General features: G+C 43.4%; 11 protein-coding genes, 1 long non-coding RNA gene and 6 pseudogenes across 36 annotated transcripts; 10 read left to right on the top strand and 8 right to left on the bottom strand.

Annotated features, from left to right (window-relative positions):
* Positions 1 to 9,376: 9,376 nt before the first annotated feature.
* On the bottom strand, positions 9,377 to 22,065 carry GRM2 (glutamate metabotropic receptor 2). Of its 3 annotated transcripts, XM_050780760.1 has the most exons (6): positions 21,919 to 22,065; positions 19,675 to 20,260; positions 14,859 to 15,696; positions 11,837 to 12,912; positions 10,172 to 10,352; positions 9,377 to 9,950 (listed from the first exon to the last, which is right to left on the bottom strand). In XM_050780760.1, the coding sequence occupies exons 2-6, from the start codon at positions 20,122 to 20,124 to the stop codon at positions 9,877 to 9,879; spliced, it is 2,619 nt and encodes an 872-aa protein (XP_050636717.1). In that variant the 5' UTR covers positions 20,125 to 20,260; positions 21,919 to 22,065; the 3' UTR covers positions 9,377 to 9,876. The 3 variants fall into 3 exon arrangements, with proteins under 3 accessions (XP_050636717.1, XP_050636715.1, XP_050636716.1); XM_050780758.1 differs by lacking the exon at positions 21,919 to 22,065 and having other exon boundaries at positions 19,675 to 20,685; XM_050780759.1 differs by lacking the exons at positions 9,377 to 9,950; positions 21,919 to 22,065 and having other exon boundaries at positions 10,271 to 11,198; positions 19,675 to 20,702.
* On the top strand, positions 21,790 to 32,216 carry LOC126948773 (uncharacterized). Its single transcript, XR_007723519.1, has 3 exons — positions 21,790 to 21,867; positions 29,539 to 29,656; positions 31,746 to 32,216. It is a non-coding gene; the product is annotated as an uncharacterized LOC126948773 (long non-coding RNA).
* Positions 24,752 to 57,704, bottom strand: TEX264 (testis expressed 264, ER-phagy receptor). 3 transcript variants are annotated; one of them, XM_050780971.1, is made up of 5 exons: positions 57,606 to 57,704; positions 54,319 to 54,610; positions 44,308 to 44,529; positions 29,467 to 29,635; positions 24,752 to 25,351 (listed from the first exon to the last, which is right to left on the bottom strand). In XM_050780971.1, the coding sequence occupies exons 2-5, from the start codon at positions 54,574 to 54,576 to the stop codon at positions 25,059 to 25,061; spliced, it is 942 nt and encodes a 313-aa protein (XP_050636928.1). In that variant the 5' UTR covers positions 54,577 to 54,610; positions 57,606 to 57,704; the 3' UTR covers positions 24,752 to 25,058. The 3 variants fall into 3 exon arrangements, with proteins under 3 accessions (XP_050636928.1, XP_050636929.1, XP_050636930.1); XM_050780972.1 differs by having other exon boundaries at positions 57,563 to 57,643; XM_050780973.1 differs by lacking the exon at positions 57,606 to 57,704 and adding an exon at positions 57,567 to 57,581.
* On the top strand, positions 34,426 to 34,540 carry LOC126949571 (uncharacterized; annotated as a pseudogene).
* A 2,859-nt stretch (positions 57,705 to 60,563) lies between the features above and the next one.
* RAD54L2 (RAD54 like 2) lies at positions 60,564 to 182,680 on the bottom strand. Of its 3 annotated transcripts, XM_050780669.1 has the most exons (23): positions 182,625 to 182,680; positions 179,884 to 180,036; positions 128,459 to 128,651; positions 95,764 to 95,965; positions 94,025 to 94,164; positions 93,101 to 93,217; positions 92,560 to 92,786; positions 89,979 to 90,161; positions 89,701 to 89,834; positions 87,947 to 88,143; positions 86,495 to 86,837; positions 85,681 to 85,858; positions 84,332 to 84,583; positions 84,003 to 84,121; positions 82,132 to 82,250; positions 80,048 to 80,147; positions 78,779 to 78,984; positions 78,224 to 78,396; positions 77,504 to 77,700; positions 72,620 to 72,819; positions 71,120 to 71,209; positions 68,683 to 68,775; positions 60,564 to 66,727 (listed from the first exon to the last, which is right to left on the bottom strand). In XM_050780669.1, the coding sequence occupies exons 3-23, from the start codon at positions 128,595 to 128,597 to the stop codon at positions 65,733 to 65,735; spliced, it is 4,404 nt and encodes a 1,467-aa protein (XP_050636626.1). In that variant the 5' UTR covers positions 128,598 to 128,651; positions 179,884 to 180,036; positions 182,625 to 182,680; the 3' UTR covers positions 60,564 to 65,732. The 3 variants fall into 3 exon arrangements, with proteins under 3 accessions (XP_050636626.1, XP_050636625.1, XP_050636627.1); XM_050780668.1 differs by lacking the exon at positions 182,625 to 182,680 and having other exon boundaries at positions 179,884 to 182,609; XM_050780670.1 differs by lacking the exons at positions 68,683 to 68,775; positions 182,625 to 182,680 and having other exon boundaries at positions 179,884 to 182,609.
* LOC126949533 (uncharacterized) lies at positions 112,732 to 112,837 on the top strand (annotated as a pseudogene).
* DCAF1 (DDB1 and CUL4 associated factor 1) lies at positions 118,527 to 323,373 on the top strand. Of its 2 annotated transcripts, XM_050780665.1 has the most exons (26): positions 118,527 to 118,537; positions 221,618 to 221,730; positions 237,255 to 237,372; positions 250,599 to 250,675; positions 254,407 to 254,480; positions 258,028 to 258,141; positions 271,378 to 271,515; positions 273,388 to 273,900; positions 274,214 to 274,315; positions 282,378 to 282,536; positions 284,690 to 284,869; positions 285,436 to 285,645; positions 287,374 to 287,543; positions 293,099 to 293,223; positions 294,513 to 295,776; positions 296,627 to 296,825; positions 297,306 to 297,388; positions 298,650 to 298,734; positions 304,660 to 304,893; positions 305,474 to 305,567; positions 306,131 to 306,235; positions 306,452 to 306,525; positions 307,024 to 307,125; positions 315,957 to 316,209; positions 320,435 to 320,527; positions 322,143 to 323,373. In XM_050780665.1, exons 3-25 carry the CDS (start codon positions 237,263 to 237,265, stop codon positions 320,491 to 320,493), a joined length of 4,524 nt encoding a protein of 1,507 aa, XP_050636622.1. In that variant the 5' UTR covers positions 118,527 to 118,537; positions 221,618 to 221,730; positions 237,255 to 237,262; the 3' UTR covers positions 320,494 to 320,527; positions 322,143 to 323,373. The 2 variants fall into 2 exon arrangements, with proteins under 2 accessions (XP_050636622.1, XP_050636623.1); XM_050780666.1 differs by lacking the exons at positions 118,527 to 118,537; positions 221,618 to 221,730; positions 254,407 to 254,480; positions 322,143 to 323,373 and having other exon boundaries at positions 320,435 to 321,421.
* On the top strand, positions 189,567 to 210,804 carry LOC126948972 (suppressyn-like; annotated as a pseudogene).
* A 1,379-nt stretch (positions 323,374 to 324,752) lies between the features above and the next one.
* RBM15B (RNA binding motif protein 15B) lies at positions 324,753 to 327,765 on the bottom strand. Its single transcript, XM_050780771.1, has one exon. It carries the CDS (start codon positions 327,763 to 327,765, stop codon positions 325,093 to 325,095), a length of 2,673 nt encoding a protein of 890 aa, XP_050636728.1. The 3' UTR covers positions 324,753 to 325,092.
* A 2,020-nt stretch (positions 327,766 to 329,785) lies between these two features.
* MANF (mesencephalic astrocyte derived neurotrophic factor) lies at positions 329,786 to 333,943 on the bottom strand. The gene is given in 5 exon segments (XM_050780996.1): positions 329,786 to 330,225; positions 331,270 to 331,411; positions 332,802 to 332,929; positions 333,713 to 333,910; positions 333,913 to 333,943. Coding segments are annotated over 5 exon segments (684 nt in total). The 3' UTR covers positions 329,786 to 330,040.
* A 978-nt stretch (positions 333,944 to 334,921) lies between these two features.
* DOCK3 (dedicator of cytokinesis 3) lies at positions 334,922 to 1,023,893 on the bottom strand. 6 transcript variants are annotated; one of them, XM_050780653.1, is made up of 54 exons: positions 1,023,520 to 1,023,878; positions 948,957 to 949,040; positions 883,261 to 883,301; positions 837,902 to 837,957; positions 795,742 to 795,838; positions 667,078 to 667,226; positions 656,636 to 656,720; positions 640,818 to 640,859; positions 639,717 to 639,871; positions 577,991 to 578,072; positions 561,609 to 561,669; positions 560,209 to 560,356; positions 513,554 to 513,642; positions 508,703 to 508,828; positions 496,576 to 496,700; positions 494,893 to 495,055; positions 494,244 to 494,350; positions 493,500 to 493,671; positions 492,411 to 492,508; positions 485,511 to 485,594; positions 484,364 to 484,464; positions 469,715 to 469,796; positions 453,237 to 453,407; positions 447,221 to 447,413; positions 443,019 to 443,146; positions 440,472 to 440,618; positions 438,033 to 438,131; positions 410,301 to 410,395; positions 408,560 to 408,635; positions 408,061 to 408,161; positions 407,737 to 407,795; positions 405,498 to 405,646; positions 389,719 to 389,804; positions 386,640 to 386,666; positions 386,414 to 386,509; positions 381,260 to 381,320; positions 380,650 to 380,743; positions 378,298 to 378,446; positions 370,773 to 370,859; positions 369,273 to 369,377; positions 364,691 to 364,832; positions 363,463 to 363,629; positions 363,227 to 363,313; positions 362,581 to 362,760; positions 361,542 to 361,625; positions 361,304 to 361,420; positions 358,783 to 358,904; positions 357,426 to 357,564; positions 356,752 to 356,899; positions 344,856 to 344,974; positions 343,610 to 343,697; positions 339,547 to 339,669; positions 338,912 to 338,994; positions 334,922 to 338,066 (listed from the first exon to the last, which is right to left on the bottom strand). In XM_050780653.1, exons 1-54 carry the CDS (start codon positions 1,023,554 to 1,023,556, stop codon positions 337,557 to 337,559), a joined length of 6,216 nt encoding a protein of 2,071 aa, XP_050636610.1. In that variant the 5' UTR covers positions 1,023,557 to 1,023,878; the 3' UTR covers positions 334,922 to 337,556. The 6 variants fall into 6 exon arrangements, with proteins under 6 accessions (XP_050636610.1, XP_050636611.1, XP_050636613.1 ...); XM_050780654.1 differs by having other exon boundaries at positions 344,856 to 344,956; XM_050780656.1 differs by having other exon boundaries at positions 440,514 to 440,618.
* Positions 846,255 to 848,016, top strand: LOC126948729 (hsc70-interacting protein-like; annotated as a pseudogene).
* On the top strand, positions 939,817 to 940,743 carry LOC126948724 (zinc finger protein 652-like; annotated as a pseudogene).
* Positions 1,023,894 to 1,051,178: 27,285 nt separating the features above from the next.
* On the bottom strand, positions 1,051,179 to 1,088,539 carry MAPKAPK3 (MAPK activated protein kinase 3). Of its 3 annotated transcripts, none has more exons than XM_050780953.1 (11): positions 1,088,439 to 1,088,539; positions 1,087,368 to 1,087,596; positions 1,060,281 to 1,060,420; positions 1,058,963 to 1,059,027; positions 1,058,394 to 1,058,473; positions 1,055,943 to 1,056,066; positions 1,054,701 to 1,054,776; positions 1,054,222 to 1,054,346; positions 1,053,660 to 1,053,745; positions 1,053,282 to 1,053,362; positions 1,051,179 to 1,052,587 (listed from the first exon to the last, which is right to left on the bottom strand). In XM_050780953.1, exons 2-11 carry the CDS (start codon positions 1,087,398 to 1,087,400, stop codon positions 1,052,435 to 1,052,437), a joined length of 963 nt encoding a protein of 320 aa, XP_050636910.1. In that variant the 5' UTR covers positions 1,087,401 to 1,087,596; positions 1,088,439 to 1,088,539; the 3' UTR covers positions 1,051,179 to 1,052,434. The 3 variants fall into 3 exon arrangements, with proteins under 3 accessions (XP_050636910.1, XP_050636909.1, XP_050636908.1); XM_050780952.1 differs by lacking the exons at positions 1,087,368 to 1,087,596; positions 1,088,439 to 1,088,539 and adding exons at positions 1,083,602 to 1,083,872; positions 1,084,144 to 1,084,306; XM_050780951.1 differs by lacking the exons at positions 1,087,368 to 1,087,596; positions 1,088,439 to 1,088,539 and adding exons at positions 1,083,602 to 1,083,872; positions 1,084,159 to 1,084,306.
* Positions 1,088,540 to 1,089,510: 971 nt separating this feature from the next.
* Positions 1,089,511 to 1,094,627, top strand: CISH (cytokine inducible SH2 containing protein). Of its 3 annotated transcripts, none has more exons than XM_050780988.1 (3): positions 1,089,511 to 1,089,707; positions 1,092,537 to 1,092,757; positions 1,092,988 to 1,094,627. In XM_050780988.1, exons 1-3 carry the CDS (start codon positions 1,089,688 to 1,089,690, stop codon positions 1,093,521 to 1,093,523), a joined length of 777 nt encoding a protein of 258 aa, XP_050636945.1. In that variant the 5' UTR covers positions 1,089,511 to 1,089,687; the 3' UTR covers positions 1,093,524 to 1,094,627. The 3 variants fall into 3 exon arrangements, with proteins under 3 accessions (XP_050636945.1, XP_050636947.1, XP_050636946.1); XM_050780990.1 differs by lacking the exon at positions 1,089,511 to 1,089,707 and adding an exon at positions 1,089,757 to 1,090,750; XM_050780989.1 differs by lacking the exon at positions 1,089,511 to 1,089,707 and adding an exon at positions 1,089,760 to 1,090,322.
* Positions 1,094,628 to 1,113,401: 18,774 nt separating this feature from the next.
* Positions 1,113,402 to 1,134,181, bottom strand: HEMK1 (HemK methyltransferase family member 1). Of its 8 annotated transcripts, XM_050780936.1 has the most exons (13): positions 1,133,760 to 1,134,181; positions 1,131,467 to 1,131,868; positions 1,130,998 to 1,131,089; positions 1,130,590 to 1,130,683; positions 1,129,006 to 1,129,138; positions 1,127,908 to 1,127,978; positions 1,125,848 to 1,125,982; positions 1,125,461 to 1,125,525; positions 1,124,821 to 1,124,870; positions 1,123,769 to 1,123,874; positions 1,122,765 to 1,122,860; positions 1,122,475 to 1,122,588; positions 1,122,015 to 1,122,323 (listed from the first exon to the last, which is right to left on the bottom strand). In XM_050780936.1, exons 2-13 carry the CDS (start codon positions 1,131,692 to 1,131,694, stop codon positions 1,122,287 to 1,122,289), a joined length of 1,221 nt encoding a protein of 406 aa, XP_050636893.1. In that variant the 5' UTR covers positions 1,131,695 to 1,131,868; positions 1,133,760 to 1,134,181; the 3' UTR covers positions 1,122,015 to 1,122,286. The 8 variants fall into 8 exon arrangements, with proteins under 8 accessions (XP_050636894.1, XP_050636893.1, XP_050636898.1 ...); XM_050780941.1 differs by lacking the exon at positions 1,133,760 to 1,134,181 and having other exon boundaries at positions 1,130,590 to 1,130,742; positions 1,131,505 to 1,131,601; XM_050780940.1 differs by lacking the exon at positions 1,133,760 to 1,134,181 and having other exon boundaries at positions 1,131,505 to 1,131,595.
* Positions 1,134,182 to 1,135,565: 1,384 nt separating this feature from the next.
* C2H3orf18 (chromosome 2 C3orf18 homolog) lies at positions 1,135,566 to 1,145,290 on the top strand. Its single transcript, XM_050781022.1, has 5 exons — positions 1,135,566 to 1,135,911; positions 1,137,470 to 1,137,865; positions 1,141,582 to 1,141,607; positions 1,142,265 to 1,142,412; positions 1,143,591 to 1,145,290. Exons 2-5 carry the CDS (start codon positions 1,137,632 to 1,137,634, stop codon positions 1,143,669 to 1,143,671), a joined length of 489 nt encoding a protein of 162 aa, XP_050636979.1. The 5' UTR covers positions 1,135,566 to 1,135,911; positions 1,137,470 to 1,137,631; the 3' UTR covers positions 1,143,672 to 1,145,290.
* Positions 1,143,808 to 1,145,290, top strand: LOC126948753 (uncharacterized; annotated as a pseudogene). Its single transcript, XR_007723512.1, has one exon. The product of XR_007723512.1 is annotated as an uncharacterized LOC126948753 (transcript).
* Positions 1,145,291 to 1,153,433: the final 8,143 nt, after the last annotated feature.

The following is a 1,153,433-nucleotide window of genomic DNA, read 5'->3' as shown; positions in this document are numbered from 1 at the left end:
AACGTCTTCAACAAAATACTAGCAAACCAATTTCAACAGCACATTAAAGAATCAAACACCATGACCAAGTGGGATTTATCCCTGGGATGTGAGAAGAGTTCAACATATACAAATCAATAAATGCAATACACCACATTAACAGAATGAAAGATAAAAATCATGATCATCTCAACAGATACAGAAAAGACATTTGACAAAATTCAACATCCCTTCGTGATAAAAACTCTCATCAAATTAGCTGTACAAGGCAGATACCTCAACATAATAAACGTCATGTATGACAAGACCACAGCTAACATCTACCCAATGATTAAAGCTGAAACCTTGTCCCCTAAGATCAAGAATAAGAAAATGATACCCAGTCTCACAGCTTCTATTAAACATACTAGATACTAAAGGTCCTAAACAGAGCAATCAGGCAAGAAGAAAAAATTGAAGGCATCTAAATTTAAAAGGAAGAAGTAAAATTGTCTCTGTTTGCAGATGACTTCATCTTATGTATAGAATCCCAAAAGACTCCACCAAAAAAACTGTTAGAGTTAATACACAAATGCAGTACAGCTGTAGGATACAATATCAACATACAGAAGTCAGTAGCACTTCTAATATACAGCCATGCATCACTTAACAATGGGGACACACTCTGAGAAATGTGTCATTAGACAATTTCATAATTATGTGAACATAATGGAGTGTTCTTACACAAACCTAGATGGTATAGCCTATGACACATCTAGGCTATACGGTATAGCCTATTGCTTCTAGGCTGCAAATTTGTACAGCATATTACTGTACTGATACTATAGGTGCTTGTAACACAATGGTTAGTATTTATGTGTCTAAACATGGAAAAGGTACAGTAAAATATGATTTTTTAAAAAAGATAAAAGATGGAACACCTGTGTGGGGCACTTACCATGAATGGAGCTTGACGGACTGGAAGTTGCTCTGGGTGAGTCAGTGTGAATGCTTAGGACATTATCATACACTGCTGTAGACTTTATAAACCCTGTACATTTAGGCTATGATAATGTATTTGGTAAATATTTTTATTCCTTTAATAATAAATTAACCTTAGCTTACTATAATTTTTCCTCTATAAGCTTGTTGATTTTTTTTTAACTTTTTGACTCTTTTGTAATAACAGTTAGCTCCAAACAAAAACACACACTGGGCATGGTAGTATGTGCCTGTAGTCCCAGCTACTCAGGAGGCTGTTGCTTGACCCAGGCGTTTGAATCTAGCCTGGGAAACATAGCAAGAGCTCATCTCTAAAGAAAGAAAAACACAAACACGTTGTATAGCTGTACAAAAATATTTCCTTTATGTCCTTATTCTATAAGCTTTTTTTCTATTTAAACTTTTTTGTTTTTAAGCCTTTTGTGAAACACACACACACATATATTAGCCTAGGCCTACACAGGGTCAGGATCATCAATATCACTGTCTTCCACCTCTACATCTTGTCCCACTGGAAGGTCTTCAGGGGCAATAACACACGTGGAGCTGTCATCTCCTATAATAGCAATGCTTTCTTCTGAAATACCTCCTCTTGAAGGACCTGCCTGAGGCTGTTTTACAATTAACTTTTTTAATAAGTAAAAGGAGTACACTTTAAAATAATGATTAAAAGTATATTATAGTAAATATATAAACCAGCAATAGTTGTTTATTATCATTATCAAGTAATATATTCTGTACATAATTGGATGTGTTATACTTTTATACAACTGGAAGCACAGTAGGTTTGTTTACACCAGCATCACCACAAACACGTGAGGAATGCATTGCACTATCACCTTGTAATGGCTACAATGTCACTAGGTGATAAGAATTTCTCAGTTCCATTAGAATCTGATGGGAACGCCCATGTATATGTAATCTGTCAAATGAAACATCATTATGAGGTTCACGACTGTACTAACAATGAACTACGCCAAAAAATTTAATCCTATGTGAAAAACAAAAATATTGAATAATTTAATCAAGGAAATGAAAGATCTGTACATTGAAAACTATAAAACATTAATGAAAGAAATTGAAGACAGAGATAAATGGAAAGACAATCCATGTTCATGGATTAGAATAATTAATATTGTTAAAAATTTCTATGCTACCCAAAGTGATCTACAAATTCAATGCAATCACAATTTCAGTGGCATTTTTGTCACAGAAATAGAAAAAAAAAATTCTCAAATTCACAGAAACCACAGAAGAACCCAAATAACCAAAGCAATCTTGAGTAAAAATAACAAAGCTGGAGGCCTCACACTACCTGATTTCAAATTATACAGCTGTCCCTTGATATCTATGAGGGATTGGTTCCAGGACTCCCCAAGGATACCAAACTCTGAGAATCCTCAAGTCCCTTATATAAAAAATGGCATGGTATTTGCATATAACCTATGTATATTCACCCGCAGACTTTAAGTCAAAACAAAGTTCCCAAGAACACACAATGGAGAAAGAACAGTTCGTCAATAAACGACGGTGGGAAAATTGGGTATCCACATGAAGAAGAATGAAATTGGACCCTATGTCACACTATGGGTCAACTCAAAGTGGCTTTAAAACTTTAACATAAGGCCTGAAACTGTAAAATGACTAGAAGAAAACACAGGGAAAGCTTCTTGACGTTGGTCTAGGCAAAGACTTCTTGAATATGACACCTAAAGCACAGGCAACAAGGGCAAAACTAGACGAATAGGGTTGCATCAAACTATAAAGCTCCTGTACAGCAAAGCACAAAATCAGAGTGAAGAGACAACCTGAGGAATCGGAGAAAAACTTTGCAAACCATATATGATAAGGAGTTCATATCCAAAATAGGTAATAAATTCATAAAACTTAATAACAAAAAAAACCTGATTTAAAAACGGGCAAAGAACATGAATAGACAGTTTTCTTTTTCTTTTTTCTTTTCTTTTTTTTCTTGAGACAGGGTCTTGCTCTGTTGCCCAGGCTAGAGTGCAGTGGCGTGATCTCGGCTCACTGCAACCTCCACCTCCCAAGTTCAAGCGATTCTCGTGCCTCAGCCTCTCCAGTAGCTAGGATTACAGGTGTGCGCCACCAGGCCCAGCGAATTTTTTATTTTTAGTAGAGACAGGGTTTCACCATGTTGGCCAGACTGGTCTCAAACTCCTGACCTCAAGTGATCCGCCCGCCTTGGCCTCCCAAAGTGCTGAGATTACAGGCATGAGCTGCACTGGGCCAAATAGACATTTTTCAAATGAAGGCATACAAATGACAAACGGGATATGAAAAGGTGTTCAACATCACGAATTATCAGGGGAATGCAAATGAACACCACTATGAGATACCGCCTTGCATCTGTTAGAATGGCTATTATTAAAAAAGATAAAAGACAGCAAGCATTGGCAAGGATGTAAGAAAAAGAGAACTCTTGACCAGGTGTGGTGCTTGCGTCTGTAATCCTAGCACTTTGGAAGGCTGAGGCAGGCGGGTCACCTGAGGTCAGGAGTTCTAGACCAGCCTGGCCAATATGGTGAAACCCCATCTCTACTAAAAATACAAAAATTAGCGGGGCATGGTGGCACACACCTGTAATCCCAGCCACCTGAGAAGCTGAGGCAGAAGAATCACTTGAACCCAGGAGACAGAGGCTGCAGTGAGCCGAGATCGAGCCACTGCACTCCAGCCTGGGTGACAGAGTGAGACTCCGTCTCAAAAAAAAAAAAAAAAAAAAAAAAAGAGAGAGAGAACCCTCATACACTGTTGGTAGGGCTGTAAACTGTGCAGCCATTATAGAAAACAGTACAGAGGTTCCTCAAAAACTTTAAAATAGAACTATTATATATAGAACCCAGCAATCCTACTCCTTCCTGTATAACCAAAGGAAATGAAGTCAGTATTTTCAAGAGATATCTGCACCTCCATGTTCATTGCAACATTATTTGCAATAGCAAAAATATGGAACCAACCCAAGTGTCTACTGACAAATAAATGAACTTTTTAAATGTAGTATATATATATATAATCAAATATTATTCGGTCTTAAAAAGGAAATAAATTCTGTCATTTGCCACAACATAAACGAACCTGGAGGACATTGTGCTCAGAGAAATAAGCCAGGCAGAAAAAGACAAATACTGCATGATCTCACATTTATGAGAAATCTAAAAAAGTCAAAACTCATAAAAACCAAGAGTAGAATAGTGGTTGCCAGGGTCTGGGGGGAATAAGGGAATGGGGGATGTCCATCAAAAGGTACAGAGTTTCAATCAGACAGAATTAGTTCTGGAGATCTACTGTATAGCATGGTGACTATAGTTAATAATGACATATACTTGAAAATTGCTAAGAGAGATCTTAAGTGTTCTCACTACCAAAAAAAAAAAATTCTAAACCTACATCAGGTAATTTTAAAAATAGTTAAAAAGGTAAATTTTATGTCATATATAATTTGACATAATTTTAAAAATCAATGGTATTTTTATACACTAGCAACAAACAACTGGAAAAAGAAAAGATACTTTAAAAAATTATTTCCAGGCCAGGTGCGGTGGCTCATGCCTGTAATCCCAGCACTTTGGGAGGCTGAAGCAGGAGAATCATGAGGTCGAGATCGAGACCACCCTGGCTAACACAATGAAACCCTGTCTCTACTAAAAATAGAAAAAATTAGCCGAGTGTGGTGGCAGGCATCTGTGGTCCCAGCTACCTGGGAGGCTGAATGGCGTGAACCTGGGAGGCAGAGGTTGCAGTGAGCCGAGATCGTGCCACTGCACTCCAGCCTACCCAACAGCAAGACTCTGTCTAAAAAAAAAAAAAAAAAAAACCGAAAAAAAAGAAAATCATTTCCAGAGGGCAAGGTGGGCAGATCACCTGAAGTCAGGAGACCAGCCTGGCCAACATGGTGAAACCCCATCTCTACTAAAAATACAAAAATTAGCCAGGTGTGGTGGCACATGCCTGTAATCCCAGCTACTCAGGAGGCTGAGGCAGGAGAATCGCTTGAACCCAAAAGGCAGAGGTTGCGGTGAGCCGAGATCACAGCACTGCACTCCAGCTTAGGCAACAGAGTGAGACTCCGTCTCAAAAAAAAAAAAAAAAAATTACCATAAAGCTATAGTAAGTCAGACAATGTAGTGTTTATTAGGATAAACAAGTAGATCAACAAAACACAACAGAATCCAGAAATAGACCCACCCACTTATGGTCCACCGATTTAAAGCAAGGGTTATTACCAGTATAATTCAGTATAGGAGGAAAGTCTTTTCAACAAACAATGCTGGAACAACTGAATATCTATATGGGTAAAAAATAATATTGACCCCTATCTCACCCACAAAAGTTATTTTGAGAAGGACCAAAGACCTAAATCTAAAAACTATAATGTTTCTAGAAAAAATCAGGGCCAGGCGAGGTGGCTCATGGCTGTAATATCAACACTTCAGGAGGCCAAGGTGGGAGGATCACTTGAGGCCAGGAGTTTGAGGCTGCGGTGAGCCATGATAGTGCCGCTGCATCCCCACCTGGGGGACAGAGCAAGACCCTGTCTCTATATTAAAAAAAAAGAAGAAGAAGAAAGAAAGAAAAGGGAAGGAGAGGGGAAGGGAGGGGAGGGGAGGAAGAAAGAATCAGGAAAGAAGTAACATCCATGACAGCGACAGAGTAGGTAGGTTCAAGGACCCATCCCTCCCCAGGCATGCTTCAGTATGGTGCCTGCCTCCTTCCCATTGTTGAGTGTGGCTGCTGTGCATGAATGACAGGCATTCAGTCCATAATCCCAGGACCAGGAGCAGTGTACATCGGACCCACTTGGGTCAGCAGACTCCCGCTTTCCCCAGGAGATGATTCCTTCCATTCACATTGCAAGGTTGACAACACAGGTCTAACTCTCCTCAGATCCCCTGAGACTGATGGAATGTTTACCTGTGAATGTCACTCCATCCCTTTTCTTAAACTTAGAAGGATCTTTCAAGGAGGAAAAATATCTCATGGTGCATAAATGTGGAGTTCAAGAATTTCTTGTTTTACTTCTGATTCATTTTCTTCAATTAGAGTCAAGTAAAATTAAATCTTTGCTAAAAAAAATAGACATATGGTATGATCCCATTTTTATGAAAGTATTTCTATCTCTCCTATCTGTAAAAATGCATAGAAATATGTTGAGGATGCTGTACCAGAAATGTTAATGACGGTTATATTTGAATGATAGAACTTGAGGTAATACTTTTTTCTTTTTGTACTTTTCTGCAACGCTTAAGCTGTTTGTAGGGAGCATATACTGTTTTCACAGAAAGAATAAAGTAATTTTTTTTAAAGAAAAAACTGACCCCCTGGCAGGAGGCCTTGGGGTTTAACACGTCCCTATTTTACTTTCCTCCTCCTGCTCCTCGCTTCCTGTCCCCTCACCCTCAGTCCCCTCCATTTCCCTCTTCCTGTTTTCTCACACACGTGCAGAGACACACATCCACACATGCGCACACACGTGCACATGCACCCTTTTCTCCTTCCCCCGCTTTCCCCACATCTAGTCTCTCTCCCACAGGCTGAGAAGTCTCATCTCTCAGTGCTGAACTCCCCGCTGGCTCATGGGGGTAGGAGCAGTGGTCTCCATTCCTTTTTCTGCTGGAACTTGAGGCAGAGACATCTTAAGGGGGTTTTGAGACCTTCAGTGGTCCCTCCTTTCCCCTCTGCCTCCCATGACCCCTCAGCCCAGGAGAGAAGGATGAGCAGCCAGGCTGGGCTGGGAGAACAAGGGAGAGCATTGGCCTGATGCAGCTCTAGGCAGTGTCCACCTTCAGGGCTCTGGGGTATGGCAGATTCTGAATCTCATTCCCAGCTCCATGTCATCCCTTGGCTCCACTTTTTGTTCCCAGTCCCTTTGTCCAATGTATCCACTTCCTCTTGGATTTTGGTGTGCTATCTCAAGGGTCTGCTGCTGGACAGGGCTCAAATGTGGGAAGCGGGCATCGTCAGAGCTGCCATTGTAACATGACTCTTCCCCTCCCCCTTTCCCATGTCAGGACTTGGGGAGCCAAGAGCAGCATGGCCCGAACCACCCTTTCCCAAGCTGCGGGAGCTTATGGTTCAGTAAGAGAGAGCCAGGCCCACCCAGACAGGGAGAGGGCTACTCTGCAGTCTTACAGGACCAATGCAAGGGACAGGGGAAAGGATAGAAGTGGATCTGGGAGAGCCTTCGAACACAGCCATGGGAGAAACACCTATGTCCCAGTGTAAGTTCTGGCTATCCAAGTAAAGCAACCTGGTAGTTACACTCACAGACAGTGAATTCACCATGATGGGTGCCTCCCTAGGGTGGAAGAGAACACAAAATGCTGGACACCTCTGGTCCTCAGTCTCCACAAGGGGAAGAGCTCTCCTTTGAGGACTCCAAGTCTAACGCAAGCAGATGGGTCAGTGTTTGTAGGACATGGACTATGGTATTGGAGAAGAGGAGATCCAGAGATGTAAAGCCAGGCCACTCCATATCCCAGGACTCCCAGCCTTGGAGCTCTGGCCTGGAGCTCCCACCAGGCCAGAGCTCCTCCGGGGACTGGAGAAAGCTGGCAGGTCTTAGTAATGTGTGCTAAGGACTGACAGCTGAGGTGTGAAGGCCAAGATTTGCTGCCCACAACACAATAAGGATGGGTGGGAGGGATCATGTAATACAGGTGTATGGGTCATGACTGAGGGGTGGAGCCATTGAGACAACAGGACAAAAAATAAGAAGGCCGCTCTCACAAATGCAGGAAGGGGAAATGAGAGGAGCAGGCGGAAGAAAAGAGGTGTGACAGGCAGATGTGAGGACTGGTCCTTAGGAATTCTTTCTGGACTTCTTCCCTGGCCCCCAGGCCTTTGGCTCTCCCTGCTAGATGGGTGGCAGGGATAGAAGGAGATTCCTCACTGGATACCCTTTGAACCTTTTTAGCTGCGAACCATGTTCGTAACTACTTGTTTTGTTGTTGCTGTTATTGTTTTACATTTTAAGGAAAATATTCCTGAGCCATATGAAGAAGGGTTGCTTTTTGGGTACAAGGGGTTCAGAGCCCCGTCTTCATTTGTCTGGGTGCTGGGCATGGTGGGCAAATGTCCTCAGAGTCCAGTTTGGCAGGAAGACCCAGAAAAGGCCATACTGGAAGTGGGGGCTGGGGCTGCGGGTACCGTGGGGCGCATTTCCCTGGTGACCAGCCACTGGGGAAAGCACCCAGGCCTGAGTTATTGGGGGATCTAGAATACAGACTGGCCCAAAAGTGTTGCCAAAATGAACAGATGAAAATACAGGATGTCCAGTTAAAGTTGAATGTCAGATAAATAACCAAAATTTTTAATATAAGTATGTCCCAAATATTGTGTGGGACATATTTATACTAAAAAAGAGTATTCGTTGTTTATGATATTCAAATTTAACTGCGCAGTCTGTATTTCATTTGTCATTCGTACATCCCAGATGTTGGCTGTTCCTGCAATTTTCTTTGTTTATTTTTGTTTTTGTTTTTTAAATTGTTTACCCAAATTTCCACAGCCTTGCCAGCCTGTGGATGCAAATGGGCTCACTTAAAAATAACAAATGCCCTGGGCTGCTGGCTAATGCAGGACTTTGTCCCTCTGCGCCACGCAGTCTGGGGACTCTCCAGAAGCTGCTGTGTTCCGGTTCGGTGCCCGCTGCCTTCTAGGCCACAGGAGGGCAGCGGTCGCCTGGCCACAGTCATGTACCTTAGCGCCCTCTGCTGGTGAACCCTGACAGCAAACTCCGAAGATGCCCAAAGGCTCTGGGCTCCTCAACCGGCCCACCAGGCCAGAGCTCCTCCGCGGACTGGAGAAAGGTTCCCTTTTCTGACTTCTCGCTGGGCCTGACAGCAGATGGTGTCTCCAGCTGCTCCGCCTCTGCCCTCCCTGCTTCACCCACCCCCTCTCCCCAAAAGCTCTTTCTGCCTTTGTAAGTGCCATGTGAACAGGCGACGTTCAGTCCATGCCTCCTCTCGGTTCCCCCTGCACCAAATGCTTGGTGTGGCTCCATACACTTGGAGGATCCAGTGCCAGGCTGGCCAGCTGTGGGGAAAGCCCACTATTCCCGGAGGTCACTCCTGCTCCATCACCCACACCATCGTGGAGGCCAGGACCCCAGGGAAACCCCTGGACTGCCAGATAAGCCTGTTCATTCATCTCTATCCATTTAAAGCCCCCATCCAACCCCAGGATGCCTGGGCCAGTCTGCAGTGGCTCCTTTTAAGGGAGCATGGCTCATTCATTTTCCATCTCCCCACCAGGCAGGGCTGGGTCTGTCTCGGTGGCAGACAGGTCCTAACATCAGGCGCAGAGCAGAGTCGATGTTTAAACACTAGCAGAATGATGGCTGGGAGGCTGTGGAGGGCATGAGGGGCCTTGCTGGGTCAAAGGCAAAGAGTGATTTTTTAAAATAAAGCCACTTTATTTACAGGTAATACAAAATAAACGACAGGACAAACTACTGTGTGGGGGAGGGGCAGCCCCCACAATAACCACCCTCCCCATCCCAGAGTAACTGATATAAAAAATAAAAAAGGCCCTAGATAGGGGGAGGGGCTGGGCTGGAAGCACCTTTGCTGGTTAGGACTGGGGCCTGCCGTCCTCCGCCACCCCGGTCCAGGACAGACTGGACCCTGGCTTGCTCCTCTCCGAGCCCTGGGCCTGGCCAGGATGAAACACAGCTACAACGGCAGTTCGTGGCCACTGCAGAGGCTCCCGGCCAAGGCTCCTGACTTCTGAGTCTGAAGAGTTGGGGTAAGGAGGTGGGTAAGTGACTTTGGGGGCAGACATGGGGTGGGTAATAAATTATTGCAGTGCTCCAGCCAACTTCCTCCTGGCCCTGGACGCGGGTCTGCACTAGGTTTCCAGGAGCAGCTGTGTCAGGGCGGGAGTATGGGGTCTTCAAAGTGATGATGTTGTCGAGTCTACCACCTCACGGCCATTGCAAACGGTGGGGACAAACTGGGAGCCAGACCCTAAGAAAAGGAAGCCAGAGGTTGGGGCCACCTCCGAGGTCCTCCATGGAGGGCAGGCAGCGGGGAAGCAGGGCTGTGAGGGAAGCCTCCCCTCCCTTCTCCCATCCTCTCCTGCCAGTGTCATTTGAGGGGCACCTCACCCCCAGACAAGAGATCTCAGCAACCCAAGGAGCTGGACAGGGAGAGGGGAACAGGCAGAGATGGCTGCTTACGACACTGACCTTGGCCAAGGCTGGAGCTGGCCCTGGCAGCAGCACTGCCAAAGCGGCTGGTGGGCGCCCGGTGGCTAACCACGTTCTTCTGCGGCTGGAAGAGGATGATGTGCAGCTTGGGCGCAAAGAGGCAGCCAAGCACCACGGAGCCGCTGAGGCTGACTGACACGCACATGGTGGTGGTCTGTACCTGCGGTGGGTGAGTGGGTGAACAGGCACAGGTCAAGACCTGGGCCTGACCCCAGGATCCCCTGCCCGGGCTGTGGGGGAGGGAGTGGGGGAGACTGAGCATCCAACACTGGGCTGTGGTCCATTTGCCAGGTCCCAAAGCATTGCTAGGAAAATTGGGCACAGTCCCAGCATCAGACCCAGACCATTTTCCCAGGGTGACAAGAGTTCCAGCTGAAGGGGAGAACATGCAGGGGTGCATGTATGCACAGGGGTGTGTGCATTTGAGGGGGTGCAGGTATGGAGTGCATGCATGTAGGTGTGTATATCTGTGTAAGTGCATGTATGTGGGGTGGTGAATTTCTGCAGGTGTCTGCATGAGTGTATGTGTGTGTGAGTGTAGGGTGCATGGATATGGATTCATTTGTTAGGAAGATATGTGTGTGTGTGCCAACGAGTGTGTGTATGTGGGATATGTGTGTGTGCATGCATGTGGCTATGTCTGTGTGTACAAGTGTGTGTGTGTGCATGCATGTATGGGTACAGTGTGTGTCCCAGGTGAGTCCTTAGCTGCCTGTGATTGGCATGCAAATGCAAATCATATGCAAATACAGGCTGAGTTAGAGCAGAATCCCTCCCCAGCCCTGGCCTCTACCACCCAAGCAGGTGGCCCAGCAGGTGCAAGCAGAGCAGCCAAGCCCAGCGGTCCCTGGCCCCCAGCACTGTGCCACCACACCTCTGTCCTGGGGAAGGGGCCTTTGCCGGGGCTTTCGCCTCAATTTTTCTGCAGTTCAGACCCTGCTCTGCACTGCCAAGCTGAGTGACCTTGGGCAAGGGATTGAACCTCCCTGAGTCTCTGTTTCTTCATCTGTAAAATGGGAGAGCCATGGAGCTTACTCAAGTCATGAAGATTAGCCAAGATGACCCTCTTATTCAGGACACAGCTCTTCTGTCACCTCCTCAGGGCTTCCCTGACCACCCTATCTGAAGCAGTCATTGCCCCTTGGAGCTGGGGAGACCATTGAGACACAGTGCCAGTTGGAACCAAATTTGCTCAGAAGCCACCAACTGGGGAACAATTTTCACCTGCTTTAGCTTTTCTCAACTCTATACCACAGATCTCCTCCCCTACCCACCTTGCTTCATCTTTCCTGCCTTCCCTGGCTTCATCTCGCAACCCCTTCTGCAGCTGACCCCTCAGTGGAGCAGGGCAGAACCCTGTTCATTTGAACATATTTCTGCACCCCTATTTCCTCCCAGGATAGGGGATTACATGCAAGTCCTGAAATCCCAGCTTTCTCTAACTCGAGTTCCCCACCTCCCTGGCCATTTCCCTAGGCCCTATTCAGCCCTCCCACCTTCCCCTTGGGATCCACACAAGCTGTGGTCCCCTAAGTGGGCATTTAACCTCTTGGAGCCCCAGAGCTACCAGTAGATTAAATAAGATACCAGGAAACAGAGGGTCTGGTGTCCCATCTCCCCTGACCTCCGTGGCAGGTAGCTCACCCGGTAGTCACTGGAGGTGACGTAGAAGATGGGCAGGAATGCCAGCCAGATGATGCAGGTGGTGTACATGGTGAAGCCAATGAACTTGGCCTCATTGAAGTTTTCAGGGCACTTGCGAGTCTTGAAGGCATAAAGCGTGCAGAGTGCGATGAGGAGCACGTTGTAGGCCAGCGAGCCCAACATACTTGCATCGCGGTGGTTGCAACGCAGTGTCACCACCTCCCGCCGTTCGGGGGCCGTCTCCTTGCCTGTGCCCGGTGCCTCCACCACCAGCCAGGCGATCACAATGAGCAGCTGGCCCGAGATAAGCGCCAGGCAGATGGCCACCTGTGAGGCAGGACTGATGAAGCGTGGCCGCTGGGCACCTTCCCGGGCCCCACCGAAGATGCGTGCAATGCGGTTGGTCTTGGTGAGCAGGGCTGAGTAGCAGACAGAGAAGGCAGTGCCCAAACCAAGACGCCGTAAGGTACACACTGCCGTGGATGGCTTGGCAATGAAGATGAAGGTCATGCAGTAGCAGAGGAAGACACCACCCAGCAGGATGTAGCAGAGCTCCCGACCCGAGGCCTTGACCACTGGTGTGGCATTGTGCCGCACAAAGACACCCAGCACAAAGAGGGTGGCCAGAGCACCCAGGCAGGCGATGGTGACAGGTCCCACGGCCCAGGCATCGCCCCAGCGGATGTACTCCTGGGGAAGTTCAAAGCAGCCAGTCAGGCTGGCATTGGGCCAGTAGCCCAGGCCACAGTCGGCACAGGTGAATTCGTCCAATCGGTACTCATAGGGCTGGCACGGGATGCAGAGCCAGCAGCAGACCTCGCCCGGCTGCACACTCTTCACCTCATTTCGGAGGCAGGGCTCACTGCAGCGAGAGGCAGGCAGGGGGCCGGCTGAGGGTGAGGCCCATGGGATGAGGCTGGTGTCCAGAGTCAAGCCTTCTGCCCAGTAGCCCACCTTCTGGTAGCGATAGCGCCCACTGCCTGCACGCAGATAGGTGAAGATGTTGTAGCGGCCAATACCATCACCAAAGCGGTCAAAGCGGACCTCATTGTGGGTGTCAGCTGGGCGAAAGGGGGCTAGGATGGGGAAGGGAAGGAAGAGAAGATTGGACTAGTGTGTTACCCTGATGTGACCTCAACATCCACCCTAACATGGAACCCAAACGCCAGAGCTAAGGCCACCATTAGCCCTTCCAATCCTTAACCCAATACTAAATCCTGTCTTGACCCCAGTCATTTTTCTAAATGAGAGATGACAACAGTCTTACTCCTAAACTCCAACATCAAACCCCAACCCTAAATGCCAAATGTAATCCCAGCCTTAAAGCCCAGACATCTCCAAAAACCTAATGCCCACATCAGTCCCCAACCATGACTCCCCAAATTCAACTTTAGTACTATCCAACACTTTCCAGCCCAGGCCCCAAATCCCAACTTCATCGAAACATACACTACAGCCCTCTCCCCAGACTCAATGCTAAGGCTAAACCCAGTCTCAGTTCCAATCCTGTCCCCACTAATCCCAACAACAACCCCACCTCCAGCACCCCCAGTCCTAATAGTCATCCTGGTGCAAACTGAATCCCAACCTCAGAGGTCACCTGCAACCATTGCCATTCGCCAGAATGTGCTCAGTGGCTGGAAAATCACTTCCTCTCTCCACTCCCACTTCATCCCTCACATCTCCCAGCCAGGCTCTAGCCAGAATTTACAGCCATCCCCAGCCCGTGAGAAATCAGGGTTCAAGAAAGCAAAAGACATGCTTAAGGCCCCATGAGTGAATAGTGCAGCCTAGATTCAAACCCAGGTCCCCTCAAGTACCTACTCTTTCTACTCAGCCTAAAAGTTCTCAAAATCCAACTCTAGCCCTACCATAAATGCCACTCAAGTCAAACATGCTGAATTTAGCCTTGCTCTAACATCAGCCCAATTGGACCCCAGACTCCAACCCTAACCCCTACGCTGATTGTAGCATAACTCTGAATGTCACTTCTATTGGAATTACTCTTCATCTTAACCCTGAGCCAGGGCTTCCAAGTTTTGTCTCCCACTGTTCCCATGGTGATTCTTCCTGAAGCATAGTGATGATCTGTAGCACTCACTTCTCTTAAAGCTGGCACTCTTGTTAAAATAACTTTTGATTTCAGGAGACTTTCAGGTCACCTTGAGTGGAAAATCAAGATTAGGAATAGAAATTTTCCCTGAAGCTAGGCGCAGTGCCACATGCCTGTCATCCTAGCTACTCTGGAGACTGAGGCAGAAGGATCACTTGAGCCCAGGAGTTGGAGGCTGTATTGTGCTTGTGAATAACCACTGCATTCCAGCCTGGACAATATAGTGAGACCCCATCTCTGAAAGAAAAAGAGAGAGAGAAAGAAAGAAAGAGAGAGAGAGAAAGAAAGGAAAGAAAGAAAGAGAGAGAGAGAGAGAGAGAGAAAGAAAGAAAGAAAGAAAGAAAGAAAGAAAGAAAGAAAGAAAGAAAGAAAGAAAGAAAGAAAGAAAGAAAGAAAGAAAGAAAAAGAAAGGAAGGAAGGAAGGAAGGAAGGAAGGAAAAAGAAAGAAAAAAGAGAGAAAGGAAAGAGAAAGAAAGAAGAAAGAAAGAAGAAAGAAAGAAGGAAAGAGAAAGAAAGAAAGAATATAGTGTCATCCTGATGCTCACCCTCAAGCCAGACTGATTCTAACTCTCACTGGTGCCTGAGAATGGGCTTGAGGTCTCCTGGTCTCCACCTTTGGCAAGATAAGGAGATAGAAGATAGAGGGCAGGGCCCAAGGAGGAGCCAGAGACCCTCAAAATGGCAGGACCAGGCCAGAGGTCTACTCTCTGGAAGAAAGTGGAACCTCAGCCCTGGCTTCAGTTGGAGTCCTCTCTGCCTAGCATCCTTGCCCTGGCTCTGATGCCACTCCTGGGTGAGTCCTTTACTTTCACTCTACTGTTTCCTTAGCAAAGGAATGGAAGCTGAAGGCCTGCTTCCCCTCATCCTCTGACAGCCAGCAGGCCAATGGACACTGGCCAACAACATTACCATCAAACTTGACGTTGAGCACAAAGTCCTTGTAGAGGCGGCGGCCATTGACTGGCCGCATTGCGTCACAGAGCCGGGTGGTGTTGGGGCAGAGGGCACGGTGCATGTTGTGGAGCGCGTGGGCCATGGCATACACTGCATTGACCACAAACATGATCTTAGACTCCTGCTCAAAGGGCACGGCCCGGAGAGAGTGGACTGCGCAGTCTCGCTGCCGGAAGCTGCAGCGGAACCTCTGCTCCCAGAATTCACGGAACCAGGGATTCCGGCTGTTGTTCCAAGGGTCCAGGCTCTGGAAGTAGGAGGCAAAGTCACTGATGGGGTAGGAGGCCAGCTCGATGGTGATGGCACCCTCAGCAGCCCCCTCACTGCCTGCCACCACACTCTCCAGGGCCCCCCAGCCATCACTGGCCACCCAGGTGAAGCTGGCATTAAGACGCTGGCTGGCAGCAAGCAGCTCCCGGGCATCCTCAGAACGGGTGAACAGGACAGCCACGCGGGCACTGGGCTTCTGCAGCAGGGCTCGCACCACACCCTCAAAGGCTGCACGGTTCATGGCACGGCCCACTTTCTCCGAGGTGGCCACACAGATGTTGCGGGCACGAGCCTCTAGCTCAAAGGCCTCAATGCCTGTCTCGCCATAGTCGCCCTCAGACGCCACAGTGGACACATAGGTCCAGTTGAAGAAGCGGAGAATCTCAGCCATGGCCTTGGCTTGGAAGAAGTCAGGGGGCACTGTGCGGGCAAAGTAGTCATAGCGGGACTTGTCACTCAGCTTGGCACTGGTGGAGGCATAGCTGATCTGCGGGATCTGAAATAGCCGCAAGAGGTTGGCCACCTGGGGGAGGATTAGAGAAGGCAAAGATCAGAGGTCAGATCAAACACTAGAGACAGGTGCATCCCCCACAGCTAGCAGGTCTTGGTGTCAAGTGTCCGCAAGGTCAGCCCTAAAGGCTCCCTCTCTAAAGCCCTGCCTCCCGACTTGACAGTCTTCCCTGTGGGGTAGGGAGTTTTTTAAATATCTTTCCAAGGGCTGAGGGAGAGAAGACCCAGGGCTGAGACACCAGGGTCGTGAGCCACACCTGATCCCCTCTGCCATCCCCTTTTAGACACATGGCAGGGGGGCCAAGGGAAGGCCTGGGTGGAGGGAGGTTGGCACCTGGCTACACTGGGGCAGAGGGAGGCATGAGATGGCATCTGGCTACTCAGAGCTCTTTGGCTCTCTACTTATTTGAGGGTAGGTAGCCCTTCCCCTGAATCAATCTGACAGAATGATACAGAAAGAAGGAAAGGTTCCCTCAGGAAGAAAGACACAGATCCCAGGGTCCCATGACCCTAATAGTCCAAGGCTTGGTCTCCATTGGATGCATGAGTCTTAAATAAACAAGGCTTCTGCTCTACCACTGGCTTCCTGGCACCCCATCTTCCACCCTCAGGTCCCACAGGAGTGGGATCCAGCCAAGGGCCAGGTAGAGGGTGGGTAGGTGAAAGCAGAGCACGGCTCAGATTCTACAGCAGAGGGTGAGTCTTGTGTTGCAACTGGATACAGCCTATGGCTCTGACAGTCTAGGGTTCAATGTCTCCTCCCCTCCCACACGTTCTACCTTTGGGCCCCTGGAGTTGGCAAATCTCCCTGAGCCTCAGTTTCATGTCCCTGCCCTACAAGGCTGCTGAGAGGATAAAAACGATAATGCATGGGAGGCCACAGTGCCTGGCAAAGGGAAGATGATAGGGACATGGGCAAGAGAGAAGGAGCAGCCATGAGGGGGGAATATCAACAGGTAGGTGCAGCCTACGGGTGACAGGCTAGCCTCATGTTGATCAGGACAAGGGAGAAGCAGACCACTGCTGAGGCATGGGTCCTGATCCAGGAGGCAGGCAGCTCGGGATGGCAAGCAGGTAACTGGACTTCTGGAGATAAATACATGGGCCCTAAGGAGAACTGTGGAGAAAACATCAGCAGAGGTCCTGGAAGACAGCAGCAGGTAGGAGGCCACCCACTCATCCCTGCCCCAACCCAGGGCTGCAGACGTAGATGCTAGCAAGCCACATTTCCCCAGGCTGCTGCCTAGCCACCTCCAGTGACTGGGACTAGCAGGACAGCTGCCTAGCCACCTCCAGTGACTGGGACTAGCAGGACAGATAATCCACTCCCAGCAGTGGACAGCGTGGCCAGGCCTCCCCGACTCCAGGCCAGTAACTGACTCCAGGGTTCTGATTGCTGCTTCTGCTCCATTTCTCCTGAACAACTGTTCCAGGATAGGGGGCCTGGCCCTCTCCATCACGACAATGCCCTCAGTCACTCTCCTATAGGAAGCTGAGGCCCAGCCAAGGCCTACCTTATGTCCCCCAGCCCTGATCCTAGCTCCAGCCACATCTTCCAGCAGCCTGTGCTGGGCACTTGGCAAGCGGGAATCTGGATGAGAGGTAGGACCCAGTCAGAGACAGGAGGATCACAGCTGGGCACAGCCCTGGGAGCAGCAGAGGGCTCAGCGGGGCCAGCAGCCTCTGCTGAAGCTGAACCACAGGGCACCCTCTGCTGGCCCCTGTGGGAAAGTAGGAGGCTAAGGGCAGGGGAGCTGGCTCCCCACCCTTCCCACCCCCTCAAATCCTGTGCCCCCTGAAGACTCTCTGGTGCCCTCCCCCGACACATTCTGTTTATCTTCCTCCTGACTCCTCTGTCCTGATTCTCTCCTCTGACCACTCCTGGATTCTATCTGGCCACCCCTCTCCAATCCAGGCAGAGATGATCTGACAAGTCAGGAGTCCCTTGTCCAAGAGCCGATTTCACAGCTCCCCTCCACCACTGCCTTGAATGTGGCCCACCTCTCTCTGAGCCTTGGTTTCCTCATCTATAAAATGGGTTAAAAATAATAGCAGCTACTATCAACTGTGCCCTTATGACTTGTCAGGCCCCCGATACATACTATGCATGTATCAACTCATTAAATTTCCATGGCAAACCTAAAAGTAGAAAGTACTGTGGGCTGGGCACAGTGGCTCATGCCTCTAATCCCAGCACTTCGGGAGGCCGAGGTGGGCGGATCACCTCAAGTCAGGAGTTTGAGACCAGCCTGACCAACATGGTGAGGTCAGGCTCGTCTCTACTAAAAATACAAAAATTAGCCGGGCATGGTGGCAGGCACCTGTAATCCCAGCTACTTGGGAGGCTGAGGCAGGAAAATCGCTTGAACTCGGGAGGCAGAGGTTGCAGTGGGCTGAGATCTCACCACTGCACTCCAGCCTGGGAGACAGAGCAATATCTTGTCTCAAAAAAGAAAACAAAAAAAAAGTGTTGTGAATCCAATTTTATAAGAAACTGTGACACAGAAAAGAGAAATAACGTGCCAGGGTCATGCAGTTAGTAAGTGGGGAGACCTGGCTATTAAGCCCCTCAGGGTTGTTTAACATCAAGGGTGAGGGTGTGTGTGTGTGAGAGAGGGTGTGTGTGGGTGTGTGTATGGGTGTGTGGGGGGTGTGTGGGTGTGTGGGGGGGTGTGTGGGGTGTGGGTGTGTGTGGGGGGTGTGGGTGTGTGGGGGGTATGTGAGGGGTGTGGGTGTGTGTGGGGGGTGTGAAAGTGTGGGTATGGGTGTGGGTGTGTGGGTGTGTATGGGGTGTGTGGGTGTGGGTGTGTGTGGGTGTGTGTGTGGTGGGTGTGGGGGGGGTGCATGTATGGGTGGGTGGGTGTGGGTGTGTAGGGGTGTGTATGGGGGTGTGGGTGTTTGGGGTGTGGGTGTGGGGGTGTGTGTGGGGGTGTGGGTGTTTGGGGTATGGGTGTGGGGGTGTGTGTGGGGGTGTGGGTGTTTGGGGTGTGGGTGTGGGGGTGTGTGTGGGTGGGTGTGTTGGGGGGGGTGTGTGGGTGGGGGTATGTGTGGGGATGGAGGTGGTGTGGTTGTGTATGGGGTGTGTGTGGGTGTGTGGGTGTGTGTATAGGTGTGTGGGGCTGTGGGTGGGGTGTGTGGGTGTGTGTGTGGGTGTGTATGGGGTGTGTGTTGGTGTGTGGGTGTGTGTGTAGGTGTGTGGGGGTGTGGGTGTGTGTGGGGGGTGTGAAAGTGTGGGTATGGGTGTGGGTGTGTATGGGGTGTGTGGGTGTGGGTGTGTGTGGGTGTGTGGGTGTGTGTGGGGGTGCATGTATGGGTGGGTGGGTGTGGGTGTGTAGGGGTGTGTATGGGGGTGTGGGTGGGGTGTGGGTGTGGGGGTGTGTGTGGGGGTGTGGGTGTTTGGGGTGTGGGTGTGGGGGGTGTGTGTGGGGGTGTGGGTGTTTGGGGTGTGGGTGTGGGGGTGTGTGTGGGTGGGTGTGTTGGGGATGTGTGGGTGGGGGTATGTGTGGGGATGGAGGTGTGGTTGTGTATGGGGTGTGTGTGGGTGTGTGTGTGTGTGTAGGTGTGTGGGGCTGTGGGTGGGGTGTGTGGGTGTGTGTGTGGGTGTGTATGGGGTGTGTGTTGGTGTGTGGGTGTGTGTGTAGGTGTGTGGGGGTGTGGGTGTGTGTGGGGTGTGTGGGTGTGTGTGGGGTGTAGGGGTGTGTGGGTGTGTGTGTGTGTGTGTAGGGTGTGTGTGTGTGAGGGTGTGTAGGGTGTGTGTGTGGGTGTGTGTGTGTGTGAGTGTGTGTGTAGGGTGTGTGTGGTGGGAGTAATAGGAGTAAGATGTTCTCCTGCACAGTCTCTAAAAATTGACCGCCATTATGTGACCAGGGCACTTTCTTAGCTTCTGTAAAAGCTACTGCAGGGAAGCTTCTAGTTTCCCTTTTCAGCAGGAATTCTGGGTCACCACCTCTGGCCTCCCTCCCTAGTCCCCATTTGGGTGGCCTCCACGTACCTGGATGGAGACATCACTGTAGGAACCGCCAATAACACCAGTGATGGCAGTGGGAGCATCACCATGGGTGGCGTAAGAGCCGTCGGGGCAGATGTGGCGTGAGCCATCAGCACCACGGCTGAGTGAGGCACGCACAAAGTCCAGTGCCTGCTCCAGCGCATGTGTGTCCTTGGAACAGCTGTCGAGGATGTGCGCACCCAGGCGCACGCCAGGCAGCAGGTGCGGGTCACGGTTGATGCGGTCCAGTGCAAAAAGCATGGCCTCCAGGCGCTGGATGCCACGGTGCTCATTGACAGGACCACAGTCCTCTGCTGGGCCGCCCTTCTGGTGCACTGGGAACAGCCCACCCAGCACCAAGTCTCCCTCCAGGGTCAGCACCTTCTTGGCTGGGCCCTCAGCCACAGCACCCCACAGCAGCAGCAGTGCCAGGAGCCCAAGCAGTGATCCCATGGCCCCAAAGGGGATGGATGGGTCCAGCAGACCTGGGTCTCCAGGGGATGAGATTAGAAGCAGCGAAGGCAAAGAGAGGAGGAAACAGGGACCAGGAAAGGACAGACAAGAAGAGAGATGCGAAGGGACCCAGCTCCTGCAGAGATACAGAAAGACAGAAAAACAGACCAGGAAAAGTGGAGCCTGAGAGCAGTTGCCCCTTCTGACTCTGCCTCCCCACAAGCCCCTTTCCTGGGTACTCAAGAACCAGGGACAGGATGGTGTCATTAGGTTGAGAAGCTCCTGGGACTCCCCTGGGCCTGTCTCTCAGCCCTGGCCTCAGCTGGGTGAGAGATGGGCCCTATTCACCTACCAAACTCAGCAGTGGGGAGGGATGCAAGCAGTGAAGTCCCAGGCAGAGGACAGGAGACCCTAGCCAATGCTGACCCCTCTGTAAATCAAAGGGTGTCCAAGAACAGTATAAACCTCCCAGGATCCTGAGGTCAATACCTTTGGAACAGACTATGTCAGAGTTACAAACTCAGAGGTCCCCATCCTGAGCCTTGAATTTCCAGAGAGAAGGAACTGCTGTCTAAGGACCCACCAGGGAAGAGGAAAAGACAGTCTCTAAGGGACAGTCTCCAACCCGTGGGGAGACTGGAGCCCATGTGAACACCCAAGGGTCCTAGCCTGTGGTTCTTAAAAAGCCATCCCCACAGTTTCCTGACTGAGGAAGAAATAGAGACACTAAGCCCTGGGAATGAGACAGCAAGGTAGAATGGCTGGCCTCAGGGAGGGTACCCAAGTGGCTCAAGGTCCTAAGTCAACAGGGCAAGCAGATGTTCATGTATGTGTGTGTCAAGGTTGGGGGCCAGAGTCTCCAAACAGTGCTGAGGGTGAGAGTGCGGGACTCTCTAGCTCTATGTAGAACGCTGTTTGAGACTTTGTGCCTCTGTTTTCTCTTCACTCCCAACCCAGCAGAGAAAGTCACCATTTCCAATCTCCCCATCCTCAGCTTCAGGGTCCTGCCCACCCTAGCCATGGCCCTCAGAGACCCCCTCCCTGTCTCTTCCTCACTGTGTCCTATCATTTGTACCCCAGTTGCCTTCCCAAACACACACCCCACAAGGCTCTCACAATCACACGGGCGTGGAAAGGCTGGGAGAGGGACATACCTCTTTCCTCAGAACAGGAAAGGAAACTGAGTTTGAAGAAGGGCAGCAACTAACTCAGGGACCCCATGTGCTGGCCACGGAGGCTGGGCCTCTCCATTTTGCCCCTCCCCAGGGCAGGGGCACTGGGCTCCTCTGGGGATCAGGAAAGAAGCAGCTCACCCAGGCAAGCGAGGGAGAAGCGGGGAGGAAGACCAGCACAGATGGGGACAGGGACCCAGATGGGGGCTGAGGCCAAAACTGGTCAAGTCGCAAGCCTCCCACAGGGGAGGCCCAGATAGAAGCTCAGAGGCAGGAAGGGGACAGAAACCCGGAGTCAGGCAGCCGGGGGCCTGGGCCACAAAATCTGGGCAGGGAGCGAGCAAGCCTGAGAGGTTGAGACAAAGACGGAGGCACAGACAGAAAGAAGGACCAGAGGACGTTGGAGCAGGAGGAATGGGAGAGCGCGATGCGGGGCTTGCGTTTTCTGGAGAAGAAAGGCGGGACGCCCGGGGCTGTCTTCCCGCCTCCCAGAGCTCGCAAGGAACGTTGTCTGGACACCCCAGTGCGGACGCCCCACAACTCGAGGGCCCGCGGGGCCCTGGGACATAAGGTAAGGGCCAAAACGATCGGCAGCGGCAGCGGCACCGCCGGCTCACCCTACCTGGCGCGCCCGGCTCTGGCGCGGAGAGAACCGGAGTGGAGCTGGGGGCGCGGGGTTCCGGCTCCCGCTCGCTCGCTTGCTCGCTGGCTCTGCGCTCTCCGCCCCTGCGCTCTCCTCCCGCCCGCTCACCCCGCCGCTTTCAATCGCGGCCCGCCCCGCCCCCGGCCCCGGCCCGCCCCCAGCCCCTCCTCCGTTCCTCCCAACTCCGGGTCTCCGGCTCCCAACCCGGCCTCCGCCTGCCTCTGGACCCTCCACGCTCTTGCTCTTCTTGGGACCTCAGGACCTGGAGCTGTCCGCCTCGTGGTGCTGAATCCCCGAGCGCTCTCGCTCTGCGCTGGAGCAGATGCTTGGTGGCCCACTCCGCTCCATAGTCAGACTACCACCTAGAAAGCACAGGTGCGGGGCGGGGGGATGCCACGGGGCACGGGGTGGGGAGGTCACTGCGCCCCGACAGGTTCACATAGTGCTACTGCAGAGTGGAGGAGTTGGCCCTGGAGGAGCTGGCCCTAGTGCAAGGGGTGCCTCTGGGGGATAGGTAAAGGGGCGCGTGGGAGACGGGTGGAGGCTATTCTCCCCACCCAGCCATTTCAGCTGGGTCCACATCCCAGGCCTGAGGTTGAGGCATATATCCTCAGTCCCTTGTGAGAGCTGGAGCCCGAGTCACTAAGAGGAAAAGATTGGGGGAAGGGAGAGGTCAGAGGAGAATGGGGCTTCCCCTTCCTTCCTGCAGATGCCCTTTAAACCTGCCACCCACTCCCATGTAAAAAGGGTATTTAAGCAAGGAGAGAGCAACCTGCAGGAAGGGTTGCAGAACCAAGTACTAGGGTCAACCCTGAGGGAGTGTTAGGGATGGCAGGGGGATCTGGGAGGGGAGGGGCCTGGGGAAAGGCTTCTGGAACTGGCTGCTGCGTAGGAGGGAGTGAGAGCTGGAGCCCAAGCAGAGGGAGGACAGCTCTGAGAAGATGCTCTTGACTCTTCCCTCCCACAGCAGGATGGGGAAGGATGCCCCTGGGTAGAGGGTAGTGGATAAGCTGTAGTGCCAGACTGTGCTGAAGGAATGGGGATTAGAGAGCCTGTGCTGTCTACCCCTAACATGTGCATACACTTAACAAGTGCCAAGGGGCATGGCATCCCCTACACACATTCCCCTGACACTGCCCTTTCTTCCACAAGTGTCAGTGGAAGAAAGCCCAGCTCAGATACATGCTAATGAACATGCCAAGCCCAGACCCCTCAGACACATACACCCACTTGTGCATGTGGCAGTTCGTAGGGGGGCGGGGGTGATCACCAAGGACGAGCTTTTTCCCTGGACACAGAAACCCGATGCCCTGCTGCTGTGGAAAGAACACAGCTTTGAAACAAAACAGACACATCAAACCCAAACAAACACAAGCCCCATCACTAACAGGAGACAAGGTGGCAGTGGGAGACAGACATGCTGTCTTCTACCTCCAACTCTGCCACCGGCTGCTCTCACCCTCTCTGGCTGTTGAAGAGCAACCGCTCCCTGGGGTAGGTGAGCAATGGGCCAGGCCTCTGTTGACAGCAGGAGGGTGCTGAGGTGAGGAGTCACACACTCCTTCTAGCCACACTCCCAACCAGCTCTACAAGTCAGCCTCACAAAAGGCACAGGGCTGTAAACACAGATATGGCTATGTACAGCACCAGCCAGAAAAGCCCATGATGTGGCCTGCAGCAAACAAGCTGCACAGTCACAGCTCATGGACACACAGTTACACACAGCTAGGCAGCCACTACTCCCAGCTGTGTGCACACAGATGAGGACATACACCTAGCCTTACACACAGTTGTACATGTGGACATGGCCACATACACAGTACATGTAAACATGCAACCACACACAGCTATACTTGTAGACAGCAATAATACACATGGGCACACCCCTGCCCCTAAGAACATGTGACCATGTCTACACACGGCTGCACATGTGGACACAGCCACATATATACAGCTGCTCACACAGACATGCCACAAATAGCTGTACACCAAAACATGTCCACACATACATCGCCATAATTATGGATACACGGCTGCACAGAGCCATAGCTTTTATATGTGGACACAGCAAAACACATAGCTTTATACATGAATGTCATGAACATCACCACACACAGTTACACACACAGCCACACACAGTTGTATATGAACAAAGACCCCATAGAGATGCTGTTAGATGGCCTCACATGCTCCTATAATACAACCATACACAGACACAAAGCACAGCAATACACACACACACACACACACACACAGGCACACAGCCATCCACACAGACTCAGCCACGCTCAGGTACAATCATACCCTGATGCTCACCTGGGCACAGCTTTACCCAAGCAGCCCCATCCGTGGTTATAGAGAGCCAAATGCATGAGCATGGGGGCACATGCACACACACAGGTACACAGACACTGGTAGGCACAGTGGGGCAGCCTCGCCTACTGGGGAAGTACCAGCGTGCAGGCACACTAGAGCTACAGACACAAAGGCATCCCTTGGAGGCAGACGAAGACAGGCTGTGAGCTCCCCACTCCTGAGCCCTGGAGGGTACCCCATGCTCAGCTCTCACCCAAGCCAGGCTCTGCTTGCTCTCTGGCAACTGCAGTGGGGGGGCAGCTGGCCACTGGGGTCACAGAGTAGGAGGTGGAGGATCTCTAACACCCCTCCTCCCCCGACCCCAGGGTACCTGCCATGTTCCCTCTGTTCTTTGTCCTGGGGAGGGGAGGCTCCTTCCCACTCCCAGCCTATCTGTACAGCCACTCCCCGCCACCCCCAACCAAGGCAGAACTAACAAACAAATACACAACCCAAATCCAGGTGAAACAAGTAAATCATTGGCTTTATTGTGGGTCCTGGAAGCTCCGATGTGAGTCTGAAAAAAAGACACAACAGGGGCGGCAGCCCTGGGTGCTGATGCAGAAAATAGTCCCTGGCTCCTTTGGCCCTGGGAGCCTAAAGGGCAGTGAGGAGAAGGCGTAGCAAGAGGCCTGGAGCAGGGGAAGTCAGGTCCCTCAGGAACCCCTCCTCCCCTAAAGGAAGGAGGAAGAAGGCTGGAGAGTCTGCTGGAGAGTCTGCTCAGTTCCTCAGCAACTGCACTGCAGGAGGGTGCAGGTCACGGGTTACTCCTTGCCCTTCTCAGGAGCACTGGGCTCCCAGGGCCACTTGGTAGTCCCCAGGGGCTCAGTCTCAGGTTCCAGCCGTGACTCCCCTAAGGGCCCCTCACCCTCCAGGTCCAGCTCCTCAAAAGAGGAGCCGCTGGCGCCTGACTCGCTGTAGCTGTGCTCGCTGCGGGTGTCACCATCATCCCAGCCACGGCTGCTCGCCCCAGGTGACAGTGTAGCAACTGAAGTCTCCCGGCTGCCAGGGCTCACCTCCAAGCTTACAGAACTCGTGTCACTCATTGTGTCAGCTCCTATGGCCAGGAAAAGGGAGCACAGGTTAGCCAGGACCACCCCTCCCTCTCCTCCAGGGAGAGGCAACTCAGCACACAGTGCACTCATGAATAATGTAGCCTCCTGGGCTCAGGGGGCTCGCTCCAGCTGCCCTCTGTCTTCTACCCTGACTGGGGCTGCACAGACAGGGCAGAGGGAAAGAGCGGGGAGGGAGGGAGGAGGTAGCTGTGCACTCCTCTCCCCACCCTGAATTAGCCTCAGCTCCCTGCACTTCCACACAGCCTGCTGCCCTTCCCCCTACATTTATTAAGGGCCACTCAGCCCTGAGGTGAGGAGCTGAGATAGAACAAAGAGACCCAAGTAGTGTCCCCTCCACCTTCCCCCAACCCCATTTCAAGCTTGGAGAGAGATGTATCCAGGGCCAGCTACAGAACATCACCCAAGGGCATGAGGACTGCAGAATTCAGCAGGAGGCCCCTCTGCAGCCCTCCCCCATGCAGGGCTCCCAGGAGCAGCATCCAGGGAGTCAGCAGGCCCCTGCCTCTGGCCCACACCAAGTCCCCACTTGAGGGGGGAGCTGAAGTATGAGCAGGATGGAGAAGGCCTGAGAAACACTCAACCAGCTGCAAGGAGGAGGGTGCTGGGATAAAACATGTTGGCTTTCTCTCCCTATGCCTGGGCCGACCCTGAGAAACCCTTACCCACCCCACCCCCAACGACTGGTGCTTCCTGAACCACAAGATAGCAAAAGCGGATGATGAGAGCACTCTGCTGGTGGTTGGGGTGCCCCAAACCAGTGCTGAGCCAGGCTGATGGCCCAAACCCCTTCTAACCTGCTCCTTCCACCCCCAATACATCCTCCAAACAAGCAGCCCCTTCATCTGCCCTGTCCAGGAACAACCCCTGGGTTCATCTCCCTGGATCAGAGGCACTGAATGCAGGCTGGGGTAGCAAGGAGGAACACAGGGCTCAGGCCTGCTGTGTGCAGGAATCCAGACTGGGAGAGAGTGGATCTGCTACCCTTCATGTGTGATGGGGAGAGGGTCAGCTGTCAAACATCACAGGTGAGGGGTGGGCCAGCTTCCCCAGTCGCTGTCTCCATGGTGCTGGAGCCAAGCTAGGTGCAGCTGGGGTCTGCCTGGCACCTGGACTCAGCCTGGGGCTTTTCTTGAGCCTCAGCTGGGGCCTAGGTTAGGGGTGGGAGAATTAGGAGGTGGGGGAATTTGGGGTCTCTCCCTACCCCTACCACCCACTCAGCCCCCAGAATATGCCCTCTGGGTGCTACTGGCAGAGGTGAGGTAAGTCCTAGAAGCCCAGGCTGCTGGCTCAGGGCTCCCCTCCTGCTGAGGCCCCAGGTGTGGCTCCCAGGACAGGGGCCTGTGAATGAGGCGGTAGGGGAGAAGTGGGGGAATGAGTTTTAGGTAGTTTCTTCTGACCAGGGGACAGGATGCCAGGCCCTCACTGCTCCTTAAATAATGATCAGTGCCCTAGGGGCTGCAGGCCTGAAAAGAGCAAAGGAGGGAGACAGTTTCTCCCTGGCCCTATTAAACTATATGTTCTGTCTGCCCACCCACTCAATGGCTCTCTTGGGACCCCAGGTACAGGAATGTGCCTGCTTCCCAGCATGCTACCTCCTACCACCCAATTCCTAGGCTAGGAGTGTTCAGAGGAAGGAGCCTAGGGGTGCCACCTTCAGGCCAGGACAGCCTGCTGAGATGAAGACAGCCCCTGGGGACATATATACACTTCAAGCAAAGGAATTCAGCTGGAGGCCAGGCACAGTGGCTAACGCCTGTAATCTCAGCACTTTGGGAGGCTGAGGTAGGGGGATCACATGAGGTCAGGAGTTCCAGACCAGCCTGCCCAATATGGCAAAACCCCATCTCTACTAAAAATACAAAAATTAGCCAGGCATGGTGGCAGGCACCTGTAATCCCAGTTACTCGGGAAGCTGAGGCAGGAGAATCGCTTGAACCCAGGAGGCGGAGGTTGCAGTGAGCCAAGATCATGCCACTTCACTCCAGCCTGTGCAAAAAAGGAAAACTCCATCTTTAGGGGGGAAAAAAAAAAAAAGGAATCCAGCTAGGCATGGTGGCTCATGCCTAGAATCCCAACACTTTGGGAGGCTGAGGCAGGATCACTTGAGCTAACAAGTTCAAGGCCAGCCTGGGCAATATGGCAAAACACCATCTCTATAAAAAATACAAAAATTAGCCAGGCGTGGTGGTGCACACCTGTTGTCCCAGATACTTAGAAGGTTGAGGTAGGAGGACAGCTTAAGCCCGGGAGGCAGAGGTTGCAGTGAGCTGAGATCTTGCCACTGCACCACTCCAGCATGGGCGATAGGGTCAGACCTTGCCTCAGAAGAAGAAGGAAAAAAAAAAAAAAAAAGCAATACAGGGAAGTAGCATCCCTATAGCCCCACTGAGATCTACACAGGAGGAGGTCCAAGAGTCCCATGCCTGCATCCCTGAGGAGAAGATACCAGGCAAGGCAGGGCCCTATCTAAATCCCCAGGGCTGCTGAGGCAGGGGATTTGAAGTCCACCCTCTTCACCCCAATCCCTCCCTCCCACTCTGCCCACAGCCAGTGCAAGATGATCAAATATTCATCGCCTCTCTGGAGCTAAATAATACATCAATGTAGTAACAGGCACAAGGCAGCTAATCACCCCCTTTCACCTCTCAGCCCAAGCTGGGGCCACAGCAGGGAGGTGGGCAGGGACAGGCCAAGCCTTGGGCAGTCAGACACCCTGCATGCACCCACCACCAACTGCTGTGTCAGTGGCATGCACCTGGCGGGCAAACACCGAGTCCCTCTGGGGTGTCAGGACAGGCCCTGTGAGAGGCGGGCAGACCCCTTGGTCCCAACACCAGGGAGTGGGTGGGCGGGCTGGAGGGGAGGAAAACAGGCTGAGGAGCTGGGGAATGTGGGAGCCGCTGCTGCAGCCAGCTGTAGCGGGTGCCAAGCAGTCCTTCAACGTCCCTGGCAGGCAGTGTTTGGGAGGGAAGGAAGCTGGGTGGGTGGGTCAAGGAGGGGGAGGCTGGCAGCAGAGGGAGGTCACAGGAAAGTGAAGGCACTCTGTCTTCCTGCCCTGGAGGCTGCCTGGGCCTGCTGACCTTGTGCCATGTCCTGTGCCCACAGTAGGGGAACTGAAGAGTGTCTGCTGGGCACTACCAGGCAGAAGGGAGCTGTACCCCATGGAGGTAATTAAGTGGCAGATGAAGTTAACTGTGTTGGACACAGGCCCCTAGGGAGTAGAGACTGCTCCCAGTACCCTCCTGTCCAGCCCTAGCTGACACACATCTCCCTAGGGTGACCTTGGCTGTTGACTGGATGGGCAGATCATCTGTTAAAGAAGGAGGGGAGGAGGGACAGTTCCTCTCCCCACAGCCCTGTACCACTCCTAGAAGTCACAAATTCCACCAGGTTGGCCAAGGATAAGGTCCCCTGGGACCATCTGGGATGTAACCCAGCAGATCCCCTTGTGCCTGAGACAGCCCAGGGTCACAGAGATCATTGCAGACAGGTGGGCAGGCAAGCAGCCTTCCAGCCTGGACCTGGGGCCTTGAGGCTGCCAGCAGGAGTGTGGACTGGCCCTGGAGGATGGCGCAGGGGACGGATCTCCTGGCTCCACTCTGCATGCTCCCTGGTTGTTCCCTGGCAGGGAGAAAGCAGCTGGCTCTGGGTGGGGCCCGTACTGAGGGACAGGAGAACACTTTGCTCCCTTCCTTACCTTCCAGATCTATGCCAATCTTACTTCCTGCTGAGCCCCACCCAAGGGACTCCTTTCCTGAGCAGCCTCAGCCCCTTCCCATGAACATCAAGTTGTCTGTGATCTTTGTTTCCAAGGGTACTCCTGCTGCATCTGGAGGGAATCCAGGCAGGGTCTTTGTATCTGTGTTGCCAGGAGGTAATGTGTGTGAATCCAGATCTATGTAGATCCATGTGTCTGGGAATAGGCAACTCCACATGTGGGTCCTCGGGTAGGTGGGTCTCCTTCCTCCCTCTGCCAAGCATAGCCTGACACCCACAGTGCCAACCCAGAGAGGGAGGAACCTCCTCAACCAAGCCCCTGGAGTCCAGAAGAGAGGAGCTCCAGGAGGGCCCCATCCTCATACCCCACCTTCTGTACCTGTGCCATCCACCTGGGTATCACTGGCCTCCACAAGCCCCCGCCATTTCCGCTCTGTCTCCTTCACCTCAGGCACATAGAAGTCTCCCTGCCGTGCCAGTGGGCACATGAAATGGATCTGGTCTTCCTGGTAGATCTCCAGCCGAGGATAGGCACACAGCTTCCGCGCCTAGTCAGAGAGTGGCAAAAGGTAAAATGAGCCCTACAGGGCCCCTGACTCACTTGTCCCTGGGTGGCCCCCAGAACTGTCTATTACCTATTCCGTCCCAGGGGCTGGTTCTGCCTCTCAACCTCTTCCAAGTTCCAAAGCCCTGCTGAGGGAGGCACACATAGATCACCCTAACAGCAGGGCCCCATAGTCCAGAGTGCAATAATAGTCTGAAGACCGAGGACGACACCCTAGGGCAAGCGGTAAAAGAACCCAGGAGCCTGGCACTGCTCTCTTATGTGTACATCTGAGACCAGAAATCTGTTCCAGGAGGCACTGGTCTCACAGAGCCATAAAGCTTGGCACCCCTGGATCACCCCAGGATAGGGACCCCATGTGCCCAAGCCAAAGTCTCACCTGCCAGACTTTCCATCCCAGGACCCCCTGGCCCTGACCTCCTCTCCACCCTGGACAACGCTGACTGACCCATAGATATCAGAAGACCAGTACCCTCAGTCCTTAGGCCTCCAGCCCTTGCTCTTGCAGACATGCTACTATAGACCCTGAACAAGGATCAAGGCCAGTTAAACACCACTTCCACTCCCATTAATTCCCCTGATCTATATCAACCTCTGAGACTATCAGGTGTGGTTCCCATACCTCCTCACGTATAAACCCAGGGTTTTAGCTGATGGGGAGGAGGGAGACCCTGGACTGGAAGGGCAGGTAAGACAAGTAGATCTAGCACAGGACATTACGCAATGGGCTGATGTACCACCTTTTGGGCCCCAAGTTCCAAAAGGCACTCCACCTCCCTCTGCCTAGACACAGAATCCAATGCTCTGATGTGTATGGAGGGGCACAGACATGCCAGAGCCACCCTGAGGTGGGCAATGACAGCCAGAACAGGGGGTCAAGTGCTTCTCACTCACGGTCTGCCCTCCAACCTTTCCTGCGACGGAGCACAAATACCCACTAAGATGATTGCAAGGCCCCTGCCCTGTCACTGCTCACCCGCCAACCTTCACAACATGACTATTTATAGCACTCGCCCCGCTCTCACCATGAGCTCTGAAATGAGCCTTCCACTTAGCAGTAATGAGAAACTTATTGCCTGGCAAGGAGAAGCCATTCCAGGACTCCACTTGTCCGCCTGCCTGGCCAACCCTAGGGTTGAGGAACCTCGTTCAACTAAAGCAAGCAAGCAAAGAACAGTTAAAAGCAAGCCCATGGATGATAAAGGGAAAGGGGAGTGAGCCTGAAAGGTTTATCTAGCTAGTACCCTCAGCAGCCAGCTGGAGGAAGGGTGCATCTAGGAGGCCACGTGGGAGGTGGATGGCCTGGCCCAGGTCTGGTTGTGGCTCAGCCTCTGACTCCACGGGTGATCCAGGCAAAGCCTTTCATCCTAAGTCTCCATGTGCTCAACGGCAAAGTAGAACACCCCAACCCTGATGCTTCCAAGGTCAGTGAAGGAAAGTCATTATTTTTTAATAGTTGGATTCAAATCTTCTTTGCCAACCTGGGTGCCCTTGGGGCTTCCTCCATCTCAAGAGTCCATGCCCCTGACACCTCCCATTTCTAAACACACAGATGGCTGTCTTTGCTTCTCTACCCACCCACATACCCACTCCAGCCTTGGTCTCCAGGAGGATGCTAAACAAGATCACAGTGTCAGGAAGCAGGAGCTGTCAGGCTCTGGGGCCCCTCCAATGCCAGCACTTAGAGGCAGGCATCTGCCAAACCTGAGCCCCACTCAGGAAACTGGGCCAGGTCACTGAGGCCAGGGGCAGGGAGGCCCCTGAAGAAGATCCAGGTCCTTCCCCAGTAGCTAGATGGAAGAAAAGGATCCCTGAATTTAGTCAGGGCATGGCCTTCACCAACATCCTCACACTCTGGACAAAGGGTCCAAAGGGTAGCAGCTGAGTGGCCATCACAAGAGCAGCAGACATTTGGCTTTTGGGGAAGATCCCAGAGGCCAGAGCCTGTGTCCACCCAGAGATACCAGGGACAACAAGGACCCTACCCCAACCCCTCTCAACACTCAAGCCACCTCCCTAGCTTCCCTTCTGGAGGAACTTGGCAGTAACAAGATGATAAGAGGGAGTACTGCTCTTTCCACCCTCTCCCCTAGGCTGGGCAGCACCAGGCTGCCACCCGGTGCCACCTGCTCTGCCAGCCCCCTTGTTGGCAGGCGGGAGGCAGTCTGCGGCTGTTCTGCGCATCTGCCTCCTCCGGAGAGCCCGGCTCTGAAGTTGCCTGGCTGTGGACAGCCCCGTTGCCATGGAAACTGCATCCTCCATCCTTGCCATCGCCTTCATCTCAAAGCCATCGGGGAGAATAGAGGAACAAGGGAGACAGCGGATGGAGAGAAAACCATGTCCCTGCCACACAGCCCTTCCTTCTCTGCCCAGCTCTCCCTCCTCACAGCATCCCACACAGGGAGCACCAGGTCCTACAGCCTGTTCCCAGACCCCTGGAGGGGCAGCCTCAGGCCCAAAACTAGCCTGGTCCTACCCACTGTTACCTGGGGGCCCTGCTCCTCCCTACTGGAGGGAGGCATGGAGCTAATTAAAGTGCCATTGACTGTTCAGCCCCAAATCATTGTAACACCAGGTCCTACCAAAATTCAGACTTGGGTAGAGAAGGGGCAGGAAGAAGGCAAAGGAGCAAACTTATAAGCCAGGCCCACAGGCAGAGAAGGGGCTTGTAGTTGGCCCTGGCCCTTCCTGGGAGACTGCTCTCCCTTCCATGCTCTGCCCACTGAGCAAAAACTAGTCTAGTGGGGGCTGGGGATAGAGGGTGAGGGGCAGGACGAGCTATATGCTCTGTCCCTGAGTGACTAGGCAGAGAGGACAAGCCCTTTCCCTCCCAGTCAGGTGCAACCTCAGAGGGAAGAGAGGGTGACCATGGGCTGGCTCTCAGGTCCTTGCTGCGCAGTAGGAGCCATGGCCAGGGCAATATGTCAATGAGCCAGTAAATATTGGAAAATCATTGGAGGAAGGCGAGGCCAGCTGCCTCTCCCTCAGCTAGCCCCAGGGAGCCCTTGGAGAGCAGATTGCCAACGGCCAAGGACACTAGCTCAAGGTCACACTGGGCTGGCCCCTCTGGTGAAGAGCCTGGGTGGGCCTGGGGTCCTCCTACCCCTGGCACACCCCCTTCCACAGCCCAGACAGCCAGAAGTGTGTGGAAGCATTGCCAGGACATGAGAACATGCTCTGCCACTGACACCACTGGCCATCTGACAAACCCACAGCCCAGAGCAGCTCACTCCCACACACAGACCCAAGGAGGCCATAAAGCCTCTTTCCAAGGTGGGAAAGTTGCAGATGTTCACATTCCTCTCCACCTAACAGGCAAAAGTCAGTGAATCATGCCAAGGTGCCGCCAATGACTGCCAGAAACTGGATTCAGAGTTCCGGTCCCTCAGACACACCTCTGGGCCTTCCCTCCCACCTGGGTCTTCCACATGCAGAAACAAGATGGGGACTTGTGACACCACCCATGATGCAGGAATTTCTAAGAGACCCCAAACACCAGCACTTCCCCACCACCACCCCACCCTGCACCAACACCTGCTCACCCACTCAGGAGAGCTGGTAAAAAAGGGAAGGAGCAGCTCACCCACCTCACACAGGCTGCCACAGTGCCACTGCCTCGGCTACCTTGGGGACACGCCACACACTCCCAACTCACCTCAGCCTCAGTTCGTCTCCTGGGTAGGGTGCAGGCATTTAGCCCATTCAGCTAAGGGCTCCCACAACAGGGCAAGACTGATACACCAGGCCAAGGTTTCCCCACAGGACCCACAGTGCCTCCCCAGCAGGTCTTTCTGAATTATGGGAGAGGAAGAAAAGAGATGAGAGAGGACCTGAACTATCCTCATTTAGTGCTTTGTACTCAGGACATCACCCTGTGCCCTGGCTTCATCTAGGTGTTGGGAGCAAATCAAAGACAGAAGAGGTCAGGCCCAGGATGGAGGCTGATGATGGGTCCCACTCCCAGGCTACCCAGAGGCTGAAGGTTTGCTTAGAATTAGGTGGCTGCAAATGCCCAAAAGAAGGAGGCAACGTGTGGGCCAAGGACTGGGTCACATTTCCTACCTAAGCTCTAGGCCCAGAAAGGCATGAGGTCTGGCTGAGGGGCCCTGGGCCTTGCCTTACTGTTCACCCTGAGCTACCCAATCCTATCTATCCTTCTGTGCCAGGCTGGACACCCAGGCAGCTGCACAGCCAGAAAGCAGCTGTTGCATCCCACCCGAGGTGGTGGCGTCTCCTTGCTGGGCGAAGTGATGCATGTTCGTTTTTAATTACAGACACCGACATGTACCTGCCTGCACACAGCAGTCCCTGCAAGTGGGGGCTCAGACCCTGGAGGCCCCTCAGGCAGCTGGTCTTCATGGCATGTGAATGCTTTGGGGAAGTATAGCAAGAGGCTGCAGCTAGAAGGTAGCAAGTTATTATTCTGCCCAGAAACTTTCCTCTCACCCCCACCAGGCTGCCTCAAAGCCTCTGGCCCAGAAGCTAGACCTGTCTGTTGGTGCTCTGGGGCCTTGCCACACCAACAGGGAGAGCCTGCAGAAGGGCTGGTGAGCACTTCCCCTCTCTCTACTCTCCTCTCACACCAGGAGAGCCCAAAGCTCTGAAAATGGCAGGCAAAGGAGATAGGGAGTAAGACAGGATTGCCAGGGAGGGGAGAGAGAGGAAGTAGGACGTGGCAGAGAGCACCCCAGGCAGGAGCCTAGGGCATTGGCTTGGCTAGACAAATGGGTAGCTTCCCTCTGGCCCTCAATTTGCCCAAGTATGAAATAAAGGGTCTACAGCCATACCACCCTGAATGCGCCTGATCTTGTCTGATCTCAGAAGCTAAGCAGGATCGGGTCTAGTTAGTACTTGGATGGGAGACTGGGAACACCAGGTGCTGTAGGCTTTTGGCCTATCACTCCCTCCCTCTTTCCCTCTTTGGCCAGGCGTGGTGGCTCACGCCTGTAATCCTAGCACTTTGGGAGGCCAAGGCGGGTGGATTACTTGAGGCCAGGAGTTTCAGACCAGCCTGGCTAACACGGTGAAACCTTAACTCTACTAAAAATACAAAAATTAGCCAGGTGTGGTGGCAGGTGCCTGTAATCCCAGCTACTTGGGAGGCTGATGCAGAATTGCTTGAACGCGGGAGACAGAGGTGCAGTGAGCTGAGATCGCACCACTGCACTCCAGCCTGGGCAACAGCAAAACTCTCTCAAAAAAGAAAAAGAAAAAGAAAAAAAAAGAAGAAGGGAGGGAGGGAAGAAAGGAAAGGAAGGGACGGAAGGAAAGGAAGGAAAGGGAAAGAAAGGAAGAGATTAGAATAGATGATCTCAAAAGAAGTGAGGAACTGGAAACGATGAATAAAAACACCATTATGTGAAGATAAGAAAACTGTATACTCAGAAAACCCAAAAAGACTCAATGGAGGGACTACTACGAACATTAAGTCACAAAGGTAACTCAAGCACAGCCCATTTTTCTGTGCAGCAGATCAGCCAATTAGAAAACATAATGGAGGCCGGGCATGGTGGCTCACACCTGTAATCCCAGCACTTTGGGAGGCCGAGGCGGGCAGATCACCTGGGGTCAGGAGTTTGAGACCAGTCTGGACAACATGGTGAAACGCTATCTCTACTAAAAATATAAAAATTAGCCGGGCATGGTGGTGGATGCTTGTAGTCCCAGCTACTTGGGAGGCTGAGGCAGGAGAATTGCTTGAACCCGGGAGGCAGAGGTTGCAGTGAGCCAAGATAGTGCCACCGCACTCCAACCTGTGTGACAGAATGCGACTCTATCTCAAAAAAAAAAAAAAAAGAAAACATAATGGAAACGAGATATAACAACCCTCTTGGGGTTAGGATGAACCCAGGGCCAGTCTGGGAGCCCCGTGTTGAAAGGCAGGGAATGGCAGAGGAGCCAGGCAGGCAGGTCCAGGCCTGGGGGGGAATCTGGGGAAGACTGCAGAAGGGGGAAGGTGTGAGGGAGAGTGGGGCGGGAGACGGTGTGCTGTGCCTGGCACCCCAGCCTGCTGCGCCTGCTGCTGCCACTGCCTGAAGACTTTTCATTTTCACCTCAGAGCCGGCAGCTTGCCACACAATTTACACCTCTGTTCATCTCCCTGGCACGACGCAGACCCTGGCTTCCTGGGCAGCCTGTGGAGGAGGGCCTAGGCAGCAGTCAAGCACCAGGGCAGTCTGGGGTATTGAGGGGTGGGGAAATAATGTTTCCTTCTAAGCAGGCACATGGGACACAGGCTCTGAAGCACCTCAGTGCCCAGATGGACTGGGAGGCCCCTAATCCTGCATCCATACCCAGTCTTACCTTTCTCTAGGCCCAGAGGGCCAAGATACAACCCTGGCTCAGCCCTGCTCTGGCCTTCTCGGGCCTGGGCCCTTGTGTGGCCGGACCAGAGCGTTGGAGAGTACGGGAGTGAGTACCCCAAGGAGAGCTCAGTTAGAGCACAGAGTGAGTCAGCCCTGAGATCCCATCGCTCTCCCTTGCAAATCTGGGAGGAGAGCTACAGCCTTCCAGATGATGGCCCTACCATCGCAGGCTCCACAGCCCACCCCCTCTCCAAGATCCAGCACTCTTAGCAGCTTGTCTGTGTAGTCAAGGACCTTGAGCCCTGTCCTGCTCACAAGCTGACAAACTGGTTGCTGATGATTATCCAGCAGCAGGAAGGCTGCTCGTACAGATGGAGCTGTGAAGCCAAGCACCTGAGAGCCAGAGGAGTCAGGAATTGCCAGAGGGGAAGGACAAGTGGGCAAGTGGGGATGCAGAGGAGACAGGGGACAGAAGAGAGGGAGAGGAAAAGGCCCTGAATTTCTCATCTCCAACTGGTACCTCTGACCTCTGCTCCACTCCTCAGGAAGTCCTTTCCTTCCCACCTGCATAACTAGACAGCTAGCCTCTCCTCATCTGAGGGCCCAGCTGAAGGAGAAGTTGTTCTGCTTGGGGGAGAGGGGGTACACTGCAAGTTCTTTCCTTGGAATCTCTTTCCTCTCCCTAATTCCAATCTTGAGCTTCCTGGAGAAGAGCAACAGAATTCTTCCTTGATAAGTAAATTCCATCTGCCTGGGGAAGAAGGCTCCCTCTGGATTGGTGACAGCCCAACCCCACAGCACCATCCAGACAAGCTTCAGCCCCCAGGGTCCTGCAGGGCTGCCAAGCTACAATATCCGAGCTGGTATTTTGAGAGTGGTGGCTCCCACGCCGCCCCAGCAAAGGCTGGCTTTGTGCTTTCATTCCTGGGGGAAGGGAGGGAGGTGGGGTAAAGCCAGAGAGGCTAAGGAGCAGGTTCCAGTGCCTAGGCCAACAAAAGGGAGAGGCCTGGCCCTCAACACCTCAACACCCAAGGGTAGCTCCCTAAGGGGGCCAGGGAAGCCAAGCCCTGATGTGGTGGGAGGATCGCCTCTTGGCTTGGGGACATCTGGGAATGAAAAGTCACTGCTACTTACTGCTAACTTGCATTATCCTTTTGCAGAATTTAGCTGTGGCCTCTGGCTCTTCCTCCTTATCTCCCAGGTACTCAAGAGACTTGATCTGAATCCCAGCTTGGATACTGTCACTCATCTGCTCAGACGCCATCAGTGTCTCCCTAGTGCCTGCAGGACCCAGCCTAATCTCTTAGGCCCAAACTCACTCCTCTCCTGTACTCCAGTCTCACTGGATACACAAGCCATGACTGCCACCAAGCCAGTACCTCTGCCTGACATGCCTTGCCACCTGGGGAACACTGCCCACCTTATAGGTGCAACCCAAATACCACCACCCTACAAGGGTTGTTTTGCCTTTCCCAGTGAATCTATCCCTCCCCTCCCCACCCCCAGTCATGGCTAGGCTCTGTGGCTGGAGGAGATGGAGGAGGAAAGAGTGCTGGAGGATTGTCACTCAGCTCCAGGTCCTGATGCTGTCAAAAGTGCCCTCCTCCCTGTGCCAGAACAGGCCACTTAGCAGGTGGCAGCACCAGCAGGTGAACCAGCCCTTGAGATCCAGGGAGGGAAGCCTGGGAATAGAACCGCCTCTGCCTCACTGAGGGTGTGGACATGAGGCCTGATAAGGTGCCTGCAGCAGCTGCTTCCTGTGCCCAGGGCACTAGTGAGTGCCTGCTGGGCAAGCAGGTACACAGCCTCTTCTTATGCTTAGACTCGGCTCTCCCAGCAGTCTCCTAGACCTGAAGCCTCAGCCCCCAACTGTGACTACCAGGGTTGGAGAAAGAAGATCAAGTGGATTTGGGATATGCTCGGGATGGTGCCCTGCCAAATTGACGACAAGTCCTCGGCCTCTTGGTTCCAGCCCCACTTATGTATAGGACGAGTGGCAAAAGGCATGTAGCCATCAGAACGATCCTCAGCCTAAGGGACCCAGTCTGGACTCAGCCACTGCTCCATCCCTTGACCTTGGGGCACCTTCCTTCCCTAGGCCTCAGCCTCCCCATCTGTAAAACAATGAGGATGCTGGCTTTGATTAGGACTCTATCATGCCTCCTAGCTGGTTCCTCCATGCACAGAACAATGACACACACAAGAGACCTCAGTAAATAACTGCTGAATAAGTGACTGAGCTGAGATGCCAAGAGGGCCTCCCTTGTTAAAAATAAAGTTTGGAAGCCTCCCACGTTAGCCTGGCAAAGGTGACAGTCAGGAAGAGGGAAATGACTGCAGATTTCACATTCCTGTTAGGGCTTCCTCACCTGCTTTTTTTTTTTTTGAGATGGAGTCTTGCTCTGTCACCCAGGCTGAAGGGCAGTGTCATGATCTCAGCTCACTGGGCAGTGTTGTGATCTCAGCTCACTGTAACCTTTGCCTCCCGGGTTCAAGCAATTCTCGTGCCTCAGCCTCCTGAGTAGCTGAGATTACAGGCGTGTGCCACCAAGTCCAGCTGATTTTTGTACTTTTAGTAAAGATGGGGTTTCACCGTGTTGGCCAGACTGGTCTCAAACTCCTGACCTCAGGTGATCCAGCCACCTCAGCCTCCCAAAGTGTTGGGATTACAGGCGTGAGCCACTGTGCGTGGCGTCCTCACCAGTATTTTCCCTGCCGTGGCCTTGTTGCTCTGCACTGGTGTTTTGACCCCAGCGTGGACTCAGACCCACCCACTGACTCCCTCAGGGTCACTGAGGCAGACTAAGGGGAAACAAACACAAGGGGTTCTGTTCCCACTGGACAGAACACAGGCTGTGGCCAGGCTATTTCGAGCTTCCTCACAGCCACGGCTCAACAGGCTGACCCACTTCCACAGGCACCCTGCTGGGGCCCATAGGCCTTAGTTCTAAGATGGCTGCCCCATAATGCTATCACCACTCAGGAGTTCAGTCACCACCACCCCAGGAGAACTCCAACCTGCAGCTCCCCAGGGTCCCTCCAGGTCCAGCTTCCAATCAGTCACACTCCCCTCAAGACAAGTGCGTCTCTTTGGAGCCCCTGCCCTACCTGCACAAGGGCTGGGCCCTGATGCCTCCCAGATCCACTCACACTGCAGTTACAGCATCCTCAGGATCGAGAACAGACATGCAGTGGGCGGGACTGGAGGTGGCATCTGCCCAGTATTGCACCTCTCTTAGGACAGGTTTTCAAACCAGTTGAGCCTCAGAAGCTCCCTTCCAAACAAAAGCTCAAGACACCTGGGTTGTAAAACGCACAGGCAGAACTACTTCAGGTGAAGCAGGTAAGGGTCTGAGTACAGCCTCCACCCTAGGCTAATAGCCACAGGGCACCTCAGCACAGTCAGAGCAGTCTGAGAACTATGGTCTGGGGTCCTTGCCTTACTTCCTTACTTTACTTCCTTCCTTTTCCTTGCTTCCTTCCTTTTCCTTCCTTCCTTCCTTCTTTTTTTTTTTTTTTTTTTTTAATGTTTTTACTTTTATTTTTTTGAGATGGGTTTCACTCCTGTTACCCAAGCTGATGTGCGATAGCGTGATCTTGGCTCACTGCAGCCTCTGCCTCCTGAGCTCAAGCAATTCTCCTGTCTCAGCCTCCCGACTAGCTGAGACCACAGGTCCATGCCACCATGCCCAGCTAATTTTTTTGTATTTTTTTTCTGTAGAGATGAGGTTTCACCATGTTGCCCAGGCTGGTCTCAAACTCCTGAGCTGGAGTAATCCACCTGCCTCAGCCTCCCAAAGTGCTAGGATTACAGGTGTGAGCCACCATGTCCCCTTCATTTATTTATTTTTGAGCAGAGTCTCACTCTGTCACCCAGGATAGAGTGCAGTGGCATAATCATGGCTCACTGCAGCCTTGACCTCCCAGGCTCAAGCAATCCTCCCACCTCAGCCTCCTGAGTAGCTGGGACTATAAGTGCCTGGCTAATTTTTTTTTTTCTGTTTTTTGTTTTTTAGAGGCAGGGTCTCACTTATGTTGCCCAGGCTGGTCTTGAACTCCTGGGCTCAAGTGATCCTCCCGCCTCAGGTTCCCAAAGTGTTGGGATTACAGGCATGAGCCACCACACCTGGCCTTATCCCCTTTAAGCCCCTGGTAAGACAGTCCCAGTCAACCCAGCTGTCCCAGAATTCAGCCACCAAGGTTCCCCTCAGAGGCTTACTACATCCCCTCGGTGACCCCTCCCCACACACTTTTCTCCAATTTGATGGTGGATGGTCAGACATTCTGACCTCCAGGGCCACCTGCACTCCCCAGCCAATCAGCCACTACATGAACAATGCCCTGTAACACCCTGAACTTGGGAGAAGAAGATCAAATCATTTTACAAAGACCCTCCCCTAAAAACTCCCTGAAATCAGAGACGACGGGGAAGGGCACTTATGAAAAGGATTTTGGACGGGTCTGGGAGAGAAGTCAGGTATGGGGGCTTGGCTATGCCAGTGGAGCACTCTCAATGGCCTGTCCCACCAAGTGCTACAGACATGAGCAAACTGCACTAGAGACCTTACACACACAATCCCACACATGGAATTCCCAGGCCCATCCCTCAGTCCTGGTCTGTTCCATGTGTCCGAAGCCTTCCCTGGACACTCATTAAGACTGTGGTGAATTTGGGGGCCTCTGCCCATTGCTCTGGGCTCACATCTGGGCCCCATCTCTCCTCTGCAGGTTTGCAATTTCAAACAAGTTCTGTTCCATCCTGCAGCTTCCAGAAGACACCCCCTTCCTGGGACTTGGGGAGTGGTCTCCTCCTGTACTAGAGGCCACCTCCTTGGACTCCAGGGGAGCAGCCTGATAAAGCTGAGGCATCTTCCATATGGAGTGATGGTCACACGGTACCCATGGATTCCTGGGGAATGAGTGTTCAGCCTGGGGGCCCTTAGCAGTTTATATGGAGAAAGGCAGAGTTCCAGCTCCTATAGCAGTTTGCCAGGCTGCCAAGCTGAGGAAGGCTAGCCAGAGAGCCAGAGGCTGCCATGCAAACCAGGAAAGCTGAGATCAGCCATCCCTTCCAGAATCCCGAGAGTCCTGACAAGTGCTTCTCCTTGGGCCTCTCACTGTGAACTTCAGGTTTGTTGGTCTCAGGTCCCTCTGTCCCATGAGACCAATCTGGTCCCAGGCTCAGGCACATCTGCAACTCCCAGGACAGCAGCTGCTCTCCACCTCTGAAACCCAAAGCTAAGATCCATTCACCTCTGCCCCTCACCCAGCCTCTAGAGAGCCTGACACATCCTCCCCCCGCAACTCCTGGCAGCAGGGCTCCTGGCCTCCCTCACCCCTGCCAAAACAGAAAGCTGATGGCTGCTGTCATTCCATTTGAAGAACCTTCACAGCAGTCCCAGATCCAGAGAGAAAAAAGAAGGGTGTACACACATGCACACACACACAGCTAAAGGCAGTCAGCTGTTGGTGCTACAGTCAGAAGCACCCAGTCTCATTAGTAATCTTTCTCTGACCCCAGGGCAGGGGACATGAAGGCAGGGATGGAAGGGAACCTTATATTCTCTCCTTGCTGTCTCCTGGGCTGAGAGAGGCACAGGGCCACCCCTGTCCACTGCAGGCTGTGACCAGCAAACAGAGCTAGCCCCTTCCTCATCTCTCCCCTGGCTTTGTTCCCCAAGACGCAAGGTCAGGCTAAACACAGGAGTAGAGGGAACCCCCACACCCTGCTGCCAATACAAGCTCAGGACCTTGGGCCATGCCTCTTCTGTGGGCAGCTGGTCTCTATCTTACTTTCCCTGCTGATGGCCAAGCCCACACAAGCATGCCTCACAGGGGAGAAGCCCCTTGCTCTCCCCCACATCCCTGGCTTTCTTGCCTCAACCCCCACTCTAGGAGCACAGCTGACAGGCTCCCATGGGAGCGGGGAGGAAGGAGGAAGGGCTTTCATCAAAGAGGTGACGTCAAAACCAGGCAACTTGTGAAACTGTCAGGGGCCGGGAAATTTGGACAAAGGTGTCTAAAAATAAACCCCTGAAGCCAGGAAAAGGCTTTGGTGGCTGAGTTGCTCGCCACCACACCACATGCCACACGTCCTGTTCTGAGGTCTGGAACCCAAGAAGTCTCTTCCCAGGGGTGCCCCTCCAGACGGGCCCATGAGGCTGAGGATGGCACCGACAGGACTGGAGAGGCCTTCCTTGAGTGAAATGGGGGAGGACTCCCCAGAGGTGGCACACTAAGCAGGCCTAGGGCACTGGTATCTTCCTTCCTGCCCACACCACCAGCCAGCCCACCCCCACCTCCAGTCCAACCGCAGCCAGGCAAGCACATCCTGCCCAGCACCCCTTCTGGCCACCACCCTCCAGCTCACAAAGGAAACTCCCCTCTATTTTCCCTGTGCCCCTGCCCTACCACTGTGACAGCCCTCCCCTTTCCAGGTCTTCTCACTCCTGATTCTTTAAACCCGTCCTTGACCACCAAGGACACAGCTGGTGACCCAGGGCCTCATTTATTCATTCCTCAGCCCCAACACCAGACTCCAGGGACATCTGAGCTCCCATTTCCATCATCAACACTCTGTCCCTTTCCCCAAGCTGCTTTGGTGAACAAAGTTGCAAGGATCCTCCAAGTGTACCAGGCTGTCACTCCCACTGACTCTCTTGTCCTGTTCCCTGACCCCTGCCACACTGGCCACACCCTCTGTGCAGCCTTTGCTGCCACAGGTTGTCTATCGCCTACCTGGCCCCACAGAGGCTGGGAGGCACAGGGCAGCCTCCCAGGTCAAATACTGCCAACAGGCTGATGTCCCCAAATATATCCACCAGCCCAGCCTTTTCTCAACTCCAGGCCACACATACCATTGCTGACTCCACACCCCCCAACTTAGATGTATCTCAGGCAGCTCCCCTGACATAGCCCAAATAGCTACCTTCCCCGCAAAACCAGGACCTCCCTCAGTTTCCCACATGTCAGTGAAAAGCATCACTACACGCTTGCCCACCTGCCCAGGCCAGAGGGGAGCAGAGCCCTCTGTGACTCCCTCATTGCCTCTCCTTCCCCAACAGCGAATCCACCCAAAGTCCATCAGTTCTATCCCAAAAGTGATTGTAAATCTCTATCCTTGTCCACATCTCTGTAGCCACTGGGCCTGCCCAAGCTGCCACCACTTACAATGGGATTCATGACAGCCTCCTAGGCTAATTCCTCAGCCCTAGGTCTAAGCATCTCCACCTGGTCCCAGGTCTATGGTCCAGTCCCACCCTGCCCAGATATGGGACAGCCCATCTTGTACAGACGTGGCTCCAACTGTGTTATTTTCCTGGCTAGAACACTGCAGTGACTTCCTGCTGCATGTAGATCAAAGCTCTGCCTAGAAGTTCTTATCTCCTCTCTAAAGGCTCTTGTAGGACTCTGCCTTGAGGTTGTCTCCTCTGAGAGGCTGTCCCTGATCATTCTGTCCAAGTTGGTTCCCTGACTTTTCTCACCCTCTCCTTCTCTAGCACATGTCCCATTTTTGTCTGACATTTATTACCTATCTTCACCACCTCACTGTGAATGTCTGTTTCATGCACCAATGTTTCATTCACATTGTGCCCATTATAGCACCTGGCACACAGACAATAAATACAAGTTAAATAAATGAACAAACAATCACGTCCAAACCCAACTGGGGTCATTTCCCTAGCACCCAAGTTTACAAAACGTTTAGGGGAGGAGGGATGTGTAACAGGGCATGTTTTTAAAAAATATATCTCTGTAGACACAGAAATTCCTGTCAGATGACCTGGTGGCTGGCTCTCCTTCCTCCAGGAAGGTTGGGCTGCCAGCATTGCCAGCGACCAAGCCAGGAAGTAAAGGAGACAGAGCCTGCCACTGCTGCCCCAGCCCTGGCCTCTGGGAGCAGGTATATAAGCCCATGCAGAGGCAGGGCCACGGGCAATACATGATTACCTGGGGCCTGCCCAGACACTGGGAGCCTCAGGTCCTTGCTGTGCAGGCCTCCAGCAGGATGAGAATAAAGTGGCCTGTCCATTCATCTGAGCCAGAGTGTGGGATAAGCACTAAGGATGTCTTTGGTCAAAGCCAGAGAGCCAAACTAACCAGACCAGGTTTATGAACAAGCTCTCCATGCTCTTGGGATATGCTCCGGCTCCCACAAGATCTTGGGCATCTGAAAGAGATGCCAACAACCTCTGCCCATCTTCCTAGCTCCACAGGTACCTGTTCCATGAGGGTCCCAGGGTGCTGCTCTGCCAAAACCACCTCTTCCTCCCATTCTAGGCAGGCCTCCTCAGCTCCACCCAAGGGGCCTGGCTGTCCCCAACACACACACCCCAGGCCTGTGCCTCACCTTGATGTAGGTGTCCAAGGCAGGATGGACACGGCGGGTAGCCAGCCAGATGGACAGGATGGTGGTGTAGGGGAAGGTGGCTGTCACCACGTGGCTGGGTGCTGGGAAGGAGAACACCTTGAAGCCAAATTTCTGGTAGAGGTCGATGAGTTCAGGGGAGGGCGATTCCTCACCTTCACTCAGGATGCTGCCCACAGCACATCGGCACTTATCAGGGGGCACCTGGGGAAGCAAAGCATGGGTGTGAGAGTTGGGCAAAGGGAGGAGGCCCTCAGACCTCCTTCCTCCTGGAGTTGTGCCAGATCAGGCCTAAAACAACCACCAGCTCTGACAAGCCATGAAGCCCCAGATACCAGGACAGAGCTAGCTGTTTTCTTACTGGAACCCACCTATGGCCCCTGCCTGTGGCATCGTACCGCAGGACTCTCATCTATTCCTTCAACAAACAGGCCACGCCCTGTGGAAACCCAGGGATCATGCTGAGGGGTTAGACTTGGTCTCTGCCCTCCCAGAGGCCAGGAGAGGGAAGGACAGAGAGGACCTCTGACCATCACCCTCCACATGCCTCCACTGAGGGGGCCATTCCACCCCACCATGAGACCCGCTGTCAGGCCCCACGCCCCAGGGCCACCAGCAGAACTGTACAGTGGCTGATCCTTCAGCCTGGGTCCAGCACAATCCTATTAGCTCATTTCCCTCCTATTTCCTGGAGAAGAGCAGGCTTCATGGGCAGAGAAATTATGGCAGGCAAGGGAGCAAAACTGAGGAGTAGGAATAAAGAGCTCAGAGCCCTCCAAGGTCATGCCCTAGGAAAGCAAGAATATGTGTGTGTGTGTGTGTGTGTGTGTGTTTACCCACATGCTTGCAGGGTCAGGACCTGGCAAGTGGCTGTGGAGGGGCTGCAGGAAGCACCTGTCAGGACACAGAATTGGGATCACTGGCCTCTGGGTTGCTGGTGAAATTCTGTGAAGAGATCATCCTCCCCATCCCTCTCGTAGGGCCAGCTACCATCACCAGAGCCTCTACACTTCTTCTCCAACCCATGGCCCATCCAGGGACCTATCCCACTTCCTAAGTCCCTTCCTGGCTAAAAGCCAAGACCACTGGGTTCCCCTTCAAGTCTCTATAGGTTGTTAGTGCCTGCACTTTCCACTCTGCTCCTCTCCCTACCTAACTTCCCTCCTCTGGCTCCCAGAAACCTTAGCCATGTAAGGCTCCCGTGTGAGCCTCCATCACTTCCTAGGACTGACCCAAGGCTGCAAGACCCAGTACTCATTTCTCCTCCTGGCATCAGGAGGCCTCACTTTGTCTCACCTACTGCTCCCTGTTTCCCATGTCAGCTTTCCAGGTGCCTAAGTCTGTACCAGCCTTCAGGCTGAGCCCTCAGAGGCATGTGATCTTAAATCCAAGAGATTCAGCACAGACCTTGTACCCTCAATCCTGGGTTTTGCTCAACTCTAAAGGCTCCTTTCTCCCCACCCACCACAAAAAAAATTTTTTTTTGCCAGCAGTTCACCTTCACAGGGATGACCCCTAAGTTTAAACAGGCTTCTCCCTCTACCTCCACTTACTCCTGTCCCTACCCCTCCTTCCCAGCACTGTGAAGTCATTATTACCTGTTCTCACCTCTCCCTCCCATTACAGCCCTTTCCAAGCCCTCTCTGAAATCCCCTGGGGGTTTCTCAGCCCTGAATGGCCTCCTCTGCTGAAGCCAACCCAGCCCTTCCTTTTAGTCACAGTTTGCCTGGGACTTGGACACCTATTCCAGGCTCTCACCTCTAAGCAGACCCTAACGGTAACCCTCAACTGCCTGTGGCTCTGGTCCCCTTACAGCCCCCTTGAATCCTATGGCATCCAAACCGGGCTCAGAGCTTTAGTAGCAGGCAACAGGGTATAGTGGTCAGAAACACAGCTTGAGAGAGGCAAGCCATGGTGTGAATCTGAGTCGTGTGACTCTAGACAAGTCCCTTGGGTTCTGGGAGCCCCAGTTCCTCAATACCTATTACAGAACTGCCATATTAAACAAGAAACTTCACGAGAGCTTAGCCTGGGCCCAGCATTCAGCAAGTGCTCCATAATTGTTGGTTATTAGTAGCTATGACACAGTCCAAACAACTGTCCATGGCCTAGAATGCCCAACGACCCAAACCTCTGAATATGCAGCTCCTCCCTGCCTGTCCTTCAGGTTCAAATGCCCTCTTGGAGAGCCTTTCAGAGTGGTTCAGTGGCACTCTCTTCTCCCCCAATAATTTGCTGTAAACTCTCTTGACCTCCACAAGTCTACCTTGCACACAGTCACTTCTCTTGGCCTAAAACTCCTCCCACCCCACCCAGAGGCACAGGAGACCACTGCAATACCACTTCTTGTCTCTAGATGGTGCAACTGCCCTACTCACACGCCAAGACTTGAGCATGACCAGATATAGGCAGGAAGTTACCTGGTGGACCTCCTGCTGACAAGCCAAGGGACACTGCCTGCCACAAAGCCTATCTTCATGTCCCTGACCTTACCAACCTGTGCTGTGCAAAAGAAACATCTACATAAGTCACATGGAGAAACAAGTGGAAGGTCACTTGATCTCTTCCTCTCTACTGCTGGCTTGCCTGGGTTTGAGTTCCAGGGTCTTTCCTGGGAACGCTTCAGCAGCCCTCATGGGACTCCCAGCTCAACATCCTCTTCAGTAGCCAAAAGGCAACAGAACACATGTGGTCATCTTGCTTAGAACCGCTCAATGGCTCCCAATTTACCTCTAGGATGAAACTAAATTCACAAGCCAAGTAGGCAAGGTTCTTTTGGAGTGGCCTACATAATACTGCATGAATTTGCCCACACACTCACCTTGCACTCCCCTTCTGCAGCCTCAGGCCCCAGCAGGGGCCACAGCTCAGATGGGCAGGCACCTACTGAGTGTCTGCATGGCAGAGGGAGGGATGGATCCAGGCTCTGGCCCAGCCCGCCTTGCCAGCCTCCTCACCCGCCACACCCCCACACACACCCACATGAAACTATTTGCAGCTCCCCAAACATGCCACGTCCTCCCATGCTTCCTGCCTTTGCGTAAGCTACTTCCTCTGTCTGAAATGTCCTTCTTCACTCTATTCCAGAGTCCCTTCTGCCTGGGAAACTCTTGCCCATCCTGCAAGACTCAGCTCAACTTTCTCCTTCAAAGCCTTCTGTTGCTCTCCACCAAGCAGCCCCTCCTCTCTGATCCCAAGTACCCACCAGGGAGAAGGTCTTGTGCTGCACTGTAACTGATGGCCTCCCCATCTCTCTCCATTACTCCAGGCCTCTAGGCAAAAAGGTCCAGGATCCTGCGCACACAGAAAGTTCTTGAGGCATGCTCAGTGACAGTACATGCATACACACACAAGCCCTGCACCGTAACAAACTTCCTCTCCCTCTACCTGGAGAAAAGGTGGAGCTCCTGTCACAGTGGAAGAAGGGAGCTAAGAAGGCAGGGCTCCTAGGATCCAGGAGGTGTGTGGGGCACAGCAGCTCCTTTCCTGGCTGAGCAACCCCCTAATTCTACAAGTAAGAACACTTCCTACCCCCTCCCCTGCCTTGGCCTAAGTGGGAGCCTAGAAAGTCCCTCAGCAAGCCTACCACCCACTAAGCAGCCCCATGCAAAGTTGAAGCTGGGAAGCAGCTGAACAAGGCACCAGCAAGAAGGAAATGGAACAGGCCCTAAAATAACCCAGAGAGTGGCAAGGCTGATCCAGTGGCAGAAGAAAGCTTTCCTGGCCTCCCAGTAAAGCCCAGACCCGCCTCCAGGGAAAAGGCCTACTAAGGCTGTCAAGCACCCAGAAGGCTGGGATGTCCCGACGGGCAAGAGACCCCATCCACCTTGGCTCAGTGCAGTATCTTTATTTGGGCCTAACCCTAGGACACAGGCCTGGGCCTCCCAGCTCTACCTGCCTGCTCCTCTTCCTCCCCAGATCAGCTATTTCTCTGGGTACCTCTGCCCAGAACAAGAATTGGATCAGAACTAGTACCTACAAGGAACCACACCCAGGAAACAGGGCAGTGGCCAGGCCCACCACCACTCGGGGTAAAGACAAGCCCATCCAGGATGTGTCCTCAAAGCAAGAGTACCAGGAAAACAATAGAGGCATGCCAGACCCCAGAGCATCTCCTTTGGGCAGAGAAGCCTCCTAAGTCCCATTACTGGGAGAAGAGGGCAATCTGCTTAGAACCTGAAGCTTTCAGGTCTGAACTAGTCCTAAGGCTGGCCCCACTGGCCCTTCCTGAGTGGTGTCACAGTGCCCTGCTGACCCTGTTGCGTGAGGCTATAGTGAAGATAGCCACTTCAGGGCCCCTGCCAAGCCAAGACTTTGATGAGTCTGGGAACTGGACAAGACTAATAATCTTTCAGGATGCAGGAATGAGAAATGGTGTCAGCGGCCCAGACCAAATGTAGCCGTTGGGTTCAGGGTTAATAGAAACAGCCAACCCCAGGCCCACAACCTACACAACCTGACAGGGACAGCAGCACCATCTCTCAAACCCAGGCACAGAGGGCTGCCCTTACTCTTCCCATGCCAGCCTACTGACCCAGAGCTACCCAAGTTAAGGGGGAAAGTAGAGGCAGGGCCCTTCGTTTGCACTGGTACTCCCAAGGGAATAGAGGAGCTGCACTGGCCCATGACTAGAGGGTTGATATGGGACCTCGTTTGCCCTCCTAGGTACTACAGGTCAACACGCCAACCCCCAACTTCCCTGGGAAGCTTACTCCCAAAGGCACATGGAGACAGGCACCAGTCAGGACACGAGATGATGCAGACAGCCAGGCCAGAGGACAGGACTCATTCTTCAGGCTCGGGAGGAAAGAGAGGAGTCAACAAGATACCAGCCCTCAAAGGTGAGTTTACTTAGAAACCTTTCAGGAACCTTCCTCTATACCCCTACACCTTCAAACAGAATCCTAAAAATAGCTGATATCTGACCAGGCACTCACCACTTTCCCCAGGTGCTGCCTTCCAAGCCTAAGCTCATTAAATCCAAACAGGCTTCTATGGTTGGTACTGTTTTCACCCCTGTTCCTGATTCAGCCAACATCACACAGCAAGGCAGTGCTGAAGTCAGGATTCAAACCCAAGCAGACCAGCTTCAGAGCTGCACTACACAACCCAGAGGCATCCAAGAGTCCGAGAAATTGGCCCTGGCAAGGAGCAGGCTTCACAATGGCTTTTCCCTGTACTTTGCCACATCACATTGCCCAGACAACCCGCAGGAGGCTGGGACTAAACCAGAAAGGCAGGCAGGGTCCCTAAAAGTACAAAGTCCCAGTGGCATGAGGTCCTCAGGCAGGACTGGATGTCAAGTGTGATACCCACCTATTAAGGGCTGGGTATTGGACCATATCCTTATCAATTAGCCCCCATAAAACAAAAACCCTGAGGTAGGGATTCTTTTATTCTCATGTGATAGATGAGGAGACAGACTCAGACAGGTCAAGTGAGTCACTTAAAGTCACACACTGGTTAGCAGTGGAGCCTTGATTCAAACCTATAAGGGCAAATCCAAAGCCCCTTCCTCTCACACCTCATCTCACCTCACCTCAAGGACAGTTCTAGTGGGCAGAGCTCGTGCCTCCAGACCTGTTTCACATAGTTAACCTGCTGCACAGCAAATGCCTGGACTCCACTTGGCAGAAAATAACCATGGAGTAACCAGGATAGGGGGCAGCCTGGGCCCTCAGGAAACATCCCAGCCCACATTCCCATTGCCCTTGTTGAGGAGGTCAGTCCTGGGAAATCTTGCTCCCTCACCCCTTCCCAGGCTCCATCCAAACTAAGTGCCTCCAGGGAGGGCAGGGAGCCTCCTCTCCACACATACTGAGGGAAGAGGGAGTGTGACACAGGCCTATGTCAGAACTCTCACCAGCCTCAGCCCCTGCAGACCTAGTGGCCCTGGGCCTTGGTTCTCACTGGACTAGGGGAAAGGGGGCTTTGATGGCAGTCTTGCTTACTAAAGGCAGAAGCAAGTACCACCAGTTCCCCAACCCACTCCATGCCTGGAGCAAACACCACCTCCTAGGTGGTAGGTGTAAGCAGCAAATACAGGTCCACATAAATTGAACTAGCTGCCACACTCCTCTTGCCCCAGCCAGGCTCCCCAAACAAGCAAGCAGGCAGGTTGCTTAAGTCCCAAACACAGCAGCGGAAGTGGTGGTGGCACGGAGTGGGGCAGGAGGTAAAGGGCCAGCCTGGCAGACAGGATGGGCCCACAGGCACAGTGACAGCAGCCCATCTACTAGGGCCTGTCCATGGGCCAGAGCAGGCCAGGATCAAGCGAGGCACTCAGGGTCCTCCCAGCTCCTTCCTTCCCCTCCAACACTGAAGGCTCCCAGAGGGACAAGGCCCAAAAAGGGAGCCTGAAGTCACTTTCCAAGCCCCCAGCACCCATCCCAGAAGCAGGGCTGAGGGCAGAGCAGTTTTTCTAGTCAGGACCCTTCTTCAGCCATGCAAGGGCAGTATGGACCAGTGTGTGTAAGGTAGCAGATCTGTGACTGATATCCACCTACACATGACCCTTATCTCTGAACTCATCCCCCTTCCCTTGCATACCTTGAAGAGGAATGGCCCACACTCCATGAATGCTGGGCTCTGAGGTGGGTGAGTACACCCATGAGCCCCTGCCAGGGTCTGTCCACTTCCCAAGAGACTTCTTCCCTATCTTCCCATCCCCAACCATGCCAAGGCTTTCAGGGATGGAGAATGGAATCCTTCCTCCTGCCTCACAGGAACCACTCACCCAACCCCATATAGGACTCCAGGGCTCAAGGCTAAGAGCTCCAGCAGCAGCTACTATGAACAGGTCCACAGCAACTGCCACTGTCCCACCTTAGTGGTACCCTTTCTTGTGCTACTTCCTGAGTCCACATCCAGCCTAGGTGGGACCAGCTTCCTCCCTGCCCAGCTGAGGACAGGAAGAGGCATGCCTAGGGAACTGTCCGTCACACCTCATGGGGGTGGGCAGCATCTAAAGGTGGCACCTCTCACCTGGTTACTCACCACCCCACTCACAGAGACTGACACAGCCTCACTGCCTCTCCACACTCACATAGAAGCAGATACTGGCACCTGTTGCTCTGGGCAAGGGAAGGACACAATGGGGGTGGGACACTCAACAGGTCAGCCTCTATTCTCTTTATCTGAGAACCAGAGCATGCCCCAGACTGCATACTGCTGGTGGAGGCAGCCTAGGGGGCAAAAAGCTTGGGTTCTCAGCCCACTCCAGGACCAGAATGGGGCCTTTCCTCTAGGCTCCTAACACCCACACACTGGCAGGTCCTGGTCCCCATGGTACCCTAGTGCCCAACACAGAGCCTCGTACAGAGCAGGTGCTCAGATATTTGTTAAATGAAAACAAAAACGTATGAGATCAGCACCTTACTCCTACTATCTGAACCTGTTTTCCCCTCCATAATAGGGACTGTGGACCAGGAGGCCTCAGGTCCTTCTGGACCAGTCTGTGATAGCCACGAGCACCTGAAGCCTGGGGGTCCATGGTTCCCTGAACCTGTTACAATCTCTGTCAGGCAGAGAATGCAATGACCAGCTCCCACAGTAGATGGGGACCCAAGTGTCCCTGAGCCATCCCACGTGCCAGAGTGTGATGTAGCTCTAAATGGGGACACAGGTGTCTTTCGGACTGACCCAGGACTGGGAGGGGCAGGGTCACAAGGGCCATCTTGACCTGTTCATCATCCTCTGTGCCAGCCAAATGACCACAGCCAGGCCAAGGGTCTAGGTTTGCTCAGTCTGACCTCTCAGCACATGTTAGCACAAGTGGTTTTCCCACCTGTCTTTGTTGTTGTTAAGCATCTGTTGAGGGCTAAGTGCTGGGATAAATGCCTCACCTATATCACTTAACTCTTCTCAGTCTACTATGAAGCAGGTATTTTATCATTACTCTGCAGACAAGGAAATACAGGCTCAGAAAGATTATGTGATATGCCTAAGATCACTCAGCAGGATAGTGATGGGACAGAATCAGAACTCGGGATTGCTAGCCTCAAGGCTGTGCTCTCAGGCCACAGTCCCCCAGACAAGCACCCAAGTCAGACTATGACCAACCAACCCTGGAGACCCAGGGCCCACCCCATGGGGTCCACCACATCTCTGGGAAAGCTGCAGGAGGCAGTGGCCAGGCCAGAATATCCCATGCCAGGTTTCTTCCATCTCACTCTTCCCTAGACCAGCCTCCAGCACTGACCCCAGAGTACCCTGCTGCCTTAGCCCTTTCCCATCCAGGAATTAGCACTTCCAACCCAAGAGGCAACATGTTGATTCCAGAACAGGCAGACATGCCAATGGGAAGAGAGCCAGATGCAAGGACTCTCCTTGCAGAAGGCTCTGACAGGGCCAGGTGTGGAAGGAGGAGCAGGGGCTTACACAACAGAGCCTTTGAAGGGGTGAGGGTCACACATCTGATCTAGGAGCTCCCCATAGCCCACTGTCTGTCCCATCTCACTCAGGCTCCAGTGCTCCCAACTTCAGTTAGTGCCATCTCCTGGCCATGTGACTGCAAAACCTCAACCAACCCATGTCACCTCTCACCTGGGCCCAGCCCAATCTCTTCTATGGCCTCCTGCCTCATCTCCTTCCCTCCTCCACTTGCCCTTCAGCTAACTTCCTAAAACAAAGGTGGCAAATTGTGCCACACCCTTCTCTTCAACCTGCTGTACTTCCCTACCACCTGGCTGAGCAAACCCTTCCACCTTTCTCCACCCACGACATGTCTACTAACCACAATTCTCCGGTCATCCCATGTCTTCAGGCTCTTGCTGTCGCAGTTTTCTTAGCCAAGTACCCCTTCCCAACAGAGCAAAAATTCTACTTACGTGAGAAGGCCCAGTTGACATCTACCCCTTCTCTGAGCCTCCCCAGCAGACTCATGGCAGCCTCCCTGAACCTACAGCTCAAAGTTCTGTGGACATCAAGCACAGTGTCTTGCTGGAGAATCACTTGTGTGTGGCTGACATGTCAGCCACACAGAGCTTCCTGAGGGCACAGCCAGGTCTGATTCATCTCCAGAGTGTAGGTATAGAGTAGAACCTGGCACAGACAGGGAGCCAGCACACCCTGTTTCAACTAGTGCCCCAGTGAGCCAGTCAGCAGGCATTGGGTAGGCTGCAGGGCTTGTCCACTTGAGCTCTCCAGGCAAAGAAATCAGAGCTGGGGATTCCAAATGCTTGGTTTGGCACAGCTTAGTATTAGAGGCTGAAGAACCCTTGACAGAGCTGCCAGCCCATCCAGCTGTGGGCAGCACCACCCCATAGCATAGCAGTAGGCTACACTGGCAAGCTCTGACTCACCATAGGTTGTAAGAACAGCCAGACACCCACAGGGTGCTAGTGATGCTGGATTAGTCTTTGACATCAGCATTCTGAACAATCTTAGTAGCTCATCTGGCTCCACTAGCCCCCTAGGCCATCTCCCAACTAGGCAGCTTGAGGTCTAAGGAAATGCCATATCACTGGGTTGGGGGGCATCAGAATGGCTGAAGAGGTAAGATTCCAAGCCCCATGCCCAGGGACTGCCCTCTCAGCCCTCAAGGGCCTACAACTATGGCAGGAGAGCTGAGGGATGGAAAGCACAGAAACAGCAAGATGTAACCCCAAAGAGTGGGCAGAATCTGAATGGCTTGGCCTTAGAGCACTGGCCCCAAATGGAGATGGAAGGAGGGATGACAAGAAGAGGAGGCAGGGGACCAAAGTCCTGGCAGAAGCTAGGGATTCATGGTGGTATAGTCCACTGCATTTGGAAATCCACAATTAGCCATGGGCAAGGGGAACCAGACCTGGGCAAACAGAAAGCCCACATATGGATGCTGGGAGCAGAAGTCCAGGCTAAATCTGGAAGGTGCTTCAAGCTCTTAGAGGAGGGGTGTAAAAGCCAGCTTGAAGATTCTCCCACCCTTTCCTCAGCAACCAAAAGTACCCTCCCCAAAGAAGCGCTGGCCCACCAGGTCCATCGATGGAGCAGAACCCCATGGAGGCTCCTTACCATGTGGGGGTTGTCATAGTAGACAGCGATGGAGCGGAGCTTGGGAGAGATGCTGCAGCTCTCGGTGAAAAGCCGCCCAGTCTCACCATAGGGCCCCATGTGGAACTTGTAGGCCACAGTGACGTTGCGGATGGGGGGTGACCCAGCACTCACTGCCACCCCAGCCAGCAGCCCTGAGTACCCGGCAAAGGCCAGCAGCGTCAGCAGCAGTAAGAGAGTCAGGCCCCCAATCAGGCCCAGTAGTAGCAGGTCCGACATGGCTCTGGACCCCCCACACTGCACCTCAAGGCAGCTGTAAAGGAGAAAGAAGGGAGAGGAGGCTGGTAGCCTGCTCTGACAATGTGCCCACCTGCCCGCCAAGCAGTTCTGGCCCAACCTCCTCAGTCCTGCCTTGGGTGCTCTGACCCAGAGAGGGGAGGGGCCAGAGGTGTTTACACACAGAGTGACCTAGAAGGGAGCTACAAAGGATGACTGAAGCCACAAGCCTCTTTATTTCTTAATCGCAGTTGGTGAGGATCTCAGAGCAGCTCTACCTGTGAGCTGGCAGCCCTGGTCATACCTGGGGAAACTGAGTCATAGAGGGGCACAGGAGTGAGTCAGCCAGAGACATACTCCTGGCCCTGAAAAGTCTCCCCCAAGATGCACCAGATACCAGCCAGCCTGCCTTTCCTCCACATTACCTCTTCCTCCCCACAGCTGAACCACGCCACCAGCCCAGCCTCCCCAAGCCTCAGGGAGGACTGCCAGAGGGAGGACTGGCAAATGCTAGGGTTCAAACACTTATTAATGAACAGGGAGACAAACCATACCGAACAAAAACCCGTGAGGGAAAATGTGCCTCAGGAAGAGAATTCCATAAGAAACTCTCCTTTTCTAAGTACATCTGGCCTTCAGGGACCTTGCAATCCAGCAAGCTCACCCATCCAGAACCAGAGGAAAGACCAGAGCAAAACGGCCTGAGCAGCTAGAACAAAGTCCAACACTAAGCTTCCCAGACTTGAACCACCAATGTTAACAAGCTTCATCCCAATTTTCCAGCCCATAGAAGAAACAGTGAGGAGTAAGAGGAAAAGGCTGCTAAAAGGGGAGTCGCATAGCAGGAAGAAGTAACAATTATCCATAAGAGGAAAAGAAGCTGTTCAACAGCAGGCCCAGGAACATAACACAGAGGCCAGTGTGTGAGCTATTCAAGGCAGGCTGCCTAGGTCTTCAGGCAGCTTGGGGTCAGAGGCCTAACCCTCTTACAAGGAGGGCTTGACCTGAGTTGCCCAGGCGGGGGGAATAAATCACAGCCCAGAGAAGACTGTTTAAAGAGGAAGGGAGCCATGTGACCCACTGGGGGGACATTCCCACCTCAATTATTTAAAAGTAATATTTAACATTTAAAAAGTTTTGAAGCTGAAAAGGCCACACTGCAGCTTTGTGGAAAACTTAGCTCTGTGTAATTATTTCTTCCCTGTGGGTGCTGGGTGTTGATTTTATGCAAAAACAAAACAAAACAAAACAAAAAAAAACCGTCTTTGGAGTCAATGAGCACACAGTATTTGCTCACAAAGAGGCAAAGTAAATTTCTAAACTTTTGGTGTCAGGAAATTGAGGTGTTGCCCACTAGTCTCACCCATCTGTGCTTCTACCCATCAGTATCTCTCTCTTTTCTGCCTGTCCTACTCATCTCATCTCCAGTTACTTTCATTCCAATTTTCTTTGATAATGATGAGAAATCTTCCACAGAACACTTACTATATGCCAGGCACTGTCTAAATGTTGAAACACAGCTACTTCATTACCTTAAAGCAATCAAGAGGTAGGTAAGGCTAAAGGTACAAGTGGTTAGAGGTTAAGAGACTTGCCTAAGGTAACACAGGTATTAAACAGAGCCACGTGGACCAAAATGCAGGCAACACAAGCCCAGACACTCTGACTCCAGGCCCCCATTTCCACTTTCTCTCTCTTCTCTGGTGACTGGCTTCCAGAAAGGCTCAAGCATTAAATCCTTGTTGGACATCTCTGAGCCCAAAGCTGGAAAACTCTCAGCATCTAGGCCCCCACTTGCCTTGGGAATGACAGACTCTCACCCTGATCTGCCATTTCAGCTGAACACTTCCTGTCTCCTCAAGGAAACTTGGTATCTACCTTTCTCTTCCTCTCACTTCCCAAACTGCTCAGAAAGGGGGGGGGGGAATGCACCTGTGCGTCTCAGAGGCTTGGTCGGCACGGGGAGGGGTAACATGAATTTCCCCTATATTCAAAAGTAAAGGAAGACGGTCTGGGAGTTCACCTGAAATGCCAGGCTCACTTTTAGTAACTGCTTGCATCCAGTGCGGCAGGAGCCGAGCGCTCCAGTGCTGGGAGCTGAAAGAACAGCCACCCCTGCCCAGGAAATAACCACTGAGCCGACCATCGTGCCCTGACTACCCTCCTCAGGGAAAGCCTACCGGGGCCTCTAAAGCACCGTCGTCCCATTCTCAAACCCTTTGGGGGAAATTAGAAGCTAAACCTAGCTTTACAAGGTCAGGGCCCTTCACTGGAGCTCTGGTCACGCCCCTCTTCCTGGAGGGCTCCAACCACACTTGGCGCTCAGAAACTGCCGCTGCCGCCGACCTTGGGCAGACTGCGCCCTCCCTCTAGCCTCGGTTTCCCCTCCGCTCGGAGGCCCGGCATGAACGCGTGCGGCCGGTGCCGGCGAGCGTCAGGGAAGGCTGCGCCCAGCCGGCTTCCTGGTGCCGCTCACGTGCGAGGCAGCGGAGGGCCGGGCCCTTAAACGGCCCCAGTCCTAGGCTAAACTTCGGTGCTAGCAGGCAGCGGGTGGACTATGGTGGGTCGGGGACCGCCGCCTCCCACTTTCGGATTCCAGCCCCTGCTCATCCCGGGCCTCGCCTATTTACTCAGAGCCTTTCTCTTCGCCCACCTCCTCACGGAGCCCCACGCACATCTGTAACTTAAGGGACGCTAAAGTTTGCAGCCCAGGCTGCGAGGCGCGGCCTTGGGGGACAGGGGCGGAGTTAAAACGCGACTCGCGCCTCTTTCCCCCACCTCCACGGCCCCGGGGCATGCCCTGCACCGGTGGCCGCCGCAGTGGGCTGCCCGTAAGAGTAGGGGCTGCCCCAACGTCGCATCCAGGCCCTCGGACCCGGCCGAGGCCATCTGTGGGCAAGACGATGCAAAGAGCGGCCCGGGCCGCGGGGGTCACGGAGGGGACACGGGGAGTCCTGAGGTCGCGCCAGGGCGGACAGGGGTCCCAGACCTACGCCCCAGCGGGTATGCCTCTTCTCTGGCCCGGCCCTCACCTCAGCAGCCGCCCGCTGCGGACGCCGATCCGCGCAGGCGGCTCAGGGCTCGGTTACGGAGCCTGCGCGCGCCCGCCGCGCACGCTCGCTCCGCCCCCTCTCGCGGCGGGACGTGGCCGTGGCCGTGGGCGCGTGCGCGCGGGAACCCGAGAGCGGAGCCTGCCCCGCCCCGTCTCCATGGCAACGGGCGTGCGCCTAGTCCCAGCGCCAGCTGCGGCGGAACCCACGGCGTACCTTTCCGCCTCCAACAAACTATCCGGTTGCTGAGGTTGATTTAGCAACACCCCCCGGCATCTGGGTTGCCAGGAGCACCATAATGACAGCCTGGCCCAGGCTTGGGTACGGGAGGCAGCCCAGTGGTCCGGAGTAGAGGGCCAGGCTGGGGACCAGGGAGCTGGGGCTGAGGAGAATTTGTACAGGCTAAGGAGGTGCAGCACAGCAGTATCAGCCTCTGGCATTTGTACCACCTTTAGTCCTGCCACTTTCTCTCACTGTGGCTTCACAACAGACTTGGGAACCAAGCAAGGCATACACAGCTGAGGAAGCTGAAGCCCAGTCTGGGCTCGCGGAAGAAACTGGTGGATCCAATCTCTGCGTAGTGCAAATATCTGCTTCCTGCCTCCGTCCACCCATTCCCACTTCCGTGAGTACATTCATCCATGCAACACTTATCACTCCTTGCCAGGACAGTTCTAGGGGCTGGGGATAGAGTGAACAAAACCAAGGCTCCGCCCTCCTGGAGTTCACGTTCCATGGGAATGCCCTTCTTCCAGGCTCCTCCCTCAGTGCCCGGGTTGTAGCTGGGGGAGGCTGGTCTACTTTTCTGGTTTAGCGATAACTTACGTGATTCCCACATCAAGTGTAAGCTCCTTGATGATTGGTTCAATCTTCGCCTCAAATTTCTGAGGACCTACAAACTACAAAGCACTCTTCTAGGGGCCCAAAGATAAAACGTTCCCCTAGTGAGAGTCCCGGACTTTTGGTGGGAGGTGGGGAACGTGACAACTATGCTTCTAAGCTTGGCTACAAGACCGGCGAGGCCAAGAGCTACTTTGGTATCCTGACAAGGACTGATGTTTGGGAGGGGATCCAGCAGATGGGAACACCACGAAGGTGGTGGTGGGAAAAGTCAGCAGTCACAGGGTGGTTCACCTTGTGGATCCCCACTACTGCACCAGCAAAGAGCAGGCTGGGCACACAGAGGCAGTCAGAATCCCAGCTTCCTTTCCCTGTGCTTCACATTCTTCCTTCTGCAGGCAGGGGAGATTGAACTTTATCCACAGGGCCAAGCCTGTCCCAGCTCTCTAGGCACACTGGCAGAACAGGCAGCTGGACCCTCACAGGCACTCCGGGCTGGGCCAGTGCAGGTCGCAGCAGTTGTTTTACCTATGAACATCAAGCACATGGTCAAACCCTCAGCTTAGGTGCCCCAGGCAGGCGGGCTACACACTTAGAAGCATTTCCTTTGACACAACGAGCGGCCATGGCCCAGGCTCAGAGACTAACAGCCTCTGCCTGCGGGGTCTGCGTGGTCATTTCTCCTGCTTCTCAGAAGGTGGTGAGCTTTTCCCAGGAAACCATTATAAGGAGGTGCCCATTCTTTATCTTGTTCTCTCTGCTCACTTCCTTTAGCCTGACTGGGGAACTCTAGAGCCCCACATCAGAGTTCAGCATGTGCCTCAGGAGCTTCAGCACCTCTTTTGTGGAAGGAGAGTCCGCTGGTGACTGGAGCTGCAGGCCATCACATCAGCCTGCCCAGCTTCACCTCAGGCTGCTTCCAACAGTGCCAAGTGAAGTCCCTTGGCAGGATCCCTGCAAGGCAGCGGCTGGCCACCAGGAGGCAGCAGCCTACTCTGCAAGGCACTTTCTTTACTCCAACCCCTTGTAACAAGTTGGAGGAAACAAGTTCGCCCAGCCACCTGCTACCACCCTCCACTCCCAATCTTTTTTTTTTTTTTTTTTTTGAGACAGAGTCTCGCTCTGTCGCCCAGGCTGGAGTGCAGTGGCGCGATCTCCACTCACTGCAAGCTCCGCCGCCTCCCAGGTTCACACCATTCTCCTGCCTCAGCCTCCCGAGAAGCTGGGACTACAGGCCCCCACCACCACACCCGGCTTATTTTTTTTTTTACATTTTTAGTAGAGACGGGGTTTCACCATGTTTTGCCAGGATGGTCTCAATCTCCTGACCTCGTGATCCGCCTGCCTCGGCCTCCCAAAGTGCTGGGATTACAGGCGTGAGCCACCACGCTCGGCCTCCACCCCCAATCTTATCTCCCAATAGCACAGATTCCCCTATCATGAGTCCAGACTTGGCCTTCATCTCCTCTTGCCTTCCTCTGTCCAAGGAATCACTACAGAGATTCTTTCTCTATCCTTCTTTGTACATTTCCAGAAAATTGTTTCCCCAGGGCCCCTCCCCTTGAAGAATTAAACAGGAAGCTGGAGTAGACTGTCCCTTCTTTCCCCCACCTCTCACAGTCCAAAGCTCTGGTTAACTCTGTGGGCCAGTGACTTAGATTCCCCAACACGGATGACAATCAGAGAATACACATGCAGTAAGAATGCTTTCGCTGCCACCAGCCACTCACAGACACACCATCTCCCACCCTCTGAAGGCACTGTGCCCAATCCCCAGCCACTCACTGGTCTAGTCAGGGCTGCCCCTTCACTGGTCTTGCCTTGGCTGAGGACTAGCTAGCTTCAAGCCACTCTGAAGTCAGCTTGCTGTTTCCCCTGGAGCCTGGTAATACATCCTTCTTCAGGTGAACAAAAGCAGAAAAAGCCCAGTGAACCCCACTGCAACAAAGAGCCTGCCAGCAGTCTTCCTTCTTCTGCTCCTGCCTATCTCACCACCCAAGGGCTATCCCAGAACCCACTATGTTCTAAGATCTATTCCTTTCACCACCACCCAGCCAAACAGCTATCCAGACAATTCCTTGATCAAGCAACACTGCCTTCTTGAGTTTAAATTTTATTTTACAAAAAGAGAAATAAAGAAAACTGATAGGCAGTTATACTGACTTACAATTGTTCTGTTTGCTTTTTTTTTTAAAAAAGTGACATGAAACACAAGTAAAAATAAATACGTCATAGAAACAGCCAGTTGCCCAGTCTCTGGCGCAGGAGCGCCTGCCCTGCTGAGAGGAGGGAAGCCCATGATCACACCAGCAGCTGGATCACCCAGCCACAGATGCTCCTCAAAGCCAGGCACAGGTCCCAGGCCTCAGGGGCGTCCTGAGGAAAGAAGACGGAAAACCAAAGCCAGATGCCAGGACCCTGGGGCCACCTCATTATCCCCCACTCCTCCTGGCAGCAGTCTGGTCTTAGTGGTTGTCCATAGCGACCCCCCTTAACCCACCTGGACCCTCTTCCCCTGACCTCTCTGAAGATGGTACAAGGGAAAAACCTGTCTTGGGCAGGCTGGGGGGGATTCTTCTGGTGAGTCCCCAGCCCACCCTGAGTAACACAACCAGATAACAGTCATTTTACACCCAGGTGCAGATGAGCACAGCACACACATACATACACACGCGCGCGCGCACACACACACACACACACACAGCTGGGCTGAGCTCTCTTCCAGGGAGGGTCCTGGGTCCGGTCACAGTATTAGGTCCTCTCTCTTCTGAATATCATCCCAGTAGTGGCAGCAGAGAGTACCCAAACCTCCCCAAGCCCTCTGCATTGCAGACACTGCAGCCTGCTTGGCTACCCCTCCCCAACGCACTAGATTACTATGTCAAATAGACCTGCAAAAGCGAAAGGTGCACACTCAGGTCCCTGAAGAGCAAAGAAGTTGGACACTGCCTGCTCAAGAAGTTCATCGTTATTAAGACTCAGATATTCATAAAAGGCCTAGGGCCAAGCTAGTAGCACAGAAAAGCCATTAAGGGGATCACAGCAAAATACACAGGGCAGAAGAGAAGAGCTGGCAGCAGGGGAACAGAGTCTGAAGGTGACCAATGGAGAGCACAGCATTCTCAAATAGTCCTTGAGATACTGATTCCTGGGAGTAGTCAGCAGAGGGCCAGAACATCTCCCCGGTGTCCTTTTGGGGAAGGATGACTTCACCTAGTTTTGGAGGTGAAGAGCCACTGAGCTGGGTGCACAGAAGGCCATGGCTCAGAAGGGAAAGACTGATCTTCTGAGAAAGCAAAAGGAAGTGGGGGCTGGGAGCAGTGGCTCATGCCTGTAATCCCAACATTTTGGGAGGCCAAAGCAGGCGGATCCACTTGAGGTCAGGAGTTCAAGGCCAGCCTGACCAACATGGTGAAACCCCGTCTCTACTAAAAAATACAAAAATTACTGGGCGTAGTGGTGTGCACCTGTAATCCCAGCTACTTGGGAGGCTGAGGCAGGAGGATTGCTTGAACCCGTGAGTGGAGGTTGCAGGGAGACAAGATCATGCCCCTGCACTCCAGCCTGGGCAACAAAGCAAGACTCCATCTCAAAAAAAAAAAAAAAAAAAGAAGTGGAAAGCAGAAGGTAATATCCAGAACACTAGTAACAAAGAATGTAAAGCCCCCAGAAGACCTTCTCCATGGGATAAGGACTTAATTTCAGAACAATACCAGGCTTGAACAGACTGACACAGAGGGCCCTTCTCTGCTGACAACTTTGGGAGTGATGGTCCTACCCAGGTCACTTAAGTTTGGCTAAGTGTTTCAACCAATCTGCAAAACTTTACCCCAGCACTTTGCTTCCTGCTCCTGAATTGAGAAATTTCATATTTAGTTGTGAATCACAAGCATATAGAGACTCCACACACTAATTCTTAGGGAAGAGAGCTCCAAGGACCAGACAGAATTATCCTTAAATCAGGAGATGATGAGATAGATGGCTAAGAAGCATAACTCAAAGTGTGGACTTCATAGATATCCAATCTAAATAAAATGATATGACCCAACATGGTTCACTTCCTTTCTTAAACAGCTACTTTGTCCCTGTTCAATTTTTATCTACAAATATATTAAGGAAATCAAGCATCACTATAAATGGTAAACCTGAATCATTAAGTAGTACTGTGTTCCCCAGGCTGAGAACTTGGCTAAACCAGATGAATGGGGCTTGAGAGGCCCTTGAAAACATTTCATGAAGACAATGGTAAGGGAAAACGCCTAGGCCTGATTTTCTGCCCTCCCTCTTATTACCAGCCACAACCCCCACTCAGGCCTGGATGGTGGGTGGAAGACACCACCAAGTGTTTATGATCAAAGAAACTGTAAAACATGGTTCTTAGGCTCTGAGATACTTCCCGCTTCCCTCACAAACATGCTTATGTTTGGTATGCATGCACATTTGCCTACCAGCACACATAAAGAGACAGCGGAAAAGTCAGAAGTGTTTTCAGGTTCTTTTCTTTAAAAAAAAAAAAAAAGCAAAAACCACGGACCTGGTAGCACTCCAATTTCCCATGATCCCACCCCCAACCCCTCTACACAATAGAAACTGCTCATATGAGAGAAAGTCTTCTCTAGTCAGGTCAGCCTCTCAGAATGATGGCCTCTGCTGAGTAGAAGCAAGACCCAGTCCCTGGAACACTGGGTAGAGAGTAAGCATGTGCTGCCTCTCAGAATACCCATTTACTTTCTGTCAACTTCAAAAGTCAAGCCCATCCCTCCAGGGAATGGTTTCAGTTCCCGGCTGGGAAGGTTTCCGGATTCTTGGAGGTTGGTACAGTGATTTCCTAGAAGTGAACACAGAAATACCCCCTTCTCCCGACAAAACACACACACACACACATACACACTTGCACACATGCGTCTCTGGGATCCCAGTGCTCCAGGGCCTGAGAGGCATCAGTGTAACCCAGGTTCTGAGTATGTCCTGTAAATTGGAGATTCAGTCTAGCTCACTCCTACTGCACCAGCCTCAACCTGAGAGCCCACTCCAACTGAGTCCCTTCACCATCCATTCTTGGGATGCATCTGAAAGAGAAAGCACTGGTTGGAACTGCTATTTTTAAATTATTAAAATAATTTGCATAGCTAAATTGTAGATCTAAGGCTTCCATGAGTAGAAGAGTTAAGTGTCTGGCAGGGTGCTTATGAAAACACAAAGCTTCTTAAGTTCCACTTTTGGTGTTATTGGACAGCAGACAAACACACATATACACATGCATCCCATCCATCATGTCCTTGTCTCTTCTCTGAGGACAATACCCCAGAGTCTGCTAAGGCCCTCCAAAGATGGAAATGGGCTGGTCAGAAGAACTACAGGAGCTACTACTGGGATAACCTGACTAAGCTGCCTTCTGGGCTGGGAAGAGGCAGGTACAGCACCTGCCCAGTAAGGAGGGAGCCATGGGTAAGTGGTAAAGCTCTAAAGCCAAAGTTTGTTCATCATAAAGAACCGTCTGGCAAAGTCTTGGGGTGGTGGATACAGAGGGGGCAGGGACACCAATAGGAAGACAGCCAGTGTTTATGCTTAAGGACTAGACGACCCTCCCCTGGCAATGGCAATAATGGGAGACCCAGAATGACTGGCGCGTTAAGGTAAAACCCAGACTTAGGGCTCCTACAGAGAAAGAGCTCCTCCATGTTCCTTCAAATATGGAGGCAGCAGACACCAGGCCTACATGGACTACCTGAAGACATTTCCTAACAAGAAATCAATAATCCCTCAACCCAGCAACCACCTATCCACAGCTTCACTATTTGGCATAGACAGCCAGCCTCTAAGGTCATCCCAGGAGGATATAGCTCCAAATCTGGGGTCTCTTGCTTTCCAGTTGCAAACTCTATGATCACAACTTTCAATTTCTGTGGAATGAGTCCCACCCTCCACTAACTATCCAGTCTCAGGATTCCCTGATCTTCCTGAAAAGCCATCTCTCAAAAATATAGTTGTTTAATCCAAACCTTGGTCAAACCTAACTCTTTCCCTGGTCAATTTACCATCCATCCAGGATTGTTTTTCACCAGTAGCTATAGGGTCTGGGATATCTTAAAACTTCCCTTTCTATCTCCTATCCTCCTTACCCCTAACCTCCCCCCACCCCACCCCCAAATAAACAAGACACATGAAAAGTCCAAGTAATAAATAATTGCCCATAAGAAATAAATTAACATGGAGCTCTCTAAAGGGGAAGGAAAGAAACAGGAAAGACTACCAGGATAGGCAGCTGGAGGCTCAGTTCCACCCTGGTGAAAAATGTCTTTTCCAGCCACAACTCTATGACCTTTCATTCACATACTGCAGTGCTTCTCCCTCCCAGCCTCTGCACACAGACAACCTTCCACGCTGGAAAGGGAGAGCTGCTCAGAGATAGCCACCGGGGTTAAGAGACATAGATTGGTAATGCCCATTTTCTCTCATGAATTTCCCCACATTCTCACACAAATGTGGCTCTGAAAACCAGACACTTGAGTTAGCTGGGCCTTCTCTTCACCCATCTAGAAGGAAACTTGTGATTTCCATGGCTCTTCTGGGCTCACCCTGATGTTCACACTAATAGGTGCCATGAACCACCAAACTGACTTCCATTTAAAGAAAGATAAATTTTTCAGTTTCCCTCTTAGTTCTTCCCTCCCTCCCCTCCCACCTTCACCCCTGCTCTGTTCCATACATATACATACATACATACATAAACATACACCCACACACTCACAAACACACATACCTGGTCAGCTTCCTTCCCAACCCCTAAAAAGACCCCACTTCACATGGGATCACAGTCTGCTCCTGCTACCCACCCTCCTTCTCTCACTCATTCTCCCTCCCTTCAATCCCCTCCCCAGGCCAAGCTAAGTCACCTAGTAAGGCAGCTCTCTTGGGAGAGAATGTTCCCAAAAACAGAAATGGGATGTGCGCTTCTACACTCAGATGGGCGAGTAAGCAAGCAGACAGCATAAGCAAGGCAGGAAGGAAAAGAGGCTGCACTGCCCCTCCATCCCTGTTTTGGGTCCCTGATTTCCCACTATTGCTGCTCTGTTGGACCTTTTTTTTTTTTTTGCCTCTTTTGTTAAACAGCAACAGAGCTCTGCCACTTTGGCCAACCACCCTCCTTTGTCCTCTTCCTTTTCCCTCCTGCCAAGTGTCCTATTCTCAAAAAGTCTAAATCACTGCCTTCCAGCTTGGTGGGCAACCTGCTGGGGGCCCCAAGTGAGGTGGGGAGGGGCTCCCCAGCTATTTCCCAGTGACCTCTATCACATCATCGTCCTTATCCTCATCATCATTGGAGCTGAACCCCACCTCGGCGACCTCATGAGAGTCAAATGGAGGCACCTGGGACCGTAGAAGGCCACCAGCTGGGTAGCCTGCATGTGGGGACATGTAGCCTGGATAGATAGACATGCCCCGCGAAAGGTTGCTGGGCAAGACAGGGGAAGGAAAAGGCGCAAACATCCTCGGCTCGGACAGGAGTGGCTGTGAGAATGGGAGTGAATAGCTGGGTAGTATCCCTGGCACAGAAGGGTTGAGCATGAAGGAGGGGTTGCTGGCAGTGACTGAGGTAGCCGTGGAAGAGGAACTGACGGGGCCTGCTGGCACCAGAGGGTCAGTAGTCACTGGAAACACCAGGCGGGCATCTGCCAGCAAATTGGACAGCTGGTAGTAGGAGGGGGTACTGCCCATAAACAGGGAGTTCTCCCCAGCCTGGGAGGTGAAGGGGGTGGTGAGGTTATGGTTTAAGGAGACGGGTGGCATGGCAAACCCGCCAGAGACTGGATACCCGTGTTCATACGGCTGCACGGGGACTGGCAGATGACCCTTCCTGGACCGCCGGCGGGATGACTCCTGGGCAGCAGGTGGTGTGGCCAACTTTCGCTTGTGGCCCCTTAAGTCCAGCACTGGGTGCCTATCACCACAGGGCTGGCCAGTCACCAAGAGGGAACTACTGAGGCAATGACCCCCTAGTCGAGGCTCAGTTCCGAGAGCTGTCCCAGGAACAGCACTGCTGTCCATGAGTTGGGCCGGGGGGCCAGGCAGGGCGGCACTGGCGCTTGGGGAGCTCTGATGGGATTCCCGGGCAGCAGCCACATCTGCATACTGCTGAAGCTCACTGATGATCTCTGGGCTGTCAGGAGAGACGGGCCTGGCCAGCCCCTCAGGATCAGGGGCTTTGGGTGATGAGGCACTGTGTCTGCCGTTGCTTGTGGACTCGCAAGAAGGTCCCTGGGAACCTGGGGACAAAATGTAGGTAACTGAGAACCAGAGTGGCCAGGGAGAGAAGAAGGGTGGAGGAGAAAACTCCATTAAAAAAAATCCTATCCTGTAGTCCCCAAAATTATAATAGTTTGATGTCTAAACAACATCACCCAGTCAACCTTTTCCAGTCACAATGAAAGAAATTCTTTGACCCCAGAAATAAGTCTATCTATGACAAGACATGTAACTTTTCTGCATCCCAGTTCCCCAAACTGTAAAAGTATACCAAAGTAAATCCTATGAGATAAGGGATATGAAACACTAAGAGATCATTCTTAAAACTAGTCAAACTTTTTCTGGCAGTAAGAGACAGTCAGTGATCAGTGTGGGAGAAAGAGGAAAATCAAGCTAAAAAGCACTTCATTCTGATTTGAAAACAAAACAAAATCCATAGCTATGAAAGATAACTGGGACAAATAGGAATCTCAATTTTGGAATACTAGGTAATTTTATGGAACTGTTAGCTTTCTTTAGTGTAATAATGATATTGTGGCTAGGAAGAGAATATCTTTAATCTTAGCAGATGTATGTTGAAATACTTAGAGATAAAATGACATGATGAAAAACATGACATGATATCTTCAACTTACAAATGACTCAAATAATAGAAAGGGAGGGAGAGAAAGAAGAAGGTTTATGAAAACCAACAATCATTAAATCTAGGTGCAGGATATATGGGTGCTCATGGTGCTATTTTTCAACTTTTCTGTATGTATGAAAATTTGAAATTTCCATAATACAAAGCAGGGAATAAGAGCATTCTAGCCCTCTAGAATTCTAGCTTGGGGTGGGAGGATTCAATGAGAACCACTCCCACTGAGGGGAACTTGGCAAGAGTTCTTAACACTGTTCATGTGCCACACATACGCCCTTTGACCTGGCAATCCCACTTTAAGGAACATATCCTATAGATATAACCACCTCTGAAAAAGCACTGTCAGTGATGGTGGAGTATAATAATCAAAATGTATGTTGACAGGGAACTAGTTAATACATTGTGTTATAGCTCATCCTGTGCGAACCTTCAAGGAGACATATCTAGAAGAAATGATAAGGAATAAACTATTACTGGTAAGTGAAAAAAGGAGTAAATAGTATTTTATGGTATGTTAGCATTTGTTTTAAAAATATAAAGGAAGTTGGCTGGGCAAGGTGGCTCACACCTTAACACCAGCAATTTGGAAGGCCGAGATGGGTGGATCACTTGAGGTCAGGAGTTAGAGACCAGCCTGGGCAACATGGTGAAACCCCATCTCTACAAAACATGCAAAAATTAGCTGGGTGTGGTGGCACGCACCTGTAATCCCAGCTAATTGGGAGGCTGAGTCAGAAGAATCGTTTGAACCCGGGAGGCGGAGGTTGCAGTGAGCTGAGATTGTGCTACTGCACTCCAGCCTGGGTGACAGAGCAAGACTGTGTCTCAAAAAAAAAAAAAGGAGGAGCAATGGATGGCTGCGACCATGGTGGAGGAAAAACTTATGGCCCGGCGTGGTGGCTCACGCCTGTAATCCCAGCACTTTGAGAGGCCGAGGCAGGCGGATCACGGGGTCAGGAGTTCAAGACCAGCCTGATCAACATGGTGAAATCCCATCTCTACTAAAAATACAAAAATTAGCTGGGTGTGGTGGCATGCTCCTGTAATCGCAGCTACGCAGGAAGCTGCGGCGGGAGAATCACTTGAACATGGGAGGCGGAGGTTGCAGTGAGCCGAGATTGCACCATTGTACTCCAGCCTAGGCAACAGAGCGAAACTCCATCTCAAAAAAAAAAAAAAAAAAAAAAAAAACCTTACTTTTCACTTTACCTCTTTGTGTACATTCTGAATTGTGAACCATGTACATATTATCTGTTCACATAATAAGTTAATACCTAACCAAAATAAAGCAAACGAATGTTTGAAAAGTAAAATGGAAAGTAAAAGCCATCACACCTGAGGCAGCCATCCGACCATCTTCAGGAACCTTTGGTTTGCCAGTTGCCCGGACAGCAAAGATCCGTCCATCACTGGTACGGATGTATGTCCCTAAGAATAGACATGAGGAAGACAGTTAGAAGCAGACATTCAATACAGCCAATCCTGGGAAACTCCAGGCTATGCGCCATGGGCTTGTAAATAGCTATGCAATTAGCTATACCATCTCCCAAGACCCCTGAAATAAGGAGTGGGGTGACTGAGCTATAGACTCATAATTATTCATTTATTTCACAAACATTGATTACATGACTACCATGTGCCAGGCACTGTTCTAGACACTAGAATGCACAAGGCAGAAAAAGTCCCTGTCTCATGGAGCTTAGTCTCTAGAGGGAGACAGAGACACCACAAAGTATCAGGAAGGGTTCAATGCAATGGAGAAATAAATAAGGTACTACAAAAGAGAGTAAGTTGGCATCCTATGTTCCCAGGCACTCTGGCCCAGGTCCTCCTCTTGATCTGGAAGGAAGGAACCTTATTGCTTCAATATCCTCTCTCCCCTAGTAGGAATAATTCAAGAAAGACCTGCATTCTATTCCCACAAGGCACTAATCTATCTTCTCTTCAGCCTTGGGTATGTCATTTGATCAACCTCCTTGAATGTCAGTGCTGCCTTTAGGCCGGGAGTTGGCAAACTTTTTTACAAGAGCCAGATAGTTTTTGGGCCAGGCAGGGTGGCTCACGTCTGTAATCTCAGCACTTTGGGAGGCCGAGGCAGGAGGATCACGAGGTCAGGAGATTGAGACCATCCTGGCTAACACGGTGAAACCCGGTCTCTACTAAAAATACAAAAAATTAGCTGGGCATGGTGGTGGGCGCCTGTAGTCCCAGCTACTCGAAAGGTTGAGGCAGGAGAATGGCATGAACCTGGGAGGCGGAGCATGCAGTGAGCCAAGATCACGCCACTGTACTCCAGCCTGGATGACAGAGCGAGACTCCGTCTCAAAAAACAAAACAAAACAAAACAAAACAAAAACAAGAGCCAGATAGTTTTATAAGAGCTTTATAAGTCATAAAGTCTTTATAAGTCATAAACTCCTCAATTCTGCTGCTGTAACACAAAAATAGCTTGGCATGACTGTTCTCCAATAAATTTTTATGGACACTGAAATGTGAAATTCATATAATTTCACATGTCACAAAATATTACTCTTTTGATTTTTTTTCAACCAATTAAAAATGTAAAACCCATTCTTATCTTGCAGATATTACAACAGGTAGCAGGCTAGATTTGGCCCATGGGGCATAGAGTTTGGTGACTCCTGCTATACACTAGGAAGAGAGCAGTAAAGGGGGCTGGGATCTAGACTAGGAAGAATCCAGTAAGGAGGCTGGGAATGGTGTTTTCTGTGAGTCCGGGTATTTCATGGCACTTTTTCCCTAACCTCAAAGGTATTCTAATCCAATAGAAGCTAGGGCAAAATCTCTTTACTGAACAAAAAGTCTCAAAGAGCCTCACACAATCATGGGGCTTAAAGGCTAATATGTAAAACAGGCTTGGTTAGGAGATGTGGGTGCAGAAAAGAGGGGGAAAAACAGGCTTAGATTGTGTCTCAACACTGTTCAGCCCAGCTTTTTTATTCCACCAATCTCATGTCCCTCTGTAAGGAAGACAGAGGCAGATGTGGACTTTTCAAATTACCACATGCAAAAATTCTATCATGCAACCCATGTGTAATTCATCCACATAATACATTTCCTATCAGGGGACTCCCACCCTGCTCCAAGCAAGTGGGTAAATATATGTAGGCTTATAACCCATTCCACCGCTCTTTCCCTCCAATTTTGGTCTCCTTGTGTCTACTTGTCCCATCCCAAGATTCTCATAAAAATGACAGTAAGGGCCGGGTATGGTGGCTCACGCCTGTAATCCCGGCACTTTGGGAAGCCAAGGTGGGCGGATCATGAGGTCAAGAAATTGAGACCATCCTGGCCAACATAATGAAACCCCGTCTCTACTAAACAAAAAAAAAAAGTACAAAAATTAGCTGGGCGTGGTGGCACGTGCCTGTAGTCCCAGCTACTTGGGAGGCTGAGGCTGAAGAATCGCTTGAACCTGGGAGGTGGAGGTTGCAGTGAGCCAAGATCGCGCCACTGCACTCCAGCCTGGCGACAGAGCGAGACTCCGTCTCAAAAAAAAAAAGGACAGCAAGATAGAGAAATGTAGGGACCTTAATTTCCTTCTTTTAAACCACTGACTAATAATCCTATGGGCTCAACACAACTCCCCTAAGCTCCTACAAATGCTATTTTCTCATTCAGTTCCCGAATGTGACATCCTAATGGGATGATTCCTATGCCCTGTCTAGCTCAAGTCATACATATTTATTATTCTTCCCAGCCCAGCACTTTCAACCAAAGGCAGGGCACAGGTCCTTGGTCAGGCTCTTACCTTTTGTCCCACGGATGATGTGGATGCTCTCACCAGCATTAATTCTTGCCTGTACATCTGTGGAGCTGTTCAGTCCAGGAATAACAATATCTAGGAAAAACACAGATCTTAAATTTAGATTGCACGGGGCCTGACTGAAGGAGGGGGGGAAATTGCAAAGTCCCACATCTACCCCAGTTCTTCATTGGTTTCCCTACAGCCTCTCAGTGGGGCATAGGTCCAAAACCAAGGAAGGTAAAGCAAGCAGGATCTTTCACAATTATCTAAACAAAGAATACTATGAAAACAGGAACCTCGCCAGAAATCTGAGCTGATTATCTTTGTAATCAATTTCCCTTGATTTAAATAGAAATTCATAGTTTTTGGTGTGAAAAATGTTTTAGTTCAGATGGTTGTTTCTGTGTATTTTTTTCCTCCTCCCTAAACTATTTGCACGTATCTGCTCCACATCACTTTAGGCTCCAAAAATGGCCTAATCTTCTTCCTTGCTGGCATTACCCCACACCTGGGAAACAGTATTTTCAAGAATTAGTAGATAATAGGATTACAAGGGGCTCTCTTTTTCACTCGTTTCAAATTTTTTACTTAGAAAAATCAGTTAAGATCTTTTCATTAAAATTTATATATTGGCCGGGTGCAGTGGCTCACACCTGTAATCACAGCACTTTGAGAGGCCACGGCGGGTGAACTGCTTGAGCTCAGGAGTTTGAAACCACCCTGGACAATATGGTGAAACCCCATCTCTACCAAAATACAAAAAAGTTCACTGGGCATGGTGGTGCATGCCTGTAATCCCAGCAACTCGGGAAGCTGAGGCAGAAGAATCACTTGAGCCTGGAAGTGCAGTGAGCCAAGATCGTGCACTCCAGCCTGAGCAACAGAGCAAGACTCCATCTTCAAAAAAGTAATAATAATAATAATTTATATATAACAAATATTTCCAAATAACAAGATAAAAAACAGGATCACAAAATGTTTTCCATCTTAATCATACTGAATTACAGAACAAGCTCCTGGAGTGGATGGGTTGGCTACCTCCCACCACTGCTGACTGGCCCACCATGCTCAATTTACCATGCTCAATCAGACTCGCAAAGGTAGAGCAAGTGACAATTCAGGTCTTCTAATTATGTACAAAGGTTGACAGCTGTCTTTTAAACCCAGATGGCTCTACAGTCAGGCAGGGTTCGGCATATTCACAGCTCTGTAAGAACCTGAGACCGACCCTGTGTTCCAGTGACATTTCCACAATTCCTGCAGCGCTCAGTCTATCTCACCCACCAAATCCAAGAAAACCCAGTTCTGTGTTGTTATTCTCAAGATATTTCACTAGAATCCAAATTCCTCAAGACCAGGGACTGTTGTCTTCCCTATTTTTTATCAACAGTGCCAAGTGTAGTAAGGTCAAAAATACAAAAGGTGTTTAATAGATACTTCCTAAATGAACAAAGTAATTTTAAAAGGGACAGCAGCTCTGCCACAGAACCCAGGAGTTCCCACCTGTTGTGGTGACCACCTTCTGCACAAGGACTCCTGCACGCTGCAAGTAGTTGATCGGAAAGTTCATGGATGGATTTGTGCTGGAGGCAGAGCTTACGCTGCCTCCCAGTGGGACATGCCGGGGCATCATGGGGATGGGGGTGGACTGTACAGGACGAACACTGGCCACAGGCTTTTCATCACCCTTCAAAGTTGGCTGCCTGTAAGAGAAAGACAAGGACACTAAAAGAGTTTGCCAGAACAACTCTTACCTTTCTCCAAAGGCTACAGAGCCTCTCTAGGCTGTCCCATTCTACACCATCAGTTGCTGCTCAGAGAAGGATCAGAAGAATCTGCAGGGTCTGGTTAATTCAAAAGGAGACTAGAAGGCAGGACTCAATTGTAGCAAAAGAGGCAGAGGGATAAAATCTGTCAAAGTCTAAGGATAATCAGATGTTGGTGGAATAATATTTTCTGGACACGCAAGACAGTATTTGCTCCTCTAGAACCTGGACTATCTACACTAGGAGTTAGTCCCTAAAGGGAAGCCAGGAAGCTGTCAAGATGCAATAAGGCAGGAAAAGTTCTCCTGACCACGGCGTATGTTAAGTTGAGATGGGCAGAATTTTCCCCATTCACCCATGGAAAATGGGCCATGTAATGACACATGTTTAGGTGATCCTAAAAAATAGTGTCCCAACTTTAAACATCTTTACTTTCTCTCTGAAACCTTGAGTCTCAATAAGTAATACAGACACCTCTCTCTCTCTTCTGCATTACTTTTCATTGAGTTCATCCTAGCTCCAGCCTGGACCAACCCTCAAAGTGCCCCTCCAGTCATGACAACAAAAGCAGCAGCTGCCAAAGCACTGTGTACAAAAGCCAGGCTTCTACTGATTTAAGATTTTTGAGAAGTCCCTGTCTACAAGCTTTCTTAAGTCTGCATCTTTTGTCTTTGGGCCTGGGGCGGAGGCAGGGGGGTGTGGAAACCCTTGGACTGATACATTCTTCCTCATCTGACTGAAGACTGGCACATAAAATAACACTTTTATACCACTCTGCTGTTGGAGCTGGTCTGCATGACTCCTCAATCACATTGCTCTTAGGTTTTTAAAGGCCCCTTTGGTCAGCCCTTTGTCCCTGTGGACCTCCAACTTCCCAGATGGGCCCCAGACCTGTACTATCTGGCCTGTTTCCCCAATGTCTTCCTAGGATGGTTTGGCAGGAGTTAGAGGCCCTGGTCAGGTATCAATGTAACAGAAACCCAGCCCAAGCCTCATACCCTGCAGGCACTAAGACTAAGAATTTGGGTAAGAAATGTTCCTCACATGTACCCATGTGGACAAAAAAAAACTCAGCAGGATCATGAACTCATCAAATGCTGTGAGAAGCTGGTGCCCCCATAGGGCCAGAACTAAGCCAGAAACAAAGGTGACATCTCCTTATAGCCAGCCTGGACTATTTGTCACATCTCTCCATGTGGCTTTTCTCACTGGGCTCAGATTTAGTCCACTCCTGATGTTACACAGAAAAGCCCAAAAAAGAGGGGGGGGGGAGAGGGGGACGCCGGTGGAGGAAAAGAGAAGAGACCATTCCTGAGCAATACTATCTTGGGAAATGACAGAAGTAAAGTCTGAAAGTTTTGAAAGAGAGTGACTTTCTCTTTTGAGATTGGGTCCCACTATGTTGCCAAGGCTGGTCTCCAATTACTGGAGTTTCTGCCAAGAGATCCACCGTTAGTCTGACGGGCTTCCCTTTATGGGTAACCCGACCTTTCTCTCCGGCTGCCCTTAACATTTTTTCCTTCCTTTCAACCTTGGTGAATCTGACAATTATGTGTCTTGGGGTTGCTCTTCTCGAAGAGTATCTTTGTGGTGTTCTCTGTATTTCCTGAATTTGAATGTTGGCCTGCTTTGCTAGGTTGGGGAAGTTCTACTAGATAATATCCTAAAGAGTGTTTTCCAGCTTGGTTCTATTCTCCCTGTCACTTTCAGGTACACCAATCAAGCGTAGATTTGGTCTTTTCACATAGTCCCATATTTCTTGGAGGCTTTGTTCGTTTCTTTTTACTCTTTTTTCTCTAAACTTTTCTCACTTCATTTCACTCATTTGATCTTCAATCACTGATGCCCTTTCTTCCAGTTGATCAAATCGGCTACTGAAGCTTGTGCATGCGTCACATAGTTCTCATGCCACAGTTTTCAGCTCCATCAGGTCATTTAAGGTCTTCTCTACACTGTTCATTCTAGTTAGCCATTTGTCTCATCTTTTTTCGAGGTTTTCAGCTTCCTTGCAATGCATTTGAACATCCTCCTTTAGCTCAGAGAAGTTTGTTATTACCGACCTTCAGAAGCCTGCTTCTGTCAACTTGTCAAAGTCATTCTCTGTCCAGCTTTGTTCTGTTGCTGGCAAGGAGCTGTGATCCTTTGGAGGAGAAGAGGTGCTCTGGTTTTTAGAATTTTCAGCTTTTCTGCTCTGGTTTCTTCCCATCTTTGTGGTTTTATCTACATTTGGTCTTTGATGCTGGTGACGTACAGATGGGGTTTTGGTGTAGATGACCTTTTTGTTCATGTTGATGCTATTCCTTTCTGTTTGTTAGTTTTCCTTCTAACAGTCAGGTCCCTCAGCTGCAGGTCTGTTAGAGTTTGCTGGAGGTCCACTGCGGACCCTGTGTGCCTCGGTATCACCAGCGGAGGCTGCAGAACAGCAAATATTGCTGCCTGAACCTTCCTCTGGAGGCTTCGTCTCAAAGGGGCACCTGGCTGTATGAGTGTCAGTCAGCCCCTACTGGGAAGTGTCTCCCAGTTAGGCTACACGGGGGTCAGGGACCCTCTTGAGGAGGCAGACTGTCCATTCTCAGAGCTCAAACATTGTGCTGGGAGAACCACTGCTCTCTTCAGAGCTGTCTGACAGGGACATTTAAGTCTGCAGAAGTTTCTGCTGCCTTTTATTCAGCTATGCCCTGCCCCCAGAGGTGAAATCTACAGAGGCAGGCAAGCCTGGTTGAGCTGTGGTGGGCTCCACCCAGCTGCAGCTTCCGGACTGCTTATTTACCCATTCAAGCCTCAGCAATGGTGGACATCCCTCCCCAAGCCAGGCTGCCACCTTGCAGTTCGATCTTGGAGTGCTGCACTAGCAGTGAGCAAGGCTCCATGGGCGTGGGACCCACTGAGCCATGCACGGGGTATAATCTCCTGGTGTGCCGTTTGCTAAGACCATTGGAAAAGCGCAGTATTTGGGTGGCAGTGTACCAATTTTCCAGGTACAGTCCATCACGGCTTCCCTTGGCTAGGAAAGGGAAATCCCCAGACCCCTTGTGCTTCCCAGGTGACGCGATGCCCTGCCCTGCTTTGGCTCACCCTCTGTGGGCTGCACCCACTGTCTAACCAGTTCCAATGAGACGAACCAGGTACCTCAGTTGGAAATGCAGAAATCACCTGACTTCTGCATCGATCATGCTGGGAGCTGCAGCTTATTTGTTTTTAACATGAGAATCTTAATAAGGAAAAAAAATTTTAGGCTGGGCATGGTGGCTCATGCCTGTAATTATGACATTTTGGGAGGCTGATATGGAAGGATCACTTGAGCCCAGGAGTTCTAGACCAGTCTGAGCAACACAGTGAGACCTCATCTCGACTAAAAGAAAAAAAAAATTTTTTTTTTTTTTTGAGACAGAGTTTCGCTCTTGTTGCCCAGGCCAAAGTGCAATGGCACGATCTTGGCTCACCACAACCTCTACCTCCCAGGTTCAAGCAATTCTCCTGCCTCAGCCTCCCAAGTAGCTGGGATTACAGGCACACGGTACCACACCCAGCTAATTTTTGTATTTTTAGTAGAGATGGGGGTTTCTCCGTGTTGGTCAAGCTGATCTTGAACTCCCGACCTCAGATGATCTGCCCGCCTCGGCCTCCCAAAGTGCTGAGATTATAGGCGTGAGCCACTGCGCCCAGCCAAAAAAATTTTTTTAATTAGCCAGGCATAGTGATGCATACCTGTAGTCCCAGCTACTTGGGAGGCTGAGGTGTTAGGATCACTTGAGCCCAGCAGGTCGAGGCTGCAGGGAGCTGTGATCGCACCCCTGCACTCCAGCCTAGCAACAGAGTAACACCCTGTCGCAAAAAAGAAAGAAAATTTAAATCTGTTCACATCAAATAATTATTTTTAATTCAAGATAATCAAATAATTAAAAATGCAAGCTACTGAATCAGGTAGCAGATCTGATCAGTAAGTGGAGGGTGAAAGCTGTGAGGCACTGTTTTGAAATTTAAAAAAAAAAATTAAACCTAGATAACTGTTCTGTAATATCTTACAAGGAGCCTCTCTCTCTGCTTAGCAGTTGGCTTCTATTCTGTTAATATTCTGAACAAGTCTAGATGTTGTACTCAAAAAAGAGATTTTTTGGTTCCAGATCATGGCACAGACATAGAATGAATCCCCTTAGGAGCAGCAGGATTCCCTGACTGTAATCTGAGAGAACAGATCCTTTATCCTTGAACATCACTGCTAAGTGAGGCCTAGAACTAAGGTGCTAGGGGTAAGATGCACCTGTGTGGAATGGCTGGGCCTCTTTTTGGGAAGTTTTATCCCCGACTCCTATCCAGGTGTCCAGAAGGACTCTCCTGGGTCATGGGCCAGCAGCTCACTTTTCCAGCTAGGGCAGTCAAAACCAGAACCATTCAAAACACCAGGGCTGCTGAACTACTTTCACACCTACCCTAGAGCAGAGCCTGTCAATTCACAGCAGTCAAGGAACAAGTTGTAGGCTCTGCTTTTGTTTAAAATATGAACAAGTTGAAAGGTGTTTGTGCCTGGCCCAGCAGGAGACCCTCCCCTTTCTGGCCATAACGGTATACCCAACATACCACCTGGGCATCATGGCAAGGGTTCCAGGAAGCATCAACTCACCAGTTTCTCTGGCTGAAGGCAGGGATGCTGGTCAGGCTCTGATCACTGGCAGGGTAATACTGCGCATACGATGGGCGGGTATAGGGGACTGACGTGCGTTTGTCTTCCTCATAGCTTTTCTTTGCTGCTTTTTTCTCAGCCTTGGTTAGCTTGTGATCCTTTCGGTTCAGGAGCAATGACTCATGCTCGAAAGGCTCCTGGGGACACAGGAGGATGTTGATTTAGTTACCAATATGGCTGATGGATAATGAGCCTCACTTTAAGACCAAGAAAAGAGCTGGCTGTCTCCAGCACTAGTGAAGAGACTGCTCATAGATACACAGGCTGGTTTACTGTCTTTCTGTCAAGAGTGTAATTTATAGCTCTAACCTAGGACCAGCTTTAGACATCAAAGCCTGCCTTCCCTATCAAAAGAATGGGGGAGTTCAGATAATTAACAAACTACATTTTTAGAAATTTCCCCTCTCTTTCTGCTAAGAAGACTCACACTGGCCAGATTATTATACATGGCTAACCTTAGCACTCCCAGGACCAGATTAGGGAAGGGGGTAAGTGGTTGGGGAAAGGGAGGGGGACTGAGTGGGGCAAGAAAAAGAAGCCCTTGAGTCCAAGTCACCTGCATGAAACATCACCTTGGATGAAGAAAACAAGCTTACAAGACAAGCCTCCCTTGACAGAGAGATTCCCACTCCGGGGACTGCATGCATACCAAGTTCTTACCTTGGTGATGAGGTGAGGGTACTTCAGACAAGCCAGTTGCAGGACTGACTCCTTGATCCCCTTTATGTTCAAGGAAACTTGGGGAGCTGGCTCCTTCTCAACAAAGTGCAGTAGGTTTTCTACCTCTTTCCGGGTAAAGTTCAGCATTGGATTTAGATCATCCACCACCCGATCTAGAAGGATAAAAACATGGAGAAAGTCAGCACACCGCATTAAAAACTGTAAAGGTCAACAGAGAGAAGTAGCATAACTGTCACTAATAATGAAAAGTCATCCCATATCTGAAAGTCAAAGACTAGGTCTGAGGTCCTGGTGACACTGGAAACATCATATAAGGGGAGAACTTGTATAACGAGCTTGGTTTGTTATCATTAAACTCACCTTCAACAAGTTGAGGTCAATTACCTTTTAAGCAATGTGAATCAGAATGAGATAGGAGGAAATGATGGCTTTCTCGAAGCCTGCCTGTGTTCCCATATCCTGCTCCTCCTCTCCCACCCTTGATACTAAAAGGCTGTATAGATGTGCCTCTCTGAAGTCTGGAAGATGGCCCACCTGACATGCCCTGCTTGGAAATCTGACGGTCATAGATCTTCTTTTCTAGAGTGTAATCAGCCACAAGGCGATAGATGTAACAGGGCTTTTTCTGGCCATAACGGTATACCCGACATACTGCCTGGGCGTCATGGCAAGGGTTCCAGGAAGCATCAAACACCACCACTCGGTTGGCACCAATCAGATTCACACCCAAGCATCCGGCCCTTTAAAAGACAAGCCAACAATCACAGAATCTTTAGTCTTAAAAAAGGTTTTCAAATCAGTTTTGCCTTCTGTGACTTCTACCCCAATATTACTCTGTCCTAAGCCCTAAGCACAACATACTCAAGGATTTTGCTGTCCTGCTGATAAACAGTACATTCCTCAAGCACTGAAAATTGTGCCCTGAAATCCAACATGAAAGTGTCTACCAGCTCAGAAAGAAAACTTACTCTCCTCTTCTCTGTACCAAGTAAGGCCCCCATATCCTGGCCTTGGAGTGATGTTCCTTGGTGAGGGGAAACTTCTGCACACAGATGTTTCCACTATTTTTAGTCCAACAGCTTAGAAGAGTGACTGGCTCACAGCCTGCCAAGGGCATTATGATGGCAGAAGGCAGCACAGCCTTCAAGCTGCTTGGCATGAGACAATGCCATCAGCCTTTTACAGTTACCTTGCACTTTCTCCTTTTTAAAGCACTTTCACATTCACCACATCATCTAAGCCTCATAACACTCCTGAGAGAAAAGCCAATTAAAACCCTTGGGTATTTTTTGTTGCTGTTGTTTGTTTTTTTCAAAAATGAGACGGGGTCTCACTCTGTCACTCAGGCTGGAGTGCAGTGACTCAATCAGAGCTCACTGCAGCTTCAACCTCTCAGATTCAAGCCATCCTCCTGCCTCTGCCTCCCAAGCAGCTGGGACCACAGGCGCATGCCACCACACTCAGCTAATTGTTTGATTTTTTGTAGAGACAAGGTCTTAGTACGTTGCCCAGGCTGGTCTTGAACCCCTGGGTTCAAGCAATCCTCCCACCTTGGCCTCCCAAAGTGCTGGGGTTACAGGCATGAGCCACAACCATTGTTAATGAAGGTCTCAAAAAATTTTATGATATCATCATGACTGCCCTGCTAACCTAATTTCCTTTTGAAGTCCCCTCTCTGACCCCAAAAACAATTACAAATCTAAGCTGATCTCTTCTGAGGGAACTTGGAGTTTTGGGGTACCAGCCCAGGTGGCCAACAGCCTGTACAGATTCCTTTGACCTCACCTCTTGGGATCCACTCACCTTGTAGAAAGAAGGAACAGCCAGGTGGTGAGGTTGCTGGGATCATTGAACTGATTAATGAGCCGCTCCCTCTCAAAGGCAGGGGTGCTACCATCTAGCCCTAGGAGGAAGGAAAACCATAAGAAGTGGATATATTAGAGCAAGGATACACAGCAAAATCACTGGGCAATGTCTTTTAAAGAGCAAAACAAACAGAAACACAACAGTGCTCAGATCTCACCCCTCGGACATATCATGGGCCTACAGTAAGTAAGGCCCAGGCATCTACAATTTGAAAATATCCCCAGGTGATTCTCAGGTGCACCATGGATTATAAACTACATTTCTCCCCTTTAGTTCTTAGGTCAATTCTAAAGCCAAGAATCCTAGACTTCAGAGTGTATAGTAATCACCTAGGGAATTTGGAAAATACTGGCTCAAGGTGACCTCTCTGCCTCAGTCTTGTGAGTCCTGGTGAGTGCAGAAGGACTAAGAGTTTGTGTTTTGATATGGATTATGTTCCTCCACTAGGAATCTGCATTTTTAACAAGCTCCTGAGGCTAAGAACTTGCTGTAAGGAGACATAAAGGAAATACATCTGGAACAGTAGGATGAAACACATGAATGAAAGGTGGGAAGCTCAAAAGAGGGAGAAAAAATAGCCTTTAGGGCCGGATGCAGTGGCTCATGCCTGTAATCCCAGCACTTTGGGAGGCCAAGGTGTGCAGATCACGAGACCATCCTGGCCAACATGGTGAAACCCCGTCTCTACTAAAAATACAAAAATTAGCTGGGCGTGGTGGCCTGCGCCTGTAGTCCCAGTACTTGGGAGGCTGAGGCAGGAGAGTCGCTTGAATCTGGGAGACGGAGGCTGCAATGAGCTGAGATCGTGCCACTGCACTCCAGCCTGGCAACAGAGTGAGACTTTGTCTCCCAAAAAAAAAAAAAAAAAAAAAAAAAAAAAAACTTCAGTTAAGAAACATAAATAGTAAGGGTAACACTTACCATCTTGAGTAAACAGCAAAACTAAGGGCATGAAATACCACCTGGAAAACTGAATTACTACTGTTGTAGGTAGCAACAGTTTAATTGCTTGGTACTGGGGTTCTATGTCAGGACCCAAACCTACCTTTCCAACCTGAGTTCCAACAGTTTCCAAGCACAGCTCACCACTGAGTTATAGGGCAAGCTCTGAGTCACACATTGTGCTGGGGGTCTTCCTGCTACTCCCTGAACTTCCAGCTCTCTAAATCCTTCCATTAGGGCAGTGGAATGAGGGCGATTTCTCCACACTCCCACTCCCCACAGGACATCTGGCAATGTCTGGAGATATTTTGGTTGTCACTACTGCCATCTAGTGAGTAGAAACCACGGATGCTACTAAATGTCCTATAATATACAGGACAGCCCCTTAAAACAAAGAATTATCTGGCCCAAATGTCAGCAGTGCTGAGGTCTGTATTTCTCAACTTTTTTTTCATTACCACCCCACTAAGGAATGATTTTTTTTCCCCAATGACACTATGTCCTCCATGAAATTTAATACCACAGATATACTGTATATCTGTTTATGTACTGTATGTATATCTGTGACTTACACATTTTAAAAGTTAAGATTTCCACCCTCTGCTCAAAAAAAAAAGTTCAGCCCTTTAAAGTATTACCTCCCCCACAGAGAATGCATGATCTAGGCTTGTGTTCACTCTGATCTTTCAGCCTGGAATGATCCTCAGGCAACAATAGCCCTGTATATTCAAATCCTCCCCATTTTTGAGACACCTTGGCCAATCATCCTCACCAGAGTGATTCTATCCTCCTTAGAACCCCAGTTAGGGCACTCAATTGTTCTTGAATTGTCATATCTCAGATGAAGAGAAGGCCTATGCCTTCTATTTCTCTATACTCTCCCATCTCTCTCAATCCCCCAGCCCCTAGTACAGTACCCTGTATGCAACGACTGGCTCTTATTATTCCCCTGCTCCTTGGCTAATCACAAATATTCCTATGCATTTGATGGAGTGGAGAAAAAGAAAAGAGAGAGAAGGAAAGGAAACCCTTAAGCAGACCTTGCCAAGGCTTCAAGAACAACGCAACAATGAACTCACGGAAGTAGCTAATGTTTCGAACCCACTTCTGTGCTCCTTGCCCCTCGGCACCAGGTGGACAGGGTACTTCTCGTTTTCCAAGGAATTCCTCGATGAGAGCCAAGGTGGAAAGGCTCTGGCTGAAATGGAAAACATTTTGTTCAGATGGCTCCCAGAATTGAGGGAACATTGTTCCCAATAGGTTCATACTCTTGTACAACTTTCTGACAATGGGAGCTCCAGAACCTAGCACTAGTAAGAGGTAACTCTAGGCTGGGCACAGTGGCTCAAGCTTATAATCCCAGCACTTTGGGAGGCCAAGGCAGGTGGATCACTTGAGGTCAGGAGTTCAAGACCAGCCTGGCCAACATGGCAAAACCCCATCTCTACTAAAAATACAAAAATTAGCTGGGTGTGGTGGCACACGCCTGTAATCCTAGCTATTTGGGAGGCTGAGGCAGGAGAATCACTTGAACCTGGGAGGCGGAGGTTGCAGTGCAGGATCACACCGTTGCACTCCAGCCTGGGCAACAAGAGTGAAACTCTGTCTCAGAAAAAAGGAAAAAAAAAAAAAGAGGTAACTCTAGGTTCAGCACAGTGGCTCACGCCTGTAATCCCAGCACTTGGGAGGCCAAGGTGGGCGGATTACCTGAGGTCAAGAGTTCAAGGCCAATCTGGCCAACATGATGAAACCCCATCTCTACTAAAAATCCAAAAATAATTAGCCTGGCATGGTGGCACGTGCCTGTAGTCCCAGTTACTTAGGAGGCTGAAGCAGGAGAATCGTATGAACCTGGGAGGTGGAAGATGCAGTGAGCCAAGATCGCGCTACTGCACTCCAGCCTGGGCAAGAAGAGTGAAACTCCATCTCAAAAAAAAAAAAAAAAAGAAAAAGAAAAAGAAAGAGGTAACTCTACCAAGAACAACCAAGGGTATCCTTCCTAGCACATAATGGGAGCAGAGTCATCCACATACTTATGACTACCACCACACTGAAAAAATACTCTCTTCATTCTTCACTTCCACAGTTGAAAGTTTCTGGGGTTTAGCTCAATGCAGAGTAACAAATAGCATTTAGCATTAAACACTACCACTGCATGAATATACATCAGATATGATTATGGGTTTTACTAGAGAGACAAAATCACTCAACTGCTTCCAAGATATCATGAGAGCCAGTGTCCTTAGAAGTGATCCATAAAATCAACACTAGGCTCTCCCCAAGCTAGAATCACTGCTGTCCTCTCAAAGTGTGTCACATGTGGAAGCCCTCACTCTGAGGCTCCTGAGCCAGGCTCCTGCCACTTGGTTCTTCTTGGAGCATAATCTGGTCAGATTATAAAGGAGGAGAAGCAATCAACTTCATTTTCCTGGGGAGTCAAGTCTTAATGAGACTCAAAGCTCTAGCCAGACTGAGAATATAACTTGGAGCAAACTACATCACTTATTTGGCTTTACAGACAAAGCTTAAAACCGAAAATAAAAGGTTAGGGAGGGACAGAAGATTAAACCAACGGTCAGCAAACATTTTCCGTAAAAGGACACACAGCAAATATTTTAGGCTTTCTTGGCCACATAGAGTCTCTGCTGCATATTCTTTGTACGTTTTTTATAACCCTTTAAAAATGTAAAAACTATCCTTAGCTCTCAAAGTAAACAAAAACAGGCCAGAATTTGAAAGATTAGACTCCAATGCTAACCTAGGGTTCTAAATTGTTCTCTGTGGAGAAATCAAATTGGGCAATGAAATAAACTCCAAGAGACAGACAACATGCAAGAAGGTCCTCACAATAAGCACTTGTTGGGGGGCGGTGGCCTTGGTCTTGTTCTGTGGTGGTTTTGTCATTCTTTACCACAGACACACAGCCTCAACTGGAAGTTTCTCATCCTACCTAAACACAAGGATCTTGTCCCCAAGCTTCACACTTTCCTCAATCAGGTGGAAAAGCAGTACCATCTTGGGAGAGTTTTCTAAGACTCCAGTCTGGTAATTAGTCAGAAGGTCCTTGGCCTGCAAGAGAGAAACAAGGCAGCTTGGAGCAGGTGCAAGGTCAGATCACTAGAAATAAAATTCTTTCCTTCCAAGGCAGCAGCTCATTGGCCACCTTTGTAATTCCATAAAGAGACCCTAGCCGTGCATCCCTACCCTTTCCCCACGCAGGACTTGCACCACCCCTTCTCAGCAATAGTTTATGGTTCCTGAAGGATCTGTCTGACTTACCCATTCATATGTGACGATGTTGTTGCCTCGCTCCTGGAAAGGGTTGAAGCCAACGCCCTGTAGGAACTTGCTATTGGTTGCCTCTCCCACTGAGGAAGCCAAGGGGCTATCCTCCCCCTTGCCTTTTGTTCCCTGTGGTGGACAGCGGGTACTGGTCCCCGCAGAGCCAAGTTCTTCCACATCTAGGTCCTGCTCATTGGCCAAGCTCTCCTTCTGAAGGGCTTCATACAGCACATCAGGGTGATTCCAGATCTGAGGTTCAAGGAAAGGGAGAGGGGACACAGGACAAAGAACAATGCAAGGGTGTCCCAGGAAGTCTGGAAACACATACTTACTCAAACACACACGTCCCACAGTAAACACTGTCACACCAAAAATTAAAGTCAGAGCCCTTCACAGCCAAAGAGCCTGCATATTTGTTTTCATTGCCAGTTCTGGTCACCATGACACATGAATGGGAGCATTCATACCAGGAGCCATACCAGTAAGTATGTTTGCTACATAATCAAAAAAGCTGTCACAAGCCTTTTTGACATTCTTATTCAAATAAGAGTAAGAATGTTCCAGTTTCACCGTGTGACTACAGTCTGCTACTGTATAAAACTATAGACAAAAATGTATCTGACTTATAGTAGATCAATCACATATCATTTCAGGGAGTATTCCTAGCAAGAGTTGAGAACTCCCAGGAGAAGAGAGGAAAGGAAGAAGGAAGGATGCAGTGACACCAAAGCATCATCACAGAACATGTTTGCCTTAGTTTCCTGGCCTTGACTCAGCACTGTGGCTATAAAAGAAATATTTGGAAACCCCTCCTAAGCTCAGACACATACCTTCTGCTGACTTATCAAAGCAGTGGCCAATTAAGAATAATACCTAACAGGTCTGCTAAAGAGTAACCAGAGGTAGAGGTACAAGGTCAATGAAACAGGTCCCTCAACAAAAGAATGAAAGCAATCTCAATATGATTAGTATGGAATCCAACGGAAGGTATCCCTAATAACTTGTCTAAGCTATATATCTCTTGAATTCTGATTATGCTAGCAGTCAAAAACACTGCCCCACAGTATTTTTCCATTATCCCCCTTGGTATAACAAGTTGTGCAGCTGAGTTGCACACTGCAGGAAGCATCAGTTATATTACACTGTGTGAATGGCACCCCCAGGAGTTATGTGGTACACAACCAGCACCTCTCTCCTTAGAGCCCCCAAACCTCCAGTGCAGTGAACTGAGGTGGCCCCTTCTCACTTTATTCTTCCTTTATTGAAGACTCTCAGTAGAAGTAACTCCCTTGGGACCATGTGTATCCTTAGTACCCATCTCAATCTTTCCTGAGGCCCCAATGCACCTTGCAACACACGCAGAATGCCTTAAGGGGGTTCAGCCCCAGCCAACCGCTGCTACCACAGTCCCGGAAGCGATCCATGAACTGCGTGTACAAATCTCGCTGGATCTTGGAGAGCCGCACAAGGATCACATTTTCTTCCTTGGCAGGGAGATGAATCTTCAGCACAGTGTGGCCTCTCCTACGGAGGCAAACAGATCAGAAATGGCAAGGTAGTGTGGCCAGGAGGGGTCAGAGCAAGATAAAAACAGAGCCTTTTGCACTCCTACCACACCTCCCTCTTGAGGATCTCAACATGCACTGCAGCCTTGCAATAATGCAGAGCGGTTCAACAAGCAAGAAGAAACTCACCTTAAGGATGAAAACTAACACTAAGAGGCAGAGTGACCTGTCCCAGGTCATGTCTGACTGCATGACAGAGACAGGGGAACCTGAGGTTCTTACTTTAATTTGGGCTGCCTCTCTGAGCTTTCGCTCCATATGCCATCTCAACAAGGAAAAATGAGGGATCTGCTTTAGACTAGCCTAAAGTAAGTCAGCAGAATGGTACCTTTTTCTTGCTTCTCTCAGCAAGAGAGGTGTCTCCAGTACCTTTAAAGATAACTTTTGAGAGAAGCACTTCTAGGCCAAACTTTCAGAGAATTGAAACAGTGGATATCCACCATCTGCTAGCTTGTCACAGGAAGCAAAGTTTTACTACTGCCTCAGGGAAGGGGCCCTCCTACTCCAACATCCTATCCTATATAACAGGCTTGGCATGCCCTTGGCAACAGGGCCCTCTGAAAATTCAGGAAGCAGGACCCTGAGGATGGCTCACCTCTGCACAAAGCCCTCCAGAAGGCTGTGCAAGACATGGCTCCGGTACCGCATGAGGCGGACGTCCTGAGGTGTGCTGTCAATACATTGCCCGTTCAGGATAGGGCGTTCAAACATGTTGCTGAACTCCTGCCGGGTGCCAAGGAAGTCTGGGCGCACAAAGTCCACCATGCACCAGTACTCAATGAGGTTGTTTTGCAGAGGGTACCCCGTCAGCACCACCCGGCGGCGAGAGCGGATATTCTTCAGAGCCTGTGAGGTGCTGGCCTGGCAGTTTTTGATGCGGTGTCCCTCATCACAGATTACTACATCAGGGCCAGGGCGGCATAAAGCCTTCTCAAACTCTAGGGAGGGAAGAGGATCCGGAGTCAGAGGGTGACAGGGCCTGCTCTTAGTCAATAATATGAGAAGTAGGGGTGCACCCTGGAGGAGACAGAAGAAATGAAGGAAGCAGGAAGCAAGAGTCAGCCCCCCTTGGTGAGAGGGTGCCAGCCATTCAAGCTCCTGGATATGACTGGTATAACTTGGTATGACGCTAATCTGGCAGTTGACTCTTGCAATAAATATCCCTTTCCCCTGTTCCTTTCCTTACTTTGTTTTTCTTTATGTGAAAAGTATAACTGACTTGCATTCCTAGGGCTTGGACCAACTGGGCAGCAGAGAGAGGGACCTTACAGAGTGCCAGCCTAGGATTAAAAATGCATCTGGATGAAACCAATGGGAATAATCCAGACACTTTAGTGGGCTCTCACCATTGCCAGCGTCTTGACTCCATCTGAAGGCTGGCTGGTAAGAGCTAGCTAAAGGACAGGGTCTTCCCGCAGTTATTCTCCAGTCATTGCTAAATGGCAAATTCATCCCAGCTCTACCATAGAAGCAAACCTAAAACAAACATAATCTCATAGATGAAGAGACTTATAAAGTGAAATGGCCTCTGAGCCCTTAAAAACTTTCTTTCGCAAATGAGCAAAGGCCCCTTAGAAGATGGAGTAGAATTAGAACTATGACAGGAATGGTTTTCACTAAAAGCAACTGGGATACATTCTTTTTTATAAATTCACAAACAATAGTATTACTACTTTGTCTTTATATTAGTGATTTAAACACTTTATATTTTCTTCATGCTTTCTCAGAACATCTCTAGAAAGTGGTAAAGGAAATGGTTACTATTCCAACTGTTGTGTGAGAGAAACAGGGACAGACGAACAGAGGAATAATCTCCCCCAAGCCAGTGTGTGGCCTGGCCTAACCATAACTGCACAGCTGGCAGAGAAAGCAGTACCTTCTAAGAGCCATTGGAAGTCATCCTACTCATCTTGGGAACCAGGATTTTTGATCCATGATAACAATTCACATCAATAATGCCCTTTACATCTGACTAGGTGCTATTAGTAGACATGATTTCTTTTTTCGTGAAACACCAACAAGAGTATTCCCGGGATAGGCTGCCCACCTCTCCGAAACTCCTGCTGCCGATCTTCCTCATCTAGATCAATGATGACTGGGTGAGAACGTTTCTTGGTTTTCTTCGGTCTACCTGTGGCAAATGATTTCTTCAGAGTGAGGAGTCTGTACATCTCGTACCCCATCAGTAGCACCCCACCCTCTGACACCCAATCAGCCATTACTTTAGCACGAGATGCCATCGTCCTGCAAGGTAAACAGAGAAAATTGTGTGAGATGTGAATTATATCTCAAGAATTATTGTTTCCACTGCTCCCAAGGAAGAATTGCTCACAATCAAAGCTGTGTTGATGTACATTCAGAACTTCTTATTACCAAAGATTTCATGTGGCAGCAAGCACAGGGCTAGCTAGCCTACCACCCAAGGACCTCCCATCATCTCAGAGAAACTAATTGCACTCAGGATGAAATGGATCATTGATGGTGGTTAAACAACAAGAAACATAGCAATTCAACTACATAAGGCAACAGAAAATGAAAATCCCCTTGGATATTCACGCATGACTACAACTCAACATTTGAAGGAGCATTTCAATCCCATGATAAATACAAGGTCACAGAAGGAAGGGCAACATTCTGCAGTTTACTTGCCTGGGCTCAAGTGAATAAAGAGCCACAAACAGTAAAGAGGAAAGAGAAGAGACCAGATGACCCTCAGTAAGTCACTCCACTTCCAAACACCAGAGCCCTCACTGTATTTCATTGATTGCATGTGGACTAAAAGTCCTGAAATCTAAGAAAGCAGAGCAACCACCTGAGGTCAACTCATCATCTCCTCATTTTTATGTGTGTGTCCAAACATCACAAAAGGCACCCTCTGCAAAAAATACAGTAAGTCTACCTTCTCAATTATCCATACCAATGAGGGGAAAGATTAGCATATAGAGCTGGTTTGTTGAACCAAGAAATAGCTTTAGACTTTTGGAAATCAGGTTGACTTTATGGCATACATAGATAGATAATTTTATTTAAATCTAAAACAAAGCAAGGCTTACACCTTTCAAAGCTTTGGGAGTTGTACCATTAAAGGTCAACTGCAGACCAGTGCCTAAAAGAAGTGACTAATGATTAGGTTTTTAAGAAAAGTGAAATGTAATAAGTAAAAAATTAGACAGTAGAGGCCAGGCACGGTGGCTTACGCCCGTAATCCCAATACTCTGGGAGGACAAGGTGCGTGGATCATCTGAGGTCAAGAGTTCGAGACCAGCCTGGCTAACATGGCAAAACCCTGTCTCTACTAAAAATACAAAAATTAGCCGGGCATGGTGGTGGGCGCCTGTAAACCCAGCTACTCGGGAGGCTGAGGCAGGAGAATCACTTGAACCCAGGAGGCGGAGGTTGCAGTGAACTGAGATCGCACCACTGCACTCCAGCCTGGGTGAAAGAGCAAGACTCCGTCTCAAAAAACAAACAAAAAAAATCTGACAATGGAAAGATCCATTGTTTCGTGCTGAATTTTACTACAATATGCATGGGGAAAATATGACCATCCCCACATATTTTTCAAGATATAAAAGCCTCCTAAAGCAGAACACAGGAAATTTCTCAGGCTACTTAACTCTGGCTTTCCTGAAAAGCTAGGTAGAGAAAAAAATGAGTAGCAAGAACAGAGAAAGTGACACATCAAGAAACCAAAACAAATCTGGATGCACAGGCTACATACTCAAAGAGACTGCCTTAACATCAGATCCCGGACAGAAGTCTAAAAGGAAAGGGGCAGAGAGGAAAGGGCAGGCCACCTACTTGTGCTCATCATTCAAGATGTGAACTTTAAAGAACCGAGGCTGGACTTCTTCAGGCTTGTTGTCAGCCGGGAGGGCTTCAGGAGGTGGAAGCCACATGTTGAACTCTGCCAGCCAATTCTGAAGAGTATTAACCTATTAGAAAGCCAAGTCCAAAAAGAGAGTTTTATGGAACAAACTCAGAGCTGAGCTCATCAAGCCTTTTGGTGCCCAGTAAAGGCATTAACGCAGAGCTCTTCAGAGGAGTGACTTAAGTGGTGCCTTCCCAAAAACTCTTACCGGCACAATGGCAAGGACTGTTTTGGCTGGCGTGTGGCGGAAGAGGACATCGACGAAAGAGATCACTTGCAAAGTTTTCCCCAGACCCATGCTGTGGGCCAGAATACAGCCAAAGCCACTGCTGGTCTTAAACCTCTCCAGGGATTCCACCAAGTTATCATAAAGGAACCGGATTCCGCCAATCTGACAAGGGACAAAGACAAATGTCAGAGGGGCTCAAAAAGATGAGGGCTCCAGTTTTTACTCACTTTGTAATTAGTAAGAATTAAGTAAATGAGAAGGCATTATAATAGATAGCAGGTGTGGATGGCCATAGATTCCCTGTACCTTGACTGGTCTATTTGCTGGTGACAGTCCTCTTGGAAAAAACAGAAAAGCATTCACTAGTACAGTGTAATGCCCCATGTAATGCATGAATCAGTAGTGTCAAATTCCTGACAGGATCTTTCAGTCAGTCTGGTTTCCCTCAGCGTTGGGAAGCTCACCCTCTTAAGGCAGCCCATTCCATAGGAGTAGTTTTTTTTGTTTTTGTTTTTGTTTTTGAGACAGAGTCTCGCTCTGTCACCCAGGTTGGAGTGCAATGGTGCGATCTCAGCTCACTGCGACCTCCCATCTCCCAGGTTCAAGCAATTCTCCTGCCTCAGCCTCCAGAGTAGCTGAGACTACAGGTATGCACCACCATGCCCACCTAATTTTTGTATTCTTAGTACAGACGGGGTTTCACCATGTTGGCCAGGATGGTCTCAATCTCCTGCCCTGGTGATCTGCCCACCTCGGCCTCCCAAAGTGCTGGGATTACAGGTGTGAGCCACCACGCCCGGCCTGTTAAAGAGTTCTTAAGGCTGGGCTCGATGGCTCATGTCTGTAATCCTAGACCTTTGGGAGGCCAAGGTGTGCAGATTACCTGAGGTTGGGAGTTCAAGACCATCCTGGCGAACATGGTGAAACCCCGTCTTTACTAAAAATACAAACGATTAGCCGGGTACAGTGGCACACAACTATAATCCCAGTTACTTGGGAGGCTGAGGCAGGAGAATCATTGAGCCTGGGAGGCAGAGATTGCAATGAGCCAAGATTGTGCCACTGCACTCCAGCCTGGGCTACACAGCGAGACTTCATCTCAAAAACAACAACAACAGCAGCAGAGTTTTTAAGCTGAGTTATGCACAATAGCCAAAATATGTAATCAACGCAAGTGTCCATCAGTGGAAGAAAGGATAAAGAAAATGTGGTGCCTATGCACAATGGAATATTATTCAGCCATGAAAAATGAAATCCTGTTATTTGCAGCAACATGGACGGAACTGGAGGTCATTATGTTAAATGAAACCCGCCAGGCACAGAAAGACAAGTATCACACATTCTCACTCATGTGGGAGAGCTAAAAAAGTCAATCTCATGGAAGTAGAAAATAGAATGGTAATTACCAGAGGCTGGGAAGGGAGAGGAGGGGAAGGAAGAGACGTTGGTTAATGGGTACAAAAATACAGTTACTAGGTCAGGCATGGTGGCTCATGCCTGTAATCCTAATGCTTTGGGAGGCCAAGGCAGGAGGATCACTTGAGCTCAGGAGTTCAAAAATAGACTAGGCAACACAGTGAGACCTCGTCTCTACAAAAAAATTAAAAATTAGCTGGGCTTGGTGTCATGAGGCTATAGTCCCAGTTATTCAGGTTGAGTTGGAGGATCACCTGAGCCCAGGAAGTGAAGGCTGCAGGGAGTCATAATCACTGCACTCCAGCCTGGGCAACAGTGCAAGAGTCTGTCTCAAAAACAAAACGTTCTCAGCCAGGCACAATGGCTTACGCCTGTTATCCCAGCACTTGGGGAGGCTGAGGCGGGTGGATCACTTGAGCTCAGGAATTCAAGATCAGCTTGAGCAACATGGTGAAACCTCATCTCTACAAAAAAAAAAAAAAATTAGCTGGGTGTGGTGGTATAGGCCTATAATCCCAGCTACCTGGGAGGCTGAGGAGGGAGGATCACTTAAGCCAGGGAGGTCAAGGCTGCAATGAGCAGACATTGTGCCACTGCACTCCAGCCTGAGCAACAGAGCAAGACCCTGTCTCAGAAAAAAAAAAAAAAAAAAAAAAAAGTTCTTAATTGTAAACTGAGTCAATGTCTGTCTTCATGGAACTTTTACTCACCAGTCCTGGTTCCAGGGTCTGGATCAACACAAACTACTCTACTCCCTCCTATCAGAAAGTCCCTCCATCTTCTGACTCTCACATCTCTTCTAGATACAGACCTTCCTAATCAAAGCACTGCTCGCCAGAGACCACCTCAGTCATGGGATCCCACAGAAAGAGGCTCAAATTATTAGGTCAAGAGATCCAGTGCTTTCTACGGGGTAGGGCAAACCTGAAGCTTGTCTCTTCCCTTTCCCCATCCCTTCCTATTCATCAGGAATCCTGAAGCATCAACTGCTGGAAGGAAGTAGCAGGTCTTTTCAATAGCTGAACAAGCTGCTCTTGGTACCAAACAAGTACTTCACAGGCTGTGACGCTAATAACCACCAGCAGGCAATGTTCATAACAAGGAAACAAAAAGGAAAAGGAGAAACAGTCAAGGTTTGCTGTACCTGATGAGGTTTCACAGCCCGTGCCAACTGTGGGGCAAGGAAGACATTTTCCTCCTCTGGAGGGTGGTTTAGGTTGACAAGGACCCGCCCAAGGGCATCACGCTGGTTTAAGACATCATTGACATGGGTGCCACCCTTCTCTTCTTCCTCATCGTCTTCACTGACAGACTCACTGCTGTCCACAATATGCAGAGTGTCCTCCTCTCCAGAGCTCAGTTCTATCACCTCTGAGACAGCAAAAAAAGCAAAACCAAAAATCCAGGGAGTGAAGATAATTTACTGCACACAGTCAGAGCAGAAGACTACAGAAACTTAAAGTTAGAACTTCTCATCACTTATTAAAATTTTGACTTTTACTATTTCTCTCTTTCAGCTCAAGTTAAGACAAGCAAAAAACTTATATTTACCAATGAGACACAGGGAAATTAGTCAAAGCCACATCCCAAACTGAATGAGGAAGGACTGGACTCTTTTCAAAGTACAGTCAATCTCAGCATGAACACCAGGTCGGGAGAAAGGGAGGCACCTGGTTTCATCTTACCATCTCGACTGCTTTTTTCATCCTCACTGCCACTGCTACTGTCCAAACAAATGACTTCCTGGGCCAAGACCCGAGGAGGCAGTTGGGGACCATCACTTGCTCTTAAAGCAATTTCCTCTAGGAAAAGCAAAATGGAAGGGAATGATGTCAAGACCACATTTGGCTCTAACATATTTCCCAAAACAATTCACCACCCCTTTTCTTTTATAGCTCTCTTGGGGAGTATCCACCAAGAAGAGAAACAGAGCCCATCTCAAAAACCTCAGCCCTCCTTCCAAATTCCCTTTCTCTACTGGTTTTTTCTTCCTGCTATCCACCTGACCACTAGAAAAGGTCCCAATCTTTTGGCAATTAAAATCCAAAGTTATGAGAAAAAATCTAGATAAAAACCTATTTAAAGAGTACATTTTTATTCATTTTAGCTTTTTAGATGATTTTCTTCTGATTGTGTGCTCTCAAGAAGCTGAATGACTTTACAGGATTCCTGAGAGGCCACAATCATTTTATTTTTATTTATTTATGTATTTATTTTTGAGATGGAGTCTCACTCTGTCGCCTAGGTTGAAGTACAGTGGCGCAATCTCAGCTCACTGCAACCTCCACCTCCCTGGTTCAAGCTATTCCCCCTGCCTCAGCCTATTAGTAGCTGGGATTACAGGTGCACGCCACCATACCTGGCGAATTTTTTTTTTTGTATTTTTAGTAGAGATGGGGTTTCACCATGTTGGCCAGACTGGTCTCAAACTCCTGACCTCAGGCAATCCGTCTGCCTCAGCCTCCCATAGTGCTGGGATTACAGGCGTGAGCCACAGCGCCCAGCCAAGAGGCCACAATCTTATTCCAGATCTGCTTTTGACCACTGTGTGCACCTAGGGCTTCTTCCTCCTGAAGCAAAGGGCCTTCCCTGCCATGTCCACTGCTTACCAGGGAGGAATTCCAGCGGAACAGTAGGAATAGGGGCTGCATAATCTTTCCTCTGCTGCTCCAGGCGCTTCCTTCTTTCCAACTCTTCTTGCTGTGCTGCTTTGGTAACAGGCTCCAATTGATCCTCCCGGAGTAGCTTTCTAAACATTCACATAAGAGACAGCACTTGGGTTCAATTAAGATTTGGGCAATGTAATGGCAAGCTAAAGAGAGAAATAGCCATTGCTGATCTCAGAGAGTTGAGGCAGGAGAAAGAGAAGCCACATCAGCCTCACCACACCCATGCAAGGAACAGCATTAAAAAAATAGGACATCAAGCTCAGATGGCTCTAGAAAAACATACTTTCCATATTATTTAACTCCCTGACAGATGCCCCTGCCAACTCATCTCTCCACATAACAGATCAAGAATAAACTAGAGTAATATTTGATTCACGAAGCTGAAAAGCAGTATTAAAAATAGTGTTGTTGGCCAGGCGCAGTGGTTCACGCCTATAATCCCAGCACTTTAGAGACTGAGGCAAGTGGATCACCTGAGGTCAGGAGTTCGAGCCCAGCCTGGTCAACATGGCAAAACCCCGTCTCTACTAAAAATACAAAAATTAGCCAGGTGTGGTGGTGCACACCTGTAGTCCCAGCTACTCAGGAGGCTGAGGCAGGAGAATCGCTTGAACCTGGGAGGCAGAGGTTGCAATGAGCCAAGATTACACCACTGCACTCCAGCCTGGGTGACAGAGTGAGACTTCATCTCAAGAAAAAAAATAATAATAATAGTATTGTCATGTAGAAAAGAAACTAGGATTGGCCGGGCACAGTGGCTCATGCCTGAAATCCCAGCACTTTGGGAGGCGAAGGTGGGCAGTTCACTTGAAGCCAGGTGTTCCAGACCAGTTGAACCAACATGGCAAAATCCTGTCTCTACTACAAATACAAAAATTAGCCAGGGGTGGTGGCGGACACCTGTGGTTCCAGCTACCCAGGAGGCTGAAGCACAAGAATTGCTAGAACACGGGAGGTGGGGGTTACAGTGAGCCGAGACTGCGCCACTGCACTCCAGCATGGGCAACAGAGAGAGACTTTATCTCAAAAAAATGAAAGAAAAGAAATTAAAAAAAAAGAAAAGAAACTAAGGTTACAGGGATTTTATATTATTTTCAAACTCAGAGTAATATTTCAAGTTGTCATTATTGTTATTCTTTTTTAAGTGGAGGCAGAAGGAGAAAAAGATATCACTCATTTCCTTTCAATGGCACATATTGTTATTTGATAGAAGGAAGAACTGTTGGGGATTTGGACAGTTAAAGAAGTTCACATTTTTGCTCTTAGAAGGAGCCTTGCTTTGGGTCAGACAGTCCTCTACCATTAGAATTTGACATCTAAGAAGATGAGAACTCAACTTGTAAAGTCTTGTTTTGAGACATAAGAAAAATAGAGGAAAAACCGGAAAGTCCAGCTGAGAGCACCTTATCATCTTTGGGCTGCCACCTGGGGTCTCCAGAGAGTAGAACACCCTCCCACAGTGGTCAAGGCCTTTCTCATTCTCCCTACAGTCCTCTGAAAGCCCAAGTCCAGTGATCCTGAGCTGCACCTTCACTATTAATGGAGACACACACTTGACACTTTTCTCCTTTGGAGAGAGAATTCTCCTTCCCAAATCAGTCTTTCTGCTATTGACAGCCTTAAGATGAAGGTAAAACCTCTATTCCCTTCCCTCTCCTCTTACACAGAGCACAGCTCACCGTATGTTTCTTCTCATGTGGGAGGGCTTCTGAGCTCTCTTCTTTTTGGGGTCCTCTGAGACTAGGTTCTTGCCTTGGTGGTGCCTAAGCTGCTCTGAAGGCTCAGACTGAGATGAGGTAGTTGAAGTGCACCGCGGTGGCTGCTGCCCATCTTCTCCCAACTGGGCATGCTCAGTGCCACACATGCCTTCCAGGGATGGGTCTGAAAAAACAAAGGGAAAGACATTGCTTTACAGGGGTGAGGGGGAATGAGTTTTGATGCCAGACACACCTGGGTTCAAAACTCAACTCAGCAACTTATTAGCTGGGAATCTAAGGCAAATTATTTATATCTCTCTGAACATCAGTGGATGTATCTACAAAATGAGGATAGTGAGGCCCATACCTCAGAGCTATTGTGAGGACTGAATAGTGTGCATGCCTAGAACCAAGCCTGGCCCAGAGTAAGCCCACAACAAATGATAGCCATCACTCTTACTATAGTTTAGTGCTATGATCAGAGTGAGGAAGTTTCATGGCCTCAGAATGCTCAGAAAGGGACAATCTGAGCAGCCGGGCTCCAAATACAGCTCATAATCAGTTGTATGACTTTAAGCAAGTCCATTCACCTCTCATCTGCCAACAGGGACAATATTACTCCTTTTAGTGTCATAAAGCATTCACTCATTCAAACTTGCCAGTCATTTCATGAGGGCTTATGGCAAGCACTATCCTAGATGCTTCAAGGGATATTTCTAAGACTCCTTCCCTTCAAGAAGTTTAGAAGGTTTTGTAAGACTCCTTCCCTTCAAGAAGTTTGTGTTCTGCTTAGGGAGACAGGGCATGTACACACACAGACTCAACATGGCAAGGTGTGCTAAATATCACAGGAAGGGCAGATCAACAGATATAAAGAACTTTAAGGTTGACGACATCACAGGAATTTGAAAGACACTAATACATGTGATGATCATGCAGGAACTATATGGGAGGTAAAATGTGAGTCAGGCCTTGAAAGATAAGCAGAATGTCTAAAGGTAATACCTTAAAAGATAGTTGGGGGCCGGGCGTGGTGGCTCATGCCTGTAATCCCAAAACTTTGAGAGGCTGAGGCGGGAGGATCACCTGAGGTCAGGAGTTCGAGACCAGCCTGGCAAACATGGCAAAACCCAGTCTCTACTAAAAATACAAAAATTAACCAGGCATGGTGGCAGGTGCCTGTAATCCCAGCTACTCGGGAGGCTGAGGCAGGAGAATCACTTGAACCCAGGAGGCGGAGGTTGCAGTGAGCCAAGATCACACCACTGCACTCCAGCCTGGGCGACAGAGTGAGACTCCGTCTATTAAAAAACACACACAAAAAAGGTTGGGGGTCCAGGGAAGATTCCTGATAGCGGGAATGTCATTTGTAACATCCAGTACCAGCAAGGATTGGGGTTGGAGTAGGCGGATCCATGTGCACACCCCTGTCCTCAGCCTGCTGAGTAGCATTCTGTTCAATGGGTAGACAGGCTTTGAGAGTCACATAGACCACAAGCCTGTCCCCAAATTCGTCAGAGCTTCCCAGACATAAGCACTACACAACCAAAAGGTCTTTCCCTAAGGTAACAGGAATTCAGAACTAGAATATAAATGCCAGAACTGAGGTGCTCTAGACAATGCCATTTGGATCTTAGGCAGGAAGGAACCAGGAGCTTTGTGGGGTTTTTCTGTTAGTTTTTTTTTTTTTTTTTTTTGAGGCGTGCAGTCAGGGGGCTGGTGGCTTATTGTTTGCTTTTAACTATAGACTTTATTTGGATTTCACCAGTTTTCCATTAATATCCTTTTTCTGTTACAGGATCCCATCCAGGATACCATGTTGCATTTAGCTGTCATATCACCTTAGTCTCCCCTAAACTATGGCAGCTTCTCAGTCTATTCTGGTCTCTCATGACTGTAACACTATTTTTTAGAGATAGGGTCTTGCTCTGATGCCCAGGCTGGGCATCAGTGGCCCAATCACAGCTCACTGTAGCCTCAAACTCCTGGGCTCAAGAGATCTCCCAGTCTTGGCCTCTCAGGTGGCTGGGACTACAGGTGCACGCCATCACACCCAGCTAATTTTTTTTTTTCTTTTTTGTAGAGACAAGGTCTCGATATGTTGGCCAGGCTCGTTTCAAACTCCTGGACTCAAGTGATCCTCCTGCCTCACATTTCCAATGTGCTTGGAGTATAGCCATGAGCCACTGCACCAAGCCTTACCCACTAATTTTAACGTTCATCAATGGGTCTTACCTAGAACTAATTATTATTGTAGTATGTTAATGGTGGTTTTCTATTTTCCTCTTTCCTTCTACATTTATTATTTGGAATTTTTCTGTAAGGAAGAATTGTCCTATTGATTGATTGATTGATTGATTGATTGGAGACGGAGTTTCGCTCTTGTTGCCCAGGCTGGAGTACAATGATGCGATCTCGGCTCACCTCAACCTCCACCTCCCAGGTTCAAGCGATTCTTCTGTCTCAGCCTCCCAAGTAGCTGGGATTACAGGCATGCACCACCACGCCCAGCTAATTTTGTATTTTTAGTAGAGACGGGGTGTCTCCATGTTGGTCAGGCTGGTCTCGAACTCCCAACCTGAAGTGATCCGTCTACCTCGGCCTCCCAAAGTGCTGGGATTACAGGCGTGAGCCACTGTGCCCGGCCTCCCATTTATTTATTTATTCAATTTTTTTTTTCTATGAGTATGCAGTCAAGGGTCTTTGGGGTAAGAAACATTCAACCTGAGAGCCTTTGGTAAAGAGACGTCGGGCTGTCATTAAGTCTTGATGAATGAACCTGTAGGCTGATGTCCCTAGGCCAAAAGAATGATGTACCATGGGTCATCATCATCCTATGCACTCAGTCACTACTAAGAAATAACATATGGGCTGTCTCACCACTCACTGGCTGAATCAGGCAATCATGAGTATCCATGTTACTGCTCACCTTCCATAGCTTGGTATGGCCTCCTCCTTGTCATATTACTACTCCAGCTTCCTTATGGTCCCTTTCAGATTGATGCCAGATTCTAGAACAGCATGAAGTTCAAAACTAATGTTTGCTAAGAGTTAACATGGCATAGGGGTGCAGTAAGGACACTGGAACCAGACCGATGGAGTGTGAACTCCAGCTATGCCCCTTATTATACCTTTCTGTTCATGTTTATAAAGGGACTGGAGGAGAACAATTGTAGTAACCTCTAAGGGTTGTGGTGATGATTTTATGAGATAGCCTAAATTAAGAACTAAAACAGGCCAAGTGTGGCTCACGTCTGTAATCCCAGCACTTTGGGAGGCCATGGTCGGGGAACAGCTTAAGCCCAGGAGTTTGAGACCAGCCTGGGCAACATAGCAAAACCCCATCTCTACAAAAAAAAAAAAAAAAAAAAAAGAAATTAAATTAAATTAAAATGAGCATGGTGGCATGCGCTTATAGTCCCAGCTACTCAAGAGGCTAAGACGGGAGGATTGCTTAAGCTTGGGAGGTGGAGGCTGCAGTGAGCCATGATCACACCACTCACTGTACTGCATGCAGCCTGGGCAACAGAGCAAGACCCTATCTTAAAAAAAAAAAAAAAAAAAAAAAAAGAAAGAAAGAACTAAAACAGTGCCTGCCACCTAGTAAACACTACATTTAAAAAACAAATAAACAAACAAAAAACAGCTGCTGCTTTTACTATGACTACTACTACTCCAGGTATGAGGTATGGATTTAGTTTTTTACATTGCCTCCTTTCTCCCTTATAATAACTCTACAAGAGTTTTGCTCCCCTAATTCTAAACATGAGAATTTTTGCTCCCCTCTTTTTTTTTTTTTTTTTTTTTTGAGATGGAGTCTCGCTGTGTCACCCAGGCTGGAGTGCTGTGTGGCGCAATCTCAGTTCACTGTAAGCTCTGCCTCCCGGGTTCACGCCATTCTCCTGCCTCAGCCTTCTGAGTAGCTGGGACTACAGGCACCAGCCAATACGCCCGGCTAATTTTTTAATATTTTTAGTAGAGATGGGGTTTCACCATGTTAGCCAGGATGGTCTTGATCTCCTGACCTCGTGATCCACCCGCCTTGGCCTCCCAAAGTGCTGGGATTACAGGCGTAAGCCACTACGCTTAGACTTTGCTCCCCTAATTCTAAATATAAGACACTGAAGCCCTGAAAAGTTAAAAATACTTGCCCATGGGAATATAAGAAATAAGCAGAAAAACAGGAGCAGGCAGTTAAAAGTATGAGCTTTGCATTCAGGCAGTGCTGCCTTTAAATCCTGTAGCTCTATGTTTACAGACGCAACTTCTCTGAGCCACAGTTTCCACATCTGCAAAATAGGGATGTCAACGGTTATCTTGTGGAAGATAGTATTCTTCAAACCCTTGTCTGCCTAACGCCGTGGAATTCCATACTCCCAACCACATTGAACGGTCTGGGAGCATGCAAAGCTCGGGGGCCTTGGTCAGACATGCTGACATTTGTGTGAGAATTCAAATCTCAACTATATATTCTAATCAAAGATCAGAAATAAGAAAGCAAAGGGGGAAGCAGAAATGACATGTGCAAACTGCATCTTGTCACAAAATCAATGTTTCTTATACACACACATACTGCCTCCATGAAATTGTAGACTACACTTTCACGTTAAACCTCTCCATGTGAGACTACTACAAACCAGCCACTGTTGCCTCTCCTGCTCCCTGCTTTCAATTTAGCCCAATACACATATGAGCATCTGCTAGGTACCAGGCCCTGTGCCAAGGCACAGTGGAACAGACCACATGGGGAAACACATATACTATATGGAAAGTGCCCAAGAGCAATAACACTTGAGGAAAAGACACCAAATCCAGGCTTACTGGCTGGGCATTGGGGCGCTTCCTTGGGAAGACCGAGACCTGGTCTTCAAAATGAAGGAAGTAAAGCAGCAACAGGAAGGACCTTCCAACCCAAGAACCACTTTCCTGTGCCTTTCCTAGAGCTCCGCATCCAAGGGAGACTTAGGTGAGGATCTAAGATCCTTCGCTGTATGCTGGTACAGAAGTCAACCCCAGTCCTGGGGAAGACTACTCCCAAACCTCTCCTTCCTGGCATTCTACTTTCCACTGTCCTAGTGTTTGGGTAGAGAGGGGAGGCTAATGTGATTAGAGTAAAAGTGGACAGATGGGTGGGTCTCACATGTGGATGCCCAGGATGATTCACTCCCCTGCAGCAGCACTGGCAGCAACTTCCTTGGCCCTCAACTGAGAGAAGGTTTCAGGTAGACAGCTTTTGCTTTTCGAAAAGCAGAGGGGACACGGTCAAGAAAGGCATCAGACAAGAAATGCTCATGATGGGACACTGCAATACCATTAACATAAGCAAGAGTTTAAAATGTCACACTCCCTTCTCCATTACCACCGGTCTGTAGTAGGCCTACCACAAAAAGCCTCCCAAAGAAAGCAGAGCCTAGGGTGGCAAGCAGCACTAGGAATGTACTGTGTGTGTAAGCCTTGGCTCACGGACATGTTCTACCTGCTGAGGAAACAAAGTGCCATTGCTTATGTGCCCAGCCAGACATGAGAACTAAAAGAGAAGTTTCAAAATAGAGCTCCAAGTCTGACTAGTTGCCCTCCCAAATTCACTAACCTCTTCAAACAGTGCTCTCCAATTTCCATCTGAAACATCATAGGAGAAAGTTCAGCAATTCCCTGTTTTCCTTTAAAAGAACTATCACTCTTTCAGGCCCCCTACCCCTCCAAAGACCTAACACTTCCACAGCATTTCACATAATACTGCTGTCAACTTCTTCCTACTTCACAGCCCTGAATTCTTCCCTCCTAAAAGGGGAGGCCATCAAATTCCTCCTCCCAAACAAACAGTTGGCTGGGCAGCAGACTCCCCAAGAGGGGATATCCACTGCTAAATGACTACTTCCACCAATACTGCAGCTTGGCCTACAACATACCAACTACACTTGGGGCGGGGTTGACACACTTCAACTTAGTGTTTTGCTAGGTCCTCTGGCCTGGTTCTGATAATGACCCCTGATGCTCTCCTGGTCTTTTTTGTTTTGTTTCTATTTCACAAGAAAATTTATTGGGCAATCACTTGGAGAAACAGTTGGAGGCAAGATTAGAGAGTAAGCAGATAGGACAGAGTCAGAGAATAGAGCGCAAGTCCAGAGGGGTTTGAAATTGATCTGCTGGGCAGGGGGAACCTTTTGCCAACTGCTATATTTCCTTGTTCTAGCTTCTGCCTTGCGGAATGGGCTGTTCCTGGGAGGATAAAGAATAGAACCTGCTGACCTTTCAATATCACCAACAGATTTATTATCAAACATTCATCCCAAGTTACAAGGCTTGTGACCCAACTGTGAACTCCTGTCTGACATGGGGCTGAACATGGCCAAGTGCAGTAACAATTTTAAAATCATCAGGCACAGTATATTTAATTCTCATGCCTTATACAGATGATACACGTCTAAACCAGCTCCTTACCACCCAGCATTCTTTGAGTGAATCCTCAGCTTCTGGGTTCATCAACTACTTTTAGCTTATTAAAGGAATTTAGTTTACAGATGTGCTAATATTTAAAGCTCATTGTCATGTAAATCAATGTCTTTCAAGTGCTTCATTTTTGCTGTTTCATGATGATTATGGTTTTTACATAATAACAGATGCTATACCTTTAATAAACTATTCTTAATAATAAATCTATTTCAAAAATTCTATAATTAAATTTCCTTCAGTCAAAATGTAACTTTTCACTATGTGTTCTTTTTTTACCTTCTGAACACTGAATCAAGCGAATTTACAACCTAAGCAAAATAATTTAACTTCCAAAAAATAGCCCTTCCCCAGATTCTAGACTATAATCCACCAACAGTTACTGAGAGAAAAGAAAAAAAGTTCAATAAGGAGGAAAAGAGACATGTGCTTTGACAGACAACAAATGTAAATTAAATTAGTATCTGCATAGCTTAAAAGTCAATGACTATTACCACCACAATTCAGGATTACAGAATCAGACCTAGTTGCAAATACCCCTGAACTTTCTCCTTCACGTGAGCCAGCTGTGAGCAGTAACCGCAAGAGTTATATAAACACCAAAGAACACTTATGTAAGTTTCTTGGGAATGAATTATGAACACCACCACTATAAATTTGACCAGGCAAATGAGTAGCTTTGAAAGAAAAATTCCTACATTACATTCAATGAAGGCACAAGGTACAAACACTTCCAGGACTCTTTTTCCAGTGGTTCCATCTCTTCTCTCTCCTATGGTATAAAAAAGACTAACTGAACTCCTGAGAGATGCAATTTACCTATATAACAAACCCACACATGTACCCCTGAACCTAAAAGTTAAAAAAAAAAAAAAGACCAGTAGGACCAGGCCCAGTGGCTCATGCCTGTAATCCCAGCATTCTGGGAGGCTGAGGTGGAAGGATCACTTGACCCCAGGAGTTCAAGACCAGCCTGGGCAACACAGGGAAACCGCCATCTCTACAAAAAATAAATAACAACAAAAAAAAATAGCTGAGCATAGTGTTGCAGGCCTGTAGCAACCCAGGAGGCTGAGATGGGAGGACCGCTCGAGCCCAGGAGGTTGAGGCTACAGTGAGCCAAGGTTATACCACTGCACCGCACTCTAATCTGGGCAACAGAGCAAGATCCCGTCTATTAAAATAAAATAAAAATAAAATAAAATAAAATAGACTCAAAGTCGCACCATATTTCTCCTGATGTGATGCAACTGGATGCACACACTATAACCTACGATGTATGTGTGCCAAAAACTCTGCACTGGAGCCTGAACACACCTTAAGATCTCACTCTTAGTTTACAAAAATACAGAGGACAACAGCAGAATGCAGTCTCTACAATGCATAATGCACAGAGACCATTGTTTAATCAAAATTCACTAGATATGCAAAGAACAGGAAAATATGATCCATAGCCCAGAAAATTCAGTCAAGAGCAATGTAGATAGACTAGCTGTTAGATTGCCAGCCAGGACCTTCCTGAATTGCTTACCTTCAGAAGCCAAGAGAAATAATAGTTTTAAGCCACTAAGTTTCAGGGTGATTTATGACACAACAGTAGTAATTGAAATAGAAATTTGGTACATGGGTCCTGCCACACAATAAAAAATTAAACCATGACATTGTATTTGAGATAAGGTGGTGAATGGAAAACTGGAAAGGCCATGAGGAGACCGGTAGTAAAAGCCTATAGGTCTTCAAGGATATTGTTGGTAAAGTGTAAAGGAAAACGTTAAAGGAAGCTGGAAAAAAAGACAGAGACACATTGCACTGTGTCAGAAACTTTAGCAACTTTTGTCACCTGCAATAATATGAAAAACAGAGATTGAATCCAGAGCAGGCCTATGAGACCTTTTGTTACAGTCTCAGAAATATTTAAGATAGTGCCTAGGCCAGGCGCAGTGGCTCACGCCTGTAATCCCAGCACTTTGGGAGGCCAAGGTGGGCAGATCACGGGGTCAGGAGTTCGAGACCGGCCTGACCAACATGGTGAACTCCTGCCTCTACTAAAAATACAAAAAATTAGCCACTCATGGTGGTGGGCACCTGTAATTCCAGCTACTCAGGAGGCTGAAGCAGGAGATTTGCTTGAACCCGGGAGGCGGAGGTTGCAGTAAGCTGAGATCGCGCCACTGCACTCCAGCCTGGGCAACAGAGTGAGACTCTGTCTAAAACAAACAAACAAAAAAGATAGGGCCTCATAGACCTTTTCCAACAGATAAGAGACCTCCTGAAGATCTTAAAGGCATACCTAGCAGACCTTCTCCATTAAACAGAGCTTAGAAAAATCTTAGAGTTATGCCACAGCAGCTCCAGGAACTCCTTTCCCACCCACATTCAAGGGAAATTAGAACCCACCTCTCAATTGGAGGAGTTATCAAGGTCAACTCTAGAAAAGCATGTGGGATAGAATATGTTGTTGTATTCATCTATGGAAAAAAGTCTGTCATATTCCACTCTCTGGCCACAGTAACTCACATTCTTCTCATATGCAAAATACACTTCCCTCTCTGAAGAACCCCTCCAAGTCATTACAGCATCAGCTCAAAGTCCAAGATCTTATTGTCTAACTCAAATTGATGTATGGATGTGGCTCTCCATTGTAGTTCCTTGGATACACTTTTTAAGTATAGTTTCTCTTTCCTTCTTTCTTTATTTTTTCAGACAGAGTCTTGGTCTGTCACCCAGTCTAGAGTATGATGGCACAATCAATGCTCACTGCAGCCACCACCTCCAGGATTCAAGCAATCGATCCTCCCACCTCAGGCCCCTGAGTAGCTGGACCACAGACACACACCATCACGTCTGGCTAATTTTGTAATAAAGATTTAATAAAGAAGGACACAAAAAGCTCAAATCACAAATAAAAAACCTGGTAAAATGTACTTCATCAAAATCTAAAACCTCTGCTCCTCAAAAGACACCGACAGAAAAAAGAAAATCAAGTCACAATCTGGCCGGTCGTGGTGGCTCACACCTGTAATCCCAGCACTTTGGGAGGCCAAGGCAGGCAGATCACGAGGTCAGAAGATTGAGACCATCCTGGCTAACACAGTGAAACCCCGTCTCTACTAAAAAAAAAAAAAATACAAAATATTAGCTGGGCATGGTGGCACGTGCCTGTAGTCCCAGCTACTCATGAAGATGAGGCAGGAGAAACGCTTGAACCCGGGAGGCTGAGGTTGCAGTGAGCCGAGATTCTGCCACTGCACTCCAGCCTGGGTGACAGAGTGAGACTCCGTCTCAAAAAAAAAAAAAAAAAAAAGACATATATCTAGAAACATGTATGTATTAAGTATACATTATTTATTATATATTTAAAATGTGGTGTATTTATATTTTAGAGACAGAATTTTGTTCTGTCATGAGAGTTGAAGTGCAGTGGCACAATCATGGCAGCCTGAAACTCCCAGGTTCAAGTGATCTTCCTGCTCAAGTAGTTCTCCTGAGTAGCTGGGACTACAGGCAAGCACTACCACACCTAGCTAATTTTTAAATTTTTTGAAGAGACAGGGTCTCACTATGTTGCCCAGGCTGATCTCAAACTCCTAGCCTCAAGTAATCCTCCCGCCTCAGCCTCCCAAAGCTCTGGCCTAGAGTCACCACACCTGGCCTAGAATATATTTTTAAAGCTCTTACAATTCAGTAAGACTACACAGAATCCAATAAAAAGGGGCAAATGAGGAGAAACATACTTTACAAAAAGAGACATACAAATAGCCAATGAACATGTGAAAAGATGCTCAATATCATTAGAAAAATGCAAATTTAAAATATGAGATGACATTTGACACTCACTAGAATGACTAAAACTAATAAGACTGACCATACCAAGTGCTAACAAAGATATGGGGCACGTGGAACTCTCATACACTGCTGGCAGGAGTAGAGTGGTATAATCATTCTGGGAAACACTTTGGCAGTTTCTTATCAAGTTAAACACATCTATTATATAACCCAGCGATTCACTTCTTGGAATTTTATCTAAGAGAAACGAAAACATATCTATAATTTTGAAAAAAAAACAGCAAACCATCTCTAGATGAATGTTCAGAGCAGCTTTATTCATAAGAGTCAAATGTCCATCAACAGGTGAATGGATAAACAAGTTTTAGTACACTGATACAATTGGAATACTACTCAACAATAAAAAGGAACAAACTATGGACACGTGCAACAATTGGAATACTACTCAACAATAAAAAGGAACAAACTATGGACACGTGCAACAACACAGATGAATCTCAGACATTACGCTGAGCAAAAGAGGCCATACACAGAAGAATATGTGTTGTATAATTTCATTTATATCAAATTCTAGAATAGGCAAAGCTAATCTATAATGACAGAAATCAGTTCATTGGTTGCCTGGAAAATTAAAGTTCCCAGAAAGAGGAATTTCTGGGACAATGGATATTTTCTTTTCTTTCTTTTTTTTTTTTTTTGAGACAGAGTCTCACTCTGTCACTCAGGCTGGAATGCAGTGGCACGATCCCCACTCACTGCAACCTCCGCCTCCTGGGTTCAAGCAATTTTCCTGCCTCAGCCTCCCAAGTAGCTGGGATTACAGGTGCCTACCACCAAGCCTGGCTAATTTTTCTATTTTTAGTAGAGACGGGGTTTCGCCACATTGGCCAGGTTGGTCTCGAACTCCTGACCTCAGATGATCCATCCACCTCAGCCTCCCAAAGTGCTGGGATTACAGGCTGAGCCATCACGCCCAGCCGACAGTGGATATTTTCTTTACCTTGATTATAGTGGTGATTACCTGGATGTATACAACCAATAGTCACATACATGTGAAATATGTGAGTTTTATTGTATTTAAATTATACAATAATGCTGATTTTTTTTAAAAAAACTTATGCCGGGCGCGGTGGCTCAAGCCTGTAATCCCAGCACTTTGGGAGGCCGAGACGGGCGGATCACGAGGTCAGGAGATAGAGACCATCCTGGCTAACACGGTGAAACCCCGTCTCTACTAAAAAAAAATACAAAAAACTAGCCGGGCGAGGTGGCGGGCGCCTGTAGTCCCAGCTACTCGGGAGGCTGAGGCAGGAGAATGGCGTAAACCCGGGAGGCGGAGCTTGCAGTGAGCTGAGATCCGGCCACTGCACTCCAGCCCGGGCTACAGAGCAAGACTCCGTCTCAAAAAAAAAAAAAAAAAAAAAAAAAAAAAAAAACTTATGATATTGCTACAGTTATGCTTAGGAGGAAATACATAGCCTTAAATGAACATGTTTAAAAAGAATAAAAGGTAAAAAGTCAATATCAATTTTCTTCTCAAGAAATTAGAGATACCAGAAGTTGGAAAGGTAGGGGAGAGAGGATGAAGAGAGATTGATTAATGGGTATAAATACACAGTATAATAGAAGAAATAAGACCTAGTCTTTGACAGATCAGTAGGATGAGTATATAATACTCTACTGTATATTTCAAAATAGCTAGAAGGGAATAATTTAAATGTTTCTAGCATAAAGAAAAGACAAATATTGAAGGTTATGGATATCCCAATTACACTGATTTGAACTTGAAACATATGAATGTACAAAATTATCACATGTGCCCCCCAAATATGTACATCTATTATGCATCAATTTTTAAAAACCTTTTTTTGAAAAAGAGAGAAAGAACTAGAAATAAAACCCCAGAAAAGTAGTAGGAAGAAACAAAAAGCAGATTAATAAAATAGAGAAATGAAAAATAATGTTAAGAACAAAAACATTGTAATCTTCTTTATAAAGCAGACATAAGTTTAAAAAAAGAACAAAACCACAACCAAATTGATTGTTTTGAAAAGACAAGTACAAATGCTGCCTCCTCAGAAGACTCCTGACCACTCTAGCTGAAATAGGCCCTTCCTCCCTACTGCTGGGGCTCACTCCTTTATTGTCTACATGGTTCTTACCAAGATCTTATCAATTTTAGTAATTTGATTAAAAACTTGTCATCACACACCGGGGCCTATCACGGGGAGGGGGAAGGGGGAGGGATTGCATTGGGAGTTATACCTGATGTAAATGACAAGTTGATGGGTGCTGATGAGTTGATGGGTGCAGCACACCAACATGGCACAAGTATACATATGTAACAAACCTGTACATTATGCACATGTACCCTAGAACTTAAAGTATAATTAAAAAAAACAAAAAAAAAAATTGTCATCTGTCTCCCCTTCTATAATGCAGCTCCTTGAGGGCAGGGATTATGTCCATCTCAATCACCATTGTATCATTATGCCTGACAAAAATGCCTGTCACATAACAAGCATTCAATAATTAATTTTAAATGAGTTTTTAAAATTTTTTAAATTTTAAAAATTTTGCCACTAGAGTAAAATATGTATGAATAAAAAATCCACTGACGTATATCAGTCCTTATTCAATATGTTTATTTATCATCTGCAATCACATGTTGATATTCTCTGTGGACCACACTTTCCCTAATTCTTCACGTTATACAAAGGCAATATATTTGCCAAGAGGCCTAAATAAATTAAAAACTCGGCCGGGCGCAGTGGCTCATGCCTATAATTCCAGTACTTTGGGAGACCAAGGTGGATGGATCACCTGAGGTCAGGAGTTCAAGATCAGCCTGGCCAACATGGTGAAACCCCATCTCTACTAAAAATACAAAAAATTAGCCAGGCATGGTCATGGGCACCTATAATCCCAGCTACTTGGGAGGCTGAGGCAGGAGAATTGCTTGAACCCAGGAGGTGCAATAAGCCAGTAAGCCAAGATCACGCCATTGCACTCCAGCCTGGGCAACAAGAGCAAAACTCCATCACAAAAAAATAAAATAAAATAGAATAAAATAAAATAAAAAACTAATTAAAAACTCATGCAAACCAAAATGTAATTCACCTTTGAAATAGTCATGAAGCCAGCTTTAGGGGAAAAAAAAAAAATTTCTCATCATAGTTACACCCTGGGACAAAAAAAAAAATCATTATAGCATTAATATTAAAGGCAGCTGGGGATTCTAAATAAATCTTTAAAAATGGGATTAGAGGCCAGGCGCTAGTGGCTCCCGCCTGTAATCCCAGAACTTTGGAAGGCCAAGAGAGGAAGACTGCTTGAGCCCAGTAGTTCAAGACCAGCCCAGACAACATAATGATACCTTGTCTCTACTAAAATATAAAAAATTAGCCCGATATGGTGGCACATGTCTATATTCCCAGCCACTAGAAGGCCAAGATGGGAGGTTCACTTAAGCCAAGGAGTTCAAGGTTGCAGTGAGTTATAATTGCACCACTGCACTCCAACTTGGGCAACAGAGCAAGATCTTGTCTAAAAAAAAGAGATCTGAGAGCAAGGGGACCAAGATCATTCTGACTGCTCAAGAAACAACCTAAGCCAGGTGTGGTGGCTCATGTTTTTAATCCCAGTGCTTTGGGAGGTTGAGGCAGAAGGATCGCTTGAGGTCAGGAGTTTGAGACCAGGCTGAGGAACACAGCAAAAGCCTGTATCTACAAAAAATATAACAAAATTAGCCGGGCATGGTGGCACATGCCTGTAGTCCTAGCTACTTGAGAGGCTGACATGAGAGGATTGCTGGAAGCCAAGACATCTAGGTTACAGGGAACTAAGATCATTCCACTGCCCTCCAGCTTGGGCAACAGAGCAAAACTCTTTTTCTAGAGAGAGAGAAAAAAAGAAAAAAAAAATGAAGAAATGAAATGGCCAGCCTTCCCACTCAGCTCTCACAAGGGATGGGAACAACTACAGACCATTTTTAAAAGATAGCAAGGCTACACAGGGTTTCTCAACCTTAGCACTACTAACATTTGAGATTAGATAACGCTGTGGTGGGAGAAGCTATCCTGTGTGCTGTAGGACGTTTAGCAGCATCCCTGACCTCTATCCACTAGATTCCAGTAGCAGCATCCTGATTGTAACAACCAAAAATATCTCCAGACATTGTCAAATGTCCCCTTCAGGGCCAAATCACTCCCCCAGTTGCGAATCACTGCTTTAGCAGAATTAAGGCTAAAACAGTAGCAACGAAACAATCATTCTTAAATACAACTACATGCCTTTTTTTTTTTTTTTTAGACAGAGTCTCACTCTATCGCCCAGGTTGGAGTGCAGTGGCATGATCTCAGCTCACTGCAACCTCCGCCTCCCAGGTTCAAGCAATTCTCCTGCCTCAGCGTCCAGTAGCTAGGACTACAGGTGCGCGTCACCACGCCCAGCTAATTTTTGTATTTCTACTAGAGACGGGGTTTCACCATGTTGGCCAGGCTGGTCTCGAACTCCCGATCTCATGATCTGCCTGCCTCGGCCTCCCAAAGTGCTGGGATTATAGGCGTGAGCCACCACGCCCAGCCTACATGCCTTTTTAACCATCTTAAATTCTATCCCTGTGCTGAAGACAGAATTAATTTTGACTCTGCTTAGCATCATGATGATTTTTGGCCACCACTGCAACCACAGGCAAGAATTACCATGTTCTCAGCAAACCAGCCACAAAGTGGGAACGTCTCAGCTAGAAGTAAAAGAAGAAAGACTACGTATGATAACGTGAAGGGTTCTAGTTTAATTTCTGAATAACACAGAGTTATGAAAACATATAAAGTATATGCCTGGGGCCAGGCTCACGCCTGTAATCCCAGCACTTTGGGAGGCCGAGGTGGGCGGATCATGGGGTCAGAAGATGGAGACCATCCTGGCTAACACGGTGAAACCCCATCTCTACTAAAAATATTTAAAAATTAGGCCGGGCGCGGTGGCTCAAGCCTGTAATCCCAGCACTTTGGGAGGCCGAGACGGGCGGATCACGAGGTCAGGAGATCGAGACCATCCTGGCTAACACGGTGAAACCCCGTCTCTATTAAGAAATACAAAAAACTAGCCAGGCGAGGTGGCGGGCGCCTGTAGTCCCAGCTACTCGGGAGGCTGAGGCAGGAGAATGGCGTAAACCCGGGAGGCGGAGCTTGCAGTGAGCTGAGATCCGGCCACTGCACTCCAGCCTGGGCGACAGAGCAAGACTCCGTCACAAAAAAAAAAAAAAAAAATATTTAAAAATTAGCCAGGCGTGGTGGCGGGCGCCTGTAGTCCCAGCTACTCGGGAGGCTGAGGCAGGAGAATGGCGTTGCGTGAACCCAGGAGGGAGGGCTTGCAGTGAGCCGAGATCGCACCACTGCACTCCAATCTGGGCAACAGAGCGAGACTCGTCTCAAAAATAATAATAATAAATAAATAAAATAAAGTACATGCCCGGTTCTACTAAAATCTTATAGACAGGGAAGTATCAAGAAAAATTTCAAAAAGTCCAAAATTTTAAAATCCAAATTAAAACTAAAGACACTGATGAAAATCATATTCCAATCTTTAAAGTATGCCTCTCCTATGTCCTTACTTTTTCACTCATGAAATAAATGACTATGAAACAAGGGAAAAGACTGCTTAAACTGACTACAATAAAATTAGTTTTTGTTTTTTTTTTTTACAACAAAGACCATCATGAACTAAGTTAAAAGATAAGCCACAGACTAGCTATTCCTAACAATATAAGTAACAAAGGATTAGTATATCTAGAATACAAAAAGAACACTTAAAAATATGTAAAACACTGTTATCTCACATATCCAAAGCTAACATCACTGCATCACTGCTTCAGAAATTTGAACTGATTCTATTTTTTTGTTTGTTTGGTTTGGTTTGGTTTTGAGACCGAATCTTGCTCTGTCACCCAGGCTGGAGTGCAGTGGTGCAATCTCGGCTCACCACAACCTCCGCCTTCTGGGTTCAAGTGATTCTCCTGCTCAGCTTCCCAAGTAGCTGGGATTACAAGCGTCCACCATGCCCGGCTAATTTTTGTTTTTTTAGTAGAGATGGGGTTTCGCCATGTTGGCCAGGCTGGTCTTAAACTTCTGACCTCAGGTGATCCGCCCGCCTCGGCCTCCAAAAGTGCTGCGATTATAGGCGTGAGCCACTGTACCCGGCCTTGAGCTGATTTTTAAAAGTACTCCCCCACTTTCTCCAATCACTCAACTTCATTATTCCATCAGCTATGAATAAAGATCCACTAATTTTATCTGTCTTTAACCAAAGTCCTTATGCCAAACATAAATGCTGAATCACATATTTAGTTCGATTTCCCTCATTCCTTCCATCTCCCAGAATTCCAGAAGCAATCTTATACATAGCCATCACCACACATTAAGGATGGGAAATAATATAAAAATTAGCCGGGCGTGGTGGCAGGCACCTGTAATCCCAGCTACTCGGGAGGCGGAGGCAGAGAACTGCTTAAACCCAGAGGCTGAGGTTGTAATGAACCGAGATTGCGCCACCGCACTCCAGCCTGGGCAACAGAGCAGGACTCCGACTCAATCAAATTAAAAAAAAAAAAAAAAAAGAGGAGAGGGGAGGAGAAGGAAGGGGAGGGGACGGGAACGGAGGGGAAAGGAGGCGAGGGGAGGAAAGGGCAGTGGAGGGGAGGGGAGACACAGCAAAGATTGCAATGTCCTTGACAAGGATGAAAGAGGCCCTCGGCCTGAAAATATACATACAGTTAAGGCATAGCCACCTACTTTGAAGCATCGAACTATAGCTTTTATAACTAAAAGAATATAATTGGATTGTTTGCAACATAAAGAATATAATTGGATTGTTTGCAACATAAACAGTAAATGCTTGAGGGGATGGATACCCTATCTTCCATAATGTGATTATTACACATTGTACGCATGTATCAAAACATCTCATGTACTCCATAAATATATACACCTGCTACGTACTCACAAAAATTTAAAAAAAAAAAAAAAAAGGCAACAGGCAACCTTGGTCCCTGTTACCCATCTGAACCCTTCCTTCCAGGCACTGCCAAAGGATTCAAGTGACAATAGGTTGACCACTTAAGAGCTCCTCTTACAATTTTACCTCCAAGGGTCTCTCATCTCTCTAAGGAAAAAAAAAAAAAAATCTATTAAAGGAATGGTATCTGAATAGGAGAACAGAGGTGATAAAATATTTTCTTTTCCTTTTTTTTTTTTTTTTTTTCTGAGACAGAGTTTTGCTCTGTCGCCCAGGCTGGAGTGCAGTGGCGCGACCTTGGCTCACTGCAAACTCCACTTCCCAGGTTCATGCCATTCTCCTGCCTCAGCCTCCCGAGTGGCTGGGACTAAAGGCGCCTGTCACCATGCCCAGCTAAGTTTTTGTATTTTTAGTAGAGATGGGATTTCACCGTGTTAGCCAGGATGGTCTCGATCTCCTGACCTTGTGATCCGCCCATCTTGGCCTCCCAAAGTGCTGGGATTACAGGCTTGAGCCACCAGGGACCCCTGGCCATCAGAATGATCTTTTAAAAGTCAGATTGTGTCACTCCTCTGCCCAAACTCTCCAACCTCTTGCTATTCCACTTGTCTACAATATTTTTTCCCTAGACAACCACCTGAGTAGCCCACTTACTTCCCTCAGGTGCAGTGGCTCATATCTGTAATCCCATCACTTGGAAGGCTGAGGTGGGAGTACTACTCAAGGCCAGGAGTTCAAGACTAGCCTGGACAATAGAGCAAGACCCCACCTCTACCCCCAAAATTATTTATTTATTTATTTATTCATTCATTCATTCATTTATTTTTCAGGCAGCCTTCCAAGCCACAGTAGGCTTGGAGACCCCCATTTACTTACTTATTTATTTATTTATTTAGAGGCAGAGTCTCATTCTGTCACCCAAGCTGGAGTGCAACAGCACAATCTTGGCTCACTGCAATCTCCACTCCCAGGTTCAAGCAGTTCTCCTGCCTCAGCCTCCCAAGTAGCTAGGATTACAGGTACCTACCACCATGTTCAGCTAATTTTTGTATTTTTTAGTAGAGACGGGGTTTCACCTTGTTGGCCAGGCTGGTCTCAAACTCCCAACTTCAAGTGATCTACCTGCCTCGGCCTCCCAAAGTGCTGGGATTATAGGCATGAGCCATTGTATCCAGCCTATTTATTTATTTTTTGAAACAAAGTCTCACTCTGTCACCCAGGCTGGAGTGCAGTGGCACAAAGTTGACTCACTACAGCCTCAACCTCTGGCTCAAGTGATCCTCCCACCTCAGCCTCCTAAGCAACTGGGACTACAAGTGCTTGACACCATGCCCGGCTTTTTTTTTTTTTTTTTTTTTTTTTTGTAGTAGTAGTAATGAGGTCTCACTCTGTTGCCTAGGCTGGTCTCAAACTCCTGACCTCAAGTGATCCTCCCGCCTCAGTGTCCCAAAGTGCTTGGATTACAGGCATAAGCCACTAGTCTCAGCCTCTCTACAATAAGTTTTTTAAAAATTGCTGGAGTGGTGGTATGCACCTGTAGTCCTAGCTACTTGGAGGCTAAGGCAGGTGGATCCTTTCAGCCCAGCAGTTCAAGGCTACAGTGAGCTCTGTCTCTAAAAAAGAAGCACCACCCCAGACTTTACCTACTCTCCCTTTCTTCATAACACTTATACCTTCTGATATATTGTTTATATACTTGTTTACCATCTATCTCTCCCTACTAAAATGAAAATCCCATGAGGACAGGCATTTTTGTTCCCCATTCCCAATGCCCACGACAATGCCTGGCAAAGAACAGGTGCTCAATAATTATTATTGAATGCCTGGATGAATGTATCTCTTTCCCCTGCTGCTGTCACACACTGTTACTGCTTTCCTAATGCCCACTGGTCTCTTTGATACTCATGGGGCTACACAGCTTTTCAAGCAACTTTCACTCCAAGCTGACTTTTAACTACCAGGTACATACCTAACAAGAAATTAATTTCAACTAACGCTTTTGACAAAGTCTATTCTGATAGTCCTATAGATCATATGGTGATCTGTGGGCTGGAGAGTAGTCACATAGATTCAGAGACAGATGAATAACCTTATTCACTGAATGATAATGGTTCAGCTAAAGGGAGATCTCTAGCAAAGTGCCACTAAGTTCTATTCTCAGTTTTAATCTATTCCATTTTTTCCCCATAATGTGGATAGTCAGTAGTGTGGCAGAATCCATTATCTAAGCAAAATTAAAGCACATGCCCCACAAAGACTTGTACCTGAATGTTCATAGTGGTCTTATTTGTAACTGAAAACAAAAACAAAAACAAAAAAGCAACGTCTTGGGCCAAAAAAAAAAAAAAAAAGAAAGAAAACGAAGCTGAATGCAGTGGCACAAGTGTGTAATCCCAGCATTTTGGGATGTGAAGGAAGGCAGATCACTTGAGGTCAGGAGTTCAAGACCAGCCTGGCCAACATGGTGAAACCCCATCTCTATTAAAAATACAAAAACTTAGCTGGGCATGGTGGCAGGCGCCTACAATCCCAGCTACTCAGGAGGTTGAGGCAGAGGTTGCAGTAAGCCGAGATCGCACCACTGCACTCCAGCCTGGGCGACAGAGCAAGACTCTTTCTCAAAAAAACAAAAAAAACAAAAAAAAAAAAACCCAAATGGATAAACAAATTGGGATATATATCCATAAAGTAGAATACTACTGAGTAATGAAAGGGAATGAGCTATTCAAATATACGAGAATGAATCTCTGGCCAGGCGTGGTGGCAAATGCCTGTAATCCTAGCACTTTGGGAGGCAGAGGTGGGCGGATCACGAGGTCATAAGTCTGAGACCAGTCTGACCAACATGGTGAAACCCCGTCTCTACTAAAAATACAAAAATTAGCAGGGCATGGTGGCACGCACCTGTAATCCCAGCTACTCAGGAGGCTGAGGCAGGAAAATTGCTTGAACCCCTGAGGCAGAGGTTGCAGTGAGCCAAGATCATGCTACTGCACTCCAGCCTAGGGGATATAGCAAGACTCCGTCTCAAAAAAAAAAAAAAAAAAAAAAAAGGTGGACACAGTGGCTCACGCCTGTAATCCTAGCACTTTGGGGGCTGAGGCGGGTGGATCACGAGGTCAGGAGTTCAAGACCAGCATGGCCAAAATGGTGAAACCTCATCTCTACTAAAAATACAAAAACATTAGCTGGGCATGGTGATTAGTTAGTTAGGAAATACATTTATTTTAAAAATCATGTGTTCATAACAATACTCTTAATTTCAGTTCTCCTATTCCATATCTGTATCTCTTCTGTCCCCCAGTGAGAACCTTGTTTCCAACAGCATCAATACATTTGCTTATTTGCCCAGTCCTACTCAAAATAGGTGGGTTTTGTTTTTGTTTTTTTGAGATGGGGTCTTGCTCTGTCACTGAGGCTGGAGTGCAGTGGTGCGATCTCGGCTCACGGCAACCTCTGCCTCCTGGGTTCAAGCGATTCTCCTGTCTCAGCCTCCCGAACTGCTGGAATTACAGGTGCATGCCACCACACCCGGCCAATTTTTGTATTTTTAGTAGAGACGGGGTTTCACGATATTGGTCAGGCTTGTCTCTTGATTCCTGACCTCATGTGATCTATGCGCCTTGGCCTCCCAAAGTACTGAGATTACAGTCGTGAGCTGCCACGCCCAGCCTCAAAATAGTTTCAAATAGTTTCATTACAAACAATAAATCTAAGTAAAGATCAAGGTTTTACTTTATTTTTTTGAGACAGAGTCTCACTCTGTCACCAAGGCTGGAGTGCAGTGGCATGATCACAGCTCACTGCAGTCTGGACCTCCTAGACTCAATGAGTCTTCCTGTCTCAGCCTCCTGAGTAGCTTGGACTACAGCTGCACACCACCACGCCTGGCTAATTTTTAAATTTTTTGTAGTGATGGAGTCTCATTATTTTGTTCAGGCTGGTCTTGAACTCCTGGGGGCTCAAGGGATCCTCCTGCCTTGGACTCCCAAAGGGCTGGGATTATTGGTGTAAACCATTGTGGCCAGCAATAAGATTTTTATTTTTTTACAGTTTTTTTCCCCATATAATATATTCCACTGAGTGGTATTGACAGAGTACTATATTAAAAGTTACTTGGGGCCAGGCATGGTGGCTCATGCCTGTAATCTCAGCACTTTGGGAGGCCGAGGCAGGCAGATCACAAGGTCAGGAGTTCAAGACCAGCCTGGCCGGCATGGTGAAACCCCATCTCTACTAAAAATATACTAAAAATACAAAAATGAGCCAGGCATGGTAGCAGGTGCCCGTAGTCAGTCCCAGCTACTGGGGAGGTTGAGGCAGGATAATTGCTGGAACCTGGGAGGCGGAGGTTGCAGTGAGCCAAGATCACACCACTGCACTACAGCCTGGGTGTCAGTGAGGCTCCGTCTGGAAAAAAAAAAAAAAGTTAACTTGGGGTGAGGCACAGTGGCTCATGCCTGTAATCCCATCACTTTGGGAGGCTGAGGCGGGTGGATCACTCGAGGCCAGGAGTTTGAGACGAGCCTGGTCAACATTGTGAAATCCTATCTCTACTATTTGATTGGTGCAAAAGTAATCGCGGTTTTTTGTTTTTTTTTTTTTGTAAAAAATACAAACACTAGCCGGGTGTGGTGGGGTACACCTACAATTTCAGCAATCTCAGCTATTCGGGAGGCTGAGGCAGGAGAATTGCTTGAACCTGGGAGATGGAGGTTGTAGTGAGCCAAGATTGCGTCACTGCATTCCAGCCTGGGTGACAGAGCATGAGACTCTGTCTCAAAAAAAAAAAAGATACTTGGATTTTTTTTAATTTTTTTTCACATTTTTCCCACCTTTATTCAGGTTTGATTGTATACTATTTATATAAAACTAATAAAAATCAAGATAATGATCATGTGTCACCCTGAAAGTTTTTATGCCCCTTTAAAGTCCTTCTCTCCTCTCTCTGCCCCTAATCCTATCCCTAGAGAAGCATTAAGCTGCTTTCTGTCATTAAGGATTGGTTCGTATTTTCTAGACTTTTAATACAAATGAAATCACATGATGTATTCTCTCTCTCTTGCTCTCTCACTCTCTTTTGGAAAAACTCTAAAACCATGGTTTTCCTCTGCTCTCACACCACTACAACAACAATCACCACCACAGAAGACTTCTAGTGACCAAATGTGTGGGGATTTCTCCCCACCACCAAGCGACCAATTAATTCTGCAGTAGATATCAGCTAGGTGCCCTCCAAATCAATTATAACACTATCTACCTGGAGATAATGTCAGATCCCACTATGTCAGATAGTATCAAATCCATTTAAGCGCTCAGTCCCAAGACTGCCCCCTGACACACACCAGCTGATAGGCTTCCTGTTGGGGTTCCCATGAACCCCTCCTTGGGTTCAATTAATTTGCCGGAACCACTCACAGAACTCAGAGAAACACGTTTACTGGTATTATAAAGGATATTACAAAGGACACAGATGAGGAGATGGTAGGGTAAGGTATGGGGGAAGGAGTGCAGAGCTTCCATGCCTTCCCTTTGTGTGACACCCTCCAGAAACCTCTACATGTTCAGCTATCCATAAGCTCTCCAAACTCAGTCCTCTAGGGTTTTTTGTTTGTTGGAGAGTCTCACTCTGTCACCCAGGCTATAGTGTAGTGGTGCAATCTTGGCTCACTGCAGTCTCTGCCTCCTGGGTTCAAGCAATTCTCCTGCCTCAGTCTCCCGAATAGTTGGGATTACAGGTGTGCACCACCACGCCCAGCTAATATTTGTATTTTTTAGTAGAGATGGGGTTTCAACATGTTGACCAGGCTGGTCTCGAACTCCTGGCCTCAGGTGATTCTCCTTCCTCGGCCTCCCAAAGTGATGGGATTACAGGCCTGAGTCACCACGCCCATCCCCTCTAGGGTTTTTATGGAAGCTTCACGTCAGTATTACTTCCCCAGTGTATAAGTGGGACCCTCTCTGGAATGAGGGTCTTATGAGCCATAATTAGAAAGGGGGGCTTGGAATTTTAGAGTCCTGCCTTGGGGCAGGTAAAAGGATGGCAAGAGTAGGTCAGAGAGATTCTGTTTCCTGAGATATCCCCCTGAGGCCTAACACATACACCATTATAACAAAAGACTGCAACAAAGACTATGGGAGTTAGAAGCCAAGAACTGTGGAAGAAAACTAATATATATGGCACTATATATATATGTGTATATATGTGTGTGTATGTATATAGCCATATATATATCGGTTTATATATATATATTTTTAGATATATATAACAGTGTATATATATACACACACACATATATATGTATATATACACACACACACATATATATGTATATATATACACACACACATATATATAGCCCCTAATCCTACCCCTAGAGAAGCACTAAGCTGCTTTCTGTCATTAAGGATTGGTTTGTATTTTCTAGGCATATCCATATATATGCCTAGAAATATATATATATATACACACACACACACACATATGGCTATCCATATATATATATATATATATAAAAAATGGCTATTTTAGGCTTAATACCACATTGTTCCTTATTCTCTCTCTCACTCTCTTGCTCTTTTTCTTTCTCTCTCAGGAGTTCTGGCTTTCACTCAGCATAATTATTTTGATATTCATTCTTTTTTTTTTTTTTTTTTTTTGAGACAAAGTTTCGCTCTGTAGCCCAGGCTGGAGTGCAGTGGCGTGATCTCGGCTCACTACAACCTCTGCCTCCCAGGTTTAAGCAATTCTCCTGCCTCAGCCTCCAGAGTGCTGGAATTACAGGCGAGCACCACTGTGCTCTGTCACCTAGGCTGAAGTGCAATGGCACAATCTTGGCTCGCTGCAACCACTGCCTCACGAGTTCAAGTGATTCTCGTTCTTCAACCTCCCAAGTAGCTGGGACTACAGACATGGGCCACCACACCCAGCTAAGTTTTGTATTTTTAGTAGAGATTGGGTTTCGCCATGTTGGCCAGGCTGGACTCTAACTCCTGACCTGAGGTGAACCACCCTCCTTGGCCTCCCAAGGTGCTGGAATTACAGGTATGAGCCACCGCGCTCGGCCAAAATATCTTACTTCATCTTAAAAAATATATGTGAATTTTTATTTCTATGTCATAATTTTCATTATAAAAAAAACATTTAAATTCTTTACCAGTTAAAGTACCAAACCTCCTAACCTTGACACCACTTCACCAATCTTCCGGTAAAACTGACGTTCCAACAAGTTTGTCAAGTTCATCCTAAAGCTCCATAAACTCCCAGTTATCCCCAACCACAAATGAAGGAACTAACTTTGGAAATAAAACCCTATGGCAAGCAGTCATTCTTAGAATAACCAGTAAGTTACTTATGTCTGTAGTTTCTGGTCTGGGCTTTGATTTGTTTTACAATAAAATTCTTGACAAAAGCCCTACTCTTTTTTTTTTTTGAGATGAAGTCTCGCTCTTGTACCCCAGGCTGGAGTGCAATGGCGCGATCTCAGCACACTGTAACCTCTGCCTCCCAGGTTCAAGCAATTCTCCTGCCTCAGTCACCTGAGTAGCTGGGATTACAGGTGTACCTGCCTCAGTACACCTGAGTAGCTGCCATCACGCCCGGCTAATTTTTGTATTTTTAGTAGAGACGGGGTTTCACCATATTGGCCGGGCTGGTCAAACTCCTGACCTCAAGTGATCCGCCCACCTCAGCCTCCCAAAGTGCTAGGATTACAGGCATGAGCCACTGCGCCTGGCCGAGAAAAGCCCTACTCTTGTCTTAGCTGAACATGGCTATCCACAATGTAGGCCAAACAGTTTTGATGAGCAGAGTGTTCTCAGAAGACAAGGATGGTGGTGGCTCAGGATACCTTCTTGGAGAACCAAAGACCAAAGAAACCAGCACAGGTAATAAAGTAAAAGCAATGGAGGAAAAGAACTGGGACATCTGGCTTTTCCTTGCAAATATTCACATGAGAAAAAGGGTAGCCTAAAAGAAATGCAAGTGGTACTGGGAAGGGGAATCTCATTATTAACTAAGATTTGACATATATCTGGAAAGTAGTTGAAATTCTGGAGTGAAACTAGGAACTGGATCCATAAGTCTGCATGAATAAGAAACATAAAATTCTTGTTAAACAAAGAAAACATATTAAATTCTAACAGTCTCCTTTACCCTCCAACCTTTAGTGCATATTCAAGCCCAGGTTTCTTCTTGTTATTTTTCTCCCATGTTTTTCTGCTGCAGGAGGGCAAGAAACTACTTTGGAGAAATAATATTAGGATTTTTGCCATTTGTACAGACTGACAGACCCTTGGACAACTCTCTTAGTCTGGGCTCCCTATCATGGACAGTTGACAGAGCTATCAACCATTAAGGAAGAGTCTACTGCAGGCTTAAAGAGTGATGTAAGGCCAGGAGCAGTGGCTCACGCCTGTAATTCCAGCACTTTGGGAGGCTGAGGTGGGTGGATCACTTGAGGTCAGGAGTTTGAGACCAGCTCAGCCAACATGGTGAAACATGTCTCTACTAAAAACACAAAAATTAGCCAGGTGTGGTGGTGTGTGCCTGTAATTCCAGCTACTCAGGAGGCTGAGGCAGGAGAATCGCTTGAACCTGGGAGGTGGAGGCTGGGAATCTGAGCCGAGATCCTGCAACTGTACCCCAGCCTGGACAACAGAGTGAGACTCTGTCTCAAAAAAAAAACAAAAACAAAACAAAACAAAAAAAAAAACAGTGAAGTGACATCAAGGAAATAAATAAACGTGCCAATGAACCAGCAATACACTGGAAAATCCCTTTACAAAGCCACGAAAACATAGGACTCTACCTGCGACATGTATCCAATCATTCCACACTTTCACATCCACTGGAACATACATTAAGCAGCAACTGGAAATAAACTTTTTAAAATAAAGGCTGGATTATTCCAGGAGTTCTTTTCATCTAAATATTCCAAAGTACCTCATGTGGGGCAATAGACTGGACCTGAAGCTAAGCTAGAAGAAAATATGGAGCCCCAAAACCATTACCAGGCCAAGTGCGGTGGCTCACGCTTGTTATCCCAGCACTTTGGGAGGCTGAGGCAGGCAGATTGCTTGAGTCCAGGAGTTTGAGACCAGCCTGGGCAACATGGCAAAACCCTGTCTCTGCAAAAAAAAAAAAAAATAGCCAGGCTGGGCGCAGTGGCTCATGCCTGTAATGCTAGCACCTTTGGGAGGCCAAGGCAGGAGGACTGCTTGAGGCCAGGAGTTCAAGAGCAGCCTGGCAACATAGAGAGACCCTGTCTCTATTTTTTAAAAAAATTTTAAAAGCCTGTAATCCCAGCACTTTGGGAGACTGGGGTGGGTGGATCATTTGAGGTCATAAGTTTGAGATCAGCCTGGCCAACATGGTGAAACCCCAGCTCTACTAAAAAAAACACACACACAAAAATTAGCCAGGCATGGTGGCACATGCCTGTAACCCCAACTACTTGGGAGGCTGAGGCAGCAGAATCGCTTGAACCTGGGAGGCGGAGGTTGCAGTGAGCTGAGATAGCTCCACTGCACTCCAGCCCAGGCAACACAGTGAGACTCCATCTCAAAATAAAATAATATATATTTTTTTAATTTTAAAAATTAGCTGGGCATGGTGACGCACGCCTGTAGTCTCAGCTACCTGGGAGGCTAAGGTGGGAGGACCACCTGACCCTGGGGGGGCTGCAGTGAGTCGTGATCATGCCACTGTACTCCAGCCTGAGTGATCCTGGGTGAGACCCTATCTCAAAAAAAAAAAAAAAAAAAAAAAGAATGAATGAATGAAAGAAAAACCATCACATAAGGAAAGCCAATCCCAGAGGTATCAAATTTTGAACCTCTACCTTTAATAACAACAGACCCTAAAGGTGTTAACACCCTACTTTCCCTACTATTCTGAAAGAATAGAGAAAGCTAAGGACAGATATCAGGAGAAAAGAAAAAGAGGGGGGTGAAAAACCAAATCTAAAATGTCTCACAACATGTCATGGGTCCTTTAACATGTTATAAACAAAAAGAACTATCTTCTCCTCACTTGAAGGTTGGTTTGAAGATAAAAGTCATGGTGCTATTCTCCAACAGCCAAACCTCTGTGTTCTATAATAACCAGTTCTTGCACTACTATCCCACTACTCAACATACAAAGGTCAGTATCAAGGAGGAAACAATGCCCCGACTTATTGTAGTAAAGCCAAAAATAGCTTTCACTCCCCCATCCACTCTCTATCCTGTTCATCCCACCTTTGTAAAAGATCTCATCATCTTCCTAGGCTTTTACCCATCCCTCTTCAATCTGCCCCACAAATCCAATAAGTCATCAAGTCCTATAAAATCCAATGCAACAAGTCTGACCATTTACTTCTCCTGTGTGATTGACTGACACAAACAGTTCTAATCCTCATTACCCTTTCCCATAGAGTTCTACTACAGACCTAATTGATCCTGCCTATCTACAATACAGTCCATGTCTTTGATGCAGTGCTAGAGTAACATTCCTGAAGTCAAAGGTCTGATGGATGCTCCTCAGTAAAAGTGCCCATCGGCCAGGCACAGTGGCTCACGTCTATAATCCCAGCACTTTGGGAGGCTGAGGCAGGTGGATTAATTGAGGTCAGGTATTTGAGACCAGCCTGGCCAATGTGGTGAAACCCTGTCTCTACTGAAAATACAAAAAATTAGCAGGGTGTGGTGGCGGTGCCTGTAGTCCCAGCTACTCAGGAGACTGAGGCAGGAAAATCGCTTGAACCTGGGAGGTGAACATTGCAGTGAGCCAAGATTGTGCCACTACACTCCAGCCTGGATGACAGAGTGAGACTCCATTCAAAAACAAAGAAAAGCACCCATCAATTCCATGTTGCCTATAAAGCAAATTCTAAACTACTCCATGATCTATCTGACCATAGGTCCTCTCTCCAGTCTCACTCCAGTGATCCCCGTCTTGTGTCCAGTGCATTAACAAATAAGACAGCTCATCATTCCTTAGCATTTGCCATACTTTGCCTTCTACTTTGCCTTATACCTGCAGTTACTTCTAACTGTCCTTCCACCTCTGCTCTACAATAATCAACAATCACCTTCTTCCCTCAAAGCAGAAACTAGGAAAGAAAGCAAAATTATCACAGGAAAGGGTATTGTAAGAATCTATGGTCTCAGAAGCAGCACTGGTTTGAAAAAAGAGCACTGCCTTCAAGATCAAAAGTCTAGCTTTGCCACTTTCTTGTTAAGTTATACTGAGTAAGCCACTCACCTTTCTGAGTCTCAGTTTCCCCATATGTAAAATGTATCTACCCTACTTAACACACAAGATTATCCAGACAATTAAGTATGGGCCGGGCGTGGTGGTTCACGCCTGTAATCCCAGCACTCTGGGAGGCAGAGGCAGGCGGATCACCTGAGGTCAGGAGTTTGAGACCAGCCTGGCCAACATGGTGAAACTATGTCTCTACTAAATACAAAAACTTAGCCAGGCATAGTGGTGCATGCCTGTAATTCTAGCTACTACTCGGGAGGCTGAGGTTGGAGAACTGCTTGAACTCAGGAGGCAGAGGTTGCAGCGAGCTGAGATCACGCCACTGCACTCCAGCCTGGGCGACAGAGCAAGACTCCATCTCAAAAGAAAAAAAAAAGGAAAAGAAAAAAGAAAGACAATTAAGTATGATAAAGTGTGTCAAAATGCTTATGGGGGAACGGAGCTAAAGCTTATAGGGAAAATTATACCTTTAAATGCTTATATAGAAAAAATCTAAAAATTAATGAGCTATGCACATTCTTAAGAAGTTTGAAAGCTTTAAATACTTATATAGAAAAACATCTGAAAATTAATGAGCTACACACATTCATAAGAAGTCTGAAAGAAAGGCAAAATAAACCCAAAAGAAATAGAAAAGAAAATAGTAAAGTAGAAATTAAAAAGAAAACAAACACAATATATCAAAGCCAAAAGACAGTTTTTTGAAAAGAATAAGATTGTTCACATGCTTGTGTAAACTATGACAAACAATATAAAAGTAAGCTATGGTTATCCATTAGAAATGAAACTTCAGGCTGGGCGCGGTGGCTCAAGCCTGTAATCCCAGCACTTTGGGAGGCCGAGGCGGGCGGATCACAAGGTCAGGAGATCGAGACCATCCTGGCTAACACGATAAAACCCCGTTCTCTACTAAAAATACAAAAAATTAGCCGGGCGTGGTGGCGGGCGCCTGTAGTCCCAGCTACTCAGAGGCTGAGGCAGGAGAATGGCATGAACCGAGGAGGCGGAGCTTGCAGTGAGCCAAGATTGCGCCACTGCACTCCAGCCTGGGCGACAAAGCGAGACTCCGTCTCAAAAAAAAAGAAAAAAAAAAAAGAAATGAAACTTCAAATAAAAAGGGCTGAAGTAAATTTCCTTTGTGAAATGGGTTTCTCAGATCTCAGTACTATTGACATTTGGGACAGATAATTTTTGAGGTGAGCTGGGGGCTCTCCTATGCATTATAGGATGTTTAATAGCATCCTCAGCCTCTATCCACAAGAAGACAGTAACATCCCTCCCTATCCCCAAGAATCCTGACAACCAATGTCTTCATACATTGTAAACTGTTCCCTAAGAAGCAAAATCATACCAGGATGAGAACCACTGCTCTAAGAAAACAAAAAGGCCACATCACACTACGCCAACTAAAACTAGATTATTCATAGCTATTCTTTTTTTTTTTTTTTGAAACAGAGTCTCGCTCTGTTGACCAGGCTGGAGTGCAGTGGCGTGATCTCGGCTCACCGCAAGCTCCGCCTCCCGGGTTCACGCCATTCTTCTGCCTCAGCCTCCCAAGTAGCTGCGACTACAGGCACCCGCCACCACGCCTGGCTTTTTTTTTTTTTTTTTTGTATTTTTAGTAGAGACAGGGTTTCACCGTGTTAGCCAGGATGGTCTCAATCTCCTGACCTTGTGATCCGCCCACCTTGGCCTCCCAAGGTGCTGGGATTACAGGTGTAAGCCACTGCACCCAGCCTATTCACAGATACTCTTAATGGTAGAATAGCTAGCTGCTCTACCCATGACTACGGGATGGCAGCAAGGACAAGACTAAAGACATAGGCAGGTCTTGGATTTTTCAGGAAAATTGCATAGAGTGCTCAACATGAGAGGAAAAGAAAAGCTTTAGGCCGGGCTTGGTGGCTAACACCTATAATTCCAGCACTTTGGGAGGCCGAGGGGGGGGGTGAATCACCTGAGGTCAAGAGTTCAAGACCAGCCTGGCCAAAATGGAGAAACCCCGTCTCTACTAAAAATACAAAAATTAGCTGGGCGTGGTGGCAGGCACCTGTAATCTCAGCTACTCAGGAGGCTGAGGCAGCAGAATTGCTAGCACCTGGCAGGCAGAGTCTGCAGTGAGCCAAGATTACACCATTGCACTCCAGCCAGGGCCGACCAAAAAAAAAAAAAAGAAGCTTTAAGAGGTAAAATAGGATAAAAGACACTACAAGTAACAGAAGTATCACTTTTACTTTTGTGGCTCTAACACTGTAGTGAAATATAAAAGATGGTCCATGAGTCAAATTCCAAGAAGTCAGTTAACCTAGCAGAGCACAGCAGGACATAGTGCCTAATGGGACGTTTGTTTATCACTCTGAACTTCAATAAAAATGAGTCATTTCAAAATTTGAAAAAAGTATTTAAGTCTGGGCACAGTGGCTCGCCCCTGTAATCTCAGCACTTTGGGAGGCCAAGGCAGGCAGATCACCTGAGGTCAGGAGATCGAGAACAGCCTGACCAACATGAAGAAATCCCATCTCTACTAAAAATCCAAAATTAGCCAGGAATGGTGGCAGGCACATGTAATCCCAGCTACTCAGGAGGCTGAGGCAGGAGAATCGCTTGAACCCGGGAGGTGAAGGCTGCAGTGAGCCGAGTTGGCACCATTCCACTCAGCCTGGGCAACGAGAGAAACTCTGTCTCAAAAAAAAAAAAAAAAAAATCGAATTACACAGCTACACTATTCTGAGACAAATCACAATTAAATTGTTGTCATTTCTAAATAATAGTAAAGTCCGCAGAAGCATATCATAATTTTTGAATAATTAACAATTTTACAAGGAAAAGAGAATTCCAAGAAGCCAACAGGGAAGACAGTGTGTATAAATCCATTACATTCACCAGAAGCATCTAAAATCCAATCTAAACCTGATGGGAGTTCTAAGGGTGTCTGTAAATAGTTATGAGAACCCAAATGATGAAAAGCAAAAAGTGATGTTGACACCTAGGGACTCTAACATCATCTCAGGAATAATAAGAACCAAGCAAACATTACTGTCTTCCATTGTTTCTATTCATTCTACTTTCTAGAAATAAGACTCCAACTGAATAAGCTAGCAATGGACAGCAAATGCTATTGGGGGGATAAAAGTGAAAGGTCATTTCCCTGCAGAAATGGAGAGAGGCTTCTAGACAGTATAAAGGAGGGCAAATGGATCCCAAGCCACATAACAGCTGTTAGGATGAATGAGAACTGAAGATAGTAAACATCAGCAAAGACGGAGGATCAGTGCTCATCCTCCTGGAATCTGGAGAATGGCAGGAGTGCATTTTCCTATGTTCCTTCAGATTCAAGTAAATAGATGATCTAATGCAAGGTTCAGTTCCACTAGGGGGTCTGCTATGAACAGACAAAAACCCTATTCCTCAGTCAGTAGGAAGCTTACAAACAACTAAATCCCATGCCATAAAAGGCTGGAATTAATTGAGAAGTCTTGTGGCTGGCCAAATGACCTAACATTAGACTGAACATTAAAAGTCCAATGCCATTTCAAGAAGCTGAGGGCAAAGAAAGGAGTGAGCTGAGCAAACCAATTAGAAGGCATCAAAAGGGGGCCTACCAGCTATGGAGATGCAGTGCCCTCCCAGTAGGAGCAATTTATAGTCACTGGAATGGCTAAGAGGTAGAGCAGCACTGCAGGAGATGCAGTGACCTTTCTGAAGTTGTGAAACTGTCTGAGAATCTCTGCCTGGGGAATTCTCTCATGTACACACAAGCAGAATTGTATGTATAATTTCAGAAAACTTACAGACCACTCACAGTTACCCTCACATCTACCTGAAGAGCCCATGGCCTCCAGACTGCAAAGTCTTACCATAGGGACTCTGCCATTGACTCCTCCATAACCTGGGCAAGTATGTAACACTCGAATCTCTGGACCTGAGTCCATAAATCTGTCAGAGACAAGCTAAAGGCTAAAGGTTCTTTCAGCAGTAAAACAAAGCTTATGTGGAGGAACAACAATCCACTTCCTAGGAAAGAGCAGCTGAGTTCACTGCATCTCAGTTCCTAGTCTGTGTCTTCTCACTATGGATGGCCTAAGAAATCCCACTGGAAACACCAAAGTCTCCCAGCAAAAATTCCATTGGAGGAAAATATAAGGCAATTTCTGCCACTCAGTAGAGCCCACTTACCATCCAGCAGGTCTTCTTCATCATCCCTGTCACACTCCTCCACTGCCACCTCCTCCTCCTCCTCCTCCTCTTCCGCATCCTCCAGCTCCACGTCCGGGTCCAGGTCTGGATCGCTCCCTGAGGCAGATTCGTCTGACATGGCTCCCAGAGGTCCTCAGTGGGCATTACCGACTCATGGTCCACTGCAGGGGTGCTAGGAGGAGGATAAGAGACATCAGAATCACCAAGGGTTTTGCTTAGAAGCACAAGTCTTTCAAAGAAAAAACTGCCAGCTGGGCACAGTGGCTCACGCCTGTAATTCCAGCACTTTGGGAGGCCAAGGTGGGTGGATCACTTGAGGTCAGGAGCTCGAGACCAGCCTGGCCAACATGGTGAAACCCCATCTCTACTAAAAATACAAAAGTTAGTAAGGCATGGTGGCACACACCTGTAATCCCAGCTATTCAGGTGGCTGAGGCATGAGAATTGCTTGAACCAGGGAGGTAGAGGTTGCAGTGAGCCAAATGGCGCCACTGCACTCCAGCCTGAGCGACGAGGTGAGACTCTGTCTCCAAAATAAAAACAAATAAAAAAATGCTGAACATGAATTCCCTGGAATTTCTCTAAGAAAGGAAAGCTGGCCGGGCGTGGTGGCTCAAGCCTGTAATCCCAGCACTTTGGGAGGCCGAGACGGGCGGATCACGAGGTCAGGAGGTCAAGACCATCCTGGCTAACACGGTGAAAACCCGTCTCTACTAAAAATACAAGAAAATTAGCCAGGCGAGGTGGCGGGCGCCTGTAGTCCCAGCTACTCGGGAGGCTGAGGCAGGAGAATGGTGTGAACCCAGGGGGGCGGAGCTTGCAGTGAGCCAAGATCGGGCTACTGCACTCCAGCCTGGGGCACAGAGCAAGACTCCGTCTCAAAAAAAAAAAAAAAGAAAAAAAAGAAAGGAAAGCTAACCGTACCCAAATCACAACATTCTCTATGAGTGTACTGGCTCTGAGTCATGTTTTGGTGACTCTGCATAGCTCAAACATCTCTTGGCTATTTTGACAAGAAAACACCTTAAAGTAACAATAACAACAAAACTATAAACCTTAAAATTCCCATTTGTTCATTCCTTCCTGCATCAACTGTTTCCTAAGCACCAACTCTCTATATTTCTTTATACATATACATATATGTGTGTGTGTATATATATATGTATGTGTGGGTGTGTATATATATATATGTACATATATATACACACAGAGTCCCCAACCTGCAATGGTTTACCTTACAATTGTGCGAAAATGACACACATTCAGTAGAAACTGTACTTCAAATTTTAAATTTTTCCCAGGCTAGTAACATATGAAACTATACTCTCTGGCAATGCTGAGTAGCAGCAACGAGCCGAAGCTTCCAATCCACCATGCTATCATAAAGTATGCAGTTTTCTGTGCTGCCAGATGATTTTGACTGTAAACAATGTAAGTGCTCTTTATTTTATTTATTTATTTTTAGACAAGGTCCAGCTCTGTTGGCCAGGCTGGAGTGTGGGTGGAGTACATTGGCGCAATCATAGATCACTGCAGTCTCAAATTCCTGGGTTCAAGCAATATTCCTGCTTAAGACCTCCTGAGTAGCTAGGATGACAGGCACATACAACCATGCCTGGCTAAGACAGTGTTAAGTGTTCTGAGCATCTTTAAGGTAGTCTAGGCCAAACTATGATGTTCAGTAAGGTAGGTGTATTAAACAGACTTTCAACTTACAATATTTTTAACTTACGATGCATTTACCAGGATGTAACCCCACTGTACGTGGAGGAACAGCTGTATATAATCGCAGGTGCTATTCTAGAGTTTGGGGACACAGAAGGAGGCAGAACAAAGCATGCAGGGAGTACTCAAGGCTGGTGTGTGGCAGGAGGAGCTGCTAGTTTATATAGGGGAGGTCAGTGAAGTTCTCACTGAGCAGAAACCAAAAGAAAGGAAGAAAGCCATACAGACATCTGGAGGGAGTGTGTTCCAGGTAGAGTGAGCACCAACGGCAGAGGAGGAGTGGCTGGGAGTACTCAGGAGCTAGAATTATGTTTTACCCAAGTTATTCATTCATTCACATTCAGTCCGTCATTTGTTAACCTGCTATATTATGTCCACCATGTGTCAGGTACTGTGCATGTCTGTTTGTCTCTCATCACTTTACCATTAGCTATAAAGGTCACTCCTTCTTGAGGGTTAAAAAAAAAAAAACCATGGTAAAGAGATGGCTAGTTGGGTAGCTCTGTGATAAAGTAAATATAGCAAAATGTTAACTAGTAAGTTCACTGGCCAATTCTTTCCATTTTTTCTGTATATTTCAATTTTTCTTTTCTTTTCTTTTTTTCTTTTTTTTTTTTTTTTTGAGATGCAGTTTCACTCTGTTGCCCAGACTGGCATGCAGTGGCACGATCTCGACTCACTGCAACCTCCACCTCCTAGGTTCAAGTGATTTTCCTGCCTCAGCCTCCCGAGTAGCTGGGACTACAGGTGTGTACCACCACACCCAGCTAATTTTTGTATTTTTAGTAGAGACGGGGTTTTAACATGTTGGCCAGGCTGGTCTCAAACTCCTGACCTTAGGTGATCCTCCCTCCTTGGCCTCCCAGAGTGCTGGGATTACAGGCATCAGCCACTGCACCCAGGCTCAAATTTTCATACTAAACTCAGAGAAGAGGTAAATCATCTTTTTTTTTTTTTTTTTTTTTTTTTTTTTTTGAGACGGAGTCTCACTCTGTCACCCAGGATGGAGTGCAGAGGTGCAATCTTGGCTCACCGCAAGCTCCGCCTCCCAGGTTCACGCCATTCTCCTGCCTCAGCCTCCCTCCCCCGTAGCTGGAACTACAGGCGCCCACCACCACACCCGGCTAATTTTTTGTATTTTTAGTAGAGATGGGGCTTCACCCTGTTAGCCGGGATGGTCTCCATCTCCTGACCTCGTGATCCGCCCGCCTTGGCTTCCCAAAGTGCTGGGACTACAGGCATAAGCCACCGAGCCCGGCCATAAATCATCTTTTTTTTTTTTTTTTTTTTGAGACAGAGTCTCTCGCTCTGTCGCCCAGGCTGGAGTGCAGTGGCCGGATCTCAGCTCACTGCAAGCTCTGCCTCCCGGGTTTACGCCATTCTCCTGCCTCAGCCTCCCAAGTAGCTGGGACTACAGGCGCCTGCCACCTCGCCCGGCTAGTTTTTTGTATTTTTTAGTAGAGACGGGGTTTCACCGTGTTAGCCAGGATGGTCTCGATCTCCTGACCTCGTGATCTGCCCGTCTCGGCCTCCCAAAGTGCTGGGACTACAGGCATAAGCCACCGAGCCCGGCCATAAATCATCTTTTATAAGACAAACTGCTGTAGATAAATACATCAACAATCAGATCATCCTCAAATTCCTATCTCCCAAAATAAAAACCGAAGTACAAGTCTCTAGTCATTTAACATAAAAAGTACTGCAGAACTGCAATCTCTTACTAAGCTTCAGATAATTTGAAACATAACATCTATCTTCTCGTGAACAGAGAAGAAGAAAAGAAAAGCAAACTAGATTATTTAGAGTTTTGGAAAACTAGAACTTTAGGATTGTTCAGAGTTAGAAATAACAGGAATTAAGAGTACGTGTGTCCAGATGGTTCATGTACTTAGCCTCTTAAGACAAAGTAAAAAACAGCTGTGAAAGGATCTAGTAATAAAATTTAAATTTTTGCATTAATAACTCACTTTCAAAAACATCTGCAAAGGGCATTAAGGGACAGGGGAGAAATGTGATCAACAAATACAAATTCATATAACTAATGCTGAGCTACCATTCACTTAGTGACCTGGCAGATTTTAAATCTCTGTAGAAATGACTATCCAGACGGGCGTGGTGGCTCACACCTGTAATCCTAGCACTTTGGGAGGCCGAGGCGGGCAGATCACGAGGTCAGGAGTTTGAGACCATCCTCACCAACATGGTGAAACCCCGTCTCTACTAAAAATACAAAAATTAGCTGAGCATGGTGGCACATGCCTGTAATCCCAGCTACTCGGGAGGCTGAGGGGAATTGCTTGAACCCCAGAGGCACAGGTTGCAGTGAGCCGAGATCATGCCACTGCACTCCAGCCTTGGCAACAGTGCGAGACTCCGTCTTATAAAAAAAAAAAAAAAAAAAAAGGGCCAGACAAGTTGGTTCATGCCTGTAATCCCAGCACTTTGGGAGGCCGAAGCGGGTGGATCACGAGGTCAGGAGATGGAGACCATCCTGGCTAACAGGGTGAAACCCCGTCTCTATTAAAAGACAAAAAATTAGCCAGGCGTGGTAGCAGGTACCCGTAGTCCCGGCTACTCCGGAGGCTGAGGCAGGAGAATGGCGTGAACCCAAGAGGCGGACCTTGCAGTGAGCCCAGATCGCGCCATTGCACTCCAGCCTGCGCGACACAGTGAGACTCCATCTCAAAAAAAAAAAAGAAAGAAAGAAAGAAAGTAATAACTAACTATCCTGTGTCACTGGTTCATAAAGGAAGTAGTAAATCAATTAGCTATCAACAACTTTGGAAGTAAAATTTACTTCTTAATATTTGCAGTGAAATTTATTTCTGAATGTTAGTATATTCATCAATAACTACTCTGTGTTTGGAAGTCAATAGTTGTAATCAGCATAACCCCTCTCTTTCATCCTAGACTCCTTGAGATAAGAGTGTTTTGGCCGGGCACGGTGACTCAAATCTGTAACCCCAGCACTTTGGGAGGCCGAAGTGGGCAGATCACCTGAGGTCAGGAGTTCAAGACTAGCGCAGCCAACATGGTGAAACCCCCATCTCTACTAAAAATACCAAATTAACCAGGCATAGTAGTGCATGCCTGTAATCCCAGCTACTCAGGAGGCTGACGCAGGAGAATCGCCTGAACCCGGGAGGCGGAGGTTCCAGTGAGCTGAGATCCCGCCACTGCACTCCAGCCTAGGCAACAAGAGTGAAACTCCATCTCAAAAAAAAAAAGAAAAAAAAAAAAGAGTGTTTTCTCTGCAGTGTGCTTGGCTGATTTTAGAGAACCATTTTTAATTAGCAAGTACTTTTAGGTAATCTGAATGCCTGTCATTCTAGGGAAGAAATTGTGTGGTGGCAACAGAGAGAGACTCCCAGGCCCCTGTCCAAAAAAAAAAAAAGGCAACAAAGAGCCTGGTGTGGTGGTTCGCGCCTGTAATCCCAGCACTTTGGGAGGCCACGGTGGGGGAACTGCTTGAGTCCAGGAGTTCAAGATCAGCCTGGGCAACACAGCGATGCCCATATCTACAAAATATACAAAAACTAGCTGGGCATGGTGGCGTGCACCTGTAGTCCCAGCTACTTAGGAGACTGAGGAGGGAGGATCACTTGAGCCCAGGCAACAAGTGAAAATGGCAGAGGAAAAGCTGGCCTTGGTGGGCAGCAGCAGTCAACTGTATTCTGTCTCTAAGGGGCTCCACCCTCACACACACATACCTCTATGGGGGCATAGCCTTTCAGAACACAAGGCAGCCTTGATTCAGTACTCAGCTCTTAGAACTGTTAGACAGACACGGTTGGTGGTGGGGGGGGGAGGGGGGTGATAAAGAAAATAATCCATCTCCCTCATTTGCTCCTCATTCCAGGGAAAACACTGCTTCAATCTCCAGTGACAAGGAGCTCTGCCTCTAATGCATAGAAACCATAAGAGCAATAATGGGTATGCTGCACCTTAATGAGGACCTGTGTTCCTACAAAGCAAATTCTGGGAATCAAATTATATTTTAATGAAACTGGAGAACTAGCTATTTAAAGGAATTCTAAAGAGGACCACTCTGAAAAGCAAATATTCAACCCCTAAGTGTTTTAATAAGTCTGCAGTTTAATATATTGGGTTTGTTAAAAAGAGGCTGTAATTATTAAGAAACCCACAGACAATCCTAACCTAGCACCTCATGGCAATCTTGAGAGTGAAGGAAAATGTTGTTCGGCTTTGCTAAGTTCAAAGACAAAAACACCTGTCAGTAGAGTGGTACCTGGCCAAGAATCAGCAGAATTAATCGTGCAGGCACAGCCCTTAGAGACATGAGGCATGGCAAGGTGGGGATATTAGGACATAAACAAGAGGAAACACACACACAAACAAAGCCTTTGTTCACAACGCAGACCACCAGACTTGCAGAGTTCACATTGAAATCATAAGACTCCGAGCATACACGCTGTCTCATCATTGTGAGGCAGCTCATGAAATTTCAAAGATGTCATTATGGTCCTTGATAGCATCATGATTGTTCCTTTTAAATAAAAGGATCCTTCCCAGACTGCCATGTCCTCATTAATTTTGGTGACCTTGAGTAGTACTAAATTCTGTCAAATGATCTCAAAGCAAGTCCACGGCAAGCGCAAATGACTTGTTTTTTTCTTGAAGAATATCTACACAAAACACTGGATTTGAGCTAATTTACAAGGGGAAGAAAGTCTTTTAAGAGTAGAAAAACAGGCCGGGCGAGGTGGCTCACGCCTGTAATCCCAGCACTTTGGGAGGCTGAGGCAGGTGGATGACGAGGTCAGGAGATTGCGACCATCCTGGCTAACACGGTAAAACCCCGTCTCTACTAAAAATACAAAAAATTAGCCATACTTGGTGGCGGGCGCCTGTAGTCCCAGCTACTCGGGAGGCTGAGGCAGGAGAATGGCGGGAATCCAGGAGGCGGAGATTGCAGTGAGCCGAGATCGCGCCACTGCACTCCAGCCTGGGCGACAGAGCGAGACTCCGTCTCAAAAAAAAAAAAAAAAAAAAAAAAAAAAAAAAAAAAAAAAATTAGACAAGGAATTTATATAATTTAAAGACAAAAGAAAGAGTTCAGTTACTCCATAGAGTATATATAGTATAGTATATATAGCACATATATATATATATAGTGTATGTAGTACTATATAGTACTCACCAAGTACCCACAGAATTCTTCCAGTCTGCTGAGAGATCCACCATGGATTGTTAAAGTTCTTTCCAAACACCTTCCTATGCAAAACAGACACTACTCCAATCACACCCAATGCATACTTCAAACCTCCAGTAGCCCAATGCCTTTTGAGTGTCTATCAGTTACTTAAAAAAAATTTAGATCACACAAAGCAGCCACAGAGCTAAACTGACATAACAGCTCAACATTTTACTTGGAAATATAAAGATGATTTTGGCAATTTGAAACTTAAGAGAAAATAAGAAACAAAAGGTGAACAAATGCATTCAAGACTTGGACCAGGGCCACAGGAGACAACTCTCTCCACAGGAGACAACTACCTCCAAAAGATAGCACAATGGAGCCTGGCCCCAGGGAATCAGAACCTCGCATAGCACTAGACACATATTTACAGAATCAGTCAAGAAACCTAAATCCAGCCACAGCTCTATGAATAACTAGCTGCATGACTTTGTGCAAGTCAGTCCTCCCTCAGCTTCAATCACTCCTCTTATTCCAACCCAGGGAGAAATGGGCCTGAGTTAATCTTCAAGATCTCTTCCAGATTCTAAAACAGCAATTCTCAAAGTATGGCCCGGGAACCCCTGGGAGTCCCCAAGACCCTTTCAATGGAACTACAATGTCAAAATTATAGTTTAAAGAGACATTCAGGGCATCTCTGAGCCCACTCTGGCTCAAGAGGCTACCCCAATTAAAAAACAACAACAAAAAAAGCCATTCAAAGCGCAAGATAAAAAATGGATTTTTATGTTAACAAAGTACAAAAAAATTTCTTCAGGTAATTTTTTCAAACTCTGTATTACAATTAACCTTTAAGAAGCTACCACTTGTCAGCCGGGCGCGGTGGCTTACGCCTGTAATCCCAGCACTTTGGGAGGCCGAGGTGAGCGGATCACGAGGTCAGGAGATCGAGACCACCCTGGCCAACATGGTGAAACCCCGTCTCTACTAAAAATACAAAAATTAGCTGGGCATGGTGGCACGTGCCTGTAATCCCAGCTACTTGGGAGGCTGAGGCAGGAGAATCGCTTGAACCCGGGAGGTGGAGGTTGCAGTGAGCAGAGATTGCTCCACCGCACTACAACCTGGAGATAAAGCAAGACTCCGTCTCAAAAAACAAAAACAAAACAAAACAAAACAAAAAACTTAGTCTTTGCTGTTCTAAGACTACAAAACTCTAAGATCTATGATCTCCTCCCTCAAATTTTCAGGTGTCACAAAGAAAAAAAATTTACTTTTTTTTTTTTTTTAAACAGAGTCTTGCTCTGTCACCCAGGCTATAGTCCAATGGCACAATCTTGGTTCACTGCAACCTCCCCCTCCCGAGTTCAAGCAATTCTCCTGCCTCAGCCTCTTGAGTAGCTAAGATTACAGGCACCTGCCACCATGCCCGGATAATTTTTTGCATTTTTAGTAGAGACAGGGTTTCGCCATGTTGATCAGGCTGGTCTCAAACTCCTGACCTCAGGTGATTCACCCACCTCAGCCTCCCAAAGTGCTAGGATTACGGGCATGAGCCACCGCGCCCAACCAAGAATTTTTACATTCTAAAAATCTAATATGCAGAGGACCAAATTACATGTGAACATCATAAAATATCTGAACTGTTCCATATTGTCTTCAAATAGGCCGGACATGGTAGCTCACACCTACAATCCCAGCACTTTAGGAGGCCAAGATGGGAGGAATGCTTAAGTCCAGAAGTTTAAGACCAGCCTGGGAAGCCCGTGGTTGAGACTGCAGTAAGCTGTGATCGTGCCACTGCCCTCCAGCCTGGGAAACAGTGAGACAAAATAGTGTTTTGTCTCAAAACAACAACAGGCTGGGCGCGATGACTCACACCTGTAATCCCAGCACTTTAGGAGGCCAAGGCGGGTGGATCACGAGGTCAGGAGATTGAGACCATTGTGGCTAACATGGTAAAACCCCATCTCTACTAAAAATAGAAAAAATTAGCCAGGCGTGGTGGCGGGCGCCTGTAGTCCCAGCTACTTGGGAGGCTGAGGACCCAGGAGGCGGAGGTTGCAGTGAGCCAAGATCACACCACTATACTCCAGCCTGGGCAACAGAGCAAGACTCCATCTCCAAAAAAAAACCAACAAAAACAACAACAACAAAATATAAGATTAATCTGATACATAAATGATATATGTATTTTACAAATGTGTTATTGATAGGTTATTTTATATACGTAAGTAGCCATCAAAGGCAAGCTTTCTCAATGACTGAAGTTAATGCTGTATTTGCAAAGTCAACTTTTTACCTTTACCACTGAATCTGCTATCCACAACTGGTTTAAAATGGACAAGAGCTGAGAGGTTCTCTGTGGCCCCCCTCAAGACTTCCCTGGCTTAGGCCCTTCAAGTAGGAAGTCATTGAATAGCACACCCCTACAGGATTATTCCCAGATATTTTGAGTAAATAGACGTAAAGTTCTAGAAGGCCATTCTGAGGGGAGCAAATGAAAGGTTCGTTTCCTTCTCCATGGAATCATGGCCAGCAGGAAAAAAAAAAAAAAAAAAAAAAAACAGCAGAGTTGTGGGGGGTGGAGGGTAGAGAACAATTAGGAAGAGATGAGCTAAAGCAGGGACGACAGTTTGAGCTATAAGAAGCCTGTGTGACAGACACCACTCCACCCTCTAGAAAGCTGAGCTCTGAAAAATTCACTCACAAACACACACACAAAACAAAAAACATCAGACCAGTGTAATATGAAGTGATAAAAAGAGGAAAAAAATAAGATCTCTGGATACAGGGGATGACGCAAGAATAAGAAAGAAATTCTTTGCATGTGAACAAAGGCTTTGTTTGTGTGTGTGTTTCCTCCTGTGTATGTAGTATGTTACCATTCGACCTGTGAGTCCTATGTCTTTCCACACAGCTCTAACTTCTTAAGATGGTGATTACTGGCCAGGCAGAGTGGCTCATGTCTATTATCTCAGAACTTTTGAGAAGCCAAGGTGGGAGGATCACTTGAGCCCAGGAGTTTGAGACCAGCCTGGGCAACATAGTGAGATCCCATCTCTACAAAAAAATTTAAAAATTAGCCAGCATGCTAGTGCCCACCTATAGTCCCAGCTACTTGGGAGGCTGAGGCCAGAGGATCACTTGAGCTCAGGTGTTCAAGGTTCCAGTGGGTCATGCTCATACCCCAGCACTTTAGCCTGGGTGACAGAGTAAGACCCTGACTCAAAAAAAGAAAGAAAAGAAAAGAAAAGAAAAGAGAGAGAGAGAGAGAGAGAGAGAGAGAGAGAGAGAGAGAGAGAGAGAAAGAAAGAAAGAAAGAAAGAAAGAAAGAAAGAAAGAAAGAAAGAAAGAAAGAAAGAAAGAAAGAAAGAAAGAAAGAAAGAAGGAAGGAAGGAAGGAAGGAAGGAAGGAAGGAAGGAAGGAAGGAAGGAAGGAAGGAAGGAAGGAAGGAAGGAAGGAAAAAAAAGAGGACAGAAGACTACAGAAACAAGAACCCACATGGCAGGGACATGGAGGGCCCACTTTCCTCAGAATTCCCTAAGCCTAAATCAGCCCTGAGTTCAGAACAGCTTAAAAGCAGATCAGGTTTATCTGCTAGACAATGAGACTAGCAAGGCACGCTCAGTGTCTCATCCTTCCAACTCCCCAATCACCACTGCCTCCATTCTCCCTTACCAGTCTCTTCTCAAATTTCAAGCCCTCTGAGGATCCTCCCTCTCCTGAGAGCTCTATCACAGAGCCACAGAGCTCAGTCTGGGTGCTTTCAAGTCCAGACCAATACAAGCTGTGCACAGAGGAAATGTTTTGCCCTTCATAGCCGCACGAACATTCAGTATGAAATCCGTGACAAAGATTATATCTAGTCAAACTACTCACCAGACATGATCCCAAAAAGCTCTGTGGAAATAGCATTTCAACAAATCAAAGCTTTTAAATAAGACTTGCAGGAATTCTACATGAATCCTTTTATAATGCAAATAGGCACAGTGCCTCATGCCTGTAATCCCTGCAATTTGGGAGGCTGAGGTGGGTGGATCACTTGAGGCCAGGAGTTCGAGACCAGTCTTGCCAACACAGTGAAACCCCGTTTCTACTAAAAATACAAAAATTAGCCGGGTGTGGTGGTGGGTGCCTGTAGTCCCAGCTACCTGGGAGGCTGAGGCAGGATAATCGCTTGAACCCAGGAGACAGAGGTTGCAGTGGACCCAGACTGCACCACTGCACTCCAGCCTAGGCGACAGAGTCAGACCCCGTCTCGATAAGAATAATAACAACCACCGCTGATTTTCTGAGCTGACACTGGTCACTTTAGCTTTTCAATTACTAATTCTTTTAAAATAGCTACACCTACATGGTATACAGGTTGTTTCTAGACTACAGTTTTTCCTTAATTGGTATCTACTACAAATAAAAGTTTTAATGGATGACTACTAAGTTGTGATACATACTTTTGTATTTTCAAAATATTCTACAGAAAATAATATACTAATATTATTGCATTTGTATAGTTATTAACGCTTCTCCACTGTGACTTTGCCAGTGACTTGGGCATTCTATGCACTTAGCTTCAAGACAGGAGTAAACTCTTTTGGCTCTGCTTCTCACAGTTTAAAATCAATGGTAATGTTAGCTGCAGGCCCTTTGTGGTGCTTTGGGTATAAGACAAAATATATTTGGTCTCTGTCCCAGGTTCCCAGCACAGAACTCCTAAAACCCTTGGAATTTCCTAAGTGATAGGAGTGTCTTTTGTTATTTATAATCAGCCCCTTTGGATCACACCAGAGTTTATGCTAATAAACTTAGGGGTGGGGCCCCTAGATAGCCTCAGGATGGGACTGGAAAGTCCTAGAAAGACCCTGTCCGTAGAATGACCAGGGACTACAGGATGGAACTTTCAGTCCCACCCACTGAACTCTAAGAAGTAGGGTTGTCAGGGCTGGAAATTGAGCTATATAAAAATTATTGAACAATGAGATTCAGAGCACTTCCAAGTTGGAGAACACATCAAAGTGCTGGGAGGGTGACACTCCAGGATAGGGCACAGAAGCTCTGCCCTCCACTCCCTCCATACCTTGTCCTTGGCATCTCTTCCACTTCGCTGTTCCTGAATTGTATCCTTTATGAGAAACAGGTAAACCTAAGTAAAGTGCGTTCCTGAGTTCCATGGGCCATTCAGGCAAATTATTAAACCTGAGGAGGGGTCTTGGGAATGCCCTATTCATAGCTGGTTGGTCAGAAGTTACTGGTGGGCCAAGACTTCAGACTAGTGTCTAAAGTGGGGGTGTTGTTGTAAGACTGAGCCCTTAGCCTGTGGTATCTGCTCCAACTCCCGGCAGTGTCAGAATTGAAGACTGTTGAACATCTAGTCGCTGTCCAGAGAATCGGACAATTGGTTGTTAATGCTGGAAACACCACGGTGCTGTTTGGAGAAGTGATTGTACAAGGATTTAAGTGGCAAATAAGGGTAAAAAGTTTCTATCTGCAAAGCGCAACAGAAAGTTTGAAGATTAATTTCTTGACTTCCCACATGTAAAAATAAACTATGGAACACAACAGGTAAACTGTACCTTTTTTTATCTATATACTACTTATTTAACTTTTTTGTTTGCCTGTGATACAGCCTCAGAGATCCTGACAACACATGCCCCTAAACTGTACCTTTAAACTACTAAATGTCACATTTCTAGTTATTAATTTAATGACTTAGTCATTAAATGGTACAGGGGTTTGTAAATAGAAATACGTAGTGAGTTTCACCCCCTCAATTCACAAAGGAGGACAAGAATCTCACATGAACCAAATTTGTTTCAGATGTACTGTTTTCCGTATTTTAAGTAATAATAAAACTGATGGCCAGGCGCTGTGGCTCATGCCTGTAATCCCAGCACTTTGGGAGGCTGAGGTGGGCAGATCACGAGGTCAGGAGATCGAGACCATCCTGGCTAATACAGGTGAAACCCTATCTCTACTAAAAATACAAAAAAAAATTAGTCAGGCGTGGTGGCGGGCGCCTGTAGTCCCAGCTACTCAGGGAGGCTGAGGCAGGAGAATGGAGTGAACCCCGGAGGTGGAGCTTGCAGTGAGCCAAGATTGCGCCACTGCACTCCAGCCTGGGCGACAGAGCGAGACTCCGTCTCAAAAATAATAATAATAATAATAATAATAAAACTGATAATGAGAATTAGGAGAAAACTGATGGAAACAGGAGGAAGGGAAATTCTGGGCAGAAGAGGGCAGGTCCCTGGCAAGGGCCCCACCCTCAAGCCTGGAACCATGGCCCAAAGTGAGAACTTACATCCGTTTTCCCAACCAAATGTCTGCTTTTCCAAAACCAACCAAGGCCTGCCCTGCCCCCAATCCTGCACCCATAAAAACCCCAGGCTCGAGGCGGAGTTGGCAGTGAGTCGAGATCATGCAGCTGCACTCCAGCCTGGGTGACAGAGCAAGACTCCGTCTCAAAAAAAAAAAAAAAAAAAAACAGGCTCAGCCAGCAGAGAGAGAAGCAGGTGTGCATCAGAGACTATGTTTGGATGTCACAGAAAAGCAGTTTGACTTCAGAGGGATAGCTTGATGGTGTAGCTTCGGAGAGGAGTCCAGCCAGGGAAGGCCTACGGGGAAAGATTACAGTCCCGCTCTGTCCCCTTTTCAGCTCCCCTTCTGGCTGAGAGCTACTTTCCTCAGCAATAAAAGCCCCCGCATTTACCACCTTCAATTCGTTCCTGCAACCTCATTCCTCCTGGACGCCGAACAAGAACTCAGGTGCTATGAGGGTGGGTGCAAGAGGCTGTCACACGGACCCTCCGCTGAGCTGTTAACACGTAAGCCATCCACAGATTACAAAGCTAAGAGAGTACTGCAACACTTCCTCAGCCTCACCCAGGAAGCACAAGGGGTCGGGGAATTCCCTTTCCTAGCCAAGGGAAGCTGTGACAGATGGTACCTGGAAAATAGGGACACTCCCACCCTAATACTGCACTTTTCCAGTGGTCTTAACAAACAGCACACCAGGAGATTATATCCTGCGCCTGGCTCAGCAGGTCCCACGCCCATGGAGCCTTCCACACTGCTAGCACAGCAGTCTGAGACTGAATTGCAAGGTGGCAGCAAGGCTGAGGGAGGGTGTCCGCCATTGCTGAGGCTTGAGTAGGTAAACAAAGCAGCCAGGAAGCTCGAACTTGGGGGAGCCCACCGCAGCTCAACGAGGTCTGCCTGCCTCTGTAGACTCCACCTCTGGGGGCAGAGCAGAGCTGAACAAAAGGCAGCAGAAACTTCTGTAGACTTAAACGTCCCTGTCTGGCAGCTGTGAAGAGAGTAGTGGCTCTCCCAGCACAGAGTCTGAGATCTGAGAATGGACAGACTGCCTCCTCAAATGGGTCCCAGAACCCCGAGTAGCCTAACTGGGAGATACCTCCCAGTAGGGGCCAACTGACACTTCATACAGCCAGGTGCCCCTCTAAGATGAAGCTTTCAGAGGAAAGATCAGGCAGCAACATTTGCTGTTCTGCAATATGTGCTGTTCTGCAGCCTGCATGGATGATACCCAGGCAAACAGGGTCTGGAGTGGACCTCCAGCAAACTCTAACAGACCTATAGCTGAGGGTCCTGACTGTTAGAAAGAAAATTAACAAACAGAAAGGACATCCACACCAAAACCCCATCTGTACATCATCATCATCAAAGCCCAAAGGTAGATAAAACCACAAAGATGGGGAGAAACCAGAGCAGAAAAGCTGAAAATTCTAAAAATCAGAGCACCTCTTCCCCTCCAAAGGAACACAACTCCTCGCCAGCAGTGGAACAAAACTGGACAGGGAATGACTTTGACAAGATGAGAGAAGGCGGCTTCAGACGATCGGCAATAACAAACTTCTCCGAGGTAAAGGAGGATGCTCGAATCCATTGCAAAGACGTTAAAAACCTTTAAAAAAAACAGTAGATGAATGGCTAACTAGAATAAACAGCGTAAAGAAGACCTTAAATGACCTGATGGAGCTGAAAACCATGGCACGAGAACTATGTGATGCATACAGGAGTTTCAGTAGCCAATTCAATTAAGTGGAAGAAAGGGTATCAGTGATTGAAGACCAAATGAATGAAATGAAGAAAGAAGAGAAGTTTAGAGAAAAAAGAGTAAAAAGAAATGAACAAAGCCTCCAAGAAATATGGGAATATGTGAGAAGACCAAATCTCCATCTGATTGGTGTACCTGAAAGTGATGGGGAAGATGGAACCAAGTTGGAAAACACTCTTCAGGATATTATCCAGAAGAACTTCCCCAACCTAGCAAGGCAGGACAACATTCAAATTCAGCAAATACAGACAACGCCACAAAGATACTCCTCGAGAAGAGCAACTCCAAGACACATAATTGTCAGATTCACCAAAGTTGAAATGAAGGAAAAAATGTTAAGGGCAGCCAGAGAGAAAGGTCAGGTTACACACAAAGGGAAGCCCATCAGACTAACAGCAGATCTCTTGGCAAAAACTCTACAAACCAGAAGACAGTGGGAGCCAATATTCAACATTCTTAAAGAATTTTCAACCCAGAATTTCATATCCAGCCAAACTAAGCTTCATAAGTGAAGGAGAAATAAAATCCTTTACAGACAAGCAAATGCTGAGAGATTTTTGTCACCACCAGGCCTACCTTACAAGAGCTCCTGAAGGAAGCACTAAACATGGAAAGGAACAACCGGTACCAACCACTGCAAAAACATGCCAAATTGTAAAGACCATCGATGCTAGGAAGAAACTGTATCAGCTAACGAGCAAAATAACCAGCTAACATCATAATAACAGGATCAAATTCACACATAACAATATTAACCTTAAATGTAAATGGGCTAAATGCTCCAATTAAAAGACACAGACTGGCAAATTGCATAAAGAGTCAAGACCCATCAGTATTCTGTATTCAGGAGACCCATCTCATGTGCAGAGAGAGACACACAGAGACTCAAAATAAAGGGATGGAGGATGATCTGTCAAGGAAACAAAACAAAAAAAAGCAGAGGTTGTAATCCTAGTCTCTGATAAAACAGATTTTAAACAAACAAAGATCAAAAGAGACAAAGAAGGCCATTACATAATAGTAAAGGGATCAATTCAACAAGAAGAACTAACTATCCTAAATACATAAACACCCAATACAGGAGCACCCAGATTCATAAAGCAAGTCCTTAGAGACCTACAAAGAGACTTAACTCCCACACAATAATAATGGGTGACTTTAACACCCCACTAGACAGATCAACGAGACAGAAAGTTAACAAGTATCTCCAGAATTTGAACTCAGCTCTGCACCAAGCGGACCTAACAGACATCTACAAAATTCTCCACCCCAAATCAACGGAATGTACATTCTTCTCAGCACCACATCACACTTATTCCAAAATTGACCACATAGTTGGAAGTAAAGCACTCCTCAACAAATGTAAACGAACAGAAATTATAAAACACTGTCTCTCAGACCACAGTGTAATCAAACTAGAACTCAGGATTAAGAAACTCACTCCCAACCGCCCAACTACATGGAAACTGAACAACCTGCTCCTGAATGACTACTGCATACATAACAAAATGAAGGCAGAAATAAAGATGTTCTTTGAAACCAATGAGAGCAAAGACACAACATACCAGAATCTCTGGTACACATTTAAAGCAGTGTGTAGAGGGAAATTTATAGCACTAAATGCCCACAAGAGAAAGCAGGAAAGATCTAAAACTGACACCCTAACATCACAATTAAAAGAACTAGAGAAGCAAGAGCAAACACATTCAAAAGCTAGCAGAAGGCAAGAAATAACTAAGATCAGAGCAGAACTGAAGGAGATAGAGACACAAAAAACCCTTCAAAAAAATCAATGAATCCAGGAGCTGGTTTTTTGAAAAGATTAACAAAATTGATAGACTACTAAGACTAATAAAGAAGAAAAGAGAGAAGAATCAAATAGACACGATAAAAAATGATAAAGGAGATATCACCACCAATCCCACAGAAATACAAACTACCATCAGAGAATACTGTAAACACCTCTACACAAACTAGAAAACCTAGAAGAAATGGATAAATTCTTGGACACATACACCCTCCCAAGACTAAACCAGGAAGACGTTGAATACCTGAATAGACCAATAACAGGCTCTGAAATTGAGGCAATAATTAATAGCCAACCAACTAAAAAAAGTCCAAGAGCAGACGGATTCACAGCCAAATTCTACCAGAGGTACAAAGAGGAGCTGGTACCATTCCTTCTGAAACTATTCCAATCAATAGAAAAAGAGGGAATCCTCCCTAACTCATTTTATGAGGCCAGCATCATCCTGATACCAAAGCCTGGCAGAGACACAACAAAAAAGGAGAATTTTAGACCAATATCTCTGATGGACATCGATGCAAAAATCCTCAATAAAATACTGGCAAACCGAATCCAGCAGCACATCAAAAAGTTTATCCACCACAATCAAGTTGGTTTAATCCCTGGGATGCAAGGCTGGTTCAACATATGCAAATCAACAAACGTAATCCATCATATAAACAGAACCAAAGACAAAAACCACATGATTATCTCAATAGATGCAGAAAAGGCCTTTGACAAAATTCAACAGCCCTTCATGCTAAAAACTCTCAATAAACTAGGTATTGATGGGATGCATCTCAAAATAATAAGGGCTATTTATGACAAACCCACAGCCAATATCATACTGAATGGGCAAAAACTGGAAGCATTCCCTTTGAAAACTGGCAAAAGACAGGGATGCCCTATCTCATCACTCCTATTCAACATAGTGTTAGAAGTTCTGGCCAGGGCAATCAGGCAGGAGAAAGAAATAAAGGGTATTCAATTAGGAAAAGAGGAAGTCAAATTGTCCCTGTTTGCAGATGACATGATTGTGTATTTAGAAAATCCCATCGTCTCAGCCCAAAATCTCATTAAGTTGATAAGCAACTTCAGCAAAGTCTCAGGATACAAAATCAATGTGCAAAAATCATAAGCATTCCTATATGCCAATAACAGACAAACAAAGAGCCAAATCATGAATGAACTCCCATTCACAATTGCTACAAACAGAATAAAATACCTAGATATCCAACTTACAAGGGATGTGAAGGACCTCTTCAAGAAAAACTACAAACCACTGCTGAATGAAATAAAGTGGAAGAACATTTCATGCTCATGGATAGGAAGAATCAATACTGTGAAAATGGCCATACTGCCAAAGGTAATTTATAGATTCAATGCCATCCCCATCGAGCTACCAATGATTTTCTTCACAGAATTGGAAAAAACTACTTTAAAGTTCATATGGAACCAAAAAAGAACCCACATTGCCAAGACAATCCTAAGCAAAAAGAACAAAGCTGGAGGCATCACGCTACCTGACTTCAAACTATACTACAAGGCTGCAGTAACCAAAACAGCATGCTACTGGTACCAAAACTGAGATATAGACCAATGGAACAGAACAGAGCCCTCAGAAATAATACCACACAACTACAACCATCTGATCTTTGACAAACCTGACAAAAACAAGCAATGGGGAAAGGATTCCCTATTTAATAAATGGTGCTGGGAAAACTGGCTAGCCATATGTAGAAAGCTGAAATGGATCCCTTCCTTACACCTTATACAAAAATGAATTCGAGATGGATTAAAGACTTAAATGTTAGATCTAAAACCATAAAAACCCTAGAAGAAAACCTAGGCAATACCATTCCGGACACAGGCATGGGCAAGGACTTCATGACTAAAACACCAAAAGCAATGGCAACAAAAGCCAAAATTGACAAATGGGATCTAATCAAACTAAAGAGCTTCTGCACAGTGAAAGAAATGACCATCAGAGTGAACAGGCAACCTACAGAATGGGAGAAAATTGTTACAATCTACCCATCTGACAAAGGGCTAATATCCAGAATCTACAAAGAACTTAAACAAATTTACAAGAAAAAATCAAACAACCCCATCAAAAAGTAGGCAAAGGATATGAACTGACACTTCTCAAAAGAAGACATTTAATTTATGCAGCCACCAGACACATGAAAAAATGATCATCATCACTGGCCATCAGAGAAATGCAAATCAAAACTACAATGAGATACCATCTCATACCAGTTAGAAAGATGATCATTAAAAAGTCAGGAAACAACAGGTGCTGGAGAGGATGTGGAGAAATAGGAACACTTTTACACTGTTGGTGGGACTGTAAACTAGTTCAACCATTGTGGAAAACAGTGTGGCGATTCCTCAAAGGTCTAGAACTAGAAATACCATTTGACCCAGCCATCCCATTCCTGGGTATATACCCAAAAGATTATAAATCATGCTGCTATAAAGCACATGCACACGTATGTTTATTGCAGCACTATTCACAATAGCAAAGACTTGGAACCAACCCAAATGTCCATCAATGATAGATTGGATTAAGAAAATGTGGCACATATACACCGTGGAATACTATGTAGCCATAAAAAAAGATGAGTTCATGTCCTTTGTAGGGACATAGATGAAGCTGGAAACCATCATTCTGAGCAAACTGTCACAAGGACAGAAAACCAAACACAGCATGTTCTCATAGGTGGGAATTGAACAATGTCCCCACTTGGACACAGGGTGGGGAACATCACACACCGGGGCCTGTCATGGGGTGGGGAAGGAGGGAGGGATAGCATTAGGAGATATACCTAATGTAAATGATGAGTTAATGGGTGCTGCACACCAACAAGGCACATGTATACACATGTAACAAACCTGCACGTTGTGCACATATACCCTAGAACTTAAAGTATAATTTTAAAAAATAAATAAAAAATAAATAACTTTCTAAAAGACAATTACAAGGAAGAAAATAAATATTTCTGTCCCTAGTTCTCCAAAGATTTAAACACTTAAAAAATCCCAAAACATCTCATTTCAAAGTACAGATTTGGGCCGGGCACAGTGGCTCACCTGAGGTTAGGAGTTCAAGACCAGCATGGCCAACATGGCAAAACCCCATCTCTACTAAAAATACAAAAATTAGCCAGGCGTGTTGGCACACCTATACTCCCAGCTACTCGGGTGTAGTGGTGCATGTCTGTAATCCCAGCTACTTGGAGGCTGAGACAGGAGAATCACTCGAACCCAGGAGGCGGAGGCTGCAGTGAGATTGTGCCACTGCACTCCAGTCTGGGCGACAGAGCAAGACTCCATCTCAAAAAAAAAAAGATAGATTTGAAATATAACCTAACTGACCATTCTCTATAGTTAGTTAATAACAAATTAGTAACAAACTTCCTTTCCTTTAAGACACAATGACTTAGGGTTAAAAAGGCTAATTAAGCCTACCTTCTAAAGGGGTGAGTCTCTTTCCTTCTTCCTCTGAGCACAGCAGGAACTAGAACCATCTCTGAGGAAAAAGTCTCACTTGGCCTGTCTTTGGAAGGCTCTAGGCATGATCAATGATGTAAATAAACAGCACCCCACATGCAGGTAGAAATTGTACTCACCAGCTTGCCCTCCCTCTGTGTATGGATGTGGCCCAGTTCTGAAGAATCTTGTAAAGAGACTTATGTATCCATCTAGATTACATATTTCACTATTACTTTATGGACAAAGTTATTCTAACCTGTGCCCACATTTTCTGTTTCTGTTTTAGGCTCCTACACACACACATACACACACACATACACAACTCAGCATTGTAGAAATAAGAGAGCTTAAGATTTACAGCACCTTTTGCCGGGCACAGCGGCTCACACCTGTAATCCCAGCACTTTGGGAGGCTGAGGCAGGCGATTCACAAGGTCAGGAGTTCGAGACCAACCTGGCCAACATGGTGAAAGGCCATCTCTACTAAAATTACAAAAAATTAGCTGGGCGTGGTGGCGGGCGCCTGTAATCCCAGTTACTTGGGAGGCTGAGGCAGGAGAATCACTTGAACCCGGAAGGCAGAGGTTGCAGTGAGCCGAGATGGCACCACTGCACTTCAGCCTGGGTGGCAGTGCGAGGCTCCATCTCAAAAAAAAAAAAGATTCATAGCATTTTTTTTTTTTTTTTTTTTTTTTGAGATGGAGTCTCACTCTGTCGCCCGGGCTGGAGTGCAGTGGCGCGATCTCAGCTCACAGCAAGCTCCACCTCCCAGGTGCACGCCATTCTCCTGCCTCAGTCTCCCGAGTAGCTGGGATTACAGGTGCCCGCCACCACACCCGGCTAATTTTTTGTAGTTGTAGTAGAGACGGGGTTTCACCATGTTAGCCAGGATAATATGGTGAAACCCTGTCTTTACTCAAATATAAAAATTAGCCAGGCACGATGGCGGGCGCCTGTAATCCCAGCTACTCAGGAGGCTGAGGCAGGAAAATCGCTTGAACCCCTGAGACAAAGATTGTAGTGGGCCAAGATCATGCTACTGCACTCCACCTGGGCAACAAGAACAAAACTCCATCTCAAAAATAAATAAATAAACAAAAGCCTATGCATTCTCTGTATAAAGACACCACACCAATGACAAAACATTGATTCTTAAAAATAAAAATTTCAGGCCGGGCGCGGTGGCTCAAGCCTGTAATCCCAGCACTTTGGGAGGCCGAGACGGGCGGATCACAAGGTCAGGAGATCGAGACCATCCTGGCTAACATGGTGAAACCCCGTCTCTACTAAAAATACAAAAAAACTAGCCGGGCGAGGTGGCGGGCGCCTGTAGTCCCAGCTACTTGGGAGGCTGAGGCAGGAGAATGGCGTAAACCCGGGAGGCGGAGCTTGCAGTGAGCTGAGATCCGGCCACTGCACTCCAGCCTGGGCGACAGAGCGAGACTCCGTCTCAAAAAAATAAATAAATAAATAAATAAATAAATAAAATAAAATAAATAAAAAAAAATAAAAATTTTAAAGATGGACAGGTGCGGTGGCTCACGCCAGTAATCCCAGCACTTTGGGAGGCTGAGGTGGGTGGATCGAGAGGTCAGGAGTTCAAGACCAGCCTGGCCAAGATGGTGAAACCTCGTCTCTACTAAAAATAAAAAAGCCAGGCATGGTGGTGGACGCCTGTAATCCCAGCTACTCAGGAGGCTGAGGCAGAAGAATTGCTTGAACCCAGGAGGCAGAGGCTGCAGTGAGCTGAGATCGCGCCACTGCACTCCAGCCTGGGTAAGAGTGAGACTCTGTCTTCAAAAAAAAAAAAAAAAAATTAAAAAGGCTGGGCACAGTGGCTCACGCCTGTAATCCCAACACTTTGGGAGGTCAAGGCAGGAGGATCACTTGAGGCCAGGAGTTTGAGAACAGACTGGGCAACATAGTGAGACCCTGTCTCTATAAAAAACTAAAAAATCAGCTGGGCATGGTGGTGCATGTCCGCAGACCCAGCTACTCAGGAAGGTGAAGTGGAAGTATTTTGAGCCTAGAGCGTCAAGGCTGCAGTGAATTGTGATTATATCACTGCACTCCAGCCAACAGAGCGAGACTGTGTCTTGAAAATACAATAAAATAAAACAAATGATGATAAATAAAATGCTAGCATATTATAAAAATATAAATTAAAAAGACACTGTGCCAGCCACTATGATGCACAAATATAAGCATCAAATAAAAGAACTCAGATAAGAACAAAAAGCAGTAAGACTATTTGACTCAAAAATAGAGAGAATTAGGCCAGGCACAGTGGCTCATGCCTGTAATCCCAGCACTTTGGGAGGCCAAGGCGGGTGGACCATGAGGTCAGGAGTTCAAGACCAGCCTGGCCAACATGGTAGAACCCAGTCTCTACTAAAAATACAAAAATTAGCTGGGCATGGTGGCAGGCGCCTGCAATCCCAGCTACTTGGGAGACTAAGGCAGAAGAATTGCTCAAACCCAGAAGGCAGAGGCTGCAGTGAGCTGAGATCGTGCCACTGCACTCCAGCCTGGGTGACAGAGCAAGACTCCATCTAGGAAAAAAAAAAAAAAAAAGAGAGAGAATCAACAAAAATACCCTATTTGGTCATCAAAGAAGTCTGTATCATTTCGTGAAAATAAATAATTCAAACTTAAAGCTGTCAGAATTTTAAATTATTCTGAGCCTTGAGAGGAATGTGGCTATGCTGTCTGAGTGACTTGGCATGCAGCTATAACTACTGTATTTTTTTCTATAAACAATTAGGAAGACCAGTGGCACTAGAGATAAGATCTCTCAGATCCCTGCCCCTACTTATTAAGTAATAAAGTAATCTTGCTTGAAATGTAGCAATCTATAACCAATCAAATGGCTGTAGATATGCATTGGTCTTCTGTGGAAAACGCTATAATCCTACTGGAACTTCTCTGTCTCTACCTACGTAAGTGAAACCTTAACTCTTCCACTTTGGAATGCTGACCCCATTTGTTTGGACTCAGTGTTTCCAGATGGCCATCCTCAAGCTTTGCACTCAAATAAACGCCATACTTAATCATATCCTCTGAAATGCATTATTTAAGGTTGACAATTTGAATAAACACCAAATTAAAACATATCATAATATAAAATTATATCCCTAATACAAAAATGAAAGATAGCACTACATTCCCCACCAGGAAATTTATAATCCTTTCTCTTCCCTAATTACACATCCTGCCTTGAACACTTCTACAGGCTCCAACCTGGTACCCTACTGCTCAAGGATACTCAGTTAAGAGTACCATGTAGGTCTGCATGATTTCTAACCATGGGGCCGCAGCCTGGAATTAAACCCCAAATCCCTGCCTCACCAGTGCTCACTGTGTCAACCTATAACAGTTGGCAACCAATCATTGTCTCAGACAATCTAGCTGACTAAGAATGAAAAATAAAAGTGGAACACCTAGAAAAAAACCGCCAAAACTCAAGGACAGAGACTTTAGGCCTGCATTTGAGTAGGAGGGTTCATGAAGTTACAATCTTCCGGTTATTCAGTCAACAAGTAGTTATTAAACATTCTTGTGACCTAGTCTCAAGTGAACATTTCCCCAGCACTGTAGCCAAAATAAAAATGTCTGTCCAAAAAAGGGAAGAGGAGTGAATGACAGAAAAAGGACAGGATGAGGAGCTAATCCTCCCTTCTGCTCACCACAGCATACAAGAATGAGGACTGCAACTCACTGTTACATAACAGTGAAGCTGAACAAAAGGCCCAGCTAAGTCAATGATGACAGCTGCAGAACATTATAAACCAGGGCTGGAGACTGCCACTCAGCCATACGAAGTAGTAAACTACCAAATGCCCCACACCACAGCCACTTCTATTTCTAGAATCTCATCATCTCTCCCACTAAAGCTAAAAAACATGAGCTACCATAACAATTCGAAAGGAGTGCACCTTCACATCCAAATATCCCCATTTTTAAGATATTCCTGTTCTTTTTTTTTTTTTTTTGAGACAGGGTCTTGCTCTGTCACCCAGGCTCAAGTGCTGTGGCACCAACATAGCTCACTGCAGCCTCAACCAACTGGGCTCAAGGGATTTTCCTGCCTTATTCCTGCACTAAATTATTTTTTGTGCTAGCTTGGATATGACATACTGAAAAGGCCTCTACTTAGATTTCTGACTACATATTAATACTATACCAACTGGAGTTTACTCTTTACAGTAATTAAAATATTAAAATTAAAAGAATAATTACGTATTTTGAGCTTGGATAGAATCTGAAAAACACCATTCACATAAAAGGATGAGAAGGACCCATGTCGTTTTACAAACACCTTTAGTGCTGCTGCTGTCTTGATCAATGAGTATGAAATACGCCCATTTCAAATTTCAGAATTAACACAAACCAAGATTAAGTATGTCATTTTATAGCTTCCCTACTGATTCCATTTTTGCAGCAAAAGCCTATAAAATTATTATCTGCAAAAACAAAAAAATTGCAAAAGTTAACAAAAAAAGTACTGAGAGGAAGTACTTGAATAACTGGTAGAAACCAACAAGATAACACAATGAAAAAGGTACATCTAACAAGTTGGACAAGAACTTCCTACTTGGTACCTTGGCAGTTAAAGAAAACATGCAACTTATCCCAATGCAAAACACCTAGAAATGTGGATAAAATTATAGTAACTGTCCTTTTTAAATGATTCACAGCTAGGCTTATAAAAAAGGTAATATAAACCCCCAAGGACCAAGAATGAAAAACAAACTGAAAACATAGACTAATACTCTTGAGAGCTGACACTGCAGCAGTTCTGGGAGAAGAGGTTGCCAATCTTGAGGAACAAATAAAAGGTAAGAGATAATGCCTTGGGCTCAAAAAAGCTAAAAAGGAGTAACTATGACCTCTACCTAAAGCCAGGACCTTAAGGAGTTAAAATCTCATGAAAGAATGAACTAGAAAAAAATCTGCCAGCCAATACAGAAGACAACATAAAAGCTGCGTCAACCTAGGTTGGAGGATGGAGACAAAATGGGAGCCTGTAATCATCAGTCGGCCCTCAAATCAGTTTGAGGTTTAAATACATACTTACCTACACTGTCCAAGAAATTAACCAAAACTAAAGTGGTCCTAGGCAAATGATACATCTTAGTTGCCTAGAAGCAAATGCAAAATAGCTCAGGCACATATCTCGACTCAGGCCATGTGAGATTCCCACAGATAAAGTCTTGCTCACAATCCAAACATACAAACACACGAGGAACAAATCAAACAGAAGAAAGAGCCAACAGGGTCAACAGACATAACTATCTCTAAAAATGCAGAAAAGATGGTGGTGCATGCCTATAGTCACAGCTATTCAAGAAAGCTTAAGCCTGGCAGTTCGAGGCTGCAGTGAGCTGTGATGGCACCACTACACTCCATCCTGGGTGACAGAGTGAGACTGCCATTTAAAAAAAAAAAAAAAAAAAAAAAAAAAACACAGAAAAGGCTGTGATAAAATTCAGAACCTATTCATGATTACAAAAGCAAACAAACCCTTAGCAAACATGAGGAAAACTTCCACTGGATAAAAGGAGTCTACTAGAAACAAGCCCCACACAGTATGACTGGGAGCGTACCCTTTAAATTCAGAACAAGATAAGGTTGCATGCAGTCAGTCAGAGTGTTTCTCTCAACATCAAACTGGAGTCTACAATACGTAAGATGAAAAAAAAAGGCAAAGGGACTGGAACAAAGAAAGAAAACTGTAAAGTGTCAAGGACTACATTATCTCAACATAGAAAATCCACAGTCAAACTACTAGACACAACAGGAGCTCAGTGCCGGGCGCAGGGGCTCACGCCTGCAATCCTAGCACTTTGGGAGGCCGAGGCAGGCAGATCACGAGGTCAGGAGATCGAGACCATCCTGGCTAACACAGTGAAACTCCATCTCTACTAAAAATACAAAAAATTAGCCGGGCGTGGTGGCGGGGGCCTATAGTCCCAGATACTTGGGAAGCTGAGGCAGGAGAATGGCGTGAACCCGGGAGGTGGGGCTTGCAGTCAGCCGAGATGGCACCACAGCACTCCAGCCTGGGTGACAGAACGAGATTCCGTCTTAAAAAAAAAAAAAAAGGAAGCTCAGTAAGGTGGCTACATGAAAGATCAATAAGGAAAAATCTATTTTAGGCTGGGCACAGTGGCTCACGCCTGTAATCCCAGCACTTGGGGAGGCTGAGGCGGTGGATCACCTGAGGTCAGGAGTTCAAGAACAGCCTGGCCAACACAGTGAAACCCCATCACTACTAAAAATATAAAAATTAGCCTGGCAAGGTGGCACGCACCTGTAATCCTAGCTACTCAGGAAGCTGAGGCAGAATTGCTTGAACTGGGGAGGCGGAGGCTGCAATGAGCCGAGACGGCGCCACTGCACTCCAGAGTGGGTGACAGAGCGAGACTCCATCTCAAAAAATAAAAATCTATTTTATTTCTATGTAGTCAATACCTACAAGTATAAACACACACACACACACACACACACACATATATACACACATATTTTTTTTGAGACAGAGTCTCACTCTCTCACCCAGGCTGGAGTGCAGTGGTGCCATCTTGGCTCACTGCAAGCTCGCCTCCTGGGTTGAGGCCATTCTCCTGCCTCAGCCTCCCAAGTAGCTGGGACTACAGGCGCCCACCATCACGCCCAGCTAATTTGTGTGTGTGTGTGTGTGTGTGTGTTTGAGATAGAGTCTTGCTCAGTCACCCAGGCTGGAGTGCGGTGGTGCAATCTCGGCTCATTGCAAGCTCCGCTTCCCGGGTTCCCGCCATTCTCCTGCCTCAGCCTCCCGAGTAGCTGGGACTACAGGCACCCGCCACTACGCCCGACTAATTTTTTTTGTATTTTTAGTAGAGACGGGTTTCACCGTGTTAGCCAGGATGGTCTCGATCTCCTGACCTCGTGATCCGCCCGTCTCGGCCTCCCAAAGTGCTGAGATTACAGGTGTGAGCCACCACGCCCGGCCTTTTTTGTGTTTTTAGTAGAGATGGGGTTTCACCGTGTTAGCCAGGATGGTCTCGATCTCCTGACCTCATGATCCGCCCGCCTTGGCCTCCCAAAGCGCTGGGATTACAGGCCTAAGCCACCGCACCCACCACATATATATTTTTTTTAAGACAGGGTCTCATTTTGTCACCCAGGCAGCTGGAGTACAGTGGTGAGATCTCAGCTCACTGCAGCCTGCAGCCTCTACCTCCCAGGCTCAAGCCATTCTTCCATCTTAGCAACCCCACCCCCAACCCCAGTAGTTAGGACTTACAGGCATGCGCCACCACACCAAGCTAACTTTTTTTTCACTTTTTGTAGAGACAGGGTCTATGTGGCCCAGGCTGGAAAGTATTTTTTTTAAAGCCTATTTACCTTTGCTACAATAATTATACAGTATGTTTTTGACATTCTAGCACCTCATGCAGGCTTCTCCAAGCACCTGAGGACTAGCAATTAGACTGAGTAGTGAGTAGTGTACAGGAGTGAAAAGGCCTCTTTGTTCTAATCTCAGGTCTAGACACTGACTTCAGAGTGTCATCAACAAAATGGGAAGAAATAAGGCTTCCCTCATTTGAACTTACAGAAAAGAATCAAACACGTGATCTTCAAATGAAAAGCTGTTTCTTACCAGCATTCTAACATATAAATAACATGTACTACATGCTCCTGCAAAGCTGTGACTGCTCTCTCTTAACTCTTTTTCCCCTATTATATTTGAGCCAGTTTTTTTTTTAATTTTAAAAACTTGGCCGGGCGCGGTGGCTCAAGCCTGTAATCCCAGCACTTTGGGAGGCCGAGGCGGGCGGATCACAAGGTCAGGAGAGCGAGACCACAGTGAAACCCCGTCTCTACTAAAAATACAAAAAATTAGCCGGGCGCGGTGGCGGGCGCCTGTAGTCCCAGCTACTCAGGAGGCTGAGGCAGGAGAATGGCGGGAACCCGGGAGGCGGAGCTTGCAGTGAGCCGAGATCGCGCCACTGCACTCCAGCCTGGGCAACAGCGTGAGACTCCGTCTCAAAACAAACAAACAAACAAACAAAAACTTAATAAACAGAAAATCAAAAAAAAAAAAAAAATAGAGATGAGGTTTCACCATGTGGCCCAAGCTGGTCTCGAACTCCTGGGCTCAAGCCATCCGCCCACCTCAGCCTCCCAAAGTGCTGGGATTACAGGTGTGAGCCACTGCGCCTGGCCTGAGCCAGTGTCTTCAACAGGCTAGTATAGTTAAGCCAAGAAGCCAATGTCTAAGTTTTGCTGAATCCTAATAATACTAATTTGCCTTATTTAGATGGCTAAAGGAAAGGGCAGACCCCAAGAGCTCCCCTTATACCTCCTCCTATCCAGTCTCTCCATTCCTAACTCCTGAGTCTATGTTTACATAGTAGTAGTAGATAACAAACCTCCTATCTGCAGTTATAGGACTCCAAATCTAATGTATTCTGTGGCCCAGAGTGAAGCATTCCCTGTTTTCCTGTGTAAGGCAGAGACATATTGCTTCATTGCAATTTAAGAGAAGAATAGAAAAGAAGCCTGGCCTGAGATTTCCTAAGGCTTTACCAGGCACTGGCAGCAGCCTCAAACCCTTCAGAAGGGTTTGTATCTATACAAGTCATTAACATCAGAATTAAAATACTATAGCCAGCAGACTCAAAACCTTGAAAAGCCCATTGATACCTAAATCAATTATTTAATTTTGCTTTCCATAAGTTGTCCCCCTCTGGGCTGCCTCTAAACTTGACAGGAAGTGGCATGTTTTAAGAAAGATTTACAAATAACCACAGGACATTTAGGGAATTATTTAAGAGAAACCTCCGTGAAAGAAAAGGGATCACGATCTGTGCAGAACAAGCTGATAGTCTACCACCTAATAACTAATCCTCCCACACCTGGGCCTTTTCCAGTGTCAGTGATAGTCAACACTTTCATTATCTGCAGGCTTAACAATCAGTTAAAACTCACTAAATGTATTACCAAATGCTTAAACACAGAAAAAAATAAAAAATAAACCCTTCTCTGCAAAATGATAAAGCAAATACTACGGTATTATTACTTTCTAACTATTGACCCTGATGATCTTTGATAAACACACCGGGGAGGGAACCGTGGCAAAAACCAGAAGGTCGTTCTACTAAAATGCACATTCTATGCACCCTGACATAAAGAGGCTCTCAAGGCATGGATCAGGCTGTTCTATGAAGCTTCAGAGAAAAAGTAAATGGGATGGATGAGAACCAATACTTGGAAAGCTCTTATACCATATGAAATGAAAGCCATTAAAATAAGGAACAATCTCCTAGGGTACTAGTCCAAAAATGAAGACTAAATAGTAATAGAAGTTTAAAAAGGAGGAAGAAGATGGTTCTACAAAGATAGTTCTAACACATCCAGGTGCCAAAATCTAAACATGCTCTTATTAATAGGTTTATATCCTTCAAGTCAGAAATTGACCCTTACCTACTCAGGTTTTTTAAATTTACAAAACAGCTTACCAATGTGGAAGCTTTGGTGGTCTCTGGAATGTCTGCTTCTAGAGAGTCACATCTCCAAAGATTCTGTTCAGCTCAACAAAGACTTATTAAACAACTACTATCTACTGGAGACACAAAGAAACACAGGTCAGGTCAGGAAAGGCTAAAAACACTAAGAGTGAGGCTCAAAGAGAGTTTTGAAGAAAGAATTGGACTGTTAGGTAATGTCCAGGGAATGGGGTAGGCAGAGGTACTGACTGGGAATGACTGGGAAGAACTTCAAAGACAAGAAATTTCTGGCCAGACTCAGTGGCTCATGCCTATAATCCCAGCATTTTGGGAAGCTGAGGTGGGAGAATGGCTTGAGTCCAAGAGTTTGAGATCAGCCTGGGCAACAAAGTGAGACCTCATCTCTACAAAATATCAAGCTGGGTGTGGTGGCTTTCACCTGTAATCCCAGAACTTTGGGAAGCCAAGGTGGAAAGATCGCTGAGCACAGACTTCGAGACCGGCCTAAGCAACATAGGGAGACCCCATCTCTACAAAAAAACAAACAAAAAAATGAGCTGGCCAGGCGTGGTGGCTCATAACTGTAATCCCAGCACTTTGGGAGGCCGAGGCAGGTGGATCATCTGAGGTCAGGAGTTCAAGACCAGCCTGGCCAACATGGTGAAACCTTGTCTCTACTAAAAACACAAAAATTGGCAGGGCACAGTGGCTCACGTCTATAATCCCAGCACTTTCAGAGGCCCAGGCAGGCAGATCACCTGAGGTCCAGAGTTCAAAACCAGCCTGGCCAACATGTATATTTAGTCTCTACTAAATATACAAAAATTAGCCAGATGTGGTAGCAGGCGCCTATAATCCCAGCTACTTGGGAGGCTGAGGCAGGAGAATTGCTTGAACCCAGGAGGTGGAGGTTGCAGTGAGCTAAGATCACGCCACTGCACTCCAGCCTGGGCAACAAGAGCGAGACTCCATCTCAAAAAAAATAAAATTTAAAAAATTTAAAGAATAAAAATACAAAAATTAATTGGGTGTGGTGGCTCACGCCTGTAGTCCCAGCTACTTGGGGGGCTGAGGGATGATAATCGCTTGAATCCAGGAGGCAGAGGTTGCAGTGAGCCGATATCACACCACTGCACTCTAGCCTGGGCAACAGAGTGAGACTCGGTCTTGGGACGAAAAAAAAGATTAACTGGGCAGGGTGCCACACACCTATAGTCCCAGTTACTTGGGAGGCTGAGGTGTGAGGATTGCTTGGGCCCAGGAAGTCAAAGCTGTAGTGAGCCACAATTGCATCACTGTACTCCAGCCTAGGCAACAAAGTGAGACCTTGTCTCAACAATAAATAAATAATCAAAGAATCAGCCAAGTCAGGCGTGATGACCCACACCTGCAATCCCAGCACTTTGGGAGGCTGAGGCAGGAGGACTGCTTAAGCATAGGAATTCAAGACCAGTCTGGGCAACATAGGGAACAAAAAATAAAATAAAATAATTAGCGAGGAATGGTGGCATGCTCCTGGGGTCCCAGCTCCTCAGGAGACTGAGGTGGGAGGATTGCTTAAGCCTGGGAGGTTGAGGCTGCAGTGAGCTGTGATTGCAATACTGCACTCCAGGCTGGGCAAAAGAGTGAGACTCCGTTTCAAAAAAAAAAGAAAAAGATAAAAGGGAATTTCGGCGGGGCGTGGTGGTGCATGCCTGTAATCCCAGCTAGTTGGGAGGCTGAGACAGGAGAATCACTTGAACCCATGAGGCGGAGGTTGCAGTGAGCCAAGATCACATTTCAGCCCTCCAGCCTGGGTGACAGAGCGAGACTGTCTCACCAAAAAAAAGGGGGGGGGAGGGGAATTTCATGAACAATGATTCAGAAACAAGAAAGCAGAATGTTTTCAAGGAAATCCAAGAAGTCTGTATTACTAAAGCATAAAGTAGGAAGTATGGGATTAGAGTAGGAAATGAGCCTGGAGAAGTAACAGGGTCAAGAACATAGAGCAACTGGAGACCTGCTAAGGAGATAGGATTTTAGCCTCCAAGCAAGAGCTGAATGGTATAAGTAGATCTGTCTTTTATAAAGGTCACTCTGTGGCACAGAATGTTAATGCTTAAAAGCAGTTTCAAACTGAAAACAAGTACCAGCTCATTTTGCTACATGAGCTTCAGCAAGCTACCTAAATTCTTTGGACCACAGTTTGTTTCCTCACTTGTAAAATGAAGATATTCCCTACCTTCAAATTTTCTTAAGAGGATCAAGTGGTGAATGAATATAAATTGTACAATAAAGATACCTGGCTCAGTATTTAGCACACTGTATTCAAAACATGGCCTAGAAGAAAAATTTGCTGGAAGAAATGTGGAAGGCGGAATAAAGGATTGAAAATAGAAGGCCAGTTAAAAAGCCAGAGGAAAGGCCAGATTTGAAAACTATTTGGGCGGCCAGGCGCGGTGGCTCACACATGTAATCCCAGCACTTTGGGAGGCTGAGGCGGGCAGATCACGAGGTCAGGAGATCGCTGGCTAACGCAGTGAAACCTCGTCTCTACTAAAAAATACAAAAAATTAGCCAGACGTGGTGGTGGGCACCTGTAGTCCCAGCTACTCAGGAGACTGAGGCAGAAGAATGGCGTGAACCCGGGAGGCAGAGCTTGTAGTGAGCTGAGATTGCACCACTGCACTCCAGCCTGGGTGACAGAGCGAGACTCCATCTCAAAAATAAATAAATAAATAAATAAAAGAAAACTACTTGGAAGGTAAAATAAACTACGCTAGTAAAGTACTGCTCTTCAAGCCTCAATAAAAGAGTAAAAGACATATGAGGTTTCTTTTCCAGGTTTCCCTAACCAGGGCCTACAGTGCTATTGTCACCTCCTCCTCAAACACCAGCCCAGGCTGAAGACCAGACGCCACACATATTTCAGCTTTTACTACCAACGCTGCTGAAGGGGCCATAGGTATATCACGGGGTGGGAGCTCTTTGGTGTCAGACACCTGGTTTAACAGCACCACTTAACTGGAGCAAATCACTTAGTTTCTCACCTGTACAACTGGCATAATGGCATCCACAGCTCTGTGCTGTGAGGATTCACACAGCATACAACATGGCAATCATTCAATAGCAGCACATCACAAACAAATCCTATATAGATGTGAAACATACTAAACAGTGTCTCTTATGAAAATACTACATAGCCTTATCATATCTGCAGTCCATTTGGAAGCTCCTGTAGCTGAAACTGCCCAGTACTCATCAGTATGTTGGCTCTCATACAGACAACCGGTGTTCCATTTAGAGCAAGATTGTTTTTATTTTCAATATAGGTATATCTTCCACCATAATATGTGCTATCTGGTTCCTAAACAAATAAAACTGATTTCAGAGAGTTCATCTCTAGAACAGCAGCTGGGATACAGTTTTACCCAAAAGTTAAGTAAAAATTTGGCCCCAAGCCCAGAAAACATGCATTCCTCACAGACAAAACTAGATAAACCAAATCTACAATGAGTGGATAAAACAGTAGGGAAGGGAAGAGCTCTAAGACAGCTAGAATAACCCAGATGGAAAGACCCACTCAGAATCAAGTGGAATCAAGTGAGGCAGTGGGATGAATCAGTTTGGATCTGATGAAGCACTCAGGGGAGGCACTGTGTTACCAAGTATAAGACACCAAACTTACTAAATTTAAGATATCTGGGACATAAATATTCTACATGTTATTTATGTAACATGAAAGATTTATGCAAGCACAAAAAGCCAACGTTCTATCCTCATTAAGATTCCAGATTCCTTATGAGAGGTTAGGAAGCTGGAGAGCATAACCTGGGGAGAATATCAGTGGAGATAAAATTTAGACACATTAAATGTGAAAGAGTAACCCTTTCCATTTCAGTGGGCTATTGTTGGCCGGGCATGGTGGTTCATGCCATTAATACACGCCTGTAATCCCAGCACTTTGGGAGGCCGAGGAGAGTGGATCACCTGAGGTCAGAAGTTCGAGACCAGCCTGGTCAACATGGTGAAACCCCCTCCCTACTAAAAATACAAAAAATCATCCGGGTGTGGTGATGTATGCCTGTAATCCCAGCTACTAGGGAGGCTATTGCAGGAGAATTGCTTGAACGTGGGAGGCAGAGGTTGCAGTAAGCCAAGATCATGCCACTGCACTCCAGCCTGGGCAAGAGTGAGACTCCGTCTCAAAAATAAATAGGCTATTTGTTAATGCTGCTATTGTTACACAGTTGATTTCTATTAAGGAATGTATTGACTGTATACTTCACAAGGCATTCTTTGCTATTCCACTTATAGGATAGTAAAAGAAATACCAGTATGGTGCCTCATGCCTGTAATCTCAGCACTTTGGGAGGCAGAGGTGGGGGGATTGCTTGAGCCCAGGAGTTCAACACCAGCCTGGGCAACATAGCAAGACCCCCATCTCTACAATAATTAAAGAATTAGTCGGGCATGGTGGTACATGTCTGTGGTCCCAGCTACTCTGGAGGCTAAGGTGGGGGGAGTCACTTGCACCCAGGCAGCTGAGGCTGCAGTGAACCATAATCATGCCACTGCACTCCAGCCTGAGCAACACAGCAAGCAAGACCCTGTCTCAAAAAAAAAAAAAAAGAGAGAGAGAGAGAGAGAGAAGTGGACCTTCAAGGGAAAAAAGCTTGCCAAAATCACTTTGAAATGAAATTGATCTTTAAGATGCTGATATGGCACATAATTTTGATTAGAAAAAAATAGTCTTCCTCTAAACATCTAAGTAATTTTTCAAACATTTAATCTAAGAAAAAATTTAAAACATTTAAAACAGGAGCCAACTGACAGATAAGACCAGGTCACACGTCTCTGGTGGAGAAACTGGCTCTGAAAGCACAGATTAGGTCAATCAGTAAATTCTACTTTGCCCTAATCAGCTTACAAGCCAGACTTCATAAGATTCATAAACAAATCGGCCAGGGGTGGTGGCTCACACCTGTAATCCCAGCACTTCGGGAGGCTGAGGCAGGTAGATTGGTTGAGTTTATAAATTTTAGACCAGCCTGGGCAACACAGTAAAAACCCTCTCTCTACAAAATATACAAAAATTAGCTGGGCATGATGGCACACGCCTGTGGTTTCAGCTACTCCTGGGGCTGAAGTAGGAGGATCACTTGAGCCTTGGGAGGTGAAGGTTGCAATGAGCAGAGATTGCGCCACTGCACTCCAGCCTGGGCAACAGAGCGAGACCTTGTCTCAAAAAAATAAAATAGAATGTTCTTTTTTTTTTTTTTTTTGAGATGGAGTTTCGTTCTTGTTACCCAGGCTGAAGAACAGTGGCACAATCTTGGCTCACTGCAACCTCCGCCTTCTGGTTTCAAGCGATTCTCCTCCCTCAGCCTTCTGAGTAGCTGGGATTACAGGTGCCCACCACCACGCCTGGCTAATTTCTGCATATTTAGTAGAGACGGTGTTTCACCATGTTGGTCAGGCTGGTCTCGAACTCCTGATCTCGTGATCTGCCCACCTCAGCCTCCCAAAGTGTTGGGATTACAGGCGTGAGCTGCCGTGCCCAGCCAGAATATTCTTATTAATTAAAGATAAACACTCAGTGTCAATGTCTAGGATCTAGCTTTAAAATATGCCAACAACAGCCTGGTGCAGTGGCTCACACCTGTAATCCCAGCACTTTGGGAGGCTGAGGCAGAAGGATAGCTTGAGCCCAAGAGTTTTGAGACCAGCCTGGGCAATGTGGTGAGACCCTATCTCTACAAAAATTTAAAAATTAGCTGGGCATGGTGGTGTGCACTTGTAGTCCCAACTACTCAGGAGGCTGAGGTTGGAGAATCCTTTGAGCTGCGAGGTCAAGGCTGCAGTAAGCCATGCCACTGCATGCCAGCCTGGGCAACAGAGTGAGACCCTGTCTCAAAAAAAAAAAAAGTCAACAACAACAAAAATTAGGGAATATATTGAAAAAGATGGGGAAGGATTGAAAATTGTTGAAACAGGGTGACAGGTACATGAGGCTTCACGATGCTATACTCTCCACAGCTGTACATGTATGCCACACATGTGCAACATCCCTCCCAGCAAGGATGATGGGAAAGGGGAAGTTAGTCAGAACAAGGGAGAATAAACATCAGGAAAAGAATCTTTGGTACAGGCAACTAGGAACTCACCTCAGAGATATTGCTCAGGAGGAATGTAGGACTAAGCCAGACAATAAAGGATTAAGATATATATAGGCCAGGTGTGGTGGCTCATGCCTGTAATCCCAGCACTTTGGGAGGCAGAGGTGGGCAGATCACCTGAAGTCAGGAGTTCGAGAACAGCCTGACCAACATGCAGAAACCCCGTCTATGCTAAAAATACAAAATTAGCCAGGCATAGTGGCGCATGCTTGTAATCCCAGCTACTCTGGAGGCTGAGGCAGGAGAATCACTTGAACCCAGGAGGCAGAAGTTGCAGTGAGCCAAGATCACACCACTGCACTCCAGCCTGGGCAACAACAGTGAAACTCTGTCTCAAAAAAAGAGAGGGAGAGAGAGAGATAAAGCTTCTGGTTGGCACTGAGCGAGGTGGCCCACACCTGTAATCCCAGCACTCTGGGAGGCTAAGGCAGGAGGATCACTTGAGGACAGGAGTTTGAGACCAGCCTGGGCAACATAGGGATACCCTGTCTCTACAAAATAAAAAATAAAAAGTGAAATCTAGCCAGCCATGGTGACACCCGCCTAAGAGGATAGCATGGGCCAGGGAGGTTGAGGCCACAGGGAGCAGACTGCACCACTGCACTACAGCCCGGGTAAAAGAGCAAAACCCTGTCTCAAAAACAAAACAAAACAAAAAAGCAGTTGGTAAGGAAATGGCAGTAAAACTTAATGAGAGGATGATAAAAAATAAACCAAAGGAGGACAGGAAGGAGAAGGCTAGGCTACCATGAGAGGCACAGAGCTAAGCAGTTACTGTGGTCCTACTGTTATGTAGGAAAAACAAAAGGGGAGGGGATCAAGGCTAGGAAAAACTATAGGAGGACCTTAGAAAGGATGTAACAGGTAAATCAAGGTTACAGAAAAAACAGGAATAGATAAAATTCAATTCAAGGGGTTAGACTGAAAAAACAATGAAGACCATCTCTTCTGGGAGGATGAATATAGAGAAAGGTAACATTCTGAAACTAGAATGCAAAAGGGGCCATGTAATACCACAGTTAAGGGAGGAGGCTCTGACATTCAACCATTTGACTTTGATCTCAGCTTGTCACCGTCACTGAAGTTGACATAAGTAAAGTACTTGTGTCTGGGGGTAAATACAGACATATGCTGTTTCATTACTGTCAATGAAATGAATCTAACTGTAAAATAATTAGAGATTTATTCTGAGCCAAAAATGAATGACCATGGCCCAAGGCACGGTTTCAACAGGTCCTGAAAACATGTGCCAAAGGTGGTTGAGTTACAGCTTGGTTTTATACTTTTTTTTTGAGATGGGGAGTCTCATTCTGTCACCCAGGCTGGAATGCACTGGTGCAATTTCAGCTCATTGCAACCTCCGCCTCCCTCGGGTTCAAGCAATTCTCCCGCCTCAGCCTCCGAGTAGCTGGGATTACAGGTGTGCAACACCATGCCTGGTTAATTTTTGTGTTTTTAGTGGAGACAGGGTTTCACCATATTGGCCATGCTGGTCTCCAACTCCTGACCTCAGGTGATCTGCTCCCTTTGGCCTCCCAAAGTGCTGGGATTACAGGTGTGAGCCACTGTGCCCGGCCAGTTTTATGTATTTGAGGGAAACATAAAACATCATCTCAGTATCTGTGAAGTATGTATCAGTTCTGTCCAGAAGGTAGCACAACTACAGTGGGGGAGGGGAGAGGCTTTACAGATCACAGATTAAAAGATTTTCTGATTGGCAATTGGCTGAAAGAGTTATCATCTAAAAACCTGGAATCAATAGAAAGGAGTGTCTGAGACCGCCACAATGGCTCACACCTGAAATCCCAGCATTTTGGGAGGCTGATGCGGGCGGGTCACTTGAGGCCAGGAGTTTGAGACCAGCCTGGCCAACATGGCTAAACCCTTTCTCTACAAAAAATACAAGAATTAGCCAGGTATGGTGGCACACACCTTTCATCCCAGCTACTCAGAAGGCTGCAGCAAGAGAATCGCTTGAACCTAGGAGGCAGAGGCTATAGTGAGCAGACGTCGTACCACTGCACTCTAGTCTGGTAGAGAGAGGGAGACCTTGTCTCAAAAAAAAAGAGAAAAGAAAAGAAACGAAATGAGTGTCTGAGTTAAGACAAGGGATGGTGGAGACCAAGGTTCTTATTATGTAGATGAAGTCTTAAAGGTGGTACCCTTAGAGGCAATAGATGGCAAATGTTTCCTAGTCAGACCTTTAAAAGGTACTAGACTCTCAGGTAATCTCTCCAGGACTGGGAGAACCTGGAAAGGAAAAGATCTAGTTGTGTTCATAGAGACTCTTTACAGATGCAAATTTTCCACCACAAATAATGGCTTTGCAGATGTCAAAATATAGCGAAGAAATATATTTTGGGTAAAATATTTTGATTTCTTCATCTGACTTTTATTTACTTATTTTTTGAGATGGAGTTTCACTCTTATTGCCCAGGCTGGAGTGCAATAATGTGATCTCGGCTCACTGCAACCTCCGCCTCCCGGGTTCAAGTGATTCTCCTACATCCTGAGTAGCTGGGATTACACCTGTGCACCACCACACCCAGCTAATTTTTTTTTTTTTTTGAGAGAGAGAGAGTCTTGCTTTATCGCCCAGGCTGGAGTGCAGTGGCGTGATCGCGGCTCACTGCAACCTCCGCTTCCATGGATTAAGAGATTCTCCTGCCTTAGCTTCCAGAATAGCTGGGATTACAGGTGCGTACCACCAAGCCCGGCTAATTTTTGTATTTTTTGTATTTTTATTTTTTATTTTTTATTTTTTTTTGAGATGGAGTCTCGCTCTGTCGCCCAGGCTGCAGTGCAGTGGTGCAATCTCAGCTCACTGCAAGCTCCGCCTCCCGGGTTCACACCATTCTCCAGCCTCAGCCTCCCAAGTAGCTGGGACTACAGGCGCCCACCACCACGCCTGGCTAATTTTTTGTATTTTTTTTTAGTAGAGACGGGGTTTCACCGTGTTAGCCAGGATGGTCTCGATCTCCTGACCTCGTGATCCGCCCATCTCGGCCTCCCAAAGTGCTGGGATTACTGGCGTGAGCCACCACGCCCGGCCTAATTTTTGTATTTTTAGTAGAGACGGAGTTTCACCATGTTGGTCAGGCTGCTCTCGATCTCATTTCACCATGTTGGTCTCTTGACCTCGTGATCTACCCACCTCGGCCTCCCAAAAGTGCTGGGATTACAGCCATTTGGCCCAGCCTACAGAGATCTCTTTTATGAGAAGAAAAGCTGATCAATGCAGCGAATTTCACTGTTGTCTTATTTTCAGAAATTGCTACAGCTACTCCAATCTTCAGCAATCACCACCCTGATCAGTCAGCAGCCATCAATGTCTAGGCAAGATCCACAACCAGCAAAAGGATTCCAAGTCCTGAAGGCTCAGGTGATTGATTTTTTTTTTTTTTTTTTTTTTTTTTTTTTTGAGACGGAGTCTTGCTCTGTCTCCCAGGCTGGAGTGTAGGGGCACAATCTCGGCTCACTGCAATCTCCACCTCCTGGGTTCACACCACTCTCCTGCCTCAGCCTCCCAAGTAGCTGGGACTACAGGCACCCGCCACCGTGCCTGGCTAATTTTTTGTATTTTTAGTAGAGATGAGGTTTCACCATGGTCTTGATCTCCTGATCTCGTGATCCGCCCGCCTCTGCCTCCCAAAGTACTGGGATTACAGGCATGAGTCACTGCGCCTGGCCGGCTCAGGTGATTGATAACATTTTTTGGCAATAAAGTATTTTAAAATGAAGGTATGTACATTGTTTTTTTTAGACATAATGCTATTAGGAACTTAATAGACTATAGTATGGTGCAAACATAACTTTCTTTCCTCTAAGATAAGATCTTGTTCTGTCGCCCAGGCCAGAGTGCAGTGGTGCAATGATGGCATACTGCTGCCTCAAACTCCTGGGCTGGCAAGTGATTCTTCCACCTCAGCCTCCAGAGTATCTAGGACTAAACAGTTGTACACTGCAACACTCGGCTTTTTAAAAACTTTTTTGTAGAGGCAGGGTCTCGTTATGCTGCCCAGACTGGTCTTGAACTTCTGGCCTCAAGTGATTCTCCCATCTCCACCTCCCAAAGTACTGGAATTATGGACATAAGCCACTATGCCAAGCCTGTACACATAACTTTTTTTTTTTTTTTGAGACGGAGTCTCGCTCTGTCGCCCAGGCTGGAGTGCTGTGGCCGGATCTCAGCTCACTGCAAGCTCCGCCTCCCGGGTTCCCGATAACTTTTATATGTACTGGGAAACAAAAAAATGTGTGTGACAGGCTTTATTGCAATATTTGCTTTATTGTAATGGTCTAGAACTCAACCTGCAATATCTCCAAAGCATGCCTGTATACAGTATGTGAGCTGCTATTATTATTATTATTAAAACCAAAGATAGGCCGGGTGCGGTGACTCACACCTGTAATCCCAGCACTTTGGGAAGCCGAGACAGGTGGATCATGAGGTCAAGAAATTGAGACCATCCTGGCCATCATGGTGAAATCCTGTCTCTACTAAAAATACAAAAATTAGCTGGGTGTGGTAGTGGGCACCTGTAGTCCCAGCTACTCGGGAGGCTGAGACAGGAGACTCACTTGAACTTGGGAGGCGGAGGTTGCAGTGAGCCGAGATTGCACCACTGCCCTCCAGTCTGGCAATAGAGCGAGACTCCCTCTCAAAAAAAAAAAAAACGAAGTTAAAATTCATAATAGTCAAAAACTTCTCACAATAAATTAAATCAGCCAAAAAGTTGACAAAGGACAAGAAATGAATACACAGATGAAATAAACACGTGAAAAGATGCTCATCCTCTTCAATAAAGAAATATAAATAAAAATTAGTTACCTAGGCTTCAAATTGGCAAAGATTCAAAATATTGATTCCCTGCCTGGCATGGTAGCTCACACCTGTAATCCCAACACTTGGGAAGGCCAACTGGGGAGGATTGTTTGAGTCCAGAGGTTCAAAACCAGCCTGGGCAACACAGTGAGACTTCATCTCTACAAAAAATGGACATAGTAGTGAGCGCCTGTAATCCCAGCTACTCAGGAGGCTAAGGTGGGAGGATCACTTGAGCCCAGGAGACAGGTTGCAGTGAGTCATGATCATTGTGCCACTGCACTCCAGCCTGGGCAAGAGTCAGACCCTGTCTTTAAAAAAAAAGAAAAGGCCAGGCACAGTGGCTCGTGCCTGTAATCCCAGCATTTTGGGAGGCCGAGGCGGGTGGATCACGAGGTCAGGAGATCAAGACCATCCTGGCTAACACAGTGAAACCCCGTCTCTACTAAAAATACAAAAAATTAGCTGGGTGTGGTGGCGGGCGCCTGTAGTCCCAGCTACTCGGGAGGCTGAGGCAGGAGAATGGCATGAACCCGGGAGGCAGAGCTTGCAGTGAACCGAGATCTCACCACTGCACTCCAGCCTGGCAACAGAGTAAGACTCCATCTCAAAAAAAAAAAAAGAAAGAAAAGGAAATGTATCCTACAGGCTGGGTGCAGGGGCTCATGCCTGTAATCCTTGCACTGTGGGAGGCCGAGGTAGGTAGATCACTTGAAGTCAGGAGTTCGAGACCAGCCAGGCCAACATGGTGAAACCCCACCTCTACTAAAAATACAAAAATTAGCCAGGCGTGTGGTACACGTCGGTAATCCCGGCTACTTGGGAGGCTGAGGCACGAGAATCACTTGAACCCAGGAGGCGGAGGTTGCAGTGAGCCGATATCACGCCACTGCACTATAGCCTGGATGATAAAGTGAGACTCCACCTAAAAAAAAAAAAAAAATTAAATTAAATTAGGCCGGGCATGATGGCTCATGCCTGTAATCTCAGCAGTTTGGGAGGCCAACACAGGCAGATCACTTGAGCCCAGGAGTTCAAGACCAACCTGGGAAACATAGCAAAATCCCATCTCTACAAAAAATACAAAAATTAGCTGGGCATGGTGGCATGCATCTGTGTCCCCAGCTTCTCAGGAGGCTGAGGCAGGAAGACTGCTTGAGCCTGGAAGGTCAAGGCTACAAAGAGCTATAATCACACCACTGCATTCCAGCCTGGCTGACAGACTGAGACCTTGTCTCAACAACAAAAAAGATTAAATGAAAAAAAAAAGTCACAGAAAGGTAGATAGACTGTGACCCCATTTCTGTACAAAGGAATTACTTTCTCTTACACATGTACACACATCTGTTAGTATGACTATCACTCAGGCTGGAGTACAGTGGCGCCATCTCAGCTCACTGAAACCTCCACCTCCTGGGTTCAAAGGATTCTCGTGCCTCAGATTCCCAAGTAGCTGGGATTACAGGCATGTACCACCACACTGGCTAATTTTTATATTTTTAGTAGGGACAGGGTTTCACCATGTTGGCCTAGCAGTTCTTGAATTCCTGGCCTAAAGTGATCTGCCTACCGCAGCCTCCCAAACCAAAATGCTGGGATTACAGGTGTAAGCCACCGTGCCTGGACTTTATTTATTTATTTATTTATTTTTAGAGACAGGATCTCACTCTGTTGCCCTGGGCCAGAGTGCAGTGGCACAATAGCAGCTCACTGCATCTTCTACCTCCCACGGTCAGGCAATTCTCCCACCTCAGCCTCCTGAGCAGCTGGGAACACAGGGGTGCACCACCACACTGAGCTAATTTTTGTGTTTTTGTAGAAATAGAGCCTCCCTATGTTGCCCAGGCAGGTCTCGAAATCCTGGACTTAAGCAATACACCCGTCTCAGCCTCCCAAAGTGTTGGGATTACAGGCATAAACCACTGCACCCAGCAGGCCTAAATTCAAGGTAGTTAACAATGAAATATCAAATTATGGTTTCCTTTCTCTATTTAAAAATGCCTGAATTTTACTGTACTCATACATTGTTTATGTGACCAGAGAAAAAAGGTCAAGGACTTTCTAAAAGCAAGAGACTGGATGACGAAAGTATGGTGAGAGAAAGAATGGGGAAAATATTTGCGAACACAAGCCCTAAAATGAGGTCACTGGTTCAGCGCCTGGGGAAAAGGCACCTTTGGGAAACATGCAAACAGCTGCTGTAGGAAATGGGATCCTTAGGAGGCAGCACAGGAGCACCCTGAGGGGCAGAGAGAGCTCAGCTCAAGTGAGGCAGTAGGAACTGCTAGCAACCAAGATAGCACATGTTCCTGACTGTCCAGAAACACTAGGAATGGGCAGCCTAGGGGCAGTGAAAAGCAGCCAGGCAAGAGAATTCAGAGATAGCAACTAGCATAGCCGGCAGAGCACAAAGGGAGGCAAAGGGTTCTAATACCTGGGGAAGGAACACTGGAACTGTGGACCATGACCAACCAGAGCTAAGCTAGTAGGGGAGGTAGGTGAAACACAGAGAAAGAAAAATGAAGAGATAGGGTGTGGGGGACAGTGGTACTGGAAGGCACAATGACAGCAGAGCTCAAGCCAGAATACATCCATTTTTCTTCCCTCTTTTTGACTTGCTCTATCACCCAGGCTGGAGTGCAGTGGCGTGATCTTAGTTCACTGTAACCTCCACCTCCCGGGTTCAAGTGATTCTCCTGACTCAGCAATACCGAGTACCTAGGATTACAGGTGTCCGCCGCCACGTCTCGCTAATTTTTGTATTTTCAGTAGAGACGGGGTTTCACCATGTTGGCCAGGCTGGTCTCGAACTCCTGACCTCAGGTGATTCCCCTGCCTCGGCCTCCCAAAGTGCTGGGATTACAGGTATAAGCCACCGCACCCAGTCTTTTTCTTCCAATTTCTATACAATATACATTAGGAGAAAGGCTCCTACTTGTTTCATGGGCCTCAATTGCAGAACTATCTCCACCTGGTTCTGGATTTTTCTCCTGACCACTAAGCAATCTGTGAAGACAGTAGAGCTCCCTCTAGTTTCCTCCAGCAACCAGCTCTTCCAGAGTTACTGGGCTGCTAGGCCGGGAGTGATGATCCACGCCTGTAATCCCAGCACTTTGGGAGTCCAAGGCAGGTGGATCACCTGAAGTCCAGGAATTTGAGTCCAGCCTGGCCAAATGGCAAAACCTATCTCTACTAAAAATACAAAAATTAGCTGGGCGTGGTGGTGGGTGCCTGTAATCCCAGCTACTCGGGAGGCTGAGGCAGAGAGAATAGCTTGAACTCAGGAGGCGGAGGTTGCAGTGAGCTGAGATCGCGCCATTGCACTCCAGCCTGCGCAGAGCGAGATTCTGTCTCAAAACACAAATACAAAAAACTTAGCCGGGCGTGGCGGCCCGTGCCTGTAATCCCAGCTACTTGGGAGGCTGAGGCAGAATCGTTTGAACCCCGGAAGCAGAGGCTGCAGCGAGTGGAGGCAGCGCCACTGCACTCTAGCCTGGGCAACAGAGCAGGACTCCATCTCAAAAAAAAAAAAAAAGCAGAGTTACTGGGCCGCTAGAGCAGAGATTCTACTCACTGTGTAGCACTATCTTCCTTGTGAATATCCCCTATTGGCCAGCAGCCTGAAATAAGGGGTGACTGCCATGCCAAACTGAAGCCCTAACAATATCCTATAAGGATATAAAAAGAGATCTAAACTTAGCATCAGAAAACAGGCAGCAATTCCCAGCTTTTCTTATTATCAGCTCTGTGTACTGGAAAGCAAGCCACTTCACCTTTTCGGGTTTGCTTCCTCATCTGTATAATGGGGATACTTGCCTCACAAGGTTGTTGGGAGGATGAAGTAAATATATATATGAAAATGCTGGCCGGGCATGGTGGCTAACGCCTGTAATCCCAGTACTTTGGGAGGCCAACCAGGCAGATCACCTGAGGTCAGGAGTTCAAGACCAGTCTGGTCAACATGGTAAAACCCCATCTCTACAAAAATACAAAAATTAGCTGGGCATGATGATGGGTGCCTGTAATCCCAGCTACTCAGGAGGCTGAGGCAAGAGAATCACCTGAACCTGAGAGGCAGAGGTTGCAGTAAGCTGAGATCGCACCACTGCACTCTAGCCTGTGCGACAGAGCAAGACTTCGTCTCAAAAAAAAGAAAATGGCAGGGCACGGTGGCTCAAGCGTGTAATCCCAGCACTTTGGGAGGCCAAGACGGGCGGATCACGAGGTCAGGAGATAGAGACCATCCTGGCTAACACGGTGAAACCCCGTCTCTACTAAAAAAACCACAAAAAACTAGCCGGGCAAGGTGCCGGGCGCCTGTAGTCCCAGCTACTCGGGAGGCTGAGGCAGGAGGATGGTGTGAACCCAGGAGGCGGAGCATGCAGTGAGCTGAGATCACGCCACTGCACTCCAGCCTGGGCGACAGAGCAAGACTCCGTCTCAAAAAAAAAAAAAAAAAAAAAAAGGAAGTGGCTGGGCACAGTGGTTCACACCAGTGATCCCAACATTTTGGGAGGCCAAAGTGGGCAGATCACCTGAAGTCAGAAGTTCGAGACCAGCCTGCCCAACATGGCAAAACCCCATCTCTACTAAAAATACAAAAAATTAACCGGGCGAGGTGGCGGGAACCTGTAATCTCAGTTACTCGGGAGGCTGAGGCAGAAGAATCACTTGAACGCAGGAGGCAGAGGTTGTGGTGAGCTGGGATCGCGCCACTGCACTCCAGCCTGGACGAGCAAAACTCTATCTCAAAAAAAAAAAAAAAGAAGTATTTTACAGGCTGGGCACGTCTGTAATCCCAGCACTTTGCGAGGCCAAGGTGGGTGAATCGCTTAAGCTCAGGAGTTCGAGACTAGCCTGGGAAACATGGCAAAAACCTCTCTCTGCAAAAAATACAAAAATTAGCTGGGCACAGTGTCACATGCCATTAGTCCTAGCTACTGAAGAGGCTGAGGAGGGAGGATGACTTGAACAAAGGAGGTGGAGGCTGCAGTGAGCTGAGATCATGCCACTGCACTCCAGTCTGGGTGACAGAGCCAGATCCTGTCTCAAATGTAAAAAAAAAAAAAAAAAAAGTGTTTTATAAACAGAATACGTATGCAAAGTATACTTATCACAGTAAAGCAAACATTTTTCATTTCTGCCTACTACTGATGGTACTACAAAACCATAAGCACATGTTAGTACCTCCAATGTGCCTCCACTGGCTGAAATTTTCTGTGTTTGTATCACTTTCAACCTATATGATAACATCTTCCTTCTTTTTTTTGTTTTTGAGGCAGGGTCTTACTCTGTCGCCCAGGCTGGAGGATAGTGGCACAATTACAGCTCACTCCAGCCTCTGTCTCTGGAGTTCAGGCAATCCTCCGACCTCAGCCTCCTAACTGGGACACTGGTAGCTCAGATGTGGCCCATAACTTCTAGGTGTGTGTCACCTTGCCCAGCTAATTTTTATTTAATTTTTATGTAGAGATGAGGTCTCACTATGTTGCCCAGGCTAGTCTTAAACTCCTGGGGTCAAGCAACCCTCCCATGTCAGCCTCTCAAAGTGCTGGGACACTGCACCTGGCCAACCAACAACTTCCTTTTTTTTTTTTTTTTTTTTTAAAGACAAAGTCAAGTCTCACTCTGTTGCCCAGGCTGGAGTGCAGTGGTGAGATCTCGGCTCACTGCAACCTTTGCCTCCCAGGTTCAAGCAATTCTCGTGCTTCAGCGTTCCAAGTAGCTGAGACTACAAGGCGTGCGCCACCACATCCAGCTAATTTTTGTATTTTTAGTAGAGACGGGGTTTCGCCATGTTAGCCAAGCTGGTCTCAAACTCCTGACCTCAGGTGATCTGCCTGCCTCGGCCTCACAAAGTGCTGGGATTATAGGCGTGAGCCACCGCCCCCAGCCTCAACAACTTCCTCCTAACATCTCGACGCTGCTCGCAAAATGTCATCAATTTTTAACAGCTACTGCCAAATTTAAAGTGCCTCAGTGTTTTTGTTTTTGTTTTTATTTGCGATGGAGTTTCGCTCTTGTTGCCTAGGTTGGAGTGCAATGGCGCGATCTCAGCTCACCACAACCTCCGCCTCCCAGGTTCAAGCGGTTCTCCTACCTCAGCCTCCTAAGTAGCTGAGATTACAGGCATGTGCCAGCACACCCAGCTAATTTTGTACTTTTAGTAGAGATAGGGTTTCTCCATGTTGATCAGGCTGGTCTTGAACTCCCAACATCAGGTGATCTGACCGCCTCAGCCTCCCAAAGTACTGGGATTACAGGCGTGAGCCACAGTGCCTGGCCCTCAGTTTTCCTTTTTATCTGATATCAACTTTTATCTTTAACCTAACTACAGTTACTTTACATGCTTTTATTTTCTGCAGTCTGCTATTTTATCACTTGCATGAAAGAATAATTGCATTTGGCTGGGCGTGGTGGCTCACGCCTGTAATCCTAGCACTTTGGGAGGCCAAGGTGGGGGGTGGGGGCGGGGATCACCTGAGGTCAGGAGTTCAAGACCAGCCTGGCCAACATGGCAAAACCCTGTCTCTACTAAAAATACAAAAATTAGCCAGGCGTTGTGGCACATGCTTGTAATCCCAGCTACTTGGGAAGCTGAGGCAGGAGAATCACTTGAACCCAGAAGGCAGAGGCTGCAGTGAGCTAAGATCATGCCATTGCATTCCAGTTGGGCTACAGAGAGAGACTCTGTCTCTAAAAAAAAAAAAAGAATTGATGTAGGCTTTGATAAGTTTCCTAACACCCAGCCTTCAATAGGGATTTCTATGCAGTCTAATCACCCATAAAAACTAATTTGATTGGGAGGCCAATGCAGAGAGATCACTTGAGCCCAAGAGTTTGAGACCAGGCTGGGCAACATAGTGGGACCCCGACCTCTACAAAAAATATAAAAATTAGCCAGGCAAGGTCATGCATGTCTGTACTCCCAGCTACTCAAGAAGCTGAGGTGAAAGGATTGCTTGAGGCTGAGAGGTCAAGGCTACAGTGAGCTATGATCATGCCACTATACTTACTCTAGCGTGGGTGACAAAGAGAGACTCTGTCTCAAAAAAAAAAAATTAAAAATTAAAAAAAATCTTAAAAAACCTAATTCAAAGTAATTTAGATAGTATACTCAAGTTATTTTACCACTAAGATCCAGGAGGGTGGCTAGGCGCGGTGGCTCGCGCCTATAATACCAGCACTTTGAGAGGCAGAAGCAGGCAGATCACAAGGTCAGGAGTTCGAGACCAGCCTGACCAACATGGTGAAACCGTCTCTACTAAAAATACAAAAACTAGTCAGGCATGGTGGCACGCACCTGTAATCCCAGCTGCTCAGGAGGCTGAGGCAGGAGAATCACTTGAACCCGGGAAGCAGAGGTTGCAGTAAGCTGAGATAGCGCCACCACACTCCAGCCTGGGTGACAGAGCAAGACTCTGTCTCAAAAACAAAACAACAACAAAAAAGATCCAGGAGGGTAAATAAATTGGCACAATTCTGTAATTTCTAGGTAAATAACTCAGAACATACAGCTCCAGACACTTCAGAATTAGTACAGTATTAGACTGAGCAGAAAACGGATACAGATAATTTTACAGTCACTGAATTCTAACCCCTGAATAAAGTTTGTTCAAATAATTGTATTTCCTGAATATGGTGACACTGAGCTCAGATAGGTCTCCAAAAGGCCAACCAGGCAGCAAAAGTCACAATATCCTAGTGTTAAATCCATTACCCATTCCCAGGCCAGGCGCAGTGGCTCATGCCTATAATCCCAGCACTTTGGGATGCCAAGATGAGCGGATCACTTGAGGTCAGGAGTTCAAGACCAGCCTGGCCAACATGGAGAAACTCCATCTCTACTAAAAACACAAAAATTAGCCAGGTATGGTGGCGTACCTATAGTCCCAGCTACTTGGGAGGATGAGGCAGGACAATAGCTTCAACCCAGGAGGTGGAGGTTGCAGTGAGCCTAGATTGCGCCACTGCACTCCAGCCTGGGCGACAGAGCAAGACTCCATCTCCAATCAATCAATCAATCAATCAGGTCATTCCCCATTCCCAGCAGGTGGTGGCTCACCAGTAGTTAGTTGTCTAGATACCCTGTGGCCCAAACTAGTCACTTCTTTACATATGAGGACAAAGCACTCAGAGCAATAAATGGCCTGCAGAAGATCAAACAATACCAATGAAGAACTGTCACATTTTCTCCCAAAGGAAATGTTTGCAAAACCCAAAAAAAGCAAGTAATAGCCCTCCAGCCTCAAAATTATGAACATATGAATAAGCAACACATTCTCATAACAAAGTGTTGCCTTTAGCAACCTGGAAATACAAAAGCGGAGATACTGCTTCAGCCAGGATCAGATGCAGCCACGAAGTCAGAACTCTCATCACATCACTAGCTCCACGGTGAATTATTTCCTGTTATTTCATAAGCAAAGGTTATTCATTTGTTCACTCAACAAACATTTGCCAAGTAGCTACCCTGTGCCAGAAATGGTCAGGTGCTGGGATATAAACAAGGCAAGCTCCTGCCTTCAAGTAGGTAATAAACTAGGTATGGGAAACACACAAAAAAATACCAAAACATGGTAAAAAGGAATTTGAGGAAAAAAAATAAAAATAAATATAATTAAAAAAAAAAAAACAAACCTTAGCAGGACAGAATAATTATAAAAGCTTGCACAGACTGCAATGTCATACAGAAGACAGGCATTCTGCTGAACCTGGAGGGAATCAAGGAAGGCTTTTATTAAGAGAAGGTGGTGCCTGAACTCCTGGCTCAAGCCTTAGAGTCAGCCAAGCTGTAGAATGGAGAGCAAAGTATCACAGAAGGAATAGCCTGAGAATGCTGGGACCTTCAAGGAGTTCACTATAACTGAGCCTCACATGCCAGAGTAATTGTGGCAGGGGAGAAAGGAAGATAAAGAAGTGGCCAGGTGATAAAGGTCCTTATGAGATGCTGAAGCAGATACAGGCCAGGGTCTAGATGTTCAAGACCAGAGGTATATTATTTACTCTTATCTGGAATTAAAGACCACCAGAATGGAGGGGGCATTTGACTACAGCAAGACTGCAAGAAATTAGAGACCAGTTATTTCTTTTTTTTTTTTTTTTTTTTTTTTTTTTTGAGACAGAGTCTCGCTCTGTCGCCCAGGCTGGAGTGCAGTGGCGCGATCTGGGCTCACTGCAAGCTCCGCCTCCCGGGTTCACGCCATTCTCCTGCCTCAGCCTCCCGAGTAGCTGGGACTACAGGCGCCCGCCACCTTGCCCGGCTAGTTTTTTGTATTCTTTTTAGTAGAGATGGGGTTTCACCGTGTTAGCCAGGATGGTCTCGATCTCCTGACCTCGTGATCCGCCCGTCTCGGCCTCCCAAAGTGCTAGGATTACAGGCTTGAGCCACCGCGCCCGGCCCAGTTATTTCAAATCACTTCTGGCCTCTACTTATTTTTCTCTTAAATATTAGTGGGACTTTTTTTTTTCCTCTCTTATTGGGAAAAAATAAAACTGAAAATTCTATAACTAAGTCTGTGAGCCGTCTGTTCATCAAAAACATGCCTGAACAGAGTGCTAGATTCTACCAAAGTAGCCCCAATTAAAGAAGATGACAAATCTCTCCTGCATCTGGAGAATTCCTGGCAAAAACACCAAAGCCAGGTCTCTGGTGCCAGCAGAAGAAAGCTAGAAAAATGTCCTGATCGGGGCGATACAGAACACAATGCTGCCTGGTACACCGTAGTGTTCTATCAATGGGAATGCCCACGGTTCCCAAAGAACATGCCAAACGGTTACCTCCTGGTTTCTCCATACGAACTGTCAGGAAAAAAACCTTCTACTGCCAGGAATGACCTTGGACTTTATAGTGTGGACTCCTGCCTACCAGCACTGAATAAAGACAATCTCAAAATTCCCTCACCTGTCCGGAGTGCCAACAGGTACAGACAGCTGCCTTCCTCACCAGACAAAGAAACTGGGCACTTGAACCCTGCACAGCACCACAGCACCCAGCCACATTCCTACTATTAATACTACTGAGATTAGAGGTCCTATATAATAATACACATTAACTACTACTGACAGCCAGCACTGACCACCCCCAAAGCTTGAGGCCCTCATCTCCAGTCCTCAATGCAATCTGCAAAGAAGGCTGTATTAGGCCTATGTTACAGATGGAAAAACAAAACAAAACCAAAGCTCAGAGAGGTTAACAGTTTATCCAGGGTTAAAAATTGAGCAATAAAAAGTGCGAAGACTCCAAAAACCAAGCTCTTCCCATTGTACCAGACATTTCTTCTCTCAGGCTTTTTCTAAAGAAATAGAAACACTCTAAGCCTATTTCCAAGAGTTTCTGAAGTTGATCCATTTAAGAGGTGGCCAAAAACATTTATTTAAGCAATCACCTTGCCTTCAAGGCAACAAATAAACAAGTTTTTATTTTCTTTGATCAAGTGAATAGTCCAGATAGAAAATGAGATATTTTGAAGAATTCACTTATTATCTAAATACCTTGATTTTATATTTCTTCATTTATTTTTGCCCAAGATACATACACAGAGAGATAGAGAAGACAGCCAAAGGCAGAATTTCATTTTACTAAATCAGAATGAAGAGTAACAAAGCAAAAACATTCAGATTTACATTATATTTTATGCAGTAAAAATGAAGAGACAAGTGACTTTCAAACAGACTGAGCCTTACCTCAATCTTACTCCTCCTGTTCCAAGGGACAGCACTCCAGGTGATCAGCAGACACTCCCAGCCTACATACAGTGAACCAGACACAGGGGATAAGCAACGCCTTCATGCTCCCAAAACCACAGTGGGAAGGAGTGTGATGGCTTCCTAGGGAATCTGAACACATATAGTATTTGTAAATCACTGCTCATTGAGACATACACCAAAACAAAATGTTTTACCTGTGGTTTGTCTACAGGAGTACTTAAAATTAACAGGTGTATAAAATAATGCAAAAATAATCCCATATCAACATGAACTCACAGTGATAGCTAAACTTTTTCCATGAAGATGTTAAGATAATTAACTGTCACCAGTCAAAATTAATACATTATAAAAACTTTATTCAATGGCTTTACTGATTACAAGCTTGATATACCTGAATCACTTCTTTCTTCAAAGACCTATAACCACATGTAAACCAGGAACTACCACTAATAAAATGTTAAAAATACCATCAGCATTTTGGAGGTGCCCAAAGCAGTACCTGGCATAATGCAGTAAATGTTGGTTTATGAAACAATGAATGGAGAGAGAGAAAGAATACCCCTTTTTTTTTTTTTTTTTTTTTTTGAGACGGAGTCTGGCTCTGTCGCCCGGGCTGGAGTGCAGTGGCACAATCTGGGCTCATTGTTACCTCTGCCTCCCAGGTTCAAGTGATTCTTGTGCCTCAGCCTCCAGAGTAGCTGGGATTACAGGCACATGCCACCACACCCAGCTAATTTCTGTATTTTTAGTAGAGACAGGATTCTGCCATGCAGGCTCGAACTCCTGACCTCATGCGATCCACCTGTCTCGGACTCCCAAAGTGGTGGGATTACAGGCGTTAGCCACCACACCCAGCCAAGAGAGAAAGAATACCATTGAAGAAAAATAATTATTTAAAGCTTAAGAAAAAAGATAATGTTTACCATAATGAGAACTCTCAGTACAACAAAAACAGAATTACCTAACATTGCACTTGAAAGTTTATACTAGACTCCAGTTAGGCTATACTTCCTACCACTCTAAACTCAGAAGGTACAATGATTCTGATACTGTTTCTGTACATGTTGGGTTCCCTTTATACCTCACCTACAGCCAACACACCAACTTTTGCCTGAATAATACATACAGAGCTCTGGCCCACAGCTGCAGGCCTCAGAGTTGGAGTTTGCGTACTGTCTTTCAATGATACAGATTGTCACAGGGAGACAGTGTACAGGCCAAATTCACTGAAGATGGATAATACTTCTAGTGAAGACAATGTCCTGTGAGAGTAAACAAGGATGCTGAAATGAGAGTCACTAAGATTTAACAGATTCAACAAACTAACTTCATGGCAGTAAGAGAAGATGAAATTTCATGGATTTAAGCATGGAAAGACCATTTAACAACATAAATGTTAAGGTTTTCCTATCCTTTAGTGTTGCACACATTAAACAATGGCACACAAATTAGTGAAAAGAAGCTTTTAAATTAATTTAGATTTATAAGAATTGGACTAAAAACGCCTGGAACTTACATGTATGATGAAGTCTAAGTTTGTCTATCATTTCAAACAATAGCCACAGTGCTGAAAAGAAAGTATGAGTCACAATTCAAAAACAACGGAGGAAAGAAAAAAATGAACAAAGAAAAGCTGTGGATCCAAATACCACAAAGAAATTCCTTACTTAAAATGTTGTCAAATGACAACCACCACTCTGACTTGGAGTAAGAAAGAAAGGTCCACACTGTCCTCTACATGGGAACAAACTCATCCAGCCCCACATAACCCTTCCAGTTGCATACACCTCAATGTTCAGCCACCAATATAGTCAGCCACAATCCCTAGCAAGCAACAGGAATCCTAACAGATAATGAGTCACCCACTCCCACGCAGTAAGAGGTCATTCTCCATCAGGAAGCCCACTCTGCAAAGTTTCCTTGTTCATCTCCCAGGCTGCCACCACCATGACCCAAATAAAGCTGATTCTCCAATCTCAGTAGCCTATCAACCCTCGTCTATACTTCCCAAACCACAACTCCCACCAGCCTCACCCTAACGACAAGACAGCTAGCACTACTCACCGTGTGTCACTACTCACTCTTCTGATAAGTTCCTTGCCTGAGAACCACTCCTCGTCAGGGTGCATCAAGGCCCCGGAGGATCCAGTTCTCTGCTTAACTCTCCTGTGCCCAGCTGAGCTCCTGCCTTTCCAGGAACTAATCGCCAGTTACCTCAGACAAGCTAAACTCTCAATGCCTCTTCTGCCCCAGCCCGACCGCAGTCTGCCAAATTCCCAGACCTCAGGAGAGGGTGGCCGGGAAACGCGTCCAGATGCGCCTTAGAGATTAGACACACAGAGGCCCCTAAAATTCCAAATACTTCCCCTACCCCACACCGCGCTCTGGTCATCCTCCGGGGCGCCAGCATCCAGCGCCAAAAGCGCAGGGCGACCACAGTTAGGTCTCCGTGTCCCTATGACTCCCTTCCCCGGCTACGAAATCCTCAAATATCAAGCCTCTGAGGCCCCGGGTCGAGGCCCAAGACCCCCGCCAAGCCTCCGGTCACTGGAGTTTCCCGGGTGGGACCCCGTGTCCCGAAGGCCCGGGGTGCTGGGTCCATCTAGCTGCCCCGAGCCACTGCATGCCAGGGGCCCAGGCCGCGTCTCCAGTCGGTCCCCATTGTTGCGGGACCCGGCGGCCCCGACCGGGAGCGAGGAACCGGCACCGGCTCTCACCTCCTGCGCCGCGGCTCCGGGCCGCGCCGGACCGCGCAGGGCCGAGGGACCTCACGTTCCGCTGCGCCCGCCTAGGCAAAGTCTGCGGCGGCGGAGGCGGAGGCGGCGGCTGAGGCGGGAAGCAGCCGGCCAGGCCCGGGCGCAGCGGGCTGGCTCTGGCCGAGCGTCGGTCTCCACCGGCGGCGGCGCTCGCCAGCCTCCGCTCGCGGTCCGCGCCAGAAAGCGTCCCCCTCCCGGCCCGCGCGCCCGACCGCACGGACGGGAACACGCGCCGCGGAGAGGAAAGTTCCGCTGAGAGGCGACTGAAGGCAGTTCCCCGGCGCCGGGTGTACGGCGATTCCTGCCTGGATGGGACCGTTTCTGGAGTGAATGCCGTACGGAAATCCCAAACCAGAAGCTGCCTGAGAATGGTTCTAGGGGTGGGTCCAACGGAATGGTTTTGCACTCGCCAGCCATTTAGCGCCTCAATTGAGCCGCAGTTTCTCCTCATTTCTCATTGGGAATAATCTAGGCGGCTTGTTAGAATTGAATGAAGTGATGCGAATACCTCGCTCAGAGATAGGGAGCTCTACACTGGGGTTACGATCGTTACTGATCCTGCCAATGCTGCTGCTACTATTGCCTCCAACGTAGGTTGTGCTCAGCCCTCAAGGGCCCTTGAAATTATGCGCACCATGTAACTCTTCCTTTTTCACCCTCGGTCCCCACCTAGCATCCTGTTTCCTGTTAAGCTGTCTTCAGAATTCCCTGGAAGAGAAGCAGAAGCAAAACGGGGCTTTCTTGATTGTTGACACTCAAGTGGAGGTTAAGAATGCAGGTTCTCCTTCCTCAAGTTGGGAATTACTGCCATGTGGGCTCCAGTTACTGATGGGACTATAACAGCTCTCTCCGCTACAGCCTCAGGTTCTCTTCTCCTCTTCCCAAGACTTGAATGTTAACAAAATGATTTTTTTTTTTTTTTTTTTTTTTTTTTTTTTTTTTTTGAGACAGAGTTTCGCTCTTGTCGCCCAGGCTGGAGTGCAGTGGTGGGATCTTGGCTTACTGCAACCTCCGCCTCCCGAGTTCAAGCGATTCCCCTGCCTCAGACTCTCGAGTAGCTGGGATTACAGACGCCCGCCACCAAGCCCGGCTAATTTTTTGTATTTTTAGTAGAGACGGGGTTTCGCCATGTTGAGCAGGCTGGTCTCGAACTCCTGACCTCAGGTGATCCGGCCCACCTCGGCCTCCCAAAGTGCTGGGCCACCAGGCGTGAGCCACCGCGTCCGGCCCACAAAATGGTGTTTTAAATTATGAAAGTGGATCTTTCTTTGAAGATTTTGTATTTTATTCATGAAATCAAAAGGATAACAATTCCTTTCTCGTCCCCACTTCCCTTTTCTTCTAGGCCTTCACACCTCTAAGACACCAGATGCAGTTATTTTTGGAGCTAACTATCGATGGGAATTAGGTCTGCAGAAGGTGTTCCAAAAAAAAATCCTAGATTTCAGGTGTTCTCAAATTTCCCATTTTTACATATCCCCTTGGCTTCTGAGACACATATATGCCTGATTTTCCATGTATATTATTTTCTGGAGGTAATGAAAGGGTTCTGCCTGTCAAAAGGCACTTTGCTATCTGATATGGATCTGTGTCCCCACCCAAATCTCATGTTGAATTGTAATCCCCAATGTTGGAGGTGGGGTCTGGTGGGAAGTAATGGGATCATGGGGGTAGATCCTTCATGAATGGCTTAACACCGTGCCTTTGGTTCTCTTCTGGTGATGGTGAGTGAGTTCTCACAAGATGTGTTTGCTTAAAAGTGTATGGTGCCGACTAGGCCTAGTGGCTCACACCTGTAATCCCAGCACTTTGGGAGGCCGAGGCAAGTAGATCACCTGAAGTTAGGAGTTTGAGACCAGCCTGGCCAACATGGCAAAACCCTGTCTCTACTAAAAATACAAAAATTAGCCAGGCATAATGGTGCGTGCCTGTAATCCCAGCTACTCAGGAGGCTGAGGCAGGAGAATCACTTGAACCCAGGAGGTGGAGGTTGCAGTGAGCCAAGATTGTGCCACTGCACACCAGCCTGGGCAACAGTGAGATCGTCTTTAAAAAAGAAAAAAAAAAGTGTATGGCACCTCCCCCCACTTCTCTTTTCCTCCTACTCCAGCCTTGTGAGGTGCTCGCTCCCCCTTTGCCTTCCTCCATGAATGTAAGTTTTCTGAGTCCTCCCCTGAAGTCTAGCAGATGCCAGCATCATGCTTTCTGTACAGCCATGAGCCAATTAAACCTCTTTATAAATTACCTAGTGCCAGGCATTTCTTTATAGCAGTGTGAGAATAGACTAATAGAGTGTCCCTTCTGGAAACAGCAGGCTCATGGGTTAGAAAACAGCACAGTCAAAGCCTCTGGAAGATACTCTGCTTCCTCAGGTGAGAGGAACTTCATCCTAGGTTCTTCAGAGGCAAAGGATGCCTCAAAAGCTGGTTCCAGCCAAGTGCAGTGGCACATTTCTGTAGTCCCAGCTTCTCAGAAGGCTGAGGCAGGAGGCTCACTTGAGCTCAGGAATTCAAGTTCAGCTTGGGCAATATAGCAAGACACTGCCTCTTAAAAAAATAAATAAAAATTTTAAAAGGCTAGTTAACTTCTCTCAAGCAGCCTGAGGTCAGATCAGCATTCCAATCCCTCCCAGCTTCACGTCTTGCATTTTACCCATTTGGCCTCTTAGCTGGGACTCTCTGGGTGACACAGAGAGCAGATTTGGCCTCAAGAATTGCAACAGGTTCACATGAGAGCCCCAGAGACTACCAAAGAGAGAAGAAAGAAACCAGTCAGGTTGGTCAGATTAAAAAAAAACACTCCTATTGTTAATCCCCCCACCTCCATCCTCCGACCCCCAATTAAAAGACTTAAGGCACAACCACCAAAACATAGGCACTTACATTTCTCATATCACTAAAGTTGGAGCCACAAAGGCCAGAGCTAGCTCCCCTGGTGATGGAAGCCTCTTCTATTCCCTCCTCCCAGGATGCCATTGCCCTTCTGTAACATCTGTTTCCTCACCCTCCTAGAGCTTCCCTGACTACTTGGATGATGTCACACCCTCACAACAACCTCTGAGATTCATGGTACCCCAAAATTCACCTGTAGAAAGATGGGTTCTATTAGGGGGAAGTCCCAAGAGTGATTTATGCATATACCTGCTTATTGTTGGCTATACCTTTAAATGAGTTTAAAAGATCTGGGACTGCCCTTCTGGGATTAGGCAAAATTCTCCATGGACTTGTTGATTAATCAGAAACCAGAACAAGGCTGTCTTCATCACCATGAAAACACAAATGGAAAAACACCCTCTTCATTTTTTTTTTTTTTTTTTTTTTTGAGATGGAGTCTTGCTCTGTTACCCAGGCTGGAATGCAGTGTCACGATCTCGGCTCACTGCATCCTCCGCCTCCCAGGTTCAAGCCACCCTCTTCATTTTATCTGTTTCACCTCCTCCTTATTCCATGAGAGTTAGCTTAATCCTGCATCCACCAGCCACACTTAATGGTCCTCCCTCACTTCTGAATGCCAAAGCCATGATCATTCTGAACCAGATTCCAAGATGACAAAGAGTTGTATTGCTTTCTTCAACAGTTATCCCATTCTTGGGATTTTTTTTTACCTTTCTGCTTGTATAACACTCATCACCCAGATTATAATGTCCTAGGAGATTTTTAAAAAATTGACCCCAGTTTCTAATGACAGCCTAGTATAATTGCTACACCATAAAATTCCCCATTCAGCAACTATTTACTGGGTACCAATATGTACCAGGCACTGGCCAGGCGCGGTGGCCCATGCCTGTAATCCCAGCACTTTGGCAGGCTGCAGTGGGTGGATCACGAGGTCAGGAGATCGAGGCCATCCTGGCTAACATGGTGAAACCCCATCTCTACTAAAAATACAAAAATTAGCTGGGCGTGGTGGCGGGCACCTGTAGTCCCACCTACTCGGGAGGCTGAGGCAGGAGAATGGTGTGAACCCGGGAGGCAGAGCTTGCAGTGAACTGAGATCATGCCACTGTACTCCAGCCTGGGCGACAGTGTGAGACTCCATCTCAAAAAAAAAAAAAAAAAAAAAAAAAACATACCAGGCACTGTACCCAATGCTGGGGAATAGTAATAAGACATGACAGGCATGACCATAAGCATTTTACAGTTATTAACTCATTTAATCCTCACATCAACATTCCACTTCAAAGGTGGAAAAATAAGCTGAGAAGTAAGAAGAGGGATGGGGTTTGAGTGCAGACCATCTAGGTCCAGAGCCCATGCTTATAACCATCCCCATCATGAATGAAGAAGTATGTTCAGAGTTGAGCCTGGAAGAGTGTGGTCTGTAAAGTGTGACTAATAGAAACCTATCCTGTATGGATGTTCATTCAGATGAACAGATGTTTATTGTTCCCCAGTTGTATTTCAGATGCTGATATGCCCTGGGGAACACAGCACTAAACAGGAGGGAACAGGTATCTGCCCTCAAGTAGCTTACCTTCTAAACAGGGAGGAAAGACAGTACAAAATAATTGCAAATTCTAATAAGTGCTGAAAACACAAAACAGAGACCAGTATGGGAGAGAGGCTGTTGGAAGAGAGAAGGCATTGGGTAAGACCAACCCAATGAGGTGACCTGTGAGCTGAATCCTGAATGCCAAGAATGCTAGAGAGAACCACGTAAAGTCTCGGGGAAGAAGAATTCTAGGCAGAGGGACCAGAACTTGGGGGCAGCATGCTGTGTAGGTGTAGTGAGAAGCCCCAGAAAACTGCTCTTTGAAAGATTCTCCCCAGGGCCCGAAAGCTTGAAGGAATGAGTAACTCCTCCCTTCTCAGGCCCGGTCCCAAGGCAAAAGGCCACTTGTGCCAGCAGTATCTGTCAGCAAGATAGCAGAAGCAGGAAGAGAGCCGGCCAGAAGACATCTACCCAGGCCAGAAGACACCTACCCTGGCTGGAAGACACGTACCCCCGAAGATCAAGAAAAAGGCCACCCAGATACCACGTAGCAGTTACGCCAGACGGGGATACTTCCTGTTTACAGGAGACTATAAAACCCCTGCCCCATCCTCACTTGGGGCTGATGCCATTTTAGGCCTCAGCCCACCTGCACCCAGGGGCTCATTAAAACAGCGTGTTGCTCCACAACACGCCCTCGGGGTTTGAACCGATACAAGAACTTTCATCGGGTGCCGAAACCTGGGAGGACGCCAACAGACAACACGAGGCGGTGTGGAGCAACACGCTGTTTTAATGAGCCCCTGGGTGCAGGTGGGCTGAGGCCTAAAATGGCATCAGCCCCAAGTGAGGACGGGGCAGGGGTTTTCCACTCCTCCTGGGCACCACCTCCCAAAAAGCTGAACTCATTGCTCTCACTCAAGCTCTCACTCTAGCAGCTGGACAACAAATTAACATATATTTGGATTCTCGTTATGCATTCCATATAGTACACTCACCACACTCATCTATCTGGAAAGAACGAGGTTTCCTAACTGCAAAAAACACTCCTGTCATAAATGGCTCTCTCATCAGCAAGCTCCTTCAAGCTGCCAGGCTCCCACAGAAAGTTGCCATCATTCACTGCAGGGGCCACCAAACCCCAGACAATCCCGTATTGGCCGGAAACGCTTTAGCAGATCAGGTAGCCAAACAAGTAGCTCTACAACCTGTGCAAGGCCAGTTTCTGTCCCTGTCCTTGTTCTCTCCTCTTTACTCCTCAGAAGAAAAGGAGGACTTCCAGGCCCAGAACCTCCAAAAGCAAGGACCACGGTATGTCAAGGAAGGGCACTTCGTTCTTCCTCACTCTCAAACAATTCCTATCCTCCAAAGTCTCCACAACTCTTCATGTAGTTACAAACCTCTCTTAAAACTCTCTGCCCTATTCCCACTTGTTCTCACCTTTCCAGCTGCGTCCGAGTGATTTTTCCAGTCCTGCTCTATCTGCCACTCAGTGTCACCCCCGGATTCCCTCCAGCCACTACCTTTTCCTACCCACCAAGCCCAGGGCCAGATCCCGGGCAAGACTGGCAAGTAAACTTGACTCACATGCCGCCCAATAAACGGCTCTGCTATCTTCTAGTCTTTGTACTTTCTCCAGGTGGATAGAAGTATTCCCAATAACTTCAGAAGGTGCAAATATCGTCACACAAACTCTCATCATGCCTATAATTTCCTGTTTCGGACTCCCAACATCCATCCAGTCTGCTAACGGGCCTGCCTTCATCAGCCAAATTACCTAAGGCATCTCTACATCCTGAGGAATAAAGTGGATTCTCCACACACCTTACAGGCCTCAATCTTCAGGCAAAGTTGAAAAGGTCTACTCTGTCCTTAAAGCCCAACTCACTAAGCTAGCTCTAGAAACCCATCAGTCATGGACAAGAAATCTCCCTGTCGCCCTCATGGGACTCTGCGCAACACCAAAAGCATCCTCTTTTTATAGTCCCTTCGAAATCATGTATGGCCGAACTTTTGTCTTAGGGCCTTCATCCTCCCCAGACTCTGAGCCACTCAGGAATTACCTCCCCTCCGTAATCCAGACATGGTCTTTCATCTGTTAAGCAGCAAATGAGGCAATGCCTCTCCTGGTCGACACCTCCTTGTCCTCTCAATATAACTGTCTTGCAGGCACAGAGGTGTTCATCTGCCAACTCGACCCTCACAAAAAGCTGCGACCGAAATGGACAGGCCCCTACACTGTGATACTCAGCATGCCAACTGTAGTGAGAGTCCAAGGACTCCCCCACTGGATCCATCACACCAGGGTTAAACTCATCCCAAAGGCTACGTCTTCCTCTAAAACATTAACAGTTAAGTGGTCATCAAGCACAATTTCTCCTACCACGCTGAAATTAACCAAAAAACCTTCTTAAAACCAAAAACCCCCTAGAAAGCATAAACACAGGGAAGACTAATTACCTGCTTCCAGAAATGGCGTGTATCTACCCAACCACTTGCTGTGCCTCACTTCCAACCAAAAGTCTTTTTTTTTTCCTTTTTTGAGACGGAGTCTCACCCTGTTGCCCAGTCTGGAATGCAGTGCTGCTATCTTGGCTCACTGCAACTTCCACCTCCCAGGTTCAAGCAATTCTACTGCCTCAGCCTCCCTAGTAGCTGGGATTACAGGTGTGCACCACCACGCCAGGCTAATTTTTTGTATCTTTAGTAGAGATGGGGTTTCACCATGTTGGCCAGACTGGTCTTGAACTCCTGACCTCGTGTTCCACTTGCCTCGGCCTCCCAAAGTGCTGGGATTACAGGCATGAACCACCGTGCCTGGCCCCAACCAAAAGCCTTAATACAGGAATATCCCTCATCACAATCCTAATGCTGTCAGTAGCCACCCTGCTGTCCACAGCAGCCCTTCAAGTTGCCGTGAGTGTTATCAGTCTTTCTACTATGGAGGAAAAAATGCAACAGTCCTTTACTTACCATACCCATATAGAAAGATCCTGCTATGGAACCTTAGTTGAAAAATGTGTTGAATCAGGGAAAAGTTATTATAAAGTAAAAAATCTAGGAGTATCTGGCAGTCGTAATGGGGCTATATGCCCCAAAGGGAAGCAGTGGCTTTGCTTCACCAAAATTGGACACTGGGGAGTAAATACTCAAGTGCTAGAGGACATAAAAAGAGAACAGTTTATAGCCAAAGCAAAAGCCAAAGCCAACAACTATCACCCAAAACCACCCATAGTATTTCCATCCCTTTATTAAAAAAACTACGAGCAGACATATCCCTTCCCAAGCCAAGAAAAACCTGTTTGTAGATCTAGGAGAACGCATCGTGCTTACCATGAATGTGTCCAATTGCTGGGTATGCAGGGGAGCCTGTATGAGTGAACAGTGGCCATGGTATGGGATAGACATTCCCCCTTACTAATATCCCAAAACTACAGCCTCACTTTCACTCCTCAGGAATGCCTGCAGTCCTGGACACTTACCAACCCAGTAAGAGGGATGGTGTGCATATCCTACAAGTGGACTAATAAAACCCATTGCATTGTAGGTGAAAGCACTTGTCACCAAACCCTAACAGTCAACGCCTCCACAACCGAGTGGTGGCCAAGGTTACTCCACAGAGCCTGGTCTCTCTCTAACTTAAGCTACCTCAATTGTGTTCCATCAAAAAGGGCCTGGAACTGTACAAATACCACTAACCCTCATGCCACATACCCCCGCCTAAGTGCACTATGGGAAAATCCTATGAACACCAGCCTACAATGGATTGCCCCAATGGATTCTTTTGGATATGTGGAATCCAAGCTTACTCATGGCTACCTTATCACTGGCAAGGTACTTGCTTCATAGGCACAATTAAACCTGACTACTGACTTGGCGAATGCATAAGGTGGGAGTGTTGTACAAAGGAAGAAGACTTGCTGAAGAAGGCCTTTTAAGGGTGAGGAGGACTCGGATTGAAGAACAGCATGACAAAAGGCATGGATGTGGGAAAGACAAGAGAGAGGTAGTCCTAGCTGGACTCGAGGGTTTGTCTGGGAAGGCCAGGATGTACCATTCCTAGTGACTCCCAACAGCTCAGTCAGTAGCCACTCTCAAATCACTGTAGAGCCAAAGTTTTGGTGGCAGGGTCAGCTTTCATGATAAAAATACTCAGCAAACTAGTAAAGAAAGAAAGTTGGTCAGGCACAGTGACTCACACTTGTAATCACACACTTTGGGAGGCCGAGGTGGGCAAATTACTTGATGTCAGGAGTTCGAGACCAGCCTGGCCAACATGGTGAAACTCCATCTCTATCGAAAATACAAAAAATTAGCCAGGCATGGTGGTGTGTGCCTGTAATCCCAGCTACTCATGAGGCTGAGGCAAGAGAATCCCTTGAACCCGCGAGGTGGAGGTTGCAATGAGCTGACATTGTGCCACTGCACTCCAGCCTGGGCAACAGAGGGAGACTCCCTCTCAAAAAAAAAAAAAAAGAAAGAAAGAAAGAAAGAAAGTTATTTAGTCTGAAAAGGGCATTTATATAAAACCCAAAGCTAAATCATACTCAATGATGAAATACTGAAACCTTTGTACCCTTTCTCCATAAGACCAGAATAAGACAAGATGCTCACTTTCACCACTGTTATTTAATATTGTACTGTAAATTCTAGCCAGAGCAATTAGGCAAGAAAAAAAAAGGCATCTGAATTCGCCTTTTCATGAGAAAAGCACTCAACAAACGAGCAATAGAGAAGAAACATAATAAAGATTGTATATGAAAAAATTCATAGCTAATGTCATGTTTAAGTATAAAACTTGAAACTGTTTCCTCTAAGATCAGAAACAAGACAAGGATGCCAACTTTTTTTTTTTTGGAGACGAAATCTCACTCTTGTTGCCCAGGCTGGAGTGCAATGGCGTGATCTCGGCTCACTGCAAGCTCCGCCTCCCAGGTTCATGCCATTCTCCTGCCTCAGCCTCCTGAGTAGCCGGGATTATAGGCGCCTGCCACCACGCCCAGCTAATTTTTGTATTTTCAGTAGAGACGGGGTTTCCCTGTGTTGGCCAGGCTGGTCTCGAACTCCTGACCTCAGGTGATCCAGCCTACCTCGGGCTCCCAAAGTGCTGGGATTATAGGCGTGAGCCACCACGCCTGGCTTAGATGCCCACTTTTGCTGCTTCTATTTAACATAGTTCTGGAAATTCTAGCCAGAGCAATTAGGCAATAAAAAGAAATACAAGAAATCCAAATTGGAAAGGAAAAAGTAAAATTAGCTCTATTTTCAGATGGCCATGATTTTTTATTCATTTCTTTATTTTTTAGAGACAGGGTCTCACTTTGTTGCCCAGGCTGGAGTGCAGTGATGCAATCGTAGCTAAGTGCAGCCTGGGACTCCAGGAAACTTAAGCAGTGCTCTTGCCTCAGCCTCCAGAGTAGCTGGGACTATAGGTACATCAGGCTTTTTTTTTTTTTTTTTTTTTTTTTTTTGGAGAGAAAGGGTCTCACTATGTGCCCAGGCTGGTCTCAGAACTCCTAGCCTCAAGTGATATTCTTGCCTTGCCTCACCCTTCCAAAGTGCGGGAGCTACAGGCATGAGCCACCACACCCAGCCAGCTGACATGATTTTATATGTAGAAAACCTAAAGAGTCTACAAAAAAAAAAAAAAGTGTGAGAACTAATAAAGGCAGCAAGGTTGCAGAATACAAAATGAACACACAGGCTGGGTGCAGTGGCTCAAGCCTGTAATCCCAGCACTTTGGGAGGCCAAGGCGGGTAGATCACCTGAGGTCAGGAGTTCAAGACCAGTCTGGCCGACAAGGTGAAACCCTGTGTCTACTAAAAATACAAAAAATTAGCCAGGCATGGTGGTAGGTGCCTGTAATCCCAGCTGTTTGGGAGGCTGAGCTAGGAGAATTGCTTGAACCCAGGAGGCGGTGGTTGCAGTGAGCCGAGATTGCCAATTGCACTCCAGCCTGGGCAACAAGAGCAAAACTCTGTCTCAAAACAAAAACAAAATCAACACACAAAAATCAGTTGAAGCCAGGTGCAGTGGCACACACCCATAATCCCTCAAACTCATGAGGCTGAGGCGGGAGGATTGCTTGAGACCAGGAGTTCAAGTTCAGCCTGGACACAACAATGAGACACTGTCTCTAAAAAGTAAAAAATTAAAAAAATTAAAAACTCAGTTTAATTTGTATACACTAAAAACGAACAATTCAAAGGAAATTAAGAAAATAGGCCAGGCATAGTGGCTCATGCCTGTAATCACAGCACACTGGGAGGCCAAGGCAGGCAGATCACTTGAGGTCAGGAGTTGGAGACCAGCCTGAGTAACATGTTGAAACCCTGTCTCTACTAAAAATACAAAAATTAGCCAAGCATGGTGGCAGGCACCTGTAATCCTAGCCACTCAGGATGCTGAGGCAGGAGAATCACTTGAACCTGGGAGGCAGAGGTTGCAGTGTGCTGAGATTGACCCACTGCACTACAGTCTGGGTGACAGGGTGAGACACCATATGAAAAGAAAGAAAGGAAGAAAGAAAAGAAAGAAAGAAAGAAAGAGAGAGAGAGAGAGAGAGAAAGGAAGGAAGGAAGGAAGGAAGGAAGGAAGGAAGGAAGGAAGGAAGGAAGGAAGGAAGGAAGGAAGGAAGGAAGGGGGGAGGGAGGGGGAGGGAGGGAGGGAGGGAGGGATGGGAAGGAAGGAAGGAAGGAAGGAAGGAAGGAAGGAAGGAAGGAAGGAAGGAAAGAAGGAAGATAATTCCGTTTGCAATAGCATCAAAAAGAGCAAAATAGGTTAGGCATGGTGACTCACACCTGATTTTGGGAGGCCAAGGCAGGAGGATCGCTTGGGGTGAGGAGTTTCAGACTAGCCTGGGCAACGTAAAGAGACCCTGTCTCCATGAAAATATTTAAAAAGTAGCCAAATGGCGAATGTCTATAGTCTTAGATACTCAGCTACTCAGGAGACTGAGGTGAGAGGATAGCTTGAGCCCCAGAGTGAGCTATGGCCATGCCAGTGCACTCCAGCCTGGGCAAAAAAGTAAGACCCTATTGCAAAAAGAAAAAAAAAAAGGAATAAACTTAACTAAGGAGAAAAAAAGACTTGTACACAGAAAACTACAAAACTGCCGAAATAAAGACACAAATAAAAATCCTGTGTTCATGGATCAAAAGACTTGATGTCACTAAGATGGCAATATTACCAAAAGTGATCAACAGATTCAATGCAATCCCTATCAAATTCCAACAATATTTTTGCAGAAATAGAAAAACCCATCCAAAAATGCATGTGAACTCTCTAGAGATCCCCAAATACCCAAAACAATCTTGAAAATGAAGAACAATGTTGGAGATCCCACACTTGCTGATTTCAAAACTTATTACAAAGCTATAGTAATTAAAACTGTGTGGTACTGGCACAAAGAACACCTTATAGACTAATGGAATGGAATAGAGAACCCAGAAGTAAATCCTTCCATATATGGTCAAATGATTTTCAGCAGGGATGCTAAGGCCATTAAATGGAAAAAAAGACAGTTTTTTTCAACCAATGGTGCTGGGAAAATTGGCTATCCACATACAAAAGAATGCAGTTGGACCCTTAGCTTACACTATATACAAAAATTAAGTTAAAATGCATAAAAAACCTAAATGTAAGAGTGAAGACTGTAAAACTCTTGGAAGAAAATATAGAGGGGAAAACTTCAGGACATTAGATTTGGCAATGAGTTCTTGGAAATGACAACAAAAATACAAGCAACAAAGTAAAATAAATAAATTGGACTTCATCAACATTAAAAACTCGTGTGCATCAAAGGACACTATTAACAGAGTGAAAAAGCAACCTATGGAATGGGAGAAAATATTTGCAAGTTATATGTCTGATAAGAGATTGGTGTCTGGAATATATAAAGAACTTCTGCAGGAGCCAGGCATGGTGGCTCACAGCTGTAATCCCAGGTACTCAGGAAGCTGAAGTAGGAGGATAGCTTGACCCCATGAGTAACACACCCTTAGCAACATAGTGAGATCCCAGCTCTCAAAAAGTAAAAAAACCAAAAAAAAAAAAAAAAAAACTGCTGGGCATGATGGTGCACACCTGTAGTCTCAGCTACTTGGGAGGCTGAGGTTGGAAGATCGAATAACTTCAGCCCAGGAGTTTGAGGCTGCAGTAATCTATGATTGTGCCACTGCACTTCAGCCTGGACAACAGATTGAGACTCCGCTTCTAGAAATAAATAAATAAAGACAGAAAGAACTTCTACAATTAAACAACAACAAACACCTGATTCAAAAGTGGGCCAAGAATTTGGACGTTTCTCCAAAGAGGAGCTATATAATGGCCAATAAACTTGGGGAAGGATGTCAAACATCACTAAATAGGGAACACAAATTAAAACTACAGAAAGATATTGCTTCACATTTATTAGGATGGATGTTTTAAAATATAGGACGTTATTTTTTAAAAAACAGAAAATAACAATTCTCAGTGAGAATGTGGAGAAACTGGAACCTTTGTGTCTTGCTGGTAGAGATGTAAAAACTACAGCAACTGTGTAAACAGTATGGCCATTTCTCAAAAAACTAAACATAGCATCACTGTAATTCCACTTCTGGAAATATATCCAAAAGAAACAAAAGCAGGCCTTGAACAGATACTTGTACATTCATGTTCATAGCAGCATAATTCACCATAGCTAAAAAGCAGAAGCAACCCAAGTGTCCACAGACAGATAAATGAATAAACAAAATGTGGGGTATAAATTGATGGAATATTATTCAGCCTTTAAAGGAAAGGAAAATCTGACACATGCTGTAATATGGGTGAACTTTGAAGAAATTATGCTAAGTTAATTATGCCAGACATAAAAAGGACAAATATTATATATTCGACTTACATGAAGTACCTAGAATAGTCAATTTTATAGAGACAGAAAGTAGAATGGTGGTTGCCAGAGACCATAGGGAGTGGGGAATGGGCAATTATTGTTTAATAGGTACAGAGTTTGTTTGAGAAGATGAAAAAGTTCTGGAGATCGATGGTGGTGATGATTGCACAACAATGTGAATGTAATGCCACTAAACTGTACACTTAAAAATAGGTAAAATGGGCTGAACACGGTGGCTCACACCTGTAATCCCAGCACTCTGGGAGGCCAAGGTGGGCGGACCACGAGGTCAGGAGTTCGAGACCAGCCTGGCCAACATGGTGAAACCCCGACTCTAATAAAAATACAAAAAATTAGCCGGGGGTGGTGGCACGTACCTGTAGTCCCAGCTACTCAGGAGGCTGAGGCAGGAGAATGGCATGAACCCAGGAGGCAGAGGTTGCAGTGAGCCGAGATCGCACCATTGCACCCCAGCCTGGGGGACAGAGCAAGACTCCCTCTTGAGAAAAATAAATAAATGAATAAAAATAGCTAAAGTGGGTCGGGTTCAGTGGCTCACGCCTGTAATCTCAGCATTTTGAGAGGTCGAGACAGGTGGATTACCTGAGGTCAGGAGTTTGAGTACAGCCCTATCAACGTGGTAAACCCCGTCTCTACTAAATACAAAATTAGCCAGGCATGGTGGTGGGCGCCTGTAGTCCCAGCTACTCAGGAGGCTGAGGCAGGAGAATTGCTTGAACCTGGGAGACGGAGGTGGCAGTGAGCTAAGATCTCGCTATTGCACTCCAGCCTGGGCAACAGAGACTCCATCTGAAAAAAAAAAAAAAAATTTTTTTTTTAAAAAGCTAAAGTGATAAATTTTGTTATGGATATTTTGTTCCAATAAAAAAGCATTGGCCGGGCACGGTGGCTCAAGCCTGTAATCCCAGCACTTTGGGAGGCCGAGCCAGGCGGATCACGAGGTCAGCAGATCGAGACCATCCTGGCTAACACGGTGAAACCCCGTCTCTACTAAAAAATACAAAAAACTAGCCGGGCGAGGTGGCGGGCGCCTGTAGCCCCAGCTACTCCGGAGGCTGAGACAAGAGAACGGCGTAAACCCGGGAGGCGGAGCTTGCAGTGAGCTGAGATCCGGCCACTGTACTCCGGCCTGGTCGACGGAGCGAGACTTCGTCTTGAAAATAAAAATAAAAATAAAAATAAAATTAAATAAATAAAATAAAATAAAATAAAATAGCATTATAAAGGCCGGGCGCAGTGGCTCACGCCTGTAATCCCAGCACTCTGGGAGGCCGAGGTGGGCAGATCACCTGAGGTTGGGAGTTTGAGAACAGCCTGACCAACATGGAGAAACCCCATCTGCACTAAAAATACAAAATTAGCCAGGCGTGGTAGCACATGCCTGTAATCCCAGCTACTCGGGAGGCTGAGGCAGGAGAATCGCTTGAACCTGAGAAACAGGTTGCAGTGAGCTGAGATGGCGCCATTGTACTCCAGCCTGGGCAAGAAGAGCAAAACTCCATCTCAAATAAATAAAAAAAGAAAAAAGCATTATAAAAATAGATAAATTGGATTTTATCAAAATTTAAAGTTCGGGAAATCATAGCCATTATCCGAAAAGTGAAAAGTGATGGATGCAGTGGCTCATGCCGAGGTGGGAAGAAAACTTGAGCCCAAGCGTTTAAGACCAGCCTAGCCTATCTCTACAAAAAATTTAAAAATTGGCCGGGCACGGTGGCTCATGCCTGTAATCCCAACACTTCGGGAGGCCGAGGTGGGCGGATCACGACGACTTCAGGCGATCGAGACCATCCTGGTTAACATGGTGAAACCCCGTCTCTACTAAAAATACAAAATTAGCCAGGCGTGGTGGCAGGCACCTGTAGTGCCAGCTACTCGGAAGGCTGAGGCAGGAGACTGGCGTGAACCCGGGAGGCGAAGCTTGCAGTGAGCCGAGATTGCGCCACTACACTCCAGCCTGGGCGGCGGAGCGAGACTCCATCTCAAAAATAAAATAAAATAAAATAAAAAATTAGCCATATGTGGTGGCACGTGCCTGTGCTCTCAGCTACTTTGGGGCTGAGGTGGGAAAGTCACTTGAACCTAGGAGTTTGAGGCAGCAGTGAGCCATAATCTTACCACTGCACTCCACTCTGGGTGACAGAGCCAGACCCTATTTCAAAAAAAATTAAAATTTAAATTAAATTTTAAAAATGTAAAACAAAAAAGAAAAAATGTGTACAGGATTTTATTTTGGGGTGATGAAAATGTTTTGAAACTAGATAGAGGCTGGACACAGTGGCTCAGGCTTGTAATCCCAGTACTTTGGGGGGGCCGAGGTGGGTGGATCGCCTGAGGTCAGGAGTTCAAGACCAGCCTGACCAATACGGCAAATACTAAAATTACAAAAAAGTCAGGCATGGTGGCGTGCACCTGTTCTCCCAGCTACTCAGGAGGCTGAGACAGGATAATTATTTGAACCTGGGAGGCAGAGGTTGCAGTGAGCTGAGATCATGCCACAGCACTCCAGCCTGGAGGACAGTGTGAGACTCCTTGTCCAAAAAAAAAAAAAAAAGCCGGGCACAGTGGCTCACGCCCGTAATCCCAGCACTTTGGGAGGTGGAGGCAGGCAGATCACGAGGTCAGGAGTTCAAGACCAGCCTGGTCAATATGGCAAAACCCTGTCTCTACTAAAGATACAAAAAATTAGCAGGGCCTGGTGGGGCATGCCTGTAATTTCAGCTACTTGGGAAGCTGAGGCAGGAGAATCGCTTGAACCTAGGAGGTGGAGGTTACAGTGAGCCGAGATTGCACCACTGCATTCCAACCTGGGCAACAGGGCAAGCTCTGTCTCAAAAAAGAAATAAACTAGATAAGGTGGTGGTTGCATAACACTGTGAATGTACTGAATGCCACTTAATTCCTCATTTAAAATGACTTTATGTTATATGAATTTTACCACAGTTTTTTTTTTTTTTTTTTTTTTTTTTTTTTTGAGACGGAGTCTCGCTCTGTCGCCCAGGCTGGAGTGCAGTGGCCAGATCTCAGCTCACTGCAAGCTCCGCCTCCCGGGTTCACGCCATTCTCCTGCCTCAGCCTCCCGAGTAGCTGGGACCACAGGCGCCGCCACCTCGCCCGGCTAATTTTTTGTGTTTTTAGTAGAGACGGGGTTTCGCCGTGTTAGCCAGGATGGTCTCGATCTCCTGACCTTGTGATCCGCCCGTCTCGGCCTCCCAAAGTGCTGGGATTACAGGCTTGAGCCACCGCGCCCGGCCGAATTTTACCACAGTTTTAAAGAAAAAGAAACTGAAGCTCAGAGTGGTTGAGTTACGTGAGATCTTACAGCCAGTAACTGGTGGAACCATAAATTGAACCCAGATCCGTGAATTCAAATAAAGCATATGTTACACAGTGAGAAAGCAGGTGCATTTCCTTTACTTATTTCAGGGGTAAATGACTGTTATGCTGGTGCTTTCTCTCTCTCTTTCTTCCTTCCTTCCTTCCTTCCTTCCTTCCTTCCTTCCTTCCTTCCTTCCTTCCTTCCTTCCTTCCTTCCTTCCTTCCTTCTTTCCTTCCTTCCTTTCTTCCTTTCTTTCTTCCAGAGACAGGGTCTTCATTATCCAGGCCGGATTATAGTGGCATGATCATAGTTCACTGCAGGCTTGACCTCTTGGGTTCAAGTGATCCTCTCTCCTCAACCTCCTGTGTACCTGGAACTACAAGTGTGCAGCATCACATCCGGCTAATTTTATTTTTATTTTTTTTGTAGAGACAAGGTCTCACTATGCTGATGCTGGTGTTTTTCTGAGAGCAGGTGTTTGTAAGGGAGAAGGGACAGTGCCTTCTGCATAGTAGGCACACAATTTCTGTTTCTCTGAGGAAGGAAAGAGCAATGATTCCCACTGATAAGGCTCTGAAGTCTGGAGAGAACTTAGGATGTTTAGGAGGGACCATAACTCCCTCAAAGCAATGAAAGGATCTTCCTTAGGGATAGGAGGGAGGGACTAGCTTCTTTCACATGCTGTGTGACCTTGGTCAAATTACTTAACCACCCTGAGCTAGGTTCTTCATCTGTAAAATGGGAATAACATGCTTGCAGTGGTGAGAAATGGGGAAATGCCTATAAACACTTTTTAAAGTGCTAAATGGGCCACATATGGTGGCTTACGCCTATAATCCCAGCACTCTGGGAGGCTGAAGCAGGAGGATCCCCTGAGCCCAGAAGTTCAAGACCAGCCTGGGCAACATAGTGAGACCCCATCCCTACTAAAAATAAAAATAATAGCTGGGCATGGTGGTGTACACCTGTAGTCCCAGCTACTTGGGGGAGCTGAGATGGGAGGATTGCTTGAGCCCAGGAGTTTGAGGCTGAAGTGAGCTTTGATCATGCCACCGCACTCTGGGCAACAGAGCAAGACCCTGTCTCAAAAAAAAAAAAAAAAAAAAAAAAAAAGCAATACATAAGTAAGCTGGGTTCCCCAGACTCAGCTGCACTTTTGCAGTTATCTAGATTATAGCATCCCATTCTTACTGGAATTGTATCTGATTGCTCCAGATGGGACCAGGTCAGTCTATTGCAGTAGCCCCAAAAGCCCCAAAGTCTGGATGAGGATTGGCTTCTGTGAGCATGTACTGAAGAGGATATTAGGGTTGCTACTGCCCACACATTTGCCATCTGGGGATTCAGTTTCATCCACCAGACCCAGGGGACTTGTTATACAGAGATGAAAACCTCACAGTCCCTAAGGCCCCTGGGAGAAACAGGTACACAAACATAATTTTTTTTTTTTTTTTGAGATGGAGTCTCACTCTATTGCCCAGGCTGGAGTGCAGTGGCACAATCTCGGCTCACTACAACCTCTGCCTCCTGGGTTCAAGCGATCCTCCTGCCTCAGCCTCCTGAGTAGCTGGGATTACAGGCACTTACCACCATGCCTGCCTAATTTTTGTATTTTTAGTAGAGTCAGAGTTTCACCATGTTGGCCAGGCTGGTCTTGAACTCCTGAGCTTAAATGATCCACCTGCCTCAGCCTCCCAAGGTGATGGGATTACAGGCATGAGCCACTGCGCCTGGCCAACAAACATAATTATAATACAGCCTTAACTCCTGTGAGAACAGAACTATCAGCAGGGGTGTTCAGAAAAGGAAATATTTGCCTCAGACATTTAGGAGTCAAATCCCTCCTTTGGCCACTCCTCACCCATTTCCAGGCCTCATCCTAATCCCATAAAGTCACCCAATGGGTTGGATGCACAGTAATGTGTGACTGGTCCAGTTCAAGCCAGAGGGTTATCTTTCCCTCCCGACTAGTAAATCTACTCCCTCTAATGCCCAGCCCAAATGTCACCTGTTTTGTGATGGCTCCAAGAACTTGAAGGCCAGCTTTTTTTCTGTGCTTTCTTTGCACTTCATCCCACAAATACTTACTGGGTAAATTTCATTTTGGCCCTGGAGATGGATTTATACCACTTGGCTTCTGTCCTAAGCGTGTATATCCACTGGGGAAGATAGAACAGCAGCAGGCAGTGATAGTTACACCACTGCAAGAGGGGAGCACAAGGTAAATACTCCCTGAAGGAGCTATGGGAGACACCTTTGGGGTCTTTTTAGCCCATTTTGCCCTCTGTAAAACTGCTTACCCACTCAGGATTGAGGCTTGCAGACCCTGTGTGTCTAGTGAGTCTTAGTTCCCTACCAGAAGCTGAGTGGCCCAGGGAGATTACTTCATTACAGGTGGGCCAATTCGATTCTGTATCCCAGGATTTGGAATCAAGTTTCAAAGATGCAGAGAGCTGTGAAACAATCAGGCAGAAAGCCCTGGGCTGAGAGTACCAGAGGAGGGAGGGAGGGAAGGACAAGCGTTGTTGCCTGTGGAGTCTAAAGAACACCCCCATACAATCAGTTCTTTACAATCCTTACAATCGTCTCCTTGTTTTGCTTAAAGGAGCTTCAAGCATTCTGGATACCATTACAATGGTCCTTATTGAGGCAAGAGTAGCCAGGCAGGCTCCCAACCTATGCTGAGGTAAAGGACAGAAGGGAGCAGGCAGGACAGGCCAGGGCCAGAAATTGGGGTTGGGTGAAAGATGCAGGAGAGGATTCTGAGCAAGGGGAACAGCATAGGCAAAGGCCAAGGGATGGGAACTCCAGGAGTAAGGTGCAAAGAGGCAAGGCTGGAGATAGGGCCAGGGCCACACAGGAACTTGTAAGCCACAAGGAAGTTTAAGAAAATTGCAATTTAAAGGGACCATAAAGGCACTAAGAGTAGAAGTCTGGGGATGGTGAAACCCTATAATGGCCCCTTTGGGGAGATGGTGGTGGCCTACATTGAAAGTGAGAGGACTGGACAAGGTGTGGTGGCTCACACCTATAATCCTAGCACTTTGGGAAGCCAAGGGGAACAGATTGCTCGAGCCCAGCAGTTTGAGACCAGCTTGGGCAACATAGCAAAATTCTGTTTCTACAAAGAAGACCAAAATTAGCCAGGCATGGTGGCACATGTCTGTAATCCCAGCTGCTTGGGAGGCTGTGTTAGGAGGATTACTTGAGGCTGGCAGGTGGAGGCTGCAGTGAGCCAAGATCACACCACTACACTCCAGTCTGGATGAGAGAGATCCTGCCTCCAAATAAATTAATTTAATTTAATCAAATAATTTAAAAAAATTTTTTTTTTTTTTTTTTTATTAGATGAAGTCTCACTCTTGTCGCCCAGGCTGGAGTGCAATGGTGCGATCTTGGCTCACTTCAACCTCCGCCTCCAGGTTCAAGTGATTCTCCTGCCTCAGCCTCCCAAGTAGCTGGGATTATAGGTGCCTGCCACCATGCCAGGCTAATTGTTTTAGTTTTGTTTTATTTATTTATTTAGAGACTGAGTCTCGCTCTGTCGCCCAGGCTGGAGTGCAGTGGCACAATCTCAGCTCACTGGACGCGACGCCTCCTGGGTTCATGCCATTCTCCTGCCTCAGCCTCCCGAGTAGCTGGGACTACAGGTGCCCGCCACCACGCCCAGCTAATTTTTTCTATTTTTAGTAGAGCCGGGGTTTCACTCGTTAGCCAGTATGGTCTCAATTTCCTGACCTCATGATCCGCCCGCCTCAGCCTCCCAAAGTGCTGGGATTACAGGCATAAGCCACCATGCCCGGCCATTTTTTTAAATTTTTACTAGAGATGGGGTTTCACCATGTTGCCAGGCTGGTCTTGAACTCCTGATCTCAGGAGATCCACCTGCCTCAGCCTCCCAAGGTGCTGGGATTACAGGCGTGAGCCACTGTGCCTGGCCCTAAATCAAATAATTATAAAAAGAGGCTGGGCACGGTGGCTCACACCTGTAATCCCAGCAATTTGGGAGGCCGAGGTGGGTGGATTACCTGAGGTCAGCAGTTCAAGACCAACCTGACCAATAGGGTGAAACCCCGTCTCTACTAAAAATACAAAAATTAGCTGGGCGTGATGGCTCATGCCTGTAACCCCAGCTACTCAGGAGGCTAAGGCAGGAGAATAACTTGAACCTGGGAGGCATGCGCCTGTAGTTCGAGCTACTCAGGAGGCTGAGGCAGGAGAATTGCTTGAACCCTGGAGGCAGAGGTTGCAGTGAGCCGAGATCATACCACTGTGCTCCAGCCTGGGTGACAGAGCAAAACTCCACCTAAAAAACAAAACAATAATAATAATAATAATGGAACCAAGCAAGAAAAGCTAAAAAGAGAGAGCGAGAGAAAGAAAACTGCATGTGGCTAGATGGAGGAGCAGGGGAGAGATCAGGGGAATGGAAGAGAAAACCTGTTGGAGTCTGTGGAGAATCAGGCCTTCAGCTCCAGCAGCCCCAGCCCCAGCCCCCAGCCCCAGCCCCAGGCCCCTAAGGAGAGCGTTAAGATTCTTTCTTTCTTTCTTTCTTTCTTTTTTTTTTTTTTTTTTTTTGAGACGGAATCTTGCTCTGTCGCTTAGGCTGGAGTGCAGTGATGCGATTTCACCTCACTGTAACCTCTGCCTCCTGGGTTCAAGCGATTCTCCTGCCTCAGCCTCCTGAGTAGCTGGGATTACAGGCATGCACCACCACGCCCGGCTAATTTTTGTATTTTTAGCAGAGACGGGGTTTCACCATGATGGCCAGGCTGGTCCTCAACTCCTGACCTCAGGTGATCCACCTGCCTCGGCCTCACAAAGTGCTGGGATTACAGGTGTGAGCCACCGCACCCGGCCAATGCTTTCTTATTCTTCCCCCAGGGCAAGTGTCCCAACAGACCTGCTGGAACCACCAATCTACTCCTGCCCCCCTGGGAAGAAGAGGCAGTCCTCCCAGGTGGCCTTTTCATTAGGCTGCTGAGGGTGTGCGGTTGGGGAGTGTCCCTGGGGTGCTGGTGGAATGTTCACTTCTGTGCCTCCTTCCTGATAGAGGAGAGCAGAAACTTTGCCTGGACTGTTCTTGTAGCTGAGTAGCCTTGAATGTGTAATTTAACTTCCCTGGGGCTCATCTTACTCATCTGTTTAAAATAGAACATAATGCCTACCCTACCTTGTCAGACTGTCGAGAGAATAATTTGAAGGCTGAACATAGGACCTGGCACAAAGTAGGTGCTTACTTCCTCTCAGGAGTCTGGGCTGAGTGCAGAATTCTGTCCCCAACAGGGATTAGTAACTGTCATCAGAGGCCTGGCTTGTAGCATCACCAGTTAAGCCATGTGCCTGAGCCAGTGACAAAGCCTCTGATGCTTCAGCATACTGAGATAAAGGGCAAGAGGGACCTGTTCCCACCATCTCCCTCCCATGAATGACAGCTGAGAGGGAACCATGGGACAGAGACGGCAATAAAAGAAAAAGCCAACTCATATTGAACACTCATCTGGCCTAGGTTAAGCCCTTCACATCCCTTAGCTCATGTAATCCTTGCAAACCCCATGGGAAAGGGTTTGCATGTGTGAGTATTTATTTATAAATATACAGATGACCTTTGAACAACACAACATAGATTTGAACTGTGAGGGTTGGTTGGACATGGTGGCTCATGCCTGTAATCCCAGTACTTTGGGAGGCCAAGGTGGGAAGATGGTTTGAGGCTGGGAGTTTGAGACCAGCCTGGACAACACAGTGAGACCCTGTGTCTACCAAAAAAAAAATTTTTTTTGAGACAGGGTCTGGCTCTGTCACCCAAGCGAGAGTGCAATGGTGCAATCTTGGCTCACTGTAACCTCCACCTCCCAGGCTCAAGCAATCCTCCTGCTTCAGTCCCCCTAGTAGCTGGGACTAGAGGCATGTGCCATCACACCGGCTAATGTTGCTATGTTGCCCAGGCTGGTCTCGAACTCCTGGACTCAAGCCATGCACCCATCTTGGCCTCCCAGCATGCTGGGATTACAGGCAAGAACAACCATGCCTGGCCTCTACAAAATAAAAAAAAATAATAATAATTGTGCCAGGTGTGGTGGCTCATGCCTGTAATCCCAGCACATTGGGAGGCCGAGGCAGGTGGATCACCTAGGTCAGGAGTTTGAGACCAGCCTGGCCAACATGGTGAAACCCCATCTCTACTAAAAATACAAAAATGAACCGGGCACGGTGGCACATGCTTGTAGTCCCATCTACTCGGGAAGCTGAGGCAGGAGAATCACTTGAACACAGGAGGCAGAGGAGGTTGCAGTGAGCGGAGATCTCATCATTGCACTCCAGCCTAGGCAACAAAAGTGAAATTCCATCTCAATTAAAAAAAAAAAAAAAGGCCGGGCGCGGTGGCTCAAGCCTGTAATCCCAACACTTTGGGAGGCCGAGACGGGCGGATCACAAGGTCAGGAGATCGAGAGCATCCTGGCTAACACAGTGAAACCCCGTCTCTACTAAAAAAATACAAAAAAAAACTAGCCGGGCGAGGTAGCGGGCACCTGTAGTCCCAGCTACTCGGGAGGCTGAGGCAGGAGAATGGCATGAACCCGGGAGGTGGAGCTTGCAGTGAGCCGAGATCGCACCACTGCACTCCAGCCTGGGCGACAGAGCGAGACTCCATCTCAAAAAAAAAAAAAAAAAAAAAAAAAAAATTGTACAGGTTCACTTATACAAAAATGTTTTTCAATAAATACATTGGAAAAAATTTTGGTGCAACAATTTAAAAAACTTGCAGATAAACCTTACAGGTTAAAAATATTTTTAAAATTTAAGAAACAGTTATATCATGAATGCATAAAATATATGTAGATATGAGTTCATTTTTTCATTTACCACCATAACATATTCACAAATCTGTTATAAAAACTTAAAATTTTTAGCCAGGCATGGTAGTGCACACCTGTAACCCAAGCTACTCGGGAGGCTGAGGCAGGAGAATCACTGGAACCCAGGAGGTGGAGCTTGCAGTGAGCCAAGCAAGACTCTATCTCAAAAAAATAAAAAATAAAATAAAATAAAAAGTTAAAATTTATCAAAACTTACACATACAAGGCCACACATGTGACTCACGCCTGTAATCCCAGCACTTTGGTAGGCCAAGGTGGGTGGATCACCTGAGGTCAGGAGTTCGAGACCAACCTGGCCAACATGATGAAACCCAGTCTCTACTAAAAATACAAAAATTAGCCAGGCGTGGTGGTACACATCTGTAATTCCAGCTACTTGGGAGGCTGAGGCACAAGAATCTCTTGAACCTTGGAGGTGGAGGTTGCAGTGATCTGAGATCGTGCCACTGCACTCTAGCCTGGGCAATAAATCGAGACTCCGTCTCAAAAAAACAAAACAAAACAAAACCTTATATATGCAAACACTTAAAGACTGTATATAGCACCATTTACAGCCAAGAGAAATATGAACAAATGTAAAGATGCAGTGTTAAATCATAATTGGCTGGGTGCAGTGTCTCAAGCCTGTAATGCCAGCACTTTGGGAGTCTAAGGCAGGAGGATCACTTGAGCCTAGGAATTTGAGACTGGCCTGGGCAATGTAGGCAGACCCCATCTACACACACACACACACACACACACACACACACTGCTGGCAGAGCGTGGTGGTGTGTGCCTATAGTCCCAGCTAATAGGGAGGCTGAGGCAAGAGGATTGAGCAAGCCCAGAAGATCGAGGCTGCAGTGAGCCATAGTTGCACTACCGTACTCCAGCCTGGATGATAGGGAGAGAAGATCCAGTCTCAAATAATGGAATGATAAGTAAATAAATAAATCATAACTGCATAGAATTAACTAGTATGTATTGTACTACTGTAATAATTTCCTAGCCACTTCCTGTTGCTATTGTGAGCTAAAGCTTAAAACATCATGTGTTGCTAATCATCACATGAGCAATTCATCTCTCCAGTAAACTGTGTATAGCACTAAAAGTGACCTCCCCCAGTTCTCTTGTATTTTTCATCCTGTTAAGTACAATACTGTAAACTTCAAATAACGCCATGGGACCCATGTGAAGTATCACTATTGATGCTGGAAGTGCTCCCAAGAAGCTGAGAAAAGTCATGACATTATAAGAAAAAGTTGAATTCCTTGACTGAGGTTTGCAGCTGTGGTTACCCCCATTTCAGTCAGATATCATTGTAAACAGATAATATAAACTTACGATATTGATCAATAGAGTACTATAAATGTATTTTCTCCCATGATTTTCTTTCTTTCTTTCCTTTCTTTCTTCTTTTACATTTTTTAGAGCCATATTTTCACTATGTTGCCCTACAGCCTCAAACTCCTGGGCTTGGATCCTCTTGCCTCAGCCTCCTGAGTATCTAGGACTATAGGAGGGTCACCATGCCTGGCTTGATTTTCTTAACATTTTCTTTCTCCTTTCTTTTTGTAGAGACAGGGTCTTGCTATGTTGCCCAGGCTGGTCTCAAACTTCTGGCCTCAAGGGATCCTCCCGCCTCAGCCTCCCAGAGGTGCCACTTCATCTTCCTTCTTTTTTTTTTTTCTGGCTCTGTTGCCCAGGCTGGAGTGCAGTGGCACCATCTCCACTCACCGCAATCTCTGCCTCCTGGGTTGAAGCGATTCTCCTGCCTCAGCCTCCTGAGTAGCTGGGATTACAGGCACCTGCCAACATATCCAGCTAATTTTTGTGTTTTTAGTAGAGACGGAGTTTCACCATGTTTGCCAGTCTGGTCTCAAATTCCCGACCTCAGGTGATCCACCCACCTCAGCCTCCCAAAGTGCTGGGATTACAGGCCTGAGCCACCGCACCTGACCCCGGCCAGCATTTTGTTTTTCCTAGTTACTTTATTCTAACAATACAGTATATAGGCTGGGTGCGGTGGCTCATGTCTGTAATCCCAGGACTTTGAGAGGCCAAGGCGGGTAGATCACCAGAGATTGGGAGTTCGAGACCAGCTTGGCCAACATGGCGAAACCCCGTCTTTACTAAAAATACAAAAATTAGCGGTGTGTGGTGGCACATGCCTGTAATCCCAGCTACTGGAGAGGCTGAGGCAGGAGAATTGCTTGAACCTGGGAGGCGGAGGTTGCAGTGAGCAGAGATAGTGCCATTGCACTCCAGCCTGGGCAACAAGAGGGAAATTCCATCTCCAAAAAAAAAAAAACAAAAAAAAAAAAAACCAGAATATAATACATATAACATACAAAGTATGTGTTAATTGACTGTTAATGCTATCAGTAAGGCTTCTGGTCAAAAGTAAGCTATCAGTAGTTAAGTTTTCGGGGAATCAAAAGTTATACATGGGGCCAGGCGCAGTGGCTCACGCCTGTAATCCCAGCACTTTGGGAGGCTGAGGCAGGCAGATCATCTGAGGTCAGGAGTTAGAGACCAGCCTGGCCAACATGGTAAAACCCCATCTCTACTAAAACTACAAAAATTAGCCGGGTGTGGTGGTGGGCACCAGTAATCCCAGCTACTTGAGAGGCTGAGGCAGGAGAATCGCTTGAGCCTCGGAGGCGGAAGTTTCAGTGAGCTGAGATTGTGCCACTGTACTCTAGCCTGGGCGACAGAGTAAGAGTGTCTCAAAAAAAAAAAAAAAAAAGTTATGCATGGATTTTCTACTGTGGTGGGGGGTCAGCACCACTAACCCCCATGCGAGAGTCAACTGTACTACTTTTTTAGAGTAATCTTAAAACAGCAAAATTGAGCAGAAAGTACAGAGTTCCCATATGCCCCTGCTCCCACACATGCACGTCCTCCTCCATTATCAACATCCTACGTCAGAGTGGTACATTTGTTACAATCAATGAACCCATACTGATATATCATTATCGACCAAAATCCATAGTCTACATTAGAGTTTACTTTTGGTGTTGTATATTCTATAGGCTTTGAAAAACATATAGTGACATGTATAGCTTTACTTTTCTTTCCTTTCTTACTTTTTTTTGGAGACAGAGTCTTGCTCTATCCCCCAGGCTGGAGTGCAGTGGTGCGATCTCAGCTCAGTGCAAAGTCCACTTTCTGGGTTCAAGCGATTCTCATGCCTCAGCCTCCCAAGTAGCTGGGATTACAGGCGCCTGCCACCACATCTGGCTAAATTTTGTATTTTTGGTAGAGATGGTGTTTCGCCATGTTGGCCAGGATGGTCTCAAGCTCCTGACCTCAGGCAATCTGCCTGCTTTGGCTTCCCAAAGTGCTGGGATTACAGGTGTGAGCCACTGCACCTGGCCTATGCTTTACTTTTCAGTGTAATTTTGTTTGTATTAAAGTGGTACATGCTCAGCCAGGTGCAGTGGCTCATGCCTGTAATCCCAGCACTTTGGGAGGCTGAGGCAAACGGATTGCTTGAACCCAGGAGTTGGAGACCAGCCTGTGCAACACGGCGAAACTTTGTCTCCACAAAAAATACAAAAATAGCTGGGCATGGTGTCATGCATCTGTATTCCCTGCTACTTGGGTGGCTGAGATGGGAGGATCACTTGAGCATGGAGTTTAAGGCTACAGTAAGCTGCGATTGTGCCATGCACTCCACCTTGGGTGACAGTGTGAGACTCTGTTTCAAAAAAGAAAAAAAAACCACGTATACTCAGTGGCTTAAAAGTCAAAGAATACGTCGGGTGTGGTGGCTCATGCCTATAATCTCAGCACTTTCAAAGGCCAAGGCGGGTGGATCACCTGAGGTCGGGAGTTCAAGACCAGCCTGACCGACATGGACAAACTCCATCTCTACTAAAAATACAAAATTAGCTGGGTGTGGTGGCACTTGGCTGTAATCCCAACTACTCAGGAGGCTAAGGCAGGAGAATCACTTCAACCCAGGAGGCGGAGCTTGCAGTGAGCCAAGATCACGTCACTGCACTCCAGACTGGGCAACAAGAGCGAAACTCCGTCTCAAAAAAAAAAAAAAAAAAAGTAAAAGAATTCAAAAAAGGCTTATATGGAAAACCCAGCGTCTCTCTTCCCTGCATACCCCACCCACTTCCTTTTTTTTTTTTTTTTTTTTTTTGAGACGGAGTGTTGCTCTGTGGCCCAGGCTGGAGTGCAGTGGCGCGATCTCGGCTCACTGCAAGCTCCGCCTCCCAGGTTCATGCCATTCTCCTGCCTCAGCCTCCTGAGTAGCTGGGACTACAGGTGACTGCCACCACGCCCGGCTAATTTTTTGTATTTTTAGTAGAGACAGGGTTTCACCGTGTTAGCCAGGATGGTCTCGATCTCCTGACCTCGTGATCCACCCGCCTCAGCCTCCCAAAGTGCTGGAATTACAGGCGTGAGCCACCGCGCCCGGCCCCCACCCACTTCTTAACCCCAGCCCAGGCAGAGTGGCATCTTCTATGTAATCGTCAGCCTTGGGATGGCCATACCCTTGCCACTGAGGTAATGTACCTTCTTCTCTGTATCAGGAACATCAAAGGGGACTGGAGCCAAGTGGTCAGACTGGCTTCTACTTCAAGGATCAGTCAGGCATCTCAGATAAGATAGCCTAAAGGTATTTTTAAATCCCTACTTGCTGCTTTAGAAGCCCCAGTAGGCTGGGTAGGGTGGCTCACACCTGTAATTAGAGCAACGCAGTGGGACCCTGTCTCTACAAAAAATAAACAATATATAAAAAAACTAGCTGGGCATGGTGGCGTGTGCCTGTAGTGCTAGGTACTAGGGAGGCTAAGGTTGGAGATTAACTGAGCCTGGTAGGTTGAGACTGTAGCGAGCTATGATCGCGCCACTGCACTGTAGCCTGGGTGACAGAGTAAAACCCTGTTTAAAAAAAAAAGAGAGAGAGAAAGAGAGAAGAAGCCCCTATAGTAATTTTAAGAGTTTTGCTGAGAGAGGAAAACTAAAGTTCAATACAAAAAGACTGCTGTGATGTGAAGCTGCCTGGGAGGCGGCAGATTAAGATTCTTGCTGGCTGCATGTCTGGAGCAAACCTCTCTCCTTTGGATCTCCTTTGAGATCTTCATGTGAAAACAAAGGGACTGGGTAGATGATCATTAGAGCTTTGTCCAAGATGACAGAGGGAGCTGGGGTTGTGGCTGCTGCTGCTAGCAGCTTCATCTCTGGAGCCCTTCCTGTAAGCCAGTGCTTCCCATTGCCCTCCTTGCAACCACCCTCGAAGCAGGTATTACTACCTCCATTTTTTTTTTTTTTTTTTTGAGACAGAGTCTTGCTCTGTTGCCCAGGCTGGAGTGCAGTAATGTGATCTTGGCTCACTGCAACCTCCGCCTCCCGGATTCAAGCAATTCTCCTGCCTCAGCGTCCCAAATAGCTGGGATTACAGGCACATGCCACCACACCCAACTAATTTTTTATTTTTAGTAGAGACAGGGTTTCACCATGTTGGAAAGGCTGGTTTTGAGCTCCTGACCTTAAGTGATCCGCCCACCTCAGCCTCCCAAAGTGTTGGGATTTCAGGCATGATCCACTGTGCCCGGCCTACTACCTCCATTTTACAGAGGAGGAATTGAGGCTCAAAGGGTTGCCAGGCCCACACAACTAGAGAATCCAGGGTCATGATTCTAACCTAGAGCGTATGTTTCTTCCCCTCCCTGGAGCTGGGTTCCTGAGCCTTCTGTTTTGCTTTCCCCACAAGAGGTGCTCGGTGTGTGTGGGATGTGTGTGGAGGATGTGCAGGGGTGGGTAAGAGGGAGCCCTGTGGATCCCAGGAGCAGAAAGGTCCAGCTTACTAGACCCCAACATTTTAGACCTCTAGGCCCCACCTCAGGGTAAAGGTCATCATGCCCACATCCTAGTTTTTTTTTTTTTGAGATGAAGTCTAGTTCTTGTCCCGCAGTCTGGAGTGTAATGGCGCAATCTGGGCTCACTGCCACCTCCACCTCCCAGGTTCAAGCGATTCTCCTGCCTCAGCCTCCCGAGTAGCTGGGATTACAGGCAACTGCCACCATGCCCGGCTAATTTTGGTATTTTTAGTGGAGACTAAAAATACAGGCACCTGCCACCATGCCCAGCTAATTTTTGTATTTTTAGTAGAGACAGGGTTTCACCATATTCACCAGGCTGGTCTTGAACTCCTGACCTCAGGTGACCTGCCCGCCTCAGCCTCCCAAAGTGCCTCGATTACAGGCGTGAGCCACCACACCTGGCCCGCCCACATCCTGTTTAATGCCAGTCTTCCTCCTAGACCAGAGGTTCTCCGCTTTAGCGGAGTATTCAGAGTATTCATTATCTAGGGAGCTTTGGAAAACATTGTTGCCTGTGCCCTAGAGATTCTGACTTAATTGAACTGGGATAGGGTCTTGACACTAGAGGTTCAGAAAGGCTCTGCAGGTGATTTGAATTGCAGCCAGGCTTGAGAACCTAGTACTAGCCTGTCAGCTTAGTCTTGTTCGTTCACCATGCCTGGCCCTAAGGAATGTTCGCTTTTCTTTGCCCTGCCTCACTAGCCACAAGGCAGAGAGCAGCCTTTGCTCTCAGTTATAATGCAGCTCCCTTTCCCTGCAACAGGGCTCATGGCACCATAACTCTGCTCTCCTGACTTGCTCTTAGAATGGGCCAAGGCCATGATGCTTCTCATAAATTCTTTGAAACAAAAGCTCATAGAATTCAGACATGCCTGCCTTGTGGGGTGGGAAGCCCATCTTGCCTGTCTTCCCTCTGATCTGTATCTTAGGAGAAAAGAAAATGGAGACGGCAGGTTTTGTACTGCACCCTGGCTGTCTGAGCATCTTCTGGCAGATGAGGTTGGCAGCCCATGAAATCAAACATGCTTTGCATCCAAAAAAGGACCAGGACAATTCCAGAGGCTACAAGGATCTCAGAAGAGAGTTAGGCAAAGATGAATGTTACCTGGAGAAAGCCTCCTGTCTCCTGCCTATTGGATTCAGGTACAGAGAGGTGACTGTTGTACTCCTGACTTAGAACCCATGTGGACTTTGAGCCCCTAAGGTCTAGATGCTGATTTCAGATCCTGTAAGAGAGGAGCAAAGGTAGGAACAGAGGGCCCACTGAGAGGTGGGCTGGGGACACGCTGGTGGCTGGAAATAAGCTGAACTGGAACCAGGAACGAGAAATAGTTGTGGCAAAAATATTCAGAGCAGGACTCTTGAGGTGGCCACTACATGTGGCATTCTTTGTCCTGTTCCCATCTTTCATAAAGCTCAGGCTTTGCAGTCACAGATTCACAGCACCTGAAAGGGTCTGGAAGCCATGTGGTGCATTTTTTTTTTTTTTTTTTTTTTTTTTTTTTTTTTTTTTTTTTGAGACAGAATCTCGCTCTGTCACCCAGGCTGGAGTACGGTGGCTCGATCTCTGTTCACTGCAACCTCTGCCTCCCAGGTTCAAGCAATTATCCTGCCTCAGCCTCCTGAGTAGCTGGAATTACAGGTGCCCGCCAACACACCCAGCTAATTTTTTTTGTATTTTTAGTAGAGACAGGGTTTCACCATATTGCCCAGGCTGGTCTTGAACTCCTGACCTTGTGATCCACCCGCCTTGGACTCCCAAAGTACTGGGATTACAGGTGTGAGCCACCGCGCCCGGCCGGCTGGTGCATGATTTTTAAACTGCATTCCTTGTAACGCTAGGAGTTTCTCTGCTACATCATGTCCTAGAATCCCTTGCATCATTCCTTTTCTCTACTTAACAAAGAGGTATACAAGATTTCGCTGGGACCAAAAGGACTCTGTGGTAAAATCGTAATACTAACATAATTTGAAAATCGTGGACCTAGGCCAGGCACAGTGGTTCACACCTGTAATCTTAGCACTTTGGGAGGCTGAGGTGGGTGGATCACGAGGTCAGGAGTTAAAGACCAGCCTGGCCAATTGGCGAAACCCTATCTCCACTAAAAATGCAAAAATTAGTTGGGCGTGGTGGCATGCGCCTGTAATCCCAGCTACTCGGGAGGCAGAGGCAGGAGAATCGCTTGAACGGGGGAGGTAGAGAGGTGGTAGTGAGCCAAGATTGTGCCATTGCACTCCAGCCTGGGCAGCAGAGCAAGACTCTGTCTCAGAAAGAAAGAGAGAAAGGAAGGAAGGAAGGAAGGAAGGAAGGAAGGAAGGAAGGAAGGAAGGAAGGAAGGAAGGAAGGAAAAGAAAGAAAAGAAAGAAAGATCATAGATCTAGTAAAGCCCTCCTTATGGGGGATGGATGAGGAAACTTGCCCAGAGTCACATCTAGTCTCCTGTACGTCAGACCAGACCTGTCCCACAGGATGCCTGTTGGCTCTGTAGAGCAGATGGCAGAAACCCTCAGTGGAGGCAAGGCTTGAACACAAAATGGCCAAGAGGTCTCCTTGGTCTGGAGGAGACACATGGTGGTGAGCCACTCTCAACATAATGACACCAAGACCCAGACCTGCAGACCCTGAGAGGCAGTGAGACGCTGTCTTAGCTTAACCGCCAAAAGTCCACAGGATTTGGTCTGTTTTTGCCTTCGTGAAATGTAGTGCCCTGGACTGGGATACAAGGCTCTTGAGTTCCAGGCTGCCCCTGACTTCTGGGAATAGCAGCCTTCATTTTAAGGGAGGGAGCTGCACATGGTCATTCAGTCCTTAGACTGTGAGCCTTGAGGGCAGGGTCTGTGCTGCATTCTCCTCAGCACTGAAGACACAAGGTGCAGGGCCAGGCACAGGGCAAGGGCTCAGGAATCGTAACTTAAAACACAGTTTAGTTCTTTTTTTTTTTTTTTTTTTTTTTTAACAGAGTCTCTCTCTGTCGCCCAGGCTGGAGTGCAGCAGCGTAATTTTGGCTCATCGCAACCTCTGTCTCTGGGATTCAAGCGATTCTCCTACCTCAGCCTCCCGAGCAGCTGGGATTACAGGAGCGCCCAGCTGATTTTTTGTATTTTTAGTAGAGATGGGGTTTCACCATGTTGGCCAGGCTGGTCTTGAAATCCTGACCTCAGGTGATTTGCCCACCTCGGCCTCCCAAAGTGCTGGGATTACAGGCGTAAGGCACCCACGCCTTGCCACTTGTTTTTAAGACAAGGTTTCCATTTAGTGGCTGCCCCCATGCCCCACTTACGAGGTGTGACCTTCCAAGGCAGTAACTGAGTTTCCACATTTTATGGAATGACACTTTTTCTCCTGGGTTGTTTTCTGTTTTCTCCCCTGGGTTGCCTCTTCAGGAGGTGGTAGTCCCTACCCTCTGGAGAGAGTGGGCACTGAGTGCTCCAGTTTCTTCTCTTGACACTCTTCTTCCTCTGCGTAATCCAACAGGTAGGGGTGCCCCAAGGCTACCAGGGCTGCTTTTCAATGCAGCAGAATTTGGTAGCATGTGCTTGCCCAGGAAACAGGTAGAAAATGGATGGTCAGGCCAGGTGCAGTGGCTCATGCCTGTAATCCCAGCATTTTGGGAGGCCAAGGCAGGTGGATCGTTTGAGGTCAGGAGTTCGACACCAGCCTGGCCAACATGATGAAACCCCGTCCCTACTAAAAATACAAAAATTAGCCAGGTGTGGTGGCAGGCACCTGTAATCTCAGCTACTCGGGAGGCTGAGGCATGAAAATCGCTTGAACTCGGGAGGTGCACATTGCAGTGAGCCAAGATCATGCCACTGCACTCCAGCCTGGGGGACAAGAGTGAAACTCCATCTCAAAAAAGAAAAGAAAAGAAAAAAAGAAAAGAAAAGAAAAGAAAAGAAAAGAAAGTGGATGGTCACAGAGGGATGGCACTGAGGAGAGAAGATCTGGTCCCTGGCTCAGGGGCCTTAACCTCCTTTTTCCATGGATGACCTAGAACATCAGTGATCAGGACCCTTATATATATTCAAAAGGGGCAAGAGTCCTCCTCCAGCCCTAGGGTCTCAAGGGACAGGACAATGGTCAAGGAATACAGGCACAGGCCCCAGCTGTTCTCATCTTTTGGCGATCACTGAGACATGAGAAACTAATTCCATCCTGAGTCTCCAATAACCCTTCTTGCCCACTACAGCCTGAGGCTGGTCCACTGAGCCCCTCCAGACTCCACACCCCTCTCCAGAGCCTACAGGCTGTTGTGAAGTCCTTTCTCCCCTAAAGTCATGCCCACTAGTCCCTGGTTGTCCTGGTCCCTGGTCCTGTGGGGAGGCAACCAGCTTTGTGACTTCACAAAAGGCTATCTTGTGAGAAGCCTGGACCTGGTGAAGCAGGAGCAGGGCAGAGGTGGCTCCCCTCAGGAACATCATGTGACTTTTCATAGAGAGACATCTCCACCTCTAAGGGATGAAGAACTTCCCCATGGTAAGAGCCCACGACACCCTCTATACCTAGAAACTCCCCTCCTTGGTGATTTTGGCTCCCAGGCCTAACTGGGTACCTCAGGTTGTATCTGGCAACATCTCCAAGAGGGATAGGCCCATGGTAGAGGTATTTACTTCGGGTGGTGGGGTGAGTCTCTGACCTCTGAATTTGTCCCATTCAACAAAGCCATTCTTCTCTAGGCCTTCTCTTTTTTTAATTTAAAAAATTATTATTATTAATTGTATTGTTATTATTATTATTCAAGACAGAATCTTGCTCTGTTGCCTAGGCTGGAGTGCAGTGGCATGATCTCAGCTCCTGGGTTCAAGCAATCCTCATGCCTCAGACTCCTGAGTAGCTGGGATTACAGGCATGCACCATCACACCTGGCTAATTTTTGTAATTTTTTAGCAGAGATGGGGTTTTGCCATGTTGGCCAGACTGGTCTTGAACTCTTGGCCTCAGGTGATCCACCTGCCTTGCCCCCCTAAAATGCTGGGATTATGGCGTGAGCCACCACACCTGGCCATAAGAATTATTTTTATTTTTATTATTTTTTATAGAGACAGGGTCTCACTATGTTGCTCAGGTTGGTCTTGAACACCTAGGCTCAACAATCCTCCTATCTCAGCCTCCCTAAGTGCTGGAATTACAGGTGTGAGCTACTGTGCCAGGCACAGGCCCTCCCAAAATGAAAGAACTGATAGAGTGGTAAACTCTTTCTGACCTGAGTCATCATGAGGGTCTGCCCCAGCAGTCTCCAGAGTAACTTCAAATGGGTCAGGCCAGAGATCCCTGAATCCTGTTGAATGGTCTTTCAAAAAATCCAGGGGTGGCCAGAGCACAGTGGTTCACACCTGTCATCCCAGCAGTTTGAGAGGCCAAGGTGGGTGGATCACTTGAGGTCAGGAGTTCGAGATCAGCCTGGCCAACACGGTGAAATCCCATCTCTACTAAAAATACAAACATTAGCCAGGCATTGTGGCAGGCACCTGTAATCCCACCTACTCAGGAGGCTGAGGCAGGAGAATCACTTGAACCCAGGATGCAGAGGTTGCGGTGAGACGAGATTGCTTCACTGCACTCCAGCCTGGGGACAGAGTGAGGCTCCATCTGAAAATAAATATGTAAATAAAAATTCAGGGGCTTCTGAGAGCTTGGAGGCCAGGCCAACACAGACTCTCATCCCAATGTTGACTCTACTCTTCCTCCTGGAAGGAGTTCCAACCCCAGGAACCTGAGGCAAAAGAGGCTAGGTGTGCTTGCTTTTTTATCTCCCTGTTACCTGTGCCCAATGGTCGATGTCAGCACTTAAGTTGTTGACTTTGGAGTCTGTTTCTTTCTCTGTAAATTGAGAGTCGTGGATGTAGATGTAATCAGACATAATTACACACCCTTTGGGAAATGTTGTGGTGTTCCCTCTCCTCATTTTATGGGGGTGGGGTATAGGGGCCACCAGGCAGGAGCAGGGTACCCAGTGAATGATTGGGATTTCCTCTTTGTCCAGGCTGGTGTTCCCAAAGCCTGGTAGTCTTGAGCCTCTAATTGGTAGCTCCTGCAACACTCCTGGACCCTTGCAGTAGCAGTCTTGTCTAGCCAACAGGAGAGCAGGGGTGGATATGAGACAGCTGGCCTCACTTTCCAGCCCCAGGGAATTGCTGGAAGAAGCACAGGAGTTGTGGGGTGGCACCAGGGTGAGGATGGGCTGGTGGGAGCACCTGGGTAAGCCTAGAAGGAGGTGCTGGGAGTGAAAAGCTCACAGAAGGATCGGAGCGGGAGAGGGAGGAAAATGAAGGAGAAGCTTGAAGCTCAGAGGGCTTGGTGCTGTCCATTTTCCTAGCCAGGGAGTGGGCGTGCTTGGAGGTGGGAGTAGGTAGAGCATGCCTATCTGTAGGCCTTGGTCCTGGGGCCAGAGTTGGGGTCTTCTTGCCTTTTCTCTGCTGCTGGGCAGCCCCCAAAGCACTCCTCACTCTTTCAGATAGGGCTTCCTCTTTCTTGGGCACACCATGGAGCAGGGGGTGGAACAGGCAGGGCAAGGTGAGAGGGAGTCCAGAGATGTCCTACCAAAGAGGCCAATAAATCTCCTCCCAGTGGTGCAGGACCCATGTGCCAGAACTAAGCCAGGTGTGTGGGCCTGGATTGTCTGTAGCTTTGTATGTGCATATGCTTAGATGTGGAAGTATTTGTTGTGAGGACTAGGTGCCTAATGTGTAGTGTGCATGCTTGTGTATCTGGCACATGTGGGTAATACTTGAACTGTGAAATATGCCACCAAGCACACTTGGAATGCGTGAGCAGTTGGGAAAGCCTGGGTGCTCCCTCTTCCCCTTCCCAGAGGTGGGAAGGAGGTGTTTGAAGGTGCCTGCAGGTGTGTGCCTGTGTGTGTTGGGGAGGGGGAGGTGTTGGCAGGGGCAGAGGAGGCTGCAGGAGTTAAGAGTGCAGAATCCTGAGGGTGTGGCTGCTGGACAGGCCCTGTTTGTCTCCTGCTCTGCTTCCCCTGCCTCCTAGGCCCTGGCTTCTCCAAAGCCCCTTCTTAATGCTTCTTGCTCCCATCACCAACCCAGGACCCCAGGCTGGGTTTCTGTTTTTAAAAAAAAATTATAAAAAAAAATTTTTTTTGAGATAGAGTCTCTGTCTGTCACCCAGGCTGGAGTGTAGTGGCACAATCACAGCTCACTGCAGCTTCAACCTCCCAAGCGCTAGCAATCCTCCCAAGTCAGCCTCATAAATAGCTGAGACTACAGACATGCACCACCATGTCTGGCAAATTTTTAAGATATTTTGTAGAGACAGTGGAGTGGGGGGTGTCTCTCTATGTTGCCCAGGCTGGTCTTGAACTCCTGGGATCAAGAGATTCTCAGCCTCTCAAAGTGCTGGGATTACAGGTGTGAGCCACAGCACGCTGACCAGGTTGGGTTTCTGAAATGAAGCAGTGCCATCTGGTGGCAGGCTGAGGCAGTGCCAGGAGCTGGTGAGCTGGGCCTTGAGCTCCCTTAAGGGCTCTGCCTTTTAGGACCCCAGCCAGTGGAGAAGTCATCACTGGGCCGGCTAGACCATAGACAGAGGGGAGATATCTAAGGCTTAAATGTCCCATCTCCATACATTTTAGGTTCATGGCCCAGGAAAGTCACCTGAAGGAGTGCTGGAGGAAAGGCATGTGGGTTCCATTCCTTGATCTACCTCTCTGGGTTCAGATTTCTCATCTGTAAAGGTGATTAACCATATCTTCCCTGTGTGTGTGGCAGGGTAGTGAGGGTTAAATGAGAGAGTGTGGCTAGAACATTTGGCTCAGAGCCCAGCATGCTCTAAAGTTGAAAGAAATGGTAGTGGCCATTACTGATAGAGGCAAAGTTCCAGAAGCACAGAGAAGAAAGCTGTGTGTTGTTGCAGGAGAAAGAAGTGAAGAGAGGTGACATGTCTGTGGCGCTCCCAGCACACAGTAGAGTACACATTTAAGAGAAGGAGGATGGTCTCTTTTCTGGAAAGAGGGAAATGGGATCTAGTGGGGAGTGAAACCAAGGGAACCAGGATTCAGGTTCCTTACTAGCTGTGGAACACTGAGCATAGCGGCAGGCTTGCTGTGTCTTGTGTTCATGTGACAGTATTGTCTGTGAAGACTCATGGAAATGCATGGAGACTTGCTCAGCATTCCCAGAGAGATAATGAGCTGCGTAAGGCCTTGAAGGTTGGGTAGGATCTTGTCAGGTCAAGATTCTCCTCAAATGTGGAGTCATGTTTATCTTCTATGCCCCGCAAAAGGGACCGCTGGTCAGAGTAAGGAGTCTTCTGGTTCTGCTAATTGGTTGTGTGATGCTGGGCAAGTCACTCACTCCCTCTGGGCCTCATTTTTCCCAATAACATGAAGAAATTGAATGAAGTGACCTGTGAGGTCAGTCCTGCCTCAATCTATGAGCTTTTGATTTTTCACTTCTCTGCCTCACGTATAATACCTGGCAATAAGTATCTATTGATTCCTACAGGCTAGGTCTTGAACAAAAAGAGAGGCTGGGCGCAGTGGCTCATACCTGTAATCCCAACACTTTGAGGGACTGAGGCAGGAGAATCACTTGAGCCTAGAAATTCAAGACCAACCTGGACAACACAGTGGGACTCTGTCTCTACAAAAATTTTAAAAAATTAGCTGGGTGTGGTGGTGCACACCCGTAGTCCCAGCTACTTGGGAGACTGAAGTGGGAAGACAGCTCGAGCCCAGGAGGTTGAGGCTGTAGTGAGCTGTGATTGCGCCATTGCACCCCAGCGTGGGTGACAGAGCAAGGCTCTGTCTCAAAAAAAAAAAAAAAAAAAAAAAAAAAAAAAAAAAAAAAGACGGAGAACAAAGAGGCTGGGAGGCCCCGGTGGGTGGACCGCTTCAGCCCAGGAGTTCGAGACCAGACTGGCCAATATGGTGAAACCATGTCTCTACCAAATACACACACACAAAACAAAACCAAAAATTAACTGGGTGTCGTGGCATGCACCTGTAGTCTCAGCTGGAGGCTGAGGTGGGAGGACTGTTTGAGCCCGGGAGGCGGAGGTCGCAGTGAGCTGAGATCGTCACTGCACTCCAGCCTGGGCAACAGAGCGAGGCTCTGTCTCAAAACAAACACATAAAAAACAACTAGTGCCTTCTGTTTTAATGAGTGCTGTGATTTCTGATATGTTTATGAGAAAATATTTTCTTAGATCACGGTATGTTCTAGGTAAGATGAGGCAAATAGCCGAATAAAACAGAGGCTCTTTGCGCACACAGGTCAGAACAAGACACTAAAGCATCAGGCGATTATAGTACTGTCTTGGAAGGATTGACTCCCTCACTTTTCACTTCCGCTTTCCGAAGCAGCCAATGAGTACTCAGCAGTTCGCATTTATCCAAAAAAACTACAAATCCAGAAGTCAATGCGCGGGGCGAAGAGCTCATGCGTCAATTGGGACTGGTGGGCCCGCCCCTAGACGCGGAACTTCATTTCCCAGGCGTCCCCGGGGCTCTTCGATTTTCCTCGGATCGTGCAGGCGTTCTCCTCCCGCCCCTTGCTCACTGTCCTCGCGCCAACTAGGCGCGCGCGCCCGCGCGCGCGGTGCACGTAGCGCGCGAGTGACGCATAATATGTGGGCCGCTGTGGAGCCGTGGTCGCGCTGTGTGTGTATGTGAGTGAAGAGTGAGTGCGGGACCTGAGGCTGTGTGTGTGAACTGTGGCCACTGGCGGGGTCGCGGGGGGGCAGTGGCGGAGCCGCCTCGGACGGTGAGTGGGAAATGGAGGGAGGCGACTCTACGGGAGGGGCGCGAGGAGGCAGGGCGCGTGGCTGGCCGGGCGGCAGAGTGGGCGCCGGGCTGGGGGAGGGGCGGCACCTGCTTGGGCCGCCGGCGAGGAGGGGGCGGGCCGGTCAGCCGGGAGGCTGGGCCCGGGGCCTGACAGGACTTTTCCTCCTCCTGATTCTTGTCCCGGGGGCGGGGCCTCCACGTTCTTCCTCCACTCCCCACGAGAAGCTTCCCGAGAGTAACTCTTCCGCCCGGAGTGGGGGGGCGGGGTGTGTCAGCCCCTACCTGGAGGGAGGGGCGCATGTCATATCCCTTGTCATCTTTTCCCTTCCAATCTTCCTAGTCTCTGTTCCGTACGGGCTTGGGGGGGCTCCATCTTCCGTACTATACGGCGGGCCCCTTCACGGACTGTGTCTCCGCCTCCAGCTCCAGTCACCTGGGCGGGCTCTCCAGTCTCTCGGCCTCGTGCCACCTCTCCCTGCACCCGCCCGGCTCTTGGACCTTGCGACGGGGGCGGAGCTTTCTGGTCACTCCTCTCATCCCCATGAAGAAGGGAAGGGTTGGAAAGAGGTGTGCGGGTCCCGCAGCCTGGAGTCAAACCTCAGAGTGCCCGCCAAACTTCCCGGGAGTCTGTTTCCGGGGGTTATAGTAGTTTTCAACTGGGGTTTCAGAAGCGTTTGCTTCACAACTTCACTTCCTAGACGGTTTTCTGTCTGGCTTCCTCTTACTGCAGTGGCAGCGCTCTGGTTTTCCATTTGTTGAGGAAATAGTTTTGGAGTGTTTGTATTAGTTATTTTTGAGTCAGAAATGACTTGTCCTTGGCCACGTCATGTTGGTCTCGGTTTTTCCTTACCCTGTTTTTTCGATGAAGCCTTTTAATTAGTCTTTACACGTTTTAATTTTTTATGTTAGTAGCATCTTCCTGTTCAAAATGCATTGTTAATGTACAGAATGAGAGGTTAATTGGTAATATCCTTCATTTTCTTTTTCCAGCTTACTGGAGTTTACCTTTAATGTTTATGTGTGTATATGTAGACTTTAGGAATCGATTTAGTATTTTTCTTAATGATGTGAACATTTGGGTTTTCTATATAGCAGTTATTCATTACCCATTTTTGAGTAGGTATATATTTTTGGATGTTGAGATAATAGAGAATTTGGGGAATGTAGGGAAATCATTTTTTGCTCAGTACCTCTTGGGTAGTTGCTGAGTACAGTGTTTTACTGTTCTGCCTATTATACAGTTTTTAAATTTTTTATTTTTATTCATTTATTTTTTGTAGAGACAGTAGTCTTACTGTGTTGCCCAGGCTGGTCTGGAACTCAAGTGATCCTCCCTTGTCAACCTCCCAAAGTGTTGGAATTACAGGCACGAGCCACTACACCTGGACTGTTTTTTTTTTAGATACAGGATCTTGCTCTGTAGCCTAGGCTGGAGTGCAGTGGTGTGATCATAACCCTTTTTTTTTTTTTTTTTTTTTTTTTTTGAGACAGAGTCTCGCTCTGTCGCCCAGGCTGGAGTGCAGTGATGCGATCTCGGCTCACTGCAAGCTCCGCCTCCTAGGTTCACGCCATTCTCCTGCCTCAGCCTCCTGAGTAGCTGAGATTACAGACGCCTGACATCACGCCCGGCTAATTTTTTGTAGAGACAGGGTTTCAGTGTGTTAGCCAGGATGGTCTCGAGTGTGATCATAACTCATTGCAGCCTCTAACTCCTGGACTCAAAGGAGCCTGCTGCCTCAGCCTCCTGAGTAACTAGGACTGCAGGCACAGGCTACCATGATTGGGTAATTTTTAAATTTTTGTGTAGACTGTGTCTCGAAATGTTGCCCAACTGACCTCAAGTAATCCTCCCGACTTGGCCTCCCAAAGTGTTGGGATTACAGGCTTGAGCCACTGTGCCTGGCAAGTTTTTAATTTTTTTTTTTTTTTTGAGACAGAGTCTTGCCGTGTTGCCCAGGCTGGAGTGCAGTGGCATGATCTCGGCTCACTGCAACCTCCGCCTCCCGGGTTCAAGTGATTCTCATGCCTCAGCCTCTGGAGTAGCTAGGGATTACAGGTGTGTGCTACCATGCCTGGCTAATTTTTTTATTTTTAGTAGAGATGCGGATTTGCCATTTTGGCCAGTCTGGTCTTGAACTTTGGCCTCAAGTAATCCACCCACTTCAGTCTCCCAAAGTGCTAGGATTACAGGCATGAGCCGTTGTGCCCGGCAAACAATTGTTAATATTATGCCATATTTTTTCTGTTTTTGTGTGTGGTATCTATATATTTATTTTGTGGACTACGCTAGCAGACACTTGTTAGGATAAGGAAATTTTACATAAGTATTTCTTGAGGCTTTGTATTATCCCACCATGGGGACAATATTGTCATTTAACCCCGCACAACAACTGTTTCCATCTTACAGATAAGGAAATTGAGATTTGGAGAAGTTAAATAACCAAGACTTCACAGGTATGTCAGCAGAATTGAGATTTGAATCCTTGAAATACTTTTTCTACCTAGTACTAGCTGGTCTTGGGGACCTCTCGGAGCTTGTTTCCTCATGTGTAAAAAAGGGTAGGATGGTTGTGAAAATTCAGAATAATGTAAGTATAGTAAATTACTTACTCAATGTCTGTTCCATACTAGATATTCACTAATTGGTAACTATCGTGTCACCATTGAACAGACCATCATTTCTTCATAGCACTTAAATAACTCACTTAAGAACTTGAGTAATGCATCCTCACTGTCTTGGGCATAACAAGGTGAAGATGACTGTCTTTTTGCTCTTGTTTTCCAAGCTGGAGTGTAGTGGTGCGATCTCGGCTCCCCACAACCTCTGCCTCCTGGGTTCAAGTGATTCTCCTGCCTCAGCCTCCCGAGTAGCTGGGATTACAGGCACGTGCCACCATGCCTGGCTAATTTTTTTTGTATTTTTGTAGAGACGCAGTTTCACTATGTTGGCCAGGCTGGTCTCGAATTCCTGACCTTGTGATCCACCGGCCTCGGCCTCCCAAAGTGCTGGGATTACCAGGCGTGAGCCATTGTGCCCGGCCTAATTTTGTGTTTTTAGTAGAGACGGGGTTTCTTCATGTTGGTCAGGCTGGTCTCAAACTCCCAACCTCAGGTGATCCGCCTGCCTTGGCCTCCCAAAGAGCTGGGATTACAGGCATGAGCCACTGTGCCCAGCCTTTTTTTTTTTTTTTTTCTTGAGACAAGGTCTCGCACTTTTGCTCTGGCTGGAGTACAGTGGTGCAGTCATGACTCACTGTGGTCTACACCTCCTAGGCTCAAGCAGTTCTCTTGCTTTAGCCTCCCTGAGTAGCTGGAACTACAGGTTGCAGTGAGCAGAGATCGCGCCCCTGCACTCCAACCTGGGCAACAGAGCGGGATTCCGTCTCACAAAACAAAAAATCAAAACCAAAAAACAAACATTGAAGTAGGTACTACTATTACTAATTTTTAAATTTTTTTCATAGAGGCAGGATTTCATCATGTGTTGCCCAGGCTGGTCTCAAACTCCTGGGCTCAGGTGATCTGCCCACCTAGGTTTTCCAAAGTGCTGGGATTACAAGTGTGAGCCAGCACACCCAGTTGCTGACTGTTTTCATTGATACTAAATTAATTCACATTGCTATTATTAAGTCTATTATAAGTTTATATTTTCCTTTATTTATGTATTTAAATAATAGAGACAAGGTCTCACTGTTACCCAGGTTGGTCTCAAACCCCTGGGCTCAAGTGATCCTCCCACCTCAGCCTCCCAAAGTGCTGGCATTACAAGTGTGAGCCACCACGCCTTGCCTTTATATTTTTTTATTCTTTATTATTATTAATATTTTTTTGAGATGGAGTTTTGCTCTTGTCGCCCAGGCTGGAGTGCAGTGGTGCGATCTTGGCTCACTGCAACATCTGCCTCCCGGGTTCAAGCGATTCTCCTGCCTCAGCCTCCCGAGTAGCTGGGATTACAGGCGCCTGCCACCACGTCTGGCTAATTTTTTGTATTTTTAGTAGAGACGGGGTTTCATCATGTTGGCCAGACTGGTCTCGAACTCCTGACCTCAGATGATCCACCCACATCGACCTCCCAAAGTGCAGGGATTACAGGCATGAACCACCACGCCTGGCCTATTTTTTATTATTTTTTTAAATAATAGAGACAAGGTCTCACTAAGGTTTATATTTTCCTTGGGCAAATGGTTATTCCCACCAAAGGTTTTTTTTTTTTTTTTTTGGAGACGGAGTCTCGCTCTGTCACCCGGGCTGGAGTACAGTGTCGCAATCTCGGCTCACTGCAAGCTCTGCCTCCTGGGTTCATGCCATTCTCCTGCCTCAGCCTCCTGAGTAGCTGGGACTACAGGCTCTTGCCACCATGCCCGGCTAATTTTTTGTATTTTTAGTAGAGACGGGGTTTCACCATGTTAGCCAGGATGATCTCGATCTCCTGACCTTGTGATCCGCACCTCAGCCTCCCAAAGTGCTGGGATTACAGGTGTGAGCCACCACGCCTGGCCTTATTCCCAAAGTTATAATTATCTTGAGGCATAGATTAGTTGGAAGTTCTGAAAATGATACCAGAAGTATATATGTATATGTTTCTAAGTTGAACTCTAAAATTTTAGTGTTTTAGACCAGGCATGGTGGCTCATGTGTACAATCCTAGTAATTTGGAAGGCCAAGTGGAGAGGATTGCTTGAGCCCAGCAACTTGAGACCAGCCTGGGCAACATAGCGAGACCCTGTCTCTACAAAATAATAAAAATTAAAAAATTTAAAAAATATAAAATTTTAGTGTTTTAATGCCCTTGAATTCATCTTTATTAGAGGTAGTGTTTTTTTAAAAATCATGTCTTTATGTGCTCTAGTAAGCTAACTGCTTAAGTTATCTAAGAAGCAGTCTCTTCTGGATCAATTCTTTTCTCATTAAAAATTTGTGGTATATTTACATAGCATAAAATTAACCACTACCCATTTTGAAGTGTACAAATCAGTGGCATTTGTAGATTCACAGTGTCGTGCAACTGTTATCTTTCTAGTTCTAGAATGTTTTTATCACCTTAAAAGGAAACCTCATACCCGTTTAGCAGTCACTACCAATTTTCCCCCTTCTTCAAGCCCTTGGCAACTACTAGTTAGCTTTCTGTATATTGGTATACCTATTTCAAGGTTTTTTTTTTTTTTTTTTTTTTTTTTTTAATGAGACGGAATCTCTTTCTGTCGCCCAGGCTGGAGTGCAGCAGCGTGATCTTGGCTCACTGCAACCTCCGCCTCCCGGGTTCAAGCGATGCTTCTGCCTCAGCCTCCTGAGTAGCTGGCACTACAGGCGCACACCACCACACCTGGCTTATTTTTGTACTTTTAGTAGAGATGAGGTTTCATCATCTTGACTAGGCTGGTCTCGAACTCCAGACCTCGTGATCCACTCACCTTGACCTCCAAAAGTGCTGGGGTTACAGGTGTGAGCCACCGCGCCCAGCCTTCAGTGTTTTATATTAATAGAATCATACAATATGTGCCCTTTTGGGTCTGGTTTCTTTCACTTACTGTTTTCAAGGTTTTTCCACATCTATAGCATGTTACTACTTCATTCATTTCTATGGCTGAATATTCCATTGTATGAATATACCACATTTTGTTTATCTGTTCATCTGGTGATGGACTTTTTAGGTTGTTTCTACTTTTTGGCTATTGTGAATAATGCTACCCTGAACATTTATGTATAAGTCTTTGTTTGAATTCCCTTTTTTTTTTTTTTCCTGAGATGGAGTTTTGCTCTCGTAGCCCAGGCTGGAGTGCAGTGGTGTGACCTTGGCTCACTGCAGCCTCTGTCTCCTGGGTTCAAGTGATTCTCCTGCCTCAGCCTCCCCAGTAGCTGGGATTACAGGCATGTGCCACCATGCCCAGATAATTTTGTGTTTTTAGTAGAGATGGAGTTTTTTCATGTTGGTGAGGCTGGTCTCAAACTCCTGACCTTAGGTACTCTGCTCGCCTCAGCCTCCCAAAGTGCTGGGATTACAGGTGTGAGCCACCACACCCAGCCCTGTTTTCAGTTCTTTTGGATATATATCTAGTGGTGAAATTGCTGGGTCGTATAGTAATTCTACATGTGACTTAAAAAAAAAACCCTACAGCTTTTTGAGAGAGTCCCAAACTGTTTTTTATAACTACTATACTCTTTTACATTTCTACCAGCAATATGTGTTCCAGTTTCTTCGCATGCTTGCCAATGCTTATATTTTCTCATTTCTTAAACTATAGTCATCTTAGTAGGTGAGAGGTGATAGCTCATTGTGGTTTTGATTTGCAGTTCCCTAGTGACTGATGTTGAGTATCTTTCATGTGTTTCTTGGCTGGTTTGTTTTTTTTTTTTTAAGACGGAGTCTCACCCTTTTGCCCAGGTTGGTGCGCAGTGGGCAACCTCTGTCCCCTCTGAGTTCAAGTGATTCTCCTGTCTCAGCCTCCTGAGTAGCCGGGATTACAGGTGCCCGCCACCATGCCGGGCTATTTTTTGTATTTTTAGTATAGATGGGTTTCAACTTGTTGGCCGTGCTTGTCTCAAACTCCTAACCTCAGGTGATCTGGCTAAAGTGTTGGATTATAGGCATGAGCCAAAGCACTTGGCCCATTTTTGCGTATACTGTGAGGCAAAGATCCAACTTCACTGTTTTGTGTGATAATATCCAGTTGTCTCAGGACTACTTTTTTTTTTTTTTTTTTTTTTTTTAAGACGAGTCTTGCTCTGTCACCAGACTGGAGTCCAGTGGCACAGTCTCAGCTCACTGCAACCTCTGCCTCCCAGGTTCAAGCGATTCCCCTCCCTCAGCCCCCCAGTAGCTGGGACTACAGGCGTGTGCCACCACACCTGACTAATTTTTTGTATTTTAGTAGAGATGGGATTTCACCATGTTGGCCAGGATGGTCTCGATTTCCTGACCTCCTGATCTGCCCACCTCGGCCTCCCACGATGCTGGGATTACAGACGTGAGCCACCGCGCCCAGCCTCATCAGTACTTTTTTTTGTGTTTGTTTTTTTTTGAGACAGAGTCTCGCTCTGTCGCCCAGGCTGGAGGGCAGTGGCTCTATCTCGGCTCACCACAACCTCCGCCTCCTGGCTTCAAGCAGTTCTCCTGCCTCAGCCCCCTGAGTAGCTGGGGTTACACGTGCGCCACCATCCCCCGGCTAATTTTTGTATTTTAGTAGAGACGGAGTTTCACCATGTTGGCCAGTCTGGTCTCGAACTCCTGCTCAAGTGATCTGCCTGTCTCAGTCTCCCAAAGTGCTGGGATTACAGGCGTGAGCCACTGTGCCCGGGCAGCACTACTTATTGAAAATACTTTTTTCCAGCCGGGCATGGTGGCTCAAGCCTGTAATCCCAGCACTTTGGGAGGCCGAGATGGGCGGATCGCGAGGTCAGGAGATTGAGACCATCCTGGCTAACACGGTGAAACCCCTCTCTACTAAAAAATACAAAAAAGTAGCCGGATGAGGTGGCGGGCGCCTGTAGTCCCAGCTACTCGGGAGGCTGAGGCAGGAGAATGGCGTAAACCCGGGAGGCGAAGCTTGCAGTGAGCTGAGATCCTGCCACTGCACCCTAGCCTGGGCAACAGAGCAAGACTCCGTCTCAGAAAAAAAAAAAAGAAAAGAAAAAAAAAGAAAATACTTTTTTCCTATTGAATGGTCTTGGTACGCTTATTGAAAATTGATCATAAATGTGAGTGCTTATTGCTGGATTATCAATTCTATTGTGTTTGTCTATACGTTGATCCTTATGTCAGTGCCATGCTGTTCCATTTACTATAGTTTTGTAGCAAGTTTTGAAATCAGAAGTGTGATTTTTCCAACTTTTTTTTTTGTTTTTGAGACGGAGTCTCAGTCTGTTGCTTTGCTGGAGTGCAGTGACGCAATCTTGGCTCACTGCAGCCTCTGTCTCCTGGGTTCAAGTGATTCTCCTGCCTCAGCCTCCCGAGTAGCTGGGATTACAGGTGCCTGCCAACACACCCAGCTAATTTTTGTATTTTTTACTAGAGATGGGGTTTCACTATATTGCCCAGAATGGTCTCAATCTCTTGACCTCATGATCCACCTGCCTTGGCCTCCCAAAGTGCTGGGATTACAAGCGTGAGCCACCAAGCCTGATCTGTCATTGGGATTTTGATAGCGATTGCATTTAATTTGTAGACCACGTTGGAGTGTATTACCATCTTGATACTAAGCTTTCTAATCCGTGAACACAGGATATCTTTTTTGTTTATTTAGGTTATTTAAAATTTAGGTCATCATGAATTGACTTCAGCAATGTTTTGTAGTTTTCAGTATATAAGTCTTGTGTTTGTGCCTTTTTTGTTGTCGAGACAGGGTCCCACTGTGTCTTCCATGCTAGAGTGCAGTGGTATGATCTTGGCTCACTGCAGCCTCAACTTTCTGGGCTCAGGTGGTTCTCCCACCTCAGCCAGCCAAGTAGCTGGGAGTACAGGTGCACACCTTGTACAGTTTCATACCATGCCTGGCTAATTTTTTGCCTTTTTTGTAAAGACTAGGTTTTGCCATGTTGCCCCAGCTGGACTTGAATTCCTGAGCTCAAGCAATCCACCCACCTTGGCCTCCTAAAGTTCTGGGATTAACAGGTGTGAGCCACCCTTCCCGGCCTTGTGCCTTTTAAATTAAATTTGTTTCTATTTTGTATATTTTTGGTGCTATTGTAAATGAAATTGTTCTCTTTATTTACTTTCGTATTGTTCTTGGCTACTGTTTAGCAGTACAACTGATTTTTGCGTGTTGCTCTTGTACCCTACAACTTTGCCGAATTCATTTATTCTAATAATTTTTATGTGGATTCTTCAGGATTTTTTATATATGGATTATGTCATCTGGGAATAAAGATAATTTTACTTCTTTCTTTTCCACTTGGATACCATACACACACACACACACACACACACACACACACACACAGACACATACAGACTTTTTTTTTTCTTTTGAGACGGAGTCTCGCCTGTCACCTGGGCTGGATTGCAGTGGTGCAATCTCGGCTCACTGCAACCTCCGTCCGCTCCTGGTTTCGAGCCATTCTCCTGCCTCAGTCTCCCCTGTAGCTGGGAATTACAGGTGCACACCACCATGCCCAGCTAATTTTTGTATTTTTAGTATAGACGGGGTTTCTTTTTTTTTTTTTTTTTTTTGAGACAGAGTCTCGCTATGTCGCCCAGGGTGGAGTGCAGTGGCCGGATCTCAGCTCACTGCAAGCTCCACCTTCTGGGTTTTTACGCCATTCTCCTGCCTCAGCCTCCCGAGTAGCCGGGACTACAGGCACCCACCACCTCACCCGGCTAGTTTTTTGTATTTTTTAGTAGAGACGGGGTTTCACCATGTTAGCCAGGATGGTCTCGAACTCCTGACCTCGTGATCCGCCCGTCTCGGCCTCCCAAAGTGCTGGGATTACAGGCTTGAGCCACCGCGCCCGGCCAGACGGGGTTTCACCATGTTGGCCAGGCTGATCTTGAACTCCTGACCTCATGATCCTCCCGCTTCGGCCTTCCAAAGTTGTGAGATTACAGGCATGAGCCACCGTGCCCAGCCTATATTTCTTTTTCTTGCCTAATTACTCTGGCTAGGACCCTAGTAGAGTGTAGTTTTTTTGTTTTGTTTTTTGAGATGGAGTCTCACTCTGTCGCCCAGGCCGGACTGCAGTGGCACAATTGTGGCTCATTGCAATGTCTGCCTCTTCAGTTCAAGCAATTCTCATGCCTCGGCCTCATGAATATCTGGGATTACAGGTGTGCCCCATCATGCCCTGCTAATTTTATATTTTTATTGGAAACGAGATTTCACCATGTTGGCCAGGCTGGTCTCAAACTCCTAGTCTCAAGTGATGCCTGCCTCGGCCTCCCAAAGTGCCGAGATTACAGGTGTGAGTCACCACGCCAGGCCGAGGACTCCAGTACAGTGTTTTAATAGAAGTAGCAAAGGCAGACATTCTTGTCTTGTTTCTGATTTTTGGGGCAAAGCTTTCAGTCTTTCATCATTGAGTATAATGTTAGTTGTGGGTTGTTCATAATCCCCTTTATCATGTTGTAAGAGGTCTCTTCTGTTCCTAGTTTATTGAGCGTTACCTTCCCCCCCCGCCCCCCGCGCCGAGATGGAGTCTCGCTATGTTGCCCAGGCTGGGGTGCAGGGCATGATCTTGGCTCACTGCAACCTCCGCCTCCCAGGTTCAAGCAATTCTGCCTCAGCCTCCTGAGTAGCCGGGATGACAGGCGCGCACCACCACCCCCGGATAATTTTTTTTTTTTTTTTTGACGAAGTCTTGCTCTGTCACCGAGGCTGGAGTGCAGTGGTGCGATCTTGGCTCACTGCAACCTCTGTCTCCTAGGTTCAAGCGATTCTCCTGCCTCAGCCTTCCAAGTAGCTGGGATTACAGGCGCATGCCACCATGTCTGGCTAATTTTTGTGTTTTTAGTAGAGATAGGGTTTCAGCATGTTGGCCAGGGTGGTCTGGAACTCCTGAATTCAGGTGTTCTGCCCGCCTTGACCTCCCAAAGTGCTGACGTGAGCCACTATGCCAGTCCTAACTTTTGTATTTTTAGTAGAGACGGTTTCACCATGTTGACCAGGTTGGTCTTGAACTCCTGACCTGATGATCCACCTGCTTTGGCCTCCCAAAGTGCTGGGATTATAGGCGTGAGCCACGTGCCTGGCCTTAATTTTCTTAATACACTGTTGGATTCTGTTTGCTAGTATTTTGTTGAGGATTTTTATGTGTACGGTCATAAAGGATATCCGGCTGTGGCTTTCTTTTCTTGTGATATCTTTATTTGGCTTTGATGTCAGTGATGATGGCTTCATGGATGAATTAGAAAGTGTCTTTCCTCGTCAGGTTTTGGAGAAGTTTGAGAAGGATTGGTGTTAATTCTTCTTTAAATGTTTGGTAGGCCTGGTGCAGTGGCTTACGCCTGTAATGCCAGCATTTTGGGATGCCGAGGCGGGCGGATTGCCTGAGGTCACGAGTTCAAGACCAGCCTGGCCAACATGGTAAAGCCCTGTCTCTACTAAAAATACAAAAATTAGCTGGGCGTGGTGGCACATGCCTGTAGTCCCAGCTACTCGGGAAGCTGAGGTAGGAGAATCGCTGGAACCTGGGAGGGGGAGGTTGCAGTGAGCCAAGTTCACACCTCTGCACTCCAGCCTGGGCAACAGAGCGAGACTCCATCTCCAAAAAAAAAAAAAAAAATAATAATAATAATTTGATAGGCTGGGCATGGTGGTTCATCCCTGTAATCCTAGCACTTTGGGAGGCTGAGGCAGGAATATTGCTTGAGCCCAGGAGTTCAAGACCAGCCTAGGCAACATGGCAGGGAGACCCCGTCTTTAAAAAAGAAAAAAAGAGAGGAGAGAGAGAGAAAGAGAGGAGAGAGACAGAGAAAGAGGAGAGAGGAAAGAGAGGAGAAAGAAAGAATTGGTTAAATTGTTGCCACATTCTACCAGCCTGGCTAGTACTCTTCAGGATTGTCAAGGTCATGTAAAACAAAGACAAGCCCCCAAACTATCCATCAAACTATCCATCATAGACCACAGGACACTAGATAGACATGACAGCTGAATGCAGTGTATCCTAGATGAGATCGTGGAACAAAGCACATGATTTGAAAAATGGTGAAATCTGGATCAGGTCTGGAGCTTAGTTAATAATGTAACAATGCTGGTTTCTTAATTTTGACAGTGTACCACTATAAGATGGTAACATTAGCGAAAACTGAACTGGGTGAGAGGTATGTGGGAACACTGTTATCTTTGCAGCTTTTCTGTGAATCTAAAATTACTCCAAATAAAAAGTTTGTTTTGGCTGGGTGCAGTGGCTCATGCCTTTAATCCCAGCACTTTGGGAGGCCGCGGTGAGCGGATCATGAGGTCAAGAGATCGAGACCAGCCTGGCCAACATGGTGAAACCCCGTCTCTACTAAAAATACAAAAATTAGCTGGATGTGGTGGCGCGCGCCTGTAATCCCAGCTACTTGGGAGGCTGGGGTGGGAGAATCGCTTGAATCTGAGATACGGAGGTTATAGTAAGCCGAGATTACGCCACTGCACTCCAGCCTGGTGACAGAGTGAGACTCTGTCTTAAAAAAAAAAAAAAAAAAAGTGTTTTAAAAAAATATATATCAAGGCCGGGCACAGTGGCTCACACCTGTAATCCCAGCACTTTGGGAACCAAGGTGGGCGGATCATGAGGTTAGGAGTTCGAGACCAGCCTGGCCAATGTGGTGAAATCCTGTCTCTACTAAAAATACAAAAATTAGCTGGGTGTGCTAGTGTGCACCTGTAGTCCCAGCTACTTGGGAGGCTGAGGCAGAAGAATCGCTTGAACCTGGGAGGTGGGGGTTGCAGTGAGCCAAGATCGTGCCACTGCACTCCAGCCTGGGTGACAGAGCAAGATGCTGTCTCAAAAAAAATAAAATAACAATGTATATATAGTTAGTAGACAGTAAAATATGCAACCTGAGTTTTCTCAGGTTGAAGTCAGAAGTCCATATTAGTCTGTCACACCTACAGCATTTCCTTTTTGTGACTTTGGTTAGAAAGTCTGAAAATGTGGCAGGGTGTGGTGGCTCATGCCTGTTGTTTCAGCACTTTGGAGAGCTGAGGCAGGAGGATCACTTGAGGCCAGGAGTTTGAGACCAGCCTGGGCAATAGTGAGACCCCACCTGAACAAATCATAAAAATAAAAATAAACTGGGCATGGCAGCACATACTGTAATCCCAGCTACTCTGGAGGCTGAGGTGAGAGGATCCCTTGACCCAGGTGGTTGAGGCTGCTGCGGTGAGCTAGGACCGCACTGAGACCCTTAAAAAAAAAAAAAAATCTGTCAGACATGGTTTTCACGGCTGTAACCCCAGCACTTTGGGAGGCCGAGGTGGGCAGATCATGAGGTCAGGAGATCGAGACCATCCTGGCTAACATGGTGAAACCCTGTCTCTCCTAAAAATACAAAAAATTAGCCGGGTGTGGTGGCACGAGCCTGTAGTCCCAGCTACTCGGGAGGCTGAGGCAGGAAAATGACTTGAACCCAGCAGGTGGAGGTTGCAATGAGCCGAGATTGCACCACTGCGCTCCAGCCTGATGACAGAGCGAAACTCCACCTCAAAACAGAAAAAAAAAAAAACAAAAATCTTTTTGATTTTGTTCAGTTTTGGGAGTGGGGCAGATATTTTCCTTTGGAGTTATGTGTAACCCAGGTGACGTGAATCACTACTACTGGAATTGCGTCTACTTGATGAAAACACAAATATTATTTACGTTTTACAATGCAGTGCAATAATGCAATGCAATAATGATATCATCTTTTACATGTATTTTATTTGGTTTTATGATAGATATCTTTAGAAGTGTTCATTTTAGATCAGCTAGTAATTCCTTTCTGATGTGAAGCTCTTTTTATGGAATGGTTGCTATTTCTGAGAAGATAACACATTTTGCTTGGCAGAATATGACATTTTGCTTTTAAGGCTACTTTTATAAGGAAGTTGTTGCTATAACCTGTCAGATGTTTGCGTCTCATTTATCCCTTTTGGATCCCCTTATAAGCCTCTTGCATGTGGGTGTCTTATTTGGACCTCCAAAGCCCACCTCAGCTCACTGCCCTTCTGCATTCCTAGTTTGACCACTCAACCCAACCAACCTTCTCTGCCTCTCTTCCAGCGTCTTCTTTCCAGGAAATCAGCTGTGAGAGAGGTTAGGAAGCTTGAAGGATAAATGAGTTTATAGTGTTCCTTCTCCACTTTCATGCTGGCAATAGGGTCCATTTCATTTATTGGCCTCCTTAAGAATTAACAGAGCTGGGCATGGTGGGTCATGCCTATAATCCCAGCACTTTGGTAGGCTGAGGTGGGCAGATCACCTGAGGTCAGGAGTTCGAGACCAGCCTGACCAACATGGTGAAACCCTGTTTCTACTAAAAATACAAAAATTAGCTGAGCATGGTGGCGCATGCCTGTAATCCTAGCTACTTGGGAGGCCAAGGCAGGAGAATCACTTGAACCCGGGAGGCGGAGGTTGCAGTGAGCCGAGATCATGTCATTGCACTCCAACCTGGGCAATAAGAGCGAAACTCTGTCTCAAAAACAAAAACAAAAACATAAAACAGAATTCGAGATTAGCCTGGCCAGTGTGGTAAAACTGCCTGTCTACTAAATATACAAAAATTAGCCAGGTGTGGTGGCGGGCACCTGTAATCCCAGCTATTTGGGAGGCTGAGGCAGGAGAATTGCTTGAACCCAGAAGGTGGAGGTTTCAGTGAGCCGAGATTGTGCCATTGCACTCCAGCCTGGGTGACAGAGTGAGACTCTGTCTCAAAAACAAAAAACAAAACAAAACAAAAAAAACCAAAAAAAACCAGGAGTGTGCCGTTTATCTTTGATAGAACTTCCCTCAAAGAACTAATGATCAAAATATTTTTAGGAATAGTTTTAGCCACATTTTGTACTTAAAAAAATGTAAGCACAAACCTCAGAGATCTAGGCCTCGGATTTTTGTATAACAGGTAGGCATTAGGTAAATCTATTTTTTTTTTCTTTTTTTTTTTTTTTTGAGACGGAGTCTCGCTCTGTCGCCCAGGCTGGAGTGCAGTGGCCGGATCTCAGCTCACTGCAAGCTCCGCCTCCCGGGTTTACGCCATTCTCCTGCCTCAGCCTCTGAGTAGCTGGGACTACAGGCGCCCGCCACCTCGCCCGGCTAGTTTTTTGTATTTTTAGTAGAGACGGGGTTTCACCATGTTAGCCAGGATGGTCTCGATCTCCTGACCTTGTGATCCGCCCGTCTCGGCCTCCCAAAGTGCTGGGATTACAGGCTTGAGCCACCGCGCCCGGCCTTTTTTTTTCTTTTTGAGACAGTCTTGCTCTGTCGCCCAAGCTGGAGTGCAGTGGTGTGATCTCGGCTCACTGCAATCTCTGCCTCCTAAGTTTAAGTGATTCTCCTGCCTCAGCCTCCCAAGTAGTTGGGATTACAGTCACCTGCCACCACGCCCCGCTAATTTTTGTATTTTTAGTGGAGACAGGTTTTCACCATGTTGGCCAGGCTGGTCCTGAACTCCTGACCTCAGATGATCCACCTGCCCCAGCCTCCCAGAGTGCTGGGATTATAGGCGTGAGCCACCATGCCTGGCAGTAAATGCATTTTTGATGAGGGAAAGGTACCATATCTTTTGTCTGATTTTCAAAGGGGCTCCTCAAAAGGTTAAGAGTCACTGTTTTGATCCAGCTTCTTGCCTCATTTGACAGTTGAAGCTGAGGCTGAGAAAGGTGAAAGTACTTGTTCATCATGACTGAATGGGTATCTAGGCTTGATGAGTATCCTGAGTTTTCCGCTGTACCACAAATAAATCCAAAGGTTTCAAGGGGTTAAATTTAAATTTCCCTTTTAAATTATTTCTCTTGCTTTCTCATCCCTTTTCTACCCCTTCTTCACTTTTATTTGCTTGTGTTCACTTATTGGTTGTTTTTTTAATTTTTTTTTTTGCTTCCTTAGGCAAAGCCATGACTACAGTAGTGGTACATGTGGACTCCAAAGCTGAGCTCACTACCCTGCTGGAGCAGTGGGAAAAGGAACATGGCAGTGGGCAGGACATGGTACCTATCCTTACCAGGTATGAATAATTTTTTTAAAACCTAATTTAATAAAATACCTCACACAACTCATATGCTAGATTTCTTGATACATACACATACACACACACACACAAGCTAGTTTAAAAGAAGCAAAAATTGGTATGGAGAATAGCATAGGAACATTTTCACCTAGACTGTAAATTCTAAATCAATTTTTTTCTTTCCTCAGATTTAGTCAGATTTCCCTACTTCCTGAAGCTGTTTAATTTTCTTATTTTTTATTTTTGAGACAGAGTTCTGCTCTGTTGCCCAGGCTGGAGTACAATGGCGTGATCTCGGCTCACTGCAACCTCCGCCTCCCGGGTTCAAGCGATTCTCCTGCCTCAGCTTCCCGAGTAGCTGAGATTACAGGCTCCCACCACCATGCCCGGCTAATTTTTCTGTTTTTTAGTAGAGACGGGGTTTCACCATGTTGGTCAGGCTGGTCTTGAACTCCTCACCTTAAGTGATCCACCCACCTTGGACTCCTCCCAAAGTGAGTGCTGGGATCACAGGCATGAGCCGCGGCGCCTGGCCTTTTTTTTTTTTTTTTTTTCATAGAGTTTCGCTCTTGTTGCCCAGGCTAGAGTGCAATGGCATGATATCGGCTCACTGCAACCTCCGCCTCCTGGGTTAAAGCGATTCTCCTGCTTCAGCCTCCTGAGTAGCTGGGATTACAGGCTTCTGCCACCACGCCCAGCTAAGTTTTGTATCTTTTTAGTAGAGGCAGGGTTTCACCATGTTGGCCAGGCTGGTCTTAAACTCCTGAGCTCAGGTGATCCACCTACCTTGGCCTGCCAAAGTGCTGGGATTACAGGTGTGAGCCACCATGCCTGGCCTATTTTTAAATTAGAAAAATAAAAATAAAAAAAATTTGACTCATTTTGTAACTGTTTGGTGAATGTATCTTTTTTTTTTTTGAGACGGAGTGTCGCACTGTCTCCTGGGCTGGAGTGCAGTGGCGCAATCTTGGCTCACTGCAACCTCCGCCTCCCGGGTTCAAGCGATTCTTCTGCCTCAGCCTCCTGAGTAACTGGGATTATAGGTGCGCGCCACCACATCCGGCTAATTTTTTGTATTTTTAGTAGAGACGGGGTTTCACCATGTTGGCCAGCCTGGTTTTGAACTCCTGAGCTCAGGTGATTCACCTGCCTCGGCCTCCCAGAGTGCTGGGATTACAGGTGTGAGCCACCACACTCGTCCTGGTGAATATATCTTTACCTGGCTCTTCTGGCTCTGTTTTTTTGGAGACAGGGTCTCACTCTGTTGCCAGGCTGTAGTGGCATAATCTCAGCTCACTGCAGCCTTGATCTTCTGGGCTCCAGCCATATTCTTACCTCAGACTCCATACTAGATGAGACCACAGGTGTGCACCCCCACACCTGACTAATTTTTAAATTTTTTGTAGAGGGAGGGTCTCCCTGTGTTACCCAGTCTGGTCTTGAACATCTGGGCTCAAGCAGTCCGCCTGTCTCAGCCTCCCAAAGTGGTGGGATTACAGGCGAAACCACCGTGCTGGCCTACTTGACTCTTCCACAGATACCTGAAACAGACCATGTCCAAAATTGAGCTTATCATCCTCATTTCTGTGTGCCTTCTCATTTATTCATAACTTAACACTTTTTTTTATTCCCTACTTAGTTTTAAACTAAATGATTTTAAACTGAAAAACTTTTTTTATTTTTTATTTTTTGGGGCGATGGAGTCTCACTCTGTTGCCTAGGCTGGAGTGCAGTGGCACGGTATCAGCTCACCACAACCTCCACCTCCCGGGTTCAAGGAATTCTCCCTGCCTCAGCCTCCTGAGTAGCTGGGATTACAGGTGCCTGCCATGATGCCGGCTAATTTTTGTATTTTTAGCAGAGGTGGGGTTTTGCCATGTTGGCCAGGCTGTTCTCAAACTCCTGACCTCAAGCGACCTGATTGCCTCGGCCTCCCAAAGTGCTGGGATTACAGGTGTGAGCCACTATGCCCAGCCTGTTTTTAGTTTTATTTTTTTTTTTTGAGATGGAGTCTTGCTCTCTGCCCCAGGCAGTGGTGGGATCTTGGCTCACTGCAACCCCCACCTCCTAGGTTCAAGTGATTCTCCTGCCTCAGCCTTTGGAGTAGCTGGAATTACAGGCGTGAGCCACCATGCTCGGCTAATTTTTCTGTATTTTTTTTATTAGAGACAGGGTTTTGCCGTGTTGGCCAGGCTGGTCTTGAACTCCTGACCTCAGGCGATCCGCCCACCTCAGCCTCCCAAAGTGCTGGGATTATAGGAGTGAGCCATTGCGCCTGGCCTTCGTTAGGTATTGCTCATGTGGACTGGCCCATTAAGCAGTGTGCCTTATAAGTTTGTCTCCAGTTTACCTTATTTTAATACATCCTCCCCCTTGCTGAAAGATTCCTTTTTCTCATACACAAATATGATTTCCCTACCTTCATTCATAATTCTTCTCTGGCTTCCTTTTTCCTACAGAGTAAAATGTAAAGTTTTTAGGGTGGCCTATGAGGCCATTTATGATGTGGCTTACTTTTATAATATTGTAGTTCTTTCTCTATAAAAAGTAAGAAATCAATGTGTAAAAAGTTGTTTTCACAGCTATGATATTGGGGATGGGATGTTGAGGATTCCCACGTTCCAGTGACCTTCTCCTTAGAAAACCCATGAGCACCTCTACCCAGCCTTTACTTTTCTCTCTTTCTACCTTAACAGATTTTTTTTCAATAAAATTATGTACCACACAGTTATCAAGTACCAGGTAGTGGGTAAATCATTATTTGAGGAGACACCAATAAAAAGACATAGTATCTGCTTTCAAGAATTTTACAATTTAGTGAGGAACCACGTGAAAAAAAGTTATAGTGTGGTATAATGGTGGAAAATAAAAATACGTACACATGAATGATAGGAGTATCAAAACAAATCAAGGGGTGCTGGGTTGGATGCCTCACACCTGTAATCCCAGCCTGTCATAAATGGCATCACATCATAAATAGTCCCATAGGATGAGAAAAAGAAGGATGGCCTCTTTTTTCTCCCTCATAGTATTAGTCTCTTTCTGTAAGTATTAACATTTTTTTTTTTTTTGAGATGAAATCTAGCTCTGTTGCCCAGGCTGGAGTGCAGTGGCACAGTCTCGGCTCACTGCAACCTACGCCTCCTGGGTTCAAGCAATTCTCCTGCCTCTGCCTCCCGAGTTGCTGGGATTACAGGCGCCCACCACCACACCCAGCTTATTTTTGTATTTTCAGTAGAGATGGGGTTTCACTGTGTTGGCCAGGCTGGTTGGCCAGGCTGGTCTTGAACTCCTGGCCTCATAATCTGCCCGCCTTGGCCTCCCAAAGTGCTGGGATTACAAGCGTGAACTACTGTACCCGGCTGGATTAACATATTTTTTAATGTCTATGTGCCTTTACACTTGGTATTTCTTTGGCCTGAAATGCCTTTCCTTGGCATGTCTGCATGGCAGGCCTAGTCCTTAAAAGAAGTAGTTCAAGAATCATGTCTGTAAAACCTTCACTGACTGACTTCCATAGGTAGGTTTGGGCTCCCCATCATTAAACAAAAAACTTTTTTTTTTTTTTTTTTTTTTTAGTGACAGGGTCTCACTATGTCACCCAGGATGAAGTGCACTGGTGTGATTATAGCTCACTGCTAAATTTTTATTTTTTAATTTTTTTGCGGGAGACAGGGTTTCACTATGTTGCTTAGGCTGTTCTCAAACTCCTCACTTCAAACGTTCCTTCTACATTGTCTCCCAAAGTGCTGGGATTACAGGTGTGAACCACCATACCGGCCACCACTTTGTTTTAATACTCCTATCATTCATATGTATGTATTTTAATTTTCACCCATTATGCCACATTGTACTATGTGTGTGTGTGTGTGTGTGTGTGTGTGTATATATATATATTTTTTTTTTTTTTGAGACAGAATCTCACTCTGTCACCCGGGCTGGAGTGCAGTGGCGCGATCTTGGCTTACTGCAAGCTCTGCCTCCCGGATTCACACCATTCTCCTGCCTCAGCTGCCCGAGTAGCTGGGACTACAGGTGCCCGCCACCATGCCTGGCTAATTTTTTATATTTTTTAGTAAAGACGGGGTCTCAGGTTTCACCCTGTTAGCCAGGATGGTTTCAATCTCTTGACCTTGTGGTCCTCCTGCCTCAGCCTCCCAAAGCGCTGGGATTATAGGCATGAGCCACCGCACCCAGCTATAATTGTTTTTTTACACGTCTCTTCACTAAATTGTAAGCTTCTTGAAGGCAGAGACTATGTCCTTTTTTTTTTTGTTTTTTTTGTTTTTGAGACAGGATCTCCCTCTGTTGCCCAGGCTGGAGTTTAGTGGTGTGATTTCGGGTCACTGCAACCTCAACTTCCTGGGCTTAGTTGATTCTCCCATCTGAGCTTCTTGAGTGGCTGTGACTACAGGCACACACCACCCTGCCTGGCTAATTTTTTGTATTTTTAGAAGAGATAGGTTTCATTATGTTGCCCAGGCTGGTCTTGAACACCTGGACTCAAGCAATCCACCTGCCTCGGCCTCCCAAAGTGCTGAGATTATAGGCGTGAGCCACCATGCCTGGCCTACGACTATGTCTTTTTATTGGTGTCTCCTCAAATGATGATTTGTCCACTGCCTGGGATATGTAGGTATATATGTATGGTATATAATTTTATTTAATAAATGTGTCAAGATGGAGAAAAAGTGAAAAGTAAAGGCTGGGGAGGGGTGCTCATGGGTTTTCTAAGGGGAAGGTCACTGGAATGTGGGGATCCTTAACGTCTCATCTTCAATACCATAGCTGTTAAAAAATTGTTTTGTTTGTGCAGTGATCTCTTACTTTTTATGGAGAACTATGATATTATGAAAGTTTAAATGGGGATAAATGCATTGTTCCTAATTGCTTTTAATACATAGGGAACATGTGAGAATACCGCGTTTCTTTAAGGAACAGGATTATTGCTGACTGGTGGAAACTGGATTTTAATTGGTAGAGGCATTGGAGATTAAGAAAGTTAGGCCAGGTGTAGTGGTTTATGCCTCTAATGCCAGCACTTTGGAAGGCTGAGGTAGGAGGATCGCTTGAGGCCACAAGTTAAAGACCAGCTTGGGCAACATAGTAAGACCCCGTCTTAATTTAAAAAACAAAACAAAAAAAGAATAATTAAACACCAGCTATTAAACAAGATACTTGAAATGCAGCCACAGTGAGTTAGAGAATCTAAATATTGTGCTGTTAACATGTGTATAATTGATGTAACTGTGAAAGGAGGAGAGTGTTGTTAATGAAGATGGTTATGTGGATTCATTCACTTGTTCAAGAAATATTCTTTGAGCACTTATACTAAAAGTACTTAATGTTTTATTTTCAACATTATTTTACATTATCATATTTTATCCTCAACTTTTTCAATATGCTATGCTCTTCAGCAATGCAAAACCTAAAATTTGTTTGGACAGAGGGGTACTGTCCTCAAGGAGATAACTACCTGGGAAGCAACTAAGACTAACAGAGGCCTGGCATGGTGGTTCATACTTGTTATCCTAGCAGTTTGGGAGGCCAAGGCAGGTGAATTGCTTGAGCCCAGGAGCTCAAAACCAGCCTGCCCAACATGGTGAGACTCTTGTCTCTACAAAAAATGCAAAAATTAGCCAGGCGTGGTGGCACATGCCTGTAGTCTCAGCTACTCAGGAGGCTGAGGTAGGAGGATTGCTTGAGCCAGGTAGGTCGAGGCTGCAGTGAGCTGAGATTGTGCCACTACACTCCACCCTGGGCAACAGAGACTCTTCTCAATAACAACAACAAAAACTGACAGATAAGGAACAATGCATAGTAGCACAAAATAGTATATAATGATGAAGTGCCAAATCAGGCAGTATGGTGGTTTGTGTGTGTTTGTGTGTGTGTATATATATATATATATATATATATATATATATAAAACACACCTACTGGAATGGGAAGGTTTATAAATATTAAAGGGGTTATCAGAATGGAAAGAAAATGAGTGAATCGGTTCATTCCACTCAACAAATATTTGAGGACATTGTTTTGGTGTCAGAACTGTAAGAGGCACTTATCTGAACTTCCCCTTCCTCATTTGTCCCTCAAAGTATCTCTGAAAGATACATCATTAAATGATAGACTTTCTCAGATTTACTTGCAAAAAACTGCATAGTGAGGCAGTGGAAACTTAGGTTAGAATCCTGGGTTTTGACTCCAATTCCAATGTTTTTTTTTTTTCCCCAAGGCTGGAGTACAGTGTTGTACTCCCTGCAATCTCAACCTTCTGTACTCAAGTGATCTTCCCACCTCAGCCCTCTGAGTGGCTGGGGCACATGTTACCATGCTCCACTAATTTTTTTTTTTTTTTGTAGATACGGGATTTTGCCAGGTTGCCCAGGCTGGTCAGTTTATTTTATTTTAATCGCGGGCAACTTCCCTCCTTCACCAAATTGTGGGTCTGTTTACTGGGTATTTTCTGAAATAGTTTTAGGGTTTTGTTTTTTGTTTTCTTCCCTCATCTGGCTGCAGGTTTGCGTGTTTTAGTGTATTCCAGGAAGAGCAAATGAATTTTAGGCCTGGCTGCTTTTTTATTGACCATTATTTTTATGATCTTTTGACAGTTTCGTAAGAACAATGTATGTCATTTTGTAACCTGAATCATCCTTTTATTAGTTTTTGACTTGATTCTGCTGAAAGAGGCTGGCTTTGGGCCAAGCTGTGTGAGTGGGCTTTTTTTAAAAAAATTTTTTAAATTTTTTTTTTTTTTTTTTTTTGAGATGGAGTCTCACTCTGTCGCCCAGGCTGGAGTGCAGTGGTGTTATCTTGGCTTACTGCAACTTCTGCCTCCCAGGTGCAAGCAGTTCTCCTGCCTCAGTCTCCCGAGTAGCTGGGATTACAGGCACCTACCTCCACACCTGGCTAATTTTTTGTATTTTTTTAATAGAGGTGGGATTTCACCACGTTGGCCAGGCTGGTCTTGTTTTTGAGACGGAGTCTGCTCTGTCACCCAGGCTGGAGTGCAGTGGTGTGATCTCAGCTCACTGTAAGCTCCACCTCCCGAGTTCACGCTATTCTGCCTCAGCCTCCTCAGTAGCTGGGATTACAGGCGCCCGCCAACATGCCTGGCTAATTTTTTTGTGTTTTTAGTAGAGACAGGGTTTCACCATGTTAGCCAGGATGGTCTTGATCTCCTGACCTCATGGTCCGCCCGCCTCTGCCTCCCAAAGTGCTGGGATTACTGCTGGCATGAGTCACCGTGCCCAGCCGTTTTTTTTTTTGAGATGTAATTTATATACTGTAAAGTACTCTGCTAGATGGATTTTTTTTTTGTAAGACCATTATCAAGATTGAGTTATAGTAGAACTTGAGTACCAGATTGCACCCTCCTGCCTCATCCCAGTCAGTAGCTACCCTAAATTAACTGTTTTTCCTATTTTTGATTCTCAGTTTTTTGTTTGTTTTGAGATGGAGTCTCACTCTGTCACCCAGGCTGGAGTGCAGTGGCTTGATCTTGGCTCACTGCAATCTCTGCCTCCCTGGCTCAAGTGAGTCTCCTGCCTCAGCCTCCTGAGTAACTGGCATTATAGGTGCCCACCACCATGCCTGGCTAATTTTCGTATTTTAGTAGAGATGGGTTTTACCCTGTTGGCCAGGCTGGTCTTGACCTCCTGACCTCAAGTGACCCACCTGCTTCAGCCTCCCAAAGTGCTGGGATTATAGGTGTGAGCCACTGTGCCTGGCCCAATTCCCAGTTTTTATAATGCCAATTACTCTTGGAAAATGAGAAGAGAAGACTAAACAGAAGGAAAAACCCCCACAATTAACACCTGAAGAGCTCTTACTTGTCAGGTTTTGTTCTAATTAACTTAAACCCAGGGAAACTCTAATGTAGACTATTAGCTTGAGGCACAGAGAGGTTACATAATTTACCCACAGTGTCTCACACTGTGGAAGAGCTCAGATTTGAACCCTGAATATCTGGCTCCAAAAGTCACTTTTACTATTTTTTTGGAGACATGGTGCAGCAATTTTTCTTCTTATTTTTTTTTAATTTATTTTTTGAGACGGAGTCTCCCTCTGTCACCTGGGCTGGCATACAATGGCACAATCTCGGCTCACTGCAAGCTCCGCCTCCCGGGTTCACGCCATTCTCCTGCTTCAGCTTCCCAAGTAGCTGGGACTACAGGTGCCTGCCACGACGCCTGGCTATTTTTTTGTATTTTTAGTAGAGTTGGGGTTTCACCATGTTAGCCAGAATGGTCTCGATCTCCTGACCTCGTGATCCTCCTGCCTCGGCCTCTCAAAGTGCTGGGATTACAGGCATGAGCCACCGCTCCCCGCCCTGGAGTGCAGCAGTTTTATCATAGCTCACTGCAGCCTTGAATTCCTGGGCTCAAGCCATCTTCCAGTCTCAGTCTCCTGAGTAGCAGGGACTATAGGATGTGTTGCCACCATGCCTGGCTAATTTTTAAATTTTTAGAGGAGATGGGGGGATTTCCCTATATTGCCCAGGCTGGTCTCTTAACTCCTTACTTCTAGTGATTTTCCCGCCTTGGCCTCCCAAAGTGCTGGGATTATAGGCATGAGCTACTGTGTCTGGCCCAGAGGCCATATTTTTAACTTCTCTGCTATATTGCTTAGTTTCAACTGAGGATACTAGTAGATCTTTTTGGTTTTTTTTTCTTTTTTGATACTAGTAGATCTTACAATATATAATTCTAAATATATTTAGTGAAGCTGAGGTGGAAGTATTGCTTGAGTCCAGGAGTTCAACACCAGCCTGGGCAACATAGCAAGATACTGTCTATATAAAAAATTAAAAAAAATAGCCAGGTATAAGGGCAGGCACAGTGGCTCACACCTGTAATCACAGCACTTTGGGAAGCTGAGGCAGGTGGATCATGAGGTTAGGAGTTTGAGACCGCCTGACCAACATGGTGAAACCTCATTTCTACTAAAAATACAAAAACTAGCCGGGCATGGTGGTGTGTACCTGTAACCCCAGCTACTCAGGAGGCTAAGGTAGGAGAATCGCTTGAACCTGGGAGGCGGAGGTTGCAGTGAGCCAAGATTGCGCCACTGCACTACAGCCTGGGCGACAGAGCGAGACTCCGTCTCAAAAAAAAAAAAAAAAAACACCCAGGTATGCTTATGCACACCTGTAGTCCCACCTACTTGGGAAGCTGACGCAGGAGGATTGTTTAAGCTCAGGAGTTTGAGGCTGCAGTGAGGTATGATTGTGCCACTGTGCCACTGTAGTCCAGCCTGAGAGACAGTGAAACCCTGTCTCTTAAAAAATAAAAAAATAAAAACCATCACCAACAAAAAAAATATGTACACATACATTATTTTGTGTGATTGCCCTTTGTGTCAAAGAGAGGTTTCAGAGTTTAGAAGGAAAGGAAGAAAAAGCAGAAATACTTCTGAAGCTTGATTAGAGTGGACCAGTAATTTTTGCAGAGAGTTTAACTCTTTATTTATTTTTTTGAGACAGAGTTTTACTCTTGTTGGCCAGGCTGGAGTGCGATGGCATGATCTCGGCTCACTTCAACCTCCGCCTCCCGAGTTTAAGCGATTCTCCTGCCTCAGCCTCCCGAATAGCTGAATTTACAGGCATGCACCACCATGCTTGGCTAATTTTTTGTATTTTTAGTGGAGATGAGGTTTCTCCATCTTGGTCAGGCTGATCTCAAACTCCCGACCTCAGGTGATCAGCCCGCCTCGGCTCCCAAAGTGCTGGGATTATAGGCGTGAGCCACCACAACAGCCAAGAAAGTTTAACTCTTAAGACTAGAAAGGGCTGGGCTCACACCTATAATCCTAGCACTTTGGGAAACCAAGACGGGCGGATCACCTGAGGTCAGGAGTTTGAGATCAGCCTGACTAACATGGCAAAACCCTGTCTCTACTAAAAAAAAAAAAAAAAAAATACAGAAATTAGCTGGGCGTGGTGGCACATGTGTGTAATCCCAGCTACTTGGGAGTCTGAGGCAGAAGAATCGCTTGAACTCGGGAGGCGGAGGTTTCAGTGAGTCGACATCACGCCATTGCACTCCAGCCTGGGTGACAGAGCGAGACTCCATCTCAAAAAAAAAAAAAAAAAAAAAAAAGACTAGCAAGGCTGAGTGTGGCAGCTGAACGCCTGTAATCCCAGAACTTTGGTAGGCCAAGGTGGGCTTGAGCCCAGGAGTTTGAGTCAGCCTGGGGAGCAAATTCCCCATCTACAAAAAATTTTTAAAGTTAGCTGGGCATGGTGGTGTGCCTGTAGTCCCAGTTATTTGGGAGCCTGAGGTGGGAGGATCACTTGAGGCTTCAGTGAGCCATGAGTCGTGCTGCTGCACTGCAGCCTGAGCAACCGAGTGACACCCCGTTTTTTTTTTTTTTGGTTTTTGGTTTGTTTTTTTTGAGAGAATCTCATTCTGTCACCCATGCTAGACCTTGTTTCTTTAAAAAAAAAAAAAAAAAAAAAAGACTAGAAAGTATGGTGTCCTGGAAATAAGCACATAGGAGAGTTTGACATAGGACAGAGCATGTTAGATGAAGAGTATGATAGTCTTGTATTGGCTTGTCATTGTAATACAGTGTCAGTCTTAGGACACTCAAATAGTAATTTTTCTTGTTTTTTTTTTTTTATTTAAGATGGAGTTTCGCTCTTGCTTCCCAAGCTGGAGTACAATGGAGTGCAACCTCTGCCTCCTGGGTTCAAGCGATTCTCCTGCCTCAGCCTCCTGAGTAGCTGGGATTACAGGCATGTGCCACCATGCCCTGTTAATTTTGTATTTTTAGTAGAGATGGGGTTTCTCCATGTTGGTCAGGCTGGTCTCGAACTCCCGACCTCAGGTGATCCACCCACTTTGGCCTCCCAAAGTGTTGGGATTACAGGTGTGAGCCACTGTGTCCAGCCATTTTTCTTGCTTTATAAATAATTCATGAATAGCCAGGCGCAGTGGCTCACACCTGTAATCCCAGCACTTTAGGAGGCTGAGGCGGGCAGATCACCTGAGGTCAGGAGTTCGAGACCAGCCTGACCAACATGGAGAAACCCCATCTTTACTAACAATACAAAAATTAGCCGGGCATGGTGGCACATGCCTGTAATCCCAGCTACTCAAGAGGCTGAGGCAGGAGAATCGCTTGAACCCGGGAGGCAGAGGTCGTGGTGAGCTGAGATAGCACCATTGCCTGGGCAACAAGAGTGAAACTCTGGCCGGGCGCGGTGGCTCAAGCCTGTAATCCCAGCACTTTGGGAGGCCGAGGCGGGCGGATCACGAGGTCAGGAGATCGAGACCATCCTGGCTAACACAATGAAACCCCGTCTCCACTAAAAATACAAAAAAATTAGCCGGGCGTGGTGGCGGCGCCTGTAGTCCCAGCTACTCGGGAGGCTGAGGCAGGAGAATGGTGGGAACCCGGGAGGCGGAGCTTGCAGTGAGCCGAGATCGCGCCACTGCACTCCAGCCTGGGCGACAGAGCGAGACTCCGCCTCAAAAAAAAAAAAAAAAGAGTGAAACTCCATCTCAAAAAAAAAAAAAAAAAGACTGCATGAATAAAATAGAACTTTTCATATGTTCAGCAATATGGATGACTCTCAGAACATGCTATATGAAAGTCAGATGTAAAAAGATTATATATGGTTCAATTTATGTGAAAGTCTGGAACAAGCCAGACACAGTGTTGCGTGCCTGTAGACCCAGCTACTTGGGAGGCTGAGGCAGGAGGATTGCTTGAGGCCAAGAGTTTGAAGCTGTAGTGTGCTATGTTTATGCTTGTAAATAGCCACTATATTCCAGCCTGGGCAACATAGGAAGACCCCATCTCTACAAGAAAAAAAAGAAAAAAAATTCTGGATCAGGCAGAACTCACCTGCAGTGAGAGAAAGCAGATGTATGGTTACTTGGGGCAGGGGTGGAGGCTTAGATGGTGGGAAGAATGTTACAAGCTGAGGTAATAACACTGTGACCCTGAATAGGAGTGAAATTGGGCTCTTTGAAGAACAGTGACTGAAGCTTAATGCGGGGGGGTGGGGATGAGTGGAAGAAATGGTCAGGAAGCAGCAGGCAGAAGCCAGATAATTGCAGGCTATAGTAGTACTTGGATTTAATTCAGGGTATTGTGGTAAGTCATTGGAAGTTGGAGAATGAATTGCGTCAGGTCAGACATGGAAGCGAGAAGCAAGGAGACTGGTAAAGAGACCATTGGAAGTAATCCAGGCACTTGATGATGGTGGTCTGGATGAGGATAGGAGTGGTAAAGAGTTAGAGAAGTGATGTGAGTCAGGAAATACCTTGTAGTAGAGCTAATAGAAATTGTTGTGGGAGAGGGAGTAGAAAAGGAAGTTTTTTTTTTTTTTTTTTTTGATACGGAGTTTTGCTCTTGTTGCCTGGAGTGCAATGGCGCGATCTCAGCTCACCGCAACCTCCGCCTCTTGGGTTCAAGCGATTCTCCTGCCTCGGCCTCCTGAGTAGCTGGGATTACAGGCATGTGCCGCCATGCCCAGCTAATTTTGTATTTTTAGTAGAGACGGGATTTCTCCATGTTGTTCAGGCTGGTCTCGAACTCCCAACCTCAGGTGATCCTTCTGCCTCGGCCTCCCAAAGTGCTGAGATTACAGGCGTGAGCCATCGTGCCTGGCAGGAAAAGGAAGATTTTAAAGATGACTCCTAGGTTTTTGGTTTCTGAGGTGAAGGTAATGTTATTTTTTGAGGCAGGGAAAGTTTATATAAGAATGAGTTTTGGGGGCGGGGTGTGGTAGCTCACGCCTGTCATCCCAGCACTTTGGGAGGCCGAGGCAAGCAGATCACGAATTCAGGAGATTGAGACCATCCTGGCTAACATGGTGAAACCCCGTCTCTACTAAAAATACAAAAAATTAGCTGGACGTGGTGGCGGGTGCCTGTAGTCCCAGCTATGCAGGATGCTGAGGCAGGAGAATGGTGTGAACCCGGGAGGCAGAGCTTGCAGTGAGCCAAGATCACACCACTGCACTCCAGCCTGGGTGACAGAGCGAGACTCCATCAAAAAAAAAAAAAAAAAAAAAAAAAAAAAAAATGAGTTTGGGAGAAGAAACTGTTTTATGAGATAATTGCTTAGATTTCGGTGTACGTCAGAAGAAATAGCCTTTTTCTAACTTTGGTTTTATTTTCTACCTTGACTGTCGAATTGACTGTTGTAGGAGGTGGTGCATTTTTTTATGCTTGTCCAGAGTTGACTTCTTGTTCCCTTTGTGCTAGGATGTCTCAATTGATTGAAAAAGAAACTGAAGAGTATCGTAAAGGGGATCCAGACCCATTTGATGATCGACATCCTGGTAAGACTTGTGCTCCTAAGTGTGGGTCTTTTTTTTCTCTTTTTTTTCTTTTAAGACACTTTTATTAAAGCAAGAGTCTTTTTTTTTCTTTTTTAAAAAAGAAAAATTGCTTATGGGAATATTTTTGAGTTGCAATAGCATCTTCTGTGGTAAGTTTTAAGACCTTTTATTTGTTAAAATGTTGCTCAAGGTGGAACCGGTGAGGAGAAATAAATTTCTGGAAAAAATTGGAAATATTTTTGGTATTTGCCGATTAAATATCACTTAACTAACCTAAAGGAACAAAAGTAGGTGTACTTTAGTTAACTCGGTTGGTATGATGACAAAGAATTAAAAAGAAAAATTGGTCTTCCTTTCGGACTTTTTCCTTTTTGGAGACGGATACTCACTCTGTTGCCCAGGTTGCAGTGCAGTGGCATGATCATAGCTCACTGCAGCCTGGATCTCCTGGCTCAAACTGTCCTCCCACTTCAAGCCTCTTGAGTAGCTGCGACTACAGGCATGTACCATCATGCCTGGCTGATTTTTATTTTTTATTTGTTTGTAGAGATGGGGTCTTGCTTTGCTGCCCAAGTTGGTCTCGAACTCCTGGATGCAAGCTGTCCTCCTGCCTGGGCCTCCCAAAGTGCTGGGATTATAGGCTTGAGCTACTGTGCCCAGCCAACTTTTTTAAACCATAAAAGCAAAAGATGTTCTTCTCTGTGCCTTCATCTTTCTAATAATAGTTATCCTTTTAATAATTATCCTTTTACTGTTGGAGAAATATAGTTGAGAAAACATTCAGTGTCCTGCTTTTAGTTAGGAAGTTGGTATTTGGAACCTTGACGTTTATGTCTGCTTTGGTGTCTTGAGAACTAAAGTGTGCCTTCTCGTGTTAATTTGGTTTTATTTTGGGCTTATTTATTTATTTTTTGAGATGGCGCCTTGCTCTGTCGCCCAGCCTGGAGTGCAGTGGCACAATCTTGGCTCACTGCAACCACGGCTTCTTGGGTTCAAGCAATTTTTGTGCCTCAGTGTTCCAAGTAGCTGGGATTACAAGCATGCACCACCACAGTCAGCTAATTTTTGCATTTTTAATAGAGAAGGGGTTTCACCATGTTGGCCAAGCTGGTCTTGAACTCCTGACTCAAGTGATCTACCTGCCTCCGCCTCCCAAAGTGCTGGGATTACAGGCGTGAGCCACTGAGCCTGACCAATTTTGGGCTAATTTAATTAAGGCCATGATAGCACCTGCTTTGGTATGGAATTTGCTACTGTGGTACAGAATTATGAGGGACTTGAGACTGCCATTTTATGTTTACTATAAAGTAGATCACCAGTAGGCAAAGCTGAAGTCATTCATGGGCCCATAGTGCATATAAGCTCTATAGCCTGAAGCAGTCCTTTCTGGAGAGGAGTCTGAAATTTTGGCCTGGTGCAGTGGCTCACGCCTGTAATCCCAGCATTTTGGGAGGCCGAGGCAGGAGGATCACCTGAGGTCAGGAGTTCGCGACCAGCCTGACCAACATGGAGAAACCCCGTCTCTACTAAATATACAAAATTAGCCAGGCATAGTGGTGCATGCCTGTAATCCCAGCTACTCAGGAGGCTGAGGCAGGAGAATTTCTTGAACCCGGGAGGCAGAGGTTGTGGTGAGCCTCGATCGCTCCATTGAACTCCAGCCTGGGCAACAAGAGCAAAACTCTGTTTCAGGAAAAAAAAAAAAAAAAGAAAGAAAATTTGTGTGTGGAAAGAGAGTGTGAATGAGTGGGAGTTATAAAAATAAGAACATTGTATATTCACCTGAATGTTCCAGGGTTTACTGCTATTTCTTATACTTTTGTTCTCACATGTAAGCTAGGCATTTCAGATTGAGAGTCTAGTTGCTTATGTGATGTTATCTGCTGTTCTTGTCCTGGACATCCCTACTTGTGACTACAGAGGAATAGTCACGATTTAACCCACATCTTCAGTAACTCAAATCAGAGCATGAAGAAGAAAGTGAATGTGAAATCAGAAATTAAGTTAATGCATAGGATTATGAAAAGCATTAAAAGAAAGATGATCATGCTGAGTGTCATTGCCTGGAGATGGATTAAATGGCAATGAGGAAGAAAGGAGAGACAGAAAGATATGCCATTTTTCAGTAGAGCTTAAAAAGCAATTTTTTACTAACTGTTAATGTTAAGCAATATTTGTCAGTGGCATTATCTCTTTCATTAAAAATAAGGATTTCAGTTTCATGATTTATAAACAGCTAACATTAGGTAATGTATGATCTTTTTTGTTTTGGTGGTGCTTTTCTCTAATGTTTCTTTTTGTGAATTACTTTGAGATACTAATTAACAGCTTGGTAAAAACATCAGCAGCTCACATCTTGTCTTCATCCTCTATTGTATGTTTTGACTAAATTTACCTCTCTAAATGCTCTGAAAGGAAATGAAATAAATTAGAGGTTTCTGCTTTAAAAGCAAACCAGGCCGTGCGCAATGACTTATACCTGTAATCCCAGCACTTTGGGAGACTGAGGCGGGCAGATCACCTGAGGTCAGGAGTTCGAGACTAGCCTGGCCAACATGGTGAAACCCCGACTCTACTAAAAATACAAAAATTAGCCGGGCATGGTGGCAGGCACTTGTAATCCTAGCTACTTGGGAGGCTGAGGCAGGAGAATTGCTTGAATTTAGGAGGTGGAGGTTGCAGTGAGCCAAGATTGAGCTGCTGTACTCCAGCCTTGGCGACAGAGCAAGACTCCGTCTCAAAAATCCAACAACAACAAACCGTAATTCTCCCTTCCATCAACAAATTCTTCTGTCATTAGGCTATGCATTGAGTTGATCCTAGGCCCCTGGCCTCCTTTCTTTCCACAAGAGCTAGGAAGTTAAGATGGACAAGATTACTGTATCTTTAGGGTTAGTGATTGCTTGGTGGAATTCACCCCCGTCACCTTGACCCAGGGTGTCCTTACATGTTTGAGGATGCATCTCTGTTGCTATTGTCATTGTAGTAGAAGGAGAGGTTGGACTTGGAGCCTGTCTTCTTCAGGCCACCCATGGTTAGAAGCATGCTTCCTACCTTTTTATGGATGGGAAGTCAGAAGTTTTCTCTCTCTTAGGTTTCTTTATGATTCTTTTGTAGACCTTGTGTACTCTTGGTGATGCTGATCTGGATCTAGTACTTGTTTAATTCAGCAGTGCTGTATAGGCAGTATGCTAGGAGATGGGAAGGCTAGAGAGCAGTGTCTCAGGTTTTTACATTGTTATTTTTAAAGCATATTTCTTTTTTCTTTTTTCTTTTTTTCCAGACAGAGTCTTGCTCTGTCACCCAGGCTGGATTGCAGTGGTGTAATCTCAGCTCACTGCAACCTCCACCTCCTAGGTTCAAGCAATTCTCCTGCCTCAGCCTCCTGAGAAGATGGGATTACAGGTGCCTGCCACTGCACCTGGCTAATTTTTGTATTTTTACTAGAGATGGGATTTCACCATGTTGGCCAGGCTGGTCTCAAACTCCTGACCTTGTGATCTGCCCGCCTCGGCCTCCCAAAGTGCTGGGATTACAGGCATGAGCCACCACACCCAGCCTAAAGCATGTTTCTTATGTAATCTAGTTTAGCACAATAATCTTTTGTTTCTGATTATTTTTGCTGGCATTTTATTAGTTTTTGTAACAACCCAGGTGCCTTTCCAGAGGTCTAAGTTGCTTGACTGGGGTGACTTACTCATTCCTTTGTTCCTCCCCTCTTCTCTTGGTAGGTCGAGCTGATCCAGAGTGTATGCTGGGCCACTTGCTGAGAATACTCTTCAAGAATGATGATTTCATGAATGCAGTAGGTTTGCTTCTTACTTTTCTCCAGCAATTACCACCTGTAGATTTTGTATCTTTGTTGTTTTTTCATGAATAGTTTGCTTTCTCCTAAGGCCTTGACAAAGTTGGGAGTAGAGTTTTTTGCCAAAGTCCTGGTTGTGGCCATAATGCTTTCTCTTTGATATGTACTTTGATATTGGTGAGGCCTCCCAAGGTATCTACGCTCATTCTTGGGCAAAATGATTTTGAATTTGAGAGTATAGGGGCCCTCTTGAGTTTTTTAATGGAAAAATAAGAGTGATGCATACAGCATGCTTCTGCACTGACACTGTGGGGTATGCATTGGGCATGCAGAGGGATAGAAAGGTGCTTTCTCTCTATCTTGAGGGGCATGTGAGGAGTAAATGAGAATATACGTATTTTACTCAGCTCCTGAACATAGTAATTGCTCAACAAATTGTGGCTGATAGTTTTGTTTTTGGAGGTGGGATGCCATGATGTTTGAGAATGTGGGCTTTGGGAGTCCATGTTTTGGATTTAAATCCAGCTCCATATTTCACTGACAGACTTAAGTCCCTTCAAGCTTTATTTTCTCCCCGCCTTCTTTTTCTTTTCTTCCTTTAGAGACAGGGTCTGGCTCTGTCACTCAGGCTGGAATGCAATGGCACAGTCTTGGCTCACTGCAACCTCTGCCTTCTGGGCTCAGGCGATTCTCCTGCCTCAGCCTCCCGAGTAGCTGGGACCACAGGTGCCTGCCAACCACACCTGGTTTATTTTTTTGTATGTTTAGTAGAGATGGGCTTTCACCATGTTGGCCAGGCTGATCTTGAACTCCTGACCTCAAGTGATCCACCCACCTTGGCCTCCCAAAGTGCTGGGATTACAGACGTGAACCACTGCGCCCCGCCGCAGCCTTATTTTTCTAGTCTATAAAATGGAGTTAATAGCATTTAAAACCTTTTTGGTAATCCTTGAGTGAAATTAAGCATGAAGGTGCTTGGCAGAGAGCCAGGCACATGATGAAGGCCGAATAGGTATTAGCTATTATTATCATTTATTTATTTACTTATTTATTTTTTGAGACAGAGTTTCACTTTTGTTACCCAGGCTGGAGTACAGTGGCGTGATCTCGGCTCACTGCAACCTCTGCCTCCCGGGTTTCAAGTAATTCTTCTGACTCAGCCTCCTGAGTAGCTGGGACTACAGGCATGCACCAGCACACCCGGCTAATTTTTGTATTTTTGGTAGAGACGGGGTTTCTCCATGTTGGTCAGGCTGTTCTCAAACTCCTGACCTTGGGTGATCCACCTGCCTTGGCCTGCCAAAGTGCTGGGATTACAGGCATGAGCCACTGTACCCAGCCAGTGTTAGCTATTATTATCTGTATTATGTTGACTCCTAGATTTATTTCTGTATCACCAATGTGTCTTTCTTAGTTTCAGATCACTTCCAACTGCCTTCTAGACATTTCCTTCTGGGTATCTCCCATATACACCTTGAATTTTACGTATCTAACCCCGTTTGCTCCATAATTTATTTCTCTTGTTCTCTAGTTCAGTAATGATGTCCTTGTCTAGTCAGCTAGAAAGCATCCTTTACGCCTCCAAACTCTCTTATACAGTGGATTTACAGATGTCATTATTCCCTTCACCTTAAACTTCACAAATCTCTCTAGTTCTGTTCTTGTCACCAGACCCCATTTTAGCTAGACCACAGTTGAGCCAATCATTTCTCACTTGGTTACTGAAATAACGTCTTTACTGGTTTCTTGTCTTGTCCTCCTCTAATTCATTCTTCACTTTATAGCCCAGAAATTGTGGTACCCTCTTGCTTAAAATCCATTAATGGCTTTCTGTTACCTTCAGGATAAATTTTAAGTTTCTTAGTTTGGTATAAAAAGCAAATCTGTCTCTGAACTTTGTTCTCTGCAGTTTCAGTTCTTGCCTTCTGGCCCTCCTCTCCTCCAGTGTTTCCTTAGATATTTCTTCTCATCTTTTACATCCTGGCTTGGAATCCCTTCTTCTCTTAAGTCTTCTCTGATTCCTCTGCAGGGGTTGTGTGCCCTCCTAGGGGCTTCTGTAGCATCCTTTACTCATGGTATTACCTGTTTTCCCAAATGTCACCTCTATTGAATCACACATCTTTTTTTTTTTTTGGGACAGGATCTCACTCTGAGTGCATTGGTATGATCACTCACTGCAGCCTTGACCTTCCATGCTCAAGGATTCTCCTGCCTCAGCCTCCTGAGTAGCTGAGACCACAGGCATGTGCCACCATGCCTGGCTAAGTTTTAAATTTTTTTGTAGAGACAAGATTTCACTGAGTTGCCCAGGCTGGTCTTGAATTCTGGGCTCAAGCGATCCTCAGATTTTGGCCACCCAGTGTGCTGAGATTACAGGGATGAGCCACCACACCCAGCCTGGATAATCTTGGGTTGGTGGGACTGTGTCAGTTATTTACTGTTATAGGCCCAGCACAGAACATAGTTCCACTTAATGTTAGAGATTCAGTAAATAAGTGCCAAATGGAGATTTTATTAATATATATTATTATATGTATTAATTATATATATAATTTATTATAAAATCTGAGTTTTTCATTAACCATTGTCAAGAATATGGGGCTCATATTGCCCTGCTTATGCTTTTAAAAAAGTGTATATGCAGTGGTGTAGGGGCCAGATGTGATGGCTCATGCCTGTAATCCCAGCACTTTGGGAGGCTGAGGTGGGAGGATCACTTGAAGCCAAGGGTTACAGGCTAGCTCGGGCAACGTAATGAGGCCCCGTCTCTACTAAAAATTTAAAAATTAGCTGGACATGGTGGTGTGCACCTGTGGTCCCAGCTGCTTGGGAGACTGAAGCTGGGGATCACTTGAGACTGGGAAGTTGAGACTGCAGTGAGCTGTGCTTGTGCCACTGCACTCCAGCCTAAGTGACAGAATGAGACCCTGTCAATAAAAAAAAAATAAAGTGTATATGGAAGGGGTTAGGTTTCTTTGTGGCATTCTTTTTTTTTTTGAGACAGGGTATCACTGTTGCCCAGGCTGGAGTGCAGTGGTGATTAGGGCTCACTGCAGCCTTGACTTCCTTGGCTCTGGGCATCCTCTCACCTCAGCCTCCTGTTTAGCTGGGACTACAGGCATGGGCCATCACCCTTGACTGATTTATGTATTTTTGGTAGAGATGGGGTTTTGCCATGTTGTCTAGGCTGGTTTCAAACTCTTGAGCTTAAGTGATCCTCCTGCCTTGGCTTCCCAAAGTGCTGGGATTACAAGTGTGCATCACTGGCGTCAGCATTCGAGCTTTAATTTCTATGATTGCTGAGTTGTTTTGGGGGGATTTGGCTTTAAAGCTGCAGAAGAAATTATGTGTGATATCATCATGGCTCAGCAGGATCATAAGTGTTTATAATAATTAAAGGTTTTATTAGTAAAAGTTTAATTAGTTACATACAGTCTTCTTTCATACCTGTTAAGAAAGTAATGGGAATATGTTGAGGTTTTATTAGATGTCCTTAGTTTGACTGGGTTGAATTTTAGATGAACACTATTTCTTTTTTTCTTTATAGCTGGTGAATGCATACGTGATGACAAGCCGAGAGCCCCCTTTAAACACTGCAGCTTGCAGACTCCTACTAGACATCATGCCAGGGCTGGAAACTGCTGTTGTCTTTCAAGAAAAGGTACTTAGCGAAAAGTAAAGTCATAATGTTATTTTGTAATTGAATTATGTTCTATTTGATTTGTCTTTGTGGTTAAAATCATTGTTACAGTTTTTGTTATTCATATAGTAATACATGTTTTAAAAATCTAAGAGATCCTGATAGGCAATAATAAAATTATTTATTTTTTATTATCATTTTTAAAATTGAGATGGGGTCTTGCTGTATTGCCCAGTGAGCAGCTGGGCTCAAGTGATCCTCCCACTTTAGCATTTCAGATTGTTGGGATTATAGTCGTGAGCCTCTGCGCCCAGCCAGAAATTTAAAAATAGTTATTTTGATGAATACTTGTTGCTTGGGTGCTATAGTTTTTTTTTTTTTTTTTTTTTTTGAGATGGTGTCTTGCTTTGTCACCCATGCTGGAGTTCTATGGTGCAATTTCGGCTCACTACAACCTCTGCCTCCTGGGCTCAAGCGATTCTCCTGCCTCAGCCTGCCAAGTAGCTGGGATTACAGGCGCCCACCACCATGACCAGTTAATTTTTGTAATCTTAGTACAGATGAAATTTCACAATGTTGGTCAGGCTGGCTTCGAACTCCTGACCTCAGGTGATCCACTGCCTTGGCCTCCCAAAGTTCTGGGATTACAGGTGTGAGCCATCGCGCCCAGGCAGTGTATTAAATTTTATTTTATTTACTTTTTTTTTCTTTTTTTGAGACTGAGTCTCGCTCTGCCGCCCAGGCTGGAATGCAGTGGTGCAGTCTCAGCTCACTGCAACTTCCTTCTGGGTTCAAGCAATTCTTGTGCCTCAGCCTCCTGGGTACCTGGGATTACAAGTGTTTGCCACCATGCCTGGCTAATGTTTGTATTTTTGGTAGAGATAGCGTTTCACCATGTTGGCTAGGCTGGTCTCAAACTCCTGACTCAAGTGATCTGGTCATCCTCCTTGGCGTCCCAGAGTGCTGGGATTACAGGCATGAGCTGCCGCACCTGGCCGTTATAGTATTTTTTTAAATCTTGAAACTATATGTTGTGTGGGGTTTTTTTTTTTTTTTTTCTTTTTTTTTGAGACAGAGTCTTGCTCTTGTCACCCAGGCTGGAGTGCAGTGGTGTGATCTTGGCGCACTGCGACTTCCGCCTCCCAGGTTCAGATGATTCTTTTGCCTCAGCCTACCGAGTAGCTGAGACTACAAGCTTGTGCCACCATGCCTGACAAATTTTTGTATTTTTAGTAGAGACGGGGTTTCACCATATTGGTCAGGCTGGTCTTGAACTCCTGACCTCATGATCCGCCCGCCTCAGTGTCCCAAAGTGCTGGGATTACAGGTGTGAGCCACCGCACCCAGCGTTTTTTTTGAGATGGGGTCTCTGTTGCCCAGGTTGGAGTAAAGTGGTGAGATCACCATGGCTCACTGCAGCCTTGACCTCTTGGGCTGAAGCTGTTCTCCCACCTCAGCCTCCTGAGTAGCTGGGAGTACAGGCATGTGCCACCATGCCTGGCTAATTTTTAAATTTTTTTGTAGAGACAAGGTCTCACTATGTTGCCAGGCTAGTCTTGAACTTCTGGGCTAAAATCATCTTCCTGCCTTGGCCTCCCAAAGTGCTGGGATTATAGATGTGGGACACCATGCCTGGCTCATGTGTTTCTGGAATGGATTTATGATCTCAAACTCTTACTCTTGATGAATGACCTTCCCAGTGATGAAGAGCTTTGTATTTGAGGAAGCCTTTTCTACGTGGTATTTAGTATTCGTGTAGCTAATATTAGAAGATCTCTTTTGTGCTGTGTTTGTTGTAGGGGCTTGGAATATTTTGTTAGCAACATGAGAGCTTTACATTCATGTAGGTGTTTGGGGGTGGGCAAACAAAAGTAAACTGATAATTTGAAATAAGAGTAAGTGTTAGGAAGACAAGCAAATGTTAAATTGATAGTGACTATGCACATATACTTCAACTATCAAAAATTAGGGACTGGGTTGGCCGGGCATGGTGGCTCACGCCTGTAATCCCAGCAATATGGGAGGCCAAGGTGGGTGGATCACGAGGTCAGGAGATTGAGACCATCCTGGCTAACATGGTGAAACCCCATCTCTACTAAAAATACAAAAAATTAGCCAGGCGTGGTGGTGGGCTCCTGTAGTCCTAGCTACTTGGGAGCCTGAGGCAGGAGAATGGTGTGAACCTGGGAGGTGGAGCTTGCAGTGAGCCGTGATTGTGCCACTGCACTCCATCCTGGGCGACAGAGTGATATTCCGTCCCCCCCCCCCAAAAAAAAATAGGGGCTGGGCATAGTGGCTCACGCCTGTAATCCCAGCATTTTCGGTGGCCAAGGCGGGTAGATCACTTGAGGCTAGGAGTTTGAGACCAGTCTGGCCAACATGGCAAAACCCTGTCTGTACAAAAAAATACAAAAATTAGTTGGGTGTGGTGGGGTGCGCCTGTAGTCCCAGCTCCTTGGGAGGCTGAGGCATGAGAATCGCTTGAACCCAGGAGGTGGAAGTTGCAGTGAGATAAGATCATGCCACTACACACACCCTGGGCAACAGAGCGAGACTCCATCTCAAATAAAATAAAATAAAATAAAATAAAATAAAATAAAATAAAGAGAAAAATTAGGGCCAGGTGAGGTGGCTCATATCTGTAATCCCAGGACTTTGTGAGGCTAGGGCAGGAGGATTGCTTGAGCCCAGTAGTTTAAGACCGGCCATATGCCTTGGCAATACAGCAAGACCCTGTCTCTACAAAAATAAATCATTAGCTGGGCACGGTAGGTCATGCCTGTAGTCCCAGATATTTGGAATGCTGAGGCGGGAGGATCGCTTCAACTCAGGAAGTAGAGGCTGTGGTGACCCCTATTCATGCTACTGCACTCCAGCCCTGACAAGAGAGTGAGACAGAAAAAAAAATTACTCAAGTTTTAGAAGTAATGTAAATATTTTGTATCCTAGCTTTAAGAATTTGCTATGTGAATTGGATATGCCCCATGGCTTGTTTTTTTTTTTTTTTTGAGATGGAGTCTTGCTCTGTCGTGCAGGCTGGAGTGCAGTGGCGCAGTCTCAGCTCACTGCAACCTCTCCCTCCCGGGTTCAAGCAGTTCTCTTGCCTCAGCCTCCTGAGTAGCTGGGATTACAGGTGCGCACCACCATGCCCGGCTAATTTTTGTATTTTTAGTAGAGATGGGGTTTCTCCATGTTGGTCAGGCTGTTCTAAAACTCCCTACCTCAGGTGATCCACCTGCCTCAGCCTCCAAAGTGCTGGGATTACAGGTGTGAGCCACTGCGCCTGGCCACTTGCTTTATTTTTAAAGCTATTAAAATTTTAATCTTCTTAAGCACTCTGGAAATCCTTTTTTGTTTTCTTTTCTTTTGAGACAGGTCTCATTCTGTTGCCCAGGCTGGAGTGTAGTGGTGTGATCACAGCTCACTGCAGCCTTGACCTCCTTGTCTCAAACCATTCTCCTGCCTCAGCCTCCCAAGTAGCTAGGACCATAGGCAAATGCCACCATGCCTGGCTAATTTTTAAAAAAATTTTTTGTAGAGATGAGGTCTCCCTATGTTGCCCAGGCTGGTCTCACACTCTTGGGCTCAAGCAGTCCTACCGCCTCAACCTCCCAAAGTGCTGGGATTATAGGAATGAGTCACTGCACCCAGCCTGGAAGTCTTATCATAGTTAAGTGTATGACCCAAATTAAAGATCTGGATTCTTATTTAGCTTTTAAGAAAATTCATATTAACTTTTATTGCAGAATAATTGTGCCACATAAAGTATTTTAAAGAATAACATTGTGATTAACGTTATAATTTGCAGTATTTCTTATAGACTAATATCTCCAGTTAGCAACCCCTGTGTGAGACTAGAAGAATCTATATCTTTGTAAAAAAATTTTGATGTGGATTCTTCTGAAAATCAGGATAGTACAAGCATTTATGGCAATATATTTGTATACACAAGGTTTAGCTAAGATTACAGATTTTTTTTTTTTTTTTTTGAGACAGAGCCTCACTCTGTTGCCCAGACTGGAGTGCAATGGTGTGATCTCGGCTCACTGCAACTTCCGCCTCTTGGCTTCAAGCGATTCTTATGCCTCAACCTCCTGAGTAGCTGGGATTACAGGCGCCTGCCACCATGCCTGGCTAATATTTTTTTTTTTTTTTTTGAGACGGAGTCTGGCTCTGTCACCCAGGCTGGAGTGCAGTGGCGCAATCTCGGCTCACTGCAAGCTCCGCCTCCCGGGTTTACGCCATTCTCCTGCCTCAGCCTCCCGAGTAGCTGGGACTACAGGCGCCCGCCACCTCGCCCGGCTAGTTTTTGTTTTTTTTTTTTTTTTGTATTTTTTAGTAGAGACGGGGTTTCACCACATTGGCCTGGCTGGTCTCGAACTCCTGACCTCAGGTGATTCACCCGCCTCAGCCTCCCAAAGTGCTGGGATTACAGGTGTGAGCCACCGCATCCAGCCAATTACAGATGATTTAACTGGGCTTTTTGAAAATTTCCATGTTGTCTTTGTAGGAAAATCATCTCTGGTTCTTTATAGTTTCATCATTGTAGATCTAAAAAGAAATGAATGCCTTTTGGAGGTTAGAAACCCTATTTAAGGGAAATTATGAATAATAAAGCTTTCTGCAAGAACAGTTCTTAATTAATGGTTTATTGGGAGAAGTGACTTACTCCATTGTGCATTAGATTGGAAATTGTCTTGAATCCAGTGTTTAGAGAACAGATTGCAAGCCTCTTTCATATTGTGTTACTTGATTACATGATGATCTGTACTCTTCAGAAGTATCCTATGCAGCTTTTTTAAATGAATCAATGTTTCTTAAAATACTTTAATTATAGCAATTAATGAGTCAGAAATAATTATTTCTCAACAAATTGACTATTGGTGTTCCTCAAAGTTATAATTAAGAGTTATTCAGCCTGGATGACCTAAGGAGACCTCATCTACAAAGAGATGGAGTCTCTTTGTGGGTGTAGTGGTGCACACTGTAGTCTCAGTTGCTTGGGAGGCTGAGATGGGAGGGTTGCTTGGGCCCAGGAGGTGGAGGCTGCAGTGAGCTGTGATTGTGCCCCTGCTTTCCAGCCTGGGAGACAGAATGAAACCCTGTCTCAAAACAGAAAAGAAAAAGACTTACTGCTCTAGGACAATGTTTTTCAAATTTTGTGAAACTTAGTGATGTACTTTTTTTTAAAACCTTGAAACCCAGTCCATACATTATATGTATGAAAAAGAAGTTTTAAAAACACTGTTTACTCTTAGTGCAATTCATTCTGATACTTTTTACTTTGTTTCTTTTTTAAAATGCTGGTTCAGTGTACTAAGTTGATTTTATTCAGCCACTGTTTTTAAAAAGTTGCTGACTTTTACTTTCAGAGATATTGAAAAAAAAGCTTTACAATTTTTTTTTTGAGACTGAGTTTTGCCTGTTTCCCAGGCTAGAGTGCAGTGACGCGATCTCAGCTCACTGCAACCTCTGCCTCCTAGGTTCAAGAGATTCTCCTGCCTCAGCCTCCCGAGTAGCTGGGATTACATGGACCTGCCACCATGCCCAGCTAATTTTTTGTATTTTTGGTAGAGATGGGGTTTTGCCATGTTAGCCAGGCTGGTCTCAAACTCTTGGCCTCAGGTGATCCACCCGTCTCGGCCTCCCATAGTGCTGGGATTACAGGTATGAGCCACTGCACCTGACCCAAAATCTATTTATTTAAAAAATATATATGAAAAAATAGAGACAGAGTCTCATTATGTTGCCCAGGCCGGTCTCGAACTCCTGAGCTCAAATGATCCTCCCTGACTTGGTTTCCCAAGGTGCTGGCATTACAGGCATGAGCCACTCTGTCTGGGCTAAAATTTATTTAAAAGTATTTGACTGCAGGCTGGGCAACATAGTGAGACCCCTTCTGTAAAAATATGTGTGTGCATATATATATGTGTGTATATATATATGTTGAGTGTGGTGGCACATGGCTGTAGTCCTGGCTGGTCGGGAGTTTGAGGCAGGAGAATTGCTTCAGCGCAGGAGTTCGAGGTTGCCGTGAGTTATGATTATGTCACTGCATTCCGGCCTGGGTGACAGAATGAGACCTTGTCACTTAAAAAAAAAAAAGAAAAATAATTTCCTTTTTAAATTTTTCATTGCTAGTGTGTAGAAATGCAACTGATTTTTGTATGTTGATTTTGTGTCCTATACTTTGCCGAATGTGTTTCTTAACTGACGGGTTTTTTTGTGTATGGAGTCTTTAGGGTTTTATACATATAAGTTCATGTCATTTGCCAACAGATGTAATCTTCTTCCTCTCTAATCTGGATTCCTTTAATTTCCTTTTTTATGTCTAATTACTTTCACTAGAACTTCCAGTACTATGTTTAATAGAAGTGGCAAAAGTGGACACCTTGACCAGGCATGGTAGCTGATGCCTGTAACCTCAGTACTTTGGGAGGCCGAGGTGGGAAGATAGCTTGTGCTCAGGAGTTCAAGACCAGCCTGGGAAACACAGGGAGACCTTGTCTTTTAAAAAAGAAGTGGACATCTTTTTCTTGATCTTAAGGGAAAGCCTTTGAGTCTTTCACTGTTGAGTATGATATTAGCTGTGAGTTTTCATAAATGGCCTTTATTATGCTGATGTTTCCTTCTATTTCTAGTTTATAGTTTTTTCATTATAAGGTATTGACTTGTCAACATTTTTTTGGTATCAGTTGCAGTGGTCATGTGGCATGTTGAACTATCTTTGAATTCCTGAAATACAGTTTATTTAGTCATGATGTATAATCCTCTTATGCTGCTGAATTCATTTTCCTAGTATTTTGTTGAGGATTTTTATAACTATAGTCATTAGTGATATATTGGTCTATAGTTTTCTTTTCTCATAGTGTCTTTAGCTTTGGTAATGCTGGCATCATAAAATGAGTTAGGAAGTGTTACTTCCTAGTCAGTTTTTGGGAGGAGTTTTGAGAAGGATTGGTGTTAATTCTTCTTTATTTTATTTAATTATTTAAAGAGATGGGTCTGGTTTTGTTGCTTAAGTTGTCTCAAACTCCTAGCCTCAAGTGATCCTCCTGCCTCAGCCTCTCAAATTGTTGGGATTACAGATGTAAGCCACTGTACCTGGCTTTAATTCTTCTTTAGATGTTTTGTAGAATTTACTAGTGAAGTCATCATGTCCTGGGTTTTTCTGTTTTGAGAAGTTTTTGATTATTGATTCAATTTCCTTGCTACTTATAGGTCTGTTTAGTTTTTCTGTTTATGAGTCAGTTTTGGTAGATTTGTCCATTTTATCTTGGTTATCCAATTTGTTGTTGTACAATTGTATATGGCATTCTCTTATAAATCTTTTTATTTCTATAAAGTTGATAGTAATGAGGCCTGTTTCATTTCTGATCCTAGTAATTTGAGTCCTCTCTTTTATTCTTGACCTGTCTTGCCAAATCTTTGTCAATTTTGTTGATCTTGGTAAAGAACTTGTAGTTTCATTGACTTTCTGTATTTTTCTGTTCTCTATTTCATTTTTCTCCACTATAATCTTTATTATTTCTTTTGCTAGCTTTGAGTATTGTTTTTTTCTAGTGTCATATAGAATAAGGCATAGTTAGGCCTAGTTCCGAATTTGATTGAGATCTTTCTTCTTTTTTAATTGTATGTGTTTGCAGCTATAAATTTCATTCTGGCTGGGTGCAGTGCCTCACGCCTGTAATCCCAGTGCTTTGGGAGGCTGAGGTGAATGGATCACCTGAGGTCAGGAGTTCGAGAGCAGCCTGGGCAACATGGTGAAACCCCATCTCTACTAAAAATACAAAATTAGCCAGGCGTAGTGGCATGTGCCTGTAGTCCCAGCTATTTGGGAGGCTGAGGCAGGAGAATCACTCAAACTCAGGAGGCAGAGCTTGCAGTGAGCCGAGATGGTGCCATTGCACTCCAGCCTGGGCAACAAGACCAAAGCTGCATCTCAAAAAAAAAGAGAAATAAATAAATAAATTTCATTTTAACCACCGCCTTTGCTGCATTCCATAGGTTTTGGTATGGTTGTGTTTTCATTTGTCCAAAGTGACTTTCTAATTTCCCTTGTGATTTCTTTGACTCATTAGTTAGTCAAGAGTGATGTTTAATTTCCATGTATTTGTGAATATTATAGTTTTCTATTGTTGATTTCTAGTTTCATTGTGTTGTGACTAGAAAAGATTATGAGATTTCAATCATTTAAAAAAATTTATTAAGACTTGTGGCCTAACATATGGTTTACTCTGGAAAAAAAAAAACATAAAAGAACATGGAAAAAGTTCTATGTGTACTCGAGAAAGTTGTGTAATCTGCTGTTGTTGGGTGGAGTTTTCTGTGTACATCTTTTAGGTTCAATGTCTTATAGTGTTGTTCACGTTCTCTATTTCCTTTTTTTTTTTTTTTTTTTTTTTTTTTTGAGACGGAGTCTTGTGCTATCGCCCAGGCTGGAGTGCAGTGGCCGGATCTCAGCTCACTGCAAGCTCCGCCTCCCGGGTTTGTGCCATTCTCCTGCCTCAGCCTCCCAAGTAGCTGGGACTACAGGCACCTGCCACCTCGCCTGGCTATTTTTTTTTGTATTTTTTAGTAGAGACGGGGTTTCACTGTGTTAGCCAGGATGGTCTCGATCTCCTGACCTCGTGATCCACCCATCTCGGCCTCCCAAAGTGCTGGGATTACAGGCTGGAGCCACCGTGCCCGGCCACGTTCTCTATTTCCTTATTGATCTTCTGTCTGGTTGTCTTAATCGTAATTGAAAGTGAGGGCTATAGAGTTTTTGTTTGCATAGTGAAGAAGTTCTGAAAATAGATACTATACCAGTAATAGTTATTTAACATTGTGAATGTACTTAGTCCTACTGAATTATACTCTTAAAAATGGTTAAACTATTGGATGTAAAATAAGGAATCCGAACTCTAAGAAAAGTTCAAGATTCTATGAAAAAACAAAAATTATAGTTACGGAATTTAAAAACTTAGTAAATGAGCTGGGTATAGGGATGCATGCTTATAGTCTCAGTTGCTCAGGAGGCTGAGGCAGGAGGATCCCTTGAGGCCAGGAATTCAAGATCAGCCTGGGCAACAAAGTGAGACACCTGTCTCTCTGAGTTAGAGTGAAGTTTAGACAGAGCTGAAGATACAATTAATGGACTGGAAGATCTGACAGGATAACTAATAATGAAGCTCCTAGAAATAAGAAATGAAAAGTATAAAAGAAGTTGAAACATGGACTAGAATTAGAAAGTTCAGAATATCTAAAGGGAGTTTCTGGTAGAAGGAGTAGAGAGATGAGAAAGGACAAAGGCATATTCAGAGAGATGACAGCATTCAGAGAGATGACAGTAGAATTTTAAAAATTAATGAAAGACATCACCATTCAGATTCAGGAAGTACAGTGAAGATTACCAAAGAGGAGATCTTAAAAGCAACTAGAGTAAAAAAAATTCCTGCAAATAATCAAACAGAGCAAACTTTGCCACAGTGGCAGTAGAGGTCAGAAGATAGTAGAAAATATCCTCAGTGTCTGTTTGTAAACATAGGGCTATTTTTTTTTTTTAAATTGAGTCAGAGTTTTGCTCTGTCACCCAGGTTGGAATGCAGTGGTCTGATGTCAGCTCACTGCAACTCTGCCTCCCGGGTTCAAGTGATTCTCCTGCCCCAGCCTCCTGAGCAGCTGGGATTATAGGCATGTGCCACCACACCCAGATAATTTTTGTATTTTTAGTAGAGATGTGGTTTCGCCATGTTGACCAGGCTGGTCTCAAACTCCTGATCTCATGTAATCCACCCGCCTCCGCCTCCCAAAGTGCTGGGATTACAGGCATGAGCCACCATGCCTGGCCTGTAAACCTAGAACTGTTAATCAAAAGAAACAGTTTAGGAGGACAAAAGGTGGAACAGAATTCTTCATAACATGTCAGTGGAAGATAATAGATAGAATTAATATTTTAAGTTTTTTACACTGTTTGGAAAAAGGGCACAAAGAGATACGCTGAAAATACATGGTAAATATATTCTGTATCAGTAGAAATTTTACAACAAAATTTCCAAAAATGTGTTCTTCAGAGTAGATTTTTTTTTTTTTTTTTTTTTTTGAGAGACAGTCTTGCTCTGTCACCTAGGTTGGAGTGCAGTGGCACAATCTCAGCTCACTGCAACCTCCGCCTCCTAGGTTCAAGCAATTCTCATGCCTCAGCCTCCCGAATAGTTGGAACTACAAGCACGCGCTTCTGTACTCAGCCAGTTTTTGTAATTTTAGTAGAGACGAGGTTTCACCATGTTGGCCAGGAGGCTGGTCTTGAGCTCCTGACCTCAAGTGATTCACCCGCCTTGGCCTCCCAAAGCGCTAGGGTTACAGGCATGAGCCACCATGCCTAACCTATAGTATTAATTTTTAAAAAATGGTAAAAACTTTTGGTAATATATAGGAGAATGAGCTGATGACTGTTTTGAAGAATTTAAGAAAAAGAAAATATTAAGTTTTTGAAAAATTTAAAAATTATTATTATTATTATCATTATTTTTGAGACAAAGTTTTGTTCTTGTTGCCCAGGCTGGAGCACAGTGGCACAATCTCGGCTCAGTGCAACCTCCCCCTTCCGGGCTCCGATTCTCCTGCCTCAGCCTCCCGAGTCGCTGAGATTACAGGCACCCGCCACCATGCTGGCTAATTTTTGCATTTTTATTAGAAACGGAGTTTCACCATGTTGACCAGGCTGGTCTCAAAGTCCTGACCTCAGGTGATCCACCCTCCTTGGCCTCCCAGAGTGCTGGGATTACAGGTGTGAGCCACCATGCCCAGCCAGTATTTTTTTTTATTTTTAAATTTATTTTTATTTTTATTCTTTCTAGGGATGGGGTCTTGCTTTGTCACCCAGGCTGGAGTGCAGTGGTGCAGTCCTAACTCACTGCAGCCTTGAACTCCTGGGCTCAAGTGATCTTCCTGCCTCAGTCTCCCAAGTAGCTTCGACTACAGGTGTCCACCACAATGCCCAGCTAATTTTTAAATTTTTTTTTTATGTGGAGATGGGGTCTTGCTATGTTGCCTAGGCTGGTTTCAAACTCCTGACTTCAAACACCTGACTTCAAACACCTGACTTCAAGTGATCCTCCTGCATTGGTCTCCCAAAGTGTTAGGATTACAGGCACGAGCCACTGCTCCCAGCCTTAAGTACGCTTATAAGAAAATTAAGAACTTGGCCGGGTGCGGTGGCTCACACCTATAATCCCAGCTCTTTGGGAGCTGAGTGGGAGGCGGGTGGATCCCCTGAGGTCAGGAGTTCGAGACCAACCTGGCCAACATGGTGAAACGCCATCTCTACTAAAAATACAAAAATCAGCCGGGCGTGGTGGTGTGCACCTGTAATCCCAGCTACTCGGGAGGCCAAGGCAGGAGAAACGCTTGAACCTGAGAGGCAGAGGTTGCAGTGAGTTGAGATTGCGCCACTGTTCTCCAGCCTGGGTGACAGAGCAAGACTGTGTCTCAAAAAAAAAAAGAACTTTTGTTTAGCAAAAGACACTGACAAAAGCAAGAGTACTTCACAGAAGCAAAAACCTGAATGGTCAACACATAAATGAAAAAATGCAGAACTTATTTAATAACCAAGGAAATTCAAATTAAATGAAATGCTATTTTTACACCCATCAGACTGATAGTGGTAGTGTTGGCAAAGATGTGGAAAAAGGAAGAGAAATTTTATTCACTATTGGTGGAAATGTGAATTGTTGCAATCACTTTGGAAAAGTTTGGCCTCATTTAGTAAAGTTGAGCATGCACATACCCTATGACCTAGCAGTTCTGTTCCTAGGTTTGTATGTTAGATACTTGGCTAGCACAAACATAGTTTATATCATCATTATTGGTCAAGCCAATAAAATAGCAGAGTATGGCAGTGAAGAGCATCTGTAGGGGTACACTGTCTAGGTTCACATCCTAGCTCTGCCACTAACTAGTTTTGTAACTTTTGGTTCATTAGCCTCATTGTGATTCATTTTCCTCATCTGTAAATATAGTACCTGCCCAATCCTACAGGCTTGATATGAGTATGAGATAAATTAATATTTGTAGCCTGTCTTGAATGCTATTTAAGTGTGCTACATGCAGCAATATAGATAAATCTAAAAAACATATGCTGAGTAAAAAATAAGTTGCAGCAGAATATATACACTGTCACAATTTATGTAGTTCAAAGGCATATAGCAGTTAACAAAGTTTAACAAGAAAATTCTTAAAATTTAGGAGTGTTTAAACCTCCTTGCAGGAGGTGGCATAAGGAGGGGTACATTGGAGGTTTCTATTTCTTTAAAAATTTTTTTATTTTTAAATTTGTGATCTGGAAAAGGTAAAAGAATTTTAATGTATTACTTATTTTTATTTTATGTTTTTATCAATCTTGGCCTACAGAAAGTTTCTATTTCTTAAGCTGGGCAGTAGGACATAGGTGATTTTCAAGTTCTTTGGACCATGCATGTTTATATGTATTATATTTCATAATAAAAGGTAATTAGAAATAAGTTTGGGAGGCCAGGCATGGTCGCTCACGCTATAATCCCAGCACTTTGGGAGGCTGAGGTGGGCGGATCACTTGAAGTCAGGAGTTCGAGACCAGCACGGCCAACATAGTGAAACCCCGTCTCTACCAAAAAATAAAAAAATTAGCTGGCTGTGGTGGCACATGCCTATAGGCCAAGGTACTCAGGAGGCTGAGGCAGGAGAATCGCTTGAACCTGGGAGACAGAGGTCGCAGTGAGCCAAGATTACACCATTACACTCCAGCGTGGGCGACAGAGTGAGACTTTGTCTTAAAAAAAAAAAAAAAAAGAAGGTTCTGGTATGTGGGGCCTAAATTAAACACTACTTTGATGGAGTACTTCTCAGAACGTTAATATATTATTGTGAGTTTCTATGAGGGTTACTTTCAGTGATCCCCAGTTGATCATGGAGCCTTTCGGAAGTTAACATCTAGATTAGGACTATATTCTGGAGATTGTTAATTTTTAGCTTGAGTTTTATTTATTTTTTAATTATTTTTTTCTGACTGCAAAAACCTAAAAGAGATAGATTGAGTTTTATTGGCTGAATAGGCTTCTTTTGCACAGATACTTTATATAACTAAGGAACCTATTAGATGGTGTAGTAGTGCTTTTTTTACTCTTATGAACATTGAAATATTAAAATTTTTTTCATGAGACTGAAATCTTTGCTTATATTGTTAATCATGAACGTGGAGTTTTTCCGAAATGTACTATTTAATTTCCTTTACTATAGGAGGGCATTGTCGAGAATCTTTTCAAATGGGCCCGAGAGGCTGATCAACCATTGAGGACATACTCTACTGGACTGTTAGGAGGTGCTATGGAAAATCAAGACATTGCTGCCAACTATAGAGATGAAAATTCACAGCTGGTAAGGACTGTATTAGAATAAATTTTTGTATAAGGTGGGAGAGTATTCACAAATTCTTTGTTACCTGAATCTGAATAAGTAGATCCTATTGATTACCTTGTACTGGAGCATGGCTATAATTTCAATATTAGTTTCCATAAGAGTTTTTAAAAATAGAAAATAGCTGCCTTTTTTTTTTTTGGAGACGGAGTTTTGCTTTGTTGCCCAGTTTGGAGTGCAGTGATGCAATCTTGGCTCATTGCAACCTCCGCCTCCCGGGTTCAAACAATTCTCCTGCCTCAGCCTCCTGAGTAGCTGGGATTACAGGTGCCCGCTACCATGCCTGGCTAACTTTTTGTATTTTTAGTAGAGACAGGGTTTCACCATGTTGGTCGGGCTGGTCTCGAACTCCTGACCTCATGATCCACCCACCTAGGCCTCCCAAAGTGCTGGGATTACAAGCGTGAGCCACCGTGTTTGGCACAAAATAGCTACTTTTAATCTTGTCAAGGATGATGACGTTGTATGCCAATAAAGAATAGTAACATTCTCTGTTTCCCTTTCTACCATTTGTGTTATGAAAATTTTCAAATGTGTAGTAAAATTGAAAGCATTTTACAGTGAACAACTACGTATATACATCACCTAAATTGATTGTGAACACTTATAATATCCATCCCTCTGCCCTTTTTTTCCCCCTCCCCCCCATCAACTTTTATTTTAAGTTCTGGGGTACCTCTCCTGGATGTGCACATTTATTACATAGGTAAACATGTGTCATGGTGATTTGCTGCACAGATCAACCCATCACCTAAGTAATAGGCCCAGCATCCGTTAGCTCTTCTTCCTGATTCTCTTCCCACTCCCCTTCGACAGGCCCCAGTGTGTGGTGTTCCCCGCAATGTGTCCCTGTGTTCTCATCGTTCATTTCCCACTTATAAGTGAGAACATGCAGTGTTTAGTTTTCTTTTCCTGTATTAGTTTGGTGAGGATAACAGCTTCCAAGTGCCCTTCCTTTTATCTATCCACTATTCTAATTTAAAAAATGCAATTCAAAGTAAAGTGCACACATAATCCCTCTCTTTTTTTTTGAGACGGAGTTTCACTCTTGTTGCCCAAGCTGGATCACTGCAACCTCCGCCTCCCGGGTTCAAATGATTCTCCTGCCTTAGCCTCCCCAGTAGCTGGGATTACAGGCGAGCGCCTCCATGCCCGGGAAATTTTTTGTATTTTTGGTAAAGACGGGGTTTCACCATGTTGGCCAGGCTGGTCTCCAACTCCTGGTCTCGGGTGATCCACCCATCTTGGCCTCCGAAATTACTGGGATTACAGGTGTGAGCCACTGCGCCTGGCCATCCCTCTCTTTTTAAAATGAAACACAGTACCACTTTATAGGGTTGGCCCAAAAAGTAAGTACTTAAGAAGTAAAAAAAAAAAAAAAAAAAAAAGAACTTGAAAAATGATAATGTAGTTATGTATAATATAGGTGGCAATATCTAATGGAATACAACCTGCAGTAGATAAAAGTTTGAGAAACTTTCATGTTTGGTTTTCAATGACACATTAGAAAAATCATGAATATATCTAATTTCTGCCTCTTCAGGTGTGATGGTCCAGGTCAAGTTGACCCAAACAGATCAGTTGTCCATGACGTATTTTACGTGCAAATCTTCTGGTTTGGGTTCTCTGGAAAATTTTATGAGGAATAATACTTAGCTGTTACTTATTTTATCAATTTGTTGCAATCAAAGCAACATATTTATCAAATTGTTGTTATTACCAGGTATTGGGCTCACTGTGTGAGTCTCCAGTTATGTGGAAATAAGAATTATTAAGGATTACTTAATCCTTAATAAAGAGGCACCCCATTTTTCTCCAATTATCTGTTGATAGGTGGCAATAGTGCTTCGAAGACTGAGGGAGCTACAGCTACAGGAAGTGGCTTTGCGGCAGGAAAACAAGCGTCCCAGTCCACGGAAGCTCTCTTCTGAACCCCTTTTGCCTCTGGATGAGGAGGCTGTGGATATGGACTATGGTGACATGGCTGTAGATGTAGTGGATGGAGACCAAGAGGAAGCTTCTGGAGACATGGAGATCTCCTTTCATCTTGATTCAGGCCACAAGACCAGTAGCAGAGTGAACTCAACAACCAAACCTGAGGATGGAGGATTAAAGAAAAACAAGTCAGCAAAACAGGGTGACAGAGAGAACTTTAGGAAAGCCAAGCAAAAGTTGGGTTTCTCATCTTCTGATCCAGATCGCATGTTTGTTGAGCTGTCTAACAGCAGCTGGTCAGAAATGTCCCCCTGGGTGATTGGCACCAATTATACCCTTTATCCTATGACTCCTGCTATCGAGCAGCGACTCATTCTCCAGTATTTGACCCCTCTAGGAGAGTATCAGGAGGTAAGCTTATTGGGAAGAGTACTGTTCACACATAGGAATTATTGTGTTCATTTCTCTGGTGTTTTATGGTAGCATTTTATACAAAGATATATTCTAACTTTGCCACAAACAAGACTTTGCTTGAAACTGGTCAAGTCTTATGCAGGTTGTTCCTGATATGGTCTGTTTGATTACAGTGCGTGTATACATTTATCTTCATAGGGAGGGAGGAAGAGGTGTGTCATTTCTTTAGGCTTCTATCCTCAAAGAGTGGAATAGGAAATACATGAAAATAAAACCAAAATTTAAGACTTGTATTTGGTCTTCATTTCAGCTACTTCCCATATTCATGCAACTTGGATCACGGGAGCTGATGATGTTCTATATTGACCTGAAGCAAACTAATGATGTCCTGCTTACATTTGAGGCACTAAAGGTAAAGTTCTTAAAAATATTGGGTCACTGGGGATTTTTTAAAAACTTTATTTTTTTTTAAATTTATTTTTTTAAGATGGAGTCTCACTCTGTTGCCCAGGCTGGAGTGCAGTGGCGCGATCTCGGCTCACTGCAACCTCCGCCTCCCGGATTCAAGTGATTCTCCTGCCTCAGCCTCCTGAGTAGCTGAGATTACTGGCACATGCCACTGTGCATGGCTGATTTGTATGTTTTTAGTAGAGACGGAGTTTCACCATGTTGGCCAGGCTGGACTCGAGCTCCTGACCTCAAGTGATCTGCCCGCCTTGGCCTCCCACAGTGCTGGGATTACAGGCGTGAGCCACCGCACCTGGTGAAGCTTTATTTATTTATTTTTAGAGATAGGTCTCACTCTGTCATCCAGGCTGGAGTGCAATGGGGTGATCATAGCTCACTGTGGCCTTGACCTCCTAGGCTCAAGCAATCCTCCTGCCTCAGTCTTCTGAGTGAGACGAGTGCATGCCACCATGCTTAGCTAATTTTTAAAAAATTTTTGTAGAGACAGTCTTACTATGTTGCCCAGGCTGGTCTTAAACTAGACTGAAGCAATCCTTCTGCTTTGGCCTCCCAAAGTACTAGGATTATAGGTATGAGCCACCATACCCTGTGTCACTGACCATTTTATTGACAGAGATGTGCTGGGGGTTTTAACATGTAATTTCTCTGCATTATATTGCTCAGGATATTTCTATAGCCAGATGCATCAGAATAGTAACAATCAAAACATTCTTGTTTAGATAGAAGAGAGGAGGCTTACTGTGTATCTCTACAGAAACTTAGGTGTTAATCTAAAGGGCTGAGTGTTGAGATAAAAAGTGGATCTAGACATGAGTTGGCCTCCATTATTGTGGCTGAATAGGAGAGGAAAAATATGAAATAGTGCTTGCTTATGCGCTACTTTTTAGATATTACCTGTATCAGCTAACAACAATTTTTTCTTTTTTTCTTTTTTGAGATGGAGTCTTGCTCTGTCACCCAGGCTGGAGTGCAGTGGCGTGATTTCTGCTCACTGGAACCTCCGCTTCCTGGGTCAAACAGTTCTCCTGCCTCAGCTTCCTGAGTAGCTGGGATTATAGGCACCTGCCACCATGCCTGGCTAACTTTTTGTATTTTTAGTAGAGATAGGGTTTCACCATGTTGGCCAGGTTGGTCTCGAACTCCTGACCTCAAATGAACCACTCACCTCGGCCCCCCAGAGTGTAGGGATTACAGGTGTGAGCCATCACGCTCGGCCACAAAATTTTTTCTAAACTATGTACATATTGTATATGTTAAATTACCTAGGGGTAACAAAATATAAACTAGAAAATGAGTAATGAAATAGCAGACAGAATTAGCTGGCCATGATGGCAGGTACCTGTAATCCTAGCTATTCAGGAGGCTGAGGTGGGAGAATTGCTTGAACTTGGGAGGCGGAGGTTGCAGTGAGCAGAGATTGTGCCACTGTACTCCAGCCTGGGCAACAGAGTGAGACTCCATCCCCCCCCAAAAAAAAAAAAAAAAAAAGGGTCGCAGACAGGCCAGGCACGTTAGCTCACGCCTGTAATCCCTGCACTTTGGGAGACGGAGGCAGAAGGATAGCTTGAGCCCAGGAGTTTGAGACCAGCTTGGTCAACATGGGAGACCTGCTCTCTACAAAAAATATAAAAATTAGCCTGGCGTGGTATCTTGCACGTGTAATTCCAGCTACTCAGGAGGCTGAGGCATGAGCATCAGTTGAACTCGGGAGGTGGAGATTGCAGTGAGCCAAGATCACTAGGATGAGCCTGAGCGACAGGGCGAGACTCTCTCGGAAAAAAACAAGACAGGCAGACCCTAATTCAGTAAAGGTTGCAAAGGAGCTAAACATAGGAGGGCAACTAAGTCTAATTCACAAGGTCCACACTTAATTCAAGGTGACTGCTGATCTGAATGGAGAGAGAGAGTTGAATGAATAAGAATGTAGCTATCATACAGTTCTCCTCAATAGGTAACTGTTGAGAGATGAGGTCATTAAAATTACTTTTTAAAAAAAATGTATAACACTTTGTCCGGTGCAGTGGATCATGCCTGTAATCCCAGCACTTTGGGAGGCTGAGGCAGGTGGATCACCTGAGGTCGGGAGTTCGAAACCAGCCTGACCAACTAGAGATGGAGAAACCCCGTCTCTACTAAAAATACAAAATTAGCTGGGTGTGGTGGCACATGCCTGTAATCCCAGCTACTCAGGAGGCCGAGGCAGGAGAATCGCTTGAACCCAGGAGTCGGAAGTTGTGGTGAGCTGAGCTCCTGCCATTGCACTCCAGCCTGGGCAATAACAGCGAAACTCTGAAACTCCCTGTCTAAAAAAAAAAAAAAAAATAGTATAACATAAACAACATTGTAACAATCCTGAAAGCCCAAAAGAAAATAACATTCAGTCTCGCTTATAATAAAATAACTTTTTATTTTTGTGCTTCATTCTAATCTTTAATAGACACAGTTGCTTTGAAAATAATTGTTAGCTAGACTTTACAGTTCAGCTTCACTTGTATCCTAAGAATGTTTACATGTAGCTATATGATTGTTCTATACAAATTAGATGCTCTGTAATTTTCTTAGTTTTGTGATATACCTGTGCTGTTTCATTTTTTTGTTACAGGGGACATTGCAGTGAACATCTTTGCATATAATTTTGAGGGTTTTTTTTTTTTTAATTTCTACTGCTTAAAACAGGGACTGGTATATGGTAAGCAATCAACAAATAGTAGTCACTTAGGAACTGAATGAATTCCCTTAATATTTGTTTGTTGAACCATGGAAATAAGGATTTTCATGAAAAACTGAAGTTACTCTGCTAGGCTAAAGTTTAATTTTAAAGTGAAATTACAGTTAAAAAAAAAAAAAGCATAACCACTCCAAACTTTTAGTGAAATCTTGGGTATGCAGAAGTCAGAAAAGAATGAATGAATATGTAACAAGTAAAAATTTAAGATGAACATGTAACAGGTATAAAATTAGCCAAGATTTGAATGGAACACAAAGATGATAAGTTACTTTGTTATAAGTGAGACTGAATATAACTTTTGTTTGGGTTTCTAGGATTGTTACAGTGTTTTCTTTCTTTTTTCTTTTTTCTTTTTTTTTTTCTGGCGTAGTGACTGGACTACAACAATGTTGTTTGTGTTATACATTTTATTTTATTTATTTTTTGTTATTTTTGAGGACAGGGTCTTACTCTGTCACCCAGGCTGGAGTGCAGTGGCGTGATCTTGGCTCACTGCAACTTCCACCCCCCAGGCTCAAGCCATCCTCCTGCCTCGGCCTCCTGAGTAGCTTGGACCACAGGTGTGCACCACACTGCCCAGCTAATTTTTTGTATTTTTGGTAGAGACTGGGTTTCATTATGTTGCCCAAGCTAGTCTCGAACTCCTGGGCTCAAGTTTTCCATGTGCCACCCTCCCAAAGTGCTGGAATTATAGATGTGAGCAACCGTGCAATGGCCTCATCTCTCAGTAGTTACCTGTTGAGAACTGTATGATAGCCACATTGTTATTCATTCAACTGTATTGCTCCATTCAGATCAGCTTAGTCATCATGGGTAAGTGGGGACCTTGTGAGTTAGTCTTACTTGCTCTCCCATGTTCAGCCCTTTTGCAACCCAGGAAATAATTTCCCTTTAGTGAGTTTGGGGTCTTCTTGCTCTTTTTTTTTTTTTTTTTGACACGGAGTCTTACTCTGTCACCCAGGCTGGAGTGCAGTGGTGCTCTTTGCTCACTGCTACCTCCGCTTCCCGGGTTCAAGCAGTTCTCCTGTCTCAGGCTACCGAGTAGCTGGGACTACCGACATAAGCCACTACACCCAGTTAATTTTTGTATTTTTAGTAGAGACAGGGTTTCACCATGTTTACCAGGCTGTTCTAGAACTCCTGATCTTAGGTGATCCGCCCGCCTCAGCCTCCCAAAGTGTTGGGATTACAGGCAAGGGCAACCGCACCTGGCCTTTTTTTTTTTTTTTTTTTTTTTTTTTGACTGAGTCTTGCTCTGTCTCCCAGGCTGGAGTGCAGTGGTGTGATCTCGGCTTACTGCAACCTTTGCCTTCCGGGTTCAAGTAATTCTCCTGCCTCAGCTTCCTGAGTAGCTTAGATTACAGGCATGTGCCACCACGCCTGGCTACTTTTTAAATTTTTTGTGGAGACAGGGTTTCACCATATTGGCCAGGCAGGTCTCGAACTCCTGACCTCAAGGGTCTACCTCAGCCTCCCAAAGTACTGGGATTACAGGTGTGAGCCACCGCACCTGGCTCTTTCTTTCTTTTTTTTTTTTTTAAAGACACTCAAATATGTCAACTTTGTTATTTCTCTATACATACCTTTATTTGTACTGAAAATTGTAAAAATAACACAAAGTTTCATCTTATTGCAGTCTAGATTTTTGAAAGCCAGAAAATCTATTATACTCTAGCTAAACTACCCAATGCTCTCTTTATATTCTTTCCCCACAAGTGAGTTTGCTTCAGATTCTTGATGTTGGGTTTTGTCTCACTGACTTTGGGCTTCTAAAACACATGGGAATACTTTTGTCCTCTTGGTGCTTCTTTGGGTCAAATCAAACAGTAGAGCTAAAGTATACTGAAGTTATTCAAATACGTTCAAACTATGCAGATCCTTTATAAATTATTAATATCATGGTAGGAAGGAAAAGATACAAGAAGAAAAATACATCCTAGAACTTATTTCAAAATTATCGGTATACAGTCTATCCTAGCATGGGGTAGCTTTTTCAACCTGCTACATAAAATTACTAGCAAGAAAGAAAAGTACAAGAATAAGGGTTATGGCTGGCGTGGCTCAGTGTCGTAATTCTGTATTCTAGCATCCTCAGAAGGATCCCATCAATTATACATGCAGAAACTGCAGCGACATCTGAATGGTCCACTACTTGATTCATTCTGAACTCTCTTAAGCCCATTGTTTGTTAGTTTTCTTTCAAGCCTAGAAACTCTGCTGAGTAACATGTATCTCAGTTTTGCCATCCTTTTCTTTCTACACAGACAGCAGTGTTCTTACCCCTCTCCTGTAGAGCAACTCATCTCTGACTTCCCTGAGGATCACTGCTCCTGTATATTGTTGGGGTGAATTTTCTGGTAGATGGTAAGGGAATTCAGTACTAGGGTGTGTAGTCAAGTTACTAAGGTTCTTTATCAAAGTCTCGAAGCAGAAGTTTTGAGAGGCCCGCAAATCGTCCTGGGAATTTTCTTCAGTGAGCATTTGTGAAAACTCTGGGGACCAAGGTTGGATCAAACTTTTGTGATGTGCCCATCGGTGATCTTGACACAACACTCTTCTTGCTTTTTCTTTAATCATCTTCTAGTTTATCTTCCCTTTGCTGAACTGCTTATTTTACTACCACTTGGTAACTTTATTTTTGTGTTTGTTCTTTACTGAACATTTATTGAGTGCTTTTTATGGGCCAGAGGCTTATGTTCAGGTACGAGGGATACAAGGAGGCCAACGAATAAATAAATCAAGTCTTTGTCATTTTTTGTTTGTTAAGAGATACAGACATATAAACCTATAATTTTTTTCTTTTTTTTTTTTTTTGAGACAGAGTTTCGCTCTTGTCACCCAGGCTGGAGTGCAGTGGCACGATCTCTGCTCACTGCAACCCTGGCCTCCCGGGTTCAAGTGATTATCCTGCTTCAGCCTTCTGAGTAGCTGGGATTACAGGCATGTGCTAGCATGGCCGGCTAATTTTTGTATTATTAGTAGAGGCTAGGTTTCACCATGTTGGCCAAAGTAGTATAGTTCCAAAGTATTTTGAAATGGAATAGAAATGAGGAAATTTGCCTTTTAACTTTCAGAAATTTCAAGTTTGGAGGAGGTCAGACATAATTAGAGTAACGTGTTTCTACATGTGGGATTTGGTGTGTGTGTATATTAAGTGTGTAAGCTCATGGTTATACTTGGCACAGTGGGATGAAGCTGGAGATCAAAGTTGTCTCCAGTGGCCCAACGATATTGCTTTCAGATACAATTTCTGGTCTTGAACAGGGTGCAATGGAAGAAGGGATTGGGCAGTTGCTATTTTTATAGGTTTTTGTGTGGAGAATTATAATGGGTGTCACATAGTTTAGCTGTGTCTTGTGGGAAGGAGTGTGTGGAAGTGTGGTAGAGTGTTGTAACAAACAAAAAGTAGGGTAATGATAGAAGGGATTTGAATTATATATAAGGGTTAGCCTGAGCCTGGTTGTTGAGAGAACTTTTTTGAAGAGGGCACATCCCTGTTTTTTTCCATTGATCTTAGTGAGATTTGTGCAGATACCAAATCATGTTTTTGTGCATTACAAATCTATGTTGTTGGTACCTGGAAGATACCTTGATGTGGGAAACAGTAGGGGGAGCTCTAGCTTTCCCAAGGCCCTGTTTATGTTGGCCTAGGTTCAGAGTCATCAAGCAGCCTGCTGCTTGGATTATATTCTTTGCTCATAACATTGTGCAGGAGATCAAGTCCACCCAGAGAGGCTAGTGGGACTTGAACAGGCAGTTAAAAAACCTTAAAAGATAACCTTTAAGACATCTATTTAAAATGCACATGGTTAGTTCTAAAAATATACTTGTTTAGATAATTTGCTCAAGATTCTTCTTTTGGGGATATATTGATCAATTTAAAGGAAGGCAGATTTTGGGAATTCATTAGTTGATGAGTGAGCAAAAGCTAGGATATAGAGCTGTTTATATTAAAAGGATTAAAATGGGAAGGTTAGCAAAAGTCCGTTAGGGAAGCTATTAAGTTGGTGCAAAAGTAACTGCAGTTTTTGCTATTGCTTTCAAAGGCAAAAACTGCAGTTTTTCACCAACCTAAATATGTAATAGTAAAATGGTTGTAGGGTTACTGATTGATTGGTTGACTGACAGGGTCTTACTTTGTCACCCAGGCTGGAGTGCAGTAGTACAATTGATCTTAGCTCACTACAGCCTTGAACTCTCTGGCTCAAGCGATCCTCTTACCTCACCCTCCTAAGTAACTGGAACTACAGGCATGTGCCACTGCATTTGGTTAATTTTTAAATTTTTTGCAGAGATGGGGTTGTGCTGTGTTGTCCAGGCTGGCCCTGAACTCCTGACTGCAAGCAATCTTTTCACCCTGGCCTCTCAAAGTACTAGAATTACAGGAGTGAGACAAGCCACCTGACCAATATCATTACTTATAGTAATTTTTTTTTTTTTTTTTTTTTGAGACAGAGTCTTTTTCTGTCGCCCAGGCTGGAGTGCAGTGGTGTAATCTTGACGCACTGCAACCTCTGTCTCCCGGGTTCCGGCAATCCTCCTGCCTCAGTCTCCCGAGTAGCTGGGATTACAGGCACCCACTACCATGTCTGGCAAATTGTTTGTATTTTTAGTAGAGACAGGGTTTCACCATGTTGGCCAGGCTGATCTCAAACTCTTGACCTCAAGTGATCTGCCCACCTCGGCCTCCCAAAGTGCTGGGATTACAGGCATGAGCCACCGCACCCAGCCCTTATAGCAATATTTTTCACCTTCATAAAAAAATCAGGCTGGGCATGGTGGCTCACACCTGTAATCCCAGCACTTTGGGAGGCCCCGGTGGGCGGATTACCTGAGGTCAGGAGTTCAAGACCAGCCTGGCCAACATGGTGAAACCCTGTCTCTACTAAAAAATAAAAAAATTAGCTGGACGTGGTGGCAGGTGCCTATAATCTCAGCCACTCAGGTGACTGAGGCAGGAGAATCGATTGCACCCAGGAGGCGGAGGTTGCAGTGAACCAAGACTGCGCCATTGCACTCCAGCCTGGGCAACAAGAGTGAAACTCCATCTGGGAAAAAAAAAAAAAAAAAAAAAATCCCTGGTGTTAGGAAAGAAAAGAGAAATGTTAAGGAATCTTAGTCTTTTTGTTTATTTTAAATAATATTAGGTTTTCTTTTGTGAGGGATTGCTTGTCTCCTTAGAGGACTTTTGTATTTAACAGCTTAACTGAATATTAGGTCAAGAGATTTTGTTAATTTTCTAGGTTATTTTGTGGTAATTTGTGTCCTCATTTTTTAGCACCTAGCATCTCTCCTGCTCCATAACAAATTTGCCACAGAATTTGTTGCGCATGGTGGAGTACAGAAATTACTGGAAATACCTCGTCCTTCTATGGCTGCAACCGGTGTATCTATGTGTTTGTATTACCTATCCTACAATCAGGATGCCATGGAAAGAGTAAGTCTCATCTATACAGGTTTGTGGGGATGAGATTTGGTTGGGGACAACCTCTTTAAAAGATCACATTTGCAGAATGACTTTTGGATAAGAAAAAAACAATAGTTGAATAAATAAATTTTAATGAAAGAAGCAAGGAACGTGAATATCTAGTCTTTATAAAGCATTCTAAAAATGTAAAATTGTTTAGAAATGATTCTATTTTTTTCTGACTCTACTGGGAAAATGCTGGGTGGATTGGAGTCTGGGAGCTTTATTTAGTTTTTGCCATTTCTATGGCATTAAGATTAGCCTTCAGGTACTTTTCTGATGTCTTAGTGGAGTGACGTTTATGAGTTATTGTAAAAACAACAGGCTGGGCACAGTGGCTCACACCTGTAATCCCAGTGCTTTGGGAGGTTGAGGCAGGTGGATAACCTGTGATCAGGAGTTCAAGATCAGCCTGGGTAACATGATGTAACCCTGTCTCTACTAAAAGTGCAAAAATTAGCCAGGCATGGTGGCAGATGCCTGTAATCCCAGCTACTTGGGAGGCTGAGGCAGGAGAATTGCTTGAACCCAGGAGGCGGAGGTTGCAGTGAGCCAAGACTGCCATTGCACTCCAGCCTGGGCTACAGAGCAAGACTCTGTTTAAAAAAAAAAAAAAAAAAAAAAAAAAAAAGCCACACGCAACAGACCTAGTCTCTCACTGATTCATTCACACACAAATTTATATTGTATATAGGGGTGTATATGTGTGTATATTTTTAGATACAAGGTCTCGCCCTATTGCCCAAGTGCTCAGCCTGCTAGGTAGCTAGGACTATAGGCTTGTGCCACCATGCCTGGCTACTTTTTATACTTTTTTTTTTTTTTTTTTTTTGACAGAATCTTGCTCTGTTGCCCAGGTTGGAGTGCAGTGGTGCCATCTTGGCTCACTGCAGTCTCCAACTCCCAGGTTCAAGCAATTCTCCTGTCTCAGCCTCTAGAATAGCTGGGATTACAGGCGCCCACCACTGTGCCTGGCTAATTTTTGTGTTTGTAGTAAAGGGTTTCACCATGTTGGCCAGGCTGGTCTCAAACTCCTGACCTCAAGTGATCCACCCACCTCGGCCTCCCAAAGTACTGGGATTACAGGCATGAGCCACCATGCCTGGCTTTGTGATTTTTTAAAAGTGTAAATGGGTTATACATATGTATGTGGTTTTTCGTTTTTGTTTTTGTTTTGAGGCAGGGTCTGACTCTGTCGCCTGTGCTGGAGTCCAGTGGCATGATCTTGGCTCACTGCAGCCTCTGCCTCCTGGGTTCAAACCATCCTTGCAAGTAGCTGGGACAACAAGGGCACACTACCACACCTGGTTAATTTTTACATGTTTTGTAGAGGCAGGGTTTTGCCATTTTGCCCAGGCTGTGGGTTGTACATTTGAAAAGTGATGGGCTCCTGGGATCCCCTAGGAAAGCAAAGTTCTTGTTAGTTCTATTCCTGGAACATTTTTCTAGTATTCTTATTTGGTGTGTCTTTTCTGGTAGAGTGAAATGGGTGATTTCTTCTTGAGCTATGACATTATCTTTGCTTATTAATAATATCAGTTTTAATTTTTCTTTTGGTGTTTATACAAGATAGGTAGTCTTTTGGGAGTAATAAACTAATCTGTGTGTGTACATACAAAATTACTTATGGCTAAGATAGAGAAAAAAATATCAAGGAAACCTGGGGATGCTTTACAGTTTCATTTTGTGACCCATAGTAGACATCAAAATGTGTGTGAATTAACCAGAGAATGAATACCAAACTCCTAGACTTAGGATCAGAAATCTGAGCCACTTTTATCACATTGGAGAAGTTCCTTACCTCTTCCTCTTCTTTTAAGTGAGAATCCTAATACCTGTATAATGGAGCCCTCGTGAGCAGTAAATAATGTAAATATTTGTTGGCACTTAGTAAGTATAGGTTGTATTTAAATATTTATCTAAATTTAGGTCGTTTTCAGGTTTGGAATGGATTGTGTTCTAAAATTGCCTTTGTATTATAACCTAAACTTTGTACTAAGAGTGACTTGATTGGAAATGGTCATTGTATTCTGCAGATATCTATACTGGTGAATTTTTCATCCTGTTCGAGGGCTCCTTTGCCCACAATTTAAAAGCATTGTTTTATTTGTATTTTTTTGCAGGTTTGCATGCATCCCCACAATGTTCTGTCTGATGTGGTGAACTATACCCTGTGGTTAATGGAGTGTTCTCATGCTTCAGGATGCTGCCATGCTACCATGTTTTTTTCAATTTGCTTCTCATTTCGGGCCGTCTTGGAGCTCTTTGACCGCTATGATGGTCTTCGTCGTCTGGTGAACTTGGTGAGATTATTTCAGTGCTTTTCTCACTAGGATTAAGGGTCCTGGTTGTCTTGGCTGCCCTTTAACAGCACACCCTTGAAGAAAGGAAGCTTTTGGTTAGAGGAGTTTTGCTGCCATTCTTTCTGTGAAGTTTTTTTTTTGTTTTTTTTTTCCTTCCTTCACAAATTTCTCTTTTTCTTTAGTAGTTTGAGGACACTGTGCCATTGTAGACTTGCCTTGGATATAGTAATCTTATCACGGGGATTGGCAGTTGATGATCTTGATCTTTCTAAAAGCAATAGTTTTATGCCTGTATATTTTTTGCTGTGATTAAAAGCTTGTTCATTTTTCGGTATGGGTTTAATGTTTTGTTTTCATATAGCTACTGTTATCATGTTATATACATAGATATACATAAATATGGTTTGATATTTGTCAGTATTGTTAAGCATAAAAGTTTACTGATACATAGCAGAATGTGTGTGGAAAATAAAAAAAGTTTACTAAAACATTTTCCCATTTTTTAATCTTTTTTCTTAACTCTTGCCTTTTCCCCTCTTTTACCCCAATATTTTGTATCTTAATAGATCAGTACTTTGGAGATTCTAAATTTGGAAGATCAGGGTGCACTTCTGAGTGATGATGAAATATTTGCTAGCCGCCAAACTGGGAAACATACCTGCATGGCCTTGCGCAAATACTTTGAGGCTCACCTGGCCATTAAATTGGAACAAGTGAAGCAGTCACTTCAGAGGACTGAGGGTGGCATTCTTGTCCACCCGCAACCCCCGTACAAGGTGAGAGGACCTTGTCTTGAAAGGGAAAGTTCTGTTAGCCCTCTCTGTAGCATCTCAGTCCTGAAACTCACATTCAGATCAGTGGACTCTGTGTTATGCCCATTGTTGGAGTATACTTCCCTGTTTGAAGGCAGAACCAATTGAAAAATGGATGTAATAGGTGAATTTCAGGGAATTATTTTGCTTCCAGTTGTAAGTTGCTGGGATTCTAGAACTAAAAGATTAACTGAAGTGTGTATAAAAAAGCTTTCTTTTTTTCTTTTTGAGATAGTCTCCCTCTGTCGCCCAGGGTGGAGTGCAGTGATGTGACCACAGCTCATTGCAACATTAACCTCCCAGGCTCAGGTGATCCTCCCACCTCAACCTCCTGAGTAGTTGGGGGACTATAGGCACACACCATCACACCCAGCTAATTTTTAAATTTTTTGTGGAGTTGGGGGTGCAACTATGTTGTCCTGGCTGGTCTTGAACTCCTGGGCTCAAAGAGGCCTCCCACCTCGACCTCTCAAAGTGCTAGAATTATAGGTGTGAGCCACTGTACCTGGCAAAGAACTATTTTGTATGAAAAGTACTAGATGATTTGCCTTCTATGCAGAATTTCTTTTCTGAAAATGTGTTTATAACTCTACTTCTCTATCATTGTGGAGTTTGATATGTTTTGGGATACAGATGAGTAGCTGCATGTTTTTTAAAAAATCACCAACTGATTTCTTGAGGCCAGTAGTTTGAGACCAGCCTGGGCAACAATAGTGAGACCCTGTCTTTACAAAAGTTTTAAAAATTGGCTGGGCCCTGTGGTGTGCATCTATAGTTCTAGCTACTTCGGGGGCAGAGGTGGGAGGATCATTTGAACCCAGGAGTTCAAGACTGCTATGATCATACCACTACACTCCAGTCTGGGCACAGACTGTCTCAAAAAAAAAAAAAAAAAAAAAGGCATGGTGGTGCATGAGTAGCCTCAGCTACTCTGGAGGGTGCAGTGGAAGAATCACTTCAGTCTGGGGGTTTGAGGCTGCATGTGATCAGGCTATGGCACTCCAGTCTGGGCAACAGAGTGAAACCCAGTCTTAAGAAAAAAAAGTCACAAATTGAAAAGAAATCAGTCACATGATGCTTCTTTCTCTTGAGCTATAACTTACATGCACAAAGGAAACTTGTTATCTTTTTGGACAAATCATATTGTGAGTCTAATTATAAATAAGGTAAAAGATTAATCAATATATGGTCATTATTTCACATATGGGCTTTTGACTTAAGAATTGTGGAATTTGAAAGGTATTATTATTTACTTTTTAATTAAAACCTTGGCCAAGCATGGTGGCTCATGCCTGTAATTCCAGCACTTCAGGAGGCTGAGGTGGGAGGATCACTTGAGTCTAGGAGTTCAGGGCTGCAGTGAGCTATGATCGTGCCACTGCACTCCAGCATGGACAACAAAATGAGACCCTGTCTCTACGAAAAATAAAATAATTAGCTGGGTGTGGTGGCATGTGCCTATGGTTCTAGCTACTTGGGATGCTGAGACAGGAGGATAGCTTGAGCCTGGGAGATTGAAGCTACAGTGAGCCATGATCAAGCCACTGCCCTCCAGCCTGGGCGGCAAAGTGAGACCCTGTCTTGAAATAAATAAGTAAAATGAAATATCTTGGCCAGTGAGCTGCGCTCAAGAAGGTAGTAGGCAGATGTAGAGTTATATATAATAATAATACTGTATATCTCTCCTTATAGGCATGCTCATATACTCATGAACAGATTGTGGAAATGATGGAATTTTTGATAGAATATGGCCCAGCACAGCTATATTGGGAACCAGCTGAAGTCTTCCTCAAACTTTCTTGTGTGCAACTCTTGTTGCAGCTTATTTCTATTGCCTGCAATTGGAAGACCTATTATGCAAGGTGGGACCAGAGAGAGATTTCAAATGAAGTTTGATGCATCTTTTTACTAAAGTTGATGTTGGTTTGTGCATGGTATATGCTTAACAAAATTTGTTGAATTGAAATTTTGGACTTGAAACTGAGAAATTAGGCATGAAAATACGATTTTTAATTTACAGCACACTTGTTCATATGTATGGTCTTGGTGATTGTAAATATTACGTAATAGGCAAGGATCAGCGTCTGTACTGTCAGAGAAGGTACGTGATTTACATGGCCACAGCTGCAGAGCTGGGGTTAAAGTCTTGTCTTGAGGCTAGAGTCCAGGATTCTTCAGTGCTTAGACTTTAAGTGTCTTGCTAGTACTTGACAACCATATATAATGTTTATATTATGTTCATATAAAATTGTCCTTTTACTCTTGGAATTCAACACACTGTTAGGATTTTCACAAATTAGTTGAAGCAGAGCAGGACAAGGCCCAGAAAAGGGTGGCTGATGTAATCAGGAAATTGGGTAGGTTCTATTTGAAGATGATATAAAAATAAATAAAACTCTTTTGAAAAAGATGGGATTTTTTTTTTTTTTTTTGAGACAGAGTCTTGCTCTGTCACCCAGGCTGGAGTGCAGTGGCTGGATCTCAGCTCACTACAAGCTCTGCCTCCCAGGTTTACGCCATTCTCCTGCCTCAGCCTCCCAAATAGCTGGGACTACAGGCGCCCGCCACCTCGCCCGGCTAGTTTTTTGTATTTTTAGTAGAGACGGGCTTTCACCGTGTTAGCCAGGCTGGTCTCGATCTCCTGACCTCGTGATCCGCCCGTCTCGGCCTCCCAAAGTGCTGGGATTACAGGCTTGAGCCACCGTGCCTGGCCGAAAGATGGGATCTTAAGAGAAGATAGTAAAAAAGTTTATAAACAGAGTGCTTGACCTTCTTTTCCTATTTAATCACAGCCATAAAGATAAGAGGGGCTTATTTAGGGGAATATAGTATGTTTGTTAAATCCCAGTGTTTAAATATAGTGAGGTACTCTTGGAGCAGGTGTAATTAAACTTTTTGGGTTCAGGATACCTTTACTGTATTAATAATTACTGAGAACTCTAAAAGGCTTTTGTTTTTGTGATATATCTATCAGTGTTCAGTGTATTAGAAATTAAAACAGAAAAATGTAAAAATATTTATGCACTAAAAAAATGTGGGCCAGGCACGATGGCTCATGCCTGTACTCTCAGCACTTTGGAAAGATGAGGTGGGCAGATCACTTGAGGTCCAGAGTTTGAGACCAGCCTGGGCAACATGGTGAAACCCCGTCTCTACTAAAAATAGAAAAATTATCCGGGCGTGGTGTTACACACCTGTAATCCCAGCTACCTGGGAGGCTGAGGCAGGAGAATCGATTGAACCTGGGAGGCAGAGGTTGCAGTGAGCTGAGATCATGCCACTGTACTACAGCCTAGGCAACACAGCAAGTCTTTGTCTCAAAAAAAAAAAAAAAAAAGTGAACCCATTGCATGTTTGCATTATTCATGAAAAATTTCCAAAATAAAACCAGATAATTTTAGCAAGTTCGAAAAAATGTCTGGCCTAATACCTCATATCTGCTTCTGTATTCAGTTTTTGTGATATCACATAATCTCTGGAAGACTCTCTTACTATGCAATGAGAGAATGAGAGTGCAAAAGGAAAGTAACATCTTATTATTATGAAAATAACTTTGACTTCACAGGACCTTCTGAAAGGGTCTCAGACTTCTCGAAGTCTTCAGACTATACTTTGAGAAGTGCTGTTTTAGAATATTGGAAAAGTAGGTTATTATATTTATTTGGAGAATTGTTTAAAAAGTGATGACAGACCAGGCATGGTGGTTCATACCTGCAATCCCAGCACTTAGGGAGGCTGAGGCAGAGTTCGATGCTTGAGATCAGGAGTTCGAGACCAGCCTAGGTAACATGGTAAAACCCCATCTCTACCAAAAATAAAAAAAAATTAGCATGGTGTGTTGCCGCATGCCTGTAGTCCCAGCTACTAGGGAGGCTGAGGTGGGAGGATTGCTTGAGCCCAGGAGGTGAAGGGTGCAGTGAGCCAAGACTGTGCCACTGCACTCTAGCCTGGGCAACAGAGCGAGACTCTGTCTCCAAAAAAAAGATTATGACAGCTCACAAGATAACTAGAAAGGGTATAAATACATTTTTTAAACTGGTACATATGTATTTATTTATTTTTTTGTTGGTTTTGGAGACACAGTCTTGCTCTGTTGCCCAGGCTGGAGTGTAGTGGCACGATCTCAGCTCACTCCAACCTCCACCTCCCACGTTCAAGTGATTCTCATGCCTCAGCCTCTGAAGTAGCTGGGATTACAGGCGCACACCACCAAGCCCAGCTAATTTTTGTATTTTTTAGTAGAGATGGGGTTTTGCCATGTTGGCCAGGCTGGTCTCCAACTCCTGGCCTTGAGTGATCTGCCTGCCTTAGCCTCTCAAAGTGCTGGGATTATAGGCATGAAACACTGTCCGGCCTGTATTTGGATTATTGAAAAAATAGTCCTTGATTTTAAAAGTTTATTTTTAGAAATAAAATTAGTAAATGTTTCTGCTTTAGAATATGCAGAATCTTTTAAAGAGAAAATTACTTAGCATTCATTACATAATATTTGTAAGTACACATAATTGATATTATACTTTTTAATCAAATTCATCTTTTTTATGAATATTTTCAAAACGTAGAAAGGCACAGAGAATAGTATAACAACTGCTCCATCATTAACCAGGATAGACATGTTGTTGTATTTGCTTTTCCCTCAGTTCTTTTTCTGCCTCCCCAGAGTCACTCATCTTCTGAATTTGAACCATATTCTCCCCACTCATGTTTTTATACTATATATATCTGTGCTGTGTTCATAAATAATAATATAGTACTGCTTTGCATGTTTTTAAATTGTTATTTTCCTAAGTTTGTCTTTTGCAGCTTGCTGTTTTTACACTTCTATTCTTGAGATTTATATATGTTAATATTTATTTAAAACACTGTATTTCTATACTGCAGTTTATTCTGCCATTGATGGCTAATTTAGTGTTTTTGTATTTTTTTTTTTTTCCTATTAAATAAATGGTATCATGAACCTCCTTTTGGAGGCTCTCTTGAGGATATGATGTAGAGCATCTGGTTTTGTAGGGTGTCTGTGTTCTTACCTTTATTGGATATTGCCAAATTGCTTCTAAAAACGTTCATGCCATTGTCATTCCCCACCAGCAATATATAGGAGCTTTCATTTCTCTACTTTTTTTTCTTTTTTTTTTGAGACGGAGTCTTGCTCTGTCACCCAGGCTGGAGTACAGTAGTGGTGTGATCTTGGCTCATTGCAACTTCCGCCTCCTGGGTTCAAGCGATTCTCCTGCCTCAGCCTCCCGAGTAACTGGGACTGCAGGCGCCCACTACCACGCCCAGCTAATTTTTGTATTTTTAGTAGAGATGGGGTTTCACCGTATTGGCCAGGCTGGTCTCAAACTCCTGACCTCGTGATCCACCCACCCTGGCCTCCCAAAGTGCTGGGATTACAGGCGTGAGCCACCGCACCCAGCCGTTTTTTTCTTTTTTAACTACAAAAGACATCCAACATTTCTCTACTTTCTTGCCAGTACTTGGTATTGTCTGATTTTTAATTTTATATCTTACATTTTTTATTTTTATATCATTAATGATGTATTTTGAACCCTTTCCCTCATTCTTTAGGGTTCTTTGAAAATGATTGTCCATGACTGTAGTTTATGAGTGTACTGTAACACATATGTTGCTCTTGTCTATGTGGGTTTTCTCATTCTTTTGCTATTTTAATGTGGCTAATGAACATCTTACTACGTAAATTCTTCTGATTCTTTCTTTTTTTTTTTTTTTTTTGAGACTGAGTCTCACTGTGTTGCCCAAGCTGGAGTGCAGCGGTGTGATCTTGGCTCACTGCAGCCTCTGCCTCCTGGGTTCAAGCAGTTCTCCGTGCCTCAGTCTCCTGAATAGCTGGGATTACAGATGCCCATCACCACGCCCGGCTGGTTTTTGTATTTTTTAGTAGAGATGGAGTTTCAACATGTTGGCCAGGCTGGTCTTGAATTCCTGACCTCAGGTGATCTGCCTGCCTCAGCCTCCCACAGTGTTGGGATTACTGGCGTGAAGCACTGCACCTGGCCTGAATCTTTTTTCTTTTCTTTTTTTTTTTTGGAGACGGAGTCTCTCTCTGTGGCCCAGGCTGGAGTGCAGTGGCTCGATCTCAGCTCATTGCAACTTCTGCCTCCTAGGTTCAAGCAATTCTCCTGCCTCAACCTCCCACGTAGCTGGGACTACAGGCGCCCGCCACCAAGCCTGGCTAATTTTTTTTTTTTTTGTAGTTTAGTAGAGACAGGATTTCACCATGTTGCCCATGCTAGTCTTGAACTCCTGAACTCAGGCAGTCTGCCCGCCTCAGCCTCCCAAAGTGCTAGGATTACAGGCATGAGCCACCACGCCTGGCCCCGGCCTGATTATTTCTTTAGGACAGATTGTTAGAGGTGAAATTTCTAGGACAGGGTTTATGAACATTTTAAGAATCTTGTTTCATATTTCCAGATTACTTTCTTTTTTTTTTTCATTTTTCTTTTTTTGTTTTTCGAGACAGGCTCTCACTCTGTTGCCCAGGCTGGAGTGCAGTGGTGTAATCATGGCTCACCACAGCCTCAACTTCCTGGGCATAGGTGATCCTCCCACCTCAGCCTCCTGAGAAGCTGGGACTACAGGCAGGTGCCACCACATCCGGCTAATATCTTTTGTATATATATATAAAAATATATATTTTTTGAGACGGAGTCTCGCTGTCTCCCAGGCTGGAGTGCAGTTGCACGATTTCGGCTCACTGCAAGCTCCGCCTCCCGGGTTCACGCCATTCTTCTGCCTCAGCCTCCCAGGTAGCTGGGACTAAAGGTACCCGCAACCATGCCCGGCTAATTTTTTGTACTTTTATTAGAGACAGGGTTTCACCATGTTAGGATGGTCTTGATCTCCTGACCTCATGATCCGCCCACCTTAGCCTCCCAAAGTGCTGGGATTACAGGCGTGAGACACTGTGCCCGGCCTATATTTTTTTTAATAGAAAAATATAAAACCATGTTGCCCAGTCTGGTCTCAGACTCCTGGGTTCAAGTGATCCTTCCATCTCGGCCTCCTAAAGTGTTGGGACTATAGGCATGAGCCACCGAGCCTGGCCTCCAGATTACTTTCTGGAAAGATTGTGCTAATTTCTACTCTCACCAAAAGTTTGAGAGTGTGTTTGTCTATATATTTTCGCTAGAATGAAAGGATTCAGGATTATTCTGTGTTTTTTATTGTAGAAGTTTGATAGGTAAAAATTTTATTGCTGTATTTTTTGGAAGTAATGTCATTGTAACTATAAAATCCTCTCTTGTTGTGACAGCTCGAGATAGAGCCACACTGGTAGCGGTTCTGATTTATAGTCTCTCTGTGTGCGTGTGTCTGTTTCTGTCTCTCTATCTCTGTCTCTCTTGGTTCTTGTGGCTATATTCTAATTTCCCTTTGACTAATTCTTCTTACTGTCCAGGAATGACACTGTGCGCTTTGCTTTGGATGTCCTGGCTATTCTTACTGTGGTCCCTAAAATCCAGCTCCAGTTGGCAGAATCAGTGGACGTGTTGGATGAGGCTGGATCTACAGTCTCTACTGTAGGTAGGTTATATTTTGCCATTTTTGTTGTTTCTTGGTCTGGGTTTGTTTTTTCTTTGCCACTCTGGTTGTGGTTACCTACCTGACCTAATTTTGGATTTCAGAACAAAAGTAGTAGAGGGGGGCTCCTTGTCTGTCCTTTATAAGGACTACCATTCAGCAGATCAGAAACTAATTAAAAAAAAAAAAAAGAAAACAAAAATACAAACGTAGTACCAGATAGTTTGATTTAAGGGGGTCATGCTAGTAAATTCAGGTTTTCTGGCATTTCTGCTATAATGGTATATTATAGCTTTCCTGAAAAGCTCACACTCTGCAGAGTCTTGCACTAAAAGTTCATGGGAAAAATAGGTTGAGGCAGATAGTAAAAAACTTAAGCATCACAGCTTTCCAGGAGTTAAAGGGGAAAAAAAAACAAAGTGAGCAATTTTGTAACCTGAGTTAGTAATTGGCAGGTAGCTCAAAATGGGTAGAAACCATCATACATATATAAAAAAAGGAAAATACACTTTGATAATATACATTATTAAGAGCAGGGGTGATCAGGGCACTGCTGGGGTGAGCATGGGAAGTTGTGTGACAGGACAAGATGCAGGATAGGACTAAGACACAGGCACTTGTTTTTAATTTTCTTAAAGTAGAAAGGGTTCTGCTTCCACAGTAGCAGCCCAACTGAGGGCTTTCTCCATTCCTAAGGTTTTAATGTATTAAAATTAATAAATCAGAAAAGGCCGAGCGCAGTGGCTCACACCTGTAATCCCAGCACTTTGGGAGGCTGAGGCGGGTGGATAACCTGAGGTCAGGAGTTCTAGACCAGCCTGGCCAACATGGTGAAACCCCATCTCTACTAAAAATACAAAAATTAGCTGGGCGTGGTGGCAGGCGCCTGTAATCCCAGCTCTTCAGGAGGCTGAGGCAGGAGAATCACTTGAACTGGGAGGCGGAGGTTGCAGTGAGCCGAGATCGTGCCGCTGCACTCCAGCTTGAGTGACAGAGCAAGACTCTGCCTCAAAAAAATAATAAAACCAGAAAAAATTACACACGAACCTTGGTGACTTTTCCATAATTATGACATAATTTCCCTATTTAATAACTGCATATGAGATCATAAAAATACATTGTAGTAGAACTGATTGTACTTTATACAAACAATTCCTTGCAGTTTTTACAAAAATAATGTTTTTTAAAGTAAAACAAAGTGAGTGGAACACCAAATTTTGACTCTGGAACAACTATTGAAATTGGTCATTAGTTTTATGATGAATAATACAGAATTTTTTTTTTCCCATTAGGTATCAGCATTATTTTGGGAGTGGCTGAGGGTGAGTTCTTCATCCATGATGCTGAAATTCAGAAGTCAGCACTTCAGATTATCATCAATTGTGTGTGTGGCCCAGATAACCGCATATCCAGTATTGGTAAATTTATCTCTGGTACTCCTCGGAGAAAGCTGCCTCAGAACCCCAAAAGCAGTGAGCACACCCTGGCCAAGATGTGGAATGTGGTTCAGTCCAACAACGGCATCAAGGTGCTCCTGTCCTTACTGTCCATTAAGATGCCCATCACAGATGCAGACCAGATCCGGGCACTGGCCTGCAAGGCCCTGGTGGGCCTGTCTCGCAGTAGCACTGTCCGGCAGATCATCAGTAAACTGCCCCTTTTCAGCAGCTGCCAGATCCAGCAGCTGATGAAGGAGCCTGTGCTGCAGGACAAGCGCAGTGACCATGTCAAGTTCTGCAAGTATGCTGCTGAACTCATTGAACGGGTGTCAGGAAAACCACTTCTCATTGGCACTGATGTTTCCCTAGCACGACTGCAGAAAGCAGATGTTGTTGCCCAGTCAAGGATCTCCTTCCCTGAGAAAGAGCTGCTTTTGTTGATACGAAACCATCTTATTTCTAAAGGGCTTGGAGAAACAGCAACCGTGCTGACAAAAGAGGCCGACCTGCCCATGACTGCTGCCTCCCATTCTTCTGCCTTTACCCCAGTCACTGCTGCTGCTTCTCCTGTCTCTCTACCCCGAACCCCTCGTATCGCTAATGGCATTGCAACTCGACTGGGCAGCCATGCTGCCGTGGGTGCCTCTGCCCCTTCTGCCCCCACTGCCCATCCTCAGCCACGGCCTCCCCAGGGTCCACTAGCTCTGCCCGGCCCATCTTATGCTGGCAACTCCCCTTTGATTGGTAGGATCAGTTTTATCAGAGAGAGGCCGTCACCCTGTAATGGCAGGAAAATCAGAGTGTTGCGGCAGAAGTCGGACCATGGCGCCTACAGCCAAAGCCCAGCCATAAAAAAGCAGCTGGACAGACATCTTCCTTCCCCACCTACGCTGGACAGTATAATCACAGAGTATCTTAGAGAACAACATGCTCGCTGCAAGAATCCAGTTGCCACTTGCCCACCTTTCTCCCTCTTTACTCCTCACCAATGTCCTGAGCCAAAACAGAGGCGGCAAGCGCCAATAAACTTTACCTCAAGGCTAAACCGCAGGGCATCATTTCCAAAGTATGGAGGGGTGGATGGCGGATGCTTTGATAGGCACCTTATCTTTAGCAGGTAAGAAGAAGGCCCCTTCTTACTCTCTGGGAATTGGAACGATTCTTTTATTTAAATCAAACTGGGCAGTATCAGCATAGTTGGCTTGAAATACCACTGATTGTCACTTTGTGTAATACTTGAACAATGTAATTGTATCACCTTTTGTCAACCATGGGCTCCTTGTGTGATTGTTGGCAGTATATTGATATAATCCTTTGTGTTCTCATCTCAACTAGTATGTTTTCTAGAACCCACACCCCCTCATTACTGTCCATAAGGAGGCTCCCAAACTTGTGCTGTTGCAAGTGGCTTCCTGTTCTGATTCTTGACAAATCTTACATAAAGGTTATGGGATCACAGGTTTTAAACATGGGAATTTTTTTTTTTGTTTGTTTGAGATGGAGTGTCTCTGTCGCCTAGGCTGGAGTACAGTGGTGCAATCTTGGCTCATTGCAACCTCTGCCTCCCAGGTTCAAGTGATTCTCCTGCCTCAGCCTCCTGAGTAGCTGGGATTACAGGCAGGCGCCACCACATCTAGCTAATTTTTGCATTTTTAGTAGAGATGGGGTTTTACCATTTTGACCAGGCTGGTCTTGAATTCCTGACCTCAACTGATCCCCCCACCTGTGCTAGGATTACAGTTGTGAGCCATTGCGTCTGGCCTAAACATGGGAATTTTTGTTATTTAAATTTGTAAGTGGAAATATTTTTCTTATTTAAAATAAAAAGCACTGAAGGTCACTGTGATTTTGGAAGAACCCATTTGAAACATTAATGTTCTGTGCTTTTTCTTCTGTCCTAGCAGTTTGCTTTTTCTGAGTCCCTGCACATTCTTTGCCTCTGATTCTCTCCTTTTTTTTGTGCTTAGATTCCGTCCTATTTCAGTGTTCCGGGAAGCCAATGAAGATGAGAGTGGCTTCACCTGCTGTGCATTCTCAGCTCGGGAGCGGTTCCTGATGCTTGGCACCTGCACAGGGCAGCTGAAGCTCTATAATGTGTTTAGTGGACAGGAGGAGGCCAGCTATAACTGTCACAACTCAGCCATCACACATCTTGAACCTTCCAGGGTAAGGGTTTCTTCCTAGGATGCTGTCAGTCATTCTTCCAAGATGAATTAGTGAACTAGAGTAAAGGAGGCTTACCCTTTATTGAGCTCTCTCTTTTAAATGAGTTCTCAACTGGAAAGTCTGGTTGAGGTTAACTCATATTTCAGATGGAGACTGAGAAATATGGCAAAGTTATTAGGAAGAAAGGAACTATCTTTGACATCGTCTCATTTTTCCCACCTCCCTTTTATCTGTTCTATTTTTGTGGCTAGTTCAGTAGGATTTAATACTCTCCTAAGTTTAGTTATTTTCTAGGACACTATAGGTATATGTATTCAAATCATAGTGGCTTCTGACCATTTATTGGTTTCTGTGGGTTATAAAATTTTCTCTTTAATTCAACAACATTTTTATGCATATATTTAAAAATGCTAATGGCAGGTAGTGACATCTGCATGTATGTAAATGCACGGTTACCCACCTTGCGCCTTCTTCTTTTAGGATGGGTCCTTGCTGCTGACATCTGCTACTTGGAGCCAGCCTTTGTCTGCACTTTGGGGAATGAAATCAGTATTTGATATGAAGTATGTATCTGCTTTTGGAACCTAGTCTGTGTTTTATTTACCTAGTTTGTTTAGACCCCCTTTCATTTGGTTTTTAGACGAAGCTTTTTGGGGAAAGAGGATGCTGTCAGTTATTGTTAACTTCTCTCTTCCTCATCTAAGACTCATGTTTAATAAGACTTTCTCTTTCTTAATTCCTAGATATTTTTATGAGGTATATACATTCTCATTATGCAGCAGACCCTGACCCAGAATCTATGTATTTTCCCGTGTTCACATAGGACATTGCCGTCTTTGCTGTGTCTCCTCTCCTCTCCTCCCCTCCCCTCCCCTCCCCTCCTCTCCTCTCCCCTCCTCTCCCCTCCTCTCTTTCCTCCTCTCCTCTCCTTTTCTCTCTCCTCTCGTCTCCTTTCCTTTTCTTTTTTTCTTTTTTTTGTGTGAGACGGAGTCTCACTCTGTCACCCAGGCTGGAGTGCAGTGGCCTGATCTCAGCTCACTGCAAGCTCCGCCTCCTGGGTTCACGTCATTCTCCTGCCTTAGCCTCCTGAGCAGCTGGGACTACAGGCGCCAGCCACCACGCCTGGCTAATTTTTTGTATTTTTAGTAGAGACAGCGTTTCACTATGCTAGCCAGGATGGTCTCGATTTCCTGACCTCGTTGATCCGCCCACCTCGGCCTCCCAAAGTGCTGGGATTACAGGCATGAGCCACTGTGCCCGGCTTTTTCTTTTCTTTCCTTCTTTCGACAGGGTCTCACTCTGTCACTTAGGTTGGAGTGCAGTGGCACAAGCATGACCTACTTCATCCTCTGCCTCCCAGGCTCAAGTGATCCTCCCACCTCAGCCTGCTGATTAGCTGGGACCACAGGCATGTGCCGCCATGCCTGGCTAATTTGCAATTTTGGTAGAGGTAGGGTTTTGACATGTTGCCCAGGGTGGTCTCGAACTCCTGAGCTCAGGCAGTCCACCTGCCTCAGCCTCCCAAAGTGCTGGGATTATAGGAGTGAGCTACCGTGGCTGGCCCCTTTGCTGCGTGTTTCAAAGGCACATATGCCCTGTTTGTCATTTCTCTAAGGAATTCCCATTCATTATTTTGTATCTGCTTGGACAAGCTGATAGAAGAAATTTTCTTTGTAATCTAAGTGTATGATTGTTTCCTCTTTGGGAGTCCAGGATCTTTAGGTGAGTGTGATTGTGCAAGAGGCTGGGGGTCACCCATGTTTCAGTTGGTTGCAGGAATATGTCCTGAAGATCTGTCACTTCAGTGCTCCTGTTTGTCCACAGGCATTCCTTCACAGAAGATCACTATGTTGAGTTCAGTAAGCACTCCCAGGATCGGGTCATCGGCACAAAAGGAGACATTGCCCACGTAAGTGCTTAAGAACCACTGTTTTCAAGCTGATTATGCCCGTTTGTTCATACTGAAATCTTGATAGAATGTGAGGACCTAAGTCCTTTGGGCAACTAGAAATTAATGATATTCCTTCCAGTTAGAATCTGAAAGTGTGATAATATAGTTCTGAGCTGTATGGGAAAAATGTGTAAGGGCTCAACGTGACATTGAGAAAGATGTCATTAGCGCCACAGATATTTTTGAATTCTTAGTAAGCTTTACATTAGAAATGAAGTCCCTGCCTTTAGGGACCCTCTTTGGGGAGACAATAAATAAGCAAATAAATATATGGTGAATTTAGGTGGTAAGTGTTTCAGAGAAAATGAAAGCAAGGTAAGAGGTAGGAAATCGGTGGTGGTGTGGGGGGACTTCTCTGTTATCTAGGGTAGACAGCATCACTGATGGGGTAATGTTTAAGCAGAGCCTTGAAGGAAACACGAGGTTCAGGAAGATACCTGGAAAAACAGCGTGAGGCACAGGAAATGACAAGGGAAAGCCCTTGCTTGGGAGGTGAGAGGAGAGCTGAGGTCAGTGAGGGGCCCATATCTGGTGGCATCTTGTAGGTGATAGTTAGGACCTTTAGCGTTTCTTTTGAGTGAGATGAACACACTGGAGGGTGAGTAGAGGATACATGAGTGGATGTAAAGTTCCTAAAGTATGACTCTGGTTTTTGTGAGAGAAGCAAGAGCAGCCTTCCAGGTTAGAGGGAGTTGTACCGCTTGACACATGAGAGGAGCTGCGGGTTTGGGCCTGGGTAGGCATGGTAGAGGCTATGAGAAATGGAGGGCCTTGGCCCTGGGATTTTGGACACATGAAATTTGAGATTCTGTTAGACATTCAAGTAGAGAATGGAGATTGAATACAAAAGTTGGGAGTTGGCCAGACTAATCTCAGCACTTTGGGAGGCTGAGGTGGGAGGCCAGGAGTTCGAGACCAGTCTGGGCAACAGAGAGAGACTCCCCCCATCTCTACAAAAAATAAACAAAATCGGCTGGGCTTGGTGGGCTTGGGACCTGTGGTCCCAGCTACTCAGGAAGCTGAGGCAGGAGGGTTGCTTGAGCCCATGAGTTGGAGGCTGCTGTGAGCTACGATTGTGTCACTGTACTCCAGCCTGAGTAAACAAGTGAGACCCTGTGTCTGAAAACAAAAACAACAAAAAATTGGGAGTTCAGGAGAGAGGTGTGGGTTGGGAAATATAAAATGGGACTTGTCCACATACTGATAGTATTTATTTATTTATTTTTGAGATGGGGTCTTATTCTATCACCCAGGCTGCAGTGCAGTGGCACGATCACAGCTCACCACGATCACAGCCTTGACTGCCTGGACTCAAGCAATCCTCTTACCTCAGCCTCCTGAGTAGCTGGGACTACAGGCAAGCACCATCACATCTGGCTAATTTTTTTGTACTTTTGTAGAGATGGCATCTCCCCAACGTTGCCCACGCTGGTCTCGAACTCCTGGGCTCAAGTGATCCACTTTCCTTGGTGTCCCAAAGTGTTGGCATTATAGGCATGAGTCACTGTCCCCAGCTGATAGTATTTAGAGCCATGAACTTATATGAGATCATCAAGGGGACTATAGAAGAGTTGTGGGTACACAACCCTGCCATGTGTTTAGGAGTTGCCAAATGAGGAACTTGGGAAGGAAATCAAATATAGTGGCCAGTAAGGCAGAATGGAACCCCGAGAAAAAGAGGTGCCTGGCCAGGAGTGGTGGCTCACACCTGTAATCCCAGCACTTTGGGAGGCAGAGGCGGGTGGATCACAAGGTCAGGAGTTCGAGACCAGCCTGGTCAATATGGTGAAACCCCATCTCTGCTGAAAATACAAAAATTAGCTGGGCGTGGTGACGCACGCCTTATTCCCAGCTACTCAGGAGGTTGAGGCAGAAGAATTGCTTGAACCTGGGAGGCGGAGGTTGCAGTGAGCCGAGATCGTGCCACTGCACTCCAGCCTGGGCGACAGAGTGAGACTCCATCTCAAAAAAAAAAAAAAGAGGTGCCCTAGAAGCCAAGGGAAGATTGTGCTTCAAGGAAGGATTGATCAGCTGGATCAGAAACTGCTGATGAGTTGCATAAGTTGAGAACTGAGAGGTGGCCTTTGACTGAACAATGTGGAGGTCATTGTTAACCATGTCAAGAAATACTTCTGAGGTCGAGGTGGGAGTCTGAGACCAACCTGGGAAACAGAGTGAGACCCCCGTCTCTACAAAAAAAAAATTAGCCAGGTGTGGTGATGCGAAACTGTAGTCCTAGCTACTTGGGAGGCTGAGGTGGGAGGATCACTTTGAGCCCAAGAGGTTGAGGCTGTGGTGAACTGTCATCATACCACTGCCTGGGTGAGAGAGAGAGACCCGGACTCAAAACAGCAACAACAACAAAAAACTTGTGTACACTGGTGGGGCAAAAGCCTCATTAGAGTTGGTTCATGAGAACAAGGGAGAAATGGGCACACAATATAGACAATTATTTCAAAGTGTTTTGCTGAAAAATGAAGCAGAGAAGTAGGGTACTAGCTTGAGGGAGTGATATGAAGTGGTAAAGGGAAGCTTTCTTCTTTGACAAACCAGACAAAAACAAGTGATGGGGAAAGGATTCTCTATTTAATAAGTAGTGTTGGGAAAACTGGCTAGTCTTATGCAGGAACCAAACTGGACACCCTCCTTACACTTTATATAAAAATTAACTCAAGATGGATTAAAGACTTAAATGTAGGCCGGGCGCGGTGGCTCAAGCCTGTAATCCCAGCACTTTGGGAGGCCGAGGCGGGCGGATCGCGAGGTCAGGAGATCGAGACCATCTGGCTAACACGGTGAAACCCCGTCTCTACTAAAAAAAAAATACAAAAAACTAGCCAGGCGAGGTGGCGGGCGCCTGTAGTCCCAGCTACTTGGGAGGCTGAGGCAGGAGAATGGCGTAAACCCGGGAGGCGGAGCTTGCAGTGAGCTGAGATCCGGCCACTGCACTCCAGCCCGAGTGACAGAGCGAGACTCTGTCTCAAAAAAAAAAAAAAAAAAAGACTTAAATGTAAAGCCCAACACTATAAAACCCTAGAAGAAAACGTAGGCAATACCTTCAGGACATAGGCATGGGCAAAGATTTCACCAAAAGCAATTGCAGCAAAAGCCAAAATTGACAAACGGAATCTAATTAAAACTAAAGAGTTTCTGCACAGCAAAAGGAGCTACCATCAGAGTTAGCAGGCAGCTTACAGAATAGGAGAAAACTTGCGCAGTCTATCCATCTGACAAAGGGCTAATATCCAGAATCTATAAGGAACTTAAAACAAATTTATACAAGGAACTTAAATTTACAAGAAAAAAAAAACCCATCAAAAAATAGACACTTCTCAAAAGAAGCCATTTATGTGGCCAACAAAACATATGAAAAAAACTCAACGTAGGCCGGGCGCGGTGGCTCATGCCTATACCACCAGCACTTTGGGAGGCTGAGGCAGGCAGATCACAAGGTCAGGAGTTTCAGACCAGCCTAGCCAACATGGTGAAACCCTGTCTCTACTAAAAATACAAATAAAAGTTAGCTAGGTGTGGTGGTGGCCGCCTGTCGTCCCAGCTACTCGGGAGGCTGAGGCAGGAGAATTGCTTGAACCCAGGAGGCCGAGTTTGCAGTAAGCTGAGATCATGCCACTGCACTCCAGCCTGGGTGACAGAGCAAGACTCCATCTCAAAAAAAAAAAAAAAAGCAAAGCTCAGTGTCACTGATTATTAGAGAAATGCACATGAAAACCACAATGAGAGTGGGGTACAGTGGCTCACGCCCGTAATCTCAGCACTTCAGGAGGTCGAGGTGGGGGGATCACCTGAGGTCAGGAGTTCGAGACCAGCCTGGCGAACATGGTGAAACTCTGTCTCTACTAAAATTACGAAAATTAGCTAGGCATGGTGGTACGCACCTGTAGTCCTAGCTACTTGGGAGGCTGAAGCAGGAGAATTGCTTGAACCAGCGAGATGGAGGTTGCAGTGAGCTGAGATCATGCCATTGCACTCCATACTGGGTGACAGAGTGAGACTCCGTCTCAAAAAAAAAAAACAAAACCCCAAAACAAAACACAAAAACAGCGCAATGAGGTACCGTCTTACACCAGTCAGAATGGTGATCATTAAAGAGTCAGGAAACAACAGATGCTGGAGAGGATGTGGAGAAATAGGAATGTTTTTACACTGTTGATGGGAATATAAATTAGTTCGTCGATTGTGGAAGACAGTGTGGCGATTCCTCAAGGATCTAGAACCAGAAATACCATTTGACCCAGCAATCCCATTACTGGGTATATACCCAAAGGATTATAAATCATTCTGCTATAAAGACACATGCATATGTATATTTATTGCTGCAGCACTATTTACAATAGCAAAGACGTGGATCCAAGCCAAATGACCATCAGCGATAGACTGGATAAAGAAAATGTGGTACATATACACCATGGAATACTATGCAGCCATAAAAAAGAATGAGGTGGTGTCCTTTGCAGGGACATGGATGAAGCTAGAAGCCATCATCCTCAGCAAACTAACACAGGAACAGAAAACGAAACACCGCATGTCCTCACTCACTTATAAGTGGGAGTTGAAGAATGAGAACACATGGGCACATGGAGGGGAACAACACACACTGGGACCTGTTGGGTGGTGGCATGGGGGCAGGGAGAGCATTAGGACAAATACCTAATGCATGCAGGGCTTAAAACCTCGATGACGGGTTGATAGGTGCAGCAAACCACCATGGCACGTGTATACCTATGTAACAGACCTGCACATTCTGCACATGTATCCTGGAACTTAAAAATAAAAAAATCAACAAGGTCAACTGATAAAGAAGGTACCTTGTAATCTCTGCTTCTACAACAGGAATCCAGGCCCAGTCAATAGTTTTTCTTAGTTACCAACTGTAATTAAGGTATAAGCCTCTCCGTGATATAATAAATGATTAAACGTATCAATAAGTAACTTCACATAGGTCTGGCCAAAAAAAAGAAAAAAGAGGGAGGTGGTGGAGGGAGATTTTCCCCCTCAACTTTTCATTTGAAAATGTTAAAATATACAAAGAAACGAAAAGAATAGTCCATATACCTACTACATAGATTCATCAATTTAATATTTTGTCATATTTTCTTTCCATGAAATGTGTTTTTGTGAACCATTTGAAAATTGCAAGTGTCATGACATTTTATGGCTAAGTCTTATAGCACGTGTCTCCTAACAATGATATTACACAATGACACTATTACCAAATTTAAGAAAATTTATAATCCGCTACATAATCATCTAATAGCCAGTCCATACTTACTCAGTTTTTTCATTGTTCCTGACGTGTTTGGTTTCAGTTTTTTTTTTTTTTTTTTTGTCAACCAGGATCCAGCCGTGATTCACATACTGCATTTGGTTGTTACGTCTTACTAATGTTTTAAAGCCAAGAACTAATTTTCCAGTTTTCATGACATTGACTTTTGAAGATACCAGGCTAGTTTTCTTTTCCCATGATCTGGATTTGTTTGATTGTTTCCTTCTGGTGTCTCCTTATTTGTTCCTATGTTAACGGAGAATTTTTTTTTTTTTAAAGATTGGAAATGTTACAGCATGCATATTTATAAGCTGATGAGAAAGATCTGGTCTCTGCATGGGTTGTACATTATATAGACTTTGGAAACTTTTAATATGGCAGGGCTAAAATATGTACATTGGGTGATTTTAAGGAGAAAAGGGTGTTTCATTGATGCCTTTCTCCAAAAAGTAACCCTTCAGGAGTATTCTGTGGTAATCATTGATCCATGTGGAGAATTTGTGTGTTAATCTTAGAAACTGCTTTGCACATTTTCTCTTTAAATTTGTCAGTGGATGGATTGGTCTGATTTTTCTCTTCCCACCCCTTCTTCTCTAAAGATTTATGATATTCAGACTGGCAACAAGCTGTTGACTCTGTTTAACCCAGATCTTGCCAACAACTACAAGAGGAACTGTGCCACCTTTAATCCTACAGATGATCTTGTCTTAAATGATGGCGTCCTCTGGGATGTCCGCTCTGCACAGGCCATCCACAAGTTTGACAAGTTCAATATGAACATCAGTGGTGTTTTCCATCCAAATGGACTGGAGGTGATCATTAATACTGAGATTGTATCCTTTACAATCATGTCTTACCTTCCATTTGTTGTCCGGTTTGTGGTGCAGAAATAATGTGTTCTATCTTTACACCAATACCTGGTTAAAGTATCCACACTGGTAATAATACGGTGCCTGTCCTTTGGTTTGAAATGTTAGTGAAATCTCCAAAGCACTGTTGCCAGTGTTAGTAATTACTGACAACTTTCACTAGCATGTTTTCTATGTGTTTGTAAGAGTGACCAGTTTCCTACCTCCCAATTCTCCAAAAATTCAATTAGCTCTTATCTGTCTTCAGAAGGATTTTACTTTTGCACTATAAAAATCACTTGCCACATAAGAGGAAAATGAAGTACTACTGTTGGGAGGAAAAGAGCTCTTAAAGCATTCCTGTATATGTGAGGATACCCTAGGATATTTTCAGAGACATCATGCAATAATATGCATTCTACATGTATTTGTTTTACCTCGATCTCATTGACTTTTAAAGTGTCAATACCTGGCAGGAGGAAAAAAAGTGATATTTTAGAATTTCCTCCCATGAGATTAGATAAGTTTTGTGTAAAATAGCTTTCCTTGACCATTCCCCTCCTAGTGGGACCTTCGAACTTTTCATCTTTTGCATACTGTTCCTGCTCTGGATCAGTGTCGCGTGGTGTTCAATCACACGGGAACAGTGATGTATGGAGGTAATAAATCTTATTGTTCATTGTTCTCTTTCCTTCTGCTCTACCCCTTCACTTCATTTGATACTTCTTTTTGGAACCATCTCTCACTTGTGAACTAGAAAGCATTTGAGAGTTGTAACATAAAAGATAAAAAATTGGTAGTACAAATGGTGACAAAAGATATGAAAATAATGTTGATTTAGGGTGAAAGGCAGCTGACTTTGAAGATAACAAGGAAATCTTGTGTGGAAAGAAATTTCATGCAGTATTTTCCAGTGTGTCATTATGAACTTAAGAGCTTTTGCATTTATTCTCTTGTGGTGTTGTAAGTCTTGTAAGTACTGTAACACTTCTTGGAGGTAGATGAGAGGCTGAGGATATTATTTGTCACAATAGGTGGGATATGCAAGGAAGATGCTCTGAGAGGAGCTAAGTAGATGCAGAGTAGATTTATGTACAAGGGAATCTGTATGTAAACCTATATACAAGTAGATTGTTTTGATTGGCCATTAATGTTTTCTGCACTTGTGAAGAGGGGATGTTTGTGATTCTTAATAGTGTTTCCTCCCCAACCCCCGCTCAAGCTATGTTGCAGGCAGATGATGAAGATGACTTAATGGAAGAGAGGATGAAAAGCCCCTTTGGGTCATCCTTCCGAACATTTAATGCAACTGACTACAAACCTATAGGTAAGCAGGAAGGGACAGACATTGATCATGTTGTCATGTTTTGGTGTTCCTTATTTAAGGTCCTTCATTTTCTGGAGGCCTGTAATTTTTTATTGAAAAACAGAGGAGTTATGGAAATACTTTTGAGCAATCATCCTGAATTCCTTTAGAGGAAAAGCGGGTTTTAGGGTCACAGCAATAGTCCAATCTCAAGTCTTCTCATGTTCTATTTTCCAGCAACCATTGATGTGAAACGGAACATCTTTGACCTGTGTACAGACACCAAAGACTGCTATCTTGCTGTCATTGAGGTAAAGGGAGCTTGCAGAGGCCCTGCTCTTTTGTTCTGATGTTTAGGATAATTTTCAAGTTGTACTACATTTTGTCTGATATAAGATGTAAAGTCAATACATTCCTGAAGGTAGATTATTGATAACCTATTCATTTGATGGGGCTTGGGAGATGTACAGTACACAGAGAAATAGTAAGAAAATCCCAATATAAGACAGCTTAAAGCATCCTGTCTCCTTTTTTTCTGGACTCACACTGTCATCCCTTTCTCAGAGGAATCTGGATCTCTCACCGGGTTTGTTCCCAGGGTGATGGTTCCTCACCAAGTCTTTTCATTCTGTTTTTATTCCCCTTTATGTGTCCTAGGTATAACATTTTCAGAGTCAGCCCAAGAATTTAGGGTATCAGAAGCTTTGATAATTACAGGGTCAAGGTCATGGGCACCAGTCAGGGCTGAGGCGTGGATGTGGACCTTCTGAAAACTAACTGCTCCTTATGGACTGGGTGTTCTATTTCAGAATCAAGGCAGCATGGATGCCCTGAACATGGACACAGTATGCAGGCTGTATGAAGTGGGCAGGCAGCGTCTGGCAGAGGATGAGGATGAAGAGGAGGACCAGGTCAGTGGTCTTCGAGATTTCTTTCTGCTGAACAGTGCTTAATAGAGGTTATGCTCTGCTTTTTGCTGTAGGAGGTTTTAAAGGTCTGTTCAGCCTTTGCTACCTGTTGCCACATTCATAAGGCTTGTCATGTACCCTTGATGACTGAAACTCAGAAGAAATTTTATTACAAGATTTTAACCAGTATCTGATGGTCCTATAAATTCCATTTGCAGATCGATTTAAAGTTTAGCAATCTCTGATTTTTTTTTTTTTTTTTTTTGAGAACGGAGTTTTGCTCTTGTTGCCCAGGCTGGAGTGCAATGGCACGAGCTCGGCTCACTGCAGCCTTTGCCTCCTGGGTTCGAGTGATTCTCCTGTCTCAGCCTCCCAAGTAGCTGGGATCACAGGTGCCCACCACCACACCTGGCTATTTTTGTATATTTTTAGTAGAGACGGGGTTTCACAATGTTGGCCAGACTGGTCTCAAACTCCTGACCTCAGGTGATCTGCCCACCTCGGCCTCTCAAAGTGCTTGGAGTACAGGCGTCAGCCACCGCACTCATCCTAGCAATCTCTGATTTTCATTTAGAGATTTCTTTGTGCCCTGTTCTGGCTTCAGATAAGCATCCCTTTGTACTCCCAATGTCAATAAAAAACAGAACAGTCACTTTGGTGAGATGGAGGTAAAGATAAGATTTTGATGCTTTGGAGAAATTAAACATATATAAAATGTGGGTAGATAATATCATGTCCCTCAGTCTTTGCATTTTGTTTTCATAGGGAATTTTAATTTGTGGTTGTATTATGCTAGGTACTTGCCTGTGTGGTGTGTCAGTATGGGTTCTGAAGAGTTTCTCAAACTTCTGAGTTTCAGCAGACTTTTTCCAGCCTACAGGGCTCACACCACATTCTCTTTCCAAGAGTACACTCTCCAGGGCAGATTCTTTTGTCTACTTTTCTGAGAAGTATTTATTGCTGAGTGAGTACTATAAAGTTGAAAATGAATGACTAGGATTTGACTTTGCTCTTCAGATATTAAAGCAACTAAAAATGTTTTCTTTCCCAGTTCTTGAGTTCATTTCTGTTTTCCCCCCCACTATTGTATTCTTTAGTCTTGGTGCTTTGTCCCTTTTTTTTTTTTGAGATGGAGTTTTGCTCTTGTCACCCAGGCTGGAGTGTAATGATGTGAACTCGGCTCACTGCAACTTCCACCTCCAGGGTTCAAGCGATTCTCCTGCCTCAGCCTCCTGAGTAGCTGGGATTAGAGGCACGTGCCACTATGCCCAGCTCATTTTTGTATTTTTTTTTGGTAGAGATGGGGTTTCACCATGTTGGCCAGGCTGGTCTGGAACTCCTGACCTCAGGTGATCCGCCCGCCTCGGCCTCCCAAAGTGCTGGGATTACAGGCATGAGCCACCATGCCCAGCCAGCTTTGTCTCCTCTTTAAGGGCACAGAGGTGCTCTGGATGAGGAGCAGTGGCATCACAGGACCGGGAAAAGTACAATTCCCTCAGTTTGCATTGCCACAACTCTCTTGCCCTCATCCCTCCCCTACTTTTTGATAAATCATGCTCAATGGTTAGGGCTAATGTAATAGTTTTCTCTTAGTGTCCTTTCGAAACAGCTTGTACTTACATTTAAAATAATTCTTTAAAAGCAAGAATTTTTGAAAATGGTAATTTTGTAAGGATGCAAGTCTAATACTAGGGCAAAGGACCCATGTTTATTTCTAGTAGGACTTAGTACGGACTAAGCAAGGGTGTTTTGTTGAGATTTAGCTAGTTTGAGATTTAGCTATGTGTTTTACTGTTGGGAGTTACAGGTTATGAGCATATAATTTGTTCTGTAAATCAAATCCTTTGAATACTGCATCACCTGTACATCAAAGATGACACAGTATACCTGGATCAAATACACCTGGGTGAAAAAGCTAGAACAGAGACTCAACCTAAAATCCCCTGTGTGTGCTCTCTTGGTCTTCACTGTTCTGACTGCCTAAGCATGCGTTTTATTAGAGGCCCGAGATGATTCATGATCTGCAGAAATAGGCTTCTGAGCAGAGTGAGGAGACTCTTGTGTGGTGGGCAGCTGGTGGCCACTGTGGGATCACAGCAGAGCTTTCCTCAGGGCCTGGTAAAGGATAATTAGGCTGTAGAGTTTGAAACAACTTCACCAAATGCTGCCAAGGATCTCCTAGTGTAGAAAGGCTTTCCTTTGCTGCTTTCCAGCTATATGGGCTCTATAGGGGCCTTGGTTTCATGGGTGAGAGGAGCCAGCAGTGTCTAAAGCTCATGTGAGTTATGAGATGTGCGTAGAAGGGAGAGGTTTTCTGATGGATCCTTGAGATCTTTGATTTATTTGTGACATGAATTTTAGTGTTTTCTTGAGCGCTGTGCTGTTAGAGCTTGTACATGTTTCTAGTCTTTCTGGGTAGCAGAACTTGGTATTAGGTCCTCCAAATTTTATGTGGTTGCCTTGAGTGGGTTTCTTAATACTGCCTATTCTTTTATTCTCACTTCAGTTTGCTACCTTACACACCTCACTCCCTTAATGCCTACTTTTTCATGTTAGTTATCATGAAACAAGACGTAGTTTATTCTTGGGTCGATATAGAGGGTGTAGTTGTCAAGCCATTTGCGTGTACATTGCAATGGTGTGGGTGACTATCGACTGCTTTGTCCTCCATGGGTTTATTAATGACTACCAGGTATCAGTTCTGAATCAGGCTTCTTGGATGTTACACGTTGAAGCATAAATCTGAGGCCAAAACTGGGTTATTTGTCAACATCATTATCCTAGCCCTCCCATATCCTTGCATTTTATAAGGCAGTGGGCGGCAGTCTTCTCTGGGAACCATCACCTGGGTCCATGTGATGCCTGGTGTCTGTCTTTGAGCAGGAGGTCAACTCAGAGGAAAGTTGAGATTGCCCTAGACACCTTGGGAGTTGGAAGGCTATTCTCTGGGTTGGCCTTATTTTTGCACACATGGAGTGGTGAGAGGCAAAGGCACTGGTGATTGGTGGCTGGCTGTGGAAGCAAGAGGCCACCATAAGGGAATAATTTAAGAGTTACACTCCTCTTATTTCCTGAGGCTTGGGTCAGGAAAAAGACTGACTAATTCTTCTATTTTTCTGCTTAACTTTTGAGAAGTTAAGGGAGAAAGATATTAGGAAGGGCATATGGTAGTGGTCAGGACTTTTGACTTGGGTGCAGGAAGGAAAGCAAGAGGCTGCCTCAGCATGACAGCCAAGAGTGAGAGGGGCAGGCTCAAGAGGACTCTGAGGAGTGGCTCTGGGGCCCAGCCTGTAGAAGAGCCAGAAAGCTTTCTAGCTCAGAGAAGACTATGTGGCAGGGTAGGTGTGCAACATGGCTAAGTTATTATTGTGGCTTCCAGATTTCTTAGGATCTAGGCACGTTTCACTCCATACTGATATTACAGCCCTTATTGACCATCTGGTGCATTTCATGTTTGAAGGACCTCTGTTAGAGAACTGCTTATCTCCTCAAACCCTTGGCATTTTGATTTTTGATTTAGAGATGTTTCAGCTGGGATAATATCATATCTATTTGAGTAGGTCTCCTTTGTAATCTTAATTCTGTTGATCCATGCTCCTTCTAGAATCTTGTGGTGGGGTTTGGCTGTTTTAACTATCTCCATCAGATTTCTTCCCACTGCCTCTCATGCACAATGTGCCAGCTTGATTTTTTTTTAAACTCACTTTCCTTTGTAGGAAAACCAGTCTCTAGTTTTACTTTGCTTTGTATGCTTCACCTGATTTTAAAACTAGAGACTTTACATTTTCCTATGAATCATTTGCTATTCAAAGTTTTGCCCTAGTCTAGATATCTGTTCTCAGGTTTTCTCAGATGTTCCAGATATGACTTATATGGCTCAAGGATACAGGCACCTGTGACCAACACCTTTGAATTTGCCTTTTCATTATAGTAAAATAAATTCAGAAACCTGAATGATCAGCCGCCATCTAATAAAATGGTCCAGCTTATATAAAGAGCTTTATTGAGATATAATTGACGTGCCATAAAATAGTTGTCCTTTGTCCTTATGCTTAAATAAGTCTGGAGATTAAGAGGAAAGGATGAAAGGTACAGCTGTATCTAGATGAATGAAAACCTACACAATGTATTGGACAGCCATAAATATTTGGTTCCCGAGGCTGCTAGTCTGCCTACCTTCAGGCATTTGATGAAAGTGGAGATAAGCTAGTCACCTATCAAAGCTCATTATTATCCATTAGAAGTTTGGTATCTGTTTCTTTTGAGACGGAGTCTCACCCTGTCACCCAGGCTGGAGTGCAGTGTTACGATCTCAGCTCACTGCAACCTCTGCCTCCCAGGTTCAGGCAGATCTCCTGCCTCAGCCTCCCGAGTAGCTGGGATTATAGGCGCCCACCACCACACCCAGCTAATTCTGTATTTTTAGTAGAGATGGAGTTTCACCACGTTAGCCAGGCCGATCTCGAATTCCTGACCTCAGGTGATCTGCCCACCTCGGCCTCCCAAAGTGCTGGGATTATAGGCATGAGCCACCGTGCCAGGCCTGGTGCCTGTGTTTTTAGAAATCATTCATCTTTGATTTGGCTTTTAGAAAAGTTATAAAACTGAAGATGAGTAATTGATCATTGCTCCTAGATTTTGACAAGCCAATACATTTTAGCTAATTATACTTAACCTTAAATTTATAAGAAAAAGCTCAACAAAGGAATAATGCTGTCTATGTTCCACTCCATTTTGGCATTTGGGACACACCGTGTGTCGTGCTTCTTGTGTGTTCTCCACTGCCTAGAAGCAGATGGTAAAAGTCTTTACTGATTACACACACCTGGTCAGAGCTGAATGTGATGATTCCTGAAAGGCTCTTTTTCCTAAATAATTAAAATGTAACTTGAGTTAGATTCTGCCAGTGAGGAAAAAAAAACACAAACATTTATGACCCTAAAGTGAACCTATAGCTTTTAAGTACAGAAAAAGTATTTTTTAAAAAGTAGGCATTTATACATTTAGCAAAATATGACATGTTACATAAAGATCAGGATCAGATTTGAATGACTTTTTTTTTTGAGACGTAGTCTCGCTCTGTGTTGCCCAGACCTCTACCTCGTAGGTTCAAGCGATTCTCCTGTCTCAGCCTCCCAACTAGCTGGGACTATAGGCATGTGCTACCATGCCAGACTAATTTTGTATTTTTAGTAGAGATGAGGTTTCACCATGTTGGCCAGGCTGGTCTGGAACTCCTGACCTCAGGTGATCCACCCGCCTCAGCCTCCCAAAGTGCTGGGATTACAGGTATGAACCACCATGCCCGACCAAAGTGTAGATAGAAGGCATCTGAAGCCTATGTAGATTGAGAGCTTATTAGGTTTGGGAGAACTGAACCTCTTGGCGTGGAAGGTGAGAAGCCAATGTGAAGGTGGTGGTGAGGTGGGGATGAGAACAGTGTCTGTGGTAATAGGGTCTCAGGGTTGGCTGAGATCCAGAGCAGGAGTAGGCAGCATGCTTCCTCCTCAGACCAGGGCTGAAGGCAGGTTTAGATGTGGAGGGGACCAGAGAGCAGCAGAAGGAACTTCTGCCAGTTGGCCTATTTTCTGTAAAGGAAAGGGGTGAGTTGTTTATCTGCAGGGTTTGGGAGCTTTGGGTAACCATGAAATTGATGTAGGTGGAACTAAGGAGAGAAGAGTTTTAGAATTCTTTGTGTAGGGAAATTTATTAGTACCTTAATTTAAAATGGCCTGACCCTGAATTCCTCGGAGCCCTAAAAGAAGTCTTAGAGAATTGAAAAAAACAATATCCCTGGATCCAAAACATTATCTAAATGTTGTCAGAGTTGAGTCAGGATTCAACAAAATTTGCTTTTTTTAAAAAAGTTTTTATTTTTTTTGAGTCAGAGTCTTGCTGTGTCACCCAGGCTGGAGTGCAGTGGCATGATCTCGGCTCACTGCAAGCTCCACCTCCCGGGTTCACGCCATTCTCCTGCCTCAGCTTTCTGAGTAGCTGGGACTACAGGCGCCTGCCATCATGCCCGGCTAATTTTTTGTATTTTTAGTAGAGACAGGGTTTCACCGTGTTAGCCAGGATGGTCTCGATCTCCTGACCTTGTGATCTGCCCACCTCGGCCTCCCAACATGCTGGGATTACAGGCATGAGCCAACGTGCTCAACCTTTTTAAAAAAAAAAAAAAAAAAAAATGGGATCTCACCCTGTTGCCCAGGCTGGAGTGCAGTGGCACAGTCATAGCTCAGTGTAGCCTTGAATTCCTGGGCTCAAGTGATCCTCCTGCCTCAGCTTCCTGAGTAGCTGGGAGTACAGGTGCGTGCCAGTGTGCCCAGCTAAGCTTTGCTTTTTCATTAAATAATTATTTTTAGTTTTTACTTTTTGGACCACTCATTATTGGAAACTTTATTCTTTAGATCTGAAGGAGAGGAGCTCATGCCACCAATCAGTTACTTGACCAGCAGAGAAGGCTCCTAAAATGGCTTCCTAGAATCTCTTTTGGGTTCTGCCACAGCATTTTGGATGGGTCTTGTGAGCCTCTGCTTCATGATCCCAGTTTCAGATTTAAAATTTGGAAAGTGAGTTTATGACTATGTCCATGTGTGACAAAATACATGGTGAGAAATCAGCATTGGGCAATAAATACAAAGTAGAGACAACAAAGTGAGGTGCTGCTCAACTTGAGATTCAGGTAGATCTCTTTCCTACTGATTTCCCCTCCTCTCTCATGGTCACATATGATGTGTTCGTGGCCTTCTGGGATGAATATATATACATCTGCTTCTTCTGCTAGAAAACTAAGTAAAATTTGGATTTGTCTGCTGCTGGAAGAGTTTGGAATGGTATGTAGTTCAAAGCTTAGACCCTGCTTGAAAATTTTCCAGGATTGCTCTTGATTTGGAAGCTTTTTGTTCAGTTCTTCTGGATCAGCTAACCCTTGATGTTCCTCAAAATGAAAGAGAATTGTCTTCATGAATTTTCTGGCCAGCCTATGCCTATTTGAGCAGTTTAACCTTTCATGTACCCACTCAACCATGGACCTTTAGTTGTGCTATCTTAAATTTTAAATATAAATGTTCTGTCCATGAAGCCTAAAGAGACACAGGGCCCTGGATGCTTTCTTCTTTACTTACTTTTAACTGCAGCACTTTGTTAGTGGATTAGCTAATTTTGGTCAAGTCTATGAAAATATGCCTGGAAAAAGAGGCAAAAGTTGTAATCTGGTAAGCACTTGGATGATTTTCCCTGTATTTGGACCCTGCTCTCCTCTCCCAGTTATTTGTATGAGCTTGTGTGCTTGTAGGGGCTGAGAGCCTGTCTGTGTTTCAGTTTATCATTGTTGCCTCCAGACACTCATAGTTCCTTTGAGGTGGGTGAATGCTTAGTATTTATCCACTCACCTCTGGAGGGGATGTGTGGCCAAGGCTATGGAATAGTCTCAGGCCTTCTATGTGTGCGTGTGTTGGCACATACACACATGCTCCCACAAAATCTGGTACAGACCATACATGCACTTGCACAAGTATTAGGAGTACTAGGTATTTAAAAGGGGCTCAGTTTTTCCAACGTAGCTGGCAGAAATTTTGAAGACTCTAAATTACTGAATTACACAGTTTATCAAAAAGTCACTAGTGGTGGTTCCAAAATTACCAGAAGTCCACGAAGTGGAGCTACCCTGCTGAATGATCCTAGCTTATGTTACACACTGGTTTCTAATGGCTGGGTAAGCACAAAATGCTTGTTTTTTAAGTGCTTGGCAGGCACTAACACCTTTAAAATGAAAAAAGATGTAACCACTCAGTATAAGTTTTAAAATAATAAAAACCAAAAAAATTTTTTTGTGCCTACGTCGGGCTTATTCCATCTTGACTTTCATTAGGTTGATGTATTAAATGAATTTTACATTTTATTATTGTAACAATTAGAATCCTTTGCTATTGGCAAGGCTGACAGTTGATGTTTGAGCAGAAAGATAAGTGTCCTGAGTGGCAGCTACATTTACTTGGGAATGCCTGTTATCCCTGTCAAAGCAAAGAGGTGGGTATCTTTGTGTCCTCTCCCTTTTGAAGGGAAACAGTTGGGATTCTAATGCAAACCTGAAATCTGTGGCAGATGCCAGAATGTACCATTTACAAAGCCCAGGGTCCCCAGAACAAAGTATTTCATTGATGTTCTGGTAATTTTCTTGCCTTTGGCAAGTTCTTGTAAGAATGGAAAGAAAGATAGTTTCTCTAGCATACTTTTTTTTTCTTTTTGGCTTATAACAGGAAATAGGGGTTTCTGTTAGTGTTCTATATTTTAAGTCTTTTGTTGCAATGTTCTGATCAAATGTTTATGATAGCATGGTTAAGGAGCTTATCCACATTCTTGGTTAGAAGATCAAGGGCAAGAGCTTGAAGGGCTGAGGAGATAATGAGCAGCTGTGTTCTTCCATTTTGTTAAACTGTTGCATTTTAGATTCCAGGTAAAAGGATTTTTCTAGTGCCTCAGCTGATTTCCCTTGCTTTGGTTGATGCAGGTGAGAAGGAAGAGCCCCCTTGGGTTCCTAGAAGATTGATGGGAGAGACTTCTGTGAAGCGAGTAGACTTCTTGAGCCCTTGCATAAGGGCTGTGTGACCATTAATCCTTGTCTGAGGGGTGCTTTGACAGTCTTGGAGGACATGTGTGCCTATCTCAGCCATCACTGACAAGTCTGGCTGGCTCATGAAGTCTGTGTTCTTCTAGATCACTACCCCTTCTACTGACAGTTTCCCACCCTGTTCCTTTCGTCGACTTGCCATGTGGCCCACATGGGTCAGGCCTCTGTGTTTGTACTAATGAACCTTATGCTTTCTTACTAGGAAGAGGAAGAACAGGAGGAAGAAGATGATGATGAAGATGATGATGACACCGATGATTTAGATGAGCTTGACACTGACCAGTTGCTGGAGGCAGAGTTGGAAGAGGATGACAATAATGAGAACGCAGGGGAAGATGGGGACAATGACTTCTCTCCGTCTGATGAGGAGCTAGCAAACCTTCTAGAGGAGGGAGAGGACGGGGAGGATGAAGACTCTGATGCAGATGAGGAGGTGGAACTGATCCTGGGGGACAGTAAGTATAGGGCAGAGTTCAGGCTGAACCTTGGCACCCAGGGCAAAATCTCTTCTTTTGTGCCTATACAACTTAGAGGGCAAAGCCATACCATGGTTCTGTGCCCCATAACTTGATTCACTGTTCTGGTCTCTTGAGGCTAAGCACCTTTGCATCTCTGCCCTCCTCTCCTTTCAGACTATGGAACCCAACCAAATGGCTGTCATCTCTTACCTTTCAAGTAGAGATTGGCAGACTTTTTCTGTAAGACTAGACAGTAAATATTTTATGCAGCCAGGAACGGTGGCTCATGCCTGTAATCCCAGCACTTTGGGAGGCTGAGGCGGGTGGATCACCTGAGGTCAGGAGTTTGAGACCAGCCTGGGCAACATGATGAAACCCTGTCTCTACTAAAAATACAAAATTAGCCAGGCATGGTGGCACATGCCTGTAAATCCTAGCTACTTGGGAGGTTGAGGCAGGAGAATCACTTGAACCTGGGAGGCGGAGGTTGCAGTGAGCTGAGATCACACCACTGCACTCCAAAGCACATATATATATGTGCTTTGTAGGCCATATGGCCTTTATTGCAGCTCTTCAACTCTGCTGTTGTAGTGAGAAAGCAGTCATAGACAATACATACATGAATGAATGTGGCTGTGTTCTAATAAAACTTTGTTTTGCAAAAATAGGCTGTGGGCTTGTAGTTTGTCAGCTCCTGCTTTAGAGAATTAGCCTTAGAATGAAAGGCCAAAGCGTAGCTCTCTGCTCAGAGGCAGGGCTAGAATCGGTCAGAAGTAGCCCCTCATGAGGTGCTGTTCTTTTTGGGGTGAATTACAAAGAAATGCAGGCCTTCTTGTGGAGAAGCCCTTTCGTGTCTCCCTTTGGCTAATCCCTTCTAACAGCCAAGGGACAAATATTTTCCCTTTGGCTTCTGGTTCATTCACTTCCTTTTATTTACCTTTTTTTCTTAATCCAAATTTTGAGGAACAAACTCCAGTTTTTCTAGTTACTTCCCATTAGGTTTCTGAAGTCAAGTTGTCCCCTGACTATGGTAATGAATCCTGCAAAAATCAGCAAATAATTCAAAGAGCCTGTTAGCTCTGCAGCTGTACATGAATCTTCTTACCAAGGCTGTATTTTGAGGAAGCTTGAGGGTGGGAGGGTAGGGTAGTGTCTTCTATCTGTTCATCTGCTGTTGATCAACTTCTGTTTTTTCATACTTGGAGGCTGAGGTGATTCAGTGGAGTAGGCCGAAGCCATGGTCAGACATTGGGCAAGTTTTAATGAACGTTTTTGTCATATGTGAATAGTGAGACATGGGAAACAAGTTATACCTCCTTTCAATTACAGGTAGTTAGCAGGGCAGGTTGACAGGGTCAGCAAACAGCAGGCCAGCTGATGGTGGTGCTCCCAAAATAAGACAGCATCACTTTAATTTTTCCATTCTTAATTTGAATATAAAGCCACTCAGTTTGTATTTGGCCTGTACAATTACTACCTCTTTTAGCTGTTTAGGAAATTCCTTCTTTCAAGCCAAAGGTATAATCTGGAAAACTTTAACTCTTATCAGTTATGAGAATGTTGTTACTTTATGAGAATATTTACAATGTGAAAATAATGGATCACAACTTGAGGACGTCTCAGAGTGGACTTCAGAATTGAGGTGGAGATGCAGAGGTGGCATCCGGTGCACACTCCATAGCTCTTCTTGTGTTTCATAGAAGATCCCAGCTGCTGTCAGCAAGCAGAGCATTCTTAGCACCCATAGTTTTGCCTCACACTAATCCTTTAGAGCAGTAGCTTTGAACCTTACTGGGCTTATGAAGAGCCCTTTTAGGATAGGGTGAAAGCCATAGAAATGATAGCAAACTACACCCATGTGCCCCCATGTACCTTTACATAGGCCTTGGAGTCTGCGGGGACTTGATGATTCCAGATGCAGAGCACTGGCTCTAGGAAGAGAAACACCTTGATTCTGAGACTTTTTTTTTTTTTTTTTTGAGACGGAGTCTCGCTCTGTCACCCAGGCTGGAGTACAGTGGCTCAATCTTGGCTCACTGCAAGCTCTGCTTCCCGGGTTCATGCCATTCTCCTGCCTCAGCCTCCCGAGTAGCTGGGACTACAGGCGCCTGCCACCACGCCCAGCTAATTTTTTGTGTTTTTAGTAGAGACAGGGCTTCACCTTGTTAGCCAGGATGGTCTCGATCTCCTGACGTGGTGATCCGCCCGCCTCGGCCTCCCAAAGTGCTGGGATATAGGCGGTCCACTGCCCCCGGCCTGATTCTGAGATCTTTATGTGTCTGTGCTTGTCAGCCCTGCCTCCGAAGCCTGTATGTTGTGGAGTGATAGGTTAAACACTACAGGGATTAATTATACCTAGATTGTCTTTGCCTTAGTGACCTTTCAGAATGGGAGGTCCCAACCAGGGTTTAGGACTGGGTCACTTCAACACTTGGAGAATGGGGAAAGGATAAGGAAGGTAGAGAAAGGTGTCCTATGATCTGACCACCAGAGGGGAGTTGGTGCCCAAGCCCTGGAGGTTTTCTCTCAGACTCTGAGCCTGACAGTTATTTGCTTAAAGAAGATTGTGCTGTGATCTCGTTAAGCTGCATTTACAGTTCTTAGATGTGCGATAGCGTGGTTAAGATTCTTAGTTCTTAAGAGCTGCATAGCTGCTGGGCAGAAGGGTCTCAGGCCAGCGGGTCTGGCATTGTTGGCTTGTGGAGAGCACGAGTCCTGGGGGATGCGGTGGATGCTGCTGCAGGGATCAGGCAAGTTTGTGGTGTGGGGTGGGGACACGGTGCTGGACTTGGCTCTGGGGAGGAGGCCCTACACCTTCCTGTGACACTTCCTCCTGGAGCTCTTATAGCAGAGGAGCTGAGGCTTGCTTTGTTCAGCTGTGTTAGATAATAGTTCTTTGCCATCTCCATCTTGTTTTCCTACTCTTCACCAGTACAGTGTGCCCACTTAGACCCAGGAACACTGGTTTTGTCAGCCATTTCTTTTGCTTACTTCAAGACTTTTCTGTATCATTGCAATGCTTTTCTTGGTTTTCCTTTGTCCTCTTCAGTTTTCCTCCTAAAGGAAATTGTGTTTGGGGATGGTGAATGAAGGAAGGTTTGGGAACATGAATTGTTCTTTCTCTGTTTGTCTAAGAGTTGATTCTCTTAGGCACTGGAAAAGGCTGATGAGGGGATTCTTTGCATCTAGTGACTGCCCCTTAACACACTGGGCATTTGCAGGGCTCCAGCTCAGGGTTTGTCTGTTTTACGGGGGACCTGGTTAAAATGGTTTCATAGCCTCCTGAGCTACGAGTAATCAAATTGGGCACTGAGAACTTTCCTTTTCTTTGACTCAGTGAATAGTAGAGTCCCTACAGCTAGGTACCCTGTTTCTTTCTGATTTTGATCAGCCAGACATGGTGTATCTACCTCATCTCGAGGGTCCTTTTTGCTACCACTTAAGTTTCACCCCTTAACAGATCCTTCCAGAAGTGTTAATGTGTCCATATGCTGCCAGAGAAGGCAGATTGTCAAGCAGAGAGGGTCCTCATCAGAGACAGTGCTGTCTTCCAGGGCGTCACACTGCTTCTGCTGGCCTCCTGCCTCTGGATGGGTAGCTGCTTCTCCTGTATTGCTGCAACTGGCCTGCACCTTTTTGGGAATATAATTTGCAGACCATATTCCGACATTACAGAGGCATGAATGTAGGGTGACTATCTCTGTCTTGGTGGTTGGTGTTCTGAGGATCGAAGGGCGTGACTAAGGTATTTCAGAAAAGATACATCTCTCACTTTTGCCTGGTCTTAGCCTGCCTTTCTAGTAGTGGTCTCTTGAGGTCAGGCAGGCCTGTGCCCATCCTTGAAGGACACCAGAGGCCAAGGGCCATAGAGGCTCACTCACTGTCCCCTCAGCTCTGCCCCTCTGCAGCCATTTAAAGTGGCATGGGGGGGAAGCTTCAGATGGCACTCGCTTGATTCCTTCAGCGCCTCCCAGGCAGGAAGCAGGGGCACCGTGTCCAGGCCCTTAGGAGAGCAAAAGGTCCCAGGGAGAATACAGTTGCCAAGCAACAGGAGTATTCTCCAGAGCCAGCTCCAAGCAGTTAATTGATGTGTTTTCTTCTTTCTGGAAACTGGTATTTAACCTTGCTCGACCATGAATGTATATGAGTGCAGGTGCTTCCTTATGAAAGCTTCCTATAGGCCTAGTGTGTAATCTTGTCTCTCCCTATTCTTCCCTTTCAGCTGACAGCTCTGACAACTCTGATTTGGAAGATGACATCATCTTATCCCTGAATGAGTGAGGAACCATCACTGCTTGGAAGAGATTCTTGGCAGGCGAGAAACTGAGTCAAATGAATTCAGAATATATTCCCTTCTCTTTCTCCCAGGGCTGTCTGTCTTTTAAGGAGCTGCATGCCCTGCATTCAGAGGATTATGGCTTAGAGAGCCTCATTGGCACCCGAGAGTCCTTCCAGAAACAATAACAACCACAAAAATGACAACAGGGACTAGGCCCTACTCTGCACCCCCGACCCCCACCCCACACCATTTCTTAGAATGGACATATCTTTCAAGGGAAAAAAAAAAAACATGTCTCTGGGGTATTTCACAATATATTTTCTTTGTATAATGTTCTTTACTTAAAGAACAAGAAATAGTTTTTTATAAAACTTTAAAAAGGAAAAAAAAACAGGCATTTATAACTGAGGGTATGAACTTATATCCACCAGGTCTCTTGTCCCTGCACTTCATTTTCTTTGGAAGAAAATGATGTCTAAATAACAATATAGAGGCATTTTTACATACATATTTAAATGAAAAGGAAAATCGTGGTTTCTTAAATTGATAAGGATTAAGAATATTTTATTATAAATATAATATATGATTTTTTAACCTGTTTTGTTGCCTCATATGCTGTCAGGTTAATTTGTTTTCCTTCGTGCCAGAGTGGGGGAGGAAGACACTCTGTCTGCTGGGTAAATGCCTAAATTCACTCACCTTCATGGTTTGGGGGCAGCATGGTCATTGTGGATATTGGTTTTGTGGAGTTGAGGGAACTTAGGATATAAGTTCACTCCCTCTATTTTTCTTTGTGATTCAGTTTTTCAAAAATCTTTTTTTCTTCCCTTTCTCCCCAATGTGGAAATTACAAATCAAAGGCCTTTTTCTTTAATGTAAAGTGTATTTATTTAAAAAAAATACAAAATAAACTACAAGTCTGTCTTTGTTTATGGCCTTTCCCTATCTTCTTTTACCCAAGTGGGGTGTGTCCCTTTTTTGCAGCTCTAGCCACGCCATAGAGGAGACACCTTCCAGGAGAGGCAGGGAGAGCATGTTCTGCCCACATAGAGCACTCCAGGGAGGAAAGTAGCTTACTCACAGTGTCTGCCCCTGCCCTGTAGCTCTCTCATGGGGAGGACCTGTTTTTGTAAGGGTAATGTGGAGAGAGGAGAAGTCAGGGCTGTGTCCCCTGTGGACGCAGCTCTCTGTCCTCATGTTCTGGATCCAGTAGGCTGCTCCCAAGTACAGATTTGGTGGAACTGGAAAGGGAGGTATTCTGGGAAGTTTTGGAGGATGCAGCTGGCAAAGCTAAGGAGTGAAAGCATTTTGGCCTTCTGTGTAGCTGGGGCAACGGCCACTAATGTTTTCTGAGAGGGATTGTGACAGTGGACTTGAGCAATCCTGGCAGGTTTGGGGTAGTGGAGCTTGGTCTGTGTTTGTAGAAAGATACTTCAGAGGCCCCTAAAATTGGCCTATGGTGAAACTGTGTAACCATCAGGCAAAGGACCAGGGATTTCTACCTTTTCACTCACCCACCCCACCCTGTTTTCCATTCCCACAATAAATACAAGATCATAGTCTCTTTCTTCGTTTGATTTTGCCCAAATAACAGCTGCTGAGTTTGTTACATAGGTATTATCCAGCTAAAGTGACTTCTCTCCCTTAACAGAGAGAAGAGGGGACAAATTTGTGAAGTAAACAAGAAACACAAGATGGCTAAAACTCTCCAGGGGCAGGTAAAGCCCTGCTGGGCTTAGGAGCACTATAGAATTTGCTGTACACACTGAAGTGGGTCTGTGTCACACAGGTATTTCTTAGTCCTCTGGAGAGCAGAGGACTCAGCTCTTTTGCTTCACGCCTCACTTTAATGGTAGTTAACACTTAACCAGTGGAATAGTCTGACTGCTGGTACTGACCAGCATCAGAAGAAAACAGGTTAACAATCAAGAAGTAGTGAAAGCACTATATTCTAGTCATTAACTCAGTGGAGCCAGTCTCAACTCTGCTGGGAGCACCCACAGGTCTCTAAGGGGGAGATAGGAACTATAATAGGGAGGCAGAATTCGGGTTGGCTTGACAACACACCCTTAGGAACATGTGCTAAGGGGCTAAGGAAGCATCAGCTCTCTTCCTTATTCTACCAGGGCTCAAAATCAGAGTCACATAGGAGGCAGCATGAGAACAGTGGCACACCACCGGTGAGGCAAATGTTGCCTTTTTGTCTTTAAGCAACACCTTAGACAGGACCTGAACCCTGGGTGGGGTCACTGGATGCCTGAAGTAAGAGTTTTCTCACTGGGGCAGTTTCATACAATCATCAGGGCATTGACCACCTGACTTCCCCTCACTAGTGCTGGCCAAGGCCCGAGAGTTCACAGAACCTGCTGGGTCTTAAGAGCCAGAGGAAGTGGTTGAGGGCCAAGAAAGAGAAGGAAGGTCATGCCAGGGTGTTACTCCTCACCAAAACTTGGCAGTTCTTTTTGGGTCCATGGGGCACCTTTCTCTGAAGAGGGGTTGGGTAAGGCAAAGGTTGAAGTGTCTTCTCCAGGCACGTTTTCTAGCATGTTTCCTTTTACTTGGTTCTGTCTCAGAAAGCTGGGAGGTAGATTCTTCCGGGTCCTGAGCACCCGCTTCATGAAGGAAGATAGGTAGCCCAGAGAAGTTTTGGACTTACATACCAAGGCAGCTCTGGCCTGTGACTCAGGCGTTTGTTGGAGATCTGCAGGAAAAACCCTGCAGTGTGCCTTCAACAGGACAAGACCCACTCCTGTTTCTGGCAGTACCAGCTACCCTGGAATGGTGGCATGTCCTGCTGTACCCAGCTGACTTGCGTAGGTACCTAGCAGCTGTGACCACGGCTCAAGTAAAAACAGGCAAATAAATAAACATGTTTAACATGTCCTTGTGTTGCTGTTTTGTTATGAACGTGCTTGCTCTCTTGCGAAGCGCCTGTCCATTCCACATCACCGAGGGGTCTACAAGAGCACTGCCAAGTGTTCCTGTGGACCAGCGTGGCCTCTCCACAGCCTGCACTGAGCCCCAGCCTCTACTCTCAGGTGTCACTCATGCTGCCTCATCCCAGCTCAGGTAAGGGACCAGACCTGGCGAGAGGATGCCACGGCCAGCAGAATCTGGAGTTCCTGGTTATCTAGGGGCTCATTCGCTTACCAGAGCTTCTGTTCTCATCAGCTCTCACAATGTTCCCTTTGAACATCCAAGGTGCCACACAGACACTCTGAACAATGGCATTTGGGGTGTTCCATGGTGACAACTGTGTGCTCTGGTTTTCCTCCCTGGCCCATACTGTCCACACCACCTCTGCATCCCTTCCCTCCCCAACTGGCTTGAGTGGCTTCAACCTCTAGCACTGCCTGACCCCTCAGTGACTTGTGACTTACCCCCAGAAAAATATCTATTATTTCCCAATGGGCTCCACCTCAGCATCAGGGTACAAAGTGTAGGCACATGCTCTGATCTTGCACCTAGGAAACCGTCACATCAGTTACCAAGGGCATCCCCTAGTCCACTGTGCTCCCCTGTAGCTTTGTAAAAGTACTTCAGTCTAGAGGTTCAGTATCCCCCACAAAGCTCTAGGTATGACTGGGCACGGGCCTGCTCTATTACCCATCAGCCCTGAACGACCCAGAGAAAGCCAAAAATCACAAACATCTAGGCAAAGTTCATGAGTAAATCCAAGGAAGGCTGCCTCCAACCCTCCATTCCAGTATTCGGACTGCTGGGCCCCTGGGAATATGAGGCAACTCCGTCTCCCAACGCTGGATATCCCCGGGCTGAGTGAGGCTAGAAAGGAGGCCAAAACAGAGGGAGCCTGGACAGATCAGGGGCCCTGAGACCCCCTGGCATCAACAGTGCACAGCTTCTCTTTGTACAAGACTACACAGCTGCTGAAGGCTACCTGCTGCCAAACATGCTGAGTGGGCACTCTGTCCAACAGCCACAGCTCAAACTGATGATGGACACACACACCGTTTAGGGAAGAAAAAAACCATCAGTAGCTGCTAACCACAGGCCTTGGGCTCACCCCATCCCTTCCTTTGCATGGGCTCTACTCGGGCTTGTGTGGCAGGGTCCAGAGCCCAAACTGAAGCTTGCCTGTCAGCCAAGATAAAAATGAGTGATTCGAGTCCAGACTCAGCCTGAAGAACTGAGAGGCTGAGTGACCTATGCAGCAGTGGTGCTGGAAAGATGACGTAGGACATTCGTGTACATGCACTAGGGAAGTCTTCGATTCTTAGCTTGATTAAACCAGGACTCTGAACAGGTTTAAAAATCCATCCTGACAAAGGTTTTACTGACAACTTTCCATACAGTTGGTCAAAAAATAAAAAAATACAGAACCACAGCAGACAGTATCTTGTACACTAGAAATCAACATAACCGGATTCCCTTCTCATCATTGTTAAAAAAAAAAAAAAAAAAATTCCCCCAAATTCTAAGAACTTAGTTTTGGTGCTGGACAGGACTTTGATCCCCACCCAAATGAACCAAAATAACCCAGGAGATAATTCAAACCAAAGTGGTAAGGTAGACAGGGGATCAGATTTTTAAAATAACTGCTTTTGTGACACAAACATGACGCTGGGAAAGACAGGCTTGGGCTAGGCAGTGTCTCTGACGATGACTATCACCATGTGTTCTTCTTCTAGTTTGCCCAATGTCCTTAGTGCTGACTGGAGGTACTGCTGGGAAAAGTCGCAGGGTGGGAAGGCGTAGAGCATGCCTGTGCCATCTCTGCCCTTGGACCCCCCCACTGGCAGGCTGATCACCCCTGCGGCCTGCTTCTGTTTCAAGTAGGAGACCAGGTTCCTGAGAAGCCGCCTCTGCAGACCTGGCTCCACTGTGGGCATCCCCTCAGTGCCAAGCCCACTGGGGGTTGCCTGGGTGGCTAAGAGGACCGCATAGCCATTGGGGCTCCCCTGCTTGATGCGTCGTGTGACCTCATCGAGCTTGGGCTGGTCCAGTCGAAGGCGCTGGGCGATCTTCAGCTGGGTCAGCTTGCTCCCAGAAGTGTGGTCTTTGAGCAGACTGCTGATTACCCCCTGATCCCCCTCTAGGATGTGCATAGACGTCGGGAAGCAGCTGTTTTTCAACACCAGAAGCCCATTCCAACCCAGCTGTAGTGTCTGAGCATACTCTGAAAGATTCTTCAGCTTTTTGGTCTCATGTTTTGGCTCTTCAAGAGGCTTGGGCTCGGCCTCCGTGGGCCGGTGATTGCGCTCGCTGTCTCTTGTCTTCTTCCCATGGGAAGAGTCTGCAGCCTCGTGGTGGTGGTGGTGGTGGCCCCGTTCCTCAGCCCCGTGTCTGCTGTTGCTGAGGGAGTTGCTGCTGGACTCCTTGGTCCCTTCACTGGAGTGGTTCTCCTTGCGGCTGCGCTCAGGGGTGCGGTCAGAGCCCCGCTCTGACTGCTGCCCACTGCCCTTGGTCCTGCTCCGTTCCTCATAAGGGGAGTGGGTTGTCCTCCCACGGTCACTGGAAAGGCTCCTCCGTTTCCGCCTCTCTTCCCAGGGCTTGGGCAAACCACGGTCCCCATCTCCCCCCCAACGCTCACCACTCCGGCTGCGCACTGAGCGACTGTAGCCCTCAAGGCTGTTTCGGCGGTCAGAGCTTTTACTGGGGCTGGTCCAGTCCCCTTCCAAAAAAGTCCGGTCTCGGTCTGAGTACAGAAGGTGTGGGGGCGTCCTGTCCCGCACCAGGTCGGTGTCCAGGTTGCGGTGCCGGGTGTATCCATCTGTCAGCAGCTCATAATGCACAGGGAGTGGTGAGGGCTGGTACTGCTGGGGGTACCGAGTCTCCTCTGCTTTGGCAAAATCCACGCGGAGCCTGCGGTCTGGTCCACCCAAGGGAAAACCCCTCATTTTAGCACAGGCGGCCTGGGCTGCATCCAAGCTCTCGTACTGGATATAGGCAAAGCTATCTCCTTTGACGTGATCAATGGTCCGAATGCTCCCAAAGCGGTCAAACTCCCGGGCCAGAGCTGCCAGTGAGGTGTTAGGTCCCAGGCCACCCACCCAGAGACGAGTGGTGGGGTTGGCCTTGCCATAGCCTATCTTAATGGGGTTGCGACCAATCACTCGGCCCGACATGGCCACCTTAGCCCTATGGGCCATGTCCAGGTTCTGGAACTTGAGGAAGGCATAGGCACCACCTTGGCCACGGGCAGGTCTCTTGATGACCACCTCCTCGATGATGCCATATTTCTCGAAGGCCCGTCGCAGCTCCACCTCAGATACGCTGTGGTCCAGGTTCCCAATGAAGAGGTTGCGCGTGGCCCGCTGGTCGTCCTCGGGCATCAGGTCCTCCTCACACACAGTTGGGTAGCCATAGGGGCGCCCACGGTCGTCGTACAGCCCGTAGTAGTCCAGGGCCCGCTCTCGGGACAGTCCCACAGCGGCGGCAGCGGCGGCATCCAGGGCGAAGGCTGCGGCGGCGTGGCGGGCGCGGGGCTCCCGCAGGGGCGGGGCAGCGACGGGGGACAGTGAGCGCTGCTTGTACTGGTAGCCTCCGTGCAGCGGAAGGTAGCCGAGCGGGTCGGGGGGCGCGGGCGGCCCTGGGGGAGGCGTGGAAGCGGCGGCGCTGCTGCTGCTACTTCGCCGACTGCTCCCGCCGCCGCCGCGCAGGTACACGGGCTCTACCTTGAGCGGGCGGTCGTAGAGCAGCAGCTGGCGGGCCAGGGCGTGCTGGCGGGCCTCGCGCGCGTCTTGTGGGTGCCGGAAGTTCACGTAGGCCACACGGCCCAGCTCAGGCGTGTGCGACAGGCGGAGGCTGATCTCGCCGAAGCGCTTGAACTGGTGGAAGAGCCGGTCTTCGAGGTGCTCGGCAGGCAGCGCGGGGCTCAGGCTGCTGATGAGCAGCGTCTTGTATTCAGGCGCGGCTGCGGATGAGCCGGGACCCGCGGGCTCGGCCCCAGGCGGTGGCGGAGGCGGCGGCAGAGGAGACGCGCGGGGCGACAAGCCGGAGGCGCCCGGGTCCCCCGAGGCCTTGCCGCCGCGTCCCCCGCCGCCAGCGCCGGAGCCCGAGGAGCGCCCGCTACTCGCGCGGTGATTCGCGTCCCCGGTGCCGCGGCCGTCGCGATGCCCGCCCCCGCCGCTTCCGCTGCCGCGGGGTTTGTCGCGGGCCCGCGCTGGAACCGGGTGCTTGGCGCCGCCAGAGGCCTTGTGCGCCGCCCGCCGCCCGCCCGCCTCCGCCTCCCGTTCGCGCTCCCGCGGACGCTTGGCCGACGATGACGAGCCGCGCCCGCTCGGGCTAGAGTCTCGCTCGCTCTGCCGCTTCATGGCGCTGGCGCGGCGGGCGGGCGGCCCGTAGGTTTCTCACAGCGGCGGCGGCGGCGGCCGAGGAGGCAGCGCCCCCGGCGCCGCCATCTTGGACAAAAGGACTCGGCGCGGCGGTGGCGGCGGGGCGGGGCGGGAGCGGCGCCTAGGGGCCGGGCATTGCGTTATCAAGCTGCGCCGGCCGTGCCACGTGACCCTGCGGCGGGCGGGGCGAGACCCGCGCCGGGCCTGCCTCATCGCGCAGCGTCGCCCAGTGCCATGTGACCCTGTGAGTGCCGGGTGAGTGGGCCTGGGCCGCGCGCTCTGCCGCCACCGCGCGGCCCGTATGGCAGATGCTTGAGGCTACGCGGAGTGTAGGGAACCCTGAGAGGCCGGCGGGACGACCTAACGCTTTGTGCTCCCTGGCGTGCTTTGCCGCTTTGGGTCCAACTACCTCCTGCAGGCGCTGGAGCCCGCGCTGATTGGAGCAAGAGTGACAGTTTCCGTGGGCGTTGGGGTCTGGGGCATTAACCCAGTCAGTGCTCTCTTTAGTATCCCCTCAGTCCCAGGACTAGGCTTGAGCAAACCCCGCATCACCCTCCTTGGCTTCTCCTGCCTGGGATCTGGGGTTGACAGCCCCAAGGACTAATGCATGCCCTTCCTTAGCCCCTGTCCAGGATCCAAGGCCCACATTCCGCGCATTCTCCACGTGTAGGTTCACCTGCAGGAGTCCCCGAAAAGGCCATGAGGACAATTGTTGTCATTCAGGTAAGCGGAGACAAGCCTGCAGTTGCAGATCAGTTGGAATAGACTCTCTAACACCACTCTTGGGTCCCACCCTCTTCTGTGGGCATCTGGGCAGACAGCAGGCTGGAAAGGTAGGGCCACAAGAGCTAAGGATGAAGAGGCCATATGCACAGAGAGTGCCAGCCGTTATCAGTTTGCCACGCTGACCCTTCGTTGGCCAGTACCCTCCTGTTCATCACCTTCAGGAGAACCTCTTCTCCCCAGGTGAGGTGAGGGAAAGGGTGCCCAGGTGCTCAAGCCTATTGAGGAAGCTTTCATTCTCCAAGGACAGTTGCTGGAGCCATGGTAGAACCTGACCCAATTCCCGGCACAGAATCCTTGCGATGGGGAAGAGCACACCAAGTCATGGCATCTTCTCACAATGAGAAAGCAGCTCCTGGAGCAGCTCAGGCAGGTGCAGGGGGAAAGGTCTTGGAAGAAAGCAACGGGTTCCACAGCAGCCTGTAAGGCCTCCTACTGGCAAACTGAGCTTAGGAGACACAAGTGATCTGAGGCAAGAGCAATTCCTTGGAAAGCACTGGTTCTTAGTTCGTCCTTTCAGGTGGTTTCTACAGGTGTTTTCATTGAGCCACAGCTCACACTAACAACTGGGTTTCCTAAGCACCAATGCCACAGAGCGTGGCTTAAGCAGCAGACTCCAGAAAAACCCTGGACCTCAACTGTTTGACTAATGTAGGGTAAACAAAGGCAAAAGGCAGCTTCCCACTCCCTCCTTGTATAAGCTGACTCCTGCTAGTCTTGCAAAAACTGGAATAGACATCAGAGGCTTGGAATGGACAAAAAAGCAAGTAGGTGGCCAGGCCAACAGCAATGAGATGTCAGTGCTGACATGCACTGTTATTGAAGGCATCCTTGCGGAAAACCACACTCCACACACCCTGTCTTGCTTGTACTGAGCCACAATTTAAGGCCCTCCAATGTATCCAGACTCACTCCTCCTAAAGCTGTGGCCTCCAGCTCTCTTGGGTGGCTAAGACATATGGTATCAAGGGGCAGGGTATCAAGCCCAGCACCCCCTACCTCCTTTCTGCTGAGGTGCCTGCTGCCCTCTAGTGGCACACACCCAGACACATCAGCGGGCCCTAGCCCCTATGTCCTGCTCTGGTCTTTTCAGCGCTGGTGGGTTGAGGGATAAATGGAAATGAATATCCCCCCAAACTTTGCAACTGGAAAGCATAAACTGGTAGGAACCTTCTGGGGCAAAACCCCATTTCAGTATTCACCATAATTCTCCACAGACAGCTAGAAATTTTTTTTCTTTAATAAAAAAATCCCAGACACACTTTGAAGTCCTAGAGTACACCAGCAACAGAAGGAAGGGAATCCCCTCATGGGGGTACTGTAGGGCCAGCATCATCAGGAAAGCTCCAGGCTTCACATCTGATACAGTATTGTCAGGAACCCACTTAAAAAATAAATTACAAAAAGGCTGTTTTGGGAGCAAGCAGTTGAACTGTTTTTTCCCCCTCAGGTGCAACAGAGATTGAGCAGACTACAAATCAGTCCGTGCACTGGCTGCCTTGGGGGCATATTTAGGCATCAGTTCATTTATCTTCCGGATGTAGTCAGACTTTTCTGCACAGCCTTTGCATGTCTCCCCCCAGTCATCCAGAATCTTCTTCAGCTCTTTAACTCGGAGCTTCTTCAGGTCCACTGTGCTCAGGTCGATCTGCTTGTCTGGAGGAGAGAGCAGGGAGAGTCACTGGCTAGGTGGAGCAGCCGCAGTCCCCCAGTAGTCCCAGAATATATCACTCCCTGAATGGCCAAACCAGCCCTACTGGTTTCAGAGGAAGAGACATTTCCAGACACATTTACAGGCATGTCAGTGCCTACTGCCACCACAAGAGGGAACTAGCCTCTTCACCAGGAAGGCTGGCCACATATTGTGTCTACTACAGATATGCAGTGTGGACAAGGATAGGGACAGAGGCCACACTGTCTTTACAAGAGAAACGTGGTTCCCATCTTCCAAGGGCCTCTGACATAGTCACCACAGACTAACAGCTCCAGGCTGGTGACAAAGAGCAGCCCTGCTCAGGCCCTTGAGGAACTTACTTTCCATGACCACAGTGACCTGGAGCCAACTGGACCTGTACCAGGATGACTCTCAGAAGATCCAAGTGGGCGAACACAGGTCCTTGGCCATTCAAGTTTTTCAGAAGATGCCCTGTTTCTGAAGACTGGGACTATGTACAACCAGAGACCCAGTCAGCAAGAGAGATGCTGTAGTTCCTAACTCTTGGGCTTGCATACTTGGACATAGCGTTTCTTTTCAGAATAGTAAAGATCACTGGGGCTTCAGAGCTGGCAGCCAGAACCAGCCTGTTAAACCCAAGTCGTACCATGTCACTTCTCTGCTCAAAAACTCCTAATGCTCCTAACTTCATGCAGATTAAAAGCCCTCACCAGCCTGCAATGCTCTCTGACTTGCCATGCCACTGGCCACCTTTATCCTGCCTGTAGCCTCTGCCTGGAATGCTCTTCCATTAGTTGGCCTCTTGGCTAATCCTCACCTCCTTCAAAGTTTGCTGAAATATCACCTATTCAATAAGGCCTATTCTGACCTCCACCCACTTCCATGCCAGAGCCTTCCAGCATTTAGCACCATCTGTCAAACGATACAATCCACTCATGACTCTAGCTCATCATTTTCCTCTCCCAGATGGGAAATAAACCCAGAAGGTGCACAGCATTCATTAAGTAAGGACTAGGCGTACTCACCATACTTTAGCTCACAGATCTGGCTGTCCTTCTTCTTAAGCTTCTCACAGATCTTCTCCACAGGGATGTGGTGGGCCAGAGGCTTTGATACCTCATTGATGATTTTGGTGGCTGCATCATCTGTGGCCCCGATATAGTAGCACTTCATCAAGAAAGGACAGTGGCCTTCAGGAGGTGCTTGAGAGCCATCGCCTCCAAACATACTGACACTTTGAAACATCATCTCTCTGGTAGGGCCTAACTTTTTTTTTTTGAGATAGGGTCCCCCTGTCGCCCAGGCTGGAATGCAGTGGCACGATCATGACTCCCTGCAGCTTCAAGCTGTTGGGTGGTGATCCTTCCCACTCAGCCACCCTAGTAGCTGGGTCTACCAGTGTGGGCCACCACATCCAGCTAATTAAAACTTTTTTTTTTTTTTTGAGACAGAGTTTCGCTCTGTCACCCAGGCTGGAGTGTAGTGGCATGATCTCGGCTCACTGCAACCTCTGCCTCCCAGGTTCAAGCAATTCTCCCTGCTTCAGCCTCCTGAGTAGCTGGGATTAGAGACGCCTGCCACCATGCCTGGCTAATTTTTGTATTTTTTAGTAGAGACGGGGTTTTGCCATGTTGGCCAGGCTGGTTTTGAACTCCTGACCTCAGGTGATCCACCCACCTCGGTCTCCCAAAGTGCTGGGATTACAGGTGTGAGCCACCGTGCCCAGCTTAAACATTTTTTTGTGGAGATGGGATTTCACCACTTTGCTCAGGCTGATCTCAAATTCCTAAGCTCAAGCAATCCTCCCACCTTGACCTCCCAAAGTGCTAGGATGACAGGCATGAGCCACCGCACCTGGCCCACAGCTGCATTTTTCAGTGCCCTGCCTGTACTGGTAGTCAGATTCAGTCAGTGTAAACCCTGGACTCTTAACACATGCTCAGTCCAAGCTGGCAGCCCCCAAATGAGTTTAAGTGTCACCAGGGTTCAAACCTTTAACAGATAAGCCAGAGACTGCCAGGGAAATTAAAGTTAGAAAACCCATTGCTTCACTAGGGCTCTTGTCTTGATTTGGCCCTTGCCTATCCTGTGGGCACCCTGTCACCTTCTCCTGTCCACATACATGCCAAACTCGTTCAGGCCTCTGGGCACTCACACTGCTGTTTCCTGTATGGGATGTTCTTATCTCACTTCAATGATGACCTTTCCTCAGAGACTTCATGGCCACTCTAAATCAGCACCTAATGGTCCATTTTCTTCATGACACCCAGACACTGCATTATTTGTGTGCCTGACTGTCACTTCTTTCCCCTGATACTCCCAGTGCCCAGCACATAGTAGGTGCTTAATAAGGACTAACAGGATTAAAAAAAAATCACAGTTGCAGAATACATGCCTGCTTTGGGAAGGACATAGAAACACTTCAGTCTCACATTAGTTTATGGAGAGTAGCTGGCTTCCTGAATAGAGAGGCGGGCAAGGCCTTTTATCAAAAGGCTAGTGAAGCTGAGGGTTAACATGAGCCAGGGCCAGTTGGGGAGGGTCACCAACTACTTACCAACCGATTCTCTTTGCCTCTTGCTTCTCGGCAGAACTTTATAAGCTCGTTTTCAATAGTGGCTGGTGAGAATGTGACATCTCTGTCTTTGAGGTCCTGGTAAAATCTTCCCAGATAAGAAATACAAACTGGAAAAGAGAGGGACGGGAGATGCTCAGCAATCACCAAGCTGTTCCAATCCACCAGGAAGGAACTCCGCCAACAATTTTAATAGGAGACATGAGGATGAATCATTAGAGGTGAGCTTTTCCATCACCGATTTTTCTCAGTTGCCTACAGGTAGACGGAACCCGGTTCAAGGTGGCAGGGGTCCCCTGGTACACCCAGGTAATCAAAAGACCAAGCATCACCCAATGACCTATAAACGACTCCTCCCTGCTCCTTTCATCAAGTTTAAGCCCATGGTGAGCACGTGTCCTTGAGACGGGACTCACTGTGACCTCGTAAATGGAGAGACTGGAAGGTGAGGAGAAAAACCATCAAAATGCTGCTGCTAATTTCCAAATACAACAGCGCACCCAGAGGTGCAGCTTCGTGATCCCAACAGACAGGGCGCAGCACCCACGGCCAGCCCTGGGGCTCCCGACGTCGGACGGGGAGCGGTAACCTCTGGACGGTGGTGGGGACAATAACTCAGGCGTGATGGAGATTTCAGGCCAAGTTTTCAACGGGATCTAGTCTCAACTTTTCCTCGTCGGACCAATGTTTTCTAGGCCCGGGCAAGATTTACTAGGGCGGGCGCCGGAGCCTCCTCGTGCAGGCCCCGCCGGGACCCCCCGTCGCCCCCGCCCCCGCCCTCGCCCCCGCCCTCGCCCCCGCCCTCTTGGCCCCCGCCGTCTGGTGATTTTGTGGGGTTCAGCGCCGTCGCCAGAACGGTCACGGAGCGCGGCCCCAGGCCCCCCATCCAGCACCTTCACAGTCGCCTGGCCGCAGCGCCCGGCCGCCCGGCAGCACGCTCAGAGCCAGCGCCACCGCCAGCCCCTGCGTAGCCCACATCCTCCTCCTCCTCCTCCGCTGCTGCTGCCGCCGCCGACCGACTAAACCGCACCCGCCGCGCCGCGCCGCCTCCAAGTCCCGGCCGCGCGCCGTAGCTCCCCATTGGCGGGGGGCCCTCCGCGCCCTCCCACACGCCACATCTCCATTGGTCCATAAGCCGTGGAGCCCAGACGGGCGGCTCCACGCTACCCTCCCTCATTGGCTGGTGGTGTCTGAGCCCTAGACAGTTGTCGGCCGCTGATTGAACCCGGGCCGGCCGCAGGAAGCGGCTACAGCAGCGACGGAAGCGGTGTGGGCCACCATATTGGGTAAGGGCAGCGACTCTACTGAGGCTGGGTACCGCTAGCTGAAATGGGGTTCGCCACTGCCTTACATCTGTTGAGTTGACCCGCGTACCCCTGCTCTGGGCCCCAGGCTTGCTCGAAAAACCCTGCGGATTTCCTCGCCCGGACTCCGACTCGTGGCGCAGTTGTTCTGGGGTCAGCCAAGACAGCAGGTTAGGCAGGGAGGGCGGGCGACCGCAGGCAAGACTCAAAAGTTTCTTTCCTTTTTTCTTCTTTCCCACGCGTGGGCAACGGACCCAACCTTTGGAAGCCCTACTGCTGAACCTCCACCTGACCAGAGCCCGCCGTGCGTAGGCTGACAGGAGACGTGCGGGGTGGACGGACTGCGGGACATCCGGAGGAAGGGCTCAAGGCGCGCCAGTCTCAAAGCTGGGCCGCCACTCTAGACCGTGGAGGGCAGCGCCCGGGCCGGATCATCGGTCGAGGATATGGGGTCGCCTCAGCGTGGGAAGGTGAGGGGCTCGGGAGGTGCCCTTACAAGCTCAGAAGCGTGGCTCAGTGGCTGGCCCGCCTTCTCCTGCCTCCCCGCTAGGCCTTCGAGTCCCCTGTTGCTGAGGGGCCTCCTGAGTGGGGTCCCGGGGATCAGCAGAGAAGCACTGGAGGATGTTTCCATTTCGACTGCCCTCGTTTCAAGTGCCCCCCTGGCTTCCTGCGTTGGGGAAGGGTTGGCTCTACTCAGTGCAAAAAGGACATGTCTATGGGGCTAAAAAGGGCTTGGAGCCCGGCGACAAGGGTTGGAGAGGGGCACATCCTCCGCTCCCATTCAGTGAATTCAGTGGATCATTATCAGATATTCATCTTTAATTCACATCACAGCAGTCAAGGAAGTGGGGAAAGGGGGAAAAAATCAAGTGGCAGATATTTACATCTAAAATTCACATTACTTGTTGGATTTTGAACATGCTACCACAATATATACAGTAAAATACCTCTTGGGACAATGGTACAAATTTTGTTTCCTTTAACTTTGCTTTTCTGGTACAGGTAAGATCATTTTTAAATCACTTGTTTTCTTTAAACATGAATACACAAAAGAATGGTTAGAAGTTTTCTTGTTTTAAATAAGCACAGAATGCGTGAGGTTAAAAACACATTTATAGTGCTGAATACCAATTGGACATCACACTCTATACATTTTTTGCTCAAATTCCTGTACAAATACACAGCATTCAAATAGGTATTTACAAATAAGCTTGAAAGAATGAAAATCAGTATTTTACAATCTTCTCAAAGGGTTCTCATCTCTGGCCTCCCATTTCCCCTCAGACTGAATAATTCTCCAACAAAAGGGATTTCAGAATGTGTCCTTTTCATTCAGTTAGGGAAAATGGAAAGGGGAAACAAACGGTTTCAACTTGCATAATGCGAAGCCAAATGAACCCATACTCCCCTCCTTACCTCTTGTGCCACGAAGTGGAGAAGGTAGCTGTTCTTATGGGATGACTGCCTTGTCCAGGGATTGACGTTCAGAAGTGCCTTAAAATCTAAGCCCTCCTACCTATGAATCAAATCTGAAGCTAGCCCCGACCCTCTAACACCTGTGAACACCAGATGGTCCAGAGATTGAAGCTTGCAAATAAATGTAGGCTGAGAAGCAGGCCAGCCCTTTGAGGTGAGGGCTGCTGTGACTGACCCACATCCTCAGCAGCCTTCTGCCCCACTCTGCCTGGAGTGAGCCTAATGGTATCAGAAGGGACCCACACTGATGATAAAGCCCCAGAAAAACCCTGAAGGTAATTTAGACCTCCATCTTTCCCAGTAGGTTATTAGCATTTCTGTTAAACAAGCTGGGGTTTGTTTACAAGTGAAAAACACCCTGACCATGGCCTTTACTGTCTGGAAATAGGGGCAGTGGAGAAGGGACGAGGGGCTCGGGCCCAGGGCCTGGCTGTGGAGGTCACACAGGCCAGCAGAAGAGGAAATGGGGGCAACATGCCTGCCCAACAAGGCAGCCTTGTGACCATCATTAATGTGAACTTGAGCAAATAAAAGAAATATTTTGTAGGTTTTTTTTTTTTTTTTTTAAAGTAACTTAAAAGCACCCTGGTGAAGTACTACTATACCCACCTGACCCGATCCCCCCAAATAATAAACTGAGAGGAAAATCAGTGCCCTGACTTGAATGAGTTTCCTCTAAAGACACCACTGCTCTGCTTTATAGTTTCCTATAAAGACACCAACAGACTGGGGAGACTGGAGAAACTGCCCTCCTGCCAGCCCCAAACCCTGAGTGGTGGTCCCCATGGCCTGGAGCGGGTTGCTGTATGTGGCCACTTGGGAGATGACAATTCTACCTGCATGGCTATCTGCTTCCAAAAGGAGAAGCCCCCTCCCACCCTCTTTACCAAGGAGCCTGCTGAACCTGACCACATGTCCTCAGGGCCTGGAAGCCTGGCTAGGCAGCCACCCCCATGGCTCAGAGGTAGTGCTGAAAATCCCTGATTCAGGAGCTGATGGTAGGCATTCTGAACGCTTCTGAAAGCTTCGAGGATTTCTGGCACCTGCCACACCCCAGACTCACTCTTACACCAGTCTCTACCACTTAGGAAGGGGACCAGCTCCCCCTAGGAGGAAGGTGGCTAGGATAGCCCCTCTGGCTCCATACCTCCACTCAAACCCCAGAGGGTGAGAGATAACCCTTGCAGATCCAGTCACCACTGGGGCTCCTGTGGGGCATGAGGTGTTTCAAGAATGGAAGGGAGCAAATGGTCAGAAATAATGTGATGGAGAGAAAAATCCAAGATGGAGTAGGAGACGGCTGGCCCATTGAACCCTGGCAGTTCCCTGGGCATGCAGTTAGGCCAGTCACGTGCCTGAGCCAGCAGGTTGGTCCAGCCAGCCCCTCAGTAGCACACTCCTGGATGGAAGAGGGGCAGGTGGACAGGCATTTGTGCAAAACGGCTTGTGGCCCTTTTTCCACCTGTGACATGTCTATATGGTCCTTGCAATCCCTGAATGCAACCATGAACTCTTCTGTCCATACAGCAAAGGAAGAGGTCCTTAGTGCAATTTCCATTCTGTGCATCTCTACCCTGGAGGGAGGACCTGGGCTCCTGCTCCTGGGCCCTGCAGTGTGGCAAAGTGATTCTGTCTGTGCAATTTCTCCATATAGCTCCACATGGTCCAGAACTGCAGGAGGAAGAAAGCATCTACTGCATAAAGGAAAGAAAGGAAAGCCCATAGAAATGGAAATGTAAAAAAATAAAAAGGGAAGCCACAACCCTTCATGCTGCTGTGGCCTCTGTACATGGCAACACATGAGTTCACGGCAGTAGAATGGAGACTTGGGGTGGTTCTCTCCTGAGTGCCAAGCCTCTCTGGCTCCCTGGGGTCGGGCTGGGGGACTTGCTTTTCAGACCTGGAGTGGTTGGCAAGCTGCTTACTGAGGGCGGCATCCCAGCCGCCTCATTGCCCCTCACTGCTCCCCTCGGCCGTGCTCCCAAGCCATGCGGGCCTGCTCCTCCTTAGCGCTCCCAGGAGGCAATGAAGCCTTGCGGTGCAGGCCTCGAGGCCTCTCAGTCTCTTCACGCAGCAGCACCCCCTCATCGTGCTCCAGGGCTGGCAGGCGGGGGTGGTAGGGCTTGGGCGGCAGCGCAGGCGGGTCCATGGGGTCCTGAGGGATGACGCACCCTGGGGCTGAGTGGCTTCGGCATGGCTGGGCCTTGATGGAGTCCAGGACGGCAGACTCAGAGAGGCTGTAGTGGACAGGGAGGTAGGGTGGCTCAAGATCTTCGTCAGCATTCCATGCTTGGCTTGGCATGGAGTCCATGGTGTCAGTGCGAGGTGGGACCTCCGAGGAGTGCCCAAAGTTACTCTCACTCAAGGAGGACACGCCGCTGCTGGCACTGCCGGACAGCGTAGAGTTGCTGCCGTCCAGACCTGACTGGGGGCTTGTTGGGGAGGCTGGGATAGGGTGGAGAGGAGACTGTGAAGGAAAGGGTGGGCATGTTAGAATCCCTCTCTCCAGACAGGCTGACTTGCCTGCCATGGGAAGACCAAGAGCCTGCTTATGAATGAACTTTAACCCTCACCAACAGCATGTTTCTTGTTTCTTCAGCAGCAAGCTCCCAGCTCCTCCCACCACCCTGAAGTAAGCCAGTGGAACTCCAGAATCATCTGCATTTCAGTGGCCAAAAAATGGCCCTGCCCTGGCTGCTGGGCATTGGTGCCCCCTGGTCCCAGGTCCCAGGCTGCCGTCGGTGGCTCTGGGATACTGACATAAAGGCTGGGTCATCAGGCCTGTTGAGGGGGACAGAAAGAACCCTGGTGGGCCATGGACTAGAGGAATGTATTCTGCTGCTAAAATCTGTGATAGACTCAGTCTTTTCCAATTTGCAGACAAACTAACAGGTAGGAAATTTTACTCTCCTGAGTTTTTCATAAAGTTCTTTCTTTTACTGAATTCTAGTTTGAAATGCTCTCTGATCCACCACAGGAACGTTTGTTTAGCTAGCGAACTATGGTGTGTTGATACCTTGGTGCTGGCTGACAGCCCCCAGGTTTCCCAGTGCTCACTGCCCACACACTCTTGGAACTGTGTGTTGTTGTCTCCAGGACCCTCTGATCTCCCTGCCCCCATCACATTTGCTGCAGGACACAAGTGTGCAACTGCAGCTCAAGTGTGGCTCTGGCCACCCCCAGCTTCTGCCAGGCTGGGGAGAGAGGTGAAGGGGAGGGCTCCAGTTCCTCCTGTAGACCCCAAGGGTGGTTCTAGAGCAGACAAGATGACTCATCTCACAGCCTGGTGGGGCTGCCGCTTCAGTACATTACCTTGCGCAGGGTCCGGGCAGGGAGGGCTGGGGGGGTATCACCCAGAGGGTGGTGGAAGGCGTCAAAGTGTAGGGAGTAATGACCTGCAAAGGGAACAGAACCAGAGCCTCAGCTGGGGGCCCTGCACAGGCTTCATGCCAGCACCATCTTGCTGGGCCAACTGGGCAGGCATGAGAAGAGTCCCCCGGGGACCCCTCAGCATTGAGGGCTATGGATAAACCTCTCTTTACACTGGCCTTCTCCAAAACACAGGCTGCTGGGGTAGAAGAAACCCACTCCACACAGGAAGTCAGAAAAGTTGAGTGCTTCAGAGTCTGTGGAACAGGCCTCAGGCAGCGGCAGCTGTAGCCGACTGCTAGGCGATGAAACAGTCTGGTGAGAAGTGTGCCTGGCAAAGTCAATTCCATTGTCTTCAGCCTTCTAGTTGGGATGGCCTTCCTGAGCTAACCTGCTGTACTCAGAAACCTCACTGACCCCAAAGCCCAGCAGGATCCTTCCTGTGGTGGGGGTGTTTTTGCTTTGGCTGAGTCGGCCCAGAGATTGGCCAATCTTCTCAGCTTAGATGGTTGTTGCTGTGGCCCTTGAGCAGAGTCTGAGACCAGGGACTATTGGGGACCCGCTGGAGGTCTTCTTACCATGCAGCAGGCTTCGGGGAGGCACTGGGGGGGCCAGGATGCGCCCCATATGGGCAGACAGGAAGGGCTGGGCCTCTTGGGCTCCGCTATCCAGACTCCAGCTGCTGGGGGCTGCTGGCACAGCTGAAGGGTGGAAACAGATGGCATGAAGGGAGGTTACTTCTTGAGCCACCCTTTGGGAGAAGTACAGCCTGTGGCTTCTCCAGTGTGCACCATGTATCCAGCACACGTGTGGGGCATGCCAGCACCTGGAACTAAAAACACTGGCCTTGGCCGGGCGCGGTGGCTCAAGCCTGTAATCCCAGCACTTTGGGAGGCCGAGACGGGCGGATCACGAGGTCAGGAGATCGAGACCATCCTGGCTAACACGGTGAAACCCCGTCTCTACTAAAAATACAAAAAAAAAAACTAGCCGGGCGAGGTGGCGGGCGCCTGTAGTCCCAGCTGCTCGGGAGGCTGAGGCAGGAGAATGGCGTGAACCTGGGAGGCGGAGCTTGCAGTGAGCGGAGATCTGGCCACTGCACTCCAGCCTGGGCGACAGAGCAAGACTCCGTCTCAAAAAAAAATAAAATAAAATAAAAATAAAAATAAAAAAAAAATAAAAACACTGGCCAAGCAAGGCACTGTGGCCCACAGGGGAGACTGCCCAGGGATTGAAGCTGCTTAAGAGGAGGGCAACAGAGTGAGCTTGTATCTAAAGAGTATTCAGGATGAGACAGCTGAATGTGCAGCAAGGAGTGAACAGCTGCAGCCTCTGGGATCCGCCAGGAGGAGAAGAGAAAACAGGACAGAAGAGTAGAGATGAGAATGAGAGAATATAGAGAGAACACAGGACATAGAGCTCCTTGCCAAAGTCTAGAGTCAGCTCTCCTACTGCCCAGGCTCAGTAGGAAAAGCAGGGAGCAAAGACAGGTACCTGTTGGAAGAAACTGCAGCCCAGATTCAGTTGGACTCACTGCTTCCTAACAGGAGGAGGGAGGGCTGTGGAGCCCATGAGTGCCCTTTGGCATCTAGAGAACCCCAGTTCCTAGCACCCACGTGCCATGGATGCAGGGTGCAGTGGGCCCAGGATAAAGGGAAGCACAGAGTGCCCTTCTGTGTTAAAGAAGGAGTCTACTGCCAGAATACTGTCCCCTCAGCCACAGTTGGGATGACAGACTTTTCAGAAGGAGAGAGGAATGATGGCTGGACCTTGGGGTCTGAGGGTGCCACTCTGCAGAAGCAGCAGTGGACATGTGAATTCTCTTGGCCAGCTCCTCCTAGAGAACAAATACCAGCAAAAAGAAATATGTCCTTTCTCTGTTGGAGCCAGGCAACTCCACTCTCCCCTTTGGGCTATTAGCAGCAGAGAAGCAGCTCACAATCCAGGTGCTGTCACTGGATTTGTTCTCAGGCCATAGTAGCTACATTGAGCCTGAGGTTTGGATTCTTCCTGGTCTAGACACAGAGAGGGGAATTTCAGGGCCTAATGGGAGCTGAGAAGCTTTGGAAGGGAAGGAACTAGAGTCTGTCCTTTGAAAAGGATGTGGCCAGAAGGGCTGGGCCCCCTCAGCTCTCCAGGGATAAGATTGTGACATCCATCCATCATCATCATCTTCCTCATTGCTCAGGAACTGGTGTGGGCTTGCAGAACACAGGGTAAAACTCCACTGTCTAAACAGCCTCAGTTCTGAGGAGAACTGCCCAGTCTCCTGGTATTGTTGATTGCTGGTGGCAGGAAGGAGGGGTGTGCCAACGATTGAGTTGCAGGCAAGACACTTAGCTGTTGCCTGAAAGGAGGAAATAATTCTGCATCTAATGAGCGTCAGGCTTTCACCAAATAGCCTCCTCAGAGAGCCTGAGCCATCCCAAGAACAGGCCCACTCACCCACACTCTCTACAAGATGCAGCATGAGCTTCTTGGTGCTAAGGCTCCCTGCACCTTCCCCTCTCTGCCAAAAAAAGCACCTTCTCCATAAAAAGCCACCAAAGAAGTATCAGGGAATAGGAAGCTTGGAAATGGGTCTGGGCAGCTTCCCTAAAGGGGTTCGGACAGCCCAGGATCTCAGATGCACACCTAGCCCTGGAAGAATTAAGGGGTGCAGATGTTCACCCACAATGGCTCAAAGGAGCTCTAGGCCAGGAAGGCTATGGGAGAAGAAAGCTGACAGGGCTGTAATGGTTTACAAAAGGGTGCCTGCCTGAGTGACTCCACGTAAACCAGAAACCATCAAGTTTGCCCTGCAGCCTGATGTCTATGAGCAGTGGGGCCAGTAGACCTTTGTCATGTAGCACATGTGCACTGGGGCTAGAGGGAAGGCTAATATAGAATGACTTATCGTAGGAAAAGAGGGGTGATCCCAACTGTATCCTGTCGCCTCCCTCACCATTAACAACTGTCCAGCACTGGCCTGAGGCCGCCAGTGCATAGCCCATGGTCCTGAGGGCAGGCTCGCCTGATCTGGGAGTCACTGCGTGGCAAAAAGAGATACCTGTGAGAGATGTAGTCCTCATGGGACTCAGAACCCTGACTGACAAGAGAATGATGACAAGTATGTACAGTTCCTGCCCTGGAGGATCCAGGTAGAGACTTAGGGAGCTACACTCCAGCCTGTGTATTGCCACTGGGCAAATGTCTGATTAGCTGCCCTCTAAATGCTGGCCTTGTAGTATGGATATGCTTGCTCTGGGCTCACCTCTGTTCTGAGACAACCCTCCTTTCCTTCCACACCTAGTAGTGGGCATGTCCAGCTCCTTGATGTAGTCTGGCCTTGGCCTGAGGCCTGAAGCGCTAATGTATCTGGTTGGGGTAGGGTCCTGGTCTGGCCAACAGCACCTGTTTGAACTCTAAGCCCATCTAGACTCTTGGCTACTTCTGACGTTGCTCTGCATCTCAGCTGAAGAAATGCCACTGTGGATTCTGGCCCTCCAGGCGAAAAGCGCACTCTGTTTTGGGTCACAGGTGCAGAAGTCCAAGAAGCTGCATGTTTTCGGGATATGCGACCTTGAAGCTATGAAGGCATCTTCAGCCAGTCTCCAGGCCCTTTGTGGTGGGGCACCCAGCTTCAGTGCCCATCAGTTTTTTGTCTCTTTAAAGAGGACACAGAGGTATGTCCTCCATGATGAGCAAAGGCAGAGCATAACAGTGGGGACAGCACATAGCACTCGATGAACAGGTACGATGATAACGTGATGATGACAGCTTTGGAGGGACATGTTCTGATGGAATAGGGGATGATAGGTTGTATTGGTGGGAACTGAATGTGCCCTAAACTCCAATAGATGGAACAGCTAGGCAGAGAACCTGTGAGGAGAGGGGTGGATATGAGGCCAGGTTCTGGGTGGCAGGAAGGCTCTGCACTTAGTATTACTCTCTGTTAAAATTAACTCAGATCTCTGTGTCTGAGGTCTGAGTCTGCTTCTTTCATCAGCTTGCAGAAGCAGAACACAGGGTAAAATGCCCACTCTCTAAACAGCCACAGGTCTAAGGAGGATTGCTCAGTCTCACAGTATGGTTGGTGGCCTGGCAATAAAAGATGAATTCACAGCAGCTGCTGGCCACAGTGGCAACAGGAGGACTGGACTCCTTTGGGGCACCCTGGGCTTCACTTGGAGAAGCCTGTCTTTGGGAAATAGCATGTCTTTCCCCTTCCTCTTGGGGCTTGTTTCGCCATGGCCTATTCTGAGCTCCAAGGAAAGATCCCTGAGGGCCCAAGCTGAGAGGGACCAAAGGGGCCACAAGGCCTGCTGAATTCTGCGGGTGGTTGGGAGGAGTCTAGGGAAGTAGTTGTCTACAGTTTGCACACACAAGCCCAAGTTTCCATAAAGGTGGGCTCAGGGCAGGAGGCAGCTGGGGCCTCTTTGAGGGTAGACCCTGGGGAAGGAGGGATACAGGATATAAACCTTAGCATCAAGCCAGACATGGGTTAAATAGTGAGCACAAGAATTGGTCAGAATTCTGGACAGACAGACAGACCTGAGTGTTGAAGTATGGCTTAGCCCTGGCCAGCTGGTACTCAGGGACAAGAGTCAGACACTCACGATGGGGACAGACATGGGGGGAAGGCCACCTGGGGAACAATACCTTTTTCAGCCACAGACAGATTGGGATCACTGCAAGGTTTGCAGGCTCCGACCACTTGCTGGAACAGGGCTCGCTGGAAATTTGGCGGCTGAAGGAAGGAGATAAACATTATAGAGAGTGAAAACAACCAGTTATATCTTGGGAGGCAGTGTTGTGGGCCACAAGAGACAGGGCATTACAAGATCAGACAGGGAAAACAAAGCAGTGGTACAGCTCACACTTGAGATATACTGAGACCTCCTGGCCAGCCCCAGGAAAGACTGTCCAGGATGTCTGGTTCTCATTGCTTCTATACACAATATTTGCGATATCATCCTCCAGTATCTGGCTGGGACCCAGGTTGTCTTATGTAGGGCCCAAGAAACAGAACATAGCTACCTGGGAGCATCTGTTTGCATCCTTTTGTCTGGCCAGAGAGATCCCCACTTCCCCATGAGCACTGACAGGTTTAGCCTCCTGGAGAGGCCCTGCACAGGCCCGTGTTAGCGCCGAAGGTAGAGGAAAGGACAGCATCAAGCCTAGTGTCACAGACAGGACTTGCTGTTTTGATGGGCAGCTGCCAAGCAAACCTCATCCCTCTAGCTGGCAGAGCCAATCAGGCACAGGGAGGTACCACTAAGAAACTCCTGGCATTCTGAGGCTAGGTAATGGTCACTGAGAGGTGACTTTTATGGAACCTGATAGAAGGGTGGGGGCAGACTGCCCAGGGGAGGGAGTTAATCCCTATAGCTTCTGGATCAAGGTCCCCAGGCAGAGCATTTGGAGAGTTGTGCAAATGGCATATAGAACAGCCCAGCAGGTAGTGAGGGACTTCAGCTGGATGGATGAATAAAAGAGGCAGACTTTGCTCCAGTGAGGATGCCACACAAATAGGGAGGAAGAACATCTTCCAGACCAATGTGTCCACCACTGCCTTCTCAGGACAGGCTGCAAAGAACCAATGACCTCCGCTAGACTGTTTAGGGATGAGGAGTCCAGGAATCTGGCGGGAAGGACAGATAGCTACATGAGCAGTGCTGGTTCCAGTGGTGGTTCCTGCCACCATTCTACTCACGCCTACACTCTGTCTGGATTGCTGGTCCTCAGGTTCACTGCACTCCACATCCAGGAGCCCAGCAGCCTTTTGAGGGATCTTACAGTGGAATGAGAGAGGCATGTAGAACAATGCAGAAGGCCCAGCAAATGCAAGGAGGGAAGCACAGGCTTCCCTTGGAGCAGAGGGCAGTCAGTGTGGTGGGTCTATTACCTGTCCATTCTCCAGGATGGCTGCTGGATACATGGCACTGCTTGGGCGGTCCCGGTATGTGGGCAGCAACAACATCATTTCACGGGCATGGCGGTACTTATCTGGCAGAGAGGGAGAGCCTGTAACCAAGTGAGAACAATCAAGCACAGATGACAAGCCACAGATGGAGGGTCCAGCAGTCAAGCATCCTCAGGATTAGGGAACCAGGGTAGGTGTCCCTTGCAGTTAGGGTGAGGATGAACTCAGCAAGCACAGGAGGAATGAAGCAGAGCCTGGTTGTTAGATGGTGGCAGTGGCTGCACCTCATGTCCCAGCCAAGGCTGACATACGGCAGGCTGGTGAGATGCAGATCTGCTGACACAGCCCCCACCATGCTCAGAAGCAGAGGGTGAGGAGAGTTAAGAACTGGAGCAGGGTGGCTAGGGGCTCCCTGCATCCAGCACTATCAGGGAATGGGTGTGGCCTGTATGCTGGGCTCTCCTGGGGTCCAGGCATGGGAACAGGCCAGCTTGCAATGGAGACACTCACACAGAGACAGACACACTCAGATAACATAGCCACACTGTTATTACTTGACATACTGTGTCTTTACACACTTACCTTCTGGCACCACTGGCCCTGTTCTCACCTGACTCCCTACCGGCTTTTCTCAGAGGCTTCCCCACCTCCAAATTCTAGGTACCCAGCGCCTGGCCTCTGCCTTCCTGCCAGTCCTACTGCAGCCCTAGAGCCAGGCTGGCTGGGGGCCAGGGCTTTGCACTCAGGTTGCTCTCTGGGGTTTTGCTCTGTGACACTTGCCCTTCCGTGAACTCAGGGTTCATGGAACTAATGTGGAAATTATGGGGCTTTAATCCAGGCTCTTTAGTTGACTTGATTCATGTTCTACTCCTGTGGGGTGCAGTGATTTTCCCTAGCCTGAGGGACTGTTATGGAGGCCACACCAAGCCACATGTGGTGTGACTCATCCCCATGGATTCAGGCCACAGCCATAGGTCCAGGAACTTGTCAACCCATGGTCCTTGAGAAGATCTTCCACAGAAGCAGCAAGAGTAACTTGCTGGCTTTCCTGGGGGAATGGGTAATTTGGAAGGCCCTCCAAATGTGCTCATTGTACCAGATACCAGCATATCCATGAGAAACCACTGGGGGAATCGGAGCCATCACAGGAGGATCAACTGGACCTCAAACCTCTGCCTGGCTCTTATGGTTGAAACCCCTGTCTGGGGTGTCATCTGAGTGAAGCTGGGTAGTTTAAACCAACCCATGGGCTCCAGCTGAATCTGCAGCTGGGGTCAATCTGCAGCTCCTAGAGGCTCTGTGTCTCTGGAACTCAGGGTCTCTGGGGCTTTCCCTTGAGTGTGCAGTGCCAGCACTGTCAGGACACAGCTAAAAATAAGTCTTCTTCAGCCAGCTTGCCACAGGAGTCCTTGAGAAATTCCTCTTGTATTCATGTCAGTCCAAGAAGATGAGACTAAAATACTTTGAAGAAGTCAGCTTAATAAATACCAGTAATGTAACTTTTTCCACAGTTGGTCTGAGTAATCCTGTTTGTAGAACCTCAGGGCTGGCTTTAAGACCCTTTAAGACCCAGTCGTTAAAAAATGTTCTTTCACTTGTAAGAGAATGAATAAAGTATGATTTTTTTTTTTTTTTTTTTTTTTTTTTTTTTTTTTTTTTTTTTTTTGAGACGGAGTCTCGCTCTGTCGCCCAGGCTGGAGTGCAGTGGCCGGATCTCAGCTCACTGCAAGCTCTGCCTCCCGGGTTCACGCCATTCTCCTGCCTCAGCCTCCCGAGTAGCTGGGACTACAGGCGCCCACCACCTCGCCCGGCTATTTTTTTGTATTTTTTTAGTAGAGACGGGGTTTCAGCGTGTTAGCCAGGATGGTCTCGATCTCCTGACCTCGTGATCCACCCGTCTCGGCCTCCCAAAGTGCTGGGATTACAGGCTTGAGCCACCGCGCCCGGCCCAAAGTATGATTTTTAAAACTCAACCTGAATTGCTATTTTGTGATTTTACTGGTTTCTATGTTCTCTTTTAGAACCTGTACTCTTAGGCAACCTCAAGAAGATGGCTATGTAAAGAGAAATGGAAAAAGCACCTATTCTCACTGACTGATATAATGCTTTCCCAGCAAGAAACTCTCAGAATGCTTCCTGAGCCTTGCAGCCCACAGCTCTAGACAGGACTACTCTCTGTTCAGTATGCACAAAAAAACACAGCACTTTTAGACCAACTCAGTAACATCAAACCCGTATCTAATGCCCATTCCACACCAAGCATGTGATTGGAACCTGGTATACTGTCTTGCTTAGGTTGTCTGTGATCTCTTACCTCATGGAGCTCACAGCTCATAAAGAAAGCCCCACATCTGCATACTCAATATGCTGATCTGTGTGAGGGGGTTAGGATGGAGATACAGAAGCCTGAAGGCTGTAGCCAGGGCTCAGGGGCTCTGCTGAAGATTCAGACTCTTGTTATGGTGGTCTCTCTGGCTATGGTGGCCACAAAGGGGTGCTCTGTGCCACCACTAAATTTTTTACCCGTACCACTTCACTTCCCTCCCCCTGCCCTCTGCCCTGGGCAGCCAATCCCATGGTAGGAGAAGGTGATGGTTACTTTTCATGAAAACATTTGAACACCACAAGGGTTTCTGTGTTCGTGGGACTTCTAAATTATGTGAGTTGTAGTCTAGTAAACCCCAGTGTCAATGAATTACTTAAGGATTATTCAAAATCCCTGTTTCCTAGCTCCAATCAGCCTTTTGATCAGCAGGGGGAGCTGTCAACTCACAAGAGTTTAGACTGCCTTGCAGGCCATTCCTCTCTGACATCTCCAAAGCAACAGGAATCACAGCAGTGTCCATGGGTATGGCAAGGAAGGCCACTGGTCTCATGACCACTCTTGAGAGCGGGGAAAGTAACCCCAATGCAAAGGACTTCCCTCAAGATCACCTTTATGAAAGCTTTCCCCTCCCTGGTAATACCAAACACAAACCTCAAACAGAGTGGACTGTTTCCTCCCTTTTTAGCCCAGAGTGCATCTACATCTACTACATGCATTTGAAAGTATCAGTCTTTCTCTATGATGCCATGTCACACAGACCCTTCTATTTTGTCTCCCAGGGCCTAACACTGTGCTTGACAGATGTAGGACCTGCACCTTTCTCCAGATGAGCCTGCACACGGATTGTATGGAAGTTGTGGTCTAGAAGGGACTTCCTTTCTTTCTTACTTCCTCTGATCTTGTCACTATTCTCTTTGGGCCCAGTTCTAGTTAACCATTTTGCTTATTTTTGCACTTAATATTTACCCCCAAAAGGGAAGGGGCTTCTCTCAGCCTTCCTCTGTGTGATATTCCAGAGTTTGGCCATTGTGACAGCTCCTCTCCAAAAATGGTGACCATCAACGCCTTCCCTCCCAAAACACACACGCCATTCCTTACAACATGAGGTGTAATCGCATTCCCCTCTCTGGTATCTGGGTTGACATTAGTGACTTGACGAGACAATAGAAACATGGGGACTTCCTGGGACATCCAAGGCTGGGTAAAAAGGAGCCTTGAGGCTTCTTCCTGGGTCTCTTGGAATGCTTTCTCTGGGGATAATCAGCTGCCATGCTGTGAGAAGTCTAAGTCACATGGAAAGGTCATATGTAGGGGCTCAAGTTGACAGCCCCAGCCGCACCCCCAGCTGACCACCAGCATCAATTGTCAGCCACGTATGTGAGCCATCTTGAATATCCAGCCCAGCTGAGCCTTTAGATGATTCCAGCCAGTGACATCTGACTCCAAGTGAGAATTGCTCAGTGAGCCCTGTAAACCCACAGAATAAGAGATGATAATAGATTGTTTTCAGAAGTTTTGGGGGTGGTTTATTATGCAGCAACAGATAACCAAGTCATTTGAAGTAAAAAGGAGTTATTTCCAAACAAGGAGAAGATAATTTCTCTCTATTCAGCACTGACGTAGTGCACCACCTGCCCCTAAGGCAAGAGCCATGCAGATTCCTCACGAGCATTCAGTAAAAGCTTGATAAGTGAATAAATCAGTCAATAGCTGGAAGGAAAAGGTGGTAACCGCCAGCCTGTGAGGTCCCCAACAGCAGGGCCTGCTTATTCCTCCTCTTTCTTCTTTTCAGGACACTGAGTATCTGAAACAGCCTAGAGGAAGTGTCTGACCAATGTCAGAGTGTAATTGAGTTCAAATGTTCATCCTTGGTTGCCTTCTGTGTTTATCAGTCATCATGATTCAGAGATCTGTCCTCAGCAAGAATACCAGATAAAGTCTTAGATATGTCTGAGCATATCTTAGATATGCTTTAGGTTAGGGAAAAAAACAAAACCAGAGGGATTACAAAATCTGTTTCTGCAGCTCTGTTCAGGACTATTTACCTGAAGATACTGTAAATGCCAACCTCAACTGTGGCATTCATCGCTCAGGGTTTCTTTTTATTCCCAAGGCTGTCTTTCAATGTGCCTTCTTCATAACACGTATCACTGCTCCTTCTCTATGTCTGCAGCCTTCACATACTGACAAATCTTCAGCATGCACCAATCTTTTGGTTCATTTGTCCTATTTAGTACTAGAAATGTCTGCTTTCAAATGCTGGCTCCCCTTTTCTGACCTCAGAGTCCATGCTAGGGAGGCAATATGGGCAGTGGAATGGGCATGAGAGTGAGGGCTGGTGAGTGAAAGATTTGTGAACCAAACTTAGCTTGGCCATGAACTGGCTAGGTGGCCTTAATCCCCTTGCCCTGGAAATTAGGGCTTGGTCTGAATACTTCAGGTGGAAGTCTGACTGCCTGCTGCAACCTTACTCCACTTCCCTCTACAATCCGCCAAGGCTTTTCCCAGGTGGTCACTGCATCTTTTCACTGTGCCACATGGCCATCACTCCTACTGTGGGCTTCTCTCCATCACTCCCAGTTGTGGGCTTCATGGGTTTCTGTGCTTTGGAGAGCTTCTTTCCTTAACGACTTCTCATGTCATAAATTTGTACTGTTACACCATTCAGACGTAGATTTGGTCTTTTCACATAGTCCCATATTTCTTGGAGGCTTTGTTCGTTTCTTTTTACTCTTTTTTCTCTAAACTTCTCTTCTCGCTTCATTTCATTCATTTGATCTTCAATCACTGATACCCTTTCTTCCAGTTGATCAAATCGGCTACTGAAGCTTGTGCATGCATCACGTAGTTCTCGTGCCATGGTTTTCAGCTCCATCAGGTCATTTAAGGACTTCTCTACACTCTTATTCTAGTTAGCCATTCATCTACTCTTTTTTCAAGGTTTTTAGCTTCTTTGCGATGGGTTCGAACATCCTCCTTTAGCTGAGAGAAGTTTGTTATTACTGATCATCTAAGCCTCCTTCTCTCAACTCGTCAAAGTCATTCTCCGTCCAGCTTTGTTCCATTGCTGGCAAGGAGCTGCATTCCTCTGGAGGAGAAGAGGTGCTCTGATTTTTAGAATTTTCAGCTTTTCTGCTCTGGTTTCTCCCCATCTTTGTGGTTTTATCTACCTTTGGTCTTTGATGATGGTGACGTACAGATGGGGTTTTGGTATGGATGTCCTTTCTATTTGTTAGTTTTCCTTCTAACAGTCAGGACCCTCAGGTGCAGGTCTATTGGAGTTTGCTGGAGGTCCACTCCAGACCCGGTTTGCCCGGCTATCACCAGTGGAGGCTGCAGAACAGCAAATGTTGCTGTCTGATCCCTCCTCTGGAAGATTTGTCTCAGAGGTGCACCCTGCCTTATGAGGTGTCAGTTGCCGAATACTGGGAGATGCCTCCCAGTTAGACTACTCGGGGGTCAAGGACCCACTTGAGGAGGCAGTCTGTCCATTCTCAGATCTCAAACTCCATGCTGGGAGAACCACTGCTCTCTTCAAAGCTGTCAGACAGGGATGTTTAATTCTGCAGAAGTTTCTGCTGCCTTTTGTTCAGCTATGCTCTGCCCCTAGAGGTGGAGTCTACAGAGGCAGGCAGGCCTCCTTGAGCTGCGGTGGGTTCCACCCAGTTTGAGCTTCCCGGCCACTTTGTTTACCTACTTAAGCCTCAGCAATGGCGGACGCCCCTCCCCCAGCCTCGCTGCCACCTCGCAGTTTGCTCTCAGACTGCTTAGACAGAGGTAAGCGAGGCTCCACAGGCGTGGGATCCTCCGAGCCAGGCGCGGGATATAATCTCCTGGTGTGCCGTTTGCTAAGGCCATCGGGAAAGCGCAGTATTAGGGTGGGAGTGTCCTGATTTTCCAGGTACCATGTGTCATGGCTTCCCTTTGCTAGGAAAGGGAATTCCCTGACCCCTTGCGCTTCCCGGGTGAGGCGATGTCCCGCCCTGCTCCGTGGGCTGCACCCGCTGTCTGACAAGCCCTTGTGAGATGAACCTGGTACCTCAGTTGGAAATGCAGAAATCACCTGTTTTCTGTGTCACTCACGCTGGGAGCTGCAGACTGGAGCTGCTCCTATTCGTGACGGGGAGAATGGAACCAAGTTGGAAAACACTCTTCAGGATATTATCCAGAAGAACTTCCCGAATCTAGCGAGGCAGGCCAACATTCAAATTCAGGAAATACAGAGAATGCCACAAAGATACTCCTCGAGAACAGCAACTCCAAGACACATAATTGCCAGATTCACCAAAGTTGCAATGAAGGGAAAAATGTTAAGGGCAGCCAGAGAGAAAGGTCGGGTTACCCACAAAGGAAAGCCCATCAGACTAACAGTGGATCTCTCGGCAGAAACTCTACAAGCCAGAAGAGAGTGGGGGCCAATATTCAACATTCTTAAAGAATTTTCAACCCAGAATTTCATATCCAGCCAAATTAAGCTTCATAAGTGAAGGAGAAATAAAATCCTTTACAGACAAACAAATGCTAAGAGATTCTGTCACCACCAGGCCTGCCTTACAAGAGATCCTGAAGGAAGCACTAGACATGGAAAGGAACAACCGGTACCAACCACTGCAAAAACATGCCAAATTGTAAAGACCATGGATGCTAGGAATAAACTGCATCAACTAATGAGCAAAATAACCAGTTAACATCATAATGACAGGATCACATTCACACATAACAATATTAACCTTAAATGTAAATGGGCTAAATGCTCCAATTATAAGACACAGACTGGCAAGTTGGATAAAGAGTCAAGACCCATCAGTGTGCTGTATTCAGGAGACCCATCTCGCATACAGAGACACACATAGGCTCAAAATAAAGGGATAGAGGAAGATCTACCAAGCAAATGGAAAACAAAAAAAGCAGGGGTTGCAATCCTAATCTCTGATAAAACAGACTTTAAACCAACAAAGATCAAAAGAGACAAAGAAGGCCATTACATAATGGTAAAGGGATCAATTCAAACAAGAAGAGTTAACTATCCTAAATATATATGCACCCAACACAGGAGCACCCAGATTCATAAAGCAAGTCCTTGGAGACCTACAAAGAGACTTAGACTCCCCCACAATAATAATGGGAGACTTTAACACCCCACTGTCAACATTAGACAGATCAACGAGACAGAAAGTTAACAAGGATATCCAGGAATTGAACTCAACTCTGCACCAAGCGGATCTAATACACATCTACAGAACTTTCCATCCCAAATCAACAGAATATACATTCTTCTCAGCACCACATCACACTTATTCCAAAATTGACCACATAAGCACTCCTCAGCAAATGTAAAGAACAAAAATTATAACAAACTCTCTCTCAGACCACAGTGCAATCAAACTAGAACTCAGGATTAAGACACTCACTAAAAACTGCTCAACTACATGGAAACTGAACAACCTGCTCCTGAATGACTACTGGGTACACAATGAAATGAAGGCAGAAATAAAGATGTTCTTTGAAACCAGTGAGAACAAAGACACAACATACCAGAATCTCTGGGACACATTTAAAGCAGTATGTAGAGGGAAATTTAGAGCACTAAATCCCCACAAGAGAAAGTAGGAAAGACCTAAAATTGACACCCTAATATCACAATTAAAAGAACTAGAGAAGCAAGAGCAAACACTTCAAAAGCTAGCAGAAGGCAAGAAATAACTAAGATCAGAACAGAACTGAAGGAGATAAGAGACACACACACACACACACACACACACACACACAAAAAAAATCAATGAATCCAGGAGCTGGTTTTTTTGAGAAGATCAACAAAATTGATAGACCGCTAGCAACACCAATAAAGAAGACAGAAGAATCAAATCGATGCAATAAAAAATGATAAAGGGGATCACCACCGATCTCACAGAAATACAAACTACCATCAGAGAATACTATAAACACCTCTATGCAAATAAACTAGAAAATCTAGAAGAAATTGATAAATTCCTGGACACATACACCCTCCCAAGACTAAACCAGGAAGAAGTTGAATCCCTGAATAGACCAATAACAGGTTCTGAAATTAAGGCAATAATTAATAGCCTACCATCTAAAAAAAGTTCAGGACCAGATGGATTCACAGCCAAATTCTACCAGAGGTACAAAGAGGAGCTGGTACCATTCTTCTGAAACTATTCCAATCAATAGAAAAAGAGGGAATCCTCCCTAACTCATTTTATGAGGCTAATATCATCCTGATACCAAAGCCTGGCAGAGACACAACAAAAAAAGAGAACTTTAGACCAATATCTCTGATGAACATTGATGCAAAAATCCTCAGTGAAATACTGGCAAACTGAATCCAGCAGCACATCAAAAAGCTTATCCACCACGATCAAGTTGGCTTCATCCCTGGGATGCAAGGCTGGTTCAACATATGCAAATCAATTAACGTAATCCATCACATAAACAGAACCAAAGACAAAAACCACATGATTATCTCAATAGATGCAGAAAAGGCCTTTGACAAAATTCAACAGTGCTTCATGCTAAAAACTCTCAATAAACTAGGTATTGATGGAACATATCTCAAAATAATAAGAGCTACTTATGACAAACCCACAGCCAATATCATACTGAAAGGACAAAAACTGGAAGCATTCCCTTTGAACACTGGCACAAGACAGGGATGCCTTCTCTCACCACTCCTATTCAACATAGTGTTGGAAGTTCTGGCCAGGGCAATCAGGCAAGAGTAAGAAATAAAGGGTATTCAATCAGGAAAAGAGGAAGTCAAATTGTCCTGTTTGCAGATAACATGATTGTATATTTAGAAAACCCCATCGTCTCAGCCCAAAATCTCCTTAAGCTGATAAGCAACGTCAGTGAAGTCTCAGGATACAAAATCAATGTGCAAAAATCACAAGCCTTCCTATATACCAATAACAGACAAACGGAGAGCCAAATCATGAGTGAACTCCCATTCACAATTGCTTCAAAGATAATAAAATACCTAGGAATCCAACTAACAAGGGATGTGAAGGACCTCTTCAAGGAGAACTACAAATCACTGCTCAACGAAATAAAAGAGGACATATACAAATGGAAGAACATTCCATGCTCATGGATAGGAAGAATCAATATCGTGAAAATGGCCATATTGCCCAAGGTAATTTATAGATTCAATGCCATCCCCATCAAGCTACCAATGACTTTTTTCACAGAATTGGGAAAAACTACTTTAAAGTTCATATGGAACCAAAAAAGAACCTGCACTGCCAAGGCAATCCTAAGGCAAAAGAACAAAGCTGGAGGCATCACACTACCTGACTTCAAACTATACTACAAGGCTACAGTATCCAAAACAGCATGGTACTGGTAACAAAACAGAGATATAGACCAATGGAACAGAACAGAGCCCTTGGAAATAGTACTGCACATCTACAACCATCTGATCTTTGACAAACCTGACAAAAACAAGAAATGGGCAAAGGATTCCCTATTTAATAAATGGTGCTGGGAAAACTGGTTAGCCATGTGTAGAAAGCTGAAACAGGATCCCTTCCTTATACCTTATACAAAAATTAATTCAAGATGGATTAAAGACTTAAATGTTAGACCTAAAACCATAAAATCCCTAGAAGAAAACCTAGGTAATACCATTCAGGACACAGGCATGGGCAAGGACTTCATGACTAGAACACCAAAAGCAACGGCAACAAAAGCCAAAATTGACAAATGGGATCTAATTCAACTAAAGAGCTTCTGCACAGCAAAAGAAACTACCATCAGAGTGAACAGGCAACCTACAGAATCGGAGAAAATTGTTACAATCTACCCATCTGACAAAGGGCTAGTATCCAGAATCTACAAAGAACTTAAACAAATTTATAAGAAAAAAAACAAACAACCCCATCAAAAAGTGGGAAAAGGATATGAACAGACACTTCTCAAAACAAGACATTTATGCAGCGAACAAACACATGAAAAAATGCTCATCATCACTGGTCATCAGAGAAATGTAAATCAAAACCACAATGAGATACCATCTCACACCAGTTAGAATGGTGATCATTAAAAAGCCAGGAAACAACAGGTGCTGGAGAGGATGTGGAGAAATAGGAACACTTTTACACTGTTGGTGGGACTGTAAACTAGTTCAACCATTGTGGAAGACAGTGTGGCGATTCCTCAAGGATCTAGAACTAGAAATACCATTTGACCCAGCCATCCCATTACCAGGTATATACCCAAAGGATTATAAATCATGCTGCTATAAAGACACATGCACACATATGTTTATGGCAGCACTATCCACAATAGCAAAGACTTGGAACCAACCCAAATGTCCATCAATGATAGACTGGATTAAGAAAATGTGGCACATATGCACCATGGAATACTATGCAGCCATAAAAAAGGATGAATTCATGTCCTTTGTAGGGATATGGATGAAGCTGGAAACCATCATTCTGAGCAAACTATTGCAAGGACAGAAAACCAAACACTGCATGTTCTCACTCATAGGTGGGAATTGAACAATGAGAACACTTGGACACAGGGTGGGGAACATCAGCACTGGGGCCTGTTGTGGGGTGGCAGGAGGGGGAAGGGATAGCATTAGAATATATACCCAATGTAAATGACGAATTAATGGGCGCAGGACACCAGCATGGCACACGTATACATATGTAACAAACCTGCACGTGTGCACATGTACCACAGAATTTAAAGTACAATAATAAAAATAAATAAATAAATACATTTGTGCTATTTTTCTTTGGTTTCATAATAATGAGAAGAACAAAGAGACTCCCTCCTTCTGAAGCCTGGAAGCAAGAGCAAGTGACTGGTTGGCAAGTTCAGACCACTGTCACTACCCTGCAAAGCCAACCCTGGAAAGCATTAGATCCTATTTACCACAGCTAATTTCCATTCCACAGCAAATGTTTCTGTCTACAAGGGCAGAATCAACTTTCACTTGGGAACTAGGATTAGAATGTGAAAAAGATGCTGGCTCTCAAAGAACAATATTTATTCAACTGAACTAGAAATCAAGTAATAATTGGCAAAGTAAATAGGTTTTTACAGAGCCATCTCTTCTGAGAAAGCCTTTCCCAACTGAAGAAAAACTTTTTGGTTGCTGTTACTGTTTTAGAATAACATTTTCCAGGGTTAATTTTAGTCTCCCGATTTACTTTCCATACTTTGTCATCATGCCTGATTCCTCAAGACAAAATACTGACTTTTGCCTTGACTTTGATCTTTGTTCTAGCAAAAATTTCAATGAGAAAGAAGTGAGCTTTCTTCTAAGCTGTGTGTCCTTTCACTGAGGTAGAAATGCAATGGCTACACAGCAGCAGCCACTGCTCAGAGTGGAGTCTAAAGCCAGCCAGAGAAGAGGCCTGGAGGCAGGAACACTTGAGTCCTTAGTGGTAAAAGCACAAATGAGTATTCTCTAAGTCACAGGGCTGCTCTCAATGACACAGTCACAGATAACGGGAAGCTGAGTGGGGTTCATGAAGACCTCCCTTCTCCAGTCTGCAAGCAGCACCCTGCCGTCCTTACCTCGGGCACTGGAAGGGGCAGAGGTAATCATCTGGGATGGTGCTGAGTGAGTGGAACTCAGGCTGGAGGAAGAAGGGCTTGCCTGGGACGAGGACAGAACAGAGACGTTGGTGACCGAGCCCTGGTACCTGGGATTGGGATACGCAAGCTGCAAAGGGAGAAAAATCAGCAGGGTAGAGGTCTGAATGGCCAGGACTTTAGGGCTGGCACAGAGTTGGCTTTTTCATGCCCTGAGGTGCTCTGCCCCAGTGCCTTATGCTATACCCTGAGCCCTGATGGAGGCCAGGCTAATGGTTGGGCACTAGGGGCCACCCATACCACCCATATGGAACAAAGTTGTTGGGCTGGCCATACTACGGTGACCACGGAGGAAGCAGGACTAAGCCAACAGGAATGCCAGGCAAGGGGGCACTCTGGCAGAGGATCTTTCCCATGGGATCTCTTAAAGCAACCAGGGCTGAAGCTGGATTTTCTTCTTGGGAAATAAGGCCTGGGAACTGATACTTAGGATGGTGTGTGGAGGAAAGGCGGCTTTCTAGCTCTGATGAGGGGTGTTCTGAATTCGGAGCTAGAGAATTAGGCAGGGTTGCCAGCCCTCAGATCAGACATTGCAACAGCAAGGTGAGTCCTGTAGGCATGGTGCCCTGGCCCACTCTCCCTGGACAGCTCTGTACCTGCATGTGGTGGTACAGGTCCTCGGGAGCATCGCCCATGGAGCCGTCGCCCAGCATCACCATGTTTCCTGCTTCACTAGACGCATGTGAGGAGAGAGAGGATGATGAATGGCGGCCTGTGCCCATCAAGTTCATGGGGCTGTGAGCAAGAGTGGGAAATAGGGAGGAGTCAGGCCGATGGCAGGTGGCAGGGGGACAATAGAGCAGAATGTGTGGAACAGTCATCCCTGGTTTCAGCTACCATCGGTTTGGAGGGTTCCACAGCCAATGCTCATACCCATCTGAGGCCTGGAGCAGTCCTGAGCTGTACCCTGCTACTCAGGAGCCCTTGGTCTGGGAGAGACAATGGTGTGGTACACCGGACAAGCCTCTATCTACAGCTACATGGCTTATGGCCACTCAGTTTAACGACATTAGCAGTTTCTCAGGAGGAATAAAGAGATATGCCAAATCAGGTCAAAGATCTCAGGTCCCCCTTTCTATGGGGTATTAGTCTGGGTCAGTGCCCACCCCTCCACCCCCCACACCATGATGGGATCTGCTCCTTGGTCAGAGGCTTCTTCCTAGTGTGGGAAGCTACCAAAATAGCCGGCTGTGAACTATCTGCAGTCCTCTTTCCACATCTGTGGCCAAAAGGCTTGTCAATAGCTCTCCTCTAGCAATACCAGGAAAACCTCTCATTCATTTGTTCCTAAGTGCCCATTCTGTGCTGAGTTGCCACTCACACTGGAAAACAAGCCTAAGTGAGGGGCTCCTCTCACTGGTCTCCTCCTCCAACCTGGCCTTCCTGGCCTAGAGACTTTCAGTATTCTCAGTTGAGCCCAGGCAAACCAGTCTTTGATGTTCACATCACTATGCTGTTTCTTCCTTAAAACTGACTTGGTGATCCTCATTCTCCTTGGGATCAAGTCCAAAGGCCTGCATGAACAAGGCCCATTCAGAGTTGGTCCTATCCCCTTTTCCATGCCCTGGAATCCTGCACTCCAGCCACTTGACTCTACTCAGAGTGCTGACCAAGCTGGCTTGTTCATATCTTGAGGCTTCTGCATGTGTCAGTCAATTTGCCTAGATCTTGCCCTATCACCCTCCTAACCCCTAGCAAACATCTATTTATCCTTCAAGACTTCCCCAAATGCCCCCTCCTCCATGCTGCCACAATATCATGTATACACTTCCCTTAACCAGGATAGTGACTGACTGAATGCAGGGTGTGGGTCCTATGGCAGGAGCCACATAAGTGTTTGCTGTGTGCATGGGTAAGAGGGAATATGAGTATACACAAGGACTCTTTTGTCTGACCCTTGACAATTTAGACTCACCTCTCCAGAGGGAACCCTCCCCAGCCCTAAGGCCATACCTGTGCCGATGGGTCATCTTGATGCTCTCCGGACTCATGGGGCTATGGGATGCCAGAACATTTCCCCGTGGGGTGCTGGTGCCTGAACATGCAGGACTTAGCTTATCCAAACCTGGAAACTCCTGTTGAGAAATGAATGCCCCTTCATAGAGAGTAAAGAATAAATAAGTAACTAAGGGATATGAGGGAAGAACTGACTGGTGATCAAAAATCTAAAAGAAACAAAATAGTCATATGGTTGGCTGAACCTGAACTGCTTCCTTTTGGCAATGCCCCCTTCATGACTAAAACACCCTCCTAACTGCATGGGAACCTAGACCCAAGGCCGTGTGCGAGGCCCCAGGTTGACGCCACACTAAGAGAAGCATATCTGGAATGAACTGAAGCTGGTCTGAGCTCATAGGAGTGTGTTAACAGGTTTTCTCGCTATGGAATAAGTAGAACAAGATTTGGGAAAAAGGAGAGGAAGAGCTTATTATTAGTTGTCAATCAGTGGGCACCAATTACATAAGGATTGGTGTCAAGTTTTATTAGACTGCTAAATGGCCCAGCTCTTAGTGACCTGGGTTGTCTGTGACACAGTCTACGGGGAGACAGAACATAAAATCCCGATGTATGTAACTGAAAAATAGCACAGATCTATTTTAGCTTAATTAATTCATATTAAGTATACAGATTTCTGGGCACACACTTCTGATCTCAAACCCTACTAGGTGACAGCATGTTTGTTTGCGTCCCTGTGTGCAACTCAGAGGAAATAACTGTTCAGGTTTCCTCAAGTCCTTCAAAATCTGTAGTGAACAGGGGCCCTACGTCCACTGGGGATATTTCTGAGCTTGGTGTGAAGAAGCACCGGGTTTTCCACCCACTTCTTCCAAAGTATACAGAGGGCTAAAATGTATTTCTGTAGCTGGATAAAGGATATGTGTGCACACGGAAGAATGTGATGTATATAGGAAAGTGTTTTGTGCTTTTTGCTGCAACCCACATGGCAGAGAACCTCCCCACTGGCCAGGCTCCAGCCTGCCTGGGTCACCTGCTGTGATGGGGAAGTATGCAGGAGACCTTGGAATGAGAAGTAGTGGAATGAACACCCACCAGGCTCAGCAATACTGCCCAAGTTCCTAACTAAACGACACTCCAATTTTAAGGCGGAGATGCAAAAGAGCTTCTCTGCATATTTCACCTTGAAATACCACGGGAGAATCCTAACAGATGGGAGAAATTTCAGGATCTCCAGGCTTTCCTCTGGAAAATGTGCCCCTACCCCTCAAACTACAACAAGCTTCTTTTTCTCTTTTCATGTTATCCACACTTGTCCACACAGGCTGAGATCTGCACTGGGAGCCTGGAGGGACAGAGATGACCAGAACCTGCAGCATCCACGAACAAAGCAGGTCCACCCCAAATGGGTCAGGCCCACTGTGTTTAAGTAGTTCAGCCTCTCTCAGGGCTCCTGTGGCCATGGGTATCCCTAGACGGGGATGTTTTTTGCTCATGACAACCTCGTGCAGCTCAAACAGCTCTACTTCTTGTCGACCTGCCACTACCCAGTGGTCCTGGGTGATGAGAAGAGAACTTGGCTTGGGTGCCAGGTAGCAGCAGGTAATTGGGCTCATACCCCTTAAGATCTGGGAGACAGCCTGTTTAGCAGGAAGGGATCTCTAGAAAACATTTGGAGTCGGCCCCACAGTTGAAAATGAGGTTTGGGTATGTGACTAGGGGGCTCTATCCTCAGCCAGTCAGCCCTTCCTCTAAGACCCTGCCAAGGAATACTGGTCCTGGAATGTAAGTCCTGTTTGTGTGTTTAAGTCCTTGGGCCAAATGCTACTGTGGAGGCTGAAGAGCTGGGCCAGAGTTAGGGAGACTTTCAGGAGCCTGGTCCAGCCCCAGGACCTGGCTGACCCCTTTAAGAACCGCTAGCATCAAAGTACTGCTCATCCTAGACTATCTCAGATGTGAGCTTGGATCACCAGACATGATAGAGGAAGCTGGGAAGGAGAGGGAGGGAGGGAAAGAGGGAGAAAAGAGAGTTGGGGGAAGAGTAAAAAGAGGGAAAAGAGAACGATTAGAGGGAGAAGAATGAAGAAGGTCAGAGAAAGAGAAGAGGAGGAGGAGGGAGATGGGGAGAGAAGGCTGGCTCAGGCCATGCCTACCTCTTTAGGTTCTTGAGATGAAAAACATCTCCAAAAAGATCCCTACATGTGGGCCATATACTTTAGCTCTTTTCCTCCACATATGAAAACCTGTTCACTAGCACAGTGCTCTGAAACATGTTCTCTGCCCTTGAATCTGGCTCCTCCTTTGGGAGTGAGTGAGTGAGAGGATCCTTAGCATCCTTCCCCTGGATATAGCATCCATCCTTGCCCCCTGTCCCTCTGTGGGGAGGACAGCCTCTCTCCCTGACCCGGCCCCCACCCAGGCTCTCTCCCTCCTATTTTCCTTTGGCTTGTGGTATATAGGTCTGGAGAAAGTGACACCTGGTTCTACTGCAGCAGGGGCAGGACAGGGATTAACTTACATGGTAGAGACTGGCCCGCATCATCTGGAACTGATCAATTAGCTTCTTATGCAGAGGTCGCATTTCTGGGTGCACAAACTTCTCATGAACTGCTAGCCCAACTCCAAGGACATGAACCTATCAGGGTCACAAACAAGGCCACTCTGTGAACCATGAGCAGCCCCTGAGAACTGAAGCCATCTTGTAGTGCATGGCTTTTCTCACCTGGCTGCTGGTCCCCAAGCTCTCCAAGACATACCTGCTCCTGCATAAGTTCCTTGAGCTGGGTGATCTTCTCAGCATCTCCTGGGTGCTTGTTGATGTAATCTTTATCAAAGAAGGCCTGTGAAAGGAAAGGCCAAGTCAGGAAGACTCTTCCCAGGACTACTACTTATATGGGGCCCAGGAGATTTGAGTTCACTAATGCCACCTAAAACGTAGCCAGGCTGTCTCCTCATAGGTACATACACCAGTCTGGCCTGTTTGAACTTCTGGCAATTAGAGGTGTGTGTGTTTTATTTTATTTTATGATATATTTTTTGAGATGGAGTCTTGCTCTGTCACCCAGGCTGGAGTGCAGTGGTGTGATCTCGGCTCACTGCAAGCTCTGCCTCCTGGGTTCACGCCATTCTCCTGCCTCAGCCTCCCGAGTAGCTGGGACTACAGGCACCCGCCACCATGCCCGGCTAATTTTTTCTTGTATTTTTAGTAGAGACGGGGTTTCACCGTGTTAGCCAGGATGGTCTCAATCTCCTGACCTCGTGATCCGCCCACCTCGGCCTCCCAAAGTTCTGGGATTACAGGCATGAGCCACTGCGCCTGGCGAGGTGTGTTTTTTGTCTGAGAAGGATTGAATGTGGCCAAGCCATCTAAGTCTGGATGCTGACCCCAGTCCCTTATGGAGCCTGGATGGCCTAGGTAGGGCAGGCAGGACTGGTGGACTGGGAGTAGGGGCTAGCCTCTTATCCAGCCTATGACTCACTTCTCATGATGGGCTGGGCTCCAAGGCTCCTCTTGGAGGGCACCTAACATCTTCCCATAATCAGGATTACAGATTACCCATATCAGAGTTCAGAGAATAAAAATGAAGAAAAGGCCCTACCAGAGAACTGTGCCAAAGAAATAGGGAGTGATAGGGAGCTTAGGGCCTCGTTCCAGGACCATCCCAAGTTAGTTTAGCCAAGAGAGGGCATGTAGGGAAGGCTACCTAAGGAGACTACAATCTTGAAAAGAGAAGCCTGTGAGTCACCTTCCCAGCCAGGCTGCCTGCATGGGTTTGGTCTGTGGCCACAGCTCACCTCCTGATAGCGTGCAATGCCTCCATTGACAGCTGCATCAATGACACCATTCAGGCACATGCTTAGCAGGTTGATGTTGCCATGCACCTGCTTGTGTTGATACTGGCTGATCAGGGAGCGTAGCTCCTGGTTCTTATTCTCAACCACTTGGATGGCATTCTCCAGAGGGCTCACCTCCACCTAGGGGTACAGCACACAGAGTCATCCCAGAAATGATGATAACCCCTCATCATATTCCTGAGACCTGGGGTCTAAGATCTGTGGTATTGATTCCCCTTCCTTGTTCCTGTGAACTTGAGACTCCCTGGACACTTTCCACTTCTGTTTTCTGATGTATAGGCACTTGGAAGTACAGCAAATAGTGAAGAACACTAGTTCTGAAATCAGAACACTCTGCTTTCTTGAATCTCAGAGAATAGTTTTCTCATATGTAAAGTGGGAGGCTGAAAATACCTGCTGCTCAGGGGTGTTGTATGGATTAGATGAGAGAAGATACACAAAGATCCTAGCACAGGGTTGACCTGTGGGAGCCTAGGCCAGGCAGGTGGCCGAAGCTCTCTTTATCTTCAGTCCTTAGAGAAGGGCCCCCAGAGCTGGGGCTGAGGGAGCAGTTGTGAAGCTCAGCTTCATCTGAGACATGTCTCACCAGTTCCCTTCTCTCCACTTCAAACCACCGAGAGATGCCAGGCAAGCTGTGGGTCAGGGTCAGTGTGGTACGTTCAATCCACAGGCTCTGTAGGGAGGGAACAGGCAGGTGTGGGCAGTTAGGCAAGTTTTGCCACACCCGGCCTACCTGAGGGATAAAACAGTGAGTTCCCAAGAAAGTTGAGCTTGCCCCTGGACTTGCTGTGTGTACTGCCCCTGTTTTCCTGATTTGTTCACCTTGAATTCATTCTCCTTGTCCTTGGGGCCTTTGTGAAAAGGCCTGTCGTACCGGAACTTCCTCACATTGTTGACGCGATAGAAGCTCTTGACGCGATCTGGTACCCTATCCATCTGCAGAACATCCACATAATCTGGAATGGGCGTCACTGCATAGATCTGCAAGTCTGGGCAGGAAGTGAAGGAGAAATGCAGACTTGCCAGAGATGGACCTGAGAGGTTGACCCCTGTTATCTCCTCAAAGGGGAGAAGTGCACCATAGCCCCTGCTCCTTACTGACAGCCCAGTGGTGGAGGCAGTGGCATCTCCAGGGGCAGATTAGAGCCAAGCACAGTTACGTAAATCTCTATCTGCTCTCTCCCTCTCCCTGCTCTAGTAGTTGAGTTTCATGAGCATTCAACCAAGGTGAGATGTCAACAGCCAAGTGTTCTCTGGTGCCCCTTTAAGAAACAAAGGGAAAGAGGGAAATGCAGGCATCCACCCCATGGGAGTGAGAGAAGGCTACAAGGGTCTGGGCTTCCCCTCTATAGGTAAAGTATATTTACTGAAGAACAACTTTTAAATAAAATACTGTTTGAAATCTTTGTGGAAAAAAAGCAGGTAAGAGTCCACTTGCCCTCCCTTCTCTGAAACAAGCTTGCCATAGTCATGGCATCTGTCATGTGGTCCCCAAGGAAGCTGTGTGTGAAAGGTGAGGGGGAGGGCAGTGTTTCCATTCAGACTTCCAAGTGCCACCAAACCAAAGGAACTCCCCCATCCTCTCCTGCTCCGCACATCCTTGGGCCCTGCCCCAGTCCACCTGACGAAGACAAGGGACAATAATAGTACACATGGGAGTGGCGCACGTCACAGCACAGGTGGTATTCCTGTGACAAGAGCCCTGATAGGACCCCAAGTCACCCTGTACAGTGATTGCTCCTGGCTGCCTGGGCAGACTCCTCATAGGGCAGGGTGAGGATTAAGCTGTTGGAAGCAGCCAGTCTGAGGGATAAAGACCTTCCTGAAGTCCCACTGATGACTAGACCACCCACTGCTAAGGGCACGCCAGTGCTTCCTCTTTGAGGCATTAGTGCGTTTCTAAGTGTGTGCTAAGCAATGAGGACACACTCAGGTTTAGGGCTATGGGATATCTAACCTATATGGTTGGCAATGTGGTAGAGGGCAGTTGACTGGGTAGACCTCACCTCCCAGGGCCCCTGCCGTCCTCCCACCCAGTATCAAAAGATACACTGGGCATCGCACTGTAGGATGGCGTCATCAGGATGGTTGGGGTGCTGCATGGCGACAGCCTGCGGGAACTCACTGAGCATCCTCTGCTGGAAGGCCTCCAGCCTCTCGTAGTCATGGCCACGGCATACGTATTCTTTGTTCTGCCACAAACATAAGAGCACACTCTATGTATACCTTATTTGTAGCCCCCAACCTCCACAATGGAGTCAGTAGCTACATACATCACAAACATATCTTAGGAGTCTTCTCTGTATCAGGCCCTGGGACAGGCGCAGGGCATTGCCCTCAGTCTCCAGACAATCAAGGAGGGAGAAGAAAAACAAAGCGAGAATTACACTGTGGTGTGGCAGCCCCGAGGGAAGGGTACAGGCTGCAAGAAGCTTGGAAGAAGGAGAAAAACCTTACACAGGAAAGAGAGCAAGGTGGGAGATGTGATTTTAAAAAAATTATGTTTAAAAAATGTCCTGAAAGGTCCACCTAGGTCAGGCTGGTATGGTATGGTATGAGTGGAGAAGGGCAATCTATGTGGATACTGTGACAACCAGGGCAACAACAATCAAGACAGGAAAAGGCGGAGCTGGAAAGAAGGTGTCTGTGTAGAGAACTGGTAAAAGCAGTTGGGCAGAGGGGCACTGCCAGCCCCTCTTGGCATGTCTTCAAAGGAAGAAAGAGAGAAAGAGGCATCACAGAACCAGCCATATGCTTCCTGGGACAGGGTTAATCACTGGGCAGGCCTTGGAAGACCCTGACCCTGACTCCAGTGTTACCAAGGAGTGATTGCTATGGGTGCCATCAAATAAATTTAAATGGCGGGGGGCAGTGATCAAGTGTGTGATTCTGAAGGATCACTTTTATTAGTTGAGACAAACAGTCTAATGTTGCCCAGTGCCCAGGAGGCATTCAGTAGCTGTTTATTGCATTAATAACCCTTTGGCAGCAAACTCCTTTGCAAACATGTCAGCAGAACAAATAGACATCATTCTAAGTACAGATTTCTTAAAATTTTACGTTATGTCACATTTAGTTTGGGTTATGTCTCAGTTTTTCTCTTCGTGGACAAGGCACCCCCAACTCTGCTTGCTTTGCCTATATCATAGCCGGTCATGAGTGGGTGGCTGGAGCAAGCTCCCCTGAAACCCACCGGTGACACAGTCTGCCCAACCAACTGCCTAACCAGACCCATTTCAACAAAATGGTATCAGGCACTGCCAGCCCCTCTTGGCATGTCTTCAAAGGAAGAAAGAGAGAGAGAGCCATCATCACAGGGCCAGCCATATGCTTCCCGGGAGAGGGTTAATCACAGGGCAGGCCTTGGAACACCCTGACCTTCTTGAAATAGGATTTCTGTCTCCCTTTTACTTCCTCTCTCACTATGGGAGAACTTGGCTAAGGCTGGGCCATGTATCTGTATTGTCTTTTGTTTTTTTGAGATAGAGTCTCACTCTCTTGCCCAGGTTGGAGTGCAGTGTTGCAATCTGGGCTCACTGCAATCTCCACCTCCCGGGCTCAAGTCATTCTCCCACCTCAGCCTCTGAAGTAACTGGGATTACAGGCATCTTGTACCATGCCTGGCTAATTGTTGTATTTTTAGTAGAGATGGGGTTTCGCCATGTTCGCCAGGCTGGTCTTGAGCTCCTGACCTCAGGTGATCCACCTGCCTCAGCCTTCCAAAGTGCTAGGATTATAGGCATGAGCCACTGCGTCTGGCCTGGGCCATGTGTCTGGATGAATCAGAATGGAAGGGCACACTAGAAGGGAAGTTAAGGTCAGGAGGAACAGGCTGGCCTCTCCAGTGGAATAGACCAGTAGTCAAAGGACAGAGGCATTTCTACATCTTTGGCTTGATAAACAAAACTAACAAAGAAAGTACTTGTGAAGAACTGGCCTTTTCATATCATTCATATGTACAACCCTCAACAATGTCTGTTCATGGGTCAAATGATGAGAAATAAAAATTCCCTCAAGAAGGGAGGGTTGGATGTTTTCCTGACTCTTTGCAGATTAGTAAATAATCACATTTGTGAGGGGAAGCAGGCAGATGGTCCAGAGAAACCAAGCTGACAGAGCTAAAGTAATAGATGGCCTGTGCATTCAGGGATGGTAGGAGAGTAGCCTAGCCTTCTGGGGAAGGCCCAGCAGGAACAATGCACAGTGTTGACCTTGAGGCTGACTGTTGGTTTCATGTTCGCCTGGGCAAGAGCCCCAGCATTCCCACAAAGGACAGATCTGGCCGCCACTCCTTTGTACCTGGTTCTCACCATCTGCAAGGCAAAGAGCTACCTCCACTGGGACTTATTATGTTTGCCACAGATGAACTGAGCAGCTGAAATAAGGGAAGGTAGCATGTGGGTTGGCCGAGGAAATTTGTATGCATGAATTATACATGCATTATACCTCCCCTTGAGATTGCATCTTGTGTGGAGATGGGAATGTATTGATGGGTGATATTTCCTAACACCTCTTGTTATTCTTCCTCCATTACCAGGGTCTTTGAAACCACATTTGAACATTTGTACTGTTACTTGTGAGCATGGTTTGGATGGCTTAGATGCAGGTTTTATGCCAGGTCCTACCTGTCAGAAAGCTCCAAGCACCCTGAGACACTAATGTGCCCTGTGACATGTGCATGAAAGGGTGGGAAACAGGTTGGACCATGATGGAGCATTCCTGCTTGGCAGAATAGAAACAGGGGACACCAGGGCCTGATTCTGTAATATCCAAAATAATGATGTTTTACAGTGAAATCTCAATTTTGATGTACAAATTGTGGATCTACACAAGAAGAAGAAAATGACGAGAAAGCATAATTTGCAAAGATAAAATGAGAAAAAGGCAAGTTACAAGACCAGAATCATTAGTTTGTCAAAGGACTTTCTGGAAACACTTTTGGTTTCTAATTCTTGTACAGCTGCTTCTACTTCTTTTGCTGACCTCCACCACTTCCATTGTTCTTATATGATCTATGTTGATGGGGCTAGTAAATATGCCACTCCTGAAATGCCTGGGCTGGATGGTCACTAGAGATGAAGGAAGCCTAGTCCTCTTAAGAAAGTCTCTCTTCTCATTTCCGGCCAGGTGCGGTGGCTCACACTTATAATCCCAGCACTTTGGGAGGCCGAGGCAGGCGGATCACTTGAGGTTGGGAGTTCAAGACCAGCCTGACCAACATGGAGAAACCCCGTCTCTATTAAAACACAAAATTAGCTGGGCGTGGTGGTGCATGCCTGTAATCCCAGCTACTTGGGAAGGCTGAAGCAGGAGAATCGCTTGAACCTGGGAGGCGGAGGTTGTGGTGAGCTGAGATCGTGCCATTGTACTCCAACCCGGGCAACAAGAGCGAAACTCTGTCTCAAAAAAAAAAAAAGAAATTCTCTCAACTCATTCCCATTCTGCTACTAGAAACACACTCCTGTGGAACAGTTACAGCCTTCCCGGGGATCACAACTAGGTAAATTAGGCAGTGAGCTTGCTGTTCCTGTCATATTACCAGTGCCCACACAGATCATTTTTCCTTCTAGCCTAGAATGACTACTGCCCAAGAAAAGTGCAAGTTGACCTGCCTTACTTCTGCAATGTGGTTAGCCTGGACTCTGCCGCTAGCAGACTAGCTTTTTTTAAGGAGCTATTAAGCCCGGTTGACCTTTGATGTGATAACAAGTTTGTTATTGCTCATTGGCTAACCCAATTTCTCCAAGAATACAGGATCCCAAACATATCAAAGGGAATTTTCCCAGCTACTTTCTGAGACTTGTGGACAGTGAACTTTAAAGATATCGGAACTGGGGGTGATCAGAGATTAGGTCTCAACTGCTCCAGGGCCCACACATCAGGGCAGCTTCATTTAGATCATCTGAGAACACATCTCTATGGGACTCAGCCTGCAGTGTATGTTGACTGACTACTCCTGGAGCCTCTGAGTTGTGCTGAATAAATAAGAAAATCACAACTGGTGTCAGTAGATCTATACTCAGTCATCCTTTCCACTCTTTTTATATTCTGGTTCAACCTGCCAGGGAATGGTAGGGAGAAAAGGCTGTTGTCATCCTGGGTCAGAGAACTGGCTGCCTATAAGAGGCTTTCTACAGCCAAACACAGTGCTTGGCAGCTCCCTCAGGATCCCAGGAACCACCTGCTGGCTACAGTGCAGCCAGGAGGAAAAACCATCATTTCAGAAGACAAACTCTAAGAGGTCAGTCTACTGTTAAGGTCAGGGCTTTATTGGCGCCCTGTATGGCTGAGAAGACTCACAATGGAGGTTCCAGGCACTGGAGGCAGAAGTTGGAAGGTACCTATGGGACATACTTAGACCCTGGTCACTTCCTGAAGAAACTCCATTGATTTGGTAAGAAAGCCACCCTCACACATTCCTGGTAGCTACAGAACAACAGAGCAGACTAAAACAGAGTCTGAAGTTGGCAGCCAGTCCAGTCAAATAAAACCAAATGCCTGTTGTTAACTGGTCTATCCTCTGTAAAAAAGTATTCAGCAGAAAAGGCAAAAAGGGGAAGACAAGAATACAGGTTTTAAGTGAATTATGTGTAAAATTATATAAGTTCTTGTGACCATCTGAATGGACTCACCCGAAGAAAGAAAGGAAACTTCCTGCCATAGAAGCCGACCCGAAAGAACTCAGGCTCCAGGCGTTGCTGCTCCATAATGTTGTCATAGTAGCTGGCCTCCATTTTCTGTGAATGAGAAAGGTCTTCGGGTTGGCTTGACTGCTGTTGGTATCCAAAGCAAGTTCTCCTAGGCCCAACTGGACACTGTCTTCCAGAAAGGGATCATGGCAACTCAATCTAGATAAGAAGTAAGTGAGCCTCTAGACATGACCAGCCTCTCTCTGGGGAGTTGCATTATGGAAGAGAAGGCCCTCCATCACCACTGTCTGATGGTGGGATGGGGACAGCCCTGCCCACTGCAGCCCTGTGTAGCTGCTGTGAATGTCCTTCCTAGGGAGTGGACTCAGCCCTATAGATTCCTGTACTTGGGAGGCACACTTTTAACATGGACTTTTTCTGCCCAGGGATTTCTGGTTTTGACCAATACTCACTATACCAGTTGACCCCTGACTAGGTTGCTTGTAGCTGGCTATCAGCAATTCTCACCACCATTTTGTATCAGTCCAACTCTTGTTCATCTATTATCTGACTAAAGATGCTAACAACTGTAGTGACGAAGGCTCAGATGCTAACAGCACTGGTACTCATTCCAAGTTAAGATATTTTAAATTTGAAAAGCTAACTAATATCCATGATGTCTAGCATTCCAAGGTCTGTAACTTTTTTAGTTGTGGCTGACCTGGCTTCACACTCACACAAAACTCACTGAAACTTCGATTGGGAAGATAGCTCTAATGCATTAAATCAAGCCAGCCTGCCAGAACGGGTTAAGAAGCCACTGCTAGAGGAACATGCCCAAACACCAATCTGGATCAGAGAACAGGAGAGTTAGCCACAAGGATGAGGGTGCAGAAAGGGTGAGTTGAGACTGCTAGCCTCTTTTTCGCTGATGAAATCAGCAGCCATTATGATTGAGAACCCAGCACCAGCAACCAGAAAAAATTTGGTGCAGACCTTCAAAGCCCATCGGGCATTTAATTTAATTTTTTAATATTCTGCATCAAAGAAGGCAGCAAGTACAACATGTTTAAAATTGACCATAAGCAAAGTGGGGAAAGCTCTTATAAAGATTTTGGATGAAGCATCCATAAACAAAACCATTCCAGGAAAAGCTTCTCTGTGAAGCTGAGCTGCCACCTCCTTCTCTTTCTTGAAACCACCATCCTATCCTGCCTATGCTACTTCTCCCTTCTCTGAGCACCATGGCTCTTGGGGTCCAGATCATACAATTATTTTTCAGGTGTTCTTTTTGGTTTCCTAGTCAGACTGCAAGTGTCCTGAGGGCAGGAGTCTTGGCTTTTGTTTCTCTTGTATTGTCCACAGCACTAAACCAAGGGCTAGGCCCATAGAGAATGCTCATTTAGAAACTGATGCCAGTCAGGGCTGGGGTGGGGGGGGGGGGGGGGGGGGGGGGGGGGGGGGGGGGGGGGATGCTGGGGTGGGGGGAAGGGCACAGCTCACCCGAATCCAGCTGAGGCTCTGGTAATCATAGAGGCTCTCGTACTGACACGCCAGCTCCCTGCACAGTGGGATCCCAAACTCCCAGCTCTGTGTCAGAAATAGAAACAGGGCTTCAGCATCTCATCCTCAGAATGGCCGAAGCCCACATTAAATACATCAGAAGACACACAAAAGGTCTCCCGCCAGCTCCAACTTGTGTCACAAAGAACATATGCCTCAAAACCAATTTGGGGGTCATGAACAGCCGTGTGGCTTTCTAGCTCAAGCATAGCTTTTAGGTCTCTGCTCAAATGTCTCCACCTCCAAGAGGCCTTCCCTGACTACTTTGTCAAGAAGAGGCACTTCCTTGTCCATTTCTGTTCTGTTACTATGAAGTTATCTTAATTTTAAAAAATTACTTACTTTTTTGTTGTATTAGTCTCAATCAGATGATAAACACAAAGAGGGCAGGGACCCTGTTTGTTTTATTCTCAGAGACTAGAACAATGCCAGGGATGTATCAGGTACTCAGTAAAGATTTATTTGATAAGTTAATGAAACACTGATTTTTAGATTAAGATTGTTTAAGCTCCAAAACAAGTATGGAAATCAAGAAGAAAATGCCTACTCAAGGACTTGGCAGTAGGTCGGACAATTTCCTTTATGGAACTATTTGACCTTAAATTAGGTTTCAGATGATCCTTGCCTAGTTAGATTCCAGGCTTTCTGTGGTATGGCTCCTGTTATAGTAACATGCCCATGCAACAGCCTGAGGGAAGGCTGCAGTGGCCTTCATTAAGAGGTGATATTATCCATTTCCTCCTTTAAAAAATGTACACCTCTTTTGGAAGTCAAATTGTCCCTGTTTGCAGATGACATGATTGTATATTTAGAAAACCCCATCGTCTCAGTCCAAAATCTCCTTAAGCTGATAAGCAACTTCAGCAGTCTCAGGATACAAAATCAATGTGCAAAAATCACAAGCATTCTTATACACCAATAACAGACAAACAGCCAAATCATGAGTGAACTCTCATTCACAATTGTTTCAAAGAGAATAAAATACCCAGGAATCCAGCTTACAAGGGATGTGAAGGACCTCTTCAAGGAGAACTACAAATCACTGCTCAATGAAATAAAAGAGGACATAAACAAATGGAAGAACATTCCATGCTCATGGATAGGAAGAATCAATATCGTGAAAATGGCCATATTGCCCAAGGTAATTTATAGATTCAATGCCATCCCCATCAAACTACCAATAACTTTCTTCACAGAATTGGAAAAAAACTGCTTTAAAGATCATATGGAACCAAAAAAGAGCCCACCTTGTCAAGAAAATCCTAAACAAAAGGAACAAAGCTGGAGGCATCACACTACCTGACCTCAAACTATACTACAAGGCTACAGTAACCAAAACAGCATGGTACTGTACCAAAACAGATATGGACCAATGGAACAGAACAGAGCCCTCAGAAATAATGCCACTCATCTACAACCATCTGATCTTTGACAAACCTGACAAAAACAAGAAATGGGGAAAGGATTTCCTATTTAATAAATGGTGCTGGGAAAACTGGCTAGCCATATGTGGAAAGCTGAAACGGGATCCCTTCCTTATACCTTATACAAAAATTAATTCAAGATGGATTAAAGACTTAAATGTTAGACCTAAAACCATAAAAACCCTAGAAGAAAACTTAGGCAGTACCACTCAGGACATAGGCATGGGCAAGGACTTCATGACTAGAACACCAAAAGCAATGGCAACAAAAACCAAAATTAACAAATAGGATCTAATTAACTAAAGAGCTTCTGCACAGCAAAAGAAACTATCATCAGAGTGAACAGGCAACCTACAGAATGGGAGAAAATTGTTACAATCTACCCATCTGACAAAGGGCTAGTATCCAGAATCTACAAAGAACTTAAACAAATTTATAAGAAAAAATCAAAGAACCCCATCAAAAAGTGGGCAAAGTATATGAACAGACACTTCTCAAAAGAAGACATTTATGCAGCCAACAGACATATGAAAAAATGCTCATCATCACTGGCCATCAGAGAAATGCAAATCAAAACCACAATGAGATACCATCTCACACCAGTTAGAATGGCGATCATTAAAAAGTCAGGACATAACAGGTGCTGGAGAGGATGTGGAGAAATAGGAACACTTTTGCACTGTTGGTGGGACTGTAAACTAGTTCAACCATTGTGGAAGACAGTGTGGCAATTCCTCAAGGATCTAGAACTAGAAATACCATTTGACCCAGCCATCCCATTCCTGAGTATATACCCAAAGGATTATAAATCATGCTGCTATAGAGACACATGCACACGTATGTTTATGGCGGCACTATTCACAATAGCAAAGACTTGGAATCAACCCAAATGTCCATCAATGATAGACTGGATTAAGAAAATGTGGCACATATACACTATGGAATACTATGCAGCCATAAAAAGGATGAGTTCATGTCCTTTGTAGGGACATGAAGCTGGAAACCATCATTCTGAGCAAACTATCACAAGGACAGAAAACCAAACACCGCATGTTCTCACTCATAGGTGGGAATTGAACAATGAGAACACTTGGACACATGGTGGTGAACATCACGCACTGGGGCCTGTTGTGGGGTGGGGGGAGGGGGGAGGGATAGCATTAGGAGAAATACCTAATGTAAATGATGAGTTAATGGGTGCAGCACACCAACATGGCACATGTATACATATGTAACACACCTGCACGTTGTGCACATGTACCCTAGAACTTAAAAGTATAATAATAATAATAATAATAATAATAAATATATATATATACCTCTTTTGGTTAGATTGAGGGTCATTAGTTTACTTGATATTTTACCCAGACTCCTCAACTTCTCAATACTAATAAAAATTTTTTATTATAGGAAATTTAAGCATATAGAAAAATAGAGAGACTAGAAGAATAAACCCCTATCCATCATCCAGCTTCAACAATGACCAATTCACAGCCAATCTTGTATTATTCATACCCCATTCACTTATTCCTCCCCATAGCATTTGAAGCAAATCTCAGATATAATTTCACCAGTAAATATTTCAGCATAAATCATTAAACATAAGGACTATATTTGTAAGAATACTCTTTGAAATAGCATCAGGGAGAAGGAAAACATTGTTTCATTTGCAATTGTGTTTCTCAAAAGAATATATTTTTCTATCCTTCAAAGAAATTAACACCACATGGATTGAAACTGCAGGACCGATTAAAAAGATTAAAACAAACCAAAGAGGTGTTTGTTGTTGCTGTTGTTGTGTGCGGTTTTTTTTTTTTTTTTTTAGAAACAAGGTCTTGCTCTGTCACCCAGCCTAGAATGCACTGGCATGCAACCTTTAATGCTTGGGCTCAAGAGATTCTCTTGCCTCAACCTCCTGAGTAGCTAGGACTACAGGTGGGGCTAGGTGTGTGCCACCATGCCTGGCTAGTTTTTAAAATATTTTATAGAGATGGGGTCTCGCTATGTTACCTTGGCTGGTCTCAAACTTGTAGTCTCAAGCCATCCTACCACCTTGGCCTCTCAAAGTGTTGACATTACAGGCATGAGCTACCATGCCCAGCCAAACGGAATTTTAAATAGACCCTGACTCCTTGCTTTAATATAATGCCTGTGCCTCAGTGAGCTAGAAAGCCTCTTGTACCCCCATTATCACAGCTTTCAAGAGGGCGTATATCAGTCCTCTGCAAGTGCTGCTTGGGCAGGTTTCAGCAATGGACCCAGAACAGGGTCTATCTGGCTGGCAGCTTCATGGGGGCTAGCTAAGTTTATAGCTGAGTTGTGTAGAGACTTCTGGCCAGCCTTTCAAGAGCCACTCCATGGGACACTGCTCATTTAGATGACAATGGCTATATGTGGGGCTAAAGATGCCCTGTCTGCTAACAGTAGCTTCCAATAAAAACAGGTCTTCTCCTCCACTGGGATCAATGCTCATCTATCTTGCTGGCATCTCTGCCCTAGCTTGTAACCCTGATGCTCCAAGGCATCCCTCCCCACCATAATTATCTTTAGAATGAACCAGGACCAAGAATTTTAAGACACCCTGCAAACCTTGAGGGGTATGCTGGAACACTGGTGGGCTTGGGGGCTTTGAGAGCTGCCTCTGCACAGAGTTAGTAAATATACTACAGGTGCAATGCATTCCCATCCACATCTTTCGCCTTGGTTTCCCTCCTTCAGGCAGGAGGCAAAGCTGACTCTAAAACTCCCTACCAGTATCTAAAATCCAGTCACCTCTACCAGCTCCTGCAGATTTGTGCTTTTGTTTTGTTTTGTTTTGTTTTGAGACAGAGTCTTGCTCTGTCACTCAGGCTGGAGTGCAGTGGTGCAATCTCAGCTCACTGCAACCTCCACCTTCCATGTTTAAGTGATTCTCGTGACTCAGCCACTCGAATAGCTGGGACTACAGGCGTGCGCCACCACACCCGGCTAACTTTTGTATTTGTAGTAGAGACGAGCTTTTACCATGTTGGCCAGGCTGGTCTTGAACTCCTGACCTCAAGTGATTCGCCCACCTTGGCCTCCCAAAGTGTTGGGATTACAATTGTGAGCCACCTTGCCTGGCCTAATATGTGCTTTTATATATCCTTGTTGCTCCCTTGCAGGGACAGCACAAAAAGTTGTACTGACTTAGGGCTCATTCTAATCAAATGGCAAAGGAAGGGAAAAGCATGGGCCACCAGTCTGTTTGCACATTACATATTAGAAGTAACAGTCATTCCTTCAAAAGAGTGTGGACCATGGTAAACCCTCAAGCAGGAGAGCTCAAGCCCACTCCCACAGAAGTGGTTGGTGTAGCCCTGATGCTCTGCTAGCCTCTGTCTAGCTTCTCCTCCTGCCTGCTTCCTCCACCTAGAGATAAGGACCAGTTCTGACCTTCACATCACCCCTTTCTTCTCTCAACTCTCACCCTGCCACATCCTGTCTCTTTGGAGTTTCCTTCTCTCCTTGTCTGGCCTGGGAGAGCTGACTCTCTGTGGACCAGAGCCCAGTCCAACTTGTAGCAGGTTTATAAGTCAACTACCTCACTACAGGACAGAATGGCCCAGAACTAGACTATGGCCATGTTATTAGCCACGGCTAATCCTCTTGGGTACCCAGGACATAAACATGGGACCAAGGGAGATTGTGTTGTCTAAGGCAGACACCAGAGAGCATGTGCCAGCTTTGAGGGGTGTACTGGAACAATGGTGGGTCTGGGGGCTTTAAGAGCTGCCTCTGCATAGAGGTAGCGAATGTACTACAGGTGCAATGCATCCCCATCTACATCTTTCCCCTTGGTTTCCCTCCTTCAGGCAGAAAGCAAAGCTACTCTAAAATGTCTTACCAGTCTCTGAAATCCAGTCACTTCTCTTCTACTACTCTTTGTCCTCGTTCATTCTAAAGATAACTGGAGTAGAGGCCTTGGAGCGAGTGCCTTGGAGCAGCAGGGTTACAAACTAGGGAAGAGATGCCAGCAAGACAGATGAGCCTTGATCCCAGTGGAGGACATTTGTTTCACTGGAAGCTACTGTCAGCAGGCAGGGCATCTTTAGCCCTACATGGGGCCATCATCACCTAAATGAGCAGTCCCTATGGGGCAGGTCTTGGGGGTAATGTGTGGAAGAAAAGCCAGGAGGGGCTTGCCTTGTGAGGCAGGGTGTGCTGGCAGTGTTGAGAGGTAGAAACTCACTACCTGTTCCTCCTTTCTTTCTTTGCCCTTCTCTTGTTGCCAAGGTGGCTTTTCTCTTGGTGCCAAGCATCCCTGCCATAAGAACATCTTTTTCCCATAGCATCTACGTTTTGCTTTTCTAGAACCATGGTTTTCTTCTTGAAAACCCTGAATATTTTCAAGAAGAACTGGTTAATCTCACCTGATGGTTTCATCAGGAGCTGAGGCACAGGAACAGACAAGGTAGGCCTCCTGTGTGAGCCTAAGACAGTGGGCCTGATGACTGCTCCTTTGAGGATAAACTCATGAGAGGGCTCACTGAGTGGTCTCTACTCAGCATAGACTCTGCTCCTCCAGCAATTCAGGGCAAAGGCAGGATTGCAGAAGTGAGGAGATTCCTGAGAAGGTGGCCTATGGAGTCTCCTAGTCCTTCTCTCCTTCTTGTCCATCTATAGTACTCAGGCACACTTTGTGTTTTACTCCCTAGTCCATGTTAAAGTTTAATCCTGCTTTTCTATGCATTACCATAATGTGGGATGAAGAGGGGACCATCAATGCTCATGCATCCCACAGGCAGACTCAGTCAGATTAGAATAACTCTCTACTCTGTACTTTGTGCCCATGGAAAGAAATGAGAATGAACGCACTAGAAGCACACATGCATGCTCACACCATGCTTATGTCATTCCCTGTGAGCTAGGAGGGCTTGCTGGGCATGTAGGTGAGGGGCAGCTCCAGGTTAGCCAGGAGCCAGAAAACCAGCCTAAAACTGCAAGTGAGGGGCTCTGTGTCAGGTCCTGGATCAGCAAGGACCAGAGGTTTTGGGTCAGCTTTGTGGATCAGTCGCACAGGCTGGCTGAGAGCTGAGCATGGGCATCCTTTCTGGGCTAGGTTACATAAGAGTTTCTGTGCTTTTGGAAAGGTTCCTGCTTACCAGTGCATTCTCTGCATGGGGAAATGTTTTCTGAGTGAATATTTTTGACAAACACAGAAGTCCCCCATGTTATGTAAAACTGAAGAATGTTTTCTGATTTATAGGCAAAAGCCATTAATGTTTACATCTTTCTTTTTGATGAAAAAACTCATCTCAAAAACCAATTTCTATTTGAGTCAGGGGCTCAGTTACTACAGTTCCCTGAATGACCCTATTTCAGCTTGAAAACGTGCTCAAAGCTTAGTAATGAGAAAATGGCTTCAACAAGTTTTTCCAGCACATGGGCCACATTCAACAGTAGGTAGTCAGAGGGCCCCACATAGAGCTCTCCCAGAGATGGGAGCGGAATGGCTGGAGCCCCAAGGAAGCCTAAACCAGTGCTGACAATGCTGCCGATCCCATAGAAACTAGTTTGATGGAAAGTAACCCCGATACGAGAGGAGCCCTGGCTGTGCTGTAGGGAAGGGAAATCTAAGAAAAGAACACATACCAGTAAGAAGCAGTTTAGGTCTCCTTTGGCTGTGATTAAAATCCATTCATTTCTACCACTCATATTTTATATGGCAGCAGATTAGAAAGCCATATCAGTTCTTTAAGTAAATCCAATAAAAACAAACAGGGTTCCAGAAGCCCCTGCTGTAGAAGCATTCGTATTTATAGATAGGCAAAGCTGGTATGTGGGGTAGTCTCTAACACCTACAATCTGGATATGGCTTTCAAGTCACAGAATTAAGCTGTTGTCTTTTTCTCCCTCAGAGAAAATCATGTGGTCTCCATATCTCAGGCACATAGATAGGCACCCACCCACTCACCACCCCACACACCACCCCCTGTAGCTGCTGTTAACCCTATGGTGTCAAGATGCCATGCATCACAGCAGAAGCTGGAAGGCTAAAGGGCTTGCCTAATGACGCGTACCTTGCCTTTGTTGAAGTAGTGAATGATCTTCCGGCACAGTCCCTCCTTCCGCTGCCACTCTGTCTGCGATGGGTAGTGGAGGAATTCCCGCAGTGGCCGGTCCTCCCACTGCAGCAGCTCACAGTAAAGGAGCAGGGTAAATGCGGCCTCTGTGGGGACAGACAGCACGGAGGTCCAGGGGCTTCCCTTGCTCAGGGGCCCAGGAGCAGCCTAGTGTCAGAGGACTATGCTGGGCAGAATGCCAGCGCAAGTCATGTGCAGCCCAGGTCAGGGACACTGGATACCAAAGACAGAACAGTGGGCCTGCTCAGCAAGCCAATAACCCTGGTCCATAGCATGAAGGAGCCAAATATCCTGGTAGACACCTTCCTTCCATGGCCTGGTCACCTGTTCCGGCCTCCAGATTAATAAAGAATGACTCAGCTACCCAAAAGTCTGTGTACAGGTGGCTTTGCTGTGGGAGACGTTGACACATCAGAGAGAGCTCTTGGGTTCCTTTCTGCTCAACTGACTACAGCTTCCTTTCCAACCTTCTCAGAACTGGCTCTTAGGGCTCCATTACCAAAGGAACCTAAATTGATACTAGACCCAGAGTGAAGGCCTGGCAACATCTTACTCTATGTGTGGAACAATTAGAGAGGGTTATGTAAAACAGCAGCAGTGAAATACCACGGCTCCCTACATTCCGAGGGATGAGTCACACTGAATCACAGCCATGGCTCAGGGGCCTCGTTACACAGTTTTCTCTCTTCTGTTCCATTTGTTCATTTTTAGTGGGCATCTCCTACTGGCAAGTTAATTAGTTCTAGCTTCTGTGCTTCTGCCTGGTTTTCAAGGTTCTACTCAAATCTACTCTCCATGACTATGAAGAATCTCATTTCTAACCATTTATTGACCCACTTCCAGCTTTAGCTAGGCCCACTTGCCTGTGTCCACTCTTTAGGCTCCTCCTCATCCTTGCCTCTTTGCCTGTGCCCTTGCCACTGGAACTTCCTGCCAAGGAATGTACACGCCTCCTCATGGGATCAGGAAGCCTTTTTTCTCTAGCGACAAGCCTTGTGGAACTCACGGCCTCCCTCTGGAGCTTAGGAAATCATGGAACGTCTTTTTCTTCCTTGCCTATATTATTTTCAGATGTCATTCCCTGAGCCATCAGAGACAAGGCTTAGCACTCTTTCTCTGTTAAAGTCCCTGACCCAGCCTCTCAGTCATGGCCCAGTTCCCCAGAAGTTTAGCAAATGCTTCTGCTGATACACAACATTTATTAAAGTCTTTCTCTTCACTGCCCTCTCAGAGGGTTGCTGGATCATGGGTGCAAGTGGATGCAGAGAATGGTAGACTCAGCCCAGTCATTTTATTAGTCAGCTGAATTTAAGATTCAAAGCCCAGTCATTTTAGATTTAATTATTGCCAAGCTGTGCTATCAGATAATATATCATCTATGCCAAACACTCTCTAACAGCTAGAGATAAAGAAGGAGGATTCTCTGTTTCTACAAATCTATCTAATTGCAATAGTGTTTGCAGAGAAGGATAGCTTAAATTTCCTGGTCTATCACACAAATTCAAGTCCTATCACCTAAGAGCTAAGACATAATGGCTGGTCACCACAGTGGAGAAAATAGTTCTTTGTGGGGAACGATGGCATGTCAATCAGACAGGACACACACACATGCGCACAACCCCCTGATTCAGCGTGGTTCTCAGTAAACAGTTGTGACAGCCACTCTGAAATGCTTTAAAATTTGTTCTAGTTAGAAAAGGCCTTGATGTTGGATTATATTGTAGATACAATGACAGGCCCTGTCTGGCCTGTCAAGAAGTCAGATGAACACTCTTCATACTCTGCACTGGGAGCGCAATGTGAGCCTGCTATGCAGTTGCAGGGTCTGAAGAACCTAGCCTGCAAGGAAGGTCTGCTAGTGAGTTCTGGAAGTTCCAGGGTTAGGGGGATATTCCTTTGTTATAACCTTAGCTCTAGCTTTGAAAGTCCTAAAAAAGGCTCTCTGTTCATAAGGAGTGACAGTTAGCTCAGGATGCTCTGAACCTGGTGCACCAGAATTTGGAGGTCACTGTTGAGACTTCAGAGGGGTGGACAGGAGGGAAGGAGAGTGAAACAGCCTCAAGTAGTGGAGGACATGGCACAAAGGCACAAGTGGAAGTTCTGCCTGCTTTCTCTCTACCATGTGCCACAAAGGAGTTGAGGGAAATGAGTGAGGTGAGGGGATAGCACAAGCCCCAACATTCTGCTGAGATCTGGCAGGCACCACCCTGAAGCCTTTCTCTGCCTATTGTACAAATCCCTTCAGTTTGTCCTCATGGTCAGGCATGGCTCTCTCTTTTCCCCACTTACCTGTGTAGTTTTCGGCCTGCAAGTGCATGTCACAAAGCTTATGGATGTAGCGGATATACATTTCTTCCTTGTTAATCTCAGATTTGTAAAAATTCTATAATAAAGAGAAGGAAACACCTGTTAACTACCTGTGGAGGCCATAGCCAAGCTCTGGGCAGCTGGCCAAAGCCGTGGGTGTGCTGGGCAGGAGAGGGAGGGCAGGCTCCTGGAGGCAGACAGCACCAGAAGGAGAAAGCACCAGCCAGAAGGAACACCTGCTGTGGGTGGAACCACTGGCAGGTCTATGGGAGCCCTGGGTAGTGTGAAAGAGGAAAAGCATCAGGGCAGATCAGGAGTCAGGGTTGACTGTGAATTGGGGCATGTCAGAGTTAGTGGGTCCCTGCCAAGAGGCCAGGCTAGAGTTCGGTACAAAGAGAAGCTCGTTTCATTCCTTCCCCAAGTAGGAATGTGTCTGGGGAAGTGCAGGCCTCTAAGATACCAGTAACTGGGCTGATGTCCTGATTAAAACCCTCAGGCCTATAGCCATGTATTGTAGAAGGGCCAAGCCAATCACAGCGCAGGACAGAAACCATTTCAGTAGGCAGAGAGGTCAGGGCCCATGTCCTCTCACCATCAGGTTAACAGTACAGCCAATCTTCTTATTCTCTGTTTCCTCTCCTTTCATGCAGTCCCTGGAAGAGACAGCACAGATGAGCACCAGATACGAAGTGGGGCCTTGAGACAACACATAGAACTGTACTATTACTGGGGCATTAGTATGACCAAATCCCAGATTGAGATGGCCTCCAACAGGAACTGTTTCCATAGATGAGGAGTCTACTGTGAGCTCCTTCAGCTTTGGACCCACACTCGGGGCTCAAATATCTCTTCAACTGAGCCCCTTATTCTGGTGGCAGAGCACAGACAGAGCCCAGAGCTACATCAGGGTATTAAGTGGCACCTACAAAGGTCCTTGGCACAAAAGGGCATATTAATTAGGTGAAAAGCCAAATCCTCAACTTCCCATAAAGGGAGGCACAGAATTCTCCTTAAAGGACAGGTTTCATTTTGTAGCAGTGCTGAATAGAAGCCAAGATCCTCCACTTCATGGCCCTAGCTTCAGGGCTCTGTACATGTTCACCACATAGTTGACATTTCTCCCTACGGTTTCCTTCCTGTGTACTAGTCTTTGGAGCCATCTATCACCAGAAGCAGCAGGTCTCGTGCTTAAGGCATCAGCCAGGACTGAGCTGCATTCATACCTAGCAGGGTCTGGGTATAGGAGGTATCAGGGATGGCCTGTGTGAGACAGGAAAATAGGAAGACTGAGAATGGATCCTTTCCAAGATAGGGAGAGGGTTGGTCAAAGCCAAGCTCCTCTGGAAAGGAGCAGAAGCCTGGCATAAGGAGATGAAGGAGAATGAGAACCAGACTGGTGAATCCAGCAAGAAGTCTCCTATGCACACAGCCAGCCAGAGAGCCATCTGCCTGATGTGTCTCCTTCCATAGCAGCCCACACTGCTCTAGAGAAGATCTAGTTTCTTATGCAGCTGTATATTAGCAGCTCTGGGGAAAAGCTGCAGAAAGGGGTTTATACAGATTTCTAGGGTCAGGTTGGAGAGTGTCTTTGGCTTTGCTCCACTGACAGGCACAGGGCCCAGTGAAGAGCAGTACAGCTGGGAATCAGGGGCCCTAGGCCAAGTCACTGAGCCTCTGGATGGCCATTTGACAAACCCAGTTCTCCCCACCTTCCCATCATGCAGAGGAAGAACCCCGGGATGACTCCTCTGAAAGAAAAAGATGTTGAAAATCCATACTCCTCTCATGATATTTTGCAAAGCCAAATGTCCTTCCTGTGGAAGTCTCCGGTCAGAGTTGACAGGTTTGTGATGTTTGGAACCAAGGCCCTCCTTTCTTGAGCGGGGGGTTGACCTATCACCACATAAGACATTTGGTTCCTATGTAGCCAGACATGAGGGTCCTGAACATCCTTCTGCAGAACCTGTCCCTTTAGTGCTGGCAGGGCCAGGAAACTGCTTGACTTTTCAAGAGAAGTGAGCCTGAGGTCAGATGGCCAAGTTGTTCCAAGCAACCCACACAATGGTAGAAGGCATCTGTCTCCCGAGTAAGTTGGCCCCATGAAGGGCAGTGAGATCTTACCTAGCCACTTCAGCATTTAGTGTAGCTATAGGCAGGCATGTAGCTGTGCTACAGAATGGGGGGATGCTTAAGACAGGAGCACATTTCCCAGGAATTCCATTTCCATTTAGTGATTTGTATTTTCTATAAAGCATCTGAAACACTTACCAAGCATTAACTTCTGTTTGGCCATAACTAGAACTTCATAGCTAAGTCCCTTAAACAGAAAGGAACTGGCCTCAACACTGTGATACCAGGGGCATCCTATACACTTCTGTGCTCTATGACTGCTTCTCCTCTGCACTGCTGACAGCAGACTCTTTTTTGTGTAGCTTTGCATCACTTCTGTGTGGCTACTTCATGGTGGATGCCTTTTAAAGTCTGACTTAGGTGCAGCTGTTGCTTTCCCTCTTGTTCCTTCTCTGAAGGGTGAGCAGGGAAGACTCCTGAAAGAGGCTTCTGAAGCATCTGGCTCACCTGGGTAGTGGGCTGGCTGGGGACTACATCAGTGACCAGGCAGCCCTCATTGCAACCCGAGGGGCCTGGGAAAGGCAGGCTTCATAACCTTCAGTTGCCCGTTCCAGGTACAGGTTCCACTTTGAGCCACAAGGGCTTGGCAACTCTAGCTCTGTCCCTGTCTGTTCCAGGCACAAAGAAAACCCTTCTAAGGCCCTGCTTCCTATCCTGGGAAATATAGTTACTACCAGTGAGAATCTTCATGTTTGAAACAGAGTGTCTGAAATTCACACAAAAGTTAAAGACATTGATATAAAAGCTGACGAGGTACTCCTTTGAGTATCTAAAGTTTTGCTAGTCTAACATTGAATCTTACATAACAAGTTCAGGTAATTCTAGAGTACAATCTGTTGATTATGTTTAATCAATGTATATATTTTAAAACTCTGAACAATTATTTTTTTCCTTTTTGTTTGATGTCCTTTCCTTGAGTCATATCAACAACTATTTTCTTTTACTTTTTTTTTTTTTTTTGAGACAGGGTCTCATTTTGTCACCCAGGCTGGAGTTCAGTGGCGCAATCTTGGCTCACTGCATCCTCGACCTCCCCAGATAAAGTGATTTGCCCACCTCAATCTCCAAAATAGCTGGGACCACAGGTGCATGCCACCACACCTGGCTACTTTTCCAATTTTTCATAGAGATGGGGTTTCACCATATTGCCCAGGTTGGTCTTGAACTCCTGAGCTCAAGCAATTTGCCTGCCTTGGTCTCCCACAGTGTTGGGATTACAGGCATGTGCCATTGTGCCTGGCCAATAACTCTTTTCTTAGTAAGTTCTTGAACTAACTGCATTGAGGTAGAGGAAAAGAGTTGCTTGGTTTCTGCATGGTCTTTCCAACAAGTTTATCACTCATTATTTACTCTGTACCTGCCAGGAGCCAGCCCCCATACAGGGGAACAGGGAGATAAGGACAAGGTTCCTATCCTCAAGGAGCTGGTCCTCTTTTGTAAGGTAAGACAGAAAGATGATAAATGATCATAATTCAATGTGTGCACAGACAGGTAAGCTCCTGGCTTGGGAAAGCTTTCTTAATAGGGGTGAGTTGGAAGACCACTCTTGGGAGAGAACACAGCATATAGAGAAACCTGAAGGGAAAATACAAGTGGTTAAGTGGTGACAACATGGAGAAAGAGACAGGGCATGGTTCTTGAGTCAGCTAGATCTGGATTCAGATCCTAGCAGTGGTACCTCTTAGTTTCTCCTCATGGATAAAAAGAATGAGGATGCTTATAGGATTAGAGAAAATGTATGTAGAGCACTCAAGTGGCGGATTTTCAATAGACAGGGGCCATCATCAACATTATGCTGTTTCCTTTCACGTTAGCAAGGAGCAACACTGGGAGGCTGGGTTGTAGGGCATGAGTACTGGGGACTAGCAGAAGATTGGTCTGGAGAAGTGAGCAAAGGCCAGTGATGCCATATTAAGGATTTTGGACTTTTTGTAGATACCACCACCGAGACAAGAAATAGAGAATGAAGTTGGTTTTGGGCATGAGTTTGAGTAGCTTGTAGAAGGTAGCTAAAGAAACCAAACAGGCAGCTAGAACAAGGCCTTGGAGCCTAAGAAATTATTTTCTGCTCCTTCGTTAGGACACGGTGAATAAAACCAAACTTTAGAAAATGTTTTGGTAAGGGGGAGGTGCAGCGCTTTGTTCACCTCTCTTCCCTTTCTAATTGTAGCTGCAGGAGAAGCTACGGACCTGGTGTGAACAAAGAAGTCTCTTGCTGTAAAAGGGGCCCCAAGGCCAGCTTTGAACTTGAAAGGCCCAGGAAAAACGGCCTGAAGTTCACACAAGCATAGCTGTGCTACAGAACGGGGGGATGCTTAAGACGAGAGCATATTTCTCAGGAATTCCATTTCCATATCCAGGCCAGTGCATTGGACACCTGAGTCTTTTGCACAGCAGGACCTTCTACTTCAGCAGCAACTGGAGCCAGGCTTAACTCTCCTATTTCCTGATCCATGAGCTCAAAATGCTCTCCTCATTTGGCATTTGCACAGCTTATAGCACAGAGAAGGCAACTATTGCTTGGAGCTGGGTTTCATTTATCATTTCTCCTCACCTTCCTCCAGGCTCCCAAAAGGTACCTTTAGCCATCACCTGAACCCTGCTGAGAGAATGATTAAGGCTGCAGTTGTGGTTTCATTGTCACGTTTGGACTAATTCAAAAGCCATGATACAACTGAGAAGGCAGACTTCCATTAAGAAATTCTAATTCTGGCTGGGCGCAGCAGCTCAGGCCTGTAATCTCAGCACTTTGGGAGGTCGAGGTGGGAGGATCACTTGAGCCCAGGAATTTGAGACCAGCCTGGGCAACACAGTGGGACCTTGTCGCTACAAAAACAAAAAAAAACCAAAAAACAAAAAATTAGCCGGGCATGGTGGCATGGGCTTGTAGCCTCAGCTACTCCGGAGACTGAGGTGGGAGGACAGCTTGAGCCTAGGACTTCGAGGCTGCAGTGAGCCATGATTGCCCTCCAGTCCGGGTGACAAAGCAAGACTGTCTTCAAAAAAAAAAATTCTTATTTCACATGAACTCCCAGACTGAACATAATATGAAGATCTCTGAGCTCACAGGCTGTTTCCTCTAATCTATTCTGGCCATGACCAGGGGACAGAAATAAATAGACTTTAGACAAAGAATATAGGCATTGAAAAGTGGGGTCCCTAGTCCCTGGAAAAGCCAACTTCATGTCCTCTAGGTGATACTTCTCTGCTCATCTGCCATATGGTTCGGAGGAAAGTCTGCACTAAGGACCTATAGCTGTTCCCTGCCCTGCTCTGGAGATAGCTTTACTCTTCTCTCTTGCTGTGCCCATTCCTCTGAGCCTTAACCCTTCTGGATGGAAGGCCAGATGACTACATATCCCCAAGATCCCTCCTGGGTACATGTGCCCACATTTTAGCGAGGAATCCCAGGAGGCCCTAGCCTACCCCTGGGAAGAGTCTCTGTCTCTGTCTCTTCTTGGTCATCAGCAGATTCCTACTGACTGGTGATGGCACCCAATATCACAACAGTGCTCCCCATGAAGGGCACATGGTCTCAGTTTTCAGGTCGGGGGATTCCCTTGCTAGAGAGAGTATCCTGACAAAAGAAGAGGTGAGCGGGTGGCTGAGAAGATACCTGTAGTCAAGAAGACGTTCCATGAGGCGGGTGACTGAGGTCACAAAGGAAATGCCGGTCTCACGCCATGTTTCTTGTTCAACCTTCTCCAACAGGCTATTGGTGGAGGGGTGGAGAAAGCAAACACAATTCATGAGCCTTCCCCTGGGCACAAGAGTGAAGTCCAAGAGCCCATGGAGGCTGTGATGGATCTGGAGACAGCAGACTTACCACACTGCAGTCTTACCTGGGGTAGGGCCCAAACAGCTGGGTTCTACTCCATGCAGCAGAAAGCAAAGACAAGGAGGTTACTGAACTGGCAGCAACAAATGAAAACACGTCTTCTATTTCCATGTACAAGTTCCTAAGGATGCCACTGAGGAGGAGGGGAGGGAGGGGCTCGGCTCCAGCCACCTTAGGCATACACTGTAACTACCTTCTGTTCTGAAGGAGTAGTTGAACAAGAGCCCACTGAGGGATAAGCCTGGCTTTGCCAACGGCTGACTGTCTTTATCACTGCCCAGAGTCATCCTCAGCAAACATACAAACCAAGCTCTGTTTTTCAAAATTTTAATTTTTCTTTTTTAAGATGGGGTCTTGCTATGTTGCCCAGTCTGGTCTTGAACTCCTAGCCTCAAGTGATTCTCCTGCCTCAGCCTCCCAAAGTGTTTGGATTATGGGCATGAGCCACCGTACCCAGCCTAAACCCATCATCTTCATGGAAACTAAGGGAAAGATTCTCATTAGTCTTGGGGCCCCAAAATAAGGGAAAGTGAGCAAGTCCAGGAGCTATACTTGGCCATCCTACTGTTGCAGGGAATGCTCCCAAGCAAAATGTGCCAGAGCCAGGAGCTAAATGCCCAGGTTCTTTTCTTACTTGACAACCTCATGCTCCTGGTACCTCAGGGCAGCCCCTGGCTTCTCCAAAAGCCTGGCTTCTGAGATCCTCTGCCATCCCACAGGTCTTTCCTAAGGGACAATGACTTGAACTCTTTCGGCTCGCTCCAGTGATGAGCCATCCTTCACTCCATACAATTTTATTCCTGATTCCTTTCCACACTATTCCTTGCTCTCTAAGGTCATGAGAGTCACCTGGGGTGGCACACCCAGCTAGGGGTCTAGCACTGGGTACTCAAACCCACACCCTGACTGCTGTTAATGCTGCTGCTACAATGATGACTGTCTCCTTGCACAGAGCATACTGCCTAGGCCAGGCTTCTGGGAAAGTGAGGGTTCTCCAGGTAACTCCTGTTGTTAGAGAAGGTTAAGAACACTGAATCTGACTTCTGCGGCTTTATCCATTGAGAAATGTACCAGCATTTTTCAACTGTGTTCTGCAGAGGTCTCTGTCCTAGAGGACAGGTGGAAATGTTCTGTGAGCACACAAGCATGGGAAATTGGGAAATGCTGATTGCTATACCCTCCTGTTGGAGATTTTTCATATCCTTTTTTTTTTTTTTTTTTTTTTGAGATGGGGTCTTGCTGTGTTGCTCAGGATAATCTCGAACTCCCGGGCTCAAGCAATCCTGCCACCTTAGCCTCCCAAGTAGCTGGGATTACAGGTAAGTACCACTGCACCCAGCTCATATCCTTTTGCACAACAAAGTCTTTGAGAAGTCCTAATAAAGAGGCTTGTTCAATTTTGCTTAGTTGAATCTTTTCTAAACTAATTCACCCATGATTTACATTTTTTTTTTTAGCTTCCAAAAACACAAATTTGAAAATGCTGGCCGGGCACGGTGGCTCACGCTTGTAATCCCAGCACTTTGGTAGGCCGAGGCGGGCGGATCACAAGGTCAGGAGATCGAGACCACGGTGAAACCCCGTCTCTACTAAAAATACAAAAAATTAACCGGGCGCGGTTGTGGGCGCCTGTAGTCCCAGCTACTCGGGAGGCTGAGGCAGGAGAATGGCGTGAACCCGGGAGGCGGAGCTTGCAGTGAGCCGAGATCGCGCCACTGCACTCCAGCCTGGGCTGGGCGACAGAGCGAGACTCCGTCTCAAAAAAAAAAAAAAAAAAAAAAAAGAAAATGCTGCTCCATGTTATGAGTGGTTCTCAGTTCTTAGACTGTTTTAAAAGCGCTTATAAACATGATTTGGTCAGGTAACTAGTAATTGCAGATTATTTTTGTACTTTTTCCTTTGTAGCAGTCATTTGTTAGCGGCCAAGGAACACTGCCTTGTTTCCACAATTAGACAAATCTTCGGCTAAAAAAGAAATACTAAAGGATGGATTCATTTTCACAAATTATAATTATTTAAATTTAAAATAAATTTACATTTTACCTCATGACTCCTCAAGAAACAAAGTGGGCATGGTATAGCGGAAAGACTCCCCCATCTGGAAATTAGAAGATCTGGGCCCTCCTTCCAGAGCTGTCTGTTACTGATGACACAACTGAGGGCATGCTGGCACTTCCCTGAGCCCAGTTCTTTATTTCTCAAGTGGGAGGGAAGATAATTTCTACTCTGCACACCTTGCAGGTATGTTGTGAGGATCAAATAAGGTAAGAAATGCCAACACATTTTGCACACTGGAAAGTTCTAAGCAAATGGATAGTATTCCTGAAAAAATACGCTAGAGGTTTGTTTTCAAAATGGAACTAAAACAAAGAACATCTCAAAGTTGGACATAAGTACAACAGGGAGGGTATTCTAGAGCTGTAAATATCTTAAGATTTCATTTTTTAGGAAGATAAGATAGCAACATCACTATCTACTTGGGAGGGCCATAGTTCCCCTGGGTCTCTCTTCAGGTCTCTTTGTCTCCATCAACTTAAGCCAGAAACCATGGAATGGAGGACCCAGAAGAACCCTGACATCATTCAGTACAACCATCTCATTCCACAAACATGAAAACTGGCCTGGAAAGAGTGTTGCAGCTTGTTCAAGAGCTCACTGCAATGTTTTTCAAGCTGACTGTACTAACTTACCAAGCAGGGTAATCAGGAACCTGTCTCTCAAAGGAGGATTTATCCCCCACCTTGAAATGCCAGCATTGAGCCCAGAACTGAGTCTCCATGAACTGTCTGCCCCCCATCCAGATGCAGTGCATGTTATGAAGACAAACAATGATCCTTTTCCTTTCAGCAAATCTAGGAGCTCAGAGGTTACCTGTTTTCTATCTTTTCAGTCAACTATGGGAATCCCTGAAAGAGCTTGGTTTCTTGGTGACAGAAGTTGAGCACTGCTACCATCAGGAACAACCCAGGTCTCTCTTGATAACCAAACTCTAAAGCCTGCCAGTGCAGTTGCAAACTCTACTTTTCACTGGCCCACTTCATCCCATCCCCCATTGTGATGTGCCTGGGGCTGGAGCAGCTTACAGTAGGCTGAAGAGCTCCCTGTAGCTCTCGTCACCTTTCCCTTCTGATACCATGCTGTCCAGCTTGTCAATCAACTCGGCCTCCACCTAGAAGGAAGCAGAAACTTCATAAACCTGAGATGACCTCAGAAGAAGAATGGGAAATCCAGTTCCTGTGGTGGGTGAGGATGGCGGTAAACTACTTCCTGATTCTGTCCTTGTTCCAAAGAAATCCCAGGGAAGATAGTATCTTACCTATAGCACCAAGAAATCACTCTGCCTCCCCAAATCAAGAAGGCCTCCCACCCTAGTGGTCTGAAAAGGAGGTAGGACTTAAAAGTCTCAGGTACTCTTTCCCATCTAAGGGCAAAAGGCAAGGATTCCCTACCGAGAAAAGTATTTTGGATTCAAAAGAGGGCTTTTTCAGATTTTTCCCCCCTTTAAAAACATTAATTCAAAATAATTTGTAGGCATAAAATACATTTGGTTAGAACTTTACCCTCTAGTCAGCCAGTCAAAAAAGATGCTTTCTGGGGAGCTTGTCCTCACTCTAATGGCTGGCATTAAATGGAGCTGAATGAGATTTGAGTGTTTCCTCCTGAGATTTTCCTTCAGGATTACAGGCTCCACTGTTTGTACCCACAGAACCTAGAGCCCTTGAGGCTGCTGTTCCTATCACTGGACCATCACTGGGCCCCTGCATTTGTTATTGGATACCTAAATCATAAGAAGCAAGACTATATTTGTTCCTACCCTGTGGATTTGCAAGGGCATTCAGCAGTACTCACTTTTCTTTTTTTTAATTTAATTTAATTTTAAGTTCAGGGGATACCTGTGCTTGACTGTTTGATTGTTGATTGATACCTGTGCCAGGTTTGTTATGTGGGTAAACATGTGCCACAGTGGTTTGCTGCACCTATCAACCCATCACCTAGGTATTAAGCCTCAGATGCATTGGCTATTTATCCTAATCTCAGCCACTTTTCTAATAGGTCTCACTGGATTTACTCTGAGGTGAGAAACTGGTTGTAAGTGATATGATATAAAATTGTTTTAACCTTTTATTAACCTTTATTTATTTATTTTGAGATGGAGTCTCACTATGTCACCCAGGCTGGAGTGCACAGGTGTGATCTCAGCTCACTGCAACCTCCACCTCCCAGGTTCAAGCGATTCTCCTGCCTCAGCCTCCTGAGTAGCTGGAATTACAAGCATGCGTCACCATGCTGGCTAATTTTTGTATTTTTAGTAGAGATGGGGTTTCACCATGTTGCCCAGGCTGGTATTGAATTCCTGACCTCAGATGATCCACCTGCCTCAGGCTCCCAAACTGCGGTCAAGCCACCGTGCTCGACCCCTTTATTAACCTTTAAACTATAGTACTGTGACATTATTTATTTAGTATTTAATATAAACAAAAAAGTCACAGAATGGCTGCATGAAATAATGTGCTATAAACAGAAGCCTTTCTCACTCTACAGAGAACAAAGAATCCTAAGGCTAAGAAATAATAAAAGAGTAACTGAATTAGTAAATTCAATGAAGGCAATTAGGGCCTCTGAAGTCCGATGACCGGAAAATGAGGCCTTTTTTTTAAATAGTGGTCTGCTACATGGCCAGGGCAGGGATGAGTGAGTTGCTTGAATATACATTTGAGAAGAAGCAGAAAGTCTGAGACCCGGAGTCCTTAGGGATTGAAGCCCTCTCACTCTCTCTGTGTGGAGAAAAGGCATAAGCAGGGACTTGCCTGGGGTTATGTTACGTCAGGTAGAGCTGCATCTAGAAGCCAAAGTGGGTTAGTCCCAGTTCAGAGCTTTTCTTGCTCACTGGGTCAACCTGCTGGCTAAAAGGCCCCCAAGAGAAGGGCCTGATTATAACAAGGGATCTCTCTTCACACATGGTGGTATAGGTAGATTGTGCCTTCAGAACACAGCAAAAAGGTGGGGAGGGGACCTGGAGCAGCAGAGTGTACAACAGTGTAAACAGGGTACAACAGTCCACTGGAATCTAAATGGTTCTCAAAATGGGTCTCTGGGCCAGCAGCAGCAGTTTCACCTGAGATCTTGTTAGAAATTAAAATTCTCAGGCCTCATCTAGTTTGTCGGATCAGAAACTCAGGGTGGGAGTGCACAAGCTGTGCTTTAATGAGTCTTCCACGTGCTTCTGAAACCTATTCAAGTGTTTTGAACTTTGTATTAGGCAAAGAAGCTGGTGATGGGGCTGGGCGTGGTGGCTCACGCCTATAACCCAGCACTTTGGAAGGCTGAGGTGGGCAGATCAACTGAGGTCAGGAGTTTGAGACCAGCCTTACCAGCATGGTGAAACTCCATCTCTACTAAAAATATAAAAAAATTAGCCAGGTGTGGTGGCACCTTGCCTATAGTCCCAGCTACTCGGGAGGCTGAGGCAGGTGAATCACTTGAACCCAGGAGGTGGAGGTTGCAGTGAGCCAATATCATGCCACTGTATTCCAGTCTGGGCAACAGAGTGAGATTCCACCTCCCAAAAAAAAAAAAAAAAAAGCTGGTGATGGAAGGATATGGGAGACATGACTTAATCACCCCTACAGAGCTCATAAAGGAGCAAGTTATTAGGAGAAATCTAGAAATCTAAAACATGGGACACTGAATATCAACACATGCAAAATCAACATCTCTAAGTCAAACAATAAGTTCTTCAAACATATTAGGTCATAATTAGTGACACTGACCATCAAGTTTGTAGTTACTTTTATTCCATAGAAACAATATTCCTGAAGTGACATCTTCATTCAACAAATATTTGTCCTGTGACATAATGATATGCACAGTTCTAACATTTACCTCTCTAAGCCCAATTTTCTACGTTTGTGAAATAGGAATGGTGGTAACATTCCTCTTTGGTGTCACTGTGCCCTGGATCTTGGGAAGTACTTAATAAATGCTAGTTTTGATTTTCATCTCTATGAGCCTACCATGTCCCAGGCACCATGGTGGGTTCTGAGATATAAAAATGCACAAGAAATAATCCTGGTCCCTAAAAGCCCATCATCTGGCAGAGGTGGCAGGTAGGACAGCTGACACAGCTCAGCATGGTAATTGCTTAGATGGAACATACACAGAAAAGGTAGTCTGGATTTCAAAGAATTGTGCTATAAAAACTTAAGAAAGGTTTTTGACTCTTTGATCTAGTGATTACAGGTTGAGAAATTTACCTAAGAAAATAAGAATAAATGTTTTTGGCAATATTAACAACAAAAATTTGGAATGAACCTAAATTGCTAAAATTAGGGGCTGAGAGAGGTGGGTCATGACTGTAATCCCAGCGCTTTGGGAGACGGAGGTGGGTGGATCACATGAGGTCAGGAGTTTGAGACCAGCCTGACCAACACGGTGAAACCCCATCTCTGCTAAAAATACAAAAAAAATTAGCTGGGCATAATGGCACACACCTGTAATCCCAGCTACTTGGGAGGCTGAGGCAGGAGAATCGCTTGAACCTGGGAAGAGGAGGTTGCAGTGAGCCAAGATCATGCCATTGCACTCCAGCCTGTGCAACAAGAGGGAAACTCCATCTCAAAAAAAAAAAAAAAAAAAAAAAAAAAAAAAAAAAAAAAAAAAAAAAGTCTGCAATCCCAGCACTTTGGGAGGCCCAGGTGGGCAGATCATGAGGTCAGGAGCTTGAGACCAGCCTGGTCAACATGGTGAAACCCAGTTTCTACTAAAACTATAAAAATTAGCCGGGCGTGGTGGCAGGCAACTATAATCCCAGCTACTCAGGAGGCTGAGGCAGGAGAATCACGTGAACCCGGGAGGCAGAGGTTGCAGTGAGCTGAGATCATGCCGCTGCACTCCAGCCTGAGCAACAGAGCAAGACTCAGTCTCAAAATAAATAAATAAATTAATTAATTAAAAAAATTAAATTAGGAGCTTAACAAAATACCTTATGATCCAGCCGTATATACAATGGAATACCATATAGCCTCTAAACTGATGCGGTAGTATAGGGGAGCATTAATTCACATGAAGAGGTAGTCATGACAAGTTGCTACCAAAAAAGGGAGATTACAAACCAATATATACAACACTTTCATTTTTTTGGCCATTTTTTTTTTAATACTTTAGGTTCTGGGGTACATGGGCAGAACGGGCAGTTTTGTTACATAGGTATACACATGCCATGGTGGTTTGCTGCACCCATCAACCTGTCATCTACATTAGGTATTTATTCTAATGCTATCCCTCCCCCAGCCCCCCAGCCCCTGACAGGCCCTGGTATGTGATGTTCCCCTCCCCGTGTCCATGTATTCTCATTGTTCAGCTCCCACTTATGAGTGAGAACATGTGGTGTTTGGTTTTCCGTTCTTTTATTAGTTTGCTGAGAATGATGGTTTCTGGCTTCATACATCTCCCTGCAAAGGACATGAACTCATCCTTTTTTATGGCTGCATAGTATTCCATGGTGTATATGTGCCAGATTTTCTTTATCCAGCCTATCATTGATGGGCATTTGGGTTGGTTCCAAGTCTTTGCTATTGTGAATAGTGCCACAATAAACATATGTGTGCATGTGTACAGTAGAATGATTTAGAATCCTTTGGGTATATAGCCAGTAATGTGATTACTGGGTCAAACGGTATTTCTGGTTCTAGATCCTTGAGGAATTGCCATACTATCTTCCACAATGGTTGAACTAATTTACACTCCCACCAACAGTGTAAAAGCGTTCCTATTTCTCCACATCCTCTCTTAGCACCTGTTGTTTCCTGACTTTTTAATGATTGCCATTCTAACTGGTGTGAGATGGTATCTCATTGTGGTTTTGATTTGCATTTCTCTAATGACCAGTGATGATAAGCTTTTTTACATATGTTTGTTGGTCGCATAAATATCTTCTTTTGAGAAGTGTCTGTTCATCTTCTTCACCCACTTTTTAATGGTTTTTTTTTTTTCTTGTAAACTTGTTTAAGTTCTTTGTAGGTTTTGGATGTTAGCCCTTGTCAGATGGATAGATTGCAAAAATTTTCTCCCTTTCTGTAGGTTGGCTGTTCACTCTGATGATACTTTCTTTTGCTGTGCAGAAGCTCTTTAGTTTAATTAGATCCCATTTGTCAATTCTGGCTTTTGTTGCCATTGCTTTTGGTGTTTTAGTCATGAAGTCTTTGCCCATGCCTATGTCCTGAATGGTACTGCCTAGGTTTTCTTCTAGGGTTTTAAAGGTTTTAGGTCTTACATTTAAAGTCTTTAATTCATCTTGAGTTAATATTTGTATAAGGTGTAAGGAAAGGGTCCAGTTTCAGCTTTCTGCATATGGCTAGCCAGTTTTCCCAACACCATTTATTAAATAGGGAATCCTTTCCCCATTGCTTCTTTTTGTCAGGTTTGTCAAAGATCAGATGGTTGTAGATGCATGTTGTTATTTCTGAGGCCTCTGTTCTGTTCCATTGGTCTGTATATCTGTTTTGGTACCAGTACCATGCTGTTTTGGTTGCTGTAGCATTGTAGTATAGTTTGAAGTCAGGTAGCATGATGCCTCCAGTTTTTCTTTTTGCCTAAGATTATCTTGGCTATGCAGACTCTTTTGGTTCCACATGAAATTTAAAGTAGTTTTTTCTAATTCTGTGAAGAAAGTCAATGGTAGCCTGATGGGGATAGCATAGAATCTATAAATTAGTTTGGGCAGTATGGCCACTTCATGATATTGACTCTTCCTATCCATGAGCATGGAATGTTTTTCCATTTGTTTGTATCCTCTCTTTATTTCCTTGAGCAGTGGTTTGTAGGTCTCCTTGAAGGGGTCCTTTGCATCCCTTGTAATTTGTATTCCTAGGTATTTTATTCTCTTTGTAGCAATTGCGAATGGGAGTTCACTCACGTTTTGGCTGTTTGTCTCTTAATGGTGTATAGGAATGCTTGTGAATTTTGCACATTGATTTTGTATTGTGGGACTCTGCTAAAGTTGCTTATCAGCTTAAGGAGATTTTGGGCTGAGACTATGGGGTTTTCTAAATATACAATCATGTCATCCACCAACAGAAACAATTTGACTTCCTCTATTCCTATCTGAATACCCTTCATTTCTTTATCTTGCTTGATCACCCTGGCCAGAACTTCCAATACTATACTGAATAGGAGTGGTGAGAGAGGGCATCCTTGTCTTATGCTGGTTTTCAAAGGGAATGCTTCCAGTTTTTGCCCATTTAGTTATGATACTGGCTGTGGGTTTGTCATAAATAGCTCTTATTATTCTGTTTTGTTGATCTTTTCATAAACCAGCTCCTGGATTCACTGATTTCTTGAAGAGTTTTTGTGTGTCTCTATCTCCTTCAGTTCTGCTCTGATCTCAGTTATTTCTTGTCTTCTGTTAGATTTTGAATTTGTTTGCTCTTGCTTCTCTAGTTCTTTTAATTGTGATGTTAGAGTGTCAATTTTAGATCTTTCCTGCTTTATCTTGTGGGCATTTAGTGCTATAAATTTCCCTCTACACACAGCTTTAAATGTGTCCCAGAGATTCTGGTACATTGTGTCTTTGTTCTCATTGGTTTCAAAGAACATCTTTATTTCTGCCTTCATTTCGTTATTAACCTAGTAGTCATTCAGGAGCAGGTTGTTCAGTTTCCATGTAGTTGTGCAGTTTTGAGTGAGTTTCTTAATCTGTGGTCTGAGAGAGTGTTATGATTTCCGTTCTCTTGCATTTGCCAAGGCGTGTTTTACTTTCAATTATGTGGTCAATTTTAGAATATGTGCAATGTGGTGTTGAGAAGAATGTATATTCTGTTGATTTGGGGTGGAGAGTTCTGTAGATGTCTATTAGGTCCACTTGGTCCTGAGCTGAGTTCAAGTCCTGAATATCCTTGTTAATTTTCTGTCTCATTGATCTGTCTAATATAGACAGTGGGGTGTTAAAGACTCCCACTATTATTGTGTGGGAGTCTAAGTTTCTTTGTAGTTTTCTAAGAACTTGCTTTATGAATCTGGGTGCTCCTGTATTGGGTGCATATATATTTAAGATAGTTAGTGCTTCTTATTGCATTGATCGCTTTACCATTATGTAATGCCGTTCTTTTGTCTCTTTTGATCTCTGTTGGTTTAAACTCTGTTTTATCAGAGATTAGGATTGCAATCCCTGCTTTTTTTTTTTTTGCTTTCCATTTGCTTGGTAAGTATTCCTCCATGCCTTTATTTTGAGCCCATGTGTGTCTCTGCATGGGAGATGGGTCTCCTGAATACAGCACACTGATGGGTCTTGACTCTTTATCCAATTTGCCAGTCTGTTGTCTTTTAATTGGGGCATTTAGCCTATTTACATTTAGGGTTAATATTGTCATGTGTGAATTTGATCCTGTTATTATGATGCTAGCTAGGTATTAGCTAGAAACTAGCTAGCTAGTTTCTTCATAGTGTTGACGGTCTTTACAATTTGGTATGTTTTTGCAGTGGCTGGTACCAGGTTATTCCTTTCCATGTTTAGTACTTCCTTCAGGAACTCTTGTAAGGCAGGCCTGGTGGTGACAAAATCTCTCCACATGTGCTTGTCTGTAAAGGATTTTATTTCTCCTTTGCTTATGAAGCTTAGTTTGACTGGATATGAAATTCTTGAAAATTCTTTTCTTTAAGAATGTTGGCTGGGCGTGGTGGCTCACGCCTGTAATCCCAGCACTTTGGGCGGCTGAGGTGGGCAGATCATGAGGTCAGGAGATTGAGACCATCCTGGCTAACATGGTGAAACACCGTCTCTACTAAAAATACAAAAAAATTAGCTGGGTGTAGTGGCGGGCACTTGTAGTCCCAGCTACTCGGGAGGCAGAGGCAGGAGAATGGCATGAACCCAGGAGGCGGAATTTGTAGTGAGCCGAGATCGCACCACTGTACTCTAGCCTGGGCGACCAAGTGAGACTCAGTCTGAAAAAAAAAAAAAAGTTGAATATTGGCCCCCACTCTCTTCTGGCTTGTAGAGTTTCTGCAGAGAGATCAGCTGTTGGTCTGATGGGCTTTCCTTTGTGGGTAACCTGAGCTTTCTCTCTGGCTGTCCTTAACACTTTTCCCTTCATTTCAACCTTGGTGAATCTGAGGATTATGTGTTTTGGGGTTGCTCTTCTCAAGGAGTATATTTGTGGCATTCTCTGGATTTCCTGAATTTGAATGTTGGCCTGTCTTGCTAGGTTGGGGAAGTTCTGCTGGATAATATCCTGAAGAGTGTTTTCCAACTTGGTTCCATTCTCCTCGTCACTTTCAGGTACACCAATCAAACATAGATTTGGTCTTTTCACAAAGTCCTATATTTCTTGGAGGCTTTGTTCATTCCTTTTCATTTTTTTTTTCTCTAATCTTGTCTTCTTGCTTTATTTTATTAAGTTGATCTTCAATCTCTGATATCCTTTCTTCTGCTTGATCAATTTGGCTATTGATACTTGTGCATGCTTCATAAAGTTCTTGTGCTGTGTTTTTCAGCTCCATCAGGTCATTTATGTTCTTCTCTAAACTGGTTATTCCAGTTAGCAATTCGTCTAACCTTTATTCAAGGCTCTTAGCTTCCTTGCATTGGGTTAGAACATGCTCCTTTAGCTTGGAGGAGTTTGTTATTACCCACCTTCTGAAGCCTACCTCTGTCTATTCATCAAATTCATTCTCCATCCAGGTTTGTTCCCCTTCTGGCTAAGAGTTGTGATCCTTTGGAGGAGAAGAGGCGTTCTGGTTTTTAGAATTTTCATTGTCTTTGCAGTATTTTCTCCCCATCTTCATGGATTTATCTACCGTTGGTCTTTGATATTCGTGATCTTCTGATGGGGTCTCTGAATGGACGTCCTTTTTGTTGATGTTGATGCTATTCCTTTCTGTTTGTTAGTTTTTCTTCTGCCAGGCCCCTCTGCTGCAGGTCAGATGGAGTTTGCTGGACGTCCACTCCAGACCCTGTTTGCCTGGGTATCACCAGCAGAGGCTGCAGAACAGCAGATTGCTGCCTGTTCATTCCTCTGGAAGCTTTGTCCCAGAGGGGCACCTGCCAGATGCCAGCCAGAGCTCTCCTGTATGAGGTATCTGTTGGCCCCTAATGGGAGGTGTCTCCCAGTCAGGAGACATGGGGGTCAGGGTCAGGGACCCACTTGAGGAGGCAGTCTGACCCTTAGCAGAGCTCGAACGCTATGCTGGGAGATTTGCTGCTCTCTTCAGAGCCATCAGGTAGAGACGTTTAAGTCTGTTGAAGCTCCGCCCACAGCTGCCCCTTTCCCCAGGTGCTCTGTCCCAGGGAGATGGGGGTTTTATCTATAAGCCCCTGACTGGGGCTGCTGCCTTTTTTTCAGAGATGCCCTGCCCAGAGAAGAGGCATCTAGAGAGGCATTCTGGTCGCAGCGGCCTTGCTGAGCTGTGGTGGGCTGCATCCAGTTCAAACTTCCTGGCGGCTTTGTTTCCACTGTGAGGGTAAAACCACCTACTCAAGCCTCAGCAATGGCCGAAGTCCCTCTCCCAACCAAGCTTGAGTGTACCAGGTTGGCCTCAGACTGCTGTGCTGGCAGTGAGAATTTCAAGCCACTGGATTTTAGCTTGCTGGGCTCCGTGGTGATGGGATGCACTGAGGCAGACCCCTTGGCTCCCTGGCTTCAGCCCCCTTTCCAGGGGAGTGAAGAGTTCTGTCTCACTGGTGTTCCAGGCACCCCTGGGGTATGAAAAAAAACAAAAACAAAAACAAACTGCAACTAGCTCGGTGTCTGCCCAAAGGGCCGCCCAGTTTTGTGCTTGAAACCCAGGGCCCTGATGGTATAGGCACTGGAGGGAATCTCCTGGTGTGCGGGTTGCAAAGACCATGGGGAAAGTGCAGTATCTAGGCCGGACTGCACCGTTCACAGTCCCTCATGGCTTCCCTTGGCTAGGGAAGGGAATTCCCTGACCCCTTGTGCTTCCCGGGAGAGGTGACACCCCACTCTGCTTTGGCTCACCCTCTGAGGGCTGCATCCACTGTTCAACCAGTCCCAATGAGATGAGCTGGGTACCTCAGCTGGAAATGTAGGAATCACCCGCCTTCTGTGTTGATCTCGTTGGGAGCTGCAGACCGGAGCTGTTCCTATACGGCCATCTGGCCAGCCCTCTAACAATTTCATTTTTTAAGTTAAAAAAGCCTACGTATTGAGAAGAAAAAGTCTAAAAATGACATAAACTGCCTCCTCTCCAAGTTCCTAACAATGGTAGGATTGTGTTAAAATTCTGCATTATAGCTATTGCATTTTTTAATTTTTTTGAGATGGAGTCTTGTTCTGTCACCAGGATGAAGTGCAGTGGTGCAATCTCAGCTCACTGCAATCTTCACCTCCCGGGTTCAGGCGATTATACTGCCTCAGCCTCCCGAGTAGCTGGGACTACAGGCACACGCCACCACGCCCAGCTAATTTTTGTATTTTTAGTAGAGACGGGGTTTCACCATGTTGGCCAGGATGGTCTTGATCTCTTGACTTTGTGATCTACCTGCCTTGTCCTCCCAAAGTGCTGGGATTACAGGTGCAAGCCACCATGCCCAGCCCACTATTGGATTTAAAATTTTTCTACATTAAATAAATATTGTTCTATAATTAGAAAAAGTAGTTTTAGGCTGGTCAGTGTTAGTGATGGTGGAATGCAACCCAGCCCCATTTTCAGCTGACTCAGATGACCCACAGTGCAGCTCTGCAATGTCATCCACTTCTTGGTAAAATTTTTTTTTTTTTTTTAATCAGGTGGTGTGCATTTTGCACATTTAGAAGGCACAAGTTGTGACAATACAGAAAAGTAACAGTTCCTGTTTTGTTTGAAGTTATTATTTCCCAAAGACCTGGAGGCATTAGAGTTACACACTCCCAAACTGATCTAATCTTAAATACTATTTACCCATGATAAAAAGAATCTATAAAAAACTTAGAACTAGTATCATATTTATTTATTTGTTTAATAGGAGAAGCACATAAGGATAGTATCATATTCACTGGTAAAACACTGGTGAATACTTTCTTCTAAGAACAAAGCAAGTTTCTCATTGCTCTTATTTAACATCATCCTGGAGGTCCTAGCTGATGTGATATGGCAAGAAAAATAAGAGATCTATAGAGTAGAAGGGAAGAAATAAAACTCTCTTTTCTCAGATGACATGATTGTCTAAACAGAAAATCCCAAGGAATCTGCAAAAAAGCTTCCAGAACTAATAAGTAAATTTAGCAAGGGTACAGGATATAATGTCAATATATAAAAATCAATTGAATTTCTATATCCTAGAAACAAAAATAAAACAAAATTTAAAAATTGCAATTATTTATTTATTTATATAAACAAAGTGGAACATTTTAATTGAACTTTCTTAAAACTAATGGATCAAGTAGCAAAGCAGTAAGGCTACAGAAGTTCAAACAATTAAGGAGCTTGAGCTACTAGATAAACATAAATTTTACTCCCTCACCCACAGAATACCCATTGTTTTCAAGTTCATGTAGAACAATTTTTTGAAATGCTGCATACTTGGCAATAAAGGGAGTCTAAAATTTGCTCAAGGAATCAATATCAATCAGTTGCATGGAATTATTTAGAAGAGCACGAAAAAACAGGAAATACATAAAAATCTAATAATATATGTGTAAGATCTCTATATAAAACACTGATGAAAGAAATAAAAGAACACCTAAATAAATGGAAAGACATACTGTTTTCATGGACTATTAAGACATCAATTCTTCCCAATTTTTTTATATATGTATAATTATATATATATAACATATATTAATTTTATATATATATATAAATAATTATATATTTATTTTATATATAATATATATATATATTATTTTTTTTGAGACAGAGTCTTGCTCTGTTGCCCAGATTGGTGTACAGTGGTGCGACCTCAGCTCACTGCAACCTCCCTCTCCCGGGTTCAAGCAATTCTCCTGCCTCAGTCTCCTAAGTAGCTGGGATTACAGGCACCTGCCACCACGACTGGTTAATTTTTATGTTTTTAGTAGAGATGGGGTTTCACTGTGTTGGCCAGGCTGCTCTCGAACTCCTGATTTCAAATGATCCGCCTGCCTTGGCCTCCCCAAGTGCTGGGATTGCAGGCATGAGCCAATGCGCCCGGCCCCCAATTTGATTTACAGAATCACTGCAATCCCAGTCAAAATCTCAGCAGGAATGTTATAGATATTGACATACTGATTCTAAAATTTATTTAAAAAAGGAAAAAGAATTAGACAGCTAACACAATACTTGAAAAAAAAAGAACAAAGCTGGAAGATAGATTCATATCACCTAGTTTTAAGACTAACTATAAAGCTACTATAATAAGGTAGTGTGGTATTGATGAAAGAATAAACATTGATCTATGGAAAGACTAGAGTCTAGAAAGAGATTCACACAAATATAACTGATTTTTTAAAGTAGTTTTAAGTGACAATAATTATATGTATTTATGGAGTACAATATGATGTTTTGATATATGTATACATTGTGAAATGGTTAAATCAAGCTAATTAACTATCTGTCACCTCACCTAATTTTTTTTTTTGCAATGAGAACATTTAAAGTCTACTCTTTTAGCAATTTTTAAATAAACATTATTATTATTATTATTATTTTGAGATGGAGTCTCACTCTATCACCTAGGCTGGAGTGCAGTGGTGCAATCTTGGCTCAGTGCAACTTCCACCTCCCCGGGTACAAGCGATTCTCCTGCCTCAGCCTCCTGAGTAGCTGGGACTATAGGCACGTGGCACCAAGCCTGGCTAATTTGTGTACAATATATTATTATTAACTATAGTCACCATGTGGTGCAATAGCTCACTACAGCTTATTTCTCCTAACTTTGAAACTTTGCATCCTTTGATGGTCAGTTGATTTTTTCTTTTTCTTTTTTTTAAGCCTCTCCTTATCCAAATCCATTTGTTTTTCTTTTTTTTGGCGATTGATTTTTCACCAAAGCATAAAGACAGCTGAAGAAAGGATACTCTTTTCAACAAAAGGTGCTGGAATAATTGGACATCTTGTTGCAAAATAAAAAAAGGAACCTGCTCCATCCTTCATACCTTATACAGAAATCAACTCAAAATAGATCATAGATCTAAATTTAAAATGTAAAATTATAAAACTTCTAGAAGAAAATATAGGAGAAAAATTTTTGTGGCCCTATGTTAAGAAAAAGTTCTTGGGGTATGACCCCAAAAGCATGATCTATAAAAGAAAAACACTGACAAATTGGACTTCATAAAAATTAAAAACTTTTGTTCTAAGAAAGATATTGTTTAGTAAATGAAAAGATAAGCTAAAGATTTGCAGAAAATATCTGTAAATCATATGCTCAACAAAGGACTTACATACAGAATACATAAAGAACCCTAAAATTCAACAATAAGGAAAGCAACAACTCAAATGAAAATGAACAAAAGCTTCGAACTCATTTCACCAAAGAAATATAAGGATGGTAAATAAGCACATGAAAAGGTGCTCAACATCATTAGTCACTAGGGAAATAGAAATGAAAACCACAATGATATACAACTATACACCTATTAGAATGGCTAAAATAAATGAACAGATAATAGTAAGTACTAGTTAGTATGTGGAGCAATTGATTATATACTGCTGCTGGGACTTCAAAATGGTATAGCTATTTTAGAAAAGAGTTTGAGAACCTCTTTGAAAGCTAATTATACACTTGTCACAAGGCCCAACAATCCTATTCCTAAGTATTCACTCAAGAAAAATGAAAGCTTATATGCATACAAAAACCTGTAAAGAAATGTTTTTAGTAGCTTTATTTATAATTGACAAAAAAGGAAACAACCTAAATGTCTTTCTTTTTTTTATTATTATACTTTAAGTTCTAGGGTACATGTGCAGAACGTGCAGGTTTGTTACATATGTATACATGTGTCATGTTGGTGTGCTGCACCCATTAACTTGTCATTTACATTAGCTGTATGTCCTAATGCTACTCCTCCCCCTTCCCCCACCCCACGACAGGCCCCGGTGTGTGATGTTCCCCACCCTGTGTCCAAGTGTTCTCATTGTTCAATTCCCACCTGTGAGTGAGAACATACGGTGTTTGGTTTTTTGTCCTTGTGATAGTTGGCTCAGAATGATGGTTTCCAGCTTTATCCATGTCTCCATAAAGGACATGAACTCATCCTTTTTTATGGCTGCATAGTATTCCATGGTGTATATGTGCCACATTTTCTTAATCCAGTCTATCATTGATGAACATTTGGGTTGGTTCCAAGTCTTTGCTATTGTGAATAGTGCCGCCATAAACATACGTGTGCATGTGTCTCTATAGCAGCATGATTTATAATCCTTTGGGTATATACTCAGGAATGGGATGGCTGGGTCAAATGGTATTTCTAGTTCTAGATCCTTGAGGAATCGCCACACTGTCTTCCACAATGGTTGAACTAGTTTACAGTCCCACCAACAGTGTAAAAGTGTTCCTATTTCTCCACATCCTCTCCAGCACCTGTTGTTTCCTGACTTTTTAATGATCACCATTCTAACTGGTGTGAGATGGTGTCTCATTGTAGTTTTGATGTGCCATCTCACACCAGTTATAACGGCGATTATTAAGAAGTCTAAATGTCTTTCAAATGGTGAATGAATGAACTAAATACTTCTCAGCATAGAAAAACTACTGATACATGCAGTAACATGGATGAATTTCTCAAAGCATTATGCTAAGTGAAAGGGGCCAGTCTCAAAAAGGTGCACTTTGTTTGATTCCATTTATATGACATTCTAGAAAAGGCACAACTATAGTGATGAAGAACAGACCTATGGCTGCATTTGTTAAGTATAGGGGAAGGGTTTGACTACAAATAGACAGCAAGATCGAATTTTTAAGTATTCAAAAACTCTTGATTGCAGTGGTGGTTACACGAGTATGCATTTGCCAAAACACATACAATGTAAATCAGAAAGAATACATTTTACTCTATGTAAATTTAAAAATAAATAAATATTTAAAAATTACTGCTTCCCTGGTCTACTTCTCACTGTTACAGTCACCTATTCTAAGACCACTGGTTCATCCTAGAATCACAGGCTCAGAAGGAGCTTAGTGGGGAACTGGTACAATTCCCAAGCCAATACAGAAAATTCCCCTAGAGGTGTCCTGGGAGCTTCTGCTTGAAGATCATCTGCTAAGAGAGAAAATCTCTATCTCCCAAAGCAGGCCTGCTTACAGTGGACAGTTTTTGTTGTTAGCAAGTTATTTATTTTATTAGCTAAAATTGGCTTCCTCACCAATAGCCCCTATTGGTCCTGGTACTATGCCCTAGAACTACAGATATAAAGGCAGGGGCCATGTCCTCCACCTTAGTGATGGCAAAAGAACTACACAGGAGGACAGCCTTCACACTCAGTTGAAAACCAAGGGGCCTGTATCTCCTGGACCAACCTCTCTGTGCAGTAGTCTGTAAAATGCTGGGCTACCCTGAGCCATGAGAACTCAACTGGTCTGGGCTACTGCCCTAGAAATGCCTGGACTATACAGTGAAAATCCTCTGTAAAGGAATGACATCACACACTCCCAGGGCCCTATCCTGAATGAAACTGGGAGGCTACAGTCTCAATCATTCTCTCCTTGATCAGAAAGTTATAGTGATGTTCATTCTTTGCTGGCCTCATTATTTTCTGGCCTCTAACTTCATGAAGAAAATCCACAAATCAATTATGGCTAGCAAGTAAGGGAAAACCCTTGAACAGGATTCAAATTAGCCAAGCTACAGCCCATTCCCACTAGAATCATGGCTTGGTCATCTAGGCCACCTGCCTAAGCAGAAGGGATCCATTCCAGAGAATACCCTGAACACTGTGCCAGGTTTCTTACCTGTTTGAAGTTGCCATTTTTTCTCTGCTCCCAGTCCATCATGTCATGAAAGATGGGAATCATGATATTCCGTACTTCTGGCTGTGGGACCAGTGTCACACCCAGAAAAGGACCAATCATTCCCGGAATAAAGTGGATCTTATGTTCACCTGAAAAACAAAACCCAAATTAGTTTATGCCCGCTTTGCTCCTTTCATGGAAGATTCCCAAATGGGGCCACAACACATGCTATAATCTATATTGGAAGCTTCCAAGAGCAAAGCAAGCTCTCCCCTATGGTTTTTTGAGATACTCCCCCTCAACTTTTTAGAGTTTATGGATAAAGTTGGCCTAGCCCAGTTAAAGTAAATGTGCAACAGTCACAAAACTGCTTTTCCAAAGAACTTCCTGACAGGTCCCACAAACTACCTGAAAATCTCTCTGAGATGAAGGAACAGAGTTTGCTACTCTAGACAGAACAGGTTTCTGAGTAACCTATGAGTGTCAGATGGTCTATTCACAGTGTTTATTGGAAAAGCCTATATATTTCTGCTTAAATACAATGCACTCCCCTTGGAGTTTCTAGCTGTAGCCCAGAGACATTTAAGTGATGAGGATATCCAGTCCCTGGTCTAGCCACCAGAGGCCTAATAAGTCCATGGACCCTTACACCGCCTATGTTCATCTATGCCAAAGAAGTCCTCCTCCTGAGCTAGCAGGAGCCTCCTGTACAGCCCTACCCTAAAAGGCTGGCTTAGAGATTCTCTCTTTACCCATCCTGAACTCCCTTTGTGTTCATATTGCATTTCTGATGGTACCATTACACCTACTTGGCTCAGCTCAACCCTCAACTTCCTTAATGAAGCATTTCCATAGTAAGTGCGTGATGTGGGTTTCCCTCTCACTGGCCTGCCATCTAGGGTTACCAGAAGCCAGAGACAGTCCTGTGGATGGTGGGATAGGATTTTTCTCTTCCTTGCAATGGTAAAATGGAGTGAACCATTTTTTAGAGCTCTGCTCTCAGTCCTTCAGAGACTAAGGAGGAGATAAACTGTGGGTCTGTGCAATAAATGCTACAACCAAGTAAAACCATTTCTTGGGGACCAGAGAATGTCATTTCCACCAAAAGCAATGAGGCAGTAAAGGCTTTATCAGGCAAATATGGCATTAAAAAAATTTCCATTTTGAAAACCTGTCTAAGAAGCAAATGTTTAGCCCTGAAGCTGGTTCAGCATATTCCAATTTTGGTACATGGCACAGTAGCCAGTCTCTTGCATTCCTGGGAATTTCAGAGTCAACTTTGGGTTAAAATCCATTTCCAAACTGTGCTGGATACAGGGAACCAGAGTGCTGGAAAGTCATGCTTGGGGAAATGCATCCCCACTCATGAATAGAAGGCCCTCCCACTGGCAGAAATACCTCACATCTTGCTTGCTGCCTCTAGGTTTGTGGTGGGGATGGTTAACAGAGGACTGGAGATTTTATGACTATCATTCCTATAGCTTCAGAGCCATGAGCTCAGCTGAAAGCAAACTTTACTTGAAATAATAATAGTTATCTAGCATCTTGACAGGCCACTCAGATCTCTACAATATCACAGGATGGCCCACTCAGTCACCAGGGCAACCCAGAAATTCTACCAAAAACACTGATCTGACAAATTTAGATTCAAAGCAGTGGCTATTTTCAAAGCTTTCAAAGCAGAAGCTGTGCAAAGAAGGAAAGCCAAAGCTGATCTCACTCAGAGGTTGCAGTTCTCTTCTCATATATTACTCCATGCAATTGGTGTCAAGTATCTGATCTGGATGCATGAATACCAGAGATCCAAGAAATGTTTCAATCTTTATTAAAATCAATGGCCACCTCTGCTCATGTACTGGGTATCTCCGATCTAAGCTTTTGAGCCTGCAACATCCAGACTGGGAAGTGAAGAGTATGGAGGATCTTACAGGCATGGGTTCTCAAATTGGAAAAAAACTACTACAGCCCTCCTCTTCTTTTTCTTTCTTTTGACTTTAGTTCCTAAAAAAGGGGATTTTGCACATATATTACTGAGGTCTTATTTCTCAGCCAAACTCTCCTTGCCAAGGGCTTTATGCACATGTGCTACACCATCCATCTGAGGTGTTATGTGAAAGATATGTAAGGATCTCTTGGGTCTGAATTAACATTCATAAAGCCTGGGAGATGTTATTAGTCTTGCTACTTTCTATTTGGCTATGCAATATATAGAAGGGAAGAATAGAGATAAAAAACATACCCAAATTCTGCCACATGCTGAACAGTTCATAAGCCATCATTACACGCATGTCCCCATACCTAAGAATAGTAACACAGGAGCCAACCGTTAGTGGGAGAAGGTTCAGGAAGATAGGGCTGCAAACCCATGAGGCTAGTACTTCAGTACTGTTTGTTTCTAATGCTTCCCAATGCACTAAGCCATTGGGCTCTCGACTGAACTCCCACACCTGGCCCCTGGGAAACCACCCAGCTGAGAACCTGTGAACCTCTGAAGGAACTCTCATGGAAACATAGCCCTATTTGGCCAAGTGGTAATGAGATGAATATAAGACGTTTATCTTACTTATCTAGAATCTTCTTCCTTTTGACTGAGGTGATAATTTCTAGCTGAAGGCTTGGCTGATTTATGAATAGAACTGCCAGGCTAAAATAAGAATTCCACACCTAGAGAGACAGAGAAAGAGAAAACGTGACAGTCTAAGAACTCAATCTTGTAGGGAGAGTTACTAAATACATACATGTAGCATAGAACCCATTTTATAATCTTAAGATCCTCATTTTTTTTCCCTTTTAAATATCTTTGTGAACAGGAATTTGTTCTTCTTCTTTCCCCTCTTGACTCCTTCTGAAGCCAATTGTGTTGATTCTGGACTAGAAAGCATACTCATGGAAGTCTGGCTACCAACACTTTCAACAGGCGTACCCCAGGTCATATTCTAATCATCATCAGGCTTAGAAGCTGTTTGATACTATGAATCTATTAATAAAGCAAAAACAAGTGAGCTTGGTTTTGGCTTTCTAAGGTTATTGCAATAATACTGATGGATTTCAGGAGTGCCTACCTTAAAGTCAAAGTCAGTCTCTGTGAAATTCTTGTGCAGTGCAGAGGACAGGTACTGGACAGTAGTGACTATAATACTGCAGTAGGGAAACAAGGCATTGGCAGAATTAAAAGACTAACAATGGCATCTGATGGCTTGGCATCAGCTGTCTATAGCCTGTGTGCAAGCTTCTTGGGTACAACTTGTTCCCATGTAAGATGTGACTATAAAGGAAAGAGAAAATGGTACAAACTCTATAGAAAAAACTCTACAGAAAACCAGTCTTGGATAAATGCCCCACAGTTGGCAGGACAGCACGGGACGTCACTGGGTTCTAGACCTAGTTCTGCCATTACCTGGCCTTCATACTTCTCTCTGGGTCTCATTTTCCCTACCTATAAAAGGTGGTAGGAGTTCGATGGTTCTTTAAAGTTTCTCTCAGTTCAGAGTAGTTCTAGTATTTTGAGGACCTCTGGGTAATCAATAGATATTATGATCACTTTCTAGGACTTAGAACATAATTTTATTATTATACTGGATAACAGGGGTTTATATAGGTAATAAATCTTTGCTTTAATCATATACTATTATTTTCATCTATGTGTCATTTGAATTCAGCTCTTTTGGTCTAGCTTGAGTAATCACTCTCAATCTTAGCCTGGGCACACAGAAGGGACAATGGGAGGCTGTCCTGCTGGAACAAGAGAGTGAAATGGAGAGGAAGTCTAGTGGGACAGTAGGTTTCATTTTCATTACATAGGGCCTTGGCTACCTGACAAAGAGACTTATGTCTAACAGTGGCCACCTCTGCTTAGATGCAGAAGAACATGACAAAAACAGTGCATTAGAAACACTAGCCCACCACTAGAGGGGGTGAAAAATTTAAAGGGTCACAGCTTTGAAAGAAAAAACTGCTCTTGCAGGACAGGCTGGGGAGCCTGAAGTGCTCTGAATGGAGTTAAGAGATAGAAACAAGAAGGATTCAAATGGAAAAGTCACTATGTGAGGAAGTATCTGTGCAACTTTGTTTATAACCATCCTTCCATTCTTTATAAAACATTTGCATTTTGGAAAAAGTTACAGTGCGCTATAAAAGGTGTAAAGTGGAAAGACCATGCTAGTATCTTGTTAATATATCTAACAAATACTTTAATTATATTTTACATGTCAATATAAAAGGCAGATCAGTGGGAGGAGGCAATGGGCTAGAGTGTGTAGGCCAAGTAGCCTTCTTCTGAATAGAGAGAGACCAGATGAGCCAGCCCCTTACCACATGCATCATTTGTCTGGTTTGCCAGGAGGAAGCACAGGCTAGAAATATAAATGAGGCAGTCGGGTTAGGGTTATCTTTAGAGTAAATTCTATGTCAGTAATCAGAAGTGGTCAGAGCCTTGCAGCCAGGTCTCAGGTGGGTAACTGGCACTGTCTATGGTAGACAACACAATTTAAATCGAGAAGGCGGCTTGGGACAATGCCTAAACCTACAGGGCAGCAGAGGCCAATGAGACACTAAGCAGGCCTTCCTCAAGGAAGAACCCTTCTCAGGATATTATATTTCACATCCTGAAAACTTCCTTCTCTATCCTTACTGTGCCATCATCTGCCAAGCACAAAAACGTTTTTCTCATTTGCCCTCTCCTCTCTTTTCCCATGGTCCTGCCCTTCATTTGTCTTGCTCATGTGCTCCCTCTCTGAAACACACATACTCTTCTTAGTCTGAGAACACCTCAGTAATGCTGACACAGAGCCCTTCCATACTCACTTGCTTGTGAGCAGTCTCATTACCATCCAGTCCCGAGGGAACACACTCATCTTCATCAGGTTCCGGAACACACAAAAAATCTTCAGCAGAAATTCCTGACAGCAGAGGAAAGCTGATGTGAGATACCACCACTACAATATGCATCTCCTCAATAGGCCACTCCTGGCCACTAGATCATGAGAATGGGTGGGACCAGTGAGTTAGGTATGGTTCTCTCTGTGAGTTGTTTCTTAGATGGCTACATGAGTGAGTTCTGGGTACTCTCACAGGCCAGATGGGAGCAGACCCAAACTGGGCAGAACAGAAGTAGCTCTATTCCCACAATGCCCAAAGCAGCTCTATACCCACTCTATACCCACAAAGCCCAAAGCATGGGACAGACTAAGGTCTAGCCAAACTGGTGTCCGACTGAATCCATGGGCTTCATTTTCTGGGGCATGGCCCCCGAGCGTTAGATTATAAGAACATGCTTTTTTGGATATTAAGAACACAATGATGGGAGAGGCATTTTAGGAATGGCAGATCTCTGAAAATCTGCTTGTCCATGAAAGCAATGGGGTGGCTAACACTGGTTAACCAAAGGCTTGTGACAATCCAAGAAATGTTTATTCAATGATAATGGATGAATAATAACAATGAGCTTTGTTGAATTTTTAACTTGCACTATTCCCATCCCCTCCTACCTCCACAGTAGCCTTAAAAACAAGCTGCTGTAGAATCATGAAAGCCATGAAACACCAGCAGCCTAGCAGCCATTAGAAGGGAGAGAATGGTTTTGGAACTCCTACAAAAAGTTCCGACCCACAGAATTGTTATTATTTGATCTGTTTGGCAGCTTCTTGGAAAAACTCCATTCATAGGGCTTGTCTTAATTTAACCTGACTCAGAGCTTACTCAAGTGAGGAAAACTCTATACCCAAGGCATTTATTGGAGCAAAACAAAAAACAAAAAAACGTATAATTTAACATCCCAGCTGCATGAAGCAGCCATGTCATTTGAGGCAAACGAGAGAACGACTAAAAAAAAAATTATATAAGGAAAATCTGAGGAATGAAATATCTGTAGGGGGCCTTGAAAAGCTCTGACATATTCCTGGGAATCTAGAAGGCCACACATGTATACAGGGCTGTGCAAATTCCTAGAGAAGGCCTGAGAAGGCCTAATCTCTCACCAGTGCTGACCTTGAGGCTCTGGGTAAGCAGGAAGTGAAGGCTATGGCTGAACTGAAAAGTGCTGGAGCAATGACAGTGAGCCTCAACACATACATATAAAAACCCCCTTAAAATGTGGAGAGTTATTGATTTAAGGCATTTAAGAATATCTCTGTTCAGTTATTAGCTGATCATTAACTAACTGCATGGAGACTTTAGTGACTGCATATAATTAAAAAATACAGATATTAAAGAATGGGTCCAAGAATGGTGGCTCACACCTGTAATCCCAGTGCTTTGGGAGGCTGAGGCAAGAGGATCACTTGAGGCCAGGAGTTTGAGACCAGTTTGGGAAACATAGCAAGATCCCTGTCTTCACAAAAAATTAAAAAATTAGCTGCATGTGGTGGTGCATGTCTGTAGTCCAAGCTACTCAGGAGGTTGAGGTAGGAGGATTTCTCGAGCCCAGGCAAGGTTGTAGTGAGCTATGATCACATCAGTACGCTATGGCCTGAGCAATACAGCAAGACCCTGTCTAAAAAAACCCCAAAAAGCAATGAGTCCAATAATATTACTAAAAAAAGAAACAAGCATCGTCAACAACATAAAACAATAAAAAGCAACAATAACAAACCCTGGGGATGTGGGGAAGGGATCTGATTTTCAGAGTTGCCAAATTATTTAAAATGTCGTTTTCAACAAAATATCATAAGATATAAAAAAACAGGAAAGTATGGCCCATACACAGGCAAAAAGAAGTTAATAAAAACTTTTCCTGAGGTAGCTCAAATACTGGACTTGCTTGGAAAATACTTTAAACAAAGAACTGAAGGAAATCACACTTAAAGAATTAAAGGAAAGTGTAAGAACAATGACTCACCAAATAAGAGGATACCAACAAAAAGGGTAGAAATTACTTAAAGTACACCAAATATAAATTCTAGGACTGAAGAATACAATAACTGAAATGAAAAATTCACTAAAGGGGCTCAGCAGCGGATCTGAGCTAGCAGAAGGATTAGCAAATTTGAAGCCGAGTTAACTGAGATTACCTCAAGTAAGAAAAACAAAAAGAAAAAAGAATGAAGACAAATGAACAGAGCCTCAGGTATCTGTGGGGCATCATTAAGGGTATAAACATACACATAGTGGTAGTGCCAGAAGGAAAAGAGAAAGAGAAATGGGAAGAAATAATGGGGAAAAACTTTCCAAAATTGACGAAAAAGTCTTCACACAGCCAAGAAGCTCAACAAACTCTACATGGGATAAAATCAAAGAGATTCACATATAGTCACATTAGAATCAAAAGTGTCAAAAGCCAAAAATAAAGAGAATCTTGAAAGCAACAAGAGAAAAACAACAAATAACCCTCAATAATATTAACAGGTGACACCATCAGATATAATGGAGGCCAGAAGGCAGACAGCAGAAATATTCAAAGTCTGAAATGAAAGACCATCAACAAAGAATCCTATAGCCAGCGAAACTACCATTCAAAACTAAAGAAACTGCAAAGCACAGTGGCTTATGTCTGTAATCCTAGCACTTTGAGAGGCTGAGACAGGAGGACTGCTTGAGCCCAGGAACTTGATACTAGCCTGAGCAACAAAGCGAGACTCCATCTCTACAACAATAAATTAAAAAAAGAGAAAAAAAAAAAACTAGCTGGTGATGTGCACATGTAGTCCCAACGACTTGGGAGGCGAAGGTGGGAGAATCCCTTGAGCCTGGGAAGACTGAGGTGGCAGTGAGCTGTGATTGTGCCACAGCACCCCAGCCTGTGTGACAGAGCAAGACTCTGTCTCAAAAAAAAAAAAAAAAAAAAAAAAAGACGAAATCAAGGCAGCCATCACTGCAGCTGCCTGCTGTCTAAGACAACTGAGCTCCTGAGGGAGAGGGGAGGCCGTCATCACTATGGCTGCCTGCTGCCTAAGACAAATGAGCTCCCCAGGAGAGGGGCAGCAGGCATCACTATGGCTGCCTGCTACCTTATCAGTACCATGTGCTAACCGATTGTGCCACTGGAGCCACTGCCTGCTACCTAAGATGATTGACTCCCTAGGGGAGGGGCAGCAGCCATCACTGTAGCTCCAGTCTGCGGTTTTCCCCCTGCTGGTGTGGGGAGACTGGATGGTTTGGACCCAAACTGCCACACTGGCTGTGGCAGACTGTGGCCAGACTGCCACTTTAGGTCGGACCCTGAACCATTCTTCTTCATTGGGTGGGGCCTCCCCGCAGGAATTTCAGCAACTCCAGCCAGGGGTTTAGGGACAGAACTTTGATCTCCCTGGGACTGAGGGGTGGCCATGGTCTCCGTGGATCAGCAGACTTAGTCTTTCCCCCGCTAGCTCTGAGGAATCCAGGCAGCCCAGACAAGTGGGACTCCCCCGCAGCACAGCACACCCCCTCTGCCAAGAGGCAGCCAGAGTGCTTCATTAGGTGGGTCCCAGATCCCATGCCCCCTGACTGGGTGAGACCCTCCAATAAGGGTTGCCAGACACCTTATACAGGAACATTCCCACTGGCATCAGGTCAGTGCCTCTCAGGGACAGAGATCTCAGAGGAAGAAGCAGGCAGCTATCTTTGCTGTTCTGCAGTCTCCTCAGGTGACACCTCTGGGTGTGGGAGAGACCCAGGTGAATAGGGTCTGGAGTGAACCCTCAGCAAACCACAGCAGCCCTACAAAAAGGGGTCTGATTATTGAAACAAAAACAAACAGAAAGCAACAACAACAGCATCAACAAAAAAGTCCCACAAAAAACCCCACCCAAAGATCAGCAGCCTCAAAGATTGAAACTAGACAAACTCATGAAGATGAGAAAGAATCAGTGAAAAAACACTGAAAACTCAAAAAGGCAGAGTGCCTCTTCTCCAAATGATTGCAATACCTGGGCAGAGGCTGAGATGAATGATTTGACAGAAGTAGGCTTCAGAAGGTGGGTAATAACAAACTTCACTGAGCTAAAACAGCATGTTCTAACTCAGTGCAAAGAAGCTAAAAACCATGATAAAACATTACAGGAGCTGTTAACCAGGATAGCCAGTTTAGAGAGGAACATAAATTACCTCATGGAGCTGAAAATACAACATGAGAACTTCATAGTGTAAACACAAGTATCAATAACTGAATAGACCAAGCAGAGAAAAGAATTTCAGAGCTTGAAGACCATCTTGCTGAAATAAGGCAGACAAGATTAGAGAAAAAAAAAATGAAAAGGAATAAACAAAACCTACAAGAATATGTAAAAAGACTGAACCTATGACTGATGGGGGTACCTGAAAGAGACAGGGAGGACAGAACCAAGTTGAAAAACATACTTCAGGGTATCACCCAGGAGAACTTCCCCAACCTAACAAGACAGGCCAACATTCAAATTCAGGAAATCCAGAGAACCTCAGTAAGATACTCCACGAGAAGATCAACCCCAAGACACATCATCATCAGATTCTCCAAGGCCGAAATGAAGGAAAAAATGTTAAGGGCAGCCAGAGAGAAAGGCCAGGTTACCTACAAAGGGAACCCCATCAGACTAACAGCAGACCTTTCAGCAGAAACCCTATAAGCCAGAAGAGATTGGGGGCCAATATTCAACATTCTTAAAGAAAAGAATTTTCAGCCCAGAGTTTCGTATCTGGCCAAACTAAGCTTCGTAAGTGAAGGAGAAATAAAATCATTTTCAGACAACCAAATGAGGAGGGAATTTGTCACCACCAGGCCTGCCTTGCAAGAACTCCTGAATGAAGCACTAAATATGGAAGGAAAACCATTACTAGTCACTGCAAAAAAAAGTACAAAGGCCAATGACACTATGAAGCAACTACATCAACAAGTGTGCAAAATAATCAGCTAGCATCATGATAACAAAATCAAATTCACACATAACAATATTAACTGTAAATGTAAATAGGCTAAATGCCCCCAATTAAAAGACACAGAATGGCAAACTGTATAAAGAGTCAAGACCCATTGGTGTGCTGTATTCAAGAGACCCATCTCATGTGCAAAGACATACATAGGCTCAAAATAAAAGAATGGAGGAAAACTTACCAAGCAAATGGAAAGCAGAAAAAAGCAGGGATTGCAATCCTAGTTTCTGACAAAACAGACTTTAAACCAACAAAGATAAAAAAAGATAAAGAAGGGCATCACACAATGGTAAAGGGATCAATGCAACAAGAAGGGCTATCGTAAATATATATGCATCCAATACAGAAGCACCTAGATTGATAAAACAAGTTGTTAAAGACCTATAAAGAGACTTAGACTCCCACACACAATAATAGTGGGAGACTTTAACACTCCACTGTCAATATTAGAAAGATCACTGAGACAACGCCGGGCGTGGTGGCTCACGCCTGTAATCCCAGCACTTTGGGAGGCCGAGACGGGCCGATCACGAGGTCCGGAGATTGAGACTATCCTGACTAACACGGTGAAACCCCGTCTCTACTAAAAAATACAAAAAACTAGCCGAGCGAGGTGGCTGGCGCCTGTAGTCCCAGCTACTCGGGAGGCTGAGGCTGGAGAATGGCGTAAACCCGGGAGGCGGACCTTGCAGTGAGCCGAGATCCAGCCACTGTACTCCAGCCTGGGTGACAGAGCGAGACTCCGTCTCAAAAAAAAAAAAAAAAAAAGAAAAGAAAAAAGATCACTGAGACAGAAAATTAACAAGGATATTCAGGATTTGAACGCAGCTCTGGATCTGATAGGTATCTACAGAAGTCTCCACCCCAAAACAACAGAATATACATTCTTCTCGGCACTACATGGCACTTACTCTAAAATCAATCACATAATTGGAAGTAAAACACTTCTCAGTGAATGCAAAAGAAATGAAATGATAACAAACAGGATCTCAGAACACAGTGCTATCAAATTAGAACTCAAGATTAAGAAACTCACTCAAAATCACACAACTACATGGAAATTGAACAACCTGCTCCTGAATGACTCCTGGGTAAATAATGAAAGTAAGGCAGAAATCAGGTTATTTAAAACCAAAATCAAGAAGTTATTTGAAACCAATGGGAACAAAGAGATAATGTACCAGAATCTCTGGGATCCAGCTAAAAAAGTTTAAAGAGGGAAATTTATAGTACTAAATGCCCACATCACAAAGCTAGAAAGATCTCAAATAAATCTTTCTAATATCACAACTAAAGAACTAGAGAACCAAGAGCAAACAAACCAAAAGCTAGCAGAAGACAAGAAGTAACCAAGATGAGAGCAGAACTAAAGGAGAGAGTGACATGAAAAAGCCTTCAAAAAAATCAATGAATCCAGGAGCTGACTTTTTGAAAAAATTAGTAACATAAATGGACTGCTAGTTAGATTAATAAAGAAGAAAAGAGAGAAGAATCAAATAGACACAATAAAAATGATAAAGGGGATATCACCACTATTCCTACAGAAATACAAACAACTATCAGAGAATACTATAAACACCTTTAGGCATGTAAATTAGAAAATCCAGAAGAAATTGATAAATTCCTTGACATGTACAGCCTCCCAAGACTAAACCAGGAAGAAGTTGAATCCCTGAACACACCAACAACAAGCTCTGAAATTGAGGCAGTAATGAATAGCCTACTAACCAAAAAAGCCCAGGACCAGATGGATTCACAGCTGAATTCTACTAGAGGTACAAAGAGGAGCTGGTACCATTTCTTCTGAAATTATTCCAAACAATTGAAAAGGATGGACTGCTCCCTAACTCATTTTATGAGGCCAGCATCATCCTGATACCAAAACCTGGTAGAGATACAATAAGAAAAAGAAAACGTCAGGCCAATATTCATGATGAACATTGGTGCAAAAGTCCTCCATAGAATATTGGCAAACCGAATCCAGCAGCACATCAAATAGCTTATCTACCATGATCAAGTTGGCTTCATCCCTGGGATGTAAGGCTGGTTCAACATATGCAAATCAATAAAGGTAATTCAGCACATAAACAGAGCAAAAGATAAAAACATGATTATCTCAATAGATGCAGAAAAGACCTTTGATAAAATTCAACATCCTTTCATGATAAAAACTCTCAATCAACTAGGTGTTGATGGAACATATCTCAAAATAATAAGTGGCATTTATGACAAACCCACAGCCAATATCATACTGAATGGGCAAAAGCTGGAAGCATTCCCCTTAAAAACCGGCATAAGACAAGGATGCCCTCTCTCACCACTCCTATTCAACACAGTACTGGAAGTTCTGGCCAGGGAAGTCAGGAAAGAGAAAGAAATAAAGGGTATTCAAATAAGAAGTGAAGAAGTCAAACTGTCTCTCTTTGCAGATAACATGATCCTATATCTAGAAAACCCCATTTTCTCAGTCTAAAAGCTTATTAAGCTGATAAGCAACTTCAGCAAAGTCTCAGGATACAAAATCAATGTGCAAAAATCACAAGCATTCATATACACCCAAGGAGAGAGCCAAATCATGAATGAATTCCCATTCACAACTTCTACAAAGAGAATAAAATACCTAGGAATACAGCTAACAAGAGAAGTGAAGGACTTCTTCAAGAAGAACTATAAACCACTGCTCAGGAAATCAGAGAGGACACAAACAAATGGAAAAACATTCCATGGTCATGGATAGGAAGAATCAATATTGTGAAAACGGCCACACTGCCCAAAGTAATTTATAGATTCAATGCTATTACCATTAAACTACCATTGACATTCTTCACAGAATTAGAAAAAACTACTTTAAAATTAATATGGAACCAAAAAAGAGCCCATATAGCCAAGACAATCCTAAGCAAAGAGAACAAAACTGTAGACATCACACTACCTGACTTCAAATTATATTACAAGGCTACAGTAACCAAAACTACACGGTAGTGGTACCAAAACAGACACATAGACCAATGGAACAGAATAGAGATCTCAGAAATAAGACTGCATACCTACAACCATATGATCGTCAACAAACTTGACAAAAACAAGCAACAGGGAAAGGATTCCCTATTTAATAAATGGTGCTGGGAATACTGGCTAGCCATATGCAGAAAATTAAAGCTGGACGCCTTCCTTACACTTTATATAGAAATTAACTGAAGATGGATCAAAGACTTAAATGTCAAACCCAAAACTATAAAAACTCCAGAAGAAAATCTAGGCAATACTATTCAGGACATAGGCACCAGCAAAGATTTTATGATAAAAACTTCAAAAGCAATTTCATCAAAAGCAAAAACTGACAAATGGGATCTAATTAAAGAGTTTCTTCAGAGCAAAAGAAACTAACATCAGAGTAAACAGACAACCTATAGAATGGGAGAAAATTTCTGCAATCTATCCATCTGACAAAGGTCTAATATCCAGAATCTACAAATAACTTAAACAAACTTAAAGAAAAAAACAACCCCATTAAAAAGTGGGCAAAGGAGATGAACAGACACTTCTCAAAAGAAGACATTTATGCGGCCCATAAACATGAAAAAAAGCTCAACATCACTGATCATTACAGAAATGCAAATGAAAACCACAATGATATAGCATCTCATGCCAGTCAGAATGACAATTATTTAAAAAGCCAAGAAACAACAGATGCTGGTGAGGCTGTGGAGAAATGGGAATGCTTTTACACTGTTGGTGGGAATGTAAATTAGTTCAACCATTGTGGAAGACAGTGTGGCGATTCCTCAAAGACCTAGAAGCAGAAATACCATTTGGCCCAGCAACCCTATTACTGGGTATGTACCCAAAGGATTATAAATCATTCTATTACAAAGATACATGCATGTGTATGTTCACTGCAGTACTGTTCACAATAGCAAAGACATGGAATCAACCTAAATGCCCATCAATGATAGACTGGATAAAGAAAATGGGTTACATATACACCCTGGAATACTATGCAGCCATAAAAAGGAATGAAATCATGTCCTTTGCAGGGACATGGATAGAGCTGGAAGCCATTATCCTCAGCAAACTAACACAGGAACAGAAAACCAAATACTGTTATGTTGTAACTTGTAAGTGGGAGCTGAACAATGAGATCATATGGACACAGGGAGGAAAACAACACAGACTGGAGCTTGTTGGGGAGTGAGGTGGAGGGAGGGAGAGCATTAGGAAAAATAGCTAATGCATGCTGGGCTTAATACCTAGGTAATGGGTTGACAGGTGCAGGAAACCACCATGGCACACATATACCTATGTAACAAACATGCACATCCTGCACATATACCCTAGAACTTAAAATCAAAATTAAAATTAAAAAAAATGGTTTTTTGAAAAGATCAACAAGATGCACAAACTTTTAGTTGCATTGACCAAGAAAGAAAAAGAGAACTCAAATTAGTAAAATTAGGAACAAAAGAAGTAACATCATTACCAACGTTATAAAATCAGAAAGGATTACATGGTTCTACTATGAACAAATGCATGCCAACATTATATAACCTAGATGAAATTGACAAATTCTTAGGAAGTTACAAGCCACCAAAGTTCATTCATGAAGAAACAGAAAATCTGAGTACACCTATTCACAAGTGAAAGATCAAATAATTAAAAACGTTTTCACAAAGAAAATTCTAGGACAAGATGGTTTCACTACTAAAATCTATGAAATGTTTAAATAATTAATACCAGTATTTGTCTTCTTCATTATATCTACTCTCTTTTTTTTTTTTTTTTGAGATGGGGTCTTACTCTGTTGCCCAGGCTGGAATGCAATGGCACAATCATAGTTCACTGTAGCATCGACTCCTGAACTCAAGGGATCCTCCTGCCTCAGTCTCTTGACTAAAGAAAGTCTCAACAAATTTAGCTGGGACTAAACTGGGACTACAGTCATGCACCACTACACTCACCTAACTAAAAAAAAGAATTTTTTTTTTTTTTTGGTAAAGACAGGGTCTTGCTCTATTGCCCAGGCTTGTCTCCGACTCCTGACTTAATGCCTCCTGACTTGACTTCCCAAAGTGCTAGATTACAGGTATGAGCCACCATGCCTGACCTGTTACATCTACTCTCAGTGTGAAGTGCTATCTTGCGGATTTAATTTGCATTTCCTTAATGAGTAATAACGTGGAGTATCTATTCTTGTGCGTACTGGCTATGCGTCTGTCTTCTCTGGGGAAATGTCTATTCAAATCCTTTGCCCATTCTTAAACTGGGTTTTTATCTTTGAGTAGTAGGTGTCTTTCTGAATACATTCTAGACCACAAGGTGTTTACTAGATGTATGTTTTGCAAATATTTTCTCCCATTCTGTGGGTTATCTTGATGGTAGCCTTTGAAGCACAAAAATTTTTAACTTTGATGAAATCTAACCCTATTTATAAATTTTGTTTGCACTTTGGTGTTACATCTATGAAACCACGGCTTAACACAACAAGATATACTACTATGTTTTCTTCCAACAGTTTCATAGTTTTAGCTCTTACATTTAGGTCTAAAATCCATTCCAAGTTAATTAATTTTGTATGTAGTATAAGGTAGAGGTGCAATATCATTCTTTTACATGTGGACTTTTTTTGAGACAGAGTCTTGCTCTATCTCCCAGGCTGGAATGCAGTAGCATGATCTCGCCTCACTGCAACCTCTGCCTCCTGGATTCAAGCGATTCTCATGCCTCAGCCTCCTGAGTAGCTGGGATTACAGGTGCCTGCCACCATGCCTGGCTAATTTTTAAAGTTTTAGTAAAGACGGGGTTTCCCCATGTTGGCCAGAGTGGTCTTGAACTCCTGACCTCAGGTGATCTGCCTGCCTTGGCCTCCCAAAGTGCTGGGATTACAGGCGTGAGCCACTGCACCTGGCCCTACATGTGGATATTAAGTTGTCCCAGAACCATTTGTTGAAAAGACACTTCTTTCCTTACAGAATTACTTTGGCATTATTATAAAAAATCAATTTACTTTGGGAGGTCAAGGCGGGCAGATCACGAGGTCAGGAGATCAAGACCTTCCGGACTAACATGGTGAAACCTCGTCTCTACTAAAAATATAAAAACATAGGTGGCCGGGGGCAGTGGCTCACGCCTGTAATCCCAGCACTTTGGGAGGCCGAGGCGAGTGGATCACGAGGTCAGGAGATGAAGATCATCCTGGTTAACAAGGTGAAATCCCATCTCTACTAAAAATATAAAAAATTAGCCAGTTATGGTGGCGGGTGCCTGTAGTCCCAGGTACTTGGGAGGCTGGGGCAGGAGAATGGCGTCAACCCAGGAGGCGGAGCTTGCAGTGAGCCGAGATAGCACCACTGCACTTCAGCTTGGGTGACAGAGTGAGACTCCGTCTCAAAAAAAAAAAAAATCAATTTAAATAAGAGTTTATTTTTGGACTCTTCAGTTTTGTTCATCTATGTATCTATCTTTATGTCAGTACAAATCTTGATTACTGTTACTTTGCAGTAAGTTTTGAAAATGGGAAGTGTGAATCTTTCAATTTTGTTCTTTTTCCAGATTGTTTTGGCTGAGTCCCCAATATTTCCACATGAATTGAAGGCTCAGACTGCCAATCTCTGCAAAAATAAAGCTGGAACTTTTTTATTCATTTTGATGATATTGTAACTGGAATTTTAATCTTAATTTCATTTTTTGGATCATTTATTGCTAGTGTATAGAACTATAGAGTTTTGGATATTGATCTTATGTCCTGAAATCTTGAACTTGTTTGTAACTTTTGATAATTTTCTTGTAGATGCCTTAGAATTTTCTGTACATAAAATCAAGTTAGCTTGAGCAACATAGTGAGACTCCATCTCTTAAAAAAATTTAAAAAGTTAGCCAGGCATAGTTGTGAGTGCCTGTAGTTCCAGCTACTTGGGAGGCTGAGGCAGGAGGATCACTTGAGCCCAGGAATTTGAGGCTGCAGTGAGCTATGATCATGCCACTGTACTCTAGCCTGGATGACAGAATGAGACCTCGCCTTCTAAAAAAAAGAATCAGGTCATCTGTGAATAGAGATAGTTTCACTTCTTCCTTTCTAACCTGAAGGGTTACTCCCCACCCCACAATGCCTTATTGCCCCAGCTAGACTCTCCAGTATAATAAATAAAAATGGCTAGAGCACACATCTTGCCCTTGTTCCTGATCTTAGGGGAAATAAATTAATCTTTTGTTACGAAGTATGATGTTAGGTGTGTGCTTTTCGTAGATGCCCTTTATAAGGCTGAAGAAGTTTGCCTCTATTTTTAGTTTGTTCAGTTATTACAAAATATCAAAATTGTTGGCACTTTTTTTAGTGCTTTTTCTACATTTGCTCTGGTTTGGATATGTCCCCTCCAAACCTCATGTTGAAATCTCATCCCCAATGTTGGAGATAGAACATAATGGGAGGTGTTTGGGCCATGGGGTGGATCCATCAAGAATAGATAAATGCCTTCCCTTGGGGGAAACGTGAGCTCTCACTCTATGAGTTCCCATGACAGCTGGTTGTTAAAGAGAGCCTGGCACCTTCCCCCTCTTTCTCTCTCACCATGATATCTCTGCACATACTGGCTCCCCTTCACCTTCTGCCATGAGTGGAAGCAGCCTGAGGCCTTCACCAGAGATCCAGTCTTAAACTTTTTCAGACATTAGAATTGTAAGCCAAACAAACCCGTTTTCTTTATCAACTAATCAGCCTCAGGTATTCCTTTATAGAAACACAAAACGGACTAAGACAACACTCACTGAGACGATCATGTGGTTTTGTCCTTTATACCATTTAAGGGTGTATTACACTGATTTTCTTATTAAAAATTTTATTTTAATTGACAAATAATAATTGTATATAATTATTAAACACAATCTGATGCATCAATACATGTATACATTGTGGAATGAACAAATCAGGTTAATTAGCATATCTATCACCTCAGATATTTATCGTTTTTTGTGGTAAGAACACTGAAAATACTCTTTTAGCTATTTTGAAATACACAGTCCATTATTAACTATTGTTGTCATGCTGTGCAACAGAACACCTGAACTGAAACTTTGCACCCATTGACCAACGTCTCCCCTTTCTCTGTCTACTGCCCCCACCCCCAGCCTCTGGTAACCATCACTCTACTACCTACTTTTTGAGTTCAATTTTTATTTATTTATTTTTTTTTGAGATAGAGTCTCGCTCTTTCACCCAGGCTGGAGTGCAGTGGCGCGATCTTGGCTGACTGCAAGCTCCGCCTCCCAGGTTCATGCCATTCTCCTGCCTCAGCCTCCCGGAGTAGCTGGGACTACAGGCACCTGCCACCACGCCTGGCTAATTTTTTTGTATTTTTAGTAGAGACGGGGTTTCACTGTGTTAGCCAGGATGGTCTTGGTCTCCTGACCTCTTGATTCGCCTGCCTAGGCCTCCCAAAGTGCTGAGATTACAGGCGTGAGCTACCACGCCCAGCCTCAAGTTCAATTTTTTTACATTCTACACATAAGTGAGATCACATGATTATTTGTCTGTGCCTGGTTTACTTCACTTAACATAATGTCCTCCAGGTTCATCCATGTTGCTGGAAATGACAAAATTTCCTACTTCTTTTAAGGCTGAATAGTATTCCCTGTGTATATATACCACATGTTAAAAATCTACTCATCTGCTGATAGACACTTAGGTTTTTTCCATGTCTCTGCTATTGTGAATAACGTTACAATGAACATGGAAGTGTACATATCTCTTTGACATACTGATTTTAATTCCTTTGGGTATATACCCAGAAGTGGAATTGTTGGATTATATGGTAATTCTATTTTTAGTTTTTTTGAGAAAACTTCATATTGTTTTATAAAATGGCTGTATTTACAATATCACTAACAGTGTACAAGAGTTCCTTTTTCTCCACATCCTCACCAACACTTATCTTTCATCTTTTTGATTATAGCTTATCTAACAAATGTGACGTGATATCTCACTGTGGTTTTGTGTTTTCTGATGATTAGAAATGTGGAGCATTTTGTCATATATCTGATGTCTTCTTTGAAGAAATATCTACTCAAGTCCTTTGCCCATTTTAAAAATAGGGTTATTTGTAGTCTTGTTATTGAGTAGCTTGAGGTTCCTTGTGTATTTTGGATATTAGTCCCTTATCTGACATGTAATTTGCAAATATTTTCTCCCAACCTGTAGGTTTTCTCTTCATTCTATTGTTTTCTTTACTGTGAAGAAGCTTTTTAGTTTGATGCAATCCTATTTTCTATTTTTATTTTCATTGCCAGTGCTTTAGGGATCATATCCAAGAAAGCCCTGCCTAGATCAACGTCATGTGTTTTCTAGTAGCTTTATCATTTCAGGTCTTCAATCCATTTTCAGCTGATTCTTGTACAGGGAGGTGAGGTAAAGGTCTACTTTCATTCTTCTATATGTGGTTTATCCAGTTTTCCTAACATCACTTATTGATGAGACTCTCCTTTCTTCATTGTGTGTTCTTGCCATCTTGGTCAAAAATCAATTAATGGTAGATGTGTGAGTTTATTTCTGGGTTCACTATCCTATTCTGTTGGTCAATGTGTCTGTTTTTGTGCCAGTATCATGGTGTTTTGATTGCTATAGTTTTGTAATATGCTTTGAAATATGGTAGTGTGATGCCTCCAGTTTTGTTCTTTTTATTCAAGGTTGCTTTGGCTATTTGGGGCCTTTTTTGATTCCATACACGTTTTGGGATTTTTAAAAAATTTCTGTGAGGAATGACATTGGAATTTTTATGGAGATTGCACTGAATCTGTAGATTGCTTTAGGGAGTATAAACATCTTGACAATATTAATCCTTCTAATCCATAAACATGAGATATCTGTCAATTTATTTGCATAATCTTTAATTTTCTTAATCAATATTTTATAGTTTTCAGTAAACATGTAGATCTTTAATTTCCTTGGTTAAATGTACCCCTAAAACTTGGTCAACATGGTAAAACCCCATCTCTACCAAAAAATACAAAAAAAATTAGCTGGGCGTGGTGGCATGCACCTGTAATCTCAGCTACTCAGCAGGCTGAGGTGGGAGAATCCCTAGAACCTGGGAGGTGGAGGTTGCACTGAGCCAAGATTGTGCCACTGCACTCCCGTCTGGGAGACAGAGGGAGGCCCTGTCTAAAAAAAAAAATTTTGACCGGGCGCGGTGGCTCAAGCCTGTAATCCCAGCACTTTGGGAGGCCAAGACGGGCGGATCACGAGGTCAGGAGATCGAGACCATCCTGGCTAACACGGTGAAACCCCGTCTCTACTAAAAATACAAAAAAAACTAGCTGGGCGAGGTGGCGGGCGCCTGTAGTCCCAGCTACTCGGGAGGCTGAGGCAGGAGAATGGCGTAAAAACCCAGGAGGCGGAGCTTGCAGTGAGCTGAGATCCGGCCACTGCACTCCAGCCCGGGCAACACAGCGAGACTCCATCTCAAAAAAAAAAAAAAATTTTTTTTTAACTCCTAAGTATTTTGTTTTTTAAAAATACCATTGTAAATGGGACAGTTTTTGTAACTTCTTCTTTAACTTTTATTTTTGTAGAGAGGAGGTCTGACTATGTTGCCCAGGCTGGTCTCAAACTCCTAGGCTCAAGCGATCCTCCCATCTCAGCCTCCCAAAGTGCTGGTATTACAAGTGTGAGCCACCACAACTGGCTTGTTCTCATAATTTCTTTTTTAGACAGTTTGTTGTTATTGTATAGAAACACAACTAATTAGGTGTTGTCTCCTGCAACTTTACTGAATCTGTTTTCCAGTTCTAACAGGTTTTTTTGTAGTCATTGAAATTTTCTACATATACGACCATGTCAATGGCAAACAGAGATAATTTTACTCCATCATTTCCTATTTGGATGCCTTTTCTTTCTTTCTCTTGCCTAACTGCTCTGGCTAGGACTTCTAGTATTGTGTTGAACAGTAGTCAGAGTGGACATCCTTGTCTTGTTCCTGATCTTTAAAAAAAATGCTTTCAGTTTTTCACTGTTGAGTGTGAAGTCAACTATATGGGCTTATCATATATGATATTTATTGTTTTGAAGAACATTCTTTCTATACGTAATTTGTTGGGAATTTTAAAATCATGAAATGAAGAATTCTTTATATGCTTTGCCTGCATTTATTGAGATGATCATTTTTTTTCTCCTTCATTCTGTTAATATGGTAAATCACATTAATTGATTTGTGTATGTTGAACCAACCTTGTATTCCAGCGATAAATCCCACTTGATCATGGTGAATAATCCTTTTAACGTACTGTTGAATACAGTTTGCTAGTCCTTTGTTGAAGACTTTTGCATCTATATTAATCCATGTTACTGACTTACAGCTTCCTTTTCTTGTAGTGTCATTGTCTGGCTTTAGTATCAGGGTAATGCTAGCCCCATGAAATGAGTTTGGAAATATTCCCTCCTCTTCAATTTTTAAGAAAAGTTTGCGAAGGATTATTATTAGTTTGTCTTTAAATGTCTGGCAGAATTCAACTGTGAAGCCATCTAGTCCTGGGCTTTTCTTTGATGGGAGACTCTTAATTACTGATTCAAGCTCTTTACTAGCTATTAGTCTGTTCAGATTTCCAATCTCTTCATGATTAAGTCTTAGTAGATATATGTTTCTAGGAATTTATCATTTTCTCCTAGGTTGTCCAATCTGTTGGGATATAATTATTTGTAGCAGTCTCTTATGATCCTTTATATTTCTGTGTTGTCAGTTGTAATGTCTTCTCTCTTCTTCTACTCTAGCTAAAAGTGTCAATTTTGTTTTTTCAGAAAATAAACAAGTTTAGTTGATTTTTCTTTTCTTTTTTTTTAGTCTCCATTTCATTTACTTCTACTCTGATCTTTCTTATTTCTTTCCTTCTGTTAACTTTGGGGTTAGTTTTTTCTTATTTTACTAGTTCCTTGAGGTGTGACACTGGGTTGAGATCTTGCTTCTTATTTGATGTAGGGATTTATCGCTATAAACTTTCCTCCCACAGCTGCTTTTGCTGCATTCTGTAAGATTTGATATGTTTCCATTTTTATCTCTAGATATTTATTATTTTTGTTATTTTTATTTATTTTTTGAGATGGAGTTTCACTCTTGTTGCCCAGGCTGGAGTGCAGTGGCGCGATCTTGGCTCACTGCAACCTCCGCCTCCCGGGTTCGAGAAATTCTCTGCCTCAGCCTCCCAAGTACCTGGGATTGCAGGTGCCCGCCGCCATGCCTGGCTAATTTTTGTATTTTTAGTAGAGACAGGGTTTCACATCTTGGCCAGCCTGGTCTTGAACTCCTGACCTTGTGATCCACCTGCCTTGGCCTCCCACAGTGCTGGGATTACAGGCATGAGCCACTGCACCCAGCCCATTGTCTCTTTTTATAATTTTTGACCTAAAGTCAACTTTGTCTGAAATAATATAGCTACCCCTGCTCTTTTTGTTTCCATTTGCATGAAATGTCTTTTTTCATCCCTTCACTTTCAGTGTATGAATGTCCTTTAAGGTGAAGTGAGGCTATTGTAGGCAGCATATAGTTGAGTCTTTAAAAAAAATCCATTCAGGAACTCTACATCTTTTGATTGGAGAATTTAATTGATTTACATTCAAAGTAATTACCGATAGGCAAGGACCTATTTACTAGTGCTGTTTTAATTGTTTTCTGGTTGTTTGTAGATCCTTTGTTCTTTTCTTCCTGTATTGCTTTCTTCCTTTGTGGCTGGATGGCTGTCTAGTGGTATGTTTTGATGCTTTTATCTGCTGCATATTCATTACAGGCTTTTGCTTAGTGGTTACTCAGTAGCTTACATAAAACATCTTATACTTACAACTTGCTACTTTAGGCTGATAACAACTTTGATTGTATAAAGAAACTCTATACTTTAATTCCCCTCCTCCTACCCTCCACCTTCAAATAGGCCCTAGTGTCTGTTGTTCCCTTCTTTGTGTCCATGTATAGCTCCCACTTATAAGTGAGAACATGCAGCATTTGGTTTTCTGTTCCTGCATTAGTTTTCTTAAGATAATGGCCTCTAGCTCCATCCGTGTTGCTGCAAAAGACATAATCTCATTCTTTTTTATGGCTGTGTAGAATTCCATGGTATATACGTTCTTTTTTAAAATAACCTAGAGCTGTTTCTCTATTTTGTCACTCCTGTCCTAAGTCATTTGTACTCAAGTCTCTCATCTGTCTTCCCCCAGGCTATTCCCTTTCCTCTCTTTACTTCCTCCGCCCATTTAAATACACACACATGCGCACACATGCGTGTGCACACACACACACACCCTCCTGGGCTAGGCTGTTTCAGCTTAGGAAATAAAAAATAAAATCTGTTGGCTTATGAGTAGCCTTTACCTGTAGTCAGAGAGGCACACTGCTATCAAGGAAGTCAGTCTTTCATGCTCTCAGTTTCTTTCTTCAGGACCATTTCCTCTGGTCCTTTTCTTTCAAATTCATTTTCAGGAAAACTAGACCATTAGTCATTTACTCCCTCATTCTAAGTGAGTTTTTGTCACTTGTTACTTTGAGTAAAAGGTATTTAAAAGTCTTTATGTTAATTTTTTTCTTTGTTTTATTTTAGGTTCAGGGGTACATGTATAGGTTTGTTATACAGATAAATTGAGCATCATGGAGGTTTGGTGTCCAGATTATTATATTGCCCCAACAATAAGCATAGTACCTGATAGGTAGCTTTTTTATCCTCACCCTCCTCCCACCCTCCACTCTTAGGCCCTGATGTCTGTTGTTCTCTTAGTTTTTTTTTCCTTTTTGAGACTGAGTCTCACTCTGTCACCTAGGCTGGAGCGCAGTGCTACGATCTTGGCTCACTGCAACCTCTGCCTCCTAGGTTCAAGTGATTCTCCTGCCTTAGCCTCCTGAGTAGCTGGGATTACAGGTATGTGCCACCATGCCTGGCTCATTTTTGTATTTTTAGTAGAGATGGGGTTTTACCATGTTGACCAGGCTCATCTTGAACTCCTGACCACAAATGATCCACCTGCATCAGCCTCCCAAAGTGCTGGGATTATAGGCATGAGCCACTGAGCCTGCCTGTTGTTCTCTTCTTATGTCCAGGAGTACTCAATGTTTAGCTTCCACTTACAAGTGAGAACATGTGGTATCTGGTTTTCAGTGTTAGTTCACTTAGGACAATGACCTCTAGCTCCATCCATGTTGTTGCAAAGGACATGATCTTGTTCTTTTAAAATGGCTGTGCAGTATTCCAACATGTATATGTACCACACTTTCTTTATCTAGTCTACCACTGATGGGCATTTAGGTTGATTCCATGTCTTTGCTATTGTGAATAGTCCTGTGATGAACACATACGTGTGCATGTGTCTTTATGGTAGAATTATTTCTTTCCTTTGGGTGTATACCAGTAATGGGATTGCTGGGTTGAACGATAGTTCTTTTTTAAGTCGAGAAATCACAAAACTGCTTTTCATAATGGCTGAACTAATTTACATTCCCACCAGCAGTGTATAAGTGTTCCCTCTTCTCTGCAACCTCACCAGCATTTGTTATTTTTTGACTTTTAATTTTTTAATTTTAATTTTTACTATTTTGAGACAGGGTCTTGTCCTGTCACCCAGCTTGGAGAACTGTGGTATAATCGGTTCGCTGCAGCCTTGATCTCCTGGACCCAAGCAATCTTCTGAACTCAGCCTCCCAAACAGCTTGGACCACAGGCACATGTCACCGTGTCTAGGTAATTTTTATTTTTATTTTTGTCAAGATGGGGTCTTGCTATGTTGCCCAGGCTGGTCTTGAACTCCTGGGCTTAAGTGATCTTGCTGCCTCAGCCTCCCAATTTTTTTTTTGACTTTTTAATAACAGCTATTCTGAGTGGTCTCAGATAGTATCTTGCTGTGGTTTTCATTTGTATTTCTCCAGTGATTAGTGATGCTGAACATTTTTTCATGTGCTTGTTTGCTATATGTCCTCTTCTGAAAAGTGTCTGTTCATGTCTTTTGCCCACTTTTTAACAGGGTTGTTTTTTTGCTTGTGAATTTAAGTTCCTTACAGATTCTGGTTATCAGAGCTTTGTCAGATGCATAGTTTGCAAATATCTTCTCCCATTCTGTGGCTTGCCTGTTTATTCTGTGGAGAGTTTTTCTGTGCAGAAGCTCTTTAATTAGATCACATTCATCAATTTTTGCTTTTGTTGCAAATTGCTTTTGGTGTCTTTGTCATGAAATCTTTGTCAGGGCCTACGGTCCAGGTAGTTCTTTTTAAAGTTATTTGAAAATCTTCCAGAGTTTTTATAGTTTCAGGTTTTACATTTAAGTCTTTAATACATTTTGAGTTAATTTTCGTATATGGTGTAAGGAAGGGGTCCAGTTTCAATCTGCATATGGCCAGCCAGTTATCCCAGCACTATTTATTGAATAGGGAGTCTTTTACCCATTGCTTGTTTTTGTCAACTTTGTTGTAAATGAAATTGTTGTAGGTATGCAGCTTTATTTCTGGGCTCTGTATTCTGTTCCTTTGGTCTATATGTCTGTTTTTTTGTATCTGTACCATGCTGTTTTTGATACTGTAGCCTTGTAGTATATAGTTTGAAGTCAGGTAATGTCACACCTCCAGCTTTGTTCTTTTTGCTTAGGACTGCTTTGGCTATTCAGGCTTTTTTAAAAATTCCATATCAAGTAAATTTTTTTTTTAAAAATTCTGTGAGAAATGTCATTGGTAGTTTAATAGGAATAGCAATGAATCTGTAAATTGCTTTGAGTTGTAAGGTCATTTTAACAATATCGATTCTTCATTTCCTATCCATGAACAGGGAAAGTTTTTCCATTTGTTTGTGTCATCTCTGATTTATTTTAGCAGCTTTGTAACTCTCCTTGTAGAGATCTTTTACCTCTCTGGTTAGTTTTATTCCTAGATACTTTATTCTTTTTGTGGCTATTGTGAACGGAATTATGTTCTTGATTTGGCTCAGCTTGAATGCTGGTGTATAAAAATGCTACTAATTTTTTTCATCGATTTTTGTATCCTGAAACTTTGCTGAAGTTGTTTATCAGATCTAGGAATTTTTGGGCAGAGGCCATGGGGTTTCCTAGGTATAGAATTATAACATCTGCAAACAAAGATAGTTTCACTTCCTCTTTTCCTATTTGGATGCGTTTTCTTTCTTGTGCCTGATTGCTCTGGCTACGACTTCCAAACTAAACTCTTCTTTTATTTGAGATGGAGTCGTGCACTGTTGCCTGGGCTGGAGTGCAGTGGCATGATCTCGGCTCACTGCAACCTCTGCCTCCTGGGTTCAAGTGATTCTCCTGCGTCAGCCTCCCAAGTAGCTGGGATTACAGGTGCCCGCCACCACACCCAGCTAATTTTTTGCATTTTCAGTAGAGACAGGGTTTCGCTATGTTGGCCAGCCTGGTCTCAAATTCCTGACCTCGTGATCTGCCTGCCTTGGCCTCCCAAAGTGCTGGGATTACAGGCGTGAGGCACCGTGCCCAGACTTACCTCTTTTTAAAATTTCTTTTCTTTTTGTTTCTCAGATTATATAATTTTCAGTGACCTATTTTTGATTTCACTAATCCTTTCTTCTGCTTGATCGTCTGCTGCTGAATCCTTTTATTGAAATTTTCAGTTTATTCTTCAGTTCTATGATTTGTTTGGTACTTATGTATACTTTCTATTTCTTTGTTGAATTTCTCAGTTTATTCTTTCATTGCTCTCCTGACCTCAGTAAACATCTTTATGAACATTATTTTGAATTCCCTGTTGGATGATCACATCTCTACACTTCACTTGGGCTGGTTTCTGGAGATTTATCTTATTCTTTTGTTTGAAATATACTCCTGTTTATTTTCCTCGATGCTCTGTGGTTCATTTCTGCATATGAGATAAGACAACTATTTCTCCCAATCTTGTCAGATTGGACTTGTGTAGAAGGATCTCACCAATCCATCCATCCAGAGATTCTAAGGTGCCTCTCAAATCTTTGTGTTTCTCCAGACTGCTGTCTCTGTTTTGGGTGACTTCCTGGAGCTTAGGATGTGCCATGTCCTCTCCATACTCTGAAACTGATAACTTAGGAGCCAGACTCTTGTTATGTAGCTGCAAAGGTTAAAGTATTGGATGCATGCTCCAGTTTATTGTATCTTCATGGTAAAGTTGAACATGGGCATTTATCTCCCACTGTCACTGCACTAAGCTGGGGAAGAGGATTTGTTGCAAACACTGTATGTCTATGTCTTGGCTTTCCGTGATCTAGGGCCACTCAGGAATGCAAAGCCCCATTCTCCCAGGGTTAGGTTATTAAGGAGATAGTCTCTTGGGTGGGAGCTATAGAAGTTGTGGTACTTAATGTGTGGCCAAACGCCTTCCAGGAAGAATGGGTACACTTGGACTTATCACTGTGGTGAGCCAAAGGAAAGGCTCATGAAGTGCTGAGCCTTGGCTCAGGCTGCTAAATGGCTATTGTTTGTTTTCTCCATTAGCTCCCTGAAACAAGTTCAATGTAAGCCAAGCTACAAAGCAGCCACTGGAATTATGTGCCATGAGACCTTTCTAAAGAGAAAAATTGGAGCTGCATGTTCCTGCTCCTTTTCTTCACTGCTTCAAAGGGGTGTTAGCTCCTGCAAGTGTTTGTGTGCCCACTTAAAACCATCTTTGTTCTGTGATCTGGGGAGATTCATAAATGCCTCTTTCCGCTCCTAGAACTAAGAGGTTTAACATAGAGTCCTTTGAGAGGTAACTGTAAAAGTTGCGGTACTTGATGCATGGCATAAACCCCTTCCAGGGAGAAATGAGAGGTGAGTTTTTAAAGCCACTTTTCTGTACTGATCCTGGGAGATGAAGACCCTGGAAGTAGTTATGTGCTCATATAAAACTGCAACTTTTTTTTCCTGAGGTCTAGACAGCCTCATATATATGCAGCTTCCTTTGTTCCTAATGCTAGGAGGTTTAGGATGCAGTCCTTCGGGTAGAAGCTGTAAAAGTTGGAGCACTCATATGTGGACAATTCTTTCCAGTAGGGATTAACAGGCCTGGAATTATTCCTGAGATGAGCTGGGGGAGAAGGCCTGTGAAGTACCAATCTGCTTCTCAGGCTGCGGGTGGGCCAATACTTGCCTGTCCCTTTAACTCGTGAATGTAAGTGAGTTAGAAGCCAGACCACCAAGTAGTCATACACCCCTTACAGGGAGAAACAGGGGAACTGTGTTTTTAAGCCCTTTCTCTGCACTGTTTCAGGAGGATAAAGCCCCAGAAGTGCCTGCATGCCCATATGAAACCACGACCTTTTTCATGTAGTCTAGAGACACACGGAAGCCAGTCCTCTTTGCTCCCAGAACAGGGAGGTTTAGGATGCATTCCCTTGGGTAGAAGCTATAAAAGTTGGGATGCTCCATGTGTGGACAAACTCCTTCTAGGAGAGGAGTTTGTTTGAAATTATCACTAGGGTGAGCTGGGGGAGGAGGCTCAGGAAGTGCCAATCTGCTGCTCAGGCTAGCAGCAAGCTACTACTTGTCTGCTCCTTTAACTCCCCAGTCTAAGTCAGTAAGAAGCCAGACTGCCACATGTGCACTGAAAGAATTTGTCTGTTCCTGAGAGACACATGGAGCTGCATTTTTGGAGCCCTTTCTCTGAGTGCTTCTAGAGGATAAAGCCCTGGAAGTGCTTGTGTGCCCATATAAAATTGCTGCTTTCTCCTTGTGATCCAGAGATGCTTACATGTGTCAAATTTCCTCCCCTCCCAGAGTTGGTGAGTTAGGAGCCAAACCACGGCAAATCTTAGAATTAGGGTGGTATATGTGAAGTCCAAACCCTCCTCTCCACAAGGAGCAGGTAAATGTTAAGGATTCCGTTCCTGATTTTATGGTGCAGTGCCAGGGGTGGGGTCTGTGCCTGAGTGTGCCTCTCAGCTTTTCCTACCCATTCAATGTGGATGTTTCCTCAGTTGCCTGGTGGGTAAGAGTCTTTCAATTGGTCTCCTTCTCTCAGAGGGAAGTGATCCATGAATAGATGTTTATATGGTGTCTGTGGGTGGAGGGGAAGTCAGGAGCTTCCTATTTTTCTGTGTGGCTCACGCCATTCCTTGACGATTTTCACATGTTAAGCCAACCTTGCATTTCTGGGATAAATCCTACTTGATCATGGTATATAATCCTTTTACTTTACTATGTTGGTGGATTCAGTTTGCTAGTATTTTAGTGGAGATTTTTGTGTTTATATTCATAAGGGGTATTGGTCCGTAGTTTGCTTTTCTTGTGATGTCTTTGTCCAGTTTTCTTATCACAGTATTTATTAATGACCTCATAAAATGAGTAGGTAAATGTTCTCTCCTCTTCTATTTTTTGGGATAGTTTGCAAAGGACTGATATTAATTCTTATTTAAAAATTTGGTAGAATTCACCAATTAAGGCATCTGGTCCTGGGCTTTTCTTTGTGGAAGTTTTTTTTTTTTTTTTTTTTTTTTTGAGACAAGAGTTTAGCTCTTGTTGCCCAGGCTGGAGTGCAATGGCACGATCTTGGCTCACCGCAACCTCTGCCTCCCAGGTTCAGGTGGTTCTCCCACCTCAGCCTCCCGAGTAGCTGGGATTACAGGTGTGTACCACCACACCCGTCTAACTTTGTACTTTTAGTAGAGACAGGGTTTCTCTATGTTGGTCAGGTCAGGCTGGTCTCAAACTTCTACCCTCAGGTGATCTGCCTCCACCCACCTCGGCCTCCCAAAGTGTTGGGATTACAGGCGAGAGCCACTGTGCCTGGCTGGAAGTCTTAAATTATTAACTTGATATCACTATTTGTGATGAGTCTTTTTAAGATGGATATAATCAGAAGCATTAAATTGTACACTTGTGAAAAGTATGAATTTTACGGTATAATTGTATCTCAATAATATTGTCATAAAAAAAGAAAACACATACAAAGCTCCATATTCAGTGTGGTGGACAGAACATGTTCCCTTACCGTGGCTTCTCCTCAAATCCTCTAAAATAATAGTCAAGAAAGAGAAATGCACAGACCCACACAAAGAAAACAAGAGGGGAGAAGATGGTAAGCAAATGAGGTCAACAAATACTGAAAACTTGAAAAAGAAGAAACTGGTAACTGACTTAACAGACCTGGGAATACCAAGAGCCAAGGGCCTTTGGGGATGAGAACAATAAGAAGCAAGGCACACAAACTGAAGCGCCACTAGGCACCTCCCATAATCTAAGGCATGAGGGCTAAGAATAGGAAGATTAAAGTCTAACATCCCCTCTGCTATCTCATGTCACTAGCTAATAAGTTTTTCTCTGCCCTGCCAGAGTACTGAGGGCTGTTTTCTGGAGGAGTTGATCACTGAGGGTCTGTCTTCAAGGATACATTAACAGCTGAGGACTGAGGTGCCAAAATGAAAATAGGCATTTAAAGAAACTTTACCTGCTTAACTGGAAGACTCACAGCCCCTTTTTGCTATGTCGTTCCTAAAATATCGGTAGGTTACTCCATTTCCAGAATGCAGAAAATGAAATACACAGAGGTTCCTCTTCAAAGGAACTTTCTTCCCAGTCTAATTAAGAATAGATAGTAACCTCTCTTAGAAGCAAAATTTACTCAAAGACCAGTGCTAATATTCTCAAATTCTGCTAGCTGTAATAAAGAAATCAATATACTCTGTTCTCAGCTTCCACATTTTAGCCTAGATATCTGCCCTGGCACGCCTGAACCAATCCAAGCAAGCATTAGGTCATAGCCTATTCCTCTCTCTTATTTGGAAGTGTTTTTGCCTCTCTCAGCATTCCACAAGTTACTTCCTCTCTTCCTTTGTTCTCCTCTACCTTTACCTCTTTTGGGAAGTTCTAAGTTGCTAGCCAATCGGGTCGAGTATAGAATGTGAGATCCCGTTCCAGCCAATGGAAACCAGACACAGCAGTAGGGTGGATGGGTCAGGTTACAGATGACCCTGTCTCCTTTGTCTGTTTGTGCTCTTGTGGCTGGACTGCTGGCGAGGGCACCCTTTCTGCAGAAAGTAAACTAGCCTTGCTGAGGAATCCTTTGTCTCAGTGTTGATCTTTTGCGACACTGAACTCCTGTGCCCAACACAGGAGAAGTAGAAGACTCCCCTCTAGGGAATGAACAAGTCCAAGTCCTGCAGATACAGGAATTAGGGAATGCTCTGACCAAAAGGGCAGATCCTCTTTGGCCATCTACAGGGGAGCCTGCTAGAGAAAGCCCTGCCTATACATAGAGTTTGTAATCAGCACTAAAGGACTTCACTTTTAGATACACACTATCATCCAGGAGTCTCTGCAGGAAAGTCTGTAGGAGGAGAGTCTCCAACACAAAAGATAGAGACTGAAATAAATAAAAGCAGTAGGGGAGGAAATCTCTAGGAACAAAAAGTGACCTGACATCTGATACATTTGACCATAAGGCAAGCTAGAAGAAGAGATACATTAGAAAGATGATAGCAAGAGTGGTAAATCCTCACCAGATTTGAAGACCAAAACAAAACATAAGCAAATAAAAAAAAAGAGGCAATTAATTTTTATAAAAACAATAAGTTTGACAACAAGCTTGTCTAACCCATGGCCCATGCGCCACATGCAGCCCAGGATGGCTTTGAATGAGGCCCAAAACAGATATGTAAATTTTCTTAAAATATTTTATATATATGGGTGTGTGTGTGTGTATACATATATGTGTGTGTATATATATATATTTGTTTTTAGCTCATCAGCTATTGTTAGTGTTAGTGTATTTAATGTGTGGCCCAAGACAATTCTTCTTCCAATGTGGCCTAGGGAAGCCAAAAGACTGGACATCACTGTTCTATAAGAAAAGAAACATAATCCCAGGACAGTCTTGGCTCACCACAGTACTTATTTAGCTGTAATAAAGAAAAGATAACCAATATAACCAATGCAAACAAAAATATATGAAAACTACATTGGGAGAATGGGAGAAAGGATGTGTGTGGGAGAGGAATGATTCTGGAGAATCACCTTCATTTTCCATAGAAAGGGAAAAATAGATAATAACTAATAGCTAAAAATAGTAGTAGAAGCTTCCTGAAGAATAGCAAATGAATTGAAAATGGCTGCCTTTGTGGAGCAGGGACTGGACATGAGTCAGGCTGAGCCAGGAAACCACTAAATTTAAAAAAAAAATTATTCCTGGGCTCAATCGATCCTCTCACTTTAGCCTCAAGAGTAGCTAGGACTACTAGCTAAAAAAAACAGGTGTTTTATATTATGAACTTTATAGTACACTTTGGCTTTTTAAATTATGTATAGCAATCTGTGACAAAAATAAGCCCTTCAGTGTTCCAGACCCAGAGTCTGGCAGCAAATGAGCAGTGCACACCTTGCTCTCTAAAGGTATCTTCCACAAATATATTTAAATGAAAAAAAGTTGTCATCATTATTATTAAAGGCATTAAAACAGCAAATCCTAATTTGTAGGTACAAAATATAAGGGTAACTGCCAAGTTACTAAGAAAGGAAGGAGTCCTGGTTTTCCGACAACCAGTGTGGGACTCTAATAGAGGCACATGATCACAGGGCTGCCAATAGTTAAGGAAAACTTGGCAGTGTTACCAGGGTCCAGCTGTGTGGGGACACTGCTGGCTTTCAGCTTCTGGAGGCCAACACTCAGCTGTAAAGTAGGGCTGGTGAATCCTACACCCGTGGCAATGCTAGTCACTTGCACTCATCCCCCTGACAGGGAAAAAGCCCCTGGGGAGTGTTGGCTCCCACATGAAAGGTGTTCTACTGCCTACCTTGAGTTCATCTTTGCTCTGGAAGTTGTCCAGGAGGTGCTGGAAATGGGTGTCACACATCTGGCGGAGCAGTGAGAGAAGGCAGGACACATATTCGCCCTAGGGACCAACCCAAAAAAAACACTTAGCATGGCCAATTGCAAGGGCTGTGTTCCCCCCATCCATAGAGGGCAAGGAGAGAAGGGAGGGTATGAGATGGCCCCAATGATCATGGAAGAAAGATGACAAATCTGGCCCTCTAAAGCTTCTTTTCTGCTAAGGAAAGCCTGGAGGGATTGGGGGGGAATAAGGTCTCTGCAGTATGGGGCTACTGAAAAATCTTACACAATAATAAAGTAGTATTGCAAAGTGAGACAAATACTCTCCCTTTTTTTCCTAGGAAAGTTTTGGCTAAATAGTCCTTTGCTGCCAAGGCACTGTACTTAAGTCTATAGAGGATACTTGGAACAGGGGAGAGCTTAACCTTCTCTGGATAGAATTTGGATTCTGCCGATCCTGCTGGGCTAGAGCAGCCCTTGTACAAGGACTTCTTTGGAATCTCCTAGAATTTGCACAGGGTTACTAGACTGGGCAAACAAAACACAGCAGATCAATATGCCTGTCTGAAAGGCAGATGAGTTAAAATTGACCTTTTTGAGGGGACAAGCTATGGGCTTTAAGACAAGTAGAAATTAAAGGATAAATATCAATGTTCAAAATGTCTTCAAGTTCCAACTGGGATACATGGAATAAAATCCTGCTTTAAGGACTTCAAAAACCATCTTATTGCAACTTTTGGCATGGAGCAGACAAGCATGGCCTCCTCTTAGTTGCCTCTTTAAAAGGGAGGGAGAACATTTACTTCTCGTGGGCAATTTTCAAATATTTATGAACTCGTGAGAAAGTGACAACAGTTTTTAGTCTCTCAAACCCTTTCTAGGTCTCTGAAATTATTATTCTTGTTTCTTGAGACGGAGTTTTGCTCTTGTCGCCCAGTTCAGAGTGCAATGGCACGATCTTGGTTCACTGCTACCTCCACCTCCTAGGTATAAGCGATTCTCCTGCCTCAGCCTCCCGAGTAGCTGGGATTACAGGCACCCACCACCACGCCTGGCTAATTTTTTTTGTATTTTTAGTAGAGACTGGGTTTCGCCATGCTGGCCAGGCTAGTCTTGAACTCCTGACCTCAGATGATCCGTCCGCCTTGGCCTCCCAAAGTGTTGGGATTACAGGCATGAGCCACCGCGCCTGGCCTGAAATTATTAAAAATACATGTGTGCAAAATATATATGTTCATGAACCTCATTTTTATCTCAAAAATGGGCATAAAAAGCTATATATAGGTAATTTGTCATGAGGGTCACATGGGTTAATGTATATAAAGCATTTAAGAATAAAGTCCATTATGTAAAAAGGTACTAAATAAATTACAATTATCATCATCCTCATTATAATCTACATAAAATGAATCACTTCCTCAGTACTGCTAAATGAGCTAATATTGGACAAGTGCATAAAGCAGATTCTGGCCCACAGCAAGCACTGTGTAAATTTGGTTAGAAGGCTGGGTTACCAGGAAATGCCAGGGTACATATACATATATGTTTTTTACTTACAGTGAGAGTGCCTTCAACAGAGGCTCCTAAAGGAGCAGACACTCTTTCCAAGCCCAGTGCTTCAGAACACGTACCTGCTCCCTGAGTGCTCCCTGCTCCCCCTAGCACGCTGTAGCTTGGCTTGCTCCAGAGGGTTTTCTTCAGAGAGATCACTGTAATCTCCCATCTGCCAATGGAAAGATTCCACGAAAACTGTTTATCATGTCCCCACCTCAGGGCTGAGAAGTCTATTCTGGAGTTGGGGTACATGAGGGGCCCAAGGCATCGTCTCTCTGCCCCTCCTGAGAAGCCTTCCCAGTTTGTTTCTCTTCTAGTTAGATTACAGAAAAATCATTATTCAGTAATGCCAGTGAAATTTACCTCATCACATTTTTCCAAATCCTAAAAATGTAGATACAAACATAATGGACAAAAGCAACTAATTTGTAGATAGAAGCCAATTCTGAGAAAATTATTCTGTCCTGTACATCATTTAGGAGAACCTATATGAGGGGGTTCCTAGAAGAAGTAGTCTGTTTTTCAACTTCAACTTCTTACTACATCTTACATACATCCCTGCTTCATTCCACAATATAGAAAATGACTTGGCTCAAAGTATGCAGGAAAACAGGACAACAAACATTCCCCGGATCTGCCCTAAAGAAGAGTTCTGGGAATATGAACCTAGAGCTTTCAGAGTGGAGAGGAGAGTCAGATTCAAGGAGGGAAGAGGGCAGCATGCTGACAACCATGCAGGAGGGGAGGCTGAGATGAAGGTGATGGGATGGTAAGATGGAGGGGGAGTACTGTGGAGAAGCCCCAGGTTAGAAAAGAAGGCAAGAAAACCTGGATGTTAGTTACTAACAGTGATCTCGGCTGTGCACTGCGGGCACCGCTGCCCTCTTACCGCCTCCTGAGCGTGCGATTTGCTCATGATGGTGAGCAGAGTCTGCAAGAGCACATCCAGGAGACTCTCCACCATCATCTCTACTTCCTCCATGACATCTGCCTCCTGGAGCGAGCAGTAAGAGAGCACACCGTTAGCACCAAGCCAGGCTGAAGTACAGCTGGCAGCACTTACTATGTCAGGTACATCAGCAGTAGTCTTCTGGATTCCCGACACCAGGCTCTCAGTCTCACCAACATGCAGTGTCAAGGAACCCAGGACAATGGCTTTGACAGGAGGTGAGGCACAACTGCCACTGCTGCCCAGGCATGGTGGCTGGGGCCTTACCCTAACTCAACACCACCTGCAACTTCGAATCTCAAGCAGATACATTAATTTTGATATACAGGGCAGAAACAAAGATCCTGAATAAATGTTTTCTTTGATTTCCCTAGAATAGTCAGGAGAAGGCACAACTCTGCTGACACTTTTGGAAATGATAAAGTTTGAGAAATGGTGACGAATTCACACTACAGGGTGTGGCAGCAGTACCTTCACTAGTGCATAGCACTAATGCACAGAAGTAGCTCATCTTTCTGAGCACCCTGTTTTCTCCTCAGGGTTTTCCCCTTGGGTGCCCTCAATTTTTGCCAGCCTGGACTGCTGCCTAGATATGCCTGGGTCCACTTCTAGCTCCTCAGCTCTCTCCTTCGTGTTACAGGGTCCATTTGAAGGACTCCAGCCTCAGTGCATCTTTCTCTGGCCACCTCACAAAAACAATAAAGCATGTCTCCTCACTGAGGGCCACTTCCTAATTTAGGAAGAATCTGTTATCCTATTATAGACCTCTCACATTCATCTCAAATTCTATAGCATGATTTTAATTATCTCACAAAGAGATTCCTGTTGCCCCTTGCCTAAGATGTTTATACTATCACTGGTCCTAGTGTCTATCCTTCACCCATCCATCAATCTATCATTCACTAAACATTTACCATGGGCCAGTCACTGTTTGTGAACCTGAATATATAGAGGTGAACAAGAGAGATAATATCTCTGCTCTCATTGAGCTTCAATTTCATTGTTCCTCTACCCATCCATCCATTTTAACTATACTCTGCCCCATTCCACATGAAGAATTTGAGTAGCTCTTGGGACCAAAGTCATTTTTCCTATCTGTCGAACTGATCATAACACTTACCAGTGATGTATCTTTGGGTAGTCATAAGCAACTCATTACACTGACTCTAGCCCCACAAACACAACCAAACCATCACCTCCAGGTTTTTACTGGTTCCCACTCCTGTTCCATTCCTCCTCTTTTTTTGCTTCAATTTCTCTCCTTCCTTTAGCAATAAGCTGTCCCCCCCTCAATACAACCTTGGGCTACGAGTAGATCTTATGTGCTTGGTGTGGCTTCTCTGAGGCCTGGTGGGAAGAAGAGCTGCCAAGTCTTACCTGGAGCCAAGAGCAAATAATAGGGCCATTATCACCATCATAGTCACTCTCTGCCAAGCTAGACCCCTGTCACCAGATGGTACTTTGAGTTTGAACATCAGAGTATCCTATTGAGTCCCTGTCCCCTGCTCAAACAAAATATACTTTTTTTTTTAGGTGCCTCTCCCACTACATGTAGCTAGCCTATCCTTGTATATTCTTATCACCTGGTAACTGCCGTTCATTTTAAATGCATGTGAAATTCTATTCTCTAGCAACTTAATAAAACGGTATAATTTAAAAATCCATTTTTGTTTTACATTTCTTTCCTTATGCTTTCCTATCATTTCTGAATTTTCTATAAGTAATATGCCTTTCTTCTATTATCAAAAGTACATGAAATAAGTATCATTAAAATAAATTCCTACTCTCACCTGTGCCTGATTCATATCTTTTCTTCTCTCTTTCCCTACCTCAGTTCATCCCCGCCTACCACCGATTTCTTTCAAAAAGAAAAAATAAAGAGGAAAGAAAATGGGTAAAAGCAGTATCAGTTGAAACCCGACCCTTAAAGCACAATTCTACCATCCTCTGAGGCTCAGAGCTCTGGTGGGCAACATTAACCTCTTGTATGCCCTGACCTCATTTGGCACAGTATAGGAACGCCATATGGGTGGAATCAAGCTGTCAGGAAGTTAACAGAAGAGCCTGAATAAGCAAGCTACCTCTCAAGTCTGGGTCTGCCTCCCTGTGCTCATGCCTGAATATTCTCAGAAAACTCCCAAGAATGCAGAATTAAAACCTATTGATGGAAACAGCATGACACAGAATTGGGCTTTGTGGTACTACAGATAACTATATTTCTGGGTAGATTTGATAGTGCAACCTTTAAAAATAGCAAGAATACGTTGTACAGAGAAACCTGTTGGGAACACACAGGCCACCATTCACTTGGGCACCTTCCTGTCACTGATGAAAGCATCTGTGACTGAAAAGTGTACAAAGCGATCTTTGTTGGTCTGCCTCTGGCTAAACTAATACAAGACTAGGGAAGAGCTGAGCAGGGTGGAGTGGGTGTGGGGCTACTACCAGAGAGCTGGTCTTGACGATGGAGAAGATGCTGCCAAGAATTCCTGAGCAAATAAGCAGCTCTTTCTGCTGCCTCAGGTGAAGGTGAATGTGATGGAGAACCACAGGAAGCAGGATGCGGCGGGATTCTGGGAGAGAAAACACAAAGGTGAAGAAGCCTTTAGAGGAGAACTAGCTACTGCGGGAAGCCAGTGGCATTATAGGACCTAGCTATTCTCAAAGCAGGTGGGGTTGAGACTAGAGCAAAAGTGAAGGTAATCTTACAAGGGCCTGAAAGCTCACTGCCTGGAAATTATAAGCCATCACATGACATTATTCTTCCATCTTTTCTTTGTTCTCATTTCAATACCAAGCATCCATGATATTTTGTGCAGGATGAATGTTAGGAGTCTGCTTCACTTGGAATGAAGTCTCTTTTTTTTGGAGACAGGGTCCCATTCTGTCACCCAGGCTGGAATGCAGTGGCATGATCATGGCTCCCTGCAGCTTCAACTTTCTAGGATTGCTAGGGCAATCCTCCTACCTCAGCTTCCCACACAGATGGGACCACAGGTGTATGGCACCACACTCGGATAATTTTTTAATTTTTTGTAGAGATGAGGTCTCACTATGCTGCCCAGCAAGTCTTGAACTCGTGGGCTCAAGCGATCCTCCCTCCTTGGCCTCCCCAAATGCTAAGATTACAGGTGTGAGCCACCACACCCGGTCCCAAATGAAATCTCTTTAATGAATAGACTCCAAATTAAAAGCACAGTTTACAGTGAAAATTCCATTTAAATGGTATACTTAGTATGAACTACACTGCCTGAACTTGCAGGCTTGAAATGGATTATAGATTGTCCCTCTTTATGCCCTGGCTAGGTAGGTAGTCTGACACTTCCACCCCTGTGGGCATTTACCTTGCCACAGCCAACAGGCCTGCTCCCTTTCCCCCACAGCCTTGTGAGATTGCTGCTCAGTGTGTACACAGCAATGAACACAATTGAAGCACGACCTTTGTATTGTCACAAGACTTTGATAATTAGCCAACATTTATCACCAATCCCACTGAACACTTCAAATGATTTTCTTTTACTTTCTCCCAATGTTACCAGAATAGCACTTTCATCAGAAGGTGACTATATTTAGAATCCCAAATTCAGGAAGGCTGTCCTACTTCAAGCTCCTTTATTAACTCATTCTGAGACCTCAGGCAAGTTGACTCCTCTCATGAGCTTTATTTTCCTCATCTGTAGAATGGGGTGTAAGGGCCTCTTCTAGAATACATTTACTTCACAGGGGAGGTTAGGAGACAAGTGAAATGCAAATGTGAATGTGTTTCTGGCACCCTGTATTCCTACGTGGTCAGTGATGGTGTGACTCTGCAGGTCCCATCATATCTGGCCAGCATGATTTAGTCAGATTATCAGTAACACAAACAAGCCATGGCATTTTGGATTTATCGTTCTTATCTGTCTTTAGTTAAGAGTTCCACATGAAATTCAGACAGAAAATCTTTTTCAGTCAAAGACAAATTACATGATATATAAGAGATTTGGGCCTGCCTTGTCAAATGCTTAGAATATGTTCAAACAGGATAGAATACTAGCTAGTCTAGATTTAAAAGGCTGCCTGAATAAAAAAAGTTGATACCGCACTGTGTGGATGAAAATACCAACATACTTAGTATTTGTAATAACCAATAGCTGCTTACAGAAAAAAACAGTGGTTTGTTACTAGAACCTGCTGAAGAAGAGACCAAACTTATACTTTGAGAATACCAGTGCTGGTTAAAGGACATCACTGGTAAAGAACCTTTTGCTTCAGGGAAGATGCTGCAACTCAGGCATTCAATGAAAGTGAGATGCAAACAAAATTTTGGCGGTGTTTGTCATCTAAAATCCAATTACATAGTCCAAGGCCACATAAGTATTAAGAAAATTTTTCTTAAGTGTTTGTGTGAAGCAGCAAGTACATGCAGAGATATTAGAAATAAAGTATGTCAGTGAGAGCAGTCTGCTGTTCCCCTTCCCACATATTTTGAAAGCATTTTTTTTTTTTTTTGAGACAGAGTCTTGCTCTGTCGCCCAGGCTGGAGAGCAGTGGTGCGATCTCAGTTCACTGCAAGTTCCGCCTCCTGGGTTCACGCCATGCTCCTGCCTCAGCCTCCTGAGTAGCTGGGACTACAGGCACCCGCCACCACGCCCGGCTAATTTTTTGTATTTTTAGTAGAGACGGGGTTTCACCGTTTTAGCCAGGATGTCTCAATCTCCTGACCTCATGATCCGCCCACCTCGACCTCCCAAAGTACTGGGATTACAGGCGTGAGCCACCACGCCCAGCTGAAAGCATTTTCTTTTGAGCAGTGCACAAAGCTCAAGTGTGTACAGTGGCCTTCAGTGACAGTGTGCCCAAACCATTAATAAAATCTTCAACATAGGAGCTGAAGAGAGAATTGTTTACCAGCATAAACAGTTACTGGTCGAAAAAAGATGACTTTCTTGGTGGCAGCTTTACTACTACTAGCAATACCATACGCTGGCAGAGCTAAGTCAAAGGGAACACTTATTTAGTATTACAAATATGTGTAGCACTGGGCTGAGAAATTTTTGGTCTTATACTTTAAAAGTCAAACCTGGCCGGGTGCCATGTCTCACGCCTATAATCCCAGAACTTTGGGAGGCTGAGATGGGTGGATCATGAGATCAGGAGTTCGAGACCAGCCTGGCCAACATGGTGAAACCCCATCTCTACTAAAAATACAAAAAAAAAAAAAAAAAAAAAAAAAAAAAATTTAGCCAGGCATGGTGTTGCATGCCTGTAGTCCCAACTACTCGGGAGGCTGAGGCAGGGGAATCGTTTGAACCTGGGAGGCAGAGGTTGCGATGAGCCAAGATCACGCCACTGGACTCCAGCCTGGGCAACAGAGCGAGACTGCATCTCATTTAAAAAAAAAAAAAAAAAAGTCAAACCTAAAAAATTAACCACCAAAATTATAAAAATTCTAATAATTGTTTTGCTGGTGTTTTGGATTTATTTTGGTGCCTCAGAAGTTTATCCTAGCACAATGATATTATATTTAAAGAATTAGGCTCATATTGATCTTAATATATGGCCATTGAGCATTTGGTTGTCCCTGCAAGGCAGAACTTGATCACATATGATGTGGCTTCAGGAACAAAACCAGAAGTTCTTCGTGAAAGACAGACTAGGCTGCTAATATATTAGATTGTCCTGACCCTTTGGGGAGCATAAAGAGCTCCCTGTCTATTCCTCTCTCTAATCCTTGTTGGTTCTCCAAAGACTTTCGGAAAATGTATCAACTGGTATGGCAAGGAAACAAGAAAGCACAGGGTCCTCAGGGCCCCCTTTCAGGGCCCCTTTTTTTTTTTTTGAGATAGTCTCGCTCTGTTGCCCTGGTTGAAGTACAATGGCATGATCTCAGCTTACCGCCACCTCTGCCTCCTGGGTTCAAGCAATTCTCCTGCCTTAGCCTCCTGAGTAGCTGGGATTACAGGTGCCCACCACCACGCCTGGCTAATTTTTTGTATTTTTAGTAGAGATAGGGTTTCACCCTGTTTGCCAGGCTAGTCTTGAACTCCTGACCTCAGGTCATCTGTAGGGCCTCTTTTATTTTCTTGGCTTATCCTTGTTTCCTTGAGATAGTCCCTTCTCTCTTCCTCTCCTTCCCTTCCTGAGTGTATGGCAAGCTCTGTTCTTGGAAGCTGTGGGCCTGGAGGCAGGGCCCTTATGAACAAGATTAGTGACCTTTTAAAAAAAGAGACCCCAGAGAGCTGCCTTGCCCCTTCTGCTATGTGACAACACAGAGAGAAGACAGCTGTCTATGAACCAGGAAGTAGGCCTCACCAGACACTGAATCTGCTGGTGCTTTGATCTTAGACTTCCTAACCTCCAGAACTGAGAAAGTTTGTTGTTTACACGCCACCCAGTCTATGGTATTCTGTTACAGTAGCCTGAATGGACTCAGACACCACCCCAGTGACATGCCCGTATGTGTGGATTCCTAGGAATAAACTGTGAGTAAGACAGTAGGCCTAGGTCTTGGCTACATTCTCTATTATAGTTTACCAAAATATTCTGCATCTTAAGGGTCACTGGTTTCTTGCATAATGGTTGAGGAAACTGATCCTTTGATTATCACTTGGCTATCACCCCTAGAAGGAAGGAAAGGTGAGTCTGACTCTCATCCCAACTTGATTTACCTGAGAAAGAAAACAGGCGGCTATCCACTGTCCTGGCAATGGACTGCAGCTTGACCACGTCCATTGACTGCCCAATGTGCACAGTGCTGGGCATGCTCCCCAGTGTCCCTCTCACAAACTCTGCCACCTCTTGCACGGTGAACATTTGCAGCAGCTCGTCAAAGATGGTTGGGAAAGAATTGAGGAGTGCAGCCTGCAGAAGTAAATGAAGCTGTGGTTAGCACAGAATTAGGGTGTGTGTCTATCTTTCACACTCAGACAATGACACAAGGTGGTAAGAGGCTGAGAAGGCACTGTAGCATCTCTGCCTTAGGTGGGCTCCTCCCTGGCCACTGACTACAGCACTCAGGCATGGAGCAGGAAAAACCAAAAAGGAAACCAAAACAAGATAATTTACTGGGATCCAGGAAATCTGAGGCTTTCATAACTTGCATATAGCATTTGCTGGCAAAAGAATGGGGTATAAAGAAAAATCTGTTCAGTGTGGCTTAAGATCCACAGCTGTTTTTGTTCATAAAATGTATTTATATTTTTGTTCATCTCTATGATCAAGTTCTTAACTTTCCAATTTTGGTTCCAAACTCAAGAAAGTAAGGCAGAGAGCTGAGTTCCTTCAAGCAGCATCAGCTGAACTCTGCTCACAGCCCTGCAGCCAATGATCCAGTTCTGAGAGCTGTACCATTTCCCCAGAATAGAGATTCTTATTTGCAACCATGAAATATGAAGGCTTCATAAATTATTTTTTTCATAAGTGATGCCTGGTAGTCTCAAGAGTAAATTCAAGAGGATGAGAAATCTGTGTATTTGGTTAGCCATAAACTCTTGAGGACTGTTGACGTGGGCTTAGAGTTCAGCGACCTAGACACCCAAGCAAGGGGAGTGGGAGTGTGCATGTTAGGCTTTTCTTCTAGGATGTAAGCTCTGGTAGACCACAAGGTAGTTTCTTGAGAACAATCTGATAATAGAACAGTTCCAGAACCTTTGGGAGGCAGAGCACTATAGGAGAAAGAGAATGGGTTTTGGAATTACACGAGTTCAAATTCGAGCTTTACCACTTACCTGACACATAAACTTTGGCAAGTTAACCTAATTCTCTGTTTCCCCATCTATAAAATGGGGATGATGCTATTACTTATTTCTTGATGCTGGTATGAGGGAAATTTTTACATAAAGTTTCCAGTAGAATGTCTGGAACACAATAGGCCTTTGATATATGCTGGTTCTCATGATTTTCTCTTGTGGAAGTGGAAGCAGCATGAAGACTTTTTTTCACTTCTCAGTCCCCTTATGCCATTAACTCAGGATTTACAAAGAGAAATGGAGTGCCACCTTGAGACAAAAAGGTGAGAACGCACCCTTCCCAAATGGCAGGCTGGGGAGGGAAGGCTGTTTTCCTGACTGCTCTATCAGGCAACAGACACTGGCTTAGAGTGAGTGAAAATTTATGCCATGGAAAACAGGCTTGTGCTGTGGTTTTTATTCAGGCCAGGCCCAACTGGAGCACTTATATGAGTTCTATCTGCAGATTTATAACTCCTGGAATATTGAGGAGATTGTTTCGCAGTAATTAGAACCAGAACAAAACATATTGTTAGCAGCTTAGATATAAAAAACAAAGGAGTGGTGAAGTAGGTGCTTTATAATCAATAACAAACAGTAACTCATTTGCTCTCTTAAATGGTGAAATGTCCTGCACTTAGACACCAGGACAGAAGGACTTTCACACCCTGACATCTTCTAGTGGTCATAATCAAAGATATAAAGTCTAAGTGAATAATATGCATACGTGTGTGTGTGTATCTCTCTCTCTATATATATATACACACATATACATACACACACACACACGCGCACATATATGTGAAACTCACGAAACATGAGCCTTGCACCAAAGAAGGTGGTCAGATTCTCACCCAGGTCTTAGCTGAGACCAGATCTAAGCTATTTATCTTGATGTAGTAGGAGTGTGCCACTCAATACAGGGCATTACTGTGTTACCAAGTTCCTAGAAAGCATATGTGCATTGCTTTGCTAGCTACCTCTAATCTCTCCGTATTCTGGCTGTGGGAGGGGAACGGAAGAGGAACATGAGCAGCTTAAGGTACTTAGAAGGGGAGATCACAGGTGTCTTCCTTACAGAAGCACCTGGAAGCCTTGAGGTACTCCCTTATAGAGTTCCTTATAGACTCCCTTATAGAGTATATTTCCTTATAGAGTCAAGGAAGTCTTAAGGTACTCCCAGTTGATTACCTGTCCTCTGGGCTGAGAAACCTACAGGCGACTGGTATCAAGAGGCAACACAGAGGCAAGTGGAAAACAAAATTTTTTTTTTTAATTTTTTGTTTTTTAATTTTAATCTTAAATGAGACAGTTTAAATATATACTTGGGCTAACAATATACTTGGCAGTGACTGAATGACTGGACATGAGAGAGGCTCTCTGATCTTTGCTTACAGGTTTTGGTGTAATATTTAGCTTCAAAAAGTTGAAGAATATAATCCATTACATAAAAATTCTGACATTCATTTTGTAAGCAAAAATACTTCCCTTTTGACTGGGGTAATGAATTCTTGATTTGTTCTAGGGTAAGACTGTGTGGAAAGGTAACAGATTAGCTGGCCAGGCAGTTTTGTTCGTTTTCGAGACAGTGTCTTACTCTGTGGCCAGGCTGGAGTGCAGTGGTCCAATCACAGCTCACTGTAGCCTTAACTTCTTGGGCTCAGGTGATTGGCCAGGTAGTTTTAATAAAAGAAACCAAATTTTCTTCCCATACTGGTATTTCTAATATTGAATCTAATCTAATCTTTTTTTGAAGTTTCATTTTAATTAATTAATTAATTTATTATACTTTAAGTTCTGGGATGCATGTGCAGAACGTGCAGGTTTGTTACATAGGTATACACGTGCCATGGCGGTGTGCTGCACCCATCAATCCGTCATCTATGTTAGGTATTTCTCCTAATGCTATCCCTCTCCTAGTCCCCCGATCCCCCCTAGGTGTGTATGTTCCCCTCCCTGTGTCCATGTGTTCTCCTTGTTCACCTCCCACATATGCCACATATGAGTGAGAACATGTGGTGTTTGGTTTTCTGCTCCTGTGTTAGTTGACTGAGAACGATGGTTTCCAGCTTCATCCATGTCCCTGCAAAGGACATAAACTCTTCGTTTTTTATGACTGCATAGTATTCCATGGTGTATATGTGCCACATTTTCTTTACCTAGTCTATGACTGATGGGCATTTGGGTCGGTTCCAAATCTTTGTTATTGTCAACAGTGCTGCAATAAACATCCGTGTGTGGCTGGGCGCGGTGGCTCATGCCTGTAATACCAGCACTTTGAGAGGGTGAGGCAGGTGGATCACCTGAGGTCAAGAGTTCAAGACTAGCCTGGCAAACAGGGTGAAACCCCATTTCTAATAAAAATATAAAAAATTAGCTGAACATGGTGGTGTGCGCCTGTAATCCCAGCTACTCAGGAGGTTGAGGCGGGAGAATCGCTTGAACACGGGAGGTGGAGGTTGCAGTGAGCTGAGATCGCTCCATTGCACTCCAGCTTGGGCAACAAGAGTGAAACTCCATTTCAAAAAAAAAAAGAAAAAGAAAAAGAAAGAAAAAAACATACGTGTGTATGTGTCTTTATAGTAGAATGATTTATAATCCTTTGGGTATATACCCAGTAATGGGATTGCTGGGTCAAATGGTATTTCTAGCTCTAGATCCTTGAGGAATCACCACACTGTCTTCCACAATGGTTGAACTAATTTACACTCCCACCAACAGTGTAAAAGTGTTCCTATTTCTCCACATCTCTCCAGCATCTGTTGTTTCCTGACTTTTAAATGATCGCCATTCTAACTGGTGTGAGATGGTATCTCATTGTGGTTTTGATTTGCATTTCTCTAATGACCAGTGATGATGAGTTTTTTTCATGTTTGTTGGCCATGTAAATGTCTTCTTTTGAGAAGTGTTTGTTCATCTCCTTTGCCCACTTTTTTATGTTTTTTTTTTTTTTCTTGTAAATTTGTTTAAGTTCTTTGTAGATTTTGGATGTTAGCCCTTTGTCAGATGGATAGATTGCAAAAATTTTCTCCTATTCTATAGGTTGCCAGCGGAGGCTGCAGAACAGCAAAGATTGTTGCCTATTTCTTCCTCTGGAAGCTTCTTCCCAGAGTGGCACCCACCAGATGCCAGCCACAGCTCTCCTGTATGAGGTGTCTGTCGTCCCCTACTGGGAAGTGTCTCCCAGTCAGGAGGCATGGGGGTCAGGGATCCACTTAAGGAGACAGTCTGTCCCTTAGCGGAGCTCGAGCACTGTGCTGGGAGATCTGCCACTCCCTTCAGAGTCGGCAGGCAAGAACACTTAAGTCTGCTGAAGCTGTGCCCATAGCTGCCCCTTCCCCCAGGTGCTCTGTCCCAGGGAGATGGGAGTTGGATCTGTAAGCCCCTGACTGGGCTTGATGCCTTTCTTTCACAGATGCCCTGCCCAGAGAGGAGGAACCTAGAGAGGCAGTCTGGCTATGGTAGATTGACAGCACTGTGGTGGGCTCTGCCCCCTCCAAAGTTCCTGTCAGCCTTTCTTACACTGTGAGGGGACAACTGCCTTCTCAAGCCTCTGTAATGGTGGATGCCCCTTCCCTGACCAAGATTGAGTGTGCCAGGTCGACGTCAGACTGCTGTGCTGGCAGTGAGAATTTCAAGCCAGTGGATCTCAGCTTGCTGGGCCCCATGGGGGTGGGATTCGCTGAGCTAGACCACTTGGCTTCCTGGCTTCAGCCCCCTTTCCAGGGGAGTGAACGGTTCTGTCTCGCTGGTGTTCCAGGTTCCACTGGGGTATGAAAAAAACTCCTGCTGCTAGCTCAGTGTCTGCCCAATCAGCCGCCCAGTTTTGTGCTTGAAACCCAGGGCCCTGGTAGTGTAGGCACCTGAGGGAATCTCCTGGTCTGCGGGTTGCAAAGACTGTGGGAAAAGCGTAGTATCTGGGCCGGAATGCACCGTTCCTCAAGGCACAGTCTCTCCTGGCTTCCCTTGGTTAAGGGAGGGAGTTCCCTAACCCCTTGAGCTTCCCAGGTGAGGCGACACCCCACCCTGCTTCTGCTTGCCCTTCATGGGTACACCCACTGTCTAGCCAGTCCCAGTGAGATGAGCCGGGTACCTCAGTTGGAAATGCAGATCATCCGCCTTTTGCGTTGATCTCACTGGGAGCTGTAGTCCAGAGATGTTCCTATTTGGCCATCTTGCCAGCCCTCTGATCCTAATTTAATCTTAATTCTTAGCCAAAGCTTCCTAGTTAATCCTACTGTTTTACAAATTATTTCATTCAACTTCTGGAATGGACAAAAGCTAATCTAAATTTTCTTTTTTCCTTTTTCTTTTTGGAGACAGTCTCACTCTGTTGCCCAGGCTGGAGTGCAGTGGTGCAATCTTGGCTCATGGCAACCTCCACCTCCCGGGTTCAAGCAATTCTCCTGCCTCAGCCTCCTGAGTAGCCAGGACTACAGGTGCATGCTAATTTTTTCTATTTTTAGTAGAGATGGGGTTTCATCATGTTGCCGAGGGTGGTCTTGAACTCCTGAGCTCAAGCAATCCGCCCACCTTGGCCTCCCAAAGTGCTAGGATTACAGGCGTGAGCCACTGTGCCCAACTTTCGTTAATACAATGCTTAATCAGGAAATAAAATTCCCCATACATTCTGATTATCTCCTATGAATAAGATGTTCATAAAAAACTAAGTAGTATGTAGCTAAATAAATTTAGTCTAAAGACTGTTCACAAGAACAAATTTGTGCTTCATCTCCAACATAAAGCCAATGAGCTGTTTTACATCTGGCAGCTGAGGCACGGCCAGATTTGCAGTAAAAGCAGCATTTTGTTGTATCAGGTATTTCCTTATAAATCACCCCTTACCCAACACACATGATCCTGGCAGGGTTTCTTCATCTCTGAAAACCAGAAGACAAAGAAACCACCCGCTGAGAAAGAGGAACCCAGCAGCAAAGCTTCCCTGCAGTGTGCGAACCTGAGTAAAAAGGAGTGTTTCTGAGTTTCTGCTGTCCAGACTGAGCACAAACCGGATGGACTGGAAAAGTTCTTGGATACTGGATCTGAATTGTTCCTCTTCCATTCCACAAGTGGCTCGTGAGTACAGGATCCGTGACTGTACAATGAACTTGAAAAGGTACTCCAAGGCCTGGAAAGTGTGGGAGAAAAAGTGATAGAGAGGTGTTGAAGATGGTCAGGAACTCACATAGCAGAAAACAAAGGGCAAAGTAATAGCAGTTTCTATATCAAAATCAGGTGATGGACAGTTCTAACTATGGAGATAGATAGGCACTTTATTTTTTAAATTTTTTTCTCAAATATCCAAATTGTCACTAAGCAGCAGCTACCTTCTTATTGAAAGAATCATTAAATAATTTCACAACTGTTTTCTGAGGTTCTGGAATTAAGGAGCCATGGACTGTTATAGAAATAGTTGAATTCAAGAACATTCAGAGTTTAAAAAATAAGTTTCTTTGTATTTTTTTTTCAGGTCTGGAAATAAAAGGGTCACAAGGCAAGGATGTAAGAAACACTCAAGTTTACTGCAAGAAGGAAGTATCCTAAAGGACTCAGGAGTCCTCAGACTTAGGAGTCTCCTACATCTTTAAGATATAGCTGGGGCCTGACACAGTTCCTCCTTTTTCACCAGGGGTCACAGAAATCTGAAGAAAACTTGTCCCAGGCTGCACAGCAGCCGATAGGCCTGATACATCCAGTATCCACCCTCTTTCCACAAAGACATCTGCCATAAACAGTTCATAAATAGTATAAGATGAAGCTTCTGCAAAAAGTTTGGGAGCAGAATCTGATTCTGAGGAGTTCCTGACGCTTGGCCCATGCTTACAGAGTAATTTCCTTTTAAGAGAACACATTCAAGACCCAATATTATGTTTTCTAATTAAAAAAACAAAAAAAAACAAAAAAACACAGATTTCCCAGACACTGAAAAGGAAGAGATAATGGAGAGAAACTTACGCAACGCTGAAACAAACAGAAGTCAGGTACTTGAAACATAAACAGGAAACAATTCCTAAACTCCCTTTCATGATCTATCCAGCTGTTAGACGGTTTGGAAAAGCAGAACTTAATATTTTGTGGCCCATACAAAATTCAGTTGGCACTGGGGAATGCCAGTTTAGAAAATGTGTCATCCAGGGATTGTATCAGATGATTCTGTAGAAGAAATGAGTGTGTGGCCTCGTCTCCATAAATGCTACACCCTCTGTTCTAGTAGCTTTTTAATGCCTAGTCTATAAAGAACTTGAAAAATCTGTCAGTTGTTAAACCCAGACACTTGCAGGCTGGACTCTGCCACTGCTCTAGTAAGTCTATATTGCGGTGACTCTTCGGGCCCATGAAGCAGAAAGTATACGCTTCTGAGCCAGCTTCATTTATTAGGTCATGCCAGTTTGAAGTCACTGAAGTAGGACGTATTTTCTATTAAAATAAAGAAAATAAACATGTACATTTTCCAAACTAAATGGCTAGGTAGCAGGTCTGACCTTTCCCTTTAGGTACTTTGGTTTTGTATGATTAACATGGCTTGCTGGGCTCAGCAGAGGACAAAAGAGGGACAGGGTCAGGATTGACACTCTGGAATCCTTAGAGGTAGGGATTAGAATCCCTATAGGTAAAAGATAGAATAGATCTTGGAGCAGCCTAAAAAAGCCAGGATTGCTTCCTCAGTTAAGTCACATAGAAAATGAAAAGCATGCTAAGACCTGGAAAGATTCACCAAAAATGTATTATGCATAGAAGAAGAACATGAACTTATTGAGCATCCTACTATCATATGCCCAAGCCCCAGAAGATGCAGGAAGGATTGGTAATTACGTGGAGCATTGGAAATAAAGACAGTAAAATAAACTAATATTTTTTCTGAAAAGTATAATTTTAGGACACCTGAGAGGTAGGCAAATCTAATTATGTGCTCCATACTACTCTTCTAATTTTAAAAAGTTTTTTTGTTTGTTTGGTTTTTAAGTTTGAAACAGCTACCACAAGAGATGTAATGAGTGGCATTAAACATTTGCCAGTTTCAGGGAGATAGAACTAGACAGCAAAGTGACTTGCACCTTTTGGGCATGAGAGCTTGCTTCCTCTATTAGGTTACACAATATAAGACAACTAGCAGAGGAGCACAAGGCTGATGTCAGAGAAGTCTCCATGCAAACCCGGATGAGGACATGGAAAATAAAGCCACTTCCAGTCATTCGTCAGTACCTGACTTCCCTCCTCCCCACTCCTCTTGAATCTCTTGAATTTTTGGATCAGTACCATCTTGATCAGGACCAGGTGATGCTGGCCACCTCTGACAGATTCAACTGGGGAAGGAGAGTGGGGCAGAGGAGTGGAATAGAAGGTGAGAGGTGGAGCCTGTGGAATTTGTTCAAGCTTTAAAGGTGCTCCGATTACTGTGTAGAGACAATGGAGCACTTAACTGCGGCTCAAGCAGCTGCCCTGTCCATTTTTGCTTAAGTTAATAAACCTGTAAGAAAAGAGATCCTAAAAGTTATTACCATGTTTGTATCACCAAGAAGATCCACCGTGCCCTCTCTTTCCTCCTTGTGGCTACTTGCTAAGGAACTGATACAGCTCAGCATGGAAAAGTGTGCTGTTGTTTTAGAATGCCTTGTGAAGAGCCACCCTAAAACCCACAATGACACCCCTGCATGCCTCTCACGTTGTGAACAAACAATAAAACCAAGTAAGAAATAATGAACTTTTAATTTTCACCTTCTTCAACAGAACTTTTTTTAAGGTCATGATTCTGAAGGTAAAAGGAAGAGATAAGGTTATGAGTGGAAAGATATATTGAATCAAAAGTATTAAGGAAGAAGTTTCCTGGTTCATGGCTTTTGATACTGGAACGAGAAGTATCAGGCCAGGAGCATGCATCCTATGAAGAAGGAGGAAAACAGGATTAGATGGAAACTTACTAATTTGGTGAAGGAGACATGTAAACTGAAATCAGATAAAGAAGAGGAAATGAACTGATAAAACCTTAGTGTTGGATATATTACAGAACAAGTGTGAAATGGTGAGAACAAATATGAAAACACCTCAGAAAAATGCTCCCCGAAAGGGAATTCTTCCTTTTCCCTACCCAAACCTTATCTTTCCCAGAATTCTGTACCTCCATAAATGGCCTTGCCATCAACTCAGCTGATTTAGCAAAGACCCCTTAGAAACAGTCACAGTTCTCCCTTATTATCATCTTCTACATCCAATCTAGCATTTGAAAGCCTTTGCTTTAGCCACATCAATTGCCTTTTGGTTCCTTAAAAATCCAAGCTCTTGGGGCCCGGTGCAGTGGCTCATCCCTGTAATTCCAGGACTTTGGAAGGTGGAAGTGGGTGGATCACCCGAGGCCAGGAGTGGCTAACTAGAACACACAGTGTAGAGAAGACGTTAAATGACCCGATGGAGCTGAAAACCATAGCACAAGAACTACATAACACATGCACAAGCTTCACTAGCCGATTCGATCAAGAGGAAGAAAGGGGATCAGTGATTGAAGATCAAATGAATGAAATGAAGTGAGAAGTTTAAGAGAAAAAAGAGTAAAAAGAAATGAACAAAGCCTCCAATAAATACGGGACTATGTGAAAAGACCAAATCTATGTCTGATTGGTGTACCTGAAAGTGACAGGGAGAATGGAACCAAGCTGGAAAACACTCTTCAGGATATTATCCAGGAGAACTTCCCCAACCTAACAAGACAGGCCAACATTCAAATTCAGGAAATACAAAGAACACCACAAAGATACTCCCCAAGAAGAGAAACTCCAAGACACATAATTGAAAGTTGAAATAAAGGAAAAAATGTTAAGGGCAGCCAGAGAGAAAGACTGGGTTACTCACAAATGGAAGCCCATCAGACTAACAGCGGCTCTCTTGGCAGAAACTCTACAAGCCAGAAGAGAGTGGGGGCCAATATTTAACATTCTTACAGAAAAGAATTTTCGGGGGGGCGGAGCAAGATGGCCGAATAGGAACAGCTCCAGTCTCCAACTCCCAGTGCGAGCGACACAGAAGACCGGTGATTTCTGCATTTTCAACTGAGGTACTGGGTTCATCTCACTAGGGAGTGCCGGACAATCGGTGCTGGTCAGCTGCTGCAGCCCGACCAGCGAGAGCTGAAGCAGGGTGAGGCATCGCCTCACCTGGGAAGCGCAAGGGGGAAGGGAATCCCTTTTCCTAGCCAGGGGAACTGAGATACACAACACCTGGAAAATCGGGTAACTCCCACCCCAATACTGAGCTTTAACCTAACGGGCACACCAGGAGATTATATCCCACACCTGGCCGGGAGGGTCCCAAGCCCACGGAGCCTCCCTCATTGCTAGCACAGCAGTCTGTGATCTACTGGCAAGGCAGCAGCGAGGCTGGGGGAGGGGCGCCTGCCATTGCTGAGGCTTAAGTAGGTAAACAAAGCCGCTGGGAAGCTCGAACTGGGTGGAGCTCACAGCAGCTCACGGAAACCTGCCTGTCTCTGTAGACTCCACCTCTGGGGACAGGGCACAGTAAACAATAACAAACGCAGCAGAAACCTCTGCAGACGCAAACGACTCTGTCTGACAGCTTTGAAGAGAGCAGTGGATCTCCCAACACAGAGGTTGAGAGCTGAGAAGGGACAGACTGCCTGCTCAAGTGGGTCCCTGACCCCTGAGTAGCCTAACTGGGAGACATCCCCCACTAGGGGCAGTCTGACACCCCACACCTCACAGGGTGGAGTACCCCCCTGAGAGGAAGCTTCCAAAGCAAGAATCAGACAGGTACACTCGCTGTTCAGCAATATTCTATCTTCTGCAGCCTCTGCTGCTGATACCCAGGCAAACAGGGTCTGGAGTGGACCTCAAGCAATCTCTAACAGACCCACAGCTGAGGGTCCTGACTGTTAGAAGGAAAACTATCAAACAGGAAGGACACCTACACCAAATCCCCATCAGTATGTCACCATCATCAAAGATGAGAGTAAGATAAAACCACAAAGATGGGGAAAAAGCAGGGCAGAAAACCTGGAAATTCAAAAAATAAGAGCACATCTCCCCCGGCAAAGGAGCACAGCTCATCGCCAGCAATGGATCAAAGCTGGATGGAGAATGACTTTGACGAGATGAGAGAAGAAGGCTTCAGTCCATCAAACTTCTCATAGCTAAAGGAGGAATTACGTACCCAGTGCAAAGAAACTACAAATCTTGAAAAAAAAGTGGAAGAATTGATGGCTAGAGTAATTAATGCAGAGAAGGTCATAAACGAAATGAAAGAGATGAAAACCACGACACGAGAAATACATGACAAATGCACAAGCTTCAGTAACCAACTCGATCAACTGGAAGAAAGAGTATCAGTGATTGAGGATCAAATGAATGAAATGAAGCGAGAAGAGAAACCAAAAGAAAAAAGAGTAAAAAGAAATGAACAAAGCCTGCAAGAAGTATGGGATTATGTAAAAAGACCAAATCTATGTCTGATTGGGGTGCCTGAAAGTGAGGGGGAAAATGGAACCAAGTTGGAAAACACTCTTCAGGATATCATCCAGAAGAACTTCCCCAACCTAGTAGGGCAGGCCAACATTCAAAACCAGGAAATACAGAGAACGCCACAAAGATACTCCTCGAGAAGAGCAACTCCAAGACACATAATTGCCAGATTCACCAAAGTTGAAATGAAGGAAAAAATCTTAAGGGCAGCCAGAGAGAAAGGTCAGGTTACCCACAAAGGGAAGCCCATCAGACTAACAGCAGATCTCTCGGCAGAAACTCTCCAAGCCAGAAGAGAGTGGGGGCCAATATTCAACATTCTTAAAGAAAAGAATTTTCAACCCAGAATTTCATATCCAGCCAAACTAAGTTTCATCAGTGAAGGAGAAATAAAATCCTTTACAGATAAGCAAATGCTTAGAGATTTTGTCACCACCAGGCCTGCCTTACAAGAGACCCTGAAGGAAGCACTAAACATGGAAAAGAACAACCGGTACCAGCCATTGCAAAAACATGCCAAAATGTAAAGACCATCGAGGCTAGGAAGAAACTGCATCAACTAATGAGCAAAATAACCAGTTAATATCATAATGGCAGGATCAAGTTCACACATAACAATATTAACCTTAAATGTAAATGGACTAAATGCTCCAATTAAAAGACACAGACTGGCAAACTGGATAAAGAGTCAAGACCCATCAGTCTGCTGTATTCAGGAGACCCATCTCACACGCAGAGACATACATAGGCTCAAAATAAAGGGATGGAGGAAGATTTACCAAGCAAATGGAGAACAAAAAAAAGCAGGGGTTGCAATACTAGTCTCTGATAAAACAGACTTTAAACCATCAAAGATCAAAAGAGACAAAGAAGGCCATTACATAATGGTAAAGGGATCAATTCAACAGGAAGAGCTAACTATCCTAAATATATATGCACCCAATACAGGAGCACCCTGATTCATAAAGCAAGTCCTTAGAGACTTACAAAGAGACTTAGACTCCCATACAATAATAATGGGAGACTTCAACACCCCACTGTCAACATTAGACAGATCAACGAGACAGAAAGTTAACAAGGATATCCAGGAATTGAACTCATCTCTGCAGCAAGCAGACCTAATAGACATCTATGGAACTCTCCACCCCAAATCAACAAAATATACATTCTTCTCAGCACCACATCGCACTTACTCCAAAATTGACCACATAATTGGAAGTAAAGCACTCCTCAGCAAATGCACAAGAACAGAAATTATAACAAACTGTCTCTCAGACCACAGTGCAATCAAACTAGAACTCAGGACTAAGAAACTCAATCAAATCTGCTCAACTACATGGAAACTGAACAACCTGCTCCTGAATGACTACTGGGTACATAACGAAATGAAGGCAGAAATAAAGAAGTTCTTTGAAACCAATGAGAACAAAGATACAACACACCAGAATCTCTGGGACACATTTAAAGCAGTGTGTAGAGGGAAATTTATAGCACTAAATGCCCACAAGAGAAAGCAGGAAAGATCTAAAATTGACACTCTAACATCGCAATTAAAAGAACTAGAGAAGCAAGAGCAAACACATTCGAAAGCTGGCAGAAGGCAAGAAATAACTAAGATCAGAGCAGAACTGAAGGAGATAGAGACACAAAAAACCCTCCAAAAAATCAATGAATCCAGGAGTTGGTTTTTTGAAAAGATCAACAAAATTGACAGACCGCTAGCAAGACTAATAAAGAAGAAAAGAGAGAAGAATCAAATTGACGCAATAAAAAATGATAAAGGGGATATCACCACCGACCCCACAGAAATACAAACTACCATCAGAGAATACTATAAACACCTCTATGCAAATAAACTAGAAAATCTAGAAGAAATGGATAATTTCCTGGACGCTTACACTCTTCCAAGACTAAACCAGGAAGAAGTTGAATTCCTGAATAGACCAATAGCAGGCTCTGAAATTGAGGCAATAATTAATAGCCTACCAACCAAAAAAAGTCCAGGACCAGATGGATTCACAGCCAAATTCTACCAGAGGTACAAGGAGGAGCTGGTACCATTCCTTCTGAAACTATTCCAATCAATAGAAAAAGAGGGAATCCTCCCTAACTCATTTTATGAGGCCAACATGATCCTGATACCAAAGCCTGGCAGAGACACAACAAAAAAGAGATTTTTAGACCAATATCCCTGATGAACATCGATGCAAAAATCCTCAATAAAATACTGGCAAACCAGATTCAGCAACACATCAAAAAGCTTATCCACCATGATCAAGTGGGCTTCATCCCTGGGATGCAAGGCTGGTTCAACATTCGCAAATCAATAAACATAATCCAGCATATAAACAGAACCAAAGACAAGAACCACATGATTATCTCAATAGATGCAGAAAAGGCTTTTGACAAAATTCAACAGCCCTTCATGCTAAAAACGCTCAATAAATTCGGTACTGATGGAACGTACCTCAAAATAATAAGAGCTATTTATGACAAACCCACAGCCAATATCATACTGAATGGGCAAAAACTGGAAAAATACCCTTTGAAAACTGGCACAAGACAGGGATGCCCTCTCTCACCACTCCTATTCAACATAGTGTTGGAAGTTCTGGCTAGGGCAATCAGGCAAGAGAAAGAAATCAAGGGTATTCAGTTAGGAAAAGAAGAAGTCAAATTGTCCCTGTTTGCAGATGACATGATTGTATATTTAGAAAACCCCATTGTCTCAGCCCAAAATCTCCTTAAGCTGATAAGCAACTTCAGCAAAGTCTCAGGATACAAAATTAATGTGCAAAAATCACAAGCATTCATATACACCAGTAACAGACAAACAGAGAGCCAAATCATGAATGAACTTCCATTCACAATTGCTTCAAAGAGAATAAAATACCTAGGAATCCAACTTACAAGGGATGTAAAGGACCTCTTCAAGGAGAACTACAAACCACTGCTCAGTGAAATAAAAGAGGACACAAACAAATGGAAGAACATACCATGCTCATGGATAGGAAGAATCAATATTGTGAAAATGGCCGTACTGCCCAAGGTTATTTATAGATTCAATGCCATCCCCATCAAGCTACCAATGAGTTTCTTCACAGAATTAGAAAAAACTGCTTTAAAGTTCATATGGAACCAAAAAAGAGCCCGCATCTCCAAGACAATCCTAAGTCAAAAGAACAAAGCTGGAGGCATCACGCTACCTGACTTCAAACTATACTACAAGGCTACAGTAACCAAAACAGCATGGTACTAGTACCAAAACAGAGATATAGACCAATGGAACAGAACAGAGTCCTCAGAAATAATACCACACATCTACAGCCATCTGATCTTTGACAAACCTGAGAGAAACAAGAAATGGGGAAAGGATTCCCTATTTAATAAATGGTGCTGGGAAAATTGGCTAGCCATAAGTAGAAAGCTGAAACTGGATCCTTTCCTTACTCCTTATATGAAAATTAATTCAAGATGGATTAGAGACTTAAATGTTAGACCTAATACCATAAAAATCCTAGAGGAAAACCTAGGTAGTACCATTCAGGACAGAGGCATGGGCAAAGACTTCATGTCTAAAACACCAAAAGCAATGGCAGCAAAAGCCAAAATTGACAAATGGGATCTCATTAAACTAAAGAGCTTCTGCACAGCAAAAGAAACTACCATCAGAGTGAACAGGCAACCTACAGAATAGGAGAAAATTTTTGCAATCTACTCATCTGACAAAGGGTTAATATCCAGAACCTACAAAGAACTCAAACAAATTTACAAGAAAAAAACAAACAACCCCATCAAAAAGTGGGCAAAGGATATGAACAGACATTTCTCAGAAGAAGACATTCATACAGCCAACAGACACATGAAAAAATGCTCATCATCACTGGCTATCAGAGAAATGCAAATCAAAACCACAATGAGATACCATCTCACACCAGTCAGAATGGCGATCATTAAAGAGTCAGGAAACAACAGGTGCTGGAGTGGATGTGGAGAAATAGGAACACTTTTACACTGTTGGTGGGACTGTAAACTAGTTCAACCATTATGGAAAACAGTATGGCGATTCTTCAAGGATCTAGAACTAGATGTACCATATGACCCAGCCATCCCATTACTGGGTATATACCCAAAGGATTATAAATCATGCTGCTCTAAAGACACATGCACACGTATGTTTATTGCGGCACTATTCACAATAGCAAAGACTTGGAATCAACCCAAATGTCCATCACTGACAGACTGGATTAAGAAAATGTGGCACATATACACCATGAAATACTATGCAGCCATAAAAAAGGATGAGTTTGTGTCCTTTGTAGGGACATGGATGCAGCTGGAAACCATCATTCTTAGCAAACTATCACAAGAACAGAAAACCAAACACCGCATGTTCTCACTCATAGGTGGGAACTGAACAATGAGATCACTTGGACTCAGGAAGGGGAACATCACACACCGGGGCCTATCATAGGGAGGGGGTAGGGGGGAGGGATTGCATTGGGAGTTATACCTGATGTAAATGCCGAGTTGATGGGTGCTGACGAGGTGATGGTTGCAGCACAGCAACATGGCACAAGTATACATATGTAACAAACCTGCACGTTATGCACATGTACCCTAGAACTCAAAGTATAATAATAATTAAAAAAAAAAAAAAAAAAAAAAAGTATTTTCAACCTAGAATTTAATATCTAGCCAAACTAAGCTTCATAAGTGAAGGACAAATAAAATCCTTTACAGACAAACAAATGCTGAGAGATTCTGTCACCACCAGGCCTGCCTTACAAGAGCTCCTGAAGGAAGCACTGAAGGTGGAAAGGAACAACTGGTACCAGCCACTGCAAAAACATGCCAAATTGTAAAGACCATTGATGCTAGGAAGAAACTGCATTAACTAACGAGCAAAATAACCAGCTAACATCATAATGACAGTATCAAATTCACACATAACAATACTAACTTTAAATGTAAATGGACTAAATGCCCCAATTATAAGACACAGACTGGCAAATTGAATAAAGAGTCAAGACCCATCAGTGTGCTGTATTCAGGAAACCCATCTTGCATACAGAGACACACATAGGCTCAAAATAAAGGGATGGGGGAAGATCAACCCCATCTGTTGCTTGCTGTTTCCCAAGCAAATGGAAAACAAAAAAAAGCAGAGGTTGCAATCCTAGTCTCTGATAAAATAGACTTTAAACTGACAAAGATCAAAAGAGACAAAGAAGGCCATTACACAATGGTAAAGGGATCAATTCAACAAGAAGAGTTAACCATACTAAATATATATGCACCCAATAAAGGAGCACCCAGATTCATAAAGCAAGTCCTTAGAGACCTACAAAGATATTTAGACTCCCCCACAATAATAATGGGAGACTTTTAACACCACATTGTCAACATTAGACAGATCAACGAGACAGAAAGTTAACAAGGATATCCAGGACTTGAACTCAGCTCTGCAGCAAGCAGACCTAATAGACATCTACAGAACCCTCCACCCCAAATCAACAGAATACACATTCTTCTTAGCACCACATCACACTTATTCTGAAATTGACCACATAGTTGGAAGTAAAGCACTCCTCAGCAAATGTACAAGAACAGAAATTATAACAAACTGTCTCTCAGACCACAGTGCAATCAAACTAGAACTCAGGATTAAGAAACTCACTCAAAACCGCTCAACTACATGGAAACTGAACAACCTGCTCCCGACTGACTACTGCATACATAATGAAATGAAGGCAGAAATAAAGATATTCTTTGAAACCAATGAGAACAAAGACCAATGTACCAGAACCTCTGGGACACATTTAAAGCAGTGTGTAGAGGGAAATTTATAGCACTAAATGCCCACAAGAGAAAGCAGGAAAGATCTAAAATTGACACCCTAATATCACAATTAAAAGAACTAGAGAAGCAAGAGCAAACACATTCAAAAGCTAGCAGAAGGCAAGAAATAACTAAGATCAGAACCGAAGGAGATGGCAACACCAAAAACCCTTCAAAAAATCAATGAATCCAGGAGCTGGTTTTTTTGAAAAGATCAACAAAATTGATAGACTGCTAGCAACACCAATAAAGAAGAGAGAAGAATCAAATAGACGCAATAAAAAATGATAATGGAGATATCACCACCGACCCCACAGAAATACAAACTACCATCAGAGAACACTATAAACACCTCTACTCAATAAACTAGAAAATCTAGAGAAGAAATGGATAAATTCCTGGACACATACACCCTCCCAAGACTAAACCAGGAAGAAGTTGAATTCCTGAATAGACCAACAACAGGCTCTGAAATTGAGGCAATAATTAATAGTCTATCAACCAAAAAAAGTCCAGGACCAGACAGATTCACAGCCGAATTCTACCAGAGGTACAAGGAGGAGCTGGTACCATTCCTTCTGAAACTATTCCAATCAATAGAAAAAGAGGGAATCCTCCCTAACTCATTTTTGAAGCCAGCATCATCCTGATACCAAACTCTGGCAGAGACACAATGAAAAAAGATAATTTTAGACCAACATGCCTGATGAACATCAAAATGCAAAAATCCTCAATAAAATACTGGTAAACTGAATCCAAGCAGCACATCAAAAAGCTTATCCACCATGATCAGTGGGCTTCATCCCTGGGATGCAAGGCTGGTTCAACATACAAATCAATAAACGTAATCCATCACATAAACAGAACCAAAGACAAAAACCACATGATTATCTCAACAGATGCAGAAACGGCCTTTGACAAAATTCAACAGCTCTTCATGCTAAAAACTCTCAATAAACTAGGTATTGATGGAACATATCTCAAAATAATATGAGCTATTTATGACAAACCCACAGCCAATATCATACTGAATGGGTAAAAACTGGAAACATTCCCCTTGAAAACTGGCACAAGACAGGGATGCCCTCTCTCACCACTCCTATTCAACATAGTGTTGGAAGTTCTGGCCAGGGCAATCAGGCAGGAGAAAGAAATAAAGGGTAATCAATTAGGAAAAGAAGAAGTCAAATTGTCCCTGTTTGCAGATGACATGATTGCATATTTAGAAAACCCCATTGTCTCAGCCCAAAATCTCCTTAAGCTGATAAGCAACTTCAGCAAAGTCTCAGGATACAAAATGAATGTGCAAAAATCACAAGCATTCTTATACACCAATAACAGACAAACAGAGAGCCAAATCATGAGTGAACTCCCATTCACAATTGCTTCAAAGAGAATAAAATACCCAGGAATCCAACTTACAAGGACCTCTTCAAGGAGGACTACAAACCACTGCTCAACGAAATAAAAGAGGACACAAACAAATGGAAGACTATTCCATGCTCATGGATAGGAAGAATCCATATCGTGAAAATGGCTGTACTGCCCAAGGTAATTTATAGATTCAATGCCATCCTCATCAAGCTACCAATAACTTTATTCACAGAACTGGAAAAAACTACTTTAAAGCTCATATGGAACCAAAATGAGCCTGTATTGCGAAGATAATCCTAAGAAAAAGAACAAAGCTGGAGGCATCACACTACCTCACTTCAAACTATACTGCAAGGCTACAGTAACCAAAACAGCATGGTACTGGTACCAAAACAGCGATATAGACCAATGGAAGAGAACAGACCCTCAGAAATAACACCACACACCTACAACCATCTGATCTTTGACAAACCTGACAAAAACAAGCAATGGGGAAAGGATTCCCTATTTAATAAATGGTGCTGGGAAAACTGGCTAGCCACATGTAGGAAGCTGAAACTGAATCCCTTCCTTACACCTTAAACAAAAATTAATTCAAGATGGATTAGAGACTTAAATGTTAGACCTAAAACCATAAAATCCCTAGAAGAAAACCTAGGCAATACCATTCAGGACACAGGCATGGGCAAGGACTTCATGATTAGAACACCAAAAGCAATGGCAACAAAGCCAAAATTGACAAATGGGATCTAATTAACTAAAGAGCTTCTGCACAGCAAAAGAAACTATCATCAGAGTGAACAGGCAACCTACAGAATGGGAGAAAATTGTTACAATCTACCCATCTGACAAAGGGCTAGTATCCAGATTCTACAAAGAACTTAAACAAATTTACAAGAAAAAATCAAACGACGCCATCAAAATGTGGGCAAAGGATATGAACAGACACTTCTCAAAACAAGATATTTATGCAGCCAACAGACATGAAAAAATGCTCATCCTCACTGGCCATCAGAGAAATGCAAATCAAAACCACAATAAGATACCATCTCACACCAGTTAGAATGGTGATCATTAAAAAGTCAGGAAACAACAGGTGCTGGAAAGGATGTGGAGAAATAGGAACACTTTTACACTGTCCGTGGGACTGTAAACTAGCTCAACCATTGTGGAAGACAGTGTGGCAATTCCTCAAGGGTCTAGAACTAGAAATACCATTTGACCCAGCAATCCCATTACTGGGTATATACCCAAAGGATTATAAATCATGCGCTATAAAGACGAATGCACATCTATTCACAACAGCAAAGACTTGGAATCAACCCAAATGTCCATCAATGATAGACTGGATTAAGAAAATGTGGCACATATACACCATGGAATACTATGCAGCCATAAAAAAGGATGAGTTCATGTCCTTTGTAGGGATATGGATGAAGCTGGAAACCATCATTCTGAGCAAACTATTGCAAGGACAGAAAACCAAACACCACATGTTCTCACTCATAGGTGGGAATTGAACAATGAGAACACTTGGACATAGGGTGGGGAACATCACACACTGGGGCCTGTCGTGGGGAGAAGGAGGGGAGAGGGAGGAGGGGGGAGGGATAGCATTAGGAGATGCTATCTAATGTAAATGACGAGTTAATGGGTGCAGCACACCAACATGGCACATGTATACATACGTAACAAACCTGCACGTTGTGCACACGTACTCTAGAACTTAAAGTATAATAATAATAATAATAAAACAAAAACAAAAACAAAACCCAAGCCCTTTCCCATCTAGGCTTTTAAAGATTCTGTTTCCTCAGTCTGGAGTGCTCATTCCTTAACTCTTAACACTGACTTCAGCTCGGAGATCACCTCCTCGGAGAAGGTTTCCCAAACCCTTGATCTGAAGTAAACCCCCCTTTCCAGCTAGTCTGTTCCATTATCTTGTTTATTTACTTCATAGTACTCAACTATTTTTTTTTTTTTTTTCTTGAGATGGAGTTTTGCTCTGTCACCCAGGCTGGAGTGCAGCGGCACGATCTTGGTTCACTGCAACCTCCGCCTCCCAGGTTCAAGCAATTCTTGTGCCTCAGTCTCCCGAGTAGCTTGGATTACAGGTGCATGCCACCATGCCCGGTTAATTTTTGTATTTTCAGTAGAGATGAGGTTTCACCATGTTGGCCAGGCTGGTCTTGAACTCCTGACCTCAGGTGATCTGCCCGCCTTGGCCTCCCAAAGTGCTAGGATTATAGGTGTGAGTCGACACGGCCAGCCAAGTTTTTTTTTTTGTTTTTTGTTTTTTGTTTTTTTTTTAACTGACTTTGTAAGCCAAGGTTGGTGGCAACATTAATTAGAATTACGATAAATACATGTATTTATCTGTTTTATGTATATTGTATGTCTTTCCCCACTTGAATGAAAGTACTATGAAGCCCTAGCCATTTTTATTTGGGCCCCTGCTGAAACTCCAGTGGTTAGTACAATGTCTGAAGCATGGCAGGTATCAAACAACATTGACTGAATGATTAAACAAATTATTTTTAGGAGAAATTAACTTCTGTGCTGCCTTCTCCAGTATCCTTAAGCAATTATTTTTTAGGCTCATATAGAATCTTTTGCATTTAACTCAACTTTTATCCACTCAAAGATTGTTAGGTACCTGACAGGTGCTAGGGTTCTGAGAATAAGAGAACCCAGGCCCTTTCCTCACATGCCTCAGCACCCTGCCCTACACTTGTGTTCGTGCCGCCCCTTAGGACACTGCAGATATGTTCTTGAAGAAGATGGGCTGATTTTATTCATCATTGCATCTCAGCCCCTAGGACAGATGGTACTGCTCAGTAGACATTTGTATGAAAGAGGACAGAAAAGAACTTTGTAGCCTCAGATTTTTACAGAATGTGCAAAGAAGAAGCAGGGTAAATGCAAATCTATGATTTGACTTTGCCCCTTCAGTCTGATAATGTTTGAGAAGACATTATGTTGCACCTGTTAAACATGTGGAAAAGGACAAAAACACAGGTCCAGTACTACTCTGTGCAGGTGATGTGATACTAAAAGAGGACAGAAATAAAGCAAAACTAATTTGCTTTTTTTTTTTTTTTTTTGCAGAAGCAGTAGCCATGAAAAGAAGTTACCAGACAGTGAGTTAACTCAAAATGAGAACAGTCCCCTGTCAATTGGAGCTACCCAGCAATACAAAGGGGTGCCTTGTCAGGGAACCTGTCCAAGCAGGAATGCTGACAATGGTCACGACCATGGAAGACCACAGTTCTTCCTAAGGCCACAATTTTAAGATTATCTTCTTCTGAACAAATCCACATACAGTGCATCTACTCAGCTTTTTTTACTTAAAACAGTTCAAAAAATGAATGCTTAGTAACTACCAAAAAACAGAACACTATTAGAGGATCTTAATTCAATCAACATTGCCACCAACATTGGCTTAGAAGGAGTTATTATACTTTAGCCAGTGGTAGAAAGGACTGATACTATGGGTAAGAAATCAGGCAGGGGAGGATGGCCAGGAGCCATGTGCATATCATCTCTCCCTCCTTCTTTAAAATTACCAGGAATAAAGGTTTTCTGGGACAAAATCAAGGTAAAGAAAGAGAAATTATGTGGATCAAGACAGTAATTCCTGAAAGCAGGCCAGGTACTGCGATGTCAACATTTGTCATGCACATTATATCATTGAGATTACTCACAAATAATTGCATGAGTGGGTCTCTTATGTATGGAGAGGTTAGTACATTACCCGCATGGCTTCTTGAATGTGGTCCTGTCGAATCAGTTCTGCTGAGCAGTCCATATACCACTTCAAACAGCGGATGAGCTCCCTGGGAAAGAGAACAGTTCCAGAAACCCCACTTTAATTCAAAAGTAATGCAGACTGAAATGTTTGTAGCCCTGAATTAGGCAAATAGGAAATAATATTCTGCTGATAAGCTAGAAAGGAGTGGCAGATCCATTATAGCTTTGGAATATTCAGGTCATCTGAGAACAAACAACACCCTTTGTCCATAGGAGTTGCCACATTTTAAACAGCAATTAAAATAACTTTTCCCCACTATCTCTGACATATATTTCTTTTTGATTACAAGAAAGTTTCCACCCAAGTCTGGGCAACATGGCGAAACCTTATCTCTACAAAATAATACAAAAATTAGCCAGGCATGGTGGTGCACGCCTGTAGTCCCAGCTACTCAGGAGGCTGAATCAGGTGGATCAATTGAGCCCAGGAGGTAAAGGCTGCAGTGAGCCATGACTGTGCCACTGCACTCCAGCCTGGGCAATAGAACAAGATCTCATCTGAAAAAAAAAAAAATAGTTTTCCTAAAGACCTGGACTGGATGTGTATATTTTTATTTTGTCTTAAATTGCTAGGTTTTCAGAACATCTGACACCAGCTAGTAAATAGTAGACTCTGAATAAAAGTATGTAGTCCCAGGAGTCCCTATTCACAACCCCTGCTCTATCCCATCTACCTTATTTCCTTAGGAATAAGTCATCTGAATGGAATGAGATTACTGGGTCAGAAGGTCTGCATATTTATATGGCAACAGAGCACAGAGGTCAGGAGTATAGGCCGTGGATATTCTGGAGCCTATCAATATCTAGTTTTGTATCATTGAATGAGTTATTTAATCCCCTGTGTCTCGTTCTCTTCAATGAAAATATGGGGAAATGGTACATCTCAAAGTTATTGTAAACACTAATAGAATGACGCATATAAAGCACATAGTACAGTCCACTCTCCAAAGTGACATTAAAGTATCAGAGTTCCAGTGACTCCATAGCCTTGCCACCATTGGGTTTTATTTATATTTTCAATAATTATGCTAATTTCGCATAAGAAAATGGTGATTTCTGGCTGGGTGTGGTGGTTCATGCCTGTAATCCCAGCACTCTGGGAGGCTGAGGTGGGTGGATCACAAGGTCAGGAGTTTGAGACCAATCTGGCCAACATAGTGAATCCCCATCTCTACTAAAAATACAAAAAATTATCTGGGTATGGTGGTGTGTGCCTGTAATCCCAGCTACTTGGGAAGCTGAGGCAGGAGAATCATGTGAACCCAGGAGGCAGAGGTTGCAGTGAGCCAAGAACAGGCCATTGCACTCCAGCCCAGGCGACAGTACAAGACTCTGTCTCAAAAAAAAAAAAAAAAAAAAAAAAAAGAAAGATGAAAGAAAGAAAGAAAGAAAGATGAAAGAAAGAAAGAAAAGAAAGAAAGAAAGAAAGAAAGAAAGAAAGAAAGAAAGAAAGAAAATGGTGATTTCTTATTGCTTTAATGGTCTTATTTATTTTTTTCTTTGAGACAGACACTTGCTCTGTCAACCAGACTGGAGTGCAGTGGCGCGATCTCAGCTCATTGTAACCTCTGCCTCCAGGGTCCAAGCAATTCTTGTGTCTCAGCCTCCCAAGCAGCTGGGATTACAGGAAGGGGAGGATGCACCACCATGCTTGGCTGATGTTTGTATTTTTAGTAGAGATGGGGTTTCACCACGTTAGCCAGGCTGGTCTCGAACTCCTGGCCTCAAGTGATCCACCTGCCTCAGCCTCCCAAAGTGCTGGGATTACGGGTGTGAGCCACCATGTCTGGCTTGCTTTAATGGTCTTATAACCTGTGTTTCTCACATTTGTTTACTAGTTATATAAACTCCTTTATGAACTGTCTTTTTATATTCTTTGACATTTTTTTGTGGGTGCTATTTTAGCTATTCAAATGTTTCTCATGGAAAAAACAAGACATTTTTAGCAGCTTTACCATCATTTCCTAGAAGTAAAAGTATAGCAACTATGTAACAAACTATAGTTTGAAATATCAGCTGAAAGCCCACAGCTAACATCAAACATAATGGTAGAAGACTGAAAGCTTTTCATCTAAGATCAGAAACAAGATAAAAATGCTCGTTTTTGACATTTTTATTCAACATAGTACTGGAAGTCCTAGCCAGTAACATTAGGCAAGAAAAAGAAATAAAAGACATTCAAATTAAAAAGGAAGAATAAAATGCTCTGTTTTCAGATGATACAATCTTATATGTAGAAAACCCTAAAGAATTCCCCCAAAAAACCTGTTAGAACTAATAAATTCAGTAAAGTTGCAGGACACAAAATCAACACAAAAAATAAAATACATTTCTATATGCTAAAAATGAATAATCTGAAAATGAAATTAAGACAACAATTCCATTTACAAGAGCATCAAAAAGAATGAAATACTTAGGACATATTTAAGGAGACAAAAGAGTTTTATACATGTTGCTTAAAGAAATAAAAGATAGCAATAAATGGAAATATATCTTATATTCATGAATTAGAAGGTTTAATATTGTTATTAAAGATGTAAATGCTACCCAAAGTGATCTACAGATTCAATGCAATCCCTAACACAATTCCAACGGTATTTTTTGAAGAAAAAAAAAAGTCCATCCTAATATGGAATTGCAAGTGACCTGGAATAGCCAAAAGCATCTTGAAAAAGAGGAACAAAATTGCGGTCTCACACTTCCTGATTTCAAAACATCACAAAGCTACAGCAATCAAAACAACGTTGAATTAGCATAAAGACATATTTATAAAACAAGGGAAAAAAATAGGCCAGGAATAAAGCCTCACATATATGGTCAAGGGGCCAAAGTACCACCCTTTTGACAAGGATGCCAAGGCCATTCAGTGGGGAAAAGACAGCTTCGATAAATGGAACTGGGAAATTGGATATCCACATGCAAAAAGAATGAAGTCACACACTTATCTTACACAATATACAAAAATTAACTCAAAATGGATCAAAGACCTAAATGAAAAGGCTAGAATTATAAAAGACTTAAAAAAAAGACAGGTGAGGAGGGCGGAGCAAGATAGTGTTGGAAGTTCTGGCTAGGGCAATTAGGCAAGAGAAAGAAATCAAGGGTATTCAGTTAGGAAAAGAAGAAGTCAAATTGTCCCTGTTTGCAGATGACATGATTGTATATTTAGAAAACCCCATTGTCTCAGCCCAAAATCTCCTTAAGCTGATAAGCAACTTCAGCAAAGTCTCAGGATACAAAATTAATGTGCAAAAATCACAAGCATTCTTATACACCAGTAACAGACAAACAGAGAGCCAAATCAGGAATGAACTTCCATTCACAATTGCTTCAAAGAGAATAAAATACCTAGGAATCCAACTTACAAGGGATGTAAAGGACCTCTTCAAGGAGAACTACAAACCACTGCTCAGTGAAATCAAAGAGGACACAAACAAATGGAAGAACATACCATGCTCATGGATAGGAAGAATCAATATCGTGAAAATGGCCATACTGCCCAAGGTAATTTATAGATTCAATGCCATCCCCATCAAGCTACCATGAGTTTCTTCACAGAATTGGAAAAAACTGCTTTAAAGTTCATATGGAACCAAAAAAGAACCCGCATCTCCAAGACAATCCTAAGTCAAAAGAACAAAGCTGGAGGCATCACGCTACCTGACTTCAAACTATACTACAAGGCTACAGTAACCAAAACAGCATGGTACTGGTACCAAAACAGAGATATAGACCAATGGAACAGAACAGAGGCCTCAGAAATAATACCACACATCTACAGCCATCTGATCTTTGACAAACCTGAGAGAAACAAGAAATGGGGAAAGGATTCCCTATTTAATAAATGGTGCTGGGAAAATTGGCTAGCCATAAGTAGAAAGCTGAAACTGGATCCTTTCCTTACTCCTTATATGAAAATTAATTCAAGATGGATTAGAGACTTAAATGTTAGACCTAATACCATAAAAATCCTAGAGGAAAACCTAGGTAGTACCATTCAGGACATAGGCATGGGCAAAGACTTCATGTCTAAAACACCAAAAGCAACAGCAGCAAAAGCCAAAATTGACAAATGGGATCTCATTAAACTAAAGAGCTTCTGCACAGCAAAAGAAACTACCATCAGAGTGAACAGGCAACCTACAGAATGGGAGAAAATTTTTGCAATCTACACATCTGACAAAGGGCTAATATCTAGAACCTACAAAGAACTCAAACAAATTTACAAGAAAAAAACAAACAACCCCATCAAAAAGTGGGCAAAGGATATGAACAGACATTTCTCAAAAGAAGACATTCATACAGCCAACAGACACATGAAAAAATGCTCATCATCACTGGCCATCAGAGAAATGCAAATCAAAACCACAATGAGATACCATCTCACACCAGTTAGAATGGCAATCATTAAAAAGTCAGGAAACAACAGGTGCTGGAGAGGATGTGGAGAAATAGGAACGCTTTTACACTGTTGGTGGGATTGCAAACTAGTTCAACCATTATGGAAAACAGTATGGCGATTCCTCAAGGATCTAGAACTAGATGTACCATATGACCCAGCCATCCCATTACTGGGTATATACCCAAAGGATTATAAATTATGCTGCTATAAAGACACATGCACACGTATGTTTATTACAGCACTATTCACAATAGCAAAGACTTGGAATCAACCCAAATGTCCATCAGTGACAGATTGGATTAAGAAAATGTGGCACATACACGCCATGGAATACTATGCAGCCATAAAAAAGGATGAGTTTGTGTCCTTTGTAGGGACATGGATGCAGCTGGAAACCATCATTCTTAGCAAACTATCACAAGAACAGAAAACCAAACATCGCATGTTCTCACTCATAGGTGGGAACTGAACAATGAGATCACTTGGACTCAGGAAGGGGAACATCACACACCGGGGCCTATCATGGGGAGGGGGCAGGGGGGAGGGATTGCATTGGGAGTTATACCTGATGTAAATGACGAGTTGATGGGTGCAGCACACCAACATGGCACAAGTATACATATGTAACAAACCTGCACGTTATGCACATGTACCCTACAACTTAAAGTATAATAATAATTAAAAAAAAAAAAAAAAAAAAAAAGACAGGTGAAAGCTTCATGACATTAGGCAATGATTTCTTGAAAATGACACCAAAAGCACAGGCAACAACAAAAAACAAGGTGGACTACATCAAAAATTTAAAAACTTCCGTGTCTCAAAGGCCAAAATCAACAGTGAAAAGGTAACCAAGTGATTGGGAAAAATATTTATAAATCATATAACCGATAAGGGATTAATACTCAGAATATATAAACAACTCCTATAACTCAACAATAAAACAAATAACCTCTTTTAAAAAAATGGGTAAAGGACTTGAATAGACATTTCTCCAAGGAAGATAATTAGGGAAACACAAATAAAAAACATAAAGAAATATCACTCTACACCCATTAGGGTGGCTACTATCAAAAAAACCCCCAGAAATCAGCCTGGCCCTCAATGGCTCTGGAGGAAAGGTGAGTGAACTATTAAGGAGTAATTTGCTCTTACCAATGGCCTCTGGAACCCTGACAGAAGGAGAACCCTCAACTACCACAGATACTTGAGTTGGCAGGGAGAGCTGCTTAGAGAAGTGGTAGGTGTAGCAAACCAGCTGATGTGGAGCCCAGGGGTGTTGGTGTGGGAGTGTCGGCAGTGGTGCATAGCCAGGGATGGCCATCCCCTTAGGCTTGACTTGCTCCCATGGGAGACTTCAGCCCTAGGGGAACTGTTGGTCTTGAACTCTACAGGGCGGTCTTGCTCATCAGATGGGGCTGGTCTATCCTGAGTACTCCTTGATCGGCTGGCCTCTCCTGGGGCCCAAGTCTGGCCATACCTGCTTGCAGGGCAGCCTCAGGTGACCTGCGGGCCCCACATCATAGTTTCTACACAGACCATGCTTGACGGTGGGGAGAGCTCCACTGCAGCGACCCTATGCCACGCACCAGCCCGCATGCCCCCTCCCCATACTGCAGGTTCCCCAGGACCCATGGCAACTCTCCACAATGCTTTACTGGCTTGTGTCTGCACTGGCAGGTTTTGCTTTCCTTTTTCCATTAAAAAGTGGGCTAGCATGTAGGAGTGCAGCCTGCCCCCTGCTCCCACCACCACTGCAGATAGAGCCTTGGTGGGCACAGAGCCAGCCAGCCCTGCCCCTGCCAGTGCCCCACCCTTGACCTAACACTGTGCAGAGAATAGCAGATCATCCCCTATCCTGAGTGACCACTTCTGCTTGCAGGACACAGAGAAAGCACCCAGACCTTCAGTGTCCCAACCCTGCGCCATCACCACCTCTACTGTGACTGTGCAAAAGTTGCCAGCAGGGGCCCCAGCTCTGCCCAGCTGTGCTGCCTCTGCCACCTTGGTCAACACGTGCAGGGAGGCAGGTACCCTGGCACCAGCACCTGCTAGCACTCTGCCACAGGTGACTCTGCCACAGCTGCTATACCCACTGCTGCTGGCACATGTGAAAGGGGATAGATCCAGCTGTCACTGCACTATGAAATACTTTGGCTTACACCACCCAGCCAAAGTGAAATGGCCAGCAGTCTGGAAGCATCTCAGCCTACCCAGTACAGTGGATTCCTAACCTTGAGGAGCCAGAGAACAAAGTTGGGGCCCAATACAAGTCTCCAAGTTGTGTTAGAGTGCACAGTCCAGGAGTTAGGAGTTGAGCACTGACCCCTAAAATGTTCCAGAAATGAATCCAGCTGGCTGAATCCACCTTACACCACAATCAAACACTCAAGGTCATCAAATAGGATAAAAGGAAAAAAAAACCAAAACTCATCCAAAGGACAGCAACCTCAAAGACTGAAGAGTGACAAGCCCACAAAGACGAGAAAGAACCAGCACAAAGACCCTGGCAACTCAAAAAGCCTTCTTTCCTCCAAATGATTGCATCACCTCTCCAGCAAGGGTTCTGAACTGGGCTGAAAGGGCTGAAATGACAGAAATAGAATTCAGAATATGGATAGGAATGATGATCATTGAGCTACAGGAGTATGCTGAAAGTTAATCCAAGGAAGCTAAAAATCATGATAAAACAATGCAGGAGCTGACAAACAAAATAGCTAGTATAGAAAAGCATGTAACTGACCTGACAGAGCTGAAAAACACTCTACAGAAATTACAAAATGCAATTGCAAGTATTAACAGCAGAATAGACCAAGTTCGGGAAAGAATCTCAGAGCTTGAAGACTGGCCTTCTGAAATATGACAGTCAGACAAGAACAGAGAAAAAAGAATGAAAATGAATGAACAAAACCTCTGAGGAATATGGGATTATGTAAAGATACCAAGTCTACAACTCACTGGTGTCCTTGAAATAGACGGGGAAAACGGAACCAACTTAGAAAACATATTTCAGGGTATCATCCATGAAGACTTCCCCAACCTAGCTAGAAAGGCCAACATTCAAATTCAGAAATGCAGAGAACCCTAGTAAAATACTTCACAAGAAGATCATCTCTAAGACCCATATTCATCAGATTCTTCAAGGTCAAAATGAAAGAAAAAAGTATTAAAGGCATTTAGAAAGAAGGATCAGGTCACCTACAAAGGGAAGCCCATGAGACTAAAAGTGCACCTCTCAGCAGAAACCCTACACATAAGAAGAGACTGGGGGCCAATATTCAACACTCTTAAAGAAAAGAAATTCCAACAAATAATTTCATCTCCAACCAAACTAAGCTTCATAAGCAAAGGAGAAATAAGATCCTTTTCAGACAACCAAATGTTGAGGGAATTTGTTACCACCAGACCTGCCTTATAAGAGCTCCTGAAGGAAGCACTAAATATGGAAAGAAAAGACCATTACCAGCCACCACAAAAACACACAAGTACACATACCAGTGACAATATAAAGCAATTACATAAACAAGTCTGTAAAATAACCAGCTAACATCATAACCGGATCAAATCCACACATATCAATACTAACTTTGAATATAAATGGACAAAATTTTCCATTTAAAAGGCATAGAGTGGCAAGCTGGATAAAGAACCATGACCCATTCTCAGCAAACTATCACAAGAGCAGAAAACCAAACACCGCATGTTCTCACTCATAGGTGGGAACTGAACAATGAGATCACTTGGACTCAGGAAGGGGAACATCACACACTAGGGCCTATCACGGGGAGGGGGCAGGGGGGAGGGATTGCATTGGGAGTTATACCTGATGTAAATGGCGAGTTGATGGGTGCTGATGAGTTGATGGGTGCAGCACGCCAACATGGCACAAGTATACATATGTAACAAACCTGCACGTTATCCACATGTACCTTAGAACTTAAAGTATAATAAAAAAAAAAGAAAGAAAGAAAAAAAAAAAGAACCATGACCCATTCATATGCTGTCTTCAGAGAGACCCATCTCACATGCAGTGACACAAGTAGGCTCAAAATAAAGGGATGGAGAAAAATCTACCAAGCAAATGGAAAACAGAAAAACAGTAGGGGTTGCAATGCTGATTTCAGACAAAACAGATTTCAAACCAACAAAGATTACAAAAGACAAAGAAGGGTATTACATAATGTTGAAGAGTTCAACAAGAAGACTTAACTCTCCTGAAGCATATATGCACCCAACACAGGAGCACCCAGATTCGTAAAGTAAGTTCTTAGAGGCCGTCACAGAGACTCAGACTCCTACACAATAATAGAGGGAGACTTCAACACCACACTGACAATATTAGACGTATCATCAAGACAGAAAATTAACAAAGATATTCAGGACCTACACTGGCACTAGATCAAATGGACCTGACAGACATCCTACAGAACTCTCCACTCAAAAGCAACAGAACATACATCTGTCTCATTGCCATATGGCATATAGTCTAAAATTGACCACATAATTGGGACACAAAACACTCCTCAGCAAAATCACTGAAATCATACTCTCTCAGACCACAGCACAATCAAATTAGAAATCAAGACTAAGAAATTCACTCAAAACCATAAAATTACATGGGAATGGAAAAACTTGCTCCTGAATAACTTCTGGGTAAATAATGAAATTAAGGCAGAAATCAACAAGTTCTTTGAAACTAATTAAAATAAAGATGCAATATACCAGAATCTCTGGGACACAGGTAAGGCAGTGTTAAGAGGGAAATTTATAGCACTAAATGCCCAAATCAAAAAGTTAGAAAGACCTCAATTTAACCGCCTAACATCAGAACTAAAAGAACTAGAGAACCAAGAGCAAACCAATCCCCAAACTAGCAGAAGACATGAAATAACCAAAATCAGAATTGAACTAAAGGAGGTTGAAACACAAAAAACCATTCAAAAGATCAATGAATCCAGGACGATTTTTTGAAAAAAATAAAATAGACTACTAGCTAGATGAATAAAGAAGAAAAAAGAGAATATTCTAATAAATACAGTCAGAAATCAAAAAGGGGATATTCCCTTTGACCCCCACAGAAATACAAATAACCATAAGAGAATATTATGAACACCTTTATGCATATAAACTAAAAAATCTAGGAGAAATAAATAAATTCATGGACACAAACACTCTCTCCCAAGAGTGAACCAGGAAGAAATGGAATCCCCAAGCAGACCAATAATAAACTCTGAACTTGAGTCAGTAACAGCCTACCATCACCACCACCACCACCACCACCAGCCCAGGACCAGACAGATTCACAGCTGAATTGTACCAAATGCACAAAAACATGAGGCCAGCAGCTGGGCATGGTGGCTTATACCTGTAATCCCAGCACTTTGGAAGGTCGAGGCAGGCAGATCACGAGGCCAGGAGATCGAGATCATCCTGGCCAACATGGTGAAACCCTGTCTCTACTAAAATACAAAAAAAAAAAAAAAAAAATTAGCCAGGCATGGTGGTACACACCTGTAGTCCCAGCTACTCAGGAGTCTGAGGCAGGGGAACCACTTGAACCCAGGAGGTGGAGGTTGCAGTGAGCCAAGATGGCACCACTGCACTCCAGCCTGGCGAAGCGCAAGACTCTGCCTCAAGAAAAAAAAAAAAAAAAATGGGGCCAGCATCATTCTGATACCAAAACCTGGCAGACACACAACAACAGCAAAAAGCTACAGCCCAGTATCCTTGATGAATATTGATGCAAAAATCCTGAACAAAATACTGGTAAACCAAATCCAGCAGCGCATCAAAAAGCTTTTCCACTACAATCAAGTAGGGTCAAGTAGGGTTTATCGGCCGGGCGCAGTGGCTCAGGCCTGTAATCCTAGCACTTTGGGAGGCCGAGGTGGGCAGATCAACTGAGGTCAGGAGTTCAAGACCAGCCTGGTCAATATGATGAAACCCCATCTCTACTAAAAACACAAAAATCAGCCGGGCGTGGTGGCATGTGCCTGTAGTCCCAGCTACTTGGGAGGCTGAGGCAGAAGGATCACTTGAACCCAGGAGGTGCAGGTTGCAGTGAGCCAAGATGGCACCACTCCACTCCAGCCTAGGTGACAGAGTGAGACTCTGTCTCAAAATAAATAAATAAATAAAACGTAGGCTTTATCTTTGGGGTACAAGGTTGGTTCAACATATGCAAATCAATAAATGCGATTCATCACATAAACAAAACTAAAGACAAAGCCCCCTTATCTCAATGGATGCAAAAAAGGCTTTTGCTAAAATTCAATATCCCTTCATGTTAAAATCTCTCAATAAACTAGGTATTCAAGGAAGATGCCTCAAAATAATAAGAGCCATCTATGATACACCTATAGCCAACAACACACTGAATGGGCAAAAGCTGGAAGCATTCCCCTTGAAAACTGGTATGAGACCAGGATGTGCTCTCTCACAACTCATATTCAACACAGTATTGGGAGTCCTGGCCAGGGCAATCAGGTAAGAGAAAGAAATAAAAGGCATCCAAATAGGGTGACAAGAAGTAAAACTATCCCTCTTTGCACACAATATGATCCTATAGCTAGAAAACCCCACAGTCTCAGTCTAAAAGCTCCTTAATCTGATAAACAATTTCAGCAAAGTCTCTGGATACAAAATCTACGTGCAAAAATCACTAACATTACTATATGCCAACAACAGTCAAGCCAAGAGCCAAATCAGGAATGAAATCCCATTCACAATTGCCACAGCACACACAAAATACCTAGGAATACAGCTAACCAGGAGGTGAAAGATCTCTACAAGGAGAACTATAAAACACTGTTCAAAGAAATCAGAGATGACACGAACAAATGGTAAAACATTCCACACTCATGGATAGGAAGAATCAACATCATTAAAGTGGCCATCCTGCCCAAAGCAATTTATAGATTCAGTGCTATTCCTATTAAACTACCATTGTTATTCTTCACAGAACTAGAAAAAAAATTGTTTTAAAATTCATATGGAACCAAAAAAGAGCCTGAATAGCCAAGGCAATCCTAAGCAAAAAGAACAAAGCTGGAGGCATCATGCTACCTGACTTCAAACTATACTACAGGGCTACAGTAACCAAAACAGCATGGTACAAAAAACAGACACGGTGGGTGGATCACGAGGTCAGGTGATCAAGACCATCATGGCTAACATGGTGAAACCCCATCTCTACAAAAACACAAAAAATTAGCCAGGCATGGTGGCAGGTGCCTGTAGTCCCAGCTACTTGGGAGGCTGAGGCAGGAGAATGGTGTGAACCCGGGAGGTGGAGCTTGCAGTGAGCCGAGACCGTGCCACTGCACTCCAGCCTGGGCGACTTAGCAAGACTCCATCTCAAAAAACAAACAAACAAACAAAAACCAAAAAAAAACCCCAAAAAACCAGACACATAGACAAGCAGAACAAAATAGCGAGCCCAGAAATAAGGCTGCATACCTACAACCATCTGATCTTTGACAAAGCTGACAAAAACAAGCAATGGAGAAAAAGGCTCCCTATTCAATACATGGTGCTGGAATAACTGGCTAGCCATATGCAGAGTATTGAAACTGGACCCCTTCCTTACACCACATACAAAAATCAACTCAAGGTAGATTGAAGACTTAAATGTGAAACCCAAAACTATAAAAACCCTGGCAGACAACCTAGGCAATACCATTTTTGACATAGGAATAGGCATAGGTTTCACAACAAAGCCAGAAGTAATTGCAACAAACGCAAAAATTGACAAATCAGATCCAATTAAGCTGAAGAGCTTCTGCACAGCAAAGGAAACTATCAACAGAGTGAGCAGACAACCTATAGAATTGGAGAACATTTTTGCAAATTATGCATCTGATAAAGGTTTAAGATCTAGCAACTATAAGGAACTTAAATTTATTTTTAAAAAACCCCAAAAGACCCCATAAAAAAGTGGGCAAAGGACCTGACTTTTCAAAGGCCAACAATCATATGAAAAAGGCTCAACATCACTAATCAGAAAAATGCAAATTAAAACCACAAGATACCATCTTGCACCAGTCAGAATGGCTATGATTAAAATGTCAAAAAAGAACAGATGCTGGTGAGGTTGCAGAGAAAAATGAATGCTTATATACTGTTGATGGGAGTGTAAATTAGTTCAACCATTGTGGAAAGCAGTGTAGCAATTTCTCAAAGACATAAAAACAGAACTACCATTTGACCCAGCAATTCCAATACTGCATATAAGCCCAAAGGAATACAAATTGTTCTATCATAAAGACACATGTGTGCATAGGTTCACTGCAGCACTGTTCACAATAGCAAAGACATGGAGTCAAGCTAAATGCCTATCAATGGTAGACTGGATAAAGAAAATGTGGTACATATATACCATGGAATACTACGCAGCCATAAAAAAGAATGAGATCATGTATTTTGCAGGAACATGGATGAAGCTGGAGACCATTATCCTTAGCAAACTAACACATCAACAGAAAACCAAATATCACATGTTCTCACTTATAAGTGGGAGCTACATAACGAGAACGCATGGACGCATAGAGGGGAACAAAACATACTGAGGCCTATCGGAGGGTGGAGGGTAGGAGGATGGAGAGGATCAGGAAAAATAACTAATGGGTACTAGGCTTAATACCTAGGTGATGAAATAACCTATACAACAAACCTCCATGACACACATTTACCTATATAACAAATCTGCACATGTACCCCTGAACTTAAAATACAATTAAAAAACAAACAAACAAAAAAACCCCAGAAAATAGGCTGGGTGTGGTGGCTAATGCCCATAATCCCAACACATTGGGAGGCTGGAGGAGGAAGATTGCTTGAGGCCAGGAGTTTGAGACCAGCCTGGGAAACATGGTGAGGCCCCTTCTCTACAAAAAATTTCTTAAAAATTAGGCAGGCATGGTGGCATGTGCCTATAGTCTCAGCTACTCAGGAGGCTGAGAGAGGATGATCACTTTAGTCTGGAAGTTTGAGGCTGCACTGAACTATGATCATGCCAGGAAAAAAAAAAAAAAAAAAAAAAAAAAAAAAAAAAACCCAGAAAATAGCAAGTCTTGGTGATATGTGGAGAAACTGGAACCCTTGTGCACTGTCAGGATGTAAAACAGTGCAACCGCTGTGGAAAACACTATGGTGTTTCCTCAAAAAGTTAAACATAGAATTACTATATGCAGCCATCCCACATCTCTGTATACACCCCAAAGAAGTGAAAGCAGGGTCTTGAAGAGATATTTGTACACCAGTGTTTATAGCAGTATTTTCAATAGTCAAATGGTGGAAGTAACTCACGTGTCCACAGATAGGTGAATAGATGAATTTAAAAATGTGGTAAATGGCCAGGTGCGGTGGCTCATCACACCTATAATCCCAGCACTTTGGGAGGCCAAGGCAGGTGGATCACAAGGTCAGGAGATCGAGACCATCCTGGCTAACACGGTGAAACCCCGTCACTTCTAAAAATACAAAAAATTAGCTGGGCGTGGTGGTGGGTGCCTGCAGTCCCAGCTACTCGGGAGGCTGAGGCAGGAGAATGGCGTCAACCCGGGAGGTGGAGCTTGCAGTGAGCTAAGATTGCACCACTGCACTCCAGCCTGGGCGGCAGAGCAAGACTCCGTCTCAAAAAAAAAAAAAAAAAAAAAAAAAAAAAAAGTGGTAAATATATACAATGGAATATTATTCAGTCTTAGAAAGCAATGAATTCTGACCCATGCTAAAACATGGATGAGCCTTGAAGACATTATGCTGGGTAAAACAAGCTACCCACAAAAGGACAAATACTGTGATTACACTTACATGAGGTACCTAGAGTAGTCAAACTCATAGAGACAGAAAGTAGAATAGAATGGTGGGTGCCAGGGGATAGGGGAGGGGAGAATGGAGAGTTATTTTTAATGATTACAATATTTCAGTTTTTTAAATGAAAAGAGTTTTGGAGATTATCTAGAGTTCTGGTGATGGTTTTACAATGATGTGAATGTACTTAATGTCACTGAACACTACACTCAGAAAATGGTTAAGATGGTCAATTTTATGTTATGTGTATTTTATCAAAATTACAAATATAAAGTTTTTAAAAAGTCAGCTGAACTTTTTAAATGGTGGTTGCAGTTAAACTTTTTTAAAGCCTGTATTTCTACTCAAACACAAGTCCTAATGATGATACCAAATGGAACTTACTTGTATGCCAGAGCTCCAGCAAAGTGCTTTTGGATATATGTGTCCATCACAGGTCGAAAGTGGAAATACTTGATGTCTCGGAGCAGGTTGATGATGAACACCTGGGAGATATGGAGAGTAAGCCACCAGGGTTCACTGGAGGCCTCAAATCTATCCCTAGCAGGAAACAGAGTCTTCCTTCTCCAAGGAATGGCAAATTGTCAGTGCTTTCCTCTAGCATTCCTCATGGGTAGTGAATGTAAGATTTCCATTCTGTGTCTATACTTCTGTCTTGTCTTTTCTCTAACACCCCAGCCTCCTAATTCAGACCCAGGCTCATCAGTCTCTTCCTGTATTTACTCTGAGCCTCTCCCTTCACAATAACGCTGGGTAGGGAAAGGCAAAACAATATGTGTGCAGATGGCATAAACAATAAGGTGTCCCCCAAAACTTGGAGAAGACAGGAGAAAAAGCTTGTCCTCTGAGCCAAATCAGCCTATGAAAGGCTGTGCCCTTCAGAAATGGGGCTGGTGGACAGGGAAGTTAGGACGAAGAAGAGCCAGAGGGGCAAACTATGCAAGTACTCATTCCAACTCTCACCTCTGCTCCCCATCTCTCAGAGTATCTGGCTCTCTTTGAATGTGTGGCTCTCCATGGGACTGGATATATTACGCAAAATGCACTAAACATTCAAATCCCTGTCCATTTTCATTAACCAACCTTCTGAGACTCTAGTTCTGAAACAACTGCACAGATTCTGGACCTGCACAGGTCTCTAGAGACCAGCACTGGTAAGTCTCTGCTTTTCATGATGGTTATAACCTACTCTGTAAGCGAAAAAATGGGCCATCTGATTTCTTGTATTACTCTCTGGGTTTCTGACCTCATGGAGGTCACTATTTCAGGGGCCAGGCATACTGCAATAGTGATGAGATGGAAGATCCAGAAACTATAAAGCCAAGGTCTGGACTTGATCATGTTGGATTCTTCAAATTTGATCTGCCTGGTTGGTTGCTTGGTCTTCCTTGGGCGACACTCCTTAGTCCCTTTTCTATTGGAAACAGCTACATCTTGTGCTGATTCACTCTAATAAATTGCTTCCCTGAAATTTTCTGAAATATATGACAGGAATAATTAATAAAAGTAAAGAGTCGGGAAGGTGACTTACCAGAGACTGGAAAACCAACAGGCCGTACTTCTCTGTATTATCATCCAAAATCACAAAGAGTGTATCTAAGATGTCCTGCAGAAACTGAAACAACATAAAAAGCAGAGGGTTCATGTCTCAGGACCTTACATGCACAAACTTCCATAAACCAATGAATTTAACTTCCAATAAAAAAGTGAAAGATCTCTTAGGATCTCAAAATACCACTTAAAAATCATCTAGTACCCTGACCCTCCACCCAGCTAAGTGATAACTAGGTGGACTTGGGGTGTTGGCTTATAGCCCAAAGGGCCCCAAGAAAGACTTAGAGAGGCTCTTCCCGTTCGGTGGGTGATACATGTCTAAGGAAAGGGCAATGACCTAAAAACCACAGAACACCTATGCAGAATAGCAATTTTGAAATAAAAACAATCTAAGTGATACTGATGCTAAATTTATTTTGAGAAAAAGAGCTCACTTTACTGGTATCCCCAAAAGTTCAGTAGTCTCTTGCTCTCTACTGTGGCCTAACTATATAGAGTATATTTGGATAAGGGTATGGCAAACTAGGCTTTACCTACAGACATTATTTTTTGGTCTAAGAATTAGTATTACAGGAGAAGGGAGAATGCAGTCAATGAGGGCTGTCAGTGGGGGTAAAAAATGTGGCAGTATTTTTGTTGTTGTTTGAGCATGTGACTATTTTTTAGATGCAAAACAAAGGAAGAGAATAATAAATATTGACGGACACTTGCAGCCTTTAAAACTCAAGTATATCCTTCTTCCAGTTTATAAGATACAATGTTTACAATTCATTTCTGAAAAATATGAGGCAGAAGGTGTAGATAGGGGTAATAATGATGGGTCAAGACTGGCCATGGGTTAACAGTCTTTGGGGCTGGGTTGGTTCTTTATACTATTCTATATACTTCTGCATATGCCTGAAATCTTCCAGTAAGAAGTAAACATATTTCAAAATGCTAGCACATTCTCTTTACATTCTCTTCTGTGGGGAAAAGAGAGATCAGACTATTCCTGTGTCTATATAGAAAGAAGCAGACATAAGAGACTCCATTTTGTTCTGTATTTGAGATGCTGTTAATCTGTGACCCTACCCCCAACCCTGTCCTTGCAAGAGACACGTGCTGTGGTGACTCAAGGTTTAATGGATTTTGGGCTGTGCAGGGTGTGCTTTGTTAAACAAATGCCTGAAGGCGGTATGCTTGTGAAAAGTTATCACCATTCTCTTAATCTTAAGTACCCAGGGACACATACACTGCCAAAGGTCGCAGGGACCTCTGCCTAGGAAAGCTAGGTATTGTCCAAGGTTTCTCCCCATGTGATAGTCTGAAATATGGCCTTGTGGGAAGGGGCCTGATCGTCCCCCAGCCTGACACCCGTGAAGGGTCTGTGCTGAGGACTAGTATAAGAGGAAAGAAGGTCTCTTGGCAGTTGAGATAGAGAAAAGCATCTGTCTCCTGCCCGTCCCTGGGCAATGGAACATCTCGGTGTAAAACCTGATTGTATGTTCTGTTTACTGAGAAAGGAGAAAACTGCCTTAGGGCTGAAGGTGGGACGTGCTAGCGGCAATGCTGCTCTTTATGCACTGAGAAGGTTTATGGAGATGTTTGCAAATGCATATCAAGGCACAGCACTTTTCCTTAAACTTATTCATGTCACAGAGATCTTTATTCATATGTCTTACTGCTGACCTTCTCCCTATTATCCTGCCACTTTCCTTTTTTCTAAGATGATAAAGATAATGATCAATAAATACTGAGAGAACTCAGAGACCGGTGCTGGCATGGGTCCTCCGTATGCTGAGCGCCGGTCCCACTTTTTCTTTCTCTATACTTTGTCTCTGTGTCTCATTTCTTTTCTCAAGTCTCTCGTTCCACCTAACGAGAAATGCCCACAGGTGTGGAGGGGCAGGCCACCCCTTCATCTTCTAGCTAGCTGGAGACAAATTATTGATGCTAAAACCAGATATGCTGGTAGGATGTTCTCTTCTCAGGAATATAAAAGCTCACCCTTGAAAAGGCAACAGACTTCTTAATATCTTGTTTACTGGTTGATGTTTTCAACATTCTTAGAAGGAAAATATGAGTATGAATTTATCTTAAGTTTCAAAACTAGCATTAGATTGTTCTGAATAGTTTAAAAATTTTTATGATAATCTGATCACATAATTAAAACAACATTCATACATCAACTTCATGAAAGTACACAGTGGTATACAGGCTTTAAAACTCTTCCTCATTTGGAAACACTGTGTTGTATATTATTGAGTTAATGGAGCTGTGAAAGCAAAATTAGATGGTGCATTTTTTCTAATTCATTTGACACTTACAATGGCAAAGCTAAGAATGTTCATTATGCACAGGATGCCTCCTCCAGATTTAATCTCTAGTCTACATTCCATTGCTTGCTGATAACGAAAAATACTTCCATTTTCCTCACTAGAGTTTAGTCCACTGTGTAGGATTCACCTGATGGGCTTTCACCACCAGGAAGTGCCTGGGGTTTTTATTGAGCTAAGGGGAAACACTCCGCCCAGAAAAGCCCTATGAAGGCAACTGGGGACTGGCAGTGTTGATGTCAGCCTGCTAAAGCCATTAGATAGGGAATGTCACAAAGGTACAGTTAATGTAGGGGTAAGAAAGGAAGGTATTATGGACTCCAAGTGAGAGACTAGACAAAATCAGCAGGTACAAGTCAATGAGCAGTATTTGGAGTTCTTAAAATTAGGAGAGTAGAGCCAGAAAGATATCAGGCTTAAATATAGTTTTTAAAAGTTAATAAACTGAGGCCGGGCGCGGTGGCTCAAGCCTGTAATCCCAGCACTTTGGGAGGCCGAGACGGGCGGATCACGAGGTCAGGAGATCGAGACCATCCTGGCTAACACGGTGAAACCCCGTCTCTACTAAAAAATACAAAAAAAAAACTAGCTGGGCGAGGTGGTGGGCGCCTGTCGTCCCAGCTACTCGGGAGGCTGAGGCAGGAGAATGGCGTGAACCCAGGAGGTGGAGCTTGCAGTGAGCTGAGATTCGGCCACTGCACTCCAGCCTGGGCGACAGAGCGAGACTCCCGTCTCAAAAAAAAAAAAAAAAAAAAAAAAAAAAAAAAAAAAAAAAAAGGTTAATAAACTGATATGCTATATACCTTTAAAAACAGAAGCTAACAAAAAAATCCCAAAGTATGATTTCTTGAGTATGACCCCCAAAGCAAAGGCAACAAAAACTGATACAAAAAAACAGACAACTCATGGATTGGAAGAAAATATTTCCAAACCATGTATCTCTGATAAGGAACTAATATCCAAAATGTATAAAGAACTCAAACAACTCACTAGCAAGGAAACAACCCAATCAAAAAGATGGGAAAAAGGACCTGAGTAGACATTTCTCAAAAGAAGATACACAAATGGCCAACAGATATATGAAAAAATGCTCATCATCACTAATCATCAGGGAAATGCAAATCAAAACCACAATGAGATGTCACCTCATCCCAGTTGGGAGAGCTATTACCAACAGATAAAACATAACAAGTGTTGGTGAGCATGTGGACAAAAAGGAATTCTTATGCACTGTTGCTGGGAATGTAAATTAATACAGCCATTATGGAAAACAGTATAGAGGTTTCTCAGAAAACTAAAAATAGTATTACCATATAAGCCAGCAATCCCACTACTGGGTATATGTCCAAAGAAATTGAAATCAGTAGGCTGAAGATGTCGTGGACATCTTCAGAACATGGGAGATGTCTGCACTTCTATGTTCACTGCAAAATTATTCATAATGGCTAAGATATGGAAACAACCTAGGTGTTCATCAGCAGATGAATGGATAAAGAAAATGTGGTATATGTTAAAAAAAGCCAGTAGCTTTTCTCTATACCAACAACATTCAAGCTGAGAGCCAAATCAAGAATGCAATTGCATTTACAGTAGCCATACACGCAAAATACCTAGGAATACATCTAACTGAAGTGGTGAAAGACTTCTACAAGCATAACTACAGAATACTGCTGAAAGAGGACAGGTGCGGTGGCTCAGGCCTGTAATCCCAGCACTTTGGGAGACCAAGATGGGAGGATCACTTGAGGTCAGGGGTTCAAGACCAGCCTGACTAACATGGTGAAACCTCATCTCTACTAAAAATACAAAAAAAAATTAGCAAGGTGTGGTGGCACATGCCTATAATCCCAGCTACTAGGGAGGCTGAGGCAGGAGAATCACTTGAATCCGGGAGGTGGAGGTTGCAGTGAGCCAAGATTGCGCCATTGCACTCCAGCCTGGGCAACAAGAGCGAGACTCCATCTCAAAACAAACAAACAAACAAATAAATAAATAATACTGCTGAAAGAAAAAATAAATGACACAAACAAATGGAAAAACATCCTGTGCTCATGGGTTGGAAGAATCGACATTATTAAAATGGCTATACTGCCCAAAGCAATCTATAGATTCAACACTATTCCTATCAAACTACCAACATCATCTTTCACAGAATTAGAAGAAACTATTCTAAAATTAATACGGAACTGAAAAAGAGCCCAAATAGCCAAAGCAATCCCAGGCAAAAAGAACAAAGCTGTAGGCATCACATCACCCAATTTCAAACTACACTACCAGGCTACAGTACCAAAAATGCATCATACTGGTACAAAAACAGACACACAGACCAATGGAACACAACAGAGAGCCTCAAAATAAAATAGCCTACCTACAGCCATCTGATCTTTGACAAAATCAACAAAAATAACAATAAAGATATAACTCCATATTCAATAAATGATGCTAGCAGCAAAAGAAATACCAACAGAGTAAACAGACAACCCTCAGAGTGTGAGAAAATATTTGCAAACCATGCATCCAACAAAGGGCTAGTATCCAGAATCTACAAGGAGCTCAAACAGATCAGCAAAAATCCACAAATAATCCCATCAAAAACTGGGACAAAGGACATGAATAGACATTTCTCAAAAGAAGATATACAAACAGCCAACAAATGTATGAAAAAATGTTCACCATCATTAATCATCAGGGAAATGCAAATTAAAACCACAATGAGATACTATCTCACACCAGTCAGAGTGACTATTAAAATGTCAAAAAGCCGGGGCATGGTGACTCACTTCTATAATCCCAGCACTTTGAGAGGCTGAGGCAGGGGGATCACTTGAGGTCAGGAGTTCGAGATCAGCCTGGCCAACATGGCGAAACCCTGTCTCTACTAAAAATATGAAAATTAGCCAGGCATGGTAGCATACACCTGTAATCCCAGCTACCTGGGAGGCTGAGGTAGGAGAATCAGTTGAACCCAGGAGGCAGAGGTTGCAATGACCTGAGATCATGCCACTGCACTCCAGCCTGAGCAACAGAGCAAGACTCTGTCTCAAAAAAAAAAAAAAAAAAAAAAAAAAAAAAAAAAAAGGTAAAAAAATAACAGATGCTGTTGAAGCTGCAGAGAAAAGGGAACTCTTATACCTTCTTGGTGGGATTGTAAATTAGTTTAGCTCCTGTGGGAAGCAGTTTGGAGATTTACTAAAAAAAAAAAAAAAACTCAGAACTACCATTCGACCCAGCAATCTTATTACTGTGTATATATCCATAAGAAGAAAAAATCATCCTACCAAAAAGACCCATGCACTTGAATGTTCATTGTGGTATTATTCACAATATCATAAGACATGGAATCAATCTAGGTGTCCATCAGCAGTGAATTGGATAAAGAAAATGTGGTACACAGGTTGGGCGCGGTGGCTCACGCCTGTAATCCCAGCACTTTGGGAGCCAAGGTGGGCAGATCACAAGGTCAAGGGATGGAGACCATCCTGGCCAACATGGTGAAACTCCATCTCTACTAAAAATACAGAAATTAGCTGGGCGTGGTGGCACGTGCCTGTAGTCCTAGCTACTCTGGAGGCTGAGGCAAGAGAATTGCTTGAACCTGGGAGGCAGAGGTTGCAGTGAGCCAAGATTGTGCCACTGCACTCCAGCCTGGCGACAGAGTGAGACTCTGTCTCAAAAAAAAAAAAAAGGACAATGTGGCACATGTATGCCACGGAATACCATGCAGATAAAAAAGAAGAAAACCATGTCCTTTGCAGCAATATGTATGCAACTAGAGGCCATTATTCTACGGAAACTAGCAGGAACAGAAAACCAAATACTGCATGTTCTCACTTGTAACTGGGAGCTAAACATTAGGTACTCGTGGACATAAAAATGGTAACAGCAGACACTGGGGACTACTAGAGTGGGGCGGGATGGCGGCAAGGGTTGAAAAACTAACGGCTGGGTACTATGCTCAGTACGTTAGTGATCGCATCATTCGTATCTCAAACCTCAGCATCATGTAATATATTTATGTAACAGACCTGCACAAGTACCCATTAAATCTAAAATAAAAGCTGAAATTATAAAATAAAAAAAGAAAACATGGCATATAAACACAGTGGAATGCTATTCAGCCTTAAAACGGGAGAGATCCTGTCGTTTGAGACAACATGGATAGAACTGGAGGACATTAAGCTACGTGAAATTAAGTCAGACACAGAAAGACCACACTATGACACTTATATGTGGAATATAAAAAATATATAGAAGTAGAAAGTGCAATGAGGAATACCAAAGGCTGAGGGAAAGTTGTGGTCATTCTGCATTGTGAACATATATTCTGCATTGTCAAAACATCATATCGTATCCCATACAGATAAACAATTATTATAAGTTAAAAATAAAATCAAAAGTATTCCAAAGGAGGAAAAGGAAGCTAACAACAACAACAACAACAACAAAAAACAACAATCTGATGAAACAGTCTCAGAGGGTTATTGGCAAAAATCATGACAAAGTAAGGTCTTCTGCCCAGATTCTTCCTCATGCAGTATGTTTAAATTACGTGGAAGACATACCTTAACAATTTCCTCCCCACTGACATGCCGCAGCCGCCCTAGTACATCCATGATCCGGTCGGGGAAGGCCTTCCACTTCAGCAGAGCTAGGAGGTCCACTAGAAAGCAAGCCCAAAAGAGGATGAACCCTGGCTATTTCTTGTCTTTTTTTTTTTTTTTTTTTTTTTTTTGAGACGGAGTCTCACTCTGTTGCCTGGGCTGGAGTGCAGTGGCCGGATCTCAGCTCACTGTAAGCTCTGCCTCCTGGGTTTACGCCATTCTCCTGCCTCAGCCTCCCGAGTAGCTGGGACTACAGGCGCCCACCACCTCGCCCGGCTAGTTTTTTGTATTTTTTAGTAGAGACGGGGTTTCACCGTGTTAGCCAGGATGGTCTCGATCTCCTGACCTCGTGATCCGCCCGTCTCGGCCTCCCAAAGTGCTGGGATTACAGGCTTGAGCCACCGTGCCCGGCCGTCTTTTTTTTTTTTTTTTAAGACAGAGTCTCACTCTGTTTTCCAGGCTGGAGTGCGGTTGCGCGATCTCAGCTCACTGCAACCTCTGCCTCCTGAATTCAAGTAATTCTCCTGCCTCAGCCTCCTGAGTAGCTGGGATTACAGGCATGCGCCATCATGTCCAGGTAATTTTCGTATTTTTAGCAGAGATGGTGTTTCACCATGTTGACCAGGCTGGTCTCGAACTCCTGACCTCAAGTGATCTGCCCGCCTCAGCCTCCCAAAGTGCTGGGATTACAGGCATGAGTCACTGCACATGGCCAAACCCTGGCTATTGTAAGGTCAAGCAAGGCCCAGACTCTCCCAGTCAAGGACAGGTGAAATCTAGAGGAACAGAACTAGCTGCAAGCATCACCGCAGACTGAGATCAAGGCCAAAGACTCATCTGTGAACTCCGGATGTATTGTGGAGCTACTAAAACCATGGAAAACCTTGTAGGCTGCTATTGCTGAGTGATTCCTTCAACTTCAAAAGAAGAGAAGCTCATTATTATGGCATCAAGAAGGAATAATTTCTGTCTCCCTTCACATGCACTAGTAATGTGGAGTGAACAATGGAGGAGGGTGGAGGGCACTACCGTGCAGGCACTATCACCTACCATTCTGGGTGAGTTTGGTAGAGGAGAGCTGAGTGGAGATGAAGAAAGACTCTTTGGTGCTGCGCTGGAAGATGAGGCTAGACGGGATATTAGGGCAGCCATTGTAGTCCTCTTTGCAGCAAGGCAGGCCCAGGTACAGAGCATGGTTATTAAACGTGCTATTCTCATCACACTGTAGGCAAAAATGGAGAAAAAAAAGTCCCCTGAGCCATGCAACATGCAAAAACCAGATCCTAGGAATTTCTGGGCTGATATTTGCTCTCATCTTCCTAAGGCTGAACACTGAGCCTCAGGTCATCTTGGAAGAATACTTTCTGTTCAGAAACTCCCTAGAACAGCTCATGTGCCTTTTAAACAGAGTATGGTGGGGCATGTGGTTGCCACCTGATGTGCAAGTAACCTTGGGTGGCAGCTATGCTGTGGCAGCTAACAGTACCATGATCTCAAATAGCAGGTCTAAGAATGTACTAAACAAGACCACAATGGCGATGAGGGGTTGGTAATGGATTTCCATCCAGTGAAGTGAGAAGTAGAAAACAAAGAACCTGTTGGAATTACTTGTGGGAGGAAGGCCACTGCACTTAGAAGACAGAAGCCTGATCAAAGATGTCCCATTGTCACCCATCAGTGCAATTCCCTGGGTCTTCTGGCCTGCCCAGTGAAAACCACCTAACTGAGAACCATATGTGAGAGCGGCCTCAGGGCAGGTGAGGGGTGGGGATGAAAGGCAGCTAGGCTTCATACCTTGTACACATAAAGCTCGTGAATATCATCTGAGAGGGTGGTGCCATCATCACGCATCAGGGGTGAGAATGCAAAGCCAAAGAGTTTCTTTTCCCCTTTGTCCTTTGCTGCAATCAGAGCCAAGTATTAGTTGTTTTTTGCCTTCCACTCTGCTTCCTCATGGAAATTCTCCTTGTGCTTATCACCTATGCTTTTGTTCCTCACCTCTTTCATTAACTAGGTGGCAACCTGACTGCAGGAATGATGAGAAATGTACTGAAATGAGTTTCCATTCATACTTAAGGCATATAGGCTACCTAGACCCAAAAAGAAACTAAATTGCTGGTCTTGATGAACCAGGGTCTCTTTAATAAGGAGTTTAATAATGGTACAAAGGAATATGCAAAGGAGAATGACAATGGATAATAATTTCAGACACTAGGTCAGACACTAGGAAGGGCCAACACAGACTTTGTGGTTTTGCATCACTGCTTTTACAGTCCCAAGAACAGCCTCTGGTGACAACCCATCTCTGAGTATCTATTTATTCCTAACTCCTCATTTTCTTGCCCAAATAATACGAATCCACTTAATTCTGTTCCAGAGAGGAGAGAGTTATATTTATATTCTCAAGGGAATGTGTGTGTGTGGCGGGGGAAGTCTAACTCACTGGAACAATGTCTGAACTCGAAGCGCAGGTGGGAGCCCCGGAACCGGTCAATGGGGATAGGCAATTTGATAATTTCTCCCCAGCGAGGACTATTACTGTGGTAGAGGACAAAGGAGTGGTAGGAACTCCTATTTGGCTCTCCTGAACCCAAGCTGATGCAATCCTGGAAGAAAGAAACAAAATAAGATGTTATCTTCCTGGTAGGAAATGTCTGGATTTCTGTGTCACTAGGACACTTTTCTTTCTCTTGTCTAAAGGTCTCATTTTTGCTCTAATCAAAATCTATGAGATAAGAAAATGCATTTGCTTTAAATTCAATACTTTTGGAAACAGTTATGTAGATGGTATATGAAATCAGCAGTCACAATGCTGCTTGTTTTCTTTGGGGTGAAAGTAACCACATGTACTCCTTAAAAAAAGAGGGAAGCAGGGTGGTATATCTAAATCACTAAGGTAAGCTCTTCATCCTCACTAAGAAGAGAAACAACAAGCTGCATGAGAAAAGTCAACTTTTTGTAACATTTTACCAGATCAGAAAAAAAATTAAATTACAAAGTGGAGAGAGTCTGTTTTCTAATTGTCCTCAGTTCCACATTGGACTGGCATTTTAGGTCACCCTTGGCTGACTTTCTTTAGATATCACCAAGTTAGGCCAGATTTAACTTAACCCATCTCCCAAATATTGCCATGAAGATGCAGTCTCAGTACTGCCCATGCCCTTGTCTGGACGACAGGAAGCTTTGGGCCTCATAATCCAGAGTAGGTCCCTGTCCACACAGGGGTGATGTGATCAGCTGACCATTCTCCTGCCACTGGCACACTCCATGCAAACAGTGAACAGGCTTAGGTTCTTGAGTTAAGTTTTTAAAATGACACACGAAGCATTGTTTCTACTACTATTTCAACATTCTCCTTTATTTCTGTCTTGATTTGGGAAATGATTTTGACTAATTTTACCTTTTTTCTCTGTCAAATGGGAATGATCATTCCTGTTCTATCTCACAGGGCTGCTGCCAACACACAGAAGCAAGGTTTGTTCAACACCGATTTGTCTTCTACCAAGCGGGCTGCAAATGATGCCTTGTTATTCACTGCAGACTTTACCATGACATGACTGAAGAAAAAACTCACATGCAACAGAAAAATAGCACTCCAAGTCTTCACTTTCAGTGAAGACAATGTAGTACAAGGACACTTGTACTACGTTGGCTTTAATTAATCTTCCAGGGCCTGAGTCTGCTGTTCTTTGTCCTGTAAGTTGGTACCAGGAAGTGATTGTCTAAGTTCCACCCTTGACCAAAGTGTAAATATAACTTTCTGTATTAGCTCAAGGAATAAAAAGGCAGAATGGGACCTAATAACAGTTACCAAAAGTAGGCAGCTCTATGCTAGGTGGAATGGCAGGAGAGGCAACATGTAGGACAGAACTAGAGGGAATAGGTCTAAAATGGAGCAAGAGGGATTCAGGTCAGACACTAGGATAAATTTCCACAATGGCTGTACAATACTGGAAGTCATTATCAAAGCACACTTTAGGGTTTTCTTCAAGAAAGAAAAAGGCAGAGAAAAAGGTTGATGGGGTGATTTTAATCCTGTTTGAAGAGAATGGGCCTCTGGATAAAGTCCACAGTGAATTATTATAGGATTATCCTCCAACCCAAATGACTGACTGGCAAGCCTTACCTTCAAGATTTCTCCATCTGCATAAAGCACATACATGGTCACTTCAATATTCTTTTGTACACTCTTTCCTCCTCTCTCGAAATCCCCCTTCTCCAGGGTTAGGTACAGGTCATTGCGGATATCACCTGTGGGGAAAGAAATGCCACATCCTTATGACTCCACAAGCCATACTGCCCCATTTTCACAGAGAACTAGGCTAGCATTTGGATCTTCTGGGGCTTGGGTGGCTGCTCAGGGCATTCCAAGCTTGGTTAATAATGATGGACATTCTACCAGTATCAGTGCAGCAGCACCCAGGTTGGTTAGTCATGTGTCCTCTAAGTCTGAATTTTAAAGATGTTCACTACATCTTGTCAAGGGTGGAGAATCTTTCAGATTGTAGATACTCAGACTGCTCAGTGTTTCTCCCCTCCAGGAGAATGGCTGTAATGTAAGCCTCCCAAAGTGGGAAGATTCTAGAATCAACAGGAATAACATTTTAACATGCCTATGTTTTAACTACGAATCCCTCTTCTTTTCCCTCAAGAAGGGTTTCTCTTTTATAGATTTATACTTTTTATATGCTTTCTTTTTGCAATCCACATCCATTCTGACTAGAGGATATATTACTTTTCCTTCCTCCTGGAGGCTTTGTTCCAAATCCCATTGCCTGCTGGAGTGACAGGTAGAGGTCACTGGACTACCTGTCACTTTTTCTTCTTTTTGTTTGCAAGTGCACTGGGAGATCACTTTCCAGAAGCATAGGCAGTAAGGCAATGAGGCAACAATGTGTTGTGCTTTTTTGCTTCCCTGTGCTCTGACTCCAGCCCAATTTGCCCATCTCTGTTGTTCAAGACTGGGGAGGAGAAGCTCAAACTTCAAGTCTAAAATGACCCAAGTTATATCTTCCTTTTTAGGGTGATGAGTTGAGGGGAGACAGCATTGCCTGTTCATGTATAAGAGTGTACTTAGGTTGCTCTAAGTTCCTAAACCTTTAACATAACCAGTTTTATTCATATGAAAAAAATAGTAAAAGCTGTGGGGGCAACAAACTTCAAAGGGAAAAAATGGCAAAGGAAAATGGGTAAGACCAAAGTGAAGATGTGTTAACAGCCTGAAGAAACCAAACGAGAGGTAATGAAACAACTTGCAAAACATGCCAATTTGGAAATCAGATATTTTTTTCTACTTCAGTTCTTAGAAAAACTGGTACATTTAAATATGTTACTACCTGGAATCACAATGATAGAAGCAGGGTTTGTTTTTGGTTAGCAAGTGGACTTTCTGGTTTGGTCTGACATAAATGACAATGCTCTCTTTTTTGCACTGACTACCTCTCTAATAATGGAAGCATCTGAGTTTCTGTCACGCAGGAAACAGGAATAGACCAGGACTGGCACATATTTGAGGATTTCAGGGTCTTCGTGACTAGCCCTTCCATTATTCAGGTCATTTTCCTATCACAGGTATGCAATCCTGCAATCATGGTTATTTGGTGGCATAATGAAGGTTCTCAAAATACTGTAGCTAAAGTGGGGAAGAAAATTTCATGACAAGTAATTAATTATCCCTCAGAAGCCCTAAGAACTTTCCCTAATGTGTGAAAGCCATCTTCTTTCCCAAACAAGCAACCTTGAGGTTACCATGAAGGAAAAAGAAAATGTGTTTTGAAAATCATACCAAAATGCCACTGTTGCATATGTGGGATAGTCTGGAGGACCACATCTGCACAGACCCTTGGATTGGGAAGTGCCTCTGCTTTAAATTCTGATGAGTCTAGAATCTTAATCTGCTTCCTTTTGGACATTGCTGCTTGGGCCCTCTTGGTACACTATTTAAAGCACCCAGGAGTACACGGTAGGTTTGGGTGGGGAAGACAGGTAGAACGAGAAAGGAAGCTCAAATTCATCAGTCTGTTACTGTCAGGACAGAGGCTGAATAAAGTCAGTCCTGAAAGTAAAATCCAAACTTAACTGAGAACTTTACTATGGCTTATTGCTATTTTTCTTCATTTTAACTTTCCCTTTAAAGTCAGGTTATTGCTATTATAGTGGGATAAATCATAGTTATACCTAGAATTTTTAACAATTGAAACAGGCTTCTTATAAAAGTCTTTTAATTGTACATTAGTTTTCCTATGGAATTTAAGTAAATTTGTAGACTGATTTAGCACAAAGTGAATAATCTAGAATTTTAAAATTATTTATTCTAAAATTTTAATTTTTATCCTTTTCTGAGTCAAACAGTCTAGAAAATTTTAATGCTTAATCTAAAGAATAGCTGCTTGGTTTAAATACTACCCTGGTTTGAACTCTCTGGAAGTTATTCTCAAAATAATCTATGAGGCTTTTAAAAGCAATTACCTGTTGGCTACCTGCAACATTATTGTAGGTTGTACAAACATTTTTAGTTTCTGTGGCTCTATACACAGGTTAATCAATAAACATATCCTTCAAATGAAACATTTTCAAACTTTTCCTAGTTATATATTATATAGATTACTAATATAAAACTAGGGGCTGAGCATGGTGGCTCATACCTGTAATCCCTGCTATGGATTATAAGGAGGCTGAAGTGGGGAGATAGTTTGAGGCTAAGAGTTCCAGACTAGCCTGGGCAACATAGTGAGGCTCTTCAAAAAAAAATTTTTTTTTTTAAATTAGCTAAACATGGTAGTGCACACCTGTAGTCCTAGCTACTCAGGAGGCTGAGGAGGGAGGATTGCTTGAGCCCAGGAGTTTGAGGCTGCAGTGAGCTATAATCATGCCAGTGTACTTCAGCCTGGGTGACAGAGTGAGACACTGTCTCTTAAAAAAATAAAATAAAATAATAAATAAATAAATAAATAAATAAAATTAGTTTCTTGGAGATTGTTAATGACAGAATTTGATCTGTGCTGACCATACAGAGATATGCTCAGTTTCTGGGCAGAGCATTTTAAGGTAAAATGCCAGTTTCAAAATGGAAGGATTAAGCTACATATTCCTGTAGTTTTCATTTTTTAAAAAAACAGAATGCCCTTGGTGATCAACTAGCTGAGAAAATTTATCAATACAAGTAATTTTACCCTCTGAGTTACAGACTGAAGCAGTTTATTTTCATCAGGTCTTTAGCTGCTCTTTATTTGGAGAACAGACCTGTCTAGACTAGAACTATTCTCAGCCAGGTTAGGTATTAGGCTATTGGGCTTATGGGTTATAATTATGCAATTATGGTTTCAATTTCAAGAGCGACAATTTGTGAAAATGAACGTTGCTGGGAGGGAGAGGCTTCTTGTCAAAATCTCTCCGGGGGATCATTTCAATCAAGCTCTCCACTAATTCTCTTGGAACTAGAAGAAAACATAAGCGGAAGCAAATGTGAAAAGCTCCAGGGATCTAATGACCCAGGCCCCTGCCTGCCTATCTTACAGATAGCCTTCTATGGTTCCCCCACTCTTCAGCTGTCCCTATTGCATGTTACACGTTCACAAAACCTACCAGTGGGATCATGCCTTTGGGTTAAGGCTCTGTTTCCAAGAGGCTCCTGTAGACTTTGGCACTAACTGCCAGGAAGTATTGCCAGGAGAGACAGGCGTGAGGGCAGGCACATTACAATGAAGATGAGAAAGAGAAAGATGGAGCAGTGGTTTTGGAGGTTAGTTTGCATACCAGTGCCTGGATGATTGCATTCGAACCACCTGGGGAACTTGTTGAAAACAGATTTCTAGCATGCACACCTTGAAATTCCAGTGGGTCTTGTGTACATACATTTTTAAAAAAATCACCAAGTGATTCTGATGTTCTTCATTGTTTAACACTAGGAAACCAGAACATGGAGGTCTGCTGGGAGGACACTGATGGAGTTTGGGTAGGGGTGGGGGACTGGGCAACTCTTAGGCAGCATGGAGGAGTGCTGAGAGGGTGAGTCTTTACAAGAAGTAGGAGTAGGTATTTCTGAGGGTAGCCCTGATGATGGGTCTCTCTTTTAGGAAGGACCTTGGGCAGCCCTGACTCCCGTTGTTAAGTGCCTTCTGCTTCCTAAGGTTGGCAGGGCATCTTACAGCATCAGTAATGCCTTACATTGAGTGCTTAGTGCCTGGGTGACATCCAATAGAGTTTCTTGAATGAAGTGGAATGATTTGAGTTTTTTCTTATAAGAGGGTTTTGGAATAAAATATCTGTCCCTTTCACAGTCTCACAGGATCTATTGATACAGCTGCACTCAGAAAACTGGGCACTTAAGTTTACGGGAGTTGACAAACGTTTTCTGTAAAAGACTAAATAGTAAATATTTTAGGTTTTGTTGGCTACACATGTCTCTGGCAGGTGTTCTTTGTTTTTACAACACTTTTAACATGGAAAAGAAAAACATTTTTAGCTGGCAAGAAGTACAAAAATAGGCTGTTGGCTGGATTTGGCCCATAGGCTATAGTTTACTGATACCTGGCTAGAAACGTTTATGTGTGAAGAACAGCTGCACTACACTGCAACTGCACATCAAAAATACAGATTCTTGTGCACCTAGACAAATAGCTACTGGGACAAGGCAAGGTAATGAACCTGGGGCTATGTTATTATGACAGGGATTGGCCTGGAATACTCTTGAGGTGCTTACGGAGTAAGCGATCTTAAAAGTAAACAGTGCTGTTCAGCTACCAGAAATCTTAGGGGGATAGATAGGGAGCACTCTGACAGACGAGTGACAGGTCTGATCCTCTGAAGACCTGCATCCTGGTGACTCTGGAGAAACAGTTCATGATGCGTTTGCAGATTTCTTCTGAGAGTAGTCTCAGAGGTCTCCCAACCTCTGAAGTCTAGCTCAGACACCAGAATATTTGTTAGCAAGAGAATATCTTGCCAGATACTCCAGTACTACTTGGAACTTGGGGCCAAATGTTTCATTAGTGCTAGCCTATGTGGAATTCCATCCCAGCAGAAATAATCTGGCAAAGCCCAAACAAATTTGGCCAAAATCTGATATGAGTTCTTTTTTTTTTTTTTTTTTTTTTTTTTTGAGACGGAGTCTCACGCTGTTGCCCAGGCTGGAGTGCAGTGGCGCGATCTCGGCTCACTGCAAGCTCCGCCTCCTGGGTTCACGCCATTCTCCTGCCTCAGCCTCCTGAGTAGCTAGGACTACAGGCGCCCGCCACCGCGCCCGGCTAATTTTTTGTATTTTTAGTAGAGACGGGGTTTCACTGTGGTCTCGATCTCCTGACCTTGTGATCCGCCCGCCTCGGCCTCCCAAAGTGCTGGGATTACAGGCTTGAGCCACCGCGCCCGGCCCGAGTTCTTTATTATATCCACATTCCTTCTGTATAAATTACTCACACTTCATATTAGGAGGCTCTGGGTTTAAGTATTTATATATTTTTATATATATATATGTGTGTGTGTGTGTGTGTGTGTATGTGTTTTTGGGATGGAGTCTCGCTCTGTTGCCAAGGCTGGTGTACAGTGGCGCAATCTTGGCTCACTGCAACCTCCACTTACCGGGTTCAAGCGATTCTCTAGCTTCAGCCTCCTGAGTAGCTGGGATTAAAGGCTCCCGCCACCATGCTGAGCTATTTTTAAATTTTTAGTAGAGACGGGGTTTCACCATGTTGGCCAGGCTGGTCTGGAACTCCTGACCTCAGGTGATCCGCCTGCTTTGGCCTCCCAAAGTGCTGGGATTACACACGTGAGCCACCACGCACTGCCCAATAATATTTAATACTATATTATTTATACCTTGCCTACTTCTAGACAGGATTAGGACGGGTTTCTATAGATGTGCTTTCTCTTCCTTAAGATCATGTAAGATGAGAACTGACTTTCTTTCAGTACAATTGGGATGATGCCAAGCCTATCTGTTGGAAGAATAGAAGGATGTCTCCTAACAGTATACATGGAAATGTAGCAATGTCAGCTACCATTTAACTTCGATGGTTTTAGGTATGTAACCAATGGAGTATTCTTATTTTCCTGAGGAAGAGACAAAAAGGAAAAAAAAAAAGGCTCTTGAGAGGACTTCTTTAGAGTACCCAGGAAAGGAGGATTCTTTCTTTTTCTTACCATGTCTTTGGTGTCACACTTCCGGCTTCCATTGCAACAAAGTCAGTGATGCTCTTTGCTCTAACAGGATGAAAGGTATGGGCATAGTGTGACATCACTATATATAGTTTTTCCTTTCCTGAATCAGGGATGTGATGATCTTCCAACCTCTTTTGAGACTAGATGTGATTATTCTTAAACCATCCCTTAGATACACTGCCATAGCCTCATTTGACACTCAGATTGATGAGCACTATGAACCCACTTGTGGTAAATAATGTCATTGCTCTCCTTGAGGAAAGCTTTCTTCCAAAAACCATGTCTCTGCTGGTTTGCCTTTTCATGTGAAGTATGTCCCAACAAAGCCAAAAAGAGAAGCTTTCTGCCTTTCTGATTCTTTGTGGCTTGGAGTAAGCACAATTCCTTTTCTTTTCAATGAATGTAACTGATCAGTCTCATACAAAAATTGTTTCCTGTATCTATACACCTTAAGCTTGTTAAGATTTTCTAGACATTCCAGTATGTCCCCAGTTTCTTCAGATCTTAGTGAATACTCAAAAGTAATACATAGTGCTATAGGATGGGCTGGTAGCTTTTCTTTTTATGTCTTGTCAGTTACCCAAGAAGGTGAGGCTGATGAGGATTATTAATATGTACATGACACCCCACCCCAGTATTGCAACATTCCATGAAACAAATGAAGATGAGAACAAAGCAGGCAATAAGCAGACAGAGACACAAAAGACAGAACTTACACCCAACTGTCTTCATCTCTGCATCAGAAAGAAAGGGACGAAAATGAAGGGACAGCACAGAGAAAAACAAGAACAATTAAGACAAACAGGAAAAGAAAGAAACATCACTTGAAGGTCAGTGATGAAACATGCACATTTCTGTCAGGAGTCAAAGAAAAGGACAGAGTGTGTTTCTGAGCACAAGGGGAGGAGTCAGAGGGTCCTCTAAAAGGATGTTATGCCTATATAGCTGCCTTCTAATAGATATGTCCAGAGGGGAGCAGTAATTGAGTACAGGGAATCAAGAAGGGGAGAAGCATCCATAAGCAGAGTACTTTCTAGGACTTGGTTCTCAAAGGGTGTCCCAGACCAGCAGCATCACCATCATATGAGAGCTTGTGAGAGACGCAAATTGCCAGGTCCCACCACAATCCTACTAAGTTAGAAACTCTTGGGGTGGGCCCAGAAATCTGTTTTATGGGCCTTGCAGGGGATTCTGAAGCACACTAAGGTTCGGGAACCACTGCTTTAGGAAAAAAACTTAGTCATCTGTTAGAACAACATAATGAATCGTAGATGGGCTTCTTATGACAAGACAGAAAGCCATTTAATATGAAATTTGGTTCATATCACCTACAGTCAATGATAACTTTAGAAATTCAAGGCCTAGAAAACAGGTTAAATCATTGTGCTTCCCAAAGAACCACGACAAAGCCCTTTATCTCCACTGACTACAGGGTACAGACTTTCCAGGAAAGCAAAGAAAGACAGCCATAGCAAGTGGTGGCACATCTCTGCTGGCTTAGACATGGTCTGAAGAAGGGTACAGTCCCTTCTTGAGCAAGAGGTTTTTGTTTTGTTTTGGTTTTGGTTTTGAGACAAGTTCTGCTCTGTCGCACAGGCTGGAGTGCAGTGACACTATCTTGGCTCACTGCAACTTTCATCTCCCGGGTTAAAGCAATTTTCATGCCTCAACCTCCCGAATATCTGGGACTACAGGTGCACGCCACCGTGCCCGGTTAATTTTTGCTTTTTTTTTTTTTTTTTTTTTTTTTAGAGATGGGGTCTTGCCATATTGGCCAGGCTGGTCTTGAATGTCTGGCCTCAGGTGATCCACCTGCCTTGGCCTCCCAAAGCGCTAGGATTACAGGCGTGAGTCACCGTGTCTGACCAAGCAAGAGGTTTTATTTTATTTTAAGTTTTTTGTTTGAGTTGGGATCTCGCTCTGTCACCCAGGCTGGAGTGCAGTGGTGCCATCTTGGCTCACTGCAACCTCCACCTCCCAGGTTCAAGCGATTCTCCTGCCTCAGACTCCTGAGGAGCCAGGATTACAGATGCCCACCACTACCTCTGGGCTAATTTTTGTATTTTCAGTAGAGATGGGGTTTCACCACGTTGGCCAGGCTGGTCTTGAATTCCTGACCTCAAGTGATCTGCCTGCCTTGGCCTGCCAAAGTGCTGGGATTACAGGCATGAGCCACTGAGCCTCGCCCGAGTTAGAGGTTTTAAATCATTTCTTTCAGGTTATACATTTTTGGCTAACCGTTTTCTTTAAAGTTTTATTATAGTTAATTCTGACACAGGAGTTACAGAAAACAATGTTAACATCAATTTGTTTACCTGGAACACCTGTCCTGTTTGTCTTGCCTGCCCATCTTCTTAAAAAATCTAGAAAAGGACTAAAAGTGTACCATAGAGTTATTATTAGCTTTTGTACTTCACTAAAATGAGTTCAGAAGGAAAGAAAAAGTATCCACTGAAATATGGTGATCAACTAACAAAAGGTTATGTGCTCAGTTTAAAAAAAAGTAGCTAAATTTCTCATATCTATTTGTTCTTCCATAATCTAAGATGGCATTTCCTGGGTTGGCTCCCAGAACACCAGCAGTATCACTGTTGCCTCTTGCTCATCACCAAGGGTCATGAGCAGAACTGAATGGCTATGCAGTCATGGCCTCAGTCATGAAAGAGCAGAATATCTCATGCTCACATCATCCCTGTGATATGTATGTATGCTCTCATGGAAAGCAATGGTAGAATGTCAAGAAGATCTTTTTAGAAATCATATGTTAGCTACTGGTGTGGCTAGAGCCTGTGTGAACTCTCCCTTACAGCTCTGCCAGTATGCTTTGACAAGGACCTATCTGGGCCATCCTGACCAAAAAAAAAAAAAAAAAAAAAAAAAAAAAGACCTTTCCAAATGAGTGATAGTTTCTGCCAAATGCTGGACAGTTTTAAAATAAGGATCACAGTTTATGAATAATTCTAATTTTTTCATTTACTTTAATTTCTCAGACTTATCATGCTGTCATGGTCACAGTTACTGACATGATTTCTTTCCTTCTTATTTCTCGACATGTTCATGGGTCAAGAAGATGAAGTTGTAATTTCTTGTAACTTGGTCACACCAGCACCGTGAGAGCTGAGGGACTGTACAACTCAAGTAAAACACTCTCACAGATGATGGGTGGACTAGCTTCAGGTAGAGATGTGGCCAGGGTTTGAAAAAGACTCCTAAGGACTTCTTAACAGTCACTGTTTCCCAAGACAGGCTGACCACAATGTAAAACACTCCTGCATACTTTTCCTGCTGATCCAATAGGACCTGCAGGTACAGTCCTATCACTTTGCCCAGGGACTGCAAACCTACTCTTGACAGTATATTGGGGCATATTAAGGGGGAAATGAGAGTTAACAGCCCACAACCCTGGGAGTGGCCATCTGTGCAAAAGTTCTTTTCTCTGAAAGAGAAAGGATGGAAGATTATGGAAAAGGGCTGTTCTGCCTATGAATCAGTCCTCACTTTCGGCTATAGCACTCAGTACTTCAAAGGCAGGCTCACAGCCCCACCCTGGGCCTGCCACGACTGCCCAGTATCTCTGCCTTGTGGGGAAAATCATATGATGATATCTTAGCTGCCCAGAGGAGGGAAAATCCCCTTAACCTCAGCTTGCCTTACCAATGCTTGAAATTGTACATTTGCACAGTCATGTCTAGCTGTGTGCCAATGATACAAAGAGATGCAGAGTATCCTAAAAAAGATTTCTTTCCACAGATGAGATTTTGACAATGTAACTTAAAATCAAATTTTGCTTAAATACATTTTTGACTGAAGCTTGTTCCTTTCTAGTCTCTGATCACTTGGTTTTAATCCCAGGAGTATGTGAAGACTATCAGGAAGATAGTATCTGAATCTTAGAAAAGTTCTTAAGAGAAAGGAAGGACTTTAAGTATATCCCCTTGGGATACATTCCACCACATAAGCCTAGATATCTAATTTTTAAAAGATCACCAGGTTGATTTTGGTATCTATTTATTCTTTTTTCAATTTTGGTAACGTTTTGTTTGTTTGTTTGTTTTTCTGAGACGGAGTTTCGCTCTGTCTCCCCGGCTGGAGTGCAGTGGTGCGATCTCGGCTCACTGCAAACTCCACTTCCCGGGTTCACACCATTCTCCTGCCTCAGCCTCCCAAGTGGCTGGGACTACAGGCGCCCACCACCATGTCCAGCTAATTTTTTGTATTTTTAGTAGAGACAGGGTTTCACCATGTTAGCCAGGATGGTCTTGATCTCCTGACCTCCTGATCTGCCCACCTCAGCCTCCCAAAGTGCTGGGATTATAGGAGTGAGCCACCGTGCCTGGCCCTTTTTTTTTTTTTTTTTTTTCATAGTCAAGAAGCCTGACTATGCTTGGGCTCTTTTCCTAATTAGCAGCCCAGAAAGAGCTAAGAAAGGTGTCACGACAGGATGGTAGAAGTGTCCTGTGGCGGTCATTACCCCTACAACAGCTTTCATAAGCATGAAGTCTCCCTAGCATTTAGATAAAAACATAATTGATCTACTAGCCTACGTTTCCCATCCAAAAGACTCTCCTGTGTGCATTAGTAGAAGGTGAAGGCTGTGCGTGGCAGCTTGCTCTGCATTTACTGTGTCTATGGAGGGAGAATGAAGGTGACAGGAAATAAATCTGGGCATAGCCTGGGAAGTTGGAAGGCAGCTGGAACCCATCACATAGGCCTTCTCTATGGCCAGGCTACCCAACCCTTCGTGTATGTGCTGGCAAATGCTTCCAACAAGAGAATTTAGTGAACCACCATGAAGAACTCCAAATAAGTGATATTTAAAGTGATCATAATCAGTTCAGTCTAGTCTGGCCTGGCCCTTTACAATAAAAGCAAATAAGCTTTTAGCAGGGCATTAAAACTCAACTGAGGCCAGATGCAGTGGCTCAAGTCTGTAATCCCAGCACTTTGGGAGGCCGAGGTCAGGAGTTCAAGACCAGTATACCAGCAATGGATCACTTGAGGTCAGGAGTTCGAGACCAGTCTGGCCAACATGGTAAAACCCTGTCTCTACAAAAATTACAAAAATTAGCCAGGTGTGGTGGTGTACATGTGTAGTCCCAGCTACTCGGGAGGCTGAGGCAGGAGAATCGCTTGAACCTAGGGGGTGGAGTTTGCAGTGAGCCAAGATAGCGCCACTGCATTCCAGCATGGGCAACAGAGTAAGACTCTGTCTCAAAACAAACAAACAACAACAAAAAACTCAACTGAGAGGGTAAGTCCACTCCTCCTATAATCTATCCAGACAACCAGACATTTACCTGTTCTAATCTTCTTCTCCTTATTTGCATCTTCTCTGGTTATCTGAACACCTACCATCCATCTGAACCATGCCTCTACCCCTTCTTCACTCCTGATAACTCCCTTGGCTCTGATGCCCCATTTGGATCCACTTTTCCAGTCCTACCCATGTCTGCCTAATTAGAAAACATGAACCTGATATTGACTTACTGGGACCACAGTTGAGGGTCAATTCATTCCCAATTTGTGCCCTGGCTCTCCACTGGGCATTAGATGAAATGGGTGAGACAATTTCTGAGAAGCTGGCCAGGTAGTGCTATATTCACAATGTCTAATTTATACCATTTGCCTGATCTATTTTTCTGATACATGAAAATGGCAAGGTATCTGCTATTCCTACACATATGGGATTCACTGATACTACACGCATATATTTTGATATATTCTTCCCCTTAAGCAGGAAGTTCTTGTGAGACAATTATCTTCTAAGAAAAGGAAGGAAGAGTATAAAAACTCTCCATGAAGGTTCCATATTCACTTCTACCATCCAGGCTTCATAGAAGACAACAAAGCCTACCTATCTGCTGGATTGTCATGTTGCACTGGTGAATGCAATGTAGGGGCTTCTGGAAAAGAACAAATGCCTATAAGAGCCGAAGGGCCATTGACTGCAGACTGCAGTAAGCAGTCTGACTTGGGATGTGGGAGATTTTAATAGCTGCAGGTCTCCTCCATAGCACAGTTCACCACCTTCTCAGGAGGGGAGCACTAGACTCCATCCTAACCCATCTACCTTCCCAGCCCCAAGCAGTTCTGCATACCTGGCATAATGACATCAGGAAATCCCAATTTTCTTGTAATTGCCAATCCCCTATTAAATATCATGGGATTTTCTCTCCGAATCTGTTCCATGTCTCCACGAAGAAGCTGCAGAGAAATGATAAGACCTGCAAAATCAAAAGCATTTTCTTAGAACCACAGTTCTACCCTGTTATATAGTACTAGAAAAGACATAGTCACATTTTCCAGAAGAAAATTTGCAAAGTTCAGCAAAATTCTTGAGAAAAACTTTGAGGCAGAAAGTATAAGTTATTTTCAAGAAACATTTTGGAAAGCTAAAGAAATTTAAGTTAAAGTGACCCCAATAACCCAGAGAACTAGTCTATTAAACATAGACTGAGGTCTGGGAGATTGAGTTGTCTCTCCCTCTGTTCCCCAGCATCCAACTAGGGTCCAGCTGGCCCTACTGAATGAGAGGGTTGAACTACGTAAGTTATATATTTAGGAACCTAGAGAAATCTATAGAGTAGAAACAAGCATGGCCAAAGAAGACCTTCAGTCAGGGCATCCCAAATATGAGAAATGAGCAAGCTAAGATGTGCTGTGTTTTATGCTGGGAGTATGTCAAAGTGTGGGAAGTAACTTGCTAGTTTAATCTTGCACTGGCTAGCAACAGAGGAGACATCACATTCTGCAAAGAAAAGAGGGTGCTTTTGTGGGACTAACCAAGCCTTGACTCCATGAGGATTTCAGATCCTCCACATGATCTTTAATCAAAACTTGGGAGTATTTGAAATATCACCCCAGGTGAGCTGCCTTCTGGCTCATTACTTACACCCTTGGAGTTGTGCACAAAGCTAGAATCTCCTGAAATTTCCACCTCCACAGCACCCTCCTGAGGGTCCCCTCTGCAGCTACTGGCTAGAAGGCTGTAACAGTCAAGCCTCTATGGAATTAGGAAGTGCTACCTCTATAACTGTGAATGGGTTTAGCTGTTAACAGGATGAAGAATTTAGGCGTTGATCTATGGGTTGAGAGGAGGCACCCTCATTGGTCTATAAACTTGGGAGTTAAATAGCAGATGAACATCTATAGAAATGAGGGAATAAGGTGTTATGATAATGAATACAATTACAAGAGTAGTAGCTGGAATGGAGATAGTAACAAGTAGAATTGTAAAATAAGAATGGTCTAGGAATGGGGATGGAGGAGGGAATGGAAAAGTAGACAAAGACAGAAGTCAGATAAAAGAGTTACAGATATTTTATCTGGCAAGAAAAGTATGCCAGTAGCCAGGAATATGTACTCTCAGAGCTGGGCCAAGGGATGAAATAAGGTTCTACTACAGCTCAGACAGAACCTCAAGATTATCTTGTTGCTTCTGCTAAACTCATGCTTCCCAAGAAACCTTGGGATTACAAACATGGTATCTCAAGTGTCATTAACACCAGGATCACAGTGCCCTGAAAAGGCAAACATACAGTATTCCAGTTGGTATTCTGGTTAGATAATCAGTGTTTAAGATTTCAGCCCCTCTAAAGTAATTATCTTAAACCTAATCACTGTCGGACTAAACTGCAATTAGTTTATGAACCTGAAAGGCTGGGAGCCATAACCAAAACCACAATAATCTTTGTAGAGAACAGCTTAGGATATATCTGCCCTCCCCTCATAACCCTAACTTATTCATCTTTGTTGTGTTTACATAGCTATCAAATCATATCCTCTGGGTAAACAGAAATCAGACTTATGAGACAGCCCAGCATGAAGCAAACAGCTGGGGATGAAAGTCTCCATAATTTGAGGGAGTTGCGGTTGGAGGGCAAAAGCCAAAAAAAAAAAAAAAAAAAAAAAAAAAAAAAAAAAAATCAGTGGGTATACTCTAACCATTCTGCATTGGCAAGGGTTTATTTAAGTACTTGCTGACTGCCTTTTGTCCCTGCATTTTCTGAGCAACCAAAACAGCCTACAGATGCAAAGTGAAACTCATGAAGATGTTGACTAAAGGTGCTGAGAGTATCACAGTTAGCTTTTGAGTTACCCAAAGGGATCCTAAAGAGCTGCTCTCTACTTCTAAACATAACAAATAAGAGAAAACCTTCAAGTTCATGCAAGGGATCAGATGAAAAGACATGCAAAGAATGAAAGAAATCAACAATGGAGGCTATAAAAACTGTATGTCCTTTTGTAGAGTTGGGATACTGGAACTTGTGGGTTTCCTTTCTAGTTCTGAAACCCTGTGTTTGTATGAAGCACATACCAAATAATGCTAAGGCATGATTCTGGGCACAAGAGGGCCTTCATTAATAGTTCAGAAAAGTGACCCACTCACTCACCCAGTACGCAACCAGTCCCTTGGCAACACTTGATGTTCTACCTGACCTCAAATCAAAGAATTTGAAAATAACAAAGTCTATACAATTTCTCTGTTAATCTGGTCTCACTGATTACCTGACACAAGAAAACCATTTTCTTACTGAACCTCTTATCGGATTGAAGACTGACTCATAAAAAAGTAACTGGACAAATTAACACCTGTGTAAAATATTCGAGGGCACCAATTTGACTCTGTTCTTGTGCCACACGCCCCCACCCCTCCTTGTGGAAATGCTGGATGAGGATTAATTATATAAATTAATATCAGCCCAAGATATGGAAATAAATTGTAGTTAACAGTCATTTTAAAATAAATAGAAAACTTGTGTGTCAACTGCTTTATCTTCACTTGTCCTTAATACTCTTCATGCTACTACTGGAACTGTTAAAAGTTCAGTTTGTAGCTACATATCCAAGAGGCCAACAATGGAAATGAAGACCCACATCTATTAAAGTTCACATAAAAGAGTTATTGCTGGATGATACATTTACTCTCAGCATTCAAACCCAGTGTAGCAATTGCTTCTGCATTTTTAAATTATGTGACTTGAAGGAAAAGCACTAATGACTTTGGAAACAGAACTGCAAGGCAATGAACTGCCCACAATATTTAACAAAGTTGGGTAAAAGTTTATAGCAAAGTAAACTGATTTTTAATAAAGATGTATCTTTAATTAAGCAGACTAACAAAGACCTGAAATATTCCTTGAGCAATCTATAAAATTCTCTGACACGAAGACCCCAGAGTCCAGCAGTAGAAAACCCATGCTCAGAAGCTTGGCAACTGAGTAGAAAGGCCAAAGGTCTGGAGTCTGGAGACCTGGGTTCCATCCTTGTTCAGCCACTAAGTCATTTTGCTGAGCTTCAGTTTCCTCATTTATTTAATGAGGGGGTTGAAACAGGTGATTTCCAAGGTCTCAGCTAGCTTCTAACATACTTCAAAAAGAAGCAGCCTGTTCCTCCTACTGACTTTTCCACAACTACACAGAGACCTCCTCTCATTACAGCCATCCCAACTGAGGCTCTCTGAAGTCTGTGGTGCCCCGCAGAGAGGTCTTTCTAACACTGTTTAAATGGCAAGTGTCTGTGAGTTCTAGACAAAAATCAGACACAGAACATGGCACAGTCCCTGCTCGCTCTGGGGAGCAAGACAAATCTCATCATCTTAACCCGGTGAAGCAATGGTAGAAGTTGCTCTTTCACGAATTAGTACTATCATCTCTCTTTTTAAATATTCTCTATATGTTTTAATCATACTATGTCCCAAGAATGTGTAGTCAAGGGCACCTCTTTATAAATCAAATAAGTAAATAAAGCAAAGAATATGACAAATATGGATGTGAATTGTAGTTTCCCAAATTGCTAGTAACTTTCCTATATTTTCAAAATAAAATTTTATTTGTCTCTTGCTTTAGCCTAGATTTAGCATACTGCATGGAGCTACTTGGCATCCAGGCACATGTATAAGGGAAAACTGTCATTTAAAAATAGTGAGAGGCTCTCAGATATCACCTAAACCCCCACTAGGATTTTAGAGGAATCAAGTTGTTACAGCTGAAGGTCTCAATCTTGGCAGCCTCTGGTGTGGATCTCCTCTAAGGATCCTCCTAGTTGAGTATCTGCTCACCCCAACAGAGAAAAAACGAAGTTTTCTACAACAGGTACTACTCTTTAGAAACTGCTTGCCTCTCAGTGATTTTACACTGTCATTTAAGGACAACTTATAATTTCCAACAAGGTCTATGCAAGTTAAAGAGGATTATGTAAAAGAGGTTATAAAATGATTTAGAGGTAAAAACTGTCAGGAGTAACTTGGTTCTGCGTAAATTAGATAGCTATCTGCAAGGGTCTATAAAGGCACATAGGCTTTTAAATAATGTTTCTAATTTAATCAAGCATTAATGTTTAACTTAGAAAACAATACAATATGTAGAACTGTACTGAGATTTTATAGAAATTATTTAAACAGAGTTTTTAAAGAAAGGACGGGAAAAGGAAAAGGAGAAGTTGAGCTAAAATGAAGCTTCTTTGAAATAAAGATTTTCCATTCTAGTTTCAGAATGACTGATACTGACAGACTAATCACTGATTCTCATTATGGTCAGTTTTCAGGAATAGAAAGAGAAGTGTGTGATGTCTATATCTATATAGATATCTAGCTATATATAGAGAGCAATATTTATTTGGCTGAGTATAATCTTTTTTTTAGGCAAACATAGACTTCACAATGTAACAAACCCTGCAACATTTTTGCTCACTCTGGATTTGAATTAGAACTCAAGTTACCTATCAAAGCATATGGAACTCATCCTAGAAAAAGCAGAAAATGTATTTTGGTCAGCAGATATTAGGGAAAGCCTCAAATTACTACAAAAAGAATGGGTAGGAAATGCCTGGACAGGAGAATAAATGTCCGCAGGGAATACAGCAGGCAATCTGCACCAACCAACTGAAGTACTGTATGATTAGCAACTACAAATGCAACACAAAATGTTCTAGTCAGAGAAGTACCTCACCATGGCTGGCGCTGGGGGCAGAGTACTTGGCACTGGACTTTCGGATGATGTTCTCGTGGATCTGGGACCACTCACTCTCATTGTTGCACCTATAACAGAAGGACAGGTGTTATAGCACTCAAGTATTTTAAACACCTGGTTTGATGTTCCAATGTGTAACACTTAAGTTCAAAGGGAAAAGGATCCCTCACTTTCCTAAAGAAATGGTGTTATGTTTTACTAAATTAAACAAGGCTCATTTCCTATTAAGCACAAAAGACATACTTGGGCAAAGGATAGAAACTCTAAAATGAATCCCTACAAACATTTAATTGGCAAAATTCCTTCTCTCAGAAGTAACACTATTCCACATGAAAAGTTGTTTCTTTTCTAGCACCCATTGCATGCGTGCGCACAGACATATAAACAGGTCCCAGAGGAAAGTTCCTGATAGAGGAAAAACATTTCCTCTCAACAAGTACTACTGTTTAGAAACTGCTTTGGCATTGGTTTTTTACTATCATACAGCTGTCATTATGACTGGCCCCAAAGGACAGCCCTGCTAAGTTATAAGCAATGTTGATACTATTTGCATGAAGCTATGTTTCAACCAGACCAAGTTAAGAAGAAAAGCTTGTGAGAGCAGTGGGCTTGATTTACCATGAAGTCTTCTGTGGTCAGGGAGAAGGAGGACTTAGCAGACAAAGCTGATGCCTAAATGTGTAAGAATAAAGTTCCTTCCTAGGAATAAAGCTGCTTCCTAGGAACCATGGGATCGAGACAAAAGAGGGGAGGAATAACAGTGCATTTCTGTTACATTCCGATGTTTTAGTGTCTTCCTTCTAAAGGTCAATTCCCGGAGAACTGCAACCACATAACCATTTGGAACAAAGTTTAGGAACAGAGACTACGAATTCCTTATGCTAGTACAGACACCTTAATAAAACATTTGGAAAAAGATGAGGGTAATCTCTTGAAAATTCCATTTGACACTCAGGGAGTTCCCACAGCCCTGGTTCTACCCCCTCCCCTGTTGGTTAGGAAGGTATGGATCTACCTATCTCAGAAAACAGGACCCATGCAAAAAGAACCCATGGAACTTTCCATGGATTACTCAGATGTGTCCAGTTCAGCATGGCCACTTCCAGGAGGACACCCCAGTAAGAGTTCTAGAATGTGCCATCCAATAGTATGAAGCATATCAGGTCTCTAAATAAAAGGGTTGGAATAGAGGCCACTCAGAGATAAAGCAGGTCAGTTACTAGCTTAACTAACTGCTACCCAGTCAGTGGCTCTTTGGACTCCTTAGCCATACAAATATGCCTCATTTACTCAGAGCTGTTGTGATGAATGGTTAAAGGAGGTTCTCAAAGCCCAGGGCTCTGAGAATAACTTTCTGCCTATAGAATTCCTTCCAAACAAGGAAAGAGGGAAGAGTATCCTTTAAAACAATCTCTTGTGATTTAGCAACTTAGCAGGAAATTAAAAGCCTTGAAAATTACCTCCCCTACTGGATGGGGCAATTTCAGTTTTTCTCCAATAAAATACTCACTGGTCCCTTGGTGGTATAATGGGGAGCTGGAGCTTTGTCAGTCATACCAACAGTGGCAATCTGTATTACTTCACTCACATCTACCCCTCCACCCAACACACATAATTCAGATGCTAGACAACTGACAGCCTGTTCCTGCCATTCCTCTCCCCTTGCATATCCCTTACCTATTAGTAACCTTCACAGCTCTGCCTTCAGCCCATTTCTTTCTCACTCTACAAGCCTTCCTGGGCAATCTCAACCATTCCCATAGCTTCAACTACTGCCAAGCTCCAAAGCATTGTCTCCAGTCCAGATTCATCCTAAGCTTCTGATCTACATGGCCAAGAAAATTCATTTCTCCCCAAACTGACTGGACCCAGAGATGCCCTCTCACTGAGAGGAACTCAGTAGTACTATATCCTTCCAGCATTCACCATATCCTACAGATTTTGCAATAATCAAATCTCACATTTTACCTCTCCTCCCTCTTCATTGTCTTGGTTTGGTCATTATCATCTCTCTTCTGGACCAGTACAATAATCTTCTAACTGGTCTTTTACACATCTTTCTTTCCAGAATGTCAATTTGGTTATATGGCCACCCTTCTTAATGCCCTTCACAGGTTAGAGTTCAAACTTTTCAGCAAGTCATTTAAGGCAGACTCATCAGGGTCCTCTCTTACCTCTCCAGATCTCTTTTACATTGAAAAAGCTTACAAAGACTCTATTAATTGTATTTCTTTCCTTTCTTTTCCCCTCTTTTTTATTTTTTTAAAGGATTCAGTTCAATATTGCTTTTTCTATGAATCCTTTCCAGCTTGCTCTATTATTCTCCATTCTCAACATCCCTACCTTAGACCTGACCACTACCTCTTTTGGGTCTTCGCTGAATTCTGATTTCTAGAAGAATGCCTATTATATTTTAGGGCACCTATTTGTCTACTTCACCTGACTGCAAGTCCTTAGATGATAAGGACTATGTCTTGCTAATCGTCTCCACCAGGTAGCAAAACTTATAGCACATAATAAGTGCTTAATATAATATTTGTTGAATACATAAATGGAATAATTGCCAAGGTCAACTGGTTATTTCTTATAGCTTAAATGTTGCTAATTAAAACTCTGTCATCATTCTGCATCAGAATTACATTACACTAAAGGCAGATATTTAGGAAAACATTCTGCATTATGGTCATCTTATGAAATCATTACTATATTTATCTTAAGAGGAAAACAGTAAAAGAGCAGTGAAAACAATCACATTTCTGGGAAAGGTAAAGGAAAAATGGATGGCCATATTTGTGCCTATTTGAATCAAGGAGGATGGGAGCACTAGCGGCTGGAAGTATGCTTGAAAGAAGCTCCTGCTAGCTCCAAAGGAAAGATGGTTTGAAATCAAATGTCATGCAGATTCATTCACAGGCTGCAAAGAGTGAACTCTCGAAATTTTGCAGTCTACTCATGACTGGCCATAAACATGATTTAGCTTTGCAGAACTGCCAAGTTATTGCTACAAAGGCATCAATTTACCTTCAATTACCAACGCTTCTTTTTATTCTCTTAATACAATACTTGCTTTCAAATACTATATGCTGTTATTGATGAATTCTTTCTTTCTTTTTTTTTTTTTTTTTTTTTTTTTTTTTTGAGACGGAGTCTCGCTGTGTCTCCCAGGCTGGAGTGCAGTGGCGTGATCTCGGCTCACTGCAAGCTCCGCCTCCCGGGTTCATGCCATTCTCCCGCCTCAGCCTCCCGAGTAGCTGAGACTACAGGCGCCCGCCACCACGCCCGGCTAGTTTTTTGTATTTTTTAGTAGAGACGGGGTTTCACCGTGTTAGCCAGGATAGTCTCGATCTCCTGACCTCGTGATCCACCCGCCTCGGCCTCCCAAAGTGCTGGGATTACAGGCTTGAGCCACCGCGCCCGGCCGAATTCTTTCTTTCTATCTATCTATCGACTGATCTATACAGGTTCTCACTGTCGCCCAGGCTGGAGTGCAGTGGTGTGATCACTGCTCACTGCAGCCTTGACCTCCCCAGGCTCAGGTGATCCTCCTACCTCAGTCTCCAGAGTACCTGGGACCACAGGCACACACCACCATGCCCAGCTAATTTTTGTCTTTTTTTTTTTTTGTAGAGATAAGGTTTTACCATGTTGCTCAGGCTGGTCTCAAACTCCTGCGGCTCAAGCAATCCTCCTGCCTTACTTAGCCTCTCAAAGTGCTAAGATTACAGTCACGAGCCACCACACCTGGGCCAATTGTTCAGATTTTAAAATTATTCTCTTTAGTCCTAACCCCATAAAAGTCTTCATCATTTCATGCCTATCTTACTCTTCCATTCCCTTAGCAGCATCCTCATGTTATACCTGATGTAGTTATTAAAGGCATATTTAGGTAAAATTGCTTTCTAAACCCTTAAACCTCATTATGTGGTGATAGATGTACTACACCTTCTTATTTTATTTATTTATTTATTTTTTTTTTTGAGGAGGAGTCTCCCTCTGTTGCCCAGGCTGGAGTGCAATGGCACGATTTCGGGTCACTGCAACCTCTGCCTTCCTGGTTCAAGCGATTCTCATGCCTCAGCCTCCTGAGTAGCTGGGATTACAGGCACCCGCTGCCATGCCTGGCTAATTTTTGTATTTTTAGTAGAGACAGGGTTTCACTATGTTGGCCAGGCTGGTCTCAAACTCCTGACCTCAAGTGATCCGCCTGCCTCAGCCTCCCAAAGTGCCAGGATTACAGGCATGAGCCACGGTGCACAGCCTAGATGTGCACCTTCTAAAGCTATTCTTACTCACAATTGCTTAGTTTGAATTAGTATAAAGAGCAAGTGGGTTTTCAAACCCACAGAAATGCACACACAGATTGTATTAGGCACAGTCTCACTAGATCCATCCCTTCCTTTCCTTGTCTTTTTTTTTTTGTGTGTGTGTGTGAAGCTACAAATGACCTGTCAGTGAATGATAAATAACAATATTACATTCAAAATAAACTTTTGAATGTAATCACTGAACATCAAGAAAAAATATATTTCTGCAAGCTCATGATGAAAATAAAACCTAAGTCAGCCTTTGTCTCTTGTCTGCTCACTGAATTGAGGGACCTACCCCACTGCTCTGTATCCTCTGCTCTAAGAGGCCCAAGTGGCTCTGTTGCAGTCTCTGTTACTCTTTGACTTGAAGTTAGCAGGAGATCCCTAGGAAGATCTTCATAGTGTCCAGAGAATTGTCCCTGTATCCCAGAACAAGGAGGTGAAGAGAACAGAGTGAAAAGCACCTGTGGTTAAGCAGCTCCACAGGTATGCAAGGTGCAGAAGCAGGTTCACCAAGAGGTGGAGAACTTTCCTGAGTCTATTTGCTTCTCCAGCCTCCCCTGACATCTTGTCCCTGAAATGTCTGAGGAGCAAGATATCATTTTCAAGCCTAGCCTTTGACAGACTGCTTGCTGTCCTGCAGCCCAGCAGTGCCAGGACTGAGGCATGACAGAAACTCGAGCTGTCACTACTGGGAATGGGGAGTATGCTGGAAGCATACCTACAGCCAGAGCTAAGAAGCAAGCAAGGCATGGGGTGTAGCTGCTGGAGATGAGAAGTGAGTGCCACCAGGATGGAGACTGGGATGCAAGTGGTGTAAAATTTGCCACTGGGACTTGATCACCAGTTGGGTGGGGCTCCTGCAGCTGAGGTGGGCTACCCTTGCCAGGGCCAGGGAGCAAGCCCCATTGAGACTAGGGTGTGAGGAATGTGCATTCCCACCCGCTGGCCCAGGCTCTGGTCACCGAGGATGACCCAACCCTCTATTGTGACAGGGTGTTAGCACAGCTGCTAACACCCCTCACCTGAGCACTCCATCTGGGGCCTGCGGAGTGCCCTGTCCATGACAGCTGGTGCTGTTCTCACCATTCGAAGGTCTGAGCACAAGCCTACCTAGTCCAGCTTCACTCTCTGCTGTGTGACAGAGAACACAGCCTAGGGTCCTGGCAAATACCCAACCCAACCACTTCAGGCACCTGAGTACTTCGGCTGCTATCACCTCATCTGCACCTACCTGCAAGTGACACCTGAGTTCCTGGAGATTGGGTTACCCAGCCCTTCAGAGCCACCACCAACATCAAAGCACATCACTCAGGACCCAGAGAGTTGTCCCACTCCTGCTACTGCTATCACTCACGCCATGTAACTGCCCAGGAACCTGAGAATCTGTCCACTTGTACAATCCACCACTGCCACTACCAGCATCTGAGCAAGCCACATGGAGGCCCACCAACTGACACAACAATAATTGCCAACATGGCTGCCAGTGTACCCTGCCCAGTGACACTATCACTGGCCCACCTGCCATCCTAGTCCCCAGCACAACTTCCCCACAGCCTTAACTAATAACTGTACCCTAACCTATCAAGGAAATCACAGATGCCACTAATGCTGTTTACAGCCAAAGAAATCATACAGAGATGACACTAATGCACACACCAGAGTCAAAGCCAAAGTACCCTACCCAACCAACACCACAGACACCATAGATCTTTAGGAAAAGGTCTTTCCCTACTAAAGTAAATTCAAAACAGGAATAAGTGACTGTTACTCCAGATGCACAGATTTCAATGTAATGACACAGAAAACATGAAAAAGCAAGGAAATATGACACTTACAAAGGAACAGAATAAGTCTCTAAAAATAGATCTTATCAAAGAAATTTTTGAAATCCCAGATAAAGAATTGAAAATTTTGATTTTACAGAAGCTCAGTGAGATACAAGAGAACTCAGAAAAACAATTCAGGATATGAATGAGAAATTTACCAAAGAGACAGTTTTTTAAAGTACCAGATAGAAATTCTGCAATTGAGTTCCGGAGCAAGATGGCCAAATAGGAGCAGCTCCAGCCTCCAGCTCCCAGCACGAGTGACACAGAGGATGGGTGATTTCTGCATTTTCAACTGAGGTACCGGGTTCATCTCACTGGGGAGTGCCGGACAATCGGTGCTAGTCAGCTAGTGCAGCCCGACCAGCGAGAGCTGAAGCAGGGCGAGCTATCGCCTCACCTGGGAAGCGCAAGGGGGAAGGGAATCCCTTTTCCTAGCCAAGGGAAACTGAGACAAACAACACATGGAAAATTGGGTAACTCCCACCCTAATACTGCGCTTTACCAAGGGTCTTAGCAAACAGCACACCAGGAGATTATATCCCACACCTGGACAGGAGGATCCCACGCCCACAGAGCCTCCCTCGTTGCTAGCACAGAAGTATGAGATCTAACTGCAAGGCAGCAGTGAGGCTGGGGGAGGGGCACCCGCCATTGCTGAGGCTTAAGTAGGTTAACAAAGCTGCCAGGAAGTTTGAACTGGGTGGAGCCCACCGCAGCTCAAGGGGGCCTTCCTGTCTCTGTAGACTCCACCTCTGGGGACAGGGCATAGCTAAACAAAAAGCAGCAGAAACCTTGGCAGAGGTAAATGACCCTCTCGGGCAGCTTTGAAGAGAGCAGTGGATCTCCCAGCACAGAGGCTGAGATCTGAGAATGGACAGACTGCCTGCTCAAGTGGGTCCCTGACCCCTGAGTAGCCTAACTGGGAGACACCCCCACTAGCTGCAGACCAACACCTCACACCTCACACAGTGGGGTACACCCCTGCGACGAAGCTTCCAGAGGAAGAATCAGACAGCAACACTTGCTGTTAAGCAATATTCTATATTCTGCAGCCTCTGCTGCTGATACCCAGGCAAACAGGGTCTGGAGTGGACCTCAAGCAAACTCTAACAGACCTACAGCTGAGGGTCCTGACTGACAGAAGGAAAACTAACAAACAGAAAGGACACCCACACCAAAACCCCATCAATTTGTCACCATCATCAAAGACCAAAGGCAGATAAAACCACAAAGATGGGAAAAAAGCAGGGCAGAAAAGCTGGAAATCAAAAAATCAGAGTGCATCTCCCCCTCCAAAGGAATGCAGCTCATCGCCAGCAATGGATCAAAGCTGGATGGAGAATGACTTTAACGAGTTAAGAGAAGAAGGCTTCAGTCGATCACACTTCTCAGAGCTAAAGGAGGAACTACATAACCAGTGCAAAGAAACTAAAAATCTTGAAAAAAGAATGGAAGAATGGATAACTAGAATAATCAATGCAGAGAAGGCCATAAACGAACTGACAGAGATAAAAATCATGACACGAGAAATACGTGACAAATGCACAAGCTTCAGTAACCGATTCGATCAACTGGAAGAAAGAGTATCAATGACTGAAGATCAAATGAACAAAACGAAGTGAGAAGAGAAGTGTAGAGAAAAAAGAGTAAAAAGAAATGAACAAAGCCTCCAAGAAATATGGGATTATGTGAAAAGACAAAATCTACATCTGATTGGTGTGCCTGAAAGTGATGGGGAAAATGGAACCAAGTTGGAAAACACTCTTCAGGATATAATCCAGGAGAACTTCCCCAACCTAGTAAGGCAGGCCAACACTCAAACTCAGGAAATACAGAGAACGCCACAAAGATACTCCTCGAGAAGAGAAACTCCAAGACACATAATTGTCAGATTCACCAAAGTTGAAAAGAAGGAAAAAATGTTAAGGAGAGTCAGAGAGAAAGGTCAAGTTATCCATAAAGGGAAGCCCATCAGACTAACAGCAGATCTCTCGGCAGAAACTCTCCAAGCCAGAAGAGAGTGGGGGCCAATATTCAACATTCTTAAAGAAAAGAATTTTCAACCCAGAATTTCATATCCAGCCAAACTAAGTTTCATAAGTGAAGGAGAAATAGACTATTCTATAGACAAGCAAATGTTTAGAGATTTTGTCACCACCAGGCCTGCCCTACAAGAGACCCTGAAAGAAGCACTAAATGTGGAAAGGAACAACCAATACCAGCTATTGCAAAAACATGCCAAAATGTAAAGACCATCAATGCTAGGAAAAAGATGCATCAACTAACAAGCAAAATAACCAGCTAATATCACAATGACAAGATCAAGTTCACACATAACAATATTAACCTTAAATGTAAATGGACTAAATGGTCCAATTAAAAGACAGACTGGCAAATTGAATAGAGTCAAGACCCATCAGTTTGCTGTATTCAGGACACCCATCTCACACGCAGGGACACACATAGGCTCAAAATAAAGGGATGGAAGAAGATCTACCAAGCAAATGGAGAACAAAAAAATGCAGGGGTTGCCATCCTAGTTTCTGATAAAACAGACTTTAAACCATCAAAGATCAAAAGAGACAAAGAAGGCCATTACACAATGGTAAAGGGATCAATTCAACAGGAAGAGCTAACTATCCTAAATATATAGGCACCCAACACAGGAGCACCCAGATTCATAAAGCAAGTCCTTAGAGACTTACAAAGAGACTTAGACTCCCATACAATAATAAGGGGAGACTTCAACACCTCACTGTCAACATTAGACAGATCAACGGGACAGAAAGTTAACAAGGATATCTAGGAATTGAACTCAGCTCTGCACCAAGTGAACCTAATAGTCATCTACAGAACGCTGCACCCCAAATCAACAGAATATACATTCTTCTCAGCACCACATCGCATTTATTCCAAAATTGACCACATAGTTGGAAGTAAAGCACTCCTCAGCAATTGTAAAAGAACAGAAATTATAACAAACTGTCTCTCAGACCACAGTGCAATCAAACTAGAATTCAGGACTAAGAAACTCACTCAAAACCACTCAACTACATGGAAACTGAACAACCTGCTCCTGAATGACTACTGGGTACAAAACGAAATGAAGGCAGAAATAAAGATGTTCTTTGAAACCAATGAGAACAAAAACACAACATACCAGAATCTCTGGGACACATTTAAAGCAGTGTGTAGAGGGAAATTTATGGCACTAAATGCCCACAAGAGAAAGCAGGAAAGATCTAAAATTGACACCCGAACATCACAATTAAAAGAACTAGGGGAGCAAGAGCAAACACATTCAAAAGCTAGCAGAAGGCAAGAAATAACTAAGATCAGAGCAGAACTGAAGGAGACAGAGACACAATAACCCTCCAAAAAGACAATGAATCCAGGAGCTGGTTTTTTGAAAAGATCAACAAAATTGATAGACCTCTATCAAGACTAATAAAGAAGAAAAGAGAGAAGAATCAAATAGACGCAATAAAAAATGATAAAGGGGCTATCACCACCGACCCCCGACAGAAATACAAACTACCATCAGAGAATACTATAAACACCTCTATACAAATGAACTAGAAAACCTAGAAGAAATGGATAATTTCTTGGACACTTACACTCTCCCAAGACTAAACCAGGAAGAAGTTGAATCCTTGAATAGACCAGTAGCAGGCTCTGAAATTGAGGCAATAATTAATAGCCTACCAACTAAAAACTGACCAGGACCATACGGATTCACAGCCAAATTCTACCAGAGGTACAAGGAGGAGCTGGTAGCATTCCTTCTGACACTATTCCAATCAATAGAAAAAGAGGGAATCCTCCCTAACTCATTTTATAAGGCCAACATCATCCTGATCCAAAACCTGGCAGAGACACAACAAAAAAAGAGAATTTTAGACCAATATCCCTGATGAACATCGATGCAAAAATCCTCAATAAAATACTGGCATACTGAATCCAGCAGCACATCAAAAAGCTTATCCACCATGATCAACTGGGCTTCATCCCTGGGATGCAAGGCTGGTTCAACATACACAAATTAATAAGTGTAATCCAGCATATAAACAGAACCAAAGACGAAAACCACATGATTATCTCAATAGATGCAGAAAAGGCAGAAAAGGCCTTTGACAAAATTCAACAGCCCTTCATGCTAAAAACACTCAATAAATTCAGTATTGATGGAACGTACCACAAAATAATAAGAGCTATTTATGACAAACCCACAGCCAATACCATACTGAATGGGTAAAAGCTGGAAACATTCCCTTTGAAAACTGGCACAAGACAGGGATGCCCTCTCTCACCACTCCTATTCAACATAGTGTTGGAAGTTCTGGCTAGGGCAATCAGGCAAGAGAAAGAAATAAACGGTATTCAGTTAGGAAAAGAAGAAGTCAATTGTCCCTGTTTGCAGATGACATGATTGTATATTTAGAAAACCCCATCATCTCAGTCCAAAATCTCCTTTAGCTGATAAACAACTTCAGCAAAGCATCAGGATACAAAATGAATGTGCAAAAATCACAAGCATTCTTATACACCAGTAACAGACAAACAGAGAGCCAAATCATGAATGAACTTCCATTCACAATAGCTTCAAAGAGAATAAAATACCTAGGAATCCAACTTACAAGGGATGTAAAGGACCTCTTCAGGGAGAACTACAAACCACTGGTCAGTGAAATAAGAGGACACAAACAAATGGAAGAACATACCATGCTCATGGATAGGAAGAATCAATATCGTGAAAATGGCCATACTGCCCAAGGTAATTTATAGATTCAATGCCATCCCCATCAAGCTACCAATCATTTTCTTCACAGAATTAGAAAAAATTGCTTTAAAGTTCATATGGAACCAAAAAAAGAGTCCATATTGCCAAGACAATCCTAAGTTAAAAGAACAAAGCTGGAGGCATCACACTACCTGACTTCAAACTATACTGCAAGGCTACAGTAACCAAAACAGCATGGTACTGGTACCAAAACAGAGATATAGACCAATGGAACACAACAGAGCCCGCAGAAATAACACCACACATCTACAATCATGTGATCTTAAAAATTCGATCTTGCTATTTGTAGCCAAACCCTTCCCCTATACTTAACAAATGCAACCATAGGTCTGTTCTTCATCACTATAGTTGTGCCTTTTCTAGAATGTCATATCAATGGAATCAAACAAAGTGCAGCCTTTTGAGACTGGCCCCTTTCACTTAGCATAATGCTTTGAGAAATTCATCCATGTTACTGCATGTATCAGTAGTTTTTCTATGCTGAGAAGTATTTAGTTCATTCATTCACCATTTGAAAGACATTTAGACTTTTTAATGATCGCTGTTATAACTGGTGTGAGATGGTAAATCAAAACTACAATGAGATACCATCTCACACCAGTTAGAATGATGATCATTAAAAAGTCAGGAAACAACAGGTGCTGGAGAGGATGTGGAGAAATAGGAACACTTTTACACTGTTGGTGGGACTGTAAACTAGTTCAACCATTATGGAAGACAGTGTGACGATTCCTCAAGGATCTAGAACTAGAAATACCATTTGACCCAGCCATCCCATTACTGTTTATATACTCAAAGGATTGTAAATCATGCTGCTATATAGACACATGCACACGTATGTTTATGGCGGCACTATTCACAATAGCAAAGACTTGGAATCAACCCAAATGTCCATCAGTGACAGACTGGATTAAGAAAATGTGGCACACATGCACCATGGAATACTATGCAGCCATAAAAAACGACGAGTTCGTGTCCTTTGTAGGGACATGGGTGCAGCTGGAAACCATCATTCTCAGCAAACTATTGCAAGAACAGACAACCAAACACCACCTGTTCTCACTCATAGGTGGGAACTGAACAATGAGATCACTTGGACATGGGAAGGGGAACATCACACACCAGGGCCTATTATGGGGAGGGAGGGGGGAGGGATGGCACTGGGAGTTATAAGTGATATAAATGATGATTTGATGGGTGCTGACGAGTTGATGGGTGCAGCACACCAACATGGCACATGTATACATATGTAACAAATCTGCACTTTGTGCACATGTACCCTAGAACTTAAAGTATATTTAAAAAAATAAAAAATAAAAATAAAATTAAAAAAAAATTCTGCAATTGAAGAATTCACTATAAGAACTACAAATTAAAGTTGAAAGCTTCTGCAGTAGACTAGAATAGGTAGAAGAATCTCAGAACATGAATAGATATCTTTTGAAATAATCCCATCGGACAAAAATAAAGAAAAGGAATAAAAAAGACTGAGCAAAGCCTTTGCGACAATTAAATATTAAAATTATCAATATCCACAAGGTCAAAGAGACAATGACAGGATTGGAAAATGTATTTAACTAAACAATAAATGAAAACATCTCAAGTCCAGCAAAAGATCTAGACATTTCAGATACAAGAGACTCAGCAATCCCCAGGAAAATAAAAATACAATGCAAAAAGGTCGTTTCCACAACACATTATAGTCAGACTGCCTAAAATCAAAGATGAAGAACAAATCCTAAAAATAGCAAGAGATAATCATCTATTCACATATTCACAGGCCAGAAGAGAATGGGATAAATATTTAAATAACTAAAAGAAAAAAATGTGGCCAAAAGCAGTGGCTCATGCCTGTAATCACAGCACTTTGGAAGGCTGAGGCAGGAGGCTTACTTGAGTCCAGGAGTTTCGGAACAGCCTAGGCAGCATGACAAGAACCAATCTTCGAAAAAAAAAAAAATTAGCTGGGTGTGGTGAAGTGTGCCTGAAGTCTTAGCAACATGGGAGGCTGGGGCAGGAAGATTGCTTGAGCCTGGGAAGTTGAGGCTGCAGTGAGCTGTATTTACACCAGTGCACTCCCACCTGGGTGACAGAGTGAGATCCTGTCTCAAAAAAAAAAAAAAAAAAAAAAAGGAAAAAGAAAAAAATCTGACAGCTAAGAATGCTATATACGGCAAAATTATCCTTCATAAGTGAAAGAGAAATAAAATCTTTCCCAGACAAGCAAATGCTAAGGGGATTCACTGCCCCTGGACTGGCCCTACAAAAAAATTCTCATGAGAGCCCTAAACCTGCAAGTGAAAGGATGACATTTACCAAGATTAAAACACACAAAACGGCCAGGTGCAGTGGCTCATGCCTTTAATCCCAGAACTTAGGGAGGCTGAGGCGGGCAGATCACCTGAGGCTAGGAGTTTGAGACCAGCCTGGCCAACATGGTGAAATCCCGTCTCTACTAAAAATACAAAAAATTTAGCTGAGCGTGATGGCATACATCTGTAATCCCAGCTACTCAGGAGGCTGCAGCAGGAGAATCACTTGAACCCAGGAGGTGGAGGCTGCAGTGAGCCAAGATCTCACCACTGCACTCCAGCCTGAGTAACAGAGCAAGACTCTGTCTCAAATAAAGAAAAAAAGAAAGAAAACACACGAAAATATAAATCTCTTTGGCAAAGTAATCACATGGAGAAAGAGAAAGAACTCGAATGGTACCACTGCAGAAGTCCAGAAAACCACAACAACCAGTAAAAGAAAAAGGAACAAAACTGTATAAAACAATCAGAAAACAATTAAGAAATGACAGAAACAAAGCACGACATATCAATTATAACACTGACCATAAATAGATTAAATTTTCCACTTTAAAGATACAGAATGGCGGAATGGATTTTTAAAAATCCACAATCCAATTATATGCTGTTTACAAGAACCTCAGGCCAGGTGCACTGGCTCATGCCTGTAATCCCAGCACTTTGGGAGGCCAAGGCGGGTGGATCATGAGGTCAAGAGATCAAGACCATCCTGGCCAACAAGGTGAAACCCTGTCTCTACTAAAAACACAAAAAAATTAGCTGGGCATGGTGGTGTGTGCCTGTAGTCTCAGCTACTTGGGAGGCTGAGGCAGGAGAATCACTTGAACTCGGGAGGCAGAGGTTGCAGTGAACTGAGATTGCACCACTGCACTCCAGCCTGGGCAACAGAGCGATGCTCTGTCTCAAAAAAAAAAAAAAAAAAAAAAAAAAAAAAAAAAAAAAGAAACTCACCTTAGCAGTAAAGACACATACAGACTGAAAATAAAGAAATGAAAACAAGATATTCTCTGCAAATGGAAATCAAAACGGAGCAGGAATAGCTATATTTATACAAGAGAAAACAGACTTTAAGTCAAGAACAGTAAAAAGAAACAAAGAAGGTCATTATTTAAAGATAAAGGGATCAATCCAGCAAGATGATAAAAAAATTCTAATAAAAAATTCTAAATATATATGTAACCAACATTGGAACACCTGAATTCATAAAGAAAATGTCATTAAAGCTAAAGAGAGAGATAAACTGCAAAACAATAATAGTGGGGGACTTTAACATTCCACTCTCAGCATTACACAGATAATCTAGACAAAAAATCAACAAAGAAACATTGGATTTAAGTTGCACTTTAGACCACATGGAGCTAACTGACATTTCAGAACACTCTACCCAACAACTGCAGAACATATATTCTTTTCATCAGCACAAAGAACATTCTCCAGGAAAGACCAAATGTTAGGTCACAAAACAAGCCTCAACTCATTTAAAAAAATCAAAATCATATCAAGTATCTTCTCAAACCACAAGGGAATAAAACTAGAAATCAAAGCCAAGAGGAACTTTAGAAACTATAGAAATACATGGAAATTAAACAACATACTCCTGAATGACCACTGGGTCAACAAAGACATTAAGATGGAAATTAAAAAAAATCTCCAAATAAGCAAAAACTGGAATACAACATACCAAAACCTGTAGGACACAGTAAAAGCAGTGCTACGAGGGAATTTTATAGTAATAAATGCCTACATAAAATAGTTGACAGATTACAAATTAACAATCTAACAACATATCTCAAGGAACTAAAAAAGAAAGAATAATAAACCAAACCCAAAACTAGCAGAAGAAAAGAGCAAAATGAAATAGACTGAAGAAAAACAAAAAAAAGGATCAACAAAATGAAAAGCTGATTATTCAAAAAGATAAACAAAACTGATAAACTGCTAGCTAGACTAACCAAGAAAAAAAAAAAAAAAAAGAGAGAGAAGCCCCAAATAAACAAAATTACAAGAAACAAAGAAGACATTACAACTGATACTACAGAAATGCAAAGGATCATTAGAGACTATTATAAAAAACTATATGCTCACAAACTGAAACACTTAGAGAAAATAAATAAACTCCTAGAAACATACAACCTACTAAGATTGAATTGGAAAGAAAGAAAAACCCTGAACAGACCAATAATGCATAGCAAGATTGGATCAGTAATTAAAAAGTCTCCTGAGAAAGAAAAGTCCAGAACCAGATCGATACACAGCCAAATTCTACCAAATGTATAAAGAACTAAATACCAATTCTCTTGAGACTACTCCAAAGACTGAAAAGGACAGAATTCTCTAACTCATCCTACAAGATTATCAATACTCTGATACTAAAACCAGGCAAGAATGCAACAACAACAACAACTACATGCCAATATCCCTGGTAAACACAGATGCTAACATCCTAAACAAAATACTAGCAAACCCAATCTAAGAGCCAATAAAAAAGTTAATACATTATGATCAAGTGGCATTTATACCAGGGATTCAAAATGGTTCAACATAAGTAAATCAATAAACATGATACATCAAGTAAATAGAATAAAGGACAAAAATCATATGATTATCTCAACAAATGCAGAAAAAAATTTGATAAAATTCAACATCCCTTCATTATAAAAACTCTCACAAAACTAGGCATAGAAACAGCATATCTGAAAACAATAAAGGCCGCATACAACAAACCCATAACTACCATCACACTGAATAGGGAAAAATCTGAAAGCCTATCCTCTGAGAACTGGAACAAGACAAAGTCGTCCACCTTCACCATTCCTATTCAATATTGTACTGCAAGTCCTAGCAAGAGCAATCAGGCAAGAGAAAAAAACTAACAGTCATCCAAGTTGGATGATTTAGCCTGAGTTAGCTAGTAGACTTCCACGAAGTCCCCTGTGATGGAGAATCAGGAATGGCTTCCCTTAGTCCAAGCTGAAGCCTGGGAATGACCACAAGGCTGTACATCTGACTCCTGCACTTGTAGCTACTGCATACTTCCTATTTGCCCCCTGGTTCTGACCAAGAGAATTCATGCCCACTCAAGATTGTATCACAAATTTCAGTTGGGAGCTTCTCTCAACCTTTGACTGCTGCCTGAGTTAGCTAGCAGACTTCCATGAGGTCTCCTGTGATGTAGAATGAGGAACGGTTTCCCTTGGTCCAAGCTGAAGACTGGAAATGCTCACAAAGTTCTTTCCCTGCTGCTCCTACTTTTATATTCTTCACCACTCCCTAAATAGTTCCAATGCTGGGTGGGGTTAAGGCCTTCCTCTGTGGGCTGAATTGTGAGGCACTGGCATCTGGGTTTATCAAGGATATTGACCTGTTAGTTTTCTTTTTTTCTTGTGGAGTTATTGCCTGGTTTTGCTATCAGGGTGGTGATGATCTTGTAGGATGAGTTAGAGAGAGTTCTGTCCTCTTCAATTTTTTTTTTTTTTTGGAACAAGCGGAAGAATGCAACTGGACCCCTATTTCTCACCATATACCAAAAAAATCAACTCATAATGGATTAAAGACTTAAACATAAGACCTGAAACTATAAACATAATAGAAGTTTGAAAACCTAGGGAAAACGCTGCTGGACATTGGTCTAGGCAAAAAGTTTATGACTAAGATCTCAAAAGCATAGGCAACAAAAACAAAAATAGACAACTGGTAATATATTAAACTAAAAAGCTTCTGCACAACAATAGGAGATGTTGTATAAGTAGTTTGGAAACATTTTTCCCTTTCCACAGGTTGTCTCTTTAGCAAACCAGAAGCAAACCTGAGTAAACAGACAACCTGTTGAATGGGAAAAATATTTCCAAACTACTTGTACAACAAGGGACTAATATTTCCAAACTATTTATACAACAAGGGACTAATACTCAGAGTATACAAGGAACTGAAAAAACTCAGCAGGAAAAATAAACTAATAATCCCATAAAAAGTGGGCAAAGAGTTTTTGTGTTTTTTCCTCCCAAGATGGCAGATTGGAGGTAGTGTCAGCATGTCTCTTCCACTTGGAAAGACAATAGTGTGTAGAGATTCACACTGAACTTTTTTTCCAAGAAGCAACACAAGAACTGAACGGGACAGCTTAAAGAAACCACAGACCTTTAAAAGAAGTGGCAAGCTGCACATTATATCATGAAGCAGGTATAACTGACACCAAATCCCCTGAGTGTGAGGGGGAGACACTGCCTCCAGGATATACACCACCACTGGGAACCTGGCAATTCAACCACACGGAAAGGCCTTAATCCTACCCAGCACTGGAACTGGTTTAGGGAGTAGTGAAGAATATAAAAGTAGGAACAGCAGGGAAAGAGCCTTGTGAGCATTCCCAGTCTTCAGCTTGGACCAAGGGAAGTCATTCCTCATTCTACATCACAGGGGACCTCACCGAAGTCTGCTAGCTAACTCAGGCAGTAGTCTCAGGTTAACGGAAGCTCCCAACTGAAATTTGTGATATAATCTTGAGTGGGGATAAAATCCCTTGCCCAGAACCAGGGGACAAGTGGGAAGTGTGCTGTAGCTAGGAGTGCAGGAGCCAGGTGCTCCAGCTTTGTGGGAGTGGACTGGGAGGGGTATAGCATGAAAGCCCCAATTGCTGTCTCCATGGGGAAGATTTATAGCCTGGGGGAGTTTCGAGTTCTGAGTGTAGACAGCCTGGAACTTAGCTAGCTGCTGCTAATGGATCACTGCAGATGTGAGACCTGCCTTGCCAGTTGTGTAAGAGTTGGGTGGGGCTTACTCTCACCTACTACTTTCCACTCCCTCTGCAATCTCTTCTGTGCAGCAGAGGCAGCCACCTTCCTCCATGGAACATTACCTCAGTGTCCAGTAAACCACCTGCAGAGGTGGTGATCTCCACAGAGATCTCTGTGATCTCCAGAGAGGCCAGTGCTTGCCCTGCAAGTGGAGAGCCAGGGTGTGGACCTACCTGACCCAGTTCCCACCTGGCTTTGTCCCTCCACCCACCCTGGTAGCAAAACACGAAGAACAGAAACTTTTGGGAGCTCTCTAGTTCCACCCCTCACCTGAGAAACCAGAACACCTCTCCTGGGTAACATAAGGCAAGCACAAATCCCACTGCTACTACAGCAGGTGGTGCTCTTTTCCTAGTGCTGTCTCCTAGCCGGGAGGCCAAATGACACAGTTCATTGCAGCACCTGCAGATAGAATAACACTGTGTCCGGAAAGGAGAAAACTTGTATGTTACCTCAGTTATTACCATTGCCTGCACCACCCTAGCTAACCAGGAGGTCCTGAGTCTGTCCCGGTGACCAGTTCATTACTACTATAACTGGCATCTGAGAAAGTCAACACACTAAGGCTATTTATAACCAAGGAATCTCACAAAGTTTACATCACTACTCTGTCATGCCTATCAGAGCTGGTGCTGATAGCTGCTGGTGGGAGACTTGAGGACAGGTCATATCACTGGATCTCTTGCATAGGATCACCAGCACCAGTCTGCAGTATGGCAGCCAGACTGGGCAGCTAGACCCAGAGAGCAGCAGCATTCACAGCAATCTGGCTCTAAGTGACTCCTACTCCTAAGGAAAGGGGGGTGCATCACATCAAGGGAACACCCTGTAGGACAAAAGAATCCAGATGGCAGGCCTTGAATCTTAGATCTTTCCAATGGTGGGTAGTTTCCTTCAGCAGAGGCATAGCTGAAGTGCTGGGCTTAGTGGGGAAAGTCTGTGGCTGTACCCCACCAGTCAGAAAGCCCTTGCACTTGTGAAGGGTCCTGAGAGGGATACATCTTTTCCCTCTCATCACCACTGTAGACAGAGCTGAGGCTTCTCCCATGGGAATTCAGTGTGGGAGCACCTATTGAAAGCCTTTCAGGAATGTGGCGAAAAGGGAACGCTTATACACTGCTGGTGGGATTAGTACAACTTCTATGGAAAACAGTATGGAGATTTCTTAAAGAACTAAAAGTAGATATACCATTTCATTAAGCAATTCCACAACTGGGTATTTATCCAGAGGAAAAGAAGTCAACATACCAAAAAGACACTTGTATATGTAAGTTTATTGCAGTACAATTAACAACTGCAAAGATATGGAACCAACCTAAGTGCCCATAAACCAATGAGTGGGTAAAGAAAATGTGGTATATATACACCATGGAATACTACTTGGCTAAAAAAGAAATGAAATAATGCCTTTTGCAGAAACTTGGATGGAGCTAAAGCCCTTATTGTAAGTGAAATAACCCAGGAATGAGATACCAAATACTGTATGTTCTTACTTACAAGTGGGACCTAAGCTATGGTATGCAAAGGTATAAGGAATGATATAATGAACTTTAGAGATTCAGAAAGGGGAGGGTGGGAGAGAGATGAGGAATACAAATCTACATATTGGATACAATGTACACTACTCGCGTGATGGCTGCACAAAAATCTGACTTCACCACTATATAATTCATCCATGTAACCCAAAACCACCTGTACCCCAAAAGCTACTGAAGTAAAAAAATAATAGTGGGCAAAGAATCTGAACAGAATTTCTCAAAAGAAGACATACGAATGTCCAACAGATGAATGTAAAAATGTTCAACATCACAAATCATCAGACAAATGTAAATCAAAACCACAATGAGCTATCATCTTATCCCAGTCAGAAAAAGAAAAAAATAACAGATGTTTGCATGGATGCAAAGAAAAGGGAACTTTTTTTTTTATTATTATACTGTATGTTCTAGGGTACATGTGCGCAATGTGCAGGTGTGTTAAATATGTATACATGTGACATGTTGGTGTGCTGCATCCATTAACTCATCATTTACATTAGGTATATCTCCTAATGCTATCCCTCTCCCCTCCCCCCACCACACAACAGGCCCCGGTGTGTGATGTTCCCCTTCCTGTGTCCAAGTGTGCTCATTGTTCAATTCCCAGCTATGAGTGAGAACATATGGTGTTTGGTTGTCTGTTCTTGCAATAGTTTGCTAAGAATGATGGTTTCCAGCTGCATCCATGTCTCTACAAAAGACATGAACTCATCCTTTTTTATGGCTACATAGTATTCCATGGTGTATATGTGCCACATTTTCTTAATCCAGTCTGTCATTGACGGACATCTGGGTTGGTTCCAAGTTTTGCTATTGTGAATAGTGCTGCCATAAACATACGTGTTCATGTGTCTTTAGAGCAGTATGATTTATAATCCTTTGGATATATACCCAGTAATGGGATGGCTGGATCAGATGGTATTTCTAGTTCTAGACCCTTGAGGAATCACCACACTGTCTTCAACAATGGTTGAACTAGTTTACAGTCCCACCAACAGTGTAAAAGTGTTCCTATTTCTTCACATCCTCTCCAGACCTGTTGTTTCCTGACTTTTTAATGATCGCCATTCTAAATGGTGTGAGATGGTATCTCATTGTGGTTTTGATTTGCATTTCTCTGATGACCAGTAATGATGAGCATTTTTTCATGTGTCTGTTGGCTGCATAAATGTCTTCTTTTGAGAAGAATCTGTTCATATTCTTTGCCCATTTTTTGATGGCATTGTTTTTTTTCTTGTAAATTTGTTTGAGTTCTTTGCAGGTTCTGGATATTAGCCCTTTGTCAGATGAGTAGATTGCAAAAATTTTCTCCCATTCTGTAGGTTGCCTGTTCACTCTGATGGTAGTTTCTTTTGCTGTGCAGAAGCTCTTTAGTTGAATTAGATCCCATTTGTCAATTTTGGCTTTTGTTGCCACTGCTTTTGGTGTTTTAGTCATGGAGTCCTTACCCATACCTATGTCCTGCATGGTATTACCTAGGTTTTCTTCTAGGGTTTTTATGATTTTAGGTCTAACATTTAAGTCTCTAATCCATCTTGAATTAATTTTTGTACGAAGTGCAAGGAAGGGATCCAGTTTCAGCTTTCTACTTATGGCTAGTCAGTTTTCCCAGCACCATTTATTAAATAGGGAATCCTTTCCCCATTTCTTATTTTGGCCAGGATTGTCAAAGATCAGATGGTTGTACATGTGTGGTTTTATTTCTGAGGCCTCTGTTCTGTTCCATTGATCTATATCTCTTTTGTGTACCAGTACCATGCTGTTTTGGTTACTGCAGCCTTGTAGTATAGTTTGAAGTCAGGTAGCGTGATGCCTCCAGCTTTGTTCTTTTTGCTTAGGATTTTCTTGGCAATGCAGGCTCTTTTTTGGTTCCATATGAACTTTAAATTAGTTTCTTCCAATTCTGTGAAGAAAGTCATTGGTAGCTTAATGGGGATGGCATTGAATCGATAAATTACCTTGGGCATTATGGCCATTTTCATGACATTGATTCTTCCTATCCATGAGCATGGAATGTTCTTCCATTTGTTTGTGTCCTCTTTTATTTCATTTGGCAGTGGTTTGTAGTTCTCCTTGAAGAGGTCCTTCACATCCCTTGTAAGTTGGATTTGCAGCTATTTTATTATCTTTGAAGCAATTGTGAATGGGAGTTCACTCATGATTTGGCTCTCTGTTTGTCTGTTATTGGTGTATAAGAATGCTTGTGATTTCTGCACATTCATTTTGTATCCTGAGACTTTGCTGAAGTTGCTTGTCAGCTTAATGAGATTTTGGGCTGAGACGATGGGGATTTCTAAATATGCAATCATGTTATCTGCAAACAGGGACAATTTGACTTCCTCTTTTCCTAATTGAATACCCTTTATTTCTTTCTCTTGCCTGATTACCCTGGCCAGAACTTCCAACACTATGTTGAATAGGAATGGTGAGAGAGGGCATCCCTGTCTTGTGCCAGTTTTCAAGGGGAATGCTTCCAGTTTCTGCTTATTCAGTATGATATTGGCTGTGGGTTTGTCATATATAGCTCTTATTATTTTGAGATATGTTCCATCAATATCCAGTTTGTTGAGAGTTTTTAGCATGAAGGGCTGTTGAATTTTGTTAAAGGCTTTTTTTGCATCTATTGAGATAATCATGTAGTTTTCGTCTTTGATTCTGTTTATCTGCTGGATTACGTTTATTGATTTGTGTATACTGAACCAGCCCTGCATCCCTGGGATGAAGCCCACTTGATCATGGTGGGCTTTATGATGTGCTACTGGATTCGGTTTGCCAGTATTTTATTGAGGATGTTTGCATTGATGTTCAGGGATATTGGTCTAAAATTCTTTTTTTGTTGTGTCTCTGTCAGGGTTTGGTATCAGGATGATGTTGGCCTCATAAAATGAGTTAGGGAGGATTCCCTCTTTTTCTATTGCTTGGAATAGTGTCAGAAGGAATGCTACCAGATCCTCCTTGTACCTTTGGTAGAATTTGGCTGTGAATCCATCTGGTCCTGGACTGTTTTTGGTTGGTAAGCTATTAATTATTGCCTCAATTTCAGAGCCTGCTATTGGTCTATTCAGGTATTCAACTTCTTCCTGGTTTAGTCTTGGGAGGGTGTATGTGTCCAGGAAATTATCCATCTCTTCTAGGTTTTCTAGCTTATTTGAGTAGAGGTGTTTATAGTATTCTCTGATGGTAGTTTGTATTTCTGTGGGGTCGGTGGTGATAGCCCCTTTATCATTTTTTATTACGTCTATTTGATTCTTCTCTCTTTTCTTCTTTATTAGTCTTGATAGAGGTCTATCAATTTTGTTGATCTTTTCAAAAAACCAGCTCCTGGATTCATTGATTTTTTGAAGGGTTTTTTGTGTCTCTATCTCCTTCAGTTCTGCTCTGATCTCAGTTATTTCTTGCCTTCTGCTAGCTTTTGAATGTGTTTGCTCTTGCTCCTCTAGTTCTTTTAATTGTGATGTTCGGGTGTCAATTTTAGATCTTTCCTGCTTTCTCTTGTGGGCATTTAGTGCCATAAATTTCCCTCTACACACTGCTTTAAATGTGTCCCAGAGATTCTGGTATGTTGTGTTTTTGTTCTCATTGGCTTCAAAGAACATCTTTATTTCTGCCTTCATTTCGTTTTGTACCCAGTAGTCATTCAGGAGCAGGTTGTTCAGTTTCCATGTAGTTGAGTGGTTTTGAGTGAGTTTCTTAGTCCTGAATTCTAGTTTGATTGCACTGTGGTCTGAGAGACAGTTTGTTATAATTTCTGTTCTTTTACAATTGCTGAGGAGTGCTTTACTTCCAACTATGTGGTCAATTTTGGAATAAATGCGATGTGGTGCTGAGAAGAATGTATATTCTGTTGATTTGGGGTGCAGCGTTCTGTAGATGACTATTAGGTTCACTTGGTGCAGAGCTGAGTTCGATTTCTGGATTACCTTGTTAACTTTCTATCTCGATCTGTCTAATGTTGACGTGGGGTGTTAAAGTCTCCCATTATTATTGTGTGGGGGTCTAAGTCTCTTTGTAAGTCTCTAAGGACTTGCTTTATGAATCTGGGTGCTCTTGTATTGGTTGCATATATATTTAGGATAGTTAGCTCTTCCTGTTGAATTGATCCCTTTACCATTGTGTAATGGCCTTCTTTGTCTCTTTTGATCTTTGTTGGTTTAAAGTCTGTTTTATCAGAAACTAGGATTGCAACCCCTGACTTTTTTTTGTTTTCCATTTGCTTGGTAGATCTTCCTCCATCCCTTTATTTTGAGCCTATGTGTGTCTCTGCATGTGAGATGGGTCTCCTCAATACAGCACACTGATGAGTCTTGACTATTTACCCAATTTGCCAGTCTGTGTCTTTTAATTGGAGCATTTAGCCCATTTGCATTTAAGGTTAATATTGTTATGTGTGAACTTGATCCTGTCAGTATGATGTTAGCTGGTTATTTTGCTTGTTAGTTAATGCAGTTTCTTCCTAGCATCGATGGTCTTTACATTTTGGCTTGTTTTGCAGTGGCTGGTACCGCTTGTTTCTTTCCATGTTTAGTGCTTCCTTCAGGAGCTCTTGTAGGACGGGCCTGGTGGTGACAAAATCTCTCAGCATTTGCTTATCTGTAAAGGATTTTATTTCTCCTTCACTTATGAAACTTAGTTTGTCTGGATATAAAATTCTGGGTTGAAAATTCTTTTCTTTAAGAATGTTGAATATTGGCCCCCATTCTCTTCTGGCTTGTAGAGTTTCTGCTGTGAGATCCACTGTTAGTCTGATGGGCTTCCCTTTGTGGGCAGGTAACCCGACCTTTCTCTCTGGCTACCCTTAACATTTTTTCCTTCATTTCAACTTTGGTGAATCTGACAATTATGTGTCTTGGAGTAGCTCTTTTCGAGGAGTATCTTTGTGGCATTCTCTGTATTTCCTGAATTTGAATGTTGGCCTGCCTCACTAGTTGGGGAAGTTCTCCTGGATAATATGCTGCAGAGTGTTTTCCAACTTGGTTCCATTCTCCCCGTCACTTTCAGATAGATCAATCAGATGTAGATTTGGTCTTTTCACATAGTCCCATACTTCTTGGATGCTTTGTTCATTTCTTTTTACTCTTTTTGTCTAAACTTCTCTTCTCGCTTCATTTCATTCATTTGATCTTCAATGTCTGATACCCTTTCTTCTAGTTGATCGAGTTGTTTACTGAAGCTCTTGCATTTGTCACGTAGTTCTCATGTCATGGTTTTCAGCTCTATCAGGTCATTTAAGGATTTCTCTCTATTGGTTATTCTAGTTAGCCATTTGTCAAATCTTTTTTCAAGGTTTTTAGCTTCTTTGCGATGGGTTCGAACTTCCTCCTTTAGCTTGGAGAAGTTTGATCATCTGAAGCCTCCTTCTCTCAACTCATCAAAGTCATTATCTGTCCAGCTTTGTTCCGTTGCTGGCGTGGAGCTGCGTTCCTTTGGAGGAGAAGAGGCACTCTGGTTTTTAGGATTTTCAGTTTTTCTGCACTGCTTTTTCCCCATCTTCGTGGTTTTATCTACCTTTGGTCTTTGATGATGGTGATGTACAGATGGGGTTTTGGTATGGATGTCCTTTCTCTTTGTTAGTTTTCCTTCTAACAGTCAGGACCCTCAACTGCAGATCTGTTCGAGTTTGCTCTAGGTCCACTCCAGACCCTGTTTGCCTGGGTATCAGCAGTGGAGGATGCAGAAGAGTGAATATTGCTGAACAGCAATTGTTGCTGCCTGATCATTCCTCTGGAAGCTTCATCTCAGAGGGGTACCCGGCCATGTGAGGTGTGAGCTGTCAGTCTGCCCCTAGTGCGGGGTGTCTCCCAGTTAGGCTACTGGGGGTCAGGGACCCACTTGAGCAGGCAGTCTGTCCGTTCTCAGATCTCAAATGCTGTGCTGGGAGAACCACTACTCTCTTCAATGCTGTCAGACAGAGACATTTAAATCTGCAGAGGTTTCTGCTGCCTTTTATTTGGCTATGCCCTGTCCCCAGAGGTGGAGTCTACAGAGGCCGGCAGCCCTCCTTCAGCTGCGGTGGGCTCCACCCAGTTCGAGCTTCCCAGCCGCTTTATTTACCTACTCAAGCCTCAGCAATGGCAGGCAGCCCTCCCCCAGCCTCGCTGCCACCTTGCAGTTACATCTCAGACTGCTGTGCTAGCAATGAGGGAGGCTCCGTGGGCATGGGAACCTCTGAGCCAGGTGCGGGATATAATTTCCTGGTGTGCTGTTTGCTAAAAGCCTTGGTAAAGCGCAGTACTAGGGTGGGAGTAACCCAATTTTCCAGGTGTTGTGTGTTACAGTTTCCCTTGGCTAGGAAAAGGAATTACCTTCCCCCTTGCACTTCCTGGGTGAGGCGATGCCTCGCCCTGCTTCAGCTCTCACTCGGTGGGCTGCACCCACTGTCCTGCACCCACTGTCCAACACACCCCCGCGAGATGAACCCAGTACCTCAGTTGGAAATGCAGAAATCACCCATCTTCTGTGTCGCTCATGCTGGGAGCTGGGGGCTGGAGTTGTTCCTATTCAGCCATCTTGGAACCCTCCAAAAAGGGAACTCTTATACACTGTTAGTGGGAATGTAAACTAGTACAGCCACTATGGAAAACAGTATGGAGATTTCTTAAAAAAACTAAAAACAGAATTACCATTTGATCCAGCAATCCCACTACTGACTGTCTACCCAAAGAAAAAAAAACCAATATATCAAAGGGATATCTGAACTCACAGGTTTATTGCAGCACTACTCACAATAGTGAAGATATGGAATCAATCTAAGTGTTCAATGGATGAATAGATAAGAAAATGTGATATACACAGCCACACCCCCAACACAAAATACTATTCAGCCATTAAAAAGAATCAAATCATGTTACCTTTAGTAACATGGATAGAACCAGAGGTCACTGTTTTAAATGAAATGAGGCATGAAAAGACACTCTCACTTACAAGTGGGAACTAAAAAATTTGATCACATGCATGTAGAGAATGGAAAGATTAATAACAGAAGCTGGGAAGAGCGAGTAGTGGGAAGGAAACTGATGAAGACAACTTAAAGGATACAAACACACAGTAAGGAGAATAAAATTCAATGTTTCAAAGTTGAGTAGGTTCACTATACTTAACAAAAATGTATTGTACTTGCATGGTGGACACCCTAAATACCTTGATTTGACCACTATGCATTATATACACATAATGAAATTCCTCATATACCTCATACATTTGTAGAAAATAAAACCTATATCATTTTTAAAAACAATCACTATGTTTAACCTATGCTGTCTTCAGTGAAACCTATTTAAATAATATGTTTTAGCCTTACAATGTTTAGCATATTTAACAAACTTCATTTTCTCTTAGAATAACATTAATTCTCTGTTTTCCACTTGGTACTAATGTGCCTCCAAGATATGAGGGCATCTCATGAAGAAATTTTTAAAAATGAAAATATTTTAAAATACAAATGAGAAAAAAGGAGCACAAAAGACTATGTTGAGCATTTCTCTAGGGAACAGATAAAGGAAGGCTCCATTGTTCATCCTGAGTCTAGCTCTTTCCTCTAACAGCTTATAAGTCACTAATGCCCACTCTGCCCTCCTTCACTACCACAATCATATTACACGAAGGCACATCCTGAGAAATCATTCTGTACTATAGTCACTGTATTGGTCCGTTTTCGCGCTGCTGATAAAGGCATACCCCAAACTGGGCAATTTACAAAAGAAAGAGGTTTAATTGGACTCACAGTTCCATGTGGGTGAGGAGACCTCACAATCATGGTGGAAGGCAAGGAGGAGCAAGTCATATTTTACAAGTATGGCAGCAGGCAAAAAAAAAAAAAAAAAAAAGCTTGTGCAGAGAAACTCTAGTTTTTTCAAACCATCAGATCTCAAGAGATCCATTCATGAGAACAGTACAAGAAAGACCTGTCCCCATAATTCAATCATCTCCCACTGGGTATCTCCCACAATATGTGGGAATTATGAGAGCTACAAGATGAGATTTGGGTGGGGGCACAGCCAAATCATATCATTCTACCCCTGGCTCCTCCAAAATCTCGTATCTTCACATTTCAAAACCAACCATGCCATCCCAACAGTCCTCCAAAGTCTCAACTCATTTCAGGATTAACTCAAAAGTCCACAGTCCAAAGTGCATCTGTGCCAAAGCAAGTCCCTTCCACCTATTAGTCTGTAAAATCACAAGCAAGTTAGTTAATTCCTAGATATAATGGGGGTACAGGAATTGGGTAAATACAGCCATTCCAAATAGGAGACTTTGGCCAAAACAAAGGGGCTACAGGCTCCATGCAAGTCTGAAATCCAGCGAGGCAGTCAAATCTTACAGCTCCAAAATGATCTTCTTTGACTTCATGTCTCACATCCAGGTCATGCTGATGCAAGGGGTAGGTTCCCATAGTCTTGGGCAGCTTCACCCCTGTGGCTTTGCAGGGTATAGCCCCTCTCCTGGCTGCTTTCACAGGCTGGCGTTGAGCATCTGTGGCTTTTCCAGGTGCAGGGTGTAAGCTGTCTGTGGATCTACCATTCTGGGGTCTGGAGGATGGTGGCCCTCTTCTCACAGATCCACTAGGCAGTGCCCCAGTAGGGAATCTGTGTGGGGGTTCTGAACCCACATTTCCATTCTGCACTGCCCTAGCAGAGGTTCTCCATGACAGCCCTGCTCCTGAAGCAAACTTCTGCCTGGACATCCAGGCATGTCCATACATCCTCTGAAATCTAGGTGGAAGTTCCCAAATCCCAATTCTTGACTTCTGTGCATTGGCAGGCTCAACACCATGTGGAAGCTGCCAAGGTTTGAGGCTTGCATCCTTTGAAGCCACAGCCCAAGCTCTTCATTGGCCCCTTTCAGCCACAGCTGGAGCAGCTGAGATGCAGGGAACCAAGTCCCTAGGCTGCACACAGCACAGGGACCCTGGACCTGGCCCAAGAAACCACTTTTTCCTCCTAGGCTTCTGGGCCTGTGATGGGAGGGGCTGCCATGAAGACCTCTGACATGCCCTGGAGACATTTTCCCCATTGTCTTGGGGATTAACATTTGGCTCTTCATTACTTACGCAAATGTATGCAGCCAGCTTGAATTTCTCCTCAGAGAATGGGATTTTCTTTTCTTTTGCATTGTTAGACTGCAAATTTTCCAAGCTTTTGTGCTATGCTTCCATTATAAAACTGAATGCCTTTAACAGCACCCAAGTCACCTCTTGAATGCTTTGCTGCTTAGAAATTTCCTCCACCAGATACCCTAAATTATCTCTCTCAAGTTCAGTGTTCCACACATCTCTACGACAGGGGCAAAATGCTGCTGGTCTCTTTGCTAAAACATAACAAGAGTCACCTTTGCTCCAGCTACCAAAAAGTTCCTCATTTCCATCTGATAGCAACTCAGCCTGGACCTTATTGCCCATATCACTATCAGTGTTTTGAGCAAAGCCCCATTCAACAAGTCTACAGGAAGTTTCAAACTCTCCCACATTTTCCTATCTTCTTCTGAGCCCTCCAAACTGTTTCTCTGCCTGTTACCCAGTTCCAAAGTTGCTTTCACATTTTTAGGTATCTTTTCAGCAGTGCCCCACTCTACTGGTACCACCTCAGTCTCATCATATCATATCAAGGGTACATACTGCAGCATGACTTATGCCTGCTGATGTTATCCCTGATCATCTGGTTGAAGTAGTGCTTGTCAGGTTTCTTTACTGTAGTTTCCCTCTGCTCCCTTTCCACACTGTTCTCTTTAGAAAGAGTTCAGTATGTACATCTCACACTTAAGGACTGGGGAATTATGCTCCACCTCCTTGATGGTTGAGTATCTATATACATACATTACTTGAAATTCTTCTACATAGCAGATTTGTTTCTTCTCCCTCAGTTATTTATTCCATCATATTTATTCAAGTATTGACTCATGGATATTTATCTTATACTTTGGGTTAAAATTCAGTATCTTTTTTTTTTTGTTCCAATTTTGGCCATTGGAAGTTCTTTCAGTTGGCTTCAATGTTCCTTTGATACACTCCCACCACTGTAGATCTTCTAAAATTTAAAAAAAATTTTGAGCACGTCTTTGCTTTCTGACACTTTCTGCTCTAGGATCATTTTGTATATTACCTACTCTAGTCCTAGACTGAGCCATTTATCTAAAGAGCCCTGGGTTTTTTTTCTTTTCTTTTTCTTTCTTTCTTTTTTTTTTTTTTTGAGGCAGAGTTTTGCTCTTGTTGCCCAGGCTGGAATGCAATGGCACAATCTTGGCTCACTGCAATTTCTGCCTCCCAGGTTCAAGCAGTTCTCCTGTCTCAGCTTCCTGAGTAGCTGGGATTACAGGCACCTGCCATCATGGCCAGCTAATTTTTGTATTTTTAGTAGAGACGGGGTTTTGCCATGTTGGCCAGGCTGGTCTCGAACTCCTGACCTCAGGTTATCTGCCCACCTTGGCCTCCCAAAGTGCTGGAATTACAGGCGTGAGATACCACTCCTGGTCTGTATTTTTTTGTTTGTTTGAAAATGATATTAGAAACCAAGGTCTAGGCTCTAGGTATGGTCATTGCAATTGGAGTGTTGTTTCCTGTAGGCCCTCTCAGCTGACAAAGTGAGGAAATATTTGTGTGTATACTAACGTATGTATGTAAATATATTTAAAATCTTTTAATATGTAACGGTATGCACCTATATTAAGCTAGATGTGAGTTAATACAATGTCTCCAACCCTATTCCATTGCTATGTGAAGTATTTCAATCTATAGCCCCTGCTTATGTATAATCTCCTACTCTAAGAATGAGTAGGAGTCTGGCATAAACTGCTCCTTCATGTTTATTCTTGTGAAACTTTATTTTTACTTCTATTTTATCATGTATTTATCACATATTATAATTAATTTATGTTTGGTTTTCCCAATGAGACCGTTAACTCCTTGAAAGTTTCAGTGATGTCTTTAATTACAGAATATTAGAGGTAAAAGGAATTTTAGAAATCTAGAGGAGAAATGGATACATACCATTTAGACCCTATAGGGATCTGAGTCTCAGCTCCCTGATGTACAGCCCAAAGTCCCTCCTACTATTCCTATTCCTCTCACTCTTCCCGTCCCAACCCGCAACCATTTCAAGATAGCTCTTCTTCTCACTCTTGATGAGAATGAGTAAAAACGCCACTGGTATCTCACCATTCCTTCACACTTTAATACACCCAGAAACCAAAGAATGGGTTAGTATACATTTAATTTTTACAATGCTAGGCACATGCAATCAACCATGAATAAGTAAATAAAAATGTTTGTACTTTCACAAAGCAGATTTGATTTCCTCAAGTATTTAATTTCATATCAGAGGACAATGCTTAATCAATGTCTAATCAATACTCAAAGTAGAAATGAACTACTTTAATTCATTTTATTTCAAGTATACAAAGAGCCACACAGGAAGTGGCAGATGGAGAAATTCTGGGAATTAGGGTTCATGCCTTAAAGGAGATAGCCAGACTTAAGTTAGCCGATGTTAATGAGGAACCCAGGTGCATACATTTGTCTGTGAGCCAGGATTAGCACAAAAACTGTACTCAGAGAGGAAATAGCAACAGGCTGTTTGCTGATCAAGTTCTCACTGAAGTTACACCACCAATTTGGCAGAAGTTAAAACCATGAGTTACAGAGCTGGAGAAACAATTCTGCCTCTGTCTATAAAAGCTTTTTTGGAACTGACTGAAGAATCACATAACCCTTTGAAAATTTTAGAGAGTATCTGATAGCAGGAGAAACATTATCACAATCTTCACTATGGCTTAACATCCAGGGCAATAAAGATCAAAACCTCTCATTCTCATTACACCATTTGGAGGAGTCTCCACTTCTCAGTTGGTTTAAAAGCCAAATATATTATAATAATCAATTAGAAAAACTTTAAGGTGAAATATGAAGGTTTCAAAGCATATTACTTCCTCCAAGTACCTCTTTCTCTATTAGCAAGAAAAGAGGCAGCTGGAGGCAGAGAAAGACCAGTGGCTTCTTATGGGGAACCTGAACAGGAGGTCCTCTCTGGAAAGCAAGGAATAAATACACTAAATAGTACCTCCAGGATGGAAACTGCCAGGGAAAAAGTCTAATACCTTAGAGTAATGTGGCAAAAACCACAATTACTTTTGTACCAACCTACTAGTAGCAACTGGCCCTTCCTAATCGACCAGGTACCATACCAAGGGCTTTACCTATATTGACTCATTTGATCTTCACTGCAACCCAACAGGATAGATATCATTAAAGATGAGAAAACTGAGGGATAGACAAATTAAAACCCTTGCCTGAGGTCATACAACCTAGATGGTGGAGCCAAGATTCAAACATAGGCAGTTTAGCTCTGGAATCTGTACCTTTAACTATGCTAGCTCTACTGGGAAGGCACCTACCTCTCTGTGACTATTAAGTAAAAGCAAATCCACCCTTATCCCAGAGCAGGAAGTTAAAAAAACAGACTTTGCTTTGTATACTCTTTCTACAAAATTATTTTTTTAACAACAGTGAATGGATATAAAAGATAATTTATAAAATGTATAAGAAGTGCTGTCCTCAGACCAGCAGAACTGGCATCAACAGTGAACTTATTCGAAATGGAAATTCTTGCACCCCATCCCAATCTACTACATTAGACACCCCACGGGGTGCCATCCAGTACTGTTTTAACAAGCCCTCCATTGATAAAATATTGGTATCATTAACACCTGTGTACTCACTGCTCTTGTTAGAAAATAAACATTCTAACCCCTCTGAAGTTCCTCCTCAATCCTGCACCCTTCTCTCTCAGGAACTCCTCAGAGGTAATCACTATCCTGAACTTTGTGGTTATCATTTGTTTTCCTCCATCACTTTCTGTTTTGAATCTACAATAAATATACTGTTTATATGTTATTAAATAGGCTATTACGCCTTTCTGAATAAGGTTCTTACAGCAGTTAACAGGAAATGTATTAAAAATTACATTGATTTATAAAAATGTAAACTATTTCTTATTTTACAATTTGTACATGTTTACTTTAATAGTCGATTAAAATAAAGACAAATAGCCTGTATGTGAATATACATGTAATTACAGCAATTTAGCAGAACCATTTATTTTTACTCCTCCTTCCATGTTTCTGTAACACTGAGGGCCTCTCTGCCCATTCACTCACCTTACTGGGAGAAGTAATAAATTCTCTTGTCAGTGCATCTAGAACACATGTGTATGAACATCTTAGTTCTGCCTCTTCCCTCCTTTGGACTAACCTCCTTGCAGAGAGCACACAATCTCTCCACCACAAGGCTCCACATTGACAGTGATTTTAAAGGTCTTTCTAATTAAGTGTTCATGTTAATCACAAGTTGTAACGGGTTGAATGGTGGCCCCCACAAAGATATGTCCTCATTTTAATCCCCAGAACCTGTGAATTACCTTATTTGGAAAAAGAGTCTTTGCAGATGTAATTAAATTAAGGATTTTGAAATAAGGAGATTATCCTGGATTATCAGGGTGGGCCCTAAATCCAATGACAAATATTCTTATAGGACAAAGACAGAGGGATATTTAAGACAAACAGAAGAGAAGACAATAATGTGAAAAAGCAGCAGACAGGAGTGATGTGGTCCCATTCAGGCATGTTGACAGCCAGAAGTTGGAAGAGGCAAACAATACGTTCTCCCCTACAACCTCAAGCGTGAGTACAATTGTGCTGACATCTTGATTTCAGACTTCTGGCTTCCAAAACTGTGAGAATGAATTTCTGTTGTTTTAAGCCACCAAATTTGTGATAATTTGCTATAGGAGCCACAGAAAACTAACACACAAGTCCACGTGGCTCATAAATCTAAACCATGATCTCAAATTCAAGTTTGTTGCTAACAAAGGTGGCACTTGTGGTTTTTTTTTTTTTTTTGATACAGGGTCTTGAACTGTCACCCAGGCTGGAGTACAGTGGCACGATCTAAGCTCACCGCAACCTCTGCTTCCTGGGTTCAAGTGATTCTCCTGCCTCAGCCTTGCAAGTAGCTGGGATTACAGGTGCCGGTCACCACGCCTGGCTAATGTTTGTATTTTTAGTAGAGATGGGGTTTTGCCATGTTAGCCAGGCTGGTCTTGAACTCTTGACCTCAAATGATCGACCAGTCTCAGCCTCCCAAAGTGCTGGGATTACAGGCATGAGACACCACGCCCGTTGGCACTTGTTTTTTCTTGAGACAAGGTCTTGTTCTATTGCCCAAGCTGAGTGCAGTGACATAATCATGGCTCACTGCAGCCTTGAACTCCCAGGCTCAAGCAATCCTCTGATCTCAGCCTCCAAAAGAGCTAGGACTACAGGCATGCACCACTACGCCCGGCTAATTTCTTATTTTGTAGAGATGAGGATCTCACTATGCTGCCCAGGCTGGTCCTGAATTCCTGGATTCCAGTAATCCTCCTGTCCCCTTGGCTTCCCAAAGTACTGGTATTACAGGCAAAGGTGGCACTTTTGTCCACACTACTTACTACTTACATTAGATAGTTATATTTATGCTGTTCTACATTGTATGTCTATTTTTATCTACACTTGCTTTACATCTACGTTTTGATTTGTTTTGATCTCAGCCAGGGAGATCTATGATATCCATTAGGCAATGAATAACATTCTTAGTTTTCTTGAAATTGTTAAATAATTGAGAATGAGGGCAAACGGCAATGAATAACATAGTTTACTAACTTGAAATTGTTAAATAATTGAAAATGAAGGTTGACCTCTGTTAAATACTTTTTTGATATCAGGATGACTATGGTATTCTACCTTTGGATGACTGGTAAGATGCAATGTACAATAATTGCACTGGGATCAGAGAGTAAAGGCTGTGCAATTTCTGCCTTATGAAAATTATAGAAGTTTTTTCTATGAACAATTTTTGTAAATGTTCCACAAGCAATGGAAAATATGTATTCTGTTTGTTGGACAAAAAAATGTGTTTACAGCTGGGAGGACAATATGGCCTGGAATACTCTACACCTGTTGTCCTGACATCACTACCACTCCCTTTGACTATCACAGTGTTCTGGTTTAGACTAAGTTATGCTCACCCTATTTAAAGGTAAGAGAGAAAGTGGTTAAAAGCATGGTCTATTAACCGGGTTGCTTAGGCACATTCCTCCCCACTCTGTACCTTGTTTCCTCATCTGTAAAAGAGAAAAAATAACAGCCCAGGGTGAGTGCTCAATGATGCCTTTATTATCTGTTACATCAACTTTATCCAAATTCTCTCTGTACTTATTTCTGTGTTCATATCTGTCAAGAAGCAAGTGAAAATATCTTTTTACTATACTTTTGTCTTTCCTTTTTATTTCTAATAAATTGACTATAACTTTGAGTTAACATTATTATATGCTTTAAGGTCATGACAATTAGATCTTCACTATAAATTCCACCATGGACTGGAATGACTCTTCTATCCCTGTGAAGAAAAAAAGGGGCTTTCTGGAACAGTAAAGAGCTGGAGGCAGACTCTTCAAAGGTCCCCCAGTTCTGGCTCTGCTTTCTCTTCCTAGCTAAGAAGGCGGGTATGTTAAGGCTGAATTTGGTCAGTGTTCCTTTAAACAGAAGTGCATGAACGGTCAGGAAAATTCCTCCAGCATGGGAGTGTGAACGCTGAATTTAATGGGTAGCAAAGAGCAACGCTCTACTTTGCAGAGATCAGGCAATCAGGGGCTGGTCCTGCTAGGGATTCTGGGGCTGAATGAGTGGTGATGTCACATGCTATGCTTGTGCCAATCCTGAAAGGCCACTTTGCTTGACATGAGATCATGTGTTCTTGCATGATAAAATAAGAAACTGAATTTAACCTTACAGTGGGCATATGTTCTCTTTCCATCAAACCCTGATACTCCTGACATGACACATCCATTTCATATCTTTCACCTTATACTTTATTTTTATTATTAATATTGTGACATTTGTTTTCATTCTGTTTATATTTGATTATACTCAGCCTGTTTACTTTTAGTCTTTGTGAAACTCTTATTAATATCATATAGATGGATTTTGTTTGTTGACTATTTTAAGACTTTTTTTTTTTTTTTACTATTTTGAGATTTTTTGTTTTTTTTGAGATGGAGTCTTACTCTGTCTCTCAGGTTGGAGTGCAGTGGCATGATCTCAGCTCACTGCAATCTCTGCCTCCCAGGTTCGAGTGATTCTCTTGCTTCAGCCTCCTGAGTATCTGGGACTACAGGTATGCACCACCACGCTGAGCTAATTTTTGTATTTTTAGTAGAGACGGGGTTTCACCATGTTGGCCAGGCTGGTCTGGAACTCCTGACCTCAGGTGATTTGCCCATCTCGGCCTCCCAAAGTGCTGGGATTACAGGCATGAGCCACTATGCCCAGCCAAGAATTTTTATCTTACATATTTTTTCATCTTATTTACATTTACTGTTGTAACTGACACAGGCCTTCTCCTATGCTTTGCTCATGGCTTCTGATTTTTAAATGCTATTTTACAGCAGCTTTTGAACTATATGGTTTGCGTTCTTACCTGTACCTTTGTGGGGAATAATTAATTCCCCTGCAATAATTATTGCCCTGCATTTGTTTCTATGAGGGGTTACCTCTAGATTAGCAATGTCCAAATTTTTCCTATAGTTTGCCTCTAAAACAAAAAGAATGCCTAAATTTTAACTAATAGAAATATTAATGCTATTTTTGATCTAATGTATGCCTATATTATTGGTTAATAAGAGGTATGATAGTCCAACAGCAATAAAAACTAAATGCTGATCATAAATAAGAATAACACTTTAAAAGTAACATGTTCTATAAAGCCTGTGATATGGTATCTATCCCTAGCATTTTTGGTTATTGTTGCTTTGTTTTGAATCATCACAGATTAAACAAAAAATTAATTTTGAAATAAAACTACAATTACTAGCATTATCTTATTCTTTCAAGAAATGTTATCAACTTGCTGGATCACCTACTTAACCAGGGTGTGACCATATCCTCCCCGTAAAGCCTGACTGATTACACAGGGTTAGTATGAGGTTTCAAACTGTATATCCAGAAGGGCCCTGAAAGTACACAGAATAATAAACAAATGTATACTGGCATTATTATTAACACAGGTGACATTTTATGTGACCACTATGGAGTAATTAAGATATTATTGATGGAATTATGTAGGATGTGTAGTTTAAATGTAAAAGTGGAACTTACCAATAACCAACAGTCACTAGAAAAAAAAGACAAACCATTTTAGATGGCATGCAGCATGCCCATTATTTCAGTACACCTCATTTTCTGAACCTCCAGTTGTATAATTTATGTTTTTCATCTCTTTCTTATTTGATTCACTAGTTCATAGGGGTTCTCTTTTTCTGTCTCTCTAGATTGCCTTATTCTTTTAAGTCACCTGACAAAGCTAACTTAACAAAAGGTAATAAAGTTGACAGCAGCAGACCTTATTAAGACTCTGTTTGTCCACTCTTTCACAACCTTTTTTTTTTTTTTTTTTTTTGAGACGGTGTCTTGCTCTGTCGCCCAGTGCAGGGGCAAGATCTCAGCTCACTGCAAGCTCTGCCTCCCGGGTTCACGCCATTCTCCTGCCTCAGCTTCCTGAGTAGCTGGGACTACAGGTGCCCACCACCATGCCCAGCTAATTTTTTTTTTGTATTTTTAGTAGAGATGGGGTTTCACCGTGTTAGCCATGATGGTCTGGATCTCATGACCTCGTGATCTGCCCACCTCGGCCTCCCAAAGTGCTGGGATTATAGGCATAAGCCACTGCGCCCGGCCCACGAAACAAGTCTTAGCAAATTCAGGAAGAATGAAATCTCAACTATGTTTTCTGACCACAACGGCATGAAACTAGACATCAATAACATGAGGAGAACTGAAAATTTCACAAATATGTGGAAACTAAACACTTTCTTGAACAACTAATGGGTCAAAGAAGGAAATTCAAAATATACCTTGAGATAAATGAAAATGAAAACAAAACCTATCAAGACTTATGGCATGCAGAAAAAGCAGTTCTCAGAGAAACATTTACAGCAATAAATGCCTACCTGCAGAAAAAAGATCTCAAATAATGTAATGTTATATCTCAAGGAACTGAAAAACAGCAAACTAAGCTCAAAGTTAACAAAAGGAAGAAAATAATGAAAGTTAGGGCAAAAATAAATGAAACAGAGACAAGAAAGACAACAGATAAACATAACTAATAGTTGGTTTCTTGAAAAGCTAAATGAAATTGATAAATCTTTTTTTTTGTTTTTGAGACGGAGTCTCGCTGTGTCGCCAGGCTGGAATGCAGTGGCACGATCTTGGGTACGATCTCTGCCTCCCGGGTTCAAGCCATTCTCCTGCCTCAGCCTCCCGAGTAGGTGGGATTACGGGCACGTGTTACCACACCTAGCTAATTTTTGTATTTTTAGTAGAGATGGGGTTTCACCATGTTGGCGAGGACAGTCCTGATCCCCTGATCTCGTGATCCACCCGCCTTAGCCTCCCAAAGTGCTGGGATTACAGGCGTGAGCCACTGCGCCCGGCTGACAAATCTTTAGTTGAATTAACCAAGAACAAAAAGAGAGAAGACTCGAATAAATAAAATTATAAATGAAAGAGTAAACATTACAGCTGATACTACAGAAGTACAAAGTTATCATAACAAACTTCTATGTACAACAAGTATATGTTAAGAAATTAGATAATCTAAGAAAATGGATAAATTCCTAGAAACATACAACTTACCAAGATTGAATCATAAAGAATCAAAAAATATAAACAGATCAATAATAAGAATACAGAAGCAGTAATAAAATCTCCCAACAAAGAAACGCCCAGGACCAAAAGGCTTCATGGGTGAAGTCTACTAAACATTTGAAAAATAATTAATGTCAATCCTTCTTAAACTCCTCCAAAAAAAAAAAAAAAAAAAAATGAAGAAGAGTGAGCATTTTCAAACCCATTTTACAATGCCAACATTATCCAGATACTAAAGTCAGATAAAAATACTATAGGTTGAGTAACCCTTATCTAAAATGCTTGGGACTAGAATTGTTTCGGATTTTTAATTTTTTCAGATGTTGGAATATCTGCATTATACTAACTGGTTGAACATTCCTAATCTGAAAATCTGAAACCCAATATGCTCCAATGAGCATTTTCTTTTGAGAATCATATTGGCATTAAAAAAATTTCAGATTTTGGAGCATTTCAGATTTTAGATCTTAAACCCATATAAAAAAAGAAAATTACAAGTCTGATGAACACAGATGCAAAATTTCTGAACACAGATGCAAAATTTCTCAACAAATACTAGCAAACCACATTCAATAGCACACTGAAAGGATCATACACCACAATCAAGTGAGATTTCATCCCTGGGATAGCAGGATGGTTAAACATACATGAATCAATAAATGTGACATACCACATTAAGAAAATGAAGGATAAAAATAATACGCCCATTTTTTTTTTAAACTTTTATTTTAGGTTCAGGGGTAAATGTGAGGGTTTGCTATATAGGTAAACTCGTATCACAAGGGTTGGCTGTACAGATTATTACCCAGGTACTAGGTCTAGTACCCAATAGTTATTTTTTCTACTCATCTCCCTCCTCCCACCCTCATCCTCAGGTGGGCCCCGGTGTCTGTTGTTCCCCTCTTTGTGTCCATATGTTCTTATCACTTAGCTCCCACATACAAGTGAGAACATGTGGTATTTGGTTTTCTGTCTCTGAGTTAGTTTGCTAAGATTGATGGCCTCCAGCTCCATCCATGTTCCTGCAAAGGACAGGATCTTGTTCTTTTTTATGGTTGCACAGTATTCCACGGTGTATATGTGGCACATTTTCTTTATGCAGTCTACCATTGATGGGCATTATGCTGATTACATGTCTTTGCTATTGTGAATAGTGCTACAATGAACATACATGTGCATGTGTCTTTATGACAGAAAAATTCATATTCCTTTGGATATATATAGAGTCATGGAATTGCTGGGTCAAACGGCAGTTCTGCTTTTAGGTTTCTGAGAAATCGACATACTGCTTTCCACAATGGTTGAACTAATTTACACTCACACCAACAGTGTATAAGTGTTCCTTTTTCTCTGCAACTTCACCAGCATCTGTTATTTTTTGACTTTTTAATGATAACCACTCTGAGTGGTGTGAGATGGTATCTCATTGTGGCTCTGATTTGCATTTCTCTAATGATCAGTGATGTTGAGCTCTTTTTCATATGCTTGTTGGCCACATGTATGTCTTCTTTTGAAGGTGTCTATACATGTCCTTTGCCCAGTTTTTAATGGCGTTCTTTTTTCTTATAAATTTGTTTAAGTTCCTTATCAATGCTAGATATTGGACCTTTGTCAGATGCATAGTTTGCAAATATTTTCTCCTATTTCTGTAGGTTCTCTGTTTACTCTGTTGATAGTATCTTTTTTCATGCAGACTCTCCAGTTTAATTAGATCCCACTTGTCAATTTTCACATTTGTTGCAATGGCTTCTGTCATTTTGATCATGAAATCTTTGCCCATTCCTATGTCTAGAATGGTATTGCCTAGGTTGTCTACCAGGGTTTTTATAGTTTTGGGTTTCATGTTTAAGTCTTTAATCCTTCTTGAGTTGATTTTTGTATATGATGTAAGGAAGGGGTCCAATTTCAATCTTATGCTTATTGCTAAAAAGTTATTCCAGTGCCATTTACTGAATAGGGAGTCCTTTCCCCATTGCTTGTTTTTGTCAGCTTTGTTGAAGATCAGATTGTTGTAGGCATGCTGCCTTATTTCTGGGCTCTGTATTCTGTTCTATTTGTCTATGTGTCTGTTCTTGTACCAGTACCATGCTGTTTTGGTTACTGTAGCCCTGTAGTATAGTTTGAAGTCAGGTAGCATGACACCTCCAGCTTTGTTCTTTTTGCTTAGGATTGCCTTAGCCATTTGGGCTCTTTATTGGTTCCATGTGAATTTTAAAATAGTTTTTTCTAGTTCTGTGAAGAATGTCACTAGTAGTTTGATAGGAATAGCATTGAGTGACCATTCTAACAGATGTAGAAAAAGTGTTTGACAAAATTTAACATCCTTTCATGATGAAAACTCTCAATAAATTAGATATATAAGAAATGTATATAATAAAGGCCATTTACAATGAGCCCACAGCTAATACCATATTCAATAGTGAAAAGCTAAAAGCCTTTTTCCTAGGATCAGAAACATGACAAAGATGTCCACTCTCATCACTTTTGTTCAACACAGTACTACAAGTTCTAGCCAGAGCAACCAGGCAAGAAAAAATAAGACACATCCAGACTGGAAGTGAAGAAGTTAAACTGCCTCTGTTTGCAGATGACATGACCTTATATACATATAAAAAGCCTAAAGACTCAATCAAAAAACCATTAGAATAAACAAATTTGGTAAAGTAGCAGGAGATAAAATCAACATAAAAATCAGCAATATTTCTATATACTAATGACAAGCTCTCCAAAAAAGTTAAGAAAACAATGTCATTTACGATAGCATCAAAAAATGTAATATTTAGGAATAATTTAACCAAGAAAGTGAATGATCTATTTACTGAAAACTATAAAACACTGATGAAAGAAATTGAAGAAGACACAAATAAATGAAAAAATATCCAGTGTTCATAGATTGGAAGAATTAATATTTTCAAAATGTCCATATACTACCCAAAGTGATCTACAGATTAAAGGCAGCCTGTATCAATATTCCAATGACATTTTTCACAGGAATAGAAAGGAACAATCCTGAAATTTGTATGGAACCACAGAAGTCTCCAAATAGCCAAAGCAATCTTGTGAAATAAGGACAAAGCTAGGGGCATCACACTTCCTGATTTCAAATAATGTTGTAAAGTTACAGTAATCAAAATAATATGGTAATGGCATAAAAACAGACACACAAACCAGTGGAACAGAATACAGATCCTGGAAATAAACTCAGTGAACAGTCTTTAACAAGGGCACCAAGAATACACAATGGGGAAAGGACAGTTTTCAATAAGTGGTGCTGGGAAAACTGGACATCTACATATAAAAGGATGAAATTGGACCTTATCTGACATAAAATACAAAAACTAACTCGAAAGATATTAAATACTTAAATATAAGACCTAAAAGTGTAAAACTCCTAGGAGAAAACAGAAATAAAGGCTCCTTGACATTGGGTCTTAGCAGTGATTTTCTGAGATATGACATGAAATACACAGGCAAGCCAAAATAAATAAATGGAACTATATAAAACTAAAAAGCTTCTTCACAGCAAAGGAAACAATCAACAAAACGAAAAAGCAATCTATGGAATGAGAAGAAATATTTGCAAACCATGTAACTGATGGGGATTAATATCTAAAACTATATAAAGAACTCATATAACTGAATTCCATAAAAACAAATAACTCAATTACAAAACAGGCAAAAAGGCCTGAAAGACACTTTCCCAAAGAAGACACAAAAATGGCCAACAGGCATATGAAAAGGTACTCAATATCACTAACCATCAGGAAAATGCAAATCAAAAAGAAAATGAGATATCACCTAACATCTCTTAGGATGGTTGTAATCACAAAACAAGAGATAACAAGTGATGACAAGAGTGTGAAGACAAGGGAACTCTTGAACACTGTTGATGGAAATGTAAATTGGTATAGTCATTATGGTATGGCAGTTCCTCAAAAAATTAAAAATAGAACAACTATTTGATCCAGCAATCACACTTCTGGTATATCCCAAAGAAAAAGAAATCAGTATCTTGAATAGATATCCGCACTTCCAGGTTTACTGCAGTATTATATACACTAGCCATGATATGGAAACAAGCAGCCATCAACAGATGAATAATAAAGAATATATATAGGCCGGGCATGGTAACTCACGCCTATAATTCCAGCACTTTGGGAGGCTGAATATGAGGTCAGGAGATCAAGACCATCCTGGCCAACATGGTGAAACCCCATCTCTACTAAAAATACAAAAATTAGCCGGGCATGGCGGTGAGTGCCTGTGGTTCCAGCTAGCTACTCGGGAGACTGAGGGAGGAATATGGCTTGAACCCAGGAAGCGGAGGCTGCAGTGAGGCAAGATCGCGCCACTGCACTCTGCACTCCAGCCTCGGCGATAGAGCGAGACTCCGCATCAAAAAAAAAAAAAAGGCTCCTAAACAAGTACTCTTAAGACAGTTGCGTGGGTAAGGTGATTATGAAGCAAAGAACCCAAAGACAGTATTCTCAAAAAATGCCTGAATAGGCCTAGTGTCTATCCCAAATATGAGGAGCAGTTCCCTTCCAGTCATCACTCACAGAAGAGGCTGCCACCTCATATTGCTTTAATTAAAAGAAGTTTATTTCTTCACATTTTTAATTTTTGTGGGTACATAGTAGGTGAATGCCACTTGATGTTTCCAGTCTCATAAAGCCTTTCATGATATGGGGCAGTCTCTGCATCTCTTTTTTTTTTTTTTTTTGAGATGGAGTCTCGCTCTATCGCCCAGGCTGGAGTGTAGTGGCGCCATCTCAGTTCACTGCCAAGTTCTGCCTCCTGGGTTCACGCCATTCTTCTGCCTCAGCCTCCTGAGTAGCTGGGACTACAGGTGCCCGCCACCGCACCTGGCTAATTTTTTGTGTTTTTAGTAGAGACGGGGTTTCACAGTGTTAGCCAGGATGGTCTCGATCTCCTGATCTCGTGATCCACCTGCCTCAGCCTCCCAAAATGCTGGGATTATAGGCGTGAGCCACCACGCCCGGCCTGAATCTCTTTATTTTGAACATCGCAGCATTATTTGGGTAAGTTATGCTAACCTGAAATTACCTCAATCAATGGGAGTTTTTAGATGCTTATGAAGGTTATCTGGCAGAATTGGTTGACTTTTTTTTTTTAAAAAAAGAGCAAAGCTACATAGAATTAGTAATTATGGTTGGGGTATGATCACCAAATTGAAGTGTTAAATGCGATTGTAAAAATCACCATAAAAGTAGCATAGTAAGTGGTGGTATCATCTTGTGCCTCAAGATGAATTTCCAGTGTGAAAGCGTCATGAAAGTGTCAAAGAATGATGCATCAAAGCCAATCTGATGGGAGTAAAAATAATGTGCCTCGGAAAACTGTGTCAGATAATTCAGAAAGTGGCTTAAGTGAAGACAAAGACCTGATGACATGGCTGCATATGAATAATTTAAATAAATTTTTTCATAAAATTTGAGAGTCAAGAATAAGCAATACATCTCAATTTTATAAAGTATGTGATTTTATATGTGTATTACATAATTTGTAATACATATTTTAAAATATAAAATATACTGTAACCCAAATTAAAAATTTAATGTTCAAAACATGTATTTATCTGTTTCATTAAGGTTGGCTTAAATACGTTTATTTGGACATTTTTCGTTGTAAAATTGGACAGCGATCATCACATATTCAAAGCCATCTTGTATTTGGTTACATGCATTATTTACGGACACCCACCTCCTCCAATGTGGGCTTTAGCTCCTGGTTTTTGGGTTCTAAGTACAGCATGCCCTGTGCCTGCTTGTGACCCCTTGTCCTTCTGGTCAAGAAAACTATGGTATCTGTATCAGACTGAAATGTACATATGGTTATTTATTTGTGAGTTTTAAGGCTTTTGACTTATTAGGAAGTGACCTAGTTTTCATGCCTCAGCTTCTTATTGCAATTTTCTTAAAAGGATGTAGTACCTTCCCATACACATGTGAAAACAACATTATGTAGCAGAGTAGCGGCCTTGGCAGAGACAGACAGGAGTTTCTATCTTCTCTGGATAAGGCTGACTATGAACAATGAAAGAAATGATGAGAACGTGAACAACTAATCAGATATTTGCTAACTCATTCATTAAAACTGTATAAGAGGTTTTCATCTTTGTAAAGTCCTGTCCTAGCAAAGGCTAAAGCACTATCAACTGCAATTAGTAAACTCTTTAAGCTTCCAATTCAATCTAACCAACAAAAATGTTGCCTGAAACTTGCTGGAAAATATTGCTTCTCCTGGGGGCTAGATTCACTGTGCTGATGTGGATTAAAATGACTAATCCTAGAATAATTCTATACTGCACACAAAATCAATTTCACAAACATGCATTTGATAGTCCGTTTGAAAGTCTGTTAATATTTTCAAGTGGAAAAATTATTGAACATTTTTACTCTATTAATCCTTCAAAAGAAAATTTGAAAAAAAATCTTCTCTATAAACATATTTTTCTTCAGCTTTTTAGAACTAGTATACTAGACACAGCCCACCCATAAGAAGGAGCTAAGAAAAATATATACGTGAATCCTGTTTCTCGCAGAAAGCTGTTGCTTTAGAAGCAATTAGGCCAATTGAGCCTGACAGCATGATTTCAGGAGGAATGCTGTGCAAGCTCCTATCTGTAATGAAAATTTGCACCGAAACAAGGAAGGGATAATACATGCAAAGAGATAACAATTCTGGAGTGCTCTCTATAAATCCGTTGCCCTTGGAAGGAATACAGTGGAGTAAGATGATAATGATGATTTTGGATTTCTGTTTAGTCCTTTTCAAAGGGAGGAAGGCACATAAACTAGCAGGTTCCACCACCCATCAATGTGAGGATTTGGTAAATGGAGAAAGCCTGTGACTGACGCATGGAAGGAGGAGAAAACCAGCCAAAATTTTCTTTGTAAGTTATGATTCCAAAGGAAGATTCCTCATCCCATAAAGTATACAACTCTGAATAGAACAAAGCTGAAGGGAAAATAGGTAATGAGGAGATTGGGATTTTATTTTGAAATTAATCAAATGTGGCTTAACAGATACTGTGAATTAAGCTTATTTCATGCCCAAGTCAGAAACAGCAACAGATACTACAGAAAAATCTCTATACCATATTATGGTGAAGATACATTAACATGGTGATTGGCAGTATTTGATTTAATTTGGACAAACAATACTGGGTTTAAACTGAAAGATGAGTTTTTAAAAATTCTCACAGTTTTAAATATACTTGCTTTAAAAACTTAATAAACTCATTGGTGATCATTTTTTAGCACTACAATTTGTGTCTAACTCTACATGAGCAAAGAAGAAGTATATGACTGAATTCTGTACTTCTTTTCATTATTGTGTTTTTCCTATTGTTTCACAAGTTAGAAGGAGATGGACTGCTTATCTAAGACAATATCCCTTGGTTGAAGATCACTAAAAATAATGCCATGCCTGGTTGGATATGACTTATCGATCTCCAGTGGCACAAGTGAAGAATAATATCTTGGTTCCTCAGAAAAACTGGCTATCTTTCAAAGATAGAGAAACCTGACTCATGATCATTCTTTTAAACAATCTTGATCATTAGCCAGCTCAGTTATAATAACTGGTGGGCAAGCATTAGACACACAAGACTCTCATAGCCAAGACACATGAGAAGTATATTGTTAGCTTTTCGGCAAATATATAAGATTGGTTAATTCTGGAGAAAAAAGAAAATGTGTACTACATTGTCGCTTTAGGACAGAAGGTCCCAAACGAAGCTGTTTCAGAATTACCTGGGAAGCTTATTAAAAACAATGCTGCCTGGGTCCCACCCCAAATCTTAGATCAATCTTCTGCATTTTCAAAAAGCTCCCTTTCCTACATCCTGGTGATTCTATGTCCACAAGGTGTTTTTTTTTTTTTTTTTTTTCTTTCTTTCTTTTTTTTTTTTCTTCTTCTTCTCTGAAACAGAGTCTCAGTCTGTCACCCAGGCTTGAGTGCAGTGGTACAATCTCAGCTCACTGCAACCTCTGCCTCCCGGGTTCAAGCAATTCTCCTGCCTCAGCCTCCTGAGTAGCTGGGACTACAGGCGCGTGCCACTATGCCCGGCTAATTTTTTGCATTTTTAGTAGAGACGAGGTTTCACCATGTTAGCCAGGGTGGTCTTGATCTCCTAACCTTGTGATCCGCCCACCTCAGCCTCCCAAAGTGTTGGGAATACAGATGTGAGCCACTGTGTGGCCCGTGTCCTCAAGGTTTCAGCACTGCTGCTCTCAAGGACAGTGGTGGGATGTCTTATGCTACAAATCATTAATATTCCTGATGTCCATTACTCACGTGTAAACCTTAAGAACAAAATCCTTTTCTTCCTTTACTTCTGTGAGTGACTGCAGGACATCCAAGATGCTTAGGACCGCACAGCCATATGGTCGCCTGTAGTGCAGGTGAGGAGGACCTTTCTTTGAGTCGTTCAGGAGCATCCGGCCTTGGGCACAGCAGAAAACACCAGTCAGATTGAGAAAAGCATGCTCCTCTCCAGTATTGCCTAATTGTCATCCAAGGATGCCTGAGCTACAGGCACCTAGGAAATCCTCTAAGTTGGAAGACTATAGGGCTGAAGGATATTTATGTGTAAGAACACCAAAGAAGCCTCTGGCCAAAGCTCTTCCCTGTACTACATTCAATCAATCATTCTTATCTAACTCTAAATCAATATCAACAGTTCATTTATTAATCACATGAGAATAAAAGTGATTTTATGAATTTCTTAGAAAGACCAATGTGCTAATAATAGATTTACATTTCTCAGGTACGTTATAGGTACAAAGTTTAGTATTTTAGCTGCCAGGTATAAGCTACGTATGTACAGACAAGGAGGATACTGTGTTCTTTCAACCAAATTCCGCTGTTCAACATCATCCTGAACAATTGTGGGATTGAGAGTAGTCTTAAAAAGTGGATGAATATTTACTTTTCCAGCTTACCAAAGCTGTGCCTACAGCAGCAAGAAGAGTTGCAAATGCTGGAACCTTAACAAACACTTTAAGTACAGCAAAATAGCTGTTTTGCTGGCAAGAGATTAAAAAATATTCTTTGATAAAAATGTACATGATAGGCCAGAACTCAAACCTATGAAGGAGGACTTGGTTCGCCAGAGGCCCAAAAGTTATATCATAAACTTGAAATAAGTCTGAGCAAACCAACCACAGAACAGTAGTAAAAATCACTTTTTCATCTTGGGTGGGATAGAAGTGAAATACCATCCATCGTTGGGAGTGATGACAATAACTCTAATTTTGTGGAAAGAACCACAGATACATAATTTAAAACACAACCAATAGGTGCTGAATGGCATTTGCTGTGAAGTTGGTACCTCTGGAAAACTGCTATAAGATCTCTGAGGGAAAGGGTAGGTACAGAGGTAGGGCACTGTGTTAGAAATAATGTCTATAAGCAGACCATTTTAAATAAAAACTTTGGGTCTAAAAACAGATAGGGAGCAGAAGGTTTTAAGTGATTAAAAACCACAAACAAAACCCACTCCCCCAAATCCATTTATATCAAACCAAGCTACCACAGCAGTTGAGCTTAGGCATAGCTTCAATACAAGTTGGACTCTAATCCTGAGATCTGAAATTACAAGTAAGATCTAGGGAGAAAACAAAGCTCATGCACAAGACATACTTGTTCCAAGTTGGGCCAGTCTTAGTCATGTGAATGGGTAAGGTGAACAGTACCTATTCGGATCACATGGGCAACGATATACAAATCTCTCTTCATATCTTTGCTGCTCAGATCCTAAGAGAAAAAAATAAGTAAACTCAGGCAAGGAACACACAGAAAATAATTAAAAATTCATTTTGAATCTCTAGTCATTTGCTTTTACTGTATGTTATAGGTAGGGGAAGGGAAATTATAGCACATAGCACTTTAATAGTTTATAAGAGGCCTGGAGTAAAAGTCTGGATATCTTACAGGCCTTTGGAAGTTTACTTTATTGACAACATTTTTCTAGTTCTCATTTAAACCACTTAACAAATAAAAAGTCTATAAAAGTTCTCACATTAGAAATCTGCATGATATTGCATATTCCATGTTTACTCTAACGTCATATAAAAACATTCCGTAACAGAAGGAATAAATGTTCAGCACAGAAAAAAATGGGAAACCACCAAAAAGCTCTTCAATAACTAAAATTCTGTAAGTTTGTTCTCCACTAATTTTACACTGATTCCTCTGTCCACAGATGATTATTACACACAAAGTATGTCCCACTTAAAAGAGATTACTTTATCAGTAAAACCTCAATAATTTGATTTCCATTTCTAAATTCTGATATTTATCATTTGTACTAAATTATAGTTGAAAATAATCTTAGTGAAAAATATTAAGGGTTTCCTTTAAGTAAACAGATATAATCCAAAATCAAAACTAATTTCCAAACCAAAGAGTTATGAAAATCATTCCTTTCTCTTTCTTTCTTCTTTTTCATTAAAAAACAAGGTGTTGTACAAAGATACTTAGACTCCCACACAATAATAATGGGAGATTTTAACACCCCACTGTCAACATTAAACAGATCAACGAGACAGAAAGTTAACAAGGATATCCAGGAATTGAACTCAGCTCTGCACCAAGGGGACCAAATAGACATCTACAGAACTCTCAACTCCAAATCAACAGAAAATACATTCTTCTCAGCACCACATCACACTTATACCAAAATTGACCACACAGTTGGAAGTAAAGCACTCCTCAGCAAATGTAAAAGAACAGTAATTATAACAAACTGCCTCTCAGACCACAGTGCAATCAAACTAGAACTCAGGACTAAGAAACTCACTCAAAACCACTCAACTACATGGAAACTGAACAACCTGCTCCTGAATGACTACTGCATACATAACAAAATGAAGGCGGAAATAAAGATGTTCTTTGAAACCAACGAGAACAAAGACAAAACATACCAGAATCTCTGGGACACATTTAAAGCAGTGTATAGAGAGAAATTTATAGCACTAAATGCCCACAAGAGAAAACAGGAAAGATCTAAAATTGACACCCTACCATCACAATTAAAAGAACTAGAGGAACAAGAGCAAACGCATACAAAAGCTAGCAGAAGGCAAGAAATAACTGAGATCAGAGCAGAACTGAGGGAGATAGAGACACAAAAAAACCCTTCAAAAAAATCAATGAATCCAGGAGCTGGTTTTCTGAAAAGATCAATGAAATTGATAGACCGCTAGCAAGACTAATAAAGAAGAAAAGAGAGAACAATCAAATAGATGCAATAAAAAATGATAAAGGGGGTATCACCACCGATCCCACATAAATATAAACTACCATCAGAGAATACTATAAACACCTCTATGCAAATAAACTAGAAAATCTAGAAGAAATGGATAAATTCCTGGACACATATACCCTGCCAAGACTAAACCAGGAAGAAGTTGAATCTCTGAATAGATCAGTAACAGGTTCTGAAATTGAGGCAATAATTAATAGCCTACCAATCAAAAAAAGTCCAGGACCAGACGAATTCACAGCCAAATTCTACCAGAGGTACAAGGAGGAGCTGGTACCATTCCTTCTGAAACTATTCCAATCAATAGAAAAAGAGGGAATCCTCCCTAACTCATTTTATGAGGCCAACATCATCCTTATACCAAAGCCTGGCAGAGACACAACAAAAAGGAGAATGTTAGACCAATATCCCTGATGAACATCGATGCAAAAATCCTCAATAAAATACTCCCAAAACCAAATCCAGCAGCACATCAAAAAGCTTATCCACCATGATCAAGTGGGCTTCATCCCTGGGATGCAAGGCGGGTTCAATATATGCAAATCAATAAACGTAATCCAGCATATAAACAGAACCAAAGACAAAAACCACATGATTATCTCAACAGATGCAGAAAAGGCCTTTGACAAAATTCGACAGCCCTTCATGCTAAAAACTCTCAATAGATTAGGTATTGATGGGAGGTATCTCAAAATAATAAGAGCTACTTATGACAAACCCACAGCCAATATCATACTGAAAGGACAAAAACTGGAAGCATTCCCTTTGAACACTGGCACAAGACAGGGATGCCTTCTCTCACCACTCCTATTCAACACAGTGTTGGAAGTTCTGGCCAGGGCAATCAGGCAAGAGAAAGAAATAAAGGGTATTCAATTAGGAAAGGAGGAAGTCAAATTGACCCTCTTTGCAGATGACATGATTGTATATTTAGAAAACCCCATTGTCTCAGCCCAAAATCTCCTTAAGCTGATAAGCAACTTCAGCAAAGTCTCAGGATACAAAATTAATGTGCAAAAATCACAAGCATTCTTATACACCAATAACAGACAAACAGAGAGCCAAATCATGAGTGAACTCCCATTCACAATTGCTTCAAAGATAATAAAATAGCTAGGAATCCAACTTACAAGAGATATGAAGGACCTCTTCAAGGAGAACTACAAACCACTGCTCAATGACATAAAAGAGGACACAAACAAATGGAAGAACATTCCGTGCTCATGGACAGGAAGAATTCATATCGTGAAAATGGCCATACTGCCCAAGGTAATTTATAGATTCAATGCCATCCCCATCAAGCTATCAATTACTTTCTTCACGGAATTGGAAAAAAACTACTTTAAAGTTCATATGAAACCAAAAAAGAGCCCGCACTGCCAAGAAAATCCTAAACAAAAAGAATAAAGCTGAAGGTATCACGCTACCTGACTCCAAACTATACTACAAGACTACATTAACCAAAACAGCATGGTACTGGGACCAAAACACAGATATAGGCCAATGGAACAGAACAGAGCCTACATATCTACAACTATGTGATCTTTGAAAAACCTGACAAAAACAAGCAATGGGGAAAGGATTCCCTATTTAACAAATGGTACTGGGAAAACTGGCTAGCCATATGTAGAAAGCTAAAACTGGATCCCTTCCTTATACCTTATAGAAAAACTGATTCAAGATGGATTAAAGACTTAAATGTTAGACCTAAGACCATAAAAACCCTAGAAGAAAACCTAGGCAATACCATTCAGGACATAGGCATGGGCAAAGACTTCATGACTAAAACACCAAAAGCAAAGGCAACAAAAGCCAAAATTGACAAATGGGATCTAATTCAACTAAAGAGCTTCTGCATAGCAAAAGAAACTACCATCAGAGTGAACAGGCAACCTACAGAATGGGAGAAAATTTTTGCAATCTACCCATCTGACAAAGGGCTAATACCCAGAATCTACAAAGAACTCAAACAAATTTACAAGAAAAATTCAAACAACCCCATCAAAAAGTAGGCAAAGGATATGAACAGACACTTCTTAAAAGAAGACATTTATGCAGCCAACAGACACACGAAAAAATGCTCATCATCACTGGCCATCAGAGAAATGCAAATCAAAACCACAATGAGATACCATCTCACACCAGTTAGAATGGTGATCATTAAAAAGTCAGGAAACAACAGGTGCTGGAGAGGATGTGGAGACATAGGAATGCTTTTACACGGTTGGTGGGACTGTAAACTAGTTCGACTATTGTGGAAGAAGACACTGTGGCGATTCCTCAGGGATCTAGAACTAGAAATACCATTTGACCCAGCCATCCCATTACTGGGTATATACCCAAAAGATTATAAATCATGCTACTGTAAACACACATGCACACGTGTGTTTACTGCGGCACTATTCACAACAGCAAAGACTTAGAACCAACCCAAATGTCCATCAATGATAGACTGGATTAAGAAAATGTGGCACATATACACCATGGAATACTATGCAGCCATAAAAAAGGATGAGTTCATGTCGTTTGTAGGGACATGGATGAAGCTGGAAACCATTATTCTGAGCAAACTATCACAAGGACAAAAAAACGAACACCGCATGTTCTCACTCATAGGTGGGAATTGAACAATGAGAACACTTGGACACAGGGTGGGGAACATCACACACTGGGGCCTGTTGTGGGGTGGGGAAAGGGGGAGGGATAGCATTAGGACATACAACTAATGTAAATGACGAGTTAATGGGTGCAGCACACCAACATGACACACGTATACATATGTAACAAACCTGCACATTGTGCACATGTACCCTAGAACTTAAAGTATAATAATTCTAAAAAAAAAAGAATAAAAGTTTTAAAAGAAAACAAAAAAATAAATAAGGTCTTGCTCTGTCACCAGGATGGAATACAGTGGTGTGATCACGGCTCACTGCAGCCTTGTCCTCTGGGTCAAGTGATTCTCCCACCTCAGCCTCCCAAGTAAGTGGTACTACAGGTGTGCACCATCATGCCCAGGTATTTTTAAAATTATTTGTAGAGATGGGGTCTTGCTATGTTGTCAGAACTGGTCTCAAACTTCTGGGCTCAAGCAATCTTCCTGCCTCAGCCTCCCAAAGTGTTGAGATTACAGGTGTTAAGTTACCATGCCCAGTCTGATAATCATTCTATTTGTGTTTAGAACATATGTTGAAATGTTTGTTGATAAGTATGCATTATGCTTTTTAAATGTATTATCCTTGAAATAACAAAAATTCATTTAATATATATTCTGTTTCAGATTTTTCACCAGGCCGTCAACTTGCTGCTCTCTCAGTCATTATTGCAAGTTAATGGTACTTGATGGAATAACCTTTGCCCTTAATGTGACTGGTTTCTGTGATCTCCCTTTTGCTTCTAGGAAAGGCTCCCTTAGTTTCGCTTCCTTTTCCTTTTTCATCTTTTGATTGACCCCGATGCCTGTCTCTCTTCAATTAAAAAAAAAAAAAAAAAAAGGTACAATCAAATGGCAGTCATGATTTGGAAGGAGCTTAAGAGAGTCAGAGTCTCCATGCTTCTTAATTTGTAAATCCTGTTGCAGGATTAGCACTAGGGTGAGGCAAGCAAGGCACCTAAGGTGCAAAATTTAAGAAGGTACTCACTCTCAAGATGCTGTGCTTTGTTTGCTTTAGCCTAGTCCCAGCCTTGCCCTATTAAATGGTCCTGAACATATGAAAGAAAAGGAGACATTAAGAAGTAATATGTGGGCCAGGCGTGGCGGCTTATGTCTGTAATCCCAGCACTTTGGGAAGTCAAGGTGGGAGGATCACTTGAGGTCAGGAGTTCGAGACAGCCTGGCCAACACGGTGAAACCCCACCTCTACTAAAAATACAAAAATTAGCTGGGTGTGGTGGCATGCACTTGTAATCCCAGCTACTCGGGAGGTTGAAGCAGGAGAATGGCTTGAACCTGGGAGGTGGAGGCTGCAGTGAGCTGAGATCGTACCACTGTACTCTAGCAACAGAGAGACTCCATCTCAAAAAAAAAAAAAAGTAATACATAGTGGTGAAATTGAAGCTTTTAGATGGTTATAATATTTTGCCAAGTTCTTAAAATAATAAAGTATGTTTACAATAAACAGGTTACAAAGTAATTAAACATAAATTGATACCTGGAATCATAAAGATATGTTTTTACATGAAAGTTGTGTTTGATATTGAAAAAGGACGTTTCAGGACCCATTACACTAATTCTTTTAATTAAAAATGGAATTTAAAATAATACTATTAAAACAATGCTATATTTTAACACTTATTAAGGTGGTACTAAACAAGTGAAAATTGAAAACCAGGTTACCATTTTTATATACTTTTTGGATGGAAAGATGTTGATTACTAAAGGATATAGAAATGTTCGACACATTTCAAAGTGAAATGGTTCCACAGCCTGGATTATGTACATCCAAACTATCAAATGACTTGTATAATCACTGACTCCAATGTACCTATGGAATTCAAGCCAGTTTCCAAAGATGTCCAAATAAGGGAAACTAATCTGATGGATTGTACACAAAAATACTAAATGTTTCCCTTGGCTCTGCTGAGTGAATAAAAGAAGACTTAAGTATAATTTATGGTATTTTCCAAGTGGCTGAGTAGGGGCTCTTTCTGACTATCATGTACACAGCATCCAGAACTTTCAGTGGTATTTATTTGACATCAATAGAAATAGGACAATAATTAATGCAAGAAAATATTTTAAGCAAAATAATTATTTGTGAGTTCCACAGAATTTCAATATAAAAGCTATCTTATTAAATGTAAGTGCATGGCTAAACACAGTTACCACAGGGTTTGTTAAACACATATTCTTCAAGACTAAGCACCAAGGGTGGTTATCTATGTTAAATTACTCACATGACCTGTAAAAGCAAGATGAGAAGAGTGATGTATCTATCATTCATCTGGTGAGCAGGATTTCAATCCTGATTACATGGCAGGAATTAGATTTGTTCACTGGACCCAACTCTCTAATCCTACTTACCTAGGAAGCTGGTCCCAACTAAACAATGTGTAGAAGAAACAACTGAGGACAGTGACTTAGGGTCCAGCATCTTAGACTTACTCATTTGAAACATTAAAAAGTTAATTAACTTACCTGTGCTGGGGATACTCTTTTTCTATAGAGATAATGAGATTCATGAATACAAAATAAAACCAGCTTATTCACATGTAAGTTGCAGAAAATAAGGTATTTTAATACATAATGTTATTATAGTAATAATCAAGTTCAATTCTGAACTAAAAAGATCATTACTTAAAATTCTATCTTGGAATGTAGAAGAGTATAAATAAATATATAAAATAAAATGCCAACTAATGCATGGATAACTGTACAAATTCATTCTCTGAGTTTGTCACTTGAATATGACAACAAATAAACATATATTCATTTGTTTATGTAACAATTACTGACACCTTTCAGGCAGTGTGTATGAAGTCATGAATATCTAAGAATGAGTAAAAACAGATAGATAAACTTTCACGCATTTGTATATAGAGCCATTGTTTAGCATGAAAGTCAGCAAAATCCTCATTATATTGGCCATCCACGTAAGTATAAAACACATTCCCCTTGGATAAAATTCTTCCTTGGTAGGAAACCCTAAAATCTAACCAAGTCAGAAAAACTAAGGCCTCAAAGAGAATAAGGCTGTGCCAAATAATGTGACTTTAATGTGGCTCTGAAGTGTGCTGAGTAACCTTGTAATCTGCTCAGTTTGTATGATTCCCTTTTCCCCATTCTAAGGTAAGCTAACAGGTCAGCATCAACCATAGTTGTGGCTACATATTCTTGCATTTATTCTGAGACTTTGCAGCACATACGTCAATCTAGGAAACTCCTTTAGTTCATAGGAGGAACTCAAGTCTCAGATAATGAGAAAACAGGTCTCACCAATATAATCTCATATAGCTTAAACTAAAACATAGAAATCCTGGCTAAGATAATCTTGTTCAGAAATCTTGTGTGCTTTGTAAAAATTCCTCAAATCATGTTTGGGACATTTTTTAAAAATCTAGGGCTGGGCTGGGTACGGTGAGTCACACCTGTAATACCAGCACTTTGGGAGGCCAAGATGGAAGGGTTGTTTGAGGCCAGGAGTTCACGATCAGCCTGGACAAAATAGCAAGATGCCATCTCTTAAAAAAAAAAAAAAAAATTAGCCAAGCTTGGTGTGCACCTATAGCCCCGCTACTCAGAAGACTGAGGCAGGAGGATCGCTTAGAGCCCAAAGGTTCAAGGTTTCTACATGAGCTATGATCACGCCACTGCATTGAAACCTGGGCCACAGAGTGAGACCCTTACTGCAAAGAAAAAAAAAAAATCCAGGGCTGCACTGTATATAGAATTATGGAAGTATTAATAGTATATTTAGCACCCTGTACCTTCCCATTGTGGCAGAACAAGAGCACATCATGCGTGTTATGTGCAATAAAGTTGGAGCTATAGCTTTGGCCTCTGGGCTCATATGGATAATTAAAATGCTAAATGAAAATTTTGATTTATTATAATTACATTTAAATACCACCCTAATTAAGTTCATTTTTCAAAAGACAAGGACTGTACTCATCATATTCAAGAATTCAAGGACAGTACATGCATGCAGCTCTGTTCCCACAAATCCAAGAAACAAGGAATCAACAATTTCTCTTGATGCTTTACCAGGTAATATCAGAGAATCAGAATTTAGAAAAAGTTCCTAAGGTTACTGAGACATTCTAGAAGATGAGTGTCTCTTACTAATTCTGTTTCAGAAAGGAGGTCCCACAAAACCACCTCAGTGTTCAGGCACTCTCACTTCGGAAGCTCTCACTCAACAGACTAACTTAAATCCCATTTACTACAATTTAGATTCTTTCTTTCATTCTTTTCCAATTGAAGACACAGTGCTGATCTTCCCAGACTAAGACATCTCAACTCCCTTACCCACCATCATGGGTCTGCTTTTCCTGTTCTTTCTCCTTGTATTATCTTCTAAGCCTTTACTGCTAAGCTCAAAGATGGATGAAATATTATTTTACCTTAGCTAGATTTATAAATCTTTCCACACATCTGGAATATTATCAATAAAAGCTATCTCTGTGAAAGTGATATCTGATTCTGCATAATATCATTTGATGTTTTGAAAGATAAAGTTGCAGTAAATGAACTAAAAAGTGAGGTGAACAAATATAACTGTATCTTTTACAGAAAGTCACATATCAGATCTCCAGATAAATCCTATTTGCATTTAAGAGGCCCAATGTAAGCGTTACGATATCTGTCACCTGTCAATCACACACCATAAGCAAGGTCAGTGAAACTGTGAAACCAACACAATAGGTTTTGATGTATCTCAGGATCACTGAAACAGATCAAAGAATTCACAATAATCAAAACTGGTTTAAAATTGTGACACAGTCTTGTTTTCTTCTATAGTAAATAAATTAACTCAAATAAATACTGCTGGATAGTTTTTTTAACAAGGTAAAAACAAATTAGTAAATCAGAATAAACTTGAAGAACACACAAGGCAAGACGGGATTGTGAGGTTTGGTATTTTCTAATCAGCAGGTTTCCAAAACTTTTCTAACTTGATTGGTCCATGGTTGTAGAGACCATGAACAACAGTATGGCTTTTCAGAAAAAACTAAAGTACAGAAACAAGGGGATTCCGTTCTAAGACAGGCAAATAGGAACAGCTCAGGTCTGCAGCTCCCAGCGTGACTGACACAGAAGACGGTGATTTCTGCATTTCCAACTGAGGTGCCTGGTTCATCTCATTGGGACTGGATGGACAGCGGGTGCAGCCCAAGGAGGGCAAGCCGAAGCAGGGTGGAACATCGCCTAACCTGGGAAGTGCAATGGGTTGGGGGATTTCCCTTTCCTAGCCAAGGGAAGCTGTGACAGACTGTACCTGGAAAATCAGGACACTCACGCTCAAATACTGCACTTTTCCAATGGTCTTAGCAAATGGCACACCAGGAGATTATCTCCTGCACCTGGCTCGGTGGGTTCCATGCTCACAAGCCTTGCTCACTGCTAGCGCAGCAGTCTAAGATTAACCTGCCAGGCGGCAGCCTGGCAGGGGGAGGGGCATCCGCCATTGCTGAGGCTTGAGTAGGTAAACAAAGTGGCTGGGGAAGCTCCAACAGGGCAGAGACCACCACAGCTCTGCAAGGCCTGCTGCCTCTGTAGACCCCACCTATAGGGGCAGGGCATAGCTGAACAAAAGGTGGCAGAAACTTCTGCAGACGTAAACATCCCTATCTAACAGCTCTGAAGAGAAGAGTGGTTCTCCCAGCATGGCATTTGAGCTCTGAGAATGGACAGACTGCCTCCTCAGGTGGGTCCCTAACACCCGTGTAGCCTAACTGGAGATACTTCCCAGTAGGCGCGGACGGATACCTCATACAGGTGGGTGCCCCTCTGGGACGAAGCCTCCAGAGGAAGGTTCAGGCAGCAATATTTGCTGTTCTGCGGCCTCTGCTGGTGATATTCAGGCAAACAGGGTCTGGAGTGGACCTCCAGCAAAGTCCAACAGACCTGCAGCTGAGGGAGCTGACTGTTAGAAGGAAAACTAACAAACAGAAAGGAATAGCATCAACATCAACAAAAAGGACATCCACACCAAAACCCCATCTGTAGGTCACCAGCATCAAAGACCAAAGGTAGATAAAACCACAAAGATGGGGAGAAACCAGAGCAGAAAAGCTGAAAATTCTGAAAACCAGAGTACCTCTTCTCCTCCAAATGACTGCAGCTCCTTGCCAGCAACGGAACAAAGCTGGACGGAGAATGACTCTGACAAGTTGACAGAAGTAGACTTCAGAAGGTAATAATAACAAACTTCTCCGAGCTAAAGGAGGATCTTCGAACCCATTGCAAAGAAGCTAAAAACTTTGAAAAAAGTTTTGACGAATGGCTAACTAGAATACACAGCGTAGAGAAGACCTTAAATGACCTGACAGAACTGAAAACCAGGCACAAGAACTACATGACACATCCACAAGCTTCAATAGCCGATTTGATCAAGTGGAAGAAAAGAGTATCAGGGACTGAAGATCAAATTAATGAAATAAAGTGAGAAGGGAAGTTAAGAGAAAAAAAGAGTAAAAAGAAACAAAGCCTCCAAGAAACACTAGACTATGCGAAAAGATCAAATCTACGTTTGACTGGTGTACCTGAAAGTGACAGGGAGAATGGAACCAAATTGGAAAACACTCTTCAGGATATCATCCAGGAGAACTTCGCCAAACTAGTGAGGCAGGCCAACATTCAAATTCAGGAAATACAGAGAATACAACAAAGATATTCCTTGAGAAGAGCAACCCCAAGACACATAATTGTCAGATTCACCAAGGTTGAAATGAAGGAAAAAACGTAAAGTGTAGCCAAAGAGAAAGACTGGGTTACCCACAAAGGGAAGCCCATCAGACTAACAGTGGATCTATCAGCAGAAACTCTACAAGCAGAAGAGAGTGGGGGCCAATATCGAACATTCTTAAAGAAAAGAATTTTCAACCCAGAATTTCCTATTCAGCCAAACTAACCTTCATAGGTGAAAGAGAAATAAAATGACAAGCAAATGCTGAGAGATTTTGTCACCACCAGGCCTGCCTTACAAGAGCTCCGGAAGGAAGCACTAAACATGGAAAGGAACAACTGGTACCAGCCACTGCAAAAACATGCCAAATTGTAAAGACGATCGATGCCAGGAAGAAACTGCATCAACTAACGAGCAAAATAACCAGCTAACATCAAAATGACAGGATCAAACATCTACTTATAACCTTCTGTCTCGTTGATCTGTCTAATATTGACAGTGGGGTGTTTTTATCTACTTTTGGTCTTTGATGCTGGTGACCTGCAGATGGGGTTTTGGGGTGGATATCCTTTTTGTTGATGTTGATGCTATTCTTTTCTGTTTGTTAGTTTTCCTCCTAACAGCCAGGTCTCTCAGGTCACATATAACAATATTAACCTTAAATGTAAATGGGCTAAATGCCCCAATTAAAAGACACAGACTGGCAAATTGCATAAAGAGTCAAGACCCATCGTTGGGCTGTATTCAGGAGACCCATCTCATGTGCAGAGACACACATAGGCTCAAAATAAAGGGATGGAGGAAGATCTACCAAGCAAATAGAAAAAACAAACAAATAAACAAACCAACCAGGGGCTGCAATCCTAGTCTCTGATGAAACAGACTTTAAACCATCAAAGATCAAAAGAGACAAAGAAGGCCATTACATAATGGTAAAGGGATCAACTCAACAAGAAGAGCTAACTATCCTAAATATATATGCGACCAACACAGGAGTACCCAGATTCATAAAGCAAGTCCTTAGAGACCTACAAAGAGACTGAGATTCCCACAGAATAATAATGGGAGACTTTAACACTCCACTGTCAACATTAGATCAACAAGACAGAAAGTTAACAAGGATATCCAGGACTTAAACTCAGCTCTGCACCAAGCGGACCTAATAGACATCTACAGAACTCTCCACCCCAAATCAACAGAATATACATTCTTCTCAGCTCCACATCACTCTTATTCCAAAATTGACCACATAGATGGAAGTAAAGCACTCCTCAGCAAATGTAAAATAACAGAAATCACAACAAACTGTCTGTCAGACCACAGTGCAGTCAAATTAGAACTCAAGATTAAGAAATTCACTCAAAACCAGACAACTATATGGAAACTGAACAATCTGCTCCTGAATGACTACTGGGTTAATAACTAAATGAAGGCAGAAATAAAGACATTCTTTGAAACCAATGAGAACAAAGACCAATGTACCAGAACCTCTGGGACACATTTAAAGCAGTGTGTAGAGGGAAATTTATAGCACTAAATGCCCAAAAGAGAAACTAGGAAAGATCTAAAATTGACACCCTATCACAATTAAAAGAACTAGAGAAGCAAGAGCAAACACATTCAAAAGCTAGCAGAAGGCAAGAAATAACTGAGATGAGAGCAGAACTGGAGACAGAGACACACAAAAAAAAAAACCCTTCAAAAAACCAATGAATCCAGGAGCTGTTTTTTTTTTTTTTAAATCAACAAAATTGATAAATCACTAGCAAGACAAATAAAGAAGAGAGAAGAAACAAATAGATGCAATAAAAAATGATAAAGGGGGTACCATCAGCGATCGCACAGAAATACAAACTACCATCAGAGAATACTATAAACACCTCTACGCAAATAAACGAGAAAATCTAGAAGAAATGGATTAATTCCTGGACACATGCACCCTCCCAAGACTAAACCAGGAAGAAGTTGAATCTCTGAATAGACCAATAACAGGCTCTGAAATTGAGGCAATAATTAAGAGCCTACCAACCAAAAAAAGTCTAGGACCAGATGGGTTCACAGCTGAATTCTACCAGAGGTACAAGGAGGAGCTGGTACCATTCCTTCTGAAACTATTCCAATCTATAGAAAAAGAGGGAATCCTCCCTAACTCATTTTATGAGGCCAGTATCATCCTGATATCAAAGCCTGGCAGAGACACAACAACAAAAAAACAGATTTTTAGACCAATACCCCAATAAATGTTGATGCAAAAATCCTCAATAAAATACTAGCAAACCGAACCCAGCAGCATATCAAAAAGCTTATCCACCACGATCAAGTTGGCTTCATCCCTGGGATGCAAGGCTCATTCAGTATATGCAAATCAATAAAGGTAATCCATCACATAAACAGAAGCAACAACAAAAACCACATGATTATCTCAACAGATGCAGAAAAGGCCTTTGACAAAATTCAACAGCTCTTCATGCTAAAAATTCTCAATAAACTAGGTATTGATGAAATGTATCTCAAAATAATAAGAGCTATTTATGACAAACCCACAGCCAATATCATACTGAATGGGCAAAAACTGGAAGCATTCCCTTTGAAAACTGGCACAAGACAGGGATGCCCTCTCTCATCACTCCTATTCAACATAGTGTTGGAAGTTCTGGCCAGGGCAATCAGGCAAGAGAAAGAAATAAAGTGTATTCAATTAGGAAAAGAGGAAGTCAAATAGTCTGTTTGCAGATGACATGATTGTATATTTAGAAAACCCCATCATCTCAGCCCAAAATCTCCTTAAGCTGACAAGCAACTTCAGCAGTCTCAGGATACAAAATCAATGTGCAAAAATCACAAGCATTCCTATACACCAATAACAGAGAGCCAAATCATGAGTGAACTCCCATTTACAATTGCTACAAACAGAATAAAATACTCCCTAGAAATCCAACTTACAAGGGATGTGAAGGACTTCTTCAAGGAGAACTACAAACCACTGCTCAATGAAATAAAAGAGGACACAAACAAATGGAAGAATATTCCATGCTCATGGATAGGAAGAATCCATATCATGAAAATGGCCGTACTGCCCAAGGTAATTTATAGATTCAATGCCATCCCCATCAAGCTACCAATTACTTTCTTCACAGATTGGAAAAAACTACTTTAAAGTTCATATGGAACCAAAAAAGAGCCCATGTTGCCATGAAAATCCTAAGCAAAAAGAACACAGCTGGAGGCATTATGCTATCTGACTTCAAACTACACCACAAGACTATGGTAACCAAAACAGCATGGTACTGGTACCAAAACAGAGATATAGACCAATGGAACAGAACAGAGGCCTCAGAAATAACACCACACATCTACAGCCATCTGATCTTTGACAAACCTGACAAAAACAAGCAATGGGGAAAGGATTCCCTATTTAATAAATGGTGCTGGGAAAACTGGCTAGCCATATGTAGAAAGCTGAAACTGGATCCCTTCCTTACACCTTACAGAAAAATTAATTCAAGATGGATTAAAGACTTAAATGTTAGACCTAAAACCATAAAAACCCTAGAAGAAAACCTAGGCAGTACCATTCAGGACATAGGCATGGGTAAGGACTCCGTGACTAAAACACCAAAAACAATGGCAACAAAAGCCAAAATTGACAAATGGGATCTAATTCAACTAAAGAGCTTCTGCACAGCAAAAGAAACTACCATCAGAGTGAACAGGCAACCTACAGAATGGGAGAAAATTTTTGCAATCTGGCTAGCCATATGTAGAAATAAATTATGCATTAGAAATTATACACCTCAGAGAAATTCCCAGTGGCCTTTGCAATCTACCCATCTGACAAAGGGCTAATATCCAGAATCTACAAAGAAATTAAACAAAGTAACACGAGAAAAAACAAAGAACCCCATCAAAAAGTGGGCAAAGGATATGAATAGACATTTCTCAAAAGAAGACATTTATGCAGCCAACAGACACATGAAAAAATGCTCATCATCACTGATCATCAGAGAAATGCAAATCAAAACCACAATGAGATACCATCTTACACCAGTTAGAATGGCGATCATTAAAAAGTCAGGAAACAACAGATACTGGAGAGGATGTGGAGAAATAAGAACACTTTTACACTGTTGGTTCAGTTTTACACTGTTGAGTGTAAGCTAGTTCAACCATTGTGGAAGACAGTGTGGCGATTCCTCAAGGATCTAGAACTAGAAATACCATTTGACCCAGCCATCCCATTACTGGGTATATACCCAAAGGATTATAAATCATGCTGCTATAAAGACACACGCACACGTATGTTTATTGAGGCACTATTCACAATAGCAAAGACTTAGAATCAACAGAAATTCCCATCAATTATAGACTGGATAAAGAAAATGTGGCACATATACACATGGTATATACTATGCAGCCATAAAAATGATGAGTTAATGTCCTTTGCAGGATGAAGCAGGAAACCATCATTCTGAGCAAACTATCGCAAGGACAGAAAACCAAATAGCACATATTCTCACTCAGGTGAGAATTGTACAATGAGAACACTTGGACACAGGGTGGGGAACATCACACACTGGGGCCTGTTGTGGGATGGGGTTAGGGGGAGGGATAGCATTAGGAGAAATACCTAATGCAAATGATGAGTTAATGGGTACAGCAAACCAATATGGCACATGTATATCTATATAACAAACTTGCATGTTGTGCACATGTACCCTAGAACTTAAAGTATATATATATAAAAAAAGTACAGATGACAGTAGGAAAATATCCCCCATTTGGTATTTGGAAGAGGACTATTATATAGTTTGTCTTGCTGTATATGAACTCACTAACAAACTACAAAGCTGTAAACTTGTTGGATACCTTTAAAATAAATTATGCATTAGAAATTATACACCTCAGAGAAATTCCCAGTGGCCTTGGATAAGAATAGTAAGAAAGACCTATGTCAGATTTTGGTTTGTTTGTTTGTTTTTTGAGACAGGATCTGGTCTCACTTTTTCACCCAGGCTGGAATGCAGTGGTGTGACCTTGGCTCACTGCAGCCTCAACCTCCTGGGCTAAGGCGATCCTCCCGCCTCAGACCCCCAAGTAGCTGTGACTACAGACACATGCCATGCCTGGCTAATTTTTGTATTTTTTGTAGAGATGGGGTTTGGCATGTTGTCCAGGCTGGTTCTGTCAGATTTTAAGTATCTATTGTATGAAATAGCTTATACAATCTATATCAGTGAAAGGTACTTGATTGTACTTCATTAATAAAAATTAAGTTTAAAACTGTATATAATTTCAGTTTTCTATAAATATTTCATTAAAACCTAACAGAAACATAAATCAAGTCCTATTCTCTCCCATGTGTGTGGAAATAAGAATAAATGCTTGTTTTCAGGGTGACAATATCCACATAGCAGGCCACTGGTTAGAGTCAACAGCAAAGAAGGAAAAGAGAATTTGTACATACTGTAAAAAGGGCACACATTCGTTCGATCTTCTCTGGGTTCCTTGGCCCACCATTCTTGTTCAGTCTTACCAGAAACCGCTCACTGAAATGTAGGAAAGAAAGATACAGAGAAATGTGAGTAACACACTCCAGAACAGAGGAAAAGGGCAGATAAGGAAAAACACTAAACATATTTACATAACAGCTTGCAGTGACAAGCAAGGCCAAAAACACATGTCTAGTGGCAGGATACCCTCTTTTTTCCTGATAAGTAACATACAAAGGATACTACAAACTACCTGATAGGTGCTTCTGTTTATTTGCTGATTGTAGCTGTGTGTTTTATCTGTTTAAGGTGTGTGCTCCCTGAGGGCAGTAAGGAGGGCAGTAATATCTCCCAGATATTCCCAAAGCACTGGCATGATGCAAAATCCATAACAAGCATATACATTCTTAGATGTGAGCACTCAGATCATAAAACCATTCATCATATTAGATCCGAAAGAATCTACATTACCAAATTTACATCTTCTATATCAGAAGTCCCCAATCCCCAGGCTGCAGACTGGTATGGGCCCGTGGCCTGTGAGGAACTGGGCCACACAGCAGGTGAGTGGCAGGTGGGCAAGTATTACCACCTGAGCTCTGCCTCCTGTCAGATCAGCAATGGCATTAGATTTTCATAGGAGCACAAACCCTATTGTGAACTTCACGTGGAGGGATACAGGTTGTATGCTCTAACTAGTGCCTGATGATCTAAGGTAGAGCTAAGGTAGAACAGTTTCATGGAACAGTTTCATTCCAAAACCATCCCACACCACTGCCTCCACCCATCAGTCCATGGAAAAACTAGCTTCCATGAAATTGGTCACTGGTGCCAAAAACAATGGAGAATGCTGTTTTATATAACTCTTGAGAATCACTTTAGGGCAGCGGCATCCAATCTTTTGGCTTCCCTGGGTTGCATTGGTAGAAGCATTGTCTTGGGCCACGCATAAAATACACTAACACTAATGGTAGCTGATGAGCTAAAAAATAAAACTCAAAATTTAAAAAGTCTCACGATATTTTAAGAAAGTTTATGAATTTGTGTTGGGCTGCATTCAAAGCCATTGTGGGCTGCATGTAGCCTGTAGACTGCAGGTTGGACAAGCTTGCTTTAGGTCTTAAAAAATGTTACAGCAACATATAAAAACTTTGGTGGAAATTCAAAAAGAAATGATGTGTTATAGCTAAAGCTACAATCAGAATTTAATAGAGCCACTAACTATTTTATTCTCCAAATAATATACATAATTTCAAAAGAAAATTACAATTACTAGACTAGAAAACTTTAGAAACAGTGTTTGCAATGTTTGGAGAAATGTCTCTTTACTCTCGCATCTCCTTCCTGCCCCTGTGCAGAATCTCATTCCCATCTCTTTATCCAAAGATTCACTACCAGCTGTAAAGGAAAACTGTGCCATGGTGAAGACAAAGTATGTGATTCCAAAAGTAACTTACTTATTTTGTGCCTCCAGTCATATATTCATGGAATATATGTGGTATCAGTTTAGTTTGCTCATGTATTCATTTGATCAGTCTACAAATTGTTATTAAGTCCTGTGTACTTGGCATGTGAATATAAATGTGAACAAGACATATACAAGGTACTTTTTCCTCATACAGCTGTGGTCCTGGTAGGCAGTTAGACATGCAGAAATAAATCTCACAAAGATTTGGGTCAGACATAAATTTGAGATTCTTCAGTCAGGGGAACAAACGGGAATAAGCAGGGAACATGCAAAGAACAAAGAGGAAAAGGGGCTTTGGTCAGAATGCTGAGGGACAATGACATTTAAGAAATGGGTAAAGAAAAACTATCAAAGTAGACACATGGGGCAAATGGAAAAACAGAAGAAAAATATGAAGGATGGTAAGATGTTGCACTGGTCAAGTGAAGAGAGTGTTTGAAAGAGGAGGGAGGGGTCAGCAAGGTCCAGGACCGTTGAGAGTCACATGTAACAAGGACAAAACTCTTGAACACAGATCACTGGTGATTCTGGCAAGAACTGTTTTAATGAAATGGTAGAGAAAGATGCCAGTGTAAGGAGTAAGAAAGAAATGATGAAGCACAGTCTAGACCACACTTTAAAGAATGATTGTGAAGAGGTGGAAGTGATGCATTTTTAGTTAAATGGGCATGTGGGGTTGAGGGAGGTCTTTGTTAAAATATGGGATAACCCATATATACAAAGTCAATTGATTTCAAATAAAGGTATCAAGGGGGGTGTACACCACGTTCAGCAAATGGTGCTGAACAATCCATATGAAAAAACTAAGCCTTGACCCTTGCTTTTAAAAATAAACTTGAATGTATCACAGGCTCGAATACAAGAGCTAAAACTATAAAAGAAGAAAACTCAGTGAAAAACGAAGACAAGTATCTTGTATATCTTTTTCACATTTATTTCCACATTTAGCACATAGTAGAAAACTTTCTGTGGCCCGAGATTATTAAGCAAAAATCACAAATCACAACAAAATGATAAATTAGACTTAATTTAGACAGAAATTAAAAGTTTTCTTTTTAAAAGACACTAGTGAGAAAAGGAAAGGACAAGCTACAGACTGAGAGAAAATAATCACAAAACATTCACCTAAGAAAAAATTGTATTGAGAACATATAAAATGCCCAAAAAGAATAAACATTCAAATAAAAAATGGACACAAGATCTGAATAAACCCTTCACCAAAGGATGTGCAGAGATGGCAAATAAGCACAATAAAGTATCATTAATCATTAGAGAAATGCAAATTAAAAACACAGTGATGGCTGGGTGCAGTGGCTCACACTTGTAATCCCAGCACTTTAGGAGGGTGAGGTGGGTAGATCTCCTGAGGTCAGGAGATCGAGACCAGTCTGGCCAACATGGTGAAATCGCATCTCTACTAAAAATACAAAAATTAGCCAGTCATGGTGGTGAGCGCCTGTAATCCCAGCTACTCAGGAGGCTGAGGCAGAAGAATCGCTTGAACCCAGGGGGCAGAGGTTGCAGTGGGCCTAGATCGCGCCACTGCACTCCAGCCTGGGCAAAACAGCAAAACTCCATTACAAAAAAAACAAAAAAAACAGATACCATTACACACCTACTAGAATAGCTATAATTAAAGAAAGAATATACTGGCCAGGCGCAGTGGTTCACGCCTGTAATCCCAGCACTTTGAGAGGCCGAGGCAGGCAGATCACTTGAGGTCAGGAGTTCGAGCCCAGCCTGGCTAACATGACGAAACCTCGTCTCTACTAAAAACATAAAAATTAGCCGGGCATGGTGGCATGTGCCTGTAATCCCAGCTGCTCTGCTCTGGAGGCTGAGGCAGGAGAATCACTTAAACCCGGGAGGCAGAGGTTGTAATGAGCCGAGATTATGCCATTGCACTCTAGCACGGGCAACAAGAGAGAAACTCTGTCTCAAAAAAAAAAAAAAAAAAGGAATCAATATACCAAAGGTTGGTAAGAATGTCGAGCAACTAGAACTAAACCTCTTATAAACTGTTGGTAAGAATGCAAAATGGTATATCCACTTTGGAAAACAGCTTGATAGTTTCTTATAAACATACACATACTAAATGACCCAGTAATTCTCCTCCTATGTGTTTACTCAGGAGAAATGAAAAAAATCCACAAAGATCTATATATAAATATTTATAGCAGCATCATCCACAATGGCCAAAACATGTAAGAACCCAACTATCCATCAGGGGGATAAATGAATAATCTACATAATAGAATATCATTTCACAATTTTAAAAAACAAACTACTGGGATGTATAATAATATGGATGAATCTCAAAAGCATTATACTAAATGAAAAAACCCAATGAAAAAAGGCCATAGGCTCTATGTCTCCATTTATATTGCATTCTGGAAAAGGCAAAACTATAGAACAGAAATCAAATCAGTTGCTAGGGCTGGGGAAGAAGGGTAGGGACTGACTGCAAAGGTACATGAGGGAACTTTTTGAGAGTGATGAAATGTTCTATTTTTGACTGTGGTGATGGTTTCACAACTATATACATTTGTTAGGACTCACTGAACTGTGCATTAAAAAGGGTGAATTTTACTATGTATAAATTACATTTTAAAAACCAGACTCAAAAAAAGATGGAATACACCTAAGAAAATGTGTATCTAATGGGACAAGGCTTATAGAAGGAGAACTACTGAAGACACAGGATATAACTGGTAAAGGAAAATCACTGAGTAGGTGAAGAGGGATAGAATCCAGGAAAGAGTGAAGAAGGAAACAATAGGTGTAGATACAAATAAGCTGTGGTTTTAGTAATAGTGTAGATACAAATAAGTTGTGAGTTTTATCACAGACAGGAAATAAAAAACAGTAAAGTAAAAAAAAAAAAAAAAAAAGACTTCCAAAAATAACAGAAAAAATTCTCAAGACCATTTAAGAGAAAATATAATGGGGAAAAGTAGAAAAGACAGCTGTGACACAGACAAGTGAAAAAGTGGCAAAAACATAGAGTCAAGGCAATCCTCTCTCCAAACTATCTTCAATCTTTATAAAGCTTGCCATCTTCTTTGCTGTCACTAGTCTTGGCCATTACTTGACTAACCTGGATTATTATAACAGCTTCCCAGCTCTACTTCCCTTTTGCCTCTCTAAAAGCCATCCTTGGAGAGACTGATCCTTTTAAAGTATCAATCAGATCGTATCTTTTCCCAGCTTAAAACCTTTTTATGAGGTCAACTGATTTTTTACAAGGGTGTTAAGACAGCTCAGTGGAGAAAAGAATAGTATTTCAACAAACAGTGTTGGGACAACTAGATATTCACATGCAAAAAATGAAGCTGGATCTTTATTTCACACCATATATAAAAATTAAGTAAAAACGAACCACAGACCTACATGTAAGAGCTAAAGCCACAAAATCCTTAGAAGAAAATGTAGGTATAAATTTTCATGACCTTGAATTAAGTAATGGTTTCTTAGGTAGGAAGGACACCAACAGCACAAGCAACAACAACAAAAAAAGGGACTTCGTTAAAGCAAAAAATTATTGTGCATCAAAAGACACCATCAAGAAAGTGACAAGCCACGGAATGGGCAAAAATATTTACAAATCATATACAGATAAGGGACTTGTACCTAGAATATATAAAGCTCTCTTAAAATTCAATAATAAAAAGACAATTCAAAAGTGGGTAAGTAACTTGAATTGGTATTTCTCCAAAGAAAATACACAAATGGCAAATAAACACATGAAAAGATGTTCAACATCATTAGTCATCAGGTAATTGCAAATCAAAAGCACAATGAGGGTATCACTTCAAACCTCTAGAATGGCTTTATTCAAAATGATAGATAATCGTAAGTGCTGACAAAGAAATGGAGAAATTGGAACTATCATACACAGCTGATGGGAATGCAAAATGGTATTGCCACTTTGGAAAAACAGTCTGGAAGTTCCTCAAGAGGTTAGCATAGTTACCATATGACTCAGAAATTCTACTCCTGGGTATATATCCAAGAGAAATAAAAACATATGGTCACACAAAAATTTGTACATGAATGTTCATAGCATTATTAATAGTAGCCAGAAGGTGAAAACAACCAAAATATCCACCGACAAATGGATAAATAAAATGTGGTAGATATAGCCAAATAACAAAATATTATTCAGCCATAAAAGTAACGAAGTACTGACACACACTAAAATGTTGATGAACCTTGAAAACAATATGCTAAGTAACGGAAGCTAATCACATAAGACCACACACTGTCTAATTCCATTTTTATGAAATGTCTACAATAGGCAAACCTACAGAGACTGAAAATAGATTAGTAGTTGCCTAGGGCTGGGGGTTTGGAGGAAACTGAGTGACTATTAAATGGTATGGGATTTCTTTTTGAGTTGATGAAACTATTCTAAGATGGACTGTGGTAATGGTTGCATAACTCTAATAAAAGCCATTGAACTGTACCCTTTGAATGGGTAAACTCTATAGTATGTGAATTATATTAACATAAAGCTGTTACAGAGAACAAACAACAACAAACTTTTTCGTGGTTTACTCTCACTCTCAGATAACATGTAAACTCTCCAAGATCTGTATGGCCTTGTGCGAAACACTTGACTCAGCCTATCTTACAGCCCTATCTCATCTCACATGAGCCTTTCTTGCTTACTCGCCACACACACACTGGTGTCCTAGATACAAGTTTCTTGAACTTGCCAAGCTCATTCTTGCCTTAGGACCTTTGTGCATGTTGTTTTCTCTGGAATGCTGTTCTTTCAGCCCAAGTGGCTGGCTCACTACCATCCTTCAGATCTTAGCCTCCAGTTTCCTAGAGAAGCCAACTTTGATATGTTGGCAAGAGCAGTACTGCTTTACCCTTTCCCATTACTTAGTCTCTTTTTTACAGCATGTGGCACAAACTAATTATTTTCTTTCTTTATTGTCTTTCTCTTACACAAGAGAATAAACTCCCAAGGATAAGGACATTGTTCCCTTCGGTACCTCTAGTACTTCTAAGAGCCTGACCCTACAATAAATGTTGAATGGAAAAAGGTGGAAATGTCCTGAGAATTGCTGTGTGGTATGTGGAAGTTTGCTAATGAGGGTCGCAATAAAATGGATGGGTACATCACCATCACACTATGCAGAAACATCTATGAGCCAGAAGGGAGCAAATGAGATAGCACAAATCAACCTTCTAATTTGGTGACCAAGGACCAAGATGCAACAACTATGTTGTGACAGACACAGTCCCCCAGATGCTCACTAAATCCATGTTTTCTGTTTCTTCTTGGGTACAGAGCTAGAGTATACATCTTAGCCTCCCCATTGCAGTTGAGTGGAGCCATGTGACTGAATTGTGGACACTAAAGCGTGAATGTGATGTGTGCAATTTCTAGGCTTAGTCCTAAAAATTTCTTATATATGTGCCTTCATGCTTTCTCCCTTCTAGAAAGCTGGAGTGGAGATGACCCCCAGTACAACCTTGGTGCTATGTATTGATGATGGCAGATTATCCATTAGTCTTGGTCCCTAAATGATTGTGTGGATGAAGACTGTCTTACTAACTTAAAACACCCACCCAGGGCTGTTATAAAAGCAAGAAAATATACTTTTATTGTGTTTGAACCATAATATATTTTTTATTTGTTACAGAAGTTGATCTATTCTAATATGTATACCATGCATGTAACAATCCCCAATTATCTGATAATGTGATAATATATCTTTGCAAATACATGAGTATAAAAGTAGGTTTTGGGAAGTTTATGTCTTTCAAGGAGATTTTCAAGAGAATCTATTATAACTTCTGTACTATTCTTCAGAAGGAAAACATACAATTGCTCTCATCCTCACACTATACACTCTGTGAATCTCTCAAGAGCAGACACCTCCCCAACAGGCTGCTTTTTGGAGCTGCCCATAGAGGGGTACTATTTGGAGGGACTTACACAAGGTCTTGTTCAAAGATAAAATAGTAGATGAAGTAACTAGGTAAATAGGGCTGCTGGCTCTAACAGAACATAGGAACTTCTCTTTTTCTCCTCAATAATGAAAGGAAGCCCTTTCCTTTCATTAGTTCTCACATTGCCAACCTGAGCTTTATATCTCCTCAAGATTTTCATACTCTAGTTTCACCTGGCCTTTTTGATGATTTTTAATACTCAAAATAACTGTTTTTTTCACTTCAGAGGGCTTATGGCATACATATAATTATTTCATTTATTTATCACACCTGTTTATATACCCGTTTATTTATATATTTTGCTAGCTTCCCCAATGGGTATGATAAATAAATGCTTCAAACTATTTGAAGACAAATAATCTATCCAATGTTCCCATGATTTGTCAATAGATGTTTTACAAAAAAAGTGGCAAAATATTGTTGGGAAATACTGTATTGAAACAGACAGGTTTCTACCCTCTAGGACTTTTCAGAGGCTTAAAATGGTAGTATATGTTTTAAGAACTAAGGGGACAGGTTACATTTTACCCCACAACCCACTTTTGTGTAAGGCAATGGAGTCTGTAGAAACATAGTAGATAAATGCTGACTGAATCTACTTGGCAACTAGAGCAACAGCAAGTACTTGTATTCTTCAAAGGTGTAATAGAAACTGTGGCCAAGAGAGTCAAATTTACCCATGAGATTTCATAAATATTCACACCTCTATATGAATAATTCTTTCTCTTTATATGAATGAGAAACCATCTAAGTTACTATTTGATCTCTTTCAAGAGAAAAAGAGATGGTTAATTCTTACTCTTCAGTAAGCAATATTACAAGGGAACTACTCTACCTTTAGTTGTTTTTATGATGATGAACTACGGACATACAGCATATGAAGTTACATTAATTTCATATTATTGATCAAGTTCTTACAAATGAATCCCATAATTTCAATCTGTGACAAGTCTAATGGTGTCTTAATTTTAAGATAACTTCCGTTTTTGAGATTGATAATTCTTGGATGGCACCGCATTTTGTATATGCCTTCATTGATGGCAATTCATGCATCCCTTCAACAAATGTTTGGTGACTGCCAATGAGGTACCAGCCCATGCCAGGCACTAAGGCAGAGATGAGTTTCTTATCCTCAAAGAGGGTACATCCTAAAGACACTGTTTTGGAAACAGAAGCAGTTTTCTCAAATAAATTTAGAGGAATTCTCCCAACTTTTTCAATTTAATCTTTATGTTCCCTGTTCAGTCCTCCATGAATATGGATGCCAACTGCTTAGCATCTCTCCCATGATAACCTGCCAGGTGCTTGAAAATAAGCAAGTAGCTCCAAGGTTATACTACACTGTATGACCCAACAGAGTAGGAAATATCTAATATCCCCTCATAGATTCATTTTCCAATTTAGATCACTTGGCTTTATTTCTCAAATTCTTTAAGTTTTCCCACTTCATTTTAAAGCACAGAAAGCAGAAATCCACAAAAAAAAGGGGTTTTATAAAGGCAAATGATGGTCCAGGGCTATGGTTTCCAAATTTACTTTTAGTGTCAGCTTTTCTCTTCTTTTCAACAAAACCTTACCCTGTTCACCAACATACAAAAACTTAAGAAGCAGATTTTCTTGGGTTGAATCAGAGGTGAGGGTTTCAGGAAAGGGGGATAATGCAGGAATCCTCCATAGTTAGGCCTCTACTCTGACCACCGGTTCTCCTTGAGATACTTCAGGACTCCAAGTAACATTTTTGTGACTACTGGTATAATGCAAGCATTCTTTCTGGCCTTCCTATTTCCCTTTAATTCTTTTGACAAACATTCACTAACTACTATCATTTTGCAGAAACTGAGCTAAATGCTGAGGCTATAGAAATGAAGTAATCCCTGTCCTCAAGTCTAGTGGAACAGAGACACACATAAACAAAAAATTGCTCCACAATGTGAAAATGCTATAATTACATAGAAAGGGGCTGACAAGGCCGGGCACGGTGGCTTATGCCTGTAATCCCAGCACTTTGGGAGGCCGAGGTGGGCGGATCACAAGGTCAGGAGAGCAAGACCATCCTAGCTAAAATGGTGAAACCCTGTCTCTACTAAAAATACAAAAAAAAAAAAAAAAAAAAAAAAAAAAAAAAATCAGTCAGGCGTGGTGGCGGGCACCTGTAGTCCCAGCTACCGGGGAGGCTGAGGCGGGAGAATGGCGTGAACCCGGGAGGCAGAGCTTGCAGTGAGCCAAGATCGCACCACTGCCCCCTCCAGCCTGGGTGACAGAGCAAGACTATGTCTCAAAAAAAAAAAAAAAAAAAAAAAAGGGGGGGGCCGACAAACTACTGGAATGAGGATAGGCTGCCTGAAGGAGGTACTGGAACAGGTTCTTGAAAGACTTTTGGTAAGGGGTAATTAGAGATGAAGAAAAAGGTATTCTAGGAGGAGAGAGTGAGCAGTGCAGACTTTCTAAAGGATGATGTAGCTTATTGTATGGGGAAGCTCAGAGCATGAGTTAAGAGGGTACTGGAGGCTGCATGCAATGGCTCGCACCTGTAATCCTAGCACTTTGGGAGGCCGAGGCAGGAGGATTACTTGAGCCCAGGAGTTCAAGAATAGCTTTGGAAATACGGTGAGATCCTGTCTCTACAAAAAATTAAATATTACCTGGGCATGATGGTATACATTCATAGCCCCAGCGACTCAGGAGGCTGAAGTGGGATGATTGCTTTGAGCCTGCTGACGTCAAGGCTGCATGCAGCCTTGCACTCCCAGCCTGGGCAACAGAGCAAGACCCTGTCTCCAAAAAACTAAAACTAAAACTAAAACTAAAAATAAAAATAAAATAAAATTAAAAAGAGAGTACTGGATAGCTAGTCAGAGGTGCCAAACACAGTGTGGATTATTTACGTGTGAGGATTTTCCAAATTTGGCTACCATTTGTAGTACCTGGCAGCTTACTTAAAATGCAAATATCCTGGGCCAAATCCAAGATCATCTGGATCAGAATCTCTAGAGGAAAGGATTCCCAGAGACAGTCCAGGAATCTATAATTTTAAGGACTTCAACTGGTGTTAGGGTTAACGAGTTTGAAAAACCCTATTGTGGGCCTTAGAGAGGCTCTGAAAGTTCAAACTTGAGAAGCAGCATGATCCCATAAGTGTTTAGACTGAGCATTTGGGCTGCAATGCAGAAACCAGGTTAGTAACATAGAAAGTACTCCAGAGAGACAACAGGAGTAGCCCAGGCAAGCTATGATGCAGTCTTGAAACTGAGGAGAAGTGAATGGATGTGAGATATATTTAGGAGACACAGCTGACCAGATTTAGCAGTTGACTGGATGTGGTTGTATCAACCAGAGAAGATATAAAGGAAGATTATATAAATTTTGGGTGTACATACTGAATTTGAGGTCTCTGTGGAACACAAATGTGAACAGAAAACAGGTAGCTAAAAACTCGTGTGAAAGAGAAAATATGTGAGAGGGAGATACAGCTCTGGTATTAATTATTTTGCTGTAGTAGCTGCAACAGCAGCCACTTAGTGTTTTTTGTGTGCCAGGCATTCTTTTAAGTATTTCTTTTCTTACCTAATTGCACTTGATCTTTACAACAGGTATTTTACCTCTGAAAAAACTGAGAGTCAGAAAGGCAAAGTTCCTGGCTTGAGATGAAAAAGTGGAGAGTAATAAAGTTGAAATTCAAATCTGGATCTGTTTGACCTCAAAGCCCATGCTTTATCTGTTATTTCAACTCATGAAATAAGTACTGAAAAAAAAGTGTTGGGGTGTGGAAAGTTGGGTTCCATGGGAAAATATACCTGGGAAATGCTGCAAGCCACATCTTGCTCCAGAGATGAAGAGTGTCTGTGTGGCATAGGCTACTAGAGGTGCTGCATGAAAGAAACCTATCTACAGGATTCCTATTACCTACATGTACTCTGACTCTTCCAACTAGAAAGTCTATGCCACGTTCCCACTCCAGCTCTTCTGGAGGCACACAGTTTGTTTGAAGTTCATGACATTCCCACTGAAGAGATGTAGATAATGATTTGCTTAAGAACAAGCAGAAACTTGAATGGCAAATAATCCCAGAAAACTGGCTTTTTCCATTTTGTCTAAGATAAAACAGACACATGAGTAAATCTGTTGTTACATATTATCAAGTAATTATAATAACGTTTTTGTAATTATACAGCCCCTATCAAGTCTTCAGAAAACAGAACTACCATTTCACCCAGTAATCCATTGCTGAATATATACCCAAAGGAATATAAATCATTCTACCATAAAGACACATGCAGGCATATGTTCACAGAAGCACTATTCACAACAGCAAAGACAGGGAATCAACCCAAATGCCCACCAATGGTAGACTGGATAAAGAAAATGGGGTATATACACACCATGGACTACTACACAGCCATAAAAAAGAATGAGATCCTGTCCTTTGCAGGAACATGGATGGAGCTGGAGGCCATTATTCTTAGCAAACTAATGCAGAAACAAAAAAACAAACACTACATGTTCTCACTTATAAGTGGGAACTAAATGATGAGAACACATGGACACAAAGAGGAGAACAACAGACACTGGGGCCCACTGAGGGTGAGGGTGGGAGGAGGGAAATGAGTAGAAAAAATAACTATTAGGTACTAGGCTTAGTACCTGGGTAATGAAAGAACATTCTATCACCTCTGAAATTCCTTCTCAGTCCTGCACCCTTCCCTCTTAGTGGGCCCAAATCAATAATTCAGCCTGACCCAACTCTATGTTCCTTCCACCATTATCCCACACCCTTAATATCCATTCCCATGCCTGTTCTCCAGATTTCTGTTTGTATAAATTAGACCCAGCGAACCCATTACTTGGTATATATCCAAAGGATTATAAATCATGCTACTATAAAGACACATGCACACCTATGTTTATTGCAGCACTATTCACAACAGCAAAGACTTGGAACCAACCCAAATGTCCATCAATGATAGACTGGATTAAGAAAATGTGGCACATATACACCACAGAATACTATGCAGCCATAAAAAAGGATGAGTTCATGTCTTTTGTAGGGACATGGATGAAGCTGGAAACCATCATTCTGAGCAAACTATCGCAAGGACAGAAAACCAAACACTGCATGTTCTCACTCATAGGTGGGAATTGAACAATGAGAACACCTGGACACAGGATGGGGAACATCACACACCGGGGCCTGTCATAGGGTGGGGAGAGTGGGGAGGGACTGCTTTAGGAGGAATACCTAATGTAAATGATGAGTTGATGGGTGCAGCATACCAACATGGCACATATATACATATGTAACAAATCTGCACGTTGTGCACATGTACCCTAGAACTTAAAAGTATAATAGCAATAACAATAAAGAAAACTCAAGCAGTTCTTTTCGAGTGTAGTGCACCTTCTCATGGGTCACACTCTCAGCCTCACCTCTAGGGACCTACCGGGACTTTAGTTATAGCTCTAGAAGCAAACAGGGGTATTGGGAGTGGGTCCTGAGGAAAATCAACATTTTTCTGCCTGGCAACTGCCTCAGGGGAGGACATCAGTGTTGTCTCAGGGAGCACAGCATTTATCTCCTCAGACAAAGGTGGAAAGGCTGATGGCAGCTTGGGCCGGGGAGGGGATGCTGACATGACTGGGGATGGGGATGGTGTTCCTTCTGGCAAAAGGAACTCAGTGCCCCCAGCTTCATCAGGGTCCTCCCACACGTCCCTATTCCAAGTTGCAGGGTCCCATTCTTTTCCAATAAATGCCCTCACTTTAACAGTAGACACCTGGCAAAGCTGTGCATCCATTTTTTATTGCAGAACAGCCACTCACATGGTAAGAGCTTGTGTGTTTTTCCACAATTCCAGCTCTTTCTCTACAGGAACATAATGAAGCTGGTTGGTTGCTCCTAAGTTTGGTGGACAAAGTGATGAAACAAAATGATGAACTTAGGGATTCTATCTCCCAGCTTCAGAAGCAGATACCGAGCCTCAAATTTGCTACAATTGCCCTGAGTGAGAGTCTTATCTCCTGAGGCAGTTGCCAGGTAAGATAATGTTGATTCTCCTCGGGACCCACCCCAACACCCCTGTTTGCTTCTAGATCTATAACTAGGCTAAAGTCCCAGCAGGCCCCTAGAGGTGAGGTTGAGAGTGTGACTCATAAGGAGGTGTGCTACACTTGAAAATAACTGCTTGAGTTTTCTAATTTATATAAACAGAAATCTGGAGAACAGGATGGGAATGGATATTAAGGGTATGGGACAATGGTGGAAGAAACACAGAGTTGGGTCAGGCTGAATTTATTGATTTGGGTCCACTAAGTAGGGACTCTGCATTTAATGTTGCAGCTTGGGGAGTTAAAAAAGGTTCTAATAGTTTCTTTGGTTAGCTGAAGTATGGATTAAAAGATGGTTCACTGTGAGAAAGCTGGAAATGCCTGATCTCCCTTTGTTTAATGTAGAGGAAGGGATCCAAAGGCTTAGGGAGAGGGATGGTGGAGTGTATTAGTCACCTTAGACCTACTCATCCCAGCTGGGAGGGTCCAGAAGATACACCCTTGACCAATGCCTTGCGAAACAGATTTGTGAGGGCAACACCTGCATTTTGAAGATGTCCTATAATTTGAAGAGCCCTGTAACTGCTCTTCTCTGTATGCCAGATCTAACAGTGGGAACCACAGTCACTCAACTACAAAATTTAAATACAGTGGAAATAACTGGATCCCGAGGTGGCAGGGGCCAGGTGGCAGCACTCAACTGTCAAAGGCAAAATGGGCCTACCACGACGGACAGCGGAGGCAAAGCGGCAATCAGAATAGTCTGACTCATGTAGAGCTCTGGCACTGGCTATTTAATCATGGTGTTCCTAGAAGTTAAGCGGATAGGAAGCCTACTGCATTACTACTTAATTTATACAAGCAGAAAATTTCTAGGTTGAACAGACACAAGACTAATCTGAATTATAAAAACAGAGAATCATGGCCCCAAATCAATTTCCAGACTTGAACTAGTTTACAGATCTAGAACCCCTTGAATGAAGGGAGGCCAGGTACCCCAAAGAAGGACCCCACTACATTACCAACAATTTATGCAGTGAATCTTTCTCCCATCCTTCCCCAAGAAGACCTCCGGCCTTTTACCAGGGTAGCTGTGCACTGGGGAAAGAGAAATGATCAGGCATTTCGGGGACTACTAGACACTGGCTCTGAGCTGATGTGGATTCCAGGGGACTGAAAACATCACTGTGGCCCTCCAGTTAAAGCAGGGGCTTACAAAAGTCAGGTAATTAATGGAGTTTTAGCAGGTCTGACTTACAGTGGGTCCCCTGACTGATCCTATGGTCATTTCCCCATTGCCTGAATGCATAATTGGCACAGACATATTAAGGAGCTGGTAGAACCCCCACATTGGCTCCCTGACTAGTAGGGTAAGGGCTATTATGGTGGGAAAGGCCAGATGGAAGCCATTAGAGTGACCTCTACCTAGACGAATAGTAAATTAAAAAACTATTGCGCCCGGGCGCAGTGGCTCACGCCTATTATTCCAGCAGTTTGGGAGGCCGAGGTGGGCGGATTGCCTGAGCTCAGAAGTTTGAGTCCAGCCTGGGCCACACGATGAAACTCCACCTCTACTAAAGTACAAAATATTAGCCGACTGTGGTGGTGCACACTTGTACTCCCAGCTACTCAGGAGGCTGAGGCATGAGAATCACTTGAGCTCAGGAGGCAGAAGTTGCAGTGAACTGAGATCACTCCACTGCACTCCAGCTTGGGCTACAGAGTGAGACTCCATCTCAAAACAAACAAACAAACAAAAAACCAATATTGCATCCTTGGAGGGATTGCAGAGATTAGTGCCACCATCAAGGACTTGAAAGACGTATGGGTGGTGATTCCCATCACAACCCCGTTCAACTCTCCCCGTTCAACTCTTCTTGGGGAAGAACTGTCTTCCCCAAGAAGACAGATGGATCTTGAAGAATGACAGCGGATTATCGTAAACTTAACCAAGTGGTGACTCCAATTGCAGCTGCTTTACCAGATGTGGTTTCATTGCTTGAGCAAATTAACACATCTCCTGGCACCTGGTATGCAGCCATTGACTCTGCAAATGCCTTTTCCTCCATTCCAGTCCATAAGGCCTACCAGAAGCAATCTGCCTTCAACTGGCAAGGCCAACATTATATCTTTACTGTCCTACCTCAGGGGCATATTGACTCTCTGGCTTTGTGTCATAATCTTATTTGGAGAAACCTTCATCACTTTTCACTTCCGCAAGATATCACACTGGTCCATTACACTGATGACATTATGCTGATTAGATCCAGTGAGCAAGAAGTAGCAAACACGCTGGACTTACTGTGAAACATTTGTGTGCCAGAAGATGGGAAATAAATCTGACTAAAATTTAGGGAACTTCTACCTCAGTAAAATTTCTAGGGATCCAGTGGTGTGGGGCCTATCGAGATATTCCTTCTAAGATGAAGTGTAAGTTGCTGCATTTGGGCCCTCCGACAACCAAGAAAGAGTCACAATGCCTAGTGGGCCTACTTGAATTTTGGAGGCAAGATATTCCTCATTTGGGTGTGTTACTCTGGCACATTTATCAAGTGACCTGAAAGGCTGACAGTTTTGAGTGGGGTCCAGAACAGGAGATGGCTCTGCAACAGATCCAGGCTGCTGTGCAAGCAGCCATATGACCCAGCAGATCCAATGGTGCTTGAAGTGTCAGTGGCAGATAGGGATGCTGTTTGGAGCCTTTGGCAAGCCCCCTTAGGTGAATCATAGCAGAGGCCTTTAGGATTCTGGAGCACAGCCCTGCCATCTTCTGCAGATAACTACTGTCAGTTTGAGAGACAACTCTTGGCCTGTTACTGGGCTTTGGTGGAAACTGAACGTTTGACTATGGGTCATCAAGTCACCATGCGACCTGAACTGCCTATCATGAGCTGGGTGCTTTCTGACCCATCTAGCCATAAAGCGGATCATACACAGCAGCATTCCATCATCAAACGGAAGTGGAATATACATGGTCAGGCTTGAGCAGGTCTTGAAGGCACAAATAAGTTACATGAGGAAACGGTTCAAATGCCCATGGTCTCCACTCCTGCCACCCTGCCTTCTCCCCCTAACCTGCACCGATGGCCTCATGGGGAGTGCCCTAGGATCAGCTGACAGAGGAAGAGAAGACTAGGGCCTGGTTCACAGGTGGCTCTGCCCGATATGCAGGCACCACCCGAAAGTCAAGAGCTGCAGCACTACAGCCCCTTTCTAGGACATCCCTGTAGGACAGTAATGAAGGGAAATTTTCCCAGTGGGCAGAACTTCAAGCAGTGCACCTGGTTGTGCACTTTGCATGGAAGGACAAATGGCCAGATGTGTGATTATATACTAATTCATGGACTGTAGTCAATGGTTTGGCTGAAGGGTCAGGGACTCAGAAGAAGCATGATTGGAAAATTGGTGAAAAAGGAATCTAGGGAAGAGGTATGTGGAAGGACCTCTCTGAGTGGTCAGAAACTGTGAAGATATTTGTATCCCATGTGAATGCTCACCAACAGGTGATCTCAGTAGAGGAGGATTTTAATAATCAAGTAGACGGGATGACCCATTCTGTGGACACCACTCAGCATCTTTCCCCAGCCACCCCTGTCATCCCACAATGGACCCATGAACACGGTGGCCATGGTGGCAGGGATGGAGGTTATGCTTGGGCTTAGCAACTTGGATTTCCACTCACTAAGGCTGACCTGGCTACGGCCATTGCTGAGTGCCCAATTTGCCAGCAGCAGAGACCAACACTGAGCCCTGGATATGGCACCATTCCTCAAGGTGACCAGCCAGCTGTGGCAGGTTGATTATATGGACCTCTTCTATCATGGAAAGGGCAGAGGTTCGTCCTCACTGGAATAGAACTTACTCTGGATATGGATTTGCCTATCCTACATGCAATTCTTCTGCCAAGACTACCATCCACGGACTCACAGATGCCTCATCCACCATCATGGTATTCCACACAGCATTGCCTCTGACCAAGGCATTCACTTTTACAGCTAAAGAAGTGCAGCAGTGAGCTCATGCTCATGGAATTCACTGGTATTACCATGTTTCCCATCATCCTAAAGCAGCTGGATTGATAGAACAGTGGAATGGCCTTTTGAAGTTACAATTACAATGCCAACTAGGTGACAACACTTTGCAGGGCTGGGGCAAAGTTCTCTAGAAGGCCGTACATGCTCTGAATCAAAATCCAACGTATGGTATAGTTTCTCTCATTGCCAGGATTCACAGGTCCAGGAATCAAGGGGTAGAAGTGGAAATGGCACCACTTACCATCACCCCTAGTGATCCACTAGCAAAATTTTTGCTTCTTGTTCCCACAACATTACATTCTGCTGGCCTAGAGGTCTTAGTTCCAGAGGGAGGAATGCTGCTATCAAAAGATACAATGATTCCATTAAACTGAAGTTAAGTTTGCCACCTGGACACTTTGGGATCCTCCTACCTTTAAGTCAACAGGCAAAGAAGGGAGTTACAGTGTTGGCTGAGGTGACTGACCCGTACTATCAAGATGAAATCAGTCTACTGCTCCACAACAGAAGTAAGGAAGAGTAAGCATCGAATACAGGAGATCCATTAGGGCATCTCCTAGTATTACCATGCCCTGTGATTAAAGTCAATGGGAAACTACAACAGCCCAATCAAGGCAGGACTACAAATGGCCCAGACCCCTCAGGAATGAAGGTTTGGGTCACTCCACCAGGAAAAACCCCATGACCTGCTTAGGTGCTTGCTGAAGGCAAAGGGAATACAGAATGGGTAGTAGAAGAAGGTAGTCATCAATACCAGCTATGACCACGTGACCAGCTGCAGAAACGAGGACTGTAATTGTCACAAGTATTTCCTCCTCCTTTTGTTAAGAATGTTTGTGCATTTGTACTAAGAAAATATCTTGATTTTATTTTCTTTCTCCTTTATCACATGATACAAGATTTACTGACTTCACATCAGCATTTAAGTATTGTTAACGTAATAGTATTTGGGTCAGGGATTGGTGCATTTCCGGTTGTGTGAAGGATAGTTGTATTATGTTGGGCTTAATTATGACCTTATTATTGTCTTTACTCAAAGATTATGAATGATTTCAGGAGATGTGTATGGGTTCAAGTTGACAAGGGATGGACTTGTGATGCTTAATATGGAGTGTCAACTTGATTGGATTGAAGGATACAAAGTACTGATCGTGGTAAGTCTGTGAGGGTGCTGCCAAAGGAGATTAACATTTGAGTCAGAGGGCTGGGGGAGGCAGACCTACCCTTAATCTGGGTGGGCACAATCTAACCAGTTGCCAGCACAGCTAGAATACAAGCAGGCAAGAAAATGTGAAAAGAGAGACTGGCCTAGCCTCCCAGCCTACATCTTTCTCCCAAGCTGGATGCTTCCTGCCCTTAAACATGGGACTCCCAAGTTCTTCAGTTCTGGAACTCGGGATTACTCTCCTTGCTCCTCAGCCTGCAGATGGCCTATTGTGGGCTATCTCATTAGTTCTGTCCCTGTAGAGAACTCTGACTAATACAGAGGGGAACAAGAGACACAGGGGCCTACTGGAGGGTGAAAGGAGGGAGAGGATCAGGAAAAATAACTAATGGATACTAGGCTTAATACCTGGGTGATGAAATAATCTGTACAGCAAACCCCCATGACATGAGTTTACCTATGGGACAAATCTGCCTATGTACCCCTAAACTTAAAACAAAGAAACCATATACTTAACAAAAATTAACTAAACGGTAGCTTAATGTGGTAAGCTACAAACAGCTGTTTTCACTCTAATAATTTCTGCTCTTATCGCAGGATCAGACTCCTAATTCTAACAATAACAAGCACGTAGATGAATAAATGGTGGTAAGGCTCTGATGACAGGACAGCACAATGCTAAGTCAGTTCATCTTTGCTGTCTCCAACATTCAGGTCATAATGCTTCTGAGGAAGGTGTGTGTCCATGTGAGGACGCTGGAGGATGAGAACACTGACCCTCCCTTCCATGTGTTTTGCTAATCACACCTATGGGGACTAAAGAAGTATACATTTTATATTTCTCAGGTGAAAGTTAAGTAGTCTGAAGTACTTACAGAGAGAAGTAATCCTGCTTGGCCCTTGATGCCAGAAAAGCAATGTTATTAATAGAATAGCAGCTGGTTCTCCTTATTCAGGAAAAACTCTTTTGCCTGGTGTAGAAGAATGCACCTTTCCTACAGAGGCCTTTGCAACTTCCCAAGAGTAACCCAGACCTAGCAGTTTTGAATGGCATGCTGAAATAATGATCAGATAAATAAATGAATGAAGGTTGAAGAAGCCAATTTAGTTTAGAATTAGTTCATCAAGTGTACAAAAGACTATTCTCTCAGTCAATCTGACTGTACTTAGATAAATATGTAACCTAGCACTATCACAAGTAAACAACATATTTAAGAGCAAATAACTGATAACATGATTTAGTGTTTTCCTATTTATTGTTTTCCAACTTATTTACTATATAAACTGAAAAGATTTAAACAAGTGCTAAAATGTGCTTGCTCTCTTAAAGCCTCATGTAAAAACACTGTCTTAGCAATAATAATATTGACGGTCTTCCTGATTTTGTTACTCTCCCTCATTACCTACGCTGGTATTGATAATCTTGTTCTGTGCTTTCCAGTTCCTTACCACAACATGAACATTTTTGTTCTTTTTAACTTCATTCCTTTAATCATTATACAAGCTTTTTTCTGTTCAGCATAAAACAAGATATAACAGTATTTAAGGGTTTTTATAGTTGCCATGTAATATATATACTCCTCTATATTTGTCCTGTTTTGATTACGGAAGTCCTCTAAGAATATCAGAATACACAGTATTTATATTTATTAACTTGTTCTTTTCACTATTTCTGCTGCTGTTTCTGTGTCTCAATGAGGCAAAGCCTTGCTTGTTTAATATGATAACATGTCACAGCACAAGAGACTTAGTCCAAAATGATGGAATCCTGATGAGAAAGGCAGAGCTTACAGAAACCAAACACACACAGAGGAAACAGACAAATATAGAGTGTTTAGAAATGGGAGCTAGAAAATTCAGCCATCCTGAAAGCCACACTAATATTTAAATTTGTCAGATATTTCACTAGATATTTTCTAGGCTTTTAAAGTACACAACTGGGAAGTTCAGGAACAATTTCAGGGAAGAACAGCAAAGAAAGTTCCTAAATGCTTTCGAATTTTTAGTACTTAAGAACTTTTAGGTTTTAGAAACATTTAAAATATAAGAATGTCCACTGCACTATGTTAAATTATTTTTCACTCTCCCTTAATATAAAAAAATTATGGCTATTTATTTATTTATATTTGAAGTGGAGTCTCACTCTGTTGCCCAGGCTGGAGTGCAGTGGCGTGATCTCAGCTCCTAGGTTCAAGCGATTCTCCTGCCTCAGCCTCCAGAGTAGCAGGGATTACAGGCATGTGCCACCACACCTGGCTTTTTTTTTTTTTTTTTTTTTTTTTTAAGTAGAGACAGGGTTTCACCATGTTGGCCAGGCTGGTCTTGAACTCCTGACCTCAGGTGATCCACCAACTTCAGCCTTCCAAAGTGCTGGGATTACAGGCGTGAGCCAACGCACCCAGCTTTATGGCATTATTTTAAAAACAGTGTTATGTTATAGTATTGTAGCTAATAAGCTACAGAGACAAGATTTTAGCCTAAGCCTGGCTTTTCCAAAATCTGTACTCATTCCAACTGTCTCTCAAGATATAGTATCTGAATGGTGAAAATAAGATTTAATATTGATCAAAAAGAAAGCATTTGAAAACAGCTACATCTCTCTAAATATTACATATTTATAAATGTGCACAAATGGATATATCCAGACTTCAAAGAACTCTCTTAATTTTCTTCTTTTGCTTCATGTCTTTCCTTCCTCTTGATATCCTGTGCACTCAGTCTATCCTTTCTGCCATGGCCCTGCACAACCAGCTTACCAGATCGTTCAGCCCACCAGGTTTTATGCTGTGCTAACTAACCAATGGGGTAGCCACTAGCCACATTTTGTTATTTACATTAAAATTAAGTAAAGTTAAAGACTCAGTTCTTAGTCACATTAGCCACATTTCAAGTGCTCAACAGTCACATGTGGCTAGTGGCTACCAAAATGCCCCCCATATATAGAACGGTTCAGTTGTATTGGACAGCATAGCCCTGCAGGGTCTGTGAGGGGTCACTGAGACAAAAGACCCTATACTATTGCATAGCAGCACTGTTCTCATATTAGAGAAAACTACATCAATTTCCAAAGTACAACATTACAATGCTAGCAGCACTGAGGTCAGGATACACAGGTGGGGTTCTTGGGCTGGAAGGAGGATGTCCAGAGGACCAGATCTAGGAATGGCACTCTCTGGTACAGGCATTCCTGGTCTCCAAGGCTTAAAAATGGCAAGAGGAAACTTGACATCTAAAAACCTAACAGTCAAAGCATAGCTGAAGAAGTCTGTGGTTTACATGGACATGGTGGGCCAAAATTCTATGAAACAGGAGCTTGGGGCACAGAAAAGAGTTAACACAGCAGGCCTGAGACTGCTATCCTTAGAAAGGTCTGCTTGCAAGGCTGGCCCTTGGCTAGCATCTGGTATTTGGCTTTCAGAGTGTTCCCAACAATTAAGGGTGGCTCACTACGCCTAGACTGTCTGTGTGAACAATATGGCTTATGTTATATACCTGCTTCCCTTCTGGGAGCTTGGAATTTGGCATGTGCTACACAGAGGGTGCCTATGTGACAGCCCCCAATAAACCTTGGCTGCTGAGTCCCTAATGGGCTTCCCAGGGCTGAAACATCGCATACTTAATGCTACATATTCATTGCTGGAAGAGTGCTCTGTGTGACCCCTCATGAGAGAGAGAGCACAAAGAAGCTTGTGCATAGATTCCTCCAAAGTCTGTGTCTTTCTCTGTCATGATCCAGCTACGTATCCTTACTACATCACTGTCCTAAGTCTTAGCCATGACTACAAGTATATGCTGAGCCCTATGAGCTCTTTGTAGTGAATAATCACTAAGGGTGGTCTTGGAGAACTCCAACACGTCTTTTAAGTCCAGTGTCCTTGTCTGCAAAGCAGCAGAGACTGTAGGTCTTATATCTCTGCAACCCTCAAAGAATATAGTGTAGGGCAGGTAAGGCCAGTGGCAGTGTGAGTTCAGAGTTTAGGACAAGTACAAGGACAGATCTCAGAGGTCAAACTCAGAATGAAGCTGGAGAACCACAGGCAGGTCTAGTGTTGGGTGGAGATGGACCATGGGTAGGATGAATTATCCTCAGGGGCAGTGGAATGAAGCTACAGACTGGTTATGGCTGACCACACCCTGGTCAGGAGCAAAGTGTGAAGCCAGAGTAGGCAGATAAAATGAAGTGGATGCTGAGGCATGAGGTATATGACAGCATGGGAACTATTACCAAAGTGGGTCTTTTATGCTTTAAAGTACAGTTTTCAACCTGGGCTCAAGACAGGTTTCAGAAGATCCACGTATCCTCTGCAGCAGGATGTAAACAATTACGTGTCTGTGTGCACATGCAATCTTCTAAGGAGAGAGTAGCAAAGGGTCCCAGCATCCTTCCTAATCTATCTCTATGTCCTCATATATCCATGAATCCTGCCAGACCCATGTCAGATGTCAGGATGCTCTTCCGGGCAGTGGGAAGACGGCTGCAAGTCAATACCTCCATTTCCTTTTTCACTTTTTCCATTTCCTTTTCCACTTTTAGGGTCAGAAGTCAAAAAGTCTGGCTTTTGACTTTTTGACCCTATGCAAATACCACTAACCAAGTCAAAATAAATTAGGTTGGGGGGCGTGCTCAAGATGGCCGAACAGGAACAGCTTCAGCCTCCAGCTCCCAGGGTGAGCGACGCAGAAGACAGGCGATTTCTGCATTTTCAACTGAGGTACCAGGTTCATCTCACTGGGGTGTGTCAGACAGTTGGCACTGGTCCGCGGGTGCAGCCTGACCAGCGAGAGCTGAAGCAGGGCGAGGCATCACCTCACCTGGTAAGTGCAAGGGGGAAGGGAATTCCTTTTCCTAGCCAAAGGGAATTGAGACACACAACACATGGAAAATTGGGTAACTCCCACCCTAATACTGCGCTTTACCAAGGGTCTTAGCAAACAGCACACCAGGAGATTATATCCCACACCTGGCCCAGAGGGTCCCACGCCCATGGGGCCTCCCTCATTGCTAGCACAGCGTCTGAGATCTAACTGCAAGGCGGCAGCGAGGCTGGGGGAGGGGGCGCCCGCCATTGTTGAGGCTTAAGTAGGTAAACAAAGCTGCTGGGAAGCTCGAATTGGGTGGAGTCCACCACAGCTCAAGGAGGCCAGACTGCCTCTGTAGACTTGCCTCTGGGGACAGGACATAGCTAAACAAAAAGCAGCAGAAACCTTGGCAGAGGTAAATGACCCTGTCTGACAGCTTTGAAGAGAGCAGTGGATCTCCCAGCATGGAGGTTGAGATCTGAAAACGGACAGACTGCCTGCTCAAGTGGGTCCCTGACCCCTGAGTAGCCTAACTGGGAGAGATCCCCAACTAGGTGCAGACCAACACCTCACACCTCACACGGCAGGGTACACCCAAGACAAAGCTTCCAGAGCAAGCATCAGACAGCAACATTCACTGTTAAGCAATATTCTATCGTCTGCAGCCTCCACTACTGATACCCAGGCAAACAGGGTCTGGAGTGGACCTCAAGCAAACTCTAACAGACCTACAGCTGAGGGTCCTGACTGACAGAAGAAAAACTAACAAACAGAAAGGACACCCACACCAAAATTCCATCAGTACGTCACTGTCATCAAAGACCAAAGGCAGATAAAACCACAAAGATGGGGAAAAAGCAGTGCAGAAAAGCTGGAAATTCAAAAATCAGAGCGCATCTCCCCCTCCAAAGGAACACAGCTCATCGCCAGCAACAGAACAAAGCTGGACGGAGAATGACTTTGATGAGTTGAGAGAAGAAGGCTTCAGTCAATCAAACTTCTCAGAGCTAAAGGAGGAATTATGTAACCAGCACAAAGAAACTAAAAACCTTGAAAAAAGAATGGATGAATGGATAACTAGAAAATACAGAGAAGACCTTAAAAGAACTGATAGAGATGAAAACCATAACATGAGAACTACGTGACAAATGCACAAGCTTCAGTAACTGACTCGATCAACTGGAATAAAGAATATCAACGACTGAAGATCAAATGAATGAAATGAAGCGAGAAGTTTAGAGAAAAAAGAGTAAAAAGAAATGAACAAAGCCTCCAAGAAATATGGGATTATGTGAAAAGACCAAATCTACGTCTGATTGGTGTGCCTGAAAGTGACGGGGAAAATGGAACCAAGTTGGAAAATACTCTGCAGGATATTATCCAGGACAACTTCCCCAACCTGGTAAGGCAGGCCAACATTCAAATTCAGGAAATACAGAGAACATCACAAAGATACTCCTTGAGAAGAGCAATTCCAAGACACATAATTATCAGATTCACCAAAGTTGAAATGAAGGAAAACATGTTAAGGGCAGCCAGAGAGAAAGGTTGGGTTACACACAAAGGGAAGCCCATCAGACTAACAGCAGATCTCTTGGCAGAAACTCTGCAAGTCAGAAGAGAGTGGGGGCCAATATTCAACATTCTTAAAGAAAAGAATTTTCAACCCAGAATTTCATATCCAGCCAAACTAAGTTTCATAAGTGAAGGAGAAATAAAATCCTTTACAGACAAGCAAATGTTTAGAGATTTTGTCACCACCAGGCCTGCCCTACAAGAGATCCTGAAGGAAGCACTAAACATGGAAAGGAACAACAGGTACCAGCCATTGCAAAAAATGTGTCAAAATGTAAAGTCTATCAATGCTAGGAAGAAATGGCATTAACTAGCGAGCAAAATAACCAGCTAATATCATAATGACAGGATGAAGTTCACACATAACAATATTAATCTTAAATGTAAATGGACTAAATGGTCCAATTAAAAGACACAGACTGGCAAATTGGATAAAGAGTCAAGACCCATCAGTTTGCTGTATTCAGGAGACCCATCTCACATGCAAGACACACATAGGCTCAAAATAAAGGGATGGAGGAAGATCTACCAAGCAAATGGAAAAGAAAAAAAAGCAGGGGTTGCAATCCTAGTTTCTGATAAAACAGACTTTAAACCATCAAAGATCAAAAGAGACAAAGAAAGCCATTACATAATGGTAAAGGGATCAATTCATCAGGAAGAGCTAACTATCCTAAATATTTATGCACCCAATACAGGAGCACCCAGATTCATAAAGCAAGTCCTTAGAGACTTACAAAGAGACTCAGACTCCCATACAATAATAATGGGAGACTTTAACACCCCACTGTCAACATTAGACAGATCAACGAGACAGAAAGTTAACAAGGATATCCAGGAATTGAACTCAAGTCTGCACCAAGCGGACCTAATAGACATCTACAGAACTCTCGACCCCAAATTAACAGAAAATACATTCTTCTCAGCACCACATCACACTGATTCCAAAACTGACCACATAGTTGGAAGTAAAGCACTCCTCAGCAAATGTACAAGAACAGAAATTATAACAAACTGTCTCTAAGACCACAGTGCAATCAAACTAGAACTCAGGACTAAGAAACTCACTCAAAACCACTCAACTACATGGAAACTGAACAACCTGCTCCTGAATGACTACTGGGTACATAACGAAATGAAGGCAGAAATAAAGATGTTCTTTGAAACCAATAAGAACAAAGATACAACATACCAGAATCTCTGGGACACATTTAAAGCAGTGTGTAGAGGGAAATTTATAGCACTAAATGCCGACAAGAGAAAGCAGGAAAGATCTAAAATTGATACCCTAACATCACAATTAAAAGAACTAGAGGAGCAAGAGCAAACACATTCAAAAGCTAGCAGAAGGCAAGAAATAACGAAGATCAGAGCAGAAGTGAAAGAGATAGACACACAAAAAGCCCTCCAAAAAAATCAATGAATCCAGGAGCTGGTTTTTTGAACAGATAACAAAATTGATAGACTGCTAGCAAGACTAATAAAGAAAAGAGAGAAGAATCAAATAGATGCAATAAAAAATGATAATGGGGATATCACCACTGACCCCACAGAAATACAAACTACTATCAGAGAATACTATAAACACCTCTACTCAAATAAACTAGAAAACCTAGAAGAAATGGATAATTTCTTACACTCTCCCAAGACTAAACCAGGAAGAAGTTAAATCCCTGAATAGACCAATAGCAGGCTCTGAAATTGAGGCAATAATTAATAGCCTACCAAACAAAAAAAGTCCAGGACCAGATGGATTCACAGCCGAATTCTACCAGAGGTACAAGGAGGCGTTGGCAGCACTCCTTCTGAAACTATTCCAATCAATAGAAAAAGAGGGAATCCTCCCTAACTCATTTTATGAGGCCAGCATTATCCTGATACCAAAGCCTGACAGAGATACAAAAAAAAAAAAAAGAAAGAATCTTAGACCAATATCCCTGATGAACACTGATACAAAAATCCTCAATAAAATACTGGCAAACCGAATCCAGCAGCACTCAAAAAGCTTATCCACCGTGATCAAGTGGGCTTCATCCCTGGTATGCAAGGCTGGTTCAACATATGCAAATCAATAAACGTAATCCAGCAGATAAACAGAACCAAAGACAAAAACCACATGATTATCTCAATAGATGCAGAAAAGGCCTTTGACAAAATTCAACAGCCCTTCATGCTAAAAATGCTCAATAAATTCGGTATTGATGGAACGTACCACAAAATAATAAGAGCTATTTATGACAAACCCACAGCCAATATCATACTGAATGGGCAAAAACTGGAAGCATTCCCTTTGAAAACTGGCACAAGACAGGGATGCCCTCTCTCACCACTCCTATTCAACATAGTGTTGGAAGTTCTGGCTAGGGCAATCAGGCAAGAGAAAGAAATCAAGGGTATTCAGTTAGGAAAGGAGAAGTCAAATTGTCCCTCTTTGCAGAAGACATGATTGTATATTTAGAAAATCCCATTGTCTCAGCCCAAAATCTCCTTAAGCTGATAAGCAACTTCAGCAAAGTCTCAGGATACAAAATTAATGTGCAAAAATCACAAGCATTCTTATACACCACTAACAGACAAACAGAGAGCCAAATCATGAATGAACTCCCATTCACAATAGCTTCAAAGGGAATAAAATAGCTAGGAATTCAACTTACAAGGGATGTAAAGGACCTCTTCAAGGAGAACTACAAACCACTGCTCAGTGAAATAAAAGAGGACACAAACAAATGGAAGAACATACCATGCTCATGGATAGGAAGAATCAATATCATGAAAATGGCCAAATTGCCCAAGGTAATTTATAGATTCAATGCCATCCCCATCAAGCTACCAATGAGTTTCTTCACAGAATTGGAAAAAACTGCTTTAAAGTTCATATGGAACCAAAAAAGAGCCCGCATTGCCAAGACAATCCTAAGCCAAAAGAACAAAGCTGGAGGCATCATGCTACCTGACTTCAAACTATACTACAAGGCTACAGTAACCAAAACAGCATGGTACTGGTACCAAAACAGAGATATAGGCCAATGGAACAGAACAGAGTCCTCAGAAATAACACCACACATCTACAGCCATCTGATATTTGACAAACCTGAGAAAAACAAGAAATGGGGAAAGGATTCCCTATTTAATAAATGGTGCTGGGAAAATTGGCTAGCCATAAGTAGAAAGCTGAAACTGGATCCTTTCCTTACTCCTTATATGAAAATTAATTCAAGATGGATTAGAGACTTAAATGTTAGACCTAAAACCATAAAAACTCTAGAAGAAACCTAGGTAATACCATTCAGTACATAGGCATGGGCAAAGGACTTCATGTCTAAAACACCAAAAGCAATGGCAACAAAAGTCAAAATTGACAAATGGGATCTAATTCAACTAAAGAGCTTCTGCACAGCAAAAGAAACTACCATCAGAGTGAACAGGCAACCTACAGAATGGGAGAAAATTTTTGCAATCTACTCATCTGACAAAGGGCTAATATCCAGAACCTATAAAGAACTCAATCAAATTTACAAGAAAAAAATAAACAAACAAATACCGCATGTTCTCACTCATAGGTGGGAAATGAACAATGAGATCACTTGCACACAGGAAGGGGAACATCACACATCGGGTCCTATTGTGGGGAGGGGGGATGGGGGAGGGATAGCATTAGGAGATATACCTAATGTAAATGATGAGTTAATGGGTGCAGCACACCAACATGGCACATGTATACATATGTAACAAACCTGCACATTGTGCACATGTACCCTAGAACTTAAAGTATAAAAATAATAAAAAAAATTAGGTTACACTGTTCCTCTTAAGCTATCCATAGGGTCCTCAGCCTTATCAATATAAGCATTAATACACTTCACACATTTCTTAATGGAAGTAAAAACATGTTTGAATGCAAAAATCCAAGACAAACTATTTAAGACATATAACAATTGTGTATTCCAGGGTTTCTGAAGCATACAAATGCTTAATTGTTTTCCTTTCTTTCTCTCTCTTTATCTTTCTTTTCTTTTATTTTGAGACAAAGTCTTGCTCTGTTGTCTGGGCTCACTGTAACCTCAAACTTCTGGGCTCTTCCCATCTCTGCCTCCCAAGTACCTAGGACTACAGGTGCACACCACCATACCTGGATGCTTTTAAATTTTTTTGTAGAAACCGGGTCTTGCTATGTTGCCCAAGCTGGTCTTAAACTCCTGGCCTCAAGCAATCCTCTTGCCTTGACCTTCCAAATTGCTGGGATTACAGGCATGAACCACTGCACCAGCGCTAAATGTTTAATTTTGATATCAGGAAGTTTATTCCTCAGACTTTTTCCTTAAATCTGAGCTCATGATATGCTTCCAGGGATATAATATTCTGGCCATAAAGAATAAATAATATCCTAGGGGGTTGCTGATAGGGAAACTTGCCTGTTGTTTTTTAGAAGGGACAGTGAGCAGTTATCAAGCACAGATCCTTGGACTTCTGGAATCCATGACTATGACCATTAGTTCCTCTTAAAAGCTTCCGATTTCTATCTCATGCTAATCCTGTGATATGGTTGGCTATTCTCTTATGAATCTCTGAAGCAATAGGAGGTAATGAAAATAATGCAAGACACCAACAGGGATTTAAATCTTGGATTGGATACTAGCAAACTGTTCAACCTCACTCAGTTGATTTAGGGACTGGATTAAATAATGATGTAAAGCTCCTGACACAGGATTTGGCACATACTTCAGAGAAGTGTTCACTCTTGCCCCTTTCTCTCCCTCATTCCCCACAAAGACTGATCCAGACCTTTACATTTTTCCTTAAGCCTCTTAGAAAAATACAAATCATTGGACATAAATGTCTTCCAATTGTCTTTAAAACTTATCATAACTCAACTTATTAATGATTGCAGGTATTTCTATCCTTCCTTCCCAGTCCCTGTGGAATAATGCCCCACTGAGCAATCTTTCCTCATTGAAATCTCCATGTCCCCCTTCTCTGCCAGCTCTTTTCCTGCTCTAAAAGCCTTGCCTGGGATTCCTGGGCAAGGTGGCTGAATAGGAAAAGCTCCAGTCTGCAGCTCCCAGCAATACCAACGCAGAAGGGGGGTGATTTCTGCATTTCCAATTGAGGTACTTGGTTCATCTCACTGGGACTGGTTACACAGTGGGTGCAGCCCATGGAGGGCGAGCAGAAGCAGGTGGTGCATTGCCTCACCCTAAAAGCGCAAGGGGTTGGGGAACTCCCTCCCCTAGCCAAGGGAAGCCATAAGGGACCCTGCTGTGAGGGAGGGTACTATCTGGCCCAGATACAACGCTTTTCCTATGGTCTTTGCAACACACAGACTACAAGATTCCCTTGGGTGCCTATACCACAAGGGCCCTGGGTTTCAAGCACAAAACTGGGTGGCGGTTTGGGCAGACACTGAGCTAGCTGAAGGAGTTTTTTTTCTTCTTTCTTTTTCATACTCCAGCAATACCTGGAATGCCAGCGAGACAGAACCATTCACTCCCCTTGATAAAGGGCTGAAGCCAGGGAGCCAAGTGGTCTTGCTCAGCAGATCCCACCCCCATGGAGCCAAGCAAGCTTAAGATCAACTGGCTTGAAATTTTCACTGCCAGCACACAAGTCTCAAGTCGACTTGGGACGCTCGAGCTTGGTGGGGGGAGGGACATCTGCCATTACTGAGGCTAGAGTATGCGGTTTTCCCCTCACAGTGTAAACAAAGTCACCAGGATGTTTGGACTGGGCGAAGCCAAACACAGTGCTACAAAGCCACTGTAGCCAGATCTGCCTCTCTAGATTCCTCCACTCTGGGAAGGGCATCTCTGAAAGAAAGGCAGTAGTCCCAGTCAGGAGCTTATAGATCAAACTCTCATCTCCCTGGGACAGAGAACCTGGGGGAAGTGGCAGGTGTGGGCGCAGCTTCAGCAGACACAAATGTTTCTGCCTGCCGGCCCTGCAGAGAACAGTGGATCTCCCAGCATAGTGCTTGAATTCTGTTAAGGGACAGACAGCCTCCTCAAGTTGGTCCTTGATCCCCGTGCCTCCTGACGGGAAGAAACCTCCCAGCAGGGGTCGACAGACACCTCATACAGCAGAGCTCTGGTTGGCACCTGGTGGGTGCCCCTGTAGGACATAGCTTTAGGAAGAAGGACAGACAGCAATCTTTGCTGTTCCGCAGCCTCCACTGGTGATACCCAGGCAAACAGGGTCTGGAGTAGACCCCTAGCAAACTTCAGTGGACCTGCAGAAGAGGGGTGTGATTGTTAGAAGGAAAACTAACAAACAGAAAGGAACAGCATCAACATCAACAACAAAAAAAACGACCACACACAAACTCCATCCAAAGGTCACGAACAGCAAAGACCAAAGGCAGATAAATCCAAGAAGATGAGGAAAAACTAGTGCAAAAAGGCTGAAAATTCCAAAAGCAGAACACCTCTTTTCCTCCAAAGGATCACAACTCCTCGCCAACAAGGCAACAAAACTGGACAGAGAATGAGTCTGATGAATTGACAGAAGTAGGCTTCAGAAGGTGGGTAATAACAAACTCCTCCGAGCTAAAGAAGCATGTTCTAACTCAACGCAAGGAAGCTAAGAACCTTGATAAAAGGTTAGAGGAATTGCTAACTACAATAACCAGTTTAGAGAAGAACATAAATGACCTGATGGAGCTGAAAAACACAGCATGAGAACTTTGTGAAGCATATACAAGTATCAACAGCCGAATCGATCAAGTGGAAGAAAGGATATCAGAGATTGAAGATCAACTTACTGAAATAAGGCATGAAGACAAGATTAGAGAAAAAAGAATGAAAATGAACAAACAAAGCCTCCGAGAAATACGGGACTATGTGAAAAAACCAAATCTATGTTTGATTGGTGTACCTGAAAGTGATGGGGAGAATGGAACCATGTTGGAAAACACACTTCAGGATGTTATCCAGGAGAACTTCCCCAACCTAGCAACACAGGTCAACATTCAAATTCAGGAAATACAGAGACCACCACAAAGATACTATTTGAGAAGAGCAACCCCAAGATACATAATCATCAGATTCACCAAGGTTGAAATGAAGGAAAAAATGTTAAGGGCAGTCAGAGAGAAAGGTCAGGTTACCCACAAAGAGAAGCCCATCAGACAAACACTGCATCTCTCTGCAGAAATCCTACAAGCCAGAAGAGAGTGGGGGCCAATATTCAACATTCTTTTTTTAATTTTTTATTTTTTTTTATCATACTTTAGTTCTAGGGTACATGTGCATAATGTGCAGGTTTGTTACATATGTATACTTGTGCCATGTTGGTGTGCTGCACCCATCAACTCAACATTCTTAAAGAAAAGAATTTTCAAGCAGAATATCATATCCAGCCACACTAAGCTTCATAAGTAAAGGAGAAATAAAATTCTTTCCAGACAAGCACATGCTGAGGGATTTTGTCACTCTCCAGGCCTACCATACAGAAGGAAGCACTAAATATGGAAAGGAAAACCCGGTACCAGCCACTGCAAAAACATACCAAAATGTAAAGACCATTGACACTATGAAGAAACTGCATCAACTAATGGGCAAGATAGCCAGTTAGCATCATAATGACGGGTTCAAATTAACACATAACAATATTAACCTTAAATGTAAACGGGCTAAATGCCCCAATTAAAAGGCACAGACTGGCAAATTGGATAAAGAGTCAAGACCCATTGGTGTGCTATATTCAGAAGACCCATCTCATGTGCAAAAACACACATAGGGTCAAAATAAAGGGATGAAAGAATATTTACCAAGCAAATGGAAAGGAAAAAAAAAAAAAGCAGGGGTTACAATCCTAGTCTCTGATAAAACAGACTTTATCCAACACAATCAAGACCAACAAAGATCAAAACAGACAAAGCAGGGCATTACACAATGGTAAAGGGATCAATGCAACAAGAAAAGCTAACTATCCTAAATACGTATGTACCCAATACAGGAACACCCAGATTCATAAAGCAAGTTATTAGGGATCTACAAAGAGACTTAGACTCCCACGCAATAATAGTGGGAGACGGCCGGGCGCGGTGGCTCAAGCCTGTAATCCCAGCACTTTGGGAGGCCGAGACGGGCGGATCATGAGGTCAGGAGATCGAGACCATCCTGGATAACCCAGTGAAACCCCGTCTCTACTAAAAAATACAAAAAAAAAAAATTAGCCAGGCGAGGTGGCGGGCGCCTGTAGTCCCAGCTACGCGGGAGGCTGAGGCAGGAGAATGGCGTGAACCCGGGAGGCGGAGCTTGCAGTGAGCTGAGATCCGGCCACTGTACTCCAGCCTGGGCGACAGAGCCAGACTCCATCTCAAAAAAAAAAAAAAAATAGTGGGAGACTTTAACACCCCACTGTCAATCTTAGATCAATGAGACAGAAAATTAACAAGGATATTCAGGACTTGAGCTCAGCTCTGGACCAAGCAAACCTAATAGACGTCTACTCTCCACCCCAAATCAACAGAATATATATTCTCAGCACCTCATAGCACTCATTCTAAAAATGATCACATAACCGGAAGTAAAGCACTCCTCAGCAAATGCAAAAGAATGGAAATCATGACAAACAGTCTCTCAGACTATAGTGCAATCAAATTAGAACTCAGGATTAAGAAACTCACTCAAAACTGCACAACTACATGGAAATTGAACAACCTGCTCCTGAATGACCACTGGGTAAATAATGAAATTAAGGCAGAAATAAATAAGTTCCTTGAGACCAATGAGAACAAAAACACAATGTACCAGAATCTCTGGGAAACAGTTAAAGCAGTGTTTAGGGGGAAATTTATAGCACTAAATGCCCACAGGAGAAAACAGGAAAGATCTAAAACCAACGCCCTAACATCACAATTAAAAGAACTAGTAAAGCAAGAGCAAACAAATTCAAAAGCTGGCAGAAGAGAAGAAATAACTCAGATCAGAACAGAACTGAAGGAGATAGAGATGCAAAATTCCCTTCAAAAAATCAATGAATCCAGGAGCTGGTTTTTTGAAAAGATTAACAAAAATAGATCACTAGTCAGACTAACAAAGAATGAAAGACAGAATAATCAAATAGACACAATTAAAAATCATAAAGAGCTGATCACCACTGATCCTGAGCAATACAAACTACCATCAGAGAATACTATAAACATCTATAAGCAAATAAATTAGAAAACTTAGAAGAAATGGACAAATTCCTAGACACATACACCCTCCCAAGACTAAACCAGGAAGAAGCCAAATCCCTGAATAGACCAACAACAAGTTCTGAAATGGAGGCAGTAATTAATAGCCTACCAACCAAAAAAAAAACACCCCAGGACCAGATGGATTCACAGCCAATTTCTACTAGAGGTATAAAGAGGAGCTGGTACTATTCCTTCTGAACTTATTCCAAACAATAGAAAAAGAAGGACTCCTCCCTAACTCATTTTATGAGGCCAGCATCATCCTGATACCGAAAAGTGGCAGGAACACAACAAAAAAAAAGAAAATTTCAGGCCAATATCCCTGATGAACATAGATGCAAAAATCCTCAATAAAATACTGGCAAGCCCAATTCCAGTAGCACATCAAAAAGCTTATCCAATATGATCAAGTTGGCTTCATCCCTGGGAGGCAAGGCTGGTTCAACATATGCAAATCAATAAACGTAATCCATCACATAAACAGAACCAATGACAAAAACCACACGATTATCTCAATAGAAGCAGAAAAGGCCTTCGACAAAATTCAACAGCCCTGCATGCTAAAAACACTCAATAAAGTAGGTATTTGTGTTAAATGTCTCAAAACAGTAAGACCTATTTATGACAAACCCACAGCCAATGTCATACTGAATGGGCAAAAGTTGGAAGCATCCCCTTGAAAACTGGCACAAGACAAAGATGCCCTCTCTCTCCACTCCTATTCAACAGAATATTGGAAGTTCTGGCCAGGGCAATCATGCAAGAGAAACAAATAAAGGATATTCTAATAGAAAGAGAGGAAGTCAAATTGCCTCTGTTTGCAGATTACATGATGGTGTATTTAGAAAACCCCATCGTCTCAGCCCAAAAGCTTCTTAAGCTGATAAGCAACTTCAGCAAAGTCTCAGGATACAAAATCAATGTGCAAAAATCACAAGCATTCCTATACACTAATAATAGACAAATAGAGAGCCAAATCATGAGTGAACTCCCATTCAGAATTGCTACTAAGAGAATAAAATACCCAGGAATACAACTTACAAGAAATGTGAAGGACCTCTACAAGGAAAGCTACAAACCACTGCTCAATGGAAGAAGAGAGGACACAAACAAATGGAAAAACATTCCATGCTCATGGATAGGAAGAATCAATATTGTGAAAATGGCCATACTGCTCAAAGTAATTTATAGATTCAATGGTATTCCCAGCAAGCTACCACTGACTTTCTTCACAGAATTAGAAAAAACTACTTTAAATTTCATATGGAACCAAAAAAGAGCCCATATAGCCAAGACAATTCTAAGTAAAAAGAACAAAGCTGGAGGCATCACGCTGCCTGACTTCAAACCATACTACAAGGTGACAGTAACCAAAACAGCATGGTACTGGTACCAGAACAGCATGGTACTGGTACCAAAACAGATATATAGACCAAAGGAACAGAAGACAGGCCTCAGAAATAACACCACACATCTACAACCATCTGATCTTTGACAAACCTGACAAAAACAAGAAATGGGGAAAGGATTCCCTATTTAATAAATGCTGTTGTGAAAACTGCCTAGCCATATGCAGAAAACTGAAACTGGACCTCTTCCTTACAATTTATACAAAAATTAACTCAAGATAGATTAAAGACTTAAATGTAAGACCTAAAACCAAAAAACCCTAGAAGAAAATCAAGGCAATTCCATTCAGGACATAGGCATGGGCAAGGACTTCATGACTAAAACACCAAAAGCAATGGCAACAAAAGCCAAAATTGACGAATGGGATCTAATTAAACTAAAGAGCTTCTGCATGGCAAAAGAAACTATCCTCGGGATGAATAGACAACCTACAGAATGGGAGAACATTTTTGTTATCTATCCATCTGACAAAGGGCTAATATCCAGAATCTATAAAGAACTAAACAAATTTAGAAGAAAAAAACAACCCCATCAAAAAGTGAACAAGGGATATGAACAGACACTTCACAAAAGAAGACATTCATGCAACCAACAAACATATGAAAAAAAGCTCATCATCACTGGTCATTAGAGAAATGCAAATCAAAACCACAATGACATACCACCTCATGCCAGTTAGAATGGCAATCATTAAAAAGTCAGGAAAAAATAGATGCTGGAGAGGATGTGGAAAGGGATGCTTTTGCACTGTCGGGAGTGTAAATGAGTTCAACCAGTGTGGTGATTCCTCAAGCATCTAGAATGGTATTTCTCCATTTGACCCAGCAATCCCATTACTGGGTATATACCCAAAGGACTATAAATCATTCTACTATAAAGACACAAGCACACATATGTTTATTGCAGCACTATTCACAACAGAACCAACCCAAATGCCCAACAATCATAGACTGGATAAAGAAAATGTGGCACATATACACCATGGTATACTATGCAGTCATACAAAAGGATGAGTTCATGTCCTTTGCAGGGACACGAACGAAGGTGGAAACCATCATTCTCGGCAAACTAACACAGAACAGAAAACCAAACACCGCATGTTCTCAGTCGTAAGAGGGAGTTGAACAATGAGAAAATATGGGCACAGGGAGGGGAATATCACACACCAGGGCCTGTTGGGGGTTGAGGGGCAAGGGGAGGGATAGCATTAGGAGAAATACCTAATGTAAATGACAGGTTGATGGGTGCAGCAAACCACCATGGCACACGTATACCTATGTAACAAACCTGCACGTTCTGCATATGTGTCCCAGAACTTAAAGTATAATAGTAATAATAACAAAGAAATAACAACAAAAAAGCCTTCCCTAATCCTGTCCATTTTGTTTTCCACCAGACTTCTACAGAGTTATCCTCATTTCTGCCTGTATATTCCTACACTGCCCTTTCATTCCTCAGCCAACTTTGGTTAGGTTTCTACTTATCCAAAAATTCAAAACACTTTATTTAAACTAAAATCTCCACTGATGGCCTCCATATCCAATCCTATCACTGTGTCACTGCTCTGCAGTCTCTGGCATTGATGTTCGTGTGAAATAATGTTGGCCACAGGAAGCTTCCCTGCCTCGTCCTCTCTCTGCTCTTGAAACGTTTCCTTTGTTGGCTTCTATTGATTCTCCTGTCTGACCGCTCCTTTACAGTCCAATTAGCTAGGTCTTCTTCCTTTTCCTTCCTCAGTTCTTTCTTCATCCAATTCTTTATCTAAAATATTCCCCCTTGGTTATGTGGCACACTGTTCTGATGTCAACAATCATTGAGTGCTATTATCTAAATCTCTGGCCTAGACCTCTTTCTACATATCTAACATTCCAATCGTTCAGACATTGTTTTTTTTTTTTTAATTTTTTTTATGAGACAGGGTCTTGCTCTGTTGCCCAGACTTGAATGCAGTGATGCAATCATGGCTCACTACAACCTTGACCTCCTGGGCTCAAGTGATCCTCCCACCTCAGCTTCCCAAGTACCTGGGACTACAAGCATGCACCACCATGTCTGGCTAATTCTTATTTTTTTTGTAGAGATGGCATCTTGCTTGTTGCCCAGGCTGATCTCAAACTCCTGGTTTCAAGTGATCCTCCCTCCTCAGCCTCCAAAAGTGCTGAGATTACAGGCTGTGACTATCAATTTATAACAAACTCTCAAGTTTTACTGATGCTATTTGTCTTTGAATCAAACTTCAAATAGCTGGGTTTGAAAGACCTCTAATGACAAAAGATTTGTTGAACCACTGGGCAATGCAGAATAGAGGAAAATTCTGAGTATCAGTGTTGGGGTATGAGGGATTAACAGGTATATTAGATCACTGATGGAGACATTTATGTCAGTCCAGTGATTTATCTGGGGTCCTGCAGTGTCTCAGTGCCTTATGACTGGGAGTCTGTCTGATTTATAGACCAAGGGAAGTTGTCAGCAGCTCTGGAGTCAGGGTGGATTAGTGTTACTGGTATGTGGATTAATGTTCAAGAAGCTTCAGCGTTTCAGTGATGTTACAGCATCTAGCAATAGTATGTGGGGGGCAACACCAGTGGATTAGTGGGGTCTTTTAGAGGTCAATGGCTGAGGAAGCCTAGAGTTTTGCAACTGAAGGGGAATTGTTGTGGGGTCAGTCACTGGAGTCCTGAAATGTTCAGTGTTTTAATAACCTGCAGAGTCAGCGCTACCTCTTTAGAGAGGTCATGCCTAACCGCCCTACTTTAAAAAGTGCCATGCCCTATTTCTGTGATTCTCATTGCTTCATTTTCTTCGAAGAATTTACCCAATGCCAGTTTTATAGTATATATTTATTTATTGTCTATCTCCCCCTCTGGAACATAAACTACAAAAATAAGGGGATTTTTTCTGTCTTGTTTTATGCTGAATCCTCAGCATCTGGAACAGTATCTTATACATGGTGGCATACAATGTGTTTTGAATAAACAAGAAGAATATTATAATCTCAAATCCACTCAAATTTGTAAAAAGTAAATGCTTTTCAAATCAGCACTGTATTAGTAATGAATTACTTATAATACCCTCTTAATACCTTTTAGGTGCAGCAGCTCTACCCAAAATCCAACAGAGTCCTTGAGCTCAGCTGTCACAAGCACTAGTTCTTTGCCTTTCCTACACGTTGAAATCATCTGATAAATCCTCATTTAATTAATCTGTAGAGTGGCCAGAATATAAAAAACTTTAATTGTATGTGCATTTAACATTAAGAACTCCTGGTTCAAAACCTGTCCACTCCTTTTGCATACCCTCCTGTGGCTAATGGCTTCTACATACACTCAACAGTCGCCCCTCCCACTTCACATATCTCTAAAAACAAGTCTCTTGAATGTGTCCTTTTATCTTTATTGTCACTTCCACTACCCAGGTTGCAAACTATGCCATCTCTCTTTTGCTCTCTAAATGTACCAAAGCACAGTTTACATATGGTAATAGGCACAAATCTAAGTATACAACTTGATGAATTTTTGCTTAGGGAACCACCATGGCAGATCATGATGCAGAATTAATTCCACCATCTAAAAGATTCCATTGTGATCTTTCTAGTGAATACTACCAACCATGACTATAGTTCAGGTTTGCCTATTCTTGAACTTTACATAAACAAAATCACTCAGTACGTATCCTTTTGAGTCTGGCTTCCTTTTTTACTTACTTATAATCTCTATTCTTTTTTTTTTCCAAAAAATGTATTAGTGCTACAATGAATATATGCATGCATGTGTCTTTATAACAGAATGATTTATATTCCTCCGGGTATATACCCAGTAATGGGATTGCCGAGTCAAATGCTAGTTCTGTTTTTAGGTATTTGAGGAATTGCCACACTACTTTCCACAATGGTTGAACTAATTCACACTCCCACCAACAGCGTATAAGTGTTCCCTTTTCTCCGCAACCTCACCAGCATCTATTATTATTATTACATTTTACTTTTTAATAGTAGCCATTCTGACTGGTGTGAGATGGTATCTCATTATGGTTTTGACTTGTATTTCTCTAATGATCAGTGATGCTGAATTTTTCATATGCTTCTTAGTCACATGTATGTCTTCTTTTGAAAAGTGACTGTACATGTCCTTTGCCTACTTTATAATGAAGTTGTTTTTTTCTTATAAATATGTTAAGTTTCTTATAGATGATGGATATTAGACCTTTGTCGGGTGCACAGACTGCAAAAATTTTACCCTATTCTGTAAGTTGTCTGTTTACTCTGTTGACAGTTTCTTTTCCCATGTGGAAGCTCTTTAGTTTAAACAGATTCCATTTGTCAACTTTTGCTTTTGTTGCAATTGCTTTTGCTGTTTTCATCATGAAATCTTTGCCCATTCCCACGTCCACAATGGTATTGCGGGTCTCCATTGGTCTCCCAGGGTTTTTATATTTAAGTCTCTAATCCATCTTGAGTTGATTTTTACATATGGTATAAGGAAGGAGTTCAGTTTCAATCTTCTGCATATGGCTAAGCAGGTATCCCAGCACCATTTCTTGAATAGAGAGTCATTTCCCCATTGCTTATTTTTATCAGCTTTGTCAAAGAACAGATAGTTGTAGGTGTATAGCCTTATTTCTGGTCTCTCTATTCTGTTCCATTGGTCTATGTGTCTGTTTTTGTACCAGTACTATGCTGTTTTGGTTACTGCAGCCTTGTAGTATATTTAAAAGAACAAAGTAGAGTAGCATGATGTCTCCTGCTTTGTCCATCTTGCTTAAGATCGCCTTGGCTATTCTAACAATACTGATTCTTCCTATCCATGAGCATGGAATGTTTTTCCATTTGTTTGTGTCATCTCTGATTTCTCTGAACAGTGTTTTGTAATTCTCATTGTAGAGATCTCTCACCTCCCTAATTAGCTGTATTTCTACATACTTTATTTTTTTGTGTGTGGCAATTGTGAATGGGACTACCTTACTGACTTGGCTCTCAGCTTAGCTGTTGTTAGGTATAGGAATGCTAGTGATTTTTGTACACTGATTTTGTATTCTGAAACTTTGCTCAAGCTGTTTATCAGCTTAAGGAGCTTGGGGCCAGGATTATGGGGTTTTCTAGGTATAGAACCATGTCATTTGAAAACAGAGATAGACTGACTTCTTCTCTTCCTATGTATAGGCCCTTTAATTCTTTCTTTTTCCTAACTGCTCTGGTCAGGTTTCCAATGCTCTGTTCAATATGAATGGTTAGAGAGGACATCTTTGTGCCAGTTTTCAAGTGGAATGCTTCCAACTTTTGTCCATTCAGTATGAGGTTGGCTGTGGGTTTGTCATAGATGGCTCTTCTTATTTTGAGGTATGTTCCTTCAATATCTAGTTCATTTGAAAGTTTTTAACATGAAGAAATGTTGAATTTTATTGAAAGCCTTTTCTACATCTATTGAGATAATCATGGGGTTTTTATCTTTAGTTCTATTTATGTGTTGAATCACATTTATTGATCTCAGTATGTTGAATCAACCTTGCAAATCAGAGATAAAGCCTACTTGATCATGGTGGATACATTTTTTGGTGTGCCGTTGGATTCAGTTTGCTAGTATTTTGTTGAGGATTTCTGCATCAATGTTCATCAAGGATAATGGCCTGAAGTTTCTGTTGGTGGTGGTGGTGGTGGTGGTGGTGGTGGCACACACCTGTAGTCCCAGCTACTTGTGAGGCTGAAGTGGGAGGACTGCTTGAATCTGAGAGGTAGAGGTTACAGGAAGCCAAGATCATACCACTGCACTCAAGCCTGGGTGATAGAGTGAACTCTATCTCAAAGAAAAAAAAAAGAGAGAGAGAAAAGGAGATTCAAAAACACACAATCTGGAATGACATTTCAGACATTTACCATTATATAATGCTCGTCTTTTTAATTTTTGTTGGTGTGAAATCTGTTTCGTCTGAAATCAGGATTGCAATCCCTGCTTTTTTGTTTTCCATTTACTTGGTAGATTTTTCTCCATCCCTTTGTTTTTAGCCTACGGGTATCAATGAATGTGAGATGGGTCTCTTGAAGACAGCATACCACTGGGTCTTGCTTCTTTATCCACCTTGTTACTCTGTGCCTTTTAATTGGGGCATTTTGCCCATTTACATTCAAGCTGTGTTTCAGAGATTCTCATATGTTGTATCTTTGTTCTCATTTGTTTCAAAGAACTTGATTTCCACCTTAATTTCATTATTTACCCAAAAGTCATTCAGAAGCAAGTTGTCCAATTTCCCTATAATTGCGTGATTTTGAGAGATTTTCTTCTTCTTGAATTCTATTTTTATTGCTCTGTGGTTTGAGACAGTGGTTGGTGTGACTTTGCTTGCTTTGCATTTGCTGATGATTGTTTTACGTCTAATGGCATAGTTAATTTTAGGGTATGTGCCATGTGTAGATAAGAACGTATTTTGTTTTTTTGGAGTGAAGAGTTTTATAGGTCCAGTGTTGAGTTCAGGTCCTGCATATCTTCATTAATTTTCTGCCCTGATGATCTAATACTGTAAGTGGGGTGTTGAAGTCTCCCACTATTACTGTGTGGGAGTCTTAAGTTTCTTTGAAGGTCTCTTAAGAATTTGCTTTATGAGGCCGGGCGCGGTGGCTCAAGCCTGTAATCCCAGCACTTTGGGAGGCCGAGACGGGCGGATCGCGAGGTCAGGAGATCGAGACCATCCTGGCTAACACGGTGAAACCCCGTCTCTACTAAAAAATACAGAAAACTAGCCGGGCGAGGTGGCGGGCGCCTGTAGTCCCAGCTACTCGGGAGGCTGAGACAGGAGAATGGCATAAACCCAGGAGGCGGAGCTTGCAGTGAGTTGAGATCCGGCCACTGCGCTCCAGCCTGGCTGACAGAGCGAGACTCCGTCTCAAAAAAAAAAAAAAAAAAAAAAAAAAATTTGCTTTATGAATTTGACTGCTCCTGTGTTGAGTGCATATATATTTAAGATAGTTAGGTCTTCTTGCTGAATTAAACCCTTTACCAACATAACGCTCATCTTTTTTATCTTTGTTGGTGTGAAATCTGCTTTGTCTGAAATCAGGATTGCAATCCCTGATTTTTTCTGTTTTCCATTTCCTTGGTAGATTTTTCTCCATCCCTTTATTTTCAGCCTATGGGTATCAATGAATGTGAGATGGGTCTCTTGAAGAGAGCATACCACTGGGTCTTGCTTCTTTATCCACTTTGTTACTCTGTGCCTTTTAATTGGGGCATTTTGCCCATTTACATTCAAAGTTAGTATTGAATGTGTAACTTTTATCCTATATTCATGTTTATTTGTTTAAGCTGTTAATTTGCCAACTTGTGTGGCTGCTTTATAGTGTCACTGGTCTGTGTACCTAAGTGTGTGTTTGTGGTGGTTGGCAATGGTCTTTCCTTTCCATACTTAGTGCTTATTTTAGAAGCTCTTATAAAGCAGGTCTGGGGGTAACTAATTTCCTCAGCATTTGCTTGCCTGACAAGGATCTTCTTTCCCCTTTCCTTATGAAGCTTAGTTTGGCCAGATAAGAAATTCTCTGTTGGGATTTCTTTTCTTTAAGAATGATGATACCAGCCTGGCCAACAAGGCAAAATCCTGTCTCTACTAAAAATATAAAATTAGCCAGGCATGTGCCTGTAATCCCAGCTACTTGGGAGGCTGAGGGAGGAGAACTGCTTGAACCCAGGAGGCGGAGGTTGCAGTGAGCCAAGATCATGCCACTGCACTCCAGCCTCCTGCACTCCAGACAAAGCAAGACTCCGTCTCAAAAAAAAAAAAAAAAAAAAAAGAGAGAGAGAGAAAGAAAAAGAATGTTGAATATTGGCCCTCAATCTCTGCTGGCTTGTAGGATTTCTGATGAGAGGTCCACTATTCGTTTGATGGGTTTCCCCTTGTAGGTGAGCTATCCTTTCTCTCTACCTTGCCTGTAATATTTTTTCTTTCATTTCAAACTTGAAGAATATGATGACTTATGTGTATAGGGGATGATCCTCTTGCGAAGTATTTTGTGGGAGTTTTCTGCATTTCCTGAATTTGAATGTTAGCCCCTCTAGCTAGGTTGGGAAGTTCTCATGGACGATATCATGAAATATGTTTTCCAAGTTCCTTCCATTTTCCCCATCCCCATCAGGGATGCCAGTGAGTTATAGATTCAGTCTCTTGATAATCCTATATTTATTGGAAGTTTTGTTTATTCCTTTTCATTCTTTTTGCTTTATTCTTGTCTTATTTCAGAAAGCCAGTCTTCAAGCTCTGAGATTCTTTCCCCAGCTTGGTCTATTCTGCTGTTAATACTACTTCTAGAGTGTTTTTCAGCTGTATCAGATTGGTTATGTTCTTTTCTACACTGGCTATCCAGTATTGTATTATTTTGATTCATAGCTTTCTTAGATTATGTTTCAATGTTCTTCTGAATCTCAATGATCTTCATTCCTATTCATATTCTGAATTCTATTTCTGTCATTTCAGCCATCTCAGCCCAGTTAAGAACCCCTGTTGGAGAACTGTTGCAGTTGTTTGGAGGAAAGAAGACACTCTCTGGCTTTCTGAGTTGTCAAGAGTTCTTGCACTGGTTCTTTCTCATCTTTGTGGGCTAATATTCCTTCACTATTTGAAGTTGCTATCCTTTGGATGGGTTTTCGTTTTTTTTTCCCTTTTATACTACTTAATGACCTTGGGGTTTGACTGTGATATAAGGTGGGTTCAGTCAACTAGCTTCATTACTGGAAGCTTTTAGGAGACCAAGGCTCAGCTCAGGACTTCCATATTGTGTGGTTTCACTCTGGAAACTGATATCAGGCTTGGCTTTGAAATCTGGCTTGAGGTTAGGAACCTGCTGCACTGGAGGGGCCAAGGTGTTCTGGGACTGCTGGTCACAACACTGCTGGGTGGTGCCAGTCAAAGTACTTCATATGGTAGTGGCAGCGGAATCTGTCCTTGTTTTCATGTGCCAATGGCAGCAGCAATGCAGCAGGGAGCACACTGGGGCAGGGTGCTAGTGGGTACTGAGGTGCCAACCTCCATTCAGGCATTTGAAGTATGGCTGGGGGGGGCAACCCCTCCTACTAGTGACTATGCTCACATTTGCACAATGGTGGTGTTAGCACGGGGGCGGCACACTGGTGGGAACAGGACTGTGTGTATCCACTGTATGCACTGACGCTGGCAGCAGTGGCTGCTCAGGGCTAGGGGCAAGTCCACTGTTTTCCATGCCTAGTTTTGTGCCAGCACCCCTGGTGCAGGGGCAAGGCACTGGTGGGGGAAGGAGCCCACTAACATTCTGAAAACAATGGCGGTGTGGCAAGGGGGGGCAAGGGCGAGGTACACTCATGTAGGCAGGTGTGGTATGGCAGGGTGCATGCACACACACATGCCTGCAAAGTGATATGGAGAGTGGCCGTGGTCAAGTGTCTGCATCTGCAGGCAAAGTGGCATGGGGAGGCTGCAGTGGCGGAAGGGTGTGGGTGGGCTGGAGCCTGTCAGTGGGAGCTGCTGTGCTGGAGCTCTCTGCCAGTCAAGTGTGGTCCGCCAGTGAAGGAGCTACGACATGGGTACCCACAAATTACCTGAAGGCTGCACTGATGCAGGCACAGCCAGGCTGGGGCCCTGGGAGAGGCTAGCCAACTGAGGGGTGCTCAGGTCTGACCCGGCCCTATCTCATGGGCCAGATCACCTTGCAGAGTTCAGGTCAGACAGTTCCCCTAGGGGCTAAAGTCTCCTATTGGAGCAAGTGAAGCCTAGCAGGAGGGGCATCTCTGGCCACGCTCTACTACCCATGCTCCCACATCAAACCCTCTGGGCTCCATCCTGGCCAGAGTTCTGCCCCTACTACTTCTCTAAGCAGCTTTCCCTGTCAATGTAAGTGTCTGTGGTGGTTGAGGGATCTCTTCCTGCCAGGATTCCTGGGGCCTGTGGCAAGAGCAGATAGTTTCTTGTCTGTTCAACTCACCCCCTATGCAGGAGTTGTTGAAGGTCAGGAATGAATCCTGGTGCATGGTAGCCCCATGCAGAATTCCCAGCTTCTTCCCCCTTCAATCCAGCCTCAATGGCTTCCCTCCATTTGCTTGCAATGCCTTCCCTCTGAAGATCTGCTAGGAGTGCAACCATCTTCTCAATGTCTGGATCTCTCAGTGGGAAATGTTCTTCTGGCTCCGTCTAGTCGGCCATCTTGGAGCAGGAGTCTGTGCCTGGCTTCCTTCACACAACATAATGCTTTCAAGATTCATTCATGTTGCTGTATGAATACTTCATTCTTTATTGCTGAGTAATATTCCATTATATATAGATACAATGTATGTATATAGATACGATTATTTATCAATTTTCCTGTTGATACGTGATTTGTTTCCAATTTTTGGCTACGATGAACAAAGCTTCAGTGAACATTCTTGTTTAAGTCTTTTTTATGGGCACATGCTTTGTTTCTCTTGGATATCTATCCTAGGAGTAGAACTGCTGAAACAGAGTAGGCATATGCTTAACTTTGTTAGAAACTACTTAAACTTCAGACCTAACCTCTGCACATTATCTGTGTGCTATGAGATCCTCACCATCGGAGGGATGATTTGATATTTAAAGATGACTATGCCAGGCCCCTCCTTAAAATTCAATCATGTTCTTTATCATCTTCTTTATAAATAAGGCCCAAGACCCTTAGTTGGCACAGAAGACTCTTTTCCCTCATCTCTGATTTCACCATTCATACTATAACAACATCAAATGCTTGTGGTGCTTCCTGCCACTGCTTATTTCCCAAGTCTTTACTCACACTCTCTTCTTTGCTTGGAATACCTTCTGCCCCTCAGTGCCAAGATTAGTAGGAGTACTCATGCTTTCCCACTCTCTCTCCCAGAAAACTTTTCCTAACCCTCAGGAAGAAATGGGAAATTCTCATTAGCTAGGTGTGGTGGTGTGCACCTGTAGTCCCAGCTACTCAGGAGGCTGGGGTTAGAGGATCACTTGAGCCTAGGAGGTTAAGGCTTCAGTGAGCTGTGATTCCACCACTGCACTCCAGCCTGGGAGACGGAGCAAGACCCTGTCTCAAAAATATTAAAAACATTTTAAAAATTAAAAAAGGAATGGGAAATCCTCCTAGACATTCTGACAATACCCTGAGCAACTCTTCATTGTTGTTAATATATTTTTCTCAGATTATAAATGTTTACTACAGTAAATCTAGAAACTACTTAAAAGCAAAAGCAGAAAGCTGTAATTGTCCACAATCCTACTAAAATTGTTCACTCAGAGGCAATCATGAACACTGTTAAAATTTCCACATAAAAGCCATTTTACTGCCGCCACTGGTCCAAACCCAATCTCTCCAGCTATGATTATATTAGTCTCCCAATTGGACTCCTTGTTTTTGCCTGCACTTCCCATAATCCACTGTCAATATGGCTACTACAGTGAACAGGTTAAAACCCAAGTCAGAACATGTCCCTCTTCTCCTCAGAAACTTCAATGGTCCCCATTTCACTTAGAGTAAAATCCAAAGCATTTACAATGGCCTTCAGAACCCTACAGTTCTCTACTAGTCCCTCGCCAAGGCCAGATATTTGTTTCTCTGACTTCATGGTCTACTTTGTCCTAAGTCCTTGCTCACTTTGTTCCAATGACACTGGTCTCCTTGCTGTCCTCAAGCTCATGCTTCTGCCTGAGAGCTTCTGAACTTGCTCTGATTCCCTGTACATGGAAACTTCTTTTCCAAAATATTCACCTGACTGTTGCCCCAATTCTTTTAAGTCTTTACTCAATTGTCATCCTCTGAGTAAACCTCCCTCCTCATTTATCCTATCAAAAATTTCCCCTATTCCATGTTCTAGCTCCCTTCTCTGCTTTATTTTTCTACATACAATATCTATATATAAACAATTGAACACATTACATATTCCACTTACCCTGTTTTTTGTCTGCTTCTCCCTCATCCCCCATGATGGGTAGAAATATTGCTGTCTAGCTCCCTAGTATATCCCCAGGACATGAGAAGAGGGCTCATTCCATTGCGTAGTTGGATAAGTGAATATCCTCCCAGTTTTTTTTTTTCTCCTTGAGCACAAACATAGCTCAGGAAGCTCACAGAGTCCAACTTGGCCAAAGAAATGTATCCTTCCTTTGTATACATAAGGCAATAGATTTATATTAAGTCCTTGAAGGCAGAGGTATTTTACTGATTTTCACTGATATCTGGGACTTAGAATAGGACCTGGAACACTGTAGGCACTAAATACAGTCAACCTGCTTTAAGCATTTGGAGAATTGTTTTGAACCTTCTATGAGACTGTTGCACATGGCTTAAGTATCTTGGGAGTAGCTCATCAATTTTTTGAGGGTAAATTTATTAGAAATGGCAGAAAGTAATTCAGAGCTAAGTTTGGTGAATGTAGATAATCAAGAAAGGTAAAATTATTTTTGTCTAATAAACAGGATGACAATAAGACTCGTTTTCCTGTGCCATTTATATACTAGCTTTGCTTTCACTTTCTGAGATGCTAGAATTTATCTCTTCTGTTCTATTCCCTCTTTTCTGCGTGAGCATGTCACCTACTTTGCTCTGTAGTCTCACTGTAGCACAGGCTCCAGCTCTTGGGCCTGTACCATCATTGATTTAGTGCATCTGCTATATACCTCTCTCCATTCTATGTCTTGGGGTGCTGACATATTTATATTTTCCATTAAAGGCCGTTGAAAGAAAAAGATATCTTTTTATATATTTAGGTTCAAAACTTAATAGCAACAATCAGGTAGACATTCAATAAAGAGTTCTACAGTTTTGATTTGAAGAATCCATATATAAAGGGTATTGTGGCTTTCCTGCAGTGGGAGGGGAATAGTAGTTTTAATGATAATTGAGTTCAAGATAAACAACTGGCAGAATCTATTTCCAAGGGAGTCTCTGTTCTAAACGTGCTCAGAGGGAAAGATATTTGGAGCATTCCTTCTCAGAAACCAGCAGCCATATCTCTAGATGCCATTAAAAGTTTACACATAGACAAAATATTCTCTTTTCTAACCAAGAACTGATTTTTAAAAATTCATAATTGTATATATTTTGTATGTGAAATTCTAAATTTTCTATTTTTCTCTCATACCGTTTAACTTTTTCTAATAAGTCATAATTATTGGACTCCTGGTTCCCATGCATTGCAAAGGAGTCATCTAGTCTCAGGGCTTCCTTTTGTTTGTGCTATTTCTACAACACTATTTCTTCTGTTCTTTTGCAGCTGATTTCTAGTTACCCTAACAACAGCCACACAGCTTACTCCATGGACAGCAAGTGTACATATATGTCACTCAATTTTCCATTCTCTCTCATGAGTCTCCAGACTTTGTTTTTAAACATCATTTAGCACATTCCTCAAAATATAAATCCTGATATACTGATCCAGACTTTGTTTTTAAACACCATTTAGCACATTCCTCAAAATACAAATCCTGATATACTGATTGATTTGCTTACAGGATCCAGTACCTTGTGTTCTTCACTTCCATGTGAAGATTAATATCCAGTTTTTTAAATCTTGCTCTGTCTTGAGATGATCTTTAATAAATCCTGATCTACAGCCAGGCAGATATTTTACATTGCTTTGTAAATGTAAAAGAAGAGAAAATAATCCCCAGTTTATGAATAAATGCTCTGGCTCTGACAGAAACACCTCCAGTCACTAGAAGTCTGTGTCAGGGAATCAAGCCTCAGAGACCCTCAATGATTGTTACTCCAAAGACACCAGCCACAGGCCTTACAATTGAGTTGTTTCTCCAAGTACCATGTTTTCAGATAAACACAAATTAGTTAAAATTTCCCCAGCTAAATATATTTTAACGACAACAAAACTTTTTAAAATAAGTGCAAGAAAGGTAGCAAACTTCAATCTTGTATTTTCTTTGATTCCTTCATATTTTCCTTTATCCCCAACTCTGGAAAAGCTTTAGTGGTACTTTGTAAATTTGAGGTTTAGCCAAGTGGATGCTGGGATCGGAGGGGAAGTGACTGTCTGTTTAAATCACCTTTTCTGTGAGCCTGGCTTTGAGGCAGGAGTAGAAATGGGAAAAAGCCTAGAATGTCTTAATCCGAATTCAGCTGGATTCTACACGAAGCCTTTTTTGCAACTATAGATTTAATGCTGGAACTCCATCTTGAGAGTTTATAACAAGTCATTTGTTCAATTGATAAATGTTACCAGCTCATAGTAGGCTCTGTAACAGTCTTTTTTTAGCCTTAGTTGCTAGCTGCTTTGCATCTGCCTTGGATATGCATGGTTCAGAGGTGAGCCAGTGACATGGGCAGAGCTCATATACAGAATTTGAGATTCCCATTTCCTGCTCTCTTCTCTCCAGAACTCCCTCTAGTGGCCATACTTGCCCCAGGTTCCATCTCTTGGTTCCTTAGGCTAAAAATATGGCAGGCTTTCTAATGGAGTTTTAGACACTCTATACTATGCTAGGAGTACAGCTCACTTTCAGATCAAAACCACAAAAACAGAAAATTCACCACATGTTGGTCTTTTTCTCCAACTTTTTACTGCCTTACAATATCTGCCTGCTTTATTCATTCGGCAGCACTGTCAGGTAGTTTTTGGATTTTGCCCAGTGTTAATTGTAGGAGGGTCAGACTGTCAGGGACTTACTCCACCATACCAGAAATAAAATAAGCACAGTTCTACCTTTAGAAGATAGCCAGAATCCAAGCCACCATCGTCTGTCATCTGGTCACTGCAAAGACTTTCTATCTAGTTTCTTTATTTATCCTTAAGTAACTAAGGATGACATGGCTGCCAGTAATTTGATCCCTTAGCTCCACCTCATTAATTTAGAAATCATTTAGAGATCAAAGGATGAGAGGATGGGAGAAATTAAGTCTCTTCCCTGGAAGGTAGCTGCATGGTAGGTGTACCTACCCTGACAATCTTATTTAGCATAGCAAATCTCCCTTATACTTTACTTTTTCTATCCCATAACACTTATCCCTTCAAATATGATACAATTTACTTATTTTTATTTACTGTCTCTTCCTATTATGTAAGCTTCATGAGAACATGGATTTTTGTGTGTTTTATCCACTGCCATATTACTAGAGCCTGTAACAGCACAAGCACATAGCAGGTGTAAAAATAAACATTTGGTGCATAAATGACTTTACCAAACACTGTAACTTCTACCTCTGATCTCACTTAATTCTCCATATTCCTCTCCTGACAGAGGATTTCTTTTTATATGTGAAAAGCATCAGTCATTCTGCTCTACTTTGTCCTACGTATTATGTTTTAGGCAGAAAAGAAGTCAAATTTCTTGTAAACAATGTGAAACTTTCTAAAGAAACTGATCATTTCTTTCACTGTTTTTAACTAGACTCTGTAGGACGATACGTTAAAAATTTTTCGCAGCCTAACAGCTAGACTCAGAACATAATGAGGGATGGCATATATAGAACAGCAGTTTCTGATCTTATTTTCAGATGAAAAAGGCAGGTTTAACCATAGGCCAAAGTATATATCTAAAGTAAAAGTTTCACCATGTCTATCTCTCAAAAGACTTTCACTTTAATGCTTCTGAGTAAGAGCTGATGTGTTGGGCATACATGTAGAAGCATGTCAAGATAGCCTGACCACTAGTATGAAATGTACTTAGCTTTAAACCCTATTTGAATTCATTCTCTCTATATTTTCAGTTTTGAGTTATGTAACAAAATATATTAATGAAAAACTTAGCAGGGCAACAGGATTATAAAGTTTCACTTAAACATCCATTTGTTGGCCTCCTCATCCAAAGGGCACAGAAATCATTAGCTTTCTTTGCGGTTGTGTGAGAAAGAGAAAGAGAGAACACTATTAATTTCTCTAGACCCTTGTAATTTTTAGGGAAGATACGTATACTGACAATGACAGACCAGAGAGCAGGGCAGAAAAAGAAAGTGATGTTAACAGTTACCAGAGACAAGGTACCAGCTCCTCTCTTATTTCTGCTAGAACTCACAGAAAATCCTTGTGAAAATGTTGGTTAGTGAGCTGGAGTCTATGTCCTGGACCAAGTTAAGACAGGCTAGACTGTACCATGGGGCCTAGGGTCGAAGGACCAAGACTAAATTGCAGGTCTGTTAGTAGACTGCCTAAATCCTACGGATAAGCTCCAGCTGCATTACATACATTACCTCTTTTGCAGACGGAAACAAAACTGTTTGCTTTAATAAAAAAGTGCTCACCCATCATTTTAAAATAAAATTTATCTTCAGGGTCCCCTAAAATTTTCACAGACGCAGATTATCTCATTTAGGTGGAATGCTTGACTCTCAGGGACAGCCCTCTATTTCAATTATAGAAGCAGCTGATTTTCAACAAAAAGTTTATTTTATGCAAGGGTATCTTGAATGCTGAAAAAACTCCAAGAGAATAAGAATGGGACTTTGGGTCAGGCACAGTGGCTCACACCTGTAATCCCAACATTCTGGGAGGCTGAGGCAGGCAGATAATAAGGCCAGGAGTTCAAGATTAGCCTGGCAAACATGGTGAAACCCCATCTCTAATAAAAACACAAAAATTAGCTGGGTGTGGTCGTGGGCACCTGTAATCCCAGCTACTCAGGAGGCTGAGGCAGGAGAATACCTTGAAACCAGAAGGCGGAGGTTGCAGTGAGCCGAGATCGCGTCACTGCACTCCAGCCTGGGTGAAAGAGCAAAACTCCAATCGGTGGCTGGCAAGATGGCCAAATAGGAACAGATCTGGTCTGTAGCTCCTAGCGAGATCAACGCAGAAGGCAGGTTTTTCTGCATTTCCAATTGAGGTACCCAGCTCATCTCACTGGGGCTGGTTAGACAGTGGGTACAGCCCATGGAGGGTGAGCTGAAGCAGGGTGGGGCGTTGGCTCACCAGGGAAGTGCAAGGGGTCAGGGAACTCCCTCCCCTAGCCAAGGAAAGCCGTGAGGGACTGTGCCATAAAGGACAGTGCGCTCTTACTATGCTTTCCCCACAGTCTTCTCAATCCACAGACCAGGAGATTCCCTCAGGTGCCTACACCACTAGGGCCCTGGATTTCAAGCACAAAACTAGGCAGCCGTTTGGGCAGATACCGAGCTAGCTGCAGGAGGTTTTTTTTGTACCCCAGTGGTGCCTGGAACGCCAGTGAGACAGAACTGTTAACTCCCCTGGAAAGGGGGAGCCAGGGAGCCAAGTGGTCTAGCTCAGCAGATCCCACGGCCATGGAGCCCACCCAGGAGGCTAAGATTCACAGACTTGAAATTCTTGCTGCCAGCACAGCACTCTGAATTCAACCTGGGATGCTCGAGCTTAGTAAGGGGAGGGCCAGCCACCATTACTGAGGCTTCAGTAGGTGGTTTTCCCCTCACAATGTGAAGAAAGCCACCTGGAAGTTCAAACTGGGTGGAGCCCACTGCAGCTTGGCAAAGCCTCTGTAGCCAGACTGCCTCTCTAGATTCCTCCACGCTGGGAAGGGCATCTCTGAAAGAAACTTAGCAGCCCCAGTCAGGGGCTTACAGAACAAACTCCCATCTTCCTGGGACAGAGCACCTGGGGGAAGGGGCGGCTATGGGCACTTAAATGCTCCTGTCTGTGAATCTGAAGAGAGCAATGGATCTCCAAGCACAGCGCTTGAACTCTGCTAAGGGACAGACTGTCTCTTCAAGTGGATCCCTGACCCCTGTGCCTCCTGACTGGGAGACATCTCCCAGCAGGGGTCAACAGACACCTCATAAAGGAGGCTCTGGCTGGCATCTGGCAGGTGCCCCTCTTGGACAAAGCTTCCAGAAGAAGGAACACTGCTGTTCTGCAGCTTCCGCTGGTGATACCCAGGCAAACAGGGTCTAGAGAGGACCTCCTGCAAACTCCAGAAGACCTGCAGCAGAGGAGCCTGTTAGAAGGAAAACTAACAAACAGAAAGAAATAGTACCAAGATCAACAAAAAGGATGACCAGACATAAACTCCATCTGAAGGTCACGAACAGCAAAGACCAAAGGTGGATAAATCCAAGAAGATGAAGAAAAACCAGTGCAAAAAGGCTGAAAATTCCAAAAACCAGAACACCTCTACACCTCTTCTCCTCCAAAGGATCACAACTCCTCGCCAGCAAGGCAACAAAACTGGACAATGAGTTAGGTGAACTGACAGAAGTAGACTTCCGAAGGTGGGTAATAACAAACTCCTCCAAGCTAAAGGAGCATGTTCTAACCCAACGCAAGGAAGCTAAGAACCTTGAAAAAAGGTTACAGGAATTGCTGGCTACAATAACCAGCTTAGAGGAAGAACATAAATGACCCGATGGAGCAGAAAAACACAGCACAAGAACTTCGTGAAGCATACAAGATGACATAATTGTATATTTAGAAAATCCCATCATCTCAGCCCAAAATCTCCTTAAGCTGATAAGCAACTTCAGCAAAGTCTCAGGATACAAAATCAATGTGCAAAAATCACAAGCATTCTTATACACCAATAACAGGCAAACAGAGAGCCAAATCATGAGTGAACTCCCATTCACAATAGCTTCAAAGAGAATAAAATACCCAGGAATCCAACTTACAAGGGATGTGAAGGAACTCTTCAAGGAGAACTACAAACCACTACTCAACGACATAAAAGAGGGCACAAACAAATGGAAGAACATTCCATGCTCACGGATAGGAAGAATCCATATTGTGAAAATGGCCATACTGCCCCAGGTAATTTATAGATTCAATGCCATCCCCATCAAGCCACCAATGACTTTCTTCACAGAATTGGAAAAAAACTACTTTAAAGTTCATATGGAACCAAAAAAGAGCCTGCATTGCCAAGAAAATCCTAAGCAAAAAGAACAAAGCTGGAGGCATCATGCTACCTGACTTCAAACTGTACTACAAGGCTACAGTAACCAAAACAGTATGGTACTGGTAACAAAACAGAGATATAGACCAATGGAACAGAACAGAGCTCTCAGAAATAATACCACATATCTACAACCATCTGATCTTTGACAAACTTGACAAAAACAAGAAATGGGGAAAGGATTCCCTATTTAATAAATGGTGCTGGGAAAACTGGCTAGCCACATGCAGAAAGCTGAAACTGGATTCCTTCCTTACACCTTATAGAAAAAGTAATTCAAGATGGATTAAAGACTTAAATGTTAGATCTAAAATCATAAAAACCCTAGAAGACAACCCAGGCAATGCCATTCAGGACATACACATGGGCAAGGACTTCATGTCTAAAACACCAAAAGCAATGGCAACAAAAGCCAAAATTGACAAATGGGATCTAATTAACTAAAGAGCTTCTGCACAGCAAAAGAAACTACCATCAATGTGAACAGGCAACCTACAGAATGGAAGAAAATTTTTGCAATCTACCCATCTGACAAAGGGCTAATATCCAGAATTGACAAACAACTCAAACAAATTTACAAGAAAATATCAAACATCCCCATCAACAAGTGGGCAAAGGATATGAACAGACACTTCTCAAAACAAGACATTTATGCAGCCAACAGACACATGAAAAAATGCTCATCATCACTGGCCATCAGAGAAATGCAAATCAAAACCACAATGAGATACCATCTCACACCAGTTAGAATGGCGATCATTAAAAAGTCAGGAAACAACAGGTGCTGGAGAGGATGTGGAGAAATAGGAACACTTTTACACTGTTGGTGGGACTGTAAACTAGTTCAACCACTGTGGAAGACAGTGTGGCGATTCCTCAAGGATCTAGAACTAGAAATACCATTTGACCCAGGCATCCCATTACTGGGTATATCTCCAAAGGATTATAAATCATGCTGCTATAAGGACACATGCACACATACGTTTACTGTGGCACTATTTCCAATAGCAAAGACTCGGAACCAACCCAAATGTCCATCAATGATAGACTGGATTAAGAAAATGTGGCACATATATACCATGGAATACTATGCAGTCATAAAAAAGGATGAGTTTGTGTCCTTTGTAGGGACATGGATGCAGCTGGAAACCATCATTCTGAGCAAACTATCGCAAGGACAGAAAAACCAAAGACCTCATGTTCTCACTCATAGGTGGGAATTGAACAATGACAACACTTGGACACAGGAAGGGGAACATCACGCACCAGGGCCTATTGGGGGTTGGGCAGCAAGGTGAGGGATAACATTAGAAGATATACCTAATGTAAATGATGAGTAAATGGGTGCAACACACCAACATGACACACGTATACATACATAACAAACCTGCACATTGTGCACATGTACCCTAGAACTTAAAGTATAATAATAAAAAAAGGAGCCAAATCAATCAAGTGGAGGAAAGAATATCAGAGACTGAAGATCAACTTAATGAAATAAAGCGTGAAGAAAAGATTAGAGGAAAAAACAAATGAAAAGGAATGAACAAAGCCTCCAAGAAATATGGGACTATGTGAAAAGACCAAACCTATGTTTGATTGGTGTACCTGAAAGTGACGGGAAGAATGGAATGAAGTTGGAAAACCTCTTCAGGATATTATGTAGGAGAACTTCCCCAGCCTAGTAAGACAGGCCAACATTCAAATTCAGGAAATACAGAGACCACCACAAAGATACTCCTTGAGAAGAGCAACCCCAAGACACAAGAGCAACCCCAAGACACATAATCGTCAGATTCGCCAAGGTTGAAATGAAGAAAAAAATGTTAAAGGCAGCCAGAGAGAAAGGTTGAGTTACCCAGGGAAGGGTAGCCCATCAGACTAACAGCAGATCTCTCTGCAGAAGCCTTACAAGCCAGAGAGAGTGCGGGCCAACATTCAACATTCTTAAAGAAAATAATTTTCAACCCAGAATTTCATATCCAGCCAAACTAAGCTTCATAAGCAAAAGAGAAATAAAATCCTTTACAGACAAGCAAATGCTGAGAGATTTTGTCACCACCAGGCCTGCCTTACAAGGGCTCCTGAAGGAAGCACTAAATATGGAAAGGAACAACCAGTACCAGCCACTGCAAAAACATACCAAATTATAAAGACGATTGACACTATGAAGAAACTGTATCAACGAATGGGCAAAATAACCAGCTAGCATCATAATGACAGGATTAAATTCACACATAACAATATTAACCTTAAATGTAAACGGGCTAAATGCCCCAATTAAAAGACATAGACTGGTAAATTGGAAAAAGAGTCAAGACCCATCAGGAGACCCACCTCACATGCAAAGACATACATAGGCTCAAAATAAAGGTATGGAGGAATATTTACTAAGCGAAAAGAAAAGAAAAAAGAGAAAAAAGAAAAGAAAGAAGCAGGGGTTGAAATCCTAGTCTCTTATAAAACAGACTTTAAACCGACAAAGATCAAAAAGACAAAGAAGGGCATTACATAATGGTAAAGAGATCAATGCAACAAGACTGATCTTGTTGATATTGATATATTGGGTGCATATATATTAACTATCCTAAATATATATGCACCCAATACAGGAGCACCCAGATTCATAAAGCAAATTCTTAGAGAACTACAAAGAGACTTAGACTCCCACACAATAATAGTGGGAAATATCTAAAAGCTATGCCCTAACATCACAACTAAAAGAACTGGTGAAGCAAGAGCAAACAAATTCAAAACCTAGCAGAATATAAGAAATAACTAAGATCAGGACACAACTGAAGTAGATAAAGACACGAAAAACTTCAAAAAAAATCAGTGAATCCAGGAGTTCGTTTTTTGAAAAGATCAACAAAATAGATAGACCGTTAGCCAGACTAATAAAGAAGAAAAGAGAAAAATGAAATAGACACAATAAAAAATGATAAAGGGGATATAACCACTCATCACACAAAAATATAAACTACCATCAGAGAATAAACATCTCTCTGCAAATAAACTAGAAAAATATGGAAAAAATGGATAAATTCCTGGACACATACACCCTCCCAATACTAAACTGGAAAGAAGTCAAATCCCTGAATAAACCAACAAGTTCTAAAATGGAGGCAGTAATTAGTAGCCTACCAACCAAAATAAGCCCAGGACCAGAGAGATTCACAGCCGAATTCTACCACAGGCACAAAGAGGAGCTGGTATTATTCCTTTTGAAACTATTCCAAACAATAGAAAAAGAGGGAATCCTCCCTAACTCATTTTATGAGGCCAGCATTTAACCTGATATGAAAACCTGGAAGAGACACACACAAAAAAAAGAAAATTTTGGGCCAATATCCCTGATGAACATCGATGCAAAAATCCTCAATAAAATACTGGCAAACCCAATTCCAGCAGCACATCAAAAAGCTTATCCACCATGATCAAGTCAGCTTCATCCCTGGGGGGCAAGGCTCGTTCAACATATGCAAATCAATAAACGTAATCCATCACAAAAACAGAACCAGTAACAAAAACCACATGATTATCTGAACAGACGCAAAAAAGGCCTTTGATAAAATTCAACACCCCTTCATGCTAAAAACTCTCAATAAACTAGGTATTGATGGAACGTATCTCAAAATAGTAAGAGCTATTTATGACAAACCCACAGCCAGTATCATACTGAATGGGCAAAAGCTGGAAGCATTCTCTTTGAAAACTGGCACAACAAGGATGCCCTCTTCTCTCACCACTCCTATTCAACATAGTATTAGAAGTTCCGGCCAGGGCAGTCAGGCAAGAGAAAGAAATAAAGGAAAGAGAGGAAGTCAAATTGTCCCTGTTTGCAGATGATATGATTGTAAATTTAGAAAACCCCATCGTCTCAGCCCCAAATCTCCTTAAGCTGATAAGTAACTTCAGCAAAGTCTTAGGATACAAAATCAATGTACAAACATCACAAGCATTCCTATACACCAATAATAGATGAGCAGAGAGCAAAATCATGAGCGAACTCCCATTCACAACTGCTACAAAGACACTAAAATACCTAGGAATACAACTTACAAGGGATGTGAAGGACCTCTGCAAGGAGAACTACAAACCACTGCTCAAGAATATCAGAGAGGACACAAACAAATGGAAAAACATTCCATGCTCATGGATAAGAAGAATCAATATCATGAAAATGGCCATACTGCCCAAAGTAATTTATAGATTCAATACCATCCCCATCAAGCTACTACTGACTTTCTTCACAGAATTAGAAAAAACTACTTTAAATTTCATATGGAACCAAAAAAAGAGCCTGCATAGCCAAGACAATCCTAAGCAAAAAGAACAAAGCTGGAGGCATCATGCTATCTCACTTCAAACTATACTACAAGACTACAGTAACCAAAACAGCATGTTACTGGTACCAAAACAGATATATAGACCAATGGAACAGAGGAGAGGCCTCAGAAATAATACCACACATCTACAACCATCTGATCTTTGACAAACAACACAAACAAGCAATGGGGAAATGACTCCCTATTTAATAAATGGTGTTGGGAAAACTGGCTAGCCATATGCAGAAAACTGCAACTGAACCCCTTCCTTACACCTTATACAAAAATTAACTCAAGATGGATTAAATTGCTGCCTGTTCTTTCCTCTGGAAGGTTCGTCGCAGAGGGGCAACTGCCAGATGCCAGCAAGAACTCTCTTGCATGAGGTGTCTATAGGCCCTTACTGGGAGGTGTCTCCCAGTCAGGATACATGGGGGTCAGGGACCCACTTGAGGAGGCAGTTTGACCCTTAGCAGAGCTCAAACACTGTTCTAGGAGGTCTGCTGTGCTCTTCAGAGACGTCAGGCAGGGACTTTTAAGTCTGCTGAAGCTTCACCCACAGCCGCTCCTTCCACCAGGTGCTCTGTCCCAGGGAGACGGGGGTTTTATCTATAAGTCCCTGACTGGGGCTGCTGCCTTTTTTTCAGAGATGCCCTGCCCAGAGAAGAGAAATCTGGTAGTCTGGACACAGCAGCCTTACTGAGCTGCAGTAGGCTCCACCCAGTTCAAACTTCCAAGTGGCTTTGTTTATACTGTTGAGCATAAAACCACCTACTCACGCAACAAGCAATGGGGAAATAACTCCCTATTTAATAAATGATGTTGGGAAAACTGGCTGGCCATATGCAGAAAACTGCAACTGAACCCCTTCCTTACACCTTATACAAAAATTAACTCAAGATGGATTAAATTGCTGCCTGTTCTTTCCTCTGGAAGCTTCGTTGCAGAGGGGCAACTGCCTCAGTAATGGCAGATGTCCCTCGCCGCACCAAGCTCGAGTGGCCCAGGTTGATCTCAGTCTGCTGCTGTGCTGGCAGTGAGAATTTCAAGCCAGTGAATCTTAGTTTGCTGGGCTCTATGGGAGTGGGACCCACCAAGCCAGACCACTTGGCTCCCTGGCTTCAGCACCCCTTTCCAGGGGAGTGAACAGTTCTGTCTCGCTGGCATTCCAGGTGTCACTGGGTTATGGAGAAAAAAAACTCCTGCAGCTAGTTCGGTGTCTGCCCAAATGGCTACCCAGTTTTGTGCTTGAAATCCAAGTCTCTGGTGGGTTAGGCACCAGAGGGAATCTCCTGGTCTGTGGGTTGCAAAGACCATGGGACAAGCGCAGTATCTGGGCCAGAGTGCACGGTTCCTCAGGCTCAGTCCCTCATGGCTTCTCTTGGGTAGGGGAGAAAATTTCCCAACCCCTTGCGCTTCTCGGGTAAGGGGATGCCCCACCCTGCTTCGGTTTGCCCTCCATGGGCTGCATCCACTGTCCAGCCAGTCCCAATGAGATGAACTGGGTACCTCAGTTGAAAATGCAGACATCACCCAACTGCTGCATCGATCTTGCTGGGAGCTGCAGACCAGAGCTGTTCCTATTTGGCCATCTTGCCAGCAATCCACCTTTTTTCTTTTTTTTTTTTTTTTTTTGAGACCAAGTCTCGCACTGTCAGTCAGGCTATAGTGCAGTGGCGCGATCCCAACTCACTGCAACCTCCGCCTCCTGGGTGGAACCGATTCTCCTGCCTCAGCCTCTGGAATAGCTGGGCTTACAGGAGCCCACCAACACGCCCAGCTAATTTTTTGCATTTTTGTTAGAGATGGGGTTTCACTATGTTGGTCAGGCTGGTCTCGAACTCCTGAGTTCGAGATTCACCCTCCTCAGCCTCCCAAAGTGCTGGGATTACAGTAGTGAGCCACCGCGCCCGGGCCACAATAATGGAATAGTTTTATCTGTTTCATATATTGGACTTTCTCATAAAATTTAGCTTGAAGAAAGGATTTTTACACACACACACACACACACTCACACACACACACAAAATAGAGTTTACAAAAAATCTGGGTAGGAAAAGAACAGCAGCCAGAATCTATATCCACACAGTCCTGGCCCATAGTCTTGCCTGTGTGCAACAGTTTTAGCTTTCATCAATACCACTGCTACTTTCTCTACAATAACTGTCCCAAGGGCACATACTAGGAGCCATTGGTGATAAGGAAAATTCACATGTCCTGATCAATGGGTGCATCATTTTATTCCTATGCCAAAGTAAAGCACAGTGTATTAATATTTTTGTCAAGATCAGAGGCACTGTGGGGCATGCAAATTAACTGTTTTTCTTTTGAATTCTGCTTTAACTTCCATTTCTAATTTTCCCACATGTGATGTATAATTGGAAAAGTGAAAAATCTGCTTTCGAATTTTAAGTACTAAAGCAAGTAAAAGCCATAAAGCACTCCTAACACAAGAAGTTCCCAAGCAATGTAAAAGAAACCCAGAAGATGCTCTCCTTTCATGGGCTGCCCAGACAAGACACCATCAGCCCCTTTTTTCTGCAAAACCTCTCTTACACAGCAGCAAGCCAAGGCCCAGGGCTTCCTGCACTCTGGAACTGTGTGTCTCTGCTGCATTTGCCTAGTTCTATGTTTCTCCTGTGTCTTTTCTTGGTATTAAATAGATGCATCCTTTTCTCTCTGTGAGGTGGTGGCAAAGACTCAATTTTGAGCTTCTATGTGGAAAAAGGCATAAAAAAGGCGGCCACCCATGGTATGGTTTAGATGACTTAAGGGCACACAGGGAATTGGGGCCAAAACTCCTAGCTAATGAGATGAGGTTACCTTATCTTGTTTTGCCTCTTCTGTGCATCTGTCTTCTCTGAAGGTCAGAGATGCGTATGACCCATACCATCCTAATATAGAATCACAACCTCACCAGAATTTCCAGTGACTCTCACCTGATCTGCTTGCCTTCCCTCATGTCATATAAGGAAAAGAAGACATCGGTATCTTCCCCAATAGTATTGTAAGTGAAACTCTTCAGGCTGAGGAAGAAGTGATGTGGCACTGGCATCCGACATGTTTCCCCATGACGTGGGCGCATTGTATCTACCTAATGAGGAAGAAGAAAACCCGGTGATTTTTATTTTAGTTTTTATATTGATCATTAAAAGGTGCAAACTAAATTACAAACTCTTTTCACACTACTGAAGGAGATTATTTGAGAAACTGAAGATGTTTTCTTTGCTTGTAGGGGATGCTGCCTCAACAGACTTGGGTTGAGGTGGGCAAGCAAGCAGCTGGGATGAATAAACAGTGAAAGAAATATAGGGACAGTAATTCCAACTTATAAGTGAACTAAAGATCTCCACTAGGTGACAAACATCTTAATTCTCCAGGAAACCATTTTCTATTTTTCTTTTTTCTTTTTTTTTTTTTTGAGACAGAGTCTCACTCTGCCACCCAGACTAGAGTGCAATAGCATGATCTCGGCTCACTGCACCTCTTACTCCAGGGTTCAAGCAATTCTCCCTCAGCCTCCCGTGTAGCTGGGATTACAGGCACTCACCACCAAGCCCAGCTAATTTTTGTATTTTTAGTGGAGACGGGTTTCACCATGTTGGCCAGGCTGGTCTCAAACTCCTGACTTCAGGTGATCCACCTGCCTCGGCCTCCCAAAGTGCTGGGATTACAGGCATGAGCCACCGCGCCAGGCCCAGAAAACCATTTTCAAAGTCATTTTTAAGAAATGCCATTATGACCCCAATGCACTTGATTTACACTGTTACCCAGTAATAGTTATGATTCTAAATAACATTTTTATTTTCTCCCAGACTGATTCATTTTAGTTTCAGTCTGCTTTAATTGTGCTTATGCAAATTTGCACAGTAGAAGTAGAGTCTGGCCAAGACTGTTTAGAGGTCAAGGCTCCTCAGATAAAGACACCACACAGTCGAGAAGTCAGTGGTGTCTGTCATTTCCTGGTGTATTCATATGTTGTAATCTCTTAATAGAAAAAGTTGACAGGAAAGGCTGGAAGACCCAGGAAAGCTACTTACCTGGGATGTGCTTTGCTGTACACTCTGCCGACTAGATAAATGCTATGGAAAGAAGGAAAGAAAAATAAACTCTACCAGGAAAGAAACTAAATTTTATTAAGTACTTTCGATATGCTGGGCAGTCTGCTATGCCTTTTATATTCATGATCTCATTTGATACTGATAACTCTGTAAAATAACTGTTACTCATATTTGGTGGAGACAACTAAGGCCTAGAGTAAGGACATGATTTGCTGAAGGTCACATAGCAACAAAGTGGCAACGTCCAGATTCAAACCTTAGCCCTTCCAGATCTGACTAACAGACAAGTCACAAGTGGGTGACTGCCACTAAATTTTTGCTTTGCCACTGTCCTCTCCACATACTGTACCACTTTCTGAGCTGCCTGATCCGGCTTCTTCAGACTTTCCACACTGATACCTTTAACAACAAAGGGCTCCCTCCAAAACACTTCTCCATGCTGTTCCTTTACTGCTGGCTGGTTGAAATTAGAAGCAGCAGATTCTAATTCGAGCTATGCCACTCATAGACTGTGAAATTTCAGACAAATCACTTAATCTCTCCAAGAGACACTTTCCTGAATGTAAAATTCAGATAAGAGTCTGTATTATCTTCCTTACAAAGTTATTGAAGCTCAAATTACATAATGAGCATCAGTATGATACAGAAGTTAGGGACCTAAGTGCAGAAGTGAGGATCCTAGGTTTTGAATTTTTAAAAAATGTTTAAATTGATATATTTTAAAATATTTATGAAGTACATGTGATATTTTGATACATGCATACAATGTGTAACTATCAAATCAGGGTATTTAGGATATTCACTGCATCAAACATTTATCATTTCTTTCTGTTGGGAACATTTCAAATCTTCTCTTCTAGCTACTTTGAAATGTACAATAAATTACTGTTAACTACACTCACCCTATGGTGCTATCAAATACTACAACTTATTCCTTCTAACTAGATGTTTGTACTTGCTGACCAACCTCTCTTCAACCCCACCACCCCACCATTCTCAACCCTTGGTAACCACTATTCTATTCTCTGTCTCCAAGAGATTCACTTTTTTTTTTTTTTTTTTTTTTTTGGTTTTGGTTTTGTTTTTTAACTCCTACATATGAGAGAATATGAGATATTTGTCTTTCTGTGCCTGGCTTATTTCATTTAACATATTGACCTCTACTTCTATCCATGTTGCTACAAATGACAGGATTTCATTCTTTTTATGGCAGGATAGTATTCCATTGTGCATATATGCCACACTTTCTTCATCCTTTCATCTGTTAACAAACACTTAGATTAAATCTATATCTTGGCTATTGTGAACAGTGCCGCAATAAACACAAGGGTGCTGGTGTCTCATTGATATACTGATTTTTCTTTCTTTTTGATAAATATCCAGTAGTAGGATTGCTGGATCGAATGGTGGTTCTGTTTTGTTTTTTGGGAAGTCTCATACTGTTTTCCATAGTGGCTGTACTAACTTACATTCCCACCAACAGTGCGTAAGAGTTGCCTTTTCTCTCGTGAACCCGGGAAGCAGAGCTCACAGTGAGCCAAGAATGCGCCACTGCACTCCAGCCTGGGCGACAGAGTGAGATTCCATCTCAAAAAAAAAAAAAAAAAAAAAAAAAAAAAAGAGTTGCCTTTTCTCCACTTCTTTGTCAGCATTCATTTATTTATTTATTTATTGTCTTTTTGATAACAGCCATTCTAACTGTGGTTTTCTGCTGCGGTTTTGACATTGCATTTCCCTGATGATCAGTGATATTGAGCATTTTTTCATATAGTTGTTGGCTATTTATATGTCTTTTTTGGAGAAAGATCTATTAGGATCCTTTGCCCACATTTTATTTTCCTTTTTTTTTTTTTGGGGGGGGGGGGGGGGGGGGGACATAGTCTTGCTTTGTTGCCAGGCTGGAGTGCAGTGGCGCAGTCTCAGCTCACTGCAACCTCCGCTTCCCAGTTCAAGCGATCCCCCTGCCTCAACCTCCCGAGTAGCTGGGACTAGAGGCATGCCAACACACCCGGCTACTTTTTTGTGTGTGTGTATTTTAGTAGATATGGGGTTTAACCATATTAGCCTGGATTGTCTCTATTTCCTGACCTCGTGATCCACCTGCCTCGGGCTCCCAAAGTGCCGGGATTATAGGCGTGAGCCACTGTGCCTGGCCCCTTTGCACACTTTTTAATGGAATAATTTGGTGTTCTGCTGTTGAGTAGTGTGAGTTCCTTGTATACTCTAGATATCAGTCCCATGTTAGATGAACAGTTTGCAAATGTTTGCTCCCATGCTATAGATTGTCTCTTCATTCTGTTGTTTCTTTTGCTGTGCAGAAGCTTTTAATATGGTCCTCTTGGTCTATTTTTGCTTTTGTTGCCTGTGTTTTTGAGGTCTTAGTCATAAAATCTTTGCTTTGATCAGTATCTTGAAGCTTTTCTCCTATGTTTTCTTCTAGTTTTATAGTTTTGTATCTTAAGTCTTTAATCTATTTTGAGTTGATTTTGGTACATAGTGAGAGATAGGGGTTTAGTTTCATTCCTCTGGATATGGGTATCCAATTTTCTTGGCACCACTTATTGAAGGGTGTCTGTATGTTCTTGGTGCATTTGTCAAAAATCAGTTGACTGTAAACAGTTGGATATATTTCTCATTTCTCTATTCTGTTCCATTGGTCTATGAGTCCTTTTATACCAATACCATGCTGTTTTCATTAATCTGGATTTGTAGTGTGTTTTGAAATCAGGTAGTGTAATGCTTCCCGATTAGTTCATTTTGCTCAGTATTGCTGTGGCTGTTTAGGGTCTTTTGTGGTCCCATACAAATTTTAGGTTTTCTATTTTTTGTGAAGATTGTCATTGGTATTTGGATAGGAGTTGCACTGAATCTGTAGATTTCTTTCTGCAGTATGGTCATTTTAACAATATTAATTATTAAAATCCATGAGCATGAAATGTCTTTATGTTTGTGTCCTAATTTCTTTCAATAATGTTTTATAACTTTCGTTGTAGGGGTCTTTTACCTCCTCGGTTAAATTTATTCCTAAGCATTTTATTTTTCTGTAGCTATTGTAAATGGGATTGCTCTCTGATTTCTTTTTCTGACACTTCATTATTGGTGTATAGAAACACTACTGATTTTTGTATGTTGGACTTTGTATCCTACAGCTTTCCTGAATACATTTATCAGTTCTAAGAGATTTTTAGTAGAGTCTTTAGGTTTTCCTATGTATAAGATTATGTCATCTACAAAGAGGGATAATTTGACTTCCTCGTTTCCAATTTAGATGCCTTTTATTTCTTTCTCTTGCTTGACTGCTCTGGCTATGACTTCAAGTACTATGTTGAATAGGAGAATTAAAAGTGGGTATCTTCGTCTTGTTCCAGTCTTAGAGGAAAGTATTTCAGCTTTTTCTCATTTAGTGTGATGTCAGCTGTGGATGTGTCATATACAGCTTTTATGTTAAGGTATTCTTCTGTCTAACTTGTCGAGAGTTTTTAACAGGGAAAGATGTTAAATTTTATCAAATGCTTTTTCTGTCCTACTGAGATGATCATATCGTTTTTGTCCTTCATTCTGTCAATGTGATGTATCACACACTGACTGATTTGCACATGTTGAACCATGCTTACATCACTGGGATAAATTCCATTTGATTATGGTTTCTAATCTTTTTGACATGTTGGATTCAATTTGCTAGTATTTTGCTGAGGATTTTTGTGTCTGTGTTCATCGTGTTCATCAAGGATACCGGTCCATTTTTTTTTTTTTCTTGTGTCCTTGTCTGACTTACTATCAATGTAATGTGTAATGCTGGTCTCATAGAATGAGTTAGGATGAATTCCTCTCTGCCTCAACTTTTTGGAATAGTTTGAGAAGATCTGGTGTTAGTTCTTCCTTATAAGTTTGGTAGAATTCAGCAGTAGAGCCATACAGTTCTGGGTTTTTCTTTGCTGAAAGATTTTTTATTACTTATTTGACTCTTTTCTCATTATTGGTCTATTCAAGCATTTCATTTCTTTCTGGTTCAATCTTGGTAGATTGTGTGTGTTCAGGAATTAACATTCCATTTCCTCTAGGTTTTCCAATATGTTTGCATATAATTGTTCATAGCAGTCTCTAATGATCCCTTGTTTTTGTTTTTTTGTTTTTTTTGAAACTGAGTCTCACTCTGTCACCCCGGCTGGAGCGCAGTGGCAGAATCTTGGCTCACTGCAACCTCCACCTCCCGGGTTCAGGTGATTCTCCTGCCTCAGCCTCCTGAGTAGCTCGGATTACAGATGTGCACCACCATGGCCGGCTAATTTCTGTATTTTTACTAGAGATGGAGTTTTGCCATGTTGGCCAGGCTGGTCTTGAACTCCTGACCTCAGGTGATCCACCTGCCTTGGCATCCCAAAGTGCTGGGTCTACAGGAGTGAGCCACCATTCCGGCTGATCCTGTGTATTTCTGTGGCATCAGCCATAATGTATCTTTTTTTGTTTCTGACTATTTGGATCTGTTGGGAACAGGTTCCCAAAATCTGGCCATAAACTGACCCCAAAACTGGCCATAAATAAAATCTCTGCAGCACTGTGATATGTTCATGATGGCCATGATGCCCACGCTGGAAGGTTGTGGGTTTACCGGAATGAGGGCAAGGAACACCTGACCCACCCAGGATGGAAAAACCACTTAAAGGCATTCTTAAACCACAAACAATAGCACGAGTGATCTGTGCCTTAAGGACATGCTCCTGCTACAGACAACTAGCCAAACCCAACACTTTGTTTTGGCCCATCGCTTTGTTTCCAGTAAGGAATATTTTTAATCTATAGAAACAATGCTTATCACTGGCCTACTGTTTTTTTTTTTTTTTTTTTTTTTTTTTTTTTTTTTTGAGACGGAGTCTTGCTCTGTGCCCAGGCTGGAGTGCAGTGGCCGGATCTCAGCTCACTGCAAACTCCGCCTCCCGGGTTTACGCCATTCTCCTGCCTCAGCCTCCCGAGTAGCTGGGACTACAGGCGCCCGCCACCGCGCCCGGCTAGTTTTTTGTATTTTTAGTAGAGACGGGGTTTCACCGTGTTAGCCAGGATGGTCTCGATCTCCTGACCTCGTGATCCGCCCGCCTCGGCCTCCCAAAGTGCTGGGATTACAGGCTTGAGCCACCGCGCCCGGCCTCACTGGCCTACTGTTAATAGATACGTGGGTAAATCTCTGTTCAAGGCTCTCAGCTCTGAAGGCTGTGAGACTCCTGATTTCCTACTCCACAAGTCTATATTTCTGTGTGTGTGTCTTTAACTCCTCTAACGCCACTGGGTTTGGGTCTCCCAAGCAGAGCTGGTCTCAGCATGAGTCTTTTTTCTCAATTAGTCTAGTGGTTTATTGATTTTATCTTTTCAGAAAACCAACTTTTTGTTTCACTGATCCTTTGTAGTGGTTTTTTCAGCTCTATTTTGTTTAGTTCTGCTCTGATCTTTATTATTTATTTCTACTAACTTTAGGTCTAGTTTGTTTTTCCTTTTTGGGGGTCCTTAAGGCATACCATTAGGTTGTTTATTTGAAATCTTTCCAATTTTTATGCAGGCATTTATTGCTGTAAACTTTCCTCTTAGTGCCATATCTCATAGAATTCGGATATGTTGTGTTTCCATTTTCACTTGTTTCAAGCAAGCTTTTTATTTCCTTTTTAATTTGTTCATTGACTCATTGCTCATTCAGGAGCATGCTGTTTAATTTCCATGTATTTATACAGTATACAAAGTTTCTCTTTTTATTGATTTCTAGTTTTATTTCCCTGTGGTCTGAGAAGATACTTGACATGATTTTGATTTTTCAAAATTTGTTGAGATTTGTTTGTGGCCTAATATGTGCTGTATCCTGGAGTATGTTCCATGTGCTGATGAGAAAAATATGTGCTCTATAACTGTTGAATGAAATGTTTTGTAATGTCTGTTAAGTACATTTGTTCTATAGTGCAGAGTAAGTCTGATGTTTGTTGACTTTCTGCCTGGATAATCTGTCCAATGCTGAAAGTGTGGTGCTGAAGTCCCCAACTATTAATGCATTGGGGTCTGCTGAACTCTTTTGTTCTAATAGTATTTGCTTATATATCTGGGTGCTCTGGTATTGGATGCATATATATTTACAACTGTTACATCCTCTTGCTGAATTGATCCCTTTATCATTATGACCTTCTTTATCTATTTTTATGTTTTTTGATGTAAAGTCCATTTTCTCTGATATAAGCATAGCTATTATTGCATACTTTAGGTTTCTATTTGCATGGAATTTTTTCAATCCCTTCACTTTCAGTCTGTGTGTCATTATAGGTAAACTGAGTTTCTTGTAGAGAACATATAGTTGGGTCTTGATTTTTAAAATCAATTCAGCCAGTCTATATTTTTTAATTGGAGAATTTAAACAGTTCACATTCAAGGTTGTTAGTGACAGGTAAGGACTCATTCCTGCTTTGCTAATTATTTTGTGATTGTTTAATACACTCTTCATTTCTTTCTTCCTTGTTGTTTGCCTTTAAGATTTGGTGGTTTTTTGTGATGGTAATGTTTAACCCCCTTCTCATCTGTGTATGTATGCCACCAGTAAGCTTTATATTTTTGTGTGTTTTCATGATGGTGGACGTTGTCCTTTCACTTCCAGATATAGAAATCCCTTAAATATTTCTTGTAGGACTGGTCTAGTGGTGATGAATTCCCTCAGCTTTTGCTTGTCTAAGAAAGATTTTATGTCACCTCATTTAAGAAGGATAGTTTTGTTGGGTGTAGTATTCTTGGCTGACAGTTCTCCTCATGCCCCAACCAATCCCTCACCCCAGGACTTTGAATCTGTCATCCCATTCTCTCCTGGTCTAGAAGCTTCCTGCTGAGAAATGTACTGTTAGTCTGGTGGAGACTCCCTTATATGTGACATGATGCTTTTAACTGTTTTTAGAATTCTTTGTCTTTGATTTTTAAAAGTTTGATTATAATATGCCTTTAAAATCTTATTAGATTAAATCTATTAGGGGATATTTGAGCTTTCTGTATTTGGATGTCTTTATCTCTTGCAAGACTTGTGAAGTTTTCAGCTATTATCTCATTAGCAGGTTTTCTATATCTTTGCCCATGCCTTCTCCTTGTGAAACTCCCCAAATTTGAATATTTGTTTGCTTCTGGTATCCTGTATCTCACATAAGCTTTCTTTACTCTTTTTTCTTTTCATCTGTTTTATATCAAAAAATCTGTCTTCAGATTCAGAAACTTTTATTTATTTATTTATTATTTTCTCGAGATGGGGTCTTGCTCTGTCACCCAGGCTGGAGTGCAGTGGCATGATCTCGGCTCACTGCAACCTTCACCTTCTGGGTTCAAGTGATTCTCCTGCCTCAGTCTCCCAAGGAGTTGAGCCTACAGGTGCACAGAACCATGCCTGGCTAATTTTTTTTTTTTTCTATTTTTAGTAGAGACAAAGTTTCACCATGTTGGTCAGGCTGGTCTCGAACTCCTGGCCTCAGGTGATTCACCTGCCTTGGCCTCCTAAAGTGCTGGGATTACAGCTATGAGCCACTGCACTTGGCCAGAAAGTCTTTCTTTAGCTTGATTTAGTCTGTTGTTGAAGCTCTTGATCGTATTTTTAATTTCATTCACTACACCTTCAGTTCCAGGATTCTGTTTGGTTCTTTTCTATGATGCATATCTCTTTGTTAAACTTCAGCTCATGAATTGCTTTTCTGATTTTTTTATCATTTATCTGTGTTCTCTTGTATCTCACTGAGCTTCTTTAATCTTATTTTGAATTATTTTTCAGAGATTTCATATATTTTCTTTTCTATAGGATCTGTTACTAAAGAACTATTGTCTTTTTTTGGAAGTGTCATATATCCTTGCTTTTTTATGTTTCTCGTGTCCTTACATTGGTATGTGGACATCCAGTGTAACAGCTGCTTGTTCTGATTTTATAGATTGGTTTACATAGGGAAAGGCTTTTTCCTATAGATATATATTTAGTGTGACATAGGATGCTTTGGCTTTGATTATAGGTGAGTGCAGTAGCAGACTCTCCATATGATTTCTTCAGCTATAATCAGTGTCAGTGGTGTTTGTGAGTTCTGTAGTGACTTAGACTGTGGTTGTTAATGGATGCTGCGGTGAGGCTTAGCTAGGAACAAGAATGTCAGATGGGCTGGTCCTCAGGTCCCTAGGTGGTGTATGTGGGACTCCATGGTGGAAGGTCAGTCCTTGAGCCTCCAGGCAGCATGCTTGGGTGCTAATGATAATTATCAAGTGGGTACTCAGGCCCCCAGGTGGTACATGTGGCACTGGCAATGGCAGTAGCAGTGGTGTGCCACCTCTCAGGTCCCTTAGTACACAGGCAACATCTAGGGCAGTTTCACGAGGCTGATCACCAGGCCTCTGGATGGCACATGGGGACAACAGTTATGAGTAGGAGAGGTCTGTTCTCTGGCCCCCAGGTGGTAAACACAGGTGTGGTGGCAGGAGGAATGCTAGTCAATACTCAGGTCCTGGAAAGCATGTGTGGGTACTGGTGGTGATAGGTGAGGTAGGTCGATCCTCAGTTCCTTGGACTATGCACTTATGTGCCTGTGGCAGTGTATGAGGCAGATTGGTCCTCAGTCCCCGGGACAATGTACACACGTGAACCAGTCCCCCTGCCCCTTGAATGTGTTGAATGTCTGCGCAGGTATGCAGAGGCTCTGCCACTGGAGGGAGCAGGGTTGCTATCAGTGGCAGTGGCCCCAGACATGCAGCTCTCAGGCTCTGGGGAGCACAAGCTTTAGCTTTCTTTGTCATGGGGGCAGTCTCCTAGGTGCACTGAACCACCCATTCCCCAGGTAAGTCACTGTGTGGGCTAAAGTGCTGAAGACCCAGGCACAATGCTGGGGCCAGTATGTATTGTGATGCTGCAGCCCTCTGAATGGACATAGGGGGATGTCAGCAGGGTTCCAGGGATGTGGAGATTCGGGTGTGTTGGACCCAAGGGTGGAAAAATGTAGTCTGGTGGGAGCTAGGCTCTCAAAATGACACTGTGCTGTGGCTGCTTGAATCTCAGAGGTAGTGTGAGGCCCAGCCCAAACTATCTCTCTGGAACAATGCCTTTTCCCCACAATGGGGAGTTCCTTCTAGCTCCAAGCTTATCCTGGGTGGGCTGGCTGCTTTGCTTCCCTCTCCTTCCAAGACTCCGAAGTTTCCTGTCACTTCCTTGATGAACTCCAGTATTCTGTCTTAGATGCTCTATTCAATATGTAGTTAATTACTCACTGAGTAGAAGGCAAGTGCCTGATGCCTCTACTCAGCCATCTTGATGCCGCCCCCTGCAACCCTCTAGTTTTGAATCCTGTTTTTTTTTTTTTTTTTTTGAGACAGAGTCTTGCTCTGTCACCCAGGCTGGAGTCCAGTGGTGCGATGTAGGCCCACTGCAAGCTCTACCTCCTGGGTTCTCGCCATTCTCCTGCCTCAGTCTCCTAAGTAGCTGGGACTACAGGTGCCTGCCACCACACCCGGCTAATTTTTTTTTGTATTTTTAGTAGAGATAGGGTTTCACCGTGTTAGCCAGGATGATCTCGATCTCCTGACCTCGTGATCTGCCCACCTTGGCCTCCCAAAGTGCTGGGATTACAGGCATGAGCCACCGTGCCCGGCCTAGTTTCGAATCTTGACTCACACTTATATCTGTGTATTCATTATCTGAAAAGTGAGTATAAAATTTTATGCCTAATTCAACCTCACAGAGTTTGAGCAGACAGACTCAGCATATTATCTATCATACTGTAAGTGGCTGATAATTATTATCCACAATTGGTATTTTTATTAGTAGTATAATTGTTATTCTTTTTTATAATTAGTTATTATAGAAAGTCATTCACATTTAGAAGTAAACCCTGGCCAGGAATAATGATGAATTTACAAATGTTCAGTGCCTGGTGTTGGTAAACTCAACAACGAGAGATTTCATCCTGCTTCCTTTTGGACCCTAGAGGTATGGTACCACACTCATTTGTTGAATTGCTCCATATCACATGGGTAAGAAGAATGGTTGTGGCAGTGGAAGTTTCCATTTCTTTTCCAAACACATATATTTAATCCTATATAAAAGAGAAGTAAAATGAAATATTAATTTAAATGTGTCTGACCAGCTATATTTGCTTATTATTCAATATCCATGTATATATTAGCAATATTAACTAATTATTATTGAGTATTAATGTTCATTCATGGAAATATATGTTCCCATGATATATATGAAATACAAAAAAATAAAGTCTCCACCAGCTGGGCAAAACATCATATAGAATGTATATGCACAAAAGAAAAATTCACATATAAAATAGGTTTTTAAAAAGTAAAAAAAAAAAAATTCAAGCGTTCAAAAACCAGGTTTTCTGTGGTTTACTGTTCATATCTCACTGGAAGGTTACTAGACTAAAATAAATTCCATTGTTTTACTTTACATCCAGGAGCTGCACTAAGCTGTTTTTCTCAAGTACATTTACTGTTAACCCATTAAAAGGTCTACCAATCTTGGTAGTCATAAATTTTCAATTAGAATTATATACAGAAGGAGTTTATGAAACAGCTAATTTCAGTATGAAACATCCCTGTTGACAATAACAAATCTTTTTTTATTTCAGTCATTAAATTTTGAGAGAATGATTTAGTCTGAAAGCACACCACATGGGCAGCCAGAGAAAGGCATCGGAACTGGCATTCTGGAACCTCTTTCTGGGCACTCTTGTCAACTAGCCTTCAGCTGGTCAGCCAATATCTCCCTTTTCAGTGTAATCATCATCTCTATTAGGGTTGTAATGCACTGTTTCCCTGTTTGCTACATAACTCCAGACTTTGCACTTACAAGGAGCAAAACATTGTCTTATTTATCTTTATATTCCAAGTGCCTAGCAATGTACATCCAAAATATAAATTAATTAAGAAAGGCATAGAACACATTACTGCCTCTGCCAATTTTTCCCCAGTAGAGAAGTCATTTTCAGCCCTGTAAAGTCTCTTGTTCATTTAGTCTACAAAAGTCTAGCAATACGGAAAGAAACTATGCAGCTTTGAATATGCTAATCAACTGAATAACAAAATTAATTGCCTGCTATATATGTTGGGGATTGTGTTAAATATTGTGAGTCTTACAAGGAAATATAAGGCATATCTAGTCAGAATCTATGAAAGGATGAAGCATATAAAATCACTGATTTTTAGTAAAGAATCTAATTGATTTATCCCAGAAATGAATGTATAAACATTGAGCTATTAAAAATATTAACACAAGAAGACAACAAGCAAACATAAATCCCAATACATGATAATGTGGATGGATAATAATGAAGCAGGGGGCTATAATGTGAGCATTCTGTTACATCTTGCCACAATTTAGAAACTCTCATATTATGTAATTTTTGAGTGTCACATTTCACAAAGATGCATGGCTAATTAAGATTAACAAAAATAGTTTGTGGTGCCTTTTGAAATACTTTATATTTTCGGCAGCACCAATTTTCTATTGTTTAAAATGGATTTAGAGTTGTTATGATGCAAAATTGAAGAGCACTAAGGACTTCCTCTGGTTTTCATCATAAAGAATGCTAAGCACGGTGGTTCATGCCTATAATCTCAACATTCTGGGAGGCCAAGGTGGGAGGATCGCTTGAGCCCAGGAGTTGAAGACTAGGCTGGGCAACATGGCGACATCTCGTCTCTACCAAAATAAATAAATAAATAAATAAATAAATAAATAATAATAAAATAAAAATTAGCTGAGTATGGTGGCACGCACCTGTACTCCCAGTTACTTGGGAGGTTAAGGTGGGAAGATTGCTGGAGCCCAGGAGGTGGAGGTTGCAGTGAGCCCAGATCACACCACTGCACTCCAGCCATGGCAACAAAGACAGACTCTGTCTCAAAACAAACAAACAAAATAAAACAAACAAAAAGAATGCAAAATCCAACTGTGTATTTAAAGAGACTTTTATCAATCATTATCATTCAACATTTGCATGGAGGCTTCATTTTTTTATTAAAAAATGCTATGAGTGTAAACTTTAAGTATAATCTTATTCATATAGGATTTTTTCCCCAAAATCAATGGCAAGGAGTATTATAATCAGAAAGTTTCATATAAAGTATTCATAATTTCCAGTAATAGATTTACATGTTAACACAAAAAGGTTCTAAAAGGATATTCTTTTGAATCTTGAACTTTTAAGATTTAACCAAAACATTTACTGTGCAATTTAACATATAAATCCTAAGTGGTTTTTAATAAATTTGTGGACTCCTTTAATTGTTTTTTATCATATCTAACTGTTTGTATGAAAAAGCAAAATATGAGATAAAAAAGACAGAACATTTAGCAGAAAATGAAATAAACAGGGCTTTAATTGTGTCAGAATCCCTTTCCCGGATAACACACAGTAGACCTTTTGATTTACTCCTTCATTTTAGAAGGAATAACTTACTCTTCAGTAGTTTCCTTAAAAGGAGTTAAAGAGCATTGTTATTATTGTTGTTTTGAGACTCTGAGTGACCAAAATTCTCTTTAGGCTTCTCTCCCACTTGATTTATAATGTGGCTGAGTAAATACAGAATTATGGGTTGAATGTTATATTTCCTCAGAATTCTGAAGGCAATGGTCTTATGTTTTCTAATTTTTAATGCTGCTATCAGAAAGCCAAATGTTTTTATTACAACAAATCCTTTGTATGTAATCCATTTTGTTCTCTGGAAGTTTTAAGCTCATCTCTATCTCTAGTGAGCTGAAATTTCATAATTATGTTGGGCCCTTTAAATCTAGAGACTCATATCCATGTTCTGAGAAAGTTTTTAATATGATTCCTTCAGTAATTGTCTTTCTTTGTTTCTTTATTCTCTCTTCTGAATACTGAGCTTCCTGAATTGAACCTCTAAACTTTTAAACCTTTTCTCTCCTACTGTTACTTTATTTTGTTGTTGTTCTGTTTTCAGGGAGATTTTTCTCTATTTTCTAACCTTTATTCCAAGTGTAATCCAGTAATCTGCTTTTTAATTTTGTAAAGCTCTTTGGATTGTTGTACTCTGTTTCCTAACTGTTTCCTCATTTCTCTCTGCAGACAGCAATCACCATTTTCTTCTGTTGGGCTGTCTCTTTCTTCCAAGGTCCTTTTATATGTTGTTCATTTTGGTCTCTCTCTGTTTCTCTTTCTCTCTCTCTCTGTCTGTCTCTCTCTTTTCTGAAGATTCAGATTCGTTGTATGGATGTTGCAAAACTGTGAGGTCTGGGCTTCTAGTGTACCCATCACCCAAATAGTGAACATTATGCGAGAGCTTTGCCTATTGACGCTTGGTTGGAAGTGCTGTATGGCCACTGGGTTTCACCGTATGAAGGTTTGGGCAAGGGGGTGGTCATCTAATTCAGCCCTACAGCTTTATATACCATATGTAATATGATGGCTCTAAAACTGTTTTATCTGAACTTCACTTATGAGCTCTAGTCTTTCAGCATCTCTGGTGGGATGTCTAAAAGGCATCTCAAACGTGAAAAGAAAATCAGAACTATAGATCCTTACCTGCCTCACTCTGCAAACTACTTCTTCCACAAGGTTTCCCATTTCACTTTTATACAATTAGGCAGGTCAAAAACACAGGTATAACTCTTTTCTGACCTTTCCCTTTCTTGTATACACGTACGGCAATTTAATCTATCAACAACTATGGTTCTGACTTCAAAATATATTCCGAATCCAACAGCTTCTTACTAGTTTCACTCTTCCAGCTCTAGCTCAAGCTACTGAAATTAAGATCTCCTGCTTGAATGACTCCTCTCTACTTCTATTCTTGCCCCACTCCAATCCTTTTCCACACAGCAATCAGAGGCATCTTTTAAAAATGTAAGGCTGATCATGTGATTCTCCTGCTCAATTACCTTCACAAGCTTACTGTCACACTAAGAATAGAATCCAAAACCTTTATCAAGAACACAGCATCCTCCAACTACTCCAAGGGGAATTCTTAGTTTCAAACTCTCATTCTCTCTTCACTTTCCATATTTAATTGATCATCAAAATTTATCAGTTTTAATTCCAAACATCTACATTCTTATTGTATTTCTTGTCCATTGCTGCCTAGCCATTTTTCTTACCTGAATCACTACTGTGGGTCTCTGAATTCTATGCATGGGATTCCTCCCTCATTCCAGTCTTTTGCATTTTATATTATCTCTAGACAGAGTCAACATTTGAAATCAATATCTGCTTATGTCACTCTCATGCTTCTTTCAGACTACTGGATAGAGTCTAATTTGAGAAATACAAAGCTCTTCATGGTCTGACTTTTGTCTCCTTCTTGGCCTGACTCCCACTAACTAACATGAGTTAGTGGTACTCCATGCTGAAGTTATTAAATATCTTATATAGTTTCCTGGAACTGCCACTTCCACATGCTGTGTGCCTTTTTGGAATGTCTTTCCTTCTCCTTTCCTACTCCCAGGAAACCAGTCACTACCTCTAAGAGCATCAGTGTATACTTAAATTATGCTACACAGCACATATATGCAGCACACGTATGGCTGTTTGACTGTGGTCTATTGATTCCACTAGAGTAGAGTTTCTAACATACGGTCCATGCATGGGCTTCACAGCAAGCATCAGGAGAAACTATCCATCAATTCTCTAAAATTGATCATAAAACTTTGTATGCAAAGCATACTTGCATTGTCCTGGGAGAAAGTTTCACCTGATCTTCTATGACCCAAAAGGGATTAGAAACCAATATCCTAGATAGTGAGATTCTTTAGGGAATAGATAAGTCTTGTTTATACTTTTTGTTTTTTAAATAGATGGGTCTCACTATGTTGTCCAAGCTGCTCTCAAAATCCTGAGCTCAAGCGATCCTACCACTTCAGCTTCCGGAGTAGCTGGCTGTACCTACAGGTGCATGCCACCACATCCAGCTATCTTTAATCTCTGTATCTCACACTTATCAACCTATTGCATTGCATACAGCATAGTTAAAGCAACTGTACACAATTGCTTGGGTATGCTAGTAAGTACACACAAGGAAATATGCAGAAGCAATTGATATGTTATTAGCATATTAGGCAAATTTCGTTAGGTCCTTGTCCAGGCAATATACTTAGTACCCTCTAAGTTCCCTAGAAATATTACTTTCTTAAACAGACTCTAAAACTTATAAATCTCACCAATACATACTCATCAAATACATACTCTTCAAAATAAGTTTTTATCCAGTCTGTTAGTCTAAGCATAACTGCCACCACCTAAGGTTTCTTCTGTTTATTTATTTTACTTTAAAATATTGTACCCTTCATTTACTCACTTTGCATCCAGACTATAAAATGTAATCTTGATTAGTCAACCCAATAGATTTTTATAATAACCAACAGATAGCTAAGAATCTATATCAGGTTCTGTCTCTCTAGAAAGACTGGTACATTACTTCCAGGCTCAATTTCTCTATTACCTAATAATTGGCTCTTTCCAGCTTTAACAACTTTGTCTTTTAAACAGATGAGAGGAAAGAAACATAACTTTAGTTATGCTGCAGGCTGAAGGAGCTCTGGTTTACCAGGAAAGTCAACAAAGAAGTAATGCTTAGATAATCTAGTAAGCCCAGTATCCGTAGGTTACTACATTGGAATCCCATTTGGAAAGCTAGAATGATAGATATGGCCAAAATAAGAAATATCACTTAAATACACTGGGAAAGAGGCAAAAAATAATAATTTTAGCAATGTTGTTTCATAACATTAGAGAAAATAAACAAAAGAGAAAAAATGAGGTATGCAGGAACAAGCTACCTCATATTAGATTTCTTACCATCTTATAGAGATCTGAGACACTAATCTGGTCCGAGTCCACTACTTCAAAGTCCTTCCGAGGCACCAGGTCCAGGCCCAAATGTCTAGTAAAGAGAGAGACTACATTCAGTATGCCATGTACTCATATTACTTATCTCTCTTTATGTGCCTGGGAACCCACACCTGCCACATCTTGTGGACAGACGATCAGACACTGTCCTAGCAGGAACATGTCTTTATAAAGCAACATCTAATTGTGTTCACTTCTGGGTAAATAAATGAGGCTAGGGATTTAAGGTTGACACAATTCCAGTTCAGGCAGTTCCACTCATGATGGTAAAAAGGTTTCATTCAGTATTACATTATATCAGCATGCTTGAGTTCATTAAGGATAGGTTTTCTTTAGATCATTAATAAGTCATGTTTATTTTTCTGTTTCTCCCCATCTGACAAACATGCTCAAGGTTTAGTTATGCATTAGTTTCATTAGGATGAAAAAAAATCTTCAGGATGTAATTCAAAGACAAACACATAAAATTCACCTCTTAAAAGTTACTAAATTCAAAGAGATGTATCTTTTTCTCTTTATTCATTTATTTTATTTTTTATTTTTAAGTTCTGGGGTACATGTGCAGGATGTGCAGGTTTGTTACACAGGTGAACATGTGCCATGGTGGTTTACTGCACCTCACAACCCACCACCTAGGAATTAAGCCCAGAATGTATTAGCTATTTTTCCTAATTCTCTCCCTCCCCTCACCCTACCCCCAGATAGGCCCCAATGTGTGTTGTTCCCTTCCCTGTGTCCATGTGTTCAAAGAGATGTATATTTTGGCTGAGTTTCATCTCATTTTCAATTTAATTAATACTGATACTGGTAAAGACCTAGCTATGCATTAGCACCAATATTTTAAGAAATGTTAGATAAAAGTTTAACCAACAAGTATTACTACTCAAGACAATAGTATTTGGAGGATCTTTGGGGCAGTAAGAAGAAGTGATGGTAATGGCAGTACTGGGCAGCAGAAATAACTCTGGACATTTTGGGTTCAAAATGGTATCTAATTTATGGTCAATAAATGTTAGCTCCTTTTTCACACTCTAAGACAACAGTTCTAAGCCAGGAATTCAATGGAGTTTATAGGGTTGTAGACCTCTGAAACTACTTATGACACTGGATGAGTTTGTGTGTGTATTCATTATATATTTTTTCTGATGAGAGGGTCTATAACTCTCATCAGAATTTTGGAGACACTCTGTGACCACCCTACTACAAAACAAGGGTTATGAATTATTGTGTCTGGCAAAAGCATTCCATGGGATTATAGAAGAAGAAAGATTTTTTTTATCTCTTCAACTAGACTATGAACTATTTTAGAATATGCTAGCACAGCTAAATCTGTAAGCTCTTTCTGTGCATAAAACTCATCGTTAAAAATAAAATCAGGTGCACATCCAAAATTCAGATTCATTTACAATTTATACCCTGTTTATAGGAAAATATGATAAAATTACATTGCAGTAAGGTTGATAAAATAAAAATGGAAAATCAAACCTATATGGAGGAGGTATTATAGAAGCAAACGTACTAATAGCATATGCTAAAATGGTTACTAGGATTAAGAATTAAAATTTAGATGTACACTTTCTAGCAGGCAAGAAAAAAAGAAAAAACATGTTATTATATTATATGATAATTTAAAGGATAAAAACTATTATATTAAATGATAATTTAAAGGATAAATGACTATTAAAGGATAAAAGCTTACGTTTTTCTGTCAAAGTAGTGTTTTTTTCTATTATCCACTAATTTAAAAAATGAGATTTTAAAGAGAAAAAGGTTTTGAATCAAATGTTAAAAATAACCCACAGTTTTGCATAATGAGATCAGTAACAAACTTTTGGTCTTATCCATGATGGTTTACAATCTAATGATAAAACTACGCCAACTGAAGTTGATGCATTTAAATCTATGAAATTTTATTTTTCTACAATTGGAATCCTGACTTCTTATATCAAAGAAACACTCAGTTCCATCACCTCTTATTAGCTATTCTTCATTTACTTGAAACAATTTCAGGCCTCTGGCTTCTAACGGTTAGAGCATGCAAAGGCAGTGGTGTTCATGGAGTTTAAGAGAGAGCTGCAGTATATCCTTTCTACCTCTCTTCTTAAAAAAAGCAACTGACATTATAAAGATAATTTTGCAGATATAATCTCAAATATTTAAAATACTTCTATGGAGATATGGAAAAACAATGGAAAGATCACAAGAATATTAGCATTTTTATTAGAAAACTGAAATAGTACTATTTAAAACACTTTCAAAATTTTCTGTAGTCACATTATTTAAACTTTTTAAAATAATAAAAAATGAAGAGACAACGTTTCATACATATTCTTTAATTATCCAAAATCTAAAAATATATGTGAACTAGTCTACAATAAGGAAACAACAACAACAAAAAAGAATGAGTAAATAATATAATCAAAATAGGTGTTTTTTATGGCCAGGTGCGGTAGCTCATGCCTATAATCCCACAGTTTTAGGAAGTCAGGGAGAGAGGACTGCTTGAGACTAGGAGTTCGAGATCAGCCTGGGCAACTCAGTGAGACCCCCATCTCTAAAAAAAAATAAATAAATTAGCCAGGTTGTGATGACATGTGACTGCAGTCCCAGCTACTCAGGAGGCTAAGGCAGGAGGATCACTTGAGCCCAGGAGTTTGAGGCTGCAGTGCATTATTATTGTCTCACTTCATTCAGGCTTCAGGGACAGAGTGAGACCCTGTCTCAAAAAAAAAATGTTTTCAGCTGGGCGCCATGGCTCAGGCCTATAATCCCAGCACTTTGGGAGGCTGAGGTGAATGGGTCACCTGAGGTCAGAGTTCAAGATCATCATGGTGAAACCCCATCTCTACTAAAAACACAAAAATTAGCTGCGTGTGGTGGTGTGTGCCCATAATCCCTGCTACTTGGGAGGCGGAGGCGTGAGAATCACTTGAAACCAGGAGGCAGTGGTTGCAGTGAGCTAAAATCATGCCACTGCACTCTGGTCTAGATGACAGAGCAAGACCCCATCTCAAAAAAAAATGTATTAGATACAACAGTTTAAAAAATATCCAGATGACACTTAAGTCATTAGGCCTAGAATTGAGTGTATGTGCTCCTCTGTGGTAGTGCACCACACAGTGATGGCCATGTTTGGAGACTGGTATTATAAGAACTCTATCTTAGCATCATGGCAACCTTAGCTTGCTTGTACAGTCAGCCACCCACCCATATAAATATCCATTCACCCCACAGAACTTTCTGAGGAACTATCATGTATCCTACCAATGGTGTTAGACATAGAGAATACAGTAGCTTTGAGTCATGCAAATGTTCACATTCTTCATGTCAATCCTCTCTTGAAAGCAGAGTGTTTTCCCTCTCCTAAAAGTAACTAGAGCACAGTATCTTTCAGTTTTGTAATTTCATTATCTTGAGAAATAAGAGAATAATTAATGGGTGATTTGGAAAAAACCAAAAGGAGTTCCTCCTGTTAAGACTATCTTTAATGGAGAAAGGGTAGTTTGCCAGTTATATTAGTGACTATCCTCATTTGAAAAAGGCAGAGATGTTGGACAGTGAGAACCAATATGTGTTCACTACAAACTTCACTCTCAAAAAGAGGCTCCTGGCTATTTTTTCCTATGGTTTACTCCAAGAATAGTGAACATCGAGCACAGGGAATGGTCAACATGATCTCTATCTTCACAGCAAAAGATGCATTGCATTGCAGTATCCAGGAGCATGGGTTCTGATGTCAGTTCGCCTGGTCTGTATCTTGGGTATACCACCAAACCACACTGTCTAAAATCTACTATAATAGGCTGTTGTAAGGATTAATCCATGTAAAGGACCCAGCACAGTACCTGGCATTGTAAATTGCTACTGTCGTTTTAATTATTATCCCTATGTTACATTGTTAGCCAAAAAATGGCTTAGACTATAGGGATTGTGATCAAAGAAGTATGGCGTCTGAATAAAAAACTCTTTAAACAGATGAACGCAAGCAGGGGGCAAACATCTATGTATATCTACATGCATATGTAGTACAGAGTTAAGTTTTCAGAAATGGTCTTACCAATTGTTTAGGTAAACAGTCTTCACAAAAATACTTGGTCTTCTCTCATCTATCATTGATCATTCATTCATTCATTCCAATAATCCAACGAATATATATTAGAACCTACTCTGTGCTAAGCTCATGTTGGACCTAGGGACACAACAGCTAGTAAGGACATAATCCTGACCCAATATTCTTTAAGTGGAGCTCTCTGAGGCCCTGAATCTCTATTTCTTTTAAATGCTCTATACTCTGTATTCTATGTCCTATTTTATCTTTTTCCTCTCCTCATCTGAACCACAGAATATAGAAAATAATCTGAAGTTAATTAATTATATACAATGGATACTTTAAGGCAGTGGTCCCTAATCTTCTTTTGTACCAGGGACTGGTTTAATGGAAGACAATTTTTCCACGGACGGTGGCAAGGGTGCAGGGTTAGGATGGTTTCAGGATGAAACTGTTCCACCTCAGATCATCAGGCATTAGATTCTCATAAGGAGCACACAACCTAGATCTCTCGCGTCACAGTTCACTATAACAGGGTTCACACCGATTTGAGAGGACGTAGAGCTCAGGCAGTAATACTGGCTCACTGGCAGCTCACCTCCTGATGTGCGGCCCAGTTCCTAACAGGGGTCCGCAGCCCAGGGGATGGGGATCCAGTATCAGTTCAGAAAAGATGAAGATGTTAAGATTTCTTGTGGAGCAGTGCCCTTTTCTAATGCTTATAGTAAAAACAGCATACAGATAAGAACTATACTAATGAAAACACAGCATATTTATATTTATATAACATATAAAAAGATATAATTAGTAATTACTACTCTTTCCCAAACATTTACGTGGGCTATGTACATCATCTCTAAGCACTTTGGGAAGTAGATAGTATTAGACCCATTTTCTAACAGAGGAAGCTGGGGCCCACTGAGGTTAACTAAGTGGCCTTAATATTAAAAGAGTGGAGCTGGGCTTGTCTCAAGTTGGCTTGTTCTCATTCTTAACTTACGGTATTTCCATTATAACTGCTGTCTTTTTAAAAATAACTGTGAAAGTTATAATAAGTAATAATGGCTACAAGTAGTTGTAAAATCAATTTAGTCATAACTGTTTGAAAGATGACTGTGTGTCAAACATCAAACCAGAAGGAAACTGTCCACCAGGCATGAAAACAAATCCACTTTATTACTCAAATATGTTCACATAGTGCCTACCAAGTGCAGAGTGCAGGTTATAATGATAAGCGAAAAATGCCAAAAGAGTGTCAGTGTAAGAGTGTGTGTTAGTCAGTCGACTGAACATAAACTTGACAGGACTTCGACCATACATACTTTAAACATAGTCAAGACATCCCAGACTGTGAACAGGGCAAGACACTGATCAGTGAGCACACCACCAGGTATGGGAAGAACCATAACTGTGAAATCATTGAAAATTTCTGCTAATTTCAGGTGTCCCAAAGTTGGAAAATATCAGTATATCCTTAAGGGTAAAGTACTAAGCCACAAACCCTTCTGGATCCTGGCTAAAAATCTACTTAGAGGAAACTCACTGGGGGATATTTTCTGCATATAACAAACTAAACTACTGCTTGTATATCTTACTCCAAAAGCAATTCCCTTGATGAGAGACATATACTCAGTGGGAAGAAAGAGATAGAGATGGGTTAGAATATGTAAAAATATGAGAAAGTAGAAAAGGGGAGGAGGAAGAAAAAATGACAGAGGGGGAGAAAGAGAATAAAAGAACCAGAAGTTTATATATATATATACACATATAAATACATGTATATGTATATATATTAGTGATTTGTGTTAAATTATTATTCGAAGAATAAAATATTTCTTAGGTATTTTTCTAAGGCAGAGATCAATTAGGCTATGTCAGTTCTGGGTTAATGCAATTTTAACTTAGCTAGCTACTGTAATGATGAAATTAGAGACACAAGAAACTTAGCATCTTTAGAGAAGATGTTGAAAATATTAAGTTAAAATTACATCACTAGACAAATTATTTTAAAATTTATTTGTAGTGGATCTAATTAACTGACTAATTCTCTATGTAAGACACTTGAGCAAAGATGATGACTAATTTGAACACAGCTTTATGCCCTTCTAGTATTGCAGTTCCTAAAAATATAAGAGCACAATGTAGTAAGTGCTGGTTTCTATTTGATACAATTTCATAATTTTTAGTTATGAAGTATCTACATATAGGCCAATAAGTTTAAGTCACATAAGTTTAATGTCTGAATATTCAAATTTTAGGCCAAATAAATAATTCCTAATCTCAGGAAACAAAATAAAAAATTGTTATCTAGATGTGGAGAGTTCCTCACTAAATTAAAACTCTAAATGAAAGATTACAGGACCAGGTCAGTTTCTATCCTTGGAAGTTCTAACTGAATGTTACTCAGATATACATCACAGGATATAACAGTATTCACACTTGCAGAACAGAACAAAGATCAAATAGCCTAACGACTAAAAATACTGGCCCAGGATGGAGTGCAGTGGCATGATCTCAGCTCACTGCAACCTCTGCCTCCTAGATTCACGCCATTCTCCTGCCTCAGCCTCTTGAGTAGCTGGGACTACAGGTGCCCACCATCATGCCCGGCCAATATTTTGTATTTTTAGTAGAGACGGGGTTTCACCGTGTTAGCCAAGGTGGTCTCCATCTCCTGACCTTGGCCTCCCAAAGTGCTGGGATTACAGGTGTGAGCCACCACGCCCAGCCAAGGCATAGTAGCATTTCATTGTAACAGTGCATGAAGTGAGACCATGTACTTGCCACAGTGATGTAGACATATTTAATCAATACACTACTAATAACAAATAGTAGTTTGTGAAATAGAGTCTGAAAGGGCAGAGCTATAATGTCTGTGTAAGAGCTTAAAGACATAACGAGTTTAAAATCATATATTTAATTGCATCTATTAAAACATTAAAATACATTTGGCAAACAATGATTCAACATGTTAATGTGCTAAACTTCAAGGTTTTATGGCATTTATAAAAGTGTGGTGGAACAAGAAGTGTGGAACTATCAGAATAAAATGGGAACAATGGTTATAGTCATCTGTTCTCAGCTTTTGTGTAGAACAGTCTATTTTACATAACCTAATGGTATAAAATGACTTTGTTTTTACAATATGCCATCTTTTCTTTCAAAATAGGAAGAAAAATTTTTAAAAAGTAAGCTCAAGGAGAAACCAGAAAGAAAAGTCCTATCAGTTTTGGTGCGACATGTTTTTTCCTTTCAATAATGACACACCTGCAAAGTTCTTATTTAGGTTTTTAAGTGACTATATTTTCCACTGAAGGAAAGGAGGAAACAAGAAAAAAAAGGAAGACAGGGGTGGAGGGAAAGAAGTGCAAGGGGAGGAAGAAAGGGGAAAGAAAGAAAGAAGACGGAAAGTAGGGAAGGGAGAAAAGGAGAAATAGGAAAGAGGGAGAAGAAAAGTAGGGAGGGGAGTGGAACTGTGTTTTTTACCTTTGCTTATTAAAATATGCATATACATACCCCTCCAACTCACAGACACACACACACACACACACACATTTCATTGAGAAAAAGTTAGTCATGAAATTGGAATAGCCCTGTAATTTACTGGGAGGTATTTATAATGTTCTGAGCCTTTTTCCAGTACAGTTTGAACTTGTTTCTAAGCTATCATCTATATATTTTCAGATTTGATTGCAAAATCAGATTGGTTTGTTTTTCAAGTTTCATAATAAAGAGGTATAGGTACTCATAGTTCTGAAATAATTCTATTTACTGGAATCTATAGTGGCAGTTAAACTGCAACATAATGAATTACACATTTATTAGTGTCAATTCAAGTGTGACCAATTTGCTTGCCACACAGTAATGTTGTATTTGCAATTTCTGTATTCTTATCACTGACTTAAAAATAAAAACAGTGACATAATTTTATAACATAAAAATGTTTGCATTTGAAGAGGCAGAATCAGTAGCTATGCTGCACATCAACATACTGTATTTTACTAAATTTTTATTCCCCAAAGTTAGATTTAGAGAACACTGATCTATGGTACACCTAAATTCATGTTATATACTATTATAGAAGGTGGTCTGTGGTAGATGCCAAGCAATCCTACTAACAGTCGTGAGAGGGCATAATTAAACAAAACAAACAAGGATAGAATGTTGTGGCTTCAAAAAGGTCACAAATAACCAATTTAGTGTTATATTTTCTCTTTTCTACTGACGAACAGTAAGAATTTGGGTGTGATCCACTGTTTATTAGATTCCATGTTTCCTCTTTCCTGATTTATTCTACTTTGCAGGAGCACATCCTCAAGTCCCTTCTTAAGAAGGGGTCATGAGAGGTAACTTTTGTGCATCCCTGAACATCTAAAAATGGCTTTATGGCTTTGTGTCCCCTCTCACTTAATTAGATGGTTGGGTATTTTAAAATAAAACTCTGGCTGGCAAATCATTTCCCTACAGAACTCTGAAGATATTATTTCATTATCTTCTAGCACCCAGTTAATGATAAAACTTTTGAGGACAGTATGATTCTTACACTTTTGTGAGAGGAACTATTTTTCTCTTTAAAACCCTTAAATAGTCTTCTCTTCATTCCTAGAATACTAAGGTATCTTAATGTGCCTCGCTGTGAGTTTTTTTTTTGTTTTGTTTTGTTTTCCCATTTATTATAAGCATCTGGTGGGGCCCTTTCAATCTTAAGATTCCTGTTTTTTTGGCTCTGACAAATTCTCTATTATTCCTTTAGAATTTCCTCTGTTCTTTTTCTGGAAGGCAAAATGTTTGATATTGGACCTCCCTGGGTAGAGCCTTTGTATTGAACTTCTTTCCTCATGTATTGCCTATATATTTGTTTTATTTTCCTAGAGATTACATAAAATTTATCTTCTCTGAGTATTTTATTTTGGAAATTACATTCTCCATTTCTTTTACATGGCATCTTATTCTACATAATAGATCTTCTAGATTCTATTTGAGGATATTAAAGTGTTTTTGTTTTGTTTTATTTTAAAGTACTTTATTATCTCAATTTGCTCTGGGGACAGTTTACTTTCTTTGGGCACAGGTGTTTTATTAATCTTCGTCTCTCTCTTTCCTGTAGAAGCGTTTCTTCAAACATCTGGTGATACTTGATTGTCCATTCAAACTTAAAAGACAGCAGAAGAAATGCAGAGTTTTTTTGTACATGGGTAGGTGACTGGCAAGTTTCCCTTTCTGCTAAGTGGGAGCAATCTGCTCATTATACTTTAAAGTCCTTAAATGCCAGAATGTGGAGGGTTTTGCAAAGTCCCAGTTCACACCCCTGTTGCCCAGTTTTCCAAGAGGAAATACCTGGCCAGGCTTTCTGCTCATTGACTGGGGTAGACTGTTCCCTAGACACTCTTTTAAGCCAAACCCTTTACAAAGCTTCAAGGCCTATCCCACCTTCCATGATTCTGGAAGCTGTGAGGCAGACTGACTCTCTCATTAACTAAGGTTTCCTCCACATATAATGGACTTACTCTGTCATTAATCTTTCATCTACTTTCCGGCTTCCAGAAATGGGCTCATAGATCTCATTTATTGGTGGACCCCTCCCAAAAAGGATAAGGAGCTGAAGACACACGTTTAAATATACTTAAGGCAATGCATATTTTAAGTAGAGGCAACCTGGTCACTTAAAAGTTCAGTGGACCCAATTTTAAGAGAATGAGACAAAAGCACCTGACATTTATATCAATTATAAAATTATATTATTATATCAATTATGGATATAATATATCAATTATATCAATTGAAAATTATACCCTAACTTCCCATACCAAAGTCTTCAAATTGTACTTGGATGGCAATAGCAAATCATAGTCATTTCATAAATGCAAGACTATTACTGAATGACAAGGTAGTTAAAAATATTCTGAAGTACAAATGTAGACAGTTTCCATTTGTATGTTATGCTCATTCAGATTCATTGTATGGCTATAAAATGTAAAGGACACCAAATTCACGTTTGAAGAAAGCAATAAAATTTTTTTAAGTGTATTCTGATTAGGAGGTATAGAATCAAGAAATCTGAGGTCAAAGAAATTTAACTTTATAGGATAATCTAGTCGTATTATTTACCTCTTCTTTCCAGAAGCAAAAACAGAGGCTGAAAGAGGTTCAGCAACTAGAACCAGTGAGTACCCTTTGCTAACTAGGACAAATAACTGTTCCTACCAAAAATGATAAAAGCTTAGTGAAGAATGTAACATCGTCTTCGAATCATTAAAGAGAAGCTTTGTATAGGTGCAAACTCCCTGAAGAGTGAGTTACCACAAGTGAAACTTAGAGATACCCAAACAATTTTCATACTTACTCATTACCCCAGTCCAGGCGCACGGTGATGTGCCGCTTAACCTCCCGCACCTGATCCTGAGTCAGGTGACCAGACAGTAGCTGCCTTCGCAGGTCAATAAGTTCATTCATCACATGGCGTAGTTTGTAGAAAAGATCTACTTTGTGTTTCTGAAAGGGCATTTTTGGTGTTGGATGAAATACAAGAGATATGGAAAAGGAATGAAAAGAAAAAGAGAAATAGTTAAACTGTGAATAGTGCTCATTTCTCTGAACCACTAAGGTAATATAAAGAGGAACTTAATTTTAAAGTCTGAAAGTCATTACCTCCTTCTATCCAAAAATCTCTACATAGTGACATCTAAGAAAGTAACATAATTGATCTGGATCATGCAAAAGTAGCATTTATCTCTACCACATCCTAGATTATTCACTTCTTTAGGAAATCAAAGTTACTAAACTTAGAACAGAATGTTACACAGGAGCCCAGAGCTGTTTTCCCTCATAGAAACTGCAGTTCACATAAAAGCAAAAATTTCAACCATCCAGCAATAACTCTGGTTTCTCCAGGAGGGATATCCAAGTTGGGAGAGGAAGAATCATTTGCCCTATTTTGAAGCAACTGAAGTTTCAATATAAAGCCACAGTCCCTGGAGTGAAATTCACTCCTGATTTCTAGGCCTCATCTAATTTTCTAATTAGCTTTTCTAAACAGTGTGTCGTTCCCCGACTCCCCTTGGTGTAACAGATTTCCAGTCTTTTCCGTTTAATAAAAATTGTCACCTTTGTAAGAGTTAAATGGAAACATCTTAACAAACTTAATTATGGACATTATAGTGGTTTTTAACCTTAAAAGTAGAAAAATGTAAGTGTCATGAGAACAGATGCTTCAGAAAAAAGATGTACTTAAAAATAACGTATGAATTTAAAAACTCAAGTCCTATTTGCTGATATGTGAAATCCTGATTTTAGAATCTTTTGGTTTCCGTATAATTAAAATTCTTCGGATGTAACCGATCTATAAATAATGCTTTTGAAGGCAGATTAAGATGTTAGTAGAATATCTGTATGAGATTTACCCTAAAAAAGATGTTTGCCAAAATAAACTCAAGTCAAAGAAGCTATAAATAAAATTAGCTACAAAGCAAATCACAAAACAGTAGAATCAGCCAGTGTTTTGAGGTGGCAGTGACCTTATAATGAAAGCATTTAGAATATCACACTACTTAGAAATCATCTAATGTGACTTTTTTCTATTAAGAGACAGGATCTCACTCTGTCTCCCAGGCTGGAGTGCAGTAATATAATCATAGCTCACTGCAGTCTCCATCTCCTGGGCTTGAGCAATATCCCAATTCAGTCTCCTGAATGGCTGGGATTACAGGCCTGGCTAATGTTTTTTGTTTGTTTGTTTGGTTGGTTTTTTTTTTTTTTTTTTTTTTTTTTTTTTTTTGAGATAGGGTATTGATAAGTTGCCCAGGCTGATCTCAAACTCTCAGGCCTAAGTAATCCTCCTGCCTCAGCCCCCTAAAATGCTGGCATTAGAGGCATGAGCCACCATGCCCGGCCCCATTAGACTTTTAAAGATCCATCTTAAAGAGAAATTATTTTAAACTAGAAGATGTTAGGAATCATACACTCTTAACTTCTCCTTTCTTTAACCGATGAAGAAAAGTTAAGCATCCTGATGGTACACAATGCTGGCAAAAGGTGAGAACTCACAAATTCCTGCCAGCTCAAAAATCAGCAAAGCCTAAGCAAACTATATCATCTGGAAAACTGAAATCTTGAAGATTAAGCAATAAAGGCAATGTGATATTTGTTTCCAACACAAACATTTCTTATTGATAAAACAAAGTCACCTGTTTAAGTATAAAACAGAAAGTTTGAATTATTTTTTCCCATCAAAGCCTATATGATAGTCCATTGCATGTATACATCCACAAGCATTCATTCATTCATCCAATTAACAGATGCTTGTGCGGCACCTGCTGAGTTCTATCTAACACCTTGTTGCTATCAAAAGTCCCTGCTCTCATGGCACTTTCGTTCTAGAGAGCAGGCAATAGGCAAATCATTAATGATGGTAATAAATTATAAAAAAAAATCGAGTGGCCAAGGGTAGGCTGGTTGGGGAATTGGGGAAGGTACTGCTTTAGGTGGAGTTGTCAGGGAAAGACTTTTTGGGAGCTGAATTTTGAGAATACAACTGAATGAAGTAAGGTGGCAACATTTAAGGAAACTGGGGACGTTTTTCAGGCATAAGAAACAAGTGTAAAGGCCTTGAGGTGGAAGTCAACGTGGCATGTTCAGGAAGAATAGGGTAAGTGTGTCTTGAGCGAAGTGAACAAAGGGAAGAACGATGACGCAGAGAGGCGCAGGGACCAGGTTAAACGGAGATTTTGTAAACCACCTTTAGGGCTTTGGCTTTTATTCTAAGCAAGATGGGAAGTCACTGGAGATTTGGAGAAGAAGAGTGATGTGTAAGTCTTGAAAGCATCACTCTTGAGTGCTCTATTGAAGATAAACCATAAAAAGGCAAAGAGGAAGGCAGGGATTCTAGTCAGGAGGCTATTTAGTGCAACAATTTACAGCATAACAGCTGCTTGGATGAAGGTAAGAATGCTGATGTTAAGAAGGGCTTGGAGTTTTGACATGTTTTGTAGGTAGAGGTGTCAGAATTTGCTGATAGACTAGATGTGGGTTATGAACACAGTATCATTTGTGAAAACTAATTAAAAGTAATGGGTGGGTGGGTGTGTGCGTGGGTGTGTGTGTGTGTGTGTGGTTTTTTTTTCTAGCCGAGTCTAATGAAGTATCACTCTTGTTTTGTGGCCTGGAAAGCATGTCTGGAAGAAGGAAACTAAGTTTAATTTTGGACATGCTAAGTCCGACATTGATTTCCAACATTCAGAGGTTAGGAAAGTGAGAAGTATTTAGCAGAGGAAACCAAAAAGGAGTAAGCAGTGAGGTGAGAGGAAAAGCAGGAGAGTATGTGTCATGAAAGCCAAATGAAAATTGGATTTTAAGGAGGACTTTGTCAAGTGCATTGGCGGGCGGTTAAATAAATATGAACTTAGAATTGGCCAGGGGATTTGGCATTGTGGTGGCTGTCACTGACCTCTACAGGAACAGTTTCAATGAAATTGTTGGAGTGAGTTTGAGTGAGATGGTGAGAGGAAGAAGTGGAGAAAGAGCACAGACAACTCTTTTGAAGAATCTGCAGTAACTAAAAGCAGAGAAATGAGGTAACAGAATGTGACTGTGTGGTTAAGGAAGGGTTTTTTAAAGATTTGACAAAATTTCAAACTAAATTTTGAAGGGAGTAATCTAGTAGAGAGAGAAAATGTGATGATGCAGCTGTTAAATCCTTGAGTAGACATGAAGAGATGGATCCTGAGGAAAAAAAGGGAGGGTTTGATTTAGGTAAGAGGCTTGATACTCTGTGTCACCTATTTCCTCACAGAGAGGAAAGATACAGAATATGGGTAGTGAAACAGGTAGCTGGTAGATCTGGTAATAAGAGAACTAAAATTTTTCTCTGACTGCTTTATTCCCAGAGAAATAAAAAGCAACATCATAAGCTGGGAGTGAATAGAGTGGGAAGGGGTATTTGAGATTTGAGAATAGAGGAAACAATATAAAACAGTCTCTTATGGAGTGGTAAATCGAATCGACCGGAAAGTTAGTTTCATTGCTAGGTAGTTTTGAGATCTGTGAAAACTAATTAAAAGTAATGTGGGGTGTGTGCGTGTGTGGTTTTTTTTTCTAGCCAAGTCTAATGAAGTATACTGATAATGAGGCATCATGTGTATTCATGTACATGTGTGCTATGGTCCAAATGTCTGTGTTTCCCCCTCAACAAATTCATACGTTGAAATCCCAACCCTCAAGGAAATGGTATTAGGAGGTGAAACTATTTGGGAGATGATTAGGTCATAAAGGCCAAGCCCTCATGAATGGGATTAGTGCCCTTATAAAATAGGCCCAAAGGCATTATCCTAAGAAAATTAATGCAGAAACAGAAAAACAAACACCAAATGTTCTCATTTACAAGTGGGAGCTAAACACTGGGCACTCATGAACATAAAGACAACAGCAACAGACACTGGGGACTATTAGAGGTGGGGAGAGGGTGAAGTACAAGGGTTGAAAAAATTACCTGTTAGGTACTATGTTCACTACTTGTGCAAGGGGATTATTCGTATCCCAAATGTCAGAATCATGCAATATACCCATGTAACAAACCTACACATGTACCCCCGGATCTACAAGAAAAGTTAAAATGATTTTATACATATATACATATATATGTAATTATTTTATACATATATACATATATATGTAATTATTTTATACATATATATGTATACACACAGACAAATTTCCTATTAATATTTAATTAAATATTTGTATTTGTTACCTTAAAAAATAAAATAGGCCCAAGGGGAAGGTTTTTTCATCCCCTCTCCCACGTGAAGCCATAGCAAGAAGGTGCAAACCATGAGGAAGTGGACCCCCACCAGACACTGAATCTACCAATTCCTTGATCCTGGACTTCTAGGCCTCCAGAAATGTGATAAATAAACTTCTGTTGCTTATAGACTGCTCAACTTAGAAAATTTTGTTATAGCAGCCCAACAAACTAACATGGCATATATGTATTATCTATGTGAATATTAATGCATATACATGTACATATACACACATAATACATAAATGCACAATACACATATACAATATCTATGCCACATATGCACACATACAGTATCTATGCAAGAATATACAAATGCAGTTTTTTAAGACATTGTACATGTTTTTTTTAAATCAAGAGCTTCACAGATTGCATTTTCCAAAGACAACTACAATATCTCCCATGCTAAGTGGTCTTTTGCAATAATGTCACTTTGATACTCTTCCAGCATGACATGGAGTCTATTTCTCCACAGTTTTGAATCTGGGCAGGCCCTGAGAATGCTCTGACCAACAGACATGGCAGCAGCAAGCTAGGCCAGTTCTCAGCCTTTAACTAATCTGGCTGCTTCTGATTCCTGCGTTTTGGAATGCATGTTCTTGGCAGCTGGGGCCATAAGTAAGGAGTTTCAATGGTGTGAGTGAGCAGTCTTGAATACTTAGCCCCGCTGAGCCTTCAGAGGACTACTGCCCCTATCAATATTCAACTGCAACAGAATGAGAAATCCTAAATGAAAAGTGCACAACTGAGTTCACTATATCCAGAAAAGAATGAAAAATATAGTTATTTTAAGCCACTAAGCTTTGGATGGTTTGTTATGTAGGTAATTGAAACAATTACACATTTTTTTACAATAGAAAATCAGTTGTTTCCAAATACATGAAGATGAAATTACTTGCCCTACACCAATTGTGTAAAGATGCACAAAGAATGAAATGGATTAAGTAAAGCAGCACTGTTATTATAACCAATGTGGTGTTAATTTCTTTTTCCAGGTCAACCTAATGACCTCTCTGACCAGAGACCCTAGTAGCAGAGGCTCCACCAACATTGCTCCGACACCACACTGTGTTCTTGGGTTTGTTAGTATAAGACAGTATATATCACTCAAGGTGAGCAATCTGGGTGACTAGCATGAGAGCATACATTCACCTAGAATCATTTGATGCCACAAAACAGCTAAATACCTCACTCAGGATAAACAATCCTTTTCTACTTAGAGACCTGTTCCTCAGAGGATTAAAATAACAGTATAATTAGGTTGGCACTACATGTTTTGTTTTCTGGCACAATCATCCCTATTTCCTGTCACCACTAAAATAAAAGGAAAATTCCATGAGGAGGAGGTTGGGCAGAAGAAACCTGTATAGCTCATCTTAGCAACACATCCAGCCTCTCCAAAAACTCTACAGGCTAGTATTTGTCACGATCAGTCACAGATTATTTGGAAAGTACACTGAACAGTCACCAGAAACCATAAATTTAGAATGATTAAACTACTTTACAAACACACGCCAAGTACAATTTGCCTCATTGTTGTGAAACAATCCCTGGAGCTCTGCAGAAAACAAGAATACGTTTTAGTGCTTATGTTTTAAAGATAATTTTTGCTAAATTATTTTTAACCCAGTATGGAAAGAAAGGTTATGCCACAGTGATGCCTCTAAGTCAGTAAATGAGCAAAGTTGTAGGGCATTCACCAGAAAGTATATTACCTTTATTTTAAAACTACATATGCTTAAAGACCAATTAATATAAACTAACACAGCATCATAAAAATCTAATTAAAGAAAAATGACATCAGAAATACTGCTCTCCTCAAAGAGAATAGTGTCCTGCCATGAGTACTAAAAACTTTATATCAAAATCAATTTAATGGAAGCTAAACATTGCATTTAAATTTCAAGTTGCTGTGGGAAGATTACCAGATCTCCCCTATTTTACATTTTCTTTTTGAATATTCCTTTATTTATACATAAGTAGATGGGTTTTTCCTCACTTTCTTTTTAACAAATTAACCATTAAGAACTTGAGTTTATTCAAAACTCCCAAAACAGCATTCTTTTTTCATTACTACTAATAATCAAGTCTCTTCTCATGAAGTAACCTCTAATCCTATTCTAAATGTTTTCTTATATTCCGAAACTCAACCCAATATAATGAAAAAATTTCTAGACTGCAGTAGTTGGAACCCTAATGACCTTTATGTCAAAAATACCTTTAAACGGCTGGGCACGGTGGCTCACACCTGTAATCCCAGCACTCTGGGAGGCTAAGGCGGGTGGATCACAAGGTCAGGAGATCGAGATCATCCTGGCTAACACTGTGAAACCCTGTCTCTACTAAAAATACAAAAAATTAGCCAGGCGTGGTGGCGGGTGCCTGTAGTCCCAGCTACTCAGGAGGCTGAGGCAGGAGAATGGCACGAACCTGGGAGGCAGAGCTTGCAGTGAGCAGAGATCGCACCACTGCACTGCAGCCCGAGGCACAGAGCAAGACTCCATCTCAAAAGATAGATAGATAGATAGATAGATAGATAGATAGATAGATAGATAGATAGATATTTTAAAAAATATCTTTAAATCCAGGAATCTAAATTTTCATTTTAGGTTGCCGAACAACATAGAAACTGAGTAAAAAAGAGACATTTTTGTGAAACAAAACAGTACTTAAACCAAAACTAATTTACACTGACTTTCAAGCACATATTTTCAACAAATGAAAACACAAAGAAACAATATGAAAATTCTTTTTCTCTTCACTAATATGAGGAAGTACCTATACAATATCTATTTCCTTGGCACACACATCTAACTCCTCCACATCTCAAGGGCCACGATGTCATCCTCACTCTACCCCCAGCCCAAATACATCCTCCATTATAGAGTTGATATTCCAAATAACAAACAGCGTTATAGCTCTATTCCTCTCTTACAACACACACATTTGCAGAAGAGCTAAGATTTGTAAAAATCTTTCTATTCCACAGAGCAGATCTTCATAAGAAAGGAACAACACCAAAGGTAGAAAGGTACAAAAAATATTAGAGATATGAAAATGGAGGGTGTAGTTGCTGAAGTCATCCATTCATGGATGGACAGATGCCAAGTGAAGGGCATCCATTCACAATACTGAACAAGGTAGACTTACCTAACAGTGGGCAGTAAACAGCTGAGGCGTTCTCAGGCTCACAGTCATTCCTACTACACAGAATAGATCAAATCTCTACTTAAAGTCAGTCCTTAATGTGTCCATAGGCATCTCTTCTTAGGGAGATGAATAAAAAGCCAGCCTCAATCTTTCCCATGTACAACTACCCACTCTACCAAACATTAAAGGTGAAAGCTGGAAAGCAGATGACTTGTCAAAGAATAGAAAACTAAAAAGCCCTAAGAGTAGGGTGGAGGAAGACAAGTGAGGAGGGTGGGAAATAGGGAAGAAATCAATAAGACACAGCAAGCGTCTTACTTCTGGAGGTACCAGAAACCTCTGAAGCCTAGAAGTATTATCAGAAACCTCTGACGTATTATCAGAAACTTCTGAAGAAACCTAGAAGTAAACCTATTATCAGAAACCTAGAAGTATTATCAGAAACCTCTGAAGCCTAGAAGTATTATCCCCTTTTACCCCCAACCCCTGCCCACTGCCCTTTTCACATCGAGCTCCCCAAATGTTAACAACCAGGCTGATACCTTCATATGAAAAAGAACAGAGAAGATTCCTCTTTAGGAAAACTCAGCCCAGGGGAAAAGATCCAGAAATATTGACAGCTGCTCTACCTTTTCCCATGAAAAGCCAAGCCCTATTCTAATCCCTCTAAAGTAATGTTCACCAATTGATAAATACTAGCCCAATTCACAGAGCTTTCTGTCAACATTTTAATGTCTCATTCTTAAATATGAATGGACAAAGAACACCATATAATAAGGAAGGCTTCCAACATGAAGGGAACAAAACAATCAGAAAAATAGATATTGGAGGAAACAGACATAATGACAAGTATAAAAGAAAATTTCAAAGAAACAATAATATTTTATAAGACCATAGAAATTATAGCACATCCATCCAAAGAAGAATAGGGCATAATAAAGGGGCATTAACACCCAAAACCCAAAAGGGCTTTTGGAAGTTAAAAGCAGGGTAGTTGTAATTTAATATTAAAAAAACAGTAAAATAATAAAACACAAAATTGAGGAATCCTGCCTGAAAGTAGAATGAAAAGGTAATGCAATCCAATAGATAAATGGGAGACAAAATGTAAGAAAATTAGTGAATCATTTGAAGATGTTCAATTCTAATCAAAGGGTTCCAGGAAGAGAGGACTGTGAAAACAAAGAGGAGGGAAGTATCGAAAAACGAAATACAAATAAAATGTCCCAGAATTGAAAGAAATTAGCTTTTAGGCTAAAAGAATTGGCTGATTAGCCAGAATTACCAGTGAAAAAAATCTAACTACATCAAATCATTGTAAAATTTCAGAACACTGGGGCAAAGAGATAATACTAAATTTTTCATAAAAAACAACTTGTCAATAAAAGGATCAGGAACTAGAAGGGCATTGGGACAGGACATGGAACATCTCAACAACACTGGAAGCTAGAAAATAATGAACCAATGCTTTTAAAATTCTTCATCTTATTTGTAACAAAGAAGTATATATCCAGCCAAACTATCAATCAAAGGTAAGGGTAAGCTAACACATTTTAAATATGTAAAACCTCAGAAATAAAAATTCTCCCACACACTTTTCTTTCTTTTTTTTTTCAGGAAGCTATGGGGAAAGTGCTTCACCAAATGAGGAAGTTAACCGTTAACCAAGAACTAAAGCAACACTGACTTAACCTAAGAGACAAAGGGACCTAGGAGAGAAGCGAAGAAAATTCTCAGGTTAGAGTAACAAAGAGGGTGGCAGGGTCCATGCAGGATATAACTGAGAAAAAAAATTCAACTGATAAAATACCTGAAGTTCTTGAACCTAGTCAAAGATTTTCATTTATGCCACAAGATTGAAACATAGAAAACAGAGGAAATAAAGCAAATTAAAAAGGAGAAACAATTATTAACTATAAGAAAAACAAAGTTACACAAGAAAGGAAATGTAACCTTAATTCACTATATGTGAAGTGGCTACACAGACACAGTAACAACTAAACACTGGTTCAAAACATGGTGATACAGCCGGGCATGGTGGCTCATGCCTGTAATCCCAGCACTTCAGGAGGCCGAGGCAGGTGGATCACGAGGTCAGGAGATCGAGACCATCCTGGCTAACATGGTGAAACCCCATCTCCAGTAAATATACAAAAAATTAGCTGGGAGTGGTGGCGGGTGCCTGTAGTCCCAGCTACTCGGGAGGCTGAGGCAGGAGAATGGCATGAGCAGAGATGGCACCACTGCACTCCAGCCTGGGGGACAGAGTGAGACTCCGCCAGACGGGGAAAAAAAAAATAGTGATACAACTAGTTTGGAAGTAGTGAAAGGGTAAAAGTATGTATGTAGGGACAAGAGCATTCGGAGCTTAATTCCTATCTTCTATAATAAGGAGATCACTGAACTATAACTTAAATAGAAAAATCAAGATATACATTAAAATAACTATTTAAAAATGTAAAATACCAGAAGAAACAGCTAAAAGGGCTTAAAAAATGTGGAGTGAGAATCAGGAATGGGGAGAAATAGGGCCAGGAATTTAAAGCTATTTGTTCAATACCAAGTAGTCTGTAATATATGACTTAAAAATCCATATATACATATATCTTTGACTTTTTTAAAAGATGAAACTGAGTAATTCTTACTATAAAAGGCCCTCCTCCATCCTCCACCCCAATTGGGTTGCTATGGGTCACAAAGTTAAGCAGAGTCTCAATTTAGCCCTCACTGCTATTTATTACTTTAAATAAATAGAACCAGCCAAATCTGCACTAGTGCAATGATCCCTCTCAGAATCAACACAAAAGCTAGACCATTTATACATCTCATTCCTAGAGTGGATGAGAAATGACACACATTTCACAGCAAAAGAATGCTCTAGGGAAAGCTCTGTCTCTTGATTACATATAGCATCTGTCCCTTCACAGCTTTCACATTGGTGACAGTACATACAAGGCAGAAATGATAGTAGCTACCCTGCCAACCAAGCCCCTACAAGATCTGAGTCTCCCTGCTAAGGCAAAGAAAGGAAAAAAGTGGAAGGTGCACACTGGCATGCAAACTCTAGAGATGCAGCAGGCTCAGTCCTTTTACACGAAAAGAGCTGAAATTCCAAGGGCATCCAGGAATTCTCTATTAAAGGCATTATGTTGCGTTAACTCCTACCTCTAGTTTAGTCCATTCATTCATTCATTTTTTAGACAGGGTCTTGCTCTGTTGCCTAGGTTGGAATACAGTGGCACAATCATGGCTCACTGCAGTCTTTACTTCCCAGGCTCCAGTGATGCTGCCACCTTGGCCTCACGAGTCGCTGGGACTATAGGCATACCATGCCCAGCTAAATTTTTGCATTTTATAGAAACAAGGTCTTGCCATGTTGCCCAGGCTTGTCTTGAACTCCCAGGTTCAAGCGATCCACCCGCCTTGGTCTTTTAAAGTGCTAGGATTACAGGCATGAGCCACTGCACCCAGCCTACTCTAGTCCTTTTAAATGACTGTCTTACCTCGTGAAAAAAGAAAGCTGAGAACTTCAAACAAACCTGTGAAATTTATCCAGATCATTTCCTGCCTTCCTACTACTCATCCTTTCTCTGGAGTTTCATAATTCTTTAATATAAAGATAATAGAGCATAGTGGGTGATATAGTTCAAATGCCCCCTCCAAATCTCATGTTGAGATGTAATCCCTACTATTGGAGGTGAAGACTAGTGGCAGGTGTTTGGATCATGGGGTGTAGCCCTCATGAATGGCTTAGCCCCATCCCCTTGGTGATGAGTGAGTTCATGTAAGATCTGATTGTTTAAAAGTGTATGGCACCTCTCCCACCACCTTGCTCCCACTCTTGCCATGTGATGTGTCTGCTCCCATTTTGCCTTCTGACACGAGTAAAAGCTCCTTGAGGCCTCCTCAGAAACTGAGCAAATACAAGGCCATGCTCGTACACCCTGCAGAACTGTGAACCAATTAAACTTCTTTCTTTATAAATTACCCAATCTCAGACATTCCTTTACAGCAACGCAAGAATGGCCTAACACAGTGGGAAAGGGTATTGGCTTTAGAGTCAGAATGGTTGGTTTTCTATCTCAACTCTGCCAACTACAGTACCTTAGGCAAATTTACTAACTACTTGTGTGCCTCAATTGGCTCATCCATTTACAAAAAGAAAAAAGAATAAGGTCATCTACCAAGGATTATTACAGGGGTTAACTGTGCCTAGTACCCAGTAAGGGCTCTGTGATTGTGACTATTACCATATTCCTTGACTTCCCTCCAAAAGACACTCTGCTCTGAGCCTGGCTCCCAAACATCAACAAGTCTTCTAGTTGTGTTTCCAGGACACCACATCTGGCCTTTGCTGTTGAGTCTCACGTGCACCTCTCTAATAATAATCCTTTTCAACTTCCTACAGGTAACCTTCTTCTTAATTAGTATCCTTTTGTTCCTTTAAATTTAACTACTTAATATATCCCGTTAAAAATTGTTTCGTTTTATCTATTTTTAAAAACTTTATATGAAGAAATTCTGTACCCTCTTGACTAAGTCAACCTTTACTTTTGAAGAAGATGTTACTCTGAATAAGGTAGACAGAAACTATTTATAATTTCTTTCTCAGAACAGACATTTCTCAAAAGAAGACATTCATACAGCCAACAGACACATGAAAAAATGCTCATCATCACTGGCCATCAGAGAAATGCAAATCAAAACCACAATGAGATACCATCTCACACCAGTTAGAATGGCGATCATTAAGAAGTCAGGAAACAACAGGTGCTGGAGAGGATGTGGAGAAATAGGAACACTTTTACACTGTTGGTGGGACTGTAAACTAGTTCAACCATTATGGAAAACAGTATGGTGATTCCTCAAGGATGTAGAACTAGATGTACCATATGACCCAGCCATCCCATTACTGGGTATATACCCAAAGGATTATAAATCATGCTGCTATAAAGACACATGCACACGTATGTTTATTGCGGCACTATTCACAATAGCAAAGACTTGGAATCAACCCAAATGTCCATCACTGACAGACTGGATTAAGAAAATGTGGCACATATACACCATGGAATACTATGCAGCCATAAAAAGGATGAGGATGAGTTTGTGTCCTTCGTAGGGACATGGATGCAGCTGGAAACCATCATTCTTAGCAAACTATCACAAGAACAGAAAACCAAACACTGCATGTTCTCACTCATAGGTGGGAACTGAACACTGAGATCACTTGGACTCGGGAAGGGGAACATCACACACCGGGGCCTATCATGGGGAGGGGGGAGGGGGGAGGGGGGAGGGATTGCATTGGGAGTTATACCTGATGTAAATGACGAGTTGATGGGTGCTGACGAGTTGATGGGTGCAGCACAGCAACATGGCACAAGTATACATATGTAACAAACCTGCACATTATGTACATGTACCCTAGAACTTAAAGTATAATAATAAAAAAAAATAAATTAAAAAAAAAAACTGAAACAAATAAATTGAGCATTACTAAGTCCTAGACCCGAACCCAAGGAACTGCCATCAAACTGTTACATCACAAAGTGTAAAACCAAAAATTTAATAAGAATTAAAACATTTTCACTTGTTATTTTCATTAAAATATATGTGGTTATCTATACTCATATAATGCTATATGTGATGGTTAATGTGTTAACTTGACTGGGCTAAGGGATGCACAAATATCTAGTAAAACATTACTTCTGGGTACCTCTGGAAGAGATTAGCATTTGAACCAGCAGACTGAGTAAAGAAGAACTAATATGGATGGGTATTATACAACATGCTGAAGGCCTGAGAAGAATAAAAAGGCAGAGGAAGGTCAATTCACTCTCTGCTTGAGCTGAGACATTGATCTTCTCCTGCCCTCCATTTGCCTCTCATTTCTCAGGTTCTGACTCAGACTGAATTATACCACCGGCCTTCCCGGTTTTCCAACTTGCAGACAGAAGATCATGGAACTTCTTGCCCTCTATAAGAGTGTGGGCCAATTTCTAGACTAAATCTCCTCTTATGTATGTATCTATATATATCCTATCGATTCTGTTTCTTTGGAGAACCCTAATGTGCTATAATTCTATAAATCTCCTGTATCAATTGGCCTGCTGATGTTTACTGAACAGAATATTAGTTTTAAGCCACATAAAAATATTATTATTTAATCTGGACTGGAGTGTAGTGGTGCAATCACAGCACACTGTAGCCTCAAACTCTTAAGCTCAAGTGATCCTCCCACTTCTGCCTCCCGAGTACCTAGGACTACAAGTGTGTACAACAATGTGCAGGTAATTTAGTTTTTGTTTTTGGTAGAGACAGGGTCTAGCTGTGTTTCCCAGGCTGGTCTCAAACTCCTGGCCTCAAGCAATCCTCCCACCTCAGCCTCCTCAGTAGCAGGGATTACAGGTATAAGCTACCACACCCAGCTTATTCTTTTCAATCCATGAACATGAAATATCTTTCCCATTTGTTTGTTTGAATTTCTGTCATCAAAGTTGTATATTTTTTTTATTGCAGGGATCTTCAATTTCCTTGGTTAATTTCACTCCTAAATATTTTATTCTTTTTGATGCTATTATAAATGGGATTTTCTTAATTTCAAATAGTTCTTTATTACAGACATGCAGCTGATATTTGTGTGTTGATTTTCTATCCTGCAACTTTACAGAATGTGTTTATTAGTTCTAATATTGGGTTTTTTTTTGGTGTGTGTGTGTGGACCTGTTAGGGCTTTCTACACATAAGGTCATGTTTCTGAAAACAAGAGATAATTTTTCTTCTTCCTTTCTGATGTGAATACCTTTTATTCTTTTTCTTGTCTATTTGTTCTGGCTAGGACTTTCAGTATAGGCTGAACATCCCTAATCCAAAAATCCAAAATGCTCCAAAATTCTAAAATTTTGAGCACCAGTATGACATTACAAGCGAAGAATTCCACACCTAACCCCATATGATGGGTCACAGGCAAAACACTGGTACAGAACAGTGTATTTAGTGTCCCCAAAAGAAAACTGATCTATAAAGTTAGCTAGCCATTTAAAAAAGGAACCAGCATAATGCCTCCTCATCCCTACAGGACCAACTTCCAGGTCCCTCAACTGCTTCTGGTATTTCTTCTCACGAAACAATTAAAATACAGTATACAGTAATCTTCTTTTTCTTTCTTTCTTTCTGAGACAGGGTCTCACTCTTTCACCCAGGCTGGAGTGCAGTGGTACAATCTCAGCTCACTGCAATCACCACCTCCCAGGCTCAAGCGATCCTCCCGCCTCAACCTTCTGAGGAGCTGGGACTACAGGCATGCATCACCACACCTGGCTAATTTTTGAATGTTTTGTAAAGACAAGGTCTTGCCATGTTGCCCAGGCTGGTCTCAACCTCCTGAGCTCAAGGAATCTGCCTGCCTGGCCTCCCAAAGTGCTGGGATCACAGGCATGAGCCACGGCGCCTAGTCTACAGTAACCTTTTAATCAAAACACAGTATTGTAAGTAGAGACTGAAAGCCTGCCACTGTTTGTTGCTGCTGTTGTTTAAAAGCTGATACAGGTATTCTGGTGATTCTGCTGTGCTGCTCAGTTACCCTGAACACATTATTTTCCATTGTATTAATGGCGTGTCAGAGTTTTTACTGTTAAGTACTTATGTGTAAGTTTAAGAAAATAATTGCTTATTGCTAGCATATAAATTCAGAGTCAGGAATAATGACGACACCAAACAATCCAGACTACCCACATGGATGGCTGAGATAATGGCACCTTTGCTTCATGAAGGTTTGACGTAAACAAACTTCGTTTCCTGCATGAAATTATTTAAAATATTATACAAAGTTACCTTCAGGCTATGTGTATAAAGTGTATACTAAACATCAATGAATTTCATGTTTAGAAATTCTAAAATTTCTTGGGGTCCCATCTCCAAGATATCTCATTACATATATGCAAATATTCCAAAGTCCAAAAAATTCCAAAACACTTGTAGTCTCAAGCATTTCAGATAAGGGATATTCAACCTGTACTGTGTTGAATAGTGGCAAGAGTAGGCATCCTTATCTTATTCCTGATCTTAGAAGAAAACTATCAGCTCTTCAGCACTGCGTATGAATGATATAAGCTGTGAGGTTGTCATACATGTAGCCTGTATTATGCTGAAGTACATTCATTGTATTCTTAATTTGTTGATTTTTTTTTTTTTTTTTTTTTTTTTTTGAGATGGAATCTCACTCTGTCGCCCAGGCTGGAGTGCAGTGGCTGGATCTCAGCTCACTGCAAGCTCCGCCTCCTGGGTTTACACCGTTCCCCTGCCTCAGCCTCCCGAGTAGCTGGAACTACAGGCGCCTGCCACCTCGCCCGGCTAGTTTTTTGTATTTTTTAGTAGAGACGGGGTTTCATCGGGTTAGCCAGGATGGTCTCAATCTCCTGACCTCATGATCCGCCCGTCTCGGCCTCCCAAAGTGCTGGGATTACAGGCTTGAGCCACCTCACCCGGCCTTTTTTTTTTTTTTTTTTTTAATCATGAAAGGATGCTGGATTTTATCAAATGCTTTCCTCCCATCTATTGAGATGATCGTATGATTTTTATCCTTAATTCTGCCATTGCGGTATATTGCATCAATTAATTTGTATATGTTGAGCCATATTTGTGTCCCAGGATTACTTGATTTGATGTATGATCCTTTTGGTGTGCTGCTGAATTCAGTTTCTGAATACTTTTTTGAGGGTTTTTGCATCTATGTTCTTAGGAATAGAGGCCTGAAGTTATCTTTTCTTTTAGCGTCTTTGTCTTGCTTTGGTATCATGGTGATGCTGGCCTCATAAAATGAGTTGGAAGTGCTCCTCCTTCTGTTTTTTGTAAGCGTTAACAAGGATTGGATTAATTATCTAAATGCCTGGTATAATTCAGCTGTTAAGCCATCTGGTCCTGGGATTTCCTCTGTTGGGAGATTTTTGATTACTGATTCAATCTCCTTATTTGTTATTGGTCTGTTCAGGCTTTATCTTTCTTCTTGATCAGTCTTGTGAAGTTGCATATTTCTAGTAATTTATCCATTTCTTCTAGGTTGTCAATTTACTGGCATATAATTATTCATAATAGTCCCTTACATCATCTCTGTGGCATCAGCTGTAATGTCTCCTCTTTTGGTTCTGAATTTATTTATGAGTCTTCTCTCTTTTTTCTTAGTCTACCTAATAGTTTGATTTTATTTTTCTTTTCAAAAAACCGTCTTTTTGATTTTTTTCTATTGTTTTCCATTCTCTATCTCTGCTGTAATTCTTATCATTTCCTTCCTTCTGCTAACTTTAGGCTTAGTTAGTTCTTCTTTTTCTAGTTTATTGAGGCATAAAGCTGGACTGTTTATTCAAGATCTTTTTAAAGTGTAGACATTTATCACTATAAATTTATCTCTTTGTACTGATTCTCCTGCATTCTAAACATTTTGGTATGCTTTGTTTTCATTTTCATTTCCCTTGAGATACTTTCTAATTTCCCTTTTAATTTGCTCTTTGACCTAATAATTATTCAAGAGTGTTAATTTCCATGTATTTGTAAACTTTTATTTTCATTCCACTATTATTAGAAAATATATTTAAAATGATTTCAAACAAGTATGTTAAGACTTATTTTGTGATCTAGCACGTGATCTATCCTGGAGAATGAACTTGAAAAACGACTGATTCTCTTGCTATTGGGTGACATGTTCTGTATATGTCTATTGGGTCATTTGGTCTATAGAGTTGTTCAGGACTGCTGTCTCATTGATTTTCTGTCTGACCTATCCATTACTGAAAGTGGGGTACTGAAGTCTCCCATTACTGTATTGCTATTTCTCCCTTCAGATATGCCAATGTTTGCTTTATATATTTAGGTGTCATGATGGGTGCATATATATTTATAATTGTTCTATCTTCCTGTTAAATTAATTCTATTATTATACAAAAACCTTCTCTGTCTCTCACAACAGTTTTTGCCTTAATATCTATTTTGTCTGGTACACATATAGCTACCTTTGCTCTCTTTATTACCATTTTTATGGAATATTTTTTCCATCCCTTCACTTTTAGCTTATGTGTCTCCTAAAGCTAAAGTGAATCTCTTACAAACAACATATAATTAGATCTTGTTTTTAAAATCCATTCAGTCACTCTACATATTTTGCTTAATGAGTTTAATGTATTTACATTTAAAATAATCCTTGGCAGTTAAGGACTTACTATTAACAGTTTGTTAACTACTTTCTCTGTTTTGTATTATGTTGTTCCCCTCTTCCTCTCTTCCTTTGTGATTTAGTGACTTTTTTTTTTTTGAGTGATATAATTTCATTCTTTTTTCTATATCTTTTAAAAATCTACGACAGGTTTTTTTCTTTGTGGTTACCATTAGGCTTTTGTAAAACTTCTTGTAACAGTCTATTTTGAGCTGATAACAATGTTACTTCCAACTGCATACTAAAACTACAGTGCTGCAGGCCTGCTGTCAGGGTCCACGAGCAGGAGAGCTGCTACCCATCTGTATTGCTTCTTAAACAGTTTGGAAATCTATAATTATCTCAAAATAAAAAGTACAACCCAAAAAATGTAAGACAATAAAATAAGATGCTCATGGTAAGAACGACTTAATATTTTAAATAAATCAAATATCTCCAAATTAATCCCTAATTTCAATGCTATTCCATTATAAATTCCAGGAGCTTTTTTAATAAAGAAATTCTATAAACCAAAGTATGTTATCATATGAATTAAGACCATGAATAGTTACATCAACTTTGCAAAAGATGAAAAATAAAAATAGACCTGCCCTACGAAATACAGGCATATCTCATTTTATTGCATTTCACTTTATTGAGCTTCACAGATATTACAGTTTTTACAAATTGCAAAACTGCGTCAAGTGAGTCTATCAGCTCCATTGTTCCAAGAGTATGTACTCACTTTGTGTTTCTGGAATTTTGGTAATTCTTGCAATATTTCAAATGTTTTCATCATTATTATATATGTTATGGTGAACTGTGTGTGATTAGTGATCTTTGATGTTACTATTGTAATTGTTCTGGGGCATCATAAACCACACTAATGTAAGATGGAGAAATTAATCGTAAATGTCTGTGTTGTCACTGCTCCACCAATCAGGCATTCCCCTATGTTTTTCCCTCTCCTCAGGCCTCCCTATTCTCTTAGACAAAATAATATTAAAATTAGGCCTAGTAATAACTCTACAATGGCCTCTAAGTGTTAAACGGAAAGAGTCATGCATCTGTCACTTTAAATCAAAAGCTAGAAATGATTAAGCTTAGTGGCAAAGGCATGTTGAAAGCTGAGACAGCCCAAAAGCAAGACCCCTTGCACCAAACAACCAAGCTGTGAATGCAAAGGAAAAGTTTGTTGGGGGAAATTAAAAGTGCTACTCCAGTGAACACATAATGTTAAGACAGCAAAACAGCCTCATTACTAACACACACAAAAATTTGAGTGGTCTGGGTAGTAGATCAAAATGACTACAATACTCCCTTATGCCAAAGCCAAATCTAGCACAAGGCACTAATTCTCCTTAATTCTATGAAGGCTAAGGTGAGGAAGCTGCTGAAAGAAAGTCTGAAGCTAAAGAGGTTGGTTCATGAGGTTTAAAGAAAGATGCTATCTCCACAACACAAAAATGCAAGGTGAAACAGCAAGTGCTGATGGAAAAGCTGTAGCAAGTTACTCAGAAGATCTAGCTAAGATCACTGATGAAAGTGGGTACAGTAAACAACAGATTTTCAAAACAGCCTTGTATTGGAAAAAAACAAAGCAGTCTTCTGTTAAAAGAAGACAAGAAGATGCCATTTAGGGATTTTTTTTTTTTTTTTTTTAACTTTTAAGTTCAGGGATACAGGTGCAGGCTTGTTACATAGGTAAACTTGTGTCATGCAGGTTTGTCGTACAGATTATTTCATCACCCAGGTATTAAGCCTAGTACCCATTAGTCGTTTTTCCTGATCCTCTCCCTCCTCTTACCCTCCACCCTCTGAAAGGCTGCAGTGTGTGTTGTTTCCCTCTGTGTGTCCATGTGCTATCATCATTTAGCTTCTACTTATAAGTGAGAATATGTGGTATCTGGTTTTCTGTTTTCTGTGTTAGTTTGCTAAGGATAATGGCCTCCAGCTCCATCCATGTCCCTACAAAGGACATGATCTCATTCTTTTGTATGGCTGTATAGTATTTCATGGTATATATATATCACATTTTCTTTATCCAGTCTATCATTGATGGACATTTAGGTTGATCCCATGTCTTTGCTATTGTGAATAATGCTACAATGAACAGACACGTGCATGTGTCTTGATCATCAAATGATTTATATTCCTTTGGGTATATACACAATATTGGGATTACTGGGTCAAAGGGTATTTCTGCTTTTAGGTCTTTTAGGAATTGCCACACTGCCTTCCATAGTAGCTGAATTAACTTACACTCCCAACAACAGTGTATAAACATTCCTTTTTCTCCACAACCTTGCCAGCATCTATTATTTTTTGACTTTTTAATATTAGCCATTTTGACTGGTATTAGATGGTATCTCATTGTGGTTTTGATTTGCATTTCTCTAATCATCAGTGATGTTCAGGTTTTTTTACATGATTGTTGGCCACATGTATGTCTTCTTTTGAAAAGTATCTGTTCATATCCTTTGCCCACTTTTTAATTGTTTTTTTCTTGTAAATTTGTTTAAGTTCCTTATAGATACTAGATATCAGACGTTTGCTGAATGCATAGAATGCAAAAATTTTCTCCCATTCTGTAGAGTGTCTGTTTACCCCGTTGATAGTTCCTTTTGCTGTGCAGCTCTTTAGTTTAATTACATCCCATTTGTCAATTTTTGCTTTTGTTGCAATTGCTTTTGGTGTCTTTGTCATGAAATCTTTGCCTGTGCCTGCGTTCTGAATGGTATTGCCTAGGTTTGTCTTCTAGGGTTTTTGTAGTTTGGGATCTTACATTTAAGTCTTTTATCCATCTTGAGTTAATTTTTGAATATGGTGTAAGGAAGGGGTGCAGTTTTAATCTTCTGCCTATGGCTAGACAGTTATCCCAGCACCATTTATTGAATAGGGAATCCTTTCCCCATTGCTTTTGTCTGTTTTGTTGAAGATCATACAGTCGTAAGTGTGCAGTCTTATTTCTATGTTCTCTGTTCTGTTCCATTGGTCTGTGTGTCTGTTCTTGTACCAGTACCATGCTGCTTTGGTTACTGTAGCCCTGCAGCAGTTTGAAGTCCAGTAGTGTGATGCTTCCAGCTCTTTTTGCTTAGGATTGCCTTGGTTATTCCGGCTCTTTCTTGGTTCCATGTGAATTTTAAAATAGTTTTTTCTAGTCCTGTGAAGAATGTCAATGGTAGTTTAATGGACTAGCATTGAATCTATAGTTGCTTTGGGCAGTATGGCCATTTTAACTATATTAGTTCTTCCATCCATGAGTCCGAAATTTTTTTTTTAATTTGTTGGTGTCATCTCTGATTTCTTTGAGCAGTGGTTTGTAGTTACCCTTGTAGAGATCTTTCAACCTCCCTGAACAGCTGTACTCCTAGGTGTTTTATTCTTTTTATGGCAATTGTGAATGAGAGTTTGTGATTTGGCTCTTGGCTCTACTGCTGTTGATCTATAGGAATGCTAAAAGTTATTGCACATTGATAGTGTATCCTGGGACTTTGCTGACGTTGTTTATCTGCTTAAGGAGCTTCTGGGCTGAGATGATAAGATTTTCTAGATACAGAATCATGCCATCTGCAAACAGGGATATTTTGACTTCCTTTCTCCCTATCTGAATGGCCTTCATTTTTTGCTCCTGCCTGACTGCCCTGGCCAGAACTTCCAATACTATGTCGAACAGGAGTGGTGAGAGACGGCATCCTTGTCTTGTGCCCATTTTCAAGAGGAATGCTTCCAGCTTTTGCCCATTCAGTATGATGTTGCCCATTCAGTACGTGGGTTTGTCATATGTAGCTCTTATTATTTTGAGGTGTGTTCTTTCAATACCTAGTTTATTGACAGTTTTTAACATGAAGGGATACTGAATATTATCAAAAGCCCTTTCTGCATCTATTGAGATAATTATGTAGTCTTTGTCTTTAGTTCTGTTTATGTCATGAATCACATTTATTGATTTGCTTGTGTTGAATCAACCTTGTATCCCAGGGATGAAGCTTACTTGATTGTGGTAGATTCACTTTTTGATGTGCTGCTGGATTCAGTTTGCCAGTATTTTGTTGAGGATTTTGGCATCAATGTTCATTAAGGATATTGGCCTAAAGTTTTCGTTTCTTTGTTGTATCCCTACCAGGTTTTGGTATCAGGATGATGCTGGCCTCATAGAATGAGTTAAGGAGGAGTCCCTCCTCTTCAATTTTTTGGAATAGTTTTCAGTAGAAATAATACCAGCTCTTCTTTGCACATATGGTAGAATTCAGCTGTGAGTAAGTTAGGGCTTTCATGGCTAGGGAGAAGTCAGTGTCTGGTTTCAAAGCATCAAAGGACGAGCTGGCTCTCCTGTTAGAGGTTAATGCAGCCAGTGGCTTTAAGTTGAAGACAATGTTCATTTACCCTTCCAAATACCCTGGGGCTCTTAAGAATTATGCTAATTCTACTCTTCTTGTGCTAAGTGGAACAATAAAAGCTAGATGACAGCCTGTTTACAGCTAGTTTAGAAGAATATTTCATGCCCACCGCTGAGACCTATTGCTCAGAAAAAAAGATTCCTTTCAAAACATTACTGCTCTTTGAAAGCACACCTAGTTACCTAAGATCTCTGATGGAGATGCACAAGGAGATTCATGTTTTCACGCGTGTTAACACAAGATCTATTCTGCAGGCCATAGATAAGGGAGTAATTCCCACTTTCAAGTCTTATTACTTAAGAAATACATTTTGTAAGGCTGTAGGTGCCATAGACAGTGATTCTTCTGATGGATCTGGGCAAAGTAAATTGAAAATCTTTTAGAAAGGATTCACTATTGTAGATGCCATTAAGAGCATTTCTGATTCATAGGAGGAAGTCAGAATATCAGCAGTAACAGAAATTTAGATGTTCATTCCAACCCTCATGAATGACTTCAAGGGGTTCAAGACTTCCATGGTGAAAGTAATCACAGATGTGGTAGAATTAGCAAGATAACTATAATTAGAAGTGGACCCTGAAGACAGAACTCAACTGCTACAATCGCATGATAAAATCTGAACAAATGAGGAGTTGCATTTTATGGATGAGCAAAGGAAGGGGTTTCCTGAGATGGAATCTACTCCTGGTGAAGATACTGTGAACATTATTGAAATGACAACAAAAGATTTAGAATATTACATAAACTTTATTGATAAGCAGTGGAAAGGTTGGAGAAGCCTGACTCCAATTCAGAAAGACGTTTATGGGTAAAATACTACCAAACAGCACTGCAAGCTACAGAGAAATCTTTCATGAAAGGAACAGTCAATTGATGCAACAAATTTCACTGTTGTCTTAAGAAATTGCCACAGCCAGACCAACCTTCAGTAATCACCATGCTGATCAGTCAGCGGCCATCAATATGTAGACAAGACCCTCCACCAGAGAAAAGATCATGACTGGCTGAAGGCTCAGATGATCATTAGCATTTTTTTAAACAATAAAGTATTTTTAAAATGAAGGTACGTATAGTGTCAGCATAATTTTTATATTCACTAGGAAATCAAAGCATTCATGCGACTTGCTTTAGTGCAATATTCACTTTGTTGCAGTAATCTGGAACCACATTTACAGTACCTCTGAGGTATGCCGGTAGTAAGACATGCCTTGTCATGTATTAAGACAGATCACAAAGCCATTTTGATAAAAAACTGGCACATTTCAGACAATAAAAGAAGACTCTAGAAATAAATTGAAGTATACATGTGAATCTGGTATTTGGTAGAGACAGCATTAGAAGTCAATGAAGTACAAACAGATTGATTAGTAGGTGGTATAGAGAAAACTGGCTTATCATATTGAGAAAAGTAGAGATTACAAATTTCCATCTGGACAGTGAGTCCCAGATGGTTTAAAGGCATGAATGTGAAAAGTAAAATTATGGAGCTAATAATATAAAAAGTAGTAGGAATATCTTTGTGACTCTGAAATGAGAAAACAAATAAAATGAAGTCTTATATGTTTTTTTTAAAAAAAAAAAGACCTCAAAGCACAAGTTATAATGCAGAAACCTGAGGGTGATTACATTACTATTTAGAATTTCTGCAGTATGAAAGAATCGCAAAGGTAACAGACAGATGATAGACTGTGGGTAGAGAGTAGACATGATAGACTGGGGGTAGATATATATAACAGCCAAAACTGACCATGAGAGATCTAAAAAATTATAAGGAGTTTCTACAAATCAAGAAAAAACAAACCCAAAAGGAAAATAGACAAAAGATAACAAATAATAATTCAGAGAAAAAGAAATTTGAATAACAAATAAAGCAACTGTCAACAATACCACTAATCAGAAAAATGCAAAGGAAAAAGTAAGATGCCACTTTATAGCCCCCAGAATTGTAAAAATCACGGTAAAAGTACAGCTTAGCCAGCAATTTGGGGAGTGATTTGGTAAAATTAAATAGGCATGTACCCTACAATCCAGCAATTCCACTCCCAGTAATATCCCAGAGGAACTCTCACACTGGTCCTTGAGGAAACATTTATAAGGATGTTTATCTCAGAACTTTTTACCCTGTCAGAAAACTGGAGGCAAACTAGAAGAAAAAATAAAAAATACACTGGGTGCAGTGGCTCACCCCTTTAATCCCAGCACTTTGGGAGGCCGAGCCGGGCGGATCACCTGAGGTGAGGAGTTTGAGACCAGCCTGGCCAACATGGTGAAACCTCATTTCTACTAAAAATACAAAAATTAGCCACGTGTGGTGGCAGACACCTGTAGTCCCAGATACTCGGGAGGCTGAGGCAGGATAATCCCTTGAACCTGGGAGATAGAGGCTGCCGTGAGCCAAGATCAAGACTCCATCTCAAAAATAATAATAATAATAATATTAAATAATAATATTATTATTATAAAAATAATATTATTTTATATTATTTTATATTAGTATTAAATAATACAACATTATTCTGTGTAAAGAAATATATGTTTTGATAACTTATATAAATTAAAACACATTTCTAAAACATTTTGGAAATAACTGCATATCCAAAAAATATATTAGAATATGTGCCCATACTTAATATATGTGTGGAAGAACAGGAGATGGGATATGGAATAAAGGGGGAAAAGAGCCATATATAAATAAGATTAGAGAGGATCATTAAATTGACTGATGACAATAATGTGCCATGAACCAGGAAATATGATTACTTCAACCCTTACTTGGGGTCCAAAAGAAACTGTAATGAACAAAAGCAAAACAATATGCCAAGTTATCACTATATGGTGAGACACAGTAATAGAGCCGGATGTTAGCACTGGCCTTACCAACACTGTACATAGAGAGTTAAAACATCAAAATCCTACTCATTTGGAATAAACTTTAACAAGAAGAATCTGGTATCATTTAAATGTTTAAAGAAGTCACAGTGTGATGGACTGATGTATTCATGTCCACAGTGTATTGAAACCAGATCTCTCTCTGCTATACAAACGCCTCTCTTCTATGAACTGGGGCTCATGAAATCTCCACTGGATATGATTATTATGAACGGTTGGTTTCCACTACAGTACCTGGCTTTTACCTTTTTCTCACCCAATCTCAAATTCCATTTCATTTCATAGCTGACTCCTGAAATCAGTTCTCTCTTGCCTAGATCCTAAAACCCTGCCCACCCACCTCATATACCCTATACAGACCCTAACTTACTAGCAAAGGTATACCCTAAAAATGGAAGTAGTAGTTGGCCAGATTAATAGGGCTCCCTTTTAGTAAAAAGTATCTGGATAGGCAATACTAGCACTTGACTCTGTGATTCTATCCACCAGAATTGCAAAAATCATGGTAAAAGTACACCTTAGCCCACAATTTGGGAGAGTGATTTGAAAAAATTAAATAGGCATGTACCCTACAGTCCAGCAGTTCAACTCCCAGTAATATCCCAGAGGATTCTCCCTTCTTTTTTCTGTTTCAATTGTTTAAAAATTACCCTTCTGGCTGACACATTTTTCTTTAGATGAATTCACACTGGTTCCTAAACAGTCTGGTAGGCTGCATTCTCTTTCTAAGGTGTCTTAGTCAGCTGCATTTACTGTAACGAAATACCATAAACTGGTAGCTTCAACAACAGAAATCTAGTTCTAAGGACTGTGTTCTAAGGCATAACACAATTCCTTTAAGTACTCAAGAACTATTTGATTAATGAATAAAACAATGAGGCAAAGAAAAAACACTTGATTATGCTCCACAGATATGACCCTAGTCAATAAATCTTCTTACAGGTTCTCTGAGAGGTAATTTAATGAAATTAACTACAAAAGTTCTATCACTAAACTGTAAAGTCCATGAAGGCAAAGATAGTGTATATTCATTAACTGTTGCAACTCTAGAACCTATAACAATGTGGGGCACGTAATAAAAAACTAATATTTCTGGAAAGGAATGAATAAAAACCTCATGAAGTATTCACATAGGAAGAAAACTATAGAGAAAAACAACAAGGAAATGATTATCACCAAAACCAAAATCTCACAAATCACCAATAAAGAACTAACTCATGTAACCAAATACCACCTGTTCCCCAACAGCCTATGGAAAAAAAATTTTTTTTAATTTTAAATAAAGATAATGGTCATTTCAGTAGGAAGGGAAACACAGGGGACTTCTAAAGTACTGGTAATGTTTCATTTCTTAATACGGGTGGTTGTTACACAGCTGTTTGCATTACATTTTTTAAAACTGTACCTATATTATTTACATACTCTGCTCTATGCATATTTTGTCATTTAAAAGGAAAAAAAAATCCCCAAGTCTTAAAGGTCATCAAAAATATAAAACATATAAATAGATGTGTATTAGTCTGTTTTCAAGGTGCTGATAAAGACATACCTGAGACCAGGAAGAAAAAGATGTTTAATGGACTTACAGTTCCACATGGCTGGGGAAGTCTCACAATCAAGGTGGAAGGCAAGATGGAGCAAGTCACATCTTACATGAATGGTGGCAGGCAAAAAGAGAGAGCTTGTGCAGGGAAACTCCCATTTTTAAAACCAGCAGATCTCAAGACTTAATCACTATCAGGTGAACAGCATGGGAAAGACCCACCCCATGATTCAGTTACCTCCCACTGGTTCCTCCCATGACACGTGGAAACTGTGGGAGTTACAATTCAAGATGAGATTTGGGTGGGAACACAGCCAAACCATATCAATATGTTTTTTTTTTTTTTTTTAATTAACCTAGTTGTGACTCCAAATACATCTAAAGTAAAGAAAAATGGAGCTTTAGCTGGAAAGAGCGCTAAGGGTATCAGAGTAAGGTATAGTATGAAGTTCAGCATTCTGTCCTTTAAGACATATTAAACCTTTAAGGTAGCATTTTAGATATACGACTATGAGAGACAGGTATAAGACTTACAGCATAAGAGAAACTACCGAAAGGTAGAATGATCACCCATTTAAATTAATCATTGCTCAGACTGTCAGGCAATGAATATTTTGATCTCTACAATCAGAAATTAACAGGAAAGATAAATTTTATGAAAGATTGACTGTATTATAGCCATAGGGTACCAGGTATCTGGGTTCTGCAGATCACAACTGTACTTCATTCCATTCCCTCAAGAAGGAACATAGTGTTGGAGTTCCACTCCCCAGAGGGAGGAGTAAGTGTCTAACAAATTGATCCTCCTATAAATGACAGCTATAAACTCTGGGCAAAACACAAAACACCAACTATATGAGAGTTCTGAAGACTGAATGAAGGCAGGTAGATTTTGGAAGGGAGTATGGAGCAAGTGACTACCATGAAATACCACCACATCCCCAGTGACCTTCAAAATTTTTTTTTAGAGATTTTGCCCTAAGGACATCTACCGTCTTCATATCTGCTAAAACTCTGATAAAAAGCCAGTCACCTTTGTGGTCAAAGGAATCAGGAGAAGATTATAGGCAACCAGGGCACTAGTGAGGGAGAAAAAATACTAAAAAGGAGAAAGCCTGTTAAGGGTGACCCTGACTTCTGTGTTTAAATGCAGACCAAGTCTTTGGCTGATTTCTGAGTCATGCATGCACAGAGCAAACTGAAAGCAGTTTGTACCTGGGGTTTAGAGAACTGAACAGAGATCTAAGCCACTGCCTGCCATAGGCGTAACAGTGTATAGTTTCAGTCTAGCCAAATTAACCAACTGTACAACCAAAACACCAGTACTCTCAGGATCAACAAAAAAGAATCTAGATTCTCTATAACATTTACAATGTTTAGGACACAATAAAAAATTAACCAACATCTGATAAGCCAAGAAAAGCTTACCCAGTCTCAGGAGAAAAGACAGTCAACAGATGTCAACCCTGAGATGATAAGATGTTGGAATTATCAGGCAATACTTTAAAAGAGTTACTAAAACTACAGTCAGTGAGGTAGAGAATGATATGCCCTTAGTAAATGACAAAGTAAGAAATCTCAAAAGAAAAACTGAATTATAAAAAAGAACTATTTGGATTTAATTTTAGAACAGAAACACAATATGAGAAATTTAAAGATCACTGCATGAGCTTAATGGCAGAACAAAAATGACAAAACGGTGAACCTGAAAGATCAACAGAATTAATTTCATCTGAAAAGACAACAAAAAGAAACAATCTCAGAGACTTGTGGAAAAAATTTAAAATATCTAACATAATTAGAATCTAGGGGTTGGAAGAGGAGAGAAACAGAAAAAAAGAGAATGAGCCAGAAAAATTATTTGTAGAAATAATGACAATTTTCCAATATTGGTGAAGCATGTAAATTTAGAAATTTTAAACTACAAGAAATGTATAATATATATTCAATAATAAGTTCAATGAATCGCAAACAGACTAAAGGAATTAATGCATAGGTACACCATAGTCAAACTACTAAATATAAAAAAATAAAGATCTTAAAAAATCAAAGGAAAACAACAGATCACATAGAGAAGAACATGATCACTGATATCACACAATCATCAAAAACTGAGGCCAGATGACAATGGAATAACATATTTAATGTATTAGAAAAGAAATCATCCCAGAATTCTATATCTAGAAATAAAGACTGTTTAAAAAAATGAAGGTGAAATAGGGCATTTGCAGAAAAAGAAAACTGAGAGACATCACCAAACTCACACTAAAAGAAATGCTAAAATTTTCACACTGAACTTTCCCAAGGGGAAACTCCTAAATCTATAGAAATGAGTAACACTGGAACCAGTAAATGTATAGATAAATATTGAGGACTATTTTTGCTACTGATTTCTTTAAAATATAATTGATTAAAGAAAAAACCACAACACTGTCTTAAGGAATCATAATATATAAAGATATAATACAAATGATAAATGTAACAAAGAATAGAGTAGGATGTATGTTTATAAATATACTCATCATACAGTTGTCAAGTATCAACATTTCATGTGAAGTGGAACAATACTAACACCAAGTAGACTATAAAAAGCTATGACTGTATAATTCCTACCGTAATAACCAAAAAATAATGCAAAGAAGTATATCTTAAAAGCTGACACATAAATTATAATAGAATTCTTAAAATTATTCAAATAATCCAAAGGAAGATGCAAAAGGGAAAAAACACATGGAAAAGCTAATGAAATGGTAGGCATACAAACAATATCAATGACTGCATTAAATCTTTATAATACAGAGTAAAAACTCTATATTATAAAAAAACTTATTGTGAGGCTTAAGTGGAAGAATGGTGAAATCATCAATGCTTTACAAAAAGTTTATAGAGACTTTTACCCATAAACTTTTTGGCCCCAAAAGTTTAAGTTTCTTAAAGTTTAAGTTTATTTCTTTGGGCCCAAAAGAAATAAGCAGTTTACAAATAGATAACTTGTTTTGAGAAGGGAAGAGGCGATGTTGAAGATGAAGCCTATAGCCGCAGACCACCCACCATGTCAATTTGTGAGGCAAAAATTAATCTTGTTCATGCTCGAATTGAAAAGGACCAATGATTAACAGCACTAACAGCAGCCAACCTCAATTGGTTCAACTTACACAATTATAACTGAAAAATTAAAGTTCAGCAAATGTTCCACTCAATGTCTGCCCAAACTGTTAAATTGCATTCAGAAGGGGGGGGGCGGAGCAAGATGGCCGAATAGAAACAGCTCCAGTCTCCAACTCCCAGCGCGAGTGACACAGAAGACCAGTGACTTCTGCATTTTCAACTGAGGTACTGGGTTCATCTCACTGGAGAGTGCCAGACGATCGATGCTGGTCAGCTACTGCAGCCCGACCAGCGAGAGCTGAAGCAGGGCAAGGCATCGCCTCACCTGGGAAGCGCAAGGGGGAAGGGAATCCCTTTTCCTAGCCAGGGGAACTGAGACACACAACACCTGGAAAATCGGGTAACTCCCACCCCAATACTGCGCTTTAAGCAAACAGGCACACCAGGAGATTATATCCCACACCTGGCCGGGAGGGTCCCACGCCCACAGAGCCTCCCTCATTGCTAGCACAGCAGTCTGCCATATCACGGCAAGGCAGCAGCGAGGCTGGGGGAGGGGCGCCTGCCATTGCTGAGGCTTAAGTAGGTAAACAAAGCTGCTGGGAAGCTCGAACTGGGTGGAGCGCACAGCAGCTCAAGGAAACCTGCCTGTCTCTGTAGACTCCACCTCTGGGGACAGGGCACAGTAAACAATAACAAAAACAGCAGAAACCTCTGCAGACGCTAACGACTCTGTCTGACAGCTTTGAAGAGAGCAGTGGATCTCCCAACACGGAGGTTGAGATCTGAGAACAGACAGACTGCCTGCTCAAGTGGGTCCCTGACCCCTGAGTAGCCTAAATGGGAGACATCCCCCACTAGGGGCAGTCTGACACCCCACACCTCACAGGGTGGAGTACACCCCTGAGAGGAAGCTTCCAAAGCAAGAATCAGACAGGTACACTCGCTGTTCAGCAATATTCTATCTTCTGCAGCCTCTGCTGCTGATACCCAGGCAAACAGGGTCTGGAGTGGACCTCAAGCAATCTCCAACAGACCTACAGCTGAGGGTCCTGACTGTTAGAAGGAAAACTATCAAACAGGAAGGACACCTACACCAAAACCCCATCAGTACATCACCATCATCAAACACCAGAGGCAGATAAAACCACAAAGATGGGGAAAAAGCAGGGCAGAAAAGCTGGAAATTCAAAAAATAAGAGCGCATCTCCCCTGGCAAAGGAGCGCAGCTCATTGCCAGCAATGGATCAAAGCTGAACAGAGAATGACTTTGACGAGATGAGAGAAGAAGGCTTCAGTCCATCAAACTTCTCAGAGCTAAAGGACGAATTACGTACCCAGCGCAAAGAAACTAAAAATCTTGAAAAAAAAGTGGAAGAATTGATGGCTAGAGTAATTAATGCAGAGAAGGTCATAAACGAAATGAAAGAGATGAAAACCATGACACGAGAAATACGTGACAAATGCACAAGCTTCAGTAACCGACTCGATCAACTGGAAGAAAGAGTATCAGCGATTGAGGATCAAATGAATGAAATGAAGCGACAAGAGAAACCAAAAGAAAAAAGAAGAAAAAGAAATGAACAAAGCCTGCAAGAAGTATGGGATTATGTAAAAAGACCAAATCTACGTCTGATTGGGGTGCCAGAAAGTGAGGGGGAAGATGGAACCAAGTTGGAAAACACTCTTCAGGTTATCATCCAGGAGAACTTCCCCAACCTAGTAGGGCAGGCCAACATTCAAATGCAGGAAATACAGAGAATGCCACAAAGATACTCCTCGAGAAGAGCAACTCCAAGACACATAATTGCCAGATTCACCAAAGTTGAAATGAAGGAAAAAATCTTAAGGGCAGCCAGAGAGAAAGGTCGGGTTACCTGCCCACAAAGGGAAGCCCATCAGACTAACAGCAGATCTCTCGGCAGAAACTCTCCAAGCCAGAAGAGAGTGGGGGCCAATATTCAACATTCTTAAAGAAAAGAATTTTCAACCCAGAATTTCATATCCAGCCAAACTAAGTTGCATAAGTGAAGGAGAAATAAAATCCTTTACAGATAAGCAAATGCTTAGAGATTTTGTCACCGCTAGGCCTGCCTTACAAGAGACCCTGAAGGAAGCACTAAACATGGAAAGGAACAACTGGTACCAGCCATTGCAAAAACATGCCAAAATGTAAAGACCATCGAGGCTAGGAAGAAACTGCATCAAGTAACGAGCAAAACAACCAGTTAATATCATAATGGCAGGATCAAGTTCACACATAACAATATTAACCTTAAATGTAAATGGACTAAATGCTCCAATTAAAAGACACAGACTGGCAAACTGGATAAAGAGTCAACACCCATCAGTCTGCTGTATTCAGGAGACCCATCTCACACGCAGAGACATACATAGGCTCAAAATAAAGGGATGGAGGAAGATTTACCAAGCAAATGGAGAACAAAAAAAAGCAGGGGTTGCAATACTAGTCACTGATAAAACAGACTTTAAACCATCAAAGATCAAAAGAGACAAAGAAGGCCATTACATAATGGTAAAGGGATCAATTCAACAGGAAGAGCTAACTATCCTAAATATATATGCACCCAATATAGGAGCACCCAGATTCATAAAGCAAGTCCTTAGAGACTTACAAAGAGACTTAGACTCCCATACAATAATAATGGGAGACTTCAACACTCCACTGTCAACATTAGACAGATCAACGAGACAGAAAGTTAACAAGGATATCCAGGAATTGAACTCAGCTCTGCAGCAAGCAGACCTAATACACATCTATAGAACTCTCCACCCCAAATCAACAGAATATACATTCTTCTCAGCACCACATCGCACTTACTCCCAAATTGACCACGTAATTGGGAGTAAAGCACTCCTCAGCAAATGTACAAGAACAGAAATTATAACAAACTGTCTCTCAGACCACAGTGCAATCACACTAGAACTCAGGACTAAGAAAATCAAAACCGCTCAACTACATGGAAACTGAACAACCTGCTCCTGAATGACTACTGGGTACATAACGAAATGAAGGCAGAAATAAAGATGTTCTTTGAAACCAATGAGAACAAAGATACAACACACCAGAATCTCTGGGACACATTTAAAGCAGTGTGTAGAGGGAAATTTATAGCACTAAATGCCCACAAGAGAAAGCTCGAAAGATCTAAAATTGACACTCTAACATCACAATTAAAAGAACTAGAGAAGCAAGAGCAAACACATTCAAAAGCTAGCAGAAGGCAAGAAATAACTAAGATCAGAGCAGAACTGAAGGAGATAGAGACACAAAAAACCCTCCAAAAGATCAACGAATCCAGGAGTTGGTTTTTTGAAAAGATCAACAAAATTGACAGACCACTAGCAAGACTAATAAAGAAGAAAAGAGAGAAGAATCAAATCGACGCAATAAAAAATGATAAAGGGGATATCACCACCGACCCCACAGAAATACAAACTACCATCAGAGAATACTATAAACACCTCTACGCAAATAAACTGGAAAATCTAGAAGAAATGGATAATTTCCTGGACACTTACACTCTTCCAAGACTAAACCAGGAAGAAGTTGAATCCCTGAATAGACCAATAGCAGGCTCTGAAATTGAGGCAATAATTAATAGCCTACCAACCAAAAAAAGTCCAGGACCAGATGGATTCACAGCTGAATTCTACCAGAGGTACAAGGAGGAGTTGGTACCATTCCTTCTGAAACTATTCCAATCAATAGAAAAAGAGGGAATCCTCCCTAACTCATTTTATGAGGCCAACATCATCCTGATACCAAAGCCTGGCAGAGACACAACAAAAAAAGAGAATTTTAGACCAATATCCCTGATGAACATCGATGCAAAAATCCTCAATAAAATACTGGCAAACCGGATTCAGCAACACATCAAAAAGCTTATCCACCATGATCAAGTGGGCTTCATCCCTGGGATGCAAGGCTGGTTCAACATTCGCAAATCAATAAACATAATCCAGCATATAAACAGAACCAAAGACAAGAACCACATGATTATCTCAATAGATGCAGAAAAGGCTTTTGACAAAATTCAACAGCCCTTCATGCTAAAAACGCTCAATAAATTCGGTATTGATGGAACGTACCTCAAAATAATAACAGCTATTTATGACAAACCCACAGCCAATATCATACTGAATGGGCAAAAACTGGAAAAATTCCCTTTGAAAACTGGCACAAGACAGGGATGCCCTCTCTCTCACCACTCCTATTCAACATAGTGTTGGAAGTTCTGGCTAGGGCAATCAGGCAAGAGAAAGAAATCAAGGGTATTCAGTTAGGAAAAGAAGAGTCAAATTGTCCCTGTTTGCAGATGACATGATTGTATATTTAGAAAACCCCACTGTCTCAGCCCAAAATCTCCTTAAGCTGATAAGCAACTTCAGCAAAGTCTCAGGATACAAAATTAATGTGCAAAAATCACAAGCATTCTTATACACCAATAACAGACAAACACAGAGCCAAATCATGAATGAACTTCCATTCACAATTGCTTCAAAGAGAATAAAATACCTAGGAATCCAACTTACAAGGGATGTAAAGGACCTCTTCAAGGAGAACTACAAACCACTGCTCAGTGAAATAAAAGAGGACACAAACAAATGGAAGAACATACCATGCTCATGGATAGGAAGAATCAATATCGTGAAAATGGCCATACTGCCCAAGGTAATTTATACATTCAATGCCATTCCCATCAAGCTACCAATGAGTTTCTTCACAGAATTGGAAAAAACTGCTTTAAAGTTCATATGGAACCAAAAAAGAGCCCGCATCTCCAAGACAATCCTAAGTCAAAAGAACAAAGCTGGAGGCATCACGCTACCTGACTTCAAACTATACTACAAGGCTACAGTAACCAAAACAGCATGGTACTGGTACCAAAACAGAGATATAGACCAATGGAACAGAACAGAGGCCTCAGAAATAATACCACACATCTACAGCCATCTGATCTTTGACAAACCTGAGAGAAACAAGAAATGGGGAAAGGATTCCCTATTTAATAAATGGTGCTGGGAAAATTGGCTAGCCATAAGTAGAAAGCTGAAACTGGATCCTTTCCTTACTCCTTATACGAAAATTAATTCAAGATGGATTAGAGACTTAAATGTTAGACCTAATACCATAAAAATCCTAGAGGAAAACCTAGGTAGTACCATTCAGGACATAGGCATGGGCAAAGACTTCATGTCTAAAACATCAAAAGCAACGGCAGCAAAAGCCAAAATTGACAAATGGGATCTCATTAAACTAAAGAGCTTCTGCACAGCAAAAGAAACTACCATCAGAGTGAATAGGCAACCTACAGAATGGGAGAAAATTTTTGCAATCTACTCATCTGACAAAGGGCTAATATCCAGAACCTACAAAGAACTCAAACAAATTTACAAGAAAAAAACAAACAACCCCATCAAAAAGTGGGCAAAGGATATGAACAGACATTTCTCAAAAGAAGACGTTCATACAGCCAACAGACACATGAAAAAATGCTCATCATCACTGGCCATCAGAGAAATGCAAATCAAAACCACAATGAGATACCATCTCACACCAGTTAGAATGGCGATCATTAAAAAGTCAGGAAACAACAGGTGCTGGAGAGGATGTGGAGAAATAGGAACACTTTTACACTGTTGGTGGGATTGTAAACTAGTTCAACCATTATGGAAAACAGTATGGCGATTCCTCAAGGATCTAGAACTAGATGTACCATATGACCCAGCCATCCCATTACTGGGTATATACCCAAAGGATTATAAATTATGCTGCTATAAAGACACACGCACACGTATGTTTATTGCGGCACTATTCACAATAGCAAAGACTTGGAATCAACCCAAATGTCCATCAGTGACAGATTGGATTAAGAAAATGTGGCACATATACACCATGGAATACTATGCAGCCATCAAAAAGGATGAGTTTGTGTCCTTTGTAGGGACATGGATGCAGCTGGAAACCATCATTCTTAGCAAACTATCGCAAGAACAGAAAACCAAACACCGCATGTTCTCACTCATAGGTGGGAACTGAACAATGAGATCACTTGGACTCAGGAAGGGGAACATCACACACCGGGGCCTATCATGGGGAGGGGGGAGAGGGGAGGGATTGCATTGGGAGTTATACCTGATGTAAATGATGAGTTGATGGGTGCTGACGAGTTGATGGGTGCAGCACACCAACATGGCACAAGTATACATATGTAACAAATCTGCACGTTATGCACATGTACCCTAGAACTTAAAGTATAATAATAATAAATAAATTTTTAAAAAAATTGCATTCAGAAAGCTACAGACAACAGCAGAGCTTTCAACGGAAAGTTTAGACAAGTGTGATCAATATCCTGAAGCACTGCTTCAAATAATTGTTAACAGGAGATGAAACATGGCTTTATCAGTATGATCCTGAAGACAAAGCACAATCAAAGCAATGGCTACCAAGAGGTGGAAGTGGGCCAGTCAAAGTAAAAGTGGACCAAGTAAGACTGAATGTCATAGAAACAGTTTTAAGGAAGGCTCAAGGCATTTTGTTTGTTTACTTTCTGAAGAACGGAAGAAATAACATCTGCTTATTATGAGATTGTTTTGAGAAAGTCAACCAAAGCTTTAGCAGAAAAATGCCTGGGAAAGTTTCACCCGAGAGTCCTCCACTACAACAATACTCTTGCTCATTCGTCTCATCAAATAAGGGCAAATCTGTGAAAGTTTTAATGGGAAATCAAGCATCACCTTACACAGTCCTGATTTGGCTCCTTCTGACTTCTTTCCTAATCTTAAAAAATCTTTAAAGAGCACCCACTTTTCTTCAGTTAATAATAGAAAGGACTACATTGACATAGTTAAATTTCCAAGTCCCTCAGTTCTCAAGATGAACTAAATAGCTGATATAGAACAGTCTAAACTTGATGGAGCTTATTTTGAGAAGTAAAGTTTATATTTTTATTTTATTTTTGAGACAGGATCTTGCTCCATTATCCAGACTGGGGCACACTGGCACAATTGTAGCTCATTGCTGTCTCAAAGTCCTGGGCTCAAGCAATCCTCCTACCTTAGCCTCCCAAGTACTTGGCACTACAGGACAGGTGCCACCATGCCTGGCTAACTTTTTTTTTTTTTTTTTTTTTTTTTTTAGAGTCTAGGTCTCATTATGTTGCTTATGCTGGTCTTAAACTCCTGGCCTCAATCGATACTCCTGCCTCAGCCTCCTGAGTAGCTGCAATTATAGATGTTAGCCACTGTACCCAGCTTCCACATTTTTCATTTTTATTTAGTATAAGAAAAAATTTGTCCATGAACTTTTTGAAGTCTCCTTATATAGGAACACAGAAAGATTGAAAATAGTTGGAAGAAAAAAATAACCATGCAAACACAATAAGCATAAGAAGGCTGGAGTGGCTAAATTAAAAGATAAGATAAACTTCAAAACAAGGATACCAATGTCAAAATAAAAACTGTACATTTTAAATGTATGCAATATATTCCATGTAAATTATTTCTCAATAAATAAAGTTCAGCAGAGTATCAATTTAGGATTTGGGGGCACTAACATGAAACTTAAGTTGTAGGGACTAAATCATATTCTTACTAAGACTACTAAAGTAAGCAACTTTCTGTTTTATCAAGATTGCAAACTAGTTTGGGATGCCAGCTACATCTCTGAAAATAAACTCTGGAAAAATCACTGAAGTGAGAAATAGAGATTCTTGGAAGTAACATGCACACTTATACACACACACACACACACACACACACACACACACACACACAGAGGGAGGGAGGTACTTGAGGACACTCAAGATTATCTTAAACTGATGTATATGTGGAAGGTGGTGTCTTAGTTTCATTTAATTTGTGCAGCTGTAACAAAATACCTTACACTTGGGTACTTTATATACAATTAAAATTTATTTTTCACAGTTCTGGGGGCTAGAAAGTCTAAGATCAGGGCACCAGTACACTACACCCATTATCTGATAAAGGCTGTTTTCTGCTTCCAAGGTGGTACCTTGTTGCTACATCCTCTGGAAGGAATGAATGCTATGTTCTCATATGCTGGAAGTTCCCTCCAGCATTTTTGTAAGGGCATTAATCCCACCCATGAGGGCAGAGCCCTCATGGCCTAGTTACCTCCTAAAAGGAGGTACTTCTTTTAACTCCCAATACTTCTGCATTGGGGGTTAAGTTTCGACATGAATTTAGGGGCAGATACAAACATTCAAACCATAGCAGGAAGGTAAATAATGTGAGCCATTATTTTGAATACTGTTGTTGTCTCTCCAAAAATACTAAGAACATTACTGCTGGTTCTTTCACCATAAAATCAGTAGCAACAATTAGGGTTGCCCTATCAACATGGTAAAATCAGGATAAAGGGCAAGCTTTTCTGGGACAAAGTACTGATGAAAATAAGTGCTGGCCCAGACTTCTTTATCCTCTTGCTCCCCATTCAGAGACTCTAAGGCTGGTGGATTAAAATATAAGGAGACGGCTTCCCCCTGATGCTGCTTATCCCTGAGTTTAAAGGTATAATCATGGGCCAGAGTTTTCTTGGAGATATAACAAAAACTGCAGTGATCAATATATGGTTTTATGATCTTGTACTCTCCTTTCTAAGGCTCAACTCTTAAAATTAATCAGGATAGCTATCCACTAAAGCTTAGATTTCAGCTCTAACCTACCCCAAAATCTATTACCAACAAAGTAGCAGATCAAAAAAGGATGAAAATAAAATATGGAAGAAAAAAGTAATTGTTATAGACATATCAAATTGAAAAGTACGAAAATTTCTGTGTCCTAGTGATGACAGTTTCCAGCAGCCCAAAGCTCCTGTGAGTACAGCTATAAAACATGAAAAAGTACAGAGCATATCTTTTTGAAGTTAACGAGTTTTCAAGACAGCCAGGCATTACAAAGCAAATATCAAGGAAAGAAGGAAAACTCAGTGGGGTAGCCCAACATTCTGCATGCCATTTTCCCAGAGATTTAATGATTCTTGGGTTGGCAAGAAAGGCTAAGAAGCCAGAGAGAGGATGGCCACTAATAGTTGAGAGCTTTTGGTAGTCACACAGGACGAGGAAGACAAAAATTGGGATTTGTGCTGCCAAGGTTGCCAAAATTTGAGGGGCTAAGATTTAAAAGAAAACAGATGCCTATTTAGGTATACTCTATGCTCTTGGAGATGTTATTCCTCTTGACACATTTGCTGATTCTTAAAATGCTTATTACTCAGCACTAAAATGACTAACAGAAAAGTAAACTAAAAGTAGAACAGATTTTAGCAGTGTTTTGGAGACAAAAATTGGATTCAGAACTTGACAGGAAGGTAAACAACACACAGTAAACAACCTAGCCTCTCAACTAGAACCACTAGAGGGTGTATCCTAAAAATGAATATTAATCAGAGGTAGACTGTACCTTACCATGACTATAATGCTGCCTCATCAAAGAATCTGCCTCACTCAAATAGCCAGGGGATAAAGTGAGCACTCTATGGGAGAATAGGACAGCATGCGAATTCTCTATAATTTTTCATACATGATATCTGCGATTCCATTAAAAATTATCAGGCCTACCAGGAGACATGACCATGGAAAAAACAGTCAATTGAAACAGACCAAAAGATGGCTGACTAGGAACAGCACAAACAAATTCTCCTCAGAAAAAAGATCAAAGTTATTAGTGAATGGTCAAGTTTTGAGAGGAAAATGGAAGGTGGAGAGCCAGGACTTGTTGGAATGCCCAGTCAAAGAAGTGGGGTACATAGAAAATGAGCAGCAAAAGTCTGTCTGGCATTGACCTCCAAAGAAGTCGGAGTCCAATGGAAAGAGCAGGAGACAGTGCTTTCCTCCTCCCCTTCTCCCTCTGATAATCTGCTTACTGCCAAACTGTTGAAGAGCACCTCTGCCCCCCATGACCCAGGGAAACACAATCAGTGGCAATGAGAGATCTTCTCAGGAACGGAGAACCAGGTGGCCACCTTGAGAAGATGTGCTGAACCTGCCCCTTCAGATGCAGACTGAGATAGCAGGTGCCATGCTAGCTGTGCACATGTGGTACCGCTGCCCTGATTGGAGATTCTCCACCTTTGAGCCACTGCACTCTCAGACCACCAGCAGATATACTCCACCACCCACTCTGACTCTCGCAAGCATGAGGGACTGTTGGATCTCCAGGGAGTTGTGGGTCCCCTGGAGATATAACCTTCAACACAAACTGCACCTAAGGGAAGGAGGAGTACAGCACACCAAAGCCTCATCTTGGGACAAAGGGAATGCAGGTGTGGCACCAACCACTTCAGGGGGTTCCACCAAAGCCTGGAAATGAACATGAAGAGAGAATCGTCTCTTTCCCCCATTCCCCTCCCCCGTGCACTATTGCAGACATGGCAGAAGCCCTTCCCACTGGGGCCTCATGAGCGTGCACTGAAAAAGAACGATTTTTGTGCTTCTTTGGCAGCCCCACCCCCACTGAAAGCTAAGTACATGCTGAGAGAGAGCTTTTCATGCTTTTATGGCAGTTCCAGCCCCACAGAGGGTGAGCAAGCATGAACTAAGTAAAAGCCTACCTGCTGGCTCTTACTCTTAGGCACCATCTACCAGACTGCAGCCTGAATTACACAACTAAACAAAAATACATCATTACAAGTAGCATCTGAGAAAATGAATGCATGAACCTATCTGTAACCAAGGAACTCATACAAAACCTTGGCCCTCTGAAAGCATAGAGAAATGATCATACACAACATACAGCACAGTCATACCCTCAAGGGAAAGAAGAATAAAAAATCAAAAAAGCCCATTAAAATTAAAGTAAGTGTTTTTAAAAAAGAAACATCAGCTCTCTCAGATGAAAAGGAATCAGCACAAGAACTCTAGCAATACAAAAAGCCAGTGTTTCTTCACCTCCAAAGGATCACACTAGCTCTCTAGCAATGGATGCCAACCAGACTAAAATGTCTGAAATGACGATATAGAATTGAGAATATAGATGGCAAGAAAACTCAATGAGATTCTCATGGACGTTGAAATTCAACATAAAGACACCAGAGAAATGATCAAGATATGAAAGACAACATAGCTATATTTAAAAAGAATCAAACAGAACTGGGATTTAAAATTTCACTACAGGAATTTCAAAATGCATTGGAAACCTCAACAACAGACCAGACCAATTAGAAGAAAGACTTTCACAGTTTGAAGACCACACTTTTGAATCAACCCACTCACACAAAAATCAAAGAAAAAACAATTAAAAAAACCAAAACCTTCAAGAAATATGGGATTATGTAAAGCAACCAAGCCCATGACTTATTTTCATTTCTGAGGGAAAAAAAAAAAACAAAAAGTAAGCGATTTAGAAAACCTATTTGAGGGTATGATTCAGAATAATTTCCCCAATCTTGCTAGAGGTTGACATGCAGCTACAAGAAATTAAGAGAACACCTGCAAGATGATATACAAGACAACCATACCCAAGTTAGACAGTATTCTGATTATCCAAGGTCAATGTGGAAAAAAAAAATCTTAAAAGTAGCTAGAAAAAAGGGCTAAATTATCTATAAAAGGAATTCCATCAGACAAACAGCAGACTTCTCAGCAGAAACCTTATAAGCCAGAAGAGATTGGGGGCCTATTTTTAGCATTCTTAAAGAAAAGACACGCCAGCCAAGATTTCATGTATCACTAAGTTAAGCTTCATAAATGAAGGAGAAATACAATCCTTCCTAGAAAAGCAAACGTTAAGAAAATTCGCCACCACCAGTCTGGCCCAACAAGAAATGCTTAAGAGAGTTCTAAACATGAAAATAAAGAACAACACTTGCTACACAAAAGCACAAAAAAGTACAAAACCCACAGACCCTATAAAGCAACTACACATTCCAGCCTACAAAGTAACTAACACCACTATGGCAGAAACAAAACCTCATATATCAATATCAAGGTTGAACCTAAACAGCCTAAATGCTCCACTTAAAAGATGTAGAGTGGCGAATTGGATTTAAAAAAAAAAAGAGAGACCCAACTTTCTGCTGTATTCAAGAGACTCATGGTCTCATGTAATGACACTCATAGGCTCAATGTAAAGAGATAAATTATCATGCAAATGAAAAATAAAAAAAGAGGAAGGTGGTGCTAGTCCTGTATCAGATACAACAGATGTTAAACCAAAGACAATAAAAAGGACAAAGAAGTGCATTACATAATGATAAAGGGTTAAATTCATTAAGAAGAGTTAACTATCCTAAATATATATGCACCCAACAACAAAGCACCCAGATTTATAAAACAATTACAACTAGACCTAAGAAAACAGCCACACAGCCACACAATAATAGTGGGAGACTTCAACACCCCATTAACAGAGTTACATAATCATCAAGGCAAAAAACTAACAAAGAAATTCGGGACTTAAATTGGGTACTTAACCAATGAGACTAACAGACATCTACAGAATACCCCACCTAAAATCCACAGAATATAAAGTTCACTCATCTATACATAGAACATACTCTACGATTGACCACATGCTCAGCCAAAAAGCTAGTCTCCATAAATTGAAAAAAAAAAAAAAAATCAGTCATACTAAGCTTCTTCTCGGACCATAGTTGAATAAAATTAGAAATCGATACCAAGAGGAACTCTCAAAACCACACAAATACATGGGAACTAAACGAGTTGCTTCTAAATGACTTTTGCATAAAAAAAAAAATTAGGGCAGAAATGAAAAAATTATTTCAAACAAACAGAAACACCACACACCAAAACCTCTGGGATGTAGCAAAAGCAGTGCTAAAAGGAGTTTATACTGCTAAATGCCTACATCAAGAAGATAGAAAGATCTCAAATTAACAACCTAGTGCCCTAAAGGAACTAGAAAAATAATAACTAAATAAAAATCTAGCAGAAGAAAAGAAATACCTAAAATCAGAGGACTGAACAAAAGAGCAACCAACAAAACTATACAAAGGATCAAGAAGAAATTTGGTTCTTTGAAAAAAATAAGATTGATAGACTACTAGTTAGATTAACAAAGAAAAAAGAGAAAATCCAAAAAAGTACAATCCAAAATGATAATACAACTGTTGCCACATAAATACAAAAGATTCCCAGAGATAACTGCAAAAATCTCTATGTGCACAAACTAGAAAATCTAGAGGAAATGGATAAATTCCTGTAAACACACAATATCCCAAGACTGAACCAGGAAGAAATTGAAACCCTGAACAAACCGATGATAAGTTATGAAATTGAATCAGTAATAAAAAGCCTAGCAACCAACAAAACCCCTAGACCAGATGGATTCACAGTTGAATTCTATCAGATATACAAAAAAAGAGCTGGTACCAATCATACTGAAACTACTTCAAGAAAATTGAGAAGGAATGCCTCCCCAACTCATTCTATGAAATCAGTATCATCTTGATACCCAAAGTTGACAAGGACACAATAAAAAAAGAAAGAAAGAAAACTACAGGCCAATATCCCTGATAAACATAGATGCAAAACTTCTCAACAAAATACTAGCAAGCCAAATTCAGCTGCACATCAAAAGACAATTCACCATGATCAAATGGGTTTTATTCCTGAGATGCAAGGATGGTTAAACGCATACAACTCAATAAATGCGATTCACCACATCAATGGAACTGAAAACAAAAAACCGTATGACCATCTCGATAGACTCAGAAAAACAACTGGATAAAATCCAACATCACTTCATAATACAAACCCTCATTTTTTCATTTTTTATTTTTTCAAAATGGCAGATTGGAGGCAGTGTGAGCTTGCCTCTCCCACTTGGAAGGACAGAATAGTGGGTGGAGATTCACACTGCGAATTTTTTTTTTTTTTTAAGCAAGAACCAACACAGGAACTTAATAGAAAAATCAAAAGAAGCCACAGACCCTTTGAAACAAGTGGCAGGCTGCAGCCTACTCCATGAAACAGGTGAAAAACTAAGTTCTCAGAGTGTGAGACTGGGAGAGTCTGCCTCTGAGTACATCTCCACTGAGGAATCTGAAAATTCAGGCCATGGAAGACCTTAACTCTGCCAAGAGCTGGATCAAATTTAGAAAGTGGCATAAAATATAAAAATAGAAGCAACAGTGGGATGAGGCTTGCAGGCATTCCCAGTCTCCAGTGTGAACCAAGGAAAGCCACTCCTGACTATATCTCACAAGGGGCCTTGGGGAAGTCAGTCAATGAGGGAGAATTCACAGGGTAAAAGCAGTTCCCAACTGAATTTTGTGATATAATCTCAAGTGGGGACAAACACGCTCTGAACAGAACCTGGGGAGTGAGCAGGAAGTGAGCTGCAGACAAGAGTGCAGAAGTTGGGCACCTGACCTTGCAGAAAGAGGAGGATGAGCGTGGCCTGAAAGCTGTGGTTGCTATCTTTGTGGGGAAGCTTATAGGCTGGGGCAGGTCTGAGTTCCGTGTGCAGACTGCCTAGATTTAAACCAGGTGCTGTAACCAGAGCACTGCAGGAGTGACACCGACCTTGAAAACTATGTGGGAACTAGGTAAGGGTCACTGCTGCCCACTACTCCCCACTCCTTTTGCAAACTCCTCTGTGCAGCAGAGGCAGTTATACTCCCCTGTGAAACATTACCCCAGTGAACTGAGAACCACCTTCTTCTCTCACAGGGGCCTTAGCTGCCTTGCACAAGGAGAATCAGAGCTCAGGCCCACCTAACCCTGACCCAACCTGGTGGTATTTCTCCACCTGCCCTGGTAACTTAATACAAAAGACATAAACTTTTAGGAGACTTATAGCCCCACCCGTCACCTAAGAAATCAGAATACTTCCCCTAGGCAACTTAGGGCAAGCTCAAATCTCACTGTTATTACGGCAGCTGGTGCTCTTTTGAAAGTGGCACCTCCTGGCTGGATGCCAACCTACAAAGATCTTGATACCATTTCTAGATGGAATTACACTGTGCCCAAGAAGGAGAAAAGAGCTGCGTGACCTCAGCAATCATCACTGCCTGCAACACCCTGGCAAACCAAAGGTCCTGAGTCTGTTCATGTGACAAGTTCACTACTAGTATTACCATCATTCAAGAAAGGCAGCACACTAAGCCTATCTACAACCAAGGAATCTCAGAGTCTATATCACATCACTGATCCCTTGCAGACATTCCCCAATTCAGGGAAAAATTCAGGGTGACTGCAGCCCCACAGGAGGAGCATTGCCCAAATGTAGGCTTGCACAAGAGGCAGAGTCACAATTCCTCCCTACCTGGAACATCAATATTTCTACAGAAGACGTGCCTGTCTGATCTGAACAGTCAGAACACTGGGAAAAGAGTAAAGCTGCAAGATAGAAAGCTTTTCTGCTGGCCTAGCAGGGAAGCTGAGGTAGCTCTCACCCTTCACCCTGATAAAATCTCAGAACATCTAATTGAAAGCAACCCCTGACCTCCCTGTTGCCTTTATGAAGACTGGGACCTCTGCCCACCACTGGGTATTACATCTACCCACCTGCTTTAGCTACAGCCAGTGCCTACCCAGGGATACCTCCACAACTGGCCTAAAGTCTGAATCATCAACTTAGCTGGGGAAAATTGAATAAATAAATAAACAAACTGTACCCCGTGAAAGAATGAGATAAGCTTCAGGGAATCCCTGCCATTTCAACCCAATAGGAGACAGTGAACTGGTCCACACACCAAGTACATAACTACTACAACCAGCATCTGGGAAAGCCATTGCACAAAGACTTTCTATAACTAAGGAACTCATACAGAATCTTAACGAAGCCCCAAGAATCAAATTAGGCTAAAATAATTTACTGCAAACAATGAAGTCAGACCCTTAAAGTAAAAAAACCATTAAAAAAAACCGTGTAGTAAAAAATAAATTCAAGAACAATTTGAAAAAATAGGCTACCCAAATTAGAAAGAAAATCAGAAATGTAATTCTGGTAACATGGCAAAACAGGAAAACCCCCAAAACGTCACAACAGCTCTCCAGATATGGATCCAAATGAAGATGAAATACTTGAAATGAGACAAAAATAATTCAGAAGGTTGATTATCAAGCTACTCAAGGAAATACCAGAGAAAGGTGAAAAACCAACAAAAATGAATTAGAAAAAAAGTCAAGGATATGCATGAAAAATTTCCAGAGAGATAGATAAATATAAAGAAAAAAACAATCAGACCAAGCGTGGTGACCCATGCCAAACCCCAACACTTTGGGAGGCCAAGGCAGGCAGATCAGCTGAGGTCAGGAGTTTGAGACTAGCCTGGCCAACTACTAAAAACACAAAAATTAGCAGGGTATGGCGGTGTGCACCTGTAGTACCAGCTACACAGGAGGCTGATGCGGGAGAATCGCTTAAACCCAGGAGGCAGAGGTTGAAGTGAGCCGAGATCATGCCACTGCACTCCATGGCGCAACAGAGCGAGACTCTGTCTCAAAAAACAAAAAACAACAACAACAAAAAGAAAAAACAATCAGAACATCTGGAAATGAAAGACAAACTTAGGAAAATGCAAAATGCAGTGGAAAGTTTCAACAATAGATGAAGAAGGAGGAAGAATTTCAGAGCTCAAAGACAGGCTTCCAAATTAATGCCATCAGACAAAGATAAAGAAAAAAAAAAGGAAATGAATAAAGTCTCCAAGAAATATGAGATTATATAAAATGGGTAAACCTAAGAATAACTGGTGTTCCTGAGGGAGAAGAGAAGTATAAAAGTCTGGAAAACTTATTTGAGGGAATAATTGAGGAAAACTTCCTTGACATTGTTAGAGATCTAGATATCCACCTATAAGAAGCTCAAAGAATTCCTAGAAAATTCATCGCAAAAAGACCACAGCCAAGGCACATACTCATCAGTCTATCTAAAGTTAACACCTACACCAACTGATCTTTAACCCAGTCCACAAAAATAAATAATGGAGAAAGTACACTGTTAAATAAATGATGTTAGAAAAACTAACCATGTGCAGAAGAATGAAACTGAGCCCCTACCTCTCACCATATACAAAAATTAACATAAGGTAGATTAAAAACTTAAATGTAAGAAGTGAAACGATAAAAATCCTAGAAGAAAACCTAGAAAATACTCTCCTGGACATTGGCCTAGGCAAAGAAAACAAAAATTGACAATTGGGACCTAATTAAACTCAAGAGCTTGTGTACAGCAAAAGAAACAATCAACAGAGTAAATAAGAAACCTACAAAATGGGAGAAAATACTTGCAATCTATACATCCCCAAAAGGACTAATATCCAGAATCTATAAGAAATTTTATATGCATAAAATAAATGTAACTATTGTGTATGCCAGTAACATACACATTAGCAGTATGTTCCATGTATCTAACATACATGTGACTGGAGTTCCAGAAAGAGAAGAAACAAAAATGGAAAAGTAATATTTAAAAATATAGTTCTTTTAAGTCAAAGAAAGACATCAAGCCATAGATTAAATTAGTGCTAAGAACTCCAATCTACATAAATAAAAAGAAATCCAGACCAAAGCACATTACAGTAAAAGTGCTGAAATCCAAGAGAAAGTGGAAATGTTAAACTGTCATTATTCAAAGGCAACAGAATTATGTGTAAAGAACTTCCAGAAGAATCTACAAGTAAACCGTTACATTTAATAAATGAATTTAACAGGGTCACTAAATACACAGTCAATGTATAAAATCAAATCAAGTCTATCTACCTATAATAAAAAACTAGAAAGTAAATTGTCAAAAAACTTAAAAGTTACAAGTGAAAAAATAAATATAAATTTCTAAGTTTAAAGCTAATAAAAGAAAAGCAAGAGTTTTGTACTGAAAACTCTAAAACATTTCTGAGAAATATTAAAGGTGACCTACATAAATGGAGGGATGGATCACATTCACTGATTAAATAATTTAACATTGTTAAAAAATGTAAATTCTCGGCCCGGTATGGTGGCTCACACCTGTAATCCCAGCACTTACGGAGGCCAAGGCAGGCGAATCACAAGGTCAGGAGTTTGAGACCAGCCTGGCCAACACAGTGAAACCCCTTCTCTACTAAAAATACAAAAAATTAGCCGGGTGTGGTGGCAGGCATCTGTAATCCCAGCTACTCGGGAGGCTGAGGCAGGAGAATTGCTTAAATGCAGGAGGCGGAGGTTGCCGGCAGCCAAGTTCATGCCATTGCACTCCAGCCTGGGTGACAGTGCGAGACTCCGTCTCAAAAAAAAAAAAAAAAAATGTAAATTCTCCCAGAAATTATCTATTGATTTTAAAACAATCCTAATCAAAGTCCTCGAAAGAATCTTATTAAGGAAAGTAAATTGGCTGAAATGCTTATTTTAAAATTTGGATAGAAATATAAAGGGCTAAGAATAGCCAAGAAAATCATAAATAACTTCCTTAAATCTTAAGGAATTTGGAGAATTTATACTACTAGAAAAGGAAACTTATGAATCTACATTAATTGAGACATGTTTGCTAAAAGAATATATAAATAGGATTTCCACTGAGAGGTTCACTGTTAGTCTGATGGAGTTTCCCTTTGTAGGAGACCTGGCCTTTCTCTCTGGCTGCCCTTAACATTTTTCTTTCATTTCAACCTTGGAGAATCTGATGATTATGTGTCTTGGGGTTGATCTTCTAATGGAGTATCCTACTGGAGTTCTCTGGATTTCCTGAATTTGAATGTTGGCCTGTTTTGCTAGATTGGAAAAGTAAAGGACCTCTTCAAGGAGAACTACAAAACACTGCTGAAGGAAATCAGACAGGACACAAACAAATGGAAAAATATTCTATGTTCATGGATAGGAAGAATCAATATCGTGAAAAATGCCAAGAACCATTTATAGATTCAATGCTATTCCCATTAAACTACCACTGACATTCTTCACACAATTAGAAGAAACTATTTTAAAATTCCTACGGAACCAAAAAAGAGCTCAAATAGGCGAGACAACCCTAAGCAAAAAGAATAAAGCTGCAGGCATTATGCTACTTGACTTCAAATTATACTACAGGGCTACAGTAACCAAAAAAGCATGGTACTGAAACAAAAACAGACACATAGACCCATGGAACAGAGTAAGAGATCTCAGAAATAAGACTTCACATCTACAACTATCTGATCTTTGACAAACCTGACAAAAACAAGTAATGGGAAAAGAATTCCCTATTTAATAAATGGTACTGCAAGAACTGGCTAGCCATATGCAGAAAATTGAAACTGGATCCCTTCTTTACACATTATACAAAAATTAACTCAAGATAGATTAAAGACTTCAATGTAAAACCCAGAACTATAAAAACCCTGGAAGACAACATAGGCAATATCATTCAGCATACAGGAAAAGGCAAAGATTTCATGATGAAAACACTAGAAGCAACTGCAACAAAAGCAAAAATTGACAAATAGCATCTAATTAAAGAGCTTCTGCACAGCAAAAGGAACTATCATCAGAGTAAACAGACAACCTACAGAATGGGAGAAAATGTTTGCAATGTATTCATTTGACAAAGGTCTAATAACCAGCATCTATAAGGAACTTAAACAAACTTACAAGAAAAAAAACAAACAACCCCGCTAAAAAGTGGGCAAAAGACATGAACAGACACTTCTCAAAAGGAGAAATACATGCGGCCAACAAACATATGAAAAAAAGCTCAACATTGCTGATCATTAGAGAAATACAAATCAAAACCCCAATGAGATACCATCTTACGCCAGTCAGAAGGGCTATTATCTAAAAGTCAAAAAACAACAGATGCTGGTGAGGTTGCAGAGAAAAAAGGAATGCTTTTACACTGTTGGTGGGAATGTAAATTAGTTCAACCCTTGTGGAAGACAGTGTGGCAATTCCTCAGAGGCAGAAATACCATTTGACCCAGCAATTCCATTATTAGGTATATACCCAAAGGAATAGAAATTGTTCTATTATAAAGACACATGCACACATATATGTTCACTGCAGTACTATTCATAATACCAAAGACATGGAATCAACCTAAATGCCCATCAATGATAGACTGGATAAAGAAAATGTGGTATATACATACCATGGAATACTATGCAGCCATATAAAAGAAACAAGATCATGTTTTTTGCAGGAACATGAATGGAGTTGGAAGCCATTACCTTCAGCAAACTAATGCAGGAACAGAAAACCAAACACCACATGTTCTCAATTTTAAGTGGGAGCTGAATGATGAGAACACATGGATGCACGGTGGGGTGGGGGAACAACACACACTGGGGCCTGCTGGAGGTGGGGGTGGAGGGAGGAAGAGTATCAGGAAGAATAGCTGATAGAGGTTGGGCTTAATACCTAGGTGATGGGTTGACCTGTGCAGCAAAGCACCATGGCACATGTTTACCTATGTAACAAACCTGCATATCCTGCACATGTACCCCAGAACTGAAAATAAAATTTGAAGGGAAAAAACAGAATATATAAATAAATCAATGAAATAAAACAGAATATGGAAAGAGACCCACACATACAGTCACTAGATTTATGACAAAGGTGACACTGCAGTATAGTGAGAAAAGTATTTTCTTTTTAACATGAGGTGCTTCAACTAATCAATTGATACCATATTTCCAGGACTAAAATTCAACTCCAGGTGTATATTAGATCTGAATGTAAAAGGAAAACAATAAAGTGTGTGTGGTAATCCAGTCATGAATTTGCAATAAACAAAGATTTCTTTAAAAACAACACAAAAAGTGCTAGGTATAAAGGGAAAGGTTGATAAAGTAGACTACGTAGTATATAAGAATTTGTGTTCACCAAAAGACACCACTGACAGCCTAGGCAACATAGCAAGAACTCATCTCTACAAGAAAAAGAAAATAAAAAAATTTACCAGGAGTGGTGGTAGCTCATGCCGATGTCTTACCCCACTCCCTCCAAAAAAAGACACCACTGGGATTAAAAATATAAGCTACAGTGTAGGAGACTATATTTCTAACAACATACACAATAAAAGATTCCTATCCAAGATAACAAAACATGTCTACAAATCAATAAAAACACTGGTAAATTTTTAAAAACTGAACAGAAGAATAGGAATTTTACAAAAGAACATATAGGATGAGCATTTATAATCTAAAAGTTGAAAATCCAAAACTTTTGAGCACCGACATGATGCCACAAGGGGAAAATGCCATACCTGTTATCTTTGTTTCATATCTAAAACTATTAAAAACAGCACATAGAATTACCTTCTGACTACATGTATAAAGTATACATGAAATATAAATTAATTGTGTGTCTAGATTTGGGTTCCCTTCTCCAAGACATCTTATCATATATATGCAAATATTTCAAAATCTGAACAAAATCTGAAGTATTTTATATAACAGAGACTCAAACTGTACTGATATATCCAAATGGCCAGTTAGCTTACAACGAAGTGTTCTTCTTTTGTTTTTTTTTTTTTTTTAAGTAAATAGTGTCTCACTATTTACTTAATGTAGCAATAGTGTCTCTTTTTTTTTTTTTTTTTTTTTTTTTTTTTTGTAGCAATAGTGTCTCACTTTGTTGCCCAGGCTCGTCTTAGACTCCTGGACTCAAGTGATCCACCTACCTGGGCCTCTCAAAGTGCTCAGATTACATGCGTGAGCCACCACGCTCAGCCAACGTGTTCTTAATCATTAGGAAAAAACCAAAATTACATTGACATGTTAGTAAATGCTCAGCAGAATAGATAAATGAAAAAGACTGACAAAACCAAGAGTTTTGGTGAAAGATAAAAAGATACAGAAAACTGGCGGTGGCTCACACCTGTAATCCCAACACTTTGGGACGTTGAGATGGGTGGATCACTTGAGGTCAGGAGATCAAGACCAGCCTGGCCAACATGGTGAAACCCCATCTCTACTAAAAATACAAAAATGAGCTGGGCATGGTGGCAGGCACCTGTAATCCAGCTACTTGGGAGGCTGAGGTAGGAGAATAGCTTGAATATGGGAGGCAGAGGTTGCAGTGAGCTGAAATCACACCACTGCACTCCAGCCTGGGCAACAGAGTAAGACTCGGTCTTTAAAAAAAAAAAAAGGAAAAGATACAGAAAACCTAAAATTGTCATACGTCATTGACAGAAGAGTAAATTTGCATAACTATTTGGAAAGTTGTTGGGCAGTGTCTATTAAAGTTAGCATTATTTTCTCAACACATGATCACTCTCAATGATAGACCATATGTTAGGGCACAACACAAGTCTTAAAACATCAAGTATTGTCTCTGACCACAATGGAATAAAGCCAGAAATCAGTAACAATAGAAATTTTGGAAACTATACAAACACATGAAAACAATATGCTCCTGAATGACCAGTGAGTCAATAAAGAGGTTAAGAACGAAATTGAAAATTTTCTTGAAACAAACAACAGAAACACAACATGCCAAAACCTATTGGATATAGCAAAAGCAGTACTAGGAGGAACATTTATAGCCACAAGTATCCATGTCTAAAGGAGAAAAAATTTAAATAAACAACCTAACAATGCATCTTAAAGAACTGGAAAAGCAAGCACAAACCAAACTCAAAGTCAGCCAATGAAAAGAAAAAAATAAAGATCACAGCATAAAGAAATTTAAAAGAAAACAAAACAAATGATCAATGAAACAAAAGTTGACTTTTTGAAAAGATAAACAAAATTGACAAACCTTTAGTCAAACTAAGATAAAAAGAGAAAACTCAAATAATAAAATCAGAGATGAAAAAGGAGACATTGCAACTGATACCACAGAAAAATCAAAGGATCATTAGTGGCTACTATGAAAAACTATATGCCAATACACTGAAAAATCTGGAAGAAATGAATAAATTCCTAGACACATACAACCTACAAAGATTGAACCATGAAGAAATCCAAAACCTGAACAGAATAACAACAAGTAATGAGATCAAAGCCATAACAAAAAGCCTCCCAGCAAAGAAAAGACACTCAATGGTTTTACTGCTGAATTTTACCAAACATAAATGCCAACACTACTCAAACTATTCCAAAAAACAGATGTGAAGAAAATACTTACAAACTCTTTCTACAAGGCTGGGATTACCCTGATACCAAAAGCAAAGACACATCAAAAAATAAAAACTACAGACCAGTATCTCTGATAAATATTGATACAAAAATCCTCAACAAAATACTAGCAAACCAAATTCAACAACACATTAAAAAGACCATTTGTCATGACCAAGTGGGATTTATCGCAGAAATTCAAGGATGGTTCAACATATGCAAATCAATCAATGTGATTAATCACATCCACAGAATGAAGGACAAAAACCATATGATCAACTGATGCTGAAAAAGAATTTAACAAAATTCAACATCCCTTCGTAATAAAAATCTTCAAAAACCTGGGTACATTAGAAACACACTTCAACACAATAAAAGCCATATATGACAGATTCACAGCTGGTATCATACTGAATGAGGAAAAATCCGAACACCTTTCCTGTAAGATCTGGAACATGACAAGGATACTCATTTTCACCACTGTGATTCAACATAGTACTGCAAGTCCTAGCTGGAGCAATTAGACCAGAGATATAAAGAAACGGCATCCAAAGTGGAAAGAAAGATGTCAAATTATCCTTGTTCCCAGATGATATGACCTTATATTTAGAAAAACCGGAAAACTCCACAAAATAACTATTAAAACTGATAAACTCGGTAAAGTTGCAGGATACAGAATCACAATATGAAAATCAGTAGCATTCCTATATGTCAACAGCAAACAATCTGAAAAGGAAAGCAAGAAAATAATCCCATTTACAATACCTACAAATTAAATACCTAGAAATTAATTAAATCAAAGAAGTGAAAGTTCTCTACAATGAAAACTACAAAACACTGATGAAACAACTGAAGAGGACACTAAATGGAAAGACAGTCCATGGATTGGAAGAATTGATATTGTTAAAATTTCCATACTACCCAAAGCAATCTACTGATTCAATGCAATCCCTATAAAAATACCAATGACATTCTTCACAGAAATAGAAAAAAACAATCCTAATATCTGTATGGAACCGCAGAAGACACAGAATAGCCAAAATCATTCTAAGCAAAATGAAAAAAATTGGAGGAATCACATTAATAATACTAATTTTATATTTAAGAGATTATGAAAAGTTTGTATACCATGTTGAAGAATCTGGACTGCATTCGAGAGATGACAGCAAATCAATGGAGGTATTTAACCAGAAAATAATATTATCAAATAGATTCGGGAAACTGATTCTGAAAGCATGGTACAGAATGATGGGTATAACTGTTGAGGGAGGTGGAGAATGTAAGAGAGAATGAGCCAAAAACATGCCAAATTGTAAAGAATGCTAGGAAGAAACTGCATGAACTAAAGGGCAAAATAACCAGCTAACATCATAATGAAAGGCTCAAATTCACACATAAAAATATTAACCTTAAACGTAATTGGGCTAAATGCTCCAATTAAAAGATACAGACTGGCAAATTGGATAAAGAGTCAAGACCCATCATTGTGCTGTATTCAGGAGACCCAACTCATGTGCAGAGACACACACAGGCTCAAAATAAAGGGATGGAGGAAGATTTACCAAGCAAATGGAAAGCAAAAAAAAAAAAAAAAAAAGAAAAAAGAAAAGAAAAGAAGGGGTTGCAATCCTAGTCTCTGATAAAACAGACTTTAAACCAACAAAGATCAAAAGAGACAAAGAAGGCTATTACATAATTGTAAAGGGATCAACTCAACAAGAAGAGCTAACTATCCTAAATATGTATGTACCCAATACAGGAGCACCCAGATTCATAAAGCAAGTCCTGAGAGACCTAAAAAGAGACTGAGATCCCCACACAATAATAATGGGAGACTTTAACACCCCGCTGTCAATATTAAACTGATTAACAAGACAGAGGTTAACAAGGATATCCAGGACTTGAACTCAGCTCTGCACCAAGCAGACCAAACAGAAATCTACAGAACTCTCCACCCTAAATCAACAGAATATACATTCTTCTCAGCACCACATCACACTTATTCCAAAACTGACCACATAGTTGGAAGTAAAGCACTCCTCAGCAAATGTAAAAGAACAGTAATTATAACAAACTATCTCTCAGATCACAGTGCAATCAAATTAGAACTCAGGATTAAGAAATTCACTCAAAACTGCTCAACCACATGGAAACTGAACAACCTGCTCCTGAATGACTACTGCGTAAATAACAAAATGAAGGCAGAAATAAAGATGTTCTTTGAAACCAATGAGAACAAAGACACAATGTACCAGAATCTCTGGGACACATTTAAAGCAGTGTGTAGAGGGAAATTTATAGCACTAAATGCTCACAAGAGAAAGCAGGAAAGATCGAAAATCGACACCCTAACATCACAATTAAAAGAACTAGAGAAGCAAGAACAAACAAATTTAAAAGCTAGCAGAAGGCAAGAAACAACTAAGATCAGAGCAGAACTGAAGGAGATAGAGACACAAAAAACCCTTAAAAAAAAACAATGAATCCAGGAGTTGGTTTTCTGAAAAGATCCACAAAATTGTTAGACTGCTAGCAAGACTAATAAAGAAGAAAAGAGAGTAGAATCAAATAGATGCAATAAAAATGATAAAGGGGATATCGCCACCGATCCTACAGAAATACAAACTACCAACAAAGAATACTATAAATATCTCCACGCAAATAAACTAGAAAATCTAGAAGAAATGGATAAATTCCTGGACACATACACCCTCCCAAGACTAAACCAGGAGAAATTGAATCTCTGAATAGACTACTAACAGGCTCTGAAATTGAGGCAATAATTAAGAGCCTACCAACCAAAAAAAGTGCAGGACCAGACAGATTCACAGCCAAATTCTACCAGAGGTACAAAGAGGAGCTGGTACCATTCCTTCTGAAACTATTCCAATCAATAGAAAAAGAGGGAATCCTCCCTAACTCATTTTATGAGGCCAGCATCATCCTGATACCAAAGCCTGGTGGAGACAACAAAAAAAGAGAATTTTAGACCAATATTCCTGATGAACATCAATGGGAAAATCCTCAATAAAATACTGGCACACTGAATCCAGCAGCACATCAAACAGCTTATCCACCAAGATCAAGTTGGTTCCATCCCTGAGATGCAAGACTGGTTCAACATACCCTAATCAATAAACATAATCCATCACATAAACAGAAACAAAGACAAAAACCACATGATTATCTCAATAGATGCAGAAAAGGCCTTCAACAATATTCGACAGCCCTTCATGCTAAAAATTCTCAATAAACTAGGTACTGATGGAACGCATCTCAAAATAATAAGAGCTATATATGACAAACCCACAGCCAGTATCATACTGAATGGGCAAAAACTGGAAGCATTCCCGTTGAAAACTGGCACAAGACAGGGATGCCCTTTGTCACCACTCTTATTCAACATAGTGTTGGAAGTTCTGGCCAGGGCAATTAGGCAAGAGAAAGAAAGAAAACGTATTCAATTAGGATAACAGGAAGTCAAATTGTCCCTGTTTGCAGATGACACGATTGTATATTTAGAAAACCCCATTGTCTCAGCCCCAAATTTCCTTAAGCTGATAAGCAACTTCAGCAAAGTCTCAGGATACAAAATTAATGTGCAAAAATCACAAGCATTCTTATACACCAATAACAGACAAACACAGAGCCAAATCATGAGTGAACTCCCATTGAAAATTGCTGCAAAAAGAATAAAATACCTACGAATCCAACTTACAAGGACCTCTTCAAGAAGAACCACAAATCACTGTTCAACAACATAAAAGAGGACACAAACAAATGGAAGAACATTCCATGCTCACGGACAGGAAGAATCTATACTGTGAAAATGGCAATACTACCCAAGGTAATTTATAGATTCAATGCCATCCCCATCAAGCCACCAACGACTTTCTTCACAGAATTGGAAAAAACTACTTTAAAGCTCATATGGAACCAAAAAAGAGCCCGCATCTCCAAGTCAATCCTAAGCCAAAAGAACAAAGCTGGAGGCATCATGCTACCTGACTTCAAACTATACTACAAGGCTACAGTAACCAAAACAGCATGGTACTGGTACCAAAACAGAGATATAGACCAATGGAACAGAGCAGAGCCCTCGAAATAACACCACACATCTACAATCATCTGATCTTTGTCAAACCTGACCAAAAACAAGAAATGGGGAAAGGATTCCCTATTTAATAAATGGTGCTGGGAAAACTGGCTAGCCATATGTAGAAAGCTGAAACTGGATCCCTTCCTTATACTTTATATAAAAATTAATTCAAGATGGATTAAAGACTTAAATGTTAGACCTAAAACCATAAAAACCCTAGAAGAAAACCTAGGCAATACCATTCAGGACATACACATGGGCAAGGACTTCATGTCTAAAACACCAAAAGCAATGGCAACGAAAGCCAAAATTGACAAATGGGATCTAATTCAACTAAAGAGCTTCTGCACAGCAAAAGAAACTACCATCAGAGTGAACAGGCAACCTACAGAATGGGAGAAAATTTTTGCAATCTACCCATCTGACAAAGGGCTAATACCCAGAATCTACAAAGAACTTAAACTAATTTACAAAAAAAATCAAACAACCCCATCAAAAAGTGGGCAAAGTATATGAACAGATATTTTTCAAAAAAAGACATTTATGCAGACAACAGACACATGAAAAAATCCTCATCATCACTGGCCATCAGAGAAATGCAAATCAAAACCATAATGAGATACCATCTCACACCAGTCAGAATGGTGATCATTAAAAAGTCAGGAAACAACAGGTGCTGGAGAGGATGTGGAGAAATAGAAACACTTTTACACTGTTAGTGGGTGTAAATTAGTTCAACCATTGTGGAAGACAGTGTGGCGATTCCTCAATGATCTACAACCAGAAATACTATTTGACCCAGTGATCCCATTACTGCGTATATACCCAAAGGATTATAAATCATGCTACTATAAAGACACATACAAACATATGTCTACTGAGGCACTGTTCACAATAGCAAAGACTTGGAATCAACCCAAATGTCCATCAATGATAGACTGGATTAAGAAAATGTGGCACATATACACTATGGAATACTATGCAGCCATAAAAAAGGATGAGTTCATGTCCTTTGTAGGGATATGGATGAAGCTGGAAACCATCATTCTGAGCAAACTATAGCAAGGACAGAAAACCAAACACTGCATGTTCTCACTCACAGGTGGGAATTGAACAATGAGAACACTTGGACACAGGAAGGGGAACATCACACACTGGGGCCTGTTGTGGGGTGGGGGAATGGAGGAGGGATAGCATTAAGAGAAATACCTAATGTAAATGACAAGTTAATGGGTGCAGCACACCAACATGACACATGTATACATATGTAACAAACCTGCACGTTGTGTACGTGTACCCTAGAACTTAAAGTATAAAAAAAAAAAAGAAATGATGAAGGTCTGTGGAAGCAGAGCTTGAGGGGAATGGGTAGCTTTGGAAAGTACTTAGGAAGTACAATTGATGAGACTCAATCTTTTGAAGGAGTGAAGGAAAGGTAGAAGTCTTTGGCAACTTCCAGGTTTCTTTACAAAGAATCTGAAGGAGTATTTGGGAGTACAGGAGAAGCATTTTAAAGTATATTGATTTGAAGTATCAATGGGATCTACTAGAGAGGTACAGTGGGTAGTTGGCTATAAGCAATACACAAAACAATTTTTTTAAATCCCTTCTCTCATGAAGTTTACATTATTGGGGAAAGGAGAGAAAAGATAATTAAGCTGAATAACTAGGTTATAACTTAGAGGTGATAAGTGCTACAGAAAAAAAAAGGAGGATTGGGAAATAAGAAGTGTGAGAGGAAATATTTATAATTTTAAACACAGTGGCTAGGAGACTGGCTGAGACTGACATGAGCAGAGACACGAGGGAGAGAGAATGAGCTGTGAAGATAACTAAGTGGGGAGCATTCTAGGCAGACAGAACTGGAAAGACAAAGGCTGTAAGGTCAATGCTTGCTTGGCACTGACATACTTAAAGAATACAAAAGAGACTAGGGTAGCTGGAGTGAACTAAAAGAAAGGGGCAAAAGAGAAAGCAGGAAATAGAGTCATATATATAACCAAGGGCAGATCCAATGAGACCATTTCTAGAGTTCTGCTTCTACTCCAGGTTAGATGATAGCTATTGGAGGGTTTTAGGCAAAAAAAAAAAAAAAAAAAAAAAAAAAAAAGACATCTGGTCTTTGATTTTGAAACATTTCTCTGGATGTTAGTTGGGGGAAAAATGGAAGGGGCAAGGGAGGGAGGAGAGAAACCAGTTAGGAGATTATTGCAGCCATCACATAAACGATGATGATGAGGGTGAGAATAGTTCAGGTGGCAAGTGGTCAGATTTAGATGTATTTTGAAAGTAGAGCTGACAGAACCTGCTAAATGTTTGACTGGAGTTATAGTATGAGAAATTCCAGATGTCTTTTGCCTAAACCATTGACTGAGATAAATACCAAGAAAGGAACTGTTTTGCTGATACAATATGGAATTCTGTTTGGGAGCTATCGAGTTTGAGGTGCTTATTAGACATCAAAACAGAGATAAAGTTTAGTTAAAAGTGTGGAGTTCAAGGAAGCAATATGCACTGAAGGAAGTTCAAGGAAGCAATCTGCAAGTCTGGAAGTCAATGGTGATAATGGGGAGAGGGGACAGTGGCAGGATTGGGTATAAACAGAAAAGAAGAGGTCAGAAATTAAGTTTGGGGGCGTCAGCAGTGTTAGAAACATAGAAAGATGAAGAGGAACCAGTAAAAAAAAAAATTGATAAAAGTTACTGGTGAGTCAGAAGAAAAAAATCTGCCTTAGTGCAGTGTTCTAGAGGTAGAGAAAAAAAATCTCAAAGTGAAGGGAGTAATCATCTCTGCGAACAGACTACTGAATTCCGCTTAGAAATATTTTTAAATCTTCTTTTTAATCTTTACTTCAAAATAATTTCTTTAAAATGTGACTCAAAACATAGGATGATATGACATCATAAACAGTATTTTCTCTTAAAATGAAGAATGTTTCATGCTCAGTCAACACAACATATAAATTAAGAAATAAGAAGACTTAGTTGCTCCACCAATCTTAAATGAATAAAAGGACGTTTAAAATTAGATTAACTCCATATATCCAAGATGATGTTGTGAAATGAAATATGAAATGTAAAAGATGTGTAGGCCTGAATGAGTAATAGTTTAAGAGTAAGAATACTATGGGAAAATATATTCCACTTAAGTAACTTATAACTATATAGCAAAAGTCATTGTGATCATCACTGTTCTACATTTCCAGTCTGACCACCTAATGAGATATTATGTAGGAGGTTTGTAAAAAAAAAAAAAAAAAAAAAAAAAAAAAAAAAGACCTTAAATCTTTTCTTCAAAATGTAGTTTGCATTATAGTAGAAAGGGGAGAGAAAAGAATAAAATTAAATCAGTAGAATAATGCAGTATTACAAATTATCTACTACAATCATTCTAGTATATCATACTACTAAAATCATGGTTTCAAAGTTTCATAAACACAGTTGGAATCACAATCTCTACCATATTTATGACAAGAGAAACTTAAACCTAATCCATTATTTTAGTTCTCTATTGCTGTATAACAAATTACCCTACAACTTAGAGCCTGGAAATCACAAATATGATCTCATAGTTTTTATGGATCAGGAATCTGAAGTGGCTTAATTAAGTAGTCTACCTTAGGATCTTATGTGAGACTACAATTAAAACACGTTAGCCAGGCTGCTGTCATTTCAAGACTTGGCTGAAGTAAAGTCTGCTCTTAAACTCACTCACATGGGCCTCTCCATAGCTTGCCTCACAGCATGGTAGCTGGATTCCCCCACAGTGATTGATCCAAAAGATAGAGACAGAAAGAGAGAGAAAGAGAGAAAAAATGGGCATCCAAGATGGAAATTCCAGTCTTTATAACTTAATCTCAAAGATGACAACCTACATCATTTTTACTGCATTCTATTCACTAGAGGCAAGTCATTACATCAAGCCCACACTCAAGTGGAGGGTATTTCATGCGAGTGTTAATTATCTGAAGTCAATGAGCATAATTGGAGGCCATTTCAGAAGCTGCCTAACACACCTACCTTTCCCAGCTACGTACATAGTTAAAATTTCTTGATTCTTAGGAAGGTAGGCTGTTTTGTTGTTGTTTTTACTTTAAGTGTATTAATTTTTTGGTAATATCCTAATGGCTAGCAGTTTTTCCCCAGCAAACCCAGAACTCAATCCATTTCACCAACACCTGGACAAAAATTGCTCAAATCCAAATACATTTGGAAATATGTATTTCCTTTTTCTCTGAATAGAATGTGTCCAAGTGAAAAATTACATTGAAGACATTCCAAGAGGCAAATATGTTATGAAATTGTACCAGCCTATTGTATCAAAAAGTAGGAGAAGCTGATTAATGATAGAAAATCAAAAAGTTGGCATAGAAAATGGGTAAAAGTTACCTACGAATTCTCCAGTATGGAAAATGTTAAGATTTCCCACTTGGTATCAGGTCTATTACTAACAAATAGGTTCAGTAAGATCCATCATGCATATATATAAATCATTAGGGTAAATGTATGCCTTTCACTTGCAGCTCTATGAATTGTTTTGGTAAACAGTAAACTGTACTATAACTAAAAATTTATCTCTAGATGTTTTTAAGTTTCACCAATATATATAGAGAGAGGGATTCAGAGATTACAGAATTTCACTTGTAAATTGACCTTACCTCCTTACCTGCTTTGCTGTACAGCTCTCTGCTTCCATTCCCAATCAGCCTATAGACTACAGAGTAATGTATTGCTTAGGCTGGACACACTTTCTGCTAGAAGACTGACTAGCAGCTCTTTAAAAAATATGAAGAGTCACTAAGATCTATTTGAGGTTTTCTTCTCATCTTCTTTTCCCCTTAACTACTTTTTAATGAATCAATAGGAAAATGCAAAGCACTGAAAAGAAGAGAGCTACAAAGAGAGTCGTCTAGCTATCTGAAACATTTTATGTTAGGAATATATATTCACGTTTCCGTCTTTATGTTTCTAGACTCTATGCCCCATATCTAAGGAGTAATCTCTTTATTATATTTGACGAGTCAGAGCATACCACATAGACTTAAATAATGCTTTCCAGAATGAATAATAATCATTTAAAATTAATCACATTAACAGATCAGTTATTTCTTTTCAAATACTTTGAGGTTGAAAGGGTCAAATATAGCTTAAGAAAAAAATGTCATACCAAGTGGAAATGTAATTTGTCTAAGATCACTAAGTGGGTCAGAAAGGAGCTACAAGCTTTTTATCCCAAATGACAAGGGAATAAACAATAGGAGGGGTGATAAGTCTGAGTGCAGAAAACAGTCCTTTTAACGAATTGAATTTGTCAAAGTTCAAGGCTTTTTAAACAAATGTGGTTTTGAAACAACTGGATATCCAAATGCCACCGCCCCCCTAAATAAACCTTGAATCTTACATAAAAATTAACTTAAACTGGATCACAGTTATAAGGCTATACAACTTACAGAAAAAAATATAGGAAAAATCCTTATAAGCTGCGGATGAGCTAAGAATTCATAGTCTTGATATCAAAAGCATAATCTATAAAAGATCAATAAACTTGGATTTCAAAATTTGAAACTTTTGTTGCGTGAAGTTACAACTAAGAAATGAAAAGACAAACTATAGACAAAGAGAAAATATCTGCAAATCAAATATCTGACAAAGGACTAATACCCAAAATATAGGAAAAACTCTACAATCTCAACAAATAAACTAATTTTAAAATTAGATAATTCACTAGAGAGGATATACAAAGGAAAAATCAGCTGGGTACGATAGCTCATGCCTGTAATCTCGGCAATTTGGGAAGCTAAGGTGTGAGGATCACTTGAGGTCAGGAGTCTGAGATCAGCTTGGGCGATATAGTGAGACCCTGTCTCTACCAAAAAAAAAAAAATAGCTATGCATGGTCATGTGTGTTTATAATCCTAGCTGCTGACGATGCTGAGGCAAGAGGATTCCTTGAGCCCAGGAGTTTGAGATGGCAGTGAGCTATGAATGCAATACCACTGCATTCCAGCTTGGGTGACACAGTGAGGCCCTGTCTCTTAAAAAATAAAAATAAAAAATTAGTCATGAAAAAATGTTCAACATCACTAGCCACTAGTGAAATTAAATTAAAACAATGGTGACAGACACACCTATCAGAATAGCTAAAATAAAATATACTGACAATGACGAGTACTTTGAGAATGAAGTACAACTGGTACTCTCGTATATTACTGGTAGGAATGTAAAATGTGACAATTTTGGGAAACAGTCTGGCAGTTTCATAAAGTAAAACATATACTTACAGTATGATCTAGTGATTCCACTCCTAGATATTCACCCAAGACAAATAAAAAGATACATCTACGTAATACATACACCTGGTATTCGTGACTGTAAGCATTCTCCAGAGAAACAGAACAGGATGTCTACATACAGAAGGAGACTTATTACAGGATTTGCCTCATGCAATTATGGACACTAAGAAGTCACAAGACCTGCAGTTGGCAACTTTGACACCCAGGAGAGTCAATGATGTAGTTCCAGTCCAACTCCAAAGGCCCAAGAACCAGAAAAATCTATGATGTAAGTTTCAGTCTGACAGCCAGCAGGTTCAAGACCCAGTCAGAGCCAAATGTTTCCGTTTGAGTTAGAATGTAGGACAAAACCAATGTCCCAGCTCCGTAAGTTAAGCAGGAGGAGTTCCTTCTTACAGGAAAGTCAGTCCTTTTTGGTCTGTTAGACCTTCAACTGATTGGATGAGGGCCACCTACACATGGGGAGGGCAATATACTTTACTCAGTCTATTCATTCAAAATGTTAATACTGCCCAAAAACGCCAGATTAATATCTCACCAAATATTTGGCAGCCCAATCAAGCAGACAAAATTAACCATCACAACTGCTTTATTCAAAAAAGACCAAAATTGGGAACAATCCAAAAGTTTCCCGACAGGTAGATAAATAAATTGTGGGATGTCCATCAAATAGAATTCTACTCAGGATAAAAATAAATTAACTGGGTGATGTTAGAAAATGGCAGAACAGGCTGCATGTGGTGGCTCACACCTGTAATCCCAGCACTTTGGGAGGCCAAGGAGGATGAATCACCTGAGATCAGGAGTTCAAGACCAGCCTGGCTAACATGGCGAAACCCTGTCTCTACTAAAAATACAAAAATTAGCGAGGCATGGCGGCGCGTGCCTGTAGTCCCAGCTACTCGACGGGCTGAGGCAGGAGAATTGCTTGAACCCAGGAGACGGAGGGTGCAGTGGGCCAAGATGGTGCCACTGCACTCCAGCCTGGAGACAGAGTGAGACTCTACTTCAAAAAAAAAAAAAAAAAAAGAGAAAAGAAAAAGAAAATGTTAGAACAGGCACCTCTAAGTGTTTGTTCCCTTATAGAACCACTGAAATATAAGAAGAAACTATTAGAACCAACATTGTCAGAACTCTGAAAACCAAGCAAATGCTAAACCAAGATAAAGGCAACTTGAAAACAAACGTTTTGTGGTGGTTTTATCTGCCGTTGTCCTAGCCCTTCCCCAGCAAGGCAACAGTCTTAAAGCAGTGGTAGCAGTCAAGCAGCAAGCTGTGTTCCCAGTATGAGACCCTGGTCCCTGGTTCTGAGGGGAGCAGAAGAGACTTTATTCACAAATTATTTTATGTGTCTTTTCTAACTTGTCTATTTAGATACCTGAAATGCTGCCACAAGGCACTTTTGTCTATTTTGCCTGATTTGGACATAGGCTGAAAAAGTGGCTGGCATTGTTCAAAAACACTGTAAGATGAACTTACAAACCATAGTCGCCTGGGCAAAAGATCATGGGGTCAAAACATATAACAGGTCATTCAAGGTCCAGAAGCAAAAACCTGAGAAAGATTCTATGGGAAATTAGAACATTTAAAAGCATCCAGGTATACAAGGGAATTTAGAAAGCATACACATGCTAAGAAAAGACCAGAGAAGACCCTCAGTTTTCACTTTGGGCTGATCCCTAGTTCCACTGCAAGCCTAACTAGGTGTTGAAGCAGTGGCCAGCACAGGGCCAGTCTACAAAGAAAGGGAGTGCTATTTAGTTTTATTGTGTGTTGTTTTACTGTTTTTTAGTTTATGGCATTCAATGAAATCTATTAAAATTATAGATGAACCCAAGCTGAAGAAACAGAGACACTTCAGTGATAATACACAACAAGGAATGCAGTCTTTGCAAAAATAGTTTGAAAAGTAAAGAGACCTTAATCATTTTGGTCTATTAGCAGGACTGAACTGCCATTTACCAAGAAGAAGAAGTCTGAGGTGGGAAGCAGAGTCTAAGAATTTGTTTGGCACATGCTGAGTTTGAGATTCCTATTGAACACCGAAGTGAAAATGTTGGACAGACAGTGGATATCTGAAACCTGAGTACAAAGAAAGGTTCTAACCAGAAATATAAATTTCTGAGTCATCAGTATGAAGAGAATATTTAAAGCTACAAGGCTGGATAAAACCTAGGGTATAAGGAGAGGTCTGGGTACTGTAAATTTTAGAGATCATAGAATGTATGTTTCAACGTAAATAACTAGATTTCTATTTGGAGAAATCCCCAATATAAGTACTAGAGTAAAAGCAGGGGCTGGATGTTATCTCCTTTGAGTCTCCCCACAGCCTGCTATCACAGTGTCTAACTCTAACCAGAGATCTCCACTGCAATGGCTATGCCATAGTTTCAAGAGCATATGGTCTTTCAATCCCTCTCTTTGGAAATTTCAGATCAAGCTGAAAAACTGACAATATATTAACTAATAACTGTTATTTACACTTACATCTTAACAGGTTGTGCAAACATTTCCTATTTTGGTTGTCATTTTCTGCTAAATGTGCATTTGAGGCATTGTTTCTATGGTTTTAAGCAGTAAAATTCTTTAAAAATATTTGCTTCATTGATAGCAATAAATGCTACACCACAATAAGCTATAATTTCAACTATTTTTAATTTCCAGAGGAACATTAGTGTTGGTTAAATGAGCCTAAAATTTTAATAAAACTTAGAAGAATATTACTTAAGTACAGAATAATAACATTTTAAGCCAACATTTTGATATGAATATTTCAAGTTTTACAATTAACCAGAACAACATCCAAAGGAAATAACTTCTGTAATCTTTTTAATCATACTGCAGGATTAGTTGCTAGATTTATGGTGCTTATCTAAATGACAGTTTTCCATGGATAAAATAAAGATGTTTAAACTTTTGTATATTAAATTTAAGTAATCCTTTGCTTATGAAAAAGCCATAACATAATCTTTACATTGTTTATTTAGAATCTGGACATTTTCCACGCAAATAATTAGACATACAGTAGTTAGACCTCTAGGTCTTGAAGAAACTAAAAGATATTGCTATATTAATGATGCTATGATTTTTAACACTATTTGTAAAAATTTTCTAGGAAGAAAGTATTCAGAGCATGGCCTTGGGAATACCAGGTGCCCATGGCTTAGGTATCAGAGACTAACCTTCTTTTTATTGTCTCCCTCCCAGCTTTCCAGAAATTGTATCAACTCGTGTGTAAACCACGGATGCAAGCTCCAATAGTCTGCAATAACCCTCACTACATCAGAAACACCTGAAGAGTCTGTTGTTTTTTCTTAAACAAATCTGGGCCCCATCTTCAGAGATTCTGATTCAAATACTTGGTGTGCAGCCTGGGTGTATTTTAAAAGCTCTCCAATTAGACTAATCAAGAGCTAGCATTCAAAGTCCCAGGTCTGGAGTACATCCAGATCTAATGCTGAGGGATGAGGGCTAGGAAGACCTATAACACAAATCTAGCTCCTTTGTTTACTAGCTTTGTGCACAGGGCGATTTTTGTTACCTCTCTAATTCTCAGCTCCTTTGTTTGTAAAATGTGGTTAATATTATCTTCAATGCCATTTCAAGGATTTGATAAAATAATGTCTATATATAGAAAATATTCAAAAAGTATATTACTCATCTCAAAAAGTTTGTAATATAGTACCCCAACATTATATTCTTTAAAAGTAGACCCATTAAAATACATTATATTCTTTAATATTACATCTCATTACAATTGAGAGAAGCAGCAAAGTTTTCAACAGAAAATAAAAAAGCTCTTTCCAGTCTGCTTTATTTTAAGCAAGTAATTTTAGACATCTAATTTTCTCTTCTTGGTAATTGGCCACAATAGGGATTTTAATTTGATTTAGAGAAAAAGCTACCAAACACTCCTCCAACTGATCCCTATGCCTAGCCAATTATTTTTCCAACATCAAAAAGAGCGAGGTGGGTAGGGGCGGTGCATTCAACCCAGCCAGTGCAGCACCAAAGCAACCACCAGCACAATGGCTCAGGTGTCAGGGGGAATTTGGTCCTTTCTGGGTCCCATTTCTAAAAAGAGACACTTAACTCTTATCATTTGAGTGTATTTCTTTCCAATGTTTTATTCATTATAAAATAATATACCCTTATTTTTAAAACTCAATATAGACATAAATTCAAAGTCCTCTATTTTTGGAGTGTGCCTCGCCTACACCTACTCCCATTATCATTTCCACAATAACCAATACTAATGGTTTAACTATATACACAAACACACACAAACACACACACATATATATACAAACACACACACACATATACATCCAAGTTTTTGTCTGTACATTATGATTATCTTTTTTCCTAAAAGATATGAACATATAACATTTTTCCTCACATACATTGCTCTGTAATTTTTTAATTTAATATATACTAGACAATCTTTAACTTCAATAAAAATTCATTTATTCAATAGACACTGTGCATTTTTTATCTTTGGCATAATGAAAATTAATTAGGGGGGGGGCGGAGCAAGATGGCCGAATAGGAACAGCTCCAGTCTCCAGCTCCCAGCACGAGCAACACAGAAGACAGGGGATTTCTGCATTATCAACTGAGGTACTGGGTTCATCTCACTGGGGAGTGCCGGACAATCGGTGCTGGTCAGCTGTTGCAGCCTGACCAGCGAGAGCTGAAGCAGGGCGAGGCATCGCCTCACCTGGGAAGCACAAGGGGAAAGGGAATCCCTTTTCCTAGCCAGGGGAACTGAGACACACAACACCTGGAAAATCGGTAACTCCCACCCCAATACTGCGCTTTAAGCAAACGGGCACACCAGGAGATTATATCCCACACCTGGCCGGGAGGGTCCCACGCCCACGGAGCCTTCCTCATTCCTAGCACAGCAGTCTGTGATCTAACCACAAGGCAGCAGCAAGGCTGGGGGAGGGGCGCCCGCCATTGCTGAGGCTTAAGTAGGTAAACAAAGCCCTGGGAAGATCAAACTGGGTGGAGCTCACAGCAGCTCAAGGAAGCCTGCCATTCTCTGTAGACTCCACCTCTGGGGACAGGGCACAGCTAAACAACAACAACAACAACAACAACAAAGCAGCAGAAACCTCTGTAGACCCAAGCGACTCTGTCTGACAGCTTTGAAGAGAGCGGTAGATCTCCCAACACGGAGGTTGAGATCTGAGAACAGACAGACTGCCTGCTCAAGTGGGTCCCTGACCCCTGAGTAGCCTAACTGGGAGACATCCTCCACTAGGGGCAGACCGACACCCCATACCTCACATGGTGGAGTACTCCCCTGAGAGGAAGCTTCCAAAGCAAGAATCAGACAGGTACACTCGCTGTTCAGCAATATTCTATCTTCTGCAGCCTCTGCTGCTGACACCGGGCAAACAGGGTCTGGAGTGGACCTCAAGCAATCTCCAACAGACCTACAGCTGAGGGTCCTGACTGTTAGAAGGAAAACTAACAAACAGGAAGGACACCCACACCAAAACCCCATCAGTGCATCACCATCATCAAACACCAGAGGCAGATAAAACCACAAAGATGGGGAAAAAGCAGGGCAGAAAAGCTGGAAATTCAAAAAATAAGAGCGCATCTCCCCCTCCAAATGAACGCAGCTCATCTCCAGCAACGGATCAAAGCTGGATGGAGAATGACTTTGACGAGATGAGAGAAGAAGGCTTCAGTCCATCAAACTTCTCAGAGCTAAAGGAGGAATTACGTACCCAGCGCAAAGAAACTACAAATCTTGAAAAAAGAATGGAAGAATGGATAACCAGAATAATTAATGCAGAGAAGGCCATAAACGAACGGACAGAGATGAAAACCATGACACGAGAAATATGTGACAAATGCACAAGCTTCAGTAACCAACTCAATCAACTGGAATAAAGAGTATCAGCGATTGAGGATCAAATGAATGAAATGAAGTGAGAAGAGAAATCTAAAGAAAAAAGAAGAAAAAGAAATGAACAAAGCCTGCAAGAAGTATGGGATTATGTAAAAAGACCAAATCTACGTCTGATTGGGGTGCCAGAAAGTGAGGGGGAAAACGGAACCAAGTTGGAAAACACTCTTCAGGATATCATCCAGGAGAACTTCCCCAACCTAGTAGGGCAGGCCAACATTCAAATGCAGGAAATACAGAGAATGCCACAAAGATACTCCTCAAGAAGAGCAACTCCAAGACACATAATTGCCAGATTCACCAAAGTTGAAATGAAGGAAAAAATCTTAAGAGCAGCCAGAGAGAAAGGTCGGGTTACCCACAAAGGGAAGCCCATCAGACTAACAGCAGATCTCTCGGCAGAAACTCTCCAAGCCAGAAGAGAGTGGGGGCCAATATTCAACATTCTTAAAGAAAAGAATTTTCAACCTAGAATTTCATATCCAGCCAAACTAAGTTGCATAAGTGAAGGAGAAATAAAATCCTTTACACATAAGCAAATGCTTAGAGATTTTGTCACCACCAGGCCTGCCTTACAAGAGACCCTGAAGGAAGCACTAAACATGGAAAGGAACAACTGGTACCAGCCATTGCAAAAACATGCCAAAATGTAAAGACCATCGAGGCTAGGAAGAAACTGCATCAACTAACGAGCAAAATAATCAGTTAATATCATAATGGCAGGATCAAGTTCACACATAACAATATTAACCTTAAATTTTTGTAAATGGACTAAATGCTCCAATTAAAAGACACAGACTGGCAAACTGGATAGAGTCAAGACCCATCAGTCAACTGTATTCAGGAGACCCATCTCACACGCAGAGACATACATACACTGAAAATAAAGGGATGGAGGAAGATCTACCAAGCAAAAGGAGAACACAAAAAAGCAGGGATTGCAATACTAGTCTCTGATAAAACAGACTTTAAACCATCAAAGATCAAAAGAGACAAAGAAGGCCATTACATAATGGTAAAGGGATCAATTCAACAAGAAGAGCTAACTATCCTAAATATATATGCACCCAATACAGGAGCACCCAGATTCATAAAGCAAGTCCTTAGAGACTTACAAAGAGACTTAGACTCCCATACAATAATAATGGGAGACTTCAACACTCCACTGTCAACATTAGACAGATCAACGAGACAGAAAGTTAACAAGGATATCCAGGAATTAAACTCATCTCTGAAGCAAGCAGACCTAATAGACATCTACAGAACTCTCCACCCCAAATCAACAGAATATACATTCTTCTCAGCACCACATCACACTTATTCCAAAATTGACCACATAGTTGGAAGTAAAGCACTCCTCAGCAAATGTACAAAAACAGTAATTATAACAAACTATCTCTCAGACCACAGTGCAATCAAACTAGAACTTAGGACTAAGAAACTCAATCAAAACCACTCAACTACATGGAAACTGAACAACCTGCTCCTGAATGACTACTGAATGAAATGAAGGCAGAAATAAAGATGTTCTTTGAAACCAATGAGAACAAAGATACAACACACCAGAATCTCTGGGACACATTTAAAGCAGTGTGTAGAGGGAAATTTATAGCACTAAATGCCCACAAGAGAAAGCTCGAAAGATCTAAAATTGACACTCTAACATCACAATTAAAAGAACTAGAGAAGCAAGAGCAAACACATTCAAAAGCTAGCAGAAGGCAAGAAATAACTAAGATCAGAGCAGAACTGAAGGAGATAGAGACACAAAAAACCCTCCAAAAAATCAACGAATCCAGGAGTTGGTTTTTTGAAAAGATCAACAAAATTGATAGACCGCTAGCAAGACTGATAAAGAAGAAAAGAGAGAAGAATCAAATAGACGCAATAAAAAATGATAAAGGGGATATCACCACCGACCCCACAGAAATACAAACTACCATCAGAGAATACTATAAACACCTCTACGCAAATAAACTAGAAAATCTAGAAGAAATGGATAATTTCCTGGACACTTACACTCTCCCAAGACTAAACCAGGAAGAAGTTGAATCCCTGAATAGACCAATAGCAGGCTCTGAAATTGAGGCAATAATTAATAGCCTACCAACCAAAAAAAGTCTAGGACCAGATGGATTCACAGCTGAATTCTACCAGAGGTACAAGGAGGAGCTGGTACCATTCCTTCTGAAACTATTCCAATCAATAGAAAAAGAGGGAATCTTCCCTAACTCATTTTATGAGGCCAACATCATCCTGATACCAAAGCCTGGCAGAGACACAACAAAAAAAGAGAATTTTAGACCAATATCCCTGATGAACATCGATGCAAAAATCCTCAGTAAAATACTGGCAAACCAAATCCAGCAGCATATCAAAAAGCTGATCCACCATAATCAAGTGGGCTTCTTCCCGGAGATGCAAGGCAGGTTCAACATATGCAAATCAATAAACGTAATCCAGCATATAAACAGAACCAAAGGCAAAAACCACATGATTATCTCAATAGATGCAGAAAAGGCTTTTGACAAAATTCAACAGCCCTTCATGCTAAAAACGCTCAATAAATTCGGTATTGATGGAACGTACCTCAAAATAATAAGAGCTATTTATGACAAACCCACAGCCAATATCATACTGAATGGGCAAAAACTGGAAGCATTCCCGTTGAAAACTGGCACAAGACAGGGATGCCCTCTCTCACCACTCCTATTCAACATAGTGTTGGAAGTTCTGGCTAGGGCAATCAGGCAAGAGAAAGAAATCAAGGGTATTCAGTTAGGAAAAGAAGAAGTCAAATTGTCCCTGTTTGCAGATGACATGATTGTATATTTAGAAAACCCCATTGTCTCAGCCCAAAATCTCCTTAAGCTGATAAGAAACTTCAGCAAAGTCTCAGGATACAAAATTAATGTGCAAAAATCACAAGCATTTTTATACACCACTAACAGACAAACAGAGAGCCGAATCAGGAATGAACTTCCATTCACAATTGCTTCAAAGAGAATAAAATACCTAGGAATCCAACTTACAAGGGATGTAAAGGACCTCTTCAAGGAGAACTACAAACCACTGCTCAGTGAAATAAAAGAGGACACAAACAAATGGAAGAACATACCATGCTCATGGATAGGAAGAATCAATATCGTGAAAATGGCCATACTGCCCAAGGTAATTTATAGATTCAATGCCATCCCCATCAAGCTACCAATGAGTTTCTTCACAGAATTGGAAAAAACTGCTTTAAAGTTCATATGGAACCAAAAAAGAGCCCGCATCTCCAAGACAATCTTAAGTCAAAAGAACAAAGCTGGAGGCATCATGCTACCTGACTTCAAACTATACTACAAGGCTACAGTAACCAAAACAGCATGATACTGGTACCAAAACAGAGATATAGACCAATGGAACAGAACAGAGTCCTCAGAAATAATACCACACATCTACAGCCATCTGATCTTTGATAAACCTGAGAAAAACAAGAAATGGGGAAAGGATCCCCTATTTAATAAATGGTGCTGGGAAAATTGGCTAGCCATATGTAGAAAGCTGAAACTGGATCCTTTCCTTACTCCTTATACGAAAATTAATTCAAGATGGATTAGAGACTTAAATGTTAGACCTAATACCATAAAAACCCTAGAAGAAAACCTAGGTAATACCATTCAGGACATAGGCATGCGCAAGGACTTCATGTCTAAAACACCAAAAGCAACGGCAACAAAAGCCAAAATTGACAAATGGGATCTCATTAAACTAAAGAGCTTCTGCATAGCAAAAGAAACTACCATCAGAGTGAACAGCCAACCTACAGAATGGGAGAAAATTTTTGCAATCTACTCATCAGACAAAGGGCTAATATCCAGAACCTACAAAGAACTCAAACAAATTTACAAGAAAAAAACAAACAACCCCATCAAAAAGTGGGCAAAGGATATGAACAGACACTTCTCAAAAGAGGACATTCATACAGCCAACAGACACATGAAAAAATGCTCATCATCACTGGCCATCAGAGAAATGCAAATCAAAACCACAATGAGATACCATCTCACACCAGTTAGAATGGCGATCATTAAAAAGTCAGGAAACAACAGGTGCTGGAGAGGATATGGAGAAATAGGAACACTTTTACACTGTTGGTGGGACTGTAAACTAGTTCAACCATTATGGAAAACAGTATGGCGATTCCTCAAGGATCTAGAACTAGATGTACCATATGACCCAGCCATCCCATTACTGGGTATATACCCAAAGGATTATAAATCATGCTGCTATAAAGACACATGCACACGTATGTTCATTGCGGCACTATTCACAATAGCAAAGACTTGGAATCAACCCAAATGTCCATCAGTGACAGACTGGACTAAGAAAATGTGGCACATATACACCATGGAATACTATGCAGACATAAAAAGGATGAGTTTGTGTCCTTTGTAGGGACATGGATGCAGCTGGAAACCATCATTCTTAGCAAACTATCGCAAGAACAGAAAACCAAACACCGCATGTTCTCACTCATAGGTGGGAACTGAACAATGAGATCACTTGGACCCGGGAAGGGGAATATCACACACCGGGGCTTATCACGGGGAGGGGGGAGGGGGGAGGGGGGAGGGATTGCATTGGGAGTTATACCTGATGTAAATGACGAGTTGATGGGTGCTGACGAGTTGATGGGTGCAGCACACGAACATGGCACAAGTATACATATGTAACAAACCTGCACGTTATGCACATGTACCCTAGAACTTAAAGTGTAATAAAAAATAAAATAAAATAAAGAAAATTAATTAGGTAAATAAACAAATGTATTTGTATGTATAGGGTGCATTATTAGGCACTGGGTACACAGCGATAAAGAGAACAGTGCTCATTTTCATGGAATTTACAGATTAGCAGGGAAAACAGTAATAGCTAAATTATAAACACAAAAGATCACTGAAGGTAATCTACATAGTACTGTCATAACAAATACCAGGGACCTATTTCTATAGGACTGCTGGGGAAAGCCTCTCAGATGAAGAGCCAGGGATGAACAATCCAGATAGCAGAAGCAGCATGAGCAAAGATCACAGGTAGGAAACAGGTTAGTACCTCAGCAAATGGGCAAAAAGAAAAGAGGTGCAGTCAGAGACAGAGCCAGGGATTGGCTCTTATTCTAAATACAATCAGAACCACTGCAAGGCTGACCACTGAAGAGACACAATGGTCCCATATGCATTTTTAAAAGTTTGTGGCTCCTGTTGTATAGAAAGAATAAAAGGAAAGGGGAAATTAAAATGCCATGCACTACCCATTTCCTCTTTTCTTCTCTTTTTTCATTTAGGCTAGTGGTTACACAGTTTTCCCCCCTAAGAATCAAATCAGTAAGAAAAGTAGTAAAGAGAAAGAAATTGAAAGTCAAGGTGTATTATGGAGATAGAAATAATGGGGTTTATTGTTATATATGTAGAGAAGAAGGAAAATAAATTACAAACAGTTAAGAAAAGGCCAGGCACAGTGGCTCACACCTGTAATCTCAGCACTTTGGGAGGCCGAGGCAGGCAGATCACGAGGTCAGGAGATCGAGACCATCCTGGCTAATACAGTGAAAGCCCATCTCTACTAAAAATACAAAAAATTAGCTGGGCATGGTGGCAGGTGCCTGTAGTCCCAGCTACTCAGGAGGCTGAGGCAGGAGAATGGCATGAAACCAGGAGGCGGAGCTTGCAGTGAGCCGAGATAGTGCCACTGCACTCCAGCCTGGGCGACAGAGAGAGACTCTGTCAAAAAAAAAAAAACAAAAAGTTAAGAAAAAAATCCTGCATACAGTCTTGCAAATAAGAGATCAATAACACGGCCGGGTGCAGTGGCTCACACCTGTACTCACACCACTTTGGTGGGCCGAGGTGGGCGGATCACCTGAGGTCAGGAGTTCGAGACCAGCCTGGCCAACATGGTGAAACCCCGTCTCTACTAAAATTACAAAAATCAGCTGGGTATGGTGCTCGGGAGGCTGAGGCAGGAGAATTGTTTGAACTTGGGAGGTGGAGGCTACAGTGAGCCGAGATCACAGCACTGTACCCCAGCCTGGGTGACAAAGCAAGACTCAGTCCCCTCCGCCCCAGCCAAAAAGGAGATCAACAATACCTGATGACAGAGTAAGTGGCTAAATAAACTGACGCACCATGTGGGTCCTATTCTACAGGACCAATGCCTGACATTCTGAGACCCTGCCCAGTCTCTCTAGGTTGAAACACCCTTCTTCCTATTATGCCCCTACTTTCTTTCAATATTTCAATCTTATAGATACAATTTCTCTTCCACGCCTCCTGAACTGTTCTCACCAATCTCAAACTTTCAAGAAGGCCTGTAATACTCACTGTCTCTACTACTTGTTAGGGAATAGAGAGAATCTTTTATTGCCCTATATCACCTCTCGTGTGTGAACCTTTCTTCCTCTGCAAAGTCTGTAAGCACTTGAAGGTCTGGGACCATATTTTACATGTGCATTCTCCACACTCCACTCTTCCTCTTTCTCCAACTGCCCAACTGAGACCTTAAAGGAGTATGAGCTCAACAAATAATGGCTGTTCGCAAGGTCTTTTTTGCTGCACACATCAACATCTCAGAGACTTATTGCTAAGGACTATGCCTCTTCATTAAATATTAAACAGACTTTGTAGGTGGCACTGATTAAACTGCTAAAAAACACTCCATACCTAGTCTGTTTAAACAGAAACAGCTGGCAACCTTTTGCCAGACAGTTGTAATTTAGGCTTTTTATTATAGATGTAAAAGTTTAAATCAGTTGACTTTTCCAAATGAATGTAATCACTAGAAGAACATTTTTCTATTGAAAAGATAAAAGAACATGTGAAAGTAACAGTAGTACATATAAATATAAAAACACTGTATTAAAATAATACTAAAGATGAGAATCCAAATGCTTTTCATTTAGAAATATGAACATTGAGATAAACACTGAGTTATTTATCTCCTATAGAATGCCTGCTCTTTCATGACATACCTAGCATACCAACATAATTCATTAAGAAAATCATGCTATACATGTTTAGCAAAATTATAAGAAATCTGAGTTCTCATCCTTACTGTCTTTTAATGGTATACAATAATGATGATAACAGGTAACATTTACTGATCTCTTAGAGTGCTCCAGGCACTGTGCTATGTGCTCTTTATATACCTTACCTAATTGAACTCTCACATCAGGCCTCTAAAGTCACACTTTCTCCCTGGGGAATCTTGGGCCCTTCTATGTCTCTAAACATCGCTGACAAACAATTGCATAACCTCACTCTGCAATCCTACTCTGCCTTTGGAAATCTACAACCATATGGCCAACTGTTTACAGATATCTTCACCTGGATATCCAGAAATAAAGTCATCTTTTGTTTTCCCACTTTCATCCCCATCTTTTGACATATACATACTTGTTCTTCAAAATCTTTCCCATTCTTAGGTGTTACATCTTAGCTAACACAACTGATGTCCACTGGCTTTTTTGAGTTAGAAACAGCACAACTTTGACATCACACTACGTTTGAAATCTTACTGCCATCACTCTATAGCTGTGAATGGGTAAGGTACTTAATATCTCTATGTCAGAGTCTCCTTTACTGAAAAGCTGAAGATATTAATAATACTTATCTCACAGGATGACTGTGAGAAGTAAAAGAGAATATAGTAAAATGTTTAAAATGGTGTCCAAAACATTGTAATTGCTTGATAAATTTACATGTGAAATACTTTATAATTTTGACTTCTCTTTTTCCCTTACCAATCACATGCAGTAAGTTGCTGACTCTCACTAATTCTATCTCAAAAAGCATTTCTGTATGAAACCTCTGCCATCCTCCTGGACCAGGCTCTCACTACTTGTCATCTTCACAGGTCCCTCAGTCCTGCCACTCAGTCCAGTATCAACGCTACAGAGGCAGAAATATCTTTCTACTGCTTTAACTCTTTTCTTGTGGTTCCCTGCAGACTCCTCACTGCCATAAAAAAAAAGAAACTTTATAACTTAGGACCAATAGCCTTTTCCAGACCTGTATTAGACAGTTTTACCTCCAAGGCCCTGTGGCTGGGAGGCAGCACAGAGCAGACAGAGCAGAGCCTGATCAACAATAGTAGTAATTTGGGTCTTTGCTCTCCAGATCACAGGAAGTCATTAAAGGACTTTAAGCAGTGCAATGGCATGATCAAATCTGAATTTTAAAAAGGTAATTTTGGCTACAATCCCTAGAACAGACTACAGGAGCCTAAAAATGGAGGTGTAGATTCTACTACTGTTGTACTGGTGAGTAATGACAGATCAGAATGAAAGCAATGAAAGTAAAGCCATTAAAGAAATATTTAGTAAAACTATAGAGAACCAGATAGTGAGTTCATATGGATTTTTCATGTGCACAATAAACTGATGAACACTGGGAAAAGACCATGCTGGGGGTGCAGAGGAGGATAGAACTTTCTTGTTTTGAAAGTCCAGGGCTGAGTTGCCTTGAGACAATCTGAAAGAGATGTTAATTAAGAAGATTTCTATTTCCAGTCATTCCAGGCTAAGCTATTTATATCTCCTTGCTGAAATTACCTAAAATTACTGGATAAAATATTATAAAAATTCAGCTTCTGAAAAGTATCAAAGAGCTAGCAGGATGGCAAGGAATTATTAAGCCAAATTTTGAAAAAAGGCAAAAACCCAGAAAAAGAAGCCAAGTAACCAAAACTGCTTTTTCCCCAAGGGCAATTGCTAATTCAAGCAAAACCACAGTTTTGACAGCTCTTTTAGCCAAGGGGACAGATAGGAAAGCTCACTCAAGTGGAGAGTCTAATAGGAGGTCCCATCATATTCAACTAGAGCCTCAATGGCTACAATCCAGAGACAGGAGAACTAGAAGTAAACTGTCCTCTCATATTAATTACCCCAAGGGATTGAGGAGATGGTCTGTTGCTAAAGAGGGATGTCCCTAAAGGGTGTAATCATTAATGGCTTTTGTGTAAATTTGATGCCCAATGTACTTAACACATCACTGGCATAGTACAAAAAAAGAACACAATTTTAGGTTTTTAGGCTGTGAATCCATCAGGTCCAGAGCTTTTTTTGATCGGTAGGCTAATATTACTGATTCAGTTTTGGAGCTCGTTATTTGTGTGTTCAGGGAATCAATTTCTTCCTGGCTCGGTCTTAAAAGGATGCATGTGGAATATGTCCATCTCTTTTAGGTTTTCTAGTTTGTGTGCACAGAAGTGTTCGTAGTAGTTTCCAATGGTTGTTTCTATTTCTGTGGAGTAGTAGTAACATTCCCTTCTTCATTCCTAACTGCGTTTATCTGAATATTCTCTTTTCTTAATCAGTCTATCTCTATCTAGTGACCTATTCTATTATTTAAAAAAAAAAAAAACTCCTGGGCTGGGCGCGATGGCTCACATCTGTGATCCCAGCACTTTGGGAGGCCGAGGCATGCGGATCACCTGAGGTCAGGAGTTCACCAGCCTAGCCAACACGGTGAAAAGAAAATGAGCCAGGCATGGTGATACGTGCCTGTAGTCCCAGCTACTCAGGAGGCTAAGGCAGGAGAATCGCTGGAACCTGGGAGATGGAGGTTGCAGTGAGCTGAGATCATGCCACTTCACTCCAGCCTGGGTGACAAAGAGAGACTCCATCTCAAAACAAAACTAAACGAAACTCCTGGATTCGTTGATCTTTTGAATTGTTTTTTCACATCTCGATTTCCTTCGGTTCAGTTCTGATTTTTGTTATTTCTCATCTGCTAGCTTTGAGGTTGATTTATTCTTGCTTCTCTAATTCTTTCAGCTGTGAAGTTATGTTGTTAATTTGGGATCTTTCTAACTTTTTGATGTGGGAATTTAGTGCTGTGAGTTTCCCTCTTAACACTGCCTTAGCTGTGTCCCAGAGATTCTGGTATGTTGTTTATGTGTTTTCAGTACTTTCAAAAAACTACTTTATATCTGCCTCAATTTCATTATTTACCCAAAAGTTATTCAGGAGCATGTTGTTTAATTTCCATTTAATTGCATGGTTTTGAGTGATTTTTTATAGTCTTGACTTCTATTTTTATTGCACTATGATTGAAGAGTGTATTTGGTATGCTTTTGGTTCTTTATATTGGTTGAGGATTATTTTACGTCCAATTATGTGGTGGATTGTACAGTACGTGTCATGTGGCGATAAGAAGAATGTATATTCTGCTGTTTTTTTGCTGGAGAGTTTTGTAAAGGTGTATCAGATGCAATTGGTCCAATGTAGAGTTTAGGTCTTGAATATCTTTGTTAATTTTCTGCTTCAGTGACCTAATACTGTCAGTGGAGTGTTGAAGTCTCTCACTACTATTGTGTAAAACTGTGTGTCTCTTTGTAGGTCTCAAATAGCTTGCTTTATGAATCCAGGTGCTCCTATGCTGGGTGTATATATATTGAAGAAAATTAAGTCTTCTTATTGAATTGAACCCTTTATGATGATACAAAGCCCTTTACTTTTTTTTTTTTTTTTTTTGAGACGGAGTCTCGCTCTGTCACCCAGGCTGGAGTGCAGTGGCCGGACCTCAGCTCACTGCAAGCTCCGCCTCCCGGGTTTACGCCATTCTCCTGCCTCAGCCTCCCGAGTAGCTGGGACTACAAGCGCCCGCCACCTCGCCCGGCTAGTTTTTTGTATTTTTTAGTAGAGACGGGGTTTCACCGTGTTAGCCAGGATGGTCTCGATCTCCTGACCTCGTGATCCGCCCGTCTCGGCCTCCCAAAGTGCTGGGATTACAGGCTTGAGCCACCGCGCCCGGCTACTTTTTAAATCTTTGTTGTTTTGAAACGTTTTATCTGAAATTAAAAATCACACCACCTGCTTTTTGTTTTCTATTTGCTTGGTGAATTTTCCTCTATCCCTTTATTTTGAGCCTATGAGTGTCATTATGTTTGAGATGGGTCTTCTGAAGACAGCATACGATTGGGTCTTGCTTTTTTATCCAGCTTGCCACTCTGCCTTTTAAGTGGGGGATTTAGTCTGTTTACATTCAAGGTTAGTATTGGTATGTGTGGATTTGATCCTGTCACTGTGCTGTTAGCTGGTTATTATATTGGCTTGTTTGTGTGGTCCTTTACAATGACACTGGTCTGTATGTTTTTGTATTAGCTAGTAGCAGTCTTTTCTTTCTACATTTAGTACTCCTTTCAAGATCTCTTGTAAGGCAGGTCTGGTAGCAATGAATATCCTCAATGTTTGCTTATCTGAAAAGGATCTTATTTATCCTTCACTTAGGAAGCTTAGTTAGGCTGGTATAGTGTTATAATACTGAGTGTGAACTTGATTGGATTGAAGGATGCAAAGTATTGTTCCTGGGTGTGTCTGTGAGGGTGCTGCCAAAGGAGATTAACATTTGAGTCAGTGGACTGGGAGAGGCAGAACCACCCTCAATCTGGGTGGGCACCATCTAATCAGCTGTCAGCACAGCCAGAATAAAAAGCAGACAGAAGGACATGGAAACATTAGACTTACCCTCCCAGCCTACATCATTCTACCATGCTGGATGCTTCCTGCCCTTGAACATCGGAATCCAGGTTCTTCAGCTTTGGGACTCAGACTGGCTTCCTTGCTCCTCAGCCTGCAGACAATCTACTGTGGGACCTAGTGATCATGTGAGTTAATACTCCTTAATAAACTCCCTTTTATACATACATCTATCCTATTAGTTTTGTCCCTGTATAGAACCCTAATACAGTTAGATATAAAATTCTTAGTTGAAGAATTTTTTCTTTAAGAATATTGAATATAGGCCCCCAGTCTCTTCTGGCTTGTAGGGTTTCAGCTGAGAGGTCTGCTGTTAGCCTGATGGAGTTCCCTTTGTAGGTGGACCTGCCCTTTCTCTCTAGCTTCCTTTAATGGTCTTTCTTACATTTCAGCCTTAGAACATCTGACAGTTATGTGATGTGTCTTAGGGATGATCTTATGTAGAAACTTGCAGGAGTTCTCTGTATTTCCTGAATTTGACTGTTGGCCACTCTAGCAAGGTTGGGGAAGTTTTCATGGATGATATCCTGAAACACATTTTCCAAGTCGTTTTTGCTTTCTCCCCCTGCCTTTCAGGGATGCCAATGATTCATAGATTTGGCCTTTTTACATAATTTCATACTTTTCAGGGGGTTTTGTTCATTCACGTTTAGTCTTTTCTCTTAATTTTTCTCTGACTGTCTTATTTCAGAGAACTGGTCTTCAAATTCCAAGATTTTTTCCTCAGCTTGGTTCATTCTGCTGTTAATACTTGTGATTGCACTGTGAAATTCTTATACTGTGTTATTCAGCTCTGTCAAACCCATTAGGTTCTTTTTTATATCTGCTATTTTGTTTTTCAGCTCCTGTATCACTTTATTGTGATTCTTCTTTTCCTTGGATTGGGTTTTGCCATCCTCCTGACTCTCAATTATCTTTGTTCCTCTCCATATTCGGATTCTAATTCTGTCATTACAGTTGGTTCAGCCTGGTCAAGAACTCTTGTTGGAGAACTGGTGTGGTCATCTGGAAGATATATGACACTGTGGCCATTTGAGTTACCAGAGTTCTTACATTGGTTCTTTCTCATCTCTGCATGTTGGTGTTCCTTTAACTACAGTGTAGATTGAGTACAGTCAATAGACTTTTCTGGATGTTTTCACTGAGCTGAGGTGCTGTGCAGGGGTTTTATTTGAAGTTGACTTCTTTCTGGTTTCAGAGGTGGGTATGTAAGAGAGAGATTTTGTGTTGAAGCTTCGGGATGTGATCCAGCTAGTGGTGGCACTTAGGTTTATTGGTCAGTTGGTAGATGCTTCCTTCGTTGTGTGGCTCCCCTGTGTTTCCTCATGGTTGCAGCCATGTTCCCTCTCAATGCTGTGAAAATGTGGGTTCCTCCCCCCCTTGACTGCTAGCTGTACACCGTGACTTGGCATTCCTGGGCTGCCCACTGTAGCTCTGGGGCAATCTCAGTGTTTATGTTATGCCTCCTCCAACTTGGAGGCAGCAGAGGAAGGGATCTTAGATGTAGATTTGCCCAAAGGTCATTTGCGTGTCTCCCGGGAGCTTCACCCCAGAGAGATGCAGGTCAGCAATTACTCAGTGCAATCAGCCCAGGATGGAGGGTCTGTGCTGTGGGCCCAAGCCAGGGGTTTCCTGTCTGGTGACAAGCACTGGGTGGGGGTGTGAGACCCACACGAGACAGACCAGCCTCTTCTTGGGTCAACTGCAGCTTATAGGAGGTTTGGATAAAGCACGCAGGGGTCTTTGTTCCCTTTTTAGTCCCAGAGTGGCAAGGGCGGTTCCACTGCAGAAACAGTGCCAGAGAGGCTTTCTATTGCCCCTGGAGGCTCTGTCCAGGGAGTTGACAAGTTGCTACTTGCTTGATAGCTCTGGCTGGGGGAGGCTGGAGGTGCAGGCCTGGGGGACCTGCCCAGTGAGGATATATGGGAACGGGTGCCCACATAACAATCTGGCCACTTTTCTGTAGGGCTGCTGCGGTATGCTTGGGACCTGTTCCAGTCCCTAGTCACTTTGGATTTTCCAGTACCTGAAGGTGTCACAAGTGATGGCTGCAAAACAGCAAAGATGGCAGTCTGTCCCAGGGAGATACGGGCCAGTTGCCAGCCTAAAGACATCTGCAGGTGGCTGGAGACTCTGGTTGGGAGGTTCCATCCAGGGAGGAGGAATGGGATTAGGGACCCACTTAAAAAAGCAGTCTCGCCACATTTTGGTAAAGGAGCTGTGCTGTGCTGGGCATCCACTTCAGCCCCCTATCACTTTGGACACTCCGAAGCCCTATGGTGGGAACAGCTAAGTAGCCCAAACAGCAAGGATGGTGGCCCGCCTCTCCCCTGGCAGCTCCATCCCACAAAGGTTACAAATGTCTGTCAGCCACAGAACACCAACAGGGATGGCTGGAGGCCCTGATTGGGAGCTATGACACAGTGAGGAGTGGGATCTGGAGCCTGCTTAAAGCAGCAGTGTGGCAATGTTTTAATAAAGCAGTTGTGCAGTGCTGGGGGGGGGGTCCCTTCTGTCCCCAGGGGGGTTCACACTCTCCAAAGCCCAAAGGCTGGAATGGCTAAGGTGCCCAAAGAGCAAAGACGACAGCTCCCTCTCCCCTCAGGGACTCCTTCTTAGGGAGGTACAATGCTGCTACCAGTGGCTGGGTGGAATTCCAAGCCAGTGGGTCTTGTGAGGCCTGCAGGTTGTCACTGCTTAACTCCCTGGATTCAGCCTCTTTCCTAAGGGTACATACAGGGGTCTAAACTCCTACTTTTCAGCTACTTTTGCCAGAAAGCCCAAATATCTAGGGCTCCAAGGTCTCCATGCATGCTTTAGCAAATGCTCTGCTGAGACTCCAAATAGCTCTGTCTGTCAGACTGAAGGCCCTGGCGGAGTGCATTCACAAGGAGATCTTCTGATCCAAGAGTTGCAAAGATCCACTCAAGAAGCGTGAGTTTCTCAGGGCTGCACATTCACTCACCGCTTCCCTGGGCCGGGAAGGTTCCCCTGGCTACATGTTGCTCCCTGGTGGGCCACTATCCTGTCTTTGTTCTCCATGCGTCAAGTTGTTTCCTTGATTAGTCCTAACGTGAGTACCTGGATGTTTCAGTTGAAGGTGTTTTATTTACTTGTCCCTTCCATTCCTCTCTGTGAGAGCCACATATACTAGCTGCTTCTGGTGGGCCATCTTGGCCACTTGCCCCACCAAATTTTTTAAGTTAGTATTGTAAACCACAAATAGTAAGTAATAAAAAGTAACCCAGGGTAGGTTGTAATGTTTTTGTCCTTCAGTATCCTCCTCTAAAAATGGAATCATAATTATATCTCACTCATGAGATTGTTCTAAGGATTAAATAAGATCAGGCAAATGATCAATACACAGTCATTTAAAAATGTAACTAACTACCAGCTACCATTATTAACACATTAAAATAAAATGTAAAAGGTCAAGGAAAAATTCCTAGAATGTATTCTCTATGAATAGAATTTCTAAATATTAAATCAATATAAAAAAGAAACTCTTCTTACAGATTCTAGCATTTCAATCCTACCAATGTGTATTCAACAGCAAAAAACCAGTATTGTGATCAAGAGACTATAAGGAAATCATAATTAAGAACACACATATCCCTTGTCATGTGGCCCTTTGGGAAGGTACTCAAAAATATAAGAAACATACTTTGTTAAAACATTAAAATCACTGTGACTGAAAAACATAAATACCAGGAAAGACAAAATGGACTACAAATTGGAGAATGTTGCCTGGAGAATGGACAGAGTTAGTATGTGGTTGCTAGGCAATGGGTTTCCAGGCTCCAGCACCTTAAGATCATAGCAGCATGCTGCTTTCATAAATGATACATAGAGATTTAATTTGTAGGAAAAGTATGAACAACTTTAGGATCTTTAACATCTTTTCTTGTAAAAAGCAAGCCTGTGCTTAGACTGAGGGAATACAGAGTTCTGTGTAAAAGTATATTGTTTTTATACTAGATAGTTTAATCTGTCTCATAGATATTTATACAACATAAAATATACATTTTAAAATATAAAACATGCCAGGTGTGAGGCAGAAATAAAAGATTCAGTATAATGTTAAGAGAGAAAATCCAAAAGAATATGATTATTTGGAACATTTGGAAAAGCAATGCAAATTGTAATTGGGCTTACTTTGAAATTTCCAAAGCTATTCTAGTAAGGATGGGAATGGGCCCAAAAAATCCTGTACCAAGAAAATGTCATTGTGTAACTGGGTAGGAATACAGTATGGGATGTGTGTGAGTATGTGGGTGAATTTGTCACATGTGAATACTACACACAGCATTTATAGTAGCCAAACTAATCTTCACAGATGAATGTCAACTTCACTGACATTTGTCATTCTTGGAGAAGTATGTCACAGGCTATCAGGCAAACTTGTTAGATAGCATTAAAGGGGTTTGTGATAAGGAGAAAAGAATGGGCATATATATGGGTTTTACTTTAGATTGTAACTATATACTTGCAAAATATTTTATTGGCTTATTCATCTACCTCTTCCATCACTCTTTATACACTCTAGGATAAAAATCATAGGTCATTTATCTTTGTATTCCTGGGTTCTAAGGGAGGATCTGGACACATGGTAGCTTCTCAGTAAATGTTAATTAAACATAATAGAAACTGAATCAAATCAATGTTGTACTAGAAATAGTGACTCAAAGGTTCAAAGTCCAAATACTTGCAGACTGGGGAATGACAACATATAAAGTAAATAGATATTTAATAAAAAAATAAGCACAAGGTAGAATGCCTAGGAGAAAAATTTACTATATTGACATAAAATCTTTAAAACATTTAAAATAGATTAGCTAAAAAAAATCTTAGAAGAGGGCCACATGGCTATCTTACAGAGACAATACATCCCTGGTTTATTAAATAAATTTATTTAATTAATTTAATTAATAAATTCAAATTTAAAATACTATCTCCATAGTTCTGGAAATACATTCACACCTATCAAAATAAAATGCTGACCTAAGACATAATAGAGGTCTCTTGAGTTCAATAACCTGTCTTAATCATATGTTATGGTGCCCAGCACAATGCCTGGCACATCATGAAAGGAGCTCAGTATATTTATTTTTTGAACTGACTAGAAGCAGAGTTGTCATTTTAAATGGGAAGCCCAATACCTGCCTGTCCAACAAACAAATATGTACTCTCGAATTCCACTGAAAGTGATTAAAAGCTATGCAACCAGAACAAAGTGTCTCTACAATGTTGCTCATGCAACTGTCCGTTAAAATCACCAGAGGAGTTTTTAATCTATTAAACAGAAACAATAAAAATATTAATATTTAATGTGAGGATACAGGAAAAAAATTAAGTTCACATGACATATCCATAGGCATTTTCATGAAAAAATGTTGCTGAAAAGCAAAACTTACTCTTGTACAAATCTGCTTTAAAAGGACAACTGAGGATACAGCAGAAAATTTGTATACATATTTTCACTGTAGGCTTTTAATAGTAATCAAAATTTAAAAGCATATGTCCAATACAGAAAAACCTAATATGCATCCATATGTCAATACACATTCAGTTTTAAAATTTTTGGTGACTGCTTGTTAAAATTCTGACAATTCAGGAATACAAAAGTGAAAAAAGAAAGTCTCATAAAAATACATATAATGTGATTCTATTTTGTGTATTTAAGACTTATACATATGTGTGAACATAAGTGTATTTACACAGGTACACAGTCATCCCTTGGTATCCCTGAAAAACTGGCCCTAGAACCCCCTTGAATACGAAAACCCATAGATACTCCCCACTTATATAAAATGGCACAGTATTTGCACACAACTTACCCACATCCACACATGTACTTTCAATCATCTCTAGGTTACTTATAATATCTAGTAACAAACGTAAATGCTATGTCAATAGTTGTTATATTATTTTTTAATTTCTGTAATGTTTTATTTATTTTTTATTTTGTTGTTGTTCAAACATTTTCAATCCGTGGTCAGTCGACTCCTCAGATACAGAACCCATGAATACAGAGGGCCAACTATATATATACAAATAAGTGCCGTTTTGGTTATTTTTACCTGACATTCAGGGGTCCCTTTCGGTCTGAAGTTTATAGCAAGAGAAATGAATAAAGTAACATATAAGAAAACCCCCATCAGACTAACAGTGGTATTCTCAGCAGAACCTTTTCTCCTTAGGCCAGGAGAAAAGAGGATGGCACAGTGAAGAAAGAAAAAAGTGCTAGCCAAAAGTACTATATGAAGCAAAGCTATCCTTCAAAAATGGAAGCGAAATAGTCTCTATCAGACAAGCAAAAATTGAGGGAACTCATCACCACTACACTGACCCTACCAGAAATAGCTTAGGAGAGTCCTGCATCTAGAAGTGGAAGGATGATATGTGCCATCATGAAAACACATAAAAGTATAAAATTCACTGGTAGAGCAAGCAAACAAATGAGAAAGAACTCAAATGTTACTGTTACAGGATCTTTGGGGTGCCGCTTTTCTGACTGGAAACCTTTGTGGCCAGTGGCACCTTTGCTTGTTTTTCTTGGGTCCACTGGGTTTGTTCTGCCACTCAGCCTGGCAGGCTGCACTAGGCTCATGCAACTGGTCGGGATCCCACACCTGCCAAGGGCAAGTAAGGCATAGAGTGGCAAGGGGTGTGTGAACAAGTGTGGGGTCTGGCAACTGTGCAGTCAGACATACTGGCTGCTGCAGCGGGCAGGCAGCTTCAGGTGCCAGCTCTCCATGAGGCTGCGGCTAGACCAGGTGCACTGCAAGCAGCTTCCACAGCTGGCACCGGGGAACAGAGTGGCAACAGGAAGCTTGGAGACACCAGGAACAGGAGGGCCCCAAAGAGAGAGTCATAGTGCTGGTGTAGAGGACTGTGTGCTCACAAACGAGAAGTTCCCGATAAGCCCTGCTCTTGCAAACAAAGCAGGACATTCCTTCTCTGCAAACAAGAAGGATAAAGGAGCCAGCTGTAAACCGTGGGCTCTGGGAACTGGTCAGCGTTTTACTGATCTTGCGAGTCAAGGAAAGGTCAGAGAAGCAACACATGTCTCATGACTTGGCAACATTCCACAAACGGCTGGATAAAATAAAGCAGTGTGTGCCGTTCGGGGCGGCCGCCATGTATGTCTTGTCCTGTGTTGTCTTGTGTGTTCATTCCTTTGTTTAGGAAACACGCGGACCCCAACACCTGGTCTGAGTCATAGCCCAGGACTGAGCTCCCACCTGCAACATGGCAAGCAAGGAGCATGTTTCAGCCCTGTTTGTGTTATAGCTCTTTTAGCCTCACCAACTGGCGGGTCCTGTCTTCTTGTTCTGTGACCAGGAAGAACGAGATATGCAGGCAAGTGGAGGGTGAGCAAGACGAAGGGAATCTTTATTGGGCAATAGAACAGCTCAGATGAGACTCACAGTGGGCAGCTGCTCTCTGCAGCAAGGGTGTCCCAATGAGTGTTCAGCTCCTAACACAGAGGGTAGGTAGCTTCTCTCTGCTAGGCAGGCTATCCTGACTAGTGTTCAGCTTTCAGCAGAAAGGGTAGCTCCTCTCTGCAGCTGGTCATCCCAAAAAGTGTTCAGTTATCAGCAGATATGGTAGCTCCTCTCTGCAACTGGTCATCCCATCGTCTGTCCAGCTCTGGCTGAGCCTGGGCTTTTACAGGCCACAGAGGGAAGGAAATGTGTATGATTGGTCCACGTGCAGCCATGGGTGTGCCCAGAAAAGGTACCACAAGTTCCTTGACTAGCAGCCCAGCCCGCAGCCTTCAGGTCCTCCCTAGCCCGAAGGTGGGGCCTCATCGGGGACCCACCCCCTTCCACCCAGGAGCCTGTCTGCCTCCTCCTGTCATCATGGCACTGAGACTGCTTGCACCAAGGGGCACCTGCAGGCCAGCATCACAGCCACCCTCAGCCCCACCTCAGCTTCCCTACCCTCTGTGCACCCAAAGTTCAGAAGGGCACCCGAAGTCCAGAGGGGGCTGAGGCAGCAGAGGTCTGGTATGTCGGCATTGCCTCAAGCACGCACACACCTGGCTGGGCTGTGACAGTGCCTGGGCTTGGCCCGAACCCTGCTCCAAGATCTGAGCGGATACTGGGGGCAGGGAGAGGCCAGGCAGCGAGAGTAAAAACCCTTGAGCTTTTTGAGGAATGGGCGGTCTTCCCAGGTGCCCAAGAGTGCGGAGATGCCCAGGTCCTGCACCTGGGAGGATGGGGCTCCCGCTCACTCCCGCTCACTCCCACTCAGTGGAGCATGCAGGCAGCCCTGGCTGGGTCTCCTTGCAGCCTGGGGCAGGAGCTCCAGGTCGCCTCGCTGGTCCCCTCTCTGCCCACCCCTGTGCCTGACCGCACTGCTCCTCCACTGGCAGGCAGCTCAGCCCAGCCCCATCGTAGTGATCCCTAGGGTGGTGGGCTCAGGTGGAGCTCCTGCTTGTCCCTGGTTCATGCTGCCTCCATGGAGCCTAGCACTCCCCAGGCCCAGCTCCACCTCCTCCCTGTACCCTCTCAGCAGCAGCAGCAGGTGAGAGCAGCAACACAGGGCCAGGGTCTGGAGTGGTGGAGACTCCGGGTCTGGGGCTGACACAGTTGGCTGCCTCAGGGACACGAGGCACAGGGGTCTCATCACCGCCATTCCTGCTCCACTGCTGCTGCTGCAGCAGCCATTCCTGCCACCACTGCTTACACCTTCCCGCTGCAGCCAGCATGCTACAAAAGGCCTGCTGCTGCCATCATTACCACTACAAAAAACCACCAAATTGCGGTGATAAACAAAAATACAGGAATAAACAAAAGATATGAAAAATAACCAGCAAACAATTAACAATAGAATATGATCTATCAATAATAACTTTGAGCATAAGTAGGTTAAATTCCCCACTTAAAATACACAGACTGAATGGATTTTTTAAAAATATGACCCAGCTATATCCTGCCTACTAGAAATTCACTTCACCAAGAAACATAGACTAAGGCCAGAGGCGGTAGCTCACCCCTGTAATCCCAGCACTTTGGGAGGCAGAGGCAGATGGATCACCTGAGGTCAAGAGTTCAAGATCAGCCTGGCCAACATGGTGAAACCTCATCTCTACTAAAAATACAAAAATTAGCTGGGCATGGTGGCATGCTCCAGTAGTCCCAGCTACTGGGAAGCTGAGACAGGAAGAGAGCTGCTTGAACCCAGGAGGCAGAGGTTGCAGTGAGCCAAGATTGCGCCACTGCACTCCAGCCTGGGTGACAGAGAGAGACTCCATGTCAAAAATAAAATAAATAAAAAATGAAACATAGATTCAAAGTAAAGGCATGAAAAAAGATATTTCATGCAAATGGAAACCAAAAGCAAGTAGGAATAGCTACATATACATCAAACAAACTTTAAGTCAAAAACTATTTTTAAAAAGAGATAAAGAAAGTCCTTACACAATGAAAAGGGGATTGATTCAGCAGGAGGATATAATTATTGTAAATATATGTGCACCTAATACTGGATTGCTCAGATATATAAAGCAAATATTGTTAGATCTAAAGAAAGAGCAGACTCCAATACAATATAGTTGAGGACTATAACAGCCCACTCTCAGCTTTGGATGGATCATTGAGACATAAAATCAACAAAGAAACATTGGATTTAAACTACACTTCAGATTGAATAGATAAGACAGAACATTTTCTCCAACAGCTGCAAGACACACATTCTCCTCATCAGTAAACAGAACATTCTCTAGGCCATCTGATAAGTCACAAAACAATTTCAACAAAATTTTAAAAACTGAAATCATATCAAGTAAGTTGTCAGATATACTGTGATCTGTCACAATGGAATAAAACCAGAAATCAATAACAAGAAAAACTTTTAAAATTGTACAAATACATGCAAATTAAACATGCTCTTGAATGACCACTGGGTCTATAAGGAAATGAAGAAGAAAATAAACTTTCTTGAAACAAATGAAAATTAAAATACAGTATACCTAAACCTATGGGATACAGCAAAAGCTGTGCTAAGAGGGAAGTTTACAGCAATAAATGCCTACTACATAAAAATGTTGAATAAGTTATAATAAACAACCTAATGATGCACCTCAATGACAGAGAAAAGAACAAACCAAATCCAAAATTAGTGGAAGGAAATAAATAATAAAAATGAGAGCAGGACTAAACAAAATACAGATGAAAGGCAATACAAAGGATCAATAAAACAATAAGCTTTTTTTAAAAAAGATAAAATCAACAAACCACTATCTAGACTAACCAAAAAAAAAAAAAGAGAGAAGACCCAAATAAATAAAATTAGAAATGAAAAAGCAGATATTATAGCTGATGCCAAAGCAATATAAAGTATAATTACAGATAATTATGAACTATATACTAACAAATTGGAAAACCTACAGAAAACTGATAAATTCCTAAACATATACAATCTACCAAAATTGAACCAGAAAGACAAAGAAAACCTGAATAAACCAGTAACAAGTAATAAGACTGAATCAATTATAAAAAGTCTCCCAATAAGGAAAAGCACAGGAATGCATGGCTTTATTGTTGAACTTACCAAACTTACAAAGAAGAACTAACACCAATTCTTCTCAAACTATTTCAAAAAACTGAAGCAGGGAAAATTCTTCCCAACTTACTCTATGAGGCCAGCATCACCTGATAGCAAAACCAGACAAGAACACAACAAACAAAAGAGAAAACTACAGGACAATATCCCTGATGATCATGGACACAAAAATCCTCAACAAAATACTAGCAAACTGAATGCAACAACACATCAAAGAGATAATACATCATAGTCAAATAGAATTTATCCCAGCAATGTAAGCATGATTCAACATCTGCAAGCCAATAAATGTGATACATCACAGCAACAGAACAAAAGACAAAATATGATACATCACAGCAACAGAATGAAAGACAAAATGAAAGACAAAATATTGTCATCTCAATAGACACAGAAAAAGCATTTAATAAAATTCAACAAACCTGCATCACAAAAACTCTCAGCAAATCAGGCACTGAAGGAACGTATCTCAAAATAATGAAGTCAATACATGAAAAATCCACAGCTAACATCATACTAGAATGGGGAAAAGCTGAAAGCCTTTCCTCTAAGAACTGGAACAAGACACAGATGCTCACTTTACACATTCTTTTTCAACACAGTACTAGAATGCCTAGCTAGAGCAATCAGGCAAGAGAAAGAAAGAAAAGGCATACAAGTTGGAAAACAGATAATCAAGGTTTCCCTCTTTGTAGATGATATAACCTTACATATACAGAAAAAGCTAAAGACTCTACCAAAAAACTCTTAGAACCAATAAATGAATTCAGTCAAGTTGCAGGATACAAAATCAATACACAAAAATCAGTACCATTTCTATATACCAAAAAGAAACTAGTTGAAAAAGAAATCGAGAAAGCAATCTCTGTCAGTCTGTTGCTATAAAGGTATACCTGAGACTGGGTAATTCAGTTTTTTAAAAAAAGAGACTAATTAGTTCATGGTTCTGCAGGCTGTACAAGAAGCATGGCACCAGCGTCTGTTACTGATGAGGGGTTTAGGGAGCTTCCAATCATGGCAAAAGGGAAAGGGGAGTTCAAGTGTGACACAGCCAGAGATGGAGCAAGAGAGTAGGAAGGGAGGAAGTCCCAGACTCTTTAGCACCCAGAGCTCATGTGAACTAACAGAGCAAGAACTCTCTTATAATGGGGAGGGCACCAAAACATTCATGAGAGATCCACCCCCATGACCCAAACACCTCCCACTGAGCTTCATCTCCAATATTGGGATCACATTTCAACATGAGCTTTGGAGGGGGCAAATATCTGAACTATATCACAATCCCATTAACAACAGCTACCAAAAAAATGTAAAACCTAGAAATAAACTTAACTAAGAAAGTAAAAGACCTCTACAAGGAAACTACAAAACACTGATTAAAGTAGTTGAAGAAGACACAAACAAATTGAAATACACTGAATACCCATGGATTGTAAGAATACTGTTAAAATGACCATACTTCCCCCCAAAACCTACCGATTCAGTGAAATCCCTATCAAAATACCAAATACATTATTCATAGAAATAGCAAATCCATGCTAAAACTTGTATGGAATTAAAAAAAAAAAAAAAAGAAAAGAAAAAAGAAAAACAAATAGCCAAAGCAACCCTGAGCAAAAAGAACAAATCTAGAGGTGTCACATTACCTGATTTCAAAATATACTACAAAGCTATAGTAACCAAAATAGCATGGTATTGGTATAAAAACAGACACATAACCAATATGACAGCATATAGAAACTAGAAATAAATCCACCAGGGAACCTCATCGCTTGTGTTTCCACATCAATGGAGTCCTAGCAGACATTTCTCAGCACCCACATGAATTGCAGCAGCCATACAAGGCTGGTTGAACCAAGGAGAGCTGCAAGGTTCCCAGTGTCCCAGTCCTCAGGGAATGTTGTTCCTAAGGGAAGAGTGCAGCCCACCAAACGGGCACCCCTTGAGACAAAAGAGACTATAGTGCATGCTTTCCCTTGCCTGAGAGCTGCCCATCTGTGGGGTAAAAGTGACTACACCACTTCCAATGGAGATGCAGATGTTGCGCTTAGTTCCAAAAGGGAAAAGTGTGGTTCCATACCAGAAGCCAGGCAGCCTCAGTGCTCAGGCACAGATATAGAGAGGGAGACTTCTCTCCCACCATTACCCACTGCTGCAGACAAAGTCATGGCTGTTCCTGCAGGAGGTTGGTGAAGGCACACTGGAGGATGTCTATTCTAGGGCTATTAGGGGGCAGCAGCATCCCCACTGGTAGTGTGCCCACCTGGCCTGGCCTTGCACAAAATGCAGGGCCCCTCCCAGCAGCAGCATACCTGCAGTGAAGAGCAGGAGAACCACAGAGCTGTGTGTTTTGGGATGAGGGGGGAGGTTCCACACAAAAGACATTCTGACTGTGAGCCACAGGATAGGTATCTTCACAGTTATTGGCTACACTGCAGCCTGGAGACAGAAAGCACTGTCTGTCCAATCTGGTGTTCTGAGCACTGGACAAAAGCATGACAGGGAAGTGGATCATATTTCTGCCTGTATAGGTCATGGAGCTGGGGCAGCAACCCCACCTCCTGTGGGGACCTCAGCAGATTTCACCAGGAGTTCCCCTTGCCACTCCAATCAGTGTTGGTGCTTGTGCTTGGCATTGGGGTATCTGAGAGTAAGTGTGAGGGTTCAGATCTGCCTGGTTTGTTCCCCACGTCAGTTACTGAGCAGGGATCTAAGGCTACTGTGTATTCTACAGACCAGCCCAGTTCCTCAGGCAACAGAGAGCTGCTTCTGGTAAATAAAGTCCTTTTATCTGTCTAGCATATACACGTCTGCTTCTGCCTCAGCCAGCCCTTACCTGTAAGCGTCACCTACTGGCCTACATATTGAACTGCAAAACCCAATACAAAATCTGCTGACACAAGTGCACAGCACCAGGAAACAAGGTTAGTTTCCTAAGACCTCGCCATCCTGGCCCCGCAAGAGGGTATGAGTCTGTTCATACATCTAGTGCATTGTTACTACAACCAGCATTTAAGAAAACCATCCCACAAAGGCTATCTATTACAAGGAGTTCATATAGTCTTTACCACTAAAAGCATCCAGAACCTAACAATCCTATACAACATACATTATAGTCACATCTTCAAGGGGGGAAACTAATACCATCCAACATAAGTAAATTCAAAAATAAGAAAAATACATAGTTTATTTAGACAAGAAGGAAACAGAGAAACAATTCTGAAAATAGTTAAAAAAAAAAAAAAGAGCATTACAACACCCCCAAAGGATCATACTAATTCTTCAGCAATAGATCATACTAACCAAAATGAAATCTTTGAAATATCAGATGAAGATTTCAAAACTGATTTTAAATAATCTCAATGGGGCTGAGCATGATGACACACAGCTGTAATCCCACCATTTTGGGAGGATAAGGCCAGAGGATCACTTGAGACCAGGAGTTCAAGACCAGCCTGGGAAACACAGTGAGTCCCCTATCTCTAAAAAAAGAAAAGAAAAAAAAAATCACATCAGTGTGGTGGTATGTGCCTGTAGTCCGAGATACTTGGGAGGCTGAGGCAGAAGGATCACTTGACCCCAGGAGTTTGTGGCTGCAGTGAGCTATTTTTGCACCACTGCACTACAGTCTGGGCAAGAGAGTGATACCCTGTTTTAAATTTAAAAAAAAAAAAAAAAGGGCTCAATGAGATCTAAGAGAAAGTTGAAAATCAATACAAAGTAATCAGAAAAAAAATTCAGGACATAAATGAAAAATTTACTGAACAGATACACACTTTTTACAAAAAACAAATAGAACTTATAGAAATAAAAGGTTCACTGAAGACAATAGACTAGAACAAGCAGAGGAAAGAATCTCAGAGCTTGAAGACATGTCTTTCTAATTAACCCAAGCAGACAAAAATAAAGAAAAAAGATTTCAAAAAGTGAAAAGCCTTCAAGAAGTAAAGGATTATGCAATATATCCAAACCTATGTGTTATAAATATTCCAGAGGGAGAAGAAAAAGGAAAAAGTTTTGGTATACCTATTTGAGGAAATAATTGAGGAAAATTTCCATAGTCTTGCTAGAGATTTAGATACCCAGATATGAGAAGCTCAGAGAACTCCATAAAGATATATTACAAGATAGACCTCAGCAAGACATACAGTCATCCAACTATCTAAAGTGAACATAAAGGAAAAAGTCCTAAAATCAGCAAAATAAAAGCACATAATCACCTATAAAGGAGTCACATCAGACTGACAGCAGACTTCTCGGCAGAAACTTTATAAGCCAGAAGAGACTGGGTCCTATTTTCATAGTTTTGTTTGTTTTTTTGTTTGTTTGTTTTGCTTTTATTGTTTTGTTTTGTTTTGTTTTTTTAGACAGAGTCTTGCTCTGTCGCTCAGGCTAGAGTGCAGTGGCGCTATTTTGGCTCACTGCAAGTTCCGCCTCCCGGGTTCATGCTATTCTCCTGCCTCAGCCTCCTGAGTAGCTGGGACTACAGGCGCCCGCCACCATGCCCAGCTAATTTTTTTGTATTTTTAGTAGAGATGGCGTTTCACCATGTTAACCAGATGGTCTCGATCTCTTGACCTCATGATCCGCCCACCTTGGCCTCCCAAAGTGCTGGGATTACAGGTGTGAGCCAACGTGCCCGGCCTCATAGTTCTTAAATAAAAAAGTGTCAATCATGAATTTTTTATCCTGCTAAACTAAGTTTAATCATGAATGACAAATAAAGTCTTTTCTAGACAAGCAAACACTAAGGGAATTAATCACCAACAGATCAGTACTAAAACAAGTGCTCAAGAGAGTTCTAAACATGAAAACAAAAGGTCGATGCTTGCCACCATAAAAACACACAAAGTATAAAACTCACAGGCCTTATAAAACAATTACAAAATTGAGACTACAAAGCAACTAGGCAACAGTTAACATTATGACAGGAACAAAACCTCATGTATCAATATTAACTTTGAATATAAATGAATTAAATGAACCATTTAAATGATACATATTGGTGGAATAAATTTTAAAAACAGGATCCAACCATATACTGCTTACAAGAAACCCATCTAACTTGTAAAGACATTTATAGACTCAATGTAAAGGAGTGGAAAGGGATATTCCATGCAAACAGAAACCAAAAGTGAGCAGAAGTGGCTATATTTATATTAGATAAAAAAGACTTCAACAACAGAAAAAGATAAAGAAGGTCATTATATAAGGATAAAGAGAACAATTCAACAAGAAGTTATAACAATCCCAAATATTCATGCCCCCAAAACCAGAGCACCCTGATTTATTTAACAAATACTACTACACCTAAGAAAAGAGACAGCAATAGAATAACAATGCAGAACTTCAAAATCCCACTGACAACACTAGACAGATAACTGAAACTGAAATCAACAAAGAAATCTTGGACTTAAATTGGACTCCAGGCCAAAATGGACCTAACAGACATGCATAGAACACTCTACCCAATAACCATAAAATGTGCATTCTTCTCATTAGCACATGGAACATTTTGCAAGATGGGCTATATATCAGGACACAAAATTAGTCTCAACAAATTTTTTAAAAATTGAAATCATGGCTGGGCATGGTGGCTCATGCCTGTAATCCCAGCACTTTGGGAGGCCAAGGTGGGTGGATCACTTGAGGTCAAAAGATCAAAACCATCCCGGCCAACATGGTAAAACCCCATCTCTACTAAAAATACAAAAATTAGCTGGGCATGGTGGCGTACACCTGTAGTCCCAACTACTCGGGAGGCTGATGCAGGAAAATCGCTTGAACCTGGGAGGCGGAGGTTGCAGTGAGCCAAGATAGTGCCACTGAACTTCAGCCTGGCAACAGAGCGAGACTCCGTCTCAAAAAAAAAATGAAATCATATAAAGTATCTTCTTGGACGAAAGCAGAATAAAGGTAGAAATAATTCCAAGAGAGACTCTCTAATAAACTATACCAATAAATGAACCCTTATGAGTACAATGTACACTACTCCGGTGACAGTTACACTAAAAGCTCAGACTTCACTTTACACAATACAACCACAGAACAAAACTGCACTTGTACCCCTGAAATCTATTTATTTTAAAAACAGAGGTAGACAGGGTGATGTGTGCCTGTAGCCTCAGCTACTCCAGAGACTGAGTTGGGAGGATTTCCTGAGCTCAGGAGTTTGAGGCTGCAGTGAGCTATTATTGTGCCACTGCACTCCAGCCTGGGTGGCAGAGACCCTGTCTCAAAAGAAAAATGAAACTAAAAAAGAAGACATACAAATGGCCACGAGGTAAATGAAGACATGCTCAACATCACTAATCACCAGGGAAATGCAAATCAAAACTATAATGAAATACCACCTCTCCTCAGTTAGAATGGTTAATATAAAAAACAATGCTGCTGAGGATATGGAGAAAAGGCAACTCTTACACACTGTAGTGGGAATGTAAATTAGTACAGCCATTATGGAAAACAGTACGAGATTTCTCAAAACAACTGAAAACAGAACTACCATATGGTCCAGCAATCCCACTAGTGGGTATTTGATATGGTTTGGCTGTGTTCACTCAAATCTCATCTTGAATTGTAGTTCCCATAATCCCTACATGTCATGGGAGGGACCAGCAGGAGATAAATGAATCATGGGGCAGTTCCCCCATCCTTTTCTCGTGACAGTAAGTTAGTTCTCACCAGATCTGACAGTTTTATAAGGGGCTCCCTCCTTCACAGGGCACTCATTCTTATCCTTCCTGCCATTATGTGAAGAAGGATGTATTTGCTCCTCTGACACCATGATTGTAAGTTTCCTGAGGCCTCCCTAACCATGCGAAACTGTGAGTCAATTAAAACTGTTTCCTTTATAAATTACCCAGTCTCAGGTATGTCCTTATCAGCAGTGTGAAAAGGGACTAATATGGGTATTTATCCAAAGGAAAGGAAATCAATCTAAAAGATACTGGCACTCCCATTTATCAAGGCACTATTCACAATGGCCAGGATATAAAATCAATCCGTCAATGGATGAATGGATAAAGAAAATGTGGTATAGATACATAATGGTATGCTATTCAGCCATAAAAAAAGGAAGGCCTGCCATGTGCAACATGGTTGGATCTAGAGGTCATTACGTTAAGTGAAATACGCCAGGCACAGAACGACAAATATCACATGTTCTCACTCATACGTGGGAGCTAAAAAAGTGGAGGCACAGGGTAGAATGTTTACCAAAGGCTAGAAAACATGGGCAGGAATGAAGAGGTCTGTCAATGGCTACAAATATGCAGTTAAATGATTAAGTTCTAGTGTTTAAAAGCCCAGTAGGGTGACTGTAGTTAACAATACATTATGTATTTCAAAATAGCTAGAAGATATGAAAAATTCTCAACACAAAGAAATTATAAGTGTTTGAGGTAACAAAATATTCTAAATACACTAATTTGATTATAATTACCATATATCAATAAAAAGATTTTTTTAAGGAAAAGGTGAAATTCTGCCTCATTCCCCTATAAGGTTACAGGAACAAAAAAGGGCATTATAAATGTTTGATTCTAATCATCACAAGACTTTTGTTCCATTGTTTCCAACCTGGGCTTGTACCCCTTCCTTCAGGCAACTTAATCATTCCCTAGTCCCAGGAGTTTACCATACTAACATCCATGTTAGTGCAGATACCCAATCAGCATAGTGCACTACAGCCCAGAAATCCTGGATGCAATTCTCCTGCCTCAAACTCCAAGTAGCTGGTGCCTTTTACCACATCTGTCTATAGATATTTTCCCAAAGACATACCTATGACAACAGGTGTATGAAAAGGTGTTCAATATCACTAATCTTCAAATAAATGCAAATCAAAAGTAAAATGAGATATCAACTCACAAGTAAGTGTTAGAATGGCTATTTTTTTTAAAAAAAAAAAAAGAAAAACAAGAGATAATCAGTATTGATGAAGGTGTAGAGAAAAGAGAATTCTTGTACACTAAAGACAGGAGTGTCAATTAACATAGCCATTATGAAAAAACAGTACAGTGGTTCCTCAAAAAAATTAAAACAGAACTACCATACAATCCAGCAATCCCACTTCTGGGTATATACCCAAAGGAATCACATCAATATCTCAAAGAGATATCTGCACCCCCATATTCATCCACAATAGCCAAGGGATGGAAACAACCTAAGTGTCTGTCAGTAGATGCATGGGTAAAGAAAATGTGGTGTATATATACAATAACATGTTATTCAGCCACAACGAAGAAGATCTAGCCATTTACAACAACATGAATGAAATGTCCTGGAGGATATTATGCAAAGTGAAATAAGTCAAACACATAAAGACAAATCTGTATTATCTCATATGTGGAATCTAAAAAAAAAAAGAACTCATAGAAACAGAGAGTAGAATGGTGGCTGTCAGGGACTGCAAGGTGGGGGAAATGTGGAAATGCTGATCAAAGGATACAAACTTTCAGTTCTAAGATCAACAAGTTCTAGGGATCTAATGTACAACATGTGTGGCGATAAATGTGGTCCTTTGAGTGCGATAATCACTATGTAACGTGTATATAATACACCCAATCATCCATTGTACACCTTGAATATATACAATCTTCGTCAATTAAATATTTTTAAACTAAAAAATGTTTAATTTAAAAATGTTTGATTTTGTCTTCAATTTCAGGAAGAACTTGCATAGACCTGGTACAATCTCATCCAAAAACATGTAAAATTCTAAAGGGAAGCCATTTGAGACTGAAGTTTTCCTTGTGAGAAAGTGTTAAACTAAAAAATAATTTTATTTGATTGATAGATATATTACAGTTATTATATACAGAAACAGATCACCTATTTCTTCAGTGAGTCTTAGTAGTTTACGTCTTTCATGGAATTTGTCATTTCATCTAATTTGTCAAATTTACTGGCATAAAGTTTTTCACAATATTTCCCTCATTCTCTCTCTCCCAGCCTCTATTTGGTTTTTCTATTTCGTTTATTTCTGCTCCGATCTTTATTATTTCTCCTTTTCTACTTACTTGGGAATTAATTTGCTCTTCTTTTTCCATTTTCCTAAGGTGAATGTTGAGGTCACTGAGATCATTCTTTTCTAATATAGACATTTAAACTATAAATTCTTCTCTACTGCTTTAGCTGCATCCTACAAATTCTAATACCTTTCATTTTTATTCTAGTCAAATACATCATCATTTTTTTGACTCATGAATTATTCAGAAGTATGTACATTATAAACATTTTGAGATTTTCCAGATGTTTTTAACATTGATTTCTAACTTAATTCCACTGAAGTCAAAGAACATACTTTATATGACGTGAACTGTATTACTTTTATTGATTCCTTCTGCCTGAAGAAATTCCTTTAACATTTCTGGCAGTTCAGGTCTTCTAGTAATACATTCTTTCAGCTCGGTTTATATCTAAAACATCTTTATTTTGCTTTCATTTTCTAAACATAATTCAGTGGGTATAGAAATCTAAGTTCTTCTTTCAGATTTTGTTCTTCTGTCCTCTCATTTACATTGTTTCTGATGAGAGCTCCTGTTATCCTTATTTTTTATTCTCTTTACCACTGCTTTTGAGTAAACTGATTATGGTGTGTTCATTTTTTATTATGATGTATATTCTTTTGTTTCTTCTATTTGAGATTCATTAAACATCTTTCACAGTAGGTTTGCAGTTTTCATCAAATCTAATTTTTTTAGTCATTATTTATTTAACTATTTCATCTAACTCCTGTCCCTTTTTGGAGACTCAAAATTACATGTATATTAGGCTGCCTGAAGTTGTCTCACAGCTAGTTCATGCTCTTTTCATTATTTTGGCTTATTTTATCACTTTTGAGCTTCATTTTAGAGAATTTCTATTGCTAAGTCTTTTAAATTCACTAATCTTTTCTCCTCCTTTCTTCAATCTGCCACTGATCTCATTCAGTGTATATTTTATCCCAGACGTAATTTTTACCTCTAGAGATTCAAACTTGGGTTTTATTCTGGTATGCAGTTAAACCATTTGGAAATAGTTCGATCCTTTTGGTCTTGCTTTCATGAGTTGTTTTATTATTTATAGTGCTCAATGTAGTGCTGATAATTCCCCACTACTGAAGCAAGTCCTTCCTGAGTATTCTACCTAATGCTCTGTGAATGATGAGCTTTTTCAGTGTGCACTGTAGGAACAGACACTATTTGCAGCACAGTGTAAATGCAGGCGCTGTACTATTAAATCCATTCTAATGAGTGTTTCCCCATCCCTGAGTAGTTTCCTCACATGATGCACTGATCAGCACACTGCTGAATACACAGAGGATACCCTCTACAGATCTCTAGGTCTCTTGAAGCTCTCTCCTCTTCAGCACTGTGTCCTGCCAACTCTAACTGCCTTCTTGTTCTCCCTAGAATCTCAATTCTGTCTCCTCAGTTCAGGGAACCCCCTGGATTCCACTTGAATTCCATCTCCCTGTAATGCAATGCAGAGGAGATGCCCCAGGCAGTAAGCTGAAGCAATCTTATACCTCACCTTACTTGTTTCCTGTGTCTAAAGGATCACTATCCTTTTTGTTTGATGTCCAGTTGCTTTGAAACCCTTATTTAGTACATTTTATCTGTGATGTTGCTGTTGTTCAAGTGGGAAGATATATACTGTCTAGGTATACACAGTTCCAGGGACTTTATTGCGGGCAGAAGCAGAAGTCTATATTGATTTTTAAATCAAGTTTATATTCTCAGATAAACAATATTTGGTCATGATGTGTTACTTTTTACATATCTGGATTCAATTTGAATACTTTGTTTCATGTCTAAGTTCACAAAACAATATAAATATAATGGCTACCACAAGAAGAGGAATAAACAACACTACCATCCTGTCATATTTACTAGAAGTAATCAGAATGACACAACAGAAACAGAAGTACAAATTTTATGCAAAACTTTTCAAGAACTGACAAAAGAAACAAGACTTACAGGTAAGATGGTCTGGATATACATTATGATGTTTTGCAAGAGGACTCAGCAATTTATTTCTCTGTTTTTGTTGTTGTTTTTGAGACAGTCTCACTGTCACCCAGGCTGGAGTACAATGGTGCAATCTTAACTCACTGCAACCTCCACTTCCTGGGTTCAAGCAATTTTCATGCCTCAACCTCCCATGTAGCTGGGATTACAGGTGTGCACCACCACGCCTGGCTAATTTTTGTATTTAGAGACAGGGTTTCACCATCTTGGCCAGGCTGGTCGCAAACTCCTGACCTCAGGTGATCCACCCACCTCAGCCTCCCAAAGTGATGGAATTACAGGCATGACCACTGCGCCTGGCCCAAATAATTTCTTTTCAAAGTAAGTTTAATTATTGCATTTAAAACTTCCAAAGCTATTGCATAAAGGCAGGAATATTTACATACTCTGCATATGGTTACAGGAATATTTACATACTCTGCATATGGCTGCAGAGACCCATAACCAAAAAGAATTAGGTAGAACCTAGAAGAGATGAAAGCATGTACAAGAAAGAACAAGATGAAAAAATAAAAAAAGTCCTAGGCATTAGTAATGTTCTCTGAGCTACAGGTCTCACTAGGTCTAACTATCTCCTTACCTAGGAACAGTATTCTGAATTTTTATAAAAATATTCAAATACTGAAAGTATACATGGATTTATTTGAGCTCTAAGAAGGAAAAGTGGTGTAAACCATTGTTGCTCTTAGAGTGAACTAGCTCTGTACATCTATCTAGGAATATAACTGTGTTCCATGGCAGGTATCTAGTCCTCATGAAAACTGGGAAGTGAGAAACAGAAGTCCACACAAAGTAATGCTACAGTACCACACAAGATTTGCCTAGATGTAAAAAGTCAAAAGAATTACTTTAACACCAAAATCAGGGAACTAAATAACAGCCCTTTGATAGATATCAGAAGAGGAACTTTTTTTTTTTGAGACGGAGTCTCACTCTGTCGCCCAGGCTGGAGTGCAGTGGCCAGATCTCGGCTCACTGCAAGCTTTGCCTACCGGGTTTATGCCATTCTCCTGCCTCAGTCCCCCGAGTAGCTGGGACTACAGGCGCCCGCCACCTCGTCCGGCTAGTTTTTTTTGTATTTTTTAGTAGAGATGGGGTTTCACCGTGTTAGCCAGGATGGTCTCGATCTCCTGACCTCGTGATCTGCCCGTCTCGGCCTCCCAAAGTGCTGGGATTACAGGCTTCAGAAGAGGAACTTTCACTTCAATATGCATTATAAGCCATCATGATTTTCATAAAATATACCTTTATATCTTTTGTTGCAAAAACGTGGTTCATCTCATAAGTGGGAGTTGAACAATGAACACATGGACACAGGGAGGGGAACATCACACACCAGGGCCTGTTTGGGGGTCGAGGGGCTAGGGGAGGGATAGCATTAGGAGAAATACCTAATGTAGATGACGGGTTGATGGGTGCAGCAAACCACCATGGCACGTGTGTACCTATGTAGGCACGTGTGTACCTATGTAACAAACCTGTACATTCTGCACATGTATCCCAGAACTTAAAGTATATATATATATATAAAAAAAAGTGGTTCATGTTACATCGATGGTTTCATAACTTCTAGTAGTTGTGTACTATGAACTAAACAAGATTATGCATGAATTTTTTTCCCCATAAGAAGGCTTGGATAATATTTAAAAATTAATAATTCTTTTCTATTAAAATTATGAAGCCATTTCATACATACCATACTAAACAGATCAGAGATTTAGTAAGACCAAGGAGTAGACCAAGATGGGTAAGGGGATAAATTATATCATGTAAAGCTTGCACTGTCTTTGGAAGAATCATATTCTCCCTGTATAAGTACTCATTAACTTTTGTTTCATTTAACCTTTAGAGAAATAAGATTCAAAAGTCTAATTAAAGTCCTCTTATCTCATTTACCACTTTTTCCCCTGTCACTTCCCTAAAGCTACACATACAATGATCTAATTTTTGTTCCTGGAATAAGTCCAATATGTTCCTAACTCAGAGCCTTTGAACTTGTTCTTCCTCTGCCTAAACCACTTTCTCCAGATATTATCAAGTTTCAACTCTTCATCTTCTTCAGGACTCTGCTCAAAAGTCACCATATCATGAAGGACTTCCCTAATCATTCTGTTTATAAACTAGCAATCCAACACCAGCCCTAGAACTTCCTATTCCTCTTACTGCATTCTTTCTTTTGCATGTATCCTCATTTGATATTTTACCATTTTTCCCTCAATCTAAGATATTATTCAGTATAACATCACTCTGACAGAAAAAAACATGCCAACCATAATTGTAAAAAAAACTTATAAGATGTTTCCCAAATTTTTTAACAAGTTGATCCTAAAACTCACATGAAAATGTAAAGGACCCAAAATAGCCAAAGCAATTTTGAAAAAGAAGAACAAAGCTGAAGGACTCACACTTGTTGACTGGTTTTACAATTACTACAAAACTATACTTACTATATTTACCTATAAAACCACAGTAATCAAGTAAATGTGGTATTTGTATAAAGACAGAAATATAGAACAACTGAACAGAATTTAGAGTTCATAAACTTTCCCTTATATTTTTGGTCAATTAATTTTTGACAACTGTGCCAAGACAACTCAATGGGGGGAAAGAATAGTCTTTTCAACAAATGATGGTGGAACAATTGTACATCTACTTGCAAAAAACTTAATTTAGATTTTTATCTCACACCACCACAGAAATTAACTCAAAATGGATTACAGGTCTAAATATAAAAGCTATACTATAAAAGTCTTAGAAGAAAATATAGAGTGACCTTGAGTTAGACAGAATTATTAAATATGACACCAAAAGCACAATACATTTTTAAAAAAATGGATAAACTAGGACTTCATCAAAATTAAAAATGTCTCCACTTTAAAATATGTATTAAGAAAGTGAAAAGAACAGTCACACACTGGCAGAAAATATTTTCAAATCATACCTCTGATAAAGGGATTATCTACAAAATATATAAAGAACTTTTATAACTAAGACAAACAACCTAATGGAAAAAAAATGAGTGAAAGATTCAAGTAGACATTTCACCAAGAAAGATACATAAATGGCCAATAAACAACTGACAAGATGCTGAACATCATCAGCCATTAGAAAAATGCAAATAAAAACTACAACGAGATACCATTTCTCATACAGATAATGGCTATGATTTAAAAAGGGAGACAACAATAAGAGTTGCCAGAGATGTGGAAAAAATAGATCCCTCACACATTACTGGTGAAAATATAAAATGGTACAGTCATTTTGGGAAACATTTTGGCAGCCTCTTTAAAAATTAGAAATAAATTTACTATATGACCCAGAAATACTACTCTTAGATATCTACCCCTACAAGGAAAACATATGTTTACACAGAGACTTGTACACAAATGTTCACTGCAGTATTATTCATAATAACCAAAAAGTGGAAACAATCCAATGAATGATAAAATATTATCCACAGAATGGAATACAATTCAGCAATAAATGAGCATGAACTACTGATTTCATGCAATGACACAAACCTCAAAAACATTACGCTAAGTGAAAGAAGTCGACATGGATGAACCTAGAGGACATTATGCTAACTAAAATAAGCCAGACACAGAAAGAAATATACTGCATGAAATCACTTACATGTAGAATCTTAAAAATATATACATAGAGGGCTGGGTATGGAGGATCACGCCTGTAATCCCAGCACTTTGGGAGGCCGAGGCAGGCGGATCACGAGGTCAGGAGATTGAGACCATCCTGGCTAACACAGTGAAATCCCGTCTCTACTAAAAATACAAAAAAATTAGCCGGGCGTGGTGGCAGGCACCTGTAGTCCCAGCTACTCGGGAGGCTGAGGCAGGAGAATGCCATGAACCCAGGAGGCGGAGCTTGCAGTGAGCCAATATCTCGCCACTGCGCTCCAGTATGGGCGACAGAGTGAGACTCCATCTCAAAATAAATAAACAAACAAATTAAATAAATGAATAATATATATATACACACACACATATATAAAAAGTAAAATGTGATCACTAGGGATTGAAAATGGGAAGATGCAGGTCAAAGGTAGACAGTTGTAGTTATATAGGGAGACTAAGTGTAGAGATCTAATGTACAACATGAAGACTATCATTAATGATACTGTATTTCATACTGGGAATGTGCTAAGAGTAGATTTTAGATACTCTCATTATTAAAAAAATAAAGAAAGGTAACTATGTAAGATGATAAAGTATGTTCATTTGCTTGACAGTAGAAATCTCTTCACCTTAAATGTTTGTCAAAACATGATGGACACTTTACATACAGTAAAATCAACCTATTCATCAATAAATGCAACAGTCTATTATTTAAAAAGATACTAGATACAAAAGGCTGCGCATTTTATTACTGTATTTAAATGAAATGCACAGAAAATGTAAATCTACAGAAACAGAAAGCAGATTAATGGTTGTTTGAAATTTGGCAAAAGTGAGGAATGATGGCAAATAGGAATGACGGATCTTTTTGGGGTGATGGAAATATTCTAAAGCTGGATGTGGTGATAGTAGCCCTACTTTGTAAATCGACTAAAGATCATGTAAATCTATACTTAAAATAAATGAATTTTATGGGTAGGTAAAGTGCAAAATTATTTGGCAAAAATGCTTCCCAATGTCTACTATAAATCAGAAATGTGAAACATATATCTTACAATATATTAAATCCATTTCATTTTTGGGGGGGGCTCACTAAAATATTTTTTAAAATGCATTTCTTGTATTTGTTTTCCCACACTAGAAAGTGAGCTCCAAAAGGGCAAAGATTTTCTTTTTATTTACTGTTGTATTCCAGCAGCAATGTGGAGCAACCCTGTAATGTACTGAACACAGAAAGCATTCAATATTTGTTGAATGAAAAAATAAATTATCAATGTCCTTTGAAGAGAATATAAATTCAGCTTCTGTTATGCTCAGCACTGCCCACACCACTAATTGCATACACTTTTAGAAGTGCATCTGGAGCAATGATTATCTAGGGCTTACATATGTATTATCGTAGTTGATCCTTGCAAGAGCCTGGTGACATAAAAAAGATGAGAGGGCACAGAAGCTGAAAAGACATGTTGGCCTTGATCCACCTGTGGTACACTCAGGCAGATATAGCTAACAAGCCAATAGGTAGTTGGAAATAGGAGGATGCTGCTTGGTGGAATGATTTGACTCATCATACTTTGGGAATCATAATTTTTGTGAAACTACAAGACTGAGCAAGCAGGGGTAATGAATATAGAATGAGAACTGCAGCTATTCTTTCTGCTGAAGACAACCCAGTCAAGGATGACTTCTGAGTAGAGAAATAACATAATAAGAGTGACATGAAATAGTTTGCAGGAAGAAACACACTAAATCTTATCAGAGGAGATGAATATCTAGACAATAGCAGTGGGACTGGACAAAGAGAGGAGAAATCAGAAGACATATCAAAGGAAGAACTGGTATGGGTGACAAAATACTTGTTGTCTGCAGGGTAGGAGAGAAAAAGAAGAGGAATCTACAGAAAGAAACCAACTTAAGAGGCCAAGAAAAACAAAAAACACTAAATTAAAGAATAGGTTTTCAAACAGAAAAAAAATAGAATAAACTAGGGAAATTGTGGAGTGGAAATTTTGGCTTTAGTTAATTTAAATAATTTAACAATCTTTCCTTCTCAATTAACCTAGTGAAGTCAATGAACAAACGAAGAGAACTAGAATTATTCTAACACTTGCTAGAGAATAATACAAACAATAATACAAACAATCTGTCACATACCAGGTTTTATCCAGAAGGTTTCTGGATAAAAACTTGTCTGATGTTCTGGCTGGTGTTCAACAGCATTGTAAGCATTCCTTACAATATTTACCTGAGTGTCATAGATTTAGTAAACACAGATGTTATTCGTCTAAAAAAACAATTCCTCCATGAAACGTTTGGTTCTACTCTAACAAAGTATTATTATGTAAGTGCACAGAATGATGAGACAAAACAAAGCTGGCACTGTGTCTAGTGGTAGCAACATCCAATGGAAGTCTCCTGGCATTGGTTTTGATAGGTTAGCAGAATAACTTTCAGAGTAAGGTAGTCCTAAAAATATTCAAGATCTGGAATAGCAACTAGGTAGTTCTAGATTACAGAAGCTAAGGGAGTAATTAGAAATGAAATCTAATGTTCATTAAATGTTCATTTTTAAAAGAAAGTTATTTTATCTTAAATATCAATTTGAAACCAAAGGAACTTCAATATCAGTACCTGGCTCTAAATGTTTTCCTCTTTGTTGGCAGGAAAGTATTGTTTCTGTATTTAGACAACAGCTATTTATTTGAAATATTATGAATCAAAATTTTCTTACAATATAAAACATCTCAAATAAATACACAAATATAAAAGGAAAGGGCTGGAACAATATTGCAATTTGTCCATGACTTAGCATGGACCAGATGCTTCAATGAAAAATTGATTAATATAAAATACTCTGGGGCTGGGCATGGTGGCTCACGCCTGTAATCCCAGCACTTTGGGAGGGCCAGGCAGGCGGATCACTTGAGGCCAGGAGCGAAGGCGGAGGCATGAGAATCACTTGAACCCAGGAGGTGGAGGTTGCAGTGAGCCAAAATGGCATCAATGCACTCCAGCCTGGGCAACAAAACAAGACTCTTGTCTCAAAAATAAAATAAAATAAAATAACTCATCAACTTTTCCATTTTAAAATCTTTACACTTAATGGTTAACAAGTACTGTGAATTTGTTCATTTTAATTGGACCTAACTTTCTTAAAATGGAAAACTTGGAGTCAAAGCAAGGCACTTAGATTCTAGTTTCATTTTGCCTACTCAGCTAGACAAAATCTACGTCCTTCAGCTTGGCCATGACACTCCTCTTCTCTAGTCTTCCATTTCCTCATCTATAAAACAAAGAGAATGAGGAAAAAGCAATCATCCCTGCCCACCTTCTGGGATGTAGTAAACATAAAATGGAATAATGGACTCCAAAGCACTGAAATTGACAAAAGAATGCACTGGTATAATCATCACCAAAATCCAACCTGTAGTTCACAAAATTTAAATACTAGGCTGCTTGTTTTAATTCAATCTTATAAACAGCCAAAATGAATTAAGCCCAATACTGTGACTCACAAGATAAAAATAAAGCATCTAATTATACAAGGAGTTGTAGTGAAGACATGAGGAATCTTGATGTAACAATCTGCGGTTCTTAAAATATCTGTGCTTCTAACAACTGGTCCACTGGTACTAAAGTTTCTTATTTATTATTGGAGTTGCTCTCCAACCACAGATTTTTTTCCTTTTTCCACAGCTTTCTCTAAAATATCTTCTATAAAATGCAATATGAAGTTCAGATAGACTTGATATATCTAAGAATGCACAATGCTAAGAAATCAGTTGACTTCTCAAATTCTGAACTAAGTGCAAATGAAACAGTGGCTGGTGACTGACCAGCTTTTCAAAAAAACAAATGTGGTACACAGAAAATAAGCAGCTGACCTCAGTAAAAATTCAGCATCACAGTCAAAGTAGGCTCTGCTGTGAGTAAAGGGAAAATTCCAGATACTGATTTGAAATGATAATTTCAACAAAAGTACCATCATCCTCAAAGGACATAAAGAGGGCCAGGCATACATAAGCATCTTCAGAAGAGTTAGTAGTAAGCAATCAACCATTATCCTTTTTTTTGGCTTTTGTTTTCCATTCAGGGGTACACATGCAGGTCTGTTAGATAGGTAAATTCATGTCACAGGAGTTTGTTGTACAGATTATTTCATCATCTGGGTTCTACGCCTAGTACCCAATAGTTATTCTTTCTATGCTCCTCTCCTTCCTCCCACTCTCCACCCTCAAGCAGGTCCTAGTGTCTGTTGTTCCCTTTTTTGTGTCCATGTGTTATCATTTAGCTCCCACTTATAAGTGAGAACATCAGGTATTTGGTTTTCTGTTCCCACTTCAGTTTGATAAGGATAATGATCTCCAGCTCCATCCATGTTCCAGCAAAAGACAAGATCTCATTCTTTTTTATGGCTGTATAGCATTCATGGTGTATATCAACCACATTTTCTTGATCCAATCTGTCATTGATGAGCATTTAGGTTGATTCCACGATTTGGCTATTGTGAATGGCACTGCAATGAACATTGGTGTGCATGTGTCTTTACGGTAGAAAAATTTATATTCCTCTGAGTACATAACCAGCAATGAGACTGCTGGGCTGAATAGTTCTGTTTTTAGCTCTTCGAGGAACTGCCACACTGCTCTCCACAATGGTTGAACTAATGTACATTCCCACCAACAGTGTGTAAGTGTTCTCTCTTCTCCACAACATCGCCAGCATCTGTTATTTTTTGACTTTTTAAAAATAGCCAAACTGACTGGTGTGAGATGGTATCTCATTGTGGTTTTGATCTGCATTTATCTAATTATCAGTGACACTGAGGACTCCCTTTTCAATAAATGGTACTGAAATAACTGGCTAGCCATATGTGGAAGACTGAAACTGGACCCCTTCCTTACACTATATACAAAAATCAACTCAAGATGGATTAAAGACTTACATGTAAAACCAAAACTGTAAAAACCCTGGAAGACAACCTAGGCAATACTATCCTGGACATAGGAATGGGCAAAAATTTCATGACAAAGATGCCAAAAGCAATAGCAACAAAAGTAAAAATTGACAAATAGGATCTAACTAAACAGCTTCTGCACAGAAAAAGAAACTATCAACAAAGTAAACAGACAACATAGAGACTGGGAGAAAATATCTGCAAACTACGCATCTGACAAAATTCTAATATCCATCATCTACAAGGAACTTAAACAAATTTACAAGAAAAAAAAACCTCATTAAAAAGTGAACAAAGGACATGAACAGGCATTTTTCCAAAGAAAATATACATGCAGCCAATAAGCATATGAACTTTTACCCTTAATTGTTCTCCTTGGGCCAGTCACTATATTGAGTACTTTATATAAATAATATAATTTATACAACAGTCCCATCAGAAAGGCTTTATTTTCATTATTTCATAGATGAGGAAGCTGCGATTCAGAGAAATTACAAATCTCCAACAAGGTCATAGAGCATGTGAGTGACCTAGACAGGATTTAAACCCAAGCATACATATTTAACTCCCAAATCCTGGTTCTTTCTGTATTGTTATATATATGAAACTCAGATTCCACTGACACTGTACATAAGATGGAGAATATTCAGCCTTAAAAAGGAAGGAAATCCTGACACATCCTGAACCCATATGGATGAACCCAGAAGACATTATGCTAAGTGAAATAAGCCAGTCACAATAGGACCATATGATTCTACTCATATAAGGTACTTAGAGCAGTCAAATTCATAGAGGTGGAAAGTACACTGGTGGTTTCCAGGGTATATGGGAGGGAGAAACGTGGGATTAATGTTTAATAAGGATAGAGTTTTAATTTGGCAAATGAAAAAAAATTCTAGTGATGGCTGGTGGTGGGGGTTGCGTAACAATGGTGGGGAATGCATAACAATGTGAATGTACTTAATACCACTGAACTATACACTTAACGATAGTTGAAATGGTAAATTTTATGTCATATTTTACTACAAAAAGACTTTTAAAAATTAAAAAAGAATAGGTAGATATATAGTTGTTTTGTTGTGTGAGAATTCAAATATATGTAGAAGAGTGCATATGAAAGCTTAATAGCCAAAAGAATGAACTGTGCTAGTTAGCAATTTGTTGCCTCTCACATCCAAATTCACTCTTTGCCCACTCTGCAAAAATTATTGTGAGGAGGTGAAATTTTAGCTGACAATTAAAGAATATGACAATAGTCACATGAATGTTAACAAATTTTTTCATTCCTCCCAAGATATCCTAGGAAGAATCTATCTATGTATTTGTATACGTAATTGTATTTATCATATTTCCTAAGGAAGTACATTCTTCAGTTGGGAGTCATCCACATGCATTTTATATTCAATGTACTGAATTTTCTGAGATTTCCAGTCATCTAAGAAATGAACCTTTCCTCTTCCCATGAGACCTCAATTGGCAGGCTGTATAACTAGGTGTGGCAAGTGGAATGAGACAATTCACAATAGTCTTCTATGGTTCTCTTGGAAGACAGGAAGAACACAAGCCCTGCTATGTCCACTCTGAGAATACTGCTCTAATGTGAAGACTTTATCTTCTTCACTTTTTTGGTTTTGGGAAATATAGCAGATCAACCAGCCATTCATTCACTTGTGGACTATCCTAGAAACCAAACATCATTTTCTAAATAGGAAGAAATCTGAATTTTTAAAATTACATTTTAAGACTGGAGTCTTTTCTTTTCCCTATAGTCTACTTGATTCTGCTTAATTTCAAAAGAGTGTTTATTCTAAAATTAAAGAAGAAAGATTAATCAAGTTTCAAGAAAACAATATGCATCAACTCTGAGGAAAACTTCTAAAATCTTTAGTTAGGGATTAGAAAGTCAGAGAATGGTTTTAGGAGCTATGACATCATCTGAGGAAGGTAAGAGTCACATAAGCAATTAGCAAAAATCTTAAGAAAATCACTTAAGTTTCATCAACCTTCAGTACCTCAAACATGCCAGATACTCAGGAAAGGGCCTTCATGTACTGTTATTCATTTGTTATTTATTTTCACAATAACCCAACATACTGGCTCTTGTCTCAGCTTCACAGATGAGGAAACTAAGATTCGGTGTTTAACTAATTTGCAGTAACACACAAACCTAGAAATTTGGGGAGTTGGGATCCAAGCACAGGTATATAATATAAAAGCCTATGTACTTTCCACTCCTTCCAACTATTACATACAATTAAACTGGTATTGTGCCTGATAATTATGGCCTCTCATGGAACCCAGTGACACTGATTCTCCTGGGTGGAAGTTGTGACAAGGAGGATGAAGAAGCTGGCCAATCTAGGAGGCACTACCAAATCCTTTACATGGGAATAAGTTAGTAAATAGATATTTATTGAGCATGAAAATATATGGTATTTCTAAAGGCAAGTTTCTAAAAACCAGGTCCTTCTTTAGGAGAGAATTTTGAGAAAACCAGACACTTACTTTCTTTTAAATATCTATTTTTCTATGAACAGTTTCTTAGTTTCTTAGCCCCTAGGTTCGTCTTTTGGTGAAAAAGCAGATTAATATCCTTTGAGCCATCTCTAAACACTGCTGTGCTCCTGCACGTTTTTGATCCAAAGTTTTAGAACATTTGACACCTGAAAAAATCACTCTTAGGTCCTGTTAGGTAAAAACATTTCCCAGGAATTAGGAAAGTATTATACTATTCCAATCTTTTTAATATGTTGCTGTCATAATTCAGATTTAAAGAGCAAGCCTCAGAGCTGGCTATGTCTCACTGAAAGAATGTCCTTGGGTATAATTTGCTCTTCCAATTCTCTGCACACAAATATAAGAGGACATGCAACTCCACTGGGGCGGCTTCTGAGACAACTAAAGCTCCCTAGTCAACCCACCACTGTTTGTCTGAAATATTAAGTGTATTTCTATTGAAAATGTGCTTAAAAGAAGCCTAATAAGTTGGCCCAAACTACATTTACACAGAAGGATGCCCTGATTTTTAGACAATGTTGGAAATGAATGTTGTGCTATAACTGCCACAGGTCATAATGGCATCAAACAAAGGTAAGTTAAATGAAATCAACTGCATTATGCCATCATGAAAGTAGTGAGGTCTTACGTATTTTTTTTTCAGTCTTAGCATTATATAATCTCCTTTAACAGTGATTTCTATCAAGATTGTTTTAAACCAGGAAACCAATGGTCTAAAACACCATTGCTAAAATTAAAAATAATTATGAAAGAACTGACAACCCAAAACAGTCTGAGTAATCCTACTATAAATGAAGGAAAAGCTCTAACAGCAAATTAGATAGAATCATGCAATTTTAAATACTATTTTATGTCCCTTGTTCCACTGATGTAGATGAATCAGGACCAATCGTTTGCCTGTAAATCAAGATTTCAGTATCATTTTTACATTGATATTGCCCCTAAACAGGTTTAAAGAAAAGCCATGATATAGTCCATAAAGAACTCATATGGAAAAAAATACTGATTTTTCATTTGTGAACTCACAGGAAGCCAAATGCGGAAAAGAAATGAAGATTAGTCAACATAGTAATACAGTGAATCTTCCTGGGAACTGGCTGGAGACAAGGTTTGAGGCAAAAAGGATAACCCAAATTTGTCATCCATCAACTATTATCTAGTGAAATCTCATTGATAGGAGAGAAAAAAGGAAGGAGGCAGTGTGTTACCAAGTCAGTTTAGTTACTTCCTACATGTGAGACTCACCAATGCTAAAACAGGATATCAATGCCCATCTCACAAGGTTATTGTGAGAACAAAATAGCTGTAAATGTATAAAGTGCTGTGTCTGTAGCAAACCATCAATAAATGAGGGCTATTTCTTACTAATAGAGGGAAGAAACCCCTTTCAGAGAGTTGTTTTAAAAGAAATAGCTTTCGAAAGCAAACAATATTTATTCTAAGATGTAGGAATATCACAGGAGACAGAGACAGAGACAGAGAGAGAGAGAGAGAGAGAGAGAGAGAGATTCCCTCCACATAAAATATGTCAGCAAATGTTGGCTAACATCAAAATGAAAGTAAAACTTATTTACTATAGGGTTGAGTAGAAAGTAAGACCAAAACAACTATAACGTTGTAACAAGGAGGACTGCACTTTAGCATCAGATTTCCCCTTGTCCTGTGAGCACCTGCCAATCCCTGGGTTTTGGGTAAAGTGGGTCAAGAGGCCAGGTCTTAGGCAAAACCTAGGCAGCAGGAGGTATTAAACCCTGGAAGGCTGCAATTCTAGAAGGTGGGTGCTCTCCTAGAATTAGGAGGGGAAAATTCCACCAGGCATAGAGGCACTGAAGCTAGGTATGGGTCTCAGCTTGGGTCTCAGGGATAAAGGGCAAAAAGGAATATTAACTGCAAATGAGCACTACTATGAGTTTAAAGAAGAAATCCACACTACTACGTTATGGCCTAACAAACTTCAATCTAAATTTTAATGTGTTTCCAGGTAGGTAACACTTCAGGAACTTGGCAAAACCACCAAATGCAAAACTTCCCCGAAGAAATGTTTTAATTCTGGTTTCAAGGCATTACTACACTTAAGAGTTCCAAGGGACATTAGCTCAAAATAAAACATGTCAAAAACAAAACTAAAACAAGTGAACAAAAGCAAGAGTCAGCAGATTTTTAAAAATTTGAATCAGAACAACAAAACCTGAAGGTATTGAAATCATCAGATACAGAATATAAAATGGCTACCCATAGTAAGTTTAAAGAAATAAAGGAGGACACTGAAAGTATCTAACAGGCAGAAAGGACCGTCAAAATGAACCAGGCAAACTTGAAAAATAACCAAATAGAATTTCCAGAAATGAAAACTGTAATAAATAAAATATGAACTTGTGGCTGTTTAAACAGCAGACCAGTCATGGCTGAAGAAAAGAATTAAAAATAAATAAGCTAAGTACCTAACTTTATAAGCTGGAAAAAAAATTGGATAAACCCACAAAAATGTAGAGACAGAAATGAAGAACAGAAGTTAAATAAAAAATAAAACTATAATAGAGGATCGGCAAAGTCAAAAGTATTTCCTATATAGGTTACTAAAAGAGACAGAAGTCTAGCAAGAGCAAGAAGAACAAATAAACACTAGCAATGTAAAGGGGAAGTAATTATGGGTATGGGAGAAGGCAATTTTACGGCTTTACCATTAAAAACTTGGGTAAGATGGAAAAATTCCTAGAATATAAATTATCAAAATTGATCAAAAACCTTGAATGATTCCCAAACCATTAGATAAATGGAATCAATAATTTTTAAATGACTAATATAAAGAAAACACAATCCTAGATAGCTCAAAGGTGAATTCTACCAAATGTTTAAGGAACAGATAATCACAAACTTAAAAACTGATTACAAAAGCAAAGGGATTGAAGCCCAAACTCACTCCTAAACATGGATAAAGACGAGAATTAATGTCAAACAACAATGAAATGGAGAAATTTTTAATTTGTATTTCCCTGATGACTAATGATGTTGAGTATCTTTTCATTGGTCATTATTTTTTCTTCTTCTATAAACTGTGTATTTAAATCATTTGTCCTTCTCTGTTGGGTTGTTTTATTATTGAATTGTAAGAGTCAAGAGTTTTTTTCTCTTGATGTGACTCCTGATATATGAAACATAAATATTTTCTCCCACTCTGGGATTAGTTTCCATTTTCACTGTAGTATATTCCAGAGAACAAAAGTTTTTTTTTTTATAGAATCCAAAATGTCAGCTTTTTTCTTTTATAGTTTGTGCTTCTAAAGTACTAAGAAATCTAGCCTATTCTAAGGTTAGGAATCCTTTGGTTCTAGTACATGGTGTAAGGTAAGGAACTGGGTTCATTTTTTCCTCCACATGAATATTCATTTATCCTCATTTGTTAAAAAGCCTTCCTTTTCCTCATTTAAGCGCCATCTCACCTTTACCTAAAATTAGCCATATATGAATTGTCTCTATTCTGTTTCATTGATCTATATGTCCATCCTTTTGTTAATACCACAGTCTTGATTACTATATTTTATACTCTTGAAATCAGGCACACAAAGACCTCCAGCTTTGTTCTTCTGAGGTTTTTCTAGTCATTTACTTTTTCCATATACATTTTAGAGTCAACTTATCAGGCTGGATGTGGTGGCTGATGCCTGTAATCCCAACACCTTGGGAGTCCAAGGCGGGAGATAACTTGAAACTAGTAGTTTTGAGACCAGCCTGGGCAACATAGTGAGGGAAGGAGGGAGGGAGGAAGGGAGGGAGGGAGGGAGGGGAGGGGAGGGGAGGGGTGGCAAGAGGGGGAGGAGGAGGGGGAGGGAAAAGAAAAGAAGAAAAAAGAAGAAAGAAAAAGAGAGACAAAGAAAGAAAGAGAAAGAGAGAGAGAAAGAGAGAAAGAAAGAAAGAAAGAAAGAAAGAAAGAAAGAAAGAAAGAAAGAAAGAAAGAAAGAAAGAAAGAAAGAAAGAAAGAAAAAGAGAGAGAGAAAGAAAGAAAGAAAGAAAGAAAGAAAGAAAGAAAGAAAGAAAGAAAAAAGAAAGAAAGAAAGAAAGAAAGAAAGAAAGAGAAAGAAAGAAAGAAAAAGAAAGAAAGAAAGAAAGAAAGAAAGAAAGGAAGAAAGAAAGAAAGAAAGAAAGAAAGAAAGAAAGAAAGAAAGAAAGAAAGAAAGAAAGAAAGAAAGAAAGAAAGAAAGAAAGAAAGAAAGAAAGAAAGAAAGAAAGAGAAGGAGAAAGAAAAGGAGAGAGAGAGAGAAAGGGAAAGGGAAAGGGAAAGAAAGGAAGAAATAAAAGACGAGCCGGGTTTGGTGGTCTCAGCTACTCAAGAGGCTGAAGTGGGAGGATATCTTAAGTCCAGGAGTTGGAGCTTACAGTGAACTATGATTGTGCCACTGCATTCCAGCCTGGGAGACAGAGCAAGACTCTGACTCAAAAAAAAAAAAAGATTAAAACTTCAACATCAATTTCTACACACAAAAAATATCTGCGAAGGCTGGGCACGGTGGCTCACGCCTATAATCCCAGCACTTTGGGAGACCGAGGTGGGCAGATCACGAGGTCAGGAGATCAAGCCATCCTGGCTAACACGGTAAAACCTTGTCTCTACTAAAAATGCAAAAAATTAGCCGGGCGTGGTGGCAGGCGCCTGTAGTCCCAGCTACTCCGGAGGCTGAGGCAGGAGAAAGGCGTGAACCCGGGAGGTGGAGCTTGCAGTAAGCCAAGACAGCACCACTGCACACCAGCCTGGGTGACAAAGCGAGACTCCGTATCAAAAAAAAAAAAAAAAAACCTGCGGAAATTTTGATTTTCACTAGGATTATGTTGACACTACACATCAATACTGGAGAGAACTAACATCTTAACCATATTGAGTCTTCCACTCCATAAGCATATCTCCTCCATTTATTTCAGGTCTTTTAAAATTTCTTTCAGTAGTGTTGTCTAGCTTTTCGTGTGCAGGTATTCCATATATTTCATTAAACTCACCTAATGCTAACCACACATGCTTCAGTTTATTAGCATATCTTGCTTGGAAAATGGGAGTAGTTCAGAAGCCCAGAATAGGATTTGTGAATATGTGAGATAGAATCCAATTTTAACATTTTGTTTCCATACAACTATACTGATGCTATCTTATTGTATTAATACAATTCCTCAATGATGACATAAAAGTAATCTAATAACCCTGATAAATTATTTCTCCTGCAAACGCTTTCAACTGAAATGGAAATTTACTTCACACTGAAATCTAGTCAAGTAGAAAAGGCATATAATCACTCTAAATAATTTGACTACTTAGGTTATCTCTTCTAGAGTTACCATGTCTTCTTGGGGACTAAAAGCTTTCAAACTATTATAAGTTGACTATGTCTGGTGTGAAAGCTATATATTACAAAATTAAAATAAATCATATTTTGAAGAAAAAGTAAATTTTAAAACATATATTTATACAAATAATTTGAGAATCAATTTCTATTTCAATACAGACAGTAGTGAAGGTAAGCGCACTATATTACATAAAAAGCTAGTAAATTAAAAATAGTGGGAATCAATCATTTAATGAGTTAGTTCACTATTCCTCAGTGGCTCCTGCCACTATATCCAGCTAATTTTTTGTACTTTTAGTAGAGACGGGATTTTGCCACGTTGGCCAGGCTGGTCTCGAACATCTGGCCTCAGGTGATCCACTCACCAAGACCTCCCAAAGTGCTGGAATTACAGGCCTGAGCCACCGTGCCTCACCTATAAAGTTTTTTGATGAAGATTTCCTAGTGGCTAGAAAATTCCCTTTTTCTTATTGCCAGAGTAACTCTAAAAATAAAGAATAAAGATGATTCTGGGCAATAAATTCATTTTCTAGCTTATATTAGTACTTGGCCTTAATTACTACCTTGGCAGAGGGAAAAATATAAATTCTTTTTGTGACCTCTAATGTGCTTTTGGCTTTTAAAAAATAGTATGTGAAACATAAATAACTATTTAAAATATGACAATCTTTTTTATAAGACCAGTCAAGTGCAGTATTGAGAAGAGGGAACAAGGAGAACAAGGGGTTCAATCTGTAATGACAAATCTTGTTCTGACAGGAATGCATAATATAATGTCAACATTTTCCACAAATGATGGTGCTCAGATAATCTGTTTCACATCAAAACAAGATTACTGGATAGAGAGATTATGGTTTTAACTGCCTCAGAGGAATGGGGTTTTTCTCTTCTGGTTCAAATAGAACAATTTAGAATAATTTATTTGACTTTAGAGTAATCAGTTATTGATTCTGCAGTTATCAGTTTCAAAACCATAGCCAAGTTAAGTAAATTCAGACCCTCTTACGTTAACTTTGTAGCATTAACATCAAATCCAAAAAGGATTCTTCAAATTTATGTTACAGTTTTTGGAATCAATTTAGTTAACACTGCCAATCATAATTAAAATCTCATGCATAAATAATGGCATAGCATAATAGCTATTCATAATAGCATAATAGCATAATTCACACTAAAAATATCTAAAACATTATTATTTTTATTAGTAAAAGTTTTTAGTTTTAACAAAAATTTTTGAGACCATCTCTGTCACAAATAAGCTATTTCTTTCCATGAAGCTTAAAATTTAACTTTGTTCATATGGTATGTGATATCAGGAAGAAAATGTCAATCACATTGACAATTTTTGTCCTAAATTACTGAATATCTGGCAAACATTCCTTTTTAAACCTCTGGTGTGTACAACTCTGATATTCACCAGGACTTGCCAAAAACATACAGAGAATTCCATATACCATTTACCCAGCTTCATCCACTGATAAGATCTTATGTAACCACAGTACACTGTCAAAACCAAGAAACTGACATTGTTACAATATTATCAACTCCATTACAAAGAAACCACATGTGTAAATTCAAATAGCTATCACCATAATCAGAATTCAGAATGGTGCCATCACCATAAAGATACTCTCTCATATTAAGCCTTAATAGTCACACCCTGACCTCAACCTTCTCTTGGCAAACACAAATCTGTCTTAATTGCTATAATTCTGTCACTTTGAGAATGTTATGTAAATGGAATCATAGAGTATGCAACCCTTTGACTTTTTTTTTTGTTTGTTTGTTTGTTTTTGAGACAGAGTCTCGCTCTGTCGCCCAGGCTGGAGTGCAGTGACGCAATCTTGGCTCACTGCAAGCTCCGCCTCCCGGATTCACGCCATTCTCCTGCCTCAGCCTCCTGAGTAGCTGGGACTACAGGCACCCGCTACCACACCTGGCTAACTTTTTGTATTTTTTTTAGTAGAGACGGGGTTTCACCATGTTAGCCAGGATGGTCTCAATCTCCTGACCTCGTGATCTGTCGGCCCACCCGCCTCAGCCTCCCAAAGTGCTGGGATGACAGGAGTTAGCCACTGCGCCTGACCAAAGTTACATTTTTTTAAGTAGCATCATGCCCTTGAGATCAATCACTCTAAGTTGCTGGATGTATTAATCATTACTCCTTTTTGTTTCTGAGTAGTATTCCATAGTTTTTTCTTCTACGCACCTACTGAAGGATATTTGGATTGTTTCCAGTTTATGCTATCACAAATAAAGCTTTTATAAACATCCATGTAAAAGCTATTATTTGAACAGAAGCTTTCACTTCTCTAGGGTAAAAACAGGACTGTGATGGCTGGGTCATATGTTAAGTATATGTTTAACTTTATAAGAAAAGTCCAAATTTTTCTCCAAGTGGGTGTGCCATTTTACCTTCTAACCAGCAATGTATGAGATCTGGACCCACATCCTTGACATGACTTAGTATTAGCAGTACTTTTTATTTCAGTCATTCTAACAGATATATATTAGTATCTCATTGTAGCAATTATTTGCATTACTCTATTGGCTAATGATATGGCAAAATCTTTTCATGTGCTTACTGGCTAGCCACATATCCTCCTTGTCCCTATTCAAGTATTTTGCCCAATTCCTAATTGAGTTGTTGTATTACTGTTCCATTTACAGAGTTCCATAAATATTCTAGATACAAATCTTTTGATGGATATACAATTTTCAAATATTTTCTTCCAGTATATGGCTTACCTTTTCATCCTTTTAACAGGGTCATTCAAGAGCAAAAATTTTGGTTTTGATGAAGTCCAATGTATTGCCTTTTTACTTTATGGATCATTTCCTTTAGTGCCATGTCTCCACTTAAGACTAGGTCATGAACGTTTTCTCCTAAAATTTTCTTCTGAAAGTTTTATCGTTTTACATTTTACATTTGAGCCTACAATCCATTTTGAGTTAACTTTTTATAAAAAAGGATGAGACTTAGGCAAGTTTCTTTTTTTTTTTCCTTTTGCCTATTAATATCCAACTATTCCAACACCATTTGTTGAAAACACTATCGTTCCTCTACCTAATTGCTTTTGTACCTTTGTCAAAAATCAGTTGTGCACACTTGTGTGAATCTACATCTCAGCTCTTTATCTTGGTCCCTTTAAGTGTCTATCCCTCTGCCACTACTACTCTGCCTTGATTACTGCATAGTAAGTGTTAAAATTACACTGAGTGATTCTTCCAACTTTATTATTCTTTTCAAAATTGTTTAACCATTTTAGTTCTTTTGCACTCCCCTAAAATTTTAGTTTTAATTTAAAAAAATAATTTCAACTTTCCCTATAAATTTTAGAATCAGTTTGTCTATTCTAAAAAAAATCCTGCCAGGAATGTTTTAGGAATTACATTAAATATACAGATCAATAGTCTGGATAGAACAAATATTTTTAATATGTCTAATCCATGAGCATACTGCCTCTCCATTACTTAGGTCTTTTAATTAGCATTGTGTAGTTTTCAATATACAGATCTTGTACATGTTCTGTTGGATTTATGCCCAAGTGTTTCTTTTTTTTCCTTCTTTTTTTTTTTTTTTTTTTTTTTTTTTTTTTTTTGGTAGAAATGGGGTCTTGCTATGTTGCCCAGGCTGATCTCAAACTCCTGGGCTCAAACAGTATTCCTGCCTCAGTCTCCCAAAGTGCTGAGAAGCATGAGACACTGTGCCTGGCCTCATTTTTTCTTGAGCAACTAATAAATGGTACTGTGTTCTAAATTTCAGTTTTCAATTATTCATTGTTATTTGTGGAAATATGATTGTGTGTGTGTGTGTGTGTGTGTGTGTGTGTTTGGATATCTCCAACCATAAACTTGCTTATTAATTCTAAGAGGTTTCTTTTTAAACTCTAATGTCTTCTTGTTTGTAGATTCCTTGGGATCTCCCATGTAGCCAACCATATAATCTGCAAACAGGAAGAGTTTTATTTCTTCCTTTCTATCTCTATATCTCTCATTTTCTTGCTTTGCTCCATTGGTTAAATCTTCCAATATTGTGTTGATAGGAGTGCTGAGAGGTAACATCCTTGCCTTGTTCTCAAATGCAAACTGTCTCTCATCATTATGACATTTGCTGTGGGTTTTTATAAATATCCTTTATCAAGCTGAGGAAGTTTGCTTCTTTGCTAGTTTACTGAGAATTGTTATCATGAATGGGTGTCGAATTTTCTAAAATACTTTTCTGAATCAACTAATGTCATCAGGTGGTTTTTCTTCTTTAGAATGTTAATACAATGGATTATACTACATGATTTTCAAATACTGAACCATCCTTGCATTACCAGAATAAACCCCACTGGCCGTGGTATATTATTATTTTTATATATTGATCAAGTTGTTAATACCTTATTGAGGATGTTTATGTCTATAGTCATAAGAGCTACTCCGTATTTTTTTCTTTTTGTACTGTCTTTGTCTAATTTTGGTATCAAGGTAATAGCAGCCTCATAATATGAATTAGGAAGTATTCCCTCCTTATCCATTTTCTAGAAGACTCTGTATAAAACTAGTGTCATTTATTTGACCAGATGGTTCTTTTTGGAAGGATTTTAATTATAAATTCAATTACGTTAACAGTTGCAGGATTTTCAGATTATCTATTTTGTCTTGGGTGAGTTTTGACAATTTATGGTTTTCAAGAATTTGACCTATTCATCTTAAACTATCATTATGTATGTAAAGTTCTTTACAGTATTTTCTTTTTGCCTGCTTAATGTCTGTGATGTCTGTGGTGATATCTCTTTCTTTACTCTTGATATATTGGTAATTAGTATTTTCCCTCATTTTCTTTTTCAGTTTTGCTAGGTGTTTATCAATTTTATTAATCTTTTATAAATCAGTTTTTGCTTTGATTTTCCCTATTGCTTTTGTATTTTTATTTATTTCATTAATTTCTGCTCTTCATTTTTTCCTTCATTCTGCTTGCTTTGGCTTTTTTTTTTTTTTTTTTTTTTTTTTTTTACAGAGTCTTGCTGTGATGCCCAGGCTGGAGTCCTTTTTTAGTTTCTTACAGAAGAGCAGGAGCTGAAATTGTCTGATTTGAAACCTTGCTTTCTTTTTTCCCTATTATTAGGACTTAAAGCATACATTTTCCTTTCAACAATGCTTTTGCAGTATCCCACAGATTTTAATATATTTTCTTTTAAATTCACTTTGATATATCTTTTATTTCTCTCACAGTTTCCTCTTTGACACAGATCATTTAGTGGGTTGTTTAATTTTTAAGGTTTTCCTGGTTTTTTGTTTTTTCTTGTTACTGATTTCTAATTTGTTTCCATTACGGTTAGAATATCCTTTGTATGACTTCAATTACTACAAACTTGTTGAGATTTGCTCTATGAACTAAGATATTGTCTATCTTGGTGAATGAACATGTTTGACTGAAAAGAATATGTATCCTGATTTTATTAAGTATTCTATAAATTTCAATTAGAGCCTATGGTTGATTGCACTGTTTCGTTCTTCCCTATTCCTGATGACTATTGCCTAGTGGTTATACAGATTACAAAGAGAATGGGTCATTAACCCCCAACTACAACAGTGATTTTTTTTCTCTTTTCTCTATTCAGTTTTTTCAGGTTTTGCTTTATTTATTTTGCACCTCTGTTAGATTAAGATTATTTTGTCTTCCCAGTGAATTGATCCTTCTATCATTTTGTATTGTCTCTTTGTCCCTGGTAGTTTTCTTTGCTCTGATATTGAATTTTTCTTATATTAGTACAATTAATAGTATTTATTTAAGGAAAAAATTATTCACAATATAATGACATGTTATTAATATAATTACCCTGTTTTTCTTTCATGTTTGCATAGCATATATTTTTCTATCTGTAAGCCTCCCTATATCATCATATAGACAAGTGAGTTTGAAGTGAGTCTCATATAAACAACATATCGTTTTTTTTATTGCACAATTCTGCTAAACTCTATCTTGTAATTATTCATATACTAGGATTTAAGTCTGCCATTTTAGTATTTACTTTTGTGTTTGCTCCCTCTATTTTACCTGCCTCTATGTTCCTTTTCTTATTTTTCTTTCTTTTTTTTTTGAGACAGAGTCTCGCTCTGTTGCCCAGACTGGAGTGCAGTGGCCGGATCTCAGCTCACTGTAAGCTCCGCCTCCTGGGTTTATGCCATTCTCCTGCCTCAGCCTCCCAAGTAGCTGGGACTACAGGCGCCTGCCACCTCGCCTGGCTAGTTTTTTGTATTTTTTTAGTAGAGACGGGGTTTCACCCCCATTCTTATTTTTCTGTAGGTTATTTGAACATTTTTAGTATTCTATTTTGATTTATAATACTTTTTATTACATCACTTTATGTAATATCTTAATGATTGCTCTAGAGATTGCAATATACATATGGAGCTGCTCAGTCTACCAGTATTAATTTTTGTTGTTGTTGTTTTTCGAGACAGAGTCTCGCTCTGTCACCCAGGCTGGAGTGCACTGGCACGATCTCAGCTCACTGTAAGCTCTGCCTCCCTGGTTCACACCATTCTCCTGCCTCAGCCTCACGAGTAGCTTGGGACTACAGACACACGCCACCACATCTGGCTAATTTTTTTTTGTATTTTTAGTAGAGACAGGGTTTCACCGTGTTAGCTAGGATGGTCTCGATCTCCTGACCTCATGATCTGCCCACCTTGGCCTCCCAAAGTGCTGGGATTACAGGCGTGAGCCACCACACCCGGCCGAATGTTTTAATACTTAAAATAGAATGTAATTACTCTATCATAATTTATGTCCTTTTCCCTCTCCACTTTATAAAACAGTTTTTTGGTTTTTTTTTTTAGATGTAGTTTTGCTCTCATCACCCAGGGTAGAGTGCAATGGCACAACCTTGGCTTACTGCAACCTCCGCCTCCCAGGTTCAAGCGATTCTCCTGTCTCAGCCTCCCATGTAGCTGGGAATACAAGCATGCAACGCCATGCCTGGCTAATTTTTCTATTTTTAGTAGAGACAGGGTTTCACCACATTGGCCAGGCTAGTCTCAACTCCTGACCTCAAGTGATCCACCCACCTCGGCCTCCCAAAGTGCTGGGATTACAGGCGTGAGCCACCACACCCGGCCAACAGTTTTCTTAAATATTAATTCAACATACACTGAAAATTGTATCAACATTATAATTTTTGCTTTGTATTATCAAACATAACTTTAAAAACTGAAGAGAGAATTAATCTACCCTTTCCATTGCTTTCTTCATTCCTAATGTTCCAAGTATCCTGTTGTCACTTCCTTTCTTTCTGAACAACTTCCTTTTATAGTCATTCTTTTATAACCAATCTCCTGTCAACAAATTTTCATACTTTCTTCCTTCTGATATGGGTTGATTACCCCTTCATTCCTGAAGCATATTTTTGCTGGATACACAATTCAGGATAATCTGCTTGTTTTTTTGGGTTTTTTTTCTTTAAGCAGTTGAAAAATGATGGGATACTTCCTGTCTGCCATACTTTCTGATGAGAAACCTGTTACTCAAATTGTTGTCACAGGTAATGTGTTAAATGTCCTCTAGCTACTTTCAAGATTTCTTGTTTGGCTTTAATTTTCAGAATTTGGACTATGATGTGTCTGAGTATGGATTTCTTTGGGGTTTTCCCATTTGGAGTTCACTAAGCTTCCTGAATCTAAGATGCTTATGTCTTCTGCCAAACTGGGAAATTTCAGCCATTATTTCATTTAAAAAAAAGAAAAAAAATTTTTTTTTTTTTACTCCACATCCTGTCCTCTCTATCTAGTATTCTGAGACTATAGTGTTACATCTTATCTTATTGTCCCACAGGTCTCTGGAAGCAGAGCTCATTTTTTCTATTTTTCTCTCCATTATTTGTATGGGAGAATTTCTAGTGAACTATCTTCAAACTGACCAATTCATTTCTCTATAATTTCTATAGGCTGCTATTGAGCTTATATAATATGTTTTTAATTTTGGTTATTGTATATTTCAGTTCTATCATTTTCATTTGGTTCTTTATAGTTTTTACTTTGTTCCTAAGGTTGTCTATGTTTGTTTGTTTCAAGAGTGTTTGTAATTGCTTGTTGAAGCATTTTTACAAAAGCTGTTTAAATGTCCTTGTCGATCATTCCACATCTGTGTCATCTCAGTATCAGCATCTGCTGAGTTTAGATTTTCCTGATTTTTCATACGACAAGTAATTCTGCACCATATCCTGAACATTATTGTACTATGACACTCTGGTTCCTATTTAAATCATCTATTTTAGCAAGTAGTCAACCTGCTTAAAACTGCAACCTTCTCACCTTTATGAGCTGTGGATGAATGTAAATCTAGTTATAAAAATCTCTGCAGTGCTTTTCTAATTTCCCTCATTTGTGTTATGTAGATGATATAACTTCACCCCACTATCTCCTCAGTTTGGGTTTGGGTGGGGACAAGAACTGCCTCATTTTAGCAGGGCAAGGATGGAAGACAGGGTACTATCCCACAGGGTCTGCCTCATCAATGCAGTGGGGAAGGGAGGGTGGAAGTCAGAGTCTTGCCCACAGACTCAGCTGGGGAAAGCACAACAAAGAAAGTAGAAGTCAAGAGTTCCAACCACAGGTTTCTCCATGGAAAGTTACCTCCTCCTTACTTCATATTCTGCTGAGGTGGGGCACCACTTCATTACTATAGGGTAGGGGGTGAATGTCTAATTTTCTGAGTTCCTCCCGGCCACCCGCCCCCACATTTTTCCAGATTTTTCCAGTTCATTCTACAGTCTCCACTGGAGAGGGGCATCCTCTTGTTACTGTAGGAGGGGGAGGATGTATGTATAAAACAGCACTGGTTATGGATGCCACTGCTGAAATGCCTGTTAGGGTAGGAGAGAAATACAGCTTTTATTGTGTGTTCTCTTAGAGAACAGTAAAGTATTACTAAAAAAGTTTCTGTCTTTTGGGGCTATCCTCTGGCTACAGAGAACAGGCTTTCCTTGGCACTAATTTTCCTTTGTTGGTTTCTACCCACTGGCATTTCCAAGTTCTGTGCCTCTCCAGAGACCAGGTCAGGATATATGAAGGTAAGGAAAGGGAAAAAAGGAGAGAGAGAGAGAAAGAAAATTCATTTGATCCTGAGCCCCCAAATCCCTTGGCAGTTCATTCTCTTTTTTCTAACTTTCTGAGTTTTCCAGGAGGTGAATTATGTGCTTTATCCAGGCCTTTTTGATGTATTAGTAGAAGTAAAATAAAATGTGTTTACTCCATATTGTCCAGAGTTCAAACCCTGTCACTTATTTTTAGTGTAGATATTATGATTATTTCTACATCTTATCACTCTCCACTTTCTAAGTTTTCTGAGAACTTTATTACTTTTTTATTAGGTTTCTATTACTTTTTTTTTAAGAGACAGGGTCTCATTCCTTAGCCTCCCAAGTAGCTAGGACTACAGGCACACACCACCATACCCAACTAAATTTTTAATTTTGTGTAGAGATGGTGGTCCCCAAGGTAGTTTCAAACTCCTGGCCTTAAGCAATCCTCCTGCCTCGGCTTCCCAAAGCACTAGGATTACAGGTGTGAGCCACCATGCCTGGCTTCTATTACATTTTCTATTAATTTATTGGGCCAGCAAAGTGTCAGATATGACATATCCTTGAAGCTTAGTAGCTGCTATAAACTGTTAACACAATTTATTGGCCTTTATATCCACCATTAGGTTCACAAAAGATAAAAATAAATAACTCTCAAGTTGGTTCATTTGTTCTGTAATTATCTGTTTTATGAAAACATCTGGGGACACAACAATGAGTAAGACAGCTAAGATCCCTGGTGCTATGTAACATATTCCAGCGACTGGAGTAGAGAAACTACAGGCATATGAACAATAATGTGTGCTCCTCAGGTTGAAAAAACTCAGTCTGCTATGTTTCAGTAAATACTAAGAATATACATTTGATAAACTGCAAATATTCAGAAATCTAAAACTGCATACTTAGCACAGGTTAATACTTTTACTTGGTACACTAAACTTTAATGATCCAATAAACCAGTAATCAACTACTTACCACATACAACTGTTTCCACAAACTTGCCCATTCTTGTAGAGTTGCTGTAACCTCAGTCACAATAGAATCTTCAAGTGGAACCACAGTTTCATACTGCCTAGAACCAGAGCCACAAAAGACAGCCATATTATCTCTGAAAAAAATCTCAGCAAACTGTTTTCTGTCTTTTACTTGTTTAACTCACATTTTAAATTTATGCAAATAAAAAGTATATCTAATTATCAAAGACCTTTTTATAATGATATACTGCAACAGTGAAAGTGAACTGAATTAAAGAGATTTGGGTTTTACTGCGTAAGTTCTCAGTTTTACTTTTTATAATACTATCCTTAAAACACACTTTTTTAAGAACAGTCTCTAAGCTTTTTTCCTTCAATGAAAACCCATGATACTACCCAAGTCTCGCTCAGATTAATTTTTTTAAATTATTTATGTCCTTTAACATTTTTCTGCATGAAAGTTTGCTCATACCCTTGGTTAAAAAAAAAGATCTGGAAAAATGTGGGGGGTTGTGGCAGGGAGGAACCCACACAATTAAACATTGAAAAGTTTAATGCATACTCCATTATATTGGTATTGTATTTCTTGCAACACAATGTCAGCAGAGGAATTCTAAGTCTGGTAGAGGAATTCTGAACCTAGTAACAGAAAGGTGCTTGGATTCTCTCTGACTACTTCATAAGCAGCATCCACTATAATGCCAGTCCCTGTGCCAACTGTCAAAAATTTATCAGTGAACAAAAATGAACAGGATTACTATCTTCAGAAATCTCTTGGTCTGGACAGGGAATAGGACAGACATGGACAGTAATAAATCTAAAATGAAAATGAAAAGGTACTGATGTGGTTTGGCTGTGTCCCCATCCAAATCTCATCTTGACTTGTAGCTCCCATAATTCCCATGTGTTGTGGCACAGACCCGGTGAGAGGTAATTGAATCATGGGGACGGGTCTTTCCCAAGCTGTTCTCATAATAGTGAACGAGTCTCACAAGATCTGATGGTTTTTATAAAGAGGAGTTCCCGAGCACATGCTCTCTTGTCTGCTGCCATTAAGATGTGACTTTGCGAGGGCGGAGCAAGATGGCCGAATAGGAACAGCTCCAGTCTCCAACTCCCAGCGCAAGCGACACAGAAGACCGGTGATTTCTGCATTTTCAACTGAGGTGCTGGGTTCATCTCACTGGGGAGTGCCGGACAATCGGTGCTGGTCAGCTGCTGCAGCCCGACCAGCGAGAGGTGAAGCAGGGCGAGGCATTGCCTCACCTGGGAAGCGCAAGGGGGAAGGGAATCCCTTTTCCTAGCCAGGGGAACTGAGACACACAACACCTGGAAAATCGGGTAACTCCCACCCCAATACTGCACTTTAAGCAAACAGGCACACCAGGTGATCATATCCCACACCTGCCCGGGAGGGTCCCACACCCACGGAGCCTCCCTCATTGCTAGCACAGCAGTCTGTGATCTACCGGCAAGGCAGCAGCGAGGCTGGGGGAGGGGCGCCCGCCATTGCTGAGGCTTAAGTAGGTAAACAAAGCCGCTGGGAAGCTCGAACTGGGTGGAGCTCACAGCAGCTCAAGGAAACCTGCCTGTCTCTGTAGACTCCACCTCTGGGGACAGGGCAATAACAAACGCAGCCGAAACCTCTGCAGACGCAAACGACTCTGTCTGACAGCTTTGAAGAGAGCAGTGGATCTCCCAACACGGAGGTTGAGATCTGAGAAGGGACAGACTCCCTGCTCAAGTGGGTCCCTGACCCCTGAGTAGCCTAACTGGGAGACATCCCCCACTAGGGGCAGTCTGACACCCCACACCTCACAGGGTGGAGTATACCCCTGAGAGGAAGCCTCCAAAGCAAGAATCAGACAGGTACACTCGCTGTTCAGAAATATTCTATCTTCTGCAGCCTCTGCTGCTGATACCCAGGCAACTAGGGTCTGGAGTGGACCTCAAGCAATCTCCAACATACCTACAGCTGAGGGTCCTGACTGTTAGAAGGAAAACTATCAAACAGGAAGGACACCTACACCAAAACCCCATCAGTACATCACCATCATCAAACACCAGAGGCAGATAAAACCACAAAGATGGGGAAAAAGCAGGGCAGAAAAGCTGGAAATTCAAAAAATAAGAGCGCATCTCCCCCGGCAAAGGAGCGCAGCTCATCGCCAGCAATGGATCAAAGCTGGACGGAGAATGACTTTGACGAGATGAGAGAAGAAGGCTTCAGTCCATCAAATTTCTCAGAGCTAAAGAAGGAATTACGTACCCAGCGCAAAGAAACTAAAAATCTTGAAAAAAAAGTGGAAGAATTGATGGCTAGAGTAATTAATGCAGAGAAGGTCATAAACGAAATGAAAGAGATGAAAACCATGACACGAGAAATACGTGACAAATGCACAAGCTTCAGTAACCGACTCGATCAACTGGAAGAAAGAGTATCAGCGATTGAGGATCAAATGAATGAAATGAAGTGAGAAGAGAAATCTAAAGAAAAAAGAAGAAAAAGAAATGAACAAAGCCTGCAAGAAGTATGGGATTATGTAAAAAGACCAAATCTACGTCTGATTGGGGTGCCTGAAAGTGAGGGGGAAAATGGAACCAAGTTGGAAAACACTCTTCAGGATATATTCCAGGACAACTTCCCCAACCTAGTAGGGCAGGCCAACATTCAAATCCAGGAAATACAGAGAACACCACAGATACTCCTCAAGAAGAGCAACTCCAAGACACATAATTGCCAGATTCACCAAAGTTGAAATGAAGGAAAAAATCTTAAGGGCAGCCAGAGAGAAAGGTCGGGTTACCCACAAAGGGAAGCCCATCAGACTAACAGCAGATCTCTCGGCAGAAACTCTCCAAGCCAGAAGAGAGTGGGGGCCAATATTCAACATTCTTAAAGAAAAGAATTTTCAACCCAGAATTTCATATCCAGCCAAACTAAGTTTCATCAGTGAAGGAGAAATAAAATCCTTTACAGATAAGCAAATGCTTAGAGATTTTGTCACCACCAGGCCTGCCTTACAAGAGACCCTGAAGGAAGCACTCAACATGGAAAGGAACAACCAGTACCAGCCATTGCAAAAACATGCCAAAATGTAAAGACCATCGAGGCTAGGAAGAAACTGCATCAACTAATGAGCAAAATAACCAGTTAATATCATAATGGCAGGATCAAGTTCACACATAACAATCTTAACCTTAAATGTAAATGGACTAAATGCTCCAATTAAAAGACACAGACTGGCAAACTGGATAAAGAGTCAAGACCCATCAGTCTGCTGTATTCAGGAGACCCATCTCACACGCAGAGACATACATAGGCTCAAAATAAAGGGATGGAGGAAGATTTACCAAGCAAATGGAGAACAAAAAAAAGCGGGGGTTGCAATACTAGTCTCTGATAAAACAGACTTTAAACCATCAAAGATCAAAAGAGACAAAGAAGGCCATTACATAATGGTAAAGGGATCAATTCAACAGGAAGAGCTAACTATCCTAAATATATATGCACCCAATACAGGAGCACCCAGATTCATAAAGCAAGTCCTTAGAGACTTACAAAGAGACTTAGACTCCCATACAATAATAATGGGAGACTTCAACACTCCACTGTCAACATTAGACAGATCAACGAGACAGAAAGTTAACAAGGATATCCAGGAATTGAACTCAGCTCTGCAGCAAGCAGACCTAATACACATCTATAGAACTCTCCACCCCAAATCAACAGAATATACATTCTTCTCAGCACCACATCGTACTTACTCCAAAATCGACCACGTAATTGGAAGTAAAGCACTCCTCAGCAAATGTACAAGAACAGAAATTATAACAAACTGTCTCTCAGACCACAGTGCAATCAAACTAGAACTCAGGACTAAGAAACTCAATCAAAACTGCTCAACTACATGGAAACTGAACAACCTGCTCCTGAATGACTACTGGGTACATAACGAAATGAAGGCAGAAATAAAGATGTTCTTTGAAACCAATGAGAACAAAGATACAACATACCAGAATCTCTGGGACACATTTAAAGCAGTGTGTAGAGGGAAATTTATAGCATTAAATGCCCACAAGAGAAAGCAGGAAAGATCTAAAATTGACACTCTAACATCACAATTAAAAGAACTAGAGAAGCAAGAGCAAACACATTCGAAAGCTAGCAGAAGGCAAGAAATAACTAAGATCAGAGCAGAACTGAAGGAGATAGAGACACAAAAAACTCTCCAAAAAATCAATGAATCCAGGAGTTGGTTTTTTGAAAAGATCAACAAAATTGACAGACCACTAGCAAGACTAATAAAGAAGAAAAGAGAGAAGAATCAAATCGACGCAATTAAAAATGATAAAGGGGTTATCACCACCGACCCCACAGAAATACAAACTACCATCAGAGAATACTATAAACACCTCTACGCAAATAAACTGGAAAATCTAGAAGAAATGGATAATTTCCTGGACACTTACACTCTTCCAAGACTAAACCAGGAAGAAGTTGAATCCCTGAATAGACCAATAGCAGGCTCTGAAATTGAGGCAATAATTAATAGCCTACCAACCAAAAAAAGTCCAGGACCAGATGGATTCACAGCTGAATTCTACCAGAGGTACAAGGAGGAGTTGGTACCATTCCTTCTGAAACTATTCCAATCAATAGAAAAAGAGGGAATCCTCCCTAACTCATTTTATGAGGCCAACATCATCCTGATACCAAAGCCTGGCAGAGACACAACAAAAAAAGAGAATTTTAGACCAATATCCCTGATGAACATCGATGCAAAAATCCTCAATAAAATACTGGCAAACCGGATTCAGCAACACATCAAAAAGCTTATCCACCATGATCAAGTGGGCTTCATCCCTGGGATGCAAGGCTGGTTCAACATTCGCAAATCAATAAACATAATCCAGCATATAAACAGAACCAAAGACAAGAACCACATGATTATCTCAATAGATGCAGAAAAGGCTTTTGACAAAATTCAACAGCCCTTCATGCTAAAAACGCTCAATAAATTCGGTATTGATGGAACGTACCTCAAAATAATAAGAGCTATTTATGACAAACCCACAGCCAATATCATACTGAATGGGCAAAAACTGGAAAAATTCCCTTTGAAAACTGGCACAAGACAGGGATGCCCTCTCTCACCACTCCTATTCAACATAGTGTTGGAAGTTCTGGCTAGGGCAATTAGGCAAGAGAAAGAAATCAAGGGTATTCAGTTAGGAAAAGAAGAAGTCAAACTGTCCCTGTTTGCAGATGACATGATTGTATATTTAGAAAACCCCACTGTCTCAGCCCAAAATCTCCTTAAGCTGATAAGAAACTTCAGCAAAGTCTCAGGATACAAAATTAATGTGCAAAAATCACAAGCATTCTTATACACCAGTAACAGACAAACACAGAGCCAAATCAGGAATGAACTTCCATTCACAATTGCTTCAAAGAGAATAAAATACCTAGGAATCCAACTTACAAGGGATGTAAAGGACCTCTTCAAGGAGAACTACAAACCACTGCTCAGTGAAATAAAAGAGGACACAAACAAATGGAAGAACATACCATGCTCATGGATAGGAAGAATCAATATCGTGAAAATGGCCATACTGCCCAAGGTTATTTATAGATTCAATGCCATCCCCATCAAGCTACCAATGAGTTTCTTCACAGAATTGGAAAAAACTGCTTTAAAGTTCATATGGAACCAAAAAAGAGCCCGCATCTCCAAGACAATCCTAAGTCAAAAGAACAAAGCTGGAGGCATCACGCTACCTGACTTCAAACTATACTACAAGGCTACAGTAACCAAAACAGCATGGTACTGGTACCAAAACAGAGATATAGACCAATGGAACAGAACAGAGTCCTCAGAAATAATACCACACATCTACAGCCATCTGATCTTTGACAAACCTGAGAGAAACAAGAAATGGGGAAAGGATTCCTTATTTAATAAATGGTGCTGGGAAAATTGGCTAGCCATAAGTACAAAGCTGAAACTGGATCCTTTCCTTACTCCTTATACGAAAATTAATTCAAGATGGATTAGAGACTTAAATGTTAGACCTAATACCATAAAAATCCTAGAGGAAAACCTAGGTAGTACCATTCAGGACATAGGCATGGGCAAAGACTTCATGTCTAAAACATCAAAAGCAACGGCAGCAAAAGCCAAAATTGACAAATGAGATCTCATTAAATTAAAGAGCTTCTGCACAGCAAAAGAAACTACCATCAGAGTGAATAGGCAACCTACAGAATGGGAGAAAATTTTTGCAATCTACTCATCTGACAAAGGGCTAATATCCAGAACCTACAAAGAACTCAAACAAATTTACAAGAAAAAAACAAACAACCCCATCAAAAAGTGGGCAAAGGATATGAACAGACATTTCTCAAAAGAAGACATTCATACAGCCAACAGACACATGAAAAAATGCTCATCATCACTGGCCATCAGAGAAATGCAAATCAAAACCACAATGAGATACCATCTCACACCAGTTAGAATGGCAATCATTAAAAAGTCAGGAAACAACAGGTGCTGGAGAGGATGTGGAGAAATAGGAACACTTTTACACTGTTGGTGGGATTGTAAACTAGTTCAACCATTAGGAAAACAGTATGGCGATTCCTCAAGGATCTAGAACTAGATGTACCATATGACCCAGCCATCCCATTACTGGGTATATACCCAAAGGATTATAAATTATGCTGCTATAAAGACACATGCACACGTATGTTTATTGCAGCACTATTCACAATAGCAAAGACTTGGAATCAACCCAAAGGTCCATCAGTGACAGATTGGATTAAGAAAATGTGGCACATATACACCATGGAATACTATGCAGCCATCAAAAAGGATGAGTTTGCGTCCTTTGTAGGGACATGGATGCAGCTGGAAACCATCATTCTTAGCAAACTATCACAAGAACAGAAAACCAAACACCGCATGTTCTCACTCATAGGTGGGAACTGAACAATGAGATCACTTGGACTCAGGAAGGGGAACATCACACACAGGGGCCTATCATGGGGAGGCGGGAGGGGGGAGGGATTGCATTGGGAGTTATACCTGATGTAAATGATGAGTTGATGGGTGCAGCACACCAACATGGCACAAGTATACATATGTAACAAACCTGCACGTTATGCACATGTACCCTACAACTTAAAGTATAATAATAATAAATAAATAAATAAATAAATAAAAGATGTGACTTTGCTCCTCCTTTGCCTTCCACTGTGATTGCAAGGTCTCCCCAGCCACGTGGAACTGTGAGTCCATTAAATCTCTTCTTTATAAATTACCCAGTCTCAGATATGTCTTTATTAGCAGCATGAGAACAGACTAATTCAGGTACAATGAAAGATTTTTAGCTGTGGTATACAATTTACAATAAGCAGATCAATAAACTCTTCTCTGAAGAAGTGTCAAGGCCCAATACATGCAAAAAAATCATGACATGAAAAGTGTGTGCAAAGGGAGAAAATGAGTTATGGTGTCACCTGCAAATGAGAAAAGTATGTAAGATGTCACTGAGTTGGAAAACAATTTCACACATCCACGATGGAAAAAAGCTGGTATGACTGGGACCAGCTCTCATAGGACCTTTTCAAAAGACAGTAAAAATTCCAGATCTTAACACAAGTAACCTGAAAGAAAAGTTACTGAAAGCAGGAAGACTAACTTGATAATATTTCTATAATGTCTACACCAATGTTGAGGGTTAATAAAATACTTTATATGACCAAAGATTTGATATACTGATACACTGAGGTAACTTATACACATTTATTAGCCAAGGGGAATATCGTCCATCTGAAAAAAAAAAGTCCAGGAAAATATATTCCACAAAATTAGCATCAAGTATTATTTGTTTCCACAAGAAGCAGCTGACAAAGCACCACTGTGTTCAAAGATGACTCAGTGCATTAATATTGAGCATCGATGAATATATAAGTTATCTGATTATGCCTCATGGTTTTACTGTGTTATTTTGTGTGACTTACCCCCACAGCTCACAAAAAGTCACCTTGAAATAATGCCATGGCATTATCTATATTCATCAAATTTACAAGCTCATTAATATAAAAGCCTTCATCAAGGGCTTGTTAAGAGTAAAATGTGACAAAGGTAGTATCAGCAAGATGGCAGAAGAGGTGCTTTCTATTGTCACATGCCCCCAAGAAGCATCAATTTTCACAACAACTTGTGGACGAGAGCACCTTTGTGGGAGTCTAGGAATCCCGCAGAAAAGTTTCAGCACACTACTGAGGCAAAAAACCCAGAATAGACGCAGTGGAGAGAGTAAGAAGTTTCATTTTACCTGCATCACCCCTCCCACAAAGCAGCACAGCTCAACAAGAGAAACTCCATAACCCTGCAATTTCTCAAAGCGGAAAGTAAAAGCACAATGATTAGGCACCCGGCTCCAACAGCCATGTAAGACACTGCCCAAGAGACCCACTTTTCTCACCCCACCCCGAATATTGTGGTGATCAGCATGCTGAGTATTTAGGGAAGATGGGAGCAGGAAAATAACTGTGGTTTAATTTACTTTCATTTTTTGAAATAGATCATATTGATCTTCTCAGATGAAAAAGAGGAAGCTAATGATAAATGTCATAAGAAAGTCATGATGACTTGCTACACAAATTCAAATTGAATGAGAAGACATCCTTTATTTCTTCAAGCTACTGGTTAAAAGTTGCAATTTCTGAAGTTATTTCCATATACTACATCTTAAGAATGCTGCGGAGATAATTAGGAGATGTATAGAAACAATCGGAAATCACAATCTCAGTAACAAAACTTAAACATAAAGCACAAATAGATGCTATATGTGTGACATCAACTATAACATCTAATGTTCTAAAAAGGTTCACTGTAAACTGTTGCAGACAGATAAAGATTCATGAAGAAAGTGAAGTTACTAGAAGAGGCTTGCATCTGAAAGGCAAGCAGGTGGAGAGAGAGTCCTAAAGACCGTACTATGCTATAAAAAGTGGCACAGAAAAAATAATGAGCAAGGCATATTAAAGAGAATTCATGCTACTGATGGCAGCAGGCCATCTGTAGTGGGGAGGCGTGGGCGGTGGAGGCTGGAGTGGCTGCAGGAGCAGCAATAGCTGTGGTGAGTCTCTCGTGCCCTACCTCCAGGAGGCGGCTGACTGCACTGCCCTCACCCTTACACAGCCAGGCAGGACCCAGCCCCAGGCCCGGAGCCTCTGCAGCTCCAGAAACTCTCCCCAAGTCACTGCTCTCTCCTGCCACTGCTGCAGGGAGGGTGATGGGAGGAGGCAGTGCTGGAGCCACGCTTCAGGGGCCAGGGGCAGGAAGTGAGAGTGGTGCCCACTTCGGGGATCAGCCAGCAGTGCAGTCACCATGCCCACCTCACAGAGAGCACTGGATTCCTGCGCCTCTGGAGGAGGCTGTCTGCACAGGCCCGCCCAGGGTCACATGCCCAGGGTCGCATCCCCAGGGTCTACCCCATATAGGTCTGCACAGTATCACTCCCAATGGCCGGCCCAAGGCCTGCGAGCCACTCCTAGAGATGCCCATCCTGGGCAGGGCCCCAAGCCAGGTGAGGGGGAGCTCTGGGCCACCCCTGAGCACTGGAGCCACCGAGGGAGCTCGGGGAGATGTTGCCCCTGCCCTGGACACTGGCCGGGGCCCAGCAAGGACCTAGAGCCCCAGCCCCAGGCTGTGAGGGAGCACAGCAGGGGCTGCATGCTCCAGAGGGCCAGGAGCTACAGGTAGCAGCCCCACCGTTTTGGGCATGGCTGCAGCTGCCCGAGTCAGGGTTGTGGACCTGGGCCTCCCTGGGCTCTTGGGGGGCAAGGAGTAGGCAGGAGCCTTGCACCAGTGAGGCTGCAGCCGCCCAAGTCGGGGCTGTGGATCCGGACCTCTGCACTCACTGCAAGGCTGTGAGATTTTAAATTTGACACTATGGAAATAGGGAAACATGAGCGATGTTAAAGGAGTGTTGTGTTTTAGTAAGATTAATGCAGAAATGATATGCAAGAGAAAGTAAAATATAATTTCCTTGGAGTTTCATCTATTAGGTCTTTGGCTACTTTAATCATTAAGATCTATAAAAAACTGAGATTGTTCCTATCTTACAGTTCTAAGACATAGGACTTATGATAATTTGGCCTCAACTGCTAGTTTCCTCACTTCCTAGCTATGCTACTTTAGTAAAGGTATTTGAACTCTCAAAGCCTTGCCTTCCTCATCGGGAATAAGTGGATAATTCCACTATGAATCTGGGATACCAAAGTGTGATGTGGTTAAGTGTGAAGTACCAAATAAAATGATTAGTATATAGGATATTTAATAAATGGTAGCTATTGTTGACTCTCAATCTTTAATTTTCATTGCTTACAATTAAGCAAAGAGTTTCTAGAATAAAATGTCAAAATCAGCTAGATTTTATATTGTACTTTATATTTTTTACAGATGTCTTATCAAAATAGCTCAGTAAATTCTTATTTTGACATATTTCCTCAGCTCCAAAGACACAGCAATTATAGGTAAAATATAAATATTTTTGAGATCCAAAATAAAATAAATATCTCAGTACAGCAACAACAGAACAACAATGACAACAACAAAAACACAGCAGTGAACGAGGGTGAAATCACAGGTCTTCTAGACTCTGAAGTCAAAAGCCAGCGCTGGTGACTAGGAACTTAGGGGGATAACAAGGAGGGAAAAAGTGCTCAAAATGAGATGGGAACCAAGGCCAGATTCACTGGATGAAGTTTTGGAAAAGAAAGCCAACATGAGGCACAACACCAACTGCTATTAAACCTCATTTAGGACTATGGTTTTCAGCAAGCTGCAGGACTAAGGAGACTGGACCTTAAGCAGCCCCCTCCCCACTTCAGCCAAGGGTCAGAATCTACCACAGCCCCAATGTCACTGTGGGGAAGAAGCTCTAAAATGCTGCTGAAGGACCTGGTTCCACACTGGAGGTTAGGGGACAGATAGCAGTAACTGCTCAAGCACTAGACAGATATGCTCAGAGGGAAAAACGGAGAGGGGAAACAAAATCATCCACTTCTGAAAACCAAAATTCTACAATGCATGAAGACTCTATTATGTTAAAAGGCTTAAAAATAACACAAATGCTGTTCAACTTACAACGGGGTTACATCCTCATAAACCCATTGTAAGTTGAAAATACCATGAAGTCAAAGATGCATTTAATACACCCAACCTGCCAAACATCCATAGCTTAGCCTATCCTCCTTTAAATGTACTCAGAACACTCATATTACCCTACTGTTTGGCAGAATCATCTAACAAAAAGTGTACTTTATAATAAAGTGTTAAATATTTCATATAACTTGTGCAACACTGTACTGACAGTAAAAAACACAATGTTTGTACAGGTACCCAAAGTATGGTTTCTACTGAATGCGTATCACTTTCGCACCACTGTAAAGAGGAAAAATCTTAAGGCAAACCATCATACGCTGGGGGCCATCTGTAAATCCTTTTCAGATAAAATTAACTTTATGAAATGGCCTGATAAACATTTTTAAATGTTTAGGATGCTTAGAGAAATGAAAAGAATCACTTCCATTTCAGAAAGGAAAAAGTATGAAACAGAACCAAGCACAAATAAAACAAGAAACGATGATATGCAATAGAATCAACTAGGAAACTTGCAAACGAAAATTATTAACACTCAAGTGTCCATCAATAGATGAATGGAAAATTTAAATGTGGTCTATATAAGTGCAATGGAATATTATTCAACCTTAAAAAGGAATGAAATTCTAATACATTCTACAACATGGATGAATCATCAAAGCACTATGCTAGTGAAATATGCCAGATACAAAAAGACAAATGTTATGATTCCATTTATATTAGGTACCTAGAATATGAAAATTCATACAGACAGAAAGTAGAATAGAGATTACCAGGGGCTGGGTAGAGGCAGAACGGGGAATAACTATTTAATAGGGACAGAGATTCTTTTGCCGATAATGAAAGTTCTAGAGATGAATTGTGATGACAGCTGCACAACATTGTGAATGTATTTGATGCCACTGGGTTGTACACTTAAAGAATTGAAATGGTAAACTTTATATTATATATATATATATTTCACCACAATAAAATCACACAAAAACATTGCCAATGAAAAAAGAAAACCTCAATAGAGAGGATATATGTTAGAAAGAATTCAAAAGAAAACAGTCGCAAGCCAGTACTGATGAAATCTCTCTAGAATGCAGGTCAGGGAAAAAAAAGAGACCCAAAGTATCTGTGAGTACTTAAGAGTACATGGGAGAGAGGTGGAAAAACTCTAATCTACTGCTAATAGGTACCCCAAAAGAAGTAAATGGCAGGGTTACAGACAATTGTGGGATTATTTTTTTCCTTCTCTGTTCTGCCTCATAATCCCCTTCCCCTAGGTGGAATGTAGAGACAGATTGTCCTCCATTCTGTGAGTGTAAAATGATGGATGCTTGATTTATCAACCTTCCTGCATCTGGGGAACACAGGGCTATGACCTAAGTTCCTTTCAACCCAGACTTAGAAAAGGAAACCAATGACTTAAAGAAGCAAAGACTGAAAAGAAGACAACTTGGTAGCAGCTACAGTCAATTTCCAGAGACAGCAGTCTTTTTCTAAATTTCCCATGCAGTACTTATTTTATTTTCATTTTTTATGGATGTATAATAGTTATACATATTTAGGGGGTACATGTAATATTCTGATATAAGCACACAATGTGTAATGAGAAAACCTTGGTAAATGAAATATCCATCACCTCAAATATTTATCATTTCTTTGTATTGAGAACATTCTAAATCTTCTCTTCTAGCTACTTCAAAATATACAATAAATTATTGTTAGCTATAGTCATTCTGTTGTGCTATAAAACCACTAGATCTTATTCTATCTAATGGTATTTCAGTACCCATTAACCAATCCCTCCTCATTCTCCACTCCCCACTGCCCTGTGGGAGCACCCAGTTTTAAGTTGGTGAGGGGAAGGAAGAAGGCAGAAGTAAATACTGTAGTCAAGGTATGTTTCATTGAGAAGATTTCAGAAAAGGCCTGAAGGAAGTGACAAAGCTAATCAGGCACAGCATCCCATGCATAAGAAACAACATAAGCCTCAAGGCAGGAGCATACCTGAAATGACTGAATAAAAGCAAGAAAACCAGTGTCACTGAAGGTTACAGGGTGACAGGAAGCCACATCATAAAACTTGTAAGCCTTTGTAAGAACTTTAGTGTTTGTTCTGCATGAGATGGGAGTCGCTGGAAGGTTTTAAGCACAGGAGTAACATGATCTAACATATTTTTAAAGAACAACTCTGGCAGTTATGTTGCAGTATAAACTGTAGGGGAACGTGGATAGAAACAGGGAGACCAGTTAGAAGGTAGTGCTGTAACACAGGCAAGAAAATATAACCCCAGGAAGTACCTGTTTTTCATTCCATGCCATAATGGGACAATTTAGGACACCAAGATTCTCCTTCTTCTCAGCTGTCTAATGCTGTACCAACTCCAACCAACAGTCCATAAGGTGCTCACATCTTTCCTACCATTCTTTGGCAGCTGACTCTCAACAACTCTCACAATCTTGCTATAGTGGGCACACATGCTAATTCCCTTTCAATTCCCACTTTCATCTAACCACTGAAATTAGAGATTTGGAGCCCCAGATCTCTAACCCTCTCTGGTTATGATAATGTCAAGGTTCCTATAACACTTATAAATAAAATATATATAACTAGAAGCAGAGTCTAATACTGTCTCCATCCTAGAGGAAAGCATGAGATTGAGTTTGAGAAAAGCTTTGCTAAATAAGACCAAGAATGAGGTCACAGAATGAATTAATAAATGGATGAACAAACAAATGAACAAATAAATAGGCAAACTTTTTTAAAAATAAAAAAAAACTCTTGGTCTGGATGCTCAAAAGCAAGAAATCTTCCAGGTACTGCTGATCTACTGATTCTCCCTTTAACTCTAATCCAAACTAAGAGTTAACAAATCTAGCATATGTAGAATGGATATATAAAAATTGATTACATGAATTGGAATTATCTTGGCATACCCAACTAAATTAATGTCAAGAGCCTGGGTCGGGGGAGGAGGGAAGCACTCGGGCACAAAGCACCTGTCCAAGGGTTCTATCACAAGCCAGCTGCCAAAGTGGCCCGCTATAATTTTGGGAGGCCGAGGCGGGTGGATCACCTGAGGTCAGGAGTTCGAGACCAGCCTGGCCAACATGGTAAAACCCCATCTCTACTAAAAATACAAAAACTAGTCAGGCATGGTGGTGCGTGCCTTGTAATTCCAGCTACTCAAGAGGCTGAGGCAACAGAATCACTTGAACCCGGGGAGGCAGAGGTGACAGTAAGCTAAGACTGTGCCATTTGCACTCTAGCCTGGGCAACAGAGTGAGACTCTGTCTCAAAAAAAAAAAAAAAAAAAAAAAAAAAAAAAAAAAAAGACTAGTTTTACCTAGTAGCTGCTGAAATGAACTGCCATGACTCTAAGAACAGTTTTACCTACTGCCATCACTCATCCAACCAATCAGAGCTTGCCAGCTCCCAAAAACTTCTCTAGTGTAAGTTTTCTTTCAAAACAATATGTAACATTTCTCTAATAAAACCCCAACCTTCTGTTTCTTCTTCAGACACACAGAAGACTACCCTGTCTGTGTGTATGCCCTGAATGGCAATTCTGCTTTCCTAAATAAAACTTTTTTTTTTTTTTTTTAAAGGAGGCAGAGTCTTGCTATGTTTCCCAGGCTGGAGTGCAATGTCTACTCACAGGCATGATCATAGTGCACAATGGCCTCGAACTCCTGGGCTCGAGTAATCCTCCTGCCTCAGCCTCCTGAGGAGCCAAGACTACAGGTATGTGCCACTATGCCTGGCCTTCCAAATAAAATGCTTTGTTTAGAGATTTGTCTCTCTATTTTTATTTGACTTTGACAGATGGATGAGACAATTTGATATATACAAAATACTACTTGGAAGAACAATCTCTAATCAGGAAACCAGGACTGCAAAAGGCTTAATGCTCACTTTTCTGATGCTCATGCAAGAGTTCATTTTCTCTTTCAGCTTCATCACTCATATAGCCAAAAATCAAACTCAAGTTTTGATCCTAAGGATTGCTGAATTACAAGATCAGTTGAATTCATGGCCTTTTCATTAAAATTAAGATAAAAGGCAGGGTAGTAACATAAAAATAACAGTAACCTGTGAATCAGAATAGAGATAGAAGAAAGACATGGGCTAACTTAGGAAAGTCTGAGCTCCACCCCTAGTAAACCTTCTTTTGGCATCAGAAAAAGTCCCTCCTTCTGGGCTGATGAGGGTATCCTTGCCTTGCTTACATACTGTGAGATTACCTCACCTGAGTGAATTATCTTGCAAAGAGAAGCCCATTTTCCTTAGACCGTACACCATCCCCATAACTGTCCCCAGTGTCCTGTAAATTCAATGTTTACTTTCCCAGCCATCCTGAAAAGAACGCTGTGAAAGAAATAGCAGCTATAGAGGAGCTCAACTCTATGAACTTTCCCTCACCGAGGCTAATCTGACACTACAACTACTGAATCAGAACGGACCGGTAGCAGTGGGCAACCCTGAGACTTGGATGTGGTACACATACTCCAAGTTTATTAGCCAACTGCCTACAGGCAAGCTTATACTTTTGACCCCGTTCATGACAAAGAGGATGAGACTTGGACTTCCTTTCCCTGGCTGCTTCATTTCTGGAAACATAATCTTCAGCAGCGTATTTAATACCTTATTTGCCATAACTCTCTTGCATACAAAACTGGAATATGAGCAAGGAATTCACTTTAAACAAAAAGAAGGAAAATAAGGAGCTGAAACTCACCGGATTAACTGATCTTACTAATTACTTCATCACCCAGAGCAACACACTGTATAGAACAATAGACAAGACTATAGAAGACTTCATTATACTAGCTTTTTAAAGGCTGGGGCAATCCACACGTTAAGACAATTATTCTGAACCAGTAACTAATATAAAGTTATGTTTCTCCCATAACCAGAATACATGGATCCAGAAACATGAAGTAGAAATGTAAAGGACAATTTCTCATTTTCACACGTAATGACTCACTTGCAAATTTTTTGCTTTCTATCTTTGAGGACTCTGGCTCTGCTAATTTAGAATTCAAGGGAAACATGCATACACCAGATAAGAATATGATTCAATTATATCGAAGCTGAGATTCCCATGAGGCCATTTCAGGTTCAGGTTACCCCTGCCACTGAGCAAACAAACAAACAAAAAACAAAACAGAGGCAGTTTTGGCATTGGTTGGCATGATTTTTACAAGTCTTTAACAGAAATACTTTTGGTGCTATATAATAGAGTAGGAAGAAGTATGAATGGAACCCAAAAGATCCCCAGGGAATATCATAATACTACCATGCTCTGTGGTAAAAGTTAGTGCAAGAGTACAGCATCCCTCTGCATACTGAACCATCAAGGGCTCAAACACCACAGCTAAGTAGTACCTAGCTAAGGCAAGGAAATTATAAAATGGGTGGTAAAGTAAGGAAATCACTAATGCAAATTAATTTCTGTGACCAAGTAGAGAAACATGTCTATAATATCCACGATATATTATTCCTTGTTATGTCATGTATTCATTTATAAATTTAACTTCATTGACTTTTCCCCTCTTCCATTCCCCAGTGATTGTTTCCCCACCTATTTTTAAAAAGGTAGTGATAAGGTTTAGCTTTACACTAAAATCTATAATTTACAGAATAGCAAAAGAGAAACATTATAAAACTAAAGGAGAATATTGGAGAGACTATCAATTTGTAAATTTATATTAAGTATTAAACATTGTGGAATACAGCTAAGGTATTATATAGAGGGAATTCCATAATATTCAATTCTTGCATGAGATAAACCTAAAAATAAAAACCACTGTGGAAAATAGCGTGGAGTTTCCTTAAATAACTAAAAGTAGAACTACCATTTGATCCAATAATCCCACTACTGGGTATCTACCCAGAGGAAAAGAAGTCATTATACAAAAAAAGATACTCACACACGCATGTCTATAGCAGCACAATTCGCAATTGCAAAAAGGTAGAACCAAACCCAAATGCCCATCAATCAACAACTGGATAAAGAAACTGTGGTATATACATATACGATGGAAGACAATAAAAAGGAATGAATTGATGGCATTCACAGCAACCTGGATGAGACTGGAGTCTATTATTCTAAGTGAAGTAACTCAGGAATGGAAAACCAAGCATCGTATGTTCTCACTCATAAGTGGGAGCTAAGCTATGAGGATGCAAAGGCAAAAGAATGATGCAATGGACCTTGGGGACTCAGGGAAAAGGTGGGAAGGGGGTGACGGATAAAAAGACAACAAATTGGGTGCAGTGTATACTGCTTGGGTGATGGGTACACCAAAATTTCACAAATCACCACTACAGAACTTTCTCATGTAACCAAATACCATCTGTTCCCCAATAACCTATGGAGAGAAAAAAAAATTTTTTTTAAAGACTAAAAACAAATTTGCTAAGTGCATAAACATCAGAATTGACAAGAACAAAAAACAAAAGTACAAAACTTCAGAGGTAAGAAAAAACACAAAATACAAACTATCATTCATGACAACCGAAACAAATTAATGAGATAGAAAACAAACAATATTAAGAATAAGCAAAATAAAAAAGCTGGTTCTTTATAAAGTCAAAGCAGAAAAACTTCCGAAAAAATTGATGTGAAGAAAAATTTTTAAAAACACAAAAGCAATATTAGTATAAAAGGGATGAGCATAATCATAGATTCGATCTGAAATTTTTAAAATATTCTTAAAAATACAATGAATAAGCTTATAGTAATAAATCTAAAAAAATATATGGATGTAAAAATTTCCAGGAAAATATAAAGTACTAAAATTTACTCAAGAAGAAATAGAACACCCGGATAAATAAAAAAACCATTAAAGAAACTGAATTAACCCAGTAATCAAGTTTTTCTCCCCTACCCACCCTACTACCCAACTCATTATCTAAAAGATAGCAGGCCCAGACATTTTAAAAGACAAGTTTTATCAAACCTTTAAAGAAGGGTTAATCTCTACATTCACTTTTTTAGTCTAGCAATAATGTGAAGGTTATTCCACTCATGCTACAAAACTAGAATAGTATTTAGACCCAAATTAGTAAAGGATATGACAAGAAAAAATCATAGACCAATCACATACATAAATACAGAAGCAAAAATCTAGAAAATCAAAAGCAATAGTGTAATAAAAATAATACATCATTACCATGACAGGTAATGGGAACATCCGTGTCTTGCCTCTAATATCTCAACATTATTACATTCCATAGGTCTTTCCTACTTTCTTAAAATATGTATTTTGAAATGATTACCAAGCAAGATGTACAACTAAAAGCCTCTAGCACTTGTTTCCCTCATAAAGGGAGCCAAAACAATTAAAAGACAACTACTTTTTTTTTTTTTTTGAGACAGAGTCTCGCTCTGTCGCCCAGGCTGGAGTGCAGTGGTACAATCTCGGCTCACTGCAAGCCCCGCCTCCAGGGTTCACACCATTCTCCTGCCTCAGCCTCCCGAATAGCTGGGACTACTGGCGCCTGCCACCACGCCTGGCTAATTGTTTTCTATTTTTACTAGAGACGGTGTTTCACCGTGTTAGCCAGGATGGTCTCGATCTCCTGAGCTCGTGATCTGCCCGCCTCATTCTCCCAAAGTGCTGGGATTACAGGTGTGAGCCACCGCACCCGGCCAAGACAACTACATTTTAACAAAAATAACTGAGGGACAGTGCCAGAGTGCATCAAAGGAGCAATACAAACTTTGGTGAAAAAAGAAACTTGGCCACGTAGAGAATGGAAGGAAGCATCGGGCCCATCTCCCAACTGGGCTCAGCTGGAAACCAGGAGGAACTTATCCCAACAGTAAGGAGTTAAGCTAAAGGATACCAGGAACACACATTAACACCCTGGACACTTGCAGGCCTCACCACTCAGGCCAATGCAGTCCTCATAGGAACTAGACCCAGCTGAGGGAGATGCCTGGAGTCCACACAGCTGTGCTTTCCCCAGAGAAGGAGCTGACACCATCTCCCATCCCCTATGGCCCACATGGCTATCACACTTCTCCATTTTGGAACTGAACTATGGCTGGAGTGTATCTTGCTTTGGGGGCGAACAGACGTGGCATTCCTTCATCTCTGCGGCTGAGGCAACACAGAACCATCACAAACCTATGGCTGGATATCCCCAAGCTAAGTCGTGAGCAACTGTTAGACCCCTCCCCATAGAAACAAGCAAAGATGGGACCACTCTACCTAACCTTCCCTCTACTGCTGTGGGCCAGAGCTGAAGTAGTATCCTCATCTTGAAAACACGGTACCTTGGTCACCTAGAACAGTCATGCCTCTCCAGTAACTAAGCTGAAACAAAACAGTGCCTTGGCCACTAGGGATTGGCTCCACACCCTAGTACCTCCACTGAAGCAGCTCCCTGCATTCCAGGAAAATGATACGTGGGTCACCCAGAACAGTCAGACCTCTCCCCAGGCCTCAGCTGAAGCAGCACATCACCCCCTGGAAAACTGGTGCCCTGGCAAGTGGAGCAGCTGTGCATTCCAGGACTGAGTTGGTGTAGTACCCCATGTCCGAGAGAAACAGAATGGTGTCTGAACTTGGATACCTTGCTCTATAGGCCACGCAATACTAGCATCCTGCCTTCCATGCAGGTGAACTCATCCCCTAGTGCATACGCTGCTGAAAGACTGCTCTCCCTGGGGAGGGCAGTCATTGCTGTACTGTTCCCTGTACCCTCCAGGGACCAAACAACAGCTGTGCTTCACCATTCTACAAGGGCAGGTACATTCTGCCCCTGTACCTGACCTCACAGTCTGAGATACTGCAAAGTCCCGCCATCTAATGGTCTAGAGTCACTACTACAAGATGCCTCATGCCCTGCCCCTGAGTTCCACTGGATCAGGATGCCAAACTGCAGCTGGACCCTGCTCCTAGGCCCAAACCTCCAGAACACCTCTTCCCTGGAGTCAAGCCAGTGCTGTACCCTGCCAGGCAGAAGTAGAATCACAACTAAAACCTGGCACTCGGCCCATACTGCTAAGGGGTGCCTCAAATTCACAAATCTTGGCTGTGTGAGCAATCTATATCCAACTCTGCCACAGAGAGTAAACCTAAACCCCAAGACCCAGGTGCTGCAATACATTCATGACACCCCGAAGCTAGAACACTAGTCCCACAGCCACTTCGAGAACATCCACCTAGAATCCAGCACCACTGCAAATGCCTGTGGGCCTGTCAAACATGACACCAAGAGGGATCCCATTGGTTAAGTCTCCCCATTGTGGGAAAAGCAAAAATTAACCAACAAATTGGTTTTGGAGATTTAAACACCCTACTATCAGCATTAGACAGATCATCTGGACAGAAAATCAACAAAGAAACATTGGATTTAAACTATACTTTACATTAAATGGACCAAACAGACATTAAAGAACATTTCATTCAATAGCTGAAGAGTAAACATTCGTATCATCAGCACATGAAACATTCTCCAGAACAGACTGTATGTTAGGCCACAACACAAGTCTCAACAAACTCAAAAGAACTTAAATCATATCAACTATCTTTTCTGACCACAATAAAACTATATATCAATAACAAGAAAAACTTTCAAAATTACAGTTACATGCAAATTAAATAACATGTTTCAGAATAACCAATGTCTCAATGAAAAAGTTAACAATAAAATTTAAACATTTCTTGTAACAAGTGAAAACAGAAACACAACATACTAAAACCTATGGATACAGCAAAAGTGGTATTAAGAGGAAAGTTTATAGAAATCAATGCCAATATCAAAAAAGTAGAAAGGTCTCAAATGAACAACCTGAAATAAACAACAAGAATGAGTGTAAATAATTAGATGAGCAAGAACAAACCAAACCTAAATATAAGAAAATAAACTATGAAGAGCTGAAATAAAATTGAGGAAAAAAATACAAAGAGCCACAAAATAAAAACTGGGTTTTTTAAGAAGGTAAACAAAACTGACAAACTACTACCTATACTAACCATGAAAAACAAAAAGACCCAAATAAATAAAATAAAATAAAAAAGAGAGACAATACAGGGAGGACAAAGCAAGATGCCAGAATACAAGGCTCGACCAACTGTCCTCTCCCTGCAACACAAGGACACCAATTTAACAACCATCCACACCAAAAAAGCACCTTTATGAGAACTAAAACTCAGAAGACCTCCATATAGTACCTGGTTTTAACTTCACACTGCTGAAACAGGCACTAAAGAGGTATAAAGAACAATCATGAATCGCCGATGCCACTCCTTCCCAATCCCCCAGCAGTAGTACAGAGAGGGTTCCTGTGCACTGAAGACAGGGAACTTGCAGCAATTCTAAGGCACTGAATTCAGTGCTATTCTGTTATAGCACAAAAACAACACAGACGAAACTCAGTTGATACCCACCAACGAAGGGATCATTGTAAACTAGCCGTAGCCAGAAGGGAATCAACAATTCCAGTGATTGGAATGTGAGTTCCCGCAAGCCTCACCACTGTGAACATGCTTTGGGGCCCTAATCTTGAAAGGCAGTCCAGGGCACAAGTACTGCAACTCCTGTGTGAGTGCTGAACTGGGCCCAGAGCCAGTGGACGGGAGGTGCATGAGACCTAATGGCACAAGAGCCGAAGCAACTAAGAGAGTGCTGACATCACCCCTCTCCTAGCCCCAGGCTGCACAGCTTGCAACTCCAAAAGACAACTCCCTTCTGTTTGAGGAGAGGAAAGAGTGGGGAAGACTTTGTTTTGCATATTGGATAACAGCTCAACCATAGCAAGATAGGGCACCAGTCAGTCACAAGGTCTCCTTTCCAGGTCCTAGCTCTCAGACCTTACTAACCTGCCAAACTAAACATACCGAGGCCAGAAAAAAACCCGCTGCCTTGAAAGGAAGGATCCATTCCAAAATAAATTGATCACCTGCTAACTGAAAAGCCCCTGGGCCACGAATAAACACCAGTGATACCCAGGTACTATGTCAAGGGCCTTGGGTGAGAATCTGAGAGCTGCTGCCTTCAGGTGAGACACAGAACATTCCCAGCTCTGGTGGCTACAGGGCAAGACTTCTGCTTGAGAAAAGTTGAGGGGAAAAGTAAAGAGGGCTTTCTCTTGCACCTTAGGTACCAGCTTGGTCACCAGTCAGTAGGGAACAAAGCGGGCTCCAGGGGCCCTCAATTCCAGGACTTGGCTCTTGGATGGCATTTCTGGAACTGTCCTGGGTCAGAGAGGAGGCCACTGCCCCGAAGGGTGAGTCCTAGGCAAGGCAAGATTCACTGCACGCTGACTCAAGAGCCCTTAAGACTTAAGGGAACATCAACAGTAGTCAGGCAGTACTCCCTGTGGGGCTGTGGGCCTGTGGGCCTGTAGCAGCAGTGGCTACAGGGTGAGGTTTCTCTGCCTTTGAAAAAGGGAAGGAAAAGGGGGAAGGATGGTGTCTTGTTTCAGTAACAGCTCAGCTACATAGCACAATAGAACACCAAGTAGATTTCTAAAGTATTGGGTGAAACCCCGCCCCCGATATTCATGAGTTCTTTTCTATTTCCCTAAGCGTTGGCTGGTCTGAGAAATAAAGGGAAATAATATAAAAGAGAGAAATTTTAAAGCTGGGTGTCCAGGACAGACATCACATGTCAGCAGGTTCCGTGATGCTCCCTGAGCCGTAAAACCAGCAAGTTTTTATTAGAGATTTTCAAAATGGGAGGGAGTGTACCAATAGTGTGGGGGTCACAGAGATCACATGCTTCACAAGGTAATAAAATATCACAAAGCAAATGGAGGCAGGGCAAGATCACAGGACCACAGGACGGGGCGAAATTAAAATTGTTAATGAAGTTTCGGCACGCATTGTCATTGATAACATCTTATCAGGAGACAGGGTTTGAGAGCAGACAACCGGTCTGACCAAAATTTATTAGGCAGGAATTTCCTCGTCCTAATAAGCCTGGGAGCACTACAGGAGACCGGGGCTTATTTCATCCCTTTGTCTTCCACGATAAAAGACAGCCGCCTCTACAGTGGCCATTTTAGAGGCCTACCCTCAGGGGCACATTCTCTTTCTCAGGGATGTTCCTTACTGAGAAAAAGAATTCAGTGACATTTCTCCTATTCGCTTTTGAAAGAAGAGAAATATGGCTCTGTTCCACCCAGCTCACCTGCAGTCAGAGTTTAAGGTTATCTCCCTTGTTCCCTGAACATTGTTGTTATCGTTCTTTTTTCAAGGTGCCCAGATTTCATATTGTTCAAGCACACATGCTCTACAAACAATCTGTGCAGTTAACGCAATCATCACAGAGTCCTAAGGCAACATACATGCTCCTCAGCTTACAAAGATGACAGGATTAAGAGATTAAAGACAGGCATAGGAAATCACAAGGGTATTGATTGGGCAAGTGATAAGTGTCCACGAAATCTTCATAATTTATGTTCAGAGACTGCAGTAAAGACAGGAATAAGAAATTATAAAAGCATTAATTTGGGGAACTAATAAATGTCCATGAAATCTTCACAATTTACGTTCTTCTGCCATGGCTTCAGCCGGTCCCTCCATTCGGGGTCCCTGACTTCCCGCAACACTAAGGTTTTTTACTAGTTCCTGGCTCCTGGACATCACCTCTGGACCCACCTGGGAACTAAGGAAACATGGCATCCTGAAGGAAAGGACACAGGCCTGGCTGGCTTTGCCACCTGCTGACTGTAGAGCACCGGGGCCATGAGCAAACATACACAGTAGCCAGGGAGTTTGGCTATAGTAGTCCTTGCGTGACATTCAGTGCCATGCAAGCTTCAGGTCTGACCCAGCACAGAGCTAGTGGTGGTGACCACAGAGGTGCTTATGTCACTCCATCCCCAGCTTCAGATGGCTCAGAACACAGAGAGGGAGATTCTGCTTATTTGGGAGAAAGTAAGGAAAAAGAACAAGAGTCTCTGCCTGGTAATACAGAGAATACTTTTGGATTGTGTCAAAGACTATCAAGGTGGTACCTCATGATCAAGTGGAATTCATCTCAAGGAAAGAGAAAGTAACAAAGGGCATCTAAATTGGAACGGAGGAAGTAAAACTGTTTCTGTTTGAAAACAACATGATCATATGTATCTCTACAAACTCTACCAGAAAATTAATTATAACTGAAAGGCAAATTCAGTAAAGTTGCAGGACATAACATCAACCTGCCAAAATCAGTAGCACTTCAAGAGATCAATAAACTGGCAGAAAAAGAAACCAAAAAGCAAGCCCATGTATAATAGCTACAAAAAAATAATAAGATCCCTAGGAATAAATTAAACAAGGTAGTGAAAGATCTCTACAAGGAAAACTATTAAACACTGATAGAAAGAAACTGAAGAGGGCACAAATAAATGAAAAGAAAATCCATGTTCATGAATAGGAAGAATATTGTAAAAATGACCAAACTACCAAAAGTGATCTGCAGATTCAATGCAATCTCTCTCTCTCTCTCAAAAAACAATTACATTCTTCACAGAAATAGAAAAATCCTAAAATTTGTATGGTACTACAAAATTTTCCAAATAGCTAAGGCAATCCTGAGTAAAAAGAACAAAGCTGGAGGCATCACACTACCTGACTTCAAAATATACTAAAAGCCACAGTAACCAAAACAACATGGTACTGGCATTAAAAACAGATACATAGAGCAATGAAACAGACTAGAGAACAAAAATAAATCCACACATATAAAGTCAACTGATTTTTGTCAAACGTGGCAAAAACATACATTGGAGAAAGGACAGTATATTCAGTCAATGGTGCTAGGAATACTAAATATCCATGTGTAGAACAATGAAACTAAACTCCATCTCTCACCACATACAAAAGTCAACTTGAAATGGATTAAAGACTTAAATGTAAGACTTGAAACTATGATATCACTAGAAGAAAACATTGGGAAAACTCTCAGCACATTGTCTGGGCAAAGATTTTTGGAGTGAGACCTCAAAGGAAAAATAACAAAAGCAAAAACAGGCAAATGGGATTGTATCAAGCTAAAAAGCTTCTGCACAGAAAAAGAGGCAATCAAGAAAGTGAAAAAACAACCTATAGAAAGGGGGAAATATTTGCAAACTATTCATGTGACAAAGGATTAATAACCACCATATATAATGAACTCAATTCCACAGCAAAAAGACAATCCAAATAAAAATGGACGAATGAGGGAAGGCATAGCAAGATGGCCAAATAGAACCCTCCAGCAATCATCCTCTGCAGAACACCAAACTCAACAACCACCCATGCAAGAAAGCACCTTCTTAAGAACCAAAAATTAGAGGTGAGTGGACAGAGCACCTGGTTTTAACATGATATCAAGGAAAGAAGCGTTGAAGAGAATAAGAAAGGCTTACTTGCATTGCCTACACCACCAATCCCTATCCACCATTGGCACATGGAAAGATAATCTGTGTGCTTGGGGGAGGGAGAACAAAGTGATTGTAGGGCTTTGCATTGGAACTCAGTGATTCCTTATCACAGCAGAATGTAACACATGGCAGAATTTGGCCAGTGCCCATGGAGGGGGCTCTTAGAGCAGCTTCAGCCAGAGGGTAATCTTACACCCCAGCAGTAGGCACCTGAGTGGTGGCTAGCCCCACCGCCAGTGCACTAAAGTGCCCTTGGGTTCTGAACAAATCTGAAACGCCGTCTAGGCCACAAGGACTGCAGTCTTTGGGCAAGTCCTGGGGCTGTGCTGGGCTCAGAGCTGGTGGACTTGGGGTGCACATGACCCAGTAAGACATGAGATGGGGCAGCCAAAGGAATGCTTGTGTCACCAGTGGAAGAGATCTCTCCCTGAGCTGCACTGTCTAGAGTGTAAGGAGGGGTGATGCTGAAAACTCAAAAAGCCAGAGTGCCTTTTCTCTTCCAAATGACTGCAATACCTCTCCAGCAAGAGCACAGAACTGGGCTGAGGCTGAGATGGCTGAATTGACAGAAGCAGGCTTCAGCCAGCTTCATTGAGATAAAGGAGCACGTCCTAACCCAATGCAAAGAAGCTAACAATCATGAAAAAATAATACAAGAGCTGATAATGAGGATAACTACTTTAGAAAGGAGCACAACTGACCTGATGAAGCTAAAAATAAAACACAGGAAATTCACAATGCAATCACAAGTATCAATAGCAGAATAGACCAAGCAGAGAAAATAATCTCGAAGCTTGAAGACTACCTTTCTAAAATAAGACAGGCAGACAAGAATATAGAAAAAAGAATGAAAAGGAATGAACAAAACCTCTGAGATACATGGGATTTCGTAAAAAGACCAAACCTACAACTGATTGAGTTACCTGAAAGAGATGGAGAGAACAGAACTAGGTTGGAAAACATACTTCAGGATATCATCCAGGAGAGCTTCTCCAACCAAACAAGACAGGCCAACATTCAAATTCAGGAAATCCAGGGAACCTCAATAAGAAACTCCACGAGATCAATCCCAAGACACATAATCATCAGATTCTCCAAGGTCAAAATGAAAGAAAAAAGGGTTAAGGGCACCCAGAGAAAAAGAACAGGTCATCTACAAAGGAAAGCCCACTAGTGTAACAGCAGACCCCTCAGTTGAAACCCTATAAGCCAGAAGAGATTGGAAACCAGTATTCAACATTCTTCAAAAAAAAAAATTCCAACCCAGAATTTCACATCTGGCCAAACTAAGCTTCATAAGCGAAGAAGAAGTAAGATCCTTTTCAAAGAAGCAAATGCTGAGGGAATTCATCAACAGGCCTGCCTTGTAAGAGCTCCTGAAGGAAGCACTCAATATGGAAAGAAAATACCATTACCAGCCTCTACAAAAATGCACTGAAGTACACAGAAGAACAGTGACACTATGAAGCAACCACATGAACAAGTCTGCAAAATAACCAGCTAACATCATGACAGGATCAAATTCACATATAACAACATTAAACTTAAATGTAAATGGGCTAAATGCCCCAATTAAAAGACACAGAATGGCAAGATGGATAAAAAGTTAAGACCACTGGTATGCCGTCTTCAGGAGACCCATCTCACGTGCAAAGACATACATAGGCTCAAAATAAAGAGATGGAGGAAAATTTATCAAGCAAAAGGAAAACAAAAAAAAGCAGGCATCACAATCCTACCTTCAGACAAAACAGACTTTAAACTACCACATATCAAAAAAGACAAAGAAGGGCATTACATAATGATAAATGGTTCAATTTAATAAGAAGAGCTAAATAACCTAAATACATATGCACCCAATACAGGAGCACCCAGATTCATAAAGCAAGTTCTTAGAGACTTACAAAGAGACTTAGACTCCTGCACAATAATAGTGGGAGACTTTAATGCCCCACTGACAATATTAGATCATCAAGACAGAAAATTAACAAAGATATTCAGGACCTGAACTAAGCCTGGATCAAGCAAAACTGATAGGTATCTAGAGAACTCTCCAACCAAAACCAACAGGATATACATTCTTCTGATTGCCACACGGTACTTACTCTAAAATAGATCACATAATCAGAAGTAAAACACACCTCAGCAAATGCAAAAGAACTAAAATCAAGACAGTCTCTCAGACCACAGCACAATCAAATTAGAACTCAATGTTAAGAAACTCCCTCCAACCCTCACAACACGTGGAAACTAAACAACCTGTTCCTGAATTGACTACTGGGTGAATAATGAAATTGAGGCAGAAATCAAGAAGTTCTTTGAAAATTATGAGAACAGGCCGGGCGCGGTGGCTCACGCCTGTAATCCCAGCACTTTGGGAGGCCGAGGTGGGCGGATCATGAGGTCAGGAGATCGAGACCATTCTGGCTAACACGGTGAAATCCCATCTCTACTAAAAATACAAAAAAATTAGCTGGGCGTGGTGGCGGGCGCCTGTAGTTCCAGCTACTGGGGAGGCTGAGGCAGGAGAATGGCGTGAACCTGGGAGGCGGAGCTTGCAATGAGCCGAGATCACGCCACTGCACTCCAGCCTGGGTGACAGAGTGAGACTCCGTCTCAAAAAAAAAAAAAAGAAAAGAAAAGAATGAGAACAAAGAGACAATGTAACAGAATAGCTGGAATGCTGCTAAAGCAGTGTTAAGACACAAGTTTATAACACTAAATGCCCACATCAAAAAGCCAGAAAGATCTCAAATGAGCAGCCTAACATCACAACTAAAAGAATTAGAGAACCAAGAGCAAAGAAACCCCAAAGATAGCAGAAAGCAAGAAATAACTAGCATCAGAGCAGAAGTAAAAAAAAATTGAGATTAAAAAAAAAAAAAAATCAATGAATCTGGAAGCTGGTTTTTTGAAAAAATTAATAAAATAGACTGCTAGCTAGACTCATTAAAAAAAGAGAGAAGAATCAAATAGACACAATCAGAAATTAAAAGGGGGATATCACTACTGATGGCACAGAAATACAAACCACCACTAGAGAATACTATGAACATCTCTATGTCCATGAACCAGAAAATCTAGAAGAAATGAATAAATTACTGGATGCATATGCCCACCCAAGACTGAACCAGGAACAAACTGAATCCCTAAATAGACCAATAACAAGTTCTGAAATTGAGGCAGTAATAAATAGCCTACCATGCAAAAAAGGCCCGGTACCAGAAGGATATACAGCTGAATTCTACCAGAGGCACAAAAAAGAGCTGGTACCATTTCTACTAAAACTATTTCAAACCAATGATAAAGGAGGGACTTCTACCTAATTCATTCTATGAGGCCATCAATACTTTGATACTAAAATCTGGCAGAGATACAACAAAAAAAGAAAACTTGAGGCCAATATACCTGATGAACATCAATGCAAAAATCCTCAACAAAATACTGGCAAACTGAATCCAGCAGATCATCAAAAGCTTATCCACCATGATCAAGTCAGTTTCATCCTTGGGATGCAAAGCTGGTTAAACATATGCAAATCAATAAATGTAATTAGGCACATAAACAGAACTAAAGACAAAAACAACATGATTATCTCAATAGATGCAGAAAAGGCCTTCAATAAAATTCAACATCCCTTCATGTTAAAAACTCTCAATAAACTAGATATTGAAGGAATATAACTCAAAATAATAAGAGCTACATAGGACAAACCCACAGCCAATATCATATTGAAAAGGCAAAAGCTGGAAGCATTACCTGTGAAAACTAGGACAAGAAAAGGATGCCCTCTCTCACCACTCCTATTCAACATAGTATTGGAAGTTCTGGCCAGGGCAGTCAGGCAAGAGAAAGTATTCAAATAGGAAGACAGGAAGTCAAATTATCTTTGTTTGCAGATGACATGATCCTATATCTAGAAAATCCCATCATCTCAACCCAAAAGCTTCTTAAGCTGACAGGCGACATCAGCAAAGTCTCAGGATAAAGTCAATAGTGCAAAAATCACTAACATTCCTATACACCAACAACAGGCCAGCAAAGAGCCAAATCATGAATGAACTCTCATTCACAACTGCTATGAAGAGAATAAAATACCCAGAAATACCGCTAACCAGACAGGTATAGGACCTCTTCAAGGAGAACTACAAACCACTGCTTAAGGAAATCAGAGAGGATACAAATGGAACAATATGCCATGCTCATGGATAGGAAGAATCAATACCGTGAAAATGGCCACACTGCCCAAAGTAATTTATAGATTCAGTTCTATTCCCATAAACCTATTATTGACATTCTTCACAGAATTAGAAGAAACTATTTTAAAATTCCTGTGAAACAAAAAAGAGCCCAAATAGCCAAGACAATACTAAGGAAAAAGAACAAAGCCGTAGGCATCACTACCCAACTTCAAACTATACTACAAGGCTCAAGTAACCAAAACAGCATGGTACTGGTACAAAAACAGGCAAACAGACTGATGGAACAGAACAGAAACCTCAAAAATAAGACTGAACATCCATAGCCATCTGATATTTGACAAACCTGACAAAAACAAGCAATGGGGAAAGGATTCCCTATTTAATAAATGGTGCTGGGAGAACTGGCTAGCCATATGCAGAAAATTGAAACTGGACCCTCACATCTTACACAAAAATTAACTCAAGATGGATTAAAGACTTAATTGCAAAACCCAACACTATAAAAACCCTAGAAGAAAACCTAGGCAATATCATTCAGGACATAGGCACAGGCAAAGATTTCATGACAAAAATGCCAAAAGCAACTGCAACAAAAGCAAAAACTGACAAATGGGATCTAATTAAACTAAAGAGCTTCAGCACAGCAAAAGAAACTATCACCAGAGTTAACAGGCAACCTATAGAACGGGAGACAGAATCTATAAGGAAGTTAAACAAATTTACAAGAAAAAAACAAACAACCACACTAAAAAGTGGGCAAATGACATGAACAGACATTTCCCAAAAGGAGACATACACGGAGCCAACAATACAAACTGGGACCTGTCAGGGGGATGGTGGGAGAGAAAGGATCAAGAAGAATACCTGCTTGCTTGCTTTCTTTCTTTATGGCAAGATGGCAGAATAGGAACAGCTTCGGTCTGCAGCTTCTAGCGACATCAATGCAAAAGGCAGGAGATTTCAACATTTCCAACTGAGGTACACAGCTCATCTCACTGGTTAAACAGTGGGTGCATCCCACAGAGGGTGAGCTGAAGCAGGGTAGCGTGTCACCTCACTCAGGAAGAGCAAGAGGTCAGGGAATTCCCTCTCCTAGCCAAGGGTAGCCATGAGGGACTGTGCCTTGAGGAACAGTGCACTCCGGCCCAGATACTACACTTTTCCCACGGTCCTTGCAATCCACATACCAGAAGATTCCCTCGGGTACCTATGCCACCAGGGACTTGTGTTTCAAGCACAAAACTAGGTGGCCATTTGAGCAGACACTGAGCTAGCTGCAGCATATTTTTTTCATACTCCAGTGGCGCCTGGAACGCCAGCAAGACAGAACCGTTCACTACTCTGGAAAGGGGGCTGAAGCCAGAGAACTGAGGGTCCACCTCAGTGGATCTCACCCCCATGGAGCCAAGGAAGCTAAGATCCACTGTCTTGAAATTCTTGCTGCCAGCACACCAGTCTGAAGTTGACCTGGGACACTTGAGCTTGGTGTGAGGAGGGGCATCTACCATCACTGAGGCTTGAGCATGCGGTTTTCCCCTCACAGTGTAAACAAAGTCATCAGGAAGTTCGAACTGGGCGAAGCCCACTGCAGTTCACCAAAGCCACTGTAGCCAGACTGCCTCTCAGGATTCCTCCTCTCTGGGCAGGGCATCTCTAGAAGAAAGGCAGCAGCCACAGTCAGGGGCTTATAGATCTAACTCCAATCTCTCTGGGACTGAGCACCTGGGGGAAGGGGCAGCTGTGGGTACTGCGTCAGCAGACTCAAATGTTCCAGCCTGTCAGTTCTGAAGAGAGCAGCGAATCTCCCAGCATATTGCTCAAGCTCTGCCAAGGGATGGACTGCCTCCTCAGGTGGGTCCCTGACCCCGTGCCTCCTGACTGGGAGACACCTCCCAACAGGGAGCGACAGACACCTCATACAGGAGAGCTCCGGCTGGCATATGGTGGGTGCCCCCCTAGGACAAAGTTTCCAGAGGAAGGAACAGGCAGCAATCTTTGCTGTTCTGCAGCCTCCACTGGTGATACCCAGGCAAACAGGGACAGGGTCTGGAGTGGACCTCCTGAAAACTCCAGTAAACATGCAGCAGAGGGGCCTAACCATTAGAAGGAAAACTAACAAACAGAAAGGAATAGCACCAACATTAACAAAAAGGAGGTCCACACAGAAACCCCATCCAAAGGTCACCAACATCAAACACCAAAGGTAAATAAATCCACAAAGACAAGGAAAAACCAGAGCAAAAAGGCTGAAAATTCCAAAAATCAGAATGTCTATTCTCCTCCAAAGGATCCCAACTCCTCGGCACCAAGGGAACAAAACTGGATGGAGAATGAGTTTGACAAATTGACAGAAGTAGGCTTCAGAAGGTGGGTAATAACAAACTCCTCCGAGCTAAAGGAGCATGTTCTAACCTAATGCAAGGAAGCTAAGAACCTTGAAAAAAGGTTAGAAGAATTGCTAACCAGAATGACCAGTTTAAAGAAGAACATAAATGACCTCATGGAACTAAAAAACACAGCACAAGAACTTCGTGAAGCATACACATATATCAACAGCCGAACTGATCAAGCGGAAGAAAGGATATCAGAGATTGAAGATCAACTTAATGAAATAAAGTGAGAAGATAAGAGAAAAAAGAATGAAAATAAAAGAACAAAGCCTCCAAGAAATATGGGACTATGTGAAAAGACCAAACCTTCATTTGATTGGTGTACCTGAAAGTGATGGGGAGAATGGAATCAAGTTGGAAAACACTCTTCAGGATATTATCCAGGAGAACTTTTCCCCAACCTAGCAAGACAGGCCAACATTCAAATTCAGAAAATACAGAGACCACCACACACCACAAAGATACTCCTCAAGAAGACTAACCCCAAGACACATAATTATCAGATTTACCAAAGTTGAAATGCAGGAAAAAAAACGTAAGAGCAGTCAGAGAGAAAGATCGGGTTACCCACAAAGGGAAGCCTATCAGACTAATAGCGGATCTCTCTGCAGAAACCATACAAGCCAGAAGAGAGTTGCAGGGGTCGGGGGCAATATTCAACATTCTTAAAGAAAAGAATTTGCAACCCAGATTTTCACATCCAGCCAAACTAAGCTTCATAAGTGAAAGAGAAATAAAATCTTTTACAGACAAGCAACTGCTGAGAGATTTTTGTCACCACCAGGCCTGCCTTAGAAGAGCTCCTGAAGGAAGCACTAAATATGGAAAGGAAAAACTGGTACCAGTCACTGCAAGAACATAACAAATTGTAAAGACCATCGACGATATGAAGAAACTGCATCAAGTAACAGGCAAAATAACCAGCTAGCATCATAATGACAGGATCAAATTCACACATAACAACATTCACCTTAAATGTAAATGGGCAAAAATGCCCCAATTAAAAGACAGACTGGCAAACTGGACAAAGAGTCAAGATCCATCAGTGTGCTGTATTTAGGAGATCCATCTCAGGTTCAAAGACACAATAGGCTCAAAATAAAGGGATGGAGGAATATTTACTAAGCAAATGGAAAGCAAAAAAAAGCAGGAGTTGCAATTCTAGTCTCTGATAAAACAGACTTTAAACCAACAAAGATCAAAAGAGACAAAGAAGGTCATTACATAATCGTAAAGAGATCAATGCAACAAGAAGAGCTAACTATCCTAAATATATATGCACCCAATACAGAAGCACCCAGATTCATAAAGCAAGTTCTTAGAGACCTACAAAGAGACTTAGAATCCCACACAGTAATAGTGGGAGACTTTAACATCCCACTGTCCATAACAGACAGATCAACGAGACAGAAAATTAACAAGGATATTCAGGACTAGAACTCAGCTCTGGACCAAGAGGACCTAACAGACATCTACAGAACTCTCCATCCCAAATCAACAGAATATACGTTTCTCTCAGCACCACATCACACTTATTCTGAAATCGACCACATAATTGGAAGTAAAACACTCCACAGCAAATGCAAAAGAACAGAAATCATAACAGTCTCTCAGACCACAGTGCAATCAAATTGGAACTCAGGATTGAGAAACTCACTCACAACCACACAACTACATGGAAACTGAACAACCTGCTCCTGAATGACTACTGGGTAAGTAATGAAATGAAGGCAGAAATAAAGATGTTCTTTGAAACCAGAGAACAAAGGCACAATATACCAGAATCTCTGGGACACACTAAAAGCTGTGTGTAGAGGGAAATTTACAGCACTAAATGCCCAGAGAGAAAGCAGGAAAGATCTAAAATCGACACCCTAACATCAAAATTAAAGGAACTACAGAAGCAAGAGCAAACAAATTCAAAAGCTAGCAGAAGACAAGAAATAACTAAGATCAGAGCAGAAATGAAGGAGAAAGAGACACGAAAACCCCTTCAAAAAATCAATGGATCCAGAAACTGGTTTTTTGAAAAGATTAACAAAACAGGTAGACTGCTAGCCAGACTAATAAAGAAGAAAAGAGAGAAGAATCAAGCAGACACAATAAAGAGTGATAAAGGGGGTATCACCACTGATCACACAGAAATACAAACTACCATCAGAGAATACTATGAACACCTCTATGCAAATAAACTAGACAATCTAGGAGAAACTAATAAATTCCTGGACACATACACCCTTCCACCACTAAACCAGGAAGAAGTCAAATCCCTGAATAGACCAATAACAAGTTCTGAAATGGAGGCAGTAATTAATAGCCTACCAACCAATAAAAGCCTAGGACCAGACAGATTCTCAGCCAAATTCTATCAGGGATACAAAGAGGAGCTGGTGCCTTTCCTTCTAAAACCATTCCAAAAAACTGAAAAAGAGTGACTCCTCCCTAACTCATTTTATGAGGCCAGCATCATCCTGATACCAAAACCTGGCAGAGACACACAAAAAAGAGAAAACTTCAGGCCAATATACCTGATAAACTTCGATGTGAAAATCCTCAATAAAATACTGGCAAACCAAATCCAGCAGCACATCAAAAAGCTTATCGATCATGATCAAGTCGGCTTCATCCCTGGGATGCAAGCTTGGTTCAACATACACAAATCAATAAACGTAATTCATCCCATAAACAGAACCAATGATAAAAACCACATGATTATCTCAATAGAGGCAGAAAAGGTGTCCAATAAAATTCTACACCCCTTCATGCTAAAAACACTCAATAAACTATATTGATTGAAAGTATCTCAAAATAATAAGAGCTATTTATGAGCCCACGGTCAATGTCATACTGAACGGGCAAAAGCTGAAAGCATTCCTCTTGAAAACTGGCACAAGACAAGGATGCCCTCTCTCACCACTCCTACTCAACATAGTATTGGAAGTTCTGGCCAGGGCAATCAAGCAAGAGAAACAAATAAAGGATATTCTGATGGAAAGAGAGGAAGTCAAATTGTCTCTGTTTGCAGATTACATGACGGTGTATTTAGAAAACCCCATTGTGTCAGCCCAAAATCTCCTTAACCTGATAAGCAACTTCAGCAAACTCTCAGGACACATAATCAATGTGTAAAAATCACAAGTATTCCTATACACCAATAATAGACAAACAGACAAATCATGAGTGAACTCCCATTCAGAATTGCTAAAAGAGAACAGAATACCTAGGAATACAACTTACAAGGGATGTGAAGGACCTCTTCAAGAAGAACTACAAACCACTGCTCAAGGAGATCAGACAGGACACAAACAAATGGAAAAACATTCCATGCTCATGGATAGGAAGAATCAACATCATGAAAATGGCCATACTGCCCTAAGTAATTTATAGATTCAATGCTATCCCCATCAAGCTACCACTGACTGTCTTCACAGTTTAGGAAAAAAGTACTTTAAATTTAATATGGAACCAAAAAAGAGCCCATATAGCAAGCTGGAGACATTACATTACCTGACTTCAAACTGTGCTACAAGTCTACATTAACCAAAACAGCAAGGTACTAGTACAAAAACAGATATATAGACCAATGGAACAGAACAGAGGCCTCAGAATTAACACCACATGTCTACAATCATCTGATCTTTGACAAACCTGACTAAAACAAGCAATGGGGAAAGGATTCCCTACTTAATAAATGGTGTTGGGAAGACTGGCTAGCCATATGCAGAAAACTGAAGCTGGATCCCTTCCTTACAGAACCTTATACAAATATTCACTCAAGATGGATTAAAGACTTAAACCTAAGACCTAAAACCATAAAAACCCTAGAAGAAAACCTAGGCAATACCATTCAGGTCAGAGGCATGGGCAAAGACTTCATGACTAAAACACCAAAAGCAATGGCAACAAAAGCCAAAACTGACAAATGGCATCTAATTAAACTGAAAAGCTTCTGCACAGCAAAAGAAACTACCATCAGAGTGAACAGGCAACCTACAGAATGGGAGAAAATGTTTGCAATCTCTCCATCTGACAAAGGGCTAATATCCAGAATCTACAAAGATTAAACAAATTTACAAGAAGCCCATCAAAAAGTGGGCAAAGTATATGAACAGACACTTCGCAAAAGAAGACATTTATTGGCCAATAAACATATGAAAAAAAGCTCATCATCACTGATTATTAGAGAAATGCAAATAAAAACCACAATGAGATACTGTTTCATGCCAGTTAGAATGGTGATCATTAAAAAGTCAGGAAACAACAGGTCCTGGAGAAGATGAGGAGAAATAGAACACTTTTACATTGTTTGTGGGAGTGTAAATTAGTTCAACCATTGTGGAAGACAGTGCGGCGATTCCTCAAGGATCTAGAACCAGAAATATAATTTGAACCAGCAATCCCTTGGGTATATACCCAAGAGATTATAAACCATTCTACTATAGAGACAAATGCACACGTATGTTTATTGCAGCACTGCTCACAACAGCAAAAACTTGGAACCAACTAACCAACCCAAATGCCCATCAATGATAGACCTGATAAAGAAAATGTGGCACATACACACCATGGAATACTATGCAGCCATAAAAAAGGGATGAGTTCATGTCCTTTGCAGGGACATGGATGAAGCTGGAAGCCATAATTCTCAGCAAACTAACATAGGAACAGAAGACCAAACACCACATGTTCTCAATCAAAAATGAGAGTTAAACAATGAGAACACATGGACATGAAGAGGAAAACATCACACACTGGGGCCTGTCAGGCGGTGGGGAGATAGGGGATGGATAGCATTAGGAGAAATACCTAATGTAGATGATGGGTTGATGGTGCAAACCACCATGGCACATGTATACCTATGTAACAAACCTGCGCATTCTGCACATGTATCCCAGAACTTAAAGTATAACCAAAAAAAATTTAAAAAAAAAAATATTTGTATCCCCTTACCTCCCTCAGCATGCACATGGGCACACAGTTTATGATGGCCTGCATACTGCCATTGCAATGCTCAGGCCTGAATAAATATAATTTCCTTAAAAAAAAAAGAAAAAAGAATAGCTAATGAATGCTGGGCTTAATACCTAGGTGATGGGTTGATCTGTGGAGCAAACCACCATGGTACACATTTACTTATGTAACAAACCTGCACATTCTGGAACCCTATACTCTGAAGTTAAAATAAAAGTTGAAGGAAAAAAACTTTTTCAAACTTTAAAAAAAAAAAAGGAAAAATAAAGGTAACTAAGCATTTCATATGGATGTTGAAATAAAAACTAAGATTACTTTTTTATGTGATTCATTTCTGATGTTTTTTGTTTGAAGCTTTTATCCCAACTGATAAAAAAAAAAATTAAAATTTCCTTTAATAGAAGAAGTGGTAGAAACTAGACCTTTAACATTACTGGAGGAATACTTTGAAAATAAATCACTTAGCAGTCAGAATAACAATTTGGAATTGTGACCAAATAGTCAAAAACAGCTGGGAGACCTAGAATTCAACAGAACATTGTTTTAACACTTAAGAGTTGTGTGACCTAACAGAAGGGAAGAATATATAAGAATAAAGCTTAATTAACCAACTATGTAAACAGAACCAATCATTATTCATAGTTCCCTTAAAAGTAATTAATATTTGCTAAACTTAAAAGATTTGCATGCTATAAAAAAAAATTCAAAAACAAAAACCTGACAACTTTAATTCCCACAACAAATGTTTTATTGTTCATGACACAATTTACATATTTTATATTGTGCATCTACTAACAAGTTTTTGTAGTTATATTCTTAATACTGCTGTCTTTTAACTCTTAGACTAAAATTGTTTATACACTATCTTTACAGTATTCAAATATTCTGTATATGTGTATATATTTGCCCTTGCCTGTGAATTGTGTACTTTTGTATGCTTTCTTGTTGCTGTGTAGCATCATTTTGTTTCAACTCAAAGAACTCCTTTTAGCATTTTTTTATAAGGCAGGTCTAGTGGTGATGAACTCCCTCAGCTTTTGTTTATCTGGGAAAGCCTTTCTCTCTACTTCATTTCTGAAGGACAGTTTTGCTGGGTACTGGTTGACAGTTTTTTTGTTTCCTTCAGTATTTTAAATATATCATCCTGTTCCCTTCTGGTCTATAAGGTTTTGGCTGAGAAATCTGCTAACAGCAGATTTATGGAAGTTCTCTTATATAAGACAAGTCCTTTTCATCTTGCTACTTTCAAAATTCTCTTTGACGTTTGGCAATTTGACCACAATGCGTCTCAGCATGGATTCCTCTTAAAGGGTTGTTTGGACTTCAAGGATCAATGTTCATTTCCCTCCCCAGATCTGGGAAGTTTTCAGCCACTGTAAGTTTCCTGCTCATTTCTCTTCCTGCTCTCCCTCTTCCTCTCTCTCTTGCCCTCCTTCTGATAATCCCATATTGAGCATATTGGTTTGCTTGATGGTGCCCTTTTAGTTTCTTAGGATTTCTTCACTCTTTCTCCTTTTTGATTCTCTGAATGAATCATTTCAAATGACCTATCTTCCAGTTGACTCGCTCCTCTATTTGATCAAGAATGCTGTTGAAGTTCTCTATAGAATTTTTGTATTATTTATTGTATTCTTCAGCTCCAGAATTTCTGTTTGGTTCTTTGCTTTCTTATGGTTTCTATCTCTTTGTTGGTATTCTCATGATTTTCACTTTTCATTTTCCTCATTTAATTTAGTTGTCTATCTGTGTCCTCTTGTAACTCATTTAGTTAAGTAATCTTTAAGACTATTATTTTGAGTTGTCTTGTAGGCAATTTATAGAACTCCTTTTCTTTAGGATCTGTTATTGAATATTTATTTTGTTCCTTTGATTGTGTCATGTATTCCTGATTCTTCATCTTCCTTGCAGCTTTGCTCTGGGGCCTGTACATCTGAAGAAACAACCACTCCTCCCAGTCTTTATGGACTGACTTCAATAGACAAAGACCCTCAACCAATCAGCTCAACCAGATTCTGGGAACCTCTCAAATCTATTCTATGAATGTACGCACTTCATTCCACCATCCATCCTGAGAGTCTCAGGGTTGTGTGCCTTCTCCCAATCTCACAAAGAAACGATGGCCACAGTAAGAGGCCCATCTCTTTTCCCTAGGGCAGTACTCTAAAATTCCAGGATGCATGCTTCATTCTTCTCATTCCCTTCTGAAGCAGAAGATTCACAGATATGCACCTTCTCCCAACCCTGCAGAGCTCTACTGGCCACAGTTGCCTGCCCTCCACTTTTCTCTAGAGTGAGGCACTGAAATGACGGGCTACTGCTCCCACTCCTCTCCCTCCCTCCTACAGAAATCTGAGGGTTGTGCACTTTTTCCAATCTTGCAGAGACAAGCAAGCTGCAGTGAGCCTCTCACTCCCTTTCTTTGTTCTTAGCTTCCCCCGCAGGTTTAAATTATGCTGGCTACTCCAGCACTCTGGGTGAGGTGGGATAGAAAGAGGTCATTCAAGCAGCACCCACAAATGCTAGAGATGTTTGTTGTACAGTCCACTTGTTCTTTGCCCCACTGGAGGAGTCACAGTCTGGGACAAATTCTCTCTTAACCAGCTGGGAGAAGGGACTGACAAAGCTAAGAGTGAAATTGCTCTTCTTAGCCATTTCAATGTGTCTACTCTCTGTTTTGTGCTCCTCTGGAGTACTGCAACTTCTTCACTGGATACTGGACCTCTTATAAAGGTATTTTTCTTGGTATACCATTGTTAAATCTGTGTTTCTGTAGGGGGATGAGAGCTGAAACTTCTTATTCTGCCAAATTGCTGATGTCATGAAAGACTACTACTTTCTGGTTGGGTTCTATTCCACTACAACATAGTAAAATGAAAAATTCTCTGGAGAAAAAGGCCAAAGTAAACATGAATCTCTCCTTGTGCACATCCCTTCCATCAAAGATCACAGCCCCTCAAGATTGGTCTTGCCCAACCAATTGTTCTCCAGTGCCTGTAGACAATTGTTTTTTAATATTTTCTCCAGATTTTAGAATTTTTATTCTGGACCACCAACTTATTGGACATTTGGATATGGAAGTAAATTCTAAATAGCTTTCTAAGATTTACATCCCACTTCCAGCAAATATGGCTTCTCTGTGTGTAATTTTATGTACAGCCACAACACTTCTACTTTCCTGAAGCAAACTGAATCCAGGTGGGGATTCTTCTGCTAGCAAAGTGTTCCCCAATGTCCTTTGTAACTATTATAAATGGGACATATGACTCATGAACTTAGGGTAAGTTCCTTATCATCAGAAAGTGTATTATTTTGCTGGTATTTTCTAAGGCACTCTATTTCAGAATCCCTAGATACTATCTATATCTCCTTTTCTCACCTTGGTCCCTCATAGCTTCTGCCCACTTTCAGCTCTGATCAGCCTCATTACTGATAAATCAAGGATATTATTTCTGAATTTTGTGATAAGCCATTCACATTCAGAAAATGTTTTTAAGCACTTTCCAAAATATATGCTTTGCTAATCCCAAGTCGAAATACTCTCTTTTCCTTTTCTCACACTTCTATCCAGGCTCGATACTTCTGATAGTCCTTACTTATAAACTTGAGATGGCAGATTATTTGCCGCAAAGGTTCATAAACATGAGATGTATAAGTTGTTTTTCTTTTTTATGTCCTTATGGCTTTACATGTTTTGTAAAAGGAGAAGGAGAAGAATAAGAAGTATGCTGGTTGTGGATTCATATCAGAATCTTCCAAGTTATATTCTTACTATTTCCCCAACACAAATTTTATATTGGAAGGCATACAAGACAATTAATAATAACTATCATCTCCAAATCTATTCTTCTAAGTACTAATCATGAGGCTAAAATCCACAAGCTGTGTTTTGCAGTCTCCATTGCCAGCTGAGAGCATCAGAAAGATACTGGGGAAAAGAAGGTAAAGAAGTGTGTTTCCTGCTGTTCCTGTAAACAAGTTCTTTCAGTCAAAATTGGTTCCAGCCTCCAGTTGCTTTTGGCATTCCCCAAAACAGCCTCATTACCACCTTCTTTACACATACCAACAGTAGCTATTTGATATTTCCTCCTCAAATTTCTGAGCTCCAGTGTCTCTAGATCTAATTTCTGTGTTCCTGGGTTTCGGTATCCCCAACCCACTATCTTTTGTATCCCCACCATTAATGTGTAGGCCGCTTTATGCAGTTATAATCTATGGGTTACATCAGGATTTCCTCTTTTGTTCTTTCACTCTTCAAACGTGTGTAAATAATTTCCCACATTAAATTCCACCTCATAAAGTGACTCATGTTTCTATTTTCCTGAATGAACCCTAACTGACCAGAAGGTTACTCTGATGCTTACTCACCCTCCAATCAAGAACAGTATTTCTACTTTAGGAAGCTACCTTGGTTACAAATTATATAGTACCTACATTTTATGTTTTAAAATAATAAATTTTGAAAAATAAAATCAAAACTATAATACTTACTATTTTTAAAAACAGAACACGATAAAGAATTTTTTGAAAACTCATTCATATTCCCAACATGCAAAAACAAGTGGTAACACTTTGATATATTTATTTCTTGTCTCTTTTTAGGGAGATTGCTTTGTTTTTAAAATTTGTGATAAACCGTTTTGTATATTGTCTTCTTATGGTTAAGGTATACCTTTAAACTTTTTCAATTTCAACTTGCAAATAAAAAATTTTAAAAGTCTCTTTCACTTTGTAAAAACAAAATGACATATTTTTCTTTAACTCCTACCCTATGAATGACTATGCTCAAAATAGTACTTAATTTTTTAAAACATACTGCATGCCTAATTTATTTTATAAAATTCACAGCTAACGTCACTTCTTTCATATACAAGAAAACAGATTAAAGTTGTCTGTATTTTAAGAAAACATTATTCCCTTAGAATTACATGATAAAGCATGTACATTTTTGCCAGGAAAACATGTCAATGGTATATTTTATACTATGAACCAAAAAGAAAAACAATCCTCCTCTATAGCCTATAAAAATTGTAAATAAATTTAGTAAGGCCAATTACTCACCCCCTATTACTGACAATTGCCTTTTTCAAGTGAATGTAATTTGCAGGAAAGATCCCCTGTAAAAGAGAAAATATTTCCCATTAGAAAAAATAAACTGTGATTAACATTCATATATACAAAAATAGCAATCAGATCTCAGCACAGAAACATAGTAGATCTCCTGCTACAGCAACCACTTTGCACATTAAGTATGCAGAGCTGTACAAAGTATATTAGTAGGAATTTCATGGCCATATGCAATCAAAATCTATCCTCAGGAGACAACCATGATCTTTAGCACTGCAAAAATAAAACTTTAAATTTTAAAAGAGTTATAGATTAGAGATGGTCCATCAATTCACTCTCCAGATATAGTATTATGTACAAAACTTGTCACATATCTCCAAAACTAGTATCATCATCTAACCAACAACTTACAGATTATCTAGCTCTGAGCTGGAAAAACAATCATCAGATTCTAGCTAACATTAATGTTCACAGGAGTGAATCAACTCGAGAACTTCTAAAATATGTCTTCTTTTACTCTTTCCAAAACTGTTTCTACTTTGTTATTTACCATAATTTGATTCCAATCCCTAAAGAATAAGTAGCGTATTTAAAAAAAAAAAAAAAACACGTCAGTTTTCCAATCAATGTTTCACCCTATCTCCTGATGTATAAAATGCTCTTCAAATAAAACATGAATGGCTTACAGGTTTGGTGGCTCATGCTTGTAATCCCAGTGCTTTAGGAGGCTGAAGTGGGAGGACTGCTAAAGGTCAGGAGTCCATGACTACTCTGGGCAACATAGGGAGACCCTGTCTCTACAAACAATTAAAAAGTTAGCCAGGTGTGATGGTGCACACCTGTACTCCTAGCTACTTGGGAGGCTGAGGTGCACACCTGTAGTCCTAGCTACTTGGGAGGATGACTTGAGCCCAGAAGTTGGGGCTATAGTGAGCTATCATAGCACCACTGTACTCCAGCCTATGTGACAGAGCAAGAACCTGTCTTAAACACACACACACACACACACACACACACACACGTCCTAAATATTTTTTATACTCTGTGGCCCACACTACCACCAATAATCATCCCAATGAAGGCTATAAGCAATTAGACTACAGTAATAAATTCTGTGTGTTGGCTCATAATAAAAGAGCATATGCTAACGTAAAATCCTAATATGGGAGAATAGAGGGACTTAAAAAAGGATTTAAAATGCAACCGCATGTAACCATAGCTAAATGATGACTATTGTTTATCTGTTTTTAAAAAAAGGAATTGATAGTAAAAAGCTTTAAAATATACATGCTCAGCATACACTTCTGAGAAGATGAAAGAAACATACATTTCAGTATTCCTCCAAATAAACACCTAGTGCATACCTAAAAACTCTGGAATATATATACATACATAACCAAAATAAAAATATTCTGAAAGGTAGAGAGAAGAAGGCAGACCAACTAGGGATTGTGGGAGACACAAAAAAACATAGTGGTGAATTCCCTAGTTTATCTTTTTGCATATACATCAGGCTATTTGAAAGTGAAGAAGCTGGAAACCTGGAAGCATCAACAGGCACAGACAGAAAGAAACTCCAACAAAAACTTGCTCTCTCTAGCCAAAGAACCAGGAAAAGGTCATCCTATTAAGACAGAAAACTTTTAAACAATAACCACTATACTGCTGTCAAACAGCACCCCTTTCTGCCCCCAACTCCAAAAAACTGTGACCTAATCCCCACCCACACAAGCAAGGTCAATTGGAGATACTAGACTTTCACCATCATCAGGCAGTAACGAAGCACTCAGACCCATACTGGGGTAGCATAAGAGATGGCTGGCTGTTTGGGGACCCGAAAACCTTCTCCAGTAGCTAGTAACAAGCTCCCACCACACAGTGGCAGTGGAGATTGCCTGGATTATCTGGATTTACACCCCTAACCAGCATTAATAGGACTCCCTCCATCAGCCTTCTCTGGTGGTATCAGAACTGCCCCACGGGACAGTTGGACTGAAAAAGTACATGAAGAAATAATGGTATACTAGTGAGGATGTGATGCAACCTCATTCATTGCTGGTAGGAATACAAAATGGTATGGTCACCTTAAAAGACACTCTGGCAGTTTCATACAAAACTAAACATAGCCTTACCATATGATCCAGTAATTACACTCCTAAGTATTTACTCAAATGAGTTGAAAATTTGATGTCCATACAAAAAAACTGCATACAAAAGCTTATAGCATTTTTCTTCATAAATGCCAAGACTTGGAAGCAACTACGATGTCCTTCAACAGGTGAATGGATAAGCAAACTGTAGCACATCCATACAATGAAATATGATTCAGCAATAAAAAGAAATGAGCTATAAAGCCACAAAAACATAGGGAAAACATTAACTGCATATTGCTAAGTGAAAGAAATCAATCTGAAAGGCTACATACTGTATGACTCCACCTATATGATATTCTACAAAAAGCAAAACCATAGAGACAGTAAAAAAAACAGTTGTTGCCAAGGTTCCTAGGGGAAGTGGGAAAGGATGAACAGGTGGCACACAAGGGCATTGTTAGGGCAGTGAAACTATTCTGCATGGTACTGTAACGACAGCTACATAACACTATGCATTTGGTAAAACCCTTAGGACTGTACAACACAAAGAGTAAACCCTAATGTAAATAATAATATTAATAGTGTATCAATACTGGTTCATCCATTATAACAAATGTTCCACAATAATGCAGGATGTTAATAATAGGAAAACTGAAGTGGGGGGTGGAGAGGAAAAGCCTGTACTTTCTGCACAATATTTCTGGAAACCTAAAACTCTTTAAAAAATAAAGTCTAATTTGAAATGTAAAATTTAAAAAATGACACAAAACTTCCAAATTTGGAAAAAGACATAAAGGTACACATTCAAGAAGTTGAATGAATCCCAAGCAGGAAGAAAACCAAGGAAATACACAACAAGTTACAACATAGTCATTTTGGAATACTATGGGCAAAGAAAAAAGTGACAAGAGAGAAACAACACTTTACCTATAGTGAAAAAAATTATATTAATTTTTCATCGAAACCATAAAAGATAGCAGCACCAGTCACAATAGCCAAAAGCTGTTTACAACCCAAATGTCCATCAACTGATAAATAAATGAGCTGTTCATATTATTGAATGGTATATATCCAGCCGGGCACGGTGGCTCACGCCTGTAATCTCAGCACTTTGGGAGGCCAATGCAGGCAGATCACCTGAGGTCAGGAGTTTGAGACCAGCTTTGCCAGCATGGCAAAATCCTGTCTTTACTAAAAATACAAAAATTAGCTGGGCATGGTGGCGGGTGCCTATAATCCTAGCTACTCAGGAGGCTGAGACAGGAGAATCGCTTGAACTCAGGAGGTGGAGGTTGCAGTAAGGTGAGATGGTGCCACTGCACTCCAGCCTGGGAGACAGAGCGAGACTCCATCTCAAAAATAAAAAAAAAAGAATGGTGTATAATTGCAGTGAAACATTATTCAGTCATAAAAAGGAATGTACATGAATGAACTCAGAAAACAATATACTGAATGAAAGAAGACAGATGCAAAAGACACCTATTACATAATTTCATGTACACGAAATATTCAGAATAGGCAAATACACAGAGACAGAAAGAAGTCAAATGGTTGTCAGGAGCAGGAGGATGAAAAAACGTGACTGCTTAAGGGGCTTGGAAGTTTCTGTTTGTGGAAATGAAAACGTTTTGGAGCATAATAACGGTGATGTTTGTAAAACATTATGAATGTACTAAACGTCACTCATGGTAAATGTTACATGTATTTTACATTCTAGATTTTTGAAAAATACGTATAAAATATTTAAAATACAAATTCCTATAATTTTCACTGAAAATATAGAAGACAGAAGGAAGTGGCACATTTGTCAAATGCTGAAAGGAAAGCATTGTCAATCTAGACTCTTATACCTACCAAAAATACATTTCAGGCATGGAAGAGAAATCAAAACATTTTCAGATGAAGGAAAATGAAAATAATTTGTCACCAACAGAAATACCCTAAAAATAAAGGTGAAAGAAAATTCTCTAAGCAGAAAGAAAATGATAAAACAAAAAACCATGGAACTACACTAAGAAGAAAAAAATGTAAGCAAATCCATGGGTAAATATAATAGACTTTCATTTTTCTCTTGAATTTTCTTAATTAGATTTGATGGTTGAAGCAAAAACTATAGTACTAACTTATATGATTCTTAGTTTATGTAGAAAAATAACTGATACAATTATATTATCAAAGAGGTAAAGTGATATAAAAGAAGATAACGTTTCTATAATTTACTCCATTGGAAAAAATGACAACAGCTGACTATAAGTTCTGCATATATGATATAAGCCTAGGGGTAACTACTAAAAGAGCTCTACAAAGGGATATATTCAAAAACACTATATATCTAGACATGTGTACATGTGAAAATGGAATTCTTTTCAAAATTTCAATTAAACCACAAGAAGGCAGGACAAAGAAAAGAGAAAAATAAAAAATTATTTTATAGAGAAAACGGGAACAGAACATAACAAAATAAAATGGCAGACTTAAATCCTAATACATCAATAATTACACTAAATGTAAATTATATAAATGCACTCAAAGACAGAGACAGGCAGAGTATACAGGTAGATATGACCAACCTATATGGAGTCCACAAAATAACTCATTCTAAATACAGTGATACAAGCTAGCTGAGTGTAAAAGGACAGGAGGATATGTTATACAAAAATTAATCAAAAGAAAGCAGTAGTTAATATCAGATAAAGTGGACTCCAAAGCAAAAAAGAAAAAATTACAAAACACAAAAAGATACCTTATTTAATGACACAGGATTAACCACCAAGACGTACCAATTATCAATGTGTATGCACCAAACAAAAGCTACAAAATATATGAAGTAACACTGACAGGAATAAAAATAGGTAAACCCACAATTACAGAGAGGTATAGAACTAGACAGAAAATCAGCAATGATAAAGAAAAACTCAACAACACTAACAACCAACAGGATCTAGCAACAGTCATTGAATAGCCACCTAACAAAAGCAAAATATACTTTCACTTCAAGTGTGTACACCAAGGACATACACCAAGAGGACATACACCAAGAAAGATCATATCTTGGGGGAAAAAAAACATAAGATTAAAAGAAATGAAATCGTACATGGAATATTTTCTCCAACCACAATGCATTGAAACTAAAAATTGGTAACAAAAAAAAAATTTCTAAACATTTAGAAACAAAACAATATACTCTAAGTAATCCATGCAAAAAGAAATTCTCAAGGCAAATAAAAAATTATACCAAACTGAATGAAAATGACAATACAATATAACAGAATTTATGGAACACACATAAAGCAGTGCTGAAAGGAAATTTTATGACAGCTAAATACACATATTATTAAAGAAGAAAAGTTTCAAATCAATAAGCTCCCACCTCAAGAAATTAGAAAAAATCGAGAAATATAAAACTGAAGCAAGCAGAAAGAAGGAATACAATGTAGAAATCAATAAATTGAAAACAGAAAAGAAACAGAGAAAATCAATGAAATATAAAGCTGGTCTGGACAATATATATATAATCAATTGATTTCCAGTCAGGCAAAGAAGAAAATAGAGAAGATGCAAATTATCAGTATCAGGAAAGAAACAGGGTATCATTACAGATCCCACAGATATCAAAATGTTTATTTTAAAAATACTATAAAAATCTCCACACACATCAATGTGACAACTTACAGGAAATAGACCAATTCCTTGAAAAACACCAACTACCACAACTCACTCAATCTAAAATAGATAATTTGAACGTCCTATATACTATTAAGAAATTTTAATTTATATTTTGAAAACTCCTAAAAACTCTGCAGCCCCAGATGGCTTCACTGCTAAATTCTACCAAATGACTGCAGAAGAATTAGCTCTAATTCTACCAAATCTCTACCATAGAATAACAGAAGAGGGCCAGGCACAGTGGCTCACACCTGTAATCCCAGAACTTTCAGAGGCAGAGGCAGGAAGATGGCTTGAGCCCAGGAGTTTGAAATCAGCCTGGGCATTTTGTAGAAACCCCATCTCTATTAAAAAGTTTAAAAATTATTCAGGTGCAGTGGCATGTGCCTGTAATCCCAGTTACTTGGGAGGCTAAGGTGGATCACTTAAGACCAGGAGTTCAAGACTGCAGTGACCTATGATCACACCACCGCATGCCAGCCTAGGTGACAGAGTGAGACCCTGTCTCTAAGAAAATTTTAAAAAGAATAAAAGAAAACAATATTCTTCAATACATTTTTAAAAGCTGGTACTACCCTGATACCCAAATTGAACAAAGACAATATAAAAAATCACAGACTAATATTCCTCATGAATATACGTATAAATATGCCTAATCAATTATTACTACATATAATTCAGTAATATGTAAGAGTTAGGCATTGTGAGGGTTATTCTAAGGATGCAATTCATCTTCAATATTCAGAAAAATCAATGTAATGTACCACATTAATAGTTTAAAGAAAACAATCATATAATCATATCAATTAATGCAGAAAATAAATATGACAAAATTCAACACATATTCATGATAAAAATAAAATTCTTGGAAACACCAAAACAGAAAATTTCCTCAACCTGATAGAAAGCACCTACAAAAAAAGCTACAGCTGGCTGGGAGCGGTGGCTCATGCCTGTAATCCCAGCACTCTGGGAGGTCAAGGTGGGCAGATCACTTGAGGCCAGGAGTTCAAGACCTGTCTGGCCAACATGGTGAAACCCCATCTCTACTAAAAATACAAAAATTCACCAGGCATACTGTAGTCCCAGCTATTCGGGAGGCTGATGTGGAAGGACTGCTTGAACTCAGGAGGCGGAGGTTGCACTAAGCTGACATCATGGCACTGCACTCCAGCCTCAGAGACAGAGCAAGACTCCGTCTCAAAAAAAAAAAAAAAAAAAAAAAAAAAACCTATAGTTAACATTAATTAGTGGTGAAAGAATGTATATATTTTCCTCCCAAGATCAGAAACAAGGCAAGGTCCACTTTCAACACTCATATCAATATACTGCTGGGAACTCTATCCAGTGCCATAAGGTAAAAATGTAAAAAGTAAATAAAAAGCATACAAGATTAGAAACAAAAAAAATTAAAATGCCGCCTAGAACAAGAGAATTCTGAAAGGTTGCAGATACAAATAAACATACACAAATCAATTATATTGCTATATGCTAGCAATAAATTCTGAAACTAAAAACACAGCACCATTTACACTCACTCAAAAAGAGTGATTCAGTTAGATATAAATCTAACAAAACAGACACACAACTTGCACGTAGAAAACTAAAAAACACAGATAAAGATATCAAATATCATACTATGCTTATGGAAGACTCAATAAAAGGATGCAAATTCTCCCAAATTGGTAAATAGGTTTAATATGATTCCCATAAAAATGACTTATATGGAAAGGCAGAGAGACTAGAAGAGCTAAAAATAATTTTGAAAAAGAATAAAGTGAAAATAACAGTCTACTTGATTTTGAGATTTATTATATAACTAATCAAGACTGTGCAGTATTGGCAAAGGAATTTACATATAGATCAATGAAACAGAGAACCTATAAACAGATCCATACAAACACATGCCACTAATCTTCTATAAAGATGCAATAGCAATTTAATGGGAGAAAATAACCCTTTCAACAAATGATACCAAAGCAAACGGACATCCATAAACAAAACTATAACCCTCAATCTAAGTTTAAAACATTCTATAAAAATTAACTTAAGATGGATCACATCTTAATTGTAAAACTGTAAAACTTTTAGAAATATAACACAGAATAAAAATTTCAACTTCTAGGGTTAGCCAAAAATCCACAGACTTGACACCAAATGGACAATCCATGAAAGGAAAAATTAACAGATAGGAATTCATCAAAATTAAAAACTATTTCTCTGTTCAAAAAAAGAAAACTGTCAAGAGCATAAAAGGACAGGTTACAGACTGGAAGAAAATATTTTCAAACCACACATCTGACACAGACTAGTATCTAGAATATGTAAAGAACTCTTCCCCCTTTCTATGCAGTCAAACTGAGCCAGCATCTGGGCCCATCATCAGGCCACACCTTCCTCAGTCACGCCCTCTGCATCCTGATCACTGACGACAACTAAGTGAGCTAGCTTCAGCAGGATCCAAACATTCTGCATACCAAAAAAAAAAAAAAAAAAAAAAAAAAAAAAATGCACTTCCTGAGGAAGTGGGTGGAGAACATGGAGGCTAAAGTATTATCTGTTATTTGCAAAGTTGAATCAGAAGAAAATATCAAGGAAAAAAACAGAGTAGGAAAGTAAAGGAAAACAAAAAGATAGATGAACCATTAAGTCAGGAAAGTGATCTAGAAATCAACAATGAAGATGTGATTGAACCAGATACTGACGCCTCTCAAGAAATGGGAAATGAAACTGTAAAGATAACTAAGAAGATGAAGATCAGGCAAATGGTAAGAAAGCGGCTGCGGCCAGGTGCAGTGACTCACGCCTGTAATCCCAGCACTCTGGGAGCCTGAGGCAGGCAGGTCACGAGGTGAGGAGTTCGAGACCAGCCTTACCAACATGGTGAAACCCCATCTCTACTATACAAAAATTAGCCAGGCGTGGTGGTGCACACATGTAATCCCAGCTTCTCAGGAGGCTGAGGCAGGAGAATCGCTTGAACCCAGGAGGCGGAGGTTGCAGTGAGCTGAGATCATGCCACTGCACTCCAGCCTGGCAACAGAGCAAGACTCCATATCAAAAAAGATAAGAGAGGGGAGGAGAGTGGAGGAGAGGGGAGGGGAGGGGAGGGGAGGGGAGGGGAGGGGAGGGGAGGGGAGGGGAGGGGAGGGGAGGGGAGGGGAGGCGAGGCAAGGCGAGAGGAGAGGAAGCGAGGCTGCCATTGAAGCCCCAGATAAAGGTGCACTACAGAAAGCCACTGTCTTGTTCACAGATGCCACCAAGCTGAATCCTCACTTGACCATTCTGTATGTCAAGAGAGTCAGTGTCTTTATCACATTACAGAAGCCAAACATTGCCATTCGAGACTGACAGAACAAATGAAATAAATTCTGATAAGGCTCAGCCTTACAAGCGGTGAGGAAAGCACACAAATTTCTGGGCCATTGGAAAGCAGCAGCTATAATCTTGCCCCTGACTATAAACTAGATTGTGATAAAGATGCTAGTGCAATGCTGAAAGAAGTTCAACTGAGGGCCAAGAAAATTGCAGAACATTAGAGAAAGGTTGAATAGAAGTATCAAGAGCAAGAAATCAAAGAAAGAATAAAAAGGGTTAAAGAAGGCTCCATAAGATCATGAGAGAGCTCAGAGGCAGAAGAAGCCAGATGACATTCAGGAGCTCAGTATGGCTCTTTTCAAGGTGGCTTTCCCAGGGGAATGCCTGGTAATTTTCCTGGAGCAATGTCTGGAATGGCAGAAATGCCTGGATGCAATGAAATTCTTAGTGATCTAGAGCAGCGGTGTTCAATCTTTTGGCTTCCCTGGACCACACTCAAAGAAGAATTGTCTTGGGCCACACATAAAATACAGTAACACTAACAAGAGCTGATGGGCTTTAAAAAAAAAAAATCGCAAAAAAACTCATAATGTTTTAAGAAAGTTGACAATTTTGTGTTGGGCCACATTCAAAGCTGTTCTGGGCTACATATGGCCCATGGGCTTGACAAGCTTGATCTAGAGGTTCTTGCAGCCATGCAGGAAACAGAAGTTATGGTGGTCCTTCCAGGATGTGGCCCAGAACACAGCAAATATGTCAAAACACCAGAGCAACCAAAAAGTTATGAATCTCATCAGTAAATTGTCAGCCAATTAAGTGAAGCAAAATGCCCTTTGGACAAGTAAAACTCCCTAGGTGAAGGAAAAGCAAACTAGATCACCTAATAAATGTTACAATAATACAAACAAGTGTACCTCTGATCAAGACAACTAGAAGGCTTTGAAGATCATCTCTATCCCTCTTTCCCAAATGCAGCTGAATATTTTACTATGGTTTGCCATTAGGATATTCATTCAAATCATGTGTTCCTGCTAGAAATTACAAACTATAATAAAATACTAAATATTTATACTGAATAAAATACTAAATATTTTAAACCTTAAAACATTTAAAACAAAAGGATGTGTTAGTTCATATATTTTTCTTTAATAATCATTTTGTATTTTTCCCTTAAATCATTAGGCAAGGAAGATACTTAAGTATGGAAGGTTTATTGCTCTGGTTTTAGTGAAATACAGGTTTACAAGTGGGAGACAAATAAAACTAATTTAAGTAGATAAAGTTTGAGTTGAATATATGATTAGTGAGAAATTTTGATTTCTCTTTTTAAATGATTTTTTTAACATGAATAATTCTGATAAAAGTATTAATATTACCAGTATTTCAACAGAACCTGAGGAGAGACTGGAAGTACTTGGTATAGCAGCAGTAATCTTATTATGTTTTACATAGCATGCACCCTCGTGCCAGTTACATTTAAACCTTACATAATGGTAAAGAATTTTCTTTAATGCTCCAGTAGAGCTGGCTTATTCAGCTCTGTTCTTGTTCAATATATCAAGAAAATGTTTCATATTATTTCAACAGCGAACAGGCAAAGACTCTCAAAACACAACAGTTGTTTTTTTTTTTTAATTCAAAAACTTAAAGAGGAAGAGACGATTGCAACTTCATTCTATGAGGCAAGCACTGCTCTGATACCAAAATCAGACAGGGACACAACAAACAAGAAAACTATAGGCCAATAATCCTGATCAACATAAATGCAAAAATCTTCTACAAAATATTAAATACTCAAATTCAACAACATATCAAAAACATAATTCATCATGATCAAGTGGGATTCATCCCAGGGAATCAAGAATGGTTAAACATATGAAAATCAAAAAACATGATACATCGCGTCAACAAAATCAGAGACAAAATCCGTATCATTTCAATGGGTGCTGAAAACGCATTGATAAAGTTCAAAATCCCTTCATGATAAAACCTCTAAACAAACTGAGTACAGAAGGAATTTACCTGAACACAACAATGGCAACACATAACAAACCCATAGCTAATATCATACTGAACGAACAGGGAAAAATTGAAAGTCTTTCCAAAGAGATCTCAAACAAGACAAGGATAAGACTTCCGCCACTTTTATTTAACATAGTACTGCAAGTCCTAGCCAGAACAAACAGGCAAGAGAAAGAAGTGAAAGGGCACTCAAATTGGAATTTTAAAAATCCAATTATCCTTGTTTGCAGACAACATAATTTTTTTTTTATTTTACTTTAACTTCTGGGATACATGTGCAGAACGTGCAGGTTTGTTACATAGGTACACATGTGCCATGTTGGTTTGCTGCACATATCAACTCATCATCTAGGTTTTAAGCCCCGCATGCATTAGGTATTTGTCTTAATGCTCTCCCACCCTTTCCCCACAACTCTGGTGTGTGATGTTCCCCTCTCTGTGTCCATGTGTTCTCATTGTTCAACTCCCACTTAAGAGTGAGAACGTGTGGTGTTTGGTTTTCTGTTTCTATGTTAGTTTGCTGAGAATGATGGCTTCCAGCTTCATTCATGTGCCTGCAAGCACATGAACTCATTCTTTTCTATGGCCACAATAACCTTATATTTAGAGAAACCTAAAGACACCACCACAAAAAAGCTCAGAACTGAAAAACGTATTTAGTGATGTTGCAGCATACAACCTCAACATACAAAAATCAGTAGCATTTACACATACTACCAGTGAAAAATCAAAAAAGCTATCTGATTTACAATCGCTACCAAAAATAAAATAAAATACTTAGGAATAAATTTAACCAAGTGGAAGATCTCTACAAGTAAAACTACAAAACACTTATGAAAGAAACTGAAGAGGACACAAAATAAATGGAAAGATATGCCAGGTTCATGGATTAGAAGAATTAATATTGTTAAAATGCCTATACTTTTTTCGTTTTTTAAATTTATTTCTAAGATATAGGGTCCCATTTCATCACCAGGCTGGAGTGCAGTGGAACAATTAGCTCACTGCAGCCTTGAACTCCTAGGCTCAAGGGATCCTCCTGCTTCAGCCTCCCAGGTAGCTGGGACTACAAATGCATCCACCATGCCCAGCTAATTTTTTATTTTTTGCAGACATAAGGTTTTGCCATCTTGCTTAGGCAGGTCTCAAACTTCTGGGCTCAAGTGACCCTCCCACCTCAGCCTCCCAAAGTGCTGAGATTACAGGTGTGACCTATCACATCCAGAAAAATATACTTCCCAAAGCAATCTATACATTTAATGCAATTCCTATCAAAATACCAATGACAGGAGGAAAAGATGGAGCAAGATGCTGAAATAGAAAGCTCCACTGATCACCCCACTGAGAGGACAATTTAACAAAAAACAAAACAAAAGAAAAAAACACCTTCATAAAAACCAAAACTCAGGCAAGTACTTACAGCATCCGATTTTAACTTTACGTTACTGAAAGAGAAAATGAAGAGGTAGAAAAAACAGTTTTGAATCACAGACACCACATTTCCCCCAACCCATAGCAGCTACTGCATGGTGCAGAGAATAATTCTGTATGCTGGGGGAGAAAGAGCGCGTAGAAATTGGGAGACATTGAACTCAAAGCTGTTCCATTAGAGCAGAAATAAAAACCAGAATAAATTTGGCTGATGTGTGCCCATGAAGAAAGCATTTAAACCAGCCCTAGGCAGAGGAGAATAGCTGATCTCAGTGATTGGAACTTGAGTTCCTGAAAGTCTCACCACCTCAGGCTAAAGACTCTGGGGCTCTAAATAAACTTGAAAGGCAGTCTAGGCCACAAGGACTGTAACTCCTAGGTGAGTCCCAGTGGCAAACCAGACCCAGAGCCAGTGGATTAGGAAACACAATCTAATGAGAGAACAGCTAGGGTAGCTAAGAAAGTGCTGGCATCACCTCTCCCTTAACCCCCCAGGCTGCACAGCTTGCAGCTCCAACAGACCCCTTCCTTTTGTGTGAGGAGAGGAGAGGAAAGAGTGAAGAAGACTTTGTCTGGCATCTTGGATACCAGCTCAGTCACAGCAGTATAAGGCACTGCTCAGAGTCGTGAGGTCATGAGGTCCCCTTTCCAGGCCCTACCTCCCAGACGACACTTCTAAACATGCCCTGGGCCAGAAGAGAACCCGCTGCCTTGAAGGGAAGGGCAAAATCCTAGCAAAATTCATCATCTGCTACCTAAAGAGCCGTTGGGGGCCTGAATAACCAGGAGTGATACCCAGGTACTACATCAAGGGCCTTGGGTGAGAATCTGAAACTTGCTGGCTTCGGGCGAAACTCAGCACATTTCCAGCTGTGTTGGCTACCAGGCAAGCCTTCTGCTTGAGAAAAGTGGAGGGGAAGAGTAAAGGGGGCTTTCTCTTACACCTTAGGAACCAACGAGGTCACAGGTAGGTACAGAACAAAGCAGGCTCTTGGGTCCCTGATTCCAGGACTTGGCTCTTGGACAGCATTTTTGGACCTGTCCTGGGCCAGGGAGGAGCCCGCTGCCCTGAAGGGTGAGTCTCAGGCCAGGAAAGAGTTACCACAAGCTGACTGAAGAGCTCTTGGCCTTAAAATATTGGTGGTAGTCTGGCAGTAGGCCCCATGGGCCTGTGATGGCAGGGGTCACAGGATGAGGCTCCTTTGCCTTTGGAAAGGGGAGGAAAGAAGGGGAAGGATGGTGTCTTGTGGTTTTGGCGTCAGCTCAACTATGGTACAAGAGAACACAAGGCAGACTTCTTAGGTTTTTGACTGTAGTCCCTGGCTCCCAGATATCACCTCTAAACCCACCCAGGAACTGGGGAAACTCAGTACCCTGAAGGAAAGGACACAGGCCTGACTGGCTTTGCCACCTGCTCATTCTAGAGCTCCAGGGCCTTGAACAGACATATACAGTAGCCAGGGAGCGGTTACAGTAGGCCTTGGGTGAGACCCAGTGGACCTGGCTTCAGGTCTGACCCAGCACGGTCCTAGTGGTGGTGACCACAGAGGTGCTTGCGTCACTCAAACTCCAGCTTCAGGTGGCTCAAAACAGAGAGAGAGACTGCTTGTTTGGCAGAAAGTAAGAGAAGAGAACAAGAGTCTCTGTCTGATAACACAGAGAATTCTTCCAGATATTGTCCAAGACCATCAAGGTGGTCCCTCTACAAATCTGAAAAAACCACAGCATTAACTAGACTTGGGGTCTCCCCTAAAGCAGACACAGCTTAAATCACAACAGCCAAGTCCCTTTGAATATCTGGAAGGCCTTCCTAAGAAAGACAAGTACAAACAAGCTCAATAAATAACTAACTCAAAGACTACCTTAAATAACTAACTCTTCAATGCCTACCACAGACGAAACTCCACAAGTATCAAGACCATATCGAGGAAAATATGGCCTTACCAAATAAACTAAATAAGGCACCCAGAACCAAATCCAGAGAAACAGAGATACATGACCTTTCGGAGAACTCAAAATAGTTGTTTTTAGTAAACTCAAAGAAATTCAAGATAACACACAGAAGAAATCCAGAATTCTATCAGGTAAATTTAGCAAAGAGACTGAAATAATTTAAAATAATCAAGCCAAAATTCTGGAGTTGAAAAATGCAACTGACATACTGAATAATGCACCAGAGTCTGTTGAATCAAGAATGATTCATTCTGCAGAATGAATCAAGCACAAGAAAGAATTAGTGAGTTTTAAGACAGGCTATTTGAAAATACACAAAGGAGACAAACATTAAAAGAATAAAAAACAACGAAGCAAGATGACAGGATCTAGAAAATAGCCTCAAAAGAGCAAATCTAAGGGTTGGCCTTAAAGAGGAGGTAGAGAAAGAAATAGGGTTTGGAACTTTACTATAAGGAAAAAGAAAAATTAGCCAGGCGTGGTGGCGGGCGCCTGTAGTCCCAGCTTCTCGGGAGGCTGAGGCAGGAGAATGGCGTGAACTCAGGAGGCAGCAGAGCTTGCAGTGAGCGGAGATCACGCCACTGCACTCCAGTCTGGGCCACAGAGCGAGACTCCATCTCAAAAAAAAACAAAAAGAAATAATAACAGAGAACCCTCCAAACATAGCGAGAGACATCCATATCCAAGTTCAAGAAGGTTACAGAACACCAAGCAAATTTAACCCACAGAAGACTACCTCAAGACATTTAATAATCAAACTCACAAAGATCAAGGATTTAAAAAAGGATCCTAAAAGCAGCAAGAGAAAAGAAACAAATAACTAACATACAATGGAGCTCCAACATGTCTAACAACAAACTTTTCCATGGAAACCTTACAGGCCAGAAGAGTGGCATAACATATTTAAAGTGCTGAAGAAAAAAACAACAACTTTTACCCTAGAATAACGTATACAGGGAAAATACATTTAAAACATGAAGGAGAAATAAAGGCTTTCCCAGATAAACAAAAGCAGATGGATTTCATCAACACCAGACCTGTCCTACAAAAAATGCTAAAGGGAGTACTTTAATCAGAAAGAAAAAGGATGATGACAAGCAACAAGTAATCACCTGAAGGTACGAAACTCATCAGTAATACTAAGTACACAGAAAAATACAGAATATTACATATAAAACTGTAACTGCAGTCTGTAAACTACTCTTATTCTAAGTAGAAAGACAAAATGATTAGCCCACAAAAAATAATAACTACAACAACTATTCAGGAGAGGCAGTACAATAAAATATAAAAAGAAACAACAAAAAGTTGAAAAGCAGGGGAATTAAGTTAAAGTGAAGTTTTTCTAAGTTTTCTTTTTGCTTGTAAGTTTATGCTAACAGTGTTAAGCTGTTATCAGCTAAAAATAATGGATAATAAGGTAGTATTTGCAAGCCTCATGGTAATCACAAAAAAAAATACAAGAGATCCAAAAAAAGCAAAAAATTAAATCATATCACCGGAGAAAAATATCTTCACAAAAAAGTAGAATGGAAAGAAAGAAAAAAGAGAAGACAACAAAACAACCAGAAAACAAATAACAAAAGAACAGGAATAAGTCCTTACTTATCAATAATAATGCTGAATGGAAAGGGACTAAACTTTCCAATCAAAGGATATTGCATGGTTGAATAAATGAAAACACAAGACCCAATGATCTTTTGCTTACCAGAAGCACACTTACCCTATAAAGGTACACGTGCACTAAAAATAAAAACATGAAAAAAGATATTCCATACCAATGGAAACCAAAAAAGAGCAGAAGTAGCTATACTTAGACAAAATAGACATCAAGACAAAAATTAAAAGAAGATTTGAAGAAGTATACTATATAACAATAAAGTGTCAATTCGGTAAGAGAATATAACAATTTTAAGTACATATGCACCCAACACTGGAGAACACAAATATACCAACCAAATATTATTAGAGTGAAAGACAAAGATAGACTTTAATACGATAATAGCTGGAGACATCAAAACCCCACTTTCAGTATTGGAGATATCTTCCAGGCAGAAAATCAACAAAGAAACATCAGACTTAATCTGCACTACAGATGAAACGAATCGAATAGATATTTACAGAACATTTCATGCAAAGGCAGCAGAATACACATTCTCTTCCTCAGTACATGCATTATTCTCAGGGACAAACTATATGTTAGGTCACAAAACAACTCTTAAAATATTTTTAAAATGGAAACAATATTAAGCATCTTCTTTGACCACAATGGAATAAAACTAGAAATCACAACAAAAAGATTTGTAGAAACTATACAAATATACGCAAATGAAACAACATGCTCTTGAATAACCAGTGGATCAGTGAAGTAATTTTTTAAAAAATTGAAAAATTTCTGGAAAGAAAACTACAGCAAAAGCAGTACTTTGATGGAAGTTTAGAGCTATAAGTACCTACATCAATAAAGAAGAAAACTTTAAACAATCTAACAATCCATCTTAAAGGACTAGCAAAGCAAGAGCAATTCAAACCCAAAATCAGCAGAAGAAAAAAAAAGATCAGGTCGCACATGGTGGCTCACACCTGTAATCCCAGCACTTTGGGAGGCCAAAGCAGGTGGAGTTTGCTCTCAGGAGTTTGAGACCATCCTGGCCAACATGACAAAATCCCATTTCTACCAAAAACACAAGAAATTAGCTGGGCATGGCAGCACGCGCCTGTGGTCCCAGCTACTCAGGAGACTGAGGTGGGAGAATCACTTGAGCCCAGGAGGCAGAGGTTGCCGTGAGCTGAGATCACACCACTGACTCCAGCCTGAGTGACACTGAGACCCCATCTCAAAAAAAAAAAAAAAAAAAAAAAAAAAATCAGAGCAGAAATAAAATTGAAACGAAGAAAACAATTTTTAAAAATGAAAAAAGTTGGTTTTTTGAAAAGTTAAACAAAACTGACAAACCTTTAGCCAGACCAAAAAAAAAAAAAAAAAAAAAAAAACCAGATTATCCAAATAAATAAAATCAGGGATGAAAATGGAGACATTACAACTGATACTGCAGAAAAATAAAGGATCATTAGTGGCTACTATGAGCAAGTATATGCCAATACCACTAAATTGGGAAATCTAGAAGAAATTCCTAGACCTACAACTTACCAATATTAAACAATGAAGAAATCCAAAACCTGCAAAGACCAGTAACAAGATCAAAGCCATAATAAAAAATCAGCTTGGTGCAGTGGCTCACGCCTATAATCCCAGCACTCTGGGAAGCTGAGGCAGGTGGATCACTTAAGCCCAGGAGTTTGAGACCAGCCTGGGCAAAATGTTTCGTGAAATCCCAACTCTACAAAATATACAAAAATTAGTCAGTTGTGGTGGTGTGTGCCTGTAGTCCCAGCTACTTGGGGATCTGAGGTGTGAGAAATGCTTGAGTCCAGGGAGGGTGAAGCTGAAGTAAGCCATAATCATGCCACCACACTCCAGAATGGGTGACAGAGTGAGATCCTGTCTCCAAAGGAAAAACAAAAGCAGGCCGGGCATGGTGGCTCAAGCCTGTAATCCCAGCACTTTGGAAGGCTGAGGTGGGCAGATCACGAGATTAGGAGATTAAGACCATTCTGGCCAACATGGTGCAACCCTGTCTCTACTAAAAATACAAAAATTAGCTGGCTGTGGTGGCACGTGCCTGTAATCTCAGCTACTCAGGAGGCGGAGGCAGGAGAATCACTTGAACCCGGGAGGCGGAGATTGTAGTGAGCCAAGATCGTGCCATTGCACTCCAGTCTGGCAACAGAGCGAGACTCCGTCTCAAAAAAAAAAAAAAAAAAAAAAAAAAAAAGGTCTCCCAGTAAAGAAAAGCCTGGGACCCAACGGCTTCAGTGCTGAATTCTACCAAACATTTAAAGAACTAATACCAATCCTCTTTAAAATATTACAAAAAATAGAGGAAGAGGGGATACTTCCAAACCATTCTATGAGGCCATTATTACCCTAATATCAAAATCAAACAATGACACATGAAAAAGGAAAACTACAGGCCAGTATCTCTGGTGAACACTGATGCAAACATCCTCAACAAAATACTAGCAAAACGAATTCAACAGTATATTAAAGAGATCATTCATCATGATCAAGTAAGATTCATCCCTGGGACAGAAGGATGGCTCTACATACACAAATCAATGTGATACATCATTACCAACAAAAGACAAAAACCATATGATCATTTCAATTGATTATGAAAAAGCATCTGATAAAGTTCAAAATCCCTTCATGAAAAAAAAAAAAACCTCAAAAAAAAACAGTAAGTAACTAGAAACACACCTCAACATAATAAAGGCCATATATGACAGACCCACAGCTAGTATAATACTGACTGCGGAAAAGCTGAAAGCCTTTCCTTCCTCTAAGATCTGGAACACTGTAAGGATGCCCGCTTTCCATGTTTCTCAACATAGTACTGGAAGTCCTAGGTACAGCAATCAGACAACAGAAAGAAATACAGGGCATCCAATTTAGAAAGAAAAAAGTCAAGTTATCCTTGCAGATGATATAATCCTATATTTAGAAAAACCTAAAGACTACACACACACACACACAAATTCAGTAAAGTCACAGGATACAAAATGAACATACAAATGTCAGTAGCATTCCTATACACCAATAGTGAACAATTTAAAAAAGAAATTCAAAAAGTAATTTTCTTTACAATAACCACACATAAAATTAAATCTATGAGGTAACCAAAGAAGTAAAAGATTTCTATCATAAAAACTATAAAACAAGGACTAAAGAAATTGAAGGGATGCCAAAAAATAAAAAACATTCCATGTTCATGGATTGCATGAATCAATGCTGTTAAAGTGTCTATAGTTCCCAAAGAAATCTACAGATTCAATGCAATCCCTACTAAAATACCAATGACATTATTCACAGAAACAGAAAAAAAATCCTAAAATATATTTGGAACCACAAAAGAAACAGAATAGCCACAGCTACCCTAAGAAAAAGAACAAGTCTGGTGGAATCACATTACCTGACTTCAAATTATACTAGAGAGCTATAGTAACCAAAAGAGCATGGTATTGGCATAAATAGTGGCATAAATATAGACATACACACCAAAGGAACACAATAGAGAACCCAGAAACAAACGTACACATCTACAGTGAACTCATTTTCAATAAAGGTGCCCAGAACATACACTGAGGAAAAGACATTCTCTTTAACAAATGGTGCTGGGGAACCTGAGTATCCACCTACAGAATGAAACTAGACCCCATCACTCACCATATAAAAATATCTAATCAAGGCCGGGCGCGGTGGCTCAAGCCTGTAATCCCAGCACTTTGGGAGGCCGAGACGGGCGGATCACTAGGTCAGGAGATCGAGACCATCCTGGCGAACACGGTGAAACCCCGTCTCTACTAAAAAATACAAAAAACTGGCCGGGCGAGGCGGCGGGCGCCTGTAGTCCCAGCTACTCGGGAGGCTGAGGCAGGAGAATGGCGTAAACCCGGGGGGCGGAGCTTGCAGTGAGCTGAGATCCGGCCACTGCACTCCAGCCCGGGCGACAGAGCCAGACTCCGTCTCAAAAAAAAAAAAAAAAAAAAAAATATCTAATCAAAATGGGTGAAAGATTTGAATATACCCTCAAACTACAAAACTACTAGAAGAAAATCTTGGGGAAACTCTCCAGGTCATTGGTCGGTCAAAGCTTTGTCTAAAAAAAAAAAAAAAAAAAAAAAGAGTTTCGCTTTGTCACCAGGCTGGAGTGTAGTGCCACGATCTGGGCTCACTGTAACCCCTGACTCCCTGCTTCAAGGGATTCTTCTGCCTCAGCCTCCCGAGTAGCTGGGATTACAGGCACATGCCACCATGCCCAGCTAATTTTTGTATTTTTAGTAGAGACGGGGTTTCACCATGTTGGCCAGGATGGTCTCGATCTCCTGACCTCGTGATCTGCCCACCTTAGCCTCCCAAAGTGCTGGGATTACAGGCGTAAGCCACTGTGCCCAACCCCGCCAAAAAATTCTTAATACCCCAAAAGAACAGGCAACAAAAGAAAAAATGGACAAACGGGATCACATCAAGTTACAAAGCTTCTTCACAGCAAAGGAAACAATCAACAAAATGAACAACCCACAGAATAAGAGAAAATATTAATGACCAGAATATATAAGGAACGCAAACAACTCTATAGGAAAAAAATCAAATAATCTGATCAAAAAACGGGCAAAAGATCTGAACAGACATTTCTCAAAAGAAAATATACCAACTGTAAAACAGGTATATGAAAAGGTACTCAACATCACTGATCACCAAAGAAATACAAATCAAAACTACAATGAAATATCATCTCACCCGAATTAAAATGGCTTATATCCAAAAGACAAACAATAACAAATGCTGGTGAGGATGTGGAGAAAAGGGAAACCTTGTATGCTGTTGGTGGGAATGTCAATTAGTACAACCACTATGGAGAACAGTTTGGAGGTTCCTCCAACAACTAAAATTAGAGCTACTATATGATCCAGCAATCCCACTGCTGGTTATATAGCCAAAAGAAAGGAAATCAGTATATCGAAGAGATATATGTGCTCCCATGTTTGTTGCAGCACTGTTAACAACAGCCAAGATTTGGAAGCAATCTAAGCATCTATCAACAGACAAATGGATAAAGAAAATGTGGTACACATATACAATTGAGTACTATTCAGTCATAAAGAAGAATAAGATCCTGTTATTTGCAACAACATGGATGAAACTGGAGATCATTACGTTAAGTGAAATAAACCAGGCACAGAAAGACAAACATCACATGTTGTCACTTATTTCTGGGATCTAAAAACCAAAACAACAGAACTCATGGAGATAGAGAGTAGAATGGTTGCCAGAGGGTGGGAAGGGTCATAGAGAAACAGAGGGTGAGGTGGAGATGGTTAATGTGTACAAAAAAATAGGGAGAATGTATAAGACCTAAAATTTGAAAGCACAACATGGTGACTACAGTCAATAATAACTGGATTGTACATTTAAAAATAACTAAAATAGTACAATTAGACTGTTGGTAACACAAAAGATAAAAGCTTGAGGGGATAGATACCCCATTCTCCATGATGTGATTGTTACACATTGCATGCCTGCATCAAAACATCTCATTTACCCCATAAATGTATAAATCTACTATGTACCCCCCAAAATTAAACATTAAAAATTAAAGAGAAAACCTCTGACACTCCTCACAGAAAGGGAAAAAAAATCTTAAAATGTATGTGGAACCACAAAAGACCCCAAACAGCTACTGCCGGGCAAAAAGAACAAGGCTGGAAGCATCATAATACCTGACTTCAAAATATACTACTACAAAGCGATAGTAACCAAAACAGCATGACTGGCATAAAAACACACATAGATCAATAGAACAGAATAGAGAACTCAGAAATAAGTCCACACACTTACAGCCAATTCATTTGCAACAAAGGAACCAAGAATATACATTGGAGAAAGGAGTCCCTTTAATAAATGGTGCTGCGAAAACTGGATATCCCTACGCAAAAGAACAAAACTAGATCCCCATCTTCAACCATATACAAAAATCAACTCAAAATGGATTAAAAACTTAAATGTAAGACCTGGCACTATTAAACTACTAAAACAAAACAAAATTAGAAAAACACTACAGGACATTGGCTTAAGCAAAAATTGTTGGGGAAGACCTGAAAAATCACAGGCAACAAAAGCAAAAACAGACAAATGGGATTACATCAAACTAAAGTTCTTCAAAGCAAACGATCAATAAAGTGAAGAAAGAACCTACAGAATGAAAGGAAATAATCTGCAAATTATCCATCTGTCAAGGGATTAATAACCAGAATATACGAAGAACTCAATAGCAAAAAAAAAAAAAAAAAAAAATCCAATTTGAAAATGGACAAAATACCTGAATGGACATTTCTCAAAAGATGTATAAATGGCTACAGGTATATTAAGCAATGCTGCTCAATACCACTAATAATCAGGAAAATGTAAATCAAAACTACAATGAGATACTCACCTTACCCTAGTTACAATAGCTATTACTAGAAAGACAAAAAAATAACAACTACTGGCAAGTAATGTAGAGAACAGGGAAAGCACATACACTGTTGGCAGGAATGTAAAGTGACATAGCCATTACAGAAAACAACACAGGGGTTTCTCAAAAAACTTAAAAAGGACTACCATATGATCCAGCAATCCCCTGCTTGGTACATATCCGAAGAAAAAGAAATGAGTGTGTAGAAGATAGAGCTGCATGCCTATGTTTATTGGAGCACTACTGGCAATAGCCAAGATGTGAAATCACCCTAAGTGTTCATCAACACAAGAAGGGATAAAGAAAATAAAGCACATATACAAAACTGAATGTTATTCAGTGATAAAAACAAATAAAATCCTGTCATTTGCAGCAACATAAATGGAACTGGTGATCATTAGGTTAAGTGAAACAACATAGTCACACAGTTTGTTTGTTCTCAAGATGCCTGACTAGGGATGTTGGGTGCCAGCTCTTCTCAGAAAGAAGATCAAAGTTACTGGTGAATGGACAAATCCCAAAAGAAAAACTGAGAAAAAGTAGCCAGGACTTGTCAGAGTAGCCATGGGAAGAACATGGGATTCAAAAAGGAAAGTATCAAGAGTCTAGCAAAGATCAACCGCTGGAAAACTGGAGTCTCATGGAAAGGATAGGTGGGAGTACTTCTGTGCTGCGCTCACCCCTGTAACATTCTATGAATCACCAAACTGCTGGAAAGTCCCTCTGCCCTTGTAACCCAGAGCTATGCTATTGGTGATTATTTGGGAACTTCTCAAGGACAAAGAACTGGGTAGTCAGCTCACACAGGCTACCTACATTCCCCTCAGACCTGAACTGAGACAGACCATGCCATAGAGGTTCCGCACTTGTCGTAGGCCACTACCATGCCCAGGGACTCTCTGCCCTTGAGTCACAGCACCACCAGATCCCCTGCAAACATACCCTACAATCCACTCTGACTTTGACAAACACAGAGAACCACTGAGTCCCTGGGAAGCTGCAGGATGCCTGGAGATCTAACCCTCAGTGTAGGCCACCCATAAGGGAGGGGGAAGTGCAGCCCACCAAAGCCCTCGTTGGCACAAATAAAACACAGGAGTAGTGCCAATCACTGCAGGGGCCAGCACCAACACCCAGAAATGGCTGTGGAGAACGGGTCCTCTCCCACCCTAACTGCTCCCATTCATTGTTGCAGAAGCAGCAGCAGTTCTTCCCACTGGAGGAAGACACATGTGTACTTGCAGAAAGTGTTATTTGTGCTTTTCATGGTGGCTACACCCTTGCTGAATGTAAGCCCATGCCACTCGGGCCTACATGAAAGGAAGGGCCCAACTCCCCCTCCCTACACAAAATGGCAGTGTCCTGGCAATAAAGGACAGCCAATTCATGAAGTTGCCTGCTCTGGATTAGGGGAAGAGGCTCTGCCCAGAGCTCATTTGGTGGTAGCCATGAGAAGGGCTGCAGCCACATTGAAGCCAGGAATGAAAAGACAAAGTCTTTATGAAGTGAAGGTCATGAGCCCTACAACAAAGGCATGATAGGGAAGCATACTGCACTCCTACCGAATAATGACGAGGAGCTGATGCACTCCTGAGCCCCTCCCCTAAGAACTAAGCACACTCCAACAGGATCACTTCCTGCCACCCCCACCAGCAGGGCAGGTGCTTCCACTTATCATCAGCCAACCTAAGGGAAAACCAGCTCTTACTCTTAAGCACCACCTACTGGATTTCAGCCTGAACTGTACCACCAAATAAAAGACATGCTGCCCAAAGGGCTTGGTGCTTGATAAGTTAAGCTTCCTGAGTTCTCTGTATCCTCAGCCCTGAAGGATATATGTAAGCTAATTCATCCAATACATCACTACAACAAACAGTATCTGAGAAAGCTGCCACACAGAAGATACCCACAACCAGGGAACCCATACAGAGCCTTGGCCCCCTGAAAGCACCCAGGAACTAAGCCAAACGATTATGCACATCCAGACAAGCAACTGCTAAAAGAAATCATCGCCACCAAATCAATCACACAAGAAATGCTCAAAGGAGTTCTAAAGATGAAAAGGAAAGATACTTGCTACCATAAAAGCACACGTAAGTATAAAGCTCACATATCATATAAAGCAATTATACAATTGAGACGGCAAAGCAACTAGCTGACAATACCATCACATGGACAAAATCTTACATAGCAATATTAACCTTGAACATAAAATAAATGAAACAGCACATTTAAAAGACAGAGAGTGGCAATTTGCATTAAAAAAAAAAAAAGAACCAACCTTCTGCTGCCATCTCATATGTAATGACACCCAAAGGCTCAACATAAAGGGATGAAGATCGCACAAATGCAAAGCAAAAAAACAGAGACGGTGTTGCTCTTATTCTATGAGATAAAACAGACTTAAGACCAGCAACAAGAAAAAAAAGACAAAGAAGGCCATTATGCAACAACAAAGGGGTTCAATTCAAAAGAAGATTTAACTATCTCAAATATATACACACCCAATATCATACCACCCAGGATATAGAACATATACTACCAAAATTACAAAAAGAGACAGAGAGCCATACAGCAATGGTGGAGAACTTCGATACCCACAGACAGAACTAGACACATCACTGAGGCAGAGAAAAAAGAAACTGTGGACTTAAATTAAATTCTTCACCAAATGACCTAATAGACATCTACAAAATACTCCAGGCAACTACCACAGAATATACCTTTTTCTCATCTGCAGATGGAACACTCTCAAAAATTGACCATTGGGGAGTAGAAAAGATGGCTGACTAGAAGAAGCTAGTGTATGTGTCTCTCACAGGAACAAAAGGCGTGAGTAAATACAACACCTTAACTGAAACATCCAAGTACTCACACTGGGATTAATCAAGGAAACAACTTGACCCACAGAGAACAAAGAAAAGCAAGACAGGACAACGACCCACCTGGGAGCAACATGGAGCCAGGAGATCCTCCACCACCCAGCAAAGTGGTGAGTGAATAAGCAACCCTGGAAAACCATGCTTCTCCCACAGATGTTTGCGACTCTCAGATCAGGAGATCCCACTAAACCAGGACCTTCAGTCTTCAGTCTGAGCTACGCAGAGTCTCAGCAGAGCAGTCCCTCAGGCATGCATGGAGACCCTGGAGCCCTAGATACTTGGGCTTCCAGCAAAAGTAACCAGAGCTACAGCAAAGTGGAAGGTTAGGCTGCTGTATGTACCCCTAGGAAAGAGACTGAATCCAGAAAGCTCAGCAGCAATGGCCTGCAGGCCCCACTACCATGGCACCTCAGAAGATACAACCCACTGGCTTGGAATTTCAGCCAGCTGCCAGTAGTGGCATTGAACCTCCCTAAGAAGGAGCTCCCGGGCAGGGGGAAGGCTGCCATCTTTGCTGTTTGGGTGACATGGCCATTCCAGACTTTGGGCTTTGGAGTCTCTGAAGCGAGCAGGGACTGAACAGGACCCCAAGCACAGCACATCTGCTCTACCAAAACATGGCCTGCTTTTTCAAGTAGGTCCTGACCCATTACTCCTCACCAAACAGGACCTCTCAACCATGGTCTCCAGCCACTTCCTACAAGTGGCTGTGGGCCAGCAGCCAGTTTGTATCTAGAATATACCCCAAGCATACAGTAGCAGCCCTTTGGAAAAATGGCCAGACTATTACATGAGTACCTGTTCCCATAACTCCTCACTGGGCAAGTCCTCCAGGCCTGAGCCTCGAGCCAGCCCCCACTAGAACTATCAAGCCAATACCAACTCAGCAACTCCCTGACCAGAGCCTCCAGGGGCAACTGAAAGCCTCTCTGGGACTGCTTCTGCAATGGAACTGCCCTTCCTACCCTCGGAATAGAGGAAGAAAAGACCCTAAGGGCCTTATCCACACCTCCAACAAGCTGCAGTCGACCCAAAAAGAGGAGGCCATTCTGTCTCCTGCAGGTCCCATACAACCCCCACGGCTCATCACCAGACAAGAAACCCCTGACTTGGGCCCACAAACCCTCCATCATGGACTGACTGCACTGAGCAAATTCTGACCTGCATCTCTCTGGGTTGGGGTCCCCAAGAGTCAACCAAACGACCCTTGGCCACAACCAGTACCAAGATCTCTTCCTCTGCTGCCTCTAAGCTGGGAAAGAAACATAAACACTCGGCACAGAGTTGCAGTGGGCAGTCAAGAAGTACAAAGTCATAAATTACAGCCAGCACTCAAGAAAGAGGGGAACCCACACTTTCACAGCATTGAGAGGGAACATGGCTGCAACTGTGAGGAAACACAGGGAAGCCACACAACCAAGCAAGAATCTAAAACTGACCAATGAGCCTAAGTGTCACCTTCTGGATTATACCCCCAAGCTTCAACACCAAAAATACCTCACTAACATAACCCCCTCTGAAACGAGAGACAAGAAGTCAGCTTGATATAAAACCCACGCACAAAGCCTCAGCTTAGTGAAAACATCCAGAAAAGTCTACTGACTGTACTCAATCTATGCTGTAGTTAAAGGAACATCCTCGTGCAGAGATGAGAAAATACCAATGCAAGAACTCTGGTAACTCAAATGGCCAGAGTATCATATGTCCTACAAAAAAATCACACCGGGCCGGGCGCAGTGGCTCACACCTGTAATTCCAACACTTTGGGAGGCCAAGTCAAGAGATTGAGACCATCCTGGCCAACATGGTGAAACCCAGTCTCTACTGAAAACACAAAAATTAGCTGGGCAAGGTGGCGTGTGCCTATAGTCCCAGCTACTTGGGAGGCTGAGGCAGGAGAATCACTTAAACCCGGGAGGCGGAGGATGCAGTGAGCCAAGATCAGGCCACTGGCACTCCAGCCTGGTGACAGAGTGAGATTCTGTCTCAAAAAAAAAAAAAAAAACCACACCAGTTCTCCAACAAGAGTTCTGGACCAGGCTGAATTAGCTGGAATGACAGAAACAGAATTCAGAATATAAGTAGAAACAAAAATAATCGAGAGTCAGGAGGATGACAATATGAAACCCAAGGAAAGTAAGAACCACAATAAAGTAATACAGGAGCTGAAGGACAAAATAGTCGATATAAAAAGGAACCTAATGGGTCTGACAGAACTGAATAACCCAATACAAGAATTTCACAGTGTAATCACAAGTATTAACAGCAGAATAACCTAGCTAAGGAAAGAATGTCAGAACTTGAATACTGGTTCTCTGAAATAAGACAGAGAAAAATAAAGAAAAAAAGAATAAAAAGAAATGAACAAAACCTCTGAGAAGTATAAAATTATGTAAAAAGAGGCCAAATTTATGAATCATTGGCATCCCTGAAAGGGAGGGCGAGACAGCAAACAACCTGGAAAATATATTTCAGGATATCATCCATGAAAACTTCCCGAACCTTGCTAGAGAGACCAACAAGTCAAATTCAGGAAATACAGAGAACTCTTGCAAGATTCTACACAAGAAGATCATCCCCAAGACACATAACCATCAGATTTTCCAAGGTTGGAATGAAAGAAAGAATGTTAAAGGCAGATAAAGAGAAAGTGCAGGTCACCTACAAAGGGATCCCCATCAGGGCAACAGCAGACCTCTCAGCTGAAACTCTACAAGCCAGAAGAGACTGGGAGCCTATGCTAAACATTTTTTATTACTATTATATTATTATTACATTTTAAGTTCTAGGGTACATGTGCACAACGTGTAGGTTTGTTACATAGGTATACATGTGCCATGTTGGTTTGCTGCACCCATCAACTCATCATTTACATTAGGTATTTCTCCTAATGCTATCCCTCCCCCTACCCCCCATCCCACAACAGGCCCCCGGGTGTGATGTTCCCCACCCTGCGTCCAAGTGTTCTCATTGTTCAATTCCCATCTATGAGTGAGAACATGAGGTGTTTAGTTTTCTGTCCTAGTGACAGTTTGCTCAGAATGATGGTTTCCAGCTACATTCATGTCCCTGCAAAGGACATGAACTCATCCTTTTTTATGACCACATAGTATTCCATGATATATACATGCCACATTTTCTTAATTCAGTCTATCATTGATGGACATCTGGGTTGGTTCCAAGTTTTTGCTATTGTGAATACTGCCACAATAAACATACATGTGCATGTGTCTTTACAGTAACATAATTTATAATCCTTTGGGTGTACACCCAGTAACGGGATTACTGGGTCAAATGGTATTTCTAGTTCTAGATCCTTGAATAATCGCCACACTGTCTTCCACAATGGTTGAACTAGTTTACACTCCCACCAACAGTGTAAAAGTGTTCCTATTTCTCCACATCCTCTCCAGGATCTGTTGTTTCCTGACTTTTTAATGATCGCCATTCTAACTGGTGCGAGATGGTATCTCATTGTGGTTTTGATTTGCATTTCTCTGATGGCCAGTGATGATGAGCATTTTTTCATGTGTCTGTTGGCTGCATAAATGTCTTCTTTTGAGAAGTGTCTGTTCATATACTTTGCCCACTTTTTGATGGGGTTGTTTTTTTCTTGTAAATTTGTTTAAGTTATTTGTAGATTCTGGATATTAGCCCGTTGTCAGATGGGTAGATTGCAAAATGTTCTCCCATTCTCTAGCTTGCCTGTTCACTCTGACGGTAGTTTCTTTTACTGTGCAGAAGATCTTTAGTTTCTGTGCACAAACTAGAGGAAATAAATAAGTCCTGAAAAGAATCTCCCAAGATTGAATCAGGAAGAAGCTGAAGTCCTGAACAGACCAGTATCAAGTTTAAAAATTGAATCAGTAATAAAAAACCTACCAAGCAAAAAAAGCCCTGGACCAGGCAGATTCACAGCCGAATTCTACCAGACGTACAAAGAAGAGCTGCCACCAATCTTACTAAAACTATTCCAAAATATCGAGGAGGAGGAACTCCTCCCTAACTCTTCTACTAAACCATTATCATCCTAGAACAAAAAGCTGGCAAGGACACAACAAAAACAGAAAACTATAGGCCAATATCCCTGATAAACATAGATGGAAAAATCTTCAACAAAATACTAGTAAACTGAATCCAGCAGTGCATCAAAAGATAATTCATCACTATCAAAAGGGTTTGATTCCTATGATGTAAGTATGATTAAACACATGCAAATCAATAAATGTGGTTTACCACATAAATTTTTTTTAGAAAACATATGATCATCTCAAATAGATGCAGAAAAATCATTCAATAAAATTCAACATCCCTCATGATAAAAACCCTCAACAATCTAGGCATCACAGGAACATACCTCAAAATAATAAGAGCCATAGATGACAAACCCACAGCCAACATCATAATAGGCAAAAGTTGAAAGCATGCCTCCTAAGAACTGGAACAAGGTAAGAATGTCCCCCAACACCACTCTATTCAACATACTACTGGAATTTTTAGCTAAAGCAACCAGGTGAGAGAAAGAAAAAAAAGGCCATCACAGCAAAAGAAACTATCATCAGAATAAACAACCTACAGAATTTTTGTAATCTATCCATCTGAAAAAAGGTCTAATATTCAGAGTTCACATGGAAATTAAACAAATTTACAAGAAAAAAAAAACATTAAAAAGAAGGCAAACAACATGAACAAAAATTTCTCAAAAGAAGACATACATGTGGCCAACAAACATATGAAGAAAAAAAAAAAGCCCAACATCACTGATCACTAGAGAAATGCAGATCCAAAGCACAATAAGATACCATCTGATGCCAGTCAAAATGGCTATTATTAAAAAATCAAAAAACAACAGATGCTGGCAAGGTTGAAGAGAAAAGGTAACATTTTTACACTGTTAGTGGGAGTGTAAATCAGTTTAACCATTGTGGAAGACAGTGTGGTGATTCCTCAAAGACCCAGAGCAGAAATACTATTTGACCCAGCAATCCCATTACTGGGTATATACCCAAAGTAATATAAATCATTCTATTATAAAAATACAACCACACATGTTCGTTGCAGCACTATTCACAATAGCAAAGACATGGAATCAACCTAAATGCCCATTAGTGACAGACTGGATTTTTTAAAATGTGATACATACACACCGTGGAATACTATGCAGCCATAAAAAGGAATGAGATCACGTCCTTTGCAGGGACATGGATGGAGTTGAAAGCCGTTATCTTCAGCAAATTAACACAGGAACAGAAAATCAAACACTGTATGTTCTCACTTAAAAGTGGGAGATGAATGATAAGGACATATGGACACATAGGGGAAACAACACACACTGAGGCCTGTCGGCGGGAGGGCGGGTAAGGGGAGGGAGAGCATCAGAAGAATAGCTAATGGATGCTGGGCTTAATACGTAGGTAATGGAATGATCCGTGCAGCCAACCACCATGGCACATGTTTAGCTATGTAAAAAACCTCCACATCCTGCACATGTATCCCTGGACTTAAAAGTTGAAAGGAAAAAATAAATAAATAAATAATAAAAGGTATCCAAAAAGGAAAAGAGGAAGTCAAATTACCTGTTCACTTATTACGTGACCCTATCCCTAAAAAATTCTAAAGATTCCTCCAGAAGTCTCCTAGTCCTGATAAATTACTTCAGTAAAGTTTCAGGATACAAAAATCAACGTACAAAAAACAATGTCACGTCTATACTCCAATAGCATTCAAGTTGAGAACCAAATCAAGAACTCAATCCCATTTACAACTGCCACAAAAATAAATAAAATAAAATAAAATAAAATAAAATAAAATACCTAGGAATACATTTAACCAAGAAGATGATGGATCTCTACAAGGAGAACTATAAAACACTAATGAAAGTAATCATAGATGACACAAACAAATGGAAAAACATTCAATGCTAATTCAAAGATCTGTATCATTAAAATGACCATGCCACCCAAAATAATCTACAGATTCAGCACAATTACTATCAAATTACCAGTATCATTTTACACAGAATTAGAAAAAATAATTGAAAAATTATTTTTAAAACCAAAAAAGCACCTGAATAGCCAAAGTAATCCAAAGCAAAAAGAACAAACCCAGGAGCATCACATTACCTGACTTCAAACCATACTACAAGGCTATAGTAATGAAACAGCATGGTAATGGTACAAAAACAGACACATACATTAATGAAACACAGAAAACCCAGAAATAAAGCCACATACCTACAATTAACTGATCTTTGACAAAGTTGAGAAAAGTAAACAACGGGGAGAGAACACCCTATTCAATAAATGGTGCTAGGAAAACTAGCTAGCCCTATGCAGAAGAATGATACTGAATAGATCTCTCTCATCATTTACAAAAGTTAACTCAACATGGACTAACAACTTAAATGTAAGACCTGAAACTACAGCAATCCTAGAAGAAAACATAGGAAAAGCCCAGCACAGTGACTCACATCTGTAATCTCAGCACACTGGGAGGCCAAAACAAAGAGGACTGTTTGAGGTTGGGAGCTCAAGACCAGACTGGGCAACATAGTGAAATGAGGGGAAAAAAAAAAAAACAGCTGGGGTGATGCTGCTCATCTGTAGTTCAAGCAACTCTTTTGAAAGCTGAGGCAGAAGGATCACTTGAACCCAGGAGTTCAAGGCTTCAACGAGCTATGATCGCAATACTGTACTCCAGCCTGGATGACCAAAATAAAAAAAAAAAAAAAAAAAAAAAAAAAAATGAAGGGAGGGGAGGGGAGAGAAGGGGAGGGGAAGGGAGGTAAGTAAAAGAAACAACTTCGGCCGGGCGCAGTGACTCACGCCTGTAATCCCAGCACTTTGGGAGGCCGAGGCAGGTGGATCACAAGGTCAGGAGATCGAGACCATCCTGGCTAACACAGTGAAACCCCGTCTCTACTAAAAATACAAAAAATTAGCCGGGCGTGGTGGCGGGCGCCTGTAGTCCCAGCTACTCGGGAGGCTGAGGCAGGAGAATGGCGTGAACCTGGGAGGCGGAGCTTGCAGTGAGAGCAGAGATGGCGCCACTGCACACCAGCCTGGGCGACAGAGCGAGACTCCATCTCAAAAAAAAAAAAGAAAAAAGAAACAACTTCTACACACTAGCCTAGGCGAATAATTATAACTAAGATTTCGAGAGCAAATATGAAAAAAAAACAAAAATAGACAAAGGGGTTTAATTAAACTAAATAGCTTCTACACAACAAAAGAAGCAATCAAGAGTCAACACACAATCTACAGAGTGGGAGAGAATATTTGCAAACTATGCATCTGACAAAGGACTACTATCTAGAATCTATAAGGAACTTATTAAATCAACAAGAAAATTACAAATATCCCCATTAAAAAGTGAGCAGAGGACATGAATAGACAAGTCTCAAAAGAAGACACAAAAGCGGCCAACATACATGAAAAAAATGCTCAATATCACTATTCATCAGGGAAAAGCAAATTAAAACCACAAAGAGATACCACCTCATACCAGTCAGAATGGCTATTATTAAAAAGTCAAATAATAGCAGATGTTCTCAAGGATGCAGAGAAAGGGGAACACTTACAAACTTTTGATGGGAATGTAAATTAGTTCAGCCCCTATGGAAAGCAGTTTGGAGACTTCTCAAAAAAAAATAAAAATAGAACTACCATTCAACCCAGCAATCCCACTACTGGGTATCTACCTAAAGGAAAAGTAACTGTTTTATGGAAAAGGTAACTGCACACATATGTCTATCACAGAACTAATCACAATAGCAAAGTCATGGAATCAACCCAAGTGTCCATCAACAGTAGACTGGATAAAGAAATTGTGGTTATATATAAAACAGGAAATACCAGGCTGCCATAAAACAGAATGAAATCATGTTCTTTGCAGCAACATGGATGCAGCTGAGGCCATTATCTGAAATGAAATAACACAGAAACAGAAAAACAAATACCACAAGTTCTCACTTATAAGTAGGAGCTAATCAATGAGTACACGTAACATAAAGATGGAAAACAGTGGACACTGGGGACTCCAAGAAGTGGGAAGGAGGGAGAGAGGCAAAAATTGAAAAACTACCTCTTGGGTACTATGTTCATTATTTGGATGATGGGTTTGCTAGAAGCGCAAACCCCATCCCTCATTACACAATATACCCATGTAACAACCTGCACATGTATCCCTCTAAATCCATAATTTTAAAGAAAAAAACAGTCACAGGAAGAAAAATACCATATGTTCTTACTCTTATGTGGGAGTTAAATAAGTGGATCTCATGAAGAGAGAGAGTAGAATGATGGTTACCAGAAGCTGGAAGGGAAAGGGGAGAAGACAATGAAGAGAAATTGATTAATAGGTACTAAAATACAGTTAAAAGGAATAAGTTCTAGTGTGCGATAGTACAGTAGGGAAACTACAGTTCATAATTTATTGTATATTTCAAAACAGCCAGAAGAGAAAAACTGTAATGTTTCCAACAGAAAGGAAATATGAATGTTTGAGATGATGGATATATCCCAATTACCCTGGTTTTGATCATTACACATTGTATGCAAGTACCAAAACATCACATGTATCCCATAAATATGTACAACTATATCAATTTTCAAAAAAGAAATAGTGTAAAGCCAGGAGACAATAAATTGATGTGTTTAAATTTTCACCTAGAATTGTATATCCAATAAAAATATCTTTTAAAAATAAAAGTGAATAAATCCTAAGTCAGTAAAATGAATAGGATAAGAGCAGATATATGTTAAATAACAGAAAAAAAATCAGAAAGTTAAAAGTTGATTTTTGAAAACATTGACAAATGCAACAAAAACCTAGTTAGACTTGATCAAGAAAAAGAAAGGACAAAAATTCCTAAAATCTGAAATAAAGGAGGATTATCACTAAATACCTCACATGCATTAAAAAATAACAGTATGATTAACTAAAACAAATTCAAAAATGTAAAGTGGACAGATTTCTTAAAATATAAACTGACCAAAACCAGATGAGAAGTTAGACAACCATAATAAAGACAAAACATAAGAAACCTTGATAATAAACAAAAAGTTTAAAATGACAAATTGGACTCCTTCAAGTTAATATCTACTCCTCAAAACACAACATTAAGAAAACAAAAACACAGGCTACGTATATTTAAAGAAGGACTAGTATTTAGAATGAAGAATTCAGAAATTGGCAGATTGGAGGCTATTAGCATGCCTTAGCCATTTGGAAACAGCAAGATCATGCATAAAGATCAACTCTCTGAGCTTTAATTCAAGAAGGAAAATACAAATCCACCAGAATTGTGAAGAAACCTCAGATCCCAGGGAGGAAAATACTAGCAAACAACTCCTGTGACAGTGTCCAGCTGATAAAAGTGAGTGAAGCCCTAGTACGTGCAAGAGGCAGAGAATCTCCCTCTGTAACTTACCTTTCCACTGGGGATCTAAGCAAGTCAGGCCAAGGGAAAGTACTCTGCTTCTCCCAAGCACTGGAGTTAAATTGGGGAGAGGCTTGGAGATACTGTGAGAAAAAGACACCAGGAAAAGATGCATACAGTTTTCCAGGCCGCGGCCCAAGAGCAGAATGTCATTTTTAATCCAGGTGTATACAAAGCCATTCTTTGGCAACCTGGCAGCATGACCATATAGGCATTTTAGTGTTGAACCAGAGATGGGAGTACCTGTTCTGAAGCAGGGTAGAGGCCTCCACAGCCAGAACTGTGGAAAGCACATTAACAGTAGGTGCTTGAAGTGTGATTTACCCTGTCACAAGCCTGTGGTGGGAGAATTGCTACAACTGTGGTTTCTCCAGGGCAATGAGACTGGCAGCCAGGGCCAGCTTGGTGACCTGGAACCAGTCTGCATGTGCCATTGCTGGATGCCCCAGCCTGCTTCCCTGAGATCAAGATGCAGCAGGGTCCTCTCCATTCCACCCCCAGGCAGAAATTCAGGCATATGGGGCATCTGCTTGCCTAGACCAGCAGCCTGTGCCATCCCATCCTTTATGGTCATTGACCATGGTGCAGCAAGACCCTCTCCACTCCACGCCCAGGTAGATCTCCAGGCATTTGGAGTTCTAGTTCATCTGGATCAGCCGCCTGAGCTGCCCCACCCTTACTGCGCAGAGATCCTGGTGCAGGGAAGCCCTCTCTGCTACACCCAAGCAGATCTCCAAGCATTCAGAGCACCTGCTTGCCTTGTTCGGCAGCCTAGTTGCCCCACCCCTCTTGTACATAAATCCTGGTGCAAAGGGGCCCTTCCCCACTACATGCCCAGGCAGATCTCCAGGCATCTAGAGTACCCAATCTCCTGAATTAGGAATTTAGGCCACCCTCAATCCCACCATTCATATGCAGAGAATTTGGGGGCAAGGAGGTTTCCCATCTCCACACCTAGGCACTCTCTGAGTGCTTGATGGCCACCTACTATATTCTCCCTCAGTGCTGGTGCTTGTGTCAGCACTAGAGGACCTACAGGCAGACCTGCATGGTCCACCCTGCCCATCATGGCCCCCACTTCCCTGGGGCTGAGCAGGGAGCTCAGACCACTGTATATTTCATTAATCAGTCCACTGCCTGAAGCAACAGAGACTTCTGCCAGTAAACAAGGACCAAGTACATATTCAGTCCCATTGGCCACAGGTGGCTTTTACCTATAAGTGCCATCTATTGGCTTGTAGGTTGAACTGCACAGCTGAATATAAAACGTGCCAAAGTGTGTGCATAGGGCTACAGAAGCAAAGCCAAAGTCCCTACCCAGCATTCTCTACTATTGCACATCCTAAGGAGAAGGAGAGAGAGAAAACAAATAAACAAAACAATATCATAGGGAAAGAAAGAAAAAGAAAAAATCCTATTCACACAAAAATAATTTTTAAAATTAGAAGTGCCAGTGTCTCCAGATGAGAAAGAACCAGGGCAAGAATTCTGGCACCATGAAAAATATGAATATAATGACACCATCAAAGAATTGCACAACCTCTCCAACAATGGTTCCTAACCAAAATGGAGACTCAGAAATGACAGATAAAGAATTCAAAGCACGGACTGTAAGGAAGCTCAACAAGATCCAAAATGAGGTTTAAAATCAACACAAAGAAACTTTTTTTTTTTTTGGAGACAGAGTCTCACTCTGTCGCCCAGGCTGGAGTGCAGTGACACAATCTTGGCTCACTGCAATCTCCACCTCCTGGATTCAAGCGATCCTCGTGCCTTAGCCTTCCTAGTGGCTGGGACTACAGGCGCGTGCCACCATGCCCGGATAATTTTTGTATTTTCAGTAGAGACGGGTTTCGCCATGTTGGCCAGCTGGTCTCAAACTCCTGAGCTCAGGTGATCCGCCTGCCTCGTCCTCCCAAAGTGCTGGGACTACACGCGTGAGCCACTGCGCCCAGCCGATACAAAGAATCTTCTAAAGCAATCCACACAATGACTGAAGAGATAAACATCTTAAAAGGAAATCAGTCAGAGCTTCTAGAATTCAAAACTCAAAGAATTTCAAAATACAATTGAAAGCTTTATTGGTAGACTGAACCAAGCAGAAGAAAGAATGTCAGAGCTTAAATATTAGTTTTTTAAAGATGAGGTTTCGCTATGTTGCCCAGGCTGGTCTCAAAGTCCTGTGCTCAAGTGATCCCACTACTTTGGACTCCCAAAGTGCTGAGATTACAGGCATGAGTCACCGTGCCCAGCTGAAAAGTATGCTTTTAATTGTATCCTTCTGGAATTTGTTTTTCTGCAAGTTGTGAGAAAGGCATCTAATTTTTACGTTTTCCAAAAGTGTATCTGATTTTCTCAATAGCATTTATTCTGATTTTGAATACTCTAGTCTTCATTGATATTTTTTATCAATTCCTGTGCCTGCTTAATTACTGTATCCCAGGCATGGTGGCATGTGCCTGTAGTTCCAGCTACTCAGGACATTGAGGTGGGAGATCACTAAGGCCTAGGAGGTCAAGGCTACAGTGAACTGTGATCATGCCACCGCACTCCAACCTGGGTGACAGAGAGAGACCCTGTCTCAAAATAATAAGTAAATAAATAAAGCAAATATATATATATATATATATATATGAGATATATATACACACATGTTTCTTGGCCAGGCATGGTGGCTCCCACCTGTAATCCCAGCACTTTGGGAGGCTGAGGAAGGAAGACTGCTTGAGCCCAGGAATTCAAGACCAGCTCTAGCAATGTGGCAAGACTCTGTCTGTACAAAAAATTTTAAAATTAGCCAGGCATGATGGCATGTGCCTGTGGTCCCAGCTTCTCAGGAGCCTAAAGTAGAAGGGCCGCTTGAGCTTGAGAGGTCAAAGTTGCAGTGAACCATCACACCACTGTCGTTTAGCCTGGATGACAGAAAAAGACCCCGTCTCAAGAAAGAAAAAAAAAAAGTTTTTTGAGCTTATCCAGACAAAAATAAAGAAAAAAGAACTTTTTAAATATGAACAAAGTCTTCAACAAATATGGGATTATGTAAAGCAACCAAATCTATCAATTACTGGCATTCCTGAGAAAGAAGGAGAAAAGGTAAACAAGCTGGAAAACACATTTGAGGAAAATTAAAGAAAATTTCCCTAATCTTACTAGCGAGGAAGACATCTAGACACAAGAATTCCAGGGAACACCTGTGAGGTGCAATACAAAATGAAAATCACCAAGGCATATAGTCCACAAGACTGAACAAGGGCAGTGCTAAAGAAAAAATCTGGAAGGAAGCTAGAGAAAAACATCAGACCACATACAATGAAGAACCCCATCAAGATAACAGTGGACTTCTCAACAGAAAACTTACGAACAGGAGAGATTGGGGGCCTATTTTAGGCATTCTTAAAGAAAAGAAATTCCAACCAAGAATTTCATATCCTGTCAACTAAGCTTCATTAGCAAAGGGGAACCAAAATCTTTCCCAGACAAGCAATCACTAAGGAAATTTGTTACCACTAGTCCAGGCTTACAGGAGATCCTTAAGAGTTCTAAACATGGAAACAAAAAGAACGATACCTGCTGTCACACAACCACACTTAAGTACATAGCCTATAAAGCAACTACACATTAGAAACTAAAAAGCAGCCAGCTAACAACTTCACGATAGGATCAAAACATCACATATCAGTATAAATGTTGAATGTAAATAGTCTAAACACTCAATTAGGAAAGAGTAGCAAGTTGAACAACAACAACAACAAAAAGACCCATCTGTCTGCCATCTTCAGGAGATCCATCTCAGATGTGACAACACCCATAGGCTCAAGGTAAAGGGCTGAAGACAGATCTACTATGCAAATAAAAAAACAAAAAAGATCAGGGGTTACTATTCTTATATCAGATAAAACAGACTTTAAACCAACAACAATTTAAAAAAGGACAAAGAAGAGAATGATATAATGATGAAGAGTTGAATTCAACAAGACTTAACTATCCTAAATACATATGCACCCAATATTGGAACACACAGATTCCTAAAATAAGTACCTCTAGACCTATGAAAAGACTTAGACAACCTCAAAATAACCGTCAGGCATTTTTTTTTTTTTTTGAAATGCAGTCTCGTTCTGTCACCCAGGCTGGAGTGCAGTGGCACAATCTCGGCTCACTGCAACCTCTGCCTCTGGGTTCAAGCAATTCTCCTGCCTCAGCCTCCTGAGTAATTAGGACTACAGGTATGCACTACCATGCCCAGTTGATTTTTGTGTTTTTACTAGAGATGGGGTTTTACCATGTTGGCCAGGCTAGTCTTGAACTCCTGGCCACAAATGATCTGCCCACCTCAGCCTCCCAGAGTGCTAGAATTATAGACATAAGCCACTGCACTCAGCCATAGTGGGGGATTTCAATATCCCACTGACAGCATTAGATCACTGAGACAGAAAACTAACAAAGAACATCTGGATTTAAATTCAACACTTGACTAGTCAGATCTAACAGACAGGTAGAGAACACTCCACCCATCAACCACAGGATATTCTCACATTCTTCTCATCTACAGAAGTCAATGGAATCAGAACATATTCCAAGATTGACCACACGCTCAACCATAAAGCAAGTTTCAATAAATTTAAAAAAATGGAAGTCATTTTTTTCTAGTTACCAACTATTCTCTTAGGTAACAATGGAATAAAACAGGAATCAATACCAAGAAGATTGCTCAAAACCACTAATTACATGGAAATTTAAAAACTTGCTCCTGAATGCCTGTTGGATAAACAACAAAATTAAGGCAGAAATCAAAAAATTATTTAAAATAAATGAGAACAGACACAACATACCAAAACCTCTGGGATGAAGCAAAAGCAGAGTTAATAGGCAAGTTTATAACGCTAAACACCTACCTCAAAAAGTTAGGAAATGAAGTCTTTGCCCATGCCTATGTCCTGAATGGTACTACCTAGGTTTTCCTCTAGGATTTTTATGGTATACATATGTAACAAACCTGCACGTTATGCACATGTACCCTACAACTTAAAGTATAATAATAATAATAATAATAATAAAAGTTAGGAAAAAAATTAGCAATTACACCTGAAGGAACTAGAAAAACAAGAAGAAAGTAACCCCAAAGATAGCAGAAGAAAACAAATAACTACAGTCAGAGCAGAACTGAACAAAATGGAGACCCCAAAATCCACACAAAGAATCAACAAGACTGATGGACTGCCAGGTAGAATAAGAAAGAAAAAAAAGAAAAGATCCAAATATGTACAAACAGAAATGACAAAGGTGATATTATAGCCAATCCCACAGAAATACGATAGATCCTCAAACACCATTAGGAACATATAGAAGACATACAGGAAACTGGAAACTAGAAAATCTAGAGGAAATGGATAAATTCCTGGAAACACACAAGCTTCCAAGATTGAATGAGGAAGAAATTGAAACCCTGAACAGACCATATCAAGTTCAAAAACTGAATCAGTAATAAAAAACCTACCAACCTAAGCAAGTCCTGGACCAGACAGATTCACAGCCAAATTCTATTAGATGTACAAAGAAGAGCTGCCACCAATCTTACTGAAATTATTTCAAAACATCAACGAAGAGGGACCCTTCCTTAACTCATTCTACTAAACTAATATCACCCTAGAACCAAATTCTTTCAAGGACACAACAAAAAGAGAAAACTATAGGCCAATATCCCTGAACACAGACCAAAATCCTGAACAAAATACTGGTAACCTGAATCCAACACCACATCAAAAGATAATTCATCACAGACTGTTGCCCCAACACCTTTTCCCCTTTGCTGATTTTTCTTTCTATTCTTTCACTGTAATAATTCATAGCTGTGAGTACCACTATATGCCATTATTCAGTACTCATGCTACTCCACAGAACCTGAAACCATTAATCGCCCCTGTTTTTAAAAAATGTTCTCCTTGGCCAACTATGACCTCCATTAGTCTTTTTTTGCCAGTTCCTCTTTCTCTGTCCTCCAAGTTAGCAGTCTTTGCAGTCTCATTTGCAGTGCTATTCTTTAATAGTAAAAGATGATATGCAAAAGAATTATCATGTTCTTATGTGCTAGGCACTGCAATAAAGGCTTCATATCAACTCTTTGATTCCTCATTACAATTCCATGAGATAAGTAATAACATAGTACCCATTTCAAATACAGACAAAATTAGACAACAGTATAAGGAATCTCCACAAATCCATCACTCAGCTTCAACAATTATTAACATTTTGCCAATCTTGACTCATCAATCTACACACATTTTACCCATTATAGTATTTTAGAGAAAATTTCAGAAATTATCCATAAATACTTCAATATTTACCTTAAATATTCAAGGAGGTTCAATCGCTTGAATCTCTGCCTCCTGAGTTCAAGCGATTCTCTTGATGGTAAACACCTTCAATATTTACCTTTTGTTTTTCTGATAAACCCTATCTTCTAGTTATATTGTATGACAGTAATGAAGCTACATCCCTGTTGAATGACAGATTCCCTGTTGCCAAAGCATAAACTCCTTAGATTTCTTTGGCATATGACTCTAAATATATATAGGTCCAATCTACCTTTCTTGCCTTACCATCCATCACTTTCTCCTGCACTATGCCTTACCCAGCTTAAAACATTTACTATTCCACGAACATGTCTTGCAACTTTTTTGTTGTGCAAAACATTCCATAAGGCCCTGTTCCTATCTCACAGAATACTACACATCCTGTTCACAATTATTGTATAAAAGCTGATCCTGAAATCACAAAATGGAAGTAAATATAAACTGCACTGAATTTCATTATTCCTCTTGAGCATATATTTTATAAAAAGCACAAAATTAAAATCAATATCTGTTGTCCTTTTTTCTCAATTTTATTTCTTATTCTTTAATTCTTCATGTATACTCAAGTTTTTTTGTTTGGTTTTTTGTTGTTGTTGTTGTTGTTGTTGTTGTTGTTTTTGTTTTTGAGACAGAGTCTTCCCTTGTTGTCCACGAGATCTCAGCTCACTGCAACCCCCACTTCCCGAGTTCAAGTGATTCTCCTGCCTCAGCCTCCCAAGTAGCTGGGATTACAGGAGTGCACCACCAAGCCAGGCTAATTTTTGTACTTTTAGTAGAGACAGCGTTTCTCCCTGTTGGCCAGGCTGATCTCGAACTCCTAGCCTCAAGTGATCCACCTGCCTGGGCCTCCCAAGGTGCTGGGATTATAGGCGAGAGCTACCGTGCCTGGTCAGAAAGTCAATATTTTGATGACTCTAACAAATACATATCATGGCATTTCAGCAGTGGAACAGAACACTATGTCTCAAAACCTTGCTTTGGTCTCTAAAATTATAAAACTAAAGTAAGTTCTACTGTAGAAGTATATGCAGAAAAACAAAAACAAAGTCCTCAAAAAATGAAAAGACAATAAACTATCATTCTGAAAATCATCTAGCATAAAATTTAGTTATACTTCTTGCCTATCACGCTTCTCTTTAACTGTAAAATTTTAATATGTAGTCATAACAGAAAGGGTATTTTATAATCACCCCAGTTTTTCCTTCTAAATGTTTTACTATAAAATAATACAGGCAACAAAAAGATTAAGCTTTGCAAATTTTTAAAAACTTTTATAGGAAGAACTGTTTCATCATTTACTAATATATCTAAGTGCTGGCCAGGCACAGTGGCTCACGTCTGTAATCCCAGCACTTTGGGAAGCTGAGGCAGAAGCATCGATTGAGCTCCAGAGTTCGAGACCAGCCTGGGCACATACAGACACCCCGTCTCTACAAAAAGTGGGAAAAAAAAATTAGCTGGGTATGGTGCTATGCACCGGTAGTCCCAGCTACTCAGGAGGCTGAGGGAGGATGGTAGCCTGAGCCCAGGAGTTCAAGAATATAGTGAGCTATAATCATGCTATTGGACTCCAGCCTGGATGACAGAGAGACTCAATCTCATTCATTCACTCACAAATAAATAAATAAATAACTATGTTCACTGTCTAGTTCAGATATTATTTTATTTGAGCTATTTTGTGTTTTACTTATTAGTATAAATCATACATGACTAAAGACAAACTTTAATAAGTCATGTTTATTTTTTCCTTTAACCACTAATAGCTATGAAAAACCTATAGAAAATTTTACTTATTATGACTGAAATAAGATCATTTCTTAGCCTTTTGGTTAAGATCAAGTATACTAGGACCACAACATTAGCACAAATAAAGAATATATAGAAATGCATTTATTTTTGTATTATTTTAATTATGTGGTATCCCTAAATGATTGTATTTTACAAACACTAAATAACTGGTTCCATAAAATATCACTGACACAGGATGAAATTCAGTTACTAATACTGTCTTTCCATATTTTTTTAAGTTTAAGAATACAAATACAAGCTATTAAGAGATATATAGATACATGTTGCTAATAAATGCTATAATAACCTAAGATTCTAGAATAGAGATATTACCAAAATATGCAATCTCTGAATACATTAGCCCCCAAAGTAATAAAATTAAAGGAGTCTGATCAGATAAAAAGAGCTCTAACATTCTTTGGAGTAGTGTGAGTTAGGTTCCTCATTTTGTTTAGCTTGCCAAAACACTGCTAAGAGTAATCACAAAATGGCCTCACCCACAGAGTCCAAAAACTAAGAAAGACAATTAAGAACTTAAGTATGAGGTTCCAAGTACTTTTCCTTAACTCTAAAATAAAACTCTAATTACTTGCTGGAGAAACCACGTGAAGCCACATGGAAACAGGGAAACCCTAAGACTACACAGAGACGCCTGGTTATCTTGGTGGTCTAGCTGAAGACAGTCTTCCAGCCAACCCTGCCAAGATGCCAGACATATGAGTAAACTATCTTGGACATTCCTACCAGAATGTCTTGGACACTGACCCCACAGCTGACTGTTGCCACAGGTAACCTCATACATCCCAGAATAACTAGCTACGCAGCTGACCCAGTCAAGCCACAAAAGCATGAGAGAGAAAATGTTTATCAGTTTAATTCACTAAATTTTGGAGTACTTTGTTGCACAGGAAGATATAATCAAAACAGTTATGTTTAATATTTTAAGGGTATCATCATTCCTGTCTCAATAATGTTTTCAAGCCACAAACTTTCCATCAATCTGATACTTTAATCACAAACATACAATAATTTTAATAAGCACAGTCTACACACTGATCCCCAAACACTAGTACTGGAAATAAGGTAGTGGGAGGTAGCCAAGATCACAAATATTACTAAAAATAAATCAATAGCATGCAATATCACAAATTACAAATATTCATTTATAAGATTCCTCATTTATGCCAGTTCTAACTTTTCAACAATTTTAAATCAAAATTTAAAAAATAAACCACAAGTAGAAACTATTCCCACAGAAGCATTCATGAATGCATTTCAAAATAGAAATATAAGAAAAATTACCTATAAGCAGTGCTTCTCAACCAGGGGTCATTTTGTCCCCAAGACAAATTCAGCAATGTCTGAAGTCCTCTTTTGCTGTCATACTAAGGGACAGAGGGTTGCTGGCATCTAGTAGGTAGAAGCCACATACTCTGCTAAACATCTCACATTGCACAAGACTGTCTCCCACAATAAAGAATTACCTGGCCCAAAATGTCAACAGTGCCAAGAATGAGAAACCACAGCTAGGAGGCATTAAAATATAAAGATATTGTTTCCTTATAATCATTACCTTAAAATTAATCAAACTGAATGATTCTACTGGCAAAACTGATTATTAGAACTCTAAACAATTTTCTTTTTGAATGAAAACGTGATAATTTTGGTATTTTTCTATACAAAGAAAAGCATACTGCATCAAATATTAAGCTACAGAAACATACAAGAAAAACTGATAATATTAATTACATGAAAACATATGCAGAAAGAAGTGTTTGCAAATACATTACTGGGAAAGATTATTTCTAACTGCATTATAACTGCTAATTAAACTATATTTTGTTTCATCAATATTAATTGTAATAAATATAAAATCTAGTACATAAAATTAGTATTCTATACTAATACCTTGCTTAAATTCATATTTCAATAAATTATGATTAGAGAAATATCTAATTGGATTATTTGAAAATATTTTCCATTGTGCATTTTAAAAACAATTCATCTAATTATATGGTTCCACAGGACTAGGCCTGTGAATAAGTCAATTTACTTTTTGTCAAATACCTTAAGGAAAAAATATTTAAAAGCCTGAATAGGCTTTTCCAAGATAAGCTTTGGAGCTATGACCATATTTGCATTTCCTGTCCTTTTAGAAGAAACATTTTAATATGCTGAGACAGAGAAGAGTTTTTTGCAGTTTTGTAAAGGAAAGAATCATTGTGGCTATTGTAAAAGATTAAAAGATGAACCACTAAGAGTTGTTATACCAAACAAACGTACAAGGTATTTCCTTCCTACATTAGAAAAGGTAATAATAAACTTTTCATTACCTTCACATTTGGCTTCTTTGTTGAAACTCCTCTGTACCAACCTAAAACAAAGCATAAGAGGATATTAAAATCACAATGTCATGTTCAGTAAGAGACACAATAGTATTTTTTGAAAAAAACAGATAAATGCACATCTTTCCTTAAATCACCCATTGTGGCTTTATTAGGATCTAGAGTTGTCATAGTAGCTTACTCCAAAAGGAACAGTCATAGGGTGAATAAAACATTTCTAATTTTCATTACAAGGCATAACAAGCCCTTTCAACTGAGTAAAATGAAATTAGAAAAGACCTCAGAGGACATGTAATTCAAAAGCACAAAAATTCCTACATAAAGGTGTTGGGGCAGAGAAATGCTAAAATTGTATGACTTTTTTCAAGGCAGATAGGGAGTATAGCCCAGACTTTCTGTTTCACGGTCTCATCCAATCTCCCATGCAGTATACTACACTACTCTCACTTATTTGCCTTCCAGCTGCTAAAGTCAACATCCTTGCTAGTGCAGATCACCTTCTTTCTTTATTTCCTTTCAGCATTCACATTCAGCAATACTAATAAAAGTTTCAATTATACAATAAAAAACAATTTTCAGAGAAAGAAAATTTTACTGCCAACTTTTCTCAATTTCAATGTATTATTTTCAGAGCTTTGCTATAGTTTCTTTATTTGGGTTTAAAAGGAAGCAGTTCCAATGGGTAGGAGAGGAAGCCAAGAGTTCCTTTAAAGAAGGAAGATAAAGAAGAGATTGCTGATGATAGCTAAATTAATTGAGAGGTTATCACTGACAGTTTGTCCCACATATTAACTTTTAAAATAACAAAGCTATGAAAAAAATCAACTTTTTTCACCTGAAAACATAACAAACAACAAAAGAGATGAGCCTTGCTCCTATTTAGAACAATAGCTGAAAAAATAAATTTCATGAACTCATTTTATACCTTGCGTCTCAGTTTCTCCTTTTTGAAAAATGATGATAACTTACCAATGTGACATTTTACAGTATTTTAAGAAACATAACAGAAAATGACATCAAGAGGTATGGCAGAGTAAGTCTCTTCAAAGAGCCTCTCCTCAAAAGCAATGAGAACACTATAAAGCTAAAGTAATCAAGACAGTATGATATTGGTGAAAGATTAGGCAACTAGAGAACTTAATAGAGAATCCAGAAATAGACCCACATAAATACAATCAACTGATATTTGACAAAGGAGCAAAAGTAGTAAAATGGACAAAAAAGAGTTTTCAACAAATGGTGCTGGAACAACTGGACATCCATATGCAAAAAAATGAATCTATGCACAGATATTACTCTAGTCACAAAAATAAACTCAAAATGGATCATAGACCTTAACGTAAAATGCAAAACTACAAAACTCCAACAAGATAACATAGGAGAAAATCTAAGTAATCTTGAGTACAGCAATGACTTTTTAACTACAACACCAAAAGCATGATCCATGGAAGAAATAATTGATACACAGAGCTTCATTAAAATTAAAAACTTCTCTGTGAAAGGCAATTGTTAAGAAAATAAAATGACAAGCCACAAACTGGGAGAAAATATTTACAAAACACCTATCTGATAAAGGAATGCTATCCAAAATACACAAAGAACTCTTAAAACTCAACAAGAAAATAAACAGCCCGGCCAGGTGCAGTGGCTCACACTTGTAATCCCAGCACTTTGGGAGGCTGAGGTGGGCAGATCATGAGGTTAGGAGTTTGAGACCAGCCTGACCAACATGGTGAAACCCCATCTCTACTAAAAATACAAAAATTAGCCAGGCATGGTGGCATGCGCCTGTAATCCCAGCTACTCAGCAGGTTGAGGCAGGAGAATCACTTGAACCCAGGAGGTGGAGGTTGCGGTGAGCTGAGATGGTGTCATTGTACTCCAGCCTGGGTGACAGAGTGAGACTCCATCTCAAAAAAAAAAAAAAGAGGCCAGGCGCAGGTGGATCACGAGGTCAGGAATTCAAGACCAGCCTGAGCAACATGGTGAAACCCCATCTCTACTAAAAATACAAAAAAAATTAGCCGGGCATAGTGGTGCATGCCTGTAATCCCAACTACTCAGGAGGCTAAGGCAGGAGTATCACTTGAACCTAAGAGGCTGAGATTGCATTGAGCAGAGATCACACCAGTGCACTCCAGCCTAGGCAACAGAATGAGATTCCGTTTCAAAAAGAAAAAGAAAAAAAAAAAAGAAAGAAAGAAAAGAAAAGAGCCCAATTAAAAAATAAGCAAAACATCTAAACAGACACTTCACCAAAGATACAGGATGACAAATAAGAATATGAGAAGATGCTCAACATCACTGTGTGATTAAGCAATTGCAAATGAAAACAACAATGAGATACCACTGCATGCCTTATCACAATGGCCAAAATCCAGAACACTGACCCAAACCAAATGCTGGTGAAGACATAAAGCAAAAGGAACTCTCTCATTCACTGTTGATGGAAATCCAAAATGGTACAAGGCACTCTGGAAGACAGTTTGGCAGTTTCTAACAAAACTAAACATATTGTTACCATATGATTGAGCAATCCATTCCTTATATTTACTCAAATGAGTTGAAAACTTACATCCACACAAAAAAACTACAAATTGATGTTTACAGCAGCTTTATCATACTTTCTGCCAAAACTCAAAAGCATCTAAGATGTCATTCTTCAGCAGATGAGTGAATAAATCAACTGTGGCACATCCATTCAATGGAATGTTATTCAGAGACAAAAAGAAATGAGCTAACAAGCCATGAGAAGACACTGAAGGAATCTTAAACGCATACTATGGATACATTTAACACCATATAATGATAATGCAAATGTGACACCATGCTCTCTTGTAGTCAACTCTCCTCCCCATCCTCTTCCCCCAGCCCTGACAACCACTAAGTAGTTTCAAAACCACATTATCATTTCTAAGGGATGCCACCATTATAAGGTGCGCATGAGAATTCTGCTCAGTGAACTTCAGCCATCACCTTTTCTTAAAACCGAAACTCTGCTACAAGCTTTGCCAAATTTATCCATTCCATGACTAAGAAGAATTGAAGACAGTAAGGAAAAGAGAAAAGGAAGAACAACTCATTATTTTTGTTTCTCACATAAGAAATAAAAAAGTTCATAAGCTCTCAAAGAAACAACTAAAATATCTCCCAAATCATTATGAATCAACAGGAAATATATGCTTTTCATGAACCAGTACAATGAAGTATTTTCCAAATGTCAATCTACCTACTGTCCAAGAACTCTGGACAATCTACCTCTGCAATTATATTCTCCCCTTTCATTTTCATCATTAATATCTTGACTTTCCAAAATTTCAGAATACTAGCAAAGAAAGTGAAACTCCCCTTGATGTTCAGATTGTGAGTCTTCATCAATTTCAATGTCATCATATGCATTTAACCGAAGAACACAACAGAGTCTCATTTGGTGAGTAAAACATCTTCTGGTTTGATTACTACTAGGAACTTAAGGTTAAGGCAAAGTTTTATACTCTAACATTTTCAGATATAAATTTTTGTAGAAATTAAAGAAAGGAAGGCATTCTCACAACACTCAAGTTTATAAAGATTTATGTCTAACTTTAAGTCAGAAAAATATAATTGAATTCTATAAAATGCTAAACAAGTATTGCCTCCAAAAGTTCTCTATTGGTCTTCTATCCCTTCTACCTATAAATACCAGCTCTTCCCTTCCTCAGTAACTTGCTGCAACTCTCTAACTTCTAAGCTAGGGGCATGTTACTCACAGCATGATTGCAAGAAACACAGACTTTTTCCACTTTACCCAAATGTATGGAAATGAAAGAATTACTGGAAACGGTTTGGGTATTAACTTCACATTCCAAAAGAAAAGTTTAAGTTTTTGAGCCTCAGTTACTCCTCTGCTCTAAACTCTCCAAAAGCATCCCAGATCAAAATAAAATCCAAACCCTTTATTAGAGCCTCTGCCGATCTCAACGTCCACCACTCTCTCTGCTTCTCCCCATCCCATCCATCCACTGCAACCATAATAGTCTCTCTGCAATTCCTTCAACTTACTAAGCTGGCTCCCGCCTCAGCACCTTTATACTTTTTGCATCATATTTCTGGACTATTCTTCCCCTCCCCAAACCCCTTCTACCCAGAATATCTCAGGATTGCTTCCTCATTTCCATCTGTTCTCTGCCCAAATGTTATCTTCTCAGAAAGGCCATCCTCAATCATCCTATTTAAATAAACAAGAGAGAAGTTTCCCCCCATCTCCCCACTAATATGGTCTGGCTCTCTGTCCCCATCCAAGTATCATCTTGAATTGTAATCTCAAGTCTAACCCCCACATGCTGGGGGAGGGACCCAGTGTGAGGTAACTGAATCTGGGGGCGGTTACTCCCATGGTGTTCTCATGACAGTGAGTTCCCATGAGATCTGAAGGTTTTATAAGGAGCTTTCTCCCCTTTGCTCAGCACTTCTCTCACTTGCTGCCATATGAAGAAGGACGTGTTTGCTTCCCCTTCCACCATGATTATAAGTTTCCTGAGGCCTCCCCAGCCATGCAGAACTGAGTCAATTAAACCTCTTTTCTTTATAAATTACCCAGTCCTGGGTATTTCTTCATAGCAGCATGAGAACAGACTAATACACTAAATTCATACTGCAGAGTGTAGGGTGCTGCTATAAGGATAACCAAAAATGTGGAAGCAACTTTGGAACTGGATAACAGGCAGAGGCTGGAACAGTTTGGAGGGCTCAGAAGAAGACAGGAAAATGTGGAAAGGTCTGGAACTTCCTAGAGACTGAGGGATCAGAAGACAGAAAGATGTGGGAAAGTTTGAAACTTCTGAGAGACTTGTTGAATGATTTTGACCAAAATGCTGATAGTGATATTGACAATGAAGTCCAGGCTGAGGTGGTCTCAGATAGAGATGAGGAACTTGTTGGGAATTGGAATAAAGGTGGCTCTTGCTATAGTTTAGCAAAGAGACTGGTGGCATTTTGCCCCTGCCCTAGAGATCTATGAAACTTTGAACTTGAGAGAGATGATTTAGGGTATCTGGCCGAAGAAATTTCTAAAGAGCAAAGCATTTTCAAGAGTGTAACTTAGCATAAAAGTTTGGAAAATCTGATGTGGTAGAAAAGAAAAATCCATTTTTGGGGGAGAAATTCAAGCCTGCTGCAGAAATTTGCAACGTAATGGGAAGCCAAATGTTAATCACCAAGACAATGAGGAAAACGTCTCCAGGGCATGTCAGAGACCTTCATGGCAGCCCCTTTCATCACAGTCCCAGAGGCCTAGGAGGGAAAAATGGTTTCCTGGGCAAGGTCCAGGGCCCCACTGCTGTGTGCAGCCTGAGGACTTGGTGCCCTGTGTCCCAGCTGCTTCAGCTCCAGCCATGACTAAAGGTACACCTCAGGTCATTGCTCCAGAAGGTGAAAGTTACAGCTCAGGCCACTGCTTCAGAGGGTGGAAGCTCTATGCCTTGGCAGATTCTATGTGGTATTGGCCCTCTGGGTATGTAGAAGACAAGAATTGAGGTTTAGGAACCTCCGCCTAGATTTCAGAGGATGCATGAAAATGCCTGGGAGTCCAGGCAGAAGTCTGCTGCAGGGGCAGAGCCTTCATGGAGAACCTCTGCTAGGGCAGTGCAGAAGGGAAAGATGGAGTAAGAGTCTCCACACGGAGTCCCCACTGGGGCACTGCCTAGTGGAGCTGTCAGAAGACAGCCACCATCCTCCACAATGGGATCCCTGGGAATTAGAAGTGACAGATCCCTCTCAGAATCTAAGGCTCTGTTCTGTTTTGCATTGTGTTATCTGATGTTTTTTACTTTTGGGTGTATCAGAAATTACTTCACATTATGAGAGAACTTTGGGGTGTGATAACCAAAATATACTTTGGGAGGAAATATATTTTTAGCAATGGCTACTGCAGTTATGGGGGGATACTTGGCTCTTTGCATGTTTGGATAAGAGAAGCAAGCTCTTGGCAACCTGGAAGGAATGAAGATATCCCTCTTCCACAACTGAGAGAGATAAGATCTCATGGGGTTGGGTTAATCACAGAATGAGCTGATTGGCTTTGGGTTGCTTTGCAATGAAATGCACAGTAAAATCATTGCACTGTCTTGTTTCATAATGTTTTTCTTTTGGGGATCCAGAATCTGCTACAAAAATGGAACCCTTAATTTTGGGTTTTGTTAATCTGTTTTGCCTTCCAGTTGTGCCTGCTTATTAGGCCCTAAAAACTGCATACTTTAAAGAGAAACCTAAAAACTGGCGAATAAAAAAAATCTTACAAGTACTGGATCTTCTTCTGTCTGTGTGTTTATATGTGCTGTATGTGTGATATGAGGCTTTAATAGAGGCTGCCCTAAGGAATTTTGTCATCCATGAACAATTGTTGTCTTGTTTTGATCCTATTAAAAAGATGTTTTATAGTCAGCTATATAACTTTGACAGGTGCTCTTGAATGGAGGTGTCTGCTAAGTTTGAAGACTGTGATTTTGATTAATTGGTTTAAAGGTAATAAGCACTTAAATATTTTGTCAGAAAAGTAAAAAGTGCAATGCCTTTTAGTTCATGTGACTTAAGTAATCTTTGGGAAATAAAAACAGTTTTGCATGCAAGATGTGTAAAGAAAGTGATATGTGATTTGGTAAAAGATTATAAAAAGGCATGTGAATGTGAGGTAGTTTTGCCTAGATTAAAGGGTTAAATGATTGTTTTAAGTTAGATAGGATATAGCTGAAGATTTGTGCAAGTTGTGAAACATTTGTGAAAAATTAATCTTGTAAAAAAAGTCTGTGTGTGAACAATGGAATAAACGTACAACAGGGTTTTCTCAGAGCACTAACCTGACTTCTGTAACAAAAATTTGTAAACAGTTATAAAAAAGGTTTATGAGAATCTACCTTATGGTCAAAGTGATTAAGATTGAATAGAATTGTCTATAAGGTTTTAAGAATTGGGTGTGACATTAATAGTACACTAATGCAAGGGTGAAATACAGCTTTCTGTCTTGAACAAGATTTTCATGTTACATTAAAAAATAATGAAGGGGTCGGGAGTGTTGGGTCACACCTGTAATCACAGCACTTTGGGAGGCCGAGGCAGGCGGATCATGAGGTCAGGAGATAGAGAACATCCTGTGAATGGTGAAACCCCGTCTCTACTAAAAATACAAAAAATCAGCCAGGTGTGGTGGCGGGCACCTATAGTTCCAGTTACTCAGGAGGCTGAGTCAGGAGAATGGCGTGAACCCGGAAGGCAGAGCGTGCAGTGAGCCGAGATCGTGCCACTGCACTCCAGCCTGGGTGACAGAGCAAGACTCCGTCTCAAAAAAAAAAAAAATAAAAAATAATGAAGGATTTTTGTTTGCTCCTTTTGAATAACTACAGGAAAAAGAAGAGAAAGAAAAAAGACACTTTGGAAAGCTAAGTCTTCCCTCTTAGTTTCTGCCTTTTTTAAATGTTTGAGTTATCATTTTGGCTAAATTAATGACTTATAGTGACATGGAACTCTATTTTATAATATGAAGTGTCTTAAAACTTTGATATTTGACAAACTTTCCAAAATCAAATTATAAAGTATGACTTTCTCTGACTTAATGTTTTAGCTATTAGGTCACCTAAGGTCCAAAAATGACATATTCGGCTTATTTGGTATACAAACCATACAGAAAGCACTGTCAAATAAGGAATGGTGTTTGGCTTTCTTGGGGATACATTTGTGTTAATGTTATTGGTATGTGTCCCAAAATTATGAAAAACTCCTATAAGTCTGATATGACTTAGCATGTGTTATTAATAATTATAATTGTTATGTAAAATCGTTGAATGCCACAGAAGTAACTAAAACTCCTAGTCAAATATAGCTTTAATAGGGGCTTCCCTAAAGAATTTGGTCATCCACGAACAATTGTTTTCTTGCTTTAATTCTCTTCAAAAACAATTGTTTTCTTGTTTTGATCCCTTGAAAAAAATCTCTTCAAGGTTTATAATTAGCTATAGAACTTTGACAGGTGCTCTTGAATGTAGGTTTCTGGTAAGTTTGGAGATTGCAACATCAGAATGCAGAAAAAACTTTCAGGACTCTCCTGGAGAGCTGAAATGTTCATGAATATCAAGCAGAAGAGGAGTTAACTGCAAGGACTAAACTAAAAAGTTCAAAGTAATCTTTTTGACTTTGCTTAAAATGTTGCTGATCCTTTGTTTTGTTTTTCAGAGTCAAGAAAACTTTTCTTTTGAGCTACTTACAGTTTTTAACAATTAAGTATACTCCTGTGAAAAAAATTTGGAGCATATTTGTTTCTCTCTACCTGATTTCTCCAGAATTTGCAAACTATTTGTGAGTATTCTTAATTTATGGCAATATAGTTATTTGCATAAGTGCAGTAAGAATGTTTTCTTTTGCAACAAGATACAATTGGAGAAACTTGTTATTTTACCAAGGTTTTGACTGGAATGGTGTGCTTTCCTTTAAGGAATCAAATTTGACATACAGAGCCATGAAAGCCCCATGGGAAAACCGACCTCATACCTTGCCTACACAGTCCCTGTACAGGATTCCTGACCTCTGGTAAGTAAAGAATGTCACTTTCTGAAAGGTCCAGGGGCCCCAAATAGTCTTGAGACCTCAAGAGGAGATGCGTTTACCCAATTCATAGGTATTTGAGGGTACACAAACAAATGGCTGGGCTTGGCTTTAAAAAAAATCTTATCTGAGATTTCTTATGGAACACAGTTCCATCAAAGCCTATTTAAAAAGTCTATGTGACAAATAATTATTCTTGCTACACTTTAAACAAATAATCAGGCCAAGTATAAGAATAAGGCTTATTTTTGCAAACAAATTGGTCCTATTACAATTTGTCTTTAGTAAAAATGGAAGACTAAAGAAAAAAAAAAAGTTTCAAGAACTACGGTATGCCTGATTAGATTCTAGTCTCATCAGTTGTTTCGAAGTTTTATCTGCATTTTAGACTAACCCTGCTTATCCTGTGAACCAACCAGTGATCTCTGACTGCTGCTCAGAAGAAAGAGAGGGATGACTAATGCAAACATATAGATCAATATTCTAATTCTGGGCACACATTGGCATCAGCTAGCAACCCCATACCAGCTTGGTTCCAACAACTGCCCAGTTCATGAAAAGCTTTCTTATTTAGTTTACTTGGGATAATTTTACTTATTTTGCTTTACTGTTGTGGAATATATTGCTGTTATACTCTTTGTATAGGAATGCATGATAAGCTTACCGAATGTTTTCTTAAAATTGAAGACTTGTTAATCTTCCAGATATCACCTTTCTTCAAACTCACAGTTATGAATGGCCCTCGACATACCAATGCTTTCTGACTGAGTTCCTCTCTAACATGAATACAAGGGACCCTGAGAGTTAGGCAGGAATATCACCGCCCCTATTCAGCCTGAAGAAGTTACAGAAGATGGATCTTCATCCCTCTACTAACCTTAGGATTAAGAGTTCCCTTGTAAAAGGGAGAAGAAAAATACGTCAGAGGTGTTTGAATAAGACCAACTCCATCTCGAATAGGGGCTAGGTAAAATAAGGCTGAGACCTACTGGGTTGCATTCCCAGGAGTTTAGGAATTCTAAGTCACAGGATGAGACAGGAAGTCAGCACAAGATACAGGTCACAAAGACCTTGCTAATAAAACAGGCTGGCCAGGCGCGGTGGCTCAAGCCTGTAATCCCAGCACTTTGGGAGGCCGAGACGGGTGGATCACGAGGTCAGGAGATTGAGACCATCCTGGCTAACACGGTGAAACCCCGTCTCTACTAAAAAATACAAAAAAAAAACTAGCCGGGCGAGGTGGCGGGCGCCTGTAGTCCCAGCTACTCGGGAGGCTGAGGCAGGAGAATGGTGTAAACCCGGGAGGCGGAGCTTGCAGTGAGCTGAGATCCGGCCACTGAACTCCAGCCTGGGTGACACAGCGAGACTCCGTCTCAAAAATAAAATAAAATAAAATTAAAATTAAAAAATAAAAATAAAAAAATAAAACAGGCTGCACTTTTCTTGTAAATCTTTTTAAGTTCCTTATAGATTCTGGATATCAGACCTCGGTCAGATGGGTAGATTGCAAAAATTTTCTCCCATTCTATAGGCTTCCTGTTCACTCTGATGATAGTTTCTTTTGCTGTACAGAAGCTCTTTAGTTTAATTAGATCACATTTGTCAATTCTGGCTTTTGTTGCCATTGCTTTTGGTATTTTAGTCATGATGTCTTTGCCCATGTCTATGTCCTGAATGGTATTGCCTAGGTTTTCTTCTAGGGTGTTTATGGTTTTAGGGCTTACGTTTAAGTCTTTAATCCGACTTGAGCTAATTTTTGTATAAGATGTAAAGAAGGGGTCCAGTTTCTATTTTCTGCATATGGCTAGCCAGTTTCCCCAACACCATTTATTAAATAGGGAATCCTTTCTCCATTGCTTGTTTTTGTCAGGTTTGTTGAAACAACCTCATCAAAAAGTCGGCAAAGGATATGAACAGACATTTCTCAAAAGAAGACATTTACGCAGCCAACAAACATATGAAAAAAAGCTAATCATCACTGGTCATTAAAGACATGCAAATCAAAACCATAATGAGATACCATCTCATACCAGTTAGAATGGTGATCATTAAAAAGTCAGGAAACAACAGATGCTGGAGAGGATGTGGAAAAATAGGAAGACTTTTACACTGTTGGTGGGAGCATAAATTAGTTCAACCATTGTGGAAGACAGTATGGTGATTCCTCAAAGATCTAGAACCAGAAATACCATTTGACCTAGCAATCCCATTACTGAGTATATACCCAAAGGATTATAAATCATTCTACTATAAAGACACATGCATACATATGATTATTGCAGCACTATTCACAATAGCAAAGACTTGGAATCAACTCAAATGCCCATCAATGATAAACTGGATAAAGAAAATGTGGCACATATATATACACCATAGAATACTATGCAGCCATAAAAAAGGATGCGTTCCTGCCCTTTGCAGGGACATAGATGAAGCTGGAAACCATCACTCTCAGCAAACTAACACAGGAACAGAAAACTAAACACTGCATCTTCTCACTCATAAGTGGAGATGAACAATAAGAACACATGGACATAGGGAGGGTAACATCACACACCAGGGCATGTCGGTGGGTGGAGGACTACGGGAGGGACAGCATTAGGAGAAATACCTAACATAGATGACAGGTTGATGGGTGCAGCAAACCACCATGGCACGCGTATACCTATGTAACAATTCTGCACATGTATCCCAGAACTTCAAGTATAATTTTAAAAAATAAAAACAAAAAAACAGGTTGCAGTAAAGAAGCCAGCCAAAACCCACCAAAACCAAGATGGCAATGAAAGTGACCTCTGGTTGTCCTCACTGCTCATTATATGCTAATTATAATGCATTCACATGCTAAAAGACATGCCCACCAGTGCCATGATAGTGTACAAATGTCATGGCAATGTCAGGAAGTTATCCTATATGGTTTAAAAAGGGGAGGAACCCTCAGTTCCAGGAATTGCCCACCCCTTTCCTAGAAAATTCACGAATAATCTACCCTTGTTTAGCATATAATCAAGAAATAGCCATAAAAACAGTCAACCAGGAGGGCTGCTCTGCCTGTGGAGTAGCCATTCTTTCATTCCTCTATTTTCCTAATAAACTTCCTTTCACTTCAAAAAAATAAAAATAATATGCATTCTTATTTAGATGGTGAAATGCCCTTGCCAGTCACTCAATGCAAGTGAGGCTATACTATCCCAAAGAGCCAACAGTACCACAACAATTGGTGCTGACAGAGAAGCTGCAGAACAGTGTCGGCAGTGTGAACCTAAAAGAATGAAGCCTCTATACAGATCAGGCTATGTGACAGTCAACAATCAGCAATCCTTTACAAAGATTCCAGGTGCAAACCAATCAAACCAGATCAAAAGCATCAAATGCAGTCCAACAAAAAAATACCCCTTTGACAAGAAGTTTCAAAGATTAAAGTTTTTTATTCCAAAGGTTTAACATATATTCCTCACTGATGAAAGGAAAAAATGAAAATGTATTTATATCCAATACCTGGCTAATAGCTGCACAGGAAGTAGAGACAGGTAGAAGATAAGCACAAATTCTCTCCCATTCCATTCCATGATTTAAAGTAATTTAATAACAAACTATGGTTCTTTGTGAAGACTTGCACGAGGACCCACTTTAGAGATCATTTAAGCAACCAACTGTAAATTCAAGAGCCAAAAACAAAATCCACAATCTTTTTAAAATACTGATTTTTTTTTCCCTTTGTTGAATCAATAAAAATATATGGAGTTCACCCAATTCTGGATCCCTTTTCCAGTTATATAACTAATGATAGGCAGGAAACAAAGTGCCAACCACTTGTAAAAATAAGAAACTTGTAAGAGAATTCAGCCACAAAATAGAAAAATGTAATTATTCAAAAGGTCTACATTCAAAATCCTCTTTCCATTATTTGCACTGAAAATTTTACACAAAAGCAGCTCAAGGAAACCTGCCTGTCTCTGTAGACTCCACCTCTGGGGACAGGGCACAGTAAACAATAACAAACGCAGCAGAAACCTCTGCAGACGCAAACGACTCTGTCTGACAGCTTTGAAGAGAGCAGTGGATCTCCCAACACGGAGGTTGAGATCTGAGAAGGGACAGACTGCCTGCTCAAGTGGGTCCCTGACCCCTGAGTAGCCTAACTGGGAGACATCCCCCACTAGGGGCAGTCTGACACCCCACACCTCACAGGGTGGAGTACACCCCTGAGAGGAAGCCTCCAAAGCAAGAATCAGACAGGTACACTCGCTGTTCAGAAATATTCTATCTTCTGCAGCCTCTGCTGCTGACACCCAGGCAAACAGGGTCTGGAGTGGACCTCAAGCAATCTCCAACAGATCTACAGCTGAGGGCCCTGACTGTTAGAAGGAAAACTATCAAACAGGAAGGACACCTACACCAAAACCCCATCAGTACGTCACCATCATCATCAAAGACCAGAGGCAGATAAAACCACAAAGATGGGGAAAAAGCAGGGCAGAAAAGCTGGAAATTCAAAAAATAAGAGCGCATCTCCCCCGGCAAAGGTGCGCAGCTCATTGCCAGCAACGGATCAAAGTTTGACGGAGAATGACTTTGATGAGATGAGAGAAGGCGGCTTCAGTCCATTAAACTTCTCAGAGCTAAAGGAGGAATTACGTACCCAGCGCAAAGAAACTACAAATCTTGAAAAAAAAGTGGAAGAACTGATGGCTAGAGTAATTAATGCAGAGGTCATAAACAAAATGAAAGAGATGAAAACCATGACACGAGAAATACGTGACAAATGCACAAGCTTCAGTAACCAACTCGATCAACTGGAAGAAAGAGTATCAGCGATTGAGGATCAAATGAACAAAACGAAGCGAGAAGAGAAACCAAAAGAAAAAAGAAGGAAAAGCAATGTACAAAGCCTGCAAGAAGTATAGGATTATGTAAAAAGACCAAATCTACGTCTGATTGGGGTGCCTGAAAGTGAGGGGGAAAATGGAACCAAGTTGGAAAACACTCTTCAGGATATATTCCAGGACAACTTCCCCAACCTAGTAGGGCAGGCCAACATTCAATCCAGGAAATACAGAGAATGCCACAAAGATAGTCCTCGAGAAGAGCAACTCCAAGACACGTAATTGCCAGATTCACCAAAGTTGAAATGAAGGAAAAAATCTTAAGGGCAGCCAGAGAGGAAGGTCGGGTTACCCACAAAGGGAAGCCCATCAGACTAACAGCAGATCTCTCGGCAGAAACTCTACAAGCCAGAAGAGAGTGGGGGCCAATATTCAACATTCTTAAAAGAATTTTCAACCCAGAATTTCATATCCAGCCAAACTAAGTTTCATCAGTGAAGGAGAAATAAAATCTTTTACAGATAAGCAAATGCTTAGAGATTTTGTCACCACCAGGCCTGCCTTACAAGAGACCCTGAAGGAAGCACTAAACATAGAAAGGAACAACTGGTACCAGCCATTGCAAAAACATGCCAAAATGTAAAGACCATTTAGGCTAGGAAGAAACTGCATCAACTAACGAGCAAAATAACCAGTTAATATCATAATGGCAGGATCAAGTTCACACATAACAATATTAACCTTAAATGTAAATGGACTAAATGCTCCAATTAAAAGACACAGACTGGCAAACTGGATCAAGAGTCAAGACCCATCAGTCTGCTGTATTCAGGAGACCCATCTCACACGCAGAGACATACATAGGCTCAAAATAAAGGGATGGAGGAAGATTTACCAAGCAAATGGAGAACAAAAAAAAGCAGGGGTTGCAATACTAGTCTCTGATAAAACAGACTTTAAACCATCAAAGATCAAAAGAGAAAAAGAAGGCCATTACATAATGGTAAAAGGATCAATTCAACAGGAAGAGCTAACTATCCTAAATATATATGCACCCAATACAGGAGCACCCAGATTCATAAAGCAAGTCCTTAGAGACTTACAAAGAGACTTAGACTCCCATACAATAATAATGGGAGACTTCAACACTCCACTGTCAACATTAGACAGATCAACGAGACAGAAAGTTAACAAGGATATCCAGGAATTGAACTCATCTCTGCAGCAAGCAGACCTAATAGACATCTATAGAACTCTCCACCCCAAATCAACAGAATATACATTCTTCTCAGCACCACATCACACTTATTCCAAAATTGACCACATAATTGGAAGTAAAGCACTCCTCAGCAAATGTACAAGAACAGAAATTATAACAAACTGTCTCTCAGACCACAGTGCAATCAAACTAGAACTCAGGACTAAGAAACTCAATCAAATCCGCTCAACTACATGGAAACTGAACAACCTGCTCCTGAATGACTACTGGGTACATAACAAAATGAAGGCAGAAATAAAGATGTTCTTTGAAACCAATGAGAACAAAGATACAACATACCAGAATCTCTGGGACACATTTAAAGCAGTGTGTAGAGGGAAATTTATAGCACTAAATGCCCACAAGAGAAAGCAGGAAAGATCTAAAATTGACACTCTAACATCACAATTAAAAGAACTAGAGAAGCAAGAGCAAACACATTCAAAAGCTAGCAGAAGGCAAGAAATAACTAAGATCAGAGCAGAACTGAAGGAGATAAAGACACAAAAAACCCTCCAAAAAATTTTGAATCCAGGAGTTGGTTTTTTGAAAAGATCAACAAAATTGACAGACCGCTAGCAAGACTAATAAAGAAGAAAAGAGAGAAGAATCAAACAGACGCAATAAAAAATGATAAAGGGGATATCACCACCGACCCCACAGAAATACAAACTACCATCAGAGAATACTATAAACACCTCTACGCAAATAAACTAGAAAATCTAGAAGAAATGGATAATTTCCTGGACACTTACACTCTCCCAAGACTAAACCAGGAAGAAGTTGAATCCCTGAATAGACCAATAGCAGGCTCTGAAATTGAGGCAATAATTAATAGCCTACCAACCAAAAAAAGTCTAGGACCAGATGGATTCACAGCCAAATTCTACCAGAGGTACAAGGAGGAGCTGGTACCATTCCTTCTGAAACTATTCCAATCAACAGAAAAAGAGGGAATCCTCCCTAACTCATTTTATGAGGCCAACATCATCCTGATACCAAAGCCTGGCAGAGACACAACAAAAAAAGAGAATTTTAGACCAATATCCCTGATGAACATCGATGCAAAAATCCTCAATAAAATACTGGCAAACCGGATTCAGCAGCACATCAAAAAGCTTATCCACCATGATCAAGTGGGCTTCATCCCTGGGATACAAGGCTGGTTCAACATTCGCAAATCAATAAACATAATCCAGCATATAAACAGAACCAAAGACAAGAACCACATGATTATCTCAATAGATGCAGAAAAGGCTTTTGACAAAATTCAACAGCCCTTCATGCTAAAAACGCTCAATAAATTTGGTATTGATGGAACGTATCTCAAAATAATAAGAGCTATTTATGACAAACCCACAGCCAATATCATACTGAATGGGCAAAAACTGGAAAAATTCCCTTTGAAAACTGGCACAAGACAGGGATGCCCTCTCTCACCACTCCTATTCAACATAGTGTTGGAAGTTCTGGCTAGGGCAATCAGGCAAGAGAAAGAAATCAAGGGTATTCAGTTAGGAAAAGAAGAAGTCAAATTGTCCCTCTTTGCAGATGACATGATTGTATATTTAGAAAACCCCACTGTCTCAGCCCAAAATCTCCTTAAGCTGATAAGCAACTTCAGCAAAGTCTCAGGATACAAAATTAATGTGCAAAAATCACAAGCATTCGTATACACCAGTAACAGACAAACAGAGAGCCAAATCATGAATGAAATTCCATTCACAATTGCTTCAAAGAGAATAAAATACCTAGGAATCCAACTTACAAGGGATGTAAAGGACCTCTTCAAGGAGAACTACAAACCACTGCTCAGTGAAATAAAAGAGGACACAAACAAATGGAAGAACATACCATGCTCACGGAGAGGAAGAATCAATATCATGAAAATGGCCATACTGCCCAAGGTTTATAGATTCAATGCCATCCCCATCAAGCTACCAATGAGTTTCTTCACAGAATTGGAAAAAACTGCTTTAAAGTTCATATGGAACCAAAAAAGAGCCCGCATCTCCAAGACAATCCTAAGTCAAAAGAACAAAGCTGGAGGCATCACGCTACCTGACTTCAAACTATACTACAAGGCTACAGTAACCAAAACAGCATGGTACTGGTACCAAAACAGAGATATAGACCAATGGAACAGAACAGAGGCCTCAGAAATAATACCACACATCTACAGCCATCTGATCTTTGATAAACCTGAGAAAAACAAGAAATGGGGAAATGATTCCCTATTTAATAAATGGTGCTGGGAAAATTGGCTAGCCATAAGTAGAAAGCTGAAACTGGATCCTTTCCTTACTCCTTATACGAAAATTAATTCAAGATGGATTAGAGACTTAAATGTTAGACCTAATACCATAAAAACCCTAGAGGAAAACCTAGGTAGTACCATTCAGGACATAGGCATGGGCAAAGACTTCATGTCTAAAACACCAAAAGCAACGGCAGCAAAAGCCAAAATTGACAAATGGGATCTCATTAAATTAAAGAGCTTCTGCACAGCAAAAGAAACTACCATCAGAGTGAACAGCCAACCTACAGAATGGGAGAAAATTTTTGCAATCTACTCATCTGACAAAGGGCTAATATCCAGAACCTACAAAGAACTCAAACAAATTTACAAGAAAAAAACAAACAACCCCATCAAAAAGTGGGCAAAGGATATGAACAGACATTTCTCAAAAGAAGACATTCATACAGCCAACAGACACATGAAAAAATGCTCGTCATCACTGGCCATCAGAGAAATGCAAATCAAAACCACAATGAGATACCATCTCACACCAGTTAGAATGGCCATCATTAAAAAGTCAGGAAACAACAGGTGCTGGAGAGGATGTGGAGAAACAGGAACACTTTTACACTGTTGGTGGGACTGTAAACTAGTTCAACCATTATGGAAAACAGTATGGCGATTCCTCAAGGATCTAGAACTAGATGTACCATATGACCCAGCCATCCCATTACTGGGTATATACCCAAATGATTATAAATCATGCTGCTATAAAGACACATGCACACGTATGTTCATTGCGGCACTATTCACAATAGCAAAGACTTGGAATCAACCTAAATGTCCATCAGTGACAGACTGGATTAAGAAAATGTGGCACATCTACACCATGGAATACTATGCAGCCATAAAAAAGCATGAGTTTGTGTCCTTTGTAGGGACATGGATGCAGCTGGAAACCATCATTCTTAGCAAACTATCACAAGAACAGAAAACCAAACACCGCATGTTCTCACTCATAGGTGGGATCTGTACAATGAGATCACTTGGACTTGGGAAGGGGAACATCACACACCGGGGCCTATCATGGGGAGGGGGGAGGGATTGCATTGGGAGTTATACCTGATGTAAATGACGAGTTGATGGGTGCTGACGAGTTGATGGGTGCAGTACAGCAACATGGCACAAGTATACATATGTAACAAACCTGCACGTTATGCACATGTACCCTAGAACTTAAAGTATAATAATAATTTTAAAAAAAAAAAGAAAAGGGTAAAAGGGGCCAGGTGCGGTGCCTCACGCCTGTAATCTCAGCACTTTGGGAGGCCGAGGCGGGCAGATCACAAGGTCAGGAGTTTGACCTCATATCTGACCAACATGGTGAATTCCGTCTCTACTAAAAATACAAAAATTAGCTGGGCATGGTGGCACACGCCTGTAATTCCAGTTACTCAGGAGGCTGAGGCAGGAGAATCACTTGAACCTGGGAGGCAGAGGTTACAGTGAGCAGAAACTGTGCCACTGCACTCCAGCCTGGGCGACACAGCGAGACTCCATCTCAAAAAAAAAAAGAAAAGGGTAAAAGGCTGGGCGCAGTGGCTCATGCCTGTAATCCCAGTACTTTGGGAGGCCAAGGCGGGCAGATCACTTGAGGTCAGGAGTCCGAGACCAGCCTGGCCAACATGGTGAAACCTTGTCTCCACTAAAAATACAAAAATTAGCAAGGTGTGGTGGCACACACCTGTAGTTCCAGCTATTCGGGAAGCTGAGGCCACGGAGGCAGAAGCTGCAGTGAGCCGAGATGGCACCACTGCACTCCAGTCTGGGTGACAGAGCGAGACTCCATCTCAAAAAAAAACACACACACACAACAAAAAGGAGTGCATGTTTCAAACTCTAGGATAACCACTAAGGGAAAAGCTGTAAAACCAGTAAGCTAATAGAGGAGCCTAAATGAAATAATTAAAATGCTGAGTTAATTCAAGGTAAGTAAGAAAGGATAAGTTGAGAAACTAAGGAACAAAAAGAAAACAAGGACCAAGATGATACACTTACACTTAACTATATCAAACTGCAAAAGAACTAAATAATCCAGATTGCTAGATTAAACAAAAATAAACTCCCAAACTATAAGCTATAGGTTGGTGCAAAAGTAACTAGGGGTTTTGCTGTTACTTTCAATAGCAAAACCACAATTACTTTTGCACCATTCTAATATTTATATATGCTACAGACAGAATGTTTTGTGTTCCTCCTGCAAATTCATATGTTGAAACCTAATCCCCAATATAAGCGTATCCAGACATCAAGCCTTTGAAAAGGTGATTGGATCATGAGAACAGGGCCCTTATAAAAGGAATTAATGACCTTACAAAAAAGACCCCAGAGATCTCACTTGCTCCTGTTTCATAGATGCAATATCTTCCTTTATCTCTCAGAGGATATTAATGGTAATCTTTCTTCACCCTGTGCAGTCTGTTTCCTACAAAGTGATTTTTCATTTTGGGGGACAGAATGGGAGATAGTTAAATACGGCCATCTTTCATGTTAGAGGCATCCTCAAATATCCTGTATCCTTGGTTGCCAGTTCATATTTAAGGCAAAGGAAATAAAAAGTTAACTGGAAGCTCCAAATAGTTGGGTGAAGCTTGATGACCTTATGGTTCACTGCACAGAGATCTCAGCGTATCATTTGTTGTGGAGACCCAGACTTCAACAGTATCAAGTGGGAAAAGTCAGGAGACAGAAAATATACCAATCATTCAAACAGGAAAAATTTACTATAAAGAAATATTAAATAGGTAAAAGATGGTAAACAACTGAAAATGGAAGAGAGCTCTAATATATAACGGAGGTAGCAACTACAGAAAGCAGCTGCCACATTTAAGGCTGAGGGAAAAGTAAACAAGGAAAAAAAAAAAAGGCTTACCAACTTACAAAAGGGGCCCCAAAAGGCTAAGATACAGATCTGTGAGGAAATGTTCGACTACTGCAGAAATATGCTATCCACTGACTGCTCAGTGAGAAAGGATGCTGCTGAAGGTCATGCATCAGAACAAAGACCACTGCTTGCCATGGGAAATACTGTGGGTATCAACTACTTGCAGAGCAGTCTGCCACTGTGATTAAAAAAAAAAAAACCATGAAGAACCACATCCCTTCTTCCTAATAACCTCCCTACTGCACTCCTTTATTGGCAGTGACTAACATAGATTCAGCTGACAAAGAAAAAATGTATTTTGCAGATTCCAGGGCCTTCCCCTTATCATGGATTGCCCACACAAAAGTCTTCTAGTCTCCTGCTTGAAAGGGGAAAGGACTGGCTGCCAGGATTTTGAGAGCCAAGTACAGGATGAAGGCTGTCAGTCTTCAATATTCAGTAGGCATACTGTCACTTAACCACCCCCGACCCAGTTTTAATATGGAACGCTTTTCCTCAACTGTGCATGAAATCTCCCAATCCAAGGATGCTCTATTTTAACCCTCCATCAAAAACAAACCTCAAAACTTCTACCAGGATGAGATAAGAGTGGCCATCAAATGAGATGAAGTAAAGGAGAACCACTTAAAAATATATTCATCCTCAGTTCCAAAGGTATCTGGTGCTAAAATTTACTATGCTTTTTGAGGATATGCTGTGTAAACAAGGTTAGTTCTCAGCTATTCCTGCTACCACCTTGGGATTCGGCTATCTCAGCTCTACTAAGTGACAGTTCCTACTCTTTCAATGCCTTGCCAATTTCCTTGTCCTTATGGGTATATGACATTTTATAATCTCTGTATCTTCTTTTTTGTAGTGTTTCAGAGAGAAGCAAAGTTAAATACAGATATTCAATACTCCACTGTAACCCCAAAGCTTCCAAATATTATTTTCAACTTGGTAGCAAATTTTTATCCTTTGACAGTTTGTAAACTTACTCTGAGGGAAATTCCAAATATTTTTTATAAAAGCCCAATATTATTAAAATAATTATATAATCGGCCCAAGTGCCTGTTATAGGTACAACATTCCTCTAGATGTACATGCTATAACATTTGCTTTTAAACTGTTTGCTAATTTATGATATTTAATATTAAACAAAATTACAAGAAGGATTAAAGATTAATACAAAGATACATGTTCTTTTTTGAGTCCTAACACTAGCACTGAAACAAACGTAAGAGAAAAATTGGAATGAACACCAACCATGGCACAGATATAATCTTCCTAGTCATAGCTCAAAGGTTATTAGTTCATTTACCCACCTAAAATTTACATGGAAAAATAGCTATGTGGCAGAGGATAACGTGAGGCATCAGAAAGTCATGCTCACTGTCATAAATCATCCAAAACAGAGCTAGAAAAAGACCCTGGTCCATTATCCTCTCTACAAAGCCAATAATACATCCAGAAAAAGGTACACTAGGAAATGGCAGTGAACAGGCAAGACTTGGGAGCACAAGGAAAAGATACATATCAGTTTGAGTTGCCTGTGAGCCATTCATCAAAGGCCATGAAAGACTTAGGTTATCTACATCATTTTGACCCCTTAAAAAATTTGGTTTCAAATATGTACACAAAATCACAAAACAAATTACGACCCTCCTCTGCCTACCACAGGCTATCTTCAAGACCCAGGAGTAGGCAAAACATATTAATATAAACCTTCAAACCCTGAGGCTTCTTTTTCCAATAGCCCACAGTCTATTACTAACTTAGCAAACTCTTATATAATTCCCCATGAATGAAAAGCTTTCCAGCTGACCAGAGAGCTATAGTTCAAAGTTACCTCTATTGCTCATGTGTTCAAAAATAGAAAACCTCATAAATATGTTGTATTCATTTCCTCACTTTTTAAAGTAGCCTAATAGGGTAAAGAGCAAACCCCATAAAACCCAATAGACTAGTAGGGTAAAGAAACAGAAAACCTCATAAATATGTTGTATTCATTTATTCACTTTTTCAAGTAGCCTAGCAGGGTAAAGAGCAAGCCCCATACAACTTTGTAAATGGCTCTCAAAAAATACTGGTCTAGACTATCAGTGATCTTTCTAAACTTAAGTCACTCAGTGAGTTCCAAACAGCTTAATACTCAAGGCAGATTAAGAGAGTCCAAATACACCTTCTGTCATATATAACCTATGTTCTACTCAGCCACCTTTAGTTTCCTCAACTAAAAAATGGAGGTAGTAATATCTCACAAGACTACTGTGAGATTAGTTAAAATAATGAATGTATAATACCTACTACTGGTGCCTAGGACATGGTGGTTAATGAGCAAATGATAACTATTATAAAATTCCAATTTATTTTTAAAAATTAAGTTGCAAGTATAATGAAAAATCTGTCAAACGCATTTAAAAGTAATAGTGTTAAGTATTTAGAACTATATTTTACAAATGTATGCTAAGTGTGCTGATTTCAAATTCTATGACAATATTCAAACATAAATCAGTTCCCAGAGCTAACAGAAATGAAGTCTTTATAACTACAAGAAGCCTTTTTTCTTATCAAAAAGATGAAAATGTCAATTCTCCATATAATCTCATTAAAATTTGAAATGTTAAGTGTCATTAGTAAGTGGCAGGAATATATTTATCCACCAAAGTACAGTAGAGACTAATAAAAATGGTACCTAAGGCCAGGCACAGTGGCCCACGCCTGTAATCCCAGCATTTTAGGAGGTCAAGGCAGGGGGGATTGCTTGAGCCCAGGAGTATGGTACCAGCCTGGGCAACACAGCAAGACTCTACCAAAAAACTTTAAAAATTAGCTAGGCATGGTGGCACATGCCTGTAGTCCTAGCTATTCAGGAGACTAAAATGGGAGGATCATTTGAGCCCAGAAGTTTGAGGCTGCAGTGAGCTATGATTGAACCACTGCCCTCTAGCCTGGGTGACAGAGCAAAACCCTGACTCTAAAAAAAAAAAAAAAAAAAAAAAAAAAAAAAGTATCCGAGCTAGAAATATCCTTATATCTTTATTGTATAATTTATCAATATCATTCTGACAATGTAATTCTATACCTAGAAAATCCTAGACTCTGCCAAAAGGCTCTAGGAAGTGATAAACAACTTAAGCAACGTTTCAGGATACAAAATTAACGTACAAAAATCAATAGCATTTCTATACACCAATAACATCCAGACTGAGTCAAATCAAGAACACAATCCCACTTACAATAGCCACAAAAAAATAAAATAAAATAAAATACCTAGGAATATAGCTAACCAAGGAGATAAAAGATCTCTACAAGGAGAACTACAAAATACGGCTGCAAGAAATCAGAGATGACATAAATAAATGCAAAAACATTCCATGCTCAGGAACTTAATCAATATTGTTAAAATGGCCATACTGCCCACAGCAATCTACAGATTCAACACTATTCCTATCAAACTATCGTCATTGTTCATAGAATTTAAAAAATAATTCTAAAATTCATATGGAATAAAAAAAGAGCCCAAATAGCCAAAGCAATCCTAAGCAAAAAGAACAAAGCCAGAAGCACTTCATTATCTGACTTCATACTATAAGGCTACAGTAACCAAAACAGCATGGTACTGGTACAAAAACAGACACAAAGATCAATGGAACAGAATAGAAAACTCAGAAATAAAGCTGTAAAACTGAGAAATAAAGCTCAGCTACAACTGTCTGATCTTCATCAAGGCTGACAAAAGCAATGGGGAAAGGACTCCCTATGCAATAAATGGTGCTGGAATGGTTAGCAATATGCAGAAGAATGAAACTGGATGCTTATCTTTCACCATACATAAAAACTTACTCAAGATACATTACAGATTTAAATGTAAGACTTCAAACTATAAAAATCCTATAAGGAAACCTAGGAAATACCTTCTCGGCATTGGCCTTGGCAAAAACAAACTGTGGCTAAGTCTCCAAAGCAACTGCAACAAAAACAATTGACAAGTGGGACCTAATTAAAGAGCTTCTTCTGCACAGCAAAAAAAACAAACAAACAAAAATAATGAAAACTGTCAGCAAAATAAACAGACAACATACAGAATGGGAAAAAATATTTGCAAACTATGCATCTGACAAAGGACTAATATCCAGAGTCTACAAGGAACTTAAATCAATAAGCAAAAAACAACCCCATTAAAAAACGGCCAAAGGACATGAACAGACACTTCTCAAAAGACAACATACAAGTGGCCAACAAACATGAAAAAATGCTCATGATCACCACAACCACAATGAGATAGCATCTCACACCAGTCAGAATGGCTATTACTAAAAGCTTTAAAAAAAAAAAAAAAAAAAAAAAATGCCAGCAAGACTGTGGAGAAAGGGGAACACTTATATACTTATTGATGGGAATGTAAATTGGTTCTGCCCCTGTGGGCAGCAGTCTGGTGATTTCTCAAAGAACTTAAGGCTACCATGTGACCCAGCAATCCCATTACTGAGTATATTTCCAAAAGAAAACAAATCATTCTACCAAAAAGACACATGTACTCGCATGTTTATCACTGCGCTATTCACAATAGCAAAGACATGGAATCAACCTGGGTTCCCATCACTGGTGGACTGGGTAAAGAAAATGTGAAACATATATACCATGGAATACTATGCAGCCATAAAAAATAATGAAAGCCAACAAAAGCCAAAATTGACAAATGGGATCTAATTCAACTAAAGAGCTTCTGCACAGCAAAAGAAACTACCATCAGAGTGAACAGCCAACCTACAGAATGGGAGAAAATTTTTGCAATCTACTCATCTGACAAAGGGCTAATATCCAGAACCTACAAAGAACTCAAACAAATTTACAAGAAAAAACAAACAACCCCATCAAAAAGTGGGCAAGGGATATGAACAGACATTTCTCAAAAGAAGACATTCATACAGCCAACAGACACATGAAAAAATGCTCGTCATCACTGGCCATCAGAGAAATGCAAATCAAAAGCACAATGAGATACCATCTCACACCAGTTAGAATGGCGATTATTAAAAAGTCAGGAAACAACAGGTGCTGGAGAGGATGTGGAGAAATAGGAATACTTTTACACTGTTGGTGGGATTGTAAACTAGTTCAACCATTATGGAAAACAGTATGGCGATTCCTCAAGGATCTAGAAGTACCATATGACCCAGCCATCCCATTACTGGGTATATACCCAAATGATTATAAATCATGCTGCTATAAAGACACATGCACACGTATGTTCACTGCGGCACTATTCACAATAGCAAAGACTTGGAATCAACCCAAATGTCCATCACTGACAGACTAGATTAAGAAAATGTGGCACATATACACCACGGAATACTATGCAGCCATAAAAAAGGATGAGTTTGTGCCTTTGTAGGGACATGGATGCAGCTGGAAACCATCATTCTCAGCAAACTATCACAAGAACAGAAAACCAAACACCACATGTTCTCACTCATAGGTGGGAACTGAACAATGAGATCACTTGGACTCGGGAAGGGGAACATCACACACCGGGGCCTATTATGGGGAGGGGGGACGGGGGAGGGATTGCATTGGGAGTTATACCTGATGTAAAGGACGACTTGATGGGTGCTGACGAGTTAATGGGTACAGCACACCAACATGGCACAAGTATACATATGTAACAAACCTGCACATCATGCACATATACCCTAGAACTTAAAGTATAATAATAATAATAATAATAATGAAATCATATCCTTTGTAGCAACATGGATGCATCTGGAGGCTATTATCCTAAACAAATTAACACAGGAACAGAAAACCAAATACACATGTTCTCATTTATAAGTGTGAGACAGGAATTTGGCAGGACTGATTTCACAATGTACAGGTCACAAAGACCCCACTGATAAAAAATGAGATGTGATCACTCCTACTTGTCACAGGGTGAACCCCAAAATTGGGGTTTAGCTGGGAGGCCATGTGGGTTCTTGGCTTCACACAGGAAGGAATTTAAGAGTGAGCCAACAGAGTAAAGTGAAAGCAAGTTTATTTTAAAAATAAAGGAATAAAAGAATGATTACTGTATAGACAGAGCAGCGGCATGGGCTGCCTGAGTATACTTATGGTTATTTCTTGATTATATGCTAAACAAGGAGTGGATTATTCATGAGTTTTTTGGGAAAGGGGTGGGGAGTTCTTGAACTGAGGCTTTCTCCCCCTTTCAGACATATACTGTAACTTCTAGATGTTGCCACGGCGTTTTTTGTTGTTGTTGTTTTTTATTTTAAGACGGAGTCTCGCTCTGTCACCCAAGTTGGAGTGCAGTGGTGCGATCTCAGGTCACCGCAATCTCCACCTCCCAGGCTCAAGCAATTCTCCTGCCTCAGCCCCCTGAGTAACTGGGATTACAGGCGTGCGCCACCATGCCTGGCTAATTTTTGTATTTTTAGTAGAGACGGGGTTTCGCCATGTGGGCCAGACTGGTCTCTAAACTCCTGACCTCAAGTGATCCACCTGCCCTGGCTTCCCAAAGTGCTGGGATTACAGGCGTGAGCCACTGTGCCCGGCCCACCATGGCCTTTATAAACTGTCATGGCACACTGGTGGGAGTGTTGTTTAACATGCTAATGCATTATAATTAGTGTATAATGAGAAATGAGGACAACTAGAGATCGCTTTTGTCGCCGTCTGGTTCTGGTGAGCTTTGACTGGCTTCTTTGGGATTACAGGCGTGAGCTACCATGCCACACCTAGATTCTGTTATTCTTAAAACTTTGGCTAATCTAAGGAATAATGTGTTCGATACACTTTAAAAGAGAAATCTACTATGAAATATGTGTGAAACTATCTATGATTCAGAAAAAAGTCAGATTTACACTCTCCAGCTTGATGGTAGAAATGTTCTTACAGAAGAGCCAACATCAATGTTACTGCTACAGGCAGCACAGGAATGGGCAGCTAAGTCAAATCACACTAAGAGAACAAGAAAGAAGAGGTAGAAGGCAGAAATGCTCCAGGTAAACTGGAAGCTGGAATCAAGCAAAAAATCTATAGCAGAAGTACATGCAAGTGTCAAAGTCAAAGCATGATACAAAACTCAAGTCTAGATTAAGCTAGGACATGAGAAAGATGGCTTCAGGGAGCTATATGGAGAACAAACCAACAAACTGATGCAGTTTGGATCACTGGTACCAGTCTTCCAGCACAAAGCATTTATTTTAAAAAAACAAATAATATATCAATATTTAAGAGGATGTTTAAGCTAGCAATACTTAAGCTAGAGAATGAGCCCAGGAAGTGCCTATTAAGAAGAATCCTGGCTTAGAGGTGATGTAATGAAGACAAGGTACCTACTTGAATAGGCTCTTGAAACAAAGAGATTCTAACACTAATTAGGACAGGGAAAATGACATTAAATAACCAACAAACATCATGCAATGGTCTGAGGGCACCTGACTGCCACCACAAGCAATTTCTAACTACTCCAAACACCATCAACCTCTAAGACATGGTAAACTTCTCTTTCAAGGCAGTTCAATACCAAATAATTTCTAAAATCTTCCCTGCTCTTCTCCCCTCTCCCTTCCTGTCCCAGTGAAGCCAACAGCTCAGACCCTCAGTGTAGTATCCATAATACACTGCACTTGACTTCTACCTAACATGTTCAAATATAAAAATGTCTTCATATTTATATTCACCTATCACCCCAAGCCGACATGCACTCCTTGTAGGCAGACAGAGGAACTATAACATTATGTATCACCAGAGCCAGCCCAGCAAGGGTTTATACGCGGTAGGTATCAGGCATCTGCCTAGGACAAAATAATTTAGATGACAGCAAACAAGAAGCACTTAAAACATTTGGAAGCGTAAGACTCAAAAGACAAATACTGAAATCTAAGCCCACATGCAGATAAGTCAACAAGAGTCAATTCCCATTATAAAACCCCAGAAAATATTAGGAATTCAAGGCATCAGACAATTCAGGAGGCCTGGGTATGGCATGGGTCTGATAACAAAAGAACTAGTTGACACTGTTCAAGAAAAACAATCAGAACTCTATGGTTCTTCCTCTATTCTGCCCACCAAGTAGGGCTAGACATGTGTCCACCACCAATCTGAAAAGAGAATAATCACTCCTAGAGAATTTGGACAAGTCAGGCTCAAGGTTCAGGGACCTAGGTTTTGCTGAGTATCAGGGATGGACACCAATCTGAAAACAGATTCCAACCCCTATTCCTATTGGGCAGCCAGGACAATGGCAGAGGCTTCTACCTCCATGCGTAATACTGAAGGATTAGTCAAGATAACTAGGTAAAGAGAAAAAGACAAGGATAGTAGCAGTTGGGCTGGGAGTGAGGCAAAAACTTCAAATGAAATGAAAATGTCAAAGTAGCTAGCTAATCAAGTACTAGTATAAAGCCCTCTTCTCAGCCTCAAACTTGCAAAACTAACGCTCAGCAGCCATTTAAACAAAGCCTTTAGCACAAAGCACAAAAGTCAAAACAGAAAGATTTGAGGAAGACAGAAAAAGGAGACTCAGAGGAGAAAGAATCCAGCAAGTGGAAAAAAAAAATAGTCCCAAAGAGAAAAAGTAGATTTACATCCATAAAGCAAGAACAAGAAGTTATAACATTTAGATAGTGAGAAAACGCTCTTAGAAAACGAAAATATGGCCAGGTGCAATGGCTCACGCCTATAATCCCAGCACTTTAGGAAGCCACAGTGGGAGGATCACTTGAACCCAGGAGTTCAGGACTAGCCTGTGCAACACAGGGGGAACACTGTCTCCACAAAAAAAAAAAAAAAAAAAAAAAAAAAAAAAAAATCAATTAGCTGGCATGGTGGCTCATGCCTGCTGTCCCAGCTACTTAGGAGGCTGAGTTGGGCAAATGGCTTGAGCCTGGGAGGTTGAGACTGTGTCAGAGGCATGTGAACCAGAACAACTCCATCTTAAATAGGAGCTGGGTAAAATAAGGCTGAAATCTACTGAGCTACATTCCCAGACAGTTAAGGCATTCTAAGTCACAGGATGAGACAGGAAGTTGGTACAAAATACAGGTCACAAGAGTGACTTTTGGTTGTCCTCACTGCTACACTCTCACCAGTGCCATGATAGTTTACAAACGCCATGGCAATGTCAGGAAGTTACCCTATATGGTCTAAAAAGAGGAGGCATGAATAATCCACCCCTTGTTTGGCATATCATCAAGAAATAACCATAAAAATGCCAGCAGCTCTCTGGGCTGCTTAGTCTATGGAGTAGCCATTCTTTTATTCCTTTACTTTCCTAATAAACTTGCTTTCGCTTGAGGGCGAGTCTATGGACTCGCCCTGAATTCTTTCTTGCACAAGATCCAAGAATCCTCTCTTGGGGTCTGGATTGGGACCCCTTTCCTGTAACAGCTGCAGTGAGCTGTGATCATGCCACTGCACTCCAGCCTGGGGGACGGGTCAGATCCCATCTCAAAGAAATAAAGAAGAAAGAAAAGAAATGAAAATAAAAGAAAGAAACAAAAATCCAATAGAAGCCTTGGAAGATATTACCTATATATACCAGAACAAAGAATAAAAAGATAAAAACAAAGAAAAGATTAGGAAAAAATGACAATTACAGACTCAGCCTAGATAGGAGAGGCACCATTCAAGTAACAGAAGTTACAAGAGGCCGGGCATGGTGGCTCACACCTGTAATCCCAGCACGCTCGGAGGCCAAGCGGGCAGATCACCCAAGGTCAGGAGTTCGAGACCAGACTGGACAACATGGTGGAAACCCCATCTCTACTAAAAATACAAAAATTAGGTAAGCATGTTGGCAGGCACCTGTAATCCCAGCTACTTGGGAGGCTGAGGCAGGAGAATCACTTGAACCTAGAAGGCAGAGGTGGCAGTGAGCCGAGATCACACCATTGCACTCCAGCCTGGGTGACAGCAAGATTGTCTCAAAAAAAAAAAAAAAAAAAAAAAAAGAGTTACAAGAACAGAAAAAAACATTAAGGGAGAAAATAATCCTAAAAACAATGAAAAAAAAAACTGAGAATGGAAAAACATTAGCTTCCAGACTGAGTACTCAGCACAAAAAAATAGTAAGGGGAAAAATAATACATATCTGTTAGACGAAATTATGAAAGGCCATTGTTTTGGACTGAGCTCTTGCACTAGGAGGTGCAACAGATCAACCAAATCAAAATGAAGTTACTCATGTTAAGTGCCACATAATCAAACTGAAACTTGAATGAAGCAGACAGATCTAAAAAAAAGACCAGTTTTTGCTGAACACAAGAGATTCCAGGCTACCTGAGTCAGTGTTTAATAAAAGTCCTCTCTGCTTTAACTCTTACAAAAAAGTAAGCTAACATTAACCAGTCAAGAGTTTTTTCTATTTTTCCATTTCTCTGTTCCGACTTTACAAAATGCACATTCTGCTACTGCCTAGTGGGAGCTCTCACTCTATTCTGTAGAACGAAGGCTACCCCAACCCATGACTCACAAATAAAGGCCAAAGAGATCTATAAGTAAATCTGTTGTAATTTTGTCTTTTGACATACCCAAAAGTATATCACAGTAAAGTGTCAGAATCCTGCAAATAAAAACAGTCTAAAAAGCTTCCAGGTAATAAAAGGATCAAAAATCAGAATGCCATCTTAATAACGCAATGCAGGCCGGGTACGGTGGCTCAAGCCTGTAATCCCGGCACTTTGGGAGGCCCAGACGGGCGGATCACGAGGTCAGGAGATCGAGACTATCCTGGCTTAACACGGTGAAACCCCGTCTCTACTAAAAAATACAAAAAAAACTAGCCAGGCAAGGTGGCGGGCACCTGTAGTCCCAGCTACTCGGGAGGCTGAGGCAGGAGAATGGCGTAAACCCGGGAGGCAGAGCTTGCAGTGAGCTGAGATCCGGCCACTGCACTCCAGCCTGGGCAACAGAGCGAGACTCCGTCTCAAAAAAAAAAAAAAGAAAGAAAGAAAAAAAAAAAAACGCAACGCAAATGAAGCAATGCCTTGAAATGTAGGATAAATAATTCCCAACCTAGGAGTCCACACCCACTGAAATTATCAATAAAGCATGAGAGCAAAATAAAGATCTTTCAGGTATTCAAACACTCAAAAAAAAAAAAATGCCTTCCGTGACATTTTTTTCTTAGGAAACTCCCAGGGGATTTCCCAGAGGACAAAAATTAGAAAATTGACCAAGAAAAAGTTTAGAATAGGACCTAGGAAATAGAGAGGGTCCAACATGAAAAGAGACAAAGGTCAATTTCATGATTATGAAGTGAGGTACAAAAACCAAAATCCAAAACATCTGAATGGTCTAACAGTTTCATTTCCAGCAAAGAATTTGGGGAGAAATTGATAGGTACATGAAAAACTAGATAAATGAAAAAATAAGTTAAATATTAATTCCAAAGAAAACAAAAAGTAATACAAGATATAATCATAAGATGCTATATAGCTAAGTTACGAATTAATCATAAGCCAAATACTAAATTAACCAAAAAAGGTAAATATATTGGAAGAATGAAAGGAGAAGTATGTTTGGAATAGGAAATAATAATAGAGCAGAAGTCCTGATGTATACTGCAGAGTGAATATATAAAAATAAAATGAGGCCGGGCACAGTGGCTCACACCTGTAATCCCAGCACTTTGTGAGGCCAAGGCCGGCAGATCACAAGGTCAAGAGATCGAGACCATCCTGGCCAAAGTGGTGAAACTCCGTCTCCACTAAAAATACAAAAATTAACTGGGCATGGTGGTACACACCTGCAATAAAATAAAATAAAAATGAAAAAAGTAAGAAATAGAAATATAAGCAAGTTATTTTAAAATATGAAAGTATATTCCAGCAGAAACAAGAAACTAAAAAAAAAAAATTGACTTTTGAAATATAATTCTTTAAGATAAATAAAACTGAAAGAGAAAAGGCATTTTATATCCAGTTTTAACGCCTCTTCAAAAATCTATCATCCTGGACTGGATTATAGAACAGAAAAGAAACAGCAGTGAGCAAATTCAAACAAAGTCTATGGTTAAGTTCCTAATATTCCACCAGGCCAGGTGTGGTGGCTTATGCCTGTAAATCTCAACGCTTTAGGAGGCCAAAGCAGGGAGATCATTTGACACCAGGAGCTCAGTACAAACCTGGACAACATGATGAAACCCAGTCTCTACCAAAAAAAAAAAAATTAGTCTGGCATAGTGGCATGTGCCTGTAGTCCCAGCTACTCAGGAGTCTTGAGATGGAAGGATGGCTTGAGCCTGGGAGGCAATGGATGAAGTGAGCTGAGATTGCTCCACTGAACTCCAGCCTGGGTGACAGGGCTACCCCCTGTCCCAATAATAATAACTTACAAATATTAATTTCTTCCTTTTAATAATTTTATCATGGTAATGGAAAAATATAACATTTAAGGGAAGTTGAATAAACAAGGATATTCAGGAACTATGTACTATCTATATCATGGTTATGGAAACATTTAAGGCAAGCTGAATGAACAAGGATATTCAGGAACTATATACTATCTTGCAACTCTTCTAAAAGTCTAAAATTATTCCAAAACAGAAAGTTTTATTTAAAAATCTATCATGAAGTATTTGGGAAAGAAAAGGTATGAAATATTAGTATTATAATAAGGCCATGTACTCACTCCACAACTAAGAAAAGAAACAGTGCCCATACATTTTGTACCCCCTACCCAGATACACTGCACTTGGTATTTATTATTCTTATGCATTGTTTATTTCTACTTTCATTACATAGTATAGCCTTCATGCATACACACAGTATTCTTTCGCATGCTTTTACACTTCATAGAAATAGCTTCATATAGTGAGTATTCTGCACACTTAGTTTTTGTTTGATGTTATGTTTATGAGGTCTGTTTATATTAATATGTGAGCTACAGTTCATTCATTTCATTTTGAATACTATTTCATTGTAAAATATATCCCATGATTCAGAGATGGTCCCTGACTTAAGGTGGTTTTACTTAAAATTTTTCAACTTCATGATGGGTTTATCAACACATAACCCCATCATAAGTCAAGAAGCATCGGAACTTAAGGTGGTTCAACTTAAATGATTTTTCAACTTTAAAATATATTTATTGAGGTATTAAATGCATTTTCTTTTTTTTTGTGTGTGTGTGTGTGTGTGTGTGTGTATGTGTGTTCTTTCTTTTTAAGACAAGGTCTCACTCTGTCACCCAGGCTTGGAGGCAGTGACGATCACAGCTCACTGCAGCCTCAAACTTCTGAGTTCAAGCAACCCTCCCGTCTCAGCCTCTTGAGTAGCTGGGACTACAGACATGCTCCACTACACCTAATTCTTGTTTATTTTTTGTAGAAACAGGGTCTCACTATGTTGCCCAGGCTGGTTGCAAACTCCTGGCCTCAAGTGATCCTCTCTCGCCTCAGTGTGCCAAAGTGCTAGGATTACAGGTTTGATCTTTATCAGTTAAATGCACTTTTTACTTAATGATATTTTCAATTTACGATGGGTTTACCAGGACATAACTCCACTGTAAGTCAAGGAGCATCTGTATTTCTCCAACTTTGTCTTGTTGGTAGACATTTAAGACATTACCAATCTTTTGCTACTACAAACAATTCTGTGGATGTCTTCATGTGTACATGTGTAGAAGTTTCTCCAGATCCGCTTTTGTGTATTTTTTTCTTACCATGGCCCAGACTTAGAAATATGTTTTAGATCATAACCCCATTCACATAAAATTGAAGCAAATCTCATGAAGAGAAAAAACTTAATGATGCTACATGCAATTGTGCCGGTTACCAATTTATTGCCCCTCAGCACTAAACTCACCCTTCTTTGCCCTGGTTAGTAATACCGGAGTTGGAGCCTGTGATGGTTACTATTATGTGTCAACTTGACTGGGGCCACAGGATGCCCAGATATTTGATTAAACACTATTCTGGATGTGCCTGTTCGGGTGTTTCTGGATGAGATTAACACTGGAATCAATAGACTGAATAAAGCAGATGGCCCTCCCCAATGTGGGTGGCCCACATCTGATCTTCTGAAAGCCTGAATAGAACAAAAAGGCAGAGTAAGAGAGAATTTGCTCCGCCTGCCATTCTCTCTGAGCTGGAACACTGGTCTTCTGCCCTTTGGGCTTGGACTAGAACTTACACCGTAAGCTCTCCTGGGTCTATAGTCTGCTGACTGCCCATCTTGAGACTTCTCAGCCTCCGTAATATCTTTTATTTATATATAGATGTATTAGTCTGGGTTTTCCATAGAAACAAATATTCCAGAGCACACACACACAAAATCCTTCTCTTGAAAAGAGACTAATACAACCCTATAAACATTTTTCTTTTGCCAGCTCACGGGGAGTTGGGCTTTAAGAGAGCGTGCTGAAGGGATTTGGTGTGCTACTGTTTTACTGTAAGCACTCTACCCAGGGGACTTGTAACACTGGAGGCCCAGCAGTGCTTATCTTAGCCACCTGCACACACTAGCTATGGCCCTTATTCTCTGGCAAGTTTCTCTACCACCTGGAGAGCCACACCTATGAATCTGCTCTGGCTCATTCATGCCTTTCCACAAGTTTATCTACCATCCAGGTTGCTCCTATAGACCAGCTCCAACGCATGCCCTCTGGCAAGTTTCACCGCCACCAGCAGGCTACACATTCCTATGGAATCCATGCTCTTTCCCATAAATTCTGAATCTTAGGCTAGAAAGATACGGGTTAAGTTCTTAGTTTCTTGCTTCTCCACTCCCTCTCAGCCCTACAGGCAGTAGCTGATTTCTGCATTTGCTATTCCTTTGAGTCTTCCTTTAGCCCTTTTAGCAGTTAACCACTTTTTACTAGTTAACAATTATTTATATTAAATATTCTCTATTCAAATTAGTGATTTCTCTCTCTTGATAGGATAATTGTTATAGCAATATATTTAGATATTATTCTATTCTTTTTTATTCATACAGAAAAGTGAGCCACTAAATATAACCATAATAATCCCCTGATGATTTCATAAAGATAGCTTGAAAAACATTTATCTAAGGTATGTACTTAAGAATTAAATGGCTAGGTCATAGGACATGCACATTTAACTTCACAAGATACAACCAGCATATAAGCATTCCAATGGTAACATATCTGTGCCAATATCTGAATATGTGAGACATTTCAGTTTTCTCAAACTGATATGTATAAAACCATTCATCATTCTGATTTTAACTTGCTATTCTGTGAATAACTCTTTTTTTCTTTCTTTTCTTTTCTTCTCTCGCTCCCTCCTTCCCTTCCTTCTTTCCTTCCTAACAGGATCTCATTCTGTCACACAGGCTGCCTCCTGAGTAGCCAGAACTACAGGCATGCACCACCACACCCACCTAATTTTTTCTTTTCTCTCTTCTCTTTTTTCGTAGAGACAGGGTCTTTCACTCGTTGATTAGGCTGGTCTTGAACTCCTGGCCTCAAATGATCCTCCCACCTCAGCCTCCACTGATGATTACAAGCATGAGCCACCATATCTGGTACTCACCTATTATTTATTCTTATTGGTTTATAAGACATCTTTTATATTCTGATTGCTTATTTTTGTTGTATCACTGCAAAAATGTTTTTATCTGTGACTTGATTTTTTATTTTTAAACCTTTAATCCAGTTCATTGATGCATAATTTACATATAGTAAAAAATACAGATCATGAACATACAGTACAATGAGCTTTGACAAATGTAATAACCCACATTTCATCCAGATACAGAACTTTTTAATCACCCTGAAAGTTTCCTCATACTTCTTTCCAGTCAACCCTTTCCAAGAAGCAACTACTGTTCTGGTTTCTATCACCATAGATTTGTAGTGTTGCTTATTCTTGAACTTCATATAAATGGAATCAATACAGAATGTAAACTTTTATTTGTGTTCTTTTGTTTAATATATTTTTCAGATTCTTCCATATTGTTTAGTTTTATACTTTTATCAACTTTTTTACAAAGTTGTTTTACTTTTTAAAATAAATGTTTTATTAATATGTAACATCCGTAAGTGTGAAAATCATTAGTGTACAGCTAAATAAAAAAACAGTTTTTTGAGACAGAGTCTTGCTCTGTTGCCCAGTCTGGAGTGCAGTGGTGCAATACCGGCTCACTGCAACCCAGGTTTTAAGTGATTCTCCTGCCCCAGCCTCCCAACTAGCTAGGATTACAGGTGGCCACCACAACACCCAACTAATTTTTGTGTTTTTAGTAGAGACAGAGTTTCACCATGTTGGCCAGGCTGATCTCAAACTCCTAACCTCAAGTGATCCACCCACCTCGGCCTCCCAAAGTGCTAGGATTACAGGCATGAGCCACTGCACCCCACTAGCTAAACAAATTTTTAAAGCGTATACATACCTGTCTGCCCACCACTTAGATAAATAAAACAGTAGCAGTATCCTAAAAGCCACCAGTACCTCCTCCAGTCATCAACACAATGCACACACCCTTAAAAAGGTTTTTTTGAGACAGGTTCTCACTCTGTCACCCATGCTAAAGTGTAATGGCACAGTCATAGCTCACTGCAGCCTGGAACTCCTGGGCTCAAGCAATCCTCCCACCTTACCCACCTGAGTACCTAAGACTACAAGCACACACCACCATGCTAATTTTTAAATTTTTTGTAGAGACAAGATCTCGCTATGTTACCCAGGTTGTTCTCAAATTCCTGGCCTCAAGTGATTCTCCTGCCTCAACCTCCCAAAATGCTGAGATTACAGGCACAAGTTACTGCTCCCAGTCAATAACCACTAATCTGAAAAATATCACCTGATTCAGTTTTGCCTGATTCTGTCCTTTTTGTATACAAAATCATAATAACACTAATTCTCATATCTGGCTTCTTTTTTCAATAATATGTCTGTGATGGGTCATCGTATTGTATGTAGCAATAACTAACTCATTTTCCTTTCTATATCACATTCAGTTGTATGAATATACCACATATTTGCCCATTCTGCTGCTGATGAACATTTTCACTTTTCCAGTTTGAGGCTATTATGAACAAAGCTGATATTAACATTTCATAGGTATTTTGCTGTTGGGTTCATATTTATGAGTAGAATTGTTAAATTATAAGGTATGTATATATTCAGCTTTAGTATATAGTGCCAAGGAGTTTTCCAAAGTGCTAATAACATTTTCCCCACCATCAGTAATGTCTGGGAGTAACAACCAATCAACATTCTCACTAGCACTTGGTATAGTGGTTTAATTCTTAGTCGATAAAGTGGCCATCTGGTGGTAGCTCACTATAGTTTTAATATGCATTTCCCTGATGACTGAGATTAAGCACCCTCCATATGTTTTTGAGCCACCAGGATATGTGTTTTTTCAGGAGTCTACTCAAGCCTTTTGCCTGCTCTTCTATTAGATTATCTTTTAATTTTTGACTTCTAGCCATTCTTTATATGCTCTGAATACAAGCCTTTTGTAAAATAACTCATTGTGACTTCCTTTTCCCTCTACTTAATGATCTTCTGAACAAGAAAATTTTCATTCTAATAAAGTATAACTTACCCATCTTTTCCTTTATGGTTAGTGCTTTTTGTATCTTTATAAAAAATCTTGTATACACCAATGTCAAGAAGAACAGTTTCCTATGCTTTCTTCAAGGTGAATTATTTTTACATTTCACATTCAGATCTACCATCTACTTGGAATTGAGTTTGGAGTATATTCTGCGAGGCAGGAATCAATATTCATTGCTTTCAGTATTGGTCCAGTATCATTTATTGGATAGGTAATCATTTTCAATTTCAATTGGCATAGCATCACTTATTGTAAAGGGCATCATTTCTCCACTGCACTAGTGGATGATATATGTCCACGGAGTGGACAAACAAGAAACTGAGAACTTAAAAGAACCCCTTTCCCTTCAAGGCTAAGATCCAGAATCTGTGGGAAAGAGAATGGCTTCCACAAGAACATGCAGCCTGCTGGTGATGGCACAACTTCCCAGGGCACTTGGGTTGGAGCTAGTTTCTAGTAACAACCTGCTGATTGGCAGAGCAACTTTTGGAAAGACATCAGTGAGCCAGAGTTAGCCCACAGGCGTGGCTCCAGGGTCTATTTCTGGCTCCTCTATTCTGTTTCAGTAGTCTGTCTTTCACCCCAAATCACAGTCTTAATTTATAATAAATCTTGATATCTGGCAGCATAAGTCCTCTAGTTGAGATTATCTTCAAGATTATCATGTTCTTTGTAACCTTTTGCATTTTCATATGAATGTCATAATTAGCTGTTCAATTTCCACACCCAAAAAAGGCCTGCTGGATTTTTATCAGGATTGCATTAAATCATTAGATTAACTTGGGGAGAACTGGCATATTTATGATAGTCTTTCAATTTGTAAACATAGTAAATCTTTCCATTTGTTTAGATTTTAATTTTTTCAATATTTTTGTAGTTTTCAACATGAATGTCTTATATTTTTTATTTCATTCCTTAGCATTTGATACTTTTGATACTACTATAAATAGCATTGTTTTATTCATTTTGTAATTCTTCTTTGCAAACATAGAGAAAAACAATGTGCTTTTAAAATACTGACGTTTTGACTAAGTGCAGTGGCTCATGCCTGTAACCCCAGCACTTTGGGAGGTTGAGGTGGGAGGACTGCTTGAGACCAGCCTGGGCAACATGGTGAAATCCTGACTCTATAAAAATAATTAAAAATTAGCTAGGCATGGGCCGGGCGCGGTGGCTCAAGCCTGTAATCCCAGCACTTTGGGAGGCCGAGACGGGCGGATCACTAGGTCAGGAGATCGAGACCATCCTGGCGAACACGGTGAAACCCCGTCTCTACTAAAAAATACAAAAAACTAGCCGGGCGAGGCGGCGGGCGCCTGTAGTCCCAGCTACTCGGGAGGCTGAGGCAGGAGAATGGCGTAAACCCGGGGGGCAGAGCTTGCAGTGAGCTGAGATCCGGCCACTGCACTCCAGCCCGGGCGACAGAGCCAGACTCCGTCTTAAAAAAAAAAAAAAAAAAATAGCTAGGCATGGTGGTGCACACCTGTAGTCCCAGCTACTCAGGAGGCTGGGGTGAAAGGACTGCTTGAACATGGGAAGGCCAAGGCTACAGTAAGCTGTGACTGTGTCACTCCACTCCAGCCTGGGCAACAGAGCAAGACTTTGCATCTATCAATCAATCAATACAATACTGACATTGTAGCCATCGAATTCCCTTAGTTATTCTCAGTATTTTCTACAGATTCTATTGCACTTTTTCACATAAAATCATATCAAATATATATGATTATTTCAACTTTTCCTTTCCATTCTGTATGTTTCTTACCTTACTGTATGTACTAGCTAGTACTTATAATACTATGTTCAACAGCTGTGGTGATCGCAGGTGCTGTAGTTTGAATGTTTGTACTCCCAGACATCATGTTGAAATTTGATCCCCGATGTCGGAGGTGGGTCATAATGGGAGGTGTCTGGGTCATGAGGGCGGATCTCTCATGAAGAGACTAATGCCCTTCAGGAGGGGGAAGGTGAGTGAGTTCTCACTCTGTTAGTTCCTGGGATAGCTGGTTGTTAAAAGATTGAGCCCAGGAGTTCAAAGTTGCAGTTAGCTATAATCGTACCACTGCTCTCCGGCCTGGGTGACAGAACTAAGATCCTGTCTCAAAAAAAAAAAAAGAGCTTGGCAGAGCAAGATGGCCGACTAGAAACACCTGGTGCTTATCTCCTCCACAAGAACGAACAAAGGTAAAAAGATAAATAGCTAAGATTTGACTGAAGTATTGAAGAAAGAAAAGCGGAATGCCACAGGGGAGTGGAGATGCATCTGTGGTGACAAGAAGGCAGTGTAAAGGCATCTGACCTCTGCAGCACCGTCTCGCCAAACCAGCCCAAAGACAGGAGGGACTTCCCATTGTAAGGGAAAAGTAAGCAGAAGATCTTCACCATCCCCTACCACCACTGCAAAGGCCTACAGTCCTTACACGCCCTGAGCCCAGTTTGGAAAGCTGCCAGAAATTCATGCAACTACACTGCTCCAGATTGGGAACACAACGTGTGCTAACCCACCCCTTGTGAGCCAAGCTGCTGTATCAAGACACCATCTTGAGACTAGAGCCACCTCTGGAATGCTCCCTCCTCTGGGGTACAGTAGGCACTGTACCTCTCCAACACTGGGGCTCCATCTTCATTATACCAAGCACCCACAGATGGCTAAATGCCACAACCCCAGATGCACAAAGCTTGGGCTCAGGATTGCCTGTGACTCTGGTCCTGCACGGCAGGGAAACCAATGCCTGCTGCTACACTTCCAGCCAGAAGAAAGTCTGCCATTCCCACCCAGGGTGAACATGACCTTGAGAGCCAGCCACGTCCTTGCCCACCCTCCCCCAAGCAGAAGAGGTCCCTGAGCCTACAAGGAGCCAATATTCCCTGGGGCCAGTGGCCTGGCTACAAGCCTGCAGCACTCCCACCCACCACAGACATGCCCCTGGCCTACCCAAAGGTCCTATGCTCCCAATAAGGGCTTGAGAGAAGTCCCACAGGCCACCCTCACAGGCGTGCCCCCAGGCCAGCCAAGCAGCAAAGAGTTCAAGTCTTGGATCTGAAAAATAGCCCTGCAAGCCACACCCAGTAAGCACACCCCTGAGCTGGCTGAGCAGCTTTACACCTGCATCCCAGACCTGAGAAACAGCCTCATAAGCCACCCCTGGCAGACATACCCCCAGGCCTGCTGAGCAGTTGTGTACCCACATCCCAGCCTCAAGAAACAGGCCTGTGGGCCACCTCTAGCAGGCATGCTCCCAGGCCAACTAAGCAATCCTGTGTCTGCATCTCAGGCCTATGAAACAGCCCTGTGGGCCACCCTCTGCAGAAGCACCCCCAGGCCAGCTGAGCAGCTGCAGCCACGTCACAGGCTTGAGAAACAGCCCTAAGTCTGCCCCCCAGCCCCTGACGTATTCCCCCAAGCGAGGCAAGCAGCCTTGCACATACCAGGCCTCAGAAACAGCCCTACAGGTTGCCAATGGCAGACACAGACCCAGGCCAGTCAACCAGGTGCACATCCACATCATGAGCCAGAGAAACCCAGTGAACCACCTCCAGCAGACATGCACCCAGGAAAGCTAAGCAGCCACTCACCCACATACAAGGCCAAAGAAATAGCTCCACGGGCTGTCCATGGTGGGCAAAATCCAGATCAGATGAGTAGCCTTGTGTCCTAAGCCGAAGAAACAGCCCTGTGGGCTGCGCCTGATAGACAATCCCACAGGTCAGTCAGAAAGTCTTGTGTCCACATCTAGCACCTGAGAAAAGGCCCTGCAGGCAGACCCTGGCAGACATGTCCCCCGGCCAGCTAAGCAGCTGCTTGCCTGCATCCTGGGCCGGAGAAACAGCCCAAGACATTCTGGGAAGGCATGTCCACCAACCAGCCAAGCAACTGTATACCTATGTTCAAAACCAGAGGAATGGCTCATGGCCCCAACCCCAGCTGACCGCACCCCAAGTTGGCTGATCTACTGTGTACATACACATGCCCCACCCAGAGAAACAGCCCCAGCAAGCCCATCCCTGGAAAACCTGTACCATTATCACCAAAAACTCTCTCAGCCTAGGCCACTCAGAAACATGCAAATTCCACTACTATGGGTTACAGCTGAAAAAACTACATGGAAACTAGGTCAATACACCCCACCAAACCAATGCCCCAAGACTCATTCAAATTAGAATTTCCCTAAGAAACCTACTCCATAAAATTGGAAGAGGCGACTTTTCTGCTAGATGGATACAAATCAATATAGGGACATATCAACCAAGAAAAAGCAAGAAAACATGTCACTTACGAAGAAAAACAAATTATCAGATATAAGAAAATACGTGAAATGCCAGAAAAAGAATTAAATGTTAATCTTAAGGAAACTCAGTGCCATACAAGAGAAGACAGATGATTCCACAAAATTGGGGAAATCAGCTCATGATTTGAATAAGAAATTTGAGAAAAGATAAACCAAACAAAAAATCTTACAGTTGAAGAATTCAATTACTAAAACAAAAAATAAAATCAAGAGCTTCTAGAACAGACTAGACTAAGCAGAAGAAAGAATTTCTGAACTTCAAGACAGGTCTTTTGAAATAACATAGGCAGACAAAAACTAAATTATAAAAATGAAGAAAGCCTGCAGGATTTATGGAACACCATCATGTGAATAAAGTATTATAGATATTCCAGAAGGAGAAGAGAAGGAAAAGGTGGGGAAAACATGTTTAATGAAATAGAAGAAAATTCCCCTGAGTATTGGGAGAGATATGGACATCCAGAATCAGGAAGCTCAAAGAACTCCAACAGATTCAACCCAAACAGGTCCTCACTGAGGGACATATATATCTAACTGTCAAAAGTCAAAGACAAAGAAATAATTTTAAAAGCAGCAAGAGAAAAGTGTCAAGTCACATATAAAGGAGACCCCACTAGACTAACAGTAAATTTCTCAGGAGAAAACTTACAGGCCAAGGGAGAGTGGGATGATATATTCAAAGTACTGAAAGAAAAAATTAAAATTAAAAATGACAATGAGGAATATTACACCCAGCAAACCTAGACATTAAAAATGAAGAATAAATAAAATCTTTCACAGACAAGAAAAACTAAGAAAATTCATCACCACTAAACTGATCTTGCAAGAAATACTCAAGAGAGTCTTACATCTGGAAGTAAAAAGATGATAACCACCATCAATAAAACATACGAAACAATAAAACTCATTGGTAGGACTCATACACAAACGAGAGAAAAAGAAAACCTTATCACTGTGAAACACCACTCAACTGTAAAAATAATGAGAGGAAGTAACAAACAAAGGATACACAAAACAATCAGAAAACAGTAAAATAACAGGAGTAAATCCTCCCCTATCAATAATAATCTGGAATACAAGTGGATTAAATATACATTTAGAAGATACAGATAGGCTGAATGGATAAAAAATAAAGACCCTATTATATATTGCCTACGAGTAACTCACCTCACCATAGACTGTAACTGAAGGAATAAAAAAGATATTCCATGCAAAAGAAAACCAGAAGTTAGCAAGAATACTTGCACTTTTATTGGACAAAAAAAGACCTGAAGTTAAAAGCTGTAAAAAGAGACAAGGTGACATAGTAATAAAGCAATCTATTTAGCAAGAGAATGTAACAATTATAAATATATATGCACTCAACATCAGAGCACCCAGACATATAAAACAAATATTATTAGACCCAAATGAAGAGATAGATCCAAACACAATAATAGTTGTGGACTTCAACACCCACTCTCAGCAATGGACAGATCATCCTGACAGAAAACCAACAATGGGACATCAGATTTAAACTGCACCACAGACCAAATGGACATAACAGATATTTATAGAACATTTCACCCAACAGCTATAGAATACACATTCTCCTCATCAGCACACCGAACATTCTCCAGGATTAATCATATGTTAGGACACAAAACAAGTCTCAAAAAAAAAATTAAGATTGTTAGATATTAGTTCTAAATTTCTCTTCAAAGAATCAGTATGTCCATATGTTCAATTCTTTGCCTTCTACTTTTAAACTTAACTTCCTCATAAAGCAACTTTTTTCAATCACCTGCTCCACCCTGACTCATTCCAATAACCTGCTCCACCCTGACTCATTCCGATTACCTGCTCTGCCATAACCATTTTTCCCACCAAACCACTCACCACGTCACTCTCTTTAAATTAGCCTATCAGAATTAGTTTAGCCTGTGTGGCCTAACCCTAGTCAACAGGGGGAATGACACAGCAGCAGGGGCCACAGGTGTCAGGAATAAGAACCCCTTCCCCTCCCTTGTCCTGGTGTGTGCTCACCATTGCTCCATCTGTGAGGGTGCACCCTTCTATAGAAGTAAATTGCCTTACTGAGAAGAAAAAAAAAGAAAATTTTATATTCGAGTGCTATTTCTTTTACGACACCAAAACTTTATTTATAACAAGATCAAAATCATATCAAGTATCTTCTCAGACCAAAATGGAATAAAACTAGATATCAATAGGAAGAGAAATATCTGAAACTATAGAAATGCATGGAAACTAAACAACATGCTCCTGAATGACCAATGGCTAGAAGAAGAAATTAAGAATGAATTTCAGGCCGGGCGCGGTGGCTCAAGCCTGTAATCCCAGCACTTTGGGAGGCCGAGATGGGCGGATCACGAGGTCAGAAGATGGAGACCATCCTGGCTAACATGGTGAAACCCCGTCTCTACTAAAAAAATACAAAAAAATAGCCGGGCGCGGTGGCGGGCGCCTGTAGTTCCAGCTACTCGGGAGGCTGAGACAGGAGAATGGCGTAAACCCGGGAGGCGGAGCTTGCAGTGAGCTGAGATCCGGCCACTGCACTCCAGCCTGGGCCCCAGAGCGAGACTCCGTCTCAAAAAAAAAAAAAAAAAAAAAAAAAATGAATTTCAAAATTCCTTGAAATGAAAATAGAATCTTAAGATCCCAAAACCTAGGGAACACAGCAAAAGCCGTATTTAGAGGACACTTTAGGGAAATAAATGCTGAAATCAAAAAAACTAGAAAGATTTCATATAACCTAATGGTGCACCTCAAGGAACTAGAAAAGCACGAACAAACCAAAACAAAAAGTTAGCAGAAGTAAAGAAATAATGACCAGAACAGAAAACAAAATTGAGACTAAAAACAAAAGATCAACAAAACTAAAAGTTGGTTTTTTGAAAATAAATAAAATTGGTAAATCATCAGCTAGACTAAGAAAAAAGAGAAACGATCCAAATAAATAAAATCAGAAGTGAAAAAGGAGACAGCACAACACGACCCATGGAAATACAAAGGCTCATTGGTGATTACTATGAAATATGTCAATAAATTTAAAAACCTAGAACAGAAAAATTCCTGGACACCTACAACATACCAAGAGTAAACTAAGAAGAAACAAAATCTGAACAGACCAATAACAAGTAATGAGATCAATTCAGTAATAAAAAGACTTTCAACAAAGAAAAGTCCAAAAACAATGGCTTCAGCAAAGAATTCTATCATTCTTTTAAAGAAGAATTAATACCAAGTCTTCTCAAACTATTTCAAAATGTTGAAGCAGGGAATTCTCACTAATTCATTCTACAAGCCCAGCATTACCTTGATAGCAAAACCACATAAAGACACAACCAAAAAAGAAAATTACATGCCAATATCCCTGATGAACACAGACACAAAAATCTTCGACAAAATACTAGCAAACCAAGGCCAACAGCATATCAAAAAAAATAACCATAACCAAATGGGATTAATCCCAGGAATATAAGAATAATTCAACACATGCAAAGAAATAAACATCATACATCACATCAATAGAATGAAGGACAAAAACCGTAACATCTCAGTTGACTCAGAGAAAGCTCTTAATGAAATTCAACATCCCTTCATGATGAAAACACTTAATAAATTATGTGTAGAAGGAAAGCATCTCAATATACAAAGGCCATATATAACAAACCCACAGGTAGCATCTTCTGGAATGGGAGAAAAACTGAAAGATTTTCCTCTAAGAACTGGAACAAGACAAGGATGTCCACTATTATTCAACATAGCACTAGATGTCCTAGCCAGAGCAATCAGGCAAGAAAAATAAGTAAGAGGCATCAAAACTGGGAAGCAGAAAGCCAAATTGTCCCAGTTTGCAGATGACATGATCTTATATATACAAAAACCTAAAGACTCTACCAAAAATCTCTTAAAACTGATAAACTAATTCAGTAAACTTGCATTATACAAAATCAATGAACAAAAATCGGTAGCACTTCTATACAGGAACAATGAAAGAACCAAAAAATGAAGAAGGCAATCCTATTTACAATTGCTACAAAAAAAAAATACTTAAGAATAAATCTAACCAAGGAAGTGAAAGATCTCTACAAGGCAAACTACAAAACACTGATAAAAGAAATCGAAGAGGACAAAAAGAAATGGAAAGAAAGGCCAAGTTTATGAATCAGCGGAATAAATATTGTTGAAATGGCTATACTACCCTAAGCAATCTACAGATTCAACACAATCCCTAACAAAATACCAATGACATTCTTAACAGAAATAAGGGGGAAAATCCTAAAATCGGCATGGAACCAGAATAGATCCCAAACAGTCAAAGCAATCTTGGGCAAAAAGAGCAAAGCTAAAGGCATCATACTACTACACCTCAAAACATACTACAAAGCAATAGTAACCAAAACAGCATGATACTGGCATAAAAACAGACACACAGACCAGTAAAACAGTATAGAGAACCCAGAAATTAATGCACATATCTACAGCCAATTCGTTTTTGATAAAAGTACCAAGAACACTCATTGGCAAAGGGACCGTTTTTTCAATAAACTATGCTGAGAAAACTGGATATTCATGTGGAGAACAATGAAACTAGACTTCCACCTCTCACCCTATACAAAAGTCAACTGAAGTAAATCAAAAACCTAAATGTAAAACCCAAAACTATAAAACTACTATAAGTAAACAGGAAAAATGCTTCAGGACATTGGTCTACACAAAGATTTTATGAATAAGACCTCAAAGCGACATAAGCAACACAAGCAAAAATAAACAAACTGGATTACATAAAATGAAAAAGCTCTGCAGAGAAAAGGAAATAATAAAGTGAAAAGACAACCTACAGAATGGGAGAAAATATTCTGAAACTACTCATCTGACAGGAGACTTAATAACCAGAATATGCAAGAAATTCAAACATCTCAAAAGCAAAATTAAAAAAATCCAATTACAAAATGGGCAAATGAGCTCCTGTGAGAATGCAGGCTTGACCTAATATCTGATCTCCTTCCCCAGGACACAGTTCTTTCTGTGGCACAACCCCTGAGATGGCACTAATAAGACCATATCTGCTATTGCAGGTGGGATGATCTCATTTCATTTGCAGGTGGCCTTTCTCATTCTCTTGTCATTGTCATGAACTGGGGTATCCCCAGCAGGAAAACTGAGTATTTTGCACATAACTCTGCAGATCATGGGCAGTGCTTGGTCAAGTTCCTTCTATGGCACTGTGGTTAAAAGACTACAGACCATTCCATAGTGAGACCTGGTTTTTCTCTACATTTTGCTCTTTTTCTCTGTGAAGTATGACTCTTGCCTCAAGATCTGGTTGACTAGCATGGTTTTTCCAGCATTGTTAACTAAATTCCTTGATATATTTCCCTCCTCTCATGCAATACATTCCGCCTATGATCAATACTTTCTACCTAACAGCTATTGCTTAACTGCCGTATATTTTTGCATTTATTTATACTATGGTCAGAATACAAAATTAGCTATTCTTTCTTTGTTCATCATTACAAGAAGAGTGACATATGTGTTACAATGTTTTGTATTCTTTGTCTAATGCTGTGAATGCTGTGCCCCATAATTTTCATAAATTTCTCTTTCTATCTGTAATTCGTCTTTAGATTTGAAAATACAATTAATGTTGATATTAAAGGCTAAAACAATTAAAATTCAAAATGGGCAAATAATCTGAACAAATATTTCTCAAAAAAGACATATAAATGGCCAATAAATATATGAAAAAAATGCTCAACATCATTAATCATCAAAGAATTGCAAATAAAACCAACAATGAGGTATCATCTCACCCCCAGTTAAAATGGCTATCATCAAAAAGACAAAAACAACAAACGCTGGCAAGGATGCAGAGAAAACAGAACTGTTATACACTGTGCTGGAGATGTAAACTAGTATACCACTATGGAGAACAGTATGGAGGCACCTCAAAAATACTACAAATGGCTCTTCCAGAACACAGAAGCAGAGAAGCCTCTGAAGCACTGACATTTAGCTGGAAAGGCACTGCACCTTGGGTCTCATCTGCTGTCTGGGACAACAGAGAGGACAAGATGACCAACCAGACACAGCTGAACCACCACTGCAGTCAGAGCCTTGCAGGGCACAGAGCAAGGCAGACCCACCCCTTCCAATGCCCCGCCCTTGCACCAACACTGCCACAGGAGTGAAACTAGGCCTAGAGAAGAGCAGACTCTCCCACTTTCTGAGTGACTACCCCATAACACACAGGCCTGCACCTGACAGCGCCCCACCTCCATTCTCACATCACCACCAGCACACCCATTTGCACAGTCACCAACAGAAGCCCCAACCTCCCCCAGTCATACTGCCTCCTCCGCTGTGGTGAATGCTTGCACAAAGGCAAGAACCTCAGCATTCACCAGCACGCTGCTGCAGCAGTGTGCACTCCACCATGTTGTCACTGCTGCTGCTGGCAGCACATGCAAACAAACATGGATCCTGCTGTCACCACACTACAAAATGCACTCCAATTGGAGTGTAAGTGACCTGTGGTCCAGGAGCACCTCAGCCCCTACCCCCACCAGCACAGTGGATTCCTAACTTCAAGGAGTCAGAGAGCAAAGTCAGGATCCAACACAAGTCACCCAGAGTTAGAGCATACAGCCCAGAAGTTGTGAGTGGAGCATTAGTCCCCTAAAATCTGCAAACTAAGCCAGTCAGCTGAATTCACCTTATAACACAATCAAAACCCTCAAGGTCATCAAATAGGATAAAAGTTAAAAAAAAAAAAAAAAAAAAAAAAACTCTAAAGGTCAGCAACTTCAAAGACTGAAGAAACATCAGCCCACAAAGATAAAAAAGAATCAGTGCAATAATTCTGACAACTCAAAAAGTCAGAGTGCCTTCTTTCATATAAACAACCACACTAGCTGGACATGCTGGCTCACGCCTGTAATCCCAACACTTTGGGAGGCCGAGGCAGGTGAATCACCTAAGGTCGGGAGTTCGAGACCAGCCTGACCAACATGGAGAAATACCGTCTCCACTAACAATACAAAATTAACTGAGCATGGTGACGCAAGCCTATAATCCCAGCTACTCGGGAGGCTGATGCAGGAGAATAGCTTGAACCTGTCAGGCAGAGGTTGTGGTGAACCAAGATCACACCATTGCACCCCAGCCTAGGCAAGAAGAAGAAAACTCCATCTGAAAAAAAAAAAAAAAAAAAAACAACCACACCACCTCTCCAGAAAGGGTTCCCAACGGGGCTGAGATGGCTAAAATGACAGAAATATAATTCAGAACATGGTTAGGGAGAAAGATCATTGAGATAACAGAATATGTTGAAACCCAACCCAAGGAAGCTAAGTATCACAATAAACTGATACAGGAGCTGAAAGTCAAAATAGCCAGTATAGAAAAGAATGTAACTGACCTGACAGAGCTGAAAAACACACTATAAGAATTTGATAACGCAATCACAAGTATCAACAGCAGAACAGACCAAGGTGAGGAAAGAATCTCAAAGCTTGAGGACTGGGTTTCTTAAATACAACAGTCAGAAAACAACAGAGAAAAAGAATGAAAAGGAACAAAATCTCCAAGAAATATGGGCTTATGTAAAGAGACCAAATCCAAAGGCCAAGGCAGGCAGATCACGAGGTCAAGAGATCAGGGCCATCCTTGCCAACGTGGTGAAACCCCATCTCTACTAAAAATACAAAAATTAGCTGGGTGTGGTGGCAGCACGCACCTGTAGTCCCAGCTACTCAGGAGGCTGAGGCAGGAGAATCACTTGAACCCGGGAGGCAAAGGTTGCAGTGAGCCGAGATCATGCCACATGGCACTCCAGCCTGGCAACAGGGCAAGACTCCATCTCAAAAAATAAAAAATAAATTTAAAAAAAAGACACCAAATCCATAACTCATTGGTGTCCCTGAAAGAGACGGGGAGTGTGTAAGAAACTTGAAACTTGAAAAACATATTTCAGGATATCAACAATGAGAGCTTCCTCCAACCTAGACAGGCCAACATTTAAATGCAGGAAATGCAGAGAACCCCAGTAACATACTTCACAAGATCATCTCCAGGAAATACAATCATCAGATTCTGCAAAGTCAAAACGAAAGAAAAAAATGTTAAAGGTAGCTAGATCAGGTAATCTACAAAGGCAAGTCCATCAGACTAACAGTGGACCTCTCAGGAAAAACCCAAGCCAGAAGAGACTGGGGGCCAATATTCCATATTCTTAAAAAAAGAGATTCAAACCCAGAATTTCATAGCTGGCCAAACTGAGTTTCATAAGCCAACAAGAAATAAGATCCTTTTCAGACAATCAAACATTAAGGAAATTCGTTACCCTCAGACCCACCTTTTCAGAGCTCCTGAAGGAAGCACTAAATATGGAAAGGAAAGACCATTACCAGCCACAACAAACACAAACTTAAGTACACAGACTAGTAACACTATAAAGCAACCACACTAACATGTCTCCATAATAACTAGCTAATCATGATAACAGGATCAAATCTATGCATATCAATAATAACCTTGAATGTAAACGGGATAAATGCCCCAATTAAAAGGTGCAGAGTAGCAAGCTAGACAAAGAACCAAGATCCATTAATAATGCTGTCTTCGAGAGATCCGTGTCACATGTAAAAACACCCACAGACTCGAAATAAAGGGATGGAGAAAAATCTACCAAGCAAGAGAAAACAGAAAAAAAGCAGGGGTTGCAATCCTAATTTCAGACAAAACCGACTTTAAACCAATGAAAATCAAAAAAAGACAAAGAAGGGCATTACATAATGGTAAAGGATTCAATTCAACAAGAAGACTTAACTATCCTAAATATATATGCACCTAACACAGGAGCACCCAGATTCATAAAGCAAGTTCTTAGAGACCTACAAAGAAAGACAGACTCCCACAAAACAATAGTGGGAAACTTCAACATGCCACTAACAGCATTCAACAGATCATCGAGGCAGAAAATTAACAAAGGTATTTAGTACTTGAACTCAGCATTGGATCAAACGGATCTGATAGACATTTACAGAACTCTCCACCCAAAAGCAACAAAATATACATTCTTTTCATTACCACATCACACACAGTCTAAAACTGACCACATACTCAGGACACAAAACACTCCTCAGCAAATGCAAAAGTGAAATCATAACAACCACTCTCTCAGACCACAGCACAATCAAATTAAAAATCAACACTAAGAAATTCACTCAAAACCATATAATTACACATAAGTTAAATAAACTGCTCCCAAATGACTTCTGGGTAAATAATGAAATTAAGGCAAAAATCAACAAGTTCTTTGAAACTAATGAGAACAAAAATACAATATACCCAAAATCTCTGGGACACAGCTAAGGCAGTGTTAAAAGGAAAATTTATAGCACTAAATGCCCACACCAAAAATAAATATCTGTCTCAATCTAACATTAAAACTAAAAGAACTAGGGAGCCAAGAGTAAACCAAGCCCAAAGCTAGTGGAAGACAAGAAATAACCAAAATCAGAGGTGAACAGAAGGAGAGGGAAACACGAAAAACCATTCAAAAGATCAATGAAGGCAGGGGTTGGATTTTTGAAAAGAAAATTAATAAAACAGGCCAGGCAAGGTGGCTCATGCCTGTAACACCAGCACTTTGGGAGGCCGAGACAGGTGGATCACATGAGATCAGGAGTTCGAGACCAACCTGACCAACAAGGCGAAATCCTGTCTCTACTAAAAAATACAAAAATTAGCTGGGTATGGTGGCACATGCCTGTAATCCCAGCTACTTGGGAGGCTGAGGCAGGAGAATCGCTTGAAGCCAGGAGGTAGAGGTTGCAGTGAGCTGAAATCATGCCACTGCACTCCAGCCTAGGCAACAAGAGCGAAACTCTGCCTCAAAAATAAAATAAAATAAAATAATAAAATAAAATAAATAAAATAGATAGATGGCTAGCTAGACTAATAAAGAAGAAAAGAGTGAATATCCAAATAAACACAATTAGAAACAGCAAAGGGGATATTACCACTCATCCCACAAAAATTCAAATAATCATCAGAGACTATTATGAACACCTCTATACACATAAACCAGAAAATCTGGAAGAAATGTTTACATTCCTGGACACATACACCCTCCCCAAAACTGAACCAGGAAGAAACTGAATATCTGAACAGACCAATAATGAGCTCTGAAACTGAATTTTAATAAACTTCCAACCAACCAAAAGAGGCCAAGGAGCAGACAAATTCACAGCCAAATTCTAACAGATGTACAAAGAAGAGCTATTACCATTCCTACTGAAACAATTCTAAAAAACTAAGGAGGAGGGATTCCTCCTCCACTCATTCTTTGAGGCCAGCATCATCCTGATATCAAAACCTGTCACAGAACAGGCCAATATCCTTGATGAACACCAATGCAAAAATCCTCAAAGAAATATTCGCAAACCAAATCCAGCAACACATCAAAAAGCTTATCCACCATGATCAAACTAAGCTTTATCCCTGGAATGCAAGGTTGCTCTAACATATGCAAATCAATAAACATGATTCATCACACAAACAGAACTAGAAACAAAAACCACACGATCATCTCAACAGATGCAGAAAAGGCTTTTGGTAAAATTCAACACCCCTTTATGATAAAAACTCTCAATAAGCTTGGTAAAATAATAACAGACATCTATGACAAACCCACAGCCAACGACATAATGAATCTATAAAGCTGGAAGTAGTCCCCTGGAAAACCAGCACAAGACAGAGGTGCTCTCTCTCACCACTCCTAGTCAACACAGTATTGGAAGTCCTTTCCAGAACAATTAGGCAAGAGAAAGAAAGCAGCAGCATTCAAATAGGAAGAGAGGAAGTCAAACTATCCCTCTTTGCAGATGACATGCCTTATACCTACATAACTCCACGGTGTCAGCCCCAAAGCTTCTTAAGCTGAAAAACAACTTCAGCAAACTCTGAGAATACAAAATCCACATGCAAAAATCACTAGAGTTCCTATACACCAACAATAGCCAACTCGAGAGCCAAATCAGGAACAGAATCTCATTCACTGCCATAAAAAGAATGAAATACCTAGAAATATAGCTAACCAGAGAAGTGAAAGATGATTACAAAAAGAACTACAAAACATTGCTTAAAAAAAAAAAAAAAAAAAAAAAAAAAACAGAGAGGACACAAACAAATGGAAAAACATTTCATGCTAACAGAGAAGAAGAATCTATATCATTAAAATGGTCATACTGCCCAAAGCAATTTACAGATTCAATGCCATTCCTATCAAACTACAATGACATTCTTCACAGAACTAGAAAAATCTATTTTAAAATTCACATGGAACAAAAAAAAAAAAATCCCGAATAGCCAAGGCAATCCTAAGCAAAAAGAACAAAGCTGGAGGCATCATGCTACCCAAATTCAAACTACACCACAGGGCCACAGTAACTAAAACAACATGGTACTAGAACAAAAACAGACACAGAGACCAGTGGAAAACAACAGAGCACCCAGAAACAAGTCCACACACTTACAACCATCCGATCTTCAACAAACCTGACAAAAACAAGCACTGAAGACAACTCCCTATTCAATAAATGGTGCTGGCATAACTGGCTAACCATACGCAGAAGATTGAAACCGGAACCCTTCCTTACACCATACACAAAAATCAACTCAAGATAGATTAAACACTTGGCCAGGTGCAGTGGCTCACGCCTGTAATCCTAGCACTTTCGAGGCCGAGGCAGGTGGATCACCTGAGGTCAGGAGTTCCAGACCAGTGTGGCCAACATGGTGAAACCCCATTTCAACATGGTGAAACTAAAAATGCAAAAATTAGCCAGGCATGGTAGCGCACACCTGTAGTCCCTGCTACTTGGGAGGCTAAGGCAGAAGAATCGCTTGAACCCGGGAGGCAGAGGTTGCAGTGAGCCAAGATCGCACCACTGCACTCCATCCTGAGTGACTAAGCAAGACTCCGTCTCAAAAAAAAAAAAAAAAAAAAAGATAGATTTCACACTTAAATGTAAACCCCAAAACTGTAATAGATCACCTAGGCGATACCATTCTAGACATAGGAATGGGCAAAGATTTCATGACAAAGGCACCAAAAGCAATCACAACAAAGGCAAAAATTGACAAATGGGATCTTATTAATTTAGGAGCTTCTGCATAATGAAAGAAACAACAACCTACAGAATGGGAGAAAAATTCTGCAATCTCTCCATCTGAAAAAGGTCTAATATCATCTACAAGGAACTTAAACAAATTTTCAAGAACAAAAAAAAATCCATTAAAAAGTGGGCAAAGGACATGAACACATGCTTCTCAAAGAAAGACATTCATGTGGCCAAGAAGCATATGCAAAAAAGCTTAGTATCATTGACCATTAGAGAAATGCAACTCAAAATCACAATGAGATGCCATCTCACACCAGTCAGAACGGAAGATCATCACCCAGGCACACAGTCATCAGGTTATCTAAAGTCAAGACAAAGGAAAGAATCTTCAGAGCTGTGAGGCAAAAGTATCAGGTAACCTATAAAGGAAAATTTATCAGATTAAAAGCAGATTTCTCAGCAGAAACCCTACAAACTCAAAGGGACTGAGGTCCTGTCTTTAGTCTCCTTAAACAAGACAATTATCAGTCATGAATGTTTTATCTAGCAAAACTGAGCTTCGTAAATGAAGGAAAGATAGTCTTTTTCAGACAAACAAATGCTGAGAGAATCTGCCACTACCAAGCCAGCACTACAATAACTGCTTAAAAAAAAAAAAAAAAAGAAGAAGAAGAAGAAGAAGCTCTAAATATTGAAACAAAACCTCAAAATACACCAAAATAGAATCTCCTTAAAGGATAAATCTCACAGGACCTATAAAGACCTATAAAACAATAGCAAATGAGAAAAAACAAACAAGGTATTCAGACAACAACCAGAATGATGAACAGAATAGTACCTCACATCTCAATACTAACATTGAATGTATGGCCTAAATGCTCCACTTTAAAGACACAGAATGGCAGAATAGATAAGAACTCACCAACCATGTATCTGTTGTCTTCAAGAGACTCACCTAACACATAAGGACTCACATAAACTTAAGGTAAAAAGGTGGAAAAAGATACTCCATGCAAATGAACACCAAAAGCAAGCAGGAGGAGCTATTCTTATATCAGACAAAACAAACTTCAAAAGCAAAAGCAGTTAAAAAACACAAAGAGAGATATTATACAATGATAAAAGGATGAGGCCAAGCATGGTGGCTCATGCCTGTAATCTCAACACTTTGGGAGGCTGAAGTGGGCAGATTACTTGTTGCCAGGAGTTCCAGATCAGTTTGGCCAACATGGTGAAACCGCATCTCTACTAAAAATACAAAAATTAGCCGGGCATGCTGGTGCACAACTATAGTTCCAGCTACTCAGCAGGCTGACACACAAGAATCGCTTGAACCCAGAAGGCACAGGTCACACCACCAATGACACCAAGATCACCCCACTGCATTCCAATCTGGATGACAAAGAGAGAGACTATCTAAAAAACAAACAAACAAAAAGATAAAAAAACTAGTCCAACAGGAAAATATCAGAATCCTAAATATATATGCACTTAACACTGGAGCTTCCAAATTTATAAAACAGTTACTACTAGACCTAAGAAATGTGATGGATGGCAACACAATATTGGTGGGGGACTTCAATAATCCACTGACAGTACTGGACAAGTCGTCAAGACAGAAAGACCACAAATAAACAATGGACTTAAACTATACCCTAGAACAAAGGAACTTAACAGATATTTACAGAACATTCTACCCAACAACTGCAGAATATACATTCTAATCATCAGTATATGGAACATTCTCCAAGACAGATCATATTATAGGCCACAAAACAACTCTCAATAAATTTAAGAAAATCAAAATTACATTAAGTACTCTCTCAGATCACAGTGGAATAAAATTGGAAATCAACTCCAAAAGGAACCCTCAAAACCATGAAAATACATGGAAACTAATCTGCTGCTGAATGATCATTGGGTCAACAATGAAATTAAGATGGAAATTAAAAGTTATTTGAACTGCATAACAGTGACACAATCAATCAAAACCTCTGGGATGCAGCAAGAGGTGATAAGAGAAAAGTTCTTAACGTTAAACACCTACATCAAAAGTCTGAAAGAGAAATAAGAAGACAGTCTAAGGTCAAACCTCAAGGAACTAGAGAAACAAAAACAAACAACTGAAACCCAGCACAAGAAAAGAAATAACAAAGATCAGAGCAGAACTAAATGAAATTGAAACCAACAACAAAAAAGAAACAATACAAAAGATAAATGAAACAAAAACCTCGTTCTTTGAAAAGATAATAAAGGGGGGTGGCCAATAAAGGAAGGGGACGGGGCGGGCACACACCCTCGCAGCCACTCACCTCCCTCCCTGCACGCACATCCGCACACCCACACTCCCTCCCCTGCCTCCCTCCCTGCACTCTGCCCACCCTGCCGCCCTCCTTGCCCTCAGACACTCAGAAGGAAGTCCAGAGACATGGGAGCGGTGGCCACGTAGCACAGCGGCCAGCAGCCAATGCCGGGTCTGAGGAGCAGCCCTGAGGACAGACATTGGGCAGTAGTGAGGGGCCAGACTGGCTGGAGGTTGTGACTCTGGCTACAGTCCCCCCACTGCAGGGACAGACTGCCAAGGCTTTGATTTAGGTAGTGGAAGTGGCCGGCCCAGATGAGATGCTCCAAGTCCCTTGTAATTCTGTTCAGAAGAAAAATCACTAGTGGTCTGCTCTTGCCATAATACCAAACCTTTTTGACTTATGCTTTGGTGCTGCAACACTGGAAGAATTCAGTTTCCAGGAATATCTTTTTTTCATTTGAGTGATTCTTTGGGATGGAAAAATATTTTAGTCTTAATAATTACTTTGTTTTAAAGCTATTTTCTTTACAGTCTGAACTGCTTAATAAATGGAACCATTTACTAACAAGGTACACAGCCATTTCTCATCAGGAGCTGGTTGAAAACTGTGCTGTGAGTATAGCAGGAATGGCACAAGAAGATAGCCATCATGGGCAAGTGCCATCCAGCTTTCATCATGGTGCCAACAAGGAACTTGACCTATCCACCAAAGTGTAACACAGGGAATCAGGAAGTCCTTATTCTACATTTGTGGACACCACGATGAGTAAACCACATCTCAATGAAACAAAGAACAGTCATACTTCAGGGAGACAAGAGCAGAGTCTGACAGGCATGCTATTAAGAAAGACCAGGAGAATTCTGATGACACAGAAGAGGAGGAAGAAGAGGAAGAAGTCTCTTGCAAAAGGGAGCAGATCATAGTGGAGGTAAACCTTAATAATCAAACATTAAATGTACCTAAAGGGGAAAAGGGTACCTCTTCTCAATCCAAAGAGACTCCTGTTCTTCAACAGCGAGGAGGAAGAGAGTGAGGAAGGGGCCACAGATAACAGCAATGACTGGAGAGAATGAAAAGCAGAAGAAAAAGGAGAAGATAATAGAGAAAGTCAGAATTACAGAAAGGAGAACGAGGAGAGCAGCCTCTGTTGCTGCAGCTACCACTTCCCCTACTCCCAGAACTACAAGAGGTTGCAGGAAGAGCGTAGAGTCACCTAGGCGTAAGAAGCGGGCTACAAAGGAGCCTGAAGCACCAGTTCAGAAAGCTAAGTGTGACCTGTGAGAAGTGCCCCAGGGTTTTTTGTTTTGTTTTGTTTTTTGTTTTTTTGAGACAGAGTTTTACTCTTGTTGCCCAGGCTGGAGTGCAACGGTGTGATCTCGGCTCACCACAACCTCCACCTCCCGGGTTCAAACGATTCTCCTGCCTCAGCCTCCCGAGTAGCTGGGTTTACAGGAATGCGTCACCACACCCAGCTAATTTTGTATTTTCAGTAGAGACGGGGTTTCTACGTGTTGATCAGGCTGGTATCAAACTCCTGACCTCAGATGATCCACTCGCCTCGGCCTCCCAAAGTGCTGGGATTACAAGCATGTGCCCCAGGGTATTTAACACTCGGTGGTGTCTGGAGAAGCACATGAACCTTACTCATAGGCACATGCGGATTTGTGATAAATGTGGCAAGAAGTTTGTCCTGGAAAGCGAGCTGTACCTTCACCGGCAAACAGACTGTGAAAAAAACATTCAGTGTATTTCCTGTAATAAATGGTTCAAGAAACTGTATCCTTCATTAACATATCAAGATTATCCATGGTTACGCAGAAAAGAAATTTTCCTGTGAAATGTGTGAGAAAAAAATCTATACCATGGCTCATGTGCGAAAACACATGGTTGCACACATGACAGACATGCCATTTACATGTGAAACCTGTGGAAAATCATTCAAATGTAGTATGCCACTCATGGGGCATTCCCTGCAGCATTCTGGAGAGAAGCCCTTCAGAGGCGAGAAATGTGATGAAAGGTTTCAGTACAATTACCAGCTACACACCCACATGAGCATCCACATTGGGCACAAACAGTTCATGTGCCAGTGGTGTGGCAAAGATTTCAACATGAAGCAGTATTTTCACGAACACATGAAAACAAACACTGGAGAGAAACCCTTTATCTGTGAAATCTGTGGCAAAAGATTTCATAAATCATAAAGGCCAGAGTAAGGACAACTTTAAATGATAAAGGCCAGAGAGAGAACAACTTTGTGCGGCAGCTGGCAAAGAACAGTTCAGCACAGCATCACTAACATCCATCTCCTTAAGTGTGTTCTCCAGGAGATACGTTCCCATGTGTGAATGTGCACAGAGAGAGTCGGTGGGTGTTTCCTTAGTTCTCAGACTCTCCTCAGCCTCCACTAAGAGTTCTGTCATTGTCATTGAAACAACAGATCTAAGGAAATGAACAAGAAGACGAACTTGAGCTCACAGAGGGACTGTCATCTAAACCAAGGGAACCACCAAACTAAAGCCTAATTTGGTTGCATTTTCTGGTGACTTTTCTAAGTTTCAAATACTCAAGACTTCTGGAATTTTATAATTTCCTATCAGTTGATTAAAGAAAAAAGAAAAGATGAATAACACTGAAAGACCATTAGGAAGATTAACCAAGAAGAGAGAAAATCCAAATAAGCTCAATTAGAAACAAAGCGAGAGATATTACAAGCAATACCGAAGAAATACAAAAGATCATTCAAGGCTACTATGAACACCTTTATGGGCACAAACTAGAAAACCTAGAGGAGATGGACAAATTTCTGGAAATATACAACCCTCTTAGATTAAACCAGGAAGATATAGAAACTCTGAACAGACAAAGAACAAGCAGTGAGACAGAAATGATTAAAAAAAAAAAAAATGCCAACAAAAAAAGGCCAGGACCAGAAGGATTCACAGCTGAATTCTATCAGATATTCAAAGAAAAACTGGTAAAAATCCTACTGAAACTATTCCAAAAGACAGAGAAAGAGGCACTCCCTAAATCATTCTATAAAGCCAGCATCACCTTAATACCAAAACCAGGATAGGACATAACAAAAAAAGAAAACTACACACCAATATCCTTGATGAACATAGATGTAAAAATCCTCAACAAAATACTAGCTAACTGAATCCAACAGCATATCAAAAAGATAATGCACCACGATCAAGTGGGCTTCATACCATGAACACAGGGATGGTTTAACATAGGCAAGTCAATAAATGTGATATACTACATAAACAGAATTTAAAACAAAAACCACATGATCATCTCAATAGATGCGTAAAAAGCATTTGACAAAATCCAGCACCCTTTGTGATTAAAACCCTCAGCAAAATTGGCATAGAAGGGACATACCTTAATAAAAGCCATCTAAGACAAACCCACAGCCAACATTATATTGAATGAGGAAAAGACAAAAGCATTCCACCTGATAACTGGAACAAGACATGGATGCCCACTTTTACCACTTCTCTTCAACATAGTACTGGAAGTCCTAGCCACCGCAATCAGACAAGAGAAAGAAATAAAGGACATCCAAACTGGTAAAGAGGCAGTCAAATGATCACTTCTCACCAATGACATGATCATATACCTAAAAAACCCTAAAGACCCATCCAAAAAGCTCCTAGAACTGAAAAATAAACTCAGAAAAGTTTCGGAATACAATCTTTTTTTTTTTTTTTTTTTTTTTGAGATGGAGTTTTGCTCTTGTCACCCAGGCTGGAGTGCAATGGCACAATCTCAGCTCACTGCAACCTCTGCCTCCCAGGTTCAAGCAATTCTCCTGGCTCAGTCTCCCAAAGAGCTGGGATTACAGGCGTGCACCACTACACCCGGCTAATTTTTGTATTTTTAGTAGAGACAGGGCTTCACCATGTTAGCCAGGCTGGTCTCAAACTCCTGACCTCAGGTGACCTGCCCACCTTGGCTTCCCACAAGTGCAGGGATTATAGGCGTGAGCCACCATGCCTGGCCACAGGATACAAAATTGATGTACACAAATTTGTAGCACTGCTATACACCAACAGCCACCAGGCTAAGAATCAATCAAGAACTCAACCCCTTTTACACTAGCTGCAAATAAAATAAAATACTGAGGAATATACCTAATCAAGGAAGTGAAAGACCTCTACAAGGAAAACTATAAAACACTGCTGAAAGAAAACACAGATGACACAAACAAATGGAAACACATCCCATGCACATGAATGGGTAGAATCAATATTGTGAAAATGAACATACTGCCAAAAGCAGTCTACAAATTCAATGTGATTCCCATCAAAATACCACCATCATTCTCCATAGAACTAAAAAAAACAAACTTACAATTCATATGGAACCAAAAAACAGCCCACACAGCCAAAGCAAGACTAAGCAAAAAGAACAAATCTGGAAGCATCACATCATCCTACTTCAAACTATACTATAAGGCTATAGTCACCAAAACAGCATGGTACTAGTATAAAAATAGGCACATAGACAAATGGAACAGAACAGAGAATCCAGAAACAAAGCCAAATACTTATAGCCAAATGATGTTTGACAAAGCAAACAAAAACATAAAGTGGGGAAAGGACACACCCTATTCAACAAATGGTGCTAGGATAACTGGCAAGTCACATGTAAAAGAATGAAACTGAATCCTCATCTCTCACCTTACACAAAAATCAACTCAAAGACGGGTGCAGTGGCTCATGCCTGTAATCCCAGCACTTTGGGAGGCTGAGGCAGGTGGATCACTTGAGGTCAGGAGTTCAAGAGCAACCTGGCCAACATGGTGAAACCCCATCTCTACTAAAAATAAAAAAATCAGTCAGGCATGGTGGCAGGCACCTGTAATCTCAGCTACTCGGGAGGCTGAGACAGGAGAATTGCTTAAACTTATGAGGCAGAGGTTGCAGTGAGCCCAGATCATGCCATTGCACTCCAGTCTGGGCAACAGAGTGAGACTCCATCTCAAAAAAAAAAAAAAAAAAAAAAAAAATCAACTCAAGATGGATCAAAGACTTAAATCTAAGACCTGAAACCATAAAAATTCTACAAGGTAACATTGGAAAACCCCTTCTAGACACTGGCTTAGGCAAAGACTTCATAACCAAAAACACAAAAGCAAATGAAACAAAAACAAAGATAAATTGATGGGACTTACTTAAACTAAAAAGCTTCTGCACAGCAGAAGAAATAATCAGCAGAGAGTAAACAGATAATCCACAAAGTGGGAGAAAATCTTAACAGACTATGCATCCAACAAAGGACTAATATCCAGAATCTACAAGGAAGTGAAACAAATCAAGAAGAGAAAAACAAATAATCACATCAAAAAATGGGTTAAGGACAGGAATACACAATTCTCAAGAATTGTCCATTGAGAATCTTCTCAAGAAGATATACAAATGGCCAACAAACACATGAAAAAATGCTAAACATCATTAATCATCTGAGAAATGCAATTAAAACCACAATGAGATACCACCTTACTCTTGCAAGAATGGTCATAATTTAAAAATTAAAAAATAATAGATACTGGCACGGATGTGGTGAAAAGAGAATACTTTTATACTGCTGATGAGAACATAAACTGGTACAACCACTATGAAAAACATGTGGAGATTCCTTAAAGAACAAAAAGTAGATCTACCATTCGATCCAGCAATCCCACTACTGGGTATCTACCCAGAGGAAAACAAGTCATTATACAAAAAAAACACATGCACACGCACGTTTATAACAGCACAATTCTCAATTGCAAAAATATGGAACTAGCCCAAATGCCCATCAGTCACTGAGTGGATAAAGAAAACATGTGGTGGTACAGACACACACACACATGCCATGGACTATTCAGCCATTAAAAAAAAAAAAATCATGGCATTCACAGCAACCTGGATGGAACTGGAGACCATTATTCTAAGTGAAGTAACTCAGGAATGAAATACCAAACATCGTATGTTCTCACTTGTAAATGGGAGCTAAGCTATGAGGATGCAAGTGCATAAGCATGATACAATGGACTTTGGGGACTTGGTTGGGGGAGGAGTGGGAGGTGGGTGAGAGACAAAAGGCTGCACATTGGGTACAGAGTACACTGCTCGGGTAATGGGTGCACCAAAATCTCAGAAGTCACCACTAAAGAACTTACTCATGTAACCAAACACCACCTGTTCCCAAAAACCCCATTGAAATTTTAAAATTTAACTTAAAAATAATTTTTTTTAAAAAGCTACATGCAAAAAACAAAAACCTCAAAAAATAACAGGTACTGGTGAGACTGCTGAGACAGAGGAATGCTTAAACACTGTTGGCAGGAGTGTAAATTAGTTCAACCATTGTGAAAAACAGTGTGGCAATTCCTCAAAGACCTAAAAACAGAACTGCCATTCGACCCAGCAATCCCAATATTGCATATATACCCAGAGGAACATAAATCATTCTATCATAAAGACATATGCATGTGTATGTTCACTGCAGCACTATTCACAATAGCAAAGACATGGAATCAATCTAAATGTCCATCAATGGCAGACTACAGAAAATGTGGAACACATACACTATGGAATACTATACAGCCATAGAAAAGCACAAGATCCTGTCCTCTGCAGGAACAAGGATGGAGCTGGAGGCTATTATCCTTAGCAAACTAACATGGGAACAGAAAACCAAATACCACATATTCTCACTTACAACTGGGAACTAAAAGATGAGAACACATGGACACATAGAGGGCAACAACAGACACTGGTGACTACCAGAGAATGGAGGGTAGGAAGAGGGAGAGGATCAGGAAAAATAACTAATGGATACTAGGCTTAATACCTGGGTGACGAGATAATCTGTACAACAAACCCCTGTGACATGAGTTTACAAATATAACAACATGTACATGTACCCCTGAACCTAAATCAAAACTTAAAATAAATATTCCAATTAAAAAAAAATACTACAAATAGAACTACTATATGGCTGAGTGCGCTAGCTCATGCCTCTAATTTCAGCATTTTGGAAGGCTGGGGTGGGCAGAGCCCAGGAGCTCAAGACCAGCCTGCCTGGGCAACATGGCAAAACCCTGTATCTACCAGAAAATGCAAAAATTAGCCAGGCCTGGTGACATGGTGCACCTGTAGTCCCAGCTACTTAGGAGGCTGAGGTGGGAAGATCACCTGAACCCAAGGAGGTCGAGGCTACAGTGAGCTGTGATGGCACCACTGCACTGCAGCGTGCTGACAGAATGAGACCCTGTCACCAATAAAGATACTCAAGATATGGAATCAATCTAAGTGTCAAATAACAGATGGATGAAGAAAATATGTTGTATATACACAATGGAATACTATTCTGCCATAAAAAAAATACTGAAATCCTGCCATTCGTAGTAATATGAATGGAACTAGAGGACATTATGTTAAGTGAAATAAGCCAAAAAGAGAAAGTTAAACACCTCATATTCTTACTCATATGTGGAAGCTAACAAAAAAAAAAACCTGAACCAAGGACACTGGGAGGGGAAGGGTAAGGGAGGATTTGAAGAGATTTGTCAAAGGATACAAAATTACAACTAAATAAAAAGAATGAGTTCTAATGTTCTATCCCATATGACTATAATTAATAATAATATACAGTTTCAAAAAGCTAGAAGCAAAATATTGAACTTTCTCAACCAAAAGAAATGATGTTTAGGATAATGGATATTCTAGTTACCCTGATCTGATCACTATATATGTATCAAAACATCACTATGTACCCATGAATACAATTATCATTTGTCAATTAAAAAATACAAATTTTAAACAGAGCCTGGCACCGCCCCTCACTCTTGCTTTCTCTCTTGCCATGTGATCTCTGCACGTACAGGCTTCTCTTTGACTTTTGGCATGAGTGGAAGCTTCCTGAGGCCCTCACCAGAAGCAGAAGTTGGTGTCACAGCCTACAGAACCATGAGGCAAATAAACCCCTTTTCTTTATAAATTATACAGCCTCAAGTACTCCTTTATAACAACAAATAAACAGAATAAGACAGTAGGTATTGTCTCACTTTCAGATCTCAGTGAAAACTCTTTCAATATTTTACGACTGAATATGATGTTTGCTACAGGTATTTTAGTAGCTACCCTTTATTAGATAAAGAAAATTACCTTCTATTCTCAGTTTCCTTAGAGTTGTTATCATAAAAGGGTGCTGATTTATACTTCTGTTCTTTAAAAAATTTTAAACGGGTGTAGCTCACTTTCCAGAAAAAGTGCATTCCTAAATATATATGATTCCTGGGTCATGGTAGGTTACATGTCCCCCCATACCCCTCTTAACAGTAACCCAACTAGATTAGAGCTCCACTCCCATATACATTGGTTCTATACCCACACTGCAACAGTTCTACTTCATTATATCATCTGAGACGGCTTGTAGCCATGCTGAACTGCTAGTCCAGGCTGCCCAAGTTATTTCCCATGGCATCAATTTTGCTTTTGTTAATACTCTGATTTTGTGTAATTTCTCTCTAAATTTATTTTTCCCACATATCTTATTGATTTAAGTACAGATTCTGGAGAACATGATCCATCTCAAGAATGTGTAAATGTTACAGTAGAAATACCCATATATGCCACAGAAGAGGATAGCCATCAAGCCAAACTACATTTAAACGTATTTAGGCTGGGTACAGTGGCTCACGCCTGTAATCCCAGCACTTTGGGAGGCTGACGCAGGTGGATCACCTGAGGTCAGGAGTTCAAGACCAGCCTGGCCAACATGGTGATATCCCATCTCTACTAAAACTACAAAAATTAGCTGGATGTGGTGGCGGGTGCCTATAATCCCAGCTACTAGGGAGGCTGAGGCAGGGGAATTACTTGAACCCAGGAGGCAGAGGTTGCAGTGAGCCGAGATTGCACCATTGCGCTCCAGCCTGGGCAACAAGAGCAAGACTCCCTCTCAAAAAAAATTATAAATAAAAATCAAAAAATATTTAAGGGCTTGTTTTAATTAGGACTAAAGATGCCCAGTCAATCAGATGGAAACGCACAAATGAATGGACTATAAGGTAGTTCTATTCAAAGGCAGCTAAGCATGGGTAGATTACCTATTTGTAAAAAATAAATAAGAGGGCACAAAATACAGTTAGATACAATGAGTAAGATCTAGTATTTGATAGCACGATAGGGTGACTACAGTCAGCAATAATTTGTTGCACATTTTTGAATAATTGAGGGAGTACAACTGGAACTTTTGCAACACAAAAAAAAGTAAATGCTTGAGGTGATAGATACTACATTTACCATGCGATTATTACACATTGTATGTCTGTACCAAAGTATCTCATGTACCCCATAAATATATGTAAAAAACATGTTCTGACAGCCAGAAATTAATTATCTAATTGTTGCTAATACATTAGAATCAAAAAAGCTCACACCTTTATGCTGAACATAGATCAGAAAGAATTTTATATAACACTATTTCATCATGTGACTAATTATGGCTCCAAAATTACTGCTTATAATCTTATTAGCACAAAATAAATGTATATAATACTGCCAAAAATGATCACAATTTATGTGCTTTGTAGGTCCATACTCACCTTCACATTTTTCAAGAATCTGGACTGTTTCTCCTATTTCTAAGACCAACCCTTGAGGGACAGATCCTCGAAAGCTGCATATCACTAGAAAAGCAAGGATAAACACACCAATTAGCATTTTTAAACACTGAGACAGGGTCAGAGTCACTGAATTAAGCACTAAATTTTCTTAAATGTATACCTTCCCTTCTTTACTAATTCCTCTTTCTAAAGTGTAAACCCCTTTCCATTTAATCTACATTTTGAAAAATAATATTAGCAGTTTGGGACAATAAGACACATTGTGGGAAAACTGCTATCCATGAGTGGTGGGTTCATGTGTGCTTGTAGAAAAACATTTCTATTAACAGAGTCTCTGTCCCTTGGATACCCTGTGTTCGAGTGTCCTTTTTCAGCAAGTTTGTATCAATTACTTAAGAAAAAAATAATATTAGGAGCTTCTTATCTACCACAAGCAAACAAATAGATATGTTTTAAAAGAATCGTCAAATAAATTTGATCACGCTTTGAAAAGCAAAAATCTCATAATAAAGATGAACAGAAATTAATGAAATAGAAAGCAAAGGCACAACAGAAAAAATCTATAGATAACAATCAAAATCCCATAACTTTTTTAAGGAAATTGACAAACTGATTCCAAAATTCATATAAGAATACAAAGAATAAAGAAAAGCCCCATCTTACCTCAAAGTAATAAAAGCCATATATGACAAACCCACAATCAAATCACACTGAATGGGGAAAAGTTTAAAGCATTCCCCCTTAGAACTGGAACAAGATAAGGATGCCCACTTTCACTTGTCTCTGACATAATACTAGAAGACCTAATCAGAGCAATCAGGCAAGAGAAAGAAATAAAGGGCATCCAGATTGGAAAAGAAGACGACAAACTGTGACTATCCATCAATGATATAATCATACACCTAGAAAACCCGTCATACAAAAGATTCCTAGATCTAATAAACTAATTCAGTAAAGTAAGGTCTCAGGTACAAAATCAATGAAACAAATCAGTAGCACTGCCATACACCAAAAACCAATCTGAGAATCAAATCAAGAACTCAATCTCTTTTACAACAGCTGCAAAAAATAAAAATAAAATACGTAGGAATATACTTAACCAAGGAAATTAAAGATCTCTACAAGAAAAACTACAAGGCACTGCTAAAAAAAAAAAAAAAAAAGTCACAGATGACACAAACAAATGGAAACACATGCCATGCTCACAGATAACAAGAATCAATATTGTAAAAATGACTGTACTGCCAAAAGCAATCTATAGATTCAATGCAATTCCCATCAAAATATCATCATCATTTTCCCCAAGAACTAGAAAAAACAATCCTAAAATTCACATGGAACCAAAAGAAGGCCTGAACAGCCAAGGCAATATTAAGTATCACATTATGGGACTTTGAATTATACTACAGGGCTATAGTTACCAAAACAGCATGATACTGGAATAAAAATAAGCAATGGAAAAAAAAAAAATAGAGAACCCAGAAATAAAGCCAAATGGTATTCAACGAAGCATACAAAAACATAAGCTGGGAAAAAAAAAACCACTGATATGGTTTGGCTCTGTGTCCCCACCCAAATCTTATCTTGAATTGTACTTCCATAATTCCCACGTGTTGTGGGAGGGACCTGGTGGGAGATAACTGAATCATCGGGGCAGTTTTCCCCATACTGCTCTCATGGTAGTTAAAAAGTCTCACAAGATCTGATGGTTTGATAAGGGGAAACCCATTTTGCTTGGCTTGCATTCTCTCTTCTCTTTGTCTGCTGCCATGTGAGAAGTGCCTTTCACGTTCCACCATGATTGTGAGGCCTCCCCAGCTACATGGAACTGTAAATCCAATAAACCTCTTTCTTTTGTAAATTGCCCAGTCTTGGGTATGTCATTATCAGGAGCATAAAAACGGATTAATACAGACACCTTATTCAATAAATGGTGATGGGAAAACTAACAAGCCACACATAGAAGAATGAAACTGGGTCCCCATCTATCTCTACACAAAAAAAAAAAAAAAAAACTCAAGATGGATAAAATACTTAAATCCAAGACTTGAAACCTTAAAAATTTCGCAAGATAATATTGAAAAAAACTCTCCTGAACATAGGCTTAAGCAAAGAATTCCTGAGTAAGACCCAAAGGCAAATGCAACAAAAACAAAAACAAATAAATGGAACCTACTCAAACTAAAAAGCTTCTGCACAGCAAAAGAAATAATCAACAGAGTAAACAGACAACCCACAAAGAAAATATCTGCAAACTATGCATCTGACAAAAAAACTAGTATCCAGAATCTACAAGGAACTCAAATCAGCAAGAAAAAAAAAATCACATAAAAAAGTGGACAAAGGACATAAATAGGCAGTTCTCAAAACAAGATAGACAAACAGCCAACAAACACATGAAAAACAAAAATGCTCAACATCATTAATCATCTGGGAAATGCAAATTAAAACCACAATAAGACACCACCTTCCGCAAGAATGGTCATAATTTAAAAATCAAAAAACAATAGATGTTGGCATGGATGTAGTGAAAAGGGAGCACTTTTACACTGCTGGTGGGAGTGTAAATTAGTACAACCACTACAGAAAACAGTATGGAGGTTCCTTTAAGAATTAAAAATAGATCTACCATTCGATCCAGCAATCCCACTACTGGGTATCCATGCAAAGGAAAAGAAGTCATTATATGAAAAAGACACATCCACATGCATGTTTATAGCAGCACAATTCGCAACTGCAAAGACATGGAACCAACCTAAATACGCACTGACCAACAAGTGGATAAGAAAATGTGGTATATACACACCATGGAATACCACTTAGCTATTAAAAGGAATAAAATAATATCTTTTGCAGCAACTTGGATGGAGCTGGAAGGCATTATTCTAAGTGAAGAAACTCAAGAATGGGAAAGCAAATACCGCATATTCTCATTTGCAAGTGGGAGCTACGCTATGAGGACACAAAGACATACAAGGTGATATAACAGACTCTGTGGACTTGGTGGAGGGAGGTTGGAAGGGGCTGAGAAATAAAAGACTACATATTGGATACATTGTACACTGCTCAGGCGACAGGTGCACTAAAATCTCATATTTCATCACTAAAGAACTCATCCATGTAACCAAAGCCTACCTGTACTCTCAAAACTATTGAAAAAACTAAGAAGAAACTCCCTGTCAATCTTAAAGAACTTCCGCTACTGTAAATCAAGTCTTATAATCTAAAAACTGGTTCTTTGAAAACACTAACATTGACAGATATCTAGAAAAACTAATTAGGAAAAAAAGAAAAGAAACAAATTATCAATATCAGCAATCAAAACATTAAAATCATCATAAAAGGATATTACACAACAAAAGTTATACCAACTAATTTGAAATTGTACATGAGAGATGAATTTACAGCAAGGCAAAATCTACAAAAACTGGCAGAGAAGTTAAAAATTTAAATAGTCCTATATTTATTAAAGTAAAGTGAATCTGTAATTAAAAACTTCCCACAAATGAAATACCAGGTCCTGATGACTTTATCAGTGAATCTGTCCAAATATCTGAAAAAAATAACACCAATCATAAATAATCTCTTCCAAAGAGGGAATTCATTTTGAACTCAGCATGATAGCAAAGCCTGAGAAAGACATGAGATGAAAGGAAAATTACAGGCTAATCTTTCTCATTAATATAAACAAAAATATTTTTTAAAAAATACAAAGCAAATCAAATCCAACTATGCATAAAAAGGATGAAGCATCATGACCAGTTGGGGATTATTCCAGGAATGCAAGATTGGTTTAATATTAGAAAATCAATGAAGGAAAAAAAATCATATGATCATCTCTATGTATGAAAAAACTGATAAAATTCAAAGTCCACTCATGACAAAAATTCTTAACACAATAAGACTAGAAGAGAGCTTCCTTAATCTGATAAAGAGCATCTACAATGTGTCTATAGCAAACATCATATACATCGGTGATATATGAAACATTTTATCACTAAGATTAGGAACAAGAAGAGGACAGTCACTGTTACTATTTCTATTCAACAATGTATGCAGGACCAGTCAACACAAATAAGGCAATTAAAGGTGTAATAATTGGAAATAAAACTGTCTTCATCAGCAGGTCTGACTGTGTATGCAAAAAAGTCAAAAAGAATATAGACATAAACTATTACAACAAATACATGACTGTAGCAAGGTCACTAGATACAAAGTGAATATTTTTAAGTCTATATATCAATAAACAATTAGAAAATTAAATGTTTTGAAAAATACACCACTTAAAACAATATCAAAAAATGCCATGTAACTGGAAATAAGTCTAATGAGACATGTAGAAGAACTCTACACAAAAAGCTATAAAATATTAGAGACATTAAAAGCCTAATAAAAGCATACATCATATTAATGAATTAGAAAACTCAATAGCATAAAAATATATATTCTCCCTAAATTGATCATTACATTCTCTGCAATCCCAATCAAAATCCTAATAAACTTTTTTGTAGAAATCAATAAACTGATTCTAAAATGTGTATAAAAATGCAAAGGATGAAGGAGGTGAACATATACTAAGAGATATCAAGCCTTTCAGTTGCAAAGAAAATAAGCTGTGAAAAAAATGTATATACCATGAGTCTATTTGCATGTGTATATATGTGTATATTTATATTTGATCTCTGCTGAAGACATCAAACCTGCTACTGGTAATCTGTATACTGTGGGAATATTTGGCTATATTTTCAAATACTTGTAGCATTATAAATCTGTAAATGTTTTAAATTCTCAAATTTAAAACAATTTAATTAATTTAATAAAATTAAATTCTTAAATGTATTTGGAAAATAAATTCTGAACAAAAACTTCTCAATTTTTTAAAACTTTAAAAAACAGTTATACCAAGCTTTCACTTAATATTGTACAGACTTGGGAACTGTTAAGAAACATCAGATACTCATCGGTATCTTACTCTGACTACCAAGAGAAAAAGAAATGGTCTACCCTAGGATTTACTGCATCGAACCCTCCAACGGGGAGGGGAAAGGATTAGGTTCTGTAGTCTCAAGTCATTGCAGGTAGCCACAAATTAACAATGATATAGCTGTCTAAGATCAAAGACGTATTCTAAGCATGGCTCATAAATAAAACTACAATGAATTGCATAAGCACTTAAGAATTTAACATCAGCAGTTCTTTTACTCTTTAACAAACTCTTTATTGAGGCCCTTACTATTAAATTTCAATCTCCGGAGCACTCACCACCACTCCTGTCTTCTTATCTACATCACTAATTAACAAGAACATGTAAATTAACAACAGCCTTCATTGCTTAAAATTGAGTGTTTCGGCCAGATACAGTGGCTCACGCCTGTAATCCCAGCACTTTGGGAGGCCAAGGCGGGTGGATCACAAGGTCAGGAGACCGAGACCATCCTGGCTAACACCGTGAAACCCTGTCTCTACTAAAAATACAAAAAAATTAGCCGGGTGTGGTGGCAGGCACCTGTAGCCCTAGTTACTCAGGAGGCTGAGGCAGGAGAATGGCGTGAACCTGGGAGGCGGAGCTTGCACTGAGCCAAGATTGTGCCACTGCACTCCAACCCGGGCGACAAAGCAAGACTCCATCTCAAAAAAAAAAAAAAAAATTGAGTGTTTCATGTGTATTCAGAGAACCCATGTAAACTTCCCATTTCCATAACAATCTTCCTTCTACATTGGCTTTCAAATTATTTTTTAAAAACTAATACAGATCAATGTCATGAAGTGCTTCCCATTTTCTTCTAGTAGTTTTAGAGTTTCAGGTCTTACATTTAAGGGTTTAGTCCATTGTGAGTTGATTCTTGTAAATGGTAAGAGATAGGCGTCTAGTTTTGTGAATATCCAGTTTTCCCAGCATAATTTATAGAAGAAACCATTCTTTCCCCAATCAGTATTCTTGGCACCTTTGCCAAAATTAAGTTGGCTGTAATTGTGGACTTATTTTAGGTTCCCTATTCTGTTCCATTGGTCTATGTGTCTGCTTTTATGCTAGTACCACACTGTTTGGGATAATATTGCTTTATTGTATATTTTGAAGACAAGTAGTGTGATGCCTCCAGCTGTGTTCTTTTTGCTCAACATTACTTTAGGTATTCAGGGTCTTTTGTGGTTCCATACTAATTTTAGGATTTTTTTTTTCCTATTTATGTGAAGAATGTTATTGGTACTTCGATAGGGATTTCATTGAATATGTATATCATATGAAATAGTATGGACATTTTAACAATATTAATTCTTCAAATCCATGAGCATGAGATCTTTCCATTTATGTGTGTCCTCTCAGTTTTTGTCATTAATAGCATTAGTTTATCATTGTAGAAATCTTTCACCTCTTTGGTTAAATTTATTCGTAGGTATTTTTTGTTTTAGCTATTGTATATGAGATTGTTTTCTTGTGACTGAATATTCGTAGCATATATAAATGTTACAGATTTTGTATGTTAATTTACGTTTATTTTTAATTTTTGTGGATACGCAGTAGGTGTATATGCTTACGGTATACATGGGATGTTTTGATACAGGCATACAATGTGAAAATAAGTGCATCATGAAGAATGGAATATCCATCCTCTCAAGCATTTATCCTTTGAGTTACAAACCAATTACACTCTTTAAGTAATTTTAAAATGTAAATTAAGTTACTGACCATAGTCACCCTGTTGAGCTATCAAACATTAGGTCTTGCTCATTCTTTGTAACTATTTTTTGTACCCATTAACCATCTCCACCTCCCCTCACCCAGCCACCCACTACCCTTCGCACCCTCTAGTAACTATCCTTCTATACTCTGTCTCCAATAATTCAGTTGTTTTGATGTTTAGATCCCACAAATAAGTGATAATATGTGATGTTTGTCTTTCTGTGCCTGGTTTATTTCACTTAATATAATGATCTCCAGTTTCACCCATGTTGTTGCAAATAAAAGGATCTCATTCTTCTTTATGATCGAATAGTACTCTGTAGTGTATGTGTACTACATTTTCTTATCCATTCATCTGTTCATGGATGCTTAGATTGCTTCCAAATCTTGGCTATTGTGAACAGTGCTGTAACAAACATGGGAGTGCAGATATCTCTGATTTCCTCTCTTTGGGGTATATACCCAGCAGTGGGATTGCTGGATCACATGGTAGCTCTAGGTTCTGGGTTTGGTTTTTTGTTTTTTTTTTTTTTTGAGATGGAGTCTCGCTCTGTCGCCCAGGCTGCAGTGCAGTGGCGCGATCCCGGCTCACTACAAGCTCCGCCTCCCAGGTTCACGCCATTCTCCTGGATCCTCGTGATCCGCCTGCCTCCGCCTCCCAAAGTGCTAGGATTACAGGCGTGACCCACCACACCTGGCTGATAGCTCTAGTTTTAGTTTTTGGAGGAACCTCGAAACTGTTCTCCATAGTGGTTGTACTAATTGACATTCTCACCAACAGCATACAAGGGTTCCCTTTTCTCCACATCCTCACCAGCATTTGTTATTGTCTGTCTTTTGGATATAAGCCATTTTAACTCGGGTGAGATAATATTTCATTGTAGGTCTCATTTGCATTTCTCTGATGATCAATGATGTTGAGCACCTTTTCATATGCCTGCTTGCCATTTGTATAACTTCTTTTGAGAAATGTCTGCTCAAATCTTTGGCCCATTTTTTGATCAGATTATAAGATTTCTTTCCTACAGAGTTGTTTGAGCTCCTTATATTTTCTGGTCATTAATCCCTTCTCAGATGGGTAGTTTGCAAATATTTTCTCCCATTCTGTGGGTTGTCTGTTCACTTTGTTGATTGTTTCCTTTGCTGTGAAGAAGCTTTTTAACTTGATGTGATCCCATGTGTCCATGTGTGCTTTGGTTGCCTGTGCTCTGAGGTATTGTTTAAGACGTTTCTGCCCAGACCAATATCCTGGAGATTTTCCCCAACGTTTTCTTGTAGTAGCTTCATAGTTTGAGGCTGTAATCCATTTTGATTTGATTTTTGTATATGGCAAGAGATAGGTGTCTAGCTTCATTCGTCTATATATGGATATCCAATTTCCCCAGCACCATTTATTGAAGAGACTATCTTTTCCATAGTGTATTTCTTGACATGTTTGGTGAAAATGAGTTCGCTGTAGGTGTGTTAACCTTAACCCTAACCCTAACCCTAACCAGTCAGTTAAGGTTACAGCTAGGGTTAGGGTTAGACAAATCCTGTTTCTGGGTTCTCCATTCTGTTCCATTGGTCTGTGCGTCTATATGGAGCATAATCTGAAAGTCAGGTAATGTGATTTCTCCAGTTTTGTTATTTTTGCTTAGGAATGTTGTGGCTACTCTGGGTCTTTTGTGGTTCCGTATAAATTTGAGATTTTTTTTTTCTATTTTTGTGAAGAATGTCATCACTGTTTTGATAGGCAGTGTCTCGAATCTGTAGATTTCTTTGGGTAGAATGGACATTTTAAAAATACTGATTGTTCCAATCAATGAACATGGAATTTTTTTTCACTTTTTGTGTCCCCTTCAATTTCTTTCATCAGTGTTTATAGTTTTCATTATGGAGATCTTTTACTTTTTTTGGTTAATTCTTAACTATTTAATTTTAGGTGTAACTATTGCAACTGAGATTACTTTTTCCTTTCTTTTTAAGATTGTTCACTCTTGGCATATAGAAATGCTACTGACTTTTGTATGTTGATTCTGTATCCTGCAACTTTACCGAATTTATCAGTTCTAATTGTTTTTTTGTTGGAGTCTTTAGATTTTTCCAAATATAAGATAATATCATCTGCAAATATGGATAATTTGACTTCTCCCTCTCCAATTGGGATGCCCTTTATCTTTCTCTTGTCTGACTGCTCTATCTAGGACTTCCAGTACTATGCTGAATAACTGGTGAAAGTGGGCATCCTTGTCCTGTTTCAGATCTTAGAGGAAAGGCTTTGTATGTTGCAACTTTACTGAATTCTCATTTCTTAGTTTTAATAGTTTTCTTGGTGAAGTCTGTAGTTTTCAATATATAAGATCATGTCATCTGCAAACAGGGACAATTTGACTTTCTCCTTCCCAATTTAGACACCCTTTATTTCTTTCTCTTGCCTAACTGCTCTGGCTAAAACTTTTTTTTTTTTTTTTTTTTTTTTTTTGTTTTTGTTTTGAGACAGAGTCTCACTCTGTCACCCAGGCTGGACTGCAATGGCACAATCTCAGCTTACTGTCACCTCCACCTCCCAGGTTCAAGTGATTCTCCTGCCTCAGCCTCCCAAGTAGCTGGGATTATAGGCACCCACCACCACACACCCGGCTAATTTTTGCATTTTTAGTAAAGACAGGGTTTCACCATGTTGGCCAGGCTGGTCTCGAACTCCTGACCTCAAGTGATCTGCCTGCCTCAGCCTCCCAAAGTGCTAGGATTACAGGTGTGAACCACCATGCTCAATCAAAACTTCTAGTACTGTGTTGAACAGGAGTGGTCAAAGTGGGCATCTTCATCTAGGTCCATATTGTAAAGGAAAAGCTTTTAACTTTTCCCCATTCAGTATGATGTTAGCTATGGGTTTGTCATATATGGACTTTATTGTGCTGAAGTACGTTCCTTCCATTAATATATCTAACACGTTTAGAGTTTTTATTATGAAGGGATATTGAATATTATTGAATGCTACCAGTAAAGACCATGGGAGAAATAATGCATAATATTAGTCTGGCAAAGGCACAGGCCAGAAATGTTTAACAAAAAACAATTACCTTAAACTAAATTCTGCACAGTAAAGAAAACAACAGAGTGAAGGACAATTTACAGAATGGGAGAAAATATTTGCAAACTATGCATCTGACAAGGGATGTTAATATCCAGAATATAAAGAACTCAACTCAACAGCAAAACAAAATCCAATTAAAAATAAACAAAAGATTTCTCAAAAGACATACATGTGACGAACAGGCATATCAAAAAATGCTCAACATCATTAATCATCAGAGAAATGTAAATCAAAACCACAATGAGTTATCACCTCATCCCAGTTAGGATGGCAATTATCAAAAAGACAAAAAAAAATGCTGATGAGAATGTGAAGAGAAAGGAAACTCTCATACACTGCTGGTGGAAACGTAAATCAGTACAGCCATTCAGGACAATGGTATGGAGGCTCTTCCAAAACTTAAAAAATACAAATAACATATGATTCTACAATCCCACTACTGCATATATATCCAAAGGAAATTAAATCAGTATGTCAGAGATATCTGCACTCCCATGTTTATTGTAGCACTATTCACAAGAGCCAAGATATAGAATCAACTTAAGTATCCATTAAAGGATGAATGAATTTTTTAATGTGGTATATATATATACACACAATAGAATACTATTCAGCCATAAAAACAGAATGAAATCCTATCACTTGCAACAAGATGGATGAAACGAGAAGACATTAAGTGAAATAAGCCAAGCACAGGACAAATACTGTATTATTTCACTCATGTGGAGTTTTAAAAAGTTGATCCCACAGACATATACAGAACAGTGGTTACCAGAGGCAGGGGCAGGGGCTGGGGGTGGTTAAGGGATGGGGAATGGTTAGAGGTTTGGTCAAACAAAGTTGCAGTTAGATAGGAGGAATACATTCTGGTGTTCTATTTCATAGTAAGGTGACTACAGTTAACAATAATGTATTGTATATTTCAAAATAGCTAGAAAAGAGGATTTTGAATGTTCTCACCAGGAAGAAATCACAAGTGCCTGAGGTGATGGAAAACCTAACAGCCCTGATTTGATCATTACACAATGTGTACATGTATCAAAACATCACACTGTACCCCATAAATATGCATAATTATTATGTGTCGATTAAAAATAAAACTTTAAAAAATGAATTAAATTTTTTTAATATAAAAAGAGGAGAAAAAAAATAAATTATGCCTGCTAGAAAAGCAGGGAGCCTGAAATAGAGTAGAGCTTTCTCCCTATAATCATGGATCCATTTTCAGGCCTATACTTTATCTGCAGGCATATCATGAAGAATAAATCTACAAGTTAATAGATTGTTTGGCTCTGTTCCCCACTGTGTCTGTCAGATACTATATAAATTCTAAGAAAGGCCTGACATGCAGGCTCATGCCTGTAATCCCAGCACTTTGAGAGGCCGAGACGGGCAGATCACTTGAGGTCAGGAGTTCGAAACCAGCCTGGCCAACGTGGTAAAACCCTGTCTCTACTAAAAATTCAAAAAAATTAGCCAGGCATGGTGGCACGTACCTGTAGTCCCAGCTACTCGGGAGGCTGAGGCAGGAGAATGGCGTAAACCCAGGAGGCGGAGCTTGCAGTGAGCTGAGATCTGGCCACTGCACCCCAGCCTGGGCAACAGAGTGAGACTCCGTCTCAAAAAAAAAAAAAAAAAAAAAAAAAAATTTTTTAAGAGATGGGGTCGGCCGGACGCAGTGGCTCACGCCTGTAATCCCAGCACTTTGGGAGGCCGAGGCAGGTGGATCACGAAGTCAGGAGACAGAGACCACCCTGGCTAACACGGTGAAACCCTGTCTCTACTAAAAATACAAAAAAATTAGCCGGGTGCGGTGGCAGGTGCCTGTAGTCCCAGCCACTCGGGAGGCAGAGGCAGGAGAATGGCGTGAACCCGGGAGGCGGAGCTTGCAGTGAGCCGAGATCGTGCCACTGCACTCCAGCCTGGACGACAAAGCGAGACTCCGTTTCAAAAAAAAAAAAAAACAGATGGGGTCTTGTCATGTTCCCCAGACTGGTCTCAAACTCCTTGGCTCAAGTGATCCTCCTGCCTCACCCAAGCAGCTGGAACTACAGGTATGTGTCATCATACTGAGCCGCTAATTCTTAAATTTTGTAGATATTTATTAACTTCAATTTTTTTCATACTATGTTAAGTAGAAAGGGTTATAAACAGTATTTACAGCATAATTCCACACCGTCATCCCTCAGTGTTCATAGAGGATGGTTTCCAGGAATTCCTAGATACCAAAATCCATGGATGCTCAAGTCCCTGATATAAAATGGTGTAGTATTTGTAAATAACCTATACACATCCTCTTGTTTGCTTTAAACCATCTCTAGATTAGTTATAATGCCTAATACAGTATAAATTCTGTATGCCTGTAATAATTTTGTATTTTTTATCATGGTATTGTTATGTTTTCTATTTTTGATCTGCTGTTGGTTGAATCCACAGATGCAGAACCCAAGGGTATGAAGGGCCAATTGTATACAGCTTCTGTAATATTTATTTGTTTATTATTCAATAATATGAAATCTGTGCTAAAAGAATACATGTTAGCATTACCAGACTAAGCACTAAGCACAATATTCCCAATTCACAGGAAACCATCTATCAGGAAAAAAAAAAAAATGTAATACAGCATCTCATCACAGAATGTCACAAAAATAGAAATGAAAATAAAACCAGCAAAAGTAAATTTCTGAGTAGCTCATTAGCTAGTCGTACAAGGAAAGCCACCTACAAATAATGAATTAATTAAACAGTGTTTGATCACAGCAAACAAAGAAATATGTCCTGAGAATATAAACTTGTTCAAGACCATTAGCATTTTGGTGAGAACAAGTGCTCTAAGGGTTGTATACATATAGACCAATATCCATAGTCAATTTGAAAACAGAGCAAAGAAACTGATGAAACCAAATGTTACTTTCTTTGAAAATATCAGTAGAATTGATTAATCCTTTAACCAGACTGACCAAGAAAAAGAGAGAGAAGATTTAAATTACTAATATCGGGAATGAAAGTGAAGCTATTACTACCAACATTTAAAAAAATAAAAAATATTTAAAAGAAATACTTAGAACAACTGCAAGCCAAAATTTTCGATAAGCTAGATTAAATGGACAAATTTCTAAAACGAAACATATGATCAAAACTGACTCAAGAAGAAACAGAGGTCAGGCACGGTGGCTCACACCTGTAATCCCAGCACTTTGGGAGGCCGCGGCAGGTGGCTCACCTGAGGTCAGGAGTTTGAGACCAGCCTGGCCAACATGGCAAAACCCCAACTCCACTAAAAATACAAAAATTAGTCAGGTGTGGTGGTATGCACCTGCAATCCCAGCTACTCACGAGGCTGAAGCAGTAGAAACCACCTGAACCCAGGAGGCAGAAGTTTCAGTGAGCCGAGTATCTCACCACGGCACTCCAGCCTGGGCAACAGAGTGAGACTCCATCTCAAAAATAAAAATAAAAAAGAAGAAACAGAAAAATCTGAATTGATCTCTAATATGAAAAGAGACTGAAGCAGTAATCACAATGCTTCTCACAGGTGCGAGACCAGACAGATGGTCCCTGACTTAACAATGGTTAGAAATATAATTTTCAACTTTCCAATGGTTTATTGAGATATAACCCCATTGTAAGTTGAAAAGCATCTGAACTTACAACTTATTGACTTTACAATGGGTTTATCAGGGTATTTTCAAATGGAATTTCAACTTAACAATATTTTCCACTTATGATTAACTTATTAGGAAATAACTCCATTGTAATTCAAGGGGCATCTGTCCTGGTGAACTTTACCAAATGCTTAAAAAAGAACACTAATCCTTCAAAAAAAAACTTTCAAAAAAATAAAAAAAGGAAGGAACAACTCCCAAGGCAATTATTACTTATTCTCATGCCAAAACCAAACAAACATATCACAAGGAAAAAAATATCCATAACATATAAAGATGATTACATGTGATGAAATGGGATTTATTCTGGATGCAGAAATAACATTTGACAAAATCTAATGCCCTTTTATGATTAAAAAAAAAAAACTCAGAATATTAGGAATACAATATAACTTCCTCAACCCAGAGGTAACATCACACTTACTAAAGAAAAACTGAATGCTTTGTAAGATCAGGATCAGAAAGTAGGGTACAAAACCACTCCCATTTAAAGATGACAGGATCTTGTGTGTATTTTTTTTTTTCTAAATAAAGAATCCGTCCAGGTGCGGTGGCTCACTCCTGTAATCCCAGCACTTTGGGAGGCTGAAGTGGGAGGATCATGAGGTCAGGAGATCGAGACCATCCTGGCTAACACAGTGAAACCCTGTCTCTACTAAAAATACAAAAAATTAGCCAGGCATGGTGGCAGGCGCCTGTAAGTCCCAGCTACTCAGGAGGCTGAGGCAGGAGAATGGCATGAACCTGGGAGGCGCAGCTTGCAGTGAGCCGAGATCACCCCATTGCACTCCAGTCTGGGAGACAGAGCAAGACTCCGTCTCAAAAAAAAAAAAGAAAAGAAAAAAAATCCGCATGAAACTATTAGAGATAGCAAACTAGTTCAGCAAGATTGCAGGATACACAATCTGTACAGATGCTCCTCAACTAATAATGTGGTTACATTCTGATAAATCCATCGTAAGTTAAAAATATCTTCAATTGAAAATGCATTTAAAATATCTAACCTACCGAACATCATAATTTAACCTAGCCTATTTTAAACATGCTCAGAACACTTCAATTAGCCTACAGCTGCACAAAATCATCTAACACAAAGCCTATTTTATAAGATGTTCAATGTCTCATATAATTTAGTGAACATTATACTGAAAGTGAAAAACAGAATGGTACTATGAATATTCAAGGTATGATTTCTACTGAATTCACATCACTTTCACACCATAGTGAAGTCCAAAAACCTTAGACAAACCATCCTAAGTCAAGAATCATCTGCATATAAAAATCAGTTGTGATCTTAGAAACAAACCCTCAAATAAATGATCACTTGATTTTTGACAAGAGTGCCAGGACCATTCAACAAAGAACTGACTGTCTTTTCAATCAAAGGTGGCGGAAAACTGGATGCCACATGCAAAAGAGTAAGTTGGATGGACCCTTATCTCACATCATATACAAAAATAAACTAAAAATGGCTCAAAGACTTAAAAGTAAAAGCTATAACTGTAAAACTCTTAGAAGAAAACAAAAGGGAAAAGCTTCATGACACTGGGCTTGGAAATGATTTCTTCATGACCAAAAGTACAGGGGAAAAAAAAAAAAAAGAGTCTGACTTCATCAAAATTTGAAACTTTTATGCATCAAAGGCTGCATCAATAACAATCCACAGAATGGGAAAAAATATTTTTAAATCATATATCTGATAAGGAATTAACTGACAGGATAAAGAACTCCTACAGATCAGCAATAAACAAACTGATTTTTTTCTTTTTTTTTTTTTTTTTTTTTTTTTTTTTTGAGACTATCTCACTCAGTTACCCAGGCTGGAGTGCAGATCACAGCTTATTGCAGCCTTGAACTCCTGGGCTCAAGCAATACTCCCACCTCAGCCTCCCAAGCCTTCCTGTAGCTGGAATTACAGGCATGTGCCACCATGCTCCGCTAATTTTTTCCATTTTTTTGTAGAGCTGGGTCTTACTTGTCACCAGGCTGGCCTTGAACTCCTGGGCTCAAGCAATCTTCCTGCCTTGGCTTCCCAAAGTGCTGGGATTACAGGTGTGGGCCAACACACCCAACCCAAAATGATTCTTAAAATGGGCAAAAGACTTGAGTAGGCATTTTTGCAAAGAAGATACACAGATGCTCAACAGGCACATAAAAAGATGTTCAACATCCCTAATCATGAGGGAAATGCAAATCAAAGCACAATGACATGCCACTTCATACCCATCTGGATGGTTATTATCAAAAAATAAAAAAGAACAAATGTTAAAGGTGTGGAGCAATTAGAACCTTTTTGCATTGCTGGTGGGGATGTAAAATGGTGCAGCCGCTGTGGAAAACATTATAGCAATTCCTAAAAAAATTAAACAGAATAATCAAATATAATTATTTTAATTTAAAAAGAATGTAAATTAAATATTTAATTTAGTTAAATACCTAATTTTATTTAACAAATTTAATTTTAATTTGATATTAAACAGACTTATATGATCCAGCCATTCCACTTCTGCATATATATCCAAAGGCAGGAGACAAGGACAGATATTTGTATGCCCATGCTCTAGCACAATTATACACAACAGTCAAAAGGTGAAAGCAATCCAAGTGTCCACTGACAGATGAACAGATGAACAGATAAAATACCATATGTGCCTACAAAGGAATATTATTCAGCCTTGCAAAGTAACAAAATCTTGACATGCTACAACATGGATAAACCTTGAAAGTACTACACTAAATAAAGTAAGCTAGTCACAAAAGGAAAATTTTGTATGATTCCACTATAGACGATCCTCAACTTATCAAAATCAATTCATGATTTTTCAATCTTACAATAAGCTTTTTGGAGGTACCCTCATCAAAAGAGGAGTATCTGTAATATAATGTTCCTAGAGTGCTCAAATTCATAAAGAAAAAAGTAGAATTTTGGTTGCTGGGGGCTGGGAAAGTGTGGAATGAAGAGTCAGTGTTTAATGGGTACAGAGTTCAAGTTGAGGAAGATGAAAAAGTTCTAGATATAGATGGTGGAGATGGTTATTTAACAACAGTGTGTATGTACTTGATGATGCAGAACTGTACACTTTCAGACAAGATCGGGTGTATTCAGGGTGGTATGGCCACAGACAGAGCTGTATACTTTCAAATGGTTAAAATTGTAAATATAATTATATATCTTTTCTTTACTGTGGTAATATATAAGCACAATAAAAAAAAGAGATACATAGATCCAGAATATCCAAAACAATCTTGAAAATGAGGACAAAATATAAAGGATCCGCACTTCCCAATTTCAAAACTTACTATAAAGTTACAATTGTGAAGATAGTGTGGTAGTGGCATAAGGATAGAATTATGTCAAAGGAAAAGAACTAAGACTCCGGCAGGATGGGGGGTCCGGGGAGATAACCTTCAAATTTAAATTTATGTCCAATTAATTTTCTTTTTTTTTTTTTTTTTTTTTTTTCCCGACAGAGTATCGCTCTGTCACCCAGGCTGGAGTGCAGTGGCGCGATCTCAGCTCACTCTAACCTCCGCCTCCCAGGTTCTGGTACCAAAACAGAGATACAGACCAATGAAACAGAACAGAGCCCTCAGAAATAATACCACACATCTATAGCCATCTGATCTTTGACAAACCTGAGAAACACAAGAAATGGGGAAAGCATTCCCTATTTAATAAATGGTGGTGGGAAAATTGGCTAGCCATAAGTAGAAAGCTGAAACTGGATCTTTCCTTACTCCTTATACGAAAATTAATTCAAGATGGATTAGAGACTTAAATGTTAGACCTAAAACCATAAAAACCCTAGAAGAAAACCTAGGTAATACCATTCAGAACATAGGCATGGGCGAGGACTTCATGTCTAAAACACCAAAAGCAATGGCAACAAAAGCCAAAATTGACAAATGGTATCTAATTCAACTAAAGAGCTTCTGCACAGCAAAAGGAACTACCATCAGAGTGAACAGGCAACCTACAGAATGGGAGAAAATTTCTGCAATCTACTCATCTGACAAAGGGCTAATATCCAGAACCTACAAAGAACTCAAACAAATTTACAAGAAAAAAACAAACAACCCCATCAAAAAGTGGGCAAAGGATATGAACAGACACTTCTCAAAAGAAGACATTCATATAGCCAACAGACACATGAAAAAATGCTCATCATCACTGATCATCAGAGAAATACAAATCAAAACCACAATGAGATACCATCTCACACCAGTTAGAATGGTGTTCATTAAAAAAATCAGGAAACAACAGGTGCTGGAGAGGATGTGGAGAAACAGGAACACTTTTACACTGTTGGTGGGACTGTAAACTAGTTCAACCATTGTGGAAAACAGTGTGGCGATTCCTCAAGGATCTAGAACTAGAAATACCATTTGACCCAGCCATCCCATTACTGGGTATATACCCAAAGGATTATAAATCATGCTGCTATAAAGACACATGCACACATATGTTTATTGCAGCACTATTCACAATAGTAAAGACTTGGAATCAACCCAATTGTCCATCAGTGACAGACTGGATTAAGAAAATGTGGCACATATACATCATGGAATACTATGCAGCCATAAAAAAGGATGAGTTCGTGTCCTTTGTAGGGACATGGATGCAGCTGGAAGCCATCATTCTCAGCAAACTATCGCGAGAACAGAAAACCAAACACCGCATGTTCTCACTCATAGGTGGGAATTGAACAATGAGATCACTTGGACACAGAAAGGGGAACATCACACACCGGGGCCTATTGTGGGGAGGGGGAAGGGGTGAGGGATAGCATTAGGAGATATACCTAATGTAAATGACAAGTTAATGGGTGCAGCACACCAACATGGCACATGTATACATATGTAACTTGCACGTTGTGCACATGTACCCTAGAACTTAAAGTATAATAAGAAAAAAAGAAAAAAAAAGTAAGCAAAGAACATGAACACTTTTCAAAAGAAAACATACACTCAGCCAAGCATATGAAAAAAAGCTTAATATCACTGATCACTAGAGAAGTACAAATCAAAACCACAATGAGACACCATCTAACACCAGTCAGAATGACTATTATTTAGAAGTCAAAAAATAACAGACACTGGCAAGGTTACAGAGAAAAGGGAACCCTTCTACACTGCTGGTGGAAATGTAAATTAGTTCAGCCATTGCGGAAAACAGTTTGGCAATTTCTCAAAGAACTTAAAACAGAACTACCATTCAACCCAGCAATCCTATTACTGGGCATATATTCAACAAGCAATCCCATTACAGGGTATATATCCAACTAGCAATCCCATTACTGGGTATATATCCAAAGGAATATAAATCATTCTCCCATAAAGACATATGCATGTATATGTTCTTCGCAGCACTATTCACCATAGCAAAGACGCAGAATCAATCTAAAAGCCCATCAATGCTATACTGGATAAAGAAAATGTGGTACATATACACCATGGAATACTACACAGCCATAAAAAAGAATGCGATCATGTCCTTCACAGTAACATGGATGGAGCTGGAGGCCATTTTCCCAAGAGAACTAACATAGAAAAATAAAAACTAAATATTGCATGTTCTCACTTATGACTGGGAGGTAAACACTGAGTATACACGAACACAGAGAAGGGAACAATAGACTAGGGCCTACATGCGGGTGGACAGTGGGAGGAGGGTGAGAATAGAACACAACCTATTGCATACTATGTTTACTACCTGGGTGATGAAATAATCATACGACAAACCTCCATAACACGAAATTTACCTATATAAAAAATCTGCACATGTACCCCTGAACCTAAAATAAAAATTTTTTAAAAACAAGATTCCAGGTAACAACTTTGTATGTTAAAGTTTGAAAAACACTATTCTAGAGCATTATTAAAAGAGTAGATTTTAAATGTTTTCACCACAAAGCAGAACACAGAATTAGTGAACTTGAAGACAGATCAATAGAAAATATCTAAACTGTCTTTGTAGACATTGACACCACCCAGAGCCCTGACATCACTGTGGATCGTATGCCCTTGGGCTGCATCTCCTTCAAGCTGTTAGCAGACAAACTTCCAAAAAACTTTCATGCTCTGAGCACTCGAAAGAATGCATTTGGTTATAAGTGTTCCTGCTTTCACAGAGTTATTCCAGGGTTTATGTGTCAGGGTAGTGACTTCACACACCATAATGGCACTGGTGGCAAGTCCATCTACAGGGAGAAATCTGATGATGAGAACTTCATTATGAAGCATACAAGTCCTGGCATCTTGTCCGTGACAAATGCTGGACCCAACACAAATGGTTCCCAGTTTTTCATCTGCACTGCGAAGACCTCAGTGGTTGGATGGCAAGCATGTGCTCTCTGGCAAGATAGATAATAGCATTAATATCATGCAGGCCATAGAGTGCTCTGCATCCAGAAATGGCAAGAACAGTGAGAAGATCACCATGACTGACTGTGGACAATTCTAATAAATTTGACTTGTGCTTTATCTTAACCATCAAACCATTCCTCCTGTAGTTCAAGAGAGCACCCTCCACCCCATTTGCTCATAGCATCCTATAATCATTGTGCTCTTGCTGCAGTTCTTTGGGTTCCATATTTTCCTTATTGTCTTCCATGCCTAGTTGGATTGCAGAGTTAAGTTTAAGAGTATGAAATAAAAACTAACAAAAAAAAGAAAATACCTAAACTGAAACAGAGAGGGAAAAACAAGTAAGAGTATAATAGACATGTGAAACTTGATCAAAAAATCTAAAAAACTTACAGCTAGAGTCCTTTAAAAAAGAGAATACAAGAGAAACGATATTCACAAAGATAATGACTGATATTTTCCTCAAACTGATTAAAAACATCAACCCGCGGCCGGGTGCGGTGGCTCACGCCTGTAATCCCAGCACTTTGGGAGCCCGAGGCAGGAGGATCACGAGGTCAGGAGATTGAGACCATCCTGGCTAATACAGTGAAACCCCATCTCTACTAAAACATACAAAACAAAAAATTAGCCGGGCATGGTGGCAGGCGACTGTAGTCCCAGCTACTCGGGAGGCTGAGGCAGGTGAATGGTGTCAACCCAGGAGGCAGAGCTTGCAGTGAGCCAAGATCACACCACTGAACTCCAGCCTAGGTGACAGAGCAAGACTCCGTCTCAAAAAAAAAAAAAAAATCAACCCACAAACTTGAAGGGAGATTATAGCTAGAGAGGATGGCAAAAGGAATCCAATATATGCATAATTGAAATTCCTAAACAAACCCAAAACAAGAGAAGATTAATTCAGAAATATAATTACAGAGATATAATTCAGGAAGGTTTTCTTGTGGGAGGATGAAAAATACTGTAACATATATTTTGTGCCAAGAAACACTGACACAGAATGCTCCACACAAGACATAACCTAGAAAATTTATTAGACTTTAAAACTTAAAAAGAAAAATAAAAGTGGTTAAAGTCATACTAGCCTCAGATTTCTCCACTGCAATATCTAACACTGAAAGACACCAGAGAAACATTTTAAAGATACTGAAGGAAAGAAAATATAAGCAAAAGATGTTCCATTCAACCAAGATGTCCTTAGAGAATAAAGCATAAAAGCTACAAACAGTTCTGAACACCTAAAAACTCAGGGAATATCTTGCTCATGATTTCTTATTGAGGAAACAGGATAGTTTTGAGGAAATTTCACAAAAAAGAGCTGACAATGAGCACTGAATAAATTTGATAGCTGAACTAAGAATAAAACAAATACGGAGATTAGAGTGACAGGATATAAATGTTATATGCCCTGATAATGTAGAATGACACACCCAAGAAAAAACTGAAAAGGAAAGAAGGTGAGAGGCACATTGAAGGTGCTGATGGCCTCATCTGTAACCACTGGAATTCAAAGTATATTATTTAGATATTCTGATATACTTGATATATATTGTAAATGCTTAATATAACACAAACCAAGTAAGGAATATAAGATTATTTAATAATGCAAAAGTAAACACAAACACGGCTGGCTGCAGTGGCTCACGCATGTAATCCCAGCACTGTGGGAGGCCGAAGTGGGCAGATCACTTGAAGCCAGGAGTTCGAGACCAGCCTGGCCAACATAGTGAAACCTCAACTCTACTAAAAATACCAAAAAATTAGCCGGGCATGGTGGCGCACGCCTGTAATCCCAGCTACTCGGGAGGCTGAGGCAGGAGAATCACTTGACCCAGGGAGGTGGAGGCTGCAGTGAGCTGAGATTGCACCACTGCACTCCAGCCTGGGCAACAGAGTGAAACTCCGTCTCAATTTAAAAAAAGTAAACACCTCCAGCCTGGGCAACAGAGCGAGACTCCATCTAACATAATAATAATAATTACTAGAAGAATCTAAAAACTACCTATTGGGTACTGTGTTCACTACTTGAATGCAATATACCCATGTAACTTATCTGCACATGTACACCATGTATCTAAAATAAAAGTTGAAAAAAAGATTTCAAAAATAAAAGCATTTTACTCCCCAAAAAAAAGTAAACACAAAGACACTTTGTTATTAAAATCAGGTGTGGACAGAAAGGGAAAAAATAAACACTATTCTGCAGGTGATTTCACAAACTCAAAAAACCCAAGATAACTAGAAAAAAAGTTACAATTAAAGGTATATATATATGTGTCTATATGTATGTCTATACACACATATATACGCACATACATATGTGCATATATATGTATACATATACACACATACATAAATATATGGAATCAATAGAAATACAATCATAGAAAAGATCCCATTTACAACAACTACAAAAAGGTAACTACCTAAGAACAAACTAAGAAATGGGCAAGATCTATATAAAAAAGAAAAAGAAAAAAACTTCAAACTACCACTGAAAGACAATTGCATATACTCAGAGATTCTACATGTCCAACACCTGTAACTTTATCTTACAAGTATATTTGCACAAGTGTAAATGAGGATTGGCAAGTATATACAAGGTCATTCCCTGAAGCACTGTTTCTATTAGCAAAAAAATGTACATAATGCAAATATCCATTAATAAAGGACTAGGGTTAAATTATGGCATATCCATGTACTAGAACACTATGCAAATTTTTAAAACAAGGACTCTCCCTATGGACTATATTAAAAGATCTCGAAGAAGTATTAAGTAGGGGGAGAAATTTGCTGAACAGTAAATACAGCATGCTACTTTTAGTATCAAAAAAAACAAAATGTAAGAATATGCATTAATATTTGCTAGCATTGTGAATGCACAGAGAAACTCCAGAAAAATACATAAGGAACAACTGTGGAAAAAGCAGAGAACTGAATGGGCAAGGGAAGCATCACGGTGGTGTATACCATATCATGGGATTTTGAAGCCTCTATTAGTTATGCAAATATATAAATAAGATCCAAATAAAAAAATAAGTCAGAATTAGAAACTAAAACAGTTTAACAGGAATAAGGATTAAAATCCCTAATTTAGGTTCCAAAGATCAACTACAAATAAAAAAATCTTAAAAGTAATTCATGTAAAAAGCTTGATAAGCTTTGGTGGATAAACATAAACCAAAAATTACTATACCCAAAAATATATATATTTATGTATATAATTATATAAATATATATAATTATATGTATGTATATAAATACATAAAAATATAATTATATTTATGTATATAAATATAATATACATAATATACAATACATAAATATATAATTATATTATATACATAAACAATTATATTTTTATGTATATAAACATATATTTTATATATATACATATATATATATATTTTTTTTTTTTTTTTCTTGGAGACGGAGTCTCGCTCTGTCACCCAGGCTGGAGTGCAATGGTGCGATCTCGGCTCACTGCAAGCTCTGCCTCCCAGGTTCACACCATTCTCCTGCCTCAGCCTCCAAAGTAGCTGGGACTACAGGCGCCCGCCACCACGCCCGGCTAGTTTTTTGTATTTTTTAGTAGGGATGGGGTTTCACTGTGTTAGCCAGGATGGTCTCGATCTCCTGACCTCATGACCTGCCCGCCTGGGCCTCCCAAAGTGCTGGAATTACAGGCATGAGCCACTGTGCCTGGCCAACTACACCCAATTAATGCCACTGTCAATTTCATTAAGAAAGCAGACAGCAAGAAACACAGGTAGTAAAAGTGTTATTCTACAGGATCCATATGGTATGCTGTACTCATTTTGAAAGAGGCATTGATAAGAGTATACCAAAACTGTACCAAAAATGACCTAAGTTCTCTGTGAGATACAGAGAAGTGTAATACACAAAATCTGATTTCAAAGAATAATGATCTTGCTTAGGATATAAACACCTAGTGTATCAGGATAAATAAGATAGCAGCCTTCACTCACTTAAGATGAATCACAGCTGACAGAAAGAAGACTGTTGTATTAAATAATACATTTTTAGAAAAAAACCTAAGACATAACAAAAGTTTAATAAATGTTAAAATATCCTCCTTAACATGAATGGCCCCTAATGCCAACCAGAAGATAATTACCTTTAAGGCCCTCCATGATCTTGTCTCTTCTTCATCACTAGTCCCATCTCTCAAAAATTCCTCAAATTCACACTCTACCTGGTTGGAACTATGGGCAGTCAGCTGCTTAATGTCCTGTGCTTTTTCATATCTTTGTGCCTTTGCAAATGGTGTTCTGTCCTCCCAAAATGCCCTTCCCCTCATCACCCTCGTTCTCACTCCAAAATACTGAAAACACCTACTCATTTTTCTTTCTTTCTATTTTTTTTTCCTGAGACAGGGTCTTGCTCTGTTGCCCAGGCTGCAGTGCAGTGGCACGATCATGCTCACTGCAGCCTCAACCTCCAGGGCTCAAGTGATCCTCCCACCTCAGCCTCCAGAGTAGCTGGTACTACAGATACACACCACCATGCCTAGCTAATTTTTGTATTTTCTGTTGACATAGTGTCCTACTATGTTGCCCAGGCTGGCCTCAAACTCCTGCGCTCAAGTGATCCACCCACCTCAGCCTTCCAAAGTACTGGGATTACAGGCATGAGCCGCCACCACGCCTGGTCCACCTACTCATTTTTCAAGCCCCAACTCATGCATTTCCTTGTATCTGAAACATTTCCTGACCCACCCAAGCAAAGTTAATTATGACAGTCATTTCTCAACATTCAGTAAATATGCACTGAGCATTTTCCATGTGTCTGGCAAGATGCCAGGTGCTGGAGATACAGTAGTGAACCAGACAGACCCAGATGCTGTCCTTTCAAAGCTCACAATGCTGTGGAGAAAAAAACCAAGTAATCCTTATAAAATATGTTGAGTGCAATTGCTAAAGCACATAAAAGGTTCAGTAGGTGCATGTAACAGAAAAATCAGGCCACGCGCGGTGGCTCAAGCCTGTAATCCCAGCACTTTGGGAGGCCGAGACGGGCGGATCACGAGGTCAGGAGATCGAGACCATCCTGGCTAACATGGTGAAATCCCATCTCCACTAAAAAATACAAAAAACTAGCCAGGCGAGGTGGCGGGCACCTGTAGTCCCAGCTACTCGGGAGGCTGAGGCAGGAGAATGGCGTAAACCCGGGAGGCGGAGCTTGCAGTGAGCTGAGATCCGGCCACTGCACTCCAGCCTGGGCGACAGAGCGAGACTCCGTCTCAAAAAAAAAAAAAGAAAAAGAAAAAGAAAAATCAAACCTGGTCTGGGGTCAAGGAAGGCCTCCTTTAACAACCTCAAAACTGAAGAATGAATACGAGTAAGGCAAAAATGGGTGAAAAGGAGTAAAAGTGTTAGAACAGCATGTGCAAAGAGCCAAAAGGCAAGAGAAAGAATAACTCTCTTAGGAACTAAAAGATACTTGATTGATTGGATAATACAGCTGAAGAGAGGGAGACCCAGAGAGGTAGTTAGAAGCTGGGTGCGGTGGCTTACCCCTGTAATCTCAGCACTTTAGGAGGCTGAGGCAGAAGGACTGCTGGTGACCAGCCTGGGCAACATAGAGAGACTCCATCTCTACAAAAAAATGTAAAAATTAGCCAGATGTCCTGGCATGCGTCTACAGTGCCTTGAGCCCAGGAGGTCGAGGCTGCAGTGAGCCATGATCACACCGCAGCACTCCAGCCTCCAGTAACAGAGGGAGATCCTATTCAAAAATAAATAAGTAAATAAAAGAAGTAGTTACAGACATAAATCAGGACCAGATCTGCAAGAACAGCAGGCTACAGAGAATATTCCACATTTTAAACTCAAAAAGTTCAATATGGCAGATTAATAGCTCGGTGATAAAGGATGAAGCTGGTGAAGTAAGCAGGAGCCAGAAGTCCAAGTTGCTTTTAAGTTATTTTATGAAATGTGGACTTTATCCTAAACGATGCAATAAGAAGGTTTTAAGAAAGGGAGTGCCAAGACATGGTTTGTTTTTATTAAAATCACTTGGGAAGTTACAGTGCAGAAAAGGGAGAGAGAACAATAGCAAAATTGAATGCAGGAAGATTCTGCCCAGCATGGTGGTGTACGCCTGCAGTTCCACTTAGGAGGCCGGGGCAGGAGGAATCACATAACCCCAGGAGTTTGAGGCTGCAGTGTGTGATAACTGCTCCTGTAGACTGCCTCTGCACTCCATCCTGGGCAATACTGTGAGAGCTCATCTGAAATTAAAAAATAAATAAAATAAAAATGAAAAACCTGATCCAGCAGTTCAAAAAGAGATAATGGTGTAATGGTGGCCTGCTACACTTACCTCAAGAGATCTTCAGAATCAATACTTAGTGACTAATTGAATATGGACTTGCAAACTTGTACCTTCATCTGACTAATATCATTTATTGAGCCAAAAAATACTAAAACAAGAACAGACTGGAGATGACTAAAGATCATGATCTCCATCTAGACATGTAGTTGAGGTCTCTGGGAGACATCCAAATGGCAAAATCTAATAAGTATGGGATATCTGCATCCAGAGCTCAGAACAGGTATCTAAAACAAAATATATATATATTATGTATCAGACTACAGACAGTAACTTTTCTTGTGCCACCACCATACCTAAGACATATCAAAATTACTGTACTCGAAACACTGAATGTGATTGTGAATTCTTGAACAAGAGGAGCTCAGCCCATGCCTAACACGAAATAAATTCTCAACAAGTTTTTAATGAATTGAATGTAAATTTCTTTCTGCATAAACTCTAAATAGGCTTCATAGTTCTAGTCTCTTCTTCCCATTATCCATATAACCTCACTAAAACAAAATGTTTATTTCCTAAAACTTCAGTAGTTTCCCAGTGCATATAAAAGCAAATCCTTAACCTTAACCCTTTACAAGATTCTTTCAATTCATCTTCAACCTGGGGCACGCACACCCCTGGAGAAAAATAAAGTCTTACTAAAAGATAAAGAACCACAAATGGTTTTAAGATAATCCATTTCCAGATCCTTTGTCTCCTTTATAGGACTTCCTCAAACAAATCTGCCTGAGAACACACTTAAAGTTGAGGCACCCATACTGGTTCCTCCTTTCTCATCTCCCTTTGCACAGTAATGTCTCTTCACCCATCTTCAAACTAACCAAGGTGCACTCCCCTGAAACTCCATCCAGGACATCAAAGGAATCATTATAAGAACTGGGAAAGAACCAGAGACCTACATATATTTCTTACTAAGGGCAAAACATTGTCTGTTTGAGGCCTAAGAGACAATTACAAAACATTCCACCCAACAACAGCAGCATAGTTATCAAGTGCTCATGAAACACTTGATAGAGCCTGTTATGCCATAAACAAGTTTCAATAAATGTAAAAGGGCTGAAATTACATAAACTATAATCAATCTCCTGTAACAGCAGGAAAATTAGGGAATATACAAATATCTGGAAATTAAACAACACACTCCTAATTAACCAGTGAGTCAAAGAGGAAATCAGAAAGGAAAACAGAAAAGACTTTGAGATGAATAAAAATGAGACTACCACCTGTCAAATCTTACAAGAGGCAGCTGGACATGGTGGTTCATGACTATAATCCCAGCACTTTGGGAGGCCGAGGCAGGCAGATCAGTTGAGGTGAGGAGATCGAAACCAGCCTGGCCAATATGGCGAAACCCCGTCTCTACTAAAAATACAAAAATTAGCCAGGCGTGGTGGAAGGTGCCTATAGTCCCAGCTTCACAGGAGGCTGAGGCAGGAGAACTGCTTGAACCTGGGAGGCACAGGTTGCAGTAAGCTGAGATCATGCCACCGCACTCCAGCCTGGGCAACAGAGCGAGACTCCACCTCAAAAAATAAAAATAAAAAGTCTTACAAGAGGTGGCTAAAGAACTGCTTAGGGGAACATTTATTGCTATAAATATCTCTACTAAAAAAGAAGAAAAATTTAAAATAACTTAAACGTCCACCATAAGAAACTGGAAAAAAGAATAGAAAATTAACTAAGGCAAGCAAAGGAAAAAATGACAATGATTAGAGTTGAAGTAAATGAAATAAATGGAAAATAGAGAAAACTGGCAAAACTGAAAGTTGGTTTTTTGAAAAGATCCATAAATGTGGCAGGCCTTTAGTCGGACTGACCAAGATTTTTTTAAAAGACTTAAATTACTAAAATCAGGAATAAGACATGGAACATCACCACCTACCTTATAAAAGTAAAAAATGATTATAAAAGAACACTATGGACTGTACACCAGATTAGATAATTTACAAGAAATGGACAAATTCCTAAAAAAGACAAATTACTGAAGAAATAGAAAATCTGAATATGCCTGTAACAAGTAAAAAGATCAAATTAGTACTTTTAAAACTTCCTACAAAAAAAAAAGCACAGCCCAGAAAAGCACAGCCCAGATGGCTTCTCTGGAGAAATCTACCAAACATTCAAATAATTAGTATCATCAATCCTTCATAAACTCTTGCAAGACAAAAGGAAAGAACATTTCCCAACTAATTATATGGGGCCAGTACTACCCTAATATCAGAACAAGACAAAGACATCAAACAAAAACTACAGAGTAATATTTTTTATTAATACAAACACAAGAATCTTCAACAAAATATTACCAGCAACATTAAAAAGGACTGGGCCGGGCGCAGTGGCTCACGCCTGTAATCCTAGCACTTTGGGAGGCCAAGGAGGGTGGATCATGTGGTCAGGAGATCAAGACCATCCTGGCTAACACAGTGAAACCCCGTCTCCACTAAAAAATACAAAAAATTAGCCGGGCATGGTGGCAGGCGCCTGTAGTCCCAGCTACTCGGGAGGCCGAGGCAGGAGAATAGCGTGAACCCAGGAGGCAGAGCTTGCAGTGAGCCAAGATCACCACAAGCCTGGGCGACAGAGCGAAACTCTGTCTCAAAAAAAAAAAAAAAAGGACTAAGCAACATTACAAGTATGATTTATTCCAGGAAATGCAAGGTCAGGTCAATATATGAAAATCAATTCATGTACTATGTAATATTAATAAAGGACAAAAACCATAGTCATCACAATATATGTATGCAAGAAAAAAGCCAGTGACCTTCTTTATTATTTCAAAAGTTTTTGGGAAACAGGTGGTTCTTGGTTATATGGATAAGTTCTTTAGTGGAGATTTCTGAGATTTGGGTACACCCATCACCTGAGCAGTGTATGCTGTGCCCAATGTGAAGTATTTTATCCCACCTCTTATGTCTTTACATCCTCATGGCTTAGCTCCCACTTAGAAGTGAGAATGTATAGTATTTAGTTTTCCATTCCTCAGTTACTTCACTTAGAATAATAGTCTCCAACTCCATCCAGGTTGCTGCAAATGCCATTATTTTGCTCCTTTTTATGGCTGAGCAGTAGTCCATGCTGTCCATATCACATTTTCTTTAGACACTCATTGGTTAACGGGCATTTAGGCTGGTTCCATATTTTTGCAATTGCAAATTGTGCTGCTATAAACATGGATCTGTAAGCATCTTTTTCATATAATGACTTATTTCCTTTGGGTAGTGAGACTGCTCAATCAAATGGTATTTCTACTTTTAGTTATTTAAGGAATCTCCATTCTGTTTTCCATAGTGGTTGTACTAGAGTTTACATTCCCACCACCAATTTAAAAAGTGTTCCCTTTTTACTACATCCATGCCAACATCTATTTTTTTATTATTTTGTAATTATGGCCATTGTTGCAGAGTAAAGTGGTATCTCGTCGTAGTTTTGATCTCATTTCCCTGATAGTGATGTTGAGCATTTTTTCATATGTTTGTTGGCCATCTGTATATTGTCTTTTGAGAACTGTTTATTCATGTCCTTTACCCACTTTTTGATGGGATTATTTGTTTCTTTTTGTTGCTGATTTGAGTTCCTCATAGATTCTGGATATTAGTCCTTTGTCAAATGCATAGTTTGCAAAGATTTTCTCTGGGTTGTCTGTTTACTCTGCTGATTTTTTTTGTGTGTGTGCTGTATAAAAGTTTTTTAGTTCAATTAGGTCCTATCTATTTATTTTTATTTTTGTTGCCTTTGCTTTTGGGTTCTTGGTCATGAACTCTTTGCCTAAGTCAATGTTTAGAAGAGTTTTTCTGATATTATCTTGTAGAAATTTTTGGTTTCAGGTATTTTTTTTAAAGAGATGGGAGTCTTGCTATGTTGCCCATGCTGGCCACAAACTCCTGGGTCCAGTGATCCTCCCACCTCAGCCTCTCAAGTACCTGGAACTATGGCAAACATCAGCATGCTCAGCTTCCAGCATCCTTTTGCAATAAAAACACTAAACAAACTAAAATAGAAGTGAACTTCCTTGACCTGATAAAGCCCACCTGTTTGTTTATTTTTGAGATGGAGTCTCACTCTTGTCACCCAGACTGGAGTACAATGGTGTGATCTCAGCTCACTGAAACCTCCACCTCCCGGGTTCAAGTGACTCTCCTGCCTCAGCCTCCCAAATAGCTGGGATTACAGGCACCCACCACAACACCGAGCTAGTTTTTGTATTTTTAGTAGAGACAGGGTTTCACCATGTTGGCCAGGCTGGTCTTGAACTCCTGACCTTAGGTGATCTGCCGACTTCAGCCTCCCAGAGTGCTGCGATTACAAGTGTGAGATACCATGCCCAGCCCCACCTGTTTAAAAAGAAAAAATCATGGCTAATACTACAATGGTGAAGGACTGAATGCTTTCCCCTTAAGATCAGGAACAAGACAAAAATGTTCACTACTGTCAGCTCTACTTAACATTATAGTGGAAGAAAAGCCATTTGGTAAGAAAAAGAAATAAAAAGGCATCCAGATTGGAAAGAAAGAAGTAGAACTATCTCTAGTAGCTGATGGTATGAGTTTCTATACAGAAATTTCTAAAGAATCTACTAAAAAAAACTATTAGAATAAATAAGTTCAGCAATGTTGCAGGACAGATGATCAATATACAAAGTCAAGTGTATTTCTATGAATTAGCAGGGAACAATCCAAAAATAAAGTGAAGAAAACAATTCCTATTATAAATAGAATTCCACTAACAAATGTCTAACAAGTGACATCCCTTGACTATTATCAGGATTAGGAGTCTCAGCACTTTTGTCCATTGCATCTTGGTATCACAGCTGCCACGGAAAACACAACAAAGTCGAGCACTGGATGGAACAATGCTTTACTTGCATAAACGAAAACAGAACAGAGAGATGATGGTGGGCTTCAAGATGGCTGACTGGAGGCGACTAAGGCTCATTTCCTTCACCAAAACACTAAGTAGATAACCACACATCAAACAGAGCTTCTAAGGAAGAACACTGAAATTCAGCATAGAAGTGACAAGAAATCTCTGAGGCATAAAAGGAAAGGAAAGCAAGGCAGCCAGCCAGGTTTGGCTCAGTGCCAGGAGGCACTCCTCATTGTGAAAAAAAGGTAAATGAGAGATTCCCAAGTGATACAAATTCCCATTGCAGACTCCCACAATCGTAGCCATGGGAGAGCCCCTAGGCCCTTGTGGACCCTAAGACTATTAAAGGGAGATCCCAGGAGCCCACACAATGGCATTATTGCAGAGAAGGCATTACTGCCAGGTCCTACATACCCACTAGAGACACGAGCATCCACAGCATAGTGCCATTTTGAAATCACAGCCCCCACTAGACTACATCCTCCACTAGGGCCCTACAACCCTTAAATCTCCACATCCCTAAAGCCCCAGTGACATCCTCCCATGTCCACCTGAAGCATCAAGACACACCACCTGGACCCAGTAGTGCAACCAGGTCCCCTGCAGTACAGCCAATGCATTGCCCTACATCCTGAGAAATGGGCAGCACAGCACACCAGGGAGGCTGCCCCAAAGACAAAAAGAACAGAAGCATACACTCCCCACAGCCTGAGAGTCACCTACACAGGGCCACTGCCACTGACAGCAACCTCAACCCCTCCAGCAGCAGGGTTCCCATGAATATTCAAGGGCCTTTAGAGTGCCTAGAGACCAGTCTGCCTGGATGCCATCCCAGGAACTGAAAATAGGTCCACACCGCCCACCACCACCTGCATGCACCATTAGCAGGGCCAGAGGACTGCCCACACTACCCACCACCACCATTGTCAACACCTGCAAATGCCATCCAAGTGTGTGTGGATGGGCCACTCTGTCCACCACTAGCAACGCACATGTGGGCTGTCCAAAGGCATAAAAAGGGGGCCACCCCATCTAGCTGAAAACACCTATGTGCACCTCACAGGGGCCTAGGGATCAACATGCCAAGACTGCACCACCACCACCACACACATACCCCACCTGGGGGCCAGGAGACTGTCTTGCCCAGCCCACCACCACCACCACTGGCATCCATGCACACCAATCGGGGCCTAAAGGTGGCACACCACTGCGACTGCCACCACCAACATCGTGCACACCACCCAGGGGCCTATGGCAATGGCCACTCAGCCCACCACTGTAATCACTACCACCTGAGAATGACACCAGAAGGCCCAAGAACTGACCCAGCTCAGACTCACAACTACAGATACACACATACACTGCCCAGTGGCCCAAGGACTAGCAAATCTCTCCCACTACCACTGCCCAAGGACCAGCCCATCTGAAATCCCCATCCCCACCAAAGACTCACCAGTTTCCACTAACAACCACAGCCTAAGCCACTGAGAAATTCACAGACAACACTGACACTCATTACAGCCAAAGAAACCATACAGGGATGTATTAGGCTGTTCTAGCATTGCTATGAAGAAATACCAAGGACTGGGTCATTTTTTTTTTTTTTTTGAGATGGAGTCTCTCTTCTGTTGCCCACGCTGGAGTGCAGTGGCACAATCTTGGCTCACTTCAACCTCTGCTTTCTGGGTCCAAGTGATTCTCATGCCTCAGCCACCCAGACAGCTGAGATTACAGTCGTGCCCCACCACACCCGGCTAATTTTTTTGTATTTTTAGTAGAGACAGGTTTTCACCATGTTGGCCAGGCTGGTGGCGTGAGCCACTGCACCTGGCCAAGACTGGGTAATTTTGAAAAGAAGTTTCAAACTGGCTCACAGTTCCACAGGTAGTAGCATGGCAACATCTGCTTCTGGGGAGGCCTCAGGGAGCTTTTACTCATGGCAGAAGGCAAAGCCAGAGCAGGCATCTTCACATGGCCAAAGCAGGAGAAAGAGAGGGAGGGAAGAGATGAACACTATACATTTTTAAACAACCAGATCTCACAACAACCCACTCGCTCACTATCATAAAAACAGCACTGAGGGGATGGTGCTAAGCCATTCATAAAGGACCATTCCCACAATCCAATCACTTCCTACCAGGCCCCACCTCCAATACTGGGGATTACAATTCAATGTGAGATTTGCTGGGGACACAGAAAAAAATCAGAACTTTTCTCTTTTCAAATAACCAAGTCAAACCAAAAAAAAGAATATAAAAGAGTAAAGAAAGCCTATGAGACACACAAGACACCATCATAAAGCAAATAAATAATTGAATTTTGAGAGTTCCAGAGAAGAGATGGGCAAAGGTATAGAAAACTTGCCTAACAAGGTAATAACTAAAAACTTTCCCAGTCTTGCAAAAGACAAACACATCCAGACACAGGAAACTTAAAGGTCTCCAAATAGATTCTATCCCATAAGGTTTTCTCCAAGGCACATTTTACCCAAACAGTAAAAAGTCAGACAGAGTTCTAAAAACAGCAAGAAAAAAGCATCAAATAACATATAGGGGAAACTTCATCAGACTGACAGCAGCTTCCTCAGCAAAAACCTCACAGGCCAGGAGAGAACAGAATGATATATTCAAAGTACTGAAAGAAAAAATCTGCTAGGTAACAATACTATATTCAGCAAAACTATCCTTCAAAATAGAAATAAAAGTCTTTCCCAGACAAGCAAAAACTGAAACAATTCATAACCACTATACTGGCCCTAAAGAAATGCGTAAGGGAGTCCCACATCTGTAGCAGTCCTTTTTCACACTGCTATAAAGAACTTCCCTAAGACCGGGTAGTTTATAAAGGAAAGGGTTTAATTGACTCATAGTTCCACATGGCTGGGGAGGCCTCAGGAAACTTACAATCATGGCAGAAGGCAAAGGAGAAGCAGGCGCCTTCTTCACAAGGTGGCAGGAGGGAGAAGTGGACATACAGGAGAAAACCGTCACTTTTTTTTTTTTTTTTTTTTTGAGACAGAGTCTCACTCTGTCACTCAGGTTGGAGTGCAGTGCCATCTCAGCTCACTGCAACCTCTGCCTCCCAGGTTCAAGCAAGTCTCATGCCTCAGCCTCCCGAGCAGCTCAGATTACAAGCGTGCACTGCCATACCCAGCTAATTTTTGTATTTTTTAGTAGAGACGAGGTGTCACCACGTTGGCCAGGCTGGTCTTGAACTCCTGGCCTCAAGTGATCCACCTGCCTCAGCCTCCCGAAGCGCTGGAATTACATGTGAACCACCATGCCCAGCCAGAAAACTGCCGCTTTCAAAACCATCAGATCTCGGCTGTGCGGGGTAGCTCATGCCTGTAATCCCCACATTTTGGGACACCAAGGTAGGCAGATCAAGAGGTCAGATCCAGACCAGCCTGGCCAGCATGGTGAAACCCCATCTCTACTAAAAACACAAAAAATTAGCCGGGCATGGTGGCGCGTGCCTGTATCTCTGCTACTTGGGAGGCTGAGGCAGGAGAATTGCTTGAACCCAGCAGGCAGAGGTTGCAGTGAGCCAAGATCACGCCACTGCACTCCAGCCTGGGCAACAGAGTGAGACTCCAAAAAAAAAAAAATCAGATCTCGTAAGAATTCACTCACTATCAAGAGAACAGCATGAAGGGTACTGCCCCCAGGATCCAATCAACTCCCTCCCTCAACACGTGGGGATTACAGTTCAAGACAAGATTTGGGTGGGGACACAGAGCTAAACCATATCAACATCTCAAAGCAAAAGGTGATACATATCATCATGAAAACACATGACAGTATGAAACTCACTGGTAGAACAGGATACACAAAAGAGAAAAAGAGTCAAACCACTACAGAAAACCGCCAAATCATAAAGGCTGACAATAAGAGAGGAAGAAAGGAACAAGGAATAGATTTTTAAAAATCAGAAAACAAGTAGCAAGTAGCAAACGGAGAGGTATAAGTCCTTAACTATCAGTGACAACCTAGAATGTAAACAGCTTAAATTCCCCAATTAAAAGATACAGAGGCCAGGTGTGGTGACTCACGCCTGTAATCCCAGCACTTTGGGAGGCCAAGGCAGACGGATCACTTAATGTCAGGAGTTTGAGACCAGCCTGGCCAACATGGCAAAACCCTGTCTCTACTAAAAATACAAGAAAAAAAAAATTAGCCGGGCGTCATGGCACATGCCTGTAATCCCAGCTACTCGGGAGGAGCAGAATAGCTTGAACCCAGGAAGGGGAGGTTTCAGTGAGCCGAGATTGAGCCACTGCACTCCAGCCTGGGTGACAGAGTGAGACTCTGTCTCAAAAAAAAAAAAAAAATGCTGCATACAAGAAATGCACTTCACCTATAAAGACACACATAGTCTGAAAGTGAAGAGATGGAAAAAACATGTTTCCACGCATACTGGAGTAATTATAGTAACAGAGTCATTATATGATTACTTTATACTTATATAACAAGAATATAACAACCATAAATAAAATGCATCCAACACTGGAATACTCAGATACATAATGCAAATAACAGAACTAAAAAGAGAGATACCAGTACAATAATAGCTGGGGAATTTAACACTCACTTTTAGCACTGGACAGACCACCTATACAGAAAATAAACAAAGAAACTTCAGACTTAACCTGCACTGTAGAACAAATGGACCTAACAGAGATTTACAGAATATTGTATCCAACTGCTGCAGAATACACATTCTTCACATCAGCACGTAAAAGTTTTCCCAGGATAGACCATATGTTAGGTCATAAAGCAAGCCTCAACAAATTCTTAAAAATCAAAATGATATCAAGTATCTTCTCAGACCACAATAAAACAAATTAGAAATTAGTAACTAGAGGAATTTTGGAAACTGTACAAATAAATGAAAATTAAACAACATATTCCTGAATGATCACTGGGTCAATAAAGAAATTAGGAAGAAAATCAAAAACTTTCCTGAGACAAATCAAAATGGAAAAATAAAATACCTAAATCTATGGGATATGGAAAAAGCAAAGCTAAGAAAAAAGTTTATAGAAATAAACACCCATGTCAAAAAAGTAGAAGTTAACCTAACAATGTACCTCCAAGGAACTAGAAAAGAACAAAAAAATTACAGATGAAAAAAACAATAAATATCAGAGTGGGACTAAATGAAAGAAACCAAAATATACAAAGAATCAACAAATGAAAACTTGTTTTTCTAAAAAGATAAACAAAATCAATAAACAGCTAACTACAGTAACCCAGAAAAGAGAGAAAACCCAAATAAGTTCATAAACAGAAAAGAAGACATCACAACTGATATCACAGATACATAAAAGAATCATTAGACTGTATGAACAACTATATGCTAACAAATTGGAAACCCTAAAGAAAATATCTAAATTCTTGGACACATAAAACCCACCAAGACTGAACCAAGAAAAAAAAAAAACAGAAAACCTGAACAGATCCTCAATAGTAAGTAATGAAATTGAATCAATAATAAAAAGTCTGCCAAAAAGAAAAAGGATCAATGGCTTTACTGCTGAATTCTACCAAACTTATGAAGAAGAACTAACACCGGTTCTTCTCAAATTATTCCAAAAATTGAAGTGGAAGGAATCCTTCCCAATTCATTCAACAATTTTAAGGAAGCTGAAAGCTTTTCCTTAAAATCTGGACCAAGACAAGGATGCCCACTTTCACTACTCTTATTCAACACAGTACTGCAGGTCCTAGCTACAGCAATCAGGCAAGAGAAATAAAAGGCATTCAAACTGAGAAAAAGGAAGTCAAACTGTCCCTCATCTGAAAACAGTATGATCTTATACACAGAAAAAGCTGAAGACTACAGGGAAAAAAAAAAGTCTTAGAACTAATAAATGCATTTGGCAAAGTTACAGGATACAAAATGAACATACAACAATCAGACTGGGCACAGTGGCTCACGCCTGTAATCCCAGCACTTCGGGAGGACGAGATGGGCAGATAGCTTGAGGTCAGGAGATTGAGACCAGCCTGACCAACATGGTGAAACCCCATCTGTACTAAAAATACCAAAAAAAGTTAACTGGGTATGGTGATGCACACCTGTAATCCAAGCTACTCGGGAGGCTGAGGCAGGAGAATCGCTTGAACTCAGCAGGCAGAGGTTGCAGTGAGCTGAGATCATGCCACTGCACTCCAGCATGGGCGACAGAGCAAGACTCCGTGTCAAAAAAAAAAAAGAAAGAAAAAATCAGTAGCATTTCTATATGCCACTAATGAACTAGCTAAAACACACATGGAAAAATAAAACACCTAGGAATAAATTTAATCAAAGAGATGAAAGACCTCTACAACAAAAATGACAAAACACTGAAGGGAGAATTGAAGAGGACACAAAGAAATGGAAAGAAAGCCCATAATCATGGATCAAAAGAATTAATAGTGTTAAAATGACCATACTATCCAAAGAAATCTACAGATTCAATGCAATCCTCATTAAAGTACCAATTATATTCTTCACAGAAATAGAATAAACAATCTAAAATGTGTATGGAACCATAAAAGACCACGAATAGCCAAAGTAATCTTGTGCAAAAAGAACAAAGCTAGAGGCATCACAATATTGGACTACAAAGCTACAGTAAGCAAAGCAACATGGTACTGGCATTAAAAACAGACACATAAACCACTGGAACAGAATAGAGAAAACCAGAAATAAACCCACCTATTTACAGCCAACTGATTTTCAACAAAGGTGCCAAAAATATACATTGGAGATAGGACACTTTCTTCCATAAATGGTGCTGAGAAAACTGGGGGTATCAATATGCAGAAGAATGAAACTAAACACCTGTCTCTCACCACACACAAAAATCAACTCAAAATGGATTAAGGACGTAAACATAAGACCCAAAACTACAAAACTACTAAAAGAAAACACTGGTCTACACAAAGATTTTATGACTAAGACCTCAAAAGCACAGGCGACAAAAACAAAAATAAACAAATGGGGCTACGTTAAACTAAAAGCTTCCACACAGCAAAGGAAAACAATAAATAAAGAGACAACCTACAGAATGGGAGAAAATATTTGCAAACTATTTATCTGGTAAGAACTAACATACAGAATATACAAGGAACTAAACAACAAAACCAAATAATCCCATTAAAAAGTAGGCAGCAAGCTGGGCAACAGCAAGCTCATGCCTGTAATACCATCACTTTGGGAGGCCAAGGTGGAAAGATCACTTGAGGCCATGGGTTCAAGACCAACCTGAGCAACACCGCAAGATCCAGTCTCTACAAAAAATTTAAAAATTAGCTGGGTGTGGCGGCGTGGACCTGTTGTCCTAGCTACTCAAGAGGATAGCTTGAGCCCAGGAATTCGAGGCTGCAGTGAGCCATGATCCTGCCACTGCACTCCAGCCTGGGTGACAAAGTAAGAACCTGTCTTTAAAAAAAAAAAAAGCCAGGTGCGGTGGCTCACGCCTGTAATCCCAACACTTTGGGAGGCCAAGGCAGATGGATCACGAGGTCAGGAGATCGAGACCATCCTGGCTAATACGGTGAAACCCTGTCTCTACTAAAAATACAAAAAATTAGCCGGGCGTGGTGGAGGGTGCCTGTAGTCCCAGCTACTCGGGAGGCTGAGGCAGGAGAATGGCGTGAACCAGGGAGGCGGAGTTTGCAGTGAGCCGAGATCGCAGCACTGCACTCCAGCCTGGGCGACAGAGCGAGACTCTGTCTCAAAAAAAAAAAAAAAAGCCACAAAGACTCTGTGTAGATATTCTCCAAAGAAGACATACGAATGGTGAGTTGGCATATGAAAAAATGATCAACATCACTAACCATCAGGGAAATGCAAATCAAAACCACTAGCTATTAACTCACCCCAGTTACAATGGCTATTATCAAAAAGGCAAAAAATAACAAATGCTGGCAAAGATGCAGAGAAAAGGGAACTCTTATGCACAGTTGGTAGGAATCTAAATTAGTATGGTCATTATGGAAAACAGTATAGAGATTTCTCAAAGAACTAAAAAGAGAACTTCCATATGGTCTAGCAATCTCACAACCCAGTATCTATCCAAAAGAAAGGAAATCAGTATATATCAAAAGGATACTGGCACTCCCATGTTTATCACAGCACTATTCACAATACCCAAGATACGGAATCAACCTAAGTGTCTGTCAGTGGATATGGATAAAGATAACGTGGTATATACACACAATAGAATACTATTCAACCATAAAAAAACAATGTAATTCTGCCATTGCAGCAATGCAGTTGGAACTAGAGGTCATTATGTGAAATGAAATAAGTCAGGCACAGAAGACAAATATTACATGTTCTCACTCAAATGTGGGAGCTCTTTAAAAAAAATGGATCTCATGGATGTAGAGAGTAGAATGATGGTTATCAAAGGCTGGAAAAGGCGGGGAGGAACAAAGGGGCGGTTGGTCAATGGGTACAAACACATAGTTAGATTGAAGAAATAAGTTCTAGCACTGGACAGCACAGTAGTAATATACAACTTATTGTATATTTCAGAAAAGCTAGAAGATAATATTTATTTTGTCTTGTCTTCTTTGACACGGAGTTTCACTCTTTTCACCCAGGCTAGAGTGCAATGGTGCAATCTCCGCTCATTGCAACCTCCACCTCCTGGGTTCAAGTGATTCTCCTGCCTCAGCCTCCCAAGTAGCTGAGATTAGAAGCATGCACCACTATGTCTGGCTAATTTCGTATTTTTAGTAGAGACAGGGTTTCATCATGTTGGCCAGGCTGGTCTCGAACTCATGACCTCAGGTGACCTTGCCTGCTTCAGCCTCCCAAAGTGCTGGGATTACGGGTGTTTGCCACCACTCCCTTCCAGAAAAGGACATTTGAAGTGTTTCCAGTACAAAGAAATGATCAATGTTTGGGGTAATGAATATCCTACATACTCTAATTTGCTCACTAAACATTGTATGCATGTATCAAAATATCACATGTATTCCATAAATATGTACGATTATTACATATCAATAAAAAAGAAAAAGAAATAGAGCAAGATCAGCTTCAGTAGTAGACTTTTGTCTCCCATGGCTAGTGGATCCTTCCTGATAGCTGACACAGGGCAATAGGTTGGACTGCAAGCCTCTTGAGCTGCAGTAAAAGAACCTTGTCCCCTCTCTGCAGAAGACAGATATAGTAACAAAGTTGACTAGTTGCCATATGATATATACACTTAAGCAGAACAAGGGAATACACACAGTCTTAAAAAGGGAGATATTCCCATACAAGGGGATAAGTCCAACACAGGCTGAAGACTCTTTCTCTTCTAAGGACATATTCCAGGCCCAAGGCCCATTCTTACGAAGCCAAGACAGGGTCAAAAGACTGAGCACATGACTTCTTTCCTACCAATTCCACTTATAATAGAATCAAAAAGAATAAAATACTTAGGTACAAAGTGTCTAAAAACAAGTGCAATACGTACATTGAAAACTGTAAAATGTTCCTGAAAAAAAAATTAAAGAAGAACTAAACTACAAATACATGGTTCAGAAGACTTAATGTTAAGATGGCAATAGTCCACAAACTGATCTACAGATGCAATGCCATCAATACCAAAATCACAGCTGACCTTACAGTAACTGACAAGCTGGTCTTTAAAATTCATAGAGAAATACAAAACCTAGAATAGCCAAAAAGATCTTGAAAAAGAAGAAAGTTATACCAATTTCCAAATTTCAAAGCTTACTACAAATCTGCAGTAATCAAGACAGTGTGATAATGGTATAACTCTCAACAAAATTGAACTGGATGTCCAGAAATAAACCCTTACATTTACAGTAAAGTGATTTTCAAGAAGGGTGCCCTTCCGCAAGAATAGGCAAAAAAGAGTCTTTTAAGCAAATAGTACTAGAACAATTGGATATTCACATGCAAAAGAATAAAACTGTACTCCTACATCAGAGAATACACAAAATTAACTCAAAATATATCAAAGACCTAAAAGTAAGAGCTAAAAATATAAAATGCCTAAACAAAACATAATAGTAAACCTTCATGAGCTTAGAATAGGCAATGACTTATTATATACAACACCAAAAGCACAAACAACAAAAGAAAAAGTACTAGGCTTCATCAAAATTTAAAACTTTTGTGCTACAAATGATACCATCAAGAAAGTGAAAAGACAATTCACAAAATGGAGAAACTATTTGCAAATCTTATACTTGATAAGGAACTTTTAACTAGAATATATAAAGAACTTTGAAAACTCAGTAACAAAAAAAGACAACCTGATATTTAAAAGGCAAAGCATCTCAGCCAGGTGCAGTAGCTCATACCTGTAATCCCAGCACTTTGGGAGGCTGAGGTGGGAGGGATCATGTGAGGTCAGGAGTTCCAGACCAGCGCGGCCAACATGGTGAAACTAAAAATACAAAATACTAAAAATACAAAAATTAGTTGGGCATGGTGGCATGCCTGTAATCCCAGCTACTCAAGAGGCTGAGGCAGGAAAATTGCTTGAACCCACGAGACGGGGGTTGCAGTGAACCAAGATCATACCACTGCACTCCAGCCTGGGTGAGACAGAGCAAGACTCTGTCTCAATAAAAATAAAAAATTAAAAAAAAAACCCACTCAAAATTGGAATTATCAAGTCTGTAGAAACAAAAAAGATTGAGGAAAAGTAAACAGAGACTAAGAGACATGTGGATACCATCAAGCAGACCAACAGACAAGTTGTGGGTATCCCAGAAAAGACAGAGAAAGGAGCAGAGGGCTTATTTGAAGAAATAATTACCAAAAACTTCCAAAATTTGGTCAAAGATATGAATATAAACATCTGAGAAGCCCAATGAACTCCAAGCAGCATAAACTCAGAGACTCCCAATGTGGCACATTATAATCAAACTTTAGAAAGACAAAGACAGAGAATCTGGAAAGCAGCAAGAGAGAAGCAACTCATCACAAAGGAAGTGTCATAAAGTTATCAGCAGATTTCTCAGCAGAAACCTTCAAGATCAGAAGAGATTTAGTTGATTCGACATGCTGAAGGGGACAAAAAAACAAAAACTGTCCACAAAGAATCCAGCCAAACTACCCTCCAAAAATGAAGGAGAAATTGAGATATTCCCAGACAACAGAAGCCATAAGACCTTGTTACTACTAGTCCCACTCTGCAAGAAATGCTAATGGGAGTCATTTGGGTTGAAATGAAAAAACATTAGACATAACTTGAAGCCATGTGGGAAAAAAAAAAGAGCACAACTCCATTTACAATAGCATTGAAAGAATAAGATACAAATGCTCCTCTACTTACGATGAGATTATGTCCTGGGAAACCCATCATAAGTATAAAATAGTTGAAAATGCATTTAATACATCTAACCTACTGAACATCATCACCTAGCCTAACCTACATTACATGCTCAGAACATTCACATTAGCCTACAGTTGGGCAAATTCATCTAACAAAAAGCCTGTTTTATAATAAAGTGTTGAATATCTCATGTAATTTATTAAATACCATAACGAAAATAAAAACAGATTGGTTGCATTGGCACTCAAAGTATAATTTCTACTGAATGCACATCACTTTCGCCCCATTATAAAGTCGAAAAATTGTAAGTCAAACCATCATAAGTCAAGGACCATCTGTACTTAGGAATAAACCTAACCAAGGAGGTAAAAGAAGTGTTCATTGAAAACTACAGGCCAGGCGCGGTGGTTCACGCCTGTAATCCCAGCACTTTGGGAGGCCGAGACAGGCGGATCACAAGGTCAGGAGATCGAGATCATCGTAGCTAACACGGTGAAACCCCATCTCTACTAAAAATACAAAAAATTAGCCGGGCATGGTGGCAGACGCCTGTAGTCCCAGCTACTTGGGAGGCTGAGGCAGGAGAATGGCGTGAACCTGGGAGGCGGAGCTTGCAGTGAGCCAAAATCACGCCACTGCACTCTAGTCTGAGTGACAGAGCGAGACTCCGTCTCAAAAAAAAAAAAAAAGAAAGAAAACTACAAAACATTACTGAAAGAAATCAAAGAAAACAGAAATACATGGAAGGATATCTGGTGTTCATGAACTGGAAAACATAGTATTATTAAGATGTCTACACCACCCAAAGTGATCAACAGATTCAATGTAATTGTCATCAAAATTTCAGTATCATTTTTTACAGAAGTAGAACCATCCTAAAATTCAAATGGAATCTGACTGATCCCCAAAGAACCAAGCCAACTGTGAAACAAAAAAGTTTTTAAAAACTCACATTTTCCTATTTCAAAATATATTACAAAGCTACAGTAATCTAAAGAGGTATGGTACTGGCATAAAAACAGACATACAGACCAATGAAATAGAAAGAGAACCCAGAAATAAATTCTCACATATACAGTCAAATGACTTTCGATAAGGATACCAAGACCACTCAATGAGGAAAGATAGGCTTTTCAAATGGCTCTGGGAAAAACTGAATATTAACATACAAAAGAATAAAGATGGGACCTTATCTTATGCCATATACAAAAATTAACCCAAAATGGATTAAATATCTCAACATAAAACCCAAAACTATAAAACACGTAAAGAAAACATAGGGGAAAATCTCCCATAATATTAGGCTTGGTGATGTCTTCGATGACACCAAAATCACAGGAAACAAAAGCAACAAAAAACACAAAGGACTATGCCAAACTTAAAAACTTTTGTGCATCAAAAGACAGTTAACAGAGCAAAAAGGCAACCTACAAAATAGAAAAGACTGGCAAATCACATATTTGAAAGGGGTTAACATCCAGAAAGAACTCCTACACCTCAATTACAAAAAAAAAAATCAAACACCCCAATTTAAAAATGGTTAACGGACTTAAACAGATAGTTCTCCAAAGATGAAACACAGACAGCAAAAAGCATATGAAAAGATGCTCAACATATCTAATTATCAGAAAAATGCAAATCAAAGCCACAATGAGATATTACTTCACGTCCACTAGAAAGGGTACCATAAAAGAAAAAACAAAACAAACAAAACAGAAAACAAGCATTGGCAAGGATGTGGAGAAACCGGAACTCTTGTGTATTGTTGGTAGGACTATAAAATGATGCAACTTCTATAGAAAACAGTATGGAGTTTCTCAAAAAAAAATAAAAATAGAACTACCATATGAAACAGCACTCCCACTTCTGGATATATACCCAAAGGAACTGAAAGCAGGGTCTGGAAGAGATATCTGCATGCCCATGTTCACAGCAGAACTATTCGCAATAGCTAAGAAATGGAAGCAACCCAAATATCCATCAATGGAAGAGTAGATAAACAAAATATAGTATTAGATACAAGAAATGTTAGCATTAAAAGGAATGAAATCCTGTCACATGCTACAACATGGATGAACTTTCAGGACATTATGTTAAGTGAAATAAATCAGTTACAAAAAGACATGCTATATTTATACCACTTATATAAGATATCTAAAGTAGTCAAATTCACAGAAACAGAAAACATAATGGCAGTTACCAGAGAATGGGGGAGGGTCTAGAAAAAGGGGAGTGATTGTTTAATGAATTTAAAATTTCAGCTTTGCAAAATGAAAAAGTTCTGTAGATGTGCTTTTCAACAATGAATACACTTAACATTATTAGGCTGTATACTTAAAAATGATTGAGATGGTAAATTCTATGTGAAAATTCCAGGTAAAAAAAATTCCACAATAAAAAAAAATGCACTAAAAAATATTATGCAAAAATTAGCCAGGCATGGTGGCATGCTCCTGTAGTCTCAGCTACTCAAGAGGCTGAGATGGGAAGACCATCTGAGTCCAAGGAGGTTGAGGCTACAGGGAGGTCAATGCTACAGTGAGCCATGATGGAGCCACTATACTCCAGCCTGGGCAACAGAGTGAGATCCTGTCTCAAGAAAAAAAGAAAAAAAAACCGCTGCATTATGAACCACTATATGCCAACAAACTGGATAACCTAAGTGAAATCAGTAAATTCCTAGAAACACAAAACCTAACAAGAATGAATCACTGCCAGGTATGGTGGCTCACGCCTGTAACCCCATCACTTTGGGAGGCTGAGGCAGGAGGGTCACTTGAGCCCAGGTGTTCAAGATACGCCTGGACAACATAGAGAGACCCCATCTCTACAAAAAATAAAAAATAAGCCAGGCGTGGTGGTGCACACCTGTGATCCCAGCTATGCAGGAGGCTGAGGTGGGAGATTCACTTCCAACTGGGAGGTCAAGGTCACAGTGAGCCATGATTGCACCACTACACTCCAGCCTGAGCAACTGAGTGAGACTGTCTCAAAAAAAAAAAAAAAGAAGAAGAAGAAATAGAAAATCTGAATAGACTCATAACTAGTAAAGAGACTGAATAATCAAAAACCTCCCAGAAAAATTTAAAAAGCCCTGGATCTGATGGCTTCACTGGTAAATTCTACCAAACATTTAAAGAAGAACTAACACCAATCCTTCTCAAACTCTTCAAAACAACTGCTGAGAGAAAGCACTTCCTAACTTATTCTGAGGCTGCCATTACCCTTATACCAAAAGCAGACAAAGGCACAATAAGAAAACTATAGATCAATATCCATCATGAACATTACTAGTATTTTGTTGATGATTTCCACATCAAACAGAATTCAGCACCATGTGAAATGGATTATACATCATCACCAAGTAGAACGTATTCCTGGAATACAAGGATGGTTCAACATACGAAAAATTATCAATGTAACCAGGAAAGTAATCCCAGCATTTTGGGAGGCTAACGTGAGAGGATCACTTGAGCCAGAAGTTTGAGACCAGCCTGGGCAACAGAGCAGAACCCCATCACTTAAAAAATGTCTAAATTAACTGGATGTGATGGCACGTGCCTGTTTCCCAGCTACTTAGGAAGCTGAGGCGTGAGAATCACTTGAGCCAGAGAAGTCAAGGCTGCCATAATCATGCCACTGCACTCCAGCCTGAGCAACACAGTGGGTCCCTCCCTGCCTCAAAAAAGAAAAAAAAAAAAAAAAAGAAATGATCAATGTAATATACCACATTAACAGAATACATGGGGAAAAAAGTACATGATTATCTCAGTTGATGCAGAAAAAGCATCTAGCAATATAATACCCTTTCCAGACTAAAACACAGACACACACAACAAATCAGGAATAGAAGGAAACTACCTCAACATAATAAGTCACATATGAAAAACTCACAGCTAACACACTCAATGGTGAAACAAAGTTTTTCCACTAAGATCAGGAACAAAAGAAGTATGCCTGTTTTTGCCACTTCTATTCAACACAGTATTGAAAGTTCTAACCAGAACAACTAGGCAAGAAAAAAAAAAATAAAAGGCAACCAAATTGGTAAGAAAGAAGTACAATCAGAAACCTCTGGATCACTGAACATATGAAGGCATCTGGAGGGCGATACACTGAGAGAACATGGATGGTTCACACTCCTTCCCCAACACCTTGTCCTATGCATCTCTTCCTTTTGGCTGTGAATCTGTATCCTTTGGTTTGGATTATTTTCTTCTCCCTGAAATACAACCTTTAGAACTTTAATGGAGATCTGTGGTAGTAGGTACCTGTGAATGTCACCAATCAAGATCACTTTGAGACAGGGTCTCGCTCTGTCATCTAGGCTAGAATGCAGGGGTGCAATCACAGCACATTGAAGACTTGATCTCCTAAGCTCAAGGAATACTCCCACCTCAGCCCCTAAGCAGCTGGGACAACAGGCATGCATCACCATATCAGGCTAACTTTTTTATTTCTGTAAAGATGTGGTCTCATTATGTTGCCCAGTATGGTCTTGAATTCCTGAGCTCAAGTGATCCTCCCATCTTAGCCTCCCAAAGTGCTGGGCTTTGGGATTACAGGCATGACCCACCATACCTAACTCAAGATCACTTTCATATTTTTACTTCATCTATAATTTAGTAGACAGTTTTTTAAAAATTATTTCTATGTGCTGGTATTATGATCTTATCTATGGAAAACTAAAGATTCTGCACCAAAAAATGTGAAAAGGATTCAGTAAAGTAGCAGGATAAAACACCATCAACACACAAAAATCAGCTGCATATCTATACACTAACAATAAATAATCCTAAAAAGAAATGGAGGAAAAAATCTACTTACAATAGCATCAAAGAGAATAAAATACTTAGGAATTAACTTAACCAAAGAGTGGAAAGCCTTGTATAATGAAAATTACAAAACACTGCTGAAAGAAAACAAAGAAGACATAAATAAATGAAAGGGATTCTCATGCTTACAAATTGAAGAATTAAAACTGTTATGATGACAATACTGCCCAAAGCAATCTACAGACTCAATGCCCTATCCAATACCTAACAACAGGCCGAGCATGATGGCTCACACCTGTAATCCCAAAACTTTGGGAAGTCAAGGTGAGGGGATAACCTGAGATCAAGAGTTCAAGGCCAGCCCAGCCAACATGCTGAAACTCTGTCTCTACTAAAAAAATCCAAAAAAAAAAAAGAAAAATTAGCCGAGCATGGTGATGGGTGCCTTAAATCCCAGCTATTCAGGAGGCTGAGGCAAAAGAATTGCTTGAACCCAGGAGGCAGAGGTTGCAGCGAGCAGAGATCATGCCACTGCACTCCAGCCTGGGCAACAGAGCAAGAATCTGTCTCAAAAAAAAAAAAAAAAATGCCCAACAACATTCTTTGCAGAAATAGAAAAAGTCCATCTGAAAATACACATGGAATCTAAATAGCCAAAATAATATTAAAAATAAGAACAAAGTTGGAAGGCTCAACTTCCTGATTTTAAAACTTATGACAAAGCTACAGTATCAAAACAGTATGACACATGTGTAATGACAGACAAATAGACCAGTGAAACAGAATAGAAAACCCATAAATAAACCCCCACATATATGGTCAAATGATTTTTGACAAGGGTGCCAAGATCTCATTTGATGGGAAAAGGACAGCCTCTTCAACAAATGGTGCTGAAAAAACTGAATATTCACATACAAAAGAATGAAGTTGGACCCTTCTCTACTATCACATACAAAAATTAACTCAAAATAGGTAAAAGACCTAAAATGGATTTGGCCATGATTTCCTTGATACACCAACAGCACTGATGACAAAAGAAAAATTCACAAATTGGACTTCATAAAAGCAAACTATCAACGAAGTGAAAAAGCAACCTACAAGATGGGAAAAAAATCTGTAAATCACTTATCTGATAAAGGATTGGTATCTAGAATATGTAGAGAACCCCTAAAACTCAACAACAAAAGAACAGACCCAATTCAAAAATGGGCAAAGGAACTGAACAGACATTTCCCCAGTGAAGAGATACAAATGGCCAATAAGCACACAAAAAGAGACTTAACATCATTAGCCATCAGGGAAATGCAAATTAAAACCACAATGAGATGCCACTTCTTAAAAGACAGAAAACAATTAGTATGGGTGAGGATATGAAGAAACTGGAATCCTTGTGCACAGCTAGTGGGCACATATGAAAAACAGTGCAGCCTCTACTGAAAAAAAAGTGTTAACAGTTCCTCAAAAAACTAAAAAATTACCATATGATCCAGCAATTCCACTTCTGGGTATACAGCCAAAAAAAAAAAAAAAAAAAAAAAAAATCTGAAAACATACATCCACAGAGAAACTTGTATATGAATGTCTGTAGCATAATTATTCATAACGATGAAAAATGAAAAAGTAGAAACAATCCAAGTATCCATTCTGGTAGATGGACAAATATAGTATATCCATATAATAGAATATTATTCAGCCATAAAAAGGAATGAAGTATTGATATATGCTAAAACATGGATAAGCCTTAAAAACATACTCAGTGAAACACAAAAGGTCACATATTACATGATTCCATTCATATTAAATGCCTAGAATACGCAAATCCTTAGAGACAAAAAGTCAATTGGGGGTGCCAGGGTGGGGGAGACAGAATGAGTAGTGACTGCTAATGGGTATAGGATTTCTATCAGGGGTAATGAAACTGTTCTGGAATTAGATACAGCTGATGAAGGCACAACTCTACAAATACATTAAAAATAATGGGATAGTACAGTTTAAAGGCTTAACTATATGGTATGTGAATTATACCTCAACACCCTATTTTTAAAAGATAAAAAAAGAAAAATAGTAAGCAAAAGATGATAAACATCATGGAAGAAAATTTATTATGAGAATAAATTTTATATAACTGATTTTTACCTCAAAAAAATTAAAATAGCAAAGACTTTAGGACCTAAGACCAAATACAATCAATTATCACAACAAAGCAGCAGACAAAAACAGGTGTCTCTCCAGTCACAGGAAGTCATCACAGAAGAACTTTAAAAGCATTAGAGAATTATAATGACGAGCTGAGTCACACTGAATAAACAAAAACCCATGAGTCCATAATAATAATAAAAGAAGAAATGACAAAACAAGACAAAAAAGCAATCTTCTAGAGGCTAAGGTTGTGCCCGGCTCATTTTGGGGGTTTGTTTGTTTGTTTGTTTGTTTTTGAGACGGTGTTTTGGTCTTATTGCCCAGGCTGGAGTGCAGTGGCGCGATCTCAGCTCACTGCAACCTCAACCTCCTGGGTTCAAGTAATTCTCCTGCCTCACCCTCCCAAGTAGCTGGGATTACAGGCACCCGCCACCACACCCCCAGCTAATTTTTTGTATTTTTAGTAAAAACGAGGTCTCACCATTTTAGCCAGGCTGGCCTTGAACTCCTAACCTCAGGTGACCCACCTGCCTCGGCCTCCCAAAATGCTGGGATTACAGGCGTGAGCCACCATGCCCAGACTTGCATTTTCCTTTAAACTCTTCATTTCAATTAAGTAAATGACAGAAATAAATTCTGAAACTAGAATTCAGTGCTATGGGCGAGCACAGTGGCTCATGCCTGTAATTCCAGCACTCTGGGAGGCCGAGGCATGTGGATCACTTGAGGTCAGGAATTTGAGACCAGCCTGGTCAACATGGTGACACCCCGTCTCTACTAAAAACACAAAAATTAGCCAGGCATGGTGGTGCACACCTGCAATCCAGCTACTCGGGAGGCTGAAGAGGGAGGATTGCTTTAACCCAGGAGGTAGAGGTTACAGTGAGCCTAGATAGCGCCACTGCATGCCAGCCTGAGCAACAGAGTGAGTGAGATTCTCTCTTTAAAAAAAAAAAAAAAAAAAAAGAATTCAGTGCTATGTGTCAGAAAATCAGGAGCATAAAGGTGGGCTTTAAAAAGTATACACACAATGTAGAGAAAAAAAGACAAGTTGAAATGTTTGAAGTGGAGATTCTTAACCTGAGTCCAAAGATAAGCAACAAGAAGTCCATAAATATTCTGACACGACTAGTAAAATTTTACTTGTGCATATGTGGGTTTCCCATAGCACTTATCAGATTCTCAAAATGGAATTGACACCTACTCCACCCCACCCCCAAAAAAGTACCACTAGATTAAAGGGAAGATGGTAGCTGCAAATAACATGGTCCTCCCAAAACACCTTGCACAAATCTTTCATACCTTACTGTCCCCTGCGACCTGAATTTGCTCTCATGCTTCTTTTTCACTCAAAATCCTATTCACTCATCAACACTCAGTTGTACTTTCACTCTTAGGGATATTGCCTTGTATGCCCCCAAGCTCTGAACTCCTACAGCACATTCTACTTCTATCCATTGTACATGTTTGACATTTACAATAGCTTTGTGCACGCAATATGCATAAGGTAGTCTTGTCTCCTTACTGTTCTGTGTGCTCAGCATTCCTAATTCTTACCTTTTATAAAATCTCCCCCACTCTAGTGATTTCAGTGGGGCTATCAATTAGACCCCTTCAATAACTGGGTATATGAAGTAGACTGGGCCATATCATTCATTCCTTAAGTTTTCCTGACTGGAAACAGCTCTTTCCTATTCCATCATGCTGTTGTAAACATGTATCCAGAACTGCAGGAGCTATGGTCCCCAATAATAAAAGGAGTAAATTTTTAAAAGTAAATGACTGCAAGAAAGAAAGCAACACATAGACACTAAGATATCAAATGGAGACACAGAGGTCCTGATGCCTTAAGGACCTGATTCTGTTCAAACCATGTTCAAATAAGACAAACCCCAGGCTATAACCAATCTGGCCACTTCTGTACCTCACTTCATTTTCTGTACATCACTTTCCTTTTTCTGTCCATAAATCCTCCTCTACCATGTGGCTGGGCTGGAGTCACTGAGCCCACTCTGGCTTAGAAGGCTGCCCGATTTGTGAATCATTCTTTGCTCAATTAAAGTCTTTTAAATTGAATTCAGCTGAAGTTTTTCTTTTAACAGATGGTGTCAGAAGTGGGATCCGAAGTAGAGCTTCTAGCGACCCCCAGGAGCACTGAGTGACCAAGCGAGGTACCCACCAGGCCCACTGTGTCCATTCCTCTCTCAGAACAGCTGAGGATCGTGGTAAGTCCTCTCTGGGATTCCTAAGTTCCACAGATTGGTGTTTAGAGCTCTTCAAGTTTATGTGAGCAAATTTCTGATCCAAACTGGGTTTGGAGGTCATGACAGAAACTGGACTGTCTGGGATCTGATTACATCTGGTATTAACTGGCCTGGATCCAGTTAGAGGCCTCTTACATTTGACTGGGTCAGAAAGAAACTGGTAGTAAATGGCAATAATTGGAGGGGTTATAAAATTTGGCTTTTGGAAATTCACAGGGATTTGTGCGTTCTACCCTCTGTTTCATTTTTCTTGTGTACTTAGAAAAAAAAACATTAGCTAAGTTCATTAGGGAACCTGAGAGCAAAGCCAGTATTTGAGGTAAAAAGAGGCTCCTTAATTTGTGAAGAACTGAGTTCCTTCCGGCTTATACATGCATAAGTATTAGGCTCTGCAGGCAGCAAAGTCTTACAGAAATAGTGAAATCTTACTAAAGTTAAGTTACAGTGCAACGTTCCAAAGGAACAACACTGAACTGAAGTGCATGTGATTGGGGGCTCCCAAATTAGTCTTATCTAGGGATGCCTATTGATATGTAGAAGCTTCTAAAAAGATTGCAATATTTTTATCTAAAGACTTTATCAAAAGCAAATAAAAACCTTAAGTGACTAATTGATTTTTTAAAAAATTAAATCTGCTAAACTTTTGGCTTAGTTATTAGCCTGCCCCAAAGGGGAAAAGAAAGCTATCCTAGATAAGGTGTTTATGAAGGTAGGCCCTCAATTAAAATAGGCTTGCTTCTTTTTCAGATCTATTTATACTGAGTTCTTTTTGTTTTTTGTTTTTTGTTTTTTGTTTGTTTTGAGACAGAGTCTGGCTCTGCCGCCCAGGCTGGAGTGGAGTGGAGTGATCTCAGCCTCACTGTAACCTCCACCTCCCCAGTTCAAGTGACTCTCATGCCTCAGCCTCCCAAGTAGCTGGGATTACAGGCATGCGCCACCACGCCCAGCAAATTTTTGTATTTTTTAGTAGAGACAGGGTTTCACCATGTAGGCAAGGATGGTCTTGAACTCCTGGCCTCAAGTGATCTGCCCGCCTTGGCCTCCCAAAGTGCTGGGATTACAGGGGTGAGCCACTGCACCCAGCCTGTTGGCCCCATTCTTTAATGGGCTCCAACCATTACTCTGAACTCAGTAATTTTAGCTAAGAAACAGTAGTTATGTTAAAAATAATACCCTATTGAACTAAAATACACCTTTCTGGAATTTAATTGGCTATCCTGAAACTCTTTTGTAAAAGAAATCTGTATCTACAAAGGAAATCTACATTTTTAGGGATATCTGCCTCTGATTATTAGAAACTCTTAAATTCTTTTATTTTTATTTTTATTTATTTTTTAGTTTTTTTGGATACAAAGTCTCACTCTATCCCCCAGGCTGGTGTGCAGTGGCACAATCTCAGCTCACTGCAACCTCCACCTCCCAGGTTCAAGCGATTCTCATGCCTCAGCACCCCAGGTAGCTGGGATTACAGGTGCCTGCCACCACACTTGGCTAATTTTTTGTATTTTTAGTAGAGATGGGGTTTTGCCATGTTGGCCAGGCTGGTCTCAAACTCCTGACCTCAGGTGATCCTCCTGCCTCAGACTCCCAAAGTGCTGGGATTACAGGCATAAGGCACCGCACTCGGCCAACAATTTTGTATACAGCAAACCTTAAAGTATTTTTTTAAAGGCCTATTAGAGCTAATAAATGAATTCAGCAGTGCGGGACATAAAATCAACATGCAAAAACCAGCTGTATTTCTGTATATGAACAACATGAGAATGATATGAAAAGGAGGGCCAGGCGCGGTGGCTCACACCTGTAATCCCAGCACTTTGGGAGGCCAAGGTGGGAGGATCATCTGAGGTCAGGAGTTCGAGACTCGCCTGGCTAACATGGTGAAACCCCATCTCTACCAAAAATACAAAAAATTAGCCAGGCATGGTGGCAGGTGCCTGTAGTCTCAGCTACTTGGGAGGCTGAGGCATGAGAATGGCTTGAACCCAGGAGGTGGAGGTTGCAGTGAGCCGAGATCATGCAACTGCACACTAGCCTGGGCGACAGAGTGAGACTCTGTCTTAAAAAATAAAATAAAGGCTGGGCGCGGTGGCTCACGCCTGTAATCCCAGCACTTTGGGAGGCCGAGGCGGGTGGATCACAAGGTCAGGAGATCGAGACCACGGTGAAACCCCGTCTCTACTAAAAAAATACAAAAAATTAGCCGGGTGAGGTGGCGGGCGCCTGTACTCCCAGCTACTCAGGAGGTGGAGGCAGGAGAATGGCGTAAACTCGGGAGGCGGAGCTTGCAGTGAGCCGAGATCACGCCACTGCACTCCAGCCTGGGTGACAGAGCGAGACTCCATCTCAAAAAAAATAAATAAATAAAAAATAAATAAATAAATAAAAATAAAAAAAGGAAAAGGAAAGGAAATTAATTAACAATATGAAAAGGAAGAAAACAATTCCACTTACAGTAGCATCAAAAAATGCAATACTTAGGTATATGTTTAACCAAAAAAATGAAAAATTTGTATACTGAAAACTACAAAACACTGCCAAAAGAAATTAAATACCTAAATAAAGATAGCCCATGTTAACTGATTGGAAGACTTAACATTGTTAAGATGACAATCCTGCCCAAAGCAATCTACAGATTCAATTCAGTCCCTACCAAAATTCCAACAGTATTCTTTGCAGAAATATTTAAAAATTCATCCTGAAATTCACATGGAATCTCAAGGGTCCTCTAATAGCAAAAATAACTGGAAAATTAGAACAAAGTTGGAAGACTCACACTTCTGATATTTAAACTTAGTATAAACCTACAGTATCAAAACAGTGTGATACTGGCATAAAGACAGAACTATACAGACCAATGAAACAGAATACAGAGCCCAGAATAAACCCTCACATATACTGTCAAATGATACTCGACCATGGTGCCAACACCGTTTAATGGGAAAGGGATAGTATCTTCAACAAATAGTGCTGGGAAAACTGGATATCCACAAAGAATAAAATCAGAACCTTATAATACCACATATAAAAACTGACTCAAAATGGATCAAAGCCTTAAACATAAAAGCTAAAGTTAAAAAACTCTTAGAAGAAAACATACGGGGAAAGGTTCATGACACTGGATTTGTCCATAATTTCTTAGATATGTCACCAAAGACACAGGCAATAAAAAAAAAAAAGATAAATCAGCTTCATCAAACTTAAAACTTTCTTGCATCAAAGGACACTATCAACACAGTGAAAAGGCAAACAGCTTCAGAATGAGAGAAAATATTTGCAAACCATGTATCTGATAAGAAATTAATATCCAGAATATATAAAGCAGGGGTCCCTAACCCCTGGGTCACAGATTAATACCAATCTGTGGCCTGTTAAGAACCGAGCCGCAAAAGCACGAGGTGAGCAGTGGGTGAACGAGCATTATTGCCTAAGCTCTGCCTCCAGTCAGATCAGCAGGGGCACTAGATTCTCATAGGAGTGTGAACCCTATTGTGAACTGTGTATGTGAAGGATCTAGGTTGCACGTTCCTTATGAGAATCTAATACCTGATGATCTTGAGGTGGAACAGTTTCATCCCGAAACCATCCCCTCTGTGGTCCGTTGAAAAATTGTCTTCCACGAAACCAGTCCCTGGTGCCAAAAATGTTGCAGACTACTGAAATAAAGAACTCCTACACTTCAACAACAAAAAAACAAAAACAAAAACAAAATTGAGGCCAGGCACAGTGGCTCATGCCTGTAATCTCAACATTTTGGAAGTCCGAGGCAGAAGGATCTCTTGAAGCTAGAAGTTCAAAACCAGTCTGGGCAATATAGCAAGACTATTACCTCTAAAAAATAAAAAATAAATTAACTAGGCACGGTGGCACACAGCTGTAGTCCCAGCTAGCCAGGAGGCTGAGGTGGGAGAATCCCCTGAGCTCAAGAGTTTGAAACTGCAGTGAGTTATGATCATGCCACTGCGCTCCAATCTGGTGACAGGGTAAGACTCTGTCTCAAAAAAAAAAAAAAAGAACTTTTTAAATTGACTTCCAAAATGGGCAAAGGATTTGAACAGACATTTTTTCCAAAAAAGACATACAAACGGCCAACAAGCACATGAGAAGATTCTCAACATCACTAATCATTAGGGAAATACAAATCAAAACCACAATGAGACACCACTTCACATCTATTTGAAAGGCTATGATCAAAAATCAGAAAACAACAAGTACTGGGGAGGATGCAGAGGAACTAGAATCCTTGTGCACTGCTGGTGGGAATGTAAAGTAGTACAGCTACTACAGAAAACAGTACGCTAGCTCCTAAAAGCACTAAAGACAGAATTACCATATTGTTCAGCAATTCCACTTCTTGGTATATACCCAAAGAAATAGAAAACAGGGAGCTTAACAAGTATTAGCATGCCAATGTTAACTGCAGCATTATTTACAATAGCCAAAAGGTAGAAACAACCCAAGTGTCCATCAGCAGAAGAATGAATAAATCAAATGTGGTATACCCATACATTGAAATATCATTCAGACATAAGAAAGAACAAAGTTACATAGACTACACCACGGATAAACCCTGAAGACCTCATGCTAAGTGAAATATGCCAGACACAAAAGGACAAACATTGTACGATTACTTTTTTTTTTTTTTTTTTTTTGAGACAGAGTCTCACTCTGTCGCCCAGGCTGGAGTGCAGTGGTACAATCTCAGCTCACTGAAAGCTCCGCCTCCTGGGTTGACACCATTCTCCTGCCTCAGCTTCCCGAGTAGCTGGGACTACAGGCGCCCGCCACCACGCCCGGCTAATTTTTTTGTATTTTTAGTAGAGACAAGGTTTCACCATGTTAGCCAGGATGGTCTTGATCTCTTGACCTCGTGATCCGCCCACCTCGGCCTCCCAATGTGCTGGGATAACAGGCGTGAGCCACTATGCCCAGCCATATGATTATATTTATATGAGTTACCTAGAATAGTCAAAATCACAGAGATAGAAAGTAGAGGCCAGGCACAGTGGCCTTTACTTGTAATCCCAGCACTTTGGGAAGCTAAAGTGGGTGGATCACGAAGTCAGGAGTTTGAGACCAGCTTGGCCAACATAGTGAAACCCCGTATCTACTAAAAATACAAAAATTTGTTGGGCATGCTGGTGCGTGCCTGTAGTCCCAGCTACTCAGGAGGCTGAGGCAGGAGAATCACTTGAACCCAGGAGGCAGAGGTTGCAGTGAGCCAAGATCACACCACTGCACTCCATCCTGGGCAACAGAACGAGATTCCATCTCAAAATAATGAATGAATGAATGAATGAATGAATGAATGAATGAATGAATGAAGAACAGTAGTTGCCAGGGGTTGGAGGTAAGGGGGAATAAAGAGTTATTTAACTGGTGTAGAATTTCAGTATGGGATAACAAAAAAATTGCAGAGATAGACATTTGATGATAGTTACACAACACTGTGAACACACTTAATGCCACAGAACTATATGCTTCAAAATGGGCAGGGCACAATGGCTCATGCCTGTAACCCCAGCTCTCTAGGAGGCCAAGGTAGAAGGGTCTCTTGAGACCAAGAGTTCAAGACCAGCCTAGGCAACATGGCAAGACCCCATCCATACAAAAAATTTAAAAGATTAGCCAGGCATGGTGGCACACACCTGTAGTACTAGTTACTGGTGAGGCTGAAGCAGAGGATCACTTGAGCCCAAGAGTTTGAGACTACAGTGAACTATAACTGCATCACTGCACTCCAGTCTGGGTGAGAGAGCAAGACCTTGTTTCAAAAAAAAATGGTAAAAATAGCAAATTTTATGTTACATATGTTTTGCCACAATAAAAATAAATTATAAACAATCATAGAGGAAAAGCTTCATGATCCTGACTTTGGTAACGGTTTCATAGCATGACACCACCAGTACAGACAACAAAATAAATTGGACTTCATCAAAATTTAAAATTTTTATACATCTAGAGACACCATCAAGTGAGCAAAAAGACAACCACAGAATGGGAGAAATATTTCCAGATCACCTATCTGATAAAGCAGGGCTCCCCAACCCTGCTTTACCCCAGTTAGGAACTAAGCCACACAGCAGGAGGTGAGCAGTGGGTAAAGAAGCAAACCCACATCCGTATGTATTTACAGCCACTCCCCACTGCTCACATTACCACCTGAGCTCCGCCTCCTGTCAGATCAGCAGCAGCATTAGATTCTCATAGGAGCACGAACCCCATTGTGAACTGCACATGCAAAGGATCTAGGTTGTATGCTCCTTATGAGAATCTAATGCCTGGCTGATATGGTTTGGCTGTGTCCCTACCCAAATCTTATCTTGAATTATAGCTCCCATAATCCCCATGTGTCGTGGGAGGGACTTGGTGGGAGGTAATTGAATCATGGGACCGGTTACTCCCATGCTGCTGTTCTCATGAAGATTTGATGGTGAGTTCTCACAGGATCTGATGGTTTCACAACAGGCTTTTCCCCCTTTTGCTCGGCACTTCTCCTTGCTGCTGCCATGTGAAGAAGGACATGTTTGCTTCCCCTTCTGCCATGATTTTAAGCTTCCTGAGGCCTCCCAAGGCATGCTGAACTACAAGTCAATTAAACCTCTTTTCTTTATAAATTACCCAGTTTCAGGTACGTCTTTATTAGCACCGTGAGTACAGACTAAGACACTGATGATCTGAGGTGAAGCTGAGGCAATGATGCTGGCACTGGGGAGCAGCTGCAAATACAGATTAACATTAGCAGAGAGGTTTGACAATCAATTGCTTGTAGGCTCATTTGAAACCCTATCAGTGAGTGGCAAGTGACAATTAAGCTGCATCGGGTGGCAGGCTTTATAGTGGCAAGTGAGTTAATGTACTTAACACAGCTGTATCTGGTGGCAGGCTTTAAGTCACAATCCAACACTTAATTTAGTCCTTAAATGGCCTGCCCATTATTTTATTTACAGTCCATGCCTCTTTCCCACATGGTGTATTTGTCTCAGTCACAGTTTTGGTAAGCCCACAAGCTAGCTCTAGCCAAAATGAGTAAAAAATAAACATCACTGGAAAGCTTCTTTGAAAAGTGGGGAAGACTCAATGATGAGACAGAAGACTCTAAGACACTCTAAGAATGTCAACAAGAAAGAAAGCTGCATTTAAAAGAAAATACTGGCTGGGCATGGTGGCTCATGCCTGTAATTCCAGCACTTTAAGAGGCCAAGGCAGGCAGGATCACCTGAGGTCAGGAGTTTGAGACCAGCCTGGCCAACATGGCGAAACTCTGTCTCTACTAAAACTACAAAAATTAGCCTGGTGTGGTAGCATGTGCCTATAAGCCCAGCTACTCGGGAAGCTGAGCCAGGAGAATCGCTTGAACCCAGGAGGCAGAGGTTGCAGCGAGGCAGAGGCTGTACTCCAGCCTGGGCAACAGAGCAAGACCCCATCTCACAAATCAATCAATTAATTAATGAAAATACCAAGAGTTCTACTTACATTTCAGGTTCCTTGCAACAAATGATTCACATTCTCCAAGTGCTTTGTATAATATGTGGCAACCAGCTATCCAACAAAGCCATGAAAACCTTCAAAACTGTCTCACCACATGGAGACCAAGCACCCTGCATTAAAAGACAAGCCTTTGGAGTTTTTCAAAAGAAAAAAAAAAATGAAACACTAAGAATAGAAGCAATTACTGGAGGCCAAGTGCAGATCAAATGTGTCTGCACTTGAGAGCATCATTCTTAGTGGCTAACCACATCGCTAAAACTAAGAAGCCCTTTATTATTGGTGAAAAGTTGATCCTGCCTGCTGCTGAGGACATTTGCCATAAACTTTTAGGAGAGGCTGCAGTTCAAAAGGTGGCACACATTCCTCTTTCGGCTAGTACTATAATTAGACAAATAGATAAAATAGCAGAATATATTGAGGTACAACTGTAAGAGAGGACTGAGTCACTGTGGTACACAATCCAGGTTGACAAGTCCAGCAATGTTGACAAGGCAACAGTGCTTGCTTTTGTGCAATATATTTTTCAGGAGGATGCACATGAGGATATGTTGTGTGTACCTTTGTTGCCAACCAGCACCACAGCTGCAGAACTATTCAAGTCTCTGATTACATATCAGGAAAATTGAATTGGTCATTTTGTATCAGTATATGCATAGAAGGAATGTCTGCCATAACTGGACAGCTTTCTAATTTCACTACTCAGGTCAAAGAGGTCACTTCGGAATGTGAGTCTATGCACTGTGTCAAAAAATGACAAAAAAAAATGTCGCCTAAACTTAACATTTTGCAGGATGTGATTAAAATTATCAACCACATTAAAGTACATGCCCTTAGCTCACGTCTATTTGCAGTTCTGTGAGGAGATGGATGCAGAGCTTACATGTCTTCTCTTATATACAGAAGTGAGATGGCTTTCTAACGGTAGATCACTGGCCAGAGTTTTTGAGTTATGAGAGCAGCTCCAGTGATTTCTTTTAGAAAAACAGTCACCACTGGCAGCACATTTCAGTGACACAGAATGAGACACAAACTGCTTACTTCTGTGACATATTCAACCTGCTCAATCTGTCACTTCAAGGGAGAACAACAACTGTGTTCAAATCAGCAGATAAAGTAGCTGCATTCAAAGCCAAACTGGAATTATGAGGGCGATGAGTGAACACTGGGATTTCGCAGAATTTTTTTTTTTTTTTTTTTTTTTTTTTTTTTTTTTTTTTTTGTGACGTAGTCTCACTCTGTTACCCAGGCTGGAGTGCATTGGCGTGATCTTGGCTCACTGCAACCTCCGCCTCCCAAGTTCAAGTGATTCTCCTGCCTCAAACTCCCGAGTAGCTGGGATTAAAGGCACCTGCCATCATGCCCAGCTATTTTTTGTATTTTTAGTAGAGATGGGGTTTTACCATGTTGGCCAGGTTGGTCTCAAACTCCTGACCTCAAGTGATCCTCCCACCTTGGCCTCCCAAAGTGCTGGAATTACAGGAGTGAGCCACTGTGCCCAGCTTTTTTTTTTTTTTTCTGAGACAGAGTCTTGCTCAGTCGCCCAGGCTGGAGTGCAGTGGCACAATCTCAGCTCACTGCAAGCTCCGCCTCCCGGGTTCATGCCATTCTCCTGCCTCAGCCTCCCGAGTAGCTGGGACTACAGGCGGCCGTCACCACAACCAGCTAATTTTTTTTTGTATTTTTAGTAGAGACAGGGTTTCACCATGTTAGCCAGGATGGTCTCGATCTCCTGACCTCGTGATCTACCCACCTCGGCCTCCCAAAGTGCTGGGATTACAGGCATGAGCCACCGCACTGGCCTTTTTTGTTTGTTTGTTTGTTTTTGAGACAGAGTCTCGCTCTGTTGTCCAGGTTGGAGTGCAGTGGCACAATCTCAGCTCACTGCAGCCTCCACCTCCCAGATTCAAACGATTCTCCTACCTCAGCCTTCCCAGGAGCTGGGATTACAGGTGCATGCCACCATGCCCAGCTAATTTTTGTATTTTCAGTAGAGATGGGGTTTCACCATGTTGGCCAGGCTGGTCTCAAACTCCTGACCTCAGGTGATCCACCTGCCTTGGCCTCCCAAAGTGCTGGGATTATAGTTGTGAGTCACCACACTCGGCCAGCAGAGATTTTAAAAGAGACTGAGCCAGGGCCTTCTTTCTCCCAGCTGGTGCATGATCACCTATCTCAGCTTTCAAAAGAGTCTGAGCATTATTTCCAAACCACAAAAGGCCCCCAAACTGGGAAGGAATAAATCCACGACCCATTTGTGAATAAACCAGGTGAACTGACTTTGTGCGCGCTAGAAGAGGATCAACTGCTTGAGATTAGAAATGACGGTAGCCTTAATAGTATGCTTGGGAAAACTTCAAATCTCCATACATTCTGGATTAGAGTCAAGGTGGAATATCCTGAGATTTCCACAAAAGCACTGAAAAGCCTGCTTCCATTTCCAACATCTTATTTTTGTGCAGCAGAGTTTTCTGGAGTGATGGCAACCAAAGCGAGACTAAGACATTGACTAGACATAAGCAACACACTTCTGGTGTCACTGTCTTCCGTCACCCCCAGATGGGACCATCTAGTTGCAGGAAAACAAGTTCAGGGCTCCCGCTGATTCTACATCATGGTGAGTTGTATAGTTATTTCATTATACATTTCAATGTAATAAAAATAGAAATAAAGTACAAAATAAATGTAGTGCACTTGAATCATCCCAAAACCATCCCCTCATCCTGTCCATGGAAAAACTACGTTCCATAAAACTAGCCCCTGGTGTCAAAAAGGTTGGGGACTGCTGTATAAAGGATTACTATCCAAAAAATATAAAGAACTCCTATAACTCAACAACAAAAAACCAAACAACTCAATTAGAAAATGGGCAAGGCTTTGGAGATGCCACTGCCCCTGAAAGCTCCCTGCCATCAGCCATGGTCAACCCCACCATGCTCTAGGCCATGGACAGCCCCTGAGCCACGTGTCCTTTGAGCTGTTTGCAGACAAAGTTCCAAAGACAGCAGAAAACTTTCACGCTGCAACCACTGGAGAAAAACGATTTGGTAATAAGGGTTCCTGCTTTCATATAAATATTCCAGAGTTTTTGTGTCAGGGTGGTGACTTAACACACCATAATGGTGTGGCAATTTTCATAATGGTGTGGCAACATCCATAGGAAAAACTAGCAATTTTCCTATGGATGTCAGCGAGGAAGAAACAAATATCCCTGTATTAATGTCATAACCATCGTAATCACTTGTCTGTATTAATAATGTCAAATCACCAGAAACTCAGTTAAACAACTGATACTCAAGAAGTGGAACTGGTAGTAGGGGACCTTTTACTTTTGTCATGCTTGAGGATTTACTCCTCTCAAGCATGCATCAATTTTGAAATTTTTCTTTTTTTTTTTTTTTTTTTTTTTTGAGACGAAGTCTCACTCTGTCGCCCAGGCTGGATTGCAGTGGCGCGATCTCTGCTCTCACTGCAAGCTCCGCCTCCCGGGTTCACGCCATTCTCCTGCCTCAGCCTCCCATGTAGCTGGGACTACAGGCGCCCGCCACCGCGCCCGGCTAATTTTTGTATTTTTAGTAGAGACGGGGTTTCACCGTGTTAGCCAGGATGGTCTCGATCTCCTGACCTCGTGATTCGCCTGTCTGGGACTCCCAAAGTGCTGGAATTACAGGCGTGAGCCACCGAGCCCAGCCAAAATTTTTCAAAATGCAAATCTGCGGAGGAAATAATGCCCTATTATAACAAAGCTGCAGAAAACAAGTACTCTCACTGTCCTGGAGGGCAATCTGGCAACAGTTAATTTCAAACAACTAACTGCTCAAAAGTAGGAAAATAAGTAAAGGACAGTATACATGTATTACAGAACGGCAGTCTTAAAAGAGTGAAGAATCCAGATATAAGAACATGTTCAAAATACAATAGATTTAAAATAAAAGTAGATCATAAGACAATATAAGCAGTACGGTTCCAAATTTATTTTAAATGCCTACTTAAATGTATATACAAAAAAAAAAAAACTAAAAAGATATGCCAATATGTTGAGAGGTACTGTCCAGGTAACGAAAATAAGACATCACCTTTATGTTCTTTTTTGTATGTTTTTCTGTATTTACTGACATTTCTGTAATGATATATATGTTATGTAATCAGAAGGAAATGTTACACAGGAAAATAAAAAGCTCAAATGTATTCAAGATACTGAATTCACAATATAGGAAAGACTAAATATGTCATATTTTAGAAAAAAATCTAGGGCCGGGCGCGGTGGCTCAAGCCTGTAATCCCAGCACTTTGGGAGGCCGAGACGGGCGGATCACGAGGTCAGGAGATCGAGACCATCCTGGCTAACACGGTGAAACCCCGTCTCTACTAAAAAATACAAAAAACTAGCCGGGCGAGGTGGCGGGCGCCTGTAGCCCCAGCTACTCGGGAGGCTGAGGCAGGAGAATGGCGTAAACCCAGGAGGCGGAGCTTGCAGTGAGCTGAGATCTGGCCACTGCACTCCAGCCTGGGCGACAGAGCGAGACTCCGTCTCAAAAAAAAAAAAAAAGAAAAAATCTAACAAAAATAGACAAAATCTTTTCTTGGTGCTCTTAAAGGTTTAACCTTGAATTCCCGGGAAAAGTCACTCATCCAAAACACAGCATTCCCCAAAGATGTCAAACAAAAGAGGTATTGTCAGGATAAGTTCAAACTGCATCCCAATTACCTGCTGTAAGACTTCTGGATCACTGTTGTGATGACTGTGAAACTGGAGGTGAGAGAGAGGGATTCATACTGGAATCCTAAGGCTCCCACTCAAAATCTGTCATTTGAACTTAGCCATAGGCACTAAACCTCTCTAACAGGCTCAAGAAAGAGAAAGGGCAAGAGAAAAAAAGTATACTCATGATGTCACAAATTTCTAACAATCAAATATTATTACGTTTACAGCCTGCCTTTTAAAATACCATCAGGATTAATAAAACAAAATAAAATTCTTCACTAGGTTGGATTCTTAATTAAGCATTCACCAGTCACTCACTATGAACTAGGTCCTGATGATACAAACATGAAGACAAAGTTCCTTATCCTCAGTCCCTGAGGCAGAGATGCAATTAAGCATGATCTAAAAGGCTAAATGCCATACTAGAGGTTGGTACCAACTGCAGTAGAAGCAGCAATGCTTATTTATATCAGGCAGAGTGGGAAAAGGCATAAAAAAGAGACGACATTTGAGCTTTTTCAGTTAACATTCCCCAAGCAGAGAAAGGGAATCATGGGATTCCAATGATATAACAACACCCTGAGCAAAGCAATAAAGGTAGGAACATTATAGCCCTGTCTGGAAAAGGGTAAGTTGCCCAGCATATCTAGAGCACAGAAAATGCGGAGAGAGACCGGGCACAGCGGCTCACGCCTGTAATCCCAACACTCTGGGAGGTCAAGGCAGGCAGATCACTTGAGGTCAGGAGTTCAAGACCAGCCAAGAGAAGAGGGAAGAGGGGAGAGGGGAAAGGGGAGAGGGGAGATGGGAAAGGGGAAAGGGGAGAGGGGAGAAGGGAGAGGGGAGAGGGAAGAGGGGAGAGGGGAAAGGGGAGAGGGGAGATGGGAAAGGGGAAAGGGGAGAGGGGAGAAGGGAGAGGGGAGAGGGAAGAGGGGAGAGGGAAGAGGGGAGAGGGGAGAGGGAGGGGGGTCGGAGAGAGGAGAGCAGGGAGGGGAAGGAGAGGAGGGGAGGGGAGAGAAAATGTAGAGAAAATGTCAGAAACAAAACTCTGAGAAAAGTTTAGTGCCACCCTTCCTCCTGTACAGGAAGACAAAAATGAAGTTAACATCTTTTCAAAGCTGATATTTCTTTCTCATTCCCCATGCCTTAGTAAGTCCACATAGACCTTTCAGTAGCATCTTTGCCCCTTGTTAAAACACCGTAGCCATGAACTAAGGCTAAGGAGCCCATCCTAACCCCAAACATTATCAAGTTCACAAAGGTGGCACAGCTGGCACCATCAAAAAATGTTCACATAGATAATCTGCATTCAAATCACAACACTGCAAACACTACTTGTTTATACACTAGACATAATTTCTCCCTAGGACAATAAAATTTTCTTCCTCTCCTGTCCAACCCTTTTTATTCTTTTTTTTTTTTTTTTTTTTTTGAGAAGGAGTCTCACTCTGTCGCCCAAGTTGGAGTGCAGTGGCGTGATCTCAGCTCACTACAAGCTCCACCTCCCAGGTTCACGCCATTCTCCTGCCTCAGCCTCCCAAGTAGCTTGGACTACAGGCACCCGCCACCACGCCTGGCTAATTTTTTCTATTTTTTACTAGAGACAGGGTTTCACCATACTAGCCAGGATGGTCTCGATCTCCTGACCTCGTGATCCGCCTGCCTCAGCCTCCCAGAGTGCTGGGATTACAGGCTTGAGCCACCGCGCTCGGCCCTGTCCAACATTTTTATTAACCACTTGGAAAAACATAGAAGACAAACCGTGTAAAGGTTCAAAGAAAATATAGTAATATCTTGGATCACAAACTTAAGCTTCAAAAAGATTTGACAGGTTGTACTCATGAGCCAAATACAGTGGTTAAAATGTTAACAGAAATAGACTACGTGCTCGCAAACGAGACGTTCCTGATATGCCCTGCTCTTGCAAACGAAGCAGGGCGTTCCCGATAAGTCCTGCTCTTGCAAACGAAGCGGGGCTTCCTTCCCTGCAAACAGGGAGGACAAAGGAGCCAGCTGCAAACAGCAGACCCTGGGGGCTTGTTTATGTGTAAACATCTTGAAAATCCAGAAAATCAGGGAAACGTCAGAAAAACAACAATGTGTCTTGTGACTTGGCAACATTCCACAAACGACTGTATAAAATAAAGCAGAGGCCGGGCACGGTGGCTCAAGCCTGTAATCCCAGCACTTTGGGAGGCCGAGACGGGCGGATCACGAGGTCAGGAGATCGAGACCATCCTGGCTAACACGGTGAAACCCCGTCTCTACTAAAAAATACAAAAAACTAGCCGGGCGAAGTGGCGGGCGCCTGTAGTCCCAGCTACTTGGGAGGCTGAGGCAGGAGAATGGTGTAAACCCGGGAGGCGGAGCTTGCAGTGAGCTGAGATCCGGCCACTGCACTCCAGCCTGGGCGACAGAGCATGACTCCGTCTCAAAAAAAAAAATAAAATAAATAAATAAATAAATAAATAAATAAATAAATAAAGCAGAGCGCACCATTCGGGGCGGCCGCCATGTTTGTCTTGTCTTGTGTTGTCTTGTGTGTTCATTCCTTTGTTTAGGAAACACATGGACCCCAACAAATATTGTTTAAATGAAACTAAAATTTTACATTTCTGTTTAATATCATACAAGTTCAGGATGGACGGGATAATAGCTTGACCTCAGTTCATATAAAATAAAACTTAGAGTTATCATTTCAGTATCAGCAATTAGTGTGAAATGGCAGCTCAGAAGTCTCTAAAAATCAGTCTTTATATCACATTAACAAAAATGTCCAATTCAGTGCTACAAATATGTGTGTAAAACCTTCTGCATGCCTGGTTCTGAGGTGCATCGGCCAAGAATACAAAGACAGGCCAGGTGCAGTGGCTCACGCCTGTAGTCCCAACACTTGGGAGGATCACAGAGTCTTACTCTGTCACCCAGGCTGGAGTGCAATGGTGCGATCTCGGCTCACTGCAACCTCTGCCTCCCAGGTTCAAGCGATTCTCCTGCCTCAGCCTCCCGAGTAGCTGAGATTACAGGCGTGCACCACTACGCCCAGCTAATTTTTGTATTTTTGGCAGAGGTGGGATTTCATCATGTTGACCAGGCTGGTCTCAAACTCCTGACCTCAAGTGATCCACCCACCTAGGCCTCCCAAAGTGCGGGGAATACAGACATGAGCCACTGTGCCTGGCCCAAGATAACAATTTTAAATGTATTTTTTTATTGTAGGTCATAGTCAAAAGTTGGAAAGACATTGGTCTAATGAACAGGATAAAGTATACATATCACTATAAACTACAAAGTATAACAGGATTTAACAGAATAAAATATATCTGGTTGGAGAAAGAGAGGGGTAGGGCCAAGAATCTAGGAAAGGATTTACAGAGATAACAATGTATGAGAGAAGTCTTGGCAGGCTGGAAATAATTTAAGAAATAAAGACATGGGGGAAAGGCACTCTATGTAGAAGGAACAATATTAACAAAGACATGATGCAGCAAATAAGTGTTTAATGGTCCTGGGACATGGCAGCACTGGTTATAAGTTAAGCACAAACAGAAGAACCTGAGGAAAGTTCAGTTTGGCTAACGTGTAAAGTATTAACAAGTCAGTGGATGAGGCTGAACATGCACATCTGAACCATAACATGAAAGTGTTGGATACATGATAAACCATGAATGCTAGCTATTCCAACTAGTCTTAGCTCTGGGGCCTTAAACCATATTATCTCTAAGATTTCTTAGAGTTCTAAAATTTATGACTTACTGAAGAGCTATGATACAAGTTATTTATATGCAGGCACAGAACAAGGACTTATAAGAAACTACAGGGATTCACTACTCTACTCAATAAGAAAGAATGTTCTCATTACAGCTAACAATAAAATGTGCTGTCCCAAAAAGTAGTGAGGGCACTGGCAATAGATATGTTTGAATATAGGCCAAATACATATCTGTTGAAGGTATGGTACTAAATCAGTACTATCAAGTTCTGTGTTTATCACACTCTAATTCTTCTATCATGTTGGTTCTCACTTATTAGCAAGAGCTCATGAATGAGTTCCAAAGGGAGAGGGAGAATCATATTGAAGTAGGAGGATGGGATTTTATTCCATTGTAGATAAGCAGGAAAATGGGAAGCTTCTGAATGACATTTCCCAACATAGTAATTATCTTTACTAGAGTATCCTAAGGTGTGATATAGCAAACCAACTGCAAGTACTTAGCTAAAATAATTTGGTGATGTATAAAAAAAAAATTTTAAGGTTTTAAGAGCTAAAATATGTGAAAAAAATACTTGCTTTTCCAGGCAAAAGCTGTCAAAAGGGGGTATGCAAACACTTAAATGCATAATCATAAACAGGTTTGGTTTGTTCATTACAATAAAAGCATAACATTGGAATTAAAATCCTAATATAGCATATCCAATAATGCTCACATATTGGGAATAATTTCAGATCATTCTTAAAGAATAAAGACACAAAAATTTTAAAAAATTCAAAATACAAGCTATTAAAAATTAAAATTTAGCACCAATATAAAAATATGGTATGAAGATAAAGTAGTTTCAAACTCAATGACCATTCTTTTGAGACTGTCCTGCTTCAGAATGCGTCTAATACTACACAGAAATAGATGCCATGTTTACAATTTAGCTTAATGTTTCTAAATCATAGTCTAATACTGCATGATAAAATGAACTAGAAATCTGAAGTCTACTGAATAGATTTAAGATGATTAAAAACTTAAACATAAGACCCAAAACTATAAAACTACTAAAAGAAAACATAGGGAAAATGCTTCAGGACATTCATCTAGGCAAAGATTTTATGACTAAGACCTCAAAAGCACAGGCGACAAAAACAAAAATAGACAAATGGGGCTGCATTAAACTAAAAGCTTCTGCACAGCAAAGGAAACAAACAGTAAAGAGACAATCTACAGAATGGGAGAAAATATTTGCAAACTATTTATCTGATAAGGGACTAAAATACAGAATATACAAGGAACTCAACAGCAAAACCAAACAACCCCATTAAAAAGTAGGCGACAGGCCGGGCGCAGTGGCTCAAGCCTGTAATCCCTGCACTTTGGGAGGCTGAGACGGGCGGATCGCGAGGTCAGGAGATCGAGACCATCCTGGCTAACATGGTGAAACCCCGCCTCTACTAAAAAATACAAAAAGCTAGCCAGGCAAGGTGGCGGGCGCCTGTAGTCCCAGCTACTCGGGAGGCTGAGGCATGAGAATGGCCTAAACCCAGGAGGCGGAGCTTGCAGTGAGCTGAGATCCGGCCATTGCACTCCAGCCTGGGAGACAAGAGCGAGACTCCATCTCAAAAAAAAAAAAAAAGCAGGCGACAGGCTGGGCACAGTGGCTCATACCTGTAAACCCGCCACTCCTCAGGAGGGAGGGCCTCCTGAGGCCGGAAGCTCAAGACCAGCCTGAGCAAAATAGCAAGACCCAGTCTCTACAAAAAAAAATTTTTAATTAGCTGGGCATGGTGGCATGGAACTGTTATCCTAGTTACTGGAGAGGACGGCATGAGCCCAGGAGTTCAAGGTTACCGTGAGCTACAATCATGCCATAGCACACTAGCCTGGGTAACAAAGCAAGACCTCATCTTTAAAAAAAAAAAAAAAAAAAAAAAGCAGGGCACAGCGGCTCACGTCTGTAATCCCAGCACTTTGAGAGGCCAAGGCGGGCAGATCACTTGAGGTCAGGAGCTCGAGACCAGCCTGGCCAATATGGTGAAACCCCGTCTCTACTAAAAATACAAAAAAATTAGCCAGGCGTGGTGGTGCACACCTGTAATCCTAGCTACTCAGAAGGCTGAGACAGAAGAATCACTTGAACCCAGGAAGTGGAGATTGCAGTGAGCCGAGATCACACCACTGCATTCCAGTCTGGGCGTCACAGCAAGACTCTGTCTAAAAAAAAAAAAAAAGAAAAGAAAAAGAAAAAGGAAAAAAAAGTTAAAAAGTCCAATACAGAAATAAAATTCCTTAAATGTAACTATCCAATTTAAATTGAAAACTGTAGAGTATATCTCATCTTTCAAGCCAGAGTCATACTACTGACACATTCCTCTCAGAGGACACAGTGTAATAATACAATCTGTGGCTTAGAATCTCAAAGTTCTACATTCAAATCTCAACTCAGCACTTACTATCTAAAGTACCTTAGATCAGTTACTTAATTTCTCTCAGCTAAAGCTGCTTTCTCATCTGTTTAAAAAAGAGGGGAGAGGCGGTGATATAGTGTAAAGCTCAAGTAGAATCATGAATGTGGAAGTTCCCCCATAAACACTAAACAAGACATCAAGCACATCCTCACTTTTCAGAACAAAATAAAGTTATAGGTATATGAAATCTTTCCTACCCCTAGTGGATGATGTCTTTACCTCTAAAGGGGTATTGGGGTCCTTCCAGAGGTTGCAAAGGTTGGGCTTCCCTCACTGAATAAATATCTAAAGAGCACACTGTCTTCAGACAGTGTGAATTCTAGTACATTTACCAACAGATTTACTCAAATTTTGTGAACACTAATTATTTCAGATCTGGTTTCAAGGATCTATTCCCTCCCCACCTTCAGATTATTTTCCTGCACCACAGGATCTTTACAAGTTTCTTTTAAGGACTCAGGGTTTGTTTTTTTTGTTTGTTTGTTTTGGTTTTTTGTTAAGTGCTTTTCTTCCCTATCTGGGGAAACCTAACCAAAAGGAAATTAGGTAAAAATAATGCATAAAATATGCATTACTTTTTAAATAGGAAAAAATATAACATTACAAAACTAAAATGTAAGGTCTTCAGATTGGTAATGAAAAAAATTTTTCATGTTCTACTAAAAGGGATTAAGAAAAAATAAGCAATAAATGCCCTAAATTATTTAAAAATTTGCCTTAGCTGGGCACAGTAGTTCACAGGCATAATCCCAGTGACTCGGGAGGCTGAGATGGGAGGATAACTTGAAGCCAGCAGTTTGAGACAAGCCTGGGCAACATAGCAAGACCATATAACTAAAAAATACTTTTTTAATTAAAATTTTAAAATTAGCCAGGCAAGGCTGGGCATGGTGGCTCACACCTGTAATCCCAGCACTTCGGGAGGCCAAGGCGAGTGGATCATGAGGTCAGGAGATCGAGGCCATCCTGGCTAACACAGTGAAACCCCATCTTTGCTAAAAATACAAAAACAAAATTAGCCGGGCATGGTGGCGGGCACTTGTAGTACCAGCTACTCGGGAGGCTGAGGCAGGAGAATGGCATGAACCCGGGAGGCGGAGCTTGCAGTGAGCCAAGATCATGCCACTGTACTCCAACCTGGACGACAGAGCAAGACTCCATCTCAAAAAAAGGAAAAAAAAATATTAGCCAGGCAAGGTGGTAAACACCTGTAGTCCCAGCTAATTGGAAGGCTGCAGTGGGAAGACTGCTTGAGCCCAGGAGTTCAAGGCTGCAGAGAGCTATGATCATGCCACTGCACTCTAGCCTGGATGACAACAGCAGAATCCCATCTCTCAAGCCAAAAAAAAACAAAAAAAAACAAAAAAATTGCCCACGACAGCAGCAGAATAAACAAGATGACCTGAAGCAGTTTCCACTTCTAAGACGTCAAACTAATACATACATACTCAAACCTTTACCGCTCCTCTATTCAAGGAATTTAATTACAAACATTCTTGTTTTAAAAATTGGTTGGTGTTTGTTGCTCCTGCTGTTGCTCCTGTTAGAGGGTAAGAAAAGTATTTTCTTGGTTTTTGTATTCTACATTTGGTACTTTGGGTACAGTCAGTATAGGGAAAGACAGGTGTTTCACAAAAATAGCTGGATTTTTCTCACCTAATACACTTTAGAGCAGGAAGCTTCTTGGAAAGGTAGAATAAAGAATGGAAGGATGCAGGACTTTCCAAGCATTCATGGCAACAGAAAGGAAAGCAGAGATTCTCTAAGAGGGAAAGAGACATAAGAAGTCAAAACACGGGCGAATGGGTACGGTAAAGAACAGTACCTTACAGTACCAGAGAAAGAAAGCAAGACAGTCAAGTATATCACAAAATACTGCCCACTGCCAAGAAGAAAATTAAGGAAAATATACAATCGTTGAAAGACAAAAAAAAAAGTATTAACAATCTTTGGGATTCAGTTTCTTCATCTATGATAGTCTTAAGACTACTCTGGGAATCGACATGGGGTTACCTAAGTGAGAGTCCCGGGCACATTGACAGGCCGATCACTGACCCTCCGAAAAGGATAATGTCCTCCCCACTGCCTAAAGTCACTCACAGAATATTATAATGGAAAGGGGAGCTCAGTAATCACCTCATCCTAAATGAATAAACCAAACAATTCAGTCGTGTTATAACCTGTACAGAATTCCTATATTATAAAAAATTTAATAAGATATTACTATAGGATCTCAAAGCCTTACCAATGTCAAATACAAATGAACGGCTGCAGTGGAAAAAACCCTTTGTACTGCTGCAACAGGAGACTCCTTCCCTCACTAACATCAGGGCAAAAGGAGGCCCTCGAGGCCCTCCTCCACAAATTTCTCCAAACTGGTAGGAAGTTAAGTATAAGGGGTTTCCCTCTCTGCTATATGGTTATAGGTTGACAAACAGAAACAGAAATCTGTGCTCCAACTTAGTCATAAAAATCAAAGCTGAAACTCAAACATTTTCTCACAGGAAAATGATAATGGTTAAATTTTCAAGCTAGCCTTCATAGCAATTAAATGATGCGGCAAAAATGCCATTTTAATTGACTATTTTTCTCATAAGTATAATGAATAAGCTACTTCATAAAGCGGATTTTATGAAAAGGTCTAGAAGTGTAGCCCTAACATCCTTATGGAAAAAAAAAAAATTGTGTCCTGAGTTTTAAACAATTTACACAAAAACTTTTAGATCATAACTAAGGAGGGGACAGTAGAAGACTGTGAGATAAACAGGGAGAGAGTTGCTTGGTTTGGTAGAAAAGGCATCTAAATTATACTAAACCACAGCTGCTATGAAAACGTCTTCAGTGTAACTGTCTCTCTCATTTAGCAAGCATTTAAGCTCTGCCCTGAGTCCAATGCAGTGGCCTCCCAAAGGGAGTAACAATTTTTCTAAAGCTAAACACACAGTCCTAGGAATGCAAGAATTCCGTTGCATCTTGCTGGGTAAATCACACACCAAATCCTAGTGCTTTCAGATTCACATGTACCTATCTTGATTACCTTGCATTGGCTCTGTCTCAGAACTAACACACTTAGTGTTATTAGTCTAAATACTAAGGGGAAAAGAAGAAACCAACGCTTATTAAGCATTCCGCATGTTCTCATTTCACTTTCACAACCCTGTAAGATAGGTAAACATTATCCCCAATTTATACATTAAGAAAATGATGTTAAATTACTTGCCCACACCACCAGTAAAGAGAAGCTAGGACTCTGAATTCCACTTTGTTCACTATTCAAGGGCTCCTCCCCACCCCAAAAAAAGGGCTCCTCTCCCCTCCAAAAAAATCAATCATGGGGTGCCACTGGAGAGTTGACCACTCACATTGATTACTTGTTATTCTAGTTCAGCAGTTCTGGGAGCGAGTTATGGAGAAGATAAACCACCAATTCCTCATTTCACAGAATCAATTCAGTATTCAGGGAATACTCTAAGGGGTAAAATGTCCTTAGAGGTGAATCCTAGCTCTTCGCATCATTTCCCAATTCCTTCTCAATAGAGACTCTAGGACCAGAGCTCCCGTTATCACCTCCACCCTAGCATAGCTAATTGTTTCACAAAGTTTCCTTTTAAAACAAGACTTTCTACCAGAATAGAAGACCTCTCTGCTGGTCCTCAAATTTAAATAAATTTCATTTTCACACGATAACCTGCCTAATAGCATTCCAAAACACTCGTTACCACCGCAGTTTCAAGTTATTTGGTAGTGAACTGCGAACTAAATCTTGACTAAATTGCAGTAAAGATGGGAAACAAAAATCTGTTTAGACAGATTTCCTATCTAAAATTTTCCACTACGAGCTTAGGAAAAATAAAACCTGTACACTCAACATTTTAAATCTGTTTCTAACTGAACAAGATGATAGGTGATGCAATGAGGCTTAACTCTATCATGTAATTGACACAAAAAACTAAAATTGTAAAACATTCAATACTTTAAATTACTGAATATTCTTTTTAAAGAAGTAGAATACTGTAAGAGTTATTTAGCTTCTGGAGTTTAACACTTATAACAGATAAAAAAAGGTTTCTAAGAGGAATAGGGTCTCAACTGAAAACAGGTTAAAAAAAAAAACCCGTGTCTATAAAACATCTAAACATTGATACATGTCCAAAAACATTTCCCATTGTAAAGTATTATTTCTAATACTAACGGCAAAACAAAACAGATCAAACATTTGCAGTCAAATGTCCAAATTTTTGAACTGAGAAAATGATGTCAACGTTTTTCATCCGTTTAAGGTTCCAGACCAAAAATAAACAGCCACCGGGTTCATCAATTCAGGTGCGGAAACTCATTAAAATTGAGCTTCTGGAGCGAAAAAAACATATTACCAGAATTTGGCTTCTCGGGTAAAATTGCCCCGTGGCCCATACCAGAAACCTCGGGCAACTGCCCGGGCCTTGCCCACCCCTCCCGCGGGCCGCACCTGCCAAGGCCGCACCGCCAGCGCCCCCTGCCGCCCTCTCTGCAGAGAGACCCGCGCCCACCCCCGCACCCGCACCCGCACCCGCCCCCACCCCGCGCTAGCCCGGCGCCGAGGCCGCGCAGCCTGCGGGCAGGGGCGGGGGCGAGAGGATGCGAATCCAGGCGGGGCCGGGAGCTGGGCGCGTCCCTCAGAACCCCAGGCAAGGCCAGGCCGGAGCCTCACCTACCTACGCCGTATTTCTCCTCCTCCGTGGGGGTCCACATGACCGTGCCGGGCGCGGCCCCGCGGGCGCGGCAACCGGGCGACAACGCGGCGGGGACGGCCGCGGGCCCGGCTGTGGCGCACCGCGAGTCGAGGCGGGGACGGTCAGGCGGCGCGGGGCAGTGGGCGGCGCATCCCTCACAGGCCGTCCGGGATGCCGCCGCCACCCCCTCCACGTCTGGACCGCGAGGCTCCGCGGGTGGCCCAGCAGCCCCTGGCGGCGCGGGAGAAGGCTCGCCACCTGTCCTTCGCCGCTGCTCCCGTGCCGCCGCTTGCTTCCTCACAGCTCCGCCGCCGGGCTCCCGGCGCCGCCGCGGCTCGGCTCGCCCCAGCGGGCTCGCAGGACGCCCGCGCATGCGCCACTCCCTGCCGCGCAGGGGCTCGCGCTGCCCGGGCTCGCGCCGTCCCGAGCCCGCGCGCGAATCCACGCGCCGCTGCTGCGCGCCAGCGGAGGGAAATCCGCGAGAAGCGATTGGACTGCCCGGCCCCGGACTGGCTTTCTCGCTGGTCTGGGGCCCTCAGCTGCAGCAAACTCCGGAGGGGGCGAGGCCGGTCAGGTGGGCGACTCCCTCTACCCAGACTCCAGACTCGCTTCCGCTTCCAATGCCTCCTGCCTGCGCCCGGAGATGGCCAAAGGCCTCCTGCTCGGAGAGGGGAGATCTGGAAAAGGAGGAGACGACACCATTTTCAGACCCATCCCAGTGTCACCCACAGTGCTGTCGGAAAGGTCCCCGGAGCCACCCTGTGCATTCCCAGGGTCCTAAGGGTGGAGTCGCCACGAGGGAACTAGGTGGGGTGCACTCGTGGCCGTCTCTCCTGGATACCCTCTGGGCTGAGGCCGCTGACACCTAGGTTCTTGCTTCTCTAAGTTGGCCTGAGTGGTGAATGTTTGGGGCCAGAATAATCACAGCTGCCTTGCTAGTAAAGAAGCACTTCATTGGGCCCTTCAGGTTCCTACCCAGGACATGGCCTCTGCTGCTCCTGGGTGTCTGCCTCCCTTGGGGCCCTAAGTACAGGCTCCTACGGGAAACTCCTCCTCTCTCTCCTCCCTAAGAATCCATTCATTCTAATGCCTGTAAATGTCACCTTGTGACCCCCAAGTCAACCACTTACCAAAGACCATGAACTGCAGAACTTCTCCTTTACACCTACATTTGGACCACATGCCCTAATCCCAGCAGATTTGCCCATCTCTGTCACTAGCACTACTAAGTCAAAACCCTAGTGTCATCCTTCACTAGCGCTCTCAGACACCCCCACAACCTTCAAAGTCCAGCTCAGCCCCTCATCTCCAAGAAGCCTGCCCTGACCCATAGGCTCCTTTCCTTCTTTGTCTGGAATTGGAGCTATGTTCAATTTGTCTTATTTCCCTTATAAGACTGTCAGCTCCCAGAAGGCAAGCTCCAGGCTAAAATCATCTTTCTAACCCCTCACCACCAACCCAGCACCTGGTGTATAGTTGTTGCATGGGAAGCCAGACTAGTACAAGAATATCTTGTAATCAACAGATCTTGATTCTTCCTTCAAAGTGTCATTATTGGTAACTCCTCCCAGGCCTGATTGTGCTCTCCTGGGTTATGGCCACCCCTTTCCACCTTCCGATCTTTAGGCTCCTCCCCTCACTAATCATAGCTGCCCACTCCTGCCCAGAAAATGTCTGTTCTGTGAATGATAGAATTTCTCAATAGCCAGATACACTTCTATTTAGGGGTAGCAGGGATGTCCAACAACATAACGAAAGAGCTAACCGTCCGAGAAGACAGACCCCTCCCCAGTGGCCACCATGGAAATATACTATGGAATGAAGCCACATTCTTACAGAACTCTCCAGGGAGCTAGTCAACAAGTGGGGCTGAGCTACGCAGGACTTCGGGGAACAACCTTAAAGCTCTTATTTCATCCTCTAAGTTCACTCCCTTGTCTGCTGTATGTGATGACAGTCACAGAGCCTAGGGCCAGTTTTTCCAAAGTTTATACTCTTGTTCCCAGTCTGAATCCATCTTAGATTACGGCTTTCCCAGATGAAGAAAATTCTCCATGATTGCACACCTCAGCTCCAGGGTGGAAGGGCATTAAACCCAACCAGGGAAGGGAAAAGAAGGGACCAAAGTGAGAAGGAAGGGACTTAGTAAGCCTGGACTCCTACACTCTTGCTATTTGTATAAATTTAGATTGCGTGAGTTCAAGCAAAAGGGCATAGCACACATTGGCCTTCAGCAGGACCGTGCACCTGCTCTCTTATCCCCCTAGCATCTGCTCTGATCCTTTCCTTCCTCAGGCTCCCAGTCCACTCAACACACCACGCACACACACTCTCCCAGTATATGAGCTACCTTCCAGCTTGCCTCTGAAAATCAAGACCCTCAGCATAGTAACCTTCCCTCCTCTCCAATCGCTCTGCTTTGTGTTCTCGCCACCACCAGGCTCACTACCTACTGCTTCTCAGGATCCTCAACTATCATTGCCCCGTCTCCCATTTTCACCATGACCTGCTCCATAGACTCCTTCTGCAGTCCTAGGAAGACCTGCCCTGTTGGTACCCTCATCCCCCCATTTCCTCTCTCTTCCTCCTCTCTCCATCTGACTACAAAGGAGAATCATCCACTCCAAATCCTTTTATTTCAATGTAATTCATTTGATTCTCAGCACCTGAAGGTCTGCATTCTGACACTGTCACCTCCTGGAAACTACTTTCCCAGAATTTCCCAGGGCCATCCCAACTTCAGACCATTGCCTGGTTCTGGCTGGGCTTTTGCATACAGTTTCCCTCAACTCGTGTCCTCTAGTCTTGAAACCCACACATCTGCATCATCCTCCAAGAGCTGTCTCAGGGCCACTTTCCTGAGGAAGACTTCCCCAACTGCTGTTAGTTCAGCTGGATTTTTCACACCCATTATGTCCTTTCCTGTAGCACTTACTCATTCCACCTTTCTCCAAGAAATCAAATGGGTCTGCTTCTCACATTGGCAAACATCTGTTTTCTTCTTCAGTGACAAGGATTGTTCTTCAATTATTTTTACCTTACACAGAGACTAACATAGTGCCTACCACCTAACATGAATTTAACATACAGTCTTGGGTGAATGATCTCCCTGTATGTTTTCTGAGACCATAATGAAATAGGTTGGAAGAGAGAACTGAGATATTTACCTCAGCAAGTCACAAATCTGCAAACTCAGAAACTCTAATTAATTAAATTTCTTTGTTATAGATATATTGGTTTTAATTAAAAATTCATTGCAATGTCTTATTGAGTAGCTATATAAAAGATAAATATGATAGAGCAATTTATCTAAGAAACAAAGTATGCAAACAGTTTGACTTATGTCACTGTTACTTTTAGGTTTAACTCATTACCTTAGATGATAAATTGCAACTTGATGAGCAAGAAAGGAATCAAGTTTTCTACAGGAAATTCGTTAAGACTGGTGGCTGTTAAAAACAGCCTATAACCGCCGGGCGCGGTGGCTCACGCCTGTAATCCCAGCACTTTGGGAGGCCGAGGCGGGCGAATCATGAGATCAGGAGATCGAGACCATCCTGGCTAACACGGTGAAACCCTGTCTCTACTAAAAATGCAAAAAATTAGCCGGGCATGGCGGTGGGCGCCTGTAGTCCCAGCTACTCGGGAGACTGAGGCAGGAGAATGGTGTGAACCCGGGAGGCGGAGCTTGCAGTGAGCCGAGATTGCGCCACTGCACTCCAACCTGGGTGACAGGGCGAGACTCCGTCTCAAAAAAATAAAATAAAATAAAATAAAGCCTATAACCAAACAAATTTTATAAATGATTTACAAGAAATGCAGACAGCATCATCTTTTTCTCTTAGAGTTTAAGTTGATCAATAATTTTTTATCACGAGCGAACTCCATAACGGTAAATCCCCCATCACCTTTGGTGAATGATACTGGCCCTTTGCAAAGCTCCATGAGATACACTTCTAATCTTCTCTCCTTGTTTTCTGCTGCCTGGAGAATCACAGCAGTACTTAAGGAGCCAGCCAGTCTGATGACTCAGCTCATAAAACAATGTGTGGCCACAAAGATGATGTTTATCCATGAGCATTCTGGAGGCTCTTGCTACTGAAGTCGGCAAGCAGTGGGTAAGTGGCACACGATGCTCATTCTCAAGAGTTCTGGCAACGGTGCCACCATAGCACTCACTTCCCTCTCTCAGCAGTTGATTTCATCTGATGCTCTGTCCAAGCAGAATGGTAGAAAAAAACTTCAGAGAAATGCAATGGGTATAGAGGCAAATCCAAACAAAGTGCAGGTGATAGTGGTGACATTCTGCCTTCTCTTGATCAGGAAGTGCCAGCAGCTGGAGCTTATACCCATATGAACCCCAGGGTCAGGTAAATGGAAGGCTCAAGAACACATTATCCAACTTACTTCTGCCCTTCTGGGTTCTTCAAGGAGTGGGTCTGCTGTGGTTGTAAAACATCTGCAGAGCTAATTTTCTTCGTGGCAGAGAGACACGCAAGCTAGTGCCACTTCACCACCACCCCTTATTTATCCCAAAGCAACACCTTTTAGGAAGCCTCCTTTCAGGAGGCAACTTTAGAATAAGGGGCTAATTCAAAGTAAGTTAACACAAATGGACGCAGTGGCTCACGCCTGTAATCCCAGCACTTTGGGAGGCTGAGGCAGGCAGATGACTTGGAGCCAGAAGCTCAAGACCAGCCTGGTCAACATGGTGAAACCCCATCTCTACTAAAAATACAAAAATTAGTCAGTCATGGTGGTATGAACCTGGAGTCCCAGCTAATTAGGAGGCTGAGACAGGAAAATCACTTGAACCTGGGAAGCAGAGGTTGCAGTGAGCCGAGATTTTGCTCCACTGCACTCCGGCCTGGGTGGAGTCTGAAAAAAAAAAAAAAAAAAGATGAAGTTAACACAGAGATGGCTGACACAGTTAGAGCCCCTTCAGGTGAAGAGACCTAAATTGTCTAAGAAGATATTAGTGTTTTGCTTTAAGTTTTGTTGTATCTGAATATATTTTCAGTAGGGAGGGGATAGGGAAGAGTGTGACAGGAAGACGGATTAAGCAGTGCAATATTTCATTATTTTCCCTAAAATGACACACTTTAACCATCTGTTCCTATTTTATCAACCCATTCAAAATATTATTAAAATGTGGATTTCTTTCAGTTAGCCAAGGTCTTCAAATGAGAAATGGTCAAATCTCCCCTGTTTGTAATTCCTGGAGACTGATACGGCACTTCTGGATGGGGTCTAATGAACAAGCCCCACCATGAGAAGCACCCCCAGATGTGTCCAGATGTGTCAGAGAATTCTCAGCACTTGTGTCCTGCCCACTCAAGACTGTGAGCTACCTGGAGACAGCACCATGCTATATTCCTTTTTATTTTTAGTGACTAGCATGCAGCATCTGACACATAGTAGGTGCTCAGTAAATGTTGTTTGGATGAATATATTCGTAAATTAGTGCTTTTAATGTTTTCCAGAAATTCATATTTTTGTTCCAATAGGGTTTTTGTTTGCTTGTTTATTTTCTGTCCAGGAGAAAGGGCGGAGATAGAATCAAAAACAAGATACCCCCTGGAAGGAAGCGCAAGTAGATGGAAACTTGGCATTACCTAGTTCTCTTTTCCCTTGGGGGAAATAATTATGTCCTTAAATTTCTGCACTAAGTCACCAAGGAGGGCTTGAAATTAAAAACCTTGGAGAGTAATTAGCAACAAAACGTTCTGATGTCAAGAAGCAAATTTTATGGAACCATATTTGTAATACTAATTGGGCCTCTGCATAGCCAAATGGTGAAATTATTGCTACAATACAAATAGGCCCAAAAGAGAAAAACAGCCCAAAATAGCACAGATATTCCAAATCAGGACAGAGGTAATTTATCTACACATAAAAAGCCACCAATGGAAATGCCTTCACCAACTCACTTGAGTTAAATGAGTTAAAAGCAAAAGCCTGTTGTGTAGTGTAGCACCACCTACCCCATCTCTGAAATGCTATGGGACTGGGGCTAGGAAGAGAACTGAGACTTTATCCGCACCAACTTTTCCTACTTTTTATCTTGAAGTGTAAAAAATTTGAGTCATTTATTTACCAAACATTTATTGAGCACCTATTATGGGCCAGGTCCAGAGCAAAAAAATAAATAAATAAATAAATAAATAACAGGGAGCCACTGCGTCCAGCCTCTCTTCATGGAGTTTAACATCTAGCTAGGTGAAGAGACATTGAACCAATAATCACACCAGCAAATATCTAATGAAAGACACAGGACAGGCGCAGTGGCTCACGCCTGTAAATCCCAGCACTTTGGGAGGCTGAGGCAGGCAGATCACTTGAGGCCAAGGGTTCCAGACCAGCCTGGCCAACATGGCGAAACCCCATCTCTAATAAATATACAAAAATTAGCCAGTGTGGTGGCAAGCACCTGTAGTCCCAGCTACTAGGGAGGCTGAAGCAGTAGAATCACTTGAACCCAAGAGGCAGAGGTTGCAGTGAGCCGAGACTGCACCACTGTACTCCAGCCTGGGTGACAGAGCAAAACTCCATCTAAACAACAACAACAACAACAAAAACAAACAAAAAAACAAAAAACAAAACAAAAAAAATGAAGAGAGAGACAAGTACTAGGAGAGAAGAGAAAGAGAAAGTGTACATGTACAGAGGGAGCCTCAACTAGGGGTTCTGACCTAGTTTGCAAATAGGGAAAACTTCCTGGAGGAAATGATATTTAAACTGGAGGCTGACAATACATACAAATCAGCCAAGTAAAGAAGAGAAAAGTGTTCTAGGCAGAGGGAGTAGCATTTTGGGGAGGTGAATCTGGTGAAGAAGGAGCTTAACGTATCCAAGGAAAGGAAAGGCCAGTGTGACCAGGACGTGATGTGTGAGTGAGCAAGTAGGGAGTGGGGAGAAATGTGGGGACTAGAGTGGGAGACAGGGCAGCTGTCGGGGCCTTGCCACGTCCCATGACATTAGGGAACCAACCATTGACAGACCTTGGATCAGAAGCAGAGATGAGAGACATGAATAAGAACGTGATCTCCCCTCAAGGAGATCCTGGGCTTGTTGAGGGAACAGCATAGGAGGAAGACTTATCCTCTTGAGTCCTGGGCTCAGAGGCACCACTGCACATTCCCCAATTCTCTGAGCACCAACAAAGTCTGCCTAGAAGCATCTAGGACCACTGCTCACACAGGACCACTCCAGGCTTCTTTCTCCTCCTTGAGCCAATCTTTCCTTTGTTCTCGAGATGGCACACCTGTGTCCAGGGTCTAGCGCTCATCTCCCAGGTTTGGAGGGGAAGCACAGCTTACGTCCCTACACAGCCCACTCTCCAGGTTCTGTGACCCACTGCTTTAGTTGTGGTCTCAACAACTTGCTTGTCCATCACACCTCTGCCCATGCTAAGGGTCCAGAGAAAGAACATTGCCGGGGCACCAACAAGCAATTGGCCCTGAATCTGATCAAGGATTATGGCTAATCTCTTCCTTGAAGAACATTTAGTAGGGGATGCCAACAAAGAGAAATCTTTAGAAAACTCTCTCACAAGATCAAACCTTGGACTTCTACTCAGAACATGCAGGGCCCTGACCCAGAGAGCAGCAAGAATAGTACTCACCGGCCGGGCGCGGTGGCTCAAGCCTGTAATCCCAGCACTTTGGGAGGCCGAGACGGGCGGATCACGAGGTCAGGAGATCGAAACCATCCTGACTAACACCGTGAAACCCCGTCTCTACTAAAAATACAAAAAACTAGCCGGGCGAGGTGGCGGGCGCCTGTAGTCCCAGCTACTCCGGAGGCTGAGGCAGGAGAATGGCCTAAACCCGGGAGGCGGAACTTGCAGTGAGCTGAGATCCGGCCACTGCACTCCAGCCCGGGCTACAGAGCAAGACTCCGTCTCAAAAAAAAAAAAAAAAAAAAAAAGAATAGTACTCACCCTGTCACCACTGAGGAAAAGCAACTCTAAGAAATGGGGACTATTCTGTTCTCCAATTAGCATTGAGGGTGATGGATCAGAATTTATAATATGCAGTTATGAATTATGGAACAATCAGAGAAGTGATCCTGATTCAGAAATCTGCCATTCTGGGAGCCATGGCAATTTTTCATGAGAACTCAACATGGGGTGGCCCCTGGCCAAACCTCACTTGCACCCAGCCTGTCCCAGCCCCAGTCTGTCACTCCAACCCACTGACAGCCTCAGGCTTTTTCAAGTTTCAGGTGACCTAGCAACAGGGAATAGAACTTGAGGGCTCTGGAGTCAGAGCTGGGTTCACATCCAGCTCCAGATAGATACTTCCTAACTGGGCGACCCCAGGCAAGTAGCTTAATCCCTCTGAAGCCAGTTTAATGGCTTCTACATCAGGGATGCTTCTGAGGATAAAGCCTGCAAAGTTCTCAACACAGAGCCTGGCACAAGGTTAATGTTCACAAAACTTTGGAACCTTGCTCCCCTCCTACCGGCTCAAATTGCTTCCCAGAAATGCTGGGTCTCCTTGTATTTGTGGAATCTACTTCTCCTACAAGTTAGCCTGTGAGAGCTGGTTTGGTCACCCCTGTGCAGCTGGGCTGGCCTCCTGCATCCGCCTCTTACCAGCCAGCACTTAACTCAGCGTGAGCCTCTTCTCTCTATTTAACACCAAAAGGTATTGATTTCCCTAAGCTATTTCCATGATGCAACACCCCTGAGAACTACGTATTGCATTAGTTCTCCTCCATGACCATCAAACCCCCTGCTCACAGCCACTCTCCCTAGAGCCACAAGGTCCTCAGCTGCCAAGGCATAGATCTGTTTCATTTTGCATTTGCTTAAAGGTCAAACATGAATTTTTCCCCATTATTGTACTGTGTCTTGTCACACAGACTCTCTGTTTCATGGATTAGTCATAGTCTTGCTATCAAATTAAATATTCCTTGGTAGTTATTTTTAGAGAAATCTTTTTCTAATTCTACATGGTGCAATGATGTGTGTGCACCCACAGCTCTGGAATCCAGGCATTACCAGGTGGGTTCCAAATTGTATGAGGGTTCACATTCCTCTAGAAAGCAACAGCCAGTGAAACAGTGGAGTTTGTAACCTGACTCTGTCCATGGACTCTTCTGTCCAGCCCAAAATAATTAATCCCCATGCCTTGGATAATCCAGTCACTTATCATCGGTCCAGTAAAAGCCCAAAGGAGGTTCTTGATACAATTGTGAGTTAAGCAAAACATGTCTATGCCATCCCAACCTCTTGTTTGACTCTCTCCTTGATCTTAGTACAGAGGCACCAAGGGCAATTGTGCCTTCGTGCCCTGCACCCCATGGAAGACTGCCCTCAGGAAAGGCCCTGTCACCCCCTTGACTGAGGCCTGAGTGAATGATACTGGTTACATCCCTGCCTGCTCCCATGGTTCTGCCTGCACACTCAGACCAGCGTCCATAGGGAAATGAGGTCCTCCGAACCAAATTTTAGACTTAACTGGGGTGAGTGTGCATGGAGAAGGAAGGGCTTGCTAAGAGGGAGTCCTCTTCACCTGCTCGAAGGCACTGTGAAGATAAGAAGCTGTACATACCTTGGGCTTTAAGTACTTTATATAGTTGGTCCAGCATAGTTGAAGCAACAAAACCCATAGTAACTCTATTTTTGTTGTTATTGTTGTTTGTTTGAGACAGAATATCACTCTGTCACCCAGGCTGGAGTGCAGTGGCGTGATCTCAACTCACTGCAAGCTCCGCCTCCCAGGTTCACGCTGTTCTCCTGCCTCAGCCTCCCGAGTAGCTGGGACTACAGGTGCACACCACCTCGTCCGGCTAATTTTTTTGTATTTTTTAGTGGAGACGGGGTTTCACCGTATTAGCCAGGATGGTCTCGATCCCCTGACCTCGTGATCCGCCTGCCTTGGCCTCCCAAAGTGCTGGGATTACAGGCATGAGCCACAGCACCCAGCTAACCCACAGTAACTATTAATTCAAGACAGGATTAAAAAAAAAAAAAAAAAAAGACAGGATTTAGCATTTGCTCCTGGGGTATGAACTGTGAGGAGGGGGGCAGATTTCCCACTCCCATGCTTTCTTCTATGTGTGGGTCTCCACTTGCTGGGATGTGTGGGGCCTCACTTACCCAAAACAAGTGAGACTAGGGGAAGGGGGAAAGTCAGCCCAACACAGACCCATGTGACTTCACACTAAGCCACTTCCTCCTCTAAGCCTTCTTCAGTAAAGAAGAAAATGCTTTGACCTCCATCTGAGTTTTTATTTCTCCATTGTTCAGAACTTGGATGAGGTAAAGAGGACTACTTATTGGGGACCGTCTCAGAAAGCCCCTATAGATTATAAATGTTTCAGCTGTTCAGAGGTAGGGAGGCTGAGTGGATTGGAAAAATCTGGGAAGGCTTGGCTGAGGCGGCGAGATCTCAGAGGATGAGTTTAAATGGATATGACTCTCAGGGTGGTCTCATGAACCAAGGCACAGAGGCAGGAAGAGCGAGATGAATGGGATGCAATGACAAGGCCAGTGTGACCAGAGCCCAAGACTTCCTTGGGGGTGGGGGCAGGGTGGCAGGTGGGTGGAGGCAGACTATGAAGAATTCTGAGTAGTCAGTAGAGACTAAACTAGTCAGTGGGTCAAGGTATATTTTCTGAAGGCTCTTCAGGGTCCAGGGGAAGTGGCTGGGGATAGTCAATGTTGGCTTAGAGGAGAGTCTGTGGGGCAGGCCAAGAGGCTGCTATGAGGCATTTAGGAGGAAGAGTGCAACTGTGAAGACTGGCTGAAGGCATGGAGACAATGCAGGAGGACATAGAGATTTGACCTTGCATCATTCCAGCTGGTGAGGACAGCCCTAGCAGGGCTGATGAGCCATTCAGAGAGCCCCTGGGGAAAGGTACAAATTTGGGTCACCTGATGGAAACTGCTTCCTCCCGTGAGGAGAAATAGAATAGTAAATGAAAAGATGGGAAAATGAACATCTTCTTTAACTATCAAGAAAGACAAATTGAAGCTACAAGAAGACCCTTTCTCTTTTTCTTTTTCTTTTTTTTTTTTTTTTTTTTTTTTTTGAGACGGAGTCTCGCTCTGTTGCCCAGGCTGGAGTGCAGTGGTGCGATTTCTGCTCACTGCAAGCTCCACCGCCTCCCAGGTTCATGCCATTCTCCTGGCTCAGCCTCCCTAGAAGCTGGGACTACAGGTGCCCGCCACCACGCGCGGCTAATTTTTTTGTATTTTTAGTAGAGACGGGGTTTCACCGTGTTCGCCAGGATGGTCTCGATCTCCTGACCTCGTGATCCGCCCATCTCAGCCTCTCAAAGTGCTGGGATCACAGGCATGAGCCACCGCGCCCGGCCTCCTTTTTTTTTTTTTTAATGGAGTCTCAACTGTCGCCAGGCTGGTGTGTAGCCGTGTGATCTCGGCTCATTGCAACCTCTGCCTCCCGGATTCACGCGATTTTCCTGCCTCGGCCTCCCGAGTAGCTGGGATTACAGGTGACTGCCACCACGCCCAGCTAATTTTTTGTGTTTTTTTCTTTTTTTTTTAGTAGAGACGGGGTTTCACCGTGTTAGCTAGGATGGTCTCGATCTTCTGACTTTGTGATCTGCCTGCCTCGGCCCCCCAAAGTGCTGGGATTACAGGTGTGAGCCACCACGCCTGGCCTTTTTTTTTTTTTTTTGAGATGGAGTCTCACTCTGTCGCCCAGGCTGGAGTGCAGTGGTGCAATGTCAGCTCACTGTAGCCTCTGCCTCCCAGGTTCAAGCGATTCTCCGCCTCAGCCCCTGAGCAGCTGGGATTACAGGCACAGGCCACTATACCTGGCTAATTTTTCTATTTACTTAGTAGAGACAAGGTTTCACCATGTTGGCCAGGCTGGTCTCGAACTCCTCACCTCAAGTGATTCGTCCACCTCAGCCTCCCAAAGTGCTGGGATTACAGGCGTGAGCCACTGTGCCCAGCCCATTAAATTTTTTTTATTTGGGTCAGGCACGGTGGCTCACGCCTGTAATCCCAGCACTTTGGGAGGCCAAGGTGGGCAGATCACGAGGTCAGAAGATCAAGACCATCCTTGCTGACACAGTGAAACCTTGTCTCTACTAAAAATACAAAAAATTTAGCCCTGTGTGGTGGCAGGCGCCTGTAGTCCCAGCTACTTGGGAGGCTGAGGCAGGAGAATGGCCTGAACCTGGGAGGCGGAGCTTGCAGTGAGCCGAGATCACGCCACTGCACTCCAGCCTGGGCGACAGAGCGAGACTCTGTCTTTAAAAAAAAAAAAAAAAAAAGGCCGGGCGCGTTGGCTCAAGCCTGTAATCCCAGCACTTTGGGAGGCCGAGACGGGCGGATCACAAGGTCAGGAGATCGAGACCATCCTGGCTAATCCAGTGAAACCCCGTCTCTACTAAAAAATACAAAAAACTAGCCGAGCGAGGTGGCGGGCGCCTGTAGTCCCAGCTACTCGGGAGGCTGAGGCAGGAGAATGGCGTAAACCCGGGAGGCGGAGCTTGCAGTGAGCTGAGATCCGGCCACTGCACTCCAGCCTGGGCGACAGAGCGAGACTCCGTCTCAAAAAAAAAAAAAAAAAAAAAAAAATTTAATGACTGTGTGCAGTCAGTTAGTGTAATAGTAGGCTACTTATTTCAAGCAGGGTGGGTCCAGGTTGACCCTCCCACCAACCTATGGCAAGTGGGTATCAAGAACCCCCCCAAAAAAATGTTAGTTCTGTGAAAATGGATTGAGAGAAGTTTCATTTCTATAGATATCCAATGTAATATTGTCTATAAATATTGGAAATAATCCCAGTGACAACCAGTAAGGGATGAAGTGATTGAACATGGGACATTACCCCATGTAATTGTATGCAACCAATAACAACCATGAAATCCATCTATCAACAAAGAGAATGCTAGTATATCACATTCAGCAAAAAAAAATCAGGCCCAAAGCTCTGTTCACAATGTGGTTATAATTATGCAAGAACAATCACATGTAGATACAAACCAGAGTAAAATATACCAAGAAGAGACCCTTTCCTCCTTTCTGCAATTTCCCAATGATTATGTGTTGCTTCTCTGACAAATTTACCTGTATACAGCAGTACCACTTTCTCAGGAGAATAATACACACAGACGGGACATGGAGCTCGGCAGCACTGGCCACCCTGTACTCTGCAGTCCACCCACTTTGGAGCTCATCCTTCCTGCTAATGAGCAGGGAGTAGTTTTCAAAGCTAAGCTCTTGTGACAGAGAACTGTGACAGCACTGAACATGGATTATTTTACCTGATTCATCCTTCCCAGCCTAGCTCATCTACTCATCCACTCTGGCCAACCCAGGCCCTGAATTCCAGGACATAGGACCCATTTTTGTCTTTCTCTTTGGCCACTGAGGGCTCTGGTCAGTCAGAGGAGAAGCCCAGAACTCAAGTCTCCTCGTGGTGTGCCTGGAAAAAGGCTGCCACTCCCCTTCACTGCACTCACTATCTCCACCTCCATATCTACAGCCCCCACTTCTCCCCATGTGGGCTTCCAGTCCTATTGGCAAATCTGATTATTGCTTCTCTGTTTTCATCCTACTTTTCCTGTGCAACAGCATTCAACACAGTGACCATCCCTTTTTTATTTTTTTTATTTTTTTTTAGTGGCACGATCTCGGCTCACTGCAACCTCCGCCTCCCGGGTTCAAGCGATTCTCCTGCCTCGGGACTCCTGATTAGCTGGGACTATAGGCGCGTGCCACCACGCCTGGCTAATTTTTTTGTATTTTTAGTAGAGACAGGTTTTCACCGTGTTAGTCAGGGTGGTCTCGATCTCCTGACCTCGTGATCCACCCACCTCAGCCTTCCAAAGTGCTGGGATTACAGGCATGAGCCACCCACCCAGCCGTGACCATTCTTATAATACTTGCTTTCAGAAGCTTCCAATAAACCATACTCTCTTGGTTTTTCTCTTAGCCGGCTGCTCCCTCTCAGTTTACTTTTCTGGATTCTTCATATCTCCCCAACCTCTGCCGCAGGATTGAGTTCCCTTTTCGTCTCTCTCCACATTCTCTCCTCTTGTCTGATATTGCGGGTTTGGACCTCCTATAAATCATGATGTCTCCCAAAGCTGTGCCCCAAGCTCCATCATTCCAACTGCTTTCCTGACACCTTGAATGTCACCTTGAATATCTTGAAAGTGGCCAGTGCTGCAAACCATCCCCTCCACACACAGTCTTCTCATCTTAAGAGACAGCACCTCCATCTCTCTAGCAGCCCAAGGCAACACTCTAGCAGTCACCTTGGTGCCTCTCTCCCTCTTACATGTCCATCTATGATGAAATGGTTTTGATATTTGTCCCTGCCAAATCTCACGTTGAAATGTCATCCCCAGTGTTGAAGGTAAGGCCTGGTGGGAGGTGTTTGGATCATGGGGGCCAATCCCTCATGAATGGCTTAGCGCCATCCCAGTGATGAGTGAGTTTACCTGAGATCTGGTTATTTAAAAGTGTATGAAGGCCAGGCACAGTGGCTCACGCCTGTGATCCCAGCACTTTAGGAGACCAAGGCAGGCGGATCGCTTGAGGTCAGAGGTTCTAGACCAGCCTGGCCAACATGGTGAAGCATTTAGTCTCTACTAAAAATACAATAATTAGCCGGGTGTGGTGGTCCACTCCTGTAATCCCAGCTACTTGGAGGCTGAGACACAAGAATAGCTTGAACCTGGGAGGCGGAGGTTGCAGTGAGTTGAGATGGTGCCATTGCACTACAGCCTGGGCAACAGAGTGAGACTCTATCTCAAAAAAAAGAAACAAACAAACAAACAAAAAACGGTGTATGACACCTCCGCCTTCTCTCTCTTGTTTCCACTCTTGCCATGTGACATGCTGGCTCCTTTTGGAAGCTACTTGTTTGATCATGACAGTGACCAATGGACAAACCTATGGCGCTGTTCTTTGTTTTTTTGAGACAGAGTCTCACTCTGTCACCTAGCCTGGAGTGCAGTGGCGCAGTCTTGGCTCACTGCAACCTCTGCCTCCTGGGTTCAAGCGATTCTCCTGCCTCAGCCTCCTGAGTGGCTGGGATTAGAGGCGCATGCCACGCCCAGCTAATTTTTGTATTTTTAGTAGAGACGAGGTTTCACCATGTTGGTCAGGCTGGTCTCAAACTCCTGACCTCATGATTCACCCGCCTCAGACTCCCAAAGTGCTGGGATTACAGGCGTGAGCCACCGCGCCCAGCCCTGGCACTGTTCTTAGAGTCCATCACAGACCTTAACTGCTGAATGCTATTCCTCATGGAAACTGAGGCATGGACATTTCTGTAGCTCCCCCTTGGATGTGGCCTGGAGGAGTTGGAGAAATCAGGCCTGGGAGCATACAGCATGTATTTGATCTGATTCATTCATCAGGTTCAGGTTAGGCCTTGACTTCTGGGCTTACAAAACTGGCCCTGGGGAGCATAAGGCGTGTGGATCTGCACTTAGTAAGATGGACAAGGACTGCTGGGGGACGAGGCTGGAACAGGGGGCTGAAAGCATGCCTTCCTTGGGCCTGGAACCAGGTAGTGCTCTCAGAGTTTATCGTTTGCTTAGGAAACGTTCTTATTCCTGTTGGGCTGTCCCCCAGCACCCAAGGCCTGAAGCATAACCCAAGTTCATGAGCATAGGTGTGGCCTTTGGAAAAGAGCACTATGTCTCTAGCTCTTTCCACCTACTCTCTTCTTCCTCCAGGCTGGCCACTGGCCTCCCAGTACTGGCTCCCTGGACCCCAAGGTTTTGACTACTGTCTATATAAACTCTTCTAGGTAAACAGCAGACTACCCTCAATGTCTGCAGGGCAGGCATTGTACAGCAGAGACCTGGGCACAGCATAGGAGCCCCTGAATGAATATAACTGCTCTGGCCCTCTCTGTCAGATCAGATGCTACCTGCCCTCCAGCCCCTTTCGCCTCCCCATTCTGTAGAGCTGGTCCAGGGCCCCCCAACTCCCCTCTAACCTGAAGTAATTCTATTATTGGAGCACCAGACTCTGTAATTATGGTATTTTCTCATGTGTTCTCACATGAAATCCTCCCAATAATCCTGTGAGCATAATTTTGGCCATTTTACAGTTAAGGGAACTGAGATTGCAAAGAACAGAAGAGACTTGTCCAAGATCAGCCATAGCAGCCATCCCCAGAGTTCTGAGGACTTCCCGACACCAAAACCCCTTCTCTATATCCAGGGAAATCAGCAACCACAATATTTAAGAGGCTGACCTTCAAACTTTTGCAGAACCTGGAGTGGGCACTATCAAACCTAAGACTGTGACATAGTCTTAGTGACAAGTCTGGAAGCTGTGGAAGATACTTTGGGGAAGAGGAAAGTGGCAGAGGCTTTCCCCTATCCCCTGCCCACTTCCAGGATATAGTCTATGTTTTTGTGCTCTTTTCTAAATGCAGAGAAAACCCTAAGGGCTTCTTGAAAGGTGGGAGAAGTGACGGTGGTTCTTGATGCTGGCAACCACCAGCCAGAAAAAGACCACTAGAGGTGGCCACCTGGAGCCAACCTCCCCATACCCAGTTGTGGAGCAGTATCACTCAAGAAGCCTACAGTAAATGCAGGCACCATCCACACTCAAGCAGGTTCTCAAGGTGGGGGCCCCAGGGAGGTTCTGATGGAGCCCCAGGGAGGTTCTGATGGAGCCCAGAGCCAGGGGAACCCCAGAGTCAAGGGACCAGTAGGGACTGTGGAGTCTGAGAAGACTTGGCTCATCGGGAGATGTTAGGTATAAAATGGGTGCGAATGGCACCTGCCTCTGACTGCTGCAAGGATTACATGAGCTGAGGGGTTCAGGATCCATCTGTCAATAATGCCAGTTTTCCTTTATCCTTCCATTGGACAGGATGTCCTAGGCTGTGGGGAACCTCAGGTCTGGCAGCATGAGAACTGCCCGGCTCACCTGGAAAACACACCTGGTGCTGGTTTAAGAATGCCCCGGGGACAGCTTGTCAAGGAAGACTCTAACCAAGGGTGGACATGAGCCAGGGGTTAATGATGATTTGCATGGGAATCATCCTGGGTTGTCTCTGAGCATCCATCCACAGTCCCAGTCACCCTTGGAGAGGAACATCTACCCTGAGGCTGTGCTACTTGAATCTGGGAGAAATTGTGAGGAGAATTCCTCCACTCTGGCTTCGTCATTGCCAATTCCCAGGCTAAGCTGCCCCAAACCACTCTCTTGTCACTTCTCTTCAGTCCAAGAGACCCTAATGGCTCCCTGTTGCCTCCAGAGCCTGGCATTTATTTTTCCACCCCAGGCTGGGCACTTAAAGCTTAAGAGAGGCCCTGCCCTTTCCTAGCCACACTCCCCACACCCAAATCAGCAAGACTATTCCCAGAGTCATGCTGTGCCCTCTCTGCTTTGACCTTCCACATTCCTTCCAAACCCACCTCAAGTCCCAAGGCCAAGCAAAACTACCACTCTCCTCTCATGATCTCCATAGCCCTGATTCTCTGAAAGACATCCTTATGCCGTAGAGCCTATAGGCAGTGGCCGCATTTCCAGCCAGAGAGTAGGGACTTCAACTCAGCCAGGCCATGGCATCCAACATTTCCACAGCCCCACTCCAACCACAGAATGCACACAAGAAATCCCTGTTTGTGTCCAGCCTTTGGGCAGTTGTCGCCCTGAGAGTTGTAGGCAGGGGGACATCAGTAGCCAGCCCAGAAGCCAGGGCTCTCAGGCTTGAAGGGCCTCTGGGTTCCAGCAGAACATGCATGGGATGGGGTCTGAAAAACCCTCTTCAGGCCTCCAGGCTCTCTAGGCCCCAGTAATTCAGCATCAGTCTCCCTGCACATCTGCACTTCTCTCCATGCTATGGGCAGAGCCCCTTACACTGATCCCAGTGCCAAATACTGATGGTCTTTTCACTCAAAGCCTTTTGAAAGGAGGCCTAAGGAAGCCTAATTAAGAGCTATGGATGCCACAAAAACAGTCACTGATACCGTCCCCTTCAGGAATAAGCAAAAATGGAAAACAGCTCTACAGGAGAAGGTGAGAGCCAGAAAGACCTGAGAGGGAACTCTAAGACCAGGGAAGGCAAGGTGGCCCAGCCAGTGGTCAGGGGGCTGCAATGTTGGGCGAGACAGTTGAAGCTGGGTAGCTGGCTTCTGAGTCTCAGTTTTCTCATTTATAAAATGAAAATCAAATAGTACTTTCCAGCTCTGACCATCTTGAAGTCTATTTAGAACTGCCTGTCCATTCCAGCTCTCAAGCTGTTTCTGAACCATGCCTGTGTCAACTTTCATTTTTCCTGGATCCACTTCCATCCTTGGAGGACTGGGTTTGGCCAGTCCAAGAGGACAAACATGGAGGCAAGAAACTGCAGAGGCCCAAGAGATACCATCTTTTTCTAAGGGTAATCATACTCTAAGGAGGAATCATCACAAGTCCTGAAGCTAGAACCGCAAGCTCTTTTTTTTTTTTTTGAGACGGAGTCTCGCTCTGTCGCCCAGGCTGGAGTGCAGTGGCCGGATCTCAGCTCACTGCAAGCTCCGCCTCCCAGGTTTACGCCATTCTCCTGCCTCAGCCTCCGGAGTAGCTGGGACTATAGGCGCCCGCCACCTCACCCGGCTAGTTTTTTTTTATTTTTTTAGTAGAGACGGGGTTTCACCGTGTTAGCCAGGATGGTCTCAATCTCCTGACCTCGTGATCCACCCATCTCGGCCTCCCAAAGTGCTGGGATTACAGGCTTGAGCCACCGCGCCCGGCCAACTGCAAGCTCTTCTAAGTCCCTCCAGTCCCAATGCCCTTTTCCTCTGCCCCTATGATTCAGACCATCTCCAGGGAGCCTTCTTTTGTTCGTAGATCTAGCTACTAACCTTCTGGGCAACCTTGGACAATTCAGCTGACCTCTGACTATCATCTCTCCAGAGTGTGGAAACTGGCTGTCTGCTCCTTCCCTAAACCCCCTTTCACACTTGCACGGCATCCTAACCTCCTCCAGGCAGCCCTCCCAGCTTCAGGTGGGAAGTATTTATTCCCTGGAACTAACTCTCTCAGAAACCCACCTGACTTCCAGAGCAACAGAAGGAAGAAAACCTTCTCAGGGCAGGCTGGGAAAGGTGGCCATAGGAGGAAGATGGCTGTCCCAGGAAGAACACCTTGGGATCCCCTCATCCCTTGGCAGTGCTCCTAGCCCAGGCCCCTAGCCTGCACTGACTCATGGGCTAGAGGGAGGAGGGGCTTGTCTCTTGCTTGCTGAGATTAGAGTGTGTGACTATTGCTGAAAATCTCTGCTCCCCTCTACTCCAGGATCTCCCTCCCAAGCATTCATATAACTGTGATAAGATCAAGCCTAGTTACAGGAGCTCAGTAACAGGAATCCACCTCTCGCTTCCAGGCCCAAAGGGCAGAGCCCTATCTCCATGTAATCCATCTCCAGAGGTGAGTTGTATCTTATTGCATCTTGGTGTGAAAACAGGCACAGCCACTGGCTTTGCTGATGTTAACAGCCCCAATGAGCCGTGCATCCACAGTTTTGTGGGTTTAATTTATTGCCAGCAATTAGATATCAAAGCCATCTTAGGAGCTGGTGTTCCATCTGTAAAGTCAAGGGCCAGGTGGGGGCTGCTTCACACCTGGCCAACCCATCCTGAGCCCTGGACTCATTCTATTCTGGGTGGTCAGTGGCAGAACCTAGAGAAAGGTGCCTCCAAAAAGCTTGACTTCCTTGGGTCCCATAAGAATGCCCACATGCGGCCGGGCGCGGTGGCTCAAGCCTGTAATCCCAGTACTTTGGGAGGCCGAGGCGGGTGGATCACGAAGTCAGGAGATCGAGACCATCCTGGCTAACACAGTGAAACCCCGTCTCTACTAAAAAAAAATACAAAAAAAAAAACTAGCCGGGCGTGGTGGCGGGCGCCTGTAGTCCCAGCTACTCGGAGGCTGAGGCAGGAGAATGGCGTAAACCCGGGAGGCGGAGCTTGCAGTGAGCCGAGATCGCGCCACTGCACTCCAGCCTGGGTGACACAGCGCGAGACTCCGTCTCAAAAAAAAAAAAAAAAAAAAAAAAAAAAAAAAAAAAAAAAAAAAAAGAATGCCCACATGCTCACTTCTGTCTGGAGGAGGCTAGACGAGACCAGCACTCTCTATATTGTGCTCTTTTCTGCTCCTCAGAATCTCAAAGGCTGTTTCCACTATAAGGCCTTTGCGCTTGCTATTCTCTCTTCCTGGGATGCCCTTCTTTTCTTTTCTTTTTCTTTTTTTTTTTTTGAGACGGAGTCTCGCCCTTTCATCCAGGCTGGGGTGCAGTGGTACGATCTCGGCTCACTGCAACCTCGCCTCCCAGGTTCAAGCAATTCTCCTGCCTCAGCCTCCCAAGTAGCTGGGATTATAGATGCATGCCACCACACCTGGCTAATTTTTATATTTTTAGTAGAAATAGGGTTTCACCATGTTGGCCAGCCTGGTTTTGAACTCCTGACCTCAGGTGATCTGCCCACCTCAGCCTCCCAAGGTGCTGGGATTACAGGCATGAGACACCATGCCCGACCTCTCTTTTCTTATAATCAACTTCTTGTCATTCATCCTTGGCTGAGTGTCCCCTTCTCAGAGACACCCCCCACCTCCCGACCCTTCTGTCCCTCTCTGTCACTCCACTGTTTGGCTGTTGGCTCCATCATTGTAGAAGGAGTCCTGTCTGCTTAACTTGACTCAGCCAACAGCACAGAGACACCTGCCCAAAGGAGGCACGCTGGGCCAGTCCATCCCGTCACTAGCTGGTACGATGCCCCACAGTCTCTGGCTCCCTTCCTGACCTTGTAAGGAGGGGTTCTCTGTACCTGCCTGATGCCACTGGGCAGAGCCTCACCTGCTTCACCTGTATTTCACAGCAGCCCTGGCCAGTCCCACTGCGCAGCCTACTAGGGCCTGGCCTGGCAGGAACCGAGAGAGAGAGAGAGAGAGACCGACCGAGACCTCAAGGGCAGGTGGGCGGCTCAGTTAGACAGGAACTCTGACTACAGCTTCTCCCAGGAAGTCAGCCTTCTTTCTGAAGGCTTTAACCTGTGACTCAATACTTCCTTAAACACCGTCCCACCCCACGCGGTCTCATGTGAGGTGAATTTTTTCAGGACCTGTGACATGCTGGTAGCGCAGCAAACTGTCGTGCCTGACCTCTCCCAGTCTCACAGTCTGGGGGGCAGGCATTGCTATCCATATGTTCTAATGAGGAAATGGGCTCAGAGAGATTAAGGGAGTTGTCCAAGGACGCAGAGTGGAGTCAGAAGGGGATCCCAAGCTGTGTGACTCAGACCCAACATCTGTCTCCTCTGCAGGGAAGCACTCTGACTTTAAAGCATCCCGAGAGGTGCCAGGCACTCCTTGCCCAAGTTCAGGGACCAGAGGCCATAGAAGGGCACCCCCAAGAATCCTTCCTCTGGCATTGGGGGCATAGGAGGTCAAGGCAGAGGAGGAACGGGTTTGTGACGTCTTCTCCAGCTAGACCAGATCAGGGAAGGGGTCAGATGACATTGGAACTCTTTGGGCAGGGATAGCCTTCCCATTAGGAAGGGGATTGTGAAGCTCCATGCCCCTAGCTTCAGACCCTGGTCCTGCCACACACCACTCATAGGAACCTAGGAAGTTTCTTCTGCTACTATTCAAGTTTCCGTGACTTCATCTGCAAAATGGGCATGATCTCTGCCTGGGAGGGCTACGAGAAGAACAGAAAAGTAAACAAAGTCAAGTATGAGATATGTCGGGCACACACTATGTGCTAAAACATGAGCTCCAAGGCATGACTCAAACAGGCCCAGAGCTAAAAGCCCAGCCCCTCACCCCCCTGGGCCTTTTCAGGGGGCCCTGAGACCCTCCATCCAGCCCTAGTAGCTCATGTGGGGGAAACATGACCCATGAGTGAAGGTACTGTCACCTGGAAGGGAGGCTGGGGTGGGGAGAGTCCCTGCACCGGGGACACTGCTTCAAGAGGTGGCTGAGGGGCCTGCCTCATTCCCACACAGGGCATCTCTGCCAGGTTTGAGGGTTGATTACTCCCTAGCTTGCTGTGAACACAGATCAAGGTCAGGAATGGGAATGGGGGTGTCATTTGCTTTATCTACACAGCCTCTACACTGGGGCAGGGTTTATAGGCTAAGGCAGGCTTCCCAGTGCTTCCCCTGCTGCCTCAGTCCCACCACCCACTCTCTGCCCCAACTGTCTCTGTCCAGAGTGAACTCTCCAGAAAGGGGAAAACAAGCCTGCCTAAGACAGCCATGACCACCCAGTCATCTCTGCTCCCCTTGTCAACACCGATGCCCCACCAGACAATGCTGGCAGGTGCCTGTGCCCATGAAGTATGGACTCTCTGAGGGCAGGAACCATGGGAGAAAGGACAATCTTGTAGCCATTTTGCCACATCAGAGCCCTGCCTCTTGTCCTCACCAGCCATGAACCTCGGCAAGCCACTTAGTTACTCCAAGCCTTGGTTTCTCATCTGTAAAATGGAGATCTTAATGCCTGACTTGCAAAATTTGAGATCAGTTTTGTTAATGTCTAGTTCAGTGTTCCATAAACTTTTTTAACGCGTGTAAACTTGTTCAAATTATATCTCAGGACACCAATCTATGAAATAGCTGTGTTGGAAGGAAAAGTGGAGGGCCCTAGGACTCCTTCACCAAATCCTGGGGAGTTCAGGGAGTCCAATGTGAAAAGATCTGGCCCCAACTCTAACAGCCAACTCTGAAATCAACCAGAAATGCTAGAGCAGTAAGAGGGGATGGATAGACTGTCTCACACATTGGCTGGGTCTATCTCCAGAGGAGCCAGAGGTGCACATGTGGAGGGGAAATGCACCACCCATGGGAGAACCCTGGGGGCTCTAAGAAAGAGGAGCTGTTACCAGGGGCCCATTGTCTTATCCCTGAGCACCCCATTCTGACTTCCTACAGAAGGTGGGACAAGGAAATGAGAGACCCCTGTGCCACGGCCGCCTCTCACCCAGTAAATAGACTTGTTCTCCATTCTTCACACAAAATGCCTTGCCTCCCCGTGTACCTGCCAGCCAAGTCCCTAAATGTTTGTCTATCCAAATCTGGCTTTCCCTTTGAGTTCATATTGTCACCACCTTTTGGAAGTCTTCTGTGATTGCCCCTAGCCAAAAATAGCATTTCCTTCCTTTGACCTCCTCTAGCACAGAGAGCAGCAGCTAAGAGCTTGGGACTCAGTTTCTCTATTTGTAAGATGAGAATGTGAGGACTGAGATGATCCATGTAAAGCTTTAGTACAGTCCTGGCACACAGTAAGCACTCAATAAATGTCAGCTATTCATTATGGTGCTGTGGTCTCTCCCCTGCCCCACAGCTCCTTCAGGCTGTGGCACACAGTAGGTGCCCACTGAATGCTTATCCAGGTGACCAGCAGGTGGCCCCACACCCCAATTAACCTCTCTACCAGCTCCTCTGAGCCCCAGAGAACTTGTTCCCTTGAGTCAACAGCTGCCTTCTCCTGGTCAGGGGACACAGAGAGGGTAGAACTGGCAGAGTGCTGGGCAGCTTAGTGCATCACCTAGCAGACGCTTGGGCTATGCTGGTGACCAAGGCCTTTGGGCTGAGCCATCCCTCTCCCTGTCTTCATTGCAGCCCTGCCCCATCCTTGTGAGAATTATGCTAACAGATAAGAAAACTGAGGCTTGGAAAAATGCATGATCTGCTTGAACATAGAACATTCCTCACAATCCATCAACTGGTAGTGATATGTCTGTCAAGGATGCTGGAATAATCTGGTCCTGTTAATTCAGTCTCTCACTTTACTGATGGACAACCTCAAAAATAAGAACTGCCTTGCTCAAGGCCTCATGTAAACCAAAGCTCATGTCTCCTGGCTCTAGACAACCCCACTCCATCCCACACACAGCAGGGGAGGTGGGCTTGCCAGACCCTTCCCTGCCTGCTGGTTAAGCATGCTGGCTGCTCAGTATGACAAAATGAAGAATTTTACCCTGCTGGCATCCGTTGTGGGCAGCCATGAGGACCCACGACGGATGCAAAGACTCGGCCCAAAGCAGCCAGGCCCAAGGCGGCCAGGTCTGGTGACAGCCACACACAGCCTGCCCTCCCCCCTTCCCCATGCCGGCCAGAAAGAAAGTTTCAAGCAGGCTTGGAAGCATGGAGACCCCTGCAGAGGCTGTAGCAGGCTGCATTTTGAGGCTCAATTCTGACACTGCAGTGAAGGGGCTGAATTGAGGGCAGAGAGGGGCTGGTGTAGAATAGCAATGAGCCAGGCTATTGGAAGCCAGCCAGCATCAGGTTTGGAGGACAGAATCAGGGCGGTTGGCCAGGTCAGGGGAAACATCACTGGGAAGAGATGTTACACACGCACGCATGCACGTGCACACGTGTGTATATAGCTTATGGCTTTTTTTTTTTTTTTGAGACAGAGTCTGGCTCTGTTGCCCAGGCTGGAGTGCAGTGGCAGGATCTCGGCTCACTACAAGCTCCGCCTCCCAGGTTCACACTGTTCTCCTGCCTCAGCCTCCCGAGTAGCTGGGACTACAGGCGCCCGCCACCACACCCGGCTAATTTTTCGTATTTTTAGTAGAGACGGGGTTTCACCATGTTAGCCAGGATGGTCTCAATCTCCTGACCTCGTGATCCACCCGCCTCGGCCTCCCAAAGTGCTGGGATTACAGGCATGAGCCACCGCGTGCTGCCATTTTTTTTTTTTTTTTTGAGAGACAGAGTCTCGCTCTGTTGCCCAGGCTGGAATGCAGTGGTACAATCATGGCTCACTATAACTTCAAGCTCCTGGGTTCAAGCTATCCTCCTGCCTCAGCCTCCCAAGTAGCTTCTTATGGAATTCCTTACCGAAAGCTGCCAGGGAAGCTATCATAGAGCCCATGCAAATGCCTGTGCGTCTGGACTCGCTGATGAGAACAAGTGGCCACTTGGCTTCTTAGCTCACCTAATACTAGCTGATTGTCAGAGATTTGCGCCCATTTCATGGACAGCCACACTGAGGCCCAAAAAGGAGTGTGACTTGGCCAGGCATCCAGCCTCCCGGTCCTGGCTTGTAAGAGCAACACCTGATGCTGGAGATCACGGAGCCAGGCCCTGGGCTGGGCTAGCGGCTGGATCAGGCTCCTCATGGGCTCTTGGAAGTGGCCAAAAAGATGTGGGAGATAATGAGGCAACCCTTCCATCTGCTCCTCTGCTAACTGCCTCTAGGGCACCCCTCCCCACCTAGTTACAGGAGGGGCCCTACCCTCTCCCCAACAACAGCAAGGGGCCAAATGTGACCAATAAGAACCCTCCCCTGAAACTGACATGTGGACACCTGAGCAGATGACCTCCCCAGCTAGGACTTCTGCAGCTCTGGTTTTGCCAGAGCTGTGGAGGTTTTTAAAAAAAAAAAAAAAATGGCCGGGCGCGGTGGCTCACGCCTGTAATCCCAGCACTTTGGGAGGCCGAGGCGGGCAGATCACGAGGTCAAGAGTTCGAGACCAGCCTGACCAATATAGTGAAACCCCATCTCTACTAAAAATACAAAAATTAGCTGGGTGTGGTGGCGCGCACCTGTAATCCCAGCTACTTGGGAGGCTGGGGCAGCAGAATCGCTTGAACCCGGGAGGCGGAGGTTGCAGTGAACCAAGATGGCACCACTGCATTCCTGGGCGACAGGGCGAGACTCCGTCTCAAAAAACAAAAAACAAAAAACAAAACAAAACAAACCACTAGTGCAGGCAGAGGATCAAGGCCAGCCCCAGGGAGAAGCACAGACTGGCAGAGAGGAGTGGCAGACAGAAGTCCTAGAGCAGGGAGTCCCTCTGTCCCTGAGGCCCTGGTCCCTGCACTTCTGCCTGTAACCCTGTATCCTATCAGGCACCTAGGTACCTTTCCCAGCACTGGGATGCATACATTCTCTCTGGCTCAAACTGTCCCATGACACCTCCTTCTCCTGGAGCCATGTTCTTCCATCACAGACCATATCAAGACCTTGATTAAACATTTTTTTTTTTTTTTTTTTTTTTTGAAATGGACTCTTGCTCTGTCCCCAGGTTGGAGTGCAGTGGCGTGACCTCGGCTCACCACAACCTGTGCCTCCCGGGTTCAAGTGTTTCTCGTGCCTCAGCCTCCCAAGTAGCTGGGATTACAGGCACCTGCCACAACGCCTGGCTAACTTTTTGTATTTTAGTAGAGACAGAGTTTCACCACATTGGCCAGGATGGTCTTGATCTCCTGACTCCATGATCTGCCCGCCTTGTCCTCCCAAAGTGCTGGGATTATAGGCGTGAGTCACCACGCCTGGCCAATTTAACATTTTCACCATGTGATGTTTTCACCTTCTCCCACATGAATGTAAACACCTTGAGGTGAGCCCCCTGTCTGAAGTTCTCACTGCAGCCTTCCTTGTACACAGCACAGCATCTCAGGTACACTGGATGCTTGGCAGCCAAGCGAGGGAGGCCATCTGTGCCTCCACAGCTTTGTGACTAGATGGACTACGTCTGCCTTTGCATCTGGCCAGCATTCCTCCAGATATAGAGTACACTAGGAAGGCTGGGCTGAACCACAGGCTCCATGGGGTCTCTTGAACTTACCTGGCCACCCTCCTGGAAGCCCAGTACTGGAACCAAGGCCCAGGAGGCCCACATGATGCTGCTCTGGAAATAAAACCCCATGGGTGAGGAAGGCCTGATTGTCTGGATAGAAATTTCCTGAGGTAGAAGTCTAGAGACTTCTAGATACTCTAGATATAACTCTAGATATTCTCTCCTTCCTGAGGTAGATTTGGGGCTGCTTTTTCTTCTAGAGACTTCTAGATACTCTAGATGTAACTCTAGATACTTCCTTCCTTCCTGATGACTAAGGATGTTAGAGTAGCTAATGACTGTGGGGCATAAGCCACGCACCTGGCACCTCACTAAGTACTTCACACACATCATCTGCTCAAATCCCCCACACAACTCCATGAGATGGGCACTATCATCACCAGGACACAGCTGAGGAAACTGAGGCCAAGAAAGCTGCCCAAGGTCACCAGGCTGGGAAGCAGCAGAACATCTCAGGCGTGTTTGCCTGTCCCCTGCTTTCCAGCAGCTCTGCACCCTCCCCCACGCCCTGAAGGAAGCGGGGTGGAGGAGTGAGCGCTGCAGGCAGCAGATGAGCTCTTGGAAAACTGGGAGTTTCAAGATAGGAGCTGGGAGAGAAATGCCACAGTTAGAGCCCTCCTTGAGGCTGCCCGCAAGGGCTCCTGAGGGGTAAGAGTGCTCTGTTACTGGAGTAGTCAAAAGACAGTCTTGCAGCATGCCGCCCCCTCCCCTCCTCGATATTCTCACTGCCAAATGAAATCTGGCAGTTTCTGAAAATAGCTCAGCGCTGCAGCAGGCACTCTGCCCGCCCTTCAGCAGGCTGGCACGCAGCTGGGGGTGGCCACTGTGGGCAGACACTGGCACACACAGGACCGGGGGTAGGTGTCACACACACTGCACAGGGGCGGCACAGACCTGGGGGCATGTGGCAGCTGCCATCCCTCAGCTCTTCTGACCTTTCTACGCCTAGCGAGGACTCAGTGGCCTTGGAGTTAGCATGGCATGCTTACCAGGCCTGAGGCACCCCCTCCAGCTGGGGTGAAATCACTAGTGGGTCTGAGAAGCTGCCCTTGGGCCACTTTTGTCCACCCCTGTAGACAAAAAGTAAACCTAGGAGCCAGGAGAAAATGATGAAATGGTGTTTATTACTATCTGGATGTAAAACCCAGCAGTGTTGTCCTATCTGACATGGTCTAGGGTTTTCCAGCCAGTGAGAGAGGGGCCAGGAAGGAACTAGGCTGGGTGTCAGGCACTTGTCAGGCAGCACCAGGCACTCGGCACCCTGAGGCTACCATGGTGGGGTGGGGCTGGTAAGTCCTGATCAGCCAGGAAAGGCCCTCTCTGCCCCACTCAGGCCCAAGCCAGGACCAGATGTTCTGAGCATGGCTCGGTCGCCTTCCCCAACCTCAGGTCTGACCCAGAGTAAAGAAAGAGACCTCAGGTTAATGGGAAGCCTCTTGGCCCTGCTCCCAACCAGCCACTTTCACATAAGTACACCAAAAGATAGCCCCTCACATCAACAGAGAGAGGCTTTCCTGCCTGAGATCTGGTGAGCAGATGGGTGCAGGGGAAGTATACTGGCTTTTCTCACAGTGACATTTTCCAAAGTGGAAAAAGGTTAAAAATATCCCCCACCTTAAGTTCAGATGAAAAGCCACCATTTGGGTAGGGAGTAGTGAGGGGATAGCTAGGCCCAGGGACTCCCTCAGGGGAGAGTGCTGTGTTCCCTCTGGGCTGGGCTGCAGCAAGGCAGGGCTGGACTGCACAGGGAGGCAGGCAGACCAGATCCAGCAGCCTCAGGGAGCCCAAGGAGGAGTGAGACTGAGAGGGCCAGCCAGTGTGCGAGAAATCAGCCTCCCCAAGAAGGCAGAGGTGAACCCTTAGTTGCCCCTCCTCCCTTACTCGCTCACTCAGCATTCACAGGCAGCAATGTGGTCCCTGGTCACCATGGCAACCAATGGCCAATGCCTTTCTCAAGGCCAGGCCCATCTGCCCACCCCGCAGGGGGATGTCTCTGTGGAAGACATGGAAGATGGGAAGCCCAGCCACAACTCCCAGTGGCCTAGAAAGCTAAGGCCATGGACCAGGGCAGGACAGCACAGAGGCCTCACTCAGGCCATCCTGGCTAAAGGTGCTGCTATGGCAGCAGGCAGCTCCCAGCCCCTAGGCCCTGCCCGTCTCTAGGGCTTGAGCCTGGGCCAGAGATCTGAAGGAGGTTTAGGGTCAGGGTCCTCCATCCTGAAGTTCCAAGTGACAAATTAAAACACAACAAAATAATCCTTTTGTTAAAAGAATGACCCTGGGCCCTCCTGGCCAGGGCCTCAGCACATTCCAGTCTGTCATGCAGGCTGAGAGGCCAGGCTCCTCCAAGGTCCCATGAGCTACTGGTTGTTGCAGCCCTGAGAGGCAGAGGAGCTGCCTGCCTGCTTTTTTCTCCTCTTGTTGAGGAGCCGGTTGTTAGAGGTCTTCAGGTCCTTGATCTTCACCTGATCATAGTCCACCCGCATAGTGGCTAAGGCACTGGTCATCTCCTCCTGGGGACAGACAGGATGGGGGGCACTAAGAGGTCAGGATGTACTGACGTTAGGAACTATCACCCCCTGCCTGGGCAGCCCCTTAACAGTGTCAGTGACAGCCTGTGCTGCTTCTGTGCCCACTGTGTGCCCAGCACTGGGCCAAGCCCTTTGCATCACATGAGGGACCGCACTACAGTCCTCAGTGGCAGACACTGAGCTTCTTCACAAAGGCACAAAAGGAGAGTTATTCCCTGGGACCACACCAAGGGTAAGTGGGATAGTGAACTAAACCACTTCCACCACAGAACCACAAGACCTTCAGAGAATGCCATCTCGCTGGGCAACCAGCACACTGGGGCGTGGAGTTTGTGCCACTGGAGCTGCTACCCCATATATTCAAATGTGGCCTCTGCTGGGTCTAAACCAGGCTGACCACCCTCCCAAATGTTGTTGGTTACAAGAGAGGTCATCATCCAAGCTTGGTACCAAAGCCCTGTTTCATTGAGAAAGTACGCCAGGAGCACCACACTGAATGGGGTAGTGAGGCCCAATCCTTGGAGTGCCATGGTTGGACCACTGTGACAGTCACTGACATCCTGTCCTCCAGGCATAGAAAGGGGCCAAAGACCCCAGACTCTGGGTAGCCACCCCCCGAAGTCCCTTTTGCCCAAATCCTGGCACCTGTAGTGAGACTGAGGCAGAGCCCACCCACCTTGACTTCGTCCCAGTGGTCTTTGTCTTCCTGCAGCACTCGGGCCGTGTGGAGTGGGGTCTGTGGCACCACCATCGATTGCTGGAAGGAGCCCCATGACCATGGATTAGAAACTGGAGGCACCTGGGACAGCACTGGTTCCCCCAACTCCATCCCCTTCTCCGAGTCTCAGATGGGAAAACTAAGGCTTGGGGTGCAGAAGGAGCCTCAATGGGGCAGTGGCAAAGCCAGGTTGTAGGTGAGGCCCTACTATCTACCTGTGCGCATGGGCCCATTCCAGCCCTGTACTGGGGCCTCAAAGCAGAGCCACCACCCTCCTGCCCGGCAGTCCCACTCTGGCTGGACACCCTGCCTGCCATGGGAGGAGGAGGGGCTCACGTTGATCCAGGGGTGGTTCATAAACTGAGTGATGGTCAGCCTCTCTGTGGGGTCCGTCTTCAACAGGAGGCGGATCAGCTGCTTGGCTAGGGAGGCCAGGGAAGAGAGGGGAGAGGTGAGGTTGCAGAGTTCCTCAGAGCCAGCCCCTCCACCCTTCCCCATAGACCACAAGCTCTGCTGAGGCAGGGGCTGCATGTGCTCCCAAATTCCCAACCCACAGAAAGAGTGAGCTAACAACTATTTCTTGTTTTGAAGCACTAAGTATCCAGGATAACTGGTTAAGCAGCAGTAGATAACTCATACAGGGCAGCCTTGTTTGTGGTCCTCAGAAGGGAAAATATGAATGAGGAATAGGAGTTAGAGGGAGTTTTGAGGAAGCAAGTTTTGAGCCTGTTTGACAGATGTAGAAACTGAGGCTCAAGAAGGTTAGGGGACTTGCCTAGGATCCCATAGCTGGGAAGAGGGGGAGCCAAGATTTGAACACAGGTCAGTTTGACACCAAAGTGATGTTTCCCAGAATGAAAGCTGCAGGGGCCAGGCTGGGACAGAGAGGTTCACTCACCATCCTCAGAGACCTCTGACCACTCAGGATTGGGGAAGCCATACTGGCCCAGGCGGATCCTTCTCTTCATCCCTGGGGAGATGGCCTGGCCCGTGTTGGAGTAGAAGGGTGGGAAGCCACAAAGGCTGGGGGAAGGGGTAAGTCATTTGGCATAGGGTGGGACCAGTGCCAGGGTAGACCCATTTCCCCTCAAAAGTCCCTGACTGGGGAGACAGGCAACCAGACACCATGGCAATAATACCAGCCCTCCAGACTCCCAGGCATATCCCAGGAATGCCATCAGCCCTTGGCATGGGGAGACCCTCAGGCACCTGAAGGAGTGGTGTCCCATGACCAAAAGGGAAGGGCAGCCTGCATGAGGAGTGACACACACAAGCCCCTCACCAAGGACATGGGGGTAGGGGGACAGAAGTGGTCCTGAGGGCTCACAGTGGGGGTGAGGACAGAAGATGGAGGCAGGAGGTGGGGAAGGTACTCACAGGATGTACATGATGACACCCAGGGACCACATGTCACATGACTTGTCATACTTCTCTGGACCCAGGACCTCAGGGGCTGCCAGGGCAGAGGGACATCAGGGCTCTCAGACCCAAGGGTCTTAGAGCCCAGGCAGAAGCCTGAAGCCTGGGCGAGGTGGGGAGCAGGTACCTGGGCTGGGAGGTAGGGCAGAGCAGACTGGCGTCTGGCACCTTTTGGAAAGGCAGCACGTGTGTGAAGCTGGGGGAGGAGAAAGCTCCCGGAAAAAAATCAACCACTTTCAGACATACCCCTAGCTCCCTTGGGCCTGGGCCCCTCTGCCAGTCTCAACCTTGGTGAAATAAGAGAAGGCCAGTCTGGGGCTTGGTGGGAAACTGCCGTAGGTGAGAGGGTCTTGGCCTGCCAGCTGTCCTGTGTCCCTTGCCTCCCAGAATGCACAGCCTAGGTCACAGGCAAGGAGGAACCAGGGGCAAGGCTCTGCATTCCATCATCAGCTTGGCTACCAATCCATGGGGCCTGTCTTCCCTGTGCAATGAGGTGGGTAGGCTAGAAGATTTCTAAGTTAAAATACTGCAAAACACATCCTAGTTAACAGAGTGCCATTTCAACTATCTCAGGGAGCTTCCCACCCCTTCAGCAGCCCTCCAGGAAGACCTCTTCTGAGGAAGAAAAGCCCTCTGTCATCAGCCCACTCTCAGGTTAGGGGGCAGTTTTGGCAAGGAGCATTTTCAGATCTGGGGGTTGCCCACTTGCAGAAGGGCAAGGAACTTTTCCAGGAAACATGAGTATATGCACACCTCCAAGCCCTGGCTTTAGTGACTCTCTCCCACAAGGCAGGTGACTGGTACCCTTTGTCCCTCCAGGTTAGGAGGAAATGCCTGCCCGCTTTCTGAATATGAATCCCAGGAAGACAAAAACTAGAGAAAAACAACCGCGGTTGGGCTCCGTCCCGAGCTGATGGCAGCCTTTTATCACATATATATTTAGAGCTGCTGTGATGTCATTCAGCTCACAGGCCACAGCCAGAATTTTCCTGGATCTATTTTCAAAAGCAGAAGCTGAAGTTTGGGAGAATATTTTTGCAGCCTCCGGCCCCCCACGTCACCCGCCTCCATGCAGACAGAATTCTCCCCCTCCCTCCTTGCTGGGCTTTAACCCTTTGTTTTCTGCAACCCACCGGCTACCCTACAATACAGCTGTATAAGTTGGGGTGAGGAGTTACAAATCATGTCCCAAGGACTCACCCACATAATAGGGAGTATAGCAGGGTGTCTGCAGGGCATTTTGGGTGGTCTCCTTAGCAAAGCCAAAATCGGTGAGCTTAAGCACTGCGTCTTTCTCCTTAGATGTGTAGAGCAGGTTTTCAGGCTGGGCCAGAAAGAGAAAACATTGGTTTGGAGTTAGGAACCAGGCAGGAGCAGAGCCCCAAGGTGATCTTCAGCCAGACTCCCCAACTCCATCCCAGTGCAGAAGGAGCCAGGTCCATTTATAAAAAGACCTGGGCCTTGCCCACCAACATGGGTCAAATATAGAGAAACCCAAGGTGCTACCTGCATTCACAAAAGGGGAAGCAAGGCAGGTGTTCAGCCAAGGCTGTGAATGACCAAGTGCCATAGAAAGTCTCGGGGCAGGAACTTCTTCACCCTGGCTAACCCGGTGAAACCCCGTCTCTACTAAAAAAAAAAAAATACAAAAAACTAGCCGGGCGAGGTGGCGGGCGCCTGTAGTCCCAGCTACTCGGGAGGCTGAGGCAGGAGAATGGCGTAAACCCGGGAGGCGGAGCTTGCAGTGAGCTGAGATCCGGCCACTGCACTCCAGCCTGGGCGACAGAGCGAGACTCCGTCTTAAAAAAAAAAAAAAAAAAAGTCTCGGGGCAGGAACTTCTGATCCTGAGTTGGTGACATTGCCATGAAATGCTATAGCAAGGGTGCTAGGGGAAGGCAGGCTGCTCATAAGTCAGTGTTGCCAAGCACATGTCCCATACCCAGCCCAGAGTGAATCCTACAGGGCTAGAAGGACAGCCCCAACTGAGGTTGCTTAGGGGAGAAGGCCCTGGTTGCTCAGACCCCAGGAGCTGCACAGGGGCAATCTTCCTGTGTCCCAGGAGTAGCCAGGGGCCTGGCAGATGAGGGCAGTGGGGAGGTCTGTCCCTGAAACTGGTTTTTAATGAATGGGTAGGATATAGGCCCATGGAGAGGAGCAGAAGAGACCCCCAAGCAGAGCTGGGGTAGAAGGATGGGGTGTTGTTAGAAGGATGGGGTGGTGGTTTAGAACCAATGGATGCTATTTCTCAGGTTCTGTTTGAGAAGATCTGACCTTCTCAATTGTGATAAAAATTGTGATAAAAACAGAAAAGCAGTTTTAGTCTATTCAAGGGAATCTCCTCTGCAGAAGGCTTTTCTCTCTTTGGGAAAAAAAAGAAGCCAGGGTCCAAGTAAAGCAAGGATTTACAGGTTGTGGTGCTCAGCCAGAGGGAGGACCTGATGCAGCAACTAGAACCTCAGCTCGCCTCTGCCCAGTCTGAGGAGGAACTAAACCAAGGAAGGTAATGTTCTAGGCTTGGGGCAGAGGGTCCAGGAGAAGCAGACTCTGCTCTGATAGTGCTCACACATGCTTATGTGTGCACGTGCATGTGTGTGCTGTACATGCAGAGTGCCTTGGTTTGCATTTCATCCATCTGATCCAGATGACCTCTAAGACCCAGTTCTCCCAGGATAGGAAATTTGGAGAGCTGACCTTCCAGCCTCAAGACTGGAAGGTGGCCCAACAACTGGCACTATCTCTATTCCTTCCTCCAGTGCTCAGCAAATGGCTTCTTTCCCTTAAAATGCTGGTATCAGAGGGCCTGATCTATCAAAGCTATGGCTGTGACTTCACAAAAGCCCCAACAGGGCCAGGTGCAGTGGTTCACACCTGTAATCCTAGCACTTTGTGAGGCCGAGGCAGGTGGATCACCTGAGGTCAGGAGTTCAAGACCAGCCTGGCCAACATGGTGAAACCCCATCTCTACGAAAAATACAAAAATTAGCCAGGTGTGGTGGCGGGTGCCTGTAGTCCCAGCTACTTGGGAGGCTGAGGCAGGAGAATCGCTTGAACCCGGGAGGCAGAAGCTGCAGTGAGCCGAGATTGTGCCACTGCACTCCAGCCTGGGTGACAGAGTGAGACTCTGTCTCAAAAAAACAGAACAAAACAAAACAAAAAACCCCAACAGCATCAGGCAGCCCCTTCCTGAGGTTGCATGCACACAAAATTTCTTGCTGAACAAGTGAACAAATGAATGAATGAATCCCAGTGCAGCAACTACACAGCCCTGGGCATGTCACTTAATCTTTCTCTGAGCCTTGTTTTCCTCATCTGTAAAATGGGTAATGGCACTTGTCTCACAAGGCTGGGTGAGAATGAAATGAGATTGCTTGTCAGGGCCTGCTAGCTTCAGGCAGGCACTTGGTTATTCTTATTACTATTGGGATTACTCAGTGTTTGAAAGAAACAAGGGGACCCATCTGGTGAGAACAGAATGAGTATGCTGAAACCAGAGAAGAGGCTGAGAAGAGCAGTCTGGGACACAGAGCGGATGCTTTGAATGTGACTATGGAATATGGCCTCCACCCAGTGGGTCCTGGATGCCATCAGGGATTGTGGAGTGTGACAATATCCTCTTCCCTGGGTCCCCAACCTGAATCCTAGAGCCTCACCTTGACATCTCGGTGGGCGATGTTATGGCTATGCAGAAACTGGATGGCAGTGCCGATATCCCGCATTATCTCTGCAGCTTCTGCAGAAACAGAAGAGGAGGGGGTCAGTGATGCCAGTCAAAGGTCAAGCTCCCACCCTATCATCCCTCCTGGACACAGTCTAGCTGGCCAGCACAAGACAAGAAGACAGTGACAGCACTCCTGCTATCCAGGTTCTCTATCCCGGGATGTCTACCCCACCCCAGATACCCCAGTTTCCTCCGAGGATACCCCCAACCCATCTAAACTTCTTTCCTCAGTCCTGAACTACCTCTCCCCAGCTCAACTGCAAGGCAGCACCAAGAGGCTTTGAGGCCTCCATCCCAAAGCTATAGAGAGTCCATCTTCGACAAAGTGTCTCAGACTCAGAGAGTCCCTTGTGGGGTTGGACACTGAGTCCCACCCTTTCTTATTCAGATGGGAAGACTGAGGCACAGAGAGGAACAGGGTCTTGCCCAGCATCACACACAACTCTCTGGTCCATACCTCTCACCCTGAATCCTCCTGCTGGTCCAGCTACACGCACATACCTCTCTCCGTGAAAGCCTGGTCGCCACGCTCCTGAATCCTGCTGAACAACTCACCACCTTCCATGCTGTAAAAGAGGTGACTATAAGCAGAGAGGGGGAAACTGCACATCATCGTACCCTTGCCCCTGCCCCAAATCACAGGACCAGGCTTCAAGCCCTACCACTCTGCTCCTCCCCTACTGAACAGCCACTGTCACCCTCCCTGTCCCTTGCAGAACCTGGTGCATGGTGGGTTGTCAGCTTGGGTGGCTTGAACTGAACTCTTGGAACTAGAAGAGGGTGGTGGGCTCTGATCCCTGCCAAGAAGCCTGTGTGTTCCCAGTGGCACGGCCCCTACCTGACTGTGAGGGCTTAGGTACTCCCAACCCTATTCAAGTCTCTGTTTCCCCAAATGTGGGATGAGATGTTAATTATCATCATATGACCACTGTTCTCTGGGCACCTACTATGTGCCATGCCCTGGGATCCACATTTCATGAGTGCTGTTGTGTGATCCTGGGCTGGTTCTTTCACCTCTCTGTGCCTCAGCTGTCTCTTTTGTATAATAGGCATGACAACACCAACCCCATAGTCATGCAGATTGAATATGCAATACACATGGGCCACGTAGAATGGAGTCAATCACAGGGTAAATGCTACATTAAGATCTTCTCCACATCTTACATGTGAGTTACAGAGATTCAGAGAGGTTAAGAGCTGCCCATGGTCACACAGCTAGTGGGTAGCAGAGGCAGGATCTGAACCCCAAATCTGAAGAACTGGCTAACCAGTACAGGAAGGGGGGACTTGAAAGGCAGACAGGGAGGAGCTGGGGACCCAGAGTCCAAGGACAGCTGGTGCTGAGCCACGGTGTTACAGAAAGAAGCCCAGGGTGGAGCAGGCTGCTGGCTCCTGGTTCTAGGCCCCAAGCACCCAATTCCTGGTGGGACCATGGGAGCACATATCCAGGTCAAAAGGAGAGAAAGTTGAGGGAACTGTGTGGGTCCTGTTCTTCCCCACATCCCCCATCCATCCATATTCAGGGATTGGGAGGCTTCTCTGACAGCTCTTCTAGGCCTCCTCACAGAGTAGAAATCACACTCAGGGAGGCCATATTAACCCCTATGGTTTCTTGTCCACCCTTGAGGGAATGTCCTTATGGCCAACTCCATAGATCCACAGGCAGGGCCTGTGGCTGCCTGCTCCATTGCCCCTCAGGGACTACAGTGGCATCCAGATCTGCTACCTGGAAAACAAAGAAAGTCTCTAGAAGCATGGCAGGGAGCCTGGGGGCCACAGGGATGCCGAGGGGGTATGGAGACAGGGCAGGCCAGCATACCATTCCATGATGATGAGGAGACAGCGCTTGCCATGGTGCATGTTCTCATACACATCCAGGATGCGGACAATGTGGGGGCCGCCAGAAGCCTGCCAGTGATGGTCTACCTCCTGCCGGGCCTTGGGGCTGTCATATAGGAGCTGTGGGTGGGTGGGCGTAGAAAGCATCAGGCTCAGAGCCCTCTACCATCACTTTGCAGACAAAAACATATAAGCTCAGAGGCCTGTGACCTGCCCCAGGTCACACAGCTTATAAGGAGCAGAATGAGAATTTGAATCCAGGTTTCTCTGACTTGTGGTCCAATGAGCCTCTGGACTTGAGGGTCAGTCCTGGGCTCAAGCAGCTTGGCAGGTAGTTCAAGGAGTCTCTGGGAGGTGGCTGACTGCTTCGAGGGGCTCAGAGGCCAAAGAAGCCCTTGCCTCCCTTCTCAGGGACTGCAAATAAGATGGAAATTGAGTGGGTTTTATAACCCCACTCTAATCACACAGCAGCCATGGGACCTCAAGCCAGGGGCCACACATCCCTTGAGCCTCATTTTTACAATGAGGATGACACAGTTGTTCTATTTCCTAGGCTAGGGTTGGAAATTGTACATGTAAATTGAACAGGATAGCACCTGGCACATAGTAGGCCCTTGGTGCCTCCCTTGTGATTCTCACCCAGCACATCTATGAGAAACATAAGTGTAGATGTAGAAGGTGCTGGGGAAAGGCTGGGGAGGGGAGAGGGTGCACTAACACACAAATCTGCCCTACAGGCCGCAGCATGATCAGGAGAGTGCTGGAGTGGGAAGGAAGACTTCCTGCAGGAGAGGTTGAGGCCTGTGTCTGTCAATCTATCTCCCACAAAGAAACTGGCCCAGAGTGGAGGGAGACAAGGCCACACTCCTGTAGGGGTAAAAGTAATTAAGACTTCAAATTCTCCAGGAGTGGGAGCGAGAACAAAACTGTCACTACCAAGTAAAGTGCTTCTAAAATGAGTTGCTTGGTCATGATCGCCCAGTCAGTCCCCAGCTCCCAAGGTAACTTTGTAGCCTGCCTGGGAGCTGCTATACAATACCAGGGCAACAATGTCATCCCGCTGTGAGAGAGGTGGGGCCATCTCAAGGTGACCTAGCTGCCTAGCCTCCACCCTCATCCCATGCTTACAGATCTCCGGTGAGGACCCAGAGGTAGAGACTGGGGGCAGGGAGGACCCTAGTTGAAGGAGATGACAGCTGAGTGGAGTGAGATGTGGGTTTGGGATTGAATTCCTCCAATGACTCGGTGTGACCTCAGGCAAACATTTACAGCTCCAAGCTGCAGCCCACAACTCTGTAAAATGGAGTAATAGCAGAGTCATTCCCACAGGGTGCATCCCAGCAAGGCAAGCATCCGGTGGGCAGGCATCAGGATCCTTGCTTGGGTTAACTCAGCCCTGGACTGTGCCTGCCAACCAGCACCAAAAATGAACAAGGTCTCACAGTGGCCCTGCTGTAGGAGGAGAAGAAGTCAGCATGCATGAGGAGATGGCCCAGAATAGGGACAGCAGGGACAAGCCACTCCCCAAAAGGGTTGCTCACTCAAGGACCAGCCATGACACTGTGTTTCCTAATGGAGGAGGGCTGGGGACCAGGGCTGATGCTCAAGACTGGGGCTCAGATCAGCACTGCTCAGCATCCGTAGGACCCTGGGCTGCCCCAGCCTTAATTTCCTCCTCTGCAGGATGCGGACAGCCAGGCCACTTTACACAGGGCACTGTTGGGGGCAGGCTCTGGGACCACACACCCTCTCTAGGTAAAGACAAACTGGGGCAGGGCACTGTCCCAGAGAGGGGAGAGGCAGGCAATGGTTTCTCGAGCCTGCTGCCCTTTGGCTCTCCCTCCTTTTCTGGAGCTGCTCCCGTCAACTCTAGCCTGGGAATACAGGCAGTGCAAGGAATATAGAGAGCCAGGGTCTGGATAAGCCCTCCAGCAGCTCTGTGCCCCTGCTCCATTACCCAGAGCAGGCTGGGGGTATGTGTCAAGGCTGCTGTGGGCAGATGCTCCTGCCTGGACACTGTGGATCATTGCTTATGCTGCCCTTGCCTTCCAGAACACCCCTCAGGTTGGTGTCCGCACAATTCCCAATCACCAGCTTCTTCCTCAGCGCTGGGACCAGAAAGCTCAGTGCCCCCAACTCACCTCCACCATGTCCTGGGGTGGCTCTAGCTGGGGGTACCCCAATCCTCAGCCATAGGAGCCAAGAGGCACCATCCTCCCTCCCTGCACCTGGTTCCTTCTTTGCCTCCTCCCCTTCCCCCTGCCTGATCCCCTCCTCCCCAGCCTGACCTAACCATCTCCTCTCAGGCCTAGCAGGCTGGCTCCCACACTCCCTCCTCACTCCCCATCTTGTGGCATCTCACTCCCACATCAGAATCCTCCTCTTCTCTCTTAAAAGCCCCGAGCTCACAGCTGGAATGCTTTCAGTAGGGTCCTCAGCCCTGCCTCTCCCTTTATGACTGTAATCCACCTGTGGCCACAGACACTTCCTCACGTCTTCCAGATAAATGTCCTCCCCCAGCACGCAGGGCTTACCTTCCTTTCCCACCTCACTTCCTGCTACCTCTGGGCCAAAACCACTTTGTTCTGGCCAGAAAAATACATGTGCTGTTCCCAAACAGGCCTTACTCCCCCAGGCCTCTGCGTCTAGGCCTGTGCTGGTCCCTGTCATGTGCATTCTTGCCTCATCTTCTCTGTTGGGTCAACTCCCTCTTTTTGAGGAATCTTCAGGGCTCAATTCAGATCAATCAATCAATCTCTCTCTCTCTCTCTCTGTGGAAAATCCTCCCAGTACCTTTCTTACTGGTTTTGCCTCTGTTCCTCCTATCAGCCTGGGAGCAGCTTGAGGACAGAGGCAGGTCAAATTCAGCTGGGGGTTCCTGGCTGGGGCCTGGCAGGAAACACTGGGCTCCTGAGCAAACAAAGGATGGGAGGATGGGCCCAGGACTGGAGGGAGAGAGGGAGAGAGGGAGGGCGATCGATGGCCAAGGAGCCGCCAGAGAGCCTTCCAGCCTGGGCCTGTAGCCTGTGCTTTGCTGAGGTAGAGGAGCAGGTGGAGCTGCCCTGAGCTGGAGCCTCTGGAGGCTTCCTGCCCCACTGCGTCCATATTTAGGAACCCATTTCCTACATGGATTAAAATAGTCCTTCTACAAGTGCCAAAGCCCTGAAAATAGGCACAGGGGCAGGGGAGAGGGCTGTTTCAGGAAAATATAATAAATGCCCCACTGGCCTCTCTACAGAGCACATCACAGGAGACAGACCCCTCAGCCTGGGCCCAGGTCCAGCTGCCAAGAAATCTCCTAAGCTATCTCTCCTGACCCCTTGAGTTGAACATGAGCATAGCCCAAAACCTCCTAGAGCCTCAGTTTTCTCATCTTCCTTCCCCTTAGCCAGAGCCTTCTCCTCCTCCAGGTCTCCCCTCAATGTGGTACACCTCAATGTCATCTCATCTCAGAAGCCCTCCCTCTTCATCCTTTGTTTTTCTTTCAATATATGCTTCGTTTATTGAGGTGTAATTGACATATAGTAGAATGCACAGGTCTCAAGGGTCCAATTCAATGAGTTTTGACGATTGCACACACCCTTGGGACCCAAACTTCCATCAAGATGGAAAACATTCCTAGCTCCCCAGAAAGCTCTCACATCATTGCCCTTTTTACTTCCTGTGCAGCACTTGCTCACAACCTGCAATTAGCTTGTTCCTTTGATAACTCTTTAAGCAAACACACACATACAGATATTGTACTTTCAATGTGCCTGGCTCTGTTTGGGGTACTTTATAAACACTAGGAGGAAAGAACTTCATTATCGCCACTTTTTGGATGAGAAATTGAGGCACAGAGAGAGAAAGTAATTGGCCCCAAATCACATGGCTGATCCCTCATCAGACTGTGGGCCCACAGGGCAGGGTCAGTCTGCCTGGCCACCTCTAGGTCCCAGTACGGGGATACAGGGCCTGACACAGAGCACTAACTCAGGTAATAGTTGTAGATTTCTTTTTGAGACAGAATCTTGCTCTGTCATCCAGGCTGGAGTGCAGTGACACAATCATAGCTCACTGCAGCCTTGATCTCCTGGGCTCAATGATTCTCCAACCTCAGCCTCCCAAGTAGCTGGGACCACAGGTGTATGCTACCACACATGGCTAATTTTTTTTTTTTTTTTTTTTTTTTTTTTGTAGAGACGGGGTTTTATCATGTTGCCCAGGCTGGTCTCGAACTCCTAGGCTCAAGTGATCCTTCTGCCTTGGCTTCCGAAGCAATGAGATTACAGGCATGAGCCACTGCACCTGTTAATATTGGTAGATTTAATAAATCTATAGAGTAAGGATGAGGGGAAAAACCTCTCACAACCTATCATGAGGACAAGATAAGATTAAATTGGCTGCGCGTGGTGGCTGACGCCTGTAATCCCACCATTTTGGGAGGCCGAGGCAGGTGGATCACGAGGTCAGGAGTTCGAGACCAGCCTGACCAACATGGCAAAACTCCGTCTCTACTAAAAAATACAAAAATTAGCCAGTGTGGTGATGTGCACCTGTAACCCCAGCTACTCAGGAGGCTGAGGCAGGAGAATCACTTGAACCTGGGAGGCGGAGGTTGCAGTGAGCTGAGATCGCACCACTGCACTCCAGCCTAGACGACAGATTGAGACTCCGTCTCAAAAAAAAAAAAAAAAAAAAAAGATTAAATTGAGGAGGCCCCAGTGAGGCTCAATAAATGGGAGACATGACAACCTGGCCAAACTTTCTCCCTGCTGCCCAAGGGCAGCCTGTACCTCACCTACCCGCTCTGTTGAACCAGGCTTTACCTCCTCTTCCAGGGAGCCCATCATGACTGCTCCATTCCACAAGGCATTGCTGCAAGTTGACCTCCTTCACATAGGTACATGACTCCACACTACTCTTCACAAAAGATGTCCCAAAGTAAGAGCTCCATCTTCCCAGGTATGAGAATGAGCACAGAGCCAGGACACAGGAGGCCCAGGTTTTATCCCTATTCTCAGTATGACCTTAGGCCAATCCCTTTTCCTCTCTGGGCCTCTGTTTCCCCAGTGTTAAGTTGTAGGGCTTGGGCTACATAGGGTGGGGGAAGAGACGTGGGTAACAAGGCGGACTTCTAGACAGGGGTTCCTTGCAAAGTACCTACCATAGTACCACTCCCACATCATTGCCCCCATGGAGCAGCCTCTGGGTCCCCATGGCCTCCACACCACATGCCTGAGCCCACTGGGGGCTACCTGGAATGGGCAATGATGTCATGGTTCCCAGTCACAGCTGGGAAGACAAGAAGATAGGAGGGGGCTAAGCACGGTGGATCATGCCTGTAATCCCAACACTTTGGGAGGCCGAGGCGGGAGGATCACCTGAGGTCGGAAGTTTGAGACCAGCCTGGCCAACACGGTGAAACCGCATCTTACTAAAATACAAAAAATTAGCCAGGTGTGGTGGCACACACCTGTAATCCCAGCTACTTAGAAGGCTGAGGCAGGAGAACGGCTTGAACCTGGGAGGTAGAGATTGCAGTGAGCCGAGATTGCACCATTGCACTCCAGCCTGGGCGACAGAATGAGACTTTGTCTCAAAAAAAAAAAAAAAAAGAAGAAGAAGATAGGAGGGGACTTCTGACAACCCAACAGGCCCCTACCCTTGCCTCACTCCTCTCCTATGTTCCCTGAGCTCCCCAGCGGTCCATCAGAACTGGAGGGTCTGTGATGGCACTTGGGCAGCTCCACAGCTCTAGCTAGTGCCCAGTAGGTACACACAGACACACACACTCACCACACACACACAGACATACACACACATACACCCCTGTGAGGTGGAAACTGCGCTTCTTCCTGAAGAAGGGGATTCCTGGCCATGCACCTGAGGTGTGGGTCCCCACTGAAGCTCAATGAGCATTGAATTTGAGATGACATTTCCTTTAGCGAGTGACCGCAGGCCTCAGGCTTTGATGTACTGGTTTTCACTTCCCCCTTCTCCCCTCATCCTCCTTTGCCAGATTCTCTTTCTTGCCTCCAGAGCCAGCAGCCAGAGGCCAAGACCCCTACTGACTTCACCAGCTAGTGAGTCCCAGCAAAATTTGAGAGCAGAAGGGCTAGTGCCCCTCTAGCATCACCCGGTGGAATGTGGGGGCCTCAAAACAGGCCAGGCCCCTCACTATCACCTACTATGTCCCTTCCCACCCTTGCAAGGACACGGTTTACTTGTGGGTGGAGGAATTCTTGAGTTCCATAGCTGGAAAAACTACAGCACCATTTGCCTGTTTGGAAAACAATTTGCAGTTTACAAAACACTCTGCTGTCCCTTATCTCATGGGAATCCTTGGCGCCACCCTGTGAGGCAAGCAGGGTGGGAACCATTAGCCCCAATTTACAAATTGAGGAAACACAGGCTCAGGAGGATGAAGTCATTGCCCTGTGGCCACCTGGCTACAGGATGGCAAGGCTGGAGAAGGAAGGAGAACAGGACTTTTGAGAGAGCACCCAGACAACCCCTCCCTGAGGGGAGATGAGAGGAGGGGGTGGCCCCAAGTTGGAGAGGCACTGGTCAAATCCACAGCTTGCACAAACTGGGGAAGCTTGTTCTGAAATAAATGTGTGCATCGGTGAGTGGGTGTGTGCATATGTAGGGGTATGAGGAGGGTATGTGGGGGCATGTGTGTGTGTGGGAACATGAGTGTGTGCATGCATGTGTACATCCATGTGTAGGGGTGTGTGCATGGGTGTGTGGGGCGTATGGGAGTGGGTGTGTGGGCCCATGGGCATATGTGTGTCTCCAGTCTCTGCAATGTTGACTTTGAACTCGCAGAGAACAGGATTTATCCATCTGTCCATTTGTTCATCTAGTATTTTCTACTTCTCCAAAGTACCTAGCAGAGAACTGGCCACAGAGAGGTGCCCAAGAAACATTGGGGGGTCTTATTGCTACAACTCAACCTAGGACAGCCTGTGCAAGAAGGTGACCAAGAGATGGGCGGATCACGAGGTCAGGAGATCAAGACCATCCTGGCTAACACAGTGAAACCCCATCTCTACTAAAAATACAAAAAAAAAAAAAAAAAAAAAAAATTAGCCGGGCGTGGTGGCGGGCGCCTGTAGTCCCAGCTACACAGGGGGCTGAGGCAGGAGAATGGCGTGAACCCAGGAAGTGGAGCTTGCAGTGAGGGGAGATCACACCACTGCACTCTAGCCTGGGCGACAGAGCAAGATTCCGTCTCAAAAAAAAAAAAAAAAAAAAAAAAGAAGGTGACCAAGCCCAGATGCCTCCATTATTCAGCATTCAGACCTCCTCTCCCACTGGGACCCCATCTCCATGGCAGGGCCTAACACTTCTTTTTGCCCAGAACTAGAAAAGCACTCTGTCTGTCTTCTTAGAGATCGAACAAAGCTGGGATGTCTGCAGTGACTCTTGGGAACCAGTCCCCAACACCCTCCTCCAGCCACCTCCTTTCCCAGGAAGGGCCCCCTATCCAGGTCCACCCACCCACACATGGGTATCCCCATCCAGCTCACCCCAGTGCTGGGCTCTTCTCAAGTAAAAGTGCCCACAGTATCTCCGTCTCTCACATATAGGAAGCGCCCAGGCTACCAGCTTGGAAAAGCAGTTTCCCCAACACCCCCTGCAGCCACACCCCAACCTCCATACCCCTGGCCAATTAACCTGCAGCCCCGGCCAGGCTGCTATATGTATGGTCTCTGCCAGAACACCCACTCTTTCCGGGGGAAGAGAGCTGACTTATCTCTCCCATCAACGAGGCAGTAATAAATTAAGAAGCTGAAGCTATGGATTTTGTGACAACTCACAATATGAGAGACATCAGCCCTACAGCAAAGGGAACTTCCTCCTGGAGGCCAGGGTTCTAGTTCCTCTCACCACCCCTTGAGGCCCTCCAAGCCCCATTATTTCTGCAAGCCCTGCTTATTAACAACAGTATTTCAGACATTTTATAATTCTAAAACAAGGCAAAAGCCAAACCAAACAAAAACAGAAGATTTTCTTTAGAATGAAGAAAAAGATAAAATGCACCAGAAACCCATGCAAGTTCAAAACTACAAATGAGGACAAATTTTAATTCTGAGCTTCCTGGAAGTCTTGGCAAAGATGGAAACCAGTTAGGCTCTGCTGCTTTTATTACCCCATGAAGAGGAGCACAGACATTCACTGAACATTTTCTAAGACAAAATTCTAAAAAGGATTTCACATCAAACCTTATATGGGAGAAAACCTTCTGACAACACCTTCAACAGCAATTTTGCAAAAGATACAGACTCAAATGAACATATCTAATATGGATTCCCCCATGAAGACTGACGCCAGCACATGGGCCTCAGCTATTGCCTGGCATGTGGGCCAGGAGTGCTGAGATAACATCACCAGACCTTCATTTTCTTGGGATTCCAGCTTTGTTTTGTGCCGGAGGGCAGAGAGGAGAGGAGCAGCAGGGACCATCATGGCCTCCAACACCTTCTGTCCCACCTAAGGGTCTCGTCCCAGCCTCAGGCAAAGGCAGGCCAGGATGCTGAAGATTAAATCTCAGCGCACGTGCTCAACGCTAAATCTCAGGCAGCAAAACTGTGGAGAATGTTGTAGGGAAATTTAGGTTTCATTGTTGGGAACCCCTATTCTTACAGAGACAAGCCATAAATAAGACAAAGCACTTTGAACCTACCATACTTCCTCCTTGACAAGTCTTCGACTCAGCCATCTCTAAGATCTCTCCCAGCTCCCAGTTGTATGATTATTTGTGATTGTTTCCCATGAGGATCACATCTCAAATGATGTAAGAGACACCACTGGAATAGCAGAATTCATTTTATAGCCAGTTGTTGAAACCCCTGCCAGCAGTGCTGGCACCTGTGTGGGCAATTAACACACTCGGCCCTGCCAGCCAGTGTGACCCTTGCGGGCTGCTTTGCCCACTCGGAGAATGGGTCACAGCCTCAGCCTCTGCTCTGTGGGGAAGACATCAGGATGGGACTGACCCTGAATTTAGAGTTCAGAAGCAGGCTTTTCCTTCTTAAGGCTTCAGCATCTTCCTTATAATGCCAGAGCCCCGCTCCTGCCCCCCGTGTCCTCCTTCTCCCTCCCACCAAGGGCACCGGTGCTATTTGGAGAGCTGGAAGTAGTGTAATATCTAACTTTTTAGCCACAGTTTCAAAACAGAGCTGCAGACCCGTGCCATTATTCTCTCACACACTCATTTTCCCAGCTTTTGTATCTCATTAAAGGAGCTAATGGAACCAATTTTGCAGCTATGGATAAGTTGGCCTCCTGACAGATGAGACCTCGCTTCATTAAGTTCTGACCACATCCTGTCCTCTGTCTCACCCTGCCCATTGACCTCTCCTCCTTAGAGGCTCAGTTCCAAGGAGGGCGGCTCACGTGATACTACTGACCCCAAACGTCCAGGCCCCAGGTGGGTGCTGAGGGAATGATGGAGTCAGGTAGGATTAGCTCTCGCTACATGACAACAGTCTGTCCCTGGTGCTGGGCCAGTACTGTGCTGAGGCCACCTCATACAGTGCTCACCATAACCCAACGAGCATCAGCAGTGCCCTTCTACCTGTAGGGAAATGTCCCTCTAGAAGGTTAAGTGACTTGCCCAAAGTCACACAGCCGGGCAGTGAGAGTCAAGACTTGAACCTAGACCTGTCCCCTGCACTGGGAACCATGTACAGCTGCTTCACCCCTTTTCCATGCAGCTTCAAGGCTTGGAGCAGGCACTCATCCCTACAACACCAGCCTGGGGAAAACAAACAGAGAAGGCCCTGCCACTCCTTCCGAGAGCTTGGCCCACGCCCCTGGTCTGGACCAGGCCCTGCTGCTTGGTGGTTGTTACAATAATGGCAGATGTTCACGGAGCCCTGCCCTGTACCAGGCATGTCACACCCATTAGCTCTTGCCCTTCAACAACTCCATTGTTAGCCACCATTTTCAGATGAGGAAACTGAGGGTCAGAAAGGCTTTGTAGATTCTCTGGGTCACATGGTTTGCACATGGCCACCTCTGAGTCAGAGTTCTTTGGGAAGCAGGATTCAACTTTCATCCCCAAGGAGGCCTGCCCATGTACAGATCCCCTCCCAATTCCTGCAAACATGTACTGGCCCTGTCTGGGGGCTAGGTAGACTGGGACTGGGAATGCTGCCATGGGCACTCTGTCCTCAAGGATTTAGGGGTCTATGGATGAGTCACTGCCAAGTGGGATGCTTGATGATGACATGTACACCCGGGAAACTGGTCCTGGCTCCTTCCCTTCCCTTCTCCTTTCTTTCCAGAACCAGAACCTGGCAGAACAGGCGAGATGGGGAAGGCCAGCCCCTCCTGAGGGAACTCACAAGAAAGGAAGATGCCTGAACAATCACTCCCCTTCTAGGCCAAGGCCAGGACACCTGATGGGGGCAGGGGGCAGCTTGACAGGCTGGGAACCTCCACCTGACCACTTCCCACTAGAGTTCTTGGGGGGAGAGGGAGTAGCTGAGGTTCCAAACCTAGTGTCTTCCCAGGAAGCTCTGCTGACAGGACAGCCAACACAAATTTTGAAATCATCAAGTCTTAGGCCGGGCGCGGTGGCTCACGCCTGTAATCCCAGCACTTTGGGAGGCTGAGGCGGGCGGATCACGAGGTCAGGAGATTGAGACCATCCTGGCCAACACAGTGAAACCCTGTCTCTACTAAAAATACAAAAAAATTAGCCAGGCATGGTGGTGGCGGGTGCCTGTAGTCCCAGCTACTTGGGAGGCTGAGGCAGGAGAATAGTGTGAACCCGGGAGGTGGAGCTTGCAGTGAGTGGAGATCACGCCACTGCACTCCAGCATGGGTGACAAAGTGAGACTCCATCTCACATTAAAAAATAAATAAATAAATAAATAAATAAATCCTCAAGTCTTAGGAAGACAAGATTCCTCCAATTTACTAAATTTTGATGGCCTCAGTTGGTCTGCTTCCCACCAGCCCCAGACAACCTGGAAACAAAGGCTGAAATGCTAAGTCTGGGGGATGGGAAGAGTGGAGGGAAATGCTTCTAGAAAGAGGGACCTGAGGGAGGCTCCCGGGAAGGAAGAGGGAAGAACAGTGGGAATGTGAGTGCTAGGGGGTCCCAGTGCCCCAGACCAGGGACCATGCACAGCAGGACTAGCTGTAGCCACAGGGGTCCAGGTGTGTCCCCAACTCCCCTGTGGCCTTAAGCAGGCCATTCAGCCTCTCTGAGCCTCACGGGCCCAATCTGGAAAGTGGAGATGGTGCTAATACTCCTGTTCCCAGGGAGCCAGGAGGAGGGAATGAGAGCACACACAAAGAGCTCAGATGAACTCGGTGTCGGGTGTACACTGAAGGAATTGAGGGGCCATGATGGTACAGGTGAAAACAGTTTCCGGGTTTGCTTAGGGACTCCTGGCTTCAGGATTCCCCTGGGTCTTCCTGAAATGGCCTTACACTCCTCCCCTCCTTGTTTCCCAGAACTCAGGGAAAGCGAGGTGCAGCCTTGGGGACCCGGGGGAGGCAGAACCCCTCCAATCCAGCAGGTCACAGGAAATGGTCTCATATCCTCAGAGATGCACGGCCAGACTGGGCTCTTCAAAGATGGACCAAGAACCTTGAGTTCATGAATCCTGTTTAGCTGTGAAAGGCTCAATAAGAAAGGGGAAGACCCTCCAGGGTGGAGAGGGTGGCTGATCTCAGGGGAGGGACCCTGGGGAATGGGAACCAAGACTGAAAGGACAGAGACCCACAACAGGGAACTCACCCAGCTTTCAAGCTTGGTCAATTACAGGAGGGGGCCCATCTTCACTTCTTTGTGGAAGCCCCCTACTCTCCCAGGTAGCAGACACCTTTACACCCCTCGATTAACTCCTCGCATCCTTTTGAACAATGTCCCTCCTGCAAAGTGTGTGACCATGGCCAGTCCTTTTACCTTCCTAAGCCCCAGCTTGCATCTGTGAACTGGGTACCCACTCTCCTCCCACATGGCACCTGTGTTACAGGTGGGGAGAGGCCCAGAGACAGCTATGGCCTCCTCCCCTCCCCCAGAGGTTCTACAGTGAGAAAGTGGCAGGATCAGAACTCCCTCTGCCCTTGACGGGTGTGGGATCCCAGCATTCTGCCCACGGCCCTCCCACAGAGGGCTGGGGGAGGCCGCAGAGACCACTTGTGAGCCCCCTGAGTACATACTCAGAAGATCTAGGTTCTGGTATCTTCCTTTAACTTCAAAGAGGAAAAGGGGATTTTTCTATCAAAATCAGCTACATAATCTGTGAAACTTTACCCTGGTTCTATTTCTTCTATGACAGTGTAAAAATAGGACATTTTCATCATAAGACTGGAACATTTTAGCAAACACAAGTGTTTTGTTGCAATCTCAGAAACAATGTCCCATCAGCGGTCTCTCTTCATGAAGAGACTCCACAGCAGCTATGAAATATGTGCCCCCAACTGGCCAGTTGTGTGACAGTGATGCCCACATAGCTGCCACAGGGTTACAAATGGCCATAGAACCCACCCTAACAGGGGTGGCCAGGGCAAGTGAGGTCATGCCTAGGTGACCCCTGCTGAAGCACTCAGCAGGTCAGGCCTCTGGTCAGCTCTGGAGAGAGGGGACCCAACACCCTCCAGCTTTCAGAAGAATGACAGCTGGTCTCCCTCACCCGGAGGAGATGTCACAGAGATGACAAAGGAATCAGAAGTGGGCGTGAGGAGATGCACTGGCTCACCCCCAGAGGCATGGCACAGAGGCCCTAGGGAACCTTCCATCCCCACCCCCGACACTGACCTTCTATCTCATATATGCTCAGCATGTCTCCTTCATCCTTTGGCTTCATTCACGTCTCTGCAGCTCGCCACACAGGCCTGGGTGAGCACAGGCAGCCATCGCTCTCCTCAGGCTCCTCCCAGGGGTAGCAGGAGCACTGGCCATCCAGGCTTCCAGTCTCCCTTGGTCCCTGGCCCCTCTCCCCTCCTGCTCATGCTCAACCAGAGGACTCCCAAGGCACTGACACCCAGCCGGCTCCCAGGAGGCTTTCCTAGTCTCTGATCACACCATGGAGCCATAGCTACGAGGAAGAGGGGGAGGCCCTGCCCTCTAGGGGACCAGAGTGGTGGCCTGGCAGCTCTGAGGGACACTGCCTGTTCCTGCCATGAGACTAGGTGGCAGTGACTCACTCCCCCTCTCCTGGGCCTGCCTAGGGTAAGGACACACCCTGGTACTGGCTCAGCCTGACTCAAGCACTTAATTAGGCCATGAAGTACAGCAGAAGGGGTCCCCAAACCTGAGTCATAACCCCCAGAGTTCCTGAGCCTGGCAGAATATAGCCCTTGCTGGTGGCATCACCATAGACAAATGTTCCCCCTGACAACACCATTTGCTGACTGGTGTGGGAGAGGCATCCTGGGGCACTCTCTGACCAGTCTCTATGCTGTCTATCTACTTGCAAGATCAGCCCCAGCAGTGGGCAAGGCAGGCCCCCCTGACCTGCCTGCTTCCCTGGTACTGCCGATGATCATTGCCCACCTAACATGTCTTCGCAACCAAAATGGAGGCCTTTGCCAAGCAGAGCACCCAGACCTTCATTTTTTTTTTTTTTTTTTTTTTTTTGAGATGGAGTTTCACTCTTGTCGCCCAGGCTAGAGTGCAATGGCACAATCTCAGCTCACTGCAACCTCCGCCTCCCAGGTTCAGGTGATTCTCCTGCCTCAGCCTCTCAAGTAGCTGGTATTAAAGGCATGTGCCACCTCATCCAGCTAATTTTTCTATTTTTAGTAGAGACAGGGTTTCACCAGGCTGATCTCGAACTCCTGACTTCAGGTGATCCACCCGCCTCAGCCTCCCAAAGTGCTTGGATTACAGGCGTAAGCCAGCGCACCCGGCCCAGGCTCTCATTTTGCAGATGAGCAGACTGTGGCTCCCGATTCCCAGAGGAGCACACACGCAGGGAGGAATGGCTGAGAGCCAGGCCTGGGTTCCAGCACAGGGCCATGTCCATACTACGTGACCCTGGGTGAGTTACTCTGCTTTTCTGAACCTGTCTGCATCCATGGCATGGGGGTGATAATCCATTCTGATTCTGCCATGTTTGCACCTGGCATGTAGGAGACACTCAGCAAGTGGGTACCCTTATTGCCATCCCCCAGCCCCCTGTGCCACTGCCTGCCAGAAAGCATGGAGAGGCCAATTCTTCTGCCACATCCTGAGAAGGGGGCTGTTAATGTTGAGTGAGTATCTTTGGATGAGCTATGGGTCTCTTGTGGAGGCTGAACCCTTAAGAATGGGGCAATGAGTGTAGCAGCTCAAGGTCCTGGTCCCACAGGCCCCTGAATGTAGCCTCTGAGCCTTAGCAGGGCGAGGGCGGTCAGGTGCAGGGTGCCAGCTAGAGATTCTTGAGTGTTCACCCCAGCTAGTGCAGGTGTAGCTCACACTCAGTTATGCCCTCTGTAAAAATGGAAGCAGGTTGTACCTCACACCTTGAGCCCTCCCAGACTCCCACCAGCTCCTCTGGCTGGCTCTAAGGCTCTGACTCAGGTCAGATCTCAGCCCCATCTACACCTGACTGTGGCCAGGGAACCCTTGGAGGTTGTACTGTGCCTAGTCCCACACAATTGTCCCAAGCAGAAGTCTCAGACCATTGGGCTGTAAAAGGAGACCCAACAGTAGAGACTGCAGCTGAAGCTGACTTCACACAAGCCATGGGGGGGTGGCGGGGGACCTCCTCAGGTTACAGCTCAGCCCAAGAACTCCTGACTCCACTGTTCTGACTGCCAAGGCTGCTGACACCTGGTCAAGGCGGGTAGCAGGAAGGGACACTGTGAGTGGCATGGGTACAGCAGTCACTCCTTCCTTCCCCACCCCCACCCTCCCCTGGGGTGGGGGTGGGGGAGTGAGCTGCCTGTTGACCAGGATGAGTTCTCAGCACCTGACCTGGCCCTGCTCTGTCCTCCGCCTGCCCTCAGCCTGCTGGGCTGCAGAAAAGAGGCCATCAGGCCTGAAACACATGAGACAGGCAAACTGGCAAGGCCCGGGAGAGTGGGGACAGAGCAATAGCAGGAGAAACAGGTGGAAAAGGAGAAATGAGAGGGACGAGGAGGCAGAGGACAGAAATATCGCTAGTGCCATGAGAAGGCAGCAAAGACAAAGCCCTATCTAAAGAAAAAGGCAACCCTAATCCCAAACTCGCCTCAAAAACAAAAGCAATCTTTCCGCATCCCTGGCCTGTCTAGTGCTGAAAGGGCCTCCTGAGGCTCCTTGTTCCCCAAACAGGAGCCTCGTGTTCCTGCTCTAAGCAAAACCTCCATGGTTCCCACACAGCAGGATTTTAATCACAATTGCACAGGGCCTAATCCACTTAGTTCCAAAAGGGCAGGAGGGTGGGGAAGAGACCAGGACCCAGAGCTCCCTTCACACCATTCTTTCCTGTCCCTCAAGGGGCTGGCTTCCCCAGATGCAGGGTGAACCCTCATAAAAACCAATAATGTTTCACCAGCAAATGCACCCAGGCCACCCCAAATGAGAGCCCTGCCTTCTGAGAGTGTCTGCTGGCCTATGTTGTCTCATAGCATGAATGCAGGGATAGTAACAGTCACCGAGACTGGATCCTATTCCCCACCACATATTCAAACCCAGGGTTCAACTGCACCACAAAATGACGGTTTTGCAAAAGATTATGAAACCGCGTTTAGTCCAAAGTCACTTGGAGAGAATGTCGCAGAAAACATTTTAAGCTGAGAGCACTGTTCCTCTCTCAACCCCAGGTGGGGCCTTTCATCTGGGACCACATAAGATGTCCAACAGATGGAGGGAGAGCAGTAGAACTAATGTTCTCCAGGGAAAACACCAGCACTCACAGGAGCCATGGTCTCACTGCCCTGAGAGCAGCAGAGCCAGCTCTCCAGGAAGCGCTTGGTGCACACTCTCACAGCACAGGTATGCTTGGAATGTCTCTCACCTAGGGATGTCCTCAGCTCTTGCCTGTGGGCCTTCACTATTAGACATGGCAGCCTGGAGCCAAGGGAGGCTGCGGGCTTACAGAGCCAGATGTTCCAACCGCTGCCTCCACCCAGGGGTCTTCCATGATAATGGCCCCAGTAGAGAAAGATGAGGGATCTAACTCCACTTCCCCAGGTGTGAAGCTCAGAAGAGATATAACAGACCTCTGTTGTAATGAAAACTGAGTCCTTCCCACATAGTCTGAACAACAGCCCAGGTGATCCAGGAGTCCCTGCAGCACCCTCAGCAATGGTGCTCTACCCTTTAAAGCCCTACACAAATGCCTCTTCCTCCACAGATTCCTCTGGTCCTCCCTCAGCTTCCCAGGCTTTGTCAGGACTTTGACACCGGCCTGCTGAGGTCAACCACATCCTGCCAGAACACAGGTCTGCGAGTGGGAAACTGGTACTCCACAGCAGGTACTGAATGTCTAAACCAGGCATGTTGTGACACACACGCACACACACATACACATACACACACACCCGCCCACACGCGCACACACGCACACAGGCACACACATACACCCTGTGCCTTCCTCTGTCATCCACATCCTTCTCAAACCAGAGGTCTGGATTAAACTGGCAACCTCTTCCAGGAAGCCTCTCCTAGCTGGCCCAGCCCAGATACAGTTTCCACTCGCCCACTCACCAGTCTGACTTCCTGCCCGTGGTGCTCTGGGCTCTGCTCAGCTCCACTTGCCTGAGACTCACAAGGCCTGGGAAAAGGAACATGACCTTTCTGAGGTGGCCTCCACAGTCATCATGGTCCTTGTGTGCTGGCCTCATGGGACTGCCACCTGTCCAATCACTGGCATAGAGTTCCATACAGTGAGGAGGACTGGGCAGATGTAGGCAGACACTGGCAGCAACACTCAGGGCCCAGCTAGGGCTGCCAGGGATCCCAGTGGAGCAGAGAGGACAATGCCAGCATCCCTCCAAGGGCCAAGTCTCAGAGACCCTCCCGTGTTCCCACAGACTTGCATGAGGAGTGAGATGACTTAGATGGTAGGACTCTGGCATCAAACTGCCTAGGCTCACAGCTCAGCCCTGCTACCCACTAGTTGTGCACTTTGGGCAAGTTGCTGACCTCTGAACCTCATCCATATAATGGGAGTGATAAGAGTTAGGTAAGATAACTCATGCTGTGCATCGTTGTGCACTGTGGACAGGACCTGCTGGGCAGAATGCTGTGAAAAACTGTTAGCCGTTTATGGGGGTATCAGAATCCACAGCACCAAGGCCTGAATCCTGGAGAGCTGGCATCAGCTCCTAGATGGGATGGGGAAAGATCCTAGAAGCCCCAGCAGAGGTGATCCTCAGAGTAGGCCGGTAGCACAGCTTCGAAAACAGTAAGCAAGGCCAGCCAGGCACGGTATGAACCATCTCAGAACAATCAACCTCTGCCTAAAATTCCACTATTTGTATTTTGTAGGGTTTGATGCCCTCCCCAGGATCTTCATGAAAAAGCAAATTGCCCATCCCTGGCAGTTAACACTCTGGCTCCTCAGATTCTTTCCTTCCAGGTAAGGAGCAGCGTTGGGAGAACGCAGGGGGCAGTGAAACTATTTTAAGGGACTCTGTTGTACAGGGCTGCCAGGCCCTCCATGTGCCTCCTGATTTGTTGACTCTAATGGGTGGCCCTGCAGAGGCTGATCTGACCGGTCTGGAGATGGTAGGTGAGGGGTTGGTGGCTGCCAAATGAAGAAGGGCCTGGCTTGCCTAGCAGCTTCACCTGGCTTCAAATCCAGCTCAACAGCACTAGCCCCAACAGGCCAGCCTCACCCATGGAGCAGTGGGCACCATCCCCCCAGGGAGAGTGAGGCATCCAGGGTACTGGGCTCTGGATCCACTGCTTCCCAGTCTCTGCATCCATCATGTTCTATCTTCCTTTCGGCATTCTGGTTATACCCTCTGTCTACTCAGAGGTGCAGCCTGGACAGCAGGCAGTGGGCAGAAACGGCCTCATGAATGGGCATTTCCTTTCTCCCAGGAATTCCCCATGAGGTCTGTTGAGGCAGTGGAACTGTTAGATTCCAATAACAATGTGAATTCTCAGACTTTAGGAGAGGAGAAATAACATTTCTCTGTGGCTTATCTCTGAGCTGCAATCCAAGAACCCCTCTCCTGTGGAGAAGGTGTAACCTGGAAAAAGTCCAGCTCCTGATGCTCCTTCCAAAGCTCAGAGGGGCCAGAGCCTGGTTATTTTCATAAGCACTCATGAGTCCCTGATACATGCCAGGCCTTGGGCCCAGGTGCTATAAAGGTGCTTTGAGTCAAAGGGGAGTATTATGGCTTTAGGGGTCAAACAAAGAAGGTTCCATTGCCCCAAAGCCAGGAACTCTGGGCAGCTTCCTGGAAGAGGTGGCACTGGGGCTGAATCTTGACAGATGGGAAGAAAGTCTTCAGTGCTGGAGAAGGAAAGATGTCACCTAAGGTAGAAAAGGGAGGTGGGTTGGACTGCAGAGGCTTTGAATGCCACAATTAGAGACTCAGAACATATACAGCCAAGTCCCCAAATCCCTGTGTAATCTCAAATCCCTGTGAGATCTCCTCCTGGTTTCCAGAGCTTAGTTTCCTATCTGTCAGGAGAAATATGCCCTCTTCTGTGTTGTGCTTTGGGGCATCACTGAGATCCCGCATGCAGAGCAGCCTGGCTCACGGAAGCCAACTGGCATCAAGGGGAAGGAAACTATCCCAGAGAAGGCAGCTCCAGCAACCTCCCAGATCCTGGGAACGAGAAGGAAGATGCCTGCTACAGAGACTTGACCCAGAGGACTCTGCAGGGGTCTCCTGGACATGTGGATCCACCACCCCACCACTCTACTCTCCTTAACAAAGAAGGGAAGAGGGCACTGGGAGCCCAGAAGAGCTTCCAACATGTTTTAGGGGTCAGAGGGGAAGAGCTCCCAGCCCCACAGTCCAGAACACAGGGGCAGGAAAGAAGACCCCACCATTATGTCTCCGTAAGGCCTTTTATTGCTTTTCTTTCTTTCAATGTTTGAGACAGGTCTCACTCTGTCACCCGGACTGGAGTACAGTGGCATGACCACAGCTCACTGCAGCCTCAAACCCCTAGGCTCAAGCAATCTTCCCACCTCAGCCTCTTGAGTAGCTGGGACTGCAGGTGTGTGCCACCACACCTGGCTAATTTTTTTTTTTTTTTTCCTGAGACACAGTCTCACTCTGTCACCCAGGCTAGAGTGCAGTGGCATGATCTCGGCTCACGGCAACCTACGCCTCCCGGGTTCAAGCGATTCTCCTGCCTCAGCCTCCCCAGCAGCTGGGATTACAGGCGCTAGTCACTGTGTTCAGCTAATTTTTGTATTTTTAGTAGAGACACGGTTTCGCCAGGTTGGCCAGGCTGGTCTCGAACTCCGGACTTCAAGTGATCCTCCCACCTTGGCCTCCCAAAGTGCTGGGATTACAGGCATAAGCCATCATACCCAGCCCTAATTTTTTAATTTTGTATAGAGATAGGGGTCTTACTATGTTGCCAGGACTGGTCTTAAACTCCTGGACTCAAGTAATTCTCCTGCCTCAGCCTCCCAAAGTGCTGGGATTATAGGCACGAGCCACTGCACCCAGTCTATTGCTTTCATTTAGAGATACTAAGTGCCATGGTCACTTCTGCCTGCCAAGAGGCCAAAAACCACAAGAGGGCTGGGCAGGAAATCAGGAGGGGAGAAAATTATGGCCTCTGCTACACCCCCCACTTCAAGCCATGTGACTCACTTTGGGTCCCAATTTTCACATATACGATAAAGTTTGAGGGACTGGGTCTTGGATGTGGTGGGGTAACTGATTTGTGATAAATCTGCAGGGCTGTGCCCAGTTAAAGGGAAAGCTGAAGGGTACTAATTAACTAGTTAAGCCTGGGAGAGGGCATAAGCAAGAGGTCAGGAGGAACAGACACTGGAGGACTGCCTGGCCCATACACCCTCTCCAAGAAAGGCAGTCCTCCAGTTCCTGCCAAGAGGACAGCAATGAGTGCTCAGAGTAGAATGGAGTAGAATGGCTGCACTGGCAGCAGAAGGTAGCCTTGGGAGGGAGCCACTGAGTATGACTGAGGCCAAGATGAACCTAGCAGGTGGTCAGGGGCTAAGGGAAAGCAGAAGAGGCCCAGCTCCCTGGGAGGGAGGGACCTGTTCCTCTAGGGCCTCCACAGAATAGCAACAGTTACAGGGACAGTGGCCACAGCTCTTCCTGTTTCATGAGTATTTGCTGAGTTTCAGGCTTCCTGTTAAGCACTATCTGCCATCTTGCTGCAACAGAGTCAAGAGAATGAGCATGAGACAAATGGGCAGAGATGGCCTGAACAAGTTCAGGTTATAAAACAAGGACAGGCCAGCCTGGTAACCTGGGGCACATCACCAGGGAGGCAGAAAGACACAGAGCCCATAACTGTTGCCTACGCTGAGCTGGGGCAACTGGGGGGAGAGGGCTAGGCAGATGTAAGGAAAGGACTGTGATCCATCACGAGCTGGCTAAGCTCCCTGGGCCCAGGCCTGCCCATGCACTGAGGTCCCCAGGTCCTGGCCCTCCTGGGCAATGGGCAGAAGCTATAAGTGGGGAAGTGCCACCTTCCTCCTCATGGCCACAGCTACCACTCACAAGACAGGTAAAATGACTGTACCAGAGGTTGTGCTTAGCCCAATATTGGGAGATAGTAAATGCCTACTTAGCTGGGTAGTGACTTCTAGGCTTGGTCACTAGGGATACCAAGAACAGGAAGGTCCTGGAGTGGGAGCCACATCTAATCCATGTCCCCTTTGAGTGCCAATTTAGGGCCAGATCCTGAAGGTCCCACGCTAGTAGCCCCAGCCATGCTCACCCATAAAGGGGTATAGAGGGAAACCCACTCCAGGCCTGACCCAATTCCCAGTCCAGAACAAGGGGAGCACTGATGAGGTGCTATGGAAGTTCCTGCAGTCAGAAGTTACCCCAAGTCACTCATCAGACATAGCATCTATGGGGAAGGGGTTAAGTCCAGCCTTACTTATAACTGGCACTGTGTGGGCCTACAAATTCTCATCTCCCACCCCATCCCTGACTCACCCACAGCATCTGGACACCACAGGGGCTGGTCAGAGCTCAGTCTTGGCCCACAGGGCCAAAGCCTTGGTATTAAGAAGTGGGTCTCTGGCCTCAATCCCTCACCACCCAGACTGCCCTCAATCATAGCACAGGTGGAAGGGCTAAATGGTGCCCAGAGGGGGATGAAAACTCTCATTCCTCATCCCCTTATCCCCATCTGCCCTCAGAATCCCAGTCTGCCCTCAGAAGAGTCACTTTTTCCCTAAAAGACTCAGAGAATCCCATTCCTGAGACTCTGAAAATCTCCCGCACCCCATTCGACTGCTGGGTTAGTGGGCAAAGAAGCTATACCTGGGGCCCAGCCCCACCAGCCCAACCCTGATCCTCTCCTAGAACCATCCGCATGATCCCCTCCAAGGCAGTCTCGGAGACAACCTCCTCTGTTGGCCCTAGTGGTCCTGGGAAAGATACAGAGAGCTGGGCCCAGCTCCCTGCTCAGATGCTTTAAAATCCTGTGCTTTAAATAAGTCCTGTAACCTCTCCAGACCTGTATCAGGTCCTGTACCAAGTGCTTTAAACGTATAATCTCATTTCATCTTCACAACAACTCCTTATCTTTCCCCATGAATAGATGCAGAAACCTGGCTTCAAGAGTCTGGGATATCATACAAGGTCATGAAACTGGCAAACACAGGATACCTATTAGCCATATCTAGAGGACTCTGCACTTGGACTCATAATTAAAAGTTGTGTAAAGGCCAGGTGCAGTGGCTCACGCCTATAATCCCAGCACTTTGGGAGGCCGAGGCAGGCGGATCACGAGGTCAAGAGATCGAGACCATTCTGGCCAATATGGTGAAACCCTGTCTCTATTAAAAATACAAAAAATTAGCTGGGCATGGTGGCACACACCTGCAGTCCCAGCTACTTGGGAGGCTGAGGCAGGAAAATCACTTGAACCTGGGAGGTGGAGGTTGCAGTGAGCCAAGATCGTGCCACTGCACTCTAGCCTGGCAACAGAGCCGGAGACGGAGCTCCAGAGGGAGACGGAGTCTCAAAAAAAACAACAACAAAAAAATCTTTTGTAAAATGAGAAGGGCTGGCCAGGCATGGTGGCTCAGCCTGTAATCCCAGCACTTTGGGAGGCTGAGGCGGGCGGATCACAAGGTCAGGAGATTGAGACCATGGTGAAACCCCATCTCTATTAAAAATACAAAAAATTAGCCGGGCGCTGTGGCGGGTGCCTGTAGTCCCAGCTACTCAGGAGGCTGAGGCAGGAGAATGGCGTGAACCCGGGAGGCGGAGCTTGCAGTGAGCCAAGATTGCACCACTGCACTCCAGCTTGGGCGACAGAGCGAGACTCTGTCTCAAAAAAAAAAAAAAAAAAAAAAAATTGAGAAGGGCCTTTGCTGTACTTCTAGCCTCCAGGAGTCACTATCCCTGCCATGCTCTACCTATCCATTGGCACAAGCTACAGATGAGTAAAGACCCCAGAGATGACAGATTCAAGGAATTCTGGGTATGGGGTGTGGCCCAAGGCCCAGATGTATGCCTTAAGCTAGAACTAGGTACCCAACCCCCGCATCCCCCTGATCCCCACCATGCCACCTATATCAGCATGCCAGGTCTCCAGGGAGCCTATAGTCTGAAGTAGTTAGATGGCTGGCCCGCCCTCTGCCCAGGAACCAGGGGTGGGTTGGACCAGGGCCTGTCCCTTTCAACAGGGGACCAGTGACTCGACAGGAGTCCATCAGCAGCCTCCTGAGGCTCCACAGGTGCAGTGGGCATCAGCCTTGTCTTCTGGCCAGCCCTGGGAGGCTCACACCACTCCAGCCCAGACAGGCAGGGGCCACAGGGAAGCAGCAGCCCCACCCAAGCCTTGGTGAGGGCTCAGCTTCCAGCAAAGGGAAACAGATCCATTCCAGTCAAAGGAGCTTCACATGGAAGGGGCAGCCAAGCTGAACAAGAGACCCCCTTTGGGCCTGAACACATGGGTCCAGCCAGAACCCCAGAGTCAGGAGTCACCCCTTCCCTGCTTCCGGGTACAGCAGCTCTAGCCATACTGACTCCACCCCTTGCTCACTGGGACACCCAAAGCTTAGCTAGACTACACCTCAGTTTCCCCATCTGTAAAGTAGGGAGGACCACGAGCCTGACCTTACAGGAGAGTATGAGGATGAAACATGTTGCTGAGCATAGGAAGCTTAGCAGGGGCGCTAGACATAGCTTCACCCACAGGCTTCCGCTGTGGACCCTCCAGGATAGCCCAGGCCTCAGTGAGGGCTCACTGACCTTCAGGGCACACTTCTGCCCAGTGCGCCGATGGAAGCACTCCAGCACCTTGCCGTTCACACCCAGGCCCAGCACCTGCTTGGACAACTGGTAGTCGTCGGTCACTGCGTACTTCTTGGGCTCCCGCCGCCCCCCCGGAGCACCGCCCAAGCCGGGTCCGCCGGGTGCAACTGACGGGGGCACAGGGCCCCCCTGCTCATCTGCTGTTTCACCATCCATGGCCCCCGCGGGGCGCTCAGAGGCGGCCCCAGCCTGGCGCTTCTAGTGGCACCTGGGGGAAAGGGGAAGAGTGAGTCCAGCCCAGACTTTTCCAACACACCCCAGCTTTGGAGCCTCTGAACTGGGCTGGGCTGCTAGCCTGGGGCAAGCTGGGAGTGAGGGACGAACGGCCAGAGAGTACAGACTTGCCGCAGGGGGCGGTGGTCGCGCGGCCGGGTACAAGCGAGCGCCGCCTGGGCACGTGTTAAGAAGGGAAGGGGCCGGGCGCCTAATGGCCGCGAGGTCCCCGGAGGAGGCCGCAGAGGGGACCCAGGAAGGCGTACCTGGCGAGGGCGTACCTGGCGGCAACGCACCTTGCTGAGGCACCAGCGAAGGGCAGGGGCGGCGGTCGCGGGAGCTGGCGGCCGCAGAGCGCCCAGGGCCGAGAGTCGCGCTGCCGGCGCCCACGTGACCTCCCCCGCCCTCCACCCCCAGCTCCTTGCGCGTCATCCCAACTTGGGGCCCCGCTAGGTCAGCCTTAAAGGGCCAGGCGGGCCTCGACTGGGTCCCGCCCCCGAGCCGGAACAAAATAGGAGGCGTGGCTTCCCGAGGGGGCGGTAACTTCCTCGGTTTCCAGGGATACCCAGAGAGGCTCCTGCACTGGCAGTCCGCTACTGTGCGGGTCCCGGGTTTTATTCGCGACCTAGAACGTGACAGCGCAGGACGTCTTCTTTCTCTTGAAAGCTCTCCTTGAGTCAGGTGTTTGCTCTGCACGCTGCCAAGCGGCCCTCCAGTATGGCTTGCTAGGCTTCCGACTTGCCTAGTGGTGGCCAACCCTCAGAGTACTCAACTTTTTAATTTTTGCCAACATGCCGAGGGAAGTGGCATCTCGTCGTTGTTGAATTCGCCACTCTTTAGCCTCTGGTGGCTCTGGGCGTCTCCAGCACTGGCGACTGCCCCCTTTTGTGCAGCTCCCGCTTGACTCGTTGCTTCCCTTTGGTATATACAGCGTCCTGGGGACCAGAAATCCCGAGTTGCCATTTAGTCAGATCCGCCAACCTTTCACTTTATGGTTTGGGCTTTTGGCGTCGTGTTTACAAAGTCTCTGCCCCCCATCCGAGTGACAGATATTCTCCATTAGCTTTCTAGTTTTGCCTTGCACATTTAAGTCTCTGTTAAGCCCATCTTAGACCACATTATGTATTTTGAGCCAGTTTTCCCAACACCGGCTGTTAAACAGCTCTCATTTCACAGATGAGGAAACTGGGGCCCCTGGGGAGAAAACAACTTGTCTAGAGCCATAGGGAGGGTGGCTGTGGCTGTCTCCTGGGACAGATCTGAGCTACTCGCGCACAGCACATCACTCCCCCAATCCGGAAGCAGAGGGACCTGAGCGAGCTGGTTCACTTGGGACTGGGAAGGTTGCGGCTCAGGGCAGGGGCTCTGCGTGGGCCTCTGCTGTCATCTACAGGCCATCTGCAGGACTGCAGGTACCAGGACCTCGGTCCCACTCAGAGGCATCTCCCAGCCATCCTACTCCTGGCGTCGGAATTTAGGCCTAGTGAGCGCCTTCCCCTCAGCCCCACTGGTTAACACACACACACTCACGGACCCCTGGGCTGCATGTCCAGCCTCATCAGAGAAGTAGCTCTTGGAAAGATGCTCGTCCTCTGAATGAATGAGTGAATGAGTGACTGAAAGGATGCTACAACTTATTCGTGGGTACCCACTGTGTGCAGATGTTGAGTGGAGACGGGTTTGGGGGCTCTGCCCCTATTTCTTTCAGGCGACCTTCAGGCTAGCAGTATTCAGTGAAGCAGGAGGCTCCAGACAATAGCCTCAGCTGGCCATAGTGAACACTTCTTGTAGACCAGATGCTGGGTAGGTGCTCTCCCTGGAACCCCCTGACCTTACAGAGACTGGAGGAGGTCACACTATCCCTTCTGCCCCACGCTACAGACACACAGGACAGAAAAGCCCAGAGAGGTTAGGTGACCTGTCTGAGGTCAGCAGCTGTCATGACAGAGCCCCCATTCCAACTCCAAAGCACAACCTCAGGGCTGGGCTCTTATCCTCAAACCATGGCCTCCTCTCCTAGTCCTTTCTGGCTCCTCGCACAGCCACATGTACAAACATACTCTCACACATGTACACATGCAGTCACACCTTTACACATGTGCATACACATGCATATAATATACATGTGTAAATACACATTCATATAACACACATGTACACAGATACACATGCACATGTGCACACACACACGCATTTATGCCCAGCTGGACCCAGGACTGATGTCCCTGAGCCCAACCTAAGAATCTGATTCAAGATCTCAGAGCCTCTTAGAAAGCCCTATGATCTGGAAGCTTCTACTGCTGGGGGCACTGAAGAAGGCTCTGCTCTGTAAAGGCAACTAGTTTGAGCCTGGTGAACCTGAGGCTGAGCAAGATGTCATTCTGGATGAGTAGAAGGCTAGGCAGCTGAGGGTGGAGGCTGGCTCCTTGCCTCAGCCAAAGGCATCTCACTGAATGTTATGTGAAGATGTCTCGTTTCTTTAAAATGGAGTTAGAGTATAATTGCTCTAAAAATTTTATAATTGTATTTTTAAGCTTGTCTCTTTTTATTAAAATTTTAAATTGCATAAGTAAAACTTGCTCATTGTCATTAATTCAAATTATACAGAAGTATGAAAAGTAAGCAAAGGTGCTGCTTCTCCCCTCCCAGTCCCTATAACCAGTTTCCATAGGCACACGCATTCATAGGCACACGCATTCCCCACATGGGTCCATCAGAGAGATGACTTGCAACTACTCACTTAGCCCAGGAAAGTCAGAATATGTGGTTTTCCCTTAGTGCTCATGTTCCAGCAACCACCTGCCACATCCCCTCCACTATGATGGGAGGATTTGGCATGTGGGATGGCTAGGCCTGGTCAGGAGTGGGTTCATGGTGGCAGACTCTGCCACATAGCCCTTCATATAGCTGTGTGTCCAAGGGGACAGAGACCTTGGAATAGCTTAAAGTGAAGGTGGCTAAATCCTACACACACACACACACACACACACACACACACATTATGTCCTTCCTGAAGAGGGCAGGCTGCACATGATGAAAGGATAGAGGAAAAATGAGGGAGACTTTGGGGAAGGCACTGCTGTGTATTCTTGTGACTCATTTTGTGATTGTTCTGGGTAGGGAGGGGCAGGGGAATCTTGCAGTAAGGTCAATCCCCGGAGTGCAGGGGAGGGTATCCTAGAAGGGAGGAATCCATGGAGATTTGGCTAGTGAGGGCATGAGAGGTGGCACCGCTAGGTGGCAGTGTGGGCCCAGCAATCAGAGCCAGGGCTTCTAGGGAGCAGCCAGGGCAGGAGAATTAACTACTAAGTTGGCCAGAGGGACCCACAATGCCTGAGGCAGGCACTTGGGGCAGAACAGGGGCACATCACTATTCCCAGCATGCAGGTGAGGTGCGCAGTGCTGTCATAGTCACGCATGCACAAAACTAGTTGGAAGGCCAAAACCCTTGGGACCCTTTGGTTTACACATAGACCGCATAATCACTGACCTCTGTAGGAGATGCTTTCAAAGGGACACCCATGGTGCTCTCACATTGACAGGCCTGGGGGCAGAGAAGCTTCACTGAAGACCTTAAAGCTGGATGTCTAGGAGTCGGCAGATCACCAGCACCCACAGAGGAAGTAGGAGGAAGTGTGTAGGCTCCTGACTTCAACCATTACTTGCCAGTTGGGAGATCTAGGGTATATTGTAACCTCTCCATGCCTCAGTTTCCACACCTGTAAAGAGGAGACAATATGTGGTAGTTGTGACAATGACATGAGGCTGCAAATTGTTGAGAGTGCTTGGCACATAGTAAGTGTTCAGTTGAATAGTCATGGTGAGGGGTAAGAAGTATAGTTTTGGTAGAGAGCCTGGGATTTGGCCCCATAAGAGACCCAAGTTCAAAATTGTAACTCTGTTGCCTGGCAGCTGCAAAGTCCTTTTGTCTTCATAGTAATGAGACAGTGGACAGTTCCTACTGCCAAGTCAGTGGTCCACACAGGGGCCCCATACCAGGCTATCCAGGTATCCCACCCCTCAAGGTGGGTTATAAGGTATCCATCCCCTCTACCCCCATTCCAAGAAACTGGCTTCTGACCAACTCAGGAGGGGGCTGGCAGAGTTGCACTGATGAAGCCTGGCTTCCCTTTAGGAAAGCTGCAGAGAAGTTACTGCCCTGAAGTCTGAAACTTAAACCATTTTTCCCCCAGTTTCATAGGGTTTTGCTTTCAGGTCTCTTGCCTTCTGCCATTCTGGGCAGAGCAAGCTGAGCTCTGTCTTCCCTGGACACTATCGTTCAGGCCCTTCGACACAGCCAGGGGTCTGTCATCCCTGCCCAGGATCTCAAAGCTAGCCTCCTTTCTGAGGACCCTGGGTGCACACACTGGGAGGGGGTGAGGGGTAGGGAGTGGACCTGCGACCTCTCCAAATCCCACAGTTCTTCTGGCCCAAGGATTTGGAGGAGAGTCACACAGACCCCACATAGATGCTCCACAGTGAATCCAGTGAACTGAAACAGGTGGAGAGGGTCCTGGTAGGAGTGTGGGCTTCTGATTCAGAGCTGGGATCAAGCTCTTACCCTGCCATTTCCTAGCGTTTGTTCCCTGGGGCTGTCTTCCGTCTGCATAACGGGAGCAACACCAGTTGCAGAGGATCAAATGCAGCAAGTACTCCCTGTAGATAAGAGCGAGTGTTACTACTCTGCCCCACCACCCTGCCCCAACCTCTACTACCCTGCTCCCAGATTATCTCCCAATGTTTTGAGCTGCAGGACTCTCTCTCTCAGCATTTTTTTGGGGGGGGGGGGCACCAACGCAGAGTCCGGGCCATCTGGGGCTGTCTCTGCTTGCTTCCTTCACTCTGTAGTCTCTTCTCCCCTGACTGGCCGGGCCGGCCAGAATTTGAAAAGTTGGGATGTGCTTTCTCCTTCAACTCTCAAAGAAAACGTTCTTGTCTGGATCTTTCTGGCTGTGGTGACCGCCAGCTTGACCCCAGTGGACCCACTCATTTCTGGAACCGTCCTCTGCACCCCACCCTGCCCTAAGTCCCGCTCCAGACCTCACCCCATGCCACCCAATCCGACACCCGACACACAGAGTCCTAGGGTCCAGGAGCGGCCGTCCCAACACCGGGCGTTTGCCCACGCCGACAGACCTCCTTGGAGGAGTCGCTAGCAGGGAGGACGAGGCCGGGACTCCGCCCCCCGCCCTGCCAGGAGTTCCACGGCGAGATAAGAGGGCCGTTCCCCAACGACGCAGAATGCCAGAAGGCAATCTGGGCGCGGGTTGCTGAGCCCGGGCCCCTCCTTAACTTTCCCCACCCGGTCTTTCCCTACTGATCTCTCCGTCCTACCCCGCTGGGTAGCGTCAGCCCTGGGTCCACGCGCTGCTATTGGCCCTCCCCGACCGCTCGGCTCCACCTTCAGCGTCGCGATTGGTCGGCTCGCAGGGCCCCGCCCCGTTTTCCTGGAAAGTTCTTGGAAATCTGTCAAAGTATTTCCTTTCACTGCCCAGGGCCCCAGACCCGGCGACTGCGCCCGCGCACCCCGCCCGGGCCCCACCGCTCAGCCTGCGGTTCTAGGAAGACGCCGCTTCCGGGAAGGGCTGGGACGCGGCAGACAAAGGATTAGGCAGCAGCTCGCCCCGCCCCGCTCGTCCGGCCCGCCCCACCTTGCCCTCGCAGGCGGTCCGCGCCACTGCCTCTCAGTCCCTGCCCTGCGCCCGCGCGCCCCGGGAGCCTACCCTGCACGCGCTCCGCGCCCACTGGTTCCTTCCCGCCGCCGCCGTCCAGCCGAGTCCCTACTCCGGAGTCGCCGCTGCCGCGGGGACATGGTCCTCTGCGTTCAGGGGTAAGCGCGGCTCTCTGCCCCCGCCTGGCCACCAAGAGGGGCGCACGGGAGAACAGGGGCCATGTGCTAGCTGCCGGGCATTGGGAGGGCTTGACGGGCCAGAGGTGACTGAGCGCGGACAGACCTCGGGAGCGAGGCTCTGTGTGGGGCTGTGACACTCCTACTCCCCACCCCCACACACTCACCTCAATTCCCACTGTGGATTGGGAAACCGGGGGCTGGCTGGCTACAGGAGGAACTTACGGGGTGGGCTCAGCCTGGGTTCTCACTGGAGCAAATGGACACCAACGGCAGGGCGTCCACCAAGATGTGGCCAACAATCCCAGATCTTCTTCTGGGCCCAGAGCACTCTACACTAGCCTGCCGGCTGCCCTGCCTGCTAGTAACCTTGGACCAGCCCCTGGCCCCCTCTGTCCTGGTGTCCCCTCTCCTGCCCCAGGCTAGCAAATAGGCTCTTTTTTCTTTTTTGGGAAGACAGCCCGAGATCCTTGCCTTTCCTCAGTCTGGCACCTGATGGTCAGCAACTCTTGGGAGCAACCCTTTCAACCAAAGGGTCTGATGCTGGCCATGGTGATCTGACAGGAGCTCAGGGAGCTCCAAGGAGAGAAGAAGAAGGTATAAATGGGTGTTCTGCACTCAGGGAGAACTGGGTGGCTGTGCTTATCACAACTGGCCTGGTGCCAAGTGAGGGAGGGTGGAAGGTGAGGCCAGGGAAGAGGACATGAAGGTGCTGGGAAGACTACTTCTCCCTTGCTGTCTCCAGCAAGTTCCTTCCTCCTGTCTGCATTCGGGGACTCCTGAACACCTGCTCCACCACTACCTTCCTCCCCAGGAGCCTCCCCCTGCATTCTGGGGTCCCGTAGGCTCTTTCACTTTTTACCCTAGCTAAGCACCCCCTTATAAGCTCAGGGCCAGTGTTGGGTGTCGGGGAACAAAGTTTTTAACAGACTGCTGGGCTCCAAAGCAGGCACACACATGTACCTAGAATACACCAGCCACTGTCCCCACCATGATGACACAGCCATGGACACACCCCTGCCCAGGTACACAGTCACTCACCAGGAGCTTGTGGTGATCAACACAGCTATTCATACACCCAGCTACCACGTCAGCCCCAGAGGTGCCCACACCCGCAGGTGGAATCTGTCTGAGGACCGGCTAAGCTATCTGGACATGGCCACCCACAGAGGTTCCAGCCTGACTGGCTAGCCACCAACCGTGCCCCTGGGAAGGTAGCTCTGGGCTCCAGCAGGCAGGTCATCTCAAAATTTGTCCTCCAGTTCTCCAAGAGGGATTTCCGAGCTCCCACAGTACAGCCAGGGTAGGTGTGGAACAGTTTTTAGCAGTCTGTGGTGTGCCAGAGTTGTGTGGCCTTTCTCACTGTGAGTGGTCATAGGGCCATGATTTATTAGAACCTAGAGGGTCACCTATAACCTACACAGGAGTCAGGTCTGGCTCCTGCTACCGGCTCCTGCCTACCCCTCCCTGCCTCACAAGCAATACTGGCGCTGTTTGCCCATGCTGTCCTCTCTGCCTGGGGTACCTTCCCCCAGCTCCTTCCTTTGTCCTGGAAGACTCAGCTCAGGAGCAAGCAGACCCTGACTCCCCCACAACACCTGCAGTTTTATGACTTTGCATTATAATTACTCTTAGTGCCATCTTCCCCAGCCAGTCTGATTGTCCTTGAGGGAAAGGCCATGGTTTCATTATCTCAGTGTCCTGAGGCCCAGCCAGGGACTAGACCCAGAACTGAGGCTTGGAGATGTATTTTGCAAGGAGTGAGGGAGGAGCAGCAGTCTTCTTGGGGAAGTAGAGCCAGTCCCTGCTGCTTTCCCAAGGAGGAAGCCCTAGTATCACCATGCTGGGTGGGCTTCCCCTAGGAGAAATCCCCTTACTCAGAATTTGGTCAGTTTAGTTCCCTCAACCCCAGCCATCCAAGAATATGGTGTTACTGACCCTCTCAGTGTATGGGTTCGTGGGACCCTTTATTTTGGGAAAGAGAAACTGAAGCCCAGTGAAGAGCAAGCTTTGTACAAGATCATAGAGCCTGATATGGCTGGCTTGCCAGGGTGGGATCTGGAGTGTGGGCTAGGTCCCTGCTATTTGGTGGAAGCTCATACTGACAGGAGGTGAGACTTGCCAGTGCCTTTAGAGGCCACTGTCCACCCCAGACCCTCCACTGGGAGAAGCAGAGGCCAGGATAGGCTGACTTGTATGGGTAGGGGATTATTTCAGTCTCTATGTCCTGGCCATTGTGGACCTAGGTCCCTCTGAGAGACACTCCTATCCATGGGGAGGTAGCATGTGACCTCAGGCAGCCTACCATAATCCTGGGAATTCTCTGGAGGACCCCACATAGATCTATTGTAGGATAAATCTACCTGTCTATCGTAGATCTATCGCTCAACTAGGACTGTTCATCAGTGGGCCACTTAGTCAGCCCACCTCAGCCAGGAGGGCACAAACATGAAGTTACTTTGCACTGAATCCTATCAGTGTGGCAAGAACATTAGAAATGCCTATAGGGAATGATCTGTGTTTTTGGTTGATGTAAAATAGAGATCGATTAATTACTGTTTAGTAAATGCAGGGCAGTGGAAAAGAATCTTTCAAAAGAGGATCCCCACATGGAAACAAGGGGGCTTTTGTGATGACAAGTGGGGAATGAGATACTGGACTAACTGAGCCCATGGCTGGGTAGAAGGGAAGCTGAGGCTTATAGTGAGATGGGCCAGCCAGAGGTCATGCAACTAGTCTGGGGCATAGGGGGGTCTCTGGAGATGGGAGAAGCATGGGTCCTCCACTCACTGCTCATCCACTGCTTACTAGACCTCGTCCTTTGCTGGCTGTGGAGCGGACTGGGCAGCGGCCCCTGTGGGCCCAGTCCCTAGAACTGCTCGAGACAGTCATGCAGCCCTTGCCTGCTGGGGCCTTCCTGGAGGAGGTGGCAGAGGGGACCCCAGCCCAGATAGAGAGTGAGCCAAAGGTGTTGGACCCCGAGGAGGATCTGCTGTGCATAGCCAAGACCTTCTCCTACCTTCGGGAATCTGGTGAGTCTGAGGGGGGAGGCAGGCCTTTTCCTGGGTGGTCTGGTGGAAGAAGCTGAGTTCTGCCATTGAGTCTGATTTGCGATGCATAGCCCTGCCCAGGAGAGTCTGATGGGAGAGGCACAGCCCTCTCCAGGGAAGTGTGAAGCGAGAGGCACTGCCTTGATTTACCCTGGATTGGTACCCCCAGCTCATTTCCACTATGTCCCTTGTCCCCCTCTGCACTTGCCTAGGCTGGTATTGGGGTTCCATTACGGCCAGCGAGGCCCGGCAACACCTGCAGAAGATGCCAGAGGGCACGTTCCTAGTACGCGACAGCACCCACCCCAGCTACCTGTTCACGCTGTCAGTGAAAACTGCTCGTGGCCCCACCAATGTGCGCATTGAGTATGCTGACTCCAGCTTCCGTCTGGACTCCAACTGCTTGTCCAGGCCACGCATCCTGGCCTTTCCGGATGTGGTCAGCCTTGTGCAGCACTATGTGGCCTCCTGCGCTGCTGACACCCGAAGCGACAGCCCCGATCCTGCTCCCACCCCGGCCCTGCCTATGCCTAAGGAAGATGCGCCTAATGATCCAGCACTGCCTGCTCCTCCACCAGCCACTGCTGTACACCTAAAATTGGTGCAGCCCTTTGTACGCAGAAGCAGTGCCCGCAGCCTGCAACACCTGTGCCGCCTTGTCATCAACCGTCTGGTGACCGACGTGGACTGCCTGCCACTGCCCCGGCGCATGGCCGACTACCTCCGACAGTACCCCTTCCAGCTCTGACTGGGCCGGGCACCCTGCCCAGCCTCACCCAGTCACACCCTGGAGGGGACATCAGCCCCAGCTGGACTTGGGCTCCCACTGTCCCTCCTCCAGGCATCCTGGTGCCTGCATACCTCTGGCAGCTGGCCCAGGAAGAGCCAGCAAGAACAAAGCATGGGAGAGGGGAGGTGTCACACAACCTGGAGGTAAATGCCCCCAGGCCCCATGTGGCTTCATTACACTGAGCCATGTGTCAGAGGATGGGGAGACAGGCAGGACCTTGTCTCACCTGTGGGCTGGGCCCAGACCTCCACTCGCTTGCCTGCCCTGGCCACCTGAACTGTATGGGCACTCTCAGACCTGGTTTTTCAATCCCCAGGGTCGGGTAGGACTCCTACCAGCAGCCAGCCTCCATTTCTGGGAGGATGACAGGCAGAGGAACTGAGGTCAACCATGACTAGTGACCCCTTGTTGAGGGGTAAGCCAGGCTAGGGGACTGCACAATTATATACTATTTATTTATTTATTCTCCTTGGGGTTGGTGTCAGGGGTGAACCAAGCCCACCTCTATGCCCTGAGCCCTGGTAGTCCAGAGACCCTAACTCTGCCCTGGCTTCTCTGGTTCTTCCCTGAGACATGTTGCTGGAACCAAGGCAATCCTGGATGTCCTGGCACTGACCCACCTGTCTGTGAATGTGTTCACTCTTTTCTGCCCCCAGCCATACTTGGGGAGGATGGACAACTACAATAGATAAGAAAATGCAGCCAGAGCCTCAGTCCCCAGCAGAGCCTGTGTCTCACCCCCTCACAGGACAGAGCTGTGTCTGCATAGAGCTGGTCTCACTGTGGCACAGGCCCTGGGGAAATGCCTGTGCTGTCAGGAAGAGGGGGTGCTGGTTTGAGGGCCGCCGCTGCAGTTCTGCTGGGTCTGCTTCCTGCCCAGGAAGGTGCCTGCACGTGAGAGAAGGAGAGAAATACACATCTGATAAGACTTCATGAAATAATAATTATAACAAAGAACAGCTTGGTGGTCTTTTCTTTTCCACTGATATTTCTGTAATGATATTATACCTTTATTACCTCTTTATTTTATTACCTCTATAATAAAATGATACCTTTCATGTATGGAGCCTTCAATGGGGCCACTTTTGAGTTGTGTACACAATGTGTCCCCTTTGATCTTGTTACCATTAGCCCTCATTTGATATCTGGGCTAGTGGAGAGGCCCGGAAACCCTATGTGGCTGAGCAGTCCCTGCTGGGGACTCACTGAGGAGTGGAAGAGACAGGGAGCAGCCTCTCCTGTCGTCTCCCCTGGGTCCCGTTGGGAAATGGGAGCTAGGAGACGAAGGCCAGTTAGACTGCCTGCAGGGTGATTGTCCTGGCCACTACCAGGCGGGGGCTGGGGGGAGGTTGGCAGAGGGGCACCAGCCCTGAGAGATGTGTAAACAAGAAATGCCAACTCCAAATCACAAGTGGAGAATATCCAGGGGGAGAGAGCTGTGGACCACTCCTGGGGTCAGTGTCTTGAGATGAGGAAGCCAGTAGTCAGATTAGGGCTGGTTCTCCCAGAAGAAGGTACAGTGAGTGCAAAGGCACCGAGGCATGACCGGGAGTCCCGTGTTCCTGACACAGAGACCTGAGGGGGGCTTGCTCTGCAGTGGGGCAGGGCAACTGAATCGGGGTAGGGGCCAGTGAGCTGGCGGAGTCTGGCCTGGGGTGGGAGTGTCTGGATTCTGGTCCACACTGGTTGGAATTGGGGCATCCTTTCTTCTCTCTCAGGGTTCAGCACACCACAAGTGTGTGGAAGAGCAATTACAATGAAAACACCCTCCTTTACCAGACAGTCTGACTTTGGAACACTATCTGTTTTTGGAACACTATCTGTTGCAATCTCCCTATGTCCTGAAGTTTTCTGCACCTTTGCTTGAGGGCCCCACAGGAAAGCTTCTCTAAAGCTTTCTAACCTTTATTCTGGAAACAATCCTAACCTTCCTGTCGTCTCAGCCCTCAAGCAATTAGAAGTCTTAGAGTAGAAGAGACACTTGTTGGCAAGTTGAGAGCAAGAAGGGGTGAGGAGTGACAGGCTGATGACAGGGAGGGGTGAGGACGAGGATAGACAGCAAGAACTTTGGAGTTCACACAGGACCCTGGGGACATGGAGGCTGTCATGGCAAAGAATAGGCCTGACGTTTGGTGAGAGTGGGCAAGAGGTGGGTGATGGAGGGAGGGTGTCTTTCCTGGATGTGGCGCCCAGACCCAGGTGGCCAGCCACGTGCCTTCCCTGTTGCTGGCGGCGGCCTGGGCACTTGGCTGTCTGTAGGGCCAGATGGCACACTTCCTTCAGGTCACCATGACCCAGCCAGGGGTATTTGCAGTTCCTCATTCCTTCAGTCTGAATTTCAGCTGCTTCATTGCTTCCAGAATACCTGAGGTAACCCCTCTGTCTGCTTCACCCCAGATTTGTCACCTAGTGGACGGGTAGTGGACACAGAGGGGCCAGTGTCAAGCTCTTCCTCACCTGGTGCTGCAGCCTGGACAGAAAGCTGCTGTGGTGAGAGGAAGCACAGAAAACTGCTTTGTCCACAGAGAGAAAAGCCTCATGGTGCCTGCCAGGTGCTGGGCATGGGCCGAGGGCTTGCACCTCATACAGCACTCACCACAACTGTGGGAGTCAAGTCCAAATATTACCCACGCTCCACAGATGAGGAAACCGAGGCACACAGCGGGGAAGGGGCTGACCAAGGCCACTCAGCAAGTGGGGCTCAGAGCAGAGCCAACCCTGGGGGGTCCTGACTGACCTTTTGTCCTCTGGATTACTACATGAGATAGGGAGAACAGGGATGACGGCTTCCAGGCAAGTTGCTCTTGGATGCTGTTTTCTATCTCCTGGTCTCCCTGCCTGCTGAGAGCTCTTGGCCACTGGCCTGGCCACCAAGGTCCTGTTCTCTTCACCCTGGCCTCAGCTCAAGCCAGGGCCCAGCTCCTATCTGGGGAGGGGCTGCCAGCTACTTCTGACTCCCAACATGCTCCAGGTTCCATCTTTTCTTGTTTCCCTACCAGGGTAGCGAATGATGCCTGCCCAGACCCCAATCAGAGATTCAGCCTAACAGATACTGAAGATCCGCTGGCCAACATGATCACCACTGGGTGGTCCTGGCCTAGGAAAAGGGGCACACATGTTGACACTAGCCAGGAACAAAGGGATGAGCTTTCTGGTGGGTGCAAGGACCCTGCACAACATACAAACAGTAACGAAGGTCACACTTTACCGTTAAGTCCTCCACCAGCACACATGCTCCAAAGGCACCAACTGGGCCAGACTCCATCTAGGTCCTGGGGACAGCAGGGAACAAGACAGACACGGTCCCCACCCTCATGGGGCTCATGGGCTAGTGGGAGAGACAGAGAGTGAACTAGTGAACAAATGGGTGCACAGGACAAGCTTTGAGAGTGTAAAGACAGAAAAGCAGGGGGGTGCGGGGAGAGTAACTTTGGGTACAGGGACACCCTACAGCTGGGAGGGCGTTGGGGATAGCTCTGCAACTTTGGGTGGCACTGAGCCTGGAGACCCAAGCAAAGAGCAGGAGCTGGTCATGCAGACAACGTGCAGAAGAGATGTCCCAGGTGAAAGGAACTACAAGTGCAGTGGCCCTGAGGCAGAAACCTAGAGCCCAGAATGGCTGCCCAGAAGGGGCGAGAAGGGCAAAGGAAGCAGGTGGATTTTATTTGAGGATGGCGAAGCACCTCTTCAGAGCCTAGCAGGGGAGTGCTGTGATCTGAACCTCATTTCTAAGGGAGGTATCTGTACTCATGAGGGCCTGGAGGCAGGAGGCCAGAAAGAAGGATCTGGAGGGTAGAGTGTGGGAGCAGGGGCAGGAAGAGGTGAGGGCAGCAATTCTGTGACTCTGGATGGGGTTCCTTCTCCACTAGCAGAGGCTGTCCTCATCTACAGCTGGAGAGGGAAGGCTCAGAGAGGGATGGTGAGAGGCAGAGCCAGAGTTCACATCCTGATTCCAGACCTTGTTTATGTAACCACTGCTCTATTCTGCCTCCAAGGGGCTGGCTTGCTAAAGCCTAGGCACCCACAGGTTCAGAAGGCATGCAGAAGGGTGGGGAGATTCAGGAGGGCTTTCTAGAAGAGTTGGTCTAGGGGCTGGGCCCTAGAGGATTCTGTCTCCAGGTGGGAAATGGGTTTGGAGATTGATTCTGTGTGGTGTCCCTCCCTGGATTCACAAGCCTCCCTCTGGAATGACCTTGGGACAGAGATGCTACTAAGCCATCCAGGTATTTCTTGTTGCCCCCAAGGAGTATTTGCTGGATACCAGCCCCCTTCAAGCCACGCCACTGGGGTATCATTGGTACCAGTGTATACATCTCACTAGGTCCCTGCACCTACACCTAGGCTGGACTTTTAATCTACTGACTGAGCAAATCTCTCCTGGCCAAGTCTGAACACACATCTGAGTGGGGCTGGGGGCCATGACTAGGCCCACCTCACTCTCAGATGGGGACCCTTCCATCCTGCACGGTTGCCCACAGTGAAGTGGAAGGTGAGGGGCCGGGGGCCTAAAGGCCTAGAGGCCTGACTATGAAGGCAGGAAGACTCAGGGTCTGTGCACAGGACATCCCAGACTTCCTGGGCTCTCATAAAGGCCCTCTTCCTCCAGGAGAAGTAGGCCCTGTGCAAGCCTGGGCAGCCTTTGACACCAACCTGCTAGACCAGTTTTAATATAAAGTAGGCTTGAGCTTTGCCAGAAATTCAACAGCCTCTCATGGTGGATGCGTCCTCCCTACCCCTCCCTGGCTCATGTGGAACACCCAAGGGGTCACTCCAAGAGTCACTCTGGGGCAGCAGGCTGGAGTTCCCACATCTGAGTCTCAAGCTAGAGGAGGTCCCTGGAGGTTTAATTTTGGTCAGAATGCAGACCTCAGAGTGGTTGGAGAGTGGCTGGGCCTCGATGCTGGAGAATGGAGAGTGAATGGAAACTGATGCTCTGAGCAGGAGGAGACACAGCAGGCCCAGGGCAGGGGAGCGTTTGTGATGTGGTCAAAGCTTCCTGCTCAGTGGAAAGACAGTTGCTTCCATGACCCGGGCCTCAGTAAAGCAGGCAGGGCCTCTGAGGGCTACAACCTAGGACTGCCATGACTCCTCCAGGCAGCCCTCCAGGACTGTCTCACCCACACAGACCCTACTAGTGAGATGCTTGTGCTGGCACCGATGATGCCCTGATGGCATGCTTGGTGGGAGGGTGGTATCCGGCAAATGCTCCTCAGGGCAGAGTTCTGCTCCAGGGACTCCCCACACCCAGCACCCATGAGCCAGATGGAGCCCTTCCTGTCACTGGAGCTGGGCTCCTCCACCTGAGGTGGGGGTTGCACTCATAGTCCAGACTGGGCCAAAGCTCTGTTCTTCAAAGTACCTCCCAACCCTCAGCCTCCTCCCAGGAAGCACTTCGCTCCTCCCACCCCTTCCAGCCTCATGTCAGCGACATCACATGTATGTGTGTGTGTATGTGCGCACACGCGCGTGCGTGCGTGTGCTGACCTTTCCACTTGGCCAACATGCCTTTGTTTTTCTCAGCTCCTTCAAGTGGATGGCTGTGGGAGGAGGAGCTACTAGGAGAGTAGGTTCTCAGGAAACATTTCCCCCAAAGCCCCAGAGACACGGAGCCCACGAGACATGAGAAAATGAGGCTTAACCAGAAGGAGAGGTGTTCCAAGGGCAGTTCGAGGGGTGTGGGTGAGAGACAAGGAGAGACCCCTGGCAGAGATCACTGTTAACCCTGGTGTGTGAGTGCCTGCGGGGGCATGCTCCCGGGCATCCTTGCCAGATCAGCACCATCAGCCTGGCACCTAGTGGGCAGGCTGAGCTTATAAGGGCAGCCAAAGCTGGGTGGCCCTAGGCAAGTTGCTGCATCTTGCTGGGACATATATGGCTCAGAGTAGGCCAGGGTCCTGGGTTTGCAGTTGTGGGATCAGTTCACTCTCTCTCCTGCCCAGAGGTGCCTGGTTGGGAGCTGTGGACTTTGGGGGCAGGAGCAGCCCCTCCCAGCACCTTGACAATCACCCCCTTTCTCTTCTGAGTCTCAGTGAGTAACTGGGGTGGAAGCTAGCTTCCAGAGGATCCCTGGGCCTTGCGGAGGGCAGAGAAGGCCTGGCGTGGGCACCCCCCACCCCCAGCCTGGGTGAGGTGTTTTCGCCAGAATTGCAGCAGCTGCGGCTGGAGGCCTCTTCCCAGGAAGAGCAGAGCGCCTCTTCCAAGAACTCAGAGGAGGCCGCAGGCGGGAGGGGAAGCGGGGGAGTTAATTTTAAACCACACTGCCTTCAACGCTTCTCAGGAACTGGTTGCTCAACGTGATCTGGCAGGTCCCAGGCAGCTGGGCAGGCCTGGTGCCAGCTCAGAGGTGGCGGGTGGAGGACACACCCCAGGGGAAGGCCCAGTGACCTTGAGGGAAGTTGGGGCCTGTCCTTGACCACTTATCAGGGCCTGTCCCCCATTCACCTGACCCAACTTGCTGGGGGGTGTGAGGTGGGGTGATTTACGCAGTTCTAACCAGGCAAGGTAAAACCATAACAGGATTAATAACACAATTGTCATGGCCTTCCAAGGGCCCCAAGACTGACGATCCCATCCCCCTTCCCTGCTCAGAACCTGCCTGTCCTGCACCCTGGCCTGTCCTCTGGAGGTTATCTGATGAGAGCCTATTCTGAGGGTAAGACCTGTGCTGATTCTGTATGGGACCCTGGTACCAGGCTAGCGGGGGGAGGAGAGATGGGGGCGTGGAGGGTGACATGTGGCAAGCTGGTGGAAGTTCTGGACCTAGGGAGTGAGCCTCCTTTTTGTGCAGGGAGAACTCATGGGCCCGCACCCCATGGTTGACTGGAGTCAAAGCACCCGCATTTCACCGACCTCCTGTCTCCCACCCTAGTGTGGCCAACCACTCCTGGCTGACAGCCTAGGTCCACCTCCCAGTGTCTGGTCCATGGGATGTTCTCCCTGCAGAGACATGTCCCAGGGCACCCCCTTCCCCCACTACCCCCACTGGCTGCCCTCTGAGACCCCAGCAGTCTGGGCAGAGCAAGCCTTGAGTTCTAGGAAAGGATCCTAAGCAAATGCTGCCAAGAGCTGCAGTTCTTGGAACCAGCACTGCAGGGCGAGGGGACACTTCCTGGAACCTGCTGGCCCTTCCAGGGAGTGAGGCTCAGAGGACAGCCAATGACCTGGGGTAAGTGGGGGGAGAGGGTGCTGAGCCCTTAGCTTGAGTCTCTGCCTCCAGGAAGCCCTCCCTGACTGCAGGTGCCTCCTTAGACTCCTCCATGTCTGTGCTGGATCTGGCATGACCTCTGAAGTGCCCAGTGTCCAGCCTGGCAGAGTGGACGACGAGAAACAGGTGTTAGCAGAGAAAAAAAGGGCATGTGTACCTGTGGAGGTAGCATGTGGGTGTAGGTCCACAGTGAAAGCAGGAGGTTAGACAGGAGTGTCCTGCCTAGGCCAGTGGGCAGCCGGGGATATGAAGTTCCAAGGGAGAGTAGGAAGGAAAGCAAGGTGGGGTCAGCAGTGCCAGGCCCTGCTCACTGAGCCCTCTTTGCTGGTGGGCAGGCAGCCTCTGGCTCTAGTCACTAGAGGCCAACCTTGTCTCACCCACAGTTCCCCGTCCCACAGCTAGGCCCCAGCGTCAGCATCAAGCCACCCAGGATATGCATCCAGCCTGTTGGAGAATGGCCTGGAGAATGCGGAGGAGAGGCTGCAGTGGGTGGGCACTGACACCTGTCTGGGACTGAGTTGAAGTCTGGCTACATTTCAAGGGAATGGCCATGAGTGTTCCCATCACAGGATCCCAAGGGCAGCATTGTCAGAGCAGCGGACTGGAAGTCTGGCTGAGGGTGCTGAATGGGCAGGTTAGGGTCGCATAGCTGGGAGACACTAGGACAACCTTTTAACCACTCGTGACCCATTTACCTTCAGAATGGAGAACCTCCCCTGGCCAAGGCTGGACAGGGGTGTCAGCAAGAACTTGCCTCTCCCCTCCCACCCTCAGGTCACTCTTTGGCCCTCACTGAGCACAGCGCCAAGCTTGTTACCCACCCACCCCAATGTCACAGAGAAGGCAGGGACGATGCTGGGGTTAAGAAGGGCTAGGACCCAGTGGGTGGGTGGCAGCTGTGAGGTGGGGCTATGGCAGAGAGGTCCTCCCACCCCTGTAGGAGGGCAGTGGGGCAACCCAAGGACACAGGTCATTGCTGTGCTTGTACTTTGCAGTGGCCAGTTCTCAAAGGCTACCTGGGGCAGCTGGCAGTGGGCGGGAATGCTGCATTCTCTGTCACTTAGAGGCCTTGGTGCCTGCACCCAGGTCAGGCTGGCTGTGGCTGGAAAGAACCTGCTGTGGATGAAATTGACCTGGGGACCATCTGACCTGAGTGAAAAGAGCTATGGGTTTGCAGAGGACTCCGGTGCCCTGCTGCACGTGGTTCTAGAACTAGGTATCCTGCGTCGTGACTTGAGCAAGTCATGAACCCACTCTGAGCCTCAGTTTCTCACTCTGTTTTTGGTGTTTTGTTTGGTTTGGTTTGGTTTTGAGACAGGGTCTCACCCTCTTGCCCAGGCTGGAGTCCAGTGGCACAATCTTGGCTCACTGCAGCCTCTACTACCTGAGCTCAACCAATCCTCCTACCTCAGTCTCCCAAGTAGCTGGGACTACAGGTGTGTGCCACCACACACCACTAATTTTTTGTACAGATCTAGTTTCACCGTGTTGCCCAGGCTGGTCTGAATTCCTGGGTTCAAGCAATTCTCCTGCCTCAGCCTCCCAAAGCACTAGGATTACAGATGTGAGCTACTGCACCGGGCCTCCACCTCTGTTTTGGGGACAATGTTATCAAGTGATATTCCTTATGGAATCTTTGTAAGAAGGAAATGTGTAGACTTGGTGATTTTTGTTTCTCCTCGGAGTCTTCCCCTGGATCCCACCTCACCCCTCCAGCTCCCGCTTCACCATGAGCCCATGGAGACATGAGCCCCAGGACAGCTCTTTCTCTGGTCTCTCTTGCAGCGAGAAGTACCTGTGGGCACACTGGAGCACAGGCCTTGATGTTTGCAGTGCTCCAGGCAAAAGGACAAATGGAGGCCCATATACCAGAGTCTAAATATTAAACAACCATAAATCAAGCTGCTAATAAAATGTGTTCTATCTTCCTACTGAACAAATAAGCTTTCATAGCAGTAAAAACATCTGTAAATCTATGGTTTTTATGTCTGAAAGTCAGCAGATATCCAAAATGATGGAACTTAATAATTATCACTCATGTCCAGGTGTTCAGTGACCTGAGGTTTAAGTGAGAGAATGAAGACTTGCCTAATGCCTAAGACATTCTGTATTTATTCTGTAACATTGATTCTCCTCATCTTTATTCTAGTAAAACGACTGATTATGTTGTTACAGTCAAGACTTCTACACTATTACTGTTCTTTTCATGGTAATGATTCAAAAGATTAGAATAAGGCTGGACATGGTGGCTCACACATGTAATCCCAGCGCTTTGAGAAACCAAAGTGACAGGATTGCTTGAGGCCAGCAGTTCAAGTTTATAGTGAGCTATGACTATACTACTGCACTTCAGACTAGGCAACAGAGCAAGACTCTGTCTACAAAAAAAAAAATAATAATTTTTAAAAAGACTAAAATAAAATATTGGCCAGATGTAGTGGCTCACACCTGTAATCCCAGCACTTTGGGAGTCCAAGGTGGGTGGATCACCTGAGGTCAGGAGTTCAAGACCAGCCTGGCCAACATGGTAAAACCTCATCTCTACTAAAAATACAAAAATTAGCCAGGCATGGTGGTGCACACCTGTAATCCCAGCTACTTGGAAGGCTGAGGCAGGAGAATTTCTTGAACCCAGGAGGCAGAGGCTGCAGTGAGCCGAGATTGCACCACTGCACTCCAGCCTGGGTGACAAGAGTGAAACTCCATCTCAAATAAATAAATAAATAAATAAATAAATAAAATAATGAGGCCGGGCACGGTGGCTCAAGCCTGTAATCCCAGCACTTTGGGAGGCCGAGACGGGTGGATCACGAGGTCAGGAGATCGAGACCATCCTGGCTAACACGGTGAAACCCCGTCTCTACTAAGAAATACAAAAAACTAGCCGGGCGAGGTGGCGGGCGCCTGTAGTCCCAGCTATGCGGGAGGCTGAGGCCGGAGAATGGCGTGAACCCGGGAGGCGGAGCTTGCAGTGAGCTGAGATCCGGCCACTGCACTCCAGCCTGGGCTACAGAGTGAGACTCCGTCTCAAAAAATAATAATAATAAAAAATAAAAAATAAAATAAAATAAAATAAAATAAAATAAAATAATGAAATAAAATATTACATTCAAATAACATAAAAATATGTTAAATGAGATATAGCAAAATTTCAAAATATGTTATAGTCCAAAAAGTTATTTTTATTTTAAAATTAATTTAATTATTATCATTATTTTTTGAGACAGGGTCTCACTCTTTTGCCCAGGCTGGAGTGCAGTGGTGCAATCTTGGCTCACTGCAGCCTTGACCTCCTAGGCTTAAGTGATCCACCCACCTTAGCCTCCCAAGTAGCTGGTACTACAGGTGTGTGCCACCACATCCTGCTAATTTTTTTGTATTTTTTGTACAGATGGAGTTTTGCCATGTTTCCCAGGCTACTCTCAAACTCCTGGGCTCAAGGGATTCTCCCGCCTCGGCCTCCCAAAGCTTTGGGACTTCAGACATAAGCCATTACGCCTGGCCTTAATTGTAATTTTTTTTTTTTTTTTTTTTTTTTTGAGACGGAGTCTTGCTCTGTCACCCAGGCTGGAGTGCAGTGGCCGGATCTCAGCTCACTGCAAGCTCCGCCTCCCGGGTTCCCGCCATTCTCCTGCCTCAGCCTCCCGAGTAGCTGGGACTACAGGCGCCCGCCACCGCGCCCGGCTAGTTTTTTGTATTTTTAGTAGAGACGGGGTTTCACCGTGTTAGCCAGGATGGTCTCGATCTCCTGACCTCGTGATCCGCCCGCCTCGGCCTCCCAAAGTGCTGGGATTACAGGTTTGAGCCACCGCGCCCGGCCAATTGTAATTATTTTTTGAGGGAGTGGTCTTGCTCTGTCACCCAGGCTGGAGCACAGTAGTGTGATCATAGCTCACTGACACCTCAAACTCCTGGGCTCAAGGGGTCCTCCCACCTCGGCCTCCCTGAGTAGCTGAGACTACAGGCACCCGCCACCACACCTGGCTAATTTTTGTATAGAGACAGGGTTTCGCCACATTGCTCAGGCTGGTCTTGAACTCCTGAGCTCAAGCGATCCACCCACTTCAGCCTCCCAAAGTGCTGAGATTACAGGCGTTAGCCACCACACCCAGCCTAAAAAGTTATTTTTTAAATAATCAAAATCACCTAGTAAAATTGAGGCAAAACAAACTATAAATTATAATTGTATTAAAATTTAAGTTAAGAAGATTTCAGGCCGGGCGCGGTGGCTCAAGCCTGTAATCCCAGCACTTTGGGAGGCCGAGACGGGCGGATCACAAGGTCAGGAGATCGAGACCAGCCTGGCTAATACGGTGAAACCCCGTCTCTACTAAAAAATACAAAAAACTAGCCGGGTGAGGTGGTGGGCGCATGTAGTCCCAGCTACTCGGGAGGCTGAGGCAGGAGAATGGCGTAGACCCGGGAGGCGGAGCTTGCAGTGAGCTGAGATGCGGCCACTGCACTCCAGCCTGGGCGACAGAGCGAGACTCCGTCTCAAAAAAAAAAAAAAAAAAAAAAAAGGCCGGGCGCGGTGGCTCAAGCCTGTAATCCCAGCACTTTGGGAGGCCGAGACGGGCGGATCACGAGGTCAGGAGATCGAGACCATCCTGGCTAACACGGTGAAACCCCGTCTCTACTACAAAATACAAAAAACTAGCCGGGCGAGGTGGCTGGCGCCTGTAGTCCCAGCTACTCGGGAGGCTGAGGCAGGAGAATAGCGTAAACCCGGGAGGCGGAGCTTGCAGTGAGCTGAGATCCGGCCACTGCACTCCAGTCTGGGCGACAGAGCGAGACTCCGTCTCAAAAAAAAAAAAAAAAAAGAAGATTTCAAACTAAAATTTTACTTAACTTTTTGAAATTGTTATTGAATATTGCTAAATGTTTTTATAAAAAGGAACCTTAGCAGAGTGCAGTGGCTCACACTTGTAATCCCAGCACTTTGGGAGGCCAAAGCAGGAGGATCGCTTGAGTCCATGAGTCCAAGACCAACCTGGACAACATAGTGAGACCTTTTCTCTCCAAAAAATATTTTTAAAATTAACCAAACATGGCAGGGCATGTCTGCAGTTCAGCTACTTGGGAGGCTGAGGCCAAAGGATCACTTGAGCCCAGGATTTCGAGGCTGCAGTGAGCCATGATTATACCACTACACTCCAGCCTGGGTGACAGAGCAAAACTCTTCTCAAAAAGAAAGAGAGAGAAGAAAAGAAATCTTCAGTATTCACAGTCAAATTCTCTGTGAAGGCTGAAGTAGTGTTTGCTCTGCAGTTAGCCAAAGCACAACCTCCATGCGTTGCCCTAGAACGCATGTTATCATGAGTGTGGGTGTTTGGGTTTGTCTCACAATGCACCAGCACTGAGTGTCAAATCCCAGTGATGGGAATGCACATGAATTGTTTAATCAATTTATTTGAAATTGATCACTTGTATGTTTGTGATATACTCTAAGGAACAGGCCACAGGCGGATTAGAAGAAAGTGGTAAGAGACTAAGCACAATTTCCAGTCAGTGATACTGGAGCAACTTGGAGGGAAAAAAAGTGCAATGTCTACCTCACACTTTCCACCATAAATTCTAGATGGACCAAATATTAAACATTAAAAATGAAATTCTAAGAGTCCTTTAGAGCACCTGCCCTGAAGTCCCAGCAGTATCAATCCTAGGTGTGGAAACCTCTTCCTTTGTGTGGCTCCCCTGTGATGTTTGCAGGACAGGTCTGGAGGAAAGAGAGTCACCCCAGAAATACACCGATGCCTATATAGTGCTATCTCTCCATCTTGGGTTTTTCCCCCCAGAAACGACTCTAAGACAAGCATCCAAATGCAAATAGATTATTTGGGAAGTAATGCCAAGAAGCACCAGTAAGGTATTGAGAGACAGTTCCCCATGGTTCTCTCCTATTTCTGCACATTTGCCAGTAGAGGCACTGGTTGCCCTTGTTCTAAACTATCTTTACAAGGGTGATTATTATAGTGAGTAGCGTTAGAAGATAGAGGTAGTATCTCCCTCCAGGGCAAAAGGCAGATTTGTTTATTGTCCCATATACTAAAGATAACATCTCCCACCTGGGCAGGTTTGCTTGCAGCTTATTATACAAGATGTGGGTCCCCTAAATTCAGCATACAGTTTTTCCACTGTAATGCAACCCAATGCATATGCAGGCATCACCAGGCCATCAACACATCACTCTGTGGGAACTGAGGTTCAAGGAAGTGGTGCAAGAAAATGGTTTTACTCTGTCTACTGCCGTTACTGTAAACAATAATCTGTTGTCTCTTTCTGAACCAGGAGTTCTGTGCCTTCTGCCATGATCCTTGAGAATATGACAGACTAACTTGTTTGCTTGAAAGTCGGATAAGCCTGGTGTGGTGGCTCATGCCTGTAATCCCAGCACTTTGGGAGGCCGAGGCAGATGGATCACAAGGTCAGGAGATCGAGACCATCCTGGCTAACACGGTGAAACCCCGTCTCTACTAATAATACAAAAAATTAGCCGGGCGCGGTGGTGGGTGCCTGTAGTCCCAGTTACACGGGAGGCTGAGGCAGGAGAATGGCGTGAACGCGGGAGGCAGAGCTTGCAGTGAGTCAAGATAGCGCCACTGCACTCCAGCCTGGGCGACAGAGTGAGACTCTGTCTCAAAAAAAAAAAAAATACAAAATAGCTGGGCGTGGTGGCCTGTGCCTGTAGTTCCAGTACTGGGGAGACTGAGGCAGGAGAATCGCTTGAACCCGGGAGGCAGAGGTTGCACTCCAGCCTGGCAACAGAGTGAGACTCTGTCTCAAAAAAAAAAAGAAAGTTGGATAAAATCTCAGCCTTCACACTTACTGATGTAAAACGGGAGAGGGGGTGAGACAGGGAAGGAAAGGCAGTCAAAGGAGATAGGTGGGTTAATGAGTGGGTTCCTTCTGTAGGCAACTGAGGCTCAGTCTTCAGTTGAGAGCTGGCAGAAAACACAAGCCATGGTTGTCCCATGCAAGGGGTGAGGGAGCTGGGCATGTGTCTACCAACTCTCTCTCTTCCTTGGTTTCAGGCTGCTCCGGGGGATTAGCTCTTGGGCACTTTTGTTTACTTACCCACCTGGCCTCTGCAGCAGAGAAAACCTCAGCTCACCATTACAACTACTCTGTGGGAACTTGAGTGAGAGGGGATGTGAGCTGCTTAGATCCCATCAGACTGTGATGGGGGCCTGTCTGAATAGTGCCCATTCCTGGTGCCTGGCACAGTGCCAGCAGATGGTGATTGAATGCACGCCCCATGGCCTAAGGATAAGGATCTATTTGCCTGCCTCTATCTATCCTCCACCAGGCCACGAACTCCTTTTGAGTAGGGACCATGTCAATTTTTCTTTGGTACCACAGTATGACAGTGTAGTCCTGGCAATCAGCTCACTGAAGGTCTGTTGCATGAATGAAAGATGAAAAAAAAAAAAAAAGCCTCTAAAATAAACAAAAATCAGAGTCAGCCAGAACTAGACTGAACCATTAAGTAGAAAAGGGCCGTCTATCCAAAATCAATAGCAAATGCACTCGACAGGGAGGGACCAGAGGCCCCCCAAGTGAGAAACAATATACAAATGCTCTAGTTGTTAACTGTTTTTCAACATTGTATTGAAGGTCTCAGCCAAGCTATTACACAAGAAAAATAAATAAGAGCCATAAGTATTAGAAAGGAAAAGACAGGCCAGATATGGTGGCTCACGCCTGTAATCCCAGCACTTTGGGAGGCCGAGGTGGGCAGATCACTTGAGGTCAGGAGTTCGAGACCAGCCTGGCCAACACGGCAAAACCCCATCTCTACTAAAAATACAAAAAATAAATTAGCCTGGCATGGTGGTGGACGCCTGTAACCCCAGTTACTCGGGAGGCTGAGCCAAGAGAATCGCTTGAACCTGGGAGTCAGAGGTTGCAGTGCGTGGAGATCACACCACTGCACTCCAGTCTGGGCAACAGAATGGGAATCCGTCTCAAAAAAAAAAAAAAAGAAAGAAAGAAAGGAAAAGACAAATTTGTCATTATTTTCAGTGGTAAAATGTCAATGTAGAAAATCCAAGAGAAGCAACAACCAGCACATCTTGTAAGAGAAACCAAAAAGGTGTCCAGTTATAAGATAAACCCTTGTAAATTAATGACTTGACCTTGCAGCAGCAAGAACCAGTTAGGCTATCTCTCTGTGCAATACATAACAAGAAAAACTGTAACACCTGAGACTAGATAAGCAGGAAAGCGAACCTTCCATGAGGGGCATGGCCCTGGTGCAGCGAGGGTAAAAAGAAATGAGAAGCGGGGAGCTGAAAGCCACCTCCTGCTTGGCTGTGAGTTGTATTCTCCTGCCCACCCTTAGCCTACCAAATCTTCTCTGGGGCCCCTGAGTCAGGTGCACGGGCAGGTTCCTAATGTCCTTCCCTAAACTAGCCCCTCTGCACTAGGGACTGGACGCAAGCTGGCTGTCCTAGAGTGTGGAGTGGCTGTGTTCTTTCCCTATAGCAAAGCCAAGGACATCAGTACAGCTATGGGCAGGGTTCCTAAGCCGGGCCTGAGGCTCCCATCGGGAGTGGGAGTGGGTAGTGAGAGAATGAGGGGACAGCCAGATAGTGAGAGGGTTCAGAGCTCATGGGGTAAAGGCAGCCTCTCTGGCCTCTCCTCAAGACCAAGTGGGAGGGAAGAGCTCTGCAAACTGGCAGAGAACTTGGTCTGGGGCCATGTAGTGGAGGGGCAACACCCCAAAGACCTGAGGCTTCTCTACAATTTGTCTGGCCCCCGCCCCTCACCCTGCCAAATACAGGCACAGGCCTGACACCCAGTTAATGGTGCTCAGGGTACAGAGGAGTAAATAAAAGCTGGAATAGCAAACTCCACGGGGCCAGCTTTGCCTCGGGCCCAGTGCTCCAGGTCTCCTCCCACAGCCAGCAGCCTCCTCTGCCCTTGGAGGGCACACAGGACCTTGTTGGGCCTTCGGAGGAGAAGCAGGGTTGAGGGCAGGTGGTGACTCTGGTGGAGGCTGTTTCCTCTTCCAGCTCCAGGGCCCACCCCACTGTGACTGGCAGAGTCTGAAGGGCTGGGCTGTTCTGGGTGTGGTCCCAGCTAAGAAGATCCTCCACCCAGAGTCTCGGGCTCTAGGGGTCAATTTTTGGCCTTTGTGGGGAAGTAAACAGGAGGTAAGAATGAGGGGATAGATGCTGGAGGGAGGCTGGCGACAGGGGAAAGTTCCAGGGGGTCAGAGAAAGTAGAAGCATTTGAGTAAAATTTGAAAGGCTGAATTTTATTCAAGGAATCAGGGAGGGAGGGTGGCAGGGAGAATGAGTTTCAGGTGCCCAGCACAGCTAAGCAAAGCACTGGTGTTGGAAATCCTGGGGTTGGTTAGTGAAGGTTGGGAGGAGCCTGTGGTTAGTTCCCAGGCGGGTTTGCTGGGAGAATCACCAGTCTCCATTTCCCAGAGGTCAATGGAGTGTGGTTCGCAGGGGGTGCCAAGCTCCAAGCATGAAGCAAAAAGGTCAGGGATGTGGATAAGGTCTGGTTCATTTCCCTCCCAGACCTGCCCCACCTTGCTGTGTGACACTGGGCAAGTCATGGGCCCTCTCTGAGCTTTGGCCCTGTTTTCTATGACATGGGGCAGTGTTTGAGCTCACATGGGCTCTGCACTCCCATGACTTGGAGGCAGTGGTTGGGCCTCTGAGGCAGAGTGACACGACACCACACACACACACACACACACACACACACGTGTGTGTGCATGCAGCCCTGACCTGGTTTCCAGAGCCTGGAGCTCCCCGATCCAAGGCAGGCCCTGCGTGGACACCTGTGATTATGGACATGGACCCAGTTGGCCAGGTGCAGTGGCTCACGGGACCCAGTGCTCAAGGCCCACGCCCATGAACATACATGTACATGTGGCTGCCTGTGCAGGGGCGTGTGAGTCTCTGTGCTATGTACATGTGATGTGGCTAGGCTTCCCCAGAGCCTAGTGCCTCCCATGGCTCCCCATTGCTGACCAGAAAACTCGTAAAGACCCAGCCACTCATGAGGGGCCTGTCAGGAGGACTCTATGTGCAAGTCCGTAAGTTCTGCAAGGACAGGGTCCCACCTGAACCATCCAACCTCCTGGGCCTGGCTTACAGTTGGTGCCTAATAAATGACTATGCAGGAATGACGGGCCTGCAAGTAGGAGGTGAGACAGGTCAGATGAGAACCTCAGTTACCCCTTTCCCAACTTTGGGAAGGCAGTCTCAGCCCTCAGCAATCCCAGGACCCCTCACGGAGGCTGTTGGCAGGAAAGGAGGACTCGTCCCAGATGCTGTGTCCTGGCCTGACCTTGAATTCTGCCCCACCCAGTGGCCCTAAGGGAGGCTCAGATACTGAGCTCTCGGCTGTGACTAAGCGGAAGGAAGAAAGGAGGGGTGATACTGGGGCCCTAGGGTTTTGCTTCTCATTTCTCTCTTTCCAAAGCACAGTCAGTTCCCAGAAATGAAGGTACCCAGAACCAGTGAAACTCTGGGCTTTCAGGGGCACAGGGTTCCCCAGTCTTTCCACCCTTGGAGGCACCACCAAGGGCCTGGGGAAGTCCCTAGCCCATGTCTACTGCTCGGGGCTTTCTTCCCTGCCCCAGATCGGGGATGGAGTACTTGGAGCATCCACACTGGAACCAGGTGGGGCTCCCAGGATCTTTCAGAAGCGTGTGGCCCAGATTCATTTGCTGTGACAGATGCTGGGTGGGAGGTGCCGGGAGCCTCAGGCTATGGGGGCTGGAGCAGTTGGGGCAGACCTCCAGGAAGGGAATGGTCACGTGGGGCATCAAGTGCCCCAGATGCCCCACCCCACAGGAGTTCCTTTTCTTTCTTTTCTTCTTCCTTTCTCAGCTCACTGCAACCTCCGCCTTCTGGGTTCAAGAGATTCTCCTGCCTCAGCCTCTCAAGTAGCTGGGATTACAGGCATAAGCCACCACACCCGGCTAATTTTTGTATTTTTAGTAGACATAGGGTTTCAACATGTTGGCCAGGCTGGTCTTGAACTCCTGACCTCAGTTGATCCGCCCGCCTCAGTCTCCCAAAATACTGGGATTACAGACGTGAGCCACTGTGTGCAGTCCCTTTCTCTCTTTCTTGCTTCCTCCTCCCTTCTTCCTTTTCTTTCATTTTTAAAACATTTTTTTTTTTTTTTTTTTTTTTTTTTTTTTTTTTTTTTTTTTGAGACGGAGTCTCGCTCTGCCGCCCAGGCTGGAGTGCAGTGATGTGATCTCAGCTCACTGCAACCTCTGCCTCCCAGGTTCAAGCGATTCTGCTTCAGCCTCCTGAGTAGCTGTGATTATGGGAGCCCGCCACCACACCCAGCTAATTTTTGTATTTTTAGTAGATGGGGTTTCACTGTGTTGGCCAGGCTGGTCTCAAACTCCTGACCTTGTGATCCCTGGCCTCCCAAAGTGCTGGGATTAGAAATGTGAGCTACTACGCCAGGCCTATTATTATTATTATTTTTTTTTTTTATTTTTTTTTTTTGAGACGGAGTCTTGCTCTGTCACCCAGGCTGGGGTGCAGTGGCCGGATCTCAGCTCACTGCAAGCTCCTCCTCTCGGGTTCACGCCATTCTCCTGCCTCAGCCTCCCAAGTAGCTGGGACTACAGGCACCCGCCACTTCGCCCGGCTAGTTTTTTGTATTTTTTAGTAGAGACGGGGTTTCACCGTGTTAGCCAGGATGGTCTCGATCTCCTGACCTCATGATCCGCCCGTCTCGGCCTCCCAAAGTGCTGGGATTACAGGCTTGAGCCACCGCGCCCGGCCTTATTATTATTTTTGAGACAGAGTTTCGCTCTTGCTGCCTGGGTGGGAGTGCAATGGCGTGATCTTGGCTCACTGCAACCTCTGCCTCTCAGTTTCAAGCGATTCTCCTGCCCCAGCCTCTCGAGTAGCTGGGATTACAGGCGTGAGCCACCACACCTGGCTAATTTTTGTATTTTTAGTACAGACGGGTCTTCACCAGGTTGGCCAGCCTGGCCTTGAACTCCTGACCTCAAGTGATCTGCCTGCCTCAGCCTCCCAAAGTGCTGGGATTACAGGCATGAGCCACTGTGCCCAGTCTAAAATTATTTTTTTAGAGACAGGGTCTGACTCTGATGTCCAGGCTGGAGTGCAGTGGTACAATTATAGCTCAATGCTGTCTTAAACTCTTGGGCTCAAGTAATCCTCTTGCCTCAGCCTCCCAAGTAGGTGGGACCACAGGAATGTGCCACCATGCCCAGCTCATATTTTTAATTATTGAAAAAAAATCCAATTTTTAAAACCACGCACAGACTCAAATGGGCACAGCACCAAATTATGACACATTAGAATCCTTCCCATGTACTCAGAGAACAAGGTTTGTGCTGAGCTTGAAATAAGGCTTCTCTTGCTGTCCCTGTCAATCAAAGAGACTGCAAGGTGGGCTTCAGACACAGTGCTAGCATTTGTAAACACTTATTTGTGAGAATCAGCAGTCACTTCATCCTGTGCTACCAAAATCAAACACTGAAAGAAACTGGACATTGAGACCAACATAAGACTACAACTACCATCCCAGCCCCCAGTTCAAACATTTGTGTTCATTGCTGTTCGACTTGATGGATTGTATGCTGAGAAATAATTTGCATTTGCAAAATACATTTATGCTAACAAGATGCTCATTTTATCTTTTTAAAAATATATATTTGAGTTGCACACGAAACGTGCTTTGAAAGAATGAGCTCCAAATTTCTGGGGGACTGAGGCAGGAGGGCTGAGGGAAATGAAGAAACAGTGGTTTTCAGTGCAGGCCAAGAAAGTAGGCAGCAATGGTCAGTTCTTGAGCTGTGGAGTGCCTTCAACAAGGGTTTTTAGACACATGCATGCCTCATCCCAGAACCTCACAGGCCTAGGGACCTGAAATGCTCCCCGTGACAAGGCAAACTTCATATCCTCACATGCTGAGATGGACTCAACTTTCAGTCTGGAATTGGGCTGGGTGTCTGTCAGTCTGCACCACCCATATCCGGAGTATATGAGTCTGGGTTCAGTGGCAACCACTTTCGCTGCCCTCTCCTGCCCCGCACCTAGTGCTCTGCCTGGCCCCTTTGCTGTGGGCGTGAAAATCTGGCACCCGGGCTGACGGGGAGAGAGCTCAGTCTGCATCTGCTGCTTTCTGTTTGATTCATCACTTTCCCCTTCACTCTGGAGCCCACGTTGGCTGTGGGGCACCTCACTGGCTCCTGGGGCCCCTCTGGGGGTTGAGGCTCTGGGCTGCATTTGGCCTCTGCAGCCTGCTCACGCCTCTCCTGGCTGGGACGTCAGAGGACTAGGTTCAAACTCCAGCATGGCCAGTTGCTGGCTGTGTGGCCTTGGGCAGGTTAAGCCTCAGTCCCTTCATCCGTACAGTGGGCCAAGGAAGGGATCCCTGATGTGCCAACAGAAAGACTTATGACAAAGTGTGTGCAGCACCTGGCACTAGTTTACATACTGCAGGTGCCCGGTACTGTTGTCAGCACTCAGGTCTAGGAGAGTGTTCTTCCCAACTCTACCTCAAGGGCTGCCTTTGGACTGTGTCCCCACATGGTCACATTTGCATCTCCAGACACTCCGATGCTGCCTCTCGGATATTCTGGAAGCATCCTATGCCGTCAAGCTCCCCGACTGTCCCCCCCCAGCACCCCAGTCTCCAACTCGGGTGGCCCCATTTCCCCCACGTCCCAATCAGAGCCCTGGGCCCATTGTGGTCCTGGCCATCCCACATCCAACCCCTCAGCAATGGCTGTGAGTCAGTTCTGTTCCAGAGTATCTGATGCCACTGCTACAGACCCCAGCCACCTCCAGACCCTGGACAGTTGCAGCCTCCTGCCCCAGTCCCTTTTTCCTGGAAGCCAGAAAGAGCAGCCTCAATGCCTCTCTAACTCTGTAACTCAGCTCAAAAACCTCTTTAGGGTCCTGGTCCCCAGAAATGCATTCAGAGCTCAGCCAAGGGCACCCCCCAGCACCAGCTTACCCCTATACATCCCTACCCGTGTGTCTGCAGAACTCCAGGCCTTTGTCCAGACTGTCCCTACGGCCTGGTATATTCCTGTCCTATCCGCCCCTCTCAAGCCTGGTGTGACGATTAAGGCGTCCAGCTCCAGGTCACTCAGCCTGTGCCAGAATCACAGCTCAGACAGCATACAAGCAAGTTTCTTAGACCCTGTGTTTGTTTCCTCGTCGGTATAATGAGAGGGTTCACAGCCTCCATCTCTCAGGATGTCATGAAGGTTGAGTAAGATAATCCTGGAAGTACTTGGCGCAGGATGCACCATATTCTATAGGACCCTCCACTTGGTATCATCTCCCTGGTGCCTGACACATAGCAGGTCTTGAGAGACTGAGGCCTTGGCCCTATACCTCAGGAGACGCACCCAGGTGCAGCTGCAGGTCTTCTAGAAAGCCCTCTAGGGACAGCCCTGGAAACCCTTGCTCCTGCTCCAAGGGTCCACAAGCCCAGGTGACTTCTGCACTACGCTCTGTAGGGGACAGCCCAGGACCTAGTTATGCTGGCCTCAGTGTCTCTGATAGTCAAATGGGCACCAATGGCAGCCTCATCCTCCCTTCCAGTCTAGCTATGCAACCTGACCCGTAACTGCATCCTGCTGAGCCTTGATGTCCTCAACTTCGTAATATGGGGACAATTAAAAATCCCATGTGCCAGCCCTGGCAACATCAAGAGACCCCGTTTCTACAAAAAAAAAAAAAAAAAAAAAAAATTAAAAATGAGCCAGGCAGGGTGGTTCGCACCTGTAGTCCTAGTTTGCTTTGCTTGGTCATGTAGCTCAGCCTCACGCTGACTTCCAGGAAGAGCAGAGGGACTTGGCCGCCTCTCCAGGCAGGCAGGCCTGTTCCTGGAAAGCAAGGCAGGGTGGGGGGTCTTCGGGTGGCAAAGGAAAGACTGACAGTTGGAGCCAGAGAAGAGACCTGGGATTGTGCCCCAACTCTGCTCCTGTCCTGCTAAGCCTGAATTTTCTCATCTGTAGCGCAGGGATCTCTGTGTTTCAGGCACCAACAATCTGCTCCCTGGGCTCAGTAGGGGATATCTGATCCCACCATTTCCCCAGCCACATGCCCCAGAAGAGGGCTGCAGACCTAGTACAAGACGGAGCAAAAAGGTGACATCCTCTGCTCTGAGAGTTAGAGTGTCTGAGGAAGACTCCAGACCCTGGGAAGGGGGCCACTTAGCCAGGCCTGCCTACCATGGAGCATAGTTACTCTGAGCTGTCACACCCTCCCCCTTTAGGCATAGCTGGGGCAGGTGGAGGTCAGCCCAGTTCAGGGCTTTCAGTGAGGCTGAGGTAGGCTTCCTTGCCTTTCCCACTCTGTGAGCTGTAAACTTGGCCTTTCCTGACCATTTTCCTGCAGGACTGTTGTATGTGTGAGAGGTAGTCTTTGGAAGAAAAGGGGCCCCTAGAATTTGAAGCTTCTGATTCCTGGTTATGAGGCCAAAGATCCCAAAGGTCCTTCCAGACACCTCAGGAGGGCCCTGGGAGGGAAGAGGCTGGGGGTTGTACAGTCAGTTCCCTCAGAGGGGAAGGCGCCCACTCATTCCGCAAGCGGGGGATATCCTGCTCTCCTCCCACAGCTACCAGAGTTTCTGATGGGACCCAGATCTGTCCGCACACCCAGGGGCTACAGTTGGCCTAATGTGGCTCTTACTTGCCCATAATCCTGGCCCAGAGGGCTTTATGGGCCTGAATCCCTGGGTTTAGTAGCTACAAGGACAGCCATATGAGCACCACCTAATTAACTTAATTAACTAACCACAGACCCTTGGAAGCAATGGCAGATGAGAGCACCACACTGGGAGTCAGTAGTCAAGTGCTGTGTTACTTTAAGTAAGCCCCATCCCTCTCTGGGAAAAAAAGATCAGGGATTGAACATAAGTCTTGCCAAGATCCACCCCTTCCAGTATAAACAGGCCCTCCTGGCTTCATCCAAAGTGTATCCAGGTGATTTGGGGCCAAGCTGACCCTTGAACCCAGGTGTCCATGCTCTCTGTCCCCTAGCTTCTCAGCTCTGAAACCCAGCATGAGGCCCATGTCTGGCTTCCCAGTAGTTCTCCATATGGCTCCTGGGTTAGGACTGGCCTCAGGAGCCCTAAGCCTTGGCCAGGTGGGATAGTGTCTCCAGAGTCCCTTAGTACCCCTGGAGAGGGAGGTCCTAGTCCCAGCCTGGACAGGGACAGGGCTGAGGGCACCAGTTGGCCACTTCAGTTTTAGGGACCAGGAGGTTGAGAACCCCAGGGATAGCCCCATTTCACCATAGGAACAGAATGGTGACACAGCTCTGCTCAGGCCTATGGCTTACATGGAGGGGCCAGGCCCATTACCTCAAAGTCAGGGGCTGCTGTGCTCATTTCACAGATGCAGTACCTGCAACCCAGAGAGTATAGGGCCCCTGCTCATCCTCACACACCCAAGGGGTCCTGGGCCAGTCATATTAACTCCACAGGAAAGCAGGAACAGGCTTGGCCCCAGTCTCTGAGGTCCTCTCTGGACCCAGTCTCTGGAGATGGGTCATGGAGGCCAGCCTTGCACTCTCTCCCCACATCCCAGTACCATTCCTCACCCACTCCCTTCTGGGACCCATGCTGGTCAGTCTTCCAGTCTTCTCACTCTGGGAAAGGGCCACCTCTCTCCAAGTAAGAGTGAAAAATGGGGAGCCTGGGCAGTTTAGGTCTGAAGGTTGAGGAAGAGTTCCCTGGGCCATATCACCTATCTGAAGAGAGGTGGTTAAGGCAATTTATCATGACTCAAAATTCTTCCAGCCTCTGCCCATTTCCACATTGCAATTCCAAAGCCACTTCAGTCAGTAGGCATGTGTTACAGCAGCACTAATTTGGGCACCACAATCTGTATTCATTTCCCATGGCTGCTGTAACAAATTATCACACATTTAGTGGCTGAAAACAACACAAACCTATGATCTTACTATTCTGGAGGTCAGCAATCTGAAATCAGTTTCACAGGGCTTAACATCAAGGTGTTGGCAGGACTGCATTCTTCTTGAGGCCCCAGGGAAGAAAAGGCTGTCTGCATTCCTTGGCTCATGGCTCTTCCTCCAGCAATTGCATCACTCTGACCTCTGCTTCCATTGTTACATACATTTTCTTCCATCACTCTGACACTCCTGCCTCCTTTACAGAGGCCCTTGTGATTATACTGTTTACCTGAAAAATCCAGGATACTCTTTCCATCTCAAGATCCTTAATCACATCTGCAAAGTCCATTTTGCTATGTGAAGGTAATATAGTCACATGTTAAGGATTAGGTGATTAAGACACTGCGATTTTGGGGGGTCACTGTTCAGCCTACCAAAGCAGTGGTAGAGTTGCTTTGACAGTCCCAAATCCAGTTCAGGGGGCTTGTCCAAGGTAGAAAGTCATGAGGGGGAGATCAGGTCTCTGCCCTAGCCAGGACTCTGACTGGGGTCTGGCTGAAGCCAAGAGCTCCAGGAAACCTGGCGCCTGCTCCTACTGCCGCCAAGGACAGCCTGTTCTCCTGGCATGGCTGTCACACAGGGATCAGGTGCACTTGAGCATTCGAAGTGGCCACTGCTCAACTTGAATGGCTGCCTGGGTCGGGCAGAAGGCCAGGTCCTCATGGCTTCCTCTCCCTAATGACCGGAATACATGGGCCACCAGGTCAGATGTGGGCCACATGGGAAGTCCCAGCTCTATTCTAGAAAATGCATGTACCATCAGCTTACCGGTAGACATTTACTGAATCTGGGTATGCCAGATCCACAGGGGGCCCCAGAGATGAGGGGGATAAGAAGGTTTCTGAAGGCATGGTACAGAAGGTCATTGGTGCCGGCAGAGGTATGAGCTAGGGGAGGCAGGGAGAGCACAGAGCAGTTGTCCTAAAGGAAGCAGCATTTGTGTTGGAGCTTGAAGAAGTGGATTGTTTGCACTGCCTGGGCAGAGGGAAGGTGTGTGTTCAGGGCATCAACAATGCTGCACAAAGGCTGAAGCCCAGGGCAGTAGAGAAAAGAATCCACTAAGAAGAAGCCAATGAAGAGAGAAAAGAATCGAAGGTGGATAGGGAAAGACATGCTGTCCCGCAGAGGTTAAAGGGGTTCCCACCTCAAGCCAGCAGTTCTCAAACCTTGTCAGCAGTGGAACCCTTTATTCTGATGGCAGCCTACTCAGAGCACTAATGGGGCCTTGGGAGGGCCCCCAGGGCTTTTCCCACAGTTGTCCTCCCCCATCTCTTCAGAACTGGATTCCATAGGACACAAGAGAACACACTTAAGTCATGGGGAGCCAGCTAAGTGTTTGGGGCAGGGATTGGGAGCAGCCAATGGCCCAGGGCCCAGGTAGGGGTAAAGGAGCCAAAAAGAGTAGATTTCTTGCATTTACAGGGTTGGAGGCATATTTCAATAAGGCAGCTGGATGAGCCCCATGGAGAAACCCATTGACAACTGGGAAAAGCATCCAACTGTGAGATAAGGCCTCAGTTTCCCCAACTATCAGAAGAGGAGATAGAATTACTTTCCCAGAGTACATCAAACAGGGACTCCTACACTCCTGTCTGTGCTCTGGGCTCTGGCTGAAGGAGGCTGCATGGGCAGTAGGCACATCTCTCAAGACCTCAGGGGCCTGCACAGCCTGGACTCCACCATCAGCTCCATGTCCTCCTCCCATTCTGCCTGCAAGTGCTTCTTGACATATGCTGGTGGTGATGGGGAGGTAGTTCGAGTCTCTGGCTTTGGCCTCAGGAGCAAGGGAGGGGATAGGGCAGGTGAGCCTGGCTTTCCCTGAGCTGGAGCCACTGGCTGCCCTGGCCTGGGCCTCAAGGCACTGGGGCCATAGTGAGGAGGGGCTGAGGGGAGATGTGGGCTGCCAGGCTACCAGCCTGCTGGCTCCATCTCTAGACAATGAGGAGTCAAGAGCCCAAGACTGAAACTCCTGCCTACCCTTCTTTCCAGACTGCCTTGTATCCCTGCCTGCCTTATGTTGGTCCCAAGCATCAGATGGATGCCTGAGAGCACCAGGTCCTTCCTCCCTGTGTCTGCCCTCTGGGGAAGGCAAGAAAAAATGCCACAATGTGCCAAGCCAGGCACCTTCCATGGGTTCCTCACACGCATCCTATGAAATAAAGCATTTAGGGCCGGGCGCGGTGGCTCAAGCCTGAAATCCCAGCACTTTGGGAGGCCGAGACGGGCGGATCACAAGGTCAGGAGATCGAGACCATCCTGGCTAACATGGTGAAACCCCGTCTCTACTAAAAATACAAAAAACTAGCCGGGCGAGGTGGCGGGCGCCTGTAGTCCCAGCTACTTGGGAGGCTGAGGCAGGAGAATGGCGTAAACGACAACGCGAGACTCCGTCTCAAAAAAAAAAAAAAAAAAGAAATAAAGCATTTAGTCACATTTCTCAGTCTTAGAAGCCAAGGCTGAGTGAGGTGAAGTCATCTGCCCAAGGTCACATTGTGGTGAGGGGCAGATTCTGGGATTGAAATCCAGGCTGGTGTGGCTACAACATCAGGGCTCAATGTCCAGGGCCCAATCAAGCCAGTGGCTGCAGGCTTGAGGCCCCACCTGCCAGTCCTCTTGGCTTGGATCTTTTCCTCAGCAGAGTCAAGCTGCACATTTTTCTGGGCAGAAAGTTGTCCCTGAGGGCCGCTCCTGCTTGTGGCCCCAGCTGCCCCAACACTGTCACTCTCCAACACTGCACTCTCTTCTGGTGCAACATCCACAAGCTCGCCAAGGCCCTTCCTCAGGAATGGGCCTGAGGCCAGGAGGGTGAGACCATCAGGGAAGCCAGGACTGGCTGAGGGGTGGGGGATGACAGACTGCACTAAGGTCACGGCAACTACCCTGAGATGCTGCTGAAGACAGCAAGAGCCAAACGGCACAGGGAGGAAGACAGAAAGGGCAACACTGGTGAGGACCTTAGCAGGCAAAGGTCTGTGAGCACAGGGAACTCAGGGAGTGGGGAGCCTCGCCCTGGTTGTGCACCCCTTCGCCTCCCAACCCAAGTTCCTTCTGGAGCAGCCTCCTCAAAGGAAGCCAGGGGCAGCTCAAGGTTCATGCAGCTGGGGCTGGGCATGGGGCAGGCCACTGGGGCGCTGGGAGCTGTAGCGTGACCTCTGCCAAATGCATCCTCCAGCCATAGTGCAGGGCGACACTTAGGCTGGGTGTGACTCCAGCAATATAGGCTCCCCAAAGGGACGGATCTAACTTACTATCTCCACTTGGCCACTATCATGGGACCTCAGGCAGTTCACACCTTCTCTTGTTCTCTCTGCCTGGAGAATGGACATTCAGATGCCAGCATGCACATTCCATTGGCTAAGAGGAAAGAGGCTGCCACTTGGCGTTGACCTTGGACTCAGAAGAGCCAGCTTCTCATAGGGAAAGGAGCTGCCCAAGGTCCCACTGCAGGACACAGCCTTGGAACTCAGCTCTCCTGGCTGCAGCAGAGGATGCTGCCCATTGGATCACACTGCTCATCAGACCATACTGCCAGGCCCTGGGAAGTGCTGGAGTGGCAGGGGGCAGTCTAGTGGAATGAGCCAGCCTGGTTTGCCATGTTCCTTAGGACCCACCCCGAAGCAGGCTCACACCACCAGTACTCACCAACCTAGAGATTTCCTGTCACTGTTGATAGGAAGGCTGGATCTGCAAGCCTCCTGGTGGCCATGAGTCTGCACAGACCAGAGCTGGGGTGGAGGCCACAATCCTGTGCCCAGTATCTCAGCTTCTCACTCTCCCCAGCCCTAACCAGGTACACATGGGTTATTTGAAACCCCAGGGGGTCAACTCAGGAGGGATGTTTTAGTTAAAAGCTATGGGGATAAAAAGGAAACACCCCTCACTGGCTCAAGCCTTCCGTTAAATGAATGTGGATGTGCGACCCAGGAACTGTGCAGCAAGGACCTCCAGGCCCTCCCCTCCAGAAAGCAGGCAGTCATCCTTAAGCCGAAATGCAGATGAGCTTCCTGTGCTTGAGCCAGGCTTGGCCAGGGAAGTGTGTTCGCATGCACCCAGGGCAGTGGAGGACTGATCAGTCCCTGGGAGTGAGCTGCTCTACACCAGGCCCCATGGTATCCAAGGCCAGGAGTGAGGACTCACGTGCCTTCCTCCACGCTGCACCCGCATACCCCTACCAAGCAGGGGACTGATGGCCAGCCCTGCTGGGGCAGAAGGAAACTCTCGCCCTGGCGCTACCTGGGAGTAAGGGGTCAGGGGACCTGCAAGTCATGGAACAAATCATTAGGTCACCATTTGTTAGTCTCTCAATACTTTACTGGCCATATCCCCCAATACTCCCACATCTATTTCACCAACACACAGCAACTGCCCTCGGCCACCCTGATGTGATGGAGCCAGACTGAGAACTTGGGTCTACCCAGGTGTCCTAGAAATATCCTAGAAATGCAGAGCATGGGGAAATCACAGAACCTTGGGAAATGCCATAAGCACTTGGGTTCTGGAAAGTGCCATCCACCTCCCTCCGGTCAGGCTGGCGCCACTGACAAGGCATCCACAGGGCAGCCACACTATGGCCTAGACCTCTGGATATGCAGGAACCGGGACCTGAGGAGACAGGGATAGGGGCTGGTTACCACCTGGGCCTCGGGGAATGAGCAGGGAGTGGGAACAGCACACTCTCCTGACAGCCAGGGCTGAGGATGGCCCCAGTGGAAAGACCAGCATGCTACAGGGCTAAAGAGGGGTAGGAGCTCACCTCCCACAGAAGTCCTTGCGCACAGCCACAAGATTAAGGTACAGTTCAGGCCGGCTCTGAAGCCAGCTGCTGACAAGCTCCGGGTGCCTTGGGTCCACTTCTAAGAAGATACTACTACATGGGGGAGAAATGGGTAGGCTCAGTAGGACAGGTCTGGGGCCTGCCCTTCTGGGCTGCTTGGGCTGGTGAGGTGAGGGTCCTGTGCTCATCTCTGCCAGGGCCTGCCCAGTACACATTAGGAGCAGTGGAGGCTGCTGGGGACAGACCTAGGAGACCCATCCCATTCATACCCAGAGTCCTTCAGGAGCCGGGGTGCCAGGGCCAGGATGTGGGTAATGATGTCCATGCCCTCCTCCCCACCGTCCAGGGCCGCAGGGTCTTCATAGCTGAAAGGGAAAGCAGTGGGAGGTGACAGCCTGAGGAAGGGGTATCTGAAATGCACGGAGGGTATGGGCAGAGCCTCCACAAATGGGGCCCTGTGGAACTTACACTCTAGACTGAAGGGCAAATCTGAGGACCCAGAGAAGGAGGGCCCCAAATGGGTGGCAGCTCCTCTTCCCTTCCTCTCAAGGGCAGCACCCTGCCAGGCAGTGCCAGGCGTGCTTGCTGAATCCCACTGGCTGATGGCCTCTCCTGATGGACTGACTCATGTCAGGGCATGAATGTCTCCCCACAAGGCTGCTCCTCTTCTTGGTTTGGGAGATCTGGGGCTAGTCCTGACCACTCCTGAGAGCCCAGAAAGGGAGAGCCAACACCCCAACCCCATCCAACATGACTGCTGCCCCATCCAGGACTCCTGGGCTGCCCCTGGTTCTCAGCCCCTGTGTAAGAGCAGGATCGCCTGGTGCAAAGCTAGCCTGGGGCCAAGTTTTAGTCCCAGCTTTCCCACTGAGCCCCCATGTGACCACAGACAAGACACCTTCCCTTTCTGGGCCTCAGTATTCTATAAAATGATGTGCCCATCTACATAGCACCCCCTATGAGTCCTCCACTGTGTTTGATGCTTTCAAGTCGTCACTGAGTCCTCCCATGGCCCTGCAGAGCACTGCCTCTCTTTTTTCAGAGGCAGGAAACAGGCCCAGAGAGGTTCGGTGGCTGTTCAGTAGTCTTAAGTAGGGAGGCAGATGCTGAATCTAGGTAGGATTGTGGGCTCTCCAGTGCGTCCACGTAACACCACTGCCTGTTTCAGCACCAACTCCTCTGTCCCTCTAGATGACGTGGTCCTCGATCGAGGGCAGACTAATCCCATTAGGCCTTTCCAGGCCTGGCCTCCCTGGCCCACCCTGCTTAGCACCTGCGGATCTCGGGGGCCAGCTGTTCCATGTCCTGGTGGAAGATGTAGGGAGGGTTGCTGACGACCAGGTCCACAGGGCCCCAGGGCAAGTGTGTCCAGCTCCTTTCTGTCGTCAAAGAAGAGGACACACAGTAGGGACTAACCCATTGGGAGGTAAAGGATGGTAGCCCCCCCTGCCACTATGTCCCTCTTATCACGCCACACCTTGGGCCTGCCACTGGATCTGATAAGTCAGACCTGCAAATTAGTGCCCAGGGTCCTCAGCTGACAGCCTGGTGGAGGATGTGCATGCTTTAACATGGCAGCCCTTCATTTCAAGACATAGAGTGTCCTTGCCAAAAATCCTCATTACACAAGACTCCGTTCAAGTGCCACTTCCAGGGCGTCCTTCCTGATTGCCTAGGCAGGAAAGAGTCTTTCTCTTCTGTAGCTCCACCAGCCTTATAGCCAACATGGACTGAGAGTACACAGAGGGTGGGCCTGGCCTCATCAGCCAATTCCTGATGGCTCTGACTACTGGTTTCACCCTGTGCCGGGTGCTACACCAAGTATATCACACTCCATGGGGGGGGCACATGAGGCTCAAGGATCCCATGGGTAAGGCAATGGAGCCAGAACTGGAGTTGGAGGCCCAGAGACACTGTAAAGGCTATGGCTGAGCTGTGCAGTGCCTGGATCGCTTCTTCCCAGGCCAGGCAGGGGGAGAGGGGCACTCAAGTATTTTGGTCCTGAAGGCATTATTTTAAGCTTTTGCTTATCTGTTGTTGCTTATCAACAAGCAAGTCCTTAATTCATTAGTTATGAGGAATTCATTGACCTGACCCTTATGGGTCAGGTCAGCCTAGGAGGCAAAAGCAACTTGTCTGTCCTCAGCCAAGGCTTCGTTTGAACTGCCACACACAACCACACACACACACACATTTGTGTGTGTTCATGTGTGTGGTTGTGTGGCTTTTGGGGAAGCCCTCCCTCCATGTCCGCGGAGTGCCTCATCCACCCAGCAGCACCTGTATCTAGTCTCCCTATGTTAAGGAACATTCAGGGGAGGGTACCTGAGGTCATGTCGAGGTGGATGATCCAAATCCTGTCCTGCAACTGAAGCCTAGATAGACAGGGAGAAAGGGGTGGGCACGGGGGCAGATCCCTACCCTTCACTACAAGAATGAGGTCTTGGGCCGGGCGCGGTGGCTCAAGCCTGTAATCCCAGCACTTTGGGAGGCCGAGATGGGCGGATCACGAGGTCAGGAGATCGAGACCATCCCGGCTAACACAGTGAAACCCCGTCTCTACTAAAAAATACAAAAAAAAAAAACTAGCCAGGCGAGGTGGCGGGCGCCTGTAGTCCCAGCTACTCGGGAGGCTGAGGTCGGAGAATGGCGTAAACCCGGGAGGCGGAGCTTGCAGTGAGCTGAGATCTGGCCACTGCACTCCAGCCTGGGCGACAGAGCGAGACTCCATCTCAAAAAAAAAAAACAAAAAAACAAAACAAAACACAAAAGAATGAGGTCTTGTAGTCAACCTTTCTTGGACCGGCAAGATACTCACTGCCCACTACCCATTCAGAACCCCATGGGACCCATGCCAGGCTACCCCACTGCTTCCTCCTTCTTGGCAGGAGAAATCAGACATTAGTGAGTTTGAAACCTGAAAAGGAGTCAAGATCAGGCCCCAAAGTGCAACTCCCCCACCTACCTCTGAGCGTTCTCATGGGTCAGAGAGATGGCAGCTTCCCCCTTATCCACAGCAATGACTCGGCTCTGTCCCAAGAACAAACAGAGGATATGTGGAAGGCAATGCTGAGAGATGCTGGGAGATACTGGGCCTGGGAGACCCTCCTCCAACCCCCCACCAGAAGAGAAGGGAAATACCCAACAGCCTTTTCTTCTTGGCCAAAATCTAGCCAGATACATGTGGTAGGCATTAGAGTCTGTGAACCACAGTGGGCTAGGGGCAGCCCTGTCCTCCCTCATCTAGCTGCTTCCCCTCAAGTGCTCCTAGCAGAGGGATGTGGGGGAAGCACTAATGGGAGGGACAGTGAGTGTCAGTCGCAGTCTATCCAGAGTGGGTAGAGAGGCTCACCTGAGGGAGCTGGCTCAGCAGGCTGAGGGAGATGGCTCCCGATCCACAGCCTACCTCCAGAATGAGGGGGCTGCCTGGGGATCCCACAGCATAGGACCTCTGGGCCACCTCTTCCAGCACCCACTCAACCAGTTCCTGTGAAGCAGAGGGGTCTGGATCAGAGTTGGTGCCTGGGGGTGTTGGTACAGAGGCCTAAGCAGTTACCCCTGTGAACGTAGGAAGGGGAGGTAGCCAAAGCCAGACTAACCTTCATGTCAGCTGGGCCATGGCCAAGTCACCCTGCCCCTCCACGCCTCAGCTTCCCCATCTGTACAACTGAGCCCAGTTGAGGATAGCCCACCTCATAGGGATATGGTGGGGATTAAATGAGCTAATCCACACCTGTGTCATGTTAAGTGTTTAATCAACCCCAGCTAAGCCCTTTACAGACATCCTCCCATTCTTAGCATTTCTGCTGGGCACAGTGGCTCACGCCTATAATCCCAACACTTTGTGAGACCAAGGTGGGCAGATCACTTGAGTTCGGAGTTTGAGACCAGCCTGGCCAACATGGTGAAACCTCGTCTCTGCTAAAAGTGCAAAAATTTGCCGGGCATGGGCATGGTGGCGGATTTCTCTAGTCCCAGCTACTCGGGAGGCTGAGGCGGGAGAAGTGCTTAAGCCCAGGAGGTAGAGGTTGCGGTGGATCAGGATCGTGCCACTACACTCCAGCCTGGGAGACAGAGCAACACTCCATCTCAAGAACTGTATCTGATAGTTCCTGGCCACTCCCTCTGGCCTGATCCTGCTCCCAGAGCTTTTCCTGTATTAATCTGTTAAATCCTCACAAGTGTCCCATGAGGAAACTGAGGACTGGGGTCAAGGCCCCACCTGAGCCTACCTAGACTGTGGTTCATGGTGGCCAAGAATCAGGAGCTGGTGTGACAGAGCTGAGCTTGAGAGGCCCCAGGGAGGCTCCTAAGCCAAAGGGACAGGGAATTCCCTCCTTTGGAGAAGATGGGTCATGGGGGAACATGGTCCTGACTAAGGACCTGAGGGGTGTGGCATACACAGGCATAGCTCAACAGGCATGGGTGCAGAGGGAGGTGCCTGCCCTGGCAGCAGGAGGACATTTTCAGACATTGCCACTTTGGAAACAAGAGGGTTTCAAGCCTTGCCTACCCAGCCACTGCCTACGAGGACTATGCCTGCAAACCAACATAGGGTAGGGGTGAAGGGTGGAAGGCTCCTACCGTCCAATGGCCAAAATGTTTCCCAGAGGGTCAGAACTCCTGGGACCCCAGGTCTCAGGAAAGACTGGCTCAGGGAGCTAGGGATGGTGGGCAGCAAGTGGGTGCTTCCCTGATCTGAAAAGAGGACCACCTTTTCCATAAAGCCTTCCTCAAGCCTGGGCCAGGCTCTACCATGGCTTTCCCCACCCTGAGCCTAAGGTCTAGCCTAAGGATGCGGTGTGCCTCTCCCACCAGACTCCATAACAGGAAGACCTGAGGTCCGACTCATCGCAGTGTGTCCCACACTGGCAGGGCTTGGCCCACAGACAGACTTCTTGGCTACTTTCTTTTTTTTTTTTTTTTTGAGACAGAGTTTCGCTCTTGTTGCCCAGGCTGGAAGGCTGGAGTACAATGGCGCAATCTTGGCTCACCGCAACCTCCGCCTCCCAGTTTAAGCAATTCACCTGTCTCAGCCTTCCCGAGTAGCTGGGATTACAGGCATGCAACACCATGCCTGGCTAATTTTGTATTTTTAGTAGAGACAGGGTTTCTCCACGTTGGTCAGGCTGGTCTCGAACTCCCAACCTCAGGTGATCCGCCCGCCTCGGACTCCCAAAGTGCTGGGATTACAGGTGTGAGCCATGGCGCCCGACCCTCTTGGCTACTTTCTAAGTGCTGGGCAAACTCTCTGTGGCACCACCCTCTGCGTCTCACACTGCCAGGTCTCCCCAACACCCCAATGCCATCAGCCTCACTCACACCCATTTTCCACATAAGTTCCCCAGTGCTGGGTTCCAAAAAGTATCTCACCCTTCCAGGCCCCCAACCCCAGCAACAATGTTCACCCACCCTGAGGATGGCAAGTCCAAGCCAGGCAGAACTTGGCCAGCAGGTGCAAACCTCCCTGTTCCAAGCCTCTTCTGCATCAAACAAATGATTGCCTGTGGGTGAGGGGGTCCAGCTCCAGCAGGAGAGGGCATATATTCACTAGCTCTCACCAGCCCTGTGCTAGGCACTACCGGAGACCACTAGGGTACTTGTGGCAATCTGGGCCTGCAGGGTTGGGACAGGTACAGAGTGAGCAGTGTAGGGTTGTGGCTGAGAGCCTGTGGTCTCAGTGGTGAGGCCACACGCTGAGAGGTTGGCAGGGTGACCAGGACTTGTCAGGTGTTGAGCCTCTCTTGGTTTCCTGGCCATAGACCTACTCTGGCTGGGGAATGACCCCTCAGTCAGCCACACTGGCCAGTCACCTCACAGAGATACTCAAAGACCTCAAAGACACACACCACATATGTGGATGGCCACCTTGGGGAGGGTGAGAAGCTGAGAAACTGAGCCCCTGCCACCGCTAGTGGCCTCTTGCTTGCCATAATACTCCAGAGCACAGGAGGCTCATCTTGGTTGTAGGGCCACTTGGGGCAGGGATAGACAACAGCACAAGAAGTCCAGAAACTTTCTCTTCTCCGCCCAGTGAAGAGCCTCCCTCAGCCTGACGCTGGTGGCTCTTTCAGGGAGACTAAAAGCCAAGCTGGTCACAGGCTCAAGGCACCCCCTCCAGGTGAATATGGAAAGAATCCAAGAACAGGGTGGGGCGCAGGGGCATGCAGGAAGGAGGCGAGGGGCAGGCAGCTGTTGGCTCTGCCTAGAACTGCTGCCCCAACATGGACTTCATACCCCATCAAGAGGTTGGCCCAAGGCCTCAGCAGGACCTGAGTGCCCACAAGTACCCTCTATTAGGATGGCATCCCTGGTGGAGCAGACCCAGGGAGGTGGCATTGCCTCCTTCGAGTCAATCACAGACAAAACACTGATCCTCCCACAACCTGTACAGCCTCACAGCAGGCCAGGTGAGAATGGTTCACACCCCCAGCCCTGAGTTTCCTACTGTACTCACTGCCAGGCCAGAAGCTGAACCACCTTCTCACCCCTAGGGAAAATCCAACTCACTGGTCACATGCCTCCTGCAAGTTTGCACTTCAGACTCCTCCTTCATCAGACACCATCCTCTGCACCCATTCTCACCACTCCCTGCCACAGGCCACGTCCTCTTGAGTTCTTGGTAAGGCATCCCCCGATGTGGCTTTACATTAGGGTGAACCTGGTGAGTTCTCAGAAATGTCTGCACAGTGAGGTGAGCACCTGGCCTCCCAATCGCAGCATCTCCCCTCACCCCACCCCTTGCAGTAGAGCTGCTCTCTTGGCCCAGACCAATCTAAGAATCAGGGGCCACATGGGAGCCAAAGTCCACACTTGATACTCAGAACCCTGGCACATATGGCTGGTGCCAGGTCAGCTCTGAAGGAACTCAAAGGTCACCATGCCCTGACCCTGGGCAGCCGGAGACAGCAAATGATCTCTTCGCCAGAGATCACATGTTTTTGGGAGCCACAGGTAAGCCTCCCAAGGCCCGCAGGTGGCAGGCCACACCTTGCTCTGGGTCTCCATACTGTGTCCTAGGTCATGCCAATCCCAGATAGGGGAGCCACCACGAGAGGGATGGGGCTCTGACTTGGGAGTCAGGAAGTCAAAGTGCTGCCCTCATGCTCCCTTCCTTGACAGCCCTGTGACTTCAGCAAGGCCTGATTCCCTACTGTCCCTGCCCTGACACTGGGCAGTGAAGCAAGGACCTGGCCTCCCAACCAGATGACATGGAGGGGAGAGGGGTCAGAGAGTTTCTTGGCTAGGGGACAGAAGCTGGGAAAGTGGAGGAAGGGTTTGGGGCCCCTGGCCACGGCAGGGGAATGGGAATCTTTCCCAGAAATGTTTGTGTGCTTGGGTCTTTCTAGAAACATTCCTTCTCAGAACGTGCCGCCCTCTGACTTGCCCACCAGCTCTCACTCAGCTCTACTCCCTGGTCTGCACCCTCTGGCTCCCAGCTCTGCCACCTACAAAGTCAGAGGGGAGTCCAAGAAGGGCCATAGAAAGCGTCTCTTCCAGGACCAGGGTGCCTTACCAAGGGATAGCACACTTGCGCCGCACATCCCTAGTCCTAGTAATTTGAGGGACAACACGGGTGATTACCAGACCAGTCAGTAGATCAGATTCTCTGGTCTGGAGGCCTAACCCTCTCATCAACTGGGCCCAGAGAGGGCAGTAGGGCAGTGACCTGCCCGAGGTCACACAGCTGATACCAGGTCTCCAGGTGTCCGGCTGGAGCCCTCTCCACTTCCTCCATGCCTCCTGAGAAGCTGCTGGAGGACACTGTTCCCTGTGGGTTGGGTAAGCCATGGGACAGCTCCCAGAGAAACAGCGGAACAGTCTAAGTACTTGGGCAGCACTATTTGAGGCACTCTGGGACATTGCCAGACCTAGAGGCTGGGGTGGTAGCTTGGAACATGACAGTCAAGGGGACCAACAGGAATCCTGTCCTCTGGGCTCTGCCACCACAGACAGTGAGAAGATACGTGTCTAGAAAGGCAATGTCCCTGAAGTCATGGGGCCCCAGTGCCCCCTGGAGGAAGCCTGGGGTAAGACCGGTACCCTGAACTCCACCCTCATCCTGATCCTGCCTTGCCCTGGTGGCACACCTACCTCTGTTTCTGGCCGAGGAATAAACACTGGGGGCACCATCCTCAGGCTGAGCCCCTGAAAGTCCCACTCTCCAAGGATGTACTGCACCGGCATCCTGCAGAGGGGGCAGCCGGGTGGTCATCATTGACAGAGCCAGGACCAATAGGACCATGCCTGGGTTGAGAGATACCACTTGTGGCCAAGGGTATCAGGCAAGACCATGTCTCCAGGGCCTTGGGACTCCTGAGGCAAAGCCTTCCCTCCCTCCCTTCTTCTATTCACTACCCCAGCCCCACTCTTGCCACCCCTGCACCCTAACACCTCCTTAGTCCTTGGACATTCTCCTCCTCCCTGAACTTGGTGGGGATAGGGGAAGCTGGACTGCTGCTCCCCAAACACATTGTTCAGGTCTGATCCATGGGTGCTCACCTCTGCAATCGACGGCTACTTAGCTCCCGGATACACTGTAGTTGCTGAGAGGTCAAGGGCTGGGTCCAAAGTGCCGGCCTCAGGCTCTGAAACTGTCCCCACAGAGAATGTAAGTGGCTGGCTCACTGGGCCCAGGGGCCCCCACCCAGGTGTCTTATGTGGATAATGCCTGCCTAGCACTGGTCTGGAGGCCCAACGCTCTCATCATCTGGGCCCAGAGGGGGCAGCATCCTGCCCAAGGTTACACAGCTAATACCAGGCCTCCAGGTGTCTATCCCAGAACACTTAGGCAGAGATTTATTCATTCATCCAACAAACTGTTACAGTGTGTGCCAGGTGCTAAGACGTTCCTTCAGAAAAATCCCATCAGTCTCAGCTAAGAACTCTTAGTGAACAGAAAACCTGGATATCTCTTCCCAAAGTTCTCCCTTCTCCCTCTTCCTGTCCTCTTGACAACACTGAACTTAACTGTTTTGGCTCCAAGGACATGAGCCACGATGTACTCACTGGATTCCCGGGCCTCAGGGATACCTCTCTTCTCAAAGACCCTAGTCCAGTGGCTGACCAGTTCTGTGGCACTGGATAACCCAGCCAGAGGTGGTTGGGGTTGCCATGAGCTGAAGGCCCAGCCGAGGGTACTTCCCCCTCTCCCTGGGCCAGACAGGAGGGCCCACAGCATACGGCCCCAAAGCTCCATGTCTCAGGAAAAGGTTCTCCAGAGTGCTTCCAGGTTCCCAAGTCTGCCTTATGATGTCAGCTGCTGAGGTGGGTGCTGAGAGTGGCCCCTGGACCCAGCTGGGTGGAGATGGAGAGGTCACAAGTTCTGGTGCCCCAAAATGGCTCTGGTCCTCAGATATAGTTGGTTGCCACCCTGGGAGTGAAAAGAACCAGGAAAGCAGGTGAGCCTTGTATGACATCCCCCCTTCTACCAGTACATTGCCTGAGAATAGTTGTGCTCTTGCTGACACCCCCTTGACTCCATTTAGAGCCTCACCCACCTATCTGATCATTCTTGTCTTGGCCACTTATGTTTTCTTTTTTTTTTTTTTTTTTTTTGAGACGGAGTCTCTCTCTGTCACCCAGGCTGGAGTGCAGTGGCCGGATCTCAGCTCACTGCAAGCTCCGCCTCCCGGGTCTACGCCATTCTCCTGCCTCAGCCTCCCGAGTAGCTGGGACTACAGGTGCCCGCTGCCTCGCCCAGTTAGTTTTTTGTATTTTTTTTTTTTTTTTTTTTTTTTTTTTTTTTTTTAGACGGAGTCTCGCTCTGTCGCCCAGGCTGGAGTGCAGTGGCCGGATCTCAGCTCACTGCAAGCTCCGCCTCCCGGGTTCACGCCATTCTCCTGCCTCAGCCTCCAGAGTAGCTGGGACTACAGGCGCCCGCCACCTCGCCCGGCTAGTTTTTGTATTTTTTTAGTAGAGACGGGGTTTCACCGTGTTAGCCAGGATGGTCTCGATCTCCTGACCTCGTGATCCGCCCGTCTCGGCCTCCCAAAGTGCTGGGATTACAGGCTTGAGCCACCGCGCCCGGCCTGCCACTTATGTTTTCTTCACATTTTTAGCTGGAATGGGCTCAGCCCATGGCTCAGTCTCTGCTAATAAATGGGTTGGTGGCAGGTTAGGGCACATATTTGGGGATAGGACAGATCTGTGTCTAACCTAGTGTGTGTGATCTTAAGCAAGTCATTATTTCTGAATTTCACTTTCTTAATCCGTAAGATGGGAGAAAAATCACACCAAACCCATGGCAAGCAAAGCATTAGACTATGAATATCCAAGGCCTGGGAGGCAGCTCAACACACAGCAGAGACCAGATGTTACACGATCTTAACTGATGTTACAAGGGGCAGATGATTGCCTTTGATTGGGAGCTTTGAATCTGACATTTTGTGTGTACTGTCAAGGATTTATATGCTGAAAATTTCCTCCTAATTTAACCCATAATCCAGGACATTAGTGTAAACCGCCAACTAAAAAATTTACAATTTTATATTTAAAGATGTCACAAGCAAGTTTAACTGAAGGTTTAAAATCAGCGGTCCCCTTTGCTTCCAGATAAAAGTCCAAACTAGCATTTATTGAGCACCTGCTAAGTGCCACATCTTCAAATACAAGTAGGGTCCGAGAAGGGAAGCGACTTGCCCAACGTCACTTAGGTAGAAACTGTCCCAGGTAAGCTGGGCACAGTGGCTCACGCCTGTGTAATTCCAGCACTTTGGGAGGCCGAAGTGGGCGGATCACGAGGTCACGAGTTCCAGACCAGCCTGGCCAGCATAGTGAAACCCCGTCTCTACTAAAGATACAAAAAATTAGCCGGGCACGGTGGCGGGCGCCTGCAGTCCCAGCTACTCGGGAGGCTGAGGCAGGAGAATTGTTTGAACCCAGCAGGCAGAGGTTGCAGCGAGCCGAGGTCACGCCACTGCACTCCAGCCTGGGTGCCAGAGAGAGACTCCGTCTCCAAAAAAAAAAAAAAAAAAAAGAGAGAGAGAGAGAAAGAAAAAGAAACTGTCCCAGGCAAGACACGAACCCGAGTCCACCAGATTCCAGAAGCGGCTCTGTGCACCAGTACGCCGTCCCAGGAACCAAGGCCCGAAGTCAGAGGTGTAAATTCCCTCACAGCTATGCACTGCATTGTTAACGACCCAGACGGGGTCCCCTCCCTCCAACCCTGTTACTCCATCTGCACTATGGAGAATGGGACCGGCCAGGTCTCCAGGCGGTTGCAGTCGAAACATCCCCTTCCGATCCCCACCTCCCGTGCATACCTGCCTGAGAGGCTCCCCACCCTCCCACCAGCCGGAGAAGCTGCCCCGTACTGAACGCCAGGACGTGCGTGGCCCGTCGCTCGCTCCCTTGGATGCCCCGCTTCCGGGGTTGGCTCATTTAAGAAAAGGCTCGGGCGGACGCCGTAGCCCAGCTTCAGGGTTCCCATCGCCTGTGGGTTCCTCCCAGGAGACCCCTGCGGATGGGTGGGGAGGGTGTGAATTCCACGCCCTCTACGCCCGCAGGCCTACATGCAGGAAAGTGCGGGGGATGTGTGTGGGGTTGACCCCTGGAGACCCGGACCTGCTGGTCTTCCTTAAAATCACATCAGGGATTTGGCTCCAGCCCAAGGGGATTGCTCCGAGCTGGCTTTTAGGAACCGAGCCTGGTAGGTGTGTGGGCAGAGCCCAGTAGCCTGCCGGAACGGAGGCGTGTCACCAAAGGGCCTGTGTGTTCGGGCGGGGACCAGATGTCCGGGGGCGTGGTCTATCTTAGCCGGGTGGAGCTGTGCGAAGGCGGGTTCCAGTGTTGAAGACAGGTCCAACTTTGGGGTCCAGTCCCAGTGTCGTGACCCTGCCTAGGTCAGTGGCCGAGCCCACCAGGGGGCCGGCTGAGTGGCAGCCAGACCCCAGGGGCTACTCTTTTCCTGGTGCGAATCCTGACTCTATTTGGCAACTCATCAAGAGACTTTGTCCAGGTGTTGGGACCCCTCTGGACCTCAGTTGCGCCTTCTATAAAATACACGGCAGCGTCTCGCAAAGTGTGTCTTGTCAACATCCCCCCACCAGAATGTACTGTTAACTACCTTTTTTTTTTTTTTTTTTTTTTTTTTGAGACGGAGTTTTGCTCTTGTTGCCCAGGGTGAAGCACAATGGCGCGATCTCTGCTCACTGCAACCTCGGACTCCAGGTTCAAGCGATTCTCCAGCCTTAGTCTCCCAATTAGCTGGGATTACAGGCGTGAGCCAACACGACCGGCTAATTCTGTATTTTTAATAGAGACGGGGTTTCACCATGTTGGTCAAGCTGGTCTCGAACTCCTGACCTTAGGTGATCCATTGCCTCGGCCTCTCAAAGTGCTGGGATTACAGGCGTGAGCCACCACGCCAGGCCTTAAACTATTAAACATGCCGTTTCCCTGGATCCTTCCCAGACCGGGAGACACAGGAGCGTTCGCATTTGTACCAGGCTACCCTGTGACCCCCATAAACTCCTTTGAAAACCGGCGGATTAGGAGTATCTGAGGGCTCCGGAGTATCTGAGGGCTCCTTCCCTGAGCTGATCATGCTGTGGATGGAAGCTATTGTAAGGGTATATGTAGACTTGCCTGGGTCGGGGTGCCCAATAATAAATCCGCCCCACTCTCAACTTCTCTGGACGCAGATTTCCCATTTCTAGCCCGGGGTTGGAGTCATTTGCCAAGAACCCTCACACCAGAGGACCCATCTGAGTAGAAAGCCAAGGTTCACGAAGGGAAAAGTAGTTTCTTCAAGGTCACAAAGTCAGCCAGAGTTCAGTGCAGGCCCAAGGACTCCCAGTCCACTGCTCTCCCCAAGTCTCCTCTGTACATCCGCGTTTTGGGGGCGTGAGTTTGCCCTGGCACGGGTAGCTGGCAGGGGTCCCGAGGTCTGGCCTGGGAAGGACCTAGCCACGTACGGTCCCCAGCCCAACTTCACCGCAGGCCACGCAGTCAGGGCTACTCTCTAAAAACTGCAACCAGGCTCCAGGCTCCAGGCTCCAGGCTCCCTCTAGGGGTGGAGCCAGACCCGAGCGACAAGCGAACAGTCCAATTCTGGGCGGGCTCTAGGCCCGACAGCCAATCGGGGACCGGGGGCGCGGAGCGCGCAGGGAGGCAAGGCGCTGTAGCTTCGGGGATCCCCCGAGGCTGCCCGCCCGGCCCCACCCCCGCCGTGGGTCCCGGCCCTACCCACACTGGCTCACCCACCCTGGCTCAGGCCGGCAGAGCCAGCGCTCGCAGCTGAGGCCGGTGCGCAGTAGCGGGCCTGGCCAGCGGCTCGGAGCTTGCAGGGAGGGTGGACCTCTGGTCGGACCCGCAGCCCCACGCCGGGCCTGGGGGTTCCCCCCGCCCCGGCCTCCTGCCAGTCACTACCACCCCTAGCCTCTCCAACTGAGCTCGGCGCCGGGAGAGGATTAAGTAAGTGCTGAGGTCGCTGCTCCTGTGCAAGAAGGGAGGCATCACAGGGTCGCGGAGGCGGGCATGGGGATTGGGGCAGGGAGGACTGAGAGACCTGGTGGAGAACGGCATGCGGGTTCTCAAAGGTCGCGGTGCCGACCCCTTTCGCCCCGGTTTCCTTCCCTTACCCTTTGGACCCTGAGGCACTTTCCAGGCGAAAGTGGTCAGTAGGGCCCCTTCTCTCCTTTGGGAGGCGATGTAAACAGAGCCCCAGAGTTAAGGGTTTGGCCCAAGGTCACGCCCGGGATCAGTTGCAAAACCAATAAAAGAACCCGGGACTTCCTATGTGCCCAGCCTAGCTGGAGGGAGAAGGCAAAGAGGGATGAGCCTTTCTACCCCATAGCCCTCTGCCAGCCTTGCCCCTTCCTCAGGGGCCACCAGAGGTGTGTACACACCTCACACACATACATGCATCTGCACAGGGAGGCACCCCCACTAATGCCCATGAACCAGCACAGAAAGGGACGTGTGTACCCATGAGCTAGGTATCCTTCCTTTCCCTAGGCCGCCCCCTCTGCAGCTTGGCTGGGACCTCTTCCCACCCCACCTTAACCAGGCCCCTCTGCACTGGGCAAATCTCTCACCTTCTGCTTCCAGAGGAGGAGGGTAAAGGAAGAGAAGGCGCCCAAACTGGGAGCTCCATTCCTTCCTCGCCTTTCTTCTTGACCCTAGCAGCCCCTCTATTGTTGGTGGGTGGGAAGGGCAGTCCAATGTCCCCGAGAGCCTGCAGAGAAGCCCGGCCAAAGAACCAGAGCCTCTATCTCCTTCTTGTCTTCTGGTCTTTCCACATCAGCCTCCACCCACACTCCAAGCATAGTCTGGACCACACAGTGGACTGGGTCCAGGGGCTTCCATGTCTCCCCTTTGTGACTGGGTTGGCCATGGGGAGAAAATCTAACATGTAGTGGATTCTTACTGTGGATGGGGGTTGTGCTGAACTAAGTCTTTCTTTGAGACCTGTTTGTTCTGCCATTTCTGTAACCCCATGACCCTGTAGACTCAGGAAAACAGAGACACAGAGAGGTGGAGTGACTTTCCAGGGATCACTAGTTAAGCGGCTGAGCTAGGTTTCAAAGACAGGCTTGTCTGACTCTTGGGCAAGTGTTTCCCTCCAGGAAAGGAAAAAGCTGTGGTATTTTTTCCGCAAGCAGGATGAGGGATGTGGGAGGCAGGGAATGAGGCGGTGGATGTGGGGTGGTGGGGGATATGGGGACGCAGGTTGTGGGGAGTTTTTGATCAGGGGAGGGAGACCTTTTCTTTCAAACATCCCTGCTGTCTTTCATATCTTCCAGGTTTGATCACTATGATCATCTTATCCACAGAGGATGCAGGGCTTCATTTTTGTTCCTAAAAACAGGGGTACCATAGATATGTAAATATGTGTCCTAATGCCTCCTGAACTTGCCCTCATCCTTGCCCTCAAACCTTTACCTCACCAATGCTTTCAGAACCTAGAGAGACTTCATCTCACTACGAGTCCCTGTCCTTAGCCTTATGTTTCTTATTCTTTCCTTTCTAGCACCCAGGAAGGCAGGGGGCTCCCTTTATCCAAGGAGGTGACTGTGCAGGTGGCCACCACAGGTGGCAAGAACCACAGGCTGGGGCACTCCGGAGTCAGGAGTGAGTGGGCAGGTTGACTGGCCTCAGGCAGCCTCTCAGCCAGGGCCCTCTCCGCGTCAGCATGAACTCCAGGACCGCATCTGCTAGGGGCTGGTTCAGCAGCCGCCCACCCACCTCTGAGTCTGACCTGGAACCTGCCACAGATGGGCCAGCCTCCGAGACCACTACCCTCAGCCCAGAGGCCACCACCTTTAATGACACCAGAATCCCTGATGCGGCTGGTGGCACGGCCGGCGTGGGTACCATGCTTCTGTCCTTTGGGATCATCACGGTGATAGGCCTGGCTGTGGCCATGGTGAGAGCTGGGGTAGGCTGGGGGAGGATAATCAGTGTTTAGATTTATAGAGAACCTGTTCAATCAGAAGACAATCTGGTTGTTGTTGTTGTTGTTTTTGAGACAGAGTCTTGCTCCGTCATCCAGGCTGGAGTGCAATGGCTCGATCTTGGCTCACTGCAACCTCTACCTCCTGGGCTTAAGCGAGTCTGCTGCCTCAGCCTCCCAAGTAGCTGGGATTACAGGTGTGAGCTGCCATGCCTGGCTAATTTTTTGTACTTTTAGTAGAGATGGGGTTTCGTTATGTTGGTCAGGCTGGTCTTGAACTCCTGGCCTCAAGTGATCTGCCCCCGTCAGCCTCCCAAAGTGCTGGGATTACAGGCATGAGCCTCTTCGCCCAGCCAACAATCTATTAATGAGAGTGCGGTCCTCCTCCCTGACAGAGATTTGTCCATTGGGGCCCAGAGACCAGAGACCAGAGACCAGAGAGGCAATACTTCCAATTGGAAGAAACAGAAAAGGTTCTCGGGAATTACATGGTGTCTTGAGCTGGGTGGTGAAGGCCACATAGTAGTCAGGGAGTTCCAAGTGGAGGGTCCTGATGGGCAAAAGTTTGGAGGCAGACAGGAGGTTCTGTGAGCAGCCAGCAGGACAGTTAGGGCAGTGGGTATGGGGTTGCAATAGGAGAAGAGGCTTAAAGGTGGTTGATGTGGACTGTGGGCAGCAGAGTCTGGGTGAGCTGATCTGCGCCTGGGAGGCTGTTGGCAGTGAACATTCATTTATTCACTTTACTGAGTGTACCTGCCCTGGACCAGGCCTTTGGGACCCAATAGAGGCTAGGAAGACAAGGTCCTGCCCTGTGGTTCTTACAGGAAGCGGGAAACATAAAAACCAAGGGTTCCAAGGGAAGCCTGCAGGGACTGACTTGGGGACTCAAGCAGGAAAGCAGGAGCTTTCCAGGCTGGGTGGTTAGGGACAGCTGAGAAGCAAAATTAGAGTTGAGATCTCAAAGTGCAAGCCTGGCCTCCGTGTCATGAGAAGGGGTGGAGGTGGCAGCCATCAGGAAGGAAGGGGGCTGGGGAGAGGGCTGCAGGTATCATCCAGTAGTGAGTGTGACGCCTCTTGATCTGGTGTCAGTCCCTAAGGATATGGACTGTCCCCCTAAGATGATACATGGACACTCAGAATGTCACTGAGGGACCGCTGGAGATCGTGCAGGCTGAGACTAGGGAGGATGGGGTGCCCCTGAAGTTCCCCAGTGTGCCTGGCAATGGTAGGATTCTGCTCACTGCCCCTTGCAGGCTCCGATGGCTGGCCTTGGGCTCAGGAGCATGTTGCTCTGACAAGTAGGGCTGTGGATGGTCCATCATGTCCTGGTTGGAGCTGCTGTTAAACCAGGGTTGCCATATGGGCCCCACAGGCTCCAGATTGCTGCCAGGGAGCAACTGCCAGCCAGCAAGCAGGCCCAGGGTGCAGCATAGGCAGAATGAGGCCAGGGCCTGAGAGGTCTCCTGGGTGGGAGTAAGGCAGGATGCCAGTGTTTTCCCTTGGCACCCATGCAGTGGGTAAGCAGATGGAGGCACCCTTAAGGGCAAAATGGGGCCTAGAAACTGCCCTCTTTACTCTCAGTGAAAGGTTTTGTCCTTGGAACTTGAGAACGCTTTCTTACTCTTTGTTCTAGAGGAACATTCAGAAGGCCTGGGTGGATGGCCCGCTTGCCAAAATCAGAGAGGTAGGAAGCTCATAGGACAAAGGCAGCGGAGGGCAGAAGATAGCTCCTGGGGACTGCAGACAGGCCCAGAGGTGCTCACTAAGTGCTGCTTCCTCTCCCCGATGCCAGCCTCAAGGAGGGCTGTGGGTACAAGGAGGAGCAAATCTGCACCAGGCTTTCTGCCTTACCCAGGAGGAAAAAGTGCTTGGCACAGGCAGACCAGGATCAGTGGTGGGGGAGGTTCCTGGAGGAGGCGGGGCTGCACCTGCTGGACAGTGAAGGGTAGAGAAGATTTGGAAAGGAAGGTGTGGGGGTGGGTGTTAGCTGAGGAACAGGGGAAAAGGCATGGAAATTGAGTAAAAGTTCTGGCCTTTTCTGTAGATCCTTCTGAATCCCAGGGTCTCAGGGGAGGGAGGAGGGCTTGGGGCAAGGGCTGAGAAGTGGGGACCGCAGAGGCTGGGGCTGGGGCTGGATCCACTTGCTCATGGTGGCAGGGGCTGGGCCAGAAGATCCCAGAGTTCCTGTCACAGCCTACCCACAGGAGAGCAAGGGAGCACCCCTACGTGGGACCCTGGACAGGAAGGGAGAATGAGGATCGATACCCCAGTTTCTTTTTAGGTTTTGGGGGTCCTGCAGGAGGAGCTCTGGGCCAGGCTGGAAACCAAACCAGATTCAAGCTGTGAATGGGCCACAAAGAATGTGGGAGGATTTGGAGCAAACCACAGGGCTGTGCTTTCCCCCAGGCAGAGGTAGTCATGCTCCTGGTAGTCAGAAACTGCCAGTTTAGGGAAGAGCAGGATGATGGCAGAAGTCCCTGGATTCCCTACCCAAGGTGGTCCCACAAGTGTTACCTGCTTCCTTCCTCTCCTCAGTGCATTGTACAGGGTTTCTTGCTCTGACCTAGAAGTCCTAGATGTTTTCTCAGGCTGCCTAGGCTCTCATCTTTAAGGTTGTACATTGAGGGACCGGACCTCAGGGGTTCCTCTTGCATCAGAGCTTTGAGGGATTGACCTGGGCTGATGCGAGGGGCTGCGGTCCCCCACCCCTACCTTAGTCCACTGGGAGCCGTCAGCCTCCCATAGGAACTCCAGAGACCACCAGCTCAGGGCCTTGCCTAGAGCCACTGCTCTACACACTACAGAGTCTGGCCACTGCCTGTCCCTGGTTCTTTTTGTTGTTGTTATAGAGATGGGGTGCCAGTATGTTGCCCAGGCTGGACTCGAACTTCTGGGCTCGAGAGATCCTCCTGCCTCAGACTCTTGAGTAACTGGGACTACAGGCACGCACCACCTTACCTGGTCCCTTTACTTTTTCCCTGCATGTGGCTTTGGGCCTGGGAAGAGTCGAGCGGAGGGTACGTGCTGAAGTCTTCCCTTTCCTCTTCAGTCCTGGGGAGCCACAGGTGGGTGCTGAGTGGCTGGAGCTACAGTTAGTATTGGCAGCTCAGCCAATAGGTGGGGCCCACCAGTCCCCAGGCTGGGCCTAACTGTGTGGGCTCCCAGGCTGGAGTCTCCAAACTCAGCCTGGGCACTGTCTGCAGCTACAATGTCAAAAGGAGGCATGGGGCAGGCGCGGGGGCTCACGCCTGCAATCCCAGCACTGTGGGAGGCCAAGGCGGGCTGATCACGAGGTCAGGAGTTCAAGACCAGCCTGGCCAACATGGTGAAACCCCATCTCTACTAAAATTACAAAAATTAGCTGGGTGTGGTGGTGCACGCCCTCCCAACTACTTGGGAGGCTGAGGCAGGAGAATCACTTGAACCCGGGAGTGGAGGTTGCAGTGAGCCAAGATTGTGCCACTGCACTCCAGCCTGGGTGACAGAGTGAGACTCTGTCTCAAAAAAAAAAAAAAAAAAAAAAAAAAAAAAGGGAGGCATGAAGGTGAACGGGGGTGGTGTATGTGTCATTAGGATGGGGACCCACGGGTCTCTTGTTCGTCAGCCTCAGCATGTCCCCATCCAGAAGGGCTGCTGGGTTCCTCAGGGCCTCCTCTCCTTGCCATTTGATGCTGCTCCTTCTCTTGCAGGTTTTGTACATCAGGAAGAAGAAGAGGTAATTCCCCACCCCAACCAAAATCCCAACCAAATCTCGAGCCCATGGGCAGTGCTGGGCTGGGCTCTGAAGGAAGTAGGTGAAAAGCTGATCAGGGAGTCAAGGCCTCTTCTGCCCATTCACAGTTGGGGGTGACCACTTTCCTTTGGGGAGGGTTGAGGGCCCCCCTCCCACAAGGATCTCACACACAGGGCAGGCAGGTGTGAGGATTCTAGATAACTGGGTATAACCCTGGGATTGGGGATGGGCAGGGAGGGGGAAGGCTGGGATTACTCCCACCCAACTGCCCACTACCCTTGCCCTGCTGCTCTGAGCTGACTGCTACTGGCTCCCCAACCCCACCTGAGACTCAGACGCTGTGGGTTACAGCAAGGCCCTAACCTAGGTGATCCCTGTAGGGCCCATGGATAACAGCTACTTGGCCTATGGCCTTACCCTGGAGTGGATAACTGCTGCCTCCCTGGCTACCCATTTAAGGGATTGAGCTGGTATTATAGGTACAAAAATGTCTGTCATTTGTTCTCATTTCAAGGAAAATCTTAAGGCCCTAAGCATGGTTGTGTGCTATGGCTCAGCTTGTCAGCAGGCAAGGCCTGGAGGGCTGCTGGGAGGGGAAGGGCCTGCCCTGTCCCCAGCAGCCTTTGCCCCCATCTCCAGGCTGGAGAAGCTACGCCACCAGCTCATGCCCATGTACAACTTCGACCCCATGGAGGAACAAGATGAGTTGGAGCAGGAGCTGCTGGAACATGGGCGGGACGCCGCCTCTGTGCAGGCTGCCACTTCTGTGCAGGCCATGCAGGGCAAGGTGGGCACTGACCAGGCTCCCCACCCCGCCTGCAGCGTCCTTTGTCCTCCACCCTCACCCTCCCTCCTTTCTCATGCAGCTTTCTAGCACCTGCCTTCTGGTCAGATAGCAGGTATTGGGTACATGGCTTTTGCCAGATTTGTTCAGAAAGTGGTCAGATTGCTCTGGGGCCACACACAAACTCACAGCACAAGGCCAGGCCGAGGCAGTCCTGGGATCCAGCCTGGCTCTGCCCCATAGCCTGCTGATCTTGGGAGACCCACTGGCATCTCCGAGCCTCAGTGTTCTCATCCACAAGTGAAAATCCTAATTCTTGCTCCGTGTGCCCCCACATACTGGTTAGGAAAGTAGGGAAGGACTAATGGGGGAGATTGTTGGTGGCTAGGACCCCAGATTCCTCTGCTTCCTGAGAGTCCATGGCCCTGAGTGGGTTGTGGATGGGGTCAGACTCTTGGGCAGCAGTACCTCTGAGTAGGCTGGTGGATTCCCAGTAGCTGACAGACCCAGGCATGTGAAGACCCCAGCCAAACTTGCCTCCTGTGTCCAAAGGGATAGGTACCTGTGTGGCCATCCTGCTGTAGCCACTGGGCTGCCTGACCACTTGCTACCATTCCCCCAAATCCCCCCGGGCCAGAGCACCATCAGCAGGCCTGACCTGCCCCTGACTCATCCAGCCTCTTTGCGTCTTCTTGGGCTCAGAAAGAATCCAGGCTGGGAGTCTGAAGACACTTTGGTTTTGCCAAAGGTTCTGCATCACCTGGGTCAGGATATATTGCCCCCTTGGGATATTCAGGAACTCGCACTGAGAACCTTGGTCCACCCAGCCGCTGGGACTGCTGGCCACTTGACGCTTGTTTCCCATGTTCCTCCCTGTGCCAGGCCCTGTGCTAGGGCTTGGGGGTACAGAGTCCTGCCCTCTGATCCCCCGGTGGGAAAAGGCGATGCATGAGTAATTAAATCAACACAGTAAGTGCCTCCAAGGTGACAGGGCAAGCTAGGGAGGAGTCATCTGAGCAAGTAGTATTTCTAGGCTGAGCTTACAGGGAGGGCATTCCAGGCAGAAGCCATTGCTGGTGCCAAGCATAAGCAGGCACCAGGAAGTGAGGGTGGAGGTGACCAGGCCAGTGAATGCATGGCCTTGCCCATGGTCTCTGATGCCTCTGCCTGTCTTCCTGCAGACTACTCTGCCCTCCCAGGGCCCACTGCAGAGGCCCAGCCGGCTGGTGTTTACCGATGTGGCCAATGCCATCCATGCGTGAGTGGCCTGGGACAAGCCTGAACTTCTGATAGAGACCCGCCATGGTGCCCACAGAGCTCCCCACTCCCTGATTGTCAAGACCTATTCTGAGGACCTGCCCTGCCAAGACACGAGAGGCCCTGCCAGGCCCCAGCTGTTCTCCAGACCCACCTGCTGACTCTAGGCTCTAAGAGAGGGCCCTGGCTGGGCTGGACTTCTGACCACTGACTTCTCCTGACCTGGGGGCCCTGGCACAAAGGGCATCCCTCATGCTGAGAAGGTCAAGAGCCTCTGCTGGCTTCCTCATCCCCTGTCCAGATCGCTCACATTAGGGTCTGCCCTGCTAATGTGGAGGAAATCGGGGGAGATACGGAGTGGGAGGGATTGGGGGAGGAAAGGGGAGGTTTCCCTCTGTTAGGGAAAGACCTGTTTTTTGGAATCTGGAGCCTCCTCTGGGGTGGGTAGAGGAAACCACCCAAGTTATAGGGACAGGGTAGGGCAGCACCTGTTATGGGCCCTGAGAAGCCCAGAGATGGAGCTGAAACTGCCCAGTATGCAAGGATGCCAGGAGAAGGACAGTTTATACCCAGGGCCCATCCATACTACAGAGGGTCCAGGGGGTCTCCCAGCCACCCATCCTTGGCAACCAGATGTTACTGGGGCCAAGCTAGGATGGGAGCTGAGGGGGAAGGAAGTAGGGGAACAGAAGTGGAAGGATGCAGCCCCCCAGACCTGCCGAGAGGCCTCATGCATGTGCATGAGTGTGCCCATGGGCAGACGTGCCTGTCCCAGCACAGAGGGCAGGATGAGATTGTCCACATTGGCCCCACCCTCCAAGTCGACCTGTACCCCATGGTATGTAGCAGAGCATCAGGGTAGGCTATCTTCTCTGCCTTCAGTCTTCAGGGACTGCTGGGAAGAGGGAAGCATGCACGGCAGGGTTTCTCTCTCCACTGCATTGCTTCACTGGGCTCACCTGCTTCTGAAAACGGCTCCCTGTCTTGGGCTCTACTGAGGATCTGGGGTTGGGAGAGGCTGTTGGTCTGAAGGCAGTAATCACAGGCTGCAGGCTAGAGGGGGCAGTTATGACTGCCTGAAATTGAGTGAGGGATTGCACCTCAGAAAAAGATCTAAAAAACCTAGTCTATGAATTTCCCACCTCCATCCCATCTATGGGAAGAGCCATTCAGTGTTTAGAGAGTGGGGAGATGGGTCCCTGCACTTGGCCTCTCCATAAGCCTTGGAGGGTCAGGGCTGATGCCAGGGGTCCTGGCAAGGCATTGGGCAGAGACAGACCCCAAGAGCGGAGCATCTTTTTACGCTGGACATACGTATACACACAAGCGTGCACAGAGGCATGTCCCGTGCCCAGCCTCTCCACCATCACTGTCTGCCGCTGGTTGGAGGGGCTGCAGGGGTAGTGTGTGCAGATCTTCCATTGGGCAAATGCCACGTGTCAGGAGGGAAGGGCCTAGGAAGCCCCCATGAAGAAGGTTCTGGATTTATTCCCTCCTCTAAATGCTATAAATATGTTAGCACTTGAGCCGACTGGAGGCTGCCAGGAATTCAGGATGCATACAGCTGTAATTTAACCCAGAGCAGCTCCATGTGAGAGCATTAAAGATGTAATGAAGATGTTTACATGGAGGGAGTGTGAGCCTGTGACACTTGCGGTGTGGAACCCCAGGAGGGGCAGGATGGGTGAGGGGCTGTCGGGGGCCTGGGGATAGTTGCTTGGATCACAGCTATGAGGTGGCAGCCCAGGTTTCTCTTGAGCCATCTGAGGAAATGCCTCTGGCCCTGACTTCAAGGTTGCCCTGGGGCTTGGGGTCCCAAGGCCTGCCACCCCCTAGGGTGGAAAGGTCAACTGGACAGGACCTTGTGGGACTAGGGGAGGAAGGAGGCTTGAGCCCCAAGGGCCCCGGGGAAGGTATGGCGCCTCAGGACCCATAGGAGCTGAGTCTGAAACACGAAAGGAAGCAAAACAGTGTCGCTTTTTCTGGGGCACGAGGGTACAGGGGAAGGGTGAGGGGTGGGAAGCCATTAGGGTCATCTGTGTGGAACCTACCTGCAGGGTTCAGAAGGGTTTGGGGGAGAATGACACTAGGGTGACCAGCCATCCTGCTTTTCCCAGGACTATTCCAGTTTTAGCCCTGAAAGTCCCACAGACCAGAACTCTAAGTGACATCCAGGCCCTTCCCAGAGAACTGAGCCTGCAGGCCAGCGTCATAAAAATAAGGGGCAGGTGAGCCCCCCCACCCCCCCAATTCCACGATGGAGGGCTGAGCTAGAGGAAGGGGCTAGCAGACAGGGCCTTAGGTGAGGGGAGGGCCACGTGCCCACGGACCAACCACACTGGGGTCACAGCTCAGCCTGTCAGCGATGGCCTTGATCTTTGGAAGAGGTCTCCTTCCCTCAACAGATTGGCAGGATTCTGGAGGGGCATGAGTGAGAGGAGAGGTGGTGGTGGGCTGTGTCCTCCCTTCCTGTTGGGTGGCCCTTCAGCCCAGGGATGTGGGAGCTGCAGAAGACCCAGCGTCTGGGGGATCCTGAAGAAACGGGGCCTGCGGAGTAAGGCTGGCTTCCAGGGACCAGGACCTGGACAGTAGCTCCAGGAGGACCCCAGTGCCCATCCGCTCCTGCTGCCTGCCCCATGCCCCTCTCCTGCAGGGCAGGCTTGGCTAGACGATGTGCACAGGGCAGCAGACTCTGTGGGTGCCAGGGCCCCTGTTCACACCTCTTGTGCCCTCACAGGCACCTTCTCCCCCATCCACCCACCTTCTGCTCTCTATCTCTTATTCCCAGTCCTTCAGGAAAACCAAGTTCCCAGGTCTTCCAGAGTGTGGGGTCAATAAATATTGGGATGAAATGTTCTAGGTTGGCGTGTCCTCCTTGAGGCCTTGAGCCTGGTGTGCTCACCACCCTCAGCCAGGCAGTGGGATGAGATGGAGTCACCTGCCTGCCTCACTGCTCCTGAAATTGACTGTTAAATGGAGCCCTTTGAGAAATGCCCCCTGCCCAACAATACACACACACACACACACACACACACACACACACACTCTCTTCCATAAGTAAAACCCTTCCTTGGGAGTAGCAACCAGGGCTTGGGCTCAGAAGCTGGGCAGTTTGCGGTAGGTGGTATCTGAAGACGTGGCTTGGCGCCTTCAGAGGCCATCTTCCTGTTTAATAAAGTGAAATGTCACCTTTGAGCCAAAGTGAATGAAATAATCCCATTGCCTGGCTGCAGGCAGACACTGGGGATGCCTACAGAATATAAAGGAAAGTTCTTGTGGGGGAGGGCCCAGAAACTCCAGTACAGCAGCCTGACCTTGCTATGGATTCCTTCCAGAAACATTGCTAAGCGTCTATCATGAGCCTGGCATCACGGTCCTGAGGGTGAACCAACCTAGACTCTGCATTTCCATTCTAGATGGAGGAGACAGATGTCAAATAGGAAAACAGGTGTGTGCGTGTGTGTACACACATAACACACATTCTATAGGTCTATATATCTCTATATGTACAGCTGTAGGAAAAAGAAGGTGGGGTGGGGGCAGGGTGTGCCTAGGGATTTTATAGGCTGAGGGCAGACACCCCCGCCCCATCCTGCCCAGCTGCACCCCTCAGTAGGCCTCAGTGTCGAGAGCCGTGGTCCATGATATCTGGGGGAACCCCAGGAGACGCTGTTTTGACATCCCCACACAACTTGTCCTCTGAGGGCTCAGGACAGGGGGGCCTTAGTCACCCAGAGGACACTCTAAAAGGCCAGAGTTGCTGAGAGAAGAACAAGAAATGTGTAGACATCAGCTGCAGGAAAAGGAGGAAGGGAGGGGGAGAGCATGGAGACCCCTTAGGTGGGGTGGGACCAGGATGCCCTTCCACCTGGGCCTGGGTCTGCCTGTGGCACCTTCTGTCACCTCCCCTCGGCCCTCAAAGCTCCTTGGCAGCAATCCCCGCCCCTCACCCCAGGCGCTTTGGTGCTGCCAGTGGAAGATCAGGGCAGGTGTCAATGCTCCCCAGGAGCAACTCCCTGCCCCTCTGCCCCAACCTGAGGGAGCTGGGGGAAGGGCAGCAGGCATACAGGGAGGAACAAGAAGTGGGTGTCACCTCCCCCACCCCAGAGAAAACTCTAGGGCTTCAGCCCAGGAGAGGGTCTGTGGGGGAAGCAGAGAGGGAGGCGGAGCTGAGACCTACCTGGGAAGGTGGTTTCCTTTTCCCAGCCCCTGGCCTGGGGAAAGCAGTCTGTGTCAAAGAGACCTTCTGCTGGGTAGAGGAGGAGGACCTGCTTCTCAGGTCTGCCCTCAGCTTTGAAGAATCCCCCTCTCTCTCAGGGTTCTGCTGGGAAGGTGATCCTCTGGGAGCCTGGGGCCAAGGTTTCTGTCTGGGGATGTTACCCTGAACTCAAATCCGCTGACAGGGGAGGGAGGTCTAGACAACCTTGACTCTGAGGCCAGGGAGCCCCCTACCTGGCCTCACCCAGGGGATACCAAGGCCTTCAGTAAGCCAGGTCAGCTCTGATCAGTTGGTCACAGCCTGAGCCAGATGTTCACATTTTGGGCAAAATCTCAGGTAGCCCATCGTGCCATTTAACTTGAAAGCAAAGTGAAAAATCACACAGGGGCCTCCCTGGTGTCTCCCTCATGCAGAGTCCACAGGAGGAATTAAGCACTTTCGGTATGCTCAACCATGTGCTTGGAGGTGTGCTTGCTGCCCTTGAGAGCCAAGTCTGCTGGTCAGAGAAAGTGTGCTGACTGAGTTGCTCCCAACTCCAAGAGTTGCATTCAGGGAGGCCTGCCTGGAGGAGGCACAGGAGCAGCACCAGCCGCCTTCACTTTCTGCCTGACTCACCAGGACCTGGGTTGCAGGCCAGGATGTGGCAGCCTCTGCTGCCTATTCTGTGGGTGTGGTTGTGGTTGTGACAGATGTGACACAGGCTGTCTAGCAGTGGAACAGAACAACAGACCCCAATGAGAAACATTCTCTACCCGTGGCATTTCCCAAGAAACCCAGTGGAGTGCTGCTCTCTCTTCCAGCAGGCACAGCAGCATCCAGGAGGTGCCACACTCCTGGCTGATCCTCCTGTGGCAGCAACACCAGCTTCCCTTCTCTGGGTCCAGGTCATGGCCCAGCAGAGCAGCCCCTCATTCCCAGCCTGGGAGACTCAATAACATAAAAGCCAGTCCCACCAAGGGGTGTTAAGAGGGCAGGACACCAGTTAGAAGCCACCGGGCCTGGGCTGATGGATGGCCCCAGTGGGCCAGACCTGTAAGAAAGAGGTGCCCAGCCCCGTTTACCCATGAGGAACTGGGTGGTCAGAGGGGCTGAATGAAGTGTCCATGATTGCCCCACTGTGTGGGGCTTTGGAGCCCCATGCTGTCTGCTCTTCCCACAACACCAAGGGAGAAAGTGAAGTTGGCAGCCACTTGGCCCCTTACCACAGTTCTTGGTACCAACTTCGGGCTTGCCCTGGCTGAGGACTTTGGGGGCTGCAGAAGAAGATGGCCCCATGGTTCCAGCCTGGGTGAGTGGGCAGAGCGATGGGGAGGGGAGCTGGGGTGGAGGCTTGAGAAAGAGCAGGTCCTGGGCCATAGAGGGAGCAAGAAATGAGGGTGAGGAGGTTGTTCCTCGGGAGTCTCAAGGTTCAGGCCCCAGTCCTGGATTTGGCATGAACTGACCAAACCAGGAGGGAGGATCTGTTCCCTCCTCTGGCCCTCAGTTGACTCATTTGTAAAGTGGACAATGTAATCCTGCCCTTCTTTCTGCCCAGGCATGGGGAGGTGGGAGGCAGGAATTGGTCGGATAGGCTTTGAAAAGGGAAGGCCGGCCGGGCGCGGTGGCTCAAGCCTGTAATCCCAGCACTTTGGGAGGCCGAGACGGGCGGATCACGAGTTCAGGAGATCGAGACCATCCTGGCTAACATGGTGAAACCCCGTCTCTACTAAAATACAAAAAAAATTAGCCGGGCGAGGTGGCGGGCGCCTGTACTCCCAGCTACTCAGGAGGCTGAGGCGGGAGAATGGCGTCAACCCAGGAGGCGGGGCTTGCAGTGAGCTGAGATCCAGCCACTGCACTCCAGCCTGGGCAACAGAGCCAGACTCCGTCTCAAAAAAAAAAAAAAAAAAAGAAAAGGGAAGGCCTAGGTGGAGCAGAGAAGGGGCTAGGGGCTGTCATCTGGGCCCACCTTCAGACTGGCCAAGCTCCAACAAGGCTCAGAGTCACTCGGTGCTTCCCCTTCACTGGGAACCTTGGAGAGACAGCCTGGGACAAAGACAACGATTCAGAGCTTCTCCAGCCACACCAAATATAACTGCTTCCCAGGCCCTGAAGTCTCCCAGGTCTAAAGTGAAGGACAAGGATTGTCTCTCAGCAGGGGACCTTGGAGGGGGGATTTGGATGAAGTCTCCTTGGGGACCTTATATCTTTGATTTTGGAGGGGGCAGGGTGGTGGGTATGAGAAGGAGGCCTGCCTGATGGGTTCGTGGGCACCACCTCTGTCCGTATGTCCTAGTGACAGAAGGAGACACAGTTCAGCCAGTGGCTGGAGCTTGGGTAAAGCCTTGAGTCCAGCTGGAGGGGCTGGCAGGGCAGGGGCCTGGTGCGCCCTCCTGCCGGGGGTGCGCTCTTGCTGGAGGCCAAGGCAGGCGGGGGGCTGTCCCCTGTGCCAGAGCCATCGGCAGGGAAGGCACAGAGAACACATGAAGCTCCTGGCTTCAGGCTAACTTCATGGGGACTTTCCCTGGGACGTCCCTCACCTATGGCTCTCCCTGATCCCTCAGGCTCCTCAGCATTGGCCCCTTCATCTTCACCTTCTCTTTGAATTTTGTCCTGGCCAATGTTCTCTCTTTACTCTAAATGAAGGCAAGTGCCTGGGCTGGTCTAAGCCCTGTCTGAGTCCCTAGTCCCCACTTGGACTTGAGCCCATGCCTGTCTTGAGCCTGGTACCCTGAGAGGGGCTGTCCACGGGGACTCTACTCCTACCCCACCGCACAGCACCTACTGCCTGCTGTGTACCCCCTCCCATCATCTCATTTAATCCCTGTGATAAACATTAGCCCCCTCTTATAGACAAAGCACAGGGGGACTCAGAGAAGCAGTGAGACTGGCTGTGCAGCTGCGAGGCACGGATGGCAGGTCACAAGGGCAGAGCTCGGGGAGAGCCTGAGCACAAGGCCGGCTCCCTGCACATAGCTGGCACCCAGGAATGCTACCAATTTCACAATCTTCCAGGCCATTTTCTAACTAAGTGGTCTTGCTCGTGGAGATCCCCATCAAAGAGATAGGACCCCTAACCTTGGTCCAGGTGCGGCGGGTGAGGCACTCAGCAAATGGGACTCCCCAAACCTGGGCTCCTCAAAGAGCAGCAGAGCCCCTCACCCCAGGTAAGCCTCATCATGACCACCTCTTGGCTGATCCTGGGACCCTAGAGCTCCCTCTTGGTTTACTACCCACCTTGAGGTTTCTTCCTGGCTATGGTTTCCCATGGCACCTTTCTGGACGCTAGTGGGATGGGGGCTGGTTTGAGAGTTCAGTCCAATTCTATCTACCTCGCCCAGGACATCTCTTATATGCTGAACTGAGAGCCCTGTAAGGTGGTTTTGCACACAGGCCCCTGTATCCCCAACCAGGAGTGGTGCCAGGCATGTATAACTATTCCATACATGAGGGCCGGGCGCGGTGGCTCAAGCCTGTAATCCCAGCACTTTGGGAGGCCGAGACAGGCGGATCACGAGGTCAGGAGATCGAGACCATCTTGGCTAACACAGTGAAACCCCGTCTCTACTAAAAAATACAAAAAACTAGCCGGGCAAGGTGACGGGCGCCTGCAATCCCAGCTACTCGGGAGGCTGAGGCAGGAGAATGGCGCAAATCCAGGAGGCGGAGCTTGCAGTGAGCTGAGATCCGGCCACTGTACTCCAGCCTGGGTGACAGAGCAAGACTCCGTCTCAAAAAAAAAAAAAAAAAAAAAACAATTCCATACATGCACTTCCAGGGGCTCCAGCCAACAACTCCGGAGAGCTGCCAGAAGGGCCTTGGTAGTGGGCCTTTGGCTACCTTGACGGCTAGAATCTGGTCCTAATAAGTTACCCTTGATTGGTGCAATCTGGCACCATCTCACTTTACTCTCAGTAGCCCCTGGGAGGGTATACGGCCACCCCTATTGCAGAGGAGGAGACCCAGCACCCAGAGACTGCGGGCATCAGACTCAGAGCCAGGGACCTGGCCCTTCTCCCATACCATTCTAGAAAGGAGCCTCAGATAAGATAAGCCTCAGAGACTGCGGGTGCAGGGGCCTGACAGGGCACCCAGCAGGCACTATCCACTTCACTCCCCAATCTGCCCACTAACCTTCCATGCCAGCCTGTTCTGCCACCTGCTTGCAGTTCCAGGCACTGCCGCTCTCAGACAGGTCACCTGTCTGGTGGCCCAGGGGTTCTGTGGTCCCACCCTCAGATCTCTGCACTTGGCCTCTCCCACATGTGGCATGAAGAGCAGCCCCCAGACTGCAGGCCCTGATGTGGGAATCAACTGGCAGGGCCAGGACTAGGCCAAGTGAATGAAGGGCCTAGGCTTCAAAATTTAAGGAGCCACTCACTCTCAGGTACCGACACTGCACTTTCACCAACATTAATGTGTGTGCCTCCTTAAATCTCATGCCCTGGATACCTCACTCACCCGAATCTCAGGCCCCTCCCTAGCTAAGGCTGATATTAAACCCCTACCCTCCTCCCACACCCTGCTAGCAGGCTGGAGGCCCCAGAGGTCCAAGCAATGAGAGTGTGGGCCAAACCCTGCCCCAGCTGAAGCTCATCAGGAAGCTCTTTACCCAGAGGAGGCTGAGAACACCAGATTATGAGAGATTTAAGGGATTTCTCAGCGGCTCGATAATGGGTCAATAAAAATGACACTCTGAAACTCCAGGTGAAGGAGGCAGGAAGATTCATGCTATAAATCCCTTCAGATGAGTCAGACCCAGAGTCTGTGTGCGTGTGGACCTCCTGGGGCACTCACAGACAGAATCCGAGCCCATTTAATTCCCCAGCAACCCACAGAGTGGGCACCCCTTGTGCTCCCACATTACAGATGGGGAAACTGAGGCACAGGGCAGTAGGGTTGCTCAGCACAAGGCAGGGCCTGAATTTGATCTCAGGTGGGTGAACCCGAGTTCACATTCCCGAACAAGGAAAGAATATCCTCTGAAGACAGAGCTGGCTTCTCCTGACACCACTCATTCATTCTCTTCACACGTTCCCAGCTCTTCCACAGCAGGCCCTCTGCTGGGCTCTGGTGCTGAGGGGCACCTGGTCGGTGCTGGACTTGGAAGAGACCCCCCAGCAGGAAAGCCAGGACAGCAGCACTGACAGCAACAACAGCCCCCTCAGGAAAAAGTGACCAGAGAGGCAGCTGGGGACAGGGGACTCCAGAGGAGCCGACACCACTGCCTGGGGGTGAGGCAAGGCTTTCATGTGCTGGGCCTCTTGCTGGGTTTGATAAAAGGTGGTGGTGGATGTTTCAGGCTGGGCAGGGGGCAAGGGGTGAAGGACGTGAACTTCCCCACAGCCAGGACACTAAGATGGTGACCTCACCAGGTGAGTCCGGCGGGCATGGAGCGCTCGCATGGTGCTGGGCCAGCGCGCCGTGCGATACTCATCCTGCCTGCTCTGCTGAGGCCCTTGTCGCAGACGATGGTGCTGGGTGGGGAGTGGATCTGTTGGATACTGCTCTGTAAGATCCACCAGGACAACAGGTGCTGCTAAATGACTCCCCCAGAGAGACCGCACCT

The sequence above is a fragment of the Macaca thibetana genome, chromosome 2 (genome assembly GCF_024542745.1).
Source record: "Macaca thibetana thibetana isolate TM-01 chromosome 2, ASM2454274v1, whole genome shotgun sequence".
Taxonomy (NCBI): Eukaryota; Metazoa; Chordata; class Mammalia; order Primates; family Cercopithecidae; genus Macaca; species Macaca thibetana.
The sequence above is the reverse complement of the archived record's forward strand: the minus strand, read 5'-3'. Positions and strand labels throughout refer to the sequence as shown.

What these genes read in the sequence shown, in the direction of transcription:
- GRM2 (XM_050780758.1), bottom strand. Translation starts at nt 20,391, where the DNA reads ATGACACCATCCTGTCCCTGGTTCTTGAGTACCCAGGAAAGGGGCTTG. An exon ending in GCTCAACGTCAAGTTTGATG is followed by an intron (nt 12,913 to 14,858) that starts GTAATGTTGTTG and finishes TCCCCATCCTAG; the next exon opens with CCCCCTTTCGCCCAGCTGAC. An exon ending in TCACCTCCAGTGACTACCGG is followed by an intron (nt 10,353 to 11,836) that starts GTGAGCTACCTG and finishes CACCCACCGCAG; the next exon opens with GTACAGACCACCACCATGTG.
- TEX264 (XM_050780971.1), bottom strand. Translation starts at nt 54,576, where the DNA reads ATGTCGGACCTGCTACTACTGGGCCTGATTGGGGGCCTGACTCTCTTA. An exon ending in ACTATGACAACCCCCACATG is followed by an intron (nt 44,530 to 54,318) that starts GTAAGGAGCCTC and finishes TTGCTTCCCCAG; the next exon opens with GTGCCCCCTGATAAGTGCCG. An exon ending in TACCCAGGTGGATGGCACAG is followed by an intron (nt 25,352 to 29,466) that starts GTACAGAAGGTG and finishes TCCTGGCCATAG; the next exon opens with GAGCTGACACAATGAGTGAC.
- RAD54L2 (XM_050780669.1), bottom strand. Translation starts at nt 128,597, where the DNA reads ATGTCAGACGAATCTGCCTCAGGGAGCGATCCAGACCTGGACCCGGAC. An exon ending in GGGCTGTGAAACCTCATCAG is followed by an intron (nt 90,162 to 92,559) that starts GTACAGCAAACC and finishes GTCCCTTGTCAG; the next exon opens with ATTGGCGGAATCCGGTTCCT. An exon ending in CTGGAGGGCTTTGTGCAGAG is followed by an intron (nt 85,859 to 86,494) that starts GTGAGCCATCCT and finishes TTGCCTCCGTAG; the next exon opens with GAGAGGCCACACTGTGCTGA.
- DCAF1 (XM_050780665.1), top strand. Translation starts at nt 237,263, where the DNA reads ATGACTACAGTAGTGGTACATGTGGACTCCAAAGCTGAGCTCACTACC. An exon ending in ATCAGGATGCCATGGAAAGA is followed by an intron (nt 282,537 to 284,689) that starts GTAAGTCTCATC and finishes ATTTTTTTGCAG; the next exon opens with GTTTGCATGCATCCCCACAA. An exon ending in ACCCGCAACCCCCGTACAAG is followed by an intron (nt 285,646 to 287,373) that starts GTGAGAGGACCT and finishes CTCTCCTTATAG; the next exon opens with GCATGCTCATATACTCATGA.
- RBM15B (XM_050780771.1), bottom strand. Translation starts at nt 327,765, where the DNA reads ATGAAGCGGCAGAGCGAGCGAGACTCTAGCCCGAGCGGGCGCGGCTCG.
- DOCK3 (XM_050780653.1), bottom strand. Translation starts at nt 1,023,556, where the DNA reads ATGTGGACCCCCACGGAGGAGGAGAAATACGGCGTAG. An exon ending in TGCCCATGTGATCCGAATAG is followed by an intron (nt 560,357 to 561,608) that starts GTACTGTTCACC and finishes GCTGTGCCCAAG; the next exon opens with GCCGGATGCTCCTGAACGAC. An exon ending in AAGATGACCCATCGGCACAG is followed by an intron (nt 357,565 to 358,782) that starts GTATGGCCTTAG and finishes TCTTGCTCACAG; the next exon opens with CCCCATGAACTTGATGGGCA.
- MAPKAPK3 (XM_050780952.1), bottom strand. Translation starts at nt 1,083,820, where the DNA reads ATGGATGGTGAAACAGCAGATGAGCAGGGGGGCCCTGTGCCCCCGTCA. An exon ending in GGCAGAAGTGTGCCCTGAAG is followed by an intron (nt 1,060,421 to 1,083,601) that starts GTCAGTGAGCCC and finishes ACCCACCCACAG; the next exon opens with CTCCTATATGACAGCCCCAA. An exon ending in TGAACCACCCCTGGATCAAC is followed by an intron (nt 1,053,363 to 1,053,659) that starts GTGAGCCCCTCC and finishes GGCTCCTTCCAG; the next exon opens with CAATCGATGGTGGTGCCACA.
- CISH (XM_050780990.1), top strand. Translation starts at nt 1,090,683, where the DNA reads ATGTACCTAGAATACACCAGCCACTGTCCCCACCATGATGACACAGCC. An exon ending in ATGGACACACCCCTGCCCAG is followed by an intron (nt 1,090,751 to 1,092,536) that starts GTACACAGTCAC and finishes ACTGCTTACTAG; the next exon opens with ACCTCGTCCTTTGCTGGCTG. An exon ending in CTCCTACCTTCGGGAATCTG is followed by an intron (nt 1,092,758 to 1,092,987) that starts GTGAGTCTGAGG and finishes GCACTTGCCTAG; the next exon opens with GCTGGTATTGGGGTTCCATT.
- HEMK1 (XM_050780936.1), bottom strand. Translation starts at nt 1,131,694, where the DNA reads ATGGAGCTTTGGGGCCGTATGCTGTGGGCCCTCCTGTCTGGCCCAGGG. An exon ending in TGCTGAGCCAGCTCCCTCAG is followed by an intron (nt 1,125,526 to 1,125,847) that starts GTGAGCCTCTCT and finishes TTCTTGGGACAG; the next exon opens with AGCCGAGTCATTGCTGTGGA. An exon ending in ACCCATGAGAACGCTCAGAG is followed by an intron (nt 1,124,871 to 1,125,460) that starts GTAGGTGGGGGA and finishes CTGTCTATCTAG; the next exon opens with GCTTCAGTTGCAGGACAGGA.
- C2H3orf18 (XM_050781022.1), top strand. Translation starts at nt 1,137,632, where the DNA reads ATGAACTCCAGGACCGCATCTGCTAGGGGCTGGTTCAGCAGCCGCCCA. An exon ending in TACATCAGGAAGAAGAAGAG is followed by an intron (nt 1,141,608 to 1,142,264) that starts GTAATTCCCCAC and finishes CCCCATCTCCAG; the next exon opens with GCTGGAGAAGCTACGCCACC. An exon ending in TGCAGGCCATGCAGGGCAAG is followed by an intron (nt 1,142,413 to 1,143,590) that starts GTGGGCACTGAC and finishes GTCTTCCTGCAG; the next exon opens with ACTACTCTGCCCTCCCAGGG.